This window comes from Aethina tumida, chromosome 3 (assembly GCF_024364675.1).
Source record: "Aethina tumida isolate Nest 87 chromosome 3, icAetTumi1.1, whole genome shotgun sequence".
In the NCBI taxonomy this organism is placed as follows: Eukaryota; Metazoa; Arthropoda; class Insecta; order Coleoptera; family Nitidulidae; genus Aethina; species Aethina tumida.
The window spans coordinates 22,516,220-23,516,013 of NC_065437.1; the positions used below are offsets into that span (position 1 = coordinate 22,516,220).

The window sequence follows — 999,794 nt, forward strand, 5'->3', positions numbered from 1 at the left end:
CATGTGGAGTTTAGGAATTTGCTCTTTGGAATTATCAATATTTTTAAATTTTTCAAATTAATATAAATAAAAAATGTAAAGTTTTATTAAATAAGTTACGTTTTGAGAAAATATAAAATAAATTAAATAAAATTAAATAACTATTATTACTAATGAGGATATTTTCAAATTAGACAATATTAATTTATTTTAATATATAAATTGTTTATATTTCATTAATTTATATTGTTAGTTTTTATGTATTTTGTAGGCTTTTAAATGTAAAAATTTGAGAACAAATATGCTCATGAAAATATAATATAATATAAAATTTTAGTTATATTAGTGTCATTTTCAGAAATGATTGAATGAGTATTATGAATAAATCTTTGAAACTGTAATTTTTTAATGTTATGCAGTTGTAACATTGTAAAATTACATTCATAATTCGTTTATGAACAGTTTTTAAAAAATAATTCCCATTATAGACAGATGTTAAAATTCTTTTATTTCATTCGTATCATAGGTATTAAAAAATTAATTGTTCATTTTTTCAAACAAATAATTTTAAAAGTTTTTTTGAAATTCGAAACATTTTTTCATTATTATCAGTATTGGGATTTACAATTTAAAATATTGTAGGCAACCATTTTACAATTAGCATAACCGCCATTTAGGAAACATCCAATATGATGTAGAAATACAAGGGATGACTAGATTTTAATTGAAAAACCGAAATAAGCTAATAAACAGTCCAGTAAGCATTTTTCTGTTTCTTGATTAATTCGGATATCAGGTTTTATTGTTTCATTTCATCTTGTGGATTTCTATTATATTCTGTTCGAAGTCAGTAATTTTTGCTTAGTTAGAGAATCAAAATTGTATTGTTAGAGCATCGACATGACTTTGAATTATTAAGAGGGCTCTTATGAAACATAAATGAGGAACGCCCCACATTTATCGTTTCGCATTGTATTTCTTTCTTTAATTCGAATTCAGTTTGAAATATTTTTGATATTAATTTTGTCTTCATAATGATACGGCCGCAATCTAAGGTAATGAATAGTCAAAAGAAAATGCAGAGCTGAACAAAGATAACGCCGGCCTAAACTTCTTTGGAAAACTAAAATCTAATTTAATTAGAAATTGAACAGGTGAACTAAAATGTTATGGAAGCGGCCCGTAATTAATATTCAGATCGCGGTTGCACAGTTGGCGAGAGAGGGTTCTGCGTTCATGGGAAGAGTAGTGAGAAAATTATGTATTATCGATGAATAATTTTAATTAAGTAGAATTGTGATTTTAGTGATACTACTGGCTTTGTTATTGTTTATATTGAAGTTTGTTGAAGTGTTTTAATGTATACCTGTTTGTGTACCTATTAGACAAATCAAACATCAAACTGTGTACAATACAAGGTCCACAATTCAGTATCGAACTAAATAAACAGATCCATGACATCGGGCGCATCCTCTATGCAAAATTATAAACTAATTGACATTATTCCTTAAAACAATTCATATGAAGAGCCCAATTCACATTTCAGGTATGTGTATAAAATTTCAACAGTTTCATCAAACATCGAATATGTAATACAAACAAACAATTGTTTATTTTATTGCCCACCTATATATTCTATAATTGGAAGAATTAAAATGTCACAACAAAACTACCATGGAACTCTACCACAGGTAATCAATACGATTAAATGATTCATAAGTTACATGATTTCCAAATGAATGGATATTACTGACCCGGAAAATATAGTGAAACGTATGAATGACCCAACATGTAACCCTAAAAGCCTCTCAAACTATACTGGAACGGTACACTAATAAATTTTACTTTCATTAGCTGACCACGTATGACACTTAACAAACATGACTTTACACTTTACACTGTTTAGGTCTCATTCATAAATGAATTCATGTTGGCAATTTTTTCAATGGTTAGTGCGTGTCGTTTGGAAATAATGAACAGAGATTTCCCATCGTTTAATTTTTAGGGGATTTTGTTTAAATATAAAGTACAAATGATATGGTTTACAATTTGCTTTTGTGAATTGAGCATTGGGAATAATTGATCAGTTGGTGCCACCACCACAACCAGGTCACATACAGTGGTGACCAGAGAAATAGCACACATTACTATTTATAGGAGGGCAATGAATATATTGTTTATCATCTGATCCTATTGTGTTGAACTTAGATTCATTACTCTAAATTATGCTTTTTTCTAAAATTCTATGGGATAATTAATATATTTTTAATAGAATAATAATAATTAATAAACAAAAGTTTTTCTGTTGTTGTTTTCTGAAGTTTAATGTTTTTTCTACCCTATTTGGCCAACCAAATCAGACCAATATGTACGTTTAAAGAAATATGAAATAATTTGTATGGGCGTATGGGAAAACAAATACTCCATTATTATAGATTTTTTGATGGGGAATGGAATGCCAGCAGATTTGTGTTTGCTATTTCCTATTCTTGCTTATTCTGAGTAAAGTGAGAATTTTGTTTTAATCCCTAAACTATCCTTATATCTTAATCAATTTATATTACTAATTTTATATGTATAATTTTAGCCCGTCATATGGACATATATCATTAAAAAAAACATGCACAATTTTTCAAATTTGCCCATTTACAAAAATATTAAATTAAATAAATAATTGAGCATTGGAAATAATTGATCAGTTTGTGCCACCACCATAATCGGGTCACATACAATGGTGACCAGAGAAATAGCACATATTACTATTTATAGGAGGGCAATGAATATATTGTTTACCATCTGATCCTAATGTATTAAAGGTAGAATCATTACTAAGGTACTAAAATTCTCTAAAATTTTAAATATATTTTTATCAAACTTTAGTTTATTAATTATTATTATTCTGTTTTCTGATGTACAATGTTTTTTCTCCCCATTTGGCCAACCAAATCAGACTAATAAGTACTTTTAAAGAAATATTGAATATATTTTTCAGGGTACATCAAAACTTGTTCTTAACATTTTGTTTTAAGTAGTTTGAGGCCCTGGATATCTTAAAAATAATAATAATAATAAATAATAGTCGAAACGTAGATATAATGAATTAGTTTTATTTTACAAAATAATATTAATTTTGAGGTTAAACAGGAAATAGAGAAATGAACCAACGATTGTTTTCGTAAAAAAAGAACAAAATCGATAGCTGAACTATAATAAGGAAGTTGATTACGAGAATAATAGGAAACTAAATCCCCAGATCAAATAAATGAGGGGTTGCGAATTATTAAAAAATAATTACGCCCAAGAGATTAGCTTTATCTTCCGATCCGTGCAGCATCAATCGCGTAATGATGGCTGACTGTACGAATTATATGTTACTTAGACGGGGAGTATTGAAATACATAAAAAATGCATTAGCCTAGATATTAGTCGATAATCTTTGCAACATCGGCAGCTCCCGGTCGTTTAATCAGACTTGATGGATCGCAGGGTGGCTGTCCCAGGAGAAATCAATCACTTCACTACGGCGAGAAAAACTGCCGGCAATTGCCGACATTGGCAGGCCCGTAAACGTAACAAACTTTCCAGTGTGGATACGCGCCCTGTGATTTATTCCGCGAGCGACAACTCGCACCTTGGATATCTAAATTTGGATAGGTGAGTTATGCAAAAGTTTCTGTGTCATGTATTTCGGCTTCTAGAGAATTTCGAACTTAAATAAATGTTGCGAATTTTAAATGTATCGGATACGGTGATACATCACGCGTTCCCGTCTTTCGTCGATAGGTTTTGCGGGCTTTGTTACGAGTCCTGTAGGAATTATAAAAAAATATATATCGGCAATGTGTAAATATAAATCTGAACATTTGATATTTCTTTGTATCTCTTTTAATATAACTTCGATTTCTAGTTCAGTTTCAATTTGAAATATTTTAATTTTTCTATTTGAAAGGAATAAGGTGATATAGCTTCAGTGGATGAAGGTTTTAAGTCTTTTTGCCTTCAATTAAAACTTCAAGATCTTGCTGTTCTGTTTTTAAAGAAAAGTTACTGTTATCGAAATAATAATTTTAAATTTCATAAAAAATTTTATTAGAAACTTAATTAATACTGACCCAAACATTGGACAATTCAAACACTAATCAATTATGATAAATCTAACAAAACGCTTACCATTGTTAACCCTGGACCTTAGGTCTTAATGGAATAAATTTTAATAAAAGCATACGTTTACGTTTAATCTACCGGTTTGCAATTACCCCTAAACAAAGAGCGAGGGAATTTTGCGCGTATAACCAGACAAAATGTAGTACAGGCCGCAAGTTACATTAAGCCCGAGCTTATAAATCAAACCCCGTCAATATGTTTACATTACCGGTAAATGGACGTTCTGATTTATGGTTAATGTAAATTATACCATAAAACTGCAACCAATCTCCAATGCATTTTAACCCTTTACCCGTGTCATTTTTAAACTGCACTTGGATTTGCTGGTCTATATTGTTTTTGTATTGTTTTATTTCCACACTAATTCCACCGTCCACCGTCACAGTATTCAAATAACGTGGAACAGTTTTTCAGTTTGATTAATTGATGTTTTTTATCCTATTTTAATTAAATTTTTATACAGATTTATGTAAATTGCACATGATTAATAAAATTATTTTTGAGTACGTGTGAAGGTTGGCTATATTAATTATGGTATAATTCGCAACATGCTTTCTTTATATTTAAACTACTAGTGAATAGTACTAGTTAATTTGCAACATTTCTATTTCACGTTAATTGCATTTGTTTGGAGTTACAGATACTAAATCTACAGAATTGAAATTTGCTTTGATAACGAACGGTAAATATTGAATTTTGATTAATGTTTATAATTGAATTTGGAATTGCATATTCATTTTATATTATCATATTTTTCAAAAATTAATAAATATATATTTAAGCCACTTGTTAAATTTTATATCTAAGTTAAGTGTTTTATTTATTATTTGACTGACAATATACATCAAAAATATGAATCTCTAGAAACTAGTCATAACATGCACTTGTTGATCAGGTCCTTTGCATGGAAGTAAGAAAAATCATTTAAATTTTCATTGTAATTATATAATAAATATAAAGTTAAACGTTTTTACTTTAAATGATTTCAGCGAAATACAGTGTGGATGTTCTAAGGTTGACGTATTGATTATATAAAAAATAAGTACCAATGAAAAACGCAACCTTCTTCTGACTGTCTAAAACTGCAATTAATATTACAGCTCAAAATAAAACATATAGGAAATATTTTAAAATCTATTTAATCTATGAAAATCAAATTATCCACTTTAAAAGTCGCGTAGTGTACATTGTAGTAAATAATATTCAATAAGAACAGTAATATCTTAGCCTCTAACAAAATAATTTGATAAATGTGTAATATATATTTCGACAATTATATTAGCAAAATAAGTTTTAATAAACAATATTTTACTCTTGAATAAATTAATTCAAATTACAACAACAGGTCTTTTAAATCACCAAATTTCCTGAAAAATGAATGAAACAAAATTAAATCATCGGCATGTGCAAAGAAATTCAACCCCATATTATTATAGAGCCACCTCCAAAAGCTCAGTTGTAGCCGTGACAATTAACATTCAGCTGCAGTCCATAAGCGGTGGCAACCCATAGAGTATGGGCCTCTTTGTTTAACAGAGGGTGTTGAAAATATCTTCCGGTTTTAGGACCATTTTCACGCAACCTTCTTCTGATGGTAGACATATTATGTGATTTCTTAAATTAAATTTAAGATAATGTTTGTATAAAGCTGCAAATAATATTATAGCTCAAAATAAAACTTATAGAAAATATTTTTAAATCTACTTAAAAAAATCTAAGAAAATCAAATTATCCACTTCAAAAGACGCGTAGTGCACATTACATTGTGGTAAATAACAAAATAATAATAAAAGCAGTAATATCTTAGTCACTAATAAAAAGTTTAATAAATGTGTAATATACACATTGCAATAAGGTAGCAAAACTTGAACTATACGGAACTTAAAGGTAAAGTTAAAGGAAAATTGCATTTAAACAAACGTAACCGCGATATGTTCCGTTGGAAAATAAAAATGCGCTTTTCAGGCAAACTCCAAACGTAACAAAGATGAACAATTTCCGGAAGTTATTATCTCTGCGGAACCTCGAGCATTTCGCCGAAGTTAAATAAAGTAAATTTATTTACATCATAACCGCGTTAGTTTGCATCAACTAAGACATGGCAGCCGACAGAAAGATATACATCTTAAAGTATAATTTAGTGTAGGAAGTAAGTCGAAGAGTAAAATCTTAATAACACGGCAATATAAATAAGGGAGATAAGCGAGTTAAGACATTTTTCAGCTAAATTGTACTTTTGCTAAATTAGAAGGATGTAAGCTGTTTATTTTTATTTGTTGGAAGAACTTTGTTTCTACGTTTATGGTTCAGCTTGTTAATAAAGAATAAAGTGCTTGAAGGTACCGTGAACTGTCTGCAGATTTAAAACTACTAAAACAAAATAATAAACGTAAATGGCATAACGTTGTAAAAAATTTTTTAATTTGTAAAAGTTGGGAAATTGTTTCACTGACTTGTTTAACTGAGGCAATTGATTGTGATCAACATAATATATAAAAATATAAAGGAGGAATTAATTTATTCAGAAAAATTCAAATACATTAAAAAATTATAAAACTTCCCAAAAAATTTCTAGACTTTAATTGTGTTTTGAAATAAATGATATATTAGAATTATATGTGTAGTTTACCTTTTTAATTTTTGTATAAATATTTTTAATTTATTTAGAGCATTATAAAAATTTATTTTTTAATAAATAAAGAACATGCCCCAATTTTTATCTGTCTCCATCAACTCCTGAGTCTCCTGATTACATTTAAATACAAAAGTCATCAATCTTTCTCTCAAATAGAATGCCGATAAAGTCGGTTTATCAAATAGAAAGGAAATATTTTTAATGTACTTTTATTGCCGTGTTCTGACAGGTGACAATCTATAATGGACTATCTATCATTATAAAGTGATCTTGTTCAACAATATCGTATTATAACAATGCAATCGGAGGTATTTTCTACACGACGTTTCATTTCTGGTATCAAATTATTCGCCCCCCACACAAATGACCTAAATATCCCATTTCTGTCATTTTGGATTCGTTCGTTAACAAACATATAAACTTAAAAACCTATTGTTGCCAAAAACGTTTCAACATCAAATTGGAAAAGACGTAGACAATAAAAGTTCTTGAAGAAACATCGCAAAATTAATTATTTTAAAGCCCCAATAATCCATTAATCATTTCGAATATAAGTTTAACATCCGCAATTTTTTTGAGTGACAACCCCGAACAATTCGAATGAAATTTATAAAGTCCAACACTCAAAATATTACTTCATTTATGCCGAAACAGGCCTACAACCCATCTTGTTTAACTAAGCCATTCCAGCATAAATAATAAAATACTAGAATTTTAAATCCGCAGCAAATTTATCAGATTAAAGAAACAGGCAACAAAAGGAAGCAAGAAGACCTTCCAAACAGATAAACCATCACTCCGAGACAAACAAATAAAACTGTAACATTGCTTGTGAATTATTATCTCATGAAAGTTAGTTCAAGTTTCGCGAATTTATTTACATCAGCATTATGTCAGGGAAGCTAAGAATTAGTCGGGATGTGACAGGCATGGAGAGCAGAGAGAAGATGAAAGCAAAAGTTATAAGCGGGCTAAATTAGTGCAGGATTAACGCAGCATTTGCTCGTTCTTATTTTATTAATTATATATATGTTTAATTGCAATGTTTGACATAGCTTTTCACAATTTTTGCATTAGACGCTTTGAAGTAATTTAATTTTAAATTTAACCGGGGCTTTTAAGATTGTATAAATATAATTTTCCTTAGATAAAAATCAAATAATACGTCGGCTATTTATTTTAATTTTATATTTATTTGACGAATCGGATGTAGACGATGCTAAATTACATTTTGTTTTCTATGTAAGCACTTAAAATACTCAACACATACACCCAACATAGATTCCGAAGATGATCTATATGTTATGGAAATAATTAATTTAGTTTAGTTAATCCATGCTTGAAGCCGTCTTTGGTATTTGTGCCACGTATCGGAAAAGGGGAAAATAGTCTCTGAGAAGCGAGGAAATGTCTAGACTTAGTGCAAGAGTGGAAATGTAACCGGAAGGAAAAGTAGTGAATCCGGAGGTGGCAGATGAATTATGTACGATATCTGACGAAACTTTTCCCTTTTTCAGAGTTACTTGTTTTGTTCAAGCCTCTATGATGGAAATGTGTAATCGGATTTCTTCGTTTTAATACACGAAAGTATAAAACTAAATTAAAACGGCTAATAAATAAAGTTGAAGTTGTTTTAATATAATGAATCCAAAATAATACTTTTCTTTTTTTTCCCTTTAAAGTTATTTCAGTTTATTTTCGGTGAACTTAGATTTATACATTACCATTTTCTCTTCTCATAACATCAATATCATAATGACACGAACACACGTCGTAAAAAATGAACTGGTCTTGTTAATAAATCAAATGTAATATGGGGGGCATTCATTTCTAAGGAACATAAAAATAGTCTCGGAGGTGATCTTGGAACGTTTAAATGGTATGGTTTATTGATTCTCTAAAACATATCTATCAGTTTTCTGCAGGGTTCATAATTCACATCCGCAGTACGTATTTTCAAAATGCGTATGTGATTTAACTATAATTATAATTATAATCGTTCAATGGAAATATTAAGGCCGCAAGGATTTGGGTAAGGCTAATTCAAATTATTATCGTTGCATGGAATTATAACTATTATCTATGTAATTAATTAATTGGGAAACATTTGCAATTGACTACAGGCTCTATAATAACATTAAACTTTCTCTAACAAAACAATAATTTTAAATAAAATATATGCCTTCAACAATTTAATTTTATGAATACTTTGATGTCCCTGCATCCTTTAATATTTGTAAGTAAATGTATCTAAACGACAAAAAATATGCCAAATTGGATTGGATTGGATAAATTACCTGCTATTAGTCCTCAAACCCTTTTTTAACAAACTCAATACTAGTATGTCAAACAACTTTTTTATAAAATGGGTCTAAACAATAGCATGAAAGGATATGGAACTCATTGTTGCGTGAATTCATATCTGTACTCATATTTTAGAAGCTTTTGAAATGTAGGATAAAATTTGTTGCCAAATCAGAAATGTTTGACCCGGTTTGACTCTATTGTAGCATAAATATAACATATGAAATCCGAGATTCGGGGTCTCCGAGTATTTGTCTAGTTGACACGAGACGATATTCCAGTTTATCTAAAATATTTCGTTGGAGATGCAAGGGACATGAAAAAATAAGAAAGTTTCTTGATATTGTAATATTCTCTATTACTTAAATTGTTGCGTACGAGGGTGATATATTTATGGTTTATGTTTTACGTTAGATATTTGTAAAATTTTGCCATTTACTAAAATAATAATATTTTATATTATTATTTATACTAGTTGTCTTTATTATGGCAATTTTAAAATGTTAAATATCTATAACTCTTTTATTTATTGCAAACTGTTAAAATAATATTAATTTACTAGTTGCATACTAGACACAATAATAACACACAAAATAGTAAATATTTTAGGTAATGACATCTAATTCAAGTAGTTCAGCTCATATCTTTAATATATCTCAAGTTAAATTATCACCACTGCTGTATGTAAAATCTAAATCATTACTTTCTTTCTAGAGAAAATAGTATAATGTTTATTACGTATAATACCATATTAAAACTACATCTGATGAAATTAAAAATTGGAAATTAAAAAATACAAGTAATATATGTGTAAAATGTGTATTTAAATGTATTGTAAAATACTTTTGATGTAAAAATTAAATTTAAATGCCAATATTTTATTTACAAATGTTAACTGTAATTAAATATTTTAAATTGCCAACAATTCAAAGGCAACAAATTGAAAAACTAATAATTGAATTGAATTTATAAAAAAAAGGAATATTGTTTTTTATTTGTCATATACATACAGACAAACAATATATTTTCATGAAAAATAATTCTAGAACCCAATACAAATTATTAATATTATAATTCACAAACAAATCGGCCAACACTGGAGAATCGAATTCTCATTGAAACAAGGGGAACGAATTTTTCTTGCCAGCAATAATCGAACTTCGTGACGGGAAATAAACATGAACTAAGCAGAAGACAATAGGAAGTTGAAAGATCCATTGTAATAGACCGCTGACAAGGGCAAGTTCGCGGTGATCGATGAGCCACAAGCTGGTGGTTTCAATCTGCCAAGGATATGTCAGTGATAACAGCTACTAAATATTAACTTAGCAAATGGCATTTAAAAGGTACAATTCGTTCGAAGCGCATTTTATACGCAGGTCGCTGAAAGTATCCCACAAAGAGGTGCATAAATAAATTCGAACCAAAAAAATTTATTAATGTATGTTCCGTTCAAAAAACATTAGTCAAGATAGCAGATGCCATAAATTCGGGCATAGTAATATGCCTCTGTTTCGATGCCAGTACCCCAAAAAGAAGCTATAAGCAATAGCGGATACATATTTATGAAGTCATTTCGAATGAAGTCCACTGATTAATTAAAACATTGCATGCGTTCAAATTCCATATGGCTGTAGCCCGCTGTTTTATACACCTTAACAACTTAATATATTTGGTTGAAATGCTAATGCTGACTGATACTCCCGTTTTTATATCAGTACTGCTCTGACGTTTGCAAGTTTATTTTCGCATACCTCCTTAACTGATGATAATATATTATTTTTAAATTATCTTTTGAATATTTACTAATAATATCTTATTTTATCAAATTTTATATTAATTAAACCAATTATGGAAAAAGAAGAATTCACAAAGTGTAAAAAAAGAATGTAAAATACAGGGTTTTTCTAAATGAGTTTCAAAGTTTTTTTTAATACATTATAAATGTTGATAAATGTGTCCACCATTTGATACACGGCAAACATATACGCGGTAGCCGAACTCCCACATACGAGAAAGAGTATCTGCTGTTACTGAGTGCAGAGCAGCAGTCACTCAGTTCCGCAGATCGTTCAGAGTTGTGGCTAGAAGCAGGACGTAAACAGCTTCCTTAATATAATCCCATAAGAAATATGGGGTGAGATCAGGAGATCTCGGTGGCCAGTGTGAAGCTGGAACCATCACCGCCCGCCGAAAACTTTGAAACTTCCTCTTTTCATTGGTACAATGATTGTTCGTTCATTTTGGATTTGTACTTTAATAAATAGTAATTTTTAAAAATGGACCCATCACTTCGAATAAGCCTGTATTTAAAGACATAACAGAATGGGCGAAAATAGGTAAATAAATTTTAATAAACCTATATAACGTTTTTGAGATATGAAAGAGTATTCTTTGTTTTTATAGTACTCTTTTTAATTTGCTTAAACATAAAACAAATACGCATTTTTGGACTGAAGAAAATGCCCCATTTTATTAAACATTTGGGTGGATATTATAGGCAACAGGTTTCTAGGTCCCGTCGTTTTGCCAAACAGATGTTACTTACCAAACTTTGTATAGAATGTATTAGGTGATTTTTTTAATATCTTTGTACCAAAGATAGGTAGTGAGTTTTCAGCATGATGGTTCAAACAGCAAACATAAATAAACTTGTATTATGGCCTGACAGATTTAAATTTTTTAAAATTCTTTTTCTATATTTAAAAGTATTAGTCTCTGGTAATACTTCTGTAAATATCCAAGGGGAGCAGCAGTTACGGATTAATAAAAGATGCCAATATTTAGACATTATGATAGTTTTGGAAAACCTTTTGTCCAAAAATGTCCTATTGGCTTAGAAATGGAAGGAGAGCAGTCTGAACACCTTTAATTAGTTTTTGAATTTTGTTAGAAGCCTTTTGTTTTTTTATAAGAAATGAAATAATAAATGCAAATAAATGTTATCATCAAATCTCATTTCTATATTTCCCATGATTATTAAGACTTTTATTATGATTCTAATTTCTACTATTGCCTCTCATTGTTTTTAACACCCTGTATAATATAATAATATAAAATATTCAATTAAATTCGAGCACCTCACCTCTATAAATAAATTAAAAAGTGCCACCCCTCTTTTTAAAAAAGATTAATTAATTAAAATACAAAGGTCCTTTTCTAAGAGAACAAATATTGGAACAAAAATAAAGCTTTCGCCAATTAAGACGCCACCCCTCGCAAAACGCCCGTACGATCGGCCCGGTCGAAAATAATAAACGAGCTAATACAAAGAGAAGTTGAACAGTTTTACTTGTAGGAGGATTAACATAGTCTAATTGCACGGTAGAAGTAAATTAAATTGGTACGTGATGCAGTGTGCAGCTTCCCTGTGGCGATCATGCAACTGTCAGTATTCATTCTAAAGGGACAAAGACAACAAGACGACGTACAAAGAGGGAGATTAGATCGGTACAGACATCAAACGTGTTTGCCGTGTCTCTTCCTTTCCTATTCAACTAGAAACTTGTCTACTTTCAATCAAAGTAATGCGTAAATTGTTAAAACAGTCTCAGCTTCACTTCCCAGATCGTAATCCATTCTCCTAATTTCTTTGTCGTGTTTTTCGCACCGCAATGATTACATTTCATCGACCTTTGTTTTGAAACATTAGTGGGGATTCGCGATTTGTTTGTTTATGCCTTAAACTAGAATCAAGTTAAAAGGAAACAACGCAGATTTACTTTAATTTGTATTAATTGCAAATAATTAACGAGGTAATTTATTAGTAAAAAATTAAATAAAAAAAAATAATGTGTAATATTTGGTTTATGTGTAGATATTGAGACGGGTAGGACAAAATATTATACAATACAACATTATACAATTTTGGATTTGTGTTAGGGAGTATTTTCATGTTGAGTGTATCAAATCTTTATATATATATAAGAACCAAATTGTTGCTTAATATATCACTGTTCATAAAACTGTCCTAGGGGGTCTACGCCAGAAGATTTGAAGGATCCCCATAGCGTAATATTATTCCTGTAGGATGTTTAATATAAGCCGAACCATTATTTAACATAAACAGAATCATCATATTTTTATAAATAAAATTTAATCTGGTCACTAAAAACTGCTCGTCCCTACTTTTCTGTGATCCAGTAAATGTGATTCTAAGCAAGTCAGACTTTCAAATTTTTAGCAGAAACTGTGGCTTTTTTTGCAGGTCTGGGGTGAAGCGAATCCCCGTCCACTTACCATCTTCTCATAATCCTTGAATTAATTTCAGTCAGTTCCATTTTCTTGAGATTGACTTTAATTTCAGTTGATGACAAGATTGGTTAGTTTTCTTTCGAGTTTTTCGAAATCAAACAAAATGTTTCCTAGCTACCACTTGGTCACTTTTTCTAAAATTTTTAATAATACAGAAAACAATTGACTTATTTAGTCTCAGTCATTTCTTATTTCTCTCGGTCTCGGTATGACTGAATTATAATTTATAAGGTTTTATTTACTTCGACCAATGAATAGATAATTATAATAAGCAAATGACTACTAGTAAATAAATAATCAATTTAAATTTTCAGAGTAATAAAAGGCCATGAAGCAAAAAATTTCTATAATTGTGTTCAATGAAAAATGAAAAAAGTACATAATTTTTTAAAAAATAAAATTAGATTGACCAATTGCCTAGTAGAGACAATAATAAGAGAAAAAACAATAAATGTTATAAGTACTGACATACAATTTCAAGTATTTCTTAATTACTTTAATTTATTTTAATAAGTTACTATAAGTATAGTCATTACTGCATATGCAATAAAAGTAAAATTACCGTTTAATTATTAGTCAAAAATGTGAATAAGATATTTACTAATTGATAGGTAGAGTTAAGTTAAGTCGGTAAAGTTTAAATTAATTTAAACTTAGGTAATCTCTTGTATTTCATCATCAAAGTCAAAATCCAGTTTCTAAAATTAGCCATGGCCACTTTTAGAACTGCAAACAATTCCAAAACAAAAACAATAATAATCTTATTCATTCAAATAATCGCAAACAATAGTTAAGTAATGTAACATCGACAAAACAAAAAATTAAATAACACCAACTGTTGATGAGATATTGAAATTAAACCTGAGTAATCCTATTATTAATCTAAACATCATCACGAGAGCATTTAACCCGACAAAGTTAAAAAACTATAATAATGTATGGAATTTCTTTTGATGTTAGGTCGCTTCTATTCATCGCGTTGTCTTGTAACTGTAACACCATTACAACACTTGCAATGTTATTTGTTGAAAGAAACAATGCTTGTCTCGGCAGGGAAGTCACAGGAACGCCCTTAATTGTTTTCCGTACATAATTTGAATACAAAATAGCACATGGCTGCTGAGAATAAGAATTATTACAATATGGAAGAGAGGTATAACCTTTAATTATTATGCATAGCCCTAAGTCGCAATTAACGCTTTAAAAATTGACTCTAATAATAGCTTCCATAAGTTAGATTTTTTTATCACGCTGAATGGCACTATACATCAAATGAAGTGATAGCATATAATTAATTCTAAGCTGTTATTTATGTATAAAATAAATGAATACAGTAGAGGAAGATGTAAATCAAATAAAAATATTAATTGTTGTTGCAGGCCACATAAAATAAAAAAAAAGCCCAAAATTAGCAGTCGAATTCGCCCAACATGCCTAAATTATTTTTCGGACTTGTTATTTTTAGAATACGTGGGCGTTTCATCCCCACAGTGCTGTACGTGGCGTCTCTAATCCTGCGTATCTTTCATATCGTCGCTTAACTTATGTTGATAACAGCGTAATAAGTCTTCATCTTTGGAGATTCTAAACCATTGTGGCATTCCGCGGATTGCCCCCAGAAAATATGTTTCTTTTCTGAATTTTTTTGCCGTCTGGGCATGGTCACAAACAAGTGTTGGACGTATTTGGGGCGGTCAGCTTTTTTATGACAGTGTAATTTAGTTGATGAAACCGAACAGGATTAATTTAGGTTTTTGTTCGGCCACATTTAATTAAATTACGTAACATAAATTGGTTTTAATTGTTGCATGACTTCAAAAATTGTGTGTGACAGGAAATATTGATACGAGACAATATTTATTATATACAGTTATTTTTTATTTATGTTCACAATGTTGAACGAAACTTTTACATATATAATATTAGCAGTAACTCAGTGGTATAATTAATATATTAGACACATTTAATTCACTCTAAAAAGTTTTTGTTATTTGCAGTTAATTAATTTTATTACCATTCCAACGTCTTGGTTACCCTGTTGCTAAGTCTGGGTATAAAACGCCGCAAACCAAATTGAAAGTTCATTTTGTAGTCACGTGTGTGCCTCTTTATGATTTAAATGGCGATTAATAGGTTGTAAATAAAAAACACCTTTTATTGCCTTTAAATTCAACGTCTAATAGCAAAAAAATTTATTACTTAATTACGAATTGACTGGGATATTAAAGCCAACCTGTATTTCTTGATTTACATGCACCTAAATGAGTTTTCAAGTCTCACAAGGCTTCATAACTTATTTAGACGAGATTTTTAATTTAAAGTTGAAGAGTCATTTAAAGTTTACATTTATCTGAATTAAATACAGTATTATATCTTTAAAAGTATTTCATTTAAGTACGCGAATTTTAAAAACTATGGACAATATTTATGAAGTTTAAATATTCATTTTGCAACATTGAACAAATATCTGTATACTCCATAGGGAAGTCTATTTAAATAAATATTGACATGCATTGAAGTAGTTTGAACTTGATACTAGGAACACAGAATTCGTATATTGGGTATGCAGAGATCTGAGTTGGTAGTTCCCCCAGAGATTTAAAAACTTTTAGATCAACTTTGCACGCCCCATATCATTTTTATTTCATACAAAACTTCTTTCGTATATGCTAAACAATGTTATCTTTTATTTATTGTTTCTTTTGGTAATAATATAAGCACGCTTCCGTCGTATTATACGTAATAATAATTCCCAGTTTATTTGGTAAAGGAAAGAGCGACGTTATAAGACGCATAAAAATATATAAATATTTTTTATTTAAGCGGTGCGGCAAGGAACCAGGAGTTTCATTAAACTTGACTACTGTCAAGAGAACGGAATCTTAACTTTGCAACGCGAAGTTTTGCCCCCTGAGGTAGCTTGTAATTTTGATTTTAGCTACGTTATGCATATTGCTTAACAAGGGTAAATGTACATATATTAATTAAGATGCATCCTAGACTTACTACTGGCATCCGACATGGGCAGAGAAACTTTGATACAACGTTGAAAACCTCTTAGTTATGTTTTTCCACGGATGCTATGTCTCTAAGGGATATTTAAAAATGTTTTGAAACTTCTGAGTACACTTTCTTATATTAAATAATTCCGGAAGGGTAAAATAAATAAAATTAAAAATTGTTTGACAATAAAAACTCAAATACACAATTTTTTTTATAGAAACATCAAAATACCTTAATTTGAATGTTAATTTGTAATAAATTTGGTCTTTCTGTTTATGAATACAATGTTTGTATAACATATATTATAATAGGATATTTGAATCTCAGTCTTCAGCAAACTCTTCAGTGCTTGCTTATATTTCAATGTATATATCTATACGGTATTTAAGCATAATAAGATATGTTTTGTAAATTAACACAAAGTCTGGGTTCATTTATAACACAAACATAAAGTAACCGAGTTTATACCAGTTACAGGAAACTTAATTCCTGAATCTAATGTATCAAGTTTCAAGACATAAAAGGATAAACTCGCAATGATAAATAGTTATAATTTTGTGTGTTCAGACAAGGGCCTCATTCGACGTCTAATGTTTCGTATTTTAATTGATAAATGAGCGTACAGTCTTAAACATAATTTTTGAAAAGTACAGAGATTTACGGTGCGTCGTTACTGAGTAGACATGCATCATGTGAAGTGTGAAATATGCGCTACATGAGTAAAGGTGAGATTATTTTTGCGGTGTTTTAATTATGATAGGTTAGGTTATTTATGACACATTTCTTATAAAACTAGCTAAAAATAGCAGTTTTTTCTAAACACTACTAAAATAAAACTATTTACTTTTTAATTATCCGTCACTTGTTATTTTTGCTGGCCATTAACTTGAAAATAAATTACAATAAATTACTGTTTCCAATTATATACTGTAATTATGCAAGCCGTCTGGAAAATCTGCGATAAAAATTGAATAAATCCTGTGTATGTAAGTTTGAAAACTTTGCATTCATGTCTTGTGTAATTCCGAAGTTCCGAAGAGATTTAAGTGAAAGGCAGTAATATAAAAATTCTAAGCACCAAATATCCTGTAGATGTACATTATTCCTGCCGCGCAAGAAAGCAATAAAAATAATTTAAATACTTTGACCCATTTCGGTCCCGCAAGGATAATTCTAACAAATATCTCCGCTTTAGATAAAAATATCTAGTCAAAGTATGTCTGTTTCAGCTTTGTATTCATGACGCCGGCTACAGAATGAGACGGAAGTGTAGCACGGGGACCGAAAAGTCCCCAGGAAACCAGGAGTTTGAAGACAGATTGTCCGAAACCGCTCCGCCGGAGAGACTTCGCTACGCTGTTCCTTCACATTTATGCAAATTTATTGAACCCGTTCGTCGTCTGTCTGACACTACGCAGATCGCCTTTTATGCCCCCTTCGCCGATATGAGTTGTAAATTAGGACCACGGACTTTTTGCAATTGTGTCTTACCCCGTCACGGATAAATCTTTGTTAATGGATCTGAACAGACGGTGTGTCACTGGAAGTTAGTCAATTGTTAACTAAGTCGATCACTTTAAATAATTTTCTTAGCTCTCCGTATAATACAAAATGTCTACTTTTAAAATTTATTAGTTTATAGACTCCATCCATATATAGTAGATATTTGACAAAAAGATAATTAATGAGTTTTAACATAAAAGGTTCGATAGAATCAGCCATTGTTAGAATTAATTAATTATTTGTTTCGCATACTCTTTAAAACAACTAACTGAAGTTACTTGATTTTTTATCAAATTAATTGTTTTTTACCAACGAATTTAGTCCCAACAAACCACACACATTTAAAATAGCCCCGAAGAAAATTTTGATTAATCTCCGTGCTTACAACTTTTTTTACGCCGAAGTTGTAATTAAAATTAATTAGTACGGGGTATTTGAAGTTGGTGAAGATTAAATAATGTCCAGCGGCTTAAGATGAGGCAATTAATAAACTTTTGGGAAAATCATTAGGCCTTGTAAATTTGCGAACGAGCCCTGTGTATTGAAACTTTCTTAGAAAATTCTCGCCATCCGAGATTAATTTCGGACAGTATATCGTTTGAAGTTCTTTAAATGTTTGAACCACCTGTTATTGATTAAGTCCGTCCAGGGTGGAATCCTACATAAGACAATAATCCTATTCGGGAAACTTTTAATTAATTTTAAAATTGATGTCCTTTTAACAACCAAAGAGTTCAGACAATGTTTTCTTCTCTTATCGGACTCTTAATGAGAAACTGAATATAAGTTATAAGTAGGAATCAAGAACTCGTATTATTACTTTCCTCCTCTGTCGGAAGTTTCGTGCTAATAAGAGTTAGGATGACTTACAAGATTTAAATTGTAATTAGAACTTGGAGTATCGTAGGATAAAATCTATAAGACAAGATGAGTTTGATATCGGTAAACATTTAACTTAGCTTTAGTTGTTTGTTTGCAAAATTCCTAACATAGTACACAAGAATCTTTTGCTGATATCAAATATTCACTAAAATTAACATGATTTAAATATTAAAATGTTGATTACATACGAAAATATTTGAACGCTGCTATGCAATTGACGATGTTTTATATGACAAAGGCCAGATGCTGTTTCATATGGTAATTAGATCTGCGAAAAAACACATTTCCCGTCATCACAGTCGCGTGCTATTCAGCAGTGCATGCACTTTTCAACAACAGGCGTCGCCTGTCACTGGCATCCCCCGTGGTTCGCCGGTACACAGCGACAATGACAAAACATCGCTCGGAGCTTACAATCCGGTCATTTCCAAATCCAAAGCTCAGCTTTTTGGCTTCAGATCCATTTAATTCGACTGTGCAGTAATTGCACTGTGACCTGATAAGAAGTCAACTAATTAAAGTGGGTGAAATGTAGATGTACATGTCAGTGCCCTCCACCATTTTGTATATATTTTATTTTAAATCCTGCAAATAAAAAGTATTATAAATAATTTAAAAACAAAAATTGTAAAGGGTCTTTCCAGTTATTAATTTAAATCATTATATTATATTTAAAATATAGATAGGCTCTTAAAATAAATAAATAAACAAACCACAACTATTTTATATTCTCATAAACATCTATTTAATGAAAATTGTTCATTGGAATGGTCAGTATTAATACAGTGATAATATACCATTTCCAATAAGTAGCTTGTTTAATTTCAATTTCGAATGCGCATTGAAATAACTCGTACTTACTATCGATAATAAATTATTTAATTTGCATTAGTATTACCATTTCAGTTGAACAAAAACCTCCAATTTTAACATTCGTAATTAAATCCCTTTTATCAAAACAATTTAATGACATTAGTTTAATTATCAATTACGTTGTTTTTGGTGTGTAGTCATGTACTACAACATTTTTATATATATTGAATTATCCCGTTTATAATTTATATTTGTTTACGATCCATTAATATTATTTTCCATTAAATTGGGCTTAATTAATTTATGTTTCAGTTTCATTATTGTGCAGATATGTAACACGATTAGATGGTTGTAAATATGCACTTATATTCAATATTTCTTGTTAATTATTGTTTAAATAGTGTTTTGCGATAAACCATTAAATAAATACCAAAGCTTATTTAAAAGCTTAATCTAAATTCGTAATTGGATTATAGTAATAGCTAATTTGGGGACTTTGGGGATCAAGATAATGGGTGTACTAAAGTTATACACCTATTTAATCTCTTTGGAAGCTATAAATCAAGTTATAACTCACTTAACATGGAATTTTGTGTGTTGATAGAGCATTTTTAACTTTTATAGTGTCAAGAGTAGACATATTTTAGTTTCTTTTAATAGCACCTTTAACATGTATATAAACGACCGTTTAGGTTATTAAAGATATCAAAGATGAAAGGATACTAGAACTAATACATATTTGAATATGTAAATATACGTTTGAATATACTAATTTTAGTATATATACATTTACAATTATTGTAAGAATAAATAAATGAATGAATTAAGTAACAATTATTTTATCACTATTTTTCAAATATTATTATTTATTACTAAACTAATAGAAGCAGTTACATGATTTTTCCAATTAAAAAATTAAATCCACAGTAATTAATTGAGTGTTTTACTTTTAAATAACCTTAAGAATTTAAATTAACATGGACAGATAATAAAAGTGGCAGTTTTGGACAGTAAATCTCTTTCAATGACGCATCTCCATGTTTAGAAAATATAAATATTAAATGACACGAAGAGGATATATATACTTATCCATTGTAGGTCAACGGACAAGAACCCCTAATTTTATACATAAATTTTCAACAGGGCGGTTCTACACGTTGGGCACATTTCACTGGAGTTTATCTTTATGTACGAACATTAAGGTCTAAATGTGGCCTTTCAAAAAACATTTTCCGTGTTACATGAAAGCCACACATAAAAAGAACATTTTTAGCACAACGTTGTACCTAAATTATCGGCAATCACATACGTGAGCTACAATTTCGCTGACTGATACCAATCGATCTAAATCAATTATACCCATTGTATTTTTAATCAATTTATAATCTTAAAATGATTGTATTTTACATTTATTAATGGTAAAATATTAAAATCTACATGCTCCAAGTTAATCCCAGTAAAAAATAAATATTTTTACCAATTGAATGTTTGAATGCGTTCAAGGCAAGTAAAAACTTACAGAATTATATGTCAATAAAATTGCTTAATGAAATGGCAATTTCCACTGCTAAATCAATTGATAATGTCGGAGAAAATGACTACAATGAATAAAATTGAGTTTCTAATTGATATTTTACCTTACACATACTAAACATCTCTGGAATTCGTAGCACAAACCACGAATATCACTATATTTGCAGTTATAAACCATTAACTTTAGCCTATAACTGTATCATCCATATTTAAACTGCAGTAAATTACCCACACTAAATTTGCTACGTTAATCACGTTACTAGGTGTGTATAATCTGAGGGGTTTTTGCACACTATATAATTATGTGTTAAGTGCATATGAGTTGGGTGATATTTACGCTGTTCAAGAGCATAAATTCCAGTAGTTTCGAGTTTGCCTTAGGTGTCGCTCTGTATTGTTAGTCTAGTGGAATGACCTGCTACGAAACTTGCCTTTCGCGAATTGCTTCCCCTATTCGCTATATCTAACCGAGATACAGTTTATTAGTCGCTTTTATGATTTGAAAATCATAACTTTGCTACAGTTTAAAGGCAAAAGTTAAAATTATATGTAGCATAATGGAATATATCTTTTATACAGCTCTACATCCCTTATAATCAAAATAAACACAAGTACAAAAGCAACAAACGTTTGTAATTTAAGTTATTGATATATTTAAGCTTTATTAGCTTCATTACTGGAATTACGTTAAACTTTTTCATTCTAAAAAAAATATGAATCCGTTGTACATTTAAAAAACTTTAACATTGGAGAGAAGATGATATAATTGCGAAATAGAGAACTGGAAAAATTCTTTCCATCTTATTATATTAAAATACCGACAGACCTTGCAACGAGTCTCAGCCTCATAAAAACACAGATCTTCGTCTGATACTATGAACAATATTGCAATAACGGTAGCCGTACATTAAATTTAGGTTAGTACAAGTAAAATTTTCTTGATGTACGCGTAAAATTTATACAGCGCACCGTCACTTAAACAAGATATAATTTCAAGTTGTTGGAAGGTATGTCAAGTAAAGCAATAACAGGTTCCTAAACGTCATCTCACGTCGCAACATTGTCTTGCAATGTTTATAACCGACGTTGAATATAAAATACTGTATGAATATTTTTCAGATTCGACTCCTGTTATTGCCCAAATTTTCGTCGCCGACATAAAAATTATCATCTCGGTGAAACACGCCGCCGGTGGTGAATTAATCAGGCGGGAAGTTTTTGTGCAACTTAATTTATTGTAATCTTGATTCAATGGTATTTTATCCTGTGCTATAACAGCAATTACTTTAGTTTGGTTTAGAAATTAAATTTAATTATAATATTAATTTAATCTTAAATATACGGTATAAAATTTTCAAGATGGTGTTTTAGTGGAGCAATTGATATTTCGTTATAGGTAAATATGTCGACTTTAAAAAGTGATATGGAAAAAGTTTAGAAACCCGATGAAATTTTAATTGAAATTTGTTTAATTGGCTATTTAAGTTTTAGATCATATAATCCTATTTTTAGAATTAATTTAAATATAATTTAATGGGTGTAATCACCAGGAAAATGTTTATCAATGTTCGACAGTTTCAATTTGTTTGTAATGAAACAATAATATTACATTCATTCATTTTGATCTAACAAAGTAAACTAATTTAAAAGTACGCAATGCAATTTGTTTTAAAATTTAAAAATACATATTATATTACAATGATTAAATTATATAACCATTCACTAATATCAATTTGTTATTTACATCTGAATGAAAAGTTGGCTAAATGAGAGTCATTAAACGTGAAGTAAACTCTATACGAGTAATTAATAAAGTGTAAACTCTGAATACGAGTGGCTGCTAGAGCGATTCAAGTGATGCGCTTCTCTAAGTGCTGGTAACCAAATAGGTAAGCGATTCATGCACATCATGAAGACGTGACTATATAATGGGCTTACGGACTTGTATGTCGGTTATTAAATCACCGCTACATGCCGTTTATATGGCTGTGTTCCGGCTGATTCGGAGATTAATAGCTTGATTGAAAACTGAATCGTAAAATTGCATTTTAATTATTACATACGGGTCCAACAAAAACTACTTCATTTTCTCGATAATGGAGGCTGTTGCCCATTTATTATGTAGCTTACCTTCAGCTTTTTAATCGATGACACGCTATCAACGATTCTCCGTATTGATTTTTGTAGTACTTTTAATTTGTGTCTCGACCATCGATTAACATTCCAGAATTAGCCATTTTAATACTGTAAATCAGTTTATCCTATCAGATTAATCGACATTAATTTAATTAAGTTTTTCAAAATTAGTTAATTTGCAATCATTATAAAATGAAAGCTTTTCGCAAGTTGAACAGCATTATTTAAGTATGTCATATGACGGAACTTTTCAAAGCTATTGATAACTTTTAATAAGGATTTATTAGTAAGTTGGCTGAATAATAAAACTCCTCGAAGGCGTTATGGTAATATTAAATATATGTTGTATATAAAACTTCGCCAAGAATAATAAATAAACTTAAAATAATCCAACTACAAGAAATTTACTTTAGCATGTGGGACATCATGGATGAGAAGCCCGTACCCTTTCATGTCACAAACTGTGTAATACTTTGTACAGACCTTAGCTGTTTTACATAAAAATACTAAGGAAAACTATGAAACAGTTTATGCACTGGAAATAATATGAACAATGATAAACTTGGAACCGTAAAGCACTAAGTGGATATGATTCCGGCTTTTAGATACTGATACAATGTGAATATAATGTAATAAAATTAAAAAGTATAAATAGAAATTTGAATTTAAAATATTACAACAGGAATAAGTGTTTGATTTATGAATATCAGTTTACAACACATTAAACCTTAAAAGCTCTCTTACAATAAATTTAAATGTGAATGTTTTCGTAAATTTTAACTTAAAAATTGCACCTTAAAAGTCATTTCATTCTTTCTGTCAAAATGTTAAGTAATAACTTTTGCTGCTGAAGTTATTTCAATTACTGAGAGAGGGGAAAAATAAGAGCATTTGCAATAAAAGTTTTGATCGTGCGTGTAGAAAGGCCGTCGCTGCAAAGAAACTACATATTATTCAAGTTGAAAGCACCAGTTGACTTGGCGTAATGTTAATGCTTCGAAAAGTTACACCATTCCACAGGCTTGCGTGTTCTTCACTGTTATCGATGCGCAGCTGATCGTGCTCGCGAACTAACATTCTGCGTTAATTCGAGAGATAACTAGTTAAATGCTACTCATTTTTTACTGAACCGGGTATGCACATAATTTAGTCCACATGGTCTTTTATTTTTTTGCTCTGTTACTGCTCTTGCAGGAACTGGTGTAACTAGTCGCTCAACACGATGATTAAGTGGAAAAATGGAAAACTTAAGTATGTTTTATATGTCATAAATCACCAACGTTTGTTTTGTGGTTCACATTGGCAAGATTCAAATTATACTTATTCTCTAAAATGTAGAAGGTACATTTGAAATGAAACGTGGTTTAAACAACTAAATTAAAGAAGACACCAATACACCTACTCCATCTACACACCTATTACCAAATAAATATTTAAAACTACTAATTTTTATTAAAAATATGTATTTTTCTGAGTTCTTAAATATTTACAATTTAATAATTTTATTATAAATCTCAATCAGGTTCAGTGTTAAAATTCCTGTGTGTAGGTTTATTTGCCGACATTTTGGAAAATAAAAGAGATTGTGCAATAGGCAATACAGATCCATTTGGAAAACTATTCATATTGTAAAGCCAGAATAAGTGGTGCGCCGTTAACAAAATCATTGTAGTGGGTTTCTTCTGTTAGTCAGACATCTGAAAACTGAAACTTTATTTAATAAACCAATTAACATGACGGCAATACATCTACCTACCTAGTACTAAATAAATTTTTAAAAATACTCAAATTAAAGTTTTCTTAAATATTTAAATTTAACAATTTTATCATTTAATCCCAATCAGGTTCAATTACAAAATCCCTGTGTGGAGGTTTCTTTGTCGGCATCTTATACGACCACGGAGGTTGTGCAATGGGCACTGCAGATCCACTTGGTAAAATATTCATATTGTAAAGCCAGAATAAAACGTGTGCCATTAACCAAAACATTGTAGTGAGCTTCCTTCTTCTAGTCATAGCTCGTCAAAAAAATTATTCTGTATTGATTATATGTATTCAGAGAAGGGACTATGGAAGAGTCACCATGTGAAGTTTAAATTTACCGAATGTCGTATCCAACTTCTGGACCTGTTCCGATGAGCGATTTTATCTTGTCAATGCAGTGTATTGCATCTGGGATCGTTAGAAATACAAATGTATTGAATTAGAAATTTGCATCACCTGTGTATAAAAGTTGTAAAAAATAAACTGTTTGACGCTTTTAAGAATTATATGTCATTTTAATTGACAATTTGGTATTAAAATTGAATTGTCATAAAAAATAATTTCAAAACAAATAATATTGAATATTGTACTAAAAAATAAATTAATTATTCAAATTTCAATAAGTTTTCACATCACCTAATTAAAAAATATGTAGCTAAAAAATTAAAATACATCTTGTACCAATTAGATGTTTGCATAATTATTTTTTATTGACGAATTAAAATAAAATAATTCAACTATTTAATAAAACATAAACTTTATTTAATTTCAGTCCAACATTAATTTGTATGTTAATGTGAGCAGGGGAGCGAATACAAGAAGAAACTAATTTCTCATTACTAGCGAATCTTGTCCGGGCTTGTACGAAAACTTTGTTCTTATAAAATTTAAATTAAAGACACACTGTGAATACGCTTAAAGTAAAACAAAAATACGTCGGCTTCCGCTTAAGCACCTGACAAAGCTTATTAAGTCTGATGTGATTTGTAAGGATTGTAGGGATTCCGCCAATTATATTCACCGACAGTTGATTGCATTTCCATTCGTAATGAAGACAAATTAGGACATTAAAACTTACGAGTATAGTTTTATGAGATTTATTTCATATCTTAAGTTAGAAAACTTGTTGGCTTTTGTGTGAGTTTTGATTATTCTCCGGCCGACTTCCCGCTGCTGTCCAAATAAATTTCTCCATCTTCTCCAATTATGCTTGCAGTCAATTCAATATGTCAGCATAACAGGTCGTTAGTTTTAGATTCAATTTGTGCTCGCCTGATCATTTGTTATTTAATCGTCAGTGCATAAAATTGCGACGTGGAAATATCACGAAGCACATGGGTGATTATTACAATTTTCAATTATTATTATACACCTGAAAAGATTTCAAACATATTCAAATATTAATATATAATAAAATTTAAATAAGAGTTAAACGTAATATCAAATTAATATACAACAATTTTCATATTTAACTTAATTTCCTGCATAGTTCTTACAGAAAAATAAATATTTATAGAGTTGGGTTATAATATACATTTACGTTACGTTACGTTAATCAATACTACCTCATCGCCAGTAAAAAATCTAGATTTTTATCCTCCTTACTTTCGTGGAATGTGTTTTTTGGACATAAATTAAATTCCGCTGAATTATATTAGATGTTGGGCAGAATTGTTGGCCATCGCTTAATAGTGCTATGGTAACTGCTGCTACTTTTTTACAGAGCCCTAATAGCCGTTAATTTCGTAGCAATGAATCCAGCCACTCGAACAATGCAACAGATGATACTAATATATTTTTTAAATTATATTTTTGTTTCGCCGAACTGTCTGCCGCATTTTTTTTGTGTATGGACTGGAACTATCCGAAATTATCCATTTAAAAACATTATAAACTGTTTTAAATCACTTTTGGTGGATCCTAACTTTTTGCATGTTTTCATCTCATAAAAATACACAAAACAATGTATATGGAATAAACCGCGACAAAAAGAGAATTGGCAGGTGTTGAATATCACATTTATCAATTCAAAAAACTTGAAACTGCAATCTAAATTCAGTAGACGCCTAAAAAGAAACAACATTTGAATATATTCAGTTCAATTTAGTTTTTTCAGTAAGATGCTGAATATGGAATATGTTTTCTCTTGCTCTGATAAATCAGAAAGTAATAACAAACTTTACGGTGGCCTTGTGTATGCGAAAGAATTCTAATAAAAACTTGCCTGATACGCACACATATATTGTTACAGTTATTACATCTTGATCCACGAAAATAAGGTTGAAACGAACTAAGAGTTAGACTCGAGTTTGGGCGAGAGAGATTTACCATCCGATATTCTAATTTAAAGTTGTAAAATGCAGTTGCTACTTGAGATGTTTTGAGTGTTATTTTGTTAGATTTATGATTGCAAAAAAAACTCGTGAAACTACTCCTTCAATCTGATTATATCCGAAGGGGGAGGGTCGGATAAAAATTTAAATTGGAATGGATCAATGTTAAAGTTTCGCAAGAATAGTAAATAAATTAAATGGGCTTTATTCCAGACTTGGCACGTGATTTGAATGTGATTTTTGTTTGTGATATCTTATAAAATAAATGTTCTATTTTTTAAACAATATTTGCTTATCATTCTATGACAAAGATCTGTTTTGGAAAAAGCGTCTTAAAGAGATTATAGATTGAAGATAATTTCATATGTGACTATTGAAATTCTTATCTGTTTTTCAGAAAAGAAATCTTTTTGTGTTGTGTTTATCAAACGAAAGGTATTAAATATCCCCAATGTTTAATACAAAAATTTCTTTACTGCCAGTAGTTAAGAGATTTTTATCATTGGCCTATGACGACATGATCTCAAAAAGCAGGTAAATGATACAGTATAAAAAGTAGGTATCGGATAAATATTGTTAAAATGTAACAAATGATCTCACACACCTCCAAGAACTTTTTACATCCATATACGTTTCACAAAGCTCTTAGAAGTGACAAAAGCATTTTTACGATAAACATCACGTGTGAAAAGTTATGTTCTTCATCCAGCTAAATAAAAAAGTATGTTGGATTCTATTCAATTAATTTATAAGGTGTATTGAAAATATCTGCATTAAAAAAAAAACATTTGAGTAATCTCTATCGATTTGTAGGTTATTTGCTATTTGCTGTTTGCGTTGATAAAAAATCCGCCATGAAAACATAAATTTATAGGAATATAAAATTACATGCTTCAGCAACTAACTGTAATAATGTTATGCAGTTTAATAAATGTAATCATGTGCTCTTTGGCGAATAAATCATACAACCAACAACATAAAGTGCCGTGCAAAATCAAACCGATAAAATCTGACTCGCAGCTTAATAGTATTATGTATGGAAACTAACTGGGAAGCAATTTTTCAATGTAAAACGTATTAAATATTCATGCATCGATCGGACCACATGAACTCAACTTAATATTTGAAATAAATTCTTTATAAAAGGTCAACGGCGGCTCTTCTAGAGTTCTATCAATTCTCAATGGTATTGTACATGGAATTATAATAGTTAGCAATTTTGTACAGAAAGATATCAACATTTACAAAGTCAATTAATTAAATATGTGTTTAAAGGGTTATTGAAATCTTGAAAATTCGAGTATACTATCTAATAATCAACATTTGAATTGAAAAAGTTAAGTGTTAGTTAATTTATAATTTATCTCTACCACAGTTCTCAACAATTGAAGATTGTGTGTTCTCTATTTTTGCTTGATGAATTAAAAAGAGTAAGTATATAAATGATCAAATATCCATTTCAGTTAATAAGCTATGTATAATATTTTCATTATATAGACACAAAAATGTAAAAATACATGTAGAAAATGTTTTTTTTTAGTTAAAACAAAATTCCAATATTCCTTTTAAAGTGAAAACAAAATAACTGTTGCCAACTTCACTCTTGATTATTCATATTATTTACAGTTTATGAAGACACCGACAACTATTCAGTATATTTCGAGTATCCGGGATTGACATTTGGTTCAATCTGAACCACTACTAATCACGTAATCGACGATTAACATAGTTAACGAACCACAGAGTAGTTCTAACCTAACTGTATTACCATTACTAATCTAAAATTTAGTTAATTATTCGAAAGATCGCAAACGTTGGGAACAATTGAGTTTAAGCACAAAGCAATTGTTGAAAAGTAATTGTAATATAATGTGCTGTAATAGTGCTTATAAAAATTATAAACAAAGTACATTTTCTATTGATCTTTATGAATCATTGCAACAAAAATTATAAAATTGTATTAAAAATGTTGTCATACAAATATACAACTCCTCATTAAGAAGAAATGTTTATAATTTTTTTCTATTAATTCTCACTAAAAAAAGACGGTTACCAAAAATTATAAAACACGATGGGTATTAAACGACAAAAACACGTAATTAATCCGTTAATACTTTTACAAGGATGCTTAAGTCGGTAATTAAAATCGTGTTAGCAAATTTCAGACTTAAGTGAAGCTGTTGAACCGCATCAGAACGAACCAGTTTGCCTCATTAACAGATTCCGACCCGAAGCCTACTACTTCGATTACCTTTTTGTGTTGTTTCGAAACGGCGGCGGGGCATGTTTTTGTCGCGGTGTTTAGGTGTCGTTAACGCCGCGAATGTCAAACCGACAACAAAACGAAAGAATGGCGACGCTGGTAGCGCTGGTTCGCCGCCCATAACTGCTGCTCCTACAAGACAATACTAAAGTGAAACACCGGCTGTTTCGCATGGGAATTCTTGTGCTCTGGACAAACGATGTTGCTGGTTTTATGTATGGAATAATTGCCGTTTTGCAGATCGGCAGCGCAGGAAATTATGAGGTGCCGAATTTTGGAGATGTACTCCCGCAGGTTTGATGTAAATGTGATGACAAGCAAATTACTTTCAAGCGTTTGCCTGTTAACTAAATAATAAATTTATAAATAGGTAAAATTAATGAATACCAATTTCCTTTTTTAATACCTCTTAAAGTAATTCTAATGTGGGTAGTCGAAACATGCAATTACTGTAATTACCGGCATAGTGGTGAAGCAGACACATTTTTTTCCAAGCACAATTATATCAACCACTAAGTCCAGTAGAAATACCAGGGGTGTTATTAAAGGTAGACAAACTCTTATGATTACATTGTTCATGTTCACAAGCCAATTAATAAAATATCTCGGTAAACAAGAACCTTTACCCAGCAATTACTTGAATTAAGCTCCCGAAGAATTTATATTGTTTGAGTATTAGTCCAGAGAACGCTTTGTATTTGTTACGGCGAGCTCGAGAATAATGTGCTTGTTTATTATAAATAAAATCCCAATTAGAATTATTCCTGCAACAAAGGCATTACAAGGAGTTGCGGCTAAATTCATAATTCACAATAGGTATGTAAGTACCTTACAACATAAGAGGGTAAACGTTTGCGTATTATAACCTTATAATACTTAGTCTTAATATTATAACATGGCTTGAGTACGTATTTCAGTTGTTCTGTCATTGCTATTTTCCTCCAGGATTATCCTAAAATAAATTTCAATTCAATAAAAATCCAACGTGGACATTTACGGTGGTTTTATGCCATATATTTACTGAATATGAAAAGTGGAAAATATTCATTAAGTTATTCTTATGTGGATGAAATTGTCTTATAGTTTACGACGCATATTTATGGTACATAAAATGTATAATTTGCCTAGAATATGCTTCTCTGCGTTTTAGGGTTTTTTTACACAATAGTAACTAGGGGTTATAAGGTTTATGGCAAGTTAAGTGTAGTCTGAAAGAAAAGCTTTTGATTACGTTATTATTTCGTAATTTGACGGTTGGCAACCCATGCAAATAATATAACTGACGTTTTCAACCAAAAGGATCTTTTATGGAATTTTAATATTAGGTATATAACAAGGGTTTTTCGTCCTCTGGGCTCGAGTTTAATGTAGTTAATTACGATGTACGTATAAAGCTGTGTGCCACAATTAAAACTTTATGTTGTTAACATTTGGAACAAAGAAAACGTTCATTATAATTATGTTAATTATAACTGTAGAAGTTAAAAATAAAATAAAAAACATACCCTATGAAAAGGATAATGACAAATAAGCCTTTTTCGTAAATTAAATTTCAATAATGAACAATTATTAACCACCATCATTAACAAATGATAACAATTGTTATAATCATTCTACTATTATATCCATTAATTAAATTTAATTGGAAACGAGCTCCATTTAAAAAATTAGCACTGTGACTTTTAAATTATTATTTAACGTACAAATAAACCTATAATATCATAAAAAGCTTTTTGAACCTCAAGTCAATCAATTGGACAAAATAGAACTCCGACTTGGTGCCGTACATTATTCTTAAGTCGCAAGGATAATGGTAAAATAAGCTGCAGCTCTAGCAAATGTGGAGTCAGCGAGATTATATTAAATTGAAATCACATGGTTAATTCCGTACGAGATCAACAGTTGTCATTAATCTTGGAACAACGGTGGCCACTTCTTACCGTTGACATTCGTCGAAGGTAATAATCGAGGTGCGCCATTAAAATGCGAGCCGTGTGTATTTAGAGCCGTGTAATTTCAAGCCACTTAGAGATGTTGCTGCTGTTTCGTGCAAAGAATGCAGTAAATGGTGAATGGATCTTTATTCCCTGCAATTTGCATGAGACAATGCTGACAGCCGCTATGAGCTTGTTTGACTTTAATTTGACTTGGAACGTCTTGGAATATTCATCAATTTGATTTCGAATTTCAATTGACACATGATATTTTATAGAAACACGCGTCTGGATATCGTTTTTACTTTCATATGTTGCTTTGTTGTCTCGTAAATTTCACAATAAATGCCCTTATTTATTTTCGTTGGCTGCGAATGAAATCTTTAGTTCGGTTTGTTTCTAATAAAAAACAATAGAAGTAAACTGACTATGTGTTTTTATTTAGTCCGCTTTTACAAATAAACTGTGGATTATAATGTAAATACTTTTTTGTGTAATGTTTAGAGACTAATTAACTAAATTACTAGTCTAATTAATTAAATAACATTTATGGATATCATGTGCCAATTATAAAATCCAGTAACAGCCATCATCCAATTGGAAAAATCGAAATAAACTGAACTGTGCCTCTGGGCAATCGATAAATTATCCCCTGTGACGACATTAATTCAAAAATAGATTTGCATTACAAAATAGGATGTTCGTATTAATATGGGCATTTCAACTCAGTAGAATAAAACAATTTACGTGTTTCTTCACGTTAATTTGAACTGGCGTGAAGATTAATGAGTTGAACTACCCGTCAATGACACGTAAATCTTTTAGATTATTGGACTTGTTTCCTTTCTTCTACGTGCTTAAATTAAGATGTAGCAAAAGAGGAAGAGAATTATTCATTATTTTAATTTATAATTTTATGCATATTCTTGATTCGATTAAGTGGTTCAAATTTGAACTTCGGTTTAAGGAACCAGTAAAAGGCAAGTTTTGCTTTGAATCTCCTATTGTTTAAACAAATAAATTTTATCCAATAATTAATACTGCGCCAAGATTTCCGTACATAATCTAAATGTAAAAGAAAAAATGTCGTGGATTAAATTTAAATCCTGTATGTAACGTGAATGGGAACCTATAGTACAGCACGACAACCTTTTGTCAAAAAGTCCAGGTACTAATTAGACGCTTTCATTACTTTGTGATGGTGGGCGTATCATTCAATTCTTTTGGGGATCAGACCTGTACCTTTTTTGATGAGTGTCACCTTGGGCCTTTTCTTTTGTCTAACCAGGCAAATGTCCCGCGCGAGGGATAAATCTTTGTGGAATTGTATTCAAAACGGTCGCCATTGGAGGAGAATAAAGTAGACATCTGAGTTGTTGCTCGAGCATTCACGGGTTAAAGATAGAGTTATAGATACGGCCATCATATAAAATGTCCGCCGCTAATGCGCTCGATTATTGTATAAGCTTACTAGTGTCAATATATCTTTGGATTATTTTTTATTCGTATGTCACTTGATGAATAAGCGGGTACGGTTTAAAACGGTCAGATGGCCACATCTCACATGTGACCAAGGCATAATGTTTCTAACGATAATGTGATTAGGCAGATATAATTTATTACAGGTGTTTGAGATTATCTGCTTAAATCAAGATATTTAAGCAGTTGGTATATTTGAAACGTCTGAATAGTTATTATTATTGTTCGTGGCTTCCAGTTTGGAATGATTCGATATTTTAATATTCACACGAGAACCATAGGACAATGTTAATTTACAAATTAAGCATAAATATTTCATGTACACTTGTTGTAAAAAAGGGCAATAAAAATTGGAAATTTTCTATTGAAAAAAAAAAAATGATTTGTAAGTGGGTTAATTTGTTTAATAGTGGTCTTACGAGCTTTGGATATGATTGATGTGAAGGATATCCAAAAGTTTGGGTTTGGAAGATCGTCAACTGACAAAAAAAGATTTACTAGAAGCTCTAGGAATTTCTTCAGCCACACTGAGTAATATTTTAAATAATGTTTTGGGTTTTAAAAAGATCTTGGGAAGCAGAATTTTGTTCATGGGTTACCTCCAAAAAAACAAAAAAAATCTTCATCAAGATCTTATACAAGTAGCTCAGAAAAACCTATCTTTTTACCAGATTTAACTTCCTGTCTTCTAGTTCTTCTCCCCCTTCAAACATTCGTTTCCATGGAAAGCTTCACAGATGAGATCCATAAATTGAAAGAGTTGAAGGAGATTATACTGCAAAATAGTCACTTTTTTAACTATAAATTCATTTTTTGAACAACCGAATATATATCAACCCTTTACTCATGATTAATAGAAATTTATTGAACAATTGAACCACGAATAAAGAAGTTTATTTGACTTGAATTTATATTGAATCAGTTTTAGTTTATTTTAATTAAATAATTTTATCTACGTTCTAATCAGAAGGTGGCGAACATTAATAATTATTTTTTAAAAACTAGGAGTCAGTCTTTAATAGTATTAATAAGTTACTCCTATTTTTAAATCTCAGTTAATTAATTTTTGGACAATCAATAAACGTTTCTTATAATGTTCGACCACACCCACCAACAAATTAATAAAGGTTCTGCTAACTAGCAATTTAACACTAAATTAATTTCACTTGTCTTAACCAAACAGATAAATCCAATTAGTTGAAATAAATTAGTATCATTCGATAATTTTGGGGCGTAATCATAAATATATTTATAGATTCGATAATTAAACGTCGGAGTGTTCGTTCTGCAGACAATATCCAATTAAATAATAAAATACAACTGAAGATAACACACTCAATCTTTATATATAAAAATTAAATAAAAAAGAATTTATTATTAGCAATAATTTTAATCTAAAATATTTTAATGTAGGTACAATTTTAATATACACACTTCCGGATATTGAAATACATTTTTTTAATTATGAAATAGACCATTTCAGATGAGTGTATTGTATGAACATATAAATGATTAAATTAAAATAGCCTTTAGTGAAGCTCCAAATAACTTCAATTATTTCATTTCTATTATTATTGAATTTAAAATAATATATTGGATTGTGTTTTAAAATTTCTGTTACTAAAATAATTACGAATGTTAATAATTTTTTTATTTTAAAATTAAATAATTTATATATAATCTAAATTTAGAGATATTCAATTTTTGTATTTAAATTTATTGAAATATAAAAAATGTTTAAACAATCAAGGTAATAAAAATTAAGTCAATTATTACATGTAACAATTTTGGTATATTTTAGTGCCTAAATTAGAAAAAAAGCCAAATTCACGGATGATTCCTAATTCAGGGTAATTTTAAATAATCGGTTTTTTAAATGTGTACTTACCGCAAAAGCGCTCAGTTGGTAAAAATTGGGCTACGTTATAAATCCGTTGTTTCCGGGCTACACAAAGTGCTTCAATTAAAGGTAATTTCTTAAAACATTGATTCGCTTTAAAAGGGATCGGGGCAATAGTAAAAGCGTCGCAGTGAACGAAATAATCCGTAGCAGCTGTTAGCGCTAAGCCATTTCTCAATATAATAACATTTTATTTGGAACTTGGCGGGGGGCGTCCTTTGACAGACTTGTTATAACCGGAGTTAAAAAAACACACGCTTCACGCACCACCACCTCCCATAAACAGCTAAAAAGATCGGGAACCGAACAGGTTTCATTTCATAAGTATTATAAAACGAAGCCGAACTTCATTCATTCAATGGAAATGTGATCGTACGATAGGACCTCACTGTGATGTGTGTCGCTTTACTTTCTGTGTGGGAAATTTTTACGCATTCCTTTTCAATCTTGTTCGCAGTGCAACCGTTTTATGACACGTATAGTTCAGTGTGTCCAGTTTATTGTTATCGAAAATCATATGATTTATACGAACATTGATAGATATAGACACACCATTGTGTAAAAAAAATGTATAAATCAATATAAAGAGTCAAAAAATAAGAATAATATTTAATTACCTTAGTAATTACATCCATTCAAGTTTCTTGAATTTCTGTGATGAGTTGTGTGATTTTATTTATTTTTAATTTCTACATGGTTTGATGTCTGGAGATTGGGAAGGACAAGACAAAACACTGATGCTTTGGTCTTTCAACCAATCCGTCACAGTTTTGAATTTGTTTTAGAGATAGTTTTCATGCTGAAACACCTTTCTGATATATATGGAAGCAAATTTTTGTACATAAATCAGTTTAAGGGGGCCTACCTCAGAGGAATTGATACATAATAGCATAAGTTAACCACCACCATGTTTCAATGTGCGTGTATTAAACTTCTTGTGTAGTTTTGTCCTTGTAGGTTGTTTGACATAAGCAAAACTATCATTTTTTAATAAATAAATATTTAGACTTGTCACTATAAACTATTCGTCTTCACTGACTTGTGATCCAGTGTGTGTAATCCCAGGCAAGTCAAAATTGGACACATTTTTAGTAGAAACTAAGATTTTTCTTGTAGGTCTGGGGTCAACTACCGTTCTTCTCACAATCCAAGAACTAATTTCAGCAAGTTTTTAAGTTTTTCTACATTTTTAATATACAATAATAATATTTATTATTTGTAATGTAATTTAAATTTGTCCATTAGAAAATAAAATGTACATAATTTTTTAAAAAATAAAACTAGATTGATCAATTGCATAGTAGACACAACAACAGCTTTCTTGTAATTACTGAAACTTATTTAATAGTAATATTGCTAGAAGTTTGTACTAATAAATTAATGAGTAATCTCAGTGATGACGTTGACAGTAGCATATTCGCTTAAAAAAATCTCATATGTAAAAACAAAGCTTAGCCCACTGGACCTTGAATAAAGACGTATTCCAGTTGGTTAACGTTAACAGCCTTTAGCTCTTCTGCTATTGAAGCTTCAATTTTTTATTATTACCACTTTATATACCTATTTTTGCATCTGGAATTTGCCCCTTAAATGTTTCATAGAATGATTGCCCTGAGCACAATCGTGTTTATAATAGGCTTTGTACTACCCAACGAAATGTAACACTTAAATAAAAATAATAAATCTTAGTGTAAGGCTTGAAATTGTTACAGTTAAATTTAAATGATATCAAATTAATTCTGCCATCCGCGAAATTCAACGGCAAAAGGAAATCTTAACGTCAGTCTTCATTGTTTCATTGATAATCCTCTTGCTTATTCACCAGGAATGATCTAATGCCGTTAATCTTGTTAGAGGGTAATACCTTCCATCAATTTCCCATTCTATTTTCTAATCTGCTCCCGAGGCTCGCACTACTATGAAAGTTTATTCAGCACCTCCCGCACGCATTATTTAGTTTGAAAAGGATTCGAGGCATCCGACGTGATTCCACGAGTTCTTCACCCGAGTATCCTCTGCGTTCGCACTTCTAATCTCCCACTTCGGATTAATATATTTTTTAAAGGAACCAAGGATCTGTAAACTTTCCAAATTAAATCATAAAAATTCGTTGGTACGAGTCAGGTGCCACAATTTCGTAATTCCATCAACGGATTTTACACAGCTGAAATCTCTATTGAATACCTCTGAAATTCTTAAGTGGAAAAAGTTATTTTTTTTGGTCCCGTCCCTTATCGATCTGGATTTGCTACGAACCACATTTTAAAAAGGAAGTGGGTAATTCAATTTTTGGGCAATTTTATGTTTTTGTTGCAATTTATTTATTTATTTTTACAAAAATGTGGAAATTTAACAACAAATAGACCAGAATATATTTGTGAAAATTAAATTAAAATAAACAAAGTTTATTTATTTATTTTATTGTGAACAAAAATATATAAATAAATGGAACATTGTGTGTATATTTTAACAAACACTGACACAAGCTTTCAACAACATACCATATCCAGTCCGTACCCGCACATAACCTATTCACTAAAAATACTAATAAAAAAATCGGATCGCATTATTAGATAACACAACGGTGTTTTACAATGTTAGGTGCTAGTTTAGCGGTGCCCCACGTGCATTGAATGTAAATGCGGAACTACAGAGGCCGCGATAATAAACAAATTGCATGACACTAACGAGAGAAGTGAGGCTGACTATGCAGCGGGAAACGTGACGTCCACGGATGCCGTGTCTTGGTGGTCTGGTCTTATAACTGTTGTGTTATGCAACAACGATGGTCGATAGTCGTTCAAAAAATCACTCATTAAAAGCAAACCAATTACTACAGCCATGTTTTTATTTTTCTTAGTTTATATTATTTATGGTGTAATTTTACATTGTTAGCGATGAATTGGATTTACAGTCAGAGTGGATAATGATAAATTGCAAGAAAGTACTCTTATTCCTTTTATCTTCATATCAATTTAATTCTGATCATTATAATTAATTTAATAGTTACAATGCATAATTAAAATATTAATCAATAAATTTACTTTACTAAAAGGGAGTGGAAATCATTCTACCACAGATATTATTATTAAAAAATTGATTGAAGTACCGATTTATATTTACAAACAAACAAACATATTAGTGAACAAACGATGTATTCAGTTAAATAAATGGCGGATGCGCCACACAATAAAAATAAACATACAAACTAAATCACAAAAGCTTTCAAAGTTTTCGAGCGTATTCAGTTTTCGAAACCGTGTTAAATTTATAAACCGACAAAAAATGATTTCGTTGCCGGAGGGAATTATTTACGTAATTCAGAATCAATTTCAGTGATATTGTTATTATAAAAGGAACACGCAAACGGACGCACGCATCTCGACGGAGAAACACGCGACTTCCCCAACGAAATTTATTTTGTGGGTATATGTTGGATTTATGCATTTTATCTCATTATGTGTTTATGAGATGAAACTGTAATTTATACAAAAATTTCTTCAACACTTGTGTCACATCTTTGTATAATAAAAGGAAGAGAAAAATATTAAAATAAATAATATAATTATAAGTAATCCCTAGTAAAAAAACAAGGACTTACATTTCTTATTAGTAATTTGTTTGTAAGATTGTCTTTTATAAAGTTACCTCTTAAGAAAGCTCTCTTAAGAAAAAAGAGATTATATTCTTATATATTCTTTATTTTATTTAGTTAGTTTTAATTAATGTAATTAATGTAATTTCTAGGAGTTTTTAAGAATTCTGAACTTAAATATTCGTTAACAATTTAAGGTCTATTTTTCAATAATATCAAAATTAATAATTATTTTAATTTAAATAAGTTTATCGGTTAACGTTAAATTATTAAATATTTAAAATCAGTAACATCGATGCTGATGTACTTGTATATATATATATATATATATATATATATATATATATACATATATATATATATATATATATATATATATATATATATACATATATGTATATATATATATATATATTTCTAAAGAATACTAAGTTATATAGCATCGAAAAGAAAAAATAAAAAATGTTAAACAATAACAAGTTAGATTTTGCTGTAAATACCATTTTGTGGTATTTGTCATTTCAAATCGCAAATTTTTCTATAAAATGATTTGATATTATAACGGATCAATCAGTAGCAGGTAATCTAAATGTCAAAATTTAATTATTTTGTATTTTCTAAAATACACATTTCTGTTTGTGATAAGTGTATCCAAGAGAATCAATCCATATAATTATACGAAATAATATTTCCATTCTATTTACCATAATTAAATTAAAATCATATTTTAGGTTATAGTGAATAAAATATTAATAGTGATTGGATAATTTTTTGAACAGTAATTGGTTAAAACTTAATAATGATTGAGTTATTGATGTGCTCTATGAAAAAATATGAAATGCAAATATTTTTCCATATTGATATAGGTAATACGTTTAATCAAATTTTCACTGATTTACTGGCAACGCAGATTTATGTGTCTCGGATATTATGTGCTCGTATCTAGCATGAATGTGCCTATTGATTTTGGAGTTAAATTAACACCAAAAATTACTGTTATGTTACAACGAAATTAGTCATCAGAGTGTGATGGCAGTATTTAACAACATTAAATCCTTACATTATTTTCAGTTTGGTTTAATTTCTGGCATTCATATTCATTAGACGCGTATAACAATTTGTACATAAAATATTTACACTATATTATAATTCATTTATTGCCATTATTTTAATGTGACAAATCGTATAACGATTCATAACCATTTAATGGACTATGAATAATATAATACAATGATTTCTACTTTTGCATGGGATCGTTATGTTTATGTACATAATATATGTCGGGTTGAATTTCATTAAAATTAATAATGAATTATGCTATTTGCTTTTCGATATTTACAGAGATTGTATATTATATAGGTACAATTTATGTATAGAATACTTTTTGGCATCAGTACTGGTAATGGGCATTACTAATGATGAAATGTATGACAAATGATTTATTTAAACAAAATATGTCCGAAACTGTTTAATGTTTTATACGAATTCAAGCACCCAATAACCAGCAATATTGTATTTCATCACAAACTTTTTTTAACAAATATAAATTATACTTACTTTTTTAGCGATAACAATGTTTACCCAGCCAGTATGTACTCATCAAATTTAAATTAAAACGATCCGACGAGATAAAATTGAATTTATTTTGAATTGGCGTCCCGAAAAACAGCATTTTACAATGCTGCCAATTAAACTATTCGAATGCACAGGTGCGGATGTCAGGTAAAATATGTTAAAAACATTAGATCATTGATTTAAATTTCGCCTCAGTCTATCAAATTAGAGAGAACAAAAATTTATTCATGAATTTTAATTTACCGCCCATAGTAAATCATACGTCACCGGCTCATTTTTGCAAATGAGGTGTGAAGGCTGGCAGGTGCATCTGATTATTTTCGTTCGATTTATTTTATGTATCTCTTTATTATGTTGAAATTGAATTTTAAATTCAACCACAAATTAGCATGTGAATTTTAATTTTTTATATTTATCAAATACCAAATCGATTTCTTCAGGCATCTGCTCAATTTATTCTAAAAGTAGCAGTTTGTCGTTCAACGAAAGTAAATTTCAGAAAATGGATGATACCATAGATAAAATTTAAAACCGCCATTTGCAGACGTGTAACTTTTTGCAGGTAAAAACCATTTGTTTTAGTGCCATAAGTATTTTTAACACGCAAAATTTAATCTCGTTTCGGTGTAAACGAAAGTGGGATCCACATATTTGCATGGGCTTAGTTTTAAATCTCAAGAGAGTATGATAAACATGAGATAAGAATTTAAATCGCCATCTGTGCAGACGCGCAAAAAGTTATCCAGTTATGGCACACCTAGACAATACAAAAAATAAACTCTAGCAACATTTAAGTAAATGCCGCTCTAAATCATGAGAAAACCATTAATATTCCATTATTCACGTTACTAAAAGCCGCAAACTTTAACATGATTTACATTCGTACTCTCAGTTATACATTACGGCATTTCAGGATCAATATCTATTGTCAGGAGTAAAGACTACGGGGGAAATTTTACAAAATTATCATAATGAATATTTGAATGTATTTGTGGTGAAATTGTCTTGAGACCATATAAAGCCATTATGCAAATTTATGTTCATTTATTAGGATAGTAATTGAATCCCCTGTAACTTTTTGTGGCAATTTGCGATATAAATCAACAATCACACACCAATTTATTTTATTTTGAAATCGCAATTTGTTTCCATTTTTTGCTACATGAAATTTTATTTCAAATTGTTCTACGAAATTTATTTCACAATAAATAAATATGTTCAATATCTCCATAACAATTACGTAATATTGTTTTTTATTAATGCTACAAAACAGATAAAATTAAAATTAAACACGTTAATTAATTTTAGAATATAAATGTTAACGCCCAAACGGTTAAAATTGGGGAAGCTGCGAGGCATTGTTAATAAAATTAAAAAGAAGTATTAAAATTAATTTATTTTATGATTGTTACATGAAATAAATTAAAATACGATAAATAAAAATGAGGTTATTCAAAATGCGAATAATGTCTGATGAATGCTACAATTTGTTGTTACAAACTGATTATAAATATGCCCGAACATGAGTTAATTAATGAACGAAACATTAATAAGTAAGTCGAGCATACGCTGTAATGGGATGCTGCGTGATGGATTACAAAAATCACTCACTGAACATGCGTGTACTGATTAAATAAAATAATCTGCTTTGTTTACATTATGAAATTGAAAAGTTTGCCGTTTCGACGAGCCATATATTAAATTAATCCATAAATCATATGGACATTGTACAAAATAACAAATCAAAAAAGATTTTTTATATCTGTTCGAATTTTAATTATTTAATATGGTTTACTAATTATACCTCACATAAAGGTGTTAAAACCAATCCGTACATTAGTCAATGATGATGATGTTTAATTTAATTCAAAACAAACAAACTTGAAAATCAAATTTATTTCAGCAGCATCCTTGATGGCAATGCAAACTGAAATTCCCATCAGAAACGCATTTAATCAAACACTTTAATGGCTTTACACATACTTTTCGAATTGTAAATCCGTAGCGCTTACATAAACAACATAAACATTTCGAATTTCCACTTAATGGTATAATCAACGTTTTAGAATTCTACTCCATTTTCAACTACCTCCATACACAATACGGCCCGTTTATTTATAAGGAAACTTATTTATTGGTTAATTGTTGAAAAGTAAACACAATGTGCTCTTGAAACCAGCAAACAAGGACAATCAATAACAATAGCGAACCGCAAAGTTGACTAAACAATTCAATAGCTACTTAAAATTCGCAGTACATTGAGTTAAACTACAAGACGGATCGTATACCTCTACCATTGCCAACATAACAATGGTTATTTGCCTGCTCAATCGCCTGATTTCAGATGCCATTTCCTTCTTAAATCTATTTTTGATTGAAATTCATTCTGACGGTTTTGTAGATGTTATTTATCTAGTATTCTTCTCGATTTTATTAGCCACTGGCCACTTCTTCACTTTATTTTTTTATTCTTTAATTGTAGTACACCATTTAATAACATGAGCAGGAAATTGATGACTTTACATGAACTAGGTACTAGATATTACTAATTTAGATTAAATAATGCTACAGTTTTTTATATTTTCGTTAGACTCAAGGGACTCTGATGTATGACAGTTATTATTATTAATTATTATCAATTACAAATTAAAATATAATTTCAAAAATTAATTTTAAAAATATACATTTAACTTTAACAACAATACATTCATTATAAATTTATTAATATTTAATGAATTTTAATTTAAAGTTTTCATATAATAATTAATAATTATGATAAAATAATTATGGTTTCAATCATTAACGTGAAACAAGGATAGTGATGGTCATTATTATAGAAAACTCTTAAAATATTAAATTCTTTAGCCATAACTCTTTTATTTAATGTGAATTGTTAACATAATTAACAGTTCTTATTCTATAAAATGTTACATATATTTATCCGAAGGAGCTTGACATAAATGTAGCCTTTATTTATTAAATTCATGTTATTTAATTTAACATTAACATTTTGTATAATTGTTTTATAATTTTGACCCATCTTCATGGCATAGACTCAAGCAAGTCAGGTCTGGAATTCATCTACTAACCACAGTACTTGAACTAATTTCAGCAAGTCTTATTTTCTTCAGTTGACGATAAGATTGGATTGTTTCTTGACATTTAAATAATTCAGTTATCCATTTTAAAAATTTTTTTCATAGCTACCACTTGGCCAGTTTCCTATATTTTTTAAATAATAAACTCTTAGACATATCCCCTTATTTCCCTCGGTCTTGGTAACGCTGAATTATAATTTTTCTTACAGTTTCCCTTTGATCAATGGGTAAATAATTATATTAAGCAAGATACCGGTAGAGAGTATTGAAAGACCATAAAGTAAAAAGTTGCTTTAAACTGGCATCCAATTCAAGTAGTGCAGCTTATATTTTTAATATATTTTAATAAGTTGCTATAATTATGTCCATTAGTGTATATGATTATATATTGTAAATTTGTAGTTACATGCACAAAAGTTATTATTACCAAGAATTTAGTAAAGAAACAATTGGTATAACTTTGTATATAAAATTAGTTTTTCATTAATCAAATATAGTTATAAAATGCTCCAGAACAATAAAACAGTTTTAATACGTTCCAGTTAGTAGAATCACGGAGATAATTACTAAGCTTGTGGCATTAACATTTTCCGTGCACGATGTGAGATGCCTCCCTTTCATAAAATAAAATGTCAACAGTTTTCGATGGCATAAATAACAGAATAAAAATTCCTGTAAGCTTTACATTTTTGTTAACCCGGCAACATTTTAATTCTAAATTATAAATTACACGGTTGACACATAGTAGTGAAGTTATAATTCATACCCAATAACATAATGCCCATCACATTCGTTTTAATGACTCGAGGTTGTTATATGACTGTCACCCATTAAAATATACTGCCTACCTACAACAGATAACGTTTGATACTTAAGTATTTGTTTTTACGGTTATAATAAAAATTTTAAATATGTCTGATACATATAAAAGGCGGTAGTAAAACTCAAAAGAATAAATATTATATCGTAAAAACAGGTGGTTGAAATGAGAATATGTTATTGGTCATCCAGAACGGATTAATAACTGTAGACTGTCAATGATGTCGTAACATTTGTAACTTTTTTAAGATGGAATGTTGTTTGAATTGTTAATATGCAGATGTAATTAGGTTTCTTAATTATAACGCAAATGAAGGTGCCCCCTTGGGGTGCCGTTGGGGAACGTGTCTCTAACATGATACTACTGACATCAAAATAAAGAACCACCCTTTAAAGGTGCTATTAATATAAGTCAAAAATAATTCAACCAATTGAAACTTAAGACAACAGAAGAACTATAGATTATTTTTATAAAATTTTGCACATGTTATAATAAGAATATATTTAAATTTATCTTTTAGAAGATTAAATATAGATGTAAATTACATATACATATATACATATTCTACCCCTTCCTATGTTCAACGCCTCGGGATTTATCAGCGAGAGAATACATATTTCATACAACCCAATTAAAACTTAAAACTAATTTTCTATTATCGCTCCAATTTTATAGTCCATATAGAAATAATTTGGTTACAAATTGTATTTCGAGGCTATATTAAATTAAAAGATTAATTTATTGGACCTCTTTAATTACAGGAAAAAAGATCATAAATCCTTATATATTTGGATGGTTTTTACTAACCCGTTTTTGACGTGGGTAAATCATGAGATAATATATTGTGACAGGTTTTCGACCGCACATACTAATAATACAAATAATTCAGGCAGTCAGAAATCTTTAATAAAATGCCTAAGGTCTTAAAAATAACAATTCTGTTAAAAGAAGCTTTTATTATTGGTAAATAAAATAAGGCATAAAACTTTGCTAAAGTCAGTTACGCTTTGGCGGATGTAACAATTAATTTTGTCTCGAAGAAATCGTTGTTAACATAATTGAAGATTATTGCAAAACGTTATTAAAATTACTGCATCATAAGCTCGAGCGTAAATAATTATTGCTGTTAAACTCAACACCGAAAAGTTTAATTATAAATGCTGGAAACTTTACAACCTTAAGTTTACATATTTTAAAATGTTAATTATATAGGCTAATACGTTGTGCGATAATAAAAACCAAACTAACCGACGGCACAGTGAATACTAATTACTGACATTATATAATGAAGCGAAGAAAATTACACAGAAAACAATTTCTAAACAATAAAGAGTTTTATGTACCATTTACCTTATGTTATGGCAAAAGAATCGCCCTTAAATTATACTGGTAGTATAAACAAATTTTTATTTACGTTTTAATTAAATACGTTAGACGTAATTATTTATGCTAAAATAACACAAGCTCATGATTTTATACGTAATTTTTAAATTTAATACCCCATAAAAATATTTTATTTTTCATTTCACTTAAATACTGATATTACATCCCTCATAAGAATGTCTTATAAAATTGATTCATTCATAAACTATGAAAATACAAAAGATATTTTAAAAATGATTATCTTATAATTGATTATTTTATAATTTTTCCCTTTAACCACAAAAAGGCAAAATTAACTATTAGGGTAATCTGAATATAAACAAATATCGAACATTATTGTGTGTGTTAGTTTACAAGTTGAACATTTCATTATATTTTTTTCCCTTTTAATAAAAAATTGTAATAATTTTATATACATATTTTTTTATTTATTCGAACAATAGATTTTATTTTGAAATAAAAAATTGTCCAATTTAGAATGACATAATTTACTATAAAATAATAGCTTTCCTACATTTTCCAAAAAGTACAAAATTGAATATTATTAATTCTATTCACTTAGCTTGGTTATTAATTAATTATATTATAACACGTCGCCCATGGAAGAGTACAGTTTATCTCCCGTTTCTATAGTTATTACAACAGAGTATGCAAGCCCAGTATTCTAATTCCTCTATTTAATTTTGCCCGAAAACATGAAAGCAAAATGTTAAATAACCAAGTAGTTTACATTCTATTGTTCAGCTAGTATTTAAAATTTAATATTGTTTGCCTTAGTTCGCGATATCAAAGTTGCAAATAACATAAATTAAAGAAATTTCCATATTTGAGGGAGTTGGAATACAATATGATATCATTTTATAAATTCAACAACTTAATAGAGTTAATATTAAAATGTAAATTCGACAGAAATAGTAAGAAGATGTGAGAGGAAACAAAAAGAGGATATACCTATATAAATTTTCAATTAAATTTAATATTTGTATGTCCGTTTGTCTAACACAGCTAAATGAAATTAATCTCGAACAATACTGCTCAACAGTTGTAAAAAATAATTTAGAACAAATTAATAATATATATTCTTTCTATACTTTATATAATTTTAACGATTTAAATATAAATATTAGTATGTATAATATAAATTATATTGTGTCTGATTCAATGAAATTTTATTAATTAGTTCGGTTGTATTAGTAAATTTGTTCACATTGTTAATAATATTCAGCCAATACAAATATTAAATTATTCAATAGTCACAAATGATTGAAACCCATTATTTACTGACATACGAAAAATGTTTTGGTTCTAGATAGTAGTAGTCATAATTAGAATAACGTATTAAAATATGTTAAAAATATGAACTGTACTATTTGAATTGGATGACAGTACCAATTATTTTGTTTTTTCTTTTATTAAACTGATTTTTTACTAGCGGTTTGTTGCTAATTATTATTATCATTGGTTGAAAAATTATAATTTAACATTAACAAAACCGAAAGAAATAAGAAAAGATAACTGAAAGTTAGCTAAATAAGTCAACCGCTACAAAAAATTGTGTCTGTATTCGAAAAACTTCTATTGAAAAATCATGTATAATTCGAATGTCGAAACACAATCCAATCTTATCAACAACTGAAATTAAAAACAACATGGAGAAAATAAAACTTGCTGAAATTAGTTCAAGGACTATAAGAAGAGGGTTAGTGGATGGGGGTTCGTTTGACTAACAAATTGTTAATGTTAAATTAAATAACACAGTTTTAATAAAAAAAGCTCTTCCAAACTGAAACTGACTTTATTTATCCAGCTTAATTCAGAAAAATATATGTAATATTTTATGGAATAAGAATATTTTTTATGATACTACAACTTACAGACTCTTTTATACAAAAGATCGCAAATATTTTGAAACTCCATTAACAACACACACAACACTGCACATCAATCTTATTGGAATGAATTAAATATTTTGAATTATACTACGGCGGTGGTAATATACTTAGAAATTATTAATTAATTTCTGTGTTCATCCTGATCATATTAAATAAATATAAAACTAAATTATCCCAGGGACTGATCATGTTTACCTCCTGCATTGACCAGTTTCCTCAGAATAAATTTAATTTATCATTTTGTACAGCCTTATTGATTTTTATACAAATATTTTGCAGTATATTTACTGCTTATAGTGTACTTTAATTCAATTATATAAATTATTTTGTTGGAATGAATTTTATCAGTAAACAACAAACAGTAAAATTTCAAATATTTAAATAGACTGAATTCAAATAATTTAGTTAAATGTTGTTTACTTCAAACTTTTATTATTTATTATAAAAGTAAATTCATATAAATAAACAACCTTGTTTGTGAGAATAATATTAATATAAATATTTTGTGGCACAAATATTGTTTGCACTGCATAATTTCCATATTTCTTCAATGATAGTTAAAGGAAATTTGCAACGAACGGACTATTTGGGTCTTCATTTTAAAAAGTTGGGCATAAATTGTGGAGCTGGATACACGTTGGCAATATAATTAATCCGTAAGCAAAATTAAAAAACTTTTTATTAGTATGGACCACATTGGAAAAAGCTGTTAAGATTTATGTCACGATTCTTATAGGGTATGCGTTATAAAAATGTATTATCCCAATCTAACTTTCCGGCTTCTTGTTTATTTAATGTGCGAAGATTTACATTTTTATCTGAAATAAAAATTACCTTCCTGTTATTTTATTATTTAAATTCAATTTAATTTTATATTTTAAATTATAAATATCTGGAGCACTGCGGCATATCCCTGAAACATATCTATAAATCAAGTTAAGATGTTTAGTAACCATAAATGTAGCCGGTGTACGGTACCAGACTAATGAAGGTTTGCAGTCACGTAGACCTCTAAATTATGTCAGTTTACTGCACTATTGGTTCTCAAATTGGACTGATCTCTGAAAAATATCCCTCGTATTCTCACTTCTTATCATTCTACTGCTATTTTATCAAGCAATTACTATTTCTAGCCACACACATTTCTATTACCAATATTTCTTTTACACCAGTAAAATAAGAGCTTTAAATTAATCTACTTTAAGAAATTGGTATACAATTTCTCCACACTTCTAATCGACATTTAGGTTGATTCAATCATCATGTAAAGGTAAAGTGTAAATCACTTCAACAACCTCTAATATCAATACCTCCATATCTATACAGTCGACAGTATAAACATTTTCAATAACAATGACTGGGGATGTGCATGTGGAATAACAATAGATATCATTTCATGTAAGTACCAGCACCAATGCATAACACTATCAATGAAATATTCAAAACCAGTGGTTTAATTTGAATTTACAAACAGACCAAATTGTATCTATTCCGAACTATAATTCAATGGCTTTTAGAATAATTCAGCGATGGCTGGATGCTTACCTTACCGCGTGCTAGCTAGCTTGTTAAGTAATGTAATGTGTAGATGCACTTTACATAAATATTTGATGGGTTTAATGAAACTCTAGAAACATATACAATTTAAGCAAATGTCTGGTTCGCGTTACCAAGAGGATAGTCCGGAAAAGAATTTATTATTAAGATACTTTCAAAATGAATTATTACTTTCTATATGCATTAATGGCGCTGTGATTGATCCAGATAATTGCGGACAATTATTTCAATTTGCGCAAAAAAGTAATTGCTGCTTAAGTACCACTTTAGTTTAATTGTCCAATTTACACAAATAGTTTGATAATTTAGTTTATTTTAGTATTCTTAGAACGAAAATTGCTGTTTGTTACTTTTTTAATATACCATTCCAGTTTGCCTTTAGCATAAATCAAGCTGGGGACTTTATAATTGTAAGAAATGCGCCTCGAGATGTCGAACAGGATATTGGTTAGAAATTCAATTATAACGTCACACAAAATGATTTGCCTAAAATTTTTCAAATCACAGAAAAATAGATTTGAAGTTCTCATATTACCTACAAGGTGTCTAATCAGCTTATTACAAACTTACAACTTGTCTTAAGTTTGTTAAAGTGTCTTTTTGTTTGATAGCAATAAGGTGAGATTAGCTTTTAATTGGAAAGCGTATCGTGTTTCACACAGGCTTTGTTCGGGATTGCTGGAATATTGCATGAGAAAATAAAACGTTATTGCCACTGGAGCTTAACCTTAAATCAAATACTCATTTTATTTGTTTATATGTTTTCAGTAAAAAAAAATAAATATACAAAATCATAAAACAAGTTGGAAAGAAATCAACTGAAATAAAAATACAGTCTGATCAAAAATGATTTTCAGTTCTGCTTCCCTTAAAGTTGGTAAAATGTTTAAACGTTAAATCACACTTCACTTCAACACCTGTTTAAAATACTAATTTTTATTTTTTAAGTGTTTGCAAATGAATAAAATCATAAAATAAATTTTAATGAAACCAACTGAAACATAAATACAACCGAATCAAAAATAATTTTTTAGGTTTCAAATAGTCATTTTTATCTGTATAGGTTTTCAGTGAATAATAAATAAAATCATCAAATAAGTTGTAAAGAAACCAATTGGAATAAAAATACAGCCTGACCCAAAATGATTGACTGTGATGGTTTCCAGCACATGTATTATCAATCACTACAAATCTATTAATATTTTTATATCTAGTGACATTAATTTATGAAATAATTTAATAATTTTAATTTAATTAATATAATTTATAATAATACTTTTATTAAAAATTTTTGTTGAAGAGTTGCAAGTATAAAAATTTATTTTTAACGTAAACGACACTGAAAATTACAACCAGAAAAGTGAAAAAACTTTCATTTAAAATTCCATTTTCGTTTTGTATAGTTCACAATAGATAAAAATAAGCTTGGTTGCGGCATTCATGACTAAAAAAATCAATCAGTTGGAAATGATCTAATTTGTGTTGATCATCCTTGTGAGAGTTGTTTAATAGCGCTCTTTTTGTGAAGTCTATATAAATATACTGTCCATGTAAATTAATTTGTCATGGACCCATAGACGGTTGTTATTATAATATCAGGTAAATTTCGTCTAGTCATTTTCTCATACACAGAGTATCCAATAATAGCGTAATAGGAGGAACCACTTATAGATGCCCCATATACGACTTATATTTACTGATCTAAACATCCGCCTTAAATTAATTTGTAAAATGTTGTAGCTATTTACCAATAAGAATATTAAAATTAATTACGAAAGAGTTAAATATCAAATGGCTGTCTGAATTAATATTGTCTTTTAGTTTTAATTTTAATAACCTTTCTGCAAGGTGACCTCTCTTTGAAAATCATTAGTTAATTATGTATTTAACAGTTTGACAAAATTATTTTTTTATCATTTTGTAAATACACCCTAAAGATATTAATATTTATATGTAATTTCTTCATATAGATATTAATATCTTAATTTCTTATGAAATCGAAACCATTTCTTAGTACATCTAAACATAGATAACTGAAATATTAATGAGACGCAAATTATATGTATATAATTAAATATGTTTAATTTTATTTAATTTCATAATATATATACGATTAAGATCACTTACATTGAATAATTTTATTGTAATTAAGGATAACTATACCGCAATTTATCTTAAAATAAATTTGCCATACGTTACCTGCATGATAAATAGTTAAGTAATTAAGCAATTAAATATAGATGGTTTAATTTAAAATGCAAAGTCAAACAAGTTTGTGAAGGTTGTAGTCTCAAACTACTGCATTATTTAATCGTTGCACATAATCTAACTTATTTACATATTTAAAAAATGACAATCATAAAAGAACCGATTGAAGCAGTTCTTTTGTGTCTGTCATTTTAGAAAAATGTGACTATGTTTACATCAATACTCAGAAATGATTAAGATATAATTATTGGATTCCCGTTTTCAGTGGAAAAGTGTTTCGTAATGTGCCCGATAAAATTTTGGAATTCCACTACCTTCAAAACCACATTATAACGTCATTTTGGGTTAACAGAAATTAAAAATTACACAAATTTCTGTAGAAATTCCATATCGTAAAAACTTTCCACCAATTCTTTTGTATATTTAACAAGTTGATTCAATCAAATTAGGAGGATTTTATTTTGTGAATGGAAGATTTTCTTTTCGATGGCACCAGGCACATGAAAAACAATTTAATAAAACCCCTCCAACAGAAGCATCCGGGCAATGGCCGAGTTAAAATATCAGACAATTCCACACGATTGTATAAAGTGACGGGCCACGTCATAAACCCAACGTTTTATTTGATTTCGTTAGAAGTTTCCGGATTAAATTTTACATGATTCCAGCACTTTTGCTCCACAAATTATTGAAAGCTGTTCGAATGGGGCTCAGACCGTAACACCTTCCGACAACCCGGTCGTCCTTGCATAAATTTCAATTCATTTGATTCACAATTGCGGCCGGTCGGGAGCGCACTGGTCTTTTGTCTCACTGACGATGGCCATCTTTGTGTTGAGCTCTCGGTCTGTGATGGTCCTACTGATGCAGATTTTCGACGCCATTTCAAAACCACTGAAACAAAATATAATTACATAAAATTACTACTATTTAACTAATTAATAATGTTAAATTTTGAATTTGGGTTGTCCACAATTATTTGAAATTTGCATAAGACGTAAAAATATACTATTTTAGTAGTTTAGTAATTGAAAAATATACCATTTACCATTTTAAACCAATGGAAGAATCCGTGGGAAATAAATATTATAAAATTTTATAATAATCCACCAGTAACTAAATAAATGTTTTTCATCCGAGACTACGCTCCCAAAGTTATATTATAATGCATGCAGGGCACGTGTTTGCGCCCCCTTTTCAGAAAATAATCATGTGAACGGTCCTGCCCTCCAGTGAAATTTTACGCCAAACACATAATTATTTGTAAGCAGCAGATGGGTCAACATTCAATCAATGCGACTAATTCAGTTATGAATAGGTTCTTATGTAGGCATTTCGTATTAAGTAATGCTTAAATGTTAATATTTAGTACTTTCTTCAAAGAATCTTTTTAGTCCAGGTTAAACAGAACAAAAAATTATGTTTCTACAGTTTTTAAAGGTTTTAAAAAATTGAATTCTAAATACTAAGGTCAATAATTTTCTATCTAATCAGGAAATGTCTAAAATAGACAAAACAACCAATTTGGAACAAACTATACGAGCATTCCAAGAATTACAAATGGTGTATATTGCAATAGTGTATTAATTGTTAGTAATTTATTTATACGTAATGTGATTCCTAGATCCTTCGTTGTACCCGTACTTTGACATCTAGTTTTGCGTAGTAAATAATAAAAAGAAATTAATTTTATATGTGTGTTACTATCGTTATCAGTATTACGGAATTGGCAAAATGATTTAAATGTATAAATGATTAAAAGTTGACGTAAGAACTAATTGATGGCTTTAGATAATAGACTAAGTAAAACATTTAACATTGAATAGTATAGGTATAAATTATCATACAATACTTTAATTATAATTAGCTGTAAGTGCTTTTTTATATATTCTTATTTCTGAGACAAATAAAAGGTACATACTAAGTTTGAAAAACTCGATAACTGGATAATTAGAAAGTGAAAAAAGAAACTAATATTACTACTACTGAAATTAAAGTTAACCTGAAGAAAATGGGACTTCATGGGACTTCATGGGCTGAAATTAATTCAAGGACTGTGAGAAGATGGTTAGTGGATGACGGTTCGTTTGACCCCACACCTACAAGAAAAACTCTAGTTTCTACTTGAATATAGACTTGTATATTTGGAAAATATACTCGGGAGAAGAACCAAATTAAAAAATAAAACAAAAGGATATTATACAAAGTGTTAATGTTTAATTAAATTAAAACAATATTTAATTATTAAAAATCCTTTTCAAATTTAAAATTGTTATATGTATAAGGGAGAATTAAATATTTATTTTTTAACATTTTTTATCTCGTTTTCCGTTGGACTTTTATTAGAAATTTTATACATCGACTTATTATTTAGAAGTGCATATCTAGTTAAAAAAATTCGGATTAGCTATGAAACACCGTGTATAGATCAGGGCTAAGTTTTTGTAAGGTACACAATTTAAAATATAGACACTTATCTAAACTGATTAAAATTTTATTTCTTTTAACTAAAAATCAAAAGAAAAATAGATTAATTTGAGCGAAACCGAAATTACCGTGGATAATATATGATTGGTCCAAAGTAATGTTCAGCAATGAATCTCAGTTTGATGTCTATGTTGAAGATTGCAGGAAACGAATAATATATGATAAGACAGAAGCAGTATTAAAAGGACCGTAAAATTTCCAAAAGGCGTTATGATTTGGAGGTGCATGTCAGAAAACGGTGTTGGAAAGTGTTGGGAAGGAGGCGATACTGTCGATGCTAAAAAATATCAACAAATTTTGACCAATACTGCCTAGCGACGAAGAGTTAATTCTTGGGGACTATTTTATTTTTCAGCTGGATGGTGCCTCATGTCATACTGCTAAAAGAAGAAAAAATAGTTTGATAATCGTGATATACAAGTTTTAGCATGACCCTCAAGTAACCCCAATTTAGCTACTATAGAGACTTTGTGGCATCGAAGAAAAAGATACCTGAGAAATAATCGCCAAAGGACAATTTATTCAATTCAATTCAATTAAATTAACTGAAATGTGGTAATCCTTTACCTTTGAGTATTGTAGGACCTTATTTCAAACACTACCAGCTCGTAAGCTAAAAGTCATACCTTACTAAATGACCGAAATAGGTACATATCCGAACACTAAAATTTAATTTATTTTTATATTTTTTAATTTATGTTACCTAAATTTTGTTTCCAGTTGCAATAAAAATGTTCAACGTTACAATATATGTAAATTTAAAACTCAAAAAACATTAGACATACAGAGATGTGTACATATCTACGAAAATCAATATCGTCTGAACTTTATGTTGTATATACTTCATTACATAGTATTTATGATTACAAGATATAAATTCATTAAATTTTAATTTTGTCAGATATTTATTTATATACCTATTTTGAAGGATGCGATCTACAATGATCCCAGTCGATTTTTCGCATTTTTTTACTATGAATAGTATTATAATAGAAATAGAAATCTGGAAAATGTAAATATAATAAACAATTTCTATGAAAGTATCGATGAAAAAGTTACGAGGGTACTTTTATCTTAAATTGTATATAATTATGCTAAATATTTATTTTACTGCAATGAATTATTGTCATTTCTAATTAATTGTCCAAAACTAATTAGTAATGTTTTATGTATTTTACTTAGTTGCTTTTAAAGTATAGTTATTTTTATCGTATAAAGTTTTTTAATTGACGGAATTAAAACGCGTTCCGTTACCTGCATCTGCTACAAAACTAAACTTTATTGCCGAATAATAAAATTTCTTGGGCACCGGACACAATGCACATAAAAAAATCCTATAAAATCGCAAACAACAATGCACTGCATATGCTATAGTGGATTGTGTGTACGCTATTTTGGACAAAAGCGAATTTGCTCTAATAACTAAGCACCCAGTTGTGATGTTAATGCGTTAAAAAAATCAAAAGTTACATGGCGTTAATTTTCGCCAAGTATGAATGCAAACCCGTACACATAATAACGTGTCATACTAAAAATACATTTCTGACATTACAATGGCGAATGCATTCCACATTCAGGAGGCCTCCATTCAAACGCCAACAATTGTGCATCCATTATCACAGCCTCCTACTAATATTGGAAATGACACATGAACGATCCAATATCCTGCCGTTTGAAATGTAACAGTTGAAATGTTAGTTGACAGAGAATTAGGCACTTAGCGGTGGGTCGCGCTGGGCCGGTCTCTTTGAAATGTTAATCCGCCCATTCAAATCTCAGATGATTGACAGTCCCTTTCTTTCGGGCCGCAGTCCTTCATATTTGTGCGCCCGCGATCGGATCCCCGAGCGGTGTTAATTGCCGTCAATTCCTATTATAGGTGAACGGAGCTAGCTCATTGGTTGGACCTGGATCTCTGAATCTTTAAGGAAACGATTTAAACAATTTTTATTGACAAAATGTTAGCGTTTTTATTGTTGACGATTTAAAAATTACAAAATAAAAATAAATTTAGAATTAGATTATACGTTTGGCCATGATTTATGGACATGTGGTATCGGAAAGAGTAATTAATGTACGTTTTCAATTCATGATTTATTTGATTACATTTTTATATTATATTTTAACAATTTTGTATTAATCTATATATTATTTGAAAGTTTTTTTCAACTTTTTCTACTTATAGTATTTATTGGTTTACTATGTTGTAACAGGTAACCAAAAAAGTTTGTACAGTTTTCTGCACTATTTATTCACCTTAGCAAATATTACCGTTTCCCATCTAGACACAACTTCATATATCCCATTTTTGTAAAAATCTTGGGAATTGAAGAAGTGTATCACCTCGTTTTCCAAAACCTATTTTCAAATTCTTCCACTTCTGACCCGTCCGTTCAGCTACAGTACCTTCCCCAAAAGCAGCACACATCTTAGGACAAGCGTCTGCAGCCTTGGTACCAAGTAAACAAGCACAAATTATTTATTAGTAAATATTTTGTACTTTAATTGAAAGTAATCTAACTTATGAAATACACTGAATGATACTCCTTGACATAAGTTTTAACTTATATTCAAAATTACCCCATCACTACATCCTGTTTACTGAATATAATTCAGAAAAGTGGGCAATAAGAAAAAACTTTTTTGGTTGTCTAATATTTCAACATTTTCACCGATCTAGGCTGGTAGAATAATATCTTTAAAGAATAGCCTAAGCCCAAGAAATGTTTATGAAAAACTTACTTAAAGACAAGTTACTTTAAAAAGAGAAAATTCTTTCTGCTTTAGTGTTCTAGTGTTAGACCAAAAAAAGAGAATCTAATAAAGCTTCAAATGGTTAAATGGATAATTTTACTTCCTCCATCATACATCAAAACTACAGTTGAACTTTTCTTCAATTTCAAAAACAATATTATTATAGTAGTTTCGGAATGAAATTGTATTCAACTGCTCAGGTCGATTATAACTTGCCATTTGTAATAAACAAATTAAAGTCATCACTTCCTAGTTGTTATTTATATGCTACAAATAAAACTTTTATGCACTATTTACAATTAGCACGCATGTGTGTAATAGTCAGTTAATATTTAGTTTTAGTGAAAATAAGTATAATTACAAATAATCTTAAAAGGAAATTATACACACTTTAGTTTATTTGTATAAATATAATTTTATTTACTAATAAACACGTGTATATTTTAAACATAGATTTTTTTGTTTTATAGACAGACAAGGTATAATTATAGATAAGATATTTATAGCAACTAAAAGAAAAAATTAATCAGACACTCTAATTGGTCTGGAATACCGAATACAATTTTCACTGCTATTTTGTTACAAATGTACATTACGTTACAACATTACATTTCCATTAATGAAATTTATAATTGTCCAAGTCATAATGGCTTAAACCATTTATTGAACTCATAGTTCATAGATAATTTATTTTTTTCGATTATTTTGACATCACTTCCTGTTTTTGTAGTAAAAACATTTTTAAATAATATTTTAATTATCATCATCCCAAAATATTAGAAAATAATGGTATTTCTACTGTAAAAATATTACTTTATTATTTTAATAATAATCCGACTAGTCTCATTTTATATAATTTAATAAGGGGCATACTGAATTTATATTATGATTTTTTATGAATTATCAATTAAAACATCACATATCAGATATCACATAAATATGTTTTTATAATAGTTCATCTAAAATTTTTATTATATGACTAATCTTTCAACATTAATTATTCATCCACATCATTTTAAGTATCAGAATCTGAATCATTTAAGCAATCACATTTCTTAGTTCATTACCATTGACAACAAGATTGAACCAAAGATTTTTGGTTTATACGCTAACATTTTCACAAGAAATAATTTTTACCAACATGGCGTGGATCTAAGCTAGGGCACCCTCTATGTAAACATTAAATATTTTCATTTTTATAAAAATCACGCAATGTATTTCAAAGTTGATGTATATAAATGGTCTATCACTACTATCGGTATTGTATAAAAATTATGGCGTCCATATTACTGATACTTGGACGTAATGCAATATTTATATTAAATTTATATCGCTCGTGCCGAAAAACCCAGTTCAGATAAATGAACTAGACAAAACCAAAACATTGATAAATCTTCACCTCAGGTTCCCGGATCCGTTTTTTTTTCGTTCGTCGTATAAAATACAAGTTCACTTTCTGTTTATAAATATGCAGCCCAAATAAATAATTATAAATAAATTGCAACAAATGATACTTACAAAAAATAATTAACACATTAAGAACGAACGTCAATTCAATAATAGTCTGTTCCCATTTGACAATGACCATGACCGCTGAACCCGTTGACGCTGATAGTAGCTATAAATACAATTTATAAAGGGAACGCGTGGTCAGATCGAGCATACAATCAAGTGAACTTCAGTTTGCTAGTGAGTGTTGTACTGTGAAGTGAAAGATGTTCACCAATCCGTTTTGCCGCACGCACAGCACCATCCGTCATGCCATCGACAAGTTTTTACATATCGATCAGAAAAGAAACTCCAAAGGGCACAGACTGACCAGGAACTCTTCAGATTCATCAGTGCTCTCGTTCAAAAGCCACTGTTCAACGTGCCTATCTCATCAGTCCTTCAGCAGTGACCGAAAATTACTACCTAAATGATGATTTTGTGAACATCATATCATAAACCTCTTCCATATTGGATGAATGAATAGGTATGTACACTCCTAGGATAAAATCCAGTTTGATTATTTAAGTATCATAGATTTATATTAAATTATTTTTTTTTATTTCAGCAATTCCCAGTGCAAGACTGAAATTTATCGATGACATTAGATATTGCCAATGAAACCCCTCTGTGATTATATAGACAATTCGTAAGGATGATAGACAAAATGGACTATATTATGTTCGGCTTTACTTTATGATTTATTGTTTTAAATAAATCTCAATAATTTTATTAATTTGTTTTATTTTTCATAACATTAACAATTTATTTCAAGGTCTGCAAATGACTGTCGATTATATAAGTGTTGAATAACAAGTTCAAGATATTGAATAAATTATTCTAATAAATTAAAAAATGTAAAATATTAATACCAAATTATATCTAAAGTGTTAACATATTAATTAGGCACATATAGTTTAATTGCTGGTGTAATCTAAATAATATAAATAAAAACAAAAATATCTGGTTTCTATTAATTCAAATAATTATTTAATAAAATTATTATTGTAGATAAACATATAGAATTTTAAATTATTTTACAGTATTTTTAGGTTCAATAAACTTATCAATGATAGTGGGCTTAAATAATATCATTATTATATCATACGAGAATTTAAATAAATATTCATTTAACCAACTAATTAATCAATTATCAATCAAAATATGTTGTTGTGGATTTATAACAACTACGAATAGAAATAATTTTCTAATGAAAATAAAACATTTTCAAGTAGGTAATGGCAAAGAGATAAACTATAAAAGAGATGATGAAATTATGAAAGACTTAGTTATTCAAATACAATAAGACTTCTAGCTTCTAACGAGTTGTGTACATATAAAATTAAAAAATTAGGGCGTTTAAATTTAAATATGAAATAAATTGATATTATTTTTATATAAACAAAAATAATAATTTAGATATACATGCACTCTTACAAGTGTATCGCTATTAATTAACAAGTTCAACAACTATACAATATTCTTATCAAGTTGCAAGGTCTTGTAATTTACATTTTACTGATATATGTATTTATGAGAGAATTTATAAACACTTTGACATAATCGAAAACGGTTGCAAAAAGTACTAAAATTTGATAAAATTAATATTACATTTAGATTATTATAATGCGTGTTTTTTATGTTTAAGAAATAATAATAAATAAAAATAATAATAACCTTGGGAACATTACATAACATACTTTCAGTATACACCTTTATTTTTTAGAGCTAAAAATTTTATCTTTTTAATTAAGACAAATAAAATTCAAGTTTATAGTATGACAATTTATTTAAAACAATAAATTAAGTTAATAAATTATTATAACTAAATTATTAAGCATATTTGAGAATATCACATCCACTGCATCCACAAGATCCTTTTGATTAAAAACTTTATGGTCTACATTCAGTCTTGATTCTAGATTCTGGAACAAAAGTAAATATGAGTACAAAAGTCTAAATATACAAAACTACCAATATACAATTTAATATCAATATAAAATATTACAATTTTAAAAGAACATAAAGTGAACTTTAACTTACCAATTGTTAATCCAAAGATCACTTCAGTATACTTTTTCCCAATGATTTATGCGATTTACAACTCGAACAATTCGATTTGAAGGATGAGACTGAGGAATTCGACGAATTTCTGGACAGTCCACCTCTTTTTGATGACTTCTTGTTATCCATGTGCAAAAATTTATCAATTGCATGGCGGATGCTGCTGTGTGTACGACTGAAGGGATTTGTGTACATTTTCACTCACTATATTCAAACGTCTGTCACTGTTTAAACAACGCGTGGAGTTCGTTTCACTGAATAGGTTATTATGAAGTAACCATGCGATCGTCTCCGTATTTATAATGTCCCGCAGTAGCGTCATTCGAATCAAATGTGTATTTATTTGAGATCGTGCGTTATTAACGCAAACTTGTTGAAGTGTAATTTATTTGATTGATTGTAAATAATTTATTGCATCACAATTGCTATTAGTGTAACAATAAGAATTTGTGATTATAAAATGCGCCATACAAACGTCTACATAAATTGCACATCTAGACTGATTGACGTTCGTTTTACTTACATATTTATATTTTGGGTTCATCATTGGTAATAATCAACCCTTGATAACTGTTATAAACATAACTAACAACTCGAATGTAAACGAAATACTAAAACAGCCTTTTGTTGTTCAGCTGTAGTACCTATTTTTTAACCATTTTTTATTAATAAGAATTAAATCCTCTTTTTTGAAAATATATTCAACACATTAAATGAGTCGTTCATATGATAACGATATCATTTAGCAAAATAGCTGAGAATATGGAATTAAAATAGTTTTCATACTATACTTTTTTATTAAAAAATAATGAAATTTAGCACATGTTAACATTTAGGTTAGATTAACGATGTTCAATGATTTTATTTGAGAAGGTTCATACAAAAATCGAGAAAGAATAATATTACGAGAAATTTCTTTGAATATTTTGGAAAATTTCACATTCTATGTTTTATGACTAATCTTAATTAGAAAAACTAGTTTTAAAGACTGATTTAATATATTTTTAATGTCTATAATTTACGTATTGAATAACATGTAAGCATATTTCGGAAGTCACGAGTAATAGATTAAGCAAATTTTGTTTTGTCATAATGATTTTCTTAGTATAAGTTAGTAATAATTTCTCATTAGAATATTCTGGGGGTTCCATAACTAATAACTTTCGTACTTTAAAATAGTTTGAATTTAAAATTTAAACTGAGATATCCTCACTTTTTATAATTAATGTCTCTCAATTTTTAATGTACATCTTTAACATATAATTATTTTTAATAAAAACAGTATCGAAGCTTGAAGACATGGAGGCAATTAAAATAAAAAGTAAATAAAAAGTCTTCAATATGGAAATATTGATTATATAGGTTACAAGAAGGAACAGCATACTGTAAGAACTTTTCTGTGGTTAATTAGAAATTTAAATGTTCTATTACAAAGTTAGTTCTATGTCATTTGCTATTACAAAGTAAATTAATTAGTATTTGAATTGTACGACACGCTTTTTTAGAATATATTTGCACCTATATAATTGTTACTTTCCGAACGTAACATCAAAAATATAAATTTGTTAGTAACATATTTAACATTCCAATTTTAGCTGAATTTTATTTTTCAAAAATATATACATACTTTGAAGTAGACTAAATTGAATATTTATAAATTTATTAACAAGTTTTATTTATTTAGCGTATTTTTGATTAAACGTAATGTATCGATGTTGTCAATATTAATTAGCAAAATTTGTTTAATGTTTTCAGTTTAAATTTAAATAAATGTATTATATATTTTCAATGATTTGTTAGTGAACACATAAATAATAATAAAAAAAAGTAGGCGTATAATTAGTATTTTAATTTCACCACCAATATTTTACTTGCGTTATTAAAATTCCATTAATCTGAAAAAATCATTTATTTTTAAACGGTTCATATAATTTTCTCTCTAATTTTGATGTTTAGAAATTTGCAAATTTCATGATGGTTTACTGTATGCCCAACTTTAGGGACAGGCATTCATTTACACTACACCGAAGGAACTTCTCACGAAATTTAAACAATTCACCATAATTGTTATTGTTAATTATCATTACGAATAGACTAAGCGCACATTTTCGCATTTATAGATGTAGCTAACGTCATTCCAAGCATAAACATCGATTTTTTTTCGGAAACAATTAATTAATATTATCGACTTGTTTTGATTTTAAGAACCGAATGTTTTCCATTAATTTTTTGTAAACAATTACGTCTGGAGTGACTTGAAAATGGCAACAATTATGCAAGTCAATTAAAATTAAAATCTTGTTCTGAATATTAACTATTCCTTATTTTAAATATGACAGTATGATTCACTTTTTATAAAGTGTTAATATGTTATAGAATTATTAAAATATTAACTAGCTTTTAATAAGTTAATATATATTGGTAAGTAAGATAAGTAGGAACAATTGAACTGATTTTTGTTATATCTTTTGACATCTCCTAACTTTAATTAGCATACCTCCAATAAATTATTTTTATGACGCATATTTGGTACCTAGTGTATTATGTATTTTGTAAACAAACAAATTATATATTTGTTGACATATATGAACAAATTAATTATTAAAAAGTAGACCAGGTTTAAAAATTATTTTATTTATCATTGCGGTATAATTTCCAATGGAAATATTTACAAAACACTAATAACATGATAAGTAATTAAAACATCATTCGTTCGAGAAACGTGCAAACATAAGGTGCTGAAATTAATGACAGAGACATGTAAATATCCTTTTCTTAATATAACAGGAGCAACATTTACGCAAATTGAAACTCTCTGGTAAATAAACAATTATTTTATAATTTGTTATGGAAGTCTGATTATTAGATGGAGTAAATGATCCTGATGATAAACAAATTATTTTATTTACTATATACTGAACTAGGTACCCTGGTTATTTTTAGATACAGTTTCTACGAGTACAATTAACTTTTTAATTAAATCATATTGTCAGTCATTCACAAACTTCTGTGAAATGTTTAATAAAAATTAAATTAGATGAATTATTGTATAAATTTTATTTCGTATCCGCCCAGATTAGAAAGTTAAAACATTTATTATATGAATTCGATTAAATAGATACACATTTTTATATCAACATATGTAATATTTCTTAAAATTAAATTAATAGAAGTAAAAATTAGAGTTAGAAAAACTGAAATCTAAACAAAATAATATGAATTTTAACATTCACATATAAACATACTATAAATATATTTTATATTAGTTTTATCATTACTGTTGTAGTTATTAAACTAAACTATCGAAGTTTAGTGTATTAATTAATGTACAAATATTTTGGACCAGTTTGTTGCAGAAATAATTGAGCCAAAACAATATTGGTATTATAAATATAATGACAGTCCTATAAATTGAAACTAGTTAGAACCAGAGTGTGGACTACTATTAACTAAGCGGTGGTTTATCTATATCTCACTGACCTCATATGAACATATTATTAAAAATTGTAAATATATGCTATAAACAAATAATCTCACTTGGTTAGGACTTCATAAATTATCATAATTATAATAAGTCTATTGTTTTAACGTTTTCTTTAATAGGAACTGCAGAAGTTTCCATATATTTTGTTAAACAATTATTTTTATTTACACTTAACATAATTTATGATTGAATCAAAGCATTTAATTTGGGAGAAATCGATGTAATTTGTGCACATTATGAAGTAGGTACATAGTAATTTTTTCATTTCTTTACATTACATTATTTTGGACATTAAAGTATTCATATTAAATATTAAATGAATATCAAATGACTAGTTAAAACTCAATGAGAGACCTTGATAAAAATTAATTTATAGAATACATATTAATTTTTAGTGTAACATATATTGGGTCAGATTCGATAGAATCGTTGGGAATTCAAATTTCATTGAAATGAAATAAACGTTTTTACCAATTATGTTCATTTTTTCAGAATTTACTGAAATAATTCCCCTCTGTTATTCGTTCCAATACGTACTTAAAATATTATTCAAAAACACAACTCTGACTCTATTTAATTTAGAGAATTATTTTCTACTATTGTTAAATTATAACGTGAAGCAATTATTTTAGAAAATTATTTTACTAAAGTATTTTAAATAAATTCAATTTTATTATAAAATAATAATTAAAATAGAATTTTGAGAGCTATTGATTCAAACCACTAATGATTCTTTTCATTTTGTGAATTATAATTTACATAATATATGAAAGTAGGATATGTTGTTTATTTGTCTTTTAGAATGACTTAATAAATCACAGATAAAGTATTCATTTTATAGTGAAAGATTTATCGAAATGAGAAGCACACAAACATATAAATTATATTTCTTTAAAACCACAGCAAACTAGCCGTATAGTAACTTAAATAAATAACGACGACGTTAACTTATGATCAACATAAAACAAAGTTAAAAGTAAAGGTCTTTAAAACTTTTAGTTATATAGTGTTCCCGATTTAAGTTGATTCAATTCGCAAAGTGTGTTAAATTTTAACGAACCAAAATCATTAATAGTACACGTCTTTTATTGCTTATTAAAATATTATTAAATAAAAAATGGCGTATGTGTGATGAAAATATCTATTTAAGAGTGATATGTTTTTAAATATTTCGGTTAATTAAAATAGAAATTTTCTTCAAAAGCGTCTTAATTCGCTTCGTCGCTTATTAATCAGTAACAAGAATTTCGGATTCAAAATTTCAAATAATAAAAACTGACGTTTTTTTTTTTCAACTAAAAAATTTATTCAAATTACATTATTTTATTATTTACGATTATTTAAAATTAATATTCCGAAATAAAATAAAAAAAATCACTATTAAAAAATACCTCAATATTTAACGTAATCAAATAAAACAGTTTTTTCTTTAACAATATCAATTTGCAAAAATATGAAATAAAATTCATGTATTGAATCTTAAAATGAGTTTTATTCTAAAATAGTAGTTGTTTTAGTTCTGAGATTATTTTTTAGGTTTATGTTATTTGGCATTGAAAAGCATTTTATTTTTGTTTACATAAATTAGTTTAACCAAAAAATTATCAGATTATTCTTAAATCAACAATTAAATTGTTTCATATTGTAAATAAAATCACTTCCTTTGTAGATGATGAACTCAACCATATAATTAATATATCAATTTTTATGCCAAAAAATATTATTTATTATTATTTACACTTGCGAAGCAGTAGTTATTGAATTTGGGGACAGTTGTTCAGCTTTCTCCATGCACACTTGAAACAAGTTAGTAACAATCACCATTAATATTAATTGCATTAATAACAATTTATTTGTTTGTAGAGCTTTGTTATGGTAATGTCCATATTGCACTGTGCAAAAAAAATTGACAATTATCAAGATGTATTCACGACAATTATGAATTTAACAATTCATTACAAACTCTGAGAAAATATTAACCATCGGTTACCTTACAGATCTAACAGTTGCTGTAATATACATTCCAAACCCATTCAATTTCGAATATAAGGAAAAAATCCGTTTTTACATGATCGTAACCGACAAAATGAATTTGACCAATTTTAATTAATTTTGGTTTATATTATCGCCGCTATACTTCATTTAGTAGAACATCATATTTCAGCGTATGCCACCTTCATTATATATTTTACTATAACGATTCAAATACAATTAATGTTATTAGTAGACAACATATCTAGAGTTGGAGAAAGAGGGCAATATTCAAATCAAATTATGATGAGCAGTATTAATTGCCGGTTTATTATATTTGCCGAATTTCCAATCATCATAACCTAATTATTAAGTTAGTGTATCAATCAAAATGTAATTTATAATGCTCAATGGTCTAATAATTTTAGGCATATAAAAGAATATACTGTAACCGAGAAATATTTAAGATTTCTTCATCTTATCTGTGTTATTTCGTTAACAACCACGTTGTTATTTACATTACTTTTGGTAAGCTAAAAAAATATAAATAAAAATTATCAATTAATTACATCCGCTTGGCAACATTACTTTTCCAATCCGAACCTTTTCTGTCGCCTTCTAGTAAGCCTTGTGAAAAATAAGACTAATAGATTTCGTAGGGATATTTTATAATTTTTACTAATTTAATTTTTATTTAGAATATCATCAGAGAAACATTGTTCAAAACAAATTTGAATTTGTGGAATACGAAGAACAGAAAGGCTTTGTTAGTATTTGCAACAATCACAGATGAAAAATTATATTTGCAAGCTGGACACTTTATAATCAATAACTGATTCCTCAGGAATTTATAGAAAACTAAAAGAGACATGAGATATTTTTATAAAATAATTTATAATTTTGCATTCGTAAATTTTTAATATTTTGTATCATTTTCCTATTTTTATTTATTTTATTACCACCAATTAAAATGCTGAAAAGTTCATTCTTGGTATCCACGTTAATAAATGAGTTTCCTATAAAAAATAATTAATGATAAACCAAAATATTAAACGGGTCACAAAAATAAGTAACATGAAATAGAAAAAGAGAAATAGTTGTTAATACTTTGTGATACCGTTAATTTCTTCTGATATTCTTTGCAAATTTTTTTATGTATGATATTTAAAAAAATATACACATCCTAAAATCAAATGAAGTTAGAAAATAATTCAACGAAAAGTAATAGGTCCAGAATATTATATGGAATTCAAAACTGCAATAAAAATTAACAGGGTTCCATTTAAAAAGAAAAACAAATTTCAGGACACTGGAAATATCCTAGATCACGTTACAGCTGCAGAAATTTCAGATTTATATCTCTTTTAGTTCTCTGTAAACGTTTTAGACTATAATCAACATGTCGTTTTTTAACTGAAAACTAAAAACATAAAAAGAAAAATCCATCAAATAAAAAATTTCATCACATACAAACAATATTTTCAATTAATTTTCATATAATTTGATTCCAGTACATACGATATCGTCCTAAGATTATCCACTTTTGAAATAAATATATTTCTATTTCCAAAAATAGGTTTATAACGTGTTCTGTTAATATTCATGAAAAAATAACTCAACCCCATTTTATTCTCGACACCGTAAAACGTGTTCAGTTCGGTTCATTTTATCTTGTTTTTCCGAAAATCTTTAACTTTTCATCTCCTTTCGGTTGATTACATGTCGCCGCATTTGGATTTCGTTCAATCTAATTCGGTATAAAGCCGCTTTGACTGCATTCTTTATCGTATCCAAGCATCGCCATCAAAATGTCATCTTACGTATTTATTCTTGAAATTTTATTATTTGCATGCAGAGTTCAAGCCGCAAAAGGCAAATACGATTTCCAATGGGTCCCTCTTTATAAAAGAATAACAAGGCATAAATAAAATGCAGCTTTTACGTTTTCATTCCTGAGAAGGATCAAACGTAATCTAATTTAGGGTTGGCTGAAGTAAAATTGGTGATTGAAAAGTATTTCAATATATTTTGACCACAATTTTAATGTGGCATACTTGGAATATTTTAGTATTATTTAATTTAGTAATTTGTGTTGAATACTTCACTAACTTAAAGTATAAAATTTTAAATACATAAATTTGAGTTTTATGTATTTATATAACTACCCTCCCTTTAGACTATATAATGCATCATTTAAAACTAATATATTCAGTCACTCTAAAATTAAATCGATTTTTCCAACATGTCGTTTAAACTTATTATTAATCTAGAAATATATGGTATTAAAATGAAATATATCATTTTTAAAACATAACTGTTGACATTTGATTTGCTCACACATTATTTTATTGTTTTATTTTTTTAAATATTTAATTGAGTTTATTTAAACCCCCAATTCAGAATAAAGTTGTGCAGTTTCATTTGCATGCTTTATAAATCAAATTTTGATTAAAATTATCGATAATATTGGCAAGTTCTAAGTACTCCAGTAAGTGTGTTTTTAAGTGTACCTCATATTTTTTCTTATCGTTGTTTTAAATTGCCGAGAAAGAAAATAAATGGCTTTAAAAAAAACTGTCTGCTACATTTTTTGCCAATTTACGTTCAACTGTCCTTAAAATACCTCTTAACTATATTTTCATGTTTTTACTTTTAGGATTCATTCATATTCGTTAGTGTAACATAATTAGGTTGATTAAGTAAATGTAAGAATATTTCAAATAAATAATGAAAGAGAAAACTGTGGTGACATTCTTCATAAATTTGGTTCAATATGTGTTAGTGTAGCACATTTTCTCGGTAAATTACAATGTGCATCCTCGTAAAAGAGGACAATGATATTAAATCGAAGTTAGAAACATGTTTTAAGCGTCCCAATTTTATAGTGTTCGAGATCGAGACCGATTCCTTGTCTGATCTGTGTTTATTGGGAGGATCCTTCTGAACAGATATCGGCAGGATTAGTGGTGGGTTGCCCGGCGTCGATCCACCGGAAATCGGGGTGTCCTCAATTTATGGCACCCGATTTCGACAACCACACATTTTCGTAATTCTTGTCTGAATTTGACAGATTCCGAAATTGATGATATTTACATACGTCGATTAGATAAGAAAACTTTTTTCGTTTTTGAAACGTCCCAAAATAAAAGAAAATTTATTATTATAGATAAAAGTACATAAACGTGGACTGTAAGTCAAACATTTGGCTATTTCTAAATTAAGACAGAAATGTAATAATTAAATTTGCACGAAATAATTATGTAGGTGGTAGGTGAGATTGAAGCAAAGACATTCCATTTCTAATTGCATTCCTCATTCGATCTATCCCCTTAAGAAAAAGCAATAAATCAGCTTCCCCCTTTCAGGACGTCACCCCTTGGCGAGTACCAGCATGCACAATTACTTCTTTCCTCGTAAATATATTCCGTGGATTTCAAAAAGCATGGCCCTGTGTTATTGTGAACCAATTACTCGAGAAAGATTTATTGTACTTATGATGGGACGTAATGAAATTTTCGGTTTGAAAGTCACAATGAGGCAGTTCAAATCGGAAGATAAATATGTAGTGTACGTACAGTGGTGGCCAAAAAATAGCGGACGTAACTATTTATTGTTAATTGGAAAATGCACACTTCTAATTATATTCAATTAAAATATTTTATATCAAAATGATTAACTTACATTAAATATTTAAACAAAATTAAACAAAATACTTATTTGCTTGGAAAATAAGAAAGAATTTCATTTGCTGATTTTATTTGTTTTTTCATTAAATTCTTATTGTACAATACTATATGCACAAAATTGGAATAAAATCCTTTTATGTAATATTATGTTTAATTTTAAATTTTATACTATTTCTCTGGCCACAGAAAATATTCTACGGAATGAAACATATAAATTAATCGAATTTGTTTGTTATAAAACTGTTACTAATGTCATGGTATGCCCTGGATGAATTTAATGATACGAATGTATAAATAACTTAGACGTATTCCCACTACACTAACAAATGTACTTCTGTGAATATTGTAACAAGCATTAAACGTTAGGCACCATTAATTATTCAGTTTGAGGGAAGACAATAAATTTGAAGTAGCGAACCATAATACAAGTCAGTACCTTGCCGTAGATCATAGTCGATAGTAAAATAAAAGCACGTGCCTACGTGGAATAGCGGTGAACATGCACATCAAACTAGAAAACACAACAATTCGGCGTAATATCGCCGACTGGCACTGCCCCGTCAACATCTGCCAGGGAAAATGTTTCCTGGGCCCTTTGCATAAATTATTGCGGTATATTTTGTGCATGTGGTTTTGTATTTTGGTAGCCTTATCTGTAAGAATATAAAAATGATACATTGTCTATTTTTTAATCACCACTAAATTTTATATATTAAAATTCTCCACCGCATTTTCCTCTCGTTCCCTCTGTATAAGCTATCTCACAAACTGCCAGTGATTTGTGTATATGTATTGCCCCTATTGTGAGACCATTGCGGATCATTAGAAAAATTTCTTAGTTATCCTCAGAAGCAATAACCTATTTATGGGAGATATTTAAAAACTACGTTAATTTTAGAATTTGTTTACTTGATGTATTATTTATGTAGTCAAGAGCATATTATTATCATTTTAAATTCTAGTGTAAAAAATGATATCTACATAAATGTAAAATTAAAGGAATAAAAAACAGTGAAAGCAAAAAATAATGGTAGAATGTAATTAGGAATTTTATAGTTTGAAAGGGTAATTAAAAACTTATGTTAGCAATATTAAAGAAACATTGAAACATTTTTAATGACATGTCGTTTCCAATTATAAATGCTTGCACTTGACGCACTTGACCTCTTGAAACTTTTAATTATATTTAATTTATAGATGCAAGTACTCTTATGTACTATACATAACGCAGATCAAAAATCAATATTTTTTGTTTGTCTATTTTGTAATTTTTTATAGTCTTGTGAAAGGTTTCTTGAAATATTAAACATAGTTGACATCGAGATGTATTTCAAATTTATTTTGTTGTAGTCAGACAACTTAAATGATTTTTCACTGGTAATAAATTCCTTTTAAGTATTAAAGTACCTTGCAAACTTAGTAATTAAATAGTTGATTATTGACGCTATTAACGTTGTCCTCGGCAAACAAAATTGTTCTATAGGTTTGTCACGTTAATTAGTATATACTTTGTATTATTTTATTGATTTTTTACATTATATTTATTTCGATTTTGGAATAACTAAAATTCTAATAATTGTATCATATAAATTCAAGTACATTAGAAAAAATGTTATATAATTATATGCGGTTTTATATTATTTACAGAAGTCAATATCCATTTAACAAGCTTTTCTTTTCTCTTTCATTTGAACATTTACGCCAGTGTAATAGGTGGTTTTTATTTCAAGATTCAATGCTTCACGGGATATCAGTGACATGCAAGCCATATTCAAATGCCGAAGAGTTATGTCCCTATTTTATTTAGATGTGCCGGAAAACAACCTCCGTTGAATTTGAGACCGGTAGCCTACCACAGCAACTTCGTCTGATATTACATGTAGCATGCCATTACATCTGACTATAAGGATATATTTTACGAAAATAAATGGCCCTACCACACTGTTGGCTCTTAAAAAACGTCAAACATTTTGTTTGATTTTGAAATTTGAATACGTGATAATAAAAAAATTATGTTTACCATTATTAATTTGTGACTTATGCTCCACTAATTGTCCAAAAAGAATAACAGTACTCTTTACTAATAATATAATATTTGCTTCACTTCACAGAATAATCCTTTCCAATCACAATTTAAAACCATACTCGTAGAAAATTTTTCATAGAAAAACAAGTGACTTGAAACTCTGAATAGTCACATCCCATCTGTCCCATTACCACCACTTCCCTAACGTTGTTGAAACCAGGTGATGAACCGTAGACACGACGAAGTTGCAACACCGTGACTGCCTCTTATTATTAAATTTAGCAACCCTCTCGCCTTTTAGTCTTAGCGTTCGTTCTCGATGACGTCATCCCTATTCAATTAGCTCGAAAAGCTGCCGCCAAGATATAATGAGATGCAACGTGATGCTCCGTCAATAGAAAAGTTTAATTTGATTTCTTTCTATAGCTATTGAATCAGCTGTAACAAATTCCATTGATGTCGGGTTTAGGGTTCGATACTTTATTTCTGGGAACAATTCTGAGGAATCGAAACTCCTAGCATCCTAATAGAAAAGAACAGTCAATAGTAAATAAACAAAATTATAGATATTCTATTGAGTAAAAAACAGCATGCAAGTTTTTGAACCCAATTAGATTTGGATTAGATTAGTAAGGCATTCCGCATGCACCTTCTAAAAATTAAAAACATTTCTTGTGTGTACAAAAAATTACTGAATCACATTATATAAAGTTGAATATTTTTAGACTGCCAACAACAGTAAATATTTGTTCAGATGTCATTTTTCTTTTGTAATGATTAATTTCGCACGTTTAAATACACGTACACTCTTTTTATGTGACATCCGGTATAAAATTATATAATTACATCCACCCAATGAAATTTTATGAGATAATTGAATCATTCAATTTGAATGTGACTTTGTAATAACTTTAAGGTTAAATTCACCAGGAAATTAGACTAGTTATGAACTTGACATACGTTTTTATTAAGAAATCTCTATTTTGGGAATTTATAATTTAAATTATATTTAATTTTTATTGCACAATGATCAAAAATTAACTTAATTTAAATAAATATGTATAATAAAATAATATTTAATAATTTATGTAAACGAAATTAGTTTTATACTAATATTGACTGTGATTCAGAAAGGAGGTTGGTGGTACAGTTTATTTACTAGAGGATAAGATGATGAGACATCTTTGCAAACCGGGGTGGTATTTATCCATTTGCATACATTTATTCTGCGTCCGTATCCAACAAATCTAAATATCAGATGGCCCCTTAATGTATATTTGGGTATAATTAATGGAAAACTGTTAGGGTTCTAGACCCTAATGAATATTGTATAATCATAATAAATTTGAATCATTATACAGACAAAATATGTAATTATAGATAGAAAAAACTGTTGTTTTATTTAAATAAGTATTGATAATACTTTTTTTCTGTGCAATGCCACTTATAATGACCTGATAAATTACACCCTTGATAAGTGGCTAATTGTATTTTTTCTGCTGCACTAAAAATGTATTCGTTAACATGTCTAAAGTAAAAATACATGTTTCTAATCACTTTACTATTGATTTACGGGAAAAAGTTTCCTTGGCTGATTATAAATGTTTAAGATGTAATGTAAATGTTAATTACTGAATTTCTTTCCTTCCGATGTGAAAGAAGTATATTCAGGGCGAAACATGTGTATTTATGTATAACAATCACAATGGTGATACAATATAACAAATAATATTTTAAATTGGTAATGTGTTATTTAAATATATATTTTTTTAGAAGATTTATAGTTTGAAAAATTTTGTCGAAAACTTGTCGAATAGACTTTTCGCCATGTCAAGCAAATTGGGAAGGTAAAGCTCGACAATTCGAAGCACTAGTCACCTTCAACCCATTTTTCAACTCCACAACGTCCTACCGCACGTCGCAAAATCTCTGCTCCTAAAACAAAAAAAGCTTCAATATAAAAGACCGCCATACTCGCACCTTGACAACTTATTGCGCCAAAAGTGCTTCATCGACCAGAACAAGACGGACAAATCCTCGCGTCCAAAACGGTAAAAATGTGTTAATTGTAATAATGATAGCATTGATTAATAAATATGTTATTAAAATAAGTTATAGTTGGTATTTGAAATGAACCATTATTTTTGCATCAAAGTTATATACTTCCAATGAATTTATTTTTACTTATGATTAAGTGAATGATATAATTTATTATTATAAAATATTCGTGAGATAAAATTGTGTAGTTATCATAATGTCTATTTAACTTGAAATAAATTATTATTTCATTTATCAATAACTTGCAATTAAAACATCTATCATTCAGCCCATTCATAAAACACAATATGTTATAGATTAATATTTTTGTGACATTAAATGAAGCGCTAAACAACCCGGCCGTCAGATCCTATATTGTTAACATGAATTCTGCAAAATTTTGATCTCGTCAATTCGATTCGTCACGTTCATATAGGTTTTATGAAATTTTTGCTGCCATCCAATTGGTACGGCCCATTGGTCTCACATAAAATCATGGCTACACGATCTAATTTAGGTAAAGCAAGCTGAAATGATTTAACCATGAGTTTGTACTGTGGAAAATACACAGTATGTTTTTCGATTAGTTTTTGGTTCGTGCGTCAACGGTTCGATGACAAACGGCATTTTATTTTTAAGTCTGGACAGATTCATTTTTCCGGTAATTTTAATTAAATGAACACAACGTCATGTGCAATGTGTAAACGTAAATTAGAAGTAACGAGTTTTGCGGAATGGAAAGCACAATTCAGGAACAGGTACCTATCGCGACGGAATAATTGCTACTGAAAAAGAAAATTTATTCGAATAGCAGAACTAAATACTTTTTTAATACTGGGTTTTGTGAAATTTACAGCATACAAAAAAGATAGAAAATAATGGAGTTGAAAATTACAATAATTTGTTGCTAGAGGCACATTTGCCTAAGTTCAATATCAACCCTATTTCTAGTTCAAAGGAATAAAAGTGTGCGGTGTGTATAACTGTAACTAAGATAAACAGTTTATCTAAAAAAATATAATACTAACTGACAAGATAAAAGTGAACATTAAAAATGTTATTCCCTCGCCCTTATATTATCGAGTCAAACTTTTAAAATATTTTCCAAACCCCAGACATTAAAGGGGATACACCCCCTAGCGCTTATTATTATTGGATTCTTGCAATATGTAACAGGATTACGGCGCACAAGGATGTCAATCAAAATGCAGTGTTTGCAAATTCTATTTTAATAATGCCTTAAAACCTTGTGGTCCTCTTAGCCAGTTTGTAACATATTTGAATTTTGTAATTTCATTAAATATGCTTTGATGTTAAAACTGTAATTTAATTATGCACAGATTTTATTATCGACTATATTATCGGCGACATTAACGCTTGACTTTCGCAAAAATAGAATAGTTGTGCGAAAATTTTTATGAAACTATTTTTGTTAACTATTATAATTATTATACAAGATGTTTCTAAAATGGGTAAACATACATACAACATTAAATCTAAAATATCTCAAAAACGGCTGTGTTAATCAAAATTAATTCAGAGCACTTATTTTCTAAATTGTACGAAGTATATATAAACTAAAATAATTTAAAATAATATTCAGTAGCATAGAAAATGGGGCAAGAAAAAGAAAGGAGACCTCCATAGTCAACGCTACTGTATCATTATGGTTAAAAATTAATACATTGTGGGGATATATTTTACCATAGTACGAACCATTTTTAAACACGAAGATTACGGAGAAAAAAATAATTTTTAAAACTTAAATTTGAGGGGTTGATTTTCTTCAGGAGTAACTTTAGAATTGTGACCACCTATTTTAGACACACCTTGTACATAACATTATGCTATTAAAAACTTTTACTACAGTTGTTGGGAACGAATATTAAAAATTATAAATATATGTGAATAAAACTGAAAAGAGCTCTTTATCAATTAGTTTCATGTTACGTTGGACATAAACACCAATTAACCTGGTACAAAATACGCGGCCATAAACCATCTAAAATGACTCATTCCGGGATAAATGGTTTTCCTTTAGCCACTATTAAACAGCGTAAAAAGTTACCCACCGAAGTATATTAAGTTTCACCATTAAGTGGGAAGTAACTTTTTTAATAAATTTTAATTCTAGACGCGCCCGCACCAACCCTCAAAACACAATAATCGGTAATCTGGTGGGCCACGTGACCATGGCATTACATGCACGTGAGGTATTGAAACACCCTTTTTCGGTACAATGCAATAAAAAGGCGACTTCCTACACATGTATGTGCATTATTTGGCACCGTTCCAGCTATATTCACATAAGAGTGGATGAATGCCTCCGAGAAGCAATAACTTTTCTATAGGGAACCAGGAACGGACTGCCGAGCAAAAAAATTTATAAATGGCCTTACATCCACTGAGTTTCTACGTACACACAAGCATTTTAACAAAAAAGTACATTTTGATATAGTTAAATGTGCTTCGCATGATGTTGGAGTATTGTATAATATTGTAGACCGAGTAAGTTCATATTGCTCTAAAATTTTACATTGTGTTTTAAGTTTCTTTTATTTTTGGTAGACCTATTTCAGAGTAATATATATATATGCGCTGTATTATAGAGGTTGGACAATATTTGGACAAGTAAATTTTTCAGTAAATAATTTAAAAAATTTGTCTATAGATATAAATATTAAGTATCAAAAAATTACTCAATTAATGATTTACTCAAATATTTATATTTCACATTTACACCTATTAATTATTGTTAACGTGGAGAAATATAATTAAATAAAATACAATTATTGCATATGTAGTTGTCATTTACTTTTTGAAATTTAATTTGAACTTATTTTGAATTTATTCAATAGAGTGGTGTCAAGAACTTTTAAGGATTCCCTTCAGTTCGATCCTGTATAACAAATATCCTAGACTGCCCTTAAAACTACCCCTTAAATGGACCCCCAATCTTTGTCGGGCTTAAGCAAGTTAAGCATGTGATATCCTATCCTCAAAGAATGCGAGCTGATCCGAGACCCAGGGTATTTGCCTCAATATTAATTTGAGTGCTTTGAACGTCAAATTGAAGTTGCAAGATAAACAACATATTGGATATAATCCGTCTTACGGCAAACAACTTAGTCACTTTTTTTCATTATTGCAGTTTTCTGCACGAAATGTGAAATTAGCCGTGCATTCACTGCTTTCAGCATTCTCCTCAGAGTCTAAACTTTTCGTTAGTCAAGAGAAGCGATACAGAAAACAATGGTAGTATCAAAAACAAGTTCCTTGGAAATAGTGTAGTTTCCAGACTTTAGTTTTTATGAGTTTTTAATAAACATGCAGTTTTGTAGTCAAACATTTATAAAAATCGATTGGAATATGTTTTCTCAATTTCCCGCAGCTCTAGCATTGTAATAGAACTTAAATTGAAAGTTTGAAGAAACTTATTATGTTTCAAGGCTAATAAAACCTCGCATTTATTGTAATATTTATTTTAAGTTGTCATATTTAGGATCATACTACAGGAAATTCTCATTGTTATGCTTAGATTGTCTCCATAACATACCAACTTCGGTCCATTATACAGAATAGTGGCAAGATATTTGGAAACGATACTCATCGAATCGCAAAGCAGTATGTTCCATTATCATTGATTCCCTCGTTTGTAATATAAATTTCGGCTTTAATCTATACTGTAAATAAAACCGGTCAGATATCATTTCGTTGTTGAACATGGCAATATGAACGTAATAATTTCAAGTATTCCACACAAATTTTTGCTGTTTACATTTAATTACGGTAATGGTTGTTTGACAATTACAAGAAATTTAAAGGTGCTTAATAGCGGATTAGTAGAAATTATAAGTTTGCATAGGAATTTAAATTGAAAGGTAGAGTTTTATGGTTCTGTTTAATCAGAAGTAAATTTAACATAATAATGTTAAAGCAATAGCTTTATTTAAGATGTTCATTAAGATGGATGGATGAATAAGGTGTGATATGTACATAATTATATAATAATTTGTTAAATATATTAAAAATCTGATTACTCTATTTTTATTTATCAAGTCCAAATGGTAACTACCAAAAAATTTGTTGAATTAAGTTCGAAAATCTTGAACATCGATAACAATAAAATAATTCGAATATCAAAATAAAATTAAATCTTATCGTCAACTGAAATTAAAACCAATCATGAGGAAATAGGACCTATTGAAATTAGTTCAAGGATTGTAAATAACATTTAAAACTTTATTTAATAATTTATACACAATTGAGGTATTAATATTATTCCCATAATTAATTTACCGCTTTTTGTAACTAATGTTGAGCCTATTCACTATTATCTCATATCAATATGTCTTTATAAATGCTGTAACCAAAGATATATAATTTTACATTACATGATTATAATAAATGGGAGGTATTAAATATCACAGTAAATTCTGTTTCGTTGTTATAGAAACCATTGAAGATGTGTGTGGTATATGTCTAATTAAATGCTTTGAATTCTTTATGGGACTCGTTTATAGTTGCCTACTGTTTTAGGGTGCCAATAAAAAGTTGTGTCACGGAATATAATAATTATATGAATTTATGGCTCTGCATGGTTTTATTTATTAAAACAAATAAAACCGGTTGTTAGGTACAGATATTTGAAAGTTTTTGTTTAATTTACCGATTTCTCAATCCCAACGAGGATGATAAATTATCATCCTTTTGTTTTATTGGAAACATTATCTAGCTGGATGTGTTTTATGCGCCTAAAACTAATAGTTTTTAGTCGTAATGGCATTTTCTTCCATTTTATTGATCAAGAAATGGATCAGAAGTGAAATGATTCTCGTATAGAGGCATTCAGTTTTGATTCATATGTTACAAATCATTGGACTCAGTCATGACATTATATCGATTTTGAATTTATCATTCTTTATGGAGTCATTTTATTGATATATGATTATAGATAGGCCACACTGATGTCATCAAATACTGTATGTGAGCCGATTTGTAAGACTATCCTTTCAGTAATATTCAATATTATCGGAATTAAGCAGAAAATAGCATTACACACCAAAGTGCGCTTCATTCAATTTACATTATGCGGATAATTAACTCCAATGCTCGCTACTATTTGTGTGTGAATACGTCCATTTATTATATGGAGAAAATTGACATAATAGCAATTACTGTTTCTTAATGTTAAATAATTTCAGCATTTCATTTTGTGAACCCCAACAAACGAAAAATATTGCTTTGTTGTTAAAAGATTTTGAATTACTTTTATTTTTTAATGAACGAAAACCGTTTTAAACCAGCTTAAATTTTAATTATGCTGAATTTATGACAATTTGAGTTAAACAAAAGCTCTAAATCAACAAAAAGTTCTTACGCAGTGCAAAGTTAAAGCGAAGGCTTCTAAGAGAATTGAAACTGGGGCTGTGTACATTAATTAATGAATGATTGTTCCCTTTATTAAGAAGTTTTTAAGTACTTATAATTATTATAAAACTATGGAAAATTACTTCCAGTATAAAGGAGCGTGTTCGTTCCGAAATGCTATTTATGATTTATAGATGAATGAACTTCACTTTTCCCATTAATGGAACAAAATTAAAATGAACTGTTTTTAAGTAGATTTTAGTTTTAGTTGCTCACATTTGTTATTGAATTATTGAACTTTAATGGATGGATAATATTTTTGAAGACATCTTTAATTAATGTTGCAAACTACTTAAGAAACACTTTAAGAAATGCAATAGAATATTAATTATACGTTTTAAGTGCTCAACAATCAGTTTTAACTCAAGAACGGTTGCGTCGGAAATGATGATTTATATTATTGCAATTTATGAGTTCATGAAGTACCTAGAAAGCTGAAATACGATAAAAATCATGTCAACAAAAATAAAAATAACCATTCTTCATAGTACCAGCGAAGAAAATAAAATAAAGGAAAACAAGAAAAGCGACTATATTTTTATTTATAACACGTCCTTGACACAGACAAAATTGGCAAGGAGTAAATATCCTAATGAAAAATCAATAGATGCCAGAACATCAAGGCGGTGATAAAAGTGTCATTTATTAGTAAATATTCAGGGTTCTTGAATTTTCAACGACACTCTTATTGAAGAGGGTTGTGACATTTAGCGCGATCCGATGACAATTTTACTCTGTAATTGCATAAGGGGGAAGTTCGTTAGGTTCACGTCGATTAATGAGCACTTTTCAGTTTTTATTCAAGCAAGCGCCTACAACTGTAATGCTTGTCACCCTTTTTGTTACCCCTGGGGATGAGTCATTTTCAAGATAAACTAATTATAGGTGATGTACCTTCTACTACTGTTTTGTCTTACATTTCGGATAATGAATTATCACCCCTGACAAGATCAGGACATCAAAGCGACCTGCTACTTTATTGTTAATTAATTTTCAGTTTGACAATCGTTTAGGAACACGGTAAGATGAATTCATTAATTATTACTCAACTGATGTTGGGCCACAAAATAGGTACATTAACCAATTTCTTCTAAGGGTACTACAAGTATTATTCAAAACATTTATACTGATATATTTTTCAGTGAAACTTTTACTTACCACTCACACTAACAATAAAATAAAAATCTAGACAACAAAACTTTAAACTTACGAAAACGAATTAAAGTTTATTGCTTATGGCACGATTATAAGTCATTTTATAAAGCTTTCGTGTATTCTGAGAAATTTTCATTCCACTTCTCACATTGATTTGAGCCCCTGAGCGATAAAAAACTAATTTTAATTCACGAAGTTAAAAGTTCATATACTGGAAAAGTGCGAAATTTTAATTTTCTTTCTGATAAAAATAAAAGTTGTTCGTTCCGTCATAAATTAAGTCTCAAATTTCTAGTAACTTGATCCTTTACACACAGTGGCGTGCTTTTCGGTTATTTATGAATGGTGCAGGATAATCGGGGTGTGAAACATGATGTTTCGCCGTTGCTAATTAATTATAGAATGAAACAACTACATTACCTTGTATGCTGAAACCCACATGGACATAAATATGTTTTAATTCTGTACTTTCATGTGATATACGATTATGCCTCTGCGATAGTGTTGCTCCGTTCCAGGAAAAAATTATTACACCTACATAGGTGGTAAATTTTACAATGACATTTATCTCCATTGTCAAAGGACAAAATTAAGCTCTTTACCACAAACGTCCAGTGTCCAGATTCTGAAAGCTTTGTTATTATATGGAAATGGTTATAATACATAAAAGTTGACAGGGACGAATTTACATAAATGTTTGAAATATATAAATAATTAGCCATAATATTTCAGTATTGCAGGAAGGGCGGTCATTCTTTAAAGTGGAATTAATACGCTTCAGGAAAGGAGGGACTCAAGATAAAAGCGAGGCCGCTTTGAAAATATAATTAAAAGTAATATAACACCGGGTTTAACAAAATAGTGACTAAATTGCACTGTAGAAATTTCAAATACATTTAAACCTATGTTACCGAGCTTCATTTTAAATTAATTTAACCTTGCGTTCCGTTATCAAATATAAGATTGACGAACAGAAAGGGACGTACAGATTTGAAGAATAAATTAATAAATATAAAAGGCCCCAACAAATTTATTAAAAACGACTAAGCGTGATAAACATGCTTTTGCATTTTAATACTCCACTCGAATCTTATGAAAATTGGAAAATTGTTATTATCAATAATATTTGTACTTGAATAAATTGTCTCCTGTTTTTCTAACATTTTCATTCTGATTATAAAATATGAGAATATTAATTATTAAAAGTTGAATGTAGTATTAATCTAACAATTATGAAAAAATGAAAAGGTAAAGAAACTTATATTCATTAAATAATTAAATTGTATTAAACTTTTTTAATTTTTCGTGCCTCTTTTTGTCGTGCTACTTTCTATTTAAATTAGAGTATATATTTTTTATATTTAGGCACAAAATTACCACATAATTCTCTAATAACCAAAAAATCATTAAGATGTTTATGGGAAATATTCCTATGACGACGTTTAAATAAGAAACTTGTTGCACATGACAAAAGCGATATAAAAATTTTTAATTGGCTGCAGTAACAATTTTCAACCCGCAAGTATAAAGTATCGCCTGAGGTATCTGCAGGTATCTACATAGAGATGGGATAATTAACTCATCACGATGTCACTCCACTATAAAACAAGTTTTTATATTTATTCACAGCCTTAAATGAGGTGCACAGTTGAAAGATTATGGTAAGTTTGAAAAGGTTGATTGGCAATAAAATATATTCACGGGGATAACTATTAAACGTGGCTTTTATGTCTTATTTTTGTTGAAAAGAAATTAATATGAATATTACGCCTCCTATTTGGGATTATTAATAGCATGTAAATAATTTTATGATTGTTTTAGTGACTCAAAATACGTAAAATATTATAGAAATTTTATTGGGGTTGTATTTAATCTCTGATAAAATGTCTCTGTGAGCCGAAATAAAATATTTAAATATTAAAGCTTGATTTTATCTTTTATGGCCTACAACAGGAGTATGCAAAATTTTATGGTAAACGGTAACAGAGCTAAATATTAAATTTTATGTCTCAGTACGATACTTTTAACGACATGAACATACTGCTGCAGAATAATTCCCGATAATAAACAATTCGATAGGTACATAATGAAAACCAGTTTATGTCCTTGCGTTTATTTAATGTTTCGTCATGTTTTCCGCATTTTCCTGGATAAAAAATGACACTATATTAAAAAGTATTTTTTTCCAAATTTAATACAGTACCCAAAGTTTTATTAAACGTATTTTTAAATCGTGTTTAGTGAAAAACATTAAATGAATATAAATTTTATACAATCATTTAATTAAACCGTTTAAATAGTACCATTTTTCATTCCACCCCCATTAATTTTATACACATCCACACCAGCGGAATAATTTATTGAATTATAAATGTTTTATGTGGCTTAATGCGGTTAGATTTATTAATGTATGTGCGAAAATAGCGATAAAAAGTACAGCACGTGATCGGGGCCTAATACACCCCTTGTGCGCCTACACGATTATTAGGGGTGCATGCATGTCTTCGGCCGACCAAATGTCGCTAATACAACGGGATTTGAATTTTTTACCAATATTTATAGCCATTAGACCAACAAAGTACACAATTCGTTAGCCCCTCCGAAAAGCTGAGTTTACTTTGTAAAATGCATAGGGGAATATTATATTGCACACCTATTACAAAAAAATTTAAAATATTAAATGTTGCCATATTGCAAATTGGATAAAAACCATTATTAAATTGTACAAGATTATTGCATATATTTTAGCTCTTCTCTTGTTTATTTTCCATAAAAGATATATTGTTGAATTTTTGTGAAGCATAATTAAAAACTCAGTGGTGATCCTCCATTTATAGTATTTTTAGATTTTTCTATTTTTCTGACTAGAATCATATAAAGCATAAATAATTAGTTAATTGTTTTACAATTTCTAAAATATTCAATTCTCTCGTTACCTCCCTCGTCAGGACATGCTCAACACTAATTGTAGATAATGAAACAATAAATTATTTATGGTAAAATTTGGAAAAATGTTTATTTATGTAATGAATGAAAAAAATAAATTTGCTGTTTTCAGATAGCCTGTAATTAATTTTTATCAAAAATTATTAATATTTATAAAAAAATATTGTCCATTAAGTTTAAGTACAAAAAAGTCTTTCGTAGCTTCCCTCCTCCGGATGTGCACGACTCAACTTATGAGTAATAGCTAGTAGATTAAAAAATAGGCGAACTATTTTAAATTTGGTAAAAAATCAATTTATGTAAAGGATAATAAAAATATGCTTTCCATTTATCAGTAATTATAATGAATTAACTTATTCTAGCTTTTCATTCCTTTGGAAATATTCTTCTTCATGAACAGAAAGTTGATTATTTATAATAAAATTGTGCCTTTTTTAAATTATCTAGAAGCCATACATTTTTAGGTATCATAAAAAATTAACAAACATGTCTAAAAATTGTGTTTAAAACTTTTTTAATTTAATAATAACACTGTACCTTAATCATGTTTAGAATATCTGCTCACAAGAATTTTGAAAACTTGGACTGCGATAAATTAGTCATTGTAAAGTAGTAAATCTTTTCCTCACGCTCGAAGTGATGGTTGGAAGATATAAAAGTTATACGAGGCGGCACATGTAAAACAGTATGATTACATGAGCCTATCTATCAAAGGAATGTAATAATCACTGATTACAACCTGTTTTACAACGGAAAATTACATACACACACCATAAGACGTTCGTAACCTTCGAAGTAAAGTGTTATTTTCTTTTAAAGTACACAGAAAATTAAAAATCGTGTAAGTGCTTATTAGTGTCTACCATCTCGAGTCGACGAGATGTGAAATATACTGAAACTATTTCAGTTTCAAAGCCACCACTAACAACAAGTGTTCTTCACTCTTTTACTTTTTAATTGTATCAAGTTTTTAGAGTTTTCTCAAATTATTTTCTCTATTTTTTTATATAAAATTTTCAAATTTATTAACGTTTTTATATTTATGATATATGCTTACCACGACTAGTAGTCGTAATTAAGTAAAGTCCCTCCTCACTTTATTTTGTTACCATTAACTAACCCCAGTTCCATCCGGTTCCACGCCAAAAATGTCGCCTTGGCACGTGCCAACTTTTCGTCATAACATTCACACATAAATTAATATAATTCGTAGTGTATGTACCACGCAATAAATTATACTTATTTTAGATTAGCGGGTTGTAGCGACTTTAAAGGGGACATTATTATGCTAGTTTGGCGGGTTAAATTGTATTAAAGGGGGAACCGGAACTGTATATATAGAATATTAAGGGTAAGTGTATGAAAATATTGGGCTTAATCTAATATGCACGAGCCCTGAGAAACGATCACGTCCCTTTCGTACGAAACCGGTGCTAATTTCCAAGAAAATATTCTTACATCGTGTCGAATTTTGTATTTATTAAATAAATGAGCTATTTTGGCAAGTGGTAATCTAATTAAGTTGGATGTAGTCGGAATTATAATTATTTGAAAGTTAACAAACTGACAAGTGTTTCGGAATATAAAATTTATTAGGTATTTCCCATTCAAACAAAGACTTTACTAATTTATTAATATTAGGGAATGATCCGTCTGCAAGACACGTTCGGCTTGTTTCGGTGTACCATTCCGCCTGTTTAAATTATATTAGTAGGGAATGGAAACTATATTAATTTTGTCTCAGTTAAGTGCATTAACATTTGAAATATACTGTCGGATGGGAAAAATTAAATTACTTTCCGGGGGAATTTTGCTAATTTCATATTCATTGTCAGTTAAATTTTCTCTGAATAATAAACTACAATAATACGATTTAACGTAAAGATATGAGGCAATTTACTTCTTATTAACTTCCTAATGTGAGATAATGGTATTTTATGTACGAAAATGTAATTTGTTAGTTAAATTTTCAGCGCATCGTGAAATATGAGTACAGGACCTGGGTTAACTCTGGAGGAAGATTAAATTGGATTGGTAAAAACATACAGCAAAGGAATTGCGAGAACCTCACGGATATAAACTTATTTGTGGGATTTAATGAGAGACGTTTTTCTTGAATTCCCTCTCTGGTTAAAAGATTGCGGATCTTGGCCAAGACGTTTCCTGAATTATTAATTATGCCAATAATTATAAACCCCAGACTGTTTATTTAAACGGGAACGTCCATTAAACACGCACAAATTAATTTCCTCTAAGATTTACTTGTATTATCTGAAGTAATTATAATTTTTCTATTTTTTGCTGTCTTCAAAATCGGTCTGCGGCGTGCAGTAATTCCCATATGATAAACTAGATGGGATACAGTAGTGTTCCACATTCGAAATGAAAATTTCCTAATGAGAATTGGATTACATTTAAACTTCAGCGGTAATAAAATTACAAATAGTTCCAAACTGAAACAGTTTACAATGTGCGCATCTCGAGTAATTGCGCAACAGCTCCATTTGAATTTTGACCATAAGAATAAACTGCTAACATTATTAATTTGGATAAAGCAAACGTAAAGTTCAAATGCACAAAGCAATTTAAATGATGCAGATAAATGAATAATAGATATTTCTGCCATTGTTCATGCCAGTGAAAAATTAAATAGATTCCACCGTACGGGTTTAAATTAATGTATCAGCTGAATTGTTTCAAAATTCGTTCTCCACTTTTTCAATATTCACTTGCCGCCGTTTTTTATGATTCAATTAAAATGTTTATTCATTGATGTTTAGAATTTTACTATTATTATATTATTGATATTGAACAAATATGTTGTTAAAAATCATGTTATGATATCTGTTACAACGCAAAAATATAAATTAAAAATAGAGAATTTAAATTCGCATTTAAAGATAAATTAGTGCATGTACAAAAGTATGAAATACCCCATATTACATTTTATCACAATAAAATCATATTTATTTAATGTATGATAAAATATTTTTTGTCGCAATTTTATATTAGTAACAGAAAATAGAGATCAATTAGCAGTTGAATGAAATGTTATATTTTATATAATGAGGCTTATTATAAAACTATAAAAATTTCTTTCTATACACACACGTAATTTTATAGTTTTAAACATTTAATCATCAAATTTCATCTTAAAGTATTGTTGTAATGAATCATTCTAATTTAAGCACAATTTACATGAAATTAATTATTATAAAATTCCACTATGATTTAAAATTATCACATATAATAGCACTGTGATTATTTTTGTTGAACGGAAAAATTACTCTTATTTACATACGTAATTCATGGAGATCCAAGATATGCTAATCACCGACTAGGTAGCTCAATGAAAGAAGGCTAACTAACTTCGAAGTGACTTACATATAATTAATATTGTCTACAGTTCTATCCTGCAGATAAAATACAATGTAGGTAATTATAGATACGCCAGAATATGGAGCGGTAAACCATGGGTTTGTTTGACTTTTACAAATTGATTCACATGTTTGGTCAGCAGAAAAATTAATACATTAATCGGCACAAACCGATATCGTATTTCGGTGGGTATTTTTTTTTTTATAAAACTAAATTTATTTTAATCCTAAAATTCGTATTAAAATTATTATATATTTTAAAAAGATAAATGTGCACAAATGTATTTTAAGCTTGTACTGATATCATAAATGGTGCATTGTCAGCTTTATTCTATTTTATCACAATATGTAAATTTTGAGTTCTCTGTCAAATTCTACTGCTGCATTATTTTATCATTGGAAGTGAAGTGTAAAAAAAATATAATTCGGCGTTACCAAGGCTGAGAGAAACAAGAAGAGATTAAATAAGTCAATCGTTTCCTGTATAACTAAAAAATTTAGATAAACTAGCCAAATGGTAACTACGAAATAATTTGTTAAAGTTTGAAAATCGATAACTGGATAATTCGAATGTCAAAAAATAATCCATCTTATCCATGTGATGATAAGATATCAGTTGAAATTACTGGAGGCAATGGAACTGAATGAAATTAGTTCAAGGAATATGAGAAGATGGTAAGTGGACGAGGACCCCAGATCTACACGAAATACTCTGGTTCCTACTAAAATGTGAAAGTCCAATTTTGACTTACCATACTTATATAATAATATTCATTGAACCACAGAATAGTGGGGACGAGTAGTTTTTAGTGAAAAGTATAAATTTAATATATAATAAAATGATGATTCTGCTTAGATTAATTTATATACAGGAATATATTAAACAAAATTTTACTTCCATATATTAAAGAAATTATGCTACATATATTAAAGAAATTATTACCCCAATCTCCAGACATCAACTCTGTAGAAAACATGAAAGATCTCGTTTATAACCAAATTTGATAAAAAATATTTACATATATATATATATATATATATATATATATATATATATATATATATATATATATATATATATATATATATATATATATATTAAATATTTAACTTAAATAATCGCGTGTAATTAGATTTTTAAAAATATGTTTAAAAAATTAGGACAAATTGTGAATTTATTGAATGTAAAGGAAATATTTTCTTATTTCATTTTGTTCCACATCAAGTTTTTTTTATAATATTTGTGTAATTTTATAAAATATTATTAAATAAAAATAAATTATTATTAAATAATATTTTTTTAATTTTCAGAATTTATACGCATACGAGGGCAATCCCAAAAGTATCTAGCCTAACAGAACAGAACAGAGAAATAACCACCCCTTTCCCAACGATCTTCAATTGCTTGAGCACCCTGTTTAAAGTGAGAAATGTGGAGCTCCTCAAAATGGATATCAGCCGGAAACTTCACCTTCTTAGTAACGATATATCGTTTATCACAGAGCTATTTTTTCAAGTACGATAATAGAAAATAGTCCGAAGGGACTAAATCTGGTGCATAAGATGCTTGAAAAAGAAATTAAGGAAGGCGGTTGATGGCTGTTTTTCTCACTACAAACAGGGTGTCGAAGCTGTTGAATATCACTGAAAAAATGTTTTATGTAAAAAATATTTTATTTTTTAGGTTGGGGTTGTCCTCGTATTTGTCTGGTAAAGTGGAACAAATTTGAAAATTAACAAAATAAGGGTCTTCCAAAGTAATTATGTGTGAGAAAAACACAAAAAGAAAGATCCAATTTTAAACAAAATAAAGTGGTGTCAAATTATTACACAAAGAGGTGTTGAAGAATTTGAATCAAAATTACCATATTAGCCACATATTCAGTCTTTGTGTGGAAACCAATTAATATGTTGAAATTTTTGAAATGCGACATATGTCAGATAATCGGTTAACACGAACCAATTTTAGATTAATGTGAAATATCATTACGACATTATAATTAGTTAACCCCTTAAATTATAGGGGTACGGTTATTTTTTCACTGCTAAACATGTGTTGCGTATAGTTTTTTTTCTGATAAAAAAGTTTGTTTTTCTTGTTACCCTAATTTAATTTTAATTGACGTCTCAAAGGAAACTAAAAATATAATTTTTATTATTTTGTTAATATTTATTGTTTTGCTAACCCTGTATGATTTATGTATGTACTTAATAAAGTTTCATCGTTAAAAATGACGGTTACACTAACGACTTTACGTTGCATAAAAGTATGTGCTTGTACAACAATTTAAAATTTATACGACGCCGAAATCACAAATGATGTTTTAAATTGACTTGTTAAATCATATTATTTCCTTATTTTAAAACCAATTTGCCACATGACGCCAACACACTGTTGAAACATAATACAGATATTTATGGTGGTGTTATCGAAAAATAATTGGGCATATAATTCCCTCCAATAAAATCCACGCCCATCATCTTACAAGGTTAATCACGAACATGATTACATTTCACACTTGGCCCAAAATAAACAATAAGAAATTCAAACTGCAATAGAAGCCGTAGTAAAGTTTATTTCGCATGATCGAAACGCAATTTATCAATTTTATATAAATAAATAAAATTGATGTTGATTTCAATTAACATACGTGTAGTATTTTGAGCAGTGCATTTCATTTACCCCGTATAAATTTAATACCAAGTACAAACGCAATAAACTGCGGCTCGTAAAATGGGACATCGGATTTATTTAACTCAGACGTATGGTTACCTCGAGTGCTGGGGTCATTTAAAAAAGACTAACTTTAGTCGTGGGCAACCTCCGATGTTACCGTGTAATTTTTTATAATAATTATGGCTCGCTCCGAGCGATTTCTGTCTAATATTGTAACACTATAGTTCGGCGTATCTTATTTACGCACCGTAATGTATGTTAATTATCTGCCTTGGAGAATAAACGTTTGCACGTTCAGCAAAGAAAAGTACTGGTTGGTGATGATCTTAATATCTTCATGATACCAAATGTATTATTCTAGTGAGGAATTTGTTATGGAAAGTACGGTCAGTTATTATCAAATCTGTTACACAAAAGAAGTGAACTAATTTATGTGTCGAGGGTATGGTAGTTATCTTTACGTCAGTGGTATGTTTTATCTAATTACCACCATCTTGGTTACTGATATGCGAGTACTGTGCCAAAAAATCCATTATTCCCTTATAATATAGAACAGGGATGGCCAACCTGAGGCTAGCGAGCCACATGTGGCTCTTTGAAGGATTATTTGTGGCTCTCGATAAATGAGAGAAGTAAAATAAATGTGTTTAATTTTTAACATTAAAATTCTATACACATATTTTGTACTTTTATTTATTTTTTTAATAATTTCTGTAAAAGATTTTTTAAGTACCTTTTTTGCATAACTTTTAAATATGTATTTAATTGTGGCTCCCGAAACATTTCAAATTTTGAAAAATGGCTCGGATTATCAAGGAGCTTGGCTACCCCCAATATAGAATATAGAATAGTGGCCATAACTATAGCAACTTATTAAAACATACTAAAATTATGAGATGTACCACTTAAATTAAATGATTGTTTTATGTTTCCTTTGTTATTGATGTTCTTTTGAAAAATTAAATAGTAAATGATGCAGAATTACATTATAAAACTCCTTTTACGATTTAAGCCAATATGAAAAACGTAATTATAATTTTAAAATGCATTAATTTCAAATAGAAGTTTGTGCTTCAGTAAACATTATTTAAATTGAATAAATATAACTTAGAGTCCATTTAGAGTCTCAACAAATACTCTATAAATTAAGGAAACAATAAGAGGGAATTATTCAATATTTTTTCCAATACTTTATGCAACTTCTTACTTCTTTACTCTTTACTTCTTTTGTGGTTATGTAATCATTGTTATTGTAACAATGTAAAATAAAATTTTAGCTGTTAATAAAATTACATAATATATATGATTTTGCTTCTATTATTATTATTATTATTACAGTTAAATTTCAAGTTTGTTAATAAAATTCACAGTTCATGTACCATTTCAGTAGATTATTTACATATATAATTATAGTTTTAAAATACAATGCCAATTTGATATAAATTGTGCTTTTTTTAAAATTGGGTAAAAATAAAAAGAAATTCATTTAAAAATACCTACACATACTCTATAAATTGGGAGAAGGAAAATAGATTATTCTCCCATTATTATCACAAAAAATTTGTTAAAACAACTCATGTGCTCCTTATTACACTTTACTTTGATGGGTTGTCTAATCCGCCTCGGTGCACCATACTGGATAAGATTAACGCCCGAATTGTTTTCATAGCACTCAAATCAATTTCCCATTACCTTTAATGATTCTATCGGATTTACTGACGCGACATAAACAGATCTTTAGTGATATAAACGATAGGGTAAACCGCGTGCTATATGTCGTTTGTTTTCATTTACTTTAATGAAGTAGTTTTCTTTAGATGCTTCGATTTATTGCCGAATGATTTATGGGTATCGCCAACGAACGGGTCTTACTACAAACTTTAAATCCGGCGAACGTTACTTGAATTAAAAAGTTATCGTATAGATATTGATGGTCAATAAGAAACTGAGAAATGAATGAAGAGCAATTTGGAGGGTAGAATGAAAATTAGTCAATTTTGATAACCTCAGTCAATTTAGGTCTAAAACAAAAGGTTTGTGCGTGACCGCTGAAATAAAAATAACAAAAAATAAGCAGATGACGTAAAATTGATTTGAAAAAACCATTGTTCTGCATCACCACAGAAATTCGCGAGTATGAATGGCGGCCCCGACGGGAATTGAAAAAGCGATGATGTGACAAAATCGAAACACAAATGGGTGCTAGACAAAAGAAAATCGTTAGAGACGGGTTAACGTGGACAAAAAACAATTATTAATGATGCGATTAGGCCGAATTGATTCGCCATTATGCCAGTGGGACAAAGCCTATGCGAGCCGATGCTGTAAATTAAACAAGTGGCGCAATTACCAACGGACCGATGAGATAAATTGAAAGGCTAGACGCGTCCGCAGTTTGTAATTGGCACCGGACTAGCAGACATCGCTAATTACCATGGATATTACATGTTGACTCATGTACCCACGACTTTGTTCTGAAGTGATGCGCAAAATTTCGGATATATATGCTTATTGGAGCCAAACCCCAGGTGGGACAACAACGCAAATCTCCATATAATGGCGTCTTGTTGATGCTCTATTTGCGGGTGGAAGTAATCGCTGGTTGCGCCTGTCAAATGGAAATTTAATTTACATCGAGTAAATAATTTAAGTGCGCCAACGGATAATTTATAGTAAACAAACTAAATGACGACTAATATAGACTATTCTAAAGCTTAACTAAATTGTTATTATAGCCCATAAAAATTCTCATTAAAATTATCCTTTAAATTTCTTCCAGTGAGGATCATACACGTAGTTTTAAATAATGCTGAATATTATAATATTAATTATACTAAACAATAATAATTTTTGATGGGTTCTACTGATATAACATACTTAAAAATGATATATTACAAAAAAAAATGGTGTCTAATCCGTCTCCACGGCTGATAAATGGAATACTGAGCTTACTCCCTTTTATCCAATTTACATACTCAGATATGACGTTTGTTGTTATCGTCATGTAGTACAAGACGAGATAAATCCATGGTAGTTGGCTATTAATATACCCATTGATAAAACTTTGTCAGTTTAAATTTCTGTCGACTGCTGGATTACGCATCGATATCCAATTTCGCCAGTAATGTGCCAGAAGACTAGTACTTCTTAAGACAATTTAAAATTCGGAAACTCCAATTTGAAATTATGGACAACCAGCCTACACGAGACTTCCAACAAATTTCGGATGAAAATTGTAGCCATGAGCATTGTCTCAAAAATTTACAAGCTAGTGGTTTCAAGAATTCTGCTTAGATTTTGGTTCTTCCGTTATTTTAATGTTGTTCAGAATATTGTTTTGTTTTCCTTTTTTTATGTGTATAAACAAAATATATTATTTCTGTTTTTATGTTATCTAATAAGTTCGTTGAGAGGGACCTGCTAATTCCAAGTTCTTTTCTGATTTTCTCTTTAGACAAGAAATGGATCACAATATAATTTTAAATTTATTGCAAACTATGGCGCATCTGTCTCCATTCCTAAGTAGACTGTTGTAGCTTAAACAGGTGAGATTGAGCTACCGTAACCAAACGCAGAACAACCAAACAACATCTGTGCATGTATTATAATTTTTAACTTTATCATACATTTGTTTGAACATACACACCCACACTCACACTTATATACGTTGTTCAAGATATCCCTGAATCTGCAGCAATGATATAGGAATAAGCAAAAGCATTATATTATGCAAAGTTACCCTTTTTTTTCGTTTTTTTTCATTTATTTTTAATTTTTTCAGAGGCGCAAGGCCTGCAAAAAAATTACGAGAAGATACATAAGTTTAGGGGTTAGACCCTTGAACATTCTCTCAGTACATACGGTATTAGGTGAGCGTAGATTCTCCCACCTTGCCAAAATATATGTTTTCTATCCTGAATATATATTATTGTAATGACATGGTTTATCTTTTAACAATTTTGACGTATACCTACTACATTCTATGTAGTAAACCATTATGATATTTAACTATTCGATAATAGATGTCACTGCTAGCAACTGTAACCTCAAAATGTATGTTGAAAAGCTTAACTTTGGAAATTCTTATTTTCTGTAAAATCTCTTAAATTTTATAGAATTCAAGTAATTCTAAACCCACATACGAGGTAGTTTAATTTTTCCTCAGCATATTTTTTTAGCCATTTTGCATTAATATTAACAGTCTCTTTTGCCTAATTAAAGATTACGCCGCGTTTATCAGTAAATTTGCAATTATATTCAAAATTAGAAAAGCTCACATGCAAGGAACTTGCTAACCCTTGCCTTTAATAGCACAGTATCGCAAAACGATAAAGGACACACCTCAATGGCAAATGATTATAATAACGACTCAGTGCATTTAGGAATTGTTATCGAATGTCCAAGAAATGTGGGAGGAGACCTCCTAAATGACTGTTAAACATGAACCTGCAGTTACCATCAAATTTATTACAAATATCTTTAATCATGCTATACTTTGCAAATACAATACACTGAATTTTCAACAGTAGCAATTCCTAAATCACCTTTATTGGACTATTACATGCTATTTTTGTCAATTGTAATTCCCTTATACAATTTAAAATTAAAAACTAAACAGAACATCAACCATTTTGGATTTCAGGATTATTAAACTCCTTCATCGAGTTGTATAAGTATAAAATTTGCTTTGACGCTCTTTTCAAACAGATTTTTGCTTTTGATTGCGAAGCACCAAACAATGTTTGCGGCTTCTTGATTACTCGATGCGAATACTCAGCGCTCAAATCGATTCGTTGAAATTTTCGAATAAAGTTGATAGTAAAATGTTCGAATTATTCCTTTTGGACGAAAAATTAAATACATACTATGTTCATGGATAAAGTTAAGTAGTGTGGTAAAAAGTAAAGAATTCGTTAAGCAAAACGATTTCATTAGTAATTAATATGCGATTTCTATAATAGATAAATAATATCAGAAATACATTTTCTCTATAATTTATTATTGAAATAGGGAATTAATCTTTTAATCAATAACTTTTAGATGTCGTGAACTAAATGTCACTGGAAATTGAAGGTATTTAGCAAATGGTGCAACTTGCAAACGGGTAAAGATAGGGATGCATTTCCACGTTGGCAAGTGGCTCAAATCTGATTCAACTTACCAAATTAATTACGCCAAATTATACGCTCGCCTGATACCGTTGGTTCGTCGATTTATTAGGTATCAACTGCTGTTCAAAACAGAAGCGGCGTAAATTAAATAAAGTTTTGGGTTTATTTCTTAGACTTAGGATAAAATTTAAGTATCCACTTCTTTAAATAAAACCATTTTATTTCGTTTATTTTATTTGGAGTTTAAATAATATTCAAATGAGTTGTACTAATAAAGAGCAACTTGGATTACTAGAGGAAAGTGTTATTTTATACAATGAAAATATTTAAAAAAATGGGATTTGGTAATAGTAAAAAAAATATAATAACCATGTTAAATATTTTAGCCACAACTCTTTTATTTAATGTGAATTATTAATATAATGTTAATTTAACTATTGTTACGTATAGTATTACAAAAGCTACTATATTTTTATGTTACATTTTTATTAATTGAGCTGGACGTAAATATAGCAATTTTAATATTGATTTTTAATTATAAAATCTGTATCATTTAATTTAACATTAACACTTAGTATAATATACTTTTTGTTTTATAATTTTGTCCCATCTTCCTGGCCTGGACTCGAATATACAAGTGTATAAACACTCCTGGACAAAAGTTTGGAAAGCCTAAAATTGAATTGTTTATTATTTGAATAGTTAATATACAATGAACGATTTAAATAAAATTACTGTTTTATTTCCTGTATTATGTATTAATAAAAATGCATCTAGAAATAGTATTGACTTTTTTAATATTTTTTATAATACCGAAATAAATTGCAGTATATGTTGTGTATTATTATTATTATTATTTTATATTTTAATATACAGAGTGTTTATTTTAATCTTATTTTTTATAATTATAGTTTATTTGTTATTTTAAACTTCCAAACTTTTGTTCAGGAGTGTAGTTTTATGCTTCTTGAATTGTTGTGATAAGTTCTTTTAAATTGGAATCATTTTCATGTTGAAACCCAGTTATTTTTAATATATTTTAATATAATTATGGTCTGTACTGTATCAATCTTATTAATTTTGATAGAAAAAATTGTTGACTAATTTTCTTTTTTTATTCTACAGTCACTGGCAGTTTTGTTAAATAATGTTTGGTGAAGAATACATTTTAAATTTAAAATTACATTTTTTCATAATAGTTAGAACTGTAACATACTACCCAAACTGTATATGCATAACATTCACTACATATGCATTCAGGTTCGGCGGGCGTGACACTTAACGGTCAAATATTGTCTATTCCACGTTTGTTCGACGGAAAAAACTGTAACGGATGAAAAACAGCCATAGATTTTTTGTTGAATTCGCAAATGTAATATTACTTTTACCAAATCTAATTATCAATGAAATGATATCCTGGTTTTGCAAATTAATATTGCTGAATTAAATACATGCAGTTAATAATTATAGTTATTAATATTAAAGATATGTTACATATTATGCGGGAGGATACATGTAATAAGGATTATCTTCGGGAAATTAAATCTCTCTAATGAAAAATTAATATTTATAACATTTATTAATTCACTTGTTTATAAACATCATGGTTTTTAAATAAAACTGTGGTTTATATTTTTTTATTTTCATTATATTAATATTTATTTATTTATTTTGGTTTTATGTATTATACTAAAATTAAATGTGCCACAATGTGTAGGAGAAAACGCCAGAGATAAAGCAGATGTTCGTTATACGGAAGAAAAATTCGTTTAACACGATATATATTATTTAAGAAAAAATCTTCGGTAATAAACCTACAAAACAAAATGAACCAGTATAAAGTATATCCGTTGCGACGACCTGCGTGATTTACGATAATGACGCTTCTTTATAATTAAGATTTTCTGTCACATTATATCATAATTAAAATGAAAAAAAATCTGGGAGAATTATTAGTTTTATCTGGACCCTTTTTCCGCCATTCGCCCTTGGTAAAAGATATAGAAAGTGTTGTACGTGATAAAGACGAGGCGGGCTATTATAAATAATACAGCGGTTCGTGCTCCGGCCGCGAATTGTAGAAAATGGGGCCCCTTCCGGTTTCCCACTAAAAACCGCGATTCCGTAAAACGCCCATAACGCGCGCCGCCCCGATAACATCTAGGGCACCGACAACTTATTCATACTTCGTCGATTGTTTATTCAAATCTGAATATTTTATTTCAATGATTCTCCAAAAATTATGCGGTTGCACCTATGAACAAAATTTTGAGTTTGTCATTTATTATATAAAATTATTTATGACTTAAATTAGTAATGAAAATATCAAATAACTATATAGTATAACAGTATGAGTTTATTTTGTCCAAAACATCTTAAATGTGGTTTATGTCAAAATGGTAAATTATATTACGCAATGAAGCAAGAAACTGCTGCCTTACAACAACAATATGAATAAATCATACAACAAAACCATAAATTTCTCCCACTAAGTCCGATGTTATTTCAACTGGTTCCACATTAGCCGGTACAAACATCCATACAGCGGTAAGTGATGCCCGAGATCTCCTAACTCATCTTCTTGTGGCCGAATAAAGCATTTTGCGGGTCCGATATGATATTAGCATCTAAATTATACTGACAGGGAGAATATGCAAAGCGTTTGGTGAATTTGCCCTAGATCGCTGTTTCAGGACGAACAAAAACCAAATCCTGACCGTCGAAACGAAAAACAAACTTAATCCATGTAAATACGTCCGGATAAAACTTATACTAACAAGATATGGGCGATTATCTTGTCTCCATCCATTAATCATACGGTGGCATGTTAGATAGTTACCAAGACCCTAGTTCTTGCACAGTTTGCGACCGTGTAATATAAAAACAAGAATTTGTCAACGACATTTTGCTGGCCGTGAATGGGAACGCATTGAAAAGTAAGTATATTTATGATCGATTGCGGATTTAACTTCAAATAAATACTTATGAACTGTATCTGTCTGATGACGACGTCATTTTACTTGTTGTTGTTTGCTAGAGTTGTTCCAGATGCTTAATTTTATACTGAAACTTTTTATAGTGAATGGTATGTACATGATTGATTGCTCTGTTGTGCTGCGTCGAAGTGTGTCGATAATGTTCTTCATTTTATGTTCTTCTGGAAGTTGGATCTCATTGTAAATAAACTTTAAAATATCAGATTTTATAGATTAGTTTTCGTACAATAAAAATATTTATGTTTAAAGATTATTATCTTATTTCCAAATTAATGTTCAAAAGTTTAAGATATTGTAAAAATTATATTGTCATTGATTTCTGCTTTTTATCTTCTAGAATTTTTAATTAAAAATACGTTTCTGTAAAAAAAATAAAATTTTGTTAGTACACATATACACATCTTAATAAATTTGACATAAATCAGCAATTTTTATTTTTGATCAAATTCATACACACACAAAATGTAGTATATTACATGTCCTCTTCCCCATACCATAATGGAACGACGATTTTGTGGCCTCTGAACAAGACGCGAACTTCACGAATGATCATTGTACAAGCCAATTCTACTTTTATCTGTAAAAAGTACAGATTTCTATTCTTCTGTCCGGTGGACATGATACCTTGCCCATTCCAATCATTGTTACTTATGGTGGTGGTCAAATACAAGTATCGCAATGGTCTTCATGAACGAAACCCTTCATTTGTCTTCGTGATCTTTTATAGTATTTTCTAGCAGTCCAGGCAGAGGCGAGGAGGACGCTGTAGTGTACCAACTGAATCTCAGTCACAAACATTGGTCTTTTTTCAACATTGAATCCACCAATAATTTCGATCTGAATCTGTGAAAAGTACAGATTTCTATTTTTCTGTCCAGTGAACATGAGACCTTGCCCATTCCATTCGTTGTTGCTTATGGTGGGGGTCAAATACAGGCATAGCAATGGTCTTCGTGAAACCCTCCATTTGCCTTCGTGATCTTTTATAGCAGACCAAGCAGTTGCAAGGAGGACGCTGTAGTATTCCTACTGAATCTCAGTTACAAATGTTGGTATTTGTATAACACTGAATCCACCTATAATTTCGATCTGATTCTACTTTCATCTGTGAAAAGTACAGATTTCCATTCTTCTGTCCAGTGAACATGAGAGCTTGCCCATTTCAATCGTTGTTGGTAATGGTCGAAACCCTTCATTTGCCTTCGTGATCTTTGGTAGCATTTTCTAGCAGACCAGGCAGTGGTGAGGAGGACGCTTAGTGTCCTGCTGAATCTCTGTCACAAACATTGGTTCGATCTCAACGTTCTAATTGTTCCACCCTTCACATCTGGAGTTAATTTACGTCTAGGCATAATTATCTGACTAGATACCGGTGAAAACACTAGTTTTAAAAATCTTTTAAGTGAAATTAATATTGATAATATTCCTGGTTAATAATTGGGTACGTTAAGTATAAATTAGTATAATATCCGTGGTGGGTACGTAACATATCCGCTGCAGTCTTGAAGCCAGAATATAATTTAACACCATTTAGTATAATAATATATTCTGTATAAACCAGTGCATTAATGGTGTTTACTCTACTCTATATTTAGTGAATCAATTACTTAAACACACAAAACAACTGACGAGCGGAAGTTCATGTAGATGCTATCAAGCAAGCGGATCACACTCGGCTTCCTGTGTTTGGATTGGTCGTGTTTGAAAGCCCGAAATGTGCATTGCGTCTAATTGGTTCTTTTTATTTTAAAAGAAAGTCCCACTACAAAAGGTGGGAAGTATTATACGTATTTATAATAATGGCACCCGGGGAACGCATTCAATGGGTTAAGAGAGACGTGGTTTTGTTGTCTTACGTCAGTCGTTTTCTGTCTCTACGTGTATAGATGGAAATAAAGATGTGTATCAGATAAAACACGAAAGCGTTGATGCGAAATATATTCTTGCTCGAGATATTGTCATAAAAGTATCAAGTGCGTCAGATTGCTTTGATAACGAACGTGTTTTGCACCGAATTCACAGATGGAATACAAAAGCGGCATTTATGATTTATACCTACTTAAATTTTCAATGCTTTGGGAGGTGTTAGGTTCCTTAAACCCGTTTCCATTATATGGTTAATTTTAGAAATAAATGTGGATGAATGTATTAAATATGCATGCACAGTAAACTGTAGAAAATCCATAATAAATTTAATTTAATTTTGTCAGTCAGATTGACTTCTATAATTTGAATATGATTTATCTAATTTGACTATAAAATAATTCACGTCAATTGATCCTTTTCCAAAATTTACCAAGGGTCATATGTAATAATAGAGGGGTACAAGCGTTTCACGTATTGTGCAGCTACCGGGCTTTTGTATGAAACAGGGAAAGTGACACCCGTTGGTCATGTGACAGACAGGAATCCGATTCAACCGCAAATATTTTCTATATGGGTTGTCTTTTGTGTGTACACATGGTACAATTGCTTGCTTGCAACCTGGATAATTTTGTCATTATTGTGTGGGGAAATTGGTTGGGCGGTCACATACGATGGCATACTTTATTTGAATTGAATATGGTTCTTGTTAGTAACGATATAAATTAAACTCGTGTTCAAAGTTAAGAATATTGAAAAAAGAATGTTAAAATAACTTTAATATTGACTTTTTCTTGTTGCATCTTGAGCAGGGTTCATAAGTAAAGCCATCAAACCCTATATTCGATACAATTGATTTTATAATTTAATTTTGTGTCTGACATCGTCCCATAAAGCTAAAAATGGCATGTGTCCATTTATCGATACAAATTAAATAACAAATTGTAGAAAAGTTCCGGAATGGTGAAAAACAGAGTAAAATTGCAGTAGACTAACAGAGCTTTGTATAGGAAATCAAAAACGCTTGTTGTCCACAGCTAATCCCGCATAAATAAAAAATAAACAAACTCAGTGTGATGGTGGGCACCATAAAACGAAGACTAAAGGGATTTTTCCGATGAAAGTCGGCTCCAATTATTCAAATCTGATGACATTTTATAGGTGAAAGGAGTAATTAAAAAGATATAATACCAAGTACACTAGACCCACTGTAAAGCCTGGTGGAAGGTGCGTTATGGTTTGGAGATATTTTTCTAGATTTGGCATAGGTCCACTAGATAAGTTAGACGAGATAATGGATCGTTTTATTTATCGTGACATTCTGTAAAATCATATGCTTCCATTTGCCGAAGGTAACATGAGTTTAAGGTGAACCTTCCAGCACAACAACAATCCGAAACAGTTAGTTAAAGAATGGTTCGCTTCTCAAGGAGTACGCCTCATGCCTTGACCACCACAAAACCCAGACCTTAATCCAATGGAAAACCTTTGAAAAGAAATTGACCTGAAAATCTATGCAAAAAGACTGTCAAATAAGAATTAACTCTACGAAGAAGTTCAAAATCACTCAAAAGAAATTTTGAACGATTATAATGAAAAGCTACTAAAATCAATGAAGAAAAGGTGTTTTTTGAACCTTGAATACATTTCAAATATTAATAAATACCTAACTAAACCCACTAATAAGCAATTATATTGCTGTATTGTTTTTATCAAACATACTGCATAACTGACAATAATATGGATATTTAAATGTACACTTTTATCTAAACAAATGAAAATTTTTAAAGTTACTCTACATATGGGCGATAGTGTATATATATTTACCTTTTTGTGTCGAATTCCATAAAAATTAATAAAACAATAAACTTTTACTATTTTTATAGTTTTTTATTATAATATTACATGAGTATGAAAAATATGTGTAATTTAGAATCACACACTCATTAATATTGTGTAAACAAACACTAAATAGTGGATTATTAACTTTGCCATTTTGTGTATTACATCAAAAATGTTTAGTTAGAATATTCCATCACTCATATTTTTCATCCTTTTAATGACCAGGTATAAGTTTGTACTATGCCAAGGCAATTTCTTTTGCGGCAGTATGGCTTATGGCAGCAAAAACGTAGGTTCTTTTTAATGTGACAGCTTAATTTTAATTTATTATGCAATTTATACCAAAGAACAATACCAGGACTTTCTGGGATCCATTTAGCGCATTAGCCATCTCCTAAGTGCCATTTGACATGCAATAATAAAAATTGTGGAGCGACCATTCAGTTTTCATTCATTACTTCGATCAATTTTAAAGTTTAATTGAAGTTTACCCAAGATACGAATCTTAAAATTCACAAGTTTACGTATTATGTTAAAATTTTAAAACAATGTATAAATTTCACGATATACTTTGACACACTTTGCCAAGTTTTTCTATCGCTCCGCTAATGCATGCGCTGGATAGTTTACTTCGTTCGTGGTATTACATAAATTGCCATACTGTTTTATAGCCATTTCTATACAGACATTACACTTAATAATATATTTTCGTCAACCAATATGTGGTTCGTAACAAAAACCATTCTTCTTTAAAACTAAAGTTGAGTCAGTAACACTAAATAAGAAAATAAAAATACGTTACTTCATGCTAAAGTTCTAATTCTTGCACTAAATTTTAATACTGTGCTAAAATTACTCAGTTGCAGCAAATACGATTCCAGCAGATGCAGATGTAATAGCACTTCATAAAATAAAAATTCATAGCTCTATTATTGCTGTAAATATTTATTCGTTTAAAGCTCTTGAAGTAGCACATTTATACCGTAAAATTATTTTCATTTTTCAGTGCATCAATTTGTCCACCTATATTAGATTTAGTACAATTTTCCGGAAGCAGTATTTCATTTCGCTTCGTTCAGTAATACAGTTAAAATATTTTGTATTGAAATTTATTTTATTGTTTTCTATCTGCAAATTTATGAACGGACCCCGAAAAAATTAATTTTTGCAATGGTACTCCGACACGGACGTGTAGCCGTTATTAAATATTTTATATCAAAATCATTAAATATTTCTTAACGCCTGAAAACCGCTTGTCAAACCAGTACAGAAACATTTGAGTTGGACACAAAAAGTTTCAAATTGAAATACTTCAGAAAAGTTTCCACTGACTATAACACACGGAATCTAATACTGGAGTTTTGAGGGTCCAATTTTTTTTTTGTGATAAAATAAAATATTTGCGGCACCCTGACAGTTGTCATGTGTTCGCCGTGTTAAGCGGGCCTGGTCTACGTCAAACCTTAGTCAGAAATTGTCGCCGAAGTGTCTTTGGGTCCTGTAAATTGCCAGTGACAGACTGGACCCGCTGGAAGGATGTCGGTATTAATTTGTTGCGGAAGCTCACATATTGTGCTTGTTGCAGGTAAACAATGCGTCAATCAACAAACCAGTTGCTTAATATTAATTTGGCCTTTGACATAACGGAAGCAGGTCGCAATCGATCAAATCGTTTAAGCAACATACATATATGTAATAAAAATGTTTATATCAGTTTAAAAACTACCATTTCTAAGCACTGAATTTTTATTTGCAAAAGAACTATAACATCAGTTTGAACAGTTTTCGATAATTTATCAAATTAAAGAGTTTGTTCATTTGTTGAATGATACTATTAATACTGTTAATAATTATTTGCTAAAATAATAAAATATTTAATTTAAATAAAAAAGAATTAAAATATTCTATTTAAAATTAAAAAAAATAACAAAATATTTGATTTAAATTCAGTTTAAATTAAATAAATATGTATATATATATAAATATTTAAAAAATTAAATTTACATAAAAAATAATAAAATATTTAATTTAAACATGAAAGAATATTAAAATACTTATTTCAAACTTAAAAAAAATAAAATATATTTAATTTAAATAAAAAAAATTATACACATTAAATTTAAAACGTTTTTTTTTTTTCAATTAATTATAAACATAATTAAAATGCTTATAAATAAAGCTAATAAATTTGTGTAGATTCCTAAGTGATGACTTCAATTCTTTCCAAAGAATTCTAAAGATAATACTAAATATTTGAAACGAGATTGAAGCAAAATTTTTGCAATGGATCGACACTACTTGTTCAATGTTTAGAAACTACAATTTGTAGTAGTGAATGTTTATTTTCAAAAGAACTATAACATCAAATTGAACAGTTTTTGATAATTTATCAAATTAAAGAAATTGTTCATTTGTTGAATGATATAATAATCAATAATTCAATTATTTGTCAAAATAAAATATTTAATTTAAAATTGAAAAATTTAATTCAACTACGATAAATATATTTAAATAAATATTTAATTAATAAAAAAGTAATAAAATATTTAATTTAAATTAAAAACATAATAAAATATTCACTTTAAAAAATATGTATTTAATTTAAATTAAAAATTAAAATATTTAATTTAATTAAAACAAAATATATTCAATTTAAAATTAAAAATAAATAAATAAAATATTTAATTTAAATTTAAAAAATAAAAAAATATTTAATTTGTATTAGAAATTTAATTTAAAATATAAAAATATATATTATGATATTTAAAATAATAAAATATTTAATTTAAACTTATAAGAATATTAAACTACTTTTTTCAAACAAATAATAAAATATTTAATTTAAATTAAAATATACACATTGAAATAAAACTATAAATATATTTAAAAAATATTAATAAATTTATGTAGATCAATGCCTTTTAAAGGATTCTAAGGATAATATAAAAATTTAATCTTAAATTTTTGAAAAGAGGTTGAAGCAAAATTTTAGCAATTGATCGACTCTACTTGTTTAGAAAAAGAACAAACAACAAAACTCTTTTAGTCTTTACCTATTCATTGTTAATATTATATTTTACAAATAACATTGTTTAAAGCAGTATGAAATCAGTTTATTTGAAAATTTTGATTAGGACTTTTGTAATTAACCTTTTTAAAACTTAAATTACAAATGTAATGTATCGATGTAACAACATGTTTGCAAAGTTGTTTAACTAAAACTCATGTGTCCGGCACCTGTCCCAAGAGACCATACATTTCAACAAACCTCATCTAATTCGCATTTTTGTGTACTTTACTTTTATTTTATTTTATTTTTTTGCCACTGCAGAAGCTTTTGCACGAATCGCATTCTACACACAAAAAAAATAAAAGTGCAACGACATAGTACATGCGCATGTTGACACCAATGTAATTTGCCAGAAGCCTCCGGCAATGTGTTGTTTATGTTGGACGTGTAATTTTCCTTTTACGTTCTGTTTCTGCTTTAAACATAGTATTTTAATATAATGACGGCAACGAATGAATTTGCAACTAAGACCCGATTCCAATTTGGCGTCAATATAAATAGAAATTTTAATTAAAATTTCATTGGGATTCGTTTTGATTTTTAGCACCTCCGAAGCGTGACAGTTATAATTAATCTAATAGTGTAGAGTCAGTCGTGTCTGTAACAGCAAAACAGAGTTGCGTTACGCTGAAACACATCGCATGTTCTCCCAACATCATGCTTACCTGTTATTGGTTAATTAATTTACAGCCGATAGTGCACACGCCTCAGGCTTTAACACTATCAACACTCATTATAGTCGCTTTACTTAGTGATGTTTACTTAAGATACGCCTCCTTTACAAGGATATTTCATCTGTTAGTGTCGACAGAGTTAGCTGTGAAAAAGTTAACTTTGTTTCAGTAAATAGCATTAATACCATATTATCTATCGCTTTGATTCAGGAACTCCACTTACTTGAATTAGTATTGATAATTAGGTTATCGTAAAATACTTAACGAATTCCTTTTCAAGAAACACTTTGAAGTCAATGAATTCATAAATTATACTTTATTTATATAATATTATTTTAATAAATCAAGTTGTTACGGCGGAAATTTATGACCTCCGAACTGCCAACTACAATTAGTTGCAGGTGCAAGTGGCTCTTTCAGTACTAACAAAACCCCAGATCACTCAAAAGATAAGTCGGCGATAATGTTTAATAAACAAAGAAGGTACCTGTTATATGGTAAGCACGGTAAAATTTATTACACGCTAAATTATCTGAAATTATATAATTTCACAGCCCCTTCTTTCACGGCCGACATGTAAATGATGAAAAAACTTTCATAAATTTGGAAATTAGACGTTACTAACATTATAATTAGTTGGGCAAATTAATAGGCTTATTAATGTGCGTTTTATGCTAAATGACGTACTTTTAATTCATTAATATTGTAAACAAAGGATCTGTTGATTTATTTTTTATGGTTTGAGAAATGAAACATGTCGGCTAAAAGAATCTACATAAATTTTCATAAATTAAATTGTTAGATTACTGCTTAGCATGAAGGAAGCACTAAAATTAATAAATTGCGTTAAAAGACTTGGAATGTTAGTTTATTAACGAATTCTTTTAAATTATTACAATCATATTTGTGCATATTAAATTTAATTACCTTAAGAAAAATATTAATTACAGTTAAAGTATATTAATACTTAATTAAGTTAAAATTTTATTTCTGTTAATGTAAAGTATTAAATATTAAAACTACTACTACTATTTGAGTTGGATGCTAGTACCTATAATGTTTATTGTTGTATCTACTATGCAAATTGTTAATCTAATTTAATTATTTTTTATTTATATATTTAAAAAAAATGATACCTTTTTGTTTTAAATGGACAAAATTATATAACTTTTTGCTATTATTTACTAGCGGTCTTTTGCTGACCGAGAGAAACAAAAAGATGTGGCAGAGTTTACAGCTAAATAAATCAATCATTTCCCGCATTATTAAAAATTTAGACAAAGTGGCCAAATGGCAGCTAAAGAAAAAGATTATTCGAGATTTAAATGATAATCGATAACTTAAATCGTTAAAATTAAAGTCAACCTGGAGGAAATGGGACCTCTATTTTTTTTTAAATCAAAGACTGTAAGAAGGGATTCTTTTAACCCCGAACCCTAATAGTTCACATTAAATAAAGGAATTATATATAATTATAACATTTAACATTTTATAAAACTGATATAATTATAAACGCTTCTGTATTTAAGGGTCTTATGTGATGTCGGTATTTTGAAACTTTTGAAAATTGAATTTAATTAAAAAGTTCTTCAATTAATTTTCATATTTTTCAAATTTTTTAGATCGTTAAATATTTATTTGGAGAATTATAATTCCATTGTCGATTAAAGTACAATAAAGATAAGGGATACGTTCTCATTTAGATTAAAATAAAAATAATCTTATATAATTAATTATAATTAAATATTATATATTATAATAATGGTTGTAAGCCGGTATTATTTTATTTATTTAATTAATATTTTTATATTCACCTTTATTAGTTTATCTAATAAAGGTAGAATATAAAGTAGTTATTAAATTTATCATGTTTACTATTGCGAAAGAATATGGATTGGCCAAACAAATCTAATTATTTAAGAGATAAGTATCAAATACCAGTGCAGTCGGGGTATTCAGCAGTTATAGCTACTATTCCGCCAACTCGAACTTATCTAGGCAATTTTTTATCAGAAAAATGCGGTCGAAATTAGATACTGGCAAATTTATGTGTCTATTATCTGTCAGACAATGTTTAAAATGAACTTTTGTGAAAAGTTTTTGTTTATTTTCGTCGTTATCTTATCGGTGGCTATTAAACTAAATTTTACTTGACGCGACAATCACGAATACGGCGGCAGTTTTTAAGCGATAGTGGCTTCGATTCAATTTCCTTCCGATGGTATCACCGTTATGTGAAATAATATTACAGCGGCTCGGTCATTTTATAGATTTCTTGTATACATATAGAGTGTACCTTAGCTTTGATATTACTACGATAAAATTTTTATTGAAAAATCAGTTTAGTTCACAAAAAAGATTAAGAATTTTTTTTTGATGTTGTTTGCTTATTATTTGACCATCGGATTTAATATTAAAAAAAGTTCTGCTGCACTTTTGTATAAAGAAATTAAAATTGAGTTTTTTTACAAATACAAATAGATGTTTTAGAATTTGTTTACATGGATAGAAGCGCCAGACGTCTTTATTACGATCATTTTGAATAATATTAGTCGGGCCGATTATGTAAAACTATTTTCATCAAATTCACGAAAGGGTCTAACAAAGCATCTTCTACCAATAATGTGGATCGGAGACCTCCAAATTAAACTATGAAAGTTTTAGTGTCCAAGTTATAAAGCAATTACGACAAATGTGCAAACTAGGCTTCGGCGGTTTATGGACGGGTATAATACATGTGAATATTAATAATGCTTGTACTTTCATTTAATGTTCTGGACCATTTACCCAAATGCAAATATATTAATTAATAAGCTATTTCTTTATTGGTAAAAGAATAGATTCAGTTCAATTTCATACGTCAAACGGTGTAACTTTCAACGCATACCTTACAAACTAGTTTACCTAAGCATTAACCTAGTTAGGAACTACGTAAGTAAAGGGTCCGAATTTTTTTGTGGCATTAATCTCTTAAAACTTCTTGGCAGTGTTAGAGACTTGCTCCTATTTTATCATACTCCGTATCATTCCATTAATAACTACACTTATTAAACAGCAATCCATTAGAGAATCCCTACTGCGTTTGACGGTAGGTCTAAAACACTCTTGCCAATAAGGCTCTACGGGAGGTCAGCCGCTATTTCCGCGTTCATGCCACACTAAAATTTAACGGATAACAACGAAATGTATGTATAAATTGCAATTGTATAGTTTTCAAAATATAAAAATGGTGATAATAATGCAAAGTATATTAGTAATTACTTTTTAAATTAGGTCCATTAAGGTAAATTAAAAAAGTTTAACCTCCATTAGATTTATAATATATTCATAAAAATCAAGTAATTTTTTTCATTTTTCATTTGTATGTTCCTAAAAGTGAGAAAAATGTTACGCATACATGGTACCGGGTACCTCAGTGATGTGGGTCTGTGCTGTCGGTTTGCAGGGTGTACCCTGCTGAAGCCTTATGTTACGAGGTTGATTAGAAATTAATGATATAACTCATGCGTCGGCGCCGGAGGGTGCTTAACTCAACTCCTGAAGACATACAGCGGTAACCAGAGAAATAGCACAAATTAAAAATTAAATATTTTATTTTGTTATTTAATAAAAGAATTTAATTCAGATTTTATCCAGTCAGTATAAAAAATATATTTCAATATTAAATAAATAGATATAAAAAAAACAAATATTAAGCTGGCACTAGATAAAAGGAAAATAATAATTAACATGAAAAATTAACATGTAAATATTGTTGATATCGATAAAAACTAAAGATGATCCCTAAATCACAATGTTAAAAACAAATTAGAAACAACGCATGAATCATATAATATCAGTGTATCTAGTACAACAATCGGACATCGACTTAATGAACAAAACTTGCAATGATGTATTTCTGTAAAGAAACTATTAATAATAAAAAAGAAGAAAATTGGAACAAGACTAAAGTTTGCACAAAAGTATATTAATTATCCTCAAGAATTTGGCGAAGAATACTATCCAAGTTCAGCAGAATAGAAACAGATGATGAACGATACATTCGTTGTCTTACAAATATAAGTTTGAAGCACGGTGAAGGAAACGTCATGGTCTAGGATTTCCTTTCTTCTTAACATTGAATATATTAATTATCAATATTTTTTAAGGAAAAAGTACGAATAACAATTTTTGATCATACAATAGTTACGTTATAAGCTTTTTGACATTATAATTTTAAAATCCGATAAATGGTTCCATTATTTAATTAAAATATCAATAATAAATAATTATTAATTCAAAATTTACCATAATGCGCATTTTAATTTTGACAAGTAGGTATTTAATAATTAAATAAATATTTCATTTTGCCAAATGAACTGCAATTAAATTTATAATTTTGAATATTTAAATAATTCATTTAATATTGTTCCATTGCATTGTAACATTTCATTTTCAACTTCAACGTAACCTGTATTATTTTAGAAATTAATTAAAATTAAATTGGAAACGTGTCTATCTACAGTCTAACATGGCCTTATTAGATGCATAGCAATTTTGAAACGGAAACTAATTTTACAAAAGGGTACTTAAGATCCAAGCTTCATGTATTTAATAAACATTTCAACAGGAATGCGGACAAATGCAATTGAAATAGAAGTTCAAGCGGTTTAAGGAATTGCTATCGCAGACATACTGTGTGCCGTATTTACAGCGAGCGTTTGAACACAACGTGCACCAAAGTCGACGCTTAGTTCGCTGAACTAAAGTAATTTATACATTTAAATTGTGTTTTGAGTATTGTTAACTTTGCAAATACTATTTTGTACCTGTCTGTGCGCTTGACTGTATATCTATTATCAATAATTGCTGTTATAACCTGACACACATACATCTGCAATCTTCATTGTCTTTAGTTGTGAATTAAGATTGTAAGGATGTATTCTAAGTCAGCACTTCCAGTTCTTACAGAAAACTACTCGCGATTATATCAAATAGTACACCTACCTAGAGGGATTAATTGCTGGAGTTCAAAACTAGGAGCATTTCACGAAGCCGGCAAAGTTACTTGATCCCCAGTGAACTGTTTTAAAGAGATATATTGCAGGTACATATAACAATTATCATCAGCAGTGACAATTAAAATTTTTGTGTTCAGAATAGCCCTCGTACGTGTTGTTGGGAATTTTCAACGAAGATCGTTTGTGGTTTCTGTATAGCACAGGTAATAGTAATTACTACCTTTCCTGTAAACACATCCACCTTAATGAATTTGCTGAAGCTTCATACCCGCCCTTAGGATTATTGGTCGTACTACACAGCGGAAATTCGCTGAAATGTGGCCTTTGTATTAAATTATATCCAGAAAGTTCGACAATAATAGTATCAATGCAGATATAAACGTATTTTACATGAATCAGATTTATTTGTCTAAAATAATTAATTCAACGTAAATAACCTGAAGCTTTATTATGCTACACTAACTTGGCTTCAGTTGCTTATCATTTAATTACTGATGTTTGAATAATAAATAAATGCTACTGTACTGAAAAATCGTTCCGTCTTAAACTGGTAATACGAGAAACAATCATCGTTCATGTTCTGAGCGTGTTAATGCCGCCACTTAATTTCCACTAATACATTCACACGGCAGAAACATCACATTAAGTTTGTAATTGTCACTTGATGACGTGCATAGACAATTACATTCAACACTCCTTCGCTTTTACAAGTAACTACATTGTTACAGATAATGTCGTTGAAAATTATTTAGAGGATGTTGTGAATGTTAATGGAACTCGTCAAAAGATTTTCTTTATCTCTGCCCGTCTAGAGAATTAGTAGCTAAATGAATTTGAAGGTAGCGTCATTTAATAAAGAATATCCATCCATATTACTATGCCGAACTAGAACAATTAAACTGAACACTTGCTATGTTTTATTCAGGAATTAATTTTATCTTAAATGCATTGTTCCGCGGTACAAATAAAAGCTACTTATTCATCAAATTCAGTTGAAAGCTTGGTGAAAATTACTTTTCAACAATTTACTTTGGTATGATAGATAGTATTGTATAATTTGTTAGTAAGTTCCAGACATAATTGAAGCGTATTACAGAAATGATCTTATTGTCTTAATATTAAAATTAGTAGATTTTCTAATATTTAATAATTAATTAATTCTAATGTTAACACCGAATATTCTAATAACCAACCGCTCAACAATAGCTTTAATTCACAGTTCACAGTAATTTGAAATCTGCTGTGCTTTCTATTCAACAAATTAATGTTAAACCTATTTTGGTAAATTTACTGCTAAATTTAAATTAATTCATGTTACTAACTTCTCGGAATTGAATGACGATCGAAGTCCCCAAATTAAATTTGTACGTGTAAATAATTAAATTTGCTGTGGTTATCAGAACGTATGACCTTATAATTTTGTCGTTTTATTTAAATGTAAAATAATTTTTCACTTCAGTAAAACAAATATTTATTTAACTCTTTAGATTCAATATGTCTTCCTGCGACGACATAAAACGGGTTACAATTGATTGTTTACTTCAAACATTCCAATATTTTAAAATTAAATTGAAAACTATCCGAAGATTTATAAATAATTCATGATATCAGAGACAAATCACTAAGAGAAATGCACGTATTCCAGATATTATGTAAATTATGTTACCGTCTTGTTCAAGGAGAAGACAATAAAACAGCGCAATATTAGAATCCGTATGCACGCATTGTATTTAACTAGCGCAACGCTCAAGAAGGATACGTAATCCCTGAGTTTCCTACTTTTTTTTTCCTTTTTAATACTTTTTATTCAGATTCAGGAAATTTACTTTGCATTTTTATATTTTTATCCCGACGGAACTTATTATGCTCGGAAACTAAAGCTTTGCAATTTGGTAAATTAAATGAGAATCTTCGCCAAAATGTTGCACAAAATTTAACCGTTTCATCTAATTAGCGGCGGTTATTTTTTTTCTTATGCAACCTGAAATTTTTAAAAATTAATATCCCCAGAGAATGTAAGAACTTGTCCGCGCGTCGAAAGTAATTGAGTTATCATTCATGGAAAGCCAAGTTGAAAAATGTATAAGAGCGAAAATGAAAAATGTTTCTGTTAATTAATTTCAACTGGAATAGACATTTTTCGTGTCAGGTGAAAATTATTTTTTCTCATTTTGTTTCCTGTTTAAATGTGACTAATTTTCATGAAAATAAATTTGTTTAATAAAAAACATGTTTACTTAAAATACTGTCAACCAAATATCTGAAAACAATATAAGATTAACTACAGTGGTAGAAAAACAAATAGTACAAAGAATAAAAATATTATACAAAATTTTACATAAATTTCAATATTTATATAAATACAGCATAATGTTATTAACAAATATGGAACAACACACTCATTTGAAAACACAATAAGGAAAGGTATTAACAAACAAATAACATTCTCTGTGGACAGACACATTGGAAGAAGCATTAAAATAAATAGTCCAACAGAAAACAAGATAAACAATGTTAAAGTTTGTAACAATTTAGCTATGAGTGTAAATTTATTTTATGACAAGAAATGATTCTGCTTATGTTAAACATCATGCAGAGATAAAATTACCCAGAGTTTGCTTCCATATATCGAAGAAATAACGCCCCAAGTAAATGTGTTTCAACATGAAAGCGATACCAATCACAAATCCAAAATTGTGATGGTTGCTCGTCCTAATCTCCATACATTAACCCTATATAAAACGTGGGGATCACGTTTTTAACCTAATTGAACGTAAAAATTCTACAAATATAAATTAATTCAGCACAGCAATTCAACAAACTAGAAGAAATTTGATATGTAAATTCAAAAAATGAATGAATAAAAAAGAGTTATCATTAAATAAAAAAAATTATTGCTTTAATAATGTCCACTACTGATTTTATTCATGTACTACTGTATACCAATTAATTGGTTTTTGAGATATATTTTAAACTAATTCAGAACTGTGGTCAATACCGGAACTACGTCTGAAATGTCCCATTTCACAACTAAACGATCGTTTAAATTTTCCAAACACCACTCATTCTTTCACAAACGAACGTACGAGTTTGAACGAAACCATATTATATGAACCAAACAGCAATTTCCTTCAAGTAATGGGGCGCATCCTCGTGACCATAAGTTTCTACGGAAAAGTTTGCTGTCACCTGAAATATTAAGTTTGATTATAGTGAAACTACACTATTTTTTATACCAACATCACTTATTTTTTCGTCGATAGCCGTCTATAACGTTTGAAAAGATGTCATCCACATACTATCAAGCCACAAAAGACGATATGAAATGTGTTTGGTGGGAACGGATTCAACTTTGCGTTCGTAAAAATGCAAAATAAAGCTGGCGGGACAAAAATAAAAAAAGAAGTGTCGCCAAATGCAAGATATGAATTTCGTCAGATGCGAAAGAGTTTGAATGCCGACACTGCGGACTGTTGGAAGTAAGTGCACGTCACGAATAGGCGCTACGATGTCGCCCGTGGGAACTTAGCGTGCAATCAGAGTATTATACACGGTTGACGGAGGCGAAAGGAACTCCTGATATTTCTGAGGTCTGCGGATGAGGTTTCGAAATGAGTTATGCGGCGGAGTAGCTAAAAGTACTTGATTTTATTTGAATTTAAACCTTACTCGATGATGATTATAATTTTAAACGTCTGGATTTCACCAGCTACTTAATTGGGATTAACAGCAGTATTTTTTCTGTAAATGCGTAAATATTGTTGTTAATATTTAAATATTTATTTTCATTCTGATACTTAAAATGTATAGAAAATAGATTTTTATATAACTTAAAATTTGCATCATGGATTTATAAACATGTGATCACAGAGTAATTTTCAATTACAACAAATACTTATTAACAAAATTGTAATTTTTTAGAGTACTTGAAAATTATAATATTGACATTTTTAATAAATTATTTCTATATTTTAATTAAATATTAATTTTATATGCAAATCTCACAGTTAAATAAATATAATTCTCTCTAAATATTATACTTAACACTACTTATTTAATAATTATATTAATTTAGTAATATAATATTTAATAAAAAATCTTTACTAATAATATATAAAAAGCATATTTATCCATAATTTAAATAAATAAAATGATTTTTCCATTACTTGATTAACAAAAAAAAACTTCACTTTCTCGTTTCAATTTAATCAATGAATTAGAGTACCAACTAAAAAACATCCACCGCTTTATAGCGCAATTTTTAAGCAAGCCCCGTTGAAACAAGGGCTGGTTATTGAGAATTTCCATTACGGGCAATTCATTTAGGCTAAGCCGACATAAACTGTGCGGAAAGAGAGTCAAAGTTGAAAAAAAAAAAATAATAAAAAAGGCTTAGAAACCACAGCACAGGGTCAGAACAGTGGTGCCCCCTCCGAGGCAGCTGCTGCGGTGCATCATTCGTCTTTTTTTGACGTCAACCCTTCAATATTACCGTTGGCTCATTAATCAAGCTAGGGCCAGTTTCCTGCGAATTCATGCGGCGCTTCTTCGCCACTCTTTTTTCAACGAACAACGTGACTGCAATTTAATGTGCTCATGTCACACGGTTTCAATTTATAAACTAGCACTTTTACCAAATCACACATGTATGATAAATGACTTTGGTACGTTTATCTATTTTCATTAGTTTTGTTTAAAAGCTTTTTAAAACTTAATCTGTTTTGGTTCATATAATAAATTATTATAAACTTCTTAATATTTTAATTCTTTATAATTTTAATAGATTTACTGATTTGAAAGTAAATTTTATTTATTACTATTATTTTTCGTCAAAGCTTAATTTAAAAATTAAAAAAATATTAAATTAAATTCCTTTTAAATATTTTAGTATGATATGCAGGTTTTGCCTACAAATTTATCTGAATAAACCTGCCTGGCGTCGTTACATCAAAATAAACTCGAAAAATTATATATGCGTGTGTCATGGGAATTTCGCACATAAACTAGTGTACTGCTTAACATGATAGATGACGGCTTACGAAATGGATTTCTTTATGTTGACTATTCAAGAAGCCTCACGGATCATCAATATTTGTGATATTCGTGTTACGGCGAAACTTTCTCCAAACATGTCAATTCAAGAATATTTACCATCACATTTTGAGAGCGAATTTTTTGCATACCTATATTTTAAATAGAAAATGCATTTTTTTAAGAAATTTAGTAGTTAGATTGTTTGTTTGATGTTTGATGTTAAAGTCTATGTAAAATTATAAAAACAAAAATTAAAATTAAATCATCATTAAATAATTTAATGTTGTTAATGTTTAACAAACTAATAATAATAAATAAAAAGAATAAACATTTTTAATAAGAATAATAATAATATTTAATAAAATGCTTAAAAAGAATAAACACACACAATAGATTAGTCCCAGTGTACCTTCAGTTGGCGATTCATATAATATTTTTTAATATTTATTTGTCTACCAATATTATTTGGATACTTTTAGTATTAAATACAGCCCTGTCGTCTACTTGACTCTGTACGTTATGTACTATAGTAAAATTGAAATTCTCAATTATAAAATATTAAATATAACATATTAAAATGTTATTTAAAATCTTGCAAAATAATTGTCTTAAGCCCACGGGATTCCAACGAACTGCGGAGAAATAAACAGGGTGGCCTAAAATTGGCGTCTCAGAGGATAAAGGTGAAGAAATTACAGCCGCCTTCTTATATTGTAAAATGATTTTCCAGCTCTATTCCGTTTAAAAGTACAATAAATTCAAAATATTGTATAATTAGATTTACATGAATTCTAATATAAAATTGTAAACAATGTTAATAAATTTTCATATTTTTAATTGTTCAAAATTGTTAATTTTCCTTACGTCACATATTTAGTGAAGACGACCCTTTTAATACACTTTTAATAATCACCTAGTAAAATATACCTCGTGATTTCAGAGATTAAATTAAGAAAAAAAAACAAAAAACAAAAATTTGCAATATACTCAAACAACTTTTTAAATGATATATGAGCAGAGTAGAGCATTTCAATTTTCTCCTACATGCGGGAATATCTTGATACTCTATTATAAAATTGAAACATTACTTCTTTTTCTGCCGAAGCTGAGTGGGTCTAAAAGCAATTCCATCCGATGTTGTTGTCGAATTTAAGTTGATTAAATGTTTAAAGTAAGCTTTTTGGATTCTTTCATTCAGTTTACCTTTGATTAAATGTGCTGAGAGTCGTTTGCAAAGCTCAACAGGGAAACATATAACAAATATAGGAAAAACGCCGAGACGTGCTATTATATGAGCTCAGGGGTAATATTTTAAAGATTATGTTTTTCCGCTTAACTGAATTCCGAGAAATATTTTTATCAGCCATATGCACTTTACCAATAACATTGTTGGATATTTATTACCCGGATTGGAGAAAATCGGATCACTTCTACGGTTAACAAAATTGTAATTTAATATTTCTTGCGTTAATAAATAAATGTTTTATCAATTTTTAATCGATATTTATGTCGTTCTACAAAACTAACACGAAAAGAATCGAGTAAAACACCGTTTACGAATATTAATGTAAATCTATGTAGGGTGCATCTTAGAGCATACAGATCACGTGTGCTTAAGCATCGTCACAAAAGCGTTGTCAAAGGAGAAATTTCAATAACTAGGGCATGCGGAAATAGTAGTCACCTCGAGTAGTCAGGACGTGAAAAGACTATGGTAGTGTTTCTAAAAACAACGAGATGGTTATTTTACGGTACACTACACCCCAATGGACCTTGGGTGTCGGACTTCAAACGTATTCAAATTGCAACAGCTTCGCTGACTCGGCTGAAAACTTTGTTTACAAATGGGTATACTGCAAGAATACTCATATTACAGTTAGTGCGCGCATAAAAGCTCCGAGCTAATCTAATTCGATGCATTAAAAATAATTAAAACCCCCGTTTGTAGTTTTTAAATTACTTTCATTTTCGTCATTAGGTTGCAGGGCGCAAATGGCAAATTAAATCTGATAAGAATTTTTCTCGCTACATAACCCGTATAAATTTAATTACTTGCTAAAGAAAATATGCTTTTATTTCATTAATATGCTAATGTAAGTCGAGAGTTCTTTGCACAAAAATGTGTAAGTTGTAGTTATGTTAAGTACACAGTTCGAAATATTATAATAAAATTTATTATTAAGAAATAAATAAAAGCACGGTAATAATATAAAAAATTATTGATGTTACGCAGATTGGCCACTGACAAAATTTAAAGCACAACGAATGGTGAATGAAAGTAATATTTTCACATAAACGAAAGTTGAAGCGTTGGACACGGACAAAAAAGTGCTGACAATAAAGGTACATGTCATAAACTTTATTAGTAATGCGCTGGCTTGTGATGGCTCATTATAAAATATTTATGATTTTCATATAAGCACATGTATGCGTTCTAACAGGAAACTTTATTAGCCGGGGTTGATGGGTCGTTGCAAATGAAACTCGCTGCAATTCCACGCTAAAGTCACTCAGTAATGGCTTCTAAAATATTTGTTAGTTTTTGTACTTATCAAAGCTAATTTGTTCATTTTATACTGCCGAATGTTGCGCTTGTTGTTTTAGGACAATCATAAAACCAGTTACTGGTTTCATATTCATTCAGTATAATAATAGTTCTTTATACAAGAAAAAAAAAAAAAATAACAAAATATTATTATATAAAATTGTGGACAAATCTTGGTAATTGGTATATTTTTTTAAAGTTAACTCTTTTCTTGTTTATTTTAAGAATATAAATTCGAATACCTTGATATACCCCTTTTTATAAATCGATTATTTGAAAAATCAAATTAGTGATATTATTTACTTAAAATAGAAAGAAAAGTCACTGAACTGCACAAAAATGAACTTTAAACTAAGTTCATTTTACGTATATTCTTATTTATTTTTAGAATTTAAATTCTAAGTGCTTAATATACTCTTTATATGCAATGGTGGTCAAACGTATGAAATAATTTTAAAAAATTGATTATGCCAGTTGGAATTAAAAACGATTGCATCAACTAAGAACCAACAATTAAACATGGTGTTAGAAATATCACAATAAAGGGATGTTCTTCGATATCTGGTAATGGTCTAGTACATTATAAATTCAAGACACTGCCCTTTGCAAATGATCTGTAGCTGCATCTGGAATTAAAATCCAACAAAAAATATCACAAAACATCAGACTAACAATGTAAATAAATACATATTTCTATATTTGACACTTATAAATATAAGAAGTGTTCCTAAAGAATTATAAATTTTTAAATAAAATATAACAAGATCAATTAATGAGTAACCCGGCGCATCCACCATTTTAATCCTAATATATATATTTACATATTATACCAAATATTATTCTTTAACAAAATTAAAGAGGGTTTAAATTTTATGTAATCTACAAATAAGTTTATGAGTGTACCCAGAAAAGCTTATATTTATTTTGCGAACAGTAAATATACAAATAAAAATATTATTTATTCACAAACTCGTTAGTTACGATTATGCGCAAAATACGGCATGTTAACTAATTACAGAATTGAAGATAACAAACCAACACTGTTCAAATAATAAACAACTTCCTCATTAGTTTATGTAAAATTATAACCAGTTTAAAATTAAATTTGGTACAGTGGTATGAAAAACCCCTTATCTCTTTGAAGTTATGTCATTGTTCTGGTTTGGTACTTATCGGAGAGTGAAATTACACACCTTGCTTGAGGCTAATCAGAAATCGCATAAATGTTCTATATCAAAATTTACAAAAGCCAGCAGTTATGAATACGTTTAAACCTATAGCGTCCCTTATGGCAAAAAAGTGTCCTCTCCAACTTATGACTAATATCAGATTTAATTGGTTTAAAGAAAAAGTTAATAAATGTAGGACTCCGTCGGTGTTTACGACCAGTTGTTTGAATTCAATCTCCGTACTCGGGTTAAGAAATGTTAAGAACTTAATTCTTCATAATTGAAATTGTAAATTAAAATACCCGTCAGCAAAAAACTGAAGCTTTCAACCTAATATTGTTAATGCTGGATTAAGTAGTTCATAAATATTTAACGCGCAGTCCATACAAAAAAAAAAAATCTCCAAGACGTAATCTGACATGAACTCAATAATTCACAAGTAATTTTCCAATGTATCTTCAAACAATCGGCGCAAATCCAACACGAACTGAAAGGGTTCAACGTTAATAATTTATGTTGATGTGTTTTTTCTCGGCTGCCTTTTGATCAAACATTCATCACCCATACTCACATTCTGGAGCACTTTTCTCATTTATTCAGATACAGGAGCTTAAAAACACTTCAGATCTATACAAAGTTTTATTTACTTTTTAGGTACAAGTAAAAGGCTTTACATAAAAAATTTCTATAAAATGTCGAGAGTCGAAAAGCTGTAAACAAATGTAATTATTATAAAATTACAAAAATATCAAACGAAATAACTATTTGTTTTAATTTTGTTCGTGCATTCATATCAACTGTAGCAGTTGTGAATTAATCTGGGACTACCCTCTTGTAAATTTTCTCGCGTTTAAACTATTTCTTAACAATTACAGAGTGTCATAAAAGTCTTTATATCGTCTACATGATGGGAATAAATTTAGTATAGCGAAATGATCTGTTGGGAACAGTTTTTCTAGTTTTAACTTACAAACTTTAAAACTATTTTATTTATTTTTCGTCTTGCTTAACAACTTTACATTTAAGACTAAGCATTATTTATAAAAATATCAAATATTAAATGATGTCGTTAACAGTGTAACGTTATTTACATTAATTTTTGTATAATAAATTACGTGTCTGAAAAAGCGAACGAGACTAATTAATGAAGCAAAATTTATCTATCTAATTTTGTAGTAGACAGATTTAACTTAGAGAATATGTTTGTAAGATTCGCTAGTAAAAGTTACGTCGTATATCAAATTAGTAGCTATCACCCATAAATCTTAAATATAAGATAGTATCTGATATAATAAATTGCCCTAGTAGTAAATCTATCAAGTCGATTGTTAAGATGCTGACAAGCATTTAGTTTACCTTCGCCATGTTAAATTTATTTTTAAACTATTACAATCATTTCAAACTTTTACGTTCCATTAAGCAGGTTTTATGTTACAAATATTTGCTAAGAATTTACCATTAAATTCCTTTATATCGTGTTATAAAAATTATTGACATACCTCCTCCCTTAAAAGTGACGACAGCAAAAATTTACCTTAATTAACTTAAACGTTTTAATATTTTAAGTTTTGAATTTGTATTAATTTTTAAAATTCCCCTTGTTTATCTTTTTGTTTTATTCATTTTTTCACAACTTAATTCCATAAAACGAGTTTAAAAACTATTTGAGTGTGCATACAAATTATAATTCAACTTAAACTACATCTATCTTTTAAAAGTTAAAATGGTAAAAGAGCTTTATGAAGTTTATACAAAAATATACAACTCGAAAAAAACTTTTTGTCAAATTTTAATATCGTTTAATTGTTTTTTTTTTTCAATATTTTAATCACAATATCATCATATTAATTAATATGTTTTATTTGTGGGAAAATTACTTTGATTATTTACAACTCACAATATATGTTTCTTTCCATTGTTGAGCATTATTGAGAATAGAGCGCTGAAAAAATGGAATTGACATTGATTTTGAGCTTTTAATATATAAATTTTATTATTTTTTGGGAAAATAACATTAGAGTATGTTTACAAAAACTCACAATACATTTTTATTCCATTGTTTGAAGAGAATGGACCGTTGAAAAAATCGAATTGATATCCGAGTGCATCCTAATCAAAACCAAATTCATTCGGAATGAGTTTCGTGTTGACTTTACATAGATCTGCCGGCGGAAAAGCAAACGGAGTCTAGACTGAATTGATACAATTCGGAATGTAAATCTGTTAAATTAGCAAACAAGACAAATAGATATGGCGCCGAATTCGTCCGCAAACCGCGGCATCGCATTTTGTTTTCATTGCGGATTGATTAACGTCGCGCAGTTAAGAAGCAACGAAATTAATTTTGGCACGGATTAAATTAAATGAATTCGTCTTGATTATTGAGGAGATGTTTAGAGACCGACTCCCTTTCAGCACTGTCTAGTTTAAAGGGGTCATCCATAAATTACGTCATGCAAATTTCGACATTTTTTGACCCTTCATCATATCTTGTCACATTCTTATGATTCCCTTCCCCTTGTTACGTTACATCATTTGCCATTTGTATTTAATTCATTGTTAGATGTGACGTCCTTTAAGGTATAACTCCATCCCCATGTCAAACCTTGTCACACCGACCCCCTCTCAACCCCATGAGGTATGTCGTAATTTATGGATGACACCCCTAAGTGTTTTATTTTTACTTTACTGTCTACATTATTTAGTGTTAGCATTTCTCTTAATTTTAAGTATAAAATTAAATTTGCGCAAAAAATAACAAAGTGAATATCTATATTTATTTATACTAATATTTTCACTACCATATTTTCATTTAAGTGAACTGTCATATACCTTCATATTATATCGCTTTTGTAGTACCAACATGTCTTGAGTTTTACTTTATTATAGACATTTCTTACAGTTAGTATTTCTGCTAATTTTAAGAATAAAGTTTCAGGTTGCAATAATTTCAAAATTTTATAAACTTGGATGAACAATTTTGGATCTGTATTATTTTGTCATTTCTAGTATCAAAACATGTTTAATTATGGCTTTGATAGGCATGATTTAAACTTGTAAACAAAAAATTGAATATATAAATATTCTGCGTTAAAGATTTAAAATAGAAAAAAGTTTAATTTACTTCACAAAAAATTTAGCTGTTATTATTATATTATTATATTAATAGTTTTAGATCTGTAATATATTGTCTTTGAAATAATAAGATGTTTAATTATGACTCTAATAGATCTGTTCTAATTCTATTGAATATAAATAAAATTTGCGAACAAATAAATAATCTATGTTGAAGAATTAAAGAATAAAATGTTTAACTTACTTCACAAAATATTTAATTAAGTTTTATTTTACTGAAGGAATGAACTATAAATAATTAACTTATTCCACAAAATATTTAACCGAATTTAATTAAAATATTCAAATTCGCTTAGAACAAAATTATTTATAAAACTAATATACAATACCAGAAACGCAAACAGACGCAGATTTATCAAGTAAACAATAAACCTACCCCGAGTCTAGTATATACTGTATTACCCTTTTGTTCGAGAGCTCTATAAATTTGTAAAACGTTTTAATTTACGTAATATTGTTATCCCTAAGCATATTTACTTTATACTGGTAATGGAAATTTAATCAATTTCGAGACGGAATAAGCTTAAACTTTAACGCATCTGTTTGCATATTTTTATTGTTAGGTTCCCACTTAGAGAAGCGATATTTTAAATATTCAACGCGGGCGACCCTTGACACACCAACTCCGGGGAATGGAGTTAGAAAACATAAAACACACTATTATTGGATCCAACAGTATTAATTTTGAATAAAGCCCCGATAGAGCCTGCAAATGTGTTTCATTAAAGCCGAATGGAGAATAGATGCTTTTAAATGAGGTTGTATGTTTATCGGCATGGTCAGGATTTCGACTCGGTAGCTCCTGGGAATTGAATTTGAATTTTCAAATACAGAAGCCACAATACACATGTAGGTATTACAATGACTTTATTTAAGCTGTTCAGGGGAAAATTGGGTTCCATTCTAATTTCCACTGAGACCAGGAAGTGATTTTTTCTAAGACTCTTTAGAGACTTGATGTAATATTAATTTAAAACGAGGGTAAATCAAATGCCGTTGGTTAAAGTACTTTTTTATTTTTATTTGGTTATGATGTAATAGAGATATTTAAGAAATCGTTTATATTATCAAGAAGTACCCACCAGATTTAATAAAATCTTGAAATGTACTGGGAGTAGTTATCAGTAGTTTACCAGTACTATAAAGGATAAATATGCGCATCATAAACCATATTAAAAATAACGGAAACGGAAATCTTTATAGATCGAGTAAAATTACAGTTTAACTCTTGTTCAACTGAGAGTGGGTGTGTTAATTTTCCGAACCGTCTACAAAAAGTTTTGCCTACTCAGCAAGACTTGCAGAGTGTGCACATAGCTTGTAATCTCCGTTCATGTAAAATTCAGCAAACTATATAAGATGCCATGTTCCAGGGCTGAACTGCGCTCCGCTTTCGTCATTCAAGATTCAAGAAACTTCTTGCATTTACTGGAAGTGTTCGGCGAAGTATCATGTCTAAAACTGCACGATAAATTGAGAAATTTAAAAATTGGCTTGCTCTTCGGAAAGTTCGTTATCAAAGTCTCGAAAGACCTAATAATCTCGGATCCCATGTAAGTATTTAATATGGGGACGTTCTACGTAAAGAAACTTCTACGATCAATGCAACTTACCTACATTCTTGGAATAGTGAAATAATTAAATAAAAAGTTATTAAAATTAAAAACTCTATTTAATAACAGTTATGTAATTTAATTTATTTTCCTATATTAAATAGATTTAAAAATATTTTCAATATATTTTATTTTGATCAGTAATATTATTTGAATATTAGAATCTTTGGAAATAAACATTTTATTTCTCGTAAATTTTGTATTTCCCCAACAGCACATTTTGGTCGGTTCATCCTTAATTTTTCAGTTGTTTAGCTCTTAGAAGACTTTCTTCTGAAGATATTGTCTCAATAAATTTGGAAGAGTCAACATCAGGTAGCCCAGATGTATATATAATGTCTCACAAAGGGTAATAAGTGGAACTTGGAATCATTATGAGCATACTGATAATTTCAATATACAATATGGTGGATGTTATCTGATTATTTCTGCTAGAGACACGCATGGAGTAGTCCACATTAAACAGAAAAACTATAAATGCTCGATGATGTTACGAATTCGTTATTCAACCAATTATAATTCCATTTGCTCAAGAATTTGCCATATTTCATTTTTGTAGAAGACAATACACAATCCCATCGTGCGACACATAAATTTGGCATTGTTTAGGGCCATTTTCAAAAACAAATTTACGGTCGAAACTACCAGTCTCAAAGTGTAGAAGAGCTTGTAAATGCTCTTAGAGAATTCACTAATCTTGAGTATGTTAAGGAGTTATGGAAGCTGTTCTTAGAAGAAGAGGAGATCGACGAAGTACTGATTGGAAAAGCTATTAATGATTGACGATGTCACGACTTGGTTATTCAACCAATTATAATTCCATTTGTACAAGAATTTGGACCAGATTTCATTTTTGTAGAAAAGCTATGAATTCTTAACGTTGTTACGACTTACTTATACAACCAATTATAATCTCATTTGTTGAAGAATTCGGGCCAAATTTCCTTTTTGTAGAAGACAATTATCAATTGCGCCATGCGAGACATAAACTTGTCGTTTTTTTGGGGCCATCCTCAAAGACAAATTTACACTCGAAACTCAAAGTTTGGAAGAACTTGCTAATGCTCTTAGAGAAGAATGGTGAACTAAGGATTATTCGTTCACTAATCTTGAGTACGCCAATGAGTTATAGAAGTTATTTTATTAATCGCAAAGAATTTGATTATGTTAGTTTTACTACTAATTTAAAAGTTCTGTTGTTGATACTATTTTTTTTTTAATTTATGCGAAAGATTACATTGCTCATTTTGATAATATATTTAATATTATTTTAAAAAAACATTTATTATTGTTATTCATATTATTCAAATCATTTATATTATCTACCTCAAAGGAGATGTCAAAATAACTGATCAATGTTTAAAAAAGAGTTATTTTTTCTCTATCTGTTCTGAAAATATTCGTAACTGCTAAGACAACGTTGATTGAATAACAATAATTTTTCTTCTTCCACGCACAGAATGTAAAAAACAAATGTATTTTTAAATTTTTAATTTTTAAAATAAAAAATAGTGAATATTAATAATAATTAATCATAAGTAGCAATTTCCATGTAAGAGAATAACTTTTAACAATAAAATTCTAAAATTCCTTACTACTTATTCATTAATGAATACACATAGTCTTTTACTCTGTAACTTTAGTAATTTTGCCAATTTCACAAATTGTTCTTTCTCTATTTGGACTGAGTTGGATTTTTTCAATCTATCCATTTACTTCCGATTAAGTTCCACTTACACTCAAATGAAGCATTATGTAAAACTAACCGATAAAATCTAATTGCATATTGCAAAACCGGAAAGCACTGGTATACAATTTCAGAAAATATGTTAATACCCTAATTTAACATAACAATCAGATCGGTAATCCCCCAATTTCAGATAATAGCAATTCGACCATCTCTTTTTGCCCAAAATATAAATTATGTTTGCGGCAACCAGTTAAAAAATTGGATTCTAATTCATCCTAGCAAATTTGCGGTGCGGCTTATCTAAATAAGAATAGTAATTGGCAGAAGACGACGATTGAGATTCGACGATAACGAAAAGTAAGAAGGGGCGGAGAAGGGAAACCGCATAGATAAGGGATTCATAACGTAGGTTGGCTCTAAGAAAATTCGATTTAAATTTCATAGGTACAGTTAATGCATTGTTAGCATTAAAAGTACTGATTAAATAACTGGAGACGTCATCAAAGAGGGAGTTTAAGAAATATTTGAATAATTGTAATATTTTCATGTTTTTTTGCTGGCACGTCCTGTACCAAAAAAATTAAATAACTTCCTTGAGTATTTTTTACACTAATCTAAAGTGACGCCTGGCAATATTGCTTCGAAAACGGAACACTCGGCAAAACGTAAATTCTAACCCCCGAGAGTAATATCCATCAATTTAATGAAATATTCAACACCTTATAATTTTAATTACTGTATAAGTGCGCAACAAATTCATATAAAACTACCCGGCAAAGTTCTGAATGGTTAATTAGGCTTCCGTCTTTATTCGGCTCGTAATCTTGCAACAGAGAGAAACAAATCCTCGCAGGACCGAGCATTCGACGTTTACGGGGCTTCATTGAGTTTTTCTGCCGGTTTGTGAAGTATATTTTCATTAACAGCGCCCGGGGGCATTATAGTGGAGTAATTAGTATTACAGCGCCTCTGTCGGGGAGCCTGTGAACTCTCCACTTAATTAGGCGCACTCAGTATGTCGGTATGTTGAGCCCTTTGACGTCACTTCCCGCACAGGTTATGTGGAGTACCTCCGACCTTATAAATGTTTTGAATTAATTATATTAAGACGTCGGCTCAAACATCATAAATTTGATGGCTATGAACTTCAGGTCGCGGAACGCACGTAAGTTTTGAAGAGAATAATGTTCATCCGGTTTCAGAGACTACAATCATTAAAACTTGCGGAAGCAATTATATATTTAATCTGCTTCTTGTATTTAATTAATGAACCGTAATTATATTATTTGTGTACAGCACATTCAGTATTTTCATTACATTTCATCTATTGTATGCAATCACAACAACGGTAAAAGTAATTCCAAAAATAGTTAAAAGGAAAAAATAAAAGGAGTTGCACTATGTTTCGCTTAATCGACGAAACTATGACACCAGACAAAGAATGTTTGTCGTCAGGTTTCGATGTGCCTAATGCTTTCGGTCCATCCCGACAATGTCCATTAAAATGTCGACTAACTTTACACTTGCTCTTCGTCTTGTTTCTGCCCCCCCTTGTTTCCTCCATGGGAAACTGATCAAATGCTGTCTGTTTGTTCTTGTTCGGTTTTATATTTGTAGATCTTTTATCTCGGATTTCCAATGAGAGACGTTCTTGTATTTCAGTTCCAGTAACGAAAAATCTAATTTAAAGAATCCTTTGGCCAAAGTCATCATGAATTACCAACGCTTGGATTTTACTTTAGAATATCCCAGTCTATTGAATACATGATAATAAATTCTAATACCATATTGATGTATGTTTAGAAAGTTTAATCCATTTTCTTTACTACTGATTGTTAAGATAATCTAAATATTTTGGTAAAAATTTAAAATGAGAAACATTTTATTCATAACTCTTTTATTAAATGTAAACAGTTCCAATAATATTAATTGTTGTTTTATATAGTACTGTAAAAACTACTATATTCTTATTCTATAAAATGTTACATATATTTTTTTGAATTGGCTTAAACATAAATATAGCAACTTTAATTTCGAAAGGAATTTTTGATGATTAATTTTAACATTAATATATTGTATAGTTTTATAGTTTTAGCCTATCTCAATATAAAAATGATCTGAAGATTTTGATGGACAAGAAAAAGCAACTGGTATTTTAACCAATGCGTCACAATTTTTGATTTGGTTTTGGGGTCGTTTTCATGTTGAATCATATTTATTAATAGCATCATTTCTTCAATACATGGAATTAAATTGTTGTCTAATATATCCCTGTACATAAATCAGTCTAAAGGGGCCAGAAGAATTGAAGCATCCCCATAGATAATTGAACAACCACTATGTTTCACTGTGGATATAACAAACTATTTGCGTAGTTTTGTCCCTGTAGGATGCTTAACCTACATAAGCAGAACAATTATTTTTTTATATAAATTAAATTTAGACTCCTCACTAAAAACTGCTACGGTGGAATGAATGTAACTAAGTCAACATTTTTAATAGAAACAAAGGTTTTTCTTGTAGGTCTGGGGTCAAACGAACTTCCATCTACATCTAATAGTCCTTGAACTAATTTCTTCAAGTTGACTTTAATTTCAATTGACGATAAAATTGGATTCAGTTATAGATTTTCTTTCAAATTTTTCGAATTCAATTTTTTTCGTAGCTACTACTTAGTGAGTTTCTCTAAATTTTTTAATAATATAGGAAACGACTTATTTATTCAGTCGTAAACTTTTAGTCACATCTTGTTTCTCTCGGTCTTGGTGACGGTGAATTAAATTATATAATTAATTTATATAAAATACACTTTGTTTTTTGTTTCGTAATTATTTAATCTTTGGTATGTAGTATAATATTTACGTTTGCAGCAAATCTCGTATTTTATTATTATTCCAGATGTGCCGACATAAATGTAATAATAATAAAAAAATATGTTTAATAATCCAATCATCGAGGAAACAGTAAACAATATAATTTTAACAGACATTCGATTTCAGTATATCTTATATTTTCACACGAAATAAAATCTCTATTAAAGTTTCTCCTTAAAATGAAATGTCACATTTTTTTCTTTTCATTTGATGACTGTTAGACACTTCAAAACTACAGTTACTGAAGTACAAAAAAGTTAAAGTTTTACGTCAATTTATGAAAAGAAAAATCAAGTTGAAATACGTGGTTATCGACATTATAATGTCGAATTATAATTCCCAAGTTGTTTTCTTGAATAGTTCTTAAAAGTTGGAAAGTTCATGTGAGGCGGGAGAGCCCAACAAATTAATAGTTGCCTTCTTTTGTTAAAAGGAAAAACTTGACAAAAATGATAAAACTTTAACAATCTATTTAAAAAATATATAAGATTTATTTAAAAAAATATACTGATACATATTTGATGCACTTTCATAATGTAATATGAAAATTACCAATATGATAATCTCCGGTTTCGAAGCACATAATTCGCTAAACGAAAAATTCTGTAATAACAGATGCAACCGCGTAATACCAACCCATCCTGAGTGGCGACATTTATACATCATGTGCTCCACGGAACACAAATTTCTTTCATCTTCATTCATTCTGCGGTAAATTCATTGGATGCCTTCATCTCGTCTAGTTGGCTTCGTTAGGGTGACGGTTTTCTTTTGCGAAAGGCTCTAATAAGGTCGAGGATGCATCGAAAGCACTGACGTCACTCAAGGACCATCAAGATTATCTCATGCATAACACGGGCTTTTTACGTCGCAATTTATTTTCAGAGGATTTAACATCGCTTTCATAAATTGGTCTTGGTGGTAAAGTCGTTAGGAAATGTACAGTTGGTTTTTTCCTTTTCGACTCTTTTAATATTTGCATAAGGTTATTAAGTTTGTTATTTTTTCTAGTCGTTTTACTGATTATATTTTTCATAATAAATATTTTACTTTATATTATATATTGTCATAATTCTGATATAAGTCTAGATTTTTATATAAAATTTTCCTAATGAAATACTGGGAATTAATGGAATTGGTATAAATTTCTTAATAAATTTATTCTTGCAAAAATTGTTGGTGTTTATGTTAAACCTTTAAAATCAGGTAACTAATCTAGAGGTTTAAATACAGTAGTGTGGCTTATATATTTTTTACATTAAGCGGCTTCAGAATGTCGCCATTGGATACAAAGCCAGAATTTATTTATCATCTTATAAACGTATTGAAGAAAATACCCGGCAAATAGGATTTAATGGAAAAACTCTTACGAAGGTTTACTTATAGTCCGTATCTCCGTTCGGGCATAACCAGTAAAAGGCAGAAATTATGAAAAATGTGTCTTTTCCACCGGATTACACCCGAACCAGGTCCAACACGCCCCTAGACCTACATTCTATCCCACTGAAATATAACTATATAAATGAACGGCTGAATATCCTGAAATGCGCTACGTTTTTAGGCCCGCCTGTACTTGCGGTTCTCTGGAATAAAAATCAATACCAAGACGAAGACAAGGCGGATATGGAAAGTGATAAGATGTACTGCAAATTAAATTACCTCCTGTTAGAGTTAATTATTTTCTTATTAAATTTAATACAATTAATGCATATTTTTTAAATGTCATAACTCATTAGCATATTAAATGATCTGATTATTAAAATTGTCATATGAATTTTAGTTAACAGTTTAACCTAATTTGTTTATTTGGCAAGGTTTTAGGAATTATCACATTGAATAATTAAATTTATAAATTCTACTAGCTAGATAATGAAATAAAACTCGTCCTGTTTACTGGAACAATTGTGGCTGTAGTGACAATACTTGTCGGAATATAGAAGTTACAGAAATTTTAATTCGCAATTAGTATGGAGCGTGTTTAGTTTATCTACTCGGCAAAAACAAGGAAACACATTTTACATTCCGGAATATTCTTATCTACCAATTTAAACTTTGGTAATGACAATTTCAGAGCAGCCACGTAGCAAATAGTACACTTTATTGGTATTCTTAATGAAAATCGATTTAGACTTTACCCTGAGGATTACAAAGTATTTCATTCTAGAATTAAAGAAGACAATTAAACTTTGCTTTCTTACTAAAACTGATATCACCGGATTCTTTCTGTCCGTTCATTCAGCCAAATTGCCGAAGCTAAAAAGTTTTCTCTAAAACTTCTTGTTCCATTATTTTGAATATTTATTAAAGATTACCATGCGATTTTTAATTATTTTTGACAACCTAAAATTCATAATAAATGGGAATGTACATTTAAATTAAATTTTTTATCTAATTTGCTTTGTATTTACATAGTAGAACTTTAAAATATACCAACAAATAATGTCTTTAAATATAAAAAATTACTTCCACCCAAATACCAATGAAGTAGTTTTGAAAAACCTTTTATTTAATTTAATTTGCTTCTTTTTACTGTCAGTATTGATATGAATATAAAATGAGAGATAAATTCAATAATCTAACATTTTACGTTTGTCGGCATCCCAATAGATTTGTATGGCATTGTAAAATACTTGTATAGTTTTTAAGAAAGTTCTTTGGTAAACTTTTCTCGTTCGTAACTTTACAGAGAAGTTGAAAAAAAATTCAACTGTGGATCTAATAAAACAGATAAACTTATTTTCTGCGTCCGACACACTTTGTTTTCCATCATTTTTATTACGTCACTGGGCAATTTAGAGATTTTCAGAAAACTGATTGTTATTCCGAGATGGTTTGTTTCGTTTCTATCTTGTCTTTCCTCCGTACGTTTTGAAATTTATTATTCTCTTTATATTTCACTTCTCTTTGATGTTTACCTCCATAGTTGTATATAAGTCGACTGTGCTCGCTTGCTCTTTTCCATTTTTGCGTAGAATTTCTTAGTCAGCAAAGGTTTTGCAAACGATAGTGAATTTTTTGCCAAACAAATTCAATTGATATATAACGGTTTAAAGAGAATATGTACATCAATGTCAGCAGGAAACCACCCCTATTCACTTGTTACTCGTATTTCCCTTTTCCCGATTGTTTCGTTGTTGATCCTTTAAATGATTTTGAATTTATTTTAAACAATTTCTCTTCTACACCTCTATTTATTATACACCTCACCTTATTGGCAACCATTTAACCTATATTTACAAATACAAAATAATAATTTCAAGTAAATTTAACAATTTTAATTGTTACCGTAATTGTAAACTGTTAGACTCTAAAAACATAATTAATTGTTACAAAATAGAAAGTATTGTATGCAGGATTAACTGTTAATTTTAAAACTAAACTAACTTAAAAAAACTAACAAATTATTTAAATGACGTTACTTCATCCACGAAAATCACAAAGATCAAAAGAAACAAATTTAGCTTAAGTCCAAATTACATATACACGTATCACATACTTGGAAATGTCGTAATTGAAATTGACATCTGAATAATATACTTAGACATTGTTCCATATTTTCAAATATGTAGTCATTGAAAACGAAGCTCGTAATATTTAAAATTGCATCCTATATTATAATCCATACTCACGTTTCTGTTGCTGGCAAACTTAATATAATCATTATGGAAATTAAACTGGTCTATCTAATTATCTTAAATTATTTACACTACTGTGAAACAAATATTTATTTCCAGTGTTTACAAATTTTGTTTTACTCAAGTTAAAACAAGATACCAATATTCTGAGGACGTAAACCATTTAATTAACTGTCGAAACTTTCTTCTTTTACATGTAGATGTGAATAAGAGTGGCACGACCACAGTAATTCGATTTCGTTGAACATAAATTCCTGTCTGTTTTTATCCCCCTTATTTCTGCGTGTGCCTACGACTTATAAATAACTAATTAACTAGACTTCTAGCTTAATTTTACTCTATATTGTTCACATTTGTGGTAGTTTTATGGACCAAACAAGGTATTGAAGTTTTGATTAATTTAATTATTTAGTAAACTTTAGATATAATGGCTTAGAAGAAAATCTGACCTTATTATTTCATTTATCATTTGTTGAAATTATGTTGGGTGTTCTGTTAATATAAATTCTATATAAATATATGAACACACATACCTCAAATAATATCGATGATCAATTGTTGTGGTTATCACATGTTACAACAACATTGTCATCAACAATTGACACCATTACATATATAATTCAACACCAGTACAATAATCAACGACCACAAATAAAAATCTTACTTATTATTTAATAATTAAATAAGGTATGAACATTTTAATATTGATATAAATGTGGTAATGTGAATAATTTTATTTAATTATACAACAAAAAATTTAAAAATTAATTAAATTCTGTAATGAATATAAATCTTTATCTAGTTTATCAAGTATATAATTAAATAAATTTTATTGACCTCTCTTAATTACGTTAAGTGCAAATACTATTAAACTGATAAATGAATTTAAAGAGAATTCAATAAGGGTTTTATTTAATTCATTAATCATTAGAAATTTTTGCTTAAGATAACTGTGTTTGTTTTAAATTTCGAAGGTAATTAGCGAATTCAATGCAAAATTTTAAGTGTAGGTTTACATAAAGCTTTTATAATTTCCACTAGCTTTCAACGATATTTTTATTTATCATCCTATAGATGAGTGCTTCTATCTAATTATAAAATCTGACAAAAATTAAAACATAAATATGAGTAGATATCCTAGTAACACAAAACAACAGACAAATATATTGAAATCCAAGTGATCCAGATGGAAGTGGTGAGAAGCTAAATTTTAATTAAAATCCTGAAAAAAAAATGAGCTGAACAGACCCATTGAAACGGCGTGGTTTTATTACTCTATAAATAGTATCAACGCGCGGTGTCGTTAAAAGAAGTTCGTCCCCGGAGGACGCTAACTTGTGGGCTTTACAGCGGACATAGATAAAACCATAATATATCCAGAAAAATACCACAGTAAACTGTATGAATTTTTCGTGCAACCATAATCTTTATGACTAGATAAAAAGAGTAGACGAATAAGTATCATAAAAGAAATTAAAAGTTGTCTTCAACTAGGACGTTTGCATTCTTTTTGGGCATTATAAATATTTAATAATAGTGTTATCATCGTTGGTAACTTTATTGGCCCATTTGTTCACTTATATTTTCTTCTTGTCCATCTCAGCCTAAATTTTAATGAGGTGTCTATTAATCTTTAAATTTTAATTTAATAAAAAATTATTAAAAATTACCCTACTTATTAATTTATTTTTTTTTTTAATATTTGTTATTCATTTTTCAGGACTATTTAAGAAAATTTTGTTCTTGTAGTGACACATTGTGACATGTGTGACAAACAAACAAACAAATGAACAAATACTTTGTACCAAATATGCAGATTTCGGCCTAAGAATTATGTTTAGGAAGTGTAAACAAATTAATGTAATATAATGTTAATTAATTAATGTAAATTAATGTAATACTCATCTTAATTGTCACTGTTTCACCTTTCTGTTCATTTTCATGACAGAGGAGTTAGTTTTTGAAATTGATCCGTTTAATAGTTGGTTAGTTTCTATACTTATTATAGTTTTCGTAAAATTCAATTATAATATGTATGTTATTATATGTTGTATCAAATCTGCATAAAATAGGTTAAAAAAAAATTTGTCGGATATTTTGAATTTTCTGTATATCTATATGAGATTTGTTATACAAAATTACGTGAATATTATATTAGTTTGTATATTTTCTCATATATATATATATATATATATATATATATATATATATATATATATATATTTGGGATTATTACTTTTGTCTCTTTATACAGTTCTCCCCTCCTTCAAGTTAGGCTACTTATTTTCGATTTAATTATAATTACCTTATTTTTCACAACATAAGCTTCCCTCATAATATGATTGTTACAGCTTGCAATAAAACTATTGACTTTTGATATTGTTGTATCTTTGTAAATATTTTAAACCAAAAACCAAATATGTGCAATATTTTTTCAAAATGTTTTTCAAATATAAATATAATTTAATTTGATGTTATCTAAATAAACGCTCCAGATGGCACTTTTAACCATCTACCATATTTCTGTTACATTAAACTGTTAAACACATTTTATTTGTATATATAATTAAATATTAATTAGTAAAGAAAGAACTGTAATGTTTTGTCTCAATAAGTTGTTTAGTAATTAACATTTAATAACCAATAATTAGTTTGTGAGGTCTGAGCAGTCCGGATCTGGTAGATTTGCATCACAAATTTGGAATTATGAATATTCAGGAGAGCATAGAAAATCAGTTGAAATTTTACATATTTCGAGGCGCACCACCTATTAACAACTACATCTTTAACGTCAACAATAAATATGACTTGTTTAATTTGTTAACAGACTTTTAATTGGGGAAGCCCTTTATACACGTGTAAATTATAATTAAATTTAAAATTTAACCTAATCCAAATTCCATCAACTTATTTAATTATTTATTGATGAGTTTGAGCAGGAAAATATAAATAAATGAAAATAATTTGTTTAAATACTTTTAGGACATGGAATCGAAGTAAAAACTGCTAATTTTCACTTAATATGATGTAGTGGTTCCACAATTATGATTTGAAAGAATTCAAATTCTAAATTGATGAACAAAATCTAACTAATTTTGTAACACAAAACATTAATTCGTTAAACTCATGATGTGAAAAGTTTAACTGTTCCAGAAAACGAATTCATTGTGCAAGTTAAAATAATGAACTCACTGGTCACAAAATATATAAATAAATTGTTGCACAGTCCGTGTGACGGGTAAATTTGAAATTTAATACGGTTTAATGTTTGTCATTCATTTATTTCAATTGAAAAGAATTATAATATAAATTGTGTTTATTTTAATTAAACATGTTTATTCTGATTTTGTCGTAAACATTGGGTGTGCAGTTCGCATATGAATAGTTTCATGTGCCATTCCAAACTGGATAATTAATCTATTTCAAACAAAATTTTTTGTGTATACACAATTCTATAGACTTTAATTAATATTCAAACGCTTTGGTAAATACTGACTAATAACAAATGTGCGAGTAGTTTAGTATTAGCTGGTTTTAATTTATATTGCATTATTATGTTTATATAGACGTTCCATTATAAAAAGAATTATTTTCCACGATATACTTAGTTCTACCCTAAATTTTATGATTCATAATATAAGAAATAATAAATTATTTTGTGTTGTAAAATAAATTTTCATCTACAAAAGAAAGACAGTAAATCCACCGTTTTAACATTAATTGAACACTGCAGCATTTCGGATTAAACTTTTAGAAAACAAAAAGAAATAAATTATCTTAAGTTATGCTGCAGGCTAATTCAGGACTAGAGCTTTTTTAAAGAAGTTCTTGATTAATTAATTCCCTATAAATTACATACAAAAACTTTAAATCACTGTGACGTTAATACCCAATAAACACCACAAACTGGGTCATCGCCGTAAATCATGTTGAATAGTACATTTACTTTGCTCAATTTAGGTTTGATTAATGTCAATCCTGGTTGAGGAATATGATAAACAAACTTCGGTAGCTCTAGTGGGAATATGCAAATTGTGGTTGTAGATTTTATATACAAAATCAAATTACGTTTGTTTTTTAGTGAAATATGACGTTGACTTAAAAATTCAGAAGAATATACTACAAAATGTTCCTCGAAGTACCAGTATTGCATCCATTTCGATTTTGTTTATTTTTAATCACGAGACCAAAATCCTTTGTTATGTATTAAATTTCCTTGTTTATCAGTATCCAGTTTTTTCGAAAGTAAAATTTATATGGCCAGTATTAGTGGCCTCAGGCATTTTGTTATTATGTCTCTTTAGGACTACCAATTTATCATACGACTCTCGAGAGACCTCGAAAGGATGGTGGATATAATATGCAAATAAAACGTGCCAATAACAGAGATCCCTAAATATTAGGGCGCAAACGTTTAAAATTACATTTTCCGTGTATTTGTGTGCACTTAATTTTGAACGCCTCCCTTAAATTTAACAGGATTTAATTTATTTAACGAAGTTCTTGTACCACCGATAAGATAGAATATTGAACACAACCGTGTTTTTAGCTATTTTATAACTGTCATAAGTTGCATATTTCATTCTCTTTTTAGTTCAATATCCATACAATACTGTTTTATAATAAATATTTTTTAAACTAAACGATTTAATTAAGTTAAAGCATTTTGTCCTGCCCAATTACTTACCTCTTTCATGTTGCTGTTTTTTTTCGACCCCGAATTTATGATAATTAGATTCAAGTGAGTTCTATCGAATGCAAGGAAGCGTGGTTTTGTGGCATCCGAACGTAAAATAAATACAGTGTGAAATTTATTTACAACGATCGGGTTCGTAAATTTGCCTATCGATAGAAAGACAAGCACATGGGGCCGGATCACCGTCTAATTTACATGGTACTTACCGAAATCCACACCCTTTCTAAATGCCTGAACTCAATTCCCAGAAAAGGGTCCATAAACTTATGGTCGATTGTCGCCGATTTTGCCCGCAGTCGGGTATAAATTTCGAGACAATTTTATGTACAGCACTGATACAAAGTAAATTCAAATTAGGCATTTACACATTGAGTGGCAAATTTACACATCCAAAAGAGATATATTAACTAACATGAACAACACGGAATTCAAAAACATTGCTTCTGTGGGGGCCTACTGGCGATGCAAATATATTTTCTTGTTGAAAATATTTATTTTTGAACCAAAAATAATGGAATTTATAAAAGTTGTCATAGAGTATATTAATAGATGTATACTAATACACTTATCTTTCCACTTTTGATTTGACTTGCAAATATATTTCATGGTTAACAAATTTATTTTTGAATCAAAAATAACCAAATTTACTAAAGAAAATCGATAACTCAAACGTCATTTGTAAAAAAATACGTATCGTTAAAAATTGATAATTTCATAAAAAGGAATATAGGAAAGGAATATATAGTTAACTAAAATAAATTATTCAATTAGCTATTTCCTAACTTAAACGTCAATCAGACTGTCTAAAACAGAGCAGGAACATTGCAATCATGAAACCTTTATTACCATAATATACCACCACACAACTTAGTATAGATAGATCCAGAGAGTTTGTGAAACTATAAATATTTAAAATGGTGTTTAAAGTAGTGGAATAAGTACAGTTGAAAAGTAAACGCATTCAATTAGATTAAACATTTTCCAAAATATAATATAAATGCAAATACAGATTTAACCCCGAGTAATATCGAAGAATATAAAGTAAAAAATAGTATTTCTGTGCTCGGTCTGCATTCGAAAACTTTTTCTATAAGCATATAAATTACCGAAAAATTATATTTGCTAGCAGTGAACTGGAACAAAAATGGGAAGTTGTCTGATTATCCTAATCCTTGTCCCTTGTCCCATCGGAATACAGATAGAGGCAATCCGGTAACTTTTCCTATTAAGAAGAACTCGTGCCCTCACATACATATCAAAACATTTGCATTATTGAATTTCTCCTTTTCGCTTTTAATAATAAAAATGAAGTTCTTATCAGTTTTATCTTATTATGTCCCACCACTTGGACCCACATATGCCTTTCGAAGACCAATCGATTTCCTTCGGATCTTGCTTTTTATTCAGTATGGTATAACACAAAAATAAATTTACACGAATCCTTTCAAGGGTATAATTAGGTGAGATGAATCGCTCGAAGACTTCGACGTTCCTGGAATATTTCTATTTCATTAACTAATAATAAGAAGTGAAACGAAGTAGATAATATGGATGGGCTGGTGTTAAATGGATTAGAGTGTAGACCACGTAGATGAAACTTTATAGCCTAATAAGTTAATTTTCTGCTATAAGGTTAATCCACTATTCATAAACTTCATCTGTATTGACCCAATTACTGATTGAATTTTGTCTCAGATCTTAAGGTTTATTGGAAATTAGCTAAAAGCAATATAAATTGACTGAAAAAAGTAATAAGATATATTTTCTCAATTTCATGCTCATATTTTATGTATACTCACTCGTATGTGCGTTTACTACTTCAACAGTTTTAACAGTCATCAAACAAAGAAATCAATCATCTCGAATAATTAATGATAAAAAAATAGTATAATAACATTTCAGTTATCAAAATCATTACGGAAAAAAGTTTGCTATTAGCAAGCTACTCAACGTAAATTAATTTCGCACTTGTGTATTTCAACAAAGAAATTATGAATCGGTTCTAAATCAGAATTAATGATTGGTTTTGTATTATTAGCCCAGATAATTACTTATGATTGATTAAACGATTTGCATTAATTATCTACTTTACTGTGTTTAACGATAAATGAAATTTAATTTTGTATAATAATTTTACGGATTATAACGGGCGTTAAAGGGTAACGCAGAAATTTCATTTTGAATAAAACGATGATAATAAATGACTATTTATAGGTGAAAATTATTTTCAATGATGGGAATATAAAGCGATTAATATCATTTTATAAAAATTAAAGCAGATTTTGCATAAAAAATATGTAAAGTAAATAGTTTAGTTTACTTGAAACGTGATTGTTTTACTGTGCCAGCTTTAGTAATTTAAATTAATTGTAAGTGTGAATCGTAATAAGAGAAAAAGAACAATAAACGTAAACCGCAGCTAAAAATTGTCATCGTAAAATCTTTAATGGAGCTCTGTTCCTATTAAATTCTTTTTATTTCTGTAAGAGCCCCGAGCTAATAAAGCAGGCCAATATCTTTATGTCTATAGACCTATCCGCTTTACACAATCTTAAAGAAGTAAACCGAGAAGGAAAGTATTATGCAAAATTGTTGGCAATAACGTCAACGACATCATTTAGGAAAATAGTCGGTCGCATTGTTACTCCACAATGGTTCTTCAGTTTCTTAAAATCAGATAAGTGAGAGTTTCTCCAGTTTGTATTGTGCCAAGGATTATAACTATAAAGAAATATCACGTATTAAAAGTCATGCCGCTTTGAAGGGTTGTTAAGATTTTTTGATAAGCATCAAAAATAAGGACATTGTTCTTCTGTGTAAAATTAATCCGGAAATTCATGAGGATTCTCTTAGGAAACCTACTACAAAAATTACATTTTCTCAATAATTTTTTTCTAATGAAAAATCACATATATGTTATGTATTTATGAGTTTATTTATTTATATTAAAAACTTCAAAATACGACATAAGGAGACCCAAACGAATGTAGTTGTAAAATATGACCCTATTATTAAACTTAATATCGCCATTATAAATGTGGTAATATCAATTTCAATTTGGAGACGGGCCTTTATCGTTCCGTTCTCCTGGCAAATATACGCATAAAAGTTTTACGGCTCATCTTTGAAACCATTTGGAGAAAATGATATGGATGACGATTTTTATAGGATTGCAAATACGCAAGGTGAAAGACTTACTTACAAAAGTTTATGAAGTCATGAGCGTTCATAAAAATGGGGGAGACTCCCTGTTATATAAATCAATTTGCAATGTCAATAAATTAGAGGGGTCCTAATAGAAATTTTAACGGGGTGGACTTTTGCAAACATTTCTTCTTGTGCCAGTGGAGAAAAGTTAAAACTAGTACTCTTGTATTTTTTTATTATCGAAGCTCATAAAACACTTTTATAATCTACTAACAATGAAAAATATCCATTCGTAAGAGATGAATGTCGAATTGCAAAGTAAACTAATAACCGTAAATTGCAATTTTTAAATATTTGAACAATTATAGGTATTTTTGAGAAAACTGCAGAAAAGGGCTCTTAATTAATTTTTATTAAGTGATTACGATGTCATAAAAATCACATCCTATTAGGTGATCTCAGGCGTATTTGTGCACACACACGAAAATCTTGGATGCTGTTACACATTTAATATGAGTTTATAGCTGGTGCGAAATATACCGGGCCTAGTTAAGATGAATGGCCACAGCGTCATCACATGTCATGCTTTACATTAATGTTACGTCTTCCAGCGAAATATTACTTTACCTAACTAACGGCCTCAGCTTTATACTCTCAAGTGCCTACTATTCGCATTTCGCTAAATATGTTTTATGTTTCTTGGGCCTTTTAAAATGTTGTTATAAAAATGATACTGTAGTTGAGATTTTTAAGAGGTATTCAAATACATACATACATTTTAATGTGTTTAACTTTAACTTATGTGTTAACTTACATTATTTTTAGTAATTCTGGTGAGCTGAACATGTAAATCATCTTTATTTTTCATTTGAGGTTTTCATCCAGATAAAGGTAAACTTGTGTTTTTCGGTTAATTTTATTTAATGCAGCAGCGTTCAGAATCCAATAGAAATGAATAATATTTCATTAAAAAGGCAATTCAATTAGGCATTTAACGGCACATAATTAATTTCTCCCAAAAGAAAAATGCCTGAATTACAGCTGTTGAATCTTCATATTTTATGCAATCTTTCGCCATTTGTGTAATAATTCTAATATACCAAGTTAAACATTTCAAGTTCAAATCAGTATAAAGTTAATGACAAATGACTAATTGTTTAATTTAATTAATGTGATTAAATATTTCGAAATATCCAAATCATTAAATTGTATATGTTATTCATATATCTTATTTATTAGAAGTTTATTGGTAAAAGTAAAAAGGTATTGATTTATAATTTTTATAATTAACATTAACCGAGAATCATCCTATGAGGAACCATCATTGGTACAATCGAATTTTACAGGTTATTATTTATTTACGTTTAATATAAAATAATCTTAAATAATTCGTCTTTATAAAGACAATTAAGTTGCATCTTCTGCTCAGCTATTTGTTTTTTTTTTTTCAGAAAATCTGGATGGTTAAAGCTAGGCTAATGGTCCCAAATCACCAAATTTTAGGGTAGAGTTAATAAGAGAAAACTAGTACAAGAAGCATTTTACACTGTTCAAGTGGGTGAAACAGAAGTTAAGCAGTAAATTTATTTATATTTTCATTATGTATCGGATCTTGATCCACTGTGGCTTAAAATGTTTATAATTAAATGTGTATCGTAATGTAATTTAAATTTTCTGCAACTCTACTCAAGAGTTGTTTTTTAACTCTAGCAAAACAGAGTTTCTAAGCTTAATATACATATGAAAAGTCGATAAACGCGAATATTGCACAAAGGAAATATATTTTAATAATAAAAAAATATTACTTTCTCCACAACACATACCAGGAATTTCCAAATGTTGATATGACATTGGAAAACACACCGTATCAGCAGATGTTAGATTTCCCACAACCACCCCCTTGCGTACGCCTCTGAATTTACATATTACTGACGGCTTCCCTACTTCTTCATATTACAATAATACCATTTACATTCAGACATTCCCATCTCCCAGCGAAAGAAGACAAATATTTGTATAATAGAGTAGTTTAGCAGTTTTCTTTGTACTTCCATCGAGGTCGGACCCACGCACGTAACGTCCATAATTGTGAAAATAATCAAATAATAAAAGTCTCTATTGAAAAAAATTATAGAACGCAATGTTAACTTTGACAATTCATTGATATAAAACATAAGAGTTTTATATTTCTTATGTTCATTCATAATTCCTCTTTTTCTTTATAATTTCATTAATTTCGCTAAAACATTTTTTATGAAGAAAGAAAGATTAAGTATTTTCATTAGACAATTAATCAACGGGAATAGTAGGAAAATTAAGACGAGGATCAGGGTACGGAAACTCCCTAGTAACTTACTTTTGTGCCTGCCCCTGGATCTATCCCGGGATGTAGTCCGTTTACTCCAAGTGTGGTGTACATCTTTCTGATGTCGTCGCATCAAGACAACCTGATTAAAACGGACAGGATAATCCCCTGTTTCTGTCAGTCCTAGCCAAGTTCATGATGGCGGTTTTGTTAAATTTTAGAAATTTGGCAAGGGAAATTCCTAATTGTCCAAAATAAACTTTCAGTCAGTAAACTAAGAAAATTGTTAACCTAAATCTTTTTTTTTTATTTAAGCTCAATACTTATCGATATTGGATTTGAAATTTATAAAAGTATTGGCAATTCTCTTCGATAGCAGTGGATTCCAGAACGTGTCTTGTGGATGCAGTTTAACGTGGCTATCAAATTACAAGCCAATAACAAAATTGAACAATTCTGTGTTCAATACAGATCATTTCTATTTTTAGCGCCGCACATGACTGGAATAAAACTTTCAAGAATATATTCACTTGTAAATTTAACATTAAAATCACTATAATCTGGGATTTTCAATTGTATGGTTTAGCGAATTCGCTCCCTTTCCCCATTGAGTTGAAATTATAAATTTATCGTCTTCAACGCAGATTGAAACTTTTGAATAATACTAGTATATTAAGATACAAAGATACATACGTTGTATGTTGAATTTACATATATGCAGGTATTTAATTCTATTTAGAAACTCTCGAACTACACAATTTACATGATGAATAGAATATGAACGGATTTAATATTGATTTGCATGATCAGCGCACCTCCATTCACTCCAATTCTATTCTAAGTTATCTTAATGAAAATGTAGATTTAATGTTTCATTGCAGCCGAATGAGAAACTTGATTTAATTCAGATTTTTTGCATTACTGAAGGAACAGAACATAACTCTAACCATTTAGAAGATTCATATTTGAATCCCAATGCGTACCGATTTTAATAGTTTTTTGATAAATATTTTAACTTTTATCCATTCAAGTCATGAATTTTGAGATAAATCTTTCTATTTCAGAAAAAATATTAAATATATCAATAGACAATAGTAAATATATTACAACTCAGCTGTTAATTATTTGGTTATACTTGTATACAAGAAAACACAAGCTCAGAAGCTTATGGAAAACAAAACTACCAACATTTAAATCTAAATTCTCAAATTCACCAGATAAAAAAGTTACATTTTAAATAAACTTCTTGAAAAATATTAAATCACGATACTAAATTGTGATAAGAGCAAAATGAGAAGAAAATATTGTCACTGTTATTCCATCAACAAAAACTCAAATTTTTAAGAATATTTTTAAAATTCATGATTTAAATTCATAAATTTAAAATATTTAGTAAAAGACTATTAAAATTAAAATTAAATTAAAAGGAGACTACAAAATTCAATATAAAATATTATGATTTTGTTAATGAACCAATAAATAATTTACATTATTAATCACTGAAAATTACTTTTCATATTAAATGTATACCATTTTTTTGTAAAATTAATTTTAACGTTTGAATAAATTAAATAGATTCGATATATTTGAAATATTTAGTTATAATGTTAAAGCTAATAACATTTAATTTAATTTTATTATATATATATATATATATATATATATATATATATATATATATAGTTATAAACAATTATTAATTAAAATTAATTATCTAATGGACGGAGATCAACCACATGTCTAAAGCAATACTGGATTCTGAATCAATTTAACGTTATATAAAAGGACAATAATAGCAATAATAATAAAAAAACAGTTGGGATCAAATATAAATTAATTAAAATTAATTTGATTGAATGATTTGAAATTTCTTAGAATTAGTAAACTATAATACCAGAAAATTTTTCCTTAGGTAACAATTCACAATTCATTTGCATCATTTTGTAAAACGATCTATATATACTTTTAATTCAGCATTTATATTTAATATTCACTATACATATATTCAGGTTTAAAAGGCAACTCTGAAACTTGGGACTGAAGTCTGAAAAATAGAACAGTTTCAATCTGAATCGGAATCGGTTTTCTGGCGAAATCTCCAAAGAATTCAAGACCATGCATTTTAAATTTACTCATAATGTATGCGCAAAACTGAAATCTTTAAGACCGTTTTTAGGTTTTTTCAATGGGAATAATTAAACTATTAAATCAGATTTATTATTCTGGTTTTATGCTAATCCATTAATTTCGTTTATCAACGTATGATACAATACAAATAAATCACATTTTAAGTTGATAACTGGAAGATACAATGGTAAATGTATTTCAAAACAAACTACAGAAAATTTTTATTCTGAAACTGAATATAGTAGAATTACAAAGAATTATTATTTCGACATTGTGACTATAACAAACATATATAACGTTTAAATAGCTTCACGGTCCGTCGAAAATGCAACATCAGCAATTTTTTCGTCACGCTGTGATACGGACTAATTTAAATCTGCAAAAGTGTGTAAAACAGTACTTCCCAAATATTTGCCTGTCGCCATTATTTGATCGTTACGAAGGGTGCGAATTACTTGTTGAAACAACGGACAATACATGTGTGAAACAGGAACGTTAAGGCAATGAAGCATGTAATATAAATACGATGTGTACGGGCGGGTTTTGGGCGTTTGGCAGACAATGGCGTTCGAGTGTTCGTCGCTGATATAAAAGAATACGCTGGGTCCGTTCCACGGCCCAGTGACAAGTCACATCCTCCATTGATACTCCCCTTATCTTGGACATGTCGTCCGGTTGTCTATTTTAATTATATTTTATGCTTTGCGTATGGTATTTATTTTACTTTTATCTGGCATGACGGTTTAATGTCATTTTATTCTTTTGGGAGATTTAATTAATGACAGTCGCCACAGATTGTGGTGATGTGGTGTGACATTTAAGATATATTTTTTTATTTTAACAATTATTATAAAATATTTTTAAAATGAATAACCTGCAATTACATTAAATAAAACTCAAAAGCACTTTTCTTACAAATATTATTATTTTTTAAGCTTAGACCGTACTATAACAATGAGGAATGACTATAAATAAATCAAAACAAGAAAAAATCGTCAGGGATGAATATCTAAATAAATGAAAAAATAATCTGAAATACACAAATGTCTGTACAATTCTTTTTTGAAAATACAGACCATCTATTTCAACACTTTCTGTCAAAACAGACAGACAGAGTCGAAAATTAATAAAATACAGTGATACAGTTCACACTACTCCTGAATAAATTAAAGATTCAGGAAATATATTTTCAATAGGACAGTCGCCTTTATAACGGGTTATCATGAAAAAATGCCACAAAGGGTACTATCGAAAAGTATATAAATAATATATTATTTTCTAAAACATTCATTCAATATTTCAAAAAAGATATTAATAAACGTTTAATCCACTAATGCTATAATCCGAGCTATTATAATTTTACCTTGGCTTGTGTGACGAGAGTAAAAAGTAATTTTAAGTTTTATATTTGTTTCGGGCTGTCACTAAAATTTATAGCGTAGCAAAATGTCAGTGTGGTCAATTTATCGTTGCGACTAAAATTACAATACAGATGTGACAGTTTCCTGTTAAAATAGACACTAGACCCGAATCGACATTTTGGTTTTAAACAAACGGTATTATCTGACACTCCTCTGTGATTATTCGTTGCGTATAACGTATATGAATTTATAACTTTTTAGTAAAACACGGTTTATGCAGATAATGTTGTTTTATGACAGATTAACACTCAGTTATATTCAACGTTACATTAATTCCCCGAAATTAAATGGTAAATTTAATCCAAGGGTTAACAGAAATCAGGCGAATTATTGAAGCCTATTTAAATAGTAATTATCTCAAGCAACGAGATCCATGTTATTGGACAATTGACGATTTACAAAAGGAACAGAACACACCTCGATTGCACACCATTACCATGGCAGTTGCGTTTTACACTAAATTATTCAAACCGACCAATTTCCGTTGTTTAATTTCGCAATTAATTTTAAATCGTTTCCCTTCAAGCTATAAACAGTAAAGCTTGCTACATGAAAGCACCTTGCAGCCAAGCGCTGAATAAAGACCTAACGTTAATCAGTTATGCATTTGCCAAGTTGTATTTTACAACTTTTCAATTATATTATTAATTAATGATTGTGAAAAAGTTTAGAGTTAGTTTTAAACAGAAGTTTGCTTTGACTCAAAGTCATCCTTAATAAAACTATTGTGAATATATTATTTTGAATTAAAAACTCAATAAGCATATATTTGTTTTGAGCAATGAACTCTAAATATACGATGACTGATCAAATTTTATTTTGAAAATCTATATATAAATTTAGTATTTCACATGTAGCAAAATTTAAATATGTATTCGTGCTTCAATAAAAATTGTATATTTTGTTTAAATACCAATTTAATTTTCACAAACAAAACATTGTAGTTCTATGCGTATAAATATTTGGCTAATTTTTCATGTCGGTTCATTCGGACAAATATTTATTTCAATTTAACTTTTGGAATGATAATTTCCGTTGCACATTTGAAATTTGAATGCCTTGTTAATTTCCTCAAATTATACTTAAATCAAGTTCAAGTCAAGATTTCTTATCTCTAACATTTTTTATAAAATAGATTAAAATTATAAAAAGTTACACATTGCAGATGTCATTTTAGCTGTGATAAAATTGTCATTAGATGGAAAATTTTTGAATACATTTCTAATTATAAAACTTCATAGAACAACTCAACAACTGATTTTTAAATTTGTAGTAATAAATTCTATTTTTTAAAAAAGTGAAATTGTAAAAAAATACTTTTTGTATATGTATTATTACCTGACAAAAGTTATGCTTAAATACATAAAAAATGCCTGAAAATACTTCTAAATATAAAATACCATGGATCACTCAAACATTTTTAACTGATTATTGAATTTGAATTATTTATTTATTATTTGAATTTTTAAATTTGCAGTAATAAATACCTTCCATAACATCCATTATTGATTAGAAACCCCTATTTACTAAAAGAGCTCATAATCACGTCCCACATCTACTGAAATCCCGATTATATTTCAGTAGGTAAATATTTTGACGGTGCAATGCACTTACAGTAGGAAATCCAAATTTAGTATGCGTAGCAACATTTAGTGTATTATGTACTTCCGTAATACCACAATACTCCATGGGAAGTAAATCGTTGCATAAATCCTGAATTGGCCTCGCATTATAGACCATTGTCTTATTAAATGATCTATGAGAATCAGGCTTAACTTATACTATGCAGTAGTCTGTAACATCGGTTAATAACAATTTGGGCTTATAGCTATTGAGCTGTGACTTTATGTATTTGTACTTGATGACTTAGTAAATTAGTAGTAAATGGTTAATTTTAATTTTCACTAATTAGATTTGTTTAAAAAATAATTCATTATGGTTTCAAATTTGAAATAATTATAATGTATTGAATTTAGTTTTCATAACTGGAGGAGTACTTTATATTACTAGAAAAAATAACACATTATTTATCCTAAGATAAATGAGGCGATTTATACATTATACTTACAGTTATTTATTTGTCACATAGCCTAACAAGTCAGTCCCATAATAAATAGTGGCAATTTGGTAATATGTGAAAGTAGGCTTATTTTTACCTCCAATATAATTTGAAGCAGGATTTTCCCCTGAGTGAGAGAGAGAAATAACATCAGCGGAATTGATGAGTCATGGAGATTCAGCTATACAGATTGCCTTCAGAAGGGTAACTTATATTTATAAGACCGATAACTAGGATGACCCCCGATTTGTGATTTATAGGTATCAAGGGATGCATGGATACACAAAATCATCCCCTATTTTATCCACAATTTATACAGCTAAGTCATAAACCTAAGACAATTTCACAGAGGGAACGTGATCGATCTATTCCCTTATTCTTTGGAATGTATGTATCATTTTCGTTTTACGCGGATTTCTACGCATATGGTACGGTTGTACTTTAAAGCGGATACGTGATAAACTGAAAATGGCTTCGTAAAGTTTATGCGGTGAACAAAAATGATATTGTAAGAGAAATGGCTAAAACTAAAAAATAAAAACCATCAGTATATATGTTATGTTTTTATAGAAAATCAGATTTATCACTAGATTTCGGATCTTTATAAGATATTCCAGAGACGGATACTTATGTAGGAAAATATTCATAGTAATTATGGTATAACGTTACGTATTGTCGTTATTGATGTTGTGTTTATTCCATATTCGAAGATTCTATGTTCTGTGTTGCACCACGTTACTTGTATAATTGCATTGGGCACACGAATTTGCCCCATCCTTTGGCCGATACGGTTTCCAATCACATCGGGAATTCTAAACTAGAGAAAATTAAATTTGATGTTAATTAAAATTATTGAACAATTTCAGCAATTTCATTTATTTTTATTGTCGGCCTAAAACTTTGAAAATTAAAGCACCGACTTCCAAAAGGACTTCGGAGACTCATTTCGAACATAAAGTTTACAATAGTCCCATAATAGAAAGCCCTCTAAAAATACCAATTACTATTACTGAACCCTAAACGACTGGGTTTGATTACATAAATACTTAATCTTTGCACCATCCCACCGCTTGCTTTTATTATATTAAAAGAGGGATCACCCCTACGGAATGCGGTCGCAGTAATAGCAATATTTAACTTCGTAGCCATAAAATTATTCCCCATGAAATAGTTGGCAATTGTATGTGTTGAATGGAAGAATTTTAGAAATTTAATTTCAGCAGTTGTGTTGCTGCATCTGCATGTAATATTGTTATATAGGTTCATGTAAGACAAGGATGAGAAAATGTGCTACGCTTTTACCATATTAGTTATTTCAATAGGAAGCGAATAGAATAAAATACGAAAATGTGCTCGGAAAGAAAATTCAGGATAATTTATGTGTCTATAATTTAACTGATAAAATTTAATGGTTTACTATGTATACGAAAGTATAGTTTCAAATAAGCCAATTTAGAATATTTCCTACTTAAAGTAATTTCCAACTAATTGTAGCTGTTATCAAATTAATACAAATATCAAGGACGATTGTTATGTATAAATTAAAAGTTTTTTATCTGCATTCAGTTATTTTCAAAATGTTGCCTTTGAAAATATTTGTATTTTTTGCATTTTTTGCATTAGCAAACACTAAGCCTAATCTGCAGGAATTTAAAAAATTTGTTTTGAATGCAATAGAAAAGAGTAAGGAATATGTGCCTCCGGTAGATGCGAAACGATACGAACCAACCAATGACAAACCTCAAGGTAAAACTTAATATTATCAAAAGTCAATAATTTTCATTTTAATTTTGTATTCAATTTCACCCAAAAGCAATCTCATTGCAGATGTGGGCTCTTTTGATTTCATTATAATCGGAGGTGGAACGTCTGGAGCAGTAATTGCAAATCGATTATCAGAAAATTCATCGACTACAGTTTTATTAATAGAAGCTGGAACTTACGGTAATAATGTAACAAAAATCCCTGCAATGGGTCCAATATTGTTATCTAGCGATTATAGTTGGGGATTCAAAACTACAAAGCAAAAACACGGATGTTTAGGTAAAAAGGAAGGAAAATTAAACAAATCCATTTAACGCTACTTTTCAGGGGTCACAAATCAAATGTGTACTTATTCTACCGGCAGAGGATTAGGTGGAACTAGTTTAATAAGTATGTGCATATACGCAAGAGGCAATCCTATGGACTATGATAAATGGGCAGCTCTTGGTAATCCAGGTTGGAGTTATTCTGATGTCTTACCTCTGTTTAAAAAATCTGAAAACTTTTACAAAAACGATCCAAAGGCTCCTCTAAATTGGGAGTATCACCATACTGGAGGTGAACAACATGTTGAATTTGCATTATCTGAATACGATACAAGGACTACTGCATTTTATAATGGTCATAAAGATTTGGGATATCCATTTATCGATTACAATAGTCAACAACAATTAGGTTCATCACCAATTCAAAAAACTCAAAAAAATGGGAAGAGATTTGATACTGGAACAGCCTTTATTGCGACAGCAGAACACAGAAGCAATCTTAAAATAATGACAAACAGCTACGCAACAAAAATAGTTATTGATAAAGAAACTAAGGAGGCTAATGGTGTATTATTTACACACCAACACACCAAATTTTGTGCAAAAGCCAAAAAAGAAGTCATTATTTCGGCAGGAGCTGTTCAGTCCCCACAGTTATTGATGTTATCCGGTATTGGTCCTGAAAGTCATCTTCGTGAAAAGGGTATTGAAGTTATTAAAAATTTAGAAGTAGGATCACATCTTCATGACATGGTTAACTTTCAAGACTTGTTTTATGAACATAACGCAACAGATCTTAATGATGTATCATTAGATAACGTTTTATCACTATATTTAGAACAACGTGGCCCACTAAGAGCATTTGAAGCAATAGCGGCAATATCGTTTGTACCTTCCAAAATGCAAAAACAGAAAACTTATGCAAATTTCGCGTTCGTACAAATGCCAGTAGATCTTGATAAATTTTCTGCTGCCACTAACAACATTTTGTCATTCACCAAAGAGACTTTAGAAGACTCAGCTTCCTGTACGAACCCTAATCAATGTGCATCTATATTTTATATTAGCATGCATACAAAATCTTTGGGTACTTTAAGGTTAAAATCAAATGATCCATTTGAATATCCATTAATAGATCCCAATATTCTTGCTGATGAAGAAGATATTGATCGATTATATGAGGGATACCTCCATATAAAGAAACTATTACAAACTGAACATTACAAAAAAATAAATGCAACTATAATTCCGCCAAGATTGAGAGAGTGCAAACAAAAAATATCTTCTAAGGAATATTGGTACTGTGTTTTTAAGCATTTGGCCTATCCTGATTTTCATCCCACCGGAACATGTCGAATGGGCCCCAAAAATGATAAAAAGGCTGTTGTTGATAAAGATTTGAGAGTACATGGTATCAGGAAACTTAGAGTCGCAGACGCGAGTGTTATTCCAGTGACTCTTTCAAGTCCTCCGGCAGCCACAACAATAATGATAGGAGAAAAAGCAGCAGCATTAATTAAACAAACTTATTCATAAATATTGTATTAAATATTTACTTAGGAAGAAAATTTAATTTGATTTAATATAAAATTGTTTTAGCATTATTTTAAAACTGCATAGTTCAACAATCCAACTTTATAAATGTGAAATTCAAATTTTGTGTTGAGCATATGTTCAGCACAATCTTGCACATGAAAAATGAGGTTATGCACATACGTGTTTCAGGATCATGGATATTTATTAGATAGAAAGGAAAAGAGCAACTTTATTTTATATCGCAATGCAGTTTGTTCGTGACCACATTTTCACATTTTATTTTTCGCAACGGTCAGAACTTCGGTGACATTTTAATTTCGTCGAATACGTGGCGATATAAGTTATTACTATGATATTACAAAAATCTACTGGTAATAGTTTTGACACTAAACATTCTCCACAACACGCCATACAAATACGTACAATATGTAACTTGATAGCTTCACAAACAATTTCTTTAGAAATTCGTTTGTTTAAAATATATAGTTTTTACTTTGTCAGGTAAGGGAACTATTAAATAATGTTGAGCAGACATTGTAGGAGATATTATAAAGTCTTTTTAAAAAGTTTGGATGTTTGAAGAAAAATCATCGAAGAACGTCATAAACTTCATTTTTAGCGACTGTAAGTTCGGAGACCCACTCAAAGAATAAGTGCCATAAAGAGGGCTTGAGTTTTAAAAGTGCTTTTCAATAAATTATTTCAACATGAAAAATGTTATAAATTATGCAAAATCGAGTGCGGTCGGAAATATTATGATAAAAGCCCCTCACGTTCCTCCCATTACAGATTAAGTTGCTTCGTTAAAATGGATGTAAAAAGGCACGATAATTTATAATTGAAACTAAAAATAGCTGGGCGATTTTTAAGCTACGCTCAGTTAGATACATATCATTTTTTAAAATTTAAATTTATTTTTAATCGTATTATATTTTTATGATATTATTATATAGATATTTATATATACATAGTGTTTCATAACTTATCCGAAATTTTTTAACCAGATATGCACTTCTAAGTAAGTCGATTTCTTAAAAAACATACGAATAAAAACCCAACGAAATCGATTTATTTATTATATCTGGTTAAAATTAAAGTTATAAAACGCCCTGTATAGATGTTAAGAATAGAACATTTATTATTATTTTCACGATTAAAGACAGAATTGACAAAACAGAAAATCATTGACAAATAACAGATTATTACTATTAATGGACAATAATAAATAATTAATGATTATAAGGAAAAGAAGGGGTCCAACATTGGATTCTTATAGCACCCCAGAGAATACCAAGTAGAATTTCGACTTAAATCAATTATGGCTGACATATTATTCTCGCACAGTACCTAAGCTATAATAGTAGTTGAATAGTAGAAATGTTGAATCCAAGGGAGAATTATAGAGTGGTCATTCCTGTTGAACACTTTCAAGAATTTTGTCATAACGTCGACTTGACCAACTTTATTGATTTCACTTGACACATTCTGAATAAACACTGCTAACTGAGGTTAATATTGAACGATGTTGAATTAAATTCGTTATCTATGAAAAACTGTTAACATTTCACTTAATGTATAAACTATTTTTGAATTCTTGATATAATGTATAGTAAAACAAATTCGAGCAATATTCCACAGTTTGGGAAAGTGTCCAGATTTTAAATGAAATGTAGTTTTATTAGGTCAGGCTTTTAGAAGCTTTTATATCTTCATCAGTAAACTCTGGCAAATTGATGTGTATTTATTTAAAAATTATAGTACACAGATTTTAGGATAAAATATAGCAGATAGCAGAAGCTATCAATAAACTTGTTCAAAATTTATTCTTAATGTTTCAGGACGATTCAAAAATAACGTTAATGTTTTACTTTCAATAATAGAGATTATAAATTACGAATTTTCCAATTTTTATAACTACTTAATACTTACTGATTGAAGTTATTCCGGTATTCGCCGGAATTAACGAAAAGAAATTAAATAAACGAATGGTTAAAATATTATAATGTGCGAGGGAAATTCTATTGCCGAATGAAATTGGATTTGCCTTATTTCTGTAATGGAAGATTTCAAACCAAAGATTGTTGGCCTCTCGGGTATTGTCAAGAATTTAATGGAATTCTCGGCATTAAATTGAGTGGAAAAATAACTCTTGTTATTTTAATCAAGTGTCATAAACAAATACTAGTGCAAAATTTTTTGAACTTTAAAATTCGATTACCTTTTATTAGTTTTGCTGCACTGAAATTTTCTGTTGAAAAATAAGTAAAATTAGGTGTTATTAAATATTTTTATAGTTTTTCCATCTCTTTTTTAAATAGTTTAAGCATTAATTGAATATACATATACATATGCATGTATACCATGCATGATATGTTAAACTCTGATTTCATTCCGCTGCAGCTTTCTTTGTGTTGTGCTATCAAGTAGTCGATTCGATGAGAATTTAGTAACATAAGTAAGAAAAATACAAAGCAGAAGTTTTAAGAAAAATCCATTTTCTGTGTGACTCTCGTGGGAAATTCAAATATTTCTGTACTTTGCAACAGAAGGTTACCTGATACACGTCCTTATGCACGAATGATGGAAATACTGTATACAAGGGGATGAAATTGTCACTATATCTTACACATTAGAATACCAATATCAAAACTGTCTGCTCTATATTTTCCCCGCACCAACCCAAATAATAGAGTGGGTTTTCCCTAGCGGAACGTGTATCGAGAAACAATTTTTCAGTCAAAAGTGGAAAACGATCATGAAAACCGCAATATATTCAAATATATAATTGTAAACATTTAAAACTGTGAAAATATATTATAATATTTTTTTCCTTATTGAATATGCGACGGTTATACGATGTTAAAGCATATAAATTGAGAAACAAAGTGACAGGCAATATTCATTGTGCTCATCACTATTCATTGACAGTGTGCATATTACTGTCTACAACTTCAAAAAAAGACTGAAACATAAATTATTCAAATGTATAGAGAAATTCCGTTTTCAAGCGAATGCAAGTGGGATGTTGAAATTTCGTGTGATTGACACTGAAAATAACGTCCATCATATGTCACGTTTATTCTTGCTTTTAAGTTTGCATATTGCTTTCAACAAAAACTGTCTGTTTTAAGTCGAAGCGAAGTAAACTGGAATTTTATTTAGGATCTGGATTATCGACAGCATCAGCGCAAATATTTCATTTTAAAATTCTGAGATGATGTAGATATCATTTTAAATGGATTTTTTGTAATTATTTAATGTTCATTTCTTCTTCTTAGAAGCTAATGTGGTTAATAAGTAAAGGTAAAATTTATGTCAAAATTAATACAGAACTTCATTTAAGAATAAACAGACAGTGCAATTATAAGTTATAAATCTACTTTAAATACGGTTTAGAAATATAATGGTGACGTAAAAGCATGGCAACCCTTCCTTTGGGTAATTATTTTTAGAAACAGTTGGTTTGAATTAGTTAATTAAATTCGTTCATTATGATATATGCTGAGTATTAATAGGATTATTCTCGTTGGAAGTGGAAAAAAGCATAAATGAAGTGTGGTAAATCATACAAAATCAGTTCGAACGAGTAGTAAATTGAAATTTAATAAGCCGATCAATTGGTTCGTCCGGAGTATCATTTCATTAATTCCCAAATAATACTGTTGAATATTACAAAACAAATTGTGTGTGAGGGAAATTCCCGTAGGAGCCGTTTGACTTTTTCAATTTCAAACCACCATTACGAACCGAACTCAAAGTTTACGCACAAATATCGGGTTTATGTGGAGGGTCTCCCGTTTTATTCCGGGATAAAGGGAACCGATTTAATCTGGATATTTACTATATTGAATCTAGCGTAATATTATTTAGACATAAACTATAATTGAAAAAGTTTTATGCAGTTCCAGAATTTTCCCATTCCGTTTACATACTAGGTTAATTTAAATACATTTATTTAAAATAGTGGTAATTATTATAGCAACTTTTTAAAATGTTAAATATTTTGGTAATAACTTTTTTACTTAATGTGAACTTTTAAAATAATGTTAATTTAGTATTGTTGTTTCATACCGTATTATAAAAACTACTATATTTTTATTCTAAAAAACGTTATATATATTTTTCAGAATTGAGTTGGATATATAGCAATTTTAACTTTGGAATAGACTTTTAATGATTCAATTTAACATAAACAATGAAAAATTTTAATGCCGAATTTGGTTATAAACATGATCCCCCAAGTTTTTTATTAATGATAATTTTAGATTTGTGTTTAGGATCGTTTTCATATTGAAAAGCATTTAGCATAATTTCTTCAATTCAAAGCAAATTGTTCTTTAACATATCCCTGTATATAAATCAGTCTAAGGGTGTCTACGCCAGAAGAAATGAGGCATCCCCATTATTTAACCGCCACCATGGTTCAGTGTGGGTATGAAAAACTTTTTGTATAATTCTGTATATGTAGAGTGTTTAACATAAGCAGAACCATCATGTTCTTATATATTTAATTTAGACTCGGCACTAAAAACTACTCGTCTCCACTGTTTTGTGAAAAATGTGAATGTGATCCCAAGGAAATCAATATTGGACTTTCACATTTTAATAGCAACCATTGTTTTTCTTGTAGGTTCGTCTCACAATACTTGAAATAATTTCAGCAAGTTTCATTTTTCCATATTGGTTTTAATTTCAGTTGATGACAAAATTGGATTATTTTTTGAAATTCGAATTATCCAGTTATCTACTTTCTTTCAAGTTTTCCTAACTCAGACAATTTTTTTCGTAGCTACCATTTGGTCATCTTATCTATTTTTTTTTAATAATTCGAGAAACGGTTAACTTATTTAACTGTAAATTCTTAGCCATCTCTTCTGGTTTCTCTTGGTCTTGGTAAAGCTGAATTGTAATATTTCTTACAGTTTCACTTTGACCAATGAGTAAGTAATTGTAATAATCAGAAGACCACAAGTAAATAATCGATTTAAACTCACAGATAGCAATGAAGGATCATAAAGTGAACAGTTGCTGTAATTCTTGACCAAAAAAACAACATTGTGCTAATATTATTAATATATGTATTTTAATAATGTATATATAATTAATTACACTTACATGTACAAGTAAAATGTGTTTGCAAATTTTTCAGAAATATTTCGTTAACAATAAAACAATTTGTCCTCATTTTGTATATAAAACTTGTCACATAATTCTGTTGGAAACAGTCTGTTAATGGATATAAACAGGACAATTTGAACGGGAACCGGGGAAAATTTTGTTTATTTTAATTACGTATTAATTACGCAACTTTATTGGACTGCAAAACCTGTGCATGTCCAATGAAAAATATGTCCCACAATACTCATTACACACTAATGAACCATATAATTTAAACGTGCCATGTTTATGAGGCAGTAGCATGACTATTACGGAGCCTGTAAATTTGTTAGATGAGTTTGGAAAATAGACTATACTCAAGCCAATGTTGCATATTGTTATGGTCGTAATTACATAGTTAAATAACAACGAACTAATTTAATCTAATGCACAAAATTAATATCAGTGATGACCATCAACCGCATTGTAACGCGTGACGTCACGGCTGGTAGTTTAACCGGTCCAGATGCCGTTTAACCGCAAACGTTACTAGACCATATGTCGCACTTACACTGTCTGCCATAACTGACCAGCTCCAAATTTAATCTGGAAGAGCAGCATCACGGGCTCTAATGAATATTACGGAGCAAAATTGAACTTTTTAATGGTCTGTCCTAACGAACTTCGCCTCTTAAATTACTCTTAAATTTCACTACTTGCATCACACATGCACTGTGGAAACTGCTAAATTGCAACATTCTTCGCTGAATATTCAAAACGCCCGTTATCCCCACAGGACAAGGTTTCCTCTTCAATTTTTCTATTATTAGAAAATTCGATATTCATGAAACATCATTATCATATTATTTTAAATTAATTATTTAAGAAAATTAACTGAACCCTGAACAGTAAATGTCCCGGATATAAACTTTACCTAAATAATAAGCCCCTTATATGAGCGGCCAGTTGTTGTATCATTAACATCAAACACATAAAGAGGCGAATACAGAAGGTCCTTCCTGAAGATCTTATGTGGCCATAATACGAGAGGCTTGAAGTGCGTGCCATGACCACAGCACCGTAGGGGTTAGAAGCCATGTGAAGCTGCTCAAAACCCTGGTCCTTCATACTAAAATCTACTTTATAACGGCGGACTGACCTCCACGCCATTGGGACACCTTCGCTTGACCTGCAGCATTTTAGTTAACCCACTCTGGCACTGATCTATTACTCTTTAACATACTTAATGAAGTCACTGACCGTAATTAGCTAAGGGCCAAGGGTCGTTTTATTAATTATCGAAATGTGTACGGGCACTTGAAACAATTAATTTTTTACGCTTAAAACTTCTGAATTATGAATGTATGCGCGAAACTTTGCGTTTTATTAAGTTTAATATTGTTAAGGTTTGCAGCAAATAGTGGTGAAACTTTAATAGTTGCTTCGTTTGAGCACGGCGTTGATATTTGTTTAAAAAATTAATCAACCCACATAGGAAATAATGTGGGGAAATTTGCCGCGGAAGTTCTGCTTTGGGTTAAGTTTGGTTTGCACCACGCCGGATGGAATACACGGTCAATTACTAGCTCAAAATTATTAGTAGCAGTGACGTCATCGGTTCATAATACAAATTCCAAGCGCTGATAATTTTAAAGTAAGTGCCTACTTAGTTGCCGAATCATCAGAGAGAATATGTTAGTGGCACGTTGTAGACCAAAATCGCAATTTAGATTAATAGAAGTTAAGCTTCAGGCGAGCTGTAGCGTATTTAAGTTGGCCCTTTAATGTGAAAACTTAAGCACCTTAAGTCGGTTTGTAGATACGGCACGCGTTTATCTTTTCACAGGACACAAGAGGACTCATTTAATAAGTAATTATGTAAATTTTAACTACAAAGAAAATTCCTTTAAGGCGGCACACGTTAAAATTAAATGCTACTGCCACGTGATCTTATAATCAAATTGCTCGGCTTATTCTCGATATATTCTGTAAGAAGTCTTGTTTCCTCATAAAACGTGTTAATAGCACCGAGTATCGATCAGGCTAAATGAGCTTTTTGTTTACCCTGTTATTAAATTACCCGGCTGTGCTAATTTCGTTTTATAACCTTCTTATGCAATCAAGGATGAACAATGTTATTCCGACGCTTGTTGCCAAAAAATTTGCAAATTAAGCACTAGAGATAAAAAGATATGGTCCACTAATTTTCATTACTTTTTGGGGAGATTTCATCTCGTTTTTTAATAAATGAAAACAGAATAATTCATAATTAATTATAAACTAAAATAACACTCATAAACAATATTTTCAACACACATCAACATATGAAATCTGGAGTACGATCTGAATTCTATTGACCTACTTCTTGACGCCAGCTTTATAGAGCTGTGGTGCAAAAAATAAAAGCTTCTTGTATTTTTTAACATGCGTTGTAGAAACTGGCAATGCCCCATTCACTCAACGTATGAAAGATCTTCCTATAAATAAAATATACTTAGCCGCCATTTCGCCGGTAATGAAGTCGGTAAACTGAACGGAGACATTTCCACTTTGTGCATAAATATTAAATACAAAAATACACAAGAAGGCAATTTAAGATGTCGACGAGCGAAATTTTATTTAGGTACTCGTATGTGGAAAGTAGTGGTAAGAAAATAAATTTATTTTTCATTATTCCACTGTCTTTTTACGTAGCCATTCGGAATGGGTCGTATATGCGAATGAATTCCGCATAAACTGTGAAAAATTGCACTCAACGAAATACATTAAAACTAAAATTACCAAATGTCACATTAAGGGTTTTAGTTGTTTTTTTAATTAACTCAAAGTTGTGTGTGCAAAAACCGATGTAATAGTTTTGGGTCAAACAACCTTTTAAGCCAATGAACTGTTCAACAAAGAGGTCGCAATATCTCCATTTTTCAAGCGAAAATCCTTTGATATGCAGATGTTCACACCACGACCTAAATTTCCCACCACAAAATGACAATTTCTTTTGTCTATTCCGGAACATAATGAAAGAAAACCACAATCTAAATCTAGGTGGCTTCCGATGTGTTATTGTCGGCGCTGCTGGCAGAATCCCAAGGGATGAGACCAGTTCAGGGATCACTTACTGCTTTCGATATCAGAATTCAATAAAAATGAAACAAAAACCGCAACGGAGAAATAATAGACTCAGGTAAATGATGGATTGGGTTTTATGTTTCGTCGGTCTCCTGAATTTTCTGAAGTGAATGTTTATTTTGTTTGTTTACTGAATTTTCTTTTCACTGATTTATTAATGTCTTTAGTTAAACATAAATCTGATTCAGTATATTAAAGTTGAAATTAGGCGCCATCAACAAGAAATGTCAACAAAACAATTTTTAAATTATCATTTTTCTTTTAACGAATGCACTTTCTGAAAATTAAAGAATAATGATGACGATAATTCTTAAAATGTTTAAAATATATCATCCAATAGTCGATTCTTAATTTTCTTCCATTAGTTTATTAAAATGCACTCCATAAATTTAAACTTCTTTACAATAACTATTTCATACCAGCTTTTCATAACGGGAAAATACAACGACGCTCTTTTAAAGCTCGAATTAAACTTCAAAGACCGGATTCTCAGCAGAGATCATAATATCTGAATGGAGTTTTCAGTCTAAAAGCTTTTAAGCACTAAGCGATGACGTCTAACATAAAACTCATTATTCAGTTATCCAGATCGTAATTAGAGCCTCCGCATCTATAAGATCCTTCCCTAATTAATCGAATTATAAAGATATGAGAATAACGTGTGATTAAAAAGACGCTAATTTGAAAAGGAACTTAATATCAAAAGCTCTAAATTAAAATCAACTACGTATTAATATTGTAATTCTTATATAATTACGTAACACAAATCAGTCAAAAAATTTAGTAATAAACCTTTTAAGAAACAGTCAATAAAAAATCGGGAACTATCAATTTATATATTCCGCTGTCAGAAATATCCAACATCAGCTGAAGGAAAATGCTTTTTCTACATCTGTCCAAATCACCATATAAAGTGTAATTGTTATGATAGACATTCGCATTCTATCCATCCTAAGTGAAGTGTGTGCGTTCTGCATAAGATATTCCGTTGGATCCATTTCTCTATCAGAAGACACCTTACGTGCTTCCAATATAACGGAGAGGTAAATCTAGAAAATTTCCCTTATTTGAGAGTTTGAAAGGCGTCACAGAAACCTCTTCGTCAGCAAGCGAAAGGAGGAACCCATCAGATAAAAAATTACAAAACTATTCACTTCACACACATTCTATTCCAGATCCCGTTTCAATGTTCTTAATATAATTCGTCAATTGAACGAATAAATAAAAGCCATACACTTATTTTATTTATTTTTTTCTAATAATCATACATATCTATTGAATAAGCATATTTTATATACATGTTTCAAAAAATTGTAATTTAAAAAGAATTTATTAAATTATTATTAATTTTTATAAATTATATATACTAATTATATATGTATATTATATATATATATATATATATATATATATATATATATATATATAGGAAATAAAGCTTTCTAATTAACTTTCGATGTCTAGTGTCAAAATGGAGTCTAATTAACAGTCTTGTTCATAGATTCAGTGTTTTACTTGATTTTTTAGACACATAAAACATATAAGCCAAGAAGTTCTGATTAAGTGGCCATAAACAATGCACTTGTTGAGCAGCCCTCGACGTGGTGCTAGTGCTGCCACTTAATATCTTACTTACTATTCATGGCAATTTCAGTACATTACTAAAAACCCAACATAATTAACACCATTTACCGTAGAAAGATTAACTAAAGAACACTATTTATTAGTACTGTTTTTATTAATTAAACAGTTTCCTCTGCATTCGCCATTATTTAAAATGTTTCTTTGGATTAAATTACATTTTAATATCATTTAAAGATAAATGTATTCCTGTTTCTTTGAAAATTCCATAAATTAAAGCATATTTTGCTATCAAACTAGAATACTTGTTGCACATTTATAATTGTATTAAATTTTTATATTTATTTTCAGACGTTGATAAATAAATCTTATAAACATGAATCGAGTCATAAATAAGGCCGATATCAAGATGGGTTTCTTAGAAAACAAATTATTCAAACCTTCAAACAAATGGAGTCTATAAAGCGTAAATCTTTCGAAATGATTTCATTTCGATAATGGTATAATCGTTGAACAGATGTATTACATATCCGCTGATAATGCTATTTTATTCTTTCTTGGCTCGACTTCTCGTCGCCTTTAGTCACCTATTTCAACTAGTTTTCAAAATACGTTTGATATAATGGACACAAAGTGTTACCTAATGTATTTTCACAAATATGCTTATTTAAATATTTAATTCCAATGATATATTCGCAATTATTCTAAAAGCTAAAGAAGCTAAACATTTTAAAAACAAACTACTCATATAATTAAAAATGTAAAAGACCAATTATAGGATAATTTTGAAGGAACAATAAGATGTTTTTATAAATATTAAAATTTATATAAAACGTACAAATAATATATTTTGGAATTTATTATATTTTGGTAAGTATAGTAATTATAATATATTGACCGTTAAATATGTCAATTTTTATTTGAAATGTATAGAATAAAATTATCTTGTCTTATCTTATCAATATTTAGTTTTTATAAAAATATTAATAAACTGAACGATAAATAATAAAATATGTATATGAAATGAGTACCAAAAACTCGTTAAAAGTAACTCTCAAATTCTTTTTTTTTTTAAGTACATTTTTTAGATTTTTTTTTTTTGATTAATTAATAATAAGTATATTATAAAATTTATGTCAAAAGAAATAATAATAATTATTTCGAAATTCATTTATTATTTTAAGTTTAAGAAGTAATTTTAGTTTATTTAACCGAAAATATAAATAAAAATACCAAATTTTAAAGAATTTTTTAGTATTTTAATTTTGAAAATTTTTATTAATATTTGTAAATAATATTTGACCTAATTATGAAGTATCATAAAAAATTTAATTGTAAATGTGAGAAGAAAAAAATAAATTATTTTCTTTGTGATATATAAAATTCTAAATTCTAAAATGACGAAATTTTTGTACTTTTTTTATTGAATTTGTACTGCAATTTTTATATGTGGATCAAATTACCAATTGAAAAATTCCAATCATTTTTGATGAACACTTAAATTTCACTCTAGGTCATTAAATCAGAACTCTTATTATTCCATCCACAAAGGGGCACCTTCGCGGTTACTTAACTTACTGCTTTGAAAAAGCTGATCTCTTTCGTAAATGCTTTTGTTGGAAAGTTTGCAATTTTCCTGCATCTATGATAAAATGCAGTCGGCCACAATCCTAATCGAGATCAAGCCGAAACCAGATGGGATTCTTTATAACACGAGCAACGCTACCTCGGGGAAGCACCGCTAATCATTTCCTGAAACTTCACAGAAGCTTTCAGTTCAAAAGCTTACTGCGCGTATAATCGCACATATTGATATTTGCTGACGGGTTTTTGTCCCTTTGTGTTACTTTAACTAGTTGAAACGCGAAGGGACTGTTTGAATAAACATTATTCATTCAATTTTTGTACTTCTTTAACGAGGGACAACTTTATATAAGATAATAATAAACTAACTATACATTATTAATGATTGTTTTTTTTTTCTACTATATAGTAGTAGATAAATATTATTTTATATTATTTGCAGCCAGTTTCTGTTGCAAATGCATGTCCAGAATTTTGAAATACTGAACTTAAGGACCAGATTAACATATCTAATTAACGAAGGTTAAAATTTAATTACATACATGTGTTACTTAAAACTCATTTAACTGTAACAATAAATTACAGGAAAAGTAAGAAATGTTATTGTTATGAATATATACGTTATTGAGTGATAAATTTAGTGTTTGGTTTATCCAGCCAAAAATTTACACCAACGGCTTCAACAGCCCCACGTAATCTGGCAAGATTAATTAATTTCTCAAATAGTAGTCTAGTTGCCGAGAATAATTGAAATCCTTAACATAAATCAGATTAAAATTAATTAATTAATTTAGGAAGCAATTGAAACTGGCTGGTAGTAAATATTCGTAATCGAGGATGTAAATAACTTATAAAGAATGACATGTCAACATTCGGTAACTATTATTCGACGAATTCAATATCCCATTATCCACTAAACAAGCTTTTGTTATACGGTAATTTAATTCCGACCTATTGAATACAAAAATATGTCCCCAAGTCCCTAAGGGTACGATCGTTTTTCGCTCACCACCGGTTAAAGATGTCATTGAGGCTTCTGTATTATTAATTCGGTGCGTTCTATGCGTGTATACGCACTTAAATTGTCATATATTATAGCAGACCATTGTTGCTGAGATAATGGTGAATTTGTGGAATAATCGGAGTTTACTGATGTATACAACATTGCGAACAATGAGATGGCATACCCATTAACTTCGTAGACAATATAGGATGTCATTGGAACAGAACTGATGGATGGGATAGGCAATAAAACTTTCACTGTGTAAATATTTAAAATAAATAGTTTCGTAAATCTTCATTGAAATTAAAATTAAATTAAAACATTCAGTTTATACAACTATCGAGGGATACAACACATTACTTGTTGCAGTAAACTATTTTATCAACATAATTTTTTTAAAAATTATTATGTAATTATGTAATTTTAATCTTTCGATTTTAATTTTTAAATAACTAACCGGAATATAATACTTTAAATAAGTAATATTAGTCTTGAAAACTTAATATTATATTACTAAATTACTATTATATTATCTTCCAACACATTAATTTAACAAGAATTTGACAATTTATCAAGAATTTTTTGTATACAATTTTTTACAGGCATAACTAATACATTGAGACACTTAAAACAAATTTTATTAATAATATATTAAAACCACAAATTCACCAATAAAATTACATATATTATATATTAATTATATATTATATGGTTATTTCTTGGAAAAATCATATATTAAATTTGATGTTGGTAAATATCTGTATAACTTCTACTTGATTGTCAACCAAGTCTAACTCTTCATTGGTTATGCTATAATTGTGCAATTAGTAATTTCATAATCAAATAAAATTATTTATACGGGCATGGCATTAGACATTCCCTCTGGGACTTCTGGCGATAATTAATCATAGAGAATATGTAATCCCTAAGATTAATTAAACAGGATTTCTGATATTGCCTGAACACACAGAGTGCTCAAACAATGACAATTAACCTCAATTACTTATTCAATAAGAACACACAACAATGCGTTTTCTTTCTTTGGCGGTTGAAATCTGAATACGATCACTTTTTTCACCATTACCGTGGCGCTAATGTGGTAAACAGGATAACAAACACGTAGATAAAATCTGTTTTGAATGGCAAAAAAGCCGACCACGTAACTTAGACAAAGTTCCATACTTAAAGCAGAGAGCAGTATAAATCTGAAAAGTTTTAATTTGATTTGGTATTGTACAGACGGTCTTTAAATAGATGACATTTTAATGGAACGTCCTATATGACAATAATCACGCAGAGAGGAAAACTTCCGGATCACACATTTTAATCGTTATGCGCATTAATATTACATAAATTCGGATTTTGAATAGTACCGGTGGTTAAAATGTTTTGAATACGTAACTGAAGGTGGTCCCGTTTCTCTCATACATTTCAAGATGGATGCGTGATTCAAAATGAGGCCGAGGATTTAGGTAGGAGTGTCATTTCATACAACTTGGTTCACAGCTGCCACTTAATGCGGATTAACATTCATAAATGATTATTCATGATAGGTTGCTATTTTCAACAATTAAACTGTTTATCACAAATAACAGATAAGTCTATAAATTATTATTACCTATTTGCATATTGTACTCACCCACAAATAAATATTTTATCAGATTATTTAATTCTAAGTTAGAAGAATCAAATTTCAAATCCAAAACGTTCCTGATACTGATTAATTTGATGTTTTTATCTTTATTTTTAGTACACAATCTCTTTAATTAATTTTTTAAGATATTTTGAAATAAAATATTTTTTATTTTTACTCAGTATTTAAACAGAAATCGATATAATCGATATTTAAAATAAATATATTAGTATATAGATTTTCACACTTAAGCCAATATATTCAGAATTTTAAATACTCAACATCGATTATTAATCTAAAAAATCTTTTTTCTTTCTTTATTTTTACTCATTATTGACCAAAAATATAATATATAATCTATTTTTAAAATAAATGCTAGTATATAAATTTTCACATTTAAGTTAATATATATAACCAACTTTATTTTTTTATAATTATAATTCAATTATTTATATTTATTTCAAAATTTTTAAATATCTGAAATACTCAATTTCTATTACTAGTCTAATAAATCTTATTTTTTCATTTTTACTCATTATTGGATCAAAAATCGATATAATTGACAACTAACGTATAAATTTTCATTCGCCAATATATTATCGATAAAAAAATGTTACATCAAAAGTTATTATTAAACATATACCTAATTGCTTTTTGTTAGTTATAATTCTATTATTTACTGCAATATTTTCGCATACCTAAAATGCTCACATAACATCGATTACTAATCTAATAAATGTTAATTTTTATTTTTACTCATTATTTGTTTAAAAATCAATATAATTGACTAACCTAATACATTTTAATATAATAATAGTAATGATAATAATAATGGAGATCATCAGTCATAACAAAAAAATTAAGTGTAGAAAATAAATGTTATATAGATTTGTTGAAAATAAGATATTCTAAACGCCGAATGGAATATACTATAACTTTAATATTAAATATTTTAATTAATAAGTTAGTTAATTTTATTTTACTTATAATTAAAAAATTTCTTTTCTTCTTCTTTAATGTCTTTTATCAAGATAAAACATTATTATATAATATTAAAAAATATATATATGGTATATACGGCCATTCAAAGACAACTAATTTTTCAAAAATCGATATTTTAAGATGGGTATAATTTTTTCTTGGAACTTCCATTTGCTTCAAATTTTCAGGGAAGATAGTCAAACATAATTGTTATCAAATCGGCATAGTAATTCTGGCATAAATAAACGATTCAAATTAATTCCATTCAAAAATTCTTATCAGAGATAAGATTACTGCCAAAGCTTCCGAAAGAAGTGTAGCAAAGTGTTCCTGCTTTATCTGTATGTGCAGATGTCAGCAGGAGAATGTTCACCGTACGCAATTAAACTTTTATTGGGACATAAAAACTCTCGTTCTGTAAACTACGTAGATACGACTTGTTTTACTGTTTCTCCCTCATATATACACGGTGGCAACCGGCGGTAGGTTTTATCTGTTAATGTTGCATACTTGTAAGATGTTTCTGAACGACTGGAACCATCCTAATCCCGATAAAAACTTTATACACCATTGCAATAACAACACAAGTTAAGGTTCGCCTTCCTGACTCCCCTTTCTTTACCATTGCGGCTGTATAATGTTACAATAAGAGTCATTACAAATAAAAACAATTCAATTTTTATCTTGTTAGAATAAATTAAATTTAAAATACAAATAATAAAGTGTCTCCATTTACGTGGTTCAGTTAATAAAATAAGTTAAATCGTATCGAATTATGATGGTGATTTAGATCCTGACAGAAGCGACACTTACCTAAATGATAACATGTAAATATTTCATAGATATGTAGTTCGGTGTCGCATCACGGCAAACTAGAAACAAGATTTAGAGTATTTGTATGTGCCAGCAGCGACATTTTGAAACAGATGGGACGCGTACGCGGATGGGCACAGCAAGGCAATTTCAGTTTGGTAGGGACAATTACATCAGAGTATGCGTGTCCACGCGTAAATATACATATGTCGGTTAAGCCCCAATATGGCGGCGTCCACATAATATACGACTTTGTACAAATACTACAGCGAATGCCTGGGCCGAGTAATTAAAATTGTTCCAAGTATTCGTGCCAAATAGTCGGTTGAGATAATACACCAAATACTATTCGGACTATGTGGAAACCTACACATTTTTTTTTAAACAAACGATTAAATTTTGAATCGCTTGGATCGAATATTTTAATCATTTTAAGTTTAATTATACGCAAATTTTATAGTAATTTGAAATCAATTTAAAATTAAGTAGTTGATATTTTTAATATATTTTAAAAAGATGCTATAATTATGGGTACTACTATGGGTATCAAACATTTAAAATTTAATTATCCGTAATTCCACATATAAGTTAAAAACCAATATTTATAATCACAATTATATTTTTAAGTAGTTCTTAATAAAATGAAAGAAATTAATAAAAAAAGAAATTTTTGATAAGGTAATTTTCAATTTATGTGCTTCCTCGTCAAATTTTGATAAATATTTTAAATAGAATTATTAGATTAATCGTTTAAATGATACTTTATTTAACTTTATTCTTGAAAATAAATAAGTTTTATAAATTAAATGAAATTATAAGAGTTAAAATATATAAAATTAACGTATATTGAGATATTCGTAGTAGCAATTCAAAATTCCCGAATTTTATTGTATCCAAAAACTAGATTTGAGAATTTCTGTTGTTTATTTTGTATTTGCATTAATATTCTAAATCCAATATTTAAGAGCACTTATCTAAGCGTAATTCTACAATATACCCAATGAAAATTTAAATAAATGATATAAAAGTGGTAAAATATACATATAATTTTAAAAAAGTTAAAGTCATCCTTAGAATATCAATATTGAAAATTTGCAAAGCAATATAAATTAATGAATATTCTATCTGTCATTCCATTTAGAATTTAGTAACCAATATTTACCATAAAATTATTTTTAAGATATTTCTTTATAAAATCAGAGTCTACAAATCTTTTTGACACAATCTAATAATTAAATTTTGATAACTATATTAAGTGGAATGAAATTATAAATTATCTAATATACATAATTATCTAATATGAATATTAGAATATTCTAATAAATTAGTTTATAGATTATTCGAATTATTCTAATTCAACATTTAAAATTTATGGCATGGATAAAAATATTACTCACAAGTTTGGGCTATGAAGGGTTTTATAAAATATAAAAATAATCCTGTATCCTGTAGTGCAGTGAAATATTTATAGTAACAATTCAAAATTCCCGAATTTTATTGTCTCCAAAAATAACTCCTATAGAAGATATGTGAGTTATTAAATTCCTAATAAAGTTAAAAATATGAATTTATAACAAGAAAAATTCAAATAATGTTTCACTCAAATACAGAAAAATAGGCAATATACCGCATGTATTAAAAATACAAAAAAACAATATATTCGTTGTACTATTTAATATATTTAGAATGTAAATATGACAACCAAAATATTTAACATTTTCAAGATTTTATGCATTTACAAAAAAAAATTAATATTCATTATATTTCACTAATTACAGCAAATGAATGAAGTATTTAAAATATAAATTAATTTAGTAATAATTTCTAGTATTTGGAAATAATTTATTTATTATTAAATAATTTGCTGCATCAGCGTTCACATACAATTTTCACAAAGTAACAATAAAATTTATGAGTAAATTAATCGTGTTCATGCAGTTAATTATCATAATAAAGTTAACAGTTGCACAATTAAGGTTGCTATTTTCCATTTAAATTAAAATACGCAGCCGGGATTTTTAAAAATTACTGCAATCAGTCTAACTTTTTTTTTCAATTAACAATTCCTTTTTTAATTTTGTCCCATAATGACTCCTTTTGACTTTAATTTAATTAAAACGATGAAAGTAACGACAGTTATTTATCAAAGTCTTTCTATTATCCGCTAGACAAAGTTTTATAATATTTGGCTACAAGCCTTTTCGTTGAAAAGTTAGGGCAACAATTTTTCTACATCAGTTACTCCCTTTTATGTTATTAATTCCTTTCGTTTGTTGCGTTTGCCAGGCCGGGATTTTTGTTAATTATATGTTACTTAATTAACAAAAATGTATTCATTTCTTTTGTGTTAACTTATTAAATTAACAAAGCTTAAAATTCATGTTGTATTAAGGAAAAACGAACAAAACAAGTTGATTTATGAGAACATTAATTTGCCTGTATAAAGGATAATAAAATGAAAAGCAATATTGCAAAATAATGAAACACTTATATAATATCCTGTGGCAATAAAATTATTTGAAATTTTATCATCCTCCCTTTAAATATCAAAGAAGATTTGCATAAAGTAATGGCTAAAAATAGTCTTATATATTTTAATAATATATTGGGTTTGCGTTTTTCATTCTCCTTTGCCAATATTGTGAATTCTCGTAATAGCTTAAAGTGGCTGGAGGCTATGCACGCATCCTGCCATCAAATTTTTGTGCGCCGAATAATTACCCTGTCAACAGGCCGGCAACTACAAAGGCGTCTTAGAAATGGATAACCGACTCTCCCTGGGCCCTTTGAAATGACTTTTTATTTAAATTAACAGACTGTGATACACGGGCTGCTTAACAGCGAAGATAATTACAAACTACGAACACAAGGCTGATTATCACATGTGCTCGGGAATGTCCTTTGGGCATTTTACTCTGAATATTCTAAATTAATTGCACCGGTTGCATTGATAAATTTTTTATCAAGCAGCCTGCTTAATCTTATTTTATAGACCACAACTTAAAAATATTTTCTAATAATTTTCGCTTTAAATTTTATATTAAAAAGGGTGTAGTGTAACATTTCTGACAACGGCACACGATAAATTTTATAACGGTCCGTCCATATTGTTTGTGACAAAAAACTTCGTAAAAAACCGCCCGGCAGCCCGGAATTTAAAAGCAAATAAACATATTTAATGCCTGTTTAAATATGAAAACCCCTTCTGAAATTTAAGCACAAAACGGTTTTTAAAACATAGGTCCGAATGTAGTAGACGGCGAATAAAAACCGCAATTAACTTTAAAATACAAAGAAACTGGGGACAGCGAAATGCTCCGGGCCGATAAAGTTTCACGACAAAAAGCGCACCAGAATAAAATGCTGCGATGACGAAAGATGGATTAAATACTGTAAAACTGGGGAACTATGGGGTTTTTGCAAATGTTGTTAATTATCGCCACGAACGTTCAATGGGCTTAATCAGGAACCAAGCAAGCTTACCAACCATCCTTATGTAATCGTTTTCAGCCTCCCCCTCGTTATTTCATATAAACGAAATATCTATTTTTTTTTTTTTTGTTTCAACGTTTCATTCAAAGTAATATCTAAAAAGGCGCTTTTGTTCTATATGAACGAGAAAGAATTTATATGGAATATTTTGAAAGTAATGAGTTGATGCAACAATGGGGGAAAGTTATCAACAAATATTTTCCTCATTCAGTTCAAAAATTTCATATTCAGTTTATTCAAAACAAAGTGGAAAATATAATATTATCAATTTATTAGAGACTTTATTGACTATTGATACAAATATATTTTTGTATTTGTGTGTGTAATGTGAACTGTTAACATAATATTAATTTACTATTGATGTTTTATACAGTATTATAAAAACTACTATATTCTTAATCTACAAAAAGTTGCATAAATTTGATGTTGTTGATATTTTCCATAGGGTTGATCTCTGGAGATTAGAACGGACAAGATAAAACATCGAAGCATTGGTTTTGTAACCAATCTGTCACAATTTTGGAATAAGAAATTATTGTTTGATATATTCCTATACATAAATTTGTCTAAGAGGGCCTACATCAGAATTTAAGCATCCCCATAGTATAATTGCTTCCGGATTGGCTTTAATTCCAGTTGATGATTGGATTGTTTTCTGACATCCGATTTATCTAGTTATCTATTTTCTTTCAAGTTGTTCAAAATCAGCAAAAAAATCATGAAGTAAAAAGTTGATACAATTTTATTCATTAAAATGTAAAAAAGTTGCTACAATTATGACCTATGAACTTAAACATTACGTGAAATAGTTCCATTTTAAATCACGTTGGTAATATGGCCGCGAGTCGAAGACGTATGGCTGCGGAGTTCTTATGTAAAATGTGCAGTACGAAAAAGGATCGAATGCAATAAGGAATCCCCGACGCGTCAAATGAGAATCCCGGAATGCTTTAGAACAGATGTCGGTCTGATGTGAGCCGCTCTAGTGGAAAAGCCACCTCCAGTTGTCAAGCTAATCTGCAATGAAAGTTGGAACCTCCCCTGTTAACTTCCCGTCCTCAAGACTTCTCTCTTCGCACTCGCATCCATATGTGTTAGGATTTGTTGCGGCTTCTATTGGAAAGTTTAATTATGAATCTGCGATGTACGTGTACTTGTTCCTTATTAAGGTGATTATCCGTGTAGCTAATTATTGTTTAATCGCGAAATACAAAATTATTCATGTAGAAACGTCAAAGGATGATAGATTTATTTGAACAAATTTGGCAACTTAAATCAATATAACTTATTATGAATAAAACTGTTGAGTTTTTTAATAATATGCTTGTATGAATCAAAAAAATAACAACTGCAGAAAAATTTAAAAATACAATATTGAAAAACAAAAAAAAAAATTCATAAAAGTGTTTAGATAGCATAATATAATTGTAATTCAAAGAGTCAGTAACTTTTCAATTGTTATATGAAAAATAAAAAAACACAACACAAAACCGGAACAAAAACTCAATATATGTAATAATAGAAACATTCATTTTAAAATGGAAAAAAGTCAGTCAATATTTTAGTCAGTTAAAGCGTATACCCATTCACATTGATTTTAAAGAACTTTTTAATTATGGTGGTTAAAATATCCAATAGTAGTCTATGTTTACGGCAGCCTTTCATTGGATGGATTTACGCTTTTCAATGGTCCCCTTTCAATACACATTGAATTCACCATTATGCCATAGAATATGCTAGGATTGTAAATCCCGTTTGTGTAGCTCACGTGCTAAAATGTCATAGCATGAAGGCATTCTGTTATGTCAATTCAAAGAGGCGCATAAACGAATCAGTTAAACGAATCTATATTATGACCACATAAGCTTTCATTGGCGACAGACACCTAAAATACATATCTTATAAAAACAAAGTTTAACGTGGTCCATTTTGTATTATAACATCAAGTTTACACCAAAAATATAGAATATATAAACTTCTTTTTACTTATTTTTATGATTATTTAGGTGTGTTGAACACACAAATTGAGGTTTTTCTATTTAATATTATAGTTTACTTATCGAAACTTCTAGAATAAACGGTCAGACCAATAGATATTCACATTTAGAAAAGTAAGCAAATTGTCCATCCTAATTTATTTGGGTAGGAAGAAAAGTTATAACAATTCAAGGTTTCATAATTTGAGTAATTTTATCAAAAATAACCATGAAAGAAAAATAAATATTTAAATTTACTGCTATATATCTGTAAATTTTAACCATTCTTCTTGTTCATCGTTTTGATCACTCTGTGAAGAAAACCAAGTTATTCCATGAAATTTCAAGTTTTATTAACTTTACCAAGTTCAGCTATTTCTCTAATTATGAACCGTTGGAGTAAAATAATAAACCAAAAAAATATAAATTTACTAATATTTAAAATTGAATTAATGATAATTTCAAATTTGTTATATAAAATAAAAAAGTAAATTAATAATTATTTATATGTATAGACTAAACATGCATGCACATCTTAAGATTAAATCGTTTATTTGGTATATTTATAATAAAAATTTGCATTTAAAGTGGTAATTTTCAAGCTTTAGAACTAAAAAATACAAAATATATTATATGTCGTGTTCCAAAACCTAAATAACGAAGAGTTTCTAAAACGAAAGCGCCAATTTTGTATTAGATAAAATGCAATACAAATTATAATATATATATTCATAATTTTAATTACCAAATGTATGGTAAAGTTTAATTTATTATTAACCGAAAATTCAAAACGGGAACGGACGTCAATCAAAGCCGAGTTATTGTTTACATAAAAATGAAGTTTTATTTGATTTAGCTACAGCATAGGCTTTTTAAATTTTACACATGCTATGGCGGCGCCCTCGCCGTGCGCTAATTACTTCGCATATTTGCAGGAGAAACTGCTTGCCTCCATGTTTATTTTATTTATGGCGTTCCGTTAAAAAATACAGGGTCCCGGTGGTCACTGCCGGGTGAGTAGAAAGGGCAAATTAATTGACCTGAAATGATCATTTATTAGTCGTAAAACAACATAGACTTTTAGTAAGCAGAACTCGCAAGCAATTTAATTGGTGCCTGTTTTGTGTCCGGTATTGATTTATTACATTTCCCCAGCATGGGAGAATCAAATAAATAAGTTATTGGCGTTTCAATACCAATATTTATATAAACTTTCAATATCAGCCATGAAATTTGCCAATAACTATATGCAACATGTTTTAACGACTGGTAGTACCTAGAAAATATTTTACACAAGTTATATCTTATTACATATAATAATAATAATAATGTTCTGCGCATAAATATTTTAATGACATACTTTTCTTTTTAGCTTTAGTATATACTTTTCTTTAATTAAGAAAATATTTTGTATAAGCTTTTATATTTTAATATTTTTCTTTGGCACAATTTTGTATATTTCCTCTTACAAATCCCTTTAATTAAAATTAATTATTTATTATATTATTAATTAATAAAATTATCTAGTATATGAAGTTAATAAAGTAATTAATTTTCATTAGTGATATTTTCAGATTCTTAAAATGGCTTTCCCAGTTATACACATTTGAAAAGTACTTTTCAAAGCTTTATTACATTTTAAAAGCTTAGACTTTACCGACAGAATTTTCCATTTAATTTCTGTCATAACTGGCTAAGGAAAATCCTCTATATGAATACGACTCTTCGGAATTGATCAAATCTAATCCCGATGATTTCCCTACACTTAAAATGGGTTTGAAGATAAAATAAAGATAATTATTACTAGTATTGATTTAGTTTAATTCTCAAATATGATCAATAAACATGTTTGTCCTTTTTGAAAGATAATACTAATCAATAATTGAATAAACATTTTTTATGAAACCAACATTATACAGTAACGGCTTTAATCAGTTACCTCTAAAATTACATTTTTATATTTAAATAGAACTAATTTTATTGTGAACATTTGAGTGGCAATTAATTACGAACTTTCTCACATTATGAACATCCAGTTGCAAATTACATAGAAATGGCAAATTAAATAATCTACAAACAAAATAAATATTTTGTTTAGAATTTTAAAATCGTCTATTTATAAAAGATTTAATTTCAAATTCAAAGTACATACTTAAAAACAGAAAAATATCGAGTATATTTTTACTAATTAATAGCCTTGCTTTTACGTTTAATTATGAAGTAAAACAAAAATGTTTAAATATAAAATACACAATATTGAAGCTTATTCATTATTTTCTTTTAATTAAATTTCCCGCCTTTAGTAATTAATTGGTAGAAAATATTTATGTTCAATGCAACGTATTTTAAATTAAACATGTTATTTCTGCGAAACTAATTAATTAAAATAAACAGTTTTATATTCCGAGGTATTTTTTTCGTTGGTATTTACAATTAGTATTGCATATCAAAAGTAATTGTTAATGAGCCGTGTAACTGGCGCATTCGCCATATTTATGAACAGTATCAGAATTACTTTGCCGAAGGTCAAAGGTCAAAGAATAAGTCAGATGTTTATCAAAATAGAGGTTTTTTGAAATATATCTAATTTCAAATTCGTCTTCAGTTTTCAATGCTCTCTACTACACTTTCAAAAAAAACTGTGACTTTTTTGTATTTCAGTTTTACTGTGTGCCGTCATGTATATTACAATAATAATATGTTAATAAACTTTTTAAAGTATGATTTTCGTTTTAATTTTTAGTAGCCACACAATGACATTCAAGTGAATCTACTAGTTTTTTAGTAAAAAAAATAAATCTGCCGTAGCAGGTTTTCCAGAATTGAGGTGGTAACAATGAACAGTACATGCATTTACATGTAATTAAATTCTTTAACATTTATAAATTTCAAATCAAACAAAAGCTTAAACAATTCAATGCATCGTGATGAATAGGAGTAAAAATGGGTCAAATAATGAATATTAAACTGGCATATAGGAAGGCACAAAAAATACATGAAGTATGTGGATACACGTTTTAACACATACATAGTTTTATTTTTCAGACCATAGTATTTACAGCGGACCAGTACGTGGCATCGCATACGAAATGTGGTTACCTAATTTTCTGTCTGGCTTCATTATGTTTGAATTACGTAGACTTGCCTTTTTATTAAAATTAATGACGAGTATAGCAGACAGACTGTGAGATGTTTCGTAATTTTTCTATCATTTTGTAAATACACAATGTAAATATGGATCACAAACGGAGCCAACTCCTGAAATTCCAACACCTATAAGTTGAATTAAAGTTGTATGTATTTGAATTATGGAGGATCACGGGCGAGTGTACTCGCTTCCCCAAACAAATCTAACTGAGATGTTAATTACCAACTTTAAATCGTTGGTTCATCTTTGTAAATTGAGTTGCAGTAATTTACAACGACGGAGCTAAAATCCCTTGTGGATTTATCTTACATTTCCGCGCTAACCGAAAATAGATGCATATCAAATACAGATTTTCATTCCGATTCACTTTATTAACGTTCAATCTCTCTCTGATATAATAAAACAATATAAAAGAGTCGAAAATATTTTATAAGAACCAAAATATACATTAATAACAATGATAATGGCAAATTAGTTTCCTATCAAAATATAAAAACACAAATTTGTGTTGCACGGCGAACTTAATCCGGACAAATAATATTTCGTTAGAAAACTGCTTTAAGTATACACAATTCATATCGATCGTATATAAATAGCTAAGTTGCTCATTAAATCAAATTGCATAGAATTTTAACTACGATTTTAACAACAAAAGTTTCTAAAATTATTACTAAACCTTAGAATTGAATATTGAAATTATTTTATTTGAAAAAAAACTCAAAGAGCCAAAATGAAAATCATCAATAAATTGCGTGCATAGTGAACTTTTATTAGCAATATTTTTTTCCAATAGAATCGACGCGATTAGCATCGGACGTGTAATTTAAACATCTTATACTAACCATCATCTCGGTTTTACCATTAATTCTGGGCATTGTTAAAATCAAACATTAAACATGAAAACAAAATTTTATCATTATTTAAATAGAATATTATTTTCTTGTGGTTATAAAGTTTGTAAATAATAATAATTAATGACAATGTTTCTTGTTGTTTTAAATTAAATAAATAAATAAATTAAATTAAATTTATAAAATATATAAAAATAATAGACATTTGATTTAGTGATTTATTTTTAATATAAGTTAGCAATATCACATTTATACAATAAACGTTCCTTTACAAAGATTAAATGACTAATTATTAATATTATAACACTTCGTTAATTTCTGAATATGAAAATTTGTTATACAAATTTATTTCTGCATATACACACAGTAAATATTGAAGGGCTTCAAAATTTAATATATTTTTTGTTAGTATTTGCGATTTGCGATTAAACTTTTATATTAAATAATATTAATAATATAATGCAGGGACATATTTTATAATTAATACCTGTTTACCCATTATTTTTGAAATTTAATGAATTTTATATCATAATAATTTCCATAGTTAATTTTATATCAGATGAAATTATTAGAGCTTTAGGGCTTTTAAACAAAATAAATATATTTTATAGGTAATAAATTATCATATTATTTTGAAATACTTTTTTCATTTATTTTATATTACATGAAGTCACTAAACAATTTAAAAATGACTGCCGAAAACCGTACCATCTCGCGTAAGCGTTGCAAACTAGCTAACCTACTGTGAGTTTGTACAGCAACGTACAGATGTCCCGCATACGAAGAAGTAGACCGCAATAAAATCACTTGAAATTCCAGCATTCGCCCATAGAGGACTCTAATAATACACGATTATTAAGTTGTATTTCACACGCGCGTAAAATAATAAATAATAAAAAAACATGTATCAAAAATTTATTTACGTATATAATCGACATATCAAAATTAAACTAATTTAATTTAATCTAACAAACCACAAAATTAATTGTCGAACCTAACAAAGAAAGGGGAAATGGCACAAAAGTTAGAACAATCACTTCGACAACGTCGGCTGTGTAGTAGTAAATTTCCTTCACCGGTCTGTTTCCATCTTTTCTTTATTTTCTGTCGTCGCTAGGCCGAATGCATCGAAATAGTCGTCCGGATAAAAGCGAAGGGCGAAAGTGGGATAATGAAAGTAAGTAGACAAACGGGTTCGGGAAATGAACAGCGTGCCGGAAAACTTGTACACCCACTAACTGATATGGCACTTTTCCGGCTCCGACAAATCTAAATCTTTATTAGGAAAGCAAATAGAGATTTTAAATGATTGCAAATGATTAATTATATTTAATTAAAATATGGTTTCGTTGTATTCTAATGTAAGCTTTGTTAATTGTTATTAAAAACAGGTATAAAATAATTTCACTCAACATATATTTCTTAAAATTTAACAAGATGAATTATTCTTTATTACGTCAGGAAAATTCTTATTTTTCTTATTTATCATAGTTTTTTCTAAAGTTCATATTTTCATTTAAAAAGTTTTCAATGTTTGGCAAAGTTTGACAATCACTTTTTAGTGTTTGTACCTACAAGTAATTTATTTCACTTATAGCAGTTGGCCCAAGTCACAAAATATCTCTAAAGATATTAAATTGATCAACTAACTTAAAGAGATGATATTACGGTTAATAATTTTTGGAGCTCAGGTGGCACAAATTTTCAAGTGTGTATACAAACCCGAAATATTATACACCCAAATTTTCTTCTTTTCAAATATTAATTAACTTCTGAATAAATCTTCAAATTTCAGTCTCACTATATAATTAAAAAATTGACAATAAAAATATATTTATTATTTATATTAAAGCCTCCTTAAGTAATAACATGGTTGTGTCAAACAATTATAATTTATGGATAATACTTCAATAACGTATTTATGCGACCACCTTTTTATGCACCGTAAGTTCCTTTGGTTAAGAATGTGCCATAAATCTTTGTTATTTTACACGTGCAAAAACTATCTATGTGTGAGCAGTAATTATAGTGATATATGAAAGAGCGTAGCCATATGTGGTAAAAAAAATAAATACGACAAGATAAAATTAGTTTCTTCTGTGGAGTAAATTATGGTCTAAGTGAAATGTACAAGATAAAGTTAAATGCATGCACGTTCCAGACAAAGTAGAAATTGTGTTAATTATACATTTCTACTGTAAACTATTATCTTTAATACTGGTCTTAAACCAAAGCAACCAAATAAGAAGGTGTTAAAAAAATTATCTTGACACAATACGTGTTTCTGTAATTTACTCAGAATATGTGATAAAATAAACCTCTTATAGGTGAGTACATAAATTAAAATAATTTTATTTTAATTATCAACTTATGTTGTTTTCATGATGCCTGAGACAAAGTGCAAAAAATGGAAATTTCAGAAAGACATTAGAAATATTTGACATTTGATATTCTTCTCATTACTCATTTACTATTTAACAAAATATCAAATCACGTACAAGGTTAAATATAACAATCAGCAATTAATCAGAAACAGTTTTTCACATAGTCCATTATAACAACATTTATTAATATAGAAGTAATATGGCTTCATTTATATGTTAAATTCGTTTCTTGACGCGGGCTATAAATATTTCGAATATAATATTAATAGGTTCATAAAAAGTAGAAGTTATGATGTATTTCCTTCTCCATCCTTTTAAAATGGGTTATTGACCTATAATATGTTCAATGTTAAAGTTATTTACAATATTTTTTGCAAACAAGATACAACAATTCTTTATTTGATATCCATTATTTACTAATGATATAACAAAAACCAGCTTAACAAGAGTTGATGTATCTATCCATTTCAACAATTTTAATTATACAAATAATAACAAACAGGATACGAATAGGAAATATATAATTATCAAAAAATTAATCACAGAGTGATTTTCCTTAACATGCCTATTGTATGTAAAAACCAACTAATGCCACATGGCGAGATAAAATCTAATCTAAAATGCGGGTAACAAGCTAACAATCTCACAGCAATAAACACACCATTAAATATTTACATACATATAAAACAATTATTTATGAAAAATATGAAAGATAATTATTTGATCAACCTACCGGAAAAGTCAAGAAGAATTATGTATTATTTTAATAAATTAATAAATAACTTCATGGTTTTTTAATCGAAGTAAGAATGTTAGTCACTATTATATATACAGGGTTAATTTTAAGAAAACTTTTTAAAAGAAGGTCTTAAGGACGGAAAGGCATATTTGTATCAATTTCCACTTTATAGTTTTATGACCATGCAGCGTAAAATGAGTAGTATAGTAGGTGGACTAAATCAAATTTGTTCAGAAGTGAAGAAGAATTATATAAATAATTTTTATGTGAATAAAACAGTATACTAGATATTTTTTAAAATTCTTAGTTAAAATCCTACACGATCGCCACTGGAAGAAAAAAAAATGTGCATAGTATACCATAGGTACTATAAAAAAATGACCACCCTGCCTCTCACCTTACTTGTAATATAATGTACAAATATTTCTGTATATCTACTAAACTTTTTACATTAATTTTAATTATACCACATTGTAAATTAAATAGTTTTAATAAAGACATCTTCATATCTTCAATCAAATTTAATATAGATACGTATTTTTAAATTATTATCGTTATACACAACACCCGTCTATGGTAAATGATTTCAAATAATTAAAACCTCAATATTTACGTTATGATTAATACTTTTATGTATATGGACGTGTAATGCGGCTAAGATTAATGAAAACATTTTTTTCTACTAATCCGCTTTTAAAATTTAGTTTTGGTTGTCAAAATAAATTGATTTTAATTAAAGTGGCCTGTCAAACAATTTAAGTGTAGCCGCCTACCAAGACGGTCCAGCGATATGTTGTATTAAAAAAAGAAAATAAAGGCCCGTATAAACAGAATGCTCAGTTCGACGATTAATCAAGTTATTAATTGCACGGAGGTATCTAAAGATATTGAAAATATAACAAACGATTTATTTGATTAGTTACATCTATTATTATTGTCGTTTAAAATATGATATAAATTTAATAATTATTATTTTTAAGAATAAAATTATTATAAATATACCAGGTCGGTTACATGTTAGAAATTAATAATCGAATATATCGAGTATTTTTTAATAGAAGGGGGTGATGAAACTTGAGAGACACAACCAGTGGGAAGAGTACATAGAAGATTTTAGCCATAACTCTAGTAAAACTGTTAAAATAATATTAATTTACTATTATTGTTTTATATAAACTGGATATAAATATATTTATGTATATAGAAACTTTAATTTTGAAAGTTACTTTAACTGATTAATCTTTTATTTAATTTATCATTAACTCTTTGCAATATCCTTTTTGTTTTATAACATACGTAAGTCTTCCTTCAAGCTTCTTGAATTGCTGTGATGAATTTCTTGAAATTTGTAAATTTGTATTATATTTGTAATATATATATCCCCATGTCTTCTATAGGGAGATTGGGATGGGCACGACAAAACATCGTTACAATTTTCGATTTGTGTTTGAGACCGTTTTTATGTTGAAACACAATTATTAAGAGCATTAAGAGCCCCAGCCATTAACCATCTTCTCAAAATCCTCAAAATTAGTTTCAGCAAGTCTCATTTCCTTCTGAGCTGAGCTCTGAAGGGAAAAATCAACGAAGAAGATTTAAAAATCTTCTCGGAAGTATTGGAATTGCATTGAGATCCGTTAGCTTCCCACCACCACTGATTTGTGGAGTGGTACTGAGCCCCAGGACCACGTCAAGGTGGATCCATCCTGGGGAAAACGAAGGTCTACAAAAAAAATTATTTTTCAGTTTCTAAAATGACTACTAAGGTATCTAATGTCACACTATCAAAAAAATTGTCTTTATAATATATTAATTAAAGGTATATTTAGGACATAATAAACAATTAATATTTATCTTGAGAAAATTTGACATTACTAAATTCTATATGTTATATTAAAATGTTATATGTTTCAATTTAGTTTCTAAATATTTTGCTATTTTAAGCTTATTTCACATTAAGATAAGTACATTTAAGTTTAAAATTTTAAAGTAAAATTATCATTGTTTATAATCATTTCCTGTCTGTACCAGATTCGAGAAGTCCGCAATTATTCTTAACCTTGGTCATATCATTGTGTTGCAATTTCGAACGCACTTTCTGTTGTCTGCACTAAAATCGAAAAAGAAAGAAAAAATGTTCAGGATAAATAATATGTTACATAAAAGCATGTGCACGACTCTGTCTTTATCCAGTAAACTTGACAAGAGAAGTCTCCTAAGAATCAACAGAATCTCCGCTAATAACAAAGGAGAGGATCAGAGTTGAGATAAACCGAGTTATTTCATATTTCAACAAACGAGCTCACCATCATCATATATAATTAGCCCAAAGCTATAACATGAATTATGATGTTAAACTTTTATAGGAAATGCATGCCTTTGATTTATTTTAACAGCGCACAATCAACCATAAGGCCTATAAATGAAATTATGTGACTAATTATTTAAAAGAATAATTTTTGGAATATTGATAGTTCTTATAATAAGATAATTAATAACATTTTCGTATATTCATTTTTTCAACAATGTTTTCAACAATTGGAATATAATATAAATAAATAATATAATTGTGTTAAACAAAGTTATTTCTAGTTAATTAGAATTAATTTAAAAATATTAAAATAATTAATACGAGAATTAAGTAATCCCTCAAGAAATATTTCTTATTTAAAGTCTTCAACCATAATATTTAAAAGTTTCTCACAAATATTTATACTGTAGAACCCTACAGAGTGTACCGTAGATTTCGTGTTTTGGTCCAATTTGGCGTAGGACCGCAGCGCTGCGGGCCGCTATCTCCGATCCGGTGTGGCGGTAGAGACGAAGAGAAAGAGCGGCGGGCCAGTGATTTGTCATGTCAGTGTCGCGGTGATGGATACAGCTAGCCCGCTGCGCATTAGCATATTGAAAGGCTTTGATTCATGTCCGAGGAATCCCGTTGTTTTAAAATAGCAACTGCTACACGCACTTGAAAAATTGATCCTATTGTTATCTGGATTGGCGCGATTTAAACGATGAGTGTGTGAGAATACACGTCCGGACCTCGTTGATGGCCGTGTCTCAGCACAAATTCCGATTGTCCGAAATATGAAGTTACAAAACGGCTTCTCTTTAAAGTATCATATGTATAAAACTATTTATTTCATGTATTTAAATAGAAAAACACTGAAATGCTAATTTGAAATCCTTTCGAAATAATAACATTCGCTATTACTTCTTGACACTCAGTAAAGATGAGAACGACGTTGTTTGATCCGAAAATAACAAGATATGTTGAGATGTAATTACTGGAATTATTCAAATTTCCCAACAGTCGTGATACAATAATAAAAAATTAAATGCCAGATACATTACTGAAAGGTTTATTCTCATTCGTTATTGCAAATAACTTCACTTCTGACATTCCATTATTTTCACATTGATTGATTGGTTTTGCCAAACTCGATTTGCATTTTTAGGGAACCCGTTCCAGAGCTCATTTAAAAAAAAATCCCACTTCTCTACTTATTGCATTTTCTACATACGAAAAGTGACTTCACGAATGTAATAAAAACGAATTCCACAATCACTGCGTGTAGATATTAATGCAACTTTTACGACTTTTAATTATATTTAGGAGATGCGTGTGAAATATTTACCAGAAAATTCAATTAGCAGGCTGTATCAATTGTTCAATTTTATTGTTTTTAAATCCTTCTTGACTGACATTAAGCTTTTGAAAAATTGGCCATTAATTTATCAATTTATTATTAAAAATTAATTTTTAAATTAATAATTCTTCTGGGAATAAGTTGTTACATAGACGAACATGCAAATTAAGGAGTAGATGAAGAATGGGTAATTTGAAAAGCAAATTAAATTTCATCAGCCTGATACTTTTATGGTATCCAATACAAACTTATCTTAATCAGAAAGCAATTATAATAATTTATAATTATTATATTTAAACGGTAAGTACAAAAAGGTAAATAAATACATCAATAGTTTGAATTAAGCACGCTGATGAAAAGATGATTAATTTTCAAAATTAATTCTCCCAAACCTATAATTTTTATGGAATTTTAATTACTTTTGAATAGGTACAGATTTACTTAACTTCCTCATATAATTAAATCGTTTATTGACTTTCGGTCATCATGTTTCGTAACTGTTTTTAAAGAATCTGATAATTTTAATTAAATATTTTCATTAAAATGTTAATAAATGTATCTCTTCTTACACAAAATGCTTGGACTAAGTAATTATAATTTGTCGTTATAGTTTTTAATGAATAAATATTATCTTGAAAATTAATTAGTCGAGGTTTAAATTGCTTAATTATTTATAAATTAAAATGTTTTAGAATATACCGTTTAAAAAAAACCTTACCTTCCATAAACTTGATTTAAGCAATTAAAAACTGTTCTCAACTATAGATAAAATCGCATTATTTAAGATCAACTTATTGTTTTAAATAAATATTACCACAATTAAATGAAGTCTAACAATATGATTTTAGAAATTTTAACTCCTATTGGGTTTCTGCACCGTCACTGAACGTAATATATATAATGTTTTCGTAATAAATCACTGTAGACACAACACATTTCTCAATTTGTTTCTACTCTAGTTTACCAATTTACAGTTTATCTTTGTTAAAGTCGTTATTTGCATGAAAAACAGATGAATAATACTAAACCTTTTACTACATAGAAATAAAAAAATAGATTATTTAAAAGACTTTATTCAACATCAATAGGACAAAAAATTACATTGTGGACATTGTGAATAATACTAAGTGCAATTAATAATTACCTAAAAAATAAGTAACTTAGCGGTAGTAAGTTTAATTCTCAGCTGGTACGGGATGACAGGGATTGCCAATTATTTGATCTGCAATTCGACTGGCTTCCCTTTGTCCGCTAAGAAACGCTCCATGCACTGTCGCAGGATAATTTCTAATTGTGTGCTCTCCAGCAAAGAATACTCTTGCTGGTCCTGAAGTAACAGAAACACCTTGTGCATTTGGGGGAATAACTGGGGAGGCGAGTAAATCGTAATCACTTCCAGAACTACCAACTGCCACAAAACTGTAGGAACCTCTGGACCATGGATCAGCCCTCCAACGTGTAACCACTGTTTCTTTTGGCTGGGGTACTCCGGATTGACCAAATATTCCTCTTAGCACAGCAATACATCTATAAACACGTTAAATGTAAAAAAGAAATTGTTTAATAAAACGTTAATTACCGCCCAACAATAACGTCATCCGTTACGTTTTCCATGATAGCAGCAGCTTCGCCAGCCACCAGTGCCAGTAAAACCGGAGCTTTATAGAGATTCCAGAACAGAAATAATTCCCCTCGGCTAGCGGTTGTACTTCCTACATGTCCAAACAAGTTCGCCTGAGGATTCCAAAAGATCCTTTCGAAGCATAAAACAACTTTATTCAAGTTACCAAAACCTAATCGCTGTATAGCTGAAGTTTTCCAATCTGGTAATGGGGGAACAAATTGAACTGTATTAAGTTGAGTGCTGCTTTGAGCAGCGCTTAACTTTAGTACACCAAGTGGAAGTGTACAAAGCACTACATCAGCTGAAAAAAATGGAGTAAGTGTTAGCTCAAATTTGTTATTATAAAACTCTCCAACAAAGTTCTAAATAATAAAATTATTGCAGACCACTTTTACTTCAGTATCAAAACAGCAAATGAAAAGATTGCTTAGCACAGATACCACATCAGATACATTTAGTCGCAGAATCCACCGTTCCTGGCGGCCGACCGCATGTTTCAAATGTTTTCCAGGCGGATTCAAACGATGCACTCTCGACAGATTGATGTTAATTAATGCGGTGCTACTGCGGTTAATGGGAATTCACATCAAATTCTTCCCTTATTGTTATTTCCCGGGGGAATTTCTCAATTGTTTGATTTTCAATTCACGATAGTATGTGCAATATCGGATCTATTTTCGAAATTGTGTAGGTAAAATGTATTTGGAATTATCTAACACATCAGTGCAGGGGTATTTGAAATTTATTAACGACGTCGTCTATGTGCCAATTTTTCTTTATTCAAACTATGTCTAAACCTAATTAACAAGTTGCAAGTTTGTCATGATTTGTTGCCAACTCTAGAATTTCTATATCGAGGTTCGTTCTCTCAGATATTCGATAATACCACCATTCGAAACATCCAATCTCAGTAATTAAAGATATCAGGACGGAGCATCTGTAATTATCGTCGTTACGTTTATTAATACAAATTGAATATGTATTGAAAATTCAAACTAGTAGTTGAGCATCGTGCAGCTAAACCTTCTTATGAATGTTTCAGTAAGCTGTTTCTCTGCGGACCTTCCTATGTTATTAGTTTGCGAATGCCGATCATATATATTACAACTGTGTGTTGAGTGAAATATATGACAAGTTGCGTTTAGAATTAATGTTGACTCAATACTTTATTTTGAAATAGTTGTATCATCATAATAATTAAATTAATTACAAAGAAATACACTAAATAATGGGGATACCGAATTTTAAAAGGCAAATTCAAATATTAAAAATCTAAAAAGGGAGGTGTACTAGTAAAATAGTGATAAGTTAGGAGCATGCGTCATTTAAACAGAATATATGATAGAGCAGCAGTAACTGGCGAACATACATGAACAGATAATCAAATAATATTAAAAGGAATGGTTAAGAGAAGAAAACAAAACGGTCCAAATTGACAATGGCATAATAAATAGTAGACTGACTCACACACTGCAAACTCAGGACACAGAGTTTCTAGTTGTGAGAAGCCGTAGGAGGTACCAGTGTTGAGTGCCATTGGCGGGTGTTATCATATTCCGATATGATATCGAGCTCTCTAACCAATTAGAATGTATAGTTCCGGTAGAACGAATGGCGACTCTTGTGCTTGTCGCATTTGCTATTCATATGAACACGACACTAACGTTTGTGTATAAAATTAATTTATTGGACGGAATTTTTATCACATAATTTATTAGAATAATGGGGAACATTATTGTCAAGGTTCATTTCTATTAGAAAAGGCCGGTTTTCTTGTTATCGACGACTCAAGGTCGATAACAGGCCAGAAAGACTGCAGGAGACGCGTAAAAATTTCAATTGATTATTGTTTGCCATTGGGAGTGATTAGATGTTCCGACTTACTGTGCCCGTAATTACGGTGGGCGTTTACCACCTACTGTGATGATTTTGTTAACTAGCCATTGTAATAGGTAATAATTAATATAATGACTTTATAGATAATTAAATTCGATTTTGTATTAGCGTTTTGTTGCTTTTTTCAGATTCGCTTCATCGATCATTTCTCACGATGGCTATCGCAAAAGGAAATTATAAGCGTACTGGTTTGCAGTTCGAAATTGCTCTTCTGACGCAGCCATTAAGATTCTTTAGTCGGTTAACTTACAATAATGCGTTCTTTCCTTAAAATTATTTGGCACATTGTCTTCATAATTGCGGAATTGTCGTTTAAAAAATATTTCCAACACACAAGTCGTACAACTACTAGTAAAAAAGAAACATTTTCAAATTGAATGAACGCTGCTTAAGTCGTTAAGCACAATTAAAGTTAGATTTAAGTCGAGTACGTGGTTTATAAAGCACCAACAGCGTATGGTAACTATAGAGCTCAAAGTTCTTTATAAATGTGAATAGCTAACCGAAATCCTTGTGGTAATTGAGATAATCGCGATCATTTAAAACGTATTCGAAGCCGACTGACGGTTGGGTGCGTTGTGTGCGCAAGATGCGAGGAAGATCCGAGAGCCCGCATAAAGTAAAGCGCTAAAGAGGTAAAATAAGAAGCTGTCCCTGGTGTAGCGTAGACAAATGACAGTCGCCCGTTTAGTTTATGGAGCGACCACCGCGGCAGGATTTGATCTCGGAACTAATGGCCACCTCCTTAATGATTGGAATTGTAATCCTGGTGTTTACTAACTTTAATTGGTCGCGTCAGATGCAGAACAGTGTGTTTGACCGGTGTACAAGGATTTATAGTCGAGTCGCCTCTGCTAATGGCTCCCACAGGATCGCATTGTCTTTTTTATTTGCACTCTACACAGTGCGCGGCGTTGCCGAGTTTTTCTGTGAATGGTTTAGCGGCCTACACCTAAACATTAACAATATGACTCTTCCGTATTTAGGTTTTTGTTTTTTACGACAATTTTATTTTAAAACGAATGGTTAATCACAAACATAACTTGTCATACAGGAAAAATTATTTGTAGATAGGTTCCGTAAACATAAAAACTAATAAGTTTGATGATTACTTCAAGAATAATTGCTCCTTATACGTCACGTTAGAAAAAAGTAAATTTAATGGTCTTCCTACAGCAATATTAATGCAAATTTCAGCACACATAACAAGTATTAGTGAGTTTTAAATTTTATTCTAATTTACGTATTGAAATTCGTCTTTCAGAAATATCATGCAACGACACAACTTGGTAACGAACTAAAGCTTTAACCAATTAACAATTTTCAACAATAAGTGTATGCAAATTTAGAAAATTGCCATAGAACTTACCGTGGTATGTGTTGATATTGGACGTATTTCGAGGATTATAAACCGTAACTTCCACGCCTCTGTTGTTGTATTCAACTTTGCGAACAGCTGCGTTCAATTTGATGTCCAACCCTTCAGCCAAAGCAACCGGAACGCATGAGTATCCATTGCGAACTATAAAAAAAATAAAACAATTTGTTATTTGGCATAAATGCACGCCATATGGTTTATGCATTATTCTACACTATATTTGAAAATGCACAAATTTGTTCAAAATAATGCTGCCGGAGATCGTTAAGGTTTAACATTCTGACACATCGTACATAAAATTAAATTTTATAGTATGCAAGAATAAACAATTAAACAATGTATATGTATCCTAATAAATATTAAATTTTATTAGTCGTGAAATATAGAAATATGAACATGACTCCAAATTTTATATCACATAATAAAGATGTGTCTTTATAGCAGTCATAAATTTGAACTTCTCTAAATAATTATTCACTGTTTAGGAAATTTTATGTTATTTCTTAGTTAGATGGTATCTCTGATTAAATCCTTTCCAGTAGGAAAATATTCTGAAAATTAAATTTTTAAAATATTAAAATTTGAATTGAAAACACTAGAAAGACGTTTAATCTTAACCGTAATCGTTAAAGGGGAACTTTTTATACCAACCTAAAAAAATCAATTTGTAAAATGTACAGGCTAAGAGGAGAGTTTATATTTAATTGAATTCAATTGCGAGAGAAAGCAACATCATCTGTCTCCAAATATTTAGTTAACATCTAAATTGAAACAGCTTTAAAAGCATTATAATGGTATCCAAATATTTAATAAATTTGCCTTTGACGAACCCCCGAGTCGAAACTCATTGTCAAATTAACAAACCCCTCTTTACGCAAAGGCCAAAAACAAATCAGCGGGGCTTGAAGCACACTTTTTTTTGTGTCTCAACCTTTTTTTTTCATTAACTCATCTTCCTGGTGCCGTATTGTCTCAACTTTGTCTGCACTTTAACATTTCGAATCGCTTATTCTGCCAATTAAGAATTGATGTACGAGACAGAGCCTGCCGTTCGAGCAGGCTAATGGAATTAAATTATCATTTTAAATCGATCTATTCTACTCGAGGCCGAGAAATATAGATACACGAGCGCACGGCATTTTTGCGGAAACTGGGCTCTTTCTCCCGCGGACTGAAAATAATTCGAGACGTGCCGCATAATCTCGCGGACCTCGTGACCACTCTTAAAAAAGTATTAAAATATTGTTCAATGGAGCTATAAATTTCAAATGTGTTTTCGAGATATTGAAATATATTTATATGTATATATGATTAATAGTTTTGGTTTAAAATTCTTGGGGCACAAAAATGAATCAGATGTAAAATAAATAACTTAAAACACAAACATGATATTACACGATTTCGGACGCACATATCATACCAGACTTGTATGTAGCTATGTAAATCTCAAATCATTTGTTCATTAATGAATTATTTTATGGTCATCCAATATTTAAAAAATATATTGTGTTCCAACGGCGTTCATTAAGGCCAACTAATTAGTATAGACCTTATTACCTATCTCTTAATATAATAGTAGTTTCTATATTTAACTTGTTATTTAATTATTTAATTATGTTAAAACCTGTAGGTTTTATTAGCCTACTATAATATATATAAATTTTGTTTTTATTTTCGTTTTTAGTTTTTAATAATTAAACTTGGAAATTGACTATCATTAAAATTAATTGATGTAATTGAATATTTATCATTTCATTTCAAATCGCCTTTAGCTACGTCTTGTAACCTATTAGTAACTTACAAATATATAAATTAACATAAATATAATTATGCATTGTATAAACATAAAATCTGCATAAAAAGTGTGTTATTGTGTAACCTCTAGTAAAGTAAGAATTTAAAGGAGCTGCATAGCCCATAAACCATATTTTTCTTGTCTAGGCTGTAAAGATATACGTATTTCTATTAGACTATTATGTATGCTAGAACACATCAACTAAAGAAGTCGAAATATTATTAAATGAGTATCATAAATAATCATAATTCGCCTTAAAATAACAGAAAATATAAAAAATAAAAGTATCCAAAGACCAACCCTGTTTACCAATTGTTGGCCCATCATAAAAATTCCCCTGGACCCTACACAATCGAGACCATTGTCCGCAAGTCCCGTCAGGAACGTTAAAAGCATGTTTACCATCATCAATCATACCATAATAAAATTATACCGTCATCTAATAATACTTGCGTGCAAGGAGGCAGAAATTAAGCGCGTTTTTATTTGGCGAAAGTTTAACGAGGCACCACGAGCAGAAAAACGAAACAGACGGTGCCCGGGTACCCGGCTGGCTGTTGGCATATGAAATTAGGACCGGCCATGTCGGTCGCTCATTATCAAACCAGTACATCAACTAAGGACTAAGTACACATGTCATGACGTCACCCGTACCAAACCAATCACGAACGTCTCATTGGTACGAAACAATACAAACAGGGCGGTGCCCATTTCCTTCTAGTACTTCATGCGTGGTAATGAAAATATTTGGTTGTTTGTAAATTGCTTCGGTTTTTTTATTCTGGAACTTCTCTAATGGTCTGTCCGTTAATTACCTTATTCTATAAATAAATTACACACTGCATCATGTCTTTTTTCCTTCTAATATACATAACATAGATTGGAAACGTTGTGGGGTGGTTTATCATTTAAATTGTAGAATAGGCTTAGTGAACAGGTTAATTAATTAACGTCTGCTTGTAAATGTATAAAGGTCGAAACATAAATTTATTTTTTTAAGTTAAGGAAAAATGAATTACTTTTTAAGCTCAAATTAAAAAATAGTTCTGTTATCATTTAACTTATCTTCACACTCACCGCAAACAAAATTAGATAAAAATGATTAATTAACATAAACAACCAATTTTATCTTTCTTTCTTTTATTATTGGATTCACCATAAAGGTAAAAGCAGTTTTATATTCAAATAAAAAAGTCCAACAAATCTTTTTAAATTTTACAAAAGTTATAAAACATACTTGAATAATAAACACAGTAATCATCAATTTTTCCGGCATAAAAGTACAGTTTTGACTGTATTATTAAGTCATCTTTCGTCGTTCACTCTAACCACAAGGTTTTTTTATTTCTCTAAACATAAATCCAAAGATTTCACACTGAAGGATGATGCCCGTAATCTGTAACGCAAACAAGCACCTCGAAGTACCACGTCCTCCGAAACGCATCTGTTATTCATTCATTTTTGAAATAAAAGAAAGAAAAAACAAGATAATAGTAGTCGAAATACGCTTATTCAACCACAAAATGTATATAATGAAACAGTGCATAGCACTCTGTAAATAGCTGTTGGTTTAAACACAATTTAACCAGTAAGACGCACAGTATACGGAACCAACACATATTTCAGCATCTTCAAAAATTGTTGCTGCTTTTATAATATCTCCAGTTGTAAATGATTATGAATGTCAAATTACGACTTTTAGCCAAGAAAGAAAGTCGAACTACTTTGGACTTTAAAAATGGTCTAAATAACAGTCCAGATGTTTTGAAAGAGTAAAAACAAGGTGACCTGGAAAATAAACCTATAAAAAAAATATAATTATTTTTGGTCACTATTTATAATTAACTGTAACTTCTTTCCAACCATTCAATCAATTAAGTTCAACTGACAATAAGAAGAGACTGATTGAATGAATGACACTCAAATATTTCCTACATGAAATACATAAAATTCATTAATTCAATATTTTTTTCAAACGATGTTGATTGCGTCATCCATCCAATAATAAAACGAATAGTTAGTTATATATACAATTCGTTAAATATGACATTTGATTCTTATTGGTCAGTATTTCTTATAATTCATTGGTGCGACCACTGTGTGTTTATCCGAGTTGGAGAATTTGCAAGACTGAGAAAACGCCACACCGTCGACCTGCGGAGCTGCAGAGAGCGGAGCCCCAGTATCCTGTCAGTTCTCGAACGTATGGTTGGTCGGTTTTTCTCATGACGTTCGTGTGTTTGTTTAAGCTGTAATTACCGAAGGCAGACGTAGTAATTACTGGAGCTCCAATTAAAATAATGGAGCGATGCCACGAACTATTAACATTTCATCGGGGCCTGGTCGAGTCCCGAAACGTGATCAGTTTTTGTGGGTTTATTACAAAGAGCATACTCACTATTCACTAGCAGCAAACGTTAAATTATGTTATCGGACGGTTATCATGTAAATTTTTTAATCACGTGAGAATTTTTTTTTAGACCATTTTTAAGGAGTTGGAATGCAGAATGGGTCAAAATGAACAAACTTCTTGACAAAATGTCTCTTTACTTGGCGCATAAGCGTACAGAACGATTAGTTCTAAAATTATTAGCATATGACAGTTTTAGGAAGTGTAATTAAACTGCCTATCCGGTTTGAAATTGACACGCCGTAATACTTGCAGGAACAATGCTGTATAATTATAATTCGAAGCTCAGCCATACGGTCTCGACCATTGACAGGCCGGAACACACACCGAAAGACAGCGTAATAGAAGGTGTCCTATAATTTGTCTAGAGGGGGTTAATTGTCCAAAACCATGTACTGAATGAGTTCGGCGTCTCTTTCTAAAAGGTGGGTGTTCCGCAGGCTCGTATCATAACTGAACAAAAGGGATCGCTTTATATGAAATTTCATGGGAATGGACTAAATAAAATAACACCTGTGGATAATTGTTTTCAAAATTTTCTTGTCAACCTGTTGATTTCCTAAACGCCTAATTATATCATGGCTTTTTCAAATTCATTGCCCTGGAACGAATAGTCTTTTATGCTTCCAAGTGGTTTTAGATGCATTAAAAGCGCGATTTTTGTCATTAAACAGTGCTGATGTGTAAAACTATAATAATAAATAATCGTTAAGTTTTCTCATGCGAAAAGTTATTATAGAATTATTATATTTTACACTGGAACGCAGGGTTACATTTTTATTTTATTCTACCAGTTTAATCGTCTTTGTGACAGTGTAATTGGTCTATACAATAAAGGGTAAAATTTTATCTAAACACACAGTTGACTTGAAAATTATTCCTTGTTATCATTTCGAATAGTATGGTAATAGTTTTCTTTTGTCATCAAGTAACAATCAATTTAACAGAAAAATAATGAACTAAAATGTATTCACTAATTTATTTAGATTTAGAATGTTTAAGTATAAAATACGAAGTGGAAATTCGTGTTAACGTTACGCATGTTGTTAATAACATAGTAATTACGTTTTCAGTGAATGACCAAACGTAGATTCGATGTATTTAATCATAAGACTTTAGGATCAAAAACGAATATAATTAAGTTCAGATACCATAAAAATACATCTAAAACTACTGTAATTGTTTTTAGTCAGGTGTTCATTAACTTTTTAATACATGTTATTGTCTCGTTACACAAACCGAAACAGTATTTACACCATATAAATGTTCAATGAATACATATCCTTTAAAACTGTATAATGTTTAGTGCATTCCTTAACTACAATCATTGTATAAATTTAATTAATTTCGTATTATTAGTAACACTTTGATAGGAATAATAATTTTTTATATAACAAATAAGTATGAAAGGTAATCTTTACTTGTCAATTAATTGTTTTTTGGATACTAAATAAACAAATTATATAACAATAATTCTATATAAATATAAATCTCCTATGTAAGAAAAATACAGTCAAATTCTCGTCATATACATAAATTTATTTTAATTAAAACAGACAACTTCTAAACTAAAAAATTAAAGAATGATGCTGCCTAAACATTTTCACACACACGTTGGCGATATAAATAAATAATTTAGATAAACAAGTTTTAAAATACATGTGAAATCTTGACGTCAGTTAATGTGTTCGGTGTTAACAATTTGTTTATCTGTCATGTTTTAAAAAAGAAATGGATACGCTCTATGTTGCGTTGAAAACTTTATATATTGTTGTGACAACTTTATTTAATATGTGTAATATTTAAAATCATGGTTGTTTTGTTCGACTTTCATGAAATGACATGAGTAGATGCATGTTACAGGTTATTTCTTGTAATTTTGTTTAATATTAATGCCGTGCGTTCGTTTAATGACAACGTCAAGACGCATGAATAAACCATTGCGAGTGAGATTGTGATGTACAAAAATTCTTGAGAAAAATAAATAATAAATTTCTCTATTTTATTACATCCATGTAATAAATAGTCATGACTATGTAATTTTAATTGGTAAATAATTGGATAATTTTAATAACAAAAATTAAACGGAGTGAAAATAATTTATATCTTGTGCATATTTAAGGATTAGCAACTAAGTAATTAGAAAAGACAACTGATATTAATCATTAATAATATAAGACTTAAATTTCCTGTTGTTTTTAATCCGTGACTACCATAAACTGTGATTTCTGCGATAACTATCTAAAAACTTCTTGTTTCCTAAATCCCCTACTCATTATTAATACAAATTCGATCTGATATTTAAACACCGTTCAATACTCGGTCCGAAATAGGTTTCGATCAGTCCGCCTCACTAACATATCGGCAATTAATCTAAATTGAACCGGACAGACAATCCCAATTAATAGATTTTACCCGTGCATCCATCTTATTTTCCTGGCCCGTATTTTGAGATTTATCCTCGATGGCCACCAATAAAACGGTATTAATTAATTGACCCGTCAAATTGACTTTTTCTAAACATTCTTCAGCGTTAAACAAATCACTTCCTTTCAAAAATAAATTTCAATTTGATAAAATCGATTTCAACGAGTAAGAATCACGAATGTCAATAAGCCCAAAAATGAATGTAAGTGTTCAATTCCGGATTTCAACATTATTTCAATAAAATAACAATCAGTGAAAAGTCTTTATAGGTATCTTTGAAAAACTTTTTCTTTGTTACGTACAAAGAAGTTGATGAAAACAATGACAAAGCGCATTGTTCTTTTGTCGGAGTCACGACTATTACTTCCCTTTGATTGTTTCTGCTTTATCGAGACTTTAAAAAACTTGACATGATTCATTAGAAGTTATAAGTTATTAACATGACCCAACTTTATCCACAGTTATTAGTTAAGTAAGTTTTCATATTCGGCAACCACACCAACTATTAAAAAATTAAATATTCATAATTACACAAATATTTTATCGTCATTTTCGGAATTCAAGAAACTTTAACTATCAAACATAATAATGTATGAATAACTTAATTATAAATAACGTTCTCTAAGTATTTAAATCCACGAGCATTTTGTTGGTACTTCCATGCATATCTGCAACATTATTTTCAGATTTAGCAAGGCGGTTTTAATAAAAACATCGTATAAATTAAGGGGTTTTAAAAAATAAGTACCCAGGAATGAATGCTGGTACTTCACAGTACTGATGCAAATAAATTGATAATAAGCAGATCAACAGAATTCTTTAATACGATTATTTTGCCACGTTAAGTTCGTTAAATACGTGCAAAAGGCAAAAACCTGTTATAAATATGCCCACATCTAATAAGATCAAAAGCACACCACACTGATTAAACCGTTTCGAAAAATTGATTTATGAGCCAAGGCTATATTATGTACTGCAGTAAGTAAAAAGGTACTTTGCGGCAACAAATGACGCTGTTTTAATCTTACAATTAGTTCCTACGACAATGCGCTAATTAAATTATTTTTCGTTTCGATCTGTCACGTGTGTTGAATGAATTAGATTAGAACAGAAATAGAGTTACATAATTTAGACGGTGTATCTCTGCAGTCTTTAGTATGGAATTATTCGTGAACTGGAAGTTTCCTCAACTCAATTTGTTACTAAATAGAATCGTGAGTATGGCTGGGGTCCCTTGTGATGGTTCTAAGTCATTTCGTCTCTTTGAAAACGTCAGCTTAATGTAGTCGTAATTACAAAGTTTGCGGTCTCGTTGGGTCGGTTTAACGTTACATACATCTTTGTTTGCACACTCTACATTTGGCACTCCATTGCCTGTGAAAGTTTTCTAATTTTCTTCACAATGCGGGGACCGATACACCCGACAAATTATTCTGTAATACTCTTACGAGTCTTTCTAGATAAAGGAACTGTTTTTGCCCTTACATCTAACTTCAAGTGACACTCGCGTGCAAAATAGCAATAATAGTTGAATTCGATGTTTTATGTTTCAAACAAAAGTTTACCTAAAACTTTACGTATAGTGTTCAATAAATATTATATTCTTTGGAACTAATTAATTATTATTCTCAGAATATAAACAAATGTGAGTAATGGCAATTTAAATTAAAAGTCAGAAGAGAAATTATTACTGCTGTACTACTGACTTTTGTGAACTTTTGTCACGGACTATCGCACATAATAAAACCCTGTTCAGATACTATGAACATATCTAATCTCTTTAGTACTATCGTATATCACTTGACAAGTCATTAAAGCCATTTCGTATTAATTGCAAATAGCTTTTTGTCGTTTTATTAATAAAGATACAGCGACTGTTCGTGGCTTTTTACGCAATGAAAATAATTGCATTTAATTGTAGTGTATATCATTCTGGTGGACAGACGACTTGGAACTTTATGGGATCGCTGTGCAAGCTTAAACCCGGCTGGCACTTTATGGCTTAGATTCCACAGTTTACAGTTTCTTGTACCACATTTGTCATATCTCTCACACCAGAATCTCTTGATAATAAAACACATAAAATATTACGGTTATCATAAGCGTTTTATTGAATTCCTATTTATTTATTCATATCCCATATCTACTTCGATCGTAAAATACGAAGCGAAGAATAAAATATCATAACGCCGTTAATTTTATAATATAAGGACCATTAAAATTGACGCGCCCGATGGCCAAAGCTGCGTTTTACTATTTTGAGTATTATTTAGACTTAAACGTCGAATATTAATGTCGTCGGTATATTATAATAATTTTAATATCACCTCAAACTGATGGCGTGGACTTTTATGTTTACGTATGCTCAAATGTGTTCCGCATAAAGAACTATTGTATCCATTCTTACATATATGGCTCATTCGGTTTATGTCTTTACATCGGTAGTTCTTTATTAACGGTACAATATCTGAAGGAAATTTTCCAAATTATTATCCTTTGTTTCACTAACAATAAAAATGAATTTCCCATTCCTGCTCCACACCCAGTGTAAAATTCAGTGCGGCAAATGTTCTCATAGTCGAACTTGAAAAATAACATGCCAGAATAAATAATTAAAACATAACATTCGCATACTTGAAATATAAACAATTACAGTCTCGGATTCTATTTATTAATGATCCAGTTGGTCTTGTGATGGAGCACCGGTTCACTATCGATAGATGATCTTCTGTTGGTCCCGGTGCACCGCGAAAGGGAGGCGGCGAGGATGGAATGGGAGAGCAATGAATGCCGATAGACCAGATAGGGCGGCAGCGAGATCAGTGTCGGTAGCAAATATGCAGATATGATCGCAGGGGCTACCGATATCAACCAGGCCGCAGCCTCGTCAACGACCGTTTCGATCAATCGACAGATGGAATACGTATTACTCCATCATACGAGGGTAATTTGAGTGCGAGATTTCGGTATTTGGTTAAGACATATAGATTGATAACATTTAATTCTATCAGATAATGTGCCTTTTAAATATTATTACTAAACCAATTCATATTTTTATTTTTACAGTCACTGAGTTATTTACACAGATCAAAATCACATGAACACATTGTGTGAAATAATTTCGTTATATTGTTTCTTTCAGTTTTTATGGCTATTGTATCATAGCCGTAGTAATTATAACAAAACCCAAGACAAAGACCTCGTGCTGGTCAAGACCTGCACAATGACTTTCTCGAGCACATAACAAAATATATCGAATCTGATATGACTTCTTCAATTATGTTGCTGAATAACCTTTGTATTGAACATGTATATCTGAAATTGCTTTTCGTGCAATGAAACGCACTTATCATACACCTAGACCGCTTATAAATTACATTAAGTATCTATTATAGGTAATATGGAGGGATGTTAAACATTTTTAGTGAACTCATCGGCCTGTGGTATGACACAACTAGAAGAACATGATAAAAAAGCATACTGTAAAATATTCATCGAATATTGAATGTAGTATCTTTATTTGTATAATTATCTGATCAATTAATAAAATTGAATTAAAGTATTGATTGTATCACTCGCAATTCAGATAAACAGCCCCGGGTAGTAAACGTGTTTCTCATTATTTATTTATTTTAATGCTTGCCTTATTTATTTATTATAATGCATGCTACTTATAGGCTTTATATTGATATTCATATAGATTGCATTTATAATTACCAGTTATTACATGTCCGCTATCTCGTTTCATCTCTGTATTTAATTTGTACTTTATACGATTTATCACTTAATTTGCACTTAAGGAACCAAGTTGTGTTTCAGTTTTATATCGGTTCCTTAATATCAGAAAAAAATCTCTTGTTGCCTAATAGTCAAAAATTTTAATAATTATATTTATCTATAGTGAAATTGTATACTATACATGGGAATGTAGGTATAACTCTATTTGAAATAGTAATAATTTTTATTTGTTAAAAAAATATTAAGGGAATAGTTTTAAACTTTAAGGAGAACATTATATAAAAATAGTAGTTTCACTAGGAAACATTAATTATTTTTTATTACTAAATCAATCAGTGTCGAAAACAACGTATTTTATCAATTGGCATAATCTGTTCAGACAAAAGACCAATTTCATTCGTTTAGATGACTGACAAAAATACTTCATCACAATATATATTTAATATTTATATATTGTGTGCAACTTCAGTCGACTGTTTCAAATTAAGTTGTTTCATATATATTCTATATGTAAAATATTTCTTTATAACGGCGATGTCCTCGACATATTTAAATTCTCAACTATTTTCTCCACATATATGAAATATTTATTGGTCGCATGGAAATATTACAAATACGTCAAACTCAATTCCAAGGTAATGTAATAAAATACGTGCAGCTTTTACAAATATGACTGAAAACAGTATCTTCCATCGTGTTGATGTTACTGTAATCATAGGTGCATACAAATGTATAAACTGCAGTTGAAACAAATGGGATAAATATAAATACAAATGAAAATATATATTTTATCGTAGATTTCTCTGGCTACCACAGAAAAAAAAATATTTTTGCTTGTACAAGAAATTCATGCGACTCGGGCATAAATAAAGCGACATATGTTTAAGATTACCTTTATAAGGCATGATACTTTATTAATATAAATTTTTCTTAAGATTAATGGAATATATTTAGACTTGTTTCCTTTAGAAGACCACGGTGTCTGTTCCAACATACATGACAAATTAGAAAAAATTGTTTTGTAGCGTGGAACAGATGAACAACCGCTGTGTAGACTTGGGTTTGTCTCCTGTTTCATAAATAAATGATTGTCCGGGATTATGTCAGGGGAAAAAGACTAAGTTAATAAATCTAAAATCTACGTTATACACTAGGAAAGTCTCTCTGATAATATTTACATATTCAATGACAATTGTTGATGAATTTATCATTATTTTATCCGAGGTGCTATTTAGATCACTCCTCAGTCGGTGATATAATACCAATTTATAAAGTAACTTGTTTAAAAGATAACACTATGTTTAATTTATATTGTCAACGGAGAATTTATAAGATTGGTTATTTATGCCAGGTAGCCTTAAAGTCGTTAGTAATACTTGTCATGTGGAAGATAAAAAACTGTTAGAAACTGGAGTCGTATCATTAATAATATTATTCTAGTTGTTAGAGGAGATACAAAACAAGGTTCACACCTTCGACAGAATTGTGGGCAGTCGATGAATTATAGATTAGTATGTATAATGCTTGACATAGATCGGTAGCAGTATAAATTCATCTAATTTTTTTTATGTAAGGTTTCCTGCCTTTTGTTTTTATCATCAAATTAAATCTTAAGATTTCATTGAAACATCGAAGGAACTCTCTAAAATATAATCATTCCTATTATATTAAAGTAATAATACGTAAACTTTGTTATTTGAAAATTTTGATTGATCTGTATTCCAACTTAAAAGGTCAGTTTTGTCTTAGAACTAAGCGAATCGATTTGACATATGCCTTTCAGAAACACCAAGGACTGAAAACCATTCATGCGACATTTGTCTCGGAATGCAGTACAGTCAACCGGACACTACGTTTTCCACGACCACATACACATGCCACAATTACTATCGGCGTCGCGACCGAGCCGGGAGGAGGATATAGGGTTGCGTACCGGTCGGGTGTTCGACACGGCTCTCCACGGGGGAGGTTCAATTGCTCCCGCGATACCATCGGCCGGATTTATGCATTAGCCGCACTGCCGTGTCGGGTCTTTCTGTGATTGTGTCAGCGGTTAATTAGAGACTCCTTTTATCGTACTTTTGCACTGTTTTATTTCCACGCTCGCGCACTATTTACTCCTCGTGTACTGGCTGCGCTCCCCCTCGATAAATCTGAAACTCTAGACCTACACGCGGTTTAGGTAAATAATAACAATGCGCCAACCTGGCGATTTCATCTTGAAAAGGGGATTGTTTATTTTACAATTTCGGAATAGACTATTTCCATAATCTTACATACTTTCATATGGCTATGATGAAGTGGAATAACATTTTCAAACAGGTTAATATGTTTAAACACATATGTTCAAGTAATTTATGTAAAATTAAATAATAAAAGTCAGTTTTTAAGGAAATCTTAAATAAAATTTTAATTATTAAATATTTTATGAGCAGGAATTGGAACAAATAAATAAGTCATAGAGAAAATACTCATGATTTGAATCATGATATGATTCATATTTGACTACTCTTCAGCCCATCAAAATTTTCAACTGACCAATGATAAAAAATATTTCGAATAATGGCAACCTACACTGTTATTCACACAGAAACGCGCCATTTAAAAACAATCAACGATAATATCATTGTAATTGTTTCATTGGCTTGAATAGAACACGGTCTCGTCTTCTTTATCGTCTGGCCATGCACATAAACTAGCCCACTCTATTTCCATTTAGTAGCTCGCGAATCTACACGCACGTGATACAATTGCCTCCCATCTCGGCAGATCATCGACGCAGATAGGGAAACAAGTGAAATTATTCAAGATGGCGTTAAGATATCAAATGTTGGATCTGAGCGCCGTGCTAATGCACGGTCCTACTAGTTCTATTAAGCTGATTAATTTATAACCTGAGTACCTCGGTCTCAAGATTACGAAAGCTGAATAACAGTCTTTAATAATATTGTACGTAATAGACAATATTAATCTGCTAAATACGATCTTGGTGCTTATTTGTCTTGTTACACTAAAGATGAATGCACTGCAATGTTGGTAACAAATTTCGACATGCCAAATTTGAGATATATCTCATCTAGAAATAACACATGCTTATAAAATGTTACAATATTCATGAATGTTATTTGACATCCGTTATTCATAATCTTGGTTCACCATAAAACAAAACAAACGCCGTGTGGCTGAGCACGCTCTTCGTGTGAATTGCATATTGGTTAAACATGACACAAAGGAATGTTCAAAGAAACTCGATAAGTGAAGATGATCTTAATAAAAACGGACATACAAAAGTCATAAAGTCAGCACCTCCCGAGGTTTTTTCATGCGTGTAGCGTAAATCATTTGAATCGTGAACGCTAGTTCGGGCCGTAAATTATGCCGCGATATAAATTAAAATCGTTATTACGGAAAAATTAACTCATTTGATATCAAAACAGGAGACTAGTTTATGGTAAACCCACGTAGGAGGCTGTTACGGGTTTACTTTTCATATAGGGTCTCATTAACACATTCCATGTTGGTTTATGTGTGGAATAGTATATGAAAATTAATTAGAACTATTCCCGATAAAATTTTAAAAATAATTTAATATTTCATATGTTTTCTTATTTTACTTGTTTGTTTATAGGATTCTTACATAACTAAATGTAATGTATTAAGTTGGATATCATTAGATACCGTAATCGTCTTGGTAATATTTGGTATCATAAAAAATTGTTACAAATTAGCATTCACTTGTTGCAACCCGATATTTAGATCTTTAGTTTTTGTTGATGAGTACTTAAGTGAAGGACATACAAAATGTTTACCCAAACTTTGATGACTATTATCAGTTACCCTATGTATCTTTACTAAAAGTTAAAAATAATGTCCGCTTTAAATATTTACAAGAAGAAATTTTAAATAAATACATTTTTTTGCAATAAATAACAAATTAGAAATTGTAACTAAAAGTATCTATTAGCTTTTTTTTTTTGATACATCTTACCACTATTACAAGCTGCACTTAAGACCCAACAATAAAATTCTAGCATTACTACAAAATATTTATTAAAAGAATGTTCTAAAAATATTTTCAGATTACCGCAAATAAAAAAGCTTCTGAATTAAACTAAAATGTAAACACCATAACAAAAATCACAACCCAATACAACTGATATCGAAACGATGTAAATGACAATTCCCTACAAACAACCGTGATTTATAGTTCGGCGGTTACGTAATGGGCAAACATAATTTTCCCGTACGGTATAAACGGTAAGCATCTCGTGTCGGACAAGTGTAAATTGCTCTCGGTCTGCACTAACTCATTGAAGTGACGGAATGCAGTGTCAGTGACTCGGTCTTTTAGCGAAGGTGTCAAAGCAATCGCAGTCAGTTTATGGTAATCGGCGAACCTACATGCGTGAAATATGGCGTGCGGAACTTAAAGAGCTTTACAAATGGCAATCGTTTAACTAGACTCTCCCTGCTATCAAATATTATTCAAATATTTATTGCAGTCGTTGTGTGCAACGTTAAGAAATTTTACTAACATGACGCCACGAATTTTAAATGCCGAATGCCATCATTTCACCGAGAGATCCGATACATTTATTTCAATTGAAGGACAAGAAATCGGCTGCGAAAAAAATGCGAAAGCAAGCACCTAACAATGATTAAAAAAAGAAACCTTTAAATCACTTCCGCAACATTTTTTATAGGACTGATGCCTGCATATTGGGGCGAGCTGAAACCAAAATATCGATTTTTTGTATTTTAATCAATATATTACAATGTAGTATTTGTGTTTGGGAAGCAGAAGAGCAGCATTCTCATAAGATAATTAAACAGCCGCCATATTTCACGTTGGGTTAACAAACTTTTTGTCTAGTTTTGCCTAGTAATAATTTTTTTATAAATTCAATTTATACTCGTCACTAAAAATTACTCATCTCCACTTAATGTGATCCCAAGCAAGTCAAAATTGGACACACTTTTAGAAAAGAAGGTTTTCTTGTAATTCTGGAGTCAAACGAACCCACATCAGTGCTTGAACTAATTTTAGCAAGTCCTATTTCTTCCTGATTGGCTTTAATTTCAGTCGGCGATAATATTGTATTGTTTTTTGTCTTCGAATTATTCAGTAATCGATTTTCTTTCAAGTTTTTCGAAGATAAATACGGGAAAAGGTTGACTTATTTAGCAGTAACTCTTAGTCATCTCTTCTTGTTTCTCTAGATCTTGAATCATGTGTTTTTACAGTTTCACTCCGACTAATGATTTAATAATTTTAAAAAACAAAAGACTACTAGTAAATAATCGATTTAAATTTACAGACAGAAATGAAAAACTAAAAAAGTACGCAATTTTTTAAAGAACACAATTAGATTTTCAAGTTACATAGTAGACACAACTATACCGGAAGTAATGAGCATTATAGGGTAATCATATGTTTTTTCTGTAATAGGTGATTTAAACGTTTTTTAAACATTTAGGTACTCGCTTTCACATTTTCTTCCTAAATGATTTCTTCATATATAAGTATAAATGGAAATAAGGATATAAGAGAGTTTTTACTTACTTGTATACATTTATTATACTTAAAGGTTTTGTATGTCGTTTTTTATTTAAATGACGTAGTTATTTACAAAGATTTATATGGGACTGAAAATTTTTGTTTGAGATTGTTACAAATTTTTAGATATAATTTAAATAGAAGATGAAAGTAATAATTTTAATAATTTATTGATATTATAAATATACCTATTTTTTCAAGGCCAAACACGTTGTTATATTTATTTTATTTATCTTATTGATTTATGTATCTTAAACTTACAGTAACAACCAGAACATACACTATTATTTGCTATAATGTATAAAACTTAGACACCTTTACCTTTCATTGACATTTAGTAACTGAAAGGTAATAAATTTCAATAATTAATGATTGAGTTTGGCACTGCATAAATTAACACCTTGTAAATTAGAAAAAGAAACAAAAATCCGTAACATGTATTTACGAAAATGTCTACGTCTTTAAAGTAATTGCGAATAATTACGTTTTCATTTAAATCACATTCAGTGATAAATTATACTAGATGTTGATTATGTGTGCATAGTTTAAATCAACTCAAATGAATTAATCAAAATATGATGAAAATATAACAGCTGGTAATCACCTTATGCAATTAATGTTAATAACTTCAATTAATAACAAAATAAATTGTTTACATAACTCGCGTTGATTTGATAGGCGTGTAGATTCCCCATGGACTTTGTAAATGGCGATATTAAGTTAATTTGATAATTCAGTTAATTCATTATTGCACACAATTCCTGATATATGACCACTTCCGTAAGTGTAATCATATAATAAACGATGCAAATGCCATTAAATTGTTCATGGCTAATTAGGGATACAGGAAATGTGTGTATATCTTAAAGATTGTTACCATAAACTACTAAATTAATTAATAAATTATGAGTGTCAGTGTTCCTAAAAGCGAATTATTGATAATGGTTCTTGTAAATGTCGCTAACAAAGAGGTTTGGGCTCATATATAATTGGACTTTCCAAAGCGAATGTGGTGCTTATGAATCCAAAACACTTGGCCGACACAAAACGAAAACGTTTATCATGGCCGAAGCGAAATAATCTCAATCTAATTAGTTTATATTTATTTAGTCTGAGCCCGCAATTATGAAGAAGCTACCTGGCACTCGTTATTCAATTTAGACAATCTCTAATTGGGTGTAAATTACCGCTTTTCTCGATTCAGCCTGAGGTTACGCTCCCGAACTGCATTACTTCAGTAATAAGGTTTCGTTGCCATACTCGCTTATTATGGATAACGTGCATTTACCTCTGTTGCTCTTCGTTGCCGTTATTGTGTATTTAATACCCGTTTCGGTCGGATTTTTTTGCAAAATTAAAAAAGTTTTATCCGGCCGCATGATGTTTATTCGATGAAGAAGGAGACCCGAGTTCGAGATACTAAATTGTAATCGAATATGTATTACTTTAAACTGACATTCTTCTTTTAGTATTATATATGAAATTTTAACATATATGGTATTTGTTATATTTTAACTTCCATTTTTATATAATTAAAAGATTAAATTGTTAGTTAAATTTGTACAAAGAGTGAATGTATATGTGCATGTGCATAGGTAAAAAATATATCTCTTTAAGATACTTTAATGTTACAATTTATTTTATATAGTACTATCGAAAATACCATCTCAATACTTCTTTGTTTCACCCACACATTATCGCTTTTGCCTGTTATATTGCCTTTTTATTGACCCGTTTCATGTCTGATTTAATAGATAATAAAACGTTGTTATTCTCTCCTAGTAACTCTATTAAGAAATTTTTTGTTAATACATACAAAATGACAAAATTTTACGAAGAACTGTAAATTAACTCGTTTTTTACCGTAACAACGTTTGACAAGTTTCAAAAATGGATACTAGTCGTCTATTATAGACAACAACGGGCTTACATAAAATATAACTATGCAAATAAATAAATTTTAATGTCTATAGCAATGTTTATAATTATTACTAAAATAAAATACTTGAGTATATATAATATTGCAGTTCTTTGTTCAATGCGAAGTTCGTACTCAATTCCACCAGTGATTTTTACTCTTAGTCCATCGACCCGAACCATGCACATTATAATTCTCGAAAACTGTAATGTTTTTACTCCTCCAATATTTTATATTTGACATTAAGTGTTCTTCTGTGTCTTTTTGCATTGGCCGTGGAATCATTGTGCTCTTTATCGTATCCACACCCCGATCGCCTGTAATTTTGCAGTCACGTACCGATCGCATCAGTTCCAATGCCGAGCCGAACAGAGAGGACCGATGAAGTTGTGAAGTTAGATCGGCGATTTTTGCGGTTTATATCTGTTGAATCTTTATTCGCGTCACATTTGGTGTAAGGAGCCGAAAGAACCGTGAACAAGGCCCGGTCCTATATCTCGTTTTTTATGGCCAACATGTGACCTGTTTGTGTCCAACGTAAATCCAACGAGCCATTCGACAATTCCTTAATTTAATTGTTCCGATAGTAAATAAAATCAAACATCAACGAGGTGTGAGTTAGAGGATTGATCTTGTTATAGCACACTTAAAAATATAAAAATGTAATTTATTCATACGAGTTAAAAATTATCCGAAAAGTAGGTATATCCGTTTGGACGACAGTTGTCCAAGACTTCGAAAAATACATAACAAAGAAATAATTCTTTTCGTACACCATCCCGCCTTTTAGCTGTAAAGGAGCTCTAACCACAGCTAATAAGCCATTGAAATGCATATTTTATAATATCTTCTCTCGATTTACATGATTTATATTGTCTGTGTCGAGAAAAATGTCGGTGTCTATTCATAAAAGCTATTATTTTCGCAAAACCAAATTGCACCGCTTACTATATATTTGGTTTCCTGTACCATTGTGCATCTCGCACAAATCAGCCTTCGCATTTCAGTTCTTCTGCCACATCCTGTCAGACGTTGTTTGCATAAAATTAACTCACGTTTTACTATTTTGAATTTACACCTTAAGCCTGCACCTGCCCAACCGTAATTTGTTTGATTTTCCTGATAATCACCAATTATATCTTGTCTTTAATAATACAGTTTACGTGTCTACTTAAGGGAATTATCCGTTCGGGATAGGCGGACTTAAATTGATTCTCGGCCTTTGCAACCGCCAAATGGTAAGACATCGCTAAGGTGCTAATAAATTTAATTATATATTTTATGAGTAAATTGAATTTCTATGCTATAATTAGTTAAAGGTTCATGTCTGTTACTTATTCTGATTAATAAAACATTTTAATATCTTATAAAAAGAAGTTTAAAGAAAGAAGATAAAACAAGGTTTGCTATCACATATGTACTACAACTGAATATTATATGTACATACAACGTTTTTATAAATATAAATTATTCAATATTTTATAAAGTTTAGTTATAATTGTTGATGGTTTTCTAAAACCAGGAGATCGATAATGCCATTTCCTTTTAAATGTGGGTAATTTTAATTGCTTTTTTGTGTATGCCTTAAATGTTACTCAAAAGAAAGGAAGTAAGAAACGATATAGTCAAAGAGAATATATTAAATTTTAGTTTTTAGAATAACACAAATATTTTAAAATCTTTAAAGCTTCTACATAAACTAACGCATAATAATATGATGTGTCTTCTTTAATTTAAAATTTAACGAAAAACTTTCTTGAATAAAAAGAAAAAATCTGGAGATTGCATGTAAATACAAGTGATTAAAGTTTGAAGTAGAATTTAGTATAGTTTTTAAGGTATCCTTTTAGTTTTCCTTTAAAGAAATACTTCTTAGTGCAGAAATTATTAAATTATGCCCAATTACCTTTAAAATTTCTAAATCAAAGGGCCTACCGAATGATTAATATAAATACTTATGCCAAGGTAGATCCTTTACTAATATAATTTTCATAACTGGCTAAGTGACTGACCTAATTACCGCTACTTAATGTGGCCTATTAATAATAAATGAAGGTTTAAATTTAAGCCTCCCTTCAACTGGACTGAACGGTCCAAAGCGTATCAGTTAATGGAAAGGTAATTGATTGGGAATAGGAGGCCAGTGACACCTCATTGACACGTGCATAGACGCGCCACGAAACAGGAAATTAGGAACGGGCCACGATAGCGGTGCCCTCATCACTCATACGCCAGATTTAAACCGGGTCCAATAATTCTCCCCGGTACCTCGCATATCCAACCCGTCAGATAAAGTCGTTAACTAGCAAGAAAGTGTCGATAGAGTACGCAGCGGTGGTCCCCGATATTGAGCGTAACACAATTTCGCTCAACGACTGATATAAATTATATGCACGCAAATCAGATATACCCGCGATAAAAATAATATATACGTACAATCCACCGTGTGTTCTGCGGTACAATGTAGTTTGGTGCTTGTTACCTCCGTGCCTCTGCCCGATCCCCTCGCACAAACGATATGCAAAAGCGTGCATAAAAATTCCTTACGTGTAATGGCGTTTTATGACGCCTAAAATATGTTCGCCGTGAAACTTGGTACGCCCAAATATCCACTTACGCATTCAATTTGTGATGATAAACTATTTTTATTAAAAATTTCGTGATTTCAGAAATTATTAAAATTAATAAGAGCCTGTCATTTCAATTTATTATTTAAACAATAAAAGAAAACTAGAAATTTACTTGAAAATAAATCCACTGAAACTTCTATCCATCCAACGTTGCTTTTATTAGACAGTGAAATACAACAGAATCCAAATTTAATTTAATTATATCATATATATCATATATATATTGACCCATCTGACCCATGTTTCTCTCTAAATTTAGACGGATCAAACGCTTTTCCTACTGTATATATAAAGTTATTGAAAATTTTAATTCAAAGTCAATGTCAGCATTTAATAAAGCTAATAAGAGCCATTATTAAATTATCATTTATATCTATCCTAAACATTAAACAAAAAAGAGAAGATGAATTTCTGAACATAAATACTGAAAGCTTGCGTTCATCTACTTTTGTTAGAAATTGAAGTACAAACCTATCAACAAGCAAATTTAGTTAAAAGTCAAGTTATTGCAAATTTATACAGTAAGTATGTAATTTAATTCAATAATTCCATAAGTTTAATTGTTTAAGTTATTTCTCCATCCGCATATTAATCCCGCAGTTTACCAAGTGTCCTTTCGCTGAACACATGTTCATGAACACGTCGAACAAGCCTCAGAATAATAGCAAAACAAGGACCGTGTGTACCCCATTCATACACCGAGGAGAGATATTATACATACGGGAGAGTCGTTACAGAACAAGCACACTACATAATGATCTCACGTCCTGTTCCAATGTTATTTCTCTCGACACCGAAAACAAATTAACGTACACAGACGGAGCCGTGTGCGCTATTTTGTAGCGATAGTTATAACACCGCGGCTCCGCGCCATGCCTGTACCGGCTTAGTGGGGGCGGTTTGGTCTATGTGCGCCCACGACATTCTCCGTTCTCGTTTTGGGGCGCACGTTTCGTTTCGACGACGTCTCGCCGCGGGGCACCGCCATCCGCGACACCTCGGCGGTACACGAAACGACAGAGCCTGCGGGCGACATCTCTGATCTGGAGATTAAAGCGGAGTAAGGGTGCGGCGCGAAGTCCTCTTCACTTTTGATGTGTTACATTCGGTTTTGGGGTAGGATGGATTTACAGGAATTGCTTTCCTGCAAGGGTGAGTTACAGGGATTTTTAATATAGATTTTTCAAATAAACAAATTAGTAGATATTATAAACTATTAACAACGTAAAATTTTTGATTTTTTTTTTATTATTTAAATAAACAAAAAATTCTAGTTTAACAAACTAAAAATATACTTATTTTAAAATAATAATTAATTTGGTTTTGGAAAATTGGAAACGCAAGAAAATTATCTTAAATTTAATTGCCTGAATTTAAAAAAATTTATATTAGTGGTATTTTGGTGAGTCAGCAAAAACTAACTTTTTTAACAGTAGAAAATACAAGAAACAATATACTTACTACTTATACAAAATGATCATTGGTTGAGTCTTGAAGAACTGTTGAAGAATGTCTTAATTTAATTATATTCATTGTTGTTACCTTAATAGTTTTTATTAGAAAGAGTTTAAATAATAAGTTATACATAATTTGTTATGTCAATATTTTGAAATTCATGTTTAATTTTAATAAAGAAAGAAATAAAAGGTATATAGTAAATCTTATTTTAATTGATGTCTTATTTGAATAAGTTAAATATTGTGTGTTAAACCAATATTTTCAAATATATAATATATATATATATATATATATATATATATATATATATATATATATATATATATATATATAATTTTATTTATTAAGTCAATATTTATAAATTTATTTTTAGTTATTAACTATTTATGTTTAAATTATTTTGAAAAGTAATGAAAATGTATCCGTTTGTAATCTTATTATAGGCACATTCAATCAAAATGTTCTAGTAGGAACATTTTGTACGCTAAATAATAGCTAATGTATTTTAAATAGGTTGAAACTTACACAATGATAATATATGTTGACTTAGTCGACTGTATAATCGCCCACATAATTTGTAATAGCAATCTAATGCACATAGTTAACAACAGCAAATGGCCATTATATTGGCATAATTGCTGCTCGTGTGCGAAACTTTTACTTTTATTTATATTGTAACGTAGACCTACATATGTTGATTACATGCACTGAACACAATATTTTCAGTTTTATGCAAAATTGATTCCAACAATGAAATAGATTTGAAAATAGATACTGTAGACCTAAATTATCGTTCGCATAAATCTGAAATTTATAGACAAGATTTGTAATCGAACAGTTTCTTCGTTATGGAGGTCTATTGTCTTAAATGTTTTTGATTTGTAATGTATTTCCTGAAATTTCAATCATTAACTTGAAAATTATTAGAGATGCAACAATTGGAAGGAAATAACAAGATTTTTTTTTTCAATATACTTGGAGTATGAAACTGAAAGAGGATTTTGCTTATCTGTAGTTTTGTAAAGTGTTTACCTATTTGTAAATCGAATAGGTGTGTGGCAATATTAAAGTTAGTTGAATGACTAATCCCCTTCAGAACCGTAAAAACCAATAAATAAATACTAATATCAATTTTCCTTCTGAGCCTAGATGAACCGTGCTGACAATTATGTCAGCACTGATATTTAGCCAAGGGATCGCGAGACCAACAGACACGGGCATCAGCTTGTGGTGTGAAGCTTAAAGATGTGCGGCCAGAGGTGCGATGCACTTCCAAAAGTCAATTAAGCGGCAGTCGGCGGAGGCGTCCTTGGTCGATCTCCCAGTTATTAGATTGTCAGCGGGGCGTCGCATTGTGCCCAGCGCGGGTTCCCACCTAGCAGACCAAACAAACCCGACTCTGTTCGTCCGATCGACCGTCACATAACGAGATTTCATTTACTTCTGCCTTAATGGAAATCTCTCGTCTTGTTTTCCCCGTCCCTCGGGCTCTTCTCCACTCGAGATGTTTTTGTGCGATAAGGTCAACAATTATAAACGACTCTAAATTGAATTAGTTGCAGCGTGATTAAACAATTTTTAAACAATCCGGTGATCACGTGCAAACCTACAGGTGCCCCATACAAAGTAAACTGCATAAAAGAAGTCTCCACCACCAAACACTAAAATAAGTTCTTCATTCTGTTTAACAATGCAAGTGTGAATTCAATCGATAGAACAATTTTAGAATTACAACCACTCTTTTTGTATCAAGTGGAAATGTATGCTAAGAAACTATAGTCGTTAAATGTTTATGACTGAAAAAAAAAAAACAATTAAGGAGACATGAAATCTTGTTTAGGTTTTAGAGTTGTCACAATGGAATTCATTAATTAATAGTTCATACGTTACTAGCTTCTTTGAAATTCATATTGATCTTAGTTCGTTGTAGATCCTTTTTCTGTAGTGTTTTGTATAACTGCAAACTACCATAAACGACCTATATGGTATCTGCTATATGCTCGACATCTGTTTGATTTGTATCTAATGCATTTTTACTTTTTGCATTAAAACGACCGCTGCACGAACGATGCTCAACTGGCAGGACAAATATAGTTACGTTGGTGAGTACGTCTTGTCAAGATTGATACATGTCAGCAATTTTGCAATAAAATGTTAGTTTTTAGTTGAAACACCAAAGTTGAACAAACAAGTAAATTCTTCTACTGGCTCTATGATTCTATTAGGTTATGTTATTTGTAAGTAGCCATTTTTGATCCTGCTACATTTAATCAAGAAACTAAATTTACAATTATATTCACAGAATAGTATAGAACTGATGGATCTATACATTTGATATAAATTAAAAATGAGTTAATTCTTTGATGAGTCAAAAATTTTTTGTGTAATACCTATGATTCTATGTTATTTGTAAGCAACTATTCTTATTCCTGTTGCATTTAACAAAAAAACTAAATTTGCAATTTTATTCACAGAATAGTATAGAATTGATGGATCTATACATTTGATGTAAATTAAAAGAGTTAATTTCTAACATATCTTGATGAGTCAAAAATTTTTCTGTAATACTTGATCTATTTTATTAACCTATTATTACTTAATATAATATAATTGTTATTAATTTTCAAAATCTTTTAAATTAGATTATATTTATCTAATTTATTATAATTCCAAATAAATTAATACATTTTTTCTATATTAGCATTAACAATTATGAATAAGTTAAAGTTAGTCTTTCGGAGACTTAAACAACTTAATAAATAAACTTATTACATTAAAAAAGAAGGAGATGATCAGGCTTCATATAAAACGTATTTGCTCTGAGATATTGAATATAAACATCTCCTCATCTCTGAGGAGAGCGAAATCGTATTATAAAATTATAATGAACAAGTTAAGTGATGCAATCTAATGTATAAATCCATTGGTTGACTACTGTAGCATAACGTTAAGATTCCACAACAAGAAATATTGTTATTGTTGTTTTCTTATATTTGTTATTCTGGATCAAAACTATCAATTACATGAAATTTATTGAAAATGTCACGATTAGTTTTTTTAAGACGCATTATGTACGATATTTGATTTGCAATTAAAAATAGGTTATTTTTATATCCGTTCATTTTATAAATAATTTATAAAAAGTATGTCCGAAGATCGTAAAAGATACACCAATTTATTTCATCAATATAAATTATGATTTCACTTTAATGATTTATTTAATAACTGTTGTCTAACTACTTCAGCTAAATAACTGGGAATATTTTAATTAATAATCATATAACTAAATAATAATATTGAATCCGACTGTCAATGTGAAACCTGATGCATAAACACAGTAAGTGAATCCGGTTTCCTAAACATCAACACCTCTCAATGACCATTATTTTCGATGGGGTTAATTAGATAAAAAGTATAAATTCGTTTTATATATGGCCATTAAAAATCCGTGGACATTTCCAGTAGAATATCGCATTACGAGATCGAGCGCGATAGGATCTTAGCTGGCCGAAAATTCTTGCCAACAAATACAATTATCTTAAATTGATTTTTGGACGTCCAATTTTAATTTTCAAGCAAATAAATTGCATTGTAAGGTGATAAACATCGCACCATTGCAGCTTTTACGGACTTTTCGTACGGTGTTTGCCTTTGAAGTAACCGCATCGTTCCGTAATGCAGAAATCAGCGGGTTTACATGCAGGCCCTAATGATGATAGTTTATTCCGCGCCTTAATGAGTACTAAAAGTAAATGAAAACGGACTTGGGACTGGCAGTAAGAAATAATTGGGAATATTCAGTTCTGTCACATGTATTAATTTAAAAAATTGTCCCTGGCTCGTTAAAATAACTAATTTAACTTCCTTAAATTAGTTTATGGTAATTCTTCGTGTGTAAAGAATTTTACCCTCTGTCAAGTTTAATCATTAAATGAAAAAGTAAAAAATCTATTTTTAATAACGACTTTAATTATACAATAAAAAAAAATTTTAATTGTATCATGTATTTCGGAAGTAGTATTTTTATATATTTTAATTTTTGAATCAAATATTATCTTTTTACATTAAAATGTATCGTCAACAAAATCTATGTGCGATTGAAATTTAAGCTTAAATAACATAATAAAAAGTTTAAAACAATTAATATTAAAGCGTTATTTTAAAACCATTAACATTAAAAAACTAAACGGATTTACATAGAGTCGATTTTTCCTTACTCTAACACCACCGGGTGCAACATGTGCACACATCAAACACCCACTCATTAAAAAGCGAAGATTTTTTTCGGCAACTTAAGGTCTGGTATCCTTCATAGCCAAAACAATGCGTTGAAAACCATCTGCACCTTCAGATCTGTATCAATAAATTGGTTAATTTAAAAATATTGATTCATTGTTGCAGGCGTTACCCGGACCACATAAAGTAGCTTGAGCAGTTTGATGAAAGGCCCTTTCTCCCAAGTCGGTGATACAATGTAAGAGGAATATCGCTAAATTAGACTGATTTTTTATTTTGGGCCTGTTCATTTAATGAACGTAAAGTTGTGCCGTATTTCTTTTTAACTGGCGCTCGATGTTGAGATACAATCTTCGTTAAATTGAATCACTTAAAATACATTAATGTTAGGTAACTAAAGTAAAATTTTCAGAATTCATTTTGTTAAAACAAATACAAAGGAAATTTAATTATAAATTAATTCCCGCCACTGATTGTTTATTTCATAATGTGATTATAAATTTATACGCACAGTAATTTCGCATCATTAAGTCGGAACCTGGTGTGCATTTACTGTAGATTATAAATAACAAATGGAAAAATGCGTTCGACCAGAAAAACTTCTTAATCTATTAGAGAGGTGGATGTTCACACTTATAATTTGATATTATTGGAAATGCAGTCAGGTGAAAATTAAATTTATATGCACTATCAGATACTCCTTCGTTCGAAAACGTGTTTACACGATTCAAGAAACCAATTAAATAGGAATTGTAATGAAGTAATTAGCAAGTGTAAAGATCAAATACCGATGCTACCGAGTAATTAATTTAAATGAAGTAATATAAAGCAAATAAAACTAAGATTATTCCTTTATAAAACTATTATTTTATATTTTTAATGGAGTCATTCAAGTTTCTTGTCTAGTTAGTCATTGAAGTCTCCATTACATTTACAAATAAAACTGAGATTATTCTATTAAAACGCTAATATTAAATGTATTTAATGAGAAATTAAAAAACTTGGATATTTATATGTCTACTTCTGTAATTACCTAGATGCTATAAACACTTATTTAAATACCAGTTGCAAGAATAAGTAACTTTTTTTACCTCCCACCGTATAATTTCTACTACGTATTCATAAATTTAATTAATGCCAGTGGCCAAAATATAATCTCTGACTTTCTTTTTAACTCGATTTTTAATATAATCTGCCCATGAATTTTCACCATCTTCATATTAAAATCTTTTAAAGAAATTATAAAGAGGTCAATGTAGTTAAGACAATACGTTTTGACGGTATCGCATTGAGGTTACGCCCACGCGAAAAATTAGATATAAAACGGAAGGATCATAAATTATATTCATATTTATAGGCATTTTTATACCTTTTTGTTGGGTGACCCCCCACAAAAACGATATAAGGCGCTTATGTAACAAATTACAAAAATATTTATTTCATACACTCAAGTGAGAATGTTGTTTTTTGTCAGTTTTTAAAATATTACTTTCCAGACATAACATGGCCGATGCATTTCTATAAACGTTCATTGTCCTTGTTGCCGCCTTTTTATGAGCTGTTGAAAAAGGAGTTTCACCACAAAAAAAAATAATAAGTGAATCAGTAAATGTACTCGCGCCGTATTTTATGGCACTGGCTCCGTTCGATTGTCAAGTTCTGTCCGGTTAAGGCCAATCTAAATTCAATCTCAATATCAATAACATTTAGACAAAGTGCGATTACTAAGATAAGTAACAATATGTATGCAAATTACCCAGGTATTTACAGACATTTTATGTTTCTGTGTGATAGGTAACAACACCACATATATAAAATAGGATAGATCGAAATGGACCGAGCCTGGTGTACCATGTCTTGATATGTAAACCGTTCGTTGCCCCGTGTGATTTTATCTGGAGGTTTAGGCCCTATGACGTCACCGATGATGAGCTAATTTTTCCCACATAACTTTTACTCGCAAAGAAGTAAATTGATATTCACAAACTGTTATTAAAACCTTCACATATTCGTGTCGAATTAATTGACAAATATTACAAATATAATTAACAACGCTCTCGTAATAATTGCTGCAAAATACATTTCGAAGAAACCCATTACTTTAAACAGACTACAAAGATCCGCCACTGGCCGGGGTTGGATAATTTTTTCACCTTCGAGAATACGCGGCAAGACGCCCGTCGAGTTAACAAATCAATCACGTCGTACCGTTAGTGTTAATTAGAAAAGTTGACCCCAGTGCCAGCGGCCCAGTCAATTGTTGACCGCCTAACAATCTGTATGTCACGACGACGGTGTAATTGGCCGGCATCCAGCAATTTCACCGACTGACAACGGGGGTTGCGTTAGAAAAATAATAAGCTGGTAAACGAATAAGAATAAGTCTCAAGTTAGTGTTTTTGCTATTGCTAAATGAAGAATACAATAAAAATAATATTTTCGAAACGTTAAATTGCGTGGTGTAAATAAAATATTTTTATTTTTAAATTTATTAGAAAAAAATATAATAAAAAGATTTATGACATACATATTCAAATTATAAAATCTAATTAACTTCTTCAGTGTATGAAGCACATTAAATTGTATACATTATCTTAAGAGAAATAGATGCTACTTGATTATTACTAGGATGCAATAAATAAATACTAATTGACAAGGAAACTTCAGTTAATTACTGAACTAATAAATTAATTTAATTTAAAATTTAATAAATACATGCAGGACATGCATTACTTTCAGGGTCACATTGATGATAAATACAAATTCCTCCCAAAAGTTGTTGTAACAACAAACATTACACAGTGATTAATAGATTGTAACAAAAACATGAACATAAATTCCTACTACCTGATATTAAGATTAATAATATTAATATGGTCTAAACCAGTGTTATAATATTCATATCCTAATTGAGGTATTTATCTAACTCCGCGATCTTATCGACAATCGCCGCAAAATATATCGGCATTCATTAAATAGAATTGTAACAAATAAATTACCGTACATTAAAATTCCAAACGGACAAAACAAACAGTTCGGTATTGAAACCGATAATTTACCTTAACTGTATCCATTTAAATGAATAATATTCAGTTGCACTGTTATCAAATATGATTCCATGGACCATTAAGTCCTGGTCTCGTCAATATGGAGCGAGCACTAACGTGTATGTGCGTTTAAAAACTGTTTAGTGCAATCATTGTACCAGTTTTAACCGTTATATTTCAATTAACTGTGCTGAAACAGTTTTTGCCAACTATTTGCCTTATACTTATCTACTTATGTATATTTAATCGATTACGATATAAAACATCCGCTGCGGGCAAAAAGGTATATGGCAGTTTGTTTTTATATTCAACGTGAAACAAACACGAACATCTTATCTCGTCGCATATGACGGTTAATTAAAATGTGGACTAGGAAGTTGTAATTCTTTTGAAAACATGTTTGAATAACTGTACCATGAATTGAAGTTAGCAATGGTAACTTAGATCACAGAAGTTATGCTATAAAGTAAATGAAACATATAACATGTGTTCTTTTCATCTCTAATAATGTGAAAAAATCATTTACATTAGTACAGCTACACATAACTAAAAAGGAAACATTTTACGGACTACGAAGCTGCCATAAAAAGTAATTTTACAGCGATTGCACAGAAATTATATTTTAATTGAATCAAAGCACTTATATGAGGTATTTTATTCAAAAATACCAAAAACATTCATGTAATTATAGTTAAACATGCATTGTATATTTCTCGTAAAATCTTTTTTATTATACTTACATACAAATATAAACATGAACTATACGGGTAATTTGAAATAGTTTTCTAGTACTTATTTTCCCAGTAGTTTAGTTTATTGTCAAAATTAAATAAAATTTATATCATCATTGTAATTTACCTCATATAAATATGTTTAAATTAGTCAATCGTATTGCGTGCAGAAAGTTTTTATGACTTTGCACGCAATATTTTAGTTTGTAGTTATATCACATATTGTTCTCCTTCATAATACATGTCATACATGATGGACCACAAAAAATCCATGTCTTCATCGTATAATTTTTCATCTTTTACTAATAATTACCTTTAATAAGTATTCAATTGCAAGAATTAACGTTCATGAACCTGAAGATGGCTTAACAAAAAACATTTAATTAGTATACATGAACCAAAGAAACACGGTACTCGTACTCGACAAGTATTGTCGTTTTTTAACACGTAGATTTAAAATGAAACAAGACAACTGAAGAATTATAAAGCTTTGACGATGCCATCTGCTGAGTCCGTATAAAAAGCGACAAGACTTAAAATCAACATTTTTATCCATTCCATGTACTAGTCAAGAAAGGATGGTTTTTGTCGGGGGCTATTTATTGGAAAAGTTATTACACCTCAGTTCCAACAAGCACGGGTTACTCCTATAGAAGTCCATTGTTCTTGTTGCTGGTTTTTATGTGCTGTTAAAAAAATAGTTTTCAAATCGGTTACTTGGACACCGTATTTTATGGTATTGGATAATTTTTGTAGTTGTTATGGCTAACAATTATTTATAAATATAGATAAGACACAAGATACTAGGAATATGTAATTATACAACCATATACAGAATTATTAATTTATGATGCAACTAGGTTAAAAAATTTACTATCTTAAAAGCATTAGCCCATGAAATGGACTAAACTAGAAATTCCATTTAATCATTGGTTATGAAATAACCGTGAATACGAATTTGAAAAGAATTTCATACCAATTACTGCACCGTATATGAAAAGGAATATCAACATACCACAAAAACTCGCAACTTTTATGCTTGAGGAGCTGTTAATTAAAAATATAAAAGAGGTGAATTTTTTATCAGATATTTGACTGTGCCCAAACACAAGGAATTAAGATCATCCTTTTATAACATTCATGATGTATAGTTAAGAGCGTACGGTTGAAAGTTTATTTATTACCCTGTATCCAATTTGTTTCCAAAGCACACCCCGGAGTAGAAACACGAGACAAAACACACTGACAAAGGCTTCTATTACAATGAAGAAATAATTAATGATTTCGAAATTGTGTAAGTCACACACGCCAAAGGGATAAATCATGCATAATTCACATTCTTCTTATTATGAAGGTATTACAGCAAAATGTATTCATGGAATTGTATTCCTGGCAATTTTAACATATCAATGCGTCGGGCAACAAATCTTTTTTAATAATAACGTTATGTGTTACCTCTTATTCATGCACGAATAAACGGAGAAGAGTCAATCTAACCGGTAACTTCATTGTGCAGGCTTATGTAGGTAATTAATTAATAGCATTTGTAACAATTTTAGTAAATTTTATTATCCATTTTTTATTAAAAATTGTGGCGCATCTAATCTTTATAAACCTGTTTGTTTTTACACAAGAAATATCTTATTGTCGTAAAGAATGTCTGTTCTAATTAAACTGCCTTCTATAGCACAAACGATCCGCATAATGAAATTCCTTTTGATTAAGGCTACTCGACATATTGTAAATGTCCTGAGTTTCTCAGAATACATATTTATCTACTTTTAAAGCATTAAAGCATTTTTTAACAACACACCAAAGTCCACAAAAGCTAAATTTAATTAATACCTCCTAAGACACCGCATGCTGTTCTATACAAAATTAACAGTTTATAAATTACGCATATAATAAATTGGAAACACACAAAAATTCCGCGGTGGGCATTTTCCTTTATAATAATTGATAGTAGACAATTCACATTCCACATAAGTTCATTCCTTTGCTTTCTCGAACTATATATCTCGGAGTGTGGAATATTGTTCCATGTTTGACTTATCATCCTCTATTTACCAAACACAATGGACCACAGCCTGGTGGTCGGGTTGGACATTGACTGTCTTGTCCACTGCAACCCGCAGCCGTACGTATTTTATAGTCGAACGTGATACGTATGGATGGGTCCGAAATTTTTGCTTCTCGAGATTTCCATCGTAGATCTTCATTGTTGAGCAGAATGTTTTTCTTCTTTTATACGGTGATTTGTTAAGTTGCTAAACTTAATTAATTTAAAGACTCAGATATTTTTCATATTAGACTAAAATAATTTCATTTAAGAGGAGAGAAAAATGAATGCAATCCTTTAAATGAAAAGGTCTACGATTGTTCAATAAAATCTTTTAGAATATACCTAGTATTCGTGATAATTTTATGCTTTGTAGAATGAGTTTTAATCGTTTCATTGATTTTACAAATATGATTTTTATAATATTTTTATTTATAGTTGGATTTTAATGAGCAACGTTTTATTGTCCCAAAGATAGAAATTATAGAAATGTACCATAAAGTAAACTTTGCATTTGAATATTAATATTTGCGGAATATCCGGAAATATACAATTAAATAGTATTAATTATTATCTTCGATGATTTAGTCAATTTAGTTGAATTTTAAATATCATAGTAATTAGATAAATATTACTAAAATTGTAATTAAATTTAGTATATAAAACAGTTTGTAACTGATTAATCTGACTAACGGACATCTTAGGTGAATACAAAAAGTGAATATTAAATTAATTAGATATTTAGTTTAAAAAAATAAATAATTAAAATTTAAACACTATATATTTTAAGACAAAGTACAATTTAAAAATAGTATACAGTGTTCGCTTCTTAGTCACTCGCCCATCGTTGACCTTTAAGAACGGCCTACTCTCATGCAAAATTCACCCCGATATTATTATTCGGTCGAGATCATGCTCAAATATTTATGAACGTTGGACGACATTCGCGCACTACGTTCCCTCTGTTTTGCCGCATGTTTTTTAGCGTTGTTCGACATTCGTTTTCTTGTAAAATATTGTATTTTTATTGTAACGTATTGTTACATTGTGGTTCGTGAAACAACTGTATATACGAGAATTGCGTCTGGGTATTCTTACAACAATGCGAATAAACTTATTTGCATTATGTTAATAAGTGTGCAATATTCACAGTTTATTATAATTTTTTAAAAACCCCATTCACAATTATATAACCAAACAACATAAATAGCACCACGTAACTTGTAACCGATACAATCTCACCGTAAGAAAACTAGTACGCATGAATTTACTTTAACATTCGTTCTTTTTGGGGATTTGTTGTTGTCTGTCAAAATTAAATGAGCCCCGTAAACAATGTTCCTTGTTCGTGACACCTACATCAGGGAAACCAATTTGACAACAGGTTTTATAAACACTCTGCATAGCATGAATTAAACATACTGCCTTCAAATTTTGCGCAAAATACGATCAACATTGATAAAACGTCGCCGTAAATAAATTCAGAGAAATTTATGACCGCAAAATATCTTGTTTTCGTGCATTTATTTATTTAACAATGTCGATTGTATTGGATTTAAACAGTTATTCGGATAATAACATGTTTCGAATTTTAAGTTCTGCGTAAAATTTACGAGAGAGAGCGGCTCTGACAATAATTTAGTTTTAATTAATTTTATTGGCATCGTTTGCGGCGCAGAACATCTGTTGTTGGTACTCTTGACAATAGTAAATTGCTTTAATTGTCCAATTTACTATTTTGTTATTTAATAAACACCCATGCGGAGACCTGTAGTTTTTCCTTGCTCACAATGAAATTCTCTGGTATTCGTTCACAGTTTTTAAATTTAAACTTAATTACAATTACTAAGTCTTAAAAATAATGCTTTCCATGTGTAAAAAGTTCAATAATCTGGTTAGTAAATCCTTTGCATCAAGAGCATTTTTGTAGTATTAATAGTAAGAATAGGAAATTGATTTAAGTAGATGTAGTACATGCGTATCTAAAGCATCATCAGCCGTCTAAAGGAGATGAGGATAAAGACAAAAAAACATATTCCTATTTGCAAATTTAATCGAATTGAACCTTTCAATTATCCCCATCTACTTTTCCGACGTATCCGTATCAACCTTACCAAAGCGAAAAAAAGAAAGAGTACAGGGGATTTGTCAATTGAAATTCATTAGTCATTTTTATCTGTTCAGTATCGGGCTCACACGTCTCAGACAGTCCCAACAATGTGTTGTTAAGATTCCATCTGCGATCGGTTAAAAAACGCTCGGACAATTTGAATTTAACGAAGATTAATCGAAATGAATCGTACAGTCGGCACAATAAATTAATATCCATCTTGCATTTGGTAGCACTGATTAATGCGGTAAACACCTCGCCGCCAATTATTGTCGTCGTAGTTGCTGCGACTGATTGATATTCCGGCTTCTGTCCGTTAAAGTGGTGTGTTTTAACATTTATAAATAGAGCTGAGGACGAGTTGATGAACGGCGATTGTGGAAAGGCCTTTTGTCGACTGCAAATTATTATTTTGCTTCGACCGTTTTCTTCAATCCAACGTGGACATTGTGTAATGAAATAAATCTAAAGTCTCGGCAGTGCTTATGGAGTTCGCAATCGTTTTTCTAACATATGTCCTGGTGGCCAGGTGTGGCAGTCGTGGCATGCAAAACACCTACATACCACTTTGAACAAGAAAAAATTCCCAGCGCTATTCATTATTCAAATAGCGGGCGAATAGCTTTTCATTGTTTCAACAACTGCGGAGATTATTAAACAAAAGTCGATTGTTCACTCCGATATAAATGAAACTGATACAGTTTCCCGACAATTGCGTCCGTTAACGTCGAATCTGAATTTGTCAATTTCTAGTCACTTTTGTAACAGAGATACGGAAAACACGAAACTACTAATTTGACAGCGTATTAAACTTTTTTAGATATGAAAATTAGTTGTCAGATAATTAAATAATAGTTCCAATAACCTAGTTAGTAGAAATTTACATATTTTTAGAGCACAATTAAATTGCATCATAAAAAGAAATATTTTTAAATTGGAATCTAAAAAATCTGATCCACATTCACTCACAAATAAGACCTCCGGATATTTTGGTACATCAAAAGCAATACACAATGGTGTAATATAATTAACTTTGTGATCCGCCGCCTTTTCATTTCAAAAGTCGGGTCGGATTTTTTCATTTCCACACAATGACGAACGATTTACATTATACACATTGATGAAATAATTTAAATAGATTTTAATATGGGCCAATTATAGTACGTCCATTACCCAATAAATTATTTTTGTATTAGTTATTTTAGAATGTATTTATATTATTTAAAATATATACTTAAAAAATTGTATTATTCATCTGACTAAAAGTAAATGAATTCCTGACTCCAAAGAAAATAATTATTTTTCAATTTACTGAAAAACAACAGGTACTTACTGAACATAATAATATTGCTATGAAATTAAGCTTTAATAATGTGATGTACCACAAAATATTTATAAAGGAAGTATGTGAGGAATTTGTAATTTATATTGTGAGAGAATAAGCAATAAATGCAAATAAATCAAGATGTAATATTATACCTTTGAATCCACTATGCCGATAAAGCATTTGAATAAATTATGATATTGTAAACTAAAAATTACAGCTTTTAATTATAATAATAATTTTTAAGTTAGAAATATATGTATATAAAACAGGTTCAACTTTTCAAGATTTCATATATTTTTTTCATTTTTAATTAATTCCTAGATGGATTCCTACATTTTTGGGGACTAATAATAAAAAAATTGAGTATATATTTGTTCAATTGTTAAAAAATTATTACTTATGTTAATATGCATGTAAAAAATAAATTAAAATGTCATATATAAAGGTTACGCCATATTAAAAAGCAATGACGAGTTGGTATTTTAAAGATAAAAATCAAAATATTATTTATTGTTAAAGGCGTGTAAAATCCGTTACAAATTTAAATACACAAGATTAAATCGATTCACAACCATAAAGGAAAATATTGCCGGCATAAACAATAAGCAAAACAGATAGAATACGTTGTGAGATTCTGATTGGCGAAAGAGTCTCGACCAATAAAAACACCCGGCATTAATTAATAATACCAACACAGAATTAATTCTATGGTAATTCATTAAATGGCCACAGTCAAATTTGTAAATCATATCAAATTAATCAAATGCTAATCAACAAGGCAATTTCTGTACCATAAATATTTATTTCACTAACGATGTATCAGCTCCATTTTAGAAATGTTAATTTTCGCCAGATAAAATCTTACATGTACCGTGATATTTAAATATCGTTTAAATAAATTTCTTAGATAGGTGGCGAATGAAACGTCTCATTATATAAATGATCATTCTTCACGATTTTGGATATATTTTAAAGAAATACCTTGTTGCTTTCAAATGTTAAACGCCTCTTGACAGTTTATGCCTTCGACTATTTTTGGATGTTTGTTGTTTATTTCATATTTAAAATTTTAACAAAATTAAACAAACATTTTTATTTCATTTTGGGTTTCAATGTATACAATATTTATTTGCATTTATCATGGGTCGTGAATTCTTTAGAAATTATAAACTAATGATTTTTACAAATTCAGTACCGAAAATAAGTAAGTAAACGAAAACATTTAAAACAGATGTTTATAATTGATTTAATTGAGTGTTAACAAGACAATTGTAAAAAATAACTAAATTATTGTTGCGAGACCGTATAATTGACTTGTCCGTGCGTTTTTTGCGGTAGTTCTTTAGAAGTTCTTATAAATCGTGTACAAAATATTACAGCGAATTACCATGGACACATCCGAAGTATTCTCTGGAACCACGAATTCAGGACTAAGGGCGAAAAAGAACCATAGATAAGCCAAAACATTGATGGAAGTTGAAAGGAAAATTCTATTTATTCGTTAAAGCCAAAATTACATTTTTATTATTAGCATAATAATGATTAACGACTGTGACTTCTTAATGGATAAAAAAGGAAATATCTTTACTATTTGTAAAAAGAAATCGTATGTTTAATTTTAAAATATTTTCCTAAACATTGTAAAACAAAATTTTATAAAATTCAACATATTATTTCAACAATTACTTTAGTTACCAATATAAACATATTTCCCTAATTATTATTACGGAAAACTACAGTAAAATTGATGGGGGAGTAAAGGGCGAGTTGTGATCTGAAACTTACCATATCTATGGTTCAAGAAGGCGCTCGCGTGACCACTAAATAACCCCTCCCGTTAATATTTCATGATTGTTGCAGCTTGAAGCTATTTTAATTAACTGCGAACGCAATCAACAGGTATAGAGAAAATCGTTTTTGAAACGTCGTTCCACCGTTCAACACGACCCCGGCTCTGATCTATTTGCGCCACATTCGGACTTTGACAAATGGCTGTTATGCATAAATTAATTAAATAGATGCACTTATTAAATTTAATTAACGGCCTACGCTGACTAGATAAATTAGCAGTAGCTAGAGTGGCAATTATGGAATGGCTTTCGATTAATATGAAGATATTCTCACATCATTGCTATGTTCTTTTATCGCAAAGAAAATTCCGACAATGTCCAAGAAACTATTATAATACAAATATAACACGAATACATTTATGCAATATTATTGTTATTGATGACACAGGTGTGTTAAAATTAAATATAATTATTTAATTTAAACAAACTTTTTTTAATTTTCAATTAATATTAAATAGGTTCTTTATATAGTGGTTATCAAAATATTTTAATCATATTTTTCTTATTTAATGAACTGTTAAAATAATATTAATTTACTATTGTTGTTTTCTACTGTATAACTACTTATCGCATTCTATAAAATGTTATATATTTTTTTAAATTGTTTTGAAAATAAATATAAGAACTTTTGAATAGAATTTTAATTAATTAGTTAATTATTTTATCATTAATACTTCGTTTTATAATTTTAGTCTTTCTACGTGACATAAACTAGATCATTTACCGAATATACGACAAGTCTATAAAAACTTCTTGAATTGCTGTAATGAGTTCACTTAAATTAATACAATTTTATGTCGAATTTGTTTACAATATTTTCTATAAGCCTGGAGACGGGACGGGCAAGACAAAAATCGATACTTTGGACTTTTAACCAATTCGTCATAATTTTATATTTGTGTTTGGGGCCGTTTTCATTCATTTTCATGAACGATATTTAGAGCATAATTTCTTTAATATATGGAAACAAAGTGTTAGAAAGAATTGGAACATCCTCAATTCGTTTCACTGTGAGTAAAACAAACATTTTTTAGATACTTTAGGTACTAGCATCCAATTCAAGTAAGGCAGTTAACATTTTTAATATATGTCAATAAGTTATATTATATATATGTAACCAAATTTGCGAGATATATTTAATTATTTTCGGTACATTGTAACTGTAAAGTGAATTTACGTACATGCCATATTATTTTATTTTATATAAGACATCTGACAATAATGACATTTTAGAGCTGGTTGTAAAGATCCGAGTCATAAGTGGCAAATGCTTAAAAACGAAAATATTTGATTTAATGTTATTCATGGCTATTGTGCTCCGTATGTAAGCGAGGTGGAATCGAGGAATAAAAGTAGTAAAAAGCAATAAAATAATTTATGGACAGGAACTATTAATAATGTGTCAGAGGAATACGAAGCATAAAAGCAATGACACAGGGTACTTAATTCGAGAAGTTTAGCATGGTAGGCACAGTAAATAATTTACATGATGTTTAATTACCTATAAAACTTGTCCGTGAAACGGAACGAAAAATAAAAAGCAAACATCCTACATACAATCAATCCTATTACGCTTTTAACACTGATTGGTAGTCATTTACGTGCGAGTCGTACAAATTGAAGTAATTAAAAGATACAATTACAAAGATAAAGATAACAAAATAGAAAAATAAGTGGCAATAGTGGTAATAAATGTCGAGACAAATGATTCGAACCTATTTCCACCAGCTCGGGGCGCAAAACCAGAGCAAGTCCAGCCACAAATGATCAGTAATATGGAACTTATTTATGGGACCGGGGCACCGCCATGATTCACCGTGTCCAATATTTCATGCGCCATAACAGCAATATCATTTTCCAACAAAAATATACGATCGATTCAGGGTAACCTTTTAGCAAGGATGTATTGCAACTAATGCAAATGTATGTGACGTTTGTAAAATTACGTCCCATACAATTATATGAGATTATCGTTCCAGTTTGTCGATAAATACCGACCTCCATTATAACACTTACAGCTTTATTTTATCGACTCTCAATTGCTTAATCTCCTTTTATTATTATATTGGTATTTTTACACATATTATTTTAATTTACATTTGTTTTTAAATTACCATGGGATTTGCATCTTTAAATATTATATCGTTGAATCAAAAAATAAAATAATGAACATCCTATAAAGAGTTGAATTATTTCAATATAAAAAGGATTAAATCCAGAAATCCAAAAATTCGGGCCTCATTCAAGACCACAGTACTGTTTTATTTTACTAACTCTCAAATTGCCTAATTTGATATTATTATTTGTATTTTTATACATGATATTTTAATTATAATGTTAAATTACTATAGAATTTGCATTTCTAAAGATATTATATTATTGACTACATAAATGAAATATAAAATATCCTATAAACAGTTGATTTAACTCCATATAAAAAGGATTAAATCCATGTATAAAAATATTTGACTCTTTTAAGACCACAGTCATAAATTTTTAATTAGACATGTCAATAATAAATCATTTGATGACAGCGACATATTTCACAAGCCTTAAGTAAAACGAAAATAATGTTGTCTATATATTTACTCCAGTCTATGATTGTTTTAACTTCTTGCGGTTATAATTAAAGTCGTTGTATTTTCTATACACATGTTCGCTTATGAATTATTTATCGTACGTGATGATGCTATAAAAGTCCTGTGACTGCTTGTTCTCGTTTGGTATCTAGGAATATTCTCTTTTTAATTGAACGTTTAATTGGGAATGTGAAAAATTGCGGTGCACACTTAATTAAATTATTAATTTATCTTGTCTTAACTTTATTAGGCTAATAAGAAAATAAATAAAAAACTAGTTCCTGTTCAGAAGTACGGTTGATAAAATATCACAATTTGTAAGTCCAAGTAACTTAACTTCTCACAGCAAGACCTCCAATACCATCAATGGGAGGGGGATGCTATTAGAATTGAGATAATAAAATTGTTGCAATAAACGCTTGCATTATTGCTAATGCGTTTATTCTGGTAACTCACGATCGACTTCCTTCTGGACACAGTCGGTAATTATAAGTGCTCGATGGTACCAGTAAATCATCCTGGTCAGGGTTGATGGTATCATGTGGCGGTGTACATTCGCAGTTGAGGGAGTTTTTACAGTCAGATGGCGAAGAAAGCGCCATAATTTATACTTAATTATAATTGTAATGTACCGATATACTTGAAAGATACTGTGTGTGCGTCGATACAGCCGTATGTAATAGGAATTGTTCGTCGCTTTAAAAATACTTTCAGCAAGTAATGAACTGCGCCGTTTGTAAGTGATACTGACAGTGATAACTTCTTACAAAGTGCAAGATTGTGTCGTGTTATACTTAAAACTACATAAAACACGCTACACACATCTTGAAATAACTGCCTTTGTTCTTGATGACTAAGATACGCAAAAATGAACACGTAGTAATTTGTAAACAGTTCACAATTTGACGCGTACCCTGAATCCCACATAATATTTCACGCAGTGATCACAATAATGGTGTTGATCCATATTGACACAAATATACTTTTACAAATAACGAGCGAGTTCTTTTGATGGCGTACTAAGGCGATCGTGCAAATCCCCGGCCAATTACCGGCAATGCGAAAGCATTTATTATGATATTTATGCAGTCACCTCGGTGAGAGGTTAATGCGATTGCTTAATATCCGACTGGCTGTAATACTGACTGACTGGACGGCCATGTATTGTGCCCCTTATAATCTGCACATCGTTATTTTATTATTATTTTGATTTTTCTTACCATTATTGCTTTGCAAGATGTAAAGTTAAACCGTATCGGAGAATAATTGTACATGATTTAATAATATGTCAACAAGTACGACCTAATAAATCTTCGGGCAGTTAGTTACGTTTGTCATTTGTACTACTACTAACCCATGAATCTGTTACATTATTAAAAGTTTGACAAGTATATTAGAAATTATAAATCTCATTAAGAACAACGTTTGAAGACATTGAGAATTATTAAAGATATAAACATTTTATAAACAATAACCATCGTTGAAATGTCGCTTCCAACTAAATTTTGTATCTAAAAACTATTTCTGGAATTTAATAATTTTGTAATACAAATTTCTGAAGACAATATATTTTCCGTGAGTTAATTAAGATAAATAGGTTCTTTCACTCGCTTAATTTAGAAACATAAATAGTTACGAAAATTATTACATTACAACCATTATTTTTCACTTTATTTAAAAAAAATAATAAAAAACATGACCTGTACACCACAACTTCCATTCATAATTTTCAATTAGAAACTATTAAAAGTGGTGGATATAATTAATTCATCAACTTGTGTGTTTTTTTCATTGCAACCGGTAGTTTGCTTTGCCATAAGAAGAAGAACAGTTAACGATCTGTATACGTGTCACTTTGCGACGATTTATAAATCTCACACAGTTAAAAATGCTTTTAAACACTGGTACTACAATTTTAACGGTCCGAATACTTTTTTCATTATCAAAGTGTCGGTTTAAGGATAACGTCATAAAATCAGCAGGGGCACCGAACAAAGTGCGTAGTACCCGCCAGGAAACCATCTCCCAGTCGTAGACCACCGCGGCTTTATGGTTTGTTTTACTGCAACTCCGTAAACTTTGGGAATAATTAAACAACCATATAAAATACATTATTTGCACTTTGTGGTCACGTACGGACGCGGACTGTTATCTTTCATCGTGTTATCAATGGACGATGTTAATGTGTTAATTAGTCTCATCTTCCCGAGGTAATATGGGGGTCAATTTAAATTAATTTTATATCGTCTATGTGGTAATGGTGGACAGTACAACTTGAGATTGTCTATCTGATTCTACGGAGGACGTATGAGCCCATTACATTTGTTTAACTACATCTTTTTCAGCTACTATGGGTAAAGCAAAAACAAATAACATACCAATTCAGGATTTCTTCAATTGCATACCTGAAAGGAAAAAAATATATTAATTGGTACATGTTCAAATTCTACTACGTGAATGTTTCGATTAACCGGGTTCTACAGATTTATGTGTTTGAATTAGAAATTCAAAAAGAAAAAGTTAACTTGTTTTCATGATTTTTTAAGATGCAAGAGTCATGGCGTAGATATAATTAACGGTATTAAATTACATAGGCCTGAAAAATATCCCTGTTTATCTCTTATTATGGATGTAATATCAAATTCGATGATATGATAATCATTAGGTACGCTAACCTATAATGTGTTTATAATAACGGACCATAATATTGAAAAAATTGTAATGAGGAATTCGTGCCATTTAGTTACAAAACAAAGCACACTAATACGTATCCAGCTATAGGATGGGCATTTTAGAGCAGTTGTGAATTTCGTAATAAAGTAATAAAATTTAATAAAATAGCCTTGTAAATCTAATTAATATTGAAAATTATTCCAAGCAACTAACACTTCAGCGTTCAGTTATCTCACTGGCAGGGTGTTAACCGGCATGTCCAGTCTTCTTTTTGGTACGTCAAATTTCCACCTACACTTTATTTATTATTCAAATTACTAATTTACAGAGGATATTATGAAGATGTTTGCTCCATCCTTTTGTCTCTATTTATAACGCACAAGCATATGCTACAATAAGTGTGTAACACAATACCCTCATTTAATATTGTTCTAAAGATAACAAACGAACTACAATGGTTACCATTTTCATTTTACGTTACTTATAATTGTACGATACGTTTATCATTGACACAATCTGTTTTATTGTATACGACGCAGTAATTCTCTATCTATTTTTAATTTTCCGAGCATGGATTAATAAATTAATTTGATTATAATTATAGATAATATTTATGTTTATTTTTAACGAGGTGTCCGTTTGGTAACTCAAATTATCGCTTAAGCCTTGCGGGATTTAATACGGAAGTAGTTATTTAGGTTTATTTAAAATGGTAACAAGAAAAATGGTTCATGACATCTGTAACGTGGAATACAACAATTTAGAATAATTCCAATTATTGGACTATAACTTTTTATTTATAATTTATTTCATTCCTATAATTAATAGGTATGTTAACAAACTTAATTATTTATTATTATAAATAATTTAATATATTCACTTATTTTCAGTAAATTTTATAAAAAAAATTTACAAAAATTGTTTTTAAATTAAATATTTGATTATTTTAACAATTGTTAATAAATTAATAGCTAACATTTGCATACAATTATAGTCTTTGATATTGGCTAGTAATATTCTTAATTACTAAATAAAGCTTTCTCAGATGCATCTTGAATGTTGAACAAAAGCTCTTATGAATAGTGTTCGTTTTATTGTCACTAGGAATGTTAGTAATAAGGTTTATAAAGTTCCAAGTGTTGTTAACCTGAAAACAGAATGAAGCATTATCGCATTATGTGAGAATAGAAGTGCATAATTGCGTGACATTAAAAATCCAGTACCACATTAATTATATCTTACGGTCATATTATAATACAAGTGCATCTCGAAGTTTATTAGCGATGTTGCTCGCATAAAAAGGTTAAAACGACATCAAAGTAATTTTAATTGACCACGGGTAAAATATTGGTCGGTATAAAGATTGTCTGGAAATTTAGTAGCAGTGAATAAAAAAGAAGGACGCACAGTCCAAGCTACATGCCTTCCTTGAAACAGGTCCATCATGTATTGAATTGTCGATCAAATTGTATTGTTTATTCGAATACAATTAAACTTTCGGCAAATAAGCCGATAACAAAGGACCCTTCCACGCATATTAAAAATGTTATGTTATTATTTCATCAAACTAAATTTCGAAAGCGATTTTAAATTCAGTGGTGTACCACAATTTATTTCTGTTGAAAATTTGAATTAATATTGCAGAACAGTGAAGTAATTCAAGAATTGTTCAGTAAGTAAATACAAAAATATCACAAGACTAATCTTTTGAAGACTGCATAAATCCAAGCACAATAAAATAAATTTAGCTAATAAACGATTATGAACCGTTAAAGCGCATATTTTTTAACGACTCGCACCGTGAAGTAAGGAAGAATCCGCTAAACAATAGCGTATAACAAGCAAGCTCGATTTGCAAACAATGGTACCACCGTAGATACCTCGAATAAATCTATCTGAAGGAAGACATCTGACCCAAGAACGGGACACAACATCTAGTGTAATTACGGAATCTCTAAAACTGTCCCTTGCTTTCGATTTAAAAAGAAACACCGAGAGCCACGGAAATTTATTTTCGAAATAAGTGAACATATCGTGTGAAACGTGCCTCACACTTTGTTTTGTTTATTGTGGCGGCTACCAGTTTCATCACTGGCTAATTTTATTAAGGACCTGAGCGGTCAGTTATAATAAAACGACAAAACGGATTATTAAATACCCTCAATTTTTATCGTGTTTCCTATGAATATGTATTTTGAAATGCAGGTTGATAGAAGAACATCCAATATAGAAAATTATTGGCGAGTCATGTTGTCCATTAATTTTAATTGCTTCTTGTTTATACTGTGTAATTCTGCGCGTGGTTTCTTCTATTTAAACTTTAAATCCATTAATTAAATTATTTAATATGAAGGCAGAGTATAAAATGACTTGAAACATTTTCACTGTTAATATATCTTTTTCTATTCAAATTATAATTGAATTTCATATTACAACTCATGTATGTAGATACTCTTAATGGTAACTATCATTAGTTAAATAACGATGAGAATTATGTATTTAAAGTTAGTTTTATTTTATTAAAATTACATAGTAGTACGTATTAACACAATATAATTTTTATCGATAATTACGTATATAATTAAAATAGCCACAACATCACCATGCATGAAAGAGCTGAATTTACTTTAAAAAGGTACGTCAAAACAGTTTACAACCAAATTTTGTTAATGCTGATAGCATCTCTCCAGATTATGTCCATCCCAATCCACAACATTCTCACCTTATGCCGTTTGGCTGTCCGTCAATATTATTGGCGGATCAGGACACAGAAAAAAGAGCGGTCTATTTACAGCGCCCGGGCTCGTTACGACCTGAGATTTGTGCGGCCAAAGTGTCAGGCCCGGTCCGGGTCTGGCAGGAGTCGACACCTGCGACCGGAGTGGCCGGGCAATTCGTGCGGCGACCCGCTGCGAGCGACACTTCCATCAGCGCGAGTGTCCCCCCATCGAGAGCCGCTTTCATAAATTCTCACATTTTGGCCGCTGCCAAAAAATTCACGGACGACTGCAAGTAAGTCGTCACACGGCGAGATGTCACGCCGATCAAAACGACACCACCAACGGCTAGGGACGGTTTATGGAATGCAGTTACTTCTATATGAATGTACTAACACCATTCTCGATAATAAAATATGTACAAAATTATTAGACTATAACAAATAGACTTGCTAGTAGCATTTGTAAATGAATATATAGCTGAAAATGTTGAAAACTTGAATTTATTAGAGAATTTTATATGTGTCCATGGATTTATGACCAAATTCACAATCGCCATAGGATATCATTCATTCTTACATCTTTGTAACAAAATCTCATGTATTCCTGGTCATTGCCACATGCCCAATATGTCTTTCCCAAATAACAACAGACGTTGGTGTCTTGTGTAAGGTATTTATCAAAAAATAGGTGACATCCAAGGTTGTCAGTGAAAATGACACGTAACATCGATAAAGGCAAGAGGCGAACGGATCCGCGAGGACCGTGACTAAGACATAAATCATGTTCCTGCCAACGTAGGACACAGTCGGCAGTAAAGTTGAGTGCGAAACTACCCGGCTCCGGACATGTACCGGACCAGTGTCCTCTGTCAGGTCAAAACACTCGTGCATTTTAAATAATTCAATCTGATATGATGTGTACTACAAAAAGTTAAAATAAACGCAAAAGTATTGGTCAGGGTATCCAACATCTCCCGAGTAGTGAATTTCTCTATCTCTTGTAAGATTTCATTTATAAGACTCATATTAATCTTAAGTGGGTTTCTTAGATTCTTAAAATTCCATCTTGCGAAAACAAAGAAGAGCGTTTGTTTAATACTTCTATAAAAGCCATAAAAATAATTAAATTTTTTGATATTCTAAATCTTGAATTCACACTGCAATTTTGTTTCAGCACAAGCAAGATCAATGCATACAAATCTTCCTTTTAATTTACCAAGTGGACCAGCTGTCAAAAAACGTGACCAAAATGCTTAAGCAATCTAACATTCCGTGGAGATATAATTACACACACGATGTACCCGTCCCAAGACAGAGATTTTAATCGGTAAAATAGCAAACACTCAGTAGAGATGGTCAAGAGATGAGAGGCGCGATTTGTTTTGACGAAAGTCGATCAAACCGTCGGCACTGATAGACGTGGCCCGGTCTGATAGATTTAAGTGGGCAGATCGTAAAATCTAATAAAGCCATCATAATTATGACTATGTAACCTCCACAGATTTATCCATTGCACGGTTTGTATTCAATTATAAGAGGCGTGACAAAATTCTTGATGAGATAACAAGATATTTTCTCAGTATAAACGCTCCTATTACGTCAAATATTCGAAATCTTACGGTATAACAAAGATTTATGATAGGAGATAGATAAATGGATTTTACCACTTATTACAGTAATTAAAAACTGTTGCTTCCATCACAAAAGGGACATAAAATGTACTAAAACTTAATAATAATTAAGTCAAGAAGATTAAATGCCATTATTGGTACTTCATCTATGTACTGTTGCTAAATATCGCACAATATTACTATTACCAATAAGATTAATTTATACAATATGTTGAAAAAGCTTCCCCTATGGTGTCTTTACTACCACACTAGTAAAAGGATCAAGTGTCAAGCTTCCACTGCTATTAATAAAATATTTTTATTTCTGTCCATCCGAGTAATACCCGTATGGTAAACAGTCATTGTGCATATGAGTAAGATTAAGTCTTCCCTGGTAAGTTTAAGGTGTGTAATGGTTTTCGCCACACACGGCGCACATTCGCGCCGATCTTATCTTGGCGACAGTAGCGGTGTCACGTGATTCAGTCATATCTTACCATTTTACGTAGACCATTGTATTTTATCCCTTAAATGAATGCAATTATAATATATATAATATTCTTAGATATGACCCAGAATGTGATAAGGCATCAGTTAACTAGACTAAATTATGCTTTAGTGCTAACTAATCTGAGGCAGACTCTTTGATTAAATTTTATCTGAAATGTTGCTTCATAATTTACTAATTATGAGAATATTTTAATAATATATATATATATATATATATATATATATATATATATATATATATATATATATATATATATATATATATAGATTAAATAAATAATTCAGTTTTTCTCATAATAATTATCCATAATTATTTTAATGCAAAAATTCTACCTTTCACGATCCTCTCAATCAAGTCGCATTTTAAGAATTAATTGAATTAAGAACAGATGTTCTCGAACAATCAATTAAGACTGCCTTGTCTTTCTCAGGATTATATCATTGAACTAATAATGACATGAAATATATATAGATATACACTGATACTTCATTGGAAACGAAAACAAAACCATCATAATTTATATTAATAAATTGAAATTTATGGATGGTCTCAATTAATTTGTATAACTGCAAACCTGCTCGTTTAATGAAAAACTTTTTAATTGAGGTTAAATTAACTTAATTAATTCAGTCTGTTTTATTGTTCATATCCATCCATCGGTTTGTCTGCCTTGAGAAATCTCAATCTGATTTTTTATCGCCATTGGTATTAAAGGCCGTAATACATACCTGAATCATTTGGCTCATAAATGGTATGTTGAGCAAAACGGAATAGGATTAACGGTTCGCAGCTTTTAGGAAAGAATGTTGATAATCGTTGCTTTCGAGGACGTTCAGACATAGGAATTAAATTTGTATTAATCTTAAGAACATTGTCGAGGGTTGCATATTAAATAATAATTGACTATTAGGAGATTAAAAATTACTATAATATAATTTCGATAATTTAGTACTGATTGACAATTACGATAATACGACTCGAAATCGCTGACATATGTTATGATATAATTAATATTTAATGATGATTAAAATTAACTTATTGTATCGTTATTTCCTTGAATGAATAGAGTTCCCACTGACTATATCAATATCAACATTTTTATTTTGTAATACTACAGAATAAAAATAGTAATATTTAATAGATAAATTAAGAACAATAATCAAGGTATGTTGTAATGGTATAGTAATTTAGAAACCAACTACTACATTACTGTAAACTAAATAGAGATTATATTTTATGATATATACATATTATTATTTCCGTTCTCAGAATACTATTGGATTTAACTTTATTGTGTAGTGGAATATAGTTATTTTTTTGTTATAAGTTAGATGCAATAAAAAAGTACTTTTGTAGAACAACTATTCCATTAATGCTTTGAGACAAACTTAATTTACTTTATAATGTTAATTGAATACCATTTTTACGGCCAAATTATATGGTAGTAATTTATTTTACGAGAATAATAAAATTCTTGTAAAAATTTCGAGAATTAATTACACATCAGTGATTTTATTTCCCGCCCATGAGAATCACATATGAGAACGTTAACTCTGTACTTTTTCTGTCTCATTTCAGTATCTCTAGTGATAATTATTTGGCAATTAAATGTTCGATAGCAAATGAACAAAAAATCTTTTTATATCTATTAAAAAATAATTTAGCACAAAATATTTATGTAGAACATTCCAAACTAGTTATTGTATTGGTATAGATTTCCTTATCTGATCTGAACTAATTCAAGGTTTCGTCCTACTATTCCACCTGTTCCGCCCGTAGCATCTACGTATTACAAAACGAATACCAGAAGAAACACTCAAAAGTTGACCGAGTCTTCTTCCTCGAAATATGTTTACGTATCACAGGCAAACCGTGTGATTATTGCATAACCCGGAGTCCCAACTGAGATCGTAGCAGTACTTTCCCAATTAGCGCTCTAACCGGTGACCACAAATAGAATGACTCCGCTGTTTTGTCACTTCACCATTGTAAGGCCTTAATTGTGCATCATGTTTGTATTCATATATGAGATCCAAGCGCACAGTATAACGAAATGTGATTCATACCATATACATCCAGGAAATGTGCATTTGAGGGCTTTAAAGGTGAATTATAATAAGTAAATTATGGAATTGAATTTCTCTTAATTGTTATAAAATTATATAAAGTACGAGACGCACTATGGTACATTATTGAAAGATCTTCAGCTAAATAAAGTAGTGAACATATTAAAGAGGCGGAGTTTTTATCAATGTTCTTAATTTTTTAACAAATGTAATCTGTTCTGAAAATGAGCTGATTACCTAGTAAGTATAACTCATGCAATGAACACAACTTCAACCAAAATCGGAAAGGGTACTACAGTGCGCGATAAGCTTCTTACTGCCAAGGAATTACGACACTGGGTTCGGTGTATTATACGTTGGTACTTTGCCTTTAATGAGCTCCCATGTCTTTCGCAAGATCGTACTTTCTATCAATGGGGTGAACAATTAAGGTGGTTTATCGAATTTATTAATCGGCAGAACAATCGCACGTTGTACTGCTACACGTTTTCAATTTAGTCAATAAAAAAAATCAAAGAGTTACTAACTATAACACGCATCTGTTCTCGGAATACACGTTAACGCCATAGGCTTCACAATTAGCTACCATGAATTGTGTGGATAAATTATTCGTTAAGATAGTAATTTTCTTAGTGGATTTAAATCCTAATAATAAAACTTTAATGCGATAAAAAATAAATAAAAAACCCAACTAATTACTGAGAGACAACCACGGACAATCACGTACTGTACTGCGACCGCAGGAGCGTGTGTGTCTTAGCAGGCGATCGCATTTGCATATCGCGATAGGTGATTGGACTGTCACTTCAGTTAACACTCGGCATCTTGAAAAATAAATCAACAACCATTTTAACTTAATAAAAACTACATTTTAGTTTAGTTGAATGAAGGTTATCAAATTTTATAATTTTTGTTTGATATCAATTGGAAATTAGATATTGTTGATAGGGAAACAAGGTGCCCACTTACATTTAAATAACTTTACTAACCGATCCATACAGACGTGTCTAACAAATTTGAACGTATTATTCTTGTTCGCTGGTGCATACAGGTAAGCACCAACAATATATTGATTACGTCCATCATTCATTTCTTTCCAATTCCAATTCGTAACAAATTTGAATACAAGTAGCACTAATAGTTATGCATACAATACGCCTTCATTTTTAAGGTAACTGGCCGCACTTACCGTTCCATAATGAAAAGGAAATATTCATATGTCAATTGGGCATAAATTACATTGAAAAGCTGGAACTATTAATACGTGTCAAGTCGTTCCCTGGAATGATGGCATGCTGGAATTAATTAGCCATATATTTCTAATTATGAAACACGAATATTTCACACATCTAAGGTGTGTGTACGTGGGCTGCGTTTGTGCCACTTGCACCGGGATAGAACAGATATCTGCATTGTTTGTGAAGCATCCGTTATGAAGTCAGATGAATGTATCATTGTGTGTCTTTAAAATTGCTGATATTCTTTACTTCCATTCGTGCAATTACAATAGTAGTGAGTGAGATATTGCAATAACATATACGTTGGACTTTGTTTGTGCAATATCACATTGTTTGTTTTTCGTATTTTTATTCGTATTAAGATAAACATGTCAATGTTTCATGTTCATTTTCATTGTAACAAAGCATAAAACAAACAAGTTTTGTTACGAATTATTTAAATTGTGTTATGCTTCTTTAAACAACCTGACACCCTATAGTAGTTATATATCACGGACGTATTTTAATTTCAAAGATATAGTAAAATCTGGGGCTACCTCCACCAAGTGCAACTTTGTAAGTTTTATAAACGGATATAAATTGTTATAGATGAATAAAAAAATGACTAACAATCAATTTCCAAAAAGTCTCTTTAGAAGGTGGTTTAAAGTCAGACTGAGTTTTAGTTGTTCTTGCTCTTTTTTTTTTTCTTCCTTGTAATAACTAAAATCTCCATCAACATCTTATATTTTAAAATCTTTGATGTTGCTTTCAACTGATTCTGAATTTTCTTTAGAATCTTTTGGAGAGAAGTCAGTCTAACATTCTTATTTATTTTTTATCTTATATAGCAACTAATGATTGTTCTTTCTCGCCTTCACTACTAATCTTAGTACATCTTCACCATCTTCTAGTATTTGGTGTTACTTTTATAAATTACTGACTCTGCTTATGAATTTACTTATAATATTATAAAACCAAAATAGTGATTAAAATTATATTATTATATGTTTTACTCATATAATAATAATATCATATAAAAAAAACTATAATATCTAAATCTAGTGTCGTAGATAATTTTTTTCATTATGAAATATCTAGTCGCATAAAACAGCAAAAGTGGTCATCCATCATTTGTGAGTGGTACTGTATCTCGCCATACTTTTGTTTATTGCGCGCGCTGAAACGGTGCGTGCCAGTCTTAATTAAGAAATTTTATGTGCGGAAATGCAATACAGAATGAGATATTTTCATGTTCCAGTGCAGTTATGACGGGACATTTCTTTGTCTAGCTGATGACAAGGCACCATAAATTATGTCGCCTTCAAGGTGAGTTTTATCCTGTAAATTAATATCAAATAGTTTTCTATTTAAATGTCGCAGGGATATCAAATGTTTATTTATGTCTCCTGACTGTAGGTAAGCCATTATCCACACGGGCAGCATTACAAATGTAATTGTAATTAAATATGATTAATAATACCAGGACATATGTCGCATGTCATGTTAATTTAAATCTAGTTCTACTGCTTGCATTGTGGCAGAAATATTCCGAAACCGAATGTTGGGAAATTGCACAATAAATAGAGCATTTAAAATAGATTGATTGTCGTTTCAAGAGGCATGTAAAATTCAATGACATCTAGAAAATAAGTTAATAATTAATTAATTTAAATAGGTTGAAGGATTATTTGTTGCTCTCGATAAATGTATCCGAGTTCCCTTTTCATTCCAGAATTATCAAGAGAAGTAAAATAAATGTGTTTAATTTTTAATATTTAAATTCAATACACATATTTTGTACTTTTATTTATGTTTTCAATAAAAATAAATTCTGTAAACAATTTTTTAGTACCATTTTTGTATACCTTCAAATTTTGAAAAATGACTCGGACTATCAGGGAGCTTGGCCACCCCTGGGTTAAACTAACGTAAAATGAAATTATATCGACAATATTCAAAATTTAAAAAATCATATACTGTCCCTTTTCCATTTGTTGCAAACAAAATCTTTGTAAAAGCAACATGTACTCTTTTTCAGGTTTGACTTAAAAATAAGGTACTACAAGTTATTAACTAAGAATAAAAGAATTTCAATGTAGGTCGGAAGCAGACGGTGTAATCGATACGATAATGTTAATAAATATTTGAAAGGATTTTGAAGGGCGATGTACGCGGAGCACCTGAATCTTATCGACGGATCTTCTCGGGTCTTTTGAAAGGGGTCGGGCCGACCCGGTATTTCTAAGATGCCTTCCGTCGACAGTGACAGCGAATACCGAAAATATCTTAGCGATCAATGACAATCTCAGATCTTATCCACGACGAAAACAACTGCTCGAAAAACAAACAAAAAAAAAGGGGACTGTAAAAACCAGGGGTCAATCCATCGTGGAGTACATTTAACTATTTTTTTTTTAGGGTAATGGGTTACTAATAGATATAAACATTCACTGATAAAAAAACTATTTTTATTGTACATAATTTTTGTTTACATAAATACCATTTATACTTTAATATACTTTAGTTTGATAATTAAATATATTAAAGAATCAATTATCGTATAACTTTACTTACCCAATTGAGGATAACAATCTAAATATAATTTGATATTGTGCAAATTAACATTCAATATACATAGTTGGAAATTTAATATTTTTTTACTATTACGATTTATTAGATATATATGGTACCAAATTGATATCTCCTTTGTTTCAAAATTTACTGAAATCTCCTGGAATGTCCCATAAGGATATTAAGCACGTTCTACACACCGCAACAAATCAGTTTAATTTAGATTAATGAAAATATAACCCACATTTGGAAATAATTCACATAGTTCTAACTTTGGGTCAGTTTTGGACCACACAGCTGGTCTACACATTTATGGGAAAACTGAAGATAATTGTAAGATTGTTATCGATAAGGGCCAAATAGAATAGTCTCAGTCCGTTTTATGTTCAATTCCAATCAATTATGAAAAGCTGCGACTAATTTATCTCAATTTTGTTAATTTGGTCGAAATGTTTCGCTTTTCAGAAATATTAGGGGAAAGAAAGGCAGATGCAGGTGGGTTAACAGATATTTTCAGATTAGAAAGATTTTTGAAGATTTAATGATTATAAACTGAGATTTATTATTAATATTAATGACAAGAATAAGGTTTCAAATCATTGATATTTTTTTTAATATAAAACGTTAAAGAATGAATTACCTTTTTTCATAAAGCCTCTCTCATCATATAGAGTTTATGCATCATTATTTTAATGGAATAAATGTACACTATAGATACAAGAACATTTTAAGTACTTACATTCTACATATTTTCTAGAGATAACATGTTTTCTATTATATATCCTTATGGGGACAAAGTATTATATGCAAACAGTAATTTAACATATAAAAAACTATTAAAACTGTACGGTAAAAAATTGTAAAAATTCTTTAAGGACCTACAATATTTGTTTCGGTCAAGAACTGAACCCCATCGACAGCTCGTAATGTGTTTACATTGTTCGTATAGGCAATATAACTCCCGACTTTTAATTTAACAGTAATTTATGTGCATAATCTCTTCTCATAAAATATAAATTTATAGAGACGTAAACCTGGACTGAACCTGTCAGATATATAATAGTTGTCTCACCTTCGACGTTCCCGATCGACCGCTTTCCACTCGGCACAGCTCAATAGTTAAATCGAAAGACTTAATTGATTAAATAGTTCGATGATCAATCTGACTAATAGTTTCGGATGCAATAAGATGATATATCTTACGTTGTACTGATCGGATAACTTTAGTATTTAATGTACTTGAAATAAAAATTTACCTCATAAATTCCACTATCGGAAGAATGAAAGAAATATATCTTGAACATTTTGATGAACCTTATAATGTATTTAATAAGTACAATAAAACTTTAAATTACACCTTATGATATAATAGCATATTTAAACAAAGAAGTATAAATTGGAGAATAAAACGTGATGTAAAAAATACTAGATTACTTTTTCATATTTTCATACTTCCTTATTGTTACAAAGTAAAATTATAACGTGGATAGTCATTTTATGTGTTTTAATTTCATATGATATTACAATATAATAGACGAAATCATCCAGGTTTAAAAAATATGTTTATTAGTAATTAAAATATTCTAGAATATTATATTTTACAACAATCATAAAAGTTCCAGCCAATCAACTATTTTGAAAACATATTAATGTTACTGTAATATGAATATAATTTAGGATAAATCTTATTAAACAAGATTAAAATATTTTTAAAACTTAGTTTTTAAATTTACTTTGTCATATACAACGTGCACATTCATGAAACCAATAGAACTGTATTTGTTTTAATTATCCTTTAGCCTTCACATTTTGTAATTAATTTATCACTAAAGTTATATCTGTAATAACAATTCATATTACTTACAAAGTAATAATTTAATCAGTAAATAGTTTCATGAAAAGTGTGGAACAAACGTTGGTATGTGTAGACATTTCTTAACAAAATGTTATACAAATAAGATGGAATAGTTAACATTCGCCTGCTTGACATATCCACCGGGGCACTAATAATGCAGCAAATTATAAATAAACAGTACATAAGTGGCCGAGGATTTATTAGCAAATCGGACAATTTCCATAGTTAAGATACTGTAGTACAAGTGAGATGACCAGGATTGGAGTGGTATAAGAGAGGCAATCAGGCCAACATCGCAAATACTATTTATGCCCTTGCTCTTAGCCGAACACGGTGCGTCTCTGTTCTTATTTGTTATTGTAATGACGAGCGATGCTATCTTATGCTGTCGATGTCGCTCCACCTCGTCTGCCTGTCATGTACCACACGAGGTACTCTTTATATCTCCATACATTTTAAAACATACCCTCAACAAATTTCATTGAATAATGTAATCCGTTCGCTATCGCTGCAGTGACTGAATTTACCATATTTGGCCAATGATGGTTTCCTATTCGCATTATTTTCATGCGACCTGCCGCATCTGAGGGTTCTGAATAATTTACTACCTTCAAATTATTGCGGAAATTTTTAGTTATGTAAAATATAGTTATTGCCCATAAATCTATTTTTAGAGGTGATATAATGTAATAATTATTAACAACCAGTAATCAAACAACATCACCCAGTATTCATATCATACATCAAAATAGAGATTAAGTCACGGTGAAGCCTTTGGAAGTCCAACTATTACAATAAAACGTTAAACCAAAGTAATATTTATTTCGTCGACGTTGATCAAAGATATCGATCAGTAACATTCTTGCTGTAAATGAATATCTAATGCAGATGAGTCACACCATTAAAGTGTATTTATGGCAAGTCGACTGTTCAATTTATTTAAAAAATCTAAGCTAGTTAAATTTTACGGTAATTAATGTGTTTATAGCTCATGTATATTGATACAAAATTAATCCATAAATTAAAATAAAATACATTTGCATAATATATTCAGAAGTAAGTTGGCTTAAAGAAATTTTTCAACAGTACTTAATCAAAAACGTTTAACTAACGACTCTATTAATTGTAAAAACCTGTGTAGCACATCAATGTTTACAGAAATATCAATAAAAATAGTAAATTAACTGTCCAAAATTGTCTGAAAGGAAATTGCATACAAAAACAACTACATAAATTACAGGAACTTTTGGCTAATTAGAAATTAACTGAAACAGGTTGTAAAAACACGTATTAATAACGTCATTATATATGAATGACTATTCTAAAATTTTGCATTAAAATAATTGTTAAATTGTGTGTAAAAGCTTAGCACTAATGTAATATAATGAATACTTATAATTGTAAGTAAAAATTTTTTATTGTAGGTAAAGTGACGATGACGTATGTTAATAAACCCATAAAACTACCACGGTTCTCTGTGGTATGTCACACCTAGTTGATACATCTATACATAGTTTTCAGCAATAATAAAACAATTTTTTATTATTTACATGATAAGGTTATTGCACAGTATATTTTTAAACATTTACAGCATATTTTTACATATATTTTTGGAACTCGGAAAATATCTAAATACTAATTATTTCAATAAAAATGTTTGAACGAATTGTTTTACTTATCGATTGTAGAGCAATAATCATAATTTAACTTTTCAGTCGTTGAATGTAATAATTTACCTTAGAACATAATTGAAATAATTTTTCGCACCGATCTAATATGGTGTACACCCTGAGCGATTTGAAACATATGGACCCACAAGAAAATCATTTACAAAACCGTACATCGATTATTCTTCTAATGCGGAACTGGTAGTAGGAGCACTCCCATGTCATTTACAAAGCAGTTAAAACGTTTCATAAAAAATTTCTAATGGATTCCCGTCCAACGTATTTAAAGCAAGTACAAGAGTCTGAGGGCTATTTGAAATTGATAATAGTTACCTAGATATAAATCTAAGTTACGGCATCGCCCGCAGAAGAAATACACGATAATAAGTAATAATTAATTAAGGCTGCCGACGTGGTTTGATATGATACAGCATTGTTGGAAGCAATTCTTCATAAATTATACTCTAATTAAATTATACGCATGCATAACATCCAATATTTACTCGTTGACTTAAAGATGCATGCATATTGTTATTTTAATCAAGCACGAAACTTGTTTAATAACTTTTTTAACCAAAATTTTATTGATTACAAATTAGAAATATTAATCTCATCATAAGAATTTGAAACTAATCGTTATATTGGAAATTATTTTTACACTATCAACTCTCTGACCATTATCCAAAGAAATAAATAACTTTTAATGGAAATCGTTATTCAATTACGTAGAACATGTTTTATGGATGTCAATTTTAATTAATTTAGAAATATTTATACAACAAAATGGTTGTGTGTCTGTAAAGCAATTAAAACTACTTTTGTATCCGACGTGCTAATTAGATGTTAATAACTAATTTCCTTTATTTATTATTTAAAAAGAATTGATTAATTTTAAAAAGGACATGTATAATTTTATTTGTATGTAATGTTTTTCCATTAATACAATAACTTACCGTGATTGACATGGCAATATACATATATTATCTATAATAATTCTAGTCAACATATAATCGTACCTCATTAATAATAACTACAAAATGCATTTATATTCATAGATAAGTGTTCTACAAATTATTAAAGTATGTGTAGAATAAAAATGAGCTTTTACTAATTAATATGCAATCTTTGTAATTTAACTACTTTACATAATTTTAAGAAATATGTAATTACTATTTTTTTTAAAAAAGTGAATAATTCATTTTCTGGGAAATCTTTGAATAATTCTGCGAGTTCCAAAAATAAACACCTGTTAAATATTTCAGAATTTTATTTTAACTCTCTTATAATAAACAAATAATTAGCAGTTTTTCTGTCGAATATACCTATAAAACCTCATCAGATTTAATTTTAATACAAAATGACATGTTCTTTGAAGTATGAAATAATTAAATGTAAAATCCAGAGGTCCGCCAATTCGAAAACTTTAAATTCTTGAATTTAAGTCAATTCGTTTTAATTTATAGACTTAATTCAATTCTAACTTTAATAAAAATATGTTAATTAGGTAAGATAAGTGTCGGAATGTCAGATGAAGTTGAATTAAGGCGATTTGATGTATTAATTGTAACACTAGCATTTTAAAACGTCAGACCGTCATCCACTTACAGATTATGTCAGACTAAGTTAGTTGGCGACCTGAAACAACGTAATTTAAAGAAAAGTAGACCCAAGCATGAAAGAAAATAATTCACTTTGTTACGATGTATGGCGATGTCGAGGCAATAAAGAAACCCTTTATGGCAACAAAATTAACAAATGTGTAAAATTAATGTAATTATCATACAAATTGTGTAATGAAAGCTCAGCTCAGCTTTACATAAAAGAACTTTAGAAAAAATTATAGTTTAAAATTTAATTTAACACAATGGGTATGGTAAAACAAAGCATTTACGTTTTATAAAAAAAGTGAGGAACTCGCGGTAACATGAAACAAATTGATTTTTTGCAATGGACTATAAAAATTAGTCAAGGGAGTGGGTCAAGCTGTTACAAGAATGTTTATAGTCCAGGAAGGTGAGTGTACTAATATGTGTATAATTGAGAAAATTTAATTATTCGTAGAGGCACTAATTTTATGAATTATTAATTTTTTGTCAACACACGTATGTCTAATTTTAAGCCATAAAGTGTGACAAGATATCATCGAAGTTTTGTTAATAATATAATAGCGGCCAAAAGTATCTAAGCATAGATATCAAATGGCATGCATAATAGGAATTTAATGCCCATATTTTAATTGTTATCATCCTTTAGGATTTATTTGATCCGATAGGCGATCTCGATAGGGCATTATAAAGGCTCGCATGCATTTACTGTCACAGGCATCCCGCTTTCATGCCTGTTCGGAATTGAATCCTCACATGAAACATATGTAAAGATGTATCGCATAGTTATCATATGATCGAAATACTTTATTCTTAGTACCATCCAGATCACGAATATAAATTTATGGTAATCGGCTCGAACTTCAATTGTGATTGACATTTAAATTTATAAATTATAAAACCAAATTACTTCGGAACTTTGTTTTCCCGTCTGACAAGTACTTATTTATAAAAGCAATTCCAATACAACATTTATTGCGGTGTTATCCTTTTGTGCCACAATAATTTTTAACGTCACGCTCGTTAAAATTATGACGTGCAAATATATTGTTTTTAGTTACTTATTCAACAAAATATATATTAAATGAATTTTTATATATGTTGTATTGTATATATTCGTCGAAATTTTGAATAAGATATTTTTCTAATGAATAATAATTTTGTTTTAATTTCAAAGTTTATTGCAGATCTTAGAGAATAAGATTTTCGAACGAGATAATCTTTAAATCTATCTCCACAATCTCATATCTCCAATGGCCAAATATAAATCTCCTCGGGCCCGTCGTTGGTTTTGCCGCGAAAAATAAGTCAGTTTTTTTAATCTCCATAATAAAAAACAAACTGCTTTCGGACAAGGTTTGTGTCGAAAAATAATTGGACGCGAAAATGTCGAACAACTAAAAACCTGCTCTCTATGTGAGTTAGCGCACTAGAATTCCGAATTGACGCGCCAATTTATCTATAAATTGCGGGACCCGTCGGGAATCTTTTTACTGCTCACTTTCTGCAACAATCACATTCCTTAAGGCCCTGCTGGCGACTAAAACTATGCGCGCAGGCTAGGACAGGGTCGGGTGGACCCGAATAATCCACTAAAAAATCTATTGTCTTCATTTTTTGATTACTCCATAGGTTAGACGGTAGCTTGAGCTTTTCTTAAGAGCTTTCTTTGATTAGCAATGTAATATTGTTGCAACAAAAAAGTCAATGTACAAAAACATTAATAGATGAAGCTAAATTTCACCTCACCAAAACAGTATCACATTCTATTGAGCAACGCGTGTCTGACTAAATAAATATGTCGGGACTTCGTCGATTAGAAAAGAAACGCATATAAACTAGCACTTCCAATTTTGAGAGAATGACCAACAGTGACCTGGAGCGAGAACAGCCAGAACCAAATGTAGCAGATCGACTGACTATTTCAATAACACTTGTTCGAAATGAATGGTCCGGCTGCGGCCAGTCTGCATCTTCCGCCCATACATCCGCGCCTCGTTATGTTGCCGATGCCGCAGGATACGTCCAACTAGACCAGAACCGGACTTAATATCCCTGATCAATATAAAAATATCATATATGGATTTTTATTTTTAATATACAAGGGAACATGCTGTAAGCTTTTTTCAAGTTGTACTTCCTTTTGGTGGTAATGTAGAATTTTTAATTAGTCAAAGGGATTAAAGTAAACAAAAAATATACAAAAATGTTAGAATAAGGAATAGTTTATAAATGAGATAATGATAGCTAATGTATATATTATATAATTTTCTAGAAAATATTTTTTTATTTCAAATACAGCTCTGTAGAATAAGTCGCTGACACAATCCCGTGATTTTCCTCTTCCTCTCTTGGTAGATTGTTGATCTACTTTAGGAATAAGCACATTATTAATTATAATATTTATGTTTAATTACTTAACAAAGAATTTCCTGTGACAAATTATATGGTAAATTTGCTAATATAATTAGTATAACATCAAAATCATTAAACAAATTCTTAATTAACAGCTGGTTAATCTGTAATATATGTGCAAAAGGTATAATTTTATAATTTCGTAGCTAATCCCTTATCGTAAACATCAATATTTATGGATTTACGATAAAGAATTAAAATATATATTGGAAAATTATTCAGTGTTTATCAACAGTTAAATTATAACAAATAATAAAATGTCATCTTGTCTAACCTAATTAATAGTAAACGTAGGCGTATAGTTTTAGTAAGATTTCAACATTGTCTAATTACAGTTAGATACGAACATTTACCTTAATATTGAATATTATGCAACATTCCCTATACATATAATTTGTCTTTTAATTGTAAAGAGAATTTTTAAAACTGAGTTTCTGTAATTTAAAAACGATAATTGCAAAACCAAATTGTAGCGTTGTGGTATGTGACAAAACGCAAACGTACGTAAATAAACATCAATTTAAAATAACTAATAAGGAACATGTAGCAATTCCACATTCCAAAACATAAAACGGTGCTGAAACAGAAATAAAAATAATTGGATGTAAAACTTTTATTGCAAATTTCTTACAAACGCAACATCTGATTAAAACAAAAAACTTACTAAGGTGTCACCAAAAATTCAAGTATTCGTAAAATTCCTACATACATATAAATGTATACAAATTAGTATTTGGGAACGAATTTTAATTTATGTAAAAGCGTAAAAAAACTATTTAAAAATAAATATAGGAATCTAACATAACAATACGTAATTATAATGCCAGTCTGTATTAGCATAATTTTATCATAAATCTTTATCCAATTAAACACTTCTAACAGTGGCGTGCTTAAAACAATTTTAATTAATTTAAAAGATCATCAAACACAAGCCTTAATAAGATTTAACAAAATACAAATAAGTTAATAAATTGAAATCGGAAATAATTTAATAGTAAATAATTAATATGTTTTTTATTTCTTTTAATAACTATTCTTATCTCAGGAGGTAATTTATTTTTAGGATTATTGCACCATTAAAAACGGAATTGCAGTAGCTTTCATTAAATTAATGTTTAATTTATTTTCATCACGAGAAACTCTACAGAACTATGTTTATAATGGTTAATAAGTTTTTTTTATTTTATTTTCATTACGCCTCAGTCTTTAATTTACAATGATTACTAATTTGTTTATTTGATACATGGAGGGTCAGGACTTATTCAAAAAACTTATTTTAAAAATTTAGAAGTAACATGGGCAAACCAGATGTTATTGAAATGTGAAAATTTTGTAAATGGTGAACCGAAAATTGTGAAATGTGAATAAAAATTTAAGAACTTCTATTGTCATTTTTATTAACTAATTTTTAAATTTTACAACCAAATAAATATCTCAAAAATAAAATAACACGCTGACATACTACATATGCTCAACATATTATTGGAAGAGTGTATAGAAATTTAGGAACTTTCTTTTCACTATTTCCGATAAATTTAAATCAGAAGATGTTTTGATTGACATTTTATTATAGTTTTCACAAGAATAATATAAACTACATTTTTTATTTGATTATTCTAAAACGTTGTAAGTGTTAAAAATTGTGAAATGTGTATAAAATTTCAATGTCATTAATGTAGATTTTTTATCAACTTAAATAACTTATTTTTAACTTAAAAATCGATAAAAAAAGTCATCTTACATAATGTGTCCTAGCAGACAGATAACTCGGTTGTCTCCCATTATTAAAGTAAAGAAAAATGTAAGAAAATTCTAGTGCATTTAAAGGGTTTAAAATTTATTTCAAACTAAATTTTTTATGAAACATCAAAAATGATTCATATATACAAGTAGAAATTCTCTGAGAATAACTAGATAAATATTTATGAATCATGCGTGAGCCAATGCCATTTCGATTCGTTCACTATGTTTATCATTGATAACGTCGATTTTCCTCTACCGACTGAAAATTTATTCGTAAATGGGAATGCAATTTTAAGCAGAAACTAAAAAACTTAAACGACGATCTGCGTCGCAGTAAGTAAGTAAAGGCAGCACGGAGAGTTTTTTTCCAATTGAAGAGTGAACTCCTGAGGTTAGTGGGTAAAAAATGGAAACGGTCTGAAACAGCAGGACAGTCTAGTAAAGCCGGTACTGATCTTTGCCATACTAGTTCACCGTAAAGACGTAAAAGCGGTCCGACTCGAGGAAAAAATATAAATCTAGCTATTTGTATGCCAAGTGCCGATGATCGGGGCCTGGTCGGATAACACGTATTTCACGTATTCCCCATTTTTACCATTTACGGCCGACCGTTTACATGTCTTGTCCGTGTATGCTGTATCTGTATTTTATTTGGGATTTGATAATTATTAGTTTCATTTTACACGTGGGACTTCTAAATTTATATTAGCTACCAGTAAAAATAATTACCGAATGGAATGAGTGGCATGTACGTAATTACAATGGTAAAGGTCTAATGACAACCACATAAAATTATAAAACTAGTTGAAAAAGCAGTTTTGTACGAGTAAATCTTTTTTATCGTAATTGATTGAAAAATTAACGTGCAAGGAAAAATGTACATTACATTTTCGAATGCGTCAATTAGCGCTTACACTCAATTAAACAATAAAAGTTTCATACTTGAGCTCTGCAATAAAACGTAGCAATTTTTATACAATTCGTCCATTATCTAACACAATATACTTCAAAATAACTGCGCAAGTTAATTAAGGTATTCTTTAGAAGAATGACTAACACAACAAAATAGCCATTGCAATTCCATGGTGGTGGTACTATAAAATAAATCGGTTAGGTTTTTATATTCCAATGGAATAGGACCACGATTACGTGAAGGCACACACACATGCAATCATTTGCCGTCCATCGTCCGACCGTTCGTCGGGCCTGTTTTTCTCTTTGGGGCCCTCGTTGTTTACTCGTTGTGTGGGTGACGCTCGTTAAATGTACGGACATTCCAGCGCCGGTCCATGCAAACGTTTCAGAAACAATTACAATATCGAATGGAGGTGTCGCCCCATAACTTCTGGCGACTTGAATGTTGTACATTGAGGTTTTGTGAAGTAGGTACCGAGTACTTAAAATGTTATTTATAGACAGCCCGTGTGTAAACCCTTGCAAGGGTCCTTGTTTATGGGACAACGTGGCCATTACAATTTGTCAAAGTGTAATTTAAAAAAGCGCGGTTCAGATTCAAAATTTAAGTTCCACTGAATAAATATTCATAAACGTTGGCGGGTTGAGGTTAGTTCGATAAATGGCCACTTAAACTTGAGTTTAATGCTTTTCACTTGTTAAGAAGTTGTATATATCACCACAAATTTTACCTTCGACCAAAATTAAACAAGAACTGGATGAAATTTATATTTGAAACGCCATATTCTGAACCGCCGAATGTCTGTTTAAATTCCTAATGAATTTACGATTAGGGTTATTGACTGATAATTGTAAATTTTGGTCTATTATACAATTAGTTCTAACAACAACTGTCACATAATTTTAATATTTTAATTTAATATCCACATTTAATTATTTAAGTTAACAACATACAATAAGTAAAAAAATCACCTCGTTATAAATAAATAATATATTACCATTTAGTCTACTAATTATATTACACGTCTATAGGTGTTTTGAAACCAAATTACTATTAAACAAGATCGTAGGTGTAAGCTCATAAAAAACATTCCCATTAAAACAACGGAAGCCTAAGAGCTAAGAATGTGTTTTATCTAAAGTAGATAACTGTACTTGTAAATGTGTTGCTAATTCATTTGCCTTTTGAAAAAAATGTGTAACACAAGTTCTTAATTTAGATATTACTGACAAGAGAACAACTTGTTTTTAGATTTAAGAGAATTAAGCCGACAAATTGAACTACCACTGCAAATATAAATATAAATTTAGTTTTTCTTTTTCATATTCATTAATTAGAGTTGGATTTTGTTATTTTAAAAAGATATGTGATATACTTATATATATTTCGTTGAACAAAAATTTTTGAATAAAACTCTAGAATCCTTTGTCCCAATTATCAACAGACTCAACATTCCAAAGCACCATGACATTTTGTGTAATTTATTAAATATCTCGACTAAAGAACGTTAGGTGTGGATTGTTTGCAAATGAAATGCTAGAAATATACCGTCAGGAAATCTGTCAGCCGATTTAAAATGCAAATACATACTGGTTTCTGCAACAATTAATTAAAACATTTTGACATTATTTTTTTTTCACATGGGATCCGGCGGTCGGGTTGTGTTTAAAAAGGGGAATGTTTGAAATAGTTGTGCCGGTTTTTTCGAGTTATTCGAGTTGAATATAATTAAATATGTGGAAAAAATTGGTGTAGAACTACGTGGCAAATATGCAACTCTTGGAAGTCATTAATAAAGACGGCTGCCAGTTGCCCGGCGATTATAAAAACAAAGATGTCTCGTCCGATTTTCTATATCTAAAAATACGTGAACAAAAACAAAGAATAAACTTGATACATGTTACTCATTCCGTCGCTAATCGACCTTTATCATTGCGATAATGCGGTTCCTGGGATGCGTACAAAAGCAACAAATTTAATTAATCAGATCATTATTAATACATATAAAACCATCGACAATTATCTGGGTGTAATTTGTTTCGCGAACCCTGGAAGCTTATCTGGCGCTGTTGTGTAATAATGGCCATTAGTAACAGGCACAGCTGATAGGTGTCTCTGAAAAATTATAATCCCGATCAGGCGGGTCTATCAGCGCTTAAATAAACAAAACACGGTCCTTATCTCAAACGTTTCAGTGAGAGTCGGGCTCACTTAGCGAATGTATAAATCGCACGGCACATATGACACCCGGCCAGACCTGGACTCTCTGGTTTTCTTGTCAGGTTTAGTTCTTAGAGTTTCTATATATTAATGGGTCATAAAATTATCGTGAATTACAATTACATTACATCATTGTAAGAAATCGTTATTAAAAATATCAATTAGGTAAAAATTTTAATACATATGTCCGAAAATTGATTTTGGCAAAAATGACCTGGTGTTCAGAACTGATAACTGAACTCTACATTTTGATATTTCTCATTGTTTCTGAAATCTCTATGATAACAGACATTAAATTTATTACTACCATTACTACATATTAATTGGCAAAATGTAAAAACTTTCTATGGGCTTTTTATTTGAAAATATTTTGAGATAATATGTACAATCTAATTAATTTAAAAAATAATAATAAAATAGCATATTAAGTAGGTCTACATTTATTTAATATAATTAAATTTTATTTTGTATCGATTATTTCAAATATGAAAAATGTAATACTAAATTGAAAGTGGATCAAATGAGTTAGATGCGTCGAAAATAATGAATATCATTACAAACTATTTTCATAATAGTGGAGAATTAAAAGATTTATTGCAAAGTTAATATTCTATAGATTTCTTCGGATATACACGATAATATCATATCATATATCATTAGATAATATTATTACTGATCCCGGATCTTACAGTTATTAGTAATAGTAGTCTAGAGTTACAACACTAATTAATTAATTCAATTCCTTAATACTACACATTATAAAATGAGTATAATAAGTACATCAAAATCGTAAATACTGCCTCAATAAACAATCAATAATAACTACCAACATTATATCCAATTGCGAACTGTTCATCGACGATTTGTTTGTTTTCGTGTCCGAGAGTCCATTGAAAATTAAAAATTCAGTACTACTGTCAGTTAAATACCGAGTACATAAAATCCAACGGCGAGCCATTACTCCCGCTGTTAGCACGGTCTGCATTAGTAGCAATATCTGCTTACAAATCCTCATAATCCCAGAGCGAGCCCGAGACTCCCGTATTGCTGTGGTGTCGTTCGTGGTGGAGATGCCCACGGTCTCTCGGGTAGCTGCCGCGATATTTATTCGACGCGATGAGATGGAGTGATAGTGTCATGGAGGACTGAGGTTTTCCGGAAGTCATAAACGCTGGATTCTTTAACGGCGGGGTTAACTTCCAAGAGAAGGCATTTTATATGGTGTGCTAAACTGCGGTTTACAGTTATTTTATAAATGTTCATTAATATAAGTATACAGATAATAAAATATATCTACCTACATACATTCTGCTTCTATGCATTTTGCATTTTATGTGATAAAGTTTCCTATGACGTGAAATAATATATGACAAACCATATATACATTTTAAATAAATAGATATCAAAGAAACGTGAGTTCTACAAAGTTGAACTCATTAACTGATAACTAATTAAAATCAGTGTTGATAGTGAGGCAAATACTTGGGAGGGTGGGTAGATAAACCTAGTATTTACGCACTTATTTTGTACTTAAAAAATAAATGTATCTATGTAAAAGTAACCAAAATGCTTTAGATCAGGACTTATTAAACTTTTTTCATTCATGACCCCATTTATGATTGCGTTTCCTGGCGACCCCATACAAATATCAAAGAAAGATAAATACATATTTTTGATTATTTATTTATTAGTTAACAATATACATATAAAAATATATAGTTTTAGAATTCGTTTAGAAACATACAAAAATCTAAAATTAAAAATTGCACAATGTGTATTTAAATATTTGACATTAAAATCTCTCGCGATCCCAGAATTTTGCTACCCATAGTTTAAGAAGGCCTGCTTTAGATACATATCACTCAATTTCTGGGATTCCTCTGTGTCTAACTTAATGTTAAAATGTTAATTTTTCAGTTTTTATGAGTAAAATAAGGTAAGAATAATTAAATATATATTGTATACAGCTATATTCATATTTAGATTACATAATTATCATATTAAAAAATAAAAAATTTAAATATGTGACTTTTTAAAATATCTGTATCTTTATCATATTCTTAACACCTTGTTTGATGTATTATGTAATACTAAATGTACATAATATATTCCCATTGTTTTGGTATTTCGATAAATACTCAACATTTTAAACTCCACAATTCCATTAACGACTAAAAGTCTTATTGAACTGGTAAATACATATCGTCTAGAGTACTAACATCCTCAAAACAGTTAAATAATTCGCAAGAATATAATATAATACAAGGTTATATTATGTAAATTATAAATTACTATATTTAATTTCAAGGATCATCCCTGAGGAACAATTATTCCACTTTCCTTTCTAATACCATTATAATTATTCCACAGAAAAAATCAAACTACAACAAAAAAAAAAACAAACCGCATTAGTTTTCGCAAAAACCTCGTAAATATGCAATTTTTCCATTAACACGCAGCTGTAGAAGGACGTATTTACGCACCGAACGTTCCGAGAATGCACCGGGTTCGCGGTGTGAGAAATTCACACACCTGTAATGACTTATAGTTTGATACCTTGGCAATTTCAAGCCGCATTCGCCTCCTTCATCATGTGGAAAATGTTCCTTAAATTACCTTCGGGATTTTTATGCACGCGAGTGCGATTTTAATAAATAAAATTATTGAAACTTATCCCGCAGCTACGTATTCATGTAAACGCTGAACGTTTATAAATTTTTGCTTTGACAAATTGCGCCTGAATTGGTATTAAAGTTAATTAAATAAATTGTGAAAAATTGTGTTGCATTATTAAAAAATCCTAATCGTAAATTAATTGATTTATTTGTTGTGTTGTGCGTTACATGTGCTATCCAATAATTTACCATAAATTATTTTCAACGTACGATCACAACTCTCGACTTCAAGATTATTACCGTAGTTGTACGTTCCAACAAGTACTATTTATATTATTTTATGCACTAGGAATTTCAGATCATGATAATGCAAGTATGAATTATGCAATTTAGCAAGAAATTTTACTCTTGTCTGTACATCAATATTATTTACTGCACTTATTATGCCGGTTATCCTGAACTTCCTGGGTTGAGAATATATTTGCTGTCGAACATAATTCTATAAACACAATTTTAGTGGGAAAACAATAATAAACCAATCAACTACCGTTTTAATTAAGATCCAACATTGAAGTCGTTGACACGAAACGATATATATTTCATAATGAATAAAATGTCCAAGGTTGTTTTTTAGTATACCTACAACAAACTCAGCAATAAACTAAAACAGTACATTGATTAATTGACATTAATTATCTTGGCGAAAATTAATTATCCAAGCTTTCTGGCGTTGAAAGGTGGTGCTATTTTATTTAAAACCACAACTGTAAATAACTTTATTGCTAATTTTCTGATTGCGATATTTTAATTACCTATAAATCACTGTATAATTACTGCTAATTGGTACCCACTGAGACATATAATTTTGTGTTTAACATCTGATTGATCAACAAGGGAAATTAATGAATGCATTTGTTTATAATTATTTATTATTAGTCCTTCACTTCCTTTGTCTTTTTATTGCATAAATATAAAAAATACTACAACATGTGACGAAATATAAAAAATGGTGCTCCAAAAAAGGAAGAAAATATTTTAATTTATACTTATTTATGGAGACTTTAATGAGGCGTTAAGATGGAAACATTTATATTTAAATTTTAAAGATGTCATGTTATTCTGCTATTTTCAATTGACTTCTATGAGATAGAAAGAAAGATAAGAACGAATTATCTAACAAATCTTAAATTATTGAATAAACACCATAATGGTAGTCAAAAACAATTTAAAAAATAATGGTCTATGCATCAATTACTGCGTTCAAATATAAAATACAGGTTAAATTATTATGTACTGTTATTCTACTTTCATTACATTTCAAAATGAAGGAAAATTATAGTTTTACATAAAAAAACTAATATTCTTTCATTACTAGTGTGTCAGAGATAATTATAAAAATAAATTACCCATTAAAACAATAAATTTCGAATCCACTGTTCTTTGAAAAACCAACTTTAATTCAAAAAAATCCAAATAAAATTAGATGACAAGAAAACCCGGTCATCGAATTGTGAAATAAAACGAGAGAGGCGTTTACTTACAAGTTTAATTAAACTAGGCATTCCCGTTTTTGCGTTTAACAAGAAATAAAAATAATTTCAAATTATGGCACGTCTAAAAAACCGATCGCAACGAAGCATTAAAACTGGATTAGTAACGGATTTCCATTGTAAATAGAAAATGATTAAAATCCGAACTCCTCATTCCTCATTCCAGTTAAAACTACACTTTTATTTAACGCTCCAACTGTTTCGTGAATTGCTTCAATTTCTTCAATGCCAGCTGTACTTTTTGTGGCTTGTATTTCACGAAATTTAATCGTGTTGTTGTTTGTGCACCACATTTGACCCACTGACTTCTGAATTCTATCAATAAAATTCAGGTTAATTATACATTAGGAAAACTAAGTACAGTTTACAAATCGTTTTTACGGTTATTTGACAAATTAATTTTTTTTTTAATATTGGTGATCTGTAAAGATAAATAAACTAGCCGCGGCGAGTGATTGACCTTCAGTGACTTTTTATAAACTTAATTATTTAAATGATAAGTTAATAAGTGCTTTTTGGATGAGTCAGCTTTACTGGTACATCTGAGGCATTAACATGGCACATTGTTAAATTCCAATCTTTACAACTTATTGTTGTAAGACAAAAATAATATTGTACTGCTTAATATTTTTTAAAGATAATTTATATTGTTTATATGTTTTGTATACACAAACTATAGTTAATTGTAGGTTAAGCGTAAATGATACTTGTGGCTATTATTAATGAATGGTATCTATAATAAGTAGTTCTATAAGAAAACAAGTGTAAAAATAATAATACGAAGGATGAATTGTTAAAATCAAATAAAAGCAAAGGAATGTTTCAGTAGTGAGGAAGAGCGACAAAGTATTTATTAATAAATTATGCACGTTTCAAAAAGTAAATTTTGTTACAATGTTGAAAATAGATAAACTCGCTTAAAATATTTTAAAGACCTTCTTTAGCACCAACTAAAGCATTTTTATTGGAATTTTATATTCAAATTAAGATAACTAAAGTCGAAGGTAAAACACAGTTTACCATATTTTGCCCATAAATTACCCGTATTTATGTATGAGATGCGCATATGTCCGCTAAATGTTGCGATCAACAGACAAAAGACGGAATTCGGTAATGGTGTAAGCGATAGTCGGATGCGTTTATTATTGGCATTAGACAATTTTAATCATATCGCGAAAATGTGCAGTGAATGCGATCCAACGACATGCTGTGGCAAGAGCGAGAAAGACATCCATGCTGCATCGGCAGCCGCAGCAGCAACAAGAGAAGAGGTAGATGGTGCGAAGAGTTTAGGGTCAACTGTACCTGTTGCTTGGATGAGTGCAGAGGAGCTAACGCACATTGGGACGTATGAAATAAACTGAAGATCTCAATGCACAATCATTTTTTGCATTGATTAAATTTATTATATTGTTCAATTTTTGTGATTTGTGAACTACTTTCCCAATATTTTGAATAAATACCGAAACATGTCAACAATGTATCATAACAAAATAGTAATAATAAGAACAATATTAATAATAATATTCGGAATATTTATAATTAAGGGATAAAAATATTTTGATCAAGATTCATGAAAGAATTTAGCTATAATTTTTCAAAAATTAGCTTCTTAAGTTTTTTAATTCTTCTATCATTGATAATTCTACTAAAATTAATTTATTTTATCAATCTATGTATTGTTTATAGCAACATTTATTTTTTAATGTTACCGTGTAATCAGTTATTCGATAACTAAAATCTAAATATGTATATTTTTTAAGATGAAAAAGTGTATCAGGATTCCGATCGTCCGCCCAAAGTGCACAACATAGGGAGAGGTAAGGGGAAAGTGAACGAAGTGCCCAGACCGGTCGCTCTGTCTCTGATCGCTGATATCGACGCGGTCGCGCATGGTATTCATCATTGATTCATTGATTAGATATCAGTACGGGCTTCAAATATGTGTGAGCACACAATCATTTAGCCCGTGTGTTAAGAACCTCATTAAAATTCGGTGTGCGGGGCCAATCGCGAACGTCCTCCAAACGGAAAATTTATTTAATAAAAAATCCGACGATCAAAGGCGACAAACCTTTTTTGTCATCAGTCTTTTCTGTATTATTTGCTAAACACTCTAATTTAATTAATATTATGAAAAGTTAATCATCACTGTTAGTTGAACAATTATGTTATGGTTAGATAAAAATGAAGAAGATTAATGGTTCCTAACCACTTATGGCATTTCATTACCATTAGTAATACCCCATTAAATTGCCAGTTCAATTCGGAATTGCACAACACCACTGATAAAAATCCCAATGGACATAATAAAAATCCATTTAATTTTAATTTGTTCACAAATAAGCCCTCATGATCACTGACCCCAAAAGTGCAAGCGAACGAAACGCGAACGGAAAATCGATCAACACCAAACAAATATTTATCGCAATTCGTCGTGTAACGGTATCGTTTTCTTCATTTCTTTCTTTGTCCGCAATTCGACGAAGGTACTTCTTCATTCGTTCGCAATGTAAATGAAAAGGGTGCATTTCAGCACGCAGAGTCGATAATAATTATTATGAATAATACCGAGTGGTACCGGTTTATCTCCGCGGCATTTACGGCTTTATTTATAGATTCATCAATATTTTATCCGGGCCAATTGCGGAAAATTAATGGCCCTCAATACATATACGTTCCAGTTATCAGCATTATGTAACACCAACTTTCTTTTCTTTTGATTGGATTGTTATTATTGTTTAAATGTTTATTATTAATTTTTCATTTCATATATTACATAACAATGAATATCTCCCATAAATCAATTGCGACAGAACAAAATGACAAGATATACTAAAAATTGATCAATTTTAACTATTACAAGTAAAAAATATATCTAAACATTTCGAAATAATATGCGCAAAATTTTTAATTTTTTGATAATTTTCGGAACTATTGTTTCTATAACTCGTAATTTATTTTATTCATATTTTTAAAAATTGTGGCATGAAGCAAGCTTCAAGTTCCTATGTTTTATTCAGTTTAATATTATGGGATTCTACTTTATATTATTTTATGTTTGGTCATTTTAAATTTGATGTGAATTTAAAATTTAACTATAAGACTTAAAAATAATGATTCACTGATTTACTTAATTATACATTATGATTTTAAATGTTGTAATTTTTTAATAAAAGAAATTGTAAAGCTTGTTTTTTTTATGCATTTATCATGCAATTAAATATTAATTAACAATTATAGATAATATTGTCGAAGTTTAAGACAAAACAATTTATTAATGTACTCACATATAAGAAATTTTTATTATTGACAATAATAAAAAGCAATAACTATATACTTGAGTGTATTATGGTATACATATCTTATACACATATGTATATATAATATATACTTATTGAATTTTAATGTTAAAAAGTTCAAAATTTACCAAAATCTGTCAAATATTATATATCATAATATCATTTAAATTAGAAGCAATTAATGTTTTAAAAAATTGTGCTTTGGACACATCGACTGTTTCCCTATTTTTCAAAAGTATTGTTTTATCTATTATTTATTATTTCAATACCAAATAAACAAAAAGAAATATTTGATTAACGAGAAGATTAATTATTCTTTTTATTTTGATGACCCAATAAGATCACAACAACAACAGGTATGTTATTAATTATAAAATGATTCCAGCTTCTATATATGAAAAGATGCATACAATTTTATAAGAATAATCTCAATTAAAATGAGACTTAACAAATTTATTTTGTATGAATAAAACTTATAATAATTAAAATCGTATAATGTTAGTACCTATAAATAGTAGAGCATTTATAATTCCAAGGAACAGTGAAAAGTGCAGTCTGAACATGTGAGTTGTTGCGTTGCAACCCGACACGGGAGCCCTTCCGGTATAATAAAACAAACACGCTAATTAGTTGCGTGGAACAAATATGCATACAAAGAGACGAACTGGCAAAAAGGCCTGAAAATAAACGGTTACGATTTATTTAACGAATTCCACGAAGCTATGTCAATGGATGAGGAGACATAATGAATCAAGCGGGGCCGGCTGAAACGCCGAACGCATAAGTCCATTTGACATCGTGAGGTTATTTCCTCAAGTTTGTATTTTAACATCGTCTACGACTATTGAATATGCATCTGGAAATGTCGGACCGTGCGAGTTTGTATGGCAAGTGCCAGGAAAACTTGACAATGTACGTAATCTGCATATAAATTGAAACCATAAATTAATGTTCAATATATTACGGCATTATACTCGTTCTCTATTTTAATTATTTCAATCGGTTTTATAGATTAGTAAGCGTACAAGATCGTGATTCGAATCCGAAGGAAATTATTCTAGTAAAAGTTTATTTTTATGTTGGTGCTTTCCTGGTTGTATGTGTCGGGAAAAGTACAATTAATTAGTGTATTATCTTGCTTGAGAACGTTCATTTTTTAATTAAAACTTCCGATTGTGCTGATTATAATTTATTAGCATAATGTATTGCAAATAAATTTTATGGGACGACAAGTAACGGTAAAAATAATTTAAGACCGGCGTGCAAAGATTATTGGAGATTTCACGATTACACTAAACTTCAAACGATCCTTTGTTGGCACAGTGCTTATAACAAGTGACCTTTTGACTATTCGGATGTACTACAAAGATAATCATAAAGGAAGACTAAAAAACATTTGTAAATTTAGTTGTTTAACTAATTACTAATATGTATATATTCTCCAAGTGAATTTTAATTAACAAATATCATACAATGTTTATTCTTGACAAGGAAAAAAAAAGGAAAATTACTTAATTCAGAAAATTTTGATAATAATAAAAATAAGTAATTTTAGAAGATGATGATTCAATAATTAATTATCATGATATCACTTATTAACGGTCAAAAAATAACTACTCATTAATTACCACTCCGGTGGTGTTTATTCACACGTCCTAGTGTTTACTTTAAACAATTCACCATTCAAGTGTTCAATAGTTTAGTTGTATTTAATAAAACACGTTTCCAGAAACACTTTAAGAAGATTCGAGTGTTTACAATAATAAATTTACAATCCAAGCGAATCTACTTCAGTCTTATATGGTACACCAATATAAATCATTTCAACATATGAAAAAAATGATTAATTTGGTTTGATTTTTAATTTATACTACGCATACACACAGTTACTATTGTCAAAACACTTATCTAAATGTTAAATGTGTTATTTATGACTTTAAAATTATTAATTTAAATGTCGAATATTTTATTATTTTTTTAGCATTAAAATAAACTTAATAATAAATTAATTGATTTTTCTATGTAAGATATTTACTGATAATATTAATTAATTTTTTATTACAGGATATTTTTGCTGAATCAACTTGTCATTAATTTTAAATGTAACACAACACTTGACAAAAAACATAACCCACGCGACAATCGTGCAAATGATACTAACTAATTTATAGTTTTTCCCCCGGAGATTTAATAATAAAGCAATAAAATTATGTTTCCAATTAGTATATTATAATTTTAAAGATTTATCTTTAATAAATAAATATTCTGTCAGTTATAAATCAAAACAAATACGAAAAATATGTTAATTCGGTCACCCATGCACGTAAACCAACACCAATAGATATTGGATAAGTTATAACGACAATACAGGCACATTATGGAATTAATAAATACAAATAAATCATTTTAGTTCTAAAATCTGCTTAAAATTTATTATTTTCAGTACAAGCGATAAACACGATAAATTTTACTTCTGTTTACCTCATACTGATCGAATGTCGCCTCTATAATATAATAAATTTTTGTTGAGATCACTACATTAATTATAAAATTGTTTAAACTTAATCTATTGGAATTTATTATACTACTCTATGTAAACACCATAAATTAACGTGAAATTAAAAAAATAAATAAATAGAAGTCATCGTAAAGGTATTGTAATTATATGAAGAGTAAGAGTAGTTTATACAGTTAACCATTTTCTGTTTCGTTTTATTTATTTTAGAATGTAAATATTCGACTTCTCAGAAATGTTTAAATCGACGCCACGGTTAACAAACAAATAAACAACAGTCCTGACACAAATTCCTGAAACTGTGTCGGCTAATCCAATTTACCGCTGAATCTATTATCCCATTCGGATTTTTGTCCATAATTATATGTGGTGTCTTGGATGGCCGATACGTCACTCATAAATCTAATACGTAACCATAGGTGACCCGCGATTGCAAAAAACAAACGGTCGAATCTGAACGAAATTATGGGCTGTCAAGCATCCGTTCGAGACTAACCATATAAAGGACTGTTTTTAAACACGAGCCATTCCACAACGATTCCGGATTACCGGTTTCGGATGCGGCTAGTCATCTCAACCATTTCGCAACCCCTATAGCCCCGCAAAAAATTAAATGGTACCATTGCAATGAAATTTGGAGATATTCAGACAGAAAAAATCTAAAAATTCAGTTCAATAAATATACATGTATTTTTTATATATACGTACAGACACAAAGTATAAAAATTTGAATATATTTTATATTCAAAATAGTTTGCAGCGTAATCTTTGAGTCAAATAAAATATTTTTAGGCTTTCTACACGAAATTTAAGTTAAGTGGTTCATTTACGGCAGTGGGTCCTATTCTTGTTTATAATAGTACGCTATCATTTAACGAGTTCCCTGGTTTTATAATATCTAGTACACTTCTGTCGTTCAATTCAGTAGTAAACAAATTGTTCATTGTTAAACTTTTATTAATTTTTCTTCATGAAATTACTGGATACTTAAAGGAGCACATGTGGTTATTTTTTTAGATAACCTGTGAAAACACTACATACGTCGACTATAATTAAATAATAATGTTGTTCTACTATTTTCCTTTAGATTATATTTTTTATATTCATTTTTGAACATAAAGCTAAACTTAGGCAATCCATATTTCAAACATAATTAAAAAATTCATTCTATTTGACATATGTGCAAATAATATCGACCAGTATGAATACATTTCAATTTGGTCATTGGAATAATAATTGCATTTTTCCATTTCATGACACTATATAGTTTAAAATATCAACAAAAGAATGCATTAAACTTATTTAAAATTATAAAACAATATAGGTTTCATTTTCGATTAAATTTAATTTAAAATATTAACATGTTTGTATTTTACGACAACAAATAAATAAAATCTATTTCAACAGTATGAGAAAAAACAGTTATTCGTTTAACCGACATGGAATGTCTCGATGGTATTAAATATGTTTGTATAAGACGAAAGAAAAAAAAAGTTAATTTTATAGTTCCACAGCAAATTATATGTGGTGGCTGGCAGTCGAATGCTCGCGCACTCGGTCTTTTGGCTTTTTTCGATGCATTTTATAAAAATAAAATATGCCTTAAACTGCATCTGACAACTGGTGTTATTACATGCTTTGTTATTTCTTAATGTTTAAAGTAATTTTTTTGTAATTATTAGGCTGTTATGTTGTGAGATCCGGGCCCCACACAAACTGTTCCATTCCTAATTTGTAAATAATAATGTGAACCGGCTTACTGTGTATTAAAATAAAAACTTTGCCACCAACAGAAGCAATTAACAGTGAGAATTATTGCTATTATTATTATATTAAATTATAAAATAACGAGTTTTACGACAGTGAAAAAAGTTGTTAAGAATAACACTACTTTTATAAGGATTCAATAAAACAAAACTCGCGCGGTATGTCGCATATTGCAAACCAATTTACGACTGCAACTACCTCCTGCGGGACAATTACGACGTAATTTGTTCCGTTAATATTAATGTATGTATAGTACGTATGATTTAAGGCAATTTAAATGTTAAAATAATTAATTAAATTGTATGATAAGCAATATATAATTAATTATTTGCACCACGCCTCCAATATTATTGCATCAGTACGTATCAACGCCGGCTCCTCCCCAATATCATTATGATATACATAAATATTTTTTACAGATGATGATAATGCTAAAATACGAACCATTATTTATACAAAATGGTCTTCTTAATTACATTTAAGATGCTCGCATCTATAAAGTGCCATAAACCGTTAAATTAATATGAATACAAAAAAACGTCGCCTTTGTCAGGATGATTTTACATTTGTATTTTATGCTGCTGCAAATGCAACTGAATAATATTCTCGTTTTAATGATGTGGCAATTACTTTGTTATTACTGGACGATTTTGAAAAAAAAAATAATATTAATGAGCTACATATTCGAATTAATTAGTTGGGAAATTTATTGGTAACCTTTTACTAAACATGGAAGAAACTACATATTTATACAAGGATAAATGTTCTTAAGAAAAAATATATTTAAAAATATGTTTGTATAACGGATATATAATTTAACATTTTACTGAGTATATCATGAAAATCCAATTTTACCACAACTGAGCGGGGCAGAAAATGGAGTCCATAAACAAACACATATTGATATTAACGAATGTTTTTTTTTTGCATTCACAGTATTCTTTATTTCAATTCAATAACAAACGCAAACGCATCCACCACATTCACAAAATAAATTAAAAAAAAGTGTCTTAATTTGTTCACCCAGGTAAATATTAATTCTGAGTGATACAGAGAGTAAGATTTCTGGTAGTTGTCTATACTATAATCGTTAATAAATTGTTAATAAATTTAGAAATTTTTAAAATATCCTGATACGAAAAACAAAGTGTTTTTTCGGATCATTTATACATTTCTTTATATTTTAAGTTATACTAGTCCCCAAATCTTTATTTAATAGCCAAAAAAGTACACTAATGTTTAAAAAAACCCTTCAAAACCGTTTATTTACGGATACATATTCTTTAACACTCTTTCTTAAAGAAAACCTCACTTTTTACCTCATGAAACTTATGTTAATTTAACTTATTTTAAGATTCCTCGACATTTATATTATTTAGAATATAATAATAAAAAAAAAATGGAAATCAATTTTTTATTTTTTCTCGATATATTATTTATTGGCATAAAAGAGTCCTTAAAATTTTAAATCCCCAACTGAAAATTTTTATGTAAAATTCATATTCTAATTTATAAAAAGAACTAATAAATTTATGAAAAATAACCAAAAAATTCACCCATATTTGATGCTTAACGATTTCTTTAAATTAAGCACGATTTAATTAAAGTTAGAAAAATATGGAATATAAGGATTACCTATAGTACTAGTTTTTAAGTTTCTTTTGGTAAACTAGACCTGTTTTAACAAACCACGTAATAAACATTATATTAAAATCATCCATCGTCGCCAATAGAGTGATGAGTTACGAATGTATTGTCTTAGAGGGTCGGCGGGTCGTTGTTATTGCCGCGCCCGCCATTGTCATATGCGACAGGAACAACAAAATGCCGTCGTCTAACAAGGCGACTATGATGAATGAATTTATCCAGTCTGCCAGCATACTAGATCCGATCCATTCAGTTAAACAAACATCAGTGGAAATATTAGTAAATAAATAAATTAATTCCACTACCTAAACCCGCTGGCAAAAATATGTTGACCATGCTTGTCTGACTTGTGTGTATTATTATTATCGTGTATCCAAAACATATTTCACAAAAAACACGAAACATTAATTTAATTTCGATATTGAATAAAACATTATTGGCATGTGAATGCGTCCGATGTCGGATGAGCTTTTGTTGTGTTATTTCTGTTACTTTTCAGACACCAATTTAAATATTGAAGAGTCGGCCAACACGGCAACAAATTACAATCCGAAAAAATATGCAAAGGTAATGTTCGTTTTAGGCAAGTCATCACGTCAAATGCTTGTTACCTGTTTTATTTATATGCATGAAGATTATTAACCATGATTAGGTTTATGTGATCACGCTTTGAGAGCTTGGGCCGCGGCCGTTAGGGTTGAAACGGAAAAAGTGGGCTCAACGAAACGGAAAAAAATATTTGTAGGCCCCGTCCGTGAATTGTAAATAACCCCGCAATGGCCAACTTAGCCATAATGGGTTAACGCCAGCGTAATAAAGTGTGGTCCCACTCTATTGTTCTCCGAGATATTAACTAAACATTTAATTACCGCATTGTTAATTTGAGCTTTAGCGTTTGTAATTTGGATTTAATACGCATACGAATTGTATAATTAAGTTATAAATTATGTCAATAAAACGGATTTTTATTGCTTCAGACAAATAAAGTGTTGTTATAAAAGTTTTAGGAGCCTTATTTATTTGCTATTGTTAGAATTTAATTTTTGTGTAATGTAATCAGTTCGATGTGTTAATAAGATCAGATAAAATTCATGCATCACTCTCTTTTGAATTAACTATTTTATACGTACGAAAATGTTAATAAATTAAAATAATAAATTATAATAATTACTAATTAGATATTAATTATAAGGATGGGTACATTTTAGTTTAATAATTAGGTAGTATTTTGTTAATAATACAGTATTAGTAGTTAAGGCGTCAAAAAATTGAATGATACCTACACTAAATTATCAAAGTAATGATATTGATTAATGTTATCGTTTATTACATTCTTATCTTCGGAAAATGCTTATTTTCCCATTTGAGAAACGAATGAGGAAGTAAAACCCACAAGCTAATAAATAACCCAAGCGGAATGATCTATAAATCAAGTAATAAGATATGAAATCCCCGACGCCGGTTATTATCGGTTTTATTTACATTAAAATAAAATCAATAATGTACCACACACGGTATCAAGATAATATAATTATAATTTTTAATTGCGCCCATATATTCGGTAAACTTATATAATTATTATCCGGAAAATTACAGACCAATCGGCGCGACCATATTTCAGAGAGTTGCAAAGAACACACTGTCATTGTCGGATAAAAGGGATGATTTATGGCGTAAGCCATGCCCTAGCATTAATAAACCCCCCGAGCCCCACCAAAATAATACCAAGCCGAATCCAATACGTAGTTTCGACTCAACTAATTATAGAGCCCACTTCCAATTTTTTTGGTATGACGGATTGTTCTATTTAGGTGAGTCACAGTCATTAACAAATATTTCTTGATTGATTCATTCAGTTTTCTCAATGGAGTCATAACCATAATTTACACATTGGACTGAAAAATATATATACATTTACAAAATTTATTTTATAATTATTGTATAGACCTTGACAATGTTATGTAGTGTTAAAACTAAGTACATGGTTTTAGAATTAAATTTCCACTAATAAAAATGAGATGTTCCACGACGGTTATTAATGCTAAAGATATTGTGCATAAGATGAAAATTTTTATATTACATTTTCAATAATAGAAAATAGAATGTTATGGTTAGGTTAGCTTCGAAAAAGTTATATGAATCTCATCCAAATATTTATTAGCAAAAACATAATAATGTCTATACAAAATTTTAATATACAAATTGTATGTATATCGTAACAATACGAAATGAAGGAAGTGAATTATTTATTTAACAAGATAAATAATCATATAGTTACTTGTTAATAAATAAAACATCATCGAAGTTAATGAACAATTTGTTCATCTGGTTGATTCTAACCTGCTTAGGTAATATTCTTGAAGAAAATTATGGATGAGGGTTAAACCCACTTCGTTCAACACAACGTAGATAGTATATGATTAGAGTCATTTTCTAAGAGTCAATAATGATGGTCATTTACATATTTTAAAATGTTTAACACGATTGGTTATTAGTAAGCGTAATAAAAATAAGAATCTGGTTCACATTTATGGTAAGTTTTACGAACCGGGCAATATTTCATGTGTGATCAAAGAAATGAATGTCTCCCAACCACATAACGCAGCTATCTTCATTAACATCTTGTAAGTCAAACGGCAATTACTCCGTAATATATTAAATATTAGAGTAATATACAACGGGTTATCATAATCCCGTAGCTGCAATTTTATATATCTATAAATTCACGGAGCGCTGACAGCACAATTACAAGAGCGTAGCCTTATATCATAATACGTTAGTCTTTAGGAACACAATACGCCCACCGCATCAAATAAAATACTATTGTTTCAGATTTTAACTGAAATTAATTTATTCTTATCTTATGGGTGGTTGGGTGATAAAATATGTCACACGGGATAATATCACGGGGACTCTGTCATTAGTCGTATCTGATCCTCGAAATGCCAATTTATGTTTTTATAATATGGTGGATATCGATGCGCCTACCGCGGGGGGTCTCACCATAAAAATAAAATCGGTTTCAACGAAAAATTATCCGATTCGACGTTATCCTGAACCTAATCACTACGCCCACATTTTATGGGGGTTAGGTTGTTTAAAAAATTCGAATCTGAGGGGTGGTAGTTAATACCTTCTAATTTATAGTTTGAGTTTTTAATTTTATTAGCTTTATATTAAGGAAAGAAGAATTTTAACTGTCCACTTCTGTTGTTGAACTGGAAATATAATTCAATCTTAGTTAGGCAGCGTTTTCCCAATATTAAAACCGTTTTAATCTCAGCTAAATAATTCCAATTAACAAATTGTCATGTTGAAAAATGGTTTAAGAGTCAACCCGGTCGTAATTACTATACTATAATATATGTTGAATATGCATTTTTACCTCGCTCCTCCTCAATATATCATACTGTAATGTTAATGTAAATAATTACTCTTTCAAATAGTCTAGAGTCTCATGAATAAATATAAGCTGAACACGTGATAATTGACAGATCCTATTTCGATGAAAAGAAACATAATTTATTAAACAGCTTCGATATGTCATTTACACTTTTGTTGGTTTCTAATGAATTCATTCATGATAACTGTTGTTTTGGTTAAAATGATTTATTAAAAAATTTATATAAAAAACACAAAAACAAAGCGAAAAAAACAGTTGATATTTATTTCTGCCGTGTAATTAGGTATGGTCAAAATTGAGGCGAACCATTAATCATCCAACAATTAGTTTCAATTTATAGGTACAATCCGAACAGTACCCACTGTTTATTCTTCGAGTAAAACATGAATGTGCGCTCGTACGGGGAGCATTCCCGAGATGGTTCTCATAAACAAATTTTAATATGGGTATCTGTATAAAGCAATAAATTACATTTCCGAGAATAATTTGGTAGGCATCCATAAATTAACAATTGTTCACTCCCACCAAATTTAAATAAATAAAACCATGTGTCTGTGCGAGCCGTGGCCAAGGTGCCACGGGCACCGATAAATAATCGGCGTATGAGATTCGTGCATGGTGACATTTTAAATAAATAAAGGTAAATAATCGGGTTAGCGCACAATGAACGTGAAATTGATGTTTGTCGAACCTATCGTTTAAAAGCACAAGTAAAAAGGCATGTGATTTATGACGGATGTGACCTTACTTAATGTCAGTCCCTTTGAAAATCAGGTTCCATTTTATATTTTCGTTCTGTGTTTTGTCACACCTATTGTCATAAACTCGTACTGACCACAGGTTATAATGCAATATAATGCAGTTCCGAAAAAGCTTTCACCATTTCATTAACTTTCTAAAAACATATCCAAATAATATCCAGATTTGTTGAAAATCGTTAATATTTGAAGGAAATATATACAAATATTTATGAGATATCATTTATTTGGTACCATACTGTCATTATCCTTCTTCATATTTATGGCTAATCATTTTATTTATTTATTGAATATTGAGTAAGTTCATATACAAAGTCTATTTCAAGTCTTCCAGTGGTCTTAAATTTAAAGTTTACTTCTGTTTCCAAATAAAGTAAATAGAAATAAATAAAACTTCAACAAAAAACTCTGCTACGGTATCTTAATTTTTATCGTACAAATAAATTAAATAAGAAATATATTTCAAGAAAAAATGTAATGAATAAAAAAACTGTTGCACTTATATAAAAAAAATTATTTCCACTAATACAAATGGAAATACATAATTTATAATGAATTTAGTTGAAACTGAATAATTCATTATTATCACACATGTATAATAATCTGAAAAGCAAAATATAAACAAAAAGAAAAACGTTAATAAGTTTGTTGATCCTGTATTCTTAAGTAGTAGTACGTATCTACAATTGACATAACTAAGAAACATAGTAAACATCTAATTGTTTACAACAACAAACCGGCAACGCATACCTAGTATATGTGCACGTTGCAACGAATTGAAGCGAATAGTTGGCGAGAGAGAAGCGGTAGAAATGATTTGAGCGATGACGCTCCCAAGAAGAACTAACACCGGCCATGGATAGTCAGGTAGACACCAGTTTGCGGCCCTTAACCCGGCAAGAGGTCAAGAACAAACAGTAACACACGGCACACACATACACTCATCCCAGGCACACACGTCCAATCAAGCGTGCCCACTCAAAACCCTAACTTATAATAGAACAATTGCACGGCCACGGAAACACGATACACCACAAGCCAGTCTCGACACTAGCTGCCCAACAATTGGGATCGTCCTAACAAATTCAAATTATGTCATAATTTAAAGCGCCACTCTGTCACATTAATTATCATAAATAACAATGCTAGCCAGGATTACTACTGGGTTGGTAATATAATTTTTGGCTTTTATTGTTTTTTAATGTTTGTTGCTGGTCTTTTATGACGTTATTAGAATACCAAGACACACTTCCTTGTTACACACTTGTCCATTAGGTTAATTATTCATAAACACATTCACTTTTGTCAATTTTATAGAATAATTGTATTCATAAGCCAAAAATATACAATAAGGCCCTAAACAGTTAAACCCCTCCCCTGATACTACCATTACAAACACAACGAACATTTTAGAACTCAATAGGATACTGTCACCTGTTGTGTAAATATTGATATTACAAGATCACCCTTCCCCTAGTATGGTGGAAATTTAAGATATATCTTAAATGTGAAAGAAAAAACAATAGAATTATATTACAAAAAATTGTTATAAAAAGAAAACATGTCACTAACTGATGAAACACTTGGGCGTGTAAACAACTGTCATTTTAAAAACGAGAAAAAATACGTAGAAATCCTCCCATAAACAATAAATCGTAAAATTTCGACATACATTTGCCGGTGCTTTTTGCACATCGATCGGCAATCCGTTAAGATAATAAGAGCCTTGTGCGAAAACGGCTGGCGCGCTGATTTCTGGGCTGGTTCGCGAGGACATACAAATTTATACGTGGCGGCTGAACATGCGACCAAGAAAAATAGCGTTGGGTACATGTTAAATTGAAAATTCGGCGAATCAATCGATTATCCCGACCGAGGGCCCGGGCACCGCCTTCCATTTGTAAGAGCAAGGACCACCATGAAACCCGAATTGAATGTAAGTGAACCTCAGTTGTACAATGGATCTCGCTTTTAATCGTGTTAGAATAATCAGAATAAAAGATAAGACCACCAGAACACGTTGTCAGTAAGTTTCCTATAAATTTATTAATATTAATCTAGTAAACAACAATAGAACATTTCTTTCTACACTATTAAATCCACAATAAAAAGTAATTCTTAAATTGATAAAATTTAGTTATATTTTTGGTATATATTTATTCGAAATTGTGCTTCTTTATTTCAAAAAGAAATAATCATCATATAGAGGAAAGAATATTTTAAAACCACCGTAAGTCAATGTATTAACCCTAGTTTAAATCTTGCAGTCCTCGTCGCATCCTTTAAATCACAAGGCCCGGCCTACACGACGAACAAAACAATCCACATAGAATATTTCAATAATTAACTAAAATACATTGTACACCGTGTCCTCATTTGCATGCAACACACTCATACACGTCGTAATTCTTTTCTAAACACAAAGGCAGCATCCGAGACCCGACGTGAATTATTGCACTCGAAATTTCCCGACAATTCCGCCGTTAACGACAAAAACGGCTTCGGTTACTATGTTGGACCCTACGATAACGGTTCAAAATGGAATATTTTTTAAATTAATAAATATTGGTAATTATTTTACTGTTTTCCTAACAATTTGAGAAAGAAAAAAAGTATTTGTCCATGTGCCATCTGTATGGTAAAAATTTAATTATAAGTTGGCACATGACCAAAATGTAAACTTCCGGACCAAAATTATACAAAATTCAAAAATTGCACGTTGAACCTTTTTAAATTAACTAAAAATTAGATTAAATTGTAGACCGTAATTTGCTCTGTTTTAAATTTGGCATTTATCGCCATCATTAGTGGGACGTGTCAGAAAATAATTTTACGGTTCGCAGTCCATCAACTGGGCACAAAAAATTAATAAGGCAAATGTTCTAACATCCGGTGTTTATCTGTGGAACCAGCTTACGTCTCGTGCCCAACGTATACCAAGTTGTTATACAAACAATGTTAGCAATTTAGCATACTCATTTTGTAAATGATAATAATATTTTCATTTTAATTTTAATTTTCCAGATAATTACATCACATCATCTATTTAAATTTCAAATAAAGAATTTTTACAATTTTTAAATTTTAGCAATTAATATATATTATATTTATCCAACTGTATGCATATTTTTAAATTTATAAATAAGTCGTGAAAAAGGTAAATTAAATATAATTATTATTTTTGGACCATATTTATAAAAAACGAAATCAATAAATTTTAAATTTATAAATAAGTTGTGAAAAAACCTAAATTAAATATATTTATTATTTTTGGACCATATTTATAAAATATGAAAACAATAAATAAAACTCGTAAAACCTGGATATCATTGCATTGGAAAGTGATTGATTGATTTCTTTAATATAAAATTAAAAATAATAATTATGACTTTATTTTATTTTTAACGTTTAATTGATTTAATGATTCCAAAATAATTAGTTATTATTCCAATTAAACACAAGTTATATTAATTGCATGAATTCCTTAATAAAAATACTGTTTCTTTATTTTCACTTTTATGTAGTTATTAATGCCTTACTGTTGTAGTAAGAGTATATTCATTTAGAAAGGCAATGAGTTGTTATGCTCAGAAAAACCTGAGGTAACACACATAAATGTTTTACGATTTTCCTTTTAAAAGAAAAAAAAAGTGGCACGTCATCGGGTTTCATTAGTCAGTATTTTTAAAACCATCCCATAATTACACGTGCGACAGAACTTGTTCAGCGCCTTAAACGCTTTCAACTAAAAATATTGACAGTCATTGTATTAAAATTACAGTTCAGTCTCTAACAAACTAGGGAGGTACTTTTTTGACATTCTGCACGAAAATCGTTCCGAACATAATGTGATAATTATGGCCTTTCGTCAGTGATACAAATTATTTTATATTCCATGCCTCATACAAAACTGAGATACAATTATGTAGTCCGCAGTTAAATGCAATAATTTGCCAATTTTAAGTCTCAAAAAGAGATATCAGGATTTTAATGCCCTATTATTATATGCAGTTAAGAAAAACAAATACAGTTCTTTTTTGAAAAATTATTCATGTTTGTTGGCATTCCAAAATATTGAACGTATAATTTACTTAAAATTGCATGACTGGATAACTTGCTTAAAATGAAAATGAACTTATATTATTGAACATTAAAACTTTTTCCTTCAAATCAACACCATTGTATAATTCAAGGGAGAACAGATGGTTTTAATTTTATTTTTCTAATGAAATGATACGACTGTTACATATCCTCACTTCCGGTTTGTGGTAGTCCAATTCTTAGGAAATTATTATGCTAAACCGAGTAGATCTGATGTACTGTCAGTCACATGCCAAGAAATAGGGGATTTAGCAATTTTTAATGAAAACTAGACATTAAAATTGAATAAAAATGCACATTTAGTTCTGATAAGTGGTACCTTTGTACGCAACAAATTTTTAAATTACATATAATTCGTACACGTGCATACATAAACTGAACATATGCAAATATCTTAACTCTAATGAATAAACCAAGATGAACGTGTATTTTTTAATTTATCATTAACAAACGGTTGATACGACAGATAATTTAAAAGTGTTCACAACAAATTGTGTTCCCAAGATACGAACTATTGTTATCCAGAAAATTAATTAATGTTGTACGAATGGCTCATTTCACACCTCTTTCTCGAATACATCCTCGGATTAATTTTAAAACGCCGTGATACAAGCTAAAATCACGCTTCTGTTTGCGGTACAATCAAAAGGACAGGAAGGAACTTTATGGACTGCTAACCATGACCACTCATCAACTTCATTTGTGAAAAATGATGCGAATCCCAGAAATGTTTAATGCTTTTAGATGGCATATAATTAATATCCAAGGAAAATCATTGTTCTTTTGATGATTATCTAGGCGACGTCACTGTGTAAAATACAATTTTATGGGAATGGTTAAGAATTCGATTACATTTATTCGGTCCACATAACAATGAAATCTTATATTAAACATTATCTTGTTTATTGTTTTAAAAGACTTTGCCAAATTTTAGACTCGATAATTTTTGTTGTTGATATAGAAAAAATAAGATTAAGATTAAAACAAAACAATGAATACATAAAATTTAAAAACAAACTTTATTAAAAACATTAAAAATAGCATAAAAATATTTATTTTTTGAACAAAAAAATTACGTACGACTATTTATAGATATAAAAAAATATTCAATATTCAACTTTTTATTTATATTATTAATATTAAAATATTTATTTATGTAGATTTGTGTAACGTGGTTAATATTCATACTACTAATAGAAACAATTCTGTTTATTGTGATTTTCGCCACCCATATTGTTTGACTTTAAATGTACATATTACTTCCCGTTTATGATAATATTGATCAATAAATTATTAATACTTAAGTACTGAAGGAGTGCTTTAATAAATTATAATTACAAATTTTGTGAGGAAACAATAAAACGGGTGCATTGATTTCAAGCCCACACCGTTTTATATTTCCATTTCTAATGAGATGATTAATGAATAGCGATGACATAATAACTACTACTAAATATTTACCTGCATTATGTAATATGTAGAAGTTAATGCGAATTTTGCATGGCGTTTTCTTGTTTTTTTCTTTTTATAAAAAATATTTTACTTAACCAGTGCTAGCATAAGAAAAAATTCATGTATAAATTCTTTAAGTAAAATGCGATAATACAGAGAAAACTCTCTTTTGATCTTTAGAAGAAGTTCACCAAGTGATAAAATAATACACGTCTGAGTTTAAATCTTGATTAATATTATTATTTTCCGGCCGTAAACATTCGTCGGCTCCCCCTGCGTTTCCACGTTTTGCGGTCTTCCGCCGGACCGGACAACGATCCGGCGATCGAACAGAGGAAGATCCAGTTGCGCGTATCACGAGCAGCAGGTGAACCTTTTGTTGGCCCGGTAGTGTCATGGCGGCAATGTCACGCTCAGATGACGCGGTCCGTTCTGAATCTTGCGGCGGTCTGTCTCGGTGCGTTTGCCGTCCGACAAATTCATAGAACATTTTGTCCGGAATAACGTCGGTTCGCCATGGTTCGGATACGCAGTAATGGAATTAAACCGGAGGGATGAGTCCGTTCCATTCTGAAGCGTGTGACGCTCCGGAGCGGGATCTAGTTCTCAATGAGCCGCTCTAATCGAGTTGTTGAAGTTTATAAATTATGGATTGTTGAAGCAAACTGCTCTTACTTATACAAAGGTCTCGTGTTAAATTCGGAAATAACATTAAAGATGATGCCGCTTTGAGTGGTTGTTTTCTTTTGTATTGGTCTAAGTAGTTTCTACTATGTTTTAATTATAATAACGTATATCTTGAAATACTAAAGTTCTACCAGTAACACAATGTAAAAAACATTAACTATCGAAGATTTCTACATTTTGAAAAGTTTAGAGGTTGTTCCTATAGAACCACTTCGAAATTTGAATAAAATTTCAGATATTATTTGCTATCTTTAGTGATTTTAGTCATTCTTAATCATATAAAATGCGAAATGAAAAAAATGTGTTTTTAAATGAATTTAATATAAGAGATGCTTTTGTTGTTACGTAATAAATTGTACACGTAAAAGAATATTATTTTTTAGTGTACGCATTTAATGAAAAGTGATTTTGAAAGTGTCCAGTCACTCTGAAATTAATGAGAAAAACGTTCTGGTAGAATAATCTTCAATATCAAAATTTTTGTGTGAATCATAAATACATTATTCAGCTGGCAATAATTTATTTTTACGGAATTATTCAAAAAATAAAACATTTAAATCATCTACAAAAAAACATTTTTCTCCCTTTATAACTATAATAATGTGCATCTTTAACAGATATATATATATATATATATATATATATATATATATATATATACGTGGCAAACTATTTTGTAGTGAAATTCTGTAACAAAATTTAGTCAATTAGTACTGAACACCACTATGTTTCATATTATTTGTGATTTTTCAATTAAGGTATTAATAAATTGCATAAACAAAATATGATTTAATTTGATTTAATAATATATTATTATTTAGGTAACTGAAAACCTAATATTTAGGTTTTAACACATAATTTATTTGGAATATCCAAAAAAGTCAACTGGCTCTTAATTAAATGTTTTTATTATAGTAATAAATCTTAAAAATGATTCGAATTAATTAAATATAGACCACCGGGTATAAAAAGTGCACTACTCAAACAAATTTAAATACGAATTGGTTCACAAGGATCGAAAATTCCAAAAACAATTATAATAAAGGAAAATAAAAACAATAATGGAAGGTACCTATATTAATTAATGTTTTTTTTTTTAATTGAGAGGCCGTTATCTTAACTCTTCTGTCTGAAAACGACACCGATTCGTTCTCCCCACAAGCGCGTCCGCACATTACGGGTAGCACTTTACATACATTAGATGCCGTAAATAAGCGGACTCACATTTTCTACTCAAATAAAGTCCGATATTAACTTTCCAGGTTACATTTTATTCATTCAATTATCATAAATATGTCCCTTTTCATGGTCCCGCGAATAAAATTTAATTTGTTTAAATGAATGTTGGAATTTTACTAATATGCAGTGGTTATGTTCCAATGGACGCACAATGGGCACACCTTGACTAATTTAGGATTTAAATTATTAAAATTTAATTTTGTTTATGCACTTTTCAGAAATTGTAGAACATAGATTATATCATATTTGTTAAATCGAAACTCGTGTTTGAAATAACCAAAGCCTTTGTCTTGAAAGTACATCTAGTAAGTCAGATAATATTATGTATACTTAAACAGCTTTAGAAAGATATCAGACCATTTTAAACATTTATATACAACAATTTTTGGAAGAACACATTTAATTTGAATAATTGACAAAATAAATGTATCACAATTAAATATTAAAATGTGTCTTTCGAATATATGTCATAGTGATTTCATTTTTTCTTTCAATGAATTAAACTGCTTATTTAAATTAATGCTTGTTTTAAAATATATATAAAGAGAAATTTTACAACAATACCTACTTAAGGATACATCGGAAATAAATTGTTTACCCCACTGTGGGACATCGTAAATTCCGTCCGCCTCTGTTTATTTCCCCAGAAAAATACGAAATTCAATTGCCTACTCCAAAGTAACTTGTTATTTTGCATTTAAAATGCTATGTACTAAATGTGACTGTTCCGCTTCGTTCCCACTTTCATATTATTAATGACACTATATTCCTGGAGATGCCTTTCCTTATAAATAATTTTCGTAATGTGTGAATTTTCAAAAACAAAATAGTAACCGTACTTCACGTTATAACTTAATAATTTATTGGCGTGCCGTATTTTATATGGCGATCATAAGAAATGGAATTCTAATTTATGACTAAGATATAACATGTTTATTATCATTTAAATTAATTAAGAATGGAACATAAAACACTTTTGTAAAATAAAATGAAAAATTGTTAACAGTTCCAACATAATTATTATGTAAATGTTGATTTTAATAATTGAAGAGCAAATAAGAGCCCTAAAATGCAACGTGTATGATTGAATAATATTATAGGCAAGAAATTAATTAATCTTTTATGGCGAGGTGAAAACACTGGAAGGAGATAATTGCATCTATTATACGGTTGACGATGTCCCCGGAATATTTAAAATTAATCGGGCCAGCAAAAAGCGGGCCTTGCTTTTTAATTAAGATAAAAATATTTTGTCATGGGTTATTATATTTAACAGGCTGATTATGATATTTAATGGCTTCATAAATAAAAAAAGAGGAGCAACGGGCGAGCCGAGCAGAGATAGCCGAAACCCGAAACACCGTTCGAATATCATCTGAGGAGAAGCGGACCGGTGAGTATTTTTTAATTGGTGATTTATGAAATTCGCGGAGAACAATACGCGGACGGAGAGCGGGAAAAAAAGCGCAGCAATTGCGGCAGCACACACTCGTCCGAGCCGGTCAACCCGGTCGACGCAGTAGGAATTATTCGGTTAGCAGTGAGAGAGATTATGGTATTCAACTGCTAAGGTGCGTCCGACGATTATAATTCCAAACGCTCCGCTGAAACAATGAAGCGTCCTGCAACAGTGGTCCAACACCGGGGAATGTTTCAATGATTCAATCAATTACATTTCCATGTTTATTTCATAATATATGCTTTCATTCTAAAAATCTGTTCTACATGCACAATATTGCTTTAGAATAATGATGATGTTACTTGATTTTCCTACAGCATGAATAGAAATAATATTGTAGCTTGCAATACTGAAGGGACAAAAATTTTTTGAACTTTGTATTCATTTAAAGATTAATTTTATATTATTTGTCTTGAACAATTTTTGTTTGGTATAAATTCAATAAGCAAATAAATAGACTATTGACTGTTTTAAAATGAAAGTCTATTTTTAAATATTTTAAAATTCTTCGACTTAATGACTCTTATAAGGAATCCTATAAAAACAATTGATTAAATATGAAGAAAAACACAAATAAATGTAAAAACTATGTAATATTTTTAAATTATAAAAAAGTTTTGAACAATTTTTATTTGGTATAAATATTAATAATGTTCACATTAAAAAATGGATACCACTGTGCGAGAGTGGTCTGAGATCGGCACATCATTATTGTTATTTAAAATAATTCGATAAATAGCCGAGTAGTACCTGAGTGCCTTGCATAATTATGGCAGTAGAATAGACACATTATCACATTATCGATATAATTTTATACATCTCGACTCCATATTCGAATTAATTTATTGGTTTTTAACAAGATAAATGTGTAATTGTTTTAAAACAATTCATCACCTACTTCTTTTTATATAAGGATGCCACACACTGATGTTTGCACGGCTAATTCGATTAACTCGTTAGCTGTCTTATCTTTAGGTAAGTTTTTGTTTGAAGATATCTGAAGTAACAGCATGAGAGTTTATTCGCAAGGCAATAAATTAACTTCCAATCATTACAATTTGATTGTGTAACGTGAACTTAATTTTTTAACTGTTTCGTAAACACAATCAAAACAAAATGATGATTCTGTACAACTAAAGGCATTGTAATTTTTTTATTGAAACTTAACCAAGTATAAATTCAAGTGTATAAAATGAAGAATGAATAATAAAACATGTCAAATTGTTTAGATACATGAACAATCACCGTTAATCAAAACGATATACAATTAACAGTGGGATCTTCCACGTCGTTAGGATCGTATTTGTCCAATTTTTCATGTGTTCCGATTGGTATCCCCCGCTTTGACTTGTTATGACCGTTATTGATAGCACGTCATTATTCAAACGCCTGACCAGAAAAAATATTTTATTTCAACGCATTAATATTTGGTGGATAACGTATTATTTATTAAATAGCCTTTAAATGACCTTAGCGACTTTGAGCTGAATAATAAATGTCCATTGTTAAATCGAAAAGTAGTTATACAGGCACTGTTATAAGAGGTTACGTGGCCATTTGTTTTTTTCTTTATAAAATATCGTTTTACACGAAATGATAAACTAAGGTCTGGCGCGTGATAAATCGACTTATATTTGTCACTTAATAAAAATGACGTTTCGGTTGTGTCAATGTTTGCCTGACCCTCCTCTTTGACAAAAACTAATGTTGTAACTGTGTGTCACATGACGGCATTGGCTTTTATTTATTAGAAGGATTCTTTCAGTTTTTATTGGTGTTGATTTAACTTCGAATGAGAGTCAATGAATCTAGTAGTCCAACATGGATGGTCCAAGTTTTTGGACACGCCTACCATGTTGAAGAAAAAACTTTTTTAATTTTTGTCAATACTTTTCTATTAACTCCATAAACTTTGATTGAAATAATTACAATTAACCCTCATAAAGGCAACAAGTGTCGAAAAGAACCCGCCCGCCGCGTACGATCGGAGATGAACCCGTCAGGGTCGCGGCCGTAATAAATTATTCGCATTAGACCGAGATTTTTGGGGGGGGCCGCGGCGATGCGAGAGGTAAAAGGGGCGCGAAACAGCCCAGTTAGGAGTGTCGGTGCGCGGCGTTACAACTAATTAACTGCCGTCCCCCGCCAGGTTCGCTTAATAAAATGCAAATGTTCGACGGACACTTGTCGGAATGATAATTCGAATATAATTGTCAGCCGGTGGTGGTGAGTTATCGACGGCCGCGGGGGTTCCTAAACCAGCGCCCCCCGCCAGCTCCACTTAACCGGCCGGCGCACACTGATCGATTGTCCGCAAACAGAAAAAATCAACGATGACGTCGCGAGGTGCCGTGATAAATGTTTCGGGAACGATTTTGTCCTTGCGCCGGGTCCCGTGGGTTAATAATAATGTCGCGGCACGTACCAATTCAGATGTACAAGATTTCCACCAAATAATATTACTTCAGTTATATTATTATAAATATGAATGTAACATTTGTTTCCGGATGTTTGAATACATTACACATTCTGCACATACTAAACCCACGTTGTTTTAAGAGATCCCTATTCTGAAAGTTCAAAGAGTCATAAACAGTCATAAATCGTAATAAAAGAAACAATTCGTTCGTTGCATGGGATGCCATTACATAATACATATGACATTTGCATATGTTTATCAATCATTAGCGGTTCGGGTATAATTCACTCTCGAAAAGGTTCAACATACATACATAAATCTTATTATAATGTGGCGTACAACAGTATTTTACTTTTCGGTAGCTAGTCCCGACTAATTATCTTTCCGAAATGGTTGTTATTTGTGGTTTTCGGACGGCACGAAACTAACAATGCACCGTGGGTATCGTTTCAAAAGAATATTTGTCAACCTCACGGTTGTTCCTCGAGCCATAATAAATTACACGTGAAAATACCGCAAACCGCATAAATCTATTACCCTTTTTCTTCATTTTACTATCTCCGAATAATAATACGCATTAGTTCCGTACACCCACCGGTGTTTAAATTTACTTCGGCCTGGGCTTCTTTGGCACTGACAAATTCTTTTCGTAGGAATTACGTTCGTGGAATATGCAAATGGTTGATTTATGGTGCGCCGAAATTGGGTTTTACAAAGCCAATAAATTATCGTTTCAAATGTTACACGCTATTTAGTCTCTTTTAAAAGGTTTGCTAAAGGAGAATTATGCGGTAAAATGTTATAAAGAGGTATTAACACAATAATTTAAAACTGACTCGAGATTTATCCTCATACTTTACTTCACACTATAAACATGCTATTATCTGAGATTCACTTTACTTGAACTGACCCAGCCTAGGCCAACTCCTCCATGATGAAATGATGATGTATTATTTATGACTTTCAAATATCAATATAATTAAGATTACGAAGACAGTTTAGATTTCCTCCTTTGATTAAATTTATATGCCAAGCATATCAACGTATATGGGCACACTGGTAATTCAAAATAAATCCTGATGTATTGTTTTTAAATTAATTCAAATACTTTTGTACACATTATTGTTCTCATGAACATCTATTTAAAAAGTTTTCCAGTAAGCTTTTTCCAATTTACTCGAAGGAAATTACAAACATTTAAAAAGTGGAAAAAGTTCATAGACATAAACAATAAAGTGAAGCAGTCTCGTGAGAATGAAGAGGCCGCGCCGTCCCCGCACTTAAATCACCGTCTATCTACGATCTGAGCGGCGCTGAGTGTTTTTGCATCCATGCCCAGCCGATGAATATGACCCTAATAAAGTCACTGAAATAAATGCTCATTTCCGCATCTGTAAAGAAGAACACCGCTACCAACCGTGGCTAACTCCTAATTGCACCTTAATCTCTCCACGGGCGAAGTGGCCACACTCCACTATTATAGATGCGATTCAAGACGCGACTGAGATGCCCGGCCTGAATGAGGTCCGTCGTTGTTTTGTTGTTCATTATTCGACTCGCACCGTTCGATTTGCAACCATTTAAACAATAGTTTTATTGTTGGAATTTAATTTGCTGTACCTCAACAAACACGCTTATTTACATCATATCATTTTCCATTTGATGTGATTGATTTATAGGTCGAGATATACAATCACCCACTGGTTGACATTTACAATATTCTGGCAAAAGGTACTGTAAACAGCGAAATGTGATTGTATTAGGCATGCAAATTTTATTGTTCAAGTTTGTCTTGCTTAATTTAGCAAATTCTTTGTGACAATTCAGACGGCTATAAAACAAGACTGATGGTTTGTTTTCGACTTGACAGTACGCCTGAATAAATAAGCAGCTTCCCGAAGATTGATGCATGTAAAACTGCGGCAACATTGACATTTTATCATATTTACAACTTTGTTGCATGTGTCCGAGGAATTTGCTGGCGATATACAAACGCCAACATTTCACAGGATTCGGATTTAAAAGTATGCTAACTGTACGTTTTTTGTAAGCACGTTCTTCTAATCACTGACACGGTCTAATTGAAGGAAAAAATACTAAAGATTTATTAATGAAATAACTACTAACTTATTCGACATGGCTTAAGTTGGATTACACAACTTAACATTTCTCAATATTTTTAATTAATTTATTTAAATAATAATGTACCGTAGTAATAAGAAATATACCACTGCTGGAAATATGTTAAAAAATGATTAAGTCATACCAAATATTGTAGTTTTTAATATTCATTTCCATTAATTATTCTATAATATTAATTCATATCGCATATGAATATGTACTTTAATGTAATTCCCTTATTTAACAACTTTATTGGCAGGCTGAATTCAAAATAAACTGCAGATTTAACTTATGCGATCGTTGACTCAAACAGATGTAAACAAAAACACAACCTGTATAATTTGCATTCATACATAATAAATATATGACGTGCATAAACAGGCCACATTCTTAACAAGAAAAGGGAAATTAATTTTATTATCAGCAAAGTCATTAAATTAAAGCGAGCGAGTCGGTGTTGATTAAGAAAATGCAAAGATTAAGTACGACACGGTTTCAATTTCCTTATGGTTTCTTTTAGTGTCCGTATATTGAAGTGGCTAAAATAACAGATGTGTTGGGGAATTTATGTGACGTGAAAGTAATTTGTTTTTGCCCTTTTACCATTTGAAAGCTTTTATAATAATAATTTTGAATAGTGAAACCTATATCACATGACTTTTCCAGTGTTTGTCTGGCAAAATAATAGTTCTATACTATTATCGACAACGAAGTTCCCAACACCAATTATGGTCATATTATATGGACGATTTTAAGGTATTGAGTGATGGCGCGGTTGCACGAGTGCTAGCGTGCAATGGTAGCCCCAAGAGGTGCGAGCGATCAAACTGTGCCCCCACGCGTTTGACACCCGACTTAGTCTATCCGCACCCATCTCCGCATGGGAAGAGGAATTTTCCTCTCATATCGGACGTGGTGGATGGCCGGTAATTTATTGGCCAGATCTTTGTCTAGCACCCCGCGCGATCTCACCGCATGCAACTCACCCGAGCGAATTTAGGTGTGTGTATGATTTATACAGACGCCATACTAGAATATTGAGTATTGTGGGGAGTGTTGCTGCGAGGAAGGTAATTGAGGGGAACGAGGAAAATAGTAAGGTATTCCCATAGGTTCTTTTGTGGTACAAAGCTCTTATTGGCTTTTAACCATTATGGTAAAATGAAATATAGAATTCATCTTGCGCAACTGTAGTTTAAGAAATATTTATGAAAGGCCAATATGTTCCAATTACTTATAACTTAATTAAATCAACAACCTAAACAATTGATTTGACTTATCTCGACAAACATATAAGGCAGTGTAATTACAATTATTATTCGCCTGTGAAAGTTCAGAAAAGGCATATTCATATTTAACTTTCATACGCAAAACTGGGCTAATTAAAAGTTAAAATTATAGTTTATTGTTGACTGTGGTTACAATAACGACAACGGATAATATTTCAAAAGATCTATTATTTTGATTATTTTAATGATTGGCGTTTATAAATTAATGCATAAAAATGTTACTAACACTTTCGCTTTTTAATTGGTAGCAAAATGAAATATTTTATTATTATCTTACAAAGAAAATACTTTCATAAACCTAATGTGGATATTATTCTGCTTAGTATAAATATAATAATAAAATGAACAAGTAGAAAGTAAAAATTACGTCTAAAAAATGGAAACTAGTCCCTATATTTTCTATTTTGTTTTATTTTTTTCTAGAAAAAGAATCAGTACAACATTAGTTTTATAATGTAATGAATCAATTATTAGTTATCCAACTGTATTGATAAATAATAAAATGGCGACAGATAGACGACCTCTGACTAGCACTATACATTACCCGATTACAGTTTCATTAAATAATAAAAATCGCAATGTGACACGTTGACACATGTCAATCGGTGTACGAGCAACATCCTGACCGGAGAATTTCATAGTCGCAGTGCCGCTTATAAATAAATAATCAAATGCGTTATTCTGTTGCTTTAATAGGCAACAGACTAGTTAACCAGTGTCCACAAATGAATTGAATCAATTGAATTGATCATACACCAAGCGGAATTACAACTCGTAAAGCTAATGAGAATGCCTCATCTCCATCGATATTGTCCGTTTCAGTAAAGTATTTAACACTATACTATCACTTATTAATTTTATTACTGATTCAATCCTTGAAAATTGATTAATGTCTGAATTAGATTAAACAAACGATGATAATGAATTACTGTTTGTTCTTACAGAGTCATGGAAGCAATATTCAAGTAGGACCCGTTGGTGTTTGCTCAAGCAGGCACACAAAGACGGCCATTGTTGGGATGCTACACTTCCTAAAGTGACCGGTCACGCCATAACCGCATCCAGTCGCCAAGGAAAACATTCGAAAGCTACCGCCTGTCGTTCTTGCGGACACGAAACAGAAAAACTAATTGCTTTGTCTCGTTAGCGGGATAGAGATGGGGTCGACTTTGGTTCCGTTGAACCGAGAAATATGGAGTTCATGGAAATTGATAAGACACCACAAAAAAAAATATCTGCAGTACATAAATCATATTATCGATTCACAAATAAAATATATTAAAAAGAATTTGCCTTGGTGTATTTGAAATGTAATAAAATAATTAGTAATGTATTCATTAACAAAATAATTATATATTCACTAAAATATAGAAATGCAATAATTATTTATCTACAAGTTCAACATTAAAATTCCTGGTTGAAAACTATACTTTGTTCATCAATCAAAATTATATTTCACATTTTATAGATTGAATAGGCATTGCTAACGCACCAAGTTAACTAACATCGTTAAGATGTCGAGTTTTTGTGCACATTCTGCAAGTTATGTAGACACTGCAAAAACCGTATATTGATGTTTAATATAGTTCTTACATATTGAAGGTTACTTTTGACAAGTTATTATAGTCGGTATATTTACGGGCACAAAAGAAATAAAAGTAACTGAAAGATTTATAAAATATGCGAAGAATATAAGGATTATTTTTTAAATGCAGTTGGCATTGAGTTGGACAGAAGTCTGAGTAGTTAATTTTAGTTACAGTTTCCTTGAATGTATGAATTATTGCTTCGCCATCAAGTCTAGAAATATTTTAAGCGGATAAAAGCTGAGAGGAATTTAACTGAATTAATTGTTTATATTTTAATGAAATTACTAGAAAATAACTGATCACGTATGGTACGAGCAAGCATTTACAATTTTCTTTGCTAAACCCTCCTACATAAAGTATTCTTCAACAACAATAGGAAAAGTTTATTTTATTTGTATTCATTCTTAAACATTTATTCCTACGTTTTCTTCCACAGTGTTGAAATGTATTTTCACGAGTCATTAAACTACAAAGTCTTGAATACAAATGCCTATTTCAATTCATTGTAAGCGATATCCACATTTCTTTCAGCATTATTGTAAACAAATAAATTTCCACATTTCATACTGACTTATTTGTCTACGATGAAAAGTATATTCACCCATGTCAAACTACAAAGTAGGGTAACATATTGCCGTGAATATACAGTATGGATGTTCAAAGAACAACTCAGAAACGTCAAGGTAAAGACTATATAATATCAAAGTAAAATGAATTGCAGTCGTAAATTATAGTTCAGAAGATCGGGCCTATTAGGCTGAACTAACATTCCTTTACAATCACTGACTAGCCGATCTATTCGAAAACCAAGTGAATATTTACAATCGAGTCAAAAGTGTATTCGGTTAATAAATTTCGTGTAAAAATACAAAAGCCAAAAAATACATCGTCATTGATCATAGTTTAACAACTTTTATCGCTTCACAAATGCAGTCTATTAATTTTACCTACTACCTGAAGAAAAGGCCCTTTGTGCAATTATACTAGCTTGTGCGCATCCCCAAAAGCCTCCTCCAGGTAAACGAAATGGCCCTACTGGAAGAATGGATAAAAAACGGACAAAAGGAACGTTTAACGATTTTTCGTAATTTTGGCTAATTTAGTCAAAAAATTATTTCCCTTTGTTATAGCATTTTACTGATTATGGTACAAGGGGCATAAAACCGATGAGACTGGACCTAATTTTAAGGACTAGGTGGATAAATATTATATATAAAACAATGTTTCATTTAAGTTAATTTTTGGTCAAAAACTTGATTTTGTTTTTATTAATTTCGGAGTTCGTCTTCTATTCTATAATTCAAATCTCCACAAATATATAATATAATATTTCAAATAAATATCCAGATATGTAATGTTTATATATATATATATATATATATATATATATATATATATATAATTTTTGAAGTATGTGTAAATATAAAATTTGATTTTGAAAATATCATAACGTTATTCTTTAATTCAAAACTGAAATATCATATGTACAAGATACTACATCATATATTACATATTTTTGAGGTAAACTCTAATTTCTGTGTAAAATTAAATTATTGCAGATATTATACCGCAATTTTTAAAAATAGAGATCATTTTTATACGCTTATCAAACAAAAAAATTCTTACACTTTTTTATATCACGTCTCGTAGATATTTCAGAAGCCGTCATACGTATTAAAATGTTTAAAAAACTTGGCTTTTAGACATTTAAACAGAAGTTTCGTAACATCCAATAATTGAGATACCCTGTATGTTACATAACGTAAAAATAAATGGGAAATGTTTGTTTCAAGGATTGTTAAAATTATAATTTCATAAATTCATTGAAATAAAATTACAGTATCTCATCGATAAAAGGTCGGTCAAATTTAATCTTCAAAAAATGTGTAAATTCTGCCAACTTTGTAATACATGAGCAAGTATAATAGAGCAGGTGTGCAAATTATTTTCTGTTTCTATACATAAACAAAAAGTGTGCAAAACCAACAGCCGGTTACTGAGACCGAACAAAAACATTCTAATCGCAGGAATATCACCAAAGAGGATTACGCTTGAAAAAATCTCATCATTCAATAATCAGATTAAAAACACCTTCTTTTGTAAGAGATAAGTCAAACAAATGCCCTGTTAAATCAGCCGCATTATATTGCATTACTTAAATTTAATCACCAGAAATGCAACCATTTGTTATTAATACGGATTTTCGGGTATAAATTCCGGCCGCAGTTGACTTTTTTAACACTCGCAAGTTGACGTTCGGTTTTAATTGAATTAAACCTAAAACTTAAATAAATTAGAGTGTAATAATTCATCATTAAGTTTACTTTTAATTATTACACATAAAACCATTCATATTCTCACGTTAACTACATTTATTAATCATCAACAGATTTTTATTGAATGAATCTTTCAACGGTTTCTTCCTGCGGCGTGATAAGCAAAACAAAGGTCCGTTGCGGACTTTACACGATAACACATTTATAACGTATTTTGGGATACCTGATCAAATTTCACGTGCATTAAATCATAACCAATTTTGTAAAACGTTCATAAAGAATTTAATGGTTCCGTGAAGGAGTTGTGACACGATACATTTATTATGTTTCATCCCTCAACCTACGAACAAGAAAAAAAAATTCAGAAGCATTTTTAACCGGCCAGGTATAATTTCGTGTGTTTTGTTAGGATTATCATTTCGACCCACAAAAGCAACATTATAACCCTCTAATTGCGTGTTGACAAATACATCTGGGGCAAGAAACCGTGGAAAAAAATTTTCGTGTTTGTTCAAGAAGCCGGCAAACAAAACGGACCCATCACAAAGCCATTATGTTGTAAAGTAGCTACCTAAATTTGACAAACACAAAAAACCTCTTTCACCTATGCATATTTGGAATTATTCAAATTATTAATGCAAGTTTTTCTATTCAGGTCAGATATTTTGCAATTATTAAGCAACAAAATTATAACAAAAAAACAACACCAGGAAAATATATAAATAATAAGAAAGTTAATCCCGCGGATTAATTAGAATATATTCATCAATTAGAAATTGTGATACAAAAAAAGATATGTATAGAATGGGCATTAATTCCGTTCCGCTGATTCTCGATTTCACACAGCCGAATAAGACCCAATGTACAAATAAAAAGGACAATAGGACAAAGTAGGACAATAATGGCCAATAAAATTTGTTTGAGGTTGGCCATGTTCTATTTCCAGTGTTGCGGCACGATAAAAGGTACCGACCTACGTGTTCCGACAATGGGGGCAGCTGTATTTGAGTATTAGCCACAACCCGGCAATGAAATATTATGTTTTGACTTACGGAAACGGTATTATGATTAGATTGGTTCTGTGAAAATGCGTCGGATTTTGGACCACCCCTTACAGGTGACAAATAGGCTTAACAAATTTGGAAATAATAAAGTACATATTTAGACTTATTTATACTATTTTGATAATCTTAACAAAGTGTTTTTAATAGTCACCGAGTTAAAAACGATAATGGAACGTGCCACTTTGATATCAAATTGTATTTCAACAGGTGCTGAAAGTGGCAGGTGGAAACCATTGATAATTTGAACCAATGTTTGACGACAAATTCCAAGGAATGTTAAAAGCAGCAAATGTGTAACATCAAATATAAAAGAAGTTTTGTAACAAACTTCTGCAGCTTGCATATTAACAATTAATATTTGGTAAATGTAACATTCCGTCGCTAGAGTTTGACGGACCATAAATAAAAATAATCCACAGCGTTTTTTCATTAGTTTATAAATCGAAATTACATCTAGAAATATAGTTATTTCGGATGGTGGGCATCGGTGCCGAGCCGTTATTTACTTAATCCCCATACATGTATTTATGTAATTATTACGCGAATTACAACATAAATAATTCTAAAATTATAATGCGTAGTCCACTAAATAAACGAGGAAAAAACATACAAGACGAAGGCAGGGTTCAATTTAAAAGAAAATTATATGCTTGGAGAAGTTTAAAAAATGTCCATCATAGCCGTTGCCATATTTCACGTGCATGCAAAATAAACAAAAGCAAAACGGTTATCCCATGCATATGTTAACCATAAAGAATAAATATGTAATGAGATGGCGTAGAGAAGAATATATAAAGGGGAATTTCAATTCCAGTGCGAGACGGTAACGCGAAATGAAAAATCAAGCAAAAAAATCGTTTTAACATCACGGAGAATGGCAGCTTACACACCGAGTGCAAAAAAACTGACACAGTTCCGTAATAATTTGTCAGTATAAAAAACGTTCATTTAAATTTAAATTAATGTTAACGTTGTAATGTGAGAATGTGTCGAACAGAATACACGTACCACTTGAATAAATAAATAAATAATCAAGAGCATGTTATAATTTGGCAACAATAAAATCTCAAACAATTTCAAAAACTAATGTTATTTGCAATTAAAAACGGCTTTAAAATTAAATGTGAGTATAGTTCGAGTCAAAACTCTTAATTATTAGAGAGCTATATTTTATAAACTTAATTTGATTAATATATAATAATATAAGAAAAGCAAACATTAATAATTTACTTTAAACGTATATTTTTCATAAAATGTAAAGTGTACGACAACTATTATTCAACGCAACTAATATTATTTATAAAGAATAAATTATATTAAAAATCATTGTTCTGGCCAAAAATTATTTTTATTATATTTTATCAATGAAATAATTGATATTAGCTGAAAAAATCTTCAAAAGTTAAATAATACAATATTAATATAAAATAAAATGAAGAAAACAAAAAATAATATTTTACCAGTAAAATTCTTAAAATATGAAGAATACAACAACAATTATTAATCCCAACTAATATTATTTATAATTAAAAAATTACATTAAAAATAAATGATTTTACAGGCTTTTAATATTCCGGTTAAAAAAATCGATTATAACCGAGTTATATAGTGGAAATTTAATATAATTATTTTTATTAATTGGATTATTTAGGAATTTAATATAATAATTTTTATTAAATTTCATCAATAAAATAATTATGAAATTTGCTGAATCATCTTCAAAAGTCGAATAACTGATGTATAATAAAATATGGAAAATTAAATTAATATTTTACCATTAAGGTAAAATTCATAAAATGTGAAGTATATGACAATTATGAACCACAACTAATATTATTTATAATTAATAAATGATATTAAAAGTAAATGATATTTAATATAAGAGTTTAAATGTTAAGGCCTCAAAGCCCGATTATAACTAAGTTATATTGTGTAATTTTAATTTAACAACTTAATTTTATCAATAAAATCATTATTAATTTTTTTACAAAGTTTGCTGAAAAAAGAAACAAATATTAGTAAGTTAATTTAAAATAAAATAGGAAAAATTATTTTACCATTAAACATAATTTTTCAAAAAGTATATACAGTATGATAGTTATCGAGCACAATAAATATTATTATTATTATTATAATTCATAAATTATGAATAAGTTGAAAGTTGTCAAATAATAGTTTATAATAATTATTGTGTATGTAAACCACTAGCGTGTAAAAGTTACATTCCCCGAGACCAAGTGGTCAAACTTTTTTCTAAAATATGCAGAGCGCCCGCCGAATTGTAGCGGTTTTTTTCAGCGCGGTGCACGTATTTTGATTTAAGAATGCTGCACAGTTTCCTTATTTAAAAGGTGAATTCTTTTAAACTGGCAAAAATCGACCGCTCAAGTAAAAACATTCACATTAACAAAAAGTGTTTAGCGTTCCACGGATTCCGATGTACTGTGCCACGGCGAGGCACAAAGAAAAATAAAGTCGAAATTTGAATTTGTAAAGATTTTCACACAATCACATTCTTTTGTAAATAGAGGCGACATTTTTCATTTCGCTCGTCCGGCTTTGTACGTTCGCCCCGGCCGGCGGTTTTGCAAATTATTTCCACGTGTATTAACATGCTAATCGGCTTATCATTTATTCCACACGGACGTTCGTGCATATTTCTGAATGAATATCATTTATTGTATTTTAATTTAATTATTTCAAAGATTATAGCCGTATGCAGACCATTTACATGTTCGCAAAACGCTACACTACACAATCTAATATGAATAATACATTAAATGTAAACAAATGCAGTTCAAAGACTCATTTTGTATAGAATTAATAATAAACTTTCACTTCGAACAATTTTAAATTATTGACGTTTCCTGATTTTAATCAGTCGACCCGCTTTGTACGCAAAACTGGACAGAATTAAAAACAATGCGAAATGTTTGTCGATGTGCAAATTCTCACACTTAAATTTCCCCCTTACCCACAGTGGTCAGAATCTCGCTTGGGGCCAAGCACCTTTTTCGCTTGCTTACCTGCAACCAAAAAACAAATTAAATTACGATATTCAGTCTCTTTATGTACATTAGTTATTGCATTTTTATGGACTAACATTCCGTTTCGGAGCTGTTCTCTGGCCGACGAACGCCGTTGTAAATCGCAGTGCTTAAGAAAATTAATACTGCTGCGATGTTAGTTATATGTAAGTGTAAAACGACCGAAGAAGAAGAAAAAAACGCATTAAAAACAACAAATACAAATTGGCCGCTATAGACGAAGAATTTCCACAATGCTCGAATAATAAAACAGCATTATAATGAATGCCATTCTTCCAATGCAAATAAAACGCCGTTTACGATGAAATGGCGGCTATTTTTGTTAATTTATGTGGGCTGAAATGTACGTTACATCCAAAACAACCTGTTAATTTTGAAACAATATATCATTATCTATATTATACTGGTGAGTGCGGAATATTATCTTTGTAGCTTGAACGTAACAAATTAAAACGATATGCATGTGTATTTCGTACAGAAAATAATTATTTTTAGGATGGAAAATAAACAAATGGACTTTAAGTTCCCCCGTTTATAGCAGCGGCGACGATACGCTTAACGTTCTGCATCAAATGCTTTTGGTTTATCGAAAGTAGAAATGTATTTAAATTAAATGCCCATTACGATAAGATTTATTCCGGAGCTCATGAATATACATACATCCCAAATTAATACTTACGAGAGATCCGGACAAGGTTACATTGTTTGAACAGCTACATATTTTTAAATTTTAATTTCGGGATTAAACCTACGCCGTAATTTGTATGAAGATTCACGAAATTATAGTGATTAACTGTATTTATTCGTTAAAATATTTATTGTGACATTATTAAATTAACATTTGTTAATAAATTAAGCCGGAATTAATTATAATTATTTTTAAATAAATTACGCTCTTAGAAATCGTAATAAGCTGAAACTAATAAGTAAATAAATTATTCCCAAATACAGTATGGGCAGATTTTAAAACACACAATTTTCACATTGCTTTAACATTAAAATTCCTCGATAATATAAAATACAATTTATCACATTTATTATCAGAAATATTTACTCATAAATCAGCAATTTGTAATAATAATTGCTACCGTACATAAGTACTCCTAGGCGAACAATTATTAATGATTTGAGCAAGAAAAACGATTTATTATCTACCACGCGTAATTGAAAAAGAAATGTTATTAATTACATTTGTTAATATGCGAAGGTTTAACGTAAATAAAACAAGGAATGCAAATTGACTATGGAAGTTTATAAAATACGGAAAATCAGTTAATGAATAAACATAACATAAATGGATTGTAAAATTGCAATCTAAATGGTAAAAGTGGTTTATTATTTATGTTGAATATTTATGTAATGAAACTTATAACGCTTATAGTTACATCAAATTGACTTTGTTAAACATGTATAGCACCAATTCCTATTTATATATATGAAGTATACCATATATGGAGATTACAACTGAAGGAATTCGAAAAATTGCCATAATTAATTTAATTAACTAATTTATAACACAGCATCAGTTGTAAATGTAGCATATTCGCCATAGAATTTAAATAACCGTTACCACCGACAAATTTATTATGAATTTTTTATGTATGGGTTATAAGTAATTTATTAATATGTCATTTATGGTGTATGTTAATTCGTGATAGTGTATGATAATCTGTTATTTACGGTTTGCTTCCATCTAATTAATTATCTTAACTCCTAGACAGGATTAAGTATTTCCAGAATTCACTATTGATAACAGAGGTTGAAACAAAACAGCAAATTCTGTCGCAGTGCGAAAATTAATTTAATTTATGTATATGATGAGCTAATATTAAAATAGACTGTTGGAGAAATTATGTTTAAATTTTATGCAGGTGAGTTTAGAATGAAATATAATGTAATATATAATTTATGACTACGTAATGAAGACAAAATAAACTATAATACCACTACATATAAAATAATGAAACCATTGTAGATAATAGGTCGTTAAAGTTTAAATAGTTATTAAATTATAAACAACTGCAATTTTAAGCCAATTTCAAGGAAATTTTCTGAGAGTAAAACAAAACGCCTTCCGCTTTTCACACATTCCTTTGTCAATAGTAGTTAATGCACCATAATTGTTTAAACAATAATGAAAATCGATAAAAACCATGTTGTTATTTAAATAATATACATAGCTAACCACATAAACGGTTATTTTAACGCCTCTTTCAATACTCCATCAACGTATAAACCTAGTTACTTTCTTCAGTATCAAAAAGAAGTGCTCGAACACATACAATCAATCGAAATTAAGTTATATTTTATTTACAATAAGCATAAAACGTGTTGTCAGATTAAATAATTAATACGACAATATTTAATCTAAGTTATATGTGAGTAACGAAATAGGTGTGTAAGCGGATTTACGCGTTGCAATGAAATGCAGGACAAGTTTATTATTATCGGGCTGCTGGAAAATAATTTTTCGTGTGCGGAGTATCTGGAGCAAATCAAGAAAAAAATTACGCACACGTAAACTGTAACATGATATAAGTTATTTGTTTAATTAAAACGATCGCATGCGTGATATATAGTTAATAGTTTTACAAATAATAATGCATTTTAACAAAACTGTTCGCAAATATATTCTGAATTTAAAACACCAACTCAATTAATTATTTATATTGCAAATGTTAACATATTCACATTCACGCTCCCTGTCACACTATCGATCCATATATTAGCAATATTATGTGATTTTTATTACTACTAAAAATATAATTTGCAATATATTTTGATATTTTCTCTAATCTATGAGGATACAAGTCATTTAGAATGGCTTTAGACAACAAATAACTACAGGATCAAAATCATATTAAAACAATTATTAAATGTCTTAATTAGTTAGATTTTCTTATAGAAAGAAGCTACAAAAATATATATCCCAGGCATAATTTAAATGTTATTGACTTCTCAACTCATCCATAGTGTCATAAAATTTAATAGATTTCAAGTAAATAAATTGAGTTAGACAATTTGAATAAATTATGGAGTAAATTTTTATTTATGGTAGTTTTTTGGTCATTTCAATTTTTGGAAGCTGGTAATTAAATTTGTACATATATCATATTTCTCAATTTGCATTATGAACTTTAAAAATCTGAAACTTGTACATAAGGTTATAAACTATAAATAACTCTAAAAGACAAAAAATGTATTTATTTATAAATTGTTGTTCTAAAAGTATTTGTACTATCTAATTTTTGAGCCCAAACTATATTATTATATTATTATACAACTAGTCGCTACCAGAGTAATTACACTGATGGTGAGATGAGATGAGATATATTTTGCAAAATTTAATTGTTAGTTAGCAAATATTGACGCAACATCGAAAAGTAATAAATCAAGAATTTAATTCTCGCGGTGAATGGTTGATAAATGAAGTTGGTGCCTTCATTAGACAAACGGTGTGGCGGGTTTCAGGGGGCAGAAGCGCGAGACCATCGGATCGGGACCCGCAATAAAACACGGCGGGTCCGGAGCGAGGCGCGTTATTGCCCAATTAATAACGGGTCCGTGGAATCCTGCTACACGAAAAAGCCATCTTTGGGAGAATATTAAAACATCCCCGCGCTAAATAAAGCAAATTAATAGCCCGGTTAAGATAGCCATAATGGGTAATCATATTTCAATGGGATTGCTGCCGATGCCGACACGTTCCTATGCTGACTCCTTTTTACACACCTCCTGCTACTTTTCAAATAGCTTAACATTTACTTTTTCAATGCTCTAATGGCACTACTTATGTTGGCAACGTATAAAACTTTTAACAGTCGTTAGATTATTTTTTTATTCAGTGTTAAAAATTTTAATTTTAATAAATTCACTGACAAAACACTTTTAAAAATCTATAGACTTTTTAGTATTAAACAAACATTGTAGAGCAAAATAATGAATGAAAATTGAAAATTATTTGATGTGTCGTTTGTTTACAACTATTTTAATTGGTGATTGGTATGGAGTAAATAAATAAAAAACATTTAAGTATAAATTGCTTGTTAAACAAATAAATTTAGAACTTGTCGCCTTGAAATTTGATTAAGACCAGAAGCTCCGTACCAATTACACATCTCACAATTCGAGATAATTAGGTCTCACATAATTTGTCCTCTAGTTTTTCGCATAAAACGATAAACGAGCAGCGGATAGGCACAAGGCGAGAGCAGATACTCCTCGGTGATTTCAACGGGCGATCAGATAGAAAACCCGACGTTTAGGTAAAAAAACGTGGTTCGAGTTAACAGTTTTTTGTGAATGCCACCGACTCGGTCTATTCTTAGGTCGAGAGTAGTCGTCGGTGTCTTGTCGACAAGACTCCAAGAAAGAGAGAAAGAGACGGAAGGGCCTCGCGGAGGGGAGAGCGTACTGAAAGACGTTATGCTGGCGGTACCAGAGGCGGGAGGGGGCGAACGCGGAGGACCGTGGCCTTGTGCGAACGGCTCCGCAGTCAAGCAACGGGCGGCTCGCTAGTAAGACGCGGCATGCGACAAGAAGTAACCGTTGTCGCTGCATACAATGGTGTAGCTCGCGGTACTTGTGACATTAGTACGAAATGGGCACCACGGCGGTTTGTGCCGTGCTGCTATTCGGTGCCATATTCGGGGTGTGCGTCTCCACCTCCCTCAGCAAGGCATTGCGTTACCAAGCTCCGGACGAGTGCAAGTGGGTCGTGGTGGACAGCGGATCTGACGACGACGTCGCTCTCGTCTGTCGTCTCAGGACCATCAACAGCGAGCTGGAGAACACCAACTTCAGCGTAATCCAACCCCAACACACGGTGCGGCTACGGCTCGAGTGCAGTGATGCGCTATTCTTTCAAAGTTCCCTGAGTGCCGGCAGTTTTAAACCACTTGTAGAACTCCGAGAACTCGTGATAGAGTACTGCAAAATTGGCAATCTATCCGATGGAGCGTTCAAGGGACTCAAAGAACTCAGAAATCTAACTGTGCGGACTCACAACACCGATTGGTCCGCGATGACTTTGGACGTCTCTCCAAACGCGTTTTCCGAAGAACTACGTCTGTTAGAACGGCTTGACCTCGGGGAAAACAATATGTGGAGTCTGCCCGAGGGTGTGTTCTGTCCTCTGTACTCACTCGAAGTGCTTAATCTTACCAGAAATCGCTTGAGAGACATTTCTAGTTTTCAGTTCAGTGCAAGTGGTCCCTCCGAGAAATGTGGTGCTAATTTAAAGCTACTTGATCTCTCACGCAACAACTTCGACCGATTAGCGTCGAGCCAACTGTCCGGGCTGTCGAGACTGCAAAAATTGTATCTACAGGGTAACGGTCTGTCTCATTTGGCAGATCGTGCACTCGAAGGACTGATCGCCCTGAACATTCTTAAACTCTCCGATAATCGGCTTGTTAACTTACCCCCGGAGCTGTTCGCGGACACGCGCGATATACGCGAAATGTATTTGCAGAACAATTCGATCAACGTGTTGGCACCGGGATTATTCAGTGAACTTACTCAACTACTAGTTTTGGACTTGTCACACAATGAACTGACTGCTGATTGGATAAACACATCTACGTTTGCCGGGCTTGTCCGTCTGGTTGTTTTGGATATTTCTTACAACAGAATCGGAAAATTAGAACAATCCGTCTTCAGAGAACTGTACAGTCTGCAGATCTTGCGTTTAAACGACAATTCCATTGAGCACATTCCAGGGAACATATTTTCCGACTTGTATAATCTGCATACACTGATAATTTCAAACAATCGACTAACAAGAATCGAATCAAATACTTTTAATGGATTGTATGTCTTGTCTTTGTTATCAGTAGATAACAACAAAATTTCTTGGATACATCCCGAAGCTTTGAAAAACTGCTCCAGCTTACAAGACCTCCATCTCAATGGTAACAAACTAGTTCAAGTTCCAGATGTTTTAAACAACGTTCCTATGCTGAAAACACTAGATTTGGGTGAAAATCTCATTGATACGATCACAAACGAGACTTTTGGAGATTTAAAACAGATGTTTGGATTGAGACTTACTGAAAATAACATAGGAAATATAACGAAGGGCGTATTCGACAGGATGCAATCTTTAAAAATATTAAACCTTTCTAGAAACAAAATACAAAAGGTGGCACCCGGGTCATTTGAACTCAACGTTAATCTGCAGGCAATTAGACTGGATGGCAATTATTTGACAGATATAGACGAGTTATTCGCTAAATTGCCGAGTCTGGTATGGTTGAACATCTCAGACAATCAACTGAAGTGGTTTGATTATGCGCTGATTCCCACCGGGCTGCAGTGGCTCGACATCCACTCGAATCAGATTGAAGAGTTGGGTAATTATTTCGAGATTGAATCGACTTTATCGTTGAGCACCTTCGATGCAAGTTCGAACAAATTAAACGAAATCACCGGCAGTGCGATACCGAACAGCGTGGAAGTATTGTTCCTCAATGACAATTTAATTTCGAAAGTGCAGTCGTACACATTCTTCAAAAAACCCAATTTAACACGTGTCGACCTGTTCGGAAACAAAATCTCCAGCCTGGATCCAAATTCACTGCGAATATCGACAGTACCTCCAGACAAACCGCTACCTGAATTCTATATCGGCGGAAATCCGTACCAGTGCGACTGCACGATGGAATGGTTGCAGAAAGTCAATGTGGGTAACCGTGCGCGTACTCAGCCAAAGCTCGTTGACCTGGAGAGCATAAACTGCCAGCTTCTCTATAACCGAGGCCGTTCGCACGTCCCCCTCGTGGAAGCGGCCCCTTATCAGTTCCTATGCACATATGAAACTCACTGTTTCGCACTGTGCCATTGTTGCGATTTTGATGCCTGCGACTGCGAAATGACCTGTCCGACGAATTGCACCTGCTATCACGACCAGTCCTGGTCAGCGAACGTGGTGGATTGTTCATCCAGCGGATACGTGACAAAGCTCCCGGAACAGATCCCAATGGATGCCACGCAGTTGTATTTGGACGGAAACGATTTGAGATCATTGAGCAGCCATGCGTTTATCGGCCGCAAACGACTGAAAATTTTGTTCCTGAACAATTCAAACATCGAGACAATACAAAACCGCACGTTCAACGGTTTAAAAGAACTAGAAGTGCTCCACTTAGATGGCAATCGGCTCGTTGAACTCCACGGTTATGAGTTCGAAGGATTGGAAGGCCTACGCGAGCTGTTCTTGCAAAATAACAGAATATCTTTTATTAGCAACTCAAGTTTCAACGGTCTGCGACAGTTACGGGTGTTGAAAATCGATCACAATAGACTGAACAAATACAACTTGTGGATTTTGCCGTCGACGTTAATTGAAGTCACAATTGCATATAATCCTTGGTCCTGCGACTGTGAATTTACTGAAAGAATGCGCGAGTGGGTAATACGAGGTGATGCCGTGATAGATTCGAACAATATCAGATGCATTTATAACACATCGGACATTAACTATTACAGTGAACAAATTTACGTGGACAATCCGGAATTGGGTTTCTATATTGTGCAAGAAAACGGTACAAGTTGTACCGGAGGTGCTAGCATAGACAATAGCATAAACGGAAACTTAACAGCGACAAAAACCATAATACAGCGACAGGTCATCCAAGACTATTTGCCGCTTTTGGTTGTTACTTTGGCTGTGTTCGCCGTAATAGTGGTCATTACTTTGATCTTGTTCATATTCCGCCAAGAAGTGCGCGTTTGGTGTCACGCAAAGTTCGGAGTGCGACTATTCCAAAGGTCATCAGACTTGGATCGTGACGACCGCGACAAACTGTTCGATGCCTTCGTGAGTTACAGTTCTAAAGACGAGGCTTGGGTCGCAGAAGTGTTGGCTCCGGCTTTAGAGCCCAATTACAAATTGTGTTTACACTACAGAGACTTTCCCGTAGGCGCTTTCCTCGCCGATACCATTGTGCAAGCCGTAGAATCTTCAAAACGGACTATCATGATTTTGTCTGAAAACTTCATTAAATCAGAGTGGTGCCGGTTTGAATTCAAATCAGCTCATCACCAGGTGCTTAGAGATCGTCGCAGACGTCTGATTGTGGTACTTCTCGGCGAAGTTCCCCAAAAAGACTTGGATCCTGACATAAGACTGTATTTGAAGACCAATTTTTATCTACAATGGGGCGATAAGATGTTTTGGGAAAAACTCAAGTACGCTTTGCCCGACGTCCACATAAACCAGCGTCACCACGGCTCCATACGGGGCCCTCATGTGCACCATCACGTTCACAGACATAGTGCACGGGGCCAAGCACCGAATCCTCCGGGTAGCGGGCAGAGGACTGTGGCAATCCACATATGACAGTGACTGAATTAGTGTGAATAAATTCCCTTTTTTTAAATTAAAAATCCTAATGTCAGCAAATTGTGATACTACGTAATTAAACAGACTGTGAGTGCAATGTGAGTGTCGGATGTGATATAGTCAAGCTCGGAAATGTGTGAATGTAGCCGAAAATCGAACTGAATGGATCTGGATTGTATGACTGAAGAGCCGAGCTACTCCGACGACGATGCCGGAGTCTAACTTTTAAAACTGATGTAAATACGGACTTGTATAGTTAAGTATAGTCAAAAAACATTTGTAAAACCTGCTTGTAAATATTTATATATTTTTATTCTTTCATATTTATTATTGTAGTTCCATTTTTTCACTTGCCAATTGTAAATATCTATCAAAACTATCCGTACGTGACATTATTGTAAAGTATAACTTAGAAATGCCTTTACTCAGTGATTTTAAATAAAACAGAATATTGAACATAGATTTTCATTTCAATTTAAACCCATGTCATCTGAAGTTATTCAAACAGTCTTACAACAGAGAGATTAACCCAAGTAAGTATAAAATATAATAAAATTCAAAATTAAAAATTCTCTTAACGATATTATAAATTAAAGTATTCACTTGGTCAGTAATTTACTATCAACATTGAAATTTAATAAACCGCTACATTTCATTATAAACAACTAAAATAAGCACAAGAAATTCGAAAATTATTTAATAGCAATGTTCGACTATAATTAGGGTATACCATAATTACAGAGTTCCTTCATAACAAGATCCATTTTAAATAGTTACGGCGAGTTTCCGAGAAATAACCTGTTTTAGTTCAAGCAGCACTGAAACAAAATTTTTCAAAACTATTTGATTCTTTTGTATCTGATATTGTAAAAATTTATAAGAAAATAAATTGGAAACTTCCAAGCAAAATAAGAATATAATTTTTACTTAAATTCATTTATAATTTGTAACTTAAATCCGTGCCGCAAATGACGTAATAAATATACGTCATATATAAATTACACCGAATCTTGAGTTGATCCACACGAAATTTCTGTCAGTTTGAAATATCGTGCATATAACAGCATGCATTTCTCTTTTTGTGTAAATTAAGGATATGTTCTCTTCATTACAGTAATTGTTCCAGTCATACCAACTTTAATTGCCTCCTTGATATATACTAATGATCGAGTATTATTTATAACGATTTAAGTATTTGTTAATGCGTAATCCATTTACCAGGCCAGCTATATAATTAAAAGCCAGTTAATGTAATAAAGGAGGTGAGGATCCCTTTTTCGAATTCATGCAGGTAAAGAACTTTTTAGAACCTGTTTTAAATTTACTATTATCGACGAATGTACGCCTTGGACTGCCTATAAAAAAGTTAAGCATTTTTATTTTATTTATAAAACAAACTATTCAATTAATTTTGATATTTATTCGCTTCGTAATTACATGCTTATGGGCATCATATTATTGATTAGTTGATTAAAAATTACTGGATTATTAAAATTATTTAATTTATACATTTTTAAGCTTACTTTTCCATATTAACCTTCCCATACTTAATAGAAACATTAGGTTAATTAAACATTGGAAATTATTGAAACTAAAACTTTTAAAATCGTTATAGCAGATACCGTAGTATCATTTTAAAGATAATTTAAAAAATGTAAATCTTAATAATGATGGATACTAGATACATAACATGAAATGGGAAAATCCCATCACTTTAGAACATACTGCGGTAGATTTTGTAAGACAGATATAAAAAGGTAATCATTTGAAATATATCAGTCAAAGGAATACCACCATAAACGAGTTTAGGTAACCACCGACGCTATCTATCTTACGTCAAATAATGCAACTGATATAGCCCGACTGCCAGATTAACATACTTAACACCATAAGATTTATGTCAATACCTACAGTTAAAGATCACATGTGGTCTAGTTTTCTACACCCCATTGATGTGATCGTAGGTTTGCTTTCCCGGTTGACATGTGAAAGCATTATTGAATATTCCAAGTTGTGCAACATAATTCCGAAATTAGTGGCATAAGATTTGTTGCCATTAATTCCATGATATTTCTATAATAATATCTATAAATCCGAGACACTTAAACATGGTGAGTGATCTCGTCAAGGTTAAGTATCCTCGATATTGGTGTAATGTTCAAGATTCAATATGAGCAACCAGGATTTTAACTTTGGCATTGAGAGTTGAAGCACTAATGTAGATGACGATAAACATTTGAATATGGCGTCGTGATTCATCTTTGGTGTAGTTTTTTAATCATTATTTGATCAAATAATGTAATTCTAAATACTAAATCAATCAATATATTATTCTGTGAGAATAAATTTCAGTCAATGAGTTAGTTTTCTATCAGTATTTGTCATTTTATAACAGATAGAAATCAATAAAACGAGGCATCACTGTCACTGTCTCATTAGTAATGCGCGACATAAAAGTAATTTGGTTGATTGCAAATGCGAAACACCAATTTGCCCCTTTTCAATTGAATTAGGTTAAGTGGACGGATGTTTTTACTTCTTAGAATACTTTATGACAGGGTGCGAAATACGTTTCATATGCCGGTGCGATTTGCATAAGAGAATACATTCATTAGAATACGGGACGAAAATTTGTAATGGTAATTGTTGAATTTCAAACAGGCTTCATTTTGCATAAAATATGCTCGGGGGTGATGCTATTCGACAAATTTTGTCAAACGTATATCATGATTTTTAAATAACTTTAACTATATATGTTTATATTACACTAGCCTTTACTTTTATTGGTTGCTATATACTTTTTGCCTGATTTTATTTCTTTAATAAATCTTAAAGTTCTAGATCTCTATAGATAAATGTGTTAATTTTGACGAATACATATACATAATAATTAGGTCGTTATGAAACACTAGCCTAATAAAAACAGAATTCTAGGTATAAACCATAAAATATGTAAGTTATGTTGTATGGGTAATATTGTTTTGGCGGATCATTGACGTGTGATGTCAACACTTAACTCTCAAATTACTAATTTTATCTTTATAGTCGATTTACTTTTTATATCATATAATTTTCTCACCGTATTTGACATAATAAGCTAACCATTGAAAAATACAACAGAATAAACCGTGTCGTTAATTTTTTATTCAGTCAGTTAACATCTGATTAACATTTAAATTGACACGGCGCACCTTAAATTATTCTCATTAAATTCATCTTTTGACATTAGTTAACAAATAATTCAACGGCACAATAAAAAAAAATAACGCAGAAATTAAATTTATGGCAATATTTCGATAATTTAACATAAATTCTCCTATATATGCCATTCATTTAAGTATTCTAGCTTGTAAATATTAATTCAAGGAAAGTTTAATTTAAAAAAGAAATATAAATGGCGACTATCTTAGTTGCAATCAATACAAATTATTATTATTATCATTATTATTTTCTTTATGCACCACATTTAAATTACGAATGAGGTGGGAGGCGTTAATAACATCTAATTATCCTCCTTTCTACAAACATTAACTATTTTTATAATTTATAAATATTCTCTACTCCTCTTATTAGTTGAAAACTTGTACGGGTAGCCTTGCGAACATGCCCATATTAATATTCTAATTTGTGTAATTAATTGTACGATTCCAGATAATTTCTTATTATGCATATTCATTGTAATTAATTCATACATATCTGATTCTACCGGACTGTTAAGGAGTTAATTCGTTTTTTGACGTTACAATAAAATCATTATTTAACTTTGAATAAGCTTTTTGCTTCAAGACCTATGTTAATTACCATTAACAATTTATCAAAATCAATAATTATATTATTGATTGTTACATAATTATTTAAATGTCTTAACTTGTTTTAATCGACATCCCACATACATGTAATTTATGACGTCATTTAAAAAATGTTCTTTGTAATATTACTTACAGAGATTCACAATAACAGTATGCAAATGTTGTATATTATTGCGTAAATCCGCAACTACTAATGTTAATGATTTATGATATGTGTAACAATGCAGTAACTTTCTTCAGAAAATCACTAAATAATTACTTAGTTAATCATATATGACTGGGCTCCCTGTTCAGTTTATCGACATTGCTTTGCCATTGTGCAAACAGCTAAAACAACCTTTCCTCAGAAAACTGACCTAATTCGAAATCTACATGCAAACAGAATACGCTTTCTTGTTCTTTGTTGTTGCACCTGGCAATTTGCTCTTCCCCGCGTGATTGCCATGTCAAGTAACATGTATATTTCTATGTGCACGTATTCAAACATAAATCTTGCTCTCCAACTTTTCTGCATATACTACGCCAGTCCATCAGCGAAGAGAAGACTATACAATTTACATTGATTTAAGTACCATCCTTGACTGCATAATGGCCATAAAAATGCAGCCGATCAAACACTGAAAAATTATCTTGCGCTCGTATCTGGTTGGGGTAATTAGACCTTTGGGAATTCGAAAACGTACAAATTGTCTGGTGTTCCCATGATACTAATAAAATTATAACGACGATCATAATTGTTCAATATTAAATATTATTAGTTGTGTTGCGTCGCCTTAGGAGTTTTATAGTTCCTTGTATTAAATTTAATAGCTGCAACTGGCAAACTGATCATAGTTTATTACCCATATCTAAACAAGAAATAATTTTTTATTACAGCGTAAAAATATTAAACGCAGCATTTTACTGAGAAACATTTATTAAAAAATTATTTTGAACGACAATGTGCTTTTAATTAAAAAAAAATCCTCCTGTATATATGAATGAATGAAATGAAATCAAACTTCTAATTTAGAAGTAATTGTCAATTGTTTGCATGTAAATATGTTTAACAACATTTGTTAAACAAATCAGCCAAGAAGAAAAATTTTCTATTACCATACTTACTTTGAAAGTCAACAACATTGAAATATTTACATGTTAACTACTAGGAAACAAAACTTAGCCGATGTAAATCCAATAAAAGTACTTGAATTATGAAATCAATTGTATTTTGTTTGGGAAAAATAATCCTGGAATTATCACTCCTGATTTATAATGGATGATTACACAGCAGGGGTAGCTGAAGCAAGTTAAATTCTTTGATAAATGTGCGTTGGCCGATTTCTCACAGCGTTGAAAAGGTATCCGGGAAGTGACAACTGCCGGTAAAAGGATGTCAAATATTAAATGTCTCTTCTAATTCGAAATATCAGTTTCTTGTCACATTTCATTAGGTGGTGTATCCATATTAACAAACCTAGGTGACATCTCTGTTGAAATTGGTGCATCTGTCGGCGCGGGTCAAGTCTGTTACGAAACGTTTTTGAAGAAAAAAAAATAGAACCTAACCTAACCATTTGGACAATAGATAATTTTGTCGGAAAACAACATATGGTATGAATTGAAAAAGCTTGTTTAATTGTTAATTGTTTCAAATCGCATCAAGTGTGACGTATTAAATAACTTCATACGACGGATGAATTTATAATATTCGAACCGATATCAATTGCAAGGTTATTAAACCGTAAAATGCACAATTTGCCGTTCGCATATATTTATGGCGGCGATGGTTATTGAAATATATTCAGTTAATTTGGCTAATCTCATATCATAATTCTGAATATTAAGATCTGATTCGTTCCATCGTTGGAGAGAAAATTTATGGGCGACAGCCTGCCAGGCACCCGAAAAAAAAACTAAAAAGTTTAGCGTTTGTGGCGATTCCAAATAATGAGTTCCGCGCCTTTTACGTCCTTTTATTACTAGCGACAGTAAAAACCATCTACTTGTTTAGAATTAATTTACAATTGACGAACAGCTTTTTTATGGGTATTATTTCGTGTCGTTAACGTTAATGATTTAAATTCCTCTTTAGGTTAACACCCAATTAAGAGGGAGTCCGAACAAATGAGCAACGTCGTAAATGCTACAATTTTGGATAAACAGTATTGAACTCGTTAAGTTTGGTGAGGTTAGTTCTTATGTCGTTAACGGTAAAAGCTCGAGGAAGTGCGCGCGTGGTTTCATCTGCTGCCAAAGCATGTTTAATGGTCCTTACAAAGCTAATTTTGTTGATGATTTTATCAATTTTTCACATGAATTCCATGTGACTCATTTGCTGTTTGTTTCAACATCGTTCTGTTGAATATTAATTTTGCACTTGCAGTTGGCAAATATTTAAAAAATGCAAAAACGAATAAATCAACTTTCAAGGTTTCTCAGGTGCATATCCTAAAACAAAGTCGTCCCTTAAAAAATATAATAGCATTCTCATAAATGTTTATATAATTTAGTTTCTCAACGCTCGTAAAACTGATTGTGAGATAATTGAATACGGTCATCTTAAAATTATTCCCTCTTCAGAAGTTGTCAATTACCTTGACTTAGACATTGTTATTAATGCCGCGATGTTTATTGGTTATTTTGCAGCTCGTAAAGTATTAGCTTCTCTTGCAGGCTTTCATACATTATTCAGAGAAAAGGCAATTCGCAACTCATGGCCCAAGTACCTACGTGCCAAAACACGGTGCCCGGTTCTCACAACGAGCGGCGTTATTTATGAGAATTACACCAAGTCTTGTTTTGATTGACCAGCATTGCGATTTGTTTTCGCTTTGTGACCCCAAGGGCAGATGAAATTTTATCTTTGCCAAATACCTGGCATTAAAGCGGCAACGTAAAAAGCACGCGAACTGGAAATTTTACACAGACTATCTGGTTTCAAAAAGATTCTTAAATATTTCTAATTAAATAATTAATTTAACTTATTTAAAAATTTTTCTATGATTTATAGCATTGATGTCACACACAAAATAAATTTCGCTTGTAATTGTACCGAAGGCTCAACATTGTTTTAGCGTTTCACGAGAGATTATCTCAACAGGAAATGTGTAGTTTATCATTCTTTATTACAACTATATAGAAATGTTAGCAAGTAAACCTTACAAGGCACCGACTAACTGTAGTTATAATATCTCGGTAGGTAAAATAAAATTATGTGTATGAGGAGTGACTGTCTGGCGTTTGGGCTCCACATCCTCGCCAGTTTCTCACAGCTTCTAAACGTCTCGGAACACAAATTATCGTCGTCTCGGCGTTTAAACTTCGGAAGTAATTAGACCTTGTTTGTATGTTAAACATTCTTATTAAAAAGAATGGGTCCTTTTCATTTCACCTCAGTTACCGAGAATGACATTAAATTATAACTGATGTGTGGATATGGCGTATTTTAAAAGTTGTGGTAAGATACTTATCACTAATTATTTATACATTTTTCATTTTATATTTAAAGTGGTAAATTACCTAGAAAATAAAATCAAAAAAGCTTTTTATATTTTAATTAATTGTCTATATTCTTTGACATGACTCCAAAATGAATCAGACTCAAACATGTATAAATTAACCCATTAAGTTCTGATCAAGCCATAAATGATAACACTGGCATTTCATCAGCAAGAAATTAATTCGATAAAATTTAAACCGGAAAAGTATAAACACAATGTCGTCATCCGAATACAATGAATTAAATGTTATCTTGATGTATATTATACGGCGACCAGTATCTTAACAATGTATCCCATAACAATATTTCAATTAGGCTTCTAACTAATTAATCTTGGCGCTTAGTTTTATGTGATACCGTTTTATTTATACTAAGCAAATTAATAAACTCATATGACTTAATGTATGTGCGCCATAAACTAGATTTATAGTAATTTATCGTAATTCATAAGTGATTTAGTAGCAGTTACCGCATCTGATAAAGGCACTGTAAATATTTCTAGATGTATTATAAAAAACCAATATGGACGTTGGTGATAATTTATTTAAGAAACTGATAATTTACGAAGTGAACGAATGTTTATTGGCATTTAAAAATGTCAAGTATACGTTGTCGACATACCTTTAACGAAGAGTGTGTATTGAAAATAGTAATACTCAGTTATTAACTTTTTTCCGAACTAAAACAACGATCCAATCATGATGCAATAAATCTTCGGCAACATTACCGATAATCGGCCACTCGTTAAGAATTTCGGATTTTTATGAGATATTGCTTCGTCAAATACTAAACCACACTCTACAAATTGCAGCAATTAAATAAAACTGTCGCTGATAAAGGTAATTTTAATAATATACGACACCAGTAATAATCTTGTTAATAAAGATAGTTATACGAAAAAGAAATTATGACGTCTGAAGATTTATTTGCAGCAATATACACATAAGTCAACGGCGACAGTAAAAGTGAATTAGTCACCAAACAAAATTCCAAAGATATTATAACACTCCCATTATACGAATATAATGAAAATCTCATAATCGTCTAAAATCTTCAAATAAAACCGACACTTGTCCTGTTGCTGAACAATAAAGCACCGAACAATCGTAAATTTTGACTGACGCGATCGCCTGTTTATACAGTCGGTTATTACAAATATCCAAGGTTGTTTGCGGTAAAATAAGTATTGTCCCGATTTATAAGATCATGACATTTGATATAAAATAAATAACGGTGCAAGGCATATATCTGACATAAATCAAAATTGAACAAGAAATTTTCACACTGCTCAATAACGGTAAACAACTTTGTCGGATGCTATATTGCACCTAAATTTATGCATTCCTACAGGAAGGCACAATGGTAATTGTAGTCAAAGCCATTATGACCACCATAAAATCATGCCGATAATCCATAAATCACTCCAATTTCTGAATCCGTTGAGCCTGGATTATTTGAAATAATTTATCACAACAGGACGCGATATTAATTACTTGATTATCGCATTGATATCATTCTTTTGTGCAACAGTTAATTGCAACAATTGTATTATTAATACGTCAACAATGTAACTGTCCACATTGATTTTTTTCTTGACATAAATTACCGATAGGCGGATTTAATTTAAGCACGTTTGCTATTTAGATTTTAACATTTTATTCCCCGCTTCTATAAATTCACAGTTTTATTGTCAACTTCGCTACACATGTTCTGACACTAACAATTTTTATTATAATTTTTACCCATTCCACCGGCACACATATGGTTACATTACATTTTCCGTGCATTGACAAAAAAGCAAAAAAGGAATAAAATGGGCTCTTTACTGGTCGACCATTGGGAAATTGGACTTTCGCCGTAGAAATACTAGACGAGTTTTTTGTTTTCAGTAGTATACGGAGGACGTTATGAACGCGGGGTCGCCGTAAATACCGGACAACGGCCATAAATGACATGCCAGGTTGTCGGCATAAAATTCAGGTATTATGGACACTTACTTACCATGGGATGACCAACTACAATAAACGTTGGATGTGTCTAATAAAATTTCCTTTTATTCCAGGAGCGTAAAACATTTTTGTCACCTTCAAAATTAACAAACAATATGCAGTAAGGCATAGACAAAACAATTTAAAAACACATTATTTGATTCTTGGCAATCGGGGGCCAATATCGATGACCATGTAAACCTTTCCCCTTCCGTTAAATCTAGATGAGCGTGCATTCAAAAAAATGTATTTCTATATTTTACAACACCGTTGGTTGTCAATCAAATCAAATAGTTCAATACGATTTCAATCTATTTTTTTATATATTCAATATATAAAAACAAACGACGAGAAGTCAATAACTTCTCCTAGTCAATATCTCTTTATACGCAGCAAACAAAAAGTGGGACTCGAATTGAACCCGGGTTCTTGTTAATGATTAATGTTGCAGTGATTTATCGAATCGTAATTATACGTGAATCATACAATGTAAAGAAGTATTTTTATTCAACAAATTACCCAACATGATTTACTAGTTTTTTCACACCGCATAAATTTCATAGTCTAAAACATAAATAATAAATGTTATTTAGAATTTATCACTTCTGCTGTAAGAAAACAATGAAATTTTTATTGCCGTTTAACAGTTTATTTTTGACTCACGTTCTCAATTGCTCTATGCTACAATAGACCGCGAAAACAATTAACTACACATTTATTATAAATATTTTTTGGATCACTACATCACCTTGGGGGAAAACGTTATTAATCTATTTTTAAGTGTTACTATCTAACGTATTTATTAACACTCTAATTTGTAGTTACAAAATAGCATTTCTCTAATATGATTGAATTTGATTACGTAGAAGATCATTATCTAAAAAATGAAGAATGTGGCTGAAACGGAAGTCCGTGAGTTCCATCACATCACTGTTCTATATACTTAATTCACAAATTTATGATTTCCTCACATATTATTTTAAGCTTATTAATTTGTTGAAATGAACACCTGGACATATCAAAATAATAAACATATCGTTTCGCGTCCCTGACGGATGCATTTAATGGCAGTACCGGGAGCATGGTTTCGTATTTATTTCGATTGTAAATTATCATATTTGTCGCCAACAATAATAATTCTGCAGACAGAATGCCAAATTGATCATGAATCAGATTTAAGATAAATATAAATTATTTATAATATATTCATTTGCGATGCGCTTGACGTTCTTATTTATGCCGGTTGACAGTTGGTCTTATTGGGAATGTTACGGCCGTCGTTGGAAGCAGAGCGAAACTAAACGTTCCTTGCTCATTTCTGTAGATACAGTTTCTTTTTTTTCTGACTATATCCGTACCTTTCAGCTCTTACGAAATTGTTATTAAATTTTTTAATCATGTATTGGATAAAGACGAATTCCTCTTCCTCCATCAAGTATTTTTTTAACTATGTTAACCCAAAGGGCATAAATTTATATCAAATAAGAACAGAGTAGCCGAGTTAATTAAATCTTACCATTAATCTCTGAATTTATTGTCATAGCCTTATTTTCCACTGCTTTTTCTCATTACGGGCACTTCTATACTTGGACTATCTACTTGTTCCGAGTCACTATAATGTATGCACCAGATATATTTATTAACAAAGCAGATGTAGCCGGCATTTTTAAATGGCGTTGGTGGGTGCTTAATATGCACCTTATTCCTTTTTTCGTACGAGGTGAAACCAGTTTGCCTAATATTATTGCCTTCCATATTCTAGGAAATTAGGCATCGCTATGTCTTTTGCATTTTAATATGCTCGACGTCGCGCCGTTGAATCAGATTGCAGTTGACCAAAATTTATTCCCTCAAAACAACTTCGTAATCGTCACCGCTTCACACAAAGAATATTTTATGTAAATTGTCTAGGATATATAGATACAAGCTTTTTACTTATTTATTCATATACATACTTGTTAGAAAATGTTGCGAATGCAAAGCTAATTTAAAATGAGGTTTTTAAAAAATAAAGAAAAAATTCCGTTAGACACAGCGTTTGAAAACGTTGAAATATACCTACGAGACTAAACAACAATAAACATTCGCAACATTACTTCCTTATAGTTTTGCATTGTTTTTATGTTCCAATTTTCCACTAATGAAAAATATTAATATTGTGAATTGTTGTAGTCGTATACAATATTAAATTATATTTTCCTTCTCATTTTTATAATTTCACATTTATGTAAAGTTATTCAAAATAATCAAAATGCGTTGCCAATAAATATTTATTTACAATTAAAATCAAAAATATTATTCTTTGTTGCGACTTTAATGATTAATTAAGGTAAATGCAAAATAAAAAACCACCACATTAGTTCTTTTTATAATGGGCTGGCCAAACTCAAAATAATATATGTTCAATTGATTCTAAAAAACCAACAGCTTATAAATATCTCACATTACATCGCCTCATACATTATGAATTTATGGATTGAAGCGAATGCCACAGGTCTAAACTAAATAAAAATTCACTCAAAGACATTTTGCCACATTGCAAAACATGTGCATGAAAATTCCAGCTAGAGTATCTAATAGTTTTATCATAAACTATGACTTTTACATGTAAAACGCGAATACCATGGAATTTCATTCCTTTTCTGGCCGGGTACCAGTTATTTAATACGCTGCGTAATTACCGCAGATTACAAAGCTAATGGGGAAAACATTACACGAGTTTCTGGAAATTATTCAACTTGTTAAGTTGGTACGCACAATACAATGTTGTGGTGTACATCTATAACGCCGCTTTTTTATGGCCTCATTAACTAAATTAATTGTTTGTCTGATTTAAGCGACTGCTTCTTATGGCTTCGTCGCTTCTTCCAGTCCAGTTTCAATGTGTGATTTTTTAAGCTTCATTAATTTAAATATAATTTGATAGCATTTTATAAATTGAGACATAGACTAAAACAGTGGTTCCACTTATTTCGTTAGATACAATTACTTTAATAAAGAAGATAAAAATTAACAAACTCATTTAAATAAAATAATATATCCACAATATAAAACACGTTTTTAAGTACTGACTTGTGATTAAAAAAATGAACATAAAAAATCTAATAAATTTTCTAAAGGTTATTTTCCCAGCACTAATATAGAGTACTGAGAATAGTTTGCTTAATAAAAGAATGCAGTAAAGTTACTAATGCTGCCTCCTCTGTACGTTTCCGGTAAACATTTCATTCTCAACGATTTTTTAATTAATTAGTATGAACGAGTTACAGTTTAGGTGCCTTGCACTAATTATATAGGAATTTTTCGACGTTACAAAAAATTGTTTCATCTGACAAAATAATGTATGTGAGCAATTAAATTGCTTTTAAAATATTTGTTCGACGCTAAAAATATCAGTTGACGGTTAATAAAAATGTATCTCCATTTGTTAAATTTTTCACTTTTATAAGAAACTAATTATTATTGTAATAGTCATAATTTTAATTTATACGAATAATAATATGAATATTATGAATATTATGTTATTAAAGTAATAAGTAATAAGTATGTGTGCACCGTTACTATTCCCACTGTAATATTACTGTTATTATACAGAAAATAAATAAGCAATAAAAAATAATTTACAATTATTCTTAATCTCTTACGATAAGAAATGTTATTATATATATTTATATTTATATTACATAGAAAAACAATAGAGTACTAACGTTTATAGTTGTTTTAATTACTAAATTATGAACCGTGAATATTCGACACTAACCGATACAAGAAAGTATTCCTACACATGGGAACATGTTGTATATATGCAAAATTATTAATAATTCCTATGTGAGGTTAATGTTAATACTAGTGGAGGTCTAAAACTCGCACCAAACAGGCACGTTAGAATTTAATTAAACGTTTTTATCCAATTGGGTTGTCAAAAATCATTATTCATCATCATCAGTCTATTCGTCGATTAGTTCAAATCCCATAAGTTTTCAATTAAATTTTAGCAACAACAGTTGCAGAACGCTGTTAAATATTATAAAATGCGTGAAATGGTACTAGAAGCTGCGGTAGTAAAGTTTTAAAATATTAAAGCATTAAATTTTCAATACATTACAGCACAAAAGTAGTAATTGTGTTGATTTTATGTCTATCTTTTATGGTTTACACTTGTTGCTAGAAAGTAAGTTATATGGAAACAATTAATGTAACAAAGTTGTTTTATTGAATATTGTGTTTATTTAGCTAATAGTGAACAACTTTCAGTAGAGATATTGCGTGTGATAATATACTAATTTCAACACTTGTTTTAATTTTATTGCTGTTTTGTCGCAATATGTGCTTAAGTATCTGTTGCAAAATAGTTGTTTTTGTTTTATCTGTGCATGTTGATTAAAAAAGTATGTTATATATGAGTTTACAACCACCAATTAAAAATCATTCATTTACAAATGAGTTATTGTGGTTAAATAATTTAAGTAGAAGAAAAATATTTACGAAAACAATATCATCAATTTCGATATTGGAAACTGTGAGTTAAAGTAAACTCAACTATTCCAAACAGTTTCTTTTAGTTGAAGAGCACTAGACGTGAGTGGAGAAACGTGACAAACTAACAATGGGTCCGTCAGCAGGACACGAGCAACAATTAAAACTCACCACAACCATCGGATATGTCCCATTCAACTTATCGGCACATATGTACTGAACAGTTGGTTACCCAGTTGATCTTTTTTAACTTTTATACAAAACTGGAAAATTAAAGCGAACTGCTGAAATAAACCGTCAATGATTATCGTTCAGTCACCTTTTTATTTAACACTGTACGATGAAAACGAGAATCCAAGATAATAATATAGCAAAATATTTTAAACATAAGTTTATCAGGTCTGTTCTTTATAGCCCTTTTCATTAATGCAAGCTGCTATCTTCAATATGTCCACATCCTAATAAAGCGAAGCATGTGCCAAACCAGTGCCCGCATTAAGGCCCACTTCCTGCCTCTAACGTTCATGTCACCAGATCGCATTCAGATAGACGCCCATCTAGCGTCCAGCCTCGTCTGGTGCCGTTCACTTTCCGAGAAATTGGACAGGTAGATCCTCAACTTACTTGGTAGCAATCAACATGAAATCAAGATGAAAAATCATCGTCATCAAGGAACTAACAAATTTTAAACAACAGCTGTTGGTTAAGGTGGGGTAAATATTTGTTGAACAAATGATAACTGCCAATCTGTACAATATTATAAATCGTGTACAAGTTTTTCAGAAATAGCAGAATTTTTATGTAAAAAAATATATACAATATTTAATATTTCAGCGTGCGCTTTTTCATATTTCACAGAATTAATAATATAAATTTTCATAAAAGTCACTATTCTTTTATGTATTAGATTATTATAATGTCTTGAAGTTTTAACACATAGATAGAGCATGAAAAGGACTAAAGGAAAAAAATACTATTTACCATAGTGTAAGGGAATTTTGATATGAGTATTATGAACAATTTGAAAAAATATTTCAAATTTATTAACATTCTTTATCAAGTAAATGTAAAATCCACATGAATCATAAATCATTATGAACAATGCGAACACATTTTGAATTTATTAAAATTGTTTTATCTAACAAAACTCAAATCCACAAGAAGAAATTCGCATACATATTTTAAATAAGTAAATGTAATTTTAACGTTTCCTTTATTTGATGTCATTAAATTACTTTCGAAAGTAATATTTCGCATATGCTGAAGCCAAATGATAAAATTTTATTGAATATACCTTATATGTAATAATAATTTTCCATAAAAGCCATTATTGTAGTAGTCATTGTGGTAAATCTTTATGAACACATTCGTGCAATATCTTTAAAATAGTTCTGAAATAAATGCATTGGAATATGGACTGTTACGAAATCTTCATGTAAATGCAAATGAAAGCGATGATTAATTTTACCTTCTTGGTGGGTTAGAGTGTATATTACTTTGAGATTTATTGACTGCATTTAGAGACTTGGTACATTTGAAATGGTAAATCATACAGATGATGTTTATGGGTCCACGCGAGGTTCGTTATAAAGAAAATTTATTATTAGGAGAGTAGGAAGCATAGTTTCATATATAAATTTATATCTTAATTTTGCTTTGTTTTTGTATAGTGTCATTAATTTTTTTTTAACTATTTATTATATCACTGGTACAAAATCTACAATATGTTGTTCGAACCGTTGAATATTTAGTCTCAAATACAAAACAAATAATTGCGTTGGGTTGTGACAATTTTAAGGGTGGATCCGGGGAGGGCGTGACGCGGCAGCGCAGGCATCTTCCAACGCGAGACGAGCGTCGTCATTAGCCCGACATGGAAATTGTGCAAATTCACAGTCGCGCACGTCCCAATTTACAATGCAACTACGATTTAAATTCTTACCATTTTTTAACGCTCGGCCTGGTAATGGGATTTCGATCGAGATGGGTGTTCCATGTCGCTTGTCGCGGCTTAGTTTGTCAGCTTAGCTCGCCAGTATGCAAACTTGCTGAGAGAAACGAAATCGGCGACGAGATTTATTAGCTTGATTTGTTCATTGCTCTCCTCGCAGCTTTCTTATATGTGCGCCAAAAGTATCCGCAAAGCTCCTTACCGGATTTTGACGCTGGTGTCTTCGATAATTTCATAATTATTAGCAAATCATTTACTTTAATAATTTATGCAGCCAACTCTAGCTTAACTATATTCGCTATCGCGGCATCCACATGGAAAAATTCATTTCAACTGAATAAAAGTAAATCTGTTTTGCTGACAAAAACTCGTGATCACATTCCGAACGAGAGCGACAGTCCAGCAAATCTCGTGCGTGTGCTAGATGCAAATCTCGGTGTCTGTTTATTCTGCAACAGGGAATTAACAGCATATCGAAACGGCGGGACACACACTGAAATAAAAGTGGGCATAAAGTATATCGCCGATTACATTAAAAACGATTATTAGCGTCGTCATTTTTACGGTCGGGTTTCATTTCTGCACCGTGAGCCATCGGTAAATCTATTAGCTACACGATTTGATTCCTTTCATGTAGCAAAACTGCACTTTTACCATGGTTGTTTAGAGTCCGGCATCTGTGGGGATGTTGCGGTTTTACGACCGCCATGCATCTCGGTGTCCTAATGATCGCGGTTTAATTTAATGGCCATGTAAATATGTAGGTTCATGAATGACTCTCGTATATGGTTTTTTCAACATTCAGGAACAATTTATTTCAAAAGGTTTATCATAATAAATAAATTGACGTGACCTCCGTCTAACGCTTCTCAAATTCTTCATTTGCCAAGTCATTTTAAATCAATATTGTCTTTGTCCATTCACAGTTGAGTGTTTGTTAATGCTCGCCGACAATATTTATAATTGCATTTGTTTGTTTGTGCATTAACGGTACAAGCCGAATTTAAAAACTACTCGATTTATGAATGTTGTCCGCAACAGGCCATTGTAGAACCCGCTACCTACTGGACCGATTGCTGCAATTTATTTGTTGTTCGGCGCTTAATTGTATTCATAGCTACATTAATTAAAACCGAAGCTAATACCTCCACTACTAGTGCATGTTGTCTCTCTATTGATGAATTATGTTGACTGGCGCTCATATTTGTTATTGATTGGCTTCCTGAAGATCTTGTTATAAATAAAGGACCACAATGCAGAATAATAATATACACAATACAATGCATCGTAAGAACAATGTTTGTTAAAAACATTTACAGTAATCTTTGCTATCATGCATACAATACGAACACACCACAATGAAGTTTTTTATTTAAAATATTTTTAGTTACCTGGATTCATCTACCTCAAAGTGAACTAACATTTAATGATTTGATTTATTTTCTTTGTAATTGATTTGTGTTTTAAACTATTAAGTACTTTTATGATTAACTCATCTACAAAAGAGATTATAACCATAATTGGGTGCACCATAAGTTTAATTATTTATATACCACAAGTTTTCTACGGGTTTAATTCAATATGAAACTTCTCGCACACAGTCAATAAAATCTTTTATCCTTTTTTATCGTTTTCTTGCCTCGTGGAATGCCTGCATTAGGCAAAAAACAAAAATATATCTTGCGAACTCCGTGCAGGTGAAACCGTACCATCCGAAGAATTCCATCAAAAATTTAAACCCATTTCATGTAACCGACAATTCATTGAGCAAAAACACCAGTGCCACATAACCAACGACTATATACAAAATGAGACGATCTCGATTTTATCAGAATGTTGACCTCAAATTGACGGTGTAATGAAATTTATGTCGTCTGGAAAATCAAAAGAAATACCAAACACCAAAAGAAACTCTCCAGCTTTTAAATTCTTCCTGTACGGCCAGAACTGACGACTCGTCGAAATATTTACTCGCGAACGTGTATAAGATTCTGTCTCGTGATGGACGTAACAGCAATCAGAGGCGTTCCGATTTCAGTGCCGATCAAATTATAATTGCAAAAATTTTGCTTCGATATTTTTTTACCAAATCGTGAATCATTAAGAATGTAAGCACAGTTTAGCTCGTTCTGATCTCATATTTCGTCCCACTAAACAAAAATTTGCAATAAAACAAATAGGTGACAACAAACAAATAAGGAAACGGCAATGTGATGAGTAACGGGCGGCTGTGTAAAAATAGGCTACGGAGAAGAATAAAATAAATAATATAATTGATAAATATCTTTGTAATCATTGATAGACAATGCTCACTGAATACGCCACTGGCACGTCCGTATTACCGGTTACATGAGAAGAACTTCAAAAGTAAAAACTTGTGTAAAATGAAATGAACAGCGACCGCTTGTTGCATTGCTTAAGTTTCGGTCAGCCAGCGTATGAACAACTTTTTCTTCACATATTTGCGAGGCAGGTCTTTGTGAAGTCAGCTTGGATTCACTTAACCATCTAACAAAAAAAATTCGCGGATTAACTGTTACCGATATTATTTCGACAATTCAACGACTACAAATCGATCCGTTTCCAGATACATTCTCGTTATTTTTCATCGGCAAAAAAAGCAACAGCTTATTTTTTTAAAAAATTCGGAATTTTCCACGTGTTACTGTCTATTATGTAATTTAATAGATACTTTTTAATAACTATAACATAATTAAAGCTTACCAATTATTTTAGGTGCTTTTCATACCTGCAACAAAAAAAAATAAATCACATAATGTCGTTTATAGGATCATTACAACTCTATGTTAATTTCGGTCTTCTTATTTAAACAACAAACAAACTAGATACGCATATTAAAATTCCGTTGCAGAAATAGATAATCTAGTAATTTCCGCAAGACTGACTTCAGGAATCTTTAAATATTATGTGAGACTTTAACAGTAGCGTAACACTTTGCTTTATTTACCTTCGTAAAGCAGCATGCTATTTAAACAATCAAACTGATCACCCGAGATTCTTGTAACGGAAGTTTGTTTACAACTCAAACAACTTTCTTAAAATAATGTTAATGATAAAGGTACACTTCAGGAATAACAAAACCTTTTTTTATCTTGATATTCTTGATGTTTGAACAAATAAAATAATTTTTTTCAACCGGTACCAACCAGGGTGACATTAGAATTTACAATAGTACAATGAAATATACCAAGTGATCAACTGGAATAATTACGAACCCTTATTGTGTATGATAAGAAAATAATTACGAAAATGTAGTAACCCTAATTCTTAATGCGTAGAACTGAATAATAAAGGAAGACCACAATTAACAAACACAAGTAAAATTAACAAATGTGATTTATATACATCTTTGGTATTATCATATCCGTATTTGTTCAAAATATATGCAACTTGACTTTATTATGATTATGAATATCAATATAATGTGTCTTGCAATAATTATTGTTTATAACCAATTAAATGAATTTAGTCATTGTTCATCGTCATGTAGACACTCTATCGAATACTGAAGGCAATTTTCTTCAGGTCTCAATTTTAAAAGAACATCAAAAGAAAGGTCTTTTAATCAGTTATCGACAACAATACAAATAAAATATATACATATACATAAACATAATAACAATCCCCCCAGAGTTATCTCCACAATATAAATAAGTATATAAATAAATACTTCAATAATTAAGATAAAAACAACATTTAACGGACGGAAAATGACATAATTCTGAACAATAATAATTTAAAATTAGTGAACAAGAATTGTGACGCAATATCATTAATAAATTTGTAAAAATATTCGAATCGTACTAGTTAAGGGTCGTATTACCCCTTACTATCACCATCTTGAAGTGAAACAATGATAACAAAGAAGAGTACTATTACATTAATTAACTCGAATCCCGAAACAATATACAATAAAAAACAATTACATTTTATATATAATAATACATACATACTATTTGTAAATAGTTTTAATTTATGTATTTAATTGAACAACTCAATTTTGTGTATTATATACTGAAAATCAGTATTAATTATTAATATAAACTGAATACCAATATTAGTCTAATTAGCAATTGTACTTTTTATTTTAAAATAAAAAATATATTATTTGAATTTAGTGAATGAAGCACGTTAACAATAAATAATGTTCTAACATAATTGAATATTTGACTATTTGTTGCGATTTCCATATTTAAGATTGATATTCCTTTTTTCTTGATATTTAAATAAAATTATTTGATGGAGTTGAGTTACAAAGTTAAGAGAGAGATCCTATAAAACAAGAAAATCATTGACATCATTGAAAGACAAAACTGAGTAATAAATTGAGCAGTATGTTAATTTCAGTGGCGTTAGGACATCTAGGGCAACACCCCGGTACATAAAACGTTGGTCAATAAATTATTCATGTAGATTTATGTAACTTGAGTAATATGTACGTATCCACAAAGCTACTTATAATTTTATTTGTTTACGTATAGCATAAACAAGGTAATATTATACCACTGGTTTATTTAAGTTTGCAGGAATAATTCATGCTCGTGAACTATGTTGCATATCATTTACTGAAATAAAGTTTTTTTTTTGTAAAAAATGCAAAATCTAATGGAAGCTGGGATTGTATTACACAACAGCCAGTAAGTGTATAAGCAAGGCATTAAAACACAAGCTCTGGTTACAAATTTATGTCTTCAGAAAAACGTACGTTTTTGTACGTTTTTAAACGATTTCACCTAATTTATTACTTCAAATGTATCACCGAAAATGTCTGGTTAATCATACGCAGAACACGAAAAGGAAAGGCACCCATCAAGCGTCGAGTCATTCATTAAAAATATGGTCATCGCGTTTTCGGCTACTTAATAATAATGATCCGAAACGAGACAGGTTTATTGTCACTGTAAAATTAAATGACACTATCAATTATTTTGCATATTAACACATAATTGTGTTCGCGTTGCATGGACGTGGGCCGATAACGTTTGATATATTTCTTTCATTAAAACTGGTAGACCCGTCCCGTCCCGCACACTGATGAGAAGTCCAGGGAAGCAAGACAATGAAGAAAACAATTCACTTAAAATTCCTCTACAAAAAATAACAATTTAAAAAATGTGATTCATAGAAAACTAGAATAGTTTTTTTGTTTAAACTCACCTCAACTTAAGAACGTGCAACTACAAAAATTAATTAATAAATAATATGTAACATAATTAGTTTGCCATAAAATTCGTTTGCTGATTATTCTTATGTCTTCTTCAAGTGTCTTGAAACTACTCCTCTAAGTTTTGTAAACAGAGAAGTAATATGAAACGACAAATAAATTATAGAAACATTCGCAATAACTTTTTTAAGGTGAGAATTGAGACAGTTCGGTGTAGTTGAGCGGTGTGTTTGGGTGCGTTCAGAGGCGTGCACAAATTAATCTGCAGGCCGCTGCCCTCAAGAGTACGATTTCCGAACGAGATATGCACGTGCTCAAAATTATTGCATAATAATGACTTTTGCGATAAATTCGTTCCATTCGCCAGTATTTGTCACTGTGTCACTGACTCTGATCAAGTTGTTGCCTGGACAACCGAAGAAGTGTTTAATGTTAACACCTGAATTTCAGGAATACTTTCCGTACAAGGTGATACTTAATTGCAATGTGGAAATGTTTAAGAGTGTCAATGGATATTTGCTCTATTATTAGCTAGATCATTTCAAGTCCAATTACAATAAAACACTCAATCAATAACGACTTCCTCCTCCTTCGAAGAAAGCGAAATGTTTTACAAAAATGTAAACAGTAATAAGGTTCTCATTGCAAAAGTCGGCACGCAAACGCTACCATATCAGCATGTTCTCATTAGTCTAAATTTCAGAACGTATTTATGTAGATGCACATTAAGTAATTTCCCTTTCATAATACTACTTTTATCGATATAAAGTGCATGTAAGAGTTCATGCAGACATTAAATCGTCATATTCATTAGCACACATCGTTTCCTCTTTCATCTTTCTAACGGTGATTCAAAATATATATAATTAGTGATGGATTATGAAGTTGAATAAAACATATAACAGTTGTATTTCCCGAATGCACGTGTAAAATTCGCAATCCTGAAGAGCTTTATTTGTCCGTAAGATTTCAATAATATAAGAAGTCCGTTATTGAATGCTGCTCAAATGACTAGTGGGAATTAATTGAACAATCTTAAAAATACGAGAAAATATGTGTGTGTTGCGTTTCCAGAACTAATGATCATATATCAGTCATCTTTGTTCTTGTTTTTAACAACTTAATTGCATCGACCATTTATATTAAAAAGAACTCGAACATGATGGCTTAAAAACCGCCAGTACACACCAAGTAATAAACGGTTCAAAAAATGTCACAATTATTTGTACTATATATCTCACTACTAGCTAGAATAAACTGCATTTTATCACGCAAAAATATTGTGCAAGCAATTAACCGGCTCGTAAATCAGTACCGTCATTGCCTTTATTTGTACGTCGAGAGGCAGATTTTTCCGGAGCTCAACAATATTACACTTCGACACGAACGAAATGTAAACAATTTGTTGTAACATATTACTTACAATTTTTATTTCATGCAAAATAATCTATTATAAATTATAATTTATAATAGAACTCGGAAGTAACAAAATATTAAAGCATATTACCGCGTTGCTCATAAGCATATTAAACTGAAATTGTATATTGGTTTGCAAGTCTTTAAAAATTATATACAGGATGTCGCATGACATTTAGGATTTTAAGTATATAATTATACAATTCGTTATAGCAGTTAAAGTTTTACTTCTAAAAATTATACGGCACATTTCCAACTGAAAGAACGTAATAATATTTACATTGATTTCTACCACAAAATTATTAATTACCATAACAAGCTACATATTTGTTTGAAATTTTTGGAGAAAGTTTGTAACTGAGATTTGTACATTTTATTTTGTGATTTTAATTATATTTTTTAATTAATTTAAACATTTGTTTAACACATAATTTCATCCTGATATTCATAATATTTTGAGAGAGTAAGCAAAAGTTTTTGTTATTTTTAGCTTTTTTAAGAGAAATTCTATACTGATTACAATTATACGTAAAACAATACTTATTACAATTATTATCTATTATTTAAACAGATACAAGACTCATATTATAATTTTGAGTAACATTGTGTACATTTTAAAATAACAGTGATGTAAATAAATATTCAAAAATGTATGTGTAAGTAATAGTTAATAATAAGTATAATGATTTATATAGTTGTATATCAAAGTTAAAAACGTAAAAATTGCTAAAAATCCAATCCACCTATAAATAAATTGCCGAAATACTGATATAACAACATACTTTCTTAACATCACAACTGCAAAAGATAAAGAATTCCAAGATATATTTTTGAATTTAAACTTTTTGCTTTAATCTGCTAGATTTAATGAAGAAAAAACTAATTTTAATTAACATCCTAAAATATGTGTTATACAAATATTTCTATTTACTGCAGTTTGTGTTAAACTGATTAAAAAAAGGACTATTAAATTATTAATTTTATGTGATTTACCTTCAAAAAGTGATTTGGTGTTATAATTTAAATACTTAAAATTAACAAACACAATTTATTTAATGTTCAGCTTAACAAGCAATAATTGTTTTATTTCATGGGTTTACTAAGTATGTATATAAATCATTAAAAATAATCTTTGCTTGTTGTAAGATGATTCTCTCCATCTACTTGATTATTTAAATTATATATAAAATTTAATTAGGATCATAAAAGAGAATTACAAATTCTTATTACATAAACTCATTAAATTTAATTTCTAAATAAAACAAAATATACAGCAGAAGTTGAGTTCATTGGTAAATTTTGTTTATCAAACTAAAGTATTACTAAAAGTTTTGTTCGTGTGATAAATTTTTAAGAAAACTTTAAACTAATCAAATAAACACGAGAACCAACAGTCGACTAGTCACTTATCAACATCAGGCATGTGTAAGAGAAACGAAAAAAATACTTCGTTAGAACGATCTATTTTCCAATGGGTTTCTCACGAAATAGTGAACACCGCAACAAGCTACACTACGTGCAAAACAGTTACATTATTATACAACATACAACAACTAACAACTACGATGTTGTGTCTTGCAGAGTGTAACAGTTACTACCGCAGTGGCGTTTCGGCCCATTCGATGCTACTGCGGCTTTGACACCTGTTCATTGTAATTGCTTGCGATAAATTAAATGAGTTCTTCGCCTAGCAATTAGAAACACACCGGTGAAACATAGCAACGCTAAAGGGAAAAGGATTAAATTGAAAATAATGAAAATTTTATTAGGCAGTTAATTACTGTGCCTATACGTAAACCGGAATAATATTTCGAGATGATTACGATACTAATTAATTAGTATCAACTCTCTGCGCGGCTAAAAACGTCGACATATTTATTATATCGATTATTTAGAGAAGACGTATGGTCAATGTGCAAAGTGTTAACAAGATTAATGAAAACGTTCCCAGTGCAAGAATTAAAATTACAATATTAACACTCAATAAATTATTCAAATTACAATTAAAAGCGTTATTATCCTAAGTAAAAACATGAATATCATGAATGTTTAGTGTCTGTGAAACGAAATTATCAACTAAACATTTTTGTGATAAATAAAATTCCCCCATTAATTTGAAATGTAAATTTTTAAACGATTATGTTAAATTATCTGAAACAAAGTTAACACATGCAGCTTTCGTCGTTGTTTTCAAGTTTTTGGAAAACCCACTTGTGATTTACATATTTAATTCATTATAAAATTTTATTTTTTAAACAATAATTCACATTTAGAATTCAACATATGATTATCATACATTAAGTAAACAAAAAATAGTACAGTAATATAACAGGTGTTGTTTGTACAAGCTGCAAGCTGAACCATTTCGATTATCGGAACCATCCAATTAGAACATAATTAATGTAAAAAAGCAAGGTATGTAAATAATAAAATTACCATAAACATTGTATTCCTAGCAATAATGCTTTCAATTCGTTTATTTCCTTTTACAGACGTAACGAAGGCAATATCAAATTTGATTAATAGTTGGATGTAAAACAAACTGAAGTAGATAAATGCTATGTTGATATAAACAAATTATGCGTTTTGCCCCAGTTATTCTGATGCATAATTAATTTTCCAACTGCAGGGAAACTTATTTGCATTTTCCAGTTATGCCTTAATGCAAATGAAGATTAATATTTGTAATTATTATTACTCTTACCTTAAAAAAACAAACAGTGAGTATGGTTATAAAAAGCACGGTTAATGACATTTTAATTAGTCACACACTGGTCAATTTATACAGAATAATCAGCTAATAAGCTTGTTAATGTAGTTTGTGTTTATTAAAGTATGTATTGTATAATTGTTTGTAGTACAGCAAATTATAATTTAATTAAATGGTTTAAAACTAGTTAATATATGTACGGTATGTTTAATTAAAAAATTAATTAATTACGCAAAATAAATTGACTGAATTTCGATTATTATTTGCCATGAAATGGTTTTTGTATATAATAAATATGAAACTACTAAATATTGTTACTACTATTGCAAAAGAGTTATTATAATTAATAATAAACGTTATATTTGCATTATCGTGTAAATGCCTAATAAAATCACGCTGGGAGTATTATTTTGCAGTACGTAGAAGCAAGATACCCTACAGGATTATAACATTAAACTCACTACAAATATATCCACTGACTTTGATATGAACGGCAGATTAATTAAAATCATTATGTAAAATATGTATTCATTATCTTTAATTATGCAATTAATTAAAACTAGTGTAAAAATTTTAATTTATGTAAATTACAAAATTGTCTATTCAAAGAATACTTGCAGTTGAGGAATGCACAGAATATATAAGGAAATTGATTTATTGTCTAGTTTTAGTATAATGCAAAGATGTAAAAATTTAGAGGCACTAATTATTTGTTTAATTAGAGAATATATTGATATAACGTCTGCATTTGATGTGCATTTATTAATTAATGGTTTGATCTATTGTGGGAAATAACTACATTTAATAACGATCGAATTAATCATAGTTTATTTACAAATATATTACGTAATATAAATACAGTAATGAGACAGAATGACAGAAAACTTTCTTAGCAAATTGTCTCAGCTACAAATTTGGAAATAGTAATTTTTATGGAAAAATTGGTATATGTATATTGTTGTTTAAAATTACTAGAGCCAATATTTTTTTAATAATTATATCATTTTCATTTATGTTTATTGAACTTGTAAATCTTTTATTCTCATTTTAATAGAGTTAATATTTATTTATTTATTTTATTGTTTAAAATAATCAAAAGCGTATTTAATAAAATCGAATAATCCAGTTCCACTATTTAAAAAAAATTATCTTAAATTTGCCAACCCCGCTTAAAAGTAGTATCAAGATCCGGCATCTTCTTAGAAAGCAAAACGAAGGAAGTCTGATATGCACTACGCCTTAATGTGTCTCCTTTCTTGTCTTTTAATTAATTTTTTATTGGTGTCCAAAGGACTAGACAACCAGTAAATACTTCAGTTAGGTACACCATTTTATATGGCATGCATAGGCATACCGCACATCACGTCATTTCACTTTTTCTTATTACCCGATCTCCATATACGGCTCACCAGCGTCCGTCGTAAATCAATGGTGGTGATTTTTTTGTCACGGTTCATAAACTACCGTTTCCAGTGCATTAAATAATTCTCCATGGTATAATGTAGGTCGTGTATTATTTACCATTTATTTGCATATAGAATAGAAATATCTTCAAGTATTGACAACGAGTCATCCGTAAAAAGTCGAACATCTATGAAAAAGGCGGAATATAATAGTTCGACGGTACGGGCTGTCCCCGGCGATTTCCAGTCGGCCAGCTGATGCATTGTCGGGAGTGATACACACAGTGGGTTGAATTAGAAAAATGTTTAAATAACGTCACAATAAAATTGCATTTTATTACCCTTTTAATAGAAAACTACATCTAGGTATAACAAAATAAACACCGTATTATATGTGAAACCTAATCAGGAATTTAATTAATTTCACATTTAATTTCGTTTTACAAGCACAATAAAAAATTTAAGATGTTTCACCACATTTTGAAAAATTTAACTTCACGTGTTTATTTGCATTACATAAAGTTCTGTAATGTGCATAATACAAATGCCATGGATATTGAAATAACTTCCTCAACCATCTCTTTTAAATACTGTACCATCAACAGCTTCCAATTAGTTAAATGCTCCTGCAAACTACTCAACAAAGAGTGTTATGTAGGAGGTTTTCCAGTTCCCATTCTGAAGTTCTGCAAATGTTAGTTCTTCTTTTAACTACTAAGTCATATCCCTTCAAAACTGATGTGATCTTCCACCAACTAAACCCCTCAGAAATATTCCTCATGCTGAGTGACCGATGTCCACTGTGCGTGGGTGCTTCTGCAGCTTGGAGCCCATGACTGGTGGGGTCCGCTGGCTTGTAACTCTGTGTGAGAACCTGCCCGGCGTAACATGCACGACCGTCGTGCCTTTGCAGATATACTGGTCAATGCCGGTGGTAAGCGCTCACTCGTTACAAGCCATTACTGCAAAAACCTACTCCACTCCACTCTCCACTCTACTCCACACACTCCGTGCGCACATACACTCTCTCTCCATGCGGCTGTATTGTTGCTGTATCGCGGGGGAATTCGGTACCGGATGATTCCGATGCTGGGCCGAGATACACTCTTCTTCCCCGTTGATCTATGGTGCTTCTAATCAACACGCTTATGGCCTCCTAACTGTGCTACAACATGCGAGAGCTACCGGCACATTTTTGCATTCGAACTCTCTTCAGAATATAAAGATGAAACTTATTATTAATGTCAGTAATTAAATATTTCATTTAAACAACCCGTAAACCAATAAATCTAAAAATATGCCTCACATAATTGATTCCTTAAATGCTGTGAATAATGGTAATCGCTTTCGATTGAAACAATGCACCTGAACGATGTTTAGAATGGTATGAATCATCTTATTAGTGATGGACGAGGAAATTTACATTTACACGGCGTGATGAATGCCATAATTACCGGAGTATTCATAGGGATTCTTAAAATTGTTGATAGAGCGTTGCAATATATCATGATTAATTCAGTGTTGGCTGAGATGCCCCAGCGGCCGAAGCCGTTTCAAATGTTTCAACTCTCAATGGCACCAATCAGTCAGGCATGTATCATACACGAGCGCCGTTGCGAGTCTTAGGAAAAAATAATTATTACCATTTGCGACGGTCTTGGGATGTTTCGTTAAATAACGAGGGTATTTTTTTACTTGTTAGTTTCAGATTGACATTTTCATTGGGCCATTATCTTGTTATGGTGTGAGGTAATTAGGAATCCAGTTTTAAGATAGACGTTTGCCAATAAAACTAAGTGGAAAATGGCGATATGCGTGTTTTTTATTAATTAGTCAACAGTCGTATATTTACTAGGTACTTTCATTGTCCGACAAAAAGACGTATTTCAAAATGTAGGCTGGTGCTCTTTGGTGTGCTTTGTCTATATCAGAACTATTCCAACGAGGCGCCTCCATTGAAGTTACATTTAGATTGATCAGAAATCTATAAGGGTTTACTAATTGCAGCATATGGACGCGAATTCCTGACGATAATCCGGGTCGGTTAACATAAACCATTACCTTATGCTGTCCGTGGCCTATTTTATAGATGCGGTCGCTACGCGCACAATATTATCAGCGTCATTTCGCGGTCGCTTATGTAAATATATACCGGGCATTATTCCAGATTGTGCATGGTTTTTGCAATTATAATGCACCGTATTGGTCGGCGATAACAGGCCCATGTCCAGCAGTTTGCCATTGTTTTCGAGATCATTTCACAACTTAGCCACTCCGCATACATTAGGCATTGTGGATGTTGCACTGTGCAATATTTTATGATAGAAATTCAAAACTGGTGTTATGTTTATGGGTACCAGTCGGCGTATAAACTATTATGGATGCATAATACGCACGTACGCGGTGCTCCACACACAGAACACTATCTGGAGCGGACTGCTACCTTTTACCCGCAACTTGCCGCCACTTACCATGCAGGTGCAATTAAATTTGACTAAGTAGGACTTGCACGTACAGCGACGATAAATATTTAATTTACGAATTACCGCTTAGAATGCCATAAGTACTATTTGTAGTCTGCAACTGGTGTATGTATTTGCAAACATGTTTTTACACTTGAAGTAAAATAGTCCCATAATTTTATAAAACATAATTTATATAAGCATATTTCAGAATTAGTTCATATGTACATTAGAATACGATGTCAGTATTGATCGAAAAATATTAATTAATATATTTCAATTTCCTTTTTAAAGGCAGTCAGAATATTTATTGGCAACTGAAATCTTCCGAATTAAGCAACTTAACAAGTGTCAAAACTTTAAAACGCACTCCGTTGAATCCTTTTTTTCACTCGCCTCGGGGTTAATCCACGGCCCCAAAAGAATTACGGAGCGAACGATACACCGTACGATACTGGGAACTGTACAGGTATGCGATTACTTTGGCTGCCTGATTATAAGTTCATACATCAGATACGGGGCCCTATGCTTTATTTTAGCGTGTTTTGCAACAGTTCCTACATAGATATTGACAATGCTGAGCTACTTGAACGCGAACTCGTGCATTCCACGGTAATAACGGCCCGAATGATTCCATCTACATGCCTCTCATTGTCTTCGTTTTTTAAAAATCCACCTCACAATCATTTCTACTTACTATCCCGATAATTTTTTTATATTGTTTATACTCCGACAAGGTATTTATGGAAAACAGCATTGTTAGAGATATTCAGGACTCGATATCATGTTGAAAGCACGCTTCTGATACTTACCAGAGTTTATTATTGCCTTGTAATCGACAAGAGTATTATTTTTTGTCTCGGACAACCATAACCCACTAAATTTTAATTTTATCAATTGTTCTCAAGTCTACATATGGTATATAATAACATTAAAACCATTTAGATATTTTTACTTTTTTTATAACTGCCAGATCACAGTATTAACTAATAGTGTTTATTTGTTAAGTGACAATAGTAAATAAATCTGTTATATTGTCATTATTAAGCATACATATTAATGTGGTAATCAAATAAGAATTAAATTATATCCAATAATAATATTCTTTTTATTTTATGTAGTTTATATTTAATTATTTTAATAGATTTATTGACAAATCACATATATAAATAATAAAATATTTATAACTGTCTGGCTAATCAAAAAGGGTAATTTAATTTAATCAACATTATGAATTTCTGCTGAACACAATATGACCTTTAATTACTATGCAAATCATAAACAAATCATGAAAATGTAATTCATATAAATATAGACAATATTCCTAATAAATAAAGTCTTAGTAAAAGGCAACAACTGTAAAGATCAAAAGAGACTATTGTTTAATGAAATAATTTTCAAATGACATAATTAATTTATAACCATCTGGCTTATCTATTTGATTAAGTTAAATGAATTTTTAAATTTGTAATATAGCCTGACGTTCATTTAATTTGTCGTAAATTTTTATTTAAATTTTAATTTTTAAAAATAAGAAATAATTATATATGGTATCTTAAATTACTATCAATTATAATAATAAATAATACTTCCTGAAATTTCTAACTGACTTGGGTGACTAAATCTATAATTAATTAATTAAATTCCATTTAAGAGTACATTTTTATTCTGAAGAACAAATAATTACACGTATAATATGCTAAATCAAGTAAGGTAATTTTATAGAAATATTGACACGTATATTAATTAATTTATTTATCTGGTACCTTTTTTTGACTAAATATATTTTATTTTTATTGCCTTGGTGACTATACTTGAAGTTATTTCCTTTCCATGTTAAGGGTACAATTTTATTCTCAAGAATTATTAAAAAAAAAATATGTCAAATCAAATAAGATACTTTTATTTTTCTTAAATAAAAGTATGCATTGCATACATACATCTAAATGTATATTTTTATGTTCGATACATTTTTCTTAAGTACAAATAATAAAACATCAAATAAGATAATTTATTTTTTTCAATAATAATAGTTGTTGTTTAAATATCCTTTTATTGCAAAAACTGTTTTATTTAATTCTTTTAATGGATTTATTGGTCCTAACGTTATTGTTAAACACAACACGACCTTTAATTACTATGCAAATCATAAACCTATCATGAAAACGTAATTCAGATAAATAAACAATATTTCCCATAAATAAATTCTTAGTAAAAAGTACAAGTATAAAGATCAAACGGAACTTTTAAATTATCAGTATGCAGCCAACTGTTTCGAGAATAATTAAATTAAGTAATAAATTTCTTATCTTATGCGAACCATGCTGGGAATAACGTGATGTATCTAATTTAATGTCCTTTTTATTATTTAATAAATTAAAGCAGATATATTTACTTCTTGGTATACAAATTTTATTGCGATATTTATGTTTTAATTTTTCGATGGAGTTTGATGGCTAATACTTAACTGATCATTAAAACATGAGATTATTGCTGTTATGACATCAAATTTTATTGCATCACAATTATGTTCTTATATTAATATTTAAAGCTTCCGAGCTCTGCTGGAGGTGAAACTGAATCCGGATCAGGAATAAACTGTCAGATTGAACAACAAAAACTTTCAAAGATTTTTTGTCTCCACTCAAGACACCGTAAATAATAGCGAGAGACGTAGGTTAGTCCGATTGGCGATCGGTTGGCCACCGTCATCTTTTCCCGTGCCGGTTTTTCGCGTGCACCATTTCTACAAGATTTGATTTTCTATATTTGCGACCGGCTCGTCACGACCGAACTGCACACGGCGCTCGCCATCGCCGGACATTTTTCACGGCGGCCCCCTGCATCCCGGACGACCGTGCCCGCGTACTCTCGCGCGCCGCATCTCGCGATTCATGATTGCATTTGGTAAACATCGTGGCCTGCCCGTTTTGAATAAAATACCGTTTTCGTGGCGTTCGAAATTCAGGAAATAATTTAAATTTTCATACACGACAAGTCCTGTAAGAATTGCGCGCCCCCTTTTAGAAAGTGGTATGCAGTCAATTACGCTGGACTCGTGAGATAATGCCAAATGAAATAATTACTTATTCATGAGGTTTCTAATGCGCCACACGAATTGGGAAATACCTTAAAGTGAACTTAAATGTTAGCCATTTTATTTATGTTTGAACTGGATGTGTTGCCTTTGTGACAATAACGCCATAAAACTAGTTGTTATACAATGTTAAAAACAAAAAATATCTTATAACTCAAAGGCTTGAGATATAAATGGTCAAAGTGAGACTTTTGAAAAATGAAGTTAGTTTTACGCAATAAAAGGTTAAGTAAAATTATTAAATATTTTAATAAAAAAATGTCCCCTTTCTCTGGAAAAAAATGAAATTAAGTTGACGCATAGAATATTTAGTTTAAGTTTCATGTTTTAGTCAATGTTACTATATCTTTCATCCGGAGAAAAAAAAATTAAAAAATGGAGTTGGGCTTGTGTCTAAAGTAGTCAGATTTACTCGTATTATCGTGATTATCAATATATTGTCTAGAGAAAAGTGTTTTGTTTGAAAAAATAGAAATGCGTAAGATAAAAAAAGCAATTTTTGATATTTCAGACAATTTCAGGTTTTTAGTACTTCAAGCGATGAAATTAATTTAAAAATCTTTCATTATATGTTTAGATATAATACACACAGAAAACTCATTAGTACCATCTGTTCATTACGAATTTAATTTGATTTACTCCAACGATGGAAAAAGGAATACGATTTACATTTGAACAATACTCCGGAAATATTTTACAATACTTGGATAATTAGAGCAAATATTTTTCCAAGATTTCTTAAAAACATATTACCCTCGACTACCTATAATATCTATTGTTACAAGGCTAAACAAAGCCAGACAATTCTGATCGTATCGGAACAAGTAATACATACATATAATATTGAAATGCATTTTTTGTTTATATTTGAACAAAAGCGTTGCGTAACCACTCTAAACGACACAAAACCACAGGCACACGATAAATAATAAAAAAGTAGATCGTATCCGTGTAACTCAATAAATTGTCAAGGCTACGTGGACAGAAAATGCACAATGCAGATTTAAAATAATGGAGCACAAACATGCATAAATCTTGCAAGCCATAACCTATGAAAGGAGATTTTTCATATTTGACGCGTGTATAAATTCCGATTTAACCTTTAATTTGTGCAACATAAATCAATGGAATAGAACAAGTGACAAAATTAATAATTGAGTAAGCCGGCTGTACAAAAATATTCATTGAATTTTTGTTTTTCCTTTTCATACTGTTACATATGTAATGTATATATTTGCACCATTTTTTATCTTCATTTCCACAGTATATATACATAGATCCAATAAAAATTAACGAAATATGATATGTGGACTCGTCCAAATGAAGACAAAAAATGATTTGGATTTTGAAGGTACGTTAAAATTTTTCTTCCACTTTTTTCTATAGTTTTTATGTATGTTAAATTTGTATGACAGTTCACTGTTTATTTTACTTTTGTTGCGTTTAAAGCACCAATTTTTGGAAATTAACAATTGCATGAATCGAAGTCGAAATACTATTTGAGAATGTTGAGGTAGATTGGTGAAAAATGTGACCTTAGAACTCGTATAATTGAAAACTATTTGTTTACAGAAAAAAGGCATCTTCTGACTCTTTTGGACATCTCCAGTTTGTGCTTTTATATTACAATATCATCTTCCTGATTGGAGTGATGAGGAGATCAATAGCTTTAAGGTGGAATGAATGGAGTCTTCTTCTTCACTGATGTGTCTCAATATTTGGATGTTCAATGTTCTATGTATTAATCACTACTAAATTGGACAGAGAAGACTTACAATAAAATTTGAACAATGTTCTTAATGTTTCTCCACTAACAAAAATATGTTATTTATGACTTTTTTCGATTAGCACAATTTCATACTCTTGTTTTCACCATCGAGTCGGCCGTCTCCAAAACGTGCCTGATATTTTGCGGTTTGACTCGGCTTAACCTCACGTCCTACACTTTCTCTCGTCCGAGGAACATTTTGCAGGATCGAATGCGATTGTTTGTCGTTTCGTTCGATTCCGAAATGCTGTTATAGGGCCTCTGATCACGGTACCGAATGCTTTATGGCGTCGCGAGGGCACGATTTCATAATCTTCGGCGGAAAGGTGCAAATTCAATCGGTGTTTACGTGTTCACTAACCCAATAACAACGCCATGAACTGTACGTGGAACATATAAAAATATGTGTTGGTATTTAGCGAGGAAAGTTCATGTTAAAGGTAATCACATAAAGAAATCGTATACAGAGGACGGTTATTTATTGGACACGAAATGCTTCGTTATACCTAAAACATAAGAGGGAAAGGTAATTGTTATCGAAATTTATATGCTGTAATATGTAATAGTAACAATATTACATAAAACAGCATTTCAGTCTTAAGACCTAAGAATGAAAACAAACGGTAATAGATAGTCCAAAAAATAGTAATAGGAAATGAAGTATTGGTTGGTTACATGTTATTCTTTGTTTCTTTCCACAGGAGTAAATAAGTATACCTCCCATAAACGCTGAACCACTGATTCATTTGATTTATTCACCGATCGAGAATTTGCTCAAGAATTGCTCTTATCTAAAAGTAACCTTAAGTCCTGTGTTCGCAATTTATGTGCTGAGATTTAATTGATACCCCATAACTCAAAAGACCACATCGCTTGCGCATACACATGCACAACACAAACCCGGTCATGTGTTTATTATAATGGGGTTTCATTTGGTATTTCAGATAAACGCTTTCAACAGCTTTAGCGGTGATTTATAATGACAAACTCGCATCGATTTTGCAATTTTCGTTCACTTATGCAAAGCATATGACTTGAATAACAGTGCGAGATATATCGCAAATCGTGAAAGGCAACTTTTAACGCGAGTCAAAGGTTTTATTGATATTGTATCTCCATTTGCGGCCCGCAAAAATCGAAGAAATGCCATCCAGCAATTAATTATATAGTGGATTCCTCACAGTCGGGCTGTTATAACGTTTCAAAAAAGGTGAAAACGACCATCGATTTAATCGATGGCAAGGCAAGGAAAAATTATAATTAACTTCTTCCTCGGTATTTGTTGCTTGAAAAGGTTAACATCAATTAATTGTCGACGAAACATAGCATCCACGACAGTAATGCTATTAAACAAATAAATAGTGGGAACTTGTGCTTTAATGGAGCTTTTTTAACGATTCAATATTGTCTAAAATGTCAATTACACTAGTATACATTGGAATCTCCCTTCAAATGAAAACTTTCAGATACAGAATGTTTATCCCTCTATATAATTTTTTAATGATATAATTATTCAAAACAAACGTTAACAGTTTAACCTGATTATATTTAAGTAAATATAGCCTTTTGCTATCTTAAAAAAACGTATATAATAAGAAATATTAATAACGTTATTTTATGTACGATAAAACAATAAAATATAAAATGTTATTTTCTTTATGCGTTCAGAATTAATTAACAATTAAATCATTTTTAAAAATCTACCAGCTTTGAATTAACAATATCGCATTATAAACATTTTTTCTATTCTCATTATTATGAAAAGAAATACGCATTTATAAGCAGTGCTTATCTTAAAATTACAATAATAAAATTGTTAGTATATTTTCAAGTTATGACTCTCTCATGTTTTAATTTCTTTTTTTATATAGCTTATTATTTTTATTTGGTAATTAGCATGTACTTGGCAACTAGGAAGAAATAAATAATTTAACAACATAAGTGCAAGACTTATAAACCTTCTAGTACAAAACTAACACATATATTTTAGAAAATAAAAAAAGTATAATAACTAGAATGGTGCTTAGCCACTAAAGAAATTCAATACATCTAATATAGATTTACTGTTCCAGGAATAATTTCCTGAATGAAACTATTCTCACTACTTATTTCCTAAAATTAATTTTAAAATATTCTGTACATTTTCAAGCTATGAATATGTTTTTCTCTGAGAGTTAATATGTACTTAGCAATCAAATTACTCTCATTTAGACATTAATTAGAACACCTTCAAAACTTTTTAATCCAATAATTTAAAGGACTATATATAATTTTTGGCATAAAATTGGCTGCAAAAACAAAATGTATTAAAAGTGATATTCAATATTTTAAGTGAACAACTTGTGGAAGAAAGTTTATAGCGGAATATTTAGTGTGTTCTATACATTCATTTTTAGAATGTTGCAACCATAGAAAGAGTCTGGTGACCATACCAGAAGCTCTGGACAAGGAAGAAATCGAACCATAATATCTACTCAAGACTCAAGGATTTTTACTTTAAGACGACCAACTAAGCGATATGCTTATTTGCTTACTTATATCGTTAATATATTGCCTTATATTGCCCCAAATTTCTTCCTTATGCCCACATACTGCTTGGGTAGTCCAACATTACCTTTTGGAAGTTGAGATTCGTACTATGGTCTGAGTAGCCTGTAATACAGACGTCAGTGAGATTGAATATATCTGAGACATACTTGGAAGACAATTAACAAATCATTCAAATCAGTCTAACAACCTGAAGGAATTGAGATATCTTCTTATTGACATATTAAATCAATGTTTTGAGCATGTTGCGAGGATATTTTATTTTAATTTCAATTTCTTGCTATTATAATTTTATAATCATAAAATTTTTTAATGTTAGTGTTTTTAATGTTTATTTGAATTTATTTGAGTGGTGTATTATTTTCTTACAGCCGTGTTTTTTATATCTAATTGCGAGAATAAATATAAGGAATATACTAAAGAAATGCGGTAATAATTTTATTTTACATATAATAACAAGATCTCGCAGAAATTATTATAAAAAGGCTAAAGGCAAGTGAGAAAAATAACTTTAATTTCAGTAACAAAATCTCCATAAACTAGGGTAAACAACGACTTTCAAGTTAGTTCGTACAATTATTTTGATGTTTATAATCTTGGGTTTTACAAGAAATACAAGTCACCACACTAAATAACAGTTACTGAGCCAGACCCCAGCAAGAAAAAAAAGGCAACAATAAAAATTTGTTATTAAAGGTTAAATTCTTGACTTATTTATCGGGGTCATCCAAAACTGTCTCAGCCTTGCCAGATTAACAAGTACCGTTACGTTTAGGGCATATGCGAAAAGAATCTCATTTAAAATTAATCAGATAACGATTTCCCAAAATCGTACGTGAACACAAGCCCGTCCGTCGGAGGCCGGGGGAGGTGAGCGCGAGAGAGCCGCGGCCGAGGTCTTCGATCGCCTTTGGACTTTCGGGTGGCTGGCAGGCATCGTCGAACGGTCCAAGAGAGCCGGCGAGCCGTAGCAGTGGAAGGCACTTAACGTACGGATGTGTTGAGTGCATTGGGCGGACGAGCTCGTGATCGCTTACGTATAATTATCGGAGAAACCTAAAACAAACAAGTGCTCGTTGACTCGCTGACCCTCCGCGCCGCAGCCCAAACTCTCCGTCGCGGCCCTTAAACGTGAAATCGCCGCGCGATCGAGCCACAATCCGATCGCACCGGCCCCGAAGACCGATAATTTCGAAAGGTTTTCGTGATTTTCGTTGCGGTAATTGCATTGCGAGCCGATCGGCACAGTTTTTCTTTAAACTTGTTCGCTTCAAATTCCTATCCCACGATGTGAAATTAGTGTCATTGGTTTGTGCATGTTTATGATTCAATTTTAAATAAAATGATTATTTCTAATTATATTAATTTTAAAATTACACAATTTTATACGATATACAATAAACGACATGAAATTTATGGTTAATATAATATTCAACAATTATTTTTTTTCTCATATATACATAATTATAGTTAATTAAAAACATTTTTGTTTGAATATGTTGATGATCTAAAACCACATGAAAACAATAAAAACCTGTAATTTCATATTATGAACAAAACTGACGAGAAATTTAAAAAATCATGTTATTAATTACAAATTGGAGAAAAGTGCATACAATGTTTTATAGTGATATATTTTTCTAATTTTGTCATGCACTAAAATCTAAATATAAATAAAAACCAGAAGTATTTCAGTCTTAAATAGGTCACTGTACATTATATTACGGTTTGCGTGAGGAAAAATAATTTAGTTCAATTATATTCAAAATAATTAATTTAAAAAAAATGAAATATTGCTCCAAATAGTTATCAGAGTACATTTTTAGTGATATAAAAATATTGAACGTTTAAAACATTTACTCATTAAACCTAATTTTATTCTTGAAAAAAAAATTAAACCTATCAAATATATTTTATATTCTTCATTTCTAGGAGTTGTACAAAAGAAGCGCAGAAGAAGAAGGCATCTACAATTTAATTAACACCAGTCAAACTGTCGTCGTTAAGCTAGAGATCAACAAATTAAATATTGACAAAACAACAATCGTAAATTAAATAATTCTCAATTGTGAATACCACTAAACACAAAATTTAAAGTGAATACTTTATTATAAATTTGTTGTTAAAAATATTATAGTATTTAGTGTAGTATTATTAATTGCAATATTATTAATATATTTGATAAGTTTTGCATATTTCAGCGTCTTTAATGAATATTAAATATGATTTTTAAAAATATGAAAATTATCAGTTATGTCTTCTAAGTTTCATATACAGTGTAGCTCATTTGAAAGAGGGACACCTCATAAAATTTGTATTTTTCATCCGATTTTGGCAATTTTTTGTTTTCCAATTGTAAAGCATGAAAATAGGTATTTGTGGGCAAAATATCACGTTTTTTATAATAAAACCAAAAATTTACAAAGTAATTTTTATAGCCAAAAACCACAGTATTAAGCGCCCTCTCAAAATTTTTATAAATAAATTATGCATAATTCATAATTGTGCAAAAAATTAAAAATCATAAGAATAAAAATTCTTATGAATTTATTTTTTTAATCAAGTAGACTAGGGAATAAACTGTCAAAAATAGTGGAGGAACTAACATATTCCAAAATTGTTGTCAAAGATAATTTGACTCTTTTTAACCGTTTATACCGAAGTCCAATTGATTAAAAAAATAATTTCATAAGATTATGATTTTTAATATACAAGGTGTTTCACAACTTATCATAAAAAATTTAATCACATATTCACTGTTATATAAGAAGACCATTTTAAACAAAATGGTAATAGAAGAACAGAAAACGAGATGAAAAATAATTCAATACATCTATAAAAACTATTCGAAATTGTTCCTATTGATTTGAATTCAAGCTTTAGCCCACCGAATTCAATTTTAACACATCGTTCTTCTATACAGGGTGTTTCGCAACTTATGCGAAAAATTTTAACCACATACTGTTGCATAAGTAGTCTATTTATCATATTTTAAATGAACTTCTAATGCAACAGTGAGTATGTGGTTAGAATTTGTCGAAGTTGCGAAACACCCTGTATATTGTTAGAAAATTTAATGGTATGATTTCTTCAATTATATCCAAAAAAATTATCCATGTTTTGGTTTTATGCCAAAAAAGTGAAAGTTAATATATATAAAATAAAATTAATTTTTAATGAAATTACTGTGTTTACACAATAAACACGTGAAACTGGTAAACAATCGAAGAAAAAACGAGACCTCTGCCCTCATCAAAAAATGTACTGACTATTGTAAAACTTGGAGACGACACACATTTTACAATTTATTTGCTATTACTCTCATAGATATATTATATATTTCAAGTACACATTACATTTAACTACATTAATTAAAACAAACTATTAAATGTATTTTATTGTTGAATTAAGTTCCATTCCTCAGTTGCCGCCATTATAAAATCATAGCCAACTATTAAAATATATGGTTGCACGCTTACAATTTTTATTTAATTTATTAAAGTTACATTTTGATAATCAGCAAAGGATAGTCAATAATATCGACATTCATTATTGGAATGTGTAAACAACGAATTTATAAAGGAATTAAATGGAATATAAATTTTAGTTTTTAATTAAATTTTTCTATTTCACATTCTTGTCAGCCATTATAAATCGGAAGCCACCTTTAATAATATGTCCCACTTAAACTTACCTGAAAATTTTACAGATTTTTGTTTAATATTGCGTTAATACCACACAAATCAGTCACACAACACGCCATGATATGTTTACAAAATGCACACGTTATAAAAACACGAAAATTGATGAAAAACCGAGGACGTGTCCATCCTTATCAAAATCCGTCTCAATTGACACCACTTCAAATTCATAGCCAACTATAAAAATATATGGTAGCAATTTTATATTTAATTTATTTAGTTATATTTTAGCAATCGGTTTAAATTATGAAAAGTAAGTGTGGTTTAGTATAATAGTAATAATATCTATTATATTCCAAATTGAAATTAATTCCTAAAATAACCTATAATAAATATTAATTATTAAATTATTTCAAATCAGAATCAGCCATTATAAACTGAACTATTCATTAAAAATCCACTTGGCAACTAATAGTCGACCAATCAGAATGCATCTCCTCTTAGTGATTCCTGGAAAAGACGCTCGATGCGTCCATTTTATTTACAAATCCATAGCCAACTATAAAAGTATATGATTTCAATCTTGCTATTTATATTTTATTTATTTGAATTATGATATTCAGAAAATAACATAGAATACCACTTGACATATTTACAAAATCAATGCAATGAAATGTCGTGAAAATTTGCGGAATACGTACCAATAAATTGAACTAAATTAAATTAAATATAAATTTTAATTTTTTATTAAATTAATGTATTTCAAATCAGACTCGACCATTATAAATTATCAGCTATCTTTAAAAATATGTCCCAGTAGAACTTACCTGAAATTTCAGTAATTTTTGTAAAATTCTGCGTTAATATCACACAAATCAGTTAGAGAAAACACCACACGACATATTTACACAATGTACACGTTTTAAAATCGCGGAAATTAATGAAAAAACAAAGAAAAACTGCGGATGCAACTGTCCTCATCAAAATCTCTGTCTCAGTTGCCGCCATTTCAAATTCATAGCCAACTATAAAAATATATGGTTGCAATTTATATTTAATTTATATTTTGGTAATCGTTTTAACTTATGAGAAGTAAATGTAATAATGTCTATTAAATTCCAAATTGAAATTAATTCCTAAAATAACCTATTATTAAATATTAAACATTATTATTTTATTATTAAATTAAATTTCATTTCTCAGTTGCGGCCATAACAATTCAATGCCAACTATAAACGTATGTGGTTGCAGAATTGAAATTTTTATTTAATTAATTAGTTACATTCATAAATGTTGTTTCTAATATTAAAGGCATACATAGAATTTCTTATTGTCTCTTTTAAACAATTATTCAATGAATTAAATGGAAATTTAAATTTTTAATTAAATTACGCTATTTCAAATCAGAATCAGCCATTATAAACTCACAACCATCTTTAAAAATATATCTGACTTAAACTTACTCCAAAATTAGACAGATTTTTGTAAAATCCTGCGTTAAAATCACACAAATTAGTCAGAGGAAGCATCACACGACGTATTTAAACAATGCACAAGTTATACAACCGCGAAAATTGATGGAAAATCGAAGTAAAATAGCGGACGCGTCTTCCTCATCAAAACCCGTCTTAGTGACGCCATAACAAATGCATAGCCAACTATACAAAACATTTCAAAATTCGTTAAAAATGCACTTGGCAACTAATTGTCGACCAATCAGAACGCAGATCTTTGTGGTGATTCCAAGAAAGTACGCACGGTGCGCCCGTTTAATTTGCAAATCCACAGCCATCTATAAAAATACATGACTTCAAACTTAATATTTATATTTTATTTATTTGAATTTTGAACCCTCATATTCAGAAAATGGTCTTAGAGGGAACAATAAAGAAACTGCTGTGGTATAAAAGTAATACCGACATGTGTCAAAACAAAAATTGTAATTCAACAAATAGTCTCAACAGGAAAAATCATTAGATAATTGGCGAAAAATCTACTAATCTACTAATAAAGGAAAGGAGTCCGCCATTATAAATTCACAAACAACTTTAAAAATATCTCCCACTTAAACTTACCTGAAAATTTGGCAGATTTTAGTAAAATCCTGCGTTAACATCACACACAGTAGGAGAAAACACTACGCGATGTATTTATACAATACACACGTTATAAAACCGCGAAAATTGATGAAAAATTGAATAAAAACTGTGGACTCATCTACCCTCATCAAAATTTAACAAGATTGCCACCATAACATATTCATAGCCAACTACAAAAATATAGGGTTTCAGATATGCAATTATAGTTACATTTAAGTAATCTGATTAAAAGACAAAACGTTGCCTGCGTTAAAATCACACAGGTCAGATGAAAAAATCATAAAACACACTCACGATATTTACAAAGTCAATACATTAAAAATATTCGTATAAATTATTGAAAAACAGAGTGAAAACAGAAGACGCGTCTTCAAATGAAAAACCGTTAAAGTGCAATAATTCATTCGGTTACCGTCGTCCAATAGAAACGCAAAATTCCGGTTCTTATAATTCCTGGAAACGAAACATGCACGTGTGACTTATATAATTTATTTACATGGAGTTTTAAATTTTTAACAATAAATATCTTTAATTTTATATTTTTATTTAGTAGCATATAATGCCAACTAAAAAAATATAGGAATCAAAATTTATATTATTATTTTATAAAACATTAAAATACGTGGATCTGTCACAAATATAAATTAATTAGCTAACTAACATAAAATACACTCTAAATAAAACATACTCTGATACATCAAGGCCCACGAATTAGCTATCATTTTTAACAATTAAATTTTTATATTGTTATTAAATATAAATAAAGTTTTTTGAACACAGATAAATTTTTAATTAATAAAATAAAATAACAAATAATAAGATATAATGGTAAATATATAATGTATTAATTTTATAGACAAATTGTTCTCATTCAAAATTAAAATTTTCAAAAAATGTATAATTTATCATGTATTTTTAGTTCAGATTTAATTTTCTGGAGAATCAATATTATGAAATATATAGAATATGGTATTTTTCAAGGACTAAATTACTAAATATGATGTTTGTGTTTACATGAATATAAAATTTGATTTTTCCAAACGTAAATAAATTTTTAGTTACTTTTACAATGAATATTATTATATTCTAAGCTTGAATTTTTTCCATCATTCTAAAGGTAAATGAATTTGAAATAAAAATGTTGCATATATTATCATAAATTTTAAAATTCTTATATATATTTTTTAATTCTATAGTACTACAAAAGTTCCTGTAGGATGTTATAATTAAAATAAAACAATTTGGAACACTCTTTACAATACAAAAAGTAATTTAATTAATTAAATATCATTTAAAAATATTTATAAAAACAATATCATTATTAAACAATTCAGGTAATAGTTATTTACAACTTTTAGTAATTTGCTCTATTTTTTGTAAGATAATCAGCATTTGTAAAACTGTTGCAGAATATCAATTTAATATAAAATTTGATCGTTCGTCTGAGTAATACACAAATAAAATATTCATTGCAAACATATATTTGTAACGGCAGGTGGTCATGTAGCCAAACCAGTATTTAATAGAGAATAATTTCACAAAACTATTTTGATGTCTGATTTGACTGCTGTTGTCTGGCCGCAAACAATTTATCTTCTGAGTCAACGGCTAGTCAATTACAATCACGTTTATCAATAAGTTATTGCACATTTTACTTAGAACAGTTGAAAAATTTAGCACGACTTGTTTTTTGATCGTGCCATATATTACCATTTAGTCCAACATTTTGAACAATAATATGAAATTTATGTGCCGCAGTCGCATTTGCGGTTCTCGATATGTATAAATACACCTTTTTATACACTTGAAAATTTCAAAGTGAAACTGCCGTATCATGTCAATGAGCATAAATTACATTTTTTTTTCGAAACCCGACACAATAAAATGCCAGACTTGGCATATGAAATAATAAAAAAAAAACTACAAGGCATCCGTTTTCAATAAATTCCTATCGCAAATAAAACATATGAAACACTGATAGAATTTTTTCGTTGTGGCCATATTTCTTTGTAAATTATGCTAGTTAATTCAGGAGTATAAATAATGCTATCGATCATTAAACGTTTAAGGTAATAATAGTGGATAGCGCAGCATAAATTATATTACAGATATGACCTTTTGTATTATAATTTATTTCAATTTGGGTTTGACATTTTCTAAGTATAAGTTTTGCTGCTGCAACGTGGACACACTCCATAGCTTGGGATTTAATGATCTGTAATTTACTCGGAGATTTATTGGAAATCGATATGTCGCCATCCATATATTTTCCTCTCTCTTCCTGTTTATAATGTTAAAATGTTAATTTTATCTGGCTGTAGATTGTTACGATTACTATTTATTTAATTTAAAATTTCACCAACTTTAATTTTTATTTTAAAATTAAAGTTTTCTATTTTATATTATACACTAGCGTTTAGCTAAATTGTTAAAATATTTTTTGTACAGCTCTTTCAAAATTAGCATAATAGGCTCTGTTCATTTCGCTATGTGAATATAAAAAGATTATCTACAAGAGGTGTTTTGCTTATTATAATTATTTAATCATTGGTCGAAATGAAACTGCAAAAAAATTGTATTTCAGTGTTATGAAACCAAATTGTAACTACGAAAAAATTTGTTGCTCAAGTTCGAAAAACTTGAAAGAAAACCAATAACTGGATAATTCATATACCAAGATAGATATTATACGTTTATTTATGTTGATGATAAATTAAATAATTCATATTTAATTATTAAAAATTCCATTCAAAATTAAAGTTGTTATATTTTTGTTCAGCCCAATTAATATTATGTAACATTTTATATAGAATAAGGATATAGTAGTTTTTATAATACAGCATAATAATACAATAGTAAATTAATATTATTTTAACAGGTCATCTTAAATAAAAGAGCTAAATGGTTAAAATATTAAACATTTTAAAAAAGTATAATATTGATAACATATTATATAGTTTATGTAAATATATTAAAATATATAAATGTAGATAATGTATGTACATACATATATACTAAACTCAACCAAAATAATTATGTAAAAACATAACAATTTTAACATGTCAAAATATGTAGAAAAAATAAACGAATGTAAAATTAATAAATGATCAAATACAGTCAACAAATTTCAAGATATCAAGACTTTAAAGTCTAGCTATTAAATAAATTACATACATAGAAAGTTATAAATGTAGATTACAAAAGATACTGGTAAAATACACTACTTGTCAAAAATAACATTTTGAAACCTAAAAAATAAGTAAAACGTAAATCAATTATTATGTATTGTATTATATAAAGTTTTTATTTTAGTACAAAAAAGTTAGTTATTTATATTATTTTCATTAAAAAAACTGTCGGCATTTTCATACATAGGTTTTCTCACATGAAGACTAATACCGAAATATAAGCATTGCCATTGTAGTCTTTAAGACATTTTATTGAAAAAAACTTTAGTAAATTTTTCAGCATTATTTTAGGGGGTTTAGTACGAGTTATCAAGATATTCTAGTAATCGAAAATTGAGTTATCAAGTAAAAAGTACGCATGTCACCCAGTACGCCATTGCCAACCAATTTGCTTAGAGTTATAGAAGTTCAACTGTAATTTAATTGTTATAGTAAGTATTAATACTAAAAAAAAATTAGTAATTCAATTTCAATAAAATTCATTTAATTTCAGCAACATTTAATTAAAATAAAAAATCAGTTTATTATTCTTGAAATTAATTATGGTGTTTTGGAGAATCCGCCATTTTTTAAAACTTAGCAAACGTTGTAATTAAGGAAATAATAAATATTAAACTTTATAGACTATTGAATTTCTTGCACATTGTTAAAATTAGCAATGCACAATGCCCTATTATATGTTGCATCTCAGTTCATAACATTACTAAATTTAATTCGCTGCAAGAACAAAGTTCGAGGAATGGCGATATATATGAGAAATGCGGGACCAGTCGTGCGTATAATCAATGCTTGGATTCAGTATTCACAGGCGAGTACTCAGTTTTGATTATAAGCTGATACATTTTAATGTTGGTCGAACAATATACGTAATAATATATAACCTACAGCTCAAGGATAAATCTCTTTAAATTGTCTTTTTTAATAACAATTACGAAAACGAAAACGCATGATTTTTTCAAACGTAAAACGCAAACACAATTATTCTAACAGTAAATAGAAAAGTAATCGTTGCAAATGGATTGAGTTTGCAATTAGTTTGCTACGAGTTCTATTACCACACAAGGTATAGTCCCATATATCTCCTCTAACAATGTTGCCAATTTACATTATATACTGCTCCAGATGCATTGTGAAAGGTTATTAAAATGATAAAATTGTTGCACTCGTTATTAACAGAGGTACAAAGCGCATAGATACAATATCAATGCCTTGTTTTATGCATTTACCATTTGGGACGATTGAAATGCAACACTCGATAGCTTAGAACAATAAATGTGGTGTTTTGTAATATTTTATTATAATAAGACAATTAGCAATTTTGTATAACTTTGCCTTTATTCAAAATTTAACTACGATATTGAGATTATATCAGAAAACGAACATTTTTTAATTAAAATATTATGCTTGGTCGACCATTTATGTGAAATGTCAATTATACAGTTACTAATTATTAATTGCAATCCGAATACTTATAATTTAATTATGTAGGTTCACCTGTGCTTAAGATGATCTTTGACTCCAACCTCTTAATAATTTATTGTCAGAAACCATAAAGCATACATTAAAATGTTTAATATAATCATCGCTAAATTGTTGATGTCAATTCATGGAAACGTACGGTAATAAATATTCCAATCACCACACTACATTTATAGCGTTATAGCAAGGATATCGGTTTATTAAAAATCGATTGATCTGTTTTGTAACATGCGTTTTTATTTTTAAGATTCTAAGCGATTCAATAGTATTGAAATAATCCTGACCTCGTATGGCGGGAATTTATTAAGAAACGATGCAATTACACATTACACACATTAATTAAAACTTCTTTCATTTATTGCTCGTTTGAAATTGTTACAGTATCGATCTAGATTTTTTTATTATTGTAAATGATATTTTAATTGGTTGATTGAAAAAGTAAAAGCTAATTGGTTTGACTTCAAGGAGTGTATACTTGTTATTAAATGAATTATTTTACAGTTTGACAAATACAGCCTTCAGGTTTACCATAACATAGTTTTATATCTTAAAAGACTGGTTAGTTATAGCGTTTAATCATATTTTAAAATTAAACAAACCGGTGGCCATATTTGTAAACGCAATTTATTAAAAATATGAGCAGTACTATATAAAGAGGCTAGCTATACTTATAGCAACTTTTTTATTTTAAGGTCTTTCATTGCTCTCTGTGTATATAAATCGATTATTTGCTAGCGGCCCTTTTGCTTATTACAATTATTTAATCATTGGTCGAAGTGAAACTGTAAGAGAAATTATAATTCAGAGATAGTTAACAGTTTACGGATATATATATATATATATATATATATATATATATATATATATATATATATATATATAACAATCCAATTTTTTTCCCAACTGAAATTAACTCCAACGTTGTGGAAATGGGACATGCTGAAATAAGTTCAAGGACTGTAAGAAGATGGTTAGTGATTGGGGTTTGTTTGACCCCAGACCTACAAGAAAAATTAAAAATTATACAACAAAAACAAAGTGTTAAATTAAATAACACAGAATTATTTAATCATTAAAAACCGCTTTCAAAATTAAAGTTATAGAAAAATATATGTAACATTTAATAGAATAAAATATAGTATTTTTATAATCCAATATAAAACAACAATAGTAAATTAATATTATTTTAAAAATTTTCAATAAATAAAAGAATTATGTCTATAATATTAAAAATTCTATAAAATTATTATATGACCACTACTGAACATGTATTTAATTTATTTTATAATGGATATTTCTTTAAAATTAACATTTCAAAATTTTAATGTAGGGCAGCAATATAATTTTTTTGAGTTGGGTCCGAAATTTCCTAAAATTTGTATATTTGTTATTCAAAAATAAATAATTAAAAAAATGTTAGTTTAAAAAAAAATTAATTAAGCAATTATAATATTGTATTATCATCTTTATGATTCCGTTGGTGTTGGTTAAAATTTAATCAACCAAAAGAATCGAAACTCTAAAAGGTTTTAACGTTAAACTTATACTAATACCAACAACATTAAATAGCTTACCTAAACATCAGATAAAATTAAGTAAACTTGATTGCCATATGTTATCCTAATGCGGCCGCATTGAACACTATAAGGCCTTTTAATTACCACTTATCTCATTGAATATCTGAGGGAAATTTTCCAGTTTTTCGATAGGGATATTTTTCAAATAACGGACGTATTTAATTTCGTTATCTGTACAGGACATTAACATAAATTAACAAGGTTTGAGTAATTGTTATAGTAATGCGGATACCGTTGAATGCGGTTATATGTTTTTGTAGACCACCTATTGTTAAATAGGTTAATTTCAACCACTAATATATTCCCCTGCCCCTTTTTAATATGTTTATCACGAAGGAAATCTTGACAAAGCTATTTAAACCATTTAAAATATGAGCATCAATTTACAGGTCTATTTATTATTATACAAAAAAAAAGATTTATTTTGTTTGTTTTTGTATTATAAAGGTAGTCTTAAAAACATGAATTTCACCGCTAAAATTTAAATTGTTTTTTTTTTAATTCAAAAAATCAATTATTAAATTTATTACTCATATGTTTCGAGATTTCAGCATTTATATTGCAAAAACACTTAACACATGTCTTAATTTTTAAACCTACATTAGTATTATTAAATTTTATGTGAACAGACTTTTAAGTGATAAACTACATTATGGTGAAGCTGAAGGCTACATTTGTCAAATTGAAAACTATTAACATGCATTTTAAAACATAAGCATAAATTTTTCATTTAAAGTCATGCAAAAATAAATTTCAGTTACTTTTATATACAATGCGACTCATTTGAAAGCGGAGAGCTCCATATATTTTTTATTTTTTGTGCGAAGCACCCCCTGAAGTGGGTATATCGTTCAGAAAGAGACTAAATTTGATAGAAATATCTTGACAGAGACAGTGAAAGTCTCCCATTACGACGCAAATTTGCAGACTTTTACTGTCTTTGTCGAGCATGATGTCTTCCTCAATATTCAGTAAGAAAAAACTCTTTTCTATTGGTATGTTAAACTTCATAAAAAAATATACATGTTCATAATTCTGTGAAAAAATTAAAAATCATATTCTTTTTATAAATTTATTTTTTAAATCAACTCTATATTCTAATATTCTTGAAAAATAATGTAATTTGTACAATTTTTGACAGTTTATTCGAAAAATTACATATAATTTTCACCATGGATTCAATTCTTTGAGTCGGAAGTAAAAAAAAAATAGTTGATTTTAATATTTCAGGTCGAGAAAATAATTTTTAAACCTTATATTATTTATTTTCTGTGATTAACCTGTGTTCAATTTAAAAAAGTAAGTCAGCAAATTCCCACAAAAATACCGTTCTTACATACCAATAATTTGCATAAATATTACTTTCTGGAGGATATTTAAATAACGGTGGAATTTATTTAGAATTTAGAAAAACTATTACTATTTTCAAATTCAACGAAATTTTTTTCTATAAAAAGTTCATTTTTCGTGTACACTGGTGTCATTGACAGACTAAATATAGTTAAACTACAACATACCCAATGAATAATTTTGAGAGTTTAGTATTTAAAATTTTAAGAACTAATTGGTATATTATTATCGTTATATTACTTACTAATTGCTGCTGATAATAATTAATAAATGTAAATTTAGCCGTTTTTTTTATTACAGTTATTTTAAATTTATAAATAAAAGATAATATATAATTGACATCGGATATACAAAAACCAAACCAAAATACGACGTGTTAAAAATGTAATTAGCGGTATCTCCAATTGTCAAGAACGAAATTCCCAGTTCGAGTAATCAGCAGGGACGATAAACAATATCGGTTTTTCAAAGTAACACAGTTATATATAATTACATATCGAGAAAAACCATATTCAAGAGTTGCTAAGGTTCCCGTTAACGGTTCGATTCGATCGATCCACATTGCACAGTGGTCTCGGTACCGTGGAGAAAATGCACCGCAGAAAGAAAGACCATAGGGTCACAGGGCCTCTGGTTGCCGGAAACCGCGGCCCGCTCACCATGAATCACGGAAACGACGCGGCGTCGGACACATGTTGTGGTGCGCGGATCCCGACCGCGCGGGACCCCACCAGGATCGGCGTGATCGATGGCGACGGATTGATTTATGCGTAACGCTGGAATTCGAATGGGCACGGGGGTCGTGGCAAGTGCCGCGGATGATGGGGGCCCCCTCGCCGAGGTGTGGCGCGAAGCCTAATTGTGAAAAATGCCATCGCGGCAATTTGCGCGATGCCAATAGCCCGGATGGTTCATTGATTTGCTTGTATTTCTGTTTGTGTTTGATGAATAACACTTACGATATTAAATTGTGATGAAGATTTTTGTTTATACTCTTAAATAAAAAATACATGAAGCTACATAAAAAATTCTTTAATGTTCAATAGATTTTCTAAAAATATTTTTTAATATTAGAAAAAAACTAAAGGAATTGATAAAACATTTTAAAGTTTGTTATAAAAAAATAATTTTTGATAAAATGAAAAAGATGTCACATAGATTATATTTTAATTATTTTTTATGATGTGTTGTTAATCGATTAATAATTTGATTAACCACGTTAAATAAAAAGAGGATTGAGGTTTTCTATATTTTTTTAATTGAATACAAATTATAGACGTCAATCTTATTACAATATTTTTAACCAATATTTTAAATAAGAAAAAAATCATTCAAGGAGACTTGTAAAAATATATCAGAGAGTAGTTTTTAGAATACCTGAAATTATAATTATTTTTTTAAATTCAACATATAAATTTTTAAAAAGATATTTTTAACTTCTATAAATATTTTATCATATCCTAACTAAATAAAAGGAACAACGAAAAAACTTTCTAATCAAATGTCAAAAGCATATTTTTTCCAAAATTACTTTTACTTTTTTTCAAACGTATATAAATATAAACATATATGAGATAAATTTTAGAAGTTATTAAACATGAATAAAAATTATATCCAAAAAATAATTGTTGTAAAAGTCAAAAATAAAAAAAATTTTAAAAGTTGATATTTATTTTCTTTATAATCATTTCAACAATTTGATTAACTATGTTAAACAACAAAAGTTTTAATATTATTGTCATTAAATATTATTAGAATATTTAAACCTATATTTTAAATAAAGAAAAAATTAAATAGAAAAAACAAAAAAAAAATTACCTAATAAAAAAATCCAAGAATTCTAATTTATTTAAACTTAGAAACATGCGTGAAATAAACTTAAAAATATAATAAACATTTTTAAATTTTGTAATTAAAAAATAATTTTCCTTAAACAAAAATTAATACACCTCTTATTACATGAATAATAATATTTTTGTAACTATATCAATATTATAAAAATTGGTATATTCGTAAGAAACATTTTAACAATTTGTTAAACAACAAATACTTTAAAGATTTTCATTTTTTTACAATTAAAAGAGATATAAAAGTTGATTTTATTAAATATAATTAAAATATAAGTTAAAAATATTTAAACGAAAAAAATCCATTTAAATTTTATAATTTATTCTATTATTATTCTAATAACAAAAGCTTAGATTTTCCAAAAATATAAATTTTATAATTAAAAAATAATTTTTTGGTAAAACCAATAATAATACGAATTATATGAATAATATAATTTTAGTAACTAATTCAATGTGTTTATATTTTCATAAGAATCATTTTGACAATTTGATTAACATCGTTAAACAACAAAAGTTAGTTTTTTACATTTAAAAGAAATTATGAATGTCAATTTTATTAGAATATTTCAACTACAGAAAAAATTAAATAAAAAAAAAACAAAAAGAAAAAACATTTAAATTTACTCAGAGACATAATATTAAAAACAAAGATTTTCCAAGAATTCTAATTTATTTCAAATTTTTAATTATTTTTAATTAATTTTATTTTAGTAACTAAACCAAGATTTCAAAAGTTGATATTTTCATAGGAATCATCTTAGCAGTTTCAGGTTCAATCAAGTTTTTTTTCTTCATTTAAAAAACATTATAGATGTCAATTTTATTAAAATATTTTAATCGAAAATAAAAAGAACAACAAAACATAAACCTTTATTTATTCTGGGACCCAATATAAAAACTATAAAATAAACATCATTGTTAAAATTTTATTAACCCGATTAATCAATAAAAATAACGAAAGATTGATACTAGATATTGTCAAATTCCTAAATCGCCACTAGGTTTCCCTTTATTTTTAAACAAATAGTAACCAAATCATACCTAAAAGGAAGACAAGGATATTGCAAATTTAATTTAAAATTACCTGAGTATAATAAAAATGATAAAATTGTATATTTACGTAGATATGTCTATCATATAAAATATTGTTGTCATGGTTTAAGTTTATAGTATACACTCCTATATTTACGAAGTAGATCATGTAAAATTAAAATTATTCCTGTTGAATTAGCATTCCTGTCGATGGTAATTACCTCCTTTACATGGGAACAAGTTATTATTATTAAATACATTTTAGATCACTTCAGTATTGCACGTAGCTAAAAGGCTTTTAAAATCATTCTAACAATTTCCCTGTGACAAGTTTATTGAACGTTGGCTAATAATATACGGCAGATATTTTATTTTGCTCAGACATACCGGTATTAACATCGTTTCGTAATTTTAATAACTCCTTTATCTGCACGTCAAAGCGGGCAGTAAATCACTTTTGTAATTATGTAGGTTGTTCTAACAAAACGTAATTAATGCTCAAACTGAAATTTAATATTTTTCTATGTAAAAACAGTTACAGGAATCAAAAGGATGCCGCGGTTTAGTAACTAATACTAAAATCGTTAAATTAATATTAGTGTGCACATGCATCTCGTCCAACTCACTAATTCCGAATTGAAATTCCGTGGATATTTCTGCTTCGGCAGGCGCTTTCTGAATAACCGAAATTAACGTGGAAATATCACCGGCATATTTATATCTTCGAACGTAAAAAAAATGAATCGGTAGTTAAGTAGCTGAAGGCGATTAAATTCTGATTAAATTTTACAAAACGCTATTAATCATCGTGCTGAACGTACCTTTCATGCGGCATCGGTTGGCCAACTCCTATTTGTTTTATAGATTTGTTTTGGACCTACCTGAAAAAAAAAAACAAATAACCAGTTGTTAGTTGTATGATCTAAAATATGTTATTTCGAATTAATAAGACACGAACTAGATACAAATTAAGAGATTCCAACGTCTCGGCAGCTTTTCACGTGCATAATTACACCATTACAGGTGGGTGTTTTCTTCCTCTAACCGCATTGCGTTCGCAATTAAAGGATATTCAATTCCAATGCGACGAACAAAATGGCACGGCTTATTATTCATCGTGGGACGTCGCGACGTAGAGGTGTAAAAAGATCCTGGCACTATTGAAGTTATGGACCGCAACGGCGAAATGCCAACGCTAAATTACTTCATTCCTTCACGTGATGTTAATTGAAAGCATCATTCTACGTAAATCAGGAATAATAACAAATAAAATAGTGTATGTGAGATATTATAATATTTTCATTTATTATCAAGTTTTTGTCACAGTTTTCCTTTGTCCTAAGAGAAGAAATTTGCGACGTTTTCACTGATCTTGAATATTCAGATTTTAAAGGGAATAAATAATTAGGGAAAGTTTGAGGTTATTATATCCACAGAAGTGGCCATAATTTGAATTTATTGTTTTTTCTGTTTTAGTTGACAGCTGGTCAATCTAAAAAATTACATACTTAGTTAGCAGATGGGGATTCTTTTGACAACAAACCTAAGCCTAAGTTTGACTTACTTAGGGTCACATTCACTGGACCAGATCACAGTGGGGGCGAGAAGATTTTTGTAATGAGTCTGAATTTATTTTATAAAAAAATGATGGTCCTGCTTATATCAAACATTCTACCGGGAAAAAATAACACAAAAAAATTTGTTATATCCGCAGTGAAACACGATGACAGTTCAAGTATGCTATGTAGACGCTTCAATTCTTCTGACAAAGGCTCCATTAGACTAATTTATGTATGTACAGGGATATATATAAAAACACAGAACGCATTAAGATATTTTTTATAAAATTTGGTATACCGAAATAAGAAATGATTAAAATTTGAAGTCAATCGCAAAAGAGGCATGTTATGGGTTTAATGGTATGGGGTCTTTATAATTCTATATAAACAAATTTTCTAATAATTTTAAATAATTCTAGTGTCAATATTCAGTAAATTAAATCAATTTACAATAAGATATTTTTATGAAATAGTTCATATGTAAAATTTCAGAATTAATTTAAGCTCGCGTTCCAAAAACAGTTTTTTTTGCTTATATAAATTTAACCAGAGTTCATGGAAGGCAACGAGCCGTTAAAATGTGCAACGGAGAAATGCCAGTGTTAATTTACGTTCATCCTTATGCACTGTGACACGAAATTAATTGAAGGTATCATATCAGAAACATATTCCAGATAAGTCAGAATCAATATTATAAATTTAAAAAATGCCTGTTTAATGATACTGAATTGCAACGGCTCCGAAGTATTAATTATATATTTAATTAACACTATCGAATGGTCATATCGTTATAGATTTCCGGTTTTTCTTTGTCGCAGCACATTGGAATTCATTAAGAGGTGCGCTTGATTAATGTTGTGTCTAAGAAGTTATTGCTAATGAATTTGCGTGTTTATGTCGTTAAAGCAAAACGCGACACACTTAAAAATTTTCACTGGCCAATAACGGTGATTTCATGATCAATGAACTACGAACGTAAGTAATTTAGGATTTTAGGTTTTGCTTGAATTCTATTGCGTAGACAGGGAAGCAATTTTCAAGGCACATCTGTGATTATTAATTAAATTATTATTTTTTTAAATTTTGTATTTTATATTATGTAAGGATAAAATACTTTCAACGGTCAAAAAGTTAACATATATAAAATATTAATTCAGTCAACAATAAAATCTTTTTAGAATATATTGTTTATATCATTAAATAAAAAAATATATTAATTTAATATCAAATATGTATTGTATTAAAAAAACATTTTTTTTCTTGATATAAACTAATACAATATAAACCAAATTGGAGTATTTTTATATTTTTTTGTATTTTTTAAATATTCTTAACGATTTTCTTCAATTCTGGTTTTTGAAAAAACATATCAATATTTAAAATATCAATAGATACAGAGTGTTAATATAAAAGTGGCACAAATATTCAGAAATCTATATAACAAAGGTGGCCAAGCTCCTTGATAGTCCGAGCCATTTTTCAAAATTTTCTTGTGTCTTGACACAGAAGAAAATGTAGACTAATGAAGTAACATAAATAGAAACCATTTATTAAAACTTATTACTACATGCCTTAAGAATATACACTTTAGTAACAACCTGTATATTTTTCCACCCTTTATCGTTTAATTTATTAGATTGTTATGTCTTGAAATAAACTTATGGCAGATTCGTTTAAAGAGGAATATCATCACTAATCTTATTAACATAACGTTTTCCCTTGTACATAATTCTTATTTATATTCATATTTAGTATACACTATTAAAAATTACATAATAAGAATAAAAAACATAAAACTTAATTAACTCATGAAAATATATTATTTGAAACTAATTTTAATAAAAACAAAATCCACTTAAGCAAAAACAAATAAATATAAAACGTTTATGTAGTAAAATGACAATGAAATATAATTAAAAAATGTTTAATCCAATTCTTTTCTAAATTTACAAATGTATTACAGTGGGCATACATATAATATATACAATTTGTTAATTTTTCAGAATATTTTATGTCAAGAATAAACGAATATTATTTGTCAAATTATCATTTCTATTTTATGATTAAAGATGCCTCAATTTTATTATTAAAAATAGTAATGATTTTGTTCAGTGTGCGACGTCCACCAATATTTATTCAGCGCGGTGCTTTCAGTCTATTGAACCGTTCCGTGTGGTATGTCATTACGATGAAAAAAGCGAATCTAAAATAAGAGACGACTTTTCTTTCTTTTCCTTATTGGACGCACGGACAGTGAACGAGATCGTAATAAATCAATTAAAGGTATCTAGCGGTCATTGTGGGACGATTTAACAGCAACAATGGGTTATCTATCATATTTTGTGTCTAGTGTAAAAGTGTATAAACATAGAATTGTTAATAATAAAAATATAATAAAAAAGTAATATACAGTAGTGGCCATAATTATAGAAAGTTATTAAAATATTATTAATTATTAAAAATATAAACAGTACTACTTGAATAGTATGCTAGTACCAATAATATTTATGGTTTTTTCTTTTATTATTGTGTCCTCTATGTGATTCTAATTTATTTCTTTACTTTTTTTTCAGTGGACAAAATTATAGCAACTTTTTATGTTACAATCTTTCATTGCCCTCTGTGAACTTATACTGATTATTTACTAACGATATTTTGGTTATAATAATTATTTAATCAGTGGTCGAAGTAAAACTGTAAGAACAATAAAAATTTACCTTTACCAAGACCAAGCAAAACAAGAAGAGTTTGTTAAAACGGCTAAATAAGTCCGTTTCCAGTATTAAATTTAAAGAAGCTAGATAATTCGAATGGCAAAAAGCAATTCAATCCTATCGTCAACTGAAACCAACCTGGAAGAATTTGGACTCGTTGAAATTAGTTCAAGTACTGTGAGAAGATGGTTAGTTGATGGGGTTTCTTTTGATTCCAGGCCTGCAAGGAAAACCCTGGTTTCTTCTAAAAATGTTAATTTTGACTTGCTTATGATCACTGGACCACATTACAGTGGAATGAGTACGGCAGATTTTAGAGGCTTGAATTTATATTCAGACCTACAGTACATTCGTCACGGAGATGGCCCAAATTCATGTTGAATTGAATAATAGATAAAAGAAAATAACAAATTTAATCATTAAACTTCCCTTTCAAAATTAAAGTTACTATATTGATGTCTATCTCAATTTAGAAAAATGTATGTAACATTTTGTTGAACAAGAATATAGCATTTTTTAAATAATACAGTATAAAACAACAGTAATATATTATAATATAATAATTCATATTAAATAAAAAGGTTATTAATAAAATATTTAATATTTTAAAAATAATGACCACTAGAGTATATCTTGACACAATAAAACTATCGCAAGAAAAATCTTAATTAACTGAAGAATTAAACTTAACACCTAATGACATTTAATACTGATCTCCATTAAACCACAGAAATAATATAAGCCAACTGTAATAAGTTCGTTTCATTAAACTGTAACATTTACATAAAATGCGTTTGTTAATATTCTGAACAAATACTGAAGTGGTAATATCACGGTGACACGCAAACTGGACATGTAATCATTAACTTCAAGAGACAACGTCGTTTATTTCCAAGTTTAATTTGTTATTTGGTTCGTTGAAATTAATGTTACTCACAAAAGAAAAAAAAGCAGGTCCGGTAACAGTTGGTACAATTAATAAACATGAAATTTGTTCTATTCACCACATATAAATTAGTTAAACAATTAACCAATTCCCAAGCAATATAAGATAAATCCTCCTGTAATATTTACATATCTACCATCATTTATTACTGAAATTACTATTTTCCAGACATAAATATTTTATAATTGCTGATGTCTATCTTTACCGTATTAAGACCCGTGGTTAAAAAGGCGAGCTGATGCAAGTTTTATGATGGTATTATTAAAGAGAAAATATGAAAACAATGTATTAATGTGGCAGTGAGTGCAACAGAAGAGATGAGTAACCGCACCAAGGAGATACAGTTCCGGCCTTACAGGCAACGTAAAGATAAAAAGTTCAAGGAGGAACGTGCATGTATCGATAGAAAAACAGGTTCCATCAATATTTATGGGCTAGAAATAAAATGTTAGTTGCGTTGAGAAAAATTAGAAAAATGTTCAATATTCTTAAAACACGTAGAGAAAATTTTTTAATTACCGGACTATGGAGTTCCAAATGGAGACGTAAGTTAAGCTCATCATGGAATTTAGAGTGAACGGATCCATATAGGGAAGTTAATTATTAGTTTCAATAACATAACTTGGGTCAAAATAGTTACGAGTTTACTATCTTAGCTTGTAGTTTTCTATTTTAAATTTAAAACAAAAATAATATAATCCCTGAACAAGATTCAGGCCCTTTAAACAGGCACGCAAACACTCGACGAACATCAGAATGGGCCGTCCTCGCGGCCAGTTTTTAGAATGCAGTTTACAAGCATCCACCGGCCATCACTGTAATCATCAGCTTCGCCCTGACCGTCTGGTCTTGGTAGTTAAGATGATTCTAGTCCACGCCGATCCGGTCTGGTCCCATCGTCTTACATATTGCCGTAATAACTATAATTATGGAATGCGAGAAAACTGTATTGCGTCCCCCCTATACTTATCACTGTCGTTCGATGTTAACTAGAGATTGATTTGGCTCACTTCCACGGAATTTAGTGGATACCTGCCCGGAATCTACAATACAAATACACCTCAATCAAAGCATCATTTAAATTCCCACAGTGATCCAATTCTCGACTAGACTATTTCCACGTGGACCATGTTGAAATTACAAATTTAAATTTGTTTCAGATGCTTCAAATTATTTTTGGTTTATACTCGATCAGTATCTAATATTTGCAACCAAATTTGTACTGCCAATAACATTGTTGGTTTATATTGAAGGTATGTAGTTGTCGTTTGTTAGAATCAACATTACAGTTACATTGGAACTAGATAAAATCTAACGACATAAGATATGGAATATAGTTATTATCCCGTAAGAGATGAAGTGATTTAACGAATAATTATAAAATTCGTATTCGTTGTGATGCAGGTAATGGATTTCCTCTTGCGTTTTTGACATTCATTTATAAGTAATGGGCGGTTCAACATAAACAATTCTGCCAACCATCGCGACTTTATCAAAGAACGTCTTTTGTTCGTTGCCTTTTTTAGCCGTGCGTTCCGACCCTAATTAAGTTGATTTAATAATTGTCATATATTATTGCACAGTCAAAGTCCGAACAGGTATGTCTTAACTGTCCCGTTACTTGTGGTCGTAAGTTTATACGCATGCATACCTTCGATTTAGATAAAAATTGTGCCGAGATCACGTATGACGACAACATGTTTCCCATTCTCAGGAAACAGCATTCAAATTTATTAATTCATTCATTTTAAATCGGAGATTGATGTCGTTGATGATGACAAAAGGAAGATTTATGATAATATTTCTAAGACTTGCCCATTTAGAAAATGGTACAAGGGTATCTAATTAAATATATACACAAATCGGAGGAAAGCCATAATTAAATCGTCTATTTAACAGCCCATTAACCTTTGCGAAAAAGCGCTGACGTTCGGCATTATCTAAATGGTTGTTCTTCGGGCCCGTTTGGGATAAGCGGCGTGAGTAGGTTTCGCGAGTTGGTCTTAGACAACGCTGCGCAATTGTTTATGGCGTTGTTTCGTCGATCTATTTATTCGAGCGGCCTGAAATTAGCGACACATTGTTGTTCGGTGCTGGTGTCGTAAGAAGTGCAACTTATTATCGGTGGAATTCTATTTACAGAGGCGGTTTTATTTCGTTGCGCGTCCTTAATCGGCCTGCCGAGCCATAGATTTAAATTTGCTTAATAGCCCTACTTTGTGTGATAGTTTTATTTTAATTTTTATGCGAGCTACTTTATTTCCTACTCGATGGGAATGAACCAGTTCGCGTCTATATGTTTATGTTAATATACTTCTCACTTGTTCCGCCGACTATAGAATGTTCTGGGATAGGTTTTTTCATCAGGCAGCGTAACAGGCTTAAATCATGGAATGTTTGAAATTCCGGATCGTTCACGTACAACCTTTTACTATTTGAAAAATTCGTGTGCCATAAAGGGGCAACTTCTAACAATCATTTAATTAGTTATATGTTTAGGATATAACCCTTTCATCAAGCAAGATTGGGTCGGGCTGATTAATTGATTGTCAGCTTAATGAAAATGAAGATGGGCGTTTGCTGATAATTATAATTGATAATTAATTTCTCCAAAATTCATGAAAAGCATTAAAAAATAGAATTTTAAATAAATTTATATTAAATTATACATAGAAAAATATTTTAAGATTATACTAAATTAATAATATACAGTGGTGACCATAATTATTAAAATACATGAAAAATATGAGCTGTATTCTTTGAATTGAATGCCAGTACCAATAATGTTTAGTGCTTGTTCTACTATGCAACTAGTCAATCTAATTTAATTCCTTAAAAAATTGCGTACTTTTTTATTTTTCAAAGGACAAAATTATAGCAACTTTTTAATTTATAGTCTTTCATTGCTGACTTGTGATTTTAAATCGATTACTTACTAGAGGTCTTGTGCTTATTATAATTATTTAATAATTGGTTCAAGTAAAACTGTAAGAAAAGTTATAATACAGTTCCTATATTTACATACATACAGTGGTGGAAAAAAGTATGAAATATTTATTTAATTTTTATAAACATTACTTAATGTCATCCATAGCCTATTACAAATCTGAACAAATCTAATTTACTGCAAGATAGGTCTATTAATCACAATGATCATTATAATCATATTATGAACAGGTTTTTACTTTTTTTAATAAAAAATCAATTTGGTCTGCAAAAAAGTATGGAATATTTTATTAATATATAATATACTTATATCACTGCTTGGCATCTTTGAGGCATAGAATCTAGCAGTCGACAATGTATCAACAGGAATTTGTTGCTACTTCTTCTGTATGGTTTGAAGAAGTTTTTGTTCGCATTCTAATGCTTCCCAAATGTGCTCAACAGGATTTAGATCGGGGGACTGAGACGGCCATTCGAGGACAGTTAAGTTTTTTATTAGAAACCACTTTTTAATAATTTTAGACGTGTTTCAGATCGTTGTCTTGTTGAAATATCCAACGAAGAGGCATCTTTTCCTCGGCAAATGGAAACATGGTGTTTTCCACTACGTTCCTGTTTTACCCTCCACTTGAATCGCATGTCACATGTTTAACGGTAGAAATTTGGTATTTAAAATGGTATCGTTGCCCCTTTAGCCGTCTCACAAATGTTCTACTATCCGACCCAAACAAATTAAATTTACTTTCGTCACTCCAAACAACAGTGTTCTATTTTTCCTGAGTCCATGACAAGTAGGATCTTGCAAATGCCGGACGGAACGCTCTGTTTTTCTTTGATAGCAGTGGTTTCTTAACAACAACTCGGCCATGTTGTTCCGCATCAATAAGGCGATTTATCACTGTTCTGCTATTAACATCTAGATTAAATTTCGTCAAAAAATCTCAGAAACAGCACTTTGAGTAATATATAATGTTTTTGCTACGTCGCATTGTGTTCGGCCACATTCGTAAAGTTCAACTACTCTTTTCCCAAATTAAAGTGTTCTATCATTACTACGTTGAAACCAATCGAAAATGTTAAAAATTTAAGTACAACTGACCACAAATAAAATAATAATTCATACTTTTTTACAAGTCAAAAAACGTATTCGATAAAAAGACTTAAACAAAAAACGATAAGCGTCAATACTAGTATACCGGACGGTAAACACAAACTAGTATATTTGTTTAACACCATTACAACAGATATGAAAAATCCCTGTGGATAAAATCAATTTCCAATATTCCATACTTTTTTCCATCACTGTATATCCAGTTCAATTAAGAAAAATATAGAATAAAAATATAGTGGTTTTTCTATTACTATATAAAACAACAGCAGTAAATTAAAGTTTACGTTAAATCAAAAGTTGGAGAGAAAATATTTAATATTTTAAAAAATTGCTTTAGTCATAACCACTACTGTAAATAACAAGGAGTTTGATTTTTATTAATGAGATTAATTATGTGAATCTGCAATAAAGAAAAATTAAGAATTATTTAAAAAAAAAAAAATTACCATAAAAAATCTCTTTTTTCATATTTATACTTATTATATATGTCTGATTTTTTAGAATCTTACTTTGTTCATGTACGTCATTTATTTTTATTCATACAATTCATGTACCATAAACGAATAACTTAATTATTTAATTAATTAATGTTTAATATCAAAATCTTACACAAATAAAATAATTCTAGAATAAAATAGATAAATTGATAGTCACCACTAATAATTATAATGATTTAAGAATATTTGAATTCGCCCATTAAGCATCAAAAAAAAGTTCCAAATACAATGCATTCATAAAAATATATCGGATTATAAATTAATAAATATATATTACACTCCTAAATTAATAATTTAGCAAATAATATTTTTTTCCATACAAAATCTCTTTACTATATAAAAAATTCATACCATAAAGGACAACAAAAATTAATTGATTAATTAATTTTTAGTCTCTAAACCTTGCATTAAGTAAAAAAGTACCTGAAGGTGAACGCATTTATTGTCATTTTATGTGCCATAATAAACTTTTTGTTATTTGTAGTTAAATAGAAATATTGATTATAAACTTTGCAATACGATTTGCAATAAAACTAAAACCAAGATAGTAACCACACGTGCATTGCCATTACTTTTGGCATTTTCCCATCAATTGTTGCTTATAATGCTCACTTGATGGACACCATTGTTTTCCATTTCATTTAGATTATTATTTTAGATAAGACGCTGGAGAATAGTGTAGCGGGTGGGGCGTTGCATTCTCTCATCTTTTATGTTTGCCATGGAACAAATATTATGGAAGATGAATTACGGTACCTCTTCGAGCTATTGACAAACACAAACAGACTGCCACAGCCCATATTGATATCAACATTGTGTTTCTCCGAATCTATTCCACATGTATAGAGGTGTAATGACTTGACAAACTACCGAGTAACAATAGGTGGAAGAACAAAAAATTAAGATACCAACGACTCACAATAACGACATTGTGTTTTGTTGTAATTACTTGTTAATTATATGGTTCGTTTTTTATCGATAATATTTGTTATGTTGTTAATGATGATTTACAATTTTGGACGTCATAGAGAATGGCAAATTTAAGCACCTCAACATAAAACAGCACGTTCAAATTTTCAAAAATTGTAACTTTTACAATTGCATGATAGTAGAAAATTCACACGGAGAATTATGCAAATTGTTGGTTTCTTGCGAGGTTTATAGTTATTGACACTAACATTAAAAAGTGTTTACTTTAATGTCGCTATGTGTCGTTATCTTAATTATGAGCCATTTGGAAACGTATAATTTTAAGATTTTTACCCAAATATCTTTTATTGTACACAAATATTCTCGTCGCTCGTTAACTGCACCTCTCTCTGCCTATAGTGGCGATACAGACGCGAAGCGGATTGTTGCGGTCTTACCGCGAGGTAATGATCTAAATGGACGTAATAATATGTTTTTATAAAGACCATTGACGCAGTCAGTTTATCTTAAATCTAGATTCTTGATGGCCGATATTTCTGAATCTCGGAGAAACAAGGAGAGAATACCATCCAAAAATTTATTACTAACAACGCTCAACTGTTGTTTAGCTTTTTCAAATATTCATTATCACTGCTCGATAATATTTACATTCTTGTAAATTTGTTCCACATTATCACAAAATGGCAATGACGAATTAAATTAAGTATGCAAATACTCATGATTGTATCTCTTTTTCCAGAACCTCACAAACCATTGTTAGGAAATTAAATGCGAAGGGAGGTGGTACCGTTGAATCGCATTTGAAGAGTTCATGATGATGCACGAAACGGATCCGATGAAAAGGATTGATGCCACAGAGGTCGGCGTCCAGATTATCGACCATCTCGCCGGATGTCGCAAGCCTACGCCCGTACAGATTTGCGATCCTTCAAACGAAGCCAGGATTGCATACGTATATTTTCTGAGGCGACACGCAACGCAGAAGAAATATGGGCATCATCTTGCCAGCAGAGGAAGGAATACAGATATTACCCAATTCTACACGTTGTCATTGAACGTGTTAATGACATTGTTAGGGGAACGTATAAAATTGTGGCGTGAGATAATATTTTAAATTGATATGTACTTTTTAATTTCCTGTGAGTCAAACTCAGAATTATATTTCTTTCCGGCTCGTTGTCCGACACTTACCCCACTAACAAGATTGATTGTTAGTTAACATAATACGAAATTACATTATTAAGGTAGTCTCAGTTTTTTCCCAGTGGCTGTTTGACTAATTGTGTTATTACACTGACGACAGAGCGTCACACAATCATTTTGCTTTTGTATTGTTATAATGATAAAGCAATATGTGATTAAGTTGAGTGCCTTACTATAATCCAGTACAAACACAAAACTATTTTATAAACTGTCACAATTTTAAATTTTAAAAAATGGCAAAATATAAGTTCAAAATTTGGGACACAAAATAGTTACTGTGTTTTTCAATAATTCAATTCTAAACTTTATTTATTCAGTTTTATTTTTGAGGTGGTATTTTTTCTTGCCGACTAAGATTCTAAAATACTAATTTTTGAATATTAAGTACTGAAACCAATGATAAATATTAAAAATCTATTGTTTTAGCCTTTTTCTTAAAACAGTCAGTATCTAAATCTTTTTCAATTCATCCGTCAGTTCTATTTTTTTGGTAGAAGGCATTTTTCCTCAACGATTAAGATTCTAAAATACTTATTGGTTATTAAGTACTGAAATCCCGGGCAAACTGGATCTGACGTCTTGTTCATTAAGAGTAAGAGGACTTTTACAATTCCTCCATCAGTTTTATTTTTGAGGTGAAAGGCATTTTCCCTCAACGATTAAGATTCTAAAATACTAATTTTTGATTATTAAGTATTGAAACCATTGATAAATATTAAAAATCAATTATTTTAGTCTTTTTCTTAAAACTGTCAGTACCTAAGTTTTTTTCAATTCCTCCAACAGTTCTATTTTGAAGAGGAAGGTATTTTTTCTCAATGATTACGTTTCTAAAATACTTATTTTTGGCTAAGTTCTGAAACTGATGATAAACATTAAAAATAAATAGTTTTAGCTTTTTATTTTAAATTGTCAGTATCTAAGTCATTTTCAATTTCTCCATCAGTTTTATTTTTGTCAATGATATTTCTTCTTAATGATTACGTTTCTGAAATACTTACTTTTGGGTAGTAAGCTTTGAAACCGATGATAAACAACAACAAAAATTAATTGTTTTAGCCATTTTCTTAAAACTGTCAGCATCTAAGACTTGAGGAAGATACTGTAAATTCGTTAAGCGAATTATATCCTACACATGTTCAATTGGGTAAAGGTCTGGAGATCGGAGTGACCAAAGCAGTCAATTCACGGAGGAAGCTTTTAGTTTTAGTTTAATGTATTCCTGCAATATGCGGACTGTGTTATTGAATAAAACAAATTGTGATAAAAACTAAGTGCACTTGTTTACAACGTCTTAAAGAAATGAAGAAAACAAGACAAAAAACCGACAATACGTTTTCCGATTGACTTCCGATTTTAATCAATTCTTATTTCAATAGAGACCAAATTTTATAAATATATCTTAAAACGTTTTGGGAGTTGCGTTTTTTTTACAGGCAGTATAATAAAAAACTAATAACTTTCTTTTTTCTCATTTTAATATCATTTTTTCTCAACCCAATTTTTTATTTAATGAATTTGGAATTATTTTTATAGTATTAATGAAAGAAAAATGTTTATTTCATTATGCCTAATTAAAAAAAAATCTTATTAGTGTGCAAAAACATGACATTAACCAAGTAGTAAAGCAAAAAACCAATTAGAGAACATAATGACGTTCATGTTACGCTAAGACCAAAGCCTAAATTAACTTGTTAGAGTAACAGCGTCGTTACAGCAGTTACCAAGGGAAACATCTTATGAAATCGCGTTGTATTAAAATCTAATAAACTTTTTTACTGGAATACCTCAACCGGGACAAACCTTCTAATTATGTCGTTATGCAAAGTAAAAAAGGAATGCAGTGCGTTTGTCAGTGCGTCCGCAAAAAAAACGTCGAGTTTCTGCCCCGTTTGTTATATGAATAAAGCTCGCGCAACGCAATTATAAATCATAATGAATAACTGCATACTGAGTAAGTAGCCCGTCGTATCCGGTAGGAACGTCGGCACCAAATGGGTTGGAGAAAGACGAGCAGATTTTCGCAGCTTCCATATCAATGAATAACGATTTTTAATGTAACAATCATCCGCCGTCAGATAATTTTTCATTTCAATTTACGAGTGGACCCAGTTTGTCGTGGCGGTGGACAGACTTGAGTACCTCCTTCATCAGTTTCAATCAAATCGCATGCGTAGCGATAATTGACGAAATATCCACGTTATTTGAAGCGATAAAGATCTCGAAAACAGTGAAACACTAACATGCAACCTGTTCGGCCCTATCGTGCAACGAGGCGACTTTTTTATTATATTAATATTTGGCATGCGAGTGACCGTATACGTTGACGACATAATGAGAAATCTTCATAAATACCATTCGAAAATATCTCCCATAATTAAGAAATATGAATTTTAATTCGGCAAATAAAATTCGGCGGTTGCGTGTGATGGAAAATCAAATTTCATTAACTTCGCAATGATTAACGTTCGTGCTTCCCACACTGCGCTGTATGGCGTATTGTAAAAGGGGAATTAATTTAATTTGTTGCAAATCCATATTTAGGACTTAATAATAATTCAAATGGACCTTTCGTGCAGCAAATGGAGATAATGACAATAATTGGCGTGATTTCGCAAAACTCGGAAAGATGAAGACATCATTACAAATAATATTAAGTGTTGTTGAAAAGACAATAGGGTGTGTTTAACTGCCAATCATTCAACATAACTGAAATTAAGGTTACTGCCCAGAATTTAATTGAGTTTAACCCGACATCTGACATTTAGAGAACTCGCAAATAGTTTAGTTAGGATAGTTTTGTTTAATAATTACAATAAAGACCTTTTTATGGTATGTGCACTTTTATTTTGATAAGAGATAACATAATTTGGGCAGTACCGGAATGTAGACAGTTCATTGTGTATTTCGAAGGCGTGCCAAATTCATTTTAAAGGTTACTGCGACCTGTTCACTTCTAAATAATTCAACATTAAACTTTTTTTGCATTGCCAGATGCACATATCCGACCTTTCGAGTTTATCCAAGTGTATTAGACGTTCGTAAATGTTAAAGATGATTTTCCATGTTCAGATCAGATAATTTTGATCTATCTGACTCCTATCTATCAGGAAGACCAACGACATTAGACACGAGGGTGGTCTGAAAAGTTTCCAACCTAACAATTTTCTATTAATTTTTTTATTTATTTTTCTACATAGTTTTAATTTTTTTTTTTTTAATTAATCGGCGAATTTATTGCGCCTAAACTGCTCCAACAGAGCGTTGAAAATGTTTTTGGTCTAAAGTGTGCAAACGCGGCACTCAACACGCGGACAGCTTCCTCATGTCTAAATCTTGATTTAATAATTTAAAAATAGTTCTTATATGATAATCCAAAACGCAAAGTGGCACTCTTGAAATGAATTACCACACAGTACTGCAAAGCTGGGTTTACATGCCAAAAATGCGCTTCTGTGTATTTGGTGAAGTATTCACTTTGAAGTGCTGAAACCTGGACAGTTAGAGGAGGAGATTGAATAAAGTGAAATAATCTTTAGTGGAAAAGTATCCAGCGGTTGATAACAGAAAGGACATCATTTTGCAACACGACAATAAAAAACGAACATTGGAAAAAATTAATGAATTGATATGGGAGGTATTGCCTCACTCACCAAACTCACCCGATATTGCACCTTCTGAATTCCATTTAATCTCCTCAACATTTTCTTAGTAACAAAAAATTTGAAAATTTGGATGATGTCCAAAATGTCACCTCGAGTTATACACATATTAAAAATTTATTCGTTTGAATTTAATCTACATTCCGGTATATTTATATAAGCTTTATTTCGTCTGTGCTATAATCACAGTATGGAATCTTAATTTGTATTGTATTGTAATATGTTCAAACAAGTAAGTATATGAGCACTGATGACCTCAGTAGTTTGGCATAAATTTTGCGAGGGCGTTGTCTATTTTACTGAATATAAAAAAATATAGTGCCATTAATTATTGTGCGATTAAAACAAAGTACTGATGCAGCTTTTTACAGTTACTTTTTAATTTAATCATGTCACAAACTTTCACATGACAAATAATATGTTATAAAAATAACATATTAACAAACTTAACGTCGTTGAACCGATTTTTTTATTCAAATTCATAAAAAGATGCATGAATTTCAAAAGACATGTGAATTCTAACGCTATGGTTGTCATACTATGTGTATTCTAAAGACTATTTCGAGTAGTGTGTGATGATAACATGTGGTATAAACTGGTCCGACATCTAACTGTTTTTCTATTAGGTGCCTTTATGTCCGTTTCGTAATTGATTCAGAAAATAATGAAATTACCATAAAAACCTTATCGGCTTACATAAACTAGTAAAAATGTAAATGCGGCGCATTCCAGAAGACAAATGGCCGCAATAATTTCCAACGATGTGCACCAAAATAAAAAGTCGACAATGAAACCGTTTCAGTTCGCTCTAATTTAAATTCATGTAAATTAGAGACGATCATACTGTTTAACAAAAACATTACACCTGTATGAAATTTTACATATATCGCCATAGCTGTCTGCCCCCTTATGGCTTCCAGCGGTGCACGCCCACCAAAAACCGGATACGTTATTTTATGAGTTTCTTTCGAAAATCAAATTTATATCACGCAGCGACTTCGTATAAAATACACATAGTGGCCACTGCATGTTTATAAAGGGCCATATTATAATGTGGAATGCATGTCCGTGGCTGACAATATTTAAGATGCTGCTTTATTCTTCATGTACCCAGGCCTACACCATTTTTTTCTATATGCATTTTCTGATAAGTAATTTTGCATGCGGGTTTGACTTATTACGGAGGCATCGTAATATTGCCCATCTCAAAACGTACCATTAAGAGACACGTTATTTACTCAAACCATAAAAGTTTTATGCGTTCTACGTATAGTGTAGGTTTAAAGTTTTCGATCGTATGTTTTATGGATAAGAGAGCTCTAAAACTCACTTAAAGGTGATTCAAATACGGACCTAATCACGTTGATTCTGCGAGATAAAAATACGAGATGACCGTTGTACTAACGACGGGCAATAAAATCATCGATATAAATCTGAACAGTAACAATGTTTAAGATAAAATAATAAATTTGACGCTTTATGTGTGTTGATTTAAGTAATCCGGTCTATTATTCCGGCACCTTGTTATATCGGCCATTTAATTAAACCGTGTGAAATTAGCATTTTATAGAGGCATTAACCTGGGGATTTTCAAAGAAATTGCCTCATTTTCGACCGTCTGAATACCGATAAACGTAAAATATAAAGAGGCATTAGCAGGAAAACACATCCGCTGCGAAATGGAAATAACTTGTCGGTGCATCCGTAATTAGACGGCATTTTGTGAGAATTGCCAAAATACTTCAACTGAACCAAACGGTTGCGTAATAGAGGAAGTTGTGGGTGGTATGCGTGAGTAATTTTACAATTAGACACAAATATCTTGTGACCTTTTAAACAATGAAATTTGCTACTGTGAATCATTAGATATTCTTCAAAAACTGTTTTCTGACATAGTATATATGTGAATACATTCTATAAAATTAAAAGTTGGTTTCTCTAATCATTCCTAATTGTTAAATCCATTATTTTTATGAGAACACCGTTCATCATAAACTTTTTGGAATTACGTATTTAGTTATTTGAAAATCAACGGAAATTATCTAAATTAACGAAGAAGCAGTAAATTAATAAAATAATAAATTATACATATACAAAGAAATTGTAATATTATGGTATTAATTCTGTAAGAGTATTAGTATAAGTATATAATTAGTAATTAGTATAGTACTATAATATTTCAATATTCTTGAAATTTTTTATGAAATTTGGTATATACTCATTTCATGGAGTGCTTAATCCAGTGGTATTAGATTTTCTATAATAGTATGATTTCTTCAATTTTTATGACTTACAATTACCCTGAAGGTTTTGGTTTTGTACCAAAAGACGTGACATTTTGTGTATAAGTACATATTTTCATACTTTGCAATTGAAAAAATGTCAAAATGGGACAAAAAATCAAATTTTATAGGGCTATTCTGCTTTTACTGTATATTTAGGGGTGGAAGAAAGTAAGGAATATTTTTAAAAATTGAATTATAATCTCTAGGGATTTTTTTATATCTGTTGCAATGGTGGTTAAACAAATTCGCTAGTTTTTGTTTACCGCCCAGTATATTAGTATTGCCGCTCATCGTTTTCTGTTACGGTTAAGTAATGACAAGATATGGATTTTGTCAAATAGAACTCGAGAAGAAATGTAAAACTGAGATGAGGAGGACCTTTCTATATTAAAATTAAGACCTCATTTTTTAAAAGTGTCTAGGAATTTTAACAGTTCACATTAAATAAAATATATATGGCTAAAACATTTAACATTTTAAAAAGTTGCTTTAATAATGACTACTACTTAGTAATATTATTTTTTATTCTTATTTAAAACATATATAAGAATAAAAAATACATTTATCATCCTTTTTTTATAATCTATCAATTGTTGATATACATTTAAACGTAAGGAACATTAATGGTGAGGGGCACAATGAGCACTAATGTCTTACTTATTGGGTTATATACAAATATACACAAGTAATGAAATTTAACTCCTTGCAGCATTGTTCTCTATTTAAATGTTCCCCTATATGAAGTTTCACATTTCAATCGCAAAAACACTGAAACCGCCCCGTGTTCGTTTCCTAGAAAAAAATAGAACTAGAATAAATAACAAGAGTCTGCTGAAACGTGTAAAAAGTTTTTAAGCAACAAAAATAAAGTTCAAAATTTATCTAAAAGGGGATTACAGCGCAAAAAAAATTGATATATTGATTATAATTTCAGGAAAATAAAATTATTATTATTATTATTATTATTATATTATATTATGAATTAAATTATTAATCAATTCTGTTGCATTAAACTGTAAAATATTATATTTTTAATAAGCTATAATAGTGCTGAGCGACATATATTTAAAATAATTAAGTGTAATTAATAAAATTAAATGACTAATTATGTGTGGCTGACAATTTTGTTTTTCAAAGTGGACATGTTTCGATAAGGGACACGTTGACGATAAATTGACTTTCTAAGCTCGATATAGCGTGATTTATATATTTGGTTCAAGGTTAAAAGGGGTGTACACCATGACAAATCCGCTTTGATTGCAGTAGATTCAACGAGCGAGTAAGAAAGAAACCCGCCCAACAAACATCTCTAATTAATTCTATCTATCAACTTTCTCTGATTTATCTATATTTTTCTTAAGTTTAAGGCACAAAAAGTATAATTTATTTTGTAAACTTGGTATTAAGGAAAAAAATGTTCAAAGAATTAGATAATGGTACTATTCGTTTTTTTTTAGTTATAAAGTACTAAAATTAGCTACTTCCGTCTTCACAAATGGTAGTAATTATAAAATAAAAATATATAAAAGCGTGTCCCAAATGAGTAAGCCTGAAGCATCGCCGGAAGTAAATTAATGAAATAAACAATCAAATAATTATTGCTAATGTAATAAAAATACAACGAAAAAACTAATCCAGATATGTCATTATAGGCTGCCCGCCAAGAAGTGTTTTATCTAATCCGGTGAATAAATCAGTTTACATACGACCTATAAAATATACAACAATTCGAACGAATCAATGGAATGATAAAACAAGTGCATCACAATATTTTACAATAGAAAACGTCCACGTAATTCACAGGCACGGATCAACACTTCTCGCGACCGATAATCAAATAAACCGAACGTAATGAAGCGCAATTGAATGTTCCGAGACCGCATCGAATCGATATTTGAATAGACTACACGGCGAATTAAAGTTAGAATTTCCGCCAGTACAATGGCACTTTTATCCGACGAATCTAGGCTAAAATTAGTTCGTTCTACTGTAACTGTACAAACGTTTTACGTAAAATCGTGTGTAACGTTCCCGACATGATCTTGAACTAGATTTTATGCTTGGATCCCTTACTAAAACTGTCTTTCCTTTGTTGGTTTAAAAACACGACGAAATAGGCAAAACCTATCGAAACCGAGAACGGTAATCACTATTCAATAGGTTTTTTTTTAGCAAAAACTGGAGCAAGATCTGACCTTATTTCTAAGAGTGGCAGATAATTGCGAATCTGTGTGGCAATATTCGTGATTTTATAGTCGACGATGAGTAACCATCACACATTTATTTATTATTTCACGGACAGATATTATAATTGATTTTCGACTTAATAATAAATATTAAATAATATTCGTATATCTTGCCCAACGAGTAAGACAATCATGTGTCAATAAATAGTGGTTAAAAATGTGTTAATGTAAATATGTTATTGAAATGCTGTCAAAACATTTACCCCATTCACATGATCTATTAATTGAACATGTAACGTAAGAATTTTATTGCAATACAAAGTCAGCCGACTATGTAAAAACAGATAATTACTAATATGGAAGAAGTATTTTATTGTCTATAATGGATATTCGTTAAGCATTTATGTATTTCTTATTAGAAGTAAAATTAATTAAATGTACACAGGAAGGAATATATTAGTTACTTTTTTATATTTGCTAATTTCGGAAAAGAGGACATCTAAGATAGCAATTATTATTTTACTGATTATAACACAAAAATTAATACTTGCTTAAATTGAATTGAGTTGATCAAAAATTGTTGGAATGTTTTTGATCAATTAAAAAGTTTATCAGCATTTTTTACGTATATATTAAAGGTTTAAAGTGTCTGTCAATGATTTTAAATAAATTGACTTAAGTAATTTGGCTAACTGATTTATTTTAGACTTATTAAGGCGTAAATAATAAACATTTCATAAGCTGTGATAACACATTTCAATTTATTTTTTGTTTTTTCCTAAATAAAACTAATTTTTTTTGTACAACTAAAAAAATTCTATTAAATTTTAGTTGGCTCACAAATCTGAATTATTTGCTATATTAATTTTTTGGATATATACAATGAACATGCGAAATATAGACAACAGTATTTTCTTGGTTTAACAAAAGCAATTAAATAGCACATTTTTAACATTGGCCACTCATTTTGTCCTCCTTAGCCTTTTCTTCAACTTGATCTTTTTCTTGGCACATCTTGGCACTGAAAAGTTGACATACAACATCGTGTGTGAGTCTTGTGACACTGATGTTCCAGCAACATTGTCCGATACACCACTGTTTGTATTCGTTTGATTATCATCAGAATTATGGATATACTTCTGAGATGGATAGAGGCAACTCGTCACTATAAGCCACTGGATTGTAAATTTGGTAATGTGTGGCTGATATGATAAAATTAGAGCCAAGTAGAATAGTAAACTAAGTAAAATATTGTTATTTTGATGTTCCCCAGTGTACTTAATTATACAATTAAATGTAATTTGTAGTGTGCCTGAAGATGGCTTAAAAAGATCTAAAGTAATTTCAATTTAAAATTTAGCAAGTACGTTTAAAAGTACTTGATAAATGCAGTAATGTTAATTTCAAAAACTATGAATGAATATTAGAAGAAAATTTTGGATTCCAGATTGAATTGTCAACAGTTGAGAATTTGTGCCAGTGCATTCAGCAATTAATCGTTTGTGGTGCGAGGGCAATTAAACATTTTCGCTGATTGCGTTGTGCATTGGTAAGTGGATTTGTTGTGCGGCTACCGACAACTCGGAACCAACGGCCGCCTGCGATAAATATCGCCGTTGCACAATAAACAATCCTAAGGAATGAGTCGGGGGCATGGGCATTGTTCGGGGCGTCATTTTTAGTCATAATCCGATTGCGAGGGGCTCGGCCCGCGTGCGAATTATTCTGAATCAATTGCCACCGGCGTTATCTGGTCTTGTATCGCGAGGGACACCGACTGCGACAGCGCGACAAATGATATGCACCGGTTTCTACATATGTATGTACGTTTCATGGTTTCAATCTTCTGCGATTTTCTCTAATTCACACTTGATTCGTTGTAAGTTAAATCGATCACACAGTTGAATAAATAAACCAGCTCAAGTAAAATGTGTCATTTTCATGTTGTCTTACAAATATGAGAAGCTTTCACAAGTTACTTCTACGTACGGAATCTTAGGAAGATATTGTCAACCTGTTGCTTCTTCTAGAGACTGTCATTACGATTGACTAATCTGCAAATTATTCCATATTTGAAAAGAGTACATGAAGGGAAAAACTCAAATATCTGGGACAATGCTAAACCATCACTTTAAGAAGAACAACTAAAACATTTCAACATTATTTAATTAAATAAAAATAAATAGTAAGAAAGGATGATCGCCTTCGAATTTATATTAATGCAAATCCTGGTCGTGCACCAGAAATTCCCGCGACATGTCCTGGTCGTTAGCAACAACTTGTCGCACTAGAAATCGACAGTCATGACTGAACAGAGGAACGATCTCGATAGATCCTTTGGTTCGGGACGCTTGTGAAAGTGAGAACTTGGTATTTAACGAAGTTCACAGATCAGTTTCGAAAGTTAATAACGTCCAAATAAGTTCGCACAATCTCCGACCACCGACATCTGGATTATATCTAAAAACTTAACAAATGGTAGACAGAATTGGATTAAAATATTGTGTAACATTCACTTAATTCTATTGCGTAGAAATTTACTTACAACTTGATAATATGTTTTATTAATTTTTATATATGTATGTATGTCTGTATGCAGTGGCTGTACTATTAAGTAAAAGGCATTATCAAGTTTAATATTATAGTTCCACAAAAATGCTTTCATGTCAAGACACAAAATATGAATTTTTCAATTATTAATGAGATGCCATTTATCAATATGTTTATTTTTTGAACACAATAGTAGTGGCTGGGTTTGAAAGACTTGCACAGCATTGTAGAGGTGTACAATGTACCACTTTTACAATGGAATATTATCATTACAATTTTGTATAGTAGCGATATTTATTCATGACCCGCAGCGTAATATCGAAGCAGTTTTTATTAACATAATAACTGATAAAATCTATTACATCGACGCAGTTGATCAAATATGCATTATGAATTTCAATAGTTGACTGTTTCACCTTTTGATCACAGCAATTCATCGTTTTCTTGCAATTATTTTATTAGAATGAAAATTATTTTCAATTCTTGTTGTTACATTTTACAAAATTAATGAATTTGTTGTAAAATTTGTTCCAAAGAATGTTAATTATTTACACTGCAACCTTGTTAATACGACGGTTCAACTTTTGTGTGAGAATGCTTTTAGCTTGGTTCCATATTTTGAAGAAATGATGCTCTTAAGAAACATGAAAATGATTCCAAAGACAAATCTAAAATAGTGGCGGATTGTTAAAAAAAACAAATTTATAAAACAAAAACTAAATTATACCAAGTGTTAATGTTAAATTAAAAATCACAATTTAATCATTAAAAGTCCCTTTCGAAATAAAAATTGCTACATTTATTTAAAAAAAAATGTGTAACATTTTATAGAATAAGAATACATCATTTCTACAATACTGTATAAAACAAAAATAGTGAATTAATATTATTTTAACAGTTCACATTAGATAAATGTTATGTCTTAGATATTTAACATTTTAAAAAGTTCTTACCATAATGGTCACTACTGTAGTTATTTTTTTATAAAAAAATTTATTTCATTGATTTATTATTCATTAAAATCAAATTATAAATAAGAATATAGTATAAGGTGACGGTATTAAGTGACAGGTTTTTATAATTTATTCGTTGGTCACGATTTAAAATTATCTCACTTTGACATCTTCCTGAAAGTAACAAACATGGCCAATGACTGTACACCTACCCAAATCAACGTCAGATTTTATGTGGTTAACCGAAGTCAATATGTGGATTTCTGCAATAAACCAACGACATTTGAACATGCTACAACGTGCACTCGTTGCAAAATCGTTTCATAAATAATTTATCCGCTACTGATCCAGCTACTGTTGCAATTTTTATTGTGCTCAAACGCTTTCGTAATGCCAAAGAGATATTTCAATCTTAAAACTTTCACAAAAATCGCGGCGTGTCATAAATGTGTCGCTTGAAATTAATTCGATCGTGCTAGAAATAGACCTGTTCCTGTACGTAAACCAGGCGGATAAATTCATCGATCAATCCATTTTTATGTCGCACATTTTGTAGCGTTAATCAAACGTACCTTTTACCGCACATTAAACATTACTCGGACGATTTTCGATCCAGTCCGGTTCTGCAACTTAAAAATAATTCAGTCTCGTACAAATACGTCATTGAGTCAGCGCTCCCAAATGAAAGATATTCCTGTCAAACTTTGAAGAGGCACCGCACTCAATGATGAACTTCGAGTTGAAGTCAATAAATCCATTATTAAGATGTGGAAGCCATTTCGGTCAGTCGTGGTGTATTAATACAGTTCACATTGATTATCATTGATTAAAACAAATATGTCTAATTTTCGTCTTCACCACTTTTATACAGGACAATTATTGATTTAATAATATTGACCCTTAAAAGAGAAAAAGTGAGAGGAAAAATTTATATTTTTTATGTTTCAAAAGATTGATATCGATACTGGTTATTAAGGTGTAACGTAACAATTATAATTCAATGACCTGCTTAAAATAGTTATTGTGCAATTTCCTTTCAATAAAAAGGATAATATTTGCACCTCCCCCTGAGCTACATTATTTTATATATTTATACAACGTTTTTAAATGCACGTAACTGATCATTATTTTAATTGGTAGGTAAATATCTGATAGCAAATCAATATAAGCCAAGATTTATTAATTAATCGATTTCAAAAACCAATAGAGTGTAATTAAAATTAATGGAGCGGTAAGCTGTCCACATTAATTAGTCAACAGAGAAAGATAAATGTTACAAAATTAAACTCATGGCAGTTTCCATATTATTGTTAAATTTTTTAGCGTAATATAATTAAATATACAGTAGTGGCCAAAGTTATAGTAAAAGAGTGGCCAAAAGTAAAATATGAATTAGATGTTAATACCTATAATATTTATTGATTTTTTTTCTGTTATTGTTGTGTCTACTAGGCAACGATTTAATTGTAAAATTATGTAATTTCTTAATGGACAAAATTATATATATATATATATATATATATATATATATATATATATATACTAATTTTATATATTAAATAATCGATACCAGACCCAGGCAAGTGAACATACTTTTGAAGCCCGTTGTATAAAACCTCGGTACTTAACCGACGCTACCAATCCCGACAACGTTGCCATTTTTCAAGATTGATTGCATTTTAAAATTTTTACTTTTAAATGTCTAACAGTCTTATAGTGAATTTAAACATAAATGTTTAAATTTTTACAATAAGCAATTTAGCGAAAAATTAAAAAGTAACTTGAACTTAAAAAATTCTGAGATGAATGTTGAAACTGAGATTGATACTGAAACTAGAACATCTGACTCCTGCTCTTACTCATCTTCAAATATTCTAGAAGTGCTGAATATGTACCATCAGATACCTCAAACGACTCAGAAATCAAATATAAAAATGAAGAAATCTTGAAAAATATCATATATTTTATGGAAGTTGGGCATTTTTCAAGACATTTATTTAGATTGCATAAAGAAGAAGAAATTGTGCAGAAAATTTTAAACATGCCCGTTAACAAACAAGATAGAAGATTGGCTATAATTTCATTAAGAAAAAAGGGAAAGGGAAAAAGGGAAACGTTGTAGTTTCTAACAAAATGAGAGAATTTGTAAGGTTAAAATTAGCGTTACAAAAATTTACCACAATTAAAAATCTTATAGATGCTTCAAAGCCTGAAATGTACCCAAATATTGTAGCCTCTTGCAAAATTATAAGCGTCTTCTATGCAGTAAATCAAACATTTTAAGCTTCTTCTCTTTCACTTCATATAATAGCCGATGAATCGCATAAAAAATTAAAAGAAAACAAAAGTATTTGCTACAATTATAAAATACTAGAAGAAAGTACTTTGTGCATGGTTCTAGTTTTTAATCGAAAATGTATTGGTGAAGTTCAATTTTTGGATATATTAACTTATGGAAGACATAATATCACTATTAACCAGAAAGAATGTTTAAGTACACTTTCAGAATTTGAAAAAACTATATCTTTGGAAAAGGCAGTAAACCCATGCCGATATTACTCACAAAACTTATGCAATCCTATATTGATCTATTACTTGAAATTAGAAAGATCACCGATATAGTTCCCAATACAAATAACTAGGTTTTTGCAAGTCCAGGTTCCAGAGATAAATGGATGAACGGATCAGCAATTATTAGAAAGTTAGCACAAAAATCTGGAGGTAAAAATCCAGAACTTTTGACTAGTACCAGATTTAGAAATCAAATTGCAACAATACTGCAATTGGTAAATTTTGAACAGAATGAAACGGAACAGGTAGCAAGATTTATGGGACATACAGAGAAGACTCATAAGGAATTTTATAGGAAAATAAATAATGGTAATAAGAATATAAAAAATAATATATTAATTATATTATTTTTTATATTCTTATGATCTTTATTTTTCTTTTATTAAATTAACTATCGTTAACTGATAGTTTTTTATTATAGACTTTCAGAAGATATTTTCCGAACAGCCAAAGTTGCTAAGGATTTACTAATGATTAATGCGGGGAACGGATCGGAGTTTTAGGCCTTGTTTTGAACTAACTGTATCTGAAAAAATATATATTATTTTAAAAACATAAAATTTTTTGTAGAAAAAATATTGTACTTTGTTTGTTTCAAAAACATATTTAACTTATGTTTTGTCTGTCTTGAAAACAAGTACTACTACCATTATTTTGTTTTCTACGCAATATTTATTAAATATGAAATTACTTAATTTCCATATATCTTCTAATATTTATTTTGAAATTTTCAATAAATTTATCTAAAGTAAGGTATTTTATTAAAACAGTTGCTCTTTTAGAAAAAAATGATCTTAATTATCTATTATCTATTATAATCTCTTCAATTTAAATATTTGTAACAATTTTAAATCGATTATTTTAAATTAATTTCCGACATATATACGGGTTTTATTGTCATCACTTGCACAAATATATGTAACGGCGGGAAAACCTGTTCTTCGTATCCACAATATACATGCTTCATCGGTTCCTTATTTTTTAGTTTTGTTGATATAGTGACAATAATTGAAGAGCTATTAAATACCTGGGGCAAACCTAAAAGGGGTTGATACAACTTATAGCAAGTTATCTTGTGTTACAATGTCTACTAATATTTCGCAATCATCTAAAGTAAAATTGTTTCAAATTTCTTGGAGACATTTGTTAAAATCAAATTATTCTATCAAACAGACAATTTAAATCTAAACATATCTGAAAATATTTAAAAAATAGTCTAATAACAACACCAACAATCGCATTTGTGAATGATTAGACTAACTTTATTAAAAGAGAGCCCGTAGTATTTCAAACATTATTTTCGTTCAAATGACTTTTGTCATTACAAATATTTGTAATATTTTGTTATGTTGTGGACTACATATTTTAATAAATAAATTTATAATAAATAATAAATAACAATAATAATAAAATTTATAAATTAGAAATATTGTTAAAGATACAAATTTGAGTATTTTAAATAAAGGAGATGTCTAAACGGAAAATTAGTGGCTAAACATGCCTATACATAGTTGTCAAATTTAGGGTCTGTTAAAGTTGATTTCAAAGTCTGGGTCTAATAGCGTATTCGTATAAAATTTTATACAAATTTTGCGCCCTCTGCCCTATTCGTCATTCAACTAAATTCGTATAAGTGTAGTTATACAGCCGCTTTTCCAGACCCAATCGAAAATTTGCCCTGACACCCCTTAGAGGGTGTACGTACGAGAACCATTGAGAAAAACAATGATACGTTGTCAGACCCGGAGCCGGGCCTGTTAATACAATATGTCGAAATGGATCTGTATAGGCGGTTAAATATATATATATATATATATATATATATATATATATATATATATATATATATATATATATATATATTACTTTTACTTTATGGTCTCTCATTGCTCTGTGTGAATTTAATAGGTAAATAAGAAAAATCAGCGTTACCAAGCGCAAAAGGGAGAATTTGAAGACGACTACGTAAGTCAATCATTTCCTTTATTATTGAAAAATTAAAAGAAATTAGGCAAGTGGTAGCTACGAAAAATTTTGTCTGAGTTCGAAAAACTTGAAAGTAAATCAGAATGGAGAATTTGAATGTCAAACAACAATCCAATCTTATCGTCGACTGAAATTGAAGCAAATCTGGAGGAAATGGAACTTACTGAATTTAGTTCAAGGACCCTAGACGTAAAATAAATGCCGTGATTTCTACTAAAAATTTTCAATTTTGACTTGCTTAGGATCACATTTACTGGACCACAGAAAAGTAGGTATGAGTAGTTTTCAGGGACGAAATTTAATTTATAAAAAATTATGTTAAATATCCTAGAGGGTCATGGCTAAAGTATTTAACATTTTAAAATTTGTTAATTTCTGAACCAATAAAAAAAGAGTTAAATCGAAACTTAAATAGGTAAAATAACCTTTTTGATCGTAAATGATGCTATAACGTTTGATTGGTGATGACATGTGAAATAATTAAACTTTTCTCAAACTAACCGTATCAGATTTAAGTGGAAAAATAATTTATCCCATTTTGTTTCAATTATCACACAATGATCAACTTCTATAACTGATTGAGTTTATTCAATCCATTTGGACACAATCGCTCGTAATTAAATTCATTTAACGTCTTTCATAAGGCAAGACTCATCAAAATATAGTTGTTAGGATTATAATTTCTTCCTCACTATTCGAACCATCACGCAAGATGCTCTGCCTTTAAAAAGCACAATGAGTCTGGCCTTGAACACATCCAACCTACATTATATAAAACACTCACCTATAACAATTATTATGTTAATTAACTTATTTAAAGTGTACATTATCCGTGGATTAATTTAGAATTTATTAATAATTTGGTCGTTTTAAAAGCTTTTTTAAAGTTTTAAAATCACGAATTTTACAACTCAATGTATTTTACAATATTTATGAAAATGTACAATAAAAAAATTTATACATACTTATAAACAATTTTATCTACTTTTTACAGCTTGACGTCAATTTGGAAAACTGCTATCCCATGCATAAATTAAACACACTCGCGAAGAACGGTTCTACTGTTACGGGAACTTGAAATACTGTTTCATTTGAACTAATTGTATGTTATTACGCCTTTTTCTGTTTGCATTGAGCGTTTATCGTGGTATGTTAATTGTATATCTTTGTTATTTGCTTATTTATAGTCCGGCGATTAAATCTATTATTTTGCATTTGATTCCCGATTATACTGTAGAAGCACATTATACAATCAGTGTGATAATAAATGTCCCTACTAATAATATAACTTTATTAATACGTCCTTAGTACACATTAATATTATCATTATTAAAGATTAAAATTAAATAAAATGGCCCCTAAACATGTTAAAATAACTAGAAATGAAGGAAAAAATCTCAGCATTATTAACTGTATCAAAGAGAACGCATCCTCATTAAATCTATATGTAAAATTAAATAGCTCGATATGTTACGTAAATTACGAGAAGTGAAAGCAATTTTCCTATTAATTATTGGCTAGATAATACGGTTTGATTTGGTTATGCAGGCGGTTAAATTTAAATTATACAGCATGTTTCAACATCAATATTTAGAATAGCGATCGATCAGTTATCGATATTAATGTACGCCTCATGCAAATATGTATTACGTTAAGACAAAACTTTTACTTTTTATGAGCTCATGATCTTTCAATATGCAATTATGTGAAAAAATTCGTTGAGTAACTAATCATTACTCCGGATAATTATCTCACAAGTTGATTGATCGTGATTTTAAAATAATTTGAAATGAATCTAATAGTCTTATGTGTCAAATATCTTTGAAGTATGGTATTTTATGTAATATAATATAAATAATATAAAATGTTATGGGTCACAATTTGCTTAGACTAAGATGAAATACAGTTGAACTTCGTTAAATCGAACCATGATTTGCCACAAAAAATTCTAGTTATCAAGTCATCGAGTTATTAAATAAAATACATACATTGAAAGTTATAAATATGTATTTTTGCCAAACGATGAAATTTTTCTATAAAATTCCACAAAAAAATACAGTAGTGACCATAATTACAAATAGATGCCAGTACCTATGATACACTTCTGAATAAAAGTTTGGAAACTCTAGAATATAATTGTTTCAAATAACAAACAATAATTATAAAATATAATATTGAAATAAACGATCTGTATATTAAAATACAAAATAATAATAATAATACACAGTGTATACTAAAGTTTATTTCGGTATTATAAAAATATTGGAGTTGACAAAGACTTTTAAAAGTTTGAGAACCATTGCAAAACTAAAGCAAATCCCAATGGCATTAAGAAAACAAATTGTAGACTTTAGAAATGAGGGTATGTCGTACAAATTTCTAATATTCTGCACATCAATAAAGGGACCATGTCCAAATTTTTGGAATAAATTTAACACTTATGGATCTGTTGCAAATCATTCCAGAGTAGGCAGACCTTCGTTTATGGATATAATTCTTAATAGGCGCATAAAAGGTATATTCCAGAAAAATCCTAGATTCAGAGCCAGTAATGTGTAGTAAGAATTTCTGCGGGATAATGTACAAAATTTAACCGCCAACACTGTGCGAAAGAAAACTGAGGGAAATGGGATTGTTTGTAGAAAACAAAACCAGCAAAGAAACCCTTTATATCAAAGAAAAATAGAAATGACAGTCTAGTTTTGTGAGTGCAACTTTCGTGGTGCAACGAAAAGTAGGAATTCGTGTTATTTAGTGATGAAAGTAAGTTTATTTTATTTGGAAATGATTATAAGAGGTTTGCAAGGCGACCACTATGCCAACGGTTCCATAAAAAATATCATTTACCGACAGTTAAACACGAAGTGGGCAATGTTATGGCATGGGCCACTAAGATGGTTGTTTCAACAGGACAACGATCCCAAGTACATAAGAGACTGGTTCAAACAAGAAAAAGTACAAGTATTGCTAAGGCCTTCACAATTTCTAGATCTAAACCCTTTACATACAATAAAAAATAACACTAGCTACTGAAAAGACTTCAAATGGAATGACAAAAAATATCTCTAAAATTTACCAGAAAATTGGTTAAATCCATGAACAAAAGTGCAGCATTCATACAAGCTGATGGTTATGCAACATAATTTTAATGCTTCTATTTGTTTTTGGTTTATTTGAAAATTAAATTATTTAATAAAATTTCCCAACTTATGTCCAAATAAAAAAGTATAGTTTTGAGTAAAACTCCTTTTTATTTTATAATATCTTAAAAAAGTAAATACAATTTCTAGAAGCATTTTTATTAATACCTTATACAGGATGTAGAACAGTAATTTTATTTAATTAATTCATTTATTAACTATTCGAATAATAAAATAATAAACAATTAAATTTTAGGGTTTCCAAACTTTTGTCCAGGAGTGTATATGTTTATTTAATCATTGAATATATAAAAACACAGACGGAGAGGGAACAAGAGAAGATGGAAAAGTTTACGGCTAAATAAGTCAATTGTTTACCGTATTATTAAAAAATTTAGGAAAACTATCAGAGTTCGAAAAATTAGAAAGAAAATCTATAACTGAATAATTCGAATGTCAAAAAACAATCTAATTCAAGGATTGTGAGTAGATGATGATTGAATGGGGATTTGTTTAACGCCAGTCCCCCAAGAAAAACGCTGGTAAGAAAAAAAAAAAAGATATGGCACTAGAGAAAATTAAAATATAAATTTCCATGTTATCGTGGTTGTTGCAACATTTCATGAATCCATTTATCATCGAGTCCGTTACTTGCGATTTCCTTGCGCCCTGTTTGGAACCTCTGTACCCGAACAATGCGCATTGACAGTGCCATTTAATGAGCTACGAGTGTAATTTTAAAAAGCAATTTTGCTCGGAATCGACAATATTCAATCAAGTCCCACTTCACAGCGTGTAGTTATGTAAATCGGATGTGATTCCCATTGAGGAGGCAACATATTAAGAATAAGTTATCGGGATGTGTGTCCGTGTTAACAATATTAGTTTTTTCGCGGCGAGTTCTGCCAGTCATTCCGATCTGGGCAGGTACACGTTTTGGGCGGCCCCTTAAAAATATTTACAATCGGCCGATTGCTATAATAAAAGACGGGCTTGTTTGAGAGAGAGAGTGATTAATGGTGAACAGTAATTAGAGTCGAGATGCTTATTTGCCTTGTCTGGTACGACTGAAATTCGGTGCGATTTTATACGTACGCTTCCCCGTCTTGCAACCCTCTCTTGTTTTTCTCATTATTAATACTCCGTACATTAAATTCTAAATTGATTTTGGTAATTGTTTAGAATCGCGGGTCCATCTATTTTTGTCAATAAGAAACCCAAAAAAACGACATTTATTAATTTTTTTTTTTTAATATTCTACTATTCAGTTCATATATTTTGATTAAGTAATATAAATAAGATTTCTTAAAGAAAAATTAATTTTAAATTTGAAAAAATTCTTATTTTTGAGTTTTTGCTCAAAATTTTCATGAAAAAATTTTTTCTATATCATAAAAAATCTAAAAATCCATTTTTTTTTTAAATGTTCTATTTTTATGCGTGATGAAAAACTTACCTGGGTCAATTGAAAAAAAATTTTTGGAGAATTTTTTTTTTTAAATGTGAACAATACTGATTTTTCTTCCAGTTAATCAAAAATAAAAAATTTCAAAAAAGAAAAAAATTGTCAATAACGTAATTTTCGTACGTAAATACGTAAATAATTTTCAATTTGAGGTTTTTTTCGAATTTTTTTTTTTTTTTTTTTGAAATATATATATGAAATTAATATATATATATATATATATATATATATATATATATATATATAAAAATTCATATAGTCTAAAAAAACTTTTTCATAGAAATTTCAAGCAGAAATCGGTTTTTTTAAAATATAAAATTAAATTAAAATTTTCTAAGAAATATTTTTTTTAACTCAATCAAAAATTGTCGATACTTCAATTTTTCTGATTCATATGGTTGAAAATAAGTGGAGTCCCAATTACCATACCATTGGCTTATATTGGTTGTTACAAATACTTCCATATTGTATATAGAACTTCGACACCTGAATACTCCCTGAACGATTCTGAAGAAAAATGATACTCAACTGAATAACGGAGTGGAACATTTCCTAACTAATTTTACTCAGCAGATATTGTCTAATACACCAACTAGTGCTGATTCAAAAAAACTGTTTTTAGAAGTTGCTTTTTGATAATAGTCATAAGTTCTGAAGATACAAAAGAAATATTCAAACCCTTAAGTAAAAATTTGCTAAAATTTTATCCATTGAAAAATACTCATTTTTTTAAAGAATAAAATTAGATTGACCTTTTTCATAGCAGACCCAACAATAACAGAAAATCAATAAAGATAGATACTGACATACAATGCAAGTAGTACAGCTCATATTTTAATATATTTTAATGAGATATGGTTACTGTTGTATAAAATATTGAATAATAATTATTATACTGATGGTATTTGCATTTAAATAACACTAAAATTTTAAGTGATTTATAGAAAGTTTTCTTTCCTTTGGTATTTATTAATTATAGACACAAATTTAATTATTGGTGAAATATTTTATTCTCACGATTTATTGCTGATAAGATTGTTTAAATTGAATCTGAATGTGTAACAATGTTGGTGTGTATCTGTAATTTCGGTTGACGGACAATCCCATAAGTAGTGGTATTACCATAAATTAAATAAATTTTCCTGAACTGGATACTGTAAAATGCTCTGATCGAATGCAGTTTCGGTTATTAAAAAAATGTGGGAGATTATAAATTCCACACGTTGACAGCTGAGCATATTAACATTTAAATTAGAGGTTTTTATCGCGATGATTCGTTCCACTACACATAAACCAAGACGAAACTAGTCATTAGCGCGAAGCAGATTAATTATGTGAAGACTTGTCATAAGGCCTGGTATCAGTGATCTAATAGATAATTATGGCACGAAGGCTGTTTATTTTGTGGTTCTCAATATGCGTGGGACTCACTCAATTGCAAATAAGATATAGGCACTTAAAACAATATATTTTTTTTCTACCTTTAGGCTAAATTATTTATGTTTTCTAATGACATGTAACGGACTTGTAAATACCTAAACACACATAAAAACACAGTATGCAAATTACAAAATTATTTAGTTATTAAAACCTTTAATTTCGTAAACTTCGATATTTGTCATCTAATGATTTAAATGCAATGACAAATTATATTTTACCATTACAAATTTATTGTGAAATAGTTATTTCACAATAAAGTTTATTCAATAACTTAAACATGAACTATAAAATTTTATATAATCGCATCCGCTGTTAAATTAATTCGCTCTCCTAAATTGCTTGATAAATTACGACACTTTTTATAATCCAAATACATAATTATTATAAAATAAACATGTTTAAGTATAATGTACTTAAACGGTGAGTCCCCTTGGAAAATTGCCCTTCATATATGAGTGACTGCGAATAAAATTCCTAAAAATAATAGAAAAATAATCTGCCGTATATGATTTAATTTTAATGACCTCCATTAAGGACCAACTTCCCGTTTTATAGTATTGCACAATGGCGATTTTTAAAATGTATTGTCCCCTCAATGTCGTGTAAGGCTTTTGTAATGAAATCGTTTAATTCACACTGGTTATAATAAAAAAGAAGTATAAAAAGTGTGAATCAGTGTTTCCAGTCGCATTTAGATTTTATCTGGTGGTGTCCAAAATGAAAATAGGGTGTACAATTTTTGTGACTTTAAGTGTTTCCCTCGGTATTGTGTTTTCACAAACTGGGACAGGTACCGGTGGTACCACTGCGGGAGGTTTGACGTACACTTGTGTTTTACCGGGTACATGTCCGGGTGATAATTCCAACATCATTGATCCTAGGATAGTGTCACCGGTATGTAAAAATTATTATTAGGAAAGTACAATATCCCCCTTTACACTTGTGGTGTCTAGTCGATATTTTGTGACTTTATATCGTTACTCTCTTTAATTAATAATAGCATAAAACAAATAGAAGAATTTTATTTTCAGAGTCAACTTAAACGTAGAAGAAAGAGTAGACAGGCAACAGTAAATAAATTTGGAAATGTTTTCCGGTTCAACACATAAAAAACAGTATAACTCCTCAGTCTCAAATTTGCCTTAAGTTTTTAGAAAATACTGCTTGAATATTTGTATCGTAAATTGACACTGACACTGAATTACATCAAGAACGACTCAATAATTCGAAATTTGTACATTTTATAGTGCAAATCATCCCAATAAATGAATGTTTACACTTGTTATTCCAGGGTACCACTCAGTTGTGTCCTTCGGGTCTAGTTCCATGCTTCTCCTCATCACAAACTGGTTGCGGAGTGAGAGCTATAACTCCCACAAATACCGGAGATGGTTACGCGGATGCTGGTGCCTACCCCTGGCAAGCGTACCTCAGGAATACCACCAACACGTTTGCGGGAAGTGGCGTCCTTTTGGACAATTATCACGTGTTGACGGCTGCTCACAAAGTAGCACAAAACGTGTAAGTAACCGGTTAAAAACGTCAGAAGCGAAATTAATGTGTTTTTACATCTAGGGCAGTTCCAAGTGCAGTTACAGTGATAATGGGAGTGTGGAATCCTTCCGTTACCACCAATACCCAGAGTAGCACCGTATCCAGGATAGTTGTGCATCCCCAGTACAACGCTGCTACCTTAAAGAACGATATAGCTGTTCTGAGGTTAACGAACCCAGTGTCGTACTCAAGTACTGTCAACACAATATGCATGCCACCTTCTGGATCAAGTTCCACAACATATGTTGGACAAAGGTACGAAAGCTTATTATCTAGTGGATGTCACACAAGTGAACAATTTTTAGATGCGTTGTATCTGGTTGGGGACAGACTGCCTTTGCCATCAACGACGCCCCGACTAACCCCATGAAACAAGTTTTCGTCAATATTGTCGATTACAACACTTGCAGAACGTCTTACAGCGCGGCCAACCTATTGGGATCCAATGTGGACACGTATTTGGATGCAACAGGAGAGATATGTGCTGGTGGCGAGTCACAGAGAGACGCCTGTACTGTAAGTTTTTAGCCGAAGAAACAAGTTTTAAAAAAGCTATTAAATGTACAATTTAATTTCAGCAAGACGGTGGTTCTCCGCTAGTTTGTGTCAATGCCAATGGCGTCTATTCCGTGGCGGGATTGGTGATATGGGGGAAAAATTGCGGGCAACCCGGAGTTTACGGTGTTTATGTCAGCGTTCCCGCCTATTACAACTGGATTCAGTCCACCATACAAACCCTCAATTCTGTGGGTTAAATTTAATAAATAATCTTTTTTGTACACTAGTCAATTTGTTGTATTTGTGCGTGAGGGGAGAATTATTCTTATTATGATATATTATAATATGAATTAAGATATAAATAAATTACGAAATTATTGAAATTGAAAAATTAAGATAAAATCCTTTGTTGAAATGAAATTTTTTATATTTGTGTGTGAGGGGAGAATTATTATTGTAAATTATGATATATTATAATATCAATTAAAAAATAAAAAAAATATGAAATAATTGAATTTGAAACATTAATATAATTCCTTTGTTAAAAATGAAAATTGATCCATACATCATTTCAATTTAAATATTTTTCCACGAACGAAATTACTCTTCAGACAAACACAATTGATAATTTGCAATTTGAAACTTTTAGTAACAGAACAAGGATTATAATATCAAAAATTGTGTGAAAGAATTTTGCCACCAATGGCGTACGTCTATTTAATTCAAATAAAATTAATAAGAATTTTTATGAAATAATATTCAGGCATAAGGTAAGTGTAATATGTAATAAAATATGTACATAATAATGAATAAAATAATTAAAATTAATCGATTCGTCTCCCTAGATACTTCATGGCTTTCATAATGAGGTATTTGCGAAGTAGACATACTGTATGTGTGTACGGTTTTAAAGTAATTATTTTTTAGTAATCCGTAGTTAAAAAAAAGCATTTGCGTTTTTAGGCCACAAACATAAAAATTAAACAAGGACATTAAAATATAAACGTTTTTGCTTTATAGCACATTTAAAAGACTCATTGTTATTCAAAATTCATGATTAGAACAGGTTGTACAGGGTCATTCCTCATATACTGACACCCCACCTACAGCAGTTATTTAATGAGTTATTAAACAAAATTAAATAACGGAAATATTACATTCTTGCACTTTAAAACAGTACACTGATCTATCAACCCTCGTTTAACCGTTTTTTATAACAAAATTCGTTGCACATTTTATTTTCCTATATAAAACTATAACTGTTACTCCCATTTTAGACACGTAGAAGAAACAAACAAATATCATATTAAAATTGGTTTTACATTAATTCACTGATAAAAAATACATAAATGTGTAATAATGTAAATTGGAAAATACGTTACTTGAGTGTTAAACATGCATAAATACAACTTAATATATGTTATTAGATTCATCCTTCTAAAATACAATACTTTTCCTGCAATTACAGAGTACTAAATTATAAAATGTATTGCAAATTATTTAAATGTATTACACCTATAAAATGAAAAATATATAAATAACCTTCCGATATGTCGTGTTGATAAATTCATGTAAACATTATGCTAAAAATGAATCTCGCGTGTTACTCTGCTTTATTCCTTGTAATAAGTGCAGGTAAAGTAAAAGTAAACGTATAAATAGAATGTGAAACATTGCAATTATTGTTCCACTAATAAAATTATTTTTAATTTAGAATTTATCGTGTGTCAAATTACTGACACCTACACATGTGTTCCGGCATCTCTTTGTCCTGGAAATGGAAATGGAACTATCGACCCAAGAGCCTTACCCAACGTTAGAATAGTTGCACCAACGAGTGCAACAACTACGACAACAGTGAGTACTAATAAAGGTGCACATTTATGAATAACTATCTATTTAATCTCGGTAAAGAATAATGTAAGCTCAAATGATTATGCAGAAATTACACTATTTTAATGTTTTTATAAATTAATTATTTAAAGTAGATTTAAAAGTTTTAAATAGCCATTTGAATAATATGCGGTTGAAACCGAATAAAATACTTTTGACCCAGGAATACCCTTATATTTTAATTGAGCTTCAAAATTTATTTTGCTATCAAAGATTCTAATTCAATGAAAAATTTAAAATCCAATCAATACTCATCATCTAAGCAACAACCATATTGACGCCATGGCCATCGGGCTACGTTGTTTGCACATCGTATTTATGGTAAAATTTAATTAGTTTGACAACATTTTACACGGTTTTTATTCGAGGACAATGTCTTTCATTTAAAAGTTCATCAGGTTATGTATTTAATCTCTTCTAGCATAAGTCATTTCACTATTTATAGTGTGTCAAGAATATTTAGATGATATCTTTTTGTGACATAAATAAATAGATATATAAATATAATATTAATCGAATCTATTTCAATAGCTAAGAAAATAGACCTGCATCGAAAAAGGTTCTCAATTCCATTCCACCTCAAATAAACAGAATTTAAGAATTTAGAAACAAAATCAGAAAACATATTATATTCAGGTTTAGAGATTTAGGTACAGACATATTGCAAAAAATTGTTTAATTCCATCAAATAATTGAGTTATTTTATTAAAATTAAAAATGATGGAAATAAATTTGAAGTGGACCCTGGAGTAGTCCAATAATTCATTCAGAAAGCTTATCTCTCAAAAATCCTACTATCAAAGATTGTTTTTCAAATGAGCTGGACTTCTTGCAACTTATTCAATGGAAAAATCCTAAAATACAATCAATCTTGTTCAACTAGGCAACATCTATAGTGACGGGATGTCCATCCGGCTACGTTGCTTGCACAACTTTACCCAGATGTGGTGTCCCAGGCGTCCAGCCTATCCCTACCAATGGACCAGCAACAAATGGTACGTTTCCTTGGTTGGCTTATCTAACCGACTCCTCCGGAAATTATTTGGGTGGCGGGATGCTGCTGGATCCCTATCATGTTCTTACGGCGGCGCATAAAACAAACGTGTAAATAAATTCAAATTTCCTTATAATTTTAATCTAATGCATTATTTTAGAACCGGAATGAACGTGTATATGGGTGTCTACAATCCATCAACAATATCGTCGAATGTCAGAAGCAGAGTTCTTTGTGTTAGAAGAAATGATAATTATAATAACAGTACACTGCGAAATGACATAGCTATATTAAGATTAGAAACACCACTGACAGGATCTGGGATCCTCACTGGTTGCTTGCCCTCACAGGGAGCTTCGTTTGTGGGTTCAACATGTGTTGTGGCAGGATGGGGCAAAACAAATTTCACTACTCAAGATGCACCAACAACGCTCCGGCAGGTTTTCGTACCGATAGTAACTATGTCACAATGTGTAGCTTCATACAACAACATATTGGGTAGCAATACTCAAATATATTTAGACCAGCAGATGGAAATATGTGCCGGAGGAGTGCAAGGCATTGATGCTTGTACTGTAAGCTAATTCATTACCTATTTAAACATCAAATATTAGTATTGTTTTACAGATGGACGGTGGATCGCCCCTAATGTGTTTCGACGGTTCGAAATATGTTGCTGCAGGTTTAGTTATTTGGGGGAAGAATTGCGCATTAGCCAATGTCTACGGTGTTTATGTCAGTGTCCCATCTTACAGGAACTGGATAAACGAACAACTAACATGCTTAAACACGAACAACCAAAATCCTTCTGCGTGCAATTGTCATTGGTGAATATGTTGTCAAATAGACTTCAATATATAGTATCTTCAAAATTCTTTACGTATTATAACATGTGATAATCATAATTTCCAGGAAATTTATTTTCGTTCTGTAAATTTTAAATATAAATGTTAACTACCTTATTTTCTTTCAAAAGGCTGTGCTGGGACCATTATTAGTTAAAAAAACATTAAACAGAAATGTGTTTTATCCCATAATTACAAACTATTATTTGAACCGACACCACTAATTTCACGTGTATATGGATAATAAGAACTAGTTATTTTTTTTAATTTCGGAAGTTTAATTAAATGTGGTGGTTTTGAAGAAAGGATGTCTACATTATATTGTTATTAGTTCACAGATTGAACAGATAGGGAGTATCATTAGTAGATATGACATGTAATTATACTAATTTTGTGTTAAAATCATCAGGTTTTTGATGACATAATTAGCTTTGTACTTTGATGTTCAACGATAAATTTTATTTACCTATTAAAAACAATGTCTTCATTTTTAGACGAAAGAAATAACAGAAATGATATATTAAATGCCCATTTCTACATTAAATTGTGCGTAAACTCTTTAAATTTAACTGCATATCAGAATAATTTATGTTCAAAATTATTTTTTTTTAAAATGATATCGGTTAAATTAAAGAAAAGAAAGACATTATTAACGGCTCAACTTATCTAATTGTGAAAAAAACAAAACTATTTGTGGTAATAAGATAAATAAATGTATTTATTATGTAATTTAAACAGTTTAATTTGAATTTAAGAGCGTGATTTATGATCAATACACAGATAATAGCCTATTTACAGTTATTTAATAATTCCTCATCACACTAAATAAGCAAAATTTGAGAATAAGTGTCGGCAAATCAGGAAGATGAATAAAACAAAATCAGAAACGAAATTACTGTAATGTTTATAAAATAAATTACATATATGTTTAGACATTTACACACAGACATTTTGAGAAAAATGTTTTATTTGTGACTTTTCATCAAACATATTCATATATTTTAGACAGTTCAATGAAATTAAAAATTATCGAAATAAATTATTTTAAAAAATTAAGTAAAATTTATATATTACTAACAACAAATACTGATTTTTTAGTTCAGCAAAATAGTACCAAATAGAATATGAAAATACCCTCTTAGTGAGGTATCACAAGACCACTCTTCCAATTAAAAAAAAGTTGGTGGTGCCCAAATGATACAGGGTAATTTGGCACATATTAAAGTAAATTTTAGTTTAATTATCGACACTTTTTCGGACTCTTATTTCACATCCACATCAAATAAACAGAATTTTAGAATTTACATATCAGAAAACAAATTATATAAAGATTTTGAGATTTAGATAGAGACATCTGCGAAAATTTTATTGCATCAAAAATTATTAAATTATTGGAAATGGAGAAATATTATAATACTATTAATATATCTTCTAAATAAAAGTACACATTGGGTAAATTAGTACAGAATGTAACTATTGATCTGTAACACCTATTTTCTGTTACTAGAAATATATTTTTCAGTAATAAACACCGAGTATTTTTTAATTATATGAATTTCTCATGATTTTGTAACTACTCATTCGATTTTAGCCAGCCAAGTAGTAATGAATAATGTATCAAAATTATTTAGTAATTGATGATCACAATGTGATGATTTTTGAAGTAACCAAATTGTTGTTAATAGAAAACATTACGTTATAATATCAATATCAATTATACAAATTTCAAGCAGTACAACCCGTAAATATAAATAAATAAAGAAATAAACATTATATTGATTAAATTCAATCACTGAATTTTCTGTCTCATACTTTCAGATGAAAAAAATTATGTATTATCGATAGGTAACCAAATTCATATAATCATATATAGTAATTTAAGAATTTTTTACCTTTTTTTCAGATGTATTACTTCAAATTTCTCAACAAGATAGTACTTACATAAATAAATAAATAAATATTATAATAAAAAACACTATTAAATATACTTCATTAAGTTATACAAACATTTTGTTTTTCCCACGAAGTCTGTTTTAAACGAATTAATTCGTAAGAGCACCAACTAATCATAAATTAATAAATGAATATCATACTGCAAATAACAGATTTAAAAAATAAAAATAGTAAGTATATAAGATTTATCACGTACTATGTGAGAAATGATTTTATACCATCATAATTAAGCAATTGTAAAATTGCGACCATAACTCATCCGAAATTAACGATATAATTAAGGTATCGCGAAAAAATATTGCTGAAGCACTGACAGATCACAGAACCATAAATGTGTACTTGGAAATATAACGGTTTAATTACAACAAAATTTGACCATTATTGCACAGTGGCGAGGTATTCGAATATCTTTCACTCACCCATGGTTAGTGTGACTTACCTGAAAATAATAATTACGTCAGTAAATTAAGTGTATATATATATAACCAATGACCAAGATGACTTTAAAATATGGGAACAGGTGAATAGGTCCAGGTTTTTCCTGTACTCGATGGAACCTCTCAAAATTAAATTTAAAAAATTATTTCCTCTCTTAGTTCAATAACCACCACTTTTTTACCATATTTTTTACGTCACTGAATATTTTTTAAATTATTAATGCTTTTTTCTTCTTTGTACAATTTCGAAGAAGATTTTGATTAATATAGCCGTTTTTCACATATTTCAGTTATTAATGTATGAAGTTATTTTCATACAATACAAAATCGGAGTCTCAGCTTATATTATAATTTGTAATAATTTTTAATTTTAATATTATTGATTTTCAGTATCAGATATTATGATGGTCTGACTGATTTTAAAAGACATATTTTATCATTTCATAATTTTGCAGTCTCATGGTGAGAACAAGTCTTCAGCTGTAATTCCCACTGTGCGTCCCATACACACCCATACAGGGTCGGAACAATTATCTCTTAATTATCGCGCACGCATAACGTGGTGCAGGGCCGCGCTCCAGTGTCGTATTCGCAAAAGCGGCGGCCGCCTTTGAGTGACGACGCACCGAGTTCCGTCGGCGGCGCCGCCGCTCGAATACAAATCGTCGAGTTCCGGTGTTCGGTATCCGAAAGGAGGGACCACTAAAAGGGCCGATTTACCTTGACACCCCCCACGGGAAACGATTCCACCCACTGTCGAAGGATTGTCAACGATAGAAATCGGAGTTGAGCTTTGTATTACTATCGGATTACGTCCGTGAATTAGGTTTGTTAAATTAGTTTTTTTGCTCAAGCACAAAAATTAAATACTGTACGCCATATTCTAATCAACATTAAATATTATACATTGTGCATGCGAAACCATCTCATTATGGACAATCATAACCATCTATGCGAACAATCAAAAAATGCAAATCTGCAAATGAACAGTAAACCGACAATGCCATAAATCCACTGTTATACTGTTAGCTGCATTGTAATTTGCAAAAATAGACAAAATAAAAGTCGCGGATAATGTTCAATGGCGAAATAACTAACTGTTTGGGGTTCGTTTCTTCATGTCCGATCGAAATCTCCGAGGCAATGTTGCCTGAATGCACACCGACAAGTTGATTTATGCGCCCGATAAAAATCGTACGCGTATTCATAGTTAAAGAAGTGTTGCTTACATGACTTTTTTACAGGCACGAGCAGATTATCTCCTCGTGAGGAATCTCATTCTCGATATTGGTGCATGTCGCGGACTTGTGCAAACGTGCACCGTTAATTATGGAGGAATTGACGCGGACGAGATGCAATCTTTTTGTTGTTGTGCTGCTTTACATCTTTCATATAATTATTTGATACATGTGCGCGACAAACTTTATCGGCAAAATGTATAACTGGATTAAGGAAATTGAGCAGTGGGGTGAGACATCTTTCACACAATGGAAGAGCATTCCAGCACTTAACATTGACGTTGGATAACATAAAATATATGTAACAGATACTTTAGATATGCCTACAATGTAGGAGCTCCTATTTCTCTTTTTATAAATGTATAGAGAATTGACAAATGAAAATGTATCATCGCACCTTTAACTTAACCGTTTTGACACAACCATTGTCAAAGCTATAGGCTTATATGGTTTGTATTTTTTAATAGATAAATTACTAAAATGTAAACCTGCAGTGAACAATATTTCACAAATTGTAGATAAAGACAAAATATTTCTAAAAAACACTTGAACCTAACATCACTTAAAATATTGTGGTGGTAACACGAAACATTGAAATATATAAGACAAAAGACAGAGTTGATCTGTCTTTCTTATATATTTTTCGTCAACCATGAGAGAGACTAGTATGAGCACTATAAAATTTATAAATTTTGTTATGTTAATTTTTTTTGATAGAGAAACGACAACATATCATAATGTTCAAACTTATTATACTTGTTTCCTATTATTTCATTTAGTGATAAACATATTCAAAAATTAATCTGAAGAATCAAAATATGTATTCTGTAAATCAGTACAACTTGAACTATGCACTGGATAGCCAAATAGTGAAGTATGGCGACAATTTCTTAAAAAATGCTAATCTAATAAATAAAGAAAAAAATATGTGTAATAAAACTGTGGTCCTTTGATCTAAAACCACTGACATTCATAAACCAATTTTTATATGATTATTTATCTCTTAAAATAAAATGTGGAGTAACACGAAACATTGATCAAACATAATATCAAAAGAAAGAGTGGATCTCTTCTGTATCTTATATCTTTTTCGTCAAATGTTAGAAAGACTAATATAATCATATTATAAAATTGATAAATTTTGTTACATTAATTTTTTTGATAGAGAAATGATAAATTAAAATTTATATTTCAGTAATGATGTTTTACAAAAACCCATTGCCTTAAAAGTTTTACTGTGTAATATAGTACAATACAACTTAAACCATTACATGACTTGATAAATAAAAAGAAAGTGTTTGACGATGTATCACAACAAAAAGACATAATCATGGTTCCACCACTTAGAATCAAAATTCAAAGTACGGGAAATCGACTCCTTCATTAATTAATTTCAAAAATAAAAAACAATTAATGGAAAGAAATATGAAAACTTATGATAGTGTTTATATTAAGAAAAAGATGTTAGATTTGGTCCAATCAAACAATCAATCAGACTGATGATTTTGGCACCTTGGATAGACTTGTTACTCAAATTTGAAAAAAAAAGCCACTACTGTAAATTATTATATAGAATACTTCGGGAAAACAAATTAATAATTTATTCCTAGATCATTACACTTTAAACACAATTAAATCCTAATTAGAGATGCGCAAAACAAAAATTGATTAAAGGTCAAAACTGGTCAGCACCGGAAATAAGATTGTTCAATAATTCGTTTACTTAGACTAAGCCACATTTTCTTCTTTTGTTGTTAAAAAAGTGTTACAAAAAATATATTTTTCATTTGTGAAAGCAAAGTAACAAACATATTAAAATTAATTTAAATAATAATCAAAATCTTTATTTCAATAATGATGTTTTTCACAATAGAAATATAAAAAGCCCATTACCGTAAAAGGTAACCTAACTTAACCTAACACAACCTTATTACATTTATCTACTAAAAATTTATTTAAGTTATATAAACATCTATAAAATTGACAAATACTGATATCTTAATATTTACTTTTTATCCAAAAATTCAATATATCGAACTTGCCAAATGTTCTATTCAAATTATCAAGTAAAATATATACATATTTTCTCACTTCTATCTTCTGTTCTGAAGTGACAACACCATAAATGATGAAATTTCAAAAAATGAAAATGCTGTGCATTGATGCAAAGAAGGAAAATCTACATGAGTTTGACGATATATCACAAAAAAAAAGACAAGTACGTAGATTCATAATCATAGGTCCACCACTTCGAATCAAAGGCAAACGAAAACTCAAAGTATAATAAAGGAGAAATCGACTCCTTCGTAAATTATTTCCAAAAATGAAAAACAATCAATGGCAAGAAACACGAAAACTTATGATAGTGTTGGAGAATTTGTATTAGAAAAAGATGTTAGATTTTGTCCAAACAATCAATCAATAAGACTGATGATTTTGACACCTTGGATAGACTTGTTATTCAAATTTGAAAATAATGCTACTGCTGTAAATTACTATTTAGAAGATTTCGGAAAGGTTGGAACATAAATTTTGTTAAACTTAATTTCAATTAAACCAATTCAAGAGATGCACAAAACAAAAATTGATTAACGATCGAAACCGGTCGGCACCGGAAGATACCAATTGAAGATAATTGATTATTCTAAATTCAAAGTATTCAATAATTCGTTTACTTTGACTAAGCTAGATTTTCTTCTTCTCTCGTTAAAAATGTCGCAAAAATGGAGTATGATACAAGAAAATATATTTTTCATTTATTTTATATTATATTCCAAAATTTGTTTTTTATCAACAATTGAGACTAAAACAAGTCTGTAGATAATGTTCTATAAATAAATTCATAATTTATTTCTAGGACATCAATCACACTTTAACCTTAGCAAGTTAAAATTTCAATTAATCTCTAGTTACAGGTGCACAAAACAAAAATTGATTAGCGATCGAAGCCGATCGGCACCGGAAGATACCAATTGAAGCGTTTTTCGGCGGCCGTCGGCGCACAAGTGTTTCTTTGTGACGGACAGTGAGCGAAGAAAGAAATCGGTAGAGACAATGCGGCCCCTGCACGAATATTAACGCCCAACAATAATCGATTATTTCCACGATATTGTGTTTTATAAATTAGACGCGGTCCGATTCTGGGAATGCCACCGTCCGCACTCGACCGCAAAACAATCGGCTTTTTACCCTGGCCGATAGTCATTTTCCTGTCCCAGAACTACAAAACGGACAGCCAATGGCACATGAATTAATATGCGTACGGTCAGTAAAAATTCGAGAGAAGTCCCCGAGTAGCTGGTCATCGTTAATGAGCGTCGCGGACGACGAAGAGAAATCAAAAGTAATCGGTACGAAAGTGGGGAACGATTTAACAACAGCGCTAAAACCGATATTAATTAGTTTAGATATTAGATAGTCGAAACGCCGCAGGTGTCGCTACGGTTCAGCTGCAATTCAAGTTCTCACGCAGACACTTCAACGGGTGATTAATATTTTCGTATGCGCCACGTACCGAACGAAACAACACATCACTCCGGGATGATGGTATGCAAATTACAGACTCGTCGGGATAGATCCAAAGAGCACTTTCCACTGGCTAGTTTTATGCTCAGTTGTCGGAATTATTGTATACGAAATAATTTTTCGAAATATAAAACAAATGCAAAACATACTTTTAGTAACATTACTCCACGTTTACCATATTTTGAGCAAGAGAAAGAGAAAATTTAATTTGATCAAATAAATGAATTATTAAACAATTTTGAAAATTAAAAAAAAAATTACAGTCCCTATCCAAAGGACTTTCCATTGACTAGTTTTACACTCAGTTGATGGAATTACGGTAAACTGATATTGAAAAACATGGGAGATATATAAATTGTGACAATTCTTCATCTTTTACCATATTTTAATCAAGAGAAGAGTAAAATGTAGCTGAGTCAAAGTATTCGGATCATTAAACAATTTTAACAACTCATAACTATACGTTATTGATCCAAAGAACACGTTTTACTAGGACTCAATTATTGGAATTGTAGTACATAGAAATAATAAATTTTCGAATTTAATATAATACAAATGTGAAATAGAAGAAAAAAATATAGCTCAAAGTAACCGAACCATTAAACAATTTTAAAAATTCGGAATATTTATCTTAAAAAGATTATTCCAGGAACTATACCAAAAAACACTGACTAATCTATATAATAAATTTTCGATTTTAATATGACGAAGGAAAAATATATTTTTTAGTAATATTACTCCATATTTTTCCATAGTTTTAACAATAGATTAAGAAAATGTAGCTTGGTCAAAGTAAACGAATTATTCAATAATTTTGACTATTTATAACAATTATCTTAGAAGAATTATTTAAGGAACTATACGTTATTTATGTAAAGAAACATTTTTTACTAGATTGGAATCAATTATTGAAATTTTAGCACATAGAAATAATAAATTTTCGAATTTAATAAAAACAAATGGAAAACGTATTTTTGGTGATAGTACTTCTCTTATCTCTTATTACCATATTTTGACCAATAGAAGAAGAAAATGTAGCTCAGTTTAAGTAAACGAATCATTAAACAATTTTAATAATTCATAATAATTATCTTACATGGATTAATCAAGGAACTAACTTTGTTGGTCCAAAGAACATCTTCCACAGACTAGTTTTAGTCGAATTTAATATAAGACAAAGAAAAAACATATTTTTTAATAAGATTTTTGACAATTATTCAAGGCATTAGATGTTATTAGTTCAAAGAAAGCTTTTTCACTAATTCTGGTCTCAATTATGGGAATTGTAGCACACTGTAATAATAAATTTTCGTTTTTAATATAAAACAAACAGAAAACAAACTTTTGATGACATTACTCCATCACTTTTTTCCATATTATAGAAGAAAAAAAAGTAACTCAATTAAAATAAACGAATCATTAAAAAATTGTCATTCTCCATAATAATAATCTTAAAGAGATTAATCAAGGAACTAACTTGATCCAAAGAACATTTTTCCACTAACTAGTTTTAATCTCAATTGTTGCAATTATGGTATAACTAAATAATAAATTTTCGAATTTAATATAAGACGAAGGAAAAATATATTTATTAGTAACTTTACTCCATTTTTTCCATACTCTTAACAATAGAATAAGAAAATGTAGCTTAGTCAAAGCAAATGAATTATTCAACAATTTTGACAATTTTAAATAAATAAAGAATTATTCAAGGAATTATACGTTATTTATCTAAAGAAACCTTTTTTACTAGGTCTAGACTCAGTTATTGTAACGCATAAAAATAAATTATTTTAGAAATTAATATAAGACAAATGGAAAACATATTTTTAGTCATACTACTCAATTTTTTTACCATAGTTTGACGAATAAAAGAAGAATTTAATATAAGTCGAAGGAAAAATATATTTTTAGTAACATTGTTCCATATTTTTCCATAATTTTAACAATAAGAAAATGCCTCTTAGTCAAAGTAAACGAATCATTAAACAACTTTGACAATTAAGAACAATTATCTTAAAGGCATTAATCAAGAAGGTACAGTATCCTGTAATCTGAGTCATGGTTAAGAACACATCGAGCCACATGAAGTATCAAAGGTTAACAAGAGAGATCGACAAAAACGCGGATAATTGGACAATTTTAATGAACGCCAAGAGTAAATCAGATATCCGTTGCCAACTTGTTGCTGTTAACTATTCGACTAGAAAAAGCCGGTCCAATCGTACCTAAATCTAGGAATCCAACGAAAATAAATTGTGTTCCTCAAATGGTATTTGAACTTACCATTTATTAAGTTCTTAAGTACATACAAAAAATAAAATAAATTATTTATGTTAAGTGGAAAAAAAACAACAATATAAAAACTTCTATTAGCCTGACATATTTGTAGACCATAAAAATTGAAAACCACATTTGGTTAATTATAAATGTAACAGTAATATATTGGACAGGTATTACGTAATCAAAAATACCGATTACGATTTACTATGTTTGTAGCTAATTTGCATTATAAATGAACCTCAAATAAAATTACCGTCTGTCATTTGCTGATTGAAATTTATTGGTTTGGTTAATTTACGATGTTTAAGAGTGTTTACTATCTGTCACAATTAAAATACCTGAGGAATACCATTAGAGAAATTTATAAACAAAATATATATTGTGTTTAAATTGCTTACCATAAATATTCTAACCATTTTTTTAAATGCTTAAAGTTATTCTGTCTATTTATATTTTGAATAAATAACGCCATTCTATAATTTGTTTTTTCACTGATTAGCTCTTTCACTTACTTTGTAACAAACTAAACTCTACAAGAGTTTAAAAATTAATAACAATGTTGTGCATTTGCCAACCTGGATGCGTTTGAAATTACAAAGATTGGCCAATTGGTTCTAGGCACTGATTTGCCAAATTCCTTAACGAAATGCATGCAACATTTCGCCTCATCTCGAAGCATAATTGCTTAAAAATCACTGCCAACAAAGCAATTCTGTAAAAATGCATAATTATAATTGGGTACTTCAGAGTGAAAATTATACTAATTATGTAAATTTGAGATAACCCGTGGAAGAATGAAACACGACTAGAAGCACAAAGTAAACAAAAATTATGTAGAAACGTTCACATCTAATTTTTTATGATTTAGAGAACAATACAAAAAAATGCTTTAAATAGTAAATTGTTTAGAAAATGTTCGACGAGCTATTTCAACTTGGAACTTATCTTAATTATTTCACAAGAAAAATCCGGAAAATCGTAATTAACCACCAGAACAAAGTATGTGGGACACAGTTTCTCGTTCAGTGGGGAATCTTATCTGCCGGCAGATAAGAACGTGATGCAATCCGAAAGGCGATGAAAGAAAATGATGAGGGCAGCAACGTTTTCCCGGCGGATTTACACGGCGAATCCATTATGGGCAAGGTACGACATAGTTGCGACTTGCAATTTTTTGCTGTTAGTTATGGGCAACATAAAAGCTACTAAGTGAGGCATTCCTAACGATTTGCGCGACCGGTCGAGTCATGAGCGCTTCATTCGCTCCGCAAACGCCTGAAACTCAAAGACGAGGAGGTTTCTGCTGTCCATATAAATTGTCAATGAAAATCTAATCAATGGGTAATATATATTATTTATTTATATTTATATTGTTTAAGTACAAGTAATAAACAACAATTACTTTTTACTAGCGTAATAAATAATAATTTTTGCTCAATTAATAATACTTTAATATTGATAATTTTCCTTATATGTAAGTAAATAAAGTGTTATAGTATAAATTACGACGCATTATTCGAGTTATTACATCTAACGTTATTAACTGTTTTCCAGCAACTAACACATTAATTTTATAAATCTGTATCGTTCCTCAGGTTGGCTTGTTAGAGTCCGAAACGGAGGCTCCAGATCAGCAGAGATAATTCGCCTGATAAACAGGCCATCTCACGATTTCGGATTTCGTTTTATTTTCGCCTCGACCTTTCGCTTTTTTGGTCAATCCGCGCCGTGATCCATCCGCTGATTAAATACTTGTTTGCGTACAAGCGTTATTAAGCAACATCTTTGTCTTCCCCGGTTGGTCAACTACCACGGCGTAATTTAAGAAATATACATAGAAAACGAATACATTTCCATTTTTCTTATTAATATTAATATCTTCATTATCGCAAAAAACACCGTTTAAGCTCTGACAAAGGCGAAAACAAAGAAAATTGGCTATTTAAAAGCAGTCAAATTAAATATTCGGTAAACTAATTGGCATGTTTATTCATAAAAAAATCATTTAACCATATCGTAAAAATGTAATATCTTTCTAAATCGTATTTTAAATGGGAACTGTTTATATATTTCTAAATTAACTCATTTAAATACTCGACGTCAATTCAAATAAGCCCTTGTAAACTGTGTTGCCTATAAGTAACTACTCAAAATCAATAATAACATCAATTACCTGTTAGATGATTTCCTGTAAATTCGAAATCGTCATCCTGATCCCAGTGCTTCAGAGATAAATTCGACAGGGGTGTCGCATTAGCAAATTCCAAATTTGCAAAATGCCAATCTAAAATCTGGCGGTCCTTACTCGACAAATACACATCACTAAAAATATTCAACATATTATTAAAGAAATGAATAAAGTAAACAAGGGCATTACCTTGGCGGTGAGGCTTCTAAAATCTTCAACTTTTCTTCAATCTCTTTTGCTTGTTGCTGCAGTTGGTCCCACTCCTTGGCGAGGTAGTGCAAATCCTTTATCGTACTGCGATACGCAAATTCCAATTGAATGTCCCTCTTCTCAATGTTCTTCAAATCCTCCAGTTTTTCGTTGTGTTCTTGCATTTGTTCTTTGATGTCAATCAACTGCTTTTGATTGGTTTTTAACTTTTCTTGCAACGCAATCACCGACTTCAAATGTTGGATTTGCTTCTCTTTAACATGCTTTTCTTGAAGCTTTATAATCCATTCCAATGCTTGTCCTAGACTCACTGGTTTGTTGCCAGCATAATTGAAATCCAATTGGTGGGATAAATAGGAGGTGGCTTCAAGAAGCCTGTTGAATTCTCTTTCAACCATCTCGTCTTTTTCTTTGTCGACAGTAACGCCGCTCGACTGATATAACGGGCATTTTTGACGAATTCTGTGCAACTCCATGTCAATTTGTTTGCTCAAGGTGGTTACAGGATTACCACCGAGTCCTGTTACTACCATTGCACCCAAATCCGCAATATATTGACCTAAAACATAAGAATATCATATTAGAATTGAAGCCATATGAATGATGAATTTATATTTTTCATAATTAAACAGAAGATTATATAACATATAATATTCTTTTGACATTATTGAACGCCCTCACTTAATTTTACACCATTGGAGGTGTTAAAAACGGTAGATTCCCACGTGAAAAACAAGTTGTGCAGGCAGACTGTGGACTAATATAAAAAAAATATTAAAATAGATACTACCCTCAAAATATTCTATAAAATTTATATTTTAGATATTTTAAAATAGACATCTTGAAAAGCAAAAAATTTTCTAAAAATTGTCGATTTAAATATATAATAATCTGCACAATTATTATATTATAATATTTCCAAAAGAAATTTAAACTTTATTAAATAATAAGAAAAACAGTTTCACCTTTTCTGAAGGTCGCAATTCTGCCTCCCACGCGATCTCGAGCCTCCAAAACGATTACTTCTAACCCAAACTGCTGCATCTGCTGGGCTGCTGCCAATCCTGCTATTCCAGCCCCAATCACAATCACCTTCCCATACTTTTTGGTGGGAATGGGCTTCAGTCTCTTGAATATTCCAAAATTAATGAAACCATTCCTCTCCAAAAACGTATGCACTCTTTTGAGTAACGGTAAATCACTGTTATAAGGCACCTCCATCCTCTCAATGACATCTTCGACAATAAGCTGCTGCTTGGGATTCTCCAGCCACATCTGCAGTATGCGGTTCCGAATGTTCAAGTACACTTTGACAGTTTGCAAGGCGGCCTGTGCGATATCCGGGAAACAAGCCGCTTCGGTTGAAGTTAGCTTGTCAAATGGCATACGGCTTTGGAAAGCAGCCCCTTCCAAGCCTGTGAACAAGTCTTTAATGACGGGATCGTCCAGTTCAGATTCTGGATCAAGCTCCTTCTTTTTCTCTTCATCTTTTTCTTTCTTCACCTCCTCCTTTTTGACTTCTTTCTCCTTCTTCAATTCTTTTTTAGATGTTTTCGAAGTGCCAGCTGCTGACTGTTTCTTGTCTGTGGATCCGGATTTTGATTTTTCCGAACTGTCGGGCTTTATATCTTCCTGTTTGGCCTTCTCTTCTAGATCAATCTAATAAATTAAACAAAAATGTAACCCTACTTATTATTGAAATAATGAATTATTTAATAAGTTAACAAATAAGACAAGAATTACAGGCAGAGAAAAAGAGTTAAATGTACAAACCTTCGCTCGCTTCCTCCGACTCATATTAAATGAATTATTTATTTTATTAGATTCAAATTTTAAGTATAATATTTGTTTATTATTTGAATCTATAGTCAAATTTGAGGTTAGTTTGTTTACTATTAAACAAACAACTAGGCAACACAGGTTACTTCGATCTAGTAATTGCCTACTTTGCTAAGAGATAAATTTGTAATAATAATTATTATAAATTCAAACTATGATGACAAAACTTAAGTTGTAAGAAATATATTAAATTATATTGATTTAATAAGTTATTTCCTATAAAATATTTTATAAAATAATATTTATTTTACAAAATTCTTCATTTCTTGAGTTGATTTTAGTATTGTAATATAAATGAAATTATATAAATAAATATGTTGGTGCTTCCATTACAAATTATTACTTCTTCTTTAAAATTGTAATTAAATTATTTAATGTATATTTTTACATAAAAATAAGTAGAATAAAATGGGTACCATGGTACTTTGTTTAAGACATGCCAAAAAGGTTGAGACACGTTTGGCATAGAATGTAATAAATTTACATAAAATATAACTGAAACATAAAATACACCAACTTAACAGAATGGTTTATAATTTGAGATTCCGACTAGGTCACATCTATTTTCCTATAACAATCATAGTCAATGTATTTCACCGTTTTAGAATTTATTAAAATTCCATTAATATTAGTACCATTACGGTCCCGTAAATGTCTAGTCCATGGACATGGACATGGACATGGACATGGACATAGACATCGCAAATTTGTACATGTATGTTGCTTATGTACTTTTACGGTGTCATAAAGACGATATAGACTTTAATATTTCAATTTTTATAAGATTAAGTAAAGTTAGACAAATAAATTGTTCTTATCTATATTACTTTTAAGCTGCAATACATGTTTATGTTTGGATAAATTTTATTATACATACATATAATGAAACTATATTTAACTTTTATATTGGCTTATTATTATATATATTTGAAATAAACATCTCCTATTATATAAAAAGAGAATCTATAAATTTTATTGATTGAATTAAAATATAAATCTTTCTATTGTTTGACATATAAGGAAATAATATTTCTAATTATTTGCTTTTAATGGATATTAATTTTAAACGATTGCATTTTTTACACTAAAAATAGATAAATAAGATGTAGCATATAGTATAACAATTCATGCTCACAAAGTCTATGACCATTACTCATATATTTCTTATAAAAATACATAAAAACTCCTGACCACAATTTAAACATTTTATTTCAATTTAAACATTTTAGGAACTTAGGAAACTGTAGAACAATTATTTTTTCCATGGAAATTGCACCACTTTATGGATTAAGTCAATATTTTACCATTACAACTTCACATATTACTTAAATCCAGATATGAAATGCATGTAACAAGGGGCAATAAAAAATAATTATAATTATAATATATTATAGTTAAATGAATTAAAACTTAATAGTTTACAACTTAGAATATACAATTTACAACTGTAGTCTATTTTTATTTTTGCAATGCTATCAACCGGATTTTGTTTATTTTATTTTTCTAACGTACACTTAAATTACATATTTATATAGAGGTATTATTATCATTAAAAAAAAATAACTGTTATTAGGTTTTAATATTTTGTATACGTAAAAAATAATAGTAAAAGTTGTGGCAATATAATTCAATTCAGCATAAAGAAATTCTTTCAAAAATTAAAAATGTGTAATACTTATGAGGAATATTTCGAAAGTACTACAATATACTATCAAATGTTTGTGTTAGTTTAAAATATAGTAATTTAGCATTAAATCAATAATTATTTCCAAACGCATGTGCTCAAAAATATTATACCCAAACAGCAAAATTAGATAAGGTTAAGATATATGGGAAACATAAACAATATCAAATATCGTTTTTAATTATTCGCAATTATCATTAGAATCAAATTTATTGCATTTGCAACAATTAGGTACTTTACGTAACTACACAGATGTAATTACATCAAAAATAATGATAAACAAAATTCCTGAATAAAATACCTCATTATTATGTCTCTTTTGAATTGTCTTACAAATTGTAATAAAAATTGTAGCAAATGTTATGAGATACTATTAACTTAATAAAAACACATAACTGTTTTAACACATGTTATGCATTAGCAGAAATGTATTTAAATTTATCACCACTTATTGGATTTTAATTGAATCATTAAATGATTTGGGATATTAAGAGCCAAAAATTAACAATCTCAATGTGAAGAAAAGAAAAGTTTGAACAAATAAAATGTTAAAATTTATGAATTCTGAAAAATTAAGAAGAAGTAGAATTGCACGAGAGATATTTAAAACATAATCGGAAAATAAAGTTTTAAATGAAACTAACAAATATATAATATTTGTATTATATTTATAACTTATTTTCTATCAAAAAGAATAAATATATAATTTTTAACATTATAAATTTCAATATATATGAATATAAATTAGCATTACCATTTTCCATAAATTTCAATAAACGTAAAAATAAACGTTTCAAATATTAGGAATTTTATGAACGATTCGTTACTTGTTTTGTATTTGTTTAATATTTCACCATTATTTATTAAGTGCTGAGCTTATTCTGTTGACAATAACGCAATTTAAAATTGTAAATTTATTTAGCAAAGTTGTATTAATTATTGTTTTAAGCATGAGTGGGTACTTACGCGTGGAGGAAATCCACATTACTTAAACTGGCGCAATTTTGCTATTATATTAACATAATAAAATTAACTGTCTAGTCTATACATACATATACACGAACATTATGACACATTCATACATGTATTGTTCGTGTACAAAAATTATTTCATTGCAAATATGAATACGGATACATAAGCAATTCATATGTAGAAATGATGGTGAAAGATTTGTTTGTTTATTTATTAATTATGTAAATGCATTATTTATAAATAAATATTGATACAATACATATTTACGAATGAGAAAAAAATTTAACCATTCAAATTAACACCAATTTTAGCTAAATATTTGACCTGTTATGGTTGACGTTTATATTTATATGCATAAATATCTTTCGAAACTGTCATATCAAAGTAAATATTATTGAAATAATTTTGTCTTTTAGATAATTAACTTATTTGCAGTACCTGAATGTTTTTGACATTCCAAAAAAGCAACGTAATTTAGAATAATTCCGATATCGAAAATATGAGTAGAATAAACAAATCGCAAAATTAACATTCAAAAAAACCATTTTTCTTGCGTTATGGTTAACCATTACTAACAAACAAAATAATTACATTACGCGCACATACTATGAATATTAACTATTATAAAAGAAAAAAATACCTTTATGATGTATTTATAGTATTTCCAAAGAGTTTAACATTCACTCGTTAAGTTAATTTATTAATTTATTAAATAAATCCTATCAGAATTAATCTAATCATTTATGTGTAAATGCCTCACAATATAATTAATATTTTTTATGTATCTTCATTACTACATTTCTACAGAAAAAAAAGCAAAGTAAAAAGTGATATTTGGCCTATAGTTTCCTTGTAACATAATATTATTAATTCTTTTATATAATATTTTTTATAGTGTAGTGTTTATAAAATTTTTTTTATTATTTATTAAAAACATTGAATAAATATGTTAACTATCTAAATAAGTTCTGACAGAACTATTTTAATCAATTCTATATAATAACAAATATATTTCATAACACATAATTTAGATTATTACCTAATTTTTATGGCTATGACATAGTGTAGTTTAATATGCTTGATAGATCCATTATAACTACTTAAAAATTAGTATTGGTTTTGTTTCATAGAAATTCTAATAATACTGTTGCTTTATTTGTTTTTAAAAATCAATTATTGCCATTTTAATTAAAAACGTTATATTCTGGCGATACAACGTTTTAATTTTTAATATAACTTTTGTTACTGTTTGGAATAATTAAATTTTTTATTTATGTGTGTAATAAATGTTAGTACCTAGTTAAAATTGAAAAATTTTATTTATTCACCAAACTAAATTAAGTCTTTACAAATTAATCTTGAAAGAAAAAAATTATTATGCTTTAGACATTTTACACGTTAGCATTGACTTCGTAGCAAGGTTTAAAAAATGTCTATATAATGAGTTCAAGGTAGCAAGGGTAATGCAGTTTTACTTTCTTGGTTTTAAAAACAAAGAGCAAAGGCTTAAATCTTGTTTCAATTTTTGATTAAACAGTAATAATTCCCTTTTACTATAAGTCCAAAATATCCATGTATATAAAAAAAAACAAAAAATAAAAAATAAAAGAAAAATAATCCATAACCTTTGTTCCTCTCAATAAATGGCATTTAATCATTAAATATTATCTAAAAATTTGAATTTCTATTGTATTTGATAAGCTTGCTAATAATTTTGATTAAGATTTTTTACCAATCTCATTGGCATTTTAGAAAAATATCTATTGGCTCCAGAAAACCCATTATGACTAGATTAGTTCTAATAGACAACATTATTCAATAAAATCTAATTACACATTCAAATGTCTTTATTATTGTTAATTGAAAGATAGCGAAAACTTATTTTGTTTTGAATGCATAGTAAAAAAATAATTTATCTGAGTAAAGGAAAACGTAGTAACGATTTAAAGTCATGTGTACATAATATCCTAATATTTTGTTTGTCACTTTACTTACTAATTCGGGAAATTTTATACAACCAGAATTCCTTGAATCATAGTTCAAATAGTTGTATTTTAAAATACAATTGTTACTATTATTTTTATTTGGGTATTTGATATGGAATCCTTAAGGATTACCATAATTATAATGTGATTCATGCTAATAAAATACTAGGGTTGGTATTAAAAAATCAAAAAAGAATAAATAAAAACACAAAACCGCAGGTTATTAATATTGATTAATTCAAATTCAAAAAAGGAATAAAAATTTATTAAATGTGGTTTTCAATAATCAAATGTCCACGTCAATTTTTAAAATTATAAATATTTACATGATATGACTGCATTTTTTTACCTAGCAAAAACTATGTATGCGAAACAACAATTTATCAATTAAAATAAATAAACACCAATGAAACTGACTAATACATTTTGATTTCATATCACACATAAATAAACTATAATTCGAATAATTTCACTGTATGGTAGCGTGATTAAAAATATACATAATCTAGATAAAATATAAAGTACAATAATTCTATTGCAAAACTTTTCTGTAAATAATGAAATAAAAAAATAACTTGAGGTTGGAGGAGGAAACTGCTCCATATTAAAGACATAAGTTTGTTTTTTATTTGGATACTCATTCAATATTTTCGACGTTTCCTTTTTCATTTACTTTGAATATTTATGTTGTAATATGTCTTGTATGCAAATTTTTGATATGGTTGATACCAGTTATAGCCAGATGTATTGGAAATCATGTTGAAAACTAATTTTAATTTAAATTTCAGAACATAATCGAAGCTTAACAAAAAATAAGGACATAATTAATTCAAATTCTTTCTCTAAAGCTGAAATCTCACTAATATGTTAATAATATAAATTTTTGTAATTTTATTAATTTAATATTTTCTTCCCTTATAACATAATTAATATTTTTATATGTATTTTCTTGACAATATGAAGACTACATTTATGCAAGGAAAAAGTCAAAATAGAAAATTACGTTAGACCCATACTTATAATAATTCTTTTATAAGACGTTTTATGCTTTCAAAATTGAACATTGGTAGTCTTTTAGTGTAGCAATTGTCTACATTTATTTATTATTAATTATTTAAACTAACTGTAGGTGTTGAATGGCCCATTAAAATAATAGTTGGTATAATCTTGAACCACAATCTGATAAAGTACGGTAGCAGAAGATAATAAATAGAAGCACAGATTTAATATAGTCAGTCAGTCTCGTCGTTTACTCGAGTGACATTGAGTGGAACTCCTCCATTTAAAATACCTACTCGCGGGACTGATAAACAGTATTTATTAAAATTTATGCAAGATACGTGAACAGGGGCAAAATAAAATCATTGATTAACAAAATATTCAGTTATATCGATTAAGAAATGACTCAAACGGTGGATAATTCGTTGGACAATATTCTGGTCCAGTTAGGAGATTTTGGAAAGTATCAAAAATTAATATTTGTTTTGATTTGTTTTGCTGTGACCCTGCATTCCGCTGTTCATGTGGCTTTTGTATTTACTGCACTACAAGTAGATTATCGGTAAGTTTTTATAAATTCTATACAATTAATTAAAACAATTTAAATCTTGTCTTATTGAGACAGTGGCATCATTACAACGATCATCATCAGTGTGAAATTAAAATTTTAACTGTTTTTTATATCGCAGACAACTAGGTAACGTAAGTGAATCATTTCCTGTGTAAATTTAACAGGTATTATTTACTAAATTTGTAGATTCCATTCATATTTTTTTTTTTAATTTTTCGCAACTAAAAAGTGGTTGTTTCAAAACTAAACTTCCAGTGTAGACTAAAATTGAATTTTTACACATTATAATCAACGAAGTATAAAGCCTCTTACATGCTGCAGTTTTTGTTAAAATAGGGTGCTACTTGTGGAATTTAAAAAAAAAATTGAAAATTTAGGAAAATATCAAAAAATCATAATTATGATTTATTCATCAAAGTTGTGCACATAATGTATTTGTGTTCACAGCTTTAAATGTTGAATTTAAGAAAGTTGTACTGCTATCTTTTTTTACTTTAAACAAATTCTTTTTAATTTAAAATATTTTACAAATTTTCTAATTTATTGCAGTTTAAATATTAAATAACAGGGTGTCCTTTTATCATTAAAAATTTAAATAACATTTAGATTAAGATAAATTTAGGTATTTCAAAAATTTTATTTATAGAAATAATTTCACCATATTTTTTATAAAAATTTTAATTTGCTTCAAGTATCCTACTGTATATATATGTGACGATACACCAAATTTTTTAATATTATCATAAAAACTTTTGCCTTAAACATTATTGTTCAGAACATCGTTTAATACTATTGTGATTTTCAATAATCTCTAAAACAAATATGGCACCAACAGTTGATCATTCTTTAGATGTAATATTAATGCGATTAGGTGACCTAGGAAAATTTCAATGCACAGTTTTAAGTTTAATTTGTGCAGCAATTATTTTACATTCCGCTGTTCATGTATCGTTTGTTTTTACTGCTTTGGATATACAACATAGGTAAGAAAGTAGTTTATAATTTACATTAAAAATCATATTCTTTAATTAAAACGAATTTATAAATCATTTAAATAGATTAAATGATTTTACATGAATCTACTTTTTCTGATTCAATCAAGATGGCAAATTTGTGACTAAGTTCATTCAACTGAGGGACAAAATAATTAACAATTTTCCTTATGAATAGAAAACAGGGCATTTCACATATTGTTGGTTTAATTATAAACGAATTTAACCTTCAATAACCACTCTTATTAAAGGACTTCGACATATATGAATAAATTAAATCTTATTAGGTTTCTTGTCTATTATCCTTTGTCTTTCGATTTGTTTTCACTAAAACAATTTTAGGTATTTGTATCGACTTCAACGTATTTATGTGCAAAAATTATTTATTTTTTCCGATTTATACTTATCACAAAACACACCGGTAATAAAATTAAAAATAGGTCAACTTGACAATGAAACTTAAATTTAACAAATAGTAATTTTACGTACACAAATCACGTTCAGAGAAAAAGCTAATAATATTAATTAGTTTCCACTTCTGTCTTAATTCATTGTGACAAGCTCAACATTACAAGCACGTACATGATAGCCATATAATTTTATTGATAAATATACATATTGAATCAAACCGTAATTATCATTGATAGCAATTTAACGAATAGTTACTGAATAGAAAATATGTGTTTATAAGTAACAAACAAACCCCAAGTAATGGATAACTACACTGCATTAAAATTCAATGGTGTTAATATTCCGTATACTTATGAAGGTAGCAGGAACTTTTTCCGAGGTAGGCCCGGTAGGGGACATTAAGTGTTATATTTTGATAATGGTCATTGGGGGGGCAAAGCTTTCTATAATGTTGTGACTCTTCCCACCTTTATCTGTGTCCTTTGTTGAAGTCTTAAAATATGATGTTTCTTTCCCATTTAAAAATATTTTCCAACCTTGTCCTGTATATATTTACGCACTTATAATAACAATAAATCAATCTGATTGCAAGTCATTGAAATAAGTGTAATTAATGATAAAAATGCTTTACATATTTTTTTAGACATATAACGTAATTCATTTCATTTTCAGTGAAAGTAAAACCTCTGAAAACATCTAATCTTCTAAATGAATTATGCATTTTTATAGTCTTGTTTACTACGTTTACTATTATTTACACTGGTTGTAAGTAGTTTTTGTACATTAAATATTCATTTCGGCAACTTAAAATAAATACATACCCGGATAATTTTACTTAATATGAATTATATACAAGCACGTGTGCAATTTTCAATTACTACTTTTAAAGAACGTTATGTTTTCCCGCAATTGTTATTATTCATTTATCTAACTAGTGAACAAAAGGTACACAAATAAAGTTTAAACCAACCAATAAAATAATTAGATATAATTTTAAATTTGTTTTGAAAATTTCCATGTTGTTAACTGCGATAGCTTTAAAACGGAGTGAAATCTTCAAGACCTACCACTTACTTCGACCTATTTATTTAATTATTAAAATAAAATGCATACGTCTAGATTGTAATTGAGATATATTTCTATAATATTTATCAGTAGAAGGTCACTAATCATTTTAATCTAAAAACACTTGGCAGTAAATCCCTAAGGCCGCAATTATCAAATATTATATATATCAAACAAATTAAGTTTTATTATTATTATTTTCAGATGTGAAGTTCCTGGATGCGATTCAGCTGATTCCCAATATTATACTCCCTGGTTGAAAGACGCAGTGCCATTTAGCGATGGTAAACCAGAAAAATGTGATATGTACGCATCTTACTCGGATAATTCAAACTGCTCCGTTTTTAATACTGATAAAACGTTAAGATGCAGTTCTTTTATTTACAAGACGGAAGAAAAAAGTATTTTACAAGAGGTATGGCTCCCAATAATATTGTGTGTTAATGTGTCAAGAATCCTTGTAATTTTAATATATTTCTTTTATTATTCCACTTAAAACTGATGTTATCATAATACAATTTGCATAAATTATCATAAACGATAATCTCCAGATGTCTATAAAATAAATATGACATATCATTAATTATGGACATCTGTTATCTAAAAGTTATACACAAACGATGACAATTAATTTGAATCGATTGGTTATTTTAATTACTACTCTCATTTAATATCTTTACATACTTAGAACTTGAGTACGACTAATACCTGGCACCCTTGTTCAGCTCATATATTATATTCCATATTAATTAAAAATATAATTATAATAATACTAAATAAAACTAAAAATGTTTATTTCAGTATGATTTGCACTGCGATAATAATCTGTGGAAGCTAACTTTTGTTGGAACCATGAACAACATTGGTCAGTTTTTTGGTTTGTTCATATCTGGAATCATGTCAGATAGGTAAACTATTCATAGCAGAATGGTAATTTTAATAGATTATTAAAATCACTGTGCTGCTCTACAAATACATACCATAGTACCAAGTGGTATTAAGGTATAGATTTTTATACCCATATATAATATTCCTATTTTTAGATATGGAAGGAAACAAGTCCTTATATGGGGCATGGTTGCATGTGCTATTTGCGGAATAATTAGAGCTTTTATGCCTACTTATGAACTATTTCTAGTTTTCGAATTTTTGGATGCAGCTTTTGCAGCTGGAACTTATATTTGTGGATTTGTGTTAGGTAATAAACAAATTTGCAAAATTATTATAATATACTCATTACGCCTTAATTTTTAGGTGTCGAGTTAGTTGGTCCTAAAAATCGAGTATTAACCGGTGTTGTCTCAAGTTCCTGTTATGCAGTTGGTGAAGTATTCGCTGCTGGTTCTGCATGGCTTTTACAATCATGGAAGTACGTTATTATGATTAATAAAAATATAATAATATCGAATTGTGTCGAGGCTCATAACAATTATTGTTTCGTTCTTGTAGACCAATCATCTTCACATTGTATAGCCCAATATTCCTACTTCTTACATATATATGGCTAGTACCTGAATCAGTGAGGTGGCTTTTGAGCAAGGGAAGAATTGATGAAGCCAAAGAAATCCTACGAAAAGTCGCCAAAACCAACGGCAAAGAGATCTCAGAAAACTCTTTAGATAAACTAAGCATGATGGCACAAGAAGAATCTCAAAGAGTCGAGCATCCATTTAAAGAAGCACTGAAATCTACACCACTAATGTTACGTTTAATAAACTGCTGTTTTTGCTGGATAACGTGCACCTTTTTGTTTTACGGATTAACACTCAATTCAGTAGCACTGGCTGGAAACAGTTATCTAGATTTTATCCTAACATCTCTAGTCGAAATACCCGCTTATGTTAGCTGCAATTTTATGGTGGATAAATGGGGCAGAAGGAAAACTTTATGTTGGTCGTACATCTTAACTGGAGCCGGTTGTGCTGCATTTATTTTTATACCTGAGGGTGAGCGACACTTCTATTTTCGTACACAATTTGATTATAAACTCAAAGTGTTGTCATTCTTAGTTTCAATTGTAAAAATAGTTTTCGTTCCGATTAATAACATAAATGTAACATTTAAAGAAAAATTACATTCTGTTGACTATAATTACACAAAATCTAATTACAGATTTGGAATGGGGAAGTTTAGTAGTATATTTGCTCGGAAAATTCGGTGCCACTGCCGCCTTCACCATTCTCTATGTACTTACTAGTGAAATGTTCCCTACCAATATGAGACATTCATTTATGGGTACCTGTTCTACTTTCGGAAGAATTGGGTCAATGGTCTCACCACAAACTCCTCTTTTAGTAAGTTTTTCTTTATAACAAAGCAGTATAATAAAATGAACATGTTTTTATTTTTTAGTCCCAAATCTGGACTCCGTTGCCACTAGTATGTTTTGCTAGTATGTCCGTAATCGCAGGAATTCTCACCATGCTGTTTCCTGAAACTCTAAACACCAAACTTCCGGATACTATTGAAGAAGCTATTAATATTGGCAAAAACAAGAATACTGATAAAGAAAACGCTATACATTAATGTATGTTTGTGCAATTTAAAAATATTTAACAAAATAGTTAACTAAGTCTATCTGTGATTTATACATGTTTAGTATAACCATAATCTCTAAGCGTTTTAGTTAATTTATTATATTCTATGTTAGAATAAAAATATATTTATTTAATTATTTAGACTTTTCTTTAATTTTTATTAATTTCACATACAATAATTAATTCACAGTCTGGAAGTAAAAAGGTAGGAAATATTTTTACACCTTATTTGCTTTTGATCCATTTTTTTCGATAAATCCTTTTAAAGTGTGGTGAATTAAAATTGTATAATCATCGTAACTGAAGTGTTTTTATAAACATGTTAATGTGCAATAAATAGTATCGTATTAAAAAATCATAAAAGACATCCGTTTTTGCTTTGTGATGTATTAAACATACAACAAAAAAGAAAGTTCAAAATATTTAACTTCCTTTGTTTCGTTTTGTTGTTTTAAGTCTTCGTTTTTGTACTTGATTAATTAAGACAAATAATCAATTTAATGATTTATTGAATATTTGTATACAGAAATATTTCATAATAAACATTGAGCATTTAGCAAGATCGTTATATTACTAACATTACATACTATTAGTTTAATAGTACTAAATTATTACATGTATGTATACACGTCTATAAATATAAAATTTTAAAAGTACCAAACAATCCATATAATTTATCAATACATATAAAAAATATGAAATGTTAATATAATTAAATATATTTTTATTACTATTTACACTCCGGAAATATACAAAAAATATATATGATTAATCAAATCTCAAAAATATATAAATGTGCGTAACATGTAATTAAAAAATGTATATCTTCAAATAATATATCTATAATAGCAGATTAACATACAGTTAAATATTAACGTTATTTCTTCTCGGACGACTAGTACTAACCAGACGAGCAAACTTAATTCTCACTATAGACACTTTTATTTACACAATATCGGTTTCATCTCCCGGATTATTATATTTGTTTATGATTTAAAGAATATACATTTATCATATTTGGAAGTATGTAGACCTGAAGTAATGTTTATAACATTAGAAACAATTTAAATGAATGTCAACTACCTTAACTAACCTGAATACCCTGTATATATTTATCAGTTTTAAAAAATATTGTGAGTATTTGTGCGTGTTGATTTTCCAACAATTATAAACTAAATACAATATTGAATATGTGAATATTTATAAAAAATACATTTGATGTTGATTTTCATATAAAAAAATAAAATATAAAAATTTCAAATTTATAATTGGCAATATAAATTGGTGTTTAACTCCAATAAACAAAATTAAAAATTAAAATATAAATTTAATTTATTCATAACGTAAAACTTAATTAATCAATATAAGTAAATGAAAATTCAGTATTATATTAAGAAATTAAACAAATTATATGAGAAAATACTACCAATATTATAGTCCATAATCACATATATTATCACAGAATAATAATAATTGCAAATATTGCAAGTTAAATTTAAATATCTGTAAGTACTGAATTATTTTTCAATTAGCCTTATATTTCTATAATAAAATGGTCATCAAACGCGTATGACAATATTCGATAACCAAACAATATCTTAATCAGTTCTAGGATTCTATAGTTTTCAATGGTTCAGTCTCCTGTTGCTCATCAAGAGCCACCGATACGAATTTGCCAACTTCTTTGAGTTCACGGCCTTCCTCCTCGTCAACATTAAAGGAATCCTTGGGTAGTAATTTATTAGCGAATAACAACAACCATAATAAGCACACCGCCATCATGACTGTTGTCAGGGAAAACGTCCAAACGGTTCCGTATTCTTCGTAAATAAACGTAACAAATACTGGACCCATAACTCTAGACAAACATCCGGATCCAGTCATCAAACCCATCCAAACACCCTGAAAAAAATTAAAATATTACACTTTAGTACATGAATGTTCGAACATTTTTTAAGTTGGTATCAAGCTTACTTACCTGTGGTCTAGGTCCCAGTACTTTAGAAAAGAGTGTCTGAATCAGTGTTACTCCAATTGGATAACCAAAAGCAGTCAGAATATATCCCAAAATAAACTGAGTTAAAGTCATAGCTGGGGTGTATGTACACCATTCCTGGGTTGAAGGGCATCCTAGCAAATCGTCACCACAATTTAAAGTAATTGCATGAAGAGTATTCGTATCCGTTACGTCGACGTCAAAAGTAATGTTTCTATTGAGTAACGTTGTACTAATGTAGTTCAAGTCCACAGTTTGGGATATAATATCAAAAGTGGCGTTTTTATCCCTTAATTTGCAGTACAGACTTAAATTCACCTTTAATGGATTGTCAAACATTTGTGGGGGATCGTTCATAAAGGGAATGTATGTCAGTCTTCCTAACACCATAAATAGGAAACCGCCCCAGATCATTATTGTAACTTCGGAGTATCTCTTGGACAAGGGAGCAATGGAAGCAAATGTCGCAATTGCCAGGACAGCACCAACACACATTAATATGCCCATATTCTTTAAGGACGTACTATCGGACCAGGCAAATTGATCCATCGTGACTGGCGTGCCCAATGTTTCCAGTAACATAAAATTGAAAACGATCACGAAAAATGCAACTAACAAAGACCACGCGGCAAAGTAGGACGGTTTATACATTTTCCAAGTGTCTTTCTCGTTGTCGGTGCCGGACTTTTTCATTGCCTCTTTGGTGGCTATTTTAAATTCCTTGAACATTGAAGGAAAGAAAAGATATATATTGACAACAGATAGGAATACGTTTATCCAACCGGAGGCTGTATACATGTCCAGTTTCAGTTTATCTTTGATTAACCACACTCCGTCAGTTCCTAGTGGAACTACAGCTACTTGTATGGCGGGCCCAATTACAAAGCCCAGAACTTGAGCAAGGGAGATCATGGAAACGGCTTTGGTTCTTTCAGATACAGTGGTGGCGGCTGATAGATACGAACGACAGGCGGCAATGTTGGCTAAAAATTAATGTTGTTTCTAATTAATTAAATTATTAATTATCTTTCCTACCTGAACTAACTCCGACCAAGAATCTTGAGAAGACCATAAGATATTTTCGGTGATTATCGAATAATTCTAATGATGAGTACATGGCGCTGGACACTGTGAATATTATCAATGACGATATTAGTGGGATTCGAATGGAACCGAGTCTGTTACTCCACCATCCTACTAATGGAGAAAATATCATTTGTCCCAAGGGATTAGCTGCAACAACCCAACCCATAAATTCTTTGCCGGCCGTTGGATCCAACTGTAAACAAATTCAAAATTTAATTGACTATTTTCAATGTTAAACGTTAATACGAATTATTTTTTATATATAAACGAATGTAAATATTTTGGTCCACAAGATGTATTTAAGTAATTATGAATATTTTTTATGATTCTAGAAAGATAAAACATTTTAACGAGCAACGAACCGCGGTTAATTAATTGTGGTTGTAGAGTAATTAAAGTGACAATTGAGTCCAACACTTTAATCATATCTACTCTGTTAAGTTAATTCATTAAACAATTAATCCACATCACAAATTGTCACATTTAACTTTTTAGTTGACCTTTTGGTGATTAACACGTCATAGATATGATAAATTCATTAAATTTAATTTTTGAATTTAAATATTCTAAAAATATTTTAAAACGTGGTAACTGACCACTACTCTAAGAATATAAATGTGCATTTTGATTACACAATTATAGTAATATTAAGATTAAAATTTTTATTCAAATTTAGGCAAATACGACTATGACCTTCATATTTTGTCAATATGTTGAATATAAATTCGTTATTCACAAACTATGCGGATATAACAATTTTTACCTTATTCAGATAGGGCCAGACTCCTGTTACAATAATACTAAATCCCAAGGAAATTAGGAACATAGTAAAGTATATGATGTAAATTGATCTCCATCTGTCTTTGTATTCTTGCAAAGTTTCTAATCCTTCGTTGATCTTTGGCTTCTCGTCCAATTTGAGCAACCCCCGGATAGGTTTTGTGACTTTTTCGTACCACGCCATTTTTTACCTGCAACAAATTAAAGTATTACAATGATATAACAATCAATATCTAAATATTATTATTTTAATAAAAATTGAGTTCAGTCAACATTAATATTTTGCCGATACGATTATTTTGATTTATTTCCACAGTGTTGCACTGTGTAAATGCTATTTGTTGATGAGCAATCGCACTTTCATTTCCTTAACAATTATGGTAACATGAACGTTCGTATATAGAAAGAAACAAAATTGAATTTAATTGCATAAGATATAGTTACTGTACATACCAATTAATTTTGTTGTTTTAGTCTATTTAAATTATTTTACGTAACTTTATATTTTAAGATAAGATTTGAGTTTACAGATTACATTTGTATGTATCAAAAATTTAATATTATAAGTACACAAAATTTGCTCATTTACCCTTAAATTTATTTAAATATAAAAGACGCAAATAATAAATATTTAATATACAATTTATTTTAAATTTAAAAATAAAACACATCAATCATCTTTTGTGCCCTTTTGATTCATTGAATAAGAACGTGCTTACCAGTTGAACGTTTCCTCGAAATGATTCAGAGCATACACATCATCGCGGTTATCAACTCGTGATTGTGCCAACACTGACTTTTTAAAAGACTCAAATTGATAATAATCGTTTCCTGTGTCCGTAATTGTGAAAATATCGTAAAAGACAGTATCTGCGAAGATGCGTGCCTCGTTTTTTTAGCATGTCTGAGGCTGCCGACAGCCTTAACCTGACTGATTGCCTGCAACCGGCGAACCAATTGACTAACTAGACAGTAGTAGTTCATGGCTAATTTTAATTTTGTCCTAAAGTGCATTTCGACACCTGAAATATTTTACTATCGTAATTTTATGTCCGTGTTTGTATTTAGTTTTGTAATATTTTGTAATAATGTACGAAATACGAATTTATCATCAATTTCTTATCAGACTGTTTGTGTACGTATAAAGAAGGATACTAAGTAAAATATATATACACATTTTTATTATATGGGGTATTATATATTTCATTTAAATATTTAATAAAAAAGAGTAAGATACTATTTTACAAAAATTCATGTTTACATGAAATAGACTATTGCTATTATTATATTGATCGAATCTTCTTGTTGATGAATTATTTACATTATATTAAATATATAAAATATTATATTTGTCGAGTACAGACCGAAAAATCACAGTGTTTGTCACAGATTATCTTAGGTTAAAGACCATTTATATATTTAAATTGGGCCAATAATTTATATATTTTATTTAAAATAGGTTAGGCAAATTTTATCAATATAATATAAATCTACATTTATTATATACAGTAATGGTCATTATTATAGTAACTTTTTAAATTGTTAAATATTTTAATTACATAATGTGAACTTTTGAAAATATATTATTTTACTCTTGTTTTATACAGTGTTTCAGAAACTACTATATTCTTATAACTGGACAATATAGCAACTTAATTTTGAAAGGAATTTTTTATTATTAAATATGTGTTTAATCTAATAGTAACAGCAAATTGTTGTTTAATATCCGTTACATAAATCAATCTAAGGAGTCTATGCCAGAAAAATTGAAGCATCTCAATAACATAATTGAACCGCCATCATGTTTTCTTGTGGGCATAAGAAACTCTTTGCGTAGTTTTGTCCCTGTATCCAGTGTACCCAGTTTCTCTAATTTTTTTTAATAATACGGGGAACGATAGACTTGTTCAGCCGTAAACTCCATCTCTTCTTGTTTCGTTCGCTCTTGGTAACGCTAAATTATTTTTTACAGTTTCATTTTGACCAATGATTATAATGAATGGCAGAAAAAATGTTGAAATTTAATAATCAAACCTAATTCAAATTTTTTCAATTTATAATAAATCTTTTACAAAAAAATTGACCCTAGAATTCCCTACGTTTCTTTAATTTTAATAACCATTACTGTGTACTTGTAATACGTGTAATAGTTGTTATGTTATCTTAAAAACGACTAACGTGAACAATTTATAATTAACATTTTATGAAAGTTTATTTTATATATTTGTCTATACAAACAAGAATTTGGCAATGACTGAAGTGAACCATTTTTTTTGTGTTATTTATAAATTTCACTGGGCAATGGATTTAACAAGTGCGTTGAACTTTTTTTAAAAAGTATATACAAATATATATTTTTTAAATGATAATAGAATAATGACGAAATGTTTAATTTTATCATATTGTTAGGTATTATAAGGACTTTGTCTATGCCAAATATTTAACCACTTACACAGTAAAATACGTATTTGTTTAAACTTGACACGAGTCTAGTCTAGAATGATTGTCACACATTACGTTACAAGTACTAATAAACTATTTGCCGATAAATGGATAAGATAATACTCAATATTAGTATTCATTTTCCTTAATTATAATTTTCACCTTTAGTTTTAGCATACATTTTGCAAAGTGAATACAATAATAATTAACTAATTAATTGTATCTATTATTATTGTAGTGCGTATGGTAAATTTAAATTTTAAATGAATTTCTATTATTCACTTACAAGGTTGATAAATAACGTCACTGTCTACCTACTAAAAATATCTTGATATCAAAAAAGTTAATTATTATTATTATTATTATATTTAATTTACTATTTCCAAATAACTAATTAACCGGTATATGAAGCTCACAATACAATTCAAAAGTATTTTTTTCAATTTTCAGTGTAATAATTGTTATTATGTTTACTTACCTTTGATACCTTGGTTATTTTAATACTAATATATATATATATATATATATATATATACATATTACAGTTTTAACTCAATAATGTTGTAGAATTCACATTGTGTATATTTATTTAATTTTAATAATTAAATAGTCTAATGCTGATATTTGTTATTTGACAAAATAGTCATCAGTCATAATTATACGAAATAAATACGTATTTTATAGTAATAATAAATCTATTTAAGTCTAAAACACACGTATTGTGGTACGATATGTATAATTTAAATTTCATATCAAAACATTCGTGCGCGTTTGGACAAGGTAAACATCCAAATACAATTGTTTTAAACTAGTCAAACTAGATTTTTATATGAAAGCTATTATTATTATTATAATTATTATTAGATTACTATTGATTTTTTAACATTGTAATAGTGCAAAATATTGTCAACTTACCATAAATAAATTACTTAGTCAATCTTTTACTTTTTTACAAGTACAAAGATTTTTTTAAATAATACACTATCACTACAGTATTAAACCTTGGGATGAAAATGTCACAATCATTGCTTAAGTTCTTTATAAAGTTAACGACGACAACGACGAATACACCAATAAATATTACGAGTTATAAATATTCACATTTAAAACACATGCACACAAAGAGCTCCAGAACAGATGATTATTTGTTTTGAAACATTTCGGAAACAAAGACAGCCTACTCTTGTCAACGTTGCCAGTTTTACGTAATTTTCACAGATTATCACAATTAATCTCTAATCTTGTGAACTATTGTATAATACAAAACAAAATATTTTGTTTTCATAAATATTAATTTGCAGTTAATGTATATGTACAAGTTATTAACTACAGTAATCGATATGTAATGAGTCAATAAATAACATGTCAAAAATATATTTTTAAATCACATAAATATTAATAATAAATTTTTCACAAATAATTGTACTATTTTCTATAAACAAAGAAAGATGAATTGTAATTTTAACCTGGCAACGGTGCTTACGCAAAGGCCTTCATTTACAAGGAGTAATCAATATATTGCTTTACTTCGTTAATAGGCCAAAGAAAGTGTGTAGGCAACCTTGAAAACTCTACTCATTATTATGCGTTCGTACAAGGTTTCTCGGGAACAAAGGTCAATAGGTTTTTTTTTTCGTTCATTATAAATTGTCTTCTTATACAAATCTTGTATAATCTCATACTCGTAATTCGGCCATAGTGTTAAAACTAAATATGTATACGAGGTGATTTATTTAATTTGTTTATTGGAAGTTTATGGACAGCGGAAAAAAGTATTGATAATAAATTTTTATAGCAATTATAACTTGACTTGAACTTGAAATACTTCTAATTTATTTTGAATACTATTTCATTTCCGGTTCCACCGAAACACCATGTATATTTTTGATTTTTTAAATTCCACATATAATTGCATGCAAATGTCTAATAATTTTTGTTTTTGTTATTAATTTTTTCCACAAAATTGTTGACTGTTGATTATCTAACTAAAATATCTGTGAAGTCACTAATTTTGATACAGGAAAGTTAATTTTTGGCATACACTTTAAAAGTGGATCGTCCTATAAGAAAAAACTTCGATTGGTATATACATTCCTTATACATAAAATGAATATTAACAAAACAATAGTTGGGAATTGGAAAATAACACACTACATAGAATGAAGTAAAAAAATACAAATTAATGAAATTTAATGCTACAATATCATACTCATCTTCACTAACAGTCTGGGGCATTTTTAACATATTGTGAATGATTCAAATAAAGAAAAATTAATAATAAAACATTTTTTCAATTATTTATATATTTTGTAAACTACGTGTTTTATCTACAAAAATTTGCCTTTATTATTATTATTAAAAGATAATAGATAATATTATTAACTTCAACTTCAAACTTTAAAAATACTTCGTTACTAAATTACAGTAATTTACACCCATTTGTTTTTAACAATATACGAACGAAGACCTTAAATGTGAACATCACAGTGATCCACCATAAACGGAAGAATTTTCTATCACCACCATAAACAGTGGACTAAATCACTCAGAATCATTAATATTAATGCATTGAATTAACCAAATACTGTGGTGAAGAAATGGATATACTTCTCTCACCTTCTTGTTATCTATGAAGTATTAGGATAATTTTCTAATTAAATTTGTCAAATATAATTTGGATTATCAACATCTAATACTACTTATGTGGGATCGATCCCCGTTTCCATTAAAACCATTCAATAATTATTACAAATCATTATTATATGGTAAAACGCATGCACTTCATATATAATTTCAAATAATTTGAATTATCAAAGTTTAAAAATCCTTAAGAAAACATGCAAACTTTATATATTTTAATATTTATATTCTTTAAACAATTGAAATTTGAATTTTTAAATCAAATTATATAAAATTTGTCTTATAGTTCTAAAAATTTTTAAGATTTTTAGATGACTTTATGTTCATCTTAATATATTAACAAAAAAATCACCTAATTTCTAAATTTGTTTACATTAATTATAAGTTCTTTATAATATTGTTCAATTTATTAACTTTTAAGTAGCAGTAGAATTTTGCGTATTACATACAATACAAAATGTATCCTAAATTACAAGAATCAAGGTTGAAAGTAACTTGGGATTAAAAATGCCTTACAGGAAAGCAGTGTATATTTTCTCTAGGTTTAATATTATCAATACCCTATTACTTTGTGTTGATCATTGTGTTATGATAGCCATTTTTGAATTATTAATGTAATCTTTTTTAAATTAAGATTCAAAGGCAATTTAATATGTCAACATGTGGTGTTTTGACGTTTCAAATATCAATTCACTTTCGTACCGTTTTCTTATTCAGTAACTATTCGCTAGCCATAATTTTCTAAGTACTTACAGGTAACTTGGTAATAGTTCAAGGAAGTGTAGTTAATTATTTTTGTAGTTGGTATGTAATTTTTTAATGTTTTGAATAACTGAATTTTTACAGTTGATATATCTAACAATATAAATACAAATATAATACATTTAATTTAAAAGTGCTTCATTGCGAATAAGAGCTTTTTGCCTCTTTAAATTGTTAGGAATAAAAATGGTAATAAGAGATCCCAAGAACATCAGTCCCGCTTGACACAATATTGCTACAAAATATCCAAATCTCGTATTCAGTTCACCCAATATAATGGTCGTGAAAACACCCAATCCTTGAGTCATCGCATTCAGCATTCCCGTGGTAGTGCCTTCATCCAACGGATAAGTCATTTCGACTGCGAATTCGAAACCCACAGGCATATACGCATTTGTAAAAAATCTATAAAATATTGATAAAACGACATTCAATAAAGTAAATTTGATTATTATTTTACCCCAAAAGAGCAAGTGATACATAAACTAGAAATTGACTTCTTTTTTCTAAGGCAAAAAGAAATGCGATTACACTTATGGCGCAGGAAACATAGATAATTAAGGTTGATTCCCTAAAAATTGCTTCGTTTGAATTATAACTTCAAAGTTGTATTTTTTTTCTTACTTATATTTACGTGTTTTGTCCAATATAAACCCAAAAACTATAGATCCCACCATACCAACTACTACCATAGTAAAACCCATACAGCCTATCTGGCTTTCTGCTTCCTAAAATTCAACAATATATATGTACATATATTTGCATTATTTATTTACTTACAGGTAGATAATATAAAACAAATTGATTCAAAAACGTCCCTAAACTCGAAAATACTGCCACATTAATTCCATAAGCTGTCATATGAAGTAAGAACCCTCGGTCAGTTAATAAATTCCTAAAAGAACTTAAAAATTCTTTAAATTTCTTCGCGGACTTCTTTCTCTCCTCAAATTGAATTGTGCTCGGAGGTAATTTTGGTTCTTTTTGAAACCCTAAAATATGAGTCAAATATCATGTCTATTCAAAAATTACGGGGAAACTAACAATGCAATATTGCAAACGACACTGGCATCATAAATATAGTCAATCCCCAACAAAGAATCTTTAATCCAGATCCAATTTCATCAGAATCGGAGTGCATTTTTACCAAAGCTGATGGTACAATGAATCCCAAAGCAAAACCTAATTGGGTACCAAATATTCCCAAAGAGCATGATGTAGAGATCTTTAAAAATATAATAATGACAACTTTGAAATACATACACTTTATATTACCTCATTTGGTGGAAACCAAACGGCTGCAATTTTTGATGGTAAACATAAAACAAAGACTTGTGCAACTGAACCTATTGCTTGTCCAACTAGTACAACGGAAAATAAAGACGGATTAATTGAAAACACTTTAATGGCAACACCTAAAGTCGTGCCCAAGCCGCCTATTAAAGCGGCCACTCGCAAACCCTTAAAAAATGGTACAAAATATATACATTTTAGGAATAAAATACTTACGTATCTATCTACAATAAAAGAAACTGGTACCACCAACACAGGGTAAAAGGCCATATATATTATAGAAGTCCAATCTACAGCTATGCTGCTGACTTTATAATAATCCATTACAACGTTTTCAATGATGCAATATTCCATCCATTGAAAGGAATTTACTGCTGAATACAGCACATATATAAACAGTATTAACCATCTTTTCCTATATGTTTTGATGTCAACTAGAACATTTGGTAACAATGTTTCGGACATCTTGCCATAAATCTGAAACTGATAAGAAGTCATTTTCATTAATGTTGTTTTAAATAATATTGTATTAGATTAGTGATGTAATTAATTGTCGCATCATAAATTGTGTAACCCCGTGCTATGTTATAAATTACCTAATTGCAATTACATTTTTAATATATTTTAACTTACCTTTCTTTCTTCTAAAAAATATTTTATTTATCTTGCTTACACATATAAAAAAGCAAAAAGATAAATTTGTTGGTACTTTTATTTGAAATATATTTTATTTGGTTTAAATATTCTTTTATAGACCCCATCTAAGTTTGATAAAATTTTAAAAAATCTTTTAAATAGCACAATGTATTCAACAAACGGCAAGATACTAAAGGTATCACAAATTCTGTCTTAGAAGAACGGTTTAATTTTTCAATTTATCGTTTAAGATTGCACCAACTAAATTGAATCACGAGTCCACAACTATATATAGTATCCCCTATAACAAAGATAAGTAATTTACATAATAACATTATTACTCAAGTTATAATTGTACTTCATATTTAAATTAAACAAATAAACTGTTATTATCTTTAATGTTTTATTACAAAATGCTTGAAGTGACAATAAAAAAACTACATGTCATAAAACATTTAATTTATTATTTCATGATTTCAAAATATCGTCTTGAGGAATTGAACTAAAACCATTAGGAACTTTTGCCTTTAAACTAGCTTGTCTTCTTAATTTATTTGGAATGATGAATGTCATTAGAGCTCCCACAATCATGGTGACCATGATAATAGACAGTGCCCATAAAGTACCGTATGTCTCAGTCACAATGGAAAGGACTAATGTTGCCAAAAATCCTAAAACTTGCGACATCGCATATAGAATTCCAGTGGTGGTGCTTTCTGTAGATGGATACGTCAATTCAGTAGCAAATTCGATACCGGCAGGGATGTAGGTATTCAAGAACATACTAGAAATAATGTTTTTATAAGGTTTTTAACTGAATGTAAAGTTTTACTTACCCTAAAATTGTAAAACATAAATACACCAAAAGTTTCATTCTCTTTTCTAAAGCAAATATTAATACAGCCACACTAGCTGCTTGAAGCATTCCTGATATAAAACAGGATTCCCTAAAAAAATGTATTAACTTGTATTAATAACAGTTCAATAAAAACTTACTTAAATCTATGAGTTTTGTCCAAAACATATCCAACTATCGGAGTTCCAATGATGCCAGCCACTATCATAACTAAACCCATCCTACCAGCGTCTTCCTGGGCATTCTGCAGATAAATATACTTATTAATCGATACTTTTAAATTAATTACAGTCAGTACCTCAAAATATTCGAGCACGAAAGCACTCAATAGAGATCCAAGAACAGTATAGGATCCTACACTTATACTAAAAGCTATCATGTGTATTACAAATCCACCATTCAAAAATAATTTTATCATAGAATGGAAGAATGCTTTAACAGAAAAAACTTCATTTTCTCTTAGATTATTAGCAGGCAATTTCGGTTCCTTAGGAAAGTCTAAAACATTATTAAATTTGGTATGCTACTAAATACTTATATATAAATTAATTTACATATTAAAACACCAAGAGCAACCGGTGTAATAGCGATAGCTAAAACCCAGCACATTAACTTTATATCATACCCAATGTCATCTAAGTTGTCGTGATCTTTGACTAAAGTGGGTGGTATGATAAATCCTAATGCACAACCTAGTTGCATGCCGAAAACACCAAGTGAGCAAGCAGTCGATATCTAAAAATATTTCTGGTATAAACGCAACAATTTACATCAAATAATTTAAAATATATACTTCGTTTTCGGCGAACCATGTAATGGCCAATTTTGGTGGAAGCGACAGTATCAACAATTGTGATACACCAACAACTGTTTGCCCTATTATTACCAAATATATTGAATTTGGATGCACCGAAAATAATTTTAAATATATTCCAGCTGCAGTGCCTAAACATCCTAACAGCCCTGCTACTCTCAATCCCTACGGTTTATTTATTTTTGTATTTTAGGGAAACATTAATTAAAGAAAAATATTTATATTGCATTAGCAAATGAAACATTTTTGCGTGCTTACCAATATTTCTTATCTATAGATATCTAAGGACAAATGTGTAATGCTGTTAAAAGTTTTCCAAACAATTCGATGTAATTCAATACAACAAAATTAATCAAAAATTATTGAATACTACAAATGTCCTTAACCGTCACATTTTAAATCTGTGCACGGCTTGAGATTGTATCAAAGTAATTATTGATTAGATATTAATGTGTAAAACACTTGAATTCTTCTCACATGTAATGAATTTCATAACCATGCAGTATATTATTAAAACTGAATTAATTAATTAATACGTTTAAATATATTCTCTAATTAATAAGGAATAATAAACTTGTTTTTTTATTAATATAATAGAAAAATTATTACATTACATAGCTATTTCACCTGTTGAAATAAATTTATTTATTATATTTGAACTTGAACAACATTTTACGAAAAGAACAAATAATTTAAAGTTACTGTTTTTGAAATAAAATAAAAGATGTAAAATAATATAAACCTTTTATATTTTGTTACTTACCAACTTATCTATAATATAAGAAGCTGGAACAACAAAAATGGGATAAACTAACATAAAAACCATTGCAGTCCAGTCCACCGTTGTATAACTCACATTGTAGTATTTTTGCACAATATTTTTTATTATAGAATATTCTACCCATTGAAATTGCCCTATTGCGGTGTATAATATATACAGAATCAAAATAAACCATCGTTTCTTATAAACTTTAATTTTCATTGGAGATTCAATATAATTATTCATTTTTAAGTATAACTAAAAATAACAAGGTTTCGCCAAATACTAAAACCAAAATGAATGTATACAATTTAAATATAATAAAACCAAACAATTGGCAAGTATGTACTATTAGATTAAAGAAGATTAGATATATGTACAGTAATTGAGTATGTAATTATTTTTTATTTCAATTTTCATTAAATGTTACGGTAAGAACAAAGGAATAAAATAAATATTTATGTAGTAAAATATTATTAAATCTTGTCCCTAAATTTTTTATATATAATTATATATATATATATATATATATATATATATATATATATATATATATATATATATATATATATATATATATATATATATAAAGGTTGTTAACTACAATGTTGCAAATTATATCTCAGCAAATAACTATAATCTTAACACCGCTATGAAATGCAAGTCTTAAAACAATAAAACATTATTTCATCTTAAATTTATAACTACATATGTAAATAAAAATCAATTACATAAATAATTGAATAAATTTGACAGTACACCCAATTAAAAATTTCTTATAATTCGGATCATTATTTATTATAAAATTCTACGTAACAAAAAATATTTAATATTTTTGTAAAATCAAATTTATTTCAATTTGTAAAATGGAACCAAAAATGAAGTGGACACCAAATTTAACAATATAACTCAATTTTTTATTCACAATTACGGTTATAAAGAGGAAAATTTATTTATCAATTTTATTAAAAATGTTGCTCATAACCACGGATATCCGTGGAGACAATTTACAACAATTATTAAAAATTAGTTTCAAAATTTATCAATAGTTTTTGAATTACCAGATGTTCATGTTAAAATTTGAATACAGTTATAAACATTTATTTAAATTAGAATTTTCTAGCTTCGTTTAAAAGATTATTGTAATAATTTGAGTAGCAAAAAACAAACTGGTAAACAAAATTTCGTATTTCTTTTTAAATAATGTGAAACTTCTGTTAAATTTTTCTTACTTTAGGTATGACGTTCTACCAATTTTTTATTCCTAATTGTAATAAGAGATCTTGTGCATCATAAGTAAGAGCAAATAAACAAAAATTCACTATTCAACACTTAGTCACAGTCAAAACGTGTCGCAGACTAACAAACTATTTGTAAATATTTTCTTGGCTAACAAGGAAATGTATAATAACAAAATGTTCCTATTCCACTTAACCAATCGCAAGAGGGCAATATTTTAATTGAATAAATCACAAATTGGCTTATTTTAATATACATATTGTGCTAATAATATAACAAGCCTATACATTAAATTAAACAAATAAAAAAAATAACTTAAAAATTTGAATTATTTAAACATATTACACATTTAAATTAAAAATATTATTTCAATTTACACCTATTTGTAAATAAATCAATTTACATGTAGATATTGTCATTTTTAAAGCATTTAATCTCACACATGACATATATTCACCAACAGGAATATTTAACACATGAAAGTACAAAAAGTATAAGATGAAGTAATTAAAACAGGGATTTATTAACATTTATTAACAAATTGATTTACAAAAATATATTGTATGTCAAAAATATATTTCCAATTTAAAATATACAAAAAAAAAAACAATTCAAAAATATTTTAGTAATTTATACATATTAAATAATTTACATCTGTCCCAAATAATATAATCCTACCTATTTAATACATGTACAAGGAATTTTTTATAGTCAAGTATGTATAATACACATTAATTTTAAATAGATGCCAGTACTTTGCTAATCTGAATTTAAATTTCTCCAATGTTTTATTTGAATTACTGTATTTCTGATTGTAAACAGATTTGACGCAACACTCAGACATTACGCAAAATGCGCCATGTCTGGAATTCGTCTTTAATGTATGTTCTATACTTCTAAGTAAATCGTTAGTTTTTAATATTAATAGCATTTGTCTATTGACATTTTGGAGAATGTCTGAAATTTGTGGTAAGAGTCCAGTGAAAGAATCACGAACGAAGTCTTTTTCCGCTTTATCTGGTTCAAGTCTAAAAGAATAAATGATATTAAAATTAAGCAAAAAAAATATTTAAATTTATTAAATTATTAAAAAAAAAAGAATACTCACTGGTCTACCCCTTTCAAAACAGCTTCCCAGGGTCTGCCAGCAACTATACAAACAAACAATCCATACATATTTCCTTCAATTCCTAATTGACTAGCATATTTTCTCATCTCAACTCTATCTTTTTTCAATATACTTAACCAAAGATTGGCATACCCTACTCTAAAGTCATCTTTTAATTTCTAAAAATTTAAGTTGAAAATTAAATGATATTTAATTTATACAAGAAAACTTACTGCATATAAACCATGATCAAGTAGAACTATGTCACAACTTCCTTTTTCATTTTTCTTGATAAGAATATTACCAGGGTGTGGATCACTGTGGACAAATCCATTCATAAAAATCATTTGTGAATATAACTTTCCTAATTTATCAGTTACTTCAAATGCATTAATTTTATTGTCTTTTATGTAATTTAAGTCATTAACTTGTCCCCCTTCAACAAAGTCCATTGTCAACACTCTTGATGTAGTTAAATCCCACCTACAACATTTTTTCATTAATAATTAGCTACTAAATTATATTTTGTATGAAGTACCTTATTGTTGGAACCTTTAGCCAGTCATAATTTTCAAATAGTTTAGATATTTTTTCAGCATTCTTGCCTTCTTGAATGAAATTCAACTCCTGAGGAATGTTCTTCTTGGACTCATCTACTAGCCATTGAAATTTAAATTCAGGGAAAACCCAACTCATTATCTTGACTAATAATTCCATGGTGGTCATGTCCACTCGACAATTTCCTTGAACATAAGGGTGTTGCACTTTAACAGCAACAACAGATCCATCTTTTAAGGTTGCTTTGTGAACTTGTGCTAAAGATGCTGTACCCAATGGTTCTGGATCAAAAGTTTCAAATAATTCTGATGGCTGTAAAAATATTAAGAGGTGAATAAGGCGTTGATTAGTTAAAAAAAGATACTTACATCCTTTTTCAAATCTTCTTTGATAACTTTGTAGACATCTTCAAGTTTGTTAGTGGGTGCATTCGAATGTAAAACTTTTAAGGTCTGGACATATTCTGGTGGAATAAGGTAATCTAAAGCTGCTATATGCTGGCCCACTTTTATATATACACCTTTATTTGTACAACATAATTCTAATAGCTTTTCTGCACTTAATTTATGACATTTTGATTTAATTTTGTTATATTCATCTGATCCCCTAATTAAACCTTTGGTATGCAGCTCCTTTTTATATATGACACCGATATTAAAAACTGTGACTGCCGCTCTCGTAAGTCGTACAATTCCAATTGAATCTAATTCATACTGATTACCTTTCAAACTTGCAGCAGTTCCCGCAACTGTGCCGGCAAGAAGTGAATATTTTGCGATTCGACCGAACTTTGAACTAAACATTTTCAGGACAAAACTATTTAAAATTGTTTTCCTCTACACACATGTGAAAATTTAACTAACATTTTAGTATGTCCACAGAATTATTTAAAAACTTTCCCGTTAGACCTAAATAGAGTTCAAGGTCATGTGACTTACGTCACTTTCCATTCGTTCAAAACGTCATTTTCGACTAATTTTACTATTTCAAAAGGCTTTACAAATGGACCTATCTAATCAAATAACATTATTCAATTTAATTTAATTTAATATTGGCTAAAATAGTTACATTGTACTACAGAATATATTATAAGCTATATTACTACTTTAAGCATTACTTAACTTAAGTCAGTTAGGTATGAAGGCACTGTTCAAACTATCTGTTGTACAGGAAAACACTGGCACAATCAAATAAATAAAATAACTAAAATTACAAATAGAAAAAGACCAAGAATAGTTACACTTCTACATGAGGAGAATATTTTCCATTTAGATGACGCAAGTCTATCGCATTCAGTAGTTTGCAGAACTGCATCCTTAACACTGTCGACAAGCCCAGGACATTTTAAATGGAGATCTACCATTAATGTTGCAATTTTGTGAATGACACTGAGCCCATCATGAACTCAACATTAGATTCTTAACAAAAATAATTTTCTCTGATGAGGCAACTTTCACCAGAATTATATTTTTAATATGCACATCAATATGTATAAGTTGATGGAAACCATAATACAAAAAAATCACCACCAACAATCCCTAAAACATACATTTTTCTTCCTGGTAATTTGGCTGGAGAAATGTATATTCAATTTCTAGAGACATGATTTTTCGAGTTCCCGGAAGATCTCCCACCGAACGGAAGACATGAACTTAACGCTCCTATAAATTGGTCTTCAAGGTTATTACACCTTAGTTAGATTATTATTATTATTTTATTTGCCAATCATAGAACAATTATATTAAAGAATTGAAAAGACTAAATTTATGTATTAATACAAATGGGTTATTTTGTAATATGAATGAAATTAATAAAGAAATAAAAATAACTAAATATTTTTTATTACTTAATTATCAAAACTAATCAATTGTCCCTATCATATCTACTTGGTTTTGTATTCTATGAAAATCATTTTAATTTCTTCACACATTAAAACTGAAATATTTCAAAAACACTTGTAATAACCAAAAGTATACCTTTTTTCTTCTAAATTATGCACAAAATATGAAAAAAGTAGTTTTAAAAATTATTCAGTGGCATAGAAAATAGGCAAAGAAACACTGCTGCTGTATCATTATGGACAAAGTTTACATCAAATTGCAGGTATGTAATTTAGGATAATACATGCCAAATGCAACTTTTAAAATTTAAATTATTTGATATTTTTTATGGGCAAATTATGACCACCTATTTCAGAAACACCTTGTTCATTTAATATAGAAATGCAATACTAAAACAAATACAACTTGTAAATAAAAACAGCCAATAGGCTTTAAAATATATTGAAAGTTCAATGTGCAATCTACATCTAAACATGTTAAAATTTAAGGAAGTTCTGTTTATAAAATTTAAGTTCCTCTACACTTTCCTTAATGTCTTGAAGTGCCCTGTGAGTATATTCCTTCTTTGGAATTGATTTGTACAGATCAGGATTCCATCTTCTGCAGATCTCTTTAATAGTAGACACATCAATTAACCTATAGTGCAAATATTCATTTAATGTGGGCATATATTTCTTTAAAAACATTCTGTCCATGTATACAGAGTTCCCTGCTAATGGACTGGCCTTTTCAGTAACATGCTCCTTAATAAACTTAAGTAAGGTATGTTCGGCATCACCTACTGTGATATTGGATTTCAGACAAGCCTCAGTTAATCCTGTCTGCAAGAGATTGAATTATTGTATCCCTCATTTTAATGTACTGTCAATTTCTACTTACTTGTCCATGTTGATTAACACACCATTCATTCATTTGATCTAAGATGTCTTTGGGTTGATGTATTATTAAATCTGGACCTTCAGCTATGACATTTAGGTCTGAATCTGTTACCAAACATGCTACTTCCATGATTTTGTCTTGTTCTATGTTTAATCCCGTCATCTTAAATTATTATTAGATGAAGTTTTAATTAAATAATTAACGTAACGTTTACCTCCATGTCTATCCATACTATTCGATTTATTTCCAAGTCTAAAGGTTTTTCGTTTTCTACTTTTGTTATTACATGGTTTTCATACGCTAAAAATGACATATTAGACACTGTTAAATATTAAATGCTTTACCAACTTACTCATTGCTCTGGGCGATGCTTTTAATACTTTCGTAAAATTGTTCACCAGTTTGGTAATAGTTCTATGCATTCTAAAGAAACTTTATGTTGAAAGCATTCTTTGTTAAATTGAGGTTAAATAACCTATTTAAATTAGTTGTAGGCAACCTAGTTTACTCATAATTTAAATTTTCATTTATTATTAAAATGTAAAATTATTCATATCATACTTAAAAGAAATGTTAGACGTGTATTTTAAGTATAACTTTAAGAGACTTATACCAAAGATTAAATATATACTTTATTTATAAAATAATTAATGTATATATATTTAAATTATTTTAAATTGGAAAAATAAGATACATTGGTATATTTATATATATTTGCGAATATTAAATCATTGATTTGCTTTATCTCAACCTTATTGTCATTAATGAATATAAATATAAATCTGCATTTTAAGTTATCAATATTGTTGTTCTCTCCAAGGAAGAGTCCTCATATCTATTTCAAGTTTCACTTGTGTTACTAGCTATTTTCTAAAATGGATACTGTTCGTGTAAAATATACTAAGGTAATTTTTGACTTCTCTCATATACTATTTTTAAGTGTATTTATTTATTTACAATAATTTTTAAGAAGTGGGTATATTTGAGGTTAAGGTCATTGCTAATCATACTTGAACCTTGAAAAATTTTTCGGGTAATATTTTTACCGAAAATTAGTGACACTTTATCCTAGGACCGCAATGAACTCATATCCAAGTGGTCGGAAAAGGGAGCTTTAAATTATAAAAAAGTAAAAATTAAAATTAGGTATAGGGTAACTTAAGCTTCAGCTTCAGTGGTCATATTTTCTATTACCTGGTGTCAAAATAAAATAAATTATGAATTTCATAAAAAATTTATATATTTTAATATATAATTTTAATTATGTTTATTATCATAAAAGAGAACATTTTAATTAAGTCTTGTTTTTCATTTAATGAAAATAGTTAATTCACTAAAAGTAACATTTTAAATGTTTGTACTTAAAATTTATTTTAAAAATATTAATTAATAATTAAAAAAAATATGAAAATTATCATTTTAAATGTGTTCTATAAGGAGTTTATTCTGTTTTGCAGTTTGAAGTGTTGACCCTTTAATGTAAGATAATATGGGTAAACAATTGTATTTCACTTGATATGAGTTATTTTAGAATGCTTTTATGTTACTGATAAGAAATTTTAAGACTAATATTCCTTTTTAAACCACATCTGTTTTAACGTAAGAAAATTTATTTGAATATTATATACATTTCTTATCAAACATTAATGTACCCTTCAATTACAGCTTTTCATCAATAACGAATTTGTTGATGCAGTCAATGGGAAAACATTTCCCACTGAAAACCCAGCCACCGGGAAAAAAATCGCCGATGTAGCGGAAGCTGAAAAAGAGGATGTAGATTTAGCGGTGAAAGCTGCTAAAGCCGCATTTGCCCGTGGATCAGAATGGAGAAATATGGATGCATCAGCTAGGGGAAAACTTATTAACACTGTAAATCACACAATTTTTTGGGAATTAATAGTTTATTAACGTCATTAATTCCATAGCTTGCTGATTTATTGGAGAGAGATGCTAAGAGGCTTGCGGCATTGGAAACTCTCGACAATGGAAAACCTGTTGAAGACTCCCTAGTAGAAATTCAAGCTTCAGCTGATCTTTTACGTTATTATGCCGGATATTGCGATAAGATTTATGGAAACACAATACCAGCTGGTATATATTTAATTGCATGTAGTACTGTGTCTGAGAATATTTTCAAAGAATGGAAATTAAAAGTTTTATTATTTACATAGGGTAGTTTAAAGTTTACATTGTATTTTCAACCTTCCTTTCAATTTAATTATTAACTTATACAATTTCACCTCTCTTCAATGTTATGACGTATGATTTTAGATGGCAATCTCTTCTCCATGACGAAGAAGGAGCCTATTGGAGTTGTGGGACAAATAATTCCATGGAACTACCCAATACCAATGGCTATTTGGAAATGGGGCCCAGCTTTGGCTGCTGGTTGTACTATCGTCCTCAAACCAGCTGAACAAACGCCTTTAACATCATTGGAACTAGCTGCGTTGGCGAAGGAAGCTGGTTTCCCCAAGGGTGTGATTAATGTCATTACAGGATATGGACCCAGTTGCGGCGCACCGTTAGCTTTACATAATGATGTCCGAAAAATTGCTTTCACGGGATCCACCGATGCAAGTATCATAATAAATACAAAAGAATAAAAAATGAAATAATATTGTTTTAGATTGGACATAAAATTATGGAATACGCTGCTAAATCAAACTTGAAAAGCGTTAATTTGGAACTCGGCGGTAAAAGTCCCTTGGTAATTTTTGATGACGCCAATGGTAAATATTTTTTAATAAATCTCTATTTTTTATTCTTAAATACAATTTATATTATTAGTGGATGAAGCGGTGGAAATAGCTCACAATGCCATTTTCGCGAATCATGGACAAAACTGTTGCGCTGGCTCCAGAACTTTCGTACAAGCGGGTATTTATGATGAATTTGTAAAAAAAGCGGCCAATATGGCTAGAGAGAGAAAAGTTGGTGACCCATTTGCCCCAGATACACAACAAGGTCCCCAGGTTAGTCTCTTAAAAACCTTTTTCTTCTTTAATAATAAATATTATCAACATTTAGGTTGATAAGCTCTCATTGGATAAAATTTTACGTCTTGTTAATACCGGAATACAAGAAGGAGCTAAACTGCAAACAGGAGGAAAACAGGTAGGTACAGAGGGATATTTTGTGGAACCAACTGTGTTTTCTGAGGTGACCGACGAGATGACTATCGCAAAAGAAGAGGTAAAATTATTTTTGTAATTCTCTGAGGAGACTAGAATATATATATTTTTAAATGATCTAGATATTTGGACCTGTTCAGTCTATATTGAAATTTAATACATTGGAAGAAGTCATTCAAAGAGCAAATAATACTGCTTATGGTTTAGCTGCTGGAGTAATAACCAATAATATTAACAATGCCCTTGTATTTTCACAAGCAGTAGAAGCTGGATCTGTATGGTAGGGTATTAGTTATATTGTTTCCCACTAGAATTATAGGTACTAATTATAGGGTCAACTGTTATGATGCAATTACTCCACAAACACCTTTTGGAGGCTTTAAAAAGTCTGGATTAGGTAGAGACTTGTATGTATTTTATTTATTATACGTGACATAATAAATACCAACTAATATCTCTATTTTTAGGGGGGCTGAGTCGTTGGATGGATACCTAGAAACAAAAACAATCACCATTAAGTTGCCTTGCAAAAATTGAAACAGTAATTTTAAAAAACTTCTGTGTTATAATATAATAATGTATACTATATATTAAAAAATAATAATACAATAAATATAATAATATAATTTATATTGATGAATTTTTCAATAAATATTGTAATATAAATAATATAAAATACTTGTTTACTTTTTAATATCCCCAAAATTAACCTTAACCTTTATTTTATTTTATTAAGCTCTTGCGTCAATCATTTTCCTATTTTTAATTTGCTGATTACAACAAAAACACTTTACAACTGAAGTTTAATAATAATTTATTATCATAATGATTATTATCTTGATATATATCTCGACAGTCATTGTAGTAAATATAATCATATATCTAAATTATCAAGTTTATAAATCCTTCGAATCTTAATTGTTGACTCAAAATTAATATCTTCGTCTGTCTGTCTGTCGTTTAGTTTAGTTATTAAGAGACTAATATATTCTGATAAAGATTATATTTTTCATCATTTCAATTACATATTTTTCATTATTATATATCGTTCGTTTTGGAAAATAATATTTTCTTTGTGTCATTTTGTACAGTTTATTCCACAAACTACTTGATTAAAAAAATAAATTCCTAAGAATTTACTAATGAAAAAAAATAGTCAAATTCAGATAAAAAATACAAATCATATATGGGTGTCCAGCTTTCAAATGGGCCACACTGTATATACTCAATAAATAATACAATGAATTCTTATCCTTAATTTTTAAATTAACAAATATTTGATAAGTTAATTAAATAAGTAAAATACAGATAACCAATAAAAAAGATTTTTGCACATTAGCACTTCAGCCACGTGTGTCGTTTTTATCAAATATTGTAACTTCTTGATCATTATTTTATTTTAAAATTATTTCAATTGTATACCACGCCTGTATCTTGATTATTTTAAATTAAGTGCGTGATTGACGGATGCGTGACCTAATATATCTTGTTCATTTTTATTGTAATTTAAATAATTATGTTTCAAAGTAATAATATTCCTTATTTGTCACAAAATATAAGAAGACTTGAGTAATATAGTATGTTTATTTACAGAAACTTTTGAAATTTATGTATAAAATGGTTTTACCTTTTATGGGCAAATATTTTGCATAGTTTTAAATTAGATTTGAAGTAAATTGTGGGAATTTTGAAATTTTGTTATCTTTTGACGTTAATGAATGAGATATTAGTAAGGATAAAATATGATAACATGTTTAATTTATTATACATATAGAATAACATAAAATATGCATATCCTTTAATACAAATAAAATAAATTATCCTTCTTTAAAAGAATATCATTTTCAAAAAAGTATACTTAAAAATATTTATTGTTTAATAAATATTTTTCATATTTACACACCATTTTATATTAGACATTTTGTATATCTCTACGATACACTTTAATGTGTGTATTTTTGTCCAATATATAAGATACGCCTAGAACATAGAGTAAAAAGACCAATATTTAATTTGAAAAACCTGAATGATAATTTTTATCCTTTTGTGATAAAATTATAAATATCTCTAACAATTGATATAATACTCCTAGACACAAGTTTCGTATACTGTCTATCTATTATAGATAAAATGAAAAATTGTAATACTATATATTATACATCCAATTTTTATAAATAAAATTTTGTACTATATTTAGATTAGGAAATAATATCTACCATCTTGATAAGAAATCAACAAATTTTTTATAATAAAAGATCACAATAACAAATTTTGATTTAAAGTATAGTTTCTAATCGATTGTTTAACATGTTACGTTTCCTTCTTTTGATAGGAGTTTTCCACTCGTCTTTGGGAATTGCAATTAATTACACTGTTTCAGGTATGTTAAAAAATAAGGAAACTAAAGACTCTACAGGTACAGATATATAATTTTTATTTAATTATTAATTTTTTTAATTCGTATAATATGTTAAATATAAGTATTCTTCGTAGGATGTACTCTAAACATAGACAGCAGTCATGCGGAGCCAGTAATTGTAGATTCGAACACATTAGAATATATTTACCCTGATTCATCTGAATTAGACATTTCCTTAAAATCAGGTTCGAAAATAATTCTGGGTTGTCCTGGTGCAGTGTTAAACTATGGATCAAGTACATCGAATGTAATCGAAGCAACTTGCATATCTGGCAGCACCTTCCTAGTCGAAGGTCAAAATGTATCCATAAGTAACCCTAGTTGCAGTAAAAGTTCTACTTCTACTGCTCGCTACACTGGTAAAACTTGTGAGAGTGATGGTGTCGAAATAGAAATTGGATTTGCTTTGAATTCCACTGCTTTCGTAAGACTTATGAGAATTTGTTTCGACGACAAACTCAAGTCGCCCTTGTATTCGTATTACCAATTAAAAGCGAAAATTAACTACGCACAAACGGGAGTTGCCCGACTAAATTTCAAAGAAGGAAGTTTTTACGGCCTGGACAGTTCCCTTGACACTCTATACGAGAGAAACGTACAGAAAACCACAATCAATAATCAAGTGGGATTGCCCGCCAATTCCACCCAGTATGTTCACGACACTTCGGATTTTTATTTGGCAAGAGGTCACTTAACGGCAAAAACAGATTTTGTGTATGCGAGTCAACAGAAGGCAACATTTTGGTATGTAAACACCGCTCCACAGTGGCAGACTGTTAATGCTGCCAATTGGAATTCCATTGAAGACAGTGTGAGAGCATATGCCTTTAATAATGAGGTGGATCTTGAGGTTTACACCGGAGTCTACGGTGTTTCTACGCTACCAAACGAGGCAACAAATAAAGCTAATGAATTGTATTTAAGTCGGGATGACAATAACAACGTCGCCTTGCCAATACCTGCAGTTTACTGGAAACTTATCTACAATAATAATACAAAAGAAAATGTAGTTTTGTTTAGCGCAAACAATCCTTATGAATCTAATCCAGGAACAGTTTGTGAAGACGTATCGGATTCTTTAAGCTGGGTAACATGGAAAAAGGATAATCAAACAAAAGGAATATCATATGCTTGCAGCGCAAAGGGATTGAATAAAATTATAACGTATCTACCAGATCTCGAATATGGTGACTTAATAATATAATAAGTGCCTTAATATTTTTGTAATTGGTTAATATTTGATTGTTATATACAAGTAAAATATTTAGTATGTACCACTAGATATTAAAATTGTAATGTTTTAATACTTAATTTATATACTATAAGAAATTTAAACATTTTATATTATAAGATATTTTATAAAAAGATTATTTGGACAAAATTTGCACAATTTTATATTAATTATCCTCCAGATAACAAAAACTTGAAACACAGTGAAGAATACATTATACTTTTCTTTTCTTGGTATGGTATAGGACCTTTACAGAAAATTATTGATAAAATGGACCACGTTATATATAAACATATAATGAGAGAAGTAATGGAACGATTTGTCAACGATAATTTACCAGTTATATGAATTTTTATGCATTATCCGAAGCATGCGTTAAAAAGATAAGATGTATACATATTTAATCGTTCGTTTTACTGAGGGGGGATAAAATAAGTTTTAAAAGTCACAATTTAGTTTAAAGTCTACAGTTTCTATTTAGATTTCCAATATGATACGTGTCTTTCTGTTGGCAGGGTTTATTCACTTCTCAGTAGCATTTACCATCAACTATACAGCGACAGGTTTGTTTAATATTTAATTATAAATTTATATTATTTATCAGTTAATAGAGTATTCTGTTGTTTTAATAAATCATAATTAGACATCTGTAAATAATAGCATCATAAAATAATTTGTATAAATTAAAACTTCATTTTAACTAATGTTTTGTCCCATTTATACATAATTACGAAGAAGTGATCGAAAAGACATATTCCCTATATGTTTCGTTAATATCAAAAATTAGATTTTCTTTAAACAAATTGTCATTAATTAACTTATAACTATACATATAAACAATGACAATTAATATAAATCAATATATTTTTAGAATGTTCTATAAATGTTGATGGCAGTCCAGCTGAACCCGTGATTGTAGATTCAAGTACCTTACAATATGTATATCCAAATTCATTCGACTTGGACATTTCCTTAGAATCTGGATCGACAATAATTCTCGGTTGCCCTGGATCCACCTTAAACTATGGGCGCAATACAGCCAGCATAGTTGAGGCTACTTGTATATCAGGAAGTACCTTCCTTGTGAATGGTGAAACTGTAACGTTAAGTAAATTCTATTGCAACAACATACCCACGTCAACTGCACGAAGAACGGGAAAAACTTGCTCCAATAGTGGAGTTGAAATAGAAATTGGCTTCGCTTTGAACTCCACAGTTTTCGCAAGGGTTATAACTGTTTGTTTTGATGATTTACTTAAGTCACCATTGTACTCGTTCTATCATTTAACTTCAAAAATTGACTATGCCCAAACTGGAGTTTCTCGGCCTAATTTCAAAGAAGGGGACTTTTACAATTTGGATGGTACGGTAGATAAACTGTATAGCAGAGCCGTGCAAAAGAAGACAATTAACAGTCAGGTTGGCTTACCTGTCAGTTCAACGCAATATGTTAAAGATAACAACAATTATTATTTATCTAGAGGTCACTTAACAGCCAAAGGTGACTTTGTGTATGCACACCAACAAAAGGCAACATTTTGGTATGTGAACACAGCTCCGCAATGGCAGACCTGCAACGGTGCAAATTGGAACTCAATAGAAGACAGTGTTAGAAGGTATGCTTCTAATAAAGGTTTGGATTTGGATATTTATACAGGTGTGTATGGTATTTCAAACTTACCCAACGAGTCCACAGATGAACCTGTAGATTTGTACTTTTATTTGGATACCAATAACAACGTGGCGTTACCGATACCGGAAGTATATTGGAAACTCATCTACAATCCACAAACGACCGAACACGTTGTATTGATCACCGTAAATAATCCATACGAGTCAAATCCCGAACCAATTTGCGAAGACGTTTCAAAATCCTTGACGTGGTTAACTTGGAGTAAAAACGACCAAATGAAAGGTATATCTTATGCCTGCAGTGCAATTGGACTAAATGCGATTATTAGTTCTATACCTGATCTCGATTATGGTGATTTATTGTTGTAATTTGTATTGATAATTTGTACTTTAACCATAAATAAATATATCTTTATATTTATATTAGAAAAGTAATAAAATGAATTTTATTAAAATTTTAGTTTAAATGTGACCAAGAAATAAAATGATTTTTGTTCTAGAGTTAAGAAAAAAAATATTATTTATACATTTTATTATTATATCCTCCACCATTTTTTAAAATAAGTTGGTTGACAATTTTTATTTATGGTGGATGCGGACATGATTTTATTTGTATAATTTAAGTTAACATTAGATATCTCACAAAGGTTTTAATATGTTACATTTTGTAAATAATTAAAGGTGAATTTATTAAGTTAGTTTAATTAATTGTAGAGCATTTTTATTTACTTACTGAGGATTTAATTGAAAAAAAATAAAATAAAATTTATTGTAAATATATTGTAAAAACAAAAGTAATGTACAAAACTATTAATTGAAAAATAAACAAAGTTTTTACAAACAGCACTATCACTAACTAATTAAAAATTTTATGTAAAATTACTTATTAATTAAACTGAAATTATCATTTCACATTTCATTAATATCAATCAATATCTAAAATATAAATCAAATAAATGTTACAAACTATCTATCTATTGCAACTCAATAAATCTATAAAGAACGGAATTTAAAACAATCTATTTTGGTGAACATATGGTAGTCGTAAAATAATAAATATTTAGGACAAGTTCGACATTTTAGTAGGTAAACCACAAACATATCTAACAATTAAATTACTATCTATACACTAAATAACGAAAAGTATTAATTACTTTCAGAAATTCCATCCATAGAATCTAATTCATCCGATTTTGTGTCTTCAATATCCTTTTCCATCGACTCCACCTTTTCAACCTCTGTACTACTTGTATTATCACAACATTCCGCTTTCACCGTAATTGATGTGGTTTTCAGATTGATTGTAGTTGGAAAGTTTCTATTCTGCGACTTATTTTTATACAAACTTTGATTTTTATTGTACATGGCTTTACACCGTTTCGCATACAGCAGTTTATCAACAGCAGAGAAAAAGTTATTCTTACTCAACGTCATTACGGTGTGGAGGGTGGCTGGATGCACTTCCGGAAATAATTGCATCAGTCTGATGAAATAAAAAAAATGACTGGATGACTCTTGCATTGAAGGGCAAGGTTTATGAGCCTCGTGTACCACCTAAAAATTTATGTGCAAGTGGAAATTACTGTATTAAATTGATGTAACGTACCATGTGAGTCTTTCCTGTTTGTTTTGTAATACTATCTGTCTCCGATTTTTTCGTTCTTTTCTTATCTGGTAAAGGATACGGCTGAGATGTAATCCATGGACACAACGTGCGTTGGGGAATTGGGTGTCTACAAAATTTCTTCCGGGGTTTTTCCACCTCGGGTGATGCTTCCATAACTTTATCTACATTTTTAATAATCATAATCATAACAAATAATTAATTATTCTAATTTCTAATTATTTAAAATTGTTAGCAACCACACATATTTAGATGGTTTTGTGCCATGCTTGTTAACATGTATAGTTGTCAATCATTGATTGGTGAAAGTTGTACTTCACTTATTTAACTAAATTAAACGAAAATATCAAATACTAGATATTAAAATGGGAAACATGCCATATGAAGAAGAAGATTGTCAAGATGGAATTAGGCTCTTGAACATAATTATAACTAATGGTTCCTAGCAATTTGTGCAAATTTCTTTAACTATTTATAGTACATTGAATAAATGTAGAAGATTTATCAAACAGGATGAAACTGTTACCTTCTCGGCTAAATGCTTGGTTTGGCTTTGGCGATGTAATTCCAATATTCAATCAACCGTATTTGCGGATCAGTAATAGCACCACCAAATGCATATCATAATTGTGGAGACCAAAAGACTTTGTGCTAATACAGTAACTGGGCAATCTACAACTTGCCAAGAAGCTGTTGCACTAGGTGGTGTCTCTAAAGTCTCAAACGTATACTATCTTGACTCATGGTAGTTCCTGTGACTCGACCAAAGCCTCATTTCCTGTTCTGTCTGGACCAGTCTACGATATTCAATCAAATAGCCATCATACGACTCAACGAGCGGTTTCCCCAGTAGCAATTTTATTCTAAGTCAAAGCCTTCATTCAAATGGAAATAAATGACGAAACACTACATGTCTTTGTTCTTTGAACACAATGATTAATAACTACTAATTAAAACTAATTGAAACGAAATTCTATCACCAAAGAATAAACCATTAATAATAAAGCAAAAATTCTTTAATATTAACGAAACAGAAAACAGAATACATTGAATCGTAAAATAAATAAAAGTTTTATCAATATGTATAAAATATTTTTTGGAAACATTATATTGACATCTACCAAGTGTTTATACATTATTTTCAGAAATTGTTTATAAAGGGGTAACAATAACTATGTGTTATGGTTGAAGTTTAATCTAAAGTAATTTAACAAAGGGTTACTTACGATTGTTGTCTCTGACTGAAAAAGTCTATTTGAGTTAAATCAGTACAATATTTAAACGTCAAAAATACTGTTTACATAGAAACGTTACTTTGTTTAATTTTTTTAATTATCATTAACCAATTATTTGCTTATTCTTCCAGTGTGGTTTGAGAGTTTAGTTGCTTTGGTTTGATATTTGACAATTTTTTTTATAACTTCAATTTAATTGGAGGTGTTAATATTGGTCCTAATCTTCAGACATTTAAATGAACTCACCACAGTAATTCAAGAAGTTAGAAGTAATAAATTATATTAGATAAATATTAGAGTCTGATACAGAGAATAAAATCAGAAGATCAAAATTATAAAACAAAAAGAGTATACAATGTGTTAATGTTAAATTAAATACTACAGATTTAATCTTTAAAAGTTCTTTCAAAATTAAAAATTGCTATATGTCCAGTTCAGTTTAGAAATATATAGGAGTGCAGTAATTTTTTATAATACTGTATAAAAAACAATAATAAATTAATATTATTAACAGTTCACATTAAGTAAAAGAGCCAGTCGACTTAAAGAAGTCTTGTAATTCTATTCTAAAACAACACCACACATACATAATTCCTAAAAAGACAACGGATTTAACAATTATCGAGGTACTTCCTTTGTTGCGGCACGTAAATATCCCTAAAAATAAACTGTAGTCTATTTAAAGCCCACGAGACGTGCCAACGAAAATGTTAATAACCACAAAAAGCTCAGCACCAGAAAGGATTTGATGAAAAAATAGCCACGGTTCGAAAATGATTTGTAATTTCGATTGTGCCTTCATTGTGACGAATGATAAGCACCAGAAACTGTGCCCAAGGCTCGGCATGCCTGTGCTGCAAATAGCAGATCAACTCGCGAATTGCCAAAGAGAAGCGTACACGCTTGACTACTGCTCTACCCACCCATAGACACTATACGTTTTTCCCGTCAAACATTTTATTTATGGTGTTCGAGTTATGAGTTTCGTGAAGAATATTTTCAACAAAGTTAGTGACGAACGGAAGGATGCCGAGACTGAGGACGAGGAAGAAAGTGACGGAACGTCGACGGTCAGTGAGGCGTCCTCGGACACAGGGATATTCACTTCGGCGAACAGCAGTGGAGATTTGGACACGACTGCCCTCGTGGAGACTGATTGTTCCACGATTTCCAGCTTCTTCGGCTATTGGTGAGTTAGTTAATTTGTACAAAACATGCATCGTTATGTGTTAGATTGTGGTTTATTAATACACACGTTTTGCGTGAAGCAAATAAAAAGCGGGATTACCCTTGATGCGTCGGAAACACATGCTTTTTAAAAAGATTAATTTTAGAAATAATTTACTATGTTTTGACTATTATTTAAATTGGTCGTACAAATGTCATCTTCTTAATATTAATAACATAACATTAAAATAATTAACAATATACAATATATTTTTTCTATGTATAAAGTTTAGTTTATTTTTTATTTAACATTTGTATGAGAAGCTATTCAACAACTTTTGTTTATCGGAATTACCATAGTGGTAAATACGGGTGAAAATAAAAAATAAATCAAAAATAAAATTTTCATATTATTTATGAAGTAACTATAAAATGACACTAATACAAAAAGTGAAACAAGAATATATTTAATAAAGGTAATTAAGATGTTTTATATATTAATTAAGTTAACTTATTATTCCCTTTAATTAGAATATTTTTTGTAATAGTGTTCATATCAAATAACTAAAATTTTGTATATAAACGTTTCTAAAAAAAAGCAATGAAATGGAAAAGTGACTCATGATTAAACGAAATCACTTTCTCAATTGCCTATTAAGTGCAAATTAGAATAATTTTAGTAATGCGTCATTTGAATGACTTTAAAAATGCGTCTTACTGGCAATATATTTATATAAACTCCTACTTATACACAGTTTTTGGACAGTTGGTTTTTGTAATAAAACAATCAATTTAAATATTTATTTATACTAATAAAACATGTTGAAAAGTTTAAATTCATTTGTAGCAATTTTATTTTAAATGTGTACAAAAAGAATTAATAATCAATTATTTAAATTTTATTTGTTTATTTATTTAAATATATAATATTTATTATAATTAAATCAACATGAAACAACCATCAAATAAAAAAAATTAACGTTACAGTAATAATAATAACTGTATAAAATCAAAATTTTGGAAAAAAATATGTTTATTATAAATATGAAAATTTATATTAATAAAAAACTAAAACGAAATACAAAGAATTATGTAATAAATAACTTTTTTACCTGGTCAGTTTAATATGTCTGTTTATATTTATGTTTTTGTTGGTTAATCAAAATATGATTATTTCAAAACAGAAATACATAAATTCATAAAAATAAATAAACAATAATTCTCATAAATTAGTTGCCTATGTTGGAAACCTGTCAGATTTTTTCGTGCTGTAAACACATTACTAAATAAGCATGCTTATAGAAACCCTAATGTTATCTTTGATGTCGGCAAAAATTTAAAGTTTTTTCTTTCTTTTATTTTCCCCGAAATACTGCATTTCTAAAAATATTACCAAGTTGAAAAATACTCCAAACACATGTACAAATATTTAGCAAATTTTGCCAAAACATCGCTATAAATTTGGTTAACTTTCCTTTTAATTTAAGAGTACATTTACCTACGCCGTATCCAAATAAAGTGAACCTTAGTATAATTCAATATTTTAAAATTATTTTAGTAAAAATGTATAACATGTTGGTTACTTTATATATATTCCTCCAAAGTTTGTCCCTTGCTGAGATGCAAGCAGCTGAGTGCATTAATCATTTATAATGAACGTAAAGGTGTTAATAATAATCTATTTTCGACTAAAACTATGTGTACTATTTAGTCAGAGGCCTGATTCCTAAAATATTGTGGTTGTACCGATTCATGTGTAATAAGTAATTGTTTGCATAGTTTTCAACACCCACAACGTATACAAATAACCACATGCGATACGACCGGTTGTAACTCATTCACGTTTAAACAATAGTAATTAACGTAATTATACCTAAGTTATCATAATATAAATTATAAATGTTAAGGTTTTGATAGAAACTGGAATGTCAAACACCTTGTATTTTTTTTCGATTCGATTTCGATAAATTAGGTTAGCTTTTAGAAAAATTAAAAGTTAGAAGTAAACAAAAATATTAAAAACCTGTCTGTGTATAAAAAAAGCGTTTTTTATAGACGCAATATTATTTATCATATACATTGTAGTTGTGGATAAACCTCTGTACGCCTATGTTGTTTCTATTTTTGAGATGGGTCAACGACAGACGCAAATGATCTTTACATCACCCTCGTTCCTAATTGATCATAAAACATTTACAAATTAATCCAGCCAAATTAAACTACTCTGTTGCATAATCATTGCAACACCACTTTTCCTGCTCCAACCAACATATGTGCCACATTGGTTTACATTTCACATGTTTTTAAAATTCGTTGATTACCCAAACTTTATTTCCTCTTATAGTATGGGATTAAGTGGATGTCTAAGTGCTTATTCCGGTACTGCTTATAATTTTTATTGGTAAGACAACGTAGTTAAGTTTAATATTAATAACAATTCGGTTACTTCAAGTACTTGTTGTCGAATTCATAAATAGATGTGTTTTAAAAATGTTTGACACTAATGTTTTGGATCATCTATAACTAACGACATGTCTTAAGGTCCTCTATTTTTGTCGGTAAAAGTTAGAAAAGATTATGGGCAGTGAGGTCATAAAAGCCCCCCTCTGATAACTTTTGAATAGAATAAAATATCTACGAATAAAAATCATGTAGAAAGTTGTCCAATACCATTCATACTATCAACTATTTTTTTTAAAAAAAAGGTGATTGATCTTGTAATATCTCATGTAAATGGTATTTTATTCTCTATTCAATGCTCTTTTGTGTGACTTTTTACTTTTATTTTATGATTAAAACAAATTATTAAAATTAATTTATTAATTGATTCTTGCACCTTGCCTGACAAGGATTTCAGCTATTGTATTACAATCAGGTAATTTATTTGTTTAATTTACAGAAACTTTATTTATAAAAGAACGTTCACGGAAATGATAATAATTAAATATCAAATCAAATTTAGTTTGAAATATATTTATAATTGTTTATTGTAAGTTAAAGATAATCTCGGGTCATTTTATAAACTTTGTAGAAAAATTTATTATTAACAGATCCGTACGGAACAAAACAGTTTAATGTAATAAATAAATAATAATAATGAAAATATAATATAACATTCTCTTGTACGGGTTGAAATACATTCGAATTTCAATAATTCACATTATTATATTACAACACAAAAAGTTTCTTAAACCAACTGTAAAACATGATGGTGGTTCACTTATGCTATAGGATGCTTCAGTTCTTCTGACTTCTAAGCAGGTTCTTAGATTGATTTATATACAGATATATATTAAACAACAATTTGCTTCCATATATCGAAGAAATGATACACTTAATAAATGTATTTTAACATGAAACCCAAAATTGTGACGAATTTATTGAAAAAAAAACAAAATATCGATGTTTAGTCTTGTCCGTTCCAATCTTTTAAGACTTGTCGTATATTCGAAAAATGATCAGGTCTATGCCACGGAGGGCCATAATTATGAAACAAAATAGATATAATATTAATATGATGATATATGGTGATAATATTAACGACATATTGCCAATAAACCTCAAGACCTCAAGAATAATTAAATAATTTGATAGAAGACTTGGGAGAAGTGGTCGTTAATGCACATGAGGGACTTACAATGTACGAAACGTTTTTTATGTATAAATATAATTAAAATATAAAATTACTGATTTATGTTAAATATAGTCGTGTATATTTTTGCTAATAAATTTACAGAATATATAAAATACACCTCTGGATGTATTACTGTTCATTTGATACAAATATCCAGGGTAATTATAACTAAATGCATTCTGATGATATCAAAACTCGGTAATTAAATCTCGTTTGAAATAACCTGTTTGAATAATTTTATAACAAAGTAATTACGTGTTTACTTCCCCCATTATTTTGAATAAAACTTATGTGTACACAGACATATAAAACTTCAGAATGTATAAACAAAGCTATAATAAAGATTTATAATAACCTTCATAAACAATATTTATATATTAAAAGTAAATCTTTGATGTGGAATTCATATATACATATTTTAATTTATTATTAAAATAGAAAATAAACATTCAAACGGATATTATGTGACACATAACTCAAATTTAATTTCAAAACGGAGAATACTGCTTACTCCGGTTCTGCAGTTAAAATCTCCATTGGGATAAATAATGTGAAATTGACCGGTTCACAATCAGTTGCACGATTTTCGTTACCTGCAACATGTGGCGTCCTCAAAGTTTAGTGGCATGTTTGTGTATGATACAAGCGGTTTTGTCCTACAATGAGGTGATTTTTCACGACTGCAACAACACCGCCATCAGTTCCTGCACGCGTCTAGATCCGAACAACGGTCGACGATTTGCCATACCTCAATCGACGAAAGTGGTGACCAAAGACTTGTTTGAAAACAAAACGGAACTGCTCGATATTGCCGGATCGGGCGGCGAGATTGAGAAATTGGAACCTGGATGCTTCGAGGGATTGCCAAAAATCAAACAAATTTTCCTCGGCGGTCAAAAGTTGAAAGAGATTCCGTACGGCGTTTTCAACGGGGTACCCGTGAGGAAGTTGTATCTGGCGGCCAACAACATCAAAGTGATTCAAACTGAGGCGTTTGACTGCAAACAATTGTTTGCCATATACTTGGACAAGAACGAGTTGGAGTATTTCGACACCAATTGGTTTCCTAGTCACGACTTGGAGAGCTTGGATGGCTTGTACATCCATCACAACAAAATCCGTTCAATTAATAGGAAAGCGTTTTATAAATTTTCGAGAGTCACCGTCATTGATTTCAGCTTCAATGAGCTCGAATACATCTCAGACGACATATTTAATAGAACCCATTGCATAAGGTTATTCGATTTGTCGTTCAATAAGCTGAAGACGTTAAATCCCAATTCGTTCCGCGGCTTAAAGTGCATCAATCAGATAATCCTTTCTTTTAACCACATAAAAAACATTGACTTGTCCATATTTATGAACACGGACATCACACAAATGAGCATAATACCCAACGCATGGACGTGTTCTTGTCTAAATCAATTCGAAAGTAAATTGTTTAATAGTAAAGTACAATCCATTATAATCAAGGATTACCTCCATGGAAGCGAATTTAACTTGAAGTACCAATTACCCGTTGCAAACAACTCTAATGGTTTACCTATTTGTTTGTACACCTCAAGTCAGTGCAACGAAGAGGTATCTAGTCTAACGCAAAACTTTGAAGTTGCCCTAAACGAAGCTTATAACGTCATAAACAGCAAATGTAAAAAAGATGGCGATTGTAATATGGGCATGCTTTGTAAGTCTGACTATTGTTGGTCAGTTGTAAGTGAGATGTTTTTTAAAAATGATGAATATCTGTATTGGAATTTCCTTGGATTGAGTTCAGCTTAAAGTAAGTTTGTAACAAAAATAAGAGTTCAATAAATTATAAGCAAATAAACAGTATTTTTATTATGTATTTATTTAACATTTATTTAAGTTTGGAATAATAAATTATATCTCACATAAAAGTTTTAGAAAATATGTTTACACATATTTTAAATAACAGATATATTAATTTTAGGTATCGAATAAATCATCTTTTCTTCTTTTTATTTCTTGGATCCACCTCCACAAATAATGTTAATTGATTATTTTTTCTTTTGCCTCGGTGACGCATCTTTATTTTATTTAAGATGTCTGGTAATTAATTGGGTTTTTACTGATTAAAAAAAGTTTATTACACCAGCCTATTAGGGTAAATCCAGGTACATTAAACGAATAAACTTGACGAAACTGGTTTTTCACAGCAAATCTCGCTGGGATTACCATATGTATTTTTCACATTGCTACATTTAATTGTATTAAAATACTCGATATATCTATAAATACATTTAGCATTTGCATATTATACATTCTAATTTATTTAAAGGGAAAATACATGTTGTGCTGATAAAAAAAATAAAATGCTGTGAAACGTAGTTTTTGGCTTCTTTTGACTTCATAATAATAAAATGTAATGCAGAGACTTTATTTATAAAATAACTTACTTTTACATTGCAATAATAAATCGATTAGTTTTCAAAATATACATAGAATCCTGAGTTAATATGACCTTCAATCAAAATCTTCTCATATTCCGGATCTGCATAAACAAGTATGGCTTGAACCAACAACCAACACGGTCATTCAGTAAACAATACAGTTCCCAGCCGACACCATTAATAATATGTTTCTTTTTATAATAGTGTGTTTATGTTGTTTCGTTCATCAAGTTAGACCCCATGGTGAATTGACATTTTACGAATGTGCTACCACCGAGGCGAGTTCGTGCACCCCATCATGTTGGAAAGAGAAACGTTTCGTGGTGCCACGATCACTGAAAGTGGTAAACAGAGACTTGTTCACGCAGTTCCCCGACTTGGTGGATATTGCCGGTTCCGGTGGTCAAATACAGGAAATCGAACGTGACAGCTTCAAGGAATTACCAAACTTGCAACGCATTTTTTTGGGTGGTCAGAACTTGAAAAAGATACCTTACGGAGTTTTTAACGACCTGCCTGTGAGACAGATTTATTTGGCTGCTAATTATATTGAGTTGATTGAAACGGAAGCGTTCAGTTGTCCGAATCTGTTTTCGTTGTTTCTGGATAAAAATCGAATTGAACACTTCGATACCAGTTGGTTTCCGGAGGAGGGTTTGCCCAATTTGCTGTCTATATATCTACATCACAATAAAATACGGGCAATCAGTAGGAAAGCTTTTTATAAATTTTCCAATATTTCCTACATCGATTTCAGTTTTAACTTCATTGAATACATTTCTAATGACATATTCAAAAATACGGAGTCTCTTAAACTGTTTGATTTATCCTTTAATCGCTTAACAACAATTAGTGCTGATAGTTTTGTAGGATTAAAATATGTGGAAAAATTAGTGCTATCTTTTAATTTATTAAAGAAATTAAATTTAGATATGTTCATAAAGTCAAACATCAAAAGTGTTTGTTTAACTCCGAATCCGTTCAAGTGTTCTTGTTTAGTGAAATATGAGCAGTTCTTACTCAAGCACAAAATTGAGTCGATCACGCCAAAAAATTATCTGCATGGAACTGATTTCAGCATAAAATATCAAATGCCGATTAAAAATAACTCAAATGAATTACCTATTTGTTTACATGTTGAAGGAGATTGTGATGAAGATGGAGTGTATAATGGAAAACTTGAACTTGTGTTCCACGAAACATATAATTTAATTAATAAAAAATGTAAATTAGATAGTGATTGTTCAAAAGGACTGATATGCAAGTCTGATTATTGTTGGTCGCTTGTAAACGACATTTATATTAAAGACGACCAGTACCTCTATTGGGGATTTCTTGGCCTAAAGTAAAACTAATATTTTTTATTATATTTGTACATATGTATTTTTATTTATAAAAATAAACTTTTTTACTAGTGTTTTTTATTTAAATATTGTTGTTAACGTGTTGGAAATGATCTAATTCATTTGTTTTCTTAGTAAGTAAATTAACAATAAACAAACACCTAAAAATAAGATGTAAAGGTCAAACTTATTTGTTTGCGCATTATAATCACTGAGATTGATTCACAATTTATACAAGTATTTCATAAATATTCTTCAAAAAAAAAATAAAATCAACATAATATTCTTTTGTTTTCTAAAAATACACATAAATTTTAAACGAAATAGAATACGAAAGGTTGAAAAGAAAATATTATGTTTATTTTTAAGTAAAAATAAAAATAAATTTGACCTTAACATCGGTCTCGAAAAGCGTATCTAGAATATTTTCCGTGAAAACCGGATACTGCATTAAATGACGTCCAAGAGAATAAAAATAGGCTGTATATTTTACAGAAAAAACATTTTACGAGAGCAACATACTCTGATATGTTGATAGTTGGTTGCATATCTTCAATTATTGAAAATTTAAATTCCACATATTCAGTCAACACTATTTTTAAATAATATTTTCAGTCTCTGACTACTAAGCTGAATTTTTAAACCATTTTGACATAATCTCATTCGATCAGAAAATTTAAATAGTTTTTCTCTTGTATTTTCATTACACTTTTTGCATAATGTAAACAAAATGTTTCTAAAGTGGAAGTAGACGTATCCAATAATGAAGATAATCTAATTTTTTTTCTTGAAGTAAATGCAACCCTTCTTATTTCGAAAATTGTTTCTTTTTCTCATATTTCCTTTAGTCAAGTCGTGTTTAAATTTGGTATGTAATATCCTAAAATACATACCAATAATTCAGTGTAATAAATGTTTTCCAGAATGACACAGTGGCGTAGATTTTGGAAGTTCTTTCCTTTTTCTCGTCCTATTTCCTACGCCACTGAATATTTTGTTTAAATTATAAAAGTGTTTTTTCATAATTTTGAAGAATTTTGATTTATGTTGATCGTTACAGAAAATTTAAAGATTTTCAGTGGCATCTTTAGAAAGTAAAGATTTCTCCAGTCAAATTGCGAGAAAGAAAAGTAGCTTCCTAATTTATTTTCTAATGTTACATTAGGCTTCTCGTCAGCCTAAACACGTTCCTTGTTTATATTAAAAACGCCATTTCTAGTGGGAGTTACCTTCTCACAAAAAATTATTTTTGATAATATGTAGTTGTATTTAAAATTGCAATTTCCTTCTAAAAGAAACTGGGCTTGTCGATAATAGTAAGGATGTTATTGTTCTTTTACAGTTCTTTAAACTACAAATTGTGATGAATTGTTTGTTATGTCAAACGTCTTTTACTAATAGTCAGATTGGCATTAACTATTTGCAAGATGCTCATTTACAACTGTTCTTCATCTTCCCATTTACAACTGTTCTTCATCTTCCTCTTTCTGTAATCTTAGTTTTTAATGGGTCTGCTTCACGTAAGCATTGCTCGGTATAAAGAAAGGTTTTGTAACTTAAATTTCTTCTATCATTCATTACATTTACCCAGATTTAATAACATGTCAATATATTTCAAATTGTTACAAATACAAACTTAAATAAATGAGATCATATTTCATCAAAGTGTACTTACTTGAAACTTCAAAAATTAAAATATCTCAAAAACGACCGTGACAATCAAAATTAATCAAGTGTATCTCTTTTTATCAATTGTGCAAAGAATATAAAAAGATTAATAGTTTTAAAAAATGAATGCACTGAAAATTGGGCGAGAAAAAAGTCCCCCAGGACTCAGCCAATTTATCATTATGGAAAAACTTTCTTGCATTGAATTGTATGTATGTATTTTAGAATAATACATAACCGAATATAAACAGAATTTTCATTATTGGATATATTCCGCCTGCTCCGAAATTTTGACCATCTATTTTAAAAACACCTATGTATAAATCTAATTATTTTTATTCCACGTGCTTTTAATCCGTCTAATAAAACAAAGTGCGCTATTTACATCAAATATAATTAGAAATCTATTTAGGCTATTTTTGTAGTCCAAAAATAAGTTAAACAGACACTGGCGTTTACTGCACTTAAGAACTCTTCAATTTTTGAACAAGGTCACGCTATTATTGCAAAGTCTATTTCCAGCTTCGGTCTTCTTCTTGTTGGATCCGTGCTATTTCCAGAACTCCCCTCCCAAATGACACTTCAAATCCAATCTTAACATATTTTTATTATTCCTTAAAATATATATGCACCGCATATTCTGAAAACAGTTCCATTCCATTCTGTTTACCTTGCAGTGTGTTTATAAGTCGGATTGATTTATGTTAAATCGATCGATCTGCCAAGGATTTTACGCTAATATATTTTAGACAACTAAAAGTGATAAGAAAGCATGAAATGAAGTGAACGTGAGATCTAATTTTAAACGGTTCTAAGTTTAAAATTGTGTGGTCTTTTAGTTTCGTTTGGACAATCGTCTAGTGAATTCATATTATTACACATATTCTGTGATACCGCCGTTACTATGAGCTACCTCCCACTAATTTCGTAGTCCAGTGAAAATGTTCAATTTCTTCCGCAGATCGAAGAAAGATGAGAAGAAAACGAAAGAGGTGTCGCCCAAACGCGATCGAAAGGACGACATGTGTAAAAATATTAGCGTCGCGACACAAAAGCCGGAGATTGCGCCCAACGTCGGCGGCACCGCACTGCCAAATGTCTCGTCGGAATTCGGGTTACGGAAAAATGTTGCGAATGCAGCCAGCGAAGTGACCACACTCACCGAAAAAAACGATACGAAACCAGCGAATAACAAAAATTGCGAAACGAAAACCATGTGCGACGACGGCGCCTCAGTCCAACACGCGCCGCCAACGATCTCTTATGCGAGCATGTTAAAAAAAACCGAAGTGCGCGACAATAATGTGAGAAGTTCTTGTGTTAAGCCCTGCGGCCACGGCACCACCGCCATCTCGCCCCGCATACCGGTGATCGCGGGCAAAAGGGAGAGCAGTGCCACGCCGCCGAGCAGTCCGGTGCTGGAGATCAAGAGGCACTTCAGGAACGAAACACCCTCGTCGGCTCCGAGCTCGCGCAAGAACTCGAGGGACACCACCTTGGAGAATGGTAGCGCCGCGTCGCCACCCCTCAAGTTCTGCACGCCACCTTCTTCTCCTGAAACGATTAGCGAACATAATCCTCTGGAGAATGGAATTAAAGAAGCCGAACAGTAGGTTTTATGTAATATAAATATTTGCAGAATTACAGATTCCCGCAACATGTGTCCTATTTTGAGACCACTTGACGTTACACTGATTCAGTCATGCGCCCACCAGATATTATAATTAGCGTTATAGGAAATCTATTTAGACGTAGATGCACGCTTCTGCATAGTGAAGGTAAATACTTTGTGCGTCAATTGGGCATTTTATGAGTAGTCGAGATGTTTGAAACAAATCCGTTTTATAGCCAACCACGTTTGGCTATTAATACGAAACAAAATAAATTTATGGGTCTATTTTGTTGCAATTATATGGCAAATTAAATCTTTTAACAACTCATTAATGTTTAATTGTATATTTCACACGTATCAGAATTTCAACAGGCGTACAAAAATATATTAAAAATACAGAAATACTCTAAGCAAGGTGTCACGAATATTAAAATTCATTCATTTTCAAAACAAAATAAATGTCGCTAGAAAGTAAATTTAAGATTCTAATTATATCCATACATACAGTTAGATTAGAGATGTGATTTTTAAATTAGGTTACATCTAATTGATCATTAAGATCTATAGAATAGATTAAATTTCAAGTGGTCCCAAAATCTTACCCAGTTACATTATTATTAAAGCGACACAATAAACCCTTGTCAGTGGTTACTCACTAAATTTTATATTTTTATCTGAAAATATTTTGGGATAACCCCAATATAAAAATATGACGAAATCATTTTTGTTTACACTACTAGGCTAACGTTTGTAAATGTGCCATCGTATTAACGAAACTTTCGTTACGAAAGCTTTGAAATAGTCGGGAGACCAAAACAAACATGTGGACAATCCAACAAATAGTTTAATATTTTTATGTCTATACACACAATTAGTGTTGCCACAGAAAATAGATCCAGATCCGGTATCCGGCGGATCCGGTTTATTTTTGGGAAATCCCGTGGAGGTCAGATTTTGCATCAGATTCGGTTGGAACAAGATTTTCGAAACAAATATCACAGAAATTTAAGGAATAACAGTAAATAATAATTAAAATAATAAACGCCAACCTTTTTCTCTTAATGTAAACCGCCTATGAAAAAAGTGGTTCATTGAACACTTCATTCAAGTTAATTATCTTTATTTGTTCCATCAGTCAAATGGACTATCACTTCTAAATATTTTGTTTTAAATATACATAATATCACATCTTTATTAAAAGTTTTATTGTCTGGTTCTAATACCTTGGTTGAAAGTAAAGAGCCAAAACTTAACAGGATTTCTGTATGGTTCATACAGACTCAAATCTTTAGTTTTTTCATTGAGGCAACTCCTCACCTAAAACCAACAGTGATACTTCGTCTTTCCCAAAATCTTGGATATAAAAGAATTGTCAATATTGTTAGAGTTATACATTCTTCGAAAATTTTATCACATAATTCATATTGTGTTCTTCAATATGTATGAATTTGCTTCTGTATTCTTAAAAGCCAAGATCCATCTAAAAACAACAATCACTTAACAACCCTAGAGGTATAAATAACTAAACTATCATTTAACCATTGGGGAGGAAAGGAAGTTAAAATATGTATGTATTTTATTTTTATGCTGCTAACTCAGGATCACAATCCGGTTCCAGTCCAGCCAGAAATGTCGTCATTGGTTCCAGTATCTGGCCTTAAAAAAAGTGGAACCGAAATAACGTAAAATATTGATTCATAAATTGACATACAGTGTTTAAAAGTACAAGATCCGCCATTAAAAATGTATTCAGTGCTTAAATTAAATTTAAACGTTAATTAAACTTTTAAAAATATAATTAACATATGTAAAACATAATGTCGAAGTTGTTTCTATAAATTTATCTTGATTTTTTTTTGTAATGTTAATTTACTGACTTTACTCTTATTTGCAGGAAAAATCTAATCAATCAAGAAGCTAAATACCAAAGTCAACTCAATGACCTGTCGAAACAACTGGCGGTCCGCGATGCAGAAGCTAACAAGCTACGATTTCAAATGGAAGAATTGCAGCGAGATGTTTTTGCTAAATCTGCTGGAATAGACCGTAAGTTTTAAATAGTAAACAATGTAAAACATCGAATAAAAAACTGATTTAAATCATGATGCAATAAGGTCATAAACATGACATTCTCACATGACATGCCTTAAATAAAAGGTGTTACTATATTTTCTTATGTAATATGTCTAAGTGTGAACTTGAGCGACTTGCCAAAACATTGAAATTAAATTTGCCAAAACATTGAATGAAATGGATAGCATTAAAATTAGAATTGCATAAAAAATTGGAGCCGTTGACAAAAATACTTTTATAAAAATGCTATTATATATATTCTACACTCTCCATTTTTATGATATCATAGAGATTCAACAAAACGTTATTTAATATTATTATTTTATATTTACGAATGTAGGTTTGGAAGCTGAACTACACGCTGCTCATAAAGAGACTGAACTAATTCGCCAAAGAATACGAATTTTAGAAAATGATATCGAAAATTACAGGAAAAGAAACAGGGATCTTGAAGAAGATGTAGCTGAAAAAAAAGGTAAACACCCTTACCCACAAAATATTTTATAACATTAAGGTGACTCTTAATTGCAGAAGAAATATCCGAATATGAAGCTCAAACAAAAGCAAAAATCGAAGAATTAGAAGGGGTAATAAAAACGTTGCGGGAAAAAATTCAATCATTAGAAGAAGAATTGAGGAAAATGTCGGAAGAAAAACAGAAACTAGACGAGAGACAAGCGGAACTTTTAGAAGAAAGAGAAAACGAAAAGAAGAAATTGGCTGAAACATTGGAACAAGCTACACTACAAAAAATAGAAGTTGAAAATAAGTGGAAAGACGAATTCGAAAAGTTACGAACTGTCAATATATTAAAAGAACAACAACTATTAGATGACTTTGAATGGAAACTAAGAGAAGTTCAACAAACCTGCAAAAAACGCTTGAGCGAAAAGGACAAATTAATAGAAGAGCGACTGCAGGAAGCCTACAAAGATGCTGAACAAAAAATGAAACAAGCAGAGGATATGATGGCTCAGGTAAGACAATAACAAATTTGCATCTAATACATCATTTTTTACTATTATACTGGTAGATTCAAGACATGAAGAGTTACGAAACGGAAATCGAAACTCTAAGGGGCTTAACTCTGAACCAGGAGAAAACACTGAAAGAAATGAAAGATCAGCATGAACAAATGAAAATGACTGAAGACAGCCTTCGTAATGAAACTAAAAAACTTCGAAATCTGATCGAACTTGAGAAAGAAAATCTGCAACACATGCAACGAGTCCATCAACAAGAAATTGCTGATAAAGAAAGGCACTTACAGCAAACACTGAATAATAAAAGAATTGAAATTGCAATGTACTGGGAAGAGAGATTGTTGACGGAGTGTGGAAGACTGAAATATGAATTGGAACTGATTCACAACGAAGAAAAGCACACAGCCATGGAGACAGTTAGAAAGGAGAAAGATGAAGAGTTCGCCAAGGAAAGAAAATTATGGGAACAGAAGGTCAGAGAATGTTTTAAAGAGGTAAGTCGAATATTGGTAGTTGTTTATCCATACCAAGTTAATATTCATATGTTTATGATTCAGATAAATGGTCTAAAAAAAGCGCTTACAGAAAAAGAAGAATATTATCAAGAGGAAATAGTAAGTTCGCAAACAAAAACAGACAGAGATATTTTGGAATTAAGAAGATTGATGGATAAAATAGATATGACCCATCATGAAAAATACGAAAAACTAGTAAACGAACACGAAGAAGAATTAGGTAATACAATGTCTGTGTATTATTGACTTACAATAATAATTATTTTTAGCTCGAATAAATAGTGAACACGTTCAAAAGGTTCAGGAAGTTGAAGCGTACTGGCAAAATCAACTTTCTATACTTAGAGCTAGCATAGATTCAATAAAAGAACAGATGGAAAAGGAATCTCAACTAAAAATTGAAAATCTAATTCAGCAACATAGAACTGAGTTAGGTAATAAGAATATTTAATATCAAATTTGAAGTAGTATACAAAATTAAGAATTTTTGACAAAATTTATAATGTGCATAGGTTTTGTACATTTGATTTTTGTAGATTCTCAGTGGGAAAACTTAATCCACCAAAAGAACGAAGCGATACATTTGGTGGAGGATGAATATGTTGTAAAATACAAAACATTAGAAGAACAATTTTATACGCAACAAAAATCACATTCAGCTAGGGAGGTAGAACTGTTAAAAACAATCGACAGTCTAAAGAACGAATTGCAGAGTAAAAATTGCACAATCGATGACTTACAGAACAACGTGGACGCATTGGAAGGAGGAATTCAAGTTTTAAATAATGAAATCGTCCAACAAGGAGACAACCTGTTTAAAAGTGGAAAGGAGGCTGAATCAAAGATAAGGTAAATATTGTAGTTTAAGTACTTGTGATTTTAATCAAAGAAATTGGTTAAAGTATAAGAATATATTTATTGATACATTTAAGAATCTAAATTTAAATAGTTAGAGAATAGTTTGGCTTCTGATAATCAAACACATAGACACAAAGCGTTCATTTCATTATTTTGTTTCACACTGATTTGCTTTTAGAAATCGTAAATATCCCAATTATATTTTTTTAAGCAATTCAATGTATTTTTTAAACAACTTTTTTAATATATCTCAGACTAATTTCAACTTTTTTTCCCTCTGTAGCTGTACTAAAGACCTATCGACGGATATGTCCTACTTAGTACTCATTTTTCCTTGTCTTTCATGGATATTATCCATATCTCTATTTCAAACCATTGCATTTTTTGTCATTTCTCTCATATTACTTTACAGACGATTGCTTTAAATTCCAGAAACCAAACACATTGCTTTTGTACTACGTTGTTCCAAATACGTTCCAAAGTTTTAGAAATCATATAAAATATCTATAAAATTATTTATTTTTAATAAATTTATATAACTAGTTCATATTAAAGCCAATATTATGTATCTTATAGTCAAAAATTAATAATACATATTAATTTGTGATATATATTAATACAATAATTTCTCAACTGTTAATAAACCATTTATGTACATGTACGTACATATTTTTTAAATACGTACTGTAAGATTTATTCTTTAGAATAAAAACTATTTTTATTCTAATAGATATGTATGGTAAAAAGTGTATAAAATTATGTACAGTGAAATTTATGAAAAAATTTTGTATAAATTTATGTACAAAAAATGTTTGGAAAAATTTTGTTCTATTTGGAATGACGCATTTTGTTGTGCATTTAATGTCCTTACTGCCTTTGTGTGTTCCTAATATCTCTTCCTTTTCCTTTCGACACAGAAGTCTACAAGATACGGTAGCGAAATTGGTGGAACAACAGGAGAAAGAACGAGAATCTTATAGATTGAAATTTATGGAAAATCACAAACAATCGCAGGAAACTATTGATCACCTACAGAGAAAATGCCAATGCTTGACTAAACTGTGAGTATAAAATAAAGTATAATATTAAGATATATTATTTATGTGTACTCGGATTTTAAAACTAATGAGTATTTTACAATAAAATAAATTATTGTTAAATTCTAAATTAAATATGAATTATATTAAAACAAAATTAATAAAATATGGATTTTTTAGTAATTAATGACTGTATTCAATATTTAGGTTTGAAGAAGTTAGACAACGATACGAAAGGCGAGAGTCTCGAGTAGAAGATCTAAACAAAATATCTGATTTAAAACAAGTTATAGCCGAACAAGAAAAAGATCTGGCTTGTATTAACGAGGAGAAGAGATACTTTCAAATGAGACTGATGGCATTAGAAAAGCAACTGGAAGAAAACGCACCGTTTGAAGAAGACGAATACGAAGATCCAGAAACAATAAAACACATCGAAAGTCAATATAAAGTGGAGGAACCTTCTCCAGAATCGCCTCCAAATATTTTAGTTCCACCTCAAATACCACCAAATGGATTTACAACACCGCAGTTGATGTTTTCAAACCCTATGAGCATACCAAATTCTGTGTCGATCCCTCCCACCATTATTGAATGTGAAGATTGTGATGAATGATTTTTTTTTAATTTTTATTCATACCTTTGTATTATATGGGTGAAAATTTCTTTATTGTAAATAAATTTTACTGCCCAAAATATAAATGAATGCAAATTGTTTTATTCACATAAACAATTATATAAAAATTGCTATAAAAGTATCAATATTCATCATTTTCAAATGGGTGTTCTTTATGTCCGTGAGCCCTAAAATAAAAAAATGGGCCATTAAATTTTAAACAGTAACAATAAAAAATGCTAATATAACTTACTCAGAAAATGGTATTAGCCTTCCATTACAATCAATTTTGTTAATTATGGCAATATCTTGAGCAGATAATTCAAAATCAAAAATATTTATGTTCTCTTGAATTCTTCCTTTATTCACTGATTTCACCCAGTGGACTGTAGGCTGTGAGGTGATGTCTTTTGAAGCACAAAAGTCTAGAAGTTTTTTCTGATTCAAATAGGGATGACACTCAACCTAAAATAAAAACATTATAAAGAATGGAAATCAATGGACTTCATCTATTTACCTGATTAGTTACAGGAACAACAGTGGTATTTTTGAGCAGTCTTTCCAACTGCCTTTTATTAAAATTGGAAACTCCGATAGATTTTGTTAAACCTTTACTAAGAAGCTTTTCAAATTCCTTCCAAGTGTCAATGTAATCTACATCGCTAAAGATTGCAATTTTTCCATCTGGACCCAAAGGCATTAAAGGGCTTCCTGTTAAAGACTTAACTGTACATTAAAAATATGAAACTAGTATATGCACCAAATATAAATCCAAATAATCCAAATCTAAATTTTTCAAAATCAATCTCAGTGTTAGTTCAACTAATTCCATTTCATAAAAGTGCACCACAATTTACTGGTTATAAATAAGTCTTCTCGTTTTACCACACCCTCGGCCATTTTTGCCTTAATAGCTTCGCCAATTTCATTTTCATTTTGATAAAAATGGGCGCAATCAATATGTCTATAGCCACAGTCGATAGCATCTTTTACAGCTTGTGTAACTTCCCCAGGTTTTGACTAAAAATATTTATAAAATATTTGTTTCTTTGACAGTTTATCGAGTTAATTTAAATTTAAAATTTATAATCCAGCACTGTTATTGTTTTAATAAATTTATATTTACAATTACTTAACTGATATGAAAATCAGGAAAAGTATATACTTATTGACCTAGAATTGTAAAATTACGCTACATATTAATATTAATGTGCGACAAGAATTAATGTATCACACAGACCATTTAAATATTAAATAAATATTTATTTTGACACGATAAAATATTAAACTAGCTAAATATAAAAAATAATAAGAAATTTTTAATTCGTGAACTAATTACCATAATATTATCTCCGTTTTTTAAATTAAGTATTTTAATTTTTCTTGTTAATTTAATTAGTATATACACATATTCACGAATTTTAGTTTTTGGTTTTGTAGAATAAAGTGTACAAAAGTTTAAATTTATTTGCCTATTGAACATGATTGCTAAATAAACTAAAATAATTACCTTCCAAGTTCCCAAACCTAGTACAGGAATTGTGTTCCCATTATTGTGTTTTACAACAGGTGCCAATGGCATTTTACTGAAGGTTATTATGGGACCACACACCAAACACCCAAACTATAATGGATTTAATATTGAACAAAGAACCAAAATATCCTAGTGGAAATTATTTAAAGCAAAAATGTAATCAAATTAAGGACGTACATTTCAAAGGTTCAAAAATAGACAAGATAGATACAGATGTAGTTTTATCAAATTATTATGTAATATATTTAACATAAAAAACTTTTTGTTTACTAAATGCACCATGCATATGGCTAAATAACTGAAAAAGTATTATCATTCAAAACTTTCATTTTTATTACATTAATGCACATGGATCTTTGTATGTGTAACGGACAACCAAAAACAATTTGTTCTTTAAAGCATTTCATAAAATGTAGGTCCTCAATTTGTAAATATTTGATGGAACGTTAGGCAAAAACAATCCGCATCATTTTCGAAAAACATAACAAATTTCACCTATCTATATAAAAATGTTAGATAGTCAAATCTATTTTATATGCTCTTTGTGGCCCCTTGAACATTATCATATTTAAAATGTTATTTATTATTTAAAATTAAATTTAATTTTAAAGAATAACTTCACATACAGGCATTAAACGAGTCTAGTAACAATGGTTAAAAGATAGTGTAATATGCGTACTTGACAATAGTTAAAATTGAAACACTAAATTTTCAATAATATTAACTTTATTAAAAAGATATACATTGTATATAATTTATGTGTGAACACTTATAACAACAGCATAAGTATATGTATCCGTGGTTCCATTTAATATTCATCATTGGTGAATGGGTGATCTTTGTGGGCTTTAGCGTCTTCGTACGGGCAGATTCTACCATTGCAATCGAAGGTATCAATCAAAGCAATATCATCAGCAGTCAATTCAAAGTTCCAAATGTCGAAGTTTTCTTGAATTCTGGACTTGGTTACTGACTTTGGAATGGTGATGTTACCCCTTTGGACTTGGTATTTCAATACAACTTGGGCGGTAGTTTTTCCGTATTTGTTAGCAATAGCCTTAATTTTCGGGTCATCCAACAACTTTGGATCAGTTGGCTTGGCCCATGGCCTGTCTGGGGATCCCAAGGGACTATAGGCGGTGATTGTGATGTTCTTTGATTTACAGAACTCGATGAGTTTCTTTTGTGTCAAATAGGGGTGAACTTCAATCTAGAACAAACATCATATTTTAGAAATTGTTTAAAAACAACATTTGCGCATTATGTTATTGTGTATTATAACAATACTTACTTGGTTGGTTTGTGGAGGGATTGTACAGTTTTGAAGCAAACGTTCAATCTGCCTCTTGTTGAAGTTAGAAACTCCAATAGATTTAGTTAAGCCTTTCTTGTTTACCTCTTCCATGGCTTTCCATGTGTCTACGTAATCAACGTCACTGAAAGCATCTGGACCAGTGGGGAAGAGGTCTCCACCTTCCTGCAATTACAATAAATATTAAATGTAATAGAGGAAACAAACTCATTATTCTTATCTTACCTTAAGAGCAAATGGCCAATGAATCAAATAAAGGTCCAAATATTCTAGGCCTAAGTTGGACAAAGTGGTTTTAAGTGCTGGTTCAACCAAGTCAGGTCTGTGGAAGGTGTTCCACAGTTTGCTGGTGATGAAAAGATCTTCACGTTTGACGGTACCATCAGCGAATTTTTCTTTAAGGGCATCGCCAATTTCTTTTTCGTTACCGTAGATGTGAGCACAGTCAATGTGGCGGTAGCCGATGTCGATGGCATCTTTTACTGCTTGACCCACCTCACCAGGTTTAGACTGTATAAGAAGAATAATAGTTACCATATATATGTGCATATATATGTTCAATAATAATCTAATTTTAATTTAATAAGAAAATAATACCTGATACTCACATAGAGTAGAGTAGAGTAATACAATATATTTGTTTATGATATTGTAATACTTTGAATAGTTTCAGTTACAAACTATAAAAAATATTTATTGGTACTTTTCACGTTCAGTGGGAATAAATAAACAACGCGCTGCTGAGAAAAAAAAAATAATAATAATAAAAGAATATAATAGTGTAAATATTCCTGAAATTACTAAAAACTTAAGGTAAAACCACATTAAGAAAACGTTCTAACTCCTTTTATATACAAACAAATTGAAAAGATATCATTTCTTGTATTTCAGGCATATAAAAATGAATTAATATTTGTGTGTTTAGTAGAGCAACCATACGTTAGCTGAATGAACAAAACTTCGAAGGTAGTATTTAATATATTTAAATACGTATTCGACCTTCAAATAAAAGTGTGGACTGAATTAGATACACTACAAAAACTTTGAAACCAGCTAAAAGCAACGTTATGGTTTGCGGATACATCCCATTAATTTTATTTAAAATTTTATTTAAGTAGGAATTATTTTGATTTAGGCACAAAATGAATAATTGTGGAAAAAATATAGAATAATTGTTTTAAATAAAATATTATTTTGGTTACATTTGATTAGAAGATACATTTTCTAATTAACATTAAATGGTAATGTAGGCTAATTCAGTATCAACCACTGTACTTGGGTGGAATCAGCGGAAGTGCTAAGCAGGGGATGATACTCGAACCGAGGATGACGGTAGAGGAGACTTGTGTAAAAGTCTTGGCTCGGCTTGGCATAACCGTCGGGATCACCGCGTTTCATACGACTCCTAATTGTTTAACTATTAGTTATAATCCTGTACCTTCTAGTTCAATTACATTGAAAGGCCTATTTGCGTGTCATTTAATATTCGAAATGGCCGATAATCCTGACCGCGCTGCGACATATAGAAATTTAATACTTGCAATTTATGATATTTTAAACACTATTTAATACAGAAATAACGATAATTTATAATTCCACACATTTAATATTATCATCTGAAATAGTGGGCGTAATTGGTAATTCTTTTGTTTCTATAAACTAAGTTTTACACTCACTCACTCAAAAAATTGTGACGTAATTCCCAATTTACCAAATATAATATTCGACTTAACACGGTCACCTATGAAAAATACTATTTTCCATATATTTCATACATCAATAATAAATATCTTAAATTTAATGAAAAAAAATCTTAGCTAAAGATTATTTAATAAGCACATTATATAATTGTGAAAAACTTTACTTTAAATTAAATTTATTTATTTAAAATTCAGGTTTTAATTTTAAATATATAATAAACAATTTATTTGAAAATATTTTTTAAGGTAAATAATTTATATAATATGACATAAAATTATTATAATTTTTTCAAAAAAAAAAGATATGCATAAATAAAAATTTTTTAGTCAGTTTTTCTCTTTCTTATCTTATAAGAAATACTCTTATCAGCCAAAATATAACAAATATATAGAGTCAATTAATGGAAATATATGTTATAAACGTATAAATATGTTATTTTCAAACTCAAAAATCACTTTCGATACATTTATATCTATTTCTGACCAGTATGCGGAAACTTCATATAGTTTATTAAAACGACTGAAATAAATCAGAAAATTAAAAATATTTAAAAAATTATAAATTAATTTATGTAAAATAATATATTATACACACATATTATTATGTTAATCGTACTATTAAAAAATAATTTGTCCTTGAAATTATAACTGAACATCAGGAACTTGTAGCTCCAAATCAGAAATAGATATAATGTCAATAACACAAAAATGTATATAAATAAATGTTATATAATAATAATATGCATAAAATTTTTATACATACCTTCCATGTTCCCAAACCAAATGTAGGAATTGTCAATCCGTTATTGAACTTGATTCTTGGAACTTGTACCATTTTTAATCGTTTACTCAAGGTAACACAACTTTATTCAACCACGAACTCTCTAGAATGTTTTTAAGGTTACCGGGCCGCGATTTTATATGTTGCCGGTAAATTGTACTTCTACGCATGTCAAACAGCTTATAAATTAAATTGACAGATAAAACGAGCAAAATATACAATATTGTACAATATTACGCAAAACTAATTGATACACATCAACACTGACATATTACTAAAGTAAGAATTTGTATATTTAATATATATAACATAATATATAATACCGAATTTCTAAATTAAAACATTATTGATTAATACAGTTTTCAAGGCCAGTGGATGTTTCCACATCCATTTTATTGTTTGTATCCACATAGGATGCTGTTAATTGCAAATATTTCCATTTGAAACAATATTCTAAATTAACAGATTTGTTGAAATCTATTAACCAATTTTAATAGGTACGATAAGCTTTTAAAAAATTAAATGTATTAATAACATTTCCCGTATTGAAATTGTGTTTGTTAATGAAATAAACATACAAATTTCATTGATGTGTATTTTTACCTACGTTCTAAAGAGTGAACAACCTCTGAACATCGACTGAGTATTTTCTTAATTAGTTCACTACAATGAAATTCCAACATAATTTAATATAAACTAATTATTCTTGTACAACTTTTCCAGCAATATTATTATTTTCATACATAATACAGTGCTTTTTAGACTTCATGGTACCATCGATTTCATTAAAGAAAATTGCCAAACAGAATTCCAAGAATTTTTAAAAATAAAAGTAGACAGTTAAAAGGAAACAGGTAAATTAAAAATTTATTCTATTAAACTTGATTCATATTTATTTTATTTTAATTCATTGTTATTCCAAAAAATGGCTTAAATTTAGTTTGGACCATACTTTTTTGAAAAATGATAAAAATAGCTCTTGTTTATTTTACTGTGTATTCACGTGTTTCCTACTCTATGATAACATTAATAAGAATGTCTCGAGATTAGAATTCGTTGCTAATTATTCAAATATGCTATTGAGACACAATAACATTATTGAGTGTATGAGTACTGGAAATTTTTCCATATCCAGATATGAATCATACTCAATTGAATTATTTACGAGGAGTAATGCCTTCGGTTAACACAAGTTTTATCCCAATGGAATCGGAAAATTACTGAAGAGATAATAAATTTAACGGCCTAATAATGTTTAATATATAGGTCAATGAGTAAGTACTGCGTACCTCACGTTATTCTGGTGTACTTTCTAGAATAACAGAAGAAAACACTTCATAACCATTATCTTCAAACATTATTTTATCCATTTTTTTATTTGATCACTATTTATTTATACTTAATTGTGAAATGGAAGTTACGTAACTGCCAATCTTGGTTTTAATTATATCATATTTCAGAATTTATAATATGGATAAAAAGTCTGCTGATAAGTTATCAATGTTTTGTAAGTAGTGTCTATAAGAATTTGGGACTATGTACTTATTCATAATTTGTTTGTATTTGATTTTTTATTTATCTGATTTTGAATTTTTATCAATGTTACATTAATTTTTTTATTTGAAATCTGTTACTATGTGGAAATACCTTAGTGTATACATATTTTGAATAAACCAATATTTGCAAATAAATATATAATTTTATTGCCCTTTACATATAATTAAGTATGTATTGGATCATAAATTAACTTGGTTATTGAACAGCCCATCTAAAAATTTCCACTGGACAACGTTTATTTAATTTGTCAAATTACATTTTGCATTAATAAAAAAAATTTTAACGAAACATTCATATAATAAATTCTTTTGCCATTATGCCAACTAATATTAATTGAAATGTTTATAAACGTAATTTAATATTAAGTATTTTCAGTTTTTGTACGGTCCTTGTATTTAGCCAACTGTTTCTTGAATTTGCTTATTTCCTCGATGTATTTCATACACTCCTTCCTTTTGTTCTCGAACGCTTCAGAGACGTGTTGCAGAGCATTCTCTGTACTAACTAAAATTCTCTTAGCCCTGTTCGCTTCGTTCATCTCTTCGATAATTTCTTTCTTAATCTTAATGTTTTCGTTCTCAATTTCCGTTATGATTTGTCTGAACTTCTCCCTCTGATCCTCCAGATCCCAGTTCTTGGAAACTGAGTCTTTTAGCTCCGCTTCAGTACGCACTAGTTGCTTCTTGGCTCGTTCCAAATCGTCCATGTATTGTTCATTTTGAAATTTTAATTTTGTATTTTCGACTTCTAGTTTTGTTATTCTAGCATTGAGCTCGTTTATTTTATTTCTTAACGAGTCATTGTTATCGTTACTTTCCACTTTAATGACATTAGGTGAGCCATCCTTGATATCCATCGGCACTGTCAAGTCGTTAATTGATTTTTTAATTTCAACGCTTGTTTTATTTACCTCCAGATGACGGGAATCCGTACGAATTTTCTGTAAAAGTTCTTCCAAATCTTGTATGGCCGTTGTTAGATTCTCGTTTCCTGGCTGTACATTTTCAGGTGGAAAACTGCTTATATTCAAAATATGTCTATCTACGGTTAGCGGTTCAGTATTTGGCGACGTCAATTTTTTCAACTCCTGCAACTCAAAATTGAGATTGTTCAAATCCTGCAGGAGTATTTCATTTTGATCGAATAATCTTCTCTTATTATTATTCAAGTCTTCATTTTGTGGATTTGGATTATCTGTATTAGATTTGTATTCATCCTCTTGATTATTATACATTATGGTTGTAACGAAAATTTTACATATGAATTATAATTTGACATTATTGACTGACATATGTCTTATCATCTTAAACTTATTGGCGAACCAAAAATGTTCATGATGAAGATATTATCCTTTTCAATGACAAAGGGCATATATTTGAGAGAAGTGAATACAAATATATCAAAAATAGTAAGTACTTACTATGGGTTATAATATCACCCATTACACAATTAGGGTAATTACTTAAAATAGTAATATTGTGTAATTTAATGTAACACTTATCGTTATTGTTTGCAAGCAGTTTATCAGTAGAGTAAATACAATAGATTGATTGCTTTCCAATATCAAGTACTTCATAAAAACACTTTGCGATTGCGTTTAATATATGCTAAGATTGAATAAATTAAAATTATATTTGCCCTTTAAAATATTCGTTATTAAATAAAAAAAAATTAATAAAAATTATATTTTTTCGTAATCTGCGAATTGTCAATTTTTGTAAGTATTTCAGAAATATTACAATGTGTTCATTCAACGTTTAAAAAAAACTGGACAATTAGTCAGTTTTAAACTGTGATAATACTCATAACAGCCAAGCAATCAGTATGGAACACCTTATACATCTTAGAAGATATAACAAAATAGTATTATATAAATTAATAACATAAATTAATTCTTTTTGCGATAATCAACATTTAAAAAAAGGACAATCAATGAAGTTTCAACTATGATATCGAAATATTCATAGCAGCCAACCAGTATAGGACACCCTTTCCATCTTAGAAGATGTAAAATAACAATATTCTGTAACTTAATTACTTACTTATATATATAGAAAGTATATCTGTACCATTAAGGTTATTGGCAAAACACTTTTGCTGGTATTTCTCATTTTTACAATTAAGTAAGTTAAGTTAATTACGATTACTGGAATATTGTAACATTTACACAGTTGTTATTATTTCAATATTCGAATTATCTTAACAAAATTATCAACAGTAAAAGGAATGACGTATGTAATTACAACATATCTACAAATAATCAGAATATTTCATTAATTATTCCATCCGCATATACGAATTGAAAATAAATATATACTGCTTGCTAAGTAGTGTGAACTGTTTTTTATAACCTGCTACATTTATTACATTTTTATCTACATTTTGGTAAGTATATCTGTTTGTAACCTTTTCTGGAGTGCAATTTACTTTAATTAAGATCAATCAAATATTTACATTTCATTTAAAATTTTAATTAAATTTCTAATTTAAAACGAAATGTAAATATTATCTACAGATAAGAAACGTTTATAAGTTGAATGATAGTTTTAACTCACTTGTAGTTGATAACAAACGACGAAGACAAAAATATGTCGGCCATTCCTAGAGTGAAATTCAATAATGGTTTGGACATTCCCATCTTTGGATTGGGAACTTGGAAGGTAAAAGAAGAGAACTTATTTTTTATATAATTTAATAATAATGTTATTATGATAGTCCAAGCCTGGAGAAGTGGAACAAGCAGTAAAATATGCCATTGACATTGGCTACAGACACATCGATTGCGCCCATGTGTACGCAAATGAAAAGGAAGTGGGCAATGCAATTGCAGCCAAAATTAAGGAGGGCGTAGTTAAGCGCGAAGAACTTTTCATAACTAGCAAGTTGTGGAATACCTATCATAGCCAAAACTTAGTGGAAAAAGCGATTAAACAAACTTTAAGTGATTTGCAACTCAGTTACTTAGACTTGTATCTGGTACATTGGCCTTTGGGCTATCAGGTAAATTGCTGATGTTAAATATTTCAATATAAAACTGTTCATGTCGATGTTATTCAGGAAGGTGGTGACAATTTCCCAAAGGATGACAAAGACCAAATTATTTTCAGTGATGTTGATTATGTGGAAACTTGGAAAGGTATGGAAGGTGTTTGCGAAAAAGGTCTTACTAAATCAATTGGCCTTTCAAACTTTAACAAGAGGCAAATTGAAAGAGTTCTTTCAATTGCAACAATTAAACCCGTTACAAACCAGGTAAATATATGAAACATTATAAAATTATCACAGAGTTTTAACATTTATCTCTAGGTTGAATGCCACCCATACCTAAACCAGAGGAAACTTATTGATTACTGCAAAACTAAAGGTATAACTATTACCGCATACAGCCCATTAGGTTCACCAGATAGGCCATGGGCTAAGCCAGATGATCCACATTTATTGGAAGATCCAAAACTAAAACAATTAGCTGACAAATACAAGAAATCGCCAGCTCAAATCTTGTTAAGGTATCAAGTGGAACGTGGTATAATTACCATTCCCAAATCCGTCACCAAGTCTAGGATTCAACAAAATTTTGAAATCTTCGACTTTTCATTGTCCAAAGACGATATGGCATATTTGGACAGCTTTGACTGCAACGGAAGATTGTGCCCAATGACGGCGTAAGTTGACTTTAGGTGTGTTTATTATTTAATTTGACTAATTTGTTTCAGGGGCTTGGGACATCCACATCATCCATTTGAGCATGATGAATATTAAAATTAAAGTGTTATATTTTTTAATATTAATTAGGCAATAAAGGCACTCTTTACATTATTGAATTTCTTTTCTTTTAGGAAGTGATAAAATTTTATTTTAAACTTTGGAATATCACGGATAAAAAATGTATCATTAATTTCAGAGAATAACACTCATAATATTATTCTGTGATACTAGACAAATATATCTTTGACTTCAGATTAAAAGTTTCAGATTCTTTATTGCGAAGGTTATTAATAGAAAAATATATGAGATAAAAACTTAACCTATTTAATAAATAAAAGTGTTTTTGTGAACAAAAATATTATATGGTAATTGCCTTGATTATTTTTAACAGTTTTCATAGTCAATGGTTAATAAGTTTAAAGAATAATTTGTAAGAAATTTTATGAAGAAGTTAATAAAGTTATAACATTATTGTCGAGCAGTGTGCGTGTATCACTTGTTGTATGCTGACAGGCGTAAAAACATTAATTAATAATAATGAGTAATTTCTTCAAAAATTTGTTTATGATATTTACTCAAAAATTTAATTTTATTAACGAAAATCATTTAAGTCAGCATATTTAAAAATTTGAATAACGTGATCATTTTAGAGATCTTATGTTGGTGGCAGTGACCTCATTAAGAGGAGAAGAAGAAAGTGACAAATACTATATTTGACATTTTAATAATAAACATGGAAGCTTGTTTAGCTGTTGAAAAAGAGGTTGATAAAGTAATTTCTAAATTTGACGTAATAAACGACCATGCAAAAAGAGTTCTATCCGACTTAATGAAACAGGTGGAATCGCTAAAAGAAGAATTACAAAATGGTAAGTACCACAATTACGCTACCTCGCAAACAAAGACATGTATTTTTATCTTGTTTGTTTAGCACCCGAAAACCATGTGTTGACGAAAATACAGACGGAATTATTGAAAAACACAATGACAAAGGCGAAAGAAACAGTTTCCAGGTTAGCCACTGACCACAGAGATTTGCACAGTACAGTATCAAAGGTTGGAAAGGCCATTGACAGGAATTTTGTATCTGATTTTGCCGCTACAAGTCGCGAGGATGTCTTTAATACATCAGAGAAAATTGATTTAATTAATAAGGTTATTTGCCAGCATTTTTACAGACAGGGGTTGCACGATGTTGCAGATGCATTGGCAGCTGAGGCCAATATTGTGCCTGAAGTTGTTCAAAAAGAGCCCTTTGCCCAACTCAATCACATACTTGAGAGCTTGAGAAATAAAGACTTAGAACCTGCCCTTGCCTGGGCAACAGTTCATCATACAGAACTGGAGGAACACAATTCATCATTAGAGTTTATGTTGCACAGATTAAAGTTTATAGAATTGCTCAGGAAAGGTCCCACACATCAAACTGATGCTATTTGTTATGCCAGGATGCACTTTTCCAAGTTTGTTAGAAGACATGAGAAAGGTAAGTAATTAATTGATATACTTTAACATTTATCTATTTAATTTTTCTTCAGATATTCAAACCTTGATGGGAATGTTCCTGTACATTCCTAACGGAATAACTAGCTCACCTTACAGTTGTTTACTAGATCAAGAAATGTGGATTGAGATTTATGAAACCTTCACCAGAGATGCCTGTCAACTACTTGGTGTTTCTGTAAACAGTCCATTGAGTACTTGCATAAATGCTGGTGCCACTGCCATTCCTGCTTTGCTTAACATTAAACAAGTTATGATACAGAGACAGGTCTCGGGTATATGGAGTGGAAAGGATGAATTACCAGTATGTCCCAATGTCTTTTATTATCTCCATTTGTAATAATTGTTTTTCTTTTAGATTGAAATTGATTTTGGTAATGAAAATAGATATCACTCAATGTTTGCTTGTCCTATTTTACGACAACAATCAACTCAAAATAATCCGCCCATGAGATTAGTGTGTGGACATGTCATCTCTAGAGATGCTCTTAATAAATTATGCAATGGCAATAAGTAAGTATTTGTTTGTAATAATTAATATACTGAACATAATGGAATTTGCGTTTTTTGCAGAATGAAATGCCCCTATTGCCCTATGGAGCAAACACCGAACGACGCGAGACTAATCTTTTTTTAATTTTCAGTTTCATATGTTATTGTTAATCATGTATATACATATTATTTTTTCTAATGTTGATAGTTGTGGTATATATTTGGTTTGCGTTCTATTGTGATCTCTAATCGAATAGATATATAGACTATACTTTTCAAATAAAATTTTTTATTTATCTTAGACTAATACTGCCTATTTTAATAAATATATGATAGTTATATTTTGTATTTTATTATGGAATATCCTTACGTTGAAAATGTAATGTGTCATATTCACAACACATACTGATTTCAATATTTTAAATTCTTATTATTTTTGCACAAATCAATTGAGACTTTTTTAAAGGATACATATGAAATATTATAATAATATAATACAAATTTCTTCGGAATTATGTAACCCTAGTATTTTGGAGCATAAATGAAAATAAAATATATTTTATGGAAATAGATTCTCTAACATACTTGACAATATTTACAAATAACATCTAAAAGCAATTAAATTTTATTGATTTGACCATTAAATAAATATTTAGAATTTGCGTCTAAAGATTAAATATATATAACATAATTTTAAAATCTCTTCTTGTGAAACAAATAGTGAAATCCGGCAACATTGATAGTTTTAGTAGGTTACTCACTTGTACATATAATTTTCCTGTTATGTGATTTTCCTTATACAGACTTTAAAATAATTCTTTCTAGCGAGTCAGTTCATTATTAAACACTAACCAGTACGTATGTCTTCCCGCATATTAAAGTTTCGCAATTTGAATTTGTTAAATCGACTTTTCTCAAGATTTAGGACCATGGATTCTGATTCTGAGGAAGTTCTATCGCAATCACAATCGATTATAAATAGATACATACAAGAAAAAGGTCAAACTAAAGGAGTAAGGGAATATTTAGATAATGTCAAGTATCCTCCTGTCCAGGATTTTGCTGAAGGTAAGACACGAATGTGTTTGTGTTCACAGTAATTGTACGACAACTTTTAGGGCTTGAATGGTTTAATGTATCTGAACCACTCTTTTTAAAGAAACACCTTAAAGGTAAAATAGTCGTACTGGACTTCTTTACTTATTGCTGCATAAACTGTATGCATATAATACCTGATCTGAGGGAAATCGAAGAAGTGTTTTCTGTTGAAGATGGGTTAGTTGTGGTATGTATTATAAAAATTACAAATAACAATAATGAATATCTATTTAATAAAAAATGTATATTATGAGAATGATATGTTACATCAGTAGTTTTTAAAAGAGCAACAGAATACATGCATTCAATTAAAAAAAGATACAATCCACATTACAATTAACAATTTATTCAAAATATCATTTTTTTATCTTGTGGTTTATGTATATAATATGTATCTATACTACTAAAGTAAAGGAAGTAAAATTCACATATAACTTATATTACTTACTACTTAGATATTTCTTGTAACATATTTTGCACATCCATTATAGTTTATTTTTTCCTTTAAATAGTAGCATCTAATGATAGAAATATGTTTATATTAATTTAAATGTATAGAAACAATAATTCTTTATCCGTAAATTTGTACCAGTGTATTTCATCAAGACCTTCCTAAATTATTCATTAATTTACATTTACATTTTTAAGATGTGTTTAGCCACTCTAATGATTGTTACAAAATATCTACAAGTTTTACTTTAAAAATTTTGTGAATATAATAAATATTAGGCTTTACAAAAGTGCCCAGAAAAGTAACACACATTACCATCATTCTCATGCATAAAAATCTATGTTTTACAACATATTCTTTACTGATCATATTCTATTGAACTGTATCACTCCAAAATACTCTACACACATTTATGCAAACTTTAGTCTTGTTTGAATATTCTTTTTCAAAACCAACAGTTTGTTTATGTAAATACATCCTTGGAAGTTTTATTCATTCAGTCGACGTCTGTTCTGCTAGAAACTAACATTGTATGACTCATTTCATTTTTTATTTGTCTAGTAGATAATAAAAGATTTCGTTTACCGATTATTACAATTTGTCCGTCTATAAGTTTTTTAGATGTGTGACAAAAAAGGAAAAATTAGGATATTAAAATACATTTTAAATACTAATTGGGCAAAATTTGAATTAAATCCTTTTATGAAATGTCTTAAATTTTATGTTATTTCTCTGGTCGCCACTGTCTATCTTGAAAATAAACTGTTGTATATAAAACATCATAAATTCAAGTTTTTTCCCAACCAGAATTCATAAATTCAATTTCTTTAAAATCAAAAGTCAATTTAAATCACTTATTATTTTGTAGATTGGTGTTCACAGTGCAAAATTTGAAAACGAAAAAATTTCCAAAAACATTTTGGCCGCCGTTCAGCGTTACAACATCGGACATCCGGTGGTAAACGATCACAATTCCCTGATGTGGAAAAATTGCGACGTCCACTGCTGGCCTACTCTACTCATGCTGGGTCCCAATGGGAATCCTTTGGTTATGTGCATGGGAGAAGGAAATAAAGATGATCTTCTTATTTATATTAGAGAAGCATTGGACTATTATAAAGAGAAAAAGCAAATATCCAATCACAAGTTGCCTTTCAGATCTGCATATCATCTGCTTCCCGATTTAAAGGGGCCGTTACTTTTCCCCGGAAAAATCACCAATTTCGTGGATGAAAACAATGACGAAGTAATAGCCATATCCGATACTGGCAACAACAGAATATTAATAATAAAAGGTGACGGAACAATTCTCAAGCAAATTGGTGGCAAGAAATTGGGTTTCAAAGACGGAAGCTTGGAGGACGCCGAGTTTAACAATCCGCAAGGCTTGGTTTTCTTGAATAAAACCATCTTGTTTGTGGCCGACACAGAAAATCATGCGATTCGCAAGGTTGACCTTAACAACAATAAAGTAGAAACAATAGCGGGCAATGGGGCACAGGGCCACGATAGAAGTGGTGGCAATTTGTGGACCAAACAGATAATTTCTTCTCCATGGGATCTCTGCCTGTACACCACCCCAGCAACCGATAATCTACCGGAATATCACGTACTAATAATTGCAATGGCTGGCACCCATCAGATTTGGGCGTTGTTTCTTCAAGACACCATTTGGTGGAAGAACAAGAAATACCAAGCAGGCACCTGCGTAGCTATCGTGGGTTCAGGAGCTGAACAGAACAAAAACAACCAATATCCTCACGCGGCTGCGTTTGCTCAACCTTCGGGTTTGGCGATTTCAAGTGGTGCTAAAGAGGTTTTCGTGGCGGACAGCGAGAGTTCTAGTATCAGAAAAATATCGTTAGTTGATGGGAAAGTGTCGCCTGTTGTTGGAGGGGATAGAAATCCATATGTAAGTATTTTATAAATAATCAGAAGTCAAGCGAAAAGTAGTAAACATAAAATAAATTGTGAATTTTTAAAATACACAAGTAACTTTTTCTTTTCAGAATTTGTTTGCATTTGGCGATAAGGATGGAGTTCTCTTCGATGCAAAACTACAACATTCTTTAGGCGTAGCAATGTCTAGAAATGAAAAAAGCATTTTTGTTGCTGATACATACAATCACAAAATCAAGAAAATTGACATTGAGAAGAATCATGTAACAACAATTTCCGTACCACTTAACGACACAACTGACGGCCAACTGCATATGTTCAACGAACCAGCTGGTTTATGCGTGAGCGTCGATGGTTCCAAGGTGTATTTAGCTGATACCAATAACCATCAGATCAAAATTCTCAAATTAGATGACAATGAAAATATTACTGGAATTGATAAACTTGACTTAAAAATAAGTGAGGAATCTAGTGTTTTGGATAAATCCAAATACAAAATTATACAAATAAAACCATTATCGGTAAATACTAAAGGGGGGAAAATTATTTTGAGTATTAAACTAAATTTCAAAGACGGTCTGGGGTTGACCCAAGATGCTCCCCAAAAATGGATAGTTGATGTACCAAACGCTACTTGGTCGTGTGTACCAAATAGTGGCTGTGATTTGAAAAATGTTGATATGGTTGTAAGTGTACCCGAAATGAATAGTGCCAAAGGGAAAACTATTGACATTGCTTTTAATCTAATTACATGTACTTCAGAAACTTGTTTACCTAAAAACTTTATTGTGCGTGCAAATGTTGAGTATAATAACAATGGCAAAACTAATATCAATGAGGAGGTCATGATCCATCTAAATCCTTTAGATATCGTAGCAAATTAAACAAGTTTTTATTTTATTTATTTTATTTATACATAGTTTAATATTAACACATTTTATATATTTTGTATTTTGTTTTAACTTTGTAATAAACATTATTAATACGCAATTTAAATTTTAATATACCTTTATCAACCACCACAGAAACTACTCTATATTATAGTGACTTGAGGAAGAATGTAGAGAAAGACTAAAATCTTTAATATTCACTCTCTGCATCATCATAATCATCTTGAGCGACTTCTTTATACTCCGCTTCGAGTACATGCAAATCTTCTCTAGCTTCGATAAATTCATGTTCCTCCATTCCTTCGCCCACGAACCAGTGAACAAATGCCCTCTTGTTGAACATCAAGTCAAATTTACGATTTACTTTAGCCCAAGCGTCAACAATGGCAGTAGTATTGGAGAGCATACAGACCGCACGTGGTACTTTAGCTATGTCACCACCAGGTATAACTGTGGGTGGTTGATAGTTAATTCCAACTTTGAATCCTGTCGGACACCAATTAACAAAATTAATATTGTGCTTGGATTTTATGGCAGCAATAGCTGAATTCACGTCCTTAGGTACAACATCCCCTCTGTAAAGGAGACAACAAGCCATATATTTACCGTTAAGAGTATCACATTTGACCATTTGATTATGTGGTTCGAAACATGCGTTAGTAATAGCAGCCACACTATGTTGTTCATGGTATGCCTTTGTGTCGGAAATTATGGGTGCATATGCCGTTAATGGGAAATGAATACGGGGATATGGAACTAAATTTGTTTGGAATTCGTTCAAATCAACATTTAAAGCACCATCAAACCGCAAGGAAGCAGTTATTGATGAAACTATTTGGCTGATGAGTTTATTCAAGTTAGTATAAGTAGGCCTTTCAATATCCAAATTTCTTTTGCAAATATCATAAATTGCCTCGTTGTCTACCAAAAAGGCACAGTCCGATTGTTCCATGGTTGCATGGGTGGATAGAACAGTGTTATATGGTTCTACAATAACGGATGACATTTGTGGTGCTGGATAAACAGCAAACTCTAATCTTGATTTTTTTCCATAGTTTAGATACAATTCATTCATTAAAAGTGATGTAAATCCTGATCCAGTGCCTCCACCGAATGAATGGAAGATAAGAAAACCTTGCAAACCTGTACATTGTTCAACAAGAATTCTGAGACGATCCATCACAGAATTGATTAATTCTTTTCCAATAGAAAAATATCCTCTAGCATAATTGCTAGAAGCATCTTCTTTTCCAGTTATGAGTTGTTCAGGATGAAATAGTTGGCGGTAGTCACCCATTCTAATTTCATCAATTACGGTAGGTTCTAAATCTAAAAATATCGCCCTCGGTACATATTTACCGTTTCCCGTTACATTGAAAAATGTCCCAAAACTTTCGTCAGCAGCTTTTTCAGTGCCAGATTCTAGTGAACGTCCATCGCGCCCGATACCATGCTCTGCACAGTACAGTTCCCAACAGGCGTTTCCAATTTGGCAACCAGCCTGCCCAATGTGAATAGAAATGCACTCCCGCTGGAAAAAGCAACAATCATAAATTTAATATTTCTGGGATATTTGGTATGCAAAAACACGACAAATCCATTTCCACTATTTATTGTTATCGTATATATTATCTAAACATTTCGAAATTCATTCCTGAGAATTCATTTAAGCAAAAGATTAGCAAGTAATTTTAATTAATATGATTAATGATTATGATGTGATCTCATATATCTACCATATAACGATAATATCAATATTGATGTGTAAATATGACAAATTCTATTTAAAAATGTTTGATTCTTAAAATAAATTGAGAATTATTTTCATGTACATGCTGCAAATATATTTGAAAATATTAGGCTGATGCAAAAATAATGGCAAATTTCAAACAGCAACTTTATAACATTAAAATGGCCAGTTTTAGACTTTTTTCTTTGGTCCAATATTTCGACTGTGAGTTCTATCATGGTCCAACCGTTGTGTCGAACGTCATTTGTTATAAAATCTATTTTTTGACCCAAATCAAGATAGTTTCATGGAATCCGAGACAGCATGAGGTTTTCAGCAACTTCCCGTATGGTTTCAGTAGTAGCAGCTTCAATTACTTACAATTTATCAATATTAAGTTTTGGAGGTCGCTCTTGGTCTTCCTAATCTTCGAGACCGGGATCGCCGTTCAGAAACTTACACACGTTTATACATATTTATCACAAATTTGAACATTAATGCGCATTTCTAGTTTTATTTATATTTTCAAATTCGCCGTTACTTTAAATAAAAGTTCCAATATAAAGGGCATCGATCGACACAAACATGACAAACAGCCATTGTTTTTGTACCATTCTAATATGTATTTTCCATGTCCCATAATTTCTTAAGAATAACCGTCATTGAATAATTTGAAAATATTCATAAAATATTTATTATCCAAAAAATAATAAGATGCATAAAATATTATGTATAATTATGTTTAATTATTATGTTAATATAATAAAATCTTACCATAATTTGATTAAAAATATTTAATGTAAATAAATTACAATAATAGTAATAATAATAGCTTCACCACTAAAAGGATACTAAAGGCTTAGAGTATCGATTTCTGATATAAATCGAATTGTAAATATAAATTTTGATAACTATAATCCATTCTAAATCCTCATAATTACGAGAGATGCATTTAAATTTTATCTCGGGATATATAAATATAACGAAATAAGTTTATACTTTAATAAGATGTTAATAAAATGAAACAATATGTTATTAAAAGTGTGAGGAAATATGACGAAAACTTTTAATAAACTCGAGTCCGCAATAATAAACAATAGTATTGGCGAACTTTTCTTAATTGTCTTTTTTAAACTATTACAACATACTATTTTCATATAATAGAAATAAATAATACCCGGTATCTGCGTAACTAATCATTTGCGAACCTATTTTCATTCTTTTTTTTCATATTCTTTTAAGTCATTAAGTTAAGTTAATGTCAAAAGCGTCAAAATGCATTTTTAGTATATATGGATTTCCTCCATCATCCTAAAAGTCGCCATATTATCACAAAATATTAATTTAAAACAACATTAAAAAACTAGTGATTTGTGACTTGACTTTTTTCTTTGTAAATAACTAAAACTGGTTATTTCTGTTACGGGTTTATGGAAAAAAATATTTAGGATCCTATACAAACAAACTAATAAATAATTAATAGGCAACACGTTTATTTATTTATTCAACAATTTTGAAACATTGGCTGTATTGTATAAATTTCTAACAGCCTTAGTATTCCTCCGCGTATTCTCCTTCTTCATAGTCTCCAGCAACTTCTTCATAATCCTTCTCTAGAGCGCCTAAGTCGTCGCGCGCTTCCTGGAATTCACCTTCTTCCATACCTTCACCAACATACCAATGCACGAAGGCGCGTTTCCTGTACATAAGATCGAATTTGCGATTCAGGTTCGCCCATGCATCGACAATAGCAGTGGTGTTAGCAAGCATGCAAACAGCACGTGGTACTTTAGCCATTCCACCATCAGGTACGACAGTTGGTGGTTGGTAGTTAATTCCGACTTTGAAACCAGTAGGACACCAATCAACGAAATTAATTGTTCGTTTAGTTTTTACTGCAGCAATGGCCGAGTTGACGTCTTTGGGAACAACGTCGCCTCTATATAGCAAACAACAGGCCATGTATTTACCAGTGCGTGGGTCACATTTGACTAGTTGGTTTGCAGGTTCAAAACAAGCATTAGTAATATCAGCTACACTATGTTGTTCATGGTAAGCCTTTGCATCAGATATTATAGGGGCATAAGTAGTCAGTGGAAAATGAATTCGTGGATATGGGACTAAATTGGTTTGGAATTCAGTTAGATCGACATTTAAAGCTCCATCAAACCTTAGCGAAGCGGTAATTGATGATACAATTTGACTTATTAGCCTGTTTAAATTACTGTAAGTAGGTCGTGTTATATCCAAATTCCTTTTACAAATGTCATATGTAGCTTCGTTATCTACCATAAAAGCACAATCACTATGTTCTAAGGTAGTGTGGGTAGTTAATATTGAATTATATGGTTCCACAATGGCAGGCGAAAGTTGGGGTGCGGGATAAATGGCAAATTCCAATTTAGACTTCTTTCCATACTCTCCAGATAATTTTTCCATTAACAAGGACGTAAAACCTGACCCAGTACCTCCTCCAAATGAGTGAAACACAAGGAATCCTTGAAGACCGATGCATTGTTCCGACAGCCTTCTAATACGGTCCAAAACTAAATCGATTACTTCTTTACCAATTGTGTAAAAGCCACGGGCATAATTATTAGCTGCATCCTCCTTTCCAGTAATCATTTGTTCGGGATGGAAAAGTTGACGGTAAGGGCCCTGTCGAATCTCATCAATTACAGTGGGTTCCAAGTCAACGTACACAGCCCTTGGCACATGTTTACCATTACCAGTCTCGGTAAAAAAGGTACTGAAACTTGTATCTAAATCCCTGTTTGGATCTTCAACATGCATATGACCATCTGGTCTAATGCCGTGCTCCATACAATAAAGTTCCCAGCAGGCATTGCCAATCTGGCAACCAGCTTGGCCGATGTGAATGGAGATGCATTCGCGCTGTGTGAACAAATTATCATTCAATATAAAATACAAATAATGACTGAATATATATTTGAAATGTGTCATCACTTATCTTTGATATATAAGTGTTTATACAAAAAGATAATAATCTCTAATAAGTAATTGATAACTATAGGTATACGTGTCAGCTATCATCCACCTTATAAATACAAAATATTATACTCAAAACTTCCACGAATTTTAGTTTAACAAATTAACTGTCTAATTATTATTTACGTTCAACAAAAAAAAAAGAATATGCCCTTATAAGAAGTTTAAACATTTAAATTGAGACTGATAAATAACTGAATAAGTAAAATGTGATTAATATATTGTATATTTTACTAGAAGCATTAATGTAAAATTATTTAAAGAAGTTGAAGCTATACTATTATTTGTAATTAAGTTTTGAATTTGAAACTTACCATTTTGGAAGGTAGTTGTATCAAGCCAGTGATGAAGCTCGTCAACAATATAATGATTTATTTCTAAACGTTCTTACGAAGATAACAGATACCCACCCTGATATCATGAAAGTATTTCATTGGTTAAGTACCTTCAGTATAGATTGTGATAATCAAATTTATGATTTTAACAACAGAATAAAAATTGCTTGTTCATATAAAAATCACTAATAATTACGTTGCAGTATATGGGTGCCAATATCGATCATTTTTAACATTCAATATTTTTGTACTAGTATCGGTATCTCACATTTGTTATAGTTAAACATATTAATGGTATATTTTTCACACAATTGTATATAAAATAATGGTATTAGGTCAAAGGAATAATTAAGTTAAATTAATTTAAACAGAACCTTAGTTAATTCGATTTTCATTTGATCGTCGATATACCGGAATATTTCAATTGATTGATCAATTTATTATTTCAATATGCCTTGTTTTCAAAAATGGTAACAGTTTTGGATAGTATTCACAGAGTTCGTAGCATTCAGAAATCTTTCATTAACAAATTTAAACCGAACGGAACAAGTAATTCTTTTCAGTACATTCGAGTGTATAAATATATATTTTCAGCTTTTTGAAAGACTTAGTTATTCATCAAAATACTTCAAAATGTTGGCAGCAAACACGGAAAATGGATGACACAAGTTGATTAAAAGAAAAACTAAATAGCCGATGTACCAAAAGAATATAATATTTATCGATTATTTATTCTAGGGAATCAAGATCAATATTCAATTACTGAAACGTAATAGACTGTGCGAAAAAGCAATGAAAATAAAACAAGTCAAATTCAGTCGAACCTGTTGTTTATTTTAATATTCAAATCAAAAGATCCAGGTTACATTTAATATTCTTCGGCACCTTCGCCTTCACCCTCGCCGGAGTCCATGCCTACTTCTTCGTAGTCCTTCTCGAGAGCGGCCAAATCTTCACGAGCTTCAGAGAATTCACCTTCTTCCATACCTTCTCCTACGTACCAGTGGACGAAAGCACGTTTGGCGTACATCAGATCGAATTTGTGGTCAAGACGAGCCCAGGCTTCGGCGATGGCGGTGGTGTTGGACAACATGCAGACGGCACGTTGTACCTTGGCCAAATCACCACCTGGAACAACAGTTGGTGGTTGGTAGTTGATACCAACTTTGAAACCGGTTGGACACCAGTCGACGAACTGGATGGTACGCTTGGTCTTGATTGTGGCAATGGCGGCGTTAACGTCCTTTGGTACAACGTCTCCTCTGTACAACATACAGCAGGCCATGTACTTTCCATGACGTGGGTCGCATTTCACCATCTGGTTGGCCGGTTCGAAACAGGCGTTGGTGATTTCGGCGACGGAGAGTTGTTCGTGGTAAGCCTTTTCGGCGGAGATTACTGGGGCGTAGGTGACGAGAGGGAAGTGAATACGTGGGTAGGGTACCAAGTTGGTTTGGAATTCAGTCAAGTCGACATTGAGGGCGCCGTCGAATCTGAGGGAGGCGGTGATGGAAGATACGATTTGGCCGATAAGTCTGTTCAAGTTGGTGTAGGTCGGGCGTTCAATGTCCAAGTTACGTCTGCAAATGTCATAGATAGCTTCGTTGTCAACCATGAAGGCGCAGTCAGAATGTTCCAGGGTGGTGTGGGTGGTCAAGATGGAGTTGTAGGGCTCCACTACAGCAGTGGAGACCTGGGGAGCTGGGTAGATGGCGAATTCGAGTTTGGATTTCTTTCCATAGTCGACGGACAATCTTTCCATCAACAAAGAGGTGAAACCGGAGCCGGTACCACCGCCGAAGGAGTGGAAGATGAGGAAACCTTGGAGACCGGTACATTGATCGGCCAATTTACGGATGCGGTCCAAAACCAAGTCAACGATTTCTTTGCCGATGGTGTAGTGACCACGGGCGTAGTTGTTGGCGGCGTCTTCTTTGCCGGTAATGAGCTGTTCTGGGTGGAACAATTGTCTGTAGGTACCGGTTCTAACTTCATCGACTACGGTGGGTTCCAAGTCGACAAATACGGCCCTGGGAACGTGTTTACCGGCTCCAGTTTCGCTGAAGAAAGTGTTGAAACTGTCGTCTCCACCTCCGATGGTCTTGTCAGATGGCATTTGGCCATCAGGTTGGATGCCATGCTCAAGGCAGTACAATTCCCAGCAGGCATTACCAATTTGTACTCCGGCTTGGCCGACATGAACTGAGATACATTCACGCTGGAATAATTAAATCTCATTAATATACAAATTTTATAAAACCATACAGTATATATTGTATGTTTTAATTGTATATTTTTTTGTGACAAAATAAGAAATATTTATATAGAAAAAACAGAATTTAAGGTGAGTCAACACAGCAAATATTTAGAAATAATGCAAAAAGTAAAATAAGTATTATAAAGTGTCGTAAAATAATAAAAATAAAAAATAATGAAAATTCTTAAGTTTATTAAATACTTATATACCACAATAAGTTTTTATAATTATTATTATAACTTTTAAATCCTTAAAATTTATAGAATCAGTGTTTTGGGCACATTTGAAATCAAGTTTCACATCAGTTTCATTTGTTTTCAAAATTAATTTGATGAAATGATTACAATGAGGTGAGAAAATTATGATGAATAAATAATGACATCATCACAAGCCTGTTAATTTCATTTGTTTTTAACTAAAGTTTTTAACTACATTTAAAGATGACCAATATGTTCCTCAATATTTCTCTATTATTTAAAATGGCCGTTGCATAGCCACTAATACTACCCTAACATACAAGATCTTGATAAACGAGGCATCCGCCCCAAAGGTGTTAAAACACTGCAAGGTATTCGTAAACGACAAAATATTAAATAAATAATAATATAAAATAAAATCAAATTAAAAATGTTAATTAAAATATCAGAACATAAATGAATACAAAATCGTCAGCCATATTATGCATGATCAAAACCGGTAAAAATAACGGATATTTTTAAACGTTACTCCCAAAAGGGCAATAATTAAGACCAATATAAATGAAATGCACCATTATAAAAATAAAAATTAATATCCGTTTCATCTATATGTAATATAAAATAGAAAATTACAATGTGAACAATTATATTTAAAAAACAAGTATTGGTTCCACGTTTCATGACGCCGCCTCGTAATGGCGGCCGCTTTTGCCGGCATCCGGCTATGCCGTGCACATATAAAACAAATAAGCATCGATACTAGCTACGATTGATAAGATAAATAAGTACTTAATATTATCAAGATACTCACCATTTTGATTAAGTATTTAGGTAATTAACACCACAAATTGAAACAGCAAGAAGCAAAATAGACGTTCAGAATAGCTCGTGATGCAGCTTTCCAAACGAACTCAGGGCGATTTGACGACGTCGCACGTATTTATAGACTCACTGACGTCATCAACCAACGCCTAATTCTTGCGCTACGATTGGCCGACGCCGGTCACATGAAGAAGAGAAGTCGAAATGCCGCATGGCGTTGAATAATGTAAATTAATTTCCTTTTACTAAAATTGGCAAAATGTTACGGGTTTTACGTCGTGGTAGACGATTTTTACGTGTACGAGAACGATTGTTTTAATCGACATGGCGCGTTTTGAAGTCCTACTTCCAAGATTTTAAAGAGTTTCCTGCCATACGGTCGTTGACTTTCTTGCATTTCACGGTCAAGATTTTGAAATCGGTACACCATGAATACGGTTTTTTATCTCAACTTACTCGACCATACATCCAGATCGAACCATTGGCATTCAAAAGTATTTATTTATTACATTCAGTAATCATAGAAAAACTCTGTCAAACATCGGACTTTTTGTCTTAGTACATGTTTCCTAGATGCAACTAATGAACTAAAATAAACTTTTCATTCAGACTCTAATTATTTAGAAACGTATTTGGCAAAGTATATATTGTTTTTTTTAATAAACTATGAGAGAATTCTAGAAGTTAAAATGTTTGTTTTACATCTAAATGAAATGGTGGGACACGCCTTAAAAATAATACATAATTTCAATTTTTGTGCAAATAATTCTTTAAACTATTTCTATGTTTTGTATTGGTGGAAACCTTCGTGTATATTATAACAGATTTTATTATATTTTTTAACATGTACATTTATTCTCATTATTATTCATTCCATTTAAATCAACACCCACTTTTCATGAAGTAAATAAGTGTCATGGGTGGTGGGCTTAGAAGAAACCTTGTTTGTATTGAATGAATTTACGAAATGACCTCAAACTAGGGTCTGCTGTATATGGAGGTGATATCACAGTCTGCATTTTATTAACACGGGTTAGTCACGAAATATTGATTGTTAGAAAATCTATATTGGCAATAAAATAGTTTTTAATATAAATATGGCGTTAGAGCCAATAAAAATTTAAATTTATTTTTGTTTCTATGTTTTATGTTACTATAGCCCAGGTATAATATTATACCTGGAGAATTGTCATTTGTGCGGATTACTAAGAAAGGTCGTATGCCTTTATTATTTTAAATACTAGACGGTATTCCAAAAATAGTACGAAAGGGCACTAAACTTCGGCGGCTGTTTGTGTCTACAGTAGAAAGATACAAATTTAGAATTTTATTTCAGATGTATAAGTGGAGATTAAAAATTTGTAAATAATTTAGTATGTGATTTTCATAATTATATTTAAAAAATAATTCGATTAATAATTTATGTATCTGTCTCGGTTATTCAGGGTAATTTATGGACCTCACATATTCAGTTTATTATTATTATATAGTTACATTAAACTTTGGTAACAAAATAGATAGGAGGAGTAAATATAATAGCAAATTTTGGAAATATTATCTCATTAAAAAATAATTGTTTTTTTCATTTTTTTAATTATATTTTAATTAAGGCTCGTTTAATATTTGTTTGGTATATAATAATTACTGTTTATACATGTTCTAAGTTTATTTTTTAAACAATTCTAGCCATTTTTACTATATAGTCTCTCAATGCTCTCTATTTATTTAAACTGATTATTTACTAGCTGTCTTTAGCTTTAACATATTATAATTATTTAATTGTGGGTCGAAGTGAAACTGCAAGAAAAAAAATAATTTACTGTTAAATAAGTCAATCGTTTATCATATTATTAAACAATTTAGAGATACTGGCCAAGCGGTAGCCACAAAAAAATTGTTTGAGTTCTCAAAACTTGAAAGAATATCGAAAAACAATCCAATCTTACTATCAACTAAAATTAAAGCCAAACTGACGGAAATGAGATTTGTGAAATTAGTTCAAGGACTGAGAGATGATGGTTAATAGAGGGGGGCTTGATCCCAGACCTACAAGAAAAAACCCAGTTTCAAATAAAAGTGTTTAATTTTGACTTGTTTAAGATCATACTCACTGGACCTCAGAACAGTGGGCACATGGTGCCGGTATAATTATAAGGGATATATTAAACAACAATTTTCTTCTATATAATGAAGAACTGAATGATAAATACAAAATTGTGACGGATTGGTTAAAAGACCAACCAACAACCCGATAGAATGCATGGAAGATCACAAAATTCGACATGATGAACTGATCTCAGAAATTCAAAAAGTTTGAAGACATATATACTTGTCGTAAATTGCGAAAATGGTCAAGTTTATGCCACACAGACAAAAAGGATACTTTACAAAATGTTAATATTAAATTAAATAGTACAAATTAATAATTAAAAATACACTACTAGATAAAACAATTAATTAAATTAATATTATTTTAACAGTTCACATTAAAAAAGTTATAGTTAAAATATCCAATATGTGAAAAAATTGATATAATGATGACCACTACTGTACATACATATAATCAATAATTAGTTAAGGAGTAATTTGATTAACAACATTGTATTCTGTATACTTACTCTTACTATTATAAATAAATATAATCAGACAATTCTACTCCTAAAAATAAGCCAAGATAAATTTTAAATCTTCATCTTTGGCGCGTAAACCATCACGCTTGTGGCATAATCATTAAATCTATTATTTACACTTACTAGAATTAAATTTTATCAAACATTCTAAAATATTAGAGTTTAATAATATATTATAATTAAGAATCTTTACTAATAATCTACGTGATGGACATGTTTAATTTATTGAGCCTGCGCGTTGGATGATTAAAAATCAATTGTTGCGCCCCGTTGAAAATACAACAATGAAATCGATAGTAAAAAATGGCGTTAGATTTTGCCGCTACATATAAGATCTTAGTTTTAGGTGATTCGAATGTTGGCAAAACATGTATCGTTCATCGTTTTTGTGACGAACGCTATTATGATACGTATATATCCACAATTGGTAAGACAATCCCCATAGCCATTTAAGCAAACACGGACCTTACTCAATATTTCGATTATAGGTATAGACTTTAAACAAAAAATCGTCAATTTGGACGGGGTGCCCATTAAATTGCAAATATGGGATACGGCTGGCCAGGAAAGATTTCGAACGTTGACAACGGCTTATTACAGGGGTGCTATGGGAATTCTGCTATTGTACGACGTCACTAATTTGGAGTCTTTTAATCATATAACATATTGGCTTCAAAATATCGAGGAGGTTTGATACTTCACTATAACTATCCAAGTTGAGCAATTTTTAATTAATATATATTTTATAGAATGCGTCTCCGCACGTAATTACAGTACTGGCGGGCAACAAATGTGATTCCAGTGACCGCATTGTCGACACGGACAGTGGACAAAAGGTATCTGTAAGAGTAGCTATAATTTACCAATAATTGTTACATACATTTTACAGATTGCTGAACACTTCGATCTACCATTTTTCGAAGTATCCTGCAAGGACAATATTAATATTGAAACATCCTTTATGAATTTAGCAAGAAAAATACGCGATAAACGTGAACAAAAGGTAATTATGAACCTATAACATATGCATGGAAATGGTTAATAATTGTAATACTCACATCAAAATATTTAAATCTTTAAATTCAATAATCACAGTTGGTGTTTTGTTATTTAAATACCTCTAAACTACCCACTCATTGATAATAAGCATAACCTTCACCAATTTGAAGAATGAGTAGGTACAAAATTAACTTCAGTGTCATTAAGAATGCCCAAACATGGCATTTGAAGAAAACAAATAATTATTGTCATTAACTGTGTTAATTTGTAGGGTTATTCCCTTTTGGACCCAGTGACCAGCGACAATGCAAATGTACTCAAGGAAAAAACGGAGCTTCAAGTGCGCGCATGTTCCGCATGTTAAATGTTAAGACTGCAAAAACTCAATTTTTCTGGATATTATTTTTTACTGACTAGTAATTAGCGGGCAATCAAATCTAACTGACGTTAACTTAAAATATTATATCTGCTCAAAATTGTTAAATTTGCAAGTTCCTTTATTGAATAATTTATCGATATATACAAATCCAGTTCTATGTGCTGAAATGTTCACGGTATCAGAGTCATAATTCGGAAATTCAATTAATAAATCACTTACTGCTACAAATTGTGACAAAAATATACTATACAACTTCCTACTTAGTAAACTTAAAGTAGTAAAAATAGATGGTACAATGTAATGATTATCTAAACTTATGATTGTAATTAACCTATTTGTCATAACAGGTCCTGAATTAAGTTATGATTCGAAATTTTTTACAAAACACTTCACAGGGTTGGACTGGCCAAGGTAAATTTTCGAAAGAACTAATAGCTGCGTATTGATCAAAACGGCAGCTTTCGATGGTAACTTTGAATTGATGAGCCACTTCTTAGATTTGTTAATAGTATCTGCTTTACATATACGCACAAGTAGGCAAATAACTGACTAGCCATCTTAATTATTAAATTGTGAAATATGTATTCAAGATCAATTATTAGTTATAATTTAAAGTAAACTGATTTGTGATATTTAATTTTGCATTTAACAACATAGTTCATTGAGAAACTCAGCTGCAACTATACAATACACATAATATGTAATTTTTTATTAATTTGCTACCAATTGTCTCTCGAATTCATTGAAACCAAATTATGCTTTATCTTTTGTAAGACTGATTGCTTTATTAAATAAAGCAAAGCTCTGTAAATTTTGTTCACTTAGATATACATGTAGGTAGTAATATTAAATGTGTAAAACACTGACTAAATTTAGGTAGCATACTTTTATTTCCGACTCCTAAGTGCTTTGATAACTTCACTAAGTAAATAATTATAGAGCGTATTATTGTTCGTGTCGATTGCTATTTTGCAAAATAATATTTTATATCTTTAGCATTAAAGACAATCAGGCCCATTCACTAAACATCTAGCGAATATTAATATTTAAATTTACTTAAACAGAACAAAATTTAAAAATTAGCTTGTTGATTTTAAATAATATACCTACCGACTAAAAAAATTATCGGAGAATTAAGTTAATATTTTAATTAATATTAATGTTAACAAAATGCTTGGTGAATTGGTATGAATATATAAAATATTATGTACTTTCATTGCAATACGTCTCACGTGTGATATTACATAACAGTTTTCTAATTAAATTCGGGAATCACGTAGGGAAGAACAATAACTGTGAATTTGATACGTAATTAGAGCTAATTGTAAGTATACATATAAGGTATTAGAGAGATGTTATGTAATTAATACAAATTAACAATTTCTTCTAAACCAAAATACAATGACCAAAGACACATGTTAATTCTATCTCAAGTTAAAAAACTCAGCAAGAAAATTATATCATTTTAGTTTATTTGAAATTGTTAATAACAACTTAAGCACATCGAATTTATTTAAATGCTTGCTGGGACCATATTGAATTGCGAAATTAGCATTTTAAAAATATTGTGATACAATTAGGTGTATAAAATAGCAAATTTTAATGTATGAAAAATAAATATATGTGATTAATTGATTTATTTTTTTTCTCCTAAATTAAACAAGAAAAATAACGATTATCATTGGAAATGCGACATATTTTACAAGAAACTTCATATATTTCCTTTTGAAAAATATAATATTTATTCAGTCATCAAAAATAAAATTAAATAAAACAATTATTCTACTAATCTGTAAACAGTAAGTTGTTCTACTTGCTGCATATACATAAAATAATCAATTGATAAAAATTATTAGTTATTACCTTTAATATTTTTTTCAATTTATTGACTTATTGTCTTTTCAAAGGTCAATAAATTCTAGACGTCTCTAATGAGTTATCAAAAATTATTTGATGATTCAATGAGAATATAAAAATCACCGCGACATATCCAAGAAGATATATACGAAAATATTTATTAATTTATATTTTTATTACATATTTATTTTACTTTAAAATGTAACAAAATTAACGTAATAAGCAATAGTAGAGGCAAGCAAACGTGTTACCTGTGTTCTTTTTAATAAAAAAATTTATTTACATGATCATAATCGGTCCTTTATATTAATTACACAATCAATCTTATTGTTTGACATTTATTTTCGAGTTGATTTAATAATAATTAATGTAAATAACTTTATTTCTAATAAAATTTACTTATAAAAACAATATTAGAGTACGTATATGCACTGAATATAGTTAATAAACAGTATATTCATATTTTTATAAATAAAGTTTTATTTAATTACAAAGCATCACAAAAATTTTTAATTGAAATGCATTTGTGCCAAATATTTATCTTATTATATTACTTTATTTTTTATATGAAAATTCTAAGATAAATATAAATACAAAAATATATAACAATATTTTTATTAATAATTTCAACAATTTTTATGCCATATAAATAAAAGTATTAATGTCATCATCATCTCTTCTCATATACTTATGTTCAATAAGCCATTCTAATTGCTCTTTTATCATTTTCTTTGATGGTAAAAACATATTCTTCAAAATATCGACAAGCTCCGACTGAAGAGCAGCATTGGAAATCTTTTTTCGCATCTTCAAGATCTTTATTATCGCTTCTTGAGTTCTAAGTATTCGAAGTTGTACTATTGATTGATTATCCTCCATTTGAGATCTTTCCGTACTTAATTGAAGACGTCCAATAAAATTCACCTATAAAAATTCGTTAACACCCTTATATGTTCTTTTCAATAATATTTTCAAATACCTTTCCCCTTTTCTGTGGTTTTCCGTTCTTGATCAACGCAAAATCTTGGTTCACCCAGAACACCGTGTGCTCCGTGAAATCCTTAGGCGCTCCCACGTTTGGAGAGAATAGTAACAGCTGCCGTTTAAGCTTCGGGAACGCGACCAACGACCACAGGGTACGTCTCAACTCACCGTCAGGCAGTTCCGTGGCTAGTCGCAGGTTTTCATACGTGATCTTGTCATGGGGACGCTGATTCCACGCGAACAGCACCGCCATTTGGAACGTGGTCACGTCGAAATCGAACTTGCCACCGTTGGTAACAAATGTTATAGTGCCATTACTCATATGATGATACCTAGAAATGAAAACAATTGATTTAAATGGGTCAATCCACAATGGCAGTCATACACACCATTGTAACTTGCGTCCAGAGTGCTTCTTTTTGTAGAACTCTTCAACTTCCGGTATGTAGTCTTCGAGTTCCACGGGCAGACTGACAGTAACGCGTTCGGATCCACGAGCCCAAGCGCCTGCATTGAGTATTTTAATGTTTATGGCGTCGTGGCGTGCGGTGGACGTCCTGAATTGACCGTTCAAGTCTTCGCTAACTTTAATGTCTTGGAACATGCGTGCTAGTTTGTTCACATAGTCCGCAGGCATGCCCACCTCGCGCAGCCATTCCACCATATCCTCCTCTTTTTCACTATCAGCACTATAAAATTAAAATTAGTTCCTTAATGATAATATCCTTGTAGATTTAAAGCAAAAAGTGCTCAAGTTACAATATTTCATACCTAGCATCCAATATCAGCCTTCTGGTCAAGTGAGCCTTATGGTACCTCATGAAAACATCCTTGTTGCAAACATACTTAAGCACTAACAGCACATCCCTCAACCGCACTTCAATCTCCTCACTGGTAAGCCTTTTAGACAAAGGTGTCCTTCTCAATAACATGTCACAATAATTAGCTAATAACTCAGGACACTTGCTCTCAGGTGCCACTGTCTTTGCTCCTACATTCCTTCCAGTGTTGAGCTCCAACCTGAAGACAGTTGTGTCATTAACAACTGCTTTAAAAGCTTTATCCCTGGCAGTCAGAAAACGTGGATCGTCCGAAAACGCGTCGTGTACTAACTTACTGAATTTATTGAACAATTCCAATAGTCTTTCCACATATTTTTCAGAGTCCTGGGTGATAATATCAGCTGCAGCCACCATATCAGCCAATCCTGCTTGAGTAATATGGTCCTCCAGAGCTTTTAGCATAGGATGCACTCCATCTGGCACTCTCTCTAATAATCTAAACATTAACTGCAAGCGCTCAGTTTCACCAGCTTTAATAAGTGGTGCTATTTCTGCATAGAGAACAGGTAAAGCATTTTCCACCAGAACTTTCACACAACACTGTATCACACCATTGCTGCCTGCTTCAAGATACCTTTGAGCTCTAGCTTCCTCCTCCCTTATTTTACTATCAGCATACCTCATATATGCTTGAACACCATTAGTAGCAAGATGTTCAGGTGCTTTAAGCCTATAAAACATATCAGTACTTTCAATGTATGCAGCCTCAAAATTTTCCCTGTAGATTTGCAGTCTGTCTTCAGTGTTTGAACACAAATTCACATAAGATTCCCTCACTCCAATAACTAGTTGAGCATCAAACGCTTCTCCTTTTCTTTCAGCATGCACCAATTCCATGGCACTGTCCTGCAATCTATGCTTAATATCACTGAAGATGCTCTCATTCCAAGAGTCCAACATTAATTTCCTAACAATACTTTCATCAACAGGGCCTTTTTTACCACTGTTATTCTGCACATTGGAGCTCCCTGAACTAGATTTACCTTGTAGGGAGGTCTCCAGCTGCTTGAATGGCGTTGGTAAATAATTGCACTGTGTAAAGAACTTTCTCCATTCTGCAATGTAAGCCTTGAGAAGAGCCTCTTCTTGTCTTTGGGCCAGGACCCGGGCTTGGGCCTGTTTTATAAACTTTACTATGTCTTCATGTAAACTGTCGCGCAGTTTCACCGGTCCTTTTTCATCCCATAAACAAACAAGGTGTACATCATAAAACAATTCTTGCCACTCACCAGGTGAAACTGGTTCTTGTTTCAGTAGTTTCAGTACGATGAGCTGCATATGAGGCCATTTATCTTCGAATTTTAGTTGTCCTTTTTCCTGATAATTTTTTTTGTATTTGTATTAAACGGACATTACAAATAAACAAAAACTCTTACCTTTAGCATTTTAGGTTATTAATGGGGAGAGATACTAAATAAAAACTGTAAAAATCCCGTGATATGTGTTTACATTTCCACGATGATATCATAAGTATTTGTTGAAATTAATATATTTAAAAACCTTTACTACCATTTTTCAATTTTTATCCTAGAAATTTGCCCATGATAAAAAGTTACAGTGGGGCGGTGCTTAATGACGCAGAACAAGCGGTATATTCAAAATCACGCCCATCAAATACATACTAAATTGGAGCAATGTGAAGAAACTAGATCGTAAGTAATGTTTTTCATACTCTCTACTTTTATCTACCATTTGATGCACTTCTACTGCATTTTTATATTTTATCAGATATCATAGACTTTTCGTGTCTGAGTTGACGTCAGTTTAGGGATTTTTTTAGCGGCGCGTGTCACCACCTTTTAAAATAGTGTTAATACATTTTAATATTAAATAATATGTTCCGATCTGCATACAATTAACAAAATTTTACTCAGTTTAACGTAATCTAACGGTTTTGTTATGATATATAATATAGATAATTAGGGAATTTGACGGTTTGATAATACCAACATAACGATCCGCAACTCCAATTTTTTGTGGGGTGACATTTGACTTCACCGATCCCGTAATTTGGAAAAATTTCGGAATATTCCCATTGATATCCGTAATGGCATCTCAAAAGCTATCAATGTTGGTAAGTAAATATTATATAATCGTATATAATTAATATAAAGTAGTAGCAGTAGCATTTACAACGTATTACATAACTGGAAAGTAAGGTTAGACATTTGATTAATCTGATTTAGGTCCGCTCTTTGAGCACCAGCTCCGTAAGCCAACAATTGGTCAAGCCACCAGTACAAATTTTTGGAATCGAAGGTCGCTATGCCACCGCTTTATATTCAGCTGCCAGCAAACAGAAGACACTTGAGGCAGTCGAAAAGGACCTCATCAAATTGCAAACTTCCATGAAAACTGACCCTAAGTTGCGTGAATTCATTCAAAACCCCACCATCAAACGTACTCTGAAGGCTGAGGCCCTTAAAGCTGTTGCTGCCAAGGTTTCCCTGAAGGCTGAATCTGCCAACCTTTTGACCATTCTTGCTGAGAATGGCAGACTGAAGAACTTGGAAGGTGTGATCAATGCTTTCAAGACCATCATGGCTGCCCACCGTGGAGAGGTATACTTTCTTTTTTAATATTGTGAATTTATTATATAACATATGCCCTATTGGACTCATCCAAGAACAGGCTAAGTAATTTTACAAAACAACTAAGGTACTATGTCTTTTATATGAGAATAAAGTTGTTAATTAAAAATATATTTTAATAATTATACAATTTTAGGTTACATGTGAAGTAACTACTGCTAAAGAATTGGACGCAGGCCAAAAAGAAAAATTGCAACAAACACTAAAATCTTTCCTCAAGCCCAATGAAACCATCAACTTGTCTACCAAAGTTGATCCCACTATTGTCGGTGGAATGATCGTCAGCATTGGGGATAGATACGTCGATATGAGCGTCGCTAGCAAAATTAAGAAGTACACTGAACTCATCAGTGCTGCTGTTTAAAAATATACTTTGAAAAGTTTTCTATATTATTTGTTTTAGAACTATACAATAGAATTAAATGTATTAATAATTTGAATGATTTTTATTTAAAAAATTACATTTTATTTTAATCGAAAAATACACTGCGCGTCTGTTGAAGCCGATAATTTGAATTGTTCAAAAAATCAGAATATCAATGGTATAACATTGCAACAAATATATATCAAAACAGGTTTTAATAAACAATCTAATCTCTTTCATAAACTAAACAAAATCAACATCAGAACTTTTAAATCGGTAATAAAACTAATAACACCAAACCGTAGTAACTGCTTGTAGTGTAGGATGGAAAATAAATAATAAGAAAAAATTATAATAGTATATAATTTTATTCCTTTGAAAACCTATACAAATCAACCTAATAACATCAATTGGGTGTATAAAATGAATTTGAGACAGAGGTTAAATATGTTAAAATATTTACGGGGTTTTTCCCTATTAATTTATTTATTAGTTGGTGGTGGGTTCAATGGTTTCCCCTCCGCGGATCTGGCCCCAACCGATAAGACGCCAATGTTTTTCAACACGACGACTGAGGGCGATCTTTTCACCAACTTCTGTACACACAGGGTTCGTCAATGCGATTTTACACAAATCGGCCTTTGTGGCAATAACACGCCCTCCCGTACTGAGAGAACCAATATTGACCAGCAATACTTCGTTTTTAGTCAACCTTTGGACTTTGGCTCCCTTTTTGTCGCCTTCGGTACGGACACCAAGAAGACGTTTTAGGAGGTAATAACTCACCTAGAAACGACAACAATATTGTTATATATTAGGCACACAAAATTTTATAGAAATTGGCTTATTTTGTTCGCCCTCAGCTCTCATAATCTCCGCACATTGGGCCACCGCCTACGCCGCTTTAAATACAGCCTGAGCTGTACCCAGTTCAACTGGCCACGACGTAAACATCCCTTGCGATTATGTTTGTCATCATTGGATGAACAATATCGGTAATTATATGGTATGAGGAAATTAATATACTTACTTCAAGTTCAATAAAAATGCTGGGCAAGGCGCCGACCGCGCCCAATACCTGCCCGACTAGACGATCAGCCCTACAAAGTGTAGGTTCAATTTTCGTACCTACACCAATAAGACCTCCTGGTACGGCAAACTGAAGTTCGTTTTGTTCAGTATATAGAGATACTATTCTAGAAAAGATTGGTTTGCATGTCAGCTTCCCTTCAGAGTCCTTGCTCACCAGACCAGGTCTCACCTTAAAAATGGAAATTAATTATTAAACTGTAAAAAATATAGATTAATCTAAAATAATCTTATAAGTAAAATGAATCAGCTCTCATAATCTCCGCACATTGGGCCACGGTTTCCAAAGACGAAAACAGCCGGAACTGTAGTCAGGATTCACTGATGTCTTCGAAACATCCCTTGCGATAATGTTTGTCATCATTGTATTTGATTAAGAAGCATTAAAACAAGATATACGAGAGACTTACTTCAATTTCTTGCCCCACTTTGAGTACACCGCGAAGAATACTACCACCGGCAACGCCACCTTTGAGGTCGTGAACCTCACAACCCGGCTTGTTAACGTCGAACGATCTGATAACGATCAAACGCGGCTCGGATGTGAAGTCTCTCGTCGGTATCGGAATCTTCTTGGTAATATATTCACACAATACCTGTAATATTAAAAAAATAAATAATAAAACTAAAAATACTAAAAAAATAAATTGTGTAAAAAGACATACCTCAATATTGTACTTCAACTGAGCAGATATGGGAATTATGGGAGCTCCTTCGGCCACAGTACCCTGCACGAACTTCACAATTTGTTCATGTTGCTCCTTGGCTTGACCCTCCTTCACCAAATCGATTTTATTTTGCAGAATAATAATGTGCTTTAGCTTCATAATCTCGATAGCAGCCAAGTGTTCACTGGTCTGCGGTTGCGGACAAGACTCATTACCTAATTAATATTATAAACGATTAGCTATTATTTGAACCTTCGTTTGGTGCACATGTTTAACCCACAATTGTAAATGTAAATATATTCGAAAAGTTTACGACTCAAGTACTACAAAATAAAAAATAATGCCCTCAGCTCTCATAATCTCCGCACATCGAGCCACAGTTTTCGACGCTCTAAATACAGCCTGAACTGCATCCAGTTCCAACTGAAGTCACCAAAAACACCTCTTGCGATTATGTTTGTCATCATTGGGCATACAAGGTCTAAACTGGATCAATTAACTTTGAAATTTTAATAAAAATGGAAGGCCAGTTTAATTTGCCTTCTATTTTCAACATTCTTGTATAAAAATACGATACATTTACCTGCGATGAGTAGGAGGGCGGCGTCCATGACGGCAGCACCGTTCAACATAGTAGCCATAAGAATATCGTGACCAGGGCAATCGACAAAGCTCACGTGTCTCACCAACTGAAAGCGGCCAGTGCATGCTGGTCTCAGACATGGGAAATTATCATCCTTTGAGGAGCTGCCGGATATGTAGCAGGCTGGTCGTGGGCACTTGGGATTGTCACACTTGTAAATTTTGGCATTGGCATAACCTGAAATGTCGCGTAATACGAATATTTGAACAATTTTTTATATGCAAACAACCGCATCAGATTTTTGTTAGTAAACAAGCCTGATAAAAGTAAATTCATTCAATTCGTTCAATATTATACAAAAGTATAAAATGATAAATAAAAGAATGATTCGTTCCTTGTAAATATATTTATAAAATACATATACATGTTAAATGAACACAAATTATTATATAAAAATAGTAGTAAGTAAACATGTCAATAAAACACAAATTAATGTGTAAAATTGTAGGCGAGTCTTATATCCAACATACAGTAGGAAAAGCTTTTGACCCGTATGAATTTAGAGAAAAACATCATACATGACAGAGACAGTAGAAGTCTGTCCCATAGTGGGAGACTTACTGTCTCTTTCAGGATTCAGATGGATCAAACTCTTTTTGTACTGTATGTAACAGACTTTATGACAAAATAGTAAAATGAATATAAATAGTACAGAATTATAGTAACAAAATTTAACTTAATATTATTCCATACACCGCTTCTTCCACTTTTCTACTGCCTGCAGCACTGATCAATAATTTTATAAGGAAGTTTAAAAACTTTGAGATTCAAAAAAACAAACACAATCAATTTTAAAAACTTCATAAATTCAATACTCATAATTATTATATAATTATACTAATAGTACACTTGAGACATTGCTTAACAACCAGGAATTCTACAAATTATAAAATAAGTTCCCTCAGGTTTCATACGTATATAAATAAAATGTCTTCACGCTAAAAACATAAATTCAATATATGTAAAATTTGATAAACGGACAATTAAAATTGTAAAACGTACATCGGAATAATTTAAAACACAATAATATGTCAACGTTATGTTATGATGGTTCAGGGTAAGCAAACTTGTTCATTGGCAAAATATATAAAGTACCGTATTCAATTAAAAGAGATATCGTCTACAACTATCGGCGTCACACTTGCAAACAGATCGACCAAGCTGCACTTCACCATCCTTGTCAGGAGTCTCCAATTTCGGTTTATCCGGTGTTTTTCTCGGTGAATCCGGCACCATCATATAATCGAACGTTAGTTGCTCGTCCTTTTCTATCTCCCTAATGGCAAAAAGCGCCAACTTAGGCAGATTGGGATCCATACAATCGATCCAGACCGCATAGACTGCCAGATTCGGATCACAGGAATGATTAATGAAATGTGAGACATTTCCATATTTCGCCGCATCCACAGTATACGGATTATCTCGTGAATTGTAATCTAAATCGAAAAGGTACGTGCGACCTTCGGCATCATAGGCCTTTCCCCGTTCCTCCGCCTCTTCATGGGAGATAACCTCACCGACATACTCACATACGAATTCGCCGCAGTGAATCTTGCGTACCGCCTTGACGCCCCAACCGCAGCCGTTACTCGTTCGATAGATGCATAACGGCACTTTACGTCCCTTTTGGACCACGCGATTGCGACAGTCCGGACCGCATTTGCACTGAGAGTTGCACTCGTAGATGGCCGTCCCCGGATTAACGTTGACCTTTTTGTGGGGCGTGTAGGTGAACCCGCCGTGATCCTGTTTGCCGCAACACGACTTTATGCGAGGACCACACTCCACACACTCACAACCCGCCACTGGCGTTACTGGTATAACCAGGGATGCTGACACGTACTCGTTAATGTAATTGAAATCGTCGGGTGGGACCTCCAAGTCGACCAAATTTTCCACCTTAATAGGTGCACTATCTGTCGACATTTCGTTAATTGTATACTCCCAATGTTTCAGCTTAGCTTCTTGTTCTTCGCGTTTGAGAAGGAACTGATACATAATAAGTGACTTTCTTCCGCGTTCGATCTTGTGAATGTGGCTTTCGCGAGGTGGTTTCAGTGATAATTTGAACAAATCTATAAGAACGCTAAGCAAACTGGGCAATTTATGCCAATTTAATGACGGCAATAATTCCAAAAGGGCTTGATTACTCAGATGTTTAGGCGTTCCGCATAAGTCGTGTAACTTTTCCAACACTGATTCATTCAATTTATCATATAAAAATTCCACCAACGGATCAGGGCAATTAGTTAAGTGTTCCAGAGGTTCCCACGTATTTAATGATTTCGAGTAACCTCTCCACTTTACTTCGAAATATATATTTGAGTGATGCTCGTATTTGTAATCTACTATTCTTTCAACCACATACTCCTTCCGATACGTTGATTCCTTCTTATGATGACTGTTAAGACGAGTACACGATTTTTCACGTTTTCTTTTTCTCTGTCGTTCTTCTTCGACTTTTATTTCTTCCCAGGTCTTATCCGGTAGATTCAAATTCATCTTGTACCCTTCCATATTTTTCGGCCACGTTATTGTGCCATTCACATCGAACTGGATCCTCTCTATAAATCCACAACAAACAATACGTCAGTCACTACACTTTTTCAATCGGGATAGTTTGTTTTGATATATCATTTCCTAATTTATAGATAGTTCGGGTTCGATGCAAATGATAACATAATATATTGTAAGGTGCACTGTACAAGTTTAAATTCCTAAAATGAAACGAAAGCCTGGAAGAGAGTATGTTAATGTATGCTAATTCCGGTATTCACCATTATTAAATATATCCTTTGAAATTTCACTATTCTGTCACATTTTCTCTTCAACAGTGTTAGGAAATATGTTCTTGTTCTAATTCCTTCATATCTCATATACTCAGAGTTACATCCAGTACTACAGATATGGATATCCATTTTCCTCAGATATGATCATTGAAGGTTTTAAAACCTATTCTCCCACTGAACGAGCGTGCTTTGAGTTAATGTTACACTAGTTCTGGTCTTACTTATCAAAACTTTAATTAACAAAAAAAAAAAAAAAAAAAAAATATCTAGGAACAATAGACAATAGGCGTTGTAAACTATCATTGTTATTTTGCGGCTTTTTAATATAGGTTATATTATCTCTTTACAAATGCGACACCTTAAAGCAGTTTGGTTGCCTGAGGGTATTTTATGCACATACATGACAAATATTTATTTGGAAATCTATATAGTTAGTTATAGTTTTAAATACGGTGCTGTAGAATACAGTTGGAAAACTGCGACAAAAGCCTATAGTGGTCGAACCATCAGATTGTAAGTTAAATTAACACATATCAGAAGATTGGACTGGCCCCTGCTTAAAACTCTTATATTATGCATGGGCAGCAAAATGCACCAAATATTTGAGTGGTGTGTATTGCATAAAAAATTATTTTTCGAGTTTAACTAGCACGTTTCTCCAATTACTTATTTTTTCATGTGGTATGTAAGCTTATCCGACTTTATGTGGAAATTTCGTCATCTTTTTATTTTGTAGAACTGTGTTAATTTTTAATAAATTGTAAAGATATAATATAAAATTCTGAGAAGAATAAGAGAGAAATAAGAATAGTCATATTCATAAGAAAATCTTCAAGTATACTCTAGTCTGCACAAGGACACTATCAAAACCAGGAAATGAAGTAAAAACTTGAATCAATGACTCATAAAAGTCCCTGTTAGTTAAAATAGCTCCTTATATATTTAATTTATAGATAAATTTTTTGAAAATTCAAAATTTACTTGTGTATAAGTCACATAGTTTCTTAAGAATGTTTAGTTATTAATGTGTACTGATGAATGATGTCAGTATGATATAACACGTACCTTTTTGTTTGCATTACACACTTCCCACATTATCTGCATATCACCAATAAGAATATTAACAAAACCACAAACTAGTTGGGCAAATCTTAAAAAGCAGTATCTTCTTGAACATTTAACAAAATGGTTCATTTAAACTTGTATAGTGCATACTAGTTAAAACCACAGTTACACTCAGTATGCCTGAATTGAAATCATGCAACTACATACCATGCAACACTTACCCAATTTAATGGTGATGTTCCTTTCAAGTTCATTTTTAAATCTTACAGTTTGAACGCCAGAGATTGCTTTTACAACTGTGGATTTTCCGTGGGCTACATGGCCAATCGTACCAATATTTATGGTGGCCTGTCTACTAATTACTTCGGGCGAAAGTGCAGTCAATTTGGTAACATCCTAAAATTTTAAAAAAGCCATCTAAGCAACGGATTTTAGGACCAGATGTGGGATTGACGAAACACACTTTTAAAGTTAGGTTAAGTACAAAATTAATTCGAATTTGTACACTGGACTGCGGTTCAAGAACGGATTTGTAAATTTAAGAAGACACTCACTAATTTTGATAGTTCTTGTTTGTGTAAATTTGGTTGACCAGTAGTCACACCACTTCCTTCCGAGGACGCCATGTTTCTAAGCCGGAGTGTTCACTGAAAAGGCGGTAAATTGATGACGTTTTCTGGGGAATATACCCGTGTCTCTAGTTACGACACATGACATATTACACAGGCACTTCAAGAATGTATTGTATATTTTGGAAACTTGTTGTCTAAAATTTGCAATTATTACAATTTAATTTAATTATTCTTAATGAAATATCTAATAAAACACTTCAAAAAAATAAACAAATGGTTTCCAGGATACCAACATTATCAAGAAGAGGAAGAATGATAGCAGAATTGGTTATGTTTAAATATTTTCCTTTCTAGTTTTTCCAATTTCCATTAGTATACAATGGTTTCAATAGAATCAATAATTAACAACGAGTCCGTTGTAAAGTCTGCAATTTTAACTTTTCTATGGGCAGAATTTTTGTGGGAATTCTACTTATCAATAAGACAGGTAAGAAAAATTGATTTAGATATAATTAATGAAAATCAATAGCTGTTATTTATTCCAGTACAGGAAAGAATTAACAGTGGAAAATGTGCCCAAGGAGTTAAAATCGACACTTACACAAGAAACCTTTCAGAAATCTAAGGATTACTCTCTTGCCAAGCTGAGATTTGGATTTGTAAAAGATACTTTTGGAGTCATTTTCAGCACAATTGTACTGTATGAAAACATTTTATCCACAGTGTGGAATTATGCAGTATACCTCAATAATAGTGAAGCTGAAGTATCAACCAGTTGCATATGGTTGGTAATTTTGTCACTAATCACTACCCTCTTTGATCTCCCTTTCACAATCTACTACACATTTGTGCTTGAAGAAAAGTTCGGCTTTAACAAACAAACTGCAGGTTTCTTTATCTGGGATAAAATCAAGACCTTTATTGTAAGCCAAGCGATTACTTTGATGGTCTCATCAATTGTTATAGTAATTATCAAAAATGGTGGTGATTATTTCTTCATCTGGCTTTGGGCTGCTGTTTGCATCATCACATTGGTTTTGATGATTCTTTATCCATCAGTAATTGCTCCAATTTTTGATAAATATACTCCACTCCCTGAAGGTGAGCTCAGAACTCAAATTGAGGCTTTGGCTTCTCAATTGAAATTCCCCTTATCTGAACTGTATGTAGTGGAAGGCTCAAAACGTTCTGCTCACAGTAACGCTTACTTTTATGGCTTGTTCAAGTCCAAGAGGATTGTTCTCTATGACACGCTGCTGGAGAAGGACGACGGAACGGGATGTAAGAACGATGAAATTTTGGCCATTTTATCTCACGAGTTGGGTCATTGGAGTCACAATCATGTCTTGAAAAATTTAATCATTATCCAAGTCAACATGTTCATGTTGTTCACGCTCTTTTCGTTTATGTTCAAGGCTCCAATTATTTATAAAGTTGTAGGCTTCTACAAATATCAGCCAGTTCTTATTGGATTGTATGTAGTTCTTATGTACATTATGTCCCCATATAATGCTCTGTTGTCGTTCTTTACAACTTGGCTCTCAAGAAGGTTTGAATTCCAAGCGGATAGATTTGCAGTTGAACTGGACAGGGGCGAGCCACTGGCTAGAGCTTTAATACAATTAAATAAAGACAACTTAGCATTCCCTGTTTATGATGAATTGTATTCTGCTTATAATCATTCCCATCCACCTATTCTCGAAAGACTGGCAGCTCTTGAAGATGGACGTAAGAAGAAGAAATAAACTAAAGACTAGCTTAATATTTTTCAATTCATTTGTTTTCATTTATATTTCTGAATACATATGAAATATAATTTTTTTATTGTATTTTGTTGCAAATAAATGAATGTCTATACATTTTAATGTTATTATTTAGAAAATATCTTTCATTTATTATATATATAATAATAATATATCACTTATCAAATATTAAATATTTACATTTCATTTTATAAATAATGATTATTATATTACATACTACTTTAATACTAGTTTAATAATATATATATATATATATATATATATATATATATATATATATATATATATATATATATATATATATATATATATATATATTAAATTTTATCATTGAAAATTTAACTATATTTATTATTTATGTACAAATGTACCCTCCAAATTTTAAAATACTTAATACAGTAGTTCTTAATTTAAAAAATGTATGTATAAGGAAAAATTTTAATAACATATTTTTAATTAATCTCATCGTTTTTAATAAATAATCTATTCACTTTATATCTCTGGTTACCGTCACTAATTATAACCTAACTTTTTGTTTGTTGTTAATAATTGTCAAATCATTCAAAATGCTGTTCGGTGAAATTGTGGAGCCGGGGACAAGGGCTTTAATATTCGATGATGACGAATTCCCCGAATATAAATCGTAAGCACGGCTTAGCGTGACCGGTATTCAACAAATGTAACATATTTTTTTTAGCATTGAACCAGAATGGAAGGGAAAAATCACAAATGAAATTGAAACATTGCTTTTTGTGGAAAGTGAAAAAATTTTAACGCTCGTAAAAAAGTTTGTAATCGCCTCCAAAACTCCCACATTATCTTTAGTGAATGGAGGTATAAATTTCTTTGAGGTTTCACAAAATAAATATGTTGTTTTATGTGAAGACAACAAAAACTACTGTTCTGGAGAGGTAAAATAATTAATTTAATGTGATAATAAATTTATTACAATCTATTTTAGCTTATTACTATTTTAAAGGACTACATTTTAAAGGCAAAGTTTTTATATTCAATGACATCTAAGGCAATTGTATCATATGAAAATCCTGACCTAACTAATAGGTCCGACACACTTATTAAATGTCTATCAACAAATGAAGCAAATACATATGGATACACTAAATTAGAATCACCAAATATTATCACAGGATTGGGGGCAAATATTTTGTCATATTCTGTACACACAAATTTACAGTGTTCTTTATTTAATGCATACATGGATAATTCTCCATTAGATTCAAGGAATTCTACACCTATTTTAAATCTTATTGGCAAGCTAGGTTTTACTGTTTTGCCATGTGATTTGAAAATGAATGCACCAGCTCATAATCTTTATATGTAAATAAAGTTTTATACATTTTACAGTGTCTTATTATTTAACGTCTTGCTACGGAATTTGTGGGCACTAATAATATTTTTATAAAAATACACAAGATGTATGAAATAAATCTATAATATCTAGTGAAATTATTTATTTATTAATATTAAATAAACAGGAAAATAGAATATTGAATCGTACATTATTTAAATTAGTTAATTAATAATGTTAATATGTTGGTAACATTCGTGGTTAAAGCAACTATCAGTTATTCTTATTGGCGGTTCATTGGTTAGTCGGCGAACTGTCAGTTCAAATTTTTGATAGATCGTTAGTGCTCATATAAAACTAATAATAACGGACGTTATGTGATAAGGACAATAAGTAAATTATTTAAAAACGGTTTCGTATTAAAGTAGTGTAAAACAGACAATAATAAAGTAAAACAATGAACTCTAACCTCATAGCACCGGGACAGTGTGTCTCATTCACATACAAAGACTTGTTACTAAAGAAACTATATTATTCGGTACTGTGCAGTGTATTCTCCCAGCTGGTGCTCCTGCTTCTTTATCTGTTGGTAGTTAATTTGGACATAATCCATCCTGTAACGTGGCTATGGTCAAGTGTGACCACATTTCTGTCATTGACCACATGGTTGTATGTGATTCCATTCATCACCATAATTTTTTGTCAAAGTATTATATGTGCCAGAGATTATGCATTTAAATCAAACTATTGTTCAACGAGATTTCAGAAATTTATTGCTGTGTTTTCTGTTCATAATTTGATTCTGTTAATCCTTCATATTCTAGTTGGGGGCCTTTTAGTATGGATGTTTTTAAGTTTGAGTGATGGAGATTATAAAAGTTTCTCAACAAGTTGCCACAAAACCCACCAGTGCATTGTTGAAGGTACATTCTTTTTAATATTAAATGGCCTGTTTATTGGATTGTACTTTTTCTTAAAAGTCTATATTGCTGAAAAGAGATTGTTTTTCCCTGTAATTCACCAAAGAAAATGGTTGCAGTTCAAGGCTTCAGTCATCCCCTTGTGCAAAGAAAGTCTAGTTGCAGCTACTTTGCCAACAGTTTATTATTTAGTATTTTATTTTATTTGGGGCAATCAACTTTTCATTGGTTTGACAAATTATTTAAATTTACTGCCACCTGAAAGTGGTGAAGGCTATTTTCTTTATATTTATGCTTGGCTATTTGGAGCATTATATTACTTTAGCATGAATCTTATGAGGTTTTTCTTTAATTTGTTCTTGACTGAACCAGTTGAGTTGCCAATCATAAAACAAACTGATGACTCCCTCACCCTTCAAAGCAGCATCAACAATAGTAATTTCCCTATCATTCAAAGTTTGGCATGTCTAGATCTGAAACTTTTGGCCCAATGGTCACCTTTAAGAAGACAAATTTTCTTTATGCTATCACAGCCTGGGGGACATCCACACAATTGGAACATCTTGATTGAAAATGTTCTAAAATTGTTTACAGAGTACACAGAATTATTAAATAAATCCACAGACACAATTCGCTCTGATAAACAGCCACCACCACCACCATCTCAGGATCCAATGTCATGTCTAAGTCCTACTCAATATGACAAGTTTAGAAATATGAGAAACATGTCTATGGGATATGGAAGTGAAGTGACGGATGTTGTAGATGTTGTTAATGATACTTTGCCTGGACAGGAAGCAGTGACATCAATTTTTTCTAAACTAAAAGACAAAATAATAAACTTTTATAACACCCTCAAAGTTGTGCTAGGAATTAACTTTATTTTTGGAGAATTGCCGCAAGCAAACATTCAGAAATGTCTAGCCAATGGACATTTAATCATACAAACAAGTGAAGGGATTTCTGATTTAGTTTGTGCCTCATTGGTGGAAGATAGATATGGAATTGTACAGAAGGATTTGCCAGTACTCATCACTAGCATGGTTGAACTGAAACAGGGTTTGGAAAAACTCAATAAAATACCTGCTTTAACCAGAAAAATGGTTGGTTATGATGACTTCAATTATAAAATGAAAGGTGCAGTAACTGCTGCAGTCAAGAGGAGTTTATTTAATATATGTAGAAACTTTGAGAAATATCTCTGTGAATTTCCTTTAAGTAAAGATGTCTTAATGCAATTACAACCATTTATTGTTAAAAATTAGTATTTATAAATTGTATATGACGGTGGTTGAATATTTGTTTTTTGTATCAGACTGATGACTTGAATAAAAGTATATTTTGTATATTAAAAGTAAAATAAATTGTTAAATCTGTTTTGAGCTTCATTTTATTTTATAATTTTCACATTTTAATAAATAAATTATTGATTTGGGACTTTTATGTGATTTGCTTTTTTAATAGTTTTACAATTATTTGAACTATGGTAAGTAGATATAAGTAAAACAACTTATAGTTGTTATAAAAATGTATTTTACATGGTTTTTAAATTCTGCACAACACAAACTGTATATAACAATTTTTCTTGTAAGCGACTCCACGCAACTGCGTGACAACTCTGTATATTAGGTAAATAACATCTCAGACTTTCTTCTGTGGCTATTACAGTGCCATGACTCCTTAAAAAGACACTCAGATATGCTTCAGCCAATTCAAAGTCCTTATTTGATTTAAGCATAAATTCAATACATTTTAAAAATTGTAACATGACTTCCACAGATCCCCCTCCTTCAGGTGATAATGATTTTATTTCAAAATCAATCATAGATGGTCCAAGAGATTTTAATTTTTCAATAACTGGTAGGAAATCCCCAGATTCTTTTGTTTCTGATAATAGTTTTCCAAATTGAGATAAATTTAACAATGAAGTTGGAGCTAAAAGTTTGCTACCAGATTCTGTTCCTTCTACATTTGAAAGATCAAATTGGAAATCTAAAGAAGCTACTGTAGGAAGGAAGAATGGGGCTGCCTTAGGGGCTTTTGGAGGTTGTTTTGGTTTATTCTTTTGCTTTATGACATCTATGTTTAGTAAGTTCTGCCATCTTGAAGTAGACAATCCAGATAATGTAATCAGTTCTTTACTGACTTGTTCAGGAGATTTGAATTCAGGTTCATCTTCAACTATATCTTCCTTAACTTCTTCATACTCCTGCCTACATTCAGGTAAGGCAGCTAAAGGAGCTTCATCCTGAGGGTCCAGTGCTTTAAGAGTAACTTTGGTATACAAAGTCCTGTTTGTCCATAAAAATAATCCTTTGTAGTCTACATGTGCAGTCACAAGAGCTTCACCAGTAGGCGAAATGTTTAAAGACGTACAAGCTGCTGTAGTAGCAAATTGATCTACTAATTGACCAGATGGAATATCCCAAGTTTTGATTGTACAATCCATTGATGATGAAACTAGCCACCTGGAATCAGGGCTAAAACAAGCATCAGTAATCTCTCCTGTGTGCCCAATGAATTTTCGAACCAATTTTCGGGTTTCAATGTCAATTATGTACAAACTGTAATCCTCTAAGGCGATTGCCAACATTGAACTTTCATGATGGGATCGGAAAAATTTCACAGGTTCTTCCAATGTCAGATTGTTGAAACATTTCTTACCTGAAAGAGATCTACAGTTAATAAACATCTTATTTAAATAGTTCATAATATATTACCTTTATTTTTAAATGTAAAAAATTTAACTTGGCAGTCACTGCCTCCAGTAATCACTATTTGATTTAGTGAGTCAGATGCCACACCTCTCACGGGACATTCATGAGCTTTTTTTTCCCCATAACTATCTCTCCATATACCAGATTGCATGTTAAACCTTAAAAATACTTATTGCAAACACGAATCTTAATTCTTTTATAAAATATAGTACCTGTCAACATGCCCAGTGGAGTATCCTATAATTACAAAATTTCCACAGTGACTAAGACACAGGCATGTGGCTACTACATCCAAATTTACATCAATATTCTTTTTTTGAAATCGTTCAGGCACTAATTTTAATTCACCCATTTTGATTTTATCATATGACCAAGTTGTGACCATCTTTAATCCTAAATGTATAGCAGCTATATTATCCCATTCCTTTTCTCGCGTTGTTTCCGACGTAAACTGAATAATTGCAGGCATTTGCAAAGGATCTTCAACAGCTCTACCTCGCTTTTTACTTATTTTTCTGTTGTATGAAGCTTTTCCCAAGCTTTTGTTAAACTGCTCTGTTTGGGTGTTGAAGATTCGCAATGTTGAATCCCAAGCAGCACTAAGAATGTTGTGACCATTGGCTCCATGAAATCTTATAAAAGATGGTGCAGCAGAATGACCTAAAAATATATAATATATATAAAAAAGTTTCTGATCATATTTTCAATTTAATATAAAAATACATATTGCATCTTATTGTAAATAAAAATAAAAATTTTAACAGTAGATTTAAGTTATACCTTCTCTTATTCTGAGTAATCTTGCCCCACCATCAGTCATATCAAAAATCCATAGTTTTAAAGTATTATCTGGTGAAGAAGTCAAAATCAAAGGCTCATTGGGCAAACATGCCATTCCAGTGACTGCTGCATCATGTGCATTTAGTAATTGGCTTGTAACTTTTCTCTCTTCCAGGTTCCAAAATACTATATTACCATTTGCACTTCCTGTTGCCATTATGGGTTGACCATCAGTTCTAAATGATATGGTTGTAACTAATCCCCAATCTTGAGAAAATTCCATGATTGTTTCATCAAATTTAAGATTGTGCAATATAATTTTGCCTGTAACTAAACCTATAGCCACTACATCTAAGGCTGGAGCTTGTTCTAGACAAGTAATTGCAGCATTCCATCCTTTAAATGTGTAAATTAATTTACTTGTGTTAAGATTCCACAATTGCATTGTGCCCTTGTCACTTCCAAACAGTATTTTATTTATATATGTACTTGGATGTAGTATTGTTGTTATGTGAAAGTTATTGTTGGCAAATGTTAATTCCAAATATATGCTTTCATCTTTTATATCCCACACCTTCACATTGCTATCCTCATCAACTGAAATTAAATGAGCACCAAATGGTATCATCAAATGTACATTCTTTTTGTGTCCTTTGTAAGTGTGTTTCAATTCCGAGCCTCTCCTCCATGCATAAATTATATTTTCACAAGCCGTATAAATATGGAAAGCATCAGACGTCATACACGAGATGTCTCCAGGATGCAAACCACTCACACTCAACAAACCAAAGTGAGAAATTCCATATGTATGGAAAGATTTACCCACACAAGTTACTATTAAGTTTTCTTTTCTGCTTTTTATATATCTCACTTGAAGAGGAATGTGGTTGCTAACGTAACCCAGGCTTCTGGTGGGTAAGAATATCTTGCTGCCGCCTGTCATCTTATTAACATTTCAGTTCAAGTCGTTTGTAGAGAAATAACAATTTCACGTGTGTTTACTTTTTAGGTTATGGTCACAAAGTAGAGAGGTTATGATCATCAATGCAGTTTGAACTACTTATTAATAATGTACTTGTCTAGACGGAATATATAATAAAATAACATATTATTTAATTTATAAAATAAATAAATTAATGTTTGATATTTAAACTACTTGTCCTTTGAAATGGATAGTTTGATTTATTTGAAAAATTAAAATATCAATGGCATTTATATTATTTAAACAAAATTACTTCAACAACAGAACTTTCAAACTAGTCATTTTTAATTACAATGTAATCTCATGCATTATTTAAACAAATCAACAATAGAACTTTTAATACAGGGACCACCAGGTGAATAAACCAATATTTTACTATTTTAAACAATGATTTTGTTCCTTAGTAGTTCTTATACAACATTTTTACCTTGTTTTAAAACCATCAAGAGAATATTATATCAGACATTCCAATCCTCAAGATATTCTTAGAAATTACACCATACAATTTCAAGAGTAAAATATTACTTGTTTAGTGTCAAACATTCATAAATATTATGGCATAAGTATGCTTAAGAATTGTGATATGATAACTCTAAATCAAACTAGGAATATAATTAAGGAAAAGAGGAAACTTAAAAAATCAAGTTATAATTAATGTGCTTTAAATATGGTTGATAATAGCAATGAAACAATGACTAAGTTACAATAATTTTATTTAAAAATTAAATTTATAGTAAATCTCGATAAGCTTATATTACACGGTTCACAATTATTTGGTTGGTTCGCAATGATCCAACAAAATAATCGTTGGCTGGAAAGGTAATAACAGAAAAAAATATATGATAATTATCTACATATGTAACCTGACTACAATTTGAAATAATTTAACTACTAAATCACAAAAACAAAATATCATCACACACCACAGTTTAAATAAACATACAGTAGCAAGGAGTGCAATGCCTGGTGTCGCAACATTTTCTTGTTATTGGTGTGTTACGATTTTTGCTTTATAATTTAACATACCTAACAGTCAATCAGAATGTGTATAACATATCATTTTTAAATAGTTAGTGTTAAATTTAGTACAATTGCTCTGTTTAAACATCTGCTGTTTATTACTTTTACATGGATATAAAATAAACATTTAGGTTTAACATTAAATAATTTGAGTGTACATTTGTTTTATGAAGCAGTTTAAACAGTGGGGGTTTGAGATATAGTTTGGTGTATAGGTCTTATGTACAGACACCGGTCAGCACCACATACAACCATTCCAAGGCCTTGTCTTTTAATTTTAATTATATATCTACTTATTTATCAAAGCCCCTTTGTTTATTTTCGCTCCATTCATTTTAATCACATGCTATAAAGCAATATATTTATAAGATTATAAATACATCTCATTACTTATATAGTACCTAATATATATGTATAGAAAAACTGCAACAGAGAAATATAACTAAAAAAATTGTTTACCATACATAAAACAGGAATATAAATTGGAATCCAATATTTAGCAATGTTCTAAGTGCGCAGCAAAATAACAGTGGACTGACCACAACTAACTCACATTTTGTTAGCATATGACATTCAGATTTATTTTTGATACCTTTATATATAAATTAACTGCACAACACAAGTAGGCCACTGATGTCAAGTGGTTTTTACTGTTGGTACTACTTGATGCTGTATCCTACAAGAAAAACCTAAGTCAGTTCCTCAACAATTTTGTTTTAAGCAAGTGTCTTCACCTGTGTTATGTTAAAATCGATGCTCTTAAAAAATATTGCTGTGGGTGGGGCGGGCAGGCATCGTCCCTCGTCCACTACTGGCAGCACTGCTTGCGTACCCCGTCCGAGCTGACCGTCGGCTGGACGTCGATTGGCTCGACGTTATGTGGCCGGATGGTATCGCCTTCGGGCGGATCACGTATCTGTTTCTGCGACACGATTCGGTATATCTCGGTGAGTATGTTCTGGAAGGCCATGTCGACGTTCGTTGAGTCCAATGCAGAGGTCTCGATAAACGACAGCCCGTTCCTTTCGGCGAACGCCTTCGCTTCCTCGGTCAATACGGCCCTGGAAACAACACGTAGTTACGTCTTTTTGTAACAAATGCATGCATCGAATCTTACCTGAGATGCCTCAGATCCGACTTGTTGCCAACAAGCATTATGACGATGTTCTGGTCAGCGTGGTCGCGCAGCTCTCTCAACCAGCGTTCAACGTTCTCGTACGTCAGATGTTTGGCAATGTCGTAGACCAGAAGGGCACCGACTGCGCCTCTGTAATACGCGGCCGTGATGGCCCTGTACCGTTCCTGGCCTGCCGTGTCCCATATCTGTGCCTTTATCGTTTTACCATCGACCTAGACGGAATAAAAATATATAATAAATATTTTTATATTCGTATTGTTAATTGCACATAATTTAATTGAGCTGAGAAATAAAAATGTAAAACATTAATGTGAACATAAATATTGAATGGTGTTCTTCATAAGTATCCAATTTTGTCCACTTAAAAGAGGTTTTTGAATGAAAAATTATAGTCCTAAAATATTATATCAATATTAAACGTAGGTAATAACATTTAAATAATAAGAGTGATGTATCTTTATATTTTAATTAACGTTTATTTAATTTTAGTTAAATTCGGTGGTGTTATATTTATTGCCTAAAATCTGGCCTGGTTTTATAAACATATGCCTGTAATCTAAACATTTTGCGGCGTTCAAAGGAAACTGTGGATTTTATTTAGATATAAACGGAAGGGAAATATTAAATGTCTAAACCGTTAAGACATGAATCATCACTCTCTGATTACAAATTTGTTTTAGTTAATTTAAACAACTTAAGTCACATTTTATTGACCATAAAAAATAGGGTACATAATAATGATTGGTTCAAAAACGTGCAAGTAATGTTGATTGCATTATTAATGAGTCGACATTTTAATTTTTTATAATTAACATGAATTCCTTCATCGACTTTATTCGGTGTAAATTACATAGTTGTATAACATAAAACAGATCAACACTGATTATTTTAAATGGAAGCCTAAAATATAAAATTTACTTTGTTACTTTTTCATTAACTCAATTCACCGTTACTGACGTCTCGAACTAATTCCTCGTCGGCTTCTTTATTATCTGCCGCCGTCGTCCACCTACGACTGATGCACTAGACACTAGGTTCGGATTGAATTATTACGTAAACAACCCGTATGTGCAGTGGTCGAATGCGGGTGGAAAACAATCACAATCAATAACATCGTGGACCGCCACGTTCGTACGGTGTAACCGGATTAAATTGCAAAAGTATGCGTTGGTTGGCTCCGTTATACGACACCCGACCGTAACAAAGGCCGTTTTATTATTCAATATGGGTAGTTCAAGGCTGCATCAAATACTAATCAAGAGCATGCCCGCATTTGGAAGAACGAAATTCCACCGGTGTCTTTTTCACAATCACAACTCGAGGTCAATGGTTCTTCCGTGAAAGTTATGCGACTTTCTTGTCTGTGTCCCGGCTCCGGTGTTAATACAATGATGCAAACGATATGTGGATGTTATGATAAAAATACATTTTGTATCAAAACAAATTGATCGATTTTTATGTTTATTTTTGCCGTGTCACCTTCTGTGTACATAATCTGTAAATCAGTAAACAGTATCTTTGTCTTCTAGGAAAATTCATACATAATTTTGGAGAAGAGTACTTAGGAGTAGTAAACTCAAATTCAATAGAAAAAGATGAGATGGTAAATAAAAGGTTCCTCCTCCATAAAAAAATTTGGACCCTAGATACACCACAAATCTTTGGAACATGGTGGATAGGTAGATTGGACCTTTTCATATGAGGTGTCACGAGAAATTTAACGGAACCATTTGCCGATCTTGATTAAAACACCAAAACCATCAAGTTTAGATTAATTGTGGTTATACTTTGGAGTTGTGGAATAATTTCTAATGGATGTTCCTCATATCTCATTGAATCTATGACTCGTCATTTACAGGCGGTTTTTTAAGTTACGTATTTAATTTAATATTTTTTAATAAATATATATAGTAGTTGCCATAATTATAGAAATTTATTAAAAATATGAGCTGTACTACCTGAATTGGATGCCAGTATCTATAGTTTTATTGTTTTTTCTGTTGTGTCTATTATGGAACTGGTCAACCAATTTTCTTTAAAAAATTGCGTACTTTCGTGTGTATTTTTTAATGGAAAAAAATATACGAACGTTCTACTTTATGGTCTTTCATTGTTTTCTGTGAATTTAAAATATTAAGTGGCTGGCTAGCTGAATAATTATAATGTCAAAAAACAATCCAATCTTAATGTCAACTGAAATTGAGGCCAACCAGGAGGAAACTGGATTAGTTAGTTTAAGGACTGTGAGAAGATGATTACTGGATAGAGGTTCTTTTGAACCTAAGAAAAACTTTGGTTTCTGCTAAAACTGTAAGGATCTAATTTTAAGTTACTGAAGATCATATTCAGTGGATTACAGAACAGTGGGGTTGAGTAGTTTTTAATATTGAGTTTAAAATTAATTTGTAAACAAATTATGGTTCCACTTGTGTTCAACATCTTACTGGTACAAAACCTTTCCGGTCCCAACATCCAAACATCAATCCTACAGAAAACATGGGGAATCATTTTTATAAGCAAATTCGACATAAAATTTTTACAAATTTAAATGAACTCAATACAGTAATTCAAAAGTGTAATTTAATATACGTAAATGGATTATTAATTTTATTTAAAAAATTATTTTGAGTTAAATATTTTTATTTTATAATAATGTGTACTATTTGTCTGCCCAGGAAAACCTTAATGAACTTGGGTTCACAAATAAATGGTTTCGGAAATATCGGTTATTTCTTTCTATCGATTAGTGTATTTTTTCCACTATCAGGTTTGGAAATGGACAACAATTTTAGGACATCCGGTCATTCTCTTAGAGAAGTAGATTAACACCCTGTATAGGGCGAAAACAACCGATTAGCAAAAAGGGCAAGTGAATAACACATACACTTTTATGCGTTGTTTCATTTGGCCGTCTATGAAACTAGGGAACTCGCAACTAGACCAAACCTTGCAATTTGTATTCGGTGTATCAACTTTATCGAAATCAATAATGTATGACTCCAAAAAAAGGCAAGTACGCAAACGAATAAAAGAACCACACGCGCGCTATTTAATTAATTTATTAACGTGTCGACGGAAATATGAACAAAACGTACACAAGACAAGTTGAATTGAATACGAATAACAAACGGGCAAAGAATAACGACACCAGACTGCATTACAGAAGTAACAACGACGCGACAAAACTAAATTGTCGTAATTAACCCCGGGTTCGAACTAATGCATAATAAATTACCAAACAGAATCACGTGACCAATTTAACAAAATGTAGCGAAAAAAACAAACCGAAATCATATTCCACGATAACAGCATTACAATTTATTTTTATCTATGACTAAAGAAACTAATAACGGTCGGAAATCCACATGTATGCTGAAAAGCCAAGGCCAGTTTTTGATGTTCATAAGCGATTGCAATCAATATTCGTTCTTGTGCGTTAATGTGGTGGCATCACTTTGTATTTATGAAAAATGGCCAGTCAATTATAATGACAAGCTTATTCAGCAATTTACCGATGTACGGGATCCGTGCATAAATAGTTCAATTTAATTACGCTCTTAATTAAACTTCCCGTTTTATGAAGAAGCGTTTTTTAAATGCCCATGGACTTTGAATATTATGTTTGCCAAGCTTTGATTTCTTTAAAGTGTCAGTATTTTTAGATGAGGCACTGACTTGTGCCGTTGCGACAAACCAGTTTGAGCTACAATTTAATACAAGGATGCAACTAGTGTGCCATTATTAATAAAAATCAACGCTTGCTATATTAATACAATAAAGGTAATGAATATTCACAGATTTATTCATATAGGTTTCGAGAATTACGCTAATAAATAAAATACCAAATTAAAAAACGTAGTATCTTAATATATAATATAAAAAATTACATATATGTATATTATATAATACTATATAATATTTATTTAATCTCAATTGTCAGTGATTAAAGGTATTACTCTGAAAAGTGTCACTTTGAAAGATATTTTATTTAAATTTTAACAATTCATTTCAATATAATTAAATATTTAATAGTTTTGCTTCAATTAGATATTGACAATTTTTCCTTAGCAGATAAAGATTATTTTATGGGTGAATTGTTTAAATTAAAAACCACTTTACTATATTTTGTGAATTTAGAGATTAGTAATAAAATTGAAGCACACAACACTACTGGTTCAGTTCTTCAAGCACAAAGGCCCTTTGTGTACATCAGGTACACTGATGATTTGAATCTTTATGAGTCATAAATGCAGGAGAGGAAAACAATGAATCATGTGAAAAATCATCCAACCAGATTAAAGGTACAATTAACCCCAATGACGATTTAATAAATAAATAAATAATAAAATATGATCTATGACCAAATTTAAATCAATGTTACCTGTATACTACGTGTGGCAAATTCAACTCCTATTGTTGATTTTGACTCCAAATTAAATTCATTCCTAGTAAATCTTGACAATAAATTACTTTTTCCTACTCCAGAGTCTCCAATAAGAACCACTGTAAGATAAAAATAAAGAAAGTGAACACACAATTACAAATACAAAACAACAATTTGCAAACAATAAATGATATTTTTGACGTTTAATCTGATATTTTCAACATTATAGGACAATCAGAATTGATTATGTGACATTATAATTTCTCTCGCAGTTCATTTCTTGACCTCTGACATTGCTGACTTGTCATAAATAGAGGATTAATACGTCAAAACGTAGACAATTAAGCAAATAGCGGAAAAACTAATGTATTTTTATAAAGTCTTACCTTTAAACAAATAGTCGTACTCATCATCTTTTGTACTCATTTTCTTATCTTTCAGCTGATTGACAACCTCCCCGAAACGTATTCAAAATAAATAACACAAAGGCAAATTAGTACATATCACAAGAAAATACCGTTTCTGACACTCAATTGTTTATATCACAGACACATTTCATCCAACGAATATTAATAAAACTCAACGATGATCGTAAGATTTGCGGAATATTTTGATTATTAAGGAACAAAATGGCGTCTCGATCTATTTTATTGTTTGTGAAACGAACGCCCCTTTGAATTGTCAAAATTGACGGAGTGCGCGTGCGTCACACGTCAATAGTGAATGTTGCCAACACCACAGTCACATATTTGGACTCGCAGACATGGGCGTACGCAAAAATTCTTATTTTGGATATAATTTTGATAACATTAGTTTTTTTGTCATCTCATAAATATTTATTATTTGTCTGACTTGAAATAAATGCTTTTCTCTCTTTTGTAGCATTTATTTATAGGTAAATAATAATCTGACAAATCCAAAATTAAAAGGTCTATAAAAGAAAAACTTATTCTTTCAAAAATATATAATTATTTACACACATTTACAACACTTTCAAACTAAGTAGGCACATAGTTTCTAAATAAAATATACCTATGTGTACAGATTTTTAAAAAAATTATTTTCAAAAAAAATAAGGAACAATGTTATTATAAAAACAACATTTATGAATAATAATTTGATAATAAAAAAATTCGATAGACTAGAAAAATTATAAACTAAATTAATTCTCACTTAAACTAAACATAGGTGTTACTAATCAGATTACAAATAGAAAATATAATAAATATCTTAAAATTAAACAATTAAATTATGAGCAATTTGATGAACTATTTTTTACTAATTGTAACACAGCATTTTCAGAATAAGTTATTTAAACCTATATGATTATTGTTTCTGTGAAATAATTCCTTGTATTTGTCCAAAGGCAGTGCTTTCCAATCTAATTTTCCGTACCCTCTATTCAAACCGCAAAAAAATTTAATCGAATCAAATTACAGCCTTGCCCCAAAACTGATTATCTCAAATATACATTCTAGAGTTAATTTATTTTTTTTGTCAGTAATTAATGTACTATCAATGCTTTTACTGGTGTATCAAAAACTAATTGTACCAGTTTGAGGCAGACTATCTAATGTCCAGAAAACCTCATTGTTTAAAATAATTTGAAATGTCAGATTTAAAATAATTCTACACCCCGTTAAACTTTTCTTTGGTTAGAATTTATTTCTTTTATATTCGCAACAATTCACTCTCCAACATTGATTTTACATAATATATCATTTTTTGATATTAAAATAATTTATGTACACTAAATCTCTAGAATTTACAAAATATACACAAATAGCAATAATAATTTATTACTGTTCAATACATTAATATCCACAGAGACCGTCAAAACAAATAAATAAAACACAAAAGTGTTTTTTGTTCACAAGAATTGTAAGAGGTCAATGTGTTTTATTGTTTTAGGTGCTTTTTCAATTAACAAAACAACTGTTCTTAGTAAGCAAACTAACTAGGTAAGAATAAGTATACGATGATCAAAAAGATACTTAATTTTAGTGACGAATTTATGTGGATATTAAGTATATATCACATTATAATATATGATTAAAATTAGCACCATCTTTTCTTTTAGTATTTTGTTCTTTAAATAATTTATAAATATACATAAAATATTGTTTTATAACACCATTATTGTTACTGATTTCTAAAATTGTACTACATATATAAAATTCAATTTTACATGTCCTCTTAGCATACTAGTATTGAGCAGAAAAAGGCATTCATTTTATTATATATGTATAAAATATAAGGCAGCTATTTTAGACTTTGGTTATATCAATTATCGTTAAGCACTATTCCTTTAACAGGTTTGTTTTTAAATAATCATGTTTAAAGTATAGTGCGCATACTGTATAAGGGGCAAACTCGATAAATATGTATGATATATGTATATTGCGGCGATCAGGCACTAATAAGGCACCACAGGCAATTTCAACAGCAGGACGTCACACTAGAAATATTAATAGCATCCTACGGGTGATCGACTAGCTTCAAATTTTCAATTAGCAATAGAGATATAAGCACCTAACACAAAACTGTTTCTATTGCTCTATGAGAACTTTGTTCAATTAATCAATCATCACATAATATTGCGTATTCTGATTTTTTTTTAATGTCAGTTCAGAAATATAATATTCTAGGACGCCCTGTAGTTTGTCAGTACGATCCCTTAATTACAAAGATTCTAATTTTTTGCTTACAAATTGTTTTCATGTATTAAAACTACGATAGCACACAAACGCCGAAAGAGGCGTCCACCCTTTACGTAAGGGGCGCACGAACGCCGGCGCCAACAGTGCTCAACAAGCAAAAACGATCACGAGATGTTTACGCACAGGGTTCCAATCCAGTCACCGGCGTGTACGAAATTAGTCACGCCCCGTCGCGGGGGTCACACGTACACCGGTCCTCCCTGATTGTCATTATCGTCCAGGTTGATCCTGTTATTGAAAGCTGGACCGCCCCCATCGTCAAAAAACCTGGAAATTATGAATATGAATTAAATAGGTGTCTTGATTTTGATACTATTTAGACGAAATTATTGAAATATTCAACTTGCCTTCGGAACGTGAACTCAAAGAAACCGTGGAACGGCTTCGAATCGTCGTTCATATCGTCATTTGCGCCCGAATCGATTGACGTGGAGTTACGCAACTTGTCCGGATCTATCGGATCGAAATTGGACGTGTCCGTTGGATATTCGATGAGCGGTTTATGAGGTGCCGGCTGCCTGCGCAGGCCCTTTTCGAAATCGATCTGATCGAAGAACGGGTGCGACTTAACCTCGCTAGCGTCCTTACCCAAACGCTTGTCAGCACTGCAACACAACTTCAGAATCAAGTCGGTGCTTTCGTTCGAAAGGTTGGCTTGCTTCGGGATTTGCAGTGTCGTTTCCCAATGGATCACCTGCAAATTATAAATAGGAATACATTAAAACATTTGGTGTTGATTAAAGGGTTAATTAGTACCTTGTATTGCGTCTCGGCGGGAGTGTTAGCGAGAAATGGAGGCTGGCCGACAAGCATCTCGTAGAGAATCACGCCAACGCTCCACCAATCGCATACATGTGTGTAACCTGTACGCTGTAACACTTCGGGTGCTATGTAATTGGGCGTTCCGACCAGCGAATGTGCCAGACAGCGATGCTCACGCCTGCGTCGCCTCTCTAAGGGCTTCATGTTCTTGCACTTGCACTCCTCGTCGTTCCAGTCGTCTATTGGATCCATTGAATCCTGCCGATTATGATCTATAACAAAAATAGAATTATAAAATTTGAATTGAAGAAAATATATCAATATATGTTAAACGCACCATTGGGTTGATAATATTTGGAGTTATGAGTCCATCTAAAGCCTGTGCATAAACCAAAGTCGGTTAGTTTGATATGGCCATCCTTATCTATTAATATATTGTCAGGCTTAATATCACGATGGATGAAACCCATTTTATGAACACTTTCCACAGCACAAGTCAGTTCTGCTATGTAAAATCTGAAACAAGAATATTAAAAATGTGAACATCAGTCTCATTCAAACAATTTTAGTCTATAGTTTTCATTTGAAATGAGAAAGTTAACCATGGAATTGTAATATTTAATTAACTTTTATCTCTTAGTCCTCTATAAAGTGTAGTGAGTGAATCAAATTATAATTAAGTTAAAAAGTGATACTTACCTAGCCAACTTCTCCTCAAAAATTCCCAGCTTTATCAACAGCGACATGAGATCTCCGCCTGGTATGTAGTCCATTACGAAATACAATATGTCGCTGTCCTGGAATGAGTAGTACAACTTTACGACCCATTCGTTGTCCGCCTCTGCGAGGATGTCCCGCTCCGCTTTGACATGAGCCACCTGGTTGCGTTTAAGGACGTCCGCTTTGCGGAGCGTCTTCATTGCATACAAGTGATTCGTGTCAATCTTGCGCACCAGCGTTACTTCACCGAAAGCGCCCACTCCAATCGGTTTGATACGTACAAACATGCTTTTGTCCATTTTAGCACGTTTTAACCTGGAAATAGATGTGTTAAAAAAGTGATGTCTTATGAAACATTCATCCTAAGGTATAAAAATGCATCTAAAAGACCAATTAAAATTCTCACCTGATATAATTAGACTCCTTTTGCGACAGCATTTTCCGCATTTGCTGCTGAGCATCCGCACTCAGCCCAATCTTGTTCATTTCCTTCTCCAGCTGTATTCTCCTTAACACCCTTTGCCTGTATGACTTGATCACATTTTCAATGTGCTGCTCCATGAAGAACTTAAACGCCTGTGGCGAGTAGTTCTTCACTTTGCCATCACGCCGTTCCTCCTCTTTTTCCTTGCTAATTTTCTTACGTTCAGGTATCGGCGATTGATGTTTGATTTTTGTGTAGGGTGGCAACTGCGGCGGCTGATCCGTATGTTTCGGATCTCCGTTGCCGTTAGTAAGCGCATGGTTGTTGTTGAGATTGTTGTTGTTCTTAACCGACGATGATGCTGTGGGAGGTAATGGCGGAGCTCCGTTATCGGGATACGGTGGCCGACTGTCGCCCGACGATGTCGACTGTGGACTGTCGGAACGGCAGTCAGGCGGCGGCACACCCGGCGAATACTTTCTTTGTAAGGGTTGATGTACGTGTGCGGTTGCCCTGGACGACATCGAACTGTCTACCGTGTAAACCTGGGCGGGATGGGCCTCGTCTGGGTAAGGTGGTGGTAACATTCCTCTCGCTTTCACCTAGTTTTAAATAATGGAAATAGTAAATTAAATATTATATTGTATAAATAAAAACAGTAACTAACCTTGGCCTGCATAGTGCTAGCGTAACTTGGTGGTTCCGTGGTCGGCACAGTCACCGGACTTGAATTCGTGACGGCCAGAACTGGTGCGGTAACACCAGCGGGCAACGGCGCGGCCGGTTTCGAACCGTTTGCGTACGAGGCCACGGCGGCTGCCTTTTGCTGTATCGAAACCATATATGAAGGAGGTGGTGCGCAAGTGGCCGGCGGTGTGGTGCTTGTCGGCGACGCCGGGATTGGAGGTGCCGTCGCTGTCTGAAGCACGGGCTTTTGAACCTGCGTACTTTTGACCGACTGCATGATGATCGGCGGTTGAGATACGGCTTGTCGGGCGCTCCACGCCTGCAAGGGCTGTGGTCGCGCCATGGCGGTAGGGGTGGTCGTCGAGACTGGCACCGGACTTGGTGAGCCTGCGGATGTGCTGCCTGAGTAAATACCAGAAGATGGACTTTTCCTGTGTAACATAAAACAGATTATTTCGTACACTAATGTAATACGTCCAGTATGGAATTTATATTGTTCATACAAGAAATGGCAAACTTACCTAAAATCTTGGGTGGGACTCTGTCGGTTCTGAATCGAGGCGGAATATGACGGGGGCGGGGCAGGGGCATTGGATGGACTGGGTGTTATCAGGGGATAAGGTGGCGGCGGCTCAGCCGTAGGTGCGCCACCTGCTCCCGTCTGATAAAGACTAAACGCTTGCATCTGTTGGGTCAGCTGTTGCTGGACAGCTGGGCCGTTTTGTACAACCATTGGTTGTCGGCCACTAGAAGATGACACGCTACTTACCTAGAAACATATTAACAAATCAAAAACAAAGTCGTAAAAACATATTTTTGTTGAATACTCACAGGACTAGTGCCCCTCTGTTGGAGGGACGATGAATTGTATGAGGGGGCAACGGCCGGCGGGCGAGATGGTAGTCCGGGCGCCGGAGACATCCGTTTTAAGTACGGTGGCTGCACGACGTTACACGGTACGTGGGGCGGTGGAGGTGGGGGAGTATTCCTCGGTGGAGGAGGGGGCGGAGGCTCATTGAAACTGGGTGAATATCGACTGACCTGTAACAAAAAATACGTTTATGCTATCATATCCAAAAAAGCTTACGCAACACTTACTGTCGAGTGAATATCGGTGAGGCGGGGACTATCTGATCGGGAGCTGCCTGCCCCACTGTCCAATGCCGGACTGCTGCGGGGCAATGCAAGTTCACGTTCGATGCTCGGCTTCCGAATCAGTTTGGAGAAGCTGCTGGGTTTGGCGCCCCCACCTGTACCATCCAGCGGTTGTTTCAGGAAATCGAGGGCCATGTCCAGCCGTCCATTAGCCAATTGAAGTGCTCTCGTTGATGAATCCTAAGTAAATTAATATTTAGCTTACACGTAATATTTTAAAATTGTATTTTACCTCTGGATATCCCATGCTAAGAAGTTGCCTGAGCAACAGGACGTCCTTTTCAGCGGGACCACTTCCAGCGGAACCTATGCCCGTCGATGCCGAAGAGCTCATCGAGCTGACGCCACTCGTCGCCGAAAAGTTCGATATAGTACTAGCTGCGTCACTGCCGCTCTTCGCGAACGGCCTTAGCGAGTTTTGGATCTCCTCCATGGCCTGCAGAAAACATATATTAATTAAACATGAAACATAAAGAAAGTAAAAAATTCGTTACCTTTTGGTGATAGCCCGGAGACCGGGCCGGGGCTGCTTGGTTATTCATTGTTGGTTCGGGCCGGGGCTCTTGGCCCATGCTGGGCCCGCAACCTGGGCTTGTTATCACCAGCGGTGCGCCACACACCTGCTCACATTGTCATCTCGGGAGCTGCCGACGCTCTCGTCGAACGATGCAATTTTATTAGGGTGACCGTTTGTTTTCGTGATGAACGAAGACGGACGTAACGACGACGACAGCGACAGGGCGGGCACGACTCAGCATGGCTCGCCCCGTCTATCTCGAACGGACGGACGTTACCCTCGTCAGGATGAATTATATCTGTAATCGAAAACACGAACAAAATGTAAAAAGATATAAAAAAATCTCAAGATCTTTTTTGCTTAAATGTTAATTGAATAAAATGAGGTATTTACGGAATATTAGACAATTTTGAAAGATTTTGTAATATTTATTCGATATAAAACCAATCAGTAGTCAAAGTAGTCAAAAATCATTGCAAAAGAGGAGGAATAAAATATTATTTGTAGTAATATTAAATAACGATTTTATCAAATTTTTTAAAGATATAAAAAACATGTACTAAACTGTCAAAAATATGTAACATTTTTATATATTTTATAACCTTAATTACCAATTAAAGAACAAACGCCTGATTTACAATATTTTACTTGAATACTGAATTCACTAAAGTTACTTTATTAATGACACTGCACACTCTGAAAAAACTAAATCAAAAAGCTGATTGTGGTTTTATCCAATTTGGAGGAATTTACAATAACAAAAGATAACAAAACAATATTAACCATTAAATTGATAAATTAAAATAACACATTAAATATATATTTTATGTTCTCGTTAGTTCAACTAATTAATTAATAACAAATTTATACAGTGTGGCCCATTTGTAAATAGGAACTTCTCATAAAATTTGTAATTTTTGAACGATTTTAACAAACTTTTATTTCAATTGTAAAGCGTGAAATATTTACTTATCAATAAAATGTTTTGGTCCAAAACCAAAACCCACAGGGTAATTTTTTAGACATGAAAATTTCATAAAAAAATATGCATATTCATAATTTATTTTTTTACTCAAGTAGTCTATAAAATAAACAGTCAAAAATAACACAAATTATGTCATTTTTCAACAATATGGGAATATTATATGAAGAATATATACTATCTATACTATACTAATTATATTACGTTTGTGCTAATCCTCTTTTCGTAAGTTCGTGGTATAATTACTACATCATATGCGGAAATTACCCCAGAACAATTGAGAAAGATAACCACGAACTTACCAAAAAGATATAATAATTGCATTAAATTGAACAGTGGATTAGTGGAAGTAAATAATAAATTTGGATATAAAGACATTTTTATGAAATTTTATATATACCTATTTCAGGGGTGCTTAATCCGACGTGTTCTATAAAAAATTCACTAGTATGGTTTCTTCAATTTTCATGTCTTAAAAATTACCTTGTAAGTTTTGGATTTGGACCAAAATACGTGAAGTTTTGTCTATAAGTATATATTTTCAAGCTTTACATTCAAAAAAGTTTGTCAAAATCATACGGTAGATACAAAATTGCTGCTTTCAAACGGGTCACACTGTATAATAAATTTATTTGAAATTAATAAAATATACAAGAAATTTAAAAAGTGGCATGAACAATGGTACAGGATTCTTTCATAAATTTTAAAAGAATTATTCAATAATTATTAATTCAGTTCCGTAGTGATGAATATGAATGACAACGTATTTAATTGTTACTTTATTGTAATATCCATCGGTATTTTACATAACATACTTTATTTTTATAATAAATTCTTTACTTTTAGAATTAATTGAAGATAATTAATTTGAAAAAATTCTTATCTAATTGATAAATTAAAAGAATTTTAATTTTCTATTATCCATTATCCAGTATAATTCAAAGATAAATAATTTCAAATTTTTTTGTTATCTGATTGATAAACTAAAAGGATTTTAATTTCCTATTAATTTTAGCTCAATATTTAATTCAATCTTAGAAATTTTTCAACCTAGAATTTTAGATGTAGAATAAATATTATGATAATCAAGAAATAATCAGTCAAGTCTTATATTTGCATAATTAAAAAGAAATAATGTATTTAGGTAAGTTTAGTAAGGTAAATCGCCTTAAATAGTATACTCAATTTTGACAGGAATAGCTTTAAAAACCTTGGCTTCATATACTTTTTTAAACATGAAGCTAATGACCTATAATAGCCAAAACTGCACATTCAAATAAGATGCACAGAAGAATCCACCATCAACGATTTTTTAAATCCAAGTCGATTTACTATCCAATAAAAATTAGCACCATATAAATTCATTACAAATCCTTTTATGCGTCAAAACGTAAACACCGTAAACCCACGTACCAATGGAAAAAAATCCAGGAACTAAATAATTTATGCAAATAAAATCCATCTTAAGTGCGTTTACATCGCCAGATAAAAGTCCTCCAGCACATTAACCAATTTGCCCCTAATCATGTTTGCTCCTTCTAAGATTAAAAGCTTTTGTTTATATTGGAATGTGCCTGCAAGTGGACAAATTTGCATTTGATAGCACCTCAACAAGAATTCCGGATGGCATTGAATAATAATTTTCGTGAATAACAAACAGACGGTTTTTTTTCCATGTATGCCCACCCGTTTTATTTGTGCGGATTGGAATTTTAATCGAAACACGGGGGAACGAAACAGGCCAAAAACCGAAACGCTTTTTAAAGAGCAGCAGACGATCCGATCTGTCAACATGCAGTAGCAAAGATTCGTTGCTCCAGGCGGTGCTAGGAATTATGTGCCAAATTACTATCAAATGTCTCACTCACACCGCATACCATTCACACATTCTTTGGCATTGTGCGTGACATATAGTATGTTTCTGTTAGCACAAACCTATCTCATCACATCTAAATATACGTACGCGCACTCCGGAATAGTTACCTTGTCAATATGCAAAATTAAAATAGACTTTGTTGCAAGAACTGACAGATATTAAAGTGTCAATCTATCTCGTTCTATGTTAAGGAATTTAACAACACTTAACACATTATTATCACTCGCACACGTCCACCAGCTCCTGTGCCACTTTTATCACTTCGGAATTGTTGGTTTCCGTTAAAATAATTTGTCGTTTTAACACCAAACACTTTTAAAGGCTCTAAAACTGTAATGAAAACAAAGAAAATTCTACAAGATATAGATATCAGCCATTTTAACACAGTGTCAAATTCCAGAAACTACCAACTTTTCAAACTAAAAAATCGCAAAAATTAATTTTTAAACTTGTTGTAGCCTCAAACTGATTTCAATTATAAATTCGTCGCGTCTCTTATACAAGATTTTTTAAAGTTTCTGACTCAAATTGAATATGTAATTACTAATAAACGGTGCAGAAATAACTGTGAGGTTTGGTTACATTTTTTACCTTATTTTGGCAGCACTGTTTTAAACAGGCAACATTTATATGCATGGACGTACTACCTTAAAATATTTTTGTATATAAATAATTTAAGTAATTAATCAGTTAATTTAGTTCTTTTACTAAACATAACGTAATAATATTAATGGATTTGATAAATAAACATGAAAGTGTGCACGTCATAAAATATTATGAAGTTTAATAGAACTACCATATTTACTTATAAACCTCCAAAACAACCGTTTTCCCTAAATAAATTAAAAGAACATTAAAATTGATTTTATGATTCGCGTAAACTACAATTTTAGCGATTCAATTCAATCGTTATTACTTCAAAAAATAAAATTGTAATTATTAATAAACGCATATTAAAGAAAAAAGAAGTAATTTTTTATATTTTGTTTTAAAAATATTTTTATTCTTCTCAGTTAATGTTTTTCTAAGAGCTCTTTTAGTAAATAATGATGAATGTCTGTTATTGATATCGTTAGACAAAAATCTGAGGTGCGCTACTGCTCTCAAATATTTAAAGTTTTTTAATAAAAAATGGTTCTTTCTCGTTCTTTTAATTTATTTTCGTAAAAAGACGAATCCGGTATGCAGAGGCGTGGTTTTCCTACAAAATGACCGTATTTGATAAATCGCCATAAAAAAGTTAATCATTCATAGCAATCCTATTCAAATTGGATTGCTTTTTTATCAGTCTCTCATATTTTACGTAAACATAACCTAAAATATTTAGTCGGCCAACATGGGGAAAGTGATGTCAACAATCAAAAACCCGTTGAGAAATTTCAACGTGGAAAGTAGAGCACACAAAGTGATTTCCCAGCCGAAACCCAAGCCGGCACCTAAACACAAAGCCGACGAAATTAGTTTAGATCGATTGATGAAAGGTATTACCCCGCACCTAGTTGCAACAACTTCTTAACGTTGTTCTTTATAGAATATCCGGACGTGTATCAGGAGAGTTTAAAGAAACACGCAAATTTAGACAAGCATTTAAAAGATGTGTATGTAATTTCCCAACATGTAAGTTCACACTTCCTTGGAAAGTCCCAGGCTTACTGAGTGTTTTAGGAAAATCCTAAAGTGCCAGAGAATCCAGAGAGGCCTCTGCCTCAATACAGGGGCGCCGTGGAACCGGGGGAGTTCGGATTCACTGAGCCCACTAGAGTTCCACTAGGGAAAATAACATTACGTAATGCCCTTCAATTCATTACCAATCATCAGGCAGACCCACAGAGTGTTACAGCCAAAACTATTGCAACAGAGCACTCATTGTCTGAAGAAACTGTCAGTAAGTAAAGAACATATATATTTTAAATTGGGAAAATTATTAAAATTACATAAAATAAATTATAAATTTATCAAAAAATACCATTAATTTCATATAAAAAATATTTTAATATCTTCATTATTATGATAATTAAAATTATCAAATCAACTAAAATCTTCTAATAAATGATATACATTTTGCATTATTAATGTTTGTTTTTTCAGAAAACGTATTGAAATACTTTAGAGTATTAGAAATGTATATTCCTGAAGTTAGGAATCCAAAAGCAAAATTTGCTGGACCTGGTAAACCTACAATATCTATTATAAAAGAGATAAGAAAAGAAATTGGACCAGGACCTGAAAAGAAAGATAGTTGAGATTATTGTTATTGTTGATTAGTTTAGTGTGTAAATAAAAACGTAATTTTAATTTAAATATGGTTTATTGACTAACCTAACTCTAGATTATAAAATAATTCTTATAAATATTAAAACTCATGCAGTCTTATCCCATCTCCAAATAGTCCCGTCATCACACACGCAAAGTAAAATGTTAGAATTGCGACTGAGACTAGTTTGTCGAATTGCCGTCACGCAACGGGGATGTTGTAAAGTGTAACAACGCGCCTGAGCAGGATCGGGAACGTCCAAATCCCATACAAATACTTTTCCTGTCTGATTTCCTAACGCAAGAATCTAAAAAATCCGTCAAGTTTAAAACTACATATTTTGAATTTTGGGGGCTATGTAACACCTACCTTCTGCCAAAAGTCCATGGTAAACCTCACAAACCAAATCTCGCATTCTTTGTATTCAAATCGGTGGATGACAGTAGAACTGGTCTCCCCTTTTCTCAGATTATCATCTTCCAATCGGCCCGGTTTCCAGCACACGATGCAATTTTCACAGGACTTACTCAACACGAAATCACCGAACCACCGGACACAGTCCACGTAGTTTCGATGGATATCACGTGTTGAAAAGTCTGGAAAATGTTCCTTTAAAGAGTCGAATGGTCGCGAGTTTCGATTTGAATTCCAGTTGTAGGATTGTTTGATGGCGTCTCGCATTTCATCCTTATCCAATCGCCAAAGCTTTAGCGAATGATCCATCCCGCAGGACATTATTCTGTTACCGACTAGGTCGAAATCCTGAAAGATCAATTTAATTAAATACTTGTCTCCAGTTACACTACTTCAACATTCTTACAGCGCTGAGAACTTCGTCTCTGTGCCCCTCCACTCCGCCGAATATCGCTATGCAAACATCACTCTTTATGTTCCACAGTCTCAATGAATGATCTTTGGACACGCTCAACAACAAATTCGGATCTCTAGGATGGAACTTCAATTCATTGATTGCATGTCCATGTCCAATGTAGTGTCTAATACCACTCATGGTCGCCGGATTCAAAATCCTGACCACACCTCTGGAACCTGCCACTGCCAGCAATGGTTTCCCGGATTCCACTTCATAGGACCAAGCGCAAGTGTAAAAGTTCTCATCCAAATCCGGATCAGCATAGCACTGGAGTAGCTTGATGCCACCGCCTTCAGGACATTCGTAAACAGTAACACGATTGCTGCCCACAGCCGCGAAAATCATCGGCTGTCCCTCTTTTAAATGGTGATTAAACTGGACTCCAAATAATGGTTGCCCATGGTCTTCTTTAATGCTACAACTAAAAACAAAAAGTGGAGGTGGTGTAGACTCTGCTACTTTGCTTCTAGTTAACATTCGAAATGGTTCTATTCTAACAGTTACAACAAAAGTTAAAAGTAAGTTAAAAAATACACAAGCATTGTTATACAGTAGTTGACAAAATGTAAAACAAATTTTTCATATAATAGGGAACCTAAATTGTGAAATTAGTGCCAATATAACCATAATCCTGATCTTGATTTAACATTGATTGATTGTTTTTAAATGTATGAGTACCAGACTTACAAATGTAGAAGTTATGACTGACTGACTAGCTCTTAAAATTTGGAAAATTAATTACCACTACTAAATCTCTTACACAAATTTATAGATGGGTTTCAATGTTTTCTGCACACTTAATCGCTTCTTTCCTCTTTTCCTTCTTCTTAATCTGTTTGTTGGTGTTGCACTTCTGGATGTGTTATCAGTTGTGGAAGTGCTTCCTACACTGGATGTTTCGTCCTACAGAAAATTTCGTTGCAAATTTTTTAATACAATTTTTTATTGTTATTTTACCCCTTCATCGCCGGAAGCATCGGTTACGTTTGAGTTAGATGTATCGTTTGTTAAGGATTTGTTTTTTTCTTTCATGGTTAATAACTACGAGTCAACAACAATGTAAAAACACAAAACAAAACAAACAAAACAAAATGTGTATAATACAAATAAACGAAAGGCGGGCTTCAAAAAAAGGTTAGGTCTGAGCAGTACCAACCTTGAAATCAAAAATACCCTACTGTGCATTTTTTTATTTAATTTTGTTTTTAATTGTATTTAAGTAAATTATTTATGCAAAAACTTACAACATACACACACATAAAGGAGCGATTATAAAATATAATATTGTGGAAAATTCAACATGCCACGTTACCAACACAATACTTACTTGCCAATCACATATCAAATCATTTCATGTCAAAATTGTTGCGTAAATGTCACTTTCAAAAGTTCTTTAAGTTCACTTTGTAAATAATACAATCACATACATAAATGCTACAAGTACAACCGTGGTTATAAGTTAGGAGATTCGTTTGTTGCACCAGTTTTTTTAAATCCGACAAAATGAGTTTAGGAAAAAAAGTTGTTGACTCTTTGAAGTCAAAAGAAATGAGAGACTATTTTATGAGGTAAGTCAATTAATTTTTATTACCATTAATTAAAAAAACAATTTTCTTTTAGTACCCATTTTTGGGGACCATTGGCTAACTGGGGTATACCTTTGGCGGCTATTGCTGACATGGGCAAGGATCCAAAATACATCAGTCCTAAAATGACCTTCGGTATGTAATTTTGTATACTTGGTCATTTATTTATTCATTTTTATTGTTTCAGCATTGACATTATACTCATGCATGTTCATGAGGTTTGCATTGAGAGTACAACCAAGGAATTTGTTACTGTTCAGTTGTCACTTGACAAATGCTTCTGCACAAGCAATACAATTATGCAGATACTTATATTACAACCCCAATAAAAATTAATATCGTGATTTGTATATGTAGTACAATTTTTGAGGCAGGGGCCAACAACTATTTTAAGTGCAACAAATGTATATCTCTTATTCCATTTTGAAAAATATACATTTTATATTATATATTTATTATATAATAAAATTTTATTTTCTATATTAATAGCATTATTTTATTCATAATTTACTTCAAGGTCAAGCGCCTTTAAATAAATCGCCGATTACGTCCGAGATAACAACTTCATTATATTCGAAATTTGAATATCTAATGTTTGTTAATAAACTAAAAACAGATTTTTAAAATTTAAAACAAGAAGGCTAAGATGATAATTTGGCAAACTGTGCTAAATGAAAGCGTTTCTTAAATTTTGTATAATATATTCGTTAATTTTTCTTATTCTACACTTATGCCTTGTTTTAATTCTACTTTATATTCAAGCTTATATTTCCGTGGTGTGACATTAATCTTCAAAATTTGACGAGTGCCGTCGTTCTGTCAACAAAACAGTTGAAGTTTAGTTCATTTAGATAATTGGGAGTTTTTGGAAGGGTGTGAATTCGAAAGTGGCAGTGTAGTCTCTTGGAGTAAATTGCAGCATGTATAGATATTGTAAGTACATTTTAAATAATTCCTTTGGTATATTTCGTGTTGGTGCTTAATTTAATGAGAAATTTCGTAAAAATATTTTTATGACAAATATTGAAATGAAGTTGACATTTTTGGTTGGAAAATTATTTTATTTAATTATTCATATTAAGTTTTTATATTATATTATTTATTAAATTCATTATAAAAGACATAAAGATACTAAAAATTCCAGTGACACCTAAGTGGAAATATTCGTTTAATATAATATACTATACACCACAACCATGCAGCAAACATAACGTTTTGTAAGGACAAAACGTTATGTTTGCTGCCGAGCCTACCAGTGTTATTCTTTGGGTTTTAATAAGTGAAAATTCATATATTTTAAAATTTGGTGCAATTGTTACTCAAATGACACTTCTTTTCAAAATTCTGTCATTTTGCTAAATTTCAATTCTTTTAACCAATCACAATCACAATAAAAAGGTAAAGGTGGACCTTTTTTATTTTGGTGACTTGGTAGATAACGCCAAAAATTATATGTTTTCATTTAAAAATTTCACTGTGTATTCATTATTTATACACAAATGTATCCTCTAAATTTGAAAACATAATGCAGTTTTCTTTAAACAAATTCCCAAAAATCACCATTTTTATAGACCATTACATTAGATATGTCCCTTAAATAAAATGTATTTTTTTCTGTTTTTCAAATATAATTTTAATATTTACATAAATATATTTTTTGTTACACTGAATTCGTTCTTACTAAATATTTATTATTATGAACATTGAACATTATTACTGCATTGTATACGTAAATATTATCTACACATTGATATTGTGAATATTTTCCTGCGATAAATGAAATAAGTTATGATTTTTATAATTATATATCCTCGGAGATTCATAAGTTCAAATACACAACACCATGTAACAATATAATGATAAAAAATAGCATAAAATAATATATTAAACTCTTGTATTTAAACTGGGGAAAAATTCTTTATATTTGAATAAGTTGATTAGAAATTTTACAAATATATCATGCTTTTCTTATTTAAGTATATTAATAGTTCCAATGTTGAGTTGCATAGTTTGTTTTAAATAACAGATCTACATTTATAATCAACATTCACTTTGACTTTATTAAAACATATTCACATACATATCTAATATGAGTTTTTAAACATAGTAAAAACAATATTTATACACTGTAATTACATAACACATATATAAAAAGGTAGAAAATGGACGGCATAAAATTTAATCAAAATCTTTAAGACTGATAATATTAACACACTATAAGCGGGTCGGGTAAAAATACCCGTCTCGAGAACTGTTGATTGTTAAAGGGCCGGGTAATTTTTACCTTTTAGAATGTACTTACTTTAAAAGCGGGGTGAGATAATTTTACTCTATTGGTTTACATACGGAACTGAAAGAATTATCTCTTATTTTTTGTTATCATTCAACAACTTAGTTTAGACTATTTTGCTACCCGCCTATAGTGTGTTAATAAAATTCTTGATTAATATCAGATATATGTTTTCAATTAGAAATTACTTTCAGAATAACATAAAAGTAGAGAACTAGTAATACTATTTTGTACTTTGCACCAGAAATTTATCCAGTTATATGGTACAATTTCTACATAAATTCTTATATATAATTTTTGGATGAACACAACAATTTATATACATAAATTCCATATAAAATAAAATTGCATCTCGGCCTATAGTACGATACAATATAATTTACAACAAATTTATGGACGAAATTAATATCAGTAAATATATATCACCTATATCATTAAAAAATATTTGTATAAAAATGTGGACGGCATATTCAATGTAAGTTTGTGCTTACTGTTAATATCTGATTTGGCCTTTGAAACATACATTTTAAGTTAGTCTTTGAGATAAAATATTCACAAGGCTTCTTGTAAAATAATTTGGTATTCCGTATAAATTCTATAAAACTATGTAAATCGATTTATCTACCGTAAAAACCAAAACTAAGAAATAACATCAGTAAAATAGTAAAAATGCTCGCCTGAATGCCGCCAGCACCAGCCAGGCGGCATTTGAACATGTTAAAACGGGTCTCATTGTTGTCTACCAAATTGCTGAATTCAGCCTCTACCAACTGACCATCATAGTAAGTAATTTGATCCTCAAATGGATACTCAAAACCTTGTTTACATTCGCATTTGTATCCTCCTGATTCAAAACCTCGACCCAAAATTGGAACACACTGAAAAAACAACATATTTAATTTAGGATTAAGATGAAAAATTAATTTTGAATTTACATATGATGTTTTGGCGTCGCATTTATTAGTATCCTTAAACATATTGGGAACGTAGTATTTATCTGCGCACTGATTTATGTCCAATTTTAACATATCCATTGTAACAGCCACCACGCCCCTAAAAAATTCACCGTTTAATTTTTGGAATTACTATGTTCAATAATTACTTACTTGAATTCCAACTTCACTTTGAGACTGTCCCACCCGAAAAACGGTGCCACATATTTGATCTTCCACATGGGCACCTTCCCATGGCAATCGTAGTACGGGGCGGTCCAATATCCGTGCTCAAGTTTTGCGCCGCGGTAATAATTGGGGAAGTGCTCAAATTTCATTGTATTTTCGCCGGTCTCGTTGAAACGCAATCTAATCTTCATGTAGAACTTTTCTAAATTATCAAAATTGGAGGCCCACCTTTGTTTCAAAAACCTAAACCACTCCTTATTCAGATACACTTCCTCGGATTTGTTCAAACGTGCAAGATCTTCCACGTTCAGTTTTCGCGGACTGAGTATCTTCTTGTATGCGTATGGTGCGAACAACGTACGATTGGTGAACTTGTTTCTGTCCCAGTACGTACCCGCCGACCACACTCTGCTGTTGCCGAGGACGATGGCCAGCGTCTCACCGATCATTTGATCCTCCGTTAGAGGTTTATCGGCCACTCGTTTACCCGAATACACCTCTTTGGGATCGGAGACTTGCAAAAAGGCACTGATGAAGTTGGCTAGACGCAAAGCCATTTTCGCCTCGTTTTGGAAAAACTCTTCGGCTCCGAACATGACACCACCGTCTAGGCGAAGATCCTCAGGTTTGTACTCCTTGCACTTGTCTTTGTTCATGTTCAAAATGAAGTCGAGCACTCGGTGGATGTTGATTTTCGGTTGGCGCATTGACTGAGGTCCGTATGGAGCGTTCAAATATTCCCTGTGTCTGTCCAGCACCAAATTTCGCAAATAGGGCTGAGACTTCTCCCACTGTACCGGCATCTTTTGAATCCCTGAGAAGAAAAAGTCACAATAAATCCTTAGACTTTAGTTATATTAGTTGAACTTACATCCTATTTTCATGCAGTCAAAGCCGTTGTAGTATTGTTCCGCCGTGGCTCTTTCCACTATTTCTCCAAGATAAGGTCGTCTAACTTGTAGGGGCAGTCGATATCCAGGTCGACAACGACACTGATAGGCTCCTCTTCGAAATCCCCAGCCATGTAAAGGTTCGCACTGAACAGAAATATGATTAGTTTATAGAAGTTTGAAATATTATCACGTGAGTACCTCGGTTGTTTCCTTTTTACATCGAGCCGTATCCGCAAACATGTTTGGTCCTATGTTACCCATTCCTCGAGGACACTGATTTATATCTATCCTTTCAAAGTCCATTTCAACAACAGATACTGCAGTATATCTATAATTAATATAATATGTTAAAAACAAAACTTTTTTTTCAGAAATATCAGTCAATCATCAATATTTCACATCTTGCGTTTATAATCTTTTACAAATATAAATTAATATAATAAATTGAGATTTATTTATTGCATAAATATGATTTAGAATTGAATTCTCCATTGTTTCCTTTGTATTTACAGCAAAATGAAATGACCTAATTACTTAAAATAGTTGCAACTTTTCCTTTGCGTGTCGTTGAAGGGGAGAGTCAACCCCATAAATTGCATTGTTCCTTCTCTAGTCACGCACGGCTACAAAGAAATTGCATTTTCATTATTACGTCATTAGGTACATGGCCTGAATTTCTCAGGTAATAGACCACAACAATAGTGTTTACAGTAATAAAATGTAACTTTTTGAGTAAATGACATTTCCCATAATAGGTACTTAACTTTTCAGTAACCGGGACGAATAATAATTGACTTTAAATTATATTTGATGGGTTCAGATGGGGTTTATTCAATATAGCAAATAATGATTTAATAAAATAGTCATTTTAGGTACAAATCTTTTTATATCTGAGTGACAATTAAGTTTAACAAAATATAATTTATTAAATGAGTAAATGTTTCATCATCAACCTAAATTTCTTGGAATTTGGAAATAAGGAATTCTTTCATATCTACATTGTCTACAATTTTTATGTAGTTATGTGTGGAATGTTATACATAATATATATAAAACATGATATATGAATATGGCATGTTCAAATATTTATTTATTATGCATAAACACTTACTTACGTAGGGTATTCTATATGTCTAAAACCAGTGTGTCTTGGGTATATATCAGCAATGGGAACAACAGCAGCCACCAACCATCGGTTGGATCTGCCACAGTCAAAATATGGCCTGGTCCATTTGACTGGTCCCGGATTTTCGTCGGCACCGGGAGGCCCATGGAATGTATAAGTTTCATTTGTGTTATTGGCATATCGAATCTCCACTTGGTAGGTGGTTTTGGTATCATGCCGGCCTATAACATTGTCTGGTAGCCACTTCTTGTACCACTCATTTATCCTGTAGTAGTCAGAAGTGTAGTCATTGCTTGTGTCTGGCTTTATGGCACCTAGGTCATGTACAGTGAATGTGTTTAGGGTTGATATCCGTTCTAGATGAATGGGGTCGTTAAAGTCATCAGCTCTGAAAGTCCTGGGTGCAAATCTCGGGAAAGTTTTGTTGAAGAATCCTCTGTATGAAGAGGAATAGGACATGTTGGGGGAAAAATATACCGCACTAGCGTTTACGTGCATATTCGTAGATACGTCTGCGACCGTTGAAAGCAAATAGTACATCATTCCAGGGTCGTACGTGTCGTTGATTGCGGGTCTGATGAACCTACTTTGGAGGATGTAGCTCCAGAAAAACGCCCTGTTTAGGGCCATGTTGTGCAGGTGCAATAGCTGCGTCCTGTTGGGGAACACTGGATTCACGTTAACGTCTTTGATGTCGGGCAAATGTGATACGGCATTTTCGGGCAAATAAAGTTCTTCGAGATGTTGAATTTCGCAATTATCCTTGTTTATTTTTCTCATGGCCCTGCTGACTTCGTCGAAAGGGTCCCTTTGCTGCCATTCGTACTGGCCGTTCACACCCACCGCGGCCAAACAGACCGCAAATACGTAAAACCACCACATTTTGTCTCGTAAATATCTGCACCCTCGGTGCCGCACCGACTGCCACTATAACATTCCGCGAACTTCCGCAAAGTAAAAGAGATTTTCGTGTTTGTTTTGATCGATGATGAATTTCTTAGGTTACAAACGCGCCCAGCCCACCCAACAATCAACTCAAATCGCAGGTACAGTCATCAAAATTGGTGGGGTCACCTGTGTGGGCGATTGGGCGTCGAAGACAACAGTCAACAAGTGGCTGGTGTTTTGAATTGTTTGTAGGCAAATAACGTTCATATAAGTGCGCACCGGGTTGCCTACGTTTTAATTGTATGAAAATAAATTATTTTATAGTTTTTTGTCAGTGTAATATAATATGGAGACCCATGGGGTTTTAATTTATTTGAAATAATACACCGATTGATACATCAGGACTAAGTACATTTGATTTGTTTTTATTTATTTTTAACTCAAACTTTTTAAATATTTGTAAATGTATTAAGTGATATTCAAATAAATAACTCACTTTACTATTTTATGTTAATTAGGAAATGCGCATTTTGTACCTGAATCAATTTCTATGTGAATAAAATATTAAACAAAATAAATGCGCAATGTGGATGGTCACAGAAATAGGAGACATTTCAAAAATATATATTTACTAAATAATACAACTTAAAAATAATTACAAATGGTTTAATTTAAAATTTTGTACTATTTGACTGGTTACTACTGTACCTACGTATATTTTACATTGCAGATATTACCAAATAAGCAATGGTTATTAGATTATTAATATTTGTTTTGAATTGTCATATAATATATAAATATCATTAAGAATTTTGCTATCGTTAATCGAACTTAATATATTTTGATTATTTCCTTGTACTGGGGTAATTCTGGAAATTTAATTGAGTAGATTAAACTGTGTAAATTTGTGTTTTCTCTAGGTCTAAAAATTAATATTATGTAGATAATATAATGTAAAAAATAATGGGGGTCATCTACAATACTATTAAAAAGACAATATTTAATTTAGCCAGATCATATTTTATAATTTAGATATATCAAATTACTATTACATTTGATTACATTAAGGAACTTAAGTATAATGTTTCATTATAATATTTGATTTCTTTGTATGATACAAATCACACGTAAAATTATATTGAATGAATTTAATACAACGTTTGAATTGTTTTAATATTTTTTATTGTAAAAACCATTTTTCGGGCCACACCCGAAGTATTGAGTAGTACTAATTTTATATGTTAAAAAAGAAAAAAAAAACGTTCCATCAGAGTGGGCCCCGTTGAGTTGTCCCTCCGCCGAAACGGAGAGATTCCAAACATCTCTTTGCTATGACCAACATCAAGGACATATCGCCCGCCGAATAACCCATCTTGAGCGACGTCATCCATGACTTATCAGAAAACCTGACGGTACTTTCTACCAAAGATCCGGGGACCTTCCCCAGGGCAAAGTGAGTCACCAGAGGACTCTGTATGTAGCCCCGCGGTTGGACTTGACAGAACATAGTTGAATGTTTTGTATCATTAGTACTAGTAGAGAACGGAGGCGCTCGTACGGTAGTGAGATATAACTTTAATAAATTTATTTTTAATTATATGCCGTTAGTATTATGTTGTTTTTGGTGTAATAATTTTAATTGAACATTTAACATCCTTAAATAAAATCTTTAAGATCTTAATATTTTATAAGTAATAATATTTAATGATATTAATAGAAAGTCTTATATTTAAATAAATAAATATAAAATCAATAAAACTATTATAATTAGTAGTGGTCATTACTTTAGCAACTGAATTGTATATAATTTTTCGTACAATTTCACTTTGACCAATGATCAAATAATTATAAAAAACAGAAGACTTCTAGCTAATGTATTCAAATGTACAGAGAGCAATGAAATACCATAAGGTAAAAAGTTAATATAATTTTATTCATGAAAAAATAAAAGAGTACGCATTTTTTTAAAGAATAAATTTAGATTAGATATAAATAACAATAAATGAAAAAACAATAAACATTACAGTACTAAAATTAAAGTTAAAGCTTATATTAATGTAAGTAATGTGTGTTGCTGTTCTAAATTGCCATGGTTTATTTGAATTGTCATAATTTCAATTGTTGTTTTAAAGTAAGTTATTTTAAATTAAGATAATCTTATGTTATTATGTCATTTGATTCTTGTTTCAAGTATTCGTTTAAATGTACCAATTAAATTTTTATGTATATTATATTATATGCCTCCGTCTTAAAATAAAGTCAGTTATTTCCTCTTTAAAATATATATAGAAACAGAAATAAATTAAATAACAATTAAATTCAATAAATAAATATATTTTTTTCGAGTTGATACTCCTATTTTTAGATTATTTAAGAGAGAGGTATCATCGTAACTATCATATTCAAATACTTTTTTATTTATTTTTGTAAGAATGATAGATTTTAATATTTATCTTTTGAGATATGATGTTATTTCTTAAAATCCATGTTAAATGGATATGTGCATATAATGTGTGCATATTTTATTTTAAGATAATTAGATGAAATCACAAATCTTGCTTCAAATAGTAATTTACTGTAAAATTGTTAATGAATTAAATTTTGTTATAACAAATGTTTAAAGAATTGAAATTAGGCTGCAAGGACTTGCAAATGTTTTAATATCGTGGTTAAAATAATCTCAACAGAATATTTCGAAAGTATTCGACAAATTCTTTAATATCATTGTTTTTAATAAAAAATTCTGAATGTTGGATATTCTTGCAATTATTTAGAATATATTCTTAATATTTATTAATTTAATTATGATAATTTTTATTTATTTTATTAAATTCTAATTTTGATAATTCTGGTATGATATTCATTATATTTTTTTATATCAAAATGCATCACTTTAATATTAAAATGATTAAATATTTATTTTTTAGTACAATTATTACCCTGTAGTTTTGAATAATGTATTTTCTACTACTTTAATTTATACACTACACACTATTTCGTTCCCAGAATATTTTAATGTTGATTAATAATAATAAATATAACAAATATACAAAATTTATGAATTCCAATAATTCAATCAAATACACCTGTACCTGGATTGATATTAATTACAGTTTTATACTTCAACCAAAAATTCATCACTTAAATATGTAGTTGTACTAAATTTATTTATTTTATTTATTAACTAACACATTTTATTTAATTCACATAATATCTTAGTATTGAGCGAAAAAATCTGTACGTTTCTCTATTGTTTTACAAAAATGTATGCATTCCCAAAAAGTGTGTCAGCGCAGGAAATTTCCGTTTATCGGCCGTTATCAACGCGTCTCATTACGAAAATTTTAATATGCATCGCGGATATAAATAAACGACCGCAATGCCCGGCCAGACATCGCGTCAATTTTCGCCGTGCAAACAATATAAAAAATTAACGCACATGCTGTTACGACACACACACACGAGGGAAAGTGGCATAAAGTCTGCCGGGGGTTTCGACGCAGGAGTTAAAAGAAAAAAACGCGACACTTTTATGTATTCTCTTTTTGCAGTTGGTAACTGAACTTGTGAACATGTGTTGAACTGGTGATGTAAAAATTTACCATTTTTTATTTTTATACGGCAGCGTTTACTCAGAGGAAACAGGTGTTGGAAGATGTATTGTGTAGATACAATCGACAATTGTTCGACTTTTTAAAGGAAAATATCCGCTCCGTGCAGACGGGACGGGGTCCGATGGAGAGAGAAAAAAAAAAACGCAGAGAAAAAATAATGAAACCGCACCGAGCTATGGGCGCGAAACACCCGTGAGAGATGCAGATTCTCTCACGACCGATTCGCTATTTTTAGGGAAGCGCAATTTAGATTGCCTTGAACGTGTACTAACTGGGCAAGTCGCACTAATAATTGTCCGTTTACATTCCTTTTTCTTTAATGCGATTTCACACGTTAATTTTGTTAACATATGCAAATAATCTTTGATCTAATTAATTTTATACTTAAAATATGATTTGAATTTTCTGGATATTTGACTTTGTGAACTGTTATTAATTCTGACACTTTCTTACATTTTTATATACTTACTTTATTATTATTTTAATGTTTTTGACTTTTTACGCTTTTTTCAGGACCAATTTTATTAATAATACTTTTTCCTCCAGATGTTCGTGGTTAGAAATTTTAAAACACAACTTCTGATTATAGTTACAAATGAATGATTTACCATTTTTTTTCCAAATTTAAAGAATTCCTCATCTATTACATAATATAACCTAACCTAATATTTCAGTAGTCTGCATTATTTTGCTATATGGTACATTTATATTTATAGTTTTTTTCCTAAAACGAAAGTTCTATGCTTTACCTTTATTTTATTATTGAATGTTTTTTTTTTAATTTTTGTTTTTTTATATGAATAGTAGTTTCTGAAATATTTCACCACACGGTACATTCATATTTATAGTAAGATCCACATTGTATTTTATTAATTTTGATGTTTAATTTTCGTACGTATTATTCAGGACGGTTTTTAGTCAAGTTTTATGGGCATACGAAAATTCTTGATTAATTTTGATATATTAAATATCAAAACAATTATCAAACTGTGACTTTTTGTTGATTGTATTAATAATTGATATTGATAGAATTCATAAAAAAAACTTTAGAAAATTTAAAACACCACTTCTGATTATAGTCACAATTTAATATTTTACAAATTTTTCTCAAAACGAAAAGTTCCATGCATTTGCTTTGTTTTATTATTGATAGTTTTACTACACCTATTCGAATATTAGTAGTTTCTGAGATATTTCACCACCCGATACATTTATATTCATATTTTTTTCTGATAATTCTCTTGATAAGTTCATATGTTTTGACAGTGTATTTTATTAATTTATATGTTTAATTTTTGTATGTATTTTTCAGAGGCATTTCTAGTCAAGTTTTGAGAGTGTACAAAATTTCTTGATTAATTTTGATATACTAAATATAAAAATAATTATCAAATTTTGACTTTTTGTTGTTACAATGATGTTTTACTTTTTTTCCAAACACGAAGTTCAATGCTTTACCTTTATTTTAATATTAATAGTTTTTCTATATATATTTCAGTAGTAGTAGTTTCTAAGATATTCCCCTAAGTTTATAAGTTCGACTCTATTTTTTATTCACTTTTATGTTTAATTTTGCGTATATAATTTTCAGGAGAGTTCTGAGTCAACATCTGGGGAAATACAAAAATTCTTGATCAATATATTAAATATTAAAGTTAGTTTATCAAGCTGGGAATTTCTGTGATTATATTTTACCATTAATAGAATTTATGAAAAAAAATTAAATTTCTCAATTCGCAATTTTAAAATACCATTTCTGATTATAGTTACAATTTAATGTTGTATCAATTTTTTCTCGAAAACAAAAAGTTCCATGCTTTTCCTTTTTTTGATAACATTTCTAAACCTTTTCGAGTAGAACTAGTTTTTAAGATATGGTTCATACATTTGGTGTACATTCATAGTTATTATTCTAGATTTGATTTAGACAAGTTCAATATTTTTCCGGCAAAAAATTGTGGCTTATTTTAATATGAAAATTTGTTTAGATAATTATTTAATTCAACAATTATAGGATTTTTCCTTTTTGTTTAAATTTACATTAATGTTGTAGTTAGTATTTTATTTTAGTCAATTTATTGTTTATAATACACTATCTATAATTTCTACATACGTAACTAAAAAGTTAATGGTATACTTTCACTTAAATTATCTTAACATTTATTTAAATTCCGGTGGTTATAAATCAATTTAATGCACAAATAAAAAAGATATAATTACTTCAATATACCAAATGTCACGTAAATATTTACAGGTGATTCAGTCAACTTTAATCGGAAAAATATTGTTTACAAATATGTTCACGACGATTCATTAGCATAGCTGTATAAATTTATACTGTCAACTAATGTAATAGTGGGTTCTAACGGGAATTTAGATAAGGAGAACGAGTTGTTACGCCGGATGTAGTATTTACCTAGTGATAAGAGTGAATCATAATTATCTGGTTTATTTATATTAATTTATCAACAATTCTGAAAATTATTAGTCCACACTGATACAATTATTAAGCTAGGCGAATATGTAAGCCAATACGATGCTATAAATATTTACATAGAAATCTTTGTTTTTATTAATATCTAATACGGAGGCGACAGCTTGTAATTTTGTTGCTACATGAGATAGGATGTTATCTGTTGAGTTACATGATTCTTGCAAATTATAAATGTTTTGTGGGAAATTGTCATTCTATAGTAATTTAATTTCATTCACTAGAGTTATGTGTGTATTTTAAGTGTGTTAATTTTTTTAATTATTAATCATATTTTTTATAGAGTTAAAATAGATATATTCTTTTAGAGCTCCAAAATTAATTTGCTATTTAAATATATATTTTTTAAAATGGAAATGATTATTTAAAATAATTATTATTTTAGTTAATTATTTAATTTAATTATTTTTATACTAAAATGTATACAAAACCTTTTTTTAAATATCAATTTAATATTAGTTTAATATTATTTATTATTTTATACAACAATATAAAAACTACTATATTCTTATTTTATAAAATGTTACATATATTTTTCTGAATTAAGCTGGACATAAACCTAGTAAAATTTTGAAAGGGATTTTTGGTGATATCTATACAAATTTGTTTTATAATTTTAGCTCATTTTTCGAATATAAGTCAAGCTTCTTGAATTGCTATGATGAGTTCATTTAAATTTGCAAACTTTTCATATCAAATTTTTTTTATAAATGTGATAAATGTTCTATAGGATTGATGTCTGGAGATTTTGATGGGCGAGGCAAAATATCGATGCTTTGGTCCTTCACTCTATCCATTACACATTTGTATTTATGTTTAGGATCGTTTTCGTGTTGAAATACATTTATTAAAATAATAATTTCTTCATTATATGGATGCAAATTGATGCATGTTTCACTGGTATAACAAACTTATTGTGCATTGAACATAAACCATAATTTTTTATAGATTAGATTACGGCTCATCACTAAAAATTATTCGTCCATACGGTTTTGAGGTTTTGAAGTCATACGAATTCTAATTCACTAATTATTTTCTCATAGTACTTGAACTAATTTCAGCAAGTTTCATTTCCTTTAATTTCAGTTGACGATAAGATTGTATTGTTTTATGACATTCGAATTATCTAGTTATCATTTTTTTTGTTCAAATTGTACGGACCTTTTTATACCACTTGGCCAGTTTCTCTAAATTATTTAAAAATATGAAAAACGATTGTCTTATTTAACTGTAAACTCTTTGCCATCTTTTCTTATTTATCTTACTATTGGTAACGCTGAATTATAAACTTTAACAAAATGATGAAATATTTATAATAAGCAAAAGAACTCTTTCAGAGAGAGAAGAGAGAGCGTAATTAAAGATTACAAACTCAAAATTTCTACAATTTTGTTTATTGAAAAATAAAAAAGTACTCATTTTTTTAAAGAATGAGCAGTTGCATTGTAGATACAACAATAACAGAAGTAAAACAATAAACATTTTAGGTACTGGCATCTAATTCAAGCAGAGCAGCTCATATTTTTAATATATTTTATGAAGTTCCTATAATTATGGTCACTACTGTACATAAAACATTTTCATTTCATATCTATAAAATGTATATATAAATTTTATAATTTAATTCATTTCGACAGTTATTAATAATATATTGTTAAAATAAAAGTATTTTCCCAATATTTAAAAAAAATGTATAATAAAAATATAATAAATATAATCATTTATATCATTAATAATAATTAATATTAAAAGTTATAATATCTGTAATAATTATGTAACAATTTTAGAAATATTTAATTTGAATTTGAAGAAAATTTTATAGAAAACAAACTTTCGTTCAAACAATATTTTTGTTTAACAATTCAATTGAAAAAAAAAGCGATAAAATATTTAACAAATAGTTAGTATAATTTAAAAAACATTAATTAAAAGAAATGCTGATTTACAAATTACATACATATATTATTATTTATAATATTTCATAGAAATTATTTTAATAAGAAACAGTCATAGTTGTTGACATAAATTCGACAATATATCAATAATCAATCAATAGTATTAACTTGATAGTCAATTAATCTATTTAATTTGATATACTCGTGTCCGATGAACGTAAAAGTTCAAATGCGAAAACAGCTTTTGCTTCACACACTAAGTGGGACAACATCCCCATTATCGTATCGCAAAAATAGCACCCTGTGAGATAACCGGCAGGGGACGAGCGAATTTTGCGATTCATCCTAGTCGAGCGTAGAAAAAAAAACGCAAAATAATAAAATCGGTGAGGCATCATCGTCGACGTCGACATATACCGCATAACTAGTTTGCGACGTGGACCCCCTTTTCTCGGGGTATTGATTTAAAATAATTTGCAATCCTTTGTCCGGTCGGAAAACTCGTATGCTAGTCCGTGTAATTTGCACGTCTTGGACACGACGAAACGGGAATCGTCGCTCACCCCAACCGGAGTTTCGGCCTCCTTTCACCCCGTGTCGCTGGTAAGGGGTGATTTTTTTGTCTGCGAATATTTACGGCATTGATATCGGACAGATTCGGATCCGTCTATAATGTCACAGGCTCCACTTGTAAGGTGGTCACTTACAATTAAAATTTATTAAATACTGAATATATTAGAAGGATTTTAGAGTTTTTGTTTGGAAGATTATATTATTTTAAATAATATAATATATAATATTTAATAACATTTTTCAAATAATAAATTAATTTTATTATACATATATAGTTTTACCAATAAATTCAGATAAGTCTTTGATGACAGAAGTTCCACTTATAACGTAGCCACTTACGGTTAGAAAACTTATTAAATATGGGTTGAATTTTAGAGGTTTTTAAAACTGCTTTAAAGATTTATCTGCCAACAATAAAATGCTCTTAGCTAATATAAGTTGTCTAATGTTATAAGTTAATTTTAGACTATTTTGAATGAAAATATATAATATTTTCAATTTTTTATTCCTCACTGAAGTGTTCTTTCAAATAATAAATTAATTTTACTACAAATATATAGTTTTAAAGACAGATTTAGATCATACTTTGATGAAGCTCCACTTATAAGGTGGCCAATTACGGTTATAGAATTTTGTTAAGTATTTAAAGTATAGGTTGAATTTTAGTGATTTTTAAAAATGCTTTAAAGATTTATATAGCAATATCAAAATGATTATAGATAATATAATAAGTTGTCTAGTGTTTTAGATTCATTTAAAACAATTTTATTATAATATTTTCAACTTTTTATTCCCCATTGAAGTGTTTTTCCAAACAATAAATTAATTTTACATTAATAAATAGTTTTAAAAACAGTTTTAGATCAATCTTTGATGACAAAAGCTCCACTCCAGAATAAATTAAAATTACTACAATTACACAACTTTAAAGACTTGAAAATATATTTTCCTTATGTAAAAATATGTGCTTCTAAATTATAATTTTGTAAATTAACTTTGGGAATGTGGTAATGAATATTACACATATATTCAAATTAAAATGGCGAAATAGCACTAACATAAGGAATGTCTTCCAGACGTCTCAAATGCACGTCGAAGCGGCAACCCCGCGATTCGCAATGAAACTCGACAAGCAAAGTTCGTTAAAGGTGAATGCACTGTCCGAAGACCCGCAACTAAAAACGATGGAGACGCGCCGTTCCTCCGTTCCTTTAGCCGTACACTCGCAATGGATTTGTTCCTTCCATTCGGTCTTTGTCCCGTCGCGAATCGCAATTATTCGAAACTGAGGGGTTAAACGCACATGCAATTTAAAATAATTAAATTTTAAATTATTAAATTGATGGGTGTAAAAACATGTTTATGTTAATTAATATTGAATATGTTTATATTACATTTATAATTATTCAGTAAGAATGATAAATTAACGATAGATTGACAAATTTAAAGAAAGAACAATTTTCAGCTCTCTTTAAAAAAATTAAAATTCCTTTGCTAATAATAATATATAAAATGCTAAATAACTTAAAATGAGACAAGTATGATTTATCCTACATAAATTACTTATTTATAAAATGGTCTCTAGAAATTAATTTGTAACTGCTTTTTTCCATTTTAAGTAGTATTCGTGTTTCAATTAGTGATTTAAGTTAAAAATAGAATTAATTTAATTTTTTTCAAAATTCTACACACAGTGGATGCCTTATTATAGCAACTTTTTAAAATGTAAAGTATTTTAGCCATAACTCTATTATTTAATGAGAACTGATAAAATAAATATTAAAATAAATTTACTATTGTTGTTTCATACAGTATTATAAAAAATACTTTATACTTATTCTATAAAATGTTACAAACATATTTTTCTGAACTAAGCCGGACATAGAAATTAATTTCAAAACGAATTTTTGAAGAATATGTGTTAGTTAATTTAAAATTAACACTTTGTATAATATTCTTTTAGCTTTATAATTTTGACCCATTTCCGTGGCAGAGATCCAATCATTTTCCAAATATACGACAAGTCTATATTCCTTTAAGGTTTTTTAATTGCTTGATGATGATGTCTAGAGATTGGGATGAGTAAGACAAAACATTGATGATGATCTTTTAACCAATCCGTTACAATTATGTATTTGTATTTGGGATCGTTTTCTATGGCATAATTGAACCGCCACCATGGTTCACTGTATAACAAACTATTTGTGCAGTTTTGACCCTTTTGGTTGTTTAATATAAGCACAAACATATGTTTTTGTAAATTAAATTTAGATTCGTTGCTAATCTAGTCCCTACCGTTCGGTAATCCAATAAATGTGATCTTACGAGGTCAAATTGGTCATATTTTTAGTAAAAACCCATCCATTCCCATCCTGTCTTTTCATAGTACTTGAATATTTTTAGCAAATTCCATTTCCTTCAAATTGTTTTTTTTTTTAATTGATAAGACTGGATTGTTTTTGACATTCGAATTATTCAGTTAATGATTTTGAGTTTTACGAACTCAGACAAATTTTTTTGTAGTTAACACTTTCTCTAATTTTTTAATATTAATATATCCGACCAATGATTAAATAATTTTAATAAGTAAAAGACCGTCAGTAAATAATGGATTTAAATTCACAGAGAACAATGAAAGACCATAAAGTAAAAAGTTACTAAATTTATGGCCACTACTGTATATGACCGCATAGAAACGCATTCGCCATTATTGAGACATTAATTTTATCGATAGAACCTTCAAATAAAGTAGCAAATTACGATGCCAAACGTTTGAAAACCTTTGAAACATTAATCTCGGACAAAAAATTCTAACATCTCCATCCTCAGACCCAGACACTATTAGCGGTTTAGCGGAGCCGCCGCCGCACTTTCATTAGTATTACAGAAATACATCGCGACTGCAAATTCCATCGTCAGCCAAGGCCAATGCCGTTCGGAAATTATGCGTGCATAATCCACACACGTCCAGCAAATTGTTTTTTTTTTCTTCTTCTTTTTTAAAGAAGTGGTCCGCGACCGCGGCGCATCGCCTCTGCAGAACGGAGCGACGCGTCGCCGAAACACACATCTCGTCCTTCTCTGTCGCCGTCGTCTGACGACGGAACATGCGAACGCACGTGCAACGAAATAGAATAGAATGCATCGTGGCAGTATGTAGTTATTTTTTTTTTCATGTGTGTGTGGCGTACATGTGACGTAGTGGTGCAGTCTTCGACGACCGGTCGCTGGGTCGGTCCGCGGCGGCCGATTTGTGCTGTCTCGACGGCGGGCGGGGTTGCCGCTTCGCACCCTGCACTTGTTGCGTTCAATTTTTTTGTAAATTTATCGAGAATTAGAAAAAGATAGGTTTTAATCCAGTTAATTATTTTCAGTTCAGGCCTAGTCTAGGTATTTTAAAGATCTCTTATTTTTAAGAATTTATGAAACAAAATAAATACGGTCTAACTTCAATAATTCTTGATTAAAAAATCAAGACTTTGAGTTATTAAATAAAATACATACATAGAAAGTGATAAATGTATATTTATCATGTAAGTATGCTTTAAGATAGATGTTGCAAAAGATAAAAATAACATTTTGAAATCTATAAAATATGTAAAACATAATACAATCAATATTATTATTATTATGTATTATATTACGTAAAGTTTTTATTTTAATGTAAAAAAGTCAGTTATTTGTGTTTGACGAAAGAATTTCTATTTTCATTTTCAAAAAATGCTGGGATTAAGCCATTCCAGAATAGCTTTGTCGATATTTTCATACATGAGTTTTCTCACACGAAGCCTAGTAGCGACATATAAGCATTACCATTGTAGGGGATGTTTTTAATTGGATAAACCCTTAATAAAATGTACTTCCATTTAGAATTGAGGATGATGTAATCAAGAAAACACCATAAAGTGAATTGTAGGAGTTTCCGGTATTATTCTAATCAACTGATAATTGGTTAGGAAAAACGTCGGAAAGTTTACCTCAGACAGCACAAATTCGACTTATCGAAAGTTGTGTCAAATATTGAATTACTATTTATTATTAAGATATTTGACTAATCGAAGTTCGACTTATCAAGTAAAAATTACAGATAATTTTCACAATGGTCATTGCCAACTAATTTGCTTCGACTTTGATTGATAAAAATTCGATTGTATGTGGGAATATTAGGAAATCTGGTAATTTAGCGAAACTTTAAGAAATAATATTTAAATTTAGAACTTAGATAAAATAGTGACAAACCATTTTTTTAACAAATTTAAAGTTAAATAGTCCGATATTCACAAAACTATAGTGACGAGTCTAGTTAATTAAAAATGATGGTTCAGTTTATGTTAAATGTCTTACAAGGATAAAACAGTACAAAAAGTTTGTGATACCCTCAGTGAAACATGGTGGTGGTTGAATTATGCCATGGGGATACATTAAACAACAATTTGCTTTCATATTCTGAAGAAATCATGCTTTGGACAAATGTGTTTTAATGTGAAAACGATCTGAAACACAAATCCAAAATTGTGTCGAATTGGCTAAAAAATCAAAACATCGATGTTTAGTCTTGACATTCTCAATCTTCAGATATATAGAAAACATGTGGCATCACTTTTATATTCGATATAAAAATTTTACAAATTTAAATAAATTTAAGAAGCCTAAAGGAATATAGAGTTGTATATTGTTAAATTAACTAATACAAATTTAATCATTAAAAATCTCTTTCAAAATTTACATTAGTAAATTAATATTATTTTACAATTTACATTAAATAAAATATTTAACATTTTAAAAAGTTACTATAATGACTACTACATTCTAAATATAGTACAATAATAATCACGATTACATTTTCTTCAGTGATATTTAAAAAACAAAACAAAGAAAAGGATGAAGGTGCAAATAATAATAATTATAAAATCCCGAAGCACTGAAACGTGTTTGATTTATCTTAAATTATTTATATTTTTAATAAGAACTCAATTAATTAATTTGTAACCGTTTTCCCTTTTTTCATTTTAAGTAGCCTGTGTTTTATTTATGTGAGTTGGACAAGGATCTTTTTTTATTTTGTGTATTTGCTACAAGTATATTTAAATATTTATTATTAAGTTTACGATAAATGATTAATAATTTTAAATTTTTATTTTTAATAAAATTACCATTAAATCTTACATTAATTTCTTTTTAAAATATTTCTTTAAAATGTATTATGTTGGTTTACTCCCTTTAGGGAATATCTAATACAACAATTTTTTGGGTGCAGTTTGTACAAATACCGGATATTTACCAGTTTCTTATCTACCCACATTTTACGTAAAAAATATTTGGGTTGGAACTGATCAATTCCAGTTTTGACTTTTTCTTTAGAGTTAAACCGTAGATTGAACATTCAAGGTAATATTTTGTAGCTTTCTTTTAACCACTGTTTCACCAGATTTGCCACCTATAAAACCTTGTCCAAAACACGTAATCTAATAAAAGACTCATCTTAGTTGTGTGCAAGGAAAGAATTGGCATTTACCAAAACACATAATTTTTGTGTCCTCATTTAATTTATGTATGATCTATGTACGCATCCTTTCGATGAACTTATTTATATGAAGGTTCTTTTTAATGGCGTGTCCGTTGCAGTTTAATGAGTACGAAATATTGCTTAATTTATTTTATGGTGTAGGTTTTAGAATGGCCTAGAGATTGTCTACTTGTCACTTCCAATCAAAATCATGCCACTTAATCAGGATACACCAAATCCATTGCGAATGCTACGGCCACTTCTGCAGCTTCATGTTTATTTTTGATCACATAAACAAAATAATTCACGAATTATATCCTTACAGTACATCATTTTCAAACCAAAAAATATTTCAAATAATATATAGAGTTAAATTTAATTTTTTAATTTTGTATTTTTGTAATATACGTGTTTTATTTAATTTGGAATTTTTTTGAATAATTATTAGTTTACAAAATAATGTTTATTTTGTAAGTAGATTTAACAAAAGACCAACCAATAATAAAACATTTTATTTAGATCTCTTGTTTGACCCACAATGTACAATTTTTAAATAAAACATACAAAACATATGCAGTTTTTCTTAATAATAACTCCCTAACTGCACTGACAAATGACGATTTTCGCAACCCCTTCACAATCCCCACAGAGCTCTAGTAAAATTTCAAATTACGATTCATATAATACCGAGAAACTCAAAAAAAAGCGACACTGTGTAATGCACTTCAAGGCTATAGAATTTATGAAGGGGTAAAAGTAGTTGACAGTAGAATAATAATAGGTTTAAGATCTATTTAAAATAGGGGAGTGTGAAAACACGCGGGGCGCAGCATTCAGTATAAAGTACCATTAACTGCAAATGCATCTGAGGAGAGTTTTTTCTTTCGTGGAAACAATATAGATTGGTTGTAAAAATTTTCCCTCTCAGATATATCGTTCGCGTCAGTGCAATGGGCTCCGGTTCAACGATCGAGAACATCTGTTCAAATATGCAATAATTTTTTTATTAATATTAAATACGGGAGAGGCTGCGTTCGATCTTTTCACTTAATTCAATAGAAACAGAACTTGCTGGCGTCGTACATTTATTTATAGACGGACATCACTAGGTTTTATAACTAATAGTGAAATTTAACATATTATTTCAAACAATAACTTTGTATGCATGTGACTTTTTAAAATTTTAAGGTGGTGGGTGTTTTTGATTATATAAAAAATTGCATACCTAATATAAAATATAGTAAAATCTTCCTTTGTGTTAATGATATTATTTTTATATGAAAAAGAATTGTTAATATTATTAATTAAAATTTTTAATAATAGTTATTTTTTAATTTGAAATTTCAATAAATAATTTGCAAATAGAGAAAGTACATTCCCTTATTTTGATTACTCATCTCATTACATCATTTACTACATACAAAGTACTGATTAGTATATACTAAATCAACGAAGTGTAGTAAGGAAAAATGAAAATGTATAAAAATTTTAATATTTAACAGTTATGTAAATTGTCTAATGAATTTATGAAAAATTAATAATAATAGAATTATTCGTGCCAACAAAATCAGAAATTCAATTTTGTTTGCTGCACTACATTCATTAATGACATCACTCACCACACTTAGCAAACACTAATTTAATTCTTAGAACTAATGCTTTTACTCACTATTTGATTCCATATTAGATATATTTATGATTTAGATAATCAGAACAAATAAATTCATTCGATGAAATTCTTTACTCCGTTAGACATTTATTAATATATAATATTTTACATAAAAAATATTTCAATAATTTTAGCCCATAAAAATGTAGTATTAGATCACGGTACATAATAAAGAAACAATTTTTATGATATTCACAGAATTTTTCATCGTCCACCTCTTGAAAAATTTAAATAAAAAAGTGGAGGAGTTATTCCTTCTTAAATTAGCTCCAACTGCATAATGAAAAATGTAAAATTTAAAATGATTTTTTTAAAATAAAACGAAGAAATTGTGTCCAAATTATTGCAAGTTCATTTTATTTTTTTTTTATTTTACTATTATTTATTAATTTTTACCCTATTTTTTTAATTTTGAGTAAATTTTAATAAATATAAAAAATAATTTTCATGTGTTTCTATCTTAAACTGGCCACATTATATATTGATTTAAATATCTAATATGAAATGGATTTTTTATAATAAAAAATCAAAATTGTGTCAAGTATATTCTTAGGTCCCTTACTGTACTCTCTTTTTTGACTTTTAACGGAGATTGTGGAATATATCAATCTTAAGTTAGCCACACTAAATATTGGTTTATAATACAAAATGAAAATATATTTTTATAAAATAAATTGGTTGTAATTTCCGCCTATTCATTATACCTTATTTTATGAGTTACGACAAATTTGTGAGAATCACAACAAATAAATATTCATGTAAATTAATAATTGTAAAACATTCTAATGGAAACTGCTTCATTAAAATATTATATTGTTTATTATTAATTTTCATATATTATTCCTGATATTTTTTATTGTTAGTGGAATTGTTAATATACATATATTATTTTTAATAGAAATTAAATTTGAAAAATTGTAACCTTTAATCACAATTAAAATTAATTTTTAATTTTAGTAAACATATGAAAATTTATGTAACACCAAAATTTAAAGGTATCTTATGCACCAAATAATCATAAAACCCAATAAACAAATTAATTATAATTAAAATTTATAATTATGAATTTCAGAAGTAAGTAGTAATGTAATATAATTGGTTGACGAGTATACTTTTAGATCCCTAGCTTTGGCCACTCTGCATATTGGTTTATATACCTAACATAAAATATGTAATGTCAAAATTGAGTCCAATTTGTTATTAACTTACTCATATTATATTTTGCAACTTTTGACAATTTTTTAAAAATAAATAAATTTTTATGTAAATTAGTAAGTATAAAACATAAATCAAAATTTTAGTAAGTAGTAAGTTGTAAAAAATTATATTGTTAATTAATTAATTTAAATTTATTTTTCCTACCACTTTAATTTTTATTAAAAATAAAATTAATTAAACTTGATTTGAAAAAAAATATGATCATCCATCACAATTAAATTTATATATATTTAATCAAAAACTATTTAATTTATTTAATGTTAATTAAAAAATGTCTCATGTACTTAATAAACATAAAACGTAATAAACAATTTAATTATAATTAAAATTTCAGAGGTGCCTAAGAATTTGTACCACAGTAGCAATTGTTTTTTTGTTCTTGTATATTTCGTTACGTACATCTCAATTCATGTTTTTGTACATTTTCAATGTAAAAACATGATAATTTATTAGCAGCAAGATAAAATGTCGTCCGAGCAATTAATTAATGCAATCACCACAAAGACCCTACACCGTCTGCATTGTAAATTGTACGTATTATTAATAGCAACAGTTGGTTTTGTGTTTGAAGTTCCTGTGCTATCTTATTTCGAGTCTGGCTGCGGGAGATGGGAAACTGTCTCCCCTCTTGTGTGCAGCTCGCACGAATTTATCTAACGTTCGTTGAAATGTGACCTACACCAAGTGCAGATCTATTAAGTCAACTGGGTTATAAGGGCGACCCGAATTTATTATGATAAAGCGTCGTTATCAACGACGCTTCGATATTTAACTGAATAATAAACACGATGGATTGTTTTACAATTAGTTTATTTGGCTGGTACCACTACTAGTTTTTGAATTTTGAAAAAACTTCCTAGGAAAATTTTCTGTACAATTTGAGAATGTCGAACATGTCTCTCATTTTTGAAATATACTCGAAAAAACTAATATTTTTGCTAATTGCTGTACATGAAGTTACCATATTGATCTGTAAAAGCGGAACTTTTAAAACAAATTCATATTCAGCTCATAAATAAAGAGGAAAGTAATCTAGATTACAGTGCAGGAATTGTAAATTTAAGAACACCTATATCAAACAGTAAATTCTTGATGTTGTATAATTATCAATTTTTTTATTTCCGAAAACACTATGAGCAATTTGATTTTGTATTTTCTGCATAAATTCTTCGTTTTCATCACATTACAGATTTGAAGATTCATTATCGTTTTAAGAAAACAATTTTGGAAAAACTGTGATATGTATATTAAAATGCAGGGCTACTAACATCTGAAATCTTCAATTTTTTATTTTCAAATTGAATTATTACAGTTCAAAATAATATGAGCTATGTCCATTGTTATGTGTGTGAATTTTTTTGGACATCTTTGTATCAGTTTTTTGTATAAATGAACAGCAATAATCTCCATGTCATCTTCCCAATAATCCTGATATCTTTTCTCCATAGCAATTAAATTTAGGTGAAAATGGTCACCTTGTTCATTATTGGCCGCTTCTAAAATAGGAGGAAAGTAGTCTAGATGATAATGCATAAAGTAATTATAAAGTCCTATTTCATGGTAAATGTAAAAGTAGTAAATGCTTAACAATCTTTGCTAACTTTTTTATTTCCAAGAAAACCATGGGCAACACAGTTAAACGACAATCAAGATTGTGCGTCATTTATCCACTAACTTGTCTTTCCCTTTTAGATTGCCGATTTCAGGGTTTTCTTTCCAATAATTCTGAAACTGTATTTCCATAGGAATTAAATTTTGGTTCGTCATTTTCATCTCCTAAATTGGGTAAAAAGTGATTTATATGAGTGTCCAGGAAATGTAGTTTTAAGGAAATTTTTATCAATTTTAATTAAATATCAAATATTTTATGAAAACCGTAAACAATATCCTTAAATATCGATTAAGATTGTGCGATATTTTTATTTAATTTCTGGTGAATATTGTTTTCATTCTGCTCCTTCAGCAAAAGACGTTTTTTAATATTTTAGATTGTTTCAGAAATACCTATGTTTATTGTTCTTTTCTATTATTGTTGCATTGTCAATCAAATTTTATTATTTACAAAATTGTGTACTTTTATTTTTCAATGTACTAAATTATAGCTTAAACTTTTTACTTTATAATCTTTCATTGCTCTCTGAGAATTTAAATATATTATTTACTAAAGGCCTTTTGATTTTATTTAGTCACTGGTTTGAATAAAACTGTATAAAAAATATAATTCAATGTTACCAAGATTGAGAAAAACAAGAAGAGGTGGCTAAGAGTTTACGGCTAAATAAGTCAATCGTTTCCCGTATTATTAAAAAAATTAATGGAACTGACCAAGTGTAAGCAACGAAAATATTGAAAGAAAATCGATAACTGGATAATTCGAATGTCAATCCAATTTTATCTGAAATTAAAGCCAATTTGGAAAAAATGGAACTTGCTGAAATTAGTTCAAGAGCTGTGAGAAACTGTTTAGTGGATGGGGGTTCGTTTGACACCAGACCTACAAGTCCAATTTTGACTTGCTTAGGATTTCATTCACTGGACCACAGAACAGTGGGTATAAGTAGTTTTTAATGATGAGTCTAAATTTAGTTTTTAATAAAATGAATTCTGCTTATGTTAAACATCCTACAGGGACAAAATTACACAAGTTAAGTTTGTAATATTCATAGTAAAATATTATGATATGAGGATACTTAAATCCTTCTGGCATAGGCAAACAACAATTGGATTCCATATACGAAGAAATTATGTTCTTAATAAATGTGTTTCAAAATGAAAATGATCCCAAACACAAATTCAAAATTGAGACGAATTAAATTAATCTCCAGACATCAACTCTATAAAAAACATTGCGGGATCAAATTTGACACAAAAAATTTAAAAATATAAATGAACTCATCACAATATTTTAAAAAGCTTGAAAGACTTGTCGTATATTCGGAAAACGGTCAAGTCTAGTCAAGCTGTGTCAAAATTATACAACAAAAATATATGAAACATTTTATAGAATAACAATATAGTAGCTTTTATCATACTGTATAAAACAACAACAATAAATGAATATTATTTTAACAAGTCACATTAAATAAAAGAATTGTGGCTAAAATATTTAACACTTGAAAAAGTTGCTATAATAATGACCACTACCGTAACTACTTTCTACGATAGAAGCTGTGTTAGGAATGTTCATGATTCGATCTCCTTTCTTACTAGACAAATATTAATAAAATTGTGATCTTATTTTGTTGAGATGGTGATTTCAATGACAGAAAGAAGGAGAAAGTAAGATATGACAGTTTCAGTAAAATAGCTCGATTTATCCTAGGTTAGGTTTTTATATCTCTTGTGTATGGTCTCAAATTGTTTATAGAAAAACCTTCTATCAAGTAAAGAGAACACCAGTTTTCAGTAATTTTTGACGCTTGAAAGATAGAAAATATGGAAATAAGATTAAAAACTTTTTCTTCATATTCGATTACTCTTATTACCGGATTACCATATTATGGTTTAAAATGTTCGTCAAACCAATATATCATAAATTACAGAGCAGTATGTGGTATCATGTACTCCAATTTATAAAATATGAGTTCTTGACAATATTTAAAAAACGGGGACTCACGGAAAAAACATAAGTCTTTTAGAATTCAACGTAAACTTGTATAGAAAATGCATATACTCATGATACGCTTTTGTGTAATCTTGTGATTAATTGTTAAAATGGCTTATCCATCTAACGTCGACGAGGAAGATTGGAGGGCGCGAAACGAAAACCGCGGTGCGGTGAACGAGTCCTTCGGTTCGGCAATTATCCGGCGCGAAAAAAGCCGCCACGGGACGGCTTTCACGACAATTTCCATCGCGTCGCGGGCCGCAAGGAAGGAACAACGGAGGGGCCCGAGGCGCGCGCCTTTCTCTGTTGCCAAGGTGAATTTGCCGCGGCGTCGCTATTTTTAGCGAAGGCCAACCGACACCACACACATCCGAGAGATGCATTTCGCCGATGCAGTGTGCATGGCGCTGCATATGCACCTCCGCCGCGAGATTCGCTTCGAAGAAAACCGCCGTTGCGGGGCCGGCACACGAGTTATTTTAAGGCGCGCCGGTCTTTTCCAACCAGCTCTTTTCTGATTAGCGATTTCAGCGGCCGGACCGCGACGGCCTCAACCCCAGACCAGTTGGTTGATTGCGTTTTGTAAAATCAATGTGCCACCTAGTTAGGAACTGACGGAAGGATTCATTAATGAACTTTTATTCACTTCAACTTTTATTAGTAATAGCTCAGCAAAAGGAGACAGTCCGAAGAAGTTGTTCTTTTCTCTCTCTTAAAATATTTGTTTTTTAGAGAATAAAAGAAAAACATTTGATCATGTTATAATTAAATAATATAGTTTCCACTGAATTGTACATGATTGATGCAATAACCGTGATATAATGTGTCAAAAATATCTGAAAATATGTAATAACTAAAAGCTGTTTTCATAGTCAAATGGTTCTATACTCCATATTAATGCATGTCTGTGTCAAAGTTAAAAGCCACATTATTCAACATCAAGAAGTTATTTAATGAATTTACTGTCTTCATATCATTGCTTGTTAAAATATCTTGAACTATGTAAAACTGGGCAGATATGTCAGTGAAAATAGTGTACTAGATAAAATTGAACACTGTCTCATTGGCAACTATTAAAACGTTCGTGAGTCTTTATCTTATATTCAAATGCATTTGACTATTTATTACATGGTTTATTTGTTCTGATCAACTAAATGAGAATATTTGAGAACATCAAATAGTGACTTCACATTTTAATTCTCATCATAGACAAAATTAAACTTGTATTCTCATTTTCACCAACAATTCAGAAGTTCGTGAGTCTTTATTTTATATTGAAATATATTTAACTAGTTATTCAATGATTTATTTCTTCTGATTAAGACAATGATGAAAATATTTGAGAATACCAAATAGTGACATATTAACTCTCATCTGATTAGTGATTGTTAAAATCCTTCAATAATGAATAACTGAGTGAAGACGACAGTGAATATAGTGTAATAGGCAAAATTGAACTTGTAATCTTATTGGTACCAACAATTAGGAATTTCATGAGACGTTATCTTATATTCAAATATAATTTAATTATTTATTTCATTTTATTCTTCTGATTAATAAAATGATGAAAATTTTTGAGAACACCAAGTAGTGTCATAACACATTAACTCTCATCAGATTAGTGCTTGTTAAAATATCTTTGAATATGTATAACTGAATTAGTGAATGTAATGTGATAGGCAAAATTGAATTGTCCTCTTATTAGTACCAATAATACCATGGTATGCACGTATTAAAAAATCAATTGACAGGAACAATTTGTTTTTCAATTTTAAGTAATAAGTTCAATAATATTCAGTGGAAAACTTACTATTAAATTTATTCTCAATTTTTAACAATAAAGAATATTTATGTAGACAATTTTAATGCCTTGTTTTGTTCTAATGAATTTATTTCAACATGAAATAATGTATCAAGCATAATTCTTAATGTCAACAAAGCTACATTTACCTTGCAGTTTTTCTGATGTTACTATATTCGCTAATGACACAACTCAGTTTTACACTTTTAAACACATTTTAACAAGCACTGATCTGATAAGAACTAATGCGTTAAGTATTTTGTCTGCACTGATCTTAAACGGTCAATACAATAGAAAACTTATTTTCTCATAAAAAAATATAAAAATAATTTTTGTCTCATATCAGACAGTAAAAAGCTCATTAAATCTGAGTTAAAAATAAAAAAATATAAATTATTGAGTTCTATATTAAATGAACCACAATCTATGTAGAGGTAGTATTATTAATTTTTAATTGACATTGAGTTTATTTTAAACATACTTCAATTACTTTCTATAAACTAAAAATTGTTTTAGAATGTACTTTCTTAGATTGCACATTGTCATTAAATTAAAAAAAAAATATAAGCAATACACAAATTTTCTTTGTCAACCAAAAGACAATGTAATCAGAAAGCAAATATTTATTTATCTTACGAAACTGTAAAGCAACGTCATAACAATGAAATGATACTTTAAGTGAGAATTGCATGTTTTTAATTAGTGGAATATTGAAGCTAATTTAAAAATTCGCAGTTATTCTCTGTAAATCGAGGTTTGAATTATCTTAATATTTCCAATGAAACCTGTATAATAGATTAATTTTATTTAATATATACCTAATGTAATCATAAAACAAATATTTACCTTGTGAAACTATGGAGCCAAGTCAAAATATAAATATGTGAAATATTCAAGATTATTTATACTTCAGCAATTGGTGCCAAATTACAAATGGTCAGGTTCAAATTTAATACAATTGCTGATAATTTTCTTATAGTAGGTGGCATACGAATTCCAATAACATTTTAAAACGTAAACAATATTGCGATTAGTTATGATTGTATTTGGTGACATCATTCACTGTCACGAACGTTTATTTAAATTATATCGATGTTTTATAAATCTTTATAAAGGATTCCCACGACTTTGTCTCAATATCGCCTAACAAAAATTAATATTTTTCTAAAAGTAATTATAAATTTTTGTCATATTTTTATATGTATGCCTTAATTTTTAGTTAGACGTTTCATGGAGCCACAAAACCAAAAATTTATGTATATATTTTTAATTATATTTTTTTATATACATTTTAAATATATTTTTGAAAATATTGTTGTATTGATTTCAGTTTACTTCACTACAAAAAACTTCATTTACATAAAAAATATAGAAAGATTCAAGTTTCAACAATTTTTGTCCATTTCCAGTCGCTTATACCATTAAATATATTTTTTGAACAACAAATAATTTCAGTATAGAAGATTTTACCATTTTAATCGTTATTCAGTTTTTCGAGTCTCAATAGACCAAGATAGCATAAGAAAAGAGAATATTATGATGGAAAAATATTCAAAATTATTGCTTTATATCCATATTTCATTCATTTGAATTATATAAACAGCTTACTTGTTTCTAATGTTAATACTTACTTTTATTTCAGTCATGTTTTTGTGAAACTTTTCATCTTGTTCATCACTTTGTCCACCCACACACCTGTATTGTTCCAAAAACTTGTTTCTGAAATACTCGTAAATTAACTGCATCCAAACATTCATATAAACTATTTGAATATACTACATATACAATTGAAATCAGGGAGACTTCAATTAGCCTATTCTTCATCTATTTATTTAGATTACAAGAATAAACCATAAAGAGAATTATCATCAAAGTTATACATTGCCTTATTGTTCTTTTTACTATGACATATTCATTTTAGTTGGTATGTTGAAATTGTTGAAAAAAAATACTGAAATGGGCTTGGCATTATCTAAATCTAAAATACAGTCTCAATAAAAATGATAAAGATATTAAATGCAATCGCTCCTTTGCGAATCAATAATATCCATCCGATACAATGGAAACCAGCTGACTGGATCCACACGCCAAATACGACCGCACATCCGAAAACACAATGCATAAGCGTGGACATAAAAAGCGCAATTGTTATGGTAACCTGTAGCCAAATTCAATTGTGATCCGCGCACACACCCAGCCAGAAAAAATCCCTGGGGTAACGTCACTGCGATTAGCCTGGCACATCTAGTTTTTTTCTTGTCGTGTCTAGGAAACCCTAAAAACCCGCTGTCGGTCCCTGATACCACCACTACTAGTCTAGAGGTGCTCAGGTGGGACCGCTTAACAGCTGATTTTCCTGTTATCGGTGTGTTTATTTGTAATGAGGTGTCGGATGGGATTGGGGCTGAAAATTAGTGTCAAAATGGGGTTTGTTTAGCGAATGTTCCTTTTTATATCATCTGTTTACTAAACCGTGCAATGTTTTAATATTTGGATACTTAATTAACATTCATTTAGATCATTAGAGACTATAAACTATGAACTAATATACATGAATGCAAAATAAAGGAAATAGATTGTTGTTGTAGTGCAATGCCTGAAATGAATGGAATAAACAATAGCGATAAGAACATTCGTATTTTTTTTATCTTTATGTAATACAACCAATTATAATAAATAAATAAACGTATACAGATATAATAAAATCAGAAATTTTCCATTAAATTAAATTTTTATATATAATTTAGCATTTGTTATAATTTATCACTTATCTATGTAAACACAACGGGCAATTTATGAATTGATAAGAAGTATCACACTTTGATACCAATTCCGTAAATACGAAAGCAAGTAAATAAATAATTTTTAAAATTTTATATGTGAGTCAAAAATAATAACATTACAACATATTTATTATAAATTAAACAAATATAGTACACTAATTGTTATATTTTTTAGATTTTAATATTACTTCTCTGAGTAACTGAATGTCTAAAACACTTCAGTTTAAATCTTTAAATGTTCAAGAAATAAAAATTTAATAGGCATAAAAAATAATTTCTTCATACATAACGTCCAGAATTGATCTAAATATTTCTACTTGATCTTTGAATACTATATGCAGTGGTGGCCTTTATTATAGCGCCTTTTTTAAATGTAAAATATTTAACCATTGTAACCTATTAAAATAATATTAACAGCATATTGTTAAGAAATAGTAAATAATCATTTTCAACTGATTTAGAGTTGAAAATACATTATTTTATTGTAAGACCCTACATATTTCGATATAGATCTTCGTCAACGATAAAATAACAGTAATGAAAGTAAATAACAGAATAAAGGCACAAATTTATGATTGGAAGTACAGAATAAATTAATGACATATCATTTTTATAGATCCAATTAAACATTTAGTGTATGTTTAAATGTGTATACAAACTTTTTAACTTTTTGTGTAGCTTTTGACGACGACCGAGGTCTTTAAAAAACACCAAATAAGCACAGCTAAACTGAATGATGAAATGCAAAATCTTTTTTCCTTACAGCGTGAGAACTTTCTAATTTTTAGTCATTTATGTTAACGTATTTATTATTTAATCAAATGTTCATATTTCTCGCAATTTTTTAATAAATGGTTTTAATCAAGGCCTTATAAACCCATAATAATTTTCTTAGAATTTGTTTACATTGATTGGTTTTAACTCGATAACTGCACTTCTGAATATCTGACTGGCTACTATTCTATTGCAGTATTTATTCTTTCGACATTCGTTAATGCTGAATGAATATATTAGTATAAATTGGTGCAATATGTTAATTTTTTTATAAACATTTTTATACGTGTTCCGTTTACCATAAATATGTAGATAGACTAGTAGTTATTTATTGCTTTGAACCGGCTAACCTAGTCGCGAATCGCATCGGCCACCATCAATGTCACCGTTATCGTCCAAATCAATTTGGGCATGCCGTTCGCACGAGATGCCCTGTCCTTGGGAGACGCGGTGCGTTTCGTTCGCATAGACATCCGTCCGTCCAGGCCGGCAATCATAACGGCCGCGAATTCTTTCTTCTTGTTTCTCCTATACTGGGGACCGCACGAAATTAAATCGCATGCGACTGGTTTTTCGGCGGGCCCATCGAGCCACTTGTTTTGTTACGCGGGGACGTCCATCCGTCCATCCGCTTGTTGCTCTTCATTATCGTTATCATCGACGTCGGTCGGCCGTGATGTATTTTTGAATTAGAACGTCAGCACTTTTTCTGTGATTTTCGCGGCGTCGCCGTTCGATAAATTATCGACGTGACTCACGGAGAACATGGTGCCAAATCGGATGTAATTTTAGGATGCTTTGATTTGTTAGTGCGTACTGGGCGAGGACTTAGCCTTTTTCCACATCTCTTTTGATCCATTAGACCCACGGTCTAAGCATTTCGCAAATCGTAGCGTCAAGGATGTTTACAATCCAGATGTAGTTCACTTGGGCACCAGACATTTCGGATGTAACATGCAACAGCTTAGCATGACCAAGTGAAAGAGGCACGTTAGCGTCAATGCACTCTCATTAGAGGATAATCATCAACAATGCGAACCCACAGCCCCGGTTTCGGAGCCATAAAATCCGGTCTTTAAATCGCACACACACACACACACATATGCGGTACGTGCGAAGAACAACCCTCCGTACTGCTGTCTCACTCTGCGCCACAGAGCCGGAGGAAGGCGCGGAGACGACCGTCGACTAGGTCGAACGTACTCTCGCACACACATACTCGCACAAGGCCCTTTTGTCCCCCCCGCGCGGCACCTCGCGATCGCATTCGGCAAGTGCCACGCTACGTGCTAGGGTTGTTGTGCGGGACGCAGGGGGCAAGGTTTCGGTTTTGCAAGCCAGCTGGCGTACGTCCGTCCGTCTGAGCCTCGGTGGCGAACGTGGAGCTTGCAAAACGCATTACGGATGCCTCGGGTATATTGAAGAGATGAATTGTGCATGAAGTAGTTCTATAAGCGGCCCAAAATGTTATTTGGACCTTGTCTTTCACTTCCTTTCTTTATCCTTGGTGAACGCTGGAAATATATTTTTTTCTATTTGGCATTTCGCTACGTATGGTAGTACTGATAAAGATAAATCTGGCACAATTTTATTACTCATTATATTTTATCTAGTATGTGATAATGAATGGAAGTCATAAGTACTCTACTTATGTTATTACTTTATTATGCTATTTGATAAACTACAGTTATGGGCAATGTTGGTCGACATGAATGAATTCCATAAGCAACATAATATGTCTTCTATTTCCTTTCTTATTTTTTATTGATGAATGGTGACAAAATAATTCCAATATTTGTATCTATACATTTTTATTTTTTATATTCATAATGAACTGATTTCATAAACCTTACTTTTTTATTAACATATTTGGACAAAATGTCTTTTACTTCCTTTCTTGGAGTTGATTATTGAACAATAAAAATAATTTCTACCACTTGCCATTCCAAAAACTACTACTTATTGAAGGTAGTACTAAGTGATGAAACATTGACATCCATTATTTTCAGTGTTATCAATCTTAATAACGAATGGATGTCTTAAAAACTCAGAAATTTATTATGCTATTTAATATATTACAGATGTGGCCAAAATGTGTCTTTAAAATTCAAGGTTTCCAACATAGTCCAAACCATCCCTCTTTAAAATATATTTTTGGCATGGAAGTCGTTTCCATAGTGTCCACTAACGTTTAATTGGGTTGAGTACCTGTAATTTTGACCTTCCATGATGTGCAAGTATTGTCACATGGGGATCTAACCTTGAAAACGGAAGAATTATGGGATTATTTAGGCGATTATCAATAATAAACTCGTCGAGCAACAAACTGCAACAACCCTTTTACCCAATTCATGGCAAAATCCCGTCCTCCAGTGGCGTACATTTGTTTTATTGATTTTTGCATTTGATATTGCATAAGATTTAATACTTAATTTCTGCATCCACATTGATAATGTGTAAATATTTGGTTTTATTCTATCTATACATATGGATTAAATAGAAATATTATCATTAAGGTAATAACAATCAATTTATCAGTTTACATAGTGTTGCTTAACTTTAAGATATGGAGTATATGGAAAAGTCCAAGTTAATTCTGGGTGGTACCATATTGGTCTTCAGTGCCAATTAACTTGTGAAGTAGGTGTTTAATATTTTTGGATATTTTTGTCCCCCTTTATTGTATATTTTAAAAGATAATCAGAAGAAAAAAATTCGTTAGAAGAATCTGATGTTTCCTCTGTAAAATTAAATAATATTGTGTATCTCTTTTGGATTATTACATCTCCTTTGGATTTATGGAGTATATTATCTATCTTTTGAGCAATTATTTATCAACATGGTGTTATAAATAACGTGTTTCCATTTTAAATGGATTATACTGCACTGCGATAATAGAGTACTTACTGTTTGTTTATAGTTATAATAACATAATATTATATGATAAGTACGTAATTTAAACAAGACTTCATATCAAATGAAATTGGCATTAGAACATAAATGATAAAAATAATTTTACAAAATCAAAAACGTAAATACGGTGTTAAGTTGCATTGGCACGTGCAAACAAGAGTAGTCCGGACTAGACCAGACGCCTAAATTGCCTAGCGCGTCATAAATACGACTCCGGCATCCGGCGAGCCGGATCTATGCGCGTCTGAAGAAGCGCGAAACATGCCCTACACCATCAACAGCCTTAAGATTCGTATCTCGGACAATGAAACGGTATGTAAATCTCCACGGAATCCCTAGAGCCTCTACGCCCCTGTATCAGCCGTAGAGAGGATGCGATGTGAGGACCACCGAAACCCGTTTCGTGTAAGATTTTTAACCGCCTCCGCCCCGTTTCACGTTTTTGTACGTGTATGTGAGTGTGTGTGTGCGGGGCACGGATCTTGAATAACCTGTTTGCGCCCGAGCGAGAGAGAATGGCGGGAACCGCTCCGTCCACCATATGAACGGAACATTTGCAATTTGAGACCGCTTTCTTGCGAAATTTAAATCAACACCTTTTCATCGGCAGACACCAATTATATGACCCGGAGTCCAGGACTCGTGGGAATTTCGGCCCCAAAAACACGGGACGACCCCCATTGTTTTTTTTTTTCTTATTTTTGCCAATGAGATTAATGAGCCCCGTGCTCCAGATACGGTTTCGTTGAGGTGGGTCGCGTCGGCGGCGCCGAAGGACGCCACGACGTCGAGGCCGTCGCCGTCGGCGGCGGCGACTGCGGCGGCTATTGATCATTGCACCGTACGTGCACCTATTGATCGTTACGGCGGTGCAGCTGCATGTTGCGTCGCTGCGCCGGCGGTGGCGGCGGCAACGGATGAAACGGCAGTCTGCATCGGACGCAGGCTGGTGTCGGGGACGGCGACCACGTACGGAACGCTTGCTGTCGTCCCGGTTCCGGGGCTGGGGCCATAGCCGCTAAACAGCCGTGCCGTCGTGCGGTTTGGGATATTTAACGCGGCGGCCGGCGTACGAATATTTTTTAAAAAGTGGCGTGTACGAAATGCCAGACTGGTTTGCAATTGAAGTGGCAGCGCGCATGCCCAGTGGCCGCCTGGCGAACAACCTGAATGCAAGTACGCGCCGAGCGGGCCAGACGGGTTGCAAAACAACGGAATCTGCAGAGTGCACATTGCATTACACCGCGGGAGTCGGTACTACACCAAAAAACAAAATTCGTTATTTTTAGAAATTCTGGACTAAATTTAAGTTTGTGTTTTTGCAAGTTTTATCGCAAGTTTTATTCGAGCTGTTAACTAAATATAGTGTTAATTTATAGTTAATAATGTTTGTTGTGATTGTTGAAGTGATTTTTTAAAGTGTTTGTTTCCAATTATTTGATTAACTCATTGGTGAGTACTGTGCGACATTTTTATTACCATTATTATTTTGTTGAGTGGTTCAGTAGTACGCGAAAATTTTCTTACCCGACTTACCTTGGTGCTGTGCGAGTGTGTGTAAAATGTTTTGTTTTATTTTTAACTTATTACCACGCCCCTCGTTTTACACCGTAAAACTGCACGATTCAATTACCGTGTGTGCCGCAAATAAAACATTTATTATAATACGGCCTCAATTCCGTTCGCCGGCTACCGTTACCGCCGTTTTTCGATTTTCCCGGCTGTCCGCACGCGTAGATTTCCCAACAGTTTTCCTGCTGAACATTCGTACGCACCATGCGGCCAACGGGCGACCAAAATTTCTACGAAACCACACCGATAACATTCCCACATCGGAAATCTTATGCCAGTTCATTGTTTCGATTGGCGAATCGTGAAATAAATTCACGCCGCAGCTTTTCGGCTCCCTTGTTTATTTGACCTCGTCGGGTTACGTGCGGTGCGATAAACTCGCGTCCGCCACGATAAAAAAAATTACTCCATTACCTTTTCGGTTGGGGTATAATTGAATTTTGCAATTAATCGCGGAGGCATCGCGAATGCAACTCCAACCTTTATTCTTTGGTTAGATTGCGCATTGGCCGAGGCTGGGCCCCTGCGCGTCGCCGAGTGAACCCCGGCGAATCGCCGATCACGTTGACGACGACGTTGGCCATTATATTCGCGGCCGCCATTTTAATTTAACGAAAACATTTTTTTATTGCCTTTTATGTGTGTTGTGTTAGGTTAGTTTGGTTTCCATGACGTTTTCCTGGTCGGTAAGTTTTTCCTGCTGCTATCACGACGCGTTCTGGCCGCTGACGCGGCGCCGTTTCGTCGTTTTTGCGCCTCGCAAATTCCCATTTGACGGTTCCCTTTGTTGTTGTCGATGCTCGGTGCTCCTACGCTGACCGTTGTCCGGTCGCGATTCGACCGCACGGTGCCACCGGATCGCATCACTGACCGTTCTGTCCGGACAAATCGACGTGTACGTTCATAATTTTGGGGCAAATCGCACGAAATTGACGGCCAATTTTTGCGATGGAAGCCGGTTTTCGCATTAGTCATGTTCTGGGCAGTGCGCAGGACCGATCCTGCTGCAAAATAGCGCGAACATACGAAGTCGGGTTTGGGTGCCTCACTTTTTTCCCCAACTATAAACGGGATCAGGTTTAAATCGTAGATAGAATTCATTTGGGTTGCGGATCATTCATTTTTCACATTCGAAATCGGTAATCCGGGCTGTGCGTGACGTAGAGACAACACACAGGCGCATTGTTCGGTGGCACAATTAAGTTCCGTTGTCACTGCTCGTGTTTCTTTGTTTGGCTGTTTGTTTTCGCAGTGTCACGGTGCGGGGAATACCGCCGGCCGAATGACAGCGAAAAGAGCGCGAAAGTTTAAATGGTCGCATTTTATCCGTATTAATTGAAGTTATTTTGGTCGCACGATCGTTCGCGACTGTTTATGGGTACGTGAACTTTAAATCGTGCTCGTGTCACCGTTGCAAAAAAATTCACATGCGGTTTGTTTGTAAATAAACACTTTTACTTTTACATTATTAATTAATTGTACCAGTTGAAACGTCGGCGCAGCAACAACATGTAATTTTGTATTTTGTCTCACCGTTGTTGTTCATTATTAAAAAAAAACGGCTGAATGTGCTTCCGATTGTCGCCCAACACTCTTCGGTTCAATGACGCATTCGTCGTATCCTGCGGGCTTATTTCGCGAGATACGCCGAAGCCGCAACGCTAATCCGATCCAATTGGATTAGCCGGACAAGCGGACTAATTGACGAGTGGCAAAGTGGCTCGTAAAACAAGGCGATATTTGTGTCAACGGCATCAGACGACCCGCTACCGTTTTCGTTTGCTTTTGGTGTGTTGTGGTAGGATATCACTTTCGGTTTTGATTTATTGGCCCCCATTCGACTTATTGCATGGATTCAGGTACACGACACAAACCGCAAATTTGGAATACCAGACGAATCCCAGTGGGATGCGCCTTGATTTATTGCTTCAGCAATCACTAATTCGTATAAATAATAGTTTTGTGATATAAATATAATTATGACTCAATTACTTAGAATGTTTAGACTTAAAATTTTTATTTTTCATTATAAAATTGTTTTTTATTATAAGTCGAAAATGTTTGGTGATAGATTACATGTAATTAAAAATTAGTTTATTACATCCATTTAAAAGTAATTGACAATTAAAAATATATAAATATGTAATACAACAAAAAATGTTAATTTGGTTGCCTAGTTAAGAGTGCTACTCATATCATTTAAAAGTAGGATTCACCCATTATTATCGTAATATTTATAGTTTAACAATTCATGTATTAAAATCGATCAAATATTGTCTGTGCCACAATAATTCGCTAAAAAATCTCTAAAAATAGCTTAAAAAAATAGAAAATAAAAAGAGAATTCCAAATAAAATATATTCGTTAAAAAATATATTCAATTTGCCGTCCAAAAAACATATTATATAAAAAATTATAATTTAAAAATTAATTTTACTTATCAAATTTATGCTAGATTCAACATTAATTATTAGTAATTGAAATCTCATTGAAGTTTTTACTTTTATTATTAATAATCTGTTTATAATCTCTAGAAAAAAAATCAGTAGAAAAGAAATATCGAATCTTGTGTATTAAATTATGTATAAGAAGTATTGAAGAACATCATTACATCCTAAATTACGTATTTTGAAAATTAATTAAATTTATTCATCATATTTAGGATAGGTTTAAAAATAATGTGGTTATTATTAATTGAATTGTCATAAACGCTTTTACTTTTTTATTAGTATTAATATAGTAAATATTAAAATTAGTAATATGAGCAAAAAAAAAAGAAATAATGAATTCCAAACAAAAAATAAAATATTTGTTAAAAAATCCATCTATCGAATTATACACAGGGAAATATGCGATATATTAAATTAGTATAACTTATATAGAATATGTATTATTATGACTACATATTTTGAAAATTAAATTTACTCATTTATGCTAGTTACAAAAATGTTATGATTAATTGAAATTTCATATAGGATTTTTTATAATAACTGGATATAACCTCTAGAATTAGCAGTTTGTTAAAAGAAAAAACAGAAAAACAATAGAATTCCAAATAAAAAATATAATATTTGTTAAAACATCCATCAAATATCAAATCTATTGAATTATTTAAACAACATATTCATATCCTAAACCATACTTTGAAAATTAAATTTACTCAGCTTGTGCTTTGTCCAAAAATTGAGTAATTTATTATAAATTAAAATTTCATTAATATTTTTATTTCTTTAGGTCATCTCTTTGTAACCTCTGGAAATAGCAGTTTGACAAAAAAAAAACAGAAAAGATTAGTGACATATATTTTGAAAATTACATAATTAAAAAATTAATCTTATTTAGACTAGGTCCAACATTTATGTAGTTATTATTAATCGAAATCGCATTTTTTGATTAGTTCCTAAGTAATCTATTAGAATGTTGAATCCTAAATAGAATATATTTGTTAAAAAATCCATTGGAACTCTAGTATATTGAATTGTAGAAAGGGAAATATTTGAAGAACATTCTCATATTATAAATTACAATAATACATATTTTGAAATATAAATTTACTCATCATATTTAGGCTAGTTTTTATTAATTCAATTCACATTAAGTCTTTTACTTTTCTTATTAGTAATCTGTTTGTAGCTGCGTTATGAAGTTTATTGAGAAACTACAATAAAACGTACACTTTCATTGATTAAAATAAAAATTATTTTTCCATTATTATAGTTATCAGTAATATTTTCGTTTTCTCAATGACTTAAATTTTTAATATTGTTTTCATTGATTTTTTAGAATAATAATTTTTTTTTTATAATAATAGAAAATTTTATATTTCCTTACAATAAACAAATTAATTATTGTGAAATATAAGTTTCAATTATTTATTTTAATTTAGAACTGTAACTTACAGAATGAACATCAATACCTGAAATGTTATTCAAAATAATCAAATTCCTTTGACCAAAAATTATATATATAACATCATAATAATATTTTCAGTAAAATTCAAAGCTTGCTTAGGGTAGTTTAGTCGCAGTAGCAGTAGTTCGAAAAAATGCAAAGGGTTATCCCAAGTTGCATAAGATCCCACCAAGTCGCATCCTGGACACCCTTCATTTTGTGAACTTGAAGTTAGTCATTTGCATATTATTTCCGTTTTAAATAAGAAATTCAAACAGTCGCTAGGGTGACTAGACGTCGGCGAGTACATATTAATCATATAGTTTAAAAAAACCTTATTATTCAAAACTGAACTGAACCGAAAACCGGAATTAAAGCAAATTTTGATGCGTTTAACTGAAAGAATAACGTATTTATTGAATATTTTCTTACTATATATGAATAAATTTTTATTAGTGTAAGAAGATAGGAAAATTGCAAATATAAAAATTAATCTATATTATTTAAGAATTATAATTTATATACTGCTACAATCATTAGTTGGAATTAAAATTAGTAACACACTGTGTATTTCCATCAAACCATCGTAAATTTAGAGCACATTTTCACGTAGTGTTTGAGCATTGATCTCGGTCGCGGATCGCGTCGCTTACAGTAGTTGCAATTGTGAGTTGTTTGATCATCATTTTATGTTGTTGTAATTCGTCGAATTTTTTAGCTCGCCCCTCTTGTGTCACACGCATCACACACGGTACCAGGCGAGAGAGCGAAAGAAGTTGTTGTGTAGCATAAGGGGTAGAGAGAGCCGGACCAAGGTCTCTGCGTTTAGTTCGGGGGTTCGTTTTATATTATAATGCATAGGGCCGCCGAGTCGCTAAATCCACATAGGTAATGTACAAAGTGTGTAATGACTCAATGTACTTATCTCTCTTCGTCTTGTGAAAATCCGTTACAGAAAAATACACAGTGTGTTACGCGGTGTCTGGCTGGCAAGTCCGTGACCAAAACTAAATCTCCGTCCGCATTTTGCTTTCCAATTCGATTTCATTCATATTTCACTTTGATAACGTTGCTCAGTTATTTTGTGGCTCCGACACTGTGTGTATTTCGTTGAATGTTCCATCACGCCTGTAGACCCGACATGCAGACGCTTTTTGTTGCATAGATCTTTAGATATTCACTTTTAATTTGGTGCATTACTTTTGGTTAAATCCGATATATTGATTATTCACTAAAGGCTATTCCTAGATGTAATTACTTCCCAGGAACCTCCTTTAGTGAATCAACTATTGGAAATAAATATCGTCCACTATCGTTTTACCGAATTCATGACCTTTTGTAGTTTGATGTTGCGCACAATTTGCATTATTTGCTTTGTTTATAACGAAATCAATATCATGTCCAGTAGTAAAACTGTATTGAATGCACATGTATGAATGTTTTATGCAAATAGCGGTTGATTGTGTATGAATTGCTGTTAAGGTTTGTGTTATCTATTGGCCGTTAACAAAAGTGTTATGATCACTACTGTTTACGTTTTCCACGTATAAACCAATTTAAGTTATCAATTTTCTATATTCATTTAAACATGGAATGTTTTATCAAAACATACATGTATTTATTTTTATGTTTTCAATTTAAAAAATAAATAAAACTGTATAATAAAAGGTAGGCATGATTTTCTTATAGATAATAAAAAACTGACTATCTGAAAAAATATTGCAGTTATTTATTTCTAATGATTTTTAGAAAACACTTGATACAACTATAAAACTATGATTGAAGTATTAATTAAGACATCTGTCATTGTTGCATGACGCACATGTAGATTTTATTTTATTGGCTTATTTGATAAAAACAAACTGCTACTTAGAGGTGAAGTTCGGTTAAAATGTTTGACACTCTGTGAGTAATTTTTTTCCATAGTAATTGTTAAAAAAATTTCAACTGTATTCAGTCAACCAAAATCAAAAATATTTATGAAACATGTATTATGAGTTAAAACGGCAAGTGACAGTTTTATGATTGAATATGTTCATGAGTTATATAAAAAAGTTATTAGTTGCGTAAGTCGTTAATTCATTACAGTATAACAACATAGCAAAACAAAAAAGGAATGCCAACTTAATAGTGTAATGAACTATATCGTCCATAAGAATGACATTTGCCACTGTCAGCAGACGCGTGCACTGTTGACACACGCGGATGTATCTTTTTTACCCTTAAATATAAATCTTTTCATGTGTTTGTTTGTTTCGCAGCTATGGCAGAAGGGAATGGTGAAGTATCAGAAGAACCAATGAAGATTGAAACCGAAACCGAGAGAACCGAAGACTATCAGAAACTGCTAGAGTATGGCCTCGACGAAAAGGTGGCCGCCAAACTGGATGAGATTTACAAGACTGGTAAACTGGCGCACGTCGACCTGGACGAGCGGGCCCTCGACGCTCTCAAGGAGTTCCCGGTCGATGGGGCGCTGAACGTCCTGGGCCAGTTCCTTGACTCGAACCTGGAACACGTGTCAAACAAGTCGGCATACTTGTGCGGCGTGATGAAGACCTACCGGCAGAAGAGCAGGGCCGGAGGTTCGAGTCAGGGAACCACCACTCCCGCGCCCGCCCCCGTCAAGGGCCCGGACGAGGAGAAGATCAAGCAGATACTGGACAGGACCGGGTACACGCTCGACGTTACCACAGGTATGATTATAGGGCCTCTATTCGAACATTCCATTCAATTGTTTCCATGGTTACCAACTTTGAAATCACTATTGTTTAGATATTACAGTTTATTTGTTTGATTGACGTGTTTTATGTCATTATAATGATGAAGAATTTTGGTTGGAAATCTTTCGACTTATCATCTCAGAATGTAACCATTAACATTGTATGATTTGAAGGTCAAAGAAAGTATGGCGGCCCGCCTCCTGGTTGGGATGGCTCGCCCCCCGGGTCCGGTTGCGAAGTTTTTTGTGGGAAAATTCCAAAGGACATGTACGAAGACGAATTAATACCGCTTTTCGAAGACTGCGGTGTAATCTGGGACCTTAGACTGATGATGGACCCGATGACTGGCACAAATAGGGGGTATGCGTTTGTCACATTTACTACGCGTGATGCTGCTCAACTGGCCGTCCAAAAGGTAAGTGCACAAAATGGTAACTTCGACTGACTGACCGTCTGTAGTACCTCAATGTTTTTTTAACCACAAAAGAGAATTAGACCATCTTAGTCAGGTGGAATCAGTCCCAGACTGATTGAGGTGAAGGAGAGGGGCGTTCAAGTAGTAAGACTAGTTAGTAAATATTTTTGTTTCCCTAATTATCATTTTTTTTATAATTAAATGTTTTCATGTCATTAATGTTAAATCGGTGATTGGTTAGATTGAAAATTGAATCGTTAGTTTTACAAAATATTTTTGAAGGTCCCTTGTATTCAGTACACGCTCCCTTGACCGCAGTCACTGCGCTCAAGAGGATCTATTTCTATATAAATTCTTTCCCATTCCCTCTTTTACTTACCTAAAAATTACTTTTCGGGGATGGCACCAGACCACCAGCAGCAGCGAGACGACCAATGAAATTTCTAGACGGGATGTCGAGGTGGTGTGGCGCAATCTCTTAATGCGCGAGCGCAAGCGTGCGCATGTGCACCAATGGCATGCGTCCGCTCGCGCCATCTGTGTCTAATTGGCAAATTCTTTATAGTGATGTGTGTCACCTGTTGTCACAGCCTGCAATTGAGAATAACCTTTTGTTGCAGCAGCTCTGACCACGGAGCATACTCAGTTCTTCTCCCCTGTAGCTTAATCAATCCTCCATCAAATCAGAGCCCTTGAAAAGTAATCCAAAAAGAGCATTGTACCAAAATTTTGTTGATACCGTATTATAGACGCAACGGCTGTACAAGAGTTGTGTCGCCGATTGGCTCCCGAGACGTAACTTGGTGTGTGTTTGGCTGGATTTAAAGTTTTTTCCTTTACAGGTCTCCTCTTTGCACAAAGGGGCAAAATTGAGACCGGAAGCAAACTCTAAATTCCATTTCTCTTAGTAGACGCAGTGGTGTAGTGTGAATTTGATTGGTTTTTGGGTGTAGCGGTTGTGTATATGTATACACGCACGAGCCGACCAGGACGACGGTGAGACGTGTTGTCGTGGCGCCGTGGTGACTTTGCCGTCACACGAAAAGGTCTGGGCGGTGGGCGGTGGATCGAGTCACCACGATAAGTGGAAAATTAAATTCCTGTAAAAACCATATCTATTTTAAATAACAAAATAACTATTTCAAACATGATCAAAAGCTCCCATTTTTCTTAACATCATAAATTTACGTAATTACTTAATTTGTTTTATATTGTTTGACTATTGTTTTGATACATTTTTTAAATTCACATGTATATTTAATTGTTGAGAGGATTCCGCTTGTCCGAGTGACTTGATTCCCTGCGCGATGTAGGCGTGCGGGTCGTTGAAATCGATTCGTCGGTGCATGCCCGTGCAGATAAATTTTGATTATTCGTAGACAGTGGTTTTACAGCGAGAACTCATTTATGTGTTGGTGCAAAATTGTCCATTTGGTAACCCTAAATTATGTCGTTTATTCGTATTTAATAAAACTAAATTTAAGATTTGATGTGACCAAAAGATAAACATGTGGCTATGTTTCTAACCCACAGCTAGATAATCACGAAATCAAACCCGGCAAGACGCTGAAAATAAACATTAGTGTTCCGAACCTTCGGCTTTTCGTGGGCAACATTCCAAAGTCTAAAGGCAAAGAGGAGATTCTGGAAGAATTTGGTAAATTAACAGGTAAAGATTGTGCAGATCAGTAGCTAGTGGCGGCCGGCTGCCGGGCTCAGTCCTTTCCTAGCCCATTCCCACCCCCTTGCCCATGGCAAAAATTGGCTACCCTTCCACTGTTCTTGCAGCTGAATGATTATGAGATACGGAAAGGCAAAAAGATTGGCGTAACCATATCTTATAACAATCACCGGTTATTTGTGGGCTATATTCCAAAGAACCGGGATCGAGACGATCTTTTGGAAGAATTTTCCAAACATGCACGTAAGTTGATGATACCCTTAACCCCTGGAATGCGATAGTCTGCGCCTGAGCAATGGGTAGGGCAGGGCCGCTACATGCAAGGACCATCGGCAACGTCCATGGCGAACTCTCATTAAACGTCTGCCACACACGCATATTATAACGAGTCTTTTCCGATGTCTTGCAGTGTTCAATATGATGTATGTCACAGCGTTAATTTTCTTCAGTTCTTTATCAACATGTTGTTTGTATTGTAAGATGTCGGAGATGGTTCGCTCAATCCGCGTCACCAACACTCCCAAGCGCACTACACCCGCAATGGATGTTGTTGTTGGTCCCTAGTAAAGCAAAATTATCTCGTATTGACGCCCTTGGGCCCCTTTGTCTCGTCTAACGGACCATGTTCTGTGCACACAGCCGGCCTAATGGAGGTGATAATATACAGTTCGCCCGACGACAAGAAGAAGAATCGCGGCTTCTGCTTTCTCGAGTATGAATCGCACAAGGCCGCTTCGTTAGCGAAACGGCGCCTCGGCACCGGCCGGATAAAAGTATGGGGCTGTGATATTATCGTGGATTGGGCCGATCCCCAAGAGGAACCCGACGAACAGACCATGTCGAAGGTGAAGGTGCTGTATGTTAGGAACCTTACGCAAGAGATCAGCGAGGAAAAGCTCAAGGAGGTGTTCGAGGGATACGGTAAGGTCGAGCGCGTGAAGAAAATTAAGGACTACGCTTTTATACACTTTGAGGATAGAGACAATGCTGTTAAGGTACTAGTCAAATCTGTGAAAGTCGATAACGTTCTAACAATCTTTTGTGTGATGTAGGCAATGGAAGAACTAGATGGAAAGGAAATGGGGGGATCAAATATAGAAGTGTCTTTAGCAAAGCCGCCGTCCGACAAGAAGAAAAAGGAGGAAATCCTTCGGGCTCGAGAACGACGTATGATGCAGATGATGCAAGTTAGGGGAGGGTAAGCGTTATACACATTTTATTACAATACAACCAAATTCAGGCCGATTAGGGTTCTGATAGCTGTTTCCGATCTTTATAATGATTTTATTTTATCTTTTTACAAAGTATGATGCCGGGAACGATGCCTCTGAGAGGACCACCAGGACAAGGTCCGCGAACCAGTGGCACGGGTGGAATGCGGGGTCCAATGAGCCGGGGAGATTATGGTAAGTACACCACTACAGCCACACTCATAATATCGACGTGATTATCTGTTGAACACCTTTGTTATTATTTTTATTTTATTGATCCGAACATGAAGGTCCTTAGTCTGCTTGTTAGTCAAGTAACTATTCCACTTGTAAAAGTATGCTAAAGCGATTTTTAAACTAGAGTCGGTTAAAGATGTGACGATGTTTACTACTTGTCCACATGACACCTCTTACTAAATCTTGAACATGCGTGGTAATAACCATTCTGCGTCGTACGATGTTCTGCTTTTCACTTTGTTTATCACATAACTTTTCAAACTAACAATGTCTGAATGTATTAACACAAGTTCCATATAATAATCTTCCAGCACACTAACCGTTCTCTTAATTGTGAATGTTTGACTGTTGACTGCAAGTTGACGAGGAACTGCCATCATCCGGTTTTTTATTAATAATTAATAAAACAATGTCTAATTATTAAGAAGTTATTTATTTCAGGTCTGAAAGTACAAGTTGTTGTTGTTGTTGTTGTTGTTGTATATTTGATTAACCTAATTGCAAAACGTAGACAGAATCGTAGATGTTGTGTAGTAGTGATCGCAAGAAATCAGTACGAAAGGTGACGCGAATGTGTGCTGTTTAAATAGTGGAACCATCAAGAATTAGACGGGATTTCTCTTTAGAAATCGAAGTCTTTTCTTTCACCACTTCTGTGCGCGTGTTGATGTGCCAGTGTTTTCGTATGCATGGGATGCCGGGGGCACCGCGCAAGGCAAGGGCATCGTACAGCATTGCACGCGGCTCCGACTCTAACATAAAAATTGCATGACGAACCCTATTTGTCTCTTCTCTATCTCCACTTGTGTTTTTTGTAAATTAATTGTTGTGCTTGCAGCCAGGAATAGGGTAAGTACTAGCTAAGGTGTAGGGACTTATGACTGACTTTTATCGCATATCGACGTATTAGAATTTCGGGGATCCGGTAGTGTTTAGCCGGTGATTCATCAATTGCTTCATCAACTGAAACAATTATTTGTATTCGCAAATTAGATCTTAATTTATGTTATCGGCCGACGTAAAACGGAGTTAATGTCACAATAAGCAATCTAGATTGATTATTGTTTCGTGTTTAATGTTCGGTGAATTGCTGGCGAACAGCTGCGGATTCCAATTTAATGACTGTTGTATGTATTAATTAATCGCGTCCGTAAGAGGGGCGCTGGCGTTTGTTAAGCGTAGATTGACAGTAATTCCGCAAAAAATTTGTTGTAAATTGTTTTTTGGTATCAGTTTGTGTATGTGGAAATAAATAAAAAAAGCATTTAGGATAGAATCGTTACTTGACTCTTTTCCCGGCATGCTCTAGTAGTACTACCTCCAGGCACATTCGATTGGATTTAGTTGGCTAAATTGGGACTTTGTCTTTTATAGATTATGATTACGACTATTACGGTTACGGGGACTATAGAGGCGGATACAGTGATCCCTATTATGATGAGTATTACCGGTATGAAGACTATTATTACGATTATGCGCCGGCTCCAACGCAACCTAGAGGGAGAGGCGGCCGGCAACCACAACCGGTGGGTGGCCTATGAAATTTACTATACCGTTTTTTATTGTTCATACTACTTTTTAATCAATGCGGTAGTTTGATTGTGGCACAGTGTCGGCTAATGCCACTAACAAGCAAGATCCCACTCCCAATACAATAACATAAACTAAAACTAATTGCCTACCAAATATACCTGCTTATGCATGGGCTCCACATCTACGTGTATCTGACTAACTGTCACACACTTGCCACATTCAAATACCATCATATCTGAGCCAACATTTCTAAATTCAGCTGCGCCGGGAAAAGTGACCGAGTCAGGAAGAACTGACATGTGACGTTAGATGATGACGATGACGGTGACAGTCTGACAGGACGGTGGTGAAGATGATAATGACCATTGTGAGGATCATGATTAATATTGACTATGACCATGAGATCAAAGCCAGCCTCTTGCGCATGGCTGGCTCAGATATGATGTGCTCTTAGTTGCAGGGTTATCCAAAAGTGGGACGCCGCCACACCCGACACTAACATTTTCCATTGTTATTGTTTATTATTTTTTTTACGTTCGAGCTTAACGCAAGTGTCTAGAAGACTGCAGCTTCTGTGTCTCTCTGTCCATGTTTCCGTGTATTGTCAATTTTATTTATTTATTTATTGCAGTGTCGTCGACAAGTGCATCCCCCGCTTAAATATTTTATTTATATATATTATTTTATATTTTCTGATTTCTATTGTTGTCCTTTTTGCTTATATTATTTACGCTTTGTTAGTGCTTTGATAGTGAAGCTTTTTTTGCTTATACGCTTTTGCTTGGCTTTTGGTCGTCTTAGATGGCGGTCACGTGCGGTGTAGCAGAGCTTTTTTGTTACACATTATTTAAAATATATATTTTGGATAACCCTTTTCTAGAGCTTCCGCATCTATAGTTTTAAGGAGGACGAGGCGCATTCTCACCGATCACCGAAAACCAGGGGGTAAGTCCAGAAGGTAATGTTTTACAGATTTGTGTTTCATCGAACGACGTATGTTTATTGAATATGTAAAGCAAGGATGTTTTATTGATAATAATAATAATAATAAGTAAAATATCAAATATATAAAACATCATATAAAATGACCAAATAATTTTTAGTATTTACTTTGCTTGACACATATGATATAATAATAATGGTGTTAAAAGAGGTATATCCAAATAAACGATTTGTGGTTCACATTGATCTACCACCAAAACTATCATACAATATTTCAAATTTGATCTAATATGTGACTTTTGAATTTCTACTCTTCATTTTTCTATAATTTTCCTTGCTTTATAAATAAAATATACTAACCTTAGTCTCTTCCATAGTTAAATCTGTAAATGATTACCTGTCTCAAAGACTCACCCCTAAATTGTTTCTCTTAAATTCATCCAAAACACGGAAGCGTGCAGGATGCGTCTCGTCCGTAGACGTTAGTTTACGAAAAATATCGATAAAAAAGGCAGCCAGTGCTAAGTGTTGCCATATTATTATGGTTTTAACATACGTGTTAACACTTAGGAACTGGAGGATGGACGCACGTTGAGTTCGACCAGCGTGCACTACGACGTTAGCAGTGGAACACAGGTTTGTTGCAATCCTTTCTACCACCACAAACGAGGTGCATCTCTAGATTCCCGTGTATATTCCCATGTAAGCTCATTCCATGTCCTCAATTGTGCACTGTGCAACACCTAATTATTCTTGACCAATATTTGTCAATAAATTATTGTTTTCCGAGTAATCAATGGCTTTTATTTATAAATATGTGCAGTATTTTAGTATGTTGTGAATATTGCTTACCGTGCAAGTGAAATTTATTTTGTCTTATTTTAAACTCATTTTTAAAATGTGTTGTTTTTATTTGTTGATGGTACTTTAAGTGATTAGAATTGTTGGTCAGAAAAAACTTGTTGCACGGTGTTTATATTCATGCAGGTCGATTTAAGTTTATATATTAATTTTTGCTTGCAATAAATATATTGGTTCTAGCAAATTATTGTATATATTTATTTAGACCTCCTGTAGAAGATACGATTTTATAAGATTAATTCACGTTCATAGAAAAATACGAAGCTAGGCAAATAAATTTGGTATCTACTACATTTTCATTGCTAATTATTTTACAAGAAAACTATTATTAAATTAAATGGGACACATCAACATAATTTTTTTCTAAAAGATCTATAATTGGACCAACAAAATTATGGACGTTTGAGTTGAGGTCGTGTCGGGTATTACAATTATTATAGTTATGTACATTAATTTTTGGTTGTTAAAAATGACTAGTTTTCTTGTACTATTATATTTGTAAATTATTACACATCCGTGAATCCTTCCTTTCTCCTGTAATCCTATCCTTGTTGACAAGGTGTACAAATTGAGATTTTTTTTATTACAAATCATTTATGAATAATTATGGTAGAAAGGATCCAACTTTTTGTAATAATGTGTTCCTTTTTTTATTAATTTTAAGTTGACAATTGTAATGCATGTCGCCACTACCTTTATAGACTAACAAAAATCAATAAAAAGTTATTTATGTATTATGGAAGGATCACAGAGTCTATAGAGTGTATGTGGCGACTTGTTGCGCCGGCTCTTACAGCCACTCGTGTACGAAATCAGTGCGCAAGTGCGTATGTGCGTGTATCGGCAAGTAAATAGCCTGTGCACGTGGACACGCCAAACCGCCAAACCAAATGCAATGACAAGTCTCTGAGCGTGCGTTTTTGTGTTTCTGTTTTTTAGCAGGCTGGCCGTGGGCGTGGGGTGGTGGCACGTGGCCGGGCCGGTGGGCCCCCAGCCCGTGGGGCGGCGGCCAACAGAGCGGGCCGGGGCGGAGCGGCGGCCGGGGGCCGTGGGGCGGCACGCCAAACCGCTCGTGGAGCGGGCCGCGCCAAGGGAAGTTTACCAGGTAAGCGGCGGAGGCTGGGACGATGCTGCCGCGACAACGGCGCATTCTCCGCGATTGCTTCCACTCGGCTGACGTACGAGTTGTTAACGTGGTACGACGGTCAGTTTGCGGGAGACTTTTCTTCTGTCAGTTTTATCGATGACTTCTGATGCATTTTTAGACAGAAAAACTGGCATCGATCAAGAATCGTTTTACAATGATTAATTTATTTGTTAACCATTAACAACAAATAACATAATCATCATTTATATTTTTCGAACTAGTTTCCCGACTGACCAGCGTACGTCACTCCTGAAAATATCCCACTCACTCCTTGTTCAATTTCAGCTGTTTTGTTAGCCGTTGCTTAGTTAACTTGTCAATGCAGCGAATGGAGTTAGGGTAGTTTGTTCCTGTAGCAGTATGTACGTCCATCCAATTTTACCCACCTCTTTATGTACACGGCGAAGCCTCAGCTCAATATACGTAAATCACTTAAAAAATTTGCACTTTCAATTGCATAATGAAGATGTTCGCTTGGTTTAATATTAATCTATAACAAGTCGTCAAGTCGAAAGCTAAGCGTCTCTTCATCATTAAATTGGGATGCACAATTTTAGGGGTTTTGATTGTAGCTGATGCTCCGCTTGTGTATCCGTTCACAAGCTCTTTACACAGTAGTTGACCACTAATACCTAACCCATCTAACTTTAATTTATTTAATACATTTATTTTTATCCACTGTCACATTAGCTATTTGTTGTTTTTTTCATAATTTACTTTTATACCCTACTTACAACATCCATCATCCACCTAACCTTAACTGTAGAAAACATGGGAGATTTCTGAATGCAAAACAGCAGATATTTGATTTCAAGGGGTGTTAGGGAAATCTCCCATGTTCAATACTAACTGCTAAGATAAATGCTAATCCAGTCTTGCCGCTAACCTAATATTCGTATAGTAAGAGGTTGTTTGTGATTGTCGAATTGTATAATAGAGAATTATTTTCATACAAGCAAAACACAAGGAAAAGTTCTAAAGTGACTTATAAGTGACCTTCGAGTATAACCGTTTATAAATTGTTTTTCTTTAATTTTAGGTGTTGTTTTAACGTCTTAATTCATATAACTTAATATCCATCTATTATGAGAGCAATATTTTAATTAAAATAGCATTCACTTGCCACTTACAATACCATGAACGGGTTAGCGACTCGAACTGTGTGACGCGGTGGACAAAAGGTTTTTTTTATATGGAATACAAAAGATGCATGTTTTGTTCCTTTTTTTTTAGCAGGTAAACGGAAGTTTGACGGGGGTCACCAGAACCAGGGGGAGACAAAGCGCAGATACCAGAGCAACTGGGGAAGCCAGCCCCTTCCGCAACAGCCGCTGGGTGCCGACGTTAATGGAGAGCAGGCGTGGTACCAGGACTCGTACGGCTCCTGGAGTTAAGTGAAAAACAAAAAGTAAATTCGGACGTTGAAGCCCACAGTGGGACTGAGTGCGAGTGGCGCCCCTGGTGAAGGGGCGACTTAGGGCGGGCGCACTCTAAATATATTTTTTTTGTTTCCCGTTGACTTGCCTGCCATGGCGTGCGCCTTTGCCCTTCATAACGGAACCCAAAAGCTAATGGTGTCCCCATTGAAAAAAAAACCTATCTGCATTCGTTTATATATTTTTTTGTTAGTTTTGGTTATTGTAATAATGTAGTTTGTTAAATCGAAATTGATCAATTGTACCTCTTTGTTTTTTCATTAATTGGTTGATGAAATTAAAAAAAATTGTACGAAATGTTGAATTGTGAAGTTTTTTACTTTGTTCTCTTATTGAATTTTTCGATTGGATTATTGTAAATGTTATTTGAATGGTTTTTATATCGAATTTGTTTGGGTGCGGCGTCCCCTTGATTCTGATGACACCGGCTAGACAGTTTACGAAACTGTGTCCGGCTTAACAAAATATATATATATAAAATTTAATAAATCGTAAATCGAACAGCAAATTGCAAATTGATAAAGGGAGGGCGCGCCCGCTCGTTAGTCTTTTTGTTGAGGGGCCCGCGTGCGACCGCGTCGACGCCGCGTGGCGACCCCCCCGCTTTTTTTTGGGGGGGAGCGTCGCGACGCCGACAGTGTTGCGCGTCCCCTCGTGTTTTTATTACTTAATTGCAACCTCCTCGATACCCCAGGTGTCACCAACACTGCATATCTTTGTTTTGTTTTTGTTTGTTTGATTAAATCATATATTGATATTTGATAATAATTAAATACCTAGATAGATAGTCTGGAAATTTGAACACGTGTTTGACCGGCGTGGTTTGGCAGTGGAGCACGTGATTCGGGCATTCGCCCCCTTTTTGCCGCCAAGCGGACGGGGGCGGAGGTCCCGGACCTCGTGCTGAGCATGGAGGGACTGCGCTCGCTTCATGCACACTAAAATATTTAAAATAAAATGATAAAAAAAAAAAATAAAAAATAACAATCTCATCTCATGAAACGAGTGACGTTTATTTTGTATAATATAATTATATATTTTATTCTTGAATGCATTTTTGCATTGTGATGTATTTTAGCAGTAATTTATAAGGAGTTCAAACATATACTTCTGTTTCTGGCACAGCAGCATTTTTGAATTATGTTTTTCAAAACGGAAACCTACTGAGTTACTACTAGTGTCGAAAGTATCTGTCAGACCGGCTCCGAACAGGATATTACAGCTAAAAAACACTCATTATTTGCAATTGTCTCTAGGTTCAGCGATTGGTTATGTAATTTTTCATTATATATCCGTATACATACATATTACATGCATATCTTTAATTATTAATTATAATTTTTTTTTGGTTTCTCAATTGTTCCATAATTTGCTTCGCTTCCCTGGCAAGTCCCTTTCAGTACACAGTAACAAAGTTGTCTTTTTCTTTTTTTTTAATATACTTTTTGTTTAGTGTGACGTAGCTAATATTCATTCAATATGTACTATTACTAGAACTGTATGCCTAATAGTAACACAAACGCAATTACAAAAAAATAATTTTTAAAACACCCACCATACTACTGTATTCTGACAATAAGAAGTGCAATCTAATTGCATTTCCTATTGTGTGTATTCTTTTGGTAACTTGCTCGGAGCTACCGATAGCTTCGAACAAAGTATTGTTATGTATATCGTCTTTAATATGAGAGGACTGATGATTTATATGTCTCAATAAACAGTTGTATGTGTATTACAATTTTAAATCTGTGTTTTATTTACTAATTCCCAATCAAGAATGATACTCAGCTTTATTGAGACTGCATGTGAACGTGAAATGACAAAGGAGTTGGGAATTACCAATTTGAGATTTTAAGAATGTACAGACCTGGAAAATTTTTAACTACTTATAGGCTAACAAGTAAGAGAGAAATAGACAAAACAATGCAGCAAAAATGAATGGGCGGAGGAATGCATTCGACTCCCTCTTGCTGTGGCATACATCATATGACTTTTAATATTTGCTATTTTAATCCATATCGTTTTGGGATGTTTCATATGATCTTATTAAAATAAAATGTTCAATTAGTAAGAAGTAAGAAGTAAAGTAATAGAATTATAAACAATCATAAAGCAACTGATGTATTTTTTTTTCAAAATATTTCATAAATGTTTCATACAAATATTTAATACTTAGCTGCTATTAATTAACTTATATAATATTGTAGTATTATTTTTTATTATGTAAAAAGCAATAGATGAAAAAATTTTAATGAAACATGAGACACCGTCAGCAAACTGTTTAATTAATTTCTGTAAATTCTATTGCAAACATATTTTGCTGAACACAATATATCTGGAATTTCAATTAGTCTAAAAATTACTATTACTCTTAAAAAGACTATTAGAACTATTTTAGTCATTGAAATTCAAATCGCTGTCTGTAAGTTAAGGTCAAATCTTATTTTCTTTGTTCTTTATGTTTAAATTACAGATACAACCCAAATTTGTTGTTAATGATTAACAATTTTAATGTGAAATTATTTCAGTTATACGAAAATAATTGTTCTACGTGTGACTTATTTGGACACGCCTATGAAATTTGTACTTACGTCACGTTGTCTGATTCAAAATCATGAATGAGAATTCAAGAAATCATTTAGCAATTTTTTATAGAAAATCTAACTATACCGCTGGATTAAACTCCAAATTTACATATAATTCTGTAAAAAAATTAAAACTTTCTTTTTATGTATTTATTTTTTAAATTAGTCTGCCTAATAAAAAATAACTCAAATTACATTTCAAGAATATTGAACTATTATGGTATAGTTCTATACTATAATATTCCAATATTCTTGAAAAATATGATAATTTAACTTTAATTTAATTATTAAAAAAATATTCATAAAAATATATTTTTTATTTTTTTTTTATGAAATTTGGTATACAGCCATTTAGAAGGTTAATCTTGTGGTATAATTAGATTTTCTATAATAAATTGCGTATGATTTCTTCAATTTTCATGCCTAAAAAATTACCATATAGGTTTTGGTTGTGGGCCCAAAAATATGACATTTTGTATATAAGTTTTTTAAAATCGGACTAAAAATATAAATTTTATGAGGGTGTCCCGCATTTGGACCACACCACATTTTTTATTTTTTAAAACTAGACATTTTGTTTAATAATAATATTCACAAAGAAATTTGGCTGCTGAAAATATTTCCTTCATTTGATTTTGTCATTTATTTTGAGCTTTCATTTCCTTCTGAATTTAAAGTAATATTTTTCAGATAATTAGAAACAAACTTATATTTGTATTTGCATTTTATATTAGACAATTAACTTGATTAAAAAAGATATGCAACTGTATATATTTACTATTAATTCTCTTGAATGACATTTTGAGTTTATTTTCAAAAATTTGGTATCGAGTCTTTAGAAATAAAATTATTACATAACAGGACAAAGAAACATGATGAAATTAACGAATGTTACAAATGAACTTTTAGAATATGGAATATATCATTTAGGTCAAAGTCATTTGATTCTGAAGTTGAATAATATTAAAAGGAAAATTATTAGAAAATACTAATAATGAAATTTCAATAAAAGGCGAATTCACCATTTTTACCAAATTTTTAAAAATGGCGAATGCTTACTAATTTCTGCCTCCACAAAAAAATGGCTCAAAATTACGGAAAATATATTAATATGTATGTTACATAATAATTGTTAGGAACTGAATTAACTGATCTAAAATATAGATAAATTATTTATCTATTTTAATTGGAAGTTGATCGTGTTTAATTATTAATTGATCGTGTTTAATTATGAACATTTAAGATTAATTAATATCGAAATAATTTGTAGTATATATTTATACCATGTTGTCTTGATAAATCTGTAAATGTTACTTTGATAAATATTTAATACTGGAACAGCTGAGGAATCCGATAAATTTAAAATGGGATCTCAAGAGATGTTTCTAGGACGACGACGGCGACGTCGGAGCCGTCCAGCGCGGCCGTCGCCTCCGTGGTGATCCAGCGGCGGCGTCGTCGGCAGGGACGTACGTCGGCGGGTGCGCGCGCCCCCCTTTCCGGCGGGGGCGCCGGCGCCGCTCCCGACGTCGGAGGCGACCGCTCCCATTCCGTCGGTGCGCGTTGGGACGGCTGCATGTCGGGCGAGAGCGGGCGGCCGTCTAGCGATGTCACGAGGAGACTGGGCGGGGCGCGCCCGAACCCGTCGGCTCTCCTGACCCACACCGTTTACGTGGCCCCCCGTCGCGTGTGATGAGTGCACCTTGCGTGGCGTCACCCCAACCGATTGATACTGATGCCGCAACACATACTCTCGTACCGATGCCGCACGTTCTGCTGCCGCTGCTGCTGATGCTGACGATTTTTTATTTTTGAATAACGCCCGTTGTCGTAACGTCGTTCCCGTGGTTTTCGCCGACGCGATCGTCTGGCGGGTGACCGTGTCCCACTGTGCTGCTGCCGCTGCTGCTGCTGCCGCTGCCGCTGATCTCGTCTTCTGCGCTGTGTTTGTTGACTGTGTTCGCCGTGGCTACGTCTACGTTTCGTCCCTACGTCGGTTGGATAAGATGGCTGCCGCACAATTCGCGGCCTTCGCCTCTTTCTGCACTTCCCAAGGGTACGTGGTCTCGCTCAACCTAATCCTCCACCCGTCCAAGACACATAACCAACGTCGCCTACGTGCGACTGTCCCGCACAAGATCTACACACGCCCCCCGACTAATAACCTATTCCATGTCAACATTAACAATTCCCTCAAAACAAACAGTATCTAAACTATTCTAACCATGCAGAAGAACCTATTGATCACTCTGTTTACATACCCCAAAAATTTATACATGCTCCAGATTCGTTCCCAGGAACAAGGGGCGTGGTTTCTTATAGCTAATGACTTCTCAAAGACAGTAATTCGAGTTTTCGCAAAAACCTCATAAACGTTATTACCAAATCTCAAAAACTTGTGTGAATTTCATTATTATTTAATTTATTGTTTTCACTTTTTTATGTACACAAAACATACATTACCATCAACTATCGCTAATTGAAAACATTCAAGAAAACATGATATTAGCTTATTATATTATTTAAAAAGTATTGGAAAACCGCCCTTTAACCTTTAGATTTATGATGGATGGAAAAACGGGGTGGGCGTAACACTGGGTGTAACAAACAGTACATGTTGTTTGTTTATACTGAAAACGGCTACCAAAAACAAGATGCGATATCATTTTAAAATATTAACCTCGATTTATTTTTGATACAATGTTATCGTTAAGAGACCCGCCCTTTTTTACTTCAGACAAAAATTACCTTATAATGATGTAACTATAATATAATATTTTAATATAAAATATTTTATTAAAAAGAATATTAACCTTTAATCAACAGCTTATTTCATAAATATAAGGTATCATAATTTTAAAAAATATAACTATTTCACAAAATATTGTTTTGTACTTTTTAAAAATTAAGATTATAATATATTAAAAATATTAATATATTATAATCTTTAAAAAAGTATTACTTGTAGAGTAATTATCATGAATGTTTAAAATATATATTTGGATAAATTTAATAAATAATAAAAAATAAATGATAATTTAATTTTTGATTAAAAAAATAATTAGAAGACACAATTTTCCGAATAATGAAAATGTAATTTATTCATCATTCTTATGGGTGTTACTTTTTATACTGAATACTAGTTATTCCAAAGTGGGCGTAATCTTGGATATATTAATATTTTAAGAGTAAATTGCTTTCAAACATAATTTCTTTAAAAATTGTGAAACTTTGCATTCAGTATTTAAGTTGGATTATTCTCACTAATGTACACTAATAATGTTATTTATTATTATTTACAATTTATCATAAATATTTTTTATAGTTGTTCCTGAAAAAAATATAACCCGTCAAATATAAATTTTTAAAATTGTTTCTCATATTAATATAACTTTTCTTAATTACTGAATTTTGTAAATATTTGTTATTAAATCTGTTTATTAAACCCATTTTCAAAAATTTTAAAACACACAAGTAATCTGAGTAACTTAAAATTTCTGAAACATTGTTGCTTCTCTTTTTTCAGCTTCCTTAAATTTCAGAATTGTAGCTTATATAATATAAAATATAAATATTAATTAAGTAATTTTTAATATTTTTTCCACTATTTTTTTTTATGTATTTTACTTTTCATTGAAGATATCTCATATAAAAAATATTCTACTCAAAAAATTTTATTTCGTATTCACATAAAATAAATTTACACTTAAGTATAATAATCAATGAAATTAATGTAATTTTGATGACAATTAAAATGTCACGGTTCACCTCTATATACACGATCCCTTTGTTAGGATTCTAAAATTACATCTGGAAATGACATTGTGACATAATAGCGTAGCTAATCATTTACGTCTGTCCGGATAGCGAATTGGATTTATATCCAATTAATACTTTATCTAGTTTTATTTCAAAAACTTTAATCTGGACATTTCTGTCGGCGGTCAAGTTTTATACTGGTGGATTAATTTGACTGTCACAAAAGGGCAAGTGCGGAAATTGGAAAATGCCGGACATATTAAAGTCTACCCGCGTTTCTACATCGTATTTCACCTTTTTAACATTCTATTTATTATATTTTTTTAGTTTAAAACTTATACTTATTCAGAATTTAAATCTATGCCAGTAAAACTTGTTTGATTTGTGACATGCTCTATCAAAAAAAAAAAAAAAAATGTTTCCATTAAATCATTGCTGGTTGTGTATGAATGAAATGAATAGGATGTTGAGATGCAGCTTAAATTCATCTCTTAAAAATAGTTGTATGTGTAAGAGTTAGTAGTCAAGTCAAGTCTAAAATGTTTAAATCAATAATTATCACAGTATTTATTAATTAAATTATTTTTTCAGATTTAACTTTTTACGTATTCAAAGCGTAAGCTATGAAACAACGTACTGAACGTGATTTGTAATGATTTTGTAATATTTAATCAAACTTTGGATAAATCATAATTGTCCTCTATAATGGAAAAAACTGAAAAAAATAAATATTTTTTTATTAACATATTTGTAACTGGTTTATTATAAATGTTGCATAAAATGTTTGTAGATGAATTTTAATGGCAAAACTGTTGTGTTAATTTATTTGTTTCCCATTTGGTTGCACCCACTTGAAATTAACAAAAAATCGTTTTTTCTTTCTTCGAATGGGACTAAATGTATTTTTCCAATTCAATAAATTTCACAATATTAATAAAAACTTAGAGCTTTTTTAATTAGTTTTCTCAAAAGTTTTCGTCACTGCTGTTAACTCTTTAAAATATTATTGTTTTATAACAACCATAAAAATGTAAGAGTTGATGTCTCGTGATGTAGAATACCAAAAAAGTCATTGTTTTCAATTCGAATATGAATAATATGAATTTTTTCAGCCTCATGAGGGTGCAAACAAATGAAAACAAATTAAATATATTTACATAATATATTATATTTCTTAGTTATGCTAGAAAATTTGATGTATAAACTTTTAATGAAGCCTTTGCCATAAACCAGAAAAATGTATTCACGTTTTTTCAGTTTTTCTATTATAAAGGAAGAAATTGATAGTCTATTTGCAGTTTGATGTATCTGATTATAACCTATCAAATACACAATAAATCACTTTCAAGAAGTTTTGTTATGAATGGCTTAATAATAAAGATATTTTAAAGTAGACATCATGTATACCAAGAAAAACTTTTCAACAATTTTTAGCCCAAACATACCTAAAAAATGCCCTTTGACGTGCATCAAAAAATATAAGCCGATGAGTCGAATGATTGAATCAATCAGGGCGGTATTTCTATTTCAAAAATGCATATCGAAAATAAAAGACAGGTGACATGACAGTTTATTGAATTTGGATTGGAGTAACGAGGGAAGTGAAATCTGGAAAGCACATGTACAAAATCTATCGATCGATTGGATGTCGACGAGAGATAAACTCGGCATCGGAACCAGTCCATATTTGTGCAAAACACAAGAAGTTCGTGTGTCCGACGTCCGAACAAATCAAATTAAAATTGATTAGATTAGTCTCGGTTGGCGTGGCAGGAGCGAGTCCGCAAACACAGCACAAAAAGGAACGTTTTATGACGGCAAATATAATTATCGGATGTCCAGCATTATGTTTTCGATGACGGAAAAACTGTTTTTTCCAAGAAAGAAAAATACAACGGTGGAGGTTAAGTGGTTGCTTGTTATGTTGCGAACTTCTTTGTTCGTTTATTCGATTATTTTTATCGCAACTCTTACGGCTCATCTAATTATAATTATTGTATATTTGGACAGAGGTCTCAGAAGTTGAGGTTGAGACGCTGTGGACACGCCCCTCTGATGCGCACTGAATTTGCGCACGTGTGACCTTGATCAGTCTCATTATTAGGCTACTTATATCAAATGAAATTGTTATCAACGTCATTGTTCGGTGATAATTTAAAAAAAACTGAAGAAACAGTAAAGAAAGTAAGTAAAAAATAATCACGTCTGAGGCAAATTGAAAAATGCGTCTGCACGACGATCAAAGAGAGCGAACGGATCAATTGTCTTATTTACGGGTCCCCGTGTCGCGGCAATTCGGAGCGACCCCATCGCGCTTAGGAAACGAGGCTAAATTCCTGCCGCCATTAACTTTTAAAAGGATTATTCGTTCTCCAAGGCTACTGACACATCCTCACGGCACCCTTTATAAAACGGAGATTGCGTCCGGTTCGCGCTCCAGTCACGTACATTTTTTCATCTTGGACGCAATCAATCCGTCTCTTGTAGTTCGTGAAGTCGTGTCCGTCGCTCTGCTCGTTACCGTTATGGAGTCGGTCGTAATGGAGTGCGAGTGAGGTGTTTTGGTCGACGCTTTCTCGTCCGTCCAGGTGGCTTAATGGAAGGTTTGTAACCGCCTCCATCTCATTTTTCATGTCGTGAATGAACCGACTAACCGGTTGGAAGATTTTTGAGCGACAAACGTCTAATGTAGCAACGAATTGTTCCGTTCCAATTTGACGTCATGAACAAGTCATTAGACCTAGGAATGTCGGACGTATGATAAAATTTATGCAGTGGACGGTTTAGAGGGACAGCTTATGCAAACAATCAACGGACCAATTCGAGTGTACACTAGGTCCGACCAAACTTGCATTTCGTATGTAATTAATTTTCATCCGGCGGCCAATACAATTATGCTGCCGTAAACATCAATTCTCCTTAAGTCAATTCCAATCTGGTAGCCGGAGTGAATGGAGAACTGTTGGTTGGCTGGTTCCTACCCAAGTTTACTAAGGTCCGCCTCCCGGTTTTAGTTCCTGGGACTACGTAATTACTGTTTTATTTGATTATAATTAAACAACGTTTGCTTTAAATTAATTATCGTTCGTCCGTACGTCAACACTGAACTAGTGCACGACAATCTTTTCACTGAATTATAGCGGTTTTAAGTAGATAAACTCTTGAATACACGAATAAAATATAAATAATTATTAAACTGAGATATCACCCACAAAATGAAAATATGAAAATATCAAATATGTCTGGACAAATTTAAATACAAAAAATGATCTCCATTATGCACAATAAGTGTGTGCATATTTTGTGTGCTGAACAGAAATGCCATGCCCCACTTTTGAAGTGTTCCTGCGATTCTTTCGAACGATCGTGATAACAAAATTACGAGGAAAAACCAAGCATCCTTGAAGATCGTCAATAAAACAACAGTTACATCTAATTGAAGCTGCGAAATGTGTAATATAAATTTTATAGGTTATCGATTCGTGTTGAATAGCATCACAACACTTCCCGCTGAGAGAGTTAAAGTCGTGTTTAAATAGTGGAAAACCTTCCGGAATTCATACCACACGATCAATTGATCTTTGTCATTGGAAAGAAAAGAATTCGATACTTCACACTCGGCACGGACAGATCGGCACTATAAAATGTGCAGCATTCGAAACCGCAGTTTCATGCTCTTTCATTACTGTATAATCGGTTTAGCCTTCTCAATTTTTGATTCAGGCGACTTTTGTTTTAATTAATAATGTTTTCACTTTTTTATTTTATTTAGATAAATACTTTTAACGTAAAATTCAAAAATTAATATAATTAAATATTTCAAAATGATAACTAAAATAATAAATGACTAAAACTATTATTCTTATCTATTCTCTGGATTTTAATTTATTTCATTAAAATTTCGTTAGTTTAAACACACAAAAATATATTTATTTGCTATAAATAAAATTAATTGATAAATTTTATAATTAATTCACACAAAAAGAGGATTATTATTGAGAGTTTCAGGCGAGTTCAATTTTAATTAATAATGTTTTCACTTTTTAATATTTTTAAAATAATAGCTGGTTTAATTCATTAAAATCTTGTTTCTTTAAAAAACAAATTATATTTATTTGGTAAAAAAAATAATTGATGAATTTTATAATTACTTTATACAACTATTCAGAGCCTCAGACTAATTCTGTTTTAATTAAGAATGTTTTCACTTTTAGTTTTATTAATATTTTATTTTAATTTATTATTTATTATTTTATTAAAATTTCGTTTATTTAAAGTTGAAAATATATTTAATTGCCATAAAGAAAAAATATAATTTTTAAATTTTACAATTAATTACTTTACAGAAAAAATAAACTACTATTCAAAGTGTCAGGCAAATTTTATTATTATTAAACGTTAATTTTTAAAATAAGTATATTTCTATCATTTTTAAAATAATAATTAGAATAAATTCTTTTAAATTAAAATTCTTTTCTAATCCTTGATTTTGATATATATATTCTATTAAAATATCGTTTACATCAAAATATATTTATTTGCTATAAACATAATTAATTAATGATTTTTATATTTAGTTTACACAAAAAAATAAACTACTATTCGAAATCTTGATCTACCTAAACTTAAAATTAAATATATTTTCATTTTTAATATATTCTAATAACACATATTAAAATTAATAAAGACATAACATTGAACTTTGACAGTATTTATGTTCAGAAGCAAGATCTAAGTCGCATAAACGTCTTCTTACGACTGATATCTAAAACTTAATATTCTATAAACATCTACTTTGCTTCTTCTACATCTATTCTACTTCTCTTTCCACCTAAACAAATACAGTTTTTTCAAGCGTTATTTTTTTTTATTCTTATTCTTCAAGGCACATATGCAGATTCCGTTCCTTGAAAGGGAGAAAGGGGAAGAGGAAAAATTAATTTTTATTGCCTCAATAAAGTGACATTAAATAGAAAAAATATTATAATTGTATAAATGAAAGTCAATTTTGAAAGTTAAATTTATATTTTAAGAAGTTTTAAAACTAAAAATAATTAAAAAAATGTGATTAATTAATTTTATATAAGAATAAGAATATACGTAACTTTAGCTTTATGTCGTAAGTCAATAATATTTTGTAGTTATGATCTAACAACAGTAGCAAAACTTTTAAGAAAACTAACCCAAAAAATTAAAAAGCTTCAACCGTTTAATAATACGAATTTTGCTTAATTTATCTTCTGGTATGAAATCAAATTGGTGCAAATAAGTGAGAGTAAAATATACAAAATACGTTTTAGTTTGCTATTAAATTTTAAGTATAAATGTTTATATAAAAAACACAACAAATCAGTTTTAGGGACTTTCGTTCTGTGACAAGATAGATTAAAGAGGTTATAGCAGATATTTTGTGATAATTCATTCAAGGGCTTTCTATTCTTAAATAATTCAATATTTTGAAATATCAATATTTTTAAAAATTTTTTGGGTAGTGGTCTATAATTAAGTTTTATAATTTTATTTTAAAAATTATTTATTATAATTATTCACATTTGCAACGTCCATTGTCAAGATTTTTGAAAATAAACAATAAAATAATAAAATTCCATACGACGTCGGAACATTTATTTGAATACAGTTGGATGGATGAATAATGCCGCAATTTCACTTGCGACTTGGAAAATCCGCATCAAAGAGTTCCGCAAACCTAAACTGACACGGCAACAATTAATCAAAAAAGCAAAAAAAAAAAGAAAAGAAAAATGGTCGGTCATAAATCCATATTGTCTTTCATGCGGCATTTAGTGTGGAAGTCAGCAGAAGCGTCAGTCGGGCCGGGAAGCAGCGTTGTGGAACATAATTAGGTGATCTAATTTGCACTAAGACTGGCTATACAGCTAATTAAAGCTGGTAAAAAGTAAATTGAGCAGATGGAGGAGGGAAGATGAGTTATTAGATTGCTCTTGTATCGGACCGAGGAGATTGCCAGCTTCCTGAATTGAATCCCATTCATCAATCGTTGTAACTTTGTCTTTTCATTATGGGGGCGATAAAAAATTTTAATTAAAATTTCCTTTACAAATTTTTTATGTTTGATGAAGTCGTCTTTTTATAATTAGGACTGCGGATTAATCAATTTTGGTATCTGTATTTGGGTATATCATTTAAAAAATTACAACGTTTCTGAATATAGATGGAATATTTTTATTTATTTCTTAAAGAAAATTGCTCATCTTAACGGACAGTTGGATGTGGAAAGTCCCTCATTGCGTGTATCGCGTTCGAACGGCTGTGTATTTCGGACGTTGCGTGAAGGCAGGGCGCGGTGACGGTGGCGGGTCTATTGATCCGCCCTCTGCCGTCTCTCGGCCGCCACCACCACGCTGGAACAGCTGTTCCGCTACCCCATCGGCCCCATCGCTTTATTAACTATTTACGCCGCCACTGCTCCGGCCGGCCCGTCGTCGTCGCCGCCTCTGCCGCCGGAAAACCGCCCCTCCGAAATCCGCATCGTTCAGCGACGATTGCAACGTTTCAGCGGTGGAAATGAAAAACACGGCCGCAATTTTAAGCGGCGAAGGACTTTGCAAACAGCGGCGGGGCGTGAGGGGGTGTGGACTGCACTGGTGATTGGAAACATGACAGGATCAAAGACGTGCATCGCGACAAATCATAAAGAAACTCATTTCTAGACGGGCGTGTACAATGGACACGAAAATGCATAAAGCAGCTTAAGACGTCAAGATTGCAAATTGCTTGCGACTCGACTCGATGCAGTAGACACGAAAATGTATTTTTAACGATGGCAATATTTTCTATATTATTTTACACATTATTCGTACACTTTTCATATAATACGAAATCAAGTAGGTATGGTACAGTGCTTTTGATTAGTTTTGATAATTAAAGAATGACGAAAAACATTATTATATCTTTTTATTCATTTAATAAACATAATTTTAATTCACATTTTAAAAAAATTGCATTATTACATAGTTTTATTTAAAGTAAAAATCCTATTCGGATCAGTCCTTGTACTTCTCTAATTTCATCAAATGCATTTTCAATTCTTTGAAGTAATTGTTCTTTATTACTGTCTGGCAAAGCATAGACCCTCCTATTCATTTAGTCCTACACTATAAAATCTAATGGACTAAGGTTTAGTGGCCTTGAAGGTCAATTTATAGGAGCGTCACATCTACTGCTAAAACATTCATTTGGAAAATGGAGAGAAGCACCGTCATGCTTTGCTAACTGTCATCTCTTTTGTCTAATGGGATATCTTCGAGGAGCCCTTCGGGTATCTAGAAAATGAAGATACATTTTCCCAGTTAAATTACCAAGAAGAAAAATATAGCTTGGTGTCCAGGAGAAACTTTACAAGAAAGTTTTATTTAGATTTTCTTTAATATTGTACGTATTCTATCTGCTCCCAAATTTTAACCACCAATTTTAGAAACACCAGGTATCTAAGAGCTAATGAGCCTAACACTACCATAATAACTTTGCTTTATCTTTCACATTTTTTAAAAATTTTGTATTGTATATATTAAATATTTAAGGCATAATCTTTTATTTAATGTGAACTGTTAAAATAACATTAATTTACATTTATTTTGTTTTATACAATATTAAAAACTATCCATCTCTGTTGATTTGTGGTCCAGTAAATTTGATCAAAAATGGATTTTCTCAGTCTTTGAACTAATTTCTGCAAGTCCAATTTTTTCTAAGTGAGATTTAATTTCAGTTGACGATAAAACTGATATATTTTTGACATTTATATCGGATTTTCTTCCACATTTTCAGTCTCAAACAAATTTTTTTGTAGCTTTTTAAATAATACGGAAAAGGATTAATTTATTTTGCCGTAAACTCTTTCTTGTAAGTTACTGCAACTAAAGCCACTACTAATTTTTCGAAAAAATCTAATCTAATTATTTGATTACTGGGTGTTAGTGACTGTTACCAAAAGTGCGGTTTCATTACGAGGATACTCGCAAATACCTGCTCGACTTCTGGATGTCTGCTCCGAATTCAGCACAACAACGACACGATGGATAATTAATTAGATCCGGGACTGGTGTAACTATTCCGGGGTTATTTATCTTTCATTGTTCCCGGTGCCGGGCGACACCGTGCAACAACGCCGACGTGGCCGCCGACTTGCAACCGTCTTTTCTTGTTTTCCGGAACCGATGACCGGCAAACCGGCTCGAAACGCTTTAATTATGTTCACGTCAACGTGCCTCGTCCGCGCTAATTCCATTCCGAAATCCATTTCAGTTCGTTTGCGACTACTGCAAAACAGTTCGGGACCGGCTAAACTCTTATTGCCACGTTAATTATTCAAATATTTGCAGCCAACGCTGCTGCTGCTGCTACTGCTGTTGTTGTAATGTTTATTTTGAAACGGATTAACCGTTTGGATTGTTAGTTTCGTAACTGGTCGTTGAAAAAGTCAAAAAAGAAAATTAAAAGGGATGATTTTATTAAGCGAGATGATGGTACGTGTTAAAGAAACAAGTTAGTTAGTATTGATTTTGATTTAAAATTTTCTGATTGGGTGCTTCCTTTCATCAAATCCATTGTTCTTCCTCGCTTCTTCTGGTACTACCTCTTGAACTGACATCTTGTATTGATTATCTATTGTAGTAATGGCTAGTTGAATGTTGACTGCTAATACTGTTATGTTTATTAAATCTGTACTGGCACTTAAATGGTGTGACAATGATTTGGTAATTCTTCGGCAAACTTAAAATGAAAACAAAAGTTACTGAAATACACTTCTTTGTCAAAACCCATTAATAAAACTGTCTTATAAATTAGAAGAGGAAAAGCAGGACCTTATAAGTAGTAGTAGTTGAAGTTATTGATGATGGTGTGCTGAAAGAAACCGAATTTTATTTTTTAGCAAATAATTGAATTGCTATTTTCTAATGAATCTTTATGTCTCTAAACTATTTAAATTTATCAACTAATGCTAAAAATAAATAAATATAGATAAAATACGAATAAAACCTTCAATGTCCAAGTATAGTATAGAATTTAATCTAAATTAGCACTTAAATGTTGTGACTGAACAATTATTTCGTAATGTCTGAACATTTCATTAAAATGAAAATAAAAGTTATCGAAATACAGTTTTACATTACATCCCATTAATAAATCTGTCTTATAAATTACAGGAGGAAAATCAGAGCCCGACGGGAATTCATCGAATTCTAATATAATTACTATTTTCGAATGATTGTTTATGTCTGTAAACTATTAACGTCTATTAACTAATGCTAAAAATAAGCATAATCGATAAAGTACGAATAATACCTTCAATGTCTAAATATAGAATTTAATCTGAATTATCGCTGTACCTGAATAACGCATGAACAAATTCAAAACGGAAACAAAAGTTACTGAAACACACTTTTGCATCAAAACCCGTTAATAAAACTGTCTCGTAAATTAAGGGCGGAAAAGCAGATATATAAATACCTGTAATAATCGATGGTCTGCTGCAGGAAACCGGAATTTATTTAGTGCAACGTGTCACGTCGAGTTTATAACAACGGAAGGGCAATTGGTGTCCCGACGACGGGTCCGATATAAAAGTTGGCGCGGTTAATGCGCCCGTACACAACCTGACGTAAATTATATCGACACAGAGTGTCGCATTTAATAAAACGTTTCCGCATTTCATCTTGATGTCGGGACCCCGCTTCTCGAATGTAATCGCGATAGGTCACAATTTTCCCATTTGTGACGTTATCGGGTGGTGCGGTGACTCCTGACCCTAAAACGACGCGGGGGACTGCCGAATGTTGATTCACAATTAGGTCCGCACTTTACACTTTCCCGTTAAATAAAAACACAAACAAAAAATGTTTGACGGGGGGGCCTTTCGGCTCGTTTGTGGCGCGTTTCCGTTTGACTTGACTCGGTAGGGCTGAATCGGCACCACGTACATAAGTCAAACGGAATAAACGGGCTAGATTTATTAATTATGTGATCGTTTGTGCAACTCAAATGGAAAATCGTATATCGTTTTTAAACTCTTCCTTTTGAATTGCTGAACGTCCTCATTTTAATGGTTAATTGAATTGTAAATAAATTTTACAAAATTTGTTAAAGTACCTAATTATTTTATTAAGGTCATTTTAAACAACGTGGTAGAGTTTATACAGGAGTATAATAATACATTTGTCTCCAACCAAAATTTAATTACAATTGAACATATTAAATTAAAAGTACTTTATTTGTATCATAATTAATAGAATTGTAATTGTAGGTACTTAAATCCATCAAGAACTTATCAGTAAATAAAATCTCCTCCATCATATGTAATATCAAATTGTCAAAAATAAACAAACAGTTCTAAACAATTAAGCAATCGGTTGGTTTCTTACAAATTTATAAATTAAATCATATACCCATTTTGGTTGATCAGTGGAAACCATATGACCGGCATAAAGAACAAGTACCTCCGTCTAGCTACTTTATTATAACCGGCTAATTCATAATTCACGTACCAGATTTTCCTTTCAGCCTTCAAATAGTCCTCGTGGCTAGAACTATCCAATACTTTAAGGAAGTTAACTGTCGTTGGGTATGCCACAACAATATCCACTTGGCCGTTATATAAAAGGACAGGGTAATTACAAATTAATTCACCCAACAAAGAAGCAACACTATAATGTCTTCAAAAAGGTTTTGATATGGGGCCGAGGAACGTACATTGTTGAAGTTCCTATATCCAACGTGTAAGGCTGTTTTTATCTCTTTTACGGTCAACAACTTTTTGTAGTGGTTCTCAAAAGTTTCATCGTATTTTGGGTGCAAATAATTGTAGACGTTATCAACGCCTGATATTTCCTCCAAGAATGTACCGGTACTGTTGAGGAACAAATTCTTGTGTTCTTGTGCAGCTGCCGCATAATTTCCCTGATTAATATATGCGATCATTCTGTTTTGGTATCCTACAATTTCCCCTTTGGCATTACCATCAACCAGTCCTAAATTATACAAATAATATGCATCCACTTGATTGATTGGATCTGACCATCCGCTAGAAATTGCCAGTCCTCGTAGGTTAATTTTCAAATCAGCAGTTGGATTAGACTTGTGAATCTTGTGCCTCCAAAAGATTCTCCCGTGACGAAGAAGTCGTTGTCCTGTAACTCGGGGAATAATTTAAAGAACTGTTGCAGGCAACTGTACAAACTGTCGGCGACTTTAGTCTGGTTTTGTGTGTATCCTCCTTCGTCCGTGAAACTGAATCCGGTACCAACAGGATTATCGATGTAAAGTACGGTATGATTCTTGTTCGAGGAATACTCCCTCAAGAACATGTCACCTTCTCTTGTAAACTGAAACGGTCCATGTTGGGTGAATATACTGAACATGGCAGACTCACCGGGGCCTCCCTCCAACTAAAGGATTACAAGATCGTTTTCGTAGTCGTTTCCCGATGGAAACATCCAAAAGAACAAGTTTGAATTGAAGGCTTCGTCTATCGTAAAATATCCTGCGTGGCTTTTAAACCCCAGGAATAAAGTTGGTTCTACGGAAGAGGCCTGTGTCGCTTCCTCAATTTTGTTTTCTTTTAGTAGTGGAGTCAATATAAGCGACTCACCGTCATTTTTTAATTGACTTCCCTTTGAATGATGGAAAGAGGAAACCAAAGCGGCAGTGGATTGCTATGAATAAAAATAATACAAAACTGATTGGGCTCATTATAAATATTGAAGTAAACTGGAGAGATTTTTGTTGACTCAATTTTTATATGGATTGAGAACTTATCAATAGTGAAACTAAAAACAGTAAATCGAGGTAGCATCAAATTAGTATTTAGATAATTAGATAAACATGTTGTTTTGAACATGATTATACCTAAATGGTAAATGGTATTTGTCTTTCTTATTCATACATTAATTTAATACTTACATTGGTCTGTTTTCAAAAAATTAAATTAAAATAGTTTTAAAACCTGTTCTCCGAACTAATTAGCAAGTGCAGCTTGAATGAGTTCCATTTTATATCGGAATTTCTATCAGGCAGGCCAAAGTTAATTACTGGAGCGCATGCCTCACTTGAAATATCGTATTTCGTTCCCTCGGTTATTAAATTATAATTATCGCGTCTCTTAAAACCCTTTAATTAAATGACATTTGTTAAAAAACACTCCGCGGTTCGATTCAGTTTCATTATTGACGCTAGGGAGAACTTCTGAAATTAACGTTTCTGTTAATATAATTTTTTGTTTGAGAATAAAATACTGCTAATTCTCATTTAATTTATAACATTTTAATTTATTCTTACAAAATTTTATTTAATTATTCTTGTACTTCATGTCAGCACTGTGAATTGCAAAATAAAATCCAATTACTTGATACAAAGTAGGGAGGACCTTTGTTTGTTACAATGTCATTATTAAGTTTATATTGAGTGTAAAGTTCGTGTTGAGTTAAAGGGATATTAATTAATATAAGAACTCCCAACAATGCACTGCAACTTTGTCGACTTTACTCGTTTTTAACTGACATTAGAATTTCAAATTTCTCGGTGAATCTTATTGGACCCGAAGTGCATATTCTGTCCTTTGAAATTACGCCCGGCGAATGTGCGGTGTTTCTCGTAGAAGTAATTGGTTTTGATGCATTATGTTACATGACATGTATTATTTATTAGCTGAAGTAATTTAATGCGGCAACGCACTTATATCACGTTTCGGAAGGATGCGGAATTTTTGTTAAATGTAAGCGCATATTAATGTAAATATTTTTAATTTTCAGGTGAATTCGGAGGTTTGGGCCTATCGTTTACCTCCCGCCCTTGCCCCCGACACTGACGATATGGTAAGTGAACAAATTGAATTAAAAGTTATTTATTACCAAGTAAATGCTTTTTAAATTGATAATAAACACATATTTTATTTAAAAGACTTGACTTGTTCATTGATTTTTAAAGGAGTCATAACTTAAATTTCACTGTTAAATTTATCACCTCCATAAAAATATGCTTATGAACTGCAGATGGTGCCGTTGAAATATGAAGACGCAAATCGGCAATTGAATTAAAAAAACAAATGTCGGTGTAAGTTTTAAAGTTTATTGATAAATCATTGAAAGGCTGAGTGAAGTTGAGATCTTAAAAAATATATTATCACAAATTTCATTTGGCTCAAATTTTATGTGAATTGCAATGAAAATACAATAACATGCTTACTTTGATGGTGAATTTGTAAATTTCTTATTGAAATGAACAAAAATTGACAAATTTATCTATAGAATTGTGATATTTAAAGAAGATCTTACTAATTATTATTATAATTATTGATATTATAGGGGATTTTAACAAATTATGTTTATTTAATGACTCAAAAATCAATATTAAACATTAAGTGTTTATTATTCATTAATTTATTAATAATAATAATAATAATAATAGTGATATAATAATACCCAATTGTGTTTGCAGACGAAGTTGACTGATGGCAAAACTTAGTAAATATGTGTATCAAAAACTTACATTACCTTGTCAGTTTCAGCTTTCTTTTGGTTATCTTACTGTGAGATCCCTGCTAAGAATTTCATAACCAACAAAATTTTTATTCTAAATTTTTCACAAGTCACACATGTGTAAAGTTTTCGTAGATCAATTTTCACTTTGTAAGAACTTTTTAGATTAATGCTTCTCGGATTTCCATTGATTTTTCTTATGAAACATCAATAACGTGTTGTAATTTTTCTTTTTAAACATTTTCACATCATTTTTAATTTGTATTGTTGTTAGTTAATTTATGATCAAATTCGTATTGTAAATTAGATTTTCATGTAGGAATTATTAATAAGGCCATTATTAAACAATATTTATATAATAAATATGTTGCACTAATTAACGTTATATTATAACATTACGTTAATTAACATGATATGCCGTATTTATATTAACGTTAATTGATATGATACTTTACATTTTAGTGGTTTAATAATGGAGAAATTGGATGAGTCAGAATTAATCTGACATCTGACAGCTTTTAATAGTCTTAATTAGAGAAAAACAATTACAAATTAAGAAAAAATTGTAAACGTTGAATAAAGAGTTTTAAAATTTTAAAAGATTAAAATAAATTTTCACTAGAAAAAAATTATAAAAATATAGCAGTAAATTTAAATGCTAGATTTTTCTTTTCATTAGTACTTTTATACCGAAGAAACCAAAATGGTTCGACTTCAGTTCAGTTACAGCATCTCCAAAAATATAAAAATTTTCTTTACTAGTTAGACTTATTCGAATTCAATTTTATATCCGGATATTCTTATGAATCAAACGTTAGTCTGTTTTTATTTTCTATTTTATATCTCAAGTGTTTTTGATGTAAATCTAAAGTGATCCTCTTCACTGTATTTCCCCATCTTCTTAAATTTAAATACGTCCTATATTTATCTTGATGTTTCGATAAAATTAGCATTAAAAACTAAACAAAATGTTTTACTGTAAGTACATTTTTCATTTTTGATCTTCTGCTTAATGGAACTCGTTTGCCAAAAAATTTTTTATACGCATTACGAAAATTGTAAACGTGGCGTTCTCGACATTGGCATCCCGCACCTCGAACTTTTTTTCCCAGGCCCATTCGTAACGCGAAACGTATCGGAGCCGTCGGGATTATTGACAAAAGCAGCGATTTTTATTTGCAGGTCGTCTAGAAAATTTCGCGAAATCTTTCGTCCAAACAGCGATATGATTCATTAGTTCCATATCTTATCTGTTCGGGATTTTTTTCCTATCGTGCCGCGCCACCGAACCGAATCGACGCGGGAGAAGTTGGCAAAGATAAATAGGGCCCCACCGTGCTCCACAATGGCGGACGTATTCAGGGGGGCGAAATTTATCGAGTTTACTAAATAAAGGCCAGCCGGCGAAACGATGGAAATAAAATAATACGGCACTTTGAAATTCTGCCGTATCGAGCGAATCATCGTTTTTGTTGACTGTGTGTGTGTGTGTGTGTGCGAGATTTCCATTTTTTAACAATGCCGGTCGGTGCGATGGAAAATTGCAGACAAGCCGTATACGGGGCAATTTTATAATAATGCCGGGCCCGTTGATGCACAAACACGCCATCCGATATTTTCACCCCTATGCACGGTAAATTTAAAAGGTTAATTAACATATAACACACCAGCCGTAAATGGAGTTTAAACGGTTATTGTTGACCGGCACAAATGGTTCGTTCTTTTGTTAACGTAAAATTGGGTGATTAGAGATCGATAAACAAATTTTACGGAAATAAACAGCTCATTTTGGAGGCTGTTCCGAAGGATTGTTTAAATTGGTAGGGACTTAATTGATTCTGGCTTATTGAATCCCAATTTATTTTTTCATCCTTAGTTCTCAGCTTTCAAATTACAAATACAATTTTTAAGGGTGTGATTAATACCAAATTTTATCTCTTATTTGGACTATCCACTTAGATAACTGTATATTTGTATTTTTAGATTTAATATTTTACTTACATCAGCATACAGAGTGAATGGTCGTCTCGATCGAGATAATATTTCGTTAGATATTCATTTCGATGGGGTAAAAGACAGACTAGCAGCCATTTCAGTGACAAAGATTTTTCAAGTGTTCCTAGTTGACTTTTATATGCAAAATCAAAAGACCACTAGATATAAGGCATTACATCTAGATTTTGAGATATATCGTTTTATTTTCTAACATTTCATTTATTTTTTTAATGTTCAGTTCTTTTTGATTAAAAAGTTGGAGAATTAATCTGCTTCAAAGTTATTGTCGTCATTCTGATGTTTTTGATGTTTTATCAAAACTAGATCGCCTTATACTTAACCCGGTGGATGAATTACACAACTTCGTTTACTTGTGGATGTCATGAATTTAGATTAGTACTTTAACACTAAACAACTCTAAAAATCTAGACCTGACAAACTTTTTATTTTGTCATCAAGAAATATCTTGATTTCTTATGTTATCAGAATTTAATTAATCTGTATGAAATGTCTAGTAGACCAAGTTTGGATAACAAGTTAAAATGTAGTGTGTGAGAGAGGGAGGGAAAAAAAAGTATCTAAATCTTCTAAGTCTCTCTCATAAGTTTCTTTCATTTGAAATAGACTAACAGCCATGTGGTGTTAAAGATTTTTCAATTTTCAACTTTCAAGTCCAAAGTAGCCATTCCATCACATATTATTTCAGGTAGATATGTAATGATAGAGAGAAAAAACGAGGATCTGTATCTGCTAGATCTTTCTCAAAAAATTTTTCATCTGAACTGGAAGATTTCCGATAAGAACTTTTATGGAAGGAGCCAGCAATAATTCGCCATTGTTCACTTGGTTTTGAAGAGTTTATTTGATATGTTGGTGGAACCTTTCACCTTTAGCTTCCCTTGGACCAGCTAGACTGTCTAGGCAGAATACCAAATAAACGAACTGAATCATCAACTGCAACTTGCAATTTTTCCTTTTGATAGAAACAAATTGAGTACCGTTGGATTAATAATTTTCTCATCTTCCTAGTGAAACCAGAATCAAACAGGACGATAATTTCCATATCCTTGTTAAAAATTATTACGTAAAAAATTAATTTGTTTAAAAAGAAGATACGAATGCTTTTGTTGGAAATGAATATGCTAAAGTTGCATGTCGAATTTCAATGGAACCGACCATTAAAGGGCTACATTCAGCCTCGGCCCACATATAACCTGGGTGCCGATAATGTCGCATTTTATGGGGCATTTTTTATGATTTCGCCAGGAAGATTGATAGGAGAGACACACAGGGGCCCCGAGGCCGGCGCTTACATAACACCCGATAGTGGATTACGGCGAAAACATGTATTAACTTAAGTTTTTATGAATGCGTATTTTTATTAGCGTCGAGATAAGGCAGGCAGCGCCTCGGTCGCGTCGGCCCCTTACATATTTGTCAGACACTTTGGCCGTTATTATTTGTGTGTGAGGCGCTTAATAACCCACCCCTTCACTATGTGTTTAGAGTTCAGATTGTAAAATGAGATTTTATTTCCATAATAAAACTGTAATTTTGTCTGTAGTGCACATAAATTTTTATGTTGCTTCAAAATTTTATACCTTATTAATAACGTACGTGTCGGGCTCGATGTCGGTTTGTTGATGTTTAATTGGGTTGCACTTTTTTTGTGTTTTCTATATGGGATTTCATTTTTCCAATTTACCACGAAAAAACCAAATTGATGATATTTCATGTATTTCACACTTTTTTGTATTTTATGACTTTGATTTTTAAAATATAATCTAGAATCTTTTTTATGTTCTATTATAATTAAATTTGAAAACTAACATTTTATTATTAAAATTAATTTTTGATGTATATTTATGTATTACATTAAATACATTTAAATTAAGCAAAATTATAACATATAATATACTTCTAAAAACTATAGGAAGTAGTGGAGCTTGTTAGCCATATATCAGAAACTACGAAATTATGTTTACTTATCTAATATTTTGTGCAATAAACTATTAGAGAGTTTTAAAAACAGAATTATGCTTAGGTTAATTAGACGTTTTTTGACATTTATCAACAGTGCTTATCGTTATGTGATTCAAAGCTTTCGTTTGAAAAGTTTCAGACTAAACGGAATAAAGAAGAGTTGGATTCAACTTTGGGGGGTTTGCTCCTTTATTTAAAACAGTAAAATATTAGATGATATAGTTTAAACAGTGCTGTGCGGGCTGCAAAAGTGAGCCAAATGAGGTGACTAAGCTTGAAATTGTTACAAAATCCTCAAAATATTTCTGGATGATCGTCGTCTCAAAAATGCGTGATTCAAAAGAACTGGCAATCTTCATATATTGATCAAATTTTGGACATTCATAGGTGTTGGTCATAACTGAACAAAAGCAGAATTCTGAGGATGTTTCAATCGAGTGTTTGACCATGTTTAACCACAATAAAGTCGAATTTTTGTAGCAATGTATGAAATATGGATTTAGTATTTCACATTTGAGACGTCAAAACAATGTACTAAATGAGGAGAATCGACTCCAAAGAAGACGAAAAAAGTTTCGTCTATTGGAAAGGTGATGGCGTCAGGTTTCAGCAAGTTTGAACTACTTTCTCACGACAACTATAGCTCCATTAGACTATATTTTATTCCCAAATTTGAATATTTGGCTTTCTGGTGAATTATTTGTCGTCAAAAAGGAAGTGGTTTCCTTGATTGATGGCAATTTCGAAGAGCTCAACATTTTTCACTATAAACAGGATATAGAAGTTATTGCGCATTTCTGAGAAAAGTGTATTGAGTTAAAAGAGTTCAGTAAAGAAATAAAGTTTTTTTTTCGATTTTTTTTATGTTTTAGATTGGGTATTTTTGGAACTATCCTCGTAAATATTTATACGAACATTTTGATAATAGGTAAACAAATAAAATTTGCCCTTTCTGATTTATTATAATAAATATATTTTATTCACATTTTACGTATTTTAATAATAATTTAAAACTACGTAGTTTAAACGTTATGGTCCAATAATTTGTTTATTTTATAACCGAATAATATTTTAAACAATATTACCGTAAATTTTAAAGTTAATATTTTAACGTTTAAATAAACAAGAAATAATGTAATGTAATTATATGTGGTAATGTCAGTACCAGACAAAATTAATTATATTTGAAAGGCAAAAAACAAATAATATAAAATACATTCTATTACATTTCTTATATCAACTTTTCTTTATACAACTCGATACAATAACAAATATCAGTTTACTGAATATTAAAAATGTACCGGCCTTATGTGCATATGAACAAACATTGAATTCTAGAACGTTCATTAAAAATGTATTTTTCTAAAATTATAATGAAACGCCCGAGCGGACCAAATTTAAAAGGGAATTGTATATTTTCATCTTTGGTTCGGGCTCCCTTATAATTCATGAGGTGAGACCTGGAGTTTAGGCGGACGAAAGGAGGGAGGGGTCGATGCCGATGCATATCCATTCGGCGTCGGCGGCGTCGACGAGAAACGAAATAATAAGAAAATACCCTCTTACGGCGTGTTTGCAATTTTCTATCGCGTTCGCATTGTTATAAAATGGAAATCGCACAAACACAGTCAACAAAACGTTGATCCGCCCGATACGACTCACTTTCTTCCATGCCTCAGCATTTTATTTAGTCATTTCTCAGTTAGATGCCCGTATTTGAGGTAAAGCCGGAGAAAAATAAGTTTTTCTTTTGCTCACTTTTTTATTATTTCCGCGTAACGGCCAGGCATTCAGCTTTGAATCGGAATATGGACCGGTGGAATTTTTCATGTTCAACCTGTTTTTACTTTTTAACGAAACCCGGCTTGGCAACGTTTTCTTGTCTGAGACGGATCCTTAAGATTGCGTTTAATGTTTGGTATAAGTATTTCTTTTGCTATTTATGTTTGTGACAATAAATACTGTAAAATTCAAACGTTTGTAGTTGAAGAAGTTGAACATTCACTTGAAATATTATAAACACAGTGAATTTGAATGAAAACAATTCAGTGACGTTTGTTGAAAAATCTGCATACATCTGACTACAAAAGTTCGTCTAGAATGCATTTTTAGATTATTCTTATATTTAATTATTCGTTTTACGATGTTTTAGAGGCAGAGATTCACAAAATATAAATACAAAGAAGTGAGTATTTTTTCAAAACTTGAACTTGATTTTATGAAGAATCAATGAAATAAAGATACAACACATGTTTGTTTTGCTGTGAATATTAATATTTGTACATTATTTGCGTATGACGTTGTATAAAACGTATATAACGGATGGAGCATAATTAAATTTATTTTGAAATATTATTTTTAGAAAATAATCAATCAATAAACGAAAGAATATTTCCCCATGTCTCTTACCATTAATATTTCATATTTCGTCATAACCGCATTCCTACAACATTTTCGCAAACTGAAAATTTGATAAGAAAACATCAAATAAAACAAATAAGTGTATAAAAGTGAGTGAATAGTGTGTACATTTGTCTCCAGTATGTTATGGTAGAGTAAGAACGGGAAAGAAAGGTGTGGCCTACAACGGAGCGGAACATCGATACCGACAAGGATTTTTGTCCCTTTCCCTCCGTCTATGCGCCCGTTCTGCTCCGCTTCGTCGTGCCCTTCTGGCATCCGCTGGTGTTTCGCCATCGTATTTAAAATCTCGCCCGCGCCCCATAATGAATATAGACAATGCAATTCGGTCGGTGACATCGCACGCCACTCGTTACTCAAGTGCACATTTTCCACTTTCTATAAGGCCCGAAACGTCGCCGCCGCTGTCGTCGCGGCCCCCTTTTTAAAAATAATGGCGATACGAATTGACAGCCACTGTCGAGCTCATATTTCAACATTACGGCTAATATAACTTTGCCGATTTTATAACTCCGGTCCCGCGACACAGTGTACTTCACTTTGGCCACTTTTTCGCGTCGAAGATTGATGGGCCCAGTGAAAAAGAACGCGTGCTGAATTTATGGGTCGGGCTGCACCGCGAAAAATGTGCGCCGCTTAAAAGACATCGGTAAAATATTAACGCTGCACAAAAATAATGACATTGTTAAACAAGATTTAGTGCTTAACTATTCGGCTTTATGATGAATTGGTACGGGCAAGTGGTTTCCTCAAGTTTACACATACGGAGTATCTGCTTAAAGTAAATTAACTAACTAACTAACCAATAGATTAGCTTTAGTTTGTAAAATTTAAAAAAGAAATGTTCGAAACTTATTTCTGTTATTTAAATGGAAAGAGTAAATATTTGACTCTTATTATTAATATAATAATATCCATAAATAATTCTCACTGATCGAGATAATTTATCTTGCCACATAAATTACAGAATTTCTTTAATAAAAAAAATTATTCCTCATATAAAACGACCATTTATGTGACTGAGATTCATTTCCAGTGCTAAAACTGTGTTTATAGTCGGCAATAACATGATTTTATTAAGACCGGAGACAGATAACCGCTTTAGCTATTGTCTACCGTGATACATCAAACGGAACATCAATTAGAGATCCAATATTGTCTCTCATCAATCAAGATTGTCATGTTCCTAAATTGCTGTTTTGTTGGTTTTTAGTAAGTGTCTTATATTTTATTTCTTTGATTTCTCATCATATTACTCGAATTTTATTAAGCAAAGATTTTTGTAAACAATTAAATGTTGTATTGCTTAAATATTTAGGTTTAAAAATATAATTTATTAGTAGTGAATTTCTTTCAATAATTCTGTATTTTAAATTGTGAAGAAAAGTATACAGTAGTGGCCATTATTATAGAAATTTATTAAATATTTTAGTTGTAACTCGTTTATTTAATGTGAACTGTGATATAAATTCATTATAGTTGTTTTATACAGTATTATAAATCTATGTTATTATAATGGAAACCTTCTTGTGGGTATGGGGTCGAACCCGATTCACTTTCCATTTTCTCAAAGTCTTTTATTAAATAAACAACTTTTTTTTATTTCTTTGATTATGAAATTATTATTTTAAAAAAGTAAATATAAAAAAATATGTTTATATTTTTATTACATATTTATCTAAATGTTTTTATCTATATTCTGTCGATTTTATAAAATTTAAAAATAATTAGATATATTTAGTTATATTTTAATTTTAGTTTCTGAGTTAATTTCTTTTTATTTTAGTAAAGAGAGTATGTTCAAATTATTAAACTAATTGTGTTTCAAAAATGAATATTGAGGGATACTATCAATCAATAATTAATATTTAATACACCTGTTTCTATATCAGTTTCCTTAGTAATTTAGATTGATAACACAATAAAAAATATTATACATTTTATATTATACTTTATTCATTTGAAAAAAAAGAAAATAGAAAATAAAAGAAGCCAATTATAATTTATTAGTAGTAATTACGATGAATAAACCTATTTTACATTTTTTAGAAAGCAATATATAAACAACTGTGTATTTGAAAATCTGTGAAAATTTATGTATTTGAAATTGTGAAACACAATTAAATTATCTTTCATAAAATAAACTTTGTAAATTATGTTTATTTGGAATTATTTTTATATTTATAAAACAGCATATCATGAAAATATGAAAAAAAATGTACAGTTTCTTTTAATATTTAATAAAATTTATTAATTATTTAATTATAGTTTTATGTTTTTACTAAGTTTTAATATGTTTAACATGTAATTTAAAAGCTTTTATTAATATTTTGATTCATTATATATATATATATATATATATATATATATATATATATATATATATATATATATATATATATATATATATATAAGATATTGATTTGGAAATAAAATTGATTGCGTGTGTGAATTTTTTAGTATTACTTTAAATAGTAAATATATAAAAATGGTCTTTATCATAATTATCACCTAATAATATGTAATATATAATATTATTTAGAATCTTTGTGAACACTAGATAAATTTATGACAATGTAAAATATATTTGAAGTTCATTCCAAATATCATACATAAATTTATTTTTATATTTGGTTCTAATCTAATTTAATATTTCACTTATTAAATTAGTAATTTATAAGTACTTTCACCAATTATTAAATAAGTAGCAATGCTTAAGAAAATGTGTGAGAGTTTATATACATATTTTGAATTGTGATGCAAATATATTTATTAGTATATTTGTATTATTTAAACAGTTTAACTTTAATGTAAATAAAGTAAAAAATCTCTATCTTTATTATGCCGTCTATATAAATATATTTTATTTAGATGTTGCCAACTGGGTGTTCCATATTAATATTAAGAAATCATAAATACATCTATTAAGAATATTATTATCTTAATTAGATGTATTTATGACTAGAACTAAAATATATGTTAATAAATACATTAATAGGCTTTTAAATAACATTATGAAAATTTAAATAAGGATATTTTTAATATTCGTTTGTACAATAATTTAATATTTCACTTTTTACAGTAAATTAAGGTGCATTCACCATTTTAAACGTCTCAAAAATGGTGAATGCGCAATTTAATTTATTAATTGTAAGCGTGTTCCGAAATAATTAATCTTTTTTAAAAAAAATTTAGATCGACGATCCAATAGCAGATATTTATAGATTTTATCCGTTCGGGAGGGAAAAGGAAAACAAAAAACAGGCAGTTCTGAAGCATGGTGCGGCTTCCGCACGCCGATATAATGCAGCGGCAATAAATACAAAGCTCCCTGCCCGCCGAGAGCCCGACTGATAGCACTTCGGCACGAAATCGCCCCTTTATCCTTCGCATTTAAATTTAGATTGGAACGGGCCCGGACCGATTTCGGACATCCGGGACGTGTGCGGAAAGACGTTCCCGGTCCACGCCACTGGGCTGCCCGTGCATTCCGTACGCTTAACGCTGCTCATTTTTAAATTAACGTTGTCTCAACGAAATAACTATGTTAACGGTGTGGTATTTGAATGGGTTAAGCTTAGGGCAACGTACAAGCGACGTCGTCGTTTTAAATAATGCAAAAACCTATAAAAACAGTTTCACACATGCACACTGATAAAAAGAGATCGAGCGGAATAAAATCTGAATCGTAAAACGCCATCCAGGTCATTACTGACAAACGACGTACGGAGATAATCGTCGTTATTCTGACCAAATCTTAAATAGGACGTTCGGAACATTGTGTGCAAGAACATTGTCTAATGGATGTTGGCCGATAACACTTTGGTTCTGTGGGCTTGGCATTTTATAGGTATGAAAGCATTTAAGAACTTAACGATAGATAAACGGTTAATTACTCGGATAGTATCAGATTAATAATTATGATTAAACTCGCCAGTTAACCAAATATGATCATTAAATTTAATAATTAATTATTTTGTATAGAAATGTATTTTTTGGATTTTTAATATTTAATATAAATTGGTTTTAAAAAGATTATTTAATTTGAATAAAAAATATATATTATAAAATTAATTTGCGCATTATGAAATAAATCTAAAAAAAATGTTTGAAAGTAAACACAATTTTTAATTTTATCATTAAAATAGATGATCTTCTATAAAATAAACTTTTATTAATATTTGAATTGAATATAAAATTAACAGATTACTCATAAATATTTTTATTAGAGAGTAAACTAACTGATCTCTTCTAGTTTATTAAATCAATATATACATTTTTAATTTTATTTAAATAGAGATTTTTGTCACATATTAAAGAATAGTCCTTTGTTTTGACACTATTATAATATACTAAATAAATTGCTTGAAATTTAATAAAAGTTATATTTAATATATTCAAGTTTTGTTATAATATAAAAATAATACAAAAAATAATAATTTTCAATTTATATTTTAATTTCCCTAAAAAAACTTTAATCAAACGTAAAATTTTAATTGAATATAAAATTAATAGAATACACGTAAACATTTTTAGTTTATCGAATTAATATATAAATTTTTAATATTAAATAACGATTTTTGACACATATGTAGTTCTTCGTTTGGGCGTTATTAAACATACCAAACAATAGTATTTTTTAATTATTAAAATTGTTATTAAAATTTGTGGTATAAAATTTTTTTAATAAATTTTAATTGATAAGATTAAATATTTATTATGGCTATATAAAAATAATATGAAAAATTATAGTTTTTAATTTGTTTTTTAATTTTATATTAAAAAAAATAACATTTTTTATGTTTTTACTGAATAAATTTGTTTATTAGATATTTTGATAATAAGGTAATAATTTTTAATTATATAATAAAAATACATACTATACCGTTCAATTTTACAGATACAACTTTTAATTTAAATTTTTTACTAGTTATGCAATATTTTGTTTGAAATTAATGTATTTATATTATTTCATAAATTTATAATATATTAAACTTTTATTATTATAATATATAAACAATATAAATTATATGTTTTAATGAATTTTTTAGTTGTTTCATGTATATAAAATAGCTATATAAAATTTAATGTATTACACATATATATTATTATTGATGATACTAAAATTTGATCCTCTATAGATTATTGAATTTAATATACACACTGTTTGATTGAATGGATTGTAAAATGAAAAAATAAAGGAACATCACGTGGAATATAAAATGATAAAATTGACCACAAATTTCGCAATATGAAATTTCTCCTGACATTTATTTCCTTCTTTTTCTTTATTTTTTGAATGTGTTTGAAATTTATTAGAAGTTGTCTTCAATTTAAATATTAAGTTCTGATCTAATTTAACAAACAAGCTTTTAGATATCATAATATCATTAAAATGTATGTGCAAAACCTGCACAGAAATCTGAGAAAAAATTATTTAAAAATGAAAAAGGCATTTTCACAGCCGGTCATAAATCCATCCGTCGAGGTCGATTCCCGAAAATTCCCCCGCACACACATTAGAGATCTAATGCGGAAATTCATCACCGAGCAGTTTCGTGTCGACTAATGTTAAGTGAATTTATGACAAAAACTTTACGACTTCCCATCCCGCCGGCGTCCTCCGTTTTTTCCGGGCCGTTCCCGACCCCAAAGGTCAATCCGTGTGTGCCGGCAAAAAAACGCTAATGTGGACGAACCTTCGGTTAATGCATGTAAAGCGGGCACCGCCCTTTCATTTGTCCGAATCGAGAACATCCGCGCGAGATGTCCTATTAATTGGGCCGAACGAGTGTCCGACATGCGTTTGGCACGTTTCTGGCACGTTCGCCGCTAAAAACAATGGACTCACCTCGTCGTCGTTTGTCGTTATCATTAATTATCCTGTTTTTTTTTTCTTCGTATTATTCGCAAAATCGTTTCCAACAACGAACCTTGTTCGTGTTTATCAACTCCGTAACTGTGACGTCGAGATATTCGGTTTTTTGCGAGAGCATGTGATGATGCACTGCCGTAAGAGGTCGGTTGATTCTTGATAAAATCTGATGCAGCTCTCTCTGACAGAACTAATCCAAGACTAATCTTCGTTTCGATCTAAAACCGGGTGGGTTTTCTGTCTCCATCAATCTTGGATGTGGTAAGATGAATTATACTGCGACAAAGTTGACTCACAACTCAACGGATTTCGCTTGTCTGATTATATTTTATTATATTTTATCATTTTCTTATAAAACCGTGGAAAGTCAAAGTATCATAAATTTATGAAAACTTAAATATTCATTATATTTCAGGAATTCCAGTTCTTTCTTGTGTGTAATGCAAGGGGGATGGTTGAAGTGATCAATAAATAGTCGCGGTGAAAAGGAATAATGAACGCTTAAATGCTTCGAAAATCCCATTTAAATATAGATTTTTAATATCAACACGTTTGAAGCGGATGCATTTGAATATTATTTCCATATTAAATCTTCGCACAGTAGACTGAGTTTGATGTTTATGAATAAATTGAGAAAATTGATTGGAAAATTGAACGTCTGATTTATTTTTGATTAGTATATTATTGTGAAAAAACAAACAACCATTATAAGCACAATCAACAATTTTAGGCCTCATTGTATACTCATCGTACAAATTAAATTTTGTTTTCTTTATTATATTTATTTCGCATAAATACAAATTTGAAATATATTTAATGTAATTAAAAATATTAATTAAAGAGTAATTCAAATTTATAAAATGGTACACAGTAATTTAATATAATAAATAAATTTACATTATAAATTATTAAAATTAAAAATTATTAATCATAAACAATAATACTATTTTTGCCAATTGAATAAAATTAAAAATTTATAAATAAATTTAATTTATAATTTTAACCTTTAATTAAAAATCTATGACTAATTATAATTAATTTTTAAAAATAAAATTTCGAGAAAGGAAAATCAAATTGATTCACATATTTTTAAATTCACTAATAAAAACATCTAAGGTTCTATGAAAAATAAAATGAAAATAAATAAGTTGATATAATAACATAACAAAAATTGAAAATTGAAGAATATTCAGTGATTATTTATTTATAAAAATTTATAATACTTAAGTAGATATTTAAATAAAAATTAAAGTTACATTAAAATTAAAAATTGTTTATTGTAAAAATAATAACATTTTTGATGTTTCATTAAAAATTATATTTATAAAAAACGTATGAAATAAATTCATCAGTTAATTATATATCTAAGGTTAATTACAATATTTAAATAGAGATAAATATTATATATTATAAATTTTTATATATAATATTTAATTAAATATAAAAAATATATTTCAAAATATCATATAAATAAATAAATAATATATTTTTAAATTTACTAATAAAATACTTATGAGTAACAATATCGATAATTTTATTCAATTAAAGTCAAATTGAATAAATTTATTAAAAATATACAAAATAAATTAATAAATAAATAAAATTAAATAATTAATTAAACGTCTAAGATAAAATAAATACTATACAAATTTATGTATTGTTTTAAAATTTGCAAATAACTCACAGTAACTTGATATAATATATCTAAAATTTTCATTAAAATTTCTTAAAAAGAAAAATCATTTATTGTAAAATTAATAACATAATAACGTAATATTATCAATGCTATTAATATTTAATAGAAAGACAATATTTGGAAGTAAAAAACCGTCCTGGTAAATATGGTATAATTTAGAACACTGTGCGTCGTTTGGTATCCAATTTGGCGGAGGACCGTACTCACGCATAAAAGTAGACCGCGACGGTGTTTGCATTTCGCCATTGTTCCGCCCGCGAATATATTCGAAAGAAAAAACCAAAGCGACCGACACGAAACCGGAATAATGAATAAAAATGCAAAAATCACCATATCATTATAACCTCGTTTACATTCCGTGTTCCCTAATTTCTTCCTCGGGAAATGGCACGCATCTTAAATCCGGCGAACCGGGGGACACCGTTCCGAGAGTCTGCGGCTTATTGTCGACGTTCTGCTGGATTTTATCGTTTTGTTTCAATTGTTTTTTTTTCTCTCCGCCGGTCCTCTCCCATGCATAATTCCTTTGTCTTTGAAAAACCTTTTCGATATTAACACCACATTAGACGTGGTCTGACGTACGAGTGTTTCAACGCGACGTGATTTCACGTCTAGAACACAAATGCGCCTAACCGCCAGATAATGGTGACGTCTCATTAATTTTCCGTTCAGGTACAAATAGGGTATTAGACTTAACGAAACGAAGCGGATTAATTTAGTGAGGTATTGAAAAAGCACTCGCATCAGCTTTGGGGGCCGGAGAGAGAAGGCAAACAGAGGAACACACACAACATGACGAAGTGAACGGAGGAGAATGGAGAGTTCTCTTGCTCGAGGCCTTTTACTTACAAAACCTGTAATGAATTGGCCAGATTATTTCGAGGAGATACACATCTCAGTTAGTTCGGTTCGCTCGGATTCGGCACGGGAGAGGGATGATACGTGTTTCTCGGCCAACACATTGATTTTTACTTACAACACGGTAGAAAAGTACTCGACGTTTATCAACATCTGCTCGGCTAGAATTAAAACAGAGCCTTCTTCTCCTGTTGCAAATTGCTGTGGATATATTTTATCGGTTCGAATCGGTGATGAATAACTAAGCTTATATTGGATTATGTTATTCAAGAACCCTTACAAATCATTTTGATTCGTTGAACTTAATTGACAATTGATCCTGATTTTGTATACGAATGAATGAATAATAACTTCTTTACAAATCAGATTCAGAAACAGCTTCATTTGTCATTGTTAGTGATTCCAAGTCTGATTCTGAATATTTGAATATGTCCATCGCCACTATGTCGTTATTTTCAGTTTTTCGTAGTTCTAGTTAACCTGTATTATTTGGGGGTAGAAATGAAAGTGTTTACATCTTTATCAAAATATTGTGCAATTAAAAGTACTTGATTTTGATTGTTGTTCCTAGATATCTCTCTTCTAATTATAACATACCATATGTATCTAACTCTTTCAATTCTTTCAGTAGTCAATTCTCTTCTTTTTTATGAATAAATGAAAAAAATGCTAAATATTTTTTTAGTTACTGGATCAGTTCAAGTTCTCATAACAACTTTGAACTGAATCAGTCTTCTCCATCAAGACATTGTAGATTTTGAGTGGATTACACCCCAAAAGAAGTGTTTGGATTATAATTTATTTTGCATTGTAGTTTGCTAAATCAAATCATAATTTGTTTTTGAACGAAAATTTTCTAAATAAGTAATTAGGTAAATAACTTCCACTTTGTCAGGATAATCTAGGTGCACATTCAATTTTCTTTTTGGGTATTTACTCACTGCACATTATTGGTGCCCTCTTAAATATATCATGTTGAATATATATAAAATGTGTAATTATTATATGCGTTATATGAAAGGTTGTATTGAAATAAATTACAAGGCCATAAGTAATTGATATTAAAATCAGAGTTAGATTGATTTGATGGCCAATAAAATGTTATAGACCAATTTTAAAACTACCCTTTGATATTACCGGCATAGAAATCAATAGGAAATATACAAAGCACGTCAAATTGGTAAAACATCAAACTCCATCAGCTCTATCCATTTTGCTATTATTTCCATCATCCTTGGCAATACAGACTGTCGCCAGTGGTAATAGTTGATTTTGAGGCTTTAGAGAAATACCTCTATTGGACGAAACTCGAATGACAGTATCCTAATGAGAAACTCAAGTCCAGTGAAAGACCCCTTAATTGAATCGATTTTGTATCCACCGTCGCGTAACCACTATATTGAGAACTAAATAAACAAGCTCCATTCTCATCGGAGAATCCGTGCATTAATTAGCTTATTTATTGACCAATGTTGGTCTATCGTAATTTCAAAAAGTTTTAAGTGAAATATTCCAGAATATAAAGGCGTTTGTCAGTGATGAAACATTCATTTTAACACTAAGTTTCTTAAAACATTTTCATTGTCTCATTATTTGCGACTTTTTAATATTTTAAACCAATTTTTATATGAATTCACAATACTAATAACATGGTTACTTACGTTACTTTGAAATTATATATACCGAGTTAAACAGCGAGTATGGTTAACACGGTTAAACAGGTTTAAGGCAAGGCTTAATTAAGAAGAAGTCCGCTGCTAAACACTAATAGGTTTTGTGTTCAACACATGCCGAACTGTTTAATCTGTTTCTATTAACTTACCTATCGATCTTGTGTGTGTTGTGGTGCTTTGATGCCGACGGCGACTGTGCAAAGAATGGAGCCTCTTAGTCTTCGGTTTCAGCACACTAAATTGTAAATTTGCTACGAGATCGAGTAAAATCGAATAAAATATCTTCTATTTTTAAGTCAAATCTCAAGGGGATTTTAACAATTATTTTTAAATATACTGTTGTGTTTCATATTTTGATATCAAAAATTAGATGTTAAATAAAAAATAATTAAATTAAATCTTAGCACAAATAAAGAAATAAGACGTTTCCATTTTTTAAAAATAATTGTGGGATATTCTGTTGTTTCAGTTAAAATATTTATTTGTTTTTTTTTTTCAGTATAATTAATAATTCATTAAATGACTTAATTTTTTTGTCTTGAGATCTTAAAATATTAAAATTTCTTGGCTCAGTTATATGATGTTTTACACGGTATTGATTTTGAATTAATCATTCTAAAAGAGAAATTAATTTTAAATAAAAAATTCTGATGAGTTGATTCTGTTTTACCTAATCTATTTGTAATTTAATTAAAATACAATTTATTCTCTTTTTATGTCATCGGTAACTTTTCATTGGAAAATTATATTTCCCCTCGCTCCATAGGAAATTAATAACGAATTTCTTTTGTGTGCCGAGTCTGGCCTGGAGGAAAACGATAAAAAATTAGTTAAAACTGTTAAGAAAGTTTTATCACAAAAGAGGCGGGAAATTAGAATCGAAATAATTATTCAATCGGGAGACAATCGGATCTTTTTGGCTCCGTCAATTTTTCCATTAAACGGTCATCTTTCAACGTCAATTCAAATAATGGAAATATAATTTGTAAGCTTATAACACGTCTCAACGGAAACGAATTGCGATTAAAATCAAATTTCGACGAGCAATTTACAAATAAAAAGGAAATGGTTTCTCATTTAATTTTGATCTTGATACTTTATTTCCTTTGACAGGAAAAAGTTTACCTTTTTGTTTATATTAAATTATCAAATTTACATGTATTTGCCAGAAAGTTTTTAAAATGTTAAATATTTTAGCCATAACCTTTATTTAATGAGACCTGTTAAAATAATATTAATTTACTATTGTTGCTTTATATAAAAATATTAAAAGTACTATATTCTTGTTCTTTAAAATATCATATTTTTTTGAATTGAACAGGACATTTGTATAAGAATTTTTAATTATCACACTTTGTGTGATGTCCTATTTTGTTTTATATAATTTTTATTGTTATATATCACGCACATAAATCACCAGAAGAATTTCAGCATCCCCATAACATAATTGAGTCGTCACCATGTTCAAGTGTAAATATAATTAATTTTTGTGTAATTCTAATTATGGCCACTATTTTATATATTTATGAAATTATCATTAGAATTCTGAAGCAAAATATGTCAAAAAAAGTAAAAGCAAAAGTCCTCATCTATATACAATATTTATCGATTAAACGTTACAGAATATAACACTGAACGTGCTGCGCAAATATGAAAAACCGTCTTGCATCCCCAAACCTTTGATGCTGCTTCGTCTTCGTCGAGAGGGGGATAGACTCGAAATGGAATTAAATAACTCGGATTTATTTAGCCCCCTCCCACGACTTGGATAAAGAACGGGCAAAATTGCATTTTAAATTTGTATTTGTTTGGTGACAAGACACAATATATACACTTTTGTGTGTGAGATGGAGAATTGCTGCGCCCGCTCGAAAATGTATAAAGTTTCTCCGATATTTTATTTTGCCGATTGATCTTTTATACGTCTGAAATTCGCGAACGCGAACATCAAAGGCGGATTTTATTTAAGGGAATTTAGGTCAAACAAATATTACGGGCACATAAAGAAATTGTCAACTTTCGCAAAAACACATTTATGAAGTTTTATTAATAATGGAGATCGAACCGGTCACCATTTTTTATAATAATAAACGTTTGTTTGCCCAACATACATTCCAATAACTGGACATAATAAAACCTATATGTAGATTTAGTTTTTACACTTTGTTGAACGTGTAGATTGATGTGACTCGATTGGTATAAAATGTAAAATTATGTATAATATTTTGACAAGGATCTAAAACATAAATTGCTACAATAAATATGAAAAAGACATTATGTTACATAATAATTTATACTTTCTATAATATTTATTTTTCTTCTCTAAGCGCATTAGCGAGCTTCTCCAAATTTTGAGGATGGTGGTTTCGAGTATAATAATCCTTGAACGCGGTCTCACAAGTGTACGTCAATTGGACTGCAGTCTGGTGAACGCCAGTGCAGTGGCCAGCATCCGAGTAAAGTCATGATTTTGCAACGCCAAGTTTATTTCTACAATCGGGAGGGCGAGTAGTGCTGTCTACAAAAACGAAATCTGGTTCAAATTATGGTGGAAATGAAATAATAATTGCTTAAATAACCAAATGGTGGTATCGTCGTTTCTCTATGGAAATTCCATTTCACACTGTTACAGAACCACCTTCAAAAACAACAGTTCGAGCCATACTTTGCTCATGATAGAGCTCACCACGTACAGGACATGCCCAAATACGACTATCCAAGTGATATATTGTGTACCCAGACTCATCTGTGAACTAATAATTACGCCAGCTGCAGTCCATAGGTGTGATAGTTGATCTATGTTCTACAGGCAACCCGATGCTCCCTTTTTGACAAAGGGAGTCGAATACGGCTGGCTCTAAGACCAGCTCCATGACTTACAGTGATTTCAACGTCGGCATAAAGCTTGGATGTAGAGAATTTGCCATTTCGCTTAGCAAAAATAAACAGAAAACAGTCCTGTCTTCAGATAACTTAAGAATGAACGAAATATAAAATATTCAAATATAAAAAGGCACTTTTTTAATAAAAATTTTAAGAAATGTAATGTTGTTTATTTTTAGTTTTATTAAATATAAAATAAATATAAAACACATCTAGAAATGCAAATATTCAAATAATATTATTGGTAAAAATAAAACATATATTTAACTCTATTTAATCTAGGGAATTAAACACAGTGTACAATTAATATACAATGATAAATTATTAGTGAAAAAGAACATTTCCAAGATTCTCGTGGGATCTCAGAGGATACAAAGTAGAATTTATTACTGACATATTTCCTATTTTTTATTGCATATTATTTTATTATAATTTGATTGAAAAATGGCCGAATTATCAAATTTAATTTACAATTAAATTAACTCGATCTGTGAAATTTAATGGAGATGTCGATTTCCGCCGACTAAAAACCTCTCTCTGGGTACCAATGCGAAGATTATTTAATAGCTATTAGTTTCAATCAATATACAATAATTAACCCTCAGCGTTTGGTTTATGTTGATAAAGCCAAACAATAGCAAAGCTTATTGTTTGTTGAACAGAGCGACAATACCGACGTTTTCCGGCTCCGATCAAATTGCATACTCTTTAATGAATTCCATGTCATTGACGATGGGATCAAATGCAACCAGTTCTGTCATCCCCCACAGTAGGTACACATTTACTTTGTCGTAGTCGAATTTACTCACCCACACTTGCACGCAATCCCGTAACAACATTCGAACTGGTAATTTAACGGGCAAATTCAATTATAGGATTTGCCGGCATGTTTCCCGATTCTTAAATTTCAGTCGTCGTAACTCCGGCGTCCCATTTTTTTGCAAATCAATTCGATTATCGTGTTTAAGTAACGACGTGCCAGAAATGCAAGGATTTAATCAGGGAATGTTCAAATTACGACTACTTAATCCGGATTCCTGTCCGGAATCCGGGAATGTTATTGTTGCATGTAACCACAACTCGAAGTTACGTCGTATCGATTCCATTTGTAGGCACGATCATACGCACGGGAGAAACTGGAGTAAAAGTAAATAAAACATCAGAGATACGTTGTTGTTTTTGTTTTACCCGGATCTTTGACCCACTTCCGGACGGAGTCGGTAACGCGATACGAATTTACCTAGACAGCCGTTGTCCAAGGGGTTGAGGAGGGTTTAAGAATAATAAGTGTGCACTTTCTGACCCTACGCCATTAATTTTGTGCCGTGGGGATTTTCGCAATTACCGCTAAATTCGTGCCGTTTTCGTTCCGCGGCCGACGCCTGCGAGCAGAGCCGGACCATTGTTTCGTTTCAAAAATGCATGAAACCGTTGTGGTCCGCCTTTATTCGCCCTTTATTTTCGGCGTCCGTGTACGAGTTAATTTATTTCCAGGGCGCAGTAAGACATCTATTTTTGTGTCGAAATGAAATTTGCACGATAAAAAGGCCAGGATAAAGGGATGCACGGAACAGGAAGATACAGCGTTATGCAGTTTGAGGGGCCGGAGGCAATTTGGTCGGGGCTATTATCAAAATTGGACGATGTTCTATTCAATTGCTGTATTATTATTTTGGGACACATATCCGTTATTCTTGTCAATAAATTAGGAAAGATCGTCCATGATACATCTTGAAAATTAGTTATTACTGCATTAAAATATTAAAAAAAAACAGAGAAATTGTAACGAAATGTGAAAAAAGGTGTAAAAATTACTTTTTTCATATTCGATTATTCATAATTTTCAAATTACACTATTTCTGTGGTCATATAATGGTTTAAAATATTCCCTACTGTTAAAAAAGAAGATATATGGTCCCATTTCAAAAATATGACAAAAGGGATTAAGTTAAAAAAATATTTTATATTTTCGAATTCTAAATAAAGTTAAAAATAATTCTAAAAATAAATTCAATTGTAATTATTCAGTTGAAGGGTCAAATTCCCTTAATAGTTATTTAATTTAGTAATAACAAAAGTATATCTATGTTGTTCTTTGTGAATCTAGATATAGAGATGTTTTCTTAATATTTTTAAGTATTAGTATTAAATTATAAATAAGAAACAAATCTTATGTTAATTTTACAACTAAGTACTCCTTCAACATAAAATGAAAGAAGAATAAAAAGTATATCTATTTTTAAAAATATATTTAATAGTATGTTAATTAGTCACTTGAAGAGTAGACCAAATTGACTATTGAAATTAATTAAAAATTAAGACTTTAATGTGATGTTATTCTTCGTCAGTCTAATTATCATATAATATTATATTATAGTTAACTATTAATTATTATACATATTTTAATATTCAGATACTTAAACTATTCTAGAATAAATTTTGTAGAAGTATAAAGAAGTATCTAAATTATTTCTATATATATATATATATATATATATATATATATATATATATATATATATATATATATATATTATTATATTATTATTTATATTAAAAAAAACTATTATACTAAACTAACAGACGAGATAGAATTTTCTGAATTCAACTATTAAAACGAAACTTTGTTCTCATTTAAACACTTTACGATTCTTGCACGAATTAATAAGCAGTGAATAACATCTCTAAAATCATGAATGATTTTCTAACTCCCCACATAAATCCTGATATCAGTTCCATCTCCCGATTGAAACGGATACATTTCCGGCATTGGCATCTCGACAATGCAAACGCAGTGCCCTAATGCATGCAGGTATGCATTTATTATTTTGTAATTTGTGTGTCGCCGATCGGAGTAATGGCACATATGCACACACACCCATACACACACACACGTATGCGGTAATAGTAATAGTGTGCGGGGGCTGATGACCCTCAAGGGGGCGGCGGGGGTTCGCGGCGCTACTAAGCGTGGATCGGCGTGCAGGAGTCGCGTTAATGTGGCGGTGTATCATTAGAAAGGGCGCTTCGCTTTTGTGTCGCGCTGGCGCCGGCGCCGCGACGACGCGCCACGCCCCACTCGGGCCATTCACCGATACCGGCCGCCGCCACCGCACAATGGGATTCAAAATTATTCACATACTTTTGTTATTGTTAAAATATCTTTTCGTTAGAATATGTATCACATTCTTAAAATACATAAAATATACATATAAATATCATATGTATAGTATCTATGTTACTCCATGAATTTTGAAATAAAAATACTTCTATATTATTAATATTTTTCATTTCCTATTTGACTAGTAGTTTACATCTTTTAGAGAGTGTTTCAAATTCGGTAGTTTTGAATGTTTCGAGGTAGACAGAGAAAATATACAATGCAAAGCTTTTAACTGATATTTGACAAATTTCGAAAGTATATTAACTTTTTATGATTTTTTTTACTTTTTTATATATTTTATTTCTTAAAGTTTCTGAGTAACACAGAAAAATTTTAAACAATGAAATTTTAAATATAAAAGAACATGTATAATAGACGAATGAAAATGGAAAAATAGCTAAAAACATGTATTAATATCAAGTATTTTTCACTCCTATGTGAAAAAAGACTGTCATACGCATCATTGCAATACTGGATATATTTTTATCCAGGTTGTCCAAATACAGGCTAGGTTTAGAACTCCTAAACTTTGATGAGCAAAAGAATGGTAGGGATAAGTGGATAAGTGTATAAAAGTACCATTCATATTTGCCAATCTTGTGTGTGTATGTGTGTGTGGCAGAAATTATATAACTTCTCGACTTGAATTTTTAGAAATATACATAGTCAAAGTGTCTAGGGAACAAATAGAGAAATCGAATTAAATTATATTAAAAAAATAATTTAACTTATCTATACATCTATACATATAAATAAAATTGGAGTCTGTTTGTAATATTGAAATAACCGTTTTTTTACTACATGCATATATGCCTGTTTGTCTGTTTGTTCCGGCTAATCTCTGAAATGGCTGGTCCGATTTTGACGGGACTTTTATTGGCAGGTAGCTGATGTAATAAGGAGTAACTTAGGCTACTTTTATTTTAGAAAAATAAAGTAATGTTGCTATGTCCAAGTACTGTCCAGTACCATGCGCAGCTCACGCGCATGCCACCACTGGGCCATCACGTAGGGCGCCTCTCGGACGAAGTCGCGGGTACAGGTGATTAATCATAAATTTAATTTAAATTAAAAAGAATTGTTCTTTTATTTTTGGGAATCCAGGAAGAATTAGAATTATTTATTTTTACTTTTTTAATGATTTTTCAGGAAATTAGTATTAGTAAAAAAAATCCATAAAGTTATAAAAGTGAAACTATGTAATTTAATCAGTATGAATTTAATCGTAAGGATTTTATCCTATAGATTTTAATTGTATGGAAATTGATCGTATGGATTTTCATCATATGGAAAATGATTTTATGGAATTTGATCCTATGGAAAATGATCATATGGATTTTGATCGTATGGATGTTGGTCGTATGGAAAATGATCGTATGGGTTTTGATCGCATGGAAAATGATCGTATGGAAAATGATCATATGGAATGTGATCGTATGGATTTTCATCGTATGGAAAATGATCGTACGGATTTTAATCGTATGGTCACTTTACGTTTTTAGTAATTTCCCACGTTTTTAATGAATTTTTGAGATTTTAGTAGTTTCTTACGTTTTTAGTAAATTTTTACGTTTTTCGTATTATTATATTTATATATATAAATACTGTATATATATAAATACTGTGTATATATAAGGCTACCCCTTGTAGCAATTAATGCACCTATGAAGAAAGTATGACTCATTAGTATTTACTACTCATACGGGAAATTTTCTTTGAATGTAAATTGTTCAAGAGAACCCAACTTCCAATTTTGCTTTCACAAGAAATTTATTTTACATGAAATTTTTATAATTAAAAATTTTTTGGTTATAAAAGTGTTATAAACAGCTTGTAAATTATAAAATAACGTAACTAGATATAAAAGAAGACACTGTATGTATTATACAGTTATTATACATTTTTTAACGCAAAAATAATGATTTTTTTACTATTTATCGTATTTCTGGGTACCCGTTAAACAGTTCAATTTATTATAGTATATCTTGTGTTATTGATCCGATATTTATTAGTTTTTTATAAAAATACTTTTATTATTATGGAAAGGCACCACCTAAGTGACACACAAAATTTAAGAGCAATTGGAATGATAGTGTGTGGCTTAGTCACTTTGACTATGTTTTTTTGAGTCCAATTTCTTGTAAAAATTTTAGTAATTTTATGGAAACAAAACTGTAATTATGTTATTCTAAAGTCTCATGACATACTTAATAATTTTCTAAGTTGTAGTTAAGATAAACTTTTCTTAAACGTCATATTTACTAGATTTAACATGGTCATCTCTGAAAAATATTCTTTACTATATGTTTCATAGACGACAATACCTTGAAATTTACAAATATGTTGTAATATATATGTATATATTTTATTTTTTCCAACAATTAAAAGACAAATTCAGTTATGAAATAAAAAAGTTAGTTGTAAGATATTTTGAAACGTTAAAAAAAATTATTACTCTCATTTGCAAATCTAACAAATGTCAGATTTTTTATATATTTTATTTAGTTTTTCTCTTAGATTTGGAAGTATTCATAATATTCAATTATATTGGTCATTCTGTGTATCAAACCATTGTTCTATTATTCAAAAATCATTATTTAAATTATTTATTTTTAGATCAAATTTGAGAAAATAAGAAAAGTAATATTAATTTTACCTATATGAATATTAATAAGTTAATTGAAAAATAATAGAGAATATTTATAAGTTTTAATGCAAGACTTATTATTATTATACAAATTATTTTTAGTACAAAGTGAACAAAATAATTTTAAATATAATTTAAATAAATAATAAATTTATTTTTATTTAATTAACTGTGTTCAAAAAAAGCATAAAATGGCCGGATAGTCAACGTCTTATTAACGTCCGGCCACTCCGTTAATTTTTGTTCGACGTAGAAGCGAAAAAGTGGACTGTGTAATAAAACACGAAAAACAAGACGGGGAATGTATCGGGTGGAAAAAAGAGGAAAACAGCGAACAGTCGTTAGAAGAATAAAAGTGTTAGGTGCCGGCCAACTTTAATGAAATCAATGCGAATTGAACTCGAGTTAAGTTTAAAAAAAAAAAAAAAACATCAACATCCAGAACTCGAAAGCTCGCCCGAAATCTCGTTTAAATTCCTTCCGACGGAATTCGCCTGTCGGCTTTAAAAATAATTAAACATACTGCCGGCTCGTTTTTATCAAGCAAGCACTTTTCACCCGCACCACCGACACATCTTGAACGCCAGACCCTCCGAACCTAATGAATGTGTGAGTGTGTGTATGTGTGGGACATATTTTTTTTCGCCGCTGCCCCCTCCGGAACTGTTGCATTCGCCGCAAAAGAAAAAAAAAAGATCGGAACGCACGGGCAAGTACAAATTTTTAAATTATTTAATTTCGACTCCCGACAAAGCGGTTTAATTTCGAAAGAATTTTATATTCCGTGTGGATCCGGGCGCGGAGTCGGAACTCTCAAAGGATCAAGCGATGCAAATAATGCAAGTGGCACAGTGAATGTTGCTTGGCAAAAACACCCCGGGCTATTTTGAATTACCGATGTTTGCCCGGTTATCCCGCTTCGCTTTGCGACGCGTAAACTTCCACCTACTCCTACGTTGGCTTCCTTCTCATTATAAACTTTGATTCTGTATAAGCCAGTTTCGACATTATTATCGTGTTTTCGCGAAGAATTTTAATAACGGATTGCGTCCCTGTTTATTTGATGTATATCGAAACAAGGTAATTAATGGAACATCATAAATATGTATAACATGAGAATGTTATTTATTACGTATTATAATAAAATGTTCAAATATTATTTATTTTAAATATTTCTTATTTTTTCTTTCTTTTAATTTATACAATGTGAATTTTATTAAATTTTTAAAATGAAACATCTAAAATTAAGATTTAATGTTTCTCATTTGAAGTGGATGACAAAAGATATTGAAACATTTTTATTCATATATCGATATTGTTAAATAATACCTCTACAAAATTCTACACATATCATAAAAAATCTCCACTTATTTCTAAAGAAAATATCAATATCTTATCTTATTTAAGTATTAAATTTTATAGTTAATTAGTACCTCGAAATATCAATATTAATAACTAAAATATTTCATTAAAAAATGGAAAATTTTTCCTCCATAAATTCATGGAAATTGTGAAAAGTAATTTAATTTAGAAGATTTGAAAAACAAAAAAAACAAAATGAGAAAAAATCGCAAAGATTTCAATTAAGTATAATTTATCATATATAATATGTATATATTAAAATAAAAAAAATTAAACTGTTCTATAATTCAATCTTGCAAATTGTGAAAGATTTAATTTAAAAGTTTTGATAAAAATGTAGTAAACTATTTAATAAATTCATAAAAATTTTTTTTTTGAAAAATAATTATATTTATTTCTAGAATTGGAAATTAAATGTTTCAAAATAACATACACGTGAAATGTACTGAATGAATCAACATTTACAAATTCACAAAATTTCTAACTGAAGAATAAACTTGTAAATATAGTTACAATATTTTTTATTTAGTTGTTAAAAACAATTTTTATAAAATGAAATAAAATAAAATTTTAATATCATACCCTGTTTGCATTTACTAATAAAACACTGTTGTTGATAATTTCTAATTGAATTGATACTAAACTCATATTTATTTTCTGTTTCAGGTATGTGCAAAAATTTGTTGAATATAGTTATGGGTAAATATGCACACTAAAAACTATAGCAAATATTTGTTAAGTAAACATTTCACGATGGTTATCAAACCGTTAAATTCAAACTAATCGGTGGGAAATATATGAGCTCGCATCATGTAGAGATGGATGAAGAGATGTGTGTGTATTTCATTGTGCTTGCTTTTTAACGGTAAACCATTTTCAATAGGACAAACAGCACGAGCACGGATGAAAGTGCCTTTCATTTAAAAAATTGCATTGCAAGTGTTTATCGTGTAATTTCAATTCCCATTTAAAATATTGCGATACACATTTTCATAGTGTTTACGGTCTCTCATGTTTGTTTAAGGTAGTGCACGTTCATTCTTTATGTGTTTTCTTTTACTGATTCAAATGATTTAAAACTACTTTGCTTTATTGGACACAGTTTCCAATATTGTTCAATTTTGTCATTGTTATTGGCATTTTAAAATCAAATATATTAATATTATATTAATCAAACATTATTGATTTTGAGGTATGCTTAAAATAATTCAGTTTGTAGTTCATTAGTCAAATATTATTTATTATGTGATGCCTTTAAAAATCCCAATATTTTTCATATGTCTATAGATCAATTATGGCAGTTAGTATTAACTTTGTTGAAATTTATAAATACTGTTATTTTTAGCTAGAGGTAATTTGATTTATCATAAATTTAATATTTTTGACTTATTTTGAAGCAGATATAGATAATTTATTTTATTTATATAATATTTGATGATTTGATGTTGATAGGTCTCATAAATGACAATATTAAATATTTCGTTTTATCTTAGAGGTAATTTAATATATCACAAATTATATTTTTGTAGTTAAAAGATTAAATCTGATAATTTATTTTATTTATATTTTTTAAAACTAAATTTTACTAATTTTCAAATAAGTCATCTGGAAATTTCCGTCAAATGTTGTTGTATTTTTACACTATTAATTTTTTATTTATATTTTCAAATATAAAATTTTACTAATTTTCAAATAAATCATGAATATTTAATTATTATATTACCAATGGATAAAGTTATTTCATAATTTCATAAATTTCAAATATTTGCAAATATAATATTTCATAGATAAAAAGTTAGGAAATATATCTCAAATATTCTTATATCTTAGAGTTTAATTAATATATCACAAAGTATATATTTTTTGTAAAGCTGATAGTGATAATATATTTTATTTATATTTGTTGAAAATCAAATTTTGGTAATTTTCAAATAAATTATCCGTGGTTAACATAATTTCATAATTCTTTGGACAAATATCATATTTGATGTGTTCCACAGACGACAAAATCTGGAATTTTACCTGATAATTTATTTTGTTTATATTTTTAAACAACAAACTTTTTTAGTTTTCAAACAAATTATGAATGGTTGAGGTAATTAAATAGCTTAGTCAAATATGTTGATGTTTCATAGACGAGAATATTAAATATCTCGAAATTACGACAAATATCATCATGTCTTAGCTAGAACTAATTTAATGTGTCACAAATTATATATTCTTGTAAAGTTAATTTATTTTTTATATATTTTTCAAAACTAAATTTTACTAATTTTCAAATAAATCATCATAGATTAGGACAATTTAATAATCCTTTCGTCAAATATCATATTTGATATATTACTAACATTTATACACCACAATATTAAATATTTTTTTATTTAGAAAATTTAATTTATTAGAAAAGTGCTTGTAAAGTATGCCATTTGTAAAAGAATAATAAAAATAAACCTCAATTCTGTAGGATATTCTATGCAAATTCAAATTTTTCAATTTTTCGTCATTTTAAAATGCGCTCAGCAAAATTTGAACCGGTTATTTATTTTAATTTCAGCATATGCAATTAGCATCAATTTAATTACAATTACGTAAACAATTTGAACGAGTGCACGATTAAAATGCAACACGCCAACCGCGGCGAATCGATGGAATTGCAATTAAGCGACGAGTTTTATTTGCGGCGCGAAACAGCGTGGCGGAACAGTTACACACGCGGCGGTTTAGAGACAATTTCGCTAATCGCAATTTAACAAATACATATTCGACGACGCCGATTAGAAAATGATTAATGGATGGAGGCGACAGATTCGAGTGCGAAGTCGCCGATTTAACAGGGGGTTTTTGTTTCGACGGTCCTTTTTCACATGTCGCCGCACACATGCACACCCCTCGCCCCCAAATGTTCAATTGATTAATTGAATCGCGCCCGAACGTTTAATGACGAGTTTTGTTTATTGACTGGAAACTGGGTTTTTATCGGGGGGTTTTCCGGCGCATCAGTTTTTAATTCGGTTTAAATTGAATGTATGCGATGTTTATAATTTTAAATAAATATTTTACACGTTTACAGATAACTTAAGCTTTTTAATTTTTTAAATTAATTCAATGTCAACCAACCTTTTGTGAAATTTGCTAATTAAATAAATATTTTATTATTTTCATTGCTTACGTTATTAATAATTAACACAAAACACGGGGTATAAAGTTTTTGGGGATACAATTTATAAAAATATTTCTATATACATATTTGAACTAATCATAGTGATTTATTTTAATATGTTTCATAGAAAATATAAATTTTTATATCCTATGAAATAATTAAGGGGAAGGTCAAATGTCAAAAATTTAGGTACGTAATTTTTATAAAAAATCAAAATTTTATAAATATGACAATTTATTTTCATACATAATATAGTTTTAAATAAGAAATGTATTTACCAAAATTTACCTATGATACAAGAACACTTATGTGTCCAATTTTTTAAAATTCATTCAGCATCAAAAAAAAAAAAAAAATTAATACAAATAATTTATTTTATTGTTAATTTTGTTAATTATCTAAATATTTTTAGTATTTATCCTGTTACAGTTAACAAGAAATACAGGTACATTTAGTGTACTTTTATATTTTAACTCCCCTATTATTTTATTACAAAAGACTCTGTATTTCTATATTTAGTATTATTAAGAAGAATAAATAAAAATAAATGTATCAATGTATTTTTAGGTTTTTCATAAAAATTAATAAATAATTGATAATAATAATTTAATTTAAACATATTTTTGTATCTTATAATAATTATAAAATTAAAACTATTTTTACAAATAATTCAAGGAATTTAAGAAAGAGAATAATTATTTTTTGATACTATAAACTAGATTTTAAAGTATCAAAACAATCCGTAGTAATTACTAGATCGAAAAATTTTGGTAATAACAATTATTTATTAATTTAATGCAGTATAAGTTGGAATTTGAATGATGAGAATAATCTTTGTTAACAACCAGATTCTACAATTTAAGGACGAGAATTATTACTTCCAAATAATAATTAAAATTGAATTTGTAAATAAGAATAAGTTTTGTTAATTGCTAGGTAAAGGCATTTAACACAAAGAATGATTACTTCCAAATAGTATAAACTAAATTTATAGATAAAACTAGTTCCAGTAATACCGATTTAGTAACAACTAAATCAAATAATTTTGGACGGGAACAATTATTTTATAATTACAATAGGATATATTGGAATTTGTTAGATGATAATATTATTATATCACATAATTTATGAAGGAAAAAGTTAATTCCAAGTAATATAAACCAAATGTGTAAGATGAGAATAATGTTAACTACTAATTCAAGGAATTTAAAAAAGAGAACATATATTTTCAAATAATTCAAACTTGATTAAACAATCCCTGGTATCTAATAAATCAAAGAATTTTGGAAAAAAATTTGATTTAGAAATTTAGAATACTATATAGAAAATAATCTTTGTTAGTTACTACATTACATAATTTTAGAAAGAAAAGAGTCACTTCCAAATGATATATAAAATAGAATTTGTAAGATGAAAATTATTTTTGTTAACAGCTACATCAAGGAATATGAGATAATTTTGAAACAAAATATACTTGAAAATAATATTGCGCATCCGCCAAAATTTAAACGATGTTTCCAAACAGTACAAAAATGTGATTAATATGATGTAGAAGTACTTTTTTATAATATCCAGTGCACATAACCTAACAAAATAATTTTCCAAATTATATAGATCGCAGGGTTGATTTGAAGTAAAAAATATATTAACCAGTGGGTAATTTTAAATTTTAATATGTTTGCATATGTTTCTTTGCAGATAAGCTAGTGATTTGTTCGAATCAAATATGCATTTTTTCATGTTTAATACTCATTAAATTCAGTTGCCGACAATTGTATAATCTTCAAGCGAAATAATTATTTAGCTAATAAAGGTCTTTATTAATGCAGTGAAATTGCAATTTGGCAAGGGACGTTTTTATCGTGCCATTAAGTTAGTGGTAAAGTCAATATTTTGGAACGCTGCCACACAAACTACGTTCTACAATTTTTGCCGCATTAAACTAATAAAAACTTTAATTGCATTTCTCAACGTCAAAACAAGCACATAAGAAAATCTTAACGTAATTCTCAACTATTTCCTGCATTTTTAAAATTGAGTGTATTTGACTTTTATAGAAAAATGTACAATTTAATTTTAATTTAATTATTTAGCTATATAATACTAATTATAATTAATATTATATATGTTGACCATATTGAAATAAAATATACTTCAAAAAAAAGTAAGTAAAATATTTCTAATTTACTAATAACAGGGATAAAACACATTTACCATATTTTATAGTAATCTTCTTGTCGTACCTCTTAAAATAATTATAACATGTTATACGTTAAAAAACATAAAACTAGAATTTCAATTAGTTGAACAGAAGTTACTTAGGCTCATTTTGTGTCGTTTTTTATTTTGATACCTTTCAGAACCTTTAAAAGACTTTTTCAAGAGCATATGCATTATTCTAAATTATCACATAAATTCAATTAATATTAATAATATTCAAGAAATATTAGTTATATTTAGTTATATTTTTTATTTTTTCATTGTTATTTTTTTATTCCACTTAACAAAAAGAGACAATGAAAAACTTTATAAGTAGTTCTCTAATTAATAATAAATTAAATTTTTCAAATTATTGATATTTTTAATATTTTTATTAATTTTTATGTCATTTACTGTCAAAAAATGAGAAAAAATTATATTTTATTAAAGAAATTCTTCAAAAATATTTATGGTACAATTAAACATTAGATATATAGTAGATACTATATAAAATTTATGAATAAATGAATTTAGTGATTCATCCAAATTCAACAATCGAATTTAGTGCCAAATATTTTCTTCGAATTCGAGCCAATCAATTTTAAATAATTTTAATTCTGGAAATCCAAGTTCAAATGTATATTCATTATTAAAATGTAAATAAAATGTTAATTTTTGAAATATACGTTTTTTAGAAATTTAACTAAATTTTTAATAAATTATGAGAAAAGTAGTATATTTGATGAATAAAAATTGTTTTGTTGGCGTTTTCATCGACAACATATTATTTAAAAAAAGTTTTAAAAATACTATGATGATTCTCAAAGCGTTTAATGACTTTTTTAAATTTTAAAATTAAGTTGTTACTATACAAATTAGTTAAGCCCTAAATCATAAATATTACGCATAACTTATGGAGATTAAACGTGTGTTATGCGATAAAAACTTAAATATCTTATATTCAAATTTATAATATTCAAAGTTTCATACAAACAAATTTCAAAATATTAAAAAGGATTGCATGTAATACCTGGGTTAACCAGTGCCGATAAATAACATAACATTTGACATTTGCTCTTCGTCCGGAAACCGCGTGCACGAATTTTTCGACATAACAATGAAAAAAAAGAACCTCCACTGGCGGAAGTCCAATATGCATTTCCGAGGCAACGCCGATAGACACATAAATAGCGGTCGTACGGCAAAGAGTTTACGGCACGTGCATAAAAATTTCGCTGCGGCTAAAAACTCGCATTGAATTACGTCTGGCAAAACTCACGTGCTCATTCGTATGCACCGCAACCTTTTTTTTTATTTTTCGTTCTTTTTTAGCCGTAAATTCGTATAGATAATGAGTTTCGTGCTTTGGTCTGTCTGTTGTTCAATTTCTTTCCGATGCAAACGACAACAATTAATTTCGGTTTGGTGTAAAAATGGGCGTGAAATCGGCACGTCGATTGAAACGGTTTCAGGTACTAGGTCACATCCGTGAGTGCAATTAACGTTCCGATGCCAAACGGCAAGAAACCACTTGACGTGGTGGAACGGTGACCTGAACGGTCGTCCTTCGGAACAATTAAATTTAAATTACAAACGGTCCGATCCATAATCAAGTGATGGATCGGTTTTAATCACTGGACGCATCGAGTACTTTCCCCTGAAATTAATTACTTCCGAAGAAGTTGCGTCTCGTTCGATTCGAGTGCTGTTTTCCATAAGTTAATCAATTTATCGAATGTACTTTTAAATTCAATGCGTTCGTCCACTCTATCATAAAAATGAATGGACAAGGTTGTCATACTTTAACTGGAACATGTTTTCAATTAAGATTAAACCTAATTTTATTTTATTTTTATTTGTTATTGAATATTTTCAAGCTAATATGAAACTTATCGTATGTAGTACTACATATAATTTTCACTTAGATATAATAAAAAAATAATTTGTTAGGCGTTTTCTAATTAATATTATAATATTATATTAATGTATAATGTAATATTAAATTAAGTCTAATTTTCAAATCTAAACTAACTAAAATCTAAACAAATATTTAATTAAAAATAAAAATGTAATCAAGAAAAATAATAAAATAATAAAAAACAAATCACCGAACTACTTAAAATGTGAACAAGTAGTAGTATTAAAGCTAAAGATAATTAAATGTTTATATTAAATTTAAAAATAATAAATTAAAAAAAATATATTGTTAATATTGAGTACCTTTAATTAACATTAAATTAAAGTAAAATAAAGTAAAATTTTCAAATATAAAAATAACAAATATTTAATTAAAAATAAAAAAAAATACAAAAATATTAAAATAATTTTAAAAAATCACTTATCTCTCAAAAAGTAGATAATAAAGACAATTAATATTAAATAAAATTTTGTACATATGTATATATTTATTCTTTGTTATAATGATTTGTTTATAATAAAATTAAAAATAATATAACAAAAATAATAAATTAAAAAAAAAAAAGTTTCAAATACAAAATTAACAAATATTTAATTAAATTAAAAACGTAACGAAAATATTAAAATAATTTAAAAAAAGTCAATAATCTAGTTAAAATGTAGATAACAAAACTCTCTAAAACTACTATTTAAGTAAAAATTAAATTACACTCAAATTATTTTGTAATTTTTATTGATTATTATTATTTATAGAGTTTTCATTTGTCTGTTAATGTTAATAAAAATTGTTGCAATCACTCAATTATTGAGCGGAATAATAAAAGAAATAAAATACAAAGTAATATAAAATAATTTAACTGAATATTTTTTTGAAATATTATGTTAATTTAATATAATAAGAGAAATATAAAAATATAAAATTTTGAGAAGTCATATAGACCGATGTATTAATAAATATTAAATAAAAAGAATTAAAAAAGAAATATAAGGAAAAATACAGCTAAAAGTTTTGATTTTAAATGGAAAAAACAATATAAATAAATATAAAAATTGTTCCAATTAATGAGTGGAATAATATAACTTAAATTATTGATCGATTGTGTTGAAAATTTGACTTTACTTTATGTAAATTTATTAGTAATTAAAGATTAATATAATAATATTAATAATTAAAAATATTTAATTTAATTTTTTATCGTTTATTTTTAGGATTATTAATTATTAAAATAGAATCCTAATCAAAAAAGTTACTGTGGTCTTCTTGGTTTTAGATTAATTTAAGAATAGAATAGAATAGAATAAATTTTATTCTACTTTTTAATTATGGAGTTCTGTCTGTTTAACATAAAAATATGCTCCTAGCCTTTATGTAAAAATTATAATAATTCGATTTCAAACAATTAAAATCAAATTCTCAAATATAAAATAAGCAACTGTTTAATTATATTTCAAATTTATAATTAATTATTAATTAATAATTATAAAATTATTTATACAGTTTGTCATGTTTAAAAAACATACATTATATATGGACAAATATTATACTACACTGAATGTGAAATCATCATCAAAAAGCTATATACGATATTTACTAATTATTATTAAATAATAAAGAAATTGCAAAGTCAACATAAAAATTCAACAATCCTGTCAACTAGATCTTCTCAATTCTCATGAACAAAATAAACAATTAAACCTACCAGATGTTTCAGTATTAAGTAATTTTGTAAAACCACAAGTAAAGCGATGCGACCGTATTCTCAAAAGATAAAATTGCCGACAGTATTTCAAGGTGCAATAAAATTTGTAGTGCATAATATGCACTGTATTGTGCACTGTTTTATTAGGGTCATGAATATAAAACAGTCATTATGCATGAGTACAATATTAAAATGCGCGACATACTTCGGACTGGCAGCAGATTTTCCCGATGTGTATCCTTCAAAGTGTATAAATTTCCTTTTTGGTCCATTAATTTTAAACGGCACAATCTCCTGTCTGTAAATAACCCGATTAGATCGTGACGTGCACATAATTAAGCGAAAATATCGGAATTTCACTACCTCGATGGGTTTTTTTATCGTTTAGCAGCAATTGATATTTGCTTTTTAGTTATTGAATTGCATGTGTGCGTGGAATTTATTAATTTCCTCCGGTAAAAAGTTAGTAAAAAAATTTTTTAATTAGAAAAGTTGCTGTGAGCACTTTTCAATTGAGGTTCTACGTGCCTCAGTCGAGGTTTTCAATGTATGAATTTTCGGATCGTAGGTTTTTATTTCGTAATAAATTTAAAATCGTCGATCAGATAACCGGCGATTTTAGCATATTACGAACATAAATCTGTTAAAATTCAGATAAACTTTTAATATGGCTTTAACGAGACTTAAGCCGGGAACCCGAAGTCACTATCGTGAAAAATTCAAAAAAACATTAACGTTGTCACGCCGCGGCCTCAACTACAACTTATCTAAAGTTATAATTAGTTTGTAAACTTGCCCAAAGTACTGACTAGAAATTACCTGAATTTAAGTGCTACCAGTAAACATTTATGAATAATTTTACTGTTGATGTTCGAGTTTAATGCGACTCGTTTGCAACTCCCTTTTGATTCCTGCAATAAAATAACTATTTATTGATGCTTCTCTTTAGTTATGGAACGTAAAGTCTTTATGGATAATTACACTAATTTCGTTGTGGCAGCTTTATGATTTATGATTATCTATTTATTATCTATTTCACTCATTTTATACACTATCTGTTCGTACTTTAAATAAAGGTATTAAAATTATATATTTATATTTATACAAAAAATAAGTACGTGTAAAGTATAGCAACTTATTAAAATATATTAAAAAATATGCTCTGTACTACTTGAATTATTGCCAATTTGTTTTAAAAAAGTACGTACTCATTTTACTTTATTTTTCAATGCACAAAATTATTGAACCTTTTTAATTTATGGTCTTTCACTGTTCTCTGTGAATTTAAACGGATTATTTACTAGCTTATTATATTATATGACTGTTAGAAGTGAAATATTATATTTCAGTGTTACCAAGACCTAGAAAAAGAGATAGCTAAGAGTTTATGGCTAACTATCCGTATTATTAAAAAATTTATAAAAAGTAGCCAAGTGGAAAAACTTGAAAGAAAATCGATAACTGAATAATTCGAATGTTAAAAGATAATCCAATATTATGGTCAAGTGAAATTTGACTTGCTTAGGGTCATTTCACTGGTTACAAAACTAAAGCATTGATGTTTCCTTTTGCTCGTCCCAATATCCAGACATCAACTCTATAGAAAACGCAGAGAATTATATTTATAACCAAACTTGTCACAAAAATTTTACAAATTTAATTAAACTGAACTCAACAATTTTTAATTGAATACTAAATAAAGACGTATTTATCATTTTCATTTCATTTTGTTAAATTTCTAACATCAACATAAAACAATTACGGTCACTTTCATCTGCAGAGCAACCTAAGGATCGAGACACTCGTGACAGTCTCCCCCGGAGAGCAGGCAACCAAGCGTACGTGCAGAGAGATCGGCCGTCGCGACGCCAGTGAAATCTAATGAAATTTCAATAGTTTCTTATAAAAATCGAAATTGTTGTAAATCAACAAAAATTACAATTTGTACAAATAGATTACTTTAAAAACTAAATATTTATTTATTAAAATAAATTATCCCTCCATACATAGACATTAAGATAATTAGTCAACAAATCATTTCAAAAAATTAACATTAGCCGTAAAGCATTGTTTAAATCTCTAACATTCTAAATATTTAAAATATTAATATTTTTTAACACACATTGCATTCTTGGAAATGACAAAATAAAAACAATTTTGTTTTGTGCCATTAGTTTGTAAACATTTCAAAACATAATTACTTTAATTTAACACAGTACTAAAATATTTGAGATTCATCTGTAACACAAGGTTATTAATAAATTTGATAAATGGATTAAATTCGGAGAGTTTATAAAATTCCTGTCCACCAGTTTTACAGTCCGGACGATGAGTATACGTGTTACACAATACAAGTCTCGTAGCTCGAGATAGACCAGACAAAAGAGCAGTACTTTCAAGGCCCATTACACCTCGCAGTTCATCCATTCATCATTGGCTCAGCTGACGCTTTATCAATTTTTTCATTAAAAAGAGCAAGAAGCCTCAGGCCCGGTCCCCGTGTATGTGTGCAAGAACGTGTGGGGTCATCATGTGGCCGGAGGTTATCGATTGGATGTCGCGACTGAGATGGAGATGGTGAAGCGGAGCGACGTCGAAGCTTGACCTACTGTTGAGCTTTCGTGTAGTGCCACCGAAGACGGGATCTTTTCGCCAGAGAGGTGTGGTCCCTGGTAAAAAGTGGCAGACGATGCGAGAGATGGCGCGGACGCCGCCGTCGCGACGCGGGAAAGGGATGAAACGGGATTGGCACGATTTAAAACCACGTGTTTTGTCAAAAGTTTTATTTAATTAAAATAATTCAGTAGATTAATTTAATTTTAATAAATTACTCAACATCGTAATTTAAATAAAATGTACATAGCCATCAATATATTAAATCAAAATTGTTTAATTTAATTTAAATTTACAATAATTTCCTATATAAATATATTAATAGAACATGCTTTTGTTTCCCAGTGTAGTTTAATTAGAATACATCGAAATATATTAATTTAATTATTGTATGTAATTACATATAAATTATCAAATTGTTATTTAAATATTTAAAATCAGATTAATTTCCTTTATAGTAATAGCACATTATTAAAATGCCTTTGTTTCACTATACAGTTTAATTAAAATATTTCAGTATATATTATTTTAATTTTTATAATTGTTTAATTGTTTATAAGTTATAAAATTGTATACAAAAATTGAAAACAAAATATATTAATTTAATTTTTGTATAAATTTAATTGCACATAAATTATTAAATTATTTAAATATTTAAAATCAGATGAATTTCCTATAAAATTATTAATAACACAATATTAAGATGTTCACTTTACAGTTTAATTAAAATACTTTAATATATATTAATTTAATTTTTACATGTATTTAGTTACTCATAAATTATAAAATTGTATACAACAATTAAAAACTAGATTTAAATATTTTTCTTTTTCATATAAATTGAAAAGCTTTTCTTACACTGTGAAGTTTAATTAAAATACTTCAATACTATTTAATTGTTTGTAATTACCAAAATTGAAAACATAATAAATATTAAAGTGTGTTTGTTTCATTATGCATTTTAATTAAAAGAAAACTTATAAATATGTATATTGATTTATTTTTTATCCGTTTAAATTTTACCAATAACAGAGGCTTATTTATATTTAATGTTAATTAAATTAAAGTTTTAAAATACTGCAATCAAAATTATTTACAAATTATACAATTGTACCAAGATTAAATCTTTACTAAAATAATTTAATTTATATCTGTTGAACATTTTCCGCAACTAAGTGTTCTAAAATTGAATCCGTTCATTTCATCTTAATTTTCATATGTACAAAAAGGAGAGAGTCGACAGAACGGCTTCAAGTTTGATACATCGATTGAAAGGGTGGGCATGACGAAACGTGATCTGTTAAAAATTAAAAGCGGCGTCGTACCCGACGTCCGAACCAGAAGCGGCATCGGCCGCATCAACTTCGGTGGAAAACGAAAAGCGCGCCTCTGGCTAAGCCTTATCGATTTCCGCGGACGAAGGAGACGCAGGAGTCGGCGGTGGTGGAAGAAGGACGGGACGTCCTTTAAAGGACTTTTTACAGGGACGGATTTATCCGGTGGCGCGCGGAGAGATGTATCTGCGGTTACACCCACTTCTGCCACGTAAAAATGTTTACGGCGAAATTACTCCGACGCGCTGAGCACTTTTTCAGATTTTATCTCGCCGTAAATAACTATTTCCAGCCGTGGGTCATTTCTGGCGAGTTTAAGAGCCCGTCCTGGCCGCCTCGTCCGCCCAAAGGGCCACGGACAGCGATGGGACGTCGGGAATTTCGTGCATTTTCTTCGTCCCCTTTCCAAGCCACTATTTCATTCGGGACATATTAAAACTATGTGTTTAGTTTGGCTTTTAGTTGTCTACTGCCACTGTTTATACAAAATAGGCATTGTTGTAACATGTCAAATATGTATATAAACTATTTTATAGTATGTTATTACAAATTTTACACATTCTATATATTATTTTTTTATATTCGATTAATTTATTATTTTCATTAATGTACTTTAACTTTTTTAAATTTAAATAATTAATTATTTCTTTAATTTAAAAAAATTATTTTCTTTTATTTATTATTACTTAAAAAAAGTAATCTTCTTCTTTTACAATCAGTTATTTTTTAATGATTTTTGCAAGCTCAAGATGTCTTGAAATATTGTATTTATTCAATTTGTTTTATATATTTATTATTTTAATTTTAATTCTGTTTAAAATTAAAAATAAGTTGATAATTATCTCTTTTAATTAGTTATTTTTATTAATGACTTCTAAACAGTAATTAAAGATGTTTAATTATTTATTACATACAAATGATGTCTTGAAATATTTTAACAGCAGTTGAAATATCTAAATTTTATTATTATTTATTTATTAATTTAAATTAATTGTTTCGTAATCTATAATTTAATAATAATATTTAAATGTAAATTTATTCATAGATTAACAACAAATTCTGAAAATAAACAATAAAACAAATTATTAAACAATCCTACTGTTTCTTAATTCATTATTTAAACAAATCTTATGGCCTGATAATTTGAATTTGAAGAATTTTAAAATATATTAATTTTATTTCAATTTTAGCGAAACATTTTGATATTTGATTGGATACAAATTTAAAACAATGATCTTAATTTAAACCATATATTTTTCAATTTGCTTAACATTAAATATATTGTAATTTTATATAATAATTATATTAATGCCAATCATTGAAATTAAGGTAAATATATAATTATTTAAGTATATTCAATCAAATTAAATTAAATAATACACTCAAATTTAATTAATTTTTACTAAATATAGTATTCAGAGTAAATTTCTGTAAGAAGAATAAAATAAGAAAATTACGTATTATTTTTTACTAATTAATTTCATTTTTCAAGTCTCAAATAACTATTGTAATTTAAAATGAATATGGCAAGTTTTCTTAATTTAAATATTGACTTTGCAAAATTGGTTTTAAATATTATTTTAATTTTCATTGTGTATATAATATAATAATATATTAAAAAATAAGTAAAAAATAACATCATCTTACATATTTCAATTTTATTGTTATTTATTTCTTACTAATTAATTAATTTTATTTTTTAATCATTGCAGTCTAAATGGTAATTAAATATGTTTATTACATATAATTTGTGTCTTAAATTACTTTAACAACACCTTACATATTTACATTTTATTGTCTATATTTATTAATGATTGTTGCAGACTTTTAAATAGTAATTAAAGCTGTTTATATATTAATTACATATAAATTATATCTTGAATTATTTTAACAACACCTTACAAATTTCAATTTTACTGCCTATTATTTGTTAATGATCGTTGCAAATTTCAAAATAGTAATTAAATCTGTTTACATATTTATTATATATAAATTATATCTTGAATTAGTCTAATAGCGTATAACATATTTCAATTTAATTTCTTGATTCTGATTCTTGATTTAAGTGTTGTACTCTCAAATTTATTTTAAATATAAATTATTTTCATTTTCATTGTATTATTTGATATTTTTTATTAATGATGGTTTTAAGCTTTTAAATATTTTAATTTATTTAGTTAAATATGTTTATATATATATATATATATATATATATATATATATATATATATATATATTAAGGTATAAATATAATTTTTACCGAGCGAGAGCATGAATAAATTTCAACGACATTTTATTATTTAATGTAGAATATATGCGGACATAAAGGACACAGAACCCTTAACATCATTCCTCCGAAAACCGCCTCTCGAAATTAAAACGATTGTAAATCCGATCGGAGACAAGCCCAGTAATTGGTTGTCAGTGCGCGTACCAGTTCCCGAGCCTCCGACGAAATCGTTGTAATTAAATAGTCGACGGACCTTCCATGTATATTCCAGACGGCCGTAATTCATCCCGGTCCGCGGGCGCGGGTCACATGTGGTCCCCGTCGCCAGTGAAATGCCAATTCAATGCGATCGCTTCCTGAACGATGAGCCCCGTCTGGTTTTAGCTCGTTTCCCTGTCTCGTTTCGGAGAGAGCCAATTACCGTCACGACTTACTGTCAGGACCAAGTCTCGCAATCTGCATTCGAGACGTTTCAGATACGAACCGACGGGATTATATATGATTGAGCCAATTAGATTTGGTTACCTGATCCTTAACTTATTACGTCTCCGTGGCATATGTTTAGGTTTTATAGCGAAAGGTTTGTTTACCATGTATAATTTTAAATTGTGTATTTATTCATGGACAAAATAATTTATTAATTGGTTAAATTAAATTTAATTAATCTGCTCATTTTTAATTATAATTGCACATAATATTATATTATAATATTAAATTATGTAAATAAAAATTAAAAATAAATTATTAAACTATACATAAATATAATAGTGTCATTAAGCGCATTCGCCATTATTTATCAAACCTCATGACATGATAAATTAACAAGGATGTTGAAGTATGTTATTTTTATTAATTTCATATCTTCAATTTCAAAAAAAAAATCAAATACAATTTTATAATATATAAATATAATAATTATATATTATTATAATCAGATCATTAAAATTAAGGTAAAATTTCCCTCTAATTATTTTGTGGCATTCACACAAAATTTGTAATGTTTGTCTATGTATAATTATATTAAATCAAATAATCTACTCAATTTCAATCTTTATAAATATAACTAATTATTATATTAACAATAAATCCTGTAATAGAGAAGAAACTAAGTATAGAAATACGTAGCTACTAAAATAAATTTGAATTATCACAATATATATTTTTGTTAATTACATTAAAATTATTAAATATAAATATAATAAGTATCACATATTATTATTCATATATTTTTATTAACGCATTCGCCATTATTTAAACACATCTAATGGTCAGAACAATCTGGCATTTCAATTAAATTACTTTTTAAACAAGGCTTCATGATTAACTATATCAGCAATTTCAATGATTAATTTTAAATTTGTCATAATTTATTTGACTATTAAATGTGTTTCATGTGTGTTAAATATTTTACCCATAACACTTTTATTTAATGTAAACTGTTAAAATAATATTAATTTACCATTCCTCTTTTATTTAATATTATAAAAACGAATGTGTTCTTATTCTATAAATTGTTACATATATTTTTCTAAAATGAGTTGGATATAAATATAGAAACTTTAATTTTGAAAGAAACACTTTTTATAATATCCACTTGGTTTTATAATTTTGGACCATCTCCGCTGCATAGACGAGTAAGTATCGATGCCTTGGTCTTTTAACCAATCCATCACAATCTTGAATTAGGGTTTGGGATCATTTTCGAGTTGAAACACATTTATTAAGAGCATCATTTTTCCAAGAAAGCTTACGCCAGAAGAATTGGACCTCATTGGACCACCATCACGTGGAAACTTTTATGCAGTTTTTTCATAGTAGGGTGGTTAACATAATCACTCTATATTTTTTTTTAAATAAATATAAATATATATTTTTATAATAAATATAAACCATAATATTGGATTGTCTTTTGACAATAGAATTATCCAATTATCGATTTTCTTTAAAGTTTTTCGAGCTCAGAAAATTTTATCGTAACTATCACTTGACCAGTGGATCTGGGTCTTGGTAACGTTAAATTATTATTTTTTTTACAGTTTCATTTAAATCAATGATTAAATAATTGTAATAAGCAAAAGACTATTAGTAAAAAATAATTTAAATTCACAGAGAGCAAATAAAAGGTTGTTATAATTTTATTCATTTAAAAAATATAAAAGTAGGAAATTTTTTAAAAAATAAAATTAGATTGACTAGTTGAATAGTAGATAACAGAATCAATTCACTTCATATTTTAAATATATTTTAATAAGTTTCTATAATTAAGGTCAGTACTGTGAGGTAAAACATTATTTTATTATTAAATTTTAGAAAATATCACTTACTATATTATATATACCAACTGTTAAAGTTAACGTAAATTATCCCAAAAGTCATTTAAGCAGATTTCGCTACATTGGACGTCTAAATCAACAATCACATACTCGAATTAATTTCCTGTGGCATGCACACTCAATTTGCAAGTAATATCACATGCAAATGCAGTGCCACCTCAATTCGTTCTATGAACTTTAAGGGTAGCATTTGTTTGTTCAGTTTGGACCTGTTAATATAAACTAAATCAGACCAACTGACGAAATTATATTAAAATTATTCGTTCTCGTAATATTGCAATGTTTCTGTATGTGTGTATATGTTAAGGACATTTCACATAAGTTTGCATTTGAATAATGGTATCGAATTTTGTAATATTACAATAGCTTTATTTGATTCAGCAATATTTATTTGAATTAGTTCTAGGGGTATTTGCATATTATCCACATGCTTAAAACAAGAGAATTACTTATTCATAAAGCCTTGGCAATCAAAATTTAAACTCGGGCAATAATGAACCGCTTTAAAGCAAATTAAACTTGACCTACATTATTTAACATTTAAACTTAATTAACTAAATAAAATGAGCGCGGTCCATTTAGAAATGAGTGAAGCCCGGCTTTTTTTCCACTGTGCCGAAATCCCACGGATTTACTTCGAAAAGTTACTTTGGGCGAATCGCCAAACTAAAAACGAGAAAGAAAAGTTATCCGAGTCGTGGAACAGATAGCCAAGTTTTAACAATTTATCGTCAAACCACCTAATAGTGTTATTATACCCGTTGTTGGAACTTTGGCAATTAGGAATAGAAGGTAATGCGGTCGTATTAATTTACTAAGGTCCGTTATAATATTTTTCTGGGGTTGATGAAAATAAACTTAAGTTTTTATTAAAAAAGAAGATATTCAAAGTTTGTGTACATTATGCATATTTATTTATGACCTCATTTTATTTAAAAAATAAAAAAGTTCTGTCATGGATGACATAAAAATTGTTCATCACCATTATTCATAATTTTTTACATTCAATAAATGCAAAAAATAAATTTTAAGATGAAATCATTCAAAATAAATAATGGCAGAATATTACATAAAAATATTTAATATTAAATAAAATTACGTCTTCCCATTAATAAACTAATAATGAAAATGAAACATTTGAGAATATCAGATATTAATTTAATTTACAACCTTTTTTTTCATTTTTTATATCAAATTTTTTATATTTTTTAATTTTAAATTAAAATTTAAATGTCTTATATTTAATTAGTTATTTTTATTTTTTTAAGTTTAAATTTCATTAACATTTTTTAATTTAATTGATAATTTTTAATTTTTTATTTTTTGAATTTGAATTAAGAATTTTTATTTTATTTAAGTTTAATTGGTTACTTTTAATTTTTAAAATTAAAGTTCTTAATTTAATAAATTTAAATTAACAATTTTATTTTGTTTATTTCATAATTAATTTGGAATTCTTTCAATTGGATGATGCATAAAACAATCGAATTATATTATTAAATGTAATATTTTTGTAATTATATTTAATATGCAGATTATAATTTAATTTGTAAATTGTTTTTAACATTTTATTTATTTATATTACATAAATATCACTAAAATCACTGATTGATTTTCATTTATATTCGACTACCGAGTAAATTTAAATATTCATCATAATAATTAACATGAAATTTAATTTAATTTGATTTTTAATTATAATATGTATGCAGTAAAATTACGGGAACTAAATATTAAGAGTATTATAAAAATTTATTATCTCATAGAAATATTCTTTTCCAAACGACGTCCACCCTATATTTGTTTGCACCACATAATAATAGCATCGTTATAAGGAGAATAAAGAAACAATTCATATAAAATCAAATCATTAATCAAAAGGATCTAATATCTAATATATCTAAATTATTATCTAATAATTATTGTTTTAAAAATATTGTACTAATCAAGATCTTATTGTTTGTTTAAAAATGTTTTAAAGTTAATTTAAACAATTAATTTGTTCATTTTGTTTCAGGACACAGTATGGCCCCAGCAGCACACCGGCACACCTCAGGGAGAAGTCTTGTACTGTCGATCCTTTGCCTCCAAGCTATATGTATTCAGTTTACCAGTGGTAAGACAATCATCTTAATAAAATAATTTTATTAATTACCATTTATTAATTTGTTACATTCACCATGTCTTATAATAAATATTTAATATATTTATCTTCTAAGTCCATTAAACATTTTATTGTATTTAAAAATTAAATACAATGAATTACATTTTTCATACAAAAGTCAAATATTCTAGTCTGAGTGTTACTAGAATAACAACAGTGTGGAAATATTACTGTTAAAACTATGAGAAGACTGTATTGTGTATAAATCTAGGAGGATAGTAAACGTCATATCAAATTTCCGTGCTTCGTGCATCGGAAATATGAAAACACAATAAACTCGGAATTTCATAGACGAACCGAATGAATGATGCGAACGTCTACGGCGTCGTATAAGGCAATAGGTAAATCCGCCGAGTCGTCACATTTATCCACTCGAACTGGAGGACAAAGTCCATAAAAACTTTCCTTATTAATAAATACTACTTTTTTTGTGAACGATCACTATTTGTTTTTGTCGTTCTCAAACGTTTACTACTTTGCAACTGTCACTGGCCGAGATGTATGGCCCGGAGCCGCATCTGAGACAATACATATATTTAGATGAACGTGGATCGTGTTCCGAGTCGTTTCGACTGCATTGAATTTACTCGAGTCGTAAACTGTCCTCCCGGCATATTTCAGTAAAATTCAATATTTGATTATGCACTTTATGTACACAAGTAAATTGATGAATTGATGTTGTTACACAACCTAAAGAGGTAGATATTTTTATAATAATGATTATTAATTATTATTTGTTGAATTACTAAATGCCTAATTAGTTTAATTTTTTTCACATTATTATACATTTGAAATACATGTTAAATGCTTTTACTGGAATATAGTAAATATCAGTTTCAATGAACACCATTCATTCAAATTTTTTGAATTGTAGATGAATGGACTGTTTTGTCCATAAAGCTTTACTGGAATTACAAAAATTAAATTGGCTATTTAATTAATACAAATATAATCCGTGTGGTTTATTTCAATAAGGTGATGAGGGCATTAATAAAAAAAATGGGGTGGCTGGTTGAGGAGTTGTGTCGACAAATTTTCGGATGATTGGAGTGCTCTGGGATAGGGAGGGAGTGCGGATTGGCGGACGATGTGACGGAGCCGTACACTGAACAACAATCGATGGAATCCTCGGAGACGGATCCCGACAATGGACCAAAAATCCCTCCACTGTGGGAATAGAAAAATTACCCAACAGACATCCAAATTTAGTTTTTTTAATATTAACTTAACAAGTTTTAAAATGGAAATTTACTATTATTCATGATTTGATTTTTGATAAATTTATAATATAATCATGATCTTAAAGAAAAGAATTCTAGGTAGATACCTAGGGTGTTAAAAGAAATCTGTAGCTTCAATGACAGAAGAACCAGAGTTTTCAAATATGAGAATTTTCAAAAGAATGTTCTAAAAATATTGATAATTAAAGATTAGATTAGTTTTCTTTAATTATTAACAATAAGTAAAGAAAAATATTTAAAAACATATATTTTAAATAAACCACATTTTTAAATTCAGTGAATAATTAAATCATAATTATGTTAATTATGGCATGAAGAAAAAAATTGTTCTTTGTTTTCCCAATTTATGTAGATTTGCTCCCCTGTGTCGCTTTGTGCAGTGAAGAGGAGAGCTTTAAAAACTCCTCAAGCACTCATTTCAGGGTTGGCGACACTTCGGTTCTTACTTTCTCCGAAAATCGATATAGCCCTACTTTTTATGCCATTCGGTCAACAAAACACGATACAATAAATTGATCACGTTCAACTCAAGCTTGAAATTTCGTTGATAATTTTCATTATGCAGTATTGATTATTTAAATAACAAAGGCAAATTTATTTCTCACATTGGAGCATTCTCTGTTGTATTCGGAGCGTAATTGAGTTAAGCGGATTTGTGCGGTTCTGTTATTGTAAATTGTTCATTGGAAAACATCACCAAGTACGTCTAGTCGTTTCCCTGTGTGAAAAATAAATCACATTTAGGTGCAACGATATCTCTCACATTCCACAAATGCACCGTTTACGTGGTATTATTGGATTTCGATATAAACTTTTGCGAAACTATTTTGGACAGTTTTAGATCGTGCACCGGGACGATTTTTTGTTGATAAACCGCACAATCTACGAAATTGACCCATCAATCGGAATGATATGAAGGTAATAAAGGGGAAACAATCAATTCACGGAATGTTTTATAGTAATTTTATAAATTGATATAAATTGTTCGGGATGAAATAACATCGGGGTTCGAGAGAATTATCGATAATTTATTGCCTCAGGAATTTTTATTGGTTACGTTTCAATTCTGCACGGGAACTGTTTAAGCTCTAACTTTATAAATCGAATTTTATGCAAAGTTATTTGTGTGTTTGTATTCTATGTCTCTTATTTTTTCCTTATTAATATTTTTAAATAAAATATATGTTTGTGTCCCTCCAACTATTTTTCATGTGAGTTCAACTTATAATGATTATTCGATAATTCGAAATTCGAATAACCAGTGAAACATGAGTTATTCTATAGAGGTCTCTCTAACGGATAATATAAAAACTGTATAAAAAATTCTTTCCTTTGATGGTTTATAGACTTTTATTCCGACAAATTGAAGTTTCAAAATTTAACGTGTTACCACTACTTTATTTCAAGTTACAGAAACAAAATTATTACAAAAAGTATGGCAAACATTTCTTTTCTTGAGAGCCTTTTTTTGGAATGACCTTTGAGAGAAAAAATGAACATCACAAAATTTAATAATTTTATAGTGGTTTTTCTAACGGATAATGTAAAAAAGGTATGAAATTTATAGTTAGTTAGTTAGTTTATAATCATTTGTTCACCCAAATAGAAATTTCAGTATTTAACGTATTACGACCACTTTATTACAAATTACAATAATAAGATTATAAAAAGTTTGACTGTAGTTCCATTTATAAAAAAAATACAAAAATTAAATTTAATTTTAAAATTAAAATTCGATTTCTTAATAAGGATTAAAAAATATTCGTTATTAATTTATAAGAAGATACTGAAAAGACATCCAGAAACCGTCGATTGACTTAGAAAAGATTGTCCGGAATTCCGTTTCGCTATCTCGATGCGTCGCTTCACTGCTTATCCGTTAATTACGGGACAGAGCTCCTTTGGCGTATTTCTTTCATCAAATTGCCTTCGTAAGCGAAATCATTGCGAGATTTTATCCGTAACTTATACTCCCTCTTTCCTTCTCTCTAATAAACTTTTATCGGACGAGGCATTAAAAATTTGATGCCGAATCGGGTAATGATAATTAACGATTGCGGAGGATACTGATCCTGATCAGTTCTTTGGGCCATTATCAAATTGAAAGAAGTTTATTAAATAAATAATTTAATGCAAGACTAACACCAATGCAATATTAACACTAAGGTTTTGATAATCTTCCTCGTTTGGCCTTCATCACTTATCGATCTTGTTTCAGTAACCATAATTCCCTATTTGAGTATAAATTCCGTGCTGTTTGAGTAATAATTGGAGGTATACGCTCCACGCTTGATTAATTCTAAAATCTAAAGGACACTAATATGCCAAATCAATTAAATCATCACATATAATCGTTGCCCGCACAGCATATTTGTCATACAACTGCCCCCTTAATTGGATGATAATTAACCACCGATTTCGGTTACGTTCTGTCCACGGACCATCAATGCTGGAACACAAATTCCGTTTGCAGTTTCCTGCTTCACATGTCAATATTAATTAGACAAGTTCAACCGTTAAATGATTTTACGTTTTTATTGGCCATTGTTTTGGAGCAGCAATTCCAATAGTGCCTAGTACTATAAAAGATCGGTTTACGATGGCTCATAAAGAAAAAAAAAGTATGTCTTGGAGAACATCATTATCTGCAGTCTATTCCGGGGTCGGTTGGACGTAATGTAGCTTCTTGCTGCAATGATGGTTGTCGGTTTTGGGGATGTTTTCTGGTGATTATCTTCACAAAGTCAAATGAACCCCGAATCGATTAATCAAAGTTTCGCAAACTTTCACAATTAATCTAAGCGAATTCTCAACACAATGTACACAAATCTAATAATCGGGCGGAGCGTCTCATACACGGGACTAAATATTTAGAAAACAGACCGTGTACGAAACACGAGGAGGTTGCTTATCACTTAATTAAGGTCAAACATTTACTCAGAATATGTTTACTTTGTGCTCAGGAGTCGCACACACACTCTCACACAAATTAAACAAGCAATAAATCAATTTGTGACTTTACGACATGTAGAGATAACGCATTGTTCATGTTGCAAAGTACATTTATAAAGCATCAATTAAGTTTCTAATCAGATTATATCTCAACTATTGACTTGAGTAGCAAAATTAAATTGTAGATGGGATGTTTTATACACAGATAACGTTGCCGAATTTGTTTATATTATTTTTATTTATTTATTTATTTTTCAGCTGGAGTGAACTTTCTATTGAAAAAATTTAAAGCAATTAGTTGATTGCTGTTAGAAATATTAAATAGTCAACATTTTTATTTCGTTTGTATTTAACGTTTTAATAATTTTTTTAAGTTATAAGTGTGATGAATGATTCACGAAATAACTCCTAAAGTTTTTATTGTTAAAAATGTAAGACAATTTAGTTTTTTCTAGTTGAGTTTGCTTTGTTTAATTAAGTCGTATTTGTGCTTAATCTTTTAGTAAATTCATGTGATTTGTTAAAAGTTATGAATGAAGTTTACAACTAATGAGTTTCTCATAAGTTTCAACATTGAAGTTTATTTTCATTGATGTATATGTAATGGGAATAAACAATTTATTTTTTTAAAGAAAGTTAAATTGTCAACAATATTAAATAATCAACCTTTATTTCATTACGTTGTACTTTAAGTTATGAGTGAAATTTGCATTTAATTTGCTTCATAATCATAATTCTAATCATTATCCTTTACTTTTATTGAAAACTTGTGACAGGAAAATACCTAGATAACTTAAATACATTGTCTATATTTTCATTTTTTGACTGTATTAAAATATTCATTAATAAAAATGAAAGAATAATTAGACAATTTAGTTCAGTTACTCAAGTTAAATATAAATAATTAAATAATTCTTAATTTCGAAAATTAAGAATATTTCATTCCATTAATTGAAGGAATAAACATTGCATACTATTTAAGCTTGAAATGAAATTGTCAAAGATATGCCGCAATTTGATAATACTAATAGGATAATTTCTATCCGGGCAACGGCAAGTGACATAAACTCAGTGAGAAGATAACAAGTTTAAAACAGGGCAAACACGTGCCTCATCCCATTTCGAACGAAGCTTACAGTTGGCACCAAAATCCGGCAAACAATGCACCTGAGTGAAGACACTAAGGACATAAGTCGATTTACATCCGAATGCATCTCGACACGACGCAGTCTGGAGCGGAGTCCCCGTCCCACCCACATCTCAGGTGATCATCGTGTCGTCACCGCGACCAGAAGCGACACACGGGACCGGCCCCCACGGTCCGTCCGCCGACGCCGACGTTTGTTCACCAAGGGCCCGAAAACCCGAATCAATATTTCATCCCTCGAGTAAGGGCGCGCGCCGCGCTCCCACCGCCCGAACGCGGTAGGCGCTCGAGGCCTCCGATTGCGACCCACCAGTCAACCGCCGCCGTCATCCGATGCACAATATGGTGGCCGTGGCGATTTGTTGCATCATGGTGCTGCTGGCCGTGTTCATCGTCATCATCATCGTGGTCGGCCAGAGCATCGGAGAACCGCGTGCCGCCTCTTAAGACTCGACAAGGGGTCGATGAGTCCGGCCTCCGTCTTCCTCTCCCCCGTCCCCGCCGATGAACCGGAGTGCTCACCGACCACAAGGAGACGTGTGCTGTGTCCCACGGACTCCGCTCCATACTCGTTATCTACTCGTAATGTTGATGTAATATGTCGTCGTCTGTGTTAACCGATCTAGTGGCTTACCTCAAGTTGTAGTTTTGTATACTGTATACAACTATGTTATCATACGTGTTTATAGAAGAGCTCTTAATCGACAATAGATCTAACGTAATGTACAACCAAGAGATGTTTAATGGTATCGTAGTTGTAACCGTGCTCCCAAGGTTTTTATGATTTGTAAATTTTATATTTGTAACGTCAAAACATATACCGATGGAGAAATAAAATTACTATTTTATGTACCCAACGACTTTTATTTAAATCATCGACACCAAAGGTACGTATGTAATCATAACCTCTACCATCACCACTTCGCAACTCCTGAAACAGCGAATTTAAAATACAATTCACACATTTCTTATTTGAAGCCTCCCCCCTTTTTACAGAAACAACAAGATAAATCACGATAAACTTTGGCGTTACAGGAACAAGGATTACCATAATCACGGTCAGGACCTATTTCCCTTTCCAAGCATTTTTAAAATATATGGCAAGTTAGGATCCACCCCTCTTTTAAAATTCATGGTGCCTTCAGGCTCTTCTATTTAAGTTTCTTGACATACAGGGTGATTCAGTCAGGTGTTTTATTGAAGTTATTTAAGCGAAAATTAATTTGATTCCTAATAACTGATTTTTTTGATGAAAAAATTTCATTTTTAGCAAAAAAATATATAATTAACTTAAAATTATTATAAACAATTTTTTATTTAAATTTGCAGTATCAATTTATGTAATATAAATATTTTTATATTTTATAAATATTTATAGTTACAAAGTAATTCCCAACTCATATCGATAATCATTAAACAATGACAATTATAAATAACAGATAAGTGGATTTTACAATTATCTATTGTTACAAGACAGTCCCCAAAGCATCTCGATGATTATTAAACAATGACTTATCTATTGGAGTTGTGTTAGGCACTTGAAAAAGTTAATTTTGCTCTCCAAGGTTCTCCAAACATCAGTTTTCTAAAAGTCAATTCAACTTGAAAATAACGGCAAACACGAAAAATGAAACAATGGAAAAGCTACCACGTTATTTACTAAAACATAAATATAGTGGGTCCGAGTAAGTCTATTTTTACGACTAGCAAATTAATCGTTATTAAATTGTTGCCCACTTCAGTTTACCAATTACGATTTACACTTTAGAAACCACTCTAACTTCGACAAAAATAAAATCTTACGAGACTATTTTCTTTTATTTACCCCCCATTCCGTTTTCGACAGATTCTTGTTTTAATACGGTTATAAAATGAATTCATTTGAAGGTAATAATTAATAGAATAAAATTATTATAAATGGAACATAAAGATTTAAAATACAATTAGTTTGATTATAGTAATAAATTTACCTTTGACCATATAAAATACTGACAGACGGGTAATTGACCCTAGATCATTGCACCCCTGGGACACTTCCTAATAACGTTCACGCGTGACTGTGACACAGACTACATGTTGACATTCAGCAGTTTTGCCTTATTTACATGAGTTATAAATACCACTATCCGATATTATCGAATAACAACATGACATTGTTTTCAAAGTCCTCTATTGTATGTGGAGGACTTTGTATTTGAACTCAAATTCAATTTAATTCTAATAAATTCTTAAAAAAACAATTTCGAACATTGTTGGAGGTGACAAATTATTAAATTACAGAAGAAAAACTGGGATAATGTCCATGATGTGCGACTTTTTGTTTTCAAGCATACGTGATTTCTACTTGAGAGACACGAAGTTGAGTGACGTCTCTAAATTGAGCTTTTTATCTTTTTTTTTTTGTTCCAATTACTGAATACCCTCTGTAAATATTTTATCACTGGGTCTCGTGGCTCAATTACAGTGGATTTATTTATCCTATCATTATTAATTGTTTTATCGGATCATAAACAAACTATATTTAGTTTCGTGTATAAATGATGTTTCGTTTTTTAATTAATAATAATAATAGCAACTCTTTTGGGTATTTATAGATTTTTTCTTTATATATATTTATTTATATTTATTGTTAAATCACATTAGAAAAAAGTCTTTTAAATCCAATTATTGTTAAACATATATATGGTGCTTATAAAATAGGTGGTAAAAATATGGGAATGAATAATGAAGAAAACCTAAATCATTCTCCCTAAAAAAGAGCACCTCAAATTTAAATTTAAAAATAGATTTTTTCTCATATTTCAGTAATCTTTGGTCCAGTCTTGTTTAAATTTGGTCTGTATTATCTTAAAACACATACCTACAATTTAATATAATAAACTTTTTCTATAATGATACAGTAGCGTAGGATCTGGAGAGTTATCCTCTTTCTCGCTCTAGTTTCTAAGCACCTAAAATCTCGAAGATATTCCACTGACCAGAAGATAATTGGTCTCTAAAGTCACCAAACCTAAATCCATTAGATATTACAGCGTACGGCCAAATGCTTCCCAGTCAATAACACAGAACAATTACATTAAAGAATTGAAAACGCGAACAGAAAGGACTGGACTGAATAGTATTTTCATATCTAAAAAAAATAAATAAATTTATGCAAAAATGTGAACTAAATTTACGTTAATTAAATTAATAAAAAAATGTTTTTTTTCAATCTGTAAATATCAAAACTAATCAAAAGTAGCTTATCATACCTACTTGATTCTGAAATTTCTCAAAAACGGCTGTGATAATCAAAATTAATAAAAAGTATCTTTTTTTTCTAAATTATGCAAAGAATATGAAAAAATTTTAAGAAATATTCATTAGCTTAGAAAATAGAGTGGAAAAAATGAAGAGAGTCCACCTACTTTGTATCATTATATTAAAAGCTTATTACATTGGATTGTAAATATGTATTAGAGGATAATAAATACTAAATTTAAACTCTATTGTACCAAACATTACGGAAATATGATTAAAAAGACACATTTTTGAAATTTAAATTTAAGGACTTGTTTTTAAAATTATTGAATAAAATGGAAAAAAAAATTGATCTGCCTAATATTTAAAAAAAAATTAAAATTATTTTTGTTCTAACACACCACATGAAAACGATTTATTTAAATTTTAAAATTACATAATACAATTAATAAATCCTATTTCACTCCATTAGTAGATGAAGTAGAAATAAAATTATCTTTGTAATTTCATTTAAAATGAGTGCTAGACCAGAATATTAGTAGGTAATGCATCAAATGCACAATGCCTTGCCACAAATGGTTTCTGTTGGTGCACAAAGAGTATGCATTAAATTCAAAGTAACCTAATTATTAAGTGAACTGTGCTTTGTCAACCTGTATAGTAAATCAATACGAGGAGGACATTTTATTTCATGCGAATATTAATTTGAACAGCAATTAGCAATTTTATTTACTACATGTCGTGTGTAATGTGAAAATCAGGAATTATATGGTACTATAAATATATATTTATACCCTACTAAAATTAGCATTTAAAATTAAATGAATTAACAGACATCGATATGGTTGATTAAATTCAATTTGTTACAGAGATAAAAATAATAACATAAATGTCATGGTTTACAGAAAATAAAAATATTATCGTGATTATCAGGCCTTCAGATAATCAATTAAGACAACTGTTCCCTCCTACACGAAATGGTCACATCAATCAAAATCGATCAGGTGTTGGGGGAAATGAATACCTCAATCAGAACCGAGTTGATTTATAAATTCGCACGAGGTCATTCGGTCCCGATTTATTTGCAGACCGGGAGATCGATTCCACTATTTTTAGTGCCGCAACCGCACAAAGACTAACGACGAATTGCTTGCACACTAAATACATTTTTATTTCACAATTTGACAGTTTATTTTTTCTCGCTAAAATTTAATCGTTAAATGAAAATACGGAGAGCTATTGAGTTTTTGAGACGGTGCCAACAACACACGTGTGCTCGTATGTAAAATACCGGCTTATCAGTTAAGGTTTGAATGTCATCGGAAGGTGTTAAACCTCACATTTCACATACGATTTCGGTACATGAATATGCATCCATTAGCCTCTTCGATGATGGATTTAAATACACATTCTATTATCGCGAACCAACCGATTAAGTGGCGATAAATGCGTTATGGCAAAGCGTTTCTGCCAACCTGAGGTTTTGACATCCTTTATTCTGATTGACTGCCCTCCCCCGTGCCCTACTCTCAACTTAACTGAACATCCACCTCGCACATCAAATGATCAGGCAAATCGCTGTTTTGAATGCGTCCGGAAAGATTGACGTCACCACCTTCGATCTGGGTTTAGTCCATTTTTCGGTACGAATGTATTAATACATAACTAGAAGAAATGAATATGTTAATATATCTCTACATATTTGGTTTCATCCTAACAAAACGAATGACCAAAGTAACTCAAAAATGGAGATAGCACGACCTGTTCCAACATAATTGAACGGACCAAAGTGAAATTGAATAAAATGGAGTAAAGTCAGTGTATTAATGACGGGAGAGTGGCCTTTAAAAGTTCGAAAGCTTTTAGTACAACTCCCGGTAAAATAAACAGTTCCACAAGTTAAATCAAATTGGTTTGAATGGAACATTTTTAATTAATTAGCAAAGTTTTCGCGTCGGATTTCACCGTTTCTATCACCGACAATAAGAGAACTATGAAAATTTTATTACTAGTTTTATGGTGTGCAATCAGTGATCACGTTTATATTGGGTCGAGTTTTAATACTTCTAGGACAGTTAATTAGAAACATCAATAATTAAATCAATTTTATTTTAAGTGTAGTAGCACTTATGAAAGTGATTTGATGGATTTCACATCACTGATAAATTTTAAAAAATCCAGTCTAAACGAACGGCAGACATGTTCAGATAACAGTACTTGAAGATAATTATCTAATTTTTAATAATTTAGAATATAAAATACCATTGTAATTTTGATATTTTTAGAATTAAACCAATTATAGCAACATTGTTAACATCTATTAAAACTCCTGATAAAATTCCATGTGTTTATATAAAAGGACTTACACACCAATCGATTATTCAGTTGTTCTCAAGATGGGTCGGCTAATTTCAATTTTGTTTGCAACTATATTAGTTGTACATTATACCACAGCCATTTCCAAATTACAATATGTAAAAGTAACTCAGTACGAAAATGTGAATGAGGATGAACCGTTGATTCTTACCCCATTGATCGAAACTGGTAAAATAGAAGAGGCACAAAATGCTTGTGTTGTGGACCCATCTCTCTTCTTGGGCGTGGAAAGTTATTCCGGTTATCTGACGGTGGACAAAGACTTCAACTCGAATCTCTTCTTCTGGCTATTTCCTTCCGAAAATGATTTTGAAAACGATCCAGTCATCATTTGGCTCCAAGGTGGACCTGGTTCTACTTCCATGTTTGGACTGTTCGCTGAGAACGGTCCCTTGAAGTTTTCCAGTAAGGGTGAGTTGCAGTTGAACGAATATTCCTGGAACAAAAACCACAGTGTCGTGTACATCGACAATCCCGCCGGCACAGGATGGAGTTTCTCCGAAAAGGGGGGATATGCTCAAAATCAAACAAAAGTCGGTGAAGGTTTGTACAGTGCCCTAACGCAATTCTTCACGCTCTTCCCGAAACTACAAGACAATGGACTTTTCATAACCGGAGAGTCGTACGGAGGCAAATATATTCCTGCAATTGCGTACACAATCTATAAGAACAACCCAGAGGCGGACTTGAAGATTAATTTGCAAGGTATCGCCATTGGTAACGGTTGGAGTGATCCAATAAATCAGATAGCTGCTTACGGGGATTATTTGTTCGAGTTGGGCTTCATTGATGATAATTCCTTGGAATATTTCAAACAACAACAAAATGAAATTGCCGAGTTTATCAGACAAGGAAATTATGCAGCCGCCGGCGAAATAAACGATGCACTTCTTGGAGATTATTTCTACAACGTTTCGGGCATTGCTAATGTTTACAATTACTTGGTGGCAGTCGATCCCAGCCCCGTTGACGACTACATTTCCAAGTTTTTACAACAATCAAATATTAGAACTGCCATCCACGTAGGAAATGCTCAATTTGAAGGGGAACCTGTCTACGAAAACCTTCAGGAAGACATTTTGAAATCAATAACTCCGTGGCTCGCCGAGCTGATTTGTAACTACAGAGTTCTCCTGTACAGTGGGCAAATGGACATAATTGTTGCTTATCCAACAACTCTTAACTTTTTGAAGAAGCTGGACTTCTGTGGCTCAGACGAATATAAAACGGCCGAGAGAACAATCTGGTATGTCGACGGTGAATTGGCAGGTTACTCGAAAGTTGCTGGAAATCTGACTGAAGCTCTCGTACGAAACGCCGGACATATGGTGCCATCAGACCAACCCAAATGGGCTCTTGATTTGATTAATAAGTTTGTACGTGGATTGCCGATTGCTTGAATAAAAAAATTATTACGAAATACTTTTTTTAAATAAATTATTTTACTTTCAATTATTTGTATTAATGCATATGTATAGGTATTTTTTATAATTTGATTATAATTGATTTTTAATCTAATTTCACTCTCTTTTATTAAACAAACAAACTATTGATGACAATTTACTCTGTTAGGACTAATAGTGAACTATGCATAATCAAGAGTAGAATTATTTTAAACTGTAAAAAACAAAATTGAAATAGTTCAGCTAAATGGTGTGAATATTTATATCTAAATCATGCAGCAGTTCCCTGGAAACAGCAAATTCCTATTTTATTTCGCCGATGCCATGTTGTTTGAAGTATGCAATTTAATTCCTGCTGAATGATATGAGCTTTCATAATATTTTAATCTACAAAATAAATTTGATAACAAAGCAGTTAATAGCTTTAATTAGCTTAAATTAATTAAAAACATTAAAATAACTACCACTGAAACGATAATAAACAAGTTTAATTGAGCCACTGTATCTTAATTTTGTTAACAGTTTACATAGTAATATTAATTGTTTGCAGTTCAGATTAAAATATTAATAATTTCACACATGTACAAGTACTTGTACAGTTTTCAACTTCCTTTGGCGCTTGCACTCACATTGTTAGTGCAGCAGGAAACATCCAATTAACTTAAACTTCCTCTTCACATGGTATAAGGAGTAAATTTGATAAACATTGCAGTTTCAGGAAATTTTGTTATAGTAATTTCATTTGAAACTCTCTTAGATATGTCACTTGTCAACCACTAGCAGAATTAAATTATATAACAGAAGCAGTTATATAATTTCACTTTTTTTAATAACATTTCATTAAAAACTCTTCTTTGCCTTTTTCCCCTAAATTAAATAATCTAAATTCCTTGGAAATTGTCAGAATAAATACATTGTCTGTCGTTCTGGCCAAAGGATCCTTAATACATGCTTTCGGTTCTGTTTTCCCCGAACCGGATAACGCCTCCGCCTTCACTTATCACATTGATTTATAAGAAACCTTTTAGCGGACAGATATGGTCCTTTTTAACGTGTAAATAATTTGTTATGTCAATGCGACAACGATAGCCGGAAATTTATTTCGTATTTTCCACTTTCCACTTATTCGATCACGAGAATGTCGCTATTTATTAGATGATTTTTTATTAGGCCGAATAGCTTGACTCACAATTTGTGACATTTGGACGTTGAAAACAAAGGTTTCCAATTAGAATTTCCTGAGAAACGGCTCCTCGGGAAGTGCATCTAATCGTAAGGATGATTACAATTGAGAAACGACTGATTATTTGCCATATTTCGAATTCCAACAAAACTTGTGTGTGAACGATGTGTGAAAATCAATAAGGAAGTAATAATTTAGTGTAGGCGGATGGTACAGATTTACCAGGATTTATTGACACTTTGATTGAACAATTTGAATCTCGTCGGAACGGCTGTTTGTCCTATTACATTGAATATACGTTCCTAGTTTTAGTTTCTCGCAATAAAATATTTGGAATGACAAGTTTATGTTCTTCACCTCCGTTTAAAATAAACTTCATTCTACATTGTTTCATACGAAATGAGATAAGTTGCCATTTAATCATAATTTTACATTTTTTACCACGGACTACATTGATTTTTGTTTTGATTTTTTACGTAGATTAAATGAAAAAAGGGGTAACAAATATAATTTAATATAATTTCATTACTGTATTAGGCAGAAAATTTATGCTCATGTAGTTTCTATAAGTGAGGAAAATAAAGATGTTTTTACATCATGACACATGATATATTTAGAATCACACATTTATTCCCCTAGTGTATTTCTATATAAAATTTTTTAATAATTGAACTTTGATGTCCTTGGGAGACCACGAAAGCGTAAAGTGTGTCTAACTGAGATTCAAATTACCGAGCTGTTATAAATAGAGCCCAGATCAGGCGGAATCGGGTGGTGAAAGGGCAACTAGAGTTAGTGGAGATCAACTTCTAGAACTTTGAGTCGCTAGAGAACGTCAAAGTATTGCTCAAAATGAGTTGTTAGAAGTTATGGATATAAGATCAAGTAATTAAACTGTACGTAGACCAGGTAGAGTACCTACTTGATAACACAGTTCTGGTAATTCAGGATTTTGGTAGATATCTTTAAATGATTATTTTGACTTAGTAACTTTCCAACAAGCTGTGTTTACCAATAAGTTGCCAGCGAAGAATCTTTACTTAAATTTTATTGAACACATTTGAGATACTCTTAAAAAGGGAATAATGAATCGTCAATCACTAAAAAATCTGCAACTTGTTAAAGAAGTTCTCGTGCAAGAATAATAATAGCTAGATCTAGAAGTCATTCGAAATGAATGAATTCGTAAATATTTTATAATAGCTTCAACAGACTTATTGAGAGAATCATGTGAATACATTTTTAATTAGTTTTACTGGACATTTTGAGAGTAAAACGACTTTTCTTTTTTTGACATATATTTCCCAATAAGTCTATTAAAGCCGCTATAAAATATTTAACGGTTATTAAAATATTAAAATAGTTTGAATAATCTAAAAGACAAATTTCAAAGGAATATTTCGTATTAAAAAGTAAGTAAATTAACGTGAAATTTTATTTATTTAACCCATTATTTAGTCAAATATAAACGAACCGCAGTATAATAGAAACAAATTGTCCATTGAAAAGTATAATAAATTAATTCCTGTCAATACCACAACGCTGATGCGATGTATCGTTGCAATTTACATATGCAGACACCGAAACACCAGCTAGTGATGCAAGCTGCGTCCATGTATATAAATCGATGGTAATAAATTCACTCCACGGTTTTATAACTGTAAAGCAGGAAGTATGAAGTCTCTGGGGGGTCGTTAAAATTGTCCGGCAATATACAACTGCTATTTAAACTAATACTGATAAAGAAGTCATTTTCGTTTTGCGGCCACGTTTCGGAACAGCAGCGGTCAGTTTTAATTGGGAGTTTTGCCGGTTTGCATGTATTATTCATTAGTCCGCCTGAAAGTTTACACATTTGTGTGTGCGTCATTTTATGCAATTGCTTTTGTATCCATTATCATAATTGCGGTGATTTAGTGAGAACGGAGAAAAATGAAGTGATAAAATGCAGCGGGCGACTTGATTGCAATCTATCGGGCTAGAAGACGATAATAATTAAAAAGGACCGGAAATTAATAGTGCGGAAACTCCGGGGTTATCTGTAAAGATAAATTCGTGGAAATTAATCAACGACGAACGTATCCACGAAATGTATAATCCTCATTTCTTGACCCGAAAAGTGTTTGGGTCGATTCACCTGAACGAAGATAAACCGAGGACTCCGAGACTGAATCTTATTTTATTTAGTGTTCAAACAAACTATAATTTGCAAATTGGGCTTAGTATATTTAAAATTAAAATGATTTCAAAGAAGTTGTTAAACTACAATATTTTATAAACATTTCACACAAAAAATTTTCATTAAAATTCAGTATTTAATTCCGTAATAATTTATGTTTAGCATGTCAAATTTTAATTAAAATTCTCTATTAAACAGTATTAAGTTGAGAATTCATCCAGCTAGTCAGTATCTGAAAATTAATAAAATGTATGTATGTAAAAGGATGCAGCTGTTAAATATTAAAAAGTTAAAATGAAAAGTCACAATATCTAATAATTTATTTACATTTTTTAATTATGAAAATCTGTTTATTTATTTTTTTTTATCAATTTTTTGAATTTTGGATATTAAAATTATTCAGTATTTTTAAATACATTTAAATTTCACTCCTTGAGTCATTTCATATAAATACTTCAGCTCATTTAGGAAATATACTACGATTGGTTTTAGAAAACAGATGTAAAAATTATTTTCCTTTGTTGACAGAGCTTCTGGATATTAGTTGAAGAAATTGAATATTTAAAACCTAAATTATTCAATATTTTTAATAATAAAGAGTCCAATGATTTAAACATTTCTCTCCTTTAGTTATTTTATATAATTAACTCAACGCATTTAGAAAATATACTCTAATTGATCTTAAAAAAGAGATGTAAAAATCATTTTCTTGTCTTGCTATAGCTTCTGGACATTGGTCAAAAAAAATTTTGAATATTTAATACCAAAGATATTCAACATTAATTAATAATTAGGAATATAATAATTTAAATTCCCAATCTTGTGTCATTTATTTGTTGGCAAAGTTTTCGGACATTTCTTTCTCGAATAACTGTAGCACACGAAATATTTATTTAACAGATAAAACCACGAAAATGCAAAAATATTAAATTTATGACACTTCCTCGGTATTCACGGCAGATATACTTAAGTGAATTAATTGTGTCGTAAATGAAATATTAACTTAGTCGGCAAACTAAACGGGCAAATTAATCTATTCAACCCAACCCGACATAATAATAGGAGGAATTCTTAAAGAAAAGTAGTTCGGGTGAGTAATAGGTCTGGTCTGGTCCGTTCTCAATTCCCCATTCCTCTCTGCTGCGCGCCCCAGAAACCGCCATTTAATTGTTCCCTTGTCTGTTGGTTCTTTGCGTTTATCGTTTCCTGGTTATTGCCTCCATCATTCTATTATTTATTAAGTCCAAGTCTAAGAGCATTCTAACTTTTAAAGTGTTCACCTAAATTTGAACTGACTGAATGAACAATCTTTAAAAATAATTTAAAAATATTATAAAAATAATTAGTTTTATAATATAACGTAGATAATCGAAAGGTGAGGACTTGATGAAAATTTCAAGGCGTAGGTAAGGTGCGGCTGATTTTCTAGAATTTAGAATTTCAATCAGGTGAAAAGCGCTTTAATTAGATCCCACTACATTGTCGTTACTTTACATATCCATAGTTATGCATGTTGTCCTGAATAAATATGCATTCATTGATGTGAAGAAATTTCCTTTCATCTCAGTTCCTTTGCTTTTAAGTTTTCTTCTTACTGTACATTAGTTTATCACCAAATTCTTTGACATAAAACAACAAACTTTAATTTTAAGTGACTGATTCTATTAAATTGTTAAAATCACAGGCCAAACTACACTGTACAATGAGGGATAATAAAGAGTAGTAAATGTGTGACCCGGAGCCTTGCTGGCCATGTCAACAAATATACAGTAGTGATCATATTATAGTATATATTGTAGTTATTTAAAATATGACAAGTATGTATTCCTATTCAAGATTCTTGAATTGCTGTGGTGAGTTCATTTCCAAACAATGTCAAAAAAAGACCCACTGGAACACAAGAAGTTAATAAGGAAACCATAATTTCCAGAAAACCATTGGAGATAATTCCGGTGCAACGTCGAGCCGCGCTTTTTCCATTGCAGTATCTGTGATATACGTACTCGTAGATGGAAATCGTAAGTTTTAGGTGAGGCGAACGGTGTGGATTAGTTATCCGGCAATTTTGGATCTCTGCCACATCCGCCGCTACGCGCGGTCCCCCGGATCGATAGCCGCTTTATTTTGGACCCGGGCCATAACACCATCATCATCTGCTGCAAAACCAACGGAACTACTATGTATGTACGTGCTAGGAATTATCCTAGTTAAATGCCGCTTTCGGTTTTGCATCTGTAATGTCGCAGTTTCATAAATTTCGGCGTTAGCACGTTAACATCGCCAATTTATGCTCCTACGGTTATGAACGGGACCGTCTGAATGTTAACAAAAGAAAAAAACACGGTTGTTGGGTGGACATCATCGATTTTCCTTATAATTAATTAACTCAATATCCTTGCAAATTAATACGATTTTCTGCACAATTTAATTACAATCTGTTCTGATGTGTTTGCGATTATTATCCGGTCAATAAATCGAGCGTTCGGCCATAAATTAGAAGTTTATGGTGGCATTGATTGTGCCCGTAATATTATTGTGTTTGAAGTTTCCTCGAATTTACTGCATATTGTCGACAGTTAATTAACAATTTAAAATTAGTCGTCGCCAATCGTCAGTGCAAGTGTAAATTAATTACATTAATTGAGAATGAAAATTTACATGCACTCGCTCGTTTGAAATCGGATCGATTGCCTGTTTTGATTTATAATGAAATTAATGTAAATTTTGCGGTTAATTGTAATTTAGTGCGAAATAATGTTGAATTTATAAATTGGAAATATTCGCATTTACGTTATTTAAAAGCTTCCGAATGTATTTTATGTTAAATTTGGCCTCAGAATCTTAGTACAATTAACTTTACTTTGACGCATTACAATATGAAAATTATGAAGTAGTTACTATTTATTAAACGTTATATTGATTAACTTTCATTATATATAAAACTACACAAAAAGTTTGTTATAATCACAGTAAAACGTGGTGGCGGTTCAATCTTGCCATGCAAAGACTTCAATTCTTCTGGTAAAGGCCCCCTTAGACTAATGTATGTATAAGAATATATTAAACAACAATTTGCTTCCATGTATTGAAGATGCTCTCAATAAATATGTGTCAACAAGAAAACGATCCGAAACACAAATACAAAATGTGACGGATTGTTAAAACGCCAAAGCGTCAATGTGTCCAATCTCCAGGCATCAACCCTGAGGGATCACATTTGTAACCAAATTCCACAAAAAAATTTACACATTTAATTGAACTCATCACAGCAATCCAAGAAGATTGAAGGAATTTAAACTTCGAATGGTCGAGACTGTCCTACGCAATTCGATAAAAATTATAAAACAAAAATGATTTTATACAAATTGTTAATTTCAAATTAAATAACACAGATTTAATCACTAAAAATCCCTTTCAAAAATAATGTTGATATATTTATGTCCAGCTCAATTCAGGAATATATATGTAACATTTTACAGAATAATATTTAGAATTTATATTTTTTTAATACTGAGTAAGGGGACAAAAGTAAACTAATATTATTTTAACATTTCACATCAAATAAAAGAGTTATAGCTAAAATATTCAGCATTTTAAAAAGTTTCCATAATAATGGCCACTACTGTACTTTTCTTAGACAATTGGTAAAAGTTTATTTTTTAAACGTTTTAGTTTTATTCTTAATTAACAAAAAGGATAAAATTCGAATTTAACAATTTAAACGTGTAATACTACGAGTATTTATATCGAAACATTTAAAACTTTCCTTAACCTGATGTTATTAAAAGGAAAATAGAAGACTGAAACTCGTTTAAACTTTTAATCGTAAAAGTCTTGTGGCTCATGTGAATATCAAAACGCTTTGTTTCAGATAAATGGATTTTTAAAGAATTTCTTAAAATATATTATCACAACAATCATATTAATGACATTATAAGGTGGTTTTCATGAATAATAAGAGACGTCTTAGAAAGCCGTTATTTTATAATCAAAAGGTGCAAGAAGAATATCTAGAAATATCTAATTTAACGAGCAAAATAGTATTGATTAAATAATAAAATACCTTTACATTAACTAAACTAATTAATGTATTATTTCTCTATTCATATATGAAAATGATTTTTCTGACAGGAATTATTTGTTGTTGCAGAATGCGACCAGACGTTCGTGAGCGCGGGCAATCAGCAGAACGGGACCTTCCACGCACCCGAGTTCGTCAACACGAAGGGCCACTCGCGCCAGTGCATCTACACCTTCCTGGCCGGTCCCGGCCAAAGGGTGGAGATCCTGTTCACCCATTTCGCGCTGCGCGGAACCCCGCCCGAGTAAGTACCGTACCGCACGCCAGCCGTCCGGTACGCACAACCACACTCCCTCATTTCGCTACATCCCCTTCACCCCACTGACTGTGTTTTTTTGGTGTGTACACGTACGTTGTCCAGTTAGTATTGCAACATGTTGATGGGACTGATACAGTCGTACAGGGTCGTGCGATTTGGTGCCTTTTTTTGATTGATTCTAAACATTATTAAATAAATATTAAATAATAATATTATAATAAATAACAAGATATCACAAACTAAATATAAAAAACACGAGTAACAAATTTTTAATTACTTTTTAACAAAAATGTAAAATTTATTACTTCTCAAAACAAAAGTTTTATTTATTATTATTACTTATGTTGCTCAGTGCTCAATTAATAAGTTTTGTGCATTGTTACAATTAACCACAAACTTAAAGTAACTGTACAATTTATAGACTACCCAAATCCTCAGCTATTTTGATAGAAAAATTTAAATTAGTAGTTAGTTTTCAAACTAGCAAAGAATGTATTTGAAACAATTAATACTAGACAATCAAAAAAATGTGGCTATTATGAAAGAAATAGTTTGTGGTATCTTAAAATATTAATATTACTGTTTCTAATTTGGTAAACACAAAAATATACAGAAATCACATTTAGATATGTTGTTGAAAAACCTTCAATTTCAGATTCAACACAAAAAAATATATATGTATGTCTATGTACTACATATGAAATACCAAATATAACAATAATAATTTAGATTTTTTATGTCGTATGTACAAAAATTTAAAATTTTCAGTATGTATTTAGGATAATTTAAAAAATATTTGGTTATTCTAGAATTAATCGTATTTACGTTTTTTTTTAATAGAAAACTGTTTAGTTTTGTTACAAAATCAAATTTAATGATCAACAAAGTATATCAATTTTTTAGAACGTTTTTTTGCCGTAAACTACATCTTTAATATATCTGAATGTTTTTGAAATATAGACAAAAACTTTAAGCATACTTCGAAAAAATATAATACTTAATTAATAATTTTGTACAAGGGCCTTTTTGATTGACTTTGTCTTTAGAATACTTGAAAAATTAAAAATGAATAATTAGTAATTAAATTAATTTAATTTTACTTAAGATTAAATGGTATTTTTTATATTAAACTTAAAATTATCTAATTAGCAAAAATTTAAAAATTTTAATAATTTTTATCAATATCTCTAGAGGTTTGTCATATAAAATCACTTCATCCAATATTAACATATTTATAAAATTTCTAAAAATATGTATAAAACTAACAAAATATATTAAATGTTAATAAAATTCTTTTAAGGTGAAAATTAATGTTTCTTTCATTAAATATTTAAGTACCTGTGATTAAATTGTAAATAATTATAATTAAAATTGTTATATATGTAATTAAATTATATTAGCTAATTAAATTTAAAATTATTTAGTTTCGTAATTAATTAATTAAACGATATAGGCAATTTTTTATTAAATTTGTCTTTAAAAATCAATCTTATCAAAAAGTGATATTATTAAATTATCTTTAGCTTAGATAAAATGATATTTATATTGTTGTTTACAAATCATATCAATTTGGGATAAACAATTTGAAGAAATTGTTACGAAATTTTGAGGGAATTTATATTTTTTTGACATGAGATTTACCATTTTCTTCGTTAAAAAAACAATAAACGTTTAAAAAAATTAGTCTGACATTTAAGACTGTTTTTATCCATCTGAAAATATCTATTTATAACAACTAAAGACATATAAAAAATACATTGTAAAGAATTAGGCTTTTTTCAAATTCAAAAATGAATTACGATTAATTATCTATTAATCATATTGTGGCTAATTAAATATTTTAACCATTTAATGTTAAAATTTTAAACAGATGGAATTTTATTTCATCCGAAAATAAGTATAAAAATGGCGAATGCGCTTATATTTCTATCGAAACACTAAAATTAAAACTAATAAAAAAAAACTAATCCATTAACAAAATAAAAAATGCATTGCATTCTAAATATGCCAGCTGTATAATTTTCATCTGGTTTATTGGTTTTGCGATCGCAATCGGATTAGTTTGGAAATTATATGGACAGATGGAAAAGAAAATATTAAAATCAATTTCGCACCAAATCGCTCGAACCGTATCCGAGTTTATTCGAAAAATAAACGATGATGAATTCAATCATCGGCCGATGCCGATTTTAGGAGGCTGTAGGCTGTGTATATGAATTAATTGGGCTTCACTATTGTAGATGTTCTGCCGAATTGCCAAACATGTATTAAATATAGTGATACTTGAATCGCTTCGTTCGAACCAATAGTCTATTATAATATAAATTTGGTTCATTGTTTTTGGCAATCCGACGTTGTGTGTAGCTACTATATATATAATACAATCGTACGCATCTGTATGTGACTTGATTATTGTAATGTGTATTTACACGCCGTTTGTACATTGTTTGAATGACTGCAAATAAACGGGGAAAACTACAACCGCCGCAATTTATTCCCATTGTTCGCGGACATTACGTACATAATGATCATTAGGCTGGACGAAGAAAAAAAACTGCAAAACTAACACGTAATCGATAAGTTGCGCCGGTTGTGAGAATCTTTCCGTTTTCGCAATTTTACAAATGAGTCAGATGAAAGCCCGTGAACGGAGTAGTTAAGTGTGTGAACGTATGAATGGTGTACAAGATAAGACTTTAAATAGTCGAACATTTGCTTTTCGAAAAGAGTAAACATTCCTTAGTTACATTTTTCCTTTTATAAACACACTCGAATCAAACTACTGCATGTACTGAACGGATTTTTATTTTTTACACTCGTTAATTTTGATGTTAGTTTTTCGAGCGGTTAAGTAATATTGTAAATAGAAGGCTTTGGTACGGATACATACGTAAAATGCTTTTTGATTACGAATAATGTGTAGAGAAGTTTATACAAATTAATATACATGTATTTTATATTAAATATTGTAATGGCTTTAATAGAATATATGTGTGTAAATTATTGTAATTGTTACTCAAAAGTAGTATTTTGCTAGTATTATTTATTAATAATTATTATTAGAATGGATTTTTAAGAACTGTAATTACAATACACATAAATAATAAAATATTAATAAATAATTTCTTAATTAAAGAAATAAATGATCATCATACGTAATCTATGAAATTTAGGATAAATTAAAACGATTTATCTATAAAAGAAAATATTATTTTAAAAAATTAAATATAGAAACCATAACTAAAAATATTTTGATTTTGCTAAAGGCAAGGTGTAAATAAATCTAATTAAAATCTTTTAAATGTAAAAATTTAAAAATTATTAATCCAATATTATTTATGAATATGAAATTTTCAGATAAAATATATAATAAATATTTATATTAAACATAGAAAATAAATACAATCAATTAAAATTGAAAATTAATATATATTTACTTCATTAAAGAAATAAAATGAATAATTGTAAAATACAATACATTATATATAAATTATAACGATTTATATAAAAATATCAATTATTATTTTACAAATTCAATCCTTTTAGATATTTATAAAATTAATCAAAATATTTAAATTAAATTTAAAAAATTTCGAAATATGTCTGAAAAAATAAAGACACAAAAAGTATTAGAAAAAAAAAATTAATATAAAATTGGAGATTTATATTGTTCTACATTTTTTTGGATTCAAATAGTAAATAATTCTAATAAAAAATTTTAATTTTGAAAATAAGAGGTTTATTTCATTCACTGTTTTTTGTTGCAAATTATAAATAATTCTAAATAAAATCTTCTAAATTTGGTTGTGAAAGAAGTTGGATGAATTTTAATTCAGTATTTTCAGTAATTCAGTATTAATGGAAATTAAGTATTTTATATATATATATATATATATATATATATATGCCAAAAAAACTAAAAATTTAAAATATTCTTTTTCTAATTTTTAATATGAAGAATTTCTAATTTTTAATATAAACAATTCAATTTGAAATATCTTATTATAAAATTAAAGAAATAAATAATAAAAAATTATCTGAACACATTAACACAATCTGAACAATATAACAGTAAGTCAGAATAATTTATATTAATAAAAAATTATTATTTTACTACAATTGTCAAGGCGGGAAAGTTCAATAAATTTCAGGTTTAAATAATCGAACACCAAAGCTTTCTATTTGCATTAACTTTATGTGCAAATGATAAACCACATCGAGTTTATGTGCGAGTGTTGGGCTACATCAAATCGAAAAAAACCGTTCAATTCGAGTAAAAGTAGTAAAGAGTACGTAAATGGCGTGGCACGTTATCCGTTTTCGTTGACTGATCGTTCTTGTGTTGCCGTCGCTGCTGCCTGCCACAGTGGAGCTGCCGTGGGAGATCTTCCTGCGTGAGTACTACCCCCCACTTCACACTACACGAAACATTCAATTTATACACTCCCCTTTCATCGACCTAAATTCAGTGTTTGACGTTCTTAATGCAACAGCTACATGCCCATATTTTGTCGACTTTTTAATATTTACTACTTCTTATTTCTTTGTGACAGAATATGGGACTCATTATCTGTATACTATTTACATTGACCATTTGAAAAAAGTACTTGACACACGGTTTTATTAAATTTTTTATGAGGTCCTTTGAAATACATAGATTTCAATATTTAGTATCTTTTTTTCGATTATCTATTATAGATCTTTATTATATTCGTAAGGTTGTTTACCAAGTATAAATATAATACAAAAAATATATTACTTTTTGAAATGGTCCACTCTTTTATAGGTTACACTGCAAAGCTATTTGCTTATCACTCTGTTTGCATGATTTAGAAACGCTTCACCTTCACTAGAGTTCATCCTAAAACATAAACTGCTTGCATGATCAGTTTATTTTTATTAATTAAATAATTTTTAAAAATAAAATAAATATTTTTTAAAATTTTAAAATATAACAATTTTAAGTTGGCTTATATTGTTAAATAATAATTTTAAAACCATTACTATTAAATGGTTAATTATTTAAATAATGAACAATCTTAAATATAATTCAAAAACTGTGACTTTATGAACTTTGACGAAATAAAATCTAAATTAAATAAAAATGATTTTAAGAAAAAATTAGTAGAAAATTACCACAAACTTGTAATGTTTTATTAGAGTTAAATATTAATATAATGAAAATTTAAAAAACAGTAAACAAATTAAATAAATAAATCATAATAGTAATAACAAAAATAATAAAAAATAAATAAATCCATTGATCATACATACTTTAGTTGAATTCCCAATGAAAATACGGAGTTTCCGTAGTTTGTACATAATGTACTTGGTTACCCTTAAATAAACTTCTTAAACAAGTTCGCCGACTATGATATTGGTAGGTACTTTGCATGCGAGTTCCGATCTGAGCCTTTCCTGTTATGATTCGGTGGAAGCATGATTTTAGTGGTTCGTATTCGTGTGCTCAAAGCACTTAAACTTAACGTTCACTTCTCAAAGCCAAACCCGTACTTGGTTTAGATTGAGTACATAATTAAATTGATTTGGGCAGATTTATTATTGAGATATTCGTAAAAGTGCATGTTTCTATAGGCTTTTTTTTCAGCAGGGGTTTGTACAATTTTATTAAATGTGGCTAATAAAGAGAAGCCAGTAAACTTTTATGGCATTATAATTTAGAAAGTTTTACGTAGAGTACCTTCAAAAACAATAAAAACAGATAGTTAAACTTTTCAAAAAGTAGTTGTCGTTTATTTACTTGTAAGTAGAGTATTTGTTTGAAATTTATGGTTATAAATTAATTAGTTTAGATTACAACACAAAAATAAACATTATCGCTCCACATTAAATTAAATCTGCCCCTTTATACTCAATAATAGTTAATTATCCTTTTAAATGTCATATCTCGATAAATTAAACTAAAATGTTATCGCCCACCACCACATTTGTTCCACATAATTGTAATTTCTTCTGTGCAAAAACGCAAGAGAGAAAATAAAAAACGACAGTCTTGCCGAACTATTGTGACACGACAGATTATAGATTGCTTGTTCTATACATGCGATACAGTGATTTATTGTTTTTTTTTTTTCAAGAATTCAATTAAAAACCATCAATCACTTTAAATGGAAATTATTGGATGCAACAATGGAAGTAATTGTTGTTCGGCAATCTTGATAGGGGTTAAAAGGGGAACGAGTGACCGTCCATATTAAATTTTTGAACAGGTGTTTTTATTATAAAATTTTACTCAATGATGAATTGGTTACAACAACGCACAAATTAATTTATATACATTTTTTAAAACAATAATATATTTTATTATTAATTTGTACAATTAATATGTCTATTTAAAAAAAAAAAAAATATCTTACTCTCTTACTTATAATTAAATTTAAAATGGTATTTATTTTTGCGGTTAAACTCAAAACAGAAAATATACTTAAAATATATTTTTAAAGCTCATATTCACTGAAATTGATAAAAGAATCAAAAGATTATATATTATTATATAATACCATATATTAAATGTTTCTAAAATTATTCATTATGTGCTTCAAACTGAAAAATTTATTTATTTTTGCAGAAAAAGCTGGAATTTATAACAATCTTCAATAAATATGGGAAAAATGAATATTTGGTTAAACTGATTTCTATTTATTAAACTAAAATGTGTATTATTTAACTGCATGATGTGCATGTTCATTTTTCATGGTACGCCAATTTTAATAGAATATCTTAAACATCTTATTGAATTTACTGTCAAAAAAGATGGTTTGCTAACTTAATATATTAGTATAAATATGAACTCCTGTACTTAAATAAATAAATATTGCTGAAAATAAATTTATATACAAATCATCTTCTTTGGAAGTACGATTAACTAAAAACGAAAAATGTCCGATCACATAATAAGAGAGTGTGATTGATGTTGTTTAGTTGCATCCACGAGTATATGGACGTGTACTCGGAAGTCGTGCATCCAGAAAGCGCGGAGCTGATCAACAGCCCGTTCGGCGGACGGTACTGCGGCCCGATACCGCCCCGTAGGCGCGTTTCCCTATATCGCGCGCTCGCCCTCAACTTCCACACCGACAAGAACGTCAGCACCGCGGACCTCTTCGCCGGCCGCTACACCTTCATCAATGACTGTAAGTTTATGAGTACATAGGTTCATGTAAATTATATATAACATGATAAAAGGTATATCCCACAAAAAGGTAAATTTATAGAAAATTACAAATTTTGTCATTACACTACGCGTCTTTTGATGTGCAGTTTTAGACATTCTGTTTCTTATTTTCGAAAGAAACATCTTGTGGATTTGAACATATTCTTTCGGCTCATTCATAATTTATCTATTGTTTAGCATCATAAAAAGAATCAAAGACGATTTCCTTCTGAAGATTTTGCTGTTATAATTGCAATTTTGGAATATCGTAATTTGAGTCAACAACAAATATTTAAAAGTACAATGTCTTACAAAGTGAAGCTAGTTATTAGCAAATTGGTAATGCCGCTAAAAAGAAAGCATTGGATTGCCAGCAAAGTCTGGGCTATCCATCACTACCTATAAATTGAGCACTGATAAAATTTTGTTTAATTTATGAGATTACATGGTACTTTAAAGCTTATTTTAATAATATATTTACTGCATTATATTCCTATTAATAATTTGAATTTTGAAATAATTCGAATTATCCACTTTAAATAACCGACAGCACAGTGCAGTTTAAAACAGAAAATATTTTAAAAAGTATTTTTGTTGTTGTTAAACATAATCTTATTTAAAAATAACGTAAAAGAATGTACATTGAAATTAAATCCCTAATTGGCATACAGTTTCCATTATTATCTGATTAAATCAAAAAATCTAAATAAATGATTTTAAAATTGGAAGCGAAAATTATTTCAAAAAATCAATTGCATTTATCCACCCAACTGATATAGTAAAATTTAATGCTCGTTTATGCCAAATAAATTGTCGGATCGCAAAACAACGGCTTTGTTTAATACAAAATGCAATTTATTTAAACGCAATAAATAATTGAACAATATGTTTATCGTGGAAATTATATTTCAAATATCCTGCAATTGTAAATGTTTTGTTTCGACGATGAAAAGCCATTACCTTTAAATTCGATGAGAACGTGTTTAATACTTTTATCAAGCGTCGTTTAAACTCGAACAAACATTCAATAATATTTTATATTTCATTGTTTAATTCTATTGTTTTCGAATAATCCCTGCAAAGTTAGTAACGTATTCACTACAATCTCTCAACTAATAATTTTTATAATAAAATTAAATGTGAGTACCAATATAAAATTGTGCTTTAAATATTTTTTATTTTGTTTTCAATTCACAAAATTTTAAACTTATTGTAGAATACAAGATTTAAATTACACATAATATGGAATAATTGTTTAAATAGTAACATTATACACACAATAAAATGCAAACAAATTTTAATAACTCGAATGAAATTAGTTAGCAATGGCGCCAAGTGTAATTTTGACTTTGACACCCCGAATGTGTTGATTATTACAACAAAATATTTGGCACCAAACACATAAGTCATATTTTTAAAGGAAATCTCTAATTCTGTACAATGGGGTGGTTTGTGCTCAAGTGATAATTCAAAACAGTTCATATTCTTTTGAAAAAATCTTTAAAAAAAACTTTGAACAGCAACAACATTTGTTAATTTTGTTCATATTGGTCACTCTAACGGTTAACATACAAAATATATCAATAATATGTACAGACATGTTGAAGTCATATATCGTTTTCAACATTTTCCAGAGCTTAACTGGACGACTTAGTCAATTTATTTATTATTTATATATAGCCAATGACCTTTAGAACGAACCAAAACGGGTGTAATTTTTGTTTCCATTAACAGCGGAATATGAGGTGGGAGTGCCGGTAACGAGCGGCGGTGGCGGCGGGCCCTGCAACTTCCTGGTGAAGGGCGCGACGAAGCCGACGGGTGTGATCCTGTCGCCCACGTATCCGGGCGCCTACCCGAAGGCGCTCAACTGCAACTACCAGTTCCTTGGCGGCCAGGGCGAGCGCATACGGCTCGAGTTCCGGGACTTTGACCTCTTCTTCGGAGGACCTCAGTAAGTCAAGTCGTCGTCGTCGTCTCCAGCTCGCTTATTGTGTGTCCCCGTTGCCCTTTTTTCAGTTGTCCATTCGACTACGTGAAAGTGTACGATGGGCCGGACAACAGTTCGGCGGTGATCGGCACGTACTGCGGCCAGCAACGTAACCTGGTGATCTACTCGTCCGAGTCGTCGCTTCTCGTCACTTTCGTCACCCTCCCACGCACTGCCAACACTCAGAACAGAGGCTTCAAAGGCATCTTCGAGTTCTCTAACTCTTTTACCAAATTAGGTATGTATTACAAAAATGATAATAATATAATATATCCAAATAATCTGCGAGGAATAAGTTGAGGATATTGTTAGTAAAAATGTTTTTTATAATATATTTACTCTAGTAAAAGTAAAATATTATTTACAAAATTAATAAAATCTTCTTACAAAAAAATTATAATCCTGCAGACGACGAATCATTTGACATGGCCTCCACATCCTCTTGCAGGACAGCTATTTAAAAATAAGAAATCTTTCGGGCTGAAGTTGGAAAAAACACAGTACTAGCCTAAAAAATCGATGAGGTACCAAACTAAAGATTTGTAGTTTGTGTTAATTTAGAAGTAAACATTTAAAGACCTTGCAACGTTGATCTGAAGTAAACAATTTTGAAACACCACTTCAGCTCTACTTGCTTCATCTGGTTTATCTTGAATCAATTCATCCTATCATCCAAATAAATTTTTACATCATAATGTAGCATCTTTTTGAAAGAGCAAGTCATAAATATTTGCGTATATCCCACGTCATTGTTTATTTTTATTGCCACTCATATCGACAATCACTGGTTATATTTAAAAAAAAAAGTGGCACCCTTTGTGCGAATAAACACGGGCGGTATAATAAAAATGAAAAGCCGCATCGGGCGAGATTATACCGTAAACAGTTCGATTGGAACTGTCGAACAGGATGCTTCGGCAAAATAATTGAAAACAGAGAATATTATTGTCAAATACGATTATTCACCGAAAGTTTGATAACGAGTTTTCGAAACGAATTTCCCGACACATGGCGTAACTTTTGTCGTTTATTTGCTTTTTAGATGGGTTCCGGGGGCTGAAACTTTGAATAAAACTCCAACGCGAGTATTTCTACGTGTGTGTTTATATTCAGTGCTCTCGCCGCTCTCCGAGCTCTATTGCGATTCCATGGGTTCAAAAAATAAAAAAATAACTCAGACTGCACTAGCTATTATGTTGGACAAATTGCAACCATAAATTTCAACGTGCATTTTCACGGTGATATACGAGTTTTTGGCTAAATTATATATTAATTGTTGTGGTATTTTGTTCCATTATAATGAGGGAAAATTGAGTAAACTATGTTAACCGCATTCTTTATTGTGGTAATAATTTTCAAACGCAGTTTATTTGTGTTAAAAGGTCTGAATTATATTCTTTAAATTAGAAGGTTTTTATTAGGTTGTTAGCGTACTTGTTGGATTTCATAGATATATAATATTTTGAAGAGATACATTGTAAAAATTTATGAAGTACAATTCTAACTATATATACAGTGCAACTCATTTAAATTTAGGTTTTAATGTCAAAATCATTAAACATGTACTCATTAAAAAAATATTAAAATTTATTTTAATTAAGCAGGCAAAATCATATCGTAAATACAATCATAATATTGTAAGAATCAATATGTTGAACAAATTTGTTATTAAGTACACTTGACATTCCATTGACAATCCAAAATTTAAAAAGCAAACAATAGAATACAGAAATCTTCCTATCATGATGAACGTCATGATTTTTGTAAATAAAGAAAAGGTGATATTTTATTTTTAAATTTACATATATTATTTTCCCTTTAAATTATTATAACTAACTATTTTTCCAATTACTTAAACGAAATGGAATAATATTATTTAAAAAGCTTTTATAACAAAATTCGTAGTATTTTATAATTAACAGTGATATTTCCCAAAACATAAACAAGAAAAACAATCTGGTAAAATCAAAAACTATTATTAGAAATACTTTTATGATAAAAATTCTAAAAATTTATAATTAGAAATTCCCAAGATTTAAACAAGAAATAATATTTTAGAGTCATACAACTCTTTGTTAAGTACAGTTATAGTTGTACTCTATGGAATCCATTTAAATTTTAATGACATGATTTATTTCTTAGCATTAAATTTTATTTTTAAGAAAATATTTTTACGTTTTAAATTATTACAATTATTGATAACTTAACTAATATTGTTAAATAAAACATGTTGGATCAAATAAGCATTTATAAATTTAAAAAAAATGGATAAATCTATTAAAAATGATAAAGAGTCTAAAAATATCATTCTATTTACAACAGAAAATTAATATAATTTTAGTAGCTGCACCTCCTTTCTCAATTTCCACGATAAAGTTGCACAATACTAGTTTCGTTACTATAATGATCCATTTTCTACTCCTGAAATTCCCTTTGTCGCGTGCTACTTTGCCTGCTTAAAACGTCTCATCTCGGAGCATAATACCGAAATGGTGGATAAAAGCGCAACATCAGGGTAATTTATCAGTGTTAAGAAAATTTGTCGTACATTCATAAAAATGCAATTTTCTTGCGGTATAATCAATTTTAGATCTTAAATTTCCCAACGGTCGGCTCCAACCGCGTTATCTAAATAATTCTGAAATATTATGACGACGCCATGTCATTAGTCTTTTTTTAATATCTAATCCAAAGTGATTAGAAATTTTACAACCCTACAGATAGAATAGATTTTAATTCATTAACTTTTTAATGTCCCTAGTGACAATAAATTATTTGAAAAAATAGTCGTTGTTACTATGTTGTCAGTTTCTACATTTTGTCGGCTTATAAAGAATATTACCGAGTATTAATGCATTTTTTTATGTCAGATTTCATAAGTAAAAACGATGGTGTGCATATCCGCGGCACGGAATGCGACCAAAAAATCTTGAGCAAAAAGGAGTCAAGCGGCTTTGTCTTCAGTCCGAACTATCCGTTCCCGTACATGCCGAAACTGGTGTGCCGCTATTTCATCTACGGCATGCAGGACGCACAGCACCTCGAACGCGTCAAGCTGGAGTTCCTTCTCTTCGAAATACCAAAAGGCGCGAAGGGAGAGTAAGTCGATTATAATTTTCACCATCAACACTATATATAATACGTATCGTGATTTAGTTGTTCAGACGGCTACTTGAAGATCTACCTGAAGGGCCAGGAAACGACTGATTCGTACGATAAGTTCGATCACGAGATGTGCGGCGAAGAGAGCCGGCCATCTGTCGTCGTGTCCGACGGTCCCCGGCTGGTGATGGTCTTCAGTAGCGGTGAACTGATGGGAAGAGGGTTCAAAGCCAACTACACATTTGAGACTGGTGAGTACGAAGTTGTCTTCTAACAAACATTTATATGAAATCATGTACACATTTATAGAGTATCGAATTCCGGGCACGGCCTCCCCGGACGGCAGCTGCACGTTCACGTACCGCAGCACGTCGAAAAAGCGGGGCGAGTTTAACTCGCCCCGCTACCCCTCCAACTATCCGAGCGACACCAACTGCACCTACCTCTTCCTGCCCACCAACAACGAGCAGGTCACGCTGGTCTTCGACAACTTCAAAGTCAGGGCCGACTCGGCCAACTCTACGATTGGCTCCTATGGGTAAGTAGATTGAAGGAAATTTCATTTAGGTCGGACGTTTACATACCGCAACGTTTTCAGAGTTCACATTTGTCAAGAAGACTGGTTAGAAATTTACAACGTGTACCGGGACGGCACCGAGAAAATGGTCGGCAGGTATTGCGGCATGACGGCACCTGGTCCCATCGAATCCAATCGGGGAGCGATGGGCATCAAGATCGTGCTCCATGCCGATTCCGAAGGTGTTTACAGCGGTTTCCGAGCCAGATACAGCTTCGAGAATGCCAAGTCGATATTCGGCGATTGTGGTATGAACATCAGTAGCGTTGACTCGGGCGTCATTGAAAGTCCCCAGTATCCCGCCAAGTACGAGGCGCCCACCAAGGGCATGGCCTCGAAAAGTTGCAACTGGTATGTCAGGGTCAGGCCGAAATACAAAATCCTACTCAATTTCGAGAGGTTCGCCCTTGAGGGAGAACCAGTTAGTAAGTATACCCTTCTACACATTTACTTAGGTAAATTCTGTTCCTCTATTCTAATCAACATACGATTCAATACTTTAGTTTCATAATGTTTCCCACTGAAAAGTCTTTCAGTTGGAAGTGTAATCATACATATATAATATTTTATAGTTATGAAAATTTATTTCAATTAAACTCAAATATAAAAACTCATTTTTTTAAGTGTACGTAGCCGTGTTAAAAAACGCATTTTATTTAAAGCTTTTCATAAATATTTACCCGAACGCATTTATAAATCTCACTCGAAACATGTGCATTTAATTCGGGCGACGAACGAGGAGACTAAGGGAATCACTATTAAACATCAACGCACACAAAGAAGAAAATTTAATAGTGGGTAAGGTTGGCAAACTAGAATTTTCATTTTGTACGTTAAGTAATGAGATTTCTGTTTGCTCGTCGAGCAATGAAACGGCAAGAAGAAATAATGGGAAACGTTATTCCTCCAGCTTTATTTAACCAGAAACGCAAGGCAGCCAAATTACTTACTCGGGTATTTAGTCACAAACTTAAACAAGTCAAAGACCCTCTAAAAGGCTGGAAGCGATTGCCGACTCAATGTTACCACTTTGAACTAGTAGTTTTATGGAGACAGGCACATAAGTTTATCAGCATTAGCAAAACTTAAACATTTCCAATAGGAGTGTTCTGACAGATTTTTAGTGGTGAACTACAAATTGTTTGCTGTAATATTTGTTACCCAATTTTATTTTTATAATTACTTAACCTGTTTTAAAATTAAGGAAATATCATTACCACTTTAAACTGCTACTTTTATCGGGTCTAGAAAAATTTAAATATCACCAACAGGAGTCTTCCAATATAATTCTGGTGGTCGTAGGCTACTCACAACTGATTTTTGGTGGTCGACTATATTTGATGTAATATTTTATTTTTATAAATACTGAACATCGGTTTTAAAATTAAGGAAACATTACATAATCTTTTGAGGTCGGCGATTGGCAACTTACTGTTTCACTATTTTAGGTCGGGGCTGTCCAGCCGCCGTTTTGAGACTATGGAACGACATCTCAGGTCAACCGGTGGAGCTGTGCGGGGAAAAACCAGCCAGCGAGAAGTGGCAATACGTTTCCGTTTCCAATGCAATTCGATTCAGGTAAAATAACATATAAACACACGCTTTGTTCACAATTAATTTGTAAAATGTTTAGTTTTGTGACGGCGGACAAGGCCGTGGGAGCGGAAGGATTCAGGGCGGTGTGGACGGAGGTGTTGGAAGGTCCAAGCTGCGACGAGTTCCAGTGCGAGCGCAGCGGCTTCTGCATCCCGGACAAGCTGCGCTGCAACGAGGTCAACAACTGCGGCGCCGATGATTCCTCCGACGAGGACAATTGTGAGTGACCACAAAACCGCGATGTGCCTCAAACCTTATCTGATTATATGAAAGAGTTGACAAGCCACTTCCAGGCGCCGCAAAGCATTTGTTGATTTTTTAAATATATATATAAAAAAAAATGTCCCTCACGATTGAGATCCAAAAAACTGAAGTTTTTTAAGTATTAGAATATAACGAAAGTATCAAATATTTGATTTACGTTCATATAAAGAAATATTTAAAAATTATTTTAAATTTGGCATTAAAATCAACAATTTGCCTTGTGTAAAAATAATGCTAAATCCTGCAATAAATTTAAAGTTTTATAAGTATTATGATTTGTTATAATTGGCAAATAAACGGTTTTATTTTAATTTTTTTGTTTTTTTTTATGTTGTGTAAAATATGTTTATGTTTACCCGTTATTAAAATATTTTTTTTGTGTTTAAATTTAAGCTGGATCAATATTAGTGGACAGATAATCTTTTTACTTTTAATCATTTTTGATAAATTAACAAATGTAGTATTTTTAAATCTATAGACAGTCACAAATGTTTAAAATTATATATAAATTATTCATTTAAGTCATTAGACAATGAACTATTAACAGTAATCATAAGATGGAGATAAAGTCACTAATGTTAAGAATATTCTTTCAAATACTTTAATTAGTTTTAGAGTTGTGTCTAAAACTATAATTCATTTCTAAGTTGTGGCACTTAAAAAAATTATCTGTCCATTGCTTAGGGAGCGAGTAGTGCACCAGTAGTAGTAACGTTGTTAGTCGGTTAGTTGTTGCGTTTGAGGGGTGGTGGCAGGTCGGTGAGTAGAGAATGAGTTGTGTGAGTTGAATGGTGTGTGCGCAGGTGGTTCGCGCGGCTCCCGCCGACGCGTCCCGCGGGCTCTCGGCTTGCTGCCACCGTTGCTGTTGGCGACGTTGCCGTTGCCGCCGTTGCGGCTGGCGTTGCCGTGACGACGCCGTTGTCTACCGGCCGACGACGTGGTGGCGACGCCGCCACCGATGCATGCCCCACTATGATTACTACTACTTACACCAACCACCCACCACTACCCAGACCACCAACCAACCTCACTACCACGTGAGTGTCTGTCTAATTTCTTTGCTTTCACACCTTTGTTTACTTCAATCATTTAGTTTTGTTCTCGTTCTGGTCCTTTGTCACTTACTAGTGTCTCACCTTTTTGTTTTGTTAAATGTCGTTTGTACTTCTGCAAATTAGGCAAATCTGTTCATCGACATGGAGTTTATGGTAAAATGACGTTTCACATAAACTGATGTCTATTAACGAGCAGATTTGTAAGTAAGCACAATCATACATCGCTGCCTACGTCATGTCCCGCCACCAAGTACTGATTTTGTAAAACTGACGTCTCTATTCTTAGGCGCCGTGGAGGAACCACCGCCGGACCATTCAATGGTCTACGTGTGCGCCATCGCCGCCATCTTGATCGTCCTCGGCACGCTCTGCATCCTCTGCCACCGGAAACGGCGCCGGCGCCGCATGCAACGAGGCGGCGGCGGCAACCACCACCCTCTGCAGATACCCGTCCCGGCGGGCGCCGTCCGCCGCCCCCAGCAGTTCTGCGAGGAGCTGGGCGAACGGTTCGCCAGCGTCGACAGCGTTTGATGTTGGCTTTTGCCCGCCGCCGCCCAACCACACACTGCCCCCGCCCGTCGCGGGCGCACATGCCGCGGGCCGTCAGCAATATGCCGAATCTACAGGGTCATGCGCCATCGCCGGTTGTTCTGAGTTTTGTTCTATCGGGTTTTCTATTGTTGTTATTAATTAGCTGCAACTCCGAAACCGAGTAACCGACGCGTTGTGTTGTTGCGATTTTTATAGCGATACTGCCCGCGGATCGATGGTCGCACCCACACGATAATCGGATGGTTGATGGTGAGGTCCGTTCTGATCTCAGTTTACAAATTAATTAAATTTTGACCTGTAACAAACACAAGAAAGAAAATCAAAGCAAATACAGCTTCCCCTAACCTAAAATCAAAATTTTCTTACTTCGTACATTGTACGTAATTCATAATTAGCTTAATAAAACTAAACAATCGACACACATTTAAGGGGAGATTCATAAAAAGGCCTCAATATTATAATAATATTATTATTATATTACCAAAGACAACGAAACCTCTAAAGTGCAGGAGTTCATCAGAATCGATGTGTGCCACCTCACCATTCACCATTTAATCAAACAATTTGTACTGCACACGACAGAAAAATTTGAAGTGTTCGTGTGACTTCATTCGTTCCGCGTCACGTTCTAACGGCTCATTCACAGGCCTACCGCGTATGTTGTTTAATTCTAAGGGAACGCCGCCAAATCTCGATGAATTTTGGCATAACTTTTCTAAGATTTGTAATTCGTAAGGATTAAAAAAATAATGAGCGGGCACAAGTTTCGTCTGTTCCTCTCTTAGATTTTAGCAATGCCGACATACAATGCACAGTTTTGAGTTTGAACCATTTGCGTTTACGAGGATGGAACAGGACACAAGTAACTGACAATCCAAATTGACAATAGGACTATTATGTGAAGTTTTTTAGTTTAAGGATTGTTCGATAGTTAAAGATATTTATCAATGTTAAGTTTTTATTCTGTTATCACAAACGATTTAATAAAATAGACGCAGCATCCACGAACTTTGCTCTACCATTAATTGGATTCGCTTGGACATTGAAGAAGGAAGACAAAATATACAACTTATTCATCTACATAAATTTAAGAAAAGCTAATTATAGATGGGTAAAAAATTCAAAAGCAATAATCAAAATTTTATTTTGTATCCATGTAATGGTGAAAGAATATGTAACCTTTTAAGTTAATTTCTTGTCCTTTACTAATCTAATATCCAATGAAGCGAGTGAATCCAAATTCCGATGCTAAGATGGGCGCTTAGTCACTGAGACAGGCGACGGATTTGAGTTCTAGTCGAGTAAAAGCGAAATAAATGGGAAAAGTTCCTATGGGACAGACGAAACTGGTGCCTTCGCTATCAATTCAGTAAAAAAAAAGGTTGGACAATCAGTAACAAATATATTGCTGGCGGTCTGGGTTGGCCGTGCTGAGTATCCCCTCATCCCCCCGGTTAACCTGTGGAGTCAATAAACTGTGAAGAAGCGACACTCTTTCCGATAATATTTTTAACAATGTCGATAATCCAATATTTAAACAATAATAGTAATAAATCACGTGGTTAATAAAAAGTATAAATATAAATGTTAGTGCGATGTATACGCAAGACGTAGTTATTGTTTGTGGAGAGACAGTTCGAATTGGTGCGGACCTATAACACAAATTGAACATTAGTAAACATTTTAATCGGACACAAATATTATATTTTGTACGTCGATAGATTTTTAAAAAAAGACTTACGTTTCATCACAATTCGATATTTATATATACAAATTTGCAATAGTAGTAGTTTTTCGCACACTATTCGCACAAAAAATGGATTAAAATAAACTAAAAAATACAAAGGTATATTGAACTATCGACGTTCAAACGGTGCTCTTGATTTTATTTTTACAACGAAATAATCCCATCTTCCTTGGAACAAATGGACTCTTTAATAGCATGGTGCACGAATTTTAGACCCGCCAATCCAAAATATCAGGGAATTATTTATCGTATCCAATAGGCGAAGAGTTATTCTCCATGATGTTGCTAAATCTGAGTCATCATCTTCCATCTTTATAACTGCCTGAACTAATCTAATCCTCGGAAATCTGCAAAAGGACGGGTCCATCCGAATTAAATGCAACAGTGGAAGGGAATGCGAAACATATCACAACACCACCGTGACAAATTAGCCAATTATAAATTAATTAAAACCAAAATTAGACCTTTAGTCCATTGATTGATTTAATTTGTGGACCCAGCGCCTGACGCTGGTTTTAAAACAAATCACGATATGTGCCATTATACAACGAGGATTTAGGACCGACATGGAGAAGACAAAATGAAAAAAAAAATAATTCCCAAAAGCCGAACGCTCACCGCAACGTCTAAAATTCATGGATCGCAATGTTTGAGGTGCCACGAGGAGTAACGAAGGAACGGATATGAAGAATTTGGAGAAGTGCGTCACCAAAAAAAAAAAATATTACTGCCGTGTTGAAATTTAACAAAAATATTTAAACGAGTGAATTACGGTTTCGCGGGAACCTGCCCGTGTATGTGTTTGTTCAAAATATTGTTATTTGTATTAAAAAAAATTATAAAATTAGAGACTGACTTACTTCAACTTCGAATAGGGTCAACTCTAGTACCGTGATCAAGACACTCATGCGTATTAGTTATCATACGAATTGTATGCACTTGATTTCAGGAAAACAGTTTTCGACAACTATACTTTGATGTAGTTACTTGTATTCAGATGTAATTTTTCGATATATGCTCAGTTAAATTGAGTTTGACTTTTTATTTTTGATTGTTCTCATCTGTGTTAGTACCATTGTCATTTTTGAAACTATAGTTTAGTATTGCTTCCATAAGTGGGGTGAATTGATTGATCTTTAATTGCTAGAGGAAACTTTTGTACTCAGTTTATTTTTATAAATTCAATCGAAACAAAACAGTTTCTTGACAACCGATCGAGTTGTTCACAACTGAGCTCGTGGTGACCGGCAAACGTGGCATTTATATTTACCTCCCCTCCCCCTTAAAAAAAGTCAAGAAATTTGTTCGCAACAGGCAGAAAACCTCTAAATTATAAGATCATCGATGCGCTTCCAATGTATTTCGTGCCAAAAAAACTAAGTGCTAAACTCAGATTTTTCAACGGATCGTGCAGAGGTATTTTGAATGTTTGTTTTGTAAAGTACTCAATTTTACTAGTGTTACTTGTACGTTAATTATTATTGTTGGGCTTCCTGGGAGACGTACTCTAATCGACGAGTGGCTCTCCCAAAATTTGTATCCTGTCTACCTTTAACCAAAAGGTGCATGTCACACGCTACAACGATGTATGGAAGTCATTTGTGATTTAACTGAGTATACACAGAGACGTGGAAGTATTTTGGTAACCCGTTACATTAAAAGTAATTGGTTTTTGAAAATCACAAACCAACAAATTTGTATTATCATCAATAAAATTTTGCATTGGGTAATATTTAAAGAACGTTCTTCAAATTTTGCTGAGTCCATTCCTTGTTTATTTAATGGGGATTAAAAAAATTGGCACAAGGCTTTACCAAAATATTTCTTAACTTTGGTGTAAAAATAATGTTTCGTTTGTTTTATTGGCATTATACAAAACGTTGTAATAATAAATTAGTTAAAATTAGTCATCTGGGTGACATAAACTATGATTGTAAAAATTTATGTAAAATATATAAAATCATCAGAAATAACATAATGATCGTCACAATCAAATATTATCGACGACAACATTATTTTCTCGTATTTTTAAACAATATTAACGAAATATTGTAAAATATTGCTTTAAATTTGCCTTTTTATACAACCGTTAGGTTAACTTGTTGAGAATAACACCAATTAACATAACATCCTTGCTTTACGAAACACATCAAATGGTCAGAGGTAAATTAATTTATTTGTGCACAAAAGTAAATTGTGTGTCATGAAGGCAAATAATAATCAGAAAGCATTGTTTTGTATATTTAACATGTGAAACAGAACACCAAATAAAGTAGAGAACTCTAAACAATTTTTTTATGTACTATATAAAACAATTGTCTTCCTATCGATCATTATGTTAAATCATTAATAAAATAAATATATTATACTAGGATAGCTTGCAAATATCCTAACTGCAACGTTTTTGTTTATTTGCCTTGTTTCGGTGAGACAGTTTGAGACAATTTCTCTCTCCATATTTAAATTTACACATTATTCAGTACCTCAATCAATTTTTTTATTAAATAAATTTACTGAATTTTTTGTTACTTGAATTTTAATCAGAATTAAAATTGAAATATTAATTAATTCTTAAAGGAGAAGCTTCATTTTTGAAGCAATAACTGTTGTTTTTTTATTATTTTGAAGAATAATTAAAATTATAAGACAACTTAAGAGGGTACTGATACAATTAAAATCAGCTTTTTATCTGACTCATATTTTGGTTTGTCGGCCTAATTGTTTTGTATTTTTATACATTTATACAGAGCCAATTTCCTGCGGAAATTGTTTCAAATTGTCCCCTAGTAAATTTACTAAAAAGTAGATGATTTTATTTGTTGCAGTAGCGTATGCACTCAGTAAGTAGGCTTCGGCCACCACATTGTTATTTAGGATAAATAATTATTTTTAAATAATTACCCACTCGCGATAGATATTTATATTGTATGTATTAATCATACATGTGCAGTTGCTAGGTGACGGTGTTAGAACACTATAGTCACTGTCATTTACATAAATATAATCACTCACAGTCAACTGTCAAATTTTTCTAATTTGAACACCCACGCAGGTAAGTCACTGTACGGACGGAAGCCAGGAGAACCAAGCAATAATTAAAGAAGAATTGCTGCCATATAAAACCGAAACACCCAATACTAAAGCAATATCGATAACCCAAAAAATGAACAAGTGGTCGAATCGACCTGCTATAATCAAAAAATTAATTTAAAAAAAAAAGTGTCACGTCATTTAGCCCCGTAAACTTGACAGTTGACTATCACTGAGCACTTCGCGCGGCTTCCATACTACTACCCACACGTGCAACTGCGTAAGCGCGCACTTTGTTGAAAAAAAAAGAAAAAAAACGTCTTGTAGTAAGCTCTCAAAGAGCCGCATTTTGAACACTGCCAGTGCCACGAGATGCATCATTGATCGTTTTTATATTTAAGAATATATATAGAGAGAGATAACCCACCAAACAAACGACTTTCATGCGTACATTTCATACCGATTTTGTTTTTCGATATTTTTTACGTTCGATACGTTCTGGTGCCCGCCACATAGCTCAGATTCAACTCGTGGTCCTAGTAGTTTAATTTTTGTGTCGGAAGAGGAATTTGTGTGCGTGACGCTGTCCTAAAGAGTGTTTGTTGTTTGTATAGACTATGCAAAACCCCTTAACAAATTTAAAAAAAAAGAAAACTAATAAAATAATAAATAATATTAAACGGGTCCGGCATGAATTGCCCTTCCGAATAAATACATTATTGTATTTCGAATTCTCATCATTCCATCAATATGTTATTTGTTAATCTAAATGCTGTTAAGTACTGTTAAGATTAAAGGGACGGTCGCATCTGTAAAATATTGTATCAAATGCTCACAGCGACTAGGTCGAGTAAATAAAAGTGTATTCCACTGTATAATCCTTGTGTTTTAGTTATTACCATCTGCTTATCGTATGAAATAATATTGTTGTTAGCCGTGAGCTTATATATTGATCAAAAACAATTTAATATGTTATTTATGTAAATAACAACACACGCGAAAAAAATATGGGAGAATTTTTCGTATATTTGCAAAATGGTAATGTCAATATCATATTTTTTAAAATTGGAAAACACGGTGGCATAATTGGTCTGATTTTTTTAAAGTACAGAAAAAATAAACTAATTGGAATTCTCAATGAACAAAAGAAGAATATTATATACGTTGACAATATTTTCAACTTTCAAGCATTAAGCATCACAAAAACAAGCCATATTTTATGATGTAACTGAAAATAAGTCGAATAAAAACTTCAATTTCTAAATATGTTTTCACATTTTCATTCTACTGATTTACAATATAAGTTCATCTTCTTATCCGTTTTTTCTTACATTCAAGCATTAAATATTACAAAAACAAAGTATATTTGATGTTGTAACTAAAAATAAATCAAATAAAAGCTTCAATTTCTCAGTATCTTTGTATATTTTCATGCTATATACTGACTTGCAGGATAGGTTTTGAAAATTCTTCTTCTTTATTGATATAGTATTCTCAGAGAACAAAATAAGAATCTATTATTTTATATAACTTACTATGAAAAAAGTTTTTCATTTTGTATAAATAATTTTAATTTTAAGCAATAAGAATCACTAAAAGGAGACTACAATACTTCTTCTTTATTTGAGATTACCCAACTATTATTATAAAAAAATGTATTTCAGAAAATTCGTATAAAATTTAAAATCTAAAACTAGTTCATTGCTGTTTCAATTAACCCAATTCTATAAAAATACATAAGTTCAAATAACGGAATGGGAGATATATCTATTAATTATTTATTACATAACCATTACTGGAATAAGTTTATCTGAAGATTTACAATGTCACTTAATTATTCGAATCATTAACATTAATTTGCAGTTTTAATCTGACCACCCATAAATATTATACCATATATGGCCTGGGCCGCAGTTTACTTTCACCAACTTCCATAAATAACAACAATGGTGTCTTAATAAACAATTGTTTCAATTGACAGTTCAATAATTTTACATAAACAATTTTGTTAATCTTAACAAGACATTATTGGAAATTTAAGATATAAATCTCAATGATTTATTCTATATTATTAATAAAACAAAAATGTATACGCTAAAAACCTGTTTATTATAAAATGCAGTACAAAATTTCTATAAACTAATTGCCTTAACTCATATCTACTCTGATGAGATTGCCATTTTCACCACCGACGAAAAGTTGACCACTCTCTCCAGCTACCATATTTGTAATAACAAATTCTAAGCTTAAATTATCACTTGCAACTATATTCTTATTTTCCAAAATCCATTTTTTCAAAACTTTATCCCACCCACCACTAAAGAGTACATCGGAGCCATTCCAAGATGCGCCAGTCAACGCATTTATAATCAATTCATGAACGTCCTGGAAAAACAATATAAGAACAAGACGGCAAAAAAATCAGTTAAGAGAACTTACAATTTTCTCAGTATATTTTGGAAAAGCTAGAGCTTCATCATTTTCATGAACAACGATGCTTTTGCCATCGCGACTTGAGAAACACAGTTTGTCGCGTACCAAGGTCAAAGGAGCTCGTCCTGAGATTACTTTTTTGGCACCGTAATGAATTTTTTCGCCTTCGATCATCGTTTGTGTAACGACCACGTCCAACAGATTGGAGGTGAACAATCTGGCGCCGTCGATCGCCATGTCTTTTATTGGTTCAGCTATGTTTATCAGTCCGTAGTGTTTGTCATTTTTGAACACCCTGATCTACAATATAATTGATTTTAAAGGATGTGTAAAAAATTAATGCTGGTTACTTACAGTACCGCTGTTGTCCCCTGAAAACAAGCAACCGTTGGAAAATCCAATTCTCCAGAATTCAGTTTCTGGGTCATTGACCACTGTTTTCTTCTCTTTCAGTGTTTCCAATTCCCATGTTTTGATTGTGCCATCATTTGAGCACGAATACAGACTGTCATCGCTGGCGGTTAAACAGTATATGGAGCAGGGATGGGCTTGCACTTCACCCTCGAATTTTAAATCCGACGACCACACCTTAATTTTGCCATCATCTGAGGCGCTGTACAATTTTCCTTTGAAATATAGCAAGTGGTTTATATCCCATTCGTGCTTGTCTACCTCTGACGCTTTAAAGGAAATCTTTAATGGCATATTTTATTTTATTTCCTATAAAAAAACCTATTTTTACTCCAACCCAAAAAATAAATATCGGAGGTTTTTCGGAATTACTATTTTTTACATCCAGCTGTAAAAATCATGAATTTGTTTCGTTCAAAACATTAAGTTATTACTTTAAAAGCGGTTGTGTGTATTTTTAAGAGAGGACTGTTTATTTTTACATTTGATAAAGGTCAGGATTGAATCACTTTAACACACAAATAAGGCAATCTGTACTTACCGCAAAATATGTAAATAGTATAAAATTTCCAATGTAACGTACCACCCACTCGAAGCCTGCCTAGACTAAAGTATTACAACAGACTTTAGACGGACGAAGTTTCGTATATAAAGTAATACCGAATTGGTATTTTTAGAAACATTCAGTTTATTTATGGTTCGGTTGGCAGTTTAGTTCAGCTGCATGTGGGAAAGAGTTTATTCTCGACTCAAAATATTTACAAAAATTTTAGGTTGCCAGATTCGAATTATTATCGTTCTATGAATGGCAGGATGTGGCCAATCGAGAATATTCGAGAATATTTTTTATAAATATTTCTACATTGATTCATCGAGGCTTGATATATTTGTTTGTTCTCGTCGGTATTTTATAAATTGGGCTCGGTTTTTAAAACGTATTTAAAAGTCTCCTAGATTTTATGTATTTTTCCTACAATTTTTGTCATTGATTTTATGTGTTTAGACAGTAAAATTTAAAAAAAATAAATATAGTAAAAATAATACATTTAAATATTCACAAGTTATAAGGATAATTAGCTATTTACCCAAATTTTGAGTTTATTTTGATATATTCTTGACCTAAAAATGTAAAACCTAATTTTTCTAGAACTGTATTTAAACACTGCCAAAATTAAACTTTGATTAATTGTAACTCTGAACTGAAAACCGCCTTGTACAAGTAAAACTAACACATGATCTTATTGTAATATGAATTTATTTACTTTTTCAATTACATCGAATTTCTTTTTTGAACACACCACAAGACAACATCGAACACTTAACAGTTAATTAATTATTAATATTATACTTAATTAATATTCACTTCTTGCCCTTCTTCTTTTTCTTTTGTGCGTCTGGCCACGGAAATCCTCTCCACCTCAAGAGATCCTGAACATTATGGCAAGTCGTATATGCATTTTCCATTGCAACTTCGGTGAAGATGTCGACGTTGCACCTCGCACTTTTGGACCGGCCTTTACGCATCGTTTTCTTCGGCTTTCCTTTCTTCTTACCTTTCTTATCACCATTTTTTGGTTTTCCATTTTTAGGCTTTTTCTTCTTACCACCCATTCTCACCGGCGGTATGATTTAAATGACCAGTTTCGTTTTGTTTCGTTCACATTTTGTTTAATCGATAGTATAGTGATGGAACTGTTTTGTCGATATTTTTGTTGGTTGGGCATAATTAGGTTTACTGGTTTATTTAATCACATAAAAAATAAAAAGAATGACACTATGTCGCACAGAAAATATTTATGTACATAACAAAAATTTAATAGGGAAGTTGACGTAGTAAGCACATTGACCGTACCAATAACATTTTATAAATTTTAAAAATAGGATGGAAAAATGAAGATTTTTAGTTATCCTCCGAATTTGTGAACATCGTCACCTCCATCCCACGCTTGTGTTAAGCACGGTGGGAGACAAGCTGCACACCGAGTACCGTAACATATAAACAACTTGCCGCCAAATCGATTTTTCGCAGTGCGTTCGCGCGGGTCCATAAAATCACATTCAGATTCATCTTGTACCACACAAGTTGGTGGCACTAACTTATTCCATTTAAAAATAGTCCGGTTTAGATAGAATAGAAAAATGGGTAAAGTGGCTGCGATCGGTATCGATTTGGGTACCACCTATTCATGCGTTGGAGTGTGGCAACACGGAAAAGTGGAGATCATTGCTAATGATCAGGGTAACAGGACAACACCCAGTTATGTTGCATTTACAGATACCGAAAGGCTTATTGGAGATGCGGCCAAAAGTCAGGTAAAATTATACATATGATTTTCCTTAATTTATATCATTATTTTCAAAATATACACGACCTCAAGAATATTTTTATGTTTATCTATTTAATGTTAAATTATGTAAGAAAAATATTAAAGTACTGTATCATTATTTTCAAAATTTAAACGACCTCAAGAATATTTTTATATTTATCTATTTAATATTAAATTAAGTAAGAAAAATATTAATCTACTGTTATTTATCACTAATAAATGAACAAATTATAAAAAAAATTACTTAACAATATTTGGCCGAAATTATTTTCATAAAATTTGTATTTAGGTCTCTTTCCTGAAATAGATATTTTGTTTATGATATCTCCACAAAAACAGGATAATTTGTATATACATAAGTATAATAAAATTAGAGGAAATTAAGGAAATTGTGTTAAAAAAAAATGTGTATTAGTATTGTGTAGTATTTTTGAGAACAACATAAATAAAAAAATGTTGTACCAGTTAAATTAAATTTGTGAGTGTGTGTTTTATATTTACACTTTAATTTTGATTTTACAATAACAAAAATGAATTAAATACTAAATAATGTTTTGTACAATATAAAAAATTGGTTAATAATAGTAATTATCACATTAATCAAAATAATAGTAAATCACATGACTGATCTAAATTTATTTATGATGAATATAATAATAAAATTGTTATTGGCACACAACTTAATTAACCATAAATAGAATCATTAATCTCACTAAACAAAACTAAATTTGAATACTTCCAGGTTGATTTAATTATAATCATTTAAGTAAAACACCTACAGGAACGTTAACTTTTGAAACCAAATTAGGCTGGGCAGAAAACAAATCGTAACACTTGTTTTACTATTAAAGTTTGCCTCTAATGAGTCACATACTATTAAGGCGCCCACTCTTTAAATTTTTGACTGACTAAATAAGAAATAAGATGTACATTTGTACATCCATTTACATAATTAGCTAAATATTATCTAATATTCTTCATATTTTATCAAAAATCGTTATTAATCGGTCAACATCTTGCAAATATGATTAAGACGTTTATTTTTAGTATTCAAGTTTCGCACTATTTTAAGCTGACCTGGCCACGATCCAAACTTTTTTTAACGAAAAATGCATTTTATCGGAGTCTGAAATTTGTAATGTGACCCCAAACAATCGTAAAATGTAAATTTATCAATTAAAAATAGCTTAATTTATCTGTTACTTAAATTAATCGATGTGTAGGAGATATTATTTTACATGCAAAATATACAAAAATTTGTTATTTATTAAAAAATTAACGATCAAATACTGATGAATCGTTAGATACCATATTGGTAGTACAAGTTCCATCGAGGTAATATCATTGATGTTTTGTATATTAAACAACTATATCTTGAATCAATAAAATAAAGTTGTTATTATACGAGCAAACCTTTTTTTCCCATATAAAACACTAGAAGTGACCGACCATATGCGCCACTAATTGTAAGTGGTGTGTCATTGCGTTAGTGCACAATCTGAGTGCTGGATGTGCGTGTGGCAACTCGATCCCAATTTGGATCTGGTCTGTTCAGCAAGGCGCACCTACATATGTCTTAAGAACCGGCGGTCAAGCCCAAATACGGTCCATATTGCCACAATCGTAAACCATAAGGACTTATGACATGCGATTGACGTGGATTTTCGTGTAATTAACCGATCGGATTAAGTATTGCAAATTAGTTGATGGCATGTCTGCAATTTAATTTACTTCTAATTTGATTGTATACCTTTTATGATGACCGGTTTGACAGCCTGGTATTACGAGAAAATTGATTTATTCAGGTTAAAAGATTTTCTGATAAAGATCAATATGCATGGTTTTAAATTTAAATATTTAATTCTTATTTATCTAGAAAATACTTTTATAATCAATTATCAATTATATCCTTACGTAGGTGGCTATGAATCCAAAGAACACTGTGTTCGACGCCAAGAGATTAATTGGAAGAAGATTCGATGATTCGAAAATTCAAGAAGACATGAAACACTGGACTTTCCAAGTGGTAAACGAGGCTGGTAAACCCAAAATTCAAGTTGAATACAAAGGGGAAGTCAAACGGTTTGCACCAGAGGAGATTAGCTCAATGGTTCTAACAAAAATGAAGGAAATTGCCGACACCTACTTGGGTGGCAAAGTTAGTGATGCCGTTATCACAGTCCCAGCTTACTTCAACGATTCCCAGAGACAGGCTACCAAAGATGCTGGCACCATTGCCGGTTTGAATGTTCTTAGAATAATTAACGAACCAACTGCCGCTGCTCTAGCTTATGGCTTAGACAAGAATCTTAAAGGAGAAAAGAACGTTTTGATTTTCGATTTGGGTGGTGGCACTTTCGATGTTTCAATTCTGTCCATCGATGAGGGATCCCTGTTCGAGGTAAAGTCAACAGCTGGCGACACTCATCTAGGAGGTGAAGACTTCGATAACCGTTTAGTGAACCACTTTGTAGAGGAATTTAAGAGGAAAAACAAAAAGGACCTATCAGGAAATACCAGGGCCTTAAGACGTTTAAGAACTGCGTGTGAAAGGGCAAAGAGAACACTATCATCAAGCACTGAAGCTAGTTTAGAAATCGACGCTTTGCACGATGGTGTTGACTTTTATTCTAAAATTACCAGAGCTAGATTCGAAGAACTGTGCATGGACCTCTTCAGGTCTACTTTACAACCTGTGGAGAAATCCTTGTCCGATGCCAAACTCGACAAAGGTGCCATCCATGACGTTGTTTTAGTTGGAGGTAAATAGTTAATCAATTATAAATATATTCATCCATTATCTATTATACTCATACGAAACTTTCAAATGTGTTAATTTAAGGTTCTACTAGAATTCCGAAAATACAGAAGATGTTGCAAGATTTCTTCTGCGGAAAATCCTTGAACTTATCCATTAACCCAGATGAAGCTGTAGCTTATGGTGCCGCTGTGCAAGCAGCAATTCTTAGCGGAGACACCAGTTCCCAAATCCAAGATGTTCTACTGGTAGACGTCGCTCCTCTTTCATTGGGCATTGAAACTGCTGGAGGTGTAATGACCAAAATTGTAGAAAGAAACTCAAGAATTCCTTGTAAACAACAACAAACATTCACCACATATTCCGACAATCAAAACGCTGTAACCATTCAGGTGATATATTCAATATATACTCTTATTAATTCATATGTCAAAATATATGTGTTTAGGTATTTGAAGGCGAACGAGCAATGACCAAAGATAACAACCTTCTGGGAACGTTCAACCTTACAGGAATTCCACCAGCACCCAGAGGAGTACCTAAAATCGAAGTAACATTTGATCTAGACGCCAACGGAATTTTAAATGTGTCCGCCAGAGACAGCAGCACGGGAAAATCTGAAAAGATCACGATCACCAATGACAAGGGAAGACTTTCTAAAGCAGACATCGATAGAATGTTAGATGAAGCGGAAAAATACAAAGCTGAAGATGAAAAACAGAAAGAACGCATCACTGCCAGAAATCAACTTGAAGGTTACATTTTTAGTGCCAAACAAGTACGACAACAAAAAATGTATTTAAAATGATACTAATTATTAAAATTTACAGGCTGTAGAGGACGCCGCCTCTGGAAAACTGTCGGAGGATGACAAAAAGTTAGTTCAGGATAAATGCAGTGCAGCTTTATCGTGGTTGGATTCTAATCAATTAGCCGAAAAAGACGAATTTGAAGACAAACTTAAAGAACTTCAAAAAGATTGTTCTCCGATTATGATGAAGCTTCATCAAGGCAACAACCAAAGTGGAGGACAAGGTGGTGCTCAAGGTGGAAAGGGACCAACAGTTGAAGAAGTGGATTAATTTAAATATTTATATTATTTGTTATAATTAATTTTAACTATTTTTATTTTATAATATTTATGTAAAGGAAATATATACAAATATTCCTAAACTTCGTTTTTTTAATAATTATTTTCAAACAGTAATATGTATTTGACAAAATTAAGTCATCACTAATAGTCACTAATAATTTTACATTTTCATCTATTGTCAATGGTCAACTTAAACGTAGGCCAATAATTGTTAGATTAATTTAAATCTCACACATCTTTTAAATTTGGTTTTCGGTATTATTTCTATGATTCCTAGATTCATTTACACTTTATGAAGTTTTTGTTATCACTGACAACTTATCACTAGGCAACGAATAAATTGAAAATCGGTTGATTAATAAGACAGCTTGTCGTTGTTTTCCCATGTTTACAATCTTTTAATTTCGGTTAGAAAAAAGTCTTGATAACTTTATTATGGTAGTTACATTAATTGAACTAACCCCAACCTGTTTTCATAATTATATTTATAGGAACAGGTCCAATATAATATTAATAACAAGGATGAACCGGAGGGTATGAATTTTTACAAACCAAATTATGAATCCACAATAGACTTTAAAGCATTAGTAAGTGTTTCATATGCTTTACATTTGTATATTAACAATTTTTTTTAGAAAAATACTTCAACAAATCTTTTCTTGTATTAGTTGAGGAGTTGAGTTAGAACTTATCCCATTCAGCCTATTTTTATATTTGTTTTCAGGAACAGGATCCATATACTATTAAAAAGAAGGTTGAATCTGAGAATGTGAATAATTTTTACAAGACAAATTACGAATCCACTATAGACCTCAAAGCATTAGTAAGCATAGTATTTCATAGTTCTTATGTTTATTTATAGTTCAACATTTTTTTAAGGAAAGTAATGTAAATTACTGCAATAAAAATAATAAACCCTCTCTGGAAACACTTTCCAACCTGAATAAAACTGTAAGATATATACAAGCTAGCGAAGTTCCGGATGCATATAGAAGGAGTCGCAAGAGAACAAACATGGATCTTGATATGAGAGTGGAACTATCAAATCGAGTAGAAATTTTGAACGCTGCCAGAGGATTGTTCTCGAAACGGACTAGAACGTTATACCACTGGATGTATCCTGGCGCTTCTAAACAATATATAAAAAATGCAGTGGCTGCTGCATGGGAATCCTTAGGAAATGAAGAAAAAGATTTCTATGTTTCTCAAGTATGTAATAAAAATCGTAAAACAATTCCAATATTGTGTCATATTTTATATAAAAATGTCATTGGTTAATTTAGGTTTTAGGAAAATTTGGATACCCTTATTGTAACCTTATGGTGAACCCACAACTAGACGGCATGAAAGAATTGCCGACGGAACAAGTTCCCGAAACTGTTGACTCTTGGTTCGATCTGCAGAAAGCAATGTCAAACATTTCTGGCATCAATAATCCACAATCAATCAGAAATCGACAGTTCAATTACCAACGTAAGTACGAAAAAGTTCGTAATAAAAAAAGTTACCATCATGATCAAAATACGGAATATAATGGAATGTACTATCCTGGTACTGACCCTGATGAAATGCGAAATAAGTCGAAACGAAAGGGAAGACCTTTGGGGAGTAGGAATAGGAAGGATTTGATGCAGCTCGCTACTACCATGACAAGTCAAGAGTTCATGGATGATCCCGAATTAAGGACGGAGTTGGAACATTTCTACAAATACTGCAAATAATTTATGTTCTAAAAGATATTTAATTTAATTTAAAGTATTGAATAAATTGTTGACATTTATATTAATTGTAATATGTATTGATCCACAAGACGTCCAAATATAAGGTCGACTCTAAAAGTAATATCTACTACTATCTATTTCTATTTGTTAGTTTTATTTACTTACTTGTTAGCACTGGCAATGGACAACATATTTTTATAAAAACTAGGGCATGTTGGGAGGCAAAATATTCTGTTCAGGTATAGCAATCCATTACATAAAGCGAAAAGTATATGCATCGGTATAGTACTCTCTAATTTTATAAGTTTCTTCAATCGCTGGTATATTACCTAAAAATGTTTTAATTAAAAAAAAAATATTTATATATTAATAATAGCTTTACCTGTAAAATGGTAGTTATTGCTATTATGAGTATTTGTAAATTAGGTTCAATAATAAACGTTACTCCTGATATTAAGCCTGCAATTGCTGAATGAATTAAAGTTTGTTCGTTGTCTCTTTTTCTTAAATAGCAAGAAATATACTAAAACAGTAAACACTAATTCATAAAATATTTATCATATTATTTCATCGCTTACTCTATAAGTAGTAACAAAAGCGCTCATAAAAATACCAAATCTGAAATTGGAGGGATTAAAAATCCAGTAAAATAGTTTAATTGGATTTTTTACAATTTCTCCCATTCTAGGTATTAAACCTTTAACAAAATTTACTGCAAAACCCAACATTGCATAGTTTAAAATACCCTAAAAAGAAGACAGTTTGGAATTTTGAACCAACAGTTCTAAATATTTACCTCTTTCAAATATGTCGTACAATCATTTTCGTGGTAACATTTTCTTTCATCTGTTTGGCCTTGATTTTTTGGTGGTACATAAAACCTGGTCCAAAAATATGATTATAATAAAGATAAACCTGAAATCGTTTTATTTACCAAAAGTGGCTAAAGTCAATTTTATCCTTTCTATTCTGCAAAAGATACATCAGCAGAGAACTACAAACCATAAAAAGGCCCGTTTGCTTCAGTTTGGTCATATTGACCAACCTAAAGTGGTTGATGTTATTGAATACTGCCTCAATAACCTAAAATAATAAGAATGTAACCTTAATTGATCTTGTTTTTTTTAAATACTTTACCAAATTTACAAATGCAATGCAATTGAACACTTTACCATCCTCTGCCTCTACCAACAAAGACAATCCAGCTATTACTCCTGGTACAAAGCAAAGGGTGTAGTAATTCAGGGGACCTGTTATTCTACTAAAACCATAAAGAATTTTGTTTTAAGAACATTCAAAATGAAAACTTACTATAAGCAGCAAATGCTGGAAATTGTCAACATTCCAAGGGAGCATCCATACGCTGTTGTTCTTAAATGAGATATAGCAATTTCCTTTAAGTATTTCTTACTTAGCTTTTTGTAATTAATTGCTAGTTTCACCTGAAAGCAAAGATTACAATAAAATTGGCTCTAATCATCTATAAAGTCTCCATCAAAAGTGGTTGAATAATTTTATTTTTGCAAAACAAACAAACAAGTATTCTTCTTATATTCAAAAATTTTACAAGAGACAAAGTTGTTTAAAGTTTTATTTTACAAAATCGCTTATAAAGAACCTTTTTGAAATGCTAATGAATATCTTTTAATAGAAAAATAAATAAATAAAACGTCAAACACCGTTAAGTGTTTGAATTACCTTGAACTTATTTCCGCCAGAATGAAAAATGTTTACTCACCAATGTGCAAGGAAAAACAAACTTCGTAACACCAATCAAGAGAATTTTCATCATTTCTGAATTAGCTGTCCAACAATTCGGTTCATAATGGTGCACCATAGCACATGAAATGTGCCTGGGCAATTTTTCATCAAACAACGCTTTACTCACCACGACCATTTTAACAATGGCAATTGATAACCGACCAAAAATTATGATTGCTGGTATTTTGAATATTTATACAATCCATTGTTTGAACGCTTGAATTCATTATCTTATATATAAACTTCTAGACCTAAGTCGTACACCAAACGGCAAAATATCGTTTGCATATGTCTCTGCATTTACAGAAAAATCATGACACTTGTATGTGTCACTGTCAAATGTGGTATCGAAAAAATATAAATGTATATTTACGGCTGGCATACTCTAATAGGATCTATATTTTTCTTAGCTTGCGGAGTAATCTTACCAATTTTAGTGCCCCATGGACCCAATAGACCGTTGGTATTCAAAATATATCTTTAAATCCTTTCAGTAATCTTATTTCAGAATTATACGTTTAATGTTAATTATGATGGCATGTTGTTGTTGGTTGTTGTAAGTATTTATTAGACATTATTTTTACCTAGCAATAACGTGTTTATTTTTTAAGCTGGATAATAGCAAATCTTGCTCAAATGCATCCACTTATAGGACCTATTTTGGAACCACATTCAATCCTTTTAATGCACAAATATTGGGTATTTTTATTTAGATCAATCAACTTACAATATATTATATAGTTTCACTTTTAGGGATATGTTTTAAAAAATGATAGCGGTTAAGTAAACAAATATGTATATATTGAAAATTTAATAATATATGTAATATTATGACTTGATGGAATATTGTTTAACATAATTCTGTACTTGGCCCAATTAATTGAATATAATAAAGTGAAGAATTTGGAAATTATTATAATTTTATAAGCATCAAGAATACGCACTAGTGATCATTATTATAGCAATTATTTATGTTTTGTACAATTTTTATGTCAAATTTGCTTATAAATGTTGTCTACAGGTTTGATATTTAGAGATTGGGACGGGCAAGACAAAACATCTCTTCTTTGGTCTTTTAATCAATCCGTCACTATTTTAGATTTATTTTTAGGATCGTTTTCAAGTTAAAATACATTTATTATGTGCATCAATTCTTAAATAGTATATGGAGATTGTTGTTTAATATATCTCTTGTACATAAATCAGTTTAAGGGGGCCTATGCTAAAAGGCTTCTTCTTGTTTATCTCTCTTTTGATAAAGCTGGATTATAATTTTTCTCACAATTTCTCTTCAGCCAATGGTTAATGGTCACAAAGAGCATATTTTCAAGGAAGAAAAACTAAACCAGAACTACATGTTCAAAAGATGATAAATAATGTTCCACTTTTAGACACAGTTAAGCTGCTTTAAATAATTTTAGTTTGGCATCATGAAGTGGTTAAATCTACTTTCTGGGCTTTTCAAGACTTCCTACTATATATGTCTATAAAAGATTATACAGGGTGTCTCATAATTTATCTGAAATTGTTTAACCAGATATGCACTTCCAAATAATAAGTCGATTTCTAAGAAACTTCTAATAAAAGTCCCACAGAAAGCGAGATAAAATTACCAAAAACATATTTTATATTATATCAATTAAAAATCAAAAAATATAATTATTAAAACACATAAATTACCAAAAACATATTTTTCAAAACATGAGTTTCCATTTAAAATTCAATTACCGTTTTATTTTACAAAATAAAGCACAATTAAGTAAAATATATTTATTTTATCGTACCATATTTTACACTTACACATAATATTTTATACAGAACAATTACGTATCCGCATTGCATAACAAAGTAAACGACAGAAATATCAGAAATTAAAAAATACTGGCACTAGCAGAAACCGTTTTAGTGGTACAGAGAAAGGCACGAACCAACGAAGAACAGTCAAGAGAGTGAAAGTGAAATTTATAAACACTAGACATAATTTTATTTTATTACATGTGAAATAAATTAAGTTTTATTGCATAATTCGCATTGCTGTGAAAATCTATCCTAGGGAAAATTTAAAATTGTATTGGGTTTTTTGGTATGAAAATACAAATGTCTCTAATTCCATGTGTATTTTAAAATTACAGGGTGTGGTGACCTTTTATACGGTGCAAAAATGAATCGAACTACTAAATGGATTTTTGCACCGTATGTATTGCGTAAATCAGCAAAATTACGCGTGATTTAAATAACTGAGCCTAATACTACAGTTTTGATTATGGATTTTTAAATGTTGTTATTTATGCCGACACACACGACACTTTAGTGTCACCCTGTTTATTAGAACGTGATCGTTCTCCAATTCTTAAACCTACACGAATTTAATTTCTAGGCCTGTTGTTCTTGGTGGGCACTGGAATTGCTCCGGGTGGAAGATTGGGGAAGTCTCCACCTCCCTGTTGTCTATTCTTGGGGTTGTTCTGTGGAATGTTCTGTTCGTCGTCATCTTCAGCCAGAGGTGGTGGGATTGTGCTTGGTACGTCGCAATCCTCGGTTGGTGGTACCACGCACCTGAGCGATCTGCGGTCGAACACCAGCATGGCTGGGCACCTTTGGAGGCGTGGGTATCCCCCTTGGCATTGCCAGTATCTGTTGCAGGATTTACCCAACGGAACATTGCCGTTTGGATCATCGTTGCAGAGAGCTGAAACCACAATTATCACTGAGGAGGTTCAGGGAACCTGAAAGCAACTTACGATGTTTTTGGCATCCGTCTACATTCTCGGGCCAGTCACAGGAGTGGGTGCGTTCGTTGTACAGAAGTCCACCGATGCACAGCTGTTCTGTAGCGGTGCCGTTCCAGCATGTCCAATATCTTGTGCAAGAAGTCTCGTGTCCGAAGATGCCGTACAACCAGTCGCAGTGCTCGGTTCCAATTGGGGCATCTGGAAATTAAATATGCAATTGATCCAAACCTCTCTCTTTCTTGGAAATATTTTACCATAAGAATTGTTATACTGCCAATTAGTATATTTATGTCGTAAACTCCGCAAGTAAGTTGCAATAGGCCGTGTTAATATATTACAAATTACAGAACGCAATTACAATACATTAAACATTTTGCATCCATTTACTTTTCATTTGTCCTTGATACGGTTTTAAGACGATCTGATAAACATATCATCTTGATAATTGCTATACGCAACCTGAATATAACAACACAAAATGCCAATAATCATTTGTATGGATGTGAGTAAAAAACCTAATTATATAGGAAGAACGGGCGGTGAACAAGGAACAGGATCTCACGATTATTTCTCAATAATATGTGTGAAGGAAAACACACATCTTGTAACATTTAGGGCATCTGTAATTATACAACAGAAAAATAATACTGGTTGTAAATTATGCAAACGAATTGTTGAACCTATTCCACATTCATATTTGAGTCTTGGTGTTATATAAGAAAATTAGGTTAATTGGCGATCAATTTCAAAGATAATTTCGTAGAAAAATTTAAGATTTCTTTTTAACAATATTACATATAAATTAATATATTATTGCTGATTGCTTGAATAATTATTTGGATAAAACTACTAATTAACTTAAGTATAAAATTAATCAATTAATATGTTCTATAGAAACATTATCTGATTTACTTTTGTATTTATTTAAATTGTTGAGTGTTGATAGACTAAAAATGATATAACACTAAAGTTGGTATAATTCGCGGAATAAAATAGAATAGAAAAGAAGTTTTTTCAGTACTTTTATATATCTTTGTTACTGAACTGTTTAGAATGAAACTTCTCCAGGTAATCAACTTTATCCGTTAAAGTGAAACCTAAAATGGATCAAATTTTTCATCATTTGTTTATTATAAAATCTACATAAAATGTTACTATTCTTTTACTAAATATAATTGTATGATTCGGACAATTAATCGTTTTTATTTTTCATTCAACGGAAAGAAATATTTAAATATTCCAAGTATTAACTATTTTTAATGTTTACTATGAATAGTTTTTTAAAATGTTAATGAATTTTTGAGTTCAAGTTGAAATTGAATAAAATTTAATTTAAATTGTCATATACAAAATATAGATAAACAAATAAATAAATAAAATTTATAAATTATATCTCTATATTATATTAAAGTCAAAAAATTCCTGTATCTGAACTTACTGGCTTGTTGCTTTCCATCACAGTAGTTTGACCTCCAAGGATAATCGCATCCCTCCGTCACTCCCCTATTTTTACCGGCATACACCAAACCGTTCGGACAATCGTACAATTCGGGCTGTCCATTTACGCATTCCCAGTATCTGTCACAGTACGTTTCATCGCCCACAACCCTGGACTTGGTCTTGCACGGATCTTCCTGGTTTCCCTTCAACTGTTGCGCACTGACACATCCTAAAAGAAAAATCATAAGAGTCAATTTATAGTGAGCATCTTACACAATTATTCCATAAAGTAACGCAACCGTATCGAAACGACACCGCATTTTGGCAAAACGCGTCAATTTATTATCCTTCCAATTAAATTACGCTTTCATAACGATCGTCTCCTTATCAACGCGAGACGAGGTGGCAAAACATTTTTGTTTACGCCGGCAAATTGCATAACTGGCTTATTACAAATCGAGAGATTCTTGAAAGAAAGTAGGTAGACAGATTCTTCGTAATGGTATTTTGTAGCATTACGTTACGTAGATCAATAATGGAGTACGTGTCTGTAATTAATTTATTAAATTTACTTGTGCCGTTGCGAGATTCGGGAAACTGTCCCACTTCGCTCGGTTTAATCTGCATCTTTCTATTTCGTTTAATTGGCGATACGATAATTTCAGTTATGTAAAGGATTAATCAATTTTAGATGGCTGGGATTAAGTTGTGCACCCATATACATTGAGATTATGTATGGATGTAGAGATGTTCTAAAAGGGAACTTATGAAATACACACTGTTTAGTAGATTCTTTTTCCTTATTTAAATTTACTACTTTTAGATGTGAAAATATGTAATTGTATATAAATTATTTATTATGAAAGTGTATTTTATTATATTATTTTATTTTTTAATTATTTTCACAACTTTTTTATTAAAATAAATTTATCATGTCCTTATAAAAGATTAATGTTAATTATATTTTCATTAATATCTACGTATTGTTTGTAGATTATATAGTATTAAATTAATGTAATTATAAATTATAATTATTAGTTAAATAGTGGTCACTCGTCGTTTTTGATTTAAATCTTTTCAAATTAAATTGTTTTTTATAAAATAATATTTATTACCAATACCAAATTGACTGTGAAAGAAATTTAAATGGTAATTTATTATAAAATCATTTAAACAAAGTGCTGAGGTTATCGATCTTTTTTACTTCGAATTCCTGGTACCGTATAATTACACTGCATAGATTGCGGTATTTCTGGTTAAAATCAATTAATATTCTAGTCATCGATTCATTGTGCTTAGCGACGTAACATGTTTTCCAATGAACCACACTCAATCATTGAAAATTTGTAAATTAAACAATGTCTTTGTGAATTATTTATATTATTAACCTTTAGATGAATTTTATGTAGCTCTTTGTCTTGTAAAGATGTGGAATAGAAGGAAATCCATCTATCGATGAATGAAGCATTTTCTTGTCGGACACCTTCTTTGCGATAAGCAAAACAAAGTCATTTAATAACTAGAACACCAGGTGCAAACTGATTGTGTTAGACATAATTGTCCGGTGAAGTATTAGGTAATTATCATTAAGGACAATCGTCGAATTTACGGCACACGTAAACCACTTAGTCTTAGAGAGGAATTACGGTCATAAAGGAAATTAATTGCATGCAATTTAAATTTTAATAACGTTTTTTTCAACTCAGGTTATGGTTATGCAATAGAACATCCAATTAGCTCCATTGTTGTGTTGTCCCACATACTCTTACTTTTACATGTAATTTTCAAATTATTCGCACGAAAAATTAATTAATTAACGCAATTAAGTCGAATTAAATGGACATTTACAATAAAGAGTTGGTATCTTTTTGATCGGGACGTTTCATCTCAAGGAAGGATTCAGAGAAAGTGAGCACACGGTTGGGCGGTTGAGGTTACATAGATGTCGGTAGTTAAAGGTCATTCATAAGGTTAAGGAAACACACATACGGATAAATAATTTGTTCTTACTTCTAATGTTCACAGGTGTTGCATAAGATAGGAGGAAATGGAAATGGGAAAGATTTGCATCCAAAATTTATTAGCGGCTTAGAACAACTTTTCCTTGAACTCTTTCGATAATTTCTTGTTCATTAATTTACGGAGAGAGAGGAGAAAAGTCAATCACCTGGTGCGATTCGATTGAAACGTCCAAGATTAAATGCAAATATGTCAAGCGTTTGCTTTCTTTGCAGACATGCACTTGAAATTTCATTTAGCGGATTAATATTGATGAATATGAAAAGTGAAAACGTCCCCATCTGCTACAATTACCGATTGTTTGAGTGCGCATTCAATAACACTAGAAAAATCAGTTTAATTACCGATCGTGCTAGGCGATGTCTAACAGAGAAAGTGGAGCAGATTGAGCGTGACCCTGAACTTTCAATTGAACACGAATTGGTTCAATAAACATAAGTACGATGGTGTCCTTTCGAAAGATTTTTCTATGTTCCGTCTACTAGTTTTAACGAAGATCAGGATCCAGAACCTATTCATTCATCTTCCAAAACATCCAATCACATAATCAACAAAATTAATAACGAGCTTAGAAAACGCCTTTTGTCACGTATGTTAAGTATGACTTTTTTTCAGGTCCAGACAAAGCAGATTAAGATTAAGTGCCGCACTGCCGCATTGTTTAAGACCATTATGAAACACCCGGCACCGATCGGGCAAAATAAACACATACTAAAGTTCAGCAAACCGGGTACATTTCCATGTACAATTTGTTACTGGCAAAACAAGAATTGATAAGTTCAATTAAAATTCTCTTGCGTTTAGTGGCTTGCGTGATTTATGGTGCTGGTGGTAATCTGACTTCCCTGAGAAATATTCAGTCCGTGAAATAATAACAAGTAAAAAATACGTGTACTGTACGTGTTACGTAAGGAGGTTCGAGCGAGATTCAAGGCTAGGCGTATCCTTTTACTTTTGATTCCCATTAAACGTCGACTGACCTAGTGATGCATCACTGTAACCCTCAAATAAATATCAAGTGCACAGTGGGGATAAACATCAACTACGAACCAGATTGACATTCCACAGAAGAAATTTTGAAAACTGTACCGATTTTTTAAAACCTTTAATTGATATCTTGAGTACTTAAAGAAAGTATCCCTAATCAAAGATGGAGGTACACTGGGTGCTAAAATTAGTCCGTTTCTCTCCTTATTTATGATTTCTTTAATTTAATTTAATTTAATTTAATTTAACTTCACCTAAAATTTTGAAACTAGTGTTTGATCTGTGTGTGTCTTTCTGAAAATACTAAACAATTATTTATTTAAACTACCGTTATTTGATCTGCGCATCTGCAACTAATGGTTTGGGACACAATAGTATTAAAGTTGGTCATTTTATTTTTAAAAATTAATTGCAAACTCCATTAAATTTTAGGTTAAATGGATAATTCGTTCAACCATCTATTTTGATGTGTTTTCCTAACCCAATATAATAATTCATTAATCTGATATACCTAATTTATAGTCCCATAATAAATTTCAACAAATATATGTTGCACATATTTGACCGTACAGTTTATTTTGAACAAGACCGGTTGTTGTCACAATTATGTGTTTTAATTTAAAATGGCTGCTTTAATGTTTATGTTATTGTTTATTGTTTTGAATTAGTTGCACAAGTCTAACGTGTTGCAAGAACAACAACATAAAAAACTAAAACACATAATAATTTCCCATAAATTAAATTAAACTCAATTCAATTTTAACACATTGTATTTGCTCTAAACGCTTTTGGAATGTGGAACAGTTAATCAATCATATACGACAGGATTTACAGCGAAATGACTAACTTGACATCTTAATAGTATGTTCTTATATAATTCTTTCTATTACATAAAATATTATCCAGGATTAAAACACAACATACATAAACCCAGTTTAAAATATTAATATTGGTAAATAAATCTTAATTAAACGGCTTAATTGTACCGTAATAAAAACCACCAGTACCGTTATATAAAATGCACGATCAAAATATCGAATAACCGTCAATAATTACCGATTCTGACGTCAATTTATTTTTATCCAGGATGAGAAAACCGATTTAAATATTACGTTATATAACGTACCGTGCCCAACATTGCGTTATGAATTTTAAACAATACTGCCTCAATTTGCATAACGTGTGATGTATTGTTATCCTTGCAGTAAGAATGTTTGACTCCTGTTCAGGAACGGAACGGAACGAAAATCAAACATGTAGGACAAGAGAGTAGCCAACATCCCATTTTAGCAAGAGATATCGAACATAATGGTTTTTAGTTCAGTGGACTTATATCATGCAATTTCTAATGCAATCTGCCCATATTCGTCGACTGATCTGAAAAGTTGCATTATTACAATGATAATACATATAAATCTTATAATACAAGTTGCACAACGAGATCGTGCCTTCCAACTATTTTGTTTTAAATATAATTACAATATTATTTTTATTCAATTCAATATTTTAAAATATAAGGAAACCAAATAACCTATACACTTTAAAGATGTAATTTATAAATAAGGAATTTGGAATGTTTATTTAAACTTAATAATTTAAATGAAATTTAAAAATATAGACTCCAAAAGGTATAGAGATTCATTTTGAGTTTTTGAATCTCATGCAACCAAAAATATCTATTTAATACATTGAATACCAAGGAAATTTAAAATATCCCAAGAAAGTAAATTAATTTAATTTAATAATCTTTATCTACTTATTGGAAAGTATACATTATATATGAATATTAATCTAAATGCATGAAGAAACTGATGAATCTACAAAATGTATAAAAATGAACAGTCAAAGAAAAACAAAGGAAAAGAAACCACATAATTTAAATTATTTTAAAAAAATATATACTCACTTTATTTAAATAATTAAAATAGCAAAAAATAAAAACTTGAAAGAAATAAAGAATTTTCAATCTGGAAAATATAATAACAATAATATTTTTATTTTTTAATAAAGCCCAGAAGGCCAGAAGGGAAGAATATTTAAAAAGGGAAATACAGTTTTTTTTCGATAGCGTTTCATTTCTGACGCACCGTTGACGTCTCCACATTTTGCTCTCCCAGTTGAGTTCGTCGCCGTTTATTGTTTAGCGGTCCGTCGATCGTGAGAGCGAATTTTACTTTCTCTGCTTTCTCTCCTCCGGCATCGATCACCTTCGATCGTCTGCCCTCGTCCGGCTAGAGCCGCATCTTTCGGATCCGTGTTTGATTGAAATTCCGAATGATATAATGTTTCATAAGACATGATTATTATCTACCGATATTGCCTACATACTGACGCAACACCCGCACGCACCGTTTACGTAGCTCGGAGTGAAATTTTTGATGATGAATTGATATGTTGGTTTATGGGATAATACGATGTTGGGAATTTTTGGTGTGGCAGGTATTTGTAATTTTAATTGATGTTTTCTTGTTAATATATATATATAGCAAGAAATTTTGAAAATTGTACCCTTTCATTTAAAAATAGACGGATCGATTATTTTTAGAAAACACTCTTTTCTTTTTTATCTTCTATGTATTCTTCACAAAACAATAAAACCGCTACAGTGTAAAAATTGTATGAAACATCAAAACATAAATAACTTATTGTTATGTACGAAGAGAAAATTACATGTACCACTTTTAAATTAATTATCATTTATTAGCAACAATTATTTACATCTTTGGAAGAACTATCAACGCCTACAACAAATTTATATGAATTATTATAATCAACAATTAAATTGATAGTATCAAAAATTCGTAATTTTTTATCTAAAAGTTCTTCCAATGAACCAATGAATTCTTAATTTAAGCCCACTAAACATTGTTAATAACCTCATAGTCTTTTACTGCTGACGTTTAACCTTCCATTGTGAATACGCCCTCTCAAACGTGATGATTTGCTAATCAAGAATGTAGAATCATTTACATTATTGGTAAGCATCGATTAATAATAATCACGTAGCTGCATGTCAACAATAAAATTATATTTTATTTTATTAAAGAAATAGAAAAAAATGCCATTTAAAAATTTAATAATAATCTAAGATTGACTGTATCAGTTTTCTAAACAAGTACTAAATCACCTTTCTCTAATAACAAATAATTATGGAAATTTGCGTGTCACACAAGTTTCCCTTGGGATGTGTCATAAAGTGGTTAAAGTAATTAATAGTATTGGTTTTCTTTTTTAAAGATAACTTAAATAGTTGGATCTAAGACTTCACGCACCTTTAACAAATTAAATTAATTATCATTTAAATATATATTTTAAGAAATTTGTCTCTTTTTACCATTGGAATCTAATGTAAATTATTTTTGAACTTTTTATTTTTTGAAAAAAAAGTAATAGATATTACAAATATTCTCTAAAATTTTTAAAATAAATTAATATAAAATATTTTGAAATTTAATTAAATGATTAATTGAGCTTTATAATTATGAAATTTGTAAATTACTAATTTGTTTGTGAATTTATATATAGTAGTACTTTTAATATTAAATTGTTGTTTAAAAAATAAATTAAAATTAATCAAAATTTTCACACTTACCGAAGAGTGCTAGAGCCAAAACACAAATTTCACTCTTCATTTTTTATTTTAAAGATGAAAAAAATGTCCTTATTTAAATAGTACTCGGTCACTTCCACCTACTCTCACTAGAACGATATTGTACCAGGCAACGTTGAACGTACACTGAAGAACCGAAACGACGATCACCCGGTTTTGACACTGGGTTCTCCTGATCGCTGACCATTCAATTGCTTAGGTGGAAAGTTGCCACCACCACCATTACAATCCTCTAAGTTTTACATCAACAGAATCTCAAGTACTTCACACTACAATAAGTTTTGGGAAATTGTGTCACGCAAAAATTATCATGCCTTTCCAGGTATTAGAAAGATGATGTGTAACTTTTTCCTAATTTCTACAGTCAGGAAGAAGTGATGTTGAAGACGTTGTAATTGGTTGAATCAATACGATATGTAATAATTTAAATCAAGCATTTTTTTCATTTCAGAAATTCTGAAAATATCATAAATATGTACTACCTATCTTCTTAAATTTAAAAGTTTTATTTAGAAGACAAGAAAAATCTAGTAAAATGTCCATATATCTGAGACAATAGAATTAGCCTTGTCTTGGTTCCCATCTTATCACAAAGTAAACATAAAAAAATTAAAACAACGACCATTATCATGAATAATTCAAAACAAACTATAAAATGAATAATACTACAAAATTTGATTAATATTTGATTTTCTAGTATCATCTATTTGGTCAAATTTCACAATTTGTGTGAAGGTTTAAAATAAAAGATATTTTACATACATTGCAGCAAATAAATTAAATATTTTTTTAACGACTTTTTCTTCTGAAAGCTTCATTAATGGTCATTATTAATTCTCAAGAAATCAATTAACTTTCTGCTATATATGAAAGTTTTATGAACTATAATAAAAACAAATGCGTTTTCTTTGTATTCATATGGCATTGATTTGTGACAAAGTGAAATTTAGAGCAATTTTCTTCAATTATTTTATACATTGACTACCAGTTCAATGCATTCTGTCATTTCTATAAAAATGTAAATCTTGTTATGACTGTAAATCACTGACAAATTTATCTTGACTATTTTAATTAATAATTTTAAACAAATACTCTACTAGTATTCAGTATACTAGTTGATTTATTAATTTTGTTCCATTTTCATAACACTTGATAATAAATCTAGAATAAAGAATATGGTACTATCTAAAGGAGATTTCACTTTCAGTGATTCTTTTATCAGCAAATACATGTTTTTTCTATTGTTTTTCTCACGAATAAGTAGGAATAATGAATAAATTTAATATTAAATTCTCGTCGAACATCATCCAAATTAATTCAAGGTTATTTAATAAATGATTCACAATTTGATAATTGTTTTATTCTCATCATTTGAAAAAGACTTGATTTTGATGTTTATCAAAGACAATTATTACAAAAAAATGAGAAAATTTTAAATATAAGGTTTTATTTTTTAATATATCAAACTGAATATTACAAAGTTTGTTTAATATTACATGAAAATTTCCATTTAGCACTTAGGTGTGAAATGGCTAAATAGAAACAAGAAAGTAAAAAATAGAAATTTACTTTTGGGGATTTCAAGTTGTGACATATTTTCTATTTGTGCATTAGATTATATTATATATATATATATATATATATATATATATATACATATATGTATATATGTATATATGTATATGTATATATATATATATATATATATATATATATATATATACATATATAACTTACAGTAGTGGTCATATATATATATATATATATATAAATATATATATATATATATATATATATATATATATATATATATATATATATATATATATATATACATATATAACTTACAGTAGTGGTCATAATTGTAGCAACTTTATCCAAATGTCAATCAATTTAAGATGTTTACAAACGTGATCGCAATTCGTACTATTGCATTATGCATTATGATCCAATTGTATTTGTAAATAAAAAAATGACATTGAAAAATATCTTCGATCTAAGGATCCTTTCAGATGTCGGTTTTTGGGTGTACTTTCTCACGCCCGAAAAAATGTTAATTGTGTAATTATAACACGATTTGATAATTACAAATTTTATGAAATTAGCATCTTTACAAGGTCGCCGCATCCGACACCTTATGAGCATAATTGGAATTGTTTCTTACCGTTTTTCTTCCGATAATATAACCTTGACATTTCAAAACATTTTTCGAGATAAATAAATCGAAGTGATGCAGTCAATCTATAAATCAGTAGCGTATTAAAAAAATCTTTCATTTAAAGGTTAAAATTTTAAAGTTAGAAGTATCTGATGTACTAAACGTTCAACTCAACAATTAGTTTTTATTTCATTTTACCAATTTTCGATGCAGCGGTGGCGTTTGTCTCCTACCTATAATTATATTTAGAAAAATTTTAATTTCGTGCATTATGTTGTGCATTATGTCGACATCAGTAAATTCGTCTGAATAATGGTTAAAAATCAATTATTCAGCCATTTAACTTTTCAGTAGAACTCTGAAAGTCATTATTTATCCATTTATAATAAATTTTCTAAAATTGTCCCTTATTTTTATTTTGCATAATACGATTTTTCATCTTATTAGGTATCTGAAAAAGTAATTTACGTCGTTAACGTTCTACTTTCAAGATAACATAAAATTCTTTAAATTAACTTCTTCTATTCCGCAAAATAATGACTATTTTTTCTAACGTTCTACAAGCAAATTCATGTCACGAAAAAAATTCTGATTTTTTAGAACTAAGGAAACCTCATGTTTGACCTCCTTAGTATTAAACAGTTTATTAAAAATATCAATAGTAAATAATAGACACGTGAAAAATTATCTAGGTTTTTACAAAAAGTACAAGAAGAGATTTGGCAATTATCAAACGCCTAATTTTGTTATCCTCACTTAATTAATGTGGAATCTATCCAGTTTTTTGATACAATATTACGTGGGAACTTTGATATTGGTTAATTCCATCGTAAAAACTGATTTCAAGAAAACCTTGATGTTCAACTCCAATGTATTAATAGACAGGTTTAAACCTAATGAACAACAAATATGTATAACTTTTTACTGACTCTTAAACTCAATCAATAATACTAATATTCCACCCATCTGTCCGCCACTGATTTACAGATAAAAACACATTATTATTATTACTAACTTGCTATCGTAAAAATAACCATCATGGAGTGACTCATGAATTACTGAAATGGTTTTAAAAAATGATTTAAATAAATTTACATATACCAACTTCACAAAACACTCTTGTTTTGTAAAAGAATCTAATTTATTAATTGATCTTACAGGTCTTCTTATTGAGTTGTCTCTATTTATAGTTCGGTTATTTGTGTCTAGTGTCACCATTATAAATATAATTTTTTGCTTAATCTTAAAACGTCAGGATAATTGCCAAAGGCCCAGACAATTTATATGAAACCACCACTATCTAATTTATTTCTTTGTTGTTGCTTTGCAAAAACCAATTTGGTCCTATCTCGCAAAACATGGAGGTGAAATAAAAAAAAATCAAGCATGTTATTTATTGCAGTACAATGTTCGGGATTATGCTTATGTGTGCTCATTAGTTAGACATAAATTAATTAAAAAGTTTATTTCTTCAGCAAATCCGTAACAATCTCATGTAAATTTCTAATAGTGCGAGCCGAAAAACTCCATTGTTTTGAACACTATAAACACATTTTATACGTTTCCTTAGCGCACAAGAACACTTCATGAAAGTCCATTGTCTTTGGGCAACGAATATTGCGAAACACGAACTCATTCTCATTCACAAACGCAGAATTCGGCATAATTACAATTTCGAAATAACAGTCCACTTTTATTATTATATTCTTAATATTTCTGCATAGACGGGTAACTTGCATCCGCGCTTATCTTAATTAATTTTGTGATTAATGATGTTTATCGCATATTTCGACCCAATTAACAAATGATTTATTTTAATCGTATGCAATGCTGACAACTCGAGTGAAACACTAACTAAATACAAGAATATTTTTTAACTGGGTGAATATTCACTGGTTTATTTAACTTTAACTGGTGCACCAGTGCATATATAATATTGTGGTTGATAAATAACAGTGTTAGGATTCTGCAATGATTTGAACATTGTATGTTTGCCATTCTTAAATTGTTTGCTTTCATTTTGGTTTTTCATTCTCCAAGACCGGACAAATTCTTCAAGTGGTCGTATCAAGAAATAATAGAAAAATTGTACGAGAGTCATCAGGCTACAACCTAAGAACAGTCCTAGTGCCCCACAAACTGAAACTAAAAACATATTTTTATTTTAATTCCAATTAAAGATAATTATTTCATCACCAAGAAGATCCACTGGTCCCTTCACGACTGTCCTGTAATACCTCAGAGACGGGGCTGGAACAATTATATTTACACGAACTTCTGCCCACTTTTCGAGAAATCTAAAAATTGTTCACAATTTTTTATCACACAATTAATTTAATGTCCACTCACGGCGAGTGCTCCGTAGGAGATTTTGGAACAGAGCCAACAAAATAAACTTCAAGCTCCGTACAAGCGTTAAGACAAAAGCAACTCTTCAACAACTCATTTATCTCCGCCGCATGTTTTAGGGTACAATCAAGACCTTTTAAATTACATTCAATTGTCGCATCTAAAAACTCGTTTCTTATGATTTAGACTTGAAACAATATTTCAGAATTTACTGCTTGTTGGTAATACGTGAGCAAAACAACCGCAATATTTCAATTGGGCATTAATGAGGCACTCGATCTCACAATTGGATTTTGAATAGTATGGAAATCGTTTTAGATTATTTTCGTGCGAGTATCTACATTGTCTTTTCTCCACCGGTAAAGCAACTGCGTCTGCTGAAGTCACTACTTCCTTGAAAATAAATGTGTAACAAATTGCTAATAATTTATTACAGTTTTAAATTATAGTAATTTTACAATTAAAATAATATTCTCTAATTGATTTGTTTAAGTTTGTTTAAATCAAATAAGCCATCTAAGAATTAATTAAATGAATTAATTATATTTTATAACTGTTCTTTTCTTTAATAATTAAATTGTTTAATTACTACTAATTTATTTCAAATGAATTCATATTTTTTTATAACACAATGACTTTAGCGTATTGTCTGGTATTTTTATTTAGCCAATTTTAATTAAGTTTTTAATTGACTAAAAGTAATAGCATTTAAAATTATTTACTTACAATCACTTTGATGTATATTGTATACTCAAAATTTGAGAACAGGCTGTCGATAACCATGCTTTTCAAAGATTTCCAAGACAAAACTTCATTGATACTAAATATACCTACTGCAACTTCGGATTTCCTCAATTCAAAGGATATATTCCCTAGGCCTTCATGCACACCTCTTTTAATCCAGAACGTATTTTTTTTCCCTTGATATCTAAAGAATGCTATAATTTTATATTTCCAAATTAGTATTGTAACGCTTACTTGTTGAATTTGTTATTTATGCTGTAACACTGGCCCCAAATTGTTTCTACCGGAACGAAACCCTCACAACATTCAAATTTTACGCCATTATACAAACATGTACTTAATAATTCCACACAGGTTGCTCTTATCTAAAATAAATAATTAACCTTTTAAGACACCATCAAATATTGTAAGTAACCTTATTTGTATAATAAGAGAAATTATTATTGACCACTTCATCAGGGTGATTCAAATGAGTAGCGACATTCTCCAACGATCCTTGATAAAAAGCTAGAGTTCTAAGAGAGTCAACCTTTTCATCAAAATTTTTGTCCTTCGGAAACCAACTGCAAGAAAATATAAAACAACATTAAAAATCTAAATAATTCCAAAGATTTATTTACTCTGATAGCATTTTCTTAAGTTTCACATCATTTTTAAGTTCGCAAATTATGACTGAAGGGAACGGAGTTACCCAATCTAGATAAGAAGTGTCAACTGTATACGACGCAATTTGATCGTTGTAATCTTTAATGGTAGTGAATACAACCAAATAAGCACATATCTAAAACAATTTATCATTTATCGTAACCTGTTCAATAATTTTAAACTTACAATACACACAGGAATGCACAAAACCCAAAACAATTTCTCAGTCCAGTGGATCTTTTTGTTCACAAAATAGTGAACGCAAGTGATGTATGCATGTTCGAAGTATTCTTCTAGTATCATCTTGCAGCATCAATTACTTAAAAAAAAGTTGTGCGATATTGTTGTAATGGTCTGCACGTACTCTCTTCTTGTTTGTTAATTAACCTCTTGGCGTGACTGTCTGCATTTTATTAATAATTAATTATCGCGTTTGAATGTTTAATATTATTTTTCACGTTTTTGAACGGATAACATAATTTAATAAATTGTTGGGGTGCATGGAAAAATTTATTTATGTAATGCCTTCTGAAACACGAAACTGAAGTTATGTATGATTATTATCACACTTTAATTTAAATAAATAATAGCCTTATTAATAAATACTAGAGTTTGAAACCAAGTCGAATATTAAAGTATTATTATGTTCATTCAGTAATTACAAATATGAATATTAGTATTTTATTATAAACAATATAAATTAAATTGTTATATTTATTAAAATATGTATTATATTATTTGCACTCTATCTCTGAGTATCTACATTTAGATATTTGAAATTATAAATATTTTTCTAAATTGATCTGAACGTAATTATAGCAACTTTAATTTTGAAAAGGATTTTTAATGATTATTATTTAACATTAACATTTTTTATAATATACTTTTTGTTTTATAATTACACCAACAAAATCATAAGAGAGGCATCATACACGACAGAGATGAGCAGAACTGGAGACTTTTAGTGCCTCTGTTGTACATGATGATTCTCTCAAATCAAAGTAAACACTTTTCGATCGGTATGTATATATTCCAATAATTTTTAGAACAATTTTTAATTATAATATTAAATTAATATTCTAATATTGTGACTTTAGAAATAACAGACTCCAGATAATACTAAAAATATCTGAAATATTTAAATGAAATACAATAATTTTCTATATTTATAATTTTGGACAACCTAAAATTAATGACTAATATTCCTCAATATTAATGTATTTTTTATAAACAACTTTTGAAATTCTTTAGGTCATTAAGAGCTAGTACATGACCTTCAATATAAAAATTCAGATTACTTATATTTGACAGCCTTTTTTTGTTTCGCTTTCTGAAATTTTTTGGCAGCCGTTGAAGTTTTCTCTAATTCTTTCTTAAGTTCTTTTGTTCTCTTTTTCAGAACCTTTACGAGGTCATATGCCTTATAACCCGTGGCCTTCAAAATATCATCCACCATTTGTTCAATCGGAGTACTCAACTGCGAATTATAATCTTTAACGGAATTCATGAGTTTTTTTATTAGAAAATTAGATTCGTCAGAAAGATTATGTAAGCCAACTCGCGAGAGGTGCCATACTTGTTTCATTCTCTTGCAACCCTCATCCTTGGCACAAGTTATGTATTTCCTGGCATCGCTGTAATATAGAAAATTACAATTTTAAACTTCAATTTTAAATGAATAAATGTTACCTGGTATCATCGTCTTCAAGTTCGTGAATTTTTGCAATGGTCTCTTCCTGAATCTGCAGGATTCTTGTTTGTGCCAGTTGTGCCGTTTCCAGAAGTGAGTTAATGACTTCATCCTTTAGATTTTTAATATTTGCTTCAATTAATGATATACTTTCTAATGTATTGGATGATTTATCAAGACTGTCAGCCATTCGCGGAATATGAAAAACACAAAATTTTTAAAAATTGATACCAAAAAATATTGATTGTCAGTGTCAAAATGTTTATGGTTATTTAAAAGGCATGGAAACATACTAACTATTAAACTCATATAAACATAACTTAAGTATTTACTTTTAATTAGAATGGGAGGAAAAGTGACAATAAATTTAATATTATATTTGAATATATAAAAAAAAATGTTAAAATTTATATTATAATAAATATCATTTTTTATTTTGTCTCAGAAATTGTTAAACGAATAGGAAATATAATGAATTTCTAAGATAATCAACAGGATTGACTCAGAAAAATAAATTTTTGCAACTAAAAATGAATTTAAGGTACTTAAACTTACTCTTGATGTTCTTGAGAACATAATTACTATATTCTTTATTAAGATCTTCTTCTGTAAATTCAAATGGATTAAGATCTAATTACCTTGGAGGTCAATTTATAGGAATTTTTTTGAACATTATAATTGAAATAATCAAAACTAGTTGAGAGTACTTATTTCCTTTCAAATGGTGCAAAGAATATGCATTTAATGGGCTTAAAAATTGTACAGTGGAGTATAAAATATGTACACTACTGTATCATTATGTAAAAAGCTACAGAAATATCTGAAATTTAAATTTGAGGAGCTGTATTTACTTCAGAAAAACTAAGAGATAAATTTTAATTAGATTATCTTCATTATTGAATGGGTTCTAATTGCTCCCAAATTTTAACTACATATTTTGGAAACACCTTGTATAAAATATTAAAGTAGTATAAACTGCCAATGAAGTTGGTAAAAGACGCAACTTTATATCATTTTTCACCCAATGTGTTACTAAATGTCAATTACGTTTAGTTTACTCATCTTTGCTGTCAATATTTATAGAAATTTAAAGTAAAAAGTAATATTTCAACAAAATTTTATGTTGTGCAACGACTGGTTGGATTAGAGTGTTTAGATAAAATTGTATGCGACAACGGTTACTTCAGCGTATTACGGCTTGCCTGTTAGTGTTTTATTTTAGTTATTAACCGCAATTAATAGAAATGCAACGTACTCGACTTCTGACATATCATTTAACTGTTACAAAGACATTTGTGTTCATTTTGTTTTCACTCATAATCATAATTTACTTGAAGTTCAGTATTACGTTTTGAAGTTGGCGCGCACTCTGAAGGAAATAACCCGATGATGATATAAAACAATTCATTCGTCAGAGAAATATGGCGGTTATCATAGGTGTAAAGATTTTGAAGTGACCTGACAACGAATTGTCATTTTCCAGAGTGTATCCAGTAATTCGACGTAACCGGTGGACCACCGTCCGGTCCCCAAGCACCCATCTGACCTCAATCATACCGTGACAATGAGTGTCGACGCGTACGGCCCCAGTTCGCAAACGCTCACGTTTCTGGACACCGAGGATGCTGACCTCATCGGTGCGGACACACAGGGCTCTGAATGTGATTTCACTGATTTCACGATACCGTCACAAACGCAAGCATCACAACATGACCAGGCGGGCCCCAAAATCGCTGGTGTACAGGTTAGCACTTGGCAAGGTCACCGTTTTTCTCCAGGTTCTCATGTGACGTCTTTCTAGGTGAACAACAATAATATCGCAAACAAGGTGCAGGCGGTTACGGCCGCCCTGGGTGAGCTTCAGTTCGAGGAGGAAGATGAGGAGGGCTATTTCAATGCAAAAGAATTGCCGGATTATGCGTGCAAGTATTGCGGCATCCACGAGCCGAATTGTGTTGTTATGTGCAACTGCTGTAAAAAGTGGTTTTGTAATGGACGAGGCAACACCTCTGGCAGTCACATTATCAATCACCTAGTAAGTCTAATAAAATTCCATGAGTGGTTCAAGTGATTAAGTGACTTTTTTAGGTTAGGGCAAAGCACAAGGAAGTTACTCTTCACAAAGATGGGCCCTTAGGTGAAACCATCCTAGAATGTTATAGTTGCGGTGTTAGAAATGTTTTTGTTTTGGGATTTATACCAGCAAAAGCTGATTCTGTTGTTGTTTTACTATGTAGGCAACCATGTGCTGCTCAAAATTCACTCAAGGTAGGTCAACTCTATTTCATATTTATAATTTCATTTGACTTTATTTTTTGTTTTATATATTTGTCATTGAATTATGTTACAAAGACAAAATGTAGTAAAATAAAACATTAAATAATTATCTTTTCTGAAAGTAATAAAGTTTGGCCTTGTTTATAAAGTTTGTACACAACAATACTTTAAATATTGACTTCGAATCATTACATTTTATGAGTCATAAACTTATTGAAATTGTATGTACTGTGTGACTTCTGTGAATGCTTGTGTAATGTTGCTTGAAAGTTTTTAACTATGTACCCAAAATGTTAATTATTTCTTTATTGAGTTTAGAAAAAAAATTTAGATATGGACTTTGATTATAAATGATGTAGTGCACTATTAACAAATTGCCATTAATTTATTATATACTATTACATAAATATTCATGTATTTTTTCAGAATTCATAAATGTCCACTATATTTAAATTTTAATAAGCAACCCACTTCATGGGAAAGGTAGTGTTAAGTTTTACTATAGTGTTTTCATAATAAATGCAAACATATTCATAATTTCAATGGTTTATGTATATGACTCATAATCACAATGTGCACTTAATATTCTATGGTATATTCTGGTAATTTGAAACTCTAATTTACATATAAATAAATGTTACTGTTAACAACTCTTGGAAGGTAATAAATTTTACAATCACTTAAAATATATTTTAAATTAAGGTTTTCATTATTTTTACAATATTTTTATCGTTTTAGGATATGAATTGGGATCAAGATCAGTGGAAACCACTGATTGCTGACCGTTGTTTTTTGACGTGGCTTGTAAAAATTCCTTCGGAACAGGAACAATTGCGTGCACGCCAAATATCCGCGCAGCAAATTAACAAGCTAGAAGAACTATGGAAAGAGAATGTCGATGCTACTTTCCAAGACTTGGAGAAACCCGGTGTGGATGAGGAACCCCAACAAGTAAAAACACACCCCTTAAAAGTTGGGACATCTATTCAACTGATTTGTTTTATTTACAGGTGCTTCTGCGGTATGAGGACGGATATCAATATCAGAACATTTTCGGACCACTCGTGAAACTAGAGGCGGACTACGATAAGCGCTTGAAGGAGTCTCAGACTCAGGAGAACATAGAAGTCCGGTGGGACGTAGGACTCAATAAGAAGACGATCGCTTATTTCACTCTGGCGAAGACTGACGGCGACATGAAGTTGATGCATGGCGACGAGTTACGGCTACGTTACGTCGGAGAGATGCACAAGTCGTGGGCGGGTGTCGGACACGTGATCAAGGTGCCCGATAACTACGGCGAGGACATCGGCATCGAGCTCAAGAACGGGGCCGGGGCTCCAAGTGAATGCAGTAGCAACTTTGTCGTCGACTTCATCTGGAAGAGTACGAGTTTCGACAGGTAGGTAACATGCCAGGAAAATATTCCTATAATAAATTTATTTTACAATGGCATTAATAAATGTTTTTTAGAATGCAGTTGGCGCTAAGAAAATTTGCAGTGGACGACAGCTCAGTGTCGGCCTACATCTACCATCGTCTCCTGGGCCACGAAGTCGAAGACGTGCTATTTCGCTGCCAACTTCCCAAGCATTTTTCAGCCCCGAACCTTCCAGACTTGAACAGATCGCAAGTTTATGCAGTGAAACACGCCCTCCAACGACCACTGTCTCTCATTCAAGGACCACCTGGTACCGGAAAAACTGTCACCTCTGCTACCATAGTTTATCAACTTGTCAAACAAAAGGGCGGTCCGGTTTTGGTGTGCGCACCCAGTAACACTGCCGTTGACCAACTGACTGAAAAGATCCACAAAACCAACCTCAAAGTGGTCAGGCTGTGTGCCAAGTCACGTGAAGCTATAGATTCACCTGTTAGTTTCCTCGCTCTACACAATCAGATCCGAAAAATGGAAGGAAACACCGAATTACAAAAGCTGCAACAATTAAAGGACGAGACCGGAGAACTGAGCTCCGTCGATGAGAAACGTTATCGCATGCTAAAAAAGTTGGCTGAGAAGGAACTGCTAGAAGCAGCAGATGTTATTTGTTGCACATGTGTTGGTGCCGGAGATCCACGTCTTGTTAGACTGAAATTCCACTCAATCTTAATCGACGAAAGCATGCAGGTAATTTATATACTATATAAATTTAAATTTACAAAATATATCAAATGATATATCTTATAGGCAACAGAACCAGAATGCATGGTACCTGTGGTTCTGGGCGTGAAACAATTGATTTTAGTCGGTGATCACTGTCAACTGGGACCCGTTGTCATGTGCAAGAAGGCCGCCAGAGCAGGACTGTCCCAGAGTCTGTTTGAACGTCTGGTGGTGCTTGGAATCAGACCATTCAGACTGGAGGTGCAGTACCGTATGCATCCAGAACTGTCTCGATTCCCGTCCAACTTCTTCTACGAGGGCAGTTTGCAGAACGGCGTCAGTGCAGAGGATCGTAAACTGACCAAAATCGATTTTCCTTGGCCTATTGTGGATAGGCCAATGTTCTTCTTGGTGACCCAAGCGCAGGAGGAAATCGCCGGGTCAGGTACAAGTTATTTGAACAGAACTGAAGCGGCTAATGTAGAAAAAATCGCGACAAAGTAAGGAAATTCATAATATACATTTTAAATTATAACATATTAAGCAGAAATATTAAAATTGGACACTAATTGACTAACTTTGTTTTTCAGATTTTTACGTTCGGGAGTGAAACCAGAACAGATAGGTGTAATAACGCCTTATGAAGGCCAACGTGCATACTTGGTGCAGTACATGCAGTACCAAGGATCATTGCACAGTAAACTATATCAGGAAATTGAAATAGCTAGTGTAGATGCCTTCCAGGGTCGCGAAAAGGACATCATAATTATGTCCTGTGTCCGCTCCAATGAACATCAGGGTATAGGTTTCTTGAATGATCCCCGTCGTTTAAACGTTGCATTAACCAGAGCCAAGTATGGTATTATTTTAGTAGGGAACCCAAAGGTTTTGTCCAAGCAACCTTTGTGGAATCACCTGTTGAGTTTTTACAAAGAACAGAAAGTTTTGGTAGAAGGTAAGATACAATTAAATTTAAAAAAAAAAAAAAAAAAAAAAAAAAAAAAATTATATTATTTTCTAGGTCCGTTGACTAACATGAAAGAGTCTATGATCCAATTTGCGAAACCTAAGAAATTAACAAACAGCGATAATCCCGGCTCCCACTTTATGTCAACTTCAATGTTTGATGCACGCGAGGCAATGGTTCCAGGTTCTGTCTACGATCGCACTAATGCCGCAATCAATGGCCAATTCACTGGTTATGGTCAAAGAGCTGCACCTGGTGCTCAAACTCCTGGCATGCCCTTAGACATGTTTAATAGGTAAATATAATTGAAACTCTTATTGGAATTTGCAATTGTCTTATTTGATGTTGTAGGACTCACGATCCAATATCGTACATATCATCGGATAGAAGTCAAGCCGGTGGTATGAATCTACCTGTCCCAGTTGGAATGTTTATGAACATGGCCCATATACCGCCTCGTTTCTACAATCAGCATCAACAGGCTCTACAAGCTCGTCAACAGCAAAACCTACCGCAAAGAAATAGGAAAATTCCCACCAGGCAAAAAGTAATAATACCATAAAATTTTTTATGTTATAATATTCATGTGATTTTAATTTAGGTAAAGGGAGGTCTGTCTCAGGACCAGAGTCAACCATTTAGCCAGACAATGCAACTGACACAACAAGGTGGCATGTCGCAACCAGGTCTATCCCAACCAGGCGGCGGCTTCAGTCTAAGCCAACCAGGTCTGTCACAAGCTGAGCTGAGCCAGGACCCTTACATGGCCGAGTATCAGTCCCAAATGGACGGACTTCTATCCCAGGACTCTACCTATCAAGGCGATCGTTCGGCATTTTACCAACCAGCCAGCGCCCAGTTCTCCCAACCATACTGATTGCATTTCGGTTAGTACGAAATAAATACTTAAATTGACACAATGTATCAATTTAATTTCTTTCAGAAGGACAAGTTTTAGAAGAATCGCGGGAGCGGTTAACTGAAAATCTGCAAGTGAATGATCTGATTGTCGATTGTCAAATTGTCAGTAACGCAGCAGCAAACACAGGTCCATGACGTCGAATACCGAATAATAAACGAAAACCAACAAAAAAATAACAATGAGAAAGATGATGGTTCAATGTCATGTAGCACCTTTGTGACCAAGAGAACACGACGACTTCTACAATCAAACTGAGGAATGGGCACATCAGCGTGTCTCTTACCTCTCAAAAGCCTGTAGATGATTGTTTTCACACACAAAAAAAAACACAAATGCTGTGACTAACATTCATTTTTTATCAGTATGTATCTTAGCCTTATTTTTAATTATGTGTTTGTCAAACCTATTGTTAGCAATTGGTAATGTGGCTTGGCATCAACAGTAAATTTATTATCTTGTTAAAAAAAAATCTAAATGTGGACCACTAATACTTTATAAAAGTGTTAGTATATAATATATAAATATAAACAACCCTAGTAGCATTACCAATTCTTATAAAGGAGATAATTTGTATCATTATAAAAAAATTATAATTTAATATTTATATAGTTGTTAGTTCTTTATAATATTAATTTGGCATATGCGTTACAGGAATTATAATTGCTATTTTTTGGGAATTTTGTTATAAGTTTGTCATCATAGCTTGTAATCCATCAAATTTTTTGTCCCATATTAAGTGAATGAACACATATGAGACGTTCTCAATAATCAGCAGCAGAAATTATGATACACAAATTTTGGAGCACCATATTATGTTTAATTAATTTTAGTAAACCTCTCCATTATAATCATTTCAATAAATTAATTTCCAGAATATGATTTTATTTCTACATTTCATATTATTATAGCTTATTATATTTGACAACTTCAAAACAAAAAATATACAGTAATTTGTCCCCATAGAATGTTTAAAATAAATAGAACCATCATTTTTTTTTAAATTAAATTTAGACTTGTCACTTAAAACTACACATCTTCAATGTTCTGTGGTTTAATGAATATGATCCTAAGCATTTCCAAATTGGTTTTTTAAGACCATAAAGTAAAAAATTACTTTAATTTCGTCTGTTAAAAAATAAAAAAGTAAGCAATTTTTAAAGACTAAAATTAAATTGGCTAGTTGTATAACAACCACAATAATAGAAGAAGCAAGTAGTGCAGCTGCTATTATAATACTTTCATAAATTGCCTTAATTATGGTCATTACTGTATGTAAAAATTCTTATATAGAAAATATCTATGATTAATAATACATTATTTTAGAGATTGCACCAATTTTTTTGGGTGAAGAAGTTGCTTATCTGATCTTCACTGATAAAAACATTAAAAATCTGACATATATTTCCTTTTTCCGCTTAAAACAATTTTCTGACAAATATGTTTAACACAAATTAAGTACACAACACTAACACTTTATGAAATTAAATAAAACTACCATTTATATTAAAACATTTATTACAAAATATACACATTACTTTTTCCTTTCATATTTCCATTCATAAACAGGAGCCCTGTATTTATTCCCTTTTCTCACTTTCCTTGGTTTCAGGAGGGTTTTATTTTGTAAATGTTTATTCATTTCAATCTTTTGCTGAATCAATGTTAACTCCCTTTCTCGTTCAATTCTTTTACCAAGTTCATTGTATAGAGCCTGCCTTTTCCTTGTACTAGCTGCTAAACTCTCCACATCCACATCAGGTAGGTGTACTTCTGAAAGTAACTCCAGTTTCTTTTTCTTCACTTGCTTTTTGTCAACACCATCAAAATAAATATGTTTGTTTTGCACCATGTGATCCACATTTGTCAAATGTAGCTGGGCCTGTAGTTTTTCTATTCGTTTACGTTCTTCCGACCTCTTTAAAGTAATGTATTTCAAATCTTGTGTCTGCATAAGTTTAATTTGGTCTGGACTGTCTTCTGCTTCAGTTTCCTTATCAAAATGCTTTCCATCTTCCACCTTGGCATTTATCATGTGGTGATAAAACTCATCTGGATTTCTGTTTAAGGCACGTTTACGCAGAAGTTTTAAGGTGTCCTTCTTTTCATTGTAATCTTTCGCTCTTCGGACATAATCCTGTTTTTTCTCTAGTATGCCCAAATGTTTGCGCTCCTCTGGCTGATGTCTTTCTCGATGTGTCTTCTGGTGAGTCTTTGCGGCTTTCTTCCACACAGACATTTTTAAACAATATTTTAAACTACTTTAGACGCCGTTCATAGAATCGCATGGATAAGTTTAACCTATGAATGCAGTAATAATATAACCTCAAATTTTCGAGAAAATATGGTACCAACATTCACATAAACATGATTACCAATTTAGAATTCGGCAATTTTAAAATCAAAATTCTTTGAATAATACATATATTCATTCATTGATTAGCTCTTCTAACTGCATATAGTTTTATAAGCATATTAATGAATTATTATAATAATAATAAAACATTTGATAAAAATTACATATTTGAACTAACTAATAATTTAGGGTCCCTATTAATAATGGCGTCGTTAAATACCTGCTGATTCCTGTTTCTGTCAAAGTAAACAAAAATCTATTCTTTATCTTGTGTGTATATTTACACAGGACTATCATAACAAGTGAATAATGTATTATTTGTCCGTGTAAAGAACTTCAACAAGTCAAACAATGTCGAAGAAATTAGCGGATACTTTTCAACCCAAGATCACTCGAAATGATCGCTTTGCCCAAATGTCCCAACAGGAAAAGATGATTGAACAAAAGAAAAAGGAGATATTGGCGAAACTGGAGGCCAAGCAAAAAGCAGCTGCTGAAGCTGGTAAAAGCACAAATTCCAACTCAAAAACTAATAAAAGGTAAGTTTCTAGACATATGTTTAATAAAATTATTGAAAATACATATTGTTGTTCTTTTAGTCCTGTTCCAAAAGAAGACCCAAAAAAGCAACTTAATGTATTTACTAATGATGGATCATTCTTAGATCAGTTCAAACAAATGAAAGACAAGAGACTGGATTCTAAATTAAGATCCTTCAAATCTAAAGATATGCACAGGTAACTAATTATCAAATATAACAAGGATTGTATTGGATTGAAAGAATTTTATTAATCAGTTCTCTTAATAACATAGATATAATTTAAATAACATCAGTGACTTATTTTTGATTTAGTATAAAATAACAGATTATATATTCAAACAATGTTTAATATTTTTCACTTTTGATGAATAAAATGAATTTAATAGTCAAGGACAATGTTAATGTAGCTACTTTTTAATATAAACAATCTATCAATGTTAAATGTTAGTACATCTATTACTTGAATATACTATATGTACTTGAATATACTATATGTACATCACTTCAATTATTTAATGGCCCATTTTCATTATTATTTATGAAATAAATATTCATATTAATATTAATTGATATATTCAATTGATAATATCAACATTCATATAAATCTCAAGTTTCCTAAAAAATAGACCATAAAGTAACTTTTGAAGCAAATTCGTCATCACTAATCTACAACCTCTATAACTAACAGAATAATTCACAAATTAATTTTAAACAAAATGATTAACATGTTTTATAATTATTTTATTTTTCAGTGATGATCACAAAAGTCGATGGTCACAACGAAATCGTCGCTCTCCTTCACCTAAGGAACGACCGAAGCCCCGTATTTCTCGTTTTGATCGCCAATCACCATTCGAGCAAAAGATTACAATCAACACGTCGTCTTTCTCGACCCCACTTATGAATCAGCAACATCCACCGCCTCCGTTACTGCCTCCTACAACATACGAGCTTGTTACACAACATCCTCCACCTCCCGTTTCTTTATCACCTCAAAACGTTACCAACGTAACTGGTCAGCCTTTACTAAAAAATATCGTTGGTCCGTTCACAACGACTGTGACTCAAACCACAGAACCTGTGATTGCGGCACCTCCTGTGCTTATCAATGTGCCACCTCCCCAGATTGTTCAAGGTAAATATTACTTAAATGTTTTAATAAATATGGTAATTAAACAAAATACAATGATTTATATATCAACATCATTTATTTAAGGCCCGTTGGTACTACCTAATACACAACAAACCGTCATCGTTCAGGCTCCCACCTCAGTGGCACTTCAACCCAATACAGTGTTGACAACGGTAACATTACCTCCCCCAAACATTCTCCAACCACAAACATTAACGGTATCTGCTCCCAACGGACTTACTGTGACTGCACCTGCAGCTCTACCAGTACCACCTCCGGTTCCTCCGCCACCTACATCTTTACCAGTACTCTCAGCTGTCGAGTTAGCGTCGATTCCACCTCCAAATCCAATTCAAGTGCAGAACATACCTCAGCCAGAACCTCTAAATCCAATGAACATTCCCCACCCAGCACCGATTCAAGTACAGAACATCCCCACACCTGGCTCAATACAACTGAACGAAATCCCTAATCCGAAACCTTTAGATCTAATGAACATTCCAACGCCAAGCGAAGATAAAAGTATATCCGATCCAGACTTCATCAAAAATATACCTCCTCCCAACAAATCCGTCCCACCTCCTACCTTACCGGAAGTTACACAGGCGACGCTGGTTCAACAGCAGAATCTCCTCCCACCCAACATGTTACCAGTGTCAGTGCCCGGTCAAAATCTTACCGTTCAACAGAACGTACTAGTCCACACGATACCGCCACCCCAGCAAATCCAGTCGTTGCAACCGCCAAACTCTTTTACTTCTATATCAGTTGCGTTGCCTGTCGATGTCGTTCAGGCCACCACAGTAGCCACAGTGGCCAACACAATACCCTCTCTTATGGCACAACCGATATTGCCGCCTCCAGGCATGAATGTTGCTAACGTTAACGTGAACTGCCCACCACCTCCAACTATAATTACATCAGGAGGCGTGGTCCTGCCTCCACCGCCGGCACATTTTGCTAATCAACCGCCACCTATGACAAATCAAATGCCACCGATACATGTGCCTCCCCCTAATGCGCCTCCGCCTCCACCCGGTCTTGTGATGGGCACCCCCTCAGGATTCAAGGATTTAAATGCAGGTAATTACTATTACTTAATAACCGCGATATGGATTGTTACATTTATAGTCGTGAAAGGTAGGAATTGTTACCTTTGGTGGTGTTGTTATTGAATATTGATTGATAATTGTATTACTCATGTTTTTATTTATTTATACAATTGTTAACATTTCAACTATGAACAACATCAGCATTAAAATTATGTATTGTAATAAGATCATATGATAGTACTTATGATCTTAGTGCAACCCTATAAGATTTCCAGTACATCCGTGTTTTGGTTACCATGTTTTTTCTTCACATTTTTCGGAATTCATCGGTAAAAAAATTTAACATAAATCATTACAGGTCATTTTCTTAGGTATATGTTGGAGCAGCTATTTGAATCATTTTGTAAACTCTTTTAAATGCAAGGATGGCTTTCCTTATTAATAATCCATACAATTTTTGAACATATTAATAGTTAATAATTGGAGTGATCAAAAGCAGATTGTCCTAACCCCTATGTATTAGTGTTGGTTACTATACTAATTTATACTACTAAACATTTATTTTTATTTATTCTTAAAAAAATTAAGTTAAATAATATAATAATTAATTCATTTAAGTAAATTAGAAAAGTGTATTAGTTCTTTTTCTAGCAACGTCAGATAATGTAAAAAAATCTGAAACAACTTATGATCATTTGTATTATATCCTGTATAAAAGCCATCCTCGCGGGTGCCATTGCGGGCGGTTTTTAGTGACGTGTTGTGAAGTATTTCCTCCAGGTACTCCAGATTACGAGGCGATGGCGTCCTTGGGACGCATGGTGGCGCAGTGCGGACCCGGCATTGAGGACGTCGTTAGACAGCGTAAAACCCAAGATCCCAGCCTCTGGTATGACAAGGGATTCAGTTTACAAAAACACAAATCTATCAAAAATTCAGATAATGTTTCAATTTTAATATATAAAAAAAGAATCATAAGGCTGCTTATCTCACACAGGGATTAAGTCCCCGCTAAAAACGGTAGTTCTCGATACAGTGATACGGTCAAGGTACTTGCAATACATTTATTTTTCATTATACTCGTCACTTTAAATTTATTGTGAAACCGCATTTTGGTCTTATAAATTTAAAATCACTACCTTTAATAATATCTATCATCACCATATTATATTATTATTATTATAATTCTGCACATGTCATCGGCAAACACACACACACGTCTAAACATCCCGTATCAAGAACGACCGCTTTGAGTTTTGAGAGAGAGTAGAACTTGATCTTTGACGACTAATAAAATGCAATATTCCAAATTTTAATTTCCCATCGGAATTGGCATGTTCGTAGGTTCCTGTTTCACAAGGAGTCCGCCGCATACAGACAGTATCTACAGTTGGTCGAACAGTTCAGGAGGGAGACCCAAGTGGACCCAGCTGAGGCCTATGACCCAGAAAAAACTACCGATGACGTGGATATAAAAACAGAACCGGTAAATAACTATTCATATTTAGAGTATATAGCGATTTTTAAATCTATATTGTTTAGGAATGTAATGAATCTCAAGGAGGAAAACGGAAAAGGAAAAGCAGATGGGGTGATAAAGATCCAAATGTTCCTGCACCTGTAGTAATACCCATTGGTGCTCCCCCAGTAACAAACAAAGGTAATTACAATAAATAGCATTCTAGAATAAGTTATTATTTTATTAATATAGGTCCAGTGATGTTATCCAAAATTTCGCGGACAGATCCGGGGTTAATTCAGTACGCAATTACTACTTACGGATCTGCAAATCTGAGCGAAGAAGAATGGAAGAAAGCTGAAGATCACTATAAGATTAGCCTTCTGTATCAAGATATGATGAGAAAGAGGGCGGAGCTAGAAAGACTGAGGGAGCAGGGTAAAAACAAATACGACTACGATTCAGACGAAGAGACTGAAGGTGGTACCTGGGAACACAAATTAAGAGATAAAGTAATCATTGTTTATAACTAAATAAATTACATTTAATTAGTATAAATAGATAATGTTGTTTATTAATTTACTTTTTGTTCAGGAAATGATGGCGACTCAACTGTGGGCGCAAGAATTGAACAGACAAGCAGAAGGCAAACATCACATTGGAGATTTTCTACCGCCTGATGAGTTGAAAAAATTCATGGAGAAGTCAACAGCGGTGAAGGAAGGCAGACAGCCTAACCTTTCTGATTACAAAGAATTCAAAATTAAGGAAGACAACATCGGATTTAAAATGTTGCAAAAACTTGGTTGGACAGAAGGTACTGGACTCGGACAAAAAGGATCCGGCATTGTTGATCCTATCAACAAGTAGGTAACAATTTTTATTAAATATACATACATCTATTTTTATGTTATTTTATAATTTGATACATGAATGTTTCTTGAATTTAGACCTGCAAACAGAGAGCAAAACCAAGGATTAGGGTTAAATCAAGTGGAAGAAGATGATGATGAATATGAATCTTATAGGAAGAGGATGATGTTGGCATATAGATTTAGGCCAAATCCACTGGTTGGTAAAATATAGATGAAAAGTACTTATCTTAGTTATTATATAAATTTTGTTTTAGAATAATCCCAGGAGGCCATATTATTAACTTTTGTATATAGATTTCATTAAAGAGACTATATGGAGCTTATTAGTGTTATCAATAGAATTGTACATAGATTTGTTATAATAAAGATATAAAGTTTATTTTATAACTTATTGAAGCTATATATCACGACAACTAGAGTTGGGAAAATAATTGATTACATAATCATAATATACATAAGAATATTTATTTGTTGATTGTTTATGACTACAATTGGATTCAGGGTTTCCCCAATTTAATTACTAACTAATCCAGCAGGCTCACTTTTTGCAAACCTTCTTTCCGGTGATCTTGTTGAAATGTTTGCAATGACTTTTTGTCAAAATTTAAATAAATTTGAACAAAAATATTTAATGTGTGTTTGATATATAAACAAGGAAAATATTCACTTATTCTAAAACCTTATGATTAATGAAAATAAACTATAGATACTTAAACTGATAATAATTAATTATAAGATACCAAGTCGCCCATCTCTAATAATTATGCTATTTTAAGATTAATCATTTGGGTAGTATTCTCTATTAATTTTATTTTTAATGAAAGAATTAAATACATAAAAGAATTCAACTTACACATAAATGAGATTTGAGTGACTTTGTTTTGGCAAATATATGCATCCCCTTAATTTCGTGACAGATTTTCTTTAAATAAATTGATGAATTCTTTTAACTGAGGTGTGCTGGATCCCCACGTCTAATCATTTTTACCAGAACAAATTGAATACACCCAAATGAGCTTTTTCGAATTCAAATTTTGATAATAAATTTCGACACACTGTAAATCGTTTCAACAATGATACAACTTCATTTATATATAATATATAATTATTTTAATATATTGAGCTGTTATTAAATATACCAACAATTAGTTTAAATAATTTTACTTTTACTTTAGTTAATTTTAAAATAATTTTTTAATGAGTTTCGATTAGACTCAAACGGTACTTATATTTTATCATAACGTTTTTGAAAGTTCTACACATTGTTATTTGACAGTTTAGTTTTCTGACGTTTTTGAAATGGGTTTGGCAATTTGATAGAGTAACATTTTTATTACTTTATTATTTTTGTCCATATTTTTATGATTTTTGTTCCTTTTATTTTATTTAAAAACAATTTTTACAAGTTTTGTATTGGGCTTGACAATCTAGTGACTTGACATTTTAGTCTATTGACTTTCAGCCCATCAGTTTAACATTTTGATGAGTGATACTCTCTGTCGGTTTTACACATTTTCTACTACGATTTTTTTTATGGTTTACAGAATTTTTGGCCACAATTTACAACATTCATTTATATATTGCCCATATCTGGTGTCTTTTGGATCTTTTAAACAACCTGGAATACTAAAAATATCCCCAGCAATTAATTTCAAATGGATTATAAATAGATCTGGTAACTTTTATTTTGCAACTTTGGCGTTGTAAACAAGCGCAAGCGTAATTTGGCGGCAAGTTTGTGAAGACACTGCTTTTTGTGCCACAGTCTGAAGTTTTTATCCCATACCTAAAAAGGGAAATTTTAAGTTGGTGTCAGTTATTTCAATATTCTCATGGGGGTAAGTTCTTTCAATATACCTGTGTAGAAATTTATTAGTTACGCATTTGCATTTACAAAGTTTCATGTTTCAATTCATCCTAACCTACAATTATATATCTGTCAGATAAAAAAATTGGAAAAACTACGAATTTTTTGTTGAAATTTGTATGAATGACCGTTACAATTTTTTAGATACGAGTTTAATGTGAAGTGCACATTAAGTAGGAAGAAATCAAAATGTTAACAGATAAACCAATTGATTTGGATGTGCATCTTCCCCAAACCAAAAATATTAATATGATAAAAGAAAGTATGTATTTAGATTTATCCTCATTAAGTATACCATTAAGTAGATATAGAAAATTCGAGAAGAGTGATTTGAATAAAATTAACAACAATGTGGAGAAGACAGATAAGAATATTGAAATGTTCAACAATAACTCTCGGATTAACTCACAAAGTCATACCAAAGTACCCATAAACATGATGCCACCGCCCCCACACAAAATTTCACATTTCAATAATGGCAGCACATTCAAGAATGAAAAGAAGGACTACAAAGTAAGGGAATCATGCCGTTCTGGTTCTCCTAGGGGGTACGACAGTGATGAGAGTTGCACTTCTTGTTCATCATCAGCAGACTCAAGAGCAGAAAATGAAGGTATGTCAATATTTTTTTATGCACATTGTTGTAGATGCAGGTTGTAGTCATCACAAGTGTCAATATTTTTCGAGTATTTTGATTAATGAAAGATTTTGGCACTTTTGAGGAAAAAAGGCAAGTCGCAGATTAAATTATTTTTCTTTAATGATTTCAAGGGGTTAGGTACAATAACGCCAGAAACGGGATGGGTCGTTTGAGCGACCAGACAATAACCTTCGGAAAATTTAGCCAAAGTGTGCAGAATCTGAATCATTCGAATGCATACCGTCCACACAATAATAATGGGAATTTCACGAAGAATAGGTAAAATGCATGACTGTGATGTCCACTGTGTTTTAGAACACTTGTGTCCAATTTGGCGTTTTTTTATTTTTTATTTTTTATTTTGATTTTCTTTTATTTTTTGTTAGTCTAGGTTTATCAAGAAAAGGTCCAAGGAAATTATGAGAAAAATTGAAAAAGCGTTTCGTTCAATTTAATATTCCCATTTATGGCCATTCTTTAGTATTTTACTCATTTTCGAGTTTTTTGTTGTTGGTTTATATTTTTCGAAATCTAAGATTATCTCTGCGTACCTCTACGAAACAGATTAAATCCGATTATTTTCTTTCTCCTGCATTTTCTTCATTTCTTACTGCTGTTTATTATTTTATGACTAATGTACTCTCTTCAATTTATTGCATTCTTAGAAATATGAGCAGGTAGAAATACTGGTAATTCTATAATAATACATTTTTTCTCCTTTCGGTTGTTTGCATATTAAAATTATTTGCATCGACATTGGTTTCGGGTTTTCCAATCTTCGTCAAAATTTACAAATTTTACAAATTGGTTACACTTATACACTAATTATTCTAAGAAACAAATCTCACTGATACAATACTACACATTTTTTAATTATTAAGTATTGTGTTACATTAATAAATATTTTTTTAAATAAACGAGTATTTTTTTTGCGCATTTTGGAATATGTGAAAAAATGTATTTTTAAGTATTTTGATAACAAGATTTTCTGGCTCAAGGCAATGTTTTTTGAACATTAAAAATACCATTTAAAATGAATGAGTTAATAAAAGTCATTGCAGAAACGTTTTAAATCTTATTAGAATAATTACATTTATTTTTACTATAAATACTTGGACCTTTTCATGTTGTTAAAAATTACATTGTCGTCATTTTTGTTTCTGTATTGTATATTTGAAAGTCTGTATACTTTAATGAACACCATAGAAATTAATTTTTTCCTGTTGTATATTTGGTTGTATCTAAGTACTCACAATTCTGATGCATATATTATTGCATTAATTTGTTTCGCTATTTATTTTTTTTATTAAAACACTGATTCTAATTTATAAGTATAATAAACTGATACATTTTTATTAAATTCTTGAATATGCTATCAAGAATGGTATGCATAATATTAAAAGCAAAATCATCCACTCTGACACAAAAAATCATTGAAGATTTCATTATATATTATTAAATTATAATATTTTGTAATTCATAGTCAGAACAAAATATAATCAATATATACAATATGGGATGTCTAGTAATTTCCAAACAGGAATCACGAATTCTAGACAGATTTAATTTACTCTAAATTGGACTTGAAACTAAAATTTTTTAAAGGGGCTTTTTATTTTCGTAAAAAATGACTTTAAAGACGGTATGTTTAATTATATTTATTATTTTAGCGTAAAAGGCACTTGGCATGTAACTAATTTACATTAATTTGATCTAAAATTTTTTCTAGAATTCGCCGATTTCATCAGACAGGAAAGTTTCTGGTCACCCTGTATCAATTACTAAATTATTGGAAACATTTAATTTTGCAACAATGGAACAAATTGTCGTTCATTAATCACTTTTCATACAAGTATACAGAATTTAAATGTGACGTCTCGAAATTGTATTTTAAACCATTTAGAATCGACAACGTAGTTTCTCAGAAATTTTCCAAGTGCCGCTCGCCTAAAACGTCCATTCATTTTAAGGTACTACACGAACTCATGTGGCCGTCAAAAACAACACCACCACCAGCAACAAAACGGGTCGACGCGAGGCAACGGCCACGGTCACCACCACGGTGGCGCCACCTCCGATCTGATGTTGCGACGCGCACACGGACTTGTCGAACGGTTCAGGTCACGCAGCGGCGCCATGCGCGTCGAGCCAAAACCGTCCGCCCTGCTGACCGGCGTCGCACCTTGGGACGCCTTGAACCAAGCCGTGTGGGACGTGTACAGTAGTAAAGCACAGAAGGAAGCCACCTACGAACTGAAAGTAACTCTGTGGCGCAACGTCTTTTTGTTCATTAGGGTATTACGTTTAGTGGACAATCGTTGTCACTCGTTATATTGCGGGCTTTATTTCAGAAATGCTTAAACAGTTTCGGCCTATTTATGGTTGGTTCCACGATGTCCGGATTTGGTCTTGACAGCAGTGACATCGATATGTGTCTGTTGACGAAACCCTCGAACAGTGACCCGAGGTTAGACGCCCTACACCACCTGACCACCATTAGACAATTATTAATCAGATACGGTAACAATGTAGATCATTGCTTTTGAAGGGACTCGTACTAATAAGGATTTACTATCAGGTGTGGCAGCGGAATCTGAACTGATTTTGGCCAAGGTTCCCATTTTGAAATTCCGGGAGAAGGAAACCGGCTTCGAGATTGACCTCAATTGCAATAATTCAGTGGGCATCCGGAATACGCATCTGATGTACACTTACTCCAAGTTGGACTGGCGAGTGAGGCCCCTGGTAGTGATCGTCAAACTGTGGGCGCAGATTAACAGCATCAACGACGCTAAAAGCATGACTGTTTCCAGCTACTCATACGCACTGATGGTTGTGCATTATTTACAATGTGGGTAGTATTGCCAATAGTTTTTACTACCCTAAGTTATTTTGTTTCATTTAAAATATATGCATGAATATAATCAAAACCTAAATCCGTATTTTTTTCAATGAGATTTAACGACAAATTTTTCAATTAGATGAAAAATAAATTAAAAAAAATAAAATGACATTTACAGGTGGAGTAACACCTCCGGTACTACCATGTCTGCACGGCCTAGTTCCTGACAGGTTTAACAACTCGAGTGACCATCACACGATGGATGTACAGGAAGAGATCGAGGCCGTACGTGATTTTCAATCCGACAACACCGAGTGCCTCGGCGAACTGCTGCTCGGCTTCTTACATTACTATTCGTGCTTCGACTATGCGCACAGCGCCATTTCAGTACGTGCAGGATGTCGCCTACCCATAGACGAGTGTCGCTTTGCGAAAGCGCCCAAGAACGATCCCGGACAGTGGAAGTATATGTGCATTGAGGAACCTTTTGACCTCACCAACACGGGTAAGAGATATCACGGTGTTTCTAGTCACAGTTAAACTAAAAAATAATAATGGGACACTCGAAGTTACATTAGATTTAATCAATACTTTTATTTTACATTCAAAAATGAGAATTCCTTAAAATTATCATAAAATGTCCAATAGATTTTAAATATTTTATTTAAATATACAAAACGTATTTCCTAGTTATACTGCCCTAGAAACTGCAAATACATATTTGTGCCGAATTCCTATTTTCTCTTTTGTTTCCTGTGCTTCTTATTTCCCTTTCCATTTCTCCTCTTATTCTTTCTCTGATGTTTTCTTTGGAATTTCTTGTTAATTGATTTATTTTTCTTCTCTGTAGTCTCAGATTTTCTTCCAATAAACAGGCAATAGAATATGTTATATAATTTAAAAAATGACAAATAAATTACTCGAAAGAAACGATTCATTTCGGGAGTTTTCATTTTTCTATGTGAATTCATCTCTCGAGCTTTGTCTGTTCAATATCTGGACGTTAAAAGTGGTTATGTCAAATACATCAAAGTTAATTAGTTTCTTATTATTGTAACCAAGGAATGGTCCGAGCATATATTTCATTTTTTTTTTCATTTTGTAACAATGCAGAAATTATTGTTTTAAAATTAGCCACCTCAATTTATCAGAATTATTAGATTCATAATAATTAACGTGTGAGGTATCCCAAATTGGATGTCTTTGGGAGAAAAACTGGTTTAAGTGACTGGAGCTTATTTCCGTTTCTAAAATAACTACGAAAAAATAGTAACTAAGTAGTATAAAAACAACTTCTTATTTAATAAAATTTTACATATATTTTTCTGAATTGAACTGAACATAAATATAGCAACTATAATTTTAATGGGGTTTTGTAATAAATAGGTTTGTGTTGTCTTTGTATAATATCCCTTTTGCTTTGTAATTTTGAAACATTTTCGTGGCATAGACTCGATCATTTTCCGTATATACGATAAGTTTATATTACTGTGATGAGTTAATTTAAATTTATGATTATAAACATAATGCCCATATTTCAAACGAACCTCCATCCACTTACCATCTCCCAACAGTCTTTGAACTAATTTCAACAAGTTTTAATTCCTCCAGGTTAGCTTTATATATTCAAGTGATCCACTTATCAATTTTCTTTCAAGTTTTTCGACTGATTTGAAAACAAATTTTTTCTTAGCTGCTACTTCCCAGTTTCTCTAAATTTTTAAATAATACGGGAAACGACTTATTTAGCCGTAAACTCTTAGTCATCTCCTCTTGTTTCTCTCGATTTTGGTAACGCTTAATTATAAATTTGTCTTACTGTTTTACTTTGACCAATGATTAAATTTTAATATATTTTAATATGTTATTATAATTGTAGCCACTGTTGTATAATTTATGAAATTTTTAGTAAAGAAGTAACGAATTTTTTAATAAATATCTAGATATTTAACATTATCGATTATAAAACTTATGAATAATTGAATTTCTTCTAGGTGAATGAGTTAGAGCAAGTAAATGTATGTGACTAACTTTATTATTAATGAAACTTAACTATCAGTACTTTGTTTGAAAATTAGTAATTATGCAACAATTTTGTGTGAAAATTTAATTTTAAAAATATAAAATAAATTATCAGTTATCCTCCTATGTTTTAAAAATAAATTTTTGTTTCTTATTTAGAAAGAAACGTTTAGAATACTTGCATACATATTTTTTATATATTAATTTAAATTGTTATTGATTAATTTGAAAGATAAATTGCTTTTTTGCTAGTAGGAGTGTGTTAAATCTCCTAGCAGGCATATTTATTACTATTATATTATTATATTTCAGCTCGGTCTGTGTTCGATGCGGAAAAGTTCAAACACATCAAAGACGTGTTCGCCTACTCGTACCGAGAACTGGAACGAACGAAGATGTTGAACTCGATTCTGCCCGTGATACTGCCACATCCGAGATGATGCCCAGGTTCACGCAAGTCGTTCTCGTCTTCCCGCAACCAGTGGTGTCAGAACCTCCCGAGTTCGAGCTCCTATCTGTAAGCATTCCATATAATTACCAAAAAAAAAAAATGTGTGTATGTAAAATGGACAGGCGTGCGCGCTGGCGCCGGCCAATATCTGGACGTCCATGTCACGCAATACGACGCAGAAAGTTGCGTTGCGAAATGTAGGCGACGTCCGTAATAATAATATACATGGAAAAAAAAGATGATACAATTAGCGAGATTTAGAACCGAGTTTATTTTAGTTATGCGTTGAAAATGGTATCATACGCGCAGGTTTTAATTTTATTCAAGTCTCGCAGTTCCGGTATACTTGATTTATATGTTGTGATGTTTTATTTTTAGTGTTTATATTGTACAGTTTACATTATGTATAATTACAAAAAAAATATATAAAAGTATAAAATGTCCTGAGCGAAACATTTATAAAAAATCGCTCATGGACAAAAAAACAGTATTGTATAGTATGTTTATTTTATTTCTATCTACTCTTAAGTATATTTGGTGATATATTTCACAACTCACGTTGCAAACGCCTCCAACTCGAAAATTGACAATAAGTTAATCCGAATATAACTGGTCTTCTGGTGCTTTTTTGAAGATTTTCATATACAATAAACTTGGGGCGCTATGCAATACTCCACTTTGTAAATAGTCTTATTCGAGGCTCCAAGTGGGGGCGCTTTGCATCGAGTAAACCACTTAACGATGTTTGAGACATCAAATTTAAAACGCTTATTACAAGTCTCTTCTAGATTACTTGTAAGTGAATAATACATATCAATAACGGGTCTTTCCCTATATAATAAGCCTTTTTCTAAGATAACAACGCAACGAGTACCAATAAGTCAGGGGAGGAAGGGGGGTGATTATATTTGTCAATGTTAAAAAATAAAAAAATATATAAAAACAAAAACACCGTTGCATGTCTATATGGGTAGATTTAATTATAAATAGACCTATATTTAAGGAATTCAATGTCTATTTATGTTGAATGTGTTGTTGAGAATTACGATTTTGGAAGAATGTTGTTCAGTAAGGTCGGGAGTTATTTTCGAGTTACTCATTTTGGAACAACCACATTTGATTTTGCCCTCTCTTATGTGAAGTATTATATATAACACGATGAAAAAATAAATCTTGAATACAACTAGATATTTCTGTGTAATACTTTGCGTATGTTGAAAGTTCTTCAAGAGCGGTTTTACTTGTGCCCACTTTCAGTAATAGTGCGAGCCAATATAGAAACATTTTTAAATACTCAAAATACAAAGTCTTTTTGTGATAGAAGTGAACACTTATCAAATGAGGTATATTTTTGCAATACCATTTTAAGCGAAGTTAATTTTTGAGATCTGGAAAGATTCGCTTGGTGTTTGACAATTGTGATTTACATTTTGATCTCAGTAAAATTTAAATAAATCATAAAATAGTCACAATGTGCCAAATGTTAATACTATAGGATCTATTCTAAATTCTTAATTGGACAATATTTAAACGTCGGATACAATAATAATAAACAATAATTCATTTCTCTTCAAGGACTGTAAAATTAGTTTTGTTTTTGGTAATGTGTAAAAATATTTTGCGACAGTCTTTGTAAAGATTAAGTAAGATTAATGTTTCTACATCCTAGTTCTAAGTTCTTATGTTGTAAGGCAGAAGATATGCGGCTGTTTTGCGTGTATCCTCTGCTACATGTATGTTGTATGAGATTATTATCAATAAAGAAGTTTAAAATTATGACCTCTTTTAATTTATTACCCAGAACAGTTTATCATTTTGAAAATTTAACAGAGGCCAATACAAAACAAATATATTTCAATATCGCATTTTTTTGTACTTTTTCATCACATCATATGGTTATATAATTTGATTGACTATTTAGCAGTACTCTCAATAGTAAGAATTTTTTCTCAGTACTAACAACTATAAAACACGTTATTTGAAAATCCAATAAGAAAATTCCCTAAAAAACTGTTCCTTTTATATTTATCTTCTAGGCAAATAAAAAATTAATTGAGTATAGAGTCGGATGGCAAACAATACGTTCGTCTTTTAAAAGTTTGGGTTCTAGATACACTACAAAAATTTTGAAACATAGTGGAGGAAATGTTATGGTTTCATGTGCACAGATATTGTAAGAAATGTAATTGCTACCAAAATTTAAATAATATACAAAATATATAAACTTCACTACCACCTTTATTTTCACACATACGATCTCAAATATCTTTTTACAATGTATAAAGTAAAGAATAATTTACCAGTAATCAATAGAGATGTGGCTGTAAAATGATAAGACATGCAAACAATTGTATTCATTAGCAAGATTAAAATTTAAATTATTGACTGTGACAAACCAGAACTAATATGCCACAAAAAACATCAAATCTCGGTTTTATGACATTTTTCACAATGTTCACATGTTACAGACATCTCTGGTAAATACCAGTGGTGGTGATGAGATAACTTGAATTAAAGATACGTTTATTTAAGTTTTTGAAAATTGGGAATATCTTCATTATATATTCGACAAATAATCGAATTTTGTTCCTCACGTAACTTTTGAATTATTTATTAAATACTAATTTTATGGATATTTTTAAGATCGCGTATATTAACACAGTACGACCAAAATAATTTAAGAGAATATCAGTTCTCTACGTCAATAATTCAATTATCTTCATCATTATAATTGCACATAACGTTCAGTGTTATAAAATCTAAATGTAACATAATATATATGAATAAATAAATAATTACCAAAAATTTCACATACTTATCAATCGTATTATCCTATATTAGGGTAATTTGATTCAACAAACACTTACAAAAAATAGTAAGCTTGAATACTTGTCCTAAAAAATCAATATCAATGCATAATAACACAACAGAACTAACTTCCTGAGTACACATTAACAAAAGTGCATTATTTTTTTTTTAATTCAAATGCTTCTCGTCAAAAGGTTAATTAAATAATATGTAAAAATATTAAATAATTACACGTTAATACCTATATATATATATATGGTGATGTAGCATGACTGAAACGTCATGACTAAAATTTTAAAATAAATATACTAATCATGTTGCACGCATAATTCAAATTAAAACAAAATACAGGAAATCATTTTTGTTTACTAGGTTTTTGAATGTTGTTTAATCGGTGTTCGTTGACTTCAAATTATGATTTCCTGTAAAGTACATTTTAATGACTAGCAGGTCATGAAGATAAATTTTATTGTTTATAATCAAATATGTGAATAGATAAATTGCGTCGCTCAGGGTACGTAAAAAGTAACGACTTTTATAATAGCACAATTCTTAATTAAAAATGATGAGGTTTATCTAAAGTTACTCTATACAAGATTAATAATTCGAGATCAAGGTAGGTTAAGTTATAAATTTGCTGTGTATATAAACTTAAACCTAACATACTAACTAAATCTGAACAAATCTTTAACATGAAAATAAAATTTTATTTTTAAGACAATAAGTGTGAATCATAACATTCTTACAAGAATATGCTACTTTACTATAAACAGTTTTTATAAGCAAAAAATCTAGACTTATAAATTATCACTCATAATTAAAACAGAAAACATTGTGAAAAAATTAAAATTCTTGAACAAAATTAAATTCACAATTCAATTATAAACAATAAAACATACACGAACCCGTTGTACCCTAAAAAAGTAGTATCTTAAATTTGTCTTCATCTATTGCCAAAGGCCCGCGTAGTTGCCAGTCAATTGTGAGGGTAGAGGCCCGCCCGCCGTAAAGAGACGCGTACCACTCGTGTCGTAGCAGTGCGTGTAAATAGCTGGCACATATTTCACATTTGCGATGTTATCCTGGTATTCCTCATCAGGAAACTAAATCAACAACATATCATTACTTGTCCAAATAACAATTGAAGATCGTACTTACCACGAATCCCTTGCTCGCCTTCAGTACAACAGTTCGCGATGAATTGATGCTCGATTCTAGATATTTGCCCGCTTTGAGATCATAGAACATCAACATTCCTAATCCGGTTCCAACGGTTAGGACGTCACCCTGGAAGCTAGCCGAACGAATTCCGCAACCCGAGTACCTCGAAGAGACCTTTTTGACAGCCTGTACAGTTTTTAAAAATATTAATATACTCATAAACTTATTTATCAAATAATAACCTGTAGTGTCCGACAATCCAAGAGCAGTGTATAGGAACGACAACCGATGGCGTATAGTCCGGAATCTTGTACGGCCAAGCAAACATTTTCCTGTGATGAAGGCAGTTTTTTGCTGAACTTTTGCTTGAAAGTTTCCGCACTCCAGATGTGTATAAAGCCATTCAGGGACAACGCCGCAATTTCCCTATAGGATTTGTTGAAGGTAATCGAACGAACCTAGTGAAAAACAGTTAGTATGTTTGATTGGTTTGGTCAGCTGATAATTCTTACCCTCTGGGAATTAAAACAGTCTTTTACTGACATGGCAGAGATATGTTGATGTACTGGCACTTCTTGTTTTCTCTCGAACATGTCCGGTGTTATACGCCATAAGGCCATTTTGCTGTCTCGAGATCCAGAAACCAGGAACTCATCATCAAGCCAGCACATGTCAAATACCTTTATAATAATGGAATTGTTACAATAATATTAATAATAACTAGGAAAAAAATTAACTATTACTCTAAAAATTCAAGTAATTTTTAACTTTTTTCTGTACATAACTAAACAATAAATAATAAATAGTAAAGGATAAAAAGAATCTTATTTTAATTAAAAAAATAATCACTTATTAAGTATAAATAATAAAGAAACTTAAACTTTCTTATATATATTGAATACATACCCAATCTCTGTGAGCATTTTCCCCTACACACACTGGATCAAGGGTTGGAAGCCTGTACACTGCAATATCACAAGTATTTCTGGCACCAGTTGCCAATAAGGTCCGAGATGGATTTATTTGAACTGAATGAATGCCACATTGTTGTGGCTCATTGCCTAATGGATCTCTTCTACTTATGAGAGAAGGAATTTGATCAAGTTTGTGTGTAGCAACATCATAAACCATCAGCTAAAAGATTATTGTTACCATTATGTATTGCAAGTACCCAATTAGACATACCTTATTGCATTTTGTACCAAACACAACTTGTCTTTCACTGAGCCACTGTGAACAAAAGACTTTGTTCATGTTTCCTAAACTAATAGGAGTTTCCCTGAACATTTCATGGGTTAAAATATGTCTACTGCCATAATCACTAACTACTGAAGATGCACTTTTATAATTAGTACCTATTTCTCTAGTCCTTACATAATCTACAAAATTGTATGAGGTGTTTAAGATCCCATTTTGTACTGAAATAGGTTCATCATCACTATCACTATCTTCATATGTTATAAAATCGTCAGGCTTGTCTGGCTTCCTATTGTGCTCCAATCTGAGCTCCATTGCTAATTTTCTTCTCTCCACTAGCCTTTGGCGTATGTAACAAGGTGGTCTAGTACCATAAACAGGCCAAATAAAAGTCTTAGACATTTTTTAAACTGTTTAACAAAGCCTTAAAGCTAAGAATTTTTACAATTATATATTTACAAATCGTGCATGGGAATTGCAAGTTTAAAATTAGTTATAATAATATCACCATTTTTATATATTTAATAGAAGACTTAATTTTTAATTCATAAACCCAGTAAACATCAACAAACAACGACAGGACGTTGATTCAGCTGTCAACGAAAGAGGTCGTTTGAACGAATATTAACAGGAGTTAATGAATGACATTTGGTTCTGTGAAAATGTGGTTTATTCGACATTCGATATTTATATTTACATATTTGTTAAATTTATTTTAAATAAAAATTACTGTTTAATTTCTCAATCAAATTAAATTTATACAATCGATGGGAGTTATTAAGATTTGAAAATCACAAATTTACATTCCAGACTAAAGTATAAAATTATATTTTTGTTATATTGTCTACGTTAAACATTAAAATGTATTGTTTAAACCACTTTATCAATTATTATTTATCATCATTGATGAAAATAAACATATTATCTTTAATTATTCAGATATGAAGGAACTTTTCATATATTGCGCGACCCCCCTCCACGTGTTAAGACCATAGAACAATATAAACACATGTCTCAACCAACATAACCAAAAAATTGTTGCGAAAATGCCTGCCTTTAAGAAATTAAACACCAATATATATCAAAAAAGTGGTCCACAGATCACGCCTGACTACATTTATTGGAAAAAACTAGGGGTAATAACGCTCATGTAATTTAACTGTATAATCAAGGTGTATTTTTAGGTACCAGTTTTAGTGAAAGAATTTGGACCTGTAGACTATATAGATTTTTCCCCCATAGAGCCACACTACTTTGCTGTGACTTGTTCAGTTAGGGTGTTGGTGTATAATCCTATCACTAAACTGGTGGTTAAAAATCTTTCACGATTCAGGGAAAATGCTTATGGCGCTACATTCAGGTCTGATGGAAGGCTTATATGTGCTGGAGGTGAAGAAGCCAGTGTTAAGCTTTTTGATGTATCCACAAAAAATCTCTTAAGGTAAGAAAAAAATTAAGGTGAATTATGTGATACATATGCAAATAATGATGTTAATTCCAGGTTATTCAAAGGTCACTCTGCACCAGTTCACAGGACGTTTTTTGTACCAAGTAAACCACAAATTGCATCATTTTCTGATGACAAGTCAGTAAAAGTATGGGACATACCAACAGAAAAAGACATAATTACTTATACAGCACATAATGATTATATAAGGGCTGGGGCTACCAGCCCTGTTGTACCAGATGTTATTCTATCAGGTGGATATGACAGTGTTGTAAAGATGTATGACACAAGAACAGAAAAAGAAGTGTTAACTGTAAACCATGGGTCTCCCATAGAATCTTTACTGTTTTTACCTTCTGGGGGTATATTCTTATCAGCAGGTGGTACAGACATAAAAATATGGGATACAATAGCTGGAGGAAAATTACTAGGCAGTATATCACAACACCACAAAACAATTACTTGTTTGAAACTGGCATCAGATAACAAGAGATTATTGTCCAGTAGTTTAGACAGACATGTAAAAATTTATGATGTTAGCACATTTAAAGTGGTACACACTCTGGATTATCCAAATTCTGTGCTCAGTTTAGGTGTATCAAAGAATGATGACACAGTGGTTGCAGGATTAGTGGATGGACTAGTTTCAATTAGTAGAAGAGAAGAGGAGCCAGATAAGGTGCCTGAAAAAAAGATTTCGTCATATAAATATGCCTCTAGAAATCACCCTGTTACTGTAGACACTATTGTACCAGAACTCAAACATGAAAAACAGACACACCATGATGAATGTTTGAGAAAATTTGAGTATTCCAAAGCATTGACCTGTGTTTTAAGACCATATGTAGCTAATAAAACTCCCCAGATCACAGTTTCTCTTATGCAAGAATTACTTAGGAGAAAAGCATTAAGCAGAGCATTGCAGGCAAGAGATCCTAAATCCCTATTGCAATTTCTACGATTTTTATTAAAAAATATTCCAGATGTCCGGTTTACCAGAATTTTAATAGACGTTGCAAACACTTTTTTGGATGTGTATGAAAATAAAGCTGGTACTCTTCCTGCTGATGTTCTGAAAATGATAGTTATGTTGAACAATCTCCTAAAGCAGGAGCTAAATTTAATCAATAACCTTACAGGTTTGGAGGGTGCCATGCATATGTTACTGGCAGCCCAAAGTGCTTCAGAACAAATCAATGAAGAAATGTTGAAGCCACAGAAAATTATACCCAGTGCAAATGCCCAGAAGAATTTAGTGGTTACACTTAGTTGACAATAAGAAGTGTTGAATAAAAATTGATTAATTTAATTTCAGAATTTTTTTATATTCAACCTATCCCTTCTACTTATAATCCATTAATTGTATAAATTAAATTTATAAAATCTTATTAAAATAAGACCATATTTATTAATTTAAATAAGATGAGTTGGGACAATTACTTATATAAAGTAAGAAATAAAGTGTTAAACAAATTTATTCAGGTGCATTTTGTAAATTATCAAGTTTCACTTGAATGGTCTCCAATGTGTTATAAAGTTGTAAGAGTTCATCCTTTTCCAACTCTAAAAGTAAATTTTCTTCCTTTCCATTGTGATTTGTTAGATTAAAATGTATCCTTGCATTTGGTACTGCTTCTTTGTTACAAAACTTTGATGCTGTCTGTAGATTTAATTCCCAAGACATATTTTCCAACTTCAACTGATTTTCAAAATAACCAAAGTCATTTTTGGTCTCTTCTAGCCATAATTTAATAAAAACTTCTGCCTTTTCTTCACCTAGTCCTAAGTTTTCACATAATTGTTTTTGTAAAATTGTTGGTTTTAGGATAACTTTGCTAGCTTGTTTAAAAATGTGAACCATGCACTGAATCAACAACTGAACATCAGATTGATTTAATTTTAAGGATTCTTGTAATTTCTTCAACTCATCATCAGTAAATAATTCTTCAGATGTAGGATGAACAATATGTGTTAAAAGCAACTTATATTTGTTTATAGAAAGAGAATTGATTAATTTAATGCCATTTTGCAACCTACAAAAAATAATTAAAGCCTTTATTTACGTTTATAATATACTATACCGTTCGTTAATTGTAATCCATTTTACACCCATTTTGAGGTTATGCACTTATTCGTTTGAATGATAATTTACTAATGTCAGTGGAATCGACTACAAAACAACCAACTCCTGACGAAATATAAGCCTTGGTAATTTATACTGTGGGTGAAATTAAATTAAAAGACTTACAAAAATCTGTGTTTTAATTAATTCTTGACAGTATCAATACAGTTTTTAGAATGTATACTCAAACTGCAGCTGTATTGTTTGGTTGAATATATAGAATAAAATGTGTTATCCGCGTTTATTGTTTTTTTTTGTGAAGTGGTTTTGTTTTATTATTGTGGTATACTAATAAAATAATAGTGCGTATTTTACTTTATACGTATTCAAAGAATTACGTTTATTCCAATAATTTTACACATTACATACATATACAAAATTATTCATACAATTCAAAGTCTATTCTATTAGATGAGTAAAAATTTGAGCTTTCTCCACACTTTCTGACCAAAACACCTGTTTTAAAGTGATTTTCTTTGGCCCATTTTACCATTTGAGCTGTGGTATATGGACCCTGTATATCTTTATCATCATCCTCTGCCTTCCATTTAAATTCCCACCTCAGCTCTTGTGGTGGATTTACTTCAGTATCCATACTAGAACTGCTTTCAACATTAGAAGGACCTGCAGCCATTTTTTCTTGTTCTTTTGTATCAAAATCATCAGCATACATATCTAGTTCAGGCTCTTTGGCTTTTCCTTTTCTTTCATGCATGTTAATCTTTGCTTGTATTTGTTCAAAAGTTTCTTGATACACATCCATATTACCAAGTTTTGATAGGACACTATTAGCTAATTCTGTAAGATTTGTCACATCTTCATTGCTATTCAACGTGCCAGCCTTTTTTCGTTTCAATCTCTCCAATGATGACAATTTCATGAGATCTCCACTTAAACGTTTAATAGCTTTATTTATTGTCTCTTTTGGTTTCATATACCCAATTATCTTTTTGTATGTTCCAAATTCATCAAAATCAGGCTCTGGTTCACTATCTGACTCTGAATCATCACCCAAGCCCTTATTATCAATATTATATTTATCCTTAAAACTTGCATTGGATTTAATTTGTTGCCAATCAATATTATCCAGCCAATTGTCTTTGATTTCCTTTTCGTTAGACCAAATGAAATGTCCCTGTTTATCAAAATGACCCTCTTCCATTTCCTCTTTCATGTTGAACGCTGTCATCCTTTGACCATCATCCTGTCTATCAACACCATCTTCCTCGCCTTCAATATCATCAACATCAAGAACATTGTCTTCATCCACATCATCTTCTTCATCTGAATCAAGGGTGTGTTTTTTAACTTGAAACCTACTGTTTTGAACCTTTTTCTGTTGTGTTCCATAGAACTCTTCTTCCTGTTTCCTTTTTGACATTTTTATTTGTTGATCTTTACAACTTTTTCAAGCCTTACACTATGAACAAGGTTAGTTTATGTTTACGTTCTCATACGTTTCCCAGAAAAAAAAAAAACTACTCGAATGTGTAGTCCACACGGGAATGTGGTTAAAAAATAAAAATGTTAAATAAGTAAAATAATTGAAAATATTATTAGGATACATTGTTAGTCATTAATAATAAACAATATTTTAAATTGTAAATTAAAATTATTATTAAAATAGTATATAAAAACCAAAATTTCAATGAACCATATTTAAATACCAACATTTAAAAATATAATTTCCAACGTCAACAGTTTTGTTTGTTATTGTCCGGTTAAACATTTCAGAATGAGTCTGCCTTTTTTTCCCGAATTAAAGCCAAGATTAATCGATGCGTCTTGGTTTGAGGTTGATGGGCCAGTAGATGACGAGGATGAAGTCAGCACTCTAGAAAAGGAACACCAACAATGGGTAAAAATTCACCAGTGGTTATATTTTTTAAAATTTTTTACAAAACTTTGTTTTAGCTCCACTTAATCTCCCAAAAAAACTCAGATTTGGCACCCATAGGAAGAACTGCTCTTGATGTAAGGCCATATATCTATAAATATATTTGTTAGTTATTTGGTTTGATTTTAGGATTTGGAAGATGACGAGGAAGATGATGAAGATGATAATGACGACGACGACGAAACGGATAGTCATGATGAAGAGGAGGAGGATGAAATAGAAATGGATGTATCTCAGGATAGAAATTCTCCAGTTGATGTTCGAATGAGATTTGTACAAGGACATGGTGTGAGATGAAGTCTGATCTAATTATATTGTGTAAGATAGTTCTAGGTATAATCAAATTGATTTAAATTTTATTAAATACATCTTAAAATTCGTAAAATTGCTTTTTATTTCTAAATAAACAGTTAAAATTTGTTGGTAGAACTGTAAAATGACAACTTCTTCGCTCGGGTTTTCACGTTCGTTGGTTGAAAATATATCCGAATATTGCCGACAGTTTTGTATCTTATTTTGACAATTGATTGCAAAATTGTTGTACACATTTGTTGATGCCCCTTGTTAATGTTTTAAGTTACATTTTTATCAGTTTTGTTTAATAAACTGATATTTTATCTGTTATATTCGTTTGCGTGCGAAGAAAGTTCACACTTGTCAATATAACCTCAAAGTGTTGAAAGTGAAAGCCAATTACCCCAGATTTTACATAACATAACAGTTGGTTTTTCTAACTTTCCCATTAAAAATTTGTATGAAGTGAAGACACAGCATTAGGAGGAAGGTGTCTAGTGTCTCTGGTTAAAACACTAACTTTAGGTAAGTTTAAACATTTTATATTGTTTCAAAAATGTTTCTTTGTTAAAACAGTCTGAACTTGATGAACTGGAATTCCTTAAATAAGTGTCAAAGCAATCTTATTATGTCCAATTAATTGTAAATTTGCATTTTATTTGGGGAATTTATTGTGATTTTCTTTACCATATTGGATCTATAATATAGATTCTGTAAACTTTAAACATTTTGAATATTCGAATAGTGTCTGTTACAATAAATTATTGTTATGTTTCTCGCTGATTCATTAACGTTCTTAAATATACTTTTATCTTGCATGACTTTCCAGTATTTATATCTAAGATATTTCTGGCTAAAAGATACTCTCTTGTGCAACATTATTGCACTGCATAATAATCTATATCAGTCTTAAATAAAGTGATAACTAATTTTATATTCAAGTTTAAAGCTCTAATAACATTCACATATTCAGATAACTTCTGTGGGGTAACCCAATCAAGTTTTATGTTAAATTGCTGTTTTTTCCTTGTGTATTTTCACTGACGTGGTTTTATTGAAATTCCTTGAAGTTTACAATCGACACATTCACCGATTTTTAAACCAGTATCCGTTTTGAAAGTAAATGTTCATAATCTATTTTTGACTGTTCCCTATTGGCCACGTTCTCACGATATTAGTGTATTCAATATATGGTTTTGTTGAATTAGAAAATGTATTGACTTTATTAACTGTTTCTCAGTTTTATTAAAAAGATTTATGTTTGTCTTCGGTTGGTTAAATTTTGATTACATTTCAATGACAATGCTCAATATCTAATTTGATTTTTTTTTGCAAATTCATTCCTTAATTTATTATTTTTATCGGCCTGGCCCAAATGATTACTAATTTTTGTTCACTTTCTCTTAAGCCCTCTTAAGCTCTGAGAACGTCCTGAGCATGTGCAGACCCCCTGACGTAGTGGCGTTCGGTATTTGTTTTAATTACATCAAACAGCGGCTGCCTAAATAACAATTTTTCACATTGCATAACCAGGATGGAACGTGACGGTCGTCGCGAACAGTCTAGCGATTATCGTGTAGATAAACTACGTAACTACGAAACAATAACCCTGATAATCGTTTATCTCTCTCGCCTGAACACATCACTCACCGCAATTAACGTTTTATTATTGACTGATAATCGGCTCAATGGTGGCCATTCGTGGTGTCTCGGTTTTGCACCCGGGCTCCAAGATTTTGCACACGGTCCGACAATTTTGCTCACGGTCTTGGTGTCGTGTGCAAAGCGATTGGTTTATAAGAATACGGCTGTGTTGCGAGGAGCACTTGATCTTTGAAACGTTATCGAATGAATGGATTATTTGATGTCGACGATTTGATTCGGTTTATACGGATGAAGAGGCATTTAGGATTGACTTTCCAAATTCCGATATGCTTTTATGTTACTGCGGCAATAATGTAATTTTTCGTCAAGGCTATATGTAAAAGTATTTTAACCCAGTTTTTTGGACTGAATTTAGTGAAAGATTTAAATCGAAGTGATCTGTAGTTCCGTAATGGAACCAAGGACAAATACATATATAAAATCAATTATCATTAAGTCATTGAATTGTAATTTAAAATTTCGTCAATTTTTTCAGCCCTTATTATATTGATGTATCAATTACTGATACAATTAAAACAAATGTTTTCCATTGAAATTTTATATTAACATGGTTTGCCAATTTTTAAAGGGTATTAAATTTAATCTCATTTTCAATGTCAATGTTCTGTCTATAAAATACGTGAAATATTTCACTTTTAAAGGTTAATTTTAAAATATTTCATGTTCAAATATAAAATATTTTGATAATAATATTCTTTTTTATAAATATATTCTTTTTTATAAATATATAAGTTAGAAGTAGTTATTAATACTTCTGATATGTATTATAATTCTAATAATTGCAAACTCTCTATAATTTTAACGCAAAAGTATATTTATCACATTATTCTATAAATATTATTTTTACAAAAACAAAAATAATATGAGTAATTCATTGTCAACATGATTATTTTAATATATTAATATTATTATAATGTGTAAAATAATAATTAAATAATTGGTTATAGTGTAAAACAGTTAATTCACTTGATACATTATAAAAATATAGCTTTAATACCTTTTACAAAGACTGAAAACGTATATTTTATTAAAATTATGTAGAATGTTTAAAATACCCCTTTTCCCCATGTTGGTGGAATTTGTGTTAATACCATAAAAACTAATAACTATGTGGGTAATAAATCCATATAAAAATGGTGCCATTAGTTCCCTTATAAATAAAGTAATGGTTTGTTATAAGCATTCTTTACAGTTTTCTTAAATCATGAAATATTTTTTTATTAAACAGTAAAGTCCATTATCTCTTAGGAAGTGTAATTTATTCAACTCAGTGCACATCCAATAGTGCATGCTGTAGTTATCAGTAATACTCCCTCCACCGATAGGGATTCTCTTTCAATCTATATGCGGATATAAAATTTCCAATAAAATTGGTACGAAATAGAATAGTGCCACAGGTGTCTCCAAACTGACCTAGTCCATTGGTATGTCATTTTGTTTTAATTGTATATTATTTAATTAAACAGCAAACTCAAATACTTTGAACTGAACGAAAAACAATCTTCAAGTTATTGGCACAACTAAATGATCATTTTATGTTGTAAATCATATTGCTCTATTAATATTGTAGGTGTTAAAAAGCAGTACGGATAAAATATTTTAATTTTATTTATTAAGATTTATAAAATTGTCATAATTTTTTTAAAATTGTATTTATAGTATTACATATAATAAAAGTATGGCAATTTTTTTAAAAATCGTTCTATTTATCCAGTTACTTTCGATCTTTTGTTTCAAATAGTCATTGTTTCATGTTTAAACAAAGGGAGACATCTGTATCTAAATAATTATGTAGTTATAAATATATAGTAAGTTAATAGTGGCATATATCTGGTGATATACCCATGATAAATAAGTCGAACTTCATTTTACTAATTGAATTAATTCTGTGTATACATTTCTGAGTCACTATTTATTTTATTTATTTTTAATTTATGCCATTTATTGTTCATAATTCATAGTGATAAAAGGTTAAATGATATACAAACAGATAATTATTATTGAAATATTGTTATATATATGCTGCCATGGTAAATATAACTATGGTATAGTTTATAAAATGTTAAATATTTTAGCTATAAGTCTCTTATTTAACTGTTAAATAATATTAATTTACATTAACATTAATATTCGCATAATATCCTTTTTGTTTTATAATTTTGACCCATCTCGAAGGTCTATATTCGTTCTAAGTTTCTTGAGTTGTTGTGAACAGTTTATTTAAATTAATAGTTTTAATAAACGTGATCCTTATGTTTTCTTTCTATAAGGTTGATATCTGGAGATTGAGAGAGGTCAGACAAAACATCGATGCTTTGGTCTTTTAACCAATTTTGTGATCATTTTCAAGTTAAAACATATTTATTAAGAGTATCATTTTTACAATACATGTTCCGTGGTCCTAATGTAATCCAAATAAAGTCATAATTGCACATTTATATCAGAAACTGGGGTTTTCTTGGGTGTGGAGCCACCATCTTCTTAATTTCAATTGATTGCAATGTTTTTTGACATTCAAGTTATCCAGTAATTGATTATCTTTTTTCGAAGCTGTCACCGTAAACTCTTAGCCATCTCTTCTTGTTTCTCACGGTTTTGGTAACGTTGAATTATAATTTTTTTTTACAGTTTGATCAATGATCAAACAATTATAACCAAAAGACCGCTAGTAAATAATAATAATAAAAAAAAATAAAATTAGTTGAAATAGTAGACACAACAATGACAAAAAACAATAAACTTTATAGGTACTGGCATCCAATTCAGGTAGTACATCTGATATTTTTAATATATTTTAATTAAAACTACTGTAGATTGTTGTTTAAATTTTTACTTCTTCCAACATGTCTTAATTCAAAAAATTTAAAATAATATATAAATAATATCGGTAACTGATGAAAAAAATAGCTCACGATCACCTATTGATATGAATGGATTTTAACGAACCAGAAACCGAACTAAATGATTTTGGTGTAAATATAAATTTTTAAAAATAAATTGGAGCGTTTGTCACACATTTGACAATTTTTTTTTTCTTGTAGAAAGTGTATAAATGCATGTTTTTTAAGTAACATTTTTTACTTTACAAATTTTCTTATCTTACATTTTTTCTAGGATATATGTAACAAAATAAAATAATTAAACTAAAGTTTTAATAAACATTTTATAAATTGTTAGTAATAATAATAATATTCTGAAATTAGAAACCCCACTTTATTTTAACAACAATATTTTACGTGTTAATTATTCTTCAAAAATATCAACCAACAACGTAATTAATTATCTCTTCGGATTGTCCGGTGATACCTGGAACATACAAATCTAGGAACGTTATCTCTCTGTTCCCCTCTTTTCCAAGAGGGGGACCGTCGACCGGGCAAACAACATGAACAATTAGTCCACAATCAATAGGCAAATCGAACGGTTTTGTCTATATTACTGTACAAAAGTGAAATCGGCGTGATCCTGATTTTGGTACACGACTAACCTAGACTGAACAAATCTCTTGTATTATGTGAGTTGTGTTATTAATATTCATCAATTTGAATAATTTAATTTTTTATTACTTGCCAAGGTGAACAGATAATATGTATTAAAATTGCCTTTATGCAATTTGCAACTTCATTTGCTTTATTGTTAAAAAAAATTGTGATTTGTGTCGTGAATTTATTATTTTAAATATTAATAGATAAATTGACATCAAAAATAAATTTTTACTTCGTGTATAGAAACTCGACGCAACTGTGTTTTCTTAAACCACATCACGTACGTTGTCTTATAAATGTAGTTCCCCAATGACAACATTTCTTTTGTACTTGTTGAATTAATAAGATATGTTGCGCCTCCGATTATTTGCATATGATAACATTAATCAAGCAGTCTCTTAATTATAAATGATTTATATAACCACTATTGAAAGGTATGTGAAAGATAAAATTTGTTTTCATACACAATTGTTTTATCTGTGATCAATATTATTTAGTTCTTAAATAATTTGTAAGATAATATTTCTACTAATTTTGTGATTATTCATGTGGTTTTATTTACTTATCTCTTTTTAATATTTTTTATTATTTTAAATAATCTAGTCAGGTCATGTTCGTATCAAAAACAATATATACAAATTTGTGGTATATTATTATAATCTTACAAAGGAAAAAATATAGATAAGCGAAACCTTAATGTTTATTATAAAAACATATTTTCGCCGTTTTGATATTTCCGCTTTGATACTTTTTTATTATTTTGAACATTTCGACAAACAAAACAAATTTGAGAATAATTCGTTGAGTGCTTGAATAAGTACATTATTTCAGAATGGACCATTCTCAGCACATGGCAGGTCATGAAGGACACAATATGATGGATCACTCTATGCATGGCCACACTGGTCATGATATGGGTGCTATTGACCACAGTGGTCATGACATGGATGACATGGGTGGCATGGATCACATGGACCACATGATGAAGATGTATGTAAGTATACAAATTGTTTTTAATTCCACTGATAAATTAGCTAATTTTATACGAATTATAGTTCAACTTTGACATATCAGCGACCGTCCTATTCGAAAAATGGAAGTTCACTACTGCTGGTGGCCTGATAGGATCTATGATTGGTATCTTCTTTATGGCAGCTTTGTATGAAGGACTCAAGTATTATAGGTAATACACACAAAAATTAATTCTCAAGTATCAAGTCAAGGCAACGAAATTGTGTCAAACAAAAATTATAATAATTATTACATAATTAAAGTTTAAAATTATTTTAGGGAGTATCTATTCTGGAAACAGTACAACGCCCTCCAATACAGAGCCGTGTCCATACCCGAAAAGAACAACACAACAGAGGATAATCAAGTCGTACAGTAAGTTTATAATATTTAACAACACAAATACATTTCAGTTTTTTTATCGACAAATACTCTCATTGCAACATAAACTTGTTAATCACGAAATGGTATATTAACAAATTTTATTTTTGCTCATAAGTAATTGTCATTTCTGAGGCATATTTTTATTAACAATCATGCATTTTTTTAACGCAACCCCAGCGTGGTCGGTGAAGTAATCCACAAACAGCCGTAAGTTTTAAATACTGTAGGACCACTTTGTAGATGATACCTAACGAATTATTGCACATATTAGCTAACCAAATTTTTATTTTCTGCTTCTTTGCATGTCCTGTCTTTCAGTATTTAGATGGATCAATTTTTTTGTATATCCGTTTCTGTGTCACAGCTTTGTATAATTGCAGTATCAGTAGTATATTTTAATTATCATATTACAGTCAACGAACTAGGTTATAAAAATAATGTTTTAAGTGGCGACGGTTCTAAATGCCAGTAACATCAATCTTATCAATTTAATTCATCAATTAATTGTTTAATTGAATTGCTTTTATATTAATAATAAACCTTAATATTCACAATACCTATTAAAATTAATCAACATAAGTCATTGCGATATTAAATATTATAAGGATGTAATAATATTACAAAGAATTCGTTTATAATAGTGAATATCATAACATGAATCAGAATTTAACAATAGCATTTTATTTTTCTTATTTTTCACTTGAACTAACTGATATTAAATGACTAAGTAAATCATTTCATAAATTTTATAAAGGAGAAGTTTGGACAATCTGTATACTGTATACTCTAGAGGGTGGGTGGTTTTACTTTCTGTTCAATCTTCACTTAGTTGAAATAAATATATTTTGAAATAATAATAAATAATCAAATTTTATTTTTAGGCCAACAATGCTAAGCACCATGCACTTCTTCCAGACATTCCTGCATATGATACAAATGGTACTCTCCTACTTCCTGATGTTGATATTCATGACATACAACGTATGGTTGTGTATAGCGGTGGTATTGGGTGCAGGAGTTGGCTACTTCTTGTTTGGTTGGAAGAAATCAGTGATAGTGGATGTTACGGAACACTGTCACTAAAATTGTGACAATAATAACAGCAATTAGACAAATAAAAAAGGTTTTTAGTACATCTTGACTTACTTATGATGATGATGATTTGATTAAACTAAAAATCGTTTATATTTTCTAGATTTTGTAGCAGGGTCTTCCAAAATCTTTTAAATGAGTGTTAGTTTGGTCAGATCATAGTATCAAATTTGAGGTGGTGTATCATACCTCATTGTAAGTGGAGATGGAGACTGAGGATTTCATTACATGATAAATGCGAGAATGAAATATTGAAAAATATTGCCCATAAAATTAATCGTTTTACCTTAATGAATTGAAAAACTTCTAAGATTACCTTTAGTATTCCATACTCGCCAATTATTATTCAAAATAATTAAAAAGACTGATTTCAGTTCATTTTGCTCTATACTACGACTTTTTAATTGTTATGAGTCCTCAGAATTCTGACATTTTTATATAAGTATACAAATACCGGAAATATATTTTATATTAAAATCCTAGGTTTAATTTTTATTTACATAAAATACGGCCATTTTTATGTAAATTTCCAGTCGTTAATTGGTTACATAATGAGATTACTAGATAATTTTTGTGTTGTTTACTTAACTAAATTATTGAAACTTGTTTTATGTACATAAAATTAAATAAGGGTATTTGGACTTTTTAGTTAATATTTGTTATATTTTATCAATTCTTTATCAAGCTGTGATTGATTATAAAATAAAAATATTTGCGCATATATTGTATCATTTTTTAAGAACATTAAAATGTTCATTGAGTTTTGTATGATTGAATGGATTATTTCTACGAATAAAAATTCACTTAATGATTGTGTTAAATGAAAGCCTTAATTATGATTATAATTGTGGGCTCAGTAATGTCAATGAAACTGTATATAGTAATATATTTATTAATCACTAAAGAGGATTGTTGAGAGTAACGCCTTATGGGAGGAGTTCTATCCATTATGTGTTTCAACATATTTTTCCGCCTTATGAGTGCAACAAAAAGTCTGGACATGTTATGAGACATTTATGTATTTACAAAATCTAGTAACATGATTGTTTGTCGGGGGGACAACTTCTGACGCAATAAGCATAGAACAATATAAAAGCTCATAAGTGAAGGTGTGATCCCCACTTTGTATCAAATGGAATTGAGGGATAAATGATACCTTATTGAAAAGGGCTTTTAATTCCCTATACATTATTGCTTAGTATTTGAAAATCTATCCACTTGTTTAGAAAATTAGAGGCTAGCATGATGAGAAAATCAGAATCATTGTACATTCTAAAGGATTTGTTGTTTTACTTCTTGACATGATTCTTCATTGCAGATCTTCGGGTAGAGTCGGTTAGATTGTTATAAACTTTGTTTTTTATATATGTCCACAAACAAAAACTAAAGGACTAAAGTCAGGTGACCGAGGGGGTCATTTAATTAAAACCCTTAGTCTTATCCAGTGTCCCGGAGGTGCTCCGTCTTGTTGGATATGCGTCTATGATATGTGTTAAAATTGGGTTGATAGCATTTTATAGTAAATCAAATGAAACTAAAAAAAAGAACATACAATGGAATACATTGAACTTCTAGGGCTGTTATAGGAGTATATCGCGGATAATCTCTGGATTGTAATCAGCTTAATTGTCGTCAAACATATTGTTGGTATTTTAAAGCTCTATAATTTTCTAAATGAGGGGATCGAATTTCAAAAACTAAGCAGCAATGTATAAGGCATTAAAAGTTCTTAATAATTTTTGATCCCCTTTCCCATTTGGAGAAATTTGGAGAATTACTTCACTTAGAAGATTAAAAGTTTTGCAATGTTTTGTGTCATGATTTATCCCTTTGAGAAACAAACTTGACGAATTTTTGGATTTTGTCGAAAAGTTTCCAAGCCTGTAATACTCTACAGTACTTTTTACATGGGTATAAAGATACCAACTAGATAATTCTTGAGTACCCACATGTGTAATATGAGTTGCCTTATTATTACATGTGTTTATGAGTTTCCTATTTGTAATCAAAACATGTGGTTTCATGAAATGCTCTGTCTGCATATTTAATATGGTTATAAATAAAGTACATTTTATTCCTAGTTTCCGTAAGGTTGAAAATTACCGTTCTTGACATCATCAGCAAAATGCATTTATTTAGAGTCACCAAAGATTTACTGTTATATTGTTTATGAACGCCAAGGTCACAATTTTATCAATTTTCAATTTATATGGAAATTTCATACATGACTAATATATACATCGACGACCGGTAAATATAAACCGTTTAAAACGGATAACGAAATTCTCTTTTGCAAGTAAAATCGATGCCCTATTTGTAAAATATACTTATAAAAATGCCTATTCCTATTTTCGTTTAATATAAAGCACGCACTATACGAAAATAGAAGCCGAAAGCCACTGCTTCCTATTAGACGAAGTTTTAAATTTAGATTTGTTTTTAACGTCGCCGGAGCAGGTCCGGATTTGACACAGATTAATCAAAATTTACATCGTATATAATAATTTACAGAAAAGTTGAAATTTTTCTCGTAAATTTTAAAAAATAGGGTATTGAAAATTGATTTAAAATATTTGTGGAGGTAATAGCATGAATCAAAATAAAAAAGTAAGGGTTCGCAAATGAACGGTTTTGACGGTAAGAAGAAATATTTCTTTTTATAGCACCTATTTTAATTTGTAAAATCTTGCATTTATTATCATAGTTGCTGATGTTTTGTGGAATAAACATTAGGTATTTGACTGTTGTCAGGTCATACAGTTTAAAAGTGTACAACTTTTCGTTTTGTTAAGGTTGTTTACGCAGAATTAACTGACATGCATTTTATGTATGGTCCTGCTAATTGCCACCGTAGCGCGACGTCTTTATGTTTATTCAACTTCCTTCACATTGCATCCTTAGAAGAATTCACAATATCAATTCGTTGAGCATTCGTGTGCTATTTATCCAGAAGACCACGATCTAGTCTGGAGTAGAAGAAATTCTTGCGCTGGTAAAACATTAAATCAATCTGAAGGTGGGAGTGCGAAGAATGCTAGTGGAGATATGATTTGGTGCTTGTTTGAAGAATCTTCCACGAGAATATTTTTTCCGATTCATGCATAAAATGTACATACCTTAAAGAGGACACCTAGTGTGATAACCTAAAAAATAGGAGAATTTTAGGATTTTTTTAAAGAAATCTAATCCATCAAATGTTTTAAAATTTGGAGGATACAGTCATGTATAAATAGTGATACAGTAAAATTTTCAAATAAAAAAAAAAAAAATAATCTTAATAATAATAATTCGCTTTCTCTCAAGTCACTAAATAAAAAATTGATTGATTTAATTGTTAATAATTCGTCTTGTCTTTCTTCAAATACACTCTTCCTCGAGATGATAGACCCTCTTTCGAGGCATCTCGTTTGGTTAACTCCGTTTATTCAGATACAGCCGCGAAACGTCTATTCATTTCAAATGCATTTTCAATCATAAGCCCGGAATTGATATACGAAAGACCATATTCATACATAAGAGTAATTTTGATTCCTAAGCCTCTTGAACTTGTTTAAGTCACACAGTCACAAGTTTTACACATCACTAAATTGCTAATTGCATAAAAAACCGTAACAAACTGAATAATGCAATATGCATGAGTTGGATCAATCAAAACGTGACTTTCTAACTTGAGCGGTTTCTCTGTAAAAGGCTGTAACTCAAAAACTATTTGAGATATTCATTTGAAATTTTAATAAGTTATTGGAAGTTGTGAAAAAATTATTTTTAATATTAATTTTTCAAAATTTTACACTAGATGTGTCTCTAAAATACACATGATCAAGCACCATAAGTTTATATGCCGATATTCTGTTGGACCAAACTCAAAAAATGTTATTACCAGCAAGATCGCCTAATTTAAACACTTTAAATTTAAATTTTTGAAGATATTTTAAAATATTTATCTATGGTACTCTTGTAACTGGTATTATACAACTACTAATTAAACGAAATTGCTAAAAAAATCGAACTTTTGGTATTATTAAATGAAATAAACAACTCATAAAAATTTATTAAATGTTTATAATAATATTATTGGCATTGTTAAACAACCACTTAGTGTACATGGGTGGCATCCTAATATCCAAAATTTTCCTATACAAGGGTCATTTCAGAACGAAAATATTAAATTTCATTTTAATGGAAAATTTTAGGTTTTATCGACTTTTGAGCAAATAAAATCTATGTTTTCAATATTCGACCATTTTTCCTCTGTTTCTAACTCATACTCACTGAGTTGTATGTAATATCTACCTACTAATATTCTAGAATTTTCCGACATGTAAATTTTTGAATTTTTAAAATTTCTAACACCGGGCCTGGTGTGGCTATATTATGCAACATTATAATGTAAATATAGATAGTAAACATAAATATTCAGTAATTTACGCTAATTTATGATTGTAAACTGCTACAAACAACAACTGATAGACGGTGAAAGTTACCTCAGGGACATTGTTGTTTACTAATATAAAATAATCGGGTTAAAAATCATCTGCGCATTAACAAAATAAAACGGGTTTATCGCATCATTCGGAAATTATCTCGTACCAAAATGGTAAATAAACATGGAATCGGACAAACACTCGGAAGCAGACAAAGGAAACGGGCGTGAAGCGAATCGACGACTCTAAAACGTGTCCGTCGTTGAAAAAACGCGGTTTTATGTGTAGGATATTTTCAACGCGTAATATAAAAAGGCGTGTGTATTATTGTTTTTGTTGTATCGAGACATTTCCCTTCGATACATTTCCCCCCACCAGTTTGTTTTCCGTCTCCCTCTCGATCGGTTTCCGGCTGACGTGCGAGTGGGACCGAGCGTGCGGTTCGGTTCTCGGTGTGGGAAAATAAACGCGGTGCGTTTTGTTTATGGCAGACCAGTGTGTGGTGTGTTGCGCAAAAAGTTGATTTGCAATAATATCTACTTGAAACGTTGATTTTACACGACATTTCACTCTACTTGAATTAAAAGGTGGGTATTTTGTCTGTGTGTCGATGAACGTATCATGTTTTGTTATGTTTGGTGCGTGCGTGCACGCGGTCAGACCAACCCAGATGGTTTGTTTTGTTTACTTCTTTCGATCGGCTTCTAGACAATGTTCTGGAAACCCGTAATCGATGTAGTTCCACTTGACAGTTGCTTTCAATGGTCACGTTGAAGGAGTTTAGGCCGTTTTCGTTGCATTCGACCGCTAAATATAGGCGTTTTTTTATATATAACGTGTAAGTCACGTAGACGCTCTTATGACGTGCCTAAAATTTAACGTGAAAATTAATTCACATCAACACAAAACATTAATCGTGTTTTTGTTACAGTTTGTTGCAGTTCTACGTTTAAAATCGTTTGATTTTCGATCTGCAAAAGGGCTTTTAATTCCTGGTTCATCATGGCCTCAGACAAGGAAGACGTGGACGTCGAATTTGGCGATGAATCGGAAATTGACAAGATCGTGAACGAGGAGCTGTCTACCAAAGAAACAGCAACAGTCGGTGATAATTCAACCAAACGTAAGACTAAGAAGGTACACAGACAGAACAGCAAGGACAACATCATCTCCTCGAACTTCATCAATGGCCCCCGATCCTGGAAGAACAGTCGCAGGTCCAGAAATGGTTATGGACGTGGCCTTCCTAAGAAAGGGGGTGCTGGAGGAAAGGGAGTTTGGGGCCTGCCGGGATCTGAGCTACTCGAAACTTACGAAGATGTCAATGACCCTAATTTTGATAGTGAGAACGTGAACAACGGTGATGTTGTTCTAAAGGCTGTAATACCTGATGTATCCAGTGAGGAGATTAAGAAAAAGATTGAACCAATTATATTAGAGTATTTTGAAAATGGTGACACCCATGAAGCTGCCGCTTCAATTGAGGACTGCATTTCACCTGATCACAGGGATGTACTTGTTGAGCAAGTTATTGAGATTGCTCTGGACCACAAGCCTTCCCATAGAGAAATGACTTCAGTACTGATCTCTGACTTGTTCGGTCACACAATTACTGAATTGGACATTCAAAAAGCATTTGAAAATTTACTTTCAAATATCAATGACTTAATTTTGGATGTTCCAGATGCACCGACGGTACTGGGCAATTTTATAGCTCGTGCTGTCGCTGACGATTGCATTCCGCCTAAGTTTATCACTACAACTAGAGAAAAGAGTGATAACAAGGATTTCCAGGAGGCATTGATACATGCTGACACTTTGCTCTCTATGAAACATGGTCTCGTTCGTCTTCACAATGTTTGGGGTGTTGGCGGCGCTTTGAGACCAGTTAAAGCACTGACACGCCAAATGGCTTTGCTGTTGGAGGAGTTCATATCTTCTGGCGACGTAGAGGAGGCAAGTAGGTGCCTTCGTTTGTTAGAAGTACCCCATTTCCACCATGAAATGGTTTATGAAGCAATAGTCATGGCTCTGGAAGCCAACAGTGCTTCTAAAGAGGAGGCATTGTGCACCCTACTTAAAGCATTTGCCACTGCTGTTTTGGTTACGCCTGATCAGATGGAGCGGGGCTTTTTGCGTGTCTTAGACGATCTCCACGACATATCCATGGACGTTCCCCTAGCTTACATAATTCTGGACAGATTTGTTGATAGATGTCACAAAGCCGGATTTCTCACTGAACAAGTCATCCAGAGATTGCCTACCAGAGGACGCAAACGTTTCGTCTCAGAGGGAGATCAGCACTTCTTTAAGAATTTGAAGCATTAAGTGATCTGATTTTGCTGGCCCTAAGCCACTAGTAGATTTTCATCAATATGCATTTGTATGTTTCGTTGATTATCTTAAACTATGACACACTAGGTGTGTCATTTATATGATTATAAAAGTGTTACTTTTTTGTATATGTTCTATGGAAATAAAGATTATTTCAAGTTTAGCATTTCAAGTTTTGAAATTATTGTTTTTTCAAAGTACAAAAAATAACCAGAGAATAAATTGCCAGAAAATAAAAGTTTTTTTCTACACTAAGGCTTTTATTTCTTTGATTTTCCTAAAATACAAGAAGCCATAGATTCTGTACATAAATTTTCTTTGGAACAACTTATATCTTGATAAATTTGTACATGTAACAATATGAAAGTACTCAATTTACCCAAATATATAAATTTTTGGACTTGTACTAAATGCTATGGTTATGCAACTAAAATAACATCAATTTAAACATTAATAAAACACTTCCAAACACATAAAACAGTTTATTTTACATATAGAAAATGCTTAACACTTTGAAGAAAATAGCTACATATATGTGCAAATAATAACAATGAACTGATTAACCTATTTTTTATTTTAATACAGATAAAGTACACTTGAGGTAGAAAGATAAAAATAAATAATATGCTTTTTTAAAAACTTATAAACTAATATAATTCTTCAACAATTAAATATCATTACTAAAATAAATATCGAAAGATATGTACAAATAGTACACTGTTTGTTTAATAAGTATGTTCAATTTGGTCTAAAAACAGCTGCGATGGTTTATTGGTGTGTCACATTAAAGAGGTGGTGATGATAAATGGTTAGGTGTGTGGTCATGCATAAGGGTTGCAAAATATTTCAAAATTAAAGTGCAATTTAAATCCATCAACACTACTAGATCGTTTGGCATAATTCTTTCAATTTGGAAGACGTACCTACTATTAAAATTTAATTACTGAATTTATATTTTTGAATTTGTTAAATTAACGATCTTTGGGCACACTGAATTGAATATATCTTAAATGTTGATTTTATTAAAGCAAGTGTCATCAATTTTGCAACCCTTTAGGTATAAAATGAAGAGCTGTTATGCTAGCTAAGTATTGCTGTTATTTCAACTAATCATCCTTTCAGACACTAACAGCTTTTCACTTTTTAAAAAGATTCAAATCACATTTAGATCAGATCATACTAAAAGCTATGGTGTTGGACCCAATATTTTCCATACTCTCGTGCACAGGATATATCGCAATAGGTATTGTTAGCAAATATATCTTTCAAATAAATTGAAATATAAAAATATTGTGGCATACCCTGCATACCATTGTTATAATAGTCGTTACACGTTAGGATATTGCTATAAGCTAAAACATCAACTATCATCTTTTGATTGTCTAATTTTTGTTACAACACTCATGCAAAGTTTATAATTATTTTAATTATGTCACGAGCTCACAACAGAGATATTTTATAATTTAAGCATTAAAATGGACGGGGGTTTCATAGAATTTTACAATATTTTCAAATATTGAATAATTAATAACTATGATAGTATTAAATAAATTAGGCCGTATTTAAATACATACTAATTATGTAAATTTATAAACAAAAATTATTATTTAGGAATCTAAATATTTTTAAATTTTAGAATAATTCCTCACAATAAAAAAGACGTTTTTATGCCAATTTCTCTGAATTCATTACACAAATTGTCTTAAATAGGTTAATTTGGTCTTGGGTATTTCCTGACCAAATAGAGAAAATATGAAACTAGTGTTCAGAAATCCATTTATCACCGTTTATTAATCTAAAAGTGACATTACTTTTTCGAAAAAAATGGGGTTTTGTTTTTTGCCCATGAGTGTAGATTTGTTTTCAAACTTAAATTAAACAAATAAATTAATCACGTTTAAATAGTTGCATTTAATTTATGATTTAGTATTTTCTTTGGTTTGTCTTTTTATTTTTTAAACTTTATATAGTCTGAAAAATAAAAAAATTATATTAATTTCAACATTTCCTCCTGATTATCAAATTTGTATAAGATCATTTTATATTATCACTTTGTACATATATATAAATACTGATAAACTCTTTTGAAACCCCCTTTTTGTACACAATACAACAAATAACATACATATTCCTTATTTAAGTAATGTACATTCTTATAGTTACTGATATAGAATTTAGATCATATTACCTAGCACTCTTGAGCAAAAATCAATTTTAATAAAATATCCTTCAGTTAAATATCAATTTTATAAAGAAGCATATATTTTAGAGTGTAGAATTATAAACATATATAGCTAAAATATGTCAGTATAAAATGATGGGCATTTCTTTACAGTATATAGAATTGACAGAAAGCACCAGATATTAAAATGGAATACACATCACAAATCTTGTCCATTCCAGTTTAGGACGTCGTGGAAATGTAAGTTTATATTAAAAATATTCTTTGACTAAATTAACTATATCACAAATAGATGCAACAAATGACAGACTGAAATTACATTGTAAATAATAAAACTCTGCACTTACTGAAATTAAAAGAGCTTTTTCTTAACTGCTGTGAATCTATCCATATAAGCATCATAACCAGTTATATCAGATAACTGCTTCATTTCAAATAAATTACCATCCAATGCCAGGTTAGATATTTTTGAATCACGAAGAATTTTTGGGTTAATAGCAGTCAGTTGTAAACAGTTTTCTTCTAGTCTCAATGTCTTCAAACGAGCACACTGTGCTATTTCCGGTGAAACATGAGATATCTGGTTTTGGTTGACATTGAGCTCTGTTACATTCAAACCAGAGATTTCCGAAGGAAGGGACACAATCTCATTCCTGGACAAATCCAGCACATCCAAGTGTTTCAGTCCACAAAACATCAGTGGAAACTCTTTGATATGATTATCACTAAGATTTACCTGTTTTAAATTTATTAAATTGGACAATGTTCTAGGCAAAGAGGTTAAATTGTTGTGACTAGCATTAAATGATTCCAATTTTGTTAGGGCTCCAATGCAATCTGGCAATTTTCCTATTTTATTTTTACTGAGATTTAGATGCTTGAGCTGAATGTATCTGCTTATTTCATTTGGCAGGACAACAAACTTATTATCAGATAAATCCAAGGTCCGTAGACAACCCTCAAGTTGCTTGAATGCTGGTGGGAACTCGTTTAACTTGCCCTGGGAAACCTTCAGGACTCCAGTCTTTTGTGCCGTTTCGATATGTTGTTTCAAACCTGAGTTACCCATATTGTAGGACGTTATTTCACATAACAATCAGCTGATAATACACAAATCAATTAAATTATTGAGTGATAAGTGATAAGATATGCTGTTTTACCTTTGCATTGTACTTTTATAGAATAATTGTGATGTTTGTAGAAGTTTGTTGTAAATGGCTGACTTTTTAAAATGTCAACAGTAAGTGTCAATTTTATGTTTTTGTAAATAATTTTACACTGTTGCCGTGTTATTGTCAACGCTTTCGTTGCGTTCGTAAGTTTGTGCGAAAAGGCGCTAGTTGTAACATTTAAAGCTTTAGTTAATGGATAATGCTGATCGTTGTTGTCTGTTAATAGATATGTATGATTCAGATAAGACGAAATACTGATAATTGATTATAAATTTGTCAACACAGTCCAAGTAGTCTACCGTATCGGCCCAGTGTCGGCAAGTTATCGATCTTGTGTTTTTGTGACAAATGACATCGTAGATGTCACCACTGGTCGCGTTCATGTTAACAAAATCTGTTTTCAGTATTTTTTCTGAAACCCGAAATCCGACTTATAATGAATGAAAACGGCGGTGTAGTTTTGTTGACGAATTTTGATGTTTACAGTGAACATGTGGCCTAGCAAGTGCGTTAATTTCTCATCGTGCTAATGGGTGTTATTGAATATGACATCTACACCGAAATCGGCCAAACATGTCCCAGGTAATATTATTTATTTTAATTAATTTATCGTGATTGCAGTTAGTCCAATTGGAAGTACGAATTGAAATTTAGCAAACATGTGGTTCGCTGTTATTAATTATGCAAGATTGTTGCTCTCTGGTCATGTGATGTAATTAAGGGAGCTATTTTGAGTAGGACACTTCGTGTTTTCTTTTTGTTTATTTTTGAAGGTAGTCGTCAATGACCTTTTGCAGAGTGATGTTTGAGCTGATCATTTATAAAAGTGTCTTTGCCTCAGATAAGACTGACTATAATTTGTGAAAATATTGATAACATTGTGTTTACTTATGTCAGTTTTTGAATGTGCTATGTGTTTTGAAAAATAAATATTTGATCTCATTTTAAAATTTCCTCATACAAATTTTCTGAATAGATTTATTGTCTACATGTGTACATTATTAATAAAAAAATTAGATATCAGATAGGAAATTTCTCTATATTACAATTATTTTTCAATTATGTTTGAACTGTAAATTAGGAAAATTTAATAAACATTGTTTTAAACAATAAAATCTTGACTACACCATTTTCACGTACAGTAATGTACATCTAAATAAATTTTCCTTCTAAAGTTTCTCCTGAAGAAAATACAACCTTTTAAATTTAAATTACTCATATTTTCTTAATATTTGGTTCAATCATGTTTAAATTTGGTATATATTATCCTAAAACACATACTAACATTTCAATATAAAAAATTTTTTTCATATGAGAGGGTTGAAGCTGCTCTTTAATTTTTAAAAGTTTAGCAATTTGCCATAATAAATATCTTTGCTATTTTCATAATAATATATGATAAAATTAGATTTCTGAAAATACATAGGAAATAATTAAAAAATTGGGATGGGATATCGGTTGCGAATTGTTTTACAGTAATAATCAACAAACTGAATGAGGGGAAATATGTGAATGGGCATGTAATCGAGGACAATCGTCTTAAAATACTTATTAACAGTGAAAACGTCACTGGAATGCGTCCAAAAAAATCCGCGAATAAAACCAGATGTAAATGTTAACGCGGCAAACAAGACGTAACAATAGATTTTAATAAATTATGTCCAATCAACGTTCATCATGCTCCGGTTTTACATTCGTTTCGACACAAATTGGACGCGGCGCACGGTTTGTTAAAACGATCAGCGTCGCCGGACGCTAATTGCTAAACAAATCATTTCAGATTAATTTTATTCGGGTTGGAACGATCGTATTATTTTGCTTGCCAGTTTTTGAATGGGCGAATTTTTCAGTACGTTTTGCGTGCACGGTGCGGAATCACTTTTCCATTTATTCGGTCCGTAATTACTGCTGACTAGTGCGGAGTTTAAGTGGTGCGACTGTACGGGGCAATTTATGGTGAACGGTGGAATTAATAAATCACACAAAGGGAAACGAGTTGTAATTTGTTCTAAGGTGCATGCATGAAGCTGACGATTTCACGTTTAATTATAAAACTAAACTTGTTTATCACTCTAAACGTTTATTTATTTAATTTTTGAAATTTATTTTTATTAAGTATTATCTTTGTTTAAATACTGGTTACATGCTGTCATACTTATTATTATGTTTTACTATTAACATGATCTATCACTGTGTTAGTGTATGCTATAAATAAGCATTGTTGCACATGACACCCATTTTTATTGAAAATCTGGAAATTGTGGAGCCAAATTAATAAAAAAATAACTAATTTATATTTAAATATCTTTGTTTTACATGGATGAACCTTTATTTAAAAAGTAAAAAGTATCTAAGTAATTAGTAGAAAATGTTTAAATTTAATAATTTAAAAATAGATTAAGTTAGATAAATTTTAATAATAAACAATCAATAGATTTAAGAAAGTGTGAAATTATTCAATAAATAAAATACCGTGAAGGACAAAAAACTGTTTCCAGTCAGTTTGTTGCATTATAAATATCATATTATAGAAACAGAATGTCAATCTTTATGTAAAGTGAAGAAAGTGTAAAATTATATATTAAAAATATAAAATATATTTTGAACAATTATATATTTATTGAATAAATAATTTAGTAAATCTAAATATATGAAATGAAACTAAAATATTCATATGTGGTGTTGTGCAAGTGTGTTTTTATAAATAAGTATTATCATCGTCGTTAAAAATATTTATTACATTTTTACCATTGACAACACGCATATAGAAATTTATGTGTATGCTTAATGTATACATGTGTAGTAGTATTTAATCTATTATGTATTAAGTTAATTATAGACGTCATTGATCGAAAAAATATCGGCAATAAAAATAGAACAGTTTATTTTTTTTGCTTTTTATTTAACAAGTTCTGTTAGAGAATCTCGATTAGATTAGATTAGGAAGCTAATTTTAAACTAGAAGTCAAAATTGGAAACATGTTTTAAATGCAAAAACATGTTTAATTCTAAACGGCGTGAAACATTATAATACATATGATAATAATATACATTAATTACAATATTTAGAATAAAAATAAAATATAAAATTAAAAGTAAAAATATATTTATCGTATTTACGATCTGCACCTCTGATTAATTCGAAGTGGTCGAGGTGAAACTGTAAGAAAAATTATAATTCATCGTTACCAAGATCAAGAAAAATAACAAGTCAACCTGTAGGAAATAGGGCTTGCCATAATTAGTTTAAAGACTGTGGGAAGATGGTTAGTGGATAGGGGTTTGTTTGACCTCAGATATACAAAAAAATACCTGGTTTCTACTAAAAATGTGAAAGTTCAATTTTGACTTTCTTAGAATCACATCATTGGATTACAGAATAGGGGGACGAGTTGAGTTTAAATTTAATTTATAAAAAAGACAGTTCTGCTTATCCCACAGGGACAAAACTAAACAAAAAGTTTGTTATACTCACAGTGAAACATGGTGGTGATTCAATTATGCTATGTGGATGCTTCAAATCTTCTGGCGTAGGTTCCCATAGTCTGATTTATGTACAGGGATTTACTAAAAAACAATTTGCTTACATATATTGAAGAAATGATGCTCTTAATAAATATGTTTCCACTTGAAAATTATCCCAAATATAAATCCAAAGTTGTGACGGGTTAGTTAAAAGACTAAAGCACCGATGTTTTATCTTGCCTATCCTAATCTCCAGGCATCAACCCTATAGAAGAGACGGGGATCACGTTTTAATCAAATTCGGCATAAAAATTGTATAAACTCATCACAGCAATTCAAGAAGTTTGAAGGAATATAGACTTTCCGTATATTCGGAAAATGATCGAGTCTATGCCACAATACAAAGTGTAAATGTTGAATTAAATAACACAGATTTAATCATTGAAAATTCCAACTCAACTTAAGTCAATAAGAATATAGTCGTTTTTATAATAATGTACAAAACAATAATAAATTAATATTGTTCGCATTAAATAAAAGAGTTGTAGTTAAAATATTTAACATTTAAGTTGCTCTAATAATGTTCACCACTGTACTTACATGATCATTCCGTCAACAGAAGATAAACCGATTCTCGAAATTGGATTGATGGTAAAAGAAGGTCCTTATCATAACATAAATACTTCTTTGTCCCAAAACTATCAATGAACTGTGAAATTAGATTTTAATTATCATCATATTATTGCGTCAACCGGCCACACAATTTGTGCAGCGCCGCGGCAAAACGATACGAAAGTGATTTTTCGAATGACCAACGATCGAAACCGTTTCTAATTCCGACGATTATTCGTAAAAATCGTAATTCGAACACTTTCATCGTTTGGTGAAACCTGCCAGAAAATGGATCGTTATTACGACCAGTCGATTTTCGAATTTTGTATCAAACAAACGGATTTTGGTGTCTTCGAATGATTTGTGCGGATTTGATGACTTGTGATGTTGATGTTGACGTTTAACGATTACTGTAATGATCTTCCGGTATGTGACTAATGATATCTTAAATGATTCAGAATATGAATTGACATTTTTCCTTTTCTCATAATACAAAGTTCCTTTTTCGACTAGTCCACTAAGTTATAAATCTAGAGCTTCCACAGTAACATGTAAGAGTGAAAATTAAATTATGTACCTTTTTATTGACTTACAATACTTGAGTTCATCCTTGTAAAACTATCTATTCATACATGCTCTTGAATAACAAAAATAATATTACAGATAATTATTTCCCGAGTTAACACAATAGAAGTTATCTAAAAAGAGCTAGTACAAAAACTGTTCATATTTTGGTGGATAAACCAAATTGGTGGGTACCGTTAACATTATCTTATCCCTCCACATCAAAGTGATTAAAAGCGCCAACAATGAGTGATTTATCAAACTTCGTAATGTGATATCGTTAAATGCCGGTGACAATTTAGTGTACGATAGAGAAGGGGATATAAAGGTGAAGGGTCAATTAGTGCAATGCCCGATTATGACGAGTGGTTGCGCGAGCCCAGCAGGCGGATCAGGAAGTACAAATTCTGCAAGTCCGGACGGCTCGACAAGAGACGTCACTGGACCGTGCTCCTTTCGGTCACTTTATTGGAACTTGATGAGTCAGGTATATTATGTAGCTAATCTAAATTTACATATTTCTCACCTATAAATTTTAATTCATTAATAATATTTGTAATGGTATGTACATATTTTATATTTTGAAATTGTGAAGTTTCCTTTGACATAAAAGGTTTATAAAATGAACTGTTTTACACATTATACTTTTGTGAAACGTTTTCAGTCTTACTACATTAATTTACAACATTAGTTCAAAACATGTAGGCAGTTAAATACACCAAAATTTTTTTTTGTTTTATCAAATTCCTTAGTTTCTTTACCAAAGCTTGGTGGAATATCCACCTGGCGGAATCCTGCGATTGTTCTGTGCCATGTTTACTCCTTTACGCACATAGCCTAAAAATAAATTATGTTTCATCAGTGTGGATGCTGAAGTTGCAACTGCAAATATAGAACATTGTAAAGTGATGATTCAAACGAATTATCAGAATTGTTTTACTTTACAAGCCCAAGTGTTACGATTATATTGTATCCATTTAATCTTTTGTATGCAATTACATATTTACAAACATAAATGTAATATTTTTGTGTCATAATGCTTTTCTTTGAAAATTCAATGGTTGTATTCTTACCGGCCGGATGGATTCTGTCACTGGGCACCGGATCGGTGATAACCCGCTTGGCATCGTAACCCACTCCCAGGAGGGGATTCCCGTCCTTCGACGCGGCGCTGCCGAGTCTGTGCGGTGCGATTTCGTCGATCGAATTTAGGCCCATGCCCGTCACCGGGTTACGGAAGCACGTGCTCGGCCGCTTGAGCGACAGTGCGGACACCGATTTCTTCTCGAACGGAGCCCCCACTGCAAAAAGGACGAAATTTAATGACAATCGTGTTTCCACCGAGTGAGCTAACCGTCGGGAAGGTTGCCGTATTCGAGGTGTCGGGCGCTGATCCTGCCTTTCGGACGGTAGCTGAGTTCGTCGGTCGAACTGACGCCGGTGCCGGTGACTGGGTTCCTGCGGACGGTTTGCGGCCTGCCGGCCGACACCAGCACCACATCGCTGGTGTTTAGCATGTTCACGGAGCTGGCGTGGCCGGTCATCGAGACGGGACTGGGGCGGCGCAAACGTCGCGACGGCGCCCCGTTCACCGAGAATATGTACGAATTCGTGTACTGGGGCTCGTTGTCAGCGAAGCTTACGTTCGACGCCACTCTCGAGCATCCTTCGCGGGTTGAAGTCTGGAACGTTAAGAATTTCGTGGTCGGATTAAGCTTTACGTTTACTAGATATTATCATACTTTGGAGCCGTAATTGGTGTTGGCCGTTTCCTTCTCTGCTTCAGCTGAAGTGTTACGCTTCTCATTCTGTTTAACATCCTCCTTCGCATCATGCTTAATTTCCACGTTGTCCTGCTTAACATCAGTATTACTGTTGTTGTCCACATCTCTTTTATCGCTCTTGTCTTTTACTTCAGTCACATCTTGAAGCTTATCATTCATCATGGGAGCCTCCTCGCTCTTAGCAGGCTGCAATTTCTCCTGTGAATTATCCTCTACCTTGCTTTCCACGGCACCTGCCTCTTCCATTGTCTGTAAAAGGCGATTTGTGGTCAAAATGCGATCTAAATTTCTTTCGGACTACGTTTAGACACGCTTTCGAGTACGCATAATCATTTACTCGCGCCGTTCTCCAGTTTTTAATTACCCACACATGTTGATGGCATCTGCCGAGAAATCGCTACGTCAAGGACCGGTCGCAATTTTCTCGCACAACAAATTTGCATTGGATTAACACCAATCAACGGTTTAGAGATCATCCAGTTTCTCTCCCACACTTTACGAATCAGGCACGCGTTGGAGACTCTCCGATGACTCAGCACGAAACTATTTGTTTGGTGTTTCATATTTACAAAGATGAATCGAACGCCAGATTTATGAATATTTATTGACCATTTAAGAAATTTTTTATGCAAACTTGTATATTATATAATAAATTTTATGAATACTAATGGATATTAAATCGTTTCAGTATTATTAATATGATTTAGTTACTTTCCAGAGGAAATGAAGTGTTTTTACTTTCATGTGATTTAAATTGTAAATTAATAACCGATAATTTTTAGTAATTATTTCTCGTTCCTACTATAGCCCATTTAAGATGGAAACATGACCATAACTTTGCTATTTCTCACTCAATATGAATAAATACAAGTTCAAAATACACATTATAAAAAACCTAAATGCCACATGTTGCTACATCATCCCACTAAGTTCTTCTATTTCCAAAACACCAAATTTTATAAAAACAGCATTCTGGTTCTTCTGTTTCAGTAAATAGACAATCAAGTAGCAACAAGTTGTACTTGTTGTCTTGTTGAAATTGTTTGTAGAGACATTACTTGATGATATTTTCAGGTATTTTTGATAATTTGTTCCATGAGAGAATTCATAAGAATGAATCAAGTTACGGGTCTTTTCACCTTAAATGGACTGCACTGCACCTTAATGAGTAATTTTGCATAATCAAGTTTCATAATTAATATACTCGATATAAGAGATAAAATAGTATTGACATATTTGGGTATTTGTCAAATAACTAGCTAACAATTCTTAATATGATCTCTGAATCATGATTTCTTTTACCGACGTTTCAATATAGTTATTTATAAAGTTTAATTTTTACGTTGCATATCCCGTACGAATCCACAAGTATGCGGTGTTGCTTTTTAAAAATTGAATATTTAGTTGCTAATGGTCAAAGTATTCAGATTGTCTCAACGTGTGTCGTGATTCCATCATCCCAAAGTGGGCGCAGGAGGAAATCCACGCACCAAATATCCCGCCCAACGTTCGTTTAGATTCACTTTTCATAATTGGTTGCGTTTGGCGACACTTTAATTATTTAATGGGTCTATACTGACAATAAATAAAGCGTGTACAAGTTACGTCTTAATTGGTCTATTTTCGTCTGACATATTGTCACCGGATTAATTAGTGAATATTCTCGCAACGGCGAGGGATTGCACATGCGTCATTAAAGAGGGCTATATTTGTTTCTGAAATTGGGGAGTAATCTGGGCACATACGTAGACAAAGCGATACCAGGTGCTAATAGATTAATTAAGGAAGTGACTTCTTATACTTTTTGAAGGTCTCTGATACTTAAAATTGTTATCAGATTCCTTCAAGATGCTTCTCCTATTTCCTCTGGGTGGTCGATGTTCTTTTCCACGAAACAAAATAACGATTCTTTTAATTAAATAAAACTAAAATTCAATTTTAAACGTCTACAAATATTGCCAAGTCCAATAGGGCAAAAATATATACACAAGATATAAGTTATTAATGCATTTTTGATATGTTTAAGATAAATCCACGTTTGACCTCCGTCAATGTCTCGGTGACACAATGCTGACTCCAAAATTACTTTGTGACTTATAAAACTATCAAATTAAGTTCTTATCATATTTAAACAGGTTTATTGCTTAATATCCGTTTAAGCGTTTTACGTCTGCAAGACTCTTTCTTTACGGAAATTTTGTCAATGTGAATCATAAATCTGCGGTTGAAGATCCGATTTTTATTTACACGATATGAAAATTGATAACAAGATATGTAACTCACCAAATTGTTGTTGAGAATCACTTCACAATTTTTCTGGACGGGAAAAATATAATTTGGCAATGTCAAAGGAAATTCACATCGATCTGAATTTTTGTTGTGTGTGTTTCTATGACAAATATAAATTTGACGTTTCACTTATTACGGTGTACATAATATATATAATACGTGATAGTTTTCGAAATAATTAAAAATAAATTAGACGCTATGAATCAGAAGATTATTTTAATATTTTTCGTCTGACTAATGTTTCCAATGTTTGTTCTAAATAATTAAATATACAGGGTGATTTTTTAATCTGAAATTTACAAATATTTCTTTAATAAGCACTACGAAAAAAATACTCATAATCAAAATTTAATTATTATTCGTCACACGGTAGTGGTCATAATTATAGCAACTTATTAAAATATAATATAATAATAATAATAATATAATGTTTATTCTATTTTTGTTGTTTTTTGGTTTGCTGCAATTGGTCAGTCTAACCTTACTCTTTGAAAAAATTGGATGCTTTTTCAGTGGACAAAATTATAACAATTTTTTACTTTATGGTCTTTCATTGCTCTCTGTGAATTTAATTCGACTATTTACTAATGGCCTTTTATTTATTTTAATTATTCAATCATTAGTCGAACTGAAACTGTAAGAGTTGATTAAAGAATTTACAGTTAAACTGGCTAAGTGATGACTACCAAATAAAATGTCTGAGTTCGAAAAACTTCGAATCTCAAAAAACAATCCAATCTTATTGTAAATTGAAATTAAAACCTACCTGTAGGAATTGGAACTTGCCGAAATCGACAACTGGATAAATGATTGTCAAAAAACAATCCAATCTTTCGTCAACAGAAATTAAAGCCAATCACGAAGAAATTGAACTTGCACAAATTAGTACTAGTACTAGAAAATGAAAATTGAACTTGCACAAATTAGTACTAGTACTAGAAAATGGTCAGTGCATGAGGTTCGTTTAAGTAGTATTATATTTTTACTTCACATTAAATAAAAGAGTCATGGATAAAATATTTAATATTTTAAAAAGTTGATATAGTAATGATCACTATTGGATATTCGTAATAAAATTAGTACTCCTACCACCTTATCTAATTTTAAAAAATCTCTATTTAAAAAAATCGCAGGTTTTGTTTAAAACATATTCACTCATGTTAATTAGTATTCGAGGACAATAATTGCCCCAACTGAGGAGACATTAAAAAAATCACTCTTTATATTACTGAAAAACCCATTATTTGATCTAATCTAATTTCCAGTAGTTTTGTTTGCTTAAACATCCCAATTCGGTCTGTTTACTCAAACACGTAACTGCTTATTTATTTGCCTTTGGGTGCTCGTTAACTCTGGCCAGAAGCTACCTTTTCGGGCCGTGTCTTTTAACGCGACCATTATGGGGTTGCGCTGCAAGATTTACCGTTAATCAAAACAAAGGTTCAGGGGGTTAAGATGGTGTCTTTGACGCGTGGGTATTTTTGTCACGTAGTCTGCGATCTTGGTGCCGATAAGCAAATTGACGGAGATATTCTTGTAATCGCTATGTTGCCACTCCCGAGGAACGTCTCTCAGAAGCTTCGCATGTTTTAGGGTGGAGATAATATTTGTTATTAAAAACGTAATGAAAATATAATGAGACAAAATTGTGGAATAAATGGTTTGCTATTAAAAATAAAAATTTTCTGACGTGAGTTAATCGATGTATCAGGGAAATAAAAATCACTTTTCTAATATCTATTTATACTCTCTTTCATTAAAAATATGTTGTCTAACAAAAATTACAGAGATTTAAAGTACAATATTATCTTTATTATCTATTAAATACCTAGTTTCTTAAAAAAAGCTTTAAATTGACAAATATTCATTAAAATAAAATATTTATACAGAAGAAAAATTTTCATAGAACGAAGTTTAAAAATGTATTTAAAGATGGATAAAATCAATTATTAAAATGTGTGCGTATACTTCAGAATACATAATGTACAGACAGAACAATACATCATACACCTACAGTTGTCGCAACTCCTCAACAGTTTCCCAAGACCAATCCTCGATGTGCAAGATAAAAATACCATCAGTCCGTGTTTCCCAGACTCGCGTTGGGTGGTTTGGTCGCGCCTAACCCATTCCCAGTCCGTGTCGTCGGCGAGACTTCCCGGACACGGCAACGCTGCACCTCGACCGAGTCTTTGGTAGTCAGTTTTCCCGTGGTCGTCGTCTTCACATATCGCACGCGGATTAGTGCACTACGTACCGTCTCGCGTCTGGTGTTGTCGTGTTGATTGTTTTGACGGTGCTTTCGAATGACTTTTGTTCTTGACGTGTTTATTGGAGTGCTTGTTTTAGAAGATTGGTCTGTACTATTGGTGACAACCATGTTTGGGCAAAATGATTTAGAGCCGGTTGGAGACTGTTGATTTGAATAGGTATATTTTTTGATGGCGACTGAATGGATATATTCATTCAAAAGTCGGCATTGTCTTGTCCGAGTTCGATAATATTAATGGCATTTTTTTGATAACATCTTCGGAAAGTACAATTCAATTGTTTGTTCAAATATTTTAGCCAAAGCGAGAGTCTGATAATATATTTATCATAGAATCAATATTGCCAAAAGAGGTGAATGCAACCAATTTCTCGGTAATAATTTATCTTAAATGGTCTGGAGGCACTGCTTGACGAGTTTCCAAATTTGGTCAAGTCGGCGGGCACCCGTCTTTTACTGCATCTAAACAAGAGTTGTTTATTATATTTATTATTTGATAGATGACCTGGGAGAGACAAATAAATTTAAATGTTCTGATTATGTTTGTTTACATTAATGATGATGAGTGAATATTTTTGTATTTAAATATTTATTTTCTAAATTATACTTCATTTAATTACATTGTACTCATTTTTATATTGTCATTGTCACAAATTACCCATTTTAACATTGTCCAAAAAGAAATGCAAGAATATTGAAAATACATTTGATGTGATTTTATTAATAATTATTAATTAATAGACTATTTTTAACTTGTGTTGGGCTGGTAAAACTTAAAACTAGATTATATAAGAAAATTTTATATTCAATTATTTAATTTTTATATTACGCTTCATTTAATTATATTATAAACGTTTTTATCTTGTTAATATTGGTTTAGTATAGCATTATGTCATATAGGAAATGTATACATTTATTCAGTCTTAAAATTACATATTTACTTGATATAATTTTATCGTTTTTAACGTTGTCTAAAAAGAAAGAGTAAATATTATAATATTAATATTATAATATAATATATTATTAATACACTATTAAATACAAAATTAATTAAATATTAAACATTTTTATTTTGATTATATTGTGTAGAATTTTGAATTATACATGAGATCAAATTTCAAATTTTTAAATTATCCAGCAAATATTGATACAATTTTATCTTTTTCAAAATTGCATAAAAAGAAAAACAAGAGTAAAAGCAATTTTAAGTATAAGATGATGTAAAAAAATATATACTTTATTCGAAATCAGAAACATTTATTTATTTTGCCAGTATACTAGAATTTTATACCATATTACAAAGAAAATTAAGAGTAAAGACTATAGTATTTATTTTGTAGTGTTATGTATTAAAAATAATTAATTGGGAAATTATTAATTAAAGATTTCACATTTTCTCCAAAATTACATATTTGCTTGTTACAATTTTCTAATTTTCCCTACAAAGAAAAGTAAGTAGCCAGTTTATTTCATAAGAATTAAAATTACATATTAGTTTAATATCAGTTATTTATATTGTGCTGGTAGAATTTTGTATAACACCTGAAATATTTTAATTTTCTAATTATATATTTGCTTGGTACATATTTATAATTGTCTAAAAAGAAAAATAGAAGCAAAAATTATTAACTTTTCAAAAGGATGTATAAAAAATATATAATTAAATATCAGACATATCTTTATCTTGTGAATATATAATTACTAGAATTGTGTATCAAATTACATATTTCATTGGTATTATTTTTTCATGTTTAGCATTACCTAAAAATAAAAATATGTCAATCAATTTATAACGTGGTCATTTTTAAAAATAAATTAATGAATGAGACACATTTTTTAAATTACAAATTTTGTCTGTTCATTTAATATATTAAAAATAGAATATTAAATATCAGAGACATTTTATTTTATTATATGAGTATTGGATTAGGCGGATTTTTGTATCATATGTGAAATATATTTATTCAATTTTTAAATTACATGTTTGCTTGATATCATGTCAATTAAAAAAAATAAATAAAAGAGCCAGGTCTGTTTATTTTGTAGGATTGTATTGTATTAAAAATAGATAATTAATTATATATTCTGTCTAGTTATGGTTAAAATAATTAACATTTGTTACGAACCGTCATTATTTATTTTAAACATCTGATCACATAAACACATGATAAATAAAAATGCCATCCATTGAATAAATTTCTCAGGCTGATACAAACCTAAATTATTGAAAAGGTTTCTCGTCAACAAATAATTACTTGTGCATCAAAAAAATATACAATTACATCATCAACTAGGAAATGAGTGTAAATAACAGAATTTTTATGATTTAACCTTGCAGATTGTTTTTATTTAAATATAAGTTAAAAGTTATGTTGAAGGTGATTTATAAGGTGTTTTAAAATGTTTAAAATACAGTTTTGGTTTTAATTTCATCGATTTCTATTTTATGTGCGTCACTATTAAAACCATAGTCTTATCAAGGTTCAAGTGAAAGCAAAGTCTTATCAACACCTGGAAATACATTTTAGCTGTAAATTACACAATTTCAATTAATATTTATTAATATTTAAAACTGTTTTTAAGTAATTATTTATAAATAATTGTTACAGAAAACGAGAGTTCGAGCCCGTCCCCGTTGGCCGGTCAGGGCCCGGGCGGCCACAAGCCCTCATTCAAAGGAACGAAACTCGCCCGACGCGCCCGCTCTTTCAAGGACGACTTCCTCGGCAAGTTCTCCCAGATGCGCGGACCAAATTCGGCGGCGGCGGCTGCCGCGACCGCCGCAGGTTCGCCCGCCGGTCGGGCGCACAGTCCCAAAGGGTCCGGCCATCACGGCAAGCCGCACGACGAACATGACGCCTCCGTAACCACAATAACTTACGCGCCGAACAAGAGCCCCATTAAGGTACAATTGTGTTGTTGCACCTAGTGGAACTGGTATCAGGACATGATTTTTGTTGTTCACAGGAGATGGATGATTTATGGAAGCAGATTCAGGTCGCGTTGAAGCACTTTCGGGAGATCATCTCGAAAAACAAGCTGGAAATGTTGCCGGGCAACGGGACAATCGTTCTGGATACTGTGTGGATGATCAATCTGTGGGTGAAGTCAAACGTTTCGGGTGAGAACAGCAGCAGCGTGATTTCGGCCACAAATCGCATGTACCAAAGTGTCGCCAGGCTGATCAAGCTGTGCGACGACGTGCTGATCGACGACAAAAGCGCCGAACTCAATAAGGATAACGTTGAGGAGATTTTGGATCAAGTTGATGAAGCTGTTAAGGTAGGGTGAACAAAATAATTAATTGGCAAATTGATTGCTTTGTCTCTTACTCCATTGTGTCCATTAATTAGTAAAACCACTCGGTAACGACTGCAAATTTAAATTTAAACGTAATGGTTTATAAAGTTCATACCACGGTAAATTGTATGTAAATCTTTCATTCATGTACGTTTCAAAATAAATACAGATGTTTGTTATTTAAACGCAAATCCAAAATAAATAGAACGCCTGTGAAAAAAAAAAGAACAAGATGCCAACAAAACCGATAGATAAAATTAATTACTTGAGTATTCAACTTTTTTGTAAATAAACAATAAATGAGCCTATTCTATATATGTATACGATATTTTTAATGGATTAATAATTACAAAATATTAAAGTGTGTCTACTGCTTCTTTTGTGAAAATATGTATTAGTAATTGAGGAGAACTTGAAATATCATCAACTTGTAATTCAGCTATTTTGCATTCGACTGAACTGACGCGCAATTGAATTACCCTTCTAACGAAATATCACTCATCACAATCAGAATTGCCCTTCACTCCAGCCAAACTGAAATATGCTGTTAATTAAGTGAATGGCCCAAATGGGAAACAAGTTAGTATGTTTTTGCTCTTTGCACAATTACCTTAAACTGAGTAAAACGTTTTTTTATAAAAATAAAAAGATTATGATTTTCAAAATCTTTCTAATATTTTTTTCAATCTGATTGAACGTAATAGGAAGGAAAATTCTTGTTTATTTTGTTCTTGGTAAGCATTATTTTCACCTACGTATTACAAAGGTAAAATTCTCTAAATGTCCAAATAATAAGGATCTTTCGACTACTGGAAGGGATAATTTAACACCAAAACATTTATTCCATCAATAAAAACTCATTTTTTCCTTTCAATTAATTTTACTGATGTAGAAACAATTGAGCTATTATCATTCGTCAATAGCATAAATTGTCCAATATATTCAGCACTACGATTTCTATTAATTCTCTTGTTGTTTTTTAATTGGCTCGTCCTCGTCCCGTACATTCGTATTCCGATTAAGTTACGATAATTATCACATAAGATTATTAATTAATTGATTGAGCAAGTCCAAGGTAAAAACCCATGCCGTAAATGCGATTGAATGAATGTACTTTGCATGTTGTCATCGTGCATTATAATTCCAATTCGTTTCCTTACCCGATATGTCCACATAAGAAGTGTACGTGACAGACCACAGTAAATGTTACTTTAAATGGACTCGCGTTACTTAAAAACACGGTAATTTACTCTTTATATCGGAACAATGCGGTTGTATCTGTAAACATTGCAATCTCATTACAGTTCATGACTCCCAGGAATTATCAACTCTTATGTGCATTAGCTTTGTTGCCTTTCAAGTATATTTATTTCACTTTCATTATTATCTGTATTTTTATTTATTTTGTCACTTACACCATAAATAAAATAAAACAAATATATAAATAAAATTTTTATATGCCATAAAAATTTATTAAAAAGTAGTTGAATTATTTTAAAAAATTAAATAAACAAATAAAAGTAATTAAAATATTGGTATTGTATATTTCAGAACTTGGCAGATTTGGCACGGGAAAAGATCACACAGCAACAGCAGGCGCTGCAAAACAACAGCGGCGGCGGCGGTGGCGGAGGTGGCGTTTACAAGACGGCGCCGCGTACATCGTACGGCAATGCGAGCTTGGAGATGCCGGCGCAGCGCAACTCGCTGCCCGACATACCGTTGTCGCCGCGGGAACGCGAAATTCTGGAACAAACATGCTGCAAACCATCGGTCGTGCGCAGCAGCCACAGTACGGAGTCGATATTGAGGGACCCGAGTCCACCGCCCAAACCGCCTCTACCCGATAGGTTAGTATTTCTGTTATTAGATGGTATATTTTTTATAAACTGCATTTATTTAAGAAATATTTAAACAACCAATAATCAAACCAATTTAATTAAGAAATATTTCAACCAAGATACAATATATTTTGTTCTATTCTTTATACTTATAATATTTTTCGTTATATTTCACTAATGATATTAAATCACATCCTTAATTAATATATTTACAGTAACAGGAGGTCTGTTTTTATTCTTAATGCATGGAAATAGTATATTCTTTAGAAACAACGTTACATATATGGATTATTTTTTATATTTATCATATATAATATTTTTTCTTATTCACTAATAGCATTAGGTCACCTCCTTAATTAAGATATTTACAGAAACAGGAGCTCTGGTTCTATTCTTAGTACTTGGAAATAGTATATTCTTAAAAAATAAATGTTTCTTATGAGAAATGTTCAAATAAATACTGCGGAATGTGGAATTTTTGCTATTTCAATATTATTATTCTTTTCACTAATAGTATTTAGATCATTTCCTTAAATAAGATATTTACCATAGTAACTGGAGGTCTGAATGTATTATTATTGCATGTAAATAGAATATTTTTGGTAATGTTTTCTATTAACAGAAAATTAAATGAATTATATTGTCTATATTTTTATATTTATTTTTTATTATTACATTTCAGTAATAGTATTAGACCACCCCCTTTACCTCCTAAGAAAAAAAATCTAAAAGCACAAGTAATGGATGATTGCTTCTGTATAGAATCCCCCATCACGAGTAGTCTGGAAAGGTATGTATCAATCTTACATTTAATATATTTTATATATAAGAGTCAATAAAGAAAGTACTTAATCTATAGAATGTCACTGCGGTCAAAATCGCCGGAATCCTCCAATTCCCTCCTTTCCGAGAGTGCAGGCAGCATAGAGTCTATGTTCAACCATTCCCGGGAAGAGGACGAACTTATGGCTATAAAAGACGGCGACATGGACATGTCTTTCGACCATCATAATTCCGATATAATTGGTAAGTAATGAAAAGTTATAAATATTAATAAGAGCGAACACGAGTTATGTCGTCAGGCGCAAACGGTTCCCACAACTCCTGGGAGGAGTCGTCCCTCAGTTCCAGCTTGTCAAACAACAACAGTGACCACATTACGTCGGTGAACGATTATCATCGTCTGTCGAACACCGATTCGGGCATCGTTTCCTTCAGATCATCGAGTTACTCGAAGCGCAGTTCGCAACAGAGCTCAATCAGCTCGCAGTTCGGGAGCGGCGGTCATCACATTACGTCCAAACATTCCGCCAATGTGTCTGAAATGGTAGTAAAATGACGAATTGTTTTATATTTTCGATAATTTTATAATTTATTAGGTGAAGTCGGAAAGTACGCTTCAAAACTTGTACTTGGGCGATAATCAACTGTCGGTGGGTAGTTTTAGTCACAAGACCAGCAACAGTAGCTCAGTAACCGTAAGCAACGAGTCGGTGTTTAACCGAGACGAGATGGATTTGGGTGGCGACGAGACTCCACCCGCTATACCGCAAAAGACCAGAAAGAAGCATGAACGCCAACCCTCTCCTTATGACAATGTACCTGATGATAGATTAGGTGAGAGTTTTCACGCTTGATTACAGTTCAGAGTTAATAGGGTTAATTTTCAGGAGGTGAAGTTTTAATTTCTTGTCAAATGCACCAATCACATCAAAGTTTGTCAAGCAGCACAAGCATATCAAGTACAACAATAGGTCAACAAGATTCGACTAAACCACCGCCATTACCACCCAAAAAGAAGCACAGTAAGTCAGTTTTTCTCTGTAGTAAGAGAACTTTTACATTTAATAGGATTAGGCGTATATGAGTATAAGAATAGAATCATACTCCAAACGTGACATACAAATTATTCCAAAATTACCTTTCTATGTCTTTTATTGAAATGTCACTGTTGGAATATGCTAGGTTTAGGAATATTGTTTAATAAATAAAATTTGTTCATAGTGTTCCAATCGGTGGCTTACTCTGGTAAGTAAGCCGCTAAGCGTTAGAGTAGGTTTTCATCTAACATCTTTTGACGCTTACATCATAAGCTTTTGATTATTTTAGTACTTTCCCCTTCAGTTTTGCAGTGCTGTGATATGATTTTGATTTTAAATTTTTTAATTATGTTGTAATTTGACATATTTATCAAAAGAATATTGTATATTTAGTTTCTAATGTATACTTTTAAAATATTTGAAGAGGAATTTTATTTATAACAATTTTAGTTCGTTATATACATCAATAGTGATTACTACAAAAATTATTAAAATTCTTATTTTTAATTATATAAAATTTAGTTTAAATGTATGATTTAAATGATAATAATTAGGCATGCATGTGTCTTACTTTGGCTGTCAGTGCACCTCATTACTTTAGTGCATTGATTTCTTCCAGTGTTTGTGCATTTCAGATTTACACGGGATAAATATCGTGTCCTGCTAAGATAAACTTTATAACATTAACCTAAATACTAATATCGAATTTGGTTAAATCTGGAATGAAATGAAGCAAAACAGCTGTCTTGACCTAGCTTTTTGTTTGGCTCGCCCGCTTACATTCGCTTTCCACCTTTTGCAGTAATGGCATACATGGAGATGTTCGGTAACTGTTCGCATACCAACGACCAGGAGTTTATGAGACACTCAATCCACGTGCATCAATCGCAATACGCACCGTCCCACCTCAGTCAATCGTCGCTTGGCAGTGTCGGAGGCTTGCCGACGACACAGTCGTGCTCATTTTCGCACACCTCCTCCTCCAGCCGAACGACGTCGCAGACCCAGATCCACTCGCTCAATCTGCATACCGCTGCCCATACATTGGACCAAAGGTAACGTCCCACTTGAAATGTTATGCATATAATTTGTGGGACGGGCTGTAATGCATTGAAAATTATTTTAGAATTCCATCGCCGCTGCACTCGCCCGGCTCGGCACTGTCGTCCTCGTCCACGTCCAGCAACAGTTTACCGCCAGCGCTTCCGCCAAAACAGCGCACGCGCAAATCCTCCTCCAAGTCACCGCCCCCCACTCCCACATCCGTACATCACCACTCACACCATCACTCCGCGCCGGAACCAAGGGCGCCGTCTGTAGCGTCAGCACCTTCACCTGCAAAGACTTTGCCCGATCTCTTGGAGCACACGGCGGCTGTGACCAAGAGTCAGACGATGACGCCTGTGGCGACGTCGGCCGTCGAGGAGAAGGAAAAGGAAGAAGGACCATGCGATATTGATTTAATGGAGGAACTTGATGCCGACAAGTACTTAGTGAAGAAGAAGGAAGATGAGGAGGGGCCTGAAATCAGAGGTGGGCCTATAGATGCACTCATCATACAGGCGACGAAGGCTACCAAGAATGGAGGTGAGATGTCCATTCACTTAGTAGAAATTTATTCTATTTAAATGTTACATATTCACACACTTAATTTAATCTTATGTACTATCATTTCATACATTTTTTTTTAATATTAGGTACCAGAAAAAGTATGTTTTTAAATTTTAATATCCTTCTGAATTAAACGTTTATTAGATGACAAACAAAATTTTCGTAAGACTCATTTTCCTTACATGCAAGGAGAGAATTATTACTACTAAATATGTGGAATCCATTTATCTAATCTTCTGATGAAATTTATTATTTATTCCAAAAATGTTGGACGAGGATTTTGCATGAGCGATTTCTTAAATTGTGTGTTGGTAAAGGTTTGAGGACAATCTACTTCACTTCAATCTTCAATCACTTTTAAACCGACGAAGTCCAAACCACAACTTGAATACACCATTTTACTCCAAAAAGAGTTTTAAATAGAATGTAAAAAAAACTAAACAGCATGTCATAAAGAGCATAAAAAGCTTTCAAAGATATCAAGAATCTTAATTAACTTTTCCGATACCTAATAATATAATCCATCCTTTTTTCTCCATCATTATATTATGACCAAAATTTTAAATCATAGTAATAATTTAATATTTTTAAACAAAAACAGCAGAAGAGAAGGAGAAGGGTATGTAAGATAGTTAGTTCATTTTCTCAATGACTATGTTTTAACCTGACGTTACATAGCATTCACTACCCTTAACAAACTTACACCTATTTTCTAAGTTTCAGTTGATCAAAAACTATTACGTGATGTTTTTGAAAAACTGACTTGACACATTCCTTTCACTCTTGTGCACTATGTAAAACATGTCCTATTAATATTTAACAGTTTTTAGAGCAGTCCATTCCAAAAAAAATATTTCATTGTTCTTTTTATTTTCAGTGTTTACATACCAAGAAGCGTTTTTAACAACCTATCGAACATTCATATCACCGTTAGACTTAATAAGTAAATTAATTAGGAGGTACAACCATTTCTACTCCCAGCCAGATAAAAAGCCTAGATCTAGAGAAGCTTTTGCTTTAATTGTTCGAGTTGTTAGTGATTTAACGTAAGTAAATATTTTTTTATATAAATTACATGTTTATGTGGATATTTATAATTTCAGGGCTTCCGACTTGGACGAACAGCTGCAACAAAAACTTATGAGCTTTGTGCAACAATTGATCTCGTGTGGCGAACTGACACTGGCGAAAGCGTTGCGAGTCAAGCATCTGGAGCGACACGAGGCCAAGTTGCTGAGCATCAAATTAACCAACACCGTAACAAGTCTTTCACTAAGTGCTAAGAATTTCTCGTTGTTAGACTTTAAATCGGAACAAATCGCTGAACAGATGACCCTCCTCGATTCCGAGTTATTCAATAAGATCGAAATCCCGGAAGTGCTCACTTGGGCACAGGAACAAAACGAGGAGCGCAGCCCCAACTTAACACGGTTCTCCGAGCACTTCAACAAGATGTCCTATTGGTATGCTTAACTTATTTAATTACAAGGATTGACATCTCATGTACAACTTGATTGTAGGGCTCGCACCAGAATACTGACGGCAGAGACGAAAGATATACGCGAAAAATTCTTTTTGAAGTTCATCAAGATCATGAAGCACTTGCGTAAAATCAACAACTACAATTCGTACCTGGCTATGCTGTCCGCTCTGGACTCCGCACCTGTGCGTCGCCTCGAGTGGCAGAAGCACGTGCAGGAGGGTCTGAAGGAGTATTGTGCGCTCATTGATAGTTCCTCGAGTTTCCGCGCATATCGACTGGCTTTGGAAAATACGGAACCACCTTGCATCCCCTACATGTAAGTTTTTAGTATCAATTCTTGTTATTCTTGTTTTCTTATCTTTAAGGTCTTTGCTTTAACGATTTTAATTTGCAACCTTTCGACTTGAGTTATAGCTCCTGACGTTTTAAAGCTAATGATTGGATAAAAGTTTGTTTTGTTCTATGTAAGATGCCCCTAGGAACAATAAAAATATACTGGAGGCATATTAATAGAACTTTCTATCCTACTTACGTTCCTGAGAAAAATAAATTACTTTTTTCGGTCCCTAATAATTGTTCTAAATGATGATTCCCATAAAATTATAAAAACATTTTATTAATTCTTATTTGAAACTTATCTTCTTTATTTTTCAGTGGCTTAGTCCTTCAAGATTTGACCTTTGTTCACATTGGCAACAGCAATTTACTTCCGGACGGCATGATCAACTTTTCCAAACGCTGGCAACAGTACCACATCGTGGAAAACATGAAAAGATTTAAGAAAGAGTAAGTCACAATAATCTGGTAGGGTTTTTAAAATTAAATTGGCATTTTCTATTAGGAAAACGTATGCGTTTAAGAAAAACGAGAAGATAATACAGTTCTTCGGCAACTTCGATGATTTAATTGGCGAGGACGCTATGTGGCAACTGTCTGAGACCATCAAACCCCGTGGGGGAAAGAAAACGAACCAGTGAACACCGGTAGCCCATGATTTAAAGCAATATGTTTACATCAAAAGAAGATAAACGAGTTTTAGTGCAATGGCCGGTGTTGACAAAGCGCGATTCATTTTTTAAATGATTGTAGGAACTGGACGTCATTTCTCGAGCGGTAACAGGCATATCAGCACCTTTTCAATTGAATTTTAAATGGGTGATTGCGGTGTTTTTATTATTTGTGGTAGCATCGCCGAAACTTTACTTGTATTAATCTACCTTTAAGTTGATTTAGATGAGTATGGTTGAATATGAATATTAATGTGAACGTTATCGGTAAAATTATCCCAAAAACACGCATGCATTGTGTGTACGTATTATATATAAAATTTAATTATCGAAGGAATTGATACTTGACATAAAAACACAACGACGCCTCGGAAGTCGTTTTTATTATAGTTGCCTTATGAGTATTTCGCGCTGAAAAACACCGCAACACATAATTATTGCCTTTACCTAAGCAATATTTTTTCTAGTCATTTTATTTGTTTGATTTTGTTGTACATATTTTACATTACGATAGGAATAGGTGATGTGTGTATTTAGTTGCCATCAATTGGTGAAATCTGAATATAATTCAATATTCCGAGTTTACCAAGTTTTATTTCATTTTTATTATCGCGTGCTTTAAAAGTACAAAGGCAAATGTCTCATTAAAATAAACTTTATTTGTTAACTAGGCATATAAGTATGCGAAATGAGCACAAAATGGTTTAAGACAAGTTACAATCTTATGAATCTTCTCCGCTAATAGATAATGTTGTCTATGTTCACAATGTGAAGACTTTCTTATTTGTGAATATTCGCCAAACTACTTTTTCTAAGTGTTTTACTTACACATATCAGCACAATACCAATTTTGCAGATATTTCTATTTTAAGAGTGACAAATATATACGTATTAAATAAATAGACGTAATCGGTAGCGGGGATGTGTGTGTCAGCCACTAAACTATTTTAAAATTTCTGCCTAAAACTTTCGTTTTACTCTTTCAAATGTTGCAAATCTCGTGGTAATTAATGTACTTCTTTATCTTTGCGATTGGGCTTTATTAGGGAATTTAGGCTAATTAATCAATAAACCTTACCAAAAAATTTAACAAATTATATATTATATAAATTCTAATCGTTACTTAAGACAAATATATTTGCCATCTTAAACATAAATTTAAATTAGAATGAAATTATTCTGATGCTTATTTTTTATAACAACTTTAGTCAAATTTGTATAAAAACTAATGTTTGGAGCGATATTATAAATTATTTTTTAGACAATGAATTATTTGGCATCGAAATTAGGATTAATTATTTAACTTAGGCGAAAGTTTGTTCATAAGTTCATATAGAATATGTGTAAGGTCCTATCTTTTCCTTTGTTCTAAATCGATAGGCGAATTGCTGTTTTGTATAAAACATGATTGTATCACTAAAATTCCATCCACATACGCAAATCGTATACATACACTCCTGTTGAGCTAGTGCAGATGTAATGATCATATTTTATATAAAATTGTCTTCGGTTTCCTGGATTACAGATTTCCTAATCACAAATATACTTCCCTTGTAAAGTTATCTTTACTAGGTGGAAATCTGCAAAACATTTAAAAATACTTAGCAAATCTTTTAAGCTTTGTGTATAAGACTGAACTTTTCTTAGTGTATTTTTAAATTTAAATGTTTAAAATAAAGAAAAAACTATCAGTATACAAGACCATAAAATTTATATTTTTTAAACAATCTTTCGATTATTTTTTTCTAACTTTATTGAAAGGACTGAATATGATAATGTGTGTGTTGTGATCCAGTATAAGTATATCTGCGTGTGTTTTTGGATGTCGCTCCCTAAGAGTTGGTTTGCTCAAGCATTACAAAACAAATTCAATTTATCTGACATAAACTTCAAGTAAAAAATTTTCGAACAAACTGCTTCATTCGCATCCTCGAGAGCGACAGTGCAAAAACAGAAATTGCGAATGATGGTGTTTTAGCACTTCTTCCATATATTGCTAGTATTGCAAGATTCGTGAAAATCAATGTTAGATTAATTAACTAAAAAACTAGATAAATGTGCATAACCATTTTATTGTTAGATAAAAAGTTAACTATTAGAAGGCCTAACTAAAAATAAGCATAACATTAAGAATGGCTACTAGTAGACTGCTCTTCTCATTTTTTAACATAAAACTTATTAAATGTTTTTTTTTTTATTTCCGTGAGTAGGAAAATTGTACCAGAGTATGAATATTCCAAGAGTTTAGACAGCATTTAATGAAATTGTCAAAATTGCTGGTTTCTCAGCGCCTTATTTTAGGGCTTTTTGTTTAATGAACAAGTTTTAACAGAAATGTGTTTTGGTAGACTGATGTATCCATTGGTTGCATTTTATTTTAAGCACGTTTCTGTCATTCTGTGATGTTTTACTTTTGTGTCATATACGTTTATCATAAAAAAGTATTTTAATGTAGGTTATAATTCATTTAAAGATGTTTTAAATTGGTTAGTCGGAAGAGTGCAATAAAAATGAATCAAGTTTAAACTAACGAGTTTGATGCATGTGTTTATTGACATCTAATAATTTGTATAAATATTTTGTTTAATATATTTGATATTATTTTACGAGATGTATTATTAGTACTAGTGTTTAGGCAACTAATTGAGAATTTATATATGTAATAATTTATTTAATTTCTTTCAGCAAATAATCACTGTGTATATAAAGTATATATGTATATTTGTTTATATTTACTTTGTTGTCAATTCGTTTTCTGACTTACTTTTGTGCTTTATACAGTATGTATGTTAGTGTGATATTGTACATCTAAGTACCTACATAAAAACGTGTGATAAATATGGCTTTTATTTTCTTTTCCTTCTTTCCCTACCCTCGATGATGCACAAATATCTGAAGAATATCAAGAGTAAACTATATTTATTAATGAGTAGTAATTACTGATTATACTCGTAATATTAGTATTATCAGTACTACTACTACTACCACTTTCAAGGTATCCATGTGTCGATATGTTTTATCAAATATCAGTAATTCCTTGCACATTTTATTTACATTTACAAATACTGATAGTTGATATGAATTTGTAGTTCTGTGCTATGTATATCCACTATGATCATTATTATTTTAGTGTTGGTATTTCAACATTCTACCAATTAAGTATTCATATTAATAAAACTGGTATAGCTTTATTATAAATTCTGACTTTTACAAGTGCCGATAATAAAGTAAGTCATATTTAATTATAGGACTCAAACCTATGATGAAACAACTAGTAATTGCTATAACGAAACACCGGAGACTGTCCTGCGACAAAAGAGTGATTTTTATATAATATACAACTACGTAAAACCGGATAGAACGGTGGACCGATGCAAAAATCTTACGTTGACGTGTCCAGGAGATTTCCGGTACATGGACAATTTAGCCTTACTGGCACACGTATGGCGGGGGCCGATAAGTGTGGCCCTTTATACTCCCGGACACGATTTCGACACAACCGTCAAATCCATTGCATATACAAGACAGTGCACCTATGTAGAAGTAAAACACCATGTTACCTTCCATTTGTTTTTTGAGGCAGCTCACACATTCGAAAACGTAAGTTTGTTTGTGTGATTCCGGCACTTAATGTTGTTTTTTATTCTTTAATTCAACGAAATATATTAAGGTTTTTTTATTATTTTATTTATTTGTACAAATCAGCAACTAATGAATAATATTCCAAACATAATATTTTGATTTCTACATGTTGTATAATTATATAAACATTATATTAACTAACCGGAAGATTTTAAATAATGCGCATGTAGCAAATTTTTGAACAGTTTAATTAATGTTAATTATGATCTACGACAAATGCGCGTGCGATGAGTCCAGTTAATGCTTTAAAAATCATACTTTTAAGTCTTGGACTTTTCATACTTGTGTCGCTACTGTCTTCTTCACTTCATCACAGAGATTTGGACAGTGATTATGAAGCTGGTCAATTATCGGCAATTAATAATCAGTTTCCAAAAATTCCTGGACCTACAGTCGACTGGCCTCGTCTTGAACAACGAAGTCAGTATTATGTTCTGCGCGATTACGTGAAGGCAAGTAAAGTATTCATGGAAAGTGTCACACTTTGTGCGCCTGGTGACATAAGATTTTTGGATAACATGGTCGTGCTTGCGCAAAGATGGTTCGCACCAATAAGTGTGGCTCTATACGCACCCGGAAACGACTTTTTTGCAACGTTAGAGGCAATAGCCTATTTGAGATCCTGTACTGTTCCGGAGATTAAGATATTCGTCAATTTTCACTTGTTTTTTGATTTTGATCACATTCCAAAGGTAAGTCCAAATTGTTCACTTATAGGTTTAAATTTTTGTTAAATCCTCTGGAGGGAATTTACTAATGATGAAAAACCTAGGGGACGAAACCATTGCTGGAGTTGTATGAGGACACATACGATTGCTCAAAGGGCCCGCCTTATAAGGATATAAAGGATGAAGATATGTACAAGTCGAAGAACAACCTGCTGTTCCCCATCAACGTGGCGCGGAACGTGGCTAGAGACGCAGCCCGTACCCACTTCATTTTCCCATCTGACATCGAGCTGTATCCGACGCCTAACTTTGTAAACAAATTTCTCGACTTCGTTCAAACTCACGGTGAACTGTTTATTGAAGGACAGCGTAATGTGTTCGTGCTGCCCGTTTTCGAGATGAAGGAGGGCTATGACATACCCTCAAACAAGACGCAGCTTCAAACTATGATTAAGAACAAGACTGCGTTTCTCTTCCACAAAAACATCTGTGCTTCATGTCATAAGGTTGTTGATGGAAACAGGTGAGTAAAGTCATATTTATGACGCCGTTTCATGAAAATATATATTTTTTAAATATTGCAGATGGATCACAGAGCCTGAAACGGAAGGTTTGAATGTATTTTCGGTGGGGAAAAGACAAGGGACTCAAGTTATGTGGGAACCTTTCTATGTGTGTACGCACAAAGAACCTTTATTCGACGAAAGGATGTCTTGGGAAGGACAAGCCAATAAAATGAGCATGGTACAAATTATTTAACTAACGGGTTTTTATGTATTTTATAATTCATTTTAAATTTCAGGCATATTCTCTCTGTTTACTAGATTATGACTTCATGGTATTGGACAACGCGTTTTTAGTGCACAAACCAGGAATTAAAGTAAAAAAAGTACAAAATTTAAAATACAAAAATGTTACAGACAAAAGCACGAAACTACTCAAATATCACGCTAGTGTGGAGTTGAAAAAAATCTATGGAAATAATCCGAAATGTAGAATAATGTAATTGAATTTATTAAACAATTATATCTTATAATGTATGATATGATGTACTTATTACATCACATTTTTTTTACTTTATAATACTTTTTTACAAAATATTAATAAGGTTACAACAAAAATATCACAAAGTAATATTTTTTAATGTTAACTCTTAAACTGTCATATATCCTTGACAACTGGTCTTAAAATAAAAACTATGACAGTATAATATTTCTTTATCAATCAGTTATTTCGGCGATTTCGCGGTTTCGTTTTAAGGGGGATATTTAACAAAATTATGATGAGTAAAAAGAAACTCGCAATTCCAATGAGAAAGCCATTATCCGAAGAGGAAAAGGCTTATGAAAAAGCTCTTCAAGATGAAGATGAGCTTAAAAGGTAAGTTTATTATAAAGAATTTCAATTTACATTGTACTATAAAAAGAGCTTGAGCCACTCGAATTATTTTCAAAGTATTTGGAAGCAAGTAATATTTTTGACCAGTTGTCGTCATTTTTGGTATCATCACTCTTTTGTGAAATAATTTTAAGCAAAAAGTACAAATATAGATTAATTACATTTCAGTTTGAAAACCACCGCTATTGTTTTGGAAAGAAAAAGATGTGCTATGAGCATGTTACGTCCCATAACACATATCAAACTAAAGAATGTGCTGAAAAAAGAAAGCCAGAATGTGAACACTGCTCTTAAAGTAATTAATAGCGCCGTCAAAAGAAATGAGTTCTTCCGAATTTTGGACGAATTGAGAAAAATGTTAAGTCAATATGATGACTACAAAAGGAAAATAAAAGTCATAAGAGACTATCTCGCAGAACTGGAAAACCAAATCTACTTAAAGGTATAATTGATTATTGTTCTTATTGTTTGTTAGTTTTTTCCCTTAGGAACGGGAGGTTTTGGAATTGAAATCGCGACAACTAACAGACCGACAGCACTTTGAAAAAAACATTAGAGCGAAACGTACTCTAGAGAATTTAGAGAAAAAACTAGACGTTCAATATAAACAATTTGGAATGATATGCACTGAAAACAAAATGTTACGACAAACTATAACCGATCTAATATGCTTAAGAACAAGGTAAATGTAAAAATAATCACTAAGCGTAATAAGTAGCAAATATAATTTTATTTTACCTTAGGTTTAACCAAAATTGGCAAAGTCTGATCAAGAAAATAGTTAAAGGTAAACATTTCATGCTTGATCTAATTAGACAAGCAAAGAATACCTTCGAAGAACGAGAAGAATGGGTGATAAAATTGAGAATATTGCGTCAAAAAGCTAATAGAGATATGATGATTCATAATTCGCAAATGCGTCAATTGGATTGTAGGGCAGATAATAACAAAAAACTGCACACATTCCTTACTCTGAAGAGCACCAGGAGAGCAATAACTGAAATAGAAAACAGATTGTGGAAGCGGAAACAAGAAAGGGTCAAGGAATTGGAAGATACAGTTTGTATGTAGTACCTAAATTGATTGTATAATATTTCTGATATATTTGCAGGTGACACATTATCATAGCATATTAAACGAGATATCAGAATTTAAAGGCGAAAGAAGTATCCAAGACGTATCAAAAATGTACATCGAACAGGAATTTAGAAATTTTTCCATGTTCATGCGCATAGTGGATGTTAATACTCACATAGAAGAATTATGTGAAGAGGTCAATAAAAACTACGAAAAAATAAATGAAAACAAAGAAATTATTTTCGCGATATATAAGAAGCAAATAAAAACTATAAGTGACCTAAGAAAAAAACTTGCGCAACAGGAAAATGACACGAATGCTGCAATAAGGCAACACAAAGATGTTGAAAATTATCTCGAAAAAATATTCCAATCACTTGGAAGACTATTCAAAATATGCAACTGTGATGAAGAAGAGGCCCAGCTTCCGTTAGAAGCACCCAACAAAATTACTCATTTCAATGCTATGTCCTATGTTAGAGTTTTGGAAAAAACAATACATCACTACATACAACATCACTTAATAGAAACCCTCCCAAAGGTCTCTACTGTAAGTCAGTTGAAAAGTAGCCCCAAAATTAAGACCATAGAAAGTATCATAAAGGCAGATCCTTGTCCTGTTTGTATGGAACGTAAATATGTGACCGATTTGGTATTGTGTGCACAACGAGTGTGGACCAAAGAAGAAATCAAAGAGTATTTTGCGGACGATTTCAAAAAGCCTGCGCTCTTTCATCGGCAATCGAAATGCAATTTGTCGCACTTTTAAAATTTTCAATAAGAAAATAATCACAATTAAATTTTATTTATTAAATATATATATAGTAAATTTGTAAAGATTTTCTCTTAGTACACGTATCACAGGAAAACTTAATGAAACGTGACACAACGGCACAAAATTCAAATTTCAAAATTAAAGTTGCTTTAATTTATGTTTATATTAATTTATATAATAAAAATAATATATAATAACATAACGTAATAATACCATATAATAAGATTTTATAGAAAAAGAATATAAATAGATTTCTTAATATTATTTTAAAAGCTTAAATTAAATAAAATAGTTATCGGTTATTTTAATGAGGGGATTTTAACGAGTGTCGATGTCGAGAAAATTCACAATCATGGACATTTAAAAAAAATAGGTGATATCGTAAATGTTATCTGAACAATGAACATAAATTAATGCGATTAAAGCCACCAAAAACAATTATTATTCTTCCGGGCCATTGTAAACGAGTTTATAACCATTTAATAATTTTCTAATTTTTAATTCAGAAAAAATCAAAAATTTTTGGGTTACAGAAAATCATAGCTGTATCTTTCTGTTGCGAAATTTCGTAACACCAACGTGAATCAATCGGTGAAGGAGTGTTCGCGAATTTACTACAGGCGAAACAACCTGTTTATTTGTCCGAAAGTGTACGTCGATGCGTCTTCTATTTGTGGCGCTTGTTGTTCACACTTGTACACAATGGCAAGTTAATCAAATTTTTTAATGTGTTGAAAGTTTTCATGTTCACCATTTTTGAGTTTTGATTTAAAACGCTTAACTACAATGTACTAGCTAAATATCGGCAAGGCGGTCAAGGTCAATTTAAAAATGAGCGACTCGTCCGATTGTACGACGTTCAGTCAAGATGAAAGAATCGGTAAGAAATATTAATAAGAAGTACCTGAATTATTTTAAAATCTTACTGAAGTACATTATAGTAACCACTCTGTTCCAAAAATCTAGTAAATACCGTCCCCATCTTCTATTGTGTTTAGTCCAGATGTGACGATAGATCCAATGTCCAATGAATTATTAAGAATTTTTGAAATAATTGTGTTTAAAAAGACAATTATTGTTGAGACGACATTATTACTAATACACTTACAATATAACATATGTGAATCTTATTTATTTTAACTTTAATATACAGAGTGACCCATTCGAAAGCAGTACATCCCCATAAAATTTATATTTTGTGTCTAAATTTGACAAACTTTTTTTGTAATTGTAAAGCATGAATATATGTCAAATGTCAAAATATCACGTTTTTTGGTCCAAATTTAAAAAAAAAAACATTTAGAGATTTAATTTATTCTTGTTAAGGATGAAAAAATCGAAAATAGTTGTAGTCCTTATCTGTTATCAGCTGTCCGATTAAATAGTTTCGTTCTGGACTTAATTGAAATTATTTAAAAACATTTAATAAATGATAATTTATTTTAATTATCTGTGCCTTCTCCTGACTAATTAATTTGAATTTATTTAATTATAAATTATTAACAGTATTATTATTCAGTAAAGGTCATACATTTATAGTAGAAACCACGGTTTTTCTTGTTTTCGTATATCTCCTCCACGTTGGCTTTAATTTCAGTTGAAGTTTAGATTGGATCCTCTTTTACATCCAAGTTATCCAGTCATCGATTTTCTTTCAAAATTTTCGAATTCAGACAATTTTTTTCTGGCTATCATTTGCTCAGTTTATTTAAATATTTCAATCAGATGACGATGAACTTATTTAGCCGTAAATTCTTAACCATCTCTTTTGTTTCTCCTGGTCTTGGTAACGCTGAACTATAGTTTTTCTTACAGTTTCACTTCGACCAATGATTAAATAATTATAATACACAAAAAGCGCTAGCAAATAATAGATTTAAATTTACTGGGAGCAATGAAAGGCCGTAAAATAGAAAGTAACTATAATTATGCCCATTGAAAAATAAAAGTACGTAGTAAGTTTAAAATTAGATACTATAGGTACTGACACTGGTTTTAGAAAATTAATTATTAAAATCAAAAACGTAAATTTAAATATATAATATAAAGAAATTTGAATTTACTTGAATTAATTAACACTTCATTATCAATTAAATTATACTTTTTACCCTTAGGTAGGTTTACTAGTAGTATAAATATAAAAATATAAGTAATTAAAAAAATATATATTATTAGGATTTTAATTTAAAAACGTAGATAATTTTGAAAGAATCATCATCACCTGACCGATCAATAGGAGGATCGATGACGGACTGATTAGATTTAAGACTTGCAGTGTGGAGACGTAATAATGATTCATCCCTTATGTACGATTGGTCAACACTGACTACATATTTTAAAATATATGATATTATATTAACAAATTAACATATTATTTTATAACTGTAAATATTACTACTTCATTTTACATGACGCTCAAGTAAAAATCATGTTATCCTAATGATAAATTGTAAATAATTTAAATAACAAAAATAATAATCTGAATGTAAAATGTTCAAAATATTTATGATGTTATATATACAATTTTGTAAATTTTTATTATCAATAAATATTTTAAATATATTTTAAGCAATGTAATGTAAAATGAAAAATGTTTAATTCTGTAAACTACTTCCTGATTCCTCTTTATATTTATAATTACGATTGCAATTAAAATACTAAGTTAATTTTTTTTCAGAACAATATCTCAACCAAGTCAAAGAGAATGAATTACGTATGAGGCAACTTCTGGAAGAAGAGCGCAAAAAATACTTTGAAAATTTGTCAAGACGTGTCAATGAGGCCACATTAGTCCCTGGATTAAAAATAATAAAACTGAATGAATTGAAAATAAAATTTTGTATTATTCCTTCCGAAATGACTGACTACGTGTCTAAAAAGGTTAAATTTTATATAGTTTTAAAGTATCTCTCCAGATACAAAAAATGGGTGATAAAGAAAGACAGTTTACCATTAAGTAAACAGAAAAAAGCAATTTACAAATCGGTCTATGATGAAGGAAAATTTTGCGTAACCGATAAGTATGTTTTGGATACAATATATCATATTCATGAATTAATGCAGAATTGGGCAGAACAGGAAAAAGCTTTTCGGTTAAATAAATGGGAAGTAAGTTCAATTTATGCAACATAGTTTACTCCAATTTTAAAATAATATTTTAGAGGTACAAAACTGGTCAACTTGACTGGAGATATTTGGATGCCGATGATGAAGAGATATTTTTAACTGAAGCTGAAAAGGAACAATTATACAATAGAAAGAGACAAATCCTTCGAAGAATGTTGCCTTCTAACTAAGTAACCCCTACTTAATAGTTAGTAAAATATTTATATGTATATATATATTTAAAGTTAATAATAATTGCAGTATTATGTTTATTACAAAAAGGGCTTTTACATATATATAATCAACAAGAAGGTAAATTATTAAATAAAACAAGGAGATATTTGCGTTAACATATTTTTTAAACCAAAGTAAAAAAATAAAATTATATTTCTGACATTTCAACATCATCAATGACCAAATCATCCAACATTTCTTCAAGAGTAACTCTTGGAACACTTGGGTCACACTCATCATTAGAATCTACAGGAATTATTTTATTTTTATCTTTGAATATATTTATGTTTTGTCTCAGAGCTGGATCTTCTTCCAAGTCATCCAAAAATTCATGGTAATCACTGCAAAAAAATTATTTATACATGAGTTTACAGGCTTTCATATTTTATTCTTACTTAGTGTCTCTGTCAACAGCCATTTCATCATCAGCCAAGTGTTTGAGTTTCCATAATCTTTGTTTTCTAATTGCAGATTTATCATAATATTTCTTTACCAAAATAACATCAGGTGTTTTACTTTTATCCAGTTTTTCAAAATTATCATCATTTATGTTACTGTCTTCAATGTTGTACCTAAATATTAGTCAATTAGTTTTCTTAAACAATACTAACTTAAGAAAACATACCCCAACACAGAATCCCCAGGTTTTAAAATATGACCTAGATGAGTTCTAGTATGGATTGTATTGTCATTAACTCCTAATTCACTAGCTCTTACAACCCAAATATCTGAAAGTACATGTTTGTTTGATATAGCACCTTGGCCAGGAAAGAAATTCCTGTCTTTGTCCATTATGGGTTCAATGTCCATAACTATGTACTCAACCAATTGTTTAGGGTTGCATATACATTGGAATGGATATCTCCAATATACTGTACTGCTTACTTCGGCAACTAAAACAAATAAAATTTGTAACAATTGTTATCATTACTTTTACTGTGAAATACAAACTTTGTGCAGTTGTTGGATCTATCAAATGTAGGGAGTTTGTGACACGGTACACCAAACAAATTGGTGATATGCCTCCTAAAGTTTGTGTAAGCTTTTTTGATAGGCACACAACACTGTCCTTAGAAACTGGGACAATTTCAACAGAATATGTAAACTTGTAATTATATACATTACTGTGTATATCATGTGAAATCAATTTTTTGGAATGCTGGTATTTACATGGCAAAACTGATGCCACGAAATCCACCATTTTCCTTGCATGTGCCTCTGTGGTATAAAAGAAATCCAATCCACCATGGATGGGCTTTATTCCCAATGTATTTTCATGGGCTTTGTGCTTTAGAATCAATTGTTCCAAGTAAAAGAAGGTCTTCTTGTTCTCAGCTCTTTGTCTAACTTGTACAAGTGCCCTCCAGAAATCTTTAGCTTCAGACCTGTGACACTCATCACACATTTGATGATTGATTACATATTCAACAACAAACACCTGTTGCAGAACTGCTCCCCCAACAACTTCACCATGAACAGTTAATTTAACCTGTAAAAAACTGTTAGTTTTGTTTTAAGAAAGTTTTGGAAGTGCAATACCTTGATACGTTTGGAATGGGGTTCAGTCCAAACAAAGGCAGCATCAATAAGCTTCACTCTGTTTAAACCTTTCAACTTCTTAAGGCACAGTGACAGCAATTCTCTGGATTCCAATGCACAGCTTACCCACTCAGCTGGTGGCTGTAAATACCTCTCACATCCTCGACAAAAGTGCAGAGTGGCCTGTTTTGGAATGCCTTCAGTAATATCGACCTGCGAACGAAGACAGGCCACACACATATTTGCCGGGTTGGGCTCTATTGGAATGCCACATTCGCAGCATAATCTGAAAGGGATATATTATTGAAATACACAATTCGTAGAAAACGAAAAGGTGTTTCCCACTTACATCCTGTTTTGCACCGGAGCTGCCGGTAAATCTGACATGTACTCCATTCTAAGTTTGTTAATGTTAACGTTAGTCTGCTGGAGAAATTATTTGGTCACTCACATGTGTCACGTTTGTTAACCTCTCGAATAAAAACATAACCTTAAAAAAGCGACGTTGGCAGATTTCCACCATTTTTGCACATTGAATACAAACCATCTATTTAATTTTTTTCATTTGCTTCAATAAATACTGTGTTAAATTTAAAATAACCTCAGAATACCTTATACAACTAAAGTAAACTTACCATTTAGTCCTTTCTAATTTTTTTGAAAGGTATTAATTACAATCAAATGTAAATTAAAAGTTACAATAATTAGATAAGATTTTTATTAGAATAAAATATAACAAAAATATGCAAATTATATTCATCACTGAGAATTATTAAAATTAAATAAAAGAAATAGAAAATAAATATTTGAGGATTAATTAATTTATTAAACTATTTTCGTGATTGTATTCACTATTATGACGCAGATAAGTCCAAGAGTATAATAAAATATATATAATATGAATTCAATGTTTAGGGTGTATAGCCCAGAAGACATTAATATGATAGTTAAAATATAGTTCTTTTATCTATTTATTGTACAGACATTGTAGATTAATATTTTTGAATTATTTCAGGTAGGCCACATTGAAATAATACTTTGGATAGGTTACTTTCTAAAAGAAAATATTTCATGAACCGTCTTGTATCTATTGCACCTTGAATCATTTAATTCTTTGTCCATATACAATATTTCCTATAAATGTAAAATACAATGTTTTTAGGAATTGTTTACTAATTATATTTAGAAAATCTGAAGAAAGATTCTTTTTCAGCTTTAAATAAATAAAGTGACATATTCTTACATTTCAATAGAAAATATTTCGTGAAGCCTTTTGTTTCTTTTGCGTATTTAAGCATTTACTTTTTATATTATATTAATATAAACGTAAAAATTGAAGTTTTCTATATTTTTATATTTAGTATGTATTTTAGGTAATGTAATAAGACATTTTTTTCAGCTGGAGTAAATATAAGCTATTTAATTTTTATACCTTAGATTGTTCAGTTGCGACATATTTTGAAAAGTCTGTAAAAATGTTTTTAGGAAATATATGATATATATATTATATATATGATATATATATTATAAATGTAAAAATTTATAGGCAATCTAATCAGACACTCTCTTTCGGCTTGAATAAATAATAATCTGTTCGCTTTATCTCTAAGAGATAAAGAAAGAATATTTCATGAAGCTTCTTGCATCTTTCACCGCTTGAAGCATTTATTTTTGACTGCATATTTAATTTTCTTGTAAAAATTGAAATTTACTGGAACTGAAATATAAGCATTCTTTTTCATAAAATACTGTATTCGTTTTATTTTTAACTGTCTACACTATGGACCTTAAAATGTTCAATTGAGATGTTTTAAGAAATTGTTTATATGTATTTAAAGATTTTTAGTCACATTCTTGACCTACAAATTCCTTTTTTGTTATAGTAGAGAATAATCATATTAATAAAAAAATTCTTTAAATTGATTAATTAATTTTCAGGAATACATAATTGACATATCATAAAAGTGTGTACAGTATAGATATATATTAATAATGTTTAGCATGGTCTCCAAAATGTATTTGAAATTTAGTAAATTATAATTTGTAACAGTCCTGCATTTAGTCAGTTTTGGTTAGTATTATTATATTTTCAATACACCATGTATTTGGATTTTAGCATATTGTAAATTAGTATTCTTATAATTTAAAATAACTAACACAGAAAATTCTGTAATATTTGTTAAAAAATTCAAACATATATTAAACAAAATTTTCACCGTAAATGCGGCAGCAAGTTCTCTTACTAACCAATTGAAATTGTATTTTATTTATAAGGCTTGTCATAGGATTTTCAAAATTGTAGTTTTGGGAACACGATTTTGGATTTTGTTTATTTATTATCTTATTTATTTTCTATGTCCTTTATTTAAATTAATCTTATGTTCATGTTGAACATGTTCATTATATTATATTTCACTCCATATTAAATTAAATAATTTTTAATAATACATTTCGTTTTAATGAGTTCAAATTCAATCCTAAGTAATTGGGTAAGTAATATGAATTTGTCATGAAATACTATTAATAAATTGATGTCAAAAAATAAATCATAATTTAAAAGTGACAACGTTGCTTTAAATTGACATAGTGTATTTAAAGTTTAAATTTTAAACTAGAGAGCATGGTTACGAGTGGTTCTTTATATCTACCTAAATTGCAATATTACCTAACATGGTAATTTTATTTAAGACATTTACAATAATACATATAAAATTTGCATAAATTCAATATTATAATATCATTTTTTAAGAAATTAATGTCTGGAGTTACACCGTGAATCCATTTTCGTATGTCATTTATTATCATTATTTATTTTAAACTGAAGTTGTTATATTAGGTAAATAAAATAAATAAATATGTTTATTATATTAATAAGAATGTTCTGTATATATACAGTGATTATTATACCAACTTCTTACTTATTTTACCCATAACTCTTTTATTTATGTGAACTGTTAAAATAAAATCAATTTATTGTTGTTGTTTTAAACAGTATTAAACTACTATATTCTTATTCTGTAGAATGTTACGTATATGTTTCTGAATTGAGATGGATATAAATACAGTAACTTTAAAGTTGAAATGATGAATTTTAATAATTAAATCTGTGTTATTTAATTTAACATTAACATAAAAAAGTAAGCAATTTATTAAAGAATAAAATTAGAGTGATAAGTTGTATAGTGGATACAATAATAAGAGAATAAATAATAAACCTTATAGGTACTGTTATCTAAATCAAATCATATATATTTAAAATTGCGTTGACATGTATTTCACGAACAACATAAATAATTTCATACATATAAATAAATTATTTAAAAAACTAATCATTAAATTAGAATATTCTTTTTTATTATTAGTAATTGTCAAAAACATTAAAAAATTGAAAAGCTAAACTTCGGGAATTAGTTTTTATGGTTCCCTTTAGAAGAGCACGTTACGTACACTTGCAACAAAAGCAACAGGTAGAGTACAGTTGTCGTCGTCCTTCTCCCCACCGGGCGTGAGGGCCCCACACTTGTTCGCCGTCCCTTCTCCGTCCCAAAGAGTGCATCCCGTCGCGAAGAATCGCACGATTTCCATTCAGTTCATTCGGTGTCGTTGGTCGGTGCGTGTGGCTGCTTTATACCGCTTTCAACATCTTCTCCCTCTCTGGTTTTCGTTGCCGCGTACGTTGTTTGGTTTCGGCTAGTGATCTGGGGATTCCGATCTCCACATCGTTGCATCCAGAGGATTATTTTATAGATGGTGGGTAAACATTGTTTGTTTGTTTGTTTGTTTATTAAATTATCTGTGTGGTATGACGTTCTGAGAGTGGGATTAAAATTGAATAAATATTTGACTTGTACATTCACGTACTTAATCAGCGTTTTTTTGATAAGGTTACCATGTAATTTGGTAAGAAACATTAGTGACAATCTGGTTAATTTATTACTAAAATAGCAAACATTTGAGTGGATAAAAAAGATGTATTTCTGAAACTTATTTTTGTTAATAATTTTGTAGCACTAATCTTGTTTACAAAATGAAAGTTGATTAGTACACTAAATAATATCAAGAAGTTATGTCGTATTTTTAATGATTTATCAGCTTATCAGTGTAAACCACATAAATTTTCTAAATAAGTTCTCAAAAGAAATTCAATAAATTTAATTTAATAAATAATTACTCTTCTAATAATTATATTTTTATAAATTACTTAATTATAATATTATACTGACATTTATCATTATAGCAACAAGATGCATAACAAGCTAATTTATTATTTTACAAGTTTATAAATATAGAATACTCTTAAAGAGTGCTTAAATTGTGTTTATAATATAATTCATGTTTACTTGTTACCATTCAAATTATTTAATGGCAATAAACCTGTAAATTTACTTTATGAATTCCAAATTATTACATTCTGTGACTCAATGTAAGTTGTTAACTTAATAAAAATGATGATTAATTATTTATATGGGTATAAACATTGTTAGATTAGAAGATAATTACACAAAAGATTGACAATACTGTTGTACTATTTTGATGTATATTATTATAGTTTAAATTTGATTCTTAGACCCAAATTGGAAATATAGTAAATTCAAATTATTTTATGGCAATAAACCTGTAAATTTACTTTCGGAATTCCAAATTATCACGGCGGCTCAATGCAAGTTGTTAACATAATAAAATTGGATTAATTATTTATATGGTCATAAACATTGTTTGATTAGAAACTAATTACACAAAAGACTGGTAATACAAGAAAAATTTGCTGCGTTGTACTATTTTGGTGTATTATTAAACTTGATTCTTAGATTCAAATTGAAACTAATAAAAATTAAAATTATTTTATGGCAACAAACCTGTAAATTTACTTTTTGAAGTCCAAATTATCACATTTTGTGGCTCAATGAAAGTTATTAATATAATTAATTTGGTGATATTACTAAAATCTGGTAAATTTTACTGCACTGCACTATTTTGGTGTATATTATTATAAATTAATTCTTAGATCCTAATTGGAAATAATAGAAAATTTTCTTAAGAAATTAATTAGATATTTACTATTTTATTCATAGGAGGCACAATTAAATATGGATAAAATTGTGTCTGTGACACTTTCTACGTATTGCTTATTCCAAATATAGTTCTGATATTTTTAGGTATTTATTAATATTTAAGCAATCCAGCATATCAAATTTTAAACACCGCTTTCATAAATTTTTCGACATAAACTTAAATGCCACGTTCTAGTTTTTCCAGCCTGAAAAACGAAAAAACCTCCCGAGAAAGAATCTGACAGAAACTGTATCATTAGTAGTCTCGGTCACGTAAACCGTGGCTTTACGAAATTATAAATGCATTTCGGTCCGCCGGCGGCCACTTGAGCATCACCTGTTGGAAAACTTCTCGGGCCGCATAAAAAACGTCGCCGCATTCTTCGTCAGGTCCGGATGCTGTGTCTGTGGCATGGTTTTCGAGCAGGTGGTGCTCCGGCATGCCGGAGTCGTACGGGGTTGGTAGTGTGGGTTTTTTTCTTGGCATACCGATTTAATTGTGCGTCGTCGTGAGAAAGTTTCGGGGTTACTTGGACAGTCTGGAATTATTCATAAAAAGCTATTAAATGGAAATCGATAGATGAAAAGAAACGATGTTAGAACTATAAATTGAACAATCGTCAAATTGACATACACCTTGAAATTATTATAATATTGTAAGAAAATGTTTTTAGATTTTACAGTAACTTTCACTTACTTCCATTGTTATTTTACTTTAGAGTTTGTGTTTGAAAGCTTATTTTCGATTTCTAAACCATATATTGCTTTAAACTGTGTTTTTTTTTTGTTTTTGAATAATTTAAGGTATAATTTGGTGTATTTATACGATCGTTACAGACAACGACGAATGAAAATAATAATACATGTCGTGTTATAAGAGATCCGAGTTGATTAGTAACAATAATTAAAAATGCACCACATCGTTGTTTCCGTACACTTGCGGTTTAAATAATATGCATTAGAAATTTGTTTTGTTTGAATCATCAAGTGTATTTTGCAAATTTTTAGTGGATTTATCAATATTTTTCCATGAAATTGTACGATTTCTGAACTTTCACTAATCACAAGGGCAATTAACTGCAACCACGATTTAATAATAATATTAATGTGCAAAGACAATTAATTTAGTGCTAAAAAAAATAATGAATAAATATTTAGAGCGTGCACAGTAACATGAATATTCATTTTTGACTATTTGAAATTTTAACACAGTTACAAATCGTTTGAAAAATTCAAATTTTGCTTAAAATGTTTGTAATTCTTTCATAATTTTGCTGCCGACATTCAATTGATATTTTATGGTGACGCTTCCTTTTAGGATTGTTTTTAGACACGTACTATTAATTTTTTTATTTTCATTTGCTAACAAGGTATGAATAACAAAGAGGAGCTGTACTGCGTAGATAACGGAAACGCTGTATGCAGTCATACACGTGTATCTTCGATCAGATGTAATTGCATTATGCGATCCTCTTGTGGGCTTGAACGTTGCATATTCACTTCATTTATGGGGGGAAGTAACTGCGACCAAATTAACTGATATGCTGTCGTTTAATTTACATTTTATAATTCTACATGTTTGTTGCATGCATGTTTTATTATAGTCATACCAATGGTCAGTTTATTGATACTATTGTACCTTTTTTAAAACTATTCATGTTATAAGTTGATTATTTATGCTTAAAAGCAATAAAATATTCAGAAAACGGATTTGTAAATTAATTTTTGTTAGCAAATAAATGTAACATGCTAAAGATTATAGTTATAAACAACTTTTTCATGGTTATGTATTGTTGTTAATTTTTGTCCTCCTCTATGTTTCCTACAAGAACGTACGCAATATAAATAGGTTATTTATGTTTTAAAACATGGCAATGTGCATAAACCGTTTTCAAATCAAGGTGGAAAAGTAAATTAATTATTGTAAACAAGTAAATGTAAAGCGACAAGACATGTCGATGTATGAAACATCTTTCATATAAAAATATTCATAATATAAATTTGTTGTTTGTGATTAAAAAAAATGTCCCGAAATGGTTTTCAGATTAAGGTAGTAAATTTAAAACTCTTGTATTTGTGTCATTTTTATTTCAAAATACAAAAAAGTGCAGAATTCTTATAAGCAACTAAATGTAAAACGGCAAAACATCGTTATAAACATGTTTTACATGGTTATAATATTCTTGTTAATATATAGGTCTTTGTACTTTTTAATAAAAACAATCTTAATGTAAATTGGTTATACATGTTTAAAATATATACGCAAAAATTATTTTCAAATGAAAATATAACATAATTTCAGTAAATTAAATTTTGTAAGTAACTTAATATAAAGCGACAAAAGGTGTTGATTACGTATATTTGAAAACATGAAAATATGCAGAAATCGTTTTTAAATTAAGAGGTAAAAGTTTCAGTAAATTAATTCTTAATAATAAAACAATGTTAGAAACATGGTTCATATCGTTAGAATAAAATATGCTTGTTAATATTTAGGACTCTATACTTTTTTATAAAAATAGTCTTAATATAAATTAGTTATTTATGTTTCAAAAAAACGAAAATATACAGAAATTATTTTTAAGTGAAGATGTAAAAGTGTGAATAAATTCAATCTTTTTAAGTAACTAAAAGTAAAAGTCAAAACATGTTCGAATGGTGAAAATAAAATATTTTGATAATATTAGTACAGACATTTTCATAATATAAATTGGTTATGTATGTTTCAAAACACGAAAATATAAGGAAATCGTTTTCAAATGAGGATCTAAAAGTTTAATTCGTGTAGACAACCATCCTTGTTAATAAGCAAATTAAATTTTGTAAGCAACTAAATGTTAAACGGTAAAACATGATTATAAAGATGATGGTTATAATAAAATATTCTTATTAATGTTTAGGACTCTTTGTACATTTTTATTAAAATAAACATAGTAAAAATTGGTTATATATGTTTCAAAACAAAAAGTTTAATTCTTGTAATCAACAAAATGTAAAAAGAACATTTTTCAGAGTCTTGGGAAAAAGTACACAAAAATATGCAGATATTTTTTTCCCCCAAAATTATGTAAATTGTATAAATTAAATCTTGAAATGTTTTATATGATTAGTATATAAAGATACTTTATAATTATAATACATATAAAATTTTATGTAATAAATATTATATTAAAGCGTTCTGGTAGTTAATAATCAAATTATTATCTAAAATTATGTTGTGTATAAATTATGAATAAAAATGATTATATATGTATGATGCATGGTTAAAAAATATTTTCTTCTTGAAAATGAATAATGCATCTGTGACATTTTGCATTTAATAATTTTATATTAAGTGGCCGACTAGTCATTATTCTAGTAGTCGAATGTCAATTTCTTGATAAATGTCTCCTACAGTCTGCCTAATAATTTAATTGAATTACACACTTAAATTGCGTCCTTGAATACAGTTACTACCAAAAAGGTAATTTATTTCATTTTCCCGAAAAAGTAAATTATAAAGTTCAATTCCAGGTATATCATTTATAATTCAGCTGTGATGTACTTGTTTTTAAATTGATTTTCACCGCTTTCAACTAATCCTATTTATTTTTTGTTTCAGATTTGATCCTTCACCCTTCAAAATGGTTTACGATTGTGGTTCGTGTTTAGCAAAATATATATTGTGCGGCTTCAACTTCCTGATATTTGTAAGTACGCCAGCATCTTACAATTAATCTTGCATATAGAATCAATCTACTTGGGCTTACGTTCGTTGCAGTGATAAACTAACTCTTCGTATATACTAAAATAACCCTGAAATTCCCACCGATTAAAATAGACATAAATGTCTGGGTCAAATTAGAAAACGGCCAAAACAAAACGCACGTAACGGTTGTTTCGAACACAAAACGCGATGACGGAGCGGTGAATTAAACAAATAAAAATTACCGGAGATATGCGGTACAGTTAAGACGATGTGAATATTACTCGACATTTTCATCAAATAGACAAGTCACTTTTGTTTCTGTAACCGCGAACAGGCAAAGTATAACAAATGGGTTAGTGTCAAGGTTGAATGCACCCGAATACTTTTACTGATTTCTAAATTCGGATGATGGCATCCACTTATAAATTTCGACCGAAAATGTCAACTTATTAATAATAAGACACGTGCTATTGTTAGACGAGATGCAAGATGTCTAAAGGAAAGGAAGCATATTATGACTTCCGGCTTGATGGAAGAGGTTAAAACTGTTCATACGAGTTCATTGTGTAAGTCGTTTTTATATGTCAATATTGGGTTTTCTGAAACTTTTAATGCAAATTTAAATGTATGCATTAAAAAACATTTAACATTTATTATCAGTGAGGAACATTATAACTTTATTATTGGGATTGAAATATCATGTTTTCATTAAAAATGTATGGCAAGCAATTATGCCGAATTATTAAATATTCATCAAAACATTGCAGCTAAGTTAATTTTTCATAATTAATAATATTAAATCGATTAATGCATTTTAAACAAATATGCGCTAATAAATATAAAATTTCCATTTACTAATTAAAACTATTGTTTCTTATTCGGTATGATTCATTGAATTTGGAAATACATTCTTAATTCTGTTGTTTTCTGTATTATCCATTCGATATAATATTATTTAAAAATTAGGAAAAATTGATTAATATTAAAAGTATTTTAAAAATCATGTTCTCTGTTTAATTTAGCAACCTTCATTATCAAATTTTATAAAAAAATCAGTAAAATTTCAATAATCAAGGCAAATATCATTTGGTGTACGTTCGGACAATATTATTGGATTTACATTAGAATATTTTAGACCTTTAAAGTACATTTTTTACTTTAGATAAAATAGAAATAGTGATTAATGTTTCTATTATTTTGTAAGCACTTTTTTGAGTGCGCCCCTCAGAAGCATCTTCGACTTCGATGGGGAGATCATTCTCCCCAGCTCATTGCATAATTAACGAGAATGCTTTGGGAGCATCTGCATGATTGACTTTCTCTACATTTACATCATGCTCTGACACTGAAGATTTTTCTACATTTTTAATATCACTCTCTAATGTTTATTGGATTAGTTGTTCCTGTGTTATATCAATCCTTTCTCCCAAAGCCAAGTGTCTCAATGTCTTCGGATGTCAAATTATTTTTGAGGTCATCAACACTTTTCTCTTATTAAATCAAATGTTTTTTGCTGCTATGAATATGTGGAATATCTTCACTTATTTTTTCTGATCAACTAAATCATGGAACAAAGTATCAGAAATTTCTGAGAATATGAGTAGTGCTTATTAAAATGTTGATTTATGACGTCAGTAGTGAATATAGAGGTACTTAGAATTAAACTGTTTCACCATATAAATTTTTATGTAGTGTTATATACAGTAGTGTGATTATTGTAGCAACTTTTTAAAATGTTACCTATATTCTTATTCTATGAAATGTTACATATATTTTTCTGAATTGACATAAATATAGCAACTTTTAATCATTAAAAGCCCTTTCAAAATTAATCTGTATTATTTAATTTAACATTAACACTTTATAATATTCTTTTTTTATAATTTTGCTCCTGTAATTATGCCCACTACTGTATATCCGTTTTAAAAGATGATGAATTCAATAGACGAAATAAAACATGTTAAGGGAGTATTTTCATTTAATTTCTATTTCATTAATTTCCATTGAATTAATTATATTTCTTACACTTTTTTCTATCAATTAAGTTGAATTTTATATAAACCAGCAATAAGGAAAAAATAAGTATAAGTAAAGTACATATTCATTAAAATTTACTTCAAATATGGATGGATGAAACCTAGAAAAGCAGTTTAGCACTTATAGCCTTAAACAATCACTTTCATTAATTCGTAAATGATAAATTATAATGGATCTTTAGCTCATTTTCATCACGAAGTGCATTGCACCAGAAAAGCCCATTCAATAATCATTATGGCCAGGTGTACTGACTCACGCCATCACTTGGGAACCGAGGTGCTCGAGGGTTGAAATCAAAAAAATAAACGTTAACACCAAACTCCAACAAAATTTGATCCAGTTCGGCAAATCAATTGCGTAACTGCATTCGTTTCGCATGTCACTTTCTATTTAAATCAGAAGTTTGCGTATTGTGCTAACAGGAAGTACTGTACGGCATTTAAATTGGCTTCTTCGGTGCCCGTTTCCAAATTATCCAGTGTGCGCACCCGTGACCGCTCGCAGATTACATCTCGAATTGTTTACAGTTCGGACACCCGCGAACGCGAGGCGTGAAAAGATGGTGAAAATCGTTGTGAAATGTGTTTCAATTCGTTGTGCACGCGGCCATGGTTTAATGGGTTTTAGCGGGTAATTTGTCTGAAAAAATCAATCACACAGTAACCTAGTTGTTAGGTACTTTGTTATTGATGCATTGTCCCAAATAGGAAGTTCACAATCGTAAAATATTTTATTTATTTATGCGTCAGCACAATGCAACATGAGCACCGTGTACCTAATTATGTGATTCGATTAAAATGTTTTATTAAAAACTATTGCAATTATAACTAATGTGCAAGTATTACTTTCTTTTTGTCAAAATATTCTAGATCTTTTGATTTTTTTGGTTAATTAATAGAATAAGTAAATTAATGATGTTTTTCTGTAAAAATCTCTTTTTCATGTTTGTCTGGGTATCCTGGACAACCACAGTACTTACTTTAACAAAATGAACTGAATAAAAGAGAAAGCATTGTTTTGTTCAACCAGATTACAGTTATCCACGATTAAATAATGTTGTCTAGGATACCATAAAACCAAAAGATAAAAAAAATTTTTGAAATGGAAGAAAGTCATTTACCTATGTTAGTTTATATATTTCCTCATATTTTTATACTGTCTGCATCCCCTTAAATATTGTGACACTTATATTCCTCACCCTGTAATAAATATAAACTAGATAGTAGTTTGGTGGACGCATTAGATTATGACATATTTATTGTCTAAATTAGACAAATGTGACATTAAATATATTTTTATGGTTATTTCAATAAAAAGAACAGTGTTCCATTATTATAAATCAATTTTTAAATCGTGTCCCTGACCCCACTTTTAATAATTAAAAAGAAACCGAATGTAATTTTAGTTTTTTACAGTAATTTTATAGATAATTTTCTTTGGTCGATATTTACGAACGTTAAAACAGTTGTTTAACCACATATTGTAGATAATTGGGTTGGGTTTTTGTATCGACCTCAACCAATTCTTAATTTGATATGAATTCAGTGGTCACAATAAATAAAATCGAATTAAAAATTTGTTACAGCTGGCCGGTTCGTTGGTCCTTGCTATTGGTACATGGCTGGCAGTCGACAAGAGCTCATTCATTGGATTGAGCAAGATTGTTCCGAGTGAAGACATTCAGGTAAGTCTTTATTTTAAATATAGTTAAGTTAATATTTTGATTTTTAATAGTATAATTTTGAAGTTTACTTGTTGAAAACCTAAATTTTCCTATTAGTTTAAAAAATAATTAAAAATCTTTCGATATTTCTTAAAAATTCAGAGGCATGATGCAGTTTCTTAAAAATTAATCCTTTCTTTTTTAGGGTATTTTAGAAATTGAAAATTGCGCAAGATCAAAAGTTATTGAAAATTAAGGGAATAGAATTTGAAGTTGATTTTTCATAAAATTTATATTTTATGAAAAAATTAATATTTTAAATATATTAAAAACATTTTTAATTTCGACTTGAATATTAAAAAACCAAAATGGGGACAAGAATTTGAACACGTTTATTAAAAAGGACGGAGAATATGAACATATTCATTAAATAAATTATAATTTATTTAATTTAGTATAACGGCACAAATCAAATTGTGACATTAATAATTATATTTCAACAAATAATGGGAATATTACTTAAATGTAATTAACCTTTATTGAAACGTAATGAAACAAAGAGTTTGCCAAACATCCTTTTTTCAATTATGAATTGAACAGTTGATTACATATTACAAAAGACGAATAATTCACTAAATCATTTATATTATGTTGTTAGACAATGAAAAGCAATATACTTAGATATTCAAACATTTAAAACCATAAAACAAGGCAGAACAAACACAAATGACCTAAAACATCATTTGTCCAAGTGTGCTAATTACTTGTACCCAAATCCATTCATTTAATGAGTATGCTAAACACAAACATAAACAATATCGTGATTTTTTTAAACGTTCTCGTTCTTCATTGATGAACAAGTACACACTTCCTGGCGATTCTCAACCGCGTCCAATTCTACTGGTCGAATAACAATAATTAAAAAAATAATATATTTCAGATTCCCCGAGCCACGAATTAATTATTGCATTTAAATATAAGGCGCACTAGATACGAGATATGATCCCGTGACGCATAAAATTATACGAATCAATTTTTAACAATTTCCTGAAACTGAAATTGGTTGGTTCCTTTTGCGTGCACAAAACACTTCTTCCATGTGTTTGGAATTGCTTTATTTTAATAGTTTGCTCAAATGGTGAATAAATAATTGACTTTAATGCATAAAATGTTTTAATTGGGTTGTTTGATAATAATTGATATATGAGAAATAACGAGGAAGTCGTGGTTTTATATTAATATAAATTTTTTATTGGTTCATTATATGTGACATAATGTGTATCGTTGCTCCGAAACCATAAAATTATGTTTACAAAAACACAAATTATTCTAAAACTGAACGTGTCCAGACCCTATTTGTACAATGCATAGTTAAATAATAAACGAATAGAAATTACACCTCTAATTTACAATTTTCATGTTGAAACGTCCACAAATGTCCTGCTATTAGGTGGGCATGTTCTACTAATACTTTAATGACCCACTATACAATAAAATTCTGATGACTGTAGAACTAGTTTTACGATGCAGTGAATATTGAAAAAGGAGTTCGATACCACAATGCACTAGTTGTATACGGGGTTGTTGAACCCCCGGCACCACGAGGGTTGAATTGAAACACAGAGGCGAGCCACGTGGCCGAACAGGTACATACTTGCACGTGAGCGAGGCGCTTGCATTATTTACTAGGAGACTGATTGCTTGACGATAAAGTGGTTTAATTGGTCTTGACTGGACGTGTGTGCATAAATTTGAATAAAGAAATGGAGAGATTGCGGCCGTGTGGGGAAAAGTTTTATTGGTTGGTCTTTTCTTCAACACAACTTACTGGGGGGTTAGTTTCAATAAAGGGGGAATATAATGGTGAACAATAAATTTCAGTATTAATCACATTGAATTATGATAAAGCACTTTTTTCAAATACAAAATTTTATTCTTATAATGATTTCTTGCTTTTTAATTAATTAATCATAATGTACAACTCATTGACAAATTCACTTCATAATTTGCATTTTAAAGTAAACTCTTATGAATAAGTGTTAACCTAAACATGAGTGGTCGAGTTTAAGTTTCTTTTTTTCGTTTTAATTAATAATTTCTATAGAAATCTATTTTTCTTTAACAAAATTGGTGACTTTGAGAGATACGAAGTACGTAAGTATGACACGAGGTACTCCCTTTAAATACAACAAAATTTGTCATAATTTAAATTTAAATTTTACTCAAAGAGTAAAAGTACTAAATCGAAAGTAAAATCTTAAATTTGACTAGTATTTCGATTATTAACTTTTGAATAAAACAAGCCTTAAATAGCCTTAATTAAACTATGACAATTAATTAAAAGACATAATGCACCATCTATTATTTTTAAATTAAAAAATCCCAACAAAGTAAATAACATGTTGTATATGAATATAAGTAAAGGTTGGAGTTTCCCCGGGATATCCAGGTTTGGTAAGTCAAATCAGCAATTTCCCCAATGTTGCAACGGTTGTAGGCAATTGATCACTACGTCAGAACATCAAGGCACTCCTGCTCAAGATCATTTTATGAGGCTTTCAACTGTAACATAACAATTTATCAACAATTACAAGAATGTTACAGTCTCAATTAGAAAACTTAGAGGGTGTTCCAATAAGAACTTAGTACTTTATGCTCTTTATATTGGTCTAAATTGTTCTATAACGCAGGATAATGCTGTTGCTAATGTGGTTCAAAATTATCTTCTTTCGGTTTGTAAAGCTTTAGTCCCCAATTCAGACCTTAATCTCATATCTGAGACATGCTTATGAGACATTGAAGGGACCATCCAAACCGTCCCAAGAACTTAGAAAACTGTTAAAACGAAATTCAGGCATTGATTTTGAGTATAAATAATGAGAGGCTGTAATTCAAAATAGAGATGGAAATATCCAATTATGTAAAAATACAAATAGTTTATGCTTTTATATTTCAGAAAAATAATCAATTATTATGGTTATGTTAATAATATAATTAATAATAATGTTAATTTCTTGGAACAATGTATTTGGAAAACTAATGAAGAAACTTAACAAACTTAAATTAAAATCTTAACGTAAAAAGATATACTTTATCTTATATAAATATATGTGATTTAGTTAATTTGTGATCACTGTATCGAAAAATGAATTTCAAAACTATTGTTGTAAATACAATGTACGCTACCATTAAAAAACAATAAGTGAAATAAACTGATTAACTTAATTGTGCCTATCATTCCTTTGAACAGCGCACACACATCCATTTATAACTGCGGCTATTGTTCCCAGAATAAGTTAATTTAATTTGTCCTTATCTGTAGCTTTTTATTTCAAATTGAATCTCTCGCAGTAAATCTTATTTTATGTATGTTTTAAGATACAAGAAAGTTGGTAACTTATTGTTTGAAAATTAATAAAGCTATAATAATAATAATAATGCGTTAACTTTCACATTGTTAATTTTTGTTATTGTCCCCCTATCGGCTAATCAGTCGACCAGAAATATTTGGCATTTAATTTTTAAAAACTCTAAAATTACCACTGCACGACCCTACGTGTTAGAAAGCTCCCACGAACCGAATCGCTTTGGGAAGTGGGTTAGGTTCAATTTCATTTCCATTAATTTGTTCCGATTCCTTCTTACATATCATCGTCACAGATAAAGTAACTGTACTGCAGTTGGGACAGGTCAATTCGACGTTTGACCCGCACTAATGGCACTGATGTCATTTGACGCTTTTAGAATGGTCGTTCGGCGTTTATTAAATGTCGCTCCATTTGAATTGGGTCCGATCAGTTTTATGGCTTTGTCTTGTTCGATGCTCATCAAACACGTCGGCAATGACAAAATTTGAATGAAACTTTCCTAGAAGATTGCTTGCTAATGACAAAATTGTGGTCTTGGGTTTATCATATTGCTTGCGGTGAAATCCAAAATAAACAACAAGAGTGAATAATAAATACTACGATTAGATGAAAATGATTTGAGCCCCTGTTCTATTTTATGCATTTATTAACAATTTTCAGTCAATATTTAATTTCAAACATTTCAAACCCTGGTAAGCCAATTTCGGAGGTGTAATGAAAATCAATCTCTTTTAGTTTATGCGTTGGTAAAACCATTTATATAAAAAATCATTTTTATGATCCGCATCACCCTGAATTATTCTAATAAAATGTAATAATAAATTGGTATAAATAGTAAATATTTAAATTATCGATATTTGTAGTTTCAAATATTTTTCAGCAATTTACTCAGCCTGGCGTAATAGAACAAGTCTCCTATGTGATGATCGCAATTGGTGGATTTATGTTCATCGTCAGTTTCCTGGGATACTGCGGAGCCTTGAGGGAGAGTCAATGCATGTTGACCACGGTAGGTTTGATGATAGAGATTATAAAATCGATTAAATATATATTTTACTTATGTCGAAGTATTTTATAAATATTATTAATGGTCATGAATTCATAAATATACAATTATTTAGTGGAAATGCGAAACCTTTTGTTAATAACATTACTCATTGTCATTACTAAGAAGGCGCCGACGTTAATTTTTCAACAGACGACAAATTAACGCATTTCCGGGAATTCATTAAACGAGGATTAGGTAACTTCTCTCATTACATTTTATGATGTGCTTAATTATATACAATAAATTTTAAGTTTTCTTAATATGTTGTTGTTAAAAATTTTGTTTTGAAAAGGGAGAAGAGGCAAAACCATCAAAAAATAAAAAACAAAGTAATTATTTCGAAATATTTCACATTAAGTTGATCCATTAATTATGTGGTGTACAGTAGTGGTCATTGTAATAGCAACTTTTTAGATATTTTAGCCCTACTTCTTTTATTTAATGTGACTATTAAACTACTATTAATCTACTGTTGTTGTTTTATACAGTATTATAAAAAGTACTATTTTCTTATTCATTATAATATTATAAATATTTTTCTGAATTGAGCTGGAGTTAAATTTAATTTTATACTTTATATAATACCCTTTGTGTTTTATAATTTGCGAATATGCGACAAGTCTATTCTCTTTCAAGCTTATTGAATTAATGTGATGAGTTCATTTAAATTTTTAAAATTTTTATGTCGAATTTGGTTATACGCGTCATCTTCCATGTTTTCTATAGGAATAATGTCTGGAAATTGAAAAATATAAAAACTAGGCAATCTTTTAAAATATAAAATTAGATTGACAAGTTACAACAATAAATATTATAGGTACTGGCATTCAATTCAAATATTACAGCTCATATTCTTTATATATTTTAATTAGCTGTTTTAACTATGGCCACTATTGTAAGTATTTTTAAAAATATTGTGATTTAGATATTTTTATAAATATCTCGAGTTTAAAGTTTCTGCTTTTCGTAATAGCTTTGAAAAATTTCGCAATCTTTTTTGTCAGTTTTCTAAAAATAGTTACACTAAAAAATTTAAAATCAACTAGAATATCTGTGTCTTCATGAGAAGAATGCAATATTTGAACGTGAAAAATAAATCATGCGATAGGATGCTTTAATTGTATCTATTAATATAAAAGGTTACAACCAATTTAAAAGCTGTTATTATTTAGATACGTTGGTGCTCGGCGTGAGAGGTGCGAATATAAAATCATCCGTTGTTTCATTTTAAAATAACCGCAGTTTTGTTTTATTTACTTGGGTGTACAGTGTAAGGATAGCATCATGCTTATGTATGTGTAAATTAAACGCTGTTGGATAATTAAATTGTTATTGTTGCGGAATCCGTGGGCGGATTCAATTGATAAATATTTAATAAAAATTGGAATTGTGGTTTCGATTTATAGGTGGAGCGTTCAGTTTTACATAATTACGTCAAATTATTCAAACATGTGCTCCAGTTGTGGTATTACAAAACAATTAAAAAATGTTCAGTTTGCATTTCGCAAGGATATTTTTAAATCACAGATTACTGGCTGAATATTATTAAATTCATTTATGTTCTTTCTAACTATGCTTTTTTCAAATAGCTTTTTTAATTAATTGAAAAGGTATTATACTTCCAAATACAACGCAAGACCACATACTGTTGTTCCAAGATCCCAAAAATTTTTTCATGTTATTAACGAATAATTTACTTAATATATTTACAAATGTATGTACATGTTTGTCTTGAAAGTCTCTGTCTTGAGTTTATAGAACCCGCGGACATAATTCGTATCATAAAACTGAAGGCGTTCATTGTCGACTTTCTCATAGTTTGCCACTTTTATTTTGTCAAATTATCCTCCATAAAATAAAACATTAAACATAATATACCGGTACGCTTGTTGACGGATTGGCTTTGGTACGACCTGCTTCATACAGGTTATAAACTGGGGCTGGCTTTATTAAATCCATAATGATTTACGTTCACAATGCAATAAATCCATGCAAACACAATCCAGGAAGCGTTCAACAATTTCACCTCAACCAAGTAATTAAAGCGTTGGTTTCGTATTTCGTTCGAACACAAAAACTGCATCGATAATTGTCGTTACATAAACTGTATTAAATAACAACGGAATATGTTATACAATAGCCACTCTCGTAGGCCTATGATATAAAACAGGTGAAGTCTGAAGGTGTTTTCAAAGTTCCACCCTTGATATCAAGGTTTCCACCTACCAGAATGATTAATTATGTTTGAATTATATAACAATTTGTTAAATGTTTTAAACCGGATATTAATTAATTTCTTATTGACTTCGATAAAATAAATTTAACACACAAATACAATTGTTACTAGGGAGAATAACAAATTAAATTTATGGAATTTCCAAAATTGAATCATTTAAATTTAATTCAGATATGTTAGTTATATCTGTAATTATAAAATGTCACCTTCTTCCTATTATATTTCTATATTTATTTTTTATTGATATAATTCTTTATTTATTACAGTATGGTATTTTACTCCTGGTCATCTTGATCCTGGAAATTACGGCTGCTGGATTGGCTATCGGCTACAAATCTAAGGTAATTATTAATTATTGCTCTTTTTAATAAGAATAACGTTGAATTTATTAAAAAGCATCATTCATAAAACGTGAAAAATATCCAGTATAAATATTTCCCACGTTCAACCTTGAACAATTATACCCAAATTTAAAAAATGTAGTTGATTCACACCAGACTCATTTACTGTAACAATACCTTGAAAAACTGGCTCTAGGTGGTTAAATTGGTTGCCAACATGTGAATTTAATATTTTCTTTGAACTTAGGCTGAAGAGGAGACCAAAAATCTTCTGAAGACGACAATCAGCAAATACTACACGGGATCCGAGAGTGGCAATGCAGTTACTTTATCCTGGGACCATCTACAGGCCGGGTTGCAATGTTGTGGAGTCGATGATTACACGGATTATCAGAAAAATGAAATATTTGCCAGGGAAGGCAAAGTAATTCCTGAGTCTTGCTGCGTTCTAGAAGGAGATCCGCTCAAGTTCAAGCCGTTGGCCTCTACTTGCACAACCTCACCAAATGATGTCAATTCGTATTATAAAAAGGTAAGTTATTTTTTTGTTAATATTATACAGAAAACTAAAACACATTCTTTATTTTTAGGGTTGTTTCCAGACTGTAGTAAATTTGATCATGTCAAATCTCAATATCGTTATCTTCACTTGCGTCGGTCTGGGATTGATAGAGATCATTGGAATATTCTTCGCATTTTGCCTAACAAAATCGATTAATGGTCCTAAGTAGATAAGTTATTCGATGTTCGAACAAAACAGTTATTCTAGTCGTGTTTAGAGTAAGGTACAATATTTTGTATATACTGCTCACTTCAAATACCATACATATCTCAGTGTATGCTCTATATTGATCATTAAAATCTTTTTAATGATATTTAACGAATTTAAAAGTGAATCGAAGAATAAAAGACTTGGAAAGCGTTGCTTCAGTGAAGCATCTGTATGTTATAATTTGTTTATCAAAAAATAAAATCTCCTTAGTTTAATGTTTTGTTAACCACTAGATTTTATATGTGTATTTATGTAAATTTCGTTTATTAAATGTTGACTAGACATAATATAAAGTTTAAATCACAGTATTATTAAGTAAGAAATTTAAAGAATGTGCCTTTATATAATTGACAATATTATACAAGTTGCTTTTCATGTTTTGTATAACTTCAAATAACTTTTGAATAATATTGTTAATAGGCCAGTACCAATTTCCAGCACCTTGATATTTTACACATTTTTGCAATAAACTTTTATACGTTAAGTTGTGTTTCATTTTGAACAGAATGTGAGAAAGATCTAGTATAAATAATAAAACCTCATTTTGTAATTAAAATTGTTTTATTAATTTAAATTACAATGTCACAAAGATGACAGATCCAATCGTCTTTTAAATAATAATAATAATATTTATAAAACAAGAATCGCAACAATTCGTTCGGACCTGCAATCTAATCTGATACCAAATATTTACAACTCAACTCTCATTGCGGACCCATCATCATCGGCATGTATCCCCCGGGTTGTCCCGTCTGCGCCATCTGCATGGCTGGCGACTGTATCTGTTGGACGGGGGCGGCAGGGCTCTGTTGTTGTGGCTCGCTAGGCAACGTCAGATTCAGCAACATCTCCCTGATAGCCGGGAATACCGAGCACTCGGCCAAATTGGCCTGGAAGTGACCAAATTGTTTCAATATCTGACTGGCTGCTTGCAGTGCGGGCACCGAACCCATCTCCCGTTTCTCGGCTAGAGACGTTACGTTAGTTCCTATGTCGTAGATACAAGGTAGTACAATCGAAGGAGGCTCCATGTTTACGGGATACTGCACTCCTATTCTGCTTACTTGGAGCTGAAACATAATTAGCAAATTAATTATGGTTACGTTCAGAGAATATTAATAATACTTACGAAGAAGAGAATTTTGTTACGTATTGCCAGTACGCCTGACATACCCGTCGGTACGATGGGCGTGGCAGACGGCGGAATGCGCAGCATCCACTGAACTGACCACTTCATTCCTTGCTGCTGTACCAAACCTGGCATCAGTTCCAGTCGCATGATTTGGATGAAATCTTTTAGAACGTTCACCGGTACATTCAACATGTTGCAGAAAGTAAACATCGACGTTGGTTTATAGGGAGGCGTAGCCGCACGTGTGTCAAAGAATTTCTCCAGAATCTAAATACAAGAAAAAAGTTTAGTTATATATTAAGGTCAAAAATAATGATTTAAACCTATAGCTCGGTATTACTTACTTGTAAATCTTCCTGAGACCACACATCTTTGTGATCCTGTAGTGGAGTAATCTTCAAATGAAGACTTTGCAGATGTTGAGTGTTGAGACCAATTCTGCACTGGAATATTTCACCCACTTTAAAGTGAATGACGCCGGGCTCCGTGTTTTGAATGACGGTAAGCTAAACACACATTTATAAGTTAATTGCTGATTGAAATTACAGTTTCATTTAACACTTACGTAAGCCTCCGAGTTAATGAAACGCTGCAGCTGCCTGCGCATGTACACGCAACCCAGGAACCGTTCCAACGGTGCCAGTTCAGGACCCGGAAAACCTTGCGGATGTGGAGAAGGACAGCAAAGTGTCTCGAGAGCTTCGTGGGTGAGAACTGTTGGAACGGCGCCTGCCCATGAACGTTGGGGCAATACGCGTGCTAAGTGGCCCACGCCAGCTGCGCCTCCGCCTCCCTGTTTCAAATCGGCGGAAGCCGATTGTGGACTGTGCATGACGGGACCACCACCCGGCGACTGTCCAGGACGGGCGGGTGAGGGACGTGGCATTCCAGGGGAACCTGGCCAATTTGAGGCCGCAGGAGATGCCATACTCTGTGAAGGGAACGGACTACCGTCGTTGTGGCCTAAATATTAAATTCTCGTTAAAGTCTCTTAAAAATACTATACTAAATATTTAAATGTTATTTTTAAGCTTGATTGTACTCGGGACACGAGTTCAAACAATCAAATAATCTATTTACCAGATGGTAGGTAGCTGCTAACAGGTGAATGTCCCGGCATGTTGGTCGACGCAGGTCCCGGACTTGAATTAGACAGCAGTCCTCCAGGACTGGCTAGTTGTGGATTTAACGGTGAATTGGCCACCAATCCCGATCCCGGACTGGGGTGTGGCATTGGCGATGGGTTGATGTTTGTAGTTAAAGAAGTCGGAGACGCCAAACTAAACGTTGTCGCTGGACTGGAGCCGAAATTGTGTGATGACATGCCGCCAGTAGCAGTGTGTGGACTGGCTGGTGTATGCGGGTTCGATCCAGACGGTGGCGTTTGTGGTGGGTGGTGGAAACGAAGACCAGTATCGCGAGGACCTGTCGGTGAAGGAGGCCGCAATTGGCCTAAAACAATTAATTTTTTAACAATAGAAAATATATTTATTATAATACAGCTCTTGTGCTTGACTAAATTAACAAACGGCCCTGAATAATACTCACTCAAAAAACTACCTTCCACCTCCATAGGTGATGGGGGGTTATCATCTTCGGACTGTGACCTCCGTCGAAATACTGCACTTTCATCTACATACTTGCTAAGAAAAGTCTTTAAGCCTTGAGTGGGAGTGAAAACGTCTACTACGTTGCTACGGTCAAAACGACTGTAAGCACCGTCGCGCAGCGAGACCAGTCCTGACCCCAATATTCTTAATTCCAAGCAATACATGCCCTGATATGAAAGTCTAATCAAACTACAAGACTGTGCCATGATGGTGAAGGTTTGCACTGGAACCTGAGGTCTCTGTAAAACAAATGTAAAGTAACCAATTCATTGAAAAAAACTTGTTTCACATACCGTGTTGTGTACACCTAATTGAGGAATTGTAGGCAATTTACTAATGGATAGCAATGGCTCATAAGTCTCATGCAATAGCTGAACAATTTGTGCCAAATTCCTGTGTTCATTCAAGTGCGACTCAAGCTGTTCCTGTACGATAGAGTGAGCGTTCAATGCATTATTCGTTGCTCCAAATGCTAGTTTAAAAACTTTTTCAATGCTGTTCCAAGTTACTGATACCATAGCGCCTTTGTCGGGACCGTAACAAAGAATCAGTTTGCTGTAGTTGTAGGATTTTATGCAAAACATGTTTGCCAAAAAACTGTATTTATCTAAAATATTAACAAAGTAATTAGATATAAATTACAGTTTCAGAAAAAATAACTAACCTATTTTAAGATATTCACTAAGATCATGGACTATTGTATAGAGATGAACAATTTGACTCCAATCATTAAGTAACGAATCCACGGTTTTCGATGTGTTATCAATAGTTGCCATGTCATACTGAAAGTATATTGGTCTTCTAGAGCCTACAAAATAAAGAAGTTTATTAATAAATATAATTATAGGTGTAGTAAAAATCAATTGTGGACCAAATGTACCTTGTTCTTTAGGATGAGTGCTGCTGAGAGGAGTTGAGTAGAACACAAACTCCACCAGCCAGCTCTTCAATACGCCCTTGATGAGCACCCGCACGGACGCGGACAGTAATCGTTTCAGAAGCGCATGCCAAGCAGCAGACTGGCCAATTTCTGCAGTCGGCGGAGGCAACTGAATAAACTTGAGCACCAATCCAGTCGCATTGGCTTCAACTTGTACACCTTGATGGAACACGTTCCGATTTGTGAGCTGAAGCGAAGCAGAACACGTTAGTTGGACGTGTAAACTTGTTGTATATTTACGTACCTCCTTTGCTAAGGAAACATAAGGTAAACGTTCGTCACACATGGCCACGACGTGAGCCAGTTCCGACACGAAATATGCAGGTTGTTTGGATCTCCTGGTGGCTGATTCTACTTTAATACCGCCTTTACGTTTCAGGCTGTTCGGTTCGGTGTGGTCTGAGTCGCATGAACCATCAACGTTTGTAAATGGTCCGTGAGTTGCTACGAATGTGTCGAACTCGATGACAGTTTGTACTTTTAGATAAACTTTAGGTATTTCTGATTCGATTGACTCGTCATTAGGATTTTCCTCGACGCTTGAATGGCGAACCACTACTATGTGAAACAGGCAGTCAATTTCACAGGGGCTGTTAGGTTTTTCTTTAAATTCAATGACCTAAGAACAAAATACAATTCAATTTAAACAGTAACAAATTTATGAACAGATATAAACTCACCAACACAACATTAGGATGCCTGTGCAGTTGTACATACATCCTGTGCTTCCCAATGTGATTGATTTCGTGGTCCGCCGTGTGCATGAGTGGCAACCGTTCGTAAGCTGTAGCTGGAAGGTGCTGCAACGTCTTTTCGCAGCGGCGTTGCGTGATCCAAAATCGCAGTTCGGAGATCAGCATGGGCAACTTCGAGTGGTCGCCGTTCAAAGCGTTGTTCAGTTCAGGTACGAGGGGCGGGTCATACTGCGGCACGTGACACTGCAGCATACCGGTGTGCGTGTCCACCGTGATGAGCAGTTGTTCCGCGCGCAGACACGGCTGTAGCACCGCCACGGAGAGAATCGCAGGCAAACCCTGCAGGTTACCTAAAAAATATATTGTACAATATGGTACCAGTGAAATAAATATGTATATAATTACATTCAACATCTTTTAGCATTTCTTGTAACTCCAACTTTATATCGGTCAAACGGCTTTTCGTCCTGACGTAAATCGTGTGAACCAATAATCGTTCCATTGAGAGTATTTCTGAACGAATGGCTCTATCTGCTATCTCACATTCCTGGAAACATAATTAAACGTTTAATTTCCACAATGTATTTATCCATTAAAATGTTTACCTTATTCCCTAGAGATGGTACATGTAAAACAGCAAGAGGCCTAGCTGGATCATGAACGTCTACTTGTACAGTCAATCTATATCCTAATTCAGATCTTAAGTCCTTGTTGGCCAGTTCTTTACCTTTAATCGTCAACTCCCTAAAAATATGCGAACGAGACAATTAAAACAAAACTGCGTAACAATCCAATTCAAAAAACAAACCTCCAGTACGACACAGTCAAAGATTTTCCGGGTATGTACTCGTCAACGTGAATGTGATCATCGAGGCGGTCACGCATGAGCCTTAAGGTCTGCGAATAAAGCACCTCAAGCTGTAGAGATTGACAGAAGAAATGCAGGCAATTGTAAACTTCTGCCAGAGGTTGAGAATTGTCGACGAGCCGGCTTTGTATTAACTGGTGAATATACTGTACTTGAAGCGAATGAACCAGTGCCTTGCCGTCGCCCGTTTCCTTATCTTCAACAAGGATGTCAATTTCGAGTAGTCGCCACGGTATATTGGGTCCATCGCCCATCACCGTCAACGACACCTCAAATTCATGTTGTACGTTAAATATCACTCTGCCGTTTTCTATCTGTAACCGTTTTAAATTAAGATAAATTTAACAGGGTTCATGTGTTGCTTTACCTTGCAGTTTTTCATCTGGGGCAACAAATTTCCGGATACAAGCCTATTCTGAATGACTTGATTGAGTTTAAGTAGTGTGTTGCGCTTTTCAACGGCCGTTATGGGATCAGGTGGAACAATTTTTTCACGAATGCATGCAGGTAATCGACCGTAGGTCCCTGTAGTCAGTACTTCCACAGCCGCCGGAATGTGGAAGTTGGGTAAGCGGGCCTGAACTAGCGTTTCACGGGCCATACGGGCCAACATATCGGCGGTTTCCACAAAGAGAAGAGATTGTTTATCCAGGAAACCCATTATTCTCTACAAACATATAATAATTTATAAATTTCATTCTTATTTGGATTATTTGTTTTGCCCTACTGAGAACGTTTAGTTCAAAAAGGAATAAAGTACACATTGATTTTGGTCACCATAGGTTTATAAAAAAGTATTAAAATGAGTAATGCAAGTTTTGATTTTATCAATATGGATACTTAAATAACCATTTCCTTAATCTACCAACACTAAGTAAACAAAATATTGTCATATTTATTTCACAGATTCATAACAAGTAGAATTCTAAGAATTTCTCTACAGGCATACCGCAGACTTCTCCACTTTGGAAGCACTGTTAGCCCACTTGACAAGTGCTAGTAGCCGAACAAACAACTGCCTTGTCCTTGTTGAAAAGTTATAAATTTCTATTTTCCTTTCCATGTCAGTTTTCCTTGGTAAACTAAAATAGAGAATTTTCAATTACACACATCATCAACAAGTTTTTAAGTGAGACTTACAGTTCGGCCAGTACAGTTAGCTCATGGTAAGTTCTTTGTACAATGAAATCAATTAGCATGGCTAATGAGATCATGCCGCCCCTGTTACCTTCTTGGGGACCACCGAGACCGCCTTGCGCCACGGCGTTCGCAACCGGGTTCTGAAGACCCTCCAAAGGTACAGGAGCCATTGCACCACTATGCTCCGTCGGAATTGACACGCACCCCTAAATGAAAGCGAATCAATTTGTGGACAGTCCCATTTCACGGAACTGTATCGGTAAATTCACATTTAAAACGGCACTAGAGAACACATCAGGTTATGTGGACACACAAATACTGACATGTTTGGATGTCAAACGTAAAAATTTGAAGGGAGCGCTTTTGCGGAATAATTTGTAACTAACGAGGCAAACAATGTGGTGGTGGGATATTTGAATTCTAACTTCCAATACAATAAATAAAATCAAAAATACTGAAGTTTATTGTGTAGCGTAGTTAGTAGATGTAACTTTATTAAAAATTAACCTTTTTATATAAATTATTAATTTTTGAATTAAAAATTATTTTTAAACCTATGTTTTATATCTATTATATTAATATTATTATAATGTTTTAATTATTCAAAGTTTACAATATTAATTTTTTATACAAACATAATTGTAATCGTTGAATAAAATATGATGGGGCCAATTTTTTTCTTATATTTTATTTTTCATAATTAAAACGTTCAAATTAAAATAGATAAAACACACGTATTTTCAATTTAATCTAATACTCTTCCCACTTCAAGTGGAGGTAGGTAATTTACTTTTCTGGAGAAATCATCAACGGTACAAACATAAATATATCCTTTTTCTAAGTCTTCTTTAATCCATGTTTTCCAGGAAATATAATGTGAGATATCTTCACAAATTTCAACAGCTACCGGATCTTTCAAGTAAGGATTGTTAACTCCAACAATAGCTATAGCTGCTTTAAATAATGGACTATAAACAACCTTCCAAAATAAGAGCGGTACTGGTAAAGCTTTGGTATCCCCGTCATTAAATAAGTATATGTCGACCTCTTCTCCAGTCTCTGAATGAGGTAAACTTAAAACTCCATAGGTACCTAAAAATATTATATCATCAAGGTAAAGTTGCAGAATCGGTCACTCTAAGGAATATTTGTAGCGCATGCGTCAACTGGATTTGAAATCGTCTGTTTCGGAGATTTTAGACAGCATAGTTGCCAGATTTCATTTTTAACGAAATATGTAGAGAAATGATTTTTAGAAAAATATATATGTAATTTATTATGTTTTTCATGTATGACTTATATTATTTATGTGGTTGAATTCGAAAAGAGATAAAATTCGGCAAATCACTTTATAATTAGTATATTCATTTTTTATTTACTCTATATTTCTTTGATAGTTTAACTATCTAATTAAAAGTTCTTTATTAAATAATTAGGTAAATTTACAACATTAATATAAAATTAACAAAAAAGATATATTTATGTATTTTATAATAAAAAACAAAATCAATTAAAACAAAAAAATCTATTCCACTGGATATTGCTTCCTGATACAATTTAAAATGCTCATAAACATATTATGATTTTTAAATTTATTTCTCCATATGAATTCGTGAAGGTACGATGGAAACAGATCTTCCGAGGAACAGTCATGGTCCTATATTAAGATTGTACAAAAAAAATAATAAATGCAGCACACAAATAATCTATAAAGTAAGATAACTTAAAATATGACTGCTAACAAATTAAAAATAATCTTACTAAAGGAATAAAAGTAAAATATTTTAAAAATGAGAAAGATCTATAAAGTAAAATATATTAAATGAGCATACAAATAAATTAAGAAAGTAATTAGCAGAAGAATAGGAATAATATATTGTTTTTAAAAACGCCATGAGAATATAATCTGTAAAGTATAATATTTTAATAACGAACAATAATCATCAAATTAGAAGAAATACTATACTTACCAAAAAAATAAAAAGTATAATACATACACAACAACACAACAATAATTCAACCATAAAAAATGATTCGAATATTTTGACCGTTGCAAACCGACAACACTGCACTTCAAAATGTTCAAGAAGCGCGAAATCAGCGCCTCACGACGCATGCGCTAGATAATGTTCCTTAGAGTGACCGATTCTGCAACTTTACCATCATCAATAAAGCAGTGTAATTAAATATGAAAATTGACCTGTGTATACGTCTAATATTACATTATTAGAAATAGCATAATTCCGTACAGCTTGCTCAACTCGCAGCCAGTTGCCAGCATTGAAGACCTGCCATTGTGGTGCTGCATTGACTAAATGAAATGTAAGCAATTGCTGAACACCAAATACAAAATCTGATTTTGCAGTTAAATGCCCTCTGGCCAGATAATAATTTGACGAAGGATTAATAATTTTTGTTGAATCTGACGGAAGGCCTAGTAACTTATTTACTGTAAGAGTTTGACGTTTTTTTGTGTATAACGTATTAACTGAATCTATTCCAAATCTATATACATCGTCATTGATCCAAGCAGGTCTGTAAAAATCAATCTGTTTTCCTCTTATAGATGGTGACAAAGAAAAATGTGAGTACAGAGTTGTCTGTAAATGTTTATCAAAACATAAATCTATCTGATTTAAAAACCTGTTGCTTACTTTAAAACCTATTTCAATTATTATACTGTTGTGTGCGCAGGCTTTGTCTGAATATCTTACAATATTTTCTGGGTATGCATTACAACTAAATTGTGAAAATTGCAACAAATTGTTTCGTATTAAAAATAAACCCGAATAGCAAGTTAATAATTCCAAATCTGAGAATTTAGTGTTATTGGCTAAGAGGTAACTACCAGTACATGAGAGGTGTATACGATGATCGTTTTTTATCATAATTAAATCTGGATATAATTGTGGTTCAATAATTTTGATGCCAAATTCATCTAGTATTAGGGGCTGAGGCTCTTTGAGATCAATGTTCAATGATATAATACATCCTAGAAAATGTGTTTAGATGTTTGAAATTTATTTATTTTAAAATAGGATAACGAACCTTGTTTTAAGGAAATTGTTGTATTCGCAAGCACTACAATAAAAATAAACCATTGTAACATCTTGATTAATGAACAAACAGCTTTATTTTTTTCTTTATATACAGCTGTAAACATTTGCAACAGGTTAATCAAGTAATTAAAAATTTATATGGTATTTGGATTTATTTTAATTTAATGAAATTACACTTAATAGAAATTAAAGAGTTAATTGCAGTTAATTGTGATTGAAACGAATTCCAATTATGGATATTAGTTGAAATCAAATACACTTTGACAACTACCTTTGTGTTTAGCAAATACGTATGTAGGAATGTGTATTGGATGAAATATAAATAAAACTATAAAATTCAGTTTACTTACATAATTTAATATATAAGATATACAGTTCATGAAATATACATACAATAAAAAATTGTGACTGAAATTCAGACAAAACATCACTAATTAAAACCATAACGTATATATTATTTAATAGCCCTCCTATTTGGTTCGCTAGCGGTGGGTGGCGGAGGAGGACCCCTCCTATCTAATTCCTCTAAATAGTTAAGAATTAACTGAGTCCTCTCTTGAGGTATATGATCTAATACTAAATAACGTTTATCGTTCTTTAATATGTCCTCTATTTCCGTCATATGGGATTGATTTTCCCGTAATGTTGCGAGGGATTTGTGTGTAATTAATTTCGTTTCTTGTAGTAATTCCTTGAATTGTCCCTTTGCAGTTATTAATTTATCTTTGAGGTAGTCTTTGAATTCCCGCTCACACTGGAATCAAAAAATACGTTTATATTAATTTGTCAATAATTAAAGCTGATTAATTAACTTACTCTTTCACTTGAAGCAAACTTGGTGTAGCGTGGATCATCTCTGATTATTTTCTTAATTTCCTTCCAGCCACTCACCAATGTGACCTCTGTTGTTTCATCAAGGAGCTCCCTGAACTTTTCCCTTTTTTTGCGTAAAAGATGTTCTAAGTGGTCATTGAACAACTTTTCTTTGTCTTCCCTCGTCAACGAATCTGCCAAATCCCACCTGTGGTCTTTCCTCAAGATTCGTTTAACTTCACGCCAACTCAGATCAGGATTTCTCACCAAATCTGCCAACAAGGCGTTGAAGTGCTGGAATAGATTAAAAAGTTCTAAAAATATTCTGCAAATATCACATAAAAATACAAACCTGGATAGCTTCATCTCGTTTGTGATGCTCCCTTTCCTTGTCCCTATCCCTCATATGTGTCGCCAATGTTCTTTGTACCTCCTTTTCTCTTTCTCTTAGACTGGCTTCAGCTCTTGCTTGGCGTTCTTTGTCCTTCTGTTCTTGTGCTTTCTCATCTTCGGTTTCTTCTACGTCATTCTCCTGTAAATTAATACACTCCTGCTGCAAATCAGTTAATCATTTTTAAATTTAAATTTACCTCAACTTCTTTATTTGAAACCTCAGCGTCGGCTTCTTCATCCGGCTCCTCACCCTCCTTACGTTGTTTTTCTTTTTCTTTATCGGATTTATCTTTGTCCTTTGAGTGACGCTCACGATCACGATCTTTCTTCTTATGCTTCTCCTTGTCCCGTTTGTGTTCGCGATCCTTTTCCTTTGCACGTTTGCGCTCCTCCTTCAATAACTTGCAGTACTCACGGAACCACTCCTCCTTCTGTCCCGTGGAGTCGACCGCTTTGTAACGTGGATCCGAATCCACTTTGCGTTTTACATCCGACCAGTGTGAATGCCGGTCAATGTCGGAATGTTCGCGAAGCATCGCGATGAAGTCTTTCTTTACCTGGAAGCGCAATATTCGATTAGTGGTACGTTAAAACTGTGTGCGGACATAATATTATGGCTAATCTTATATTAAGTATTTTAAATATAATCATATTATAAACATCTGCTATTTATATTCACGTTCCTGCTGGAATGGTTAAAAAAATAAGTAAGTCATAATTAAGTAAATTTACCTAAAGCTGAAATATTGATCAAATTAGTCATAGTAAATGAGTTGATACTGAAAAGTCAATTAAGAAGCCAAAAAATATATTTAACTTTTTACAAATTAATTTAAATTAATTAAATTTTCAGTATAATTAATGACCTGAAAATGATAAACAAGAAACTTCAGATTAGAAAAATTAAGTAAATAAGAAAACTTAGTTTTCAACCTTAATTAGTGTATAAAACATTTATTTGAATTTTTTGTTGAAAACTGAATTTTCTGTCACATCATCAAAGATCATTCGCCACACATCCAGGGAAATAACGACACAAGTTTTTAAAAAAACTGCTGAAAATAAAATTATCATATCTTTCTTATGCTTATCCTAGATGTATTGTCGCAAGTAAATTGTTTTTTTTAATTTTGACATGAAATAGAATTGAACACTAGGACAGACAGACAAGTAGTAGATCTGTTATTTAAATAACTTGATTTGTTTTCTCTCAAAAAGGAACAACTAACTTGTAGATTATGTACCGTCAAATTAAATTTAAGCCCCGATCGCATGAAGGGAGCTCTGCATGACCTGGGTAGGCTGTTTTTCCACCGCTGGGCACGACACAATGGCTTTGGTTGCAACACAGAGACAGAGCTTCTCACCACATCTCTTGAAAAAGTAATGAGGCTAGATAAGAGACTTTTACTTTTTAACAAAATTATAAACGACTTATAATGCGTGGATGGTTGAATAATCCATAAAATTTTGCAAACTGTTTTAAATCGTTTCAATTAAAAGAATTCCATGCGATGAAAACAATTATTAAGTAGAATAACTATTTCTAATATTGCAAAACATATTTTTGTTTCGAAAGAATACAGAACGAATAAAATACAATTTGCAAATACATGGAGGAATGCAAAAACTAGAAAACGTGTTAATTACAGTTTTTGCATTCAATATCATCAAAATTAAAAGTAATATTTTGATTATACATAAATTCTACATACCAAGTGCTGAAATCCCTACAAAGTAACTTATAAGAATAGGCAACTTAATCTAAGTCATGGACACTATACACTGCAGATTTCCATTGGCTTGAAATTTAATAGTTGAACTGATGAATCCAGAACAAATGGAAATATGCACCTAAATTTTTAAACATTTTAATGAAATGTAACAAGGGACGAAAGACCACTTGTTTCATCAACATTAAAATGGGGGAAGAACTCATTCTCACCTGTTCACGACGCTGGCTCTTCTCCTCCTTTTCTTTTTTTCGCACCTCAATCAGATACTCGTTGAACAGGCTCTCTCGCTCCCGCATTTTTTCGACACCCTTAAATCGCTCGTCTTTCGCGTATTTTTGGGCAAAATCGCTAAATGACGACCTAAAGAAATATGAGTAAATATTTTTGGTTATTGACATGAGTATTAATTTGAACTGGATAATCTATTTCTACTAGCAATATTGTATGTCCAAAGAGGAATTTATATATTTCAACATTTTATTCTTTTCAATACATTATACTTACTTGCCATGAAGATGCGATTCAGAAAGTAACTTTCTAAATGCATCCTTTTTCTCCCGCAGTTTATTTCTTTTCTCTCTTCGTTCCTCTTCCGCCCTTTCTTTCACATATTTCTCAAAAACTTGCTTCCTCTCTTTTGATGTCAACAAAAGATATCTGGAATCGAACACAATTTTGTGCAACTCTTTTTCCCAAGTGCTAAAAGCAGATACCTGCTTTTCAGCCAGCATCTCTTTAAATAGTTTTATTCGAGTGTCTAAGGGTATCACGGCCCGCTCCTTGGCAGCCCTCACTTCGGCCTCGATGGCCGCTTCCTTACCTATGTCGATTTTTTTTACTGCCTGTGGGGCTCCATTCGTGGGCGCTATAAAAAATACGTCATTCGTAATAAAATAATGCCATGTCGTAATTTATTAATGTAGCTTACGTGGCGTGTCCTCCTTTTTCGATTTCTTGGCGGGAGTTTCATCCTCGGCTTCACTGTCACTGTCGTCCGACGCACGCTTTGTCTTGCCAGGACTCTTGAGCACCTCTTGCTTGGTGGGTAAGGTGCCGCCGCTGCTGTTGTTGTTATTGTTGGCCAGTGTGTCAGGTGGATTCGCTGTCATTTTGTCAACATCTGTACGTTTAGCAAGTTCCTCAGGCTTTTCCCACACCGACGTTCTAGTGCTTGGGTTATAGAAAAACACCCGTCCATCGCCCGTCCACACAACACACCTAAGTAATGATGATATTCAATGAAATATTTTTTTATAAAATAAACTTTAAATTAATCTTTGCATTTAAATCCTGCACAGAATGTTATAGATTTTACAATTAAGATTACTTACCATGGTGTCCCAGGTACAGGTGTACTGGATATTGGCTTGGACTTGTCTTGCGCCTTCTGTTCCTTGGCCTTTTCCTCCTCCTCTTTCTTCTTCTTGATCTCCTCCTGAAGCTTCTTAATTTTATCCTCACCAGAAACTTCCTTGTCGTCCTTCGTAACGTCACCGTTGGGGGCGACACCCAATGTCTTACCTGTATCGCGCATAAGCGCAGATTCCAATCCCGGTCTGGTAGACACTCCTTGTGCGGCAGCCAATTTTGCAGCTGAAAATAAACCATTAATATTTAGGAAATTACGCAACCAACAATGTGGTATTTACTCTCGAGATCTTTAAGGGGTTGCGGCTTCTCCCAAACCGATTCGGCCTTCTTGGCATTGTAGTAGTACGACCGTCCATCTGGTGCCTTGTGTTCAGTCCATTCGCTGGCCCTCGCAATTATATCCGGATCGATTTTCGACATGACGGCCGCCTCATCGATGGCAGGCAACGCGCCCGCCAGTCCCGGCAACAATCCGTGGGGTAAAGCCCAAGGGGCGGCACCGGGTGGTGCACCTGGCCAACCGGGTGGCTGGCCGGGTCCACCCCATCCGCCTTGGAATCCGGGCGGTGGCATTCCAAACGGAGGTCCGCCGCCAAACTGACCAGGAGGTCCACCGCCGAAAGGTGGCATACCAGGAGGAGGGCCGATGAGATTGGGAGCGGGCATCTGACCGTTGGACATAGCGACACCCGCCTTAGCCGCGTCGGCTGCTTTTGATTCGTCACTTTCAGCTACAATGCAAAAAATAATAAATTAAAGAACTGAATTTACTGAAAACACATGGGTAAATTATAATACATACTGTCTGGTTTATTGGTGACATTTGCTTGTGCTAAAGCTGCTTGGGCTGCAGTCGACGTGTTCTGCGGAATGACAACGGCAGCCTGAGCCATTGCTTCTACTTGATCCTGTGAAATCACTTTTATGTTGGCACCTTCAGGTTTTGTCCAGGTGGTTTCCCGAGTACGGGCGTTGTAATAGTACGGTTTTCCCTCAGCAGTCTTTGTTTCCACCCAGATCTCATTGTTGCTATCCTGAAAATTAATACAACATTTAAATTCAATTACACACTCAGAATATAAAAAATTATCAAATTTTTTCAACAACTTGATAAATACGGAACTAAAACTAAACTCACCGCATTGACGGCGAACTGATTGCCCGACGAACCGCCAGAACCGCCAGCACCACCGTGTTGCGGTGCATTCGGCGGTCCTCCCATCAGACTGGGAGGCCCGCTGAACGGTGGACCTCCTGGCGGCCCGTTGAAACCGTTGTCCATCATGTTTGGAGGCCCGCCACCGCCTGGGGGACCACCCCAATTAGGTGGTGGCTGGAAACCAGGTGGTGGTTGAAATCCTGGCCCCCCTGGTGGTGGATTTCTTGGTGGACCTCCTCTACCGAACATAGGCGGTGGTCCTCCGCGACCTCGAAATGGGGGCGGACCACCCGGACCAAAACCGCGGCCTCGAAATCGAGGGCCCTCTCCACGTGGTCCGCCAGGTGGTGGCCCGGGCCAGTTACGATTCTGTCCTCGGCCTCCCCTGAAAAAAGTTATCTAAATTAGTATGGCTTAAGTTAACTTAAATATGATATGGTCAAAAATCAGTATTTTTATTATATCATAAGACAGAATGCTAATTACTCTTTTCTACAAATTATTACAAAACACCTACCACATAAACTTTTTGTATAAAATAAATTATTAATTAATAGATTTCTTAATAAATTAATTTAGCTATTTTGACACTTTTTTGTTGTAATCATAATGACACTTTATAAACATTGTGGTCAAGTGTGATTGTTAAAAATAACTATTATTTATTATATTATTTTGGCAAACTCTGTGTAACAATCTACTGCTCATTGTTAAAATCTAAAATAGTTTTATTTTTAAACCTGATACTATGTTGATAAGGATAGTAATGTTAAAGTTAATACTTTTGTATGAAGAGAACTTTTGAGGGACTTAATCTTAACACAATAACTTTAAGTTTAATTATTAATTTTCTTTATTATCAACGGACATCATTAAATAAACTTAATTATTAGATGAATTTGCGTTAATACCCCCGTTTATTTTGTAAACAATATAGTTGTTTCAATTTGAAACATTATATACTAATAAGTGGTGATAATTTTATAGAAAGACAACTAATTCAGGGGATAAACAATCAGATGGTTTACCTGAAGCCACCTCGTCCTCTCCTAGCCGGAAAATCGTCGCCTATGTCTATATCATTTTCAAAACCACCGTCCTCCTCGAAATCGTCTGGAACTGATCCATCGATATCGTTACTGAAATCCATTTGATCGTCCATTTTATGTTTTGTAGCACATCAAACAGTTAACACTATAACACAATAATTAATTGTGTTCAATCACTTTTACAATGGCGACAAAGCTAGATTTGTCAATTTTAGATTACTTGCGCCGCAAACATAGAACGATTTCTGCGCATGGAGTATAACCAACTTCTAAGTGGCGAAAATTACTAGATTTAAATACTATGAATGAAACGTCGCTATGGGGCGCCACTGTGGCAAATCAAATATAATTTTAAATTAAATAAGTGTAAATAACATTATTGTGTGTTGAACAAGAGATGATCACTTTACGCAGATTGAAAGACTACTAAATCAAACCGAGCCTAACTTATTTTAAAGAAGTATAATTATAAGGTAAGTAACCTAACCAAAGATTAAATATATGTGTTTATTGAGGTAAAATTACATATTTCATCTTTGACCTAATTATAACCCATACCTACCCTAAAAGTGTAAAACTGTAAAAGTGTTAAAATCATTCAATTCAGTTTGCATTTAATGCTTGTAAAATAATAATACAAATCACTTCGATAAACCCTATCTTAGGTATGTTTCAAAGAAGTCAATAATCTGAAAAAATAATATAATTAATTTGGATTGGAAAAATGAACAAAAATATAAAAATTACATATTTTAAGCAATCAAAAATTAAAGGGAGATTGTACATAGAAACAAATTAGATATAAAATAATTGTATCATTGTTATGAATTGCTGTTGTAGCTTTTTTTCGACATGATCGCAATTTTGAATCCTAATCCTCGCAAACTTGCTTGATTACAAGTCAAATTTCACACATTGCTAATTGCATAAAAAAGCAAAAAAAAAATCAATTTTTCAAAATTTTATACTAGGTGAAAAAAGGGACTCTTAATTGATTATGATTAATAACACAACCGTTTTCGATATTTTATTTCAGTTTTAATATTTGAAGAAAGTGAATTAAACAATATTCTATATAAATTCCACATTTTATTAAAGAGACATAACAGAAATTAAATATATAAGTAAGAAAATACAAAAATTAATATAACATTTTCGCCGAAAACTTTTCTACAATTATGAATACTATTTCTCTTAAGGACTATTATCCACTCAAAAATCCATATTGAATGTGAAGATTGAAAGAATATTTAGTAAACATTGTTTTAATTAATAATCATGATAGTTATCATGGTTTTTATTAAAAGCCACGTTTTCTGGAAATGATCAAAACTACAAGAATGCTAGTTTTAAAATATTCAAGTCATGAACAAGTTCAGTTAAATTTATCACAAAGCCAAACTTCAGTCGATCGATTCTAGTCTAAAACTAACAGTGAAAGACAATTGCGACACAATAAGAACAACAACAGTAAAGAAAAGACAGAAACAGAAGGAACATAAAATAGCCATACGTATGTGTACACTCGCTAACTAAGACTAAAACACTAAATTTGATAACGGCTAGACTAATTCAATTTCTATCCCGAGAATTCAAAAATATACCCCGTACCGAAACTGTACGGTTTGCCAGGGGCATCGTTATAATCCGGTTCTCTCTCATTTAGCGAGTTTGAGGTAGGTTCCGGTCTGGCCGCAATCGGTTGAGGGTAAGCCGCTCTAGGTTGCGGCTGGCCCCCATGGACGGCTTGCAGGTATCTGGGGACGGTTTGCAGCGCTTGTGGTGACGGACGTTCGTACAAAGCGGGTTTGTACTGTCCGTCGTCGTCTTGACGCTGGAATGATTGCGGTCCGGCGTAAGACGCCTGAGTTTGGTGCTGAGGTACCGGTAGCGGAGCCACTGGTTGTGGTGCTTTCGGTAAGTGGTCAGCTTCTAGGATTCTAAAACCTTAAAAAACGTAACGTTTAGCCGTGTCTTCGGTTTAGGGAAAAAAAAGTTGTTTACCTTCTTTTCCGGCTGTATATTTAACCGTGATTTTTCTTCCAGTGGGATCTGTATAACTGTAGCCTCCGTTTCTTGTGCCGTCCGGCGAAATACTTTCCCCTTGCGCCAGTCCATTTTCGGTGTTAAACAGATACTTGAACTGCCCATCGTGGTTTAAGGCTTGCTTGTGGGATAATATTTGCGGTGGCGGCGGAGTGTTGGCGTACTGGTTGTAATCTTGTTGTGGTTCTTGAGGTCTATATGATATTAAGTTGGAGCCGTCACTACCGTCGCCACCTCCTCCACCTCCTCCAAGGTACCTCTGGCATTGTGCGACAGACACATACGCCAGTAAACCAATAGCCTTAAAAACAAAAACAAAATGATTGATTTATAATTTTAGTAATAAAATGAACGTTAAGTCCGTCTACCGTAACAAAAACAATTTGCATAATATGTGGCAACACAAACAATAATGTCTCAATACAATAGTACCTGCAGCATTTACAAGCGTTTAATTATCTGATGCATATTAAAAATAAATATATTGAACCAGCTTATAATGGTACTTTCACGTTTCATTGCATTCGTAGTAGAAACACGAGGCTATTTTCAATTTTATTAATTCACTTTGGTCGAAAAAACTCTTACATGCTCGACTGGTTTGGTGCTATTGCTACTAAAATGGCATTATAAATTTATCGTACAAGCAGGAAATGTGACCAATCTACGAAATAGGGGCAAATATTTTGCAATATGTGGTTTATTGTTATTGATTAGAGTGTTTTCATTGATTTAATTAGTGGTCAATTTTATTAGTAGTATTGCGAAATGCGTAAGAAAGTGTTAAGTGGACATTGTGATTATTGGTTATTGTGAAAGAAAATTGGTCTATTTCATTTCATAATTGTGAAAGGGACACTTTCTGTACAGCGTATTTGCATTAATCTGTTGTGTAAATGGAACTTTGTGCAATTATTTGAGTTTAATTGTTGCACTTGGGCAGTTTTGCGGCCTAATGCCGTGTGAAATGACAATAAAAACTAATTGTTGTGATAAAATTTATATAATCAATATATTTTTTTAAACAAATGAAAGTTTTAAGAAATATATTTATTTATATATGTATATTTTCATTTAATCACAATATTTTAATGTTACTTTTGTTATATACAAGAAATGTGCTTTATTAATAACAATAAAATTGCCTTTAATTTTTGAAATTTGTATCTTTAATAATTTATTTTCTGGAATATGAATAATTTTTTTAAAATTAGGAATTTTTTAATTTTCTGAAAGAATTTGTGTGTTAAATAATTAAAATTTCTTATACTTTCGCAATTTTGTTAATTTAATAATGACAACATTTTTATATTTTCGAAAAGGAATATTAGATTTATGAAAATATTTGTATTTAATATTTCATATACTTATTAATATGATATTTTTACGAATAATATAAAGAATAATTTATATTAATTAGTAAAAAGTTTAAAGTAAAAACTGAATTATAAACATATAAAAACGTAGATATTAATAAAAAAATTGTTAATTGTTGTTATTTACAAATTAACCTGATAATCAAATAATTGTAAGAGTATACATACAAAAATATTACAAATTAAGCGCATTATTTTATTTTTATGAATTTCTTCAAGTATATTATTCAGAAAATGTGTCACATGGAGTATAACCATTATTATATTTTAGAAGGAATCTATAAAATGTTGTGAAAATTGGATAAACAATTATTATTACAAACTCACCGTTAAACGAAACATGTCCAATATCCTATCAGGGCAAAAATCACTAAACCACAGTGGTCCAAGTACATTTAGAACTTGGCTTTATAGATACGGTGGGTGGGATTATTATCAGTCTGGTGACCCCTTAGAGCGCAACCTGCCCCCGTCTAGGAGAAAGTGTCCGTGCATTTTTCCACCGCCGTCGCATATTTTGCCTTATGTAAACCTGGGTCGCTTTCGTGATTTGTTGCATATTCACAGAAATATGGCCTAATTATGAATTATTATTGAAGTGATTTTTTTATATTCTGTTATGACACTGTTACATGTATAGGTAATTTACAATTATCTAATTAGTAAATGAATTTTTAAAATTTTTTATTTTTTAATTTATAGTTTAAAACTAAAGACAAAAGAAAGGTAAAGAACGAATTAAAGGTGACGAAATATTTTAAAACAAGTTAATATTTTTCATTTATTCTCATATTTCAATGTATGCAAAAAATATAGTTGAAAAAGAGGAAGATGTATGCACCGTTATTTCATATGTGTGCACCCAACAATTGGCATATGGCGTTGGAGGTATAAAATAATATACTAAACAGTGACGCAGCAAGAAGTGAAGATAAGCATGAAGATGAACAATTATTAACTGCAATCTAAAAAAGATCAAGAACGAATAAAAGCACTTATCTGACTTTGTACCACCTTCAAAACCCTCTAAAAGTTAAGACACATTTGACCAGTAGAGTAGGCGCCGTAAGACATTTTCTGAATAAGGTGGTTCAACAGTTATTAACTAGTATAGCAATTAGTCTTTTATCTGAAATTGATTGTTTACAGAGCAATTTAAATAAAATAAATTATTATTTATTTTATATACAGTATTGGTCACAATTATAGCAATTTATTAAAATATATTAAAAATATTACATGTACCACTTAAACTGGGTGCCACTATCTATAATATTTATAGATAGAAACTGGTCAATCTAATTTTATTCTTTAAAAAGATGCATACTATTTTATTTTTCAGTGGATACAATTATAGCAACTTCATTACTCTCTGTGAATTTAAATCGATTATTTACTAGTGGTCGTGTTTATTATAATTACATATCATTGGTCGAAGTGAAACTGTAAGAAAAATGATAACACAGCGTTACAAAGATTGCCAGGAAGAGATCACTTAGAGATTACTGTGAAATAAGTCAATCGTTGCACGTATTGTTAAAAAACTAGGGAAACTGGCCAAGTGGTAACTAAGAAAATTTTGTCTGATTTCGAAGAATTTGTATTGAAAACTGGATAATTCGAATGTCAAAAAATAATCCAAACATCATCAACTGATATTAAAACAAACATAGAGGAAATGGGACTTGCTGAAATTAATTCAAGGAGTTTGAGAAGATGGTTAGTGGATGGGGGTTCTTTATGGTTTCTACTAAAGACGTGAAAGTCCAATTTTGATTTACTTGTGTGTTCACTGGACCACAGAACAATGGGGACGAGTAGTTTTTAATGACGAGTTTAAATTTAAATTATAAAAAAATGATGGTTCTGCTTATGTTATGTTAAGTTCGTCATTTACAAATAAAATTTAATAAATAGAAACCGTTTGTTAAAAATATCTTATTCAATGTTTAATACTGATACATTACTGGAATAGTTTTTCAAATTAACTATAAATATTTTAATTTATACAAGTTGTTATTATATTTGATACAGATATATAAATTTCCAGATATTATATATTATTAAATGATATTGAATGAGCAAAATTTATTATTATGTATATTAATGAGGTTAATATCTTTCATTTCCTTTTTGCATCATACATCTTGTCTATGCTCGAGTTGGTTCGAGCAATTTAAACAGTATTTATTATTATGTACTCTTTAATTAAAACAACAAAAAAACATAGAAATGTGATTTCAATTAATTAAGTCGGAATTTATTATTTTTTGAAGAATGGATAAAGTGGTGATAAAATAAAACGAATAATTTAGTTTAATGTTTTTAATATCCTTTATTGCACCACAAATTTCGACATAAGTAAACATCAAACATTGAAATACCACTTATAGCGTACTATACATATAAGTGTTATATAGATCTCTATATGTATACAATATATATTTTGTTTAAATACTAACATGCAATTAAAACTAATGTAAACCAGGTACCATGTGTTGGCCCTTTTGTTTAATATAATACTGAATGGCAAAATGCTTATGTTGCATTGTTGCTCTTTTGTTGTTCGGACCCTTACCAGCTTTTAAACAAAATACTTTGTTGGTCAGGTTGGGACTGATTACAAAATGATGATTATTGTCTCTTCACAATAATCTTCAATGGAGACTGCTTCTCCAGAAGGTAAAATACTTGCGGAGACGACATAAACCGTCATATATGAACATAACGACTTAGCGCACACAATATATGGATAAGAATACAGGTAACAATAAATAAGCATCAACATTAAGGTCCCCTTACTGCATTCTAGCACACCAGGCTTGCCCAAATGATGTGTTTTGATTGGCTCAGCAATTCTTCTTTTATGATTGTTTAATAGATCGCGGATTATTTGCTACATCTTACACAAAACTAGTAAATATGAGTACAGACATTAATGTAGATTAAATATGCTGATATACTTTTTATTTTGCATGGCAATCATTATAACCGGGCTTGGGCGATAGGAACGCACATCATTCATACAAAAATATACTTTAGAAACACAATAGAGCCGAATGGGGGAGAGTGTCTTATTGCCTCGTCTCCATCCGTGAAAAGGATGGAAGGGATTAAGTGCAGCCATTCACAGTAATCCGCGACAAGGACTCTCCGGATTTTCAATTTTGATCGTTTACTTACTATTCACGCGTTCCTATCTGATTGTTTGTCAATTCCGAGATTTATTTTTTAATTAAACCTTTCGTCGAATGCACTTAACAATATACGTGTATGTATACCGTGTCCATTCCATGTACGCTCCTGGGGCGAGTCACTGTACAATTTCCGTGTCCCCTAAATTTAATGTACACTTATAAACACATTTTTTTTCTTTATATATATTTTTTTTGTTATTTTGCAGTACGCCGTATCACTATTGTCGACTTTTGATTTATTCGTCCTCCTCTTCGTTTTGATATGTCACATATCGTACTGATGATTTATCACCGGTTATCAGGGACTGAAACAATAATGGTCGTTATATGTTGTGATTGAACGTATTTATGGATTCCCACCTTTTTCTCTTCTTTAGTTGGTGGACTCTTCAAGCAATACAACAGCGGGGCGTACAAGAAATTCAAAATAGCTATTCCGAACAGCATCCACTCAAAGCCGATGGTTTTAACCAGTGTTCCACTCATGGCTGGACCTACAATTGTTGTTATTCAAGTACACGAATTCTCAGTGCTCCTCATTAAAAAAATATTGATTTAACAGTACATTTATTTTATAGGTATTGATTGAGAACTGTGACTAGAAACATTACAAACATTTGTGCATGATCGATCAAGAGATAAACTTTCGTCAATATTACACGAAACATGCACAAATAACGTTTTACCAACGTAACATACATGCGTAACCTGCAGACACACATAAATCAGATTAGCATGAATGGAAAGTAGGAAACAAAACGTAGAAATTCCAAAAGATCGAAATAAAAACAAACCACAAAAATAAGGGAAAGCATTATTATGTAATAATATGTAGCTCTAGTTCAACCGAGTTTTATAAGAACGGCCACTCGTAACGGTACCCGTAATGCCCGAACGGGTTTCAAGAACCTAGAGCCAATTTTGTTTCATTGTTCCATCACCATTGTCAGTTCAGCATTTTCCGCTATTATTATTAAAAAATATAAAAAATAATCTTATGCTCACATGGAGGACTCAATGAAAGAATATAAACCATGTAAGTTAACCATTAAGAGTGGTGAGGGTTTTAAATACCTATAGCAAAGCCTAGACAAAAGGCGACGTCTCCGATGGCATAGACGCTGCCGTAGACTGCCGAATGTCTGATGTCCACCAGATAGCCCAGTTCCGGCATCATTGAACTGTCGACCATGCCAATGGCGAATCCCAGTCCTGCGTTCGGCACTATCAGATGGTTTATGTTTGTCGCTAGCGGAATCTGAAGCCATTGTTAATTTAACCATTATAACTTTGTAGATTATACGTATTTTTTCAAACTTTCCTACTAATTATTACACCCTTTATTTTTACTAATTAGTTAATATTAATAGTGTTGCCAAAATTATTGAGCATTTGTTGCTAACTTTATATTTATGGTTCCAAAAAGATTTATTGAAAGAAAGTATTTTTAAAATTAATAACTTATTGGACAAAATTGATTGGTTATATTTATATTTAATATCGATTGCTATTGCTAATGAATATTAAAATATTATGATTAGTTACATTTATCTAATGGATAATTCGTAATTAAATTGTGATAAGTGTTGCTCTTAAATATTTGATAATAATTATGAAGGAAACGTTTAACATATTGGACAATCTATTTAATTTGCATATTGAAAAAATAATTAGTTCAGATTTATGTAATCTATCTATATTGGGTAAATTGCAGAATGCAGTTTATATCAAATGAAGTTTCCTGTTACGTTGTGCAATTTTGTTAATTATTGGGACAATTATGAGTTTTATAATTCCAGAATGTGTGACCCACTAATAAACTCACAAAACATATATTTTTTCATTTCCCATTATTTTTGTGATGGCTACCGTGGATGTTATCACGTAAATATTACTTACACACATCAAACAAATACCGATGATGACAAGTCCGAGAAGGGCTGCGAGCCACCGTCCCATCTTATGTCCAAGGGGACCGAAAAGATTCGTTCCGATCAAATACGATATGCTGGCGGGCAAGAACGTGACTCCTTGCTTCCAGCGGTCCGCATCCATCGTATCCATCATCCAGATGGGCAACGATGGCTCCAACATTGCTATGCCCATATTTGCGAAAGTTATGGCACCTATACAAATGAAGTGTTACTAGTTTTGTTGAATGAATGGCAATTTCGTCGATTACCTGCAGCAATAATGATGTAAGGATCTGACACGAGGGCTTTTAAAGATGGTGGTTCGGTGTCTTGTATTATAACTGACGGTTGCAACATGAGGAGTTGGAGCACTGTAAAATAAATTCAGTAACAATAATAGTCGATACACATTTAAACGACGATTAGTAGGATATTTGTAAATTTTTTAACTGTCTAATGAGTTACTTACATCCGTCTCCAAGTGCCAAAGCCGATAAGATGAGGAAGGGCGCCGACTTGCCAACAAATTCATACATGACGCCACCGAAGGGCGGCCCTATTAGAACGCCGAGGGCCAGACCTCCAAGGGCAATGCCCATGGCGTTTCCTCGTTCTTTGTCGTCCGGATACCGTTCAGCCAGCATGCCCATTCCGGATACGCTGGAGCATGAGGACCCGATGCCCTGCAACGCTCTCGCCAGGAACAAAACACTGTAGCTTCGACCGAATGCAAATACTGAAATAAAAGGGCTTTCTGAGGAAATACAGTACAGGCTTCCGTAATTAGTTCGTCAAAAATTCAATTAAAGCGTACAGTGAAGGTTGTACACAAATAATTTTAAGTGCAAAACACGCAAATAAGACGAGCAAATTCGAGGATGTAACTTTGGTCGCCCAGACGGCAGACGTAAAATTACATTATCGCCGTAGACTCGACCTAATTGAATAATAATCGGGATCGACACTTGCGAGCTTTAATTTAACATACTCCGCCGTCAATAAAGTTATTAGTGCGAAATGACGCGGATCCGAAGTCGCTTTGTGATAGCTCCGTGTATAAGTGGTTCTAATTAAATCAGTTCCGGAAGCGGGAAACGGTGCTAATAGGCGACGGCTTCTCCTCCACATCCACCTAATGGAGGAGGCGCTCGAGTTCTCCGACAACGAAACAAAATAAAACTACGGTCCGTCTGGTTTCCTTTTACGGTTTATCTATCATCGGTTTAGCTTATTGCAACGGCGAGATTTATTTATTAGTCGAATGTGCGGAACGGCTGGTTCGCCTGCTTCAATAAATACGGCGTGAAGAATTAATCGCATATTATTCAGTCTGGGTAAAAGAGAAAAAGATACGTAAAGAAGAATAAAATCGATATTAGCTGGAGCGTATCCTTTTAGAAAAAAAGTACGTGCAGAATTAGAAAACGATGTGAATATGCAAACCATATAAATTATAAGTTTGTTGATGTTGAGTTTGTTGTTGAGATACTGATTTAGTCTTCCACTAACAGAGATTAGGCAACCGAGTTTCATTATATTATTTTTACTGTACAATATATTGTAATTTTTCTCATATGTATATTTCTGTATTCATTACTGTGAAAAAAATATTTTGGTCCTAATTTTTTAAAAAACTGGCAGTTTTATATTTATACTTGGTTTTAATCACTATCATATTTAATTTATCCACTGCTACTTAACCAAACATTAATTATTAATTAAATTTTTAAATTAAATTTTATCGACGCAAAGAAAGTGTATATAAAACTGCTCATTTAATTAAAGATTTTATTCTTGATGTTTTTGATTGAAATTAACTGAACCCTTTTTAATTAAATTAATGCATATTTACTTACTGATTGTTGAAAGGAACATGATGAGGAATCCGGCGAACATGGGAACACTGTAGCCTATTCTGAAAGGAAAATTTAAAAATCGTAAAGAAACTATGAACAATAAAAAAAGTAATTTCAGCTTACTTGTGCGTTAGAGGTCCTACAAATGGGTTTGCCAATAACTGCACAAATGCCTTCGAGGCAAACATTATACCCACTTCGACCGTTTCCTGAACTAAATCCTTATGTTTTGCCTCCTTCTTCGCAATCTCCGGATCTAATGTTGTTAAGTTACCTGTAAATGTACACACGGAATATTCAAATTATTCTTTAAATATACAAATTCAATTTCTTACTGTAATCAAGAGATGTTGCAGCAGTGGTGTAATTATCCATGATGTCAATGCTCTTGTCGCAGGGGTTCACCGTGACCGGAGCCATTGTGGTGGTGGTGATCCTCACGCGTCCATCTAATGGTGCATCAGGATGATTGATGTCGTACAAAAATTCCGGAATAATCGGAACTGAAATTCATATTTATTCCCCATTAATATTTATAACACTTCCACAGAAGATGGGGAAGAATCCCATTCGGACTAAGACTAAATGATAATGTAAACGTGGTTGTGGAGAATAATGAGATAAAATAACGTTTCCGAACTAATTTCCACATTTTTTTCTAACATAAAATGAAAACATCCCAAACTTTTATAAATTTGAGCTTTTAAAAATGTTCCAGTCTGATGTAGCGTATCCCAAGAACTTTCTAATCCAATTAACAAAACACTTTAATAATTTAATTCCACGAAAGGCATTTTTCCGTTGCCGAGAAATTGGCGAAAATGAGTGAAATGCCATACGCACTGAATCCTTTATTCGGAATGTTCGAAGTTTAATTAACGGAACCGAAACTTTCCACGGAGAATTAAGACCTTTAATTAGTCTTGATAATTCGATTCTTATTTGGGTCGTCGCGTTTTTCCAATAAATCATCTAAAGTACATCTCTTTTAGCAAGTTTCTAAAGGCTACTTATGAAAAAGTTTTTAGTAAAAATCTTTACTTATTTATTAATAAATTTATTAATTAAAAAATATATAAATACTTAAATAAATTGTATATACAGTAGTGGTTATTATTATGACAAGTTTTTAAATTGTTAAATATTTTAGCCAATTTATTTTTTTATTTAATTTGAACAATATTAATTTACTATTGTTTTATATTGTTTAAGCCCGTGGCATAGACTCTATCATTTTCTGAATATTATTATTATTATATTTCTTTCGGTATCGAGATAAATTCACAGAAAATAATGAAATGTCATAAAGTAAAAAGTTGCTATAATTATAGTGGACACAACAATAACAGCCCATATTTTAATATATATGAATAAGTTGCTACAATTATGGCCATTCCTGTTAGAATACAATGTATGTGGGATAATAAATATCAGATAAAAATTAAAGGTGGTTGCAGTATTACATTAAAAATAGTAAGGAACGCAAAAAAATCAATTCGGATTTCAGCATTTACATCTGACAAAAGATAAAAATGGTCCGGCACTCAGTATTATCAGTTCATGCGGTATGCGAGGGAGGAACACCGTTCACGCAATAAATTTTATCGATACGTTGAATAGGACTCTCATTGAATTAAGTCCGGCCAAAGTGATTCCGCAGATGAATCAACAGATTGCCGATGAATTTTATTCGCCCAGTAAACAGATAAAACCGTGTGTCTGCGTTGTGGAAGCTGTTTAAAAATGGATGAGTGCATTTGTTAAGTCCTGTATTACTAAAACCATTACTTTGATAAGCAGAAAGAAGTCGAGTGTGAATATATCGGGGGCAGTTTGGGTTTGCTCCAGTCAAGATGGCATTTGCAATTGATGGGCATCCGGCTTTCCTCCTTCCTTTTTTCCGCCCGCGGCGTAAAAGTCCGGTAACTGCCCGGGATAATGTGCCACTTTCAATTGAATTTTATATTAACTGGACGCCGTTCGTTCCGACATTTCGAACGTATGACGCAAGAACTTTTGTTAACGGCTTCGTCACGCTTTTGTTCTAATCCAACGACACAAAATAAATTGTCTATCTTGGTATTTTCAAGTTTTTATATAATACAATGACCAAATCGTGCAGCATTTATTATTTTAGTTTATTCCTGAAATGACAAAGCTTCGGTCTAATTGGAAATGAAATAACTAATTCTAACACTTTAACCACGATTGAATTTGAGAGTTCATTTAACAGTTGGAATTTGAACTATGCCAAACTTTAACTTCGGTTTGGTTTGAATAGGTTATCCTCAATTACACACACAACAAATGTATGTTCCTAAGTTTGGAGATTTATTTTGTTGCATGGCTATGAACTCATAAATAGTTTTGTTAAAGTAGGATCACATAAATTTGAAATTTTTCTTCTTTGTTTACCAATTTCAACATTTTAAAAATTTAATTTTCTGTGTATGTAATGCTTTCAACCTTAATTCAGAAATTACTCGTTGAGTAGGAATAGAAAAAATGTGAAAAATATTTTTGGGTGTCTATGTTGGTCTTTTAGAGTTTAATACTATTGACTTATCAAAAAAATAATTTGTCCTTCGTATTTGTTAATTAAAGGTATATTTATTATTTATTTGTCACATTTTTACTGGAATCTTTTTAGTGTATCACCGAAAATAAAGTGACAATTCATTAAGAGGTATCACGAAGTGTGAAATTTTCAAATATATCTTCAAAAATAACATACTAAAATTACAAATGAATAACTATAAAAATTTTTGAGATATAGTCTTCCAAAGAGCAGCCTTAGAATATAGTGATTGATACAATTCATTAATTAGTTTTTAATGTGCAAAACAAAAAATTGACTTTTAATCAAGCAGTTTCGCAAGGCTTGGGATAGAAAATTGCTGTGGAGTGTGAATGCGGTGTTTCTTATATCAATTTCGGGCTTATGTTAAAAATAAATTTGAAATAAATATACGTGTAGTATCTGTGAGGCTAAACCAACGAGTTGCCTCGAAAAATGGCCGATCAAGAACTACAACAGTCCAGCAGGCGCTTTTTGAAGAAGAGGGAGATGAATTGTATGGACCTCGAGTAGCAGATTAGCTCTAAAGGTCATATTTATCTATTCATCTATTTTTCAAATTTGCTGCAGTTGTAACTTGAAGACAAATCATCCGATGGTGAAAGCCGCAAAGCAGTGGAAAACATTTTTATTTAGTGACTGACTTAGGAAATATCGAATAACTCGCTTAAACATATTTTATTGCATATTCATTATTTACACACAAATGTATCCTCTAAATTTTAAAACATTTGATGCAGTAGTTTTCTTTAAAAAAATCCCAATAGACTTTTTTATAGGTCATCACACTAGGTGTGCCCTTTAAACATTGATAAAAGTCTCAAAGGACTTGTCTCTGCTGCATCTTTCACATATTACAAAAATTTTGTAAATATCTTATATCAACCTCTAGATATAAATGATATACAATAGTTTCTGAGATCTGACGGCCGACTTTTACTATTTATCCTACCGATTTATGTATTTGTCCTTTTGTTTAATTATATTTTTTTCTTTAAAAAATAAGTGCCTATGTTGTTATTTTGAAAAATTATTAAAAAAAATCAATTTAATATGGCTTAATTGTAATTAAAAGAGATAAACTGTGGTAATAAACTCATTAACGGAATACTTCCCGTTTCCTTCTGGCAACAGAAAATTAATAAAAGGGTTAAGTTGTAATCAGTTGGAACTCATCAAGACAATGTTTCCATAATAAACTTGGCTTAATTTAGATGAGATACGCACGACCTATCCTATCAACAGTTAAGTAGCAACATCATGTATAATCAATTTTGAAATCAATCTCGAACACGCTTAATCGTTCGCCTAACAACTTTGTTGCTCGAGGCAGCTAGCGCACGAAATACTCGGATATTTCGCTAGTAGGAAACTGAGAAACGTACTAAGTTGATCATTATTCAATTATTCGGGAATTAGCTTCTGTTTGTGCAAATAATTCTGCGTGTGTTTGATTTGTGTGTTCTCCGGTTTCCTTCATGTGAAATTATCGGTTCGAATTGTAATTATATGTTTTCGATGCACAACTTCATAACTAGAATGCTTGCTTCATTAGTTATCATGCTAGTTTTATATAAAATAAAATAATTCCTATCTGTGGGATACATATTTATACCCTTACAAGGATCCTAGAGCTCTTCTTACATCAAACCAAGATCAACAATTGTCTACTGTCGTAATTTAACGTAAAATGAAGCTAGTAAATTATAGATTGTAATCAAATTTAGACAATAGATTGACCTGTATGGAGCCATGTCACGAAGATTGTTAAGGGTCTGTATATCTGCGATCTGGGATGTTTCACATCGGTGCTCCCATCCATAATTCTTAGAGGGCGGTTTGCGCTCTACGAATGGCACGTTGTTAATCATATCGTACGGCTCAATAATTGCGAATAATGCACAGGATCCGGCCTATTGCGATTTGAATAAGCCGGTTGAAAGATGTCTTTGAGGCGATAAGAAAGCGAACGGCAACGGCATTGTGGCAGACGTTCGTGAGATGAGTAATTGTCTCGGCTAATGATAATGACCAAGGATGCGAAACAATTAACTTCTGTAACAATTGCTCCATTATCGAACTCACCGAGACAGATAACAAGCGTTTACACTCAGTTCATTTCGTTTGGAAACCTCGACGGTATCAAACACTTTACTTAAAACCCTTATTGATTCGCCGACGCTTCTTTTTCCCAGCGGACGTGCAATTAAGTACAATAATGCGGATAGATCGAAATTGTGTTAATTAGTTCAGGTGCTGAGTTTTAACTTAACTTAAGGTTAAATAAATTAGTTCATTGGATCTTCCACAAACCTCAAAAGGCTGTTGCTGTTCCATCCGACCGTAAGAGTGATGTATCTACCGACCGTAATTTGTAAAGTTACCCTATTACAAAATGAAGCTCTCCACTTTTTCGCCAAGATTTTGATTGTATCTTTACGGGGTCGTAACCGTAATTGTTTTTAAGTGCTCGGGTCCAGGATGCGCAGTTCAAAAAGAGCGTGGAAAGTGGCCCGGACGACATAATGGCGCAATTCACTGTGCGAAACATAAAGTGCCATTAAATTATAGAATTTTATTCAGTCCTAAAACGCAATCTCCATCAAACGTTTTAGATAAAATATGATGATCGGTGGGCAATGTCTGAAAGCAAAATTTATGGATGGCTTTATTATCGCATTAAGGACGTTATAGTTTATTTGAAAGGAATCAAAGTTGAACAAAGAGTGGGTGGGTGTGATTACCGAATGGGTGCAGCATTTTATGAATTCGGGGGACTAATTTCAAAAGGGCATATCAACTTTTTATTACTTCCTGTTTTGTTACGCTTTATTAAGATGGTACCAAATACCAACGGCTTTGTGACACCCTTAAATTAAATATTTATGATATTTTTACTAATTATTTTATGTAAAATATTTTGAAGAGTTCAAACATTGAAGTTGAAAGCTTATTTGATTAGGATAAATTATTATATTAATTTTGAAGCGCACTTCTGGCAAAATTGTGATTCAAGTTTTTATTGAAAATGTAAAAATATTTATGATCAAAATTATATGAAAACTTAAAAAGATATATATAGCAATAAAATTGCATTTATAAGAAATTCTCAACATATTAATATAAAGAATATTTTTTACATAAAATGTTTAGTTTTGAGGAATTCAAAAGATTTAATTTGTTTAGGATAAATTATTATAATTATTTTTGTAATACACTCCTGGCAAAATTATGCTTCAAGTTTTTATTGAGAATGTAAAAATGTTTACGGTCAAAATTATATGAAAACCTGAAGAGATAAAAATGAAATTTTATATACTCAGTTTTATACAGCCACAATACTTTACCTATGAGAAATTTAGAATATACTAAAAGAACAATTTATATTATTAATATATCTGGTATACCATTAATTAGACAATATCCAAAACAAATATAGACCTGGGGTAAAAATCCGCATAAAATTTAATTAAAAATGCAATTAAAATACTTTGCATACAAAGTGATTGTAAGGTTCTTTCGGTTTTTCCTTGGACCTTATTTCAATATAGCCGGCAAACATCGAGAACTTTTAATGTGAGTTAAGCATTTACATTTTATATTGTTTCAGACTCCGTTGGAAGTTTTTCGTCGTGAATTATCGTTCAAAAAAAATCTTTTAACCGTGTTCTAAATAAATTCCATAATCTCCATATAAATTTGGTTTATAAGCTGGATGTACATTGTCGAAATGAAATTCTAATAAACGGACTTTTCAGTGCGGTGAAAATTTTACAGCATTAACAAGATGCAATCGTTAAGTAGGTCAAGTTTACCTCCAGCAATGTAGACAATTCAAGTTAAAAAGTAATAGAATCACAATTAAAATGCGGACTACACTCCGTGCAAGAAAGGTAAACTCGACATCATTCCGCATTTAAATAAAATTTGTACTTTAGTAAATACATTTTTGTCTGTTTTTAAGCACAATATCTATGCAAGGTTGAAGTATTCAAAAAGAATTTCCAGCTATTATTCATTTCAAAGTATTTAAAAATGCTTTTATAATTCTGTAGTTACACCAAACTTCATGGAAAAAGAATAAAAACGGTATTCTTTACAACATAAAATGTTAGTCAAAATAAAATATACTGATATGTTTATAATTGAAATAGGAATTTTTGTTACTAAGAGAATTTACTATTGCTTCCTATATAATGTGAATTTTACGTGATACCAGATAAACCGATGCAACCAAGTTATGAAATATATAAAAACGAAACACATTAAATGCATTAAATTAATGTATACTTAAAAAAATGATTTATCGTCGTCGAAGGCGTAAATTAAACTTCCGTGTCTATGTCCGCTACATTTTCCAAATAATAGGGTGAGAGTATACAAGTTTTTTATTAGCTTTTCCACTCGTTTGATGGCGTTTTAAAAGGACTTTTTGAAAGAATCCTTCGATTAATTACTTAGTTAATTAGAGACGAGGAAATTGAAGGTGTAAATGGCTATCTAATTGTTGAACAATTCGGAACAATTTTAAATGTGATTGGAAAAGAAAAAATCTGATCCAATAAGAAGACCCCAATTTGAAACCTTTTTATGATTATGGAATTGATTAATATAAGTTTTAAGTATTCAATATCAGGAGACAAATTCTTGATGTTTAAATGTAAATAAAAATAAATGTATACTTAGGTGAAGTATTTTAATTTAAATTGGGATAGTTGTCTTATTATTAACTTGATTTACTAGGCGAAATGAATCTTTTGACATTTTGGTTAAAGTAGTTAGATTTTTTCCTCGGGTGAGCCATTTAAAGAGTGTGAAGAGGAACTTTTTGTCTTTTTATGGTTATATAATTGATGAATATCCTAGAAAATGCATACACAAATGCTTGTACTTAAATTAGGATAATATTATTTTGAGTACTTTATTTAATAGTCCAATTAATCGAAATGACTTCCTAAATAGGTTGAGTGTGAAGAGGAAAATGTTTAGAATCAGTAAGTTCACAAATTGATTTAATATGTTAATATAAAATTAAATCATTGAGAAGCTTGTCTTTTTATAACTATAGAATTAATGAATATTTGATTTAAATATAGAATATCTTAAGATAAAGTCTTTAAAATTATTAATCGTAAGAATGTATACTTGAGTGATGTATTTAAATTAATATTAATACATAGTATTTGATTTGATAGTCCAACAATTCGAAATTTTATGATATTTCTATTTTTATTTATTTTAGGTAAATTTTTCCTTTAGTTCGATTTTCAAAATCAGCCGGTTCTAAATCTGAACTTAAATTAGCTTAGCGGACCTTATTGCAAGTACTTCATTTAATGCTTCAACTAATCGAAATGAAATTTCCAAATACCAACGAAGTTTGCACTTAGCCATGGACCAAAGGCCGCACGCGATCACAGTCAGAATTCAATTTGGATAATCCCTGGGTACGGGATGCCTGCAATTATTAGATTACCAAACACCATCGTATTTAAATATGGGCTATAACATTTGCCGTGACAAAGGGGTCGAGGCACAAAAGCCGACCGGTGAGTCGGTATGGGGAGCTGGGTGTCGTGAGACACACGATGCCGCGGCGAAAATTATCGCCTGGCTAACTTCTAAAAGCCACCGCTCGCTTTTCATGTTTAATGCAATACCCGGGGCTGAGCAATCATCTAGATGATGGGCCCCATGCTCGGCCGAAAAACGATCCACACCCACATGAATTTATGACGATGTATTGACAAATCGCAACTTGCACAATCCCTGGCCGTTACTTGGTTAATCTTCCGTTTTGCATGGATCTCCGGAATTTTAATCGTTCATTTCAATATTTTATCCCACACGTAAATGGCCACAATATTATTTTAAATTTAACTTTAGAAAAAATGATGAACTGTACTCCCTCAAAGAGGTAATTGAGTTTTAACATCCCTACGCAAAAAATAGAAAAAAAGAAATACAGGCAAATGAAGCACAAATGTATAATTTCCTGCAAAACTAATTCCACATGCTTTACGTTGCGCCGTTTCCGACTAAATAAAAATACCCAGTAAAAATACAGAAATTCCCACTCATTTTCCAGGTCAAGTGGTGAAAATCTAATGATTTGTCGGAGGCCTCGTAAATGGAAAGCACTGCAAGTGATGTGTGAAGAGTACTTTTAATTTTGTATACGCCCATTTAAACATTCGACTGTACACTGCTAGCTGGTTAAATTGAAATTTAATTGGTATTTATATTACATCGATATGTGGCGTTCAAATGGAGTCGTTTATTCACTGCCGAAATTGGAAATACTGATGATTAAAATTACCCGATATTAAAAACAATTCCACGTATTTTAAATATAAGCAAAAAATAATTAAATTGAATTGAATATCTATTTATTTCACTAACAATATATTCTATTTATATACTTTTCCATTGTTGTTTCATATTTATCTAATATGTAAGCTAAAAAAATGTGAACACAATATAACATTGATTTTGTAACTTACCAACAGTGGTGAGAAGCATGTTATCTAACAAAAGAGCGATGGCGACGATGACCAGAACGAGGCGGCGCGACTCCCGGCATCTCTGCACCCAGCCACCAAAGCTGGTGCCCGACATCCATTCGTTCACCACCGTCATCTCGGTTATTTTAGTTTTTACACTTCTCTTCTTCTGAACTATCTGCTGTTACTTGTTATATTTACAAGTGGTGATTCTATAATTATGTTGGTTTTCACTGAAAACAATAAAATTATCAATTAAAATTTCATTATTTTATAATTTGATTTACATAAATTTTATATTTAAAACATGGATTAAAAAATATTATGCAGCATTGATTTAATGATGATATTAGGTTGTTCAAATTTATAATCACCTTGTATATTGCAAATTACTGATTGACCTAGTCCATCTAAATTCTTTTTTAATGTCACAGTTATTTATTTATTTATTTTATTTATCAACTGTTAATTTTTATTTCAACCGCACTGAATAATATTAGCAACATTTGTAGTGAGCACTGATGACGACAGCAGATACTCTCACACTCGATAAATTATATAATATAAATTTAATAATATTTGAAATTATAATTAAAATTAAACTAATAATTAACTTTAGGTAAAATTATCCGTTATTTTTAAAACTTTTTAAAATACATTTCTTATATATTATATTTTTAACTTTTTATCTAAAGTTAGCACCTAAAGCAAATTTATAAAATTTTACAGGAATTACGTTACCAAAAATTATTAAATAAAAAATAAATAATTCAAAAGCATTATAAATAATTTAATGTTATATTGATATTTTTCAGTTATTATTTAGATAACTAGACATTTTATGATTTAAACAAATTATTTTTGTATTTGTTGTAATAATTTATCATAATTACAATAATTTTAATGACTACCTTTTTTTTCAAAATTTAAAAAACTTATTTCTATTTAAGTATTGAAAAACAATTTGTATATTATTTACATCTTTTAAAAACTAGAATAAACATGTTTATCTTTGACTAGAAGAGAGTATATTAATGAATTTCAGATACGATGCTAAAATAAAACTAATTAGTGTAGTTAAAATTTTATCTACACTCGTTTTACTTGTTATTTATAACAAAAATGAGAACGCTATTTGAGGTTGACATTAATTTGAATAGCATTCATGCCAACTTGTTATTAATGTATTAAAAAAGTTTTAAATTTTAATAAATACCATACACTTTATAAATTAGTAAAATACGTGGTTAATTGTGAACGGTCCAAACTTTGATGCGACTCACTCCGCTCGAAATCCATTTATCACCGTCTCATATTTACCCAGCAGATTATAAAGAGGAAAATATGCTAAAAACTGTTTCGGTACCTTTCTTGAAAGCGAAGTGATTATGTAAATGCATTGGAACCGCCACGTTATAAAATATGATGTACGGTTTCGCTTCAACGAGACAGATATTTCACTTCGTTTCCCTTATGTTTGTCTTTCATTAGTAAACATTTCGGACGGGAACCGAAAATAAATCTGTTTTTATCTTGATAATGTCGACAAATTAAAATTTCCGTTTGGGTATCGCGTTACGGTTCCGTCGTCCTTACAAAGAGGACTTGTTTAAATGTTAACTTGTGTTTAATTTCGATCACCGAAAATTAGAATTTTGTTTTATCCATTTTATTGGATTTGAAAATTCAGAATTAATTAATGTATACCATTCCCGTTTGCAAATAATTTATATTGACTCAGTGAGCTCATTTCTTTGTAAAGCATAATTAATTACAATAATGTCTGTGTTTAAAGGGTAGTCTAGGTTGGAATTTACATAGTATATAGTGTTTTAATTAAGTTAATATAGAGTCTAGAACTATACGTAGTTAAATTATAATATACACATATATTAAACATCTTTAAATTAATTAATCTAAACTGAGCGCAGATAAACATACATAAATGTAATAGTCAAAAGATTAAATTATTAAATGAGGTTTCGAGATATTCAGTGTATATTAAGTGATAAGCAATTTAAAATTTAAAACCCTTCTTCTTATCAGAAATTCACCTCCTACATACCTCTCACATTTTGTTTTATTTTTAAGCTCATAATTATAAAAAAAGTGTCATCTACATTCAGAATAGTTGGAAGGTTCACACGTATTTGTGGTATGTGATTAACATAGCACACAAACTACATTGGTCTCATTATTGAACCCTGTGATGCATTAATATTAACGTGCTTCTCACACGACAAAAGGTATTGTGATCTTATTTAAAAAGCAAATCTATTCAATGCTATTTTGCTGTTTAAATTCTAGTAATGAGTAATTACCAAATTAAAATCGATTTATTTAAATATTCTAAAAAAATTTACATTTATACATTTACATTTATGTTACATGTGTTCATCACTAAAAAAATTGATATTCTTACAAATCAATATTTAAACAACAGACTTTACTGTACAAACAAATTTATGTTGATTTTAACTAGAACAAACAATTAACATATTAATACTATAATCATAGATAACCCAAAACATGTTAAATTAAAATAAACATTAAAGTTTAAGGTTTATTTTTTATTAAAAATTTTATTTAATATATTAAAATGCATATATAAATGAACGATATAAAACATGTTGGTTGGTATTATAAATTCAATATACTGTTTCCATATTTTTATTTATTTAGATTTTATTAAATATGTGTTTAATTAGTAAATATTACTGAAAACATAATTAAATCTGGAAAATTTAATGTATATTATTTCAACATTCATATTATTATTAATAAATTCTTTGAGTGCAATAAAAATTGTTATATACAATGAGAAGATTGAGACATTTTTTTAAACTAAACATTCCAACACACACGCGCAAGGAAAATATATTTGATTTGAATTGAGTTGTAAACACAGTTTAATTAAACTAATCACTAGTCACTATCTGATATTTTGAGATGGTTTACTTCATCAAAAGAAGTAATTTAATTAAATTTTTAATGGAAAATGTATTTGATGTACTTATTTCTTTCATAGAAAATTTTTGAATATAAAAAATATAATGAATGGATGGGCAAATAGAATATAATTTTTATGATATGTATAGTTTTATGTTGTTCATATTCTGGGCTACTATTCTTTAAAACCCACATAAGTAAATATAAAAGTTACGATGACATTTCCTCGACCTTTATTACATTTTATATAAATTTGAAAAATGGCGAATGCGCATTTGTATATTTATAATTGGAAAAGTGAAACAGTTAATCAGTTAAATTTATTTTGCAATATTAAAAAGCAATACATTTGATGCACTATTATTATTTTATTACTAAAAATACACCAATTATTTTTTCTCATTTTTTAACTATCAAACATGTTGTAGTAGATTGGTGGATAATATAGATAATAATTTTATGGTATACGTAGTTTTTACTGCCTATCTATTGAACTATTCATTAAATCTGAATTGTAAATAAAAAATTACTACGATGTTTTATCGATTATAAAATGAATTTTAAATTTGATGTACATTTTAAGTTTTATATTACAATAATTTGAAAAATGGTGGATGCACAATTTGCTCATTTTTAATTGTTAATGTAAAACAGATTATCATTTAAATTACGTAAGTTAATAAAATAATCAAAGACAATATATTATATTATAGATTTCCTCTAAATAAATTCTTTTTTATTCTTTAACTATAAAAAAACTCTAAAATAATAATGATTCTAATAGTAGGTAACAGAAAATAATTTTTATATTATAGTATACATAGAACCTAACCTATTGAGCTACTTTGTACTAAAACTGAGTTAAAAATTGTTACTTCGATTTTAATATGATTTTTAAATTTACCATACATTTTACATATTACTCTAAGTTGGAAAAGTGGCGAATGCGATTGTACATTTATTGGGAAAATAAAACCAACATTAAATTATTAAGTTAACAATACTTCTAGCTCAAGGAAAAGAATTTAATATTTTTTATATTTAAAATTTCTTATCTCTGATAGTTTTTTAGGGAATGGTTTCAATTAGAGCTATGTGAAAATATGCATAGTATATTTGCTAAATTTATATATTTTTATTTAAACATATAAATTTATAATGTATACCTAAAATTTTCAGGCAAAACTATTACTATATATAAGCAAAAATTAACTAAAAATATTCTAAATGTAATTAAAATATATTAAAATAAAAAACATATGTAGAAATGAAAATTAAGATTGGGAAAATATACATAGATTACCTACCATTAAGTTATAAGTCTAAAAGTAAAAGATTTTCTTATAATGGAACTCAATTAGAGGCCATATTAAGTTACATTTTATGGTTAATAAACATGCCACATTAAATATATGCAGTGACTTTATGATATCTACTTATTTCCTACAACGCCTTATCTACGGTTAATTCGTATTTTGATTCTTATCCATAAAATAAATGAGAGTTTAACTACTCCAAAAATAAAACCGTTTAATTGCCACTCTTTAATTGAATTAAGTGAAACGGGGTTGTGTTCAAATTACCATAAGTTTGAGTAGCACATTTTAACAACGAGTGTTTTCAAGATGTAAATATTAATGAATCACTCTCGGTTTAGTCTGTATTTAAATGTAGTTCTTAAATGAGTACGACCTGCAGCTAAATTAAAAGTTAAATTTACTTATTTCTCTGTTTATTAAAATTTATGTAAGTATGGTAATTTGGGCCAAAAGGACTAAAATTTTAATAATGCTCATGCAATATAACAAGAAAAATGCATCTAAATTATTTCGTTTTTCGACTGGTTGAATTTTAATATCTTTCTTAAACCATAATTGCATTTCGCGGTTGTTTGCTTTGAACTTCCTTAAAATTTAATAATAGTTCATATAGACGCATAGCGGTTAAAAACTTACAAAAACCTACTTGAAAAACTTGTGTGATGTACTTATGCGATTCCGATTAGTTACTAAGAAACATTGAGTTTCTTTGTACGCTTGCAACAGAGCTTTTAAAATTGTTCCCTTCCGGACACTAATGGTATTTGGAATCCACTAGACCGCTGTTTCACTCATAATTTCAGTTATTTCCCGAGAGTTTTTCGAGTTTTTGTACCTGCATTTTCCCAACGAGACATTAGACAAGTGCGGAAAGCCTTTGTTTCGTCTGTAGGAATGGAACGCACAATGAGAGATGAATGCGTTGTTCTCGACGACATTTACTTTAATATGTGTGTCGAGTACAAAATCCACGCTGTCAATTTGAATAAACGAGTGCATAGAGGTGAAGTCGAGGAATGGGGTGGAAGTGTTTATTGTCGTGTTTTGTAGTTTTGTAAAATTTCATTTTGTATGCATAAGGTGTCCTAAATTGGTTGATTTTGGCCGTTACGCGTATTTTCAAGCCAGACAGAAAAGAAGTGACAGATATCAAATTTTTTAAACGTTACTGATTCTAGTGTAATATCTTTTTTATTATTTATTTGATAAACGGTAAAAATCAGACACTTGATTATATAATATAAGATAGATGCCTGGTTTATTAGTATTTTTATTATTATTAACTTAACCGTTACAACAATATTAATTATCTCAAAATTTACCAGATATATCGTTGTAGTTTTGCAAACATAATTTAATATATCACAAATTATATTAATATTGTAAATCTTGATTTGGTACTAACATTTTAAAGGCAAAATAATTTTCTATTTGTAGTAAGAAGTTTTATATATCTCGAATTTTGTTTAATTATTTTTTTTTTGAGAAAAATATATTATATAATGTAAAAAGTGGTTATAAAAAATTTTATGAATTATAATTATATTATATACGAATAAGAAATAAATAATACAAATTCTTCCAATGTGTGTAATGTCTAAAAAATCATGGCTTTTTATTTATTTATTATTAATAATAATATTTCTATAAATTTTACAAATTTAAATTAATATATTTTTTTAATTTTTTGAACAAGTTTATCTTTTCAAATTTTATAAATTTAATTTAATAATTTTGATGTCAATTTAATAGGTATTCTTAAGTTTTTAAGCTCAATTTTTAATTTAAATATAATAGATATATTTAATTTTTAAACATAATTTTTTAAAATATTTAAATTTAATTATAGTAGTTTTTATAATTTTTAAAGCTTAATTTTTAAAATTTTACAGCCTTATTTAATTAATTAATTAATTAAAGCTTAATTTTTTAAAATATATAATTTTTTACATTTAACTGATAAATTTTAATTTTTAAACTTAAATTTTTAAATTATATAAATTTAAATTAGTAATTTTGATTTTTTTAACTTGTGATTTCTAATTTTTGAGGGTAAATTTTTTAAAATATATAAATTTAAATTAATATTTTTTTATGATTTAAATTTAATTTAGTAAGCTTATTTTTTTAAATTTAATAAATTATTTTTTTTTTGTTTTAAACAGCTAATATTAATTTTTTTATAGCTTAATTTTTTAAAATATACATATATTTTTATATTTAACAGATAAATTTTACTTTTTTAAGTATAAATTTTTAAATTTTATAAATTTAAAATAGTAATTTTATTTTTTTTTTAATTTTCTAAGTTAGTTTTTTAAATTTTAAAGTTTAAATATAATAGTTATTTTTAATATTTAAATTTTATAAAATTAAATTAATATTTTTAATTTAAATGATTTCCCTCATTACCTTCAGTTTTTGACTTATTTATTTTTAATATTATTTGTACGTTGAATATTAAATAATATTTGAAAATTTCTTCTCATACTTCTTAATTCGTTTCTCCCCGGTAACCTGCAACCCTCATTTCTTTCAATACGTCTCATCCCCTCGACACACAAATTGAAATAATTTACAGATTAGCATGCCCCCATTCGCGTCACGTCCGGCCGATCGGCAATCCCGAAACGACACAATCGTAGCGACCAGTCCTTAAAACTCGTGGATATTCCACTTCGCGCCAAATCCCGAAATGGATTGTTATTACTACGCTCGGATTCTTCTCCGTTCTAATCCCGACGCGATTCGTCATTCTCCTTCAGCGCCGTCGACAATAATATGCTTTCAGGTTTTAAAAGGATTTCGGACACTGGACTCTTATTGTGTCGCATGCACTTAAATATTACCGGGGAAATGGAAGTGTAATTTTTATGCAATTTTTGCGCATTAATATTTATTGCACTTTTCGGTATAGTCTTTCCTGAGAACGCGAAATAGATGTTCAAGCGTATTTTATTTCAGATGGAGCGTTACATTTTACCACATTTATAATAGAGTAGGGTAAAATATTTAAGGACAATTCTGGGATTTATTTTAAAAAAACCTTCATATGAATCTCTTATATTTTAGCTACAGGATGGTATTATTCTCAAAAAATTAAATATTTAAAAAAATATTTATTTTTATTTGCCTAATTTTTTGTGTATCAGACGATTTTATCTGAATTCCTTGAAGCCAGCATTTTTTTTTTCGTGACATGAATTTCCTTATAGAATTTCAACAACATATTGTAGATTACTTTTTTTAATGTAGAAATATTTGGTACCGGTATTTGAAAATAATGTAGTATTTAGTGTCTCACAGAAAACATCTATGTCACAACAATTTCACCCTCAACACGCCAATATAGCCCTGACGGATTGAGCCCAACATACAAATTGAATGTTATTTCCAGAACAATAAATAACTCAGTTGAATTAAACAGAGTGCGCCAATAACTTTAGTGTCGACATTAACGTATTTGATATCGGTCAACAATGTGCAAACAAGGAAACTGCTGCTCCATTATTATACATCCTAAACATTAAAATGTATTGTTTGTGCATGTGTGCGAACTAAATTTCACGAACAGAACAACGCGTCCCAAATTACAATCGACAACTTAAATCGAAACGTTTTGCGAAAAATATTTGTTCACCATTCCGAAAAATAAAAAAAAATGTATCTGCAGCTGAACGTTACCCCCCAGTCTCGGCACAAATTGAAAATAAATTATCATCCGCGCGAGAGTAATAATATTGAAATAGGATGCAACACATTTTACATGTTCTGGATGATTCTGATAAGATTACGTTCGTTTTATTTTATTCGCCTTATTGGATTTAGATTACTGAATGCGAGCAGATGGTTGTTGCTCCGACTCCCGGGACTCCGTTTTACGCAATTAGAGATGTTGATAGTGACTATTCAGTCGTAATTCTTTGGACGAAGTACGAATTAGCAACGCGATGTTGGCCCGAATCACATTTCACCACGTGGAATATGATGTATTGAACGGAAATCTATTATCGGTGCATTAATTTAGAAGCCGGTATTTCCTATGTATATAATCACTGGGGAGTCTGACGTCGGAGAATCTAACCGAATTTACCAGGCAAATCACGCATATTATAATTATAAAGTTTGAAATATAATTTAAATTTTTATGTGCTTGTTTGTATTTATGCAAAAATATTTCAACTTAAATATATTCGTTTTATTTTTATTTTGTGGTATGTATAAAGGAAATTTAAATTTTATAACGAGCAATTATTATAGCAATTTTTTAAAATGTTAAAAATATTGTAGCCATAACCATTTTATTTAATATAAACAGCTAAAATAAAATTTAATTTACTTATGTTATTTGATACTATCATATATAATATACAGTAGTGGGCATAATTATAGCAACTTATTAAAATATATTAAAAATATATTGAATAGAATTTCAGTACCTAGAGTTGTTTTTCTTGTTATTGTTTTGTCTTCTATGCAACTGGTCAATCCAATTTTATTCTTTAAAATATTGCCTACTTCGTCAATCGTTTTCCGTATTATTAAAAAATTTAGAGAGGCTTGCCAGTAGGTAAAATTTGTTTGAGTTCAAAAAACTTGATATTCGAATGTTAAAAAACAATTCAATATTATCATCAATTCAAATTAAAGTCAAGAAATAGGACTTGGTAAAATTAGTTCAAGGATTGTGGGAAGATGGTTAATGAATAGAGATTTGTTTAACCTCATACCTTCAAGAAAACCCCTGGTTTCTATTAAAATGTCCAATTTTGACTTGCTTAGAATGACATTTACTGGACCATAGTACAGTGGGGACAAATAGTTTTTAGTGATAAGTCTAAATTTTAAAACTCACCTAAAAGTTTGTTCTACCCACAGTGAAGCATGATGGTGGTTCAATTATACTATAGGCATAAGGATCGACGAAATTATGGGTGATGAGTTTTCTTGCAGGTTTGCAGCCAAACAAATCCTCATTCACTAACCTCCTTCTCTCATTCCTTAAACTATTTTCATCAGATATCCTGTTATCGATTACTTGTCCAGTTCCTCTATTTTTTTTAATAATATATTATGATTAAATTAAACTTAAAAATGAAAATCAAAGAACCGACTTAAAATTAAGAAAAATCTAATACCCACTAAAATTTGATTCAACCTAAATACACTGTAATTTTTTTTATAATATTCCAGGCGATTTCGGTTCCTTCAGTCGCAGCATCGGTCTCAGATGGATTTATATCACTCTTAAATCAAATGCCGTGCAATATCAATTTCATAAGACAAAACCAAGAGTAGAAATAAAAAAAAATAAGCTTCCTACAATGTCGTTCTTCGATTGCGGCAGCCCTCGTAAATCCTATTATGCTCGAGCTCGGAGCTTAACTCTTATTCGAAATTAATTTTATTACTTTATTTAATATTCTCCTTTGATTGTTCTTTTGAAGATGCGAACGGATTGATTAGGCGGTTTTATTATTAATCGATAATCGGAATTTTCAAATAGCATCGACAATTGTTCGTAAAATTCGGCTATTAATTTAATACGGCGTAGACTCGGGGTTAACAGACCAAAACTAAAGTTGAGAGATGCAAACTAAATTAAATACAGGGTGTCTTTAAGTCACACAGATGTTTAACTACAAATCGGACAATATCATCAAGATGGCTAGTTAAATTATCTCTGCTGAATTAATAAAATGAAGATTTGGTCTTTTGAAGTAGATAATTTGGATTTTCCTAGGTTAAATAGAGGACTGACCAAATACTGATTAGAAAAATGTGCAGTAGTGGCCATAACTTATTAAAATATATTTAAAATATGAGCTGTACTACTTGAATTGAATGCAGTACCTATAATGTTTATTGTTTTTTCTATTGCGTCTACTATCATGTAACTGGTCAAAAGGTAAGTTTAAATATTGTTTCTAATTTCATATACTAATTTAAATAAACAAATGTATTTGGAATTTTTTTTCTAAAACATAAATTTGATGCTTTACTTTATGACTGGTACTGTATTGCCAGTTCAATTCAGGAAAATATGTGCAACATATTATAGAATAAGATAAAGCAGTTAGCTATTAAAATAATAAATTAATATTATTTTAACAGTTCACAATTATATAAAAGATTTACGACTAAAAAATGTAATACTTAGTAAGATTACTGAGTACTTTAGGGATTTATGTTAAGTCTCCCGTTTTCTTTTTAAATATAAGTTGTATTCCAAAATAGGCAAGATGGAAAAGCAATTTCTTCACCAGCAATCAGTCACACATTTGTCAAGTAAACCAACAGAAACCGTAAAATTTGACGACCGCATTTCCTGACAAAGATAAGCGCGAATTTCGCGAAAGGGAACCGTCGATTTTATGTGCGGATGATTCTAATAAATCGACTTATCGTCGAACGGAAATTGCGACCAGGAGGCAAAGGTACGAAAAAGATGTGAAGGAGTTTGGAAATAGTTTTCGGGGGGACAACAAATACGGATCAATAACGCACCCACAACAATGACAAACCGTGTGCACCGAACCGCACCGTCCGCGAATCACAATTATGATTTCGTGCGAAACGGATGCCGCCGCGATCGACACAAAAACTAACCGTCCGGATTTCATCCGGCGGAGATCAAATTTTTGTTAAGCGTTTCCTCCGATTTAACTTATTTCGATGGCAAATCGGATCAATTTAGTGTCGGTGCGAGTACATGAAGAAATATCAGACGTAATTCTCTCAATTTTGTTATATGGCATAAATGAACTGAACGAGTGCGACGTGAATGTTGGCCAAAGTCAAAGGGTTCAGTCGCAATTTGGCCATCCCTTTGGAACCAACTATTAGCAAAGTAAATTATATTTTACGAGTGCGAAGCCGATTTTACTTTCCAGTGTTCACATCGCATCCTTTGATCTGTTCTTGTGCCGTCATAAAATGAATTTCGTCTCACGCACAGACGTTTCAGATTTTAATTTCCTGCTTTCAGATCCAAAGATCGTACCCTTTGTTTTTCATTTCATAACGCCGCATTTTCATTTTGCTTATTGACAGACCGTTATCGTAGTAGCTGTGTGTTAACGAAATTATTTTTTTATTGTTTTTTATTTTAATGTAAATTAATAGGTATTTCATGTCGGTTTCTTAAAGGGAAAGATTTATACACGCGTGGCTGAAGCGAATGTAAACAGATAAAGGTATTCCCGTATCAGGAAATATGTGCTCGCAAATATTGAATCTGGGATTTGTGAACTGACAACATCGAATGTAATTAACCTGTACATGTTTATTTAAGTTTTATGTCGAATCTGATGCATTAATTAAAGGGCTTTTATTGTATGATATGTTTTAATAACATTGAAAATTTACAATGAAATCATATTGGATTTCCCAAAAACTAATTAGCTAAATGAAAATTTGTATTTTCACACAAGAAGAAACTTAAAAGACTAAAGGAAATATAAAAGAGGAAATTATTTATTTAGACTGCAAATTTATTATAATATAATTAATATTTAAATAGTTTAACTTTGGATTTCAGTCCATAGAATCTTAAAAAGCAGAAATACACTCGACGGAAATTTAATCAAATAATGACAATATTTATTTCAACGCAGAAGAAAACAATTTATGTGTTAGAAATGTTAAATGTTAGACTCATATTCCGAATTCGCCCATTCGCCAAAATAAGTTCACAATCGGCATTTGAGCTAGTCTGAATTGCTTGGAAACTATCTATCTAGGCTGCAAATTCATGAACACAGAATTTTTGAATAGTTTGAATTTGGATTTCGCTTTATAGAAAAAATTTAATTGTAAAAGTAAAATTTCTTTAATATATTTTATTCACCAAAATTGTATGACGAAAATTGCATCAAATATCTGTATAATTTTACAAAATTTAAGAGACAAATATTTTCATATAAAATGTATTATATGGCACATTCCGTTTCAAAATTTTAATAATTTTAATCCATATTTTATTTATATATTTTTGTACCTTGTGAAAAAGTTTTTTAGTAAATAACATAACAATTTACTCATTGTATAGTGAACTAAATTAAGTATATTTTTAATTTTCCTATTTGTGTGTTTTTCCCAAAAAAATTATCCATTTTCAATTTTATTTCGTGAATATTCGCTAAAATTATTTTAAAAATTGATTTAAATATCTAGATAATTTTAGAAAATAAGAAGGCAAAATATTTTCATAAAAATGTTCAAAATTAATGTTTTGCATATTTAATTTATATATTTACTTTAAAGGTTCCAAGTATGTAACCTTTAAAGTGTTTTTTTTTTTTTAATTTTAAATTGTTTTCTGAATTAAATTTTTACTTATTTATTGTTTAAAATCTGGATTTTATCTGGTTATAAAGCCAATATTTTTCATTACTTCTTCAATTATTATAAGGAGTTTAATTTTTTGTTACTTGTCAAATATCATTTTTATTTAAGCTTTAAAAAAGAAGGCGTAATTGGTATATACGTTCAAATATAAATATAACTTTTAACTGCTTTTAAAAGGAATATGTAAAAGGGATGAAAATTAAAATACATACGTTTATAAAGCAAAAAATAATACTAGCTATATAAATTAATGAATTTACACATTTTACATAATTTTTTGCTTCGTTAATATCTTGAATGTAACCTTTATTTTAAGATAAAGTTTCATAAAAATACCCATTTTTATTGTTGGTTGAACATTTTATAAACTAATAGTATAAAGTAGTTAATTATAATTTGCAAATAAAATCAAATAAAGCACAATAATTATTTCATTCTTAAACATAAAGTACTACTAATTAAATTTTCTCGATGCACTAAACTAAAATTATTATTCAATACTTTATTATCCCATGAATTTCTATTATTTATTTCAAAAGAAGTATTGTTTGAATAACTGAATCCTCCTTTGTGTCCTTTATGTTCTTTGTGTCTACAACTAAATGCTTTTGCATATCTATATCAATACAATATAATATTATACAATCTCATACAGTTCCATGAAATTTATTTCCTCTTTGCAATTAATTCAAAGAGACCCATATACAATCGACGTCAAAAACAAACATCACTTGGTCATAAATTGTTAGTTTCGGTTAGTTAATTAGTTAATTATAGCGCCCACGTCACTGAATCTGAATAGTCGTACGTATATATACGTTTTTGAAACGAAAAGGGGGTCCACATCTAAAAATAATTCGACGTAAATTCGATTTCATCCGTCGATAATCAAAGGGGTCGAACATCCAAACACCCAACAGACAACTTTGTATATTCGGCTTGGTTGGAAATGTGTGTCACTAAATCTGTACAAATCAACGTTTGACGACCGTCGAACTACGCTAACATGTTTCTTTTATGTTTTCTCCCGTGATAATTTCACTGCCGAGCTCCCCCTTATCGTTATTTACTGTCGTGTGTATTACGCTCCGTTTTTATGTGCAACTGATATAGAAAAAATACAGTTATTGAAAAGTTTATTAGGTTCCGTCTCCATAGTTATGAACATTGTGTTAAAATATTAAATTATGTTGTTCAACATTTACAATTATGGCGGATGCGCGAAGATTGTGTAGAAAAAATTAAATGCCGCTTTTTAGTGAAAAAATATTAGTATTCTTTATGGTGGTTTTACTGTAACAGGGACAATGCATTACATCCCTCTTATGGAAAAGTTTAATAAAACATTTTTTTGGGAGAGTTTACTGAATTGTTAACTTGGCGTTCCTTAAAAATTCAAATAAAAAATTAATTAACATACTACAATCTTGACACCGTAACCCATTTTACGCCCAATGCGACCATAAAACTAGGTACTTATACAACAAGGGTGCAATCGTGTGTTATTCAAGTAATTTGACGTGGGCCATACACGTGTTGAAACGAAGCAACTTGTGACTGAATATTAATCTCATTTAACATTTGTCCCGCACCGTTCCGCTATAATTATTTTAATTGTTTCAGGTGGTAATTAGTCATTAAAACTGCAGAGCACAATTAAATACTCGTGTGTCGCTACGATTTTTAAATCAGATTCAACGCTGCACTGACTTGTTAATAATTGCTTTGTGTCTGTTTTATAAAAATCGGATAAAATTTAATCAAAGGGGGTTTTTACATAAAATAATTGGGTAATTTAATTGGGAGATATTTATAAATTCAATAATGCTTTGTGTAAATCATGAAACACAGTATATTCAATTTCATTACTTTTTAATTTTATAAAAGTATAAAAAGTGTACATTGAAATAATATTGTTTTATAATCTAGTCAAATAAATTTTTAAAAAAAATCTAAAATAATTAATCTAACATTTAATAAATATTGAGTATTAAAAATTAATACTTCTAAAGTTTTAAATTAATATAATTGTAAAAAACATTTTTAAATCTTTATGATAATATTACAAAAAATTAGTTTTTAAAATGTAAATTTGAAAAATAAAATTAATTATTGTATTTATCACCTTTTATTTATTAAATTTAATTTATTAGTTTATTATTTTTAAAATTCATTTAATGATTTTATCAAAATATACTTTAAAAATTAAAATATTTTATTTTATTTAATAATTTTTAGAATTATAAAATATAAATTTGAGAAATAATATTGTATTTGAGTAAAAAAGAGTTTAAAAATTCTTTTAATAGTTGTACCAAAAATTATTTTCAAAATTATAATATTTTATTTTGTTTAATAATTTTTTAGATTATTAAATATAAATTTAATATATAAAATTAATTTATTGTATTTAAGTAAAAAAATTTTAAAAATTATAAAAAAAATTAATATTTTGGTATTAAAAATAAAGCATGTATTCGGGTTTGTGATTATCACTTCGCAACAACAGCAAAAGAAACCTGTTGCATTTATATCTTAAAATTAATAAATAAATAAATACAAATATGCGTAAGTTAAGTTGGCCCACTTCAATTCCAAAAAAAAAAAAAAAAAATTAAAAAAATCGTAAAGATACCCTGGTACTGAAACCAATGAGAGGAATTGAAGTGGGCCCCCACTATTCACGAACAATTGTCAAAGCTCAGCCACTCCACTATTGTATAGATGGGGGGGTACTTACATGGGGATGTGCAGGAGCCCCGGCGTTGGACTGTCGGGACCGCGGCGGACTGCTACTCCATGGCGGCGGGCCGGCGCCAGGCGTCGCTTGCCGCCTCGTCGAGCTCGTCGCCTCTGACTCGCCGCAGCCGGCACTCGCGTCTCGCGTACTCCGATGTCCTCCCGCGGGCACCTCCGGCGATTGCGCACCAACTAGCCGACCACGCGCCGACTGGCCTCACCGGGGCCAGGCCGCCGATATCAACCCCCGCCGGCCCACACAACTCCAAGCCATTGGTCGCCGCACGCATGCCGCTTCGGCACGGAGGGCCACTTGTTGAAGGGGCCCCTCCGATGTAATTGCGCCCCCACGGGGGGCTAGCGACTTGACCGGCTGCGCCTCAGGTCTTGTGCCGCCACTTAACTGGCTCCGAACTTTCGTGTGTGAGCTCCGAGGCGGTCTCAAGCTCTTCCTGCCAATCGTGACCTGAACATTTGCATCCCGTGACCGCTAAAAACTTAAACAATAGTCTCCCCACTCTCAAATTAACACCAGATTGAGAAATATTTATTGCATCTCACAAAATTATCTGTTAATTTATCCCCTTTAAATTTGCCATTTTAACCAAACGTCTAATCAACAAGTGTTATTCAAAATAAAGTACTTTCAAGTACAAGAAAGTTTAAGGATATTTAATTAATCTAAATTAAAATATAAACGTATAAACACAGTTTAAATTAACCAAAAATAATTTTATCTTGCCTGATTGTTTATAACTACTCTAATCTGGTAATAGTGCAGGCCATGTTAAAACCTCAATTCCTCATTCCTCATTAATCATTCAAAAGTTGTATAACGTTTGTTTAATATGGTTATACCCTTAAAATCCATTTGAAAAACAAGATTAGTCCCATTCATTATTGTGTATATGACATCCTCTCTAAATACTCATTCGACGGAAATCTGGATGAAAACCAAATTGGGATTCGTCGGTAAATCTTCACACCATTACAATCTTGCTCTGCAATTGCCTCTAATAAAAGGTGGGTATCTTATTGGTCTTCTAGAATGTTGAATGGTTTCATGTAATCTACTTCTTACATTGTCTCGACTAGCTAACTACATTTTATGCTTCTTGTAACTCCGCCAGTAACTCAGGAGCTCTATGAAAAAATGGTCTTCGAGCAGATAATACCAAATATCGATCCCGAATTGTTATTATACAGCGTGATTTGGATGCTGTTCAACCGGACTACTAGTTTCTTTAAAACACCTCCACACTACTTGAATCATTTGTTCCAAAGTTAAATGATTTCATTCCATGGTAAAAACACCAAAATTTTTAACAGTATTTATACACATTTTTATAAAATAAAACAAGATTTTTTACATATCATCTTCACCACATATAATAATAAGATTTTTGTATGCTTAATATATATATATATATATATATATATTCGTACAAAAAGTAGATTTAATTAATTTATCTGGATTTTTACAAAATATTCTTGTGTGATTTTATACCTACTTTTATAACAACTAGAGATAGTTTTCAATCTTATGTGAGTGATAAATATATTTAGGTTCAAAATGAAAAATCTGTATTGAGAATATACTAAAATAGAATTACAAATTAATATATTATTATTTTACATAATTTATTTCTAGCCTTCATTCATGGTAAAATTATCTTCACAGTACACTAGCAACAATAAAAAAGTAGATTTAAGTAAATAAGTAAAAAAAAGTAAAATAAAAAAGTAGATTTAAGTAAATCTGAATTTTTATAAAATATCCTTAGACGTGTCAATTTTTAAACTTAACAACTTACGAAGAAAGAAAAAGTTTTCTATCTTAGGTGAGTGATATATTTAGGATCAAAATTTGAATCTTTCTTAAGAAAATTTTAAATTAATATATTATTGATTTGCCCCTAGACAATTTATTTCTAGTCTTATTTAATCAAGTATAGATATAATTGCAACACATCTACATAATTAAATCGACAGTATATGATAAAATAGTTACATCTAAGATTAACATATTCTTTAACTCATAGTTTCACTGGTTATTATATAATATTTTGATTATTTTTATTGGAAATTTATTTATGAATCCATCATGACTCTGAAAACATTTAACCAATTTTACTCAGCAAGTGTCACAAGACCACCTTTTTAATTTAAAGAAAATAGAATAGAAAATAGATAGTGCAATATTGAATAAATAGATTTTGATTTTGTGGTTCAATACTGGAATCAATGTTGTTTATGTTCTATATTAATGACATAAATAAGTGTGACTCTGTCCAACATCAATCAAACAACAAACAATGAGTTTGTGAATGAGAATATTACAATACAATATTTTTAAAGTACATACTAGTTCTATTTTTTAATTTAGAGTTTCAATATGTAACATGTAAAATGAACATTTTTAATGATGAATTAGTTAAAATATTAAATGTATATTTTAATACTCAGAATGGTGTTACTTAAAAAATAAAAAACAAATAATATTAATCAAATTAAATAATTTTATACTGATAATAAATAAAATTAAAGAAATATTATCGTCGCACTTATTTTTAACTCAGCCATCACTGTACTGTTCCATTTTACGTCCGAACGGAACCCTGATACGAGCAAGGGACGCGTCGGTGGGCCGCAATGAAATGACTTTATTACTGGCATACTTTCGCGTATTCATTGTACTTAGCAATGAGAGCGAATCCATGGGTATTTCATCGTTCCCGGACGAGATGAGTCTTTATTGAATTCTGGCGCCCGTAGTCTAGGAATTCCACGCATACCTACACCACGAGCAATAAGCACCCCCTTCGGATGGGACGCGTTTAATGATTTTCTGCTTATTGACAGGTGATCGTTGAAAATATGTAAGATTAATATTTAACATCGAGTCCCGCGTGCAAATACAGTTTCAAATTGCTAACGAACTATTCCCATATTTCATTTCGGCGGACTACAAAATCGATATATGAGGAACAAATGAAATTTTCAGTGTCTGAATATTAAGTCCAGAATGTGTAAGGTTATTTTAGATTTTCGATTTGTGAAGCAAGAAACAAATAGTTTCACAAATAAAGTTAAGCGCATTTCCTAAGGAAGCTTTCAGAACTTGAGCGGTGTTAATTGAAAAAAATCGTGGCTGGATGGATTTTTCATATCGCTTCCACTGGCTTCGGTTGTCGTCGAATCATTGTGGTTCAAATTGGTGCAATTTAGACGTCAAGAGAGCAGACAGGACCACCTGACTTTCAAGTGGTCCTTCATTGGGGACGAATACGCGGCCATACAGCGCACCAGAATTTATCTACAGCAATTTACCACAAGGACTTCTGCAAATTGAATTGGAAAGCGCTTTCGCGCTACGCGATGAAAACAAAAATCAATATATCAATTAATTTGTTTAAATGCATTAACGCCGACAATAATCTATTTCGTTTTATGATTAATTAATGTTTGAGCACATAACCGACGCATTAGTTTGTTTCAATTAATTCTCATTTGTAGATTTAATAGCGGCCATTACTATTTAATAACTTTCCAAAGTGTTTTCAGGGATGCTGCAACGAAATCTATTTCACAAGCTCAATTTCGAGACTTCGTTCAAATATAGAGAGTATTCAATTATTATTAATCTAAATTCATAATGAAATTTTTTGTAGAAAGAAATATTCAGTAAAATTTTAATATTATTGAAAGCTTCATTAGAATTGTGGTTTTTATTTTATTAATACCTGATTCATATTTATTAATTTTAAAAATAACGATAAGATTTAAAGTACAGAATGTTAACAAAGTAAGGATAGCAATAATTTTATAAATGAATTTTAAATAATAGAATATTTATTAGTTGTATTAAATATGGCTCAATTAATTGTCAAATTACAATTTTATTTAATGTTTGGAGCTTTGAAAAATTTGTTATTAGCTTAGCTGTAACAATCATGAAACTGTTATTCATTAGAATTATCAACTCTGATTATTAATTGTTTTTATTTTATTATTAATTGATTCATGTTTATTAATTTTAAATATAACGATAAGAGTTATACTATAGAATGGAGAACAATAATTTTGTAGATGAATGTTAAATAAAAAATAAAAATATTTGTTAGTTGTAATAAATTAATTATTTTTATTTTATTATTAATTGATTCATATTTATTAATGTTTAAAATAACGATGAGATTTAAAGTATACGTTTAAGTAAACAAAGTGAGAATCAAATGTTGGTATTCCTTATATCTTAACTCTAAAATATTATTATTTTACGACAATCATAGGCTTGTCTACTCTATTAATTATTATAATTCTTTTTGTAATTGATTTATATTTATTAATTTTAAAAATAATATAAGATTTAAATTATAGAAAATTAACAAAGTAGGAAGAGAAAAAATAAAGCACGGATAGCAATAATTTTGTAGATGAATGTTAAATAAAATATGGGAGAATAATTGTTATATTGTTGTGTATGTTAATAAATATACAATTAATCGTCAGAATCATATGAATGTAAACAATTCTGATCAACATTAACTTTATTGCTTTCATAAAAGTAGTGTTAAAATTTAAAAGAAAATAAATTAGAATATATATTAAAAGAATTCCAACATAACAAAGACCTGTATATTTAGATTACACTGAAATAATTTGATACAAAGAGTATATAATTACGAAACAAACATTGGTGTAACTTTAACCAATATATTATTATTATTATTACTATTATTATATTAACATAATATTAAGAACTATCAGTTAAATTACAAATAATCAATTTATCAAATAAAATAGAAAAAATACCAAATTGACAAATAAACACATGAAATTCATAATAAATTACCCCCTTCTACCAATTTAAAATAATAATAAACTTTTGTCTATAAATCATTTTTAATTATTCCAATAATTATAAAGCAAAAACTTTAGTCCGTCGTTAAAACTCGCAAGAATCTCGCGAATTCTCCTGCCTAGTTAAAAATGGGGAGTTCGCCTAAAAATTAAATTGTGCAGTAAAAGTTCCTTGTTAAGTTTTTTCGAGGCATCGGAAGAAAATGTACTTTTATTACCCAAACCGTGCCCCAAGCACGAGTGTCTAGTCGTTATCACTACATACTTACTGAGCCGTTTACTCTATTGGACTTGCCAATGGTAAAACACGTTTTAAAAGAGCTTTATTTTTACAGATTGCATTTCAGCCCTATCAAATCTCTTACGTTGTATTGATAGAGTTTGATCGGACGTGTTCGAAAATTTGTAGGAATTTTTGCAAGTCGATGTTTCCTTTCAGGGAGTTTTATTTATCGAATGTACTATCTAAGAAATCACATAAATAAAAAGAAGTTTCATTTTGTTCACTGATCACATCCGTAAATCTTATGAATGGCTACTAATTTGTAATTATTGCTGAGAATGTTTGTTTTTAACATATTTCATGTGTACATTGTACAAACATGTGTTCATACGCAATAAATTCAGGAATGTGAGTGCGATGAGATTAGCGGAGAGAACTGTGAAGAAATATCGCACATGACCAAGTGGCAGGGATTTGGGATGATATCCGGTGTCGGGAAAACCAATTGTGACACGGAAAACCACTAAAAATCCTGTTTCATTCCCCCAGTCATCTGAAGTGGACCTGGCCCATATATCACACATACGAGAGTATTATACATTTGCTGATTATGATAATATTTTTTTTTATTCTAGAGAAATAAATTATAATGAAAGTGTCTTATTATTTTTTGAACATCTAGTCGCATGAGAATTGCACACTTCTCTGTTTACTTATATTAAATATATTCATAACGTATTAAATTATATAAAAATTTTAATTTTTGGGTCCATTAGAATCGCAATTCATCGCGTAAATTACACTGTCAGTAATAAATGATGTTTTTAATGGATTCTCGAGTGCGAAAATAAAAATTAATTATGTTCTCCGTTTTAGCACTCTTCTCTAATTGATGTCCACTTCCAAAATGGCATCAAAATCCATATGCAAAATGAATAACAACTAGTTATTTGTATAATACTGTATCAATTGTTCTATATTGTACGTTAGTGTATGTTAAATAAAAAAAGGTAGTTTTTTGGACACACATTTTCTTCGACAATAATTTGTCGATTTACATTCAGTCTTAATCCAAGCAGCGTTAAGAAAATAATAAAATTATTCCAAGGTATGTATTTCGTATTCTCTTCATTAATGTGACATATAATATTAGGGTGATATTAACAAGTTTTCTGTATATTTTATTAGAAACTTTTATAATTTAACACCGGCAGTCTTAGATAGTATTCTTTATGGCGTCTAAAATGTTAATAAACATAATTCGTTTTAAATTTTTGTAACTTGTAAACGCATTCATAAATTTACAGATGCCTTGTGGAGAGCCAGCAACCAAAAAGAAGGCCGCGGCCAAACCGAAAACGGCAAAATCAGACAAAAAACCATTGGCGAAAAAAACAACAGGCAAAAATCCGGTTGCTAAAAAAACTGCACCTAAAAAGAAGGTGAGTTGTAATAAATGTTAATTTATTTTAATTTGAGTTACTTAATTGTCAGTGGATGTTATATGTGTATATTAATTATATTTTTAAGGCTCCACGTAGAAGCTGCTGCGATTACGATTCATTTTCCTCATCAAGCGACTCAGATTCATACGATAGTAGTTCGAGCGAGGACTGTTGTATGATGAGGGGTCCCTGTCGACCAGTCAAAAAATGTAAACCAAGAAAAGGCTGCTGTTAGACAAGCATTTCACAATTTTTATCGTGCTGGACGTGATGTTTCCAATTTGACTTGTTATATATGTATTATTGTATTTTATTTTTTTGTACTTTTTATTATGTAAAATTTATGTGTTGGATATCCTTTTATAAATAAATATTTGATATGAAGTAACACGTGGAAATTTTAATATCCAATCTTTGTAAAAAAAATTCATATTCACAGGACGTATTAAATATTTCAAAAATTTGATGGATTAAACAAACATATATTGAAAATAATTAAGGGTACAAGGTTTGGGAGCAATAAAATGGTCAAATTCTTAATGTGACATAAAATTTCAGATAAGCATCAAGATTCTTTGATTGGAACATTTGCTGTCGTTCAATTCCTGATATACTACTGTGCGCTAAATTTTGTGTTCAGAATCCACCCTATGCAACCCCTATTTCAAAATCAGATTGGAGTAAAGATTAAATAAATACGTTCACTGCTACAGCTATTATTATATTGGCGAGTATTTTTATTATCGGAATAAGTAATTGTGCCTAGTTATCACTTAATCCTTATAAATTTGGTGTTTTTTATTTAATTCAAGGGAATGGAAACACGCATTTTTAATTTATTTATAATAAAATGAATATAAAATATTAAGTTTCACGTTTGAAAGGGCAACAACGTGTATGTTTACGTTTGATGTTTCATAGAACAAGTTTCCAAATGAACTTAATGAAGTATTTTTCAAAGCGACATTTAATTCTACTCTCAATTCGGCCACACATAAAATAAAACCGTAAGTAATCACAAAAAATTTACAAAAATATTGTAAAACAAACGATTTTTAATTTAATTAACACAACTTCATAATCTACACACGGCGAGTGACCATTTCAATTAAAATTATATTGCTAGGTACAGTGGTGGACAGATAAATAGTACACATTACTATTTATATTTCACACTCTATTTAAAAGCAACTAAAATATTTAATATTCTGTACAGTCTTCAATAAACGACAATTCGTCTAAATTTGAAGATTTTTGTGTTTTAATCCTTACTTTATGTTGTTCGATAAGTTTTCAATTTGATTCATATCCAGACTTTGCGTTAACCAATCGAGAACTTCAACATAATAACATAATAACATAACATAACATAACATCTTTTAACCAATTATGAACAATTTCTACATAAAAATCCACGTAACTGGTAAATTTCTGTAATGATACTATAGTATGTCCAGAAAAGGAACTTCAAATCATTACTTTTCATCTGCCGTGTTTTAAAATATTTGTAGTGGATCCAGGGTCCAAATTTATTTATTTGGAGGACGGGGAACGTTTTTTTTTTACCATCTTATCCTACCCTATTGAACATTCATCAATTCATAGTACTCTTCGCCAAAAGTCGGGAGGATAATTAATATATTTTTGTGTAAACTTTAATCCTGTCAGAATATTCTTTTTTATCTTTTTTCTTTCAATAGATTTTTCACTGAAATACATTCTTGTATGTTTGTTTCATTCAGTCTCCTAGGCACGCTGATACTCTTTGTTTCAATTAATTCATTTTTATATAATTTCGTTTACTGTTTCTTCCAATTGGTTTTCCTATAGTGTGACCCATTTGAAAGCCGGATAACCTCATAAAATTTGTATTTTTTGTTCGATTTTAATAAACTTTTTTTTCAATTGTGGAGCATGAAAATATGAAAATTTCACATTTTTTGACCTAAAACCAAAACCTACACGGTAATTTTTTAAAACAAAATTGACCTAAAGGTGCAAAAGTATGTTAAAAAAAATTATTTTTAATAAAAACTATTTATACAATCTGAATGTCCAAACTTTGTATTATGTTGTATTATTCCTATATTACAAATTACCGCGCAGAGGAGTTCGTTCTCACATATTGCCAACAGTTGCGTCAGAAACCCTAGCATTTAAAATCTGATGTCTAAACTGTCTTATTATGTGTTTTGTTGACTATTACAAGTTTTAACTGTGAGTCTCTTAATTCCGTTTTTACAACAAGTTAGTATTTTCCATAAACCTTTCAGGGCCGCCCATCGACTACCCTTAAGAAAATATCAAGCGTTAAAATTTTTAGGTTATACAATAGCCGCCAAACATGAATACCAGTTCATTAATGGATCAAACGATGACTAGTACAAGATTGCCGGTCCAAAAAATGGATCTGGCAGCCAGAAATGTTAACAAATCATTAAATGTGGATTGTTCCGCGCCTCGGTTAATTGACCAAATGAATGTTAACCTACAATGTGGACCAACAGCCAGTGGGCTTATCGACAATGATTATCCTCTATTAACTGGAATACCTTATGCCTTAAACAGCATGACACAAATTAAAACTGTCAGTAATGTGCCTTTACCACCTGAAATTATTGACCACTTTAATCGTATCCTTTTATCAATAACTGTAATGGTTTATACTTAATTATATACACAAAATATTTTCCTTAACTATTTTTTATAGACATTCAGTGCCATTGTATGATGGGTTTGTTTCCAGAAATTAACAGGGCTTGGTTGACTGTAGACAGTGATATTTATGTGTGGACTTATGAAGAAAATTCAGATTTGGCATATTATGATGGTATAAATGAGACAATTTTGAGTGTGGGGTTAGTCAAACCCAAACCTGGAGTGTTTCATAATTTTATTAAATACCTCCTAGTTCTAACAACTGCTGTCGATATTGTTGTTTTGGGTGTAACTTTTACTGAAACTACAAATGGTTCTGAGGATGAAATTCAACTGATACCAGATCCAGTGTTCACTATACCCACAGATGGGGCCACTATTTCCACAGTAATGGGCACTGATACGGGTAGGCTGTTCTTGGGATCAAAAGAAGGAAATCTGTATGAAATATCTTATCAGGTTTAAATATTGAGCTTGTTCAGTGATTTTATTATAATATTTGTATGTAATTTTTAGGCTGAAAGTGGCTGGTTTGGAAAAAGATGCAAAAAGGTAAACCTTTCAACCAGCACTCTCTCATTTTTGGTACCCTCATTTTTAAATGCAGCACTGAGTGAGGAAGATGGGATCACACAAATTGCAGTGGATAATAGCAGACATATTTTGTACACATTAACAGAAAAGGGGTCCATTGAAGTATGTGATTTGGGGGAACAAGGAAACACATTTTCAAGAATCACCAAATTAAGTCAAAGTTCACTAGTATCTATGGCTATGTCAACAGTTAAGTTAGTATAATATTTCAGTAGTATTACTCATTTTCACAAAACATAATTAGAAAATTATTTGGTGCTAAATAATACATTTATTTGCAGGACATTGGATAGTCAGAACTTCAGGCCAATTATCAGCATCTCTGCAGTGGAAGCTAGTGACTCTGGTAATATCAATTTAGTAGCAGTATCCCAAACAGGGGTACGCTTCTATTTATCAGTGGTTAGCATATCCAATCAACAGCCAAATCAAAGACCTTATACCCTGACTCTACTTCATGTTCGTTTGCCGCCCGGCTATTCAGCCAACATAACTGTGAGACCGAGGGCGGTGCACATGTCCAACTATCGAGACAGGAATTGTGTACTAATTTCGACCGTAAAAGAGAAAGACGTACTTTGGTGTCTTAGTTCAGATTTGTTTCCATTTAGTTCTAGTTTGATGGAAGCTTACACAACTATTAACTTAGATGGACCTGTTCTTGCAGTTTCAGAGGTAGTCACCCTATTTGGGACTCAAATTCAAATGATTATTATTGTTGTTGTAGGTAAGACATAACAATCCTTTGTTTGATAACTTTGTGGAGGCACCACCTCTTGTCGTCCGTCAACACTTCGAGGCTCCTAAAAAATACGTTGTGCTCACATCACATGGTATGCACATACTCATCAAACTGCGTCCAGTAGATCTTCTACGACAGATCTTGAGAGACAGTCACGGACACAACTCAAATGCCCTCAAGGCGTTCTTCACTATCCTAAAAGAGGACCAAGCCTGCGCCACCAGTCTTATTTTGGCTTCATTAGAAAACGATGGTAACATGGAGATAGCTGATAACGCAACTAGGGCATTTTTTACCTTTGGTGGTGAACCCAAAGTCGCGCCGAAAATGAATGAAACCAACATGTGTAGGTTCCACAAAAATGTTATTTGGTCAACTTTAAAGCTCTATTATTAGTTGCAGGTTCGTCAATTTTTTCCCCGAATATTATCTCGACACCAGCTACCAACTATCAGCAGAACTTATTCGCACCCAAATCTTCTAATATGTCACAAACCATGTCACCACATTCCACCAGTTTTGATATGACCTGCCCATTCCAATTTTCCTCTAAACACAATGGACTGTATTTGTATCTGGGTAGAATCCTTCGTCCCATCTGGAATAGGCGGTGCGTCGACAAAGTCTGCATCGATGGAAAAAATATTACTGTACGTATATATTTCTTTTATGTTAAAAATGTATTAAAAACTTCTTTATAGAACGTGAGCACGATATCAATTATGGACTGCGCCATGATCCTGAACAACCTCTCTGCCCTTCACAACTTCATCCTGCAAAACACCCAGCTGGCGTTGTTCAACGCGTCTTCTACCGGTAACAAGTCGATGAACGTGAACCGTATGAACGTTACTGTTAACGATGCCCAGGTCGAGGAACGACAGAGCCTTGAAGCCCTCAAAGTCTTCGTGGGCCAATGCTGTCAGATTCTTGGCCTCTGGCGCATCCTGTGCGAGCATCAGTTCCACGATCTGATCGGCTCGTTGCCCGAGAACCATCAGCTAGTGTTGCAACAAACCACGTTCCAGGAGTTATTCATTCACAGACACGATGTCTGCTCGATGTTGATCGGCACGCTAGTCAACAGCTACCTGGGCGACAACGCGTCCGTCGATTCGATCAGTAACAAGCTGCGGGAGGTGTGTCCTCAGCTGTACAAAACTGAAGACGCGGCTTTCTCAAAAGTAAACGATTCGTAATGTATTTTAACGTGTTAATATAAAACTTCTATACTTTAGGCAAATGAGATCTTGAAAATGTCTAGAACAGTACAAAATACGGATGAAAAAGAGGAAATGCTCCTGTCCGCCCTTCAACTGTGCAAATCTCTTGGATCCAACATCAATTTTAGCGAAATTGCCAGGCAATTTACGTCGCTTAAAGCTTATAAAGCCGTTATCGAATTGTGTCACTATTACGCTCAAAAAATTGATCCCGATGGTATTGCCGAACACTACTACAATAACGAAGATAACAGCGGCGACCGCCAGGGCTACAACTTTTACCATAAACGGTAAAATTTTATAATATTGATTGTATTTACAGATATTAACATTTTTTAATTTTTAGAATGGATATTTATAGAGAAATACTGGCGATGTTGGATACAATATACTTTGAGCAGAATGAAGGACATCCGCCTACGTTATGCGACGAACATAACTTAGATTCAGTGGTAATGCTTTAATTAAATTTATAAATTACACCATACTAATTGTTTTCCCTGTTTCAGACTAAGATAGTAATTAGCCAAATATTGGATTATCCTGATGTCATCATGCATGTTGCTCTTTATGAATGGATGGTGTCAAAGAACATGACTAGCGATTTGATCAAGATCAATCAGCCCTCATTAGAAACCTACTTGAAACGTGCCTCCAAAAATGAGGAAAATAACGTCCCCGTCATGAATTTATTATGGAAGTATTATGAAAGCAACGGCAATCATGCTGCTGCAGCCAAAATTCTGCACAACCTCGCCTGCCAGATAGGGTATTTGTATACTAATTACATTTTATATGAGTCTATAATCATATTTTTCAATTATAGTTCGACTGTAACGTTGAGGGAAAGACTGACTTACTTAGCACGAGCGATTATGTGCATGAGAAGCGACAAAGTGGGATATGCACCATGTCTAGGGGTATTTTTAAGAGATTTGGAAGACAAAATGGAAGTAGCTAAGGTGCAAGAACAAATATTAAACGCCATTATAAACCTTGAAGGTTCTCATCCAAGAGCTCAAGAAGCTATAAACGCATTAAACTCAGGTTTATACGAAATATCCCAGGTAATATTAATAGTCTGTGATATACTTATGGGTATTTATTTGATTAATATTCTTGTAGCTGTATGCAGAATTTGCTGAACCAATGGAACTTTTAGAGTGCCAGTTAGCTATTATGGATTGTGCAGGACACACGGATAACGTAATGATCGAACACATTTGGCGTCAGATTTTGGCAAACGAATTGCGAAGAAGCAGTGGTAGTGGTACAGATAGAATGGCCCAAGTCATGACTAAAGTCAAACAGTTGGCCAGACAATATTCTAATTCAAACACTTGTTTCCCTATTGGTATCTAATTTAACTTATACGTTTATATACATACTTATTAATGTAATTTTAGATAATATTGTATATGAATTGGAGTTGCTTAATGCTAAACTGGGTGGCGACAAATACATTGTGCCCCAAACATTAGCCAATATCAATGTACCATTTGAAAAACTAATTAGTGTGTACAATAAGTAAGTAAAGTACATATTTTAAGTTTATATTTTAATCATTTCTCTCGTAGTTTGATCAGTTTTGCGGCCAACGACCAAGAATGGCAAAAAGAGGAAAACGAATTTCATCTATCTGAAGCTACAGCTGCTCTAATATGCTCATTTTTAAATGATCATGATTCATATAGCAGTGTAGAAAAGTAAGTTAATCTAAGTTGTATGAATCTTCATACTCAACTATATTTATATTTTAGGAGACGAATCACCTCACTGTGTCAAGACACTGTTGCGACTTTATTTTCAATTCTTTATAGTAAACCAAACTCTGATCATCTGATAAACCAATTAAGAAGTATAAAGGCTCAATTGGCTAGAATTTAAACTAAATTTAAGATTGAATGAAACTTACAATTGCATTTTATTTAGTTATAATATTGTATATTTACCTATATTGAATTTTGTCATGTTTTAATATTTTCAAAATACATTGTGCTAGATGAGAAGAAACTTTTAATAATAAATTATGTTTTATTTAAAAAAATGTACAGTTATTTAATCACATATTATACAATCCATTTCAGATTCATCAACATTTAGTACAATTCCTTCTCCTTCTTCATGACTAGATTTTGTAGCAGAATGTTCATTTTCTGCATTTAAATCATTTTTATTGTCCTCAGTAGCAGAACTTGTAGAATCGCAAATTACATCTACCTTGTTATTTGTACTCTCTTCAATTTTATTTATATTTGAATTTTGCACATTTTCTTTTTCTAAAGACACACCATCAGTTTTATTTTGATTTTCTCTTACTCCTTTGGATTCACTAGTAATAGTTTCTTGTTGTTGTGCATGTGAGGTAACCTTGTCATTTTTATCTAAATTTTTGTCCATTTCTTTACATACATTGATAATATTTTCTTGGTCATTATCACCTTTCTGTTTTGCAGATTCTTGTTCATTTTCTGATTCACTTGAAGTTATAACAATTTCATTAGTCTTTGGAACTTCAATAATGACAGCATCTTCTTCATTATCAGAATCTTCAACCTTGATGTTACTTGTAGTTGGTTCATCTTTTTTGTTTTGCTCCAACAAAAGTTGGGACCTAATTGCTCTTGCCCTGGCTTGCAACTCCAGTAGTTCTAGCACACTCATCAGACTTTCTTCATCTGCCTTTACTTTTGGTTGTTCTTTTTTTTCTCTCTTGATCTTTTTCTTGAAAGATTTGCCCTTAATGTGGTGTTTTCTTTTATTCTTTGCTTCTTTGTCTGCAAAATAGAATGATTTGTTTGTTATGTTTTTACAGAATGATCCACAACTGTTTAGTCAATATTTCGAAAATTTTTTGTGTAATTTGGATATTAATTATATAAAATAATTATATATTGGGAACAGGAAATTAAATGTAAACTATCTAGAAATAAAAATATTAATAGAAGACATGACAAGAATAATTAATATTCATTATGGCTTTAAATTTTCATTTCAGACATAGTTAACAAAAGTAATGTTTTTAAATTTTATATTTTAAACATATCATTGCTATTAGTGTTGTTCAAGTTAGTTTATAGAATTCCATAAAAATGATACTGCTGAATTTGTTAAGATGATAAAATCTGGCCCTCCCTATAAAATCTTATAAAATGCATACCAGAATCTAAATCAATAAAATCATCTTCACTAATATCATCCAGTGATATTATGTCAGAGGTTTTATCTTTAGATTTTTCTTCTTCAGGATCAGTGGAGTCTTCCTCAAGATTTTGTCCATCAAATATACATTTTAATCGCTTATTTGATATACCAAGCAGTTCTTCTAATAACATAGAATTGATTTCATCTATTTTCAAATGCTACAATAAATAATCACTGTAATATGAACAACACTAAAGAAAATACATACTTTTAAACAGTGTGGTGCCATGGCTTTAATCTTCTTCGGTTTTATAATTTTTAGTACCTCTTTCATCAATTTTACCCTATCATCCATATAATAAGATAGTTCATGGTCTGAACCATCGTCGTCAGAATCCAATTTTTGAGCAAGTTTCTTGAGCTTCTTTTTTTCCTTCTTAATCTCAGTCATATTACATGCATAAATTGCAACAATTATTTAGGTAAATTGTAATATTTAATGATTTAATTCGTTCGTTTCCACATTTCGTTTTGTTTTGAGATCCTTTATCTAAATTGAGTGTGATTTACTTTTACCTGTTACTTTATTTTGATTTGTAAATATTGTTGTGCAGATAACCACATAACCTTTCGGTTATTGACGTTTATCGTTTGATCAAAAAATCTCTTTTTCAAATATGAAATGAACGTGTTGTGTTTTTCTTAAATGTTAAAAGTTGTATAAGAATATCATTATGAGTCTGTGCTATTGTACTGAATTTGTATATTTGGATATTTAAATTGTAGTTTGTAATTCATATTTTTGTAGTTAGAATAGTAGAACATTTCAGGATGAATTTCTAATTCAAATGAAGATATATTATTATGGATATTTTTGATAGATAAATTTTACAAATTATAACATATTTATTAAAATGTGTCTGTTTATGCAAAAACTGTCACTGAAAACTAAAAAGGTATAAAAACTTGTGATTGGATACTTATTTTGATAAAACAATAAATGAAACAGGATAAATAATCACATTTTATGTAAGAAGGAAGTTGTCTGGTTTTGCAAGGACGGTCCTCATGGGTATATTGTAATCACTGTAAAGCAAAATAAAAATGTTGTGTGGCACGAAATCCATATACAATTCAATACATATTTTTCTTTGTGACAAAGCCATTATCGCTCAAGGACTAGACATGGTTGCCTATCTTAAGGGTACAAATATGGTTAATATAAAAACTGAAGAATCGTTACTTAGTTTTTCTCTTTGTTAACGCTAAATAAAGCTTTTGAAAATTTTTCCGAATCATGATAAATTTATCTCGAAACAGATGAGTTGAAAAGTAATTTTAAGGCCTTGAAGAAGTAAGGAAATAAGCAATATGTTTATAATGATGGTTCAAGAAAAATGGTAATTTATTTCGTTGTTCTGTTGATAAAAGTGGCGGGAAATAGGATGTCGTTCCGTGCAATAAATTTCGCTTCGTCTCAAGGTCTCTGGACGGCCTGTCGGCGGCACGGCTTGTATCTGGCAGCGAGAGAGACCGACTGTGGAAATCCTTGAATGATGCGTACTACTACGGGTCCCTCGACTCACGAATTCGCACATCGCAAATTCTCCATTGGTACGTTGAGCGAAAGAGAGATGGGCAAACAAGCGTGGACAAACTTGCACGATCACGTAATTAAAATAACTTCTGACACTAGGAGCGACCTTGAACCAGGCCGAGGTCGCAAGAGTTCTTTTGTCAATTGGGATGTTTTTTTTTAATTAAATCCTGGACGGAAAGACGGGAATGTGGTCGTTGTCGCACTGTCTCCCCCCTAGATTGCCGAGCGTTTTACGGCTTGGTTTTTGCACGGAAAGCCACGGTGGAAGGTAGCTAGGAAAGGCGGCGCGTCAGCGGCGTTGGTCCGATAAGCCGGCTACCGATTACCGACCGCTCCAGTTCTGCGGTTCGCCTTCCCTCAGACGTGGCAAAGTCGTGTCTCTGGTGTGCGACAGTGACGTCCGCTACCGGCCGAAGGTGTGCTGCCTCTCCGGTGTGACGCCGCGCTTGAAAAACCCGCTGCCCCGTTTCGACGACGCGTCGCGTAGTAATGACAGTCGTGATGTTGAATGAGCAGAGGGTGGGGAAGGGCTGAGGGGCGGTTGACTCTATTGATTTTTAGGGTGACACTGTCGAAGTGCCGCCGACTGGAGTGTTCTCTCTCGCGATGGAAGACTTGCGATCGGGAAAAAAATCCGACGAGTGTGCTATGAAAAATTAGTGTCCGATCGGATCCGCGTTGCGTCGCTCCGTCCGTCGTCTTGTCACGGGCCAGTTTTTCAACCCTGTGTATATTATTGTTGCGCCTATTGCATGCCCGCTAACAGTGTTTGTGTTTGGTGTTTGAATTTGAAACCGGTGGAATGTGTCGTCGCACAGCGCTGCCGGCAGTTCGGGACTACGCCGCGGCTCGCATCGTCCGCTTCACGCAGTAAAAATGGCCGCGCTCCGTGGCTGCCTATCGCAAGATCATTTCTGCAGAAGACCGAAGAAGAAAATTAGTTGACCCTGTTGCCATTGCTCCCTTACTGCAAAACGCTTGCGGCAAAGCCCAAAAAGGTACCCGACCAAGCGACACCCATTTACCCGCGACACTAAACCCGTAACCGTTGCCCAACGACCGACGCGCGTACCCAACAACAAATTCGCCGAAAACCACCTGAATCTCGGTAACGTTCTCCCGTCGTCGCCTCGTTGTTGTCGTCCGAGGCGGCGTATTTCGAACGTCCGCCGGCAAAACAGGCGCCTGTAATTCGTATATACAATAATGGCGGCAGTCAAACATGCGCTATCGTTTTGACTTCCAACAGTGTTTACTTGGTGTGATTCTTGAGAAGTTGTACACAAAGTGGCCACGCAAAACGGCACTCGAAACACCCGCTGCCTATCTCACGGGGAATACGACCCGGTTCGATAACGTTTTTTAAGTTGTGTGCGCGTCCGTATGAAAAAAAATTCCGGGTAAACGACAGTGAGCGCGATGAGTCGGTGTAAGAAAAAATACGTGGTGGTCTGAGAGTTATGCGGCCAGGCCGTGCTGGTGGGCAACGTAAAGCAAAATGTAAATATTGGTTCGGTTTGAATTTCGGTTGGTTTGTTGTTGGGTCCGTGCACGCACATAACCTATAACCGTTTGTTGTGTGTGTGGGGCGTTCCGTGGTTTCAAGTGAGCCATTCAAATTCTCCGGCGTACGTAAATGTTCTGAGTGTTTCGGAGGTTTCAGTGTGTGTATTGGGTTTTTTTAGAATTCGAAGACAGTGGCCGAATATCCCCTGTAAACGAGTGCACGCTGTTTAGGTTCGAAAACCGGCTTATTTTATAATATAATAGGTTTTTTGTGACAGTTTCTTGTGTTTCATCCGCGGAAACTTGACGGTTTCATAAGTCGCAACTAATTTGGCAGAGTTTCACAGATAATTTTATACAATAATGTATTTTAAACCAATTTCTATTTAAATGATGTTTTTATATTTGTTACGTCACGTTACGTTTCAGATAAATTCCTGTATTTTTATTTTAATCATAGTATTTCGTTGAATTAACAAAACATGATTTTACAAAAAATAATAGTCCCTATAAATTGGATATATAAATGGATTATTAATTAAGATACCTAGAACTAAGTTAATTTATTAATTGGTTACAAAATAATTGTTTAATTTTTGAAAATCGATTTAATTATTCTACTTGATGAACGTAAACCTAACATAAAATATTTCACGCAGTAAACGTAATTTGGTAGATATACTATAATGTCTTCATCAAATTTGATACAACACAATCAATATCAATATGTAGGTTATTATAGTGTTAGTTTACTTATTAAAAATTAAGCCAGTACTAAATAAAATATAGAGAATTTGTAGATTATTAAAGTCCATATTATTCACTGCAACATAGTGTTTTTTGACGTTCAGTTGATAAAAACGTAGTTTGAATGATGCTCTATGGGAAACGAGAATTTGAGTGCTCATTTGACGTATCCGGACCACGCTAGAATCAAAGGGGGCGTAACCATAGAGTATGGTGCACGAGTAGAAATATCGAACGAGATTATAAAGTATCGTCTACTAGTTACCAATTGATTTATAAAATTCCGTGGTGTGCTCTCTTGCGACTACGGTTTATAGCTTCGTATAAAATTATTTAAAAAAATACCTGTATTATGAAATTTATGGCTCAGAAAATTATGGTTCCGTTTTATAAATATGAATTGATAAAACCGGAACGTTAATTTCGCTATAAATAAGATATTCTCTCTTAGCATCGTCTCTAATGATTCAATTTATTTATATTTACTATCGAATAGTTTAAAATATTTTCATTGAATTTCTTTAATTATCTAAGTGCATAAATTATATTCGAAATTAAAAAGTGACACATTTTAATCAATGCAACTAAACGATGTTACGCAGTTGTCTGTAAAGTTACACGTTTGTAATAATAATCATTAAAAGTTATCCAAATAATTCGTTTGCAGTCAAAACAAACTTTGCTTTATCTATTCCGTCTTAAATCAATTTGATTTCATGAAAAAAATAACAACAGTGGCAAACAAAAGCATGGAATTTTTTTATTTCATAATTTCTTGAAATAATTTTTTTGATGGGTTAGTGTTCGTTTCCAAAAAAATAAAACAAAAAATATTGAAATGGATTATAATTAATAATTTTAATTGACAGAAATATAAAAAAAATCATGAGAACCTTGTAATTGGTCATATTTTATTTTTTATTGTATTGCTGAAGTCAATTAAACTAAATATATATTCACATATTTTTGAGTTTTATAACCAGATTTGTAAATAAAATTAATATTTTAGTAATTATGTATATAAATCACTATTGTATTTCTTAATTTTTATAAAAGTAGCGTTAAGTATTATGTGCCATTCATGCCATCAATTGCTACTTTACCATCCAAGTTTATGATAACAAAAACTGATAAAGTATATGTCAACTGTGCAATATTTACTTTATTTAAGTAAGGTACGATTAATCACTATTGTACCCTTGTGTCTAATGTTTTGTAAATACTTGCACTTGATCAATTTTGATTCATTGAAATTCGAAAAGATAAATTTCGTATAATTATTCGAGAACCTATCGATTAAATTAATGTATATCAGTTATAGATTAAATTGGTAGCATTAGTTTTAATTAAAACCGTTATTATCTCGTACGTGAATATTTCGCCGTGCTATTAGGTTATCAGTCGTCTTAGACGACATCAGGACCAAATATGTGTAGGTGATTAAAATGTGCGTTGTGTTGCAGGCGTTAACCGCCGCGTAGCGCGCCCCATCACGCTGCCCGTCACCCTGGAGGACCCGGCCACCACCTGGAAGGGACCGCCGGCCGGCTCGGAGCCCCAGAACTTCGCACAGAGTCAGGCGAACTCGTTTTCCGGGCCGCCGGCGGGCTTCCAGGGCGCCTCGCCCTTTCAGGGGGGCCCGCCGGCCGGGGCCGGTTCGCCCGCCGGCGCCCCTCCCTACCAGGGCGGACCGCCGCCCGGCTCCACGACGCCCCAATACAATGCGTCGCCCGCGCCCTCCGGTTCGTCGACGCCCGGTCCCGGTCCGCCGCAGAGCGTCGGCAACTCCGGTTTCCCCCCGCCGCCCAACAACTCCGGACCCTACAATGGTCCCGGACCTGGACCGGGACCTTTTGGGTCGCCATCCGCGGGCGGACCGCCCTTCGGACGACCCGGTTCGTCGGGTCCACCGTTCGTCGGCGGTCCCGGCCCGGGTGGCAATCCCCACTTCCAGCACTTCGCACCCGGACCGGGGTTCGGCATGCCGCCCGGCTCACCTTTCGGTCCGGGTCCCGGTCATCCGATGTCCGGCCCCATGGAACCCGGACACGGAATGATGGCCCGTCAAATGGGCGGACCTATTCCTGTTGATCAAGGGTAAGTTTACGTTATGTGTTGTTTATATTTGTAGTCCTAAAAAGCTATACAGGAATATAAAATATTATTCGAATGAAATTTTCCTTCACAGTGGTCGAAATACTGTAATTTATCGGTATACCCAATAAACTAGTTATTGGGAGATATGCTAATACAATTAAGTATATAATGGAACAAAGCTTGGAACATTTTGTGTATCCGATATTGTTTCCCTCGATTATTCATTTGCTATGCCCCGTCGAGGGTTAAATCTATTTACGCATTTATACATTCAATGGGTGAGTGTTTTTTAATAGCATAGCATAGCAGCTTGCATTTGTGCTGTTGATATTAATTTGATTATTTGTAACAGACAAAAATAAAATTATAAATATCCTATATACTATATAAAAATATCGAATATAATATACTGTCAAGTCGAAAAAAATTATCTCCTTATATTAAACTGTGTTCTGTTGTGTTATTTTTGACCTGTATTTTTTGAAGTAATATCCTATTTTTTAATGAATAATAAGTATTATTGGAAGTTCTAACCTAAATTGTTCATAACACAACTTATTTTTGAGACAACAATTTACCATTGAATTGAAAATAAAATACTTTTCAATTGAGATCACAAAACCAGTCTTTTCATTAATAAAAATAATTCATAATGATACTGGGCAATTACTTAAATTTATAAAATTTTCATAAGTTTTGTTCGAGGTTGATGCCTTGTTCCAATCAAAAGTTGCCAGAACTTCACTGATTTCACTGCATATATGGAATTTTTTCGATATTAAGAAAAATATTCGTTTTTCAATACAAAAATGTTTTTGTTAAAAAAAAATAATTAATTAAAATAATGAATAATAAACAAAATTTATTTTAAAAAATTGAATTAAATCGATGTCCGATGAGAATATGTTGACATGTTTCTTGTGAAGTGTAACATAAAATTAGATTTTCTTTTAGAATTGAATAATTAGGAATCTAGTTAATAATTATTTTTGACATAAAATCCCATGTTGTTATTTAGCTGTTTCCAGAGCAGTTGATTACCTAATTAGGGTTTAAATCAGTACCTAATAACTTTGATATTTTATAGAAAAACAATCTATTCTATTGAATTGTTTATGGTATAAGGCTATCTAAAAATGCATTAATGTTTAGGTTTGTTACATTTAGAATTCTCAAGTTGAGTCATCCATTTTTTTTTCATTTTTAAGATATTGACAAGAGAGAACGTGGTAGTGGGTATGTGGTGTACACTGTTCTAAAATTTATTCTATTTAACCACATTCTTTTCATGACCATTTGGTGAGAAAAAATCTTTTGAAAATTTTTACATATAATGAAATAAAATAAAATTTAATTTAAATTCTTTATTAACTACTTTATTAATCGACTGAAATATGTAACAATGTAAAAAAGTACTATATATTGTTTAATAGTACAGTAGAGTTAACTGTATAATGTGGTAACTCTGTTTAATTGGACGACTGTATCATTATATAATCTAGTGCACTGTTACATTGCTATGTACTGCAGTCGTCCAATTAGGTAGACTTAAAAATTATACCTTTTTTATCTCATTCATTGTGAAAGTTTTATTAAATTTTAGATATTAGTTTATTAGAAATTTGGAGTATATCTAAACCCTGATAAAAATATACAATAATTATTGTTGAAAATTCGAATGAAAATTTTTATACAAACGCTGCGATTCGGTAATTTTCAATTGGATCAGAAATAATCAGTCGTTCAAAATAGTTTTTTTTTACATTAAAAATGCGTCCCAATTCAAAGAATACACCGTTGTGATATCACCGCTCGCCCGTGTGGGTTGGGCGCCCCGTGCACGGTGTCCCCAATTTTTTTCACGCGGCCCCCGTTTCGGGGGCTCGGGACCCGGGGTCCCCGCGTAGGCTACGCGCCCGTCGCCGACATCGGCGAGGATATGTAAATATTTTCGTCGGCGCCTGTACGAGCCCCGTTCGCGTTCTCATCCGCCGCCGCTGCTGCCGCGGCACACCGCCCGCTCCCCTTCCTCGTCCCCCTCCCTCACCCCTCATTCCCGTCCTTCTGCACACCGCCACCCTCCAACCCTACCGCCCTTCCCGTCCCACCGCGCGCACCGTCCGCCCGCGAACTCGGGGGGGTTGGTTGGCTGCCGGTGTGGGCAGCCAGCGCGGCAACTCTCGCTCGCGAGGTGCACGGAGGAGCGCTCTCTCTGTGTGTGCCGGCTCGATACGTCTATAGTGTCGTCGGCGCGTCGGGGACCCGCACCGATATACAAAGCCGCTCCTGGTCGAAGGGACGCCCCGGCAACGCGCAGGTGGATTCTCCTCGCGATCGGGCACATCCGCGAAATTCGACTCTTTTTCGATTCAGAAAATTTAACTAATTACGGATAATTATAAAATTTAAGAGATTTTAATTTTTTTGAAATTTTCTTGTTCCTGGAAGATTTTGATTAAGTGTTTAACTAAAAAATGTAAAACAGAACATTAATAATAATATTTATTAGTAGCAATGAATCTGAGTAATGAATTATACATTAGGGAATACAAGGTGATCCACTTTTTCAGATTTAAGTAAATGTTACTTAGTAACACTTAATTTTGAACTTAAATATTTCGATGTAAAATAGGATATTGGTATATGAAAATTTTTCTGAAGTTTTCAATAAACTAGTTATATCATAGTATATCATTTTTAATTTTTTATGAAAAGTACTGAATTTTAAAATTTGTTGGATTCGTCTGATTGCCAATGGCTTTAAAAAACTAATCCACGGACTATTTTGCACATAAATCAGATATAGTTGTTAGTGAACTACTGTTCACATGTAAATTGATAAAAAAGGAATAAAATATTATAAATTATACGATTTTATCACAAATCTTTCCATATACATTGCAAATAATATTAATCGACAACATAAGATTATTTATTCTATTAATTACACTGTATAATATAAAAAATTATAATATATCTACTCGTCCTCAAATATTTACTTTTAACAGGGTTTTTCTTTAAAAAATCTCTTAAGATTATGAAAAATGTTTTTAGTTGGTTAGCAAATAAAATTAAAACATAAATATTGAAAATATATATAATATTCTCTGTAGTATAAATTAAAATTAAGAGAAATTATAAGTTATAGTTTTATTAAATGAAATCAAATCAAATCATTTTTTGAATTGAACCAAAAGAAAACAAATACAGTTGAATTTCAATAACTCGAACGATGATTTACCACAAAGAAACTTACTAGAAAGTAATAAATATGTGTTTATCAGCCAAGTAATCGTTAATAAAATGTACTTCCGTTTAGAATTTAAGATGTTGAAATCATGTAAACATTATCGACAATTGATCTTAGAATTGTTGGCTACCTGAGGCAGGAAAAATTCTAGTTATCGAAGGTTGTGCCAAATATTCAGTTCGAGTTATTCGAAATTTTCACCCTGCCATTGCACACCAATTTGCTTCGAGTTATCGATATACTTAGTAATTTAATCAAGTAAAAATATCGGTACACTAAATTTTGCCTTTAGGCCATTGGATGTTTGATTAAGCCATAAAAATTTGAAATTTTATTTCACTATAGTTTGCTTTTAATAAAATTAGTTTAATATTGAAAACATGAATACATTTACTATGCGCGTTATTAAAATTAAAAAACAAAATAATAAATAATGAATCTGAATTTTTTGTAATATAATATTTACTTTCAGTTTGAATTAAGTGTAATCTTACATAATTACATTTTAATACTAAATGTTAAATAATTCTGTCCCTATTATTTATATATCATATTAAGATTACACATTTAGATAGCTTAACGATGAACTTTATATGCAAGAACTGCAAAAGACCGTCTCGCAAACTTTCATTAAGGCCAATCATAACTTGTTTTAATTTAAACATTAACATCATTATGTTGACACTAAAATATCATGGTAGATTATAGCAAGAATAATTAATATTGTGCACATTAAAAAAACGTCTAATCAACAGGTGTTTGGTTTATATTTTCATGCGTACGTTGTTTCCATCGTTCACCGTCAAGAACTTCAATTTACGTCATTCCGATAAACCAAGAATGCCTCTATCACGAAGACGCACCACTTCCGCTCTCAATTTGCTTAAATATGTTGTCGGTTTATTTTCCAGAATGCCTTGATTTATTTAATTGCGACAAGTCGTTTATTTTATGATTTAATTACGTGGATTTATTTATACAATTACATAAATTTAATTATGTGCATTTATTCATACAATTGCTCATTAATTATTAACGGTTGTACGGGCGTTTTATTTTAGATTTAGCACCGCAACGGGCATAGTTTATTTCTTGGACATTCGATAAGAATTGTGACAATTTTCCTGGAAAACAAGTTTTTATACAACCTTTTAAATATACTGACTTTGCGATTAGTTAAATGCGTATCCACTCTATTTTATACATACGGTCCGGACAGAACCGAAAGTTTTATTTATAGCATTTTGCATGGTCTTTGGCGATAGTTTATCGGACAACGAAATTTAAAAATTGCGGTTATCACTCGAAACGTCAAAACAAGTGTGTTATCGCAACGTCTAGTTTTATTTCTATCGCACTTAAACGGGTGTATACACAAACGGTTACATTTATACAAGTATTTTTCGTAGATACAATATTGACAGTAATTGGACGTTTCTAATTGTAATATTTACTCTACGTAATGTGTAATATGAATAATTTATCACAAGAGTTACATTTATCGAAATATACGTATATATATTTTATTTTCGGAGTTTTCATTTTGAACTGTGAGAATACATTTGAAATTTTCTGTGAATTAAATAGTACATCAATTTTGATCTAAACATTCGAATATAGGGAATTGATTTTTAAGATGTGAAATTTTGTTTTAAATTAATATATTTTACAGAAAATGACAAACAAAAATTGTAGAAAAAAACTATTCAGTACTTACCATGAATAAAAAAAGTTTTAAACTTTAAACAATTATGTTGCTGTTGAATTAGAATTGCAATAAAAATGGGGCTTCTTATTTAAGATTTCAAAGTTACCTACCCCCAGTCTCACTTGAAGGGTAGGTGGATGTTTTACCAATTTTAGCATTAACTCACAGAATTAAGTAGATGTTTAAAAATTTTTTGATTAAAATCATCATCCTGTAAAAAAATAAATAAAATTTAATATATGATGTTTATACGGAAATACTTATTGGGTTCTTTTTTTTCAAAAATTCTTCAATAATTAGAAATTAGAAAAAAGGCATTCAAGAATAAGAATTAGTTATTTACTTAGAAACTCTTGATAATTATTTATATCAAACTATATGGCTATTTTCTATAAGTGAAAATTTTTAAGAGTAAAAATTTGGTAAATTAGGAGAAAATCTGATTTTTTTTATCTGTTTTAAAAACTCAAAAATGTTTTACTATTATTAGAATACTTAATATTATTAAAATACGTGTAATAATATTTTATTAAATCTAGTCGATCGATTTAAATAAACGAATTCGATATCTGGAAAATGGTCGATATTGATGTGAACTGTAGTAACAATTTAATAAAGTAGAATCAGATCAATCAAGCAACAAGTGACGGCTTGTTATTAATACACAAGATATTTAATTATTTCTTTAAATTACTAAAAAGTTATAATCAGAGTTCTTGGGAAGTTATACCCTAATTAATTCTTATAAATTATAACAAATGTGAACACAGAAAAATTTTAGTAGTTATGTCTCAATTCTACAACGAACTAAATTGTTTAAAAACACAAGAAGTAGCCGTAAAACAGTAACTGAACTAATTGCGAAGCATCAATTAAGAACAGCAAAAAATATCTAAAGTGCCACTTTAAAATCCAAGTGCCTAGTTGTTAATGTGGGTTAGAGCAAAGATGTGCGACTACTTTTTGACGTGCTCCACGATTATAATACCGAACGCCAGTAACAAAGTTACATTCCACTCGTAGCGTCGGTCCGGCCGGCCGGCGACTCACCAAGGATGTCGACGATTCCGGTTAATTACCGTCCCCTCCCGAACGAAACAAAAAAGACGCTGGAACTGCACGGGGAAAAATAGGGAAAAAAGAAAGGTAAACCCGCGTGGTGTACGCGGTGCGTAAGAATTTGAAGGTCCGACGACGTGGCCCGTCGTCGCCGCCGTCGCCGTCGTTACGCAAGCGGCGTAACAATATTTTCCATAACAACAACCGAGCAACAATTAGAAACCGGTATTTATTTATCGCGGTGCGCGTAGCGAGCGGAGAGCCCGGCGAGCGAGGCCGGTGTTTATTGTCGGGACCCGGACGCGCCGACCAGAGTGTAGACCGCAGGGGGATGGTTATGGCTCGGCGGGGCGCCCCGGAGCCGGGTTCGGGCTCTCTCGTTCTCTTCCAAACCGCCGCCGCCCCTCGCCCCGCCGCGCCACGCCGCACTCTGGGCCGTTGCGGCCGGGCGCACGCTGACCCACGAACAGCGAAGAAGCCGGACGCGCGATGGGTTGGTTTACGTTGGTTATGTGGATGCGATGGGTTTTGAGTTTTAGGGGGTTGTACTGAAATGTGATGTTGCATATCGGAAAATTTAATTTGCAATTGGGTTTTAAATTTATTGCCTGTTTTAATAGGTCACATAAGCTTGGTCGTCAAATTTACATATTGGAACAAATGTAAACCTTTTTGATATATTTAAATAGACAACATATTGTAGAAACTAGAGGACAGAAAATATTTTATTTCCACTATTTTCCTGTAATTGTAATACCAATTTTAATTAATTTAGTAGCACTAGAGTGCCTGTTTTGTAAAAGGATGGTCTTTTACATTAATTATTAAAAACATTTTTTGAAAGGGTTGATGGACATATTCTGTTTAAGTTTTAATATTTTTTTAGTTTTTCCTTTAAAGTGTTCATTGTTTCCTATAATAATAAGTTACCATACGATGATCGATGATATTCTCGATAATATATATTTTTCTGTAACTATTTATTACCAGGCAGTTGTTGCTGCTTTTAGCAGAAGAATTGTATAAAGTTTTTCAAAGTTTCATATTGTTGGATTAATAAAATAGATTGTAAAAACCTTTTATATTTTCATTTATAAATTCACATTAATGAATGGATTTTGTAATTAAGGATTATCAGGGATTTAATATAATTAATTAAAAGCCAAATACCAATAAATAATATGTGTTGTATGTTATGTACAGTTTGTTCCAAATTAACTGATTTTAACAGCTACTGGTGTACGTATAAATTAAAAAATTGTTTACTTAAAATGTCACGATAACTTTTATTTCAAATGGATGCCATAATTGAATTTATCTTTAAAATGTCTAAAAAGTCAAAACTTCTCAAAAATATATGTGATATGTTAAATAAATAAATTTCGAGGTATTTAATTTATTCAAGATTTATGAAACACACGGAAAATAATATTATATACTTACACATTTAACAAACATGATATTTGAGGAAAGTATTATTAATATAAGGTAACCATTGTTATTTTTTTGAGAATTTATAAGTTACATTTTTATTTTTAAAATTTTTTTAAGTAAAATAAATTACACGCCTCCTTTCTTGATAGTTTAAATATCTTTTGTATCATATATTTCGTAAAATACTAACCATTAAATTGATACAAATAACATAAATAAAATATTTGTCGTTGGTTCTATTTTATAAATATAAGATGATTATTCATATTCATAAATTGTTATTTATTTATGTAAGTACATAGTTTGTTTTACTATACTATTATATTAAAAAATATATTTTGAAATATATGTTTTTACGTAACATGGAAAAGTATTTTATATTAGTGTACTAATTTTAATTTTATTTTAATTTTTTAAGTCCATCTACAATATTTATCTGTGTAACATTATATTGAATGCAGTAACCAATTTTATTCTAATTAAGTTATACATTCAAGGGGTTGGACCCTCGTCAAATCAATAATTTGTAGGCGTCTGAAATAATCTTTTTTATATTTTTGTTTGTTATTTTTTGGGTTTACCAGTTTTGAAAATATTAAAATCACACACACTATATTCTTCAATTTTTTTTAAATATAATTTAATATTATTTTAACCAAAACTAACGATCAATCATAATAATGTTCAAAATTTATTATTTTTTTAAAATGTTATATTTAATGTTTTTAATTTTAATTAATATTAAAATTGTATCATATATTTTTTTTTATTTTACGAATAAAAATGAAATAAATTTCCGAATTTCTGTTTATTTCACCACAAAAATAAATTATTAATAATTTGCAGAGCGTTGCACTTCATTAAAAATAAATCTGATGATCTAATTCAGATAATAAAAATTATATTTAATCTTTTAGATTGTAATATAAATTCTGATTAATTTTTAATAAAAAAATCGTTGTTTCCAAAATGTTTTATCATAATAAATATTAAAATATATTAAAATTAAAATTATTTGTTTTATGTCTATTTTATTATAATTGAAAGCTGTAAGTAGCAAATTTATCATTGTTTTTTAAATATATTAGAGATGTTAAAAATATTTTTATGTTCGTCAATCAGAATTTGCATAATAACTAACTATTTTACATATCATTCAATTTGTTTTAAAAAGTTGTTAAAATTGCAAATTATTAATTGGAATCCATCACAGAACGTTAATTAATGATAATGATTTCCTACAAATACATATATGTAAGTAAACTTTTATTTTTTCTAGTATGAATAATAAATTAAGCCAACTGATTTTAATACAAAGGAACTAAAGAACATTCTGTTTCTATTTTTAGTTTGCCCCCCACTATCTAGCATTATTTAAATTAAATAAATTTGTTCAATGTTGATAAGATGCGTTTCGTTTAAAACATTTTACATTATTATTAATTTTTTATTGATATAATTTATTATTAAGTTTACGTAATTTACGTGTGTTATTTAATCAAAACGACTTTGAATTTCGGTCGCGGGCCACCGTGCGGTTCGGAACAGAAAGCCGAGCACACCAGAGCAACGCCGCGGTGCTCCTCCTCCTCGTCCTCCTGTCCCAGCGATGCCGGCCGGCCGGCGGAACGTACAGGTGTATGCGGCCGCGGCGACCACGTGGTTGTTCTCCGCACTCACACACACACACCGCACTGACCTCTTGTCGCGATGCCCGGCCGCTCCGCCGTTTGCGGCGTGGAGGCCGACGCCGGGCGCCGTTTCTCTCATGTTCGATGACCATAAAAATAATTGTTTTTATATAATTATAACGCATTGTTTAGTAATTATATGTAATATTTCATTAATTTGGAGTAACATTTTTATGAGGTTTTAAAAAATCTGATCTGTATCATAAATACAGTGTGATTATGTTGATAGTAACGAATTTTTCGCTATTATTTTACTTTATCATACAATTTTCCGCATGATTAAAACATCAGTTTTATTGATAGAAAATCGAACTAAATTGAAAAATGGTTAAAAAATTGTGTTATAAATTTATATAATTAAATAAAATAATACAGATAACAAATAGAGGTAGAAATGAAATTATTATTTTCAATATAAAATAGTTTATTATTTTATTTAATCAAAATAATATAATAAATTTATTTTTAAGTTGTCGATATAAATTACTAACTTAAGTAAAAGTTGCTCTTTTATATTGAAAGCTAAATTAAAATGAAAAAACTGATGAAAACGACGTGAATGTGAATTTTCATTAAATTTAATGTAAATATCTGTACAATATCTAAAACATGAATATAGACATAATTATATTATATAATTGACAATGGTTGACATTATAACATGTTGACTTTTTAAAATGTTAAATATTTTAACTCTTTTATTTAATATTAACACTTAAAATATTAATTTATTATTTTTGTTTTATACACCATTATATTCTTATTGGATAAATGTCACATATTTTTCTGAATTGAGCTTGACATAAATATAGAAACCTTAATTCCGAAAGGGATTTTTAATGATTAAATTTGTGTTATTTAATTTAACATTAACACTTTGCATAATATCGGGTTTGTTTTACAATTATGGTCCATATTTCTTCCTGATGATGTGATTAAATGTTTATATCGAATTTAGTTATAAACGTGATCCACCATTTTTTCTGCAAGGTTGGTGTGAAGACAAAACATCTTTTTACCAATCCGTCACAATTTTGAATTTGTTTCTGGGATTGTTTTCATATTGAAACACTTTTATTAAGAGTATCATTTCTTCAATATATGGAAGCAAATTGTTGTTTAATATGTCTCTGGCCCAATGTTTCATTGTGGGTATAACAAACTTTTTGTGTATTTTAGTCCCTGTAGGATGTTTAATATAAGCAGAATCATCACTTTTTTATACATTAAATTTGGGCTCGTCACAAGAAATTACTATCCTACTAATTACTATGCGATCCTACTTAACATTTTTAGTAGAAACCAGGATTTTTTTGTGGATATGGAGTCAAATGAACGTCAAAGCCGTTGAACTAATTTCAGAAAGTTTCATCTAGGTTAATTTCAGTTGACTATAAGATTGTATTGTGTTTTACAAATTATCGGCTTTCTTTTTAACTTTATATTGTTAGGTATTATTTTCTTATCCAAAAATAAGGGGGTCCGAATTACTGGAATGTCAGTGTATCAGAGTAACTGGGGATATGTGAATATATGTTCTTCAACTTGCCTGTGTCGAAAATGTTTTTTCTTTTTGCTTTTTCCAGTTTATTTTTCTTTATTGTTTTATTTGGATTGAGACATTTTGATCAAATTATTGTTTCTGAATGATTTTCGGGATGAATTTGGAAGAATTTAAGAAGACATAAAAGTCAAGATAATTATTAGAAAACATTATTGTATTAAAATAATAATGGGGTTAAATTTTCAAAATTAATTAATTAAAAAAATGTCTAATTTTCAATTTGAGATTTTCTAAACATTTCATTTTAGTTTAGTTTAATTTTTAAATATATCTTAATAAAGACAGATATGTTATATTTTAAATAAAAGAATAAAAGAAAACATTAATATTTGTGACTTAAATAATCCACACATGTGTACTGTGTACTGGTAACATGTAAAGCTCCTAAACTTGTCGGTGTATTCAGTGATTAATCAATGAAATAACTATGCATATGAATTAATATTCGAAGTGATTAGTACTACATCACTGTCCGTAAAATAGACTTAATTGAATAACCATACCGATTGAATTGAGTAATTGATTTAATTACGCCAGTTGTCTCAGAATAAATAAATTAATAAAACCTATTAGCCAATTGCAATTTTGATGATTTATTAGCGTCACTAAATGCGTATAATCAAGGGAACGAAAAAACCTTGCACAATTAACCTTACAGAAAATCGTTCGGTACGATTTTTTACCACAATACCAATGTTTTTCTGTTTATTGTCAACCTTGAATTTTATGTAACAAGATATGATCTAAGTTTTGCAGTAAACAAGACGTAGTTTATTGTTCGCACAATAATGCCTGGGTTCAATCCGAAATTGGTATAACTGAATTTTTATCGTGCGGTCGTAAAACGATGAGCAATTTAATTGGTCTTTGAATTATTACCGAAGGAACGTATACGGAATACGAATACATATATCACCATTGTGTTATGCAATAGCGATGAATAAAAGGAAATAATCCGTCGTCGCGACGAAGCAAGCGTTGCCGGATTTCGTAATGAGGTCTTGGATGGTCTAATTGAAAAACACATGCATCTAAGAGAAAATTGTTAAATGCGGGATGACGAACGTTTGACTTGCATCACTGTCGAGAAGACGGATCACGAATCGCTGCGGAATCCCTCGTTTACTTGCAAATGCGTTTCGTAGGGAAATTTCGACGTGACCATTTGAAAAAGTTTCCATTGTCCGTTCCACATGTAAATACTACAGGTGAACCAGGGATATTGGGTACATTTTAAATAAATAAACTCTTATTTTAATTAATATTTAGTTAATAGTCATCAGTAGTGAATGTTCTTGGTGAATGTAAATTTAGAAAAACTAAATACTTTCATTCGAAAGGCTCATTTCAACCAATATCAAAAAAAGTTTGCATTCTACTTTCGGAGATTTGCACAAGGTGTAGTCACAGAGAGCAATGAAAGCTGAATTAGGTGACCCCGACAGAAATGAATAAAAAATCCACAAAATGATAACTTTTCTGATTTATCTGAGAAATAAATATCTAGTTAAAGAAGCATTACATAGTAATATTTAAGATGTAGAGGAATTTTAAAGAATGAAATTAATCTAGAGAAAGTCAAATGCAGTTAAAATGCTCCATGCTGTCAATGTGTACTCATTGAGAATAATCTTTCCATGGAAGTTGTTGTCTTTGAGAAAACTCATAACTACGAATAAAACAGTTCAAACTAAAATAGAGACACATTTAAACAAAAGGTAATAGAGTTTCGGTTGTGTGTATAATATATTTGATTTTACGACAATATATATTCATTTTGTTTTTATATAGTTTTCTTTTATTTATATTTTTTTATAGTATTTGATCAAAGTTTTAGTTATTATGAAAATAAAAAAATTAAAATATTAGTTTCGTGGACAACACTATGAATTATCTTGAAATTTACAAGAAATATTTTACCCAAAAATATCACAAATTGTATAATTTTTATAATATTTTTTCTTTTCTTGCAATGGTGGAACATTAAGAAAAAACAGAAAATCGTGCGTCGATTCCCAGGCAGTGCGTCGGTTCTAAGTGAACGGGCGAGAGGATCCTTTATTGGGCCATAGCATCTTTCCCCTATTCTCGGAACCTCTATACCTGTACATATTCTAAAGTCACCGACCTGAGGCTTTCCGAGAAACTCTCGGTTTGTGCAAACATTTTGACGATCCTCCCGGTCGTTCGTCATTTTTTCAAGAGGTCAACGCAATAAAGTTGCTCGCCTCCTAATTTCCATAATGGAATGCTCGGTTCGTTATTAGACAATTGGACGGCCTCCGTAAGATTTTAATGGAGCCGGGATTTTTATAATTGAGAGTTACAATGGGTGCCACGTAAACTCGGACAACAACGGGATCGTGGAACCATGGCGGCGTGAAAACGCATAATAAAATGGATAGCGGGGGCAATTAATGGAAATAATTTATAAAACGCGGGATAACGCAATTAATCACCTGATTTGTAACACATGCTGCGGCTGTTTTGTAAGCAGTTAATGTAACAGTGTCAGTACTTTAATGTAAAACTATTTATATGGTTCGTATTTGATAAATAAAATCACTAACAAATACATGAATGGTATAAAAATTATTACGTCGTACATATGCACATGAACGATAGAGAATTTAAACAATTTTAAAACGGTATATTACGATTTTTAAAAGTATTCCACTGTATTTTATTATGTCTTATCCTCTTAAAAAAATAATTAAATATTTTAAAATAGCCACTCAAAATAAATGAGAATAGTATTTTGTTATTTTGAAAAATACATTTTAATATTTTTTATTCTTGAAGTTGTTATTTCTAGAAATTTATTGAGTATGGTTCTAAATTTTAAAAATATTTGTGTTTGTGAGAAATTGAAGTCTAAAATATTTGTAACTCTCAGAATCAAGAATATTTTAAAACATTATATATTCTAAAATTTTAATTTTTTAATTTTTGTATTCTGACAATTTATAAAATAGTGCAATTTTTTTATATTAAGCTAAATTATTAATTTATTTTTTATGTCAATTTCAAACTCGAAGAATTTATTTTGATGAAAACAAATTTCGGAACCAAAATATTAAATTACTTGTTTCAGTTTTTTAAAATATCCAATGGTATAATAATAATTCAATTCTATAAAAACTCTTTTACTTTAAATTTTATTAAAATTGTGTACTCTGAGAACATAAATATATTTTGTAAATATAAAATATAGTTTTTTGTATTATTTATTTTCTTTATAATATATTAATTCTGAAATTATTAATATATTAATTACTTAGTTAAATGATAATAGTAAAGTGTTAGTAGATGTAAATTTTAATATTTTATTTTTTCTGGTTTAACATTGGATGATAGATTTTAATAATAATTTTTAGGTTAAATTCCAAATTGATTTATTCAGATGAAAGCTTTGGTAAAAATTAAAAAAAAATATTTTAGCACAAATGTATTTTTATGAGAACAAAAGTAAAACGAAATGAATCAACAACATATATAATTGTTGGATTGACAAGTGCGGCATTTTGATCTGTTTGACGCCAATGTCAATAACCTTAACCCCGGAATAACACATCCACACAGAGATATGACATAGATAACGGCGCTTATCGCAATGTATCCCGCACACAAACATGCGAAAGGCCGAAAAATTAGGAAAATCGATAGCGAATTTGAAATGTTCGACGTTTCGTTTATGTGTGTGAGTGCGTGTGTTTGAACACGACTGGATGTGAGAGAGGAACAACGTTGATGCACACACACACATACATACACACACACACAAGGATGCCACCGCTTCGAGCTACACTATGACGTTGTCATGGTTACGGTTCGTAATTAAAGAAAAACGTAAGCTTGATATCAAGCCCTACTGCCTCCTCACTCTATTGTATATCTGCATAGGCGAATTTAATGCACGGTACGTTGGACGAGCGCGATCTATCTCCGGGCAAATACGTACTATATTGGAATCATTCTAGCGAATTAGTTGCATGAATAATGCATTCGGTTTTTCCACTGAAGGTCTTATTGGCCGACGTGGGGGTTAATTGCCCATGGTTAACCTACAAAAAATAAAAAATATAATTCAAAGTTAACAATTTTGTATTATATTGTGCAAATTTCAGGAATAAACTGAATTTTTTTTACAAAAAATTACGAATATATTGTGCTATTTCACAAAAGAGTTTTTAAAATTTAATTAATTAATTAAATTTATAAAATAATGGATAGTAAATATTGGTAGAATTTCCTTGAGTACATAATAATAAAATCTAAACAAAAAATTGTTATATGTCTATAGTAATATTATTATACTTGGAGAAAAGTAACAGGCACAGATTATTTAGGAAAACTACTATATATAGTATAATTGAATTTATTGATCAATTGGGTGAATTTGTATTTCAGTCCTCTGAAGAATAGTGTGAAAAAATAATAATTAATACACTAATAAAAAACGTCGACACATTGCTGATACGATGGTAAAATTTTTGAACCATCAGTGCCATTGTATTCATTGAGCCCCATACTTGTTTTTTCTTTCGCAGTTTTTCATCGTTAATGACATTATTCTAAACAACAGATTCTGTTTTAATTTGAATGATAAAAGCAAAACATATTTTTTTATATGTATTGTTTAACAAAATTATTTTTTTACTCTAAAATATTTTTTCTCTAATGAGTACCTCAAACAATAAATATCGTTAAATAAAACCAGACATATTCATCAGCGTTCGGACAAAATTCATTTAATTTTTTTTAATTTCATCTACCTAAATTATTTTTTAATATTTACATGAACCTCTACAACAATTTAATTTAACCTACGGATTTTATTTTTGTTTTTCTCTTAAATTACTTTTTGAAAATATGACGGTCGTTTATGCATGAATATTCCAAGCCAGTTTCTAGTATAATTTTACAATGTAACAAATAAAGTAAATTTTGGACTTGTTAACATAGAAAAATCGAAAAGTCACTATTTATAAACTTTTAAATTGGTTGCTAATATGTATTTATTTGTTTTAGGTATGTACAATTTCATACGTAACATTTATTGTAAGTACGTTATACTTTCATCATTTTCAATTCATTAATCTATTTTGTTGCAACGTTAATTTAATTATTGTGTTTGTTTACATACACAAGTTTATTTGAAGTTAAAAAGAAACGATTAAAACTTTAAAATGTAGGTCAGCATAAATTGCTTGTGACCCAACACGTTATTAATTTCAAACAATTAATGTAACAACCGCGATGTTCCTTTGTCCCATTATCATCCAATTTTGCGAAATGAACAAATACAATGATCAAATTTGCATCTATACAAAAAATACACCGACATATTCAATAAATACCACACGTGTATGGCGCCTTTGTGTGGTATGGAGCCGCAGCATGGATTACATTAACTCGTCCTTTTATCATCCTTATTAAAACCGGTCGGGTTGATAAATTTGCGCAACTCATCTTTAGTCCAAATATTTTTTATTTGGGTTAATTGTGTCTGAATATAAACAGAAGGGGTACGTGTCTGCGAAGGCGGGAAGCAAACTAACGTTACACGACAAACAGGTGTTTACTTCGACGCTGCAACTAGGTATCAAATTAACTCCGATCCATATTAGGCATAATTAAGTCATCGCCAATCAATAAAGCGATGCTATCTGTTTCCATGGGACCGTACGTGTCTTCCAAGAGCAGCGCCCGGAGTATTCTGTACTTTCCGATTCACCGGGGAACATCGGCCTAATACAGCGCGAAATTTATTGTTAATGCTGGACTTAATGCATATTCAAAATTTTCGATAATTATGCAACACCAGTTGCCAGGCTATACATGTGGTGTGGCTCTGGTTGAAGATGAAAAGGTTCACAAAACCATATTTTTTGTTTTTGTAGTGTATATTGACAAAATATTTTTCTTTATTTATACTGTATAAATAAATTAATTGTTATGTCACACTTATTGTTAAAAAAGTATAATAAGAAAGTTAAAAGAAAAAAATATTAATTATTTTTAATTAAATATTTTTTGAAATTGAAAACTTTTATTTATATCTTATGTAACTATTATTTATGAATGATTTTAATGTCTATCAAAATATGATATATAAGTAAATTTGTATTTTTAATCTTTTTATTAAGGATTTAATGTTATTTTTACCTAAGGTACTAAAAATATATTTGGTTTGAAATAATTGATTTTAAATGTTGTAATAACAAATAACTCTTTACTAATAAAGTGATACCTAAGTTATTCATGTCATTTTGGTATCAGTCTGTGCAGTTTATTATGGAGTTGACACTTTGGTAATTCTGTAAACAGTTCAATTAAAGTAATTAAATTGTAATCATGGAACTAAATTTTGTATAATTACTTGATTGTCACTCATATAGTCGTTTCCAATTAAATTGAATGTCAAGAAAATGTAAGCAATTTCGATCAAATTAATTTAAAATATTGTTCAATATTTTTATAATAGTTTGTAATTGTAAAACAATATCTCGCAAATTAATGTGTAATCAAAACTGCTAAAACTTGAGCTTTTCAATGAGCTTTTGGCGCGCAGGTTTCCAGAAATATATTTTCAATATTAAACAAGGCACAAAAAGAAAGAATTTGAACATCTCCATTAAAAATTCTACTTCCCCCCCTCTCGACAATTTCTCACCGCATTTCCTTCGTCTGATAGACAATCACCGACGATTACAACCTTTCCGTCTTGCATTCTCACCCCCCGAAAAACGGTCCCCGTTCGATGATTAATACCCCGCTTTCGTCCCCCTGATTTTTAGCGCTCACCCATAGTACGTCGAGAGATGAACTTTCAGCACGCGCCCCATTGTGAATGCTTTCGCCCTCCCGGCTAATCGAATGCCTTCCCTATTCGACGGGACCTCCCTACTTCGGGTCAAAAAAAAAGTGGCTCTCAGTCGCCGGCGGTGCATTTAGAGCCGGGGGCGCGATGTCGACATCTGTGGCGACGGGTTCCCTCAACACTGGCTTTGACATGACACTAATAATGTGCTTGTTCGCAGTTTTATCGCTTCATTACTGTATTAATTTTTGGCTTGTTCTCGTACGGGTGAACGACAAACTTCATTAGTTTTTAATAATTTATCATGAATATAAATATTTCTCTACATTAAATAAGTGTGATTAGTTGACGAATTTTTTCTAAATTTCATAAAAAATAGTTGTAATTATTAAATAGTTACTTGAAATTAAAAAGAAACCACATACTTTTATAATAATTTTTAATTAAATGTTTCTTTGAAGCAAAGATAACATAATAATTCTTTCCCTGATATAATTTTATAAGAATTTATTCTGACGTTAAAAGTTAATGGCTTTTATAAAATGCGGAATTAAATTAATTTTAATCTACTACTTCCCTCAGAAGAAAAAATAATTTGTAACACTATTTCTCATGTCGATGACCGATACTGTGTAATTTATACCTCATAAAATTTGTTTTTTTCGTTCAATTTTTTATGTATTTATAGGCAAAATGTCACATTTTTTGAGTCAAAACCAAAATTTGCTGAGTAATTTTTAGCCATGAAAATGTCATAAAATCATATTAAAATCTGTTTAAACGTAAATGGTTCATAAAAATAATTGCAATAAATTAATTTTATGAATTTTATGTAACATGAGAAAATGAACTTTAAGAGTTAATGTTATTTTCTATTCTATTTTAAGTTTCTATTTTAAGTTGTTACCAAACTGAAGTTTGCTACATCAAATCTTGTAAATCAAATATTTAATATAAAAATCAAATTGTATTTTTTCTTCTTCATTTAGTTTTACCCTTTTAAAAATGTTAAAATATACCATATTTGTAAAATTAAATTAACAAAACATTTTCTATAATATAAATTAGCAAATACATAAATATTTCCCTATTTAATTTCCTCGGAGGAGCTCTAGTAGAACTAAGTGTAATAAAAAATATTTTACATAAATCATCAAATTATTTTTACTTTTTAAAGGAAATTTTTATTACCCATATAATTATGTAATAATAAATTATCACCAGTTATAACTTTTTCAATATCTAATTGTATTTTATTGTAATGCAGCACCCTAATAAAGGAAGTTTTAACCGAGCGAATATCATTCATAAAATTGATAGTCTCACCGCGTTCGAATTAAATTTAATCGACACGCCATTAATAAAATTGACAACGACTCGCCATTAAACCAGGGTTATTTAATTCGAAGGCAGTAAAACTTTGAATACGTAATGAAACTGATGTTAAAACAATATTCATTTTGAACACTTAATGATTGATATTTATGGAGTTTATCACTCAGTTATCTTAATACATCAAGATATTACAACTGTATTGACCATCTTTAATATCCTCATGATCTCATAATCTTGATATACAACTGTTTGTAACACGGTACCCATTCATTGAGTAAAACCTATTGAAATGATAAACCGCAATAAAAGAAGACCCAAACGAGCCAATATCATTCATAAAACTGGGATAATCCGACCGCGCTCAAATTAAATTTAATCGACGCACCATTAATAAATTAACAATGGCCAGTCATTAATGCCGGGTTATTTAATTCGGCGGCAATAAAACTTTGAATATATAATTAATTGGGTGTCAAAACAATGCATAAAACTGGGGATAGCATTAAGTCGCGCGGGCCTCGGGCCACACGCTTCATAAAAACTTCAGCTCTGGTAATGGATAGTTTCCATAAATACAGTAGGTGGACGGGGAATGTGATTTAGTACGTCTTTAGTTTCACTACTGGAAACTTCACTGCCTTGCATCATTGTCTTGTTAATGTTCAATTTACAGATGAATTATTTTTTAATTATGGCCTGTTACGGAGCTTCCAATGTTAATATTGGGCACCTCAAAAAGTAATGTACTTTTTTAACGTCTAACTGTAAATAAAGTAACATATCTTTATTTAAAATAACTTTTTTTCATCAAAATAAATCACCACTGTAATTAACATATTTATAACATTTTGCAAAAAAAGTGAAGTCTTTTTCTTTTCAGAATTAAATAGTTTCTTACGTAAAAAATTAGACAATGATAAATGAATAAAATGGTGGACGAGGTTGAACTTCCCATTTAATATTTTGAACCTTCTTTTGAGTTTCCATTGACATATATGGTCTTGCTTTTTCATAAAGCATTAGTACACCTTCTCTATTGATTAGAAAAGCTCGTTTTAGAGTAAGTTTTTCATGAACATAGGAGCAGTTACCTTGACTGTTTAGCTTCTTGGTAGTTTGCAAAATCTTTTTTGGGTAAATACCTTTATGCTCTACCAGATTTAATAACTTTAACTCATTGTTCAGACCAAGGAAAATTCTCCTAATCAATTCATTGTTCGGTACCTAATAGTTCCTGACATATTATCCACCTCTTGGCATCTTGTATTGTATTTTCAATAAATGTATACAATTTTTCAATATAAATTTTGCTTTATACATTACATTTTTATAATTTGATAATTGAATCCAGTGATAAAAAATACTTAAAGAAATCCATCCAATATTATACAAAAATGGGAGAATATCAATAAAAATAAATCATAAGATTATTTGATTTTTTCAGAAAATAAATGAATAAAAATTTCCTTCTTGAATATTTAATAATGAAGTAATTAATTATATTATTATTTTGACAATGTAGTAGGATTTAACAAATGAGACTTAGTGCCAATATTTTTCTGGTGGATTTATATCATTAGATTTCTGGGAGTCTAAATATAGACGTATTTATAAAATATTGTCGTTTATTTATTCCCTACAATAAATTCCAATGTTGCAGAGAAAATAGAATTGGTAAGAAGCAGATATTTGTATTAGTTTTTAATTAAATATTTCTTTGAGACAGGCAAAATAAAATAATTCCTTTCATGATATAATTTTGTACGAATTTACATCTGACATTAAAAGTAAAACACATAATTTTTTGTAAAATATAAAATGAAATTTCCCTTAATTTACAATTTTCCTCAGAAATGATAAGACGCATTTGTAAGAAAGAACATTTCTGTTGAACAATTTTATAAAATTTGTTTCTAAAATCAATCAATACATCCATCATACATAGAATTAAATTTAGTTACTGATTCACTACTTAAAAAATGACTTAACTAACTATTAATTCGCTGATTTAATTGAAACCTAACCGTTATGTTGGTAATGATACATTAAGTTTTTTAAATTGTTTTAATTTTAATTTAACGGTTTTTGAAGCTTCTTTTGAGTCTCCATTGATACAAGTGGTCTTCTTTATCATAAAGAATTAGTATGGTTTCTCCATTGATTAAAGAAACTCGTCTTCGAAAAGCTTTTTAGCTTCTTAGTAGTTCCCAAAATATTTTTTCGGAGAGGCCTCTTTAAATAATGTTCCACTAGGTTTGTCAGCTTTAATCCAATGTTCATACCATTGGTTGGAATATTTTTAATAAATGTGTAAATAAAATATATTGTTTTCACACCTTTTCACAATTTTGCATTATAAATATTGCTTCATGCATTAAACATTTATAAAATCAACTTGATCATCCGTAATCCATTGTTAAAATGCATAATAAATTCCAAAAAAGCGGTATTGGTATGCAAAAATGGGAAAACGACGGAACAGGTTAGACGCAACGCTGAAAATTAATTGTTGCTGAAAACTTTAGGTCGCTATCGCTTTGTATTTCGCCGGCGCCGTTAAGTTGTAATGTCTTATTAATTTGCACATTCTACTGGGGAAAGTTTAGAACAACTTCCAGACAGGTAGTTTGTAAACTTCGTCTGACTTCCATTTCGGGCCGTGACCTTAAACCGATATGAGTTATTTGTATCCGCAGTTTTCTCGTACCGGAAGCTGTTGGGCAAGGTCGGAAAAAATCTCACGGCCTTCTGTTCATTCGTCTTGACTATTTATTTTTAAGCAATTAAGTCGTAAAGTGGACAACACGAAAGCAAGAGCAAGGAAAAGATGGATTATGAATTTTGTGTGAGCGTCCGATCCCGTAATGGACTCGACAATTTCGATTTAATCGTTTTTCCTTGTGTTTGCGCCGCCTTTTCGACGTGCTCCGCTCGCGGTCGCGGCGGAAAAATGGGTAACGTTAATTTATATCTGCAATACGTAATCTCGGGGTCGGCACTACTTGCACCGCGATGCCGCTGCTATTTATGAACGGGCATATAAAATAATTAACTTCTTGGAGTGGAGAGGACTTAATTAGCATCTTGATAAATGCACAAACGCGGGACGGGACAATTATTTATGCCCGACATCGAACAAATAGCCGCTAACGATGCTCACGTCGCCGAAGGGTCCCCACGATTGATATAAACGGGTCCATTACAAAAGTAATCTGCCATTTCTTAGGTTTTGCGCCAGCATTTCGGAAACTTGAATCATCAGACCATTGGAATTAATTATTAAAAGTTGATAAAAATCCTTAATCTTTAACGTTTAATAATTTTTTTTATATTGTATCATTTCGAAATATGTGAATAAAAATTGATATTAAAATTTTCTCTTCTTGTATTTTTATTTATGCAGTTTTTTTAATGTTTTATCAGCATTTCGAAAAGGTTGTCAAAATGTATTAAGTGGTCAATAAAAATAAATTATAAGATCGTTTGATTAAAAAAAATTTTTTTGAACATTTGATAACGAAATAATCATAATTTTAATTATAGATTATATTTTATATTTTATCATTTCTAAAAGTTAATGTGCTAAGTGAACAATAAAAATAAATCATGATTTAGAAATTTATGAATAAAAATCGGTATTAAAATGTTACTCTTGAATATTTAATAACTAAGTAATCATATTTTTAATTATACTTTATATATATTTCAGAAAATGTATGAATATTAAAATTTTATTTTTTAATAACGAAGTAATGATATTTTTAATTATATATTTCTATAAATTGTATTAAAAATATATTATTTTGGCAACTCGATAGAATTTAACAAATGAAGCTTACGTATCAATATTCTTTTGAATAGTTATAAAATATTGTCATTTATCTGTTTCTTTCAAATAATTGCAATGTTACAGAGAAAATATAATTGGTAAGAAGCAGAAAAATTTATATTAATTTTTAATTAAATATTTCCTGGAGACAGACAGAATAAAGTAATTCCTTTCTTGATATAATTTTATACGAATTCACATCTGACATTAAAAGTAAATCACGTAATTTGACTTTTTTGTAAAATACGAAATGGCATTTCCTTTAATTTACTATTTTCCTCAGAAATAATAAGACGCACTCGTAAGAAAGATTATTTCTGTTGAACAGTTTTATAAAATTTCCTTCTACAAAGTATTTTAAAAATACACCTTTTAGGTAGGCACTGTAGGTGTGTATTTTAAATTAAATTTAGTTTACATCATGTTACATTCAGCATGACACTAAATAAGTGTACCAAATTTTAACCCATATAAAAATAGTTCTAGAAGTCTTTCATTTTTCAGATATAGAATCATATTAAAAACTGACTTAAGTAATTATTAATTTAGTAACTAACTGTTTTCGCTAATTTCATTGAAATTTCACCGTTATGTCGGTAATGATAAGTTTAGCTTTTTACGTAAATTGTTTATTTTAGCTTAACGGTTTTAAAGTATGCTAAGTCATAATCTGAAAAAAACCTTTTCTACAAGAATTACTAAAATTTTTTACCACTTGTGTCTTGAGACATCCTGTATATTTATATTACTCTTTAGTCGTAATTATTTAATTTATTTTTCTTTCAAATGTTTTATGAAGATTATCAATTTAAAAATATTCTGTAAATTTTCTTACCCTAAATTTTTCCTCTTCTCAAAGCAGAATTAACTTTATTAACGGCAAATTGCAATTAACTTGAAAAATGAGAAAGAACCATTTTCTGTAATATTTCCACATAAAAAATGCATGAAATGTTAACAAATTCTAGTTTTCAACCTGAGACGATGGCTAAGAGTTTTTGCACGGTAAATCTTCGTTAACGCTACCGTTGCCCACATTGAAATTAATCGGCGAGTCTGCAAGAATTTGTGGTGGTCCGCCGACCTATTTAAAAATTAAATACCCCCGCATCGCCGTTCACGTGCACCCGTTCCCTTTGTTCTTCGTCGTGTGTGCGTGTACCGAACGATCTCCTGGCATCCCGTCAATTTTTCGATGAATCCGCGGACAAATAAAATTCCAGGAATGCGGTTCTAGTTATCATTCGCTGTCAGGAACGGACGCGAAGACCGGGCCGTGGGGAGTTGGTTGTTGTTGCGTACGTCGCGGATGAGGGGCCTTGAGAATTTATAGACAGGTATTCCAAGAGACGTTATGCATTCGTGCGAGCATCAAAATAGATTTTTATTTTTGAAGGAACGCGACCAGATTTTCTCCTATATTGGCTATTAATATGATGTTTACTTTTTGTGTATTTAGTGCAATAGCTATTAGATTTTTCGAATATATAAATTATTGAATAATCAGAAAGCTTTTATATATAATGTACTATAGAAGTGTTTATTTAGTTTTACTCATTGCATGTATGTATAAAGAGAAGTTTATTATTAATAATTTTTTTCTGAATTCATTTTTTCTAAATTACCGACTATACGATAAATAAATAGGCAACTAAATTTAATCAAAAAATTATTCTTATTTAAAAGCTAACAGATTACTTTTCCTATAAAATATAATTTATATTTTGATTTTGAAATTTCTAGTTATTGTTGGATATAATATCTGAAATTTGACCTTAGTTCTAAAGTTGATATTGACATTGTACCGAATGTTATACAATGACATAAAATTTATTTCTCTTCATATTTTTCACGTTTGAAGACAACTAAATTGAATTAAATTATTTTAATTTTTGTTTTACAAAAGAAAAGCCTAAAAAAGTCATAACATGACCAAATCATAGTGATTAAATAAACATGTAAGATATAAAATTATATATTCTAATTTTAATATATGAAGGAGTAAACTTTTTCTATTCTAAAATTTTGTTAAAAAGATTTTTTAAAATGAACTAAAATGGTTTATATTAAAAAAAATTTCTACATCAAAAATTTTATATAGACGATGATTTGTAAAAAAAATTGTTATTGACTAATAAATGAACAAAATTAAAGTTTTCGACTGCCATTTGTAGACATTACAATTATATTAATAGTTGATCTACGAGAGAATTATTCAAGTGATAATACTGTTTATACATGTAAATTTTTTAAAAATGTAATAATTATTTGTCTTATTTTCATGTTTTCAAGAATCAGTTTTAAAATTTTTAATTTTTATTAGATATGTTTCACTGAAATAAATAATTTTCAATTACAAAATATCTTATATATACCTCAGGAATAGTTTCTCCTTGTAAAATTAATATTGTATAATAGAATGTAATTTTACGTGAAAAATAAAGAAAATACTGAACAGAGTACAAGCAAATAAAAGAAACAATATTTAAAAAAAATGTTGAATATCTATGATTTGATGATAGTTAGTAGTACTAAGTTTTACTAAAAGAAAATTAATTGAATTGAACTTTTCTCCTCCTTATAACTTCTATACAATTAGAATGCTTGAAGAAATATATATAGAATAAAAAGATAACTTAAATTTGCAAAATACTACATAGTTTAAATTTTTAAATTTATTTAATTCTTTTAATTTATTTTTAAAAATTTTTAATATTTCATCTAAATAATTATTATATTATATTAAGTCATAGATTTTATATTTTTAAAAGTGACCTTTTAGTCATCATCATCAATTTTAAAATTTCTATTTTTTACATCATGGTCCTTCATTGTTCCCTGTGAATTTAAATCGATTATTTATTAGCGGTCTTTTGCTTATTATAATTATTTAATTATAGTGAAGCTCTAAGGACAATGATATTTCAGTGTTACCAAGAGAGTTTTATTTTTTGCTAATTATATACTTATACTAATTCTCTTAATTATAATATTACTACTATAATATTCTAACATTCTTGATAAAAACAAATAAATTCATAAAAGGAATACTATTTTTAAATTTTCAACAGAATTATAAATATGCATATTTTTTTATCATATTTGATATATACCCATTTCGGAAAGTGTTTAATCAGTCATGTAGTTAGATTTATAAATAAAAATATAAAAAAATTAGTAATGTGATTTTTTTTCAATTTTCATGTCTGAAGCCAAACCTGGAGATTTTGGCTTTGGTCCGAAAAAAACTGACATGTTGTCTATAAATACATATTTCCATCCTTTATTTATTGGAGGGAGACATTTCTTATAAAATTGTACAATTTTCCTTAAATTTTACGAATTTTTCAGACAGGAGATGAATACAAATAAAAAATTATAAAATACATATACAAATTTATTAACTTTTAATTTACATTTAGTAGTAAAGAGTAAAATATAATTAAATAAAAATTACCTATGTATATATTTATTTTACATGTAAAAGAACCAATTTATTGTGTTGCCTGATTATTAATCAGGCATATATTAATATGGAATCAAATAATTTATGTAAACTAGAAAATTTAATCAAGTAAAAATCATTAAGATCATGATGTTACATCGGCGTAAATTGTGCCAATGGCAGAAGACAAGCCCGATTGCGAAATTTTTGGACTATCGGCACCGAAGCCGATGTATCGGTCTAGCACTAATATTATTTCAATATTAATGGAAAGCATCCTAAAATGAATGTAACCGAAATATCAGCTAGAGGTCTTCCATAAATTTATATCAGAAAAGATTTAAAAGAAAATGTTTTGTGCATCAGTTTTTATTGAAAATGCCCCCTCTTTATTTGATGTACGTCGGAAGGAAAAATCATAAAACACAGTTTTCTTTCGATTTCTCCGTTTCTCTTTACAAACGTTCGAAAACACCTAGCAATATATTGAAACATCAAACAATAAGTGCCCCGTTTCGATTTGCGGCCACTCGGTTACCGCATAGGTCGGACGCGAAAATTCCAGCAAACCACTGTGGGTCGCATTCGATTAGGACGTGTACCCCCAACATCGCCCAGGCGATAGAAAATTGTTTATTGCATTTATCCTATTTTTTATCGAACGTTTCGTTGCGTTTTCGACGTCGACACCACGTGCGGCACCGCGCCGGGCCGAAGTCGGTCGGTCGGCGGTGGCGGCAGCGGCAACGGCATCGCCGAGGCAGCCGCGCGGCCCGAGGATTGATTTTGTCGGAAGAGCAGTTCCCCTTTAAAGAGCTGTTTAGTTGGCGGTTCTCCATCGGAATAAAGTTTCGAGCGTCGCCCGTCCACCGGGCGGAATCCAGTTTTGTGCGTCCGATTCGGACCGATTCCGTTTTATTATTCGCTTTCTTTTTTTCCTTTTTTTTATTTATTTATTTATTTATTTTTTTTTTTGTTTCGTTCCTTTCATTTTTTGGTTTCACGGGGATTTTTTTAGTTTCGTTTTGGAGTGCAGCACTCAAGCGTCCCTCTAGCAGTCTTTGTCACCCGGAATAGTCCGTGGTGACACATACAATCCCTGAAAACATTGTCATCCCGGTGGATGAATGTGTTATCTAAAAACACGTTTTATAAAAATAATTTGTTATTAACTATTTTTAAGTTTATAATATCAGCTACAAACAAATATTGTAATCAACATATTTAATAAAAAATAGTAAACCAAATATATAATATATTTTTAGTTGCAGTTACATTCATATAATGTAACATTAATATTTTGAAATTGTAATATTTGAAAGTTTTGTCTATTATTGATTTTATTTAATAGAAGCCGCCGAATAGAAAAAAATTAGTAAATTATAAATTAGTATTGTTTTTTATATTTGAATGAAAGAAAAATATTTTAATAGTTATTATTTTGTATGAGCTCATGTCTATGTTAGTAAAAATGTAAAAACTATTTTAAGACTTATTTTAAAAATTAATAATTAGTTTTTTCTCATTCTAAAATTTGTATTTTTCGAATTTTAATTTCAATTACCATACCGAATGCATTATATGAATATTACATAATAAATATAACAGTTTTATAAAACATATAGATATTATCTTGTTGTGTTTTGAAAAACTACTTTCATTTAATTTATTATGTGAATTACATATGATATAATATGGGACATAACAAATTAAGGTTACGAAAAATGGCAAAATAAAAATGTATCAAATAATCTTGTAAACAATTTCTTTGAATTGAAAATAAACAGCACGGAGCTCCTCGGTTGTTTACGATTTACATCGATTTATCATACTCAATATTAGTCTATCGACGACTATCTTTTCATAGCATCCCATACTCTTTCTATTGGATTTCTGGTGAGTTTGTTGGCCAAGGTAAAACGCAACACATCGAATGCTGTTCGAACGATCCTCGCAATATGAAGCCTAGTGTTATCCTGCTTGAAAATGGAATATTGGTTAAACTGGGTAACACAATGGGTCAAACTATGTTGTCGCAATATCATTAATGTACCTTCTCCAAAATTCACCACCACACGAGCATGGGGTAGCCGTGTTTGGTTTCCAGGTTCTCTCCAGTTACGTATCTTTCCAGAATCTGGATGGTAGCAAAATCTTTACTCATCAGAAAAGAGAATACGGCTCCAATTATCAGGATCCCGGCTAAGAGTTCTTGTGCCAAAGCTAAACGAGCAGTGCGATTTCCAGGGAGCAATCTGTGGGTACCCTTAAAGGTCGTCTCTGAAATAGATTTTGGACACGGTTTCTGATGGTTTGAGCTGACATAATTATGTCGTGGATCCTAAGTGGTCTTAGCTTGGGAGCTGTTATTTCCGGGTGACTCCGAGCTTACAAAAGATCCACCCTCTATCATCTCAATTGATCTTGTTTTTCATTTAGTTGGTGCCTTTCCATAATAATTAAAAGTATTTTTTAAAAATTTGATGATAATTGAGTCAATAACACAAGATATACGATAAATAGTAAAAAATAGATTTTTTGCATTAAACATTTTTTTAATTTAATTTATTTCGATTTTTGTAGGTGTACCCTAGACATTTTGTCTGTGTACATTAGGTGAATTGTAATATATAATTAAATATTAAACAACTTATTTTTCAACACAATTAAAAGTCAGTTAATAAATAAATTGAGTTTTTTCTCTACATTCTCTATTTAATTATTATCAGTGTTTTATTTATTTATTAAAATTAAACATTTTTTAAAATTTTAAAATTATAAACTCAACTTGACGAAAAAACTAGGAATTCTCTTATTGACAAATCCGTTACAACGTGGAGTCATTGATTATTTCCATTTCTGATTTTTTGATGAAGCTATACAAATGTCAAATTGCATCGCAATTGCGAATTACTCAAATTGCAGACTAATAATACTGCACATCATTAAATAAGTGCAAATTACAGAAGTTATATTAATTGCGCATTGCGTTTGAAGTAAACCGCAAAATTCGAATTAGCCGTTCATTAATTCATAATTAGGCCTGGCCTTTGTTAATAATAATGGTGAACTCGGTTTTTGCGTTTTTAAATTCTGAAATACGATGATTTGTCGATTACGAACGGTCGATCAAGTGGTGTTTTAGCAAATAATGCTTATGATGTTTAAGGAAAGGTGTCTCGTTTTTACACAGGGTGTCCCTGATGATACAAGATATTAAGAAATTCAATTTTTTAAAAAGTATAAAACTATTGTTATTATTATTACTTGACAAAACGGGAAAAACTTATGTGTAATTTTTATCCCTACCAATTATCGATTGATTAGAATAATGTCGAAAGTAGTGTACTTTAGTAGTATTTTTTGTAATATCTAGCTTAAATCATACTTGCATGGTAAATACATATTTGCAACTTTCTATATATGTATATTATTTAACAACTGGAAGTTTTGATAACATGAATTTTTTTGTATCAAATCACGGTGCGAGTTATCGAAGTTCGACTGTATTACATTCTCTTACTGAGATATAACGACATCTTTGATAAATTTTAAAATATTTGGTGTTGTCTGTACTAAAATACTCGTATAACGATATATTTGGTAATTTTTAAGTTAATAATAGTATTTTTCATAAATAAACATGTTAAAGATGGAAACTGTAATATTTAAGTTTTATTAACATAAACAACATTGATAGTTTGTTTCAAAATAGGTAATTCTTCACAATTTTTCTTGATTTAAGAAAATATAATATTAATTTTAAATGCATAATTAAAATAGTTATACGTTTAATAAAATACAAAAATATAAAAACTTTAGTTTAAAAATGGAAAAATACTTTAGTAATTTCATTTGTGTAAAACTAAATTTCCGGAACGTTTTCCAATATATCGACACAAAACATAAAATTGCATCTCATTTTTATATTATTTTATGTTATTATGACAAATGTTTCAACTGAAAAATAATTTTGAACAAAAATAGATTTTTGATACAAATTGATATATCATAACTCAATAAATAAATTAAAGTTATAAAATGAGATAGTAAATTAATTTAATTGTTTTTACTTATAATAGTATTGCATTTTTTTTTTTTTTTTGTTACAATTAAGTAACCCTCACTTGGTTATTGAAATCAGTTCGCCAAGAAGAAATTTTTTTGTGAACAACAAATTAATCGACATGATTTATTGAGACTTGTGACGTATCCAGCATCTTTATCGAGGTACGCCGCGTCGTCGTCCACTCCGAAATCCGGAAAGAACGTCCTCCGGACGGTGCGACCGTCGCTTTTTCTACGAACGTGGCGCGGCGGTGCCTGTCCTCCCGTGTTTCGCGCCCGACCGTCGACCGACCATCTCGCCGACGTGCTCGACGTGGAGGCAGTGCACTTGAAAATGGAAAAAAACTGGTGTGATCGACCGTTCTGGCCATCGCGCACGGCGTAACTCGTTTGCCGGTCGTCCGTTTCTCTCTGCGGATTTCTCTATCCGTGTATGTGTGTGTGTGTGCCCTAGAACTTCGATGGACGGGTCGCTCGTAAACAGTGACGGATGCCTCATTATTCTTCGTCCCTTATGGTTCATTCTGAAACATTGAAACTTTGTCAGGGAAACGAAAAACTATTTTTTTCTGATAAAGTTGTCGTTTGTGACTGTTTTGAAATATTTCCGATTGCTTGCGTTGATTTTGGCTATATTTTATAATTGTTATTGATAAAATAAAAGTCAAATAAACTAAACACAATTCAATTGTTAATAAAACGTGATGCATTTCAAATAGTTAAAGATTCCGATTATTAGTTTATATTCAAAATATTTGTATTTTGTGGGTTACACACATATTTCAATGACAACAATATTAATTATCGAAAAGTATTTAACCAGTTTGAGACGCTCTTTACATAACTATCCTTATAATAATTCTGTAAAAATATTCTTTCGTATTTTCACAAAATTGAGAGTTGCAAAATCCAATTTTGTGATTTAATTTAAATTTTTTAATACAATCAATACAAGTTACTCCGGAAAATGTTTATTGGGCTAAGAAAAGAATCATTCATGAATAATTTATTGAACAAGAGTTTAATTATTAAATGTTGTACAATAAATTATTCAATTTCCTTTAGATATCCTGAAATAACATTAAATTATCAATGAATTTTTAAATTAGTTAAAATTTAATATTCTTTATGAATAGAAACTTCGCCAACCTTTATTCATTGGAAATATTAAGTTCATGTAAAATTCTATTATCCTCTACGTTTTAAAATTTAAATTAATTTTCCGTTTATAAAATAAATACACCTGAAAACTACTAAATTAATGTGATTTAAAATTCCAGACTTATTATAAAGTGGAAAACTAAAGGAGATATTAAATTAATTGATTGTCAGCTGTTGTCACTTAAATTCAGTTTTATCTCGAAGCAATATTTTGCCAAAAATGAAATATTGCTGAAGTGAAATATTTAATTTAGTATATTTTGTTTTAAATGGGGCCTATATTAGATGACATTCTTGCTTGTTTAACTGTGAATATATTCTGACAAAATTGAAGTTATGACACCAAGAATTGAAACTGTTTGTAGAAAATAATACGTTAATTAACTATCTAATATTTTGATACTTATTCCATGAGTTAGTTCAGTCTATTGGAAGAAATTAGTACAATTGAACTTCGATAATTTGTGCAATCACTTATCAAGGAAAAATTCGACTTAATTAATATTACTATTAATTAATTAATAGTTTAAATTATGAAATAAATTAAAAAATAAGTATGAAAGTTCTAATTGAGAAAATAGTCACCTATATTACAGAAACTATTAATGGAATAGGTGTAGAAAGAATATTAGGGCTGAGCATTGACTTTGATCTTATATATTTTATATTTTTACATCAACTATTAGAAATACTAAATACTACTAAAATGAACACTTTTCAAAATTGTTAAATAAATGTAAATTTGTTGTTATTTTTCTAAAAATCTATTCAAAGAATAAAATTTACTGTAAATTATCAAATAAATGCAGTGTCTGAATACAACCATTAATAAAATCCATTAAAGGATTCACTACCTTATTAGGAATACTATCCAAGTATTTATTCGATTTATTCAATTTAGTGCCAAATATTAATTATCAAGACATATGTTATCGAAATACCAATTGTCATGTAAATTGTCATTACATACAATTCTCATTCGTTCTCTCTCGATGATATTACCAATTTCATTTAAGTTATCAATTGTGCCATTCTATGAAACATTTTTTTTTGAAATTTATTTCATTCTTGACTAATGTTAGACTTTGGTTAAATGATGACAAAAGCAATTTTTCTAGTATCTAGTTATTTATTGTAAAGTTAATTAATATTCAGTAAAATCAAGTGACAAAAAAATCTTAAGTGGATCAAACTGCATTTAGTTTAAAATACAGATTATGAACTGCTAGCAGTATGAATGAGTCTAATTAAATATTAAATTGATTTTAATACATTTAATAAACTATATCCCCGTTTTTAACGGTGTATTAAAGTAACTAACTAGTCTATTTGCTTGATCAATTCGCAGCAAATTTTTAATCGTTATTCTTTAAAATTTATGTTACAGTTACTATAAAATATTTGTATTTTTCCAGGTGAGTAACTGTTCCAATATTGAGAGCTAACCAATTTTTTTTTTGTAAGTATTGTATAACATTTGATATTTTGTTAAGACACTTTGGACGTGTAAGAATAAATTCATTAGATAAACAAAAGCATTTGCATCGCTAATTCGTTGACGACAGTGTGCTAATGAAACTTCATTTGTCATATCGCCGGTGAAGTAACGCAATCCGTATAAATATTCATTGCGAAATGGACACGGTTCACGAACTCGAGATCAAAGTAACTCTGCTCTAATTGTAAGAGCGTAATTTTTACGAAATTATTGCATTCGGTTCGTACCAGTTTCGACTTTGAACAATCTGGGGAATCGGCGTGTTCTAGTGAAGATCGCATCAAATTTGCCGCTTTATTTATGTTTGTTCAATATCCTATCGGTTCCGTATAAACATTGCTATCAGGTGTACGTCGGTAAATATTCATGATGGAGTTTATTGTGTCATAGATTTGTGTACAGTTAAACAAACAGCAAAGTTCGTCCATTGATGGGCGAATTGCTGTAAATCCTCGTGTCATTATTTCTGTTGCCGGGTTCGCTAATTGGTCCTGCCTCCATAATGGGGTCTCGTCAATGCTCATGTTCATAAATTGTGTTAAATTATTAATTTATTGGTACTGTTACGCGAGGAGCATCCCTAATTTTGTCCTGATATTTTCCGCACCTGCTGGCGTCCGTCGCTGCTTTAAGATTGCCATAAAACCGCGACATAATTTTCGCTTAAATTGTTCGACGTAAAGTTTATTATAGATTTTATTACGGGATATACCTTCGTGAAAATTGCGTTTTAGAAGCAAAATCGAACTCGGACGATGGAGTTTATTTTGTGCAAATACGTTTGGAATCGTTGATAATTCAACAAAAATTCGAAGGATATTTTTTTATTTAAATATTGGAAATTTCGAATTATTAGTTTCGTGGCATTTGTAGGTAATTGCACATCGAATAGATATATAAAAACATCTGTGAACGTAGATGGTCCTGATAATGTTGGAATATGTTTCGTTTCTAAGGAACTTAACCAAATTATATTTTTGTTTTCTTTTTATTTACAACATTTGATATTTTTGTTTTCTTTTTATTTACAACATTTGATTTTTTGTTTGAAACTTTTACTGTATCCCTAAAATAAAACGATGACATTGAAAAAGATAAACCTAGATGTCTTCAGTTTGGCTCAAGAAAAGTCGATAAAGGAAAGAGTTTTCTTTATGTATGAATGTACCAGGAGGCCAAACAAAGGAGGTGATCAACTATATTTCATAAACTTAATCGAATAAGTATAGAAAAAATTATTATAAAATTGTATCTGAAAAAAAAGTGAAAAAGTTCCTAAGATGGTCATTACGTGGCTTAACTGCATTTGTCATTTATCAATTAGAGACGTATTTAAAACATTTGATTATTTATATTGAGAACCATTGCCGTAATTTGTATATAATTTTCTAGATATCTCTTATAATGTGGTAGTAACAGATTAAAAATATGAAACCGTATAACTTATAATTGGCTGATCGGAAATCGATAAGTTTAGTATTAAAGGTAATAATTTTCTTTGATCTATCTTCTATATTTCGTATCTTTGTTATATCAGTTGATGCAGAGACTGTAAAGTTTATCTTTTTTGTTACTTTCAAGTTTTTCAAAAGAATATAATCTTTTCTAAATTGTCACTTAAATGTAATGCCTGAGAACAGACAGATGCCTTTCCAAAATTTCAACTTATCAAATTTAATACCAATTATCAAGAGTTCAAGTTATCAACATTTGTGATATCTAGTAAAAATTACACGTAATTCGAGTTATTAAAGACTGACGACCATACTTTTATGTAAGTTGTTAAAATTTGTATTTGGATATTATTTTTCTTATCGGAAAATTGAGAATGTGAACAATTTGTCACTTGGAAATAAGAGTTTCTTGTTTTATAGAAGAAACTAAGAATTGTTTTTAAGAACTTTTTCATACATGATCCATTTATCTTAAGAGAAGACACTAACTAGTATCGTTTTTGCCTTTATTAATATTCCGTCCATACGGTCTCTTAAAAATGCATGCTTTAACATCGCACCTTTCAACATAGATCGCTTTCATCGTGCGACGGCAGTCTAATTGTGTAATTAGGTCCTTTTATGAAACGCGAACTCCCAAACGGCCGATACAATTAAGATGTGACGTCTTAATTGTGGGCTAATGGGTCGACACCGGTTCCGATACCCCGATTATTTCGCACCGTTGACACGTCCAAAATTGGGGGGAGACGACGTCGACGGCGACGACCTCGGGAGTCATCCGCACGAGACCCGCATGCGGAATTTGCACCGTCGAGATGCGGTGCATTCGAAGTGTGCGGTCCCATTGTTCCTATATGATAATGTCGGTGTTGGTTGGCGGATGGACGGATTGTGTTTGATTATTTATCGAGTCGAAAAGGTTTTTGCCATTTGACTTGCAAAGTTTAAACGTTTCAGCTTGTTGTTGGATGTTTTTTTGACTTTTCGAGGATTTGTAGCGAGCTCATTTGAATCTTGGAATAATGCTGGTTCATGAAGTAATTTGTTGTCGAATGCATGCATACATGCATACATAGGGTGTCACGTAACTAACGGGTCGTGGAATTTATCTTCTAAAATTATTTCTTAAGGAATTGTTGTAATAAGGTGATAAGGTGATATGATCGGGAGGTACCGTAAAATATTTTATAAAATAAATGAAATTCTATTGATTTACTTGTTAAAATTGAAGGTATTTTTATTTTAATTAAATATATGGAGTACAAAATATCTTATTTCATGTTTAAAATACACATTTATAATCAATATATAATTTCCTAGTAGTGAAATAAAGATTTTTTAGTAGAATAAATCTTATTTTTAAGCCTAATTTAGTTGAAAAAATGTCGGTTTAAACAATGATTGTTTAGATGCTCAATAAAATCTTAATATAATGGATCTTTTTAATGAATCTTTCTTAAATTATTAATTTACTTATTTCCTTTTTTTATATTAAAGTAAGCAAGTCTTTCATTACATTTTGAATAATTTAAAGATATTCTGAATTCTGCTACAGGAGAGACCTAGATATTCGGAGCCTTCGTCCTCCATTCTTCGCGATTACGCACGTTCTCCGTGCACGCAATAAAATGCAACCAATTACCGACGATTCGCGTTTTTCTTCGCCCCTCGGAGTGCCCGTTGACAAATCGATTCGGCGTCGAGTTATCGGTGCCGTCCCGAACGTGGCAGCAGAACATTAAAGCCACCGTGAGATAAGTGACTCCTTTAAATGGGGCGACTGTTTTCAAATAAGACAGTTACGGCGATTATGCGACGACGGGCATTTGTGTCCGGTGGGTTAAGATAAAAAATGGTTACTGTGTTTTTCTTTTATTTGGCCATTATCGCACGTTTATGGTCGGGGCGACAGTTATTTTTTTTCTGATAGGTGTAAACGATACCTAATATGTTAAGCCATTAATTTCTTTTTATTCAAATACATATTGATAATAGTGAAAACGATTTATATGTTTGTAGTCAAACAATATACTGATATTGTATTTTGTGGTTCGTAAAAGTAGTGGCCATAATTTTAGCAACTTATTAAAATATATTAAATATATATATATAATATATGAGCTGTGCTGGAATTGAATGCCAGTACCTATAATGTTTATTGTTTTCTATGTTATTGTTGTGCCAACTATGCAACTGGTCTATCTAATTTTATACTTAAAAAATTGCATACTACATTTTTCAACGAACAAAATTAAAAACATTTTACTTTATGGTCTTTCATTGCTCTCTGAGAATTTAAGTCGATCATTTACTAGGAGTCTTTTGCTTATTATAATTATTTAATCATTGGCGGAAGTAAAAGAAAAATTGTAATTCAGCTTTACCAACACCGGGAGAAACAACAAGAGATGTCTAAGAGTTTACTGTTCAAAAAACTTGAAAGAAAAATTAATAACTGAATAATTCAAATGTTAAAAAACAATCAAATTTTATCATCAACTAAAATTAAAGCCAACCTGTGGGAAATGGACAGAAATTAGTTCAAGGATTAGTGAGAACATCACTAGAGGGTTCGTTTAACCTATAAGACGAGTAGTTTTTAGTGACGGGTCTAAATTTAATTCCGTCCCGATTTTCAGACATCATCTCTATAAAAAACATGGGGATCACATTTATGACCATATTCGACATAAATATTTTACGAATTTAAATGAACTCATCACAGCAATTCAGGAAGCTTGAAGGAATATAGACTTATCGTATATTTGGAAAATGATCGAGTCTATGCCACGAAGGTAATCAAAATTATGAAACAAAAAGGATATGATACAAATATTAAATGAAATAATGCATATTTTATAAGTTGCTAAAATAATGATCACTACTGTATACCTTTTTAAAATAGTTCTTTATAATAATGCAAAATTATACCTAATAGAAAATTAATTAGCATTGTAAACATTCATTACAATAACAAACTAATAATTATACATATTAACCCATTCAAAAACTGTAATTTCTTAGAGTTAATATAATAAATAAACATTCATTAATTGGCATGTCAATATTATAATAAAAAATCACTTTAGTTCATAAATTATGTTACATATATCAACTAGAAAAAATTAATCTTAATTAACTTACTTTACATACTTCATTTAATTATAATATGAATTTCATACTAATAGGTATGTATGGGTATTTAATTTACTGCAATAAATAATAGAAAAAACTTGAAGAGGCAGTTTTGCAACATTCATTAATCCAAGTGCATTTTAGCTATACAAAGTAGGAATAACATATGCCAGATGTATACCAGTATACTTTAAATAAATTATTCTTTTTTGTGACATTTTCACATTACGAGATATAAATGTATTGATTATGTATAATAGTCTATCAGGAAAATGCAACAATCTATTTTTCGATGCTGATTAACGTTTCAGAATACCTCTGTATGCGAAACACTTGTGCAATTTCACGTCGAATCAATAAGCGAATTGCCGAATTGTTATTGCAAATATTCAGTGTTTACAATTGTGAAAACCGCAAGACACGCAAAACATTCGGCCAATCTGATGTTTCGGTCCCTTTTCACGAATCACGCCGCGCATCCATTCGTTTGCGCCCCGCGAAATTGTGAAATGTTTCCTTGCCTACGTTCAAAATATTTATGTAGCAGCGTAAATGTTTTCGCTGATGCTGATTGGTGGTGTGCAATTTTTTGATTTCGGATTGAATTCCTGCCGTCGAGAATATTAATTAGGCAATATTGTGCATTATAATAATTAGTTGATTTGCATAATATCCTGTTAATGTTGTATGCCGTGCGTTATTATAATCTGGTCTGGTGCATTGATTTGTTTGGTTTTCGGTCGGTTGTTTGATTTTGGATTAGACATAACTTGTGGATTATAACCGATTTTGGTATTAATTAATTTTGCGTTGCCATTGAACTATACGGTTGGGTTTTTGATTTCCTCTTGTACTACAGTATGCACGGTACCCTTCTCTTTATTTATAATCTTTAAGCTTCCCTTCTCAATTATAATTTCATTATGTTATATTTTGATCCCCGGGTAGTCGGAATTGATCATGCAATTTACGTAGATTTATAATCAACTGAAGTTATCATAAGTTCCTATTCAATTTCTAGATAAATTATTTTTACCAAACTATTCTCCAACAATTTATTTTTGACTGGTTCAATATTCAAGTGATATTATTAATAAGAAATATTAAAACAAAATAATTACATGTAATTTATTAATTTTTATTGTTTTTAACAATTTATTCGACAATGTTATTGTATATAACCATAAAGTTTATATGATGTAACTGCTTCCTGATCTGAAACTATTAACTATTTAAAATGAAATATTTTATTTATACTTTGTAATATTGTTAATAAATATGCGTATTAAATATGGACATATATTTAAATAAATATTCACTCATATTCAAAAATTTTTAAAACCTAATTATTAAATATTTAATAAAAATATCAAATAAAATTAACCATTTTTATTTACTTTATTTGTGAAGAAAATAGTAATTTGTGTTTTAAGTACTTTAGATATTATAATTAATATTATTATGTACGGAAGAATAAAAATAAGCAAATTTTTTGTTTCGATGTAAGAGATTATTTGTTTCTGATCACCTTAAAACAAGGCATTTATGTTATATAAGTAAAATAATTTAAAGGTTTTCTGTTTAAAAATGTATTTATTTTAACTAATTGTTTTACGGCAATATATTTTTTAAATTACTAACTAATAGTCCAAAGTTTTATCATGATAAGTTCCTTATTTCAAGGTAAAATTGTTTACACCGAAACACGTTGTTACAACTTTTATAAATGTTCAAATACAAAAATTTCTGAATATAATTAAAAATGTAGTTTGCAGAAAAATTTATTTATCTATTAAAATTATTTTCTTTTTTTAATTCGACGTAAACATAATATATTTTAAAAATAATATATACTGGAATAAATGTTCTAAAAATTTGTTAGGAAACATACACTTAATAATTGATTATTAATTACTCGTAAGGACTCAATAATATTATCAAAACTTTTTCACTTTTATTATTTAATAATTCTTAAGAATTCAATGATTTTATCACTTTTTTTCACTTATTACTAACTAAGCTCTAAGAGAGAAACTCTTTTAGTTTTGTATTTTCGAGTCAAAATAATTATTAGTAATTAATAATCAATTATTAAGTGTATAAAATAATTTGAATATACGTTACTTTGAGAGAAAAAAAGTTTGTCTTTTATTTAACCGAGTAGTCTTAGATTTAGAAGACTCTAAAAAATCAACAGATTATTTGCATTTATTTTACATTTACAATAAGCAACATTTATAACAAATTCTTAATTATTAAGAAAAACTAAAGTAACTAGTATTCGGGTAATTCCATAATCCGAATTTACACCGAAGTTATAATTTAAATATTTTCTTTTTGTTAGTAAAATGTGTAGTTTCATCATTTCATCACCAATTTCAATAAAATATTAAAATTATAGATTTTCATTTGTCTGCTTTTATAATAAAACAATTTTAAAATATTATAAATAAATCATATTTTCATATAACAAAGTGTAAAATAATATTATAATTACAGTTTGTATGATTAGTTTAATTTTATTATTGAAGTTATTTTTTCTGTTTAAAATTTTTTTGTGTTAAATAATTGTTACAATTCGTTTTAACTGTTATTATTATAATTAATAATGTAAGAACGATGATTGTTGTATTGTTTTTTGCTTGTTAATGTAAATTTCATATTTTGGGGTCGGTAACGATGAAATTCAAATGCGGCATAAAAGTTTCAATTGCACCGCAACTTGCAGCTTTAACGTGAAGAACAAACGAAACATCCGCGAGACAGCTTGCGTGCGTGGGTCAGGACGATCCCACAGGCAGCGCCCGGCTGCCTTTTTTCCGTGACGATTCCGCGAACGCGTACGACGACGGTCCGCGGTGGAAAAATAATGTGCCCCGGTTCGTCGTTTTGTCGACTTTCTGCCGGCCGTGCATAACACAACTAACGGTATCGTCTAATTTCTACGTTATATTTAAATATAATTACAGCGATGTAACGTTACTTTCGAATGTACTTCGGTAATTACTGGAACGTGGTGGATTCAACGGAAACCGACGGTTCTTGTGCCGGCCGGAGTTTTTGCGAATGGCTGTCCTGGTTTTTTCTCACATACATATTTTAGCCACCCGTTCGATTTGTTGCGCCAACTGTGTTTTCAACACCTGTTTTGTCCAATTAAACGTTGAATACGTCGCTTAATTTGATTTTTTTTATTTGTACGGTGTCGGTTTCGTTTACGTTTGTTCGGGATCTTCATGTAATATTGATGGGATGCAGTGCTGGGGCTGGAAAGCGTTGCGGAACCCCATCGGTCCTAGATGATGCAGTTATTGCCATGCGAGCAGCCAAATTGAATTTGTAGTACGAAAGGCGGAGGTAACCCGATTTTTTACCTGGTTGTTAATACACAAAGGGAACAACCGATTGACTGGGATACTGTATGGTGGAATAGTTAGGGGACATTGGGTTAAAATGGCGAACGAAGTGGAATAAATATATGTAAAAGTAATTTACTATGTACCAGGGGTTGGTATAATTAGCCGATTTTTTTGGCTTACTTTGTATTTTGTACATAAAACATTTGACGCCGTGATTTTTAAAGATAAAAATTTAATTATATATGTAAATTCGTTGGGTTTATAAAAATCATTTTATATAGGTAACTGTTTTTCGAAATAAAAAATACATTTTTTAATTAAATAATAAACTGTATAAAGATACAGTTTGATAATATTTTTTACTGTAAAAAGAGTGATTTTTTCGCAATTCATTACTTATAAACATGCAGTTAAATAATATATTACTGTAACCAATTTCAAAAAAAAAAATTGAATGTACAATTTCTTCTGAGAAGATTCATCGTCTTTTGCAATAAAACATAAATTTATTATAAATATTTTTTCCCTTTAAAATTTCATTATTTCAACCAATATCAGTAAAATATTGAAGTTACTGTTGTTTTATGATACTCATTTATTTTTGTACAAATATAACGGTACTTTAAATTGTTTTTCTGTTAAAACTTTAGAATTATAAATTTTTTCGTACATTTTTATATCTTAAGTTTTGTAGGTTGAGTTTTGTTTTGTTCTTTTACAATTATACAAATTATTATTTTTATTACATTTTAAATAAAATATTACACTCGAACATAGTTAAATTAATCCCCATTTTGAATTGAAAAGAAAGTTTATTTCGTAATTAATATCATAATTTAATCAAACAGAATAAAAACATAATAATTTTCAATAAAATTAAAGTTTTCGTGCGTGTTTTATATTTTTACATAATTTCGTAAATAAATTTAAAAAATTAAAAATTTTAATTTTTTAAATAATTTTATTTGATATTAAAATTATTATTACTTTGATATCCACTTATGAATTATCCAATCCAAAACAGATTTATTTGTTTAAATTTGTTTAAATCTCAATAAAATGAATTTAGTATTGTTTTTATGGGACTCATTCAATTTTGTCCACATTGTAACCGTAATTTAAATCGATTTTCTATTTTAAATTTACACTTAAAATATTTTGTATATCTCACATTTTCTATTAATTTAGCAATTTAAATAAATTATTAAATTATAATCTAGAAAGAAGAACAAAATTCATTTTTTAATTAATACATTCAATATTAAATTTATTATATTTTAAAGAATATATATATTGTTTTCCGGTGAAAAGAATAAAGTATTTTTTCTTAAGAGGATTTTATTATTTTGAAATTGCACACAGTTTATTTCACAAAAGTCGTTGAAGTTTCTTTAATTTAATAATAATATAAAAATTATTCAAAGTAAGAAAAATGATTGGTTTTAAAACAAACAACAATTTCTAATAATATTAATGTTTGTTTAATATGTTTTTAAAGACTTGAGTTTAGTTTTTTATTAATTCTGATTTTATTTTTAGTTTTTCATAAAAATTTAAAAACATTAAATCCTATTATTATAACACACACACACACTAATTTATCATAATTAGATTTCTAATGTCATATTTATGACAGAAACAACAATTTTATTAATATTACATACATTATATTATTAATAATACCCAATAATACCCTCCAATTTCATCCAATTTTAGCTGATCTGATAGATACCTTATACATATGTATTTGTATAAAAATTGTAAAGTTTCTTAAAAGCATTTTGATTAGATCTTCAAGATATTCAAGGTAGAATAAAAATTCTGAATACGTGTAAATTTATATATAAAATATTAGGTATACTATAGAACAAAAATGTGTAAATTTGTTCGCATATATATATATATATATATATCTAATTTCACATTACATAAATAAACGTGGTTGACAAATTGCGCTCGAGATCAGACAAAAGGACCCAACTGTCGCAATAATTTAACCCAGTTTGAAGTAACACATTGCCGTTTATACATCCAATAACTGCGAAACATTGCCCGATGACACGGTGAACCCCATTTTCGTCGGTGTGTCGCGTCTTACGCGAGATGAAAAACACAAATGCCAATTCCATCCGGCGTGTGTTCGGTGCGAGATGAGCCATGTCGGAGACGCGTGTGCCACCGGATCTGGGGTGGAATAAGACCCCTCTCCCGTCACGTCACAGCCAGAACCGGTTCCCGTTTTCTGTTCTCTCGCGTCTCGAATTCACGGACGGTCCCATCAATGATGTCGGCCTGTTGATTTTACCGGGAACGGATTGTGAATTCGTTGATTAATGTATTTCGCGTATTAATGAAGATGCAACTGTTACGAATGGCAACAATAAAAACTGTAGTAAATTTGATAAAGGTCTTGTAATTATTTTGGACTTGTACCTCCTCTTTTATTAGGATATTTATTACTCAGGTAGTTTCTAAGTCACGACTTGCATAGATATTCAATGTTCAGAAGTCATTATTTTTAATAAGAAGTGAATTGGGTTAGTTTTATTGTAAGCAAATTTATACAAATACTAAAATAAATCAGATTCAAGTTTTAAAGGTGACGTTTTAAAATTAATTACGTTACTTACATTTTTTTTTAAGAAATATGTATAATATGAATATTCCTTTAACCGAATTAAATAAATATTTACCATTTTTAAATACTACTTTTATTATTATCACGAAGTTCAACGTGTGTAAATGGCAGTTTGTTCAAGAAAACAAATTTTCTATTAAATAAATATATAAAAATCAAAGTAATTTATTAAAAATTTTATCGAATTTTTGAAACATCCTCATGTGGTAAATTACATTGATGTTTTCAGAATTATATATTTATATGTATTTTCTGTTTAAGGGACACACCTAGTGTGATGGTCCAAATAAAAGGTGATTTTTGAAATTTTTTTTAGAAAATTACTGCTTCGAATGTTTTAAAATTTGGAGGATACATGTGTATATAAATAATGAATATACTGTGAAATTTTTATATGAAAAAATTTAATTTTAAGCGAGTTATTTGCAAAAAACCATATATATTACAAACTAAAAGGTATTATTTATACCTTTACCCATAATTATCAAAAAATGTTGAAATTTAAAAAAAATGTCGAATTTTGTCCGAAAATTTGATGACTTTTTCCAAAATTTTCTAAAAAATTGTAGAGGTTATTATGCTGAGAAACAATACAACTGTAGCAAATATGAAAAACGCATTTAAAGATCAAATGATTAATTTCATTGTTATGAATAGAGATAAACTGCTAATCCAGGTCCATGTAATTCATCATCCTCTTCTTCAAAGAGGGCCTCTAAGGATGTTATAGCTCTTCTTCAAGATGATCGTACCTCAATCCAACTAATTGGTTTAACTCCGTTTATTCCGATACCCAAAAGGCACATCATAGTCACTAAACGTTTATTTATTTCAAATGTATTTTCAATAGGCCCGGAATTGAACATTCACACATTACAGTAATTTTGAATCCTAAGCCTCGTGAACTTGTTTGATTAAAAGTCAAATTTATATCACTAAATTTCTAATTGCATAAAACACGGAAACAAATTGAATAAGGCAATAACAGTGAGTTGTGAATCAAAATATTTTCATCATTACAGCCCGAGCAATAACACTGGTAGGCTCGTAGAAAACATGACTTTCTAACAGTTAAGTAGCCATTTTTAGAAGATTGTAACTAAAAAACTATCTGAGATATTCGTTTGAAATTTTAGTATGTTATTTTTGAGAGCATAGACAATTAAAATATTCAAAAATAAATAAATAACTTTCTTTTTTTATAATTATATAATTTTTTATATTATTTCATTTTTTGTATTAAATTATGAATTTACTTTCTGTATGTCTTAATTTCTATTGTTATTTTTAAAATTAATAGGTTTGACGTATTCAACAATTTTAATTTAGTTATGAATATTTAGTCAGTTTCAAAAGGATGCTGCAAGCAAGTGGGAACAAAACGTATAAAATCTGTTTACATGTGCAATTAAATTTCATTATAGACTTTTTATGTAGCTTTAACAATAAACGAATAATATAATAATATTGCACAAAAATGTAATTTCAAGAATTATTTCTTTGTATTAAAAATGAGAAAAAGGCCAGCGCATTCACCATTTTCAACAACTTGTAATCCTTGCAATCCCATAATATCGCACCCACGTATATAAAATAATGAAAAAGTATATTTATAAAAATTATTATTAGAAAATGCTTTGACCTATGTACTATGCATAAAAATAGAACGATTCCAAAACATATCTTACGTTTTCTACAGCGAAGGGAACGTATGCACTTAAAACATACTTGTTTATAATTAACTTTCATCTATAATAATTATAATTAAAATAAGGTAATAATACAGGAGTTATCTGAAGTAGGGTCGCTGTTTTTCACGTTGTAAATTACACGATGACACATTAATGAAACATTCTGTCCGACATTTTGGCCTCGTAATAGTAGGAATGATAATATTTACGGCCGCCTTCAATTGTTAATCGATTGTGTCTCTGTACGGGATCAATTATGGAACGGTGTCCGCTTTATTTTTCGATTTTCTCCTGTTCATCAATCAAATGCACAAACGTAGGAATTGACTGGTTCGTGACCGCCGATGATTATACGTTTGATTGAGGGTGGTTGTCGCTACGGTGACGGTCCATTATTCTTTCGCACGTCGGACGTTTTTACTATTTTATAATGTGAATATTTCAATATTTTTTTGCTGCTACTGGACAAGAATTATTAATAGGCATCTAGGAGAAATTGACAAATAAAGGTTTTTTATTTCATTAACCGTTCAATATGTTTTATAATAATATGAATTTACTACTGCAATAGTTACTTCACTAAGAAATTAATAATTAGAAAACTTTTCAGAGTAAACTAACTAAACTAATTATGAAGAATATCCCAAATAATGAGAACTGTTATCTAGTAATAATTAAGTTAAATTAACCAAAAAGTCTGACAAAATAAAAACTAGTTTTTAGTTGCCAAAAACGGAATACATTTTGAAATGTAATGTAAATCAGTAATTTATGTCACGTGATATGGAAGTTTTAATTCAATTGGAATCACGTATTGATTTCTACAATTCAAACGGACTTTGCCGATTAAAATTACATAGTATTCCCTTGTCGTATTATAAAAAGGAGGAAAAGATGTTATCAAACATTTTATCAAAACACAGGTTAATTGAATCCCACATCGAAAAAGAAATATACTTTAAAAAGTTGATTGTAATGACAACGAACCAACGTACTTGAGTGTATCTTGAGTCAATAATCTGTTTCTGTAATTAATAAATCCAATTATTGAAAATTTTTTTATATCCTGTTGTTTTGAAAGGGATGAACAACAATTTAATTTGAATTTGTGGACGGATCAAAATACATCGATTCCTAAACGTCATTTTCGAAGCCTCCAATCAATCAGAAATATCAATCGATATTAACTCGTAACTGATCTATATTTGTAAGCAATTAAATTTGATGCCAGGAATTAATAAACTGTAAATTTATTGCTCAATTCGGTGAGTCAGTAAACATGTGTATATGATTGTAATCAAAAATACAAGAATTAAAAATAGCTGACCAACAAATAAATCCGATAATTCGGTTTCGAGCTCGTACGCCGCGTTTCCGCGGTTTCCGAAGCGACTGGCGTCATCGGATGGATCGGAGACCTAATATACTGGAAAAATAATAGGCCGCTCTATTTTCGTTTATGCTAAATAAACAAATCGGATTCTTAAAATAGACCAGATTAATTGCTTTCATTACTGAAATAGCACAAGACAAATTTCATAGAACTATTTTACTCTATTACGGTCCAAGAGCGACGTGCAACCGAAACAGTGTCGTACCGGAATTGCGACGTGTCGCAATCAAAGAAGTACCGTACGGACGAGCTTTCCGCAAAACAATGGCCGTGTCGACGGATGGATTTCTTTAAATAGCGTCAATTAAATCCGACGAAAAGAAACGGCACATCGATGTACGACAGGTTCCTGTCATTAGCGTTCGGTTTACGATGGCTCTTTTAATTTGACGATTGATTTATAATTGCTTTGCGTGGATTAAAACTATTAAGTTTTTGTTTATATTATTGTTGTATTGTTTTTTTTTTAATTTTGAACTTTTATTGCAGGTGAGTAAACGTGAAAGTCAATCAAAGGAATTCGGGGAATTTGTAAATATGTGAATGAGCGTAAGCTACGCAACAAAGTATGGTATGTAATACATAAGCAATTTCTCAAAGACTAATTTAATTAAGCAGAATGACAACATAATAATAATTTTCTTAAAATATAAATGAATTTACATTTTTATTCATATAGATTTATTTTTTTTTTTCTACTTGAAATTTAATATTTTTTCTATATATAAAAAAATATATGTTATTTATAAAAAAATATATTATAATGTTAATAATACATATTGGACATTCTTTTCTATATGTCATGCTTAACGAAGAGTTTTAGTTTATCTTAAAATACTTAATTTCATTAATTACATTAATAAATTAGTTAAATAATTATTTAAAGTAAGAAAATCAAACTCAAATTTTAACCAGAATATGTTGATAATTTTGTTTAAAATACAGCGAAATTATAAACCATAATTTGCCAAAAAAAGTGTTATCAAATAAATTAGAAAATAATTATGAATGTACGAGGTGGCCAAATAATGAAAGTTATTGGCTATATTTCACAAACTACATAATATGTATACAACAAATATTATTAATACAAAATGGCTGACTCTGACTCGAATTTAGTATCAAAATATGAAAGTTACACTGTATATACAGAATTATTTTCATTGATTATATTCGTAAAAACATCTTAATATCTAATAAATTATGCTTTTAAAAATTGAAATTTCATAAATATTATTTTCTTAATTTATTGCTAAGATTTTCATCATTTAAAGACTAATTTCTGCAACAGTTTAAAAATAAATTATTACATTAATAATAAAATTTATTTCAAATATAAAATTTTAGTGAAAACAACACTTTTTTGATAATGGAAACGAAATTGGATTATTTAAAAATAGGTACCTCAAAAAATAGGACATTTTTAAATAATTTTTTTGTAAGTTTATTGCAATTTATTTTAAATAAATGTATAATATTTTTTTTGTTCGATATCTTGATAAAAGAGTAAATTTTCATCGGCAACAAATACATAAATAAACTTTATGGTCAGTAAAGCAATTCCTTACGGCCCACTTAGCATCGTAAAACCTTGTGTACAACACGACATTATCTCTCAATTGGTATTGTGTCTACTTTTCGTCGCGTTTCTTGTCCAGAATTATTTCATTTGGCCGTCGGCGCAAACAAATAGGCTCTGTCCGATTGAGTTTTCGGCCTGGATTTAATCTAATGATGTGTTGTGACAAGATGGGATTGTATGACCGACACGATTGATTTGATTTGATGAGGTAGGAACACACACAGCGGGCGGCTTCTCGCACACTGTATCCCTGGCAAAACAGATATTGATCAGTGCATATGGAAACAAAGGCGGAAGTGGACGAAAATCCCTTTTATAAGTCAAAAGCACTATTTATAGAAGTTCTTTTTAATGATTTACTTGAATAATGGGGTGAAATATAATAATTATAATAAACATTTTTATTATATAAACTAATATAATGTGAATATGAATATTTTATAATTAATTATTTATGAAAATTAATCTAAATATATTATTTTTAAATAAATATTACAATTTTAATAATAAAAGTATTTTTTCTGTAAATTTTCTTAATTTAGTAGTATATCTGAATATTCAATTTCTTCTTATTTTTATATTATCCTGCAATAATTACTGCTTTGCAAAGGCGCTTTATAAAATTATATCTCGCTCTTTGTGGCTGAGATTACTATCTCAACGAACTAGATCAGAATATTGTAAGTTCTTGAATGTTTCTGATTCATCTCTTCTCGAAGCAAGTGGAGTAAAGTTAAATCCCCCTATACAATTCTAACTTTCCTTTAAAGAACCTCAAATACATAAGCTGATGCAAAAATATAATGAATTTGTGCATATATTAATGAGGATGATAGAACAAAATGTCAATTTAAGATTATAATTATATTATATTTAATAATTTTTTTTTTCTTAATTTAGAAATTGAAAATTATGAACAAGGTGTACATCTTATTACTATGGAAATAAAATAATAAGATTATTGGAAATTTATTTCAAATATTTTTTCTTATCATTTTGTCCTAATCATTATTATCAACTATTTTTCTTGTTACGATTGAAATTTTAAAGAATGACGTAATTAATATAAAATTTAAGTATTTATAATGACTACATCATCATTTAAACTAAAAATAATTGTGTTAAACACGTATTTATAGATTTATATTTATGTCTAAATGAATCTGAATTATGGTATTTTCTAATCTTCAAATGTAAATAAATACATTGTACAATTCTTATAATAACTTCATTTAATAAAACTATTTTTATCACATAATATTCGAAATTAAAACTTTTATATTATTACTATTGTTTGTTGTACAAAATTCACACCTCATTTTCCTTTAATTTTGAGAATTTCAGTGTTTTAAAAATTCAATTAATTTCTGGTAAAAATATATAAATTCTTAAGCTATTATATATTTGAAATTGTACTTTTTACATATATCTAACAATTTTACTTCTATTTTAGAGTAATAAATACATTTTAAAACTTTTTATATATTTGTACATAATATCGTATTTACTAATTTTAAAAAAATCATTTCTTTTTTAAGAATCAACATTATTTATACCATTATTAACAAAATAATATTTTATTTAATAAACGAACGAATAGATTCCTTGCCCAGCATCACACGAGAAGAAACATCCACCATTGCGTAGAGCGTCGAGTTTTGGTTTCCTCCGTGACGTGTTCACGGGTGGCGGGGAGGCCGAAGCCCTGACCGTCCGCGAGCTCTCCGAACGATGCCAACAATGAACCCATCCGATGAACCTGTTCCCTCCATCTAGGAATGCACGCTAGGACGTGCCGGTACCGTTCCACGTTCTTTGCGCGGCATTCTCGACGAATTAGATCATGTATACGGGCGTTAAAGGATTAATTTTTGTGTGGATTTGTCGGTTGGATTAGGATCAAGTTTAGGGTTTTACTTTACGTCAATATTTGATTTAAATACAAAAATATGAACGATGTATTACATATAATAAGTTTTTCGAATATTTGTTAATATTAATTATTAGATATTTTAAAAAAATTCAAGTATAACTTCGATAGTATGGATGACTATAATTACTTTAGATTTTTTTTGAAAACAGAACTCTTGTTTGTTCTGATACTACATTAAAATGAATTTTATGAAAACAAAATGAATATATAAATTTTTATAAAATAAAATAGAAATGAACTGCTCAATATGTCAAACATGAATAATAGATTACAATATTTTAGTTTAAATTATTTTATGTGCAGCAACTTCAGCTGCTTTCTTTGAGACTTCTCAGAAGTAATTTGGTGGAGAGATTACTCTCTTCTCTCTCATTGGATGCATCTGTATGTTTAATTTTTTTACTTTCACATCATCTTGTAATTCTGAAAATTCTTCTATATTTTTAATATTATTGTTTAACGGTTGTTAATAGTTGTTTCTTAGTTAAATCAGTAAAAGCATTTTTCTTCAAATCCATGTTTTCAGACCGAAGAGACCATAGTTATTTTGATCTTTTGAATTCGAAAATACAATTTTTTAACATCTTATAAAAAATTTGACTGAGTATATTAAATTTTAACGTTGTATGATCCTTTTAAAATAGTCCAAATATTTAATGTAAACTTTGCCCTGGACTATTGTATTTTAATTTAGTAGGTGTGTTTGTAATGATATAGGTCAACTTTGACAATTATTTTTTATATTTTTAAAGTTAAAAAAACATTCCCAATTTCAGATCGATCTTAGATATTTCTGAGTTTGTAATTTTATATTAAACAGGTTGTTCACCCTTGTGTTAATTAATTCAAAAATTTGTCTTTTAATATCTTATAAAAAAATGTGACTTTATTAAAAATTCAAATTCTAATGTGTAGTACTTGCATGAATAAAATATTTCTTCCTTTTTAAAGGCAAATATATTTATTTTTTGATAAAAACAGGAAATATTTTTGATTCCTTCATCATTATAATTACTAGAAGTGTAAATAATTAATAATATGTAATATATTTTAAAAATATACCAAAATTATTAATAAATCTAAATAATTATTTGCAATATTTTTGCTTCTTGCTTAAAAATAAATTGTTAAATAATATTTTTCATATATATCTTATAATAATCTTGATTTGTTATTATTAATATTTCTATACCTAATATCTAATATTTATTAAACAAATTTATATTAGTTATCCATCTCTGAATATTTTTTATTTTATTATTATTTCTATTTATTATGTAATTTTGAATTTTAAAGTATGTTTATTATACATAATTTAAACATTTCTTTAATTCGATAAAACAAAATCAGATGAAAATAGTGTCAGATCAAAATTTTAATATTTGGCTCATGAATATAATAAATATTTGCTTGAAGTGGAAACGAGAGTGAGTGAAATCTAGTTAAATATAATAAATAATGTCCCGCAGAAATCCGTATGGCGTAATAAACACGATTTTCGTACGTTGCATCCACCATGTGGCTTCCACTTCGACGTGCAGTAAACAGATCGTAAATCATTGGGGCGCACACGCGGGTTTCCCGGAGCAGCGGCATCGGTGCCGGCGGCATAGTGCGCGGGACCGAGGAGCGGGCGCACCGCCGCATCTCTCTCTCCGTGTGCCCCCCCGGTTCGTTTCGGGGACCGCCTCTCCCTCACGTGGACGACGCCGCGGACGCGGTTGACAGTCGCGGCGCGCGGTCCGCCCGTTCAGTGCAGCGGCGAGGACGTCGCGCGATTTGCGTGCGTTACGGCGACGTCGACGACGACGATGACAATGACGATGATTGAAGCGGCGAAGCCGACGGTGACCTATTATTGTTGCGTCGTTTTTCGGGGATGAATTTCTAGTGTGAGGTAGCTGGCGGTGATAACGTGAACTCTCACTGGAGGATGTGTGTATGATTGTCTATTTCTATCATTTCTAATTATTTAATATTTTTTCTTTAGTACATATTTGGGCAATTAATACGTTTGTTTTGCTGGGTAAATCTTTAAAAGTTCGATGACACACATACATTCTTTAACGATTAATTAATATATTTAAATCTAACATAACAAACAATGTTTATAAAACTTCATATGTTGTGAACATGTGCGTTTTATTTGTTCCACATTCAAACGTCCAAATAATTGTATTACAACAAACTAGAAGGAGTAATTTTATATTTTACAGTAACACTTATTTATTGGGTTTAAAAGGTAGAATTTAATTACACTAATAATATATTTGCATTTATTAACACTAACCTAATATTATTATATTGTGTTAATTATTATTTGTCAAAGTATACATGCATAAATTGTATAATTATAAAATAAGGGATTGAAATGTATTACAATAAATAATATAATTATTTTGCAAGTGATTCATATTATTTAAATATTTAATACTAATTAAATAAATTAATAAAAGTTATTATTTAAACAAAGATACATGGTTAAGGTTATTGGAAATTTTGTATATTAGAAATCGAAAAAAATAAATCTAAATGAAATTTGTAATTTTTCTGAATTTTTATACAATATAATACGTTCATATATCACTAGATACACATACAAGGTGTTTCACAAAATTTTAACCACATACCCACTGTTACATGAGAAGTCCATTAAAAAAATTGTAATAACTGAGATAAAAAATAAAATCAATTCATCTATAAAAGAGGTTCGAAATTGTTCCCATTGATTTGATTGCAAGATTTGGCCCGCCGAATCCAATTTTAGTACACAGTTTTTTCTAACCTTTCATACAGGGTGTTTCGCAATGTATCCGATAAATTTTAACCATATTTTTCAGATAAGTTGCGAGACACCCTGTATATTGTGATATTTTTGAACATTTCATGGACAACCGTATGATGTTAGTAATTATTGAAATGACTGTAATAAGTGAAAAAAGGTATATATCATATATGTGTAACTAAATAAGTGTATTAGAGAAATTAGAGAAAGTTGATACATCACACCAACTTTGATATATTTTTTGGAACATGCAATCAATAACTTTTTTAACTCATATTTTTTTTTATGTCTCTTGTTTTTGAGAATTAAATAAAAAACCATTTTCGTAAAAGAAGTTAGAATCAAATCGACAGAATTGTTTATTAGGTATTTATAAAATAAAAAATAGTTATTGTATTTATACGTTTTATAAAAATTCAGAAATACTTTCACAAATTTTATTTATAATTATACACCGGTCAAAATATAACCAATGACACTTGTACTTATAAACGTATGACATTTTACTTATTTTTTTTGATGAACGCTTAGATTTTAATAATTTCAGACTGTACGATACGTATAATAGAACATATTCGACTTGTTTTCCTACAGTATATACGTGAAAATAATAACACATCTTCCAGTGAGACATTGTCAGTGTCGATTTTTGGATGATTAACTCCTTCACTTTTGTTTCAATTAAAAGCAACCTTTTAATAATAGTTAAAGCGACTGGTGCACAACTCGTGCCGTTCTCCTTTGGAGTTTTTCTATGCCAGTGGTGGTTCGTGCCCGGTTTCACGTCGACAGCACGATTTGCAACGGACCGCCGTCGTTGGTGGGAGCCTCAGGCTCCCACCGCCCCCGTTCGAATGTGGGGCCGCTGTGCCCCATGGTGCCCCACCTGCACAATGATCCCTTCTATTGCTCGCCATTCGGGACGCCCTACTACAGGTGACCATCACATTTTCATTATAAATTTGTTTTCGTTCAAATAACGACCGAATAATTAATGAATTTTTTGGTTACGGCATTTACTGCACTTTTGTTAGATTTTCTGAGTGTTTACATTATGTATAATGCAACGGCCTCCTTAGTTTACTTTAGGACGATTGACCCGAAAATACATATTTAACGTAAGCTGAATTTGAATGTGTCCGTTCGTGATTGGATCGCATTGTATTTAGTTTATTTGTAAACACGTACGCAGAATAAAAATTCGTGTTTGCAGAGATAAAACCGGCCGGGTTTTAGTTCAGTTTGTTTTTCGTTTTCGACAAAATGAAATATGAATGCATAATGTAACAGAGGATTGCCAAATTGCCCGGATGTTTCGACTAGAAAATAAAAAAAAAAAATGTCAGTGTGTATGTGGCTGCATATTAAAATTATCATTTTAATTAGATCTGTTCCAAAAAAAAAAATGTTTCAAAGGACGAAAAGGGGGTAACAAATGGTTGCCACTTGGCGACCAAATCGCACGCGTCACTTAGTTTAGGAGAACTGGAATAGAATTCGTGTCTCCCGACAAATTGACTTGCCGCAACGGTCTTTACTGTTACCGTCTCCAGACGGACTTTTTAACGTCGTAAAATATTGCGCTTAGCGCAAATCTAATCTTGTCTGCACATGGGATCTCGTCTTTTTACAATAACTGGGTCAATATGGGGAATATTCTATGGGGAAAACTTTGTACATTTAGGAAGTTAGGATGTATCAAATGTGGTGGATGCGCTACATTTTAATGTTGGGAATTAATTTTTATCATTTATCATGTTGTATGTTTTTATATACTTAATTTATTGTTATATAAAAGGCATATTTTTGTAAATGAGTTGAAAAGTTATCGGAGAATTTCAAAACTATAGGATATTAAATTTTCTGTTTCATATTTTAAGTGGTTAATTCTCTGTTATTACGTAGTTAATTTACTATGTTGTCAAAAAAGAATATTTGAGGAAATGCGTACAAAATATTAGGAAATTTTTGAAACTCTGTTATACAAGTTTTTAATTTTGTCTCATTTTTCCTGTTAAATAAACGAAAACGAAGAATTTATTATTCTACTTCAACAAATATGAGAATATTCGTCAAAAATATATAAAAAAGTAGATAAAACCACAAGAAATTGATATAACAATCGACGAAAATATGATATATGAAATTGTGAATATGATAAAAAATGATTAAATATACAAAAATCAATAAAAGTTTTAATGTTATACCAATACAAGAGTAATATGCAACGAGTATAAAAAACATTATAAAATTTTTTAACTATATGCAATTTTAAATTAGATTTTTTTCTTTTATTATTATATTTATATTATTATTTTTTTGTATTTTAAAGAATTTTAAAAAGATAATTTAATTTTAATTTTTATATTTTTTTTTTGACATATTTTGACAATTAAATCATTCAATCAATATTAGTCAAAAGTAGGTAACAAAACAATATAGCAGTCGACAAAAATATAATTTGTGAATATGACAAAATATGATTAAATGTACAAAAATCAATAAAAGTTGTAATGTTCTAATACAAATACAAGAGTAAATTTTATTATTATCAGAGATTGTAATAGTTTTATGTTATGATTTATATCCTAATCAGCAATTTTTTAAAAATGTATATATTTTTTAATTGTTAACAATGTAATGCTTTATTCTTTCTATAAATTATATATAATAATAATTATATATAATAATAATATTTATCTAAATTATTAACATAACAAATTTGTGAAAATGAGTATTGTTAATGTATTTTCATATAAAATAAATTTGGATTAAGAAAAATATATTTATCAAAATAAACCATATTGGAAAAGGATTTGTTCCACAAAACTAAATGAAAAATGAAGAGGCTTAGCACCTCGAAACTACTCTAAGCGTATTTGTAGCTGATTTGTCCGCAAAATAAATCAAAATCGAGACACTTGGGAAAAGCGCCGTGCCTATCTGCGAGCTTGATGCCGCTCAACCTTCAAACGTCACGGTGCTGTTGCACGGTGACGAGAATTTTTCTTGTCGACGGCGGCAGTGTCGTGCGATCGACGGGCCACGGCGGCGACGACCCAGTCCGCACAATCAATCTGTGCCTCGGTAATCCGACGATGACGGGGTTCGCGCGCCTCCCAATCCACCATTCGGTGCACGGCTGACCACACGCAGTGCTGCCCCATTTACCCGCTCTCCGCCGGCCGGCCGGCCCCGGGGGCGACCTGTTGCACCATCGGCCGCCCCCACCCGAACGAGCTGAACTTCGCACAGTGGTGGTGGTGGCGGTATTTCGGTCGAACGGCTCCCTTGTCGCGTTTGATCACACGAAGTCTTCAATTGGATTTCAACGTGTTCTCGTGTCAAAACAAATTAAATTAAAATTAAATCATTTATGCAGTATTTCGGATCAGTTATATCATTAAATTTCATAAATTAAATAAATTTAAAAAAAAAATTGTCAATTTTGTTTTATACCTATTATTTTTGTTGAAAATATTGCTTTAATGATTTAATACAATTGATAGTAAATGAATATGCATTGACAGCATCTCCATGTTTGTCTTTCTATACATTTACATCAACGTCTCATGCTTATTGGATTAGTTGTCCTAAAACAATGAAAACTGGTTTCCTTCCTAAACCCATATGGTAATATCCTTGCTGTTTAAATTTGAGTTTTCTGGCCATAATGATGTCCAAATTTTTCTAATACTTTTTCAAACATATTAAACGTAATGACTTTAAGTAACAATGAACATAAAAGTGACTGTGTTACTTACGATGTTCAGTGAGCGAAATTCTTATTTACACTGTTTTAATTTCACGTCCGGATTATAAGACGAATAATTTGATATTAATGAATTCCCTGCATATAAGCGGTAGAAACATTTATACGATATACTTACTCATGCATTTCAAACCAATTAAACCATCACAACTGCTAACATGTACATGACCTATTTTGAAACTAATTTATGGAAGTAAAGTCTAACGTAATGAGTGTTGTAGTAGATGATCGTGTGTTTTGCGGACATCGTCGCGACGCCCGTTTCTGGCTCGAAACCGGGTTTGTTGTTCTCTAACATCCGTGCCGTAGTCGTCCTATTGCTATTTAATGCGAAAACTTCTCGAAGCAAATCGTCGCCGTTCAACTGCGCCCGATGAATGTTCCGCTAATTGTTTTCGCTCGTGTACACATAACGATGCCCTTGATTGTTGCTGTCTCTTGCATACCGAAGCTTCTTCCGAAAGTTCTTCTGTTCAACCTGTTAAAATATTTGATTACTTAATTTTATTTGCAACGTTTGAGTTTCATACAAATTCCCCTGTTATTTTAAAACTTATGGTGATAAGAAAGGCAGGACACTAATATTTCATGTAATTTCAGGTCTTTACCAGTGCCAAGGCGGCATACACCTTATTTCGGCCAACCAGATTATCGAATATACGAACTGAACAAACGACTACAGCAGAGGACGGAGGTTAGTATAAATGTGAGTCACTCAAACTTTTTTACTATCTATAGATTTAATTTGCATGTAAACTAGATTAATAAAGGGGAAGGGAAATTTCGCATGTAACATTCGGCTCAGCTCTAATGATTTGCAGCAACAATTAATAACTAATTTATTATAAAATTATAGACTCACCAATCAATATCGTAAACCTCGGAACAGCGGTTTCGGATACCCACGTGTGACATTTGTGCTAATACAATAATTAAAAGCTTGTTTTTCGAATTACTGTTATAATCACCTGAGCCCATAGATCACCCATAATTAGTCCGGTGGCGTATAATTTTTGTATTAGTCGAATGGACTTGATTTGTATCGTGGATTTTTTTCCTTTAATGAATGCACTTTTTATGCAAACACAACAAATCGTTTCGATATGTGCATGTTCATTCAACGGTTGCGATATACTGAACCTGAATGAATTTACAACAGGATACAAAAATATTTAATATTCTCGTCAGTCAAACATATATTTTCGCAGAATTGGAATAAAAATTATTGGAAACGACTTGCGTATTGTAAATTTTGATTTCACACAAGCGGAGGTAGTCATAAAAAATGCACGTGACAGTAAAATATGGTCGATAAGGTTTTTACGACAAATATCGGTCTGTTATTTATTTTTAATCGAGTCCGCAAAATGGAATAAAATTCTATCTCCAAAAAATTTTACGAATATTATGCAGTATGGTATTAAAATAAGGTTTTTGTGTCATTTTATTGGAGCTTTACAATTTTATTCTCATTTACAGGATAGTGATAATCTTTGGTGGGATGCCTTTGCGACGGAATTCTTTGAAGATGACGCCTCCCTGACACTAGCGTTCTGTTTAGAGGACGGACCCAAAAGATATAGTAAGTAATGAAGTAATTTTCCAACGGCCCCCTTAATTAACCTTTAACATTTCTTTGCAGCAATAGGAAGAACTTTAATACCAAGGTATTTTAGAAGTATATTCGAAGGTGGGGTGACTGAATTGTATTATAATATGAAGCATCCAAAAGAATCCTTCCACAACACTAGTATTACCCTGGACTGTGATCAGTGCACTATGATAACGCACCATGGCAAACCCTTATTTACCAAGGTAGTAATCGCGTCTGTTTAATCACTCTCTGTTTATTGATCCATTTACATGTGTGTTTCAGGTGTGTACAGAAGGCCGTTTAATTCTAGAATTTACATTTGACGACTTGATGAGGATAAAATCGTGGCACTTCGCGGTGCGGACGCATCGAGAACTGATTCCCAGGTCGGTGGTCGGTATGCATTCGCAACAGGACCCCAGCATGTTAGATCAATTATCCAAGAACATTACCCGACAAGGCATCACCAATTCCACTCTCAATTATCTTAGGGTAAGGAACAATGTGTTTATTATTCTATTATTTGTGTCAAACACGTAAATTGCATAAATATGGTATCAATCTTCTGTACAGAATTGCTGAAAATAGACGGGGAGCAACAGTTTGTTAAAACAAATTTTAATTAATCTCAGTCAAACTAAATAAATTTGAACATAAAGAAAGTTTATTCTAAATATATAAAAACAGTAAGATGCCTTTGAACACAGATTGTAACTGTGTTAAATGTTAAGTTATCAATAATTGTTGTTGAAATTATCAATCTCATATCTCAAAGAATTTAAAATCTATATCAATTATATGAACGAGACACATCCTTAATTAATCTCTTTTGCCGATTTTCTTTCCAGCTGTGCGTGATACTGGAGCCAATGCAGGAACTGATGTCGCGACACAAGGCATACGCCCTAAGTCCGCGGGATTGCCTCAAAACGACGTTGTTTCAAAAATGGCAGAGGATGGTTGCCCCGCCGGGTAAGAGAGGTACCAATTTTACTGCACTATAGGATTATTCATTCTTGCTGTACCAACAACTGAAACGTCAAAATGTAACCAACTCGTTTCCGTGCATTTTTAATACGTCGACAGATTCGAGTACGAGTGTATTTGTATGTGTTCTAGTTAATTTTTGTTCAATGGATTACTATTTTTGTATTGTTTACAATTGATGATAAACTTTTCTATCCATTAAACAATTAATTACCTATGTTAAAAATGAGAAATTTACTTCGTTCTTTATTGTACATAATTTAATGAACGAATTTAAATTCATGTGTGAATTGATGACGTTTATAAAAAGGTTCATAATTTAGATGTAACTGAGTACCTTCAATTCAGTTAATGGATGAAAAGAGTTTATGATTATGGCGTTTCCGTATTTCTCTAAAGGTGTATAGCAAAAATGAAACAATCCTGATGAAATCTACTCGCACGTTGAGAGTACGTAGTTACCGTATAATCATGATCGGACCTTAATTTCGTTAATTGTTTGTGTTTCATGCGAATAGAGACCCAAAGGCCGGCGAACAAGCGGCGAAAACGCAAGGGCTCAAACTCCGGAGGGGCGGCCAACAATGCGGCCCCCGCACCCAACAAGAAACGGTCTCCAGGGCCAAATTTTACGCTAGCCTCCCAGGTAAATGTCTAATTAATTTATGATGTATGTTAGATCAATTTGATTTTATACAATTACTCGTTTTATTCTTCTTGATTATTATATACTTGTACGACTAACATTTTCAATTGGGTGTTCCAGGACGTGATGGTGGTGGGTGAGCCGTCGTTGATGGGCGGCGAGTTTGGTGACGAGGACGAGCGGCTAATTACCCGCCTGGAAAACACCCAGTACGACGCGGCCAACTCCCTCGACCACGACAACCACGGTTTCCACGGAGCCGACAGTCCCATGCCCGGCTCGAATTCGTGGGGTGGCGCAGGTGGCGTGGGGGACAGGGGGCCTCCGCCCGGCGTGGGTAACGCGCCGGGTTCAGCCCCACCTAACCAAGACTCTGATAAAAAATCGCCGGCGGTCAACCAGTGATGATAGTTAGTTCAATAATGTGTTTGCTTGAGAGGGGGCGGGCCATTCGGGACGAACTCGCGGTTCACAAGTGGTAGCAAAAGACTAACTTAACGTGAGATTTCAATATGATTTAATCCAGCATATTAACAGACCTTTTAGAGCATACACTACATAAACATTCCTAAAAAATAAATTATAAAAGAAAACTGAATATCATATTAATCAATGAAATTTGCAATAATATCTCGAAATACTACAAACTGGCCATTTTATTCTATTTCGAGATATGATAGTACCACTACTGACAAGTCACACATGATGCAAATATGTTGTTTTTATTATATTCAATATTTAAATTGTGAAAAAGGTTGTGAAGCATACATTCGCATTTAATGCCTCACGTTTGTGTTAAATGGTTGGTCTTTTGTTGCTCCTTCTGCCAAACCGTGGGACCCGAAGGTGGTTCAGGGCGAATTCGGCGAGGACCCTCGACAGCCCGACGGAACCTTATGAATCTCTCCGAGTCAGTATTCCTTGTTAAAGTGTGTGACAATGAAGCCAGTGACACAGAATATTGTTTTTATTATTTAATTTTATAACGCAAGTTTTACGAATTAAGTGCAAGAATTTTTTCATTGGAGTGAGAATTCTATTTTACGAACTGCGTAAGGATGAACAGTACAAGGTCACGCTTGTCATGGCACCACTAAAGGGACCATTCACGCTGAGTTTAGTGCTGGCACAACAAACTTGACCCCCTCAAATTGCACCCGATTTAGTGCAATCTTTGAAAAAAATGGTTCCGATTTGGAACCGCCCACCAATGGTACCTCTACAGAGTGAATGTTTCTGGTTCTCGAATGGCAGCTCATTATTTGTACAGTAGTCTAAAACAAACATCACATGTCTGTTATTTAAATATTCTGGCACCACTATTTTATTCTCATCGGCCAAACTGGTTTAATCAGAATCGAATCATTCCATATCAACTGCATCTGCTCACATTTCTGATCTTTAAATATTTTACCAGTTGAAAATGGACCAAATTGTTCATAATTAAACAGGCGGCCCAATATTTTGCTCATCACAAACATAATAATGATTATGAACGGTTTCGTCTGCAGAATACCAATAAAAATAAATCAGATTCAGTGGGTTACATCACTAGTTGACGTGGATTGGGTCGTAATTAAAATCTCAATATGTCAAGTTCACCCAATTTTTTAACCTGATTAACTAAAAGAAAGTTGTTCCTGTATATATCATAGTGTAAAGTTTTTTATATATTTGCCCCAGTAAATTTGTCAATAAAGTCATAAATGTGTTTTTGTGGAACTGTTTCTTTATATGTTGATGAAATCAATCAAAATGTAAATATTGAATATTTTATGGGGAGATTGATATATGAGATTTTTTTTATTAATTTTACACGTAATATATTGAGTTAAACAAGAGAAAAAATAGCGTTGTGAATAACTCGTATTTACACATCAATTACATACATTGCTTGAGAAATGGGACAGCTACACTGTATGTGTTGATACTTGAATTCCTCTCCTATTTATTTTTACGATAATTATGCAACATTTCCTATAAAGTAGTTTAGTTTTAAGTTCCTAATGAACTAAGTAAAGTATCAACTCTTGCAGCTCCTGTCCCATTTGATCGAACGATTAGTTTGTAATAGAGGGGGGTGAATCCACTGTCCCGCCAATGGAGATCAACTCCATTCTTAGGATCAATTTTGTATAGTGAAGATAAATTTTAATTGTATAACATACATATAAATATTATGTCCATTGAAAATATGTATTAAATTACATCGGATTGCGATGTATTTTATATGAGCGCCTGTTAAGGTTGGTTTTATTATTTAAACAAAAACTTTTTTTAATGAATGACTGCAATTTCTGTATTGGTGTCAGAATGAAAGGTTTAATTGTAACAAGTAATTAAAAAAAATAAATTTGAGACTGCAGTATTTTTTACTCTGTCTCATTCCAATTGTGTAAGTGTATTTTTACAACTCATTTGTCAGTAGTTGTGTGTGTCTTTCCTTGTTCAGTTTCGGTTGTTTGGTTTATTTTCCATTTTCAATTTGTAATCTCTTGTGTAGGGCCACACTGGTGTAGTGTGACCCTTTTCACAACCTCACAATACAACACTTACAAATATAATCTGTTTTATTTATTATGTCTTTCAATCACCCCTCAATAAAATATCTATAATACCCCTTTACATAATAAGTGTAATTTCATTAATCAAGGTAAGAATGTATTTTCTCCGGTTAATGATAACCAAGAAGATTGATATTATGAACTGCATCTATCAAATATACTTTCCTGCGTCTCATTGATAATAATTATGTTGCAACAAATGTGGTATCAAAATTAGTTTTAATATACAATATAATCTACATAAATTAAACAAAATTTTTGACAAGTAATAAAAATATCACCAAATTCATTGGGAAATTAATAAATTTAATTAAAATTAAGAAAACTGAATATGAACTGTAAAATTTCTACAATCAATACATGGACGTTCCACCCTCCTTAGCATACTCAAAATTAGTGAACGAATAAATTTTTGATCCATAACTCGACATTTTTTTTTTCTAAGAGCATTAGTAAACTCCTCCAAATTATAAGTTGCTGGTTCTGAATGTAAATTTGTCTTTGAAGACATATGTGTTCAATTGGATGAGCAACTCTATGCGTGTTTCTAAAGAAATTCCGCCCTACACTTACAGAATCACCTCCAAAAGCAACAATTGAAGCCATGATTTGCTCTTGATATCCCTCACCATATTCACATGTCCAAATACAACATTCCTAACGAAATAATGTGTACCTGGATTCATGTGTTAACATTCAGTTACAACTGCAACTACCTTTCTGCTGCAGTCCATAAGTAAGAATTGTTGCATTGTTGACAACCTGATGCTTCTAGTTTGACAGAAAGTGTCGAAAACGTCTTTTCACTTTTAGACCAGCTTCATGCATCCTTCATTTGTTGGTAGAGACTTACTAGCGATTTTAGTCACATATTTGGAAATTGACTACTAATAATTCTAATTTATTGATGTCAAAATTATTAGGAAACAACATATATATACAAAATATATTTTAAATCATTTATTATGAATAAACGTTATAAATAAATTGCTGTTTTCTAAAACTAAATATTTTCATAAGTAAGAAGGCGAAAAGAATATTTCTTGTTTCTTCAATGGCAATTTATTCTTCTATTTATTTTCGTACTAATTATACTTTCATTTGTTATGAAATCATAAACATGTACATTTTAATTTTAACAATTCTCTATTATAATGATTTCTTTAACAACTGTGAATATGGACAATAAAACTACAAATTATTGTAAATATTATTTATAAAAATCTGTCTTATCTACATCCATTCCAAATCATAATTGAATAAATGTCATTCAACAGTATCATTGGCTTGTTCCAGTACTGCTCCACTGTAAGCCAAGTCCCAATAATGTTCTACTTTGTGTTTCTTAAAATGTTCTCTGGCCATTCTCTCTGTTGGGCAAACTTTAAATTTTACTTCCCCAAAGTTCCTCTGCTTAGTAGTTCCTTCCCAAACTAGTACACATTTATTAGGCACTTCCTTGCCATCTGGATCTTTCACAATATCTTCTTCCCATTTTATTCTGTTTAACATTAATCTGAAAAAAATGATCATTAGTAAAATAATATTTAGCGCAAATTAATGATAATATTCCCACCTTCTATATTTCTTTTGTTGCTTAGGTCCTCCTTCCACCACCACAACACAACAATCTGGATATAACATAACACAGCCAGTCATGAACAACTGCTTTGCATTTGTCTCAACTTTGAACTTCTTTGAAGCCAAATCATGTAAATCTCTAATTCTGTATACAGAGACATGTGTACCCAGCGTAGTGTCCTCCTTAATTTTCTTAATCTTTTTATCGCGTTTTTGTTCCGCCGTCAATTGCCTTGCCGCATTGGCTTCTTCATGTGCTTTCTGTCTTTTTGCCATCTGTTCTCTGACATGTGCTTCAATTTTTGTGGGATCTTGGACAGCTTCTGTTCCCAATGCTCTCATTAGGTTGGAGATACGTAATTTGGGTTCTGGTGGTGGTTCCAAACCGAGACGAATCTTTTCCTGTTCCTCTTTCCACATTTCCCGACGATTTTGCCGTCGCAGTTTCTTTCTCTCTTTCTTTGTCAGAAAGACTGGCATATAAACTGGTTTTATTGGATCAGCTGAAAAATATTTTTATTATTTATTATATATATATATATATATATATATATATATATATAATAGTAATTTTTTAAAAAAACTTACTTGGACATCTCATTTGTGTTGGATGTTCTACTAAGGTATTAATAGCAGTATCCTTCAGAAGAATTTGTCCATCCTTCATGGTATCAAGATTATCCACCAAAATAACAGAATCCCACCATTCCATCTGAGGTATTTCATCACTATGGCCTTCTGATTTTGCAATCAATGCCAATTTTGTAGCTGAAGAAATGCCAGTCTTCTTTGCAATTTGTGAGATCTCATTTTGAAGTTTCTCTAGTTGTGCCTAATTAAAATACCTTATTATAAATAAACATTTAAAATAGGAGGTAAAAACTCACCTTCATGCGAAGACGCTCAGCCAGTTGTTGAAATTTTCCAGGCTCATGAAACCTCAAAACCCTTTTATTTCTAATTGCAGGCTTGATTCCTATCCTATTATCAACAAATCTAGTTTCAGAGTTATCTTCACCAGATTTCTCTGGTTGGGTTTTAAATTGCTCCCTCTTCAAAGCTCTAATGTTAGCTTTTAAAGTGGGAACTACATGGGTTAACTGCACAGCTTTACCAGATCTATCAACAGTTCTACCATCTTCATCTAATATAAGAGGTGTAGGTTTCGTTGGTACAGCCGGTATTTGGATAACATTAGCTAAAATTCCTGAGGACAATTTACTCTTAATTTGGGCTTGCAATTGTGCTATTTTCCTTGCCTTATCAGCATCACCTCTGTTCAACAACCCCATGGGAATGCCATAAATGCTAGGTGTGGGGATACTAATATTTGAAATATTTACATTTTTCTTATGAGGTGGTGCAAACATTTTTCTATCGTCCTCCTTTTTCTCAGGATCTGGAGGTTTGCTCCTGGATCTATCATCATATTTACTGTCTTTGTCATCAAATCTAGACGGTTTCGGCCTCTTAACATCTCTGTCTCTTGGCTCATCATAGCTTCTTTTCTTAGATCTGTGTGCTGCTTTATAATCTTCCACCAAATCAAATAATTTTTCTGCAAGTTTTGATGCTTTTTTACTATCCAAATATGAACCAAGTTTATCTGAAGTTTTCCGTTTATCATATCCGGAGTCTAAACAGTGTACCGCAGTGTTCACAACCGAGGAATCATTTGTTCCTAACAATTTGTATACTGCCTTATCAATGGAAGGTTTCAATTCATCCACTTCTCTTCGTGATAAATAAGACATCGTGTAAATATTTAGTTAAACGACATCAAACGTTTGTTAGTTAATTTGAGGTTATGAGGTATCAGTATCCAAGGATATACAGAGATATATAAAGGAGAAAGTACTATTTAACTAATCACAGGTAAGAGTGAAACACAAACATTATGAATTCTTCTTCTTCTGCTTCTAGGGATTAATGTAGGCGAACCAACTGTCATAGAGACCAACAAACCTGTAATCGAGGACGAAGAGGATATAATGTTGGCGGAACTTCACTAATTAAAATGTCAAGAATTTTAATAAAAGTAAATTTGCACAACAAAATCACAATTCCATTTTGTTCTCACACATACTAGAATAATCTAAAATTTATAATATAGAGAGGTGGGTAATCTTGCACTCATATGCTTCTCGAATTCAAATATGTTTTATTAGTTTACATGTAACTTTTATATTATTAATTCATTTTTGGGATAACATTTAATTTTAATTAAATGTTACATTACTTTTTAAGGCATATTCAATTCAAATTTAAAGAAATTAGATTTTAATTAATTATATATATTACTTTTTAGTCATGATTGAATTTTTCAATATCAAAAAGTTACAATTATCAAGAATGGTTAAAATTTAATTCAATAAAAATATGCGAATTTGTATTCATTATTGTTTAATAAAAATAAGTATTTTCTATTTACACTTGTTTTTGCTTTTCAGAGAGTACAAAATCTAAAAACATGTTTCAGTAAAACTGCAGTTTTAAAAAACTGGGAATACTGAGTGAAGGCAGTCCTATACTTATTAACAATTTAATAAAATCTGAGTATATAATGTATTTATCAAATGAGGAATTTCTCAGAAATAAAGAAGTTATTTTAGTGAAAGAGAAAACTTAGATTACCTAGAAATCATACAAAATAATAAACAATTTGCTGGGAACTTCAATTTGTACATTAATGAGAAACATAAGTAACAAATTTAATGCATAAATCATTAAAAGCTTAATTTGTTGAAAGACACCTGAAGTAATGTTGGAAAACTTACTTTGAGTTGCCTGTTGCCTGGTCAAGAAGACTACTTCTCGATATACCTGAAAGTATTCAACAATAACGAACAATTAACGTCATTGCTTAACTGATAAATAAAATAATTATTTATTATCTTTCCCTTTCCCTATTGCCTTATTGTCTTTCCAATGGTTCTAGTTGTTGGTCATTATACTCTAGATGCATCCAAGGACTTCTCAAATTTTCCCATCAACGAGAAAATAAAACTAATAATAATAATAATCTTCTCGAAATATTTTAAGGAAAGAAAGAACATTTGAGAGGACTATTTAATAACACAAATTTTCATCAGAACTCAGAATCGGAAACTGTACAACTGACTCGCACATTTTCTTCTCGCGATTTCACTTATCCATGGAAAGTATCAAATATTTTCAGTACACCCCTTCTAGTCTGTCTGGTCTGATAAAGAGATCTGCCGTAAAGTTAATTCCGTAATAATCAAGAACAATTTACGTTCAATAATATAGAAAAGTTTGTTTTTAGAATAAAATTAAATTTAAAAACAATAACTTGTTAATATGAAATTGGTTCTTTTAGTTGATGTTCATGTAATATAATAAACGCCATAAATCAATCACGGTCTGTTATCGATCGGTGTATTGAACGAGTGGTGGTGCGGCTCGTACCCCTCGATTAATTCGGTGGTTGTGAAGAGTTTTATGATTCTTTTATTTAAAGGAATTTTAAAATAGTTAGGAATTTATTATTATAATGTTAAATATTTGTCATATTTAATAATGTAAACTGTAATTAGTTCAAATACATAAAAATATTCTGTTTAATATTTAAATAGTGTGTTATCAAATCAAATATATAATTTTTTTTAATTACTTTATTAATTTAGATATTTTTTTATCCTTTTTTATTATTACAGAACGTATCAAAACCGTTAGAAATATAAATAAATTAATGAGATTAAAAAACTAATGTACTAATTTTGGAACAAAGACTTAAACGACTTAAGGATTCTTACCAAATTTATTAAGAAATTATTTTGTTCTGTATTGTTTCTAGGAACGAATTTTCTAATCAATAATATTAATTCTTCATTATAATATGTATTTACTTAGGACAGCACTCAAGCGTTTGTGCATGAACAGCTATTGATTTTTACCACATTTTTTAAATAATGTGAAATATGGACAAACATTGAATTATTTCTATTCCAAAATTTTTCCTCAAAATTCAATTTTTGCATTTGTTCCGTGTAAGAGTGACAGAGAAAAATACATCTTAATGAGTGTCAGAGAAGGATGAAGTTTACACCAAAATAATGCCGCTCAAATAAGATGTGCATTTTTATAATCGGTTGCTCAACTCGTAGTTCATTTTGAAACATTTCGATAAGGTGTGAAGTATCAATGATTAAGATTCAAGTTAATATTGTGAGTATATTAATTAAATTAAAAATATATAATTATATATATAAAAACTGTGTCTTATATATAAAGAAATCAATTGGAATATTGGAATATGCAACTGTAACATTACCAATGCATTTCAAAATTTGTTAAACTAGAACTAGTAAGTATACAATAGAATACTAATGTACTAATTTTGGCACAAAGACTTAAGGATTCTTTCTTACCAAATTATTATTATTATTTTGTTCTGAACTGACACAAAAACTGTTTCTGGGAACGAATTTTTCTACTCATCATCAAGCGTTGAACAGAAGTTGATTTTAACCACATTCTTCAACTAAACGTAATGTATAAACATTGAATTATTTCTATTCGATTCTAATTGACTCAAAATTCAAATTTTACATTTATTCGTGTAAGAATGACAGAGAGAAAAATACATGTTAATGAGTGTTAGAGAGGGATGATGATTACAGTAGACTTGTGCCGATCAAGTAAGCTGTGCATTTTTTTAAATCGGGGGCCCGACTCGGGTAGTTCATTTTAAAGCATTTTGATAAAGCGTGCAGTGACAATGATTAAACCTGGAGTTAATATTGTAAGTATATATTAATTAATTAAAAATATATAATTATACATACCATGTATAAAAACTGTGCCTTATATATAAAAAAATCAATTGAAATATCCAATCGTGACATTACCAATACATTTCAAAATTTGAAATTTGTAAAACTAGTGTAAGTAATTCTTAGTTTAAATACAAATGAATATCTGAATGCGATTAAAAAACAAATGTACTAATTTTGACAAAAAAACTTCAACGATTCAAGGATTCTTTTTTACCAAATTTTATAAGAAATTATTTGTTCTGAATTGACACAAAATTTTTAAAACTGTTTCTGGGAATTTTTCTAATCATCATCAATCGTTTGTTCATGAACAGTTTTTAATTTTTATAGCTTTTTTTAACTAAACGTAATATGTACAAACATTATTTCTATTTGATAATACTCAAAATTCGAATCTTGCGTTTGTTCGTGTAAGAGTAACAGAGAGAAAAATACATGTTAATGAATGTTAGAGAGAGATGAAGATTACAATATAATTGTGCCGATCAAGTAAGCTGTGCATTTTTTTAAATCGGTGGCCAAACTCGGGTAGTTCAGTTTGAAGTATTTCGATAAATTACGCAGTGACAATTATTAAGCTTGGAGTTAATGTTGTAAGTATATATTAATTAATTAAAAATGTATGATATACATATAAAAACTGTGTGTTATACATAGAAAAAAGCTCTTGTAACATCACCTATGCATTTCAAAATTTGAAACTAGTGTAACTCTTAGTTTAAATACAAATTAATATCTGAATGCGTTAAAAAAACAAATGTACTAACTTTGGCACAAAGACTTCAACGACTTAAGGATTCTTTGTTACAAAATTTATTAAGAAATTATGTTCTGAACTGACACAAACTTATTAAAACTGTTTCTAGGAACAAATTTTTATAATCATCATCAAGCGCGTGTTCATAAACAGTTGTTAGTTTTTACGACATTTTTTTTTAACTAAACGTAATATGTACAAACATTGAATTATTTCTATTCAATAATACTCAAGTAAAAATTCGATTTTTGCATTTGTTCGTGTAACAGTGACAAAAAATGTTCGTGTAACAGTGTCAGAAAATGTTAATGAATGTTAAAGAAGGATTAAGATGAGAGACCCAACTGGGTTATTTTTGAAACATTTTGATATGATGTGCAGTGACAATTATTAAACTAGGAGTTGATATTCGAACTTTTTCTTTTGAAAACACATGTTCTTTTCTCTTATTGGCAAACTTTATACTTGTTTCAACTACTATTTTAATAATACATGCATTTTAAATCACAAATTTATAGTTTTTATGACTACCTCGTTTATGATTTTTTTTATTATTACATAAATAATAAATAAGCAATCGACTCTCAATATTTTAATCGTTAACTAGAGTTAACCAAGCAACTGGCATCGCAAAGTAAGTTTTTCTACATATTACAAGTTTTGTTACCGTAAAATCAATCTGTAAATCGGTTTCTGATGACACGTATTTAAGGTATTCGCTTTAGATAGAACAAATTAATGTTTATTAATTGAATTATTGAAGCATTTTTTTTTTCTAATTTTACAGAACCTATCAAAGCCGTTAGGGATGTAAATAAGTAAACGACCCTCAATGTTTTAACCATTAAAAGGACATTTTTTAAAATAACAAAATTAAATAAAAGTATTTTGAACAAAAATTATTAAAATATTTAATACTTTACTTAGATAAGTAAAGGGAAAACGATTTTCAGTCCCCCATGCAATTGGGTTCTGTCCCGGAGTCTTGGTCATAGAACTATTAAGCTCTACTAGGCAGCTTTGCGGCAGCAGTGCGTCAGACCTGACATTGAAGAGGTCCACTGAAAATAGTTGATACTTTACTTGGATAAGTAGAGTCGCGAGTCCAAAATGTACACTTTAACATTGAGCTGGTTTCTCAATCTTGTGTTAGGTAGTTTTGCAGTTTCGGAAATTGAGTTCGATGCTCATGAAAATTTGCGTTATTTAATAGTCCTTTCGAATGTTCTTTCTTTAGTTAAAACATTTGGAGAAGGATCCCTATTTAATTCATCGCTGACTGGATACTGGAAAGAGCTGCTCAAAAAGTTTTCGTGAAGTTCACGGATGTATCTAAATTATGAAGGTCAATCACGAGTATCATTAGCAAAACGATAAGGGAACAGAGATATGGCTTTAATGGTAATGAATAATAATATTAATTTTCAAGTAAATGGTGATTTTAAATGATTATTTCTGAATAATTTCAGGTGGATGGACAAGACTAGTTAACCGAGTAACTGGAATAGCAAAGTAAGTTTTTCGTTTTAAAGGTTTTGTATATTTGGTTTTGTTACCATAAAATCAACTATTAGATTGGTTTTTAATAACATATATTTTAGGTGTCAGCTTTAAATAGAACAAATTAATGTTTATCGATTAATGCATTGAAGCAATATTTTTTTTCTAATCTTACAGAACTGATCAAAGCCGATAGGGATATAAATAAGTAATCGACTCTCGATGTTTTAACCATTAAAAGGATATTTTTTAAAAATTATTAAAAATATTTAATACTTTACTTGGATAAATAAAGAGAAAACGATTCTCAGTCCCCCATGCAATTGGGTTCTGACCCGGAGTCTTGGTCATAGAACTATTAAGCTCTACTAGGCAGCTTTGCGGCAGCAGTGCGTCAGACCTGACATTGAAGAGGTCCACTGAAAATAGTTGATACTTTATTTGGATAAGTGGAGTCGCGAGTCCAAAATGTGCACTTTAATATTGAGCTGGTTTCTCAATCTTGTGTTAAGTAGTTTTGCAGTTTCGGAAATTGAGTTCGATGCTCATGAAAATTTGCGTTATTTAATAGTCCTTTCGAATGTTCTTTCTTTAGTTAAAACATTTGGAGAAGGATCCCTGTTTAATTCATCGCTGACTGGATATTGGAAAGAGCTGCTCAAAAAGTTTTCGTGAAATTCACGGACGTATTTAAATTATGATGATCAATCGCTAGTATCATTAGAAAAACGATAAGGGAACAGAGATATGACATTAATGGTAATGAATAATAATATCAATTTTCAATTAAACAATGATTTTAATTGATTATTTGTGAATAATTTCAGGTGGGTGGACAAGACTAGATAACCGAGCAACTGGAATAGCAAAGTAAGTTTTTCGTATTACAGGTATTGTATATTTGGCTTTGTTATCATAAAATCAACTATTAGGTTGGTTTTTAATAACATATATTTTAGGTATTAGCTTTAAATAGAACAAATTAATGTTTATCGATTAATGTATTGAAGCAATATTTTTTTTCTAATCTTACAGAACTGATCAAAGCCGATAGGGATATAAATAAGTAATCGACTCTCGATGTTTTAACCATTAAAAGGATATTTTTTAAAAATTATTAAAAATATTTAATACTTTACTTGGATAAGTAAAGAGAAGACGATTCTCAGTCCCCCATGCAATTGGGTTCTGACCCGGAGTCTTGGTCATAGAACTATTAAGCTCTACTAGGCAGCTTTGCGGCAGCAGTGCGTCAGACCTGACATTGAAGAGGTCCACTGAAAATAGTTGATACTTTACTTGGATAAGTGGAGTCGCGAGTCCAAAATGTGCACTTTAATATTGAGCTGGTTTCTCAATCTTGTATTAAGTAGTTTTGCAGTTTCGGAAATTGAGTTTGATGCTCATGAAAATTTGCTTTATTTAATAGTGCTTTCGAATGTTCTTTCTTTAGTTAAAACATTTGGAGAAGAATCCCTCTTTAATTCATCGCTGACTGGATACTGGAAAGAGCTGCTCAAAAAGTTTTCGTGAAGTTCGCGGACGTATCTAAATTATGATGATCAATCACTAGTATCATTAGAAAAACGATAAGGGAACAGAGATATGACATTAATGGTAATGAATAATAATATTAATTTTCAAGTAAATGGTGATTTTAAATGATTATTTCTGAATAATTTCAGGTGGATGGACAAGACTAGTTAACCGAGTAACTGGAATAGCAAAGTAAGTTTTTCGTTTTAAAGGTTTTGTATATTTGGTTTTGCTATCATAAAATCAACTATTAGGTTGGTTTTTAATAACATATATTTTAGGTGTCAGTTTTAAATAGAACAAATTAATGTTTATCGATTAATGCATTGAAGCAATATTTTTTTTCTAATCTTACAGAACTGATCAAAGCCGATAGGGATATAAATAAGTAATCGACTCTCGATGTTTTAACCATTAAAAGGATATTTTTTAAAAATTATTAAAAATATTTAATACTTTACTTGGATAAGTAAAGAGGAAACGATTTTCAGTCCCCCATGCAATTGGGTTCTGACCCGGAGTCTTGGTCATGGAACCTTTAAGCTCTAATAGGCAGCTTTGCGGCAGCAGTGCGTCAGACCTGACATTGAAGAGGTCCACTGAAAATAGTTGATACTTTACTTGAATAAGTGGAGTCGCGAATCCAAAATATACACTTTAATGTTAAGCTGAATTCTCAATCTTGTTGTTAATCATCTTAAAGGATAAGTAATTTTGAAGTTTCGGAAAGTGAGATTGATGTTTATCTAAATTTGCGATATTAAATAGTCTTTTCGAATGTTCCTTCTTTAGTTGAAACATTTTGAGAAGATTTTCTATTTATATTGTCGTTGATTGGATACTAGTAAGAGACAAAAGCCCATGGATGCATCTAGAGTATGACTACCAACAACTGATATTATTGGAGACTGTGGTAACCAGCAACAACGCTAAAAAGTTTTAAGGTCACTTGTTCGGTTAGCTTTTGCGCCGATTACGACTTTGTAAACTCTGTCTGAACTATTTTGAGGATTTCAACAGTTTTTAAAGTTAAATCAGAATAGGACAATTGAATTTAATGTCAAAATTTAAATCAAATATATCATGTATGTAAATATCATCATGTACAAATATCGATTCTTAAATGTTTAATAGGTGTAAAATCGTTGGCGTTATAACGCAATCTGTATAATGTATACGTAGTCCATGTAAGACGTATCGTAGGACGTATAACGCAATTGGCAGAAGTTTTCATTCTTTGGTTATAACATTTCACGAGTTATATTGTTACTTTGATCGTAAAATTTAATCCGTAGAGCGTATAACGTTTTACAAAAGGTTATTTGGTGTATTTATTTATTATTGTTTAGAATTTAATAACTTGTAACTTAGGGTGAATGGTGTATTTACCTTGCTATAAACATAATATTGATTTTTTTAAATATGTTTAATGCAATTTAACATTATAAAATGATAAAAACATTTTTTAAGATTGTATTTTAATAAAAAACCTTTTTTAATAATTGTAACTTTTTGTAATATATTTTATTTATAATTAACACCATTGATTAGGGCGAAATTAAATAATAATAAAATGTAATATAAAGTTAATGGAAATATAAATATAATTAATTAATTATAGATATTTAAATTTAAAATGAACATACTACCATCTTAATTTGAACTTACCAACTGAAATATAGATGTCGCTCAAATTGTTTTGATGAATTTGTTCTAACCTATTAAAAGTGCCTTTATTTAAAAATTTAATGTGGAAATGTCCATTGATATTGAATACTGGTATTGTAAACAGTTACTTTAAGGTTTCTACGATAAAAACACAATTATGTTGTAGTAACAAATGTGGATATTTAAAAAAGTATGAAGAACTTGCAAAATACTTAAAAGAAACTCACCCTAATATTAATGTAAATGGTTTTGAAGGGCGTAGAGGTAATTTATTCTTCTTTTTTACTAAAATATTAAAGTGTAATATTTTAGCTACATTTGAAGTAAGTGTTAATGGGACATTGGTACATTCAAAGCTATCGACACTTGCATATCCTGATTTTAAAGATTTATCAAATATTATTAGAGACATGGAAAACGGAAAACCAATAAGAACATGTAAGCAACAACCTATTACAGATTGTGTAATTTCTTAAACATAGAAAAAAATATAGATTTTTGTCAATTAACTATTTTATGATGTAATCTTATAGACTTTAAAATATTAATTTTTGTAAATAGTTTTGTGAAAAATTAAAATGTTTATCAATGTTTTTAAGTCTCATTCAGAATAAACCAAACATCAAACTCAGTCCTATTTCATTTACACACTAGTCAGTAATACTTTCCATTTTTGATCATCTTAGTATTAATCAACAAATTTCCTTTTTGTTTGTTGTGTTATTTCCCTGAGTTTGTCATGATTAGCAAATCATGGCTTCAAATATATAAATAAATTAATTTTACAATTAAATTAATTAATTGTACATTCAGTACATTTCAATTCGGTTAATTATAATTTCTAAATGGTAACATTTGACTGGGAACACTAATTTTGGTTAACACATTAGTTCTGGATATTGAAAATTAATGATAAATATTACGTACGAGCTTGGGAAAGATTCCCAATATCTTCTGCAGAGGAAAAAAAAACGATTGCTACAGATCATTTATATTAAAATATCTTTTCTACAACTTGTATAAAAATACATTGTAAAGAACAAATTTCTAAATACAGGCCTAGCACTAAAACTGATATACTAACTGAAAAATAGCATTTGTACAATATTAGAGTATTACATAAAATAATATTTTGCAGTATTCATCTACTTTACTGTGACATAGAAAATTCCTATATAATATTTGTACATTAGAAACTAATTGTAACTAGAGGAGCTAGGCCAGCAAATCTATTCACCATTAACATATCTGAGTCTTATGCTACATCACAATATTTTTGGTCTAATTATATATTAATATCACACATTTAGGTCACTATTGATATATTAGTATTAATAAATTTTACCTTAATACTTTTATTTACATTAAACTGAGAAAATAATATTAAAAATGTATCATTTATGTTTAACACGTTTTAGAATTTCTTATATTCTAGTAGAATTGTTCAAATAACAAAAATTTCTAATATACAATTTGGGATTCTACCATCCTTATTCCTCATTTAAATTCATTGCCTTTTTAATCAACTTAACTAATTCTAGATACAAGAAACAGTCCCTGCCAGCAGGTTTACATATTTCTCGGTGATCCAATGGCACGTCACATTTTACTCCTATATTAGGGTCTGAAAGAGAATGTATTAATAATTTTATAACTAGAGTATGTGAGTTCTTACCTGCAGAGTCATATGCAACTATTTTTAAAAATACAAATGACATCAATGTGAATGAAGTCTCTATGAAACTGAAGATTTCTGGTTTGTTATCAGATTTTTCGCACACTTCAAGGAATTGCTTATGTAGATTTAAAACAAAATTACAATCTGCAACAAAACTTGTTTCATTATCGTGGTCCATGGTACACACGATAAACTTACTCCTTTGTATCTCCAACAGTTCAATACTCCTTCTCAGCAGTGGCAACGTGAAGTCGGCTAACGAGGATCCTTTGTGTGGGACGCTGTAGAACATAATTGCCTTTGACTGAGTGAAGAGGTCATACATGTATTGACTATTGTGTCGCTTAGTCCAAGCTGTAAAGAAAAAAGTTGAAGTTAATTGGAAGATTGTTGTTCCAACACGCAACATTTAAGTCACGGAATTCTTTAAACGACATTTTTCGCCATGTGTGCTTTGTAATTTAGCGGTGCCGCCCCTTGTTTGATATTCGAATTACATATATTTTACTTTGTTATGTTAACGAACAATACAAAAAATAGTGCCTTTTAGAAAATATTTGCTATTCTGTTTTTATCGATATTACACCTAATAAGAACGTCACAAATTATTTATGTTCAGTTTTCGATCATAACTTACCATTTACTAAAATCTGTTTTATATAGAGCCCACCTTTGGAATGCCCCACCCACACAATTGGTTTTTTTCCGACGCCTATTCGAATTAATTCTTCAATCATTTCTTGGCTTCGTTCCACCATGTCCGTTCTGAAAAAAAAATGGTTAAAATTAGCATTTTAAATTTAAAATTTCGCTTTTATGGAATTAATTTTAAACAACGAGAAAATATTGTTTCTTACATTTATTACAACATTTTATAACTACATCGAATAGTTGTTTTTGTTTTTCGTTAGCGAATTTATGTAATTGAATAATACCACATATGATTTATATTCATATGGTAATCTTAAGCGTGTACGGTTGGGTATTAGACTTAAGTGATAAATTATGTACCCATCAAGTTAGTGTGACTGGTTTACGTGGGGGTTGACCTAATTTAGGGACATAAACGTAAATCGGTTTAACGAATTGAAGTGTCTAAAATTGCACTACTTTACTATAAAATGCGCATAATAATTTGCAATTATAGGGCTTAAATTATTTCATTTATTCCTTATTAAAATAATTAATAGTTTGTTGAAATCTTCCAATGTTACTGTTTGCCCTTGGCATTTTTTATAGACTGTCATTAATAATGTTTATTCACTGGTGGTTCAATTTTATTTAGGTAGGATAAATTCCAAATTATTGTATGAGCAAAAAAAGAAAAAGAAGTTTTGTGACGCATTTCCACTTAAAATAATACCAATTAAAAACTAACAAAAATTATTTTAAACATTTTATTTCTAGATGTTTCTATGATAGAAGCTCGACCAGTTGGCGTTTTAAAATGGAATAATTGATGCTTATTTGGTGGTTAATTTTAAGCAGACAATATAACTTAAAAAGATTATCAATAAAGATTAAATTTGATAAAATTATTAATTAATAAATTCTTACTCTTAAAATTATTATTGATATTAATAAAATATAAAAAAATCCGTGCCAGCATTTTAAACAAATCTGAGAAGTGAATTCGTCGATACAAAATTCACTAAATTGTCCTTAAACAACCTTTACATTATCTACAATAATATCTGGAAATGGAAATTAGTAAGTAATTTTTAAAAAATAATCAATTTTTTGATAAAGTTCTTCAAGCAAATTTGAGCATCTAGATAAAATTTCTATGTTTTTGTTGCTAAAAAAACCTTCAACATCACTTCTGACCTCCTCTTCAGATTTAACCTGTTTTTTAAGCAAAAGCTTGGAGAATGACAAGTAAAAAATAAATAATAATGATGTGGAGAAATTTCTGGCTTATATGAACTTCCCATTTTACATTTTAAAGCTTTCTACGATATGTTCCTTGCATTGTCATGAAGAATCAAAACTCTACCAACTAAAGAAGTCCGTCTAGATCAGTTTGCACGTAGTGCACCATACAGGCATCAAAATCTTTCTTGGAATAAGGCTTATTGTTCCACCAGGTTTTATCAATTGCCCATGATGAAATTTATTGCATGAAATATCTTTTTGATGGTCGATTCCCCCAGTTTTCCAAAACATATTGCTTCAGTATATACTTTTAAACAAACTAAATGAAAATCGTAGAATTTCATCACTTTTATCATCTTTTCTAGACAAATAGAGGATGCCACGTGTAGTTTATGTTACTTCAAGCCAATTTTTGAACTTATTTTTAGCTGGATTAGTTATTATTAAGCGATAATTTATTGTTTAAGATTAATTTGTGTTATAAAATAGTTTAAATTAAAAAAATTGAACTATCATTAAAAGATTTATAATACTGTGACACCGAAAATAATAAAAATCAATTGAGTAACTAATCTTATTCATCTAAATCCTTAAAAAATAAAATTTAAAGTATCTCACTAGCTAGGTGCTCACCGATTTCTTTTCCTCAACCAAAGCGGACACCACAACACGTCGGTAGTATAGTTCAGGGCAATAACTCTAGCACCGGGACAGTCCTTCGGCAGCCAGTCCTGCGGCCAGCATTTCGAATAGTTCTCGTCATTTTCGATCTCGTCCATCATGTTGTGCCAATCATCCTCGTCCTGCGTAACGCAAATTTCGTCGTCCCGTCGAGCGATTTTGTGCGGTATCTTCGAGTAGTATTGGGAAAGGGCTCGTTTCAAAGATCGCGGCTTAGGTGGCACGTAATAGTCCTCGCTGCACTGTCTCCGCACCGGAAACTGGTCAACCAACTTGTGATTGCTATTCCTCCACGTACCCTGCTTCCACGTCTTATCCAGGCCGCCGTGCAAACCGTGAATGAATATTACGTCGGCCAGTATTTCGCCCTCGGGCGTTGTCAGCACTTCGCATTGGACGCATTTCTCCGGTCCGACGTCCACGTACTCCTGCTCCTGTTCGGTCATGTTTTGGTTGCGGATGGCCCGCATCGTTAGCGGCACCGTGATCCTTTGGACAGAGGCCAGTGATCGGGACAAGCTGTTGGCGAGGAAGGCGACGACGGCGGGCAGGAGCTGATACCTGAAGCTGTCCACCACCGTTTGCTGATTGCGGATGCAGGCATAGTAAGCGTTTATGAGGGACGGTACGACGGCACGGGTCACCACATCGATGGCCACCCACAGATTTCTGAAATAGTAACAAATAATAGGATAAGAGTGGTGAATAGTCATTACGTACGTTTTTACTATGACGTTAGTAGGAAGAAACTATGAAATTATAGTTAGATTTATAATTAGACTAACAACTCTTCAATTTGATTGAACTAAAAAAGTTTTTTTTCAAGGCACATTAATATGTTATTTTATTAAAGTGTTATTGAGTATTCCACCCACAAGCCTACTACATTAAATCCAATACCGAAGTGTTTTTGTTAGTAGTTTATAAATAGATAATCAATAAGATAATATTTGACTTGAAATAAATTTGTTTTAACAAAATATTTGACAATCTTATTTTTACCATGGTATCTTTAACTTTAAAAATTATATAATATTTCATTTATATATATTTTCCAAGTTAATATCTTTTTAAATTTAAAATTATTTATTTTATGTAAATTTTTCTTATAATATTACTACAAAAGTTGTTTTATACTATTCGTTACAAAATTACTATTACGTAAATTATCATATTTATGTCTAGATCAATTCAGAAAAATATATTGTATGTGTAACTTTTTGGAATACTTTTGAACTAGATAATTTGAATTAGTTAAAAAATCACCAATGGTATTGCATTGCAACAAATATATTATCAAAATAAGTTTTAATAAACAGTGTTATGTTCTGCATAAATAAAACAAAGTGACATCAACAACAGAACTTTTAAACCATTAAATAAACTATTATCACCAAATTCCTTGGGAAATTAATAAAACAAAATTAATTAAAATATCAACTGCTTTTTGACACACTCAAAATCAGTGAACAAATACATTCTTGATGCATAACTGACAGTTCTCCTGGTCCGATGTGAACTCCAAATTTAGACTCGTACGATGAGGTCGGGCATTGTCGTCTACAAAAATGAAATCCAATGGTCCAAAATCTACAAAATGGTTAGACTCATCTGTGTACAAATAATTAGGCCATTCGGTTGCAGTACATAGTTGGTCCATGTACTGCTGGCAACTGGATGCTACCTGTTTAACAGGGGGTATCGAAAATGTCTTCTAGCTGTAAGGCCAATTTCATGCACTACTTTTAATGATATATAGACTTATAGTGGTTCCCTCATTTGCTCGAAGCCTAGATATAGAAAATGTGGATTTAGCAGAAATAGTCAGAAAACGACTGTGTCTTCTGGTCATAGCTCGTTGTCAACCACCACCATATCGTATATTGACATTAGTAATTTGTCGATAACGTTTACAAGCGTAGCTGAACTGAATAAAATGTGTTGAAATCCACAAAATTCATTTTTTGGAATAAAAATTTTACAAGTAATATAACGTTGTTTATTTTTGTCTATTAAATATATAAAAATTTAAAATACTGACCCTATAGAGTTATAAATATTTGATTAACATTATTAAAACAGCTTGAAAATATTTTTAAATCTATTCAATCTAGGAAATTCAAATTATCCACTTCAAAGGACGAGTAGTGTATTTGACAAATTAATTAATTTCTATAGTAATTATCAATATTCAGTGTGGATGGAAACCACCTGATTGAATGGTTTTGATAAATATAGGTAATAACATATTTTTTGGGATTAAGAGTCAATAATTATTATCACTATCAATGTTCGTGAAATGTGTATCTTGAAAACAATGAACTTTAAATAAGCAGGTGTTACTTTTAAAAGTCTGGCACTATGAGAATGTAGTCAGCAGGGCACACATCAATCATGTCATGTTTTCTTAATACACGTGAGGATAATTCGAAACGTATAATGTAGTGTCGTAGGTAAATAAGTCTAAAATAGTTAATCTAAAAACACATGCCACGTGTCACTGTATTTACGACAGTTTAAAAAATAAAATAGTCAATAGGCAATAGGTAGAGTAGTTTTCTTTTAATTGCACATAAAATTGTTCAAGTAAATTTATTTTAGACTTCACTGACGTCCATACGTGTGCATTGCTCAATGAAAATTTTAAAAATGTTATACTCGTGGGTATGACTAAATAAAATTTTGGAAGCTCAACCAGATGCCAATAAATATAAAAAAATATGAATGTTGTGTTACTTTTTATGCAAATAATTTAATTTTTACTTAACTAATAAAAGAAAGCAGGCGCAACATGCAAACAAAACATGTTATGTTAAAAGGAACATTATCTTAATACTTAAGTGCGTATGAGACCCAGAACACTTGAATTTGGTATGCTTACGAAGCTTAAACTCGCTTGAACTCTGCAAAGGTTGCTTGCCCGATTTTCAGGTTATAATCAATAAAATTTGCCAACATCACGGCTGCCTTAAAAAGCACTAGGATTTGAATTTGTCCAGCGTTTGAAGGGATCAATGTGTTAATCTGATTCATTAGTATTTAAATGTTCAATGTTACATCCCATAAATGGCCGAATCTAGGTCGCAACCAAATTGTTTGTTACATTAATTAATAAGAATTTCGAAAATATACTATAATATTTTATTGTACATAATTGGTCACAAATATTTCTGTTTAACCTTAAATATCTCAGTATTAGTAGATTATCGCATCTGACTATAGAAAAATTTTGATATGTCATTTAGGTAAATACAAGTGTTTTTAAGCCTATTTAGGCAAATCATTTTTACGATTAGCAACTTTAACTTTGAAAGGGGTTTTTAATGATTAAATCTGTGTTATTTAATTTAACTTTATAACTTACAATATCCTTTGTGTTTTATAATTTTATCCGATCTTCGTAATTCCGATTATTGTGAGTTTAGTGATAAACAGGCAAGGCAAAACATCGATACTCATCGGTCATCGGTAGTTAATCAATCCGTTACAAATCCAGATTTGTGTTTGGGATCGTTGTCATGTTAAAACACATTTATTAAGAACACCATTTCTTCAACATATGGAACAGTGATAAATTAAACAAGTTAATTTGTCACTGTTCATAAGGGGACCTACTCTAGAAGTACTGAAACGCCACAATTTTTCACTGAGAATAAGACATTTTTGATGTAATTTCCTGTAGGATATTTATCATAAGCAGAACCATCTTTTTTCATAAATTAACATTAGAAATTAAAATTTTTAATAATAAGTATTCGCCCACTGTTCTGTGGTCTAGTGAATGTGATCCTAAGAAAGTCAATTTTGTACTGGGACTGAGAACAAACAAACCCCCATACACTAAGCATCTCACAGGTCTTATTAATTAATTTCCAGGTTGACTTTAATTTCAGTTGACGATAAGATTGTTTGTTGACATTCAAATTATCCAGTTAAAGATTATCATTCGAAGTGAGACAAATTTTTCGTACTTTAACAGTTTCCATAAATTTTTAATAATTTAGAAAACGATTGACTTAGCAGCAAGTTCCTAATCATCTCTTTTTTTTCTATCACTCTTGACAATACAGAATTATTATTTTTGTAGACAGTTTCACTTCGACCAAGGATTAAATAATTATAATAGGCAAAAGACCGCTAGTAAATAATCGATTTAAATTCACAGAAAGTAATGAAAGACCATCAAGTAAAAATTTGCTTTAATTTTATCCACTGAAAAATACAAGGGTAAGCTAAGAATAAACTTAGAGTGACCAGTTGCATAGTAGACAGAACAATAACATAAAGAAATAATAAACGTTATAGTTACTAGCACACAATTCAAGTAGTACAGCTCATATTATTAATATATTTTATGCTGCTGCTATAATTATGACCACTACTGTATATTGCTTTTATAGTAATTTAATTTGTTGTTTGAGCTAATAAAATCTCCGTCCACTCTACACTCATAATGATTAGATTTTAAATTTAAATTCATAATTTAAACAATTCTAAACAAAGGTAAAACACGTGCATTAAGATATATGGCTTCGGTTTAAAATCTTTGCATAATTAAAGCCAAGGTCTAGTTGTTTCCAAATATCGACAAAACGTAAACGGAATCTCACTAAATGTAAATAAAGTATGTATCTACTTTTGTGTGAAGTGAATAATTATAGGTAGAAATATCTATATCGTCAACTTATTATCAACACAGTATAGTATTTATTCTGTGTTATTAATTTTGAATTATGTTAATTTGTTATTGGTTAATCCCATTCTGAATCTGATCCTACTTTTCAAGATACTAAATTATGAAATTATTATTAAATAATATAACAAAATTATTTATCCGTAAACACATAAATAAAAAAATTGATATGCTTTAATGAATACCTCATTAATCTAAAATTTGTATAAATTAATATATAATTGATAGCAACTTTAATCAAAATTAATTAATGTTAGGTAATATCCTTCCAAACAAATTCCGTATTAAAATTAAAAATATTATTTACAAAGCTCAATAGAGTCTTTTACTATGTTACAACTTAAATTTAAAAATATTTGACACAATTGGCTAATAGATATCAATTGAAGGTTTAATTTATTGCATGTCTGGTCTAAATAATCAGTCAATTGATGATTTCAATTTCAATTTGACATTGTAGTACCTATTATACATAATAGTAAAGTGGGGGAAAGTTCATTGAATCATGTATGAATCTAAAGGTCATGTATAAAAAATATTAAATGTTGTACATTTGTTAAAAGTAAAAATTGAATAAAATTATTCAGTTAACAAAGGCATCTAATATTATTTAACAACAAAATTCAAGGTTAATAATTAACTCGCCTATGTGTCAAATTAAACATTTACGTATTAAAGAGGAGGCAAAAATAGTGAACGGATATTAGCTATGCATAAAAATTTATAAACCAGTTTGGACTCTGTCATTATTAATCAACGGGGTTACGCATTTTACGTTGTTCAGAATGTTCAGATTTCATCATGTTTGTGTTTACGATTTTTCAACGCAAATCTGTTTTTGTATTTAATTTATTGGTTTACATAAAAATTTGTATTAACGCTTATGTAATAACCTGTTTCATGACTCATGAATTCCATACCTAACATTAAGCCTATATTACTCGATTGAAGCTGAAATGAATAATGTGTTCTTTAGGGATTTACAAAGTACATTACATCGGAAAAAAATGATAGGTAAACAATTTTCGACCAATTTTCCAAAGTACATTTACATTTTCGTGTACGAACCAAACGATCGAATATTGACATTATAACAGATGTTAATTCGAACCAATTTCTGGGTTTCATGCCCAGACATACTTTACCACCAATACCCTTTTATATAACCGGCGCTAAAGCACATCACGCAATAGAACACAACTGTTACGTGAGTTTCCTATATTCGCTTGTTGCACAAGGTCGTAGAATTCTTTGACTGTGGATACCACCCAGCAAATATTTTTTTCCTAGTCAGGAGAAAGTAACAGCAAACATATTGTGTATTTTTTATATAAAATTATTAATGAAAATTTTGCTGGATGAAAAGTCATTTGGAATTAACATTCATTGTCAGTAAATCATCGAATTCTTCCAATGTGTTAACCGCTGATGTTACACAGCTTGCAACCAAATTAACTGAAAGTCATACTAATGTTGTGTTTGATTAAATTACAGGTTTGCCTCGAGACTCAACTATTGGCCCAGTTTGGTTTCACTTTTAAACTTGTACGCACTGACTTAAATATTTGCTTCAGAAATTTAACGAATATTTGAAGAATACGATACTTTTAATAAACTTTCTTTGTTTGCATACATTAACAAAAATATACGTTCTGTATAATATGCATATTAATTAATTAATGTTAATTTCGAGGTGGTACACTTATTGATAAACAAACTTATCAATTTACATATATAAGGAAATTGTGAACGTCAAGGACAACCTACATGTGCTCTTGTCTGCACATTAAAGGATTTTTATTTTTATTATAACAGTAAATAAATCATTAAAATTATATAACTTTTGCGATTTATTACTTATTTATATAGTTACCATATAGAGTCAATCGTTTTTGTGTTATCAAGTCAGTAATACAAAATATCTCAGTGGTTGATTAATTACTAATAAAACATCAAAAAATCAATTACACTCACTTACGGTAAACCTGATAACGGAAGGCGGCTTATAATAAAATAAAAAAATTCCGAAAGTGTAGAAGTGATAACACCAACACTAAAATCTAGATTTGTAAATTACAAATACACATTAATTTAATTGGTATTCGTTCCTGACATTGAATTTTACCATATTATATAATTATTTATTTCTTTTGAACATGTTAGTTAAATGCTATTAAATATTTCAAAATTTATACTGCTTATTATAAAATAAAAAGGTAATTATACTTTTAAATAAAAATATGAATCAATTTTTGACACGCAAAGATTAAAAATACCTTGAAACTTAATGTTGTTATACACAAGTTGTAAACATTCTCTTAAAAAACACGTATATATATGTCCAGAATATTTGTTATAATTTATAAATAATTAAGATAAGATAATAAAGAAAATGTTTGTTTTAAAAATTTGAAAAACATTTTATTTTAAAAAGAAGTTTGTTCTGTATGAACAGAAAGCAAATATGAACTATTGTAGAAAATATTTTATTTCCGTTGACTTCTACGTATAAAAGGGAACATTATTACAGCAACTTTATAAAGTTATATATTATTTTACAGTATTTAAATATTAATACGCAAAATTTTTAAAGAATAAAATTAGATTACCATTTGCATAGTAGACACAACAATAGCAGAAAAAGCAATAAACATTATAGTTATTGATATCCACTTCAAGTTGTGCAGCTCATTTGAAATACATTTTAATAAGATGCTATATTATGGGCACTTCTGTAAATATAATCTAAATTGGGCTTTCAATTTTTTAGTAGAAACCCTTACGGAGTAATCATCTTCATAGTCCTTGAACTAATTATAGCAAATCCCATTTCCAGGTTGGCTTTATTTTGAATTAAATATAAGGAGAATTATCCACGTGCGAAATTTTTAAAGGATATAATAATTGAGCAGCTGAGGATATAATAATAGGAGAAAAAAAATAAACATTATATATGCTGGTATACAATTCAATTAGTACAACTCATATTTTTTATCGACACGTTCTGAATTATTAATAAAATAGTTTCCTGCCAACCGACTTGTAGTTTATTGGTGGTCATGGTGCTCATACTATAATTACTTTCAATTTTTTAAAAGCATTCGTTTTCATCAATTATCTTTAATTAAATATGAGTGTGAGTACAATATAAAACGAATCATATATATATATATTTCATCTGTTGCTGTCGCAGGATATTCTAAGTGGGTTAATGATGGGTTATACATTTCTTTAAAAATCTCATTATCTAATAAAAAACACAATATACAACAATAAAATATGATTTCATAATATGATTTATAACCTCTTTGATAACTTCTAAAACACGTTTTAAGGAGTTGTTGTATTAAAACCAGTTAATATAATATACTATCGCGCATTAATAATCTACTTATACTAATTGTTAAATAAATAATATCCACAAGTTAAACATCTGAATTCATACACGTGCCGCTGTTAATACTATTCATAAATTATTGATTAAAAACAGTTCGATATACAAATAATGCAAATTGCATATTTACAATGCTTGTTGCATGTCCTTTCTTGACTTAAACGTGTTACAATGAAAGTGTGTATTGATGGATGATTACTCACGTTTTCGGAATAATCAGAAATGATTTTTTTCTGTCGTACTCCTCGAACAAGATGCACTGGTCGCACATTATGTCCTCGGCCTCGCATATAACAGCCATCTGAAATGAAAATTTTGTTACACTACATATTGGATGCATTGACACTGACTTAAATTAGACATTTTGATAACCATAAAATAAAATTTGATGTGGTTGACAAAAGCAAACTTGAACAATTATCAGTAGCATTTATTTTTTAACAATTGATAAATCTGGGTTTTAAGTAACAGTATCACAAACTATATTGTTTGTTAAAATAGTATGTGTTGATAATTTGAATAACTTATATCTATATTGATAAACATTTTTCTATTTGTGCGAATTGTTTACTGAGATAATTTTTGATTAAAATAAGAAGATAAATCTTCCTTTCATGTGTTATTTTGTGTATACAACTTATGCATTAGAAGTTTATGGAGAACGGAAAAAGGTATTGATTTGAAATTTTTATGAACTGGTTTTTTATTTTGAACAAAATTTCATTTCCGGATTCACCGGAAGTGAAATCAACTTTGTTATTTTCAGTTGAACACCCTGTATAATTTTATTTTTTTTTTTAATTTTGAAAATATCAAAATTGTTGGCTTGACAGTTTGTTTAGACCATCAATCTGTCAATTTTGTTGGAAAAATATTAATAATTCAAAAACTATTGGGTTTAGATATAGGACATGGTATAGCCATTTTATTTGCAATTGCATGTAGAATTTAAAAATAAAAAAAAACAAGGTGTTCTATTTAAAATAACAAAGTTAATGTCACTTCGAAATCGGAAATTAAATTTTGTTCAAAATACACGGAAAAGTAGTTCAAGTTAAGATGTAGTAACTAAAATTTCAAATCAATACCTTTTTACGTCCCTCTGTATGCATTGAACAAACAGTATTGTAATTTTTAAGCCATAAAATATACAAATATAAATATTGAGTATATGATTAGGTTACATTTTTTATCATATTTATTCAATAAAAGTAAACAATTAAAGTAAAAAGTAATATTAATTTAATAAGAATATCAATATTAAAACAATGTATTTAAATGTAAGAAAATCTACATACAATCTTTGTTTCACACTTATAACATTTTCTACGACCTTGTATCGAAATTTTTTGTTGAATTGTTAATATAGGTTGTGACTGATGGAAAATTGTATGTATCAACTTGTTAATTGCTCTGTTAGAATGAGGTATTGCAATATCAATTATTATAACATGTTCTCACAATTTTCTTTTAATCTCATTCTTAGATTTTCTATGACTTTTGAATTCCAATAATGAAAGATTTGTAGAGGGCAGGAAATCCATAATTCATAATCACAAAGTTAAAATAATAAATGAATATTATAAGTGGAAAATTTTATTCTCACGATTTTTTACCAGTTAAACTACTTATATAGTTTATGTTAATTATTATCGAAATTTAATTACGAATAATTCAATTAAGTGACGCAAAATGGTAATTGTCTGCTTTTTTAAAAACTTTTTTTTAATATATTACTTTTGAAATTTGAATAATTTTAATTGATCTATTGTTAATAAAATATCGAAATATCTAAACAAAACGGAAATAAAAATGATCAATCTAAATAATTAGTGTCTGGGAAGTATTTACATCGTATCTTGCCAGATAATGTAAAATTAAATTGAAATATTTATCTTTTTTAATCATATTAACTTGTTCATGTCGGACGTACTTGACAAGTAGCACCTGAGTAATGGATGTATTTCTTACAATTGTACAATTAGTGTCTGTTAATTGTCTAATTGTTAATGTGTGCGAATATCAATTAAATTTTAATTATAACAAAACATCGCAGATATAATAAAAAACTGTATATACATATACATATTCGCTATAACCCTTAAGTGGTTGATGCGGTTAATAATAAAAAAAAAATTCGCAGACTAATAACGGATAAGAAAAAATGCAGATATAATAATTATTACAGATATTTTATCTCAATTATCCAAAATCGAGAAGAATCAGGATAATTAACATACAATTTTAACTTTTTGCATATTTGTTTATTAAATTTAACACAACTAGATTTCTTCTATTACAATTTCTTTCGCAAAAAACCGACTTGTTTTAGTCGGTTTGCAACATCTTTCGCAAATGATCCATATGCGAGTCGTTTTACTAACGATAAGCAAACAATTAAGTTAATTAAAAAAGTGTAACATTCATCTGACAAAATCATATCTGTGTGTATCCCAGAAAGCGTTCCAGCCACCGGTGACTCATCACAACAGTCGCAATTCAACAATGGATTGGATCGTGTGCCAAATCGACCTTAGCAAATGTGAACAAACCCGCGAGAATTGAAATTCAGCCTGTGCATTAATTAACTTGCACTGTTTATTATGTAAACAAAGGTACGAGCCACAACAAAAGCACCTAGTAACAATTGTCAACGCACAATTCTCAGCTTATTACTAAAACATTTACCTTGTCAACTATTGTCTAACTTGATCGGTCGTAATTAGGTAATTAAAATAGTTTCAGAACCTAAAATCACATCGAATCAAATCTACATTGTTGTCGAGCCCTGCTCCGCGATACTCTGAGCCAACAGGTTGACCGTTCGAATCGCGTTCGTGTGGAGGCGCGCACTTGACTGGCGGTCCGCGGCGCGAACACGCGAAATTAGAAATTACACGACGGGGGAGCCGAGTCGGCCTCTAGATTAGACAAAACCGATCACGTGGAGAATATAGGCGAGATCTAAAATGTCGCTGCCGTTCTATAGCACCGTATGACGAACTCCGCCGTTTTTATCATTAGTAATTTGCTAAATTGGCGACAATACCATTGTTCAATCTGCTATATTTAGAGGCCGAATGAATGGCTTGCTTATAATTTCTTGTACTATGCTCAAATGTCTGTGGGTTTTATGGTTTTGTGGTAAAGTAACTAGTCGAAGCGATTGTTACTTTTTAAACTATGACATTAATTTATTATTTGTAAATTTATAAATATACAAGGTGTTTTTAAATTAGATACGTGAAAAGTTGAGAGCAAATAGAACACATGCAATAGTGAAAAAAATTTAAATAAAATTTTCTCTTGAAGAAAATACAAGAAATTTCAAGAATTTGTTATTCTTATATTTCCGCATTTTTTGGTCCAATCATGTATTATCTTAAAATACATACCAATTATTACAGCAACTTTTTTAAATGTTATTTTAGCATTAAATGTTTTATTTAAATAATATTAATCTACTATTCTTGTTTTAAACTCTATCTTCACCTACTCCAAGAGATACCAGCTAATCCATAATTTATAATCACAAAGTGAAAATAATAAAAGTGGAAAATTTTAATCCTACGTTTTTGTATAATTAAATTAACAGACGTATATAGAACGTCGATTACTATCGAAGTTTCATTACGAATAATTCAATTAAGTGACGTAAAATGATAATTGTTGTTTTATACTGTATACATTCTAAAAGCTATATTTTTGTTCTATAAAATGTATAGTAGTAGTAAATATACAACGTAATTTTAACTTTGAAAGGGATTTTTAATATTTATATTTATGTTGTTTAATATCCTTTTAACTTTATAATATTGGTCCATTTACGAGACATAGATTCGAACATTTTCCGAATATGGTTATAAACGTTATCCATCATATCTTTCATAAGGTTGATGTCCGAAAATTGGATGGGCAAGAAGAAACATCGATGCTTTATCCTAACAAATCTGTCACAATTTTTGGGTGAGTTTGGAATCGTTTTAACATTGAAACACAATTATTAAGAGCACCATTTCTGCAATATGTGGAAGCAAATTGTTGTTCGAATGTCTGAATATGCCTGAATATAAATCAGTCTAAGAGGGCATACGCCAGAAGAATTGAAGTATCTGCAATGGATAACAAGCTTTTTGTGTAGTTTTGTCAACGAATGATGTTTAACATAGCAGAACCATGATTTTTTTATAAATTAAATTTAGACTCGTCATCAAAAAAATTCGTTCTCACTATTCTGTGGTTCAGTGAATGTGATCCTAAGCAACTCAAAATTGAACTTTCAAATTTTTTTCTTGTAGGGTTGGAACGAATCCCCATTCCCTATCTATTTTTTCACAGTTCTTGAACTAATTTCATTTTCTATTTCCTCCAGCTTGGCACTAATTGTAAAATTCAAACTCAAATTTTTTCGCAGCTGTCACTTGGCCAGATTGTTTAATAATAAAGAAAACGATTGATTTATTTAGTCATTGTTTTTGTTTTCGTAAAGTAAAAAGTTGTTATAATGTTGTCCATTGAAAAATAGAACTATGGACTTTTTTAAAGAATAAGATTACATTAATCCTTGCATAGTAAAAATACCAAACCCCGAAAAAACAATAAACGTTGTAAGTATTTTAGGAAAATGCATATCAAGTTTAAACAGAATTTGAAAAAAAATACGATAAAAAATTTTTTGAAATTTAAAGAGCTGTATTTCTTCAGGAGAAACTTTACGCATTTTAGGAACACCTTGGGCACACAATAATTTATTTTTAATTATATGGATCTTACACAAACTGGTTGGTTAAGAAATATGTATGTATATGTTTTAATAATTTCGAAAGTTTATTCATCTACTCGAAAAATATTTAATAATTTAATCTTAAGAAAACTTCTAAGTATTCAAAGAATTTTTATTATTAATTCGAATAAATTATCATTAATGTCGTTCTTGTACATACAAAAAATATTAAATTTAATTTGTAAATATCCATTATTAATATGAAAAATATGATTATAAAGACATATACAGGGTGTTAAACAAGAATATAATATATTTAAAGGAGAAATACTACGGATTAAAATAAGTAGAAAAGACATTTTTTTAAAAATTTATTTGCAATTACTTATTACTTATTTATTATGTACAAACAAACGACACCAGATCCTAATAAAATTCAAAGTTAAAAATATTAAATATTTTTGATTAATTCGTATCTGCAATTGCTCGGGCTATTTACAGAAGATATAGAAAATAATAAGCAGCACCTGTTAAAGAGTTCTGTAAAACTACAGAACCTAAAACCTTCTAGCCAGGAATATTCGTCCAAATGCATAATGAAACACGTGCCAAATGTCCAAAATTAGCAATTCCATTTTGGGAGAACCCGAATAATTTTTGAACGAAAACCAATGGCAAAATATCTGATCGTGTTTAATGAACATGTGGATATAAATAAAGCTTGTACTCGACGTATGAGTTAAGAAAAAAGCAGCTACTCATTCAGGATTTTCCAAATAAGTGAAGCATTAATTTCTATCTAACATTTTCTATACCCATTTTCGGATTTTCTTCTTCTGCTCTAGGAGTAGAATAGTTTTCCGGAAAAATAGAATTGTTTGCTTAATGAACCGGTGTTAGGCAATCTTTGGTGAATTACTTCAAAGATACAATATCAAGGAAACTGGAGATAATTAAGCTTCTTCATAAAAATGAACCTAAATGCAATAACTTGTCACTTGATAGTCAAATACTTCATGTTCACAAAACACACCAAGGAACTATGACGAATACATTAAAAAAATCGTCGTTTATTTGCGAGTGTTGAGATGATTATTAAAACTTTTCTGCTTATTTTGATACATATGATTACTCTGTAAATATTACATTCAAAAAGTTATAGTTTG

General features: G+C 30.6%; 75 protein-coding genes, 7 long non-coding RNA genes and 1 pseudogene across 126 annotated transcripts; 40 read left to right on the forward strand and 43 right to left on the reverse strand.

Annotated features, from left to right (window-relative positions):
- Positions 1–24,652: 24,652 nt before the first annotated feature.
- LOC126264904 (uncharacterized) lies at positions 24,653–25,469 on the reverse strand. Its single transcript, XR_007547509.1, has 2 exons — positions 24,963–25,469; positions 24,653–24,910 (listed from the first exon to the last, which is right to left on the reverse strand). It is a non-coding gene; the product is annotated as an uncharacterized LOC126264904 (long non-coding RNA).
- A 32,064-nt stretch (positions 25,470–57,533) lies between these two features.
- LOC109600685 (uncharacterized) lies at positions 57,534–58,468 on the forward strand. Its single transcript, XR_002191626.2, has 2 exons — positions 57,534–58,223; positions 58,305–58,468. It is a non-coding gene; the product is annotated as an uncharacterized LOC109600685 (long non-coding RNA).
- Positions 58,469–59,500: 1,032 nt separating this feature from the next.
- On the reverse strand, positions 59,501–60,148 carry LOC126264942 (uncharacterized). Its single transcript, XR_007547520.1, has 2 exons — positions 59,780–60,148; positions 59,501–59,661 (listed from the first exon to the last, which is right to left on the reverse strand). It is a non-coding gene; the product is annotated as an uncharacterized LOC126264942 (long non-coding RNA).
- An 88,021-nt stretch (positions 60,149–148,169) lies between these two features.
- On the forward strand, positions 148,170–150,228 carry LOC109596993 (glucose dehydrogenase [FAD, quinone]). The gene is made up of 3 exons (XM_020012614.2): positions 148,170–148,340; positions 148,422–148,637; positions 148,686–150,228. The coding sequence occupies exons 1-3, from the start codon at positions 148,172–148,174 to the stop codon at positions 150,158–150,160; spliced, it is 1,860 nt and encodes a 619-aa protein (XP_019868173.2). The 5' UTR covers positions 148,170–148,171; the 3' UTR covers positions 150,161–150,228.
- A 33,047-nt stretch (positions 150,229–183,275) lies between these two features.
- Positions 183,276–407,545, reverse strand: LOC109597000 (lysine-specific histone demethylase 1A). The gene is made up of 7 exons (XM_049965406.1): positions 407,467–407,545; positions 406,659–407,352; positions 405,673–406,252; positions 405,469–405,617; positions 187,108–187,260; positions 183,798–184,143; positions 183,276–183,745 (listed from the first exon to the last, which is right to left on the reverse strand). Exons 1-7 carry the CDS (start codon positions 407,488–407,490, stop codon positions 183,394–183,396), a joined length of 2,298 nt encoding a protein of 765 aa, XP_049821363.1. The 5' UTR covers positions 407,491–407,545; the 3' UTR covers positions 183,276–183,393.
- On the forward strand, positions 297,610–301,878 carry LOC109596999 (toll-like receptor Tollo). Its single transcript, XM_020012621.2, has one exon. The coding sequence runs from the start codon at positions 297,679–297,681 to the stop codon at positions 301,417–301,419; it is 3,741 nt and encodes a 1,246-aa protein (XP_019868180.1). The 5' UTR covers positions 297,610–297,678; the 3' UTR covers positions 301,420–301,878.
- Positions 407,546–413,434: 5,889 nt separating the features above from the next.
- LOC109596990 (organic cation transporter protein) lies at positions 413,435–418,886 on the forward strand. 2 transcript variants are annotated; one of them, XM_020012611.2, is made up of 8 exons: positions 413,435–413,734; positions 416,416–416,626; positions 417,013–417,119; positions 417,255–417,409; positions 417,466–417,580; positions 417,661–418,157; positions 418,324–418,505; positions 418,564–418,886. In XM_020012611.2, exons 1-8 carry the CDS (start codon positions 413,574–413,576, stop codon positions 418,735–418,737), a joined length of 1,602 nt encoding a protein of 533 aa, XP_019868170.1. In that variant the 5' UTR covers positions 413,435–413,573; the 3' UTR covers positions 418,738–418,886. The 2 variants fall into 2 exon arrangements, with proteins under 2 accessions (XP_019868170.1, XP_019868169.1); XM_020012610.2 differs by lacking the exon at positions 413,435–413,734 and adding an exon at positions 414,531–414,726.
- A 354-nt stretch (positions 418,887–419,240) lies between these two features.
- Positions 419,241–426,192, reverse strand: LOC109596989 (major facilitator superfamily domain-containing protein 8). 2 transcript variants are annotated; one of them, XM_020012609.2, is made up of 5 exons: positions 425,968–426,192; positions 422,594–422,801; positions 421,780–422,023; positions 420,727–421,727; positions 419,241–420,650 (listed from the first exon to the last, which is right to left on the reverse strand). In XM_020012609.2, exons 2-5 carry the CDS (start codon positions 422,792–422,794, stop codon positions 420,357–420,359), a joined length of 1,740 nt encoding a protein of 579 aa, XP_019868168.2. In that variant the 5' UTR covers positions 422,795–422,801; positions 425,968–426,192; the 3' UTR covers positions 419,241–420,356. The 2 variants fall into 2 exon arrangements, with proteins under 2 accessions (XP_019868168.2, XP_049821364.1); XM_049965407.1 differs by lacking the exon at positions 425,968–426,192 and adding an exon at positions 423,330–423,528.
- A 2,301-nt stretch (positions 426,193–428,493) lies between these two features.
- On the reverse strand, positions 428,494–430,625 carry LOC109597004 (uncharacterized MFS-type transporter C09D4.1). 2 transcript variants are annotated; one of them, XM_020012625.2, is made up of 8 exons: positions 430,381–430,625; positions 429,964–430,230; positions 429,730–429,915; positions 429,499–429,679; positions 429,235–429,446; positions 429,079–429,182; positions 428,915–429,025; positions 428,494–428,859 (listed from the first exon to the last, which is right to left on the reverse strand). In XM_020012625.2, exons 2-8 carry the CDS (start codon positions 430,210–430,212, stop codon positions 428,577–428,579), a joined length of 1,326 nt encoding a protein of 441 aa, XP_019868184.2. In that variant the 5' UTR covers positions 430,213–430,230; positions 430,381–430,625; the 3' UTR covers positions 428,494–428,576. The 2 variants fall into 2 exon arrangements, with proteins under 2 accessions (XP_019868184.2, XP_049820192.1); XM_049964235.1 differs by having other exon boundaries at positions 429,730–430,230.
- A 128-nt stretch (positions 430,626–430,753) lies between these two features.
- On the reverse strand, positions 430,754–434,344 carry LOC109597005 (uncharacterized MFS-type transporter C09D4.1). Of its 2 annotated transcripts, XM_049964237.1 has the most exons (8): positions 434,046–434,344; positions 432,817–433,071; positions 432,033–432,218; positions 431,794–431,974; positions 431,538–431,737; positions 431,380–431,483; positions 431,220–431,330; positions 430,754–431,167 (listed from the first exon to the last, which is right to left on the reverse strand). In XM_049964237.1, the coding sequence occupies exons 2-8, from the start codon at positions 433,057–433,059 to the stop codon at positions 430,852–430,854; spliced, it is 1,341 nt and encodes a 446-aa protein (XP_049820194.1). In that variant the 5' UTR covers positions 433,060–433,071; positions 434,046–434,344; the 3' UTR covers positions 430,754–430,851. The 2 variants fall into 2 exon arrangements, with proteins under 2 accessions (XP_049820194.1, XP_019868185.2); XM_020012626.2 differs by lacking the exon at positions 434,046–434,344 and having other exon boundaries at positions 432,817–433,092.
- A 324-nt stretch (positions 434,345–434,668) lies between these two features.
- Positions 434,669–436,887, reverse strand: LOC109597001 (aarF domain-containing kinase 1). The gene is made up of 5 exons (XM_020012623.2): positions 436,087–436,887; positions 435,699–436,030; positions 435,394–435,643; positions 435,161–435,339; positions 434,669–435,080 (listed from the first exon to the last, which is right to left on the reverse strand). The coding sequence occupies exons 1-5, from the start codon at positions 436,519–436,521 to the stop codon at positions 434,735–434,737; spliced, it is 1,542 nt and encodes a 513-aa protein (XP_019868182.1). The 5' UTR covers positions 436,522–436,887; the 3' UTR covers positions 434,669–434,734.
- A 1,097-nt stretch (positions 436,888–437,984) lies between these two features.
- On the reverse strand, positions 437,985–438,903 carry LOC109597006 (oligoribonuclease). Its single transcript, XM_020012628.2, has 4 exons — positions 438,791–438,903; positions 438,653–438,738; positions 438,439–438,600; positions 437,985–438,380 (listed from the first exon to the last, which is right to left on the reverse strand). Exons 1-4 carry the CDS (start codon positions 438,858–438,860, stop codon positions 438,036–438,038), a joined length of 663 nt encoding a protein of 220 aa, XP_019868187.1. The 5' UTR covers positions 438,861–438,903; the 3' UTR covers positions 437,985–438,035.
- A 302-nt stretch (positions 438,904–439,205) lies between these two features.
- On the forward strand, positions 439,206–442,251 carry LOC109597003 (retinal dehydrogenase 2). Its single transcript, XM_049964234.1, has 10 exons — positions 439,206–439,343; positions 440,104–440,310; positions 440,367–440,532; positions 440,713–441,017; positions 441,071–441,173; positions 441,232–441,416; positions 441,472–441,636; positions 441,698–441,855; positions 441,908–441,982; positions 442,043–442,251. Exons 1-10 carry the CDS (start codon positions 439,314–439,316, stop codon positions 442,110–442,112), a joined length of 1,464 nt encoding a protein of 487 aa, XP_049820191.1. The 5' UTR covers positions 439,206–439,313; the 3' UTR covers positions 442,113–442,251.
- Positions 442,252–443,882: 1,631 nt separating this feature from the next.
- On the forward strand, positions 443,883–447,226 carry LOC109596983 (uncharacterized). The gene is made up of 4 exons (XM_049964212.1): positions 443,883–443,991; positions 444,069–445,181; positions 445,741–445,788; positions 446,097–447,226. The coding sequence occupies exons 1-4, from the start codon at positions 443,883–443,885 to the stop codon at positions 447,224–447,226; spliced, it is 2,400 nt and encodes a 799-aa protein (XP_049820169.1).
- Positions 447,227–447,862: 636 nt separating this feature from the next.
- On the reverse strand, positions 447,863–449,558 carry LOC109596995 (uncharacterized). 2 transcript variants are annotated; one of them, XM_020012617.2, is made up of 3 exons: positions 449,008–449,558; positions 448,464–448,645; positions 447,863–448,411 (listed from the first exon to the last, which is right to left on the reverse strand). In XM_020012617.2, the coding sequence occupies exons 2-3, from the start codon at positions 448,635–448,637 to the stop codon at positions 448,004–448,006; spliced, it is 582 nt and encodes a 193-aa protein (XP_019868176.1). In that variant the 5' UTR covers positions 448,638–448,645; positions 449,008–449,558; the 3' UTR covers positions 447,863–448,003. The 2 variants fall into 2 exon arrangements, with proteins under 2 accessions (XP_019868176.1, XP_049820676.1); XM_049964719.1 differs by lacking the exon at positions 449,008–449,558 and having other exon boundaries at positions 448,464–448,884.
- A 1,021-nt stretch (positions 449,559–450,579) lies between these two features.
- On the forward strand, positions 450,580–467,723 carry LOC109597007 (protein FAM184A-like). Of its 3 annotated transcripts, none has more exons than XM_020012629.2 (10): positions 450,580–450,905; positions 463,446–463,597; positions 463,965–464,099; positions 464,156–464,601; positions 464,658–465,101; positions 465,165–465,342; positions 465,392–465,556; positions 465,659–465,971; positions 466,898–467,041; positions 467,225–467,723. In XM_020012629.2, the coding sequence occupies exons 1-10, from the start codon at positions 450,694–450,696 to the stop codon at positions 467,631–467,633; spliced, it is 2,598 nt and encodes an 865-aa protein (XP_019868188.2). In that variant the 5' UTR covers positions 450,580–450,693; the 3' UTR covers positions 467,634–467,723. The 3 variants fall into 3 exon arrangements, with proteins under 3 accessions (XP_019868188.2, XP_049821695.1, XP_049821694.1); XM_049965737.1 differs by lacking the exon at positions 450,580–450,905 and adding an exon at positions 460,695–461,548; XM_049965738.1 differs by lacking the exons at positions 450,580–450,905; positions 466,898–467,041; positions 467,225–467,723 and adding exons at positions 460,657–461,548; positions 466,264–466,465.
- On the forward strand, positions 457,067–458,337 carry LOC126265098 (phospholipase A2 inhibitor beta-like). Its single transcript, XM_049965739.1, has one exon. It carries the CDS (start codon positions 457,114–457,116, stop codon positions 458,275–458,277), a length of 1,164 nt encoding a protein of 387 aa, XP_049821696.1. The 5' UTR covers positions 457,067–457,113; the 3' UTR covers positions 458,278–458,337.
- A 52-nt stretch (positions 467,724–467,775) lies between the features above and the next one.
- On the reverse strand, positions 467,776–469,266 carry LOC109596984 (1,5-anhydro-D-fructose reductase-like; annotated as a pseudogene).
- A 609-nt stretch (positions 469,267–469,875) lies between these two features.
- LOC109596988 (aldo-keto reductase family 1 member B1) lies at positions 469,876–473,097 on the reverse strand. The gene is made up of 4 exons (XM_020012608.2): positions 472,943–473,097; positions 470,705–470,989; positions 470,459–470,644; positions 469,876–470,377 (listed from the first exon to the last, which is right to left on the reverse strand). Exons 1-4 carry the CDS (start codon positions 473,012–473,014, stop codon positions 469,976–469,978), a joined length of 945 nt encoding a protein of 314 aa, XP_019868167.1. The 5' UTR covers positions 473,015–473,097; the 3' UTR covers positions 469,876–469,975.
- Positions 473,098–473,736: 639 nt separating this feature from the next.
- LOC109596987 (aldo-keto reductase family 1 member B1) lies at positions 473,737–478,333 on the forward strand. 3 transcript variants are annotated; one of them, XM_049965722.1, is made up of 6 exons: positions 473,737–473,814; positions 477,079–477,177; positions 477,233–477,517; positions 477,575–477,769; positions 477,824–478,179; positions 478,231–478,333. In XM_049965722.1, exons 2-6 carry the CDS (start codon positions 477,106–477,108, stop codon positions 478,274–478,276), a joined length of 954 nt encoding a protein of 317 aa, XP_049821679.1. In that variant the 5' UTR covers positions 473,737–473,814; positions 477,079–477,105; the 3' UTR covers positions 478,277–478,333. The 3 variants fall into 3 exon arrangements, with proteins under 3 accessions (XP_049821679.1, XP_019868166.2, XP_019868165.1); XM_020012607.2 differs by lacking the exon at positions 473,737–473,814 and adding an exon at positions 475,830–475,925; XM_020012606.2 differs by lacking the exon at positions 473,737–473,814 and adding an exon at positions 476,810–476,902.
- Positions 478,334–478,725: 392 nt separating this feature from the next.
- On the forward strand, positions 478,726–480,558 carry LOC109596994 (E3 ubiquitin-protein ligase RMND5A). Its single transcript, XM_020012615.2, has 6 exons — positions 478,726–478,735; positions 478,906–479,091; positions 479,154–479,708; positions 479,761–480,029; positions 480,084–480,238; positions 480,299–480,558. The coding sequence occupies exons 1-6, from the start codon at positions 478,726–478,728 to the stop codon at positions 480,360–480,362; spliced, it is 1,239 nt and encodes a 412-aa protein (XP_019868174.2). The 3' UTR covers positions 480,363–480,558.
- Positions 480,559–480,937: 379 nt separating this feature from the next.
- On the forward strand, positions 480,938–484,655 carry LOC109596991 (NHL repeat-containing protein 2). Of its 3 annotated transcripts, none has more exons than XM_020012612.2 (5): positions 480,938–481,071; positions 481,137–481,285; positions 481,336–481,502; positions 482,635–483,678; positions 483,776–484,655. In XM_020012612.2, exons 2-5 carry the CDS (start codon positions 481,147–481,149, stop codon positions 484,547–484,549), a joined length of 2,124 nt encoding a protein of 707 aa, XP_019868171.1. In that variant the 5' UTR covers positions 480,938–481,071; positions 481,137–481,146; the 3' UTR covers positions 484,550–484,655. The 3 variants fall into 3 exon arrangements, with proteins under 3 accessions (XP_019868171.1, XP_019868172.1, XP_049821650.1); XM_020012613.2 differs by having other exon boundaries at positions 480,982–481,075; XM_049965693.1 differs by having other exon boundaries at positions 480,983–481,285.
- Positions 484,656–484,744: 89 nt separating this feature from the next.
- On the reverse strand, positions 484,745–486,884 carry LOC109596985 (tubulin alpha chain-like). Its single transcript, XM_049964214.1, has 3 exons — positions 486,870–486,884; positions 485,721–486,086; positions 484,745–485,330 (listed from the first exon to the last, which is right to left on the reverse strand). The coding sequence occupies exons 1-3, from the start codon at positions 486,882–486,884 to the stop codon at positions 484,746–484,748; spliced, it is 966 nt and encodes a 321-aa protein (XP_049820171.1). The 3' UTR covers position 484,745.
- Positions 486,885–487,760: 876 nt separating this feature from the next.
- LOC109596998 (tubulin alpha-1C chain-like) lies at positions 487,761–489,694 on the reverse strand. The gene is made up of 2 exons (XM_020012620.2): positions 489,608–489,694; positions 487,761–489,179 (listed from the first exon to the last, which is right to left on the reverse strand). Exons 1-2 carry the CDS (start codon positions 489,608–489,610, stop codon positions 487,836–487,838), a joined length of 1,347 nt encoding a protein of 448 aa, XP_019868179.1. The 5' UTR covers positions 489,611–489,694; the 3' UTR covers positions 487,761–487,835.
- A 747-nt stretch (positions 489,695–490,441) lies between these two features.
- Positions 490,442–493,032, reverse strand: LOC109596996 (tubulin alpha-1 chain). The gene is made up of 2 exons (XM_020012618.2): positions 492,894–493,032; positions 490,442–491,846 (listed from the first exon to the last, which is right to left on the reverse strand). The coding sequence occupies exons 1-2, from the start codon at positions 492,894–492,896 to the stop codon at positions 490,497–490,499; spliced, it is 1,353 nt and encodes a 450-aa protein (XP_019868177.1). The 5' UTR covers positions 492,897–493,032; the 3' UTR covers positions 490,442–490,496.
- A 2,805-nt stretch (positions 493,033–495,837) lies between these two features.
- LOC109599610 (ras-related protein Rab-8A-like) lies at positions 495,838–498,543 on the forward strand. Its single transcript, XM_020015627.2, has 5 exons — positions 495,838–495,961; positions 496,023–496,222; positions 496,284–496,370; positions 496,424–496,537; positions 496,805–498,543. Exons 1-5 carry the CDS (start codon positions 495,838–495,840, stop codon positions 496,895–496,897), a joined length of 618 nt encoding a protein of 205 aa, XP_019871186.1. The 3' UTR covers positions 496,898–498,543.
- An 825-nt stretch (positions 498,544–499,368) lies between these two features.
- Positions 499,369–502,226, reverse strand: LOC109599627 (cullin-5). Its single transcript, XM_020015639.2, has 5 exons — positions 501,972–502,226; positions 500,525–501,912; positions 500,143–500,442; positions 499,749–500,085; positions 499,369–499,693 (listed from the first exon to the last, which is right to left on the reverse strand). The coding sequence occupies exons 1-5, from the start codon at positions 501,978–501,980 to the stop codon at positions 499,406–499,408; spliced, it is 2,322 nt and encodes a 773-aa protein (XP_019871198.1). The 5' UTR covers positions 501,981–502,226; the 3' UTR covers positions 499,369–499,405.
- Positions 502,227–502,510: 284 nt separating this feature from the next.
- On the forward strand, positions 502,511–503,622 carry LOC109599628 (ATP synthase subunit O, mitochondrial). The gene is made up of 3 exons (XM_020015640.2): positions 502,511–502,669; positions 502,782–503,156; positions 503,323–503,622. The coding sequence occupies exons 1-3, from the start codon at positions 502,643–502,645 to the stop codon at positions 503,548–503,550; spliced, it is 630 nt and encodes a 209-aa protein (XP_019871199.2). The 5' UTR covers positions 502,511–502,642; the 3' UTR covers positions 503,551–503,622.
- A 277-nt stretch (positions 503,623–503,899) lies between these two features.
- Positions 503,900–510,579, reverse strand: LOC109599626 (eukaryotic translation initiation factor 2 subunit 3, X-linked). 2 transcript variants are annotated; one of them, XM_020015638.2, is made up of 7 exons: positions 510,359–510,542; positions 510,026–510,200; positions 505,891–506,127; positions 505,305–505,522; positions 505,050–505,235; positions 504,581–504,811; positions 503,900–504,336 (listed from the first exon to the last, which is right to left on the reverse strand). In XM_020015638.2, the coding sequence occupies exons 1-7, from the start codon at positions 510,428–510,430 to the stop codon at positions 504,040–504,042; spliced, it is 1,416 nt and encodes a 471-aa protein (XP_019871197.1). In that variant the 5' UTR covers positions 510,431–510,542; the 3' UTR covers positions 503,900–504,039. The 2 variants fall into 2 exon arrangements, with proteins under 2 accessions (XP_019871197.1, XP_049820506.1); XM_049964549.1 differs by lacking the exons at positions 503,900–504,336; positions 504,581–504,811; positions 505,050–505,235; positions 505,305–505,522; positions 505,891–506,127 and adding an exon at positions 506,278–508,514 and having other exon boundaries at positions 510,359–510,579.
- A 112-nt stretch (positions 510,580–510,691) lies between these two features.
- LOC109599600 (CAAX prenyl protease 1 homolog) lies at positions 510,692–512,235 on the forward strand. The gene is made up of 2 exons (XM_020015615.2): positions 510,692–510,863; positions 510,922–512,235. The coding sequence occupies exons 1-2, from the start codon at positions 510,756–510,758 to the stop codon at positions 512,119–512,121; spliced, it is 1,308 nt and encodes a 435-aa protein (XP_019871174.2). The 5' UTR covers positions 510,692–510,755; the 3' UTR covers positions 512,122–512,235.
- A 397-nt stretch (positions 512,236–512,632) lies between these two features.
- LOC109599619 (uncharacterized) lies at positions 512,633–513,501 on the forward strand. The gene is made up of 3 exons (XM_049964561.1): positions 512,633–512,782; positions 512,837–513,050; positions 513,101–513,501. The coding sequence occupies exons 1-3, from the start codon at positions 512,706–512,708 to the stop codon at positions 513,479–513,481; spliced, it is 672 nt and encodes a 223-aa protein (XP_049820518.1). The 5' UTR covers positions 512,633–512,705; the 3' UTR covers positions 513,482–513,501.
- A 245-nt stretch (positions 513,502–513,746) lies between these two features.
- Positions 513,747–515,744, forward strand: LOC109599608 (nucleoporin NDC1). Its single transcript, XM_020015625.2, has one exon. It carries the CDS (start codon positions 513,906–513,908, stop codon positions 515,631–515,633), a length of 1,728 nt encoding a protein of 575 aa, XP_019871184.2. The 5' UTR covers positions 513,747–513,905; the 3' UTR covers positions 515,634–515,744.
- Positions 515,745–515,886: 142 nt separating this feature from the next.
- On the reverse strand, positions 515,887–518,865 carry LOC109599601 (WD repeat-containing protein 36). The gene is made up of 4 exons (XM_020015616.2): positions 517,866–518,865; positions 517,298–517,745; positions 517,089–517,243; positions 515,887–517,032 (listed from the first exon to the last, which is right to left on the reverse strand). The coding sequence occupies exons 1-4, from the start codon at positions 518,806–518,808 to the stop codon at positions 515,903–515,905; spliced, it is 2,676 nt and encodes an 891-aa protein (XP_019871175.2). The 5' UTR covers positions 518,809–518,865; the 3' UTR covers positions 515,887–515,902.
- A 678-nt stretch (positions 518,866–519,543) lies between these two features.
- Positions 519,544–526,059, reverse strand: LOC109599639 (ras-related protein Rab-11A). Of its 2 annotated transcripts, XR_002191568.2 has the most exons (5): positions 525,776–526,059; positions 525,387–525,508; positions 520,985–521,217; positions 520,602–520,928; positions 519,544–520,543 (listed from the first exon to the last, which is right to left on the reverse strand). XR_002191568.2 is itself a non-coding variant. In XM_020015652.2 (4 exons), the coding sequence occupies exons 1-4, from the start codon at positions 525,813–525,815 to the stop codon at positions 520,676–520,678; spliced, it is 648 nt and encodes a 215-aa protein (XP_019871211.1). In that variant the 5' UTR covers positions 525,816–526,059; the 3' UTR covers positions 519,544–520,675. The 2 variants fall into 2 exon arrangements, 1 of the variants encoding a protein (XP_019871211.1); XM_020015652.2 differs by having other exon boundaries at positions 519,544–520,928.
- A 969-nt stretch (positions 526,060–527,028) lies between these two features.
- Positions 527,029–535,599, reverse strand: LOC109599635 (serine/threonine-protein kinase Warts). The gene is made up of 13 exons (XM_020015646.2): positions 535,340–535,599; positions 532,352–532,672; positions 532,090–532,293; positions 531,801–532,037; positions 531,534–531,743; positions 531,224–531,471; positions 530,683–531,133; positions 529,998–530,617; positions 529,571–529,906; positions 529,209–529,387; positions 528,866–529,143; positions 528,457–528,803; positions 527,029–528,376 (listed from the first exon to the last, which is right to left on the reverse strand). Exons 2-13 carry the CDS (start codon positions 532,427–532,429, stop codon positions 528,289–528,291), a joined length of 3,276 nt encoding a protein of 1,091 aa, XP_019871205.2. The 5' UTR covers positions 532,430–532,672; positions 535,340–535,599; the 3' UTR covers positions 527,029–528,288.
- Positions 535,600–536,350: 751 nt separating this feature from the next.
- Positions 536,351–537,533, forward strand: LOC109599637 (protein NDUFAF4 homolog). The gene is made up of 4 exons (XM_020015650.2): positions 536,351–536,713; positions 536,764–536,849; positions 536,898–537,117; positions 537,321–537,533. Exons 1-4 carry the CDS (start codon positions 536,569–536,571, stop codon positions 537,473–537,475), a joined length of 606 nt encoding a protein of 201 aa, XP_019871209.1. The 5' UTR covers positions 536,351–536,568; the 3' UTR covers positions 537,476–537,533.
- Positions 537,522–539,791, reverse strand: LOC109599636 (polycomb protein EED). Of its 2 annotated transcripts, XM_020015648.2 has the most exons (6): positions 539,685–539,791; positions 539,315–539,398; positions 539,118–539,260; positions 538,307–538,778; positions 537,856–538,248; positions 537,522–537,793 (listed from the first exon to the last, which is right to left on the reverse strand). In XM_020015648.2, exons 2-6 carry the CDS (start codon positions 539,387–539,389, stop codon positions 537,593–537,595), a joined length of 1,284 nt encoding a protein of 427 aa, XP_019871207.1. In that variant the 5' UTR covers positions 539,390–539,398; positions 539,685–539,791; the 3' UTR covers positions 537,522–537,592. The 2 variants fall into 2 exon arrangements, with proteins under 2 accessions (XP_019871207.1, XP_019871206.1); XM_020015647.2 differs by lacking the exon at positions 539,685–539,791 and having other exon boundaries at positions 539,315–539,509.
- Positions 539,722–540,429, forward strand: LOC109599638 (mitochondrial pyruvate carrier 1). The gene is made up of 3 exons (XM_020015651.2): positions 539,722–539,925; positions 539,978–540,078; positions 540,131–540,429. Exons 1-3 carry the CDS (start codon positions 539,861–539,863, stop codon positions 540,277–540,279), a joined length of 315 nt encoding a protein of 104 aa, XP_019871210.1. The 5' UTR covers positions 539,722–539,860; the 3' UTR covers positions 540,280–540,429.
- Positions 540,430–540,763: 334 nt separating this feature from the next.
- Positions 540,764–594,499, forward strand: LOC109599624 (heterogeneous nuclear ribonucleoprotein R). 17 transcript variants are annotated; one of them, XM_049965212.1, is made up of 12 exons: positions 576,286–576,557; positions 581,287–581,456; positions 582,830–583,264; positions 583,465–583,706; positions 585,240–585,375; positions 586,027–586,382; positions 586,440–586,585; positions 586,693–586,793; positions 588,210–588,361; positions 589,881–589,946; positions 591,111–591,276; positions 592,552–594,499. In XM_049965212.1, exons 3-12 carry the CDS (start codon positions 582,832–582,834, stop codon positions 592,710–592,712), a joined length of 1,959 nt encoding a protein of 652 aa, XP_049821169.1. In that variant the 5' UTR covers positions 576,286–576,557; positions 581,287–581,456; positions 582,830–582,831; the 3' UTR covers positions 592,713–594,499. The 17 variants fall into 17 exon arrangements, 15 of the variants coding, with proteins under 15 accessions (XP_019871196.2, XP_049821169.1, XP_049821167.1 ...); XM_049965213.1 differs by lacking the exon at positions 576,286–576,557 and adding an exon at positions 577,224–577,363; XM_049965215.1 differs by lacking the exon at positions 576,286–576,557 and adding an exon at positions 581,137–581,234.
- On the reverse strand, positions 541,977–546,515 carry LOC109599623 (uncharacterized). The gene is made up of 6 exons (XM_020015636.2): positions 545,363–546,515; positions 544,446–544,575; positions 544,226–544,391; positions 543,340–544,168; positions 543,169–543,286; positions 541,977–543,111 (listed from the first exon to the last, which is right to left on the reverse strand). Exons 1-6 carry the CDS (start codon positions 546,253–546,255, stop codon positions 542,851–542,853), a joined length of 2,397 nt encoding a protein of 798 aa, XP_019871195.2. The 5' UTR covers positions 546,256–546,515; the 3' UTR covers positions 541,977–542,850.
- A 2,442-nt stretch (positions 594,500–596,941) lies between the features above and the next one.
- On the forward strand, positions 596,942–698,132 carry LOC109599629 (dorsal-ventral patterning tolloid-like protein 1). The gene is made up of 15 exons (XM_049964356.1): positions 596,942–597,395; positions 611,887–611,949; positions 658,672–658,770; positions 678,690–678,864; positions 683,247–683,273; positions 685,822–686,033; positions 687,788–688,007; positions 688,073–688,281; positions 690,914–691,142; positions 691,200–691,396; positions 691,455–691,683; positions 691,744–692,147; positions 693,171–693,300; positions 693,356–693,537; positions 694,924–698,132. The coding sequence occupies exons 3-15, from the start codon at positions 658,680–658,682 to the stop codon at positions 695,166–695,168; spliced, it is 2,550 nt and encodes an 849-aa protein (XP_049820313.1). The 5' UTR covers positions 596,942–597,395; positions 611,887–611,949; positions 658,672–658,679; the 3' UTR covers positions 695,169–698,132.
- LOC109599599 (venom serine carboxypeptidase-like) lies at positions 597,145–610,497 on the reverse strand. Its single transcript, XM_020015614.2, has 3 exons — positions 610,215–610,497; positions 609,830–610,071; positions 597,145–597,327 (listed from the first exon to the last, which is right to left on the reverse strand). The coding sequence occupies exons 1-3, from the start codon at positions 610,495–610,497 to the stop codon at positions 597,145–597,147; spliced, it is 708 nt and encodes a 235-aa protein (XP_019871173.2).
- LOC109599630 (uncharacterized) lies at positions 664,291–665,010 on the forward strand. The gene has a single exon (XM_020015643.2). It carries the CDS (start codon positions 664,492–664,494, stop codon positions 664,603–664,605), a length of 114 nt encoding a protein of 37 aa, XP_019871202.1. The 5' UTR covers positions 664,291–664,491; the 3' UTR covers positions 664,606–665,010.
- A 3,922-nt stretch (positions 698,133–702,054) lies between the features above and the next one.
- On the reverse strand, positions 702,055–703,494 carry LOC109599613 (uncharacterized). Its single transcript, XM_020015629.2, has 4 exons — positions 703,352–703,494; positions 702,754–703,119; positions 702,406–702,699; positions 702,055–702,351 (listed from the first exon to the last, which is right to left on the reverse strand). Exons 2-4 carry the CDS (start codon positions 703,102–703,104, stop codon positions 702,115–702,117), a joined length of 882 nt encoding a protein of 293 aa, XP_019871188.2. The 5' UTR covers positions 703,105–703,119; positions 703,352–703,494; the 3' UTR covers positions 702,055–702,114.
- Positions 703,495–704,825: 1,331 nt separating this feature from the next.
- Positions 704,826–709,068, forward strand: LOC109599622 (heat shock 70 kDa protein cognate 2). Its single transcript, XM_020015635.2, has 5 exons — positions 704,826–705,123; positions 707,056–707,899; positions 707,980–708,287; positions 708,344–708,673; positions 708,726–709,068. The coding sequence occupies exons 1-5, from the start codon at positions 704,950–704,952 to the stop codon at positions 708,975–708,977; spliced, it is 1,908 nt and encodes a 635-aa protein (XP_019871194.1). The 5' UTR covers positions 704,826–704,949; the 3' UTR covers positions 708,978–709,068.
- A 98-nt stretch (positions 709,069–709,166) lies between these two features.
- On the forward strand, positions 709,167–710,768 carry LOC109599615 (uncharacterized). Its single transcript, XM_020015630.2, has 5 exons — positions 709,167–709,426; positions 709,480–709,575; positions 709,713–709,811; positions 709,868–710,197; positions 710,272–710,768. The coding sequence occupies exons 1-5, from the start codon at positions 709,424–709,426 to the stop codon at positions 710,707–710,709; spliced, it is 966 nt and encodes a 321-aa protein (XP_019871189.2). The 5' UTR covers positions 709,167–709,423; the 3' UTR covers positions 710,710–710,768.
- On the reverse strand, positions 710,720–712,736 carry LOC109599598 (transmembrane protein 135). Of its 2 annotated transcripts, XM_049964341.1 has the most exons (9): positions 712,448–712,736; positions 712,021–712,151; positions 711,847–711,970; positions 711,644–711,792; positions 711,506–711,590; positions 711,288–711,455; positions 711,092–711,232; positions 710,875–711,038; positions 710,720–710,820 (listed from the first exon to the last, which is right to left on the reverse strand). In XM_049964341.1, exons 1-9 carry the CDS (start codon positions 712,604–712,606, stop codon positions 710,766–710,768), a joined length of 1,176 nt encoding a protein of 391 aa, XP_049820298.1. In that variant the 5' UTR covers positions 712,607–712,736; the 3' UTR covers positions 710,720–710,765. The 2 variants fall into 2 exon arrangements, with proteins under 2 accessions (XP_049820298.1, XP_019871172.1); XM_020015613.2 differs by lacking the exons at positions 710,720–710,820; positions 710,875–711,038 and having other exon boundaries at positions 711,288–711,327; positions 711,381–711,455.
- Positions 712,737–712,762: 26 nt separating this feature from the next.
- Positions 712,763–713,383, forward strand: LOC109599621 (uncharacterized). 2 transcript variants are annotated; one of them, XR_007547456.1, is made up of 4 exons: positions 712,763–712,929; positions 712,979–713,026; positions 713,082–713,169; positions 713,224–713,383. It is a non-coding gene; the product is annotated as an uncharacterized LOC109599621 (long non-coding RNA). The 2 variants fall into 2 exon arrangements; XR_002191567.2 differs by having other exon boundaries at positions 712,765–713,026.
- An 842-nt stretch (positions 713,384–714,225) lies between these two features.
- On the reverse strand, positions 714,226–723,396 carry LOC109599609 (protein obstructor-E). Its single transcript, XM_020015626.2, has 4 exons — positions 723,241–723,396; positions 716,641–716,871; positions 715,212–715,400; positions 714,226–715,159 (listed from the first exon to the last, which is right to left on the reverse strand). The coding sequence occupies exons 1-4, from the start codon at positions 723,278–723,280 to the stop codon at positions 714,837–714,839; spliced, it is 783 nt and encodes a 260-aa protein (XP_019871185.1). The 5' UTR covers positions 723,281–723,396; the 3' UTR covers positions 714,226–714,836.
- Positions 723,397–726,653: 3,257 nt separating this feature from the next.
- LOC126264908 (sodium channel protein Nach-like) lies at positions 726,654–729,457 on the reverse strand. Its single transcript, XM_049964627.1, has 9 exons — positions 729,341–729,457; positions 729,130–729,290; positions 728,925–729,072; positions 728,744–728,874; positions 728,492–728,693; positions 727,978–728,158; positions 727,766–727,925; positions 727,613–727,713; positions 726,654–727,561 (listed from the first exon to the last, which is right to left on the reverse strand). Exons 1-9 carry the CDS (start codon positions 729,455–729,457, stop codon positions 727,314–727,316), a joined length of 1,449 nt encoding a protein of 482 aa, XP_049820584.1. The 3' UTR covers positions 726,654–727,313.
- An 825-nt stretch (positions 729,458–730,282) lies between these two features.
- On the reverse strand, positions 730,283–731,093 carry LOC109599618 (uncharacterized). Its single transcript, XM_020015633.2, has 2 exons — positions 730,844–731,093; positions 730,283–730,788 (listed from the first exon to the last, which is right to left on the reverse strand). The coding sequence occupies exons 1-2, from the start codon at positions 731,032–731,034 to the stop codon at positions 730,449–730,451; spliced, it is 531 nt and encodes a 176-aa protein (XP_019871192.2). The 5' UTR covers positions 731,035–731,093; the 3' UTR covers positions 730,283–730,448.
- A 1,102-nt stretch (positions 731,094–732,195) lies between these two features.
- On the forward strand, positions 732,196–737,988 carry LOC109599631 (regulator of nonsense transcripts 1). The gene is made up of 12 exons (XM_020015644.2): positions 732,196–732,588; positions 732,646–732,879; positions 732,933–733,112; positions 733,860–734,072; positions 734,132–734,523; positions 734,595–735,249; positions 735,310–735,725; positions 735,816–736,180; positions 736,247–736,487; positions 736,544–736,739; positions 736,794–737,079; positions 737,136–737,988. The coding sequence occupies exons 1-11, from the start codon at positions 732,409–732,411 to the stop codon at positions 737,067–737,069; spliced, it is 3,348 nt and encodes a 1,115-aa protein (XP_019871203.1). The 5' UTR covers positions 732,196–732,408; the 3' UTR covers positions 737,070–737,079; positions 737,136–737,988.
- Positions 737,989–738,611: 623 nt separating this feature from the next.
- On the reverse strand, positions 738,612–739,442 carry LOC109599617 (probable U3 small nucleolar RNA-associated protein 11). Its single transcript, XM_020015632.2, has one exon. The coding sequence runs from the start codon at positions 739,348–739,350 to the stop codon at positions 738,646–738,648; it is 705 nt and encodes a 234-aa protein (XP_019871191.1). The 5' UTR covers positions 739,351–739,442; the 3' UTR covers positions 738,612–738,645.
- Positions 739,443–739,684: 242 nt separating this feature from the next.
- LOC109599640 (uncharacterized) lies at positions 739,685–744,905 on the forward strand. 2 transcript variants are annotated; one of them, XM_049964607.1, is made up of 11 exons: positions 739,685–740,006; positions 740,067–740,204; positions 740,761–741,143; positions 741,225–742,223; positions 742,961–743,081; positions 743,537–743,678; positions 743,735–743,852; positions 743,904–744,163; positions 744,246–744,517; positions 744,602–744,726; positions 744,781–744,905. In XM_049964607.1, the coding sequence occupies exons 1-11, from the start codon at positions 739,819–739,821 to the stop codon at positions 744,783–744,785; spliced, it is 2,751 nt and encodes a 916-aa protein (XP_049820564.1). In that variant the 5' UTR covers positions 739,685–739,818; the 3' UTR covers positions 744,786–744,905. The 2 variants fall into 2 exon arrangements, with proteins under 2 accessions (XP_049820564.1, XP_019871212.2); XM_020015653.2 differs by having other exon boundaries at positions 744,602–744,722.
- A 1,314-nt stretch (positions 744,906–746,219) lies between these two features.
- LOC109599634 (poly(A) RNA polymerase gld-2 homolog A) lies at positions 746,220–754,124 on the forward strand. Its single transcript, XM_020015645.2, has 8 exons — positions 746,220–746,364; positions 746,538–747,006; positions 747,165–747,312; positions 749,004–749,328; positions 749,385–749,553; positions 749,612–749,884; positions 750,054–750,380; positions 752,210–754,124. The coding sequence occupies exons 2-8, from the start codon at positions 746,583–746,585 to the stop codon at positions 752,335–752,337; spliced, it is 1,794 nt and encodes a 597-aa protein (XP_019871204.1). The 5' UTR covers positions 746,220–746,364; positions 746,538–746,582; the 3' UTR covers positions 752,338–754,124.
- Positions 754,125–754,568: 444 nt separating this feature from the next.
- LOC109599607 (DDB1- and CUL4-associated factor 12 homolog) lies at positions 754,569–758,102 on the reverse strand. Its single transcript, XM_020015624.2, has 6 exons — positions 757,503–758,102; positions 757,224–757,451; positions 756,830–756,997; positions 756,560–756,775; positions 756,315–756,503; positions 754,569–756,259 (listed from the first exon to the last, which is right to left on the reverse strand). Exons 1-6 carry the CDS (start codon positions 757,914–757,916, stop codon positions 756,104–756,106), a joined length of 1,371 nt encoding a protein of 456 aa, XP_019871183.1. The 5' UTR covers positions 757,917–758,102; the 3' UTR covers positions 754,569–756,103.
- Positions 758,103–758,494: 392 nt separating this feature from the next.
- Positions 758,495–760,270, forward strand: LOC109599611 (U3 small nucleolar RNA-associated protein 15 homolog). Its single transcript, XM_020015628.2, has 3 exons — positions 758,495–758,650; positions 758,699–758,955; positions 759,016–760,270. Exons 1-3 carry the CDS (start codon positions 758,561–758,563, stop codon positions 760,232–760,234), a joined length of 1,566 nt encoding a protein of 521 aa, XP_019871187.1. The 5' UTR covers positions 758,495–758,560; the 3' UTR covers positions 760,235–760,270.
- A 148-nt stretch (positions 760,271–760,418) lies between these two features.
- Positions 760,419–761,238, reverse strand: LOC109599605 (COMM domain-containing protein 10). Its single transcript, XM_020015621.2, has 2 exons — positions 761,043–761,238; positions 760,419–760,994 (listed from the first exon to the last, which is right to left on the reverse strand). The coding sequence occupies exons 1-2, from the start codon at positions 761,072–761,074 to the stop codon at positions 760,436–760,438; spliced, it is 591 nt and encodes a 196-aa protein (XP_019871180.2). The 5' UTR covers positions 761,075–761,238; the 3' UTR covers positions 760,419–760,435.
- Positions 761,239–761,392: 154 nt separating this feature from the next.
- On the reverse strand, positions 761,393–762,736 carry LOC109599604 (CD2 antigen cytoplasmic tail-binding protein 2 homolog). Its single transcript, XM_020015620.2, has one exon. It carries the CDS (start codon positions 762,462–762,464, stop codon positions 761,463–761,465), a length of 1,002 nt encoding a protein of 333 aa, XP_019871179.2. The 5' UTR covers positions 762,465–762,736; the 3' UTR covers positions 761,393–761,462.
- A 31-nt stretch (positions 762,737–762,767) lies between these two features.
- On the forward strand, positions 762,768–763,365 carry LOC109599606 (anaphase-promoting complex subunit 15). Its single transcript, XM_020015623.2, has 3 exons — positions 762,768–762,941; positions 762,998–763,057; positions 763,110–763,365. Exons 1-3 carry the CDS (start codon positions 762,819–762,821, stop codon positions 763,275–763,277), a joined length of 351 nt encoding a protein of 116 aa, XP_019871182.2. The 5' UTR covers positions 762,768–762,818; the 3' UTR covers positions 763,278–763,365.
- A 129-nt stretch (positions 763,366–763,494) lies between these two features.
- Positions 763,495–771,632, forward strand: LOC109599602 (high affinity copper uptake protein 1-like). Of its 4 annotated transcripts, none has more exons than XM_049965768.1 (6): positions 763,495–763,799; positions 769,256–769,418; positions 769,480–769,607; positions 769,715–769,810; positions 769,997–770,026; positions 770,701–771,632. In XM_049965768.1, exons 2-6 carry the CDS (start codon positions 769,257–769,259, stop codon positions 770,900–770,902), a joined length of 618 nt encoding a protein of 205 aa, XP_049821725.1. In that variant the 5' UTR covers positions 763,495–763,799; position 769,256; the 3' UTR covers positions 770,903–771,632. The 4 variants fall into 4 exon arrangements, with proteins under 4 accessions (XP_049821725.1, XP_019871177.1, XP_049821727.1 ...); XM_049965770.1 differs by lacking the exon at positions 763,495–763,799 and adding an exon at positions 766,324–766,363; XM_049965769.1 differs by lacking the exon at positions 763,495–763,799 and adding an exon at positions 768,301–768,453.
- A 3,852-nt stretch (positions 771,633–775,484) lies between these two features.
- On the forward strand, positions 775,485–777,832 carry LOC109608634 (programmed cell death protein 4). Its single transcript, XM_020025141.2, has 2 exons — positions 775,485–775,922; positions 776,267–777,832. Exon 2 carries the CDS (start codon positions 776,338–776,340, stop codon positions 777,661–777,663), a length of 1,326 nt encoding a protein of 441 aa, XP_019880700.2. The 5' UTR covers positions 775,485–775,922; positions 776,267–776,337; the 3' UTR covers positions 777,664–777,832.
- Positions 777,833–779,909: 2,077 nt separating this feature from the next.
- LOC109608667 (leucine-rich repeat-containing protein 57) lies at positions 779,910–781,136 on the reverse strand. The gene is made up of 2 exons (XM_020025187.2): positions 781,012–781,136; positions 779,910–780,951 (listed from the first exon to the last, which is right to left on the reverse strand). The coding sequence occupies exon 2, from the start codon at positions 780,918–780,920 to the stop codon at positions 780,204–780,206; it is 717 nt and encodes a 238-aa protein (XP_019880746.1). The 5' UTR covers positions 780,921–780,951; positions 781,012–781,136; the 3' UTR covers positions 779,910–780,203.
- A 286-nt stretch (positions 781,137–781,422) lies between these two features.
- On the forward strand, positions 781,423–805,910 carry LOC109608666 (guanine nucleotide-releasing factor 2). Of its 4 annotated transcripts, none has more exons than XM_049965233.1 (17): positions 781,423–781,605; positions 794,616–794,911; positions 794,974–795,288; positions 796,858–797,156; positions 797,830–797,937; positions 798,007–798,173; positions 798,230–798,474; positions 798,527–798,764; positions 798,818–798,952; positions 799,152–799,175; positions 799,770–800,022; positions 800,094–800,554; positions 801,456–801,624; positions 801,682–802,041; positions 802,099–802,377; positions 802,716–802,847; positions 802,903–805,910. In XM_049965233.1, the coding sequence occupies exons 1-17, from the start codon at positions 781,569–781,571 to the stop codon at positions 803,036–803,038; spliced, it is 3,654 nt and encodes a 1,217-aa protein (XP_049821190.1). In that variant the 5' UTR covers positions 781,423–781,568; the 3' UTR covers positions 803,039–805,910. The 4 variants fall into 4 exon arrangements, with proteins under 4 accessions (XP_049821190.1, XP_049821188.1, XP_019880742.1 ...); XM_049965231.1 differs by lacking the exon at positions 781,423–781,605 and adding an exon at positions 785,395–786,151; XM_049965234.1 differs by lacking the exon at positions 781,423–781,605 and adding an exon at positions 791,791–792,166.
- LOC126265027 (microtubule-associated protein Jupiter-like) lies at positions 786,217–789,877 on the reverse strand. Its single transcript, XM_049965235.1, has 5 exons — positions 789,732–789,877; positions 787,407–787,697; positions 787,019–787,346; positions 786,738–786,965; positions 786,217–786,501 (listed from the first exon to the last, which is right to left on the reverse strand). The coding sequence occupies exons 2-5, from the start codon at positions 787,692–787,694 to the stop codon at positions 786,422–786,424; spliced, it is 924 nt and encodes a 307-aa protein (XP_049821192.1). The 5' UTR covers positions 787,695–787,697; positions 789,732–789,877; the 3' UTR covers positions 786,217–786,421.
- Positions 805,911–806,262: 352 nt separating the features above from the next.
- LOC109608620 (beta-1,4-glucuronyltransferase 1-like) lies at positions 806,263–808,416 on the forward strand. 2 transcript variants are annotated; one of them, XM_049964606.1, is made up of 4 exons: positions 806,263–806,668; positions 807,483–807,901; positions 807,963–808,122; positions 808,181–808,416. In XM_049964606.1, exons 1-4 carry the CDS (start codon positions 806,483–806,485, stop codon positions 808,382–808,384), a joined length of 969 nt encoding a protein of 322 aa, XP_049820563.1. In that variant the 5' UTR covers positions 806,263–806,482; the 3' UTR covers positions 808,385–808,416. The 2 variants fall into 2 exon arrangements, with proteins under 2 accessions (XP_049820563.1, XP_049820562.1); XM_049964605.1 differs by lacking the exon at positions 806,263–806,668 and adding an exon at positions 806,877–807,402.
- Positions 808,417–808,599: 183 nt separating this feature from the next.
- On the forward strand, positions 808,600–810,690 carry LOC109608650 (outer dynein arm-docking complex subunit 1). Its single transcript, XM_020025157.2, has 5 exons — positions 808,600–808,758; positions 808,945–809,218; positions 809,265–809,458; positions 809,520–809,835; positions 809,888–810,690. The coding sequence occupies exons 1-5, from the start codon at positions 808,658–808,660 to the stop codon at positions 810,620–810,622; spliced, it is 1,620 nt and encodes a 539-aa protein (XP_019880716.1). The 5' UTR covers positions 808,600–808,657; the 3' UTR covers positions 810,623–810,690.
- A 555-nt stretch (positions 810,691–811,245) lies between these two features.
- On the forward strand, positions 811,246–814,029 carry LOC109608637 (uncharacterized). Its single transcript, XM_049965008.1, has 3 exons — positions 811,246–811,508; positions 813,306–813,736; positions 813,790–814,029. Exons 1-3 carry the CDS (start codon positions 811,460–811,462, stop codon positions 813,922–813,924), a joined length of 615 nt encoding a protein of 204 aa, XP_049820965.1. The 5' UTR covers positions 811,246–811,459; the 3' UTR covers positions 813,925–814,029.
- Positions 814,030–814,073: 44 nt separating this feature from the next.
- Positions 814,074–815,985, reverse strand: LOC109608638 (60S ribosomal export protein NMD3). Its single transcript, XM_049965007.1, has 6 exons — positions 815,856–815,985; positions 815,507–815,792; positions 814,919–815,456; positions 814,593–814,860; positions 814,363–814,539; positions 814,074–814,308 (listed from the first exon to the last, which is right to left on the reverse strand). Exons 1-6 carry the CDS (start codon positions 815,900–815,902, stop codon positions 814,116–814,118), a joined length of 1,509 nt encoding a protein of 502 aa, XP_049820964.1. The 5' UTR covers positions 815,903–815,985; the 3' UTR covers positions 814,074–814,115.
- A 2,815-nt stretch (positions 815,986–818,800) lies between these two features.
- Positions 818,801–836,194, forward strand: LOC109608646 (tetraspanin-18). Its single transcript, XM_020025154.2, has 7 exons — positions 818,801–819,256; positions 824,159–824,246; positions 827,868–827,966; positions 832,194–832,322; positions 834,864–834,938; positions 835,186–835,470; positions 835,529–836,194. The coding sequence occupies exons 2-7, from the start codon at positions 824,181–824,183 to the stop codon at positions 835,667–835,669; spliced, it is 795 nt and encodes a 264-aa protein (XP_019880713.1). The 5' UTR covers positions 818,801–819,256; positions 824,159–824,180; the 3' UTR covers positions 835,670–836,194.
- A 58-nt stretch (positions 836,195–836,252) lies between these two features.
- Positions 836,253–842,429, reverse strand: LOC109608681 (mediator of RNA polymerase II transcription subunit 14). 2 transcript variants are annotated; one of them, XM_049964548.1, is made up of 17 exons: positions 842,096–842,429; positions 841,905–842,037; positions 841,323–841,622; positions 840,896–841,269; positions 840,693–840,831; positions 840,493–840,634; positions 840,073–840,437; positions 839,637–840,011; positions 839,333–839,579; positions 839,117–839,260; positions 838,746–839,059; positions 838,391–838,691; positions 837,923–838,267; positions 837,408–837,805; positions 837,187–837,348; positions 836,840–837,109; positions 836,253–836,780 (listed from the first exon to the last, which is right to left on the reverse strand). In XM_049964548.1, the coding sequence occupies exons 1-17, from the start codon at positions 842,263–842,265 to the stop codon at positions 836,415–836,417; spliced, it is 4,545 nt and encodes a 1,514-aa protein (XP_049820505.1). In that variant the 5' UTR covers positions 842,266–842,429; the 3' UTR covers positions 836,253–836,414. The 2 variants fall into 2 exon arrangements, with proteins under 2 accessions (XP_049820505.1, XP_019880762.1); XM_020025203.2 differs by having other exon boundaries at positions 837,923–838,294.
- Positions 842,430–842,831: 402 nt separating this feature from the next.
- On the reverse strand, positions 842,832–845,047 carry LOC109608621 (uncharacterized). The gene is made up of 2 exons (XM_049964758.1): positions 844,296–845,047; positions 842,832–843,187 (listed from the first exon to the last, which is right to left on the reverse strand). Exons 1-2 carry the CDS (start codon positions 844,981–844,983, stop codon positions 842,841–842,843), a joined length of 1,035 nt encoding a protein of 344 aa, XP_049820715.1. The 5' UTR covers positions 844,984–845,047; the 3' UTR covers positions 842,832–842,840.
- A 443-nt stretch (positions 845,048–845,490) lies between these two features.
- Positions 845,491–851,887, reverse strand: LOC109608680 (transcription elongation regulator 1). Its single transcript, XM_020025202.2, has 12 exons — positions 851,655–851,887; positions 850,606–851,011; positions 850,270–850,501; positions 849,746–850,198; positions 849,428–849,689; positions 849,025–849,314; positions 848,601–848,961; positions 848,306–848,456; positions 846,558–846,917; positions 846,320–846,499; positions 845,971–846,261; positions 845,491–845,908 (listed from the first exon to the last, which is right to left on the reverse strand). The coding sequence occupies exons 1-12, from the start codon at positions 851,786–851,788 to the stop codon at positions 845,609–845,611; spliced, it is 3,420 nt and encodes a 1,139-aa protein (XP_019880761.2). The 5' UTR covers positions 851,789–851,887; the 3' UTR covers positions 845,491–845,608.
- An 857-nt stretch (positions 851,888–852,744) lies between these two features.
- On the reverse strand, positions 852,745–854,028 carry LOC109608622 (endocuticle structural glycoprotein SgAbd-8; the record flags this gene model as incomplete). The annotated part of the gene is made up of 2 exons (XM_020025128.2): positions 852,745–853,622; positions 853,680–854,028. Coding segments are annotated over 2 exons (717 nt in total), but the record flags the coding sequence as incomplete, so codon positions are not given.
- Positions 854,029–857,407: 3,379 nt separating this feature from the next.
- Positions 857,408–886,668, reverse strand: LOC109608684 (synaptic vesicular amine transporter). The gene is made up of 11 exons (XM_020025205.2): positions 886,502–886,668; positions 871,145–871,377; positions 862,399–862,566; positions 862,187–862,337; positions 862,064–862,122; positions 860,677–860,943; positions 860,477–860,578; positions 860,194–860,420; positions 859,369–859,552; positions 858,655–858,788; positions 857,408–858,599 (listed from the first exon to the last, which is right to left on the reverse strand). The coding sequence occupies exons 2-11, from the start codon at positions 871,278–871,280 to the stop codon at positions 858,531–858,533; spliced, it is 1,497 nt and encodes a 498-aa protein (XP_019880764.2). The 5' UTR covers positions 871,281–871,377; positions 886,502–886,668; the 3' UTR covers positions 857,408–858,530.
- Positions 886,669–892,574: 5,906 nt separating this feature from the next.
- LOC109608685 (uncharacterized) lies at positions 892,575–893,419 on the forward strand. The gene is made up of 3 exons (XR_002192312.2): positions 892,575–892,694; positions 892,894–893,028; positions 893,117–893,419. It is a non-coding gene; the product is annotated as an uncharacterized LOC109608685 (long non-coding RNA).
- Positions 893,420–895,174: 1,755 nt separating this feature from the next.
- Positions 895,175–900,261, forward strand: LOC109608623 (nuclear pore complex protein Nup154). Its single transcript, XM_020025129.2, has 16 exons — positions 895,175–895,278; positions 895,355–895,664; positions 895,742–896,148; positions 896,206–896,477; positions 896,565–896,958; positions 897,011–897,371; positions 897,422–897,675; positions 897,727–898,209; positions 898,264–898,538; positions 898,595–898,700; positions 898,758–899,017; positions 899,075–899,315; positions 899,374–899,602; positions 899,655–899,775; positions 899,826–899,954; positions 900,009–900,261. Exons 2-16 carry the CDS (start codon positions 895,376–895,378, stop codon positions 900,133–900,135), a joined length of 3,948 nt encoding a protein of 1,315 aa, XP_019880688.2. The 5' UTR covers positions 895,175–895,278; positions 895,355–895,375; the 3' UTR covers positions 900,136–900,261.
- A 27-nt stretch (positions 900,262–900,288) lies between these two features.
- LOC109608682 (DNA ligase 1) lies at positions 900,289–902,054 on the reverse strand. Its single transcript, XM_020025204.2, has 3 exons — positions 901,661–902,054; positions 901,409–901,610; positions 900,289–901,025 (listed from the first exon to the last, which is right to left on the reverse strand). Exons 1-3 carry the CDS (start codon positions 901,841–901,843, stop codon positions 900,307–900,309), a joined length of 1,104 nt encoding a protein of 367 aa, XP_019880763.2. The 5' UTR covers positions 901,844–902,054; the 3' UTR covers positions 900,289–900,306.
- Positions 902,055–904,186: 2,132 nt separating this feature from the next.
- LOC109608677 (LIM domain-binding protein 2) lies at positions 904,187–969,756 on the forward strand. Of its 4 annotated transcripts, none has more exons than XM_020025198.2 (9): positions 904,187–904,492; positions 906,709–907,342; positions 964,553–964,646; positions 965,432–965,534; positions 965,595–965,767; positions 965,829–966,038; positions 966,395–966,527; positions 967,052–967,179; positions 967,300–969,756. In XM_020025198.2, the coding sequence occupies exons 1-9, from the start codon at positions 904,453–904,455 to the stop codon at positions 967,582–967,584; spliced, it is 1,800 nt and encodes a 599-aa protein (XP_019880757.1). In that variant the 5' UTR covers positions 904,187–904,452; the 3' UTR covers positions 967,585–969,756. The 4 variants fall into 4 exon arrangements, with proteins under 4 accessions (XP_019880757.1, XP_019880758.1, XP_019880754.1 ...); XM_020025199.2 differs by having other exon boundaries at positions 966,395–966,518; XM_020025195.2 differs by having other exon boundaries at positions 904,188–904,492; positions 964,553–964,658.
- LOC126264813 (uncharacterized) lies at positions 937,700–970,550 on the reverse strand. The gene is made up of 3 exons (XR_007547440.1): positions 970,420–970,550; positions 964,071–964,430; positions 937,700–938,072 (listed from the first exon to the last, which is right to left on the reverse strand). It is a non-coding gene; the product is annotated as an uncharacterized LOC126264813 (long non-coding RNA).
- Positions 970,551–970,941: 391 nt separating this feature from the next.
- Positions 970,942–973,282, reverse strand: LOC109608635 (U4/U6 small nuclear ribonucleoprotein Prp3). The gene is made up of 4 exons (XM_020025142.2): positions 972,212–973,282; positions 971,913–972,156; positions 971,320–971,827; positions 970,942–971,259 (listed from the first exon to the last, which is right to left on the reverse strand). Exons 1-4 carry the CDS (start codon positions 973,076–973,078, stop codon positions 971,010–971,012), a joined length of 1,869 nt encoding a protein of 622 aa, XP_019880701.1. The 5' UTR covers positions 973,079–973,282; the 3' UTR covers positions 970,942–971,009.
- Positions 973,283–977,863: 4,581 nt separating this feature from the next.
- LOC109608654 (uncharacterized) lies at positions 977,864–979,069 on the forward strand. Its single transcript, XR_002192308.2, has 3 exons — positions 977,864–978,281; positions 978,350–978,392; positions 978,482–979,069. It is a non-coding gene; the product is annotated as an uncharacterized LOC109608654 (long non-coding RNA).
- A 3,490-nt stretch (positions 979,070–982,559) lies between these two features.
- Positions 982,560–996,766, reverse strand: LOC109608675 (protein SERAC1). Its single transcript, XM_020025193.2, has 7 exons — positions 996,594–996,766; positions 994,109–994,206; positions 985,771–986,487; positions 983,900–984,027; positions 983,461–983,616; positions 983,260–983,406; positions 982,560–983,208 (listed from the first exon to the last, which is right to left on the reverse strand). The coding sequence occupies exons 2-7, from the start codon at positions 994,204–994,206 to the stop codon at positions 983,075–983,077; spliced, it is 1,380 nt and encodes a 459-aa protein (XP_019880752.1). The 5' UTR covers positions 996,594–996,766; the 3' UTR covers positions 982,560–983,074.
- Positions 996,767–999,794: the final 3,028 nt, after the last annotated feature.

What these genes read in the sequence shown, in the direction of transcription:
- LOC109599598 (XM_049964341.1), bottom strand. Translation starts at nt 712,606, where the DNA reads ATGGTCGTGGTGAGTAAAGCGTTGTTTGATGAAAAATTGCCCAGGCAC. An exon ending in GCATTGCATTTGTAAATTTG is followed by an intron (nt 711,793 to 711,846) that starts GTAAAGTATTTA and finishes TTATTATTTTAG; the next exon opens with GTTATTGAGGCAGTATTCAA. An exon ending in TCCATTGCCAGTGCTAACAA is followed by an intron (nt 710,821 to 710,874) that starts GTAAGTAAATAA and finishes TATTACTTTTAG; the next exon opens with AGTCGACCTTATATTTGGAC.
- LOC109599623 (XM_020015636.2), bottom strand. Translation starts at nt 546,255, where the DNA reads ATGTGGTGGTTTTACGTATTTGCGGTCTGTTTGGCCGCGGTGGGTGTG. An exon ending in TGACTGCATGAAAATAGGAT is followed by an intron (nt 544,169 to 544,225) that starts GTAAGTTCAACT and finishes TTTTCTTCTCAG; the next exon opens with GGATTCAAAAGATGCCGGTA. An exon ending in AAAGTGAAGTTGGAATTCAA is followed by an intron (nt 543,287 to 543,339) that starts GTAAGTAATTAT and finishes TGAATTTTTTAG; the next exon opens with GGGCGTGGTGGCTGTTACAA.
- LOC109599629 (XM_049964356.1), top strand. Translation starts at nt 658,680, where the DNA reads ATGGCCCCAGCAGCACACCGGCACACCTCAGGGAGAAGTCTTGTACTG. An exon ending in ATGTATTCAGTTTACCAGTG is followed by an intron (nt 658,771 to 678,689) that starts GTAAGACAATCA and finishes TTGTTGTTGCAG; the next exon opens with AATGCGACCAGACGTTCGTG. An exon ending in CTCTTCTTCGGAGGACCTCA is followed by an intron (nt 688,008 to 688,072) that starts GTAAGTCAAGTC and finishes CCCTTTTTTCAG; the next exon opens with TTGTCCATTCGACTACGTGA.
- LOC109608620 (XM_049964605.1), top strand. Translation starts at nt 806,938, where the DNA reads ATGAGTCCAGTTAATGCTTTAAAAATCATACTTTTAAGTCTTGGACTT. An exon ending in AAGGTTGTTGATGGAAACAG is followed by an intron (nt 807,902 to 807,962) that starts GTGAGTAAAGTC and finishes TAAATATTGCAG; the next exon opens with ATGGATCACAGAGCCTGAAA. An exon ending in AAGCCAATAAAATGAGCATG is followed by an intron (nt 808,123 to 808,180) that starts GTACAAATTATT and finishes TTTAAATTTCAG; the next exon opens with GCATATTCTCTCTGTTTACT.
- LOC109599628 (XM_020015640.2), top strand. Translation starts at nt 502,643, where the DNA reads ATGGCATCTCAAAAGCTATCAATGTTG. An exon ending in CTCAAAAGCTATCAATGTTG is followed by an intron (nt 502,670 to 502,781) that starts GTAAGTAAATAT and finishes AATCTGATTTAG; the next exon opens with GTCCGCTCTTTGAGCACCAG. An exon ending in TGGCTGCCCACCGTGGAGAG is followed by an intron (nt 503,157 to 503,322) that starts GTATACTTTCTT and finishes ATACAATTTTAG; the next exon opens with GTTACATGTGAAGTAACTAC.
- LOC109608667 (XM_020025187.2), bottom strand. Translation starts at nt 780,920, where the DNA reads ATGGGTAACTCAGGTTTGAAACAACATATCGAAACGGCACAAAAGACT.
- LOC109599638 (XM_020015651.2), top strand. Translation starts at nt 539,861, where the DNA reads ATGAGTTTAGGAAAAAAAGTTGTTGACTCTTTGAAGTCAAAAGAAATG. An exon ending in ATGAGAGACTATTTTATGAG is followed by an intron (nt 539,926 to 539,977) that starts GTAAGTCAATTA and finishes ATTTTCTTTTAG; the next exon opens with TACCCATTTTTGGGGACCAT. An exon ending in CAGTCCTAAAATGACCTTCG is followed by an intron (nt 540,079 to 540,130) that starts GTATGTAATTTT and finishes TTATTGTTTCAG; the next exon opens with CATTGACATTATACTCATGC.
- LOC109599627 (XM_020015639.2), bottom strand. An exon ending in TCTGGACGCAAGTTACAATG is followed by an intron (nt 500,086 to 500,142) that starts GTGTGTATGACT and finishes TTTCATTTCTAG; the next exon opens with GTATCATCATATGAGTAATG. An exon ending in AACCACAGAAAAGGGGAAAG is followed by an intron (nt 499,694 to 499,748) that starts GTATTTGAAAAT and finishes GAATTTTTATAG; the next exon opens with GTGAATTTTATTGGACGTCT.
- LOC109596993 (XM_020012614.2), top strand. Translation starts at nt 148,172, where the DNA reads ATGTTGCCTTTGAAAATATTTGTATTTTTTGCATTTTTTGCATTAGCA. An exon ending in AACCAATGACAAACCTCAAG is followed by an intron (nt 148,341 to 148,421) that starts GTAAAACTTAAT and finishes ATCTCATTGCAG; the next exon opens with ATGTGGGCTCTTTTGATTTC. An exon ending in GCAAAAACACGGATGTTTAG is followed by an intron (nt 148,638 to 148,685) that starts GTAAAAAGGAAG and finishes GCTACTTTTCAG; the next exon opens with GGGTCACAAATCAAATGTGT.
- LOC109599619 (XM_049964561.1), top strand. Translation starts at nt 512,706, where the DNA reads ATGCTGTTCGGTGAAATTGTGGAGCCGGGGACAAGGGCTTTAATATTC. An exon ending in GAATTCCCCGAATATAAATC is followed by an intron (nt 512,783 to 512,836) that starts GTAAGCACGGCT and finishes TATTTTTTTTAG; the next exon opens with CATTGAACCAGAATGGAAGG. An exon ending in AAAACTACTGTTCTGGAGAG is followed by an intron (nt 513,051 to 513,100) that starts GTAAAATAATTA and finishes AATCTATTTTAG; the next exon opens with CTTATTACTATTTTAAAGGA.
- LOC109596987 (XM_020012607.2), top strand. Translation starts at nt 475,845, where the DNA reads ATGTTCATGATGAAGATATTATCCTTTTCAATGACAAAGGGCATATAT. An exon ending in ATACAAATATATCAAAAATA is followed by an intron (nt 475,926 to 477,078) that starts GTAAGTACTTAC and finishes ACTCACTTGTAG; the next exon opens with TTGATAACAAACGACGAAGA. An exon ending in TTGGATTGGGAACTTGGAAG is followed by an intron (nt 477,178 to 477,232) that starts GTAAAAGAAGAG and finishes TTATTATGATAG; the next exon opens with TCCAAGCCTGGAGAAGTGGA.
- LOC109597007 (XM_049965737.1), top strand. Translation starts at nt 460,881, where the DNA reads ATGTTCAATTTCTTCCGCAGATCGAAGAAAGATGAGAAGAAAACGAAA. An exon ending in CAGAGGATATGATGGCTCAG is followed by an intron (nt 464,602 to 464,657) that starts GTAAGACAATAA and finishes TTATACTGGTAG; the next exon opens with ATTCAAGACATGAAGAGTTA. An exon ending in CGAACACGAAGAAGAATTAG is followed by an intron (nt 465,343 to 465,391) that starts GTAATACAATGT and finishes AATTATTTTTAG; the next exon opens with CTCGAATAAATAGTGAACAC.
- LOC109599624 (XM_020015637.2), top strand. An exon ending in ACGTTAGCAGTGGAACACAG is followed by an intron (nt 589,947 to 591,110) that starts GTTTGTTGCAAT and finishes TCTGTTTTTTAG; the next exon opens with CAGGCTGGCCGTGGGCGTGG. An exon ending in CGCCAAGGGAAGTTTACCAG is followed by an intron (nt 591,277 to 592,551) that starts GTAAGCGGCGGA and finishes CTTTTTTTTTAG; the next exon opens with CAGGTAAACGGAAGTTTGAC.
- LOC109608666 (XM_049965231.1), top strand. Translation starts at nt 786,013, where the DNA reads ATGCCCGATTATGACGAGTGGTTGCGCGAGCCCAGCAGGCGGATCAGG. An exon ending in TGTACCTGATGATAGATTAG is followed by an intron (nt 798,765 to 798,817) that starts GTGAGAGTTTTC and finishes GTTAATTTTCAG; the next exon opens with GAGGTGAAGTTTTAATTTCT. An exon ending in ATGAAAAGATTTAAGAAAGA is followed by an intron (nt 802,848 to 802,902) that starts GTAAGTCACAAT and finishes ATTTTCTATTAG; the next exon opens with GAAAACGTATGCGTTTAAGA.
- LOC109599635 (XM_020015646.2), bottom strand. Translation starts at nt 532,429, where the DNA reads ATGGGCCAAGAGCCCCGGCCCGAACCAACAATGAATAACCAAGCAGCC. An exon ending in TTAGCATGGGATATCCAGAG is followed by an intron (nt 532,038 to 532,089) that starts GTAAAATACAAT and finishes TAATTTACTTAG; the next exon opens with GATTCATCAACGAGAGCACT. An exon ending in CTAGCACTATGCAGGCCAAG is followed by an intron (nt 530,618 to 530,682) that starts GTTAGTTACTGT and finishes ATTTAAAACTAG; the next exon opens with GTGAAAGCGAGAGGAATGTT.
- LOC109608650 (XM_020025157.2), top strand. Translation starts at nt 808,658, where the DNA reads ATGATGAGTAAAAAGAAACTCGCAATTCCAATGAGAAAGCCATTATCC. An exon ending in CTAATATGCTTAAGAACAAG is followed by an intron (nt 809,459 to 809,519) that starts GTAAATGTAAAA and finishes ATTTTACCTTAG; the next exon opens with GTTTAACCAAAATTGGCAAA. An exon ending in TCAAGGAATTGGAAGATACA is followed by an intron (nt 809,836 to 809,887) that starts GTTTGTATGTAG and finishes ATATATTTGCAG; the next exon opens with GTGACACATTATCATAGCAT.
- LOC109608638 (XM_049965007.1), bottom strand. Translation starts at nt 815,902, where the DNA reads ATGGAGTACATGTCAGATTTACCGGCAGCTCCGGTGCAAAACAGGAT. An exon ending in AGATCCAACAACTGCACAAA is followed by an intron (nt 814,861 to 814,918) that starts GTTTGTATTTCA and finishes TATTTGTTTTAG; the next exon opens with TTGCCGAAGTAAGCAGTACA. An exon ending in GCTGTTGACAGAGACACTAA is followed by an intron (nt 814,309 to 814,362) that starts GTAAGAATAAAA and finishes ATTTTTTTGCAG; the next exon opens with TGATTACCATGAATTTTTGG.
- LOC109596985 (XM_049964214.1), bottom strand. An exon ending in CTGTGATGGATCGTCTCAGA is followed by an intron (nt 485,331 to 485,720) that starts ATTCTTGTTGAA and finishes GTTGATTTGAAC; the next exon opens with GAATTCCAAACAAATTTAGT.
- LOC109599615 (XM_020015630.2), top strand. An exon ending in CAATAGACTTTAAAGCATTA is followed by an intron (nt 709,576 to 709,712) that starts GTAAGTGTTTCA and finishes ATTTGTTTTCAG; the next exon opens with GAACAGGATCCATATACTAT. An exon ending in CTATAGACCTCAAAGCATTA is followed by an intron (nt 709,812 to 709,867) that starts GTAAGCATAGTA and finishes CATTTTTTTAAG; the next exon opens with GAAAGTAATGTAAATTACTG.
- LOC109599602 (XM_049965768.1), top strand. Translation starts at nt 769,257, where the DNA reads ATGGACCATTCTCAGCACATGGCAGGTCATGAAGGACACAATATGATG. An exon ending in ACCACATGATGAAGATGTAT is followed by an intron (nt 769,419 to 769,479) that starts GTAAGTATACAA and finishes TACGAATTATAG; the next exon opens with TTCAACTTTGACATATCAGC. An exon ending in GAGGATAATCAAGTCGTACA is followed by an intron (nt 769,811 to 769,996) that starts GTAAGTTTATAA and finishes ACGCAACCCCAG; the next exon opens with CGTGGTCGGTGAAGTAATCC.
- LOC109599630 (XM_020015643.2), top strand. Translation starts at nt 664,492, where the DNA reads ATGCACAATATGGTGGCCGTGGCGATTTGTTGCATCATGGTGCTGCTG.
- LOC109599637 (XM_020015650.2), top strand. Translation starts at nt 536,569, where the DNA reads ATGGGGAAAGTGATGTCAACAATCAAAAACCCGTTGAGAAATTTCAAC. An exon ending in TGTATGTAATTTCCCAACAT is followed by an intron (nt 536,850 to 536,897) that starts GTAAGTTCACAC and finishes TGAGTGTTTTAG; the next exon opens with GAAAATCCTAAAGTGCCAGA. An exon ending in ATTGTCTGAAGAAACTGTCA is followed by an intron (nt 537,118 to 537,320) that starts GTAAGTAAAGAA and finishes TTGTTTTTTCAG; the next exon opens with AAAACGTATTGAAATACTTT.
- LOC109596995 (XM_049964719.1), bottom strand. Translation starts at nt 448,670, where the DNA reads ATGATTATGATTATTAAAAATGTAGATAAAGTTATGGAAGCATCACCC. An exon ending in AAACAGGAAAGACTCACATG is followed by an intron (nt 448,412 to 448,463) that starts GTACGTTACATC and finishes ATAAATTTTTAG; the next exon opens with GTGGTACACGAGGCTCATAA.
- LOC126264908 (XM_049964627.1), bottom strand. Translation starts at nt 729,457, where the DNA reads ATGATACTAGAAGAATACTTCGAACATGCATACATCACTTGCGTTCAC. An exon ending in TGTGCATTCCTGTGTGTATT is followed by an intron (nt 729,291 to 729,340) that starts GTAAGTTTAAAA and finishes AAATTGTTTTAG; the next exon opens with ATATGTGCTTATTTGGTTGT. An exon ending in GGGACCAGTGGATCTTCTTG is followed by an intron (nt 727,562 to 727,612) that starts GTGATGAAATAA and finishes ATATGTTTTTAG; the next exon opens with TTTCAGTTTGTGGGGCACTA.
- LOC109597001 (XM_020012623.2), bottom strand. Translation starts at nt 436,521, where the DNA reads ATGTTTAGTTCAAAGTTCGGTCGAATCGCAAAATATTCACTTCTTGCC. An exon ending in AAGAAGATTTGAAAAAGGAT is followed by an intron (nt 436,031 to 436,086) that starts GTAAGTATCTTT and finishes ATATTTTTACAG; the next exon opens with CCATCAGAATTATTTGAAAC. An exon ending in TTGATCATGGTTTATATGCA is followed by an intron (nt 435,340 to 435,393) that starts GTAAGTTTTCTT and finishes TTAAATTTTTAG; the next exon opens with AAATTAAAAGATGACTTTAG.
- LOC109597000 (XM_049965406.1), bottom strand. Translation starts at nt 407,490, where the DNA reads ATGAGTCGGAGGAAGCGAGCGAAG. An exon ending in AATTGCGACCTTCAGAAAAG is followed by an intron (nt 406,253 to 406,658) that starts GTGAAACTGTTT and finishes CTTATGTTTTAG; the next exon opens with GTCAATATATTGCGGATTTG. An exon ending in TTAGAAGCCTCACCGCCAAG is followed by an intron (nt 405,618 to 405,672) that starts GTAATGCCCTTG and finishes GAATATTTTTAG; the next exon opens with TGATGTGTATTTGTCGAGTA.
- LOC109608637 (XM_049965008.1), top strand. Translation starts at nt 811,460, where the DNA reads ATGAGCGACTCGTCCGATTGTACGACGTTCAGTCAAGATGAAAGAATC. An exon ending in CAGTCAAGATGAAAGAATCG is followed by an intron (nt 811,509 to 813,305) that starts GTAAGAAATATT and finishes ATTTTTTTTCAG; the next exon opens with AACAATATCTCAACCAAGTC. An exon ending in TTCGGTTAAATAAATGGGAA is followed by an intron (nt 813,737 to 813,789) that starts GTAAGTTCAATT and finishes ATAATATTTTAG; the next exon opens with AGGTACAAAACTGGTCAACT.
- LOC109597004 (XM_049964235.1), bottom strand. Translation starts at nt 430,212, where the DNA reads ATGTCCGAAACATTGTTACCAAATGTTCTAGTTGACATCAAAACATAT. An exon ending in GACAAAACACGTAAATATAA is followed by an intron (nt 429,026 to 429,078) that starts GTAAGAAAAAAA and finishes AGCAATTTTTAG; the next exon opens with GGAATCAACCTTAATTATCT. An exon ending in GTATCACTTGCTCTTTTGGG is followed by an intron (nt 428,860 to 428,914) that starts GTAAAATAATAA and finishes AATATTTTATAG; the next exon opens with ATTTTTTACAAATGCGTATA.
- LOC109608646 (XM_020025154.2), top strand. Translation starts at nt 824,181, where the DNA reads ATGGTTTACGATTGTGGTTCGTGTTTAGCAAAATATATATTGTGCGGC. An exon ending in GCTTCAACTTCCTGATATTT is followed by an intron (nt 824,247 to 827,867) that starts GTAAGTACGCCA and finishes AATTTGTTACAG; the next exon opens with CTGGCCGGTTCGTTGGTCCT. An exon ending in TTCCGAGTGAAGACATTCAG is followed by an intron (nt 827,967 to 832,193) that starts GTAAGTCTTTAT and finishes AATATTTTTCAG; the next exon opens with CAATTTACTCAGCCTGGCGT.
- LOC109608684 (XM_020025205.2), bottom strand. Translation starts at nt 871,280, where the DNA reads ATGACGGTGGTGAACGAATGGATGTCGGGCACCAGCTTTGGTGGCTGG. An exon ending in TTACATCATTATTGCTGCAG is followed by an intron (nt 860,421 to 860,476) that starts GTAATCGACGAA and finishes TCATTTGTATAG; the next exon opens with GTGCCATAACTTTCGCAAAT. An exon ending in TCGGTATTTGTTTGATGTGT is followed by an intron (nt 859,553 to 860,193) that starts GTAAGTAATATT and finishes CAATGGCTTCAG; the next exon opens with ATTCCGCTAGCGACAAACAT.
- LOC109596988 (XM_020012608.2), bottom strand. Translation starts at nt 473,014, where the DNA reads ATGGTACAAGTTCCAAGAATCAAGTTCAATAACGGATTGACAATTCCT. An exon ending in ATTGGCCATTTGCTCTTAAG is followed by an intron (nt 470,645 to 470,704) that starts GTAAGATAAGAA and finishes TTGTAATTGCAG; the next exon opens with GAAGGTGGAGACCTCTTCCC. An exon ending in TCCCTCCACAAACCAACCAA is followed by an intron (nt 470,378 to 470,458) that starts GTAAGTATTGTT and finishes TGTTTGTTCTAG; the next exon opens with ATTGAAGTTCACCCCTATTT.
- LOC109599613 (XM_020015629.2), bottom strand. Translation starts at nt 703,104, where the DNA reads ATGCCATTAAAGATTTCCTTTAAAGCGTCAGAGGTAGACAAGCACGAA. An exon ending in CAGGGGACAACAGCGGTACT is followed by an intron (nt 702,700 to 702,753) that starts GTAAGTAACCAG and finishes ATTATATTGTAG; the next exon opens with ATCAGGGTGTTCAAAAATGA. An exon ending in CAAAATATACTGAGAAAATT is followed by an intron (nt 702,352 to 702,405) that starts GTAAGTTCTCTT and finishes TTGTTTTTCCAG; the next exon opens with GACGTTCATGAATTGATTAT.
- LOC126265098 (XM_049965739.1), top strand. Translation starts at nt 457,114, where the DNA reads ATGTTTCTTTTTATAATAGTGTGTTTATGTTGTTTCGTTCATCAAGTT.
- LOC109596989 (XM_020012609.2), bottom strand. Translation starts at nt 422,794, where the DNA reads ATGGCGTGGTACGAAAAAGTCACAAAACCTATCCGGGGGTTGCTCAAA. An exon ending in TCTGGCCCTATCTGAATAAG is followed by an intron (nt 422,024 to 422,593) that starts GTAAAAATTGTT and finishes ATTTGTTTACAG; the next exon opens with TTGGATCCAACGGCCGGCAA. An exon ending in CTTGGTCGGAGTTAGTTCAG is followed by an intron (nt 421,728 to 421,779) that starts GTAGGAAAGATA and finishes ATTAATTTTTAG; the next exon opens with CCAACATTGCCGCCTGTCGT.
- LOC109599640 (XM_020015653.2), top strand. Translation starts at nt 739,819, where the DNA reads ATGTCGAAGAAATTAGCGGATACTTTTCAACCCAAGATCACTCGAAAT. An exon ending in ACCTCCCCAGATTGTTCAAG is followed by an intron (nt 741,144 to 741,224) that starts GTAAATATTACT and finishes CATTTATTTAAG; the next exon opens with GCCCGTTGGTACTACCTAAT. An exon ending in AACACAAATTAAGAGATAAA is followed by an intron (nt 744,164 to 744,245) that starts GTAATCATTGTT and finishes CTTTTTGTTCAG; the next exon opens with GAAATGATGGCGACTCAACT.
- LOC109599610 (XM_020015627.2), top strand. Translation starts at nt 495,838, where the DNA reads ATGGCGTTAGATTTTGCCGCTACATATAAGATCTTAGTTTTAGGTGAT. An exon ending in TACGTATATATCCACAATTG is followed by an intron (nt 495,962 to 496,022) that starts GTAAGACAATCC and finishes TTTCGATTATAG; the next exon opens with GTATAGACTTTAAACAAAAA. An exon ending in GCGATAAACGTGAACAAAAG is followed by an intron (nt 496,538 to 496,804) that starts GTAATTATGAAC and finishes GTTAATTTGTAG; the next exon opens with GGTTATTCCCTTTTGGACCC.
- LOC109599605 (XM_020015621.2), bottom strand. Translation starts at nt 761,074, where the DNA reads ATGGGTGTAAAATGGATTACAATTAACGAACG. An exon ending in TGGATTACAATTAACGAACG is followed by an intron (nt 760,995 to 761,042) that starts GTATAGTATATT and finishes TATTTTTTGTAG; the next exon opens with GTTGCAAAATGGCATTAAAT.
- LOC109608681 (XM_020025203.2), bottom strand. Translation starts at nt 842,265, where the DNA reads ATGGCTCCTGTACCTTTGGAGGGTCTTCAGAACCCGGTTGCGAACGCC. An exon ending in TACCATCTCTAGGGAATAAG is followed by an intron (nt 840,635 to 840,692) that starts GTAAACATTTTA and finishes TTATGTTTCCAG; the next exon opens with GAATGTGAGATAGCAGATAG. An exon ending in CACTCATCCTAAAGAACAAG is followed by an intron (nt 839,261 to 839,332) that starts GTACATTTGGTC and finishes TTTATTTTGTAG; the next exon opens with GCTCTAGAAGACCAATATAC.
- LOC109596991 (XM_049965693.1), top strand. Translation starts at nt 481,078, where the DNA reads ATGTCTTCCCGCATATTAAAGTTTCGCAATTTGAATTTGTTAAATCGA. An exon ending in TGTCCAGGATTTTGCTGAAG is followed by an intron (nt 481,286 to 481,335) that starts GTAAGACACGAA and finishes GACAACTTTTAG; the next exon opens with GGCTTGAATGGTTTAATGTA. An exon ending in TTGAAGATGGGTTAGTTGTG is followed by an intron (nt 481,503 to 482,634) that starts GTATGTATTATA and finishes ATTATTTTGTAG; the next exon opens with ATTGGTGTTCACAGTGCAAA.
- LOC109599606 (XM_020015623.2), top strand. Translation starts at nt 762,819, where the DNA reads ATGAGTCTGCCTTTTTTTCCCGAATTAAAGCCAAGATTAATCGATGCG. An exon ending in AAAAGGAACACCAACAATGG is followed by an intron (nt 762,942 to 762,997) that starts GTAAAAATTCAC and finishes ACTTTGTTTTAG; the next exon opens with CTCCACTTAATCTCCCAAAA. An exon ending in TAGGAAGAACTGCTCTTGAT is followed by an intron (nt 763,058 to 763,109) that starts GTAAGGCCATAT and finishes GTTTGATTTTAG; the next exon opens with GATTTGGAAGATGACGAGGA.
- LOC109599599 (XM_020015614.2), bottom strand. Translation starts at nt 610,497, where the DNA reads ATGTTCAGTATATTCACCCAACATGGACCGTTTCAGTTTACAAGAGAA. An exon ending in TGGAGGCACAAGATTCACAA is followed by an intron (nt 610,072 to 610,214) that starts GTCTAATCCAAC and finishes GGGAAATTGTAG; the next exon opens with GATACCAAAACAGAATGATC. An exon ending in GATATAGGAACTTCAACAAT is followed by an intron (nt 597,328 to 609,829) that starts GTACGTTCCTCG and finishes CAACCGACGTAG; the next exon opens with GGACGAAACGTAGACGTAGC.
- LOC109608680 (XM_020025202.2), bottom strand. Translation starts at nt 851,788, where the DNA reads ATGGACGATCAAATGGATTTCAGTAACGATATCGATGGATCAGTTCCA. An exon ending in AGAGGACGAGGTGGCTTCAG is followed by an intron (nt 851,012 to 851,654) that starts GTAAACCATCTG and finishes AACTTTTTTCAG; the next exon opens with GGGAGGCCGAGGACAGAATC. An exon ending in GAATCGCATCTTCATGGCAA is followed by an intron (nt 848,457 to 848,600) that starts GTAAGTATAATG and finishes ATATTTCTTTAG; the next exon opens with GTCGTCATTTAGCGATTTTG.
- LOC109597003 (XM_049964234.1), top strand. Translation starts at nt 439,314, where the DNA reads ATGGATACTGTTCGTGTAAAATATACTAAG. An exon ending in GGGGAAAACTTATTAACACT is followed by an intron (nt 440,311 to 440,366) that starts GTAAATCACACA and finishes TTAATTCCATAG; the next exon opens with CTTGCTGATTTATTGGAGAG. An exon ending in ATACACAACAAGGTCCCCAG is followed by an intron (nt 441,417 to 441,471) that starts GTTAGTCTCTTA and finishes ATCAACATTTAG; the next exon opens with GTTGATAAGCTCTCATTGGA.
- LOC109608677 (XM_020025195.2), top strand. Translation starts at nt 904,453, where the DNA reads ATGCGGCCAGGCCGTGCTGGTGGGCAACGTAAAGCAAAAT. An exon ending in GGACGGAGGTTAGTATAAAT is followed by an intron (nt 964,659 to 965,431) that starts GTGAGTCACTCA and finishes TCTCATTTACAG; the next exon opens with GATAGTGATAATCTTTGGTG. An exon ending in GGACGGACCCAAAAGATATA is followed by an intron (nt 965,535 to 965,594) that starts GTAAGTAATGAA and finishes ATTTCTTTGCAG; the next exon opens with CAATAGGAAGAACTTTAATA.
- LOC109596994 (XM_020012615.2), top strand. An exon ending in AAAAGAAGAATTACAAAATG is followed by an intron (nt 479,092 to 479,153) that starts GTAAGTACCACA and finishes TTGTTTGTTTAG; the next exon opens with CACCCGAAAACCATGTGTTG. An exon ending in AAATTATGCAATGGCAATAA is followed by an intron (nt 480,239 to 480,298) that starts GTAAGTATTTGT and finishes CGTTTTTTGCAG; the next exon opens with AATGAAATGCCCCTATTGCC.
- LOC109596999 (XM_020012621.2), top strand. Translation starts at nt 297,679, where the DNA reads ATGGGCACCACGGCGGTTTGTGCCGTGCTGCTATTCGGTGCCATATTC.
- LOC109599609 (XM_020015626.2), bottom strand. Translation starts at nt 723,280, where the DNA reads ATGAAGAGTGAAATTTGTGTTTTGGCTCTAGCACTCTTCG. An exon ending in TGATGGAAAGCAACAAGCCA is followed by an intron (nt 715,401 to 716,640) that starts GTAAGTTCAGAT and finishes TTTAATTTCCAG; the next exon opens with ATGCCCCAATTGGAACCGAG. An exon ending in AGACGGATGCCAAAAACATC is followed by an intron (nt 715,160 to 715,211) that starts GTAAGTTGCTTT and finishes TTGTGGTTTCAG; the next exon opens with CTCTCTGCAACGATGATCCA.
- LOC109608621 (XM_049964758.1), bottom strand. Translation starts at nt 844,983, where the DNA reads ATGATAAAAAACGATCATCGTATACACCTCTCATGTACTGGTAGTTAC. An exon ending in AATATTAGACGTATACACAG is followed by an intron (nt 843,188 to 844,295) that starts GTCAATTTTCAT and finishes TAATATTTTTAG; the next exon opens with GTACCTATGGAGTTTTAAGT.
- LOC109608682 (XM_020025204.2), bottom strand. Translation starts at nt 901,843, where the DNA reads ATGACTGAGATTAAGAAGGAAAAAAAGAAGCTCAAGAAACTTGCTCAA. An exon ending in TGGCACCACACTGTTTAAAA is followed by an intron (nt 901,611 to 901,660) that starts GTATGTATTTTC and finishes TATTTATTGTAG; the next exon opens with CATTTGAAAATAGATGAAAT. An exon ending in TTTTATTGATTTAGATTCTG is followed by an intron (nt 901,026 to 901,408) that starts GTATGCATTTTA and finishes TCTATTTTGCAG; the next exon opens with ACAAAGAAGCAAAGAATAAA.
- LOC109597005 (XM_049964237.1), bottom strand. Translation starts at nt 433,059, where the DNA reads ATGAATAATTATATTGAATCTCCAATGAAAATTAAAGTTTATAAGAAA. An exon ending in CATGGTTCGCCGAAAACGAA is followed by an intron (nt 431,975 to 432,032) that starts GTATATATTTTA and finishes AAATATTTTTAG; the next exon opens with ATATCGACTGCTTGCTCACT. An exon ending in GACAAAACTCATAGATTTAA is followed by an intron (nt 431,331 to 431,379) that starts GTAAGTTTTTAT and finishes ACATTTTTTTAG; the next exon opens with GGAATCCTGTTTTATATCAG.
- LOC109599608 (XM_020015625.2), top strand. Translation starts at nt 513,906, where the DNA reads ATGAACTCTAACCTCATAGCACCGGGACAGTGTGTCTCATTCACATAC.
- LOC109596990 (XM_020012611.2), top strand. Translation starts at nt 413,574, where the DNA reads ATGACTCAAACGGTGGATAATTCGTTGGACAATATTCTGGTCCAGTTA. An exon ending in GCACTACAAGTAGATTATCG is followed by an intron (nt 413,735 to 416,415) that starts GTAAGTTTTTAT and finishes TATTATTTTCAG; the next exon opens with ATGTGAAGTTCCTGGATGCG. An exon ending in TCTGGAATCATGTCAGATAG is followed by an intron (nt 417,120 to 417,254) that starts GTAAACTATTCA and finishes TCCTATTTTTAG; the next exon opens with ATATGGAAGGAAACAAGTCC.
- LOC126265027 (XM_049965235.1), bottom strand. Translation starts at nt 787,694, where the DNA reads ATGGAAGAGGCAGGTGCCGTGGAAAGCAAGGTAGAGGATAATTCACAG. An exon ending in ACACCAATTACGGCTCCAAA is followed by an intron (nt 787,347 to 787,406) that starts GTATGATAATAT and finishes TTAACGTTCCAG; the next exon opens with ACTTCAACCCGCGAAGGATG. An exon ending in TGACAGAATCCATCCGGCCG is followed by an intron (nt 786,502 to 786,737) that starts GTAAGAATACAA and finishes ATTTATTTTTAG; the next exon opens with GCTATGTGCGTAAAGGAGTA.
- LOC109599607 (XM_020015624.2), bottom strand. Translation starts at nt 757,916, where the DNA reads ATGTCTAAGACTTTTATTTGGCCTGTTTATGGTACTAGACCACCTTGT. An exon ending in TTGGTACAAAATGCAATAAG is followed by an intron (nt 757,452 to 757,502) that starts GTATGTCTAATT and finishes ATAATCTTTTAG; the next exon opens with CTGATGGTTTATGATGTTGC. An exon ending in ACTGTTTTAATTCCCAGAGG is followed by an intron (nt 756,776 to 756,829) that starts GTAAGAATTATC and finishes GTTTTTCACTAG; the next exon opens with GTTCGTTCGATTACCTTCAA.
- LOC109608675 (XM_020025193.2), bottom strand. Translation starts at nt 994,206, where the DNA reads ATGGCTGTTATATGCGAGGCCGAGGACATAATGTGCGACCAGTGCATC. An exon ending in AAAACAGATTTTAGTAAATG is followed by an intron (nt 983,617 to 983,899) that starts GTAAGTTATGAT and finishes TTTTCTTTACAG; the next exon opens with CTTGGACTAAGCGACACAAT. An exon ending in ACTGTTGGAGATACAAAGGA is followed by an intron (nt 983,407 to 983,460) that starts GTAAGTTTATCG and finishes GTTTTGTTGCAG; the next exon opens with ATTGTAATTTTGTTTTAAAT.
- LOC109608635 (XM_020025142.2), bottom strand. Translation starts at nt 973,078, where the DNA reads ATGTCTTATTTATCACGAAGAGAAGTGGATGAATTGAAACCTTCCATT. An exon ending in CTGAGCGTCTTCGCATGAAG is followed by an intron (nt 972,157 to 972,211) that starts GTGAGTTTTTAC and finishes TATTTTAATTAG; the next exon opens with GCACAACTAGAGAAACTTCA. An exon ending in AACACAAATGAGATGTCCAA is followed by an intron (nt 971,828 to 971,912) that starts GTAAGTTTTTTT and finishes AATATTTTTCAG; the next exon opens with CTGATCCAATAAAACCAGTT.
- LOC109599601 (XM_020015616.2), bottom strand. Translation starts at nt 518,808, where the DNA reads ATGACAGGCGGCAGCAAGATATTCTTACCCACCAGAAGCCTGGGTTAC. An exon ending in ATTACTCAGAATAAGAGAAG is followed by an intron (nt 517,746 to 517,865) that starts GTATAACTTAAA and finishes ATATATTTTTAG; the next exon opens with GTCATTCTGCTGCACCATCT. An exon ending in TTTTACATTTAAAAATAAAG is followed by an intron (nt 517,033 to 517,088) that starts GTAATATATTAT and finishes GATCTCTTTCAG; the next exon opens with GTAAGAAATGTTTCAACAAT.
- LOC109608623 (XM_020025129.2), top strand. Translation starts at nt 895,376, where the DNA reads ATGAATACCAGTTCATTAATGGATCAAACGATGACTAGTACAAGATTG. An exon ending in CTGTTCTTGCAGTTTCAGAG is followed by an intron (nt 896,959 to 897,010) that starts GTAGTCACCCTA and finishes TTGTTGTTGTAG; the next exon opens with GTAAGACATAACAATCCTTT. An exon ending in TACAACTTTTACCATAAACG is followed by an intron (nt 898,539 to 898,594) that starts GTAAAATTTTAT and finishes TTTAATTTTTAG; the next exon opens with AATGGATATTTATAGAGAAA.
- LOC109599611 (XM_020015628.2), top strand. Translation starts at nt 758,561, where the DNA reads ATGCCTGCCTTTAAGAAATTAAACACCAATATATATCAAAAAAGTGGT. An exon ending in TTTATTGGAAAAAACTAGGG is followed by an intron (nt 758,651 to 758,698) that starts GTAATAACGCTC and finishes GTGTATTTTTAG; the next exon opens with GTACCAGTTTTAGTGAAAGA. An exon ending in TCCACAAAAAATCTCTTAAG is followed by an intron (nt 758,956 to 759,015) that starts GTAAGAAAAAAA and finishes TGTTAATTCCAG; the next exon opens with GTTATTCAAAGGTCACTCTG.
- LOC109599618 (XM_020015633.2), bottom strand. Translation starts at nt 731,034, where the DNA reads ATGGCTGACAGTCTTGATAAATCATCCAATACATTAGAAAGTATATCA. An exon ending in CTTGAAGACGATGATACCAG is followed by an intron (nt 730,789 to 730,843) that starts GTAACATTTATT and finishes TCTATATTACAG; the next exon opens with CGATGCCAGGAAATACATAA.
- LOC109599604 (XM_020015620.2), bottom strand. Translation starts at nt 762,464, where the DNA reads ATGTCAAAAAGGAAACAGGAAGAAGAGTTCTATGGAACACAACAGAAA.
- LOC109599636 (XM_020015648.2), bottom strand. Translation starts at nt 539,389, where the DNA reads ATGAAAGAAAAAAACAAATCCTTAACAAACGATACATCTAACTCAAAC. An exon ending in ATGCTTCCGGCGATGAAGGG is followed by an intron (nt 539,261 to 539,314) that starts GTAAAATAACAA and finishes AATTTTCTGTAG; the next exon opens with GACGAAACATCCAGTGTAGG. An exon ending in CCATGGACTTTTGGCAGAAG is followed by an intron (nt 537,794 to 537,855) that starts GTAGGTGTTACA and finishes CGGATTTTTTAG; the next exon opens with ATTCTTGCGTTAGGAAATCA.
- LOC109599626 (XM_049964549.1), bottom strand. Translation starts at nt 510,430, where the DNA reads ATGGCGTCCTCGGAAGGAAGTGGTGTGACTACTGGTCAACCAAATTTA. An exon ending in AACAAGAACTATCAAAATTA is followed by an intron (nt 510,201 to 510,358) that starts GTGAGTGTCTTC and finishes TTAAAATTTTAG; the next exon opens with GATGTTACCAAATTGACTGC. An exon ending in GAACATCACCATTAAATTGG is followed by an intron (nt 508,515 to 510,025) that starts GTAAGTGTTGCA and finishes GTGGATTTATAG; the next exon opens with AGAGGATCCAGTTCGATGTG.
- LOC109599634 (XM_020015645.2), top strand. Translation starts at nt 746,583, where the DNA reads ATGTTAACAGATAAACCAATTGATTTGGATGTGCATCTTCCCCAAACC. An exon ending in ACGTCTTTTTGTTCATTAGG is followed by an intron (nt 749,329 to 749,384) that starts GTATTACGTTTA and finishes GCTTTATTTCAG; the next exon opens with AAATGCTTAAACAGTTTCGG. An exon ending in TTTTGACCTCACCAACACGG is followed by an intron (nt 750,381 to 752,209) that starts GTAAGAGATATC and finishes ATTATATTTCAG; the next exon opens with CTCGGTCTGTGTTCGATGCG.
- LOC109599622 (XM_020015635.2), top strand. Translation starts at nt 704,950, where the DNA reads ATGGGTAAAGTGGCTGCGATCGGTATCGATTTGGGTACCACCTATTCA. An exon ending in GAGATGCGGCCAAAAGTCAG is followed by an intron (nt 705,124 to 707,055) that starts GTAAAATTATAC and finishes ATCCTTACGTAG; the next exon opens with GTGGCTATGAATCCAAAGAA. An exon ending in ACATTTTTAGTGCCAAACAA is followed by an intron (nt 708,674 to 708,725) that starts GTACGACAACAA and finishes TAAAATTTACAG; the next exon opens with GCTGTAGAGGACGCCGCCTC.
- LOC109599617 (XM_020015632.2), bottom strand. Translation starts at nt 739,350, where the DNA reads ATGTCTGTGTGGAAGAAAGCCGCAAAGACTCACCAGAAGACACATCGA.
- LOC109599639 (XM_020015652.2), bottom strand. Translation starts at nt 525,815, where the DNA reads ATGAGTACAAAAGATGATGAGTACGACTATTTGTTTAAAG. An exon ending in GTACGACTATTTGTTTAAAG is followed by an intron (nt 525,509 to 525,775) that starts GTAAGACTTTAT and finishes TTTATCTTACAG; the next exon opens with TGGTTCTTATTGGAGACTCT. An exon ending in TTGCCACACGTAGTATACAG is followed by an intron (nt 521,218 to 525,386) that starts GTAACATTGATT and finishes TATTCCGTCTAG; the next exon opens with GTCGATGGTAAAACGATAAA.
- LOC109599600 (XM_020015615.2), top strand. Translation starts at nt 510,756, where the DNA reads ATGGTTTCAATAGAATCAATAATTAACAACGAGTCCGTTGTAAAGTCT. An exon ending in TCTACTTATCAATAAGACAG is followed by an intron (nt 510,864 to 510,921) that starts GTAAGAAAAATT and finishes TATTTATTCCAG; the next exon opens with TACAGGAAAGAATTAACAGT.
- LOC109599631 (XM_020015644.2), top strand. Translation starts at nt 732,409, where the DNA reads ATGAGTGTCGACGCGTACGGCCCCAGTTCGCAAACGCTCACGTTTCTG. An exon ending in AAGAGTACGAGTTTCGACAG is followed by an intron (nt 734,524 to 734,594) that starts GTAGGTAACATG and finishes AATGTTTTTTAG; the next exon opens with AATGCAGTTGGCGCTAAGAA. An exon ending in CCCTTAGACATGTTTAATAG is followed by an intron (nt 736,488 to 736,543) that starts GTAAATATAATT and finishes TTGATGTTGTAG; the next exon opens with GACTCACGATCCAATATCGT.
- LOC109596983 (XM_049964212.1), top strand. Translation starts at nt 443,883, where the DNA reads ATGTTACGTTTCCTTCTTTTGATAGGAGTTTTCCACTCGTCTTTGGGA. An exon ending in GGAAACTAAAGACTCTACAG is followed by an intron (nt 443,992 to 444,068) that starts GTACAGATATAT and finishes TATTCTTCGTAG; the next exon opens with GATGTACTCTAAACATAGAC. An exon ending in TCTACCAGATCTCGAATATG is followed by an intron (nt 445,182 to 445,740) that starts GTGACTTAATAA and finishes TTCTGTTGGCAG; the next exon opens with GGTTTATTCACTTCTCAGTA.
- LOC109608634 (XM_020025141.2), top strand. Translation starts at nt 776,338, where the DNA reads ATGGCCTCAGACAAGGAAGACGTGGACGTCGAATTTGGCGATGAATCG.
- LOC109597006 (XM_020012628.2), bottom strand. Translation starts at nt 438,860, where the DNA reads ATGCATAGAACTATTACCAAACTGGTGAACAATTTTACGAAAGTATTA. An exon ending in TAGTATGGATAGACATGGAG is followed by an intron (nt 438,601 to 438,652) that starts GTAAACGTTACG and finishes TAATAATTTAAG; the next exon opens with ATGACGGGATTAAACATAGA. An exon ending in GTGTTAATCAACATGGACAA is followed by an intron (nt 438,381 to 438,438) that starts GTAAGTAGAAAT and finishes AATCTCTTGCAG; the next exon opens with ACAGGATTAACTGAGGCTTG.